An 868,785-nucleotide genomic window follows, 5' to 3' on the forward strand; every position below is an offset into this window, starting at 1 on the left:
AGAAATTATTGATGTGCTATTTTTCCTGTCTTGTGATGCAGGCTGCTTCGGGCCCTTGGGTCACTCTTCCAAGGCTGCTGTAGAGCACAGAGACGGGGCTGGCCAGTGTTGACTGACCTGAGGAGACCCCTTTGTTTGTTGCCTTCATAACTGTCACTAAACTGACCCCTCTGCCCTTTCAGTGGCAACTCTGGTCTAAGGGAACATTCAGCACTCTAGCGGCATCTGATTGGAAGTTCCCTCCCCCAAGTAATCTCAATTCCTTCCTCTCTCCATCCCTGAAAGAATCAGGATGGATTTTCCTCTCTTCTCCCCGCTACATTCACTACCAGATTTTTATGCTACAGTTTCATTCTTGATTGTGATTTCTCCATGGGATTTTTTTTTTTCTGGTGACATTTCTATCATGGAAATAGGAAGATTTCGGAGTGCTTTGTAAAGATTTCAATTCTCTGTCTCTTTCTCTCTTTGACTTGTATGAAGGAGATTGTACATTGCCTGATATCTCTTTGTAAATGAGAAATATTGCTAACATCCAAGCATTCTGAAGTCTTGCTTATCCTTCTGAGTTTAGTTCTCATTTTGTTTTACGTTTTGTTTGGGGACTTGGGGCAAGCTATTTATTAGAGTTTTGCAACAGAGTTCTTGTTTGAAGCCTCTAAAGACTACTTGTAAAATTCAAAGAATAAAATTCATTTTAAACGCTCTTTTAAAACACTTTGGTATTATTGCTTGAGGTTTGCTTATTTGAAAGACCACCCAATAACTCATTGACCCTCCTTGCATCCAAATTTTTTCATCAAGCTTTGTTAACACTAATGATGATTCTTGAAAATTTCTGTCCTTCTCAGAATGTTAATAAACTTTTTTACTCTGTCCACATGTCGATAGAGAATTACTATTTTGCCTTCTCTGCTTATGATTTAATATTTGCAGAGCACTTCCTAAGTAGCTTCCTCTTCATTATCCACGCATGGATTTTTCATAACATTGTTATTCTCTGAGACCAGCACATTTTTGGGCTGCATCTTCTAGCTCTTAATGTCAGATGTTGTGTGCCCAGGGAATACAAATGCCTGTTAATATTAGGCTGTGCAAAATATAATTAGAAAAGTTAATCTACTGAAAAAAAAATCAGTGCATTCCAAAGTCAAACCGAACCAATTTTTTTTAATCCACCACATCACTGTTCCTCTCCAGCGGCGCAGCTAATTGAGTGCTGACAGTAGAGTTTCTTACTTTTATTTGGTTCAACAGTTCTACAGATTCCAGAGTTCTTAGACTAGCATAAGAATGGATGCCACAAAATATTCCAATTAACAAGCTAAAAAGGTCTGTTTAGACCATGATTCCCACATGGTTCAGAGGGCTTATAAGTTATTTCTGTAGGGCTTGGCACATGGGTTGGGAGCCCCTGGGAGAAGGTGCTGTTGGGCCTGCATTGATGGAAGATCTTCATCCATGAGCTGACTGGGAAGGCCAGTTGCTTGCGCTCCAGATCTGGTGTCGGTGATAAGCTGGGTTGGATTACTAACTCCTTAGGTGGGGATAAGAACGATAGTCCAAGGGCAAAGAAAACAGGCCCAGCAAACTTACACTGTTTGCCTCTAGTTAAATGTAAAATGATGATCTGAACCCAGATTTCAGTCTCACAGTGCAATGTTTCAGTAACTATGAGGTGCTATTTTCCCACAATAAACAAAGTGGATATTAAAGTGCAAGATGGCACACATGGGTCAGAAACCCAGTGAAGACTGGCTGGGTGTGAGGGCTCACACCTGTAATCCTAACATTTTGAGAGGCCAAGTCAGGAGGATTACCTGAGCCCAAGAGTTCAAGACTAGCCTGGGCAACATAGTGAGACCTCATCTCTGCAAAAAATAAAATTAGCTGAGCATGGTGGCACATGCTTGTAGTCCCAGCTACCTGAGGTGGGAGGATAGATTGAGCCCAGGAGGTCAAGGCTGCGGCCAGCTGGGATTGCCCTACTGCACTCCAGCATAGGCGACAGGGACCCTGTCTCAAAAAAAAAAAAAAAAGACTTGGGTAGTGTTAAATATGACCTGTGTCCTGTGTGATTTTAAAAGAATAAAGATGCCACAGTAATGTCGGATACTTTTTCTATGTATGAATTTTGTCACTAATGACCCTTCCATAGGCATCATCTTTTGAGAAAAAGACATTTGACTTCAACTGGGGCTTAAATCCCATCCATTACTTACCATCTGCGTTCTTAGGAAAATTACCTAATCTCCGAGCATGGTTTCCTCATCTGGTAAAGTAGTTACAGCCTCATGTTTTAAGAATTAAACAGAACCAGACGTGTAAAGGCAATGACTGGCAACTTGTACACACTCAATAAACATCGAGTGGCTTCCTTTGTCCTACATCTCTGGTACGTTCATGCTTTCATGTTGTTTTTCCAGAACAGAGTCCTGAGCTATTAATAGCAGAAGTTTTCAAATCCTTAGCAGTGAGTCTAGACCCCTACTCCCCTACTCCCCAACAAGCACCAGGTCATGTCTTTCCTTAAGTAGAATTGCTTAAGGGACGGAAGAGTCAGAATGAGCTCGTCCACTTTGCTTAATATTGGTCTGTGCTTTTAACCCTTTGCTATAAACTTTAGAACAGCAACTCAAACTTGAGCTTGCATCTGAATCACCTGGAGAGTTTGTCAAAACACAGGTCACGTGGCTGCACCCTCAGGATCAGTGATTGTGCAGGTATTTAGAAAATATTTAAATTTTCTACAAGTTCCCAGGTTATGCTTTAGAAGAATAGGGTTAACAGGAGAATAGCCATAGGTGCCAGCATCAAAAGAAATAGAAACTAAGGTATGAGGTATACTGTGTCCAGACAACTGAGTATTATGTTGACAAGTTAACTGTCCACAGACTACCTTGCAGAGGGAAACAGGCTTAAATTGTAACTCGAAAATTCAGTTAGATAAAAGAACTTTATTTCCCTTTTTTACTAAAATGGTGATTCAGAGCCCCCTGTGCATGAAACTTGACTATTTTAAATTCATGTGTTACCTAGATGGAGCTAGAATTCCTTTACCACCATTAATTATATGAGACTAGGTACCAGGTTAGCAAGGGGGTGACCTTGGCGCTCTCAGAGTGGATGACAACTTGGGACGGCAGAGCTGCTGAGGAAAGCAGGGCCTGGGGTGGCAGGTGCAGAGCCCCAGAGCCAGGCCCGCAGTGTTGTAGCCACAGGGGATGTGGGGTGAGGTGGGGTTGGCGGGGGACAGAGATGGGGAGACTTGGTTCCAGGCTGAGAATGTTAAATTCAAGTCACTGACTTCCACAACCAGCCCAGCCTATTCACCCAGTCTCCAAGACTGCCCTCATCCCTGTCCCACATGGTTCAGAAATCTTTACTTCAGGGCCCATGCTGCACAATAGCCTGTTTTCTCTGCTGTTGTTCAAAGAAAAGACGGAAGGAGTTGCGGCTCCTCTGTATCCTTTACAAAAACTGTGGCTCAAACACTCCAAGACAACGGCTGTCTTTTCTGAGAAGATAATTATCACCTTGGGGTTTTCATTCCTAGTACCTGGCCCCCGCTATTGCTCCTCTCTGTGGATCCCCCTCCTCTCCTGGGCCTGCCAGCATTGTGCTCCCTTGCACCTTGTCAGATTATGCCCTTCCGGTCCTCCACCCTTTCAAATCAGACATCTCCTTCTGTCTTGCCTCTGTGTGTCTGAGTCATCACACCTGAGACCCAAGAGAGCATTCCACCTTCCCTTCTGTCATTACATCTCTCATTATACCCTTTCAGTTCCACTTGCCTTCAGTCCTGTGAACAGGCATCTCCCAAAGTTCCTTCCGTTACTTACTCTAAATTAGCGCATCTCATTATGCCTCTTAATCAGCTCCTCTGCCAGGCACAGCCCCACCTTTAAACACATGCAGCTCATTTTATCCTTCCATTTGTATCTCTCATGACCCATTTTCAACCTGAATGATCTCCTAGACAAAATACCCTAAGCTCTGGGTACCTTACTCCCTATCTTTATGTAAATGTATTCCTTCAAAGATCTCATCATATGTTCTGTTGATGCATCTATGATTCATTTTTCTTACCCAAAGTGCCAAGTCCTTTTAAGTGGCTCGAACTCCCTATACATTAGATCTTGGTAGTGCACCCCTGAATCTCTAATAAGCTCACCCAGTCGTATCTCCTGTGCAAGACTGTAATTCAGCATTTAAGAAAAGCATCACAAAATGGCCATCTGCCAATAAAATCCAACTCTTTTGCAAAAGTATAAACTGCTTGGGAGGAGATGGTTTCTCCAGTTTGCCACTGATGCTCCCACTCCATATTGCCTTAAGTGTTCCCAGCTCACTGCACACATCTAGGTAACTTGCCTGGTAAGAAGGCATTTGAGTTGGTGTCCTCTGAATCCCATCACCAAAACCAAGGAAGCCATTTCCTTCCCCAAACAACACCCCCATCATAGGCCCACCCACCCTCACCTACCCTGTGTTCCTGGGAGTGAAATACATTTAAGAAGGGAGTTTTATGCCAATTCAAAGAGCGAACAATAAATTACTAATAAAGTTGCAGGGAGGTGGTCCTTTAGTCACTTGTCTTAGTGAAAAGGTAGGATGGATTTGTAAGTGACCTAGTAATTTTTTTAACGAGCTTAAGGGTATTTGAAACAATTACTTCTCATAAGAAGCTTAAACATTGCTCTGTAATCTTAAGACAATAAATATGCTTAGCAAACTCTTCTTTTTTTTTTTTTTTTTTTTTGGTTAGTACAACGATAAACTCATCCCAATGTAGGTACATTTCAAATTAATGAGGCTGTGCCTATTAAAACATGTGCCATAAATGCTGCCTAGCTTAATATAAACAACGCTAGCTGGAGTGGGAGTGAGGACTTCATTGACAGGCACTGCCAACAAGCAATTCTACTTAAAAAAAGACAAGAACTGGTGCATGTTGGAGAGCAGGGGTGTGGACTCACTGCTCACTAAGGATTTGAAAAACTGGTGTGAAAGACAAACTGGCGGCCGGGCATGGTGGCTCACACCTGTAATTCCAGCACTTTTGGAAACTGAGGTGGGCAGATCACAAGGTCAGGAGTTCAAGACCAGCCTGGCCAAGATGGTGAAACCCCATCTCTACTAAAAAATACCAAAAAAATTAGCTGGGCATGGTGGTGGGCACCTGTAACCCGAGCTACTCAGGAGGGTAAGGCAGAGAATTGCTTGAACACGGGAGGCAGAGGTTGCAGTGAGCTGAGATGGTGCCGCTGCACTCCAGCCTAGGCGACAGAGTGAGACTTCATCTCAGAAAAAAAAAAAAAAAAAAGACAAACTGGCCTTGATCTTTGTGGCCCAAGAGGCAAAATAGGGACCAGTGAATGCAAGTTATAGGGAACAGATTTTGTCTCCAAGGTAGTTGATCAATGGTGATTGGGTGGTGTCCTGAGCTTGAAGTAAAAACCAGCTTTAAGAATCACTTCCCAAAGAACCTATCTCTTCACCTTTTTTTAGTGGACACTTGCTGTCTTTAAATAAACTTAGAATCACAAATCACAGAATCAAGATGGAAAGGATCTTTAAAGTTTATATATTCTATCTCCCAGCCCAGGTTCCAAGCTCCGCTTCACTGTCCCGCCACATGTTCAGCCACCGGTCTTTGGTTACGCCAGTGATGGGGAACTCTCTACTTCCTGAGGCTGCACACTTGATCTTTCAACTTCTCTTTTAAGTCCTTCCTTTTATTCAGGAGAAATCCATTTCCCTTTAGTGTTTGTATTTGAGACAGGATCTCTCTGTGGCCCAGGCTGGAGTACAATGGTTTGATCATGGTTCACTGTGACCTTGAACTCCTGGGCTCAAGCCATCCTCCTGCCCTGGCTTCCCAAAGTGCTGAGATTACAGGCGTAAGCCACCATGCCCGACCTCCCTTTAATTTTTACAACTACTTCCAGTCCTATCACTTCAAGCTATACAAACAAATATGTTTCTCTTCCCAGATTATAACCACTAATTTTTTAGAAAATGTCAGGTCTTCCCAATGTTATGTCTTCCCCAGGATAAAAATTCTCTATTTCCTCTACTTTTCCTCATTTATCATGGCTTCCAGCCCCTTTTACACCATAATATAATCATATCTAACATGTATTAAGGAGACAGTCACTTTGTGTGCATTATCCCTTTGAGTCCTCACAATAGCCCTGTGAGATGGGTGCTATTAATGTCCCCATTTTACAGAACAATCAACAGAGTCCTAGAGAGGTTAAATAATTTGTTTGCAGTAAAATAGCTGGTGAATGGCAGAGCTGGGATTCAAACACAGTCCTCTGATTCTAGAACCAATATTTAATCTGTATTTTCTCAGTCTTACTGGTCTCAACCTATGAGTCCCCTGCATGGCCTTGTTGCATGGAGTTTTGCCTAAGAGATCTAGATAGCAGCATCATTGGCACAGGGTTGTAAATGGGGTAGGGGTTAGGGAACAGGAAAGCCAACAAAAGTGTACCTTAAGGCCAGAGGACTCAGAGGAAACAACCTCTCCTGGGAGGCTCTTAGAGGAGAGGGGCCTTTAAAATGCTTCAACATTCTCTCTTGGCCAGGCATGGTGGCTCATGCCTGTAATCCCAGCACTTTGGGAGGCCAAGGCAGGCCGATCACTTGAGGTCAGGAGTTCGAGTCCAGCCTGGCCAACATGGTGAAACTCCATCTCTACTAAAAATATATAAATTAGCTGGGCTTGGTGGCGGACACCTGCAATCCCAGCTACTTGGGAAGCTGAAGCAGAAAACCTGGGAGCAGAGGTTGCGGTGCCAAGATAGTGCCACTGCACTCCAGCCTGGGTGACAGAGTGAGACTCCATCTCAAAAAAAAAAAAAAAAAGAGTGCTTCAACATTCTCTTTCATTTAATATAGAGGTTCCCTCTATGAATTTCAATTCAAGGAGATAGCTTCCTATTGAATTCCAGGCAAATCTGAAGGTAAAAGAGGCTTTGAGAAACTCAAACAGTGGTTCTCAGACTTAAGAATAAGTGTGAGTTATTGTTTTAAGCATCAGCATCACCTAGAGAAGTTGTTAAATTCCTATTTCTGGACTCCTGGCTCACAGATTCAGTATTAATAGATCCAAGCTGGAACCATACAGCCTTCATTTTAATAAGTGACCCTAGTGTGTATGACTTGTGTGGGCAGTGAACTACTCTTCAAGGAAACTCTGTCCTAAGCTTTCCAAAGCCCTTGGCCAGCTCTTCTGAGCCAGGGAGCAGCATGTTAAGTTATGGTAGGTGAGGGTGTTGTCGGGCTTCAGATTTGTGGATGCTTTGCCACTCCTCAATAGGTGAGGAATGTCTGGCCAGAATGGTGCTTTCATGAGAGAAGGACAGAGGGACCTTCGGAGCAGTCATTTACTCAGTGGCTGATAGTTCTTAGCCTCATCCCACACTACACCTGTGTTTGCCTTTTTTTAAACTAAGAAGCGTTTGCTTAGTGGAAGCCAATTAAAATCTTTGTTTCAAAACCAACTTCTAAATATTGTACATAACACTCTTCCCTCCTTAGGACAAACTGCAACAATGTTAATTTTACACTCAGGTCTAATCAGATCTCATTATTGATGTTGCTGTAATACCGTCTGCTCCTGGTTCTGTATCATTATCCTTGAGCAGGTAGGAGGCATGGATTTCAAAGTTGGTCCCTGTTTTCAGCAATTTAAAGACAAAGAGGAGATTTCCAGTTTACACCTTGAAGCCCATCTGTCAAAAAACTGTGCCCAAGGTCCTTGCAGTCCACTTGCTAAAGCAACAGATTAAGAGGAACAAAACAAGCCCAGATCCCAAGTGTAAACCCCAGCAAAAGCCCAAATGCCTTCTGACTGCCTGCCAAGGGTCCACAGAGAGGCACGTGGGAGTCAGTGCTCCTGGTCATGACCTCTTCCTTTAGCCAGTGTCCTGGTTATCTATAGCCACTTAAACTACTTCATAATTACTTGCTTAAAACAAGCATGTTCTTATCTACTGTTTCACAAGTTGGGAATTTGGGCAGGGCTCAGCTGGGTGATTCTTCTGCTCCATATGGCATTCACTGGGGTCACTCAGAGGTATTCAGCTGGCAGCTGAGGTGGCTGGGAGAGCCCAAGGTGGCTTCACTCACAATCTTGACACCTCAGTGGGGACAGTGGAAGAGAAGGCTGGGCTCAGCTTGGCCCCTTTCCCTCTCCATGTAGTCTCAAAGCCCGCATGTGCTCTCTCTGGCAGGGTTGTTGGACTTTCAACATGGTGCTCAGGGCTCCAAGAGCCCAAAGTAGAAGTTGCCAGTCTTGCAGTGGTGTGATCTCAGCTCACCACAACCTCCGCCTCCCAGGCTCAAGCAGTTCTCCTGCCTCAGTCTCCCGAGTAGCAGGGATTACAGGCACACGCCACTATCACCTGGCTAATTCTTGTATTTTTAGTAGAGATGGGGTTTCAATATGTTGGCCAGGCTGGTCTTGAACTCCTGACCTCAAATGATCCACCTACCTCGGCCTCCCAAAGTGCTGGGATTACAGACGTGAGCCACCATGCCCGGTCAGAAGTTGCCAGCCTTCTTAAAAGCTCAGTCCAGAAATGTCAGGGTGTTGCTTCCTCATACTTTGTCAAGGCCAGAGTCAAAGAAAGGGGAAATAGGCCCCTTCCCTCAGGAAGGGGCTTGTCAAAGAGTTCATACCACCTCTCATCTGCCACAGTCAGCCTCTCTCCTCTGTCTCTACTACAATCGACCCCATTCTCCTTTCAGACTCCTCACTCCTCTATCAGGATCAGAATACCAGAATTTCCATCTAGAGTTATAAAAAACCCAGTCGAGTACTAATCTCACCTGAGGGAAATTACCCCATTCCTCAGGTAATCTTGGGAACAGGGCAGGCCTTTGGAGCATCTGTGCTGGACAGTGAGGCCCTCCTGTTCCCCACTCCTCTCATTGTCCTGGTTTTCTCATTGGCTTTATCTAAGTACCATGGTTTGCCATCAGAAGAGACTGGCAGAGGAAGAGGACATCAACCTTCACCCCGGCCCCTCTTTCCACTGAGACCAAGAATCTCAGTCCAGAAACCCCATGGCAAAGGCTGACAATTGTCACAGGTTCCAAGAGGGTCTGATGCTGTGTGACCTCCAGGCTCACCTGGCTCAGTCAAGCTAAGGACCAAGAAAGAGCAGCTCTCTATGCCAGCACTTCATTCCTAAGAATGCATGGTTTGCTATATATTTGGGGCAGCCCTTACCACCTCCAGAAGACCATGTAAGGTCTAGCAGAAGGACAAGAGTACAAAAGGCAGTCAGGAGGCAGCTAGTGTGAGGCAGTACGAGGAAGCCCCAGCCAGCGCAGCGTGAGTCTGGGAGTCAGCTACATTGTCGAGCTTCCTCCTCTGTAGCACCAGTGACAGCCACTTTATTACTTCTGTTGCCAGGGAAGTGATGTGCCAGGATTCACGTTTGCAAGGCCATGGCACTCTCTGCCTGGTCACTTAAAGGTACTGGGAGGCAGACTGGCTGCCCTGCCTTCTGCACCTTGAGACTGGGTGTGAGCTCAGCCTTGGGAGACCTGTCAGCTTCAACCCCTCAACATCTCCCTCCTGTGCTCAGCTACATGCCCTGCCGGCTGAGCCCAAATCCTCAACTTGACAGAGAACTGGCCGTAGGGTGCAGCAGGAAGTGGAATCAAGAAAAGCCCTCAGCTGGAGGGAAAGACACAACCACAATCCATGAGCCGCAGTGAACGTCTCCCGCATCACTGTGACGCTCTAAGAAAGATGCTGTTCAGAGGGGGAAGTGACATCCCCCTCCCCTCATACTTGAATCTTCTCTACTTCCCAGCCCTGTCCAGCCAGTCTCTGCTTCCACAGCTTCTGTGCTGTCAGAAGGCTGAGCCTCTCTTAATGGGGGCGACATTAACCACTGCCCCAGGTTAGGGACAGCCTCCTTTGGTCCAGCTGTGGGCCTCCCACCCCTCCCCTCTGATTGGCTGTTCTGCAGTGCGGTGGTGGGAAGGGGTCCACGTGGGGTAATCAGATAGGGGCCAAGCATAGTCCTTTCCTCAAAGGCAGGGAGAGCATAATTGTCAAATCTCCTTTGAGGCAATAGGAAATACTTGCAATCATTCCAGGTAGGCAGCAAAGTACACAAAAGCATTGAGTTTTCAGTATTTTGACCACCTGAATATTCGTATCCTGCCCATATTGCATTCTGCAGTAAGGCAGCTCCAAGAGTTGCAAGGTTCTGTTACACTAAACCAAAATCTGCCTCCATCTAATTTCCACCAGATAGTAACAAAAGGTACACTTTCTGAAGCACTTCCCATGCTTCTGGCACTTTCCTGGGCACTTCGCGGCTGCCATCCCGTCCTTGAGTGGCTCTGGGAGCTCAATTGTCCCATCATCCCTTGGTTGAGGAAGCTGCGGCTCAGAAGGGCTAAGGAGATTGCTCACCCACTTGGCTGGATTTGAACACAGGTCTGTTGGATTCCAATGCCCTGGGCCAATGTGGCTCCCAGCCTACAGGGTCTGGTTCCCTTCCCCTTTCCTGAGGCTGTCCTTCCCTGTTTGGAGGTGGCTGACTTATCCTCTCCCTCTCCCAGCCTCTTCTCCTGGACCAAGCATCTTGGGCTTCCCACTGCTGCTCCCTGCCTTGGCCTCAGTCTCCCACCCTCCTGGGCTCCTTTCAAAGACAGGCAGAAATGAGCACGGCATTCCGGCACTGGTACTGGCCCTCCAACTCTGGATCCAATATCCTTAGGATGCATGCAGCCTATGATTACCCCATTTTTTTGGCGTCCTGTCTCACATGAGCTCAGAGGCGATCCCAACACCTAAGGTGTTTTCGCCTGTGGTGTTTTGGGGTTATTTCTTCTCCATTCAAAATGGAAAGGAAAGAAGACATGTATCTCAGTTAAATCTCATCTTACAGATTCGACCGATTGTTTTAGTCTGCTGAGTAGTTTGAACAATGCTGATGCTGTCATTTATCACAAAGTGTGCTGTTGGACCTAAATGTGAGTCATATGCCTCTGAGAGGACCCCGATAACAACACTGACTGGCTGAGGTCAGGCTCTGTGTCCACCACCATCCAGGATGCATCATTTTATTTATTTGTTTTGAGACAGGGTCTCACTCTCACCCAGGCTGGAGTGCAGTGGCGCCAATCTTGGCTCACTGCAGCCTTGACCTCCTGGGCTGAAGCGATCCTCCCACCTCAGCCTCCTGAGTAGCTGGGAGGTGCTAACCACCACAACCGGCTAATGTAGAGATGGGTTTTTGCCATGTTGCCCAGGTTGGTCTCGAACTCTTGAGCTCAAGCAATCCACCCACCTCGGCCTTCCAAAATGTTGGGATTATGGGCATGACCTGGCCTTGATGCATCATTTTAAACAAGCCTCCTTGGCCAGGTGTGGAAGTTCATGCCTGTAATCCCGACACTTCGGGAGGCTGAGGAGGGTGGATTGCTTGAAGCCAGGAGTTCAAGACCAGCCTGGACAACAAAGTTAGACCCCAGTCTCTATGGGATGGGGTGAGGTGGGGGGTTTGGGGGAAGAAACAACAACTAGCAAGGTGTAGTGGCTCACACTGATAGTCCCATAGTCCCAGCTACTTGGGAGGCTGAAGGGGGGAGGATCCCTTAAGCCCAGGAGGTCAAAGCTGCAGTGAGCTGGGATTGCAGCACTGTGCTAGCCTGGGCAACACAGAGACCCCATCTCTTGAAAACAAAACAAAACAGGCCTCCTTGAGAAGTGTCATTCCACCTGTTATGAATCCAGGCTTAATCCAAAGCCCCTACTCTCACTTCTCCTTCCAGGTTCCCTCCTGGCTCCGCTGCCCCTCCCTGATCCTTCAGCCCCAGACATCCTGTAGTATCTGAGTGAGATAGAGGCAGACTTTGGCTCCTCTGATAAACTTCAGCAGTGTGGATCTCTCTGCCCCACGTCATGAGTGATCAACGTTCTTCTGTGGAGACTCCTGGCGTCCAGTTGAAAGTTGTGCGGCTGAGACCTCCGCGGTGCCACAGAGAAGATAGGTGTGGGGGCTGCACGGGGCCTTGAAAACTAACCAGATACCCCAGTGGAGAACGCAGGAGGGAGACTGGGCGTTCCTCAAAGTCCCGAGTGGCACAGCTGTTAGTGTTCATCTCCAGAAACCCACAGCACCTGCCCCCACGAAATCTGTGGCGAACACGAGCAGGAGGTGCAAATAATTCTGACTCCTCCGCGGAAGAACAGGAATGAGAAAGCCTGGCCTGGCCGTGGGTTGCTGGGTGAAAAACAGCATTGCATCCGACGTGTTAGTTCATTGCAATAAATGGGTTCAGCTCCTCTCTGGAAATATTACTGTAGCACAAAGTACTTTATGAAAGCCTTTTTAAAAATCAGATATTATCAGATAGTTGGTTAAAGAGCTGATTAACTTATCAAAATGTCTGCCTATAGACGAGGCACTTGGGGCGCTCAGCACAGAGACCCCCATACCTTTTCCTGAGTGCCCACAGGGTAACCGTTCTGAGGGCCGAGGGGAAGAGGCGACATGCAAGTTCCCGCGGAGAGGAAGAATTGTTTATGGCAAAAGAATCCCAATGGAAGGTAAATTCCCTCTGATATTACACCGTGAGTCTCTGAGAAGCAACACCAGGCTTTAATAGACAAACGCGGTATTTCCTCCTGATTATTTAATTGGCACGGGAGAGCCACGCAGGTTATGAATTTGTAAGAAAACCCCAGCGGGCCCTGTTTCTGATCCCTTAGGAGGCATTCATTTAAGAAAACTTGTATTTTCTGTGTGCCCCAACTTGCACGGGGGGGCGCCAACAAGCTCTGGGAAGAGATGGGATTTCAGAAGCCGGGCCTCAGCGCCAACCGCGGGCTGCTGGCTCCCTCTGCTGTCCGAGTCCTCACTTGCGTTCAAGTGAAAGGGCGCGTTTCCCGGCTGATTCTGTGCCAGGAGAAATCGTGAAGGCAAGAAGACTGGGCTCAGAGCCAAGGGCCCTCCCTGGATTTGATAGCTCCTATTTCGATTCGAGCAGGACCTGCAGCCTTGTCAGTGTCTGAGCTCATGGGTAAGGTTGAGAGTAACCATTCACTGGCCAAGTGGTGCCCCCCACCCCTGGGGAGGAGGAGCACAATTTCTTTCAAGGACTTTTCTGGGTACCCGGGGTGGGGAGTAAAGAAGGAGTCTCTGGAAGCAAAAGGGATCTGAGAGGCCTGGGCAAATGACACTGGCTTTGCTTGAATCTGGAAGGCCAGGCGGAGGAAAAAGAACTTCTGTTGCTGGGCGCGGTGCCTCACGCCTGTAATCCCAGCACTTTGGAGGCCGAGGCGGGTGAATCACTTGAGGTCAGGAGTTCAAGACCAGCCTGGCCAACATGGCGAAACTACCTCTCTACTAAAATACAAAAATTACCCTGGCGTGGTGGTGGGCGGCTGTAATCCTAGCTACCCAGGAGGTTGAGGCAGGAGAATTGTTTGAACCCAGAAGGCGGAGGTTGCAGTGAGCCGAGATTGCGTCACTGCACTCTAGCCTGGACGACAAAAAAATCTGTTGATGGTTCGCATTGTTTTCTGCCCAGAATCCCCACTGTCCTCTCCTCAGGCTGATGGCAAAACTTCTCCCACCCAGATGACCTCCCTCCACCAACACCTGAGAGGCCCTCAGGCAATCTGATGCGAGGCCAGGCCGCTGGGTCCTCTGGCAGGGACAGTCTCCAGAAGCAGGAAGGCAGGTTGCGGAAGCGGCAGTGCTGTCCGGTAGGGAAGGCCCCGACGTCCGCCCTTCCCCAAACCGTGGGCTCCCCTCGCTTCCAGGGGTGGAGGAGAGAAGAGCTGGAGAAACGTGCCACGACTCAACCAGATTTATTTCCGTGGTGGATTCTGATTTTATTGAACAAAATGAGGTGAGAAATATCACATTTCTTTTCTTTCTTCCTGCTTCAAGTCAAATCTAATCTGGCGAGGCTGGAATACAATTCTTTTCATGACAGAGGCTCTCTCTTTCCCTCTCGGGGTCCTATCGGGGTCCTATCAAGGTCCCGGGGTGCAGGCAGGAGAGGCCTCTGATTTCTGGTTGCCATTGACTGGTTTACGGACCCCTCGTCCTCACCCCCGGTCCTCAATGCCCTCCTGTTGAGCCAGGTCGCGGAGGTCACTGCACAGGCTGGGGCCGCCTCCCCTGCTGAGTTCAAGCGGATATTCCCCTGAGGCCCTGCCACATCGCTGGGACTGCTCAGAACCTGGAGACACCGGTCCCCTTTCTGAGCGTGGGAAACTCTCACATTCCATTCTAGTCTTCCTGCCTCCTGAGCCCAGACCTAGGCAGACTCATCCCAGAGAAATGGGCCCTCACAGTGGCACCCTTAAACCTGGACAAGAGGGGCACCGTGTCCCTCTTATGAGGCCCCCATATCCCCGGGGTGCACAATGTGTGAAAGAATGCCTAGCGTTTCAGTCGCTCAGATGTGGCCCCTGGAGCTGGCACAGGGTCACCTGTAACCCTAAACAGATGCTTTCCTCAGGAACACGGTTCAGGCCTCAGAGAAATTGCCTTTTTTTTTTTTCTCGTTTTTTGAGAGAAAGGGTCTCACTCTGTTACCCAGGCTGGAGTGCAATGGCACAATCACGATTCACTGCAGCCTCGACTTCCTGGGCTCAATTGATCCTCCTGCCTCAGCCCCACAAGTAGCTGGAACTACGGGCGTGTGCTACCATACCTGGCTAATTTTTGTATTTTTAGTAGAAATGGGGTTGCATCATGTTGGCCAAGCTGGTCTTGAACTCCTGGTCTTAAGAGATCCGACTGCCTTGGCCTCCCAAAGTGCTGGGATTACAGGCATTGGCCACAAAGCCTGGCCTGAAATTGCCTTTCATATCTTTCACCCTGTGTCTTCCAAACAAAAGGTGGCTGTGACAGAGCGGCTTGAAAGTTTAGAGGCTCTTCTGCTCAGAAACGTGGAAAGGATTTAAGTATTAGAAGTGCCTAGGGCGGAGGGAAGACAGATTAATTCACTTGTCAAATACTTTCTTCCAGCATCAAAGCACAACAAAGTGTTGCTTCTCAATAGTGCTGAGTCCTTTCTCTTGCTTCTCTTTGTGTTCTAATTCCTGGTTTCAGTTCTTTGATATTCACAACAGGTACGTATGGTGGCTGAAGGGCGCTTTGTGATATTAAACAATACATATTCCTCTTAAATGTGTGTATGTAAAGGCTAGAGGTAACATGTTTGAAGCAAAATGTCGATTCTTTGTATTGTTAACTCTATAGAAAATGACCACTAGAATTTAAATAGTGCTATTTTTATAAAAATGTTTAAGATTTAATCTAAATTCAAAATATTAAATAAAAATTTCAGCTTTTAAAAAAGCTTGATTTACTTTATGTTATTTAAATTTTGTCTTTTATTTTCGTTAAAAAATCTTCTGAATATTTTTTATTTTAAATAATAGAAGCAGGGTCTCACCATGTTGTCTAGGCTGGTTTTGAACTCCCGAACTCAAGTGATCCTCCCACCTCGGCCTCCCAAAGTGCTGGGAGTACAGATGTGAGCCACCTTGCCAGGTCTGTCTTTTAATTGAAAATGTGTGACTGGGCACAGTGACTCACACCTATAATCCCAGCACTTTGGGAGGCCAAAGTGGGTGGATCATTTGAGATCAGGAGTTCGAGACCAGCCTGGCCAACATTGTGAAACCTCATCTCTACCAAAAATACAAAAATTAGCTGGGTATGGTGGCACATGCCTGTAATCTCAGCTCCTTTGAAGACTGAGTTGGGAGAATCGCTTTAACCCGGGAGGTGGAAGTTGCAGTGAGCCAAGATCACGCCACTGTACTCCAGCCTGGGTGAGAGAGCAAGACTCCATCTAAAAAAAAAATAAATAAAATAAAATGTGTGACTACTCGAGAGAAAAAAATTTTTTGAAAACATAATTTTAATATTTTAATTTTTACACTTATGGCAATTCATGTTTTTGATTAGTACATTTTAAAATTGTATGCATTCAGAATACAGTTGCATTGAATTTTTTTAGGTCCTGGATAATATGTGAATAAGTCAAAATAATAAAAATAGAAAATATGGCAGTGGAGCTCTGAAAAGAAAACAGATTGAAAAGAGAAAAGAAAGAAAATCTTCAGAGAAATGGACTGCATGCCTTTTTTTTTTTTTAGGCAAAGTCTCACTTTGTCACCCAGGCTGGAGTGCAGTGACGCGATCTCAGCTCACTGCAACCTCCACTTCCTGGGTTCAAGCAATTCTCCTGCCTTAGCCTCCTGAGTAGCTGGGATTACAGGTGCCTGCCACCACGCCCAGCTATCTTTTTTTTTTTTTGTATTTTTAGTAGAGACCAGGTTTCACCATGTTAGCCAGGATGATCTTGAACTCCTTACCTTGTGATCCGCATACCTTGGCCTCCCAAAGTGCTGGGATTACAGGCTTGAACCCCTGCGCCCGGCTAACTGCATACACTTTTAACAAGTGGAAACACTAACAAAAGTGAGCAGGCTTGCATATCAAAAAAGCACTCACGCCATTACTAAACTGACAAGGAAGACTTGATAAACAGCCAAGGTCAAAGGTTTCAACAAAGACAAGGAAATAGGTGTGAAGGCCTGAAATAATATTATGTGTTCAATGTTTAGCTAAGTAAGTGATGTTTTTGATGATGACCACAGATTATTTACAGAATATTTATAGAAAACAAGGAATAATCTTAAAACTTACTAGAAATAATTTTGAAATTTGATGCCAAAATGGCTGAAACAGGCTGAAAATTAAAGAAATAGTCCCTTTCCAGAATGGAGAATTCAGAACGAGAGTGTTAGTTATGAGTAATAAAGTGAGAAAAGAAATCATGCATATAATATATCCAAATCAACTAGATCATTCTAGAGACAAAAGACACATTGAATCACTAACATGTATTACATATACATCACTGAACTACCAGAAGAAAACAAGGGCATTGAAAATAGTGAAAGTATTTAATTGGTTTTACAAATATTGTAAAAAATATTTTTAAGTGAAGAACTAAAAAACATCTCAACTTTGGGTGTTGATTTAAAGCGGAGGTGTTTATATAGAGGGCTAAATAGTAAGCACTTTGGTCTTCACAAGCTGGACTGAGCCTTCAGGCATAAAGAAGAGGTCCCAGGATAATACCAGGGTCAGCCTATTCCAGACAGAAAACTTCAGGAAATGCTGAAAAGATCACAGGATCCTTAGCCCCGGATGCTGGCAGGGTTCCTGTTTACAACGGTGCCATGCTAAGGGACTTCTGTCCACTTAGAGACCGAATCTAAATTTCTCAACATCCTGTTTACTGCCTGCCACTAAAAGAACAAATTAGACATGCCTGTGGCACATGACATTTTATAATCTCTTATTGGTGTTGCATATTTTCTTTGTGAATATTTTAATGTTTTTATTATTTAATTGAATTTCCATATCTTTTAAAAGATCCAGGCTATCTGACCAAGTTGATGCTTTACATTGCAAATTTAGTATAGAATAATTTTTGGTTCTTTAATTTTTTTCTTAGGTTTCTTTCTGTGGTCCAACCTACCACCCTCATATTTCCAGAAGAAGGAACGTGAAATGAAAAAGGAAAAAAGCCCTTACAACATCATACGAGTTTCTCTACCAGCACATCATGCTGGTGTCCTAAAGAAGCCAGACAGCAGAGTTAACGGGTACAAGTTTCAAAGTTGTCATCATATTTTATTCTGTGTTCAAAACCACTTTTGTGATTTCCCTAATAACACATGCAAAGTCTCCTTTGAAGTTACGGAAGAGGGGGCGGTGTGTGTGTTCTCTATTTTTCTTTTTTCTAAATGTACCGATAGGCTGGCCTGGGCTGGGATTGGATAGAGAAGTTCAGAGAGAAAAGGCAGAAACCAGCCGTCTCTTGAAGTTTGCCTGCTGGTCTCCTAGCAACTGGTTTCTTGTTTGAGGCATATTTGAGCCACATAGGGAAGACTCAGAATGCTGTAAAGGGCTACAGAATTGCTCTCCCACTGGATAATGAAGTTGGTTTTAGTTACTATAATATAAACACTACATTTAAGCAGCAGTGAAGGAAAGCAGGAAGTTTGCAGAATGAGCTTTTCTGAGTTACTGTATCTGCTGTTGTGACAAGAGGAGCAGGCATGTGCCAGGGGCCACCATTGACTTCTGGCTTGCAGGAGGCTGAGTCGCTCATTCAGCTTTGTCCATGCCCACAGGGGCCAGGCAGGCTGCAGGCACAAGGGAGTTAAACAGGCGAGACACTGGAGAGCAGAGCTGGGCCTCGAGGGAGGCCGCTGTGTGAACTTGTAGGAGGCATTCGCTCCTGGAGGTGCAAAAGCCCACGATGTGCTTGCATGGCTCTGAGAGCAAGACCACAGGCATTTAGCACCTGGGTCCCTCACCTGCCTTGCCCCAGGCCCCTCTGGAGAGGGCATGTCCCACCTAGAGTGGCATCTGCAGCTGAATGCTGCCATGTGAAACAGAGCCCAGTTACTGGACCACTTGGTAAAGAAACAACAGAAATCTAGATTTTTTGAGGAGGGAGAGATGAACTGAAATCTCCCATTAAAAAAATATTTCAGGCCAGGGGCGGCAGCTCACACCTGTAATCCCAGCACTTCAAGAGGCCGAGGTGGGTGGATCGCCTGAGCTCTGGAGTTCGAGACCAGCCTGAGCAACGTGGTGAAACCTTGTCTCTACCAAAAACACAAAAAATTAGCCGGATGTGGTGGTGCACACCTGTCATCCCAGCTACTTGGGAGGCTGAGGTGGGACGACTGATTGAGCTTGGGAGGCAGAGGTTGCACTGAGCTGAGATCATGCTACTGCACTCCAGCCTTAGTGACAAAGTGAGACCCTATCACAAAAAAAAAAAAAAAAATATATATATATATATATTTCACTCAAACCTTCTCATTCATTTGAGACACAAGGGCCAAAATTTGAACCACGAGTCTTTGCTTAAATCTTTTTTGTTGTTTGTTTTTTTGAAACAGGGTCTCGCTCCGTCATCCAGGCTAGATAACAGTGGTGCAATCATGGCTTGCTTCAGCTTCAACCTCCCACCTCCCAGGCTCAAGCCTCCCTAGCTGCATAGGTATGCACCACCATGCCTGGCTAGCTAAAAAAAAATTTCTTTTTGTAGGGATATTGTCTCCTTATGTTGCCCAGGCTGGTCTCTAACTCCTGGGCTCAAGTGATCCTCTTGCTTTGGCCTCCCAAAGTGTTGAGATTGCAGCTGTGAGCCACCATGCCTGGCCAACTCTTTACTTAAATCTTTTCCTAAATGGTCTGGCTAAAAACAAAAAACTTTTCCTATTCCAGTTCTAAAGCCATGAACCCCACCCCTTTCAGGCAGGCAGGTACACTTGGCTTGTTCAGGGTGACAGAGGCTTTCCAGTTCTGCAGCGCAGGCAGTGAACCCTGTCCCACCAGACACAGGGGGATCCAGCTCTTGAATGTCTGTCTGCCACTGGAGCACAGATTCTTAGTAGAGAACTGGGTGAGGGGAGTGGCAAAAACTGGATGATCAGGGCATGCCATCAATATTTATATAAGCGAAGAATCCAGTGAGGGAAAATAATAGCAAAGTGAGGGAATAGAGAGTGTGTATACATTTTGAGGGTGGGCAGTGGTTTAGCCACGGGCATAGCCAAACCTGTGAATCCAGATGCTTTTGGATAGGTCATGGAAGGCCAACTCTTCCATTGAGAAAAAGTTTAAAAAGCGGATACGTTACAAAGGTCATATTTTTAATGGCACCAGAGAGTTACAGAAGCTATAATACAAGGATAAATGGACTAAATTTTCAGGAAGGGAAGAACTGTCCGGAGATGAGTAGACAATGCCTACCTGTTATTTCCCCCTAGGGCATTCTCTGATTCTGGGCTGGGCTAAGGATCAGAGCTTGACTCCAGCAAAGGCCACCTGCTTGGGTGGGTATGGGGTATACAGTAAAATCAGCAAAAGTCTGAGTGGTCCTGTTGGGTTGGGCTGCCCAAAGCAGGAATTTTCAGAGCCTCAAATACGTGGCTAGGTTCCCCCATGAAACACTTTCTGAATTCTGAGGCTATCTGGGGGATTAAAGAGTCAGGTAGTATGTTTTTTTTGTTGTTTTTTTTTGTTTTTAATTAAGTATTTATTGATCATTCTTGGGTGTTTCTGGGAGAGGGGGATATGGCAGGGTCATAGGATAATAGTGGAGAGAAGGTCAGGAGATAAACACATGAACAAAGGTCTCTGGTTTTCCTAGGCAGAGGACCCTGCGGCCTTCTGCAGTGTTTGTGCCCCTGGGTACTTGAGATTAGGGAGTGGTGATGACTCTTAAAGAGCATGCTGCCTTCAAGCATCTGTTTAACAAAGCCCATCTTGCACCGCCCTTAATCCATTTAACCCTGAGTTGACACAGCACATGTTTCAGAGAGCACGGGGCTGGGGGCAAGGCCATAGACCAACAGCATCCCAAGGCAGAAGAATTTCTCCCAGACAGGGCGGCCAGGCAGAGGCGCTCCTCACTTCCCAGACGGGACGGCCGGGCAGAGGTGCTCCTCACTTCCCAGAGGTTGGGTGGCTGGGCAGAGGTGCTCCTCACTTCCTCCCAGACGGGGTGGTGGCCGGGCAGAGACACTCCTCATCTCCCAGACAGGGCAGCCGGGCAGAGGCGCTCCTCACTTTCCAGACGGAGCGGCCAGGTAGAGGCGCTCCTCACTTCCCAGACGGGGCGGCCGGGCAGAGGTGCTCCTCACTTCCCAGACGGGGCGACCGGGCAGAAGCGCTCCTCACTTCCCAGACGGGGCGGCCGGGCAGAGGGGCTCCTCACATCCCAGGCGATGGGTGGCCAGGCAGAGACGCTCCTCACTTCCTAGACGGGGTGGCGGCGGGGCAGAGGCTGTAATCTTAGCACTTTAGGAGGCCAAGGCAGGCGGCTGGGAGGTGGAGATGGTAGCGAGCCAAGATCACGCCACTGCACTCCAGCCTGAGCAACATTGAGCATTGAGTGAGCGAGACTCCCTCTGCAATCCCAGCACCTCGGGAGGCCGAGGCGCGCAGATCACTGGAGGCCAGGAGCTGGAGACCAGCCCGGTCAACACGGCGAAACCCCGTCTGTTTTTTTTTTTTTTTTTTGAGACAATGTCTTGCTCTGTCTCCCAGGCTGGAGTGCAGTGGCGTGATCTCAGCTCACTGCAACCTCTGCCTCCTGGGCTCAAGTGATTCTCCTTCCTCAGCCTCCTGAATAGCTGGGATTACAGGCACATGCCACCATGCCGTCTAATTTTTGTATTTTCAGTAGAGATGGGGTTTCACCATGATGGCCAGGCTAGTCTCGAACTCTTGACCTCAGGTGATCCGCCCACCTCGACCTCCCAAAGGGCTGGGATTACAGGCATGAGCCATGGTGCCCAGCCATAAAGAGTCACATAGCAAGTTTTATTATTTTGTTTTATTTTATTTTGTTTTGTTTTGTTTTGTTTTTTTGAGACAGAGTCTTGCTCTGTTGCCCAGGCTAGAGTGCAGTGGCACAATCTCGGCTTATTGCAGCCTCCACCTCCCAGATTCAAGTGATTCTCTTGCCTTAGCCTCCCAAGTAGCTGGGATTACAGATGCCTGCCACCATGCCCAGCTAATTTTTTATATTTCTTAGTAGAGACGGAGTTTCACCATGTTGGCCAGGCTGGTCTTGAACTCCTGACCTCAAGTGACCCACCTGCCTCGGCCTCCCAAAGTCCTGGGATTACAGGTGTGAGCCACTGCGCCTGGCCTTGAGCCACCACACCCAGACTGCATGTTTTAAAATGTAGAGTGAAATATCTTATGATCTGGAGGTGTTTAAGAAATGAAAATGACCAGGTGGAGTTGAAATGAAAACAAAAAGGCAACAGATGAAAACTACAGGATGCTTGCTATGTTGACACAGATTCTACCAGCCCTTTTACCTAGGAGCTAATTCTGGGAGCTGCTACAGTGTAAGAATCCAGCCTTGCCCCTAAGCCAGCTGCTGGAAGACAGATTATAATATTTAGGAGAGACTAGGGTGATACCATTGAAGACTAGACAGGCCTCAAACAGATAGTCATGCTCCGTGTCAAGAAATGTGCCAAAATTTGCATCTGTGGGAGTCTAAAAACCTAAGCTTTAAAACCCCTGAGCTGGGTGCAGTGGCTCACGCCTGTAATCCCAGCACTTTGGGAGGCCGAGGGCAAGGCGGGCGGATCACCTGAGGTCGGGAGTACCAGCCTGACCAATATGGAGAAACCCCGTCTCTTCTAAAAATACAAAATTAGCTGGGTGTGGTGGCGCATGCCTGTATTCCCAGCTACTCAGGAGGCTGAGGCAGGGGAATCACTTGAACCCAGGAGGCAGAGGTTGTGGTGAGCCGAGATCGTGCCATTGCACTCCAGCCTGGGCAACAAGAGCAAAACTCTGTCTCTAAATAAATAAATAAATCATAAAATAAAACCCCTGAAAGGCAGAACAGAATCTTTTGTAGTCTTTTAGGGCTAAGGACACAAGCACTTGCCAGGTTCTCAATTCATAACCCAGGAAGATCACATCCTAGGAACAGGGGTAAATGAGGTAGGCTGAGTCTTACCAAAACTCTTACTAAATTGTATCAAGGCCCCAGTTCAGCTTTGCCTCTCATCAGATATGCCTAACAGAGGAAAGGAGGAAGGTAGCACCATCTGGAGCCTTTAGGTCTTTAAACAAAATGGCTGGCATAAAATAAGAAATTTCTAAACATGTAAAGAACCAGATCATGTCACAGATAACTAAGTTAAAAAAACCATACAATAGAAATAGACTCACAGATGGGAGAGATATTGCAGTTAACAGATAAGAGCTTCTAAATAACTGTGATTAATATATTCAAGAAAACAGAAAAAAGTTGCACAAAATAGATGACAGAATAGATAATTTCACCAGATATTTGGAATGAACTCCATAAAAATAAGAATCGAATGGATATTCTTTTTTTCCAATTCATTTTTTTTTCCTTGGGTAGTCTCTTGAGTCAGAGTAGGCTCAGAGACTCCCCAAATGGACCTTCTAAAAGTATATCTAAAAATAAGCATTCAGTAAATTTGTTTAATGACAGATTGTGCATGTAGTTTAAGGCAGGTTGTTAGAAAATATTCAAAACAAATGTAGAGAAAAAATGGAAAAGTAAACAATAACAGCATAACAGACGTGGGATAACTAGAGTCTCAGAGACAGCAGGAAGGGGGAATGGATAGAAGCAATATTTAAGGAGATTATAACTGAAAGACATTAACCCACAGATTCAAAAGGCTTACTGATCCCCAAATAAGAAAACTGCAAACTCATGGAGTAGAGCCGTCTATGCTGTTTTTAGATCTAGACTTGGAGGAATAGAAATACATTTATTTAGGGGTATCAACCATCTTTAGTTAGAAATCCTTGATAAATGTCAAGAGACTCTATTTTCACCTTTTTCCCAAGGCACTTTGTACAGTGAAACCTCCCTATTTTGCCTTGCCTTTCCCTTTATATGGAATGATTCCTTTAATCTACCTGTTGAATCTCTTTTCATCCTTCAAGACCTATTGGCATGGGATCCTTATTTCTGCTGCTTCTGTTTGGGTAGAGGGGAGGCCACTCCTACTATATTCACCAATTGGGAATAGTATTGCAGAAACACTTCTGATCTTTCTCTCTTTGTCTTGGCTTCATCCCCTTATGGAAAAAGGCATGATTTCTTTCACTGGAGAGCTGGAGAAGTCTGACACCCCCTCCCACATTCATGCATCTCTATCAGGTGGGGCCAACATGCTCACATGTCTCCCATACACGGTCTCCCTCTCTCTCCTGTTCTTGGGCTCTATCTGTGCGAGGCAGTCCACACTCCTGCCTGCCATTGGCTGGATAACAGTCTGCCCTGCACAGACGGTTTCCACATGGCCTTCATATGTGTGTAGTTCCTTAGGTCTAGATGATGACAGAAATGTGAGAAAGACTTCTTTTTTTTTTGCCCCTTGGCCCAAGCCTTATCTTTGAATCCAGATTCACATGCAGGCACTGTTTTAATCTTCATTGCATTTCTTTCTTGGTTTCTTCCAAGGCGATAAGAGTGAGGTTTATGATCACTCTTAAAACCGCCATAACTGAGATGGGCAGATCACTTGAGGTCAGGAGTTCAACATCAGCCTGGCCAACATGGTGAAACCCCATCTCTACTAAAAATACAAAAATTTGCCGGGTGTGGTGGCACACACCTGTAGTCCTAGCTACTTAGGAGGCTGAGGCAGGAGAATCACTTGAACCCGGGAAGAGAAGGTTGCAGTGAGCTGAGATCAAGCCACTGCACTCCAGCCTGGGAGACAGAGTGAGACTCCATCTCAAAACAAATAAACAAACAACAACAACAAAAAAACCCAATCAGACACATTTCAAAAGTTATGTCTTCTAAGGATAATGTGCTTCTCTCTTTGTGGAGCCCTTTATGATAGCACCATATTGTGGGGTAATTATTTCATAATCTAGACATCTCACCCACTAGGCTCAGGCTCCTTGAGAACAGGTAACATGTCTTATTTTTGTTTCCTCACATCACCTAACAGCACCCAGCACATCCTAGGTATTCAATATTTGTTTACGCAAGGAATTCTGGAATTGTACTGAATATCACTATGCAAGAATCACTAATGTTTGCAAATTATTCTGTGCTCGGTAACTGTTTTCAATATCAGGTTCACCTTTGTTAATTCAGAGTAACCAGGAGCGGGCTGTTTAAAAAGTTTAACTGTTACATAGCACAATCGTCGTCTCTAAATGCCAATATTTTAAAATATTTTTACCTTTTCGAATGTAAAATTTCAAACATATAAAAGTATATAATTTTATGATGTGTATATCTCTGCTCTTTGAAATAGAATATCTTGAGCATAATACAATTTTTCAAAGGACCATGACTCAGGACTGGAATTCGGTTTCTATAGAACAGAAAACCCCTGCATGGCTATTGAGGTATAAGTTGCTTTGCACCTGCCTTAAGTGATTGTTGTGATTTTCAAATTCAGGATTTTCTCTCTTCTCCCTTTCTGTTATCTGATACTCGTCACATCTGCCAGGGGCTTACCTCCAACAGCCAGTTAGCTACTTCTAGTTTTGCATTGGCTAGGCAATCAGGTAGCTAGGACTGGCATAACTATGTGTTAAAAAAGAGTAAAAAAGATTCCGAGTGAGAAACTCAGAATGGCTGAGCTTTGGAGTGTAGATCTCCCACAGCCACACTGATTGTCTACTCTGCTGGGTGAGATCCGTGTCTGTCACCCCCACACCGAGATCCCTCACAGGTGCTGGGGGCTGGGGGAGGTGCACGAGAGAAAGGGAAAATCCTGGCTCTGCAGGAGGTGCAATTTTGTAAAGAGGTAACAAGCATGGGGGAGGGGGAGGAGAGACGGTGAAAAGACAGCTGTTAAAAATACTTATGGGAGACAAATCTGATTTGTTGTGCCGTATTTATAGATGAGCTCACACTTTGAAGCAACTCTGAGTTAATTTACTTTAAACCTCTTAAATACAGTATGACAGTATAGTTTAGCACCCTGAACTGAGCAGTCAGCCTTCCTAGATTGACGCTTTCATGTGTAAGGCTGGCTTCAAAATGAAACTAGAGTCCTCTGGGGAATCTAACACAAAAGGAATTTGGTTTATTTTTCAAAGCAACACAATTTTTAATGGCGCTTACTGGGGAAATGAATTATTACCTTGGAAATCACTTAGGTTGTTGTGGCCAATATTACATATACACAGATGTTGACTCCACTCTCAAATGGGATCTTTATAGGCAGTTTCTGTCAACAGTGTTATACACAAAGCAGGAAAAGTAAGGGAATAATGTGAATCTTTATTTCTCTTTTGTATTTACATTGTAAAAGGTTTTGTTTTATATAAAATTGATGTAGTTTCCTTTAAACTTTTCTTTGTAATTTACACTTGGTAAGTGTAGCTAGGTGTGGTTTTACTGAATTGAGAGAAATTATTCTGTTTGTCCTATGAAGGGTCACTTGCAAGTCTCTCTTAGTAAATATAAAGAAAGTTGGCCTCATTGGTCTAGAATTGAGAATAACACGATTCTAGAGTGTTTTGGGGGGCCTAGAAAATGCTGCCTTTTCCCATGGTATGAAATGAATTGATGTACTAGTCTCTGTGATTTCCTCCCTCCCTCCTTCCCTCCTTCCCTCCCTCCCTCCCTCCTTCCCTCCCTCCCTCCTTCCTTCCCTCCCTCCCTTCTTTCCTTCCTTTTCTTCCTTTTATTGTGATATAATTCACACACTATACAATTCACCCATTTAAAAAGTATATGACTCAATGGATTGTACTATACTCACAGATATGTGCAGCCATCATCACCAAAGTAAGCTCTAAAATATTTTCATCACTTCAAAACAAACCAAGATCCCAAATCCTTTCCCTATTATCTCCTTATCCCCCTACCCCCAAGCAACCACTAATCTATTTCCTCTATAGATTTGCCTATTCTGATATTTCATGTGAATGGAATTTTATAATATGTAATCATGGGCAACTTGGATGGATGGTTCTGGTTGAGGGTCTCTCATAAAGTTGCAGTCAAGATGTTTTCTGGGGGGTACAGTTATCTGATGACTTACTTGGAGCTGGAGGGTTTACTTCCAAGATGGCTCACTCACATGACTTTTGGAAAAAGACCTCAGTTCCTCACCATGTGGACTGCTCTATAAGGCTACTTGAGTGTCCTCACAATATGGCAGGACATATTGTCCTGCCATAACTCTGCCCAAAGCAAGTGAATAAGAGGAAATGAATACATTTTATGACCTAGTTCAGAAGTCAGACATCATCACTTTCACCAGCATATTCTATTTCAAGTGAATAATAGGAAATGAATACATTTTATGACCTAGTTCAGAAGTCAGACATCATCACTTTCACCAGCATATTCTATTTCTTAGATGTAAGTCACTACACCCATACTCAAGGGGAGAGGAATAGCCTCTACTCCTTGGAGGGAGGAGGACCAAAGAATATGTGGACCTTTTTAAAAACCACTACAGCAAGCTTGCTGGACTAGAGATCAATTTTAAAGTGCCACTTCTTTATATCAGCAATGATTAACCAGAAAATAGAACAATAATAACACACTATTCACCATAGCATCAAAAAAAATGAATTTAAGAATTAACCAAGAATACCAAGTCCTCTATAAAAGATATAAAAAAGATCTGATCAATGGAGAGAGATTTCATGTTCTAGGATGGGACAACATCATATTATGAATGTGTCATTATCTCCTCATTCCAACTATCAAAACATTTAATGGTCTGACAATGAAGATCCAATTTGAACTTTTTGAGGATTTTGTATTAAGCTTTATGTTAAAATTTATATGAAAAAATTCATAGTCTAAAAATAGCTAAGAAAATTTTAATCGGTATAAAGAGGGGCGCTTGTCCTATCAAATATAAAGTACATCACAGAGCTATAATCAAAACAAAATGAAAAAGAGTGTGATAATGGTATGAGAACAGTCAAATGGGCTGATGGAACAGAAGAAAAAGTTCAGAAAGAAAGACCCAAATATATAATTGAGAAATTACTATAAGATAACTGGGATGCCACAAATTAAGGAGGACTCATTAGTTTGTCTGACAAATGGTGCTGGGAAAAATGACCCCTACATGGTGAAAAACACAATTAGTTGCTTACCTAACATGACATAAAAATATGGATTCAAAATGGATAAAAGAGCTAAATAGGCCGAGCGTTGTGGCTCATGCCTGTAATCCCAGCATTTTGGGAAAATGAAGGGGGCGGATCACCTGAGGTCAGGAGTTTGAGACCAGCCTGGCCAACATGGTGAAACCCTGTCTCTACAAAAATACAAAAATTAGCTGGGTGTGGTGGCGGGTGCCTGTAATCCCAGCTATTCGGGAGGCTGAGGCAGGAGAATCGCTTGAATCCAGGTGGCGGAGGTTGCAGTAACCTGAGATTGCGCCATTGCACTCCAGCATGGGCAACAAGAGCAAAACTCCATCTCAAAAAAAAAAAGCCCTAAATATAAAATATAAAGAACTAAATATTAAAAATAAACAAAAAGAACTAAATATTAAAAAGTTTAATATGAAAGAACTAAATATAAAAGGTTAAACCATGTAGGTAATAGGGAATATATAGATAATATTGTTTTGAACTAAGCATAAACCTTAAAACAAAAATTATATTTGTTTAAATCATAATTATTTCTTTTTAACAAAATAAAGCACGAGCACCTTTTGATAGAATGAAAGAAGGTGTTTGCAATGTTGAAAACTGAAGAGGAGATTGAAATCTAGAACAATGGTTTTCAAACTTCAATAGGCATTTGAGGATTTTGTTATCCTCCTGATCTGATTCAATGGGTCTGGAAGGGAGCCATGGATTCTACATTTCTAACAAGCTCCCAGCTGAGTAGCAAGAATTTAGAATATATAACAAACTTCCCAAATCATGAGGAAGTGACAGAAACTTCAATAGAAAAATGGACAAAGGTCATGAGCTCATGAGTTATAGACAGGAAAACTCAAAAGGCCACCAAACATATGAAAGGATGCTCAAGCTCATTGATTATCAGATACAGAAAAATTAAAACACAAGATATTATTTTACAGATATCAGAGTGTCAAAGATTAAAGAGCTTGATAATTACAATTATTGGCATAGATTTTGGGAATACAGAAAACATTCATGAACTGCTTGTGGGAGAGTGGACTAGAATAGCCATTTTGCAGAGCAGTCCAGGACTGTTTGGCAACAGTAAATATATTCATATCATATGTACAGTCATTCTAGACCTGGTTATATTTTCCAAAAAATTTCTCACCTGACTTCATAGGAGAAATAATTATTTATAAAGATGTTTACTAGAGTATAATTTATGGTGCAAGGATTTAGAGGCTCTCTGGAGGTCCAAAGCTGAGAAAAAATGGATAGATATCTGCTTTAGAATATGCCCCATGCTTTTGAATCAAAAGACCTAATGTTGTTAAGATAACAATACTCATCTAATTGACCTACAAATTCAACACAATCCCTATCAAAATCCCTTTTAATTACCTTCTCTGTAGAAATTGACAAGCTAATCCTAAAATTCATATGGTGATGCAAAGGGCCGAAAATAGCCAGTTGTGTTGGACATGGGACTTTTGGCATAGTGGAGTGAGGAGCTTGTAAATCTAACAGCTAATATCTTAATGATGAAACACTGAATGTTTTTTTCCTAAAATGAGGAAGAAAACAAGGATTTTTTCACTTCTGTTCAACATTGTCCTGAAGGTTGTATTCAGGGTAATTAGGCATGCAAAAGATGTAAATGGCATCCATACTGGAAATGAAGAAATAAACCATCTCTATTGGCAGATGACATGATCTTATATATAGAAAATCTTCAATAATCCACTTAAAAATTACTGTAACTAATAAACAAGTTCTGCAAGGTTTCAGGATATTAGGTCAACATAAAAATAAATTGTATTTTTATGCACTTGCATTTACCATTCCCCAAACAAAATTAAGAATACAATGCCATTTATCATAGCATCAAAAAAATGAAATACTTCATTCTTTTGTGAGGAATAAATTTCACAAAAGGAGTATAAAACTTATACTCTATAAACCACAAACCATTGTGGAAAGAAATTAAAAGACCCAAATAAATGGAAAGACATCCCATGTTCATGGATGAGCAGATTTAATATTATTAAAATGCCCATACTCTTTAAATTGATCTACAGATTCAATGCAACCCCTATTAAAATCCCAGTTAGTTATTTTGCAGAAATTGACAGATTCTAAGATTTGTATAAAAAATCAAGAGACCCAAAATACCCAATCTTGAAAAAGAAGAATGAAGTTGGAAAGTCCCTGATTTTAAAATTTACTACAAAGCTATAGTAATCAGGACAATGAATTACTGATTAAGATAGACATAGATGGCGAGAGAATATAATTGAGAGATAAACTGTCAAATTTATAGTCAATTGTTTTTTGACAAGAGTGCCAAGAAGTCAGCAGCCTTTTCAATAAAGATTAAACTGGATATTCACATGTCCAAGAAGTCAGTAGCCTTTTCAATAAAGACTAAACTAGATATTCACATGTAAAATAATAAATTAGGACCCATGCCTCATACCATATACAAAACTCCAAATGGAATAAAGACCTGAATGGAAGAGCTAAAACTGTAAAATTCATAGAAGAAAACATAGGCATAAATCCTTGTGTCCTTGGATTAGGCAATCATTTTTCAAATATGACACCCAAAACATAAGTAACAAAAGAAAAAACAAATATATTGAACCTCATCAAAATTCAACTTTTTTTTTTTTTTTTTTTTTTTGAGACAGTGTTTCACTCCCGCACCCAGGCTGAAATGCAGTGGTGTGATCTTGGCTCACTGCAACCTCTGCCTCCCAGGTTCAAGAGATTCTCCTGTCTCCGCCTCCTGAGTAGCTGGAATTACAGGTGTAGCTGGAATTACAGGTATAGCTGGAATTACAGGTGTGTGCCACCATGCCTGGCTAATTTTTGTATTTTTAGTTATCGAAATAACTATTTTATTTTTGTATTTTGTATTTTTAGTACAGATGGGGTTTCACCATGTTGGCCAGGTTGGTCTCAAATTCCTGACCTCAAATGATCGGCCCGCCTCAGCCTCCCAAAGTGCTGGGATTACAGGCATGAGCCACTGCACCTAGCCTTCCCTATTCTTATTAATAGGGAAGTCCTTTATTCTTCAATATGAAGATTCAACATTATTCTTGGGCAGGCCCCATGCAGTTTTATGTATACTGATAACTTCATAGAAGAGTCTGGCTTCTCATCTTAACTTCTTCCTCTGACTTTAGGAAGCTCAGCCAGCTACACTTCTCTCTTGCTGACCCCAGTCCTGGAAGAAAACAAGTTATTTTTAGCTTCCCTCCCTTTCTGAATGCAGTTTGGAAGTTTCCCCTTTTCTTAAACCTCCTCCCACCTGGAACTAGTTTCTCTCTCGGCTGCTTCTCACCAAGCCTAGACTCTCATAAGTTTTCTTTCCCTTAAGCGCTTTATCTGAGGCCAGATCTACCTTTGGATTAATTTCAAGTACCTTCTGCTTAATAATTAGCCCTTACCATCTCTGACAGACAAGGGGAAGAATCTCACATTGGTCCAACCCTGTCCCCAGATGTCTGGCTAGGGTCACATCTCCTGCCCCACCCCAAGAGGGCCACCTTGTGCTTTCCAACACTGTTTGTTGCCCACAAATACATTTCTTACCCATTAATAATTTGCAGACTCTCTCTCACCCCTCTTACTGTTTATATGGATTTGTTCTTACCTGCAACTAGACGTACATTTCTAACACCCCAGAACCAGAGAGTTACTCATTACAGAAGGCTGAAAACCCCAGATCTGTTCTTAGAGCCACCGCACCCGGCCTCTGACTTTGCTTTGACCTTTTGGGGATGATTTGCCTGGGTGTCAGGAGAGAGTAGGTTGATATCAATCATTTAGATGCAAAAAAACAAAAAAACCAACACAAAACCACTGCTAACCTGAGGCACTGGAGAACTCTAATGAAAATCTCTTTAAAGAGAATTATGAAAGGCAGTGATTATCTTGCTAAGTAAAATCCCTATTTACATTGTCTTCCACAGTAGAAAAAGTCTTCTCTGAATAGGCCAACATCCTTTACATTTCATTTGGATGAAAAAACATCAGAATATATAAGATAAATGAGTAAAAATGGTTCCTCCAATTCATTAATTTATTTGACACTGAGAATAATAGCTTCCAATACAAGTAATACTATGCGATGTCTTGAGCCTATGGAGTTAGACATTTGGTTATATGATTATCAATGTTTATTTGCATTCCCCTTTGTGTATTCAAATCTTAATTTTATAGATTATATTACATTTAGAGATTTATATCATATTATTTTTAATGCAAATGTAAAGAAGCACACTGTAATTAACCCACGAGGGATTCTTTATGGACCGACAACAATGGATCCTGTGCTCCAGGATCACAAAGTCCTAAAGACAAATGGTGGGGCTGAGCAAGCTAAGCCCTATTAAAGACATGAGCTCTCAGCAGGGGGGTGGTGGCTCACGCCTGTAATCCCAGCATTTTGGGAGGCTGAGGCAGGCAGATCACTTGAGGTCAGGAGTTCGAGACCAGCCTGGCCAACATGGTGAAACGCTGTCTCTACTAAAAATACAAAAAAATTAGCCGGGCGTGGTGGTGCATGCCTGTAATTCCAGCTACTCAGGAGGCTGAGGCAGGAGAATCGCTTGAACCCAGTGCTACTGGGGGGTCCTTGCTCCCAGAGCTCCCAAGATGGTGGCGGGCCACTTCCAAGATGGTGGCAAGCCTTGTGTTCTCTGACCTGGGGTTCTTGGCCTCACGGATTCCAAGGAATGGAATCTTGGGCCATGCGGTGAGTGTTATAGCTCTATTAGAAGCCGTGGGTCAGAGAAGAGAACCATGGAACCCGGTAACTAGTGTTCAGCTCAGTTAGGATGAACCTGGGCACTTAGCTGTGCAGGAACAATGGCAAGCCTTTAGCCCAATCAGGAGCAGCAATGGGTGCCTCGTTGGATCAGGAGCACAGTGGACACCCTGCCAGATCTGGAGGGATGGAAGTCAGAGGCAGGTCTGCGGGGTCGGCAAACAGCAGCGGTGGATGGCAAGCGAAAGCTCAGCTTGAGCCGTAACAAACATGGACCAGAAGAGAGTGCAGTTGCAAGATTTAATAGAGTGAAAACAGAGCTCCCATACAAAGGGAAGGGACCCGAAGAGGGTAGCCGTTGCTGGCTTGAATGCCTGGGTTTATATCCCAATCATTGTCCCTCCTGCTGTGCTCTCAGGCAATAGATGATTGGCTATTTCTTTACCTCCTGTTTTTGCCTAATTAGCTTTTTAGTGAGCTCTCTTTACTACCTGATTGGTAGGGTGTGAGCTAAGTTGCAAGCCCCGTGTTTAAAGGTGGATGCGGTCACCTTCCCAGCTAGGCTTAGGGATTCTTAGTCGGCCTAGAAAATCTAGCTAGTCCTGTCTCTCACTGGGAGGTGGAGGTTGCAGTGAGCCAAGATTGCGCCACTGCAGTCTAGCCTGGGTGACAGAGTAAGGCTCCATCTCAAAAAAAAAGGACAAGAGCTCTCTTTCTACCTAAGGAAAATTTGGGGGCCATATAGTAGCCTTGTAGTCAAATCAAACAACTTTGAATTTCTTCCTGTTCATTTCCTAAGCCTCCTAATTATTTCTCATCCCGGGAAGGAAAGGGAAATTAGATGTTCTTCTCAGGAGGAAGCTGGAGTGTGATCTTCAGCCCAAGTTAGCTGTGAGAGGGGATTCTGCGGTAATTAGAAGAAGACAAGGGAGGGCAAGGCAGCCAGGCCAACAGCCCACCCTCCGCCTGGAGGCCACCTCAGGCCTGTGGCTCAGGGAGCTGATGACCGAAGAGAGGAGGTGGAGCACTGGGCTCCTGCAAGATCTAGACGTGGCTTGGAAACAGCAGCATCTCCGGTGGAGGACAGAAAGACAGCACATGTGGGGCCAGCTTTGAACCCAGCAACCAGGACCCCAGAGAGCACAATAAAGATGAGCTTTACTGGGTGCCTCAGAGATGGATGCAGGAAGTGAGGAGGCAGAGCAGATGCGGCTCCCTGGAGGAGGGGCTGGAGATTTGCGAGCCTGCCGGCAGCAGGGAGAAACATCCTAGTCACAATAAAAAGCAGGTGGAGAGGCCCTTGACAAAAGGGCAGTGGAGCTGTATTTTTGGATTTCCAGAAGCTCCTTTGACATGCAAGGGCAGTGGGGTGTGATTTTGATGTTGACTCATATGTTCATTCCCAGGAACCCCTCTTTGTCCTGTCTTTTCTAAGAACATCGGCATCAGTCAGACATTTGTTCTCAGGGGAGAGATTTTGGAATACAGTACAAACGGCAAAATAAAAACCCCACCTGTTTCTTGGATTTTAAATTTCCAGACTTTTACATTTCCAACTGGGAGGAAAATTTGCTTCAATACCAAAGCCAAAGTCTGCACCATACACAGCAGGCCTGGAAGGAACCTGGTGCCGTAACTGCCATGACTCCGGCCCTAAGTTTGTTCAGGATTCTGCAGGCAGAGGAGAGCTGGGGGGAATGACAGCCCAGGTGCTGGAGTGTGGCCCTGTGTTCTCCCTCATACCCCACTTCTCTGGGGACTAAGTCTGGGGGACAGATCCTCTTTAAATTCAGGGATCCAGGGGGAGAAAAGACATGTACTTCTGGTCCATCTGGTACTCTGTGAGCCTCATAGATGTGATGAGAAGGCAGGAAAGGGTGAGAAGGTGGCAGGGTAGGGAGGGCTTAATGCTGGCCAGCCCTGAGTCCTTTTGGCCCACAGACGCCAGGGCAGGCAGCCAAACCTGCAGGATGTACTTGAGAAGGTACAGATGAGAAAGGAGAAAGGAAGAAACCAGACAGGCAGGCAGTTAGGGTGGGTCCTTGGCTGAGTTATTTCAAACAAAAGAGCAGCCTGCAGGCACAGATAAGGGAACTTGCACAGGGGGGCTTGTCTAAGACATGCTCATAGCCGCACAGATAAGAAAGGCTACACAGGTGACTTGCCTAGACATGCCCTCAGTGGAAAATTCCATCCCCTGAGACATGTGCAGTAAGGGGAACAAAGCAATATGGAGTAACTCAAGCTAAGGGTCTGCGTGAGCACTAGGAGGATGGGGTGGAGCTACCAGAAATGTGTGCCTTATGCAAATAAAATGCCCAGCCCTCATCAGTTTCTTATAAAGCCTTTGCATTCAACTGTAACAACAGTAACCCTCTTCCAGGTCTCTTCTTTGCAGCGGAGAAATTTCTTCTTTTGCTTTTTAAACTTTGCTCCAACCTCACCCTTGGTGTCCATGCTCCTTAACTTAGTCATGAGACAAAGAACTCTGGGTACTACCTCAGGCAATGAGAGACTGCTACATTGTGGTGCATTGGCGAGACTGTAACACAGACATGAGCCTTGGTGTGGGAGAGAAAGGTGGATTCACAGCTAGCAATAGAAATGGGAATGGTCAGACACCTGAAGTTGCTCTTCTGTGCAGGACTCTGAGTGTGGAGGACAAAAGATGAAAACCCTTTGGGATTGATGGTTTTCCACCTGCTTCTCCTGGAATCCGGAGTTCCAGATGTTTATTTGTTCACCTGTTTGTTAGTTGGCTTGGTTATTATTTCAATCATTCATTTCTATTGATTTCAGCACCTACTATATTTCTAGAGTTTAAATCTTCTATTTGCTACCAAGCTAGCTCTTTCTAGCATTAAGAGATGCTCCCTTGTCTCATCCTGGTGTGAAAGGAAAATAAATCTTGGGCCCCCCAAATCACTAAGATAAAGGGAAAATTCAAGCTGGGAACCTGCCTCCCATTCTATTCAAAGTCACCCCTCTGCTCACTGAGATAAATGCATATCTGGTTGCCTTCTTTGGAGAGGCTAATCAGAAACTCAGAAGAATGCAACTATTTGTCTCTCATCTACCTATGACCTGGAAGCCCCCTTCCTGCTTCGAGGTGTCCTGCCTTTCCAGACTGAACCAATGTTCATCTTTCATATCTTAATTGATGTTTCATGTCTCCCTAAAATGTATAAAACCAAACTGTGCTCTGACCACCTTGGGCACACATCGTCAGGACCTCCTGAGGCTGTGTCACAGGCGCGCATCCTCAACCTTGGCAAAATAAACTTTCTAAATTAACTGAGACGTGTCTCGGATATTTGGGGTTCACACTGGAAAGTGGGGATCAGGTCTGAGTGGTCCTACCCATATGCTTCCCTGTTTTTGGATAACCTGGTCATACTCACTTTCAAATGGAAAGGTGAAGATTTAAGAAATTTCAAACCATGGAAGAAGAACCTTTGTGTGGACATTTTGAAGAGAAGGGAAACATATGTTATCTCTCTTTAGAGGTTTCTACAGCCGTGAAGTTACTTATGAAAAGATGTGAAGGCGCATCTAATTTTCTGAAGTCAAAGACATTTAAATTCTTACCTTTCAGACAAATGGACATTTAACTCCTTTATGGATCTCAAGGTCACAAGGGCTCAGAGAAAAGTTCCAACTTCCTTTTAACTACGAGTTCCTTGACTTTTATTAAGCTTCTTGGTCCTGAGCCTTTTGAGCAAATAAGGCAATGGCTGTGTCCCAAGCATATCTAAGAAATAAAGACTTCACACGTGGGGACTCAGGAAGAGCCGTAGAAATGTAAGCAAAGTAGCAGTTCCCTGAGGCTGTTGAGAGCTGCTTTCTTCAAGCTCGTTTTATTCTTAGACTTCTCCAGGGGAAGGATGGGCAGTAAGCAGATTTATAGACCATACCTTAGGTGAATAATCAACCTGACATTGTCAGAAAAATCTATTAACATAGCAGTACACACTGCAGACATTTCTACCTCCCACTTGTAGAATACAATAAAAGGTGATTTTCTACACATTCCCAAAGAAGAGTATATCATTTTCAATATTTCTTTTCTTTTTTCTTTTTTTTTTTTGAGACAGAGTCTCACTGTGTTGCCCAGGTTGGAGTGCAGTGGCTCCATCTCAGCTCACTGCAAACTCCGCCTCCTGGGTTAAAGTGATTCTTCTGCATCAGTCTCCTGAGTAGCTGGGATTACTAGCGTAATCCCATGCCCAGCTAATATTTATATTTTTAGTAGAGACAGGGTTTCACCATGTTGGCCAGGCTGGTCTCGAACTCCTGACCTCAAATGATCCGCCCTCCTCTGCCTCCCAAAGTGCTGGGATTACAGGTGTGACCCACCGTGCCTGGCCTCATATTTATTTTCTTACTGTAAAGAAAAAGAGAAGTGACTGAGATATTTTGCCTGTGAAGGTGCATGGATGTCTGGGTTAGTCACTGTAGCGGTTGGAGCAACAGTAATGAAGCCAAGGGTTTAGTCTGTCCTTAAACCTGTTAGCTTCAGTGTCTGGCCACAAATAATCCTCCTAATGTGACTTGCAAATGCCAAGCATTGGTCCTGAGAACTGGTGGAGAAGTACAGATGGCTCAGTGTGTATCTGTCACCCCCAGTGGGGAAGTAATACTGAGCGCATGCTGATAGCTCATTCTCGGCATGGACAAATGGCTTCCTTTCTGGTTGTGTTGACAGTCGAAGGTTTTTCTTATTATAAAAAGATGCTCTTTAAATTAATGTTTGCTTTTGCTCTGATGTGAGAAGAGGAAAAAAAAGTGTGAATTGCAAAGACCCTTTCCAGCTGAGATGAAACAAGAAGGATAGGCGACAAGCTGAGAGGGCATCTGTGGTTTCTGCTTGGCCACAGATCCTGGGGTAGCAGAAAGACACCTTCATTCCATTACAGCAGTGATGGTGCAGATTCAGAAAGGAAATGCAGACCTCCAAGGTCATGGACGTTCTCTGAGAAGAAAAAAGAGCTAATGAAGGAAGCCACAAAGAGATGGCAAGGGAACCAAGGCAGGAATGAGTCTGTCGATAGCAATTTCCATTGGCCTTTGTTACACGCAAGACAAAGAGGCGACATCTAAGCCTGAGTCCTTCAAGGACAATCATAAACCAACAGAGCTTTCCCAGGCTTCTGCAGTAGGTTCACAGATTAACTGGGTCAGTGTCTCATTTGCAACTCAGCTGGTGAATGATTCTCCTGCCCTTCAGACATCGTTTGACAGTTTGTTCTCTGTGCTTTGAGGAATCCATGAAGACAATTGGTAAGTTGAAGAGTGCTAATCAGAGAATAGTTAGTGTCAGCTGAGAGCAGATCTCTTGAGAAGTCAGGCAGAGCCTGAGCCTCAGCCTGAGCAGGTCCATACATTTGATTTTGGTTTGTGTGTTCAGAGGTGAAGAGGCCCAAAGTACTGACTCACATTAGTCAAACTGACAAGACACAAATGCAAAAGCCTCAGTAACAATTCACTAATTTGGAGCAAGAAATATAACAGTCGACATACTGTATCAGCTAATTAGCACGTTGACTTTCTGGAGGGATAGAAAACTGAAAATGCCTACGAAGCAAGGTAGGTAAAGAAATGAATTGAGCAGGTGTGAGGTGAAAGGGAGTTGTTGGGAGTGGGCTGAACAGGGGATTCTATTCCCCTTCTAAAATATGCAGCCAATATAATCTCCACCTAATTCTTGCTACTCAGGGTTTGATGTGGCCAGACCTGATTTTTCAGAAGTTGGAGATTCAGATTTATAGGAGCCATTTCCTGATTTATAAATATTAGCAACCAATTTATAAAAGTTTTAAAAATCATTGTGTAAGACAAACCTGCCAGAACATTTCTCATTTGCAACCATGAATTACAAACAAAAGGCTGCTTTGGGAGCCAACTTCAGGACAAAGTGGGGTAGTTGGTTGACTTCAGTGGTTACTGTCATCAAACCGACAGCCTGATGCATCTGCTTCCAATACTGAAGACACGTCAGACAGGAAGGGCAGAAGCCACCTCTTCAGCAGTCGCATTTGTTTCCAACCTCCTAGCTTTCATTAAAACCACCAATCCCTCTGCTAGCACAGGTTCTTTGTTTACATTGTGGAGTTTGCTAACTAAGCCTCCACCTTTCTTTTTTTGTTTTTGAGAAAGAGTCTCGCTCTGTCACCCAGGCTGGAGTGCAGTGGCGCAATCTCGGCTCACTGCAAGCTCCGCCTCCCGGGTTCACGCCATTCTCCTACCTCAGCCTCCCAAGCAGCTGGGACTACAGGCGCCCGCCACCACGCCTGGCTAATTTTTTGTATTTTTAGTAGAGGCGGGGTTTCACTGTGTTAGCCAGGATGGTCTCCATCTCCTGACCTTATGATCCGCCCGCCTCTGCCTCCCAAAGTGTTGGGATTACAGGCGTGAGCCACCGCACCCGGCCAAGCCTCCACCTTTCTATACATGTTCTGGGACTGCATTCTCACTCCCGAATTAAGTTTTACAAATCCTTTGCTTTTTCCTAAGGATCCTCCTAAAAACCCTGCATTGTGTCCACACAGAAACACAATCTTCTCCATTAAGGACTGATTTTTCCTGTTTAATTTCCCAAACGTAACAATGACAATATTATAATATATTCAAGAAGCATTTATTGAGCAGCCACATGGAACTATTTCTAATGCTGGATGTGTTAGAAAACAAGCCAGAACTCAAGGAACTTCTTTTTTTTTTTTTTTTTTTTTTTTTTTTAGACAAGGTCTGGCTCTACCACCCAGTCTGGAGTGCAGTGGTGTGATCTTGGCTCACTGCAACCTCTGCCTCCTGGGCTCAAGTGATCCTCCCACCTCAGCCTCCTGAGTAGCTGGGACTACAGGCACACACCACCACACCCAGCTAATTTTTATGTTTTCTTTTGTATAGAAATGGGGTTTCACCATGTTGCCCAGGCTGGTCTCGAACTCGTGAGCTCAAGTGATCTGCCTGCCTCAGCCTCCCAAATTACTGGGATTACAGGCATGAGCCACTGTGCTCGGCTGGAGCTTACTTTGTAATCATTGCTAACATTTATCAAGCTCTTCCAGTGTGCCAGGGTCTGTGTGAAACATTTTATGTAATTATTTAATATTCAGTTCAACTCTACAAAGTCAATATTATAATGATCTTTGTTTTATGGTTAAGAAAACTGTGGTTATTCAAGATGAAATGACCCCACCTCTGCTCTCCCAAGAGGCACCATGCTTCCCTATCTGTCAACCTCAGTATCTAACTAGGTAGTGATGACACAGCTCCTTCCCACAGTGCTGCCATAGGAGCAGCCTTACTGGATGATAAGTGACTTTTTTCTGATGGAAATTCCACATATGTGTTGAAGATCTTTCAAATTTATGAGTTATTAATAATTATTGAGATACCATTTATTGAGTGCTTACTTTGTGCTGGCTTCCATGCTAAGTACTTTATATACTCTATCTAATGAGATCAAAGCTATCCTCAAAGCTATCATGTGAAAGAGATATTACTACCCCTTTTTAGAAGAAACTGGAGCTCAGAGAAGTCAAATTTGTCCAAGGTTACCCAAAGGGTCATTGCACATCCCTGGAGGGGAGTGACCTTTTGGTTGATGGAGTTAGGCAGTACATGGTCTATTCAGTTGGTCACACAGTTAAAACATGGTGGCTGTGAGAACTGCCCCAGGGCAAAATCAATGAGATTGGAATACAACTGAAGGGACTGATGGAGGGGAAGAAAACTGCCAAGGAAAGATTTCAGAGAAACCCCCTAAGAAGTGGGAGATGCCATCAGCATGTGGGAATAACCTCTCTGACATCATAATTTTGCCCATGGTCAATACTACCTGCCGGAAGGGCTGCCTCAGCTGATAACCAGCCACAAAGGCAAACAGCTGGTTGCTTCACCTGCAAGGTCATTAGAGTCTTCCTGAACTGTTTGAATTGTTCAACTTCTTTGATCTGACTGACTTGAGAATAGAATGGACTTTCCTGATTGGTATTTTGACATCGTGTGAACAAGGTGAAATAACTAATTGGTTTTCAGATTCAGAAAGTCTAGGTGAAGATAGGGCTCTTTTCTTGAACAAGATGGGGAAAGAAGAGTCAGAAAGTTATGCACATGAGGCTTTCCCTGTTTATGGTTTGTCCTATTGTCCTAGCTGGGTTTGGGGAAGGAAGCATTTTCTTAAGGCTTAAAAATAAACAAGTAAGTAGGATGTTATCAAAAGCCATAAACTAAAAGATTCCCTGGAGAACAGCCAAACAGGATTCTTATCAAGGTGGGGCAGCCTTCCTGAGCAACCTGTCAAATCAGCAGCATGTCAGAACGGATGGCAAATGGAACGGGCAGCCTGGGAATTCTGAAATGTTAGATCTGGAGGGTGCCTTAGGGACAAGCTAGGCCACTGCCTTTATTTTATAAATGAAGACAAAACTTACGGACCATAGCGATAGAGTGACTTAATCCCAGGTCACACAGCCCATGATAAAAATTAGGGTGATGGTTTCCGGAAGCTTCTGCTCTAAGCCAGAACAACATTTCTGCTGTCCTTCAGAGTTATTTGGTACTAATTGGGGTTTTAAAATAAATAGTTGATTTATTAATGTTATAAATTCAGAAGCTTAGTTTTTCTCTAAACTTTCATGTTCTATATATGTCTTATATTTTTATTTATCAAATAATCCTATTTAACCCAGTTAATACAATTCTTTTAAATCTTTTAAACATATTTATAAAGGTAATATATCTGTTTTTATTTTAAAAGCTTTTAAAATGTCTAAACAAAGTAGCAGTTTTCCTAAGTATTTAAACACTGCTAACAAATCTAATAAATCTAGCAGGATTATCAGTGACTATCAATCTCAAATGTTTCAGTAAAGTTGTAAAATTCTCTCTCTCTCTCTCTCTTTCTTTTTTCCCAAGACAGGGTCTCACTCTGTTACCCAGGCTGGAGTGCTGTGGCGTGATTACAACTCACTACAGCCTCTACCTTATTGCCTTATAAGCTTCTGAGGCAACACCCTGTTGTCCCCAGACAACTCATCCACAGGTCACATACAACCAAACATGATGTCATTGTTCTTCCATGGAAAATCTTTTTAAAACAATGAGATTTCTGATTTTTTTTGTTTTTTGTTTTTTGTTTTTCCTTTTTTGAGAAAGGGTCTTGCTCTGACACCCAGGCTGGAGTGCGGTGACATGATCATAGCTCACTACAGCCTCACACTCCTGGGCTCAAGAGATCTCCTCGCCTCAGCATCCCAAACAGCTAGAACTACAGGTGTGTGCTTCCGTGCCTGGCTAATTTTAAAATATTTTTGTAGCGACAGGGTCTCACTGTGTTTCCCAGGCTGATCTCAAACTTCTGGGCTGAAGTGATCCTCCTGCCTCTGCCTCGCTAAGCACTGGGGTTACAGATGTGAACCACGGTGCCCGGCCTGATATCTGATGTATCTTAACACTTCATATGAATATGAAGTTTGGAAGACATATTTGGATGGCCCAAAATAAAAGTTATGGCCGGGCGTGGTGGCTCATGCCTGTAACCCCAGCACTTTGAGAGGCTGGGGGCGGGGGCAGATCACCTGAGGTCAGGAGTTTGTGACCAGCCTGGCCAACATGGTGAAACTCTGTCTCCACTAAAAATACGAAAGTTAGCTAGGTGTGGTGGTGGGTGCCTGTAACCCCAGCTACTCAGGAGGCTGAGGCAGGAGAATCGCTTGAACCCGGGAGGTGGAGGTTGCAGTGAATGGAGATCACGCCATTGCACTCCAGCCTGCGCATCAGAGCGAGACTCTGTCTCAAAAAAAATCATAATAAAAATTAAAAAATAAAAAATAAAATAAAAGTTATGTGATATGCCTCCATTTGACTCTGGAGGGTCAATTTTACTTTTGAGGTCCTCAAAGAGCTTTGCAATCACCCTTCAGAGAAGCAGAAACTCAAATACAACAGGAAGCCCAAGTGGCTTCTGGCCAGGAGTAACCTACCATACATGTACTAGGAAGCTGTGAACAAAGAAAATAAGCAATGGAGGTGCGGTGGCTCATGCCTGTAATGCCAGCACTCTGGGAGGCCGAGGCGGGCAGATCACCTGAGGTTAGGAGTTCGAGACTAGCCTGGCCAACATGGTGAAACCCCCTCTCTACTAAAAATACAAAAATTGGCTAGGCATGGTGGCAGGCGCCTGTAGTCCCAGCAACTTGGGAGGCTGAGGTAGGAGAATTCCTTGAACCCGGGAGGCGGAGGTTGCAGTGAGCCGAGATAGCACCATTGGACCCACCCTGGGTGACAAGAGCGAAACTCTGTCTCAAAACAAAACAAAATACAAAACAAAAAACAAGAAAATAAACAATGGTTTCAAATATGAATCCCAAATCAAAACTCACTTTGAATTGCAAGTGTTGATTTGTAACTGAGCTGCTTCTCTCATGAGTGTACCTCTGGGTGTGAGGCAGCTGGGGCTGAATGATTGAACCAGGCTTACTGAGTCTCCTGTGCAATATGGGGTTAGCCTGAATTTATTATATATATATATATGATGTGTGTATATATGGTTATAACTTTCTAATTAAAAGAGAATTAAATGGAAGATACTTTAGGTACTTTATTCATGCAAATATTTAGCTGAACATGACAAAATTTGTGAGGGTGTATAGTAGATCTTACGAACTTTTACTACTCTGGTAAAATCCAACCTGTAGAACCTGTAGATAGGGTTATTTTAATCCATCAGTATGGGCCTGTAAAATGTTTTTTAAAAAAGAAGAACCAACATTTAGGAGTGGATGGAAGGCATAAATATACGGATTCTTGGTAATAGAAATACTTGACTACAGAAACCAATGTTCCCACATAGTAACAATGATATAGGAGCTAGAAAGAAATTATTTGGGCAGGTAGTGAGGGTAAAAGAGCCCTCAGTGGAATTTCCCTTTTTAACAAAAAAGAAGCCCCCACATAATTTCCTTTCTGATAAAGAACAGCCTGAAAGATGGAGCTGCAGACATAGATAAGCTGGAAGCTGGAGTGGGTGAATGTCAGCAGCTGTGCCAATAGAAAAGGGCCACCTGGGGGCGAGGTATGTTCAACATGGAAGCTCCATCTTCCCTTTTCTTTGTTACCATGTGTACAGTAAAGAAACAGGCAACATGGCATTGGCCAGGCAGACAGCCTATCTGCATAATGAAACATTAGGATGTGGGGTGGCCAGATTTTCACGTCCTATGCAAATGGCACACCTAGCCCTAACCAGTTTTTTGTGCCCTATGCAAATGGCACAGCTGGTCCAACCAATCTTTCATGCCCTATGTAAATCAGACACCACCTCCTCAAGCTCATCTATAAAACCCCTTGCATTCCACTGTGGAAGCAGCAACCCACTTCCCCAGGACCCCTTTCTGCTGCAGAGAGTTCTTCTTTTCTTTCACCTATTAAACCTCCGCTCTTAACCTCACTCCTTGTGTGTCCATGTCCTTGATTTCCTCAGCATGAGGCAGCAAACCTTGGGTATCACCCCAGACAAATGACATCACTTCAACAAGGCTGGTGCTGGGTGGCAGCTGCCCCACTGGATGCACTCTCCAGTCCTTCCTAGTCCTTATTATTCTCTATTTTCTACCTGACATTGTAAATTGCTGCTTATCATCACACTCACCTTGTTATTTTTCTTATAGAAGCATTAAGAGAAAGTAGCATAATCCTATCAAAAATGGAAAAAGACCAAAGGGGCTGTGTATTTCAAGAAGTAAGAGAGAGCATATTTCTATGTGAAAATAAAGGCCATTCCTATGTTTTTAACACGCAGAGCTTTCTTAAACCCAGCCAGCTTCGTGCACTGACTTGGCCTCTGGGGTTCCTGTTGGCATGTGAATATGCCATCCTTGGGTAAACTATGCTTGGGGTTAAAACCTTTCCATTGGCTTCCTGAAAATAATGATTGTCAGCATGCTATAGCCTATGGCAATACTCATGGCATAGAAGGTGAGTGAACTTTGCCAACTTCAGCAGCCACCCTTTTTAGTTTCTATTTCTTAAACTCCCTAAGGACTAGAGTCAGCCCTCCTTTGTCACGAAACTTTCAAGCCAGTTGCACTAACTCCACTTCACGCAAACATAATTGTCTTCTCTGCTAGCTTTTCCTTTTCCAATCTTCCTTGAAATAATTGGGTTATTGCACTAGAAGTGTTCCTGGTGAAGAGAGACTTAAAAGCTAATAGAGATATGTAATACAGAAGACTCAGCATTCCCCTAGGAAATTACTGTGGAATATACTTGAAAGGGAAGATATTAAAACTAAGATAATGTTGAATGAGATTGAAAAGGAAACACTGTAATTGGGGAAAGGGAAAAGAAAGTAACTGGAGGGATTTCTTGATTTTAAAATTCATTCTATTAGAGTGATATTGTCAGTTTAGAGAAGGCCCTATTCTTAGCTTTTGACTAAAAGATCAGAAGAAGAAATGAATAGCTCAAACTTCAGTATGTGCAGAAATAGCATTATGGATCACTCATTGTAAAGGGACAAGAAAATTAAATGTTTTATTGCAGTGATGGAAATAGCGTTGAAAAATAGCACATTTTTCAGACAATAAATCTGGTTTACCTAAATTCAGAGGTTTGAGAAGAATGAAAACATTACGTGCTAGAGAGTCACTGTGATATTCTTTGCTTTTACAGGACTGCTCTCTGGAGTGGGAACATTATATAACCAATGCAATGAATTAAAAAAAAATTGACTTCTCAGGTGTAGCCCAAAGCAATGTATTGGTGGCCCCAATCCCAGCTCCGGGCTCAAATCTGCTCTGGGGAGCTACTTTCCTGACTCTTGGATAAAATCTAGGGCAGGCCTCAAATTTTTTGGTTACTCTCAGATAAGAAAAAAATCTGGTGATATCAAGTCACAAAATCAGTTGCATCTTAGCAGTTAGGATTAAGTAGTCAAATCTCCAACTGTGTTTAGGTAAAGGTTCTCTTCTTCTTTAGCTCAGACCTGTTCCAAGAAAAATGGTCTGTGATAATTAATTTTATGTATCAACTTGACTGGGCTAAGGGATGCCCAGCTATCTGGTAAAACATTATTTCTCAGTGTACCTTTGAGGATGTTACTGGAAGAGATTAGCATTTGAATCAGTAGACTGAGTAAAGAATACTGCCTTCACCAAGGCCAGTAGGCATCATCCAATCTTTTGAGGGCCTACATAGAACAAACAAGTAAGGGAATTTTACTCTTTTTGGAGGAGGGAAGGGGAGGGGAGGGGAACTTTGCTCTTTCTTTTTGAGCTGGGACATCCATCATACCCTGCTCTTGGACATTGGTGTTCTTGGGACTTTGGACTGGGACCTATACCCTTGGCTTTGCTGGTTCTCAGGCCTTTGGGCTTTGAAACTACACTGCTGGCTTTCTTGGGCCTCCAGCTTGCAGCCTGCAGATTGTGGGACTTCTTGTCCCCCATAATCACATGAGCCAAACCCTTATAATCTATATCTATATCTAACATGTGTCTGTATATATTTATAGGACATATATATGTATACATAGGGTATATATGATATATATTAGAGACATAAAGATATACAAAATTATTATAAGGTATTGGCTCATGGGATTATAAAGGCTGAGAAGTTTCATTACATATATATATATATACACACATACAGTCATGTCTCACATTATAATATATTGGTCAGTGACAGTGTGTAGTACAATGGTGGGTCCAAAAGATTATAATATGGTATTTTTACTGTACCTTTTCTATGTATAGATATACAAATACTTGCCATTGTGTTCCAGTTGCCCGAAGTATTTAGTATAGTAACAAGCTGTACAGGTTTGTAGCCTAGGAGCAATAGGCTATACCATATAGCCTGGGTGTACAGTAGGCTATGCCATCTAGGTTTGTGTAAGTATAGTCTATGATGTTCGCACAATGATGAAATTGCCTAATGATGCATTTCTCAGAACCAACCTCATCATTAAGTGACACATGGCTGTGTGTGTGTATCTGTCTGTCTATCTGTCTATCTGTCTACCTACCTACCTACCTACCTGTCTACTACTGGTTCTCTTTCTCTGGAGAACTCTAACATAATACAGGAGCTAACTGAATTCTTCAAGATTCCTCAACTTAGCACTTACACTAACGCTCCCTATCCACCTTCCTCAGTGTGATAACCAAGTTTCTGACCATTTCAGGAAAAGCAGGGAAGAGAGGGGAGAGTGAAGATGTCAAGAGAGGTCTTACCTAACAAGTATGGACATGTGTAACATCAGAGCCAGGATTAGGAATAAAACTTAAGGGGCTCCCAAAACTGTAAACAAAATAAATAACATTTTAATGCAAAATTTTAAACAACTAAAATTAATGCAAAAATCCACGATGAGCAATATGTCAAAATTTTAAACAAAGAATAAGTTGAAATTAATTTAAAAATTATTTTGCATTATCACTTAGTCAAGGGAAATTGTCAAGCACAGCAATTCTCTCAATTAAAAACGAGGTAAGAGAAGAAGTTGATTTTGAAAATATTGATAAGCTTGTGTTCATTAAGGCCAGTAAATTAAAATGATAACTCTATTTGGGATATAAATAAAATATTTAAATTTAAAGTAATGTGGTTTCAATAACTTTGTAATTTTTTCATATTTTTCAACTGTTAATGTTGTGGAAAAAAACATTAAAAACATACATTAAACATATATACAAGCATACCTCATTTTATTGCCCTTTGCTTTATTGTGCTTTAAAGATACCGTATTTTTTTTTTTTCACAAATGGAAGGTTTGTGGCAACCCCGCATCAAGCAAGTCTGTTGGTGCCATTTTTCCAATAGCGTGTGGTCACTTCATGTCTTTGGGTCACATTTTTGGTAATTCTTGCAATATTTCAAACTTTCAGATGATTATTATATCTGTTATGATGATCTGTGATAAGTGATCCTTGATGTTACTGTTGTAATTGTTTTGGGGCTCCATGAACTGTACCCACAGAAGACCAGTGAACTTCATAAATGTGTGTGTTCCGATTGTCCCACTGACTGTTCCCTGAGACAACAACAATATTGAAATTAGGCCAGTTAATAACTCTACAGTGTCTTTTAAGAGCTCCAGAGAAAGGAAGAGTCACACATCTTTCACTCCAAATAATAAGCTAGAAGTTATTAAACTTAGTGAGAAAGGCAGGTTGAAAGCAGAGATAAGTGGAAAGCCAGGCCTCTTGCATCAGTTAGCCAAGTGGTAATCTATAGGAAAAGTTCTTGAAGGAAATTAAAAGTGCTACTCCAGTGAACACAATAAAACATCCTTACAGCTCATATGGAGGAAGTTTTAGTGGTCCAGATAGAAGATCAAATCAGCCACAACATTCCCTTAAGCCGAAGCCTCATCCAGAGTAAAGCTCTAACTCTCCTCAGTTCTATGAAACCTGAAAGAGGTGAGGAAGCTGCAGAAGAGAAGTTTGAAGCTAGCAGAAGTTGGCTATGAGATTTAAGGAAAGAAGCTATCTCTATAACGTAAAAGTGCAAGGTGAAGCTGCAAATGCTGATTTTGAAGCTGCAGTAAGTTATCCAGAAGATCTAGCTAAGATCATTGATGAAGATGGCCAAGCCTAAACAACAGATTTTCAGTGTAGATGAAACAGCCTTCTATTGGAAGAAGATGCCATCCAGGACTTTCATAGCTAGAGAGGGAAGTCAGTAGTGGCTTCAAATCTTCAAGGGACAGGCTGACCCTTGTTAGGGGCTAATGCAGCTGGTGACTTAAAGTTGAAGCCAATGCTCACTTACCATTCCAAAAATTCTAGGGCCCTTAAAAATTATACTAAATCTCCTCCGCCTGTGCTCTAAAAATGGAACAACAGAGCCTGGATCTGTTTACAGCAGGGCTTACTGAATATCTTAAGCCCACAATTGAAACATACTGCTCAGAAGAAAAGATTACTTTCAAAATATTACTGCTCATTGACAGCACACCTGGTCACCCAAGAGCTCTGATGAAGATGTACAAGAAGTACAAGGCATGTTGTTTTCATGCCTGCTAACACAATATCCATTCTACAGCCTATGAGTTAAAGAGTAATTTTGATTTCCAAGTCTTATTCAAGAAATATATTTTATAAGGTTAATAGCTGCTAGAGATAGTGATTCCTCTGATAGATCTGGACAAAATAAATAGAAACCCTGCTGGAAAGGATTCACCATTCTAGAAGCCATTAAGAACATTCATGATTCATAGGAGGAGGTCAAAATATCAACATTAGCAGGAGTTGGAAAGAAGTTGATTCCAACCCACATGGGTGACTTTGAGAGGCTGAAGACTTCAGTGGACGGAGTCACTGCAAGTGTGGTGAAAATAGTAAGTGAATTAGAATTTGAAGTTGGGTCTGATGATAGTGAATTGCTGCAATCCCTCTGTCAAACTTGAATGGGTAAGGAGTTGCTTCTCATGGATGAGCAAAGAAAGTGGTTTCTTAAGATGGAATCTACTCCTGGTGAAGATGCTGAGAACATTATTGAAATGACAACAAAAGATTTAGAATATTACATAAAATTAACTGATAAAGCAGCGGTAGGGTTTGAGAGAATTGACCTTAATTTTGAAAGAAGTTCTTCTGTGAGTAAAATTCTATGAAACCATATCATATGCTACAGGGAAATCTTTTGTGAAAGGAGAAGTCAATGAATGTGGCAAATTTCACTGTCTAATTTTAAGAAATTGCCATAGCCACCCCACCCTTTGGCAACCACTACACAAATCAGTCAGCAGCCATCGGTGTTGAGGCAAGACCCTCCAACAGCAAAAATATTATGACCCACTGAAGGTTCAGATGATTTATAACATTTTTTAGCATAAAGTATTTTTAAAATTAAAGTATATACATCGGTTTTTAGACATGAAGCTATTGCACACTTAGTAAACTAGTATAGTATACTAGTCTATTAAGAAACTAGTGTAGTATATACTGAGAATATCCTGAGGCTAGTATATTACATATATACCTGAATAGACTAGTATATTACAGCATACTAGTCTATTAAGTATAAACATAAACATAACTTTTACATGCACTGGGAAACCGAAAACTGTAGGTGACTTGCTTTATTGCAATGTTTGTTTTATTGATGTGGCTGGAACTGAACCTGCAGTTGTTTAGAGATGTGCCTGTGTATAGGACATACATTTTTTTCTTTTGCCTCAGGTTCCATTATGGATTGGTGCAGCACCATTATTGATCCTACCTTTATTTAACATTTTGATATTTTGTTCATCATGGATCTTTTTACCTTAATTTTTAAAATATTCTGTCAAAATATTATTTACCTTGATTATTGACTTTTTTCATATCCTCTTAAATTTTGTGCCCACCTGAACTGCTTCATCCCCTTGCTCTAATCCCAGCCATGGCTGGCACCGTGTTTGAAGGTGGACGAGGTAGATGTCTAAAGTTAGCTTTCACCTGGGTAGTTCCTTTCCTGAAGGTGTATATATCCTCTCTACGCACTCATGATTCCTCCCTCAGCCTTTGGATAGCACATAGAACAATTCTGTCCCTCCATGCAGTCCTCAGGCAAGATGTAAGCCATGCCTAAATGATTCTTATGCACTGACAACCTTCCCAGAAAGCAGGGGCCTTGGACCCATTGTTGGTAGAAGTGCACGTTCATCCCAGCCATAGCTCTCCCTTGCTGCCTCCAGCTTCCTGCTTGTTAGATTTTTCAGGTCTATGCCACTGTACACCCCAGGGGTTCATATCAAGCTTCTGGAGTGGTCTCTCACTGATCATGAAATGAAGGAAAGGTAGTCCCACCTTATACCCGTGGGGGAAATTCTCTCCTTTGATCTTTTATCTCTAACATCTGTCTTGGTTTCTCCAGATTCTTACAGACTGCAAGGTGGTTGGTCAGCTAAGACTTGCAAAACTTAAAAACAAGTTTTATTGCAATATAATTTGCATACATTACAACTCACCCTTTTAAAGTGTGCAATTCAGTGATTTTTAGGATATTCTTAGCATTGTACAACCATCACCAAATCAATTTTAGAAGATTTTTAGTCAGCGGAAAAAGAGATTCCATAGCTATTTGCAGAAACGCCTTATTCCCCTCACTAGCACGCCCAGCCCTAGACAAGCACTAGTCTACTTTCTGTCTATGGATTTGCCTATTCTGCATCTTCCATGTAAATGGAATCATACAATATGAAGACTTTTATGACTGGCTTCTTATACTTGACTTCTCAAGGTTCATTCATGTAGCACGAATCAGTACCTCACTTTTTTATTGCCAAATAATATTCCATTGTATGGAGAAATTTCTATTCATATTCTTTGCCCATATTTTATGAGGTTATGTCTCTACTTACAATTGTATTTTTTTTGAGGTTTTATTTATTATTATTATTTATTATTATTTTTTGAGACAGAGTTTCACTCTTGTTGCCCAGGCTGGAGTGCAATGGTGCGATCTCCATTCACTGCAACCTCTGCCTCCTGGGTTCAAGCGATTCTCCTGGCTCAGCCTCCCAAGTAGCTGGGATTACAGGCATGTGCCACCACCCCTGGCTAATTTTTTGTATTTTTAGTAGAGATGGGGTTTCTCCATGTTGGTCAGGCTGGTCTCGAACTTCCAACCTCAGGTGATCCGTCTTCCTCGGCCTCCCAAAGTGTTGGGATTACAGGCGTGAGCCACCACGCCTGGCCTATTACTATTTTTTTTATTTTAATAGGTTTTATTGGGGGAACAGGTGGTGTTTGATTACATGAATAAGTTCTTTAGGGGTGATTTCTGAGATTTTGGTGCACCCATCATGTGAGCAGTGTACACTGTACCCAATGTATAGTCTTTTATCCCTCACTCCCCTCCCACCCTTCCCCCTGAGTCCGTAAGTTCATTGTATCATTCTTACGTTTTTGCATCCTCATAGCTTAGCTCCCACTTATAAGCGAGAACATAAAATGTTTGGTTTTCCATTCCTGACTTACCTCACATAGAATAATGGTCTCCAACTCCAACCAGGTTGCTGCGAATGCCTTTGTTTCATTCTTTTTTATGGCTGAGTAGTAGTCCTATATATATATATACTATATATATATAAAATACACATATATTATATATAATATATATATTATATATAATATATATATTATATATAAAACATTTTCTTTATCCACTCATTGAGTGATGGGCATTTAGGCTGGTTCTATATTTTTGCAATTGTGAATTGTGCTGCTGTAAACATGTGTGTGCAAGTGTCTTTTTCATATAATGACTTCTTTTCCTCTGGTTAGATACCTAGTGGTGGGACTGCTGGATCAAATGGTAGATCTACCTTTAATTCTTTACAAAATTTCCATACTATTTTCCATAGTGGTTGAACTAGTTTGCATCCCAACCAACAGTGTAAAAGTGTTTCCTTTTCACTACTTCCATGCCAACATCTGTTAGTTTTTTATTTTAAAATTATGGCCATTCTTGCAGGAGTAGGGTGGTATCACGTTGTGGTTTTGATTTGCATTTCCCTGATCATTAGTGATGTTGAGCATTTTTTTTATAGGTTTGTTGGCCATTTGTATATCTTCTTTTCAGAACTGTCTATTCACATCCTTAGCCAACTTTTTGATGGGATTATTTGTTTTTTTCTTGCTGATTTGTTTGAGTACCTTGTAGATTCTGGATATTGGTCTTTTGTCACAGGCATAGTTTGCAAAGATTTTCTCCCCCTCTGTGGGTTGTCTGTTTACTGATTATTTCTTTTGTGGTGCAGAAGCTTTTTAGTTTAATTAAATCCCATCTATTTATCTTTGATTTTGTTGCATTTGCTTTTGGGTTCTTGGTCATGAATTCTTTGCCTAAGCCAAAGTCTAGAAAGGTTTTTCTGATGTTATCTTCTAGAATTTTTATTTTTTCAGGTCTTAGATTTAAGTCTTTGATCCACCTTGAGTTGATTTTTGCATGAGGTAAGAGATGATGATCCAGTATTATTATTCTACATGTGGCTTGGCAGTTATCCTAGCACCATTTGTTGAATAGGTGTCCTTTCCCCACTTTATGTTTTTGTTTGCCTTGTCAAAGATCAGTTGGCTGTAAGTATTTGGCTTCATTTCTGGGTTCTCTATTCTGTTCCATTGTCCTATGTGCCTATTTTTATACCAGTATCATGCTGTTTTGGTGACTATAGCCGTATAGTATAGTTTGAAGTTGGGTAATGTGATGCCTCTGGATTTGTTCTCTTTGCTTAGTCTTGCTTTGGCTATGTGGGCTCTTTTTTAGTCCATATGAATTTTAGGATTTTTTTTTCTAGTTCTGTGAAGAATGATGATGGTATTTTGATGGGAGTTGCCTTGAATTTGTAGATTGCATTTGGCAGTATGGTCATTTTCACAATATTGATTCTATCCACCCATGAGCATGGGATGTGTTTCCATTCGTTTGTATCATCTATGATTTCTTTCAGCAGTGGTTTACAGTTCTTCTTGTAGAGATCTTTCATCTACTTGGTTAGCCATATTCCTAGGTTTTGTTTGTTAGTTTTACAGCTGTTGTAAAAGAGGTTGTGTTCTTGGTTTGCTTCTCAGCTTGGTCACTGTTGGTGTATAGCAGTGCTACTGATTTGTGTACATTGATTTTGTATCCTGAAATTTTGTTCCATTTGGAGCTAATTTTTGTATACGGTATGAGGTAGGAGTCTTAATTCATTGTTTTGCATGTGGATATCCAGTTGTCCCAGTACCATTTATTGAAGACTATTCTTTACTCACTAAATTGTCTTGGTACTTTTGTTTAAAATTAATTGACAGTAAATGTAATGGCTCATTTCTCAATTCTATTCTGCATATATATATATATATGTCTATTTTATGTCAGTATCTCACTATCTTGATTACTGTAGTTTTATAGTGAGTTAAACAATAAGGAACTGTCCAATTTGGTTCTTCGTTTTCAAGATAGTTTGGCTGTGTTGGGTCCCTTGTATTTCTATACAAATTTTAGGATCTGCTTATCAATTTCTGTAAAGAAGCCAGCTGGGATTTTGATAGGAATTATCCATGAACATTGGATATCTTTCCATTTATTTAGATATTCTTTTAATTTCTTTTCATAATGTTTTGTAGTTTTTAGAATATAGGTTTTGTACTACTTCTGTAGAAGTTATTCCTAAGTATTCTTTTATGGTGCTATTATAAATAGAATTGTATTCTTAATTTATTTTTGAAATGTTCACTGAAAGTGTTTAGAAATATAATTGGTTTTTGTATATTGATCTTGTATTGCAATTTTACTGAATTCATTTATTCTAATATTTTTAGTGTATCTTTTAGGGTTTTTTTATATATAAGATCATGCTATCTGCAAATAGAGTTTTACCTCTTCCTTTCCAATCTGGATGCCTTTTATTTCTTTTTCTTGTTTAATTGTCATGGATAAGACCTCCAGTACAATGTTGAATATAAATATCAAGACAAGACATCAAGAGAATACAGTCTTTTACCCTTAAGTAAGATGTTAGCAGTTGGGTTTTCACAGATGCCATTTTTCAGGTTAAAGAAGTTTCTTTCTAATCCTAATTTGTTGAATGTGTTTATCATAAAAGGATTTGAATTTATTCAAATTTTAGTTCTGCCTTTATTGAGATCATCATGTGGATTTTATTCTTATTCTATTAATATGCTATATTAATTGATTTTTGGATATTAAACTAACCTTGCTTTCCTGGGATAAATATCACTTGGTTATGGTGTATAATTTCTTATATGTGTTGCTGGATTGGTTTGTTAGTATTTTATTGAGGATGTTTGTATCCATATTTACAAGTTATTGGTTTGCAGGGTTTTTTTTCCTTCTGATATGTTTGTCTCATTTTGATGTCTGGCTAGTACTGGCCTTATAGCATGAATTGGGAAGTAGTTTTCCCCCCTCTGTATTTTGGAAGAGTTTGGGAAATCTGGTATTACTTCTTTAAATGTTTAGTAAAAGTCAGCAGTAAAGACATCTGGGCCTCGGCTTTTCTTCACAGCTTTTTTTGTTATTATTCAGGCACAATGTCTTTACTCACTATATGTCTATTTAGATTTTCTACTTATTCTTGAGTCAGTTTTGGTAGTTTGTGTCTTTCTAAATATTTTTCCATTTTATCTATGGTATCTAATTTGTTGGCATATAGTTGTTCATAGTGTTCTCTTCTTTCTTTCTTTCTTTATTTAGAGACAGAGTTTTGCTCTTGTTGCCCAGGCTGGAGTGCAATGGCATAATCTTGGCTCACTGCAACCTCCACCTCCCAGATTCAAGCGATTCTCCTGCCTCAGCCTCCTGAGTAGCTGGGATTACAGGCATGCGCCACCATGCCCAGCTAATTTTTTGTATTTTTAGTAGAGACGGGGTTTCTCCATGTTGGTCAGGCTGGTCTCAAACTCCTGACCTCAGGTGATCTACCTGCCTCGGCCTCCCAAAGTGCTAGGATTACAGGTGTAAGCCACTATGCCCGGCCTCATAGTGTTCTTTAATAATTATTTTTATTTCTGTAGGATTGGTATTAAAGTTCTCTCTTCATTCCTAGTTTTAGTAATTTGAGTCTTCTCTCTCTTTTTCTCTGCCAGTCAAGTTGAAAGTTTGAAACTTTAAAATCTTTTCAGGTAACTGACTTTTGTGTTCATTGATTTTCTCTATTGTTTTTCTATTCTCTATTTCATTTATTTCTGCTCTAATCTTTATTATATCCTTCTATTTGTTTTGCATTTAAGTTGCTCTTCTTTTTCCATCATCTTAAGGTAGATTATTGATTTGCAATGAAATTTTTTTTCATTTTTAGAATGGTTTTACATTTTCATATGTTATCACATCATTTAAAAATCAATCGCCTTTATTTAATTTTTTAAAAATTTGTTATTGATGCATAATATTTATACATATTTATGGAGTACATGTGATATTTTATTACATGCATAGACTGTGTAATGATCAAGTCAGGGTATTTGGGGTGCTCAAAACCTTGCACTTATTTTTTTTTTTTGCAAAATACCTCTTAATCTCATATCGAAAATGCAGCTTGTATGTGGGTGCAGGATGGCTATAAGAAACGCATACCTATAGGCTGTAATATGAATTTTTAAAAAGTGAAGTCATTATATGACAACTTAAAGCAAAAGGAAGGTGAAAGATCTAATGCTGGGGAATTTAATGTCTACAAAAAAATGGTTTGACAACTTTAGAAAGAGGTATGGCTTTAAAACAGTGTCAGTATAACAGGAGAAGCAGCTTCCACTGACCAAGGTGCAGCAGATAAGTTACCAGATGCCATTAAGAAAATCATTGAAGAGAAAGTATATCTGCTTGAGCAGATTTTTAAATGTAGATGAAAGTGCCCTACTCTGGCTAAAAATGCTGTGAAGGACATTTATTAGTAAGGAAGATAAGTGAACACCAGGATTTAAGGCAGGAAGGAATAGGCTACTCAACTGTTTTGTGCAAATGCAGTTGAGTTTATGATCAGTATTGCCTTTATATATAAAGCTGCCAACCCCCAAGGCTTGAAGGGAAAAGATAAACACCAGTTGGCAGGCCTTTGGTTGTGCAAGAAGGACTGGGCAATTAGAACCCTTTTCCTTGATTAGCTCCATGGATTGTTTGTTACTGAAGTCAGAAGGCACCTTGACAGAAAGAGACTTCCTTTTTCCCAAACACAATATCTCTAATTCAGCCTCCAGATCAAGGGGTCATAAGGACCCTTAAGGCAGATTAAACATGGTACTCTATAGAAAAGATTGTCAATGCTATGAAATAAACCGCTATAGAGAGAACATCAGACATGTTTGGAAGGATTACACCCTTGAGGATGCCATTATTGTTGTAGAAAAAGCTGTGAAAGGCATCAAGCTCAAAACAATAAATGCCTGTGGAGAAAATTGTGTCCAGATGTTGTATATGACTTCACAGGATTTATGACAGAGTCAATCAAGGAAATCATGAACGAGATTGTGGATATGTCAAAAAAAAGGTGGGATGGGTGAAGGATTTCAAGAGATAGATCTTGGGGAAATTCAGGAGCTATTTGATATCACACCAGAGGAATTAACAGAAGATGACTTGACAGAGATGAGTGCTTCCAAACCAGTGCCAGATGAAGAGGAAGACACAGAAGAAGCAGTGCCAGAAAACAAGCTGGGCCGGGTGTGGTTGCTCACACCTGTAATCCCAGCACTTTAGGAGGCTAAGGTGGGCAAATCACCTGGGGTCAGGAGTTGAAGACCAGCCCGCCCAACATGGTGAAACCCCATCTTTACTAAAAATACAAAAAATTAGCTGGGTGTGGTGGTGGGTGCCTGTAGTCCCAGCTACTTGGGAGGCTGAGGCAGGAGAATTGCTTGAACCCGGGAGGCGGAGGTTGCACTAAGCCGAGATCACGCCATTGCACTCCAGCCTGGGCTACAGAGTGAGATGTCATCTCAAAAAAAAGAAAGAAGACAAAACAAGTTGATTTTACACAATCTGGTGGCAGGATTCTGATTATTCAGGACTGCTTTTGACTTCTTTTACAACATGGACTCTTCTATGAGATAGGCACCAAAACTAAAGCAAATGGTGGAAGAAAGACTGGTGTAGTATAGAAATGTTTTTAGAGAAATGAAAATGCAAAAAGACAGAGATTATGATGTATTTCCATAAAGTTACAGTGCGTGTGCCTGCTTCTCCTGCCTCCCCATCTACCTCCTCCATCTCTTCCACCTCTGCCACCCCTGAGATACCAAGACTAACCTCTCCTCTTCTTCCTCCTCCTCAGCCTACTCAACGTGAAGACGACGAGGATGAAGATCTTTAGGACACTCCATTTATACTTGATGAATAGTAAATACAGTTTCTCTTCCTTATGGTTTTCTTAATAATATTTTCTTTCCTCTAGCTTACTTTATTGTAAAAATACAGTGTATAACACATAGAACCTACAAAGTATGTGTTAATTGGCTGTTTATGTTATAGGTAAAGCTTCTGATCGACAGTAGGCTACTAGTAGTTAAGTTTTCGGGGAGTCAAGAGTTATAAGTGGAATTTTGACTGCACGGGAGGTGGCGGAAGGCAGAGCCCCCAACCCCTGTGTTGTTCAAGGGTCCACTGTATTTGCCGTGTCTCCTTAGACTCCTCTTGACTGTGACAGTTTCTCAGACTTTCCTTGTTTTTTTCTTTTTTTTTTTTTTGAGATGCCGTCTCACTCTGTCGCCCAGGCTGGAGTGCAGTGGTGTGATCTCAGCTCACTGCATGTTCCACCTCCCAGATTCACGCCATTCTCCTGCCTCAGCCTCCCGAGTAGCTGAGACTACAGGTGCCCGCCACCACACCCAGCTAATTTTTTGTATTTTTAGTAGAGACAGGGTTTCACCATGTTAGCCAGGATGGTCTCGATCTCCTGACCTCGTAGTCTACCCACCAGCCTTCCAAAGTGCTGGGATTACAGGCATAAGTCACCACGCCCGGCCGACTTTCCTTGTTTTTAATGACCTCAGCAGTTTTGAGGAATACTGATCAGGTATATTGTAAGACGTCCCTCTGTTGAAATTTGCCTGATGTTTTTCTCAGTATTACAATGGTGCTGTAGGTTTTTAGGAGAAAATTCACAGAGGTAAAGTGTCATTTTTATCATATCACATTACGGGTACACACTATCAACATGATTTATGACTATACATGTTGACCTTGATCATCTGGCTGAGGTAGTATTTGTCAGATTTCTCCACTGTAGAGTTACTCTTTTTTTTTCTTTAATCCTCTTTCCATACTGTATGTTTTGGGAGGAAATCATTGTGTGCAGTCCACACTTAAGTAGTATGGAGTGATGCTCCCTCCTTTAGGGTGGAGTATCTACATAATTTATTTGTAATTTTTATGGCAGGATATGTCATTTATTAATTTATTAAATACTTTATTTTTATCAGTAGGACTCATGTATATTTCCTTTATTCTTTCTTCCTTTTAAATGCATTTATAGCTATGAAATTCTCTTTAAGCACTGCTTAGCTGCATTCCATAAGTACAAAACTAGTTGTTTTTTTGTTTTGTTTTGTTTTGAGATGGAGTCTTGCTCTGTCACCCAGGCTGGAGTGCAGTGGCATGATCTCGGCTCACTGCAGCTTCTGCCTCCCGGATTCAAGCAATTCTTCTGCCTCAGCCTCCCGAGTAGCTGGGACTATAGGCACACGCCACCACACCTGGCTAATTTTTGTATTTTTAGTAGAGATGGGGTTTCACCATGTTGGTCAGGCTGGTCTCAAACTCCTGACCTCATGCCGCCTACCTCAGCCTCCCAAAGTGCTGGGATTACAGGCATGAGCCACCACACCCAGTGCAAAACTAGTTTTTAACCAACTCCTGAACAGGTCCTTTGAAGTGAGTACTTGCTTGTCATGTGCTGGAGCTGATCCACAACTTAGACTGAGTGACATTGTAACATCCTGGTACCTTTATAAGAAGATTCTTTGGCACTTTACCAATCCCACTTTAACGAGATCTGCAATAGATGTGCATTTATCTGACTTTTTTTTTTTGAGACCGAGTCTCGCTGAGTCAACCAGGCTGGAGTGCAGTGGCACGATCTTAGCTCAATGCAACCTCTGCCTTCTGGGCTCAAGTGATCCTTCCACCTCAGCCTCCTGAGTAGTTAGGACTACAGGAACACATCACTATGCCTGGCTAATTTTTGTACAGGCATGAGCCACCATGCTCCGTTTATTTGGCATTCCTATGATATTAAGCAAAGTCTCAGGGCAAGAAGTATCAAGTGGTTGTGACATAGCCAGAAGTTAGATTTCTGATGTTCATGATGGTTACTTTTAGTTTAATTTAGGCGTATCCTGTGCCACTTGTATAGCCGCAATGTAAGTTAAGCAGAGTAAACATGCATTCCTTCTAGATTATCTGGTTAACTTGGACAAGCATGTGTTACATGTGTGAGGAAGTGTGGAGAGAGGAGATGGGAAGCGGAGAGATGGAGATTGTAAATATTTGCAATAGCCGAGGCCTGGCTCATGGTCCAGAGAGGAGCCCAGGCAGCAGCCCAAGGGCAAAACTCTCAGGACGGCACATGACGTCAGGAGTGTGACAGCTTGAAAAGTCTTCTTGGTGCAAACCCCACAAAAGGAGGGGTTTGAAGTAGGATGTGTCCTGGCCTACTTCCTTGTTTCTTGGCTTTCAAGTAAACTAAAGTTGGGCTTTGGCTCTTGGAGGACTGACTGGCCAGCACTGACTCCTAGGGGAAGCTGGTATCCACTGTGCCTTGGTGTCTCCCCAGGGATGTGATACCAGCCATGGCTGCTCTGCCAACTTGCTGTGTGACCTTGGGCAAGCTCCTTGACCTATCTGAGCCTCAGCTTCCTTATCTGGAAAACGAGACTGGACGGGACTGAGTAAATGATCTCTAGAGTCTCTTCCAGCTCTAATCTCCTATGTCAGATTTCCTGGCTGGTTTGAGCCCATTTTCCATTATAAAATGACCCCAAGAGAAACCTAGAGTGCTGTTTCTGTATAGCTGCAGTATAAGCTAAGCAGAGTAAACAGATGCATTTACTGTTTTGGGTTTGGTATTTTTCTTCTTTCCTTTCCCTCTCTCCCTACCCTTGCCCATGCTATTCTTCCCTGTATTTTTTCAGAGACCAAAACCTCTCTTAATCTTTAAACTGGGATGACATTGAAAAAGACATGAGGCTTCCCATAAATACTTTAATGAAGTAAAATGACTGTTTTAGTTAGTGAAGGAAACCTCTGCAAACCAGCATGAGAAACAGTTCCTGAGGGCGTGCCTCAATTATGTTTTTATCCAGGGCATTTTCAGTGAACAAAACATAGTTCAATGAAAGAGAAGCAAAGAAAATTTATTTGTACCCATTTGCATTCTCTTCGTAGGGTGATGAATAATTCTGGGAACCATGGTAAAAATTACAACAAAGAATTCTGTTGTGACTCGGTTGGCAAACATCACACTTCAGTTCTTTTCCATATGCAAAAGATTAGGGAAGTGGCCAAATACTGTTAGATTGCAAGAGTTTTGTTTGCTAAAAGCTCACTGAATTTTTCATAGATGTTCTACCTGCCCCTCCTGAAAACCACTGCAATGTCTTTTCTGCTGCATATCAGAAAATGCATTAGGGGCGTTTTCTGAACATGGGGAGAGGAAAAAGGAGAAATAGTGTCAGAGATAGTAAATTGTGCAAAAGTAACCAACCTAATAGGTTTTGCAGAGGCCTAGTGTCTGCCATGTCTCAAGAATGGGAGTCTAGGCCAGGCACAGTGGCTCACGCCTGTCATCCCAGCACTTTGGGAGGCCAAGGTGGGCAGATCATTCAAGGTCGGGAGTTCAAGACCAGACTGACCAACATGGTGAAATCCCGTCTCTACTAAAAATACAAAAAAAATCAGCCAGGCATGGTGGCGCATGCCTGTAGTCCCAGCTACTTGGGAGGCTAAGGCAGGCGAATCACTTGAACTCCGGAGGCGGATGTTATAGTGAGCTGAGATCACGCCACAGCACTCCAGCCTAGACGACAAGAGTGAGACTCCATCTCAAAAAGGGTGGTCTAGAGTGATAAGAGTACTGGATTTGGAGCCAAAGGCCAGAGGTCTCAATCTGATCCCACCTCCAGAACCTTAGCCCTTCCAACTACAGATCTACCATAGAACAACAAATGAGACTTACTTTACATGATTGTTGTGAATGTCAAAAAAAGAATTGTAAACATGCTTTGAAAACAGTAACTCATTTTGTCCACTGTCATGAAGAGGTCATGCTTCTTGGAAACAGAAATGCATTTCCAACAAACAGGATTGTTGTGAGGGAGGCTGTATCTGGGGACGGTGAGGGCTTGCGTGATTTGTTCCCCATTCTTTCCATGGGTGTCTCTTCCTGCAGCAACATACTTGTAACCACTGAGGCAAGGCCCCAGGGGAATTCCTACAGGGGGACTTGCCTCAGGGGAATTGCCACAGATGTGGGAACCAGCCTTGGGGACCCAGAATGGGGAGTTATTTGAGGACCTCATGATGCACAAGGGAAGGGCTAACACACCACAGGGGCTCAGAATATGACCACAGCCTGCCTCCAAGGACCATGTCATCCCTCCTTCCTAGCCAGAACATGTGTTGGTCTTAGATGGATGGTTAAGCCCTTCCCTCTCTGAAGGTTCAAATAAACATCCTAAAGAACTACAGAGTCAGATTCGGAGGTCTAGGAGTCACTTTTTTTAGTTAACTTATTTCCTTCTACTGTTTGAGGGTGAACATGGTCTTGTTCTTTAGGCGTCCAGAGTTGTCACTCCTGCCAGCTTTACTCCCTTCCTTCGATTTTCCATCCCCCACCCCATCCCACAGCCTTCCCTCCCTGGGAGTCCTATGCCGCTCCTAGAGATCTTCATTCCTTCTTATGGAATAAAGAAATCCTAACCTCATGTTCCTGTTATGTTGCAAACTCTGGCTTCTTGGGTTTCCATACGATGGTAATGGAGGGTTTCCTTTGTTGACTCTAAGTGGTGTGTGGTGGGTGGGGGTAGCAGAGGGGTAAATTGGCTATGGAAGGAAAAGGAAATGTGGCATGTGAAGTGGTTTTCTGATTCAGTTCAGGTTAGGTGCTCTACCAGCCAAAATTGGGGTGAGTTTCCTCTTAAATTAACCTACAAGGAAACATACCTATGTGTCTCTGGGCAAAACAGATGCATGGAAAATACTGTGTGTGTATGCGGGGGGTGGGGTGCAGGTGGAGAGAGAGAGATAAAGAAGAGGAAGAGAAGAGGAGGAGGAGGAGTAAAAGGAAGGAGAAAGAGAACAGAAGGGAAGGGAATGGGGAAAGGGATCTTAATCCCATTCTATTTTTAAGTGGAATAATTTTAAATTGTAATTTAATGCCAGGTGCCATGGCTCACACCTGTAATCCCAGCACTTTGGGAGGCCGAGGCGGGTGGATCACAAGGTCAGGAGATCGAGACCATCCTGGCCAACATGGTGAAACCCTGTCTCTACTAAAATATAAAATGAAACCCTGTCTCTACTAAAATATAAAAAATTAGCCCAGTGTGGTTGGCACGTACCTGTAGTCCCAGCTACTCAGGAGGCTGAGGCAGGAGAATCACTTGAACGCAGGAGGTGGAGGTTGTGTTTGCAGTAAGCCGAGATTGTGCCACTGCACTCCAGCCTGGCAACAGAGCGAGACTCCATCTTAAAAAAAAAAAAAAAAAAAATCTAATTTAAAAAATTTCAACTGAGAGCATAGATAGATGGTTGAAAGCCATTTGAAGTGTAAACTATGATATCCATATGACAATGAGAGACATTCAGAACAAACTCAAGTACATAATAATTACAGCCGTCTGGGTATGGTCTTGAGGCTCCATAATGAATTTCCGTAATGAACAGCAAAGATAGCACTATCAAATCTATAACAAGTGGATCACATATCTGATTGAATGTTTCTTTAACTCGACCAAAAGGAGTTGGCAAATCAGCACATTTTCACCCACACAACATTTAAAAATAAAGCAAAAGAAGCACCATCAAATATCAGATTCATTCATGGCCTTTTAGTCCAATCAGGAGGTAAAGATGCAGTTGACTTTAGTCTCTCACTCAGAGTTAAGGCATGTCTTTTGAACTTGTAAAAATGCATCAGTCGAGCTTGGCTGTCTCTTCCTGAGTTTAAACACATTCAGTCAGATCCATAGCATAGGGATCAACTAAGTTTTCACCTATTAAGTCTTTCTTAAAGTCTGAAAGAAGCTTCAAGCAATTTTTATTTGCTTTCCATTGTATTATTTCTAGCCCAGACAGCTTTCTTGTTAGCCATAAGACTTTCTGAGACTCTTTCAAAATTTGTGTAATTGATTTTTAAATGTCACTGCAATAATGATTGTTCAATGATCAGTTTTATCATGCAAGAGACATAAATGTTTAGGCTCATTTGTGCTTCCATAACAGTAAAGCCCAGGTTTTAAATAAGCATCTAAGTACATCCTATACTTTTTAAATTGCTCATAGATTTTTACACTGATTCACCTATTATGGTTTTGAAGACTCATCTTATTTATTTATTTATTTATTTATTTATTTATTTTGAGACGGAGTCTCGCTTTGTTACCTAGGCTGGAGTGTAGTGGCGTGATCTCAGCTCACTGCAACCTCTGCCTCCTGGGTTCAAGTGATTCTCCTGCCTTAGCCTCCTGAGTAGCTGGGATTACAGGTGCATGCCACCATGCCTGGCTAATTTTTGTATTTTTAGTAGAGACAGGGTTTCACCATATTGGCCAGGCTGGTCTCGAACTACTGACCTTGTGATCCATCCGCCTTGGCCTCCCAAAGTGCTGGGATTATAGGCATGAGCCACTGTGCCCGGCCAACTCACCTTATTTTTATACGAAGTTACCTAAGAGGTAGTGAGCATGCATTCAGTTAGCATGAGCCGATGCTCATGTACACTTGCAGACAGAGCTCAGGAGAGGCAGCAGGCACCAAAGCCATGCCATGGCCATATAGCTTAGTCACACCCCAATTTATTTAGCTCATTTCACCTCAAAGCGTCTGAGTCTTGATTTTCTCAGTAAGCATCAGTATTCTCAGCTGGTCAGTGGTAAAAATAGCATCTAACCTGTGTAAAGAACTGTGGTTTGAATACCGGCCTTTTTAGAGAAAGTTGAAAGCTTGTGCTAGCCCATATCTGTATGTGATCTCAGCTAGGAGAAGGCGCTCATTAAAATTTTCAGGCAAAGAATCAAATGGTTGTTTGTTTATGTGGAGAAAACTTAAGACCTTGTGGCAAAAGTAAAGGCATAAATGGGTGAATGATTTCATTGTTGACCTTGATGATAAAAAGTGACTCACTAAGTTGCTTTTCACAACAACATTCTTTTCAAGACTGAATGCTCTCAACACAAAGGCAAAAATAAATATTTTGAAATTGCATTTGATTTGATCTCAAGTAAAAAGAAGTTTGAGAGTCAGATAAAGACAGTCAATTATGGAGACCATGAGTCACTTAAAACTTTTTATCTACATCCAAAATTACAACCTTGCTGGGAAAATAAGGAATAATGTTGCCAGTCATCTTTTATCATGGAAAAAGCCACTTTACCTATGTTCTCTGAGATGGTAAAAAAGCCCAAAGAGGCTCCTTCAAATCATCATGTGACATGAGCAACTTGACCTCTTTACAAAGACACATTTGTTGAGTTTGCATTGACTGAATTTCAGTAGCCTGAAAACATTGTGTTACATTACCTTTTACATATAATTCTGGCATCTCCCCGGGTAGTTACTGTGATATTTGTTAGATTGTTAAAACAAGAAGTTGTAGCCATTATGTTAGTATAATCTGTGTTTATAAGTATTATAACAGAAGAGAAATTGCTTCTATGGTGAATGTCTTCTAATACATCCTCTTCATGCCCCAGCTGGCTTCTGAACCCAGAATTCCCAGCTCTCTGTCCTGCTGAAGCAGCCCACACTTTTCACTGCTCCATTTTCTCTGTCACTTTTCCTGTGTTTTTCAGACTTGGATAAGCAGGTCACACAGTGATCACCTCCTCCTTGCAGTAGAGTGAAAAGAGCTCTTCTCGACCCAGGAGTTCTTTGCAAAGTGCTCTCTAAAGTCATTTTTGGCCCATTGGCCCTATTCCAAGTTATATGGTAGGTACATGATAAAAGTTCCTGTTGAGTGCTCTTCATTGCTATGTTTTATGGGCTTTTCCATTCTGGGTACTTGGGCTCTCAATCCAGTTTTTGAAAAGTCTTCTTTCACTGTGGCATTCTCTTTGCCTTTGCTGGTTTTGGGTGTCTGGTATTTTTGGTCTGTGACACTTTTTTTCCTGGGTTTTCAGTAGGTGGTCATTTAAATAATTTCTAGGCTTTCTGTGCTTTCCCCTCTCTTTTTCCCCTCTTTTTCTTTTTAAAAATATCTTATCTTGTAACTCTTCCTTTACATATTTTTTGAACTAGTATCAAATTTCCCTTTTCTAAAACTGAATACCTAGGCAATGGATATCCCTGTGGATAGTGGAGTCAGGGTAGGGATGGGGTTGAATTGTGGTGCGGTTTGTATGTTTGTCTCCTCCACAGCTCATGTTGAAACTTAATCCCCAATGTGGCAGTATTGAGAGGCAGGGCCTTTAAGGCAATTTAAATACTGAGAGCTGATTGGATCATGAGGGCTATGCCCTTATGAATGGAATGGATTAATGGGTTCATAGATTAATGGGTTATCATGGGAGTGGGACAGGTCGCTTTAAAAGAAGAGCGTTCAGAGCTAGCACACTCAGCCCCCTCACTGTGTGATCCCTGTGTTGCCTCAGGACTCTGCAGAGAGTCCCCACCAGCAAGAAGGCCCTCACCAGATGCAGCCCCTCAGTCTTGGGCTTCTCAGTCTTTTTTTTTATCTTTTTTTTTTTTATTATTATTTTTTTTTGAGACAGAGTCTTGCTCTGTCTCCCAGGCTGGAGTGCAGTGGCATGCTCTTGGCTCACTGCAACCTCTGCCTCCTAGGTTGGGTTCAAGCAATTCTCCTACCTCAGCCTCCCGAGTAGCTGGGATTACAGGCATGCACCACCACACCCAGCAAATTTTTGTATTTTTAATAGAGACGGGGTTTTGCCATGTTGGCTAGGCTGGTCTCAAACTCCTGACCTCAGGTGATCCACCTGCCTCGGCCTCCCAAAGTGCTGGGATTACAGGCATGAGCCACTGTGCCTAGCCAGAGTTTTCAGTCTTTTTTTCTTTGAAACAGAGTCTCACTCTTGTCACCCAGGCTGCAGTGCAGTGTAGTAGCGTGATCTCAGCTCACTGCAACCTCTGCCTCCTGGGTTCAAGCTATTCTCCTGCCTCAACCTCCCAAGTAGCTGGGATTACAGGCACCCGCCACCACACCTGGCTAATTCTCAGTCTTAATGATAGTAAGACATATATTCCTTTTCTTTATAAATTATCCAGTTTTAGGTATTCTGTTATAAGCAACAGAAAATGGATTAAGACAAATAGAACTAACATTTATTATATAGACAATATATACTTTATATATGATTTTATTTTCTCTCACAAATGCTTATGCCTGAGATTATAATAATAGCATTTATTAAGCATTTACCACCTAACTAACGATCAGGTTTTTTGCTAAGTGACTTGTATGCACTATCTCATTTGAGTCTTATGACAATTATAGCAGGTGGACTATATTATTTTCCCCCATTTAAAATGTAAGAAAGCTGAAGTTCAGACAGGCCAAGTGACTTGCCCAAAGTCACATAGCTAGTAAGCAGCTGAAGTGAACTTCACACCCAGTCCAAGGCTTTGGCAGCTATGCACGTGATCACACTGTTAAAGAGTGTCCATCAATGGATGAATGGATAAAGAAAAGCGGTAGATAGTATTTTATGGAATACTATTCAACCATAAAAAGAATGAAGTCTGTTATTTGCAGAAACATGATGAAACTGGGGATCATTATGTTGAGTGAAATAAGCCAGACACAGACAAATACTGCATGTTCTGACTTACATGTGGGAGCTTAAAAAGTTGATCTCATGGAGGTAGGGAGTAGAATGATGGTTACCAGAGGCAAGGGGTGTATGGATGAAAGAGGGGGATAAAGATAGGTTTGTTAATGGGTGCAAACATATAGTTAGATAGAAGGAATAAGTTCTAATATTTCATAGCAGAGTAGGGTGGTTATAGTTAACAACTAAGTATTGTGTATTTCATAATAGCTAGTAGAGAGATTTGAAATGCTTCCAACTCATAGAAATGATAAATGCTGCAGGTGATGGGTATCCTAAATACCATGACTTGATCATTACACATTATTGTTACATGTGTAACACATTATTACACATTAATGTTACATTCCTTACATTCCATGCATGTAACCAACTATCATCTGTACCCCATCAATATGTACAGATACTATGTACCAGCTGAAAAAAGAAGTAAATTCCTATCTGTCCAAGATGGCCAAATAGGAACAGCTCCGGTCTGCAGCTCCCAGCGTGATGGATGCAGAAGATGGGTGATTTCTGCATTTCCAACTGAGGTACCTGGTTCCTCTCACTGGGACTGGTTGGACAGTTGGTGCAGCCCATGGAGGGTTAGCCGAAGCAGGGCAGGGCATTGCCTCACCTGAGAAACACAAGGGGTCGGGGGATTTCCCTTTCCTAGCCAACAGAAGACATGACAAATGGGACCTTGAAAACTGGGACACTCCCACCCTAATACTGCACTTTTTCAACAGTCTTAGCAAACGGCACACCAGGAGATTATATCCTGCACCTGGCTCGGTGGGTCCCATACCCACGGAGCCTTGCTCACTGCTAGCACAGCAGTCCAAGATCGAACTGCAAGGTGGCAGCCTGGGCTGAGGGAGGGGCATCTGCCATTGCTGAAGCTTGAGTAGGTAAACAAAGTGGCTGGGAAGCTCAAACTGGGTGGAGCCCACTACAGCTCACGGAGGCCTGCCTGCCTCTGTAGACTCCACCTCTGGGGGCAGGGCATAGCTGAACAAAAGGCAGCAGAAACTTCTGCAGACTTAAATGTCCCTGACAGCTCTGAAGGGAGTGTGGTTCTCCCAGCACGGAGTTTGAGCTCTGAGAATGGACAGACTGACTCCTCAAGTGGGTTTCTGACTCCTGTGTAGCCTAACTGGGAGACACCTACCAGTAGGGGCTGACTGACACCTCATACAGCTGAGTGCCCCTCTGACATGAAGCTTCCAGAGGAAGGATCAGGCAGCCTCTGCTGGTGATACCCAGGCAAACAGGGTCTGGAGTGAACCCCCAGCAAACTCCAACAGACCTGCAGCTGAGGGTCCTGACTGTTAGAAGGAAAACTAACAAACAGAAAGGAATAGCATCAACATCAACAAAAAGGACATCAACACCAAAACCCCATCTGTAGGTCACCATCATCAAAGACCAAAGGTAGATAAAACCACAAAGATGGGGAGAAACCAGAGCAGAAAAGCTGAAAATTCTAAAAATCAGAGTGCCTCTTCTACTCCAAAGGATCGCAGCTCCTCGCCAGCAATGGAACAAAGCTGGACAGAGAATGACTTTGACGAGTTGACAGAAGTAGGCTTCAGAAGGTCGGTAATAACAAACTTCTCCAAGCTAAAGGAGGAGTTTGAACCCATCACAAGGAAGCTAAAAACCTTGAAAAAAGATTAGACGAATGGCTAACTAGAATAAACAGCATAAAGAAGACCTTAAACGACCTGATGGAGCTGAAAACCATGGCACGAGAACTGTAATCCATGCACAAGCTTCAGCTTCAGTAGCCGATTTGATCAAGTGGAAGAAAGGATATCAATGATTGAAGATCAAATGAATGAAATGAAGTGAGAAGAGAAGTTTAGAGAAAAAAGAGTAAAGAGAAACGAACAAAGCCTCCAAGAAATATGGGACTATGTGAAGAGACCAAATCTGTGTTTGATTGGTGTACCTGAAAGTGACCGGGAGAATGGAACCAAGTTGGAAAACACTTCAGGATATTATCCCGGAGAACTTCCCCAACCTAGCAAGGCAGGCCAACATTCAAATTCAGGAAATACAAAGAACGCCACAAAGATACTCCTCGAGAAGAGCAACTCCAAGACACATAACTGCCAGATTCACTAAAGTTGAAATGAAGGAAAAAATGTTAAGGGCAGCCAGACAGAAAGGTTGGGTTACCCACAAAGGGAAGCCCATCAGACTAACAGCAGACCTCTTGGCAGAAACTCTGCAAGCCAGGAGAGACTAGGGGCCTATATTTAACATTCTTAAAGAAAAGAATTTTAAACCCAGAATTTCATATCCAGCCAAACTAAGCTTCACAAGTGAAGGAGAAATGAAATCCTTTACAGACAAGCAAATGCTGAGAGATTTTGTCACCACCAGGCTTGCCTTACAAGAGCTCCCGAAGGGAGCACTAAACAGGGAAATGAACAACCAGTACCAGCCACTGCAAAAACATGCCAAATTGTAAAGACCATCGATGCTAGGAAGAAACTGCATCAACTAACGAGCAAAATAACCAGCTAACATCATAATGACAGGATCAAATTCACACATAACAATATTAACCTTAAATGTAAATGGGCTAAATGCTACAATTAAAAGACACAGACTGGCAAATTGGATAAAGAGTCAAGACCCATCAGTGTGTATATTCAGGAGACCCATCTCATGTGCAGAGACACACATAGGCTCAGAATAAAGGGATGGAGGAAGATCTACCAAGCAAATGGAAAGCAAAAAAAAAAAAGCAGGGGTTGCAATCCTAGTCTCTGATAAAACAGACTTTAAACCAACAAAGATCAAAAGAGACAAAAGAGACAAAGAAGGCCATTACATAATGATAAAGGGATCAATTCAACAAGAAGTGCTAACTATCCTAAATATGTATACACCCAATACAGGAGCACCCAGATTCATAAGGCAAGTCCTTAGAGACCTACAAAGAGACTTAGACTCCCACACAATAATAATGGGAGACTTTAACACCCTGCTGTCAGTATTAGACAGATCAACGAGACAGAAGGTTAACAAGGATATCCAGGACGTGAACTCAGCTCTGCACCAAGCAGACCTAACAGACATCTAGAGAACTCCACACCCCAAATCAACAGAATATACATTCTTCTCAGCACAACATCGCACTTATTCCAAAATTGACCACATAGTTGGAAGTAAAGCAATCCTCAGCAAATGTAAAAGAACATAAATCACAACAAACTGTCTCTCAGACCACAGTGCAATCAAATTAGAACTCAGGATTAAGAAACTCACTCAAAACCACACAACTACATGGAAACTGAACAACCTGCTCCTGAATGACTGCTGGGTAAATAACGAAATGAACGCAGAAATAAAGATGTTCTTTGAAACCAGTGAGAACAAAGACACAACATATCAGAATCTCTGGGACACATTTAAAGCAGTGTGTAGAGGGAAATTTATAGCACTAAATGCCCACAAGAGAAAGCAGGAAAGATCTAAAATTGACACCCTAACATCAAAATTAAAAGAACTAGAGAAGACCAAACACATTCAAAAGCTAGCAGAAGGCAAGAAATAACTAAGATCAGAGCAGAACAGAAGGAGATAGAGACACAAAAAACCCTTCAAAAAAATCAATGAATCCAGGAGCTGGTTTTTTGAAACAATCAAGAAAATTGATAGACCGCTAGCAAGACTAATAAAGAGGAAAAGAGAGAAGAATCAAATAGACACAATAAAAAATGATAAAGGGGATATTACCACTGATCCCACAGAAATACAAACTACCAGCAGAGAATACTATAAACACCTCTGTGCAATTAAACTAGAAAGTCTAGAAGAAATGGATAAATTCCTGGACACACACACCCTCCCAAGACTAAACCAGGAAGAAGTTGAATTCCTGAATAGACCAATAACAGGCTCTGAAATTGAGGCAGTAAATAATAGCCTACCAAACAAAAAAAGTCCGGGACTTCACAGCCAAATTCTACCAGAGGTACAAAGAGGAGCTGGTACCATTCCTTCTGAAACTATTCCAATCAATAGAAAAAGAGGGAATCCTCCCTAACTCATTTTATGAGGCCAGCATCATCCTGAAACCAAAGCCTGGCAGAGACACAACAACAAAAAAAGAGAATTTTAGACCAATATCCCTGAGGAACATCAATGCGAAAATCCTCAATAAAATACTGGCAAACCAAATCCAGCAGCACATCAAAAAGCTTATCCACCTCGATCAAGTGGGCTTCATCTCTGGGACGCAAGGCTAGTTCAACATACGCAAATCAGTAAATGTAATCCATCACAGAAATAAAACCAAAGACAAAAACCACATGATTATCTCAATAGATGCAGAAAAGGCCTTTGACAAAATTCTACAGCCCTTCATGCTAAAAACTCTCAATAAACTAGGTATTGATGGGACATATCTCAAAATAACAAGAGCTATTTATGACAAACCCACAGCCAATATTATACTGAATGGCCAAAAACTGGAAGCATTCCCTTTGAAAACTGGCACAAGACAGAGATGCCCTCTCTCACCACTCCTATTCAACATAGTGTTGGAAGTTCTGGCCAGGGCAATCATGCAGGAGAAATAAATATAGGGTATTCAACTAGGAAAAGAGGAAGTCAAATTGTCCCTGTTTGCAGATGACATGATTGTATATTTAGAAAACCCCATCATCTCAGCCCCAAATCTCCTTAAGCTGATAAGCAACTTCAGCAAAGTCTCAGGATACAAAATCAATGTGCAAAAATCACAAGCATTCCTATACACCAACAACAGACAAACAGAGAGCCAAATCATGAGTGAACTCCCATTCGCAATTGCTTCAAAGAGAATAAAATAACTAGGAATCCAACTTACAAGGAATGTGAAGGACCTCTTCAAGGAGAACTACAAACCACTGCTCAACGAAATAAAAGAGGACACAAACAAATGGAAGAATATTCCATGTTCATGGATAGGAAGAATCAGTATTGTGAAAATGGCCATGTTGCCCAAGGTAATTTATAGATTCAATGCCATCCCCATCAAGCTACCAATGACTTTCTTCACAGAATTGGAAAAAACTACTTTAAAGTTCATATGGAGCCAAAAAAGAGCCCACATTGCCAAGACAATCCTAAGCAAAAAGAACAAAGCTGGAGGCATCACGGTACCTGACTTCAAACTATACTACAAGGCTACAGTAACCGCAACAGCATGGTACTGGTACCAAAACAGATATATAGACCAATGGAACAGAACAGAGGCCTCAGAAGTAACACCATACATCTACAACCATCTGATCTTTGACAAACCTGACAAAAAACAAGAAATGGGGAAAGGATTCCCTATTTAATAAATGGTGCTGGGAAAACTGGCTAGCTATATGTAGAAAGCTGAAAATGCATCCCTTTCTTACACCTTATACAAAAATTAATTCAAGATGGATTAAAGACTTAAATGTTAAACTAAAACCATAAAAACCCTAGAAGAAAACCTAGGCAATACCATTCAGGCCATAGGCATGGGCAAGGACTTCATGACTAAAACACCAAAAGCAATGGCAACAAAAGCCAAAATAGACAAATGGGATCTAATTAAACTAAAGAGCTTCTGCACAGCAAAAGAAACTACCATCAGAGTGAACAGGCAACCTACACAATGGGAGAAAATTTTTGCAATCTACCCATCTGACAAAGGGTTAATATCCAGAATCTGCAAGGAACTTAAACAAGTTTACAAGAAAAAATCAAACAACCCCATCAACAAGTGGGCGAAGGATATGAACCGACACTTCTCAAAAGAAGACATTTATGCAGCCATCAGACACATGAAAAAATGCTCATCATCACTGGTCATCAGAGAAATGCAAATCAAAACCACAATGAGATACCATCTCACACCAGTTAGAATGGTGATCATTAAAAAGTCAGGAAACAACAGGTGCTGGAGAGGATGTGGAGAAATAGGAACGCTTTTACACTGTTGGTGGGAGTGTAAATGAGTTCAACCATTGTGGAAGACAGTGTGGCGATTCCTCAAGGATCTAGAACTAGAAATACCACTTGACCCAGCCATCCCATTACTGGGTATATACCCAAAGGATTATAAATCATGCTAGTATAAAGACACATGCACACGTATGTTTATTGTGGCACCATTCACAATAGCAAAGACTTGGAACTACCCCAAATGTCCATCAATGATAGACTAGATTAAGAAAATGTGGCACATGTACACCATGGAATACTATGCAGCCATAAAAAAGGATGAGTTCATATCCTTTGTAGGGATATGGATGAAGCTGGAAACCATAATTCTGAGCAAACTGTCACAAGGACAGAAAAACAAACACCGCATGTTCTCACTCATAGGTGGGAATTGAACAATGAGAACACTTGGACATACGGCGGGGAACATCACACACCTAGGCCTGTCATGGGGTGGGGGGATGGGGGAGGGATAGCATTAAGAGAAATACCTAATGTAAATGACGAGTTAATGGGTGCAGCACAGCAACATGGCACTTGTATACATATGTAACAAACCTGCATGTTGTGCACATGTACCCTAGAACTTAAAGTATTAAAAAAAAAAAAAAGAAGCAAATTAAAAAGAAAACTAAAAAAAAAAAAAAACCGTGTTGTAGCCAGGGTTCACAACCAGATTGGCCTGGCTGTGATGTCTGGGCTCCTTCCACTATAGCACCTCTGCCTCCCTCATTATCATATGCTATTACATTCAACCCTGGGGTGTGTAATTGAATAGTTTCGTGACTAGTGGCCCATGATGGAAAGGTAATATCCCTACATTCCCTCTAAAGATGTTTAAGCCATCATATGGCTGAACAACTGTAGTCAAAAATGGGTATTAAAAAAGTCAAATGATCTAATGTATTTTGAAGTTTGAATAATTTGCAACATGTTAAATGATATTGAGAGGTTATTTCCATACCCGATGCAAAAGAATCATCAGCCCTGTTTGAGCCTGTTGATGACATTCCCTGTGGGTCATATTGCCCACATTTTTGAAATAGACAAATGTGAACTTGTAAAGGTCTTAAATTCATTCATTTATTCCCTCATTCATTAATCCATTTGTTCAATCTATTTTATATTTATTAAGTTCCAACAATGTGCCAGCTACTATTGTAGGTAATGTGACTATAAAGACAGATGAAGCTGCTGTTTTCTCAGATTGTAGTCTGAGGTTTAAGCAGGGGCTCGTGAACTGGTCTCATGTATGTTTTTAAAAGATCACTCTGGCTGCTAGGAGGAGAATGGGGCAAGAGAGGAGGGAGGTGGACTAGTTGGGAGTATTTTATTGTATTCTAGGCAAGGAATGATGGTAGCTTGGATCATCAAGGGTGAGAGAGGTGAAAGGGATATGAGGAGGGTTCAGGATACATTTTGAAGGAAAAGCCATTTGGCTTTTGCCAATAGACCGGTGGTGGGCAGTGAGAGAGAGAGCTGGAGATGATTCCCAGTTTTTTGACCCAAGCAGCTGGATGAGTGCAAACACCATTGTCCGTGTAGTGGAGCTGTGTGGGAACAACAGGCTTGGGAAGGAGTGCAGATCAGTGTTCTGTTTTGGGGGCTTTATGTTTGAGATGTCCATCAGACATATTCCCGTGGCCTTTTCCAGGTGTGGAGGCTGGGTGGGTCTGGAGCTCAGAAAAGTTCAGGCACTATGTGCAGTTGACTACCCCACCCCAGCTCACTCACAGGTAGATCAACTGGGACCAGAGCTAAGGTTTCTGGCCTCTTTCAGCCAGCAGTGAGTTGACTGTACATCACATGGACCTGGAGGAGACACACATGGTTTCTCTAGTGTGTGCTCCAAAGAGGCACCCAATCCCCTAGTGTCCCTCCCACAGAGGAAACCCTCCAGGCAGAGGACATGGCTCCTAGGGCTCCAAAAGGCAGCCCCAGTGGCCAATTAGAAGAGGTTTTGATCTGCAGACAACCTATTAGGTTACTTAACTTCCCCACCCCCACTGCCTACGCCTGTGGTTGATAATAATAGTAAATACTTTACTTAGAACAGCCAGACACTGTTCTAAGCACTTTAATGTATTATCTTGTTAATCTTCAGTCCCTCCCACGTGGAATGCACTGTTACTATCCCCATTTGATACTGAGGCACAGAGTGGTATAGAACACGTGGCCGCAAGGCTGGCCTGGCCTCTGACCCGCTGGTGCTGATGGGCTTCCCTTCCTCATCCCTGCTCCTGCTGCTCCTCCGAAGCCCCTTTCCCTTCCTTGCTAAGCCTGGCACAGTGACGGGGTTTCTGCTTAGACCTCAGGACCTGCTTATTCTCCTCTGACACCTGTAGAGCTGAGGGAGCACCAGCCTCTCTCTCTGCTTTGGTGTCTTCAGTCAAGTGCTATTTAGAAAAGATGAGGCCCCCTTCTAGCTTGACCTCTGAAGCACCCTGGCAAGCCCCAGAGAATTTACTGAACAAAGCCTGACAAAGGAAGTTCCAAATCATGGGAAGAGAAAGCCTCATGGTTCTTAGTACTGGGTACGGCAAGTCCCCTGGATTAGGGCAAAAGCTGCCAAACAAATCTACTTGTTTTTGTTGTGTTTGATCAAATCTTCTTTTAGGGCATTTAGTGAGGTTTAAACATTTTCTCTATATCCTTGTACACTTCTTGTTAAGCTCATTGCTAGTATCTTTATCTTTTTTTATTTTTTATTTTTTTGAGATGGAGTCATACTCTGTCACCCAGGCTGGAGTGTAGTGGCATCATCTCAGCTCATTGCAACCGCCATCTCCCAGGTTCAAGTGATTCTCTTGCCTCAGCCTCCTGAGTAGCTGGGATTATAGGCACATGCCACCATGCCTGGCTAATTTTTGTATTTTTAGTAGAGACGGGGTTTTGCATGTTGGCCAGGCTGGTCTTGAACTCCTGACCTCAGGTGATCCACTCGCCTCAGCCTCCCAAAGTGCTGGGATTACAGGCATGAGCTACTGTGCCTAGCTAGTGTTTTATCTTTTATGTTGCCACTTAAATATAAAAAAATTCTACTGTACCTGCTAACTGGTGGTTGTTTATATATATGAAAACTATAGGTTTTGTATACTTACTTTGCATCCAACCAGGGTATTGAACTCTTTTATTGTAAACAGTGGATTTTCAGGGATGAAATAGATCTATCGTGTTGAGAAGTATTCATATACTCCTACTTTACTATGTGTTTTTATGAAGATTGGCTTATCAGTTTTGTCAAATGCTGTTTCAGCATCTACGAACATGATTATATGATTTTCTCTTTAGAGCTATTAAGATAAATTATGTTAATAGCTTTTCTAATATTGAATAGTCTGAGCATTCCAGGAATAAATTCCACTCTGTCATGATGTATTCATTTTATTTTTTATTTTTAAATTTTATTTATTTTTTGAGACAGAGTTTCGCTCTGTCACCCAGGCTGGAGTGCAGTGGCGTAACCTCGGCTCACTGCAACCTCTGCCTCCTGGGTTCAAGTGATTCTCCTGCCTCAGCTGCCCAAGTAGCTAGGACTTCAGGTGCGTGCCACAATGCCTGGCTAATTTTTGTATTTTTAGTATAGACGGGGTTTCACCATGTTGGCCAGGCTGGTCTCGAACTCCTCAAGTGACCTCAAGTGATCCACCCGCCTTGGCCTCCCAAAGTGCTGGGATTACAGGTGTGAGCCACTGTGCCCAGCCATGTCTTAGTTTTAAATGAGTTGTTGGGTTTAGAATTGATGCCCTTACATGAGACTGATTTATAGTTGGTTTGTTTTGTATACACTTAGCCAGATTTTTTTCATTATTATACTGGCTTTATAGAAAGAATTTGAAAAATTACCTCATTTTTTCATGCTCTGAAACAGTTTGCATTATTAGAATTCTGTTCTTTGAGAGTCTGATAGAATTCCTCTGCTTTTTGATGCTACTTTTAGGGGAGTCAATTCTCATAATTTTCTCTTTTTCCTATAGAATAGACCTGTCTTGATTTTTCTCTTTCTTCTGAGTTAGTTTTATTGTTATATTTTTCCTAGAAAATTGTTCATTTCATTCATATTAATAAGTGTAGTTCTCTTAATTGCCTCTGTATCCATGGCTACTATCCTGTAATTGGTTATTTGGTGTGTATGTACTTTTGTCCTTTCTTTCCTCACTGGCTAGTTAGTGGTTTGTTGCATGTTGCGTTCCCCAGGGGAGAGGACTCCAGGGGGGAGCTGAGTGTACAAATATTTATCAGGGAATGCCGCTGGAATAAACACCTGTGAAAGGGAGGGGAAGGAAGCAGGAGAGAACAGAAGGAGAAGTCTTGCTGTGATGCAGTTCCAGTAAACCTCTGGTGACATCCTGGGTAGCTCTGGAACTAGAATAGCCCATCACTGTTGTTTCCCATTAGGCTGGGATGCCCAGGCTTCTGTTCCTGCTTTGAACAGCTAGTGGAGACACACCACTCCAGAAAGAGGTGCAACTTTGAGTGAGGGGCTATCTGCAGCACAGTGTAGGGGAGCGAAAATCAGCTTCCCGCCACCCTTCTTGGTGCCTTGGCTGGCCTGTGAATTAAACGAACATAAAACAGATCAACAGGAGGAAATTGTATTTAATTATGTGCACATGCTGGGGAGTCCTATAAAATATGAGACTAGAAGAAGGGTCAAGTGATTGAAGCTTAGACAACATCTTGAGCTACAGGATGGAGGGGGAAGCTTATACAGCATGTTAGTCCATCTTGCACTGCTATAAAGAAATACCTGAGACTAGGTATTTATAGAGAAAAGAGGTTTGATTTTATTGCTTTTATTTGTATTTATTTCTTCTGTTTTCTTTTGAGTCAGATGCCTAATTCATATGTTCCTTTTTCTTTCATGTTTATTTTTATAAATATTTTTAAGGTTATTTATTTTCCTCTGAATATGACTTTAGCTATATTTCATAGGTTCTGACACATCTTGGTTATTTTTTTTCCTACAAAGTCTGCAGTTTTTGTTTGTATTTTTTTAGACCTTAAACCTCTTAAGTTGTTTAAGAGTTTTTAAAAATTTGCAGATGAAAGGAACTTTTTGTTTTCTGATTGTTACTAATTTCTAATTTTATTGCCTTTGACTAGAAAATGTTATATGTACTGTTTCTAGTGTAAACCAAAAATAAAATTCTAAGCCCCCTGATATGGTTTGGATCTGTGTCCCCACTCTGTAACAACCCAATCCAGGCAGGACCAGAAATGGCCCAGATCCTTCAGGAATTAAGGTTTGGGTCACCCTACTGCAGGTAGCAATTTTCTATATTAGACTGTTCTCGCATTGCTATACATACCTGAGACTGGGTAATTTATAAAGAAAAGAGTATTAATTGGCTCATGGTTCTGCAGGCTTTACAGGAAGTGTGGCACCAGCATCTGCTCAGCTTCTGAGGAGGCTTCAGGGAGCTTTTACTCATGGTGGGAACTGAAGCAGGAGCAGGCACTTCACATGGCAAAAGCAGGAGCAAGGGGTAGGGGAAGGTGCCACAGGCTTTTAAACAACCAGCTCTCATGAGAACTCCCTTGCTCATCACCAAGGGGATGGCTAAGCCTTTCATGAGGAATATGCTCCCATCATCCAAACACTTCCACCAGGAGGTGGGAATTACATCTCAACATGAGATTTGGTGGGAGCACAGATCCAAACACCCAACCAACTGAATGGACCCCACCCTCTTGGATAAGGGGATCCCAAAGAAACTTCACAAATTAGTTCAGACCATGATGGGAAAGAGGCTGGCTCTGCCTTGTTATACCCTCCTCCCTTCTGAAGTTTCGGCACAACTGACTAGCATTGACGTTAGAGATCATAAGACTGACAGAACAGACTCTTTGTAGCAATAAGATACCAAACTCCAACCTGACTCTGGTATAGCATCACATGACAGATAACAGGCCCTAAAGGAAATCAAAGTATTTTACTCCAAAATATATTTCTTTGACATATTTTGGAATGGCCCTAAAAAGCCATCTCTTGTGGGAGAAATTTGCATTCTGTAGAGTGTCTCTTTCCCTTACTAGATCTTTTCCAGAGAGTCTGACACTTTTTAAAATCTGAAAAGAGACATTTACCATCTATTCTCTCTGAAGCTTGCTATGTGGAGCCTTCGTTTACATAAAAAGAACCTTGGCTGCCACAACTCAAGCATTTCCTTCTGCTGACTTCAACTCTTTAGGCCTTTCAACTCTTAACTTTCTTAACTCTTTCAACCAACTGCCAATCAGAAAAATCTTTGACTCTACTTACTTATGACCTGTACATCCCTGTGCTTTGAGATATCCCACCTTTCCTGGCTGAATGAATGTACAACTTTACATATATTGATTTTATTGATTTATGTCGTTTCCTGTAACTTCGGTCTCCCTAAAATATATAAAACTAAGCAGTAACCTGACCACCTTGGGCACATGTTCTCAGAACCTCTTGAGGCTGTGTCCTGGGCCATGATCACTCATATTTGGTTCAGAATAAACCTCTTCAGGCCGGGCGAGGTGGCTCACACCTGTAATCCCAGCACTTTGGGAGGCAGAGGTGGGCGGATCCCTTGAGCTCAGGAGTTCAAGATCAGCCTGGCTAACATGGCGAAACCCCGTCTCTACAAAAAAATAAAGAAATTAGCTGGGCTTGGTGGCACGCTCCTGTAATCCCAGCTTCTCAGGAGATTGAGGTGGGAGGACCACTTGAGCCTGGGAGGTTGGGGCTGTAGTGAGCCATGATCATGCCACTGAACTTCAGCCTGGGTGACAGAGTGAGGCTCTATCTCAAAGAAAAAAAAAAGAATAAACCCTTCAAATATTTTATAGAATTTTTTCTTTTGGGTTAACACTAGTATTTGTAATTTTTGAGGTTTCCTTTGTGGACTTAATATATGATCAATTTTTGTGAAAGTACCATAGGTGCTTGGAGAGGCATATTTTTAATTTTTAGGATATACAGTTTGATGTATATTAATTCAAATGTACCTTATCAATTATTTAAGTATTCTATATCTTATTTATTCTTTGCTCCACTTAATGCTTTTTGGCTCTTATTCTAGCTTACTTTGTATTTAAGATGATGGCCTCTGCTTTTTTTGTTTGTTTGCATCTGCTTTGTGTATCTTAGCACAAACTTCCATTTCCAACCTTGCTACATATATTTTTTCAGTTGTGTATTCTGATTGTCGCAAAGAGGTAGATTTTGTTTAGTGATCCAATCTGAACTTCTTTTTATTTTAATAAGTAAATTAAGCCATTTATATTACTGATGTGACAGATATGTTGGGTTTAGTTCTGACATTCTAATTTATGTGATATTTTCTGTATTTAGAAAAGTCTTTTTGCTGTATGTTTTTTTCTTTGCGTTAGTTCTGTGTCTAGTACTTCTGACATTTAGAAAGGTGTCTATTTTTGTTTTGTTCATAAAAAATAATTCATAATTATAATTTTATTTAATGCCCTTAGTCCTTTATTTATTTTGAAAATACCTACTAATTCCTTAACATGAGAAGTGATAACATTAGCATGCTTCCTTTTACTTCCCCTCCCCTTCTTCTTCTTTTTTTTTTTTTGTTTGTTTTTTCTTTTTTTTTTTGGCTCTGTTGCCCAGGCTGGAGTATAGTGGCATGACCACGGCTCTCTGCAGCCTCTACCTCCCAGCTCAAGCGATCCTTCCACCTCAGCATCCCAAGTAGCAGTAACTAAAACCACAAGCATGCACCACCATGCCCAGTTAATTTTAAATTTTTTTTGTAGAGCTGGGGTCTTGCTATGTCACCCAAGCTTTGGCATCCCAAAGTGTTGGGATTACAGGCATGAGCCACCACTTCTTTATTCCTTGATTTTTGTCAAGGTTCTCTTTCTTAACATTCTTTTGAACTGTTACATATGCTTATATGTCTACTATTTGTTACATTTTAAATAATATCTTTGAGTCCCTTTTTTATAGATGAAGCCATCTGTGAACCTAATTTCCCCCTAACTGCTTTCCCTCTTTCTCATTCTTCATTGTATAATTTTTACATTGTCAGGAATAATTACATTTAATATTCCATCCAGTAGCATTTTCTCTGACATGAGGTGTGTCATTTCAATACACAAATTTAAGATTCAGAAGTGATCCTCTGAATTTTACCTTTAAATGTTCTTCCATTTCATTCTCTTGGCCTCTTCTCCTCTCCTCTCCTCGCTTTTTTTGACAGAGTATTTTTTTGCTCTTGTTGCCCAGATCGGAGTGCAATGGCGTGATCTTGGCTCACTGCAACCTCTGCCTCCTGGGTTCACGCGATTCTCCTGCCTCAGCCTCCTGAATAGCCGGAATTACAGGCATGCACCACCACGCCCAGCTAATTTTGTATTTTTAGTAGAGATGGGGTTCTTCATGTTGGTCAGGATGGTCTTGAACTCCTGACCTCCGGTGATCCGCCTGTCTCAGCCTCTGAACGTGCTGGGTTTACAGGCATGAGCGACCATGCCCACCCTCTTTCTTCTTTCTTAATTTTTTATTTTTATTTATCTCATCCTAACTCTCATTTCTTCTTTCAATTAAAAGTATTTTGAATTTCTTCCATATGTTCTCTATGTCTATCATTGTTTTCTCTAATCCTTTTTAGTTATGCCTTTGTTTCCATTTTATCTTATTCTCTTTTAATTTTTATCTTTAGTGTCCTTATTATGATTTTTTAAAACTTTTATTTAGGTTCAGGGGTCCATGTGCAGGTTTGTTATGTAGGTAAGCTCGTGTCACGGGGGTTTGTTGTACAGATTATTTCATCACGCAGGTACTAAGCCTAATACCCAAGAGATATTTTTTCTGATCCTCTCCCTCCTCTCACCCTCTACCCTTAAGTAGGCCCCAGTGTCTGTTGTTTCTCTTTCTGTGTCCATATGTTCTCATCATTTAGCTCCCACTTATAGATGAGAACATGTGGTATTTGGTTTTCTGCTCCTGCATTAGTTTACTAAGGATAATGTCCTCCAGCTCCATCCATGTTCCTGCAAAGGACATAAACTCATTCTTTTTTCATGGCTACATAGTATTCTATGGTGTATATGTACCACATTTTCTTTATCCAGTCTACCATTGATGGGCATTAAGGTTGATTCCATGTCTTTGCTATTCTGAATACTGCTGCAATGAACATTGCATGCATGTGTCTTTATGGTAGAATGATTTTATATTCCTTTGGGTATATATCCAGTAATAGGATTGCTGAGTCAAATGGTAGTTCTGTTTTTAACTCTTTGAGGAATCGCCACACTGCTTTCCACAATGGTTGAACTAATTTACACTCTCACCAGTAGTGCATAAGCATTCCCTTTTCTCCGCAGCTTCGCCAGCATCTGCTACATGTTGGCTTTTCACTAATAGCCATTCTGACTGGTTTAAGATGGTATCTCGTTGTGGTTTTGATTTACATTTCTCTAATGATCAGTAATGTTGAGCTTTTTTTTCATATGCTTGTTGGTTGTATGTATGTCTTCTTTTGAAAAGTGTCTCTTCAAGTTCTTTGCCTACATTTTAATTGGTTTTTTTTTTCTTGTAAATTTGTTTAAGTTTCTTTTAGATGCTGGATATTAGGCCTTTGTCAGATGCTTAGTTTGCAAATATTTTCTCCCATTCTCTAGGTTGTCTGTTTACTCTGTTGACAGTTTCTTTTGCAGTGCAGAAGCTCTTAAGATTAATTAGATGCCATTTGTCAAAGACACTTTTGGCATCTTCCTCATGAAATCTTTGCCCATATCTATATCCAGAATGGTATTGCCTAGATTTTCTTCTAGGGTTTTTATAGTTTGGGGCTTTACATTTAAGCCTTTAATCCATCTTGACTTGATTTTTGTATGGGGTATAAGGAAGGGGCCCAGTTTTAATCTTCTGCATATGGCTGGTCAGTTATCTCAGCACTATTTATTGAACAGGGAGTCCTTTCCCCTATGATGTTTTTCTAAAATGCCTGTGTTCCGTCTGCTCCTTTCAAATTTTGCTTTTTTCCCGCTGATATTTTCCCAGATTTCACTAGCTCAAATTTTATCTGCTCCTGAAGTCTCTTCATCTCTATTTCTTACATTTGTTCTTTTTCTTTTTTCTTTTCTTTTTTTTTTTTTTTGAGACAGGGTCTTACTCTGTCACCCAGGTTGGAGTGCAGTGGTGTGATCTTGGTTCACTGCAGCCTCACCAACCTGGACTCAAGCAATTCTCCCACCTCAGCCTCCCGAGTAGCTGGGATTACTGGTGTGTACCATCACTCCTGGCTAATTTTTCATTTTTCATTTTTCGTAGAGATGGGGTTTTGCTATTTTTCTGATGCTGGTACCGGACTTCTGGGCTCCAGTGATTCTCCTACCTCAGCCTTCTGTTCTTTTCCTTTGTAGAAGCAATTACTTCATTAGTTATTTTAATCCTTAACAAAATATTTTCTCATGATTTCCATCTATTTCATGGTAACATTTTCCAATAGTGATTTTATCTTTTGGCAAGTTTTACTGCTCTTTTTCATCTATTTTTTTTCTTATGGTATGTTTGTATCAGTATTCTGTTAGTTTCTTTCTTTCTTTTTATTTTATTTTGTTGTTTTTGAGACAGAGTCTGGCTGTGTAGCCCAAGCTGGAGTGCAATGGTGCAATCTCGGCTCACTGCAACCTCTGCCTCCCAGGTTCAAGTGATTCTCCTGCCTCAGCATCTCGAGTAGCTGGGACTACAGGTTCATGCCACCACGCTGGCTAATTTTTCATATTTTTTAGTAGAGACAGGGTTTCACCATTTGCTGGTCTCAAACTCCTGACTTCAGGTGATCTCCCCACCTCGGCCTCCCAAAGTGCTGGGATTACAGGCGTGAGCCACTGCACCTGGCTAGTTTCTTTGTTATTACTCACTTTGAATGATATGCATTTTTGTGGAAGCTGTTTGCAGGAGATTCCTCTGGGGCAGATGAGCAGGAACTTTTCAGGCTTTATAAACCAAAGGCTCTTTACTATCTGCAAATATGGCTCATCTGGGTGATTCTTTGTGTCATCCATTTCCACTGTTTCTCTGACCAAACCAGACCTGGGAGGTCATCACTAGCCTTGCTTATCCCAGTTTCTGTACAAAAATTAGCAGTTATTATTGTAAAATTACAATTATTATTGTAAATAAGAGATAGAGTTTTGCACTTTGGGTGAGCCCCTCCCTTGCAAGAAGAGTATTTTGTGGCACTTAGATCTGACACCATTGAACTCTCTTGCAAATCTCTATATTTCTTGTCTTTACTTTCTGCCTGTTGTTAACTGCTTTGTGGCACCTTTTAGGATATATACATACACTTTATTAGCTTTTTTTTTTTTGAGACGGAGTCTCACTCTGTTGCCCAGGTTGGAGTGCAGTGGTGTGATCTTGGCTCACTGCAACCTCTGCCTCCCAGGTTCAAGCAAGTCTCCTGCCTTAGCCTCCCAAGTAGCTGGGATTACAGGTGCTCGCCATCACACCCAGCTGATTTTTGTATTTTTAGTAGAGACAGGGTTTCACCATGTTGGCCAGGTTGGTCTCAAACTTCTGACCTCAGGTGATCCGCCCACCTTAGCCTCCCAAAATGCTGGGATTACAGGTGTGAGCCACCACACCTGCCCCTTTTAGCATATTTTGAAGTCTGTGAACTGTATTTATCTCCTAGTATAGCTGAAATTGAGTTTGTGGTTTTTTTTTTTTTATTCTTTTTATTGCTTCTGTATAATTTCCAGGAGAAGGAAAAACATGCTGATCTGCATAACTGTGTTTATGTCAGACATTCTGAAGAATGACTTTCTTAAAATAAAAACCAGATCATGTCATTCCCAGCTTAAAATCCTTTGGTGACTTCATACTTAATATAGAATAAAATCTAAATTTCTTCCCAGTACTAATAAGTCTCTTGTGATGGTCTATGTTTATTTCTGTTTATCTCTCCAACCTCACCTTACATCTGTCTCATGTACAACATGTTCCAGCCACACTGGCTTTCTTGGGGCCTTTAGAATATGCCTGGTTCCTGCCTACTTTAGGGTCTTTGTCCATTAAACCCTACTTTTGTCCTGCCTGCTCTGGTCCCAGAATTCTTTACATTATTAGATCCATCTCATTCTATAGGACCGATCTTAAATAACACATTTTCTGAGATGCCTTCCCTGCCTACTCTCTCCTGGCCCTTGCTTGCTTCTTTCACAGCGCTTAAAATTTATTTATCTTTCTCTTTCCCTTCTTCCCTCCTTCTCTCCCCCTTTCCTGTATTTCTTCTTTTCTGTCCTTATTAATCCCTCCTTTCCTCCCTCCCTCCCTCCTTCCCTTTCTTCCTTCCCTCCTTCCCTCCCTCCTTCCCTTCTTCCTTCCTTCCTCTCTCCTTCTTTCCTTTTCTTTCTTTTTGTGTTTTAGAAGTACAGTGCAGGAACAGTGATTATCTTGTTCTTCCTTTAACTTCAATACCTAACACAATGCCTGTTCATAACAGGTACTAAGAGATGTGTATTAAAGCAATGAGTACATTATTGAATGAATAAACGAAGACTGTTTTCACACATGGAAGTCATATTTTAACAGGGAACTTGATAGGGTCTGTTGTTTACAGTGGAGAACAAATATAGGTTGGAAAAGGATCTGGAGACCCTTTCTTGGAAGGGTTGGCTATAGGAACAAGAAATATTTTATTTTGGAAAAGGAAAAGTTTGGGGATGGATAGTAATAGCCTTCAAATACAGGAAGATTAATCTTGCAGAAAAGCATTTTCACCGCAAGAATCATCTAAGGAGCTTGTTAAAAATATGGAATCCAAGCTGGGCAACATGGCTCATGCCTGTAATCCCAGCACTTTAGGAGGCCAAGGTGAGTGGATCACCTGAGGTGGGGAGTTTGAGACCAGGTTGGCCAACATGGTGAAACCCTATCTCTACTAAAATACAAAAAAAATGAGGCATGGTGGTGGGCACCTGTAATCCCAGCTACTTGGCTACTTGAGAGGCTGAGGCAGGCGATTGCTTGAACCCTGGAGGCAGAGGTTGCAGTGAGCTGAGATTGCGCCACTGCACTCCAGCCTGGGTGACAGAGTGAGACTCCATCTCAAAAAAAAAAAGACGAAAAAGAAAAAGGAATCCCAGGGCTTTCCCTGTATTTGATTTGCTGGGTATGATGTAGGACTAGGGAATATTTTGTTTGTTCTGTTTTTTTAACAAGCACCCAGGTATTTTTTAAGAAAATGGTGGGAAATGCCATTTTATAAGAGGTATAGTTGTCACTGTGGGAAAAACTAGGACTCATGGGCTCAAATTATAGGGAGGCAGACTTGGACTCAACAGAAGGAGATTGTTTCAAACTAGAAGGGCCGCCAAGTGGATGAGGCTGTCTCCCTGCCTGGATTCCAGGAGAGCCCTTCAACCTTCCAGGGGCTAATCCTATAGTAAGTGAATGAGATTCATACGTAAATGGCTGAAATCTTGGGTTCAAGGAAGTGCAAAGTCTTTCAAATGCTTGGGGATAGCAGTTATTGTGAGAGTGGGAAAAGGTAGCAAACAATGAGTAAACAAAACACAAAAACCACACACATATAAAAATAAGGGAATGCTGGGGAAAAGGGAAACAAAATAGTGGATGTAATTAAACTCTCATGCTTTACTGTGAAGCATGTTTAAAAAAAATTAAACCCTCGATGGTCTTGAAGAGCAGAGGAAATCACATTTTTAATATGCTTAGAACCATGGGATAAACAACAAGATTGATGAAGTGAACTGCAGTCTCAGTTATTAACTCGATTAACTTAAAGTGCAAGGGCCTTAGCAATTAGCATGCAGAATCATCTTGCGTTTGCAAGTAAAAAATTATGAGGAAATGGACTGTGAAGTGGAGGTCTCAGGGCTGCAGGAGATGAACTGGCCAGAGCAGATTCATCTGTAGTCAGTAATGCCACCAGCAGTTTTGAAGGGGGAGGGAAGCTTGTGGCCACTTCTGACCTCCAGGTGGCAAGTCAGAAGCAAAAGGTCTGATTTGTTTCTGGATCTCATTGCAGGCTGCTATAGAATTGGAGGCTGATTCTAAAAACTCACTCTAGACAGGCCTAAGGGGGGCTCAGAAAGGTAGGAGTGATCATTATTATTGTTTCTGAATATTTATTAAGTCCCTTATATATTATTTAATTCTCATAAAAATCCTGAAAGAAGGATTTAATCATCCCCATTGTCTATTGAAGAAACTGAGGCTCTGAGAGATTGTATAACTTGCCACCCAAAACATAGTTATTCCCTTAATAAATGCTCATTGAGTATTTCCTAGGGGCTAACAAGTGAAAGATCTGAGATTTAAATCTTTACCTAACTCTAAAGTGCATACCCTTTCTTTTAAACAAAGGATTAACTTTGAAATTAACTAATATGCCATTACAAACCTGTAAGAAAAATTCCAATAATTCAAAAGAAATTGGCAAATGGCATGCATAGGCAGTTCACACAAAAAAATTAATATAATGAATGGGGTGTAAAATTGTAAAGACATCGCAGTAAAAGGAATGCAAGAAACAAGCGATGGCATATTTGTTGAGGGACATGTAAGCTAGTGTATCCTCTTTGAAGCTTAGCTTGGCAATATCTATGAGAATTTTAAATGCCCGTTCTATTTGGCCCAGAAATTCTACTCGCTTATGTATATATAAATAGATATAAGTATACATTTATATGTATACATAAATAGATATATGTATACATTTATATGTATACATAAATAGATATATGTATACATTTATATGTATACATAAATAGATATATGTATACATTTATATGTATACATATATAGATATATGTATACATATACAGATAGATATATGTATACATATATCTATATATGTATATATAAATATATATGTGTACATATGTCTATATATGTATACATAAATATATATGTGTACATATGTCTATATATGTATACATAAATATATATGTGTACATATGTCTATATATGTATACATAAATATATATGTGTACATATGTCTATATATGTATACATAAATATATATGTGTACATATGTCTATATATGTATACATAAATATATATGTGTACATATGTCTATATATGTATACATAAATATATATGTGTACATATGTCTATATATGTATACATAAATATATATGTGTACATATGTCTATATATGTATACATAAATATATATGTGTACATATGTCTATATATGTATACATAAATATATATGTGTACATATGTCTATATATGTATACATAAATATATATGTGTACATATGTCTATATATGTATACATAAATATATATGTGTACATATGTCGATATATGTATACATAAATATATGTGTACATATGTCGATATATGTATACATAAATATATGTGTACATATGTCGATATATGTATACATAAATATATATGTGTACATATGTCGATATATGTATACATAAATATATATGTGTACATATGTCGATATATGTATACATAAATATATATGTGTACATATGTCGATATATGTATACATAAATATATATGTGTACATATGTCGATATATGTATACATAAATATATATGTGTACATATGTCGATATATGTATACATAAATATATATGTGTACATATGTCGATATATGTATACATATATGTGTACATATGTCGATATATGTATACATAAATATATATGTGTACATATGTCTATATATGTACATAAATATATATGTGTACATATGTCTATATGTACATATAAATATATATGTACACATATATATGTGTACATATATCTATATATGTACACATATATGTGTACATATATCTATATATGTACATATATATGTGTACATATATCTATATATGTACATATATGTGTACACATATCTATATATGTACATATATAGATATGTGTACACATATCTATATATGTACATATAAAGATATGTGTACATATATCTATATATGTATATATAAAGATATGTGTACATATATCTATATATGTATATATAGATATAGAAATAAGGAAAGGTATATCTCTGAAGACACTCATTTTAGTGTTGTTTGTAAGAGCAAAGGGCTAGAAGCAACCCAAATGATCTTCAATTGGGGAATTATTTTAAATAAGTCATGGTAAAACATAAAATGAAAAAAAAAGTTACAAAGCCCACATTTAATTACTGGATGAGCCTACCTCTCAAAAATGATGGGGAGAGCCAGTGATAGTCATGGCACCTTATAGAGAGATGTAAAACTTTGTATTTCTTGATCATTTGCAAATATACTATTTATTTGGAGCCTTTCAGCAACTCTGAGAAGCAGACAGAGCAGGTATTATTCCATCCTATACATAGACAAAGAGTTGTCCACTACAATGGTGAGAAATGACAGAGGCCTAGAATGCAGCTTTGGGGACTCTGCCCAGTGCTCTTCACGACACCAATATTGGGAAAATAGGCATCTCTGGAGGGAGTGTCACCTTCCTCTAGAGAAGGGATAAGATCAAGGAATCATTGTTTAAGTTGATAGGGAGAGGGTCCATTGGGATAGAGTGGGATAGAGTGGCTTGCTCAGCTAGCAGAATAGTTTCTCTAGCTCCTGGTGAGCCTTCCCTTTCCTCCCACCTTGGGGAGAAGACAGCTCTGGGCAAAAGACACTGAACACTCTCACCACTGTTCCTGGATGACCAAAATATAGGTAATTCTTATAGCAGATACTTCCATTGTGGTACTTGTCCCTTTGGATACTCAAAGAGGCTCAAACCTGACTTTTCTATCTTAAGACCAAATAGAAAGAGAGCAGGGGAGTAATACTGAACCAACCTTGAAGTGAGGAAGTCATGGAGATCGTCCTGTGGTTTCAGGCCTCAAAGCGACAGAATCTCATCCTGTTTTCTTCTGTGGTAGGGTTTCAAGTCCTAGTGGCCCACTGGACTCATCTGGAAAAATTTTAGAGCTGGTTCATATTAGCTCATGAAAACCATTCTGAAATTTTCAGGAATTTTGTGAACCAATGGTTGAACCCACCATTATTAAAAAGTATATACACGTATAATTAAATTATTTTAAAAACAAGTAATAAATACTCAAAACTCATTACATCCTGATTATTTTATGCTTATCTATGCTCTTGAGATTATGTACTTATATCTACTGTATGTGTGTGGTGGAAACACTATCTAATGGTGTACAACTGCTCATCTCTTCCCAATTCCTGTGCTTAGTGATGTCACATCATTAACTTAAAATCGACCATGGTAGGAGTATTTACACCATGGAAATGGGTGAATACTACAACTAAGGCCTGATTTATCATCTTGTTGATTGGGCTGAAGAAAGTTATGCAAAAATATAAATAATGCAGATTAAACTAAAAGTATGCCTTGTCTGTAACCATTACCTTGTGAATAGCACAAAAAGTTGAGAAAATAGTCCTCTAGTATTCAAAATCATTATTTGCTTCAGCAAAGAGTTACTCTTGTTATTGACAAGTAAAAAATTCTGACATAGTTTTACATGTTCCACTTTCATTTTCCTCATTAACACAAATGAAAATATCAACCAACAGTTATGTCCAAACTACACTCACTTATCACTTGCAGACATACTTTATGGGTATAAGAGTTTAGTAAAAATCAGTGATGGCATTCTGTGAGAATCTTTTGGCTAAATGGCATCTATAATAAAGAGTATTATATATTTTACTTTTTTTTTTTGAGATGGAGTCTCGCTCTGTCGCACAGGCTGGGGTGCAGTGGCGCGATTTAGGCTCACTGCAAACTCCGCCTCCCAGGTTCAAGTGATTCTCCTGCCTCAGCCTCCCGAGTAGCTGGGACTACAGGTGTGTGCCATCATGCCTGGCTAATTTTTTTTTTTTTGTATTTTTAGTAGAGACGGGATTTCAGCATGTTGGCCAGGATGGTCTTGATCTCTTGACCTTGTGATATGCCCACCTTGGCCTCCCAAAGTGCTGGGATTACAGGTGTGAGCCACCGTGCCCGGCCTATTTTACTTTTATATGCAAATTGTGTGTAACATGTCTTTTATATCACTAAAATTCATAATAAACTTATATATGTATGAGCATACAGATTGTTTTTCTTTTGGAGAGCTAGCTATTAAACATTACCACCACACCACTACTACCTGGGAACTTTACAAATCATTCATATCTGGATCCAACCCCCAAAGTTCCTGATGTAAAAATTACATCAGCCTCAGTAATTTTAATGTGTAGCCAAGGCTGAGAACTAGTGCTCCAGGGATTTTTCAAAACTGAATTCTAGAAATTCTAGGTTAGATTATTGGACTAAGACTGGCTTCACAGGAGATACCGATCTCCTTCCTAGGCACAGGTGGCTATGGGGAAGCTTTATCCTCTGACAGGCAGCCAGGCCATTTTTGAATAGGGACGTGCATGCACCCTGCCTTCAAAAAGATTCCAGCTTTCTAAGGCAAGGAGAGAAGGTTGACATAAATGAAATGTGATGGATAACATAGAGCTTAACAAAACTCAGCTCCAGATTATGGGAAAAGGAGGAAAGTGTGAGGATAGGTTTGTTACAGGCACCAAGTTGGCAATAGTAGACCATCAAAGATCTCATTGAAGGAGGCCAGAACTAGACCAGTGCCAAACTTAACATGATTGCACTTCTAACAATTAATAAGACACGTTGCACTACCTACATACTGAGTCATTTTTTTATTTTCCTGAAAAAATTACACACACACACACACAACCCCATTCATGGATGCTAGAGGCAGAAATATCGATCTTTTAGAGAGAATCTCTGCCTAAGTAGGTAGTTTAATCTTTCTCATAAAGAGTCTCTTATTTTTTTCCCCGTGTTTTTCAATTATTCTTCTTGTACACTGTATTTCTTCCTATCAATTCCTTTCTCTGATCTTAATGGTCTCTTACTCATTGAAAAAAGAGTAACTGCTATTTCTTCTCAAGTCTCCTCAGAACCAGCTGAATGCCAAAAGTCTGGCCAATTATCCCAGATTGAGGGTCTCAGAAAGGTAGAAAACCAGAGAGAGAGGCTGCAAGGAGATATAAAGGAAAGAGAGTGGTCAAAGAGTCAATATATGCCATGCTCTTCTAATCAAACTTGGATGTAATTCAAAGAGATCTGCCGATAGATGAAAGCCTATGAGGGATAGTTGAGAGGATGGTAAAAATATTCCTATTCCCTCCTTCATAAATCTCATCTACCTTGAAGTCCATCACAGGATACTGCAGGGAGACCAGTGGAAAATGCAAAGCAGCCTGGATTGTTCTATAATCATTTTCTACCTTCTATAATATATTTAGGTTGATTTCAGTTCTAGACACACTTTGGGTATTTTAAGGGGTGAGGATTAGAGCAAGAAATTGGAAAGATCTAAAACCAGAAACCCTGTAATCCCAGCACTTTGTGAGGCTGAGGCAGGTGGATCACCTGAGGTCAGGAGTTCGAGACCAGCCTGGCCAACATGGTGAAATCCCATCTCTACTAAAAATACAAAAATTGCCAGGCATGGTGTCGTGCACCTGTAGTCCCAGCTACTCAGGAGGCTGAGGCAGGACAATCGCTTGAACCCGGGAGGCAGAGGTTGCAGTGAGCCAAGAACATACCACTGCACTCCAGCCTAGGCAACAGAATGAGACTCTGTCTCAAAAATAAATAAACAAAAAACCCCAGAAACCTGTGACAGAGGCTACTACTTATTCCCCTATTTATTAATTCTCTTCTTCCTTAATGCAGCCAACATTTCTTAACTGGGCAAATCATTAGCTGGAATAAAGCTTGCTCCACAGTTTGTTGAGACCTTTTGATGAAATTCTGACTGCTAAGAAATAAGTGGGAACATTCTATGAGATTTCTAGGAAGTCTTTTTAAATGGAAAGATGTCTTCTTTATCCCATCCTCCTCCTTGCTGGCTGAAATAAAGATATAACTAGAAAGTTAAAAATGATTTTGGACCACTGAGAATGGTGAAGAGCAAGTGGAAGGAGCCAGAGTTCCAGTTCTGGGTAAGATGGAGTAGACACACTGTACTTTGTCTCTCCTACTGAATGCTACTTTAAAACTTTCACATAATACTTGAAACTGGTATTTGAGGACTCTGAAAAGTGAATGATAGCAGGCAGGTTAGGGAAAATGAGAAGAAATTCAAAGTATCACATAATCAGTGATGACTTTACCTCCCTCTTTACCTCTCTCATCCCCCAGGCTAGACTACTCAAGGCAGCCCAAACCATAAGTGGGCAGCCAGACATGAAAACAAGCTTTAGGAGAAGCACTCTAGTATTGGCTTGAAGAGTGAGAATGGGGATTCCTAAAGTATTGAAACTCACCCCCCATTTCTCTTTGTTTTCTCTATTCTGTTGCATCCTGACCCCAGGACAATCCTGCAATGGTAATAGCAGTAATAGGGTAGCAGAGACATGCAAACACCTAAAACACTGAGGGAGGGGAACTTTCCTCTCAGATTGTGGGGGTGTGGTCCCAAAAGTGTAAGGTAAACCTCTGTTTTGCTGTTTCTCTCCATCTTTCCACAACTTGATCTTTGTCATAGGCTCAGTTGTGGGAAATATTCAGCAGAGTGGAATAAAAAGCCCCAGCTTTCTGGCCAGAAGACCATAAAGGGGAACCCCAGGGAAGCAGAAAGTATCAGAGATATCATGAGAGCTCCTGCTTGGGAAAGAAACCCCATAAAGCTCCTGGGTTAACCCTCAAGTTGTATGTATGTGGACCTGTCCGTAAACAGCATACCACAGACTTGAGAAGTGAACCAGTGGATAGGCCACCACCCAAGTCTCAGACTGGTCACTGGGTGGCACACATGTCAGACAGATATAAACAGTGCAGGAAAGGATTTGCAAATAGAACTGTCACTGGAATTACATCCCACAGAAAGATAGTCAGAACGTGAGGCTTAAAGCCAAAGAGGTCTATTGCCTGGCAAAACAAAAATATAAATTTTTTCCATGGGATTTAAACAAGACTTGGGGTCTGATAACATAATAAGCAAAATGTCCACAATGCAATAAAAAATTATATGGCATACCAACAATCAGGCAATACAAAAATTAGCTAGGCATGTTGGCTCATGCCTGTGGTCCCAGCTACTCGGGAGGCTGAGGTGGGAGGATCACTGGAGCCCAGGAGGTCGAAGCTGCAGTGAACTACGATCGCGCCACTTCACTCAGCCTGGGGGACAGAGCAAGAGCCTGTCTCAAAACAAACAAACAAACAAACAAACAAAACCAATCAGACGAATCTCAATTTCTATCACAAAAGACAATCAACAGACACTAATTCAAAAATGACACAGATGTTGAAATTATCTGTCAAGAACTTTAAAGTAGCTATTACTTCCTGGATCATATTATATGCTCCAAGAACTAAGGGAAAACATTCTTTTAACGAATGGAAAGATAGAATGTCTCAGCAAATAAATAAAAAAATTTTTTTTAAATCGACATTTTAGAACTAAAAAATATAATAACTGAAATAAAAAATTCACTGGGTGGATTTAACAGTAGACTCAAGATGACAAAGGTAAGAATCAATGAACTTGCAGATAGAGAAATAGAAGTTATTCAACATAAACTATAAAGAGAAAAAAATTAACAGAGCCTCACAGCCCTGTGGGACAACACCAAAAGGTCTAACATTTGTGGTGTCAGAGTTCTAGAATATAAGAATGCAGAAAAAAAATTTGAAAAAATAGTGTCAGAAAACTTCTTAAATTTGTCCATAGACATAAACTTCAGATTCAAAAAGCTCAGTTAACCTCAGACAAAATTAACCAAAGAAACCTATGTCCGAATACATCATAATCAAACTGCTGAGAACTGAAGACAAGGGAGAAAAATCTTAAAGGCATCAAGAAAAACAGCACATTACTTATAGTGGGAAATAACTCAAATGGCCATGAATTTTTCATTAGAGAGCATGGGCGCAAGGAAGAAGTGGAACAACATTGTTAAAGTGCTGAAAGAAAATAAGTGTCAACCCAAAATTGCATTTTTGGGATAAAATCAAACTTGTTTATGTGGTATCCTCATTTTTCAACTTTTCTGGATTTGATTTTTCTAATATTTTGTTTATGTTTTTTCAATCTTTGTTCATGAGACAGATTCCCTTATAATTTTATTTTCTTATATTTTCCCTGTCTGGTATTGATATTAAGATTATATTAGCCTTATATTACACATAGGGGAGTGTTCTCTTTTTTTCTATACTTGACTATAGCTTGCGTAAGATTGTTTTTCTTTTTTTTTTTTTTTTTTTTTTTTGCGATGGAGTCTTGCTCTCTCACCCAGGCTGGAATGCAGTGGCACGATCTCGGCTCACTGCAACCTCTGCTTCCTGGGTTCAAGCAATTCTCCTGCCTCAGCCTCCCTAGTAGCTGGGATTACAGGTGTGTACCACCATGCCTAACTAATTTTTGTATTTTTAGTAGAGATGGGGTTTCACCATGTTGGCCAGGCTGGTCTGGAACTCCTGACCTCAGATCATCTGCCTGCCTTGGCCTCCCAAATTGTTGGGATTACAGGTGTGAGCCAACATGCTTGGCCAGTTTTTCAATTTGTATTTAAATTTATTTGGTAGAATAAATAAATATTAAAAGCTAGGAAGCCATATGGAGCTCAAGTTTTCTTTGTGGGATTTAAAAGATGGATTAAATTTCCTTAATAGTTTTAGGACATTCATATTTTTTATTTCTTCCTGAGTCAGTTTTGGTGTTATATTTTTCTAAGTAGTTACTCATCTCATCTAAATTTTCAAATGTATTGGTACAAAATTGTTTATAATATTGTGTTTATCTTTTAAATGACCACATCATCTAGATTAATATTTCCCTTTTTATTCCTAATATTGTTTATTTTGCATTTTATTTCTTTTACTAGGAATCTTTTTAGAGATTTTTCAATTTTATGAGCCTTCAAGAAATCAGCTTCTGGTTTTAATTCTATACATAATTTCATCAATTTCTGGTTTATCTTCATTTTCTTTGTTCTATTACCTTTGAAATTATTTCAATAATGTGATTATTTGGGAATCTGGCTCTGTAAATAGTAGGTGACATGGAAACAGCTGAAAAATAACTCAGTTGTAGACATGCTATGTTTGAGATTCTTAAGAGCTACCTAAGTACAAATGGAGATACTTTTTGAGCCTTTTCTACATGACAAGGACAATTGCAAATACTTTACATGTACTAACAGACTTAATGCTTGTAACAGCCCTATGAGAAGGGCACCATCATTGCTGTCTTTTATAGATGAGAAACTGAGGCTCAGAGAGGTTCACTTACTTGCAGAGCTAATAGAGAAGAGAGGCAGAGTGTGAGCCTAGGTGATACAGCTCAGGAGCCCCACTCTGAAGCATCACAGCTAAATGATGACACAGTGGCTTCAAGTAAACTGCTGGATTCTGAATCTGAAATGCATATCTGATCACCATGCTTTATTACTCAAATCTTTGCAATCTTGTCATGGTTCCTAGGTTAAAAGCCAAAATTCTTTACCAGTTTTATAAAACACTGCAAAATTTAGCTCCTGCTCACCTCCTCAGCCTCATTTTGAATTAGCTTCTCTCTTGGTCTATCTCATTTGTACTGTTCATCTCTAAGATTTTCAAATATAATATGGGTTCTTCTTCTCCCTAAGCTTGAAACCCTCTTCTTTCTCTTTGCTTGGTCATCTTTTAAGTCTCAAATATTACCTCCTCCAGGAAGCCTTCTCTGATGCTCCCGCCTGGGTTAGGTGCCCCACCCCTACATGGTCATGACAATCTCTAACACTTACCACACTTGGGACTGCTGTTGTAGGTGCGTCTTCTCATCTATCTCTAAACTTACTAAGGCCAGGGAGGTTGACAGTCATTCACAACTGTGTTCCCATTGCCTAACAAAGGGCTTGGCACATAGCAGCCCTATGATAAATATATTTAAACTGTTTGTTGGCCAGGTGCCAAGGCTCATGTCTGTAATCCCAACACTTTGGAAGGTCAAGGCGAGAGGACAGCTTGAGCCTGGGAGTTTGAGACCAGCCTGGGCAACAGGGAGAGACCCCATCTCTAAAAAAACCCCAAAACTTAGCTGGGTTTGGTGGTGTATACCTGTAGTCCCAGCTACTCGGGAGGCTGAGGTGGGAGGGTTGCTTGAGCCTAAAAAGTCTGAGGCTGCAGTGAGCTATGATGGTGCTATTACACTGTAGCCTGGGCAACACAGCAAGGCCCTGTCTCTACAAAATAATAACAATAATAATAATAACAATAATTAGCCAGGCAGGGTGGCATACACCTGTGGTCCCAGCTACTCGGGAGGCTAAGATGGGAGGATCACTTGAGCCTGGGAGGCTGAGGCTGCAGTAAGCTGTGTTCATACCACTGCTTTCCAGTCTGGGCATCAGAGTGAGACCCTGCCCTCCCCCTCCCCCCAAAAAAAAAATTAAACTGGTTGCTTAAGTCCCAGAAGTAAAATTGGCATCTTTGAGCTATATCCCTCTCTCTGGGCCCATGGCCTCTGAGAATTTGGGGTGTCTTAGAAACACTTCAGATACTTTATAGAACTCATATCCAGGACTTAATTCACTGTCTGAAAATTAGGTTAGCATTCTCCTGGGACCAACCGGCAGGAGATGAGATTTCCAGAACTTTTTGCTTTATAAAAGCTAGAGAGGCATTTCTTCTGGTATTTTGACCTTGTAGATTCCAATCCCATCTGGAAACTAAAAATGCAAAGTCATGTATATTTATGAGGAAAAAAAAGTAGCCAAAGCTGTTAAATTATCCTTTTTTCAGATGCTAAATAAATTTGCTCTAACCAATGGGAAGAGGACACATGGACTATTATTTAAACAAAGATTGATTTAAAGTATGAAGTAGATGCCAGCAAATTCCCTACGCCCCAAAGTACTTCCTTGGTGCTGCCTAAAATTCCACCTATAACATTTATTTTGGATAAAAACAGTTGTGTCTTTCAAAATGCAAATCTCACCAGAATTGAAGGGGACAGTGCTAAAAGAGATAACATGATGAGCTGCTTTCAGTGGTCATTTGTGTGTGTGTGTGCGTGGTTTAAAATTTTCTGTGAATTCATAAATCATATCTTTCAAACTGACAGATCAGTTAAGAATGGGTTCCATGAAGAAGAAAAGAGAGAAAAAAGAGAAGAGAAGAAGTCACTGCCAGGATGATTCATGTTGGGAATAGGATGCCAAACCCCAGGTAAGCAGGAAACACCATGGAATGCCAGGGAGCAAGGAAGAGGGGTCTCCTGTAGGCAGGAAGGAAAGCTTAATAAAGGAATTGCATCCTGTTTACAATACTTCCAGGGACAGGTTTGTCTTTTCTTTCCATGTAGCTATGCTTGATGACCTGCACCTCTGTCCTACCTTAACCTATCCTATTAATTTGAAATAAGGGATTTTTTTTTTAAAAAAAAGACAGCTTTATTGAAATAGAATGTACATATAGCAAACTGCAGATATTTAAAGCATACAAGTAAATAAGTTAGATACCTGTGAGGTGATCACCACCATTAAGATAATGAACATATCTGTCACATGCAAAATTCCTTTGGCCTCTGTGTCAATCCTTTCTTCTGCCCCTTCCCATCCTCTCCCCCTCAGCAACTGCTAATTTGGTTTCTGTCACTATAGATTAATTTGCATTTTCTTAAATTTTATGTGAACAAAATCACACTATATATATATTTTTTCACTTGGCAATATTGTTTTGTATTATTATATTAACATGTATTTATAGTTCATTACTTTTTTATTGTTGAGTAGTATTCCATGGTATGAATATGGCATCATTTGTTTATTCATTCATCTGTTAATGGACATTTGGATTGTTTCCAGTTTTTGGCTATTACAAATAAAGCTGCTATGCACATTCATGTATAAATCTCTGTGTGGACATATGCTTTTAGTTCTCTTGGGTAAAAACCAACAACTAGAATGGTTGGGTCATATGGTAGGTGTATTTTAACTTTCTGAGAAATCATTTTTAGAAGTGATTGTACCATTTTACATTCCCAGGAGTGTATGAGAGTTCCAGTTTCTCTACATCTTTGCCAATGCTTGGTAAGGCCACGCTTTTAAACTTTAGCCATTCTAATAAGTGTATAGTGGTACCTCCTTGTTGTTTTAACTTGCATTTCCCTAATTACTGATGATGTTGAGCATTTTTTTCATGTGCTTCTTTGCCTTTGTATACCTTCTTTGGTAAAATGCCTGTTCAAATCCTTTGCCCATTTAAAAAAAATTGGATAATTGGATTGTTTTCTTATTTTTGAGTTGTGAGTGTTCTTAATTTTTTCTTGATATATCCTTTATCAAATATATGCTTTGCAAATATTTTTTCCTCAGTCTTTCAGTCATCTTTTTATTCTCTTAACAATGTCTTTCAAAGAGCAGAAGTTTTAAACTTTGAAGTACAATTTATCGATGTTTTCTTTTATTGACTATGATTTTAATATAATGGTTAAGAAATCTTTGTCTTACTCAAATTTTTGAAGATTTTCTGCTATGTTTACCTCTAAAAATTTCATAGTTTTAAGTTTTGTGTGCAGATTGTCTGGTCCATTTTGAGTTAATTTTTGCATATGGTGTGAGGATTGGATCTAAGTTTAATATTTTTGCTTATGGAGATCCAATTGTTCCAGCACCATTTTTTGAAAAGACTATGTTTTTTCCACTGAATTGTCTTTGCAACTATCCGAACATAGTTGTCCACATATGTGTTGGCCTATATCTGGACCCTCTATTTTGTGCCATTAGTCTATTTGTTTATCTTTATGCCAATACCATATTGTCTTGATTACTGTAGCTTTATAATAAGTCTTGGAATTAGATAGTGTAAGCCTTCCAACTGTGTCTTTTTCAAGTTGTTCTGGCTATTCTAGGTCCTTTGCATTTCCATATGAAGTTTAAAATCAGCTTGTGAATTTCTACAAGAAAAAAAAAAAACGCTGCTGGAATTTGGATAGGAATTGCATTGAATCTATAGAACAATTTGGTGAGACCTGACATCTTAAAAATTTTTAGTCTTTCAACTCATAAACAAGTTTTTCAGATTTATTCCTAGATATTCCATATGTTTGGCACTATTATAAATGATATTTTTTAAAAATGTAAAATTTTTGGTTTATTGTTAGTAAATAGAAATAATTTTATTTTTATTTTTCGAGACAGTCTCACTGGGTCGCCCAGGCTGGAGTGCAAAGGTGCAATCATGGCTGGAGTGTAGAGGCACTTCAGCGATCCTCTCACCTCAATCTCCCAAGTAGCTGGGACCACAGGCACCTGCCACCATGCCTGGCTAATTTTTATACTTTTGGCAGAGACAAGGTTTCACCATGTTGCCCAGGCTGGTCTTGAACTCCTGGGCTCCAGCAATCTGCCCACCTCAGTCTCCCAAAGTGCTGAGATTACAGGCTTGAGCCACTGCACTCGGCCTGATAATAATGTTTAAATATTGATCTTATAGACTGAAATCTTGCTAATTGTATTTACTAATATTAGTAGATTTTTAATAGATTCCAGCAGATTGCCTACATTGACAATCATACCAAGTGTTGTTTATAAATAAAGACAAGTTTATTTCTTTCCAATCTGGATGTCTTTTATTCCTTATTCTTCCCTTTTTGCACGACTAGACCTTCAAATACAAGATTAATAGAAGTGATGAAAGCAGACATCCTTGTCTTATTCCAGATCTTAGGGAAAAACATTCAGTCTTTCACCACTAAGTACGATGTAAGCTGTAGGTTTTTCTAGGTGACCTTTTTATCTAGTTGAGAAAGTTCCCTTCCTTTCCCAGTTTGTTGAGGATTTTCATTAGAAATGGATCTTGGATTTTGTCAGTGCATTTTCTGCATCTATTAAAATGATCACATGATTTTTACTTTTTAGCAAACTTTTAAAAATGTTTGTTAATAGGGTGAATTACATTAGTTGATTTTTCACTGTTTAATCAACCTTTCATTCCTAGGATAAATCCTATTTGGTCTTGATGTATTATACTTTTCATATATATTGTTGGATTCATTTTGTTAAAATTTTGTTCAGAATGTTTGCATATATGTTCATTAGGTAGATTGGTCTGAATTTTTCTTTCTTTATAATATGTCTGGTTTTAGTATCAGGGTAATGATGACCTCATATAATGAGTTGAAACGTATTTCTTCTTCACTTTTCTGAAAGACTGTGTAGAATGGGTATTATTTTTTCCTGAAATATTTAGAACCCATCAGTGTATCTATTTGGGGCTGAAGTTTCTTTGTGGGAAGGTTTTTAGCTACAAAATCAAGGTCTCTGATCTATTCAGTTAATCTACTTCTTCCTAAGTGAGGTTTGGTATTGGTCCATTTAATCTAAATTGTCACTTTTTTTTTATTATACTTTAAGTTTTAGGGTACATGTGCACAACGTGCGGGTTAGTTACATATGTATACATGTGCCATGTTGGTGTGCTGCACCCATTAACTTGTTATTTAACATTAGGTATATCTCCTAACGCTATCCCTCCCCCTCCCCCCACCCCACAACAGGCCCCGGTGTCTGATGTTCCCCTTCCTGTGTCCATGTGTTCTCATTGTTCGATTCCCACCTATGAGTGAGAACATGCGGTGTTTGGTTTTTTGTCCTTGTGATAGTTTGCTATCATAAAGTTGTTCATAATATTTCCTTATTATTTGTTTAACATCTGTAGATTGTATAAGGAACTAGCCACTTTCATTCTTATTGCTAATTAACATCCTTTTCTTTCAGACTGGAGAACTCCCTTTAGCATTTCTTATAAGACAGGTCTGGTGCTGATGAAATTGCTTAGTTTTTGTTTGTTTAGGAAAGTCTTTATTTCTCCTTTGTGTTTGAAGGGTGTTTTTGCTGGATATACTATTGTAGAATAACATTTTTTTTCCTCTTCAGATTTTTTTCCTTCAGTTGTTTCAGTCAGAAATGACTTTCTTAAAGTCATTTTATGACTTTAGATGTATCATGCCACTCTCTCCTGGCCTATAAGGTGTCCACTGAAAAGTCTGCTGCCAGATGTATTGCAGCTCCATTGTATATTACTTGTTTCTTTTCTCTTGCTACTTTTAGGATCCTTTCTTTATCCATAACCTTTGAGAGTTTGATTATTAAATGCCTTGAGGTAGTCTTCTTTGGGTTAAATCTACTTGGTGTTCTATAACCTTCCTGTACTCGGATATTGACATTTTTCTCTAGGTTTGGGAAGTTCTGTCATTATCCCTTTGGATAAACTTTCTACCCCTATCTCTTTCTCTACCTCTTCTTTAAGGCCAGTAACTCTTAGATTTGTCCTCTGCCTTTTTTAAAATTTTATTTACTTATTTATTTATTTTTTGAGACGGAGTCTCGCTCTTGTCGCCTAGGCTGGAGTGCAGTGGCGCAATCTCGGCTCACTGCAACCTCTGCCTCCTGGGTTCAGGTGATTCTCCTGCCTCAGCCTCCCAAGTAGCTGGAATTACAGGCATCTACCGCCACACCAGGCTAATTTTTGTATTTTTAGTAGAGATGGGGTTTCACCATGTTGGCCAGGTTGGTCTCAAACTCCTGACCTCAACTGATGCACCCACCTCAGACTCCCAAAGTGTTGGGATTATGGGCATGAGCCACTGTGCCCAGCCAGATTTGCCCTTTTGAGGCTATTTTCTAGATCCCGCTTTTTATTATTTTTTCTTTTGTCTCCTCTGACTAGTCTTTTCAAGTAGCCTGTCTTTAAGCTCACTAGTTCTTTCTTCTGCTTGATCAATTCTGCTATTAAAGGACTGTGATGCATTCTTCAGTATGTTGATTGCATATTTTTTAGCTCCAGAATTTCTGCTTACTTCTTTTGAATTATTTCAATATCTTTGTTAAGTTTGTCTGTTAGGATTTTGAATTCTTTCTCTGTATTACCTTGAATTTCATTGAGCTTCCTCAAAACAGTTATTTTAAATTCTCTGTGATAGGTCACATATTTCTGTCTCTCCAGGAGTTGGTCACTGGTACCTTATTTAGCTCATTTGGTGAAGTCATGTTTTACTGCCTGGTCTTGATGCTTGTGAATGTTTTTCAGTATCTGGGCACTGAAGAGTTAGATATTTATTGTAGTATTCCCAGTATGAGTTTATTTGTTCTTATCCTTGGGAAGGCTTTCCAGTATTCAAAGGGACTTGGGTATTGTGATTTAAGACTTTGGTCACTGCAGCCATATCTGCCTTAGGGGCCACTCCAAGCCCAGTAATGCTGTGGCTCTTGCAGACTTGTAGAAGTACTACCTTGATGGTCTTGGGTAAGACCTGGGAGAATTACCTGGATTACCAGGCAGAAACTCTTGTTCTCTTCCCTCACTTTCCCCCAAACAAAAAGAGCCTCTCTCTCTTTGTGCTGAGCTGCCTGGAGCTGGGGGACGAGGAACACAAGCACCCCTGTGGTCACCACTACTAGGACTGTGCTGGGTCAGACACAAGGCCAGCATAGCCCTGGGTTTCTCCCAAAGCCTGCAGTAACTATTGCCTGGCTGCCTCAAGGCCCAAGCGTTCTTTAGTCAGTTCGTGGTGAATGCTACCAGGCTTGAGTTTCTCCTCTCAGGGCAGTGGGCTCCCCTGTGGCCCAGGGTGGGTCTAGAAATACTATCCAGGAACCAAGGCCTGGGACTGGAGACTCTAGAAGTCTACCTGGTATTGTACCCCACTGTGGCCGAGCTGGTACCCAAGCTGTAGAACAAAGTCCCCTTTATTCTTCCCTCTCTTTCTCTCGAGCAGAAGGATGCAGCTAAGAATGTGCTGTGTCACACCTGAAGTCAGCATGGCTCTGAGTGTTACCCGTGACCTGTGGTGAGTACTGCCTGGCTACCACTGCTGGTTATTCAGGGTCCAAGGGCTCTTTAGTCAGCAGGTAATGAATCCTGCTAGGACTGGGCCCTTTCCTTCAAGGCAGTGGGTTCTCTTCTGGCCCAGGGTATGTCTAAAAATGTTGTCTGGGAGATGCCGTCTGAAATGCAGGCCCTACGACTCTTCTTGGTGCCCTATTCTACTGTGGCTGAGCTGTTATCCAAGTTACAAGACAAAGTCCTTTTTCTGTCCCCTTCTCCTCAAGCGTGAGGAAGGAGTTTCTCCCAGAGCTGTGAGCTGAGTTGCCTAGGGTTGGGGGAAGGAGTGGCACAAGCATGCCCTTGACTTCCCCAGCTGTTGTCTCACCAGCTGGAGTTGGGGGTTAGGTGAATCAAGACTGTCTTTCCTACCTACTTCAGTGCCTCTTTCTTTGATATACTAAAGCCAGGTACTGTGACTACTTATCTAATTTTATGAAGGTGTTTTTTGTGTGGATAGTAGTTCAATTTGGTGTTCCTATTTTGGGGATGATTGCTGGAGGCTTCTGTTCGGCCATCTTGCTCCACCTCCTCTTCTCATTCCTGATATTGTCAATTTTTACTTTTTTTTTTTTTTTTTTCCTGTTCAGTCTGGCTAGATGTCTATACATTTTATTGATCTTTGCATAAAACTAGCTTTTAGTTTTACTGATTTTCTCTATTGTTTTTCTATCTTTTCACTGATTTTTGCTTTGTTATTATTTCATTTCTTCTGTTTATTTTGGGTTAATTTCCTCCTCTTTTTCTAGCTTCTTAAGGCAAAAATTGAGGTAATTGGTATAATACTTTTTTCATTTTCAAATTTAAGCATTTAAAGCTGTAAATCTCCCCCTATGTAATGCTTTTGTAGCATCCTCCAAATTTTAATATATTGTCTTTTAATTTTTGTTCAGTTTAAAATACTCTCTAATTTTCCATTTGATTTCTTCTCTGACTCATGGATTATTTAGAAGTGTGTTACTTAATTTTCAGATAATGAGAAATTTTCCATAGATCTTGCTAATTGAATTCTACTGTCGTCAGAGATCATATATTTTACATGATTTGAATCCTTTTATTTTATGGCCTAGAATATGGTCTGTCATGGTAACTTTTTCTGTGCACTTGAAGAAAAAGGTAAATTCTGCTGTTGTTGGGTGGAGTATCAATTAGGTCAAGGTGGTTATTTGTGGTGTTCGAGTATTTTCTAATTTTACTGATTTTATCTCCATTTGTTCTATTAGTTACTGAGAGAGGCTATTAAAATCTCTGATTATAGTTATGGATTTGCCTATCCTTGCAGTTCTATCAGTTTTCTTTTATGTTTTTCTTTTCTTTTTCTTTTTCTTTTTTTTTTAGACAATGTCTCACTCTTTTGCTTAGGCTGGAGTGCAGTGACATGATCATAGCTCACTGCTGCCTTGATCTAGGTTCAAGTTATCCTCTCACCTCAGCCTCTCAAGTAGCTGGTGCTAAAGGCATGTGCCACCATACCAAAAGTATTTAAAAATAATTTCTTAAGATTTATTTTTTGTACAGACAGGGTCTTACTAGGTTGCCCACGCTGGCCTCAAACTCCTGGGCTCAAGCAATCCTCCTGCCTCAGCCTCCCAAAGTGTTGGGATTACAGATGTGAACCATTTGCCCAGCCTATCAGCTTTTATTACATGTATTTTAAAGCTCTGTTATTAAATGCATAAACCTTTATTATTGTTATGTCCTCTTGATGAATTGATCTCTTCATCGTTATGAAATGACCTCCTTTACCACTGGTAATATACTTTGCTGTGAATATTATTGATACTAATCTAGTCACTCCAGTTTCTTTCTCTTTTTTTTTGAAGATGGAGTTTCGCTCTTGTCGCCCAGTCTGGAGTGCAATGGCGTAATCTCAGCTCACTGCAACCTCCACCTCCCAGGCTCAAGTCATTCTCCTGCCTTAGCCTCTCTAGTAGCTGGGATTGCCTTAGCCTCTCTAGTAGCTGGGATTAGGGGCGTGCGCCACCACACCCAGCTAATTTTTGTATTATTAGTAGAGACAGGGTTTCACTGTGTTGGCCAGGCTGGTCTCAAACTCCTGACCTCAGGTGATCCACCTGCCTTGGCTTCCCAAAGTGCTGGGATTACAGGCGTGAGCCACTGAGCCTGGCCTCCAGCTTCGTTTGATGAGTATAGCATGATATATCTTTTCCCATTCTTTTAACCTGTTTGTGTCTTTAAAATGAATATGTGTTTCTTACAAGTAGCAAATAGCCGTATCTCACAAATTTTTCATTAATCTGACAATCTCTGCCTTTGACTTCAAATTACATGTTTATTAGGATACTTAAAGTTGTTTTACAGCTTATTTTAAAAATGTATTATTTTTTTCTGTTTCATTTGGTAGTTTCTATTATTATATCTTTAAAGTTCCCTAATCTTTTCTTCTGAAATATCTAATCTGCCATTAATTCCATCCAATTTTTATTCATGTCAGACACTGTAGTTTTTATGTATCTGAGTTTAACTTGGGTCATTCTTATTTCTTTCATCTGTCTACCTAAGCTTTTGAACATATGAAATACAGTTATAATGACTATTTTTAATGCCCTTGTTGGCTAATTATAATATGAATCTTTTCTTGGTTGGTTTTGATTGATTGATTATTCTTCTCATTATGGGTCATATTTTCCTACTTCTTTGGATGCCTGGTAATTTTTGAATGAATGCCAGACATTGTGAATTTTACATTGTTTATTAGGTATAGGACATTTGTGTCTTCCTAACAACATTATTGAGCTTAGTTTTGGGATACAACTAGGTGACTTGAAGCAGTTTGATCCATTCAAACTCTTTTGAGATTCTTTAGGTAGAACCTGCTCCCAAGACCCTTCTGAGTCATCTATCCAGTGCCCTGTCAATTCTGAGGTTTCCACTTTTCCAAGAATTCTTTCATTTGGTTCTTTCCCTGGCCTTGGGTAGTTTCCTTACATAAATGTGATGATCAGTACATTCCTGAATTCTCAAGGCAGACCCTCTGCTGACCTCCACATTCTCTCATGCAGCTTTTAACTTTCTGGTCCTATGTCCTAACAGTTCTAACTGCCTTGGTCTCCCTCAGACTCTCAGGTCAGTCTCTCTAAAGCAGGAGTCTGCTGAGTTCTGCTTAGGTCCCCGCTTCCTGCATCATGCCTTGGAAGCTCTTTCAGAACAATAAGCTGAGGGCAGCTGTGGGCTCACAGTCTCATTGGGATTACTGTGCTTCATTTTCTGATGTACAGTGCCTTGAATATGATTATTTCATATAATGTCTACTTTTTTGATTGATTTAGGCTGGAGAGTTAAGTCAGTCCCTGTTACTTTATCTTGTATGAAAGCAGAGTCTAAGGAATTCTTTTTTAAACTGTAAAGTTAGGTAATCATGCTTACATTCTCTCTGAATTCCTAGAGAACAGACTGGTTGCAGTTAAATTTTACCAAAGGAGCCTCCTCAAGACTTCAACTCCTTCATTATCAAACCCTGAATTTCTGAATGAGATGAACATTTAGAGCCACAAACAGAATTCTCCACAAGGGCAGGGAAATGGACTGTTCAAAGGGCATTTTTGAGACTAAATGTCAGTGTTATTCTCCAGATTAAGAAGAAGGCTGACTTTTTTCACCATGGAAATCCCTTCAGTGATAATAATCACTATGAGAGTTTTTGAAATGTATATCCCAGTTTCTTTTTTCCGTAAGATCCCAAAGCTCTTAACAAATATAGTAATCAATATGCAAACTAGGATCATAATCAAAGAGTCTTGTGTTCCAGACTAATTTCTTACCACCGCTTTTGGGCTTGCTCGGTTGCTCTGGCAGGCTAGTATCTGCCTTGTATGTGTTTTTCTCTTTTTCACCATTCCCTGTGTTTTTCTTTCTTTTTCATTATTTCTATCTCTCTTTGAACTTCTCTTTGTCACTGTATTGGAACATAAGACACATGAATTTCACTCCTAGAATTATTACTATTCCATGAAACACTGGCTGAGTCACTTTAGCCTTTGGCTTTTAATAAAATAATAATAAGGCTGGGCACAGCGGCTCATACCTATAATCCCAGCACTTCGGGGGACCGAGGCAGGAGGATTGCTTAAGCCCAGGAATTCAAGACCAGCCTGGGTAACATGGCTAAACCCCATCTCTATAAAAAATAAAAAAAAATTAGCTGGGTGTGGTGGTGCACACCTGTATTCCCAGCTACTTGGGAGCCTGATGCTAGAGGATTGATTGAGCCCAGGAGGTTGAGGCTGCTATGAGCTGAGATCACACCACTGCTCAACAGAATGAGATCTGTCTCAAAATAATAAATAATAATAATAAAGGGTTAAACTAGTTGCCACCCTTCTCCCTATCTTCTGGGAATTATGGTACTAGAAAATGAAGTAGCATGTACGAGAAGTTTTCTCAAGTTTAACAGATTTCACCTGCTTCGTTCTTCCATGTAGGCTGTCTCTTATCAAGTGCCTACAGTGGCTTAAGACTGAGCAAGGTGCTATACTGGGAGACAGTTTTTGGGGTATGCAGGGTGAAGAAAGAGCTTCCAAGGGAAAGAAGCCCCTAGGTAGTTTATAATCTTATAATTCTCTTAAGTACAGGTCACGCTTTGGACTCTTCAAAGAATGGCTGGGTCCACTGTAATTGGATAGTATTTACTACAAAGAAGGTGCTTTTATGTGTGTGTATGTTCAATTAATCTGGCGTCTTTTGATTTAAACTATAAGAATGTTTTAATGTTTTTTGCCCAGTCCTATTGGTAGTCATTTTCACAGAGACAGTGACTCAGTCTGCCTCAAATGGGTCCAGGATAAACACGTTTTGCTTACCTTTCCATGAGCAACTTTTCAATTGTTAAAGTGTGCTAGAGTCAGATTACATGGGCTTGTGAGTCCTTTCAACATGGGTAGGAAAGAAACCTCTAAGCCTCTGTTTCTTTACCTGAAACATGAGAATAGTCTTTCCCCTGCATAGAGTTAACATGGAATTAAATGAGATGCTGCATATAAAGCATTTAGTATAATTCCTGGCATGTAGTAAGCGCTCACTTATTGTCGGTTATTCTCATTATTCATCATTCAGTAACTTACTCAGTCCCTACTATGTGCAGGGTCCTTGACTTGGGTCTGAGATATTCTAATGAAAAAGCTCTCTCCTAGCCTGACACGATGGCTCACGCCTGTAATCCCAGCACTTTGGGAGGCCGAGGTGGGCAGATTACTGGAGGTCACGAGTTCGAGACCAGCCTGGCCAACATGGTGAAACCCCATCTCTACTAAAAACACAAAAATTAGCTGGGTGGGATGGCAGGTGCCTATAATCCCAGCTATTCAGGAGACTGAGGCAGGAGAATCGCTTGAGCCCAGGAGGCGGAGGTTGTAGTGAGCCAGGATTGCACCACTGCACTCCAGCCTCGGTGACAGAACAAGACTCTGTCTCAAAAAAAAAAAAAAAAAAAAAAAGAAAAAGAAAAAACTATCTCCCTGCACTACAGTCTAACTGCACTACAGTCTAAAGGAAGGGTTGGCAAACTTTTTCCATTAAGAACCAGATGGTAAATATTTCAGACTTTGTGGGCCATATGGTCTCTTTTGCAACTGCTCAACTCTGATGTTATAGCTCAAAAGCAGTCACATACAAGACATTAACAAATGGGTATGGCTTTGTTCCAATAGTTTACTAACCCCTGTTCTAGAGGGAAGACAGATATTCAAAGAAACCATTGCAATACAGTGTGGTAAGTGTTACGATAGAGGAAGTGGGGAATGATCTAGCCTGTCACCACTCATTGTGCAGTCTTTAGACAAGCTGCATTGGCATCACCAGGAAGCCTGTGAGGAATGCAGATCCTCACGCCTCATCCCAGAACTGTGGAATCAGAGTCTGCATTTAACAGACTGAATTTTTTGCCCAGTCCCATTGGTAGCCATTTTCCATATGATGCAAAAACTCTTGACAAATATAGTAATCAATATGCAAACTAGGATCACAATCAAAGGGCTTAACAAAAGAAGCTCTGACAGAGGGCTGTGTTATACAAGCAAGAATATCCCATTTGAAAGCTGAAGGACAAGCAGAAGATTCTGGGGCAATATATGGGCCAGGGGACATCTTTTAGGCAGAAAGTAGAGCAAGTACAGAGATGTGGAGGTGAGAAAGAACACAGTTGAAGAACTCAAGAAATTGGGGAACCTCGCTGGCAGTAAGATGGTAACACTACTCTAGGCTAGAAGAAATTTAAGCAACATAATAGTCAAATGCAGTGACCTGATTTTGTTTAGATCCTGTTTTGAAGAAACCAATTATAAAAAGACATTTTTGAAACAATTGAATTTTTTATTTTTTATTTTTATTTTTTTTTTTGAGACAGAGTCTTGCTCTGTCACCAGGCCGGAGTGCAATGGCATGATCTCGGCTAACTGCAACCTCTGGCTCCCAGGTTCAAGTGATCTTCCTGCCTCAGCCTCCCAAGTAGCTGGGATTACTAGCTTCCGCCACCATGCCTGGCTAATTTTTGTATTTTTAGTAGAGACGGGGTATCACCATGTTGGCCAGGCTGGTCTCGAACTCCTGACCTCAAGTGATCCACCTGCCTCGGCCTCCCAAAGTGCTGGAATTACAGGCATGAGCCACCATGCCCAGCCAAAAATTTGAATATAGAGTGAATGTTAATACCACTGATTGTGATAGAGGTTTTGTGTTTATACATAAAAAAGTCTATTAGAGCGATACATGGAAGGACTTTGGGGTGAAATGGCCTGATGACAGGGATTTTAAGAAATATTCACAAAAAAAGAAGGCTGACCAAAAGGAAGACATGAAGCAACTGGAGCAAAAAGTGAATAATTGTTGAATCCAAGGATGGGTGTATTGAGTGTTTTTTTATATTATTCTCTCTTCTTTTGTGTACTCTTGAAAACTTTCTTAATAAAAAAGTTAAGGAAGAATGTTGGACTGCATCAAGTCTCTTATCTCTGCTTTTATGTGAAATTCAGCTCATGATTAATCCATCCCAAGAGCTGTGTACAAAGCAATATTTTCCATCTTTGAAGACAATTTAGAAGTCCTTGACAGGAGGTCACTCTGAGCCCAGTGGATCTACGTGCATTTCCTTTTATTGGAAAGAACAGAAGAGCAATGACTTCAAGGAAGTTTTACTCCATTTCTTTTTTCTTTTTCGAGATCGAGTCTTGCTCTGTCGCCAGGCTGGAGTGCAGTGGCGCTATCTCGACTCACTGTAACCTCCGCCTCCTGAGTTCAATCAATTTTCCTGCCTCAGCCTCCCGAGTAGCTGGGACTACAGGCATGCGCCACCACGCCCAGCTAATTTATTTTGTATTTTTAGTAGAGACGGGGTATCACCATGTAGACCAGGATGGTCTCAATCTCTTGACCTCATGATCCACCAGCCTCGGCTTCCCAAAGTGCTGGGATTACAGGCCTGAGCCATTTCTTAAAGCAGATGTGTCTGAGCTGGGGGATGAGGGCCTCTCATCCCAGCCTAGACCCTCACCCAGGGCCCCCGCTTCCCCTGTGGTAAAGTCGCAGCTAGGTCTGCAGCTTGCTGAACAGTGTACTGCAATGGACACGAGAAGAATGCACACCTTTGTGCTCCTGGGTTGCAATCAAGTATATGCAGTAATAGCCTTTGATGGTGAGGATTACAGACTTTTTTCATGAGGAACACATATTATATCTCTGAAAGAATCAGTAATAAGGAAATTAGGACAATGAAGAGCAGATCATTTTGGACCCACTATTTACTAGCTCTGTAGCCTTGAGAAAGTTATGAGGTCTCTTGAGGTCTCATTTCATCATCTGTAAAATTATTTAACCTACTCGATTGGGTTGCTGTGACAATTTAATGAGATAACATGTATAGTCTTGATCTCATTGCAAGCTATAAGAAGTGATACATAAATGTCAGTTGCATTTTTCCTGAGCTGGACTTTCTAGTATTCGCTCCTATTTCATAGGTGGCTTGTTAAGCTTATCTTTCCTCTGAGCTTCACATTTGTTTGGTGCTGAATTAGAATTTCCATGTGGTGGTCCCTGAATTTTACTGCTCCCCCAGCACCCTGTCTTTGTCTCTCATGCTGAAAGTAGCCTTTTAACATTTGCCTTTTAACCTAGGTCTTCCTTCTTTTTGCCTGGAATGGTTGTTTTTTTGTTTTTGTTTGTTTGTTTGTTTGTTTATGAGATGGAGTCCCACTGCAACCTCTGCCTCTTGGGTTCAAGTGATTTTCCCTCCTCGACTCCCGAGTAGCTGGGATTACAGATGCCCACCACCAGGCCCTGCTAATTTTTGAATTTTTAGTAGAGATAGGATTTTACCAGTTGACCAGGCTGATCTTGAACTCCTGATCTCAAGTGATCTGCCCACCTTGGTCTCCCAAAGTGCTGAGATTACAGGTGTGAGCCACTACACCCAGCCTTCTGCCTGGGATGTGGATGTGATTCCCAGAAGTGCAGCTGCCATCTTGCCACCGTGAGGTAACCTAAGGGTGTCAGAGCAGAAGGATAAAAGGAGCCTACATCCTTGATGGCAGTGTGAGACTATACTAGAGCTTGACTACTCACCAAATCTCACCTTTAAAGAACACACACTTTAAAATTTAAAACTCCAATTGTCTCTAAAATAAGAAAGAAAGAAAATAGGTTCAGGTGAGGAAGTATGGCAGAATGTTGATAATGATGAATCTGGGGAATGGACATATTGGTTCACTATACTTTTCTCTTTAATTTTGTGTGTGTGTGTGTGTTTGAAATTTTTCATGACAAAAATTTAAAAGAAAATTGAACTTCACCAAATTTCTTATCTTGATTATTATGTGAAGCTCCAGGTTCTAATCAAGCTCTTCCAAGGGCAGAGGACAATGATTTCCTGTTGGCCAACTTTTCATTGGCTGCATCCCAATACCCCAGGCTTGCCTCAATATTCCTGCTGTGCTGCTGCCCCCTGCTGGCCTCTGCCATTTTGTGTGCCTGAGGATAAGCTTCCCCCCATGTCAGAGGGCTGTGAGCTCCCTCCACTGAAGAAGGTTTTTAAAGATTAGACTCTTGATTTTAGATGATGTTTAATAAATGAATATCCCTTCTATTCCCAAATTCTTAATGCCTGATTTTTAAAAAGCATGATGGGCATGTGGGGAGATACAAGAGACACAGAAGCCTCTGCCTTTGTGGTTCATTTTGTAGGAGTGAGGATTCATAAAATGTACCACCCCCCATTCTGTCTCAACTGATGCCCCATCCCTCCTTCCATTTTCATCCTTCTAATTTCTTCATTCTCTGTTTGATAGACATGTTATGGGAAATATGTTTCAGAAATACCATCTTTTTTGTTTTTATTTAATCTTAGATTTCCTGAGTGTGATGCTGGTGAAATATTTGTGAACAAAATAACTACTTCAGATGGACCAGAAGAGAGAAAGGATGGTACAGGTTGCTGAAGACAACCTTGACTGTGTTTTTAAGATGTGCCCACGTCTGCTAACCCCAGGGAACTATTGAACACAACATATTTGATGGGTTCGCTGATTTCCAGAACAGCCAATAGTAGTGTAACTGAGCAGAGAAACAATGCTGTTAGAAGGGGCACAGTGAGAGTGAGATCAGCCCTTCGGTTTGCGTGGGAGCTGGGTGAAGCCTGTGACTGCTGGCTTTCCCCTGCTTCCCTGACAACCTGCATGACTCAGCAGAGGCAGCCATAATCCTGCTAGGTACACAACTCTATTGACCTTGCAACGTCACCCCCATCCCCCACAGCAGCCACAGCAAGACCTGCCCAAGGAGAGTCTGAGCTCAGACATGCTTAGCCCTGCCCTGACCTGATGGGCCTTTCCTGTCCACCCTCGTAGATGAAGACAAAGGGCATATACTCTTGGGAGTTTTAAGGCCCTGCCTACTGCCATTTTCTGTCAATACTACCACAGCTGATGCTCTCTGGAAAGCACCACCTCCTGGCAGTAGGCCAACCAGCACAAAAATAGAACATTAAACCACCAAAGCTAACAACCCTCATAGAGTCCATTTCACCCCCTGCCACCTCCATGGGAACAGGTACTGGTATCCACACTGAGAGACCCATAGATGGTTCACATCACAGGACTATGTGCACACAATCCCCAGTACCAGCCCAGAGCCAGGTAGACTTGCTAGGTGGCTAGACCCAGAAGAGAGATAACAATCACTGCAGCTTGGCTCACAGGAAGCCACATCCATAGGAAAAGAGGAAGAGTACTACATCAAGGCAACACCCCATGGGACAAAAGAATCTGAACAACAGCCCTCAGCCCTAAACTTTCCCTCTGACAGAGACTACCCAAATGAGAAGGAACCAGAAAACCAACTCTGGTAATATGACAAAACAAGGCTCTTTAACACCCCCCAAAAATCACTCTTGCTCACCAGCAGTGGATCCAAACCAAGAAGAAATCCCTGATTTACCTGAAAAAGAATTCAGGAGGTTAGTTATCAAGCTAATAAGGGATGCACCAGAGAAAGGCAAAGCCCAGTGCAAGGAAATACAAAAAACGATGCAAGAAGTGAAGGAAGAAATATTCAAGGAAATAGCATAAAGAAAAACAAGCAAAACTTCAGGAAACATTGGACACACCTATAGAAATGCAAAATGCTCTGCAAAGTCTCAGCAATAGAATTGAATAAGTAGAAGAAGAAATTCAGAGCTTGAAGACAAGGTCTTCGAATTAACCCAATCCAACAAAGACAAAGAAAAACAATACGAAAATATGAACAAAGACTCCAAGAAGTCTGGGATTATGTTAAGGGAACAAACCTAAGAATAATCGGTGTTCCAGAGGAAGAAGAGAAATCTAAAAGTTTTGAAAACGTATTTGGGGGATTAATCGAGGAAAATTTCCCTGGCCTTGCTAGAGACCTAGACATGCAAATAAAACAAGCACAAAGAACACCTGGAAAATTTGTCACAAAAAGATCATCATCTAGGCATATTGTCATCAGGTTATCTAAAATTAAGACAAAGAAAATAATTTTAAGAGCTGTGAGACAAAAGCACTGAGCTAACCTATAAAGGAAACCTATCAGATTAACAGCAGATTTCTCAGCAGAAACCCTACAAAGCTAGAAGGGATTGGGTCCCTATCTTCAGCCTCCTCAAACAGAACAATTATCAGCCAAGAATTCTGTATCCAGCAAAACTAAGCATCATATATGAAGGAAAGGTACAGTCTTTTTCAGACAAACAAATGCTGAGAGAATTCACCACTACCAAGCCACCACTATAAGAACTGCTAAAAGGAGCTCTAAATCTTCAAACAAATCCTGGAAACACATACAAACAGAAACTCTTTAAAGCATAAATCACACAGAACCTATAAAACAAAAATGCAAGTTAAAAAGCAAAAACAAAAAAACAAAAAAAGCCAAGGTACACAAGCAACAAATAGCACAGTGAATGCAATGGTACCTCACATCTCGATACTAACATTGAATGTAAATGGCCTAAATGTTCCATTTAAAAGATACAGAACTGCAGAATGGATGAGAACTCACCAACTAACTCTCTGCTGCCTACTGGAGACTCACCTAACACATATGGACTCACATAAACTTAAAGTAAAGGGGTGGAAAAAGGTATTTCACGCAAATGGACACCAAAAGCGAGCAGGGATAGCCATTCTTGTATCAGACAAAACAAACTCTAAAGCAACAGCAGTTAAAAGAGGCAAAGAGGACATTATATAATGGTAAATGGCCTTGTCCATCCAGAAAATATCACAATCCTAAACAAATGTGCACTTAACACTGGAGCTCCCAAATTTAAACAACAATTACTAATAGACCTAAGAAATGAGATAGACAGCAACAGAATAATAGTGGGGGAATTCAATACTCCACTGACAGCACTAGACAGATTATTGAAACAGAAAGTCAACAAAGAAACAACGGTTTTAAACTATACCTTGGAACAAATAGACTTAACAGATATAAACAGAACATTTCATCCAACAACCACAGAATACACATTCTATTTAACAGTGCATGGAACTTTTTCCAAGATAGACCATGTGACAGGCCATAAAATGAGTCTCAATAGATTTAAGAAAATTGAAATTATATCAAGCACTCTCTCAGACAACAGTGGAATAAAACTGGAAACCAACTCCAAAAGGAACCTTCAAAGCCATGCAAATACATGGAAATTAACCTGTTCCTGAATGAGCATTACGTCAAAACCAAAATCCAGATGGAAATTAAAAAATTATTCAAACTGAATGACAATAATGATACAACCTATCAAAACTTCTGGGGTACAGCAAAGGTGGTGCTAAGAGGAAAAGTTCATAGCCCTAAATGCCTACATCAAAAAGATTGAAAGAGCAAAAACTGATATTCTAAGGTCACACCTCAAGGAACTAGAGAAACAAGAGCAAACCAAATCCAAACCAGCAGACGGAAGGCAATAACTAAGAGCAGAGCAGAACTAAATGAAATTGAAACAAAAAAATACAAAACATAAAACAAACATGAGGTTCTTGGAAAAGTTTAATAAAATTGATAGACCATTAGCAAGATTAACCAAGAAAAGAAGAGAGAAAATCCAAATAACTTCATTAAGAAACGAAACAGGAGATATTACAACTGACACCACTGAAATACAAAAGATAATTCAAGGTTACTGTGAACATCTTTATGCAGATAAACTAGAAAACCTTGAAGAGATAGATAAATTCCTGGAAAAATACAACCCTTCTAGCTTAAATCAGGAAGAATTAGATACCCTGAACAGACTGACAACAAGCAGCAAGATTGAAATGGTAATTAAAAAATTACCAGCAACAAAAAAAGTCCAGGACCAGATGGATTCAGAGCAGAATTCTACCAGACATTCAAAGAAGAATTGGTACCAATTCTTTAGACACTATTCCACAAGATCAAGAAAGAGGGAAACCTTTCTAATTCATTCTATGAAACCAGCATCACCCTAATACCAAAACCAGGAAAAGATATAACCAAAAAAGAAAACTATGGACCGATATCCTTGATGGACAGAGATGCTAAAATTTTTAACAAAATACTAGCTAACCAACAGCATGTCAAAAAGATAATCCACCATGATCAAGTGGGTTTAATACCAGGGATGCAGGGATGGTTTAACATACACAAGTCAATAAATGTGATAGACCACATAAACAGAATTAAAAACCAGAATCACATGATCATTTCAATAGATGCAAAAAAAGCATTTGACAAAATCCAGCATCCCTTTATGATTAAAACTTTTGCAAAATCAGCATACAAGGGACATACCTAAATGTAATAAAAGCCATCTATGACAAACCCACAGACAACATAATATTGAATGGGAAAAAGTTGAAAGCATTCCCTCTGAGAACAGGAACAAGACAAGGATACCCACTCTCACCACTCCTTTTCAACATAGTACTGGAAGTCCTAGCCAGAGCAATCAGGCAAGAGAAAGAAATAAAGGGCATCAAAATCAATAAAAAGGAAGTCAAACTGTGACTGTTTGCTGACGATATGATCCTTTACCTCGAAAATCCTAAAGACTCCTCCAGAAATCTCCTAGAACTGATAAAAGAATTCAGCAAAGTTTTGGGATCTTAAGATTAATGTACACAAATCAGTAGCTCTTCTATACACCAACAGCGACCAAGCAGTGAATCAAATCAAGAACTCAACCCCTTTTATAATAGCTGCAAAAAAAAAGAATAAATAAATAAAATACTTAAGAATATACCCAACAAAGGAGGCGAAAGACCTCTACAAGGAAAACTACAAAACACTGCTGAATGAAATCATAGATGACCCATTCCATGCTCATGGATGGGTAGAATCAATACTGTGAAAATGACTATATTGCCAAAAGCAATCTACATGTTCAATGAAATCCCCATGAAAATACCACCATCATTTGTCACAGTAGAAAAAACAATCCTAAATTTCATATGGAACTAAAAAAGAGCCCGCATAGCCAAAGCAAGACTAAGCAAAAGGAACAAATCTGGAGGCATCACACTAACTGATTTCAAACTACACTATAAGGTCATAGTCACCAAAACAGCATGGTACTGGTAGAAAAACAGGCACATAGACCAATGGAACAGAATAGGGAACCTAGAAATAAACCCAAATACTTACAGCCAACTGATCTTCAACAAAGCAAACAAAAACATAAAAGTGGGGAAAGGACACCCTTTTCAACAAATGGTGCTGGGATAATTGGCTAGCCACATGTAGGATAATGAAACTGGATCCTCATCTCTCACCTTATACAAAAATCAACTCAAGATGGACTAAGCACTTAAATATAAGACCTGAAGCTATAAAAATGCCAGAAGATAACATTGGAAAAACCCTTCTAGACATTGGCTTAGGCAAGGATTTTATGATCAATAACCCAAAAGCAAATGCTATAAAAACAAAGATAAATAGTTGGGACTTAATTAAACTAAAGAGCTTTTGCACAGCAAAAGGAACAGTTGTCAAACAGACAACCCACATAGTAGGAGAAAATCTTCACAATCTATACATCTGACAAATGACTAATATCCAGAATCTACAACAAACTCAAACAAATCAGTAAGAAAAAAGCAATCCCATCAAAAAGTGGGCTAAGGACATGACTAGACAATTCTCAAAAGAAGATATACAAATGACCAACAAACACGAAAAAATGCTCAACATCACTAATGATCAGGGAAATGCAAATCAAAACCACAGTGTGATACCACCTTACTTCTGCAAAATTGGCCATAATCAAAAAATAAAAAATAGTAGATGTTGGCATGGATGTGGTGATCAGGGAACACTTTTACACTGGTGGTGGGAATGTAAACTAGTACAGCCTATAGAAAACAGTGTGGAGATTCCTTAAAGAACTAAAAGTAGAACTACCATTTTATCCAGCAATCCCACTACTTGGTATCTACCCAGAGGAAAAGAAGTTATTATACGAAAAAGATACTTGCACACACATGTTTATAGCAACACGATTCACAATTGCAAAATCGTGGGACCAACCGAAATGCCCATCACTCAATGAGTGGATAAAGAAACTGTGGTATATATATATATACGATGGAATACTACTCAGCCATAAAAAGGAATGAATTAATGGCATTTGCAGTGACCTGGATGAGATTGGAGACTATTATTCTAAGTGAAGTAACTCAGGAATGGAAAACCAAACATCATATGTTCTCACTGATATGTGGGAGCTAAGCTATGAGGATGCAAAGGCATAAGAATGATATGATGGACTTTGGGGACTTGGGGGGAAGGGTGGAAGCAGGGGAAGGGATAAAAGACTACAAATCAGATATACTGCTTGGGTGATGGGTGCACCAAAATATCACAAATCACCACTAAAGAACTTACTCGTGTAACCAAATGCCATCTGTACCCCAATAACCTATGGAAAAATAAAAAACTTTAAAAAATTCCTTATCAGGAAGATTGTCAGTCTGACCAGAAGACCCTCTCCAACATGCCAAGATTCTAGAATAAAAAGTGTCTTCCGTGCTCAGAGAGATTTTTAGGGCACTGGAAATACTCTGTATGACTATAATGGTAGATACATCTCATACATTTGTCCAAACCCATAGAATGTATGACACCAAGGGTGAACCCTCATGTAAACACTATGGACTCTGGGTGATAATGATGTACCAGTGTAGGTTCATCAGTTGTAACAAATGTACCACCCTAGTGAAAAGTGTTGATAATGGGAGAGCCTATGCATGTGTAGGAGCGGGGATATATATGAAAAATCTCTGTACCTTCCTCTCAATCTTCCTATGAACCTAACTACTCTAAAAAAAAAAAAAACTGTCTTTTGTTTTCAAGTGTCTTCTCTTCCTGGAAGCTTTCAGGAAGAATTACAGGTCATAGCTCTGTGTTGACTAGGTCTTACCTGAGTTGAGGACAAATGTGGGAGCCTTCAGCCTAGCAGATGAGATAGGACTGTCCAATGGTTGGGGCTAAAGGCTGGGTTACTATGGGTTTGCAGACACCTGGAGTTAGTATAGGATTCCAACAGTCTTTTCCCTGACCCACTTCTGTGAGCCTGGAGCTCCTCTCACATTGCCTGTCCACTGCAGAGATGGGGCTGACCTTGGTCAGGTTGAGATCATACTTTCCAGGCTCAAGCCGTCCTCCCACCTCAGCCTCTCAAAGTGCTGGAATTAAAGGCACAAGCCACTGCGCCTGGCCAGGAATACTATCTTAAAGCTCTTATTCATCTGGGGTATCAGGGGACTACTAATATGCACTGTAGGGGTATTAGCTGTTATACTATTTTAAGTTGTTTTTATTTTTGGTCATATATCTTAAAATTTATACCCAGACTGGATTCATGGCAAAAGATGGGACACATGAAGATTCCCACGTTGAAATACAACAAGCTATGAAAAACATCAGAAAGAACATTCTCTAAATTCTCTTCAAGATGAGTTCATGAGATCTAAAAGTTGCAGTTACATAATAAAACTTCTTATATAGCACTTCAAAATATCTCTATGTCAACAACAACAAAAATATCTCTGATACTTCAAGAAGCTAGTGACTGTTATATGCAATCGCATCTCTAGTTTATTGGGTATAAAGACCATTAATATCTGTAATGTGTTCTTTGCTGGGAAGAACTGGGAGAGAGCAGCCTGAAACCCTTTTCTAATTTCATCATTTAGAAACAAACATGAACATTTCAAAAATAAACCACTCAGTTTTTTTTTTAATGGCAAAGGCAAGCATTCCAACATTAGGTCATGGAAGCAATTTTAATCTATTTTTGCTACTGTAAAATGCAGTCAAAATTATTCTTTATTAAGTGTGTCCAATCTCAAAATACACCCACAACACAAGATGTTAATGCTAAATGGATTGGTCAAGAAATCATGCCTTTCCTTACATAATTAAGTTAAATTAAGGAGCATGTGTTGCTTATTAAGTGGAACCAAAATATTTATATTTTAAAATAATTATTAAAGATGGCATTAAGTGAAATGCATTATAATCTGAAATAATACTAAAGATATTTTTAATGCAAAACTATTTCTTTATCATGTACCACATATAAATGACATTTGATTTTTTTACATCCCCAAAGAGTGTCACGAGCTTATGTATTCCCTCCCTGTAAAAGAAGTTCAAGAGTCGTATTTAGACCTTTCAGTATGACATACCAGCCTCTCTGAGACTTAGTGCAAATTCTTTCCATTCACCAATGCACACTACCATCTGGCTAGCCCAAACTGTTGGAAGTTCCTCTAAGCATGTCCTTCACAAGTCTGGGTTTTTGCATATGCTTCTTTATGCCTGGAATGTTCTTCCATCATCTTCACTATTTTTGAACTGAAGCGTTTCTTCTTTAACTCTTGACATCAACTTCTCTCTAAGGATCTCCCTTTCTGAAAGTCAGGGAGAGTTAGATGTTACTTTCTGTGTTCCCAAACCATTCTTTTCACAATTCATTTAATTATCAGAAAGTTTTGTAACTACTTGATTAGTTCTCTATCTCTCCTGCTAGACTACAAATTCTCTGTCATGGGGTCTTTGTCTTATTCATATCTGATTCCTTTAACATAGTCCCTGGAACAAAAATTGGCTCCCAAAAGATGTTTAAAATGATGTTCCATAAGGTGATCTCCATCAAGAAAAGGCTTAATTGCATTCAATATATTCCGTTGAAAAGCTAGGAAGTAGGAAATGGATTTTGAAAAGATTGCCATCTTAAATGACTAAAACAAAATAAAAATGTTGATGCTTAAAAGGTGCCTTCTCAGATCTCCACAGCTTTCCTGCAGAACCTAGTCCCTAAGGGAATCTGGATAAATAGGCTGGCTTGGCTTAGAACTGCCCACATGTTTCCCCTGAGCTCAGTTGCACCTACCTGCTGGATAACACTCAGGTTGGTCCTCTTATCCCCACAAAAAGTAGGATTCCCTCATTACCTTTGCCAAGGGCCCGGTTGCTGGAGTTAATGAGATAAAGGCAGAAAAAAACAAAAAAGCCAGGAAATTGCCATAAGACATTATTTCAGTGCCTCACAAGGAAAAGGACTCTTGGAGAAATGAATCCGCAGTCATGAGTACAGGAGGTGGCAATTTAGCTTCAGAGAAATCCTGAGAAAAGCCGAGGGAAAGGAGCAGTTCATTCTCTGTTTCTGGGATGGGTATCAAAAGGAGTGAAAGCCTCCTTGTTTCTAAGAACTCAAGGCTGGGTGGGTCTTCTGGGCATCCTCTGTTTATATCTGAGGTATGTCAGAAAATCTCTGATTGTGTATTCTGAAGAGGTGTTCCAAACTTTTTGGAATCCTATTTGAGCAAAACTTGAGGTCTGAGAAAGTAAAAAGATGGGTCTTCAGTGTGTACCTTCTCCTTTCTGATTGAAAGGGCAATAGCACATCCTACCAACTTTACCCTAACACTTCTCTAAAGAAAAAGATGCAGGTTCAAATTGGGTGCCCTAAATGCCTTCCAAGAGAGTTTGATCATTTAATTCAGCTCCAGATGATTGGACTGAAAGCAATTTGAGCAAAAGCAATTTGGTCAAACATAAGTTGGCCAGTGAGATAATTTTGGTCAAAAATGGATTTCAGTCATGGATTTTTCATTTGTTAAATCATTTTGGCTGATCACAAGGGAGGTTTTGCAATCATTAATGCATGTGTTTGGCACTTTTTGTCTCCCCTCTTTACCTTTTTCAATGCAGTAAGTATTTTCTCTTATTCTTTTGATGTTTTAAATCTGGAATTAAATTTCAAACAATTCCAGCTCTACACTGTGTATGGTAATGAAAAATTGGAAACACCCAAAATGTTTGGCAAAAGAGAAATAGCTGAAATAACCCCATGTCCAACACTTGGTGGATTGCTGAAATAAATTACAGTATATTTCAAAGAAAATCCTCAGATATCCCCTCAAATTAGCTATTTATCAAGACCTAGACCTAAGGGTTACAGACGTGTAATCTTTTTTTTTTTTTTTTTTTTGAAATGGAGTCTTGCTTTGTCGCCCAGGCTGGAGTGAGTGGTGTGATCTCGCCTCACTGCAACCTCTGCCTCCCGGGTTCAAGTGATCCTCCTGTCTCAGCCTCCTGAGTAGCTGGAACTACAGGTCGCCACCACCATGCCCGGCTAATTTTTGTACTTTTAGTGGAGATGGGGTTTCACTATGTTCGCCAGGCTGTTCTCGAACTCCTGATCTCAAGTGATCCACCCACATTAGCCTCCCAAAGTGCTGGGATTATAGGCATGAGCCACCGATACCCAGCCATTCTTATAGAAAAGACATATATGCACAGATAGAAAAATCTGGAAGATATATATCTTGATGATTGTTTCTGATGGGTAGGCCTATGCGGGTACTTTATATTAGGCTATGCAAAAGTAATTGTGATTTTGCCTTTAAAGTAATGGCAAAAACAGACCAAGCATGGTGGCTCACGCCTGTAATCCCAGCACTTTGGGAGGCCAAGGCTGCTGGATCACCTGAGGTCAGGAATTCGAGATCAGCCTGGCCAACATGGTGAAACCTCCTCTCTACTAAAAATACAAAAATTAGCCAGGCATGGTGGCATGTGCCTGTAGTCCCAGCTATTCGGGGGGCTGAGGCAGGAGAATCATTTGAACCTGAGAGGCAGAGGATGCAGTGAGCCAAGATGGTGCCACTGCACTCCAGCCTGGGCAACAGAGTGAGACTCCGTCTCCAAGTAAAAGAAAATAAAGTAATGGCAAAAACCACAATTACTTTTGCATGAACCTATAGTTACATTTGTTTATTTTTTTCCTTTTAACAAATATTGATTGCTTTTTTAATAGGAAAAATAATTTAGGAAACTTCTTTAATTAAACCACAAAAGAGAATGATCTGGGATTTTCGTGCTCTGTGGATGCGGTAGAGACTCCCAGTTGCCTACGTTACTATCTTGTTATTTGAGGCAGCAATGCGCTCAGCCAGAGGACTGCCTTTCCCAGCCTCCCCGGTAGCTGGATGGGCTTTGGGACTGGGTTCTGACCTTAGCAGAGGGGTTACGTGGTCCTTCCAGAACATCTCCTTAAAAGGGGTGGAGTGGGCTTTTCCCAGCTTCAAGTCCTGGTGCCTGGAACGTAGATATGATGATAGCAATTCCACAGAGTAGGTCAGGGATCATTGGCTGGAAATGAACTAAACAGTAAAGGAACAAGCAGCAAACCTTCCTCACGCAGACGTGAAAACATTAGAAAAAACAGACAAAAGTTCATAGAGGCTGCAAAATCACCCCAAAAAGCACCAGACTTAATAATACCTTTAAAAAGTTAGTGACCAGCTACAGTGGCTCACACCTGTAATCCTAGCACTTTAGGGGCCAGAGGTGGGAGGATCACTTGAGGCCAGAAGTTTGAGGTCTGCTTCGGCAACATAGCAAGACCATGTCTTATAAAAACATTTTAAAAGTTAGCTGGGTGTGGTGGTGTTCACATATAGTCCTTGCTACTCGGGAGGCTGAGGTGAGAGGATTGTTTGAGACCAGGACTTCGAGGCTGCGGTGAACTGTGGTCATGCCACTGCACTCCAGCCTGGGTGACAGAGCGAGACTCTGTCTCTTAAAAACATGTGGAGATATTTATGCAACAAGATGAAGATAGGTGTCAAGTAGGAGTTGTTTTCAACATTGGTTGGAACTGATAATTCACTTTACTGCTGAAAACAAAACCACTAGTTTCCCCACATCATAAATAAGGAGAATGGCCAGCTGTTGGCATAGCAACATTCCAAAATCACTTGCTGAGAGGCAACACTTTCAGCAGGTCCCACACTAGCACCAATACCAAATCCCAGTACCCCTTGCAGCCCCTCCTAGTCTCCCATCCCATCTCACATCCAATAGAGGACTGTGAGGGGGTGAAATCATTTTTTAAGTAGCAGAAGAGTATGAAAAGCAGCTGTGTCTCACCTTGCTCTCCTCATGGGGATGGAGAGCAACTCCAAGACAAGTGGAAGGAGCTGGGTCTGGGGAGAATCATCTGTACAACATGGGAATGTCTTCAAGACGGGTAGGCTGGCATTTCAACTGCTGGTTGGGGCTAGAGAAAGAACCCTTGGACAGATGACTAAGAGAGATGACCAGATAAGGAGGAGGCAAAAAACATCCCTTCACATATCTTATTCCTAGAGGTACAGAAAATAGATTTCATGTATGCTGGCAAATTCCAGGATTATGGGCCTTTTTGGGTTGATGAGGTAGGGGATGTGGGCTCACTGGGGACCATCACCAAGGAGCAAGGAGCCAAAGCTTACCAGGGAGGGCAGCTTAGACTACCCATAGTAGGGCCATCCTGAAGATGTGATTGCTTCTCTTAAGGGACTCCACATACCTCAGAACCAGTTTGAAAGTGAGTCTCACATCCATGAGGCCTGTTGAGACTGTCATCCATCCATATCCGGATGAGAGAAAACAGAAAAGTAGTTACAACCAACCAAGGAAAGGGTCAAATGTCCACCAGCTTGTATGAAGCCAGTGCTATCTTTCTGCTCTCTCCTCCAACCCCAACATCAGCAGGAATGCATAGCAAGTAAGGAAGGGTGTGTCAGGGAGAGTTGACTGTGTTCCGTAATGCTCCAGTCTAGTCTGGGCTTGGCAAGGGTCGGCAGGATGGGGAGCTGTGCCTTGAATTTGAAATTGAGAGGTGCCTATAAACAGGAACTGAACTTTATGGCCTAAAATGAGATGATTTTGATAACTGAAAGTGATTGAAGAGCTATGGGCTTAAACTGACATGTCTTTAAGGAATTTCACTCTTCCGGTGGGAAAAAGTATTAGACAGAGCCCAGCAGAAGGCAGGGACTGGAAAAGCAGAACCATATCATATTTACACTCCTATACGGGATTCCTCTTCATTAAACCAATTATATTTCTTTTAAAAAAATTGTCCAGTTGACCATACTGTTTTACATCAATGGTATGCTCTTTGTGAAGGCTTGATAGGACCTGTAATGAGGTGGTGACACAGTACAGATACGAAAGAAAGTTCTAGAAAGCCAGTTCGTGGTACATTTTTGTGTTAAATACCTTTAGTGAACCACTCAATCTCACCTGTCCTTGGTTTCTCTCAATCTCACCTGTCCTTGGGACCTACGACCACTTGGGCTGCTCCAGTGGACATTTTCTCAAGGACTCCAGTCAACTTTAGAAGAGCACAATTCCATAACCCCTTGGCCTCTCATCCTACTGCACTTCTTCCACCCCCTCCCCTGGGGCATTCCTAATGATGAGGAGCCACAACTCTACTGTGAGATATTCTAGGGTGCCCAGCACAGCCCCAAAGTCTGGAAGTTCATGCCCTGTGAGTGAATCTTTGACCAATAAGAGATGGTCAAAGATTCTTTCTTTGACCATCTTCCAGGGACAGACTGCCTTGGGATGCCATATACAGCACCCCTCTGAAGTTGAGCCTTTGAGATTAAGCAGTCAGCTGTGCTTGACACCAAGCATCCCTCCTTTTCTGCCTCACCCCTCTTTTTGCTCACTCTTACTTCCCTGGGATTGTACTCCTTAATAAGAAATAACACCTAAGTCTTTGCCTCGAGCTCTGCTTCTGAGGAAGTCATGCTGGGCTGGGACAGGTGTAAAAACCTGCCTTACATTTTCAAAGTATTGCATTTTAGGTTCTGTGCCAGATTTGCCTTTAAAATTGGCTTAACCTTGTGAATGTTAGCACTGAAGATGCTAGCAGCTAGAGATGAGCAAGTAAGTTTCTTATCTGCAGTATACCAACAAGTGATCACTTGTCTGCCAGAAGAAACTGAAATTAGAAAGTCTCTCAGCCCCCAGCTCCAACGTGACTACCATGACTGTGATTCCAGGGGACCTTTCCCAGGTGGAGGGAGACCATCCTTTGCCTTGCAAATGGAATTATGTTGAAATGACAGTAATTGGGGAAACAAAATTACTCTCTAGACACTGTTGCTATAGTCACTGCTGAGACTCAAACTGAACTTAACAAGCTTCCCCAACAAAGGAAAATGACTTATCCTTCAATGGGCTAAATTGAAAGTAAAATATCCATTTTGAAAGACAGAAAACCCATTATAGCTATAGAATTTCTGCCAACTAAATTAGGCAAACTTTTCTCCTGAACCCTAAAACTTGATGGCATATCAAAACTTGACACAATATAGTTGCCATGGTTTGAATATTTGTCACCTCAAAACTTGTGTTGAAATTGAATTGCCGTTGTGACATTATTGAGAAGTGTGACCTTCAAGATGCAATTAGGCCATGAGGATCCACCCTCATGAGTGGGACTGGTGTTGTTATAAAAGGGTGAGTCTGATCACCTTTTACTCTCTTGCCCTCTCTCTTTCTGCCTTGTGATGACATAGCAAGAAGTCACTTGCCGGATGCCAGCACCTTGATATTGGACTTCTCATCCTCTGGAACTGTGAGCCAATAAATTTCTATTCATTACAAATTACCCAGTCACAGGATTCTGTTATAGCAGCACAAAATGGACTAAGACAGTAGTTTGCCAAAGGACTAAACTGCCTAACTCCAGGCCAAGGTCTTTTGGGCATCACCCAATCAATTTCTTTTGTAATCACACAGTGGCCAATCCTGTATGACCAGAAATCAAAACCATCTCTACTGAGCTTTTTCTTTTTCTTCTTTCTTTTTTTTTTTCATTCAATGATTAGCTCCTTTGCAATTTGGCTAAAGAAAACTGAGAATAGCCAGAATAACAATTACATGAGTCTGGTTCACCTAGAAAGCAGAAGGAAAATAGAAAGGAAGAGTCTTCAGCCTTAGTTAGGCTAATTTACATTATTGCCTCCTTATGAGATACCCAGTGCTGTTGAGGGTGGGAAGGTGAAGAGGTGTGCGTGTTTTGGGGTATAGGGGGGTGTGATTTTGTATATGGCCCCTGGATACTATTTAAAGAGTTGTTGCTACAGAGGTCTGGGGAGTCTGAGAATTCATCCAGAGCTAAGAGGGTTTTAGTGGGCTTGTGCGTGCTCTGTAAGTGAGGAATGAGGCGTTTCCACAGTGATACTGGCTTGGTATCATGGGAAGCACACCAAGGCTGGGAAAAGTTCCTGGGGAAATGATTTTCCAAAGATCTGTGGTGCTCAACTACTGTCACTGATCCTGGTAGCCACCCTGGAGGCCCTGGCTCAGAACATCTGGAGGGAGGCCACTTGCAGCCAGGGATGACAACCAGGTGCATAGGGGCAGCTGCCAGGGTCTTTTCCCTTCCAGTGTGGGCCCAGGATTCCAGAACTGTCCACTGTGATCACCCAGCTGAGGACTCACTTGAAAAGTGAGCCTTATTAGGAGGCCTTGGGCCTCCCATCCCAGTCATTCCAAAAGGCATGCAGAGGCTTGGACCTTTCTGGGGCTGGCAGAGATTGTGTACAAGTTCTCCCGGGAGGAGGAAAAAATTACATTAGTGAGGTGGGAACACGGAAGAAATGAAATCCTCTGTTTGACAGTTCAGCCAAAGCTTTCCCCAGCCCAGGGGTTCCAGCTGACTTGTGGCCCACAATGGAACAGCACAGGTAGAGCTTCTGGCGCTGAGACCCTGTTCCCATAGACTGAGCTTGTTTGGGTCTGTTCTAGGCTCTACCTGCTATTTGGGGGGTGAGGACTATTTGGTGAGTTCAGGGTAGTTTGAATGGTTGAACAAAGCAATCAAAACAGTCAAAAAAATGACTAAGGAAAAGGAATAGAGGGGAAATCCCAAACCAGGGCATTTTCTCCAGAATCTCCCACTCACAAAAAATAGAGGCCAACAGAGACTATAGACATGCGCTTGATAGAAGCCAAACTGCCTCCCAAGGTTACACAAATCTCCTTATCGTTATTCCCAAAATGATTTCCATATTCTTTCCTCTCATCTCTGAGGACCCCTCTCTCCTCAGAACACACAGTGTGTATTCCCAAGGTTTGGTCTTTAGCTCTTTGATCTGATTTTTTTTTCCTCTTTTGAAAGCTAATTCCCAAAAAGCTCACTCCCTAAATATTACCTTGTGGATTCCCCTAAACCAGTCTCTACTCCTGCCTGTAGATTTTTTCCGTATGGATGCTTATGTTACCTAGGTGTCACCTGCAAGCCCAGTGCCTTGAGGTCCTCCCTGACCCCTGTGCCTCCACCCACCACATTGGCATGACCATCAAGTTCAGACCATTCCTCTTTCCTTTCCCTTTTTTTGCTGTTCCCATGTCTATTACCCTGACCAAGATCTTTGTCATCTCACACCTGAGTTATTGTGTCAAGGAATCTAGCCAACAGCATTCTTTTCCTCTCCAGCTCATTCTGTGCTCCCTACTGTCGAGTGAATTTTCCTTGAGCATCTGTACTGTGTCCTGTCACCCACTTGCATCTAAACCTCCAACATCGATTTCCTGGAGCACTGAATTTGAGCTCAACGTGTATGGGGGTGGAGGGGGTGGTGGAGATGAGAGGGAAGGTGAGAAAGGAGCCAGGTAGGCTCCCCTGCTCCTTGGCAACTTTGCAGGGAGCATGCTGTGGGCAGCCACTCAGCAGGACTCTGGCCCTGGGTTAGACAGAAGTTGATTCAATTCTAACTACAAGTGAACGCAATACCATCCCAACTCCTTAGCCACTAACTCATGTTTGTCTCACTAAGAGAAGCTGAAAAATGAGCAGTTTTCTACACTTCCATCCACAGGATCAGATAAAAGAATTGATTCGGTGACTCAGGGCTTCCTTCTGCTGCTGACACTGCTACCTTCTTGTCCATGGTACACAGTTTCCAGGACTAGGTTTGCCTGATCTGTGTGGCATGGCTGGACTCTGATCAGGCGGAGAGGGGAGTGATTCCTTTTCTTCTCAGCTTAATGCAATGCTGTCTTTTCTGTCCTTGGAACTTAACCCAGATTGAGAGGTGCTCACAAGCTGCTATGGATACTTGGGTCTCTTGTCATCCCTTTCATGTGGAAACTCCTTAAAGAAAGTGTTAAATCTAATACTCCAATTGCATAGAACTCTAAGAATGGAAGAGGGGGTATGTGTAAATAAAGACAGTCTATTCCAAAACCCAATATCAGTAAGTTTTTTGTGTGTGTGTGAATAATTATACTTCTTTTTATTATTATATTTTAAGTTCTAGGGTACATGTGCACAACATGCAGTTTTGTTACATATGTATACATGTGCCATGTTGGTGTGCTGCACCCATTAACTCATCATTTACATTGGGTATATCTCCTAATGCTATCCCTCTCCCATTCCCCACCCCACAACAGGCCCTGGTGTGTGATGTTCCCCATCCTGTGTCCAAGTGTTCTCATTGTTCAATTCCCACCTATGAGTGAGAACATGCAGTGTTTGGTTTTCTGTCCTTGCGATAGTTCTCAGAATGATGGTTTCCAGCTTCAACCATGACCCTGCAAAGGACATGAACTCAACCTTTTTTATGGCTGCATAGTATTCCATGGTGAATATGTGCCACATTTTCTTAATCCAGTCTATCATTGATGGACATTTGGGTTGGTTCCAAGTCTTTGCTATTGTGAATAGTGCCGCAATAAACATACGTGTGCATGTGTCTTTATACTAGCATGATTTATAATCCTTTGGGTATATATCCAGTAATGGGATGGCTGGGTCAAATGGTATTTCTAGTTCTGGATCCTTGAGGAATCACCACACTGTCTTCCACAATGGTTGAACTAGTTTACACTCCCACCAACAGTGTAAAAGTGTTCCTATTTCTCCACATCCTCTCCAGCACCTGTTGTTTCCTGACATTTTAATGATCACCATTCTAACTGGTGTGAGATGGTATCTCATTGTGGTTTTGATTTGCATTTCTCTGATGGCCAGTGATGATGAGCATCTTTTCATATGTCTGTTGGCTGCATAAATGTCTTCTTTTGAGGAGCATTTGTTCATATCCTTCACCCGCTTTTTGGTGGGGTTGTTTGATTTTTTCTTGTAAATTTGTTTAAGTTCTTTGTAGATTCTGGATATTAGCCCTTTGTCAGATGAGTAGATTGCAAAAATTTTCTCCCATTCTGTAGGTTGCCTGTTCACTCTGATGGTAGTTTCTTTTGCTGTGCAGAAGCTCGTTGGTTTAATTAGATCCCATTTCTCAATTTGGCTTTTGTTGCCATTGCTTTTGGTGTTTTAGACATGAAGTCCTTGCCCATGGCTATGTCCTGAATGGTATTGCCTAGGTTTTCTTCTAGGGTTTTTATGGTTTTAGTTTAACATTTAAGTCTTTAATCCATCTTGAATTAATTTTTGTATAAGGTGTAAGGAAGCGATCCAGTTTCAGCTTTCTCCATGTGGCTAGCCAGTTTTCCCAGCACCATTTATTAAATAGGGAATCCTTTCCCCATTTCTTGTTTTTGTCAGCTTTGCCAAAGATCAGATTGTTGTAGATGTGTGGTATTATTTCTGAGGGCCCTGTTCTGTTCCATTGGTCTATATCTCTGTTTTGGTACTAGTATCATGCTGTTTTGGTTACTGTAGCCTTGTAGTATAGTTTGAGTCAGGTAGGGTGATGCCTCCAGCTTTGTTCTTTTTGCTTAGGATTGTCTTGGCAATACGGGCTCTTTTTTGGTTCGATATGAACTTTAAAGTAGTGTTTTCCAGTTCTGTGAAGAAAGTCATTGGTAGCTTGATGGGGATGGCATTGAATCTATAAATTACCTTGGGCAGTGTGGCCATTTTCATGATGTTAATTCTTCCTATCCATGAGCATGGAATGTTCTTCCATTTGTTTGTGTCCTCTTTTATTTTGTTGAGCAGTGGTTTGTAGTTCTCCTTGAAGAGGTCCTTCCCATCCCTTGTAAGTTGGATTCCTAGGTATTTTATTCTCTTTGAAGCAATTGTGAATGGGAGTTCACTCATGATTTGGCTCTCTGTTTGTCTATTATTGGTGTATAGGAATGCTTGTGATTTTTGCACATTGATTTTGTATCCTGAGACTTTGCTGAAGTTGCTTATCAGCTTAAGGAGATTTGGGGCTGAGATGATGGGGTTTTCTAAATATACAATCATGTCATCTGCAAACAGGGACAATTAGACTTCCTCTTTTCCTAAATGAATACCCTTTATTTCTTTCTCCTGCATGATTGCCCTGGACAGAACTTCCAACACTATGTTGAATAGGAGTGGTGAGAGAGGGCATCTCTGTCTTGCGCCAGTTTTCAAAGGGAATGCTTCCAGTTTTTGGCCATTCAGTATGATATTGGCTGTGGGTTTGTCATAAACAGCTCTTATTATTTTGAGATACATCCCATCAATACCTAATTTATTGAAAGTTTTTAGCATGAAGCGTTGTTGAATTTTGTCAAAGGCCTTTTCTGCATCTATTGAGATAATCATGTGGTTTTTGTTTTTGGTTCTGTTTATCTGATGGATTACATTTACTGATTTGCATATGTTGAACCAGTCTTGCATCCCAGGGATGAAGCCCACTTGATCGTGGTGAATAAGCTTTTTGATGTGCTGCTGGATTCGGTTTGCCAGTATTTTATTGAGGATTTTTGTGTCGATGTTCATCAGGGATATTGGTCTAAAATTCTCTTTTTTTGTTGTGTCTCTACCAGGCTTTGGTATTAGGATGATGCTGGCCTCATAAAATGAGTTAGGGAGGATTCCCTCTTTTTCTATTGATTGGAATAGTTTCAGAAGGAGTGGTACCAGCTCCTCTTCGTACCTCTGGTAGAATTTGGCTGTGAATCCATCTGGTCCTGGACTTTTTTTGGTTGGTAAGCTATTAATTATTGCCTCAATTTCAGAGCCTGTTATTTGTCTCTTCAGGGATTCAACTTCTTCCTCGTTTAATCTCGGGAGGGTGTATACGTCCAGGAATTTATCCATTTCTTCTAGATTTTCTAGTTTATTTGCACAGAGGTGTTTATAGTATTCTCTGATGGTAGTTTGTATTTCTGTGGGATCGGAGACGATATCCCCTTTATCATTTTTTATCATGTCTATTTGATTCTTCTCTCTTTTCTTATTTATTAGTCTTGCTAGCAGTCTATCAATTTTGCTGATCTTTTCAAAAAACCAGCTCCTGGATTCATTGATTTTTTGAAGGGTTTTTTATGTCTCTATCTCCTTCAGTTCTGCTCTGATCTTAGTTATTTCTTACCTTCTGCTACCTTTTGAATGTGTTTGGTCTTGCTTCTCTAGTTCTTTGAATTGTGATGTTAGGGTGTCAATTTTAGATCTTTCCTGCTTTCTCTTGTGGGCATTTAGTGCTATAAATTTCCCTCTACACACTGCTTTAAATGTGTCCCAGAGATTCTGGTATGTTGTGTCTTTCTTCTCATTGGTTTCAAAGGACATCTTTATTTCTGCCTTCATTTCATTATTTACCCAGTAGTCATTCAGGAGCATGTTGTTCAGTTTCCATGTAGTTGAGTGGTTTTGAGTGAGTTTGTTAATCCTGAGTTCTAGTTTGATTGCACTGTGGTCTGAGAGACAGTTTGTTATAATTTCTGTTTTTTACATTTGCTGAGGAGTGCTTTACTTCCAACTATGTGGTCAATTTTGGAATAAGTGCGATGTGATGCTCAGAAGAATGTATATTCTGTTGATTTGGGGTGGAGAGTTCTGTAGATGTCTATTAGTTCCGCTTGGTGCAGAGCTGAGTTCAATTCCTGGATATCCTTGTTAACTTTCTGTCTCATTGATCTGTCTAATGTTTACAGTGGGGTGTTAAAGTCTCCCATTATTATTGTGTGGGAGTCTAAGTCTCTTTGTAGGTCTCTAAGGACTTGCTTTGTGAATCTGGGTGCTCCTGTATTGGGTGCGTATATATTTAGGATAGTTAGCGCTTCTTGTTGAATTGATCCCTTTACCATTATGTAATGGCCTTCTTTGTCTCTTTTGATCTTTGTTGGTTTAAAGTCTGTTTTATCAGAGACTAGGATTGCAACCCCTGCTTTTTTTTGTTTTCCATTTGCTTGGTAGATCTTCTTCCATCCCTTTATTTTGAGCCTATGTGTGTCTCTGCATGTACGATTGGTCTCCTGAATACAGCACACTGGTGGGTCTTGACTCTATCCAATTTGCCAGTCTGTGTCTTTTAATTGGAGCATTTAGCCCATTTACATTTAGGGTTAATATTATTTTGTGTGAATTTGATCCTGTTATTATGATGTTAGCTGGTTATTTTGCTCGTTAGTAGATGCCGTTTCTTCCTTGTGTCGATGGTCTTTACAATTTGGCATGTTTTTGCAGTGGCTGGTACTGGTTGTTCATTTCCCTGTTTAGTGCTTCCTTCAGGAGCTCTTGTAAGGCAGGCCTGGTGTGACAAAGTCTCTCAGCATTTGCTTGTCTATAAAGTATTTTATTTCTCCTTCATTTATGAAGCTTAGTTTGGCTGGATATGAAATTCTGGGTTGAAAATTCTTTTCTTTAAGAATGTTGAATATTGGCTCCCACTCTCTTCTGGCCTGTAGAGTTTCTGCCAAGAGGTCCACTGTTAGTCTGATGGGCTTCCCTTTGTGGGTAACCCGACCTTTCTCTCTGGCTGCCCTTAATATGTTTTCCTTCATTTCTACTTTGGTGAATCTGACAATTATGTGTCTTGGAGTTGCTCTTCTCGAGGATTATCTTTGTGGCATTCTCTGTATTTCCTGAATTTGAATGTTGGCCTGCCTTGCTAGGTTGGGGAAGTTCTCCTGGATAATATCCTGAAGGGTGTTTTCCAACTTGTTTCCATTCTCCCCGTCACTTTCAGGTACACCAATCAGACGTAGATTTGGTCTTTTCACATAGTCTCATATTTCTTGGAGGCTTTGTTCATTTCTTTTAACTCTTTTTTTCTCTAAACTTCTCTTCTCACTTCATTTCATTCATTTGCTCTTCAATCACTGATATCCTTTCTTCCAGTTGATTGAATCGACTACTGAAGCTTTTGCATGCCTCACGTAGTTCTCGTGCCATGGTTTTCAGCTCCATCAGGTCATTTAAGGTCTTCTCTACACTGTTTATTCTAGTTAGCCATTCGTCTAATCTTTTTTCAAGGTTTTTAGCTTCTTTGCGATGGGTTCGAACATCCTTCTTTAGCTCGGAGAAGTTTGTTATTACCGATTGTCTCAAGCCTTCTCTCAACTCGTCAAAGTCATTCTCCATCCAGTTTTGTCCCGTTGCTGGCAAGAAGCTGCATTCCTTTGGAGGAGAAGTGGCGCTCTGATTTTTAGAATTTTCAGCTTTTCTGCTCTGGTTTCTCCCCATCTTTGTGGTTTTATGTACCTTTGGTCTTTGATGATGGTAACATACAAATGGGGTTTTGGTGTGGATGTCCTTTCTGTTTGTTAGTTTTCCTTCTAACAGTCAGGACCCTCAGCTGCATGTCTGTTGGAGTTTGCTGGAGGTACACTCCAGACCCTGTTTGCCTGGGTATCACCAGCAGAGGCTGCAGAACCACAAATATTGCACAATGGCAAATGTTGCTGCCCGACAGTTCCTCTGGAATCTTCTCAGAGGGGCACCTGGCTGTATGAGGTGTCATTTGGCCCCTACTGGGAGGTGCCTCCCAGTTAGGCTACTTGGCAGTCAGGGACCCACTTGAGGAGGCAATCTGTCTGGTCTCAGATCTCAAACTCCGTGCTGGGAGAACCACTACTCTCTTCAAAGCTGTCAGACAGGGACGTTTAAGTCTGCAGAAGTTTCGGCTGCCTTTTGTTCAGCTATGCTCTGCCACCAGAGGTGGAGTTTACAGAGGCAGGGAGTCCTCCTTGAGCTGCAGTGGGCTCCACGCAGTTCGAGCTTCCCAGCCACTTTGTTTACCTACTCAAGCCTCAGCAATGGCAGGCGACGCTCCTCTAGCCTCTCTGCTGCCGCCTTGAGGTTCAATCTCAGACTGCTGTGCTAGCAGTGAGCAAGGCTCCATGGGCGTGGGACCCTCCAAGCCAGGCATGGGATATAATCTCCTGGTGTGCTGTTTGCTAAGACCATTGGAAAAGCACAGTATTAGGGTGGGAGTGACCTGATTTTCCAGGTGCCATCTGTCATGGCTTCCCTTGGCTAGGAAAGGGAATTCCCTGACCCCTTGCACTTCCCAGGTGAGGCGATGCCTTGCCCTGCTTTGGCTTGTGGTCCGTGGGCTGCACCCACTGTTCTGCATCCACTGTCCAACAAGCCCCAGTGAGATGAACCTGGTACCTCAGTTGGAAATGCAGAAATCACCCGTCTTCTGCATCACTCATGCTGGGAGCTGTAGACTGGAGCTGTTCCTCTTTGGCCATCTTGGAACCTCCACCAATATCAGTAAATTTTTAGAAAAATCCAGCAGTTTGTTTCATCCTTGCCATAGCTCCCTTTCTTTAGGGGTGCTGATGTAAAATTAGAGTCCCACCAAGCTTTTGCTTGTGTGTGTGGTTTTATGTCATTGAGTCAGATACATTGGGCAGATATGTTCATGTTTCTGGATATCTATATCGTTCACTTCATAGTGTATTTTTTTTCTTTCCCCCACAGCACCCTTATCTGGGTTCTCAGCCATGCAATATGCTGAGCCTGATGTTTACAAAAAGGGAGGAAAAACTCCAAGATTTGAAATTCTAAGCTGTAAGACCTCACCAGGAAAAAAACTCAATATGGATTTATAGAAAAAATTATTTTCATTTGCCCTCTTTGAAAGCACAAAATAAAAGTGCTTGAAGGTATAACAGTTAATTCTGAAATTTGCTGTATTTAGAAATGAAAGAAGATTTGGCTGGACATAATAGTAGCAATATAGGGGAATGGTTAACAGCATAGGCTTTAAAGACAACTGGCTGTACTGTGTGGCTTAAGAGAATTGACTTAACCTCTCTGAACAACTATAATATAAGCAAGATGACTCCTCATAGTGTTGTGGATATTAAATGACAGGTGCTGATATGGTTTGGCTGTGTCCCCACCCAAATCTCATCTTGAATTGTAGCTCCCATAATTCCCATGTGTTGTGGGAGAGACCTGGTGGGAGGTAATTGACTCGTGCGGGCAGGCCTTTCCAATGCTTTTCTCGTGGTAGTGAATAAGTCTCATAAGATCTGATGGTTTAATAAGGGGAAACCCATTTCACTTGGTTCTCATTCTCTCTTGTCTGCTGCCATGTAAAATGTGCCTTTCGCCTTCCACTATGATTGTGATGTCTCCCCAGCCATGTGGAACTGTGAGTATATTAAACTTTTTTTTCTTTATAAATTACCCAGTCTTGGCTATGTCTTTATCAGCAGTGTGAGAACCGACTAATACAGTCAATTGGTACTTGTAGAATGGGGTGCTGCTGTAAAGATACCCGAAAATGTGGAAGCAACTTTGGAACTGGGTGACAGGCAGAGGTAGGAACAGTTTGGAGGACTCAGAAGAAGACAGGAAAATGGGGGAAAGTTTGGAACTTCCTAGAGACTTGTTGAATGGCTTTGGCCAAAATACTGATAGTGATATGGACAATAAAGTCCAGGCTGAGTTGGACTCAGATGGAGATGAGGAACTTATTGGGAATTGGAGCAAAGGTGACTCTTGTTATGTTTTAGCAAAGAGACTGGTGGCATTTTGCCCCTCCCCTAGAGATTTGTGGAACTTTGAACTTGAGAGAGATGATTTAGGGTATCTGCCAGCAGAAATTTCTCAGCAGCACAGTAGTCAAGAGGTAACTTGGGTGCTGTTAAAGGCTTTCAGTTTTATAAAGAAAGCAGAGCATAAAAGTTTGGAAAATTTGCAGCCTGACAATGCTGTAGAAAAGAAAATCCCATTTCTGAGAGAAATTCAAGCCAGCTGCAGAAATTTGCATTAGTAATCAGAAGCTGAAGATTAATCCCCAAGATAATGGGGAAAATGTCTCCAGGGAATGTTGGAAGTCTTCACTGTAGCCCCTCCTATCACAGGCTCAGAGGGCTAGAAGGACAAAGTGGTTTCGCAGGCCAGGCCTAGGATCCCTCTGCTGTTGTGCAGTCTAGGAACTTGGTGCCCCTCGCCTCAGCCACTCCAACTGTGGCTAAAAGGGGCCAACATAGAGCTGAGGCTGTGGCTTCAGAGGTGTAAGCCCCAAGCCTTGGCTGCTTCCATGTGATGTTGAGGCTGTGAGTGCACAGAAGTCAAGAATTGAGGTTTGGGAACCTCTGCCTTGATTTCAGAGGATGTATGGAAATGCCTGGATGTCCAAGAACAAGTTTGCTGCAGGGGCGGGGCCCTCATGGAGAACCTCTGCTAGGGCTTTGTGGAAGGGAAATATGGGGTTGGAGCCCCTACACAGAGTCCGCACTGAGGTGTTGCCTAGTGGAGCTGTGAGAAAAGGTGCACTGTCCTCCAGACCCGAGAATGGTAGATCCACCAATAGCTTGCACCATGTGCCTGGAAAAGCCATAGACACTCAATGCCAGCCTGTGACAGCAGCCAGGAGGAAGGGTGTACCCTGCAAAACCACAGGGCTGGAGCAGCCCAAGACCATGGGAGCCCACCTCTTGCATCAGTGTGACCTGTATGTGAGACATGGAGTCAAAGGAGATCATTCTGGAGCTTTAAGATTTGACTGCCCTGCTGGATTTCAGACTTGCATGGGACCTTCAGCCCCTTCATTTTGGCCAATTTCTTCCATTTGGAATGGGTGTATTTACCCAATGCCTGCACCCCCATTGTATCTAGGAAGTAAGTAACTTGCATTTGATTTTACAGGCTTATAGGCAGAAGGGACTTGCCTTGCCTTAGATATGACTTTGGACTGTGGACTTTTGAGTTAATGCTGAAATGAATTAAGACTTTGGGGGACTGTTGGAAAGGCATGATTGGTTTTGAAATGTGAGAACATGAGATTTGGGAGGGGCTGGGGTGAAATGGTATGGTTTGGCTGTGTCCCCACCCAAATCTCATCTTGAATTGTAGCTCTTATAATTACCACATGTTGTGGGAGGGACCTGGTGGGAGATAATTGAATCATGGCAGCAGTTTCCCCCATACTGTTCTCATGGTAGTGAATAAGTCTCAAGAAGTCTGATGGTTTTATAAGGGGAAACCCCATTCCTTCGGTTCTCATTCTGTCTTGTCTGCCACCTTGTGAGATGTGCCTTTCACCTTCCACCATGATTGTGAGGCCTCCCTAGCCATGTGGAATTGTGAGTCCATTAAACCTCTTTTTCTTTATAAATTACCCAGTCTCAGGTATGTCTTTATCAGCAGCATGAGAATGGACTAATACAGCTGCTTAGCGTGGAGCCTGACACAAAGTAGCAGACAAAAATCATAAATTCCCCAAACTAAAGGTGTATCTGACAATTGGACAGTATGTCTTTCTTTCTCTCTGTCTGTTTGCCTTTCTTCTCTTCCTCCCTCCTCCCTTCCTTCCTTTATTTTTATTGGAAGCCTATGCTCTGAAAGTTTTCTGTTATATATATGTAAAATATGCATAACATAAAACTTACCATTTTTAACCAGTTAAGTGTGCAATTCAGTAGCATTAAGTACATTTACATTGTTCCACAACCATCTCTACCATATATCCCCAGAACTTTTACACCATCCCAGACTGAAATTCTGTACTCCTTAACTCTCCATTAATTTCTCCTCTCAGGTTCTGGTAACCACTCTTCTATTTTCTGTCTCTATGAATTCACCTATTCTATCTAACTCATATGTGTGGAATCATGTAATGTCTGTCCTTTTGTGTCTGGCTTATTTCACTTAGCACAATGTCCTAAAGTTTTATCTGTGCTGTAGTGTATGTCAGAATTTCATTTCTTTTTATGGCTGAATAATATTCCATTGTATGCATATATGTGTATATCACATTTGGTTCATCCATTCATGTGTTGATGTGGGCATTTAGATTGCTTCCACCTTTTGGCAATCATGAATAATGCTGCTATGAACATTGGTATACGCATATCTGTTTGAGCCCCTGCTTTCTGCAAAGCACTTTTAAAATATGTGGTTCTTTAAGAAAAATTATGCAGAACTTGGAACTAGGCAAAAGACATTACTGGATGACCTTACAATGAAGTGCTAGGTGCTGTTGAATGGAACAGGTCTATCCTAATGGGAATGATCTGATTTTCTAGGGATGCTTACCTTTGTCTGAGTTGCATTCATGACTGATAGCATTACAATGATTGTTGCCCAATAGCAATGCAAATGATTTCTGCCCAGGAGAAAAGAAAGCTCATCCAAGGTTATAATTAATTCCTTTCAGGATATTTAATAGGTTTAAAAGAGTGAAAGAAAGAGAAAATCTGTTTAATATTAATTAGGATTATTTTGCATCTTTGTTTATATCTTGCTCTGCTTTCCAAAAAACTATAGCATGTAGACGTGCTTATCCCTTCACCTACCAGATGTTTCCCCTAAATTGCCTTTTATGAGGCCAGAGCTGGTTCTGGGCCAAACAGCCAAGAAACCCTTGTTTGGGTGTTAATGACATATCCCAAAACTTCCTCCTGTGCCAGGCTTTTACCTGAGCCTTGACTTCCTATAGAGGCTGAGTTCGAGTCAGTGTTTCCTTTTTCAGGGGCATTTACATTTTAAGCCTCTTAACTGTGACCTAAGTAAGCTCTGATAAAGGAATTTAAGGTTTTTTAAATCAATGTGATAACTCAGAAAATATTTATTAAGCATCTGTAATGTAGTTTTTGGTTTTTCTAAATGCTGTCTTCATCTAGTTTGGGGGCCTGGCTAAAGGCCGACTAGTTCCCCTTTTTGAATTGCTGATTCAGTTCACACTGCCAGCATCTCTCAGACTCTGGACCTCTGTGCACCCACGGTAATTGCCCCAGAGCCAGGCATGGGACAGTTAGGGACAGCCCCTATGTCCTGGAGTCCACAAAATTATTCAAATTAGCCAAACCACAGAAAGTCCATGAAAGCTAGCTAACCTCACCCTGATTACTATATTAAGCTGCCTCTACAGCTCCAGCTCCAAATTACCTGTCCTTAGACAACCCTCAGTGTGGCCCTGCCTTTGTCAGAGGCGTCTGAACCAGAGCGACTCCATCTTGAGTAGGGGCTGTGTAGTATAAGGCTGAGACCTACTGGGCTGCATTCCCAGGAGGTTAGGCATTCTAAGTCACAGGATGAGAAAGGAGGTTGGCACAACATACAGGTCACAAAGACCTTGCTGATAAAACATGTTGCAGTAAAGAAGCTGGCCAAAACCCACTGAAACAAAGATGGCAACAAAAGTGACCTCTAGTCGTCCTCACTGCTCATCACATGGTAATTATAATGCATTAGCATGCTAAAAGATACTCCCACCAGTGCCATGACAGTTTACAGATACCTTGGCAGCGTCAGGAAGTTACCCTATATGGTCTAAAATGGGGAAGAATCCTAGGTTTTGGGAATTGCCCCCATCCTCCTTTCCTGGAAAACTCATGAATAATCCACCCCCTGTTTAGCATATCATCAAGAAATAACTATAAGTATCCTTAGTCCATCAGGCCAAGCTGCTGCTCTGCCTATGGAGTAGCCATTCTTTATTCCTTTTCTTTCTTAATAAACTTGCTTTCACTTTACTCTATGGATTTGCCTCAAATTCTTTCTTGTGTGAGATCCTAGAAACCTCTGTTAGCATCTGGATTGGAACCCACTTCCAGTAACAGCTTTCCTAGGAGTTCTGCCTTTCATCTCTACCAGTGTCGTTGTGTTGTTTCCCTATCCAAAGAGCTTTAGATCTTGTACAACAACACCTCCTGTGAACCAGGGACTCCGCTGTGTCATGATAGAATGTGGGCAAAGGAGAGATGGTCTCTGCCCTCGAGGAGCTGACAGTCCAGCCAGAGAAATACAAATCCTTACATGAAGAGGTAAAGAAGAAAGCACAAAGTGTCTTAAGCCTCGAGAGCTTGTCAGTGGAGTGCTGAGGAGGAAGTGAGGTTATTTGGAGTTGGGGGGTATAGAGGTTTTTCTAGCTCCCAACAAAGTTTTTGGTTAACAGCCTTGATTCCTTGATTGGAATCTTCATTTCTTATGAAGAATCTTTCTCTGTTTAAAAGTTCAGACCTATTTTCCCTACTTCAGTTCATTTTAGAACTTTGCATGTTTATTATTTTAATTTGGTGGTGGGTGTGGAAAAGGGAGAATAGCATGAGTAAGAGGAAGAAGAGTCAAGGGTGGATTTTTATAACTTGTACCTCTTTTTGCCTCAGGAAAGTGACCCTGTCTCTTCTAAGCCAAGACACACTTTGTTCTTAGCCAGGAAAATGAGGTCTATTCCTTTTTGGTGGTAAATCTGTCAACTCTTCACCAATCCTGTTTTCCACCTTTGCATGCCCATTTGTCATGACTAAGAGAATTGATGTCTGGATCCACAGACTTTCTTGAAATCCTAATAGAACTCATTTCCCTGGGGCCAGAACTAGGCACTAGGAAGCAGTAAGAGAGGGCCCTGGAACGTACAATTTAAGGAGGCCCTTTCGTTCCCTGTGGTATAAGGGCAGGCACCTGAGCACCTCCTTAAATTTTGTGCCTCCTGAAATTTTGTGCACTGAATGCCTCACTTGCCTCATGCTAGTCCTGACCTCCACCATCCCCATTTTGTGGAAACTGACAGCACTGCAAATGTTGCAGCTTTCTGTCCAATACTATCGCCCTCCCTTAGTATATCCCTCAGCTGGGCTCCGAAGGCCTTCACCCTCGCTTCCTTTACCCTCTTGAACCCTGTCCATTTTTCCAACCCACCTACAGTAAGAGACAAGGTATTTAAATTATAAACAAATTTTCATTTAATCAACACTAAAGAAAACAAAATCCAAACATTTCTACTCCATCGATACTAAAGAAAACAAACAACACTGAAGAAAACAAACAGAAACCAAACATTTCTACTCCATCGACATAGCCAATTTAAAAACATTTTTTCCTTCCTAAAGCTGCCAAGCTAACTCAGGGTATAAAGACATGTGACATTAATTTCTAGCATGCCTGAGCTGGGCAGTATTAAAGCCCTCTCTGGATTTGAAAAATTAAAAGGATTCTTCACTTCAACTCTTAGGAGAGCCAATTCTCAAAGGGCAGCTTGCTTTTTTTGTGGAGTTCAAGTGGTGGAGAGAGGTCAGAGCATGAAGGGAATGTCTCCGTGGTTCTCCTAGGATGTGATGAGGGCTCACTTGGGAGTTCAGGAATCACATCAAAGAGCCCCAAGAGGATCTGAGGAATAAAGATTGAGGCTGTTGGAGAGTCTAAAACACAAACAAGGGCTGCAAAATTAATAATACAGCGTTCAGCGCATTCTTTGGAACACAGGAAAGTTGGAAGGCTGTTCTTGTGGATATTAGCAATTCTTTCCAATGCTGTCTACTTTTAGAGAAGACCCTGTCCTTTGGCCTTCTCTTTCACCCGTATAGTGTCTCTCTCTGTTTAATACTAGTGGAAAGTTGTTTAATACTAGTGGGATAAAATTCTTTCTTTCCTTCCTTCCTTCTTTCCTTCTTTCTTCTTTCCCTCCCTCCCACTCTCCTTCTCTTTTTCCTCTCTTTTTCTCTCTCCCTTCCCTCTCCTTCCCTTCCCCTCCATTGCCTTCCCTTTCCTTCTCTCCCTTGCTTCCCTTCCTTTTATTTTATTCAGAAATGCATGTAATCCCAAATCTGAATAAGGGAAATTGATCATATCATCCCTTGCTTGTCATTAGAAAACAATTAGTTCTCAGAACTTAGCTTTTTGGACTGAAGTGATTAAGGTTGAGGCCATGTTGATATGATGACAGTGAATTAAGCCTAAATATTGCCTTTTTGGAACACTCCAGGTAAAGTAGCTTCATCCTTATCACATTTATCACTGTCTGAAACTCTTCCTGTTTAAAAGTTGATTGTCTGTCTCTCCCATTAAAAGGTAAGCTCATTGAGAGTAGCATCTTTGTTTTATTCCTGGCAGGATCTTCAATTAATGTCACTGTGCACATTGCACAGTAGACAATCAATGAATATTGACTGACTGACTGAATGAATGAATATATGAGTGAGTTGTGTTCTAATCATGAATAATCCAAGTAAGCAGTAATAGAGTGTTTGAGTTTTTTTGTTTAGTAGTCTTCTGTCTAAGGTGTATTTGGATACATACGCCAGGCAGAAGTTAAGCACTGAGGTTAAGGCAGTGGACAAGACCAACATAGCTCCCACCTTTGTAGCAGTTAGAGCCTAATAGAAAATGAAAGTAATCAGCATGTAATTTTGGTGAACTGCATGTTTGCAAGGTATATCTTTAATTTGGTTGGTTTGTTTTGGAGGAAAATAATTTAGGTATAACTTGAAGGCTGCTAGGTATATCTTGACAAAGTTTTGGAAGAAATCCTGGGCTTATGGAAGGGCATATCAGTTAGAGATTGCTCTTCCTGCATATATTAATACCACCTATTTGCCAGAACATAGTCCCGGGGACACCTCAATGCAAGAGATGCTGAGAACTGTTGGCCCACGCCTGTAATCCCAGCACTTTGGGAGGCCGAGGCGGGTGGATCACGAGGTCAGGAGTTCGAGACCAGCCTGGCCAACATGATGAAACCCCATCTCTACTAAAAATACAAAAATTAGTCAGGCATGGTGGTGGGCACCTGTAATCCTAGCTACTTGGGAGGCTGAGGTGTTGTGGGAAGTCAGGGACCCCAAACGGAGGGACCGGCTGGAGCTGCAGCAAAGGAACATAAATTGTGAAGATTTCATGGACGTTTATCAGTTCCCAAATAATACTTTTATAATTTCTTATGCCTGTCTTTACTTTAATATCTTAATCCTGTTATCTTCATAAGCTGAGGATGTACTTCACCTCAGGACCACTGTGATAACTGTGTTAACTGTACAGATTGATTGTAAAACATGTGTGTTTGAACAATATGAAATCAGTGCACCTTGAAAAAGAACAGAAAAACAGCGATTTTTAGGGAACAAGGGAAGACAACCATAAGGTCTGACTGCCTGCGGGGTCGGGCAAAAAGAGCTGTATTTTCCTTCTTGCAGAGAGCCTATAAGTGGATGTGCAAGTAGGAGAGATATCCCTAAATTCTTTTCCTAGCAAGGAATATTAATATTAATACCCTGGGAAAGGAATGCATTCCTGTGGGGAGGTCTATAAATGGCTGCTCTGGGAATGTCTATTTTATGCAGTTGAGGTTAGGACTGAGATACGCCCTGGTCTCCTGCAGTACTCTCAGGCTTACTAGGGTGGGGAAAAACTCCGCCCTGGTAAATTTGTGGTCAGACCAGTTCTCTGCTCTCGAACGCTGTTTTCTGTTGTTTAAGATGTTTGTCAAGAAAATATGTGCACTGCTGAACGTAGACCCTTATCAGTGGTTCTGTTTTTGCCGTTTGCCTTGTGATCTTTGTTGGACCCTTATCAGTAGTTCTGCTTTTGCCCTTTGTCCTGTTCCCTCAGAAGCATGTGATCTTTGTTAGACCCTTACTAGTAGCTCTGCTTTTTGCCCTTTGAAGCATGTGATCTTTGTTCCTACTCTCTGTTCTTACACCCCCTCCCCTTTTGAAACCCTTAATAAAAACTTGCTGGTCTGAGACTCAAGCGGGCATCACAGTCCTACTGACATGTGATGTCACCCCCAGCGGCCCAGCTGTAAAATTCCTCTCTTTATACTGTCTCTCTTTATTTCTCAGCCGGCCAACACTTATGGAAAATAGAAAGAACCTATGTGAAATATTGGGGGCGGGTTCCCCCAGTACTGAGGCAGGAGAATCACTTGAAACTGGAAGGTGAAGGTTGCAGTGAGCTGAGATCGTGCTACCGCACTGCAGCCTGGGCAAAAGAGTGAAACTCCATCTCAAAAATGAAACAAAACAAAACAAACAAACAAGATACAAAAATTAGCCAGGCGTGGTGGTGGGCACCTGTAATCCCAGCTACTCAGGAGGCCAAGGCAGGAGAATTGCTTGAACCCAGGAGGTGGAAGTTGCAGTGAGCCGAGATCACATCATTGCACGCCAGCCTGGGCAACACAGCAAAAACTCTGTCTCAAAAAAAAAAAAAAAAAGAAGAAGAAGAAGAAAAAGAGAAGGGGGACTTTATCTGCCTTGCTCCCTCCTGCCTCCTATTGATTGAGGCTCATCTCACAGGAAGCAAACCTCTTTCCCCTTTCAGGTTGTGTCAGCTGGCCTGCTTGGGTTGGTCACATCCCATGCTCTGAGACTGGGTGTTTTATCTAAGTCCATCAGTGGAAGGGTGGCTTGGCATAGGTAGGATCTCATTCAAGAGAAAAAAAAAATAAGTGGTCAAGGGAATTTGAGAAAGTACATAGCCTTCTGTCCTCATTACAGGCACATATAGACTATGATGGGAACAAGTAGGTTCAAGAGGACCTACATTGGTCTAAAGAGTCAGCTGAGCTGACTCAATATGTCTTCTCCATTTGGGTTGCTGAGGAACTAGAAAATATATCCTTAGTGTTATTCTTAAGCATTATCACATCGTTGAAAACTACAATAAAACACTGAAATGTGTTGGATCCCCAAAAAGAGCATGAAGTCAGGAGTTTTTGATGTAGGGTGTCTCTTGACTATAGCATTATTGTCATCTAACACAAGCTGAGGATTGGGCATGGTTCATTGGAGATACCAAAGATGAATGATATTGTCATGGCCCTCCATTGAGAAAGAAAAATCTAAACAAATGAATAACGACACAGTGTGAGTAAGGGCCAAATGATTGATGGAGAATTCAGAGGCGGGCAGGATCTCTGTGGTCCAGGGGAGAGGAGAACATGTCATGGAGGTAGGCAGATTTGATCTGGGCCTTGAAATAAAGGTGGACTTTGGTGTGTTTGAAGTAGGAGGAAGGGCATTCTGGGTTGGGGGCAAGGCACAGACAGAGATATGATTGCGGGGAAGTACATGGTGACCAACAGCAGCTGAGGAAGAAACAGTGAATATCTGCCTTTGTCTGGAGAAGAAAAGAGTGAGAAATGTAGCTATAAGGATCTTAAATTGTGAATATTCTTAAATACTAAGAAATGGAGTCTGGATTTTTTTCCCTAAAGGCAATGGAGAGTCAGTGAAGGGGGATTTTAGGACTCACAGAATGGGAAACTGGAGGGTGGAGAAGGGGAGTTGGAAAAAGTCCTGTTATGGAAACTCTCCCTTAATAAGAACACTTAACTGAGTGGGTCACACCAAATGCTTCATCAGAGAGGGGATAATTGAGTTGGGGGAGAGCTTGGGGCATGCACTTTGCAGGGCATTAGGTACAGAAAGGAAAAGCAAGAGGCTGGTGATAACTTTTCTATGTTGTTGTTTTGCCAAGTGATATGATTTGGATCTGTGTCCCCACAAAATCTTATGTTGTATTATAATCCTCAATGTTGGAGGTGGGGCCTGGTGGGAGGTGATTGGATCTTGGGGGCAGGCTTCTCACGAATGGTTTAGCACCATCCCCTTGGTGCTGTCCTCATGATGGTGAGTGAGTTCTCACAAGATCTAGTTGTTTAAAAGTATGTAGCACCTCCTCTCTCTCTTACTCACTCCTTCTCCCGCCATATATTAGTTGGATGCCATTAAAAGTAATGGCGAAAACTGTGATTACTTGTGCACTAACCTAAGATGGTCTGCTCCTACTTTGCCTTCTGCCATGATTGGAAGCTCTCTGAGGCCTCCCCAGCAGTGGATGCCACCATTCTTCCTGTATAGCCTGCAGAACCGTGAGTCAGTTAAAACTCTTTTCTTTACAAATTGCTCAGTCTCTGGCATTTCTTTACAGCGATGTGTGAACAGACTAACACACCAAGTTTCTGCCTTGAGCAGATCAAAGATTTGGTCAGCCTGACTCATTTTGTGTCATTTTAATACTACGTGGAAGGTAAAATCAGTGCAGGAGAGGTCCACCCTGAAGAATGACAGCCGGTAGGATTAGTCTGATTTTATGGCTCTCAGATAATTTGCTGTGTGTGTGCGTGCATGTGCATGAGACAGACAGAGAGAGACAAAGAGAGAGAGAGAGACAGAGACAGAGAGAGAGAAATCTTGTCTAGAGGCTGAGCTAGCATCTGCCTGTACTTCAGTTCTCCTAACCCCTCATTCGATGGCACCTGTCTTCCTGTTAGGCCAGTTGTCAGATGCTTTTGATGAGCATAGACCTTTGTTCCAACCCACTCTTCCAAAGGTTATTTTTCCAGTTTATTCCATCTCTAACCATCTACCTGCTGCTAATCCTCATCACAGTTAATTCTGGGGCTGCCTGCAGATTCTGCCACGGATGTTTTATAACTGTTACAATTTATTTTTCAAAATCATTTGGGATGTTTCCTCTGTAGTAACTTACCCTTCTTGAAAGTCTTTAGTTGCTACCCACACATCGCATGAGTCACAACAGAATTTGATTCAGAGCTACTGAAACCTTTAAGAATAAAACTATTATTAGTGAAAAAGATTTAGCTCAGGAGCAACTAAGAAGGACTCCATTCAGCTTAGGATTAAAAACAGCAAAATGCAGTACTTTTTAAATAAACATTTTCTTTTTACATCTCAAATGGACACTTTCTGAGAAAACATTTTAGTACTCAGTGGGACTTCTGGTAAAATGAAATGTGAGAAAACAGATTCCAGAGTTAAGGGGTAATTTAGTTCAGTTCTATGTGATGTCTGGGGGACAGGGGTATTTCTCTAGATCTGTAAAGAAAAGGCTCCATAGTTGTTAAGACTGTTTGCCAGAACCTGCCAACAGTTTCCCAGTCTTATTTTTTTAAAGCTTGCTTAATGCAGTTCATAGAATATTGTAGTTTGTAAAATTCTCACCCAGATCTCCTGTAGGTCAATGAATTAGTCCTTGTTCTGGTTAGCATTGATATAACACAATTACCCCAGGGCCAAGAATTTGGGAAGGGCTCGACTGGGTCATTCTCACTGGGTGCCTCTCCCTTAGTTGCCGTCAGATGTCTGCAGGAGCTACGGTCATCTGAAGGTCCCCCTGGACTGCAGAAACAAGGTGGCTCATCCCATGGCTGGCAGTTGATGCTGGCTGTTGGCGAGGAGCTCAGCTGGGACTATTGACAAGGACACCTACACTTGGCCTCTCCGGCAGGGTGGTCTTAGCCATGGTGGTCCAGCAGGTGGTATCCTGATTTCTTACATGGCAACTGGCTTCTCTGAGAACAAACATCCTAACAAAACTAAATGGAAGCTAAAAGCTTCAGAAGTCACATGGATGGTGTTGGTTGAAGCAATCACAGGCCCACCCACCCTCAAGGGGAGGAGGGAGAGACCCCACATTTGATGGGAGAAGCATCAGATGATTTGCAGCTATTAAAAAAAAAAACCCAAACCACTACAGTCCTATACAGTCAGCCTTAAGATCTCTCTGAGCACTCTCTAGGGCTTCTTACAAAGTGCATGTTTAACTCTGTTAGTATCTGGATATCCACTTAGCAGACTCTCTTCTCCAGCTTCTTCCCAGCACCTCCTTGTATTTTTCCCCCTTTTCTTTCTATCTGCTTGGACAAATCACCTTAGGTGTCTCTTCCCCATTTTTAAGCACTTCCTAGCAGATTTAGCTCTAATCAGTTAATAGATTCCTAATTTGCATGTAGAATGTCTGTCATGAAATGTTATTTTTATATTTCTTACAAAGTAGAGATTTTAATATAATAGCTCATTCTCTGAAATAGCTTTCACATGACTTCATTACACATGAATCTCATTATAATACATATCATTTCAGTGAAGAGTCTCTGTGTTTTTCACCTTAATGGCACCTAATTGCCCTTCTCTTTCAAACAATACAATGAAATTCCTTCACAACAAAACACTACAGGCAGTTTTTTGGAAGCAACTGTCATGGGTTGGGTCCACCTTAGAAGAGGAAATCTGCTGGGAGGTGGCTCACTGCCTGAGAAATTGTACTTTGTCTAACATTTTCAAGCAATTAGCCACCAGTAGGTAGGCCTCCTAAAAACAGATCCTTCCTTGTTTTAAAAATTGGATAACTGCCAATAATCTTCAGCAAGATGGATACAGCCTTCCTACAAACACCTTAGGTTTTCCTTTCCAGGCTTCGCAGGTCGGCCTCAACAGGATGCTCATATGAGCTGCTTAATAATGAATGAACTGAGACTGGCAGAACGGATGCCACCACCTCCTTGTACTTGAGTAAGGATGCAAGAGTTGTTTTGTCTCCTATGAGGCAGTTGTGCAGATCAAGAGCACAGGTCACGGTATAACTTTGGTGAGCATTTCCTGCCAAGCTCTTCCAAGGTTGTGGGCTTTGATTTGCAAACTACTTAAACTGTTATCCTGAGCAAAAGGAAATGGTAAATGTAGAAGGAATAGCATGCCACTGAGACTACAATGGGGTAACCCCATAATAAATGATGAATCATTTCTTAAATACAGTTTATATAGTATAATGGATTATTAGGTAATTACAAGTGTAATGTGGTTTCTCTAAAGTACAATGGCATTTTATGGCTTTTCATGGTGACTTTATATTAATGTTTTATATGTAGTTTTGCCTTACAGGAATAGTGTAACAAGATAATAATCATGTGCTCTATATGTAGATGAAGAGGTGACCCAAGCCAGCCTCATGGGACGGCAGTGATCTGCCTAAGGGCGTTTATCTGTTATAGTCTCTGTAATTTACTTTTAAAACATTCACACTTTACAATATAGACATCATAAAATCTTTATTAGTTGGTTTTTATCTGTACTTTAGAGGCAGTTAATTAATATTTATGTACTCTAATCAGGAATTATACACTAAAGGGATGGCTAGGTAGCATGTGAAAGTTCTAAACAAGGTCTGTACTCCAGAGGCAAGTACGACTAGAGGGACTTCAGGATTCCCCATCTCTGACTCGCATTAGAGGATTTGATCAAGAATTTTGTCACTGATGAAATGAGGGTCTTTAAATGTGTGGATTTGCTTAAAATATTGTTGAGTATTCTCACCTTTACATAAACGAGATATAAGGATTCTGCAGGGCCATTACCTTCTCTCTAGGATTTTGATCTCAAACTTACCCTGTGCTCAGATGGGGATTGGAGGATTTTTGTGAACTTGCTTTGGCTTGGTAGCTGAATCCTGACTCTAGAATATTACCACATTTGCTTTGTCATCAAAAGACCACCAGGCTAAATAGTAGAAAGGAGAGTTTTATTGGTGATATCAGTTTGCAAACTGGGAGGAGATATTATCTGGCATGGGCTGAAGGTACCCTCTTTTCAAGCAGGGAAGGGACAGGTTGGGTTTCATGCCTCACAGAGTTTGTATTACACAGTAGGATTTTGGGGAAAAGCTATACATATTTATAAGGGGAACCAAGTGCATCTGCATTGGATAAATACATATGTACCATACATCACACGTTCATTTTGGGATGGGGTTTTAGCATTAAAATGAGGGGGAATTTGGCCCTTTAAGTCAAAAAGTGAACTATAGGACACAAAGACAATTTGCGCACAGTTGGCTGAAATTGGCTTAAGGCACACAATTGTTCGTTAGAAAAGAAGGTTTGTAAGGCTGGTCCTCTGTGCAGTCAGAGTTGTGGTCTGAGTAGTAAATTGACTTAGGAGGGATCTGAAAGCTCCTTTTGCTAGGGAGTTTAATAAAAGTGTGTTTTTTCTTACTGCCATAGGAATTTAGAAATTTTTCATGCCAGCCAGGTCCTGGACCTTTGATCCATAGGTAATTTTGTTTATTTAATTTTAGGGTTCATCTTAGTTGATATAGAGGCATCTGTTTTGTCCCTCAGATTGTCAGAGGCAGAGCGACACCATTTTGAGTGAGGGTTAGGAAAATGAGGCTGAGACTTGCTGGGCTGCATTCTCAGAAAGGCAGGCATTCCTCGCCTGTTGATGTTTATGATTCAGGGAACAAATTAATAATGGTTACTAAACAGACCCAGACTTGGGAGCATCCAGATATCCCAATATCTGGAGAACAAAGACATTCCTAATTTTGCTTTAAAGATAATAATATCAATTCTTCGGAAGTATGGTAATTAAGAAAATTAATTCTTTATCACAAACCCTTGTAGCAGAGCACATCTCTCCATATATACAAGGATTGCGCCTAGGGTGGATGCGTGCCTCCTCTTACTTTCGGGAACATCCTACTCTGTCTATGGAGCAGCTGTCCTTTCACCACTTTACTTTCTTAATAAACTTGCCTTTGCTTTGCACTAAGGACTCGCCCTGAATTCTTTCTTGCGTGAGAGCCAAGAACTTTCTCTTGGGGTTTGCTTTGGGACCCCTTTGCTGTGACAAGATCACAGTTTTGAGCGAACTTTTCAGGAAAGATACTATCTCAGTACCTAAAAGGACAGAAAACTAGTACTTCATTGAGTTTACGGAATAGAATATATGACTCTTTTTGTGTCTGTATTGTTAAAGTAACTTCTCAGGCAGATTAATTGCAAGCATGTATCAAAGGTATTTTCCTTTTTTTATTTTTGTTTTGAGATGGAATTTCACTCTTGTTGCCCAGGCTGGAGTGCAATGGCGCGATCTCAGCTGGGATTACAGGCACGAGCCACCACGCCAGGCTAATTTTGTATTTTTAGTAGAGACAGGGTTTCTCTATGTTGGTCAGGCTGGTCTTGAACTCCCAACCTCAGGTGATCTGCCTGCCTAGGCCTCCCAAAGTGCTGGGATTACAGGCGTGAGTCACTGCACCTGGCCCAAAGGTATTTTTCAAATTTGCTGCTAGGGAGGAGGCTTATGGGCAAACTAACTTAGATATTTCTTACTTAATACAGATTTTTTAGGGGAAAAAAAGGTAGTTAGATAATCACTATTAGACTGTTTTCTGTTTGTTTGTTTTGAGATGGAGTCTCACTCTGTCACCCAAGCTGGAGTGCAGTGGTGTGATCTTGGTTTCACTACAACCTCTGATCCCTGGGTTCAAGCGATTCTCCTGCCTCAGCCTCCTGAGTAACTGGGATTACAGGTGCCCACCATCACACCCAGCTAATTTTTTTTATTTTTAGTAGAGACGGGGTTTCACCATGTTGGCCAGACTGGTCTCGAACTCCTGACCTCAAGTGATCTGCCCGCCTCAGCCTCCCAAAGTGCTGGATTACAGACATGAGCCACCACACCCAGCCTAGACTGTATATTTTTTAAAAGAATGTTTAGGTAAAGATCATTAGATATCCTGGGAGACTGGTCAAAGGTTGTTAAGCAACTCCCAGTGTTGATGATCAGCTGCTTGATGTGTTAATCAGGATCCTGGTAGGGAGCAGATGGCTCACTCTTAATGGGCAATGAGAAAACAGTTGGATAAAGGGACTGCTTGTTATGCTGTGTGCAGAGTATAGGGATACTAACCAGGGGTAGTGCAGTCCTTAGGGCTAGCAACAGTGGGAGCCATTAGTATTCCTTGGCCTGAAGGGCGAGAGAAGGGAGCTGGTGCTAGAACCCAAAGAACAGGGCTCCATGGCAGGTGCTCTCTGCCAGGATCTGAGTCTTACAGTAGAGGGCTCTCACCAACCCATGGCATTTCTGCTCAGAGAGAGACAGGAGATGCATACCCAACCTCACTCTCCTCCTACTCTTTGATTTCCAGTCTCCTGCTGGTGCTTCTCATCTGGCCAAACCCAACATAAGCTGGAAGGCCAGGGAGCCCATGGGTGCAGTCCATGCAGGTCAGCTTCCAGGTCCCGGTGGGGTGGAGAAGGGTGGGGAGTGGAGCTGGAGGGGCAAATAGAAGATCCAGCACTGTAAATTTTCTAGAAAGTGTTACAGGAAAGGGGTCCAGATCCAGACCCCAAGAGAGGGGGGGGTCTTGGATCTCAAGCAAGAAATAATTCAGGTCAACTCCACAGAGTAAAGTGAAAGCAAGTTTATCAGGAAAGTAAAGGAATAAAAGAATGGCTATTCCATAGACTGAGCAGCCCCGAGGGCTGCTGGTTGCCCATTTTTATGATTATTTCTTGATGATGTGCTAAATAAGGGGTGGATTATTCATGCCTCCCCCTTTTAAGACCATAAAGGGTAACTTCCTGATGTTGCCATGGCATTTGCAATCTGTCATGGTGGTGGTGGGAGTGTAGCAGTGAGGATGACCCGAGGTCACTCTCGTCACCATCTTGATTTTGGTGGGTTTTGGCCGGTTTCTTTACCACAGGCTGTTTTATCAGCAAGGTCTTTATGACTTGTATCTTGTGCCGACCTCCTGTCTCATCTGGTGACTTAGAATGCCTTAGCTGTCTGGGAATGCAGCCCAGTAGGTCTCAGCCTCGTTTTACCCAGCCCCTATTCAGGATGGAGTTGCTCTGACAAATGCCTCTGACAAAAGGACTCTTGAACTCATTGAAGTCTACCAGAAAGTAGCTTATGCAATTCATCAGGAATGGTAATACTGAGAGGTTACTCTCCAAAGGAGCAGCTAATCAAATCAGACCACAAAATTCCACTGATTAGGGATAACTTTCTTTCTCAGTATGTGTAGCAGAAATTGGTCTGACCTTGCTATTATTATGAGTTACCATTGGGTAGGAGGCTTATTGCTTCATCTACCTGTAAGCAGTGGCAGCTATCGGAAAGAGAGTATCTTCTTGATTCCTCATACCTGTGTAGGGTTAGATTGGCTTAGGTAAGCTTGCTACCATCTCTCTACACAGCACCTGTTCTTCTCCCTTGTTGCACTTACTGCCATTCATAATTACATATTTATTAGTTTGTAGGTTGGCTTATTGTCTCCCTGTCACTCTACCTAGTGGGTATAATCCACGAAGTCCAAGACATGTGTCTCTCTACACTGCCTAGCATAGTGCTAGGCACATAGTAGGTGGTGGATAATTATTTATTGAATCAATGGATAAATACTCTGGCTATCTGCCAGCAAGACAGCATTAGTGAAGTGGAGAGAGTATGGGTTCCAGAATAAGGAAAAATTAGATTTAAATCTTGGCTCTAGCAAAGACATGTGGCCTTAGCAAATTGCTTAATCTCTCAAAGCTTTGATTTCCTCCTCTGTAGTATGGGGATTATACTTAATTCTCTACTTATGAAAGTTTAAATCAGATATGCTGTCAAGTGCTGTGCAGGGCTAGGAACATGAAGACAATTGGGAGATAGAGTGACACCTGCTGCTGGTCTCATGGTCTCATTACCCATTGTTAGATTTATTTTTTATTTTATTTTATTTTATTTATTTATTTTGAGACGGAGTCTTGCTCTGTCACCCAGGCTGGAGTGCAGTGGCACGACCTCAGCTCACCACAGCCTCCACCTCCTGGGTTCAAGTTATTTTCCTGCCTTAGCCTCCTGAGTAGCTGAGATTACAGGCGCCCGCCACCACGCCCAGCTAATTTTCATATTCTTAGTAGAGATGGGGTTTCACCATCTTGGCCAAGATGGTCTCAATCTCTTGACCTCGTGATCCACCCGCCTTGGCCTCCCAAAGTGCTGGGATTACAGACGTGAGCCACCGCGCTCGGCCCCATAGATTTTGTAAAAGAATGTTTACAGCAAGGGAGGACTCCTTTAAAATGTTCAATGCTCACTTAAACATTTTTTTTTTCTTGAAGGAACACCCAGGGGCTTAGAGTACAATATAAAGGCTTTATCCTTTGAGGGTTTATTTTTTATTTTAATTTTCACTGGATAAGCCTGTTTTTCTTTTTTATTTCCTTTTTGTTTGTTTGTTTGTTTTTGGTACAAAGTGATTTTTGCTATATGTATACATTGTGAAAATGATTAAATCAAGCTAATTAACATATCAATCACCTCACATACTTTTATTGTGGTGAGAACATTTAAGATCTACTCTCAGCAGTTTTCAAGCATACAATATATTGTTATTAACTACAGTCACCATGCTGTACAGTAAATCTCCAGAACTTACTCATTCTGTCTAACTGAAATTTAATGCCCTTTGACTAACCTCTCCCTATCCCTGACTTCTCCTCCAACTCTCCCCCCACCCCAACCACCATCTTACTCTTTTTGAGGGTTTACTGAAATTACTCTTTTAATTGTTTGTTGGTCCTGGTGTTTAGTGAAATCTGGTAGAAATATATACAGCCTAGTTGAAGCCTTTACCATCTGTAGGACAGGAAGTCCAATGGAATTGTCATGTGGCTATGTACAATAGAGATGTTCTTAAAATATGTAGGTACACTTTTTTTTTTATTATTTTGCTTCAAGTTCTGGGATACATGTGCAGAACGTGCAGGTTACATAGGTATACATGCGCTATGGTGGTTTGCTGCACCCATCAACCCATCATCTAGGTTTTAGGCCCCGAATGCATTAGATATTTGGCCTAATGCTCTCCCTCCTTTTCCTCCCACCACCCCCCCAACAGGTCCCGGTGTGTAATGTTCCCCTCCCTGTGTCCATGGGTTCTCATTGTTCAACTCCCACTTAGTGAGAACATGCGGTGTTTGATTTTCTGTTCCTGTGTTAGTTTGCTGAGGATGATTGTTTCCAGCTTCATCCATGTCCCCGCAAGGGACATGAACTCGATTCTTTTTTATGGCTGCATAGTATCCCATGGTGTATATGTGCCACATTTTCTTTATTGTAGGTACACTTTTATAAGTTAGAATATATTTAAAATGCATTCAAAGCATTAGTCCTGTGATGAACTCTCTCCTAAAGCTAAGAATAACTCCAATATTGTTTTTTAAATCCAGTTTTCTAAGTGATGCTGGTGTGGGAAAAACCAATAGGCTGGTGATGTCCTATAGGCTGGCTTTCCAAATAGTAATCAATAAAGCGCATCTTCCCCTTCCCCTGATTTTTTTAAAGTGATCTTTAAAAATATTTAAAAACCACACAGGTTGACTATAGAAAAAATAAGAAATACAGCTAAGCAAAATCAACACCAAAATATAAAACCCACCCATAATTCCACTGTTCAAGAACTAGCTTGTATTTGCCACTTGCTGTGTAGCCTTTGCCACGAAAATTCTTCATTAGAGCTACTTTCTCTTCCCAATTTCAGCAAATATTTTTGTAAACTGAATCCCTTTTGCAAATTTCCCCCACTTTCCTACTTCAACAAAACATTGTTGAGGACATGTGGTTATCTCCCCAGTATTGACTTTACCTCTATCACAATGAGTAACAACTATGTTGTTTAGGTATGGTACGCTCAACCCCTCAGTTTTAGGGATAGGTCCTGTGTGGCATAAACAAATCCAGGTAATTTCATTTTGCCTTGCTGAAGTGATTGGTTCAAGTAACCCAGGCCTAAACCAATCAATATGAGCTATTCCTTTAGCCACAAGAATTGATTCACAGGTGATCTAATCAGCTGGTAACTTGAGACTTACTAAGAATTCTGGAATACAAGATTTTCTCTTCTGGATGTAGAATGTAGAATCTAGAACTTCTATAGTTATTTAGCTCCCCTATTACCAAACTCCAGTCTTTAACTCTCATTGGTCACCTTACAGTTTTGCCCATTCTGCTGATCAGCCTATCTAGTGAGACTTTAACAGTTGTATTTATGTCCAAAAATCTGTGACTGATTCTTTTCCTGTTCTTGTTTTACAACCATCTGTTCTTGTTTTAAGGATGCAGTCTCCTCTCTTATATCTCAGAGGACATTAACTCAACTTAAATTACTTTTCTGGTTGTCCTGTTAACTATTTCTTCAGGCATATGACTCCTCTGTAGCAGAGTTTATGACCTTTCTTTTGAGGACATCTTTATGGTTGATATTCCTTGCTAGATTGTTTGCTGCCTCTGCTTACACATTCCATTTGGGAAAAGGAGAGAAGCATCTTTGAAGTTTGTCCATATTCTGCTTTAAGAGAGAGTGAGATATGGGCAGAATGTACAGTTCAGTAGGGTACCTCACTGGCTTCTCTTCTAGGCTTCAGTGTTTCCTAGTTTTCTGGCTACCTCAGGCTCCTGGCTACCACTTCTGCTCGTGCTACCACTTCTGAATGTGGAGCACATTTTGTATCATTACTGCTTTTTTATCAGTTATATTTGGCCATGAGCTACTTGCACATGTCCTGAGATGCCACTTTCCTGTTCTATCTGACCTACTGGCTTTTGGTCTCTCAGATTCCTCACATTTTCAGGTCCGTGAAATCAATTCATCTTGTTTTTGTATGTGGCCATATATTCATTTAAAAATATTCTTCTGTAATTTTACTACTTCAGAGCAGGGAATGACTGTCATTCCCTGTGTACTTATTCTGTTATCTTGAAACTAAAACTATGACTACTCTTGGTGTATTTGTCTATGTTAGAAAACTGAAAGTTTAATGAGGGCAACGACTACATCTTACGAATCTTTGGTTCCTTCACTTCCTCCATAACATGGATAGCACACAGAACTGTGCCTTATTAGATGCTGTGTTAGGCTGTTTTTTTGTTGCTATAAAGGAATACCTGAGACTGGGTAATTTAAAAAGAAAAGAGGTTTAGTTTGTTCATGGTTCTACAGGCTATACAGGAAGTATGGTGCTGGCATCTGCTTCTGGTGAGGGCCTCAGGAAGCTTACAGTCATAGCAGAAGGCAAAGGGGGAGCAGACCTGTCATATGGTGTGAGCAGGAGCAAGCAAGAGAGGAAAGGAGAGATCCTAGACTCTTAACAACCAGGTCATGTGTGAACTAACTGAGCAAGAACTCAACTTATCACCAAGGGGATAGTGCTAAACCATTCATGAGGGATCCGCCCCCATGATCCAATCACCTTCCACCAGGCTCTATCTCCAACAATGGGAATCACATTTCAACATGAGACTTGGAGAGGATGAACATCCAAATCATATCAAATGCATAATATATCTTTCTCAAAGTGAGTAAAACTGAAGAAAGTTATTTGAGCTAGTTCTATGGTCCATAGGTTTCTAAACTCATGAGTTTCCCGAATAAATTCAGGGATTAACTATCTATATCAAGAATATGAACTTTAGAGTCAGACTTCCTTGAATTCAAGTCTTGGTTCCACCACAAACCAGTTGTATGAATATTGGCAATTACTTGGTTTCTCTTAGCTTCAGTTTTCATTCCTATAACATAAGCATTTTATACAATGCTGGTACATGGCAGGTATATAATAAATGTCTAACACAATTATTCATGTTGTTATTTTCCAATGTGTCTTATAATTAATTTGATCAATAAATCCTTGCCCACATGTCAATGGACATGGCTACCTATTGGTCTTTCTTCTTCCCAATTAATATATTGACTAACTAATTAACTAAGGTTTTTTAGAGACAATATACTCAGTTCAGATGCCAAACGAATGGCTCCCCATTGACATCCCAGGCCAGTCATAAGGTGAGAGTTATATGACTCCTTCAAAACTGTTTCCTTTGGTCAATCCCTGTTCCCACTCCCATCTCCCTGTTTTTGGGTTGGTCTTGGCCACAGAAACTGTTTATTTCTTATATGATAGCCATGTCTCCTTGCTAATAGAAATCTAATTTTGTACACTTGTTGGTCATTGGGTGCTTTAGAGGATTACATCTTGATTAATCCCAATTTCCATGCCAATGATTGGTTTAGAAACAGGTGTATGATACAATTCTGGCCAATAAAATGTGAAGAAAACCTTTTGCAAGACTTCTGAAAAATAAAACTTCTTTTATCAGGCAAATAAGGATGGAATATTCTGTCTTCTAGCCTTTGTAAAGATGTGATGCTTGAGGTTGCAGCCACCTTTCTACCATAATGTGTCAAGCCTGAGATTAAGAGTCAACATTCTGAGGAGAAAAAACCTGGAGAAAGAACCTGGTTTTTGATGACATTGTTGATCAACTGAAAACCAACCTGCTTCAGAACTCTTGCTCTGTGGTAGATTAAATCCCTTTATTGTTTAAGTCATTTACAGTTGAGTTTTCTGTTACTTGCATTTAAAAAAATATAAGCAATTCAGCTATGAGACATGATAATCTGGGAAAACATGAGTTGCCCCACTCATTTTGTACACAAAAAAATTTACAAAGATTATTTTGGTAACTCACTATTTCCATAGTCGCTTGAATGATGTCAACTATTATTAGGCTTAAAGAAAAAGCAAAACCTTTTTTGAGCCTCGGATACCATGGGTAGCAAGCCTTGCAAAGCCTTGGGTACCTCAAAGGGGCCTTTGAGTGTCTCTTGGGACATTTTATATTTCATCAGTACAGGTTTAAAAAGTCTGAATGCTCACATATAATAGTTTTCTTTTAAAGTCTGTTTCTCAGAGAGGTGTCTGTTTGGAAACATAAGATTCATAGAGAAAAAAATTTCTTTCTTAGAGACAGTCAAGAGGAAAACTCCGAGAACTACAACTTTTGGCAAAATGGATATAGTTAGAGAAATAGAAAGAAGAATAGCAGTTGCTTCTGGGCCATGTTATAACAAAATAAATAAAAACATAAACTTATTTGAAAGATTGTGTAGTATTTATTTAAAGGCATATCGATCCTTCACCCAGACTAAATAAGGAAGAGATGAATTGAAATCTTAATGAAACATAAAATTGGGCATTGGCAACATTGCCTGCAACCATTGTAGATGAACAAATAATGGAGCCAGTCTGTTTACACTGTTGGAATGAGCACGGGGCAGGTGATGCGTCCAATTTCTAAACCTGGAATCAAATCTTCACTCTTTAGTTTTTGTTCGATGGTTTCCTGACTCACTGGATAAACCAGGTACATATCCAACCCCCTTTGTTTCTATCTACAGAAGAAATAATGACATTGGCTTAGGTATGGCAGGGTTAAGCCCAACACTGTGTTGAAAAGAACTCCAGGAACCTGGGATTTAGGAAGAGTTGGTCCTGTCTGTGGGGAGTAACGGCAGTGCTCCCTTTAAAACTGCAGAGGAGAATGCCTTTTGAAGGAAGCATGTGTAATTCTTATCCTCCTTTCTATGTGGCAGCCATCTGTCTAGTTACATGACCTCTTTTCCTAACTGGTTGAGGTCCTTGAGAACAAGGCTCTTGCCTTATGAATCTCATCTCCCTCTTCCTGGCACAGTACTCTGCACATGGTAAGTGTTTGATAAATCCTGCTTGGCTAACTATTGAGGTCAGCCTGTTCTTCAATCCACATTTTGAAAGGTTGGGTTCCATATTAGTGAGGATAAGGAACTGGAGAAAGGTCATGGGAATTAACAAATTGTACTGCTAGTGTCTCATATCCAGTTTGCTGGGTTCAGAAAAAAGGTGGGTTTCCCACTTGAATGAGGGTGGTTCTTGAGAGAGAGGTCCTGGGGTTAGTCAGACAGTCATACCGTGAGGTAACGAGCCTGAATGGGACTGAGTGGGATGAAGAGACAGAGTAGAGGGTGGGAGGCCTGGAGCTGGAGGAACAAATTCGAGGAGGAATAGAGTTCACGTGCATGCTTCTCTTGGGAGCCTTATTGCCATTACCATGACGGTATGACTTCTAAATATAGTGAGACTGTCATTGCCAATACATATATCATACACTAAATCTTAAAATAAAGCTTTCATTTGTCCTTAGAAAAATTGGGTAAGAAAAGTAAATAGAAATTCTACTGTTGCCTCCAAGTACCTTCTTTTGGACATCCCACTTTGGAGACTACCTGTCTACACATGGATGAACAAGATAAACACAGTCTCTGCCCTCTTGGGGGTTATAATCCACTGGGGAATATGAACAACAAAACAGGACATTTCAATAATATCATATCTATATGTAAATATAGAACTCCCTGCTTATTAAAACAAGTGAATACTAACTGATAGAAACATTTTTGTATAATTAAATACACAAGAAGAATGATTGTCAGCCATCGTAGTGGACAATTGTGGCTTCTGCTATCCAGCATCTATTTCCTCTTTTTCTTGGAAGGGCATCCTGATTTTTTTCTCAGGATAACATCTCCCCTTCCCCATTGTGCTTTGAATAAATGGAGTTTGGTTTTCCCTTTGCCTCCTCCCTCCCCCAAAATCTAAGGGTGGCAAGAAGATACAGATCTCAGCAAAACTGTATTTTCACCCCTGGCACAGGGATTGATTTAGAAGTGGTCCTGAGACCCAAGTTACTCCAATTAGAGGTAGCCCTGGCTTTTTTCTTCCCCCTAGAATAATCAGGAAAGAGTAGTTCTCTTTTCTACAGACTTGGAATCAAATAGGAAAAAGTGGAACTTCAGAAAGATACCTTCCCCACAAGGGGAGTGCCTGCGAAAAAAGAACTAATACAGAGGAAATATAACACTTAAGAAGCAAAGACAGATTGAGTTTAAATGATGTTGTTTGGGCCTCTGAGTTCCATGGAGACCAGCTCTACTGCTACACTTTCCATTTCCATGGGCCAAAAGATTCTTGATAATTTTTGCATAAGTCAGAGTTGGGTTTTCTCTCACTTTGCAACCAAAATTTGGTGCCTCATTTACTACTTTGCAGTTATTTTTGATGACTGCTAAGCTTACCTTGGTCTTGTCTAATGTTTGCAGGGAACTCAACCTTCTAATAACCCGAATATTTCTTGAATTTATACTTTTCCTGATATTTGGCTTTTCCTGATGTTTGGCTTTTACCCCTGGGCTTTTAACAACGATAGTGCGTACTGGACTCCATTATCTTTTTTTTTTTCTACTGTGATTTAACTTTCCTAGCATAGTTTTTCCTCAGACAACTTTGAAATCACATGAAATGCTCATCGAAAGTGCCGATTCCTGGGCCACATACCACAAGGGTCTGACAGTCTGCATTTTAATAACACTCTTAGGTGGTTCTGTTATGCACCAAAATTTGAAAATCAGAGTCCTAGCACTAGACCCTCATCTGGGATTGCTTTCTGCTGTTCCTCAAGAGACCTGAAGTCACTCTCTGCCCTTGATCAGTTTCTTTTCCCATCCATGGATAGTAGATGAATGAGAAACAATAAATAGAGCTACATGGACTTCTCATTGGCCACATGACCCTAAACTTTCCCATTCATTCACTTAGCTGGAAAAAATTTCCCAGATGAACGACCTTAAACCTCAGCTCTTTGCCCTTTGAAAATCTGAACTTAAATTTTCCAAGTAAGTGCATTGCATGTAGTTTTCTGTATTTTTTTGCAGCTATAGTTTTTGAAAGGGACATAGAATTACTAAAAGCCCAAATCAGAAACTGAAAATGTATACCTAAACAGAACATTGCAAGATATTTAAACATTTTCCGTCTTCTCTCTGTTTCTTTTCTTTCTCTTTTTTTTTTTTTTGAGACAGAGTCTCACTCTGTCACTCAGGCTGGAGTGCAGTGGCGCAATCTGGGCTCACTGCGACCTCCACTTCCTGGGTTCAAGCAATTCTGTGTCTCAGCCTCCTGAGTAGCTGGGATTACAGGCACATGCCACGCTGACCAGATAATTTTTGTATTTTTAGTAGAGACAGGGTTTCACCATGTTGCCCAGGCTGGTCTCGAACTCCTGAGCTCAGGGAGTCTGGCTGCCTTGGCCTTCCAAAGTGCTAGGATACAGGCATGAGCTACTGCGCCCGGCCTCTGTTTCTATGAAAGGTAGGAGAGGCTTGAAGCTGCCTGCCCCTTTCTGTAAGGTGAGCCCATTTATCTTGTAGGCTTGTATGGCAGCACAACATCTGGGTCTTTAAACAAAGATCTCAAAGGATTTCCTCAAATTTGACAGGCTTGTTGATAATTGTGATACATGAGGCCGAACGAAAAGTTACGGGATAGGCACAGAAGCCAACTTTGAGCTATAAGACTTTCCCATGACCTGTGCCCCCAAAATAGTAGCTCCCTGCTGGCAGCCATCTGAAGTCTTGATCTCACCCTGCCCCAAAACATTTGGCATGTGGAAGCTGGCCCAGCTGTCACAGAGCAAGGAGATAAATACATTTCCCAGTTTTTATAGATCTCTGCGTATCCTCGCAGTAATTGCTGTTTTAAAACACCCGATAAAATTCAAGAATGTGCCAATAATAACTCTCTCAACACAGGCTGGGCTGGATTTCCAAAGCACCAGCTGCTGAATGCTGTCCCTCTAGAAAAGGTGGGCAGGGTGCTGTCTGCACAGTTGGGGACTCTGTTCACCTCCTGACTCCAGATCCACCTTACCCCAAACCAAAGGATGTTCCGACCTACTTTAGGTCAGGGGAATGGGGCAGACTGGGTGAGGAAGTGTCACAGCTCACCCTCTCTGTTAGCTTTCCTTAACCAACCTCCCTTTGCCTAGGAGGGCCCATTGCTGATCTCACTCTGCCCTTCCTCTTCCTCAGACAGATTCTTAAAGCTTCACATAAAAACCTTTGAGTCTCTTCCCTTGACACCATTCATTCTCCCCTTGCCCTTCCTTCCCTAAATCTCCTCCATGATACAAGAGAGTGCCCAAGACTCCATCTGGACTGAAATGTTAAAATCTATGTCATTTAACTTAATGAGGAAGGGTATATACAAGGTCTTCCATTTGGGTCAAGAAACTGAGAAGCAATATGGAGTTAATTTAGGCACTCGTGTCTCCAAAGATCAGGCAGAGGTCAGATCAGTTTATGCTAAAAAGCATAATACTAATGTATTCCCCATATTTCAGGGAGATTCAGGGAAAAACTCTCCCAATTTATTATATACAGGTATTTCCCACCAAAGTGACTAAAGCAAGAACAGTAAGGGATGAGAAACAAGGACATTCATGGGGCCTAGACTGAGGTAGAGAAAATGCTGTACTTAGATGTGGAATTATTTTCCTTTCTCTTGGGAAGGACCTCTGTAAGAAAAGGGAGGCTTGGGTTCACACTAAACCAGGAGATTAATTCTATTTTCTTCAACAAATATTGAACATCCCATATATGCCAGACATGGTATTGGATGTGGAGGATACAATGATGATGAAGCAGATGTGGTTCCTGCCCTCATGAGGCTACAGTCCAGAGGGGTAATTCCATTAATCAATTAATCATTAAATAAATCTGCAATTGCAGCAGAGATAAGTGCTGCCAAGGAGAGGCTTTTGGGCTATAAGAGCCAATATGCGAGAGAATTTGACTTTGTCTGCAGGGTCAGGATTGCTTTCCTGAAAAAGTGATTACTGGATTGAGATCTGAATGATGAGTAAGAATTAGGTAGATAAAAGAGGGGAAGAGAGAACATGAGCTGAGGCCCTGTGGGGCTGGGGCACAGAAGGAAGAAGGCACTGGTGTAAGGACCATGGGTTGGAGTAGGAAGAGCCAAGGGGAGAGGGGCAAGGCTGCAGAAAGGGGAGAGGCAGGGCCGGAGAGGGTCTAGGGCACAGGTCAGGGAGGTCCTTGCTTGTAGACCATATTAAGGATTTTAGTCTTTATCATAAAATAAATGGGGAGCCATTGATCAGTGGTGGTGGGGGGATATGTTCAGATTTATGTGGGGAGATTGTTCTTAGCCTACAGTATGAGGGCCGGGGTGGGAAAGGCAGATTCAAGGTGGGAAGAGCAGGCAGGAGGGTTTTGCAGTGGCCCATGCAAGAAATGATGGCAGCTTGGGACAAGTTGGTGGCAGTGATGGGAGGAGATTTAAGAGGTGAAATCAACAGGGATTGATGTTTGTGTTCGCCTTATCACCTGGAAGCTTCCTCTAGTGTAAATATGACAGGAGCCTAAAGGTAGCATGCCCATTGGTGCACAAGAGAGCAGATCAAAGCTAAATTACATTTATCTGAACAAATAGCACTGGTACTGGATCCCGAGGAACATTTTCCATCTCTTCTGAATCTTCAGAATGAGCAGGCACTGAAAATGAAGCACAAGGGAAGGAAGCAGGCACCCAGGTTATTTTTAGCAAACTATAGGAAATAGCCGACATTCTAATTTGAATCCTTCTCATTAAAACCCAGAGCCGATCCTCACACAGTTCTTGCTTCTAATGTCTGCAAACTTCTCTTTTTCCAGATAATTGACAATAGGCTCCCATGGAAGTCTTCTCTGCATTTCTGCAAAAATTTAGGAAACATTAGGTTTGACACCATCATCATGTTTGCCAAGGCAGCAAGAATCCCAGCCAGCAAAGCTTCAAGTGTGATGAAGCAGAACAGCAAGGACAGCACGGAATGACTGATCATTTCAGAATGCCGTCTAGCGAGAGTTTCCAATGTGGGAGTTTTCCATTGTTTTGAAGCAGGAGAAATAGGGACTGGGTGCTTTGGAAGAAACATGCTGTGGTGATGTAGGTAGGGTTTCCTCTTCTTTCTTTTCTACCTGTCCTTTCTGCTCTCAAGTGGTTCATTGAAGATAAAATTATTTTGTAATATTTTCATTTAATAGCAACAAAACTTTTTTATATTCAGTAAGTTGAAATTGTATAGAACAGTCAGGGTCTGATTTATTACTATTACTGATGTTCAGGGCACAATGTGGCCGCAGGAGGGGTAGTGTCAATTCTATTGGAGAATCAGGCAAAGCTTCCTAGGGGATGTACCCTTGGAGCTGAGTCTTATACGCAAGGATTAGTTGGGTAAATGGGCAGCATAGGAGGGAATGCCCTTCTAGGGAGAATAAACATGTTAGAGGAACCCCTGCCTACCAGGCCTCTGGCTTAATAAAACGTGACCTGAATGATTTCCTCTTGAAGTGAGTAGCGAGGCACTCACAAGGCACTTATCAGGTTAATACTTATGGTCTGAAAACAACCACACTCTAAGCTGACCATCAATTATAATTATAGAATATTTATGGCCATACAGAACATCTCCCACCAAGTCCGCAGAATGTCCAGATGTCCTAAGAATACAGCTCACTTTACTTAAGTGTTAATGAGGGTTAACGAGTTAATTACTGTTAATGAGTGGGCTTAGGTTGAAGGATTAATGGTCATCTATAACACCAATAGCCTCTACCTTTAAAGAGCACATCTGCAGGTTCCAAGTTTAAATCTAGCCCCTTACAGTTTCTAGTAAGTAGAGTCACTAAGAAAGGATGGCGTGTTCCTCCTCCGGTTTTCTGAGGACGCCCTACTCTGTAATAGAGTAGTTTCCAATAAACTCAATTCTTTTACTGTGCTCTGTGACTTGCCTTGAATTCTTTTCTGCGTGAGATCCAAGAACCTGCTCTTGGGGTCTCTATCGGGACCCTCTCTTCGGGCAACAGAGTTATGAAAGTATTTGCTGTGTTTAGAAAACTGGATGCAATTTAGTAGAGGTGTAATATACAGTTTGCTCTATGTGTGTATGTGTGAGAGACAGACAGAGACAGAAACACATACACCTGCACAGAGAGACAGAGAGAGAGGGAGAGAGAAAGAGAAATAAGGACAGAGGGTGTGGGGAGAGAAAAAGAGGGAGAGACAGAGAGGGACAGAGAGAGAGAAATAAGGACATAGAGAGAGAGGGAGAGAGAGGAGAGAAAGGAGAGAGAGAGGGGGAAGAGAGAGAGAGATTAAGATTGGACTCCAGTCTCTATTCAAGAAGGAGCTATTGAAGACTTTTAAGCAAAGGAGTGCTGTGTTCAGAACTGCACTCCGAAAGCTCACTCAGGCACTGCGGAGAGGATAATTGGGTTGGGAGGGGATCCCAAACTACAGGCAAGGAAACCGGTTAAAACACTTTTATAAGGGTGAAGAAAACCAGAATATGTCACCCCAAAATGTACCTCTTTGACATAAGAATTTTTGAGCTAAAGGCAATTAAAAAACAGCAAGCAGGCCAGGTGCGGTGGCTCATGCCTGTGATGCTACCACTTTGGGAGGCCGAGGTGGGCAGATTGCCTGAGCTCAGGAGTTTGAGACTAGCTGGGCAACATGATGAAACACTATCTCTACTAAAATACAAAAATAATTAGCCAGGCGTGGTGGCGTGCGCCTGGAATCCCAGCTACTTGGGAGGCTGAGGCAGGAGAATTGCTTGAACCCAGGAGGTGGAGTTTGCAGTGAGCCGAGATTGTACTGCTGCACTCCAGCCTAGGCAACAGAGCAAGACTGTCTCAAAAAAAACAAAAACAAAACAAAACAGCAAGCAGAGAAGAGCTCTCTCTGTGCTTCCCCTTTGCTGCCCAAAGACAGAATATAAATTCTCCTTTACTGGAGACAGCTCCAGGAAAGAAATCTGCAAATGAACCTTGCTCTGTTAGTTAATTTTCATGTTTACCTTCCCATAGTTTCCTACTTTTGAAAGCCTAAGACTGCTTCTCTTTGTCCTGTCATTTCTCTACAGATTTATTGTTTTTTGTTTAAGGTACTACATAAGCCAGTGTTCTAAGTCACTGCTTTGTGTCACCTTTCATTGAAGTTTCTCTGGCATGCTGTGCATTACACACATTAATAAACTTGCTTATTTTTTCCCTTGCTAATCTGTTTTTTGTTACAGGGGTCTGCCCCTACTACGAACTTACGAGGGTTGAGGGGAAATTATGTTTTTCCCCCAGCAAGTGTTCAAATGAGAAATGGTGAGGACAGCAGCATTGGGTAAAGAGAGAGGGGCAGATTTGAGAGGTATCAAGAAGGAGGTGACTTTGAGGGCAGTGAGGAATGAGAGAGTGTGGGATGTTTAGGAAGATGCCCAAATTTCCAGCTTGGGTGATGGGGTAATGGTGCTATTCCCAGAGTGGAACTCAAGAGGAAGGACGCAATTTTGGAAAACATGAGATCCTTTTGGAACTAAATTCCTTGAGGTCTGTGTGGACAGTGATAGGGTGTGGATCAATGACACTTGAGTTTTTTCCCAGCTCTGTTGGTATGACTTTATTTGACTTCCCTCTCTGAGTCTTGTCTTTTTTTCCATAAGGTATATTATTGCCTTTCTTGGCTTGATTTCTGATCTCATAGAGAAGAGATCTGTGAAAGTGCTTTGTAAATGTCCTCACAAATGTAAATATTTATGTTTTCAGGGAAGTGAAGGTGTAAAAAGCAGAGTCAACAGTACATTTAACTTATTAATAGGCAGAATATGTACCTTATTTGCATTGTGACAGAGCATCAGGTGCAGATCTCACTGCAAAATGGCCAATATCACTGCCTGTCTTCTGAACACGATGGCTGAATTCCTACAGGACTAAAGGGTAACAGTTTGCTACTCAACACCTCGATTCAAGAACCATCACACTTCTTTGTTTTTTCTAAACCTTATTAAATTACTTCTTCATTCCCATTTGCCAGGATGGGCAAGACATCCATTTTTAGTCGAAATTGGGATTCCCACTGGGTCACACAAGTATTCTGTTTTTCATAGGGAAAATGAGCGGGGTTTGAAATATGGAGAAATATGTTAGAAATATTACACAGGCAGCTCACCCTGGCATGAACAGGGTAGACTAATCATCCTACCCTAGGCTTAGGCAAATCCTAACACCAGTGAATTCAGATGCAGGTCTTTGAGATTAATTGCCCATAGAATTGAGGGAAAGGTGAGCCTGGGGTATTGATTAATCTGTGCTAGTGGTTAACATCCACTCAGCAGCATTACCATCCAGACCAAAGACTCTACTTGTCAACTGAAGAATCATGAAGTTCATAAATTTGGAGTGAAGAGCTTTATTTCTTATAAAGGATTGCAGCCTGCTGGCTGGCCATCCCACAGGCTGGGAAGCACGGCTTCTGGTGGAAACCGAAAGCAGGCACTTGAGGGAGAGAAGAGTGAGACAGGAATTAATGCTGAACAGGTTGGCTAGGCATATATATTTAACAGATTATAGGAGGAGCTATGAATATTCATGAAGGGGGCATGCATGTGTAGAAGGCAACCATGCATGTTGCTTACGTCCCATATTCACTTTGGGGTGGAAACTTAACATCTAAATGCGTTAAAATTAGGTTCTATCCATCAAAAGATGAAATGGAAGACACAAAGCATCCCGTAAGCAGCCTCTGTAAACCTGCCAGAACCAGTCCATGACCAGTGGTCTCTTATGTTAGTCTCTTATTAGAAAGAAATGCTGGTAGGTGTTACGTCAAAGTGGCAAAGAGAGAAGGAAGTCTGGCAAGACTTCCAAAGGGCTGGTTTTTGTTGGAATCTGAGGAAAGAGTCTAACTGTGATTAGCAAGGGTGAAGTACATAATGGGGCATATCCAATGTCGTGTCCTGTCCTGGCTGGGAACTCAATTTTTAGGGTTTTTCAGGGGTCCCCTTGGCCAAGAGGGGGCCTGTTCAGTTGGTTGGGCTTAGGATTTTATTTTCATTTCTCACACTAAAGGATCTGTTTTTGGTGGCCATCGTGTTCACAATTTGCTGTAGAATCTTATTACTTACAAATGAAGAGTGTTATAGTGTCACTAATGTGGGGAGAGTCAAGATGGAAGGAAAACCCCAAAACTAAAGAAGGAGGAAGGGAGCTGGGGAGGATGGCTGATGGCTGAGTATATATGATGGAGCTCAGGTCTACTGAAAAGTATTGCTGAAACAACTACAACCGGGAAATTTCCCAAATGACCCAGATAGACCACCTGGTACCAGTCGACCAACACTCTCACCTGTTTCTCAGCCTTGTGGTCCCACCACTCCAACTGGACAGAGGACCAGTCTTCTAAACATTCTTTCCTGATAAATAGCTGCAGATGCCAAGCCACTTTGGGTCAGCTTATAGAGACTGCACACAAACTGTCTTTGGTTCCACAGTTCACTTTTCTTTTTTTTTTTCAGACTGGAGTCTTGCTCTGTCACCCAGACTGGAGTGCAGAGGCATGATCTCAGCTCACTGCAAGCTCTGCCTCCTGGGTTCACGCCATTCTCCTGCCTCAGCCTCCTGAGTAGCTGGGACTACTCAGCCACCACAGCCGGCTAATTTTTTGTATGTTTTTTGGCAGAGATGGGGTTTCACTGTGTTAACCAGGATGGTCTCGATCTCCTGACCTCATGATCCACCCATCTCGGCCTCCCAAAGTGCTGGGATTACAGGCGTGAGCCACCACGCCTGGCCTACAGTTCACTTTTTTACATAAAGAGCCAGATTTCACTTCATTTTAATGCTAAAACCCCACCCTGAAGTGAACATTGAATGTATGTTACATATACATTTACCCACTACATATGCACCTGACTTCCCTCATGAACATCCATAGATATCCCCTAAACTTGCTCAATATGTGTAAGGCTGGCCCTGCAAGGCATATGTGCTAGCTTCTCCCTCCCTTCTGCAGAGTCTGTACTTTCCATCTTCCCTGGAAGCTGCACTCCCCAGTCCGCAGATTGTTTCTCCCTCTGAAAATAAAGTTTTCTCCTTTCCTTCTTCTTGGCTCTCACGGTCTTAGGTTAACAGAGGAAAGTGGGCTGGGGATTTGGCTAAGGGAACTGGCTCTCATGTCCAGTAGTCATTCGCCTCCCATATCCTCCTGCCTGGCAGAGCCAGCTCCATGAGAGAGGCTGGAAAGGCCATGTACTTGCTTGAAGACAGGATGGACATGCAACCCACTCTGTTCTGGCCAATGAGACTTACGAAGGAAGTGAGCTGAGGAGCTTGGAACAATTTTTTATTGCTGAAAAAAGGAGAGACATGCAAGAAGAAACTCCACACCTCTCTTCCTGCTCTTTGGTCATCTGAGGATCACAGATTTGGAGTCTAATTGGAAACAGAGCCTAGAAGTACTTTCCTCCCTGCTTCTTGTTAAGCAAGACAAATAAAGATCCTTATTGTTTAAAAGGCTTTTAGTCATGTATTCTGCAATTTGCAGCCAAAAGCTTCCTAATTGGTAATTAAAATGGATTATCTAATTTACCTGCTAGAACTTAACTGTTAGAACTCATGGTCATCAAAATCCAGTGTAACTGTTAGGAAGCTTTCTGCTGCAAGAAATTCAAGATCCTGACTCCAACTGGCCCAGTATAGGGAAGTTTATTACCTGATCACTGGAAGCACAGTGTTAGGGCAGGCTTTGGGCATTACATGTGCTGTGCGCCCTGGCTTTGCTTCTCTGAGACTCTCCTGGTCCTCTTTCCCTGAAAGTGGGTTTTGTCCTTGGGCCAGCTGACTGCTAAGTTCTAGGCATCACACCCTAACAAGACCATGTCCAGTGGAAGAAGAGGCATTTTCCATTCCTGTGTTTCTTTAGAGAAGTGAAGACAACTCTTTTTTTTGGCCATGGTTCATTTCTTGTTTGCTCCTGAAAAATTAATCTCTGGCGGTGGAAATGAGGTTGCGTTGGTTGTCCTGGGCTACATTTGGAGTAGAATAAATTTGGAGAACCTACACCAAAAAGAAAAGTTTCACTTTTCTTATCTTTCCTTTTCCTAGAGATTTTTCATGGACCCTGGTGAGCTTGTTTTCTACCCAGAATGTCTTTAAGAACAAATGGATCTTATTTTTTTCTCGTCTCCAGCTTGGCTTTAAGTCTTTTTTTTTTTTTTTTTTTTTTTTTTTTTTGAATACAAACCAGTGTATCTTTTATTTGTAGTTTTAAATTTTTATTATTTTTATTTTTCAATAATTTAATACAATCGATCAATAAAAGAGGGCCATGTATGGGCCACTGGTGACAGTGTGTTACTAAACACAGATATTGGATAGGCAATTAGCAGTGTCTGCTCCAACCATGGCATCAGTTTATTAATTTTCAATAATAAATTACTGTAAGAATTCTGGAGTCTTTATGATCAGTGCCAAGTGCCATGAAAAGTCCAGTCAAAATCAGAAACCATTTAATTTATTCCTTCAGAAGAAATTACTGCATAGGTCTATTTGACAAACACAGTCTTCCTTAAGAGATTAGCTTAACCATAATCAAGAGTAAGGTTGTCCTGAATGCAGAATATAAGCTAAGAAAGTTGACTGTTTAATGGCTTCAGGGTAAGAAAGTTTCTGGCCCACGGAACTGGAAATACTGGCCAGGTCACAGCCTCTCTAGGACAGTGCTAAGATGGAAATTACTAACATTTGCTTCAGTGACTTTTCCTGCTTTTTCTGTGCCCAAGTCACAAAAATCACTTTTTAATGTATGCATTATTTGCTTAGTCAAGTTAATATATCTACCTTGGTTATAGAAAACTTTTGCAAGCCCACAGGCCAGTTTTTCATCTCTAAAGAGTTTTTGTGTATCTCTGCTTTGATTTTGTAGCCTGTTGATTTCATTGTTTCTCCTTGTGCAAGCATCTCAAGTTCTTCTGACCACTTCACTGACACCCCTATATACAGAGAGCAACTATCCAATCTCCCTGCTTTTTGACACTCATCTTATCTTGTATATAATACATAGGTAATTCCATGAAGTTCCTCAGGATCCCTTCTTTTCAGTATATGGTTGACTGAAGTCTTTGGTCATCACCTAGGTCTCTGTTTGGCTTTAAGTCTTAACTCATTCCGTCCTTGCTGATGAGTATTTCATTTACTAGTAAATCATGATTTACCAGTCGGTTCCCTGTAAAAGAATCAGGCCCCTTTTATTTTGGGTACGGAGTTTCACTCTTGTTGCCCAGGCTGGAAATATTCCTCCCCCGGCCCCAATGTACAAGTAGTGTTTTTTAAAAAAACACTGTGGTACCAACTTCATGGGACAAAAATATAGACATGCACACTATTGTTTTTGTACCTAAAAATGCTTTACTTCTATTTGTTCTTCTGCTTGAGCTTATTTTTGTGCTCACAAAGAAAACAGGCACCACTCCCTTAAGAGTAGGTATCTGTAGATTTTTAAATTGATACAGAGTGACATAAGAAATGAATGCAATGAACGGATGTGACGTTCATCTGGAGAAGACTTCAAGATTCAGCTTGGGGTGGTGGCTCACACTTGTAATCCCAGCACTTTGGGAGGCCGAGGCAGACAGATCACTTGAGGTCAGGAGTTTGAGACAAGCCTGGCAAACATGGTGAAACACTGTGTCTAGTAAACATACAAAAAAAAAAAAAAATTAGCCAGGCGTGGTGGCATGTGCCTGTAGTCCCAGCTACTCAGGAGGCTGAGGCAGGAGAATCGCTTGAACCGGGAAGCAGAGGTTACAGTGAGGCGAGATCATGCCACTGCACTCCAACCTGGGCAACAGAGTGAGACTCCTTGTCAAAAAAAAAGAAAGAAAAAGATTCAACTTGGAAGAGAGTAAGTAGAGGACAGAAAGTTGTCTGTCACATAAACCTTTCCCCATTTGATGGGAGCTCCACCCTTTCCATTATCCCCCGCAGCTCCTTCACCTGTCTTCATGTGTAGCAGATGAATTTTGTGCCTTGTTTCTGCTGCTTGTAGTCAGAGAGACACCTGTGAGTTCCCTGGGTGGATTTCGAGGCTGCAATAATGATTCTGGCCATTGTTGTATGACTATCCAGCATCCCATTCCTCCCTCCCTCCATCCCAGCAGGATCCAGTAGGGCCCAGTGTCTACTCCACTTTGTACAGCCTATGTTAGTTATGGGAGACTCTCCTCCCACCCCTAGCTTCAGGGTGGGATTGTTTGTCAATCAGCATGTTCATTTGTGCTGAAGTGATTGGTTCAGTGTAGGTTTGTGTTATGGGCTGAATTTTGGGTCCCCCATGCTCCCTGCAAATTCATAAATTGAAGCCTCAACCCCTAGTACCTCAGAATGTGACTGTGTTTGGAGAGAGGGCCTTTAAAGAGGGAATTAAGTTAGAAAGACGTTGTTAGGATGGGCCTTAATCCACTTTGACTGGTGTCCTTATAAGCAGAAGAAATGTGGACACAGAGAAACACCAGGGATGCTCACACGCGGAGGACAGACCACGGGAGGGCACAGCAAGAAGGTGGCTATCTGCAAGCCAAGGAGAGAGGCCTCAGGAGAAACCAACCTGCCCTTGATCTTGGACCTCCACCCTCCAGAACTGTAAGAAATAAATGTTATTTAAGCCACACAGTCTGTTGTATTTTCTCATGGCAGCCCTAGCAGACTAGCCCAGCATGTGACCAAAATGGTCTAATCAGGATTCTTTTAGCTGCTGTAGCAGACATGTCCCCTCTGCTTTTGTGATTTGTAGATGTGGAGCTGGGTGCTGCTTATGCTTTGGAAGGCAAAATAGATTGAAAACAAAACAAAAAAGTAGATGGAAAGAGCTGAATCAAACTGGGCCTGGACCTGGCTGGACCTTCCAGCTACTCGGGCCATGAAATCTCTTTACTGTTGATTAAGTTTTCATTAGCAGCAATCTAAAGGCCCCCACTGATGGAATGGCTTATGCTTTGTGTTTACAGGCTGAGGAAGAAGATGCCCTCAAGAAATTTTAGTAAATAGGTCTCTGTGCTTTATAAATCCAGGTTCTTCAAGGGAAATACATTTTTTTGCCCAAGAAAGGGAGGGAAATAAATCCTCTGTGCTTTGAGGATTGAAAAGAAAATTAGCCTGATTTCAAGCATGAATTTGCAGTGTGGATCTGCAGGCCTGGGAGACTATAATGCTTTAGGAATTCTCCAGACGCCAAGCCCGACCCCATTCAGAGATGGCACCACTGAGGCATGAGGTCTCTGAGAGGATCGGGCAATTAGGGCAAGCACGCCCGGGGTAAACTTGGCAGAGTGGCCCATGAAGGTACCTGCTGGCTTAGTGAGGAGCTGGTCCGTGTCGGGGTCAGCATTGTAGGGCAAAGGGTAAAGGACCAGTGGGGTTTGTTAAAATGCAGATTCCCAGGACACATGCCAAAGTCAGTGCATCAGGATCCCTGGATGCACGGCCTGGGATATGCATTTCAAGAAGCTGCCCAGCTGATTTCTAGGTGAGGACCATATGACAACCTTAGACTGTACAGAGGGTTAAATTAAGGAAATAGAATTCCCTAGCCAGGCAAGAGAATGGCTGAAAATAGGTGGTAAGCAAGCCAGGGTCAGGGCTCCATCAGATTCAGAAACAGGATGCCACAGGTCATCACTTTGGGACTGCACTCATGGGCCAGGCTGCTTTAAGATCCTGGGTCATGGATCTTAAAATAGTCTAGAGTTAATTACCACATGCTTCTGGTATTAGGACCACCTTTAGTATTGGCAATGATCTTAGATACTTCTTTTAACTCACGGACTGTCCTGCCAGCTGTGATGGTATGGAGATGTGGGGTGATGGTATATGGGTCGCCATATCAGAGCTCCCCAGACCTATGTTGGGATCGCATGGTACACATGACAGACCTCATCACAGAGGCTGCCTGGTGGAGGTCACACACCCTTTTCTGCTGCTGCTGCTGTTAAAAGTATACATAAAGCAGTTGGGTAGGGAAAAGATTTTTACCACAACTATTTACAAATAAAGCCTAAGTAATCAGAGCACGAATTAATCAGACTTCTCTGATGTCAAGCAACAAGAGGTTTGGGGAGATGGGAAGCACCTGGTTTGTCTACCCGTGACCTTGGGAGCTCTCAGGGTTGGTAGAAGTCACAGCTTAGGCTGCAGCCCTGCGTGTGGCCCACCTGCTCCTTCTCCTGTCATCATGTCAGTCTTGACTACTTTTTAGCTGAAAAAAACAAATCAAACAATAGCAAAAACTTTGAAAAGTCTCATTAGGAAGAACGCAGGGCTGGAACTGGGAGATGTGAGTTCTGTTCCAGGGGTCATCTTTCGGTAGTGTGTCCCTGATCATTTAATGATTCTGCCTGGGCCTATTTTCTTATCTGTAAAATAAGTAGTGGAGACTAACTGCAAATGTTACCAGCTAGGACTTCTTAGCAGTGGGGTTTTCCTGTCAATTTAAGCTTCTCGGCCGGGCGCGGTGGCTCATGCCTGTTATCCCAGCACATTGGGAGTCCGAGACGGGCGGATCACGAGGTCAGGAGATCGAGACCATCCTGGCTAACACGATGAAACTCCGTCTCTACTGAAAATACAAAAAAAAAATTAGCCAGGCGTGGTGGTGGGCGCCTTTAGTCCCAGCTACTCGGGAGTCATGAGGCAGGAGAATGGTGTGAACCCAGGGGGCGGAGCTTGCAGTGAGCCGAGATCGTGCCACTGCACTCCAGCCTGGGTGACAGAGCGAGACTCCAGTCTAAAAAAAAAAAACAAAAACCTCAAGTATAAGGCCAATTTGGAGAAACTCTTGAACTGTATGTTTTTAAAATGGTGGTTCTTAGATTTTTCAGCTTGAGTTTATCTCATTTAAAAAACACTTCTCATAGTTAACCATCATAGTGAAATGAAAGGCTGCATTCACCATTTACAGGCTTAGTTTCACTTGCTACATTAAATCAGTTGCTAAAGCCTGATTCTGTGAAAAGATTATCCAATGGATTCCTTCTCCTAATTTTGTCTAGTTTTAGAGACCCCTCAAAGAGAATGAAAATGCATAGTTTATTGGGATTGGAATTTTACTGCTGAAATTGTTTACTTCATTAATTGAGAGGAAAGAGATGCAAACAGAGATGTAGTTTACAGCAAAATAACTTTGTGTTTCCTTTTGAGTTGATACAGTAGTTTAACAAAGCTCTCCTACTTTCTTAGCATAAATATTTATATGTGTATATTTTCTTAAATCTTGATCTTTTTCCATTACGTGAAATAGTCTTAATCCCTGGTATGCAAGTCTGTTAAACAATATATCATCCTGAAGTTTAACCCCCTAACAATTTCCTTTGGGATTAGTTTTCAATCTTCATTTTAGTCAATTGTTCTATTTTTTACGGATAATATTATTTTACTGCCTTCTAAGAGTTACATTAAAAAGAAAAGCAAATATATATGGTAAGCAGGGTGTTGAGTCACAATGATAAAGTTTTGTTTGAAACACACCTGATAGTACAAACTCTTCTTTACGGTTAGAGAAAATTTTTCCTTTTTTTTCCAAGAAAGTGATGCTCCCAACAAAACCATATATGATCTACCCCAGTGCTTGGGTAAACAGAAAAGAGACAAGAGCTTACTTCCTTTGTGCTCACGTGCCCACAGGGGCTCCAGAAACTCCAAATAAGGGGTCGATTTTGTCATCCACAGCTCCCAACTTCCCCACGGCTTCTGGTAAGGACTCAGCCTCAGAGGGGGAGAAGAGCAGAGGCTGGTTCTCCCTTTGGCTTGTGCATAGTTTTCCACAGTAAGTGCCCATGGGGGCGAGGGCAGGTCCCCCTACTCTTATTCTTTACAACAGCCTTCCTCTAACTCTAGGGTGTCTGAGGATGACCTTAGTTACCCATAAAGCTAGTTAGAGCACTGATATTTAGCTCCCAGTGACAGCATTTCTGATTTAGCAGATCTCTGGGGATGAGAAAGCTATATTTTAACCTGTATGTCAACAAGATATAGGGGGTGTGTGTGTGTGTGATGTGTATGTTAAGTCTAATGGACAGATAAATAGGAAGTTAATATTTGAAATTTCCTAGCCAGGAATGCCTATTCCAGGAGTAGTCTGAAAGTCCATAGACACTCCTCTCTAAAGCCTACACATGTGTGTGCTAGGGGTGGGAGAAGGTTAATATATGCAGCTTCAACTATATATCCAATCAACACCAGAGGATTTGTTAGTTAGCATAACGCACATTAGAAATAATTTTTTAAGCTGGGTGCGGTGGCTCACACCTGTAAGCCTGGCACTTTGGGAGGCTGAGGAGGGTGGATAACTTGAGGTCAGGAGTTTGAGACCAGCCTGGCCAACATGGTGAAACTCCATCTCTACTAAACATATTAAAATTAGCCAGGTATGGTCGCATGTGCCTGTAATCCCAGCTACTTGGGAGTCTGAGGTAGGAGAATCGTTTGAACCCAGGAGGTGGAGGTCACAGTGATCAGAGATCACACCACTTCCTTCCAGCCTGGGCAACAGAGCAAGGCTCTGTCTCAAAAAAAAAAAAAAAAAAGATAAAGAATTTTTTATTGTTGACATGAGTGGTGTTCAAGATATGTAGCTAGGTTAGAAATATTACACAGGCAGCTCACCCTTGCCTGAATAGGGTAAACTAATCATCCTACCCTAGGTTTAGGCAAATTCTAACACCTGTGAATTCAGACGCAGGTCTTTGAGATTAATTACCCATAGGACTGAGGAAAAGGTGAGCCTGGGGTACTGATTAATCTGCGCTAGTGGTTAGCACACCCAAGGCAGCTCAGCAGCTTTATCATCCAGACCAAAGAATCACTAAAGGCTCTACTTTTGGCCACCTTTGTCTTCACAATTTGCTATAGAATAATCATATCACATATAAAGGAGGAGAGATGTGTTGTCCCCATTGTGAGGACAGTCAAGATGGAAGGAAAACCCCACTGAACAAGTCAGCAAGGGAGCTGGTGAGGAGGGCTGATGGTTGAGTGTATATGAGGGAGTCGAGGTCTACTGAAGAGAAAGAGGTAGGAAATAAAGACTTTGTCTGAAAAAAGAGGTCAGGATACAGAGAAATAGAAATAAAAAAACATTTAGAGTTAATTGAAAAGAACTTAAAACCTTTCTGTGAATTCCTTCTTGCACGTGCACGCGCGTGCACACACACACACACACACACACACAAAGATCAACTTGGGGCAGTTACCCTAAGAATAATTAAGTATGTCTGGTTGGGGTATTTTAAATACTAACTGCCTGCTCATGTGTATATCAAATCTAATGGAAATACTTTCGTCTTACTAGAATGCAGGTTAAATACATCAGTTTCTGGGCAATGATTTTTTAGATATGACCCCAAAAGCACAGGCAACGGAAGCAAAAATAGACAAATGGGATTGCATCAAAGTAAAAAGCTTCTGCACAGCAAAGGAAACAATTAACAAAGTAAAGAGGCAACCTATGGAATGGGAGAAAATATTTACAATATTTTGCAAATTATCTGTTAAGGGGGTAATATCCACAATATATGTGAAACTCAATAGCAAGAAAATAACCTGATTTTAAAAAAGGGCAAAGGACCTGAGTAGACATTTCTCAAAAGAAGACATAAAAATAGCCAACTGGTATATGAAAAAATGCTCAACATCACTAATCATCAGAGAAATGCAAACCAAAACCACAATGAGATATCATCTCATGCCTATTAGAATGGCTATCATTGAAAAGACAAAAAATAAGTGTTAGCAAGGATGTGAAGAAAGGGAATTCTTGCACTCTGTTGGTAGTAATGTAAATTAGTAAAGCCATTATGAAAAAAGGGGGTTCCCCCAAAGATTAAAAAAAGGGTTCCCCCAAAGATTAAAAATAGAACTACCATATTACCCAGCATTCCCACTACTGGATATATAACCAAAGGAAATAGAATTTGTATTTTGAAGAGATAGCTATGCTCCCATGCTTATTGCAACATTATACACAATAGCCAAGATATGGAATCAACCTAAATGTCTACCGATGGATGAATAAAGAAATGTACAATGGAATATTATCCAGCCCTAGTAAAGGAGATCCTGTCATTTGTAACACAATGTGGACAATGCAGATGACCCTGGCAGACATTATATTAAATGAAATAAGGCAGACACAGAAAAATACCGCATGATCTCACTTATATGTGGGATCTGAAAAAGTCAAACTCAGAGAAGCAGAGAGAAGAATGGTGGTTGCCAGAGTGTGGGGAGGTGGGAGAAATGGGAAGACATTGGTTAAAGGATACAAAGTTTCAGTTACGCAGATATAACAGTTTTTTAAAGCATCACTTCCTGATGCCCCAGCTGAATGCCTCATAAGAGGGACTACAAAAGCAATTTTTGATAGGATGGAAGGGCCCATGGGCTTGTATCAGGATATCTGTGTCTGTGTCCATGTGTGTAGTTTAACACATAGTATATGGTTGGCAGATTCTCCCAAGCTTTTTCACCCTGTTTTGCTCTCTGTGGACACTGTCACTGCCGCAGGAATTTCTCTTAGTTCTGTGGCTTTAAATCCCACCTATTTTGTATTCCTAGTCCCCATCTCTCCCAAAGTGCTGAAATGAATATGCAACCTCCCAACAGATATGTCAGACCTAACAGGGTTCCAGACCAAGTGCTGTTCTCCAGTAAACCTGCTCCATCTCGTTGTTCTTGACATTGGTCAATGGCAGTATCATTTTCCCAAGTTTTTAAGGTTGGAATCATCTTTGACTCCTCTCTTCCTCTCACAATCCTCTTCTAATTCATCAACAAGTTTTATCAGCTAAATGTTATTCTGAACTCGACAGGTTCTCATTACTTTCTCCTCTATCAGTGTAACCCAAGACAAAACACCATCATCCCTTACCATACTGGATGGATTACCACAACAGCCACAATCCTTACTGTCTCTCTCCTATGGTATATTCTAAACACAGCAGCTAGAATGGGAATAGTGCATATGATTGTGTTAGTCTCTTGCTTAAAGACCCCTAACAGCTTTCCCTCACACCTAAAATAACACCCAAAGTCTTCATCATAGCCTATGTTAACATCTTACATAACCGTAGTACATTTGTCAAAAACTAAGACATTGATACAGGTACAATACAGTTAACTAAACTACAGATTTCATTGAGATATTACTAGTTTTTCTACTAATGCTATTTTTCTGTTCCAGATTCAATCCAGGATAGTACATTGCATTTAGTTATCATATCTCCTTAGTCTCCTTCAGTCTGTGTTAGTTTCTTAGTCTTTTAAAAAATTATTATGTTCTTGACAGTTTTGAGCAGTACTGGCCAGGTATTTTGTAGACTGTACCATGCTCTTTTTGTTTGTTTGCCACAGAAGTAAATGTGATGGGAAGACAAAAAACAAAAACAAAACAAAACAAAACAAAAAAAAAGGAAACTAGATGCTATAGTTCTCAAAATTCCATTTCAGAAAACCCATTGAAAATCTTGCTAGAGTTGAGCTTTTTGGGGTTCCTACGTGAATAAGTTCCTGATCCCAGAATCAGGAGATGACGGGACTAAGGAGAACAGGAGAACAAGGACTAAAAGCTCAGAAGCCTTTTTCCAAAAGCCCCCAGCATATTTTTCCATCATTTTTTATTGGTCATAATTTCATATCACGGCCACAGAAATGGAACAGCCATGATTAGCTTAGTCTAATGAAGATCCACTCTAGTGGAGGTGGGATTAGGTGTTCTCTGAGTCATGGCTTCTAGAAGGAGGGTAAACCAGCAAAGAAGGTGTGAGAAGAGAATTGTCCGGGATGGGGATGGGAAAGGGAATGGGTGTGGTAGACAACAAACAGTGGCTACTACAGAGTCTATATATTCTGTGCATAGGCAAAGTATGAATGGAGCATGGCCTTCTAGGGGTAGGGCATGTCAGAAGTATGATAGTTATCAAAAGAAGCCTGGCATGGATTAAAAAAATTGTGATAGAGCTGGCATGGTGGTGTACACCTGTAATCCCAGCTACTTGGGAGGCTGAGGTGAGAGGATTGATTGAGCCCAGGAGTTTGAGTCCAGCCTGGGAAACATAGCAAGACCTCCTATCTATTTTTTTTAAAGTTGTGATATATCTGTACAGGAAGCACTACTCAGCAATAAAAATGTATGAACTGCTGATACGTGCAACATCATGAGTGAATCTAAAAAGACATCATGTCAAGTAAAAGAAGCCTGACACAAAAGACTGCATACTGTAGGATTCAATTTCCATGACAGTCTAGAAAAAGCAAAACCATAGCGACAGAAAACAGATCAGTAGTCACCAGGGGCCAGGGAGGAGGTAGGTGATTGGATCCAAAGGGGAATGAGGGAACTTTTGTGGGGGGGGGGGGGCGGGGCATTAAAATGTTCTACAGATTAAAGAGAAAACTACTCCTGGGTCTCTTGGGAGATGGTGCAAGACGGGACAAAGGACATTGCAGGAAACCTTCGTGATCTATGCAGGGAATAGTTCTGTTGTCTTGAGATACAGGGTAATCTGCCAAGGCTTTTGTTTGGGGAAATGGCAGAAATTTCTTCCTATTATTTATTTATTATTCATTCATCCATTCATTTATGTTATGAGACAGTGCCTTGCTATGTTGCCCAGGCTGGAGTGCAGTGGTGCAATCATGGCTCCTGGGCTCAAGTGATTCTCCCACCTCAGCCTCCTCAGTAGCTGGGACTACAGTCTTGTGCCGCTACGCCCAGCTAATTTTTAAAATTTTTGTAGCAATGGGGTCTTGCTATGTTGCCCAGGCTGGCATTTTGGTAATTAAATTTTTTTTCTATGTTTAAGGTGTACAACATGATGTTGTAATACGCATACATAAAGTATCATTACTAAAGTCAAGCCAATTAACATTTCCATCACTTATCTAGTTACCTTTTTGGTGTGCTTGGTTAGAGCACCTAAAATCCACTCTCTTAGCAAATTTCCAGTGCACAAGACAATATTATTAGCTATAGCCCTCATGCTGTACATTAGATTCCTAGACATACTCATCCTACATAACTGCTATTTTGTCCCCTTTGACCCACATCTTCCCATTTCCATGCCTGCCACCTGCCCTTGGTAACCACTGTTATGCTCTCTGTTTCTATGTATATTTGACTTTTTAAAGATTCCACATATAAGTGAGATCATGCAATATTTTCCTTTCTATGTCTAGCTTATTTTCCTTAGAATAATGTCTTTCAGTTTCATTCATGTAGTAGCAAATGACAGAATCTCCTTTTTTAAGGCTGAATAATATTCCATGTATATGGAATGTATATGTCTGTATATCTAAATCTACATAATAACAGTTTCTTTATCCATTCATCTACTGATGGACTCTAAAGTTGTTTCCATAACCAGAATATTGTTAACAATGCTTCAATAAACATGGCACTGTAGATATCTCTTCAGCATCATGGATTTTATTTGTTTTCGGTAGATACCCAGTAGTGGGATTGCTGGGTCATATGGCAGTTCTATTTTTAATTTTTAAGGGAACCTTCACACGTTTTCCATAATGGCTCTACCAGTTTACATTCCTACCAACAGTGTACCCTTTTTTCCACATCCTTGCCAACACTTGATATGTTTTGTCTTTTTTTATGATAGCTATTCTAATAGGCAGGAGGTGATACTCATTGTAGTTTTGGTTTGCATTTCTCTGATGATTTAATGATGTTGAACATTCTTTTCATATACTGGTTGGCCATTTTTATGTCTTTTTAAAAAAATGTCTATTCATGTTCTTTGCTCATTTTCTAATCAGATTGTTTTCTTGCTATTGAATTGTTTGAGTTCCTAATGTATTTTGAATATTAACCCCTTATTAGACATAAGGTTTGCAGATACTTCCTTCCATTCCATAGGTTGCCTCTTCACCCTGCTGATTGTTTCCTTTGCTTTACAGAAGCCTTTTAGTTTGATGTAGTCCCACTTGTTTATTTTTGCCTTTGTTGCCTGAGCCTTTGGTATAATATCCAACAAACTTATTGCTTAGGCCAATGTCAAGGATCTTTCCCCCTATGTTTTCTTCTATGAGTTTTACAGTTTCTGGTCTATGTTTAGGTCTTTAATCTATTTTGAGTTGATTTTTGTCTATGGTGTAAGATAAGGGTCTAATTTTATTTTTTTCCATGTGGATATCCAGTTTTCCCAGTACCATTTATTTAAGAGACTCTCCTTTTCCCAATGCATTTTCTTGGTGCCTTTGTCAAAAATCAGATGACTTCACATTATGTTATATTATATTATATTATATTATATTATATTATAAGGTTTATTTCTGGGCTTCCTCTTGTGTTCCATTGGTCTTTGTGTCTGTTTTTCTGCCAGTACCATACTGTCTTGATTACTATAGCTTAGACAAAATCACATAAAAATCAATTGCATTTCATTATATCAATGATGATCTATCAAAAATAAATTAATAAAACAATCCCATTTATGATAGCATCAAAAAGAATAAAATGCTCACAAATAAATTTAACCAAGGAGGTAAAAGATCTGTACATAGAAAACTATAAAGCATTGATAAAAATAAATTGAAGAAGACACAAATAAATGGAACGATATCTCACGTTCATGAATTAGAAACATTAATACTGTCAAAATGTATATACTACCCAAAGTGATATACAGACTCAGCACAATCACTATCAAAATTCCAGTGGTATTTTTCACAGAAATAGAAAAACACAATTTAAAAACTCATATGGAAGCACAAAGATTCTAAATAGCCAAAGCAATCTTGAGGAAAAAAAGCAAAGTTAGAGGCATACTGATTTCAAATTATCTTACAAATTTCATTTCTATGTTCTTTAGAATATCAATGAAGAGGCTGGGCACAGTGGCCCATGCCTGTAATCATAGCACTTTGGGAAGCTGAGGTGGGCAGATCACCTGAGGTCAGGGGTTTGAGACCAGCCTGGCCAACATGGCAAAACCCTGTCTACTAAAAATACAAAAATTAGCCAGATGTGGTGGTGCATGCCTGTAATCCCAGCTACTTGGGAGGCTGAGGCAGGAGAAAAGCTTGAACCCAGGAGGCGGAGGTTGCAGTGAGCCAAGATAGCGCCATTACACTCCAGGCTGGGTGACAGAGTGAGACTCTGTCTCAAAAAAGAAAAAGAATTAAAAAAAGAATATCAATGAAGAGTTGAAAAATACAGGATTTGTAAGAGGGTTGGCAATACCATGTGAGTTGAACTCTGGTTCTTAAATAACAGCAAAAGGACTTAGATTAATTAGAATATAGTTCTCCTTAATAAAAAGGCTTTCTCTTGTTTTACAGGGTGTTATGCATTCAATTTTAGTGTCCTCAGCTTTTTGGGTTACCTGTGGTCATACATGACTAGGACTTTTGATAGGGTTTCAATGGACACATATTGACTCTATAAAGGATCCTTCTTATTGAAGTATATTCCCTGCCTATTTACCATGGTCATAACCAAACATGCCTGTCACTGATTTTAATCAACTGTGGAAATCCCAGCATCTAGCAGGAAGCGGACAGAGTGGGATATTTTTGGTCAAGGAGACCTGTCCTCTTTTCCAGTCATATTACATGTGTACCTGCCTATTCTGTGATAATTCTGACTACAAGCTTCGGGAAGGCAGTGCATGAGGGTGTCTAGGAGATGCCTAGGTAAAGAAGCTCGGTCCAAACAATTGGCATGAACGGCAGCCCATTGTTATTTTGGGCCTGGTGTAGGTTTTTAAAAACTTGTTATTGTTGATGTAGATTTTATCCCATTTGTATTGGCTGTACATATACACATCCCTGCATTCTGATTACTAAGCATGGGACTTTGTAAGTATGCATTGCACTCTGACATAACATTATTTCCAAGTCTGAAAACATAACTATTCCAGCACTGTGATATAAACACTTTCATTCTCAGACACACGGTTTTCAAAACTGTAGATCAAGTGCTAACACTGGAAACAGAAAAAATCCACTTCATATTGCAAAGAGAAAAAAAATCCACTTCACACTGTAATCAATTTGCTTGCCATACTCTCTTCTTGAGATGGGGATTATGCAATTAGTGGTAACAGAAATGTTGGGCATTCTATGAAGGAAGGGCCCCACAGGCTGTGATTCACAAAATTCTTGTTCAAAAGTAGATGCCCTGGTTCCATTATTAGAAATTGTGACTTATCAGGTCTGAGATGAAGTTCAAGAATCTTTTTTTTTTAAACCTCAGAAATGATTACCATCTATTTAAGAAACAGATCCAATTTTGTTTATTTTTAATTTTTTAGAGACAGGATCTCACTATGTTGCCCAGGCTGGATTCAAACTCCTGGACTCAAGCAATCCTCCCGCCTCAGCTTTCTGAGTTAGCTGGGATTGTAGGTATGTGCCACTGCATGTGGTTGTTCAAGACTCTTTATTGCTAAGGTTTAATAAGTACCCCAGGTGTTACTAATTCTGTGCCCTTTGAGCCATTCTCTGAAAGAACCAATTTCTAACATGTCTAATCAGGCATTTATTTTCTTTTAGGATTTAACATGAAGCAAAAGTGACCTGGAATCTTTTCTCTTTTTATTGCCAAAATGCAAAGAAAAGAGTCCTTAGCTCTCAGAAAAAGACTACACGTAAGAGTGAAAACAAGAAAATGTGGGAGTTTGAGGAAAATTATCATCAGCTGTCAAATGTCATGAATGCGCAGTCTTGGTCAATGGGCCACAAGACCCAAAACTCATTATCCTCCCCAAAGCCACCACTATCAATACATGCACCAAATGCATTGACACAATAGTTTTCTACCTTGGCCTGTCAATGAAGTTATTGAAACTAAATTGCCAACTCATTTCCATTCTTCTGTTCAATTTACCACCCGTTTTGAGAGCAACACCACAATCAATTCTATTACACACTTTCCTGCAACTCCTCACTTGATAATGAAGTAATCAAAAGAATCAGGGTTTTACCTATAAATATTATTTCACTTCATACTTTAGATGAATTTCAGGATCCTTGCATGCAGTGTGCCCTTAATAAGTAGTTGCTGAATGAATGAACAAAGTATTGGGCTGAATCACGTTATTGTATATATTCACAAAGTAATAGATCAAATCATATTTTTAGTACAGCCAGTCATGAATTGATTCTTAAAATAAACCCATGGTGATCATTTTATAAAAGGGAAGACAATTTTTTTAATTTGGTAAGAACACTTATACTTTAATGTATGTTTTTTAACCTTTCATTTTGAAATAATGTTATAATAAATTACAAAAGCTACAAAAATGATTCAAAGAGCTCCGTTACCATCTTCTGAGGGTAAGTTGCAGATGCAATGCCCCTTTACCACTTCATATTTCAGTTTGTCCTTCCTAAAAACAAGAACACTCTACTACATACCTTGAGTACAACATCAGGAAAATAACAATGATCCAATTTAATCCATTGAATCCACAGAATCCACTGATTGTGCCACAAAAGTCATTTATAGGTTTTGGATCCCATTCAAGATCACATGCTGCATTTAGTTGTCTCATCTCTTTAGCATCCTTCAATCTGAAACAATCTTTACTATCATAGTCTTGACATTTTTAAAGAATACAGGCCAGTTACTTGATTTTTCTTTCAATTTGCATTTGTCTGATGTTTTATCCTGACTTACATATTTATGCATAAGAAGTGACACTACATTCTCAGCATATCATATCAGGATGCAGCACAAGGCTGATTTGTCCCATCACTGGTTTTCATTTATGTAAAATTTTACCAGTTGATTAAGATGATATCTCCCAAGTATTACAGTTGCATGTTAATAAGTATGCTGTACTTATTAATAATTAATGATGTATTAATGAACATTTTGAGAGATATACTTTGAGACTATGTAAATATCCTGTTCCTCATCAAACTTTTACCCACCAATTTTAGCATTTATTGATGATTCTGGCCTGAATCAATTATTAAGATGGTGGTTGCCAAATGGTGGTTTTCTAATTCTATCTTTTCTTCTTCATTTATTAGTCGCATTCTACTATAGAGTTCCCTTCTCTGTTTCTATCAGCATGGACTCATGGACTCTTATTTTACTCAAAGGGTTAAATTTGTCATTAACTATTTTACTCCTTAAATTGTTCAAGATTTGGCCAACAGGAACCCCTTCAAGCTGACTTCTGTATTCTTTTGACATGTCTCCATAATTCTTTAAGTATTTTCTCATTTCCTTGCACAACAAATTATTCTAGTTTCATCCACTATACCAAGGAACCGTGGTTCCTTTCAGTGGAGGATGGTATTAAGAAACCAAGGTCTGAGTGTTAGGTGTGTTCATTGCTACTGGGGTGCCATTGCTTTTAGGCCTTCTCAGTCGACAAACCTAGGAAATATATCACCATATACACACACATATACACTTATATTTTTCTGTCTATCTATCTATAATCTCTTTGGATCCAAAATCATTTTACACCTTCATCTCCAACTTCAAGCCACATAACTAGAGCTCTTGCCTTTCTATATTGGTAATTCCCTTCTCCAGCAGTGAGATGACTGGCTCTAATTTTCTTAATGTATTTACTTCTTTGCTCAATTCCCTAGCACGTAAACCAATCTCTTGGCCATGTCAGCAAAAAATGTGTCCTGTCTCTATTACATACATATATATAAAATACCCCCACATATATACACATACATATGAAATCAGATATTTTATGTATAAGAAACCATACTACATAGATATACCAGGAATCCCATGTAATACACAAAATGTATCAATATGAAAATACATATCTAATTCCTATAAATATCTGATTTCACATATATGTTTTTTTAAAGAGAAGTACACAGTAAGGCTTTCTTCTGATGAGCCTGGAGCCTGCTGTTCATACTTCCACAGTGTTATTCCTTCATCCTCTACTTGGCCCTCAAGGAGCTGCTAGCCTCAGAAATGCAGAGCTCCCACTGGGTGTGGTGGCTCAAGTCTGTAATCCCAGCACTTTGGGTGGCCAAGGCGGGTGGATCACCTGAGGTCAGGAATTTGAGACCAGCTTGGCCAACATGGTGAAACCCCATCTCTACTGAAAACACACAAAAAATTAGCTGGCAGGCACCTGTAATCCCAGCTACTTGGGAGGCTGAGGCAGGAGATTCGCTTGAACCTGGGAGGCGGAGGTTGCAGTGAGCCAAGATTGCACCACCACACTCCAGCCTGGGCAACAAGAGCGAAACTACGTCTAAAAAAAAAAAAAAAAAAAAAAAGCAGAGCTCCTCAAAGTGGAACTTTCCCTAGTCACTACCTTTCGCTCTATGCACAGTCTATTCTTTAACTGTGACAAACGGCCACAGCCAGCTCCACAACCGGCTTGAGCCAAGTATTGAGCCTGAGGAAGGAAAGATTTTATATTTCAGCTTTAATAAACAACTGGGACATCTGTTACAATTCTATTTTCCTCACTAGGCTGGGTATGGCTTCTCTTGGTTGCAGGTTTCCCCCCACCCCCCGCCTTTCTATAGCTCCTCTTGTGTACTAAGCCTACCATAACACACATCTGCTTGTGTGTTATCCCATTCGACGCGAAGGCTTCAGGGCAGAGACTGCTTCCTTTATTATCCATTTCTAATGTTAGAAGAGGGTCTAACACAGAGCAGGTGCTATTTGTCTATTGAAGGAAAGAATGAATACATCCATTAATCAATGTAGAATGGCGGGAAAAGATAGAATTTGGGAAGGAGACTTCACTCTTTAACTTCTGGACCCATGTGAATGAGGAGTCCAGGTCATCCATCATTAAAGGCATTTAGGTATTTTATTTCAAGTATTTTTCCCCTTTTCTGGTGACATACTACAATTCAGGACTAAATCTCAAATTTATTCTTGATATTGATAGCATTGATATTGCACACAAATCCCATGGTTACCGTCCAGCACTAATGATCTTGTCCTATTTCCACCTGCAGCTTCCTGAATCTAAGTACACATCGCATTTCAAAACTCCCACATTAAAGAAAGGCATCAGTTCAAGTTACTTTCTCATTTTCTGTCTTCGACTTTTTTCTGCTTCCCCCAAGATTATCTGAGAGTTAATTTTCTCGAAAGTTCTTTTGTAGTGTTCCAGATAGGAATCATCCTGTAATACTCCAAATGCAGCGTGTGGTGTGCATGTTGAATACATAAAAATGACGAGGTTAGGAACAATATCGCTGACGATCGTGGTGTCCCGTTTTAACTTAGAGGGCGCCAGCAACACGTCAGTGAGGGAGACTCAGAAGCCGCCGGGCACCTCACCCCCGGCCGGGAATCCCTAAGAGAACCTTGACGCCGCTGAAGTTTCCGGACTGGGCCAGTTTGGAATTGACGAAAGCAGCCTCCGCCCGGTCGAGCCAGTCTCTCGGTTTTCTCGGCGGCTTCTTGAGGATGAGGAATTTCTAGGTTTTCTCCTCCTCGGGCAAATTACGGCCTGCGCCTTCCGCGGCTCTGGGAACAGGTGAGCCGTGCGGCGGCGCCCTCGGGACGCGCTCAGGTGCCGGTCCCCGCCCGCCCGCCCCTCCCTGCAGGACGCGGTCCGGGCCCAGGTGCCGGGGCCCAGGTGCCGGCGCCCAGGTGCACCGGGCACGGGGCTGCAGCTCCGCTCGGCATCCGACAGCGGGCGCCGCTGCAGCAGCTCGCGGGCCGCGGAGCTGAACGGCTTCGCGAGTTGGGGCAGCTCCTCGCGCTCGGCCCTGCTCGGCGGCGAGAGCTCCGCCTGGGCGCCGCGTTCCTACAGCCGCCGGAGCCGCCAGGCGCCGAGGGAACGGACAGACCTCCGCGCACCCTTGCCGACCCGGGCGGGCAGAGGCGGGCAAGCGGCGAACGCCTGGGAGCGCGGAGAGCCAGGCCAGCCCGGAGCGCGCCGGGGACACCCCGTGCGCCCCGCGTCCTGGCACCATGCGACCCGCCGCGCCTCCTCGCGGGCCCAGGGCTTCGCTCTCCGCTCGCTGAGCCCCTACGCTCGCCACCACGGAAACTCGGAAGAGGAGGCGAGGCTGTGGGGAGCGGCGCGGAGACGGCCGCTCTTCGCCCCCAAGAGGCTGCCGGTCCCCGGTTTCCTGGGCTTCTCCAGCTTTATCATGAACCTGGCGCAAGGTTGGCTTTAGGAGAAATTCCGGAGCCAGAGGGAGAGTCAAGGCAATTCTTTGGTTGCTAAGGTAATTGTAGTTGTGACAAAAAATGGGCAAGAAACAAATGGGGGAAAAACATGGTTTAAAACAGTATCCTCCCTTCCCACCCCATTAATATGTGTTGATTTCATCTCCTGGGTGTGGGTGCTTGTCCATTTCAGATGCGTGACAGGTGCCCGTGTGTGTGTGTCTGCAGTTTGGGACTGTGGAAGCACGAGCTTACATAAGTGGTTAGGCAAGCTGGCGTGTGGACTTGTGTGGGATGGGTGCAGGTCTGCATATAAATCATGTTCCTGGGTTTCTGGGTGTGAAGCGCACACCGACGGGGACGAGAGCGCAGAGGATGGCGCTTTTAGGTACTTCCAGTCTTCCGATGTTGTGATCGCAGGTAGGGCAGCTTTGCCTCTAATCAGGCGTTCATTAACTTTTTCTCTGAACAAGCTCGCCCATTTGTGGTTTCGAAGAAAAGAAAGCGAGTCTCCGCGGTGAGGTGTGGAGGGCAGGGGCGGGTGGGGAGGTTTGTTGTTTGGGAACTGCGCTAGCAAACGAAGCGGTGGCTATTCGCTTGGAGAGGATGACAAATGAACTGGTTGCGTGAGGAGTGAAGAGACCGTGTTTACAGTCACCAGCAGGCTGCGTAAAAAAGTGGCCCAGTGAGACAGGGAAAGTGACCCAGAAAATTTAATTTTGTTCAGAATGAAAGCTGCTGTATTTCATTTTTTTTTCTTAATTTGACGGAGTAGGAACGTTATTTTCCTTCTCTCTCGTTGAGACCAGTGGCATTTCTATGTTACAAACTGAAGATATTTGGGGTCTCGTCGGCTTGGAATTATCAATGCTTGGGAGGTGAGTTCTGATCAATACCTTTAGCAACCCCAAAGAAAAACGCAAAAATAATCAAGATTAGGTAAAACTTCCACTGGACTTTCTCTCCAGAGAGGGTGAGAGATGGAAGAACTGGGCTTGTAAGTATCAAAATGGAGTTAGAGAATGAGCTACAAGTTTGTGTGTGTATGGTCTGTCAAAAAGTGTAAGACTGAAAGGAAACTGTTAGGTTTAGTTAAATGTGTTGACAACACGACTCTTACATATCAATTTTCATAGGCAAATAGGTAATTACATAGAGTGGGAACTGGGACTATGGTGGGAAACTTTCTGTAAGATGCATATTCTTTATTCTTAATTTATTACTTTTTCAATGGGTGGGACTACTCTGTGAAGGAAAGTAGAGGGCTGAGGGACATTTGGTGAGACTCTTGGGAGAGAAACCTTTGCAAGCCAAATCTTGCATGCTATAGATGATAAGTTCTAAGTTCTTTGATACTGTACCACTGTTAAGCTAAATTGTCCTGTAAATATGATCTCATGCACCATAAACTATATATATGTAGAGAGAGTCTATTCCCAATAACTCATCCTTTCCTGAAAGAGTCTGCAAGTTCTATAAATGTCAGCTGTTGGGAGGTATTGTGATGAAGGAGAGAGGCCACCAGTGTTTCCTTTTATATATTTATTCTGGCAGATCTTAACTTTACTTCTGATTTTCTTTAAGGAATTTCAGTTAACATTCACTGAATTTATATTGCTGAGAGTTTCAGTAAAACAAGACTAGATTTTCTTTGAAGCAATGAATTCATCTTATCAAGTGAAACGTTATGATGATGCTTTTGTGGCAGAAATGTTTATTTAAATGAATCCATTTTAATTATTTATTTATTTTTGACTTGCAGAATAAGATCTGCAACATAGATGTTTTTGAAGTAACTAGACGTTTCTTGAGAAAGAAAAATAAATTTAGGGTTACTGTGGACAATTTGCCAGTAATTTTGGATGTCTCATTGTCTACAGGGACATAATTTTATGTGAAAGTAGAATCATTCCATTTCTTATGTCTCTCATCTTCTCCCATGCATTTTATCCCCTGAACTCCTAAGACTTTGCCAGGAATTGCTGAACATTCTGTTTTGTGCCAGGGGTTAAATATCAGGGGATGGAATAAGGAGTTGTGTGTCACATAAACATTTTTCAAAAGGATGCTCCCAGAGATCTCAATACTGGGATTAATTTTTCCTTTAGCTTCCAGTTAGCTTGTCTTAATTCATATTGCTCTGAACCTAGGAATGCATTTAACCTCTTCATTTTCAGTTTCCAGCTGGAAGGAATATATTTACCAAATTTCATCTTCTTTGTAACATATGGCATGATATAAATAATTACTATACACACACTACCCTGCTGTAAGGAAAGAAATAGAATTACAAAATAAACTTTCGTGTTGAGTGATATGGATATAATATTTCAAAAAACAATTTTAACCTTTCCCCTGATTCCAAAAGTAATATTTAGCTATTGAAACAGTTCAGGAAAATACAAAGAAAAAAATAAAGGTTATCCATAATCTGCTATGGAGAGGGAGCCACTATTAACATATCTTTAACTGTATATTCTTCCAAATATTATTCTAGTCAATTATTTCTACCCAGTCCCCCTCCCCCACAAATTTTTATAAATATAAAATATAGCTTGGAAATATAACTTGGAAATGTGTTAAAGGCTTGGGAAATTACTGCTTGTTTACAGAATGATTTTGATCAGATATTAGTTTTTACTGGTGGTCCTTATTTTCAAAGAGAGTAGGTTCTTTCTTTTTCTGCTCTTTGAAAACCAGTGTTTGCAATTTGGGCTGGTAATGCTTGGGGCTTCCTTTTGGATTTAGGGATTAAAGCATCAGAAAAGAAGTAGAAAGGTCATTGGCCATTGTGGGTGGGAGACCTGAGTTCTGGTTGCAGTTACTCCACCAACTTCTCCTGTGGCCTCTGGGCCTCTGTTTCCCTAAAGGGCAAAAGGTACTTTTAGATTTAACTAATTAAGCTAATGACGTATTTGTTGCTTTGACATGAGAATGATCTTTGAAGAGGGCTTATTCAAACACAGAAACACCTGGGGGTCATCCCCAGAGTCTGATTGATTCTGTCTGAGATGGGGCCCGAGAATGTACGTATCTAACAAGTCCCTGGATGATGCTGACTCTGCTGGTTTGGTGACAGTGAAAACTAGAGGGTAAGTGTACTAGGGTTCTCTTAGAGGGACAGAACTAATAGGATATATATATGTACATATATATCATATATACGTATATGCTATATATATGTACATATATAGCATATATACGTATATGCTATATATGTACATATATATCATATATATGTATATATCATATATACGTATATGCTATATATGTACATATATATCATATATACGTATATGCTATATATGTACATATATATCATATATACGTATATGCTATATATGTACATATATATCATATATACGTATATGCTATATATGTACATATATAGCATATACGTATATGCTATATATGTACATATATATCATATATACATCTATGTTATATGTATGCTATACATATATACATATATATGTATATATGTGTATATATATCATATATCTATAAAGGGGAGTTTATTAAGTATTAACTTACATGGTCCCAAGGTCCCACAATAGGCTGTCTGTAAGCTGAGGAGCAAGGAGAGCCAGTCTGAGTCTCAAAACTAAAGAAATTGGAGTCAGATGTTTGAGGGCAGGAAGCATCCAGTATGGGAGAAAGATGTAGGCTGGGTGGCTAGGCTCATCTCTCCTTTGCACGTTTTTCTGCCTCCTTTATATTCCCTGGAAGCTGATTAGGTTGTGCCCACCAGATTAAGGGTGGATCTGCCTTCCACAGCCCACTGACACAAATGTTTAATCTCTTTTGGGCAACACCCACACAGACACACCCAGGATCAATACTCTGTATCCCTCAATGTAATCAAGGTGACACTCAGTATTAACCATCAAAAGCCCACCCCTTGTCAACTTGAACCCATACACATCTCCTGAGATCATACATAATCTTCAAATACAGACAATGATGAGGTCAAAATTGTGCATAACATAATACAACTATCCTTCGTACAACCAGAAATGCACCAATCCCCAATGCAAATACTATTACATAAAGTTAACAATACTTACATGCTGATGTGAAGTCAGTAAATCTTATGTCACATGATAAAGGAAAAGGAAATGAAGATATTTTCTTGGTATGAGTGTATACATACACAAACGTGTTTTTAACAAAAGAAGGAGGAAATACTCTTGACAATTACAGTCTGTTTCTGCAGCTGGTCACATGGTCGTAGCTGGTATTGATGACTACCTTCTTCTACCCATTCAGTATTCCTTTTGCCTACAGCAAGCACCTCAGCAGGTCCTTTTCCCTGGTGGAGTGACCCAAACCTTATTCCTGAAAGGTCTGGACCATTTGTAGTCCCGCCTGGATTGGGCTGTTGTAGTTTCCTGTTGACCTTAATCACAGGGCATGGTAATACTGAGAGATGCCCTAATGGATTTCCTGTGTTCCATATGTAGTCTTCCTTACCTCTGCTGTGGAGTAGTAGACTGATCTCCTCTTGATAGTCCGGGTCAATCATGCCAGCCAACACAGTAATTTTCTTCTTAGCCTGTTGACTTAAAGGTAGGAGGATCCCAAACTGTCCAGGTGGCAATCTTAACTTCCAGTTTAATGGAATCGTTGTGTTTCCTGGTGGCAGTGTTCCTCCCTCTGGAACTAAGACCTCTAGGCCAGCAGAAGGTAATGTCATGGGAACAGGAAGCAAAAATTTTGCCAGTGGATCAGTAGGGGTGATGGTGAGTGGTGCCACTTCCACTTCTGCCCCTTGATTCCTGGACCTGTGAATCCTGGCTATAGGAGAAACAGTACCATATATTGGATGCTGATTCAGAGCATATACGGCCCTCTGGAGAACTCTGCCCCTGCCCTGCAAAGTATTGTCACCTAGTTGGCATTGTAATTGTGACTTCAAAAGGCCATTCCACCATTCTATCAATATAACTGCTTCAGGATGATGGGTAGCATGGTAAGACCAATGAATTCCATGAGCATGAGCCCACTGCCACACTTCTTTGGCCATAAAGTGAGTGCCTTGGTCAGAGACAATGCTGCATGGAATACCACGATGGTGGATAAGGCATTCCGTGAGTCCACAGATGGTAGTCTTGGCAGAAGCATTGTGTGCAGGATAGGCAAACACATATCCGGAGTAAATGTCTGTTCCAGTGAGGACAAACCTCTGCCCTTTCCATGATAGAAGAGGTCCAATATAATCAACCTGCCACCAGGTAGCTGGCTGATCACCCTGAGGGATGGTGCCATATCGAGGGGTCAGTGTTGGTCTCTGCTGCTGGCAATTTGGGCACACAGCAGTGATCATAGCCAGGTCAGCCTTGGTGAGTGGAAGTCCGTGTTGCTGAGCCCATGCATAACCTCCATCCCTGCCACCATGGCCACTTTGTTCATGGGCCCATTGGGTGGTGACAGGGTGGCTGGGGAAAGAGGCTGAGTGGTGTCCACAGAACAGGTCATCCTATTCACCTGATTATTAAACTCCTCCTCTGCTGAGGTCACCTGTTGGTGAGCACTTACATGGGATACAAATAGGTTCACAGTTTTTGACCACTCAGAAAGGTCCATCCACATACCTTTTCCCCAAATTTCTTTGTCACCAGTTTTCCAATCATGCTTCTTCCAAGTCCTTGACCATCCAGCCAAGCCATTGGCTACAGCCCATGAATTGGTGTATAATCGCGTATTGGGCCATTTCTCCTTCCATGCAAAATGCCCAACCAGGTGCACTGCTTGAAGTTCTGCCCACTGGGAAGATTTCCCTTCACCTCTGTCCTTCAGGGATGTCCTAGAAAGGGGCTGTAGTGCTGCAGCTGTCCGCTTTTGGGTGGTGCCTGCATATCTTGCAGAACCATCTGTGAACAGGCCCTAGTCTTCTGTTTCTCTGTCAACTGATCATAGGGAACTCCCCATTAGGCCATGGGTGCAGGCTGGGGGAAAGAAGGCAGGGTGGCAGCAGTGGAGACCATGGGCATTTGAGCCACTTCCTCATGTAACTTACTTGTGTCTTCAGGACTTGCCTGAGCCAGATCACGTATATACCACTTCCATTTGATGATGGGATGCTGCTGAGCACAACCCACTTTATGGCTAGATGGGTCAGAAAGCACCTAGTTCATGATAGAAAGTTCAGGTTGCGTGGTGACTTGATGACCCACAGTCAAACGTTCAGTTTCCATCAAAGCCCAGTAATAGGCCAAGAGCTGTCTCTCAAAAGGACAGTAGTTATCTGCAGAAGATGGCAGGGCCTTGCTGCAAAGTCCTAGAGGACTCCACTGTGATTCACCTATGGGGGCCTGCCAAAGGCTCCAGACAGCATCCCTATCTGCCACCGACAACTCAAGCACCATTGGATCTGCTGGATCGTATGTCCCAAGTGGCAGAGCAGCTTGCACAGCAGCCTGGACCTGTTGCAGAACCTTCTTCTGTTCTGGACCCTACTCAAAACTGGCAGCCTTTCAGGTCACTCAATAAATGGGCCGGAGTAACACACCCAAATGAGGAATGTGTTGCCTCCAAAATCCGAATAGGCCCATTAAGCGTTGTGCCTCTTTCTTGGTTGTAGGAGAGGCCAAATGCAGCAACTTATCCTTCACCTTAGAAGGAATATCTCAACAGGCCCACACCACTGGACCCCTAGAAATTTTACTGGGGTAGAAGGTCCCTGAATTTTAGTTGGATTTATTTCTTATCCTCTGGCTTGCAAATGTCTCACCAATAAGTCCAGTGTGTTTGCCACTTCTTCTTCTCTGGATCCAATCGCATAACGTCAATGTAATGGACCAGAGTGATATCTTGTGGAGGCAAAAAGCGATCAAGGTCTTTCTGAATGAGATTATGACACAAAGCCAGAGAGTTGATATGCCCCTGAGGTAGGACAGTAAAGGTATATTGCTGGCAATTTGCTTCTAGTGGGCAAATTGCTTCTAGTGGGCCTTATAGACAGGAATGGAGAAAAAGGCATTTGCCAAGTCAATGGCTGCATACCAAGTACCAGGAGATGTGTTAATTTGCTCAAGCAATGAAACCACATCTGGTACAGCAGCTGCAATTGGAGTCATCACTTGGTTAAGCTTATGATAATCCACTATGATTCTCCAAGATGCATCTGTCTTCTGCACAGGCCAAATGGGAGCGTTAAATGGGAATGTGGTGGGAATCACCACCCCTGCGTCTTTCAAGTCCCTGTTGGTGGCACTAATCTCCGCAGTCCCTCCAGGTACATGATACTGTTTTTGATTTACTATTTTTCTAGGTAGAGTCATCTCTAATGGCTTCCACTTGGGCTTTTCCCCCATAATAGCCGTCACCCTACTAGTCAGCCAATGTGGGGGTTCTGCCAGCTGCTAAGTATGTCTGTGCCAATTATGCATTCTGGCACTGGGGAAATGACCACAGGTTAAGTCCAGGGACCCACTGGACACATTGTAAGCTGGACCTGAGCTAAAACTCCATTAATTATTTGACTTCCATAAGCCCCTACTTAACTGGAGGACCACAATGATGTTTTGGGTTCCCTGGAATCAATATCAGCTCAGAGCCAGTGTCCATTAGTCCCTGAAATGTCTGATCATTTTCTTTTCCCCAATGCAGTTACCCTGGTAAAAGGCCAGAGGTCTCCTTGGGGAAGGATGAGAGAAAGATCTACTGCATAAATTTTCGGTCATGTAATGGGGTCCTTCCTTAAGGGGACCCAGCCTCCCCTTTGTCCAAAGGGTTCTGGGTCTGTAAACTGGCTCAAGTCTGGAAATTGATTGAGGAGCTGTGATTCTCTGTTTTTATAATTCGAATTAGTCTTTTGTCCATTCAACCTAGAAGTTTTCTGTTTCTGTAATTGAAGTAGGAATGCAGTAGGCTTCCTATCAATTTCACTTTTAGTAACACCATGATTAATTAGCCAATGCCAGAGCTCTACATGAGTCAGACTATTCTGATTGCCACTTTGCCTCCGCTGTCCATTATGGTAGCTATGCTCACCTTGCCTTTGACGGTTGAGTGCTGCCACTTGTCCCCTGCCACCTGGCCCCTGCCACCTCTGGATCCAATTATTCCCATTTTGTAGTTGAGTGACGGTGGTTCCCATCATTAGATCTGACATACAGAGAATGGCAATTACAGGGCTCTTCAAAGATGCAGGTGCTGCCCTCTCAAGTCTATTTTGCAAGGCATTGGTCAAGGGTATATCTTCTGGACCCTCCCAGCTGGGACGAGTAGGTCTAAAGGGACTAATCCACTCCACCACCCCAATCTCCCTAAGCCTTTGGATTCCTTCCTCTACATTAAGCCAAGGGAGATCAGGCATTTCCAGCTCACTCACAGTGGGCCGCCTTTAAGAGCTTGTGTCTATTTTTCCACAATTTCGGCTCTTTCTCTAGGTGATAAGACTCTCACTTAGTGTAATCTTAGCAGATTTGAGGCTCAGTATCTGCTTCTGAAGCTGGGAGACAGAATCCCTGAGTTCATCATTTTCTTTCATCACTTTGTCCATTGAACTTAGGAGCAGCCAACCAGCTTCACTGTGTTCCTTGGTTCTCCACATATGGTCAAATGTACTATGTACAGAGTTGCTAAACTCCTTGCCTCTCATGAGCGGTGAATCAGGAGTGTCAAAGGCATTTATTTTGCATAACTCTCTAAACAGTTTCTGCCAAGGACTATCAGTGTTTTCTATACTATCAGAAGTAGAGTCCTTAGCATTTTTGAGTCTAATCATCTTAAGCAGCCAACTCCAGAAACCCCAAAACCAACGAAAGAACTCCATTTTTAATATTCTATTCGTCTAGAGCCACTCCTGGTACCAAAATCTGTATTAGTCAGGGTTCTCTTAGAGGGATATAACTAATAAGATATATATGTCTTAGGGAGTTTATTAAGTATTAACTTACACAATCACAAGGTCCCACAATAGGCTATCTGTAAGCTGAGGAGCAAGGAGAGCCAGTCCAAGTCCCAAAACTGAAGAACTTGGGCTCAGATGTTTGAGGGCAGGAAGTATCTAGCATGGGAGAAAGATGTAGGCTGGGAGGCTAGGCTCGTCTCTCCTTTTCATGTTTTTCTGCCTGCTTTATATTCGCTGGAAGCTGATTAGATTGTGCCCACCAGATTAAGGGTGGATCTGCCTTCCCCAGCCCACTGACTCACATATTTAATCTCTTTTGGGCAACACCCACACAGACACACCCAGGATCAATACTCTGTATCCCTCAGTGCAATCAAGTTGACACTCAGTATTAACCATCACAGTAAGCTCCTTACAGGCCAAAATGCCTGTTTGACTTTTCACAGGCTTTCACAGTAAGCTCCTTACAGGCCAAAAAGCCTGTTTGACTTTTCTTTGCATCCATCCATCCAGTGCCCCAAAATATACCTGCCAATAGGTGTTCAGTAAGCATTGGTTGAATCAATGTTAGTTTTCTCTTATGGAGGAATATCTTTCTGGAGTAGTCAAGACAAAAGAATGATCATCCAGAATTTGGAAACATTAAGCCTGTAATAAGAGTTATAATCATTTATGGACCACACTACTTCAAACTGCAAAGAAAGCAAAAATCCTTATAAGTGGGCAATTAAATTGAACATTAAACCTAATGAATTACATTAAATAACAGCTAGGAATACCTGCTTGAGATGTTACAAACCACAAAGCCTACCAAATACTTCACCGTTATCTCTCTCAGGTCTGGAAGAGGCAATTTATTTTCTACCACATACACATATTTCAAAAAATGGAAGTTTCACTATTAATTACCCCAATTACCAAGGCAGCAGATAAAGCAAGCAATCTCCCTGCTCCCCTCTCCTCATCCTCCGCACCAAGAAAAAAGCTTATTAGAACTCTACCACCATTCTATAAGATAGGTCCCAATTTTATGAATGAAGAAATGTAAAACTTTAGAGAAAGAAATTAACCTGCATAAATCCGCAAAGTGAAGTAGCAGCATCAGAAGTAAGATCCAGGCCTCCTGATACCAAAGGGTGTTGTTCTTTACCACTTCCCTCTGGTGATATTGAATATGTATATTTGATAGCTAGGAGATTCTACCTGGCTGAAGTACCCCAGTTAGAACTTTTGATTATCCTTATGTGGCTACCTTTTATATAGAAAATATATCTTTTCCTTTTACATGGTGTTAGTAACATAGGGTGGTACCAAGAACCACCATTTTTATGTGTGGTAACTTCAAAAAAAGTGTAAATATTTGGATATGAACAAAATAGAACCTCATTCATTAATAGCTCAGGCTATGCAAATGAATTGTCTTAGAGGCTAACTGTCTTGGCATTTCACAGTAATTTGGTTAAACTATCAAAGAGAAAGCCACCTTTAAATCTGTCCATGGTAGAGTTCACTCATTCACTAGTATCTGCTTGACCCAAGAACCTATTTTCTTGCACACATGGAAGCATGCATTCTACAAAGCCAGCTGAGGTGAGGTCCCCTGCATGAATGAGAGCTGGTGGTGGCAGTCCCTTGGAAATACCCCAGGCACCTGTGTTGCTCTCATGAAGACCTGGCTAGTCTGGAGCTCAGACAGAGAACTGCTATTATTTGTTCTTAAAGGAGCACAACAGGCATTTTAAAATCCTGTTAATTGTGTTTCTGAACCTTAGTTTTCTCATCTGTGAAAGAATAATTTAAAAAATACTCTTTGAGTATGTGTGACCATGAGAATGCAGGACCCTGTATGAAGTATGGGGCATAGAAAGCACAGACACTTAAGAAGATGGGACTCTCACAGCACAGTTCCTGTTTTCTAATAATTTTTAGAGTGAGTCTGTTGAGAAATAAGTATTTCAGGATAATGGTTCCTCTTTATTTTCTGTTCCTGGGGCCTTGCTGTGTTAGTCAAGCATTTGAGGGGCTCCAAGTCTCTGAGAATCCTGCTCCATAGTTCTCACATTGGGATTTGAGGAGGCTTGTAGAAAGCAAGTGGCCCACACATCTAAGTGGGAGAAGGCAGCGTGGGCAAGATCTTTGTGGTAGCCAAAGATGCCTCTGTTTCCTGGAGGCGAAAGGCCATTAATCACCAGCAGGAAGAGAAGTGAAAAAGGAGACTGCTGCTGCATTGATAGGGCTTATGCCAGACACACAGAGCAAGCCCATGTTTTATTTTTTCTCCGCATCCTTGGGATTTCTTACAGTGCTTGGCACATAGTAGGAATTTGGTAAATGTTTGCTGAGTTATTGAGTTGCAGAGTGACAGCTGTGGGTGGAGGAGGAAGGATGGGCTAGTATTGGTAGGAATTCATGGACTAGTGTGGGTGCATGGATTGGTATGAGTGTGGATGCAAGGTGCACGTGGTTATAGCCCTCATTCTTATTGCTTGCTTGATTTTGCCTGGCAAGATCCACTTCATATCCATGATATAGTGAGACTGTCATCCTAGTTTCTAGTTTTACATTATTGTTTGTCTATTCCATTGGGCTTTGGTCTGTTTGGCTTTTTTGTTTTGTTTTATAATTTATGTTTGTGATTTTATCTCCACCTCTAGCACAAGACCAATACACATAGTAAATGCTTGATAAAAATTGGTTGCCTAAACAAAAACTTGCTCAGCCTACAAAACTATGGGTCCGTCATATGATTGTGGGCTGATCTTACAAAATAACAATCAGCATTTGTTAAGCTTTTTGCAAATCAAAGTCCTTTAAGAGATGTTAGGTGCTATTATGCCCATTTTATAGGTGAGGAAACTGAGTGGAAATGAGGTTCAGTCATTTGCCCTAAGTCAGATAGTCATTGAGGAACCAAGATTTAAACTCAGATCTTTTCTGACCCCAAAGTCCTTGTGCTGTTTTATATAGCACAAGGTGGGGAATAAACAGAGACCCTACCCTTGAGATCATTTCAGTTGTATTGGAGAGATGATAGGAGTAAATAGAAAATTAGCAATAAAAGATGTTAAATGATAGTTTAGGAAAAAATGCAGGGGATTTTGTAAGTCAGATTTGGTAGCAAATAGATGATGAAGACAGTAAATACATTATAGTTTAGTTCAGAGACAGAGCGTTTTATCATCAGATCTGGAAGAGACAGGCTTTGGGAAATAGGAATAAATTTTAAAGGTGCAAAAAGGGATAATGGCAAAGTTTTCAGATGAAAGATGTTAATAATACAGTCATGTGTCACTTAATGACCAGGATACATTTGGAGAAATGTGTCATTAGGTGATTTTGTTGTTGTGTGAACACCCTAGAGTGTACTTACACAACCTAGATGATATAGCCTACTGTACACCTAGGCCGTATGGTATAGTGCTCCTGGGCTACAAACTGTGCAGCATGTTACTGTACTGAATACTGTAGGCAATTGTAGCGCAGTGGTATTTTGTACTTAAATATATCTAAACATGGAAAAGATACAGTGACAATATGGTGTTATAATCTCATGGGACCCCCTTCATATATGTGGTCCATCACTGTAATTGGTTATTAAAACAATTGTTTGATTTCAGAGTAAGGGCTAATATAAACTCCTCATAGTTAAAGCCATCTCAGACCACTCTAGCTAAAATAATAACTCCTGCCCCTTCTCATTGTTCTTCATTGTCTTACTTGCCCTAATTTTGATCACAGCTTTATCACCATGACATTGCATTATATGTACTTATATATTGTCTGTCTCCCTCTGCTAGAATATACATTCCATAAAAGCAGGGACTCTTTTATTTCCTGTTGTAGATTCAGCATCTGTCACAGATTCTGATTCATACTAATTGTTTAAGAACTATTTGTGAAATGAAGGAAGGAAGAAAATGCATTTTAAAAATGAGTTGCAAACTCACTCAATAGACCAGTTAGGTAAAGGAAATGAGGGAAGCAAGTGAGGTTTCTTCCACAATAGTAACAAGTTGTAATTTTTACAAATCAAAAGCATATTTTGTTTGTACATTACACAGATAGAAAGTTTTTACTCCCAGAAATACATTTATATCTATTTTTCTTGAAATATGGGGTCATCTGACTCATTGTCAAGAGAGACCTGGATACCAAATAACATTTCCTTTTCTCTAAAAGCAAAACAGCCATCCATGTGTGATGACGAATGGCACCTGGCCTTGGACCTCAGGGTTGGGGCTGCATTAGGGACAGGTGGAGAATGTGTTTAAGCGAGAAGTATGTGCTGCTCAGAAAGCCCTGTTGTTGCCAAATTTTAATTCATTTAAAAATTATTAACCAATTTCAATTAGAAAAATATTATGTATATCTACACTGCCCAATCCAAGAGAAACACCTTTTGAGCTGGCTGTATTTTATGGTGTGACCTCTCTAGAAAAAAAAAGATTACTTTAAATAACATATCCAATATATTTTCTCCTTAAACTTCTATGGAAGTGCTACAGTGTTTAGATTCCAAACCAAGCAGGAAGATGCCATTATATTCTTTTGCTGACCATACATCCTAATACAAAGACTGATTCAGCAGCTGGTCAAAATAGAAAGGACGCATTCCCAAAGAATAAATGTATTGATTACATTTTAGACTCTTTTTTTTTTTTTTTTTTTCAATTTAGGGGAAGGCACTTTCATTTTTAGGATAGCGGGTAGTTTAGGACTTGGCTGTTGGTTTCTGCCAATAGCCAGGGGTATGTGACAGGAGACAAAGTAGCTGAACTCTCTTGATCTGCATTCTTCCCAGTTGCAGAATAGGGCTGAGAAATTGTGATTGCTTTGAGGTGGTTACTGAAAGAGTGTGTATACCTGGAAACAATCTCTGGTTTAGTCAACTATTAATGGGGTTGTGGGGGCAGGATGTTCCGTACCCCAGGTCACAGCTGGCCTGGGGTCTCTGCTGCTGCTCCCCATTCCTTGTCCTGCTGGTCCATGTCAGACAGTGCATCTATCTTCCTACCAAGGACCCATTTCCAGATAATGATTAATTGGATATGGCTCCTGTGTTCAAGAAACTTAAAATTCTGAAGAAGGAAAACAAATGGAGAGACGGAATGTGGTAAGCAAGGCCTATATATGGAAAGTTAGGGAGAGATGACTTCCTGCTGAGAGATTTCACTGAAGAGGCTAAGTAGATGAATTGGACCTTGGAGGACCTAGAGGTCTGGGGCCTGCAGAAATGGGGCCAGGGGACAGAGATGGCAAGAATGTACTTGGGGCATTTCAATGTAAACAAAAGTATACAGGTGATCAAATGCAAGGAATGTGCAAAGAATATTTAATACCCCCCATACAGAGAGTGAGGTCCTTAAAAACCTTTCTGGCAGGAGGAGTCCGTGTTGATGAACTTAAAACTTTAGTGAAAACAAGGATAGGGGAAATCTAAGTTTAAGCAAAACTGTTCAGTAAGTATTTGTCATATTTACTGAAATTAAAATGAGAAAACAAAAGTAGATTATGAGTGACATTTTACTCACCTTATGTTGGTAAGAGCAGTGTGCCACAGTGAATTTCCAGTTACTTCTTGCTGTTTTGCAGGCTGTCACCCGCCCTTATAGTGAAATGCTTACAGGTAGTTTTGCTTTATTATAGTTAGTGTACAGTTCTCATGCACAAGGGCACTCCTCCATGCCAGGCTCACTATACAAATGTTCAATGCCTTTCAGTCAGAGAGGCTGAATGCTGACTCCTGGGTCTCCCTGTGGCTAAAGGGTAAAGTGGATAGATACATCTTGAGATAAACTTTATTTAACTTAGTTGGCATGACTGATTAGGAAGTCCTCAGATACCTCACCCCCATGCATAGGGGATTTAGTGTAATGCCGAAGCATATGCTGCCAATTCCAGGTTTTCATTTTTTGGTTTCCTTTAGCTTTCAAAAGCTTCTTTGCAAAAACCACTTCCTCTGCCTGCCATCTGCCTTAAAACCCCCCTCCCCCACTTAAAAAAAAAATCTGTTTCTAATCCCAAGAGTCTTTTTTTTGTTGCTGTTTTCGGGACACGGTCTCACTCTGTTGCCCAGGCTGGATTGCAGTGGTGTGGTCTTGGCTCACTGCAGCCTTGACCTCCCAGACTCAAGTGATCCTCCCACCTCAGCCTCCCAAGTAGTTGGGACTACAGGCGTGTGCCACCACTCTGAGCTAATTTTGTATTTATTGTAGAGACAGGGTTTCATCACATTGCCTAGACTGGTGTGAGATTCTTATATTTTCTAATTATTCTTAAAATGACCAATTGACTATCAAAAATGTATTTGGAAATAGGTATAAGTTGAACTTTGCTTATTGGGAATTCTTGGTTGGGGGAGTTTTCTGTAGTTGAGATTACCATGTTGTTGGGTATATGAAGATGAACAGTGATGGATAAAACTACAAGTGCAAGTTGAGGCCAGTGTGTGGAGGAACTTGAATGCCATATAATAGTGATGGGGATTTAGTCTTCTCTCTGATGCAGACTAAACAAAAAAATACCAATACCCCAACTGAACTGAAGCAAAATCCAAGTATCTCAAGCAGAAATAAATTTATCTGACCACATAATCTGAGAATTCAGGCTTAGCTGGATCCAGGGACTTAAATGACATGTTCAGCACTCTTACTCGGCACCTTGTCTTCTTGACTTCCTCCTTCTATGGCATGAGAGGAAAAAGAAGATGGTCACTAATATTTCTACCCTCACATCTTTTCAACAGTCACCTCACGGGGGAGGAATCTTCTTTCTTCCAGAGTCCTTATCTCAGTCTCAGGGAAGGACTTTGGTCCTGATTAGTCACATGTCTACGATGGTAAGATCTGTGTGTCCAATAATGAGGCATACTCTGGCCAGGACAGTTCACAGTGGTAACAGACACAACCTCTGGCTCCTTCATCATCCATGCAATTATAACCCTGCCATGATGTCACTTTTTGCATCACTGTACGTGAGAGGGCTGCAATGCCACCTTGAGAACCCAATATGCTGCATCCTTCCTCCAGATCTGCATTTATTTGCACTATTCTTTTTCAAACATACAGTTCTACTGAAGTATAACATATTTACAGAAAAGTATTCAAATCATTGTTCAATAAATTTTCAAACAGTAAACACATCCATGTTATCTCTCTGAGATCAAGAAAGAGAATATTACCATTCTTCCAGAAACCACCTCATGGGCCCTCCCAGTAAGTACATATTTCTTTTTTTCCCATTGGTAACCACTAAGCTGATTTCCTTTCTCTCTCTCTCTCTCTTTTTTTTTTTTTTTTTTTTTAAAGAGGTGAGGTCTCACTATGTTGCCCAGGATGGCCAGGATCTCCTAGGCTCAAGCAGTCCTCCCACTTCAGCCTCTCAAGTAGCTACCACTAACCTGATTTCTAACACTGTAGCTTTCTCTTTTTTGAAACAAATGAAATAAATATGAAATCATACATATATGCCTGTACTCTTTCTTTCTAGATCCTTATGCACAACATTGTTTGTGAAATTCATCTATGTTGCAATGTGTAGCAGTAGACTATTTTTATTACTATATAGTATTCTACTTTGTTATATTCCACAAACTATTCATCTACTGTTGAGGGACATTTGGGATATTTCTAGGTTAGACATATTATGAATAGTGCTGCTATGAATATTTTTGTATGTGTTTTGTGACACACATATGAATGTGTTTCTGTTTGATATACACACCTAAGACTGGATTGCTGGGTCATGGGATGTGCATATGTTCAGCTTTATTCGATCCCTACAAAGAGTTTTCTTAAGTGGCTGTACCAATTTATATTCCTATCATCAGTTCATGAGTGTTTCAGTTTCTTTATATCATTGGCAAGACTTGAGATTGTTAAATGTTTGAATTTTAGCCATTCTGGTGGGTACGTAGTGGTGTCTTATTATGGCTTCAGTTTGCATTTTTCTGGTGACTGATGATGATGTGCCTTTTTAATTTTTTTTGCCACTTTTATTTGTCTTTTGCAGTGCCTATTCAAGCTTATTGCCTATTTTTAAATTAGATTTTTAATCTTTTTCTTGTTGAGTTGTAGAAGTCTTCTTTTAAAAACAAATTTTTTATACAAATACTTTTGCCTGTCATATGTATTTAAAATATCTTTTCCCAGCTCTAGTGGTTTGCCTTTTACTCTCTTTTGATGAATTGGGGATCTCACTTTGAATATAATCTAATTTATCAGTCTCTTTCTTTATGGTTATTGTTTCCTGTGCCTACTTAAGAAATTGTTGCCTACCCTAAGGTTATGAAGCTACTCTGTTTTAATTTATAGAAGCTCTGTTTTTGTGTTTTTTTTTTTTTGCCTTTTAGCCTTTTATCTTTAGGTCGTAAAAATCTACCTGTGGTTGATTGTTGTTTGTGGTGTGAGAAAGGCATCCATATTTATTTTGTTTTACTTATGGATATCCAATAAACCCAGCACCACTTATTGAAAAATCTCTCCATTTCTACTACTCTGAAATGTCACCTGTGTTATCAGTCACATTTGTGGTCTGTCTCTGTTTTCTAGTCCATTCCGTTTTTCTATTTCTCTAATATAATATTGATAACGCACTGTCTTAATTACGTGAGCTTTATAGGAGGTCTTGATATTCAGTAGTGTGCACCCTCTAGTTTGTTCTTATTTAAGAATAACTTCTAAAGAACAAAGCTGGAGGCATCACACTACCTGACTTCAAACTATACTACAAAGTGACAATCACCAAAACAGTATGGTATTGGTACAAAAAACAGACACATAGACCAATGGAACAGAATAGAGATCTCAGAAATAAGACTGCACATCTACAACCATCTCATTTTCCACAAACATAACAAAAACAAGCAATGGGGAAAGGATTCCAGATTTAATAAATGGTGCTGGGAGTCATGGCTAGCTATATGCAGCAAATTGAAACTGGACTTCTTCCTTACACCTTATCCAAAGATTAACTCAAGATGGATTAAAGATGTAAGGTAAAACCAAAAACTATAAAAACCCTAGAAGAAAATCTAGGCAATACCATTCAGGACATAGGCACAGGCAATGATTTCATGATGAAAACATCAAAAGCAATTGCAACAAAAGCAAAAATTGAGAAATGGGATATAATTAAACTAAAGAGCTTCTGCACAGCAAAAGAAACTATAATCAGAGCAAACAGGCAGCCTACAGAATGGGAGAGAAGTTTTGCAACCTATCCATCTGACAAAGGTCTAATATCCAGAGTCTACAAGGAACTTAAACAAATTTACGAGCAAAAACAACCCAATTAAAAAGTGGGCAAAGGACATAAACAGACACTTCTCAAAAGAAGACATTTATGTGGCCAACAAACATGAAAAAAAAAAAGATTAACATCACTGATCATTAGAGAAATGCAAATCGAAACCACAGTGAGATACCATCTCACACCAGTCAGAATGGTGATTATTAAAAATTCAAGAAACAACATGCTGGCGAGGCTGCGGAGAGATAAAAATGCTTTTACATTGTTGTTGGGAGTGTAAATTGGGTCAACCATTGTGGAAGACAGTGTGGTGATTCCTCAAAGACCTAGAGGCAGAAATACCATTTGACCCAGCAATCCCATTACAGGGTATCAACCTAAAGGAATATAAATCATTCTGTGATAAAGATACATGCATGTGTATGTTCATTGCAGCACTTTTCATGATAGCAAATATATGGAATCAAACCAAATACCCATCAATAATAGACTGGATAAAGAAAATTTGGTAATATACACCATAGACTACTATGCAGCCATAAAAAGGAACGAGATCATGTCCTTTGCAGGGTCGTGGATGGAGCTGAAATCCATTATCCCCAGCAAACTAACGCAGGAGCAGAAAACCAAACACTGCATGTTCTCACTCATAAGTGGGAACCAAACAATGAGAACCTGTAGACAGAGGGAGGGGAAAAACACCTGAGGCCTGTTGGGGATGGGGGGATGGGGAGAGGGAGAGCATCAGGAAAAATAGCTAATACATGCTGGGCTTAATACTTAGGCAATGGCTTGATAGGTGCAGCAAACCATCATGGCACATGTTTACCTATGTAACCTGCACATCCTGCACATGTACCCCAGAACTTAATATATAATTAAAAAGAATAGCTTCATTATTTCTAATCATTTGCACTACTGTATAAATTTTAAAATCATCTTCTGATGGGATTTTGATTGGGATTGCATTAAATCTCTAGCCTAAATTGGGAGTAAATTAATGTTTTTACAGTGTTGGCTATTTTAATCCATTAATATGGAATATCCCTTCCTTTATTTAGATCTGTCTCTTACTTCTGTCAGCATTTTTGTATCCCTTTATATTGTAAAATTATTGCACATCTTTTAAATATATATTCCTAGTATTTGAAATTATTTGATGCTATTATAAATGATACCTTTAAAAATATATCATTTTCTGATTGTTGCTGATATACAAAAAATACAATTGAGTTTTATATAATGACCTTGTATTCATTGACTTTGCTAAATTCACTGAACCCTAATAGTTCTGTGTATTAGGTTGGTGCAAAAGTAATTGCGTTCATAAATTATGAATTTCCACGTACACAGTTAAATTACTGGTGAAAGAGTTATTACTTTTTCCTTTCTAATTATCACGACTTGTATTTGTTTTTCTTGCCTGTTGTATAGGCTAAGACCTCAAATATAATGGTGAATAGAAGTGGTGATAGTGAGCATTCTTGTCTCATTTCCAATCTCAGTGGGAACGTTTTCCATGTTTTACTATTAAATATTATTAAATATTTCTGTAAGTGTTTTACAAATACCGTTTATCAGATCAAGCAAGCCCCCTTACATTTAAAATTGGCTAAGAGTATTTTCATGAAGAGGTGTTGAATGTGATTAAATGCCTTAAAGCCATAATTACACAGAATAGCGGGCTCACCTCTGTACTTCCTTTTTCTCTTGGATCATGATCCCATGTGTCCTCATTGCCTTGGGAGCTCTTCTTTTTATACGGTATCTACCTTTCTAGATTTTCTTGGGGGTTGGACTGTTACAAGTTAGATCATCATTGTAGGAATTGGTACTGTAAATTCAAATTGTACTATTTTTGTCTGCCATCTACATGGTATGAGTAAAACTGTAAAACCCCCGAGAACCTATTCAATTATTATTTCTTTGATCTATATTGCTTGTGGCTCGTAAACTTTATGAAAAGATTTTCTTTTGTTAAATTTTGCTATCTTAAGAGGAAAAGTCTACCATTGCTGCTACAAATCGAGGCATTATGGAGTCATTGAAAGGGTGCACCTTATATTACATTTAAATGCCTTGTTTTACATATAAACATACTGATTTTACCTGTTCTTTTTTAAAAAAGAAAGAAAACAATGAAATCCCAAGGAATAAAACTGACATTCTTTAAAAAAGAAAAAGCCAATAGGAGTGCTTTTCTTCTTAGGTCCCCTGGGAACATGTCATCCTCTTCATCTCTTAGTCATCCACTTCTTGTGTATAAAAATTGGCAACGCTTCTCTGTCACTCCCACTTCTTCTCTAGCAGTGATACAATCTTTCATGCGAAATAAGAGAATAATAAAATGTTATTTCTGCAGTCCCAATAGTCAGTAGTATTAGAAACTATAATCTTGGAACCCATACTTAACAAAATATAAGTCCTCTCATGTGAGAAGAGAGGGAAGACCCAAGCTCTAAATGCTGACTCATTGCTAACCAGCAGGGTGACATTAGAACGCAACTTGACCTTCCCAGGTCTTAGTGCCATCCTCTGAAAACCAAAGGCTTGGACTTGTTCAAGGGACAGAAAAAATTATAATGTAAAGGGCTAAGTAGTAAATATTTTGAGTTCTGTGGGCCATACAGTCCCTGTTACAACAACTCTGCTGTTGTGGCATAAAAGTGATCATAGACAATAAGTAAACAAATGGGCATTTATTTATAAAAGTGTATTTATGGACACAAACTCAAATTTCATACAGTTTTCATGTGTCATAAAATACTGTTCTTTCAACTTTTTTTCAAGCATCTAAAAATGTAAAAACAATTCTCAGCAAACAGATCATATAAAAACAGGCAACAGGCTTAGGTTTGTCCCATGGGCCCAAGTTTACCAATCTTTGAGTCAGTTAATTGTCAAGGGCTGTTCCAGAGCTCTGTGTTAGGCATTCATATGCTAGCCTTTTAAAAAATATTTTTTTTGTCCTATGAACATTATTCAAAAGGGTCTATTTTTTTCTTTTAGACCAATTATGAATAAGAAAAATACAATATGTTGTTTTTACCTTTATTCCTTCATCAGTGCTTGTTCTTTCTTTTTAGAGATCAAAGTTTCTGACCTGTATAATTTTCCTCTGCCTGAAGAACTTCTTTTTGCATTTCTTGCATAGCAGGTTTGCTGGTGATAAATTTCCTCAGTTTTTGCTTGTCTGTGAAAGTCTTTATTTTTTCTCCACTTTTGAAGGATAATTGCACTAGATGTAGAATTCTAAGTGGGCGTTTTTTTTTTTTTCCCCTTCAACATTTTAAGTATTTCACTCCACACTCTTGCTTGCATGGATTCTGTAATTCTTATCCTTGTTCTTCTATAGGTAAGGATCTGGCTTCTTTTAAGATTTCCTCTTTGTCTTTGGTTTTCTGCGGTTTGAATATGATATACCTAGGTGTAGTTTTTCTTTTTGGGGGTGTTTGTCCTGATTGGTGTTTTCTGACTTTTCTGGATCTGTGGTTTATTGTATGCCATTAATTTTGGAAAGTTCTCAGTCATTATTCCTTCCAATATTTCTTCTCCTTTCTTTCTTCTCTTCTTGGGATTCTGATTACATTTATGTTACAGCTTTTGATATTGTTCTAGAGTTCCTGAATATTCTGCTCTGGTTTTTTTTTCCTCCCTTATTTCTCTCTCTCTTTTTAGTTTGGAAATTCATGACTGACTTTCAAGTTCATGGAGTCTTTTAAAAAAAATTTAAAATTTTTAATTTTTGTAGATACATAGTAGGTGTGTATACTTATGGGGTACATGAGATGTTTTGATACAGGTATGCAATGCATAATAATCACATCATGGAAAATGGGGTCTCCATCCCCTCAAGCATTTCTCCTTTGTGTTACAATCCAATTACACTCTTTTAGTTGTTTTAAAATGTACAATTAAGTTGTTGTTATTGACATTAGTCACCCTCTTGTGCTATCAAATGGTAGGTCTCACTCTTCTTGGCCATCTGAGTCTGCTGATGAGCCCATGGAAAGCCTTCTTCATTTGCTACAGTGTTTCTGATTTTTAGCATTTCCTTTTCAAAGGAGTTTTTAAAAAGTGTTTCCGTCTTTCTGGTTTCATTACCATTTGCTTTCTCCATTAGAATCCTTAACATTTTTCATCATAGTTATTTTAAATTTCCTATCTGTTAATGACACAGATAATTCCAACATCCGTGACATATCTGAGTCTGATTCTGATGATTGCTTGTCTCTTCAGAATGTGTTTTTCTTGCCTTTCAGCATGCCTTGTAATTTTTTGTTGAAAGCCAGACATGATGTGTTGGGTCATAGAAACTGAGGTAGGTAGGCACTTAGTGTGAGGTTTTACTTAATCTGGCTAGGAGTTGGGTTGTGTTTAGTGTTTGCTGAGCTGTAGGTGCTAGAGGCTTCAAATCCCCCCCAAAGGGTCCTTGTTTTTATCTCCTCTCTTGACTTTAGGTTTCCCTAACTACTCTTCCTTAGGGACGCTGTGTCTTGGAAGTCTTTTATCTATAATCCACTGTTACACCTGAGCCCGGTTGGTGTGGTGGTAGGGTGTATGTGAGCAGTAATGTTCTATTAACCATCTAATTAAGAGCAAGGATGGAAGAACTTCCCTTTGGTAAATGGTAATGTTACAGGAAAGGGGTTCCAATCCAGACCCCAAGAGAGGGTTCTTGGATCTCACGCAAGAAATAATTTGGGGCAAGTCTATAGAGTAAACGGAAAGCAAGTTTATTAAGAAAGTAGAGGAATTAAAGAATGGCTACTCCATAGATAGAGCAGCCCTGAGGGCTTCTGGTTGCCCATTTTTATGGCTATTTCTTGATTATATGCTAAACAAGGGGTGGATTATTCTTGACTCCCCTTTTTAGACCATATAGGGTAACTTCCTGATGTTGCCATGGCATTTATAAGCTGTCATGACGCTGGTGGGAGTGTAGCAGTGAGGACAACCAGAGGTCACTCTCATCACCATCTTGGTTTTGGTGGGTTTCAGCTGGCTTCTTTACTACACCCTGTTTATCAGCAAGGTCTTTATGACCTGTATCTTGTGCCGACTTCCAGTCTTGTCCTGTGACTTAGAATGCTTAACTGTCTGGGAATGCAGCCCAGTAGGTCTTAGCCTCATTTTACCCAGCCCCTATTCAAGATGGAGTTGCTCTGGTTCGAATTCCTCTGACAGAAAAACTTTTCCCCATAAGAAAAAGGAAGATGGAGAACATGGTGGTTTCAAGGAGGGTGTCTGAAGATGAGGGACTTGCCTTCTGCTGGCTTCCATTTCTTCCATGAATTTTGAAGTGAGCTCATCAGCTAAGACTATGTGTTAAATATGAGCTGGGAAAAGATATGACATAGCCATCTCAGAAAAGGAGAAACAGCTTGGTAGGAAAACATTTTGGGTTTGGCAGGCAGTGTTGACTATTCGTTTAATGTTTGTGGCCATGAATTTAATGCAGCTAGTCAGCCTGGTTGTGTGACTTCCTCTCCACCCCAAAGTGTTCATCTGTTTGGATGGGAGCTTGGGGTTGGTGGATAGTTGGGTTCCATCAGTGTTGGAATTTTGTAAGGATAGTGTGACACAGAAAGGGGGTGTGTTAGGGTTCCCTAGAGGGACAGAACTAATAGTGTGTGTGTATATATATTTTTTCTATTTTTATATATACAATAGTATATATATATAATAGTGTGTGTGCATATATATATATAGGAGTTTATTAAGTATTAACTTACATGATCACAGGGTCCCACAAGAGGCTGTCTACAAGCTTGAGGAACATGGAGAGTCAGTCTGAGTCTCAAAACTGAAGAACTTGGAGTCCCGTGTTTGAGGACGGGAAGCATCCAGCAAGGGAGAAAGATGTAGGCTGGGAGGCTAGGCCAGTCTTGCCTTTTCATGTTTCTCTGACTGCTTTATATTTGCTGGCAGCTGATTAGGTTGTGCCCACCAGATTAAGGGTGGGTCTGCCTTCCCCAGCCCACTGACTTAAATGTTAATCTCCTTTGGCAACACCCTCACAGACACACCCAGGATCAATACTTTGCATCCTTCAATCTAATCAAGTTGACACTCAGTATTAACCATCACAAGGGGAGATGCAGGAGTAGAGGGTATGTGCAAGGGAGTGATTATGAGTGAGTATAATGATGGAGCCAGTGTGAATAGTGAAGGTGAAGTGAAGGGTAGGAATGGGTAGTAAAAGTGCTGTGTGTTCAATGGATTAAATGTCTAAATAAGTTTGAAGATGGTTTGCAGTGAATGCAGAGTAAGTAAGTGAGCTGAACAGAGGAAGGGTGGACAGAGTGGAGGATGCTTGTAGTGGGATTTGAGGTGATGACAAAGTTTAGGATGTGGCCATGTGAGATAGTGACTCAGAAGGAAAAAGTTTCAGGTGAGGAAATAAGGAACTGAGAAACTGGCTTTTCTGGTAGGTCTTTGACTCTGATGTTAAAGTCACTGGAAGTGGTGAAGATGTTAGGGAAGCAGAAGAAATCCTCTGAGAGGCGGAAGCTGGAGTCTTCAGGGAATGAGAAGGCATAAGCAGGAGGGAGGTGGAAAACAGCAGTGAGGATGAGCAGAAAGTGGCAGTGCCACAGAGCAGGGATTTGTGTTGGAGGGAGGGAGGGAAATCATTTGAAGCAGCAGTGGAGAGCCAGGAGGCTGCCTGCCCTACTCCCTGGTCTTCAGATGTATGGCATGAGGACAGAGGGCTGCAGGAGAGGAGAAGGCAAGTTTCCATTAAGGTCACAGAAGGTTAAAGTTCAGAGAGGAGATGGAAGGACATAGTGGGCATACTATTTACAGAAATGTTCAAAGGGTGGGATGAGTCTGTGGGGGGTCGGAGGGGTTGGGGTTTCCAGAGCAGTGTGGAGTTCAGAGCCCTGGTGAGAGAGGATGCCTGGGTAGACCTGGCTTTCCAACAGAGATTGCAGTAACAGGACTCCCAGGGCCAGCATGCCCTGTTATGTGGCGATCTTTCCACTTCTCCCTCCTAGCTTAATTTTTAGAAACTTTAACAGACGGAATGCAAAATTTTTATTTTTATTTTTACTTCAGAGATCAGTCCTCACCCTGTCGCCCTGGCTGGAGTGCAGTGGTGTGATCATAGCTCACTGTAGCCTCCAACTACTGGGCTCAAGTGATCCTCCCACATCAGCCTCCCAAGTAGCTGAGATTATAGGCAACGCACCACCATGCCTGGCTAATTTTTGTATTTTTTGTAGAGATTGGGTCTTGCTATGTTGCCCAGGCTGGTCTTGAACTCCCAGGTTTAAGCAATCCTCATGCATGCATATGTATATATATATATATATATATATATATGCAGCTCTGGTAATTTAATTAGTTTAGCCTGTCAGGCAGCTGTGATAGCTTAGAGAACATTATATTTATTTGTAAGTCTTAAGGTAGGATTGGAGTGGAGAAGTCAACTTCACTGAAAACTAGCAAGTAGAATGAAGGAAACACAGATTAGTTGAGGACCTACTATGTTCCAGGCTTTGTGCCAAACATCTACTTTATGTAGGTGATTTCACAAGATGGACATGTTGGAAAAACTGTGGGCATTGGAGTCAGTCCTGGGTTTGAATTTTAGTTGCTTGGCTGACAAACTGTTACTTTGGGCAAGTTACCTGTGCTCTTCAGTCTTACTTTTCTCATCCATAGAGTGGGAATAATAGCATGGCTGCTGTGATGAGCTGTGCAAGAAATTCTAATCAGCAGGCCAGGCTGAGAACCACTGCTGCAGAGTGATTAGCGTTTGTTCCATTTTATAGGTGAGGAAACTAAGGCCCAGGGGGGCTAAATATGTTGCTTATGGCCACACAGCACTTAAGTGACATAGCCAGGATTGAAAGCCAGTTTTTTTTGACCCCAGAACCTTGTTGTATCCATCTCATTGAGTTTTTGCCTTAATCCATGGGAAGCGAAAGGAACCCCCCATTAGCATGTCTGCCCAAACATCAGGCAGCATGGGATGGGAGGAAAAGATCAAGTGAAGGGAAGGCAGGCTCCATGGAATCTAGGTCAGTGGTTTCCAAACCTGGCTGTACTTACATATCATCTGGAAAATGGTTAATCTGTAAATCTCCAGGGACCACCCTAGGCCTACTGGATCAGAACTTCTGGAGCATGGGAACCAGGAGTATGTATATTTAGAATATCTCCCAGGTTATTCTGAGACTGCTAGCCTAGTTCCGGTCCTTGGGCAAGTTTTTGGGAACCGCTGAATTCTAATTGATGTCCTAAAATGATCAAGTGATTATATCCCAGTAAAATACTGGGTGCCTTCCAGTGCCACCAAAATTGGCCTTTAGGGGTTGAGTGCTATCACCGTACTTTAAGATCTTGGTGCATTACCTGAAACGGATACTCTGTCATTGAGCATTTGAACTTCGAATATATAGGAAATGTCAAGTTGGCATACTCTGCTATAACAGAAAGAGTGATTTGTTATTTAGAGCTGTTGTTCTTCCTTCTTTCCCCTTGGGATTCCTGCCCACTCAGTCAGATTAGAGCTATATAAACAAGCTCGTACTACTGAGCTAGCACACATCTTGTAAAATTTTTTCCTGAAGTGCTTAACATTGCTGATGTCAGAAAAAAAAAATCCATTGGGTTTTAATGGGCTGAGGCAAACAATGAGAATTTGATATAATATGGAGGAGAGGAAATAACATCAACAGAAATTCTTCTTTGGCAGCATAAATATTCAAACTATATTACAGTCAGGGTTTGATTGCTTCTCCTACATGACATTTCCCTGAATAGGGTTTTGAGGGCTGGGCACTAAGAGTGGTAGTCATGATGTTTAAAGCTTTTAGTTGCAAGCCATGGTAATTTTAGTGACATTGTAGGGTAATTGTAGTCGGTTCTACTCTTAGCTCTGTGTCAGGATCACCTGAGGAGGTCATTGGACCGCTGAAGGCTTCATCTCTGATGCATGAGTCAGAACATCTGAGGGTGGTGGGGGTTGGGGTGGGATTCTCCATTGAATCTGATGCCAGTGGCCTGGGAATTTCACTTGGCCAAATACTGGCTTAGAACAAGGTCACTGGTCAGTTTCGACATTCATTCTGTGCTGGGGCATTTCCATGACTTACTGTCTTCCCTCTTCAAAAGCAACCCTGTGTGATGGAGGGGTCTCATCTTCCAGGCAAGGAGCTGGAAATTTAGGGTGGGAGAGCCCATTGTCAAAGGCCACATAGTAGCCTTAGTGAGGCTAGAGCTGAGATGTGATTCCCAGTCTGACTTCAAAGCCCTTCCTTTTCCTATACCATCGAGGCCCTTCCTTCCTGCTCTGCTCAACATTGTTAGCTGCTGAACCCTAGGCTTTGCTTGTTCCAGAGGGGCTGGCATTAGAAAGTAAACAGCAGGCATTTATTATAACTGCAAGTTACAGATGCAGTGTAAGTTTGGAGTAGACTGCAGGCACAATCCTGACTTTCAAGGATTCACGAATCTGTTTGTGTCACAGGTGCTCAATTGTCCTATTATGCATAGAACATCCCCTTCACTATATTTTCTTCCCTCACCACATATTCCTTCTTACGTAAATTGCTTGTGAATCCCAGAAGTGGATTGCTGAGTCCAGGCTGGTTCATATCAATAAACCTTGGGGAAAATCTTTATGTGCGATGCTATACATGGGTCTTTGTTGATCAAGAGTCTTCTTTATTGGCCACTTTTAATGGCTTGTTATCCAGATGAATCTTCTGGAAGGAGGACACTGCATCCTGGTGGAATTTTATCAGTTCCATCATTCATTCAAACATAGTTAAGTACCTTCTATGTGCCAGGTTCTGCTCTAGGTGCCAGGGAGAGAGGGGTGAACCCCAACAATAAAGTCCCTGCCTATGAAGAACTGACTTTCTAGAGAGGAAGTCCCTGATAGACAAGTAAACAAAGTCCCGCAAATTCAGATAGTTGCGAATCCCTGTTATCTCACTCTCCACACTTGGCTGTCTCCCACTTAATCTTTCTGGGATCAGATTATCTTTGTGGCTTTTTTCTCTTGACTGTCTAGCACAGAGCTGAGCCGCTTCTGGGGCTTCAGATTTCTATGCCTGTGTGTGTGCATAGCCTTGGCTGGAATGGCAAACTTTGCCTCTCCAAGGCTTCTGCTCATCTGTCACCTCCTCCTACTCTGTGCCATCATAATTGAGCAACCACATATTACAGTGTCCTTTCTGTGAACACATCTGTTATTCCTACCGGTCTCTGAACATTTTAAGGAGAGGATCTGTGTCTGCCTTATCTGTATATCCCCAGGGCCTAGCATGGAACCTTACAAAAGTAGATGCTCAGTATATTTGCTCAAAGAATAAATGTTGAGTTCCAAAGAACCTGAGGGTGGGTGGTGTGGTATAGGAATTCCGTCATGGGGAGGGATGCTGAGTCAGATAGGGAATGCTCCACCGCAGTGGTTTTGTGATTTATTCTTTGAGACATTGAGTGCTGTCATGAATAGAGGAAATGGGCTGGGATATAGGCAGTATTGACAGAGACAGGTGGCATGGAACATTCTGGTGAGAGCCTTTGAAGGAAAGTTAGAAATGTGAGGTTCTGAGGGTCTAGCTCAGAGCTGGAAGGAACTCTAAGGATGCTGGATTTTATAGCCAATGCCCAACTGAGGTCCAGGGAAGCTGTGTGTCCTGGTTCTGATAGCTGGTTAGTTGCAAAGGACCGAGGGGTGGGGCAATACCAGGACTCCTAGTTCAGAGGGCTTTCCACTATGCTGGGGCTATGGTGTGTGACAGATAACAGATTAAAGGCAGAGAGAGGAGAAGGAACTTGCCACACAGCTAGGAAGTGGTGGAGCCTGGATTCGGACATGGATCTGTCTGATGAGAGGCATCTTGTAACCATCAAGCTGTATCGTCTCTTCTTGGAGACTGTGAAATGCAAGGTCCTAGCCCATTTTCAGTTTTCCTCTTGGGTTAGCTGTGAGTCCATATAGGAAAATAATATTAACATGCTTTCTTTCTTTTGGTATGCAGTTATATGTTTTCAGAAAAATGTTCACATTCTTCAAATGTTAATATAGAAGCCCCTGGGTTGTTTACTGTGTGTATATATATATGTATATATAAGTACAATGAAGAGCATTCTGTTTTTCTCTGCCACTAAATTTAAACCCATTTCTATAGTACTCCATTTAAAAGTATTTTATATCATACTATAATGAATGAAAACCTAGTCCTTTAATTTCACAAGCCCCAGCTTTAATAGTCAATGAATTTAATTAGAAAATCTTTACCTATGTAGGTTTCACATCCAGTTCTCTCTAACATCTGTTGACATATGGACTAGAAAGTATATTATTATTTTAGAAATGATTCTTTCTAGACACAGGAAAGCTAAATAGCTTGTCTGAGTTTCAAAACGAGTTAATAGAGGAACCAAAAATAGACGCATTTCTACTGAATACGAGGCTTACTAAAATTCTTCACACAGAGACTATCTGCATTCACTTAGTAGTTTCAAGTCTAGACTCTGGAACATCAGCCTGTTTTAACAAACACAAATGCTTCTGTTGGTGGGAGGGGGTGGCTGGGCAGAGGGAGGCCTGACACGTTTGTTTCTAGGTCATTTCTAACCTTGCTATTATAATACAGTTTTCTAGGTAGAAGAGAATGTGCTCATTAAAGTGAAAGTGTTCATTTTAAAATAAAGCGACAGAAACTTAAAACGTCTCTATTACATAGATACATGAGTATATATAAATGAACTCAATTTTTGTTTTCATGCTCTGTTGTATTCTGTATTAAGGCAAAGGAGTAGGCAACTAAGTAGTTGTTTAAAAATAAAACTGTGTTGTTCATTTAATTTTAAAAGCCATTGATTAGAATGATAATCAGTGTTTCCATGTAGTACTATATTCATAGAAATCCTGATATTACAGTGTATAGAGATAATATTATAGAATGATGCTCTTTACCTCTTCATGTAATCTAATTTTAAAAAACATTGTAATTTATAAATAGTGAAGAAAGCAGGTAGTGTTATTCGAATGGGATATTTTCGGCAATTAAATTCTTAGCATAAATTACAAATTCCTCTCTCTCCCATTTTCCACCCAAATTTGTTTTTATGGAATGACCTTTGGTAGCAACTTGTTTTATAATAAAATGTTTCCTGAATTTTTATTTTGAATTGAAATGGCCTTTTCTGTCATGTATGGTATTTATAAGAGTTTCTTTGATGAAAAGCCTCTGAATTTTGTGCAAATAACCCAGGCAGCCTCTTAGATTAGGGATAACATTTGTATAGGACTTTTATGGCTTTATACTCTGCTCTCATACTCAGCTTATTTGACCCTTACCTGCAGAGAACTTGGTGGAATTCACATTTTACTGCTGAGGACAATGTAGAGGAAGGTGCCTTGGCGTGACTCGGAGCATACAGCAGGTGTTCGATATGTTTGTTTTAAAGGGAAATTAACAAAAGAAACCCAACAGATTCTTGTACTTGCTCAAGGTCACACAATAAATATAGTGTCATACCAAGGACTGAACTTCCTTCTTCACTCAAAAATTCCATATACTTGTTCTTATCTCACTGTTATCTTTTCAGGCTTTTCAAAAAGGCCACATTAAATATATTTATTTTTCTTAATTGAGGTGAAATTCACATAACATAAAATTAGCCATCTTAAAGTGTATAATTCAGTGGCATTTCATGCTTTCACAGTGTTCTACAGCCATCACCTCTATCAAGGCCCCTGAAGGAGACCCTGTATCCATTAAGCAGTCTCCCATTCCATCCTCCCTGCAGCTACTGGCAGCTACCAATCTGTTTCTTGTCTCTACGGATTTACCTATTCTGGATATTTCGTAAAAATAGATTCCAGCAATATGTGACGTTTTGTGTCTGGCTTTTTACACTTAGCGTGTTTTCACTTAGCATGTTTTCAAGGTTCATCCACGTTGTAGCATGTGTCAGTACTTTATTTCTTTTTATTGCTCAATGATATCCCATTGTATAGATATACATGTTTTATTTATCCATTCATGCACTGATGGGCATTTAGGTTGTTTCCACCTTTTAACTATTGTGAATAGCGCTGCTACGAACATTTGTGTACAAGTATTTGATATTTGTTTTCAGTTATTTTGTGTATGTACTTAGAAGTGGAATTGCTAGATCATATGGTAATTCTATGTTCAACTTTTTTGAGGAAACACTAAGCTGTTTTCAACAGTGACTGTATCATTTTACATTCCTACCAGCAATGTTTGAGGATTTTGATTTCCCCATATCCTTGCGAAGACTTACTTGAGGTTTCTTTTTTAAAAATTATAATAATCTTAATGGGTATGAAGTGGTATCTCCTTGTGGTCTGGATTTTGATTTCCCTAATAAAATATTCATATTTTAATGCATAGAATTAATCAGAAAATGAGCTTTGGCAAGGTGAACTCAACAGCAAAATGATTGGCTTCAATTGTCTTCAGGAGATTATTTAAGACTGCCGTGGCTGGGTGTGGTAGCTCACGCCTGTAATCCCAGCAGTTTGGGAGGCCGAGGCTGGTGCATCACCTGAAGTCAGGAGTTTGTGACCAGCCTGACCAACATGGAGAAGCCCCATCTCTACTAAAAATACAAAAATAGCTGGGTGTGGTGGCACATGCCTGTAATCCCAGCTACTCGGGAGGCTGAGGCAGGAGAATCACTTGAACCCAGGAGGCGGAGGTTTCAGAGAGCTGAGATCGCGTCATTGCACTCTAGCCTGGGCAATAAGAGTGAAACTCTGTCTCAAAAAAAAAAAAAAGACTGCCATATATTCACTCCTGGGGTGTGCGATTCTGAGCTGAAAATCAATAACGTGTTGTTTGGGGATTAGAAGAATGTTTATGGATAGTAAGACTACAATCATCCCCTAACTTTAAAAAATATATCATGTAATATCATGTTTTGTGTTCATGGCATCTGCCAAAAGTTACTTAATTCTTTGCATTTCAAAGCCCTCTTTATATAATTCCTTCGTGACTTAATGGTTTATTCATTTATTTTTGCAGTGTGAGTGAAGACACTCAGGATGGCTCAAGGATCCGGGGATCAAAGAGCAGTGGGGGTTGCTGACCCAGAGGAGAGTTCTCCAAACATGATCGTCTACGGCAAAGTAAGGCGTCTGGTCAAGTGCCGTGCATGCTGTCCGTGTGGACTGTTGTGTTCTGTGTAGGGCTGATAAAAAGACAAATGTTTTCTGCCTAAACTGCCTTACTGATAAATGCATATTTTCTTCTCACATCCTCTGGTTCTCTAGTTCTAAAATTCAAGGAAGTTCATACTTGAGCACTTGGTATTTAACACTTGAAAAATATTATGCCATTTAGTTTTCTTTAAACCCAAAGGTTGCCTAAGCAATGCAGATGGGAAGACACATTCTCCTTCAGTGGAAAGGCCTTAGTGTAAGATGTATGAACTGAAAGTTCTTCAAACTCGTAGTACGTACAAAATCTGGGCTGAATGCTGTGGGAGATACAGAGGTATATTTGTATGAGATGCTTACAGTTGGTAGGAGACATAAGATGTACACAAATAACTGTTATAGAGTCTAAATGTTAATTTCCAGAATAGATGTGCAAGTAGAGTGTTACATAATTTCAGAGGAGGAGGCCAGTTCTCCCAGCCTCAGAGGTGAGAATGGGCTTGTGGAAGAGTGGTCTTTGAACTCAGTTTTAAAATATGTGCACGGTTGCTTTATGTGGAAAGCAGAGAGGAAGCAGAAAACATACCAGGTGATGAGATGTTTCAGCAAGGGCACAGAGCTAAGGAAAGTAGCAGCAACCAGAACTGGTTAGCTTGGGCATAGGATGCATTACAAGAAGTAAATGAAGATAGGATTTTGGGAAGAGAGGCTGGCTGGAGCCAGATGTTAGTGTTGAATTAGACAATTTAATCAAGAAAAACTTTTGTGCCAAGAGTTGCAAGATTGGGATCTCTTTGGGATTATGATTCTTGCCCCAGTGTGCTGAATGGATTGTTATCAAGATAGAGCAGAGGCTCTAGGAGAGAGATTTCTGTGTCTGTGTGAAAGGTAAGGAGGGAAAGGAGGGACACTAATCCAGCCTGTGAAATCACCTTCAGAGTTGAGAGAAACTGATAAGAGGAATTAAAGTCTGGATTAAAAATGACTTGGAAAGTGAAGGAATATAGGCAGCAAGTAGAGGGTCAAAGATGACTGGGTTTTTGACCTTGGGTGAATGAAAATCATTGGTGCTATTAATTTGAATTGGGATATTTGGAAAAAGAATACATTTTAAAGGAGGAAAGTGGCACATAAGTTTATTTTAGTACATGCTGAATTTGACGTAATTGCTTCTTATTGTACACCTTTTTAATGTTTGCATGTTGGTGAAAATTTAAACTACCTCTCTTGTATGTTAATAAGGAAATAAGTTAATGTTCATTTCACTAACTACTTGAGTTTCTACTCAGTTCTGTGCATTCTGAGAGGCTCTGTGTATTACTTATATGGGCAATGTGGAACTAGATATTCCTGGATGATCAATATGGTGAATTTTTCTCTTTTCCTTGTAAAAATAGAGTTCTCAAATTATTCTTGCTTTGAGTGTAAAATTCTGTAATTCTTTGCTTTGCAAGAGAATGTCTAGATAACCCATCTCTAAGAATGATGCTCATTAAATTGCGGTAAAGGAAAAAATAGATTAATGGGACTGAGCAATTAGTGAAACATATAGAATAATAGACATTGAGTCATTGTTACTTTCTTAACCCACCCCCAAACTGGGAGACCCCGTGCCAGGCTGCTAGGAACATGGGCTTTGGAGTGAGACTTAGGTTAAAATTCCAACTTTACCACTCTTTAGCAGTGTGACTCTAAGTTAGTTCTTTAACTTCCATGAGCCACAATTTTTTCATCTGTAAAAAGAAAAAAAAAATGTGGGAGGAGGGTAATTGTGAAGATCACTTTAGATAAATCGAATGAGGCATCTTATATCCTACTTAGACCACAATGTGGTCCGTAATGAATATCTCTTTTTCTTTTCATGTTTAGGTCTTCTAGAGTCAGTGACACTTGGAGAGAAAATAAATGATAAAATCTCTAAGTGTTGGTGCTGTTAATAAGTTATCTAGAGCAAATTTATACAGTGAGTTTTTTTTTAAGACACAGGAAAACAATAAAAATATTTTTATATTCTTCAGAGGATTGCAAATTCATGGATTATTAAAGAACAAGAAATGCAAAGGTCATGTAATCCAACCACCTTTCTACTAGAATGTTTGTATTATGTTTACAGGAAAAAAAACTTCCTGTGGGTTTATGAGAACTTGGTTTTTACTTTTTGGTGGTAGTAAGGGGCTCTTTTCTGGTTTAATTTAGTAACTAACATGTCAATTGCTGTAGTTCTTTAGAGAAATGACAACTAGTAATGAAACTATATCTTACTTTCGTGTGACAAACTTGTCTAGAGAGTGTGTATATATATATATATATATATGTTCATGTTTATTTGCTATATTAATTACCATAAAAAGGACATTAAATTGGTTCAGTCTATTAGAAAGAAGACACACTGATTGCACAGTGTGAGCTCAGGCCCTGTCACCATTTTAAACCTAGTTAACCTGACTGACTTAAACCATGGTTGTACTTGAACTATGGGATTTTCATATAGTTTTCTACTCCTGATGCTGTAGGCTGCCCTTTGGCTACAACCAAGAACTTACCTGCTGTAGGACGTTATCCTCAAGGTATCATCGGTAAGGGTTGGATTGTGAAGCCAATGACAATTCAAAGCATTTTCTTTGGAAGTCCTTTTGTGTAATCATTTATTCAAAGTCATAGCCATAAACCCAAACCTTTCCTTAGATACCCACGACTAAAATTTACATTTAAAAAATTGTGCTTTCGTTTTTGTTTTCTTTCTTTTGTTTTTTGTTGTTGTTTTTTTTCTCTTGTCAGACACTTTCAGTGCGAAATTTTTGCTTGGACTGCATTGTGTTGATTCAGATGCTGACATTTAAAAAGCCAAATCTAGAGAAATGAAGCTTTTGGGTAAACTTTCGAGTAATAAGTGGATGATTATGTCCATAATGTTGTGACTTTTAAATGACATTTAGGATGGTGACCTCCTGACATATGAGTAATGATGGGTGGGTTTTTAAAGCCCACACTTTTCAGAACACTCTTCATTTCCTTTTCATGTTTTCATGTCATTAACTGTGAGAAGTTGTACTTTCCCAAGGCATGACTTATTTATTGACTTGAACAGACTTTCTAATTTAGTTTTTCATCCTTCATATTCACAGTTTGGATTGGAGGTGTGTATGAAAAATGTATTGGTCACATTAAAGATCTATTTAAAAGAAAACCTTAATTATTCATGAAGACACCCAGACCTGTTGACCATTTTTATATTCCTGTATCCTTAGGATCCTGAGTTACTGAATTGCCCAGTGTAATGATGATATTTGAACCTAGCTATACATCACATCATTTGGGGTGCTTTATAAAAATGTTAATCCTCAAAGGACCCCCTCCACAAGGTATTTCTATTTAATAGGTCTGAGCTGGGTCCTAGGAATCTGAGTTTCAAGATGTTCTCAGGAAAATTTGATGCCCAACTAAGTTTGAAAAGCACTTTTTAGTCTTTTACGATATCCAGACATAGTATGTGTTGCAAAGTAATGAGAGAGTTGGTGTTTTGAATTAGATTTTTGATTTCATAATTATTTGTAGATCTCTCAAAACGTAGAAGAACCAAGCTCTTGTCATAGGGATTTTAGTAGCTTTTCCGTAGATATTTTCTGGTCTTATTTTATAGATGAAAGAACTAAAAGTATAGAGAAGGTGAGTAACTTGATTAAGGCTCCTCAGCACTTTCCCATGGAAGCCATAATGGTGTCCAGGGAGCCTGGCCACTCCAATCAGTTGCCTTTCTAGCACCCTGTGCGACTACCATGTTATCAACCACAGACTGCTGTTACCACATTGTTGGAGCTGAGTAGCCATGGGGCACATTAAAGTAATGAAAATAGTATGTGGCAGATCTTTGGCTTTCATGTTTATTCTGGGAGAGTTGACTTGGATTAATGTCTCACTTTTTTATTGATTTTTTAAAAATACTTTAAGTTCTAGGGTACATGTGCACAACGTGCAGGTTTGTTACATATGTATACATGTGCCATGTTGGTGTGCTGCACCCATTAACTCGTCATTTACATTAGGTATATCTCCTAATGCTTTCCCTCCCCACTCCCGCCACCTCATGACAGGCCCCAGTGTGTGATGTTCCCCTTCCTGTGTCCAAGTGTTCTCATTGTTCAATTCCCTATGAATTGTTCACTCACCTATGAGTGAGAACATGCAGTGTTTGGTTTTTTGTTCTTGCAATAGTTTGCTAAGAATAATGGTTTCCACCTTCATCCATGTCCCTACAAAGGACATGAACTCATCCTTTTTTATGGCTGCATAGTATTCCATGGTGTATATGTGCCACATTTTCTTAATCCAGTCTATCATTGATGGGATGTCTCACATTTTTAATGCTAAAGTTTCATTCTACTCATTGGTGCTTTTGCTTCTTGGGTAAAGATTTTCTAAAATGTTTACCCTCTTTTAGAGGTAAGATCGCTTTTGAGTAAGAGTAGGTGGCTTTCTGATTTTGTTTGGATCTTTGGTGTTAACAATGCCTCTTGACAAAGTTCTCCTAACTAGACTGGTAATTTGATTTGTTTGGGTCAGGAGGCATGGAAGACATCACACTCTGGATGTCTTCTACATCCAGAAGGATGGAGGCATGGCAGATGTCACACTCTGGATGTCTTCTACATCCAAAAGCTGGAGGCTCTGCCTGTCTGATCCCAGCTTTGTGTGGAGAACTTCATTTTCCTGATTGTACTTCTTGTTTTGTTTTCTACCTTCTTCATTCTTTTCCTCCTTCCTTTTCAATTATGAGATACTTCTAACACAAAAAGAATATATTCAGTGTCCATGTAAAGTAGAAAGAAGAATTAAAAAATGAATTATATGCACTCACCATTAGCTTAATAAATAAAATATAATACTTTGGCCTCATTTCCCCTTCTGTAAAGGGAGGAAATTGGTCTAAAAATGTGCAAATACCTTTCTGCAATGATTTCAAAGTTCCATTCTATAACTTTTTCTTCTTCCATAAATTAGTACACTTCACTGATATCAAAACAATGTTATGAGACTATATGCACATTTAAAGGTCTTTTGAGCTTTTGAAGAAATATTTTAGATAGTTCTAGATAATCTAAATTGGATTGAGATAAAGCCCAGTTAAGTCAGGCATTAGAAGAAAAAGCTTTAATTGTAATTATTTAATATTCAGCAGTGGAAGTTAGATGACATCTTGGTGGCAACCTGTTTCTTTGGCTTGCTAATAACATTTAAGACATTTATAAAATTATCATTTTGCAGTACTAATTATATGTTATATACATAACAGAAGTGGTGTTTAAGTAGCAACACTGTACATTGCCAGTAGTATATAGTGCCATAGATGAAATAGGAGTTTTAGAGGAAGACAAAAAAAGCCAATGTTCTTGTATATCAACAGGTTAGTTGCATAGCCTCATCATTGATGGCTTCCTTCACCTATTCGTTTCTAGTTATTGACTCCTTTTCTGCTGGAATTTGAGTCTAGCCTTTATGTTGCTCTGATACCCCAAGGTCACTCTCCCTAATGATTTAGGGCCCTTGAAGTCCTGGGCAGTAGTTGGTTTAGGCATACATCCAGAAAGTAAATGTCACACTATTTTAGTTACATTGGCTGTGGTATGCAACAAGAAGGGAAAGATCTAGCCTGGAAGAATCCGATGCTATGGAGGAAGCTAGGGATAGAGTGTGGTTTGGAATTCATAGAGGGCAGTGGTAGAAGCCAGCACAATTGAGAGTCTGGGGACCTGCAGGTCCTGGTGACTAAGGCATGATGAAGATTAGAAACTGTCGAATCAGGAAATACATATTGAGTGTCATTTGTGTGCCAGACACTATTAGATGCTAGGAATGCAAGATGAGAACTGAGCCCTGAATGAGCCCACAGGCCAGCTGGGGATAGATGGGGAACTAGACAATTACAGTGTTGGTAGAAGCAACTGAGGGGTATAGGAGGAGGTAGAGGGGTCATGTAGTCCATCCCAGGAGAGGGGATGATGATGTAGAAGACATCCAGAGGATTTGGCACCTGCTTCGATTCTTGAAAGATGACTAGGAATTAACCAGATGGAGAAGGAGAGAGAAGGTGTAGGAGGCAGGACTAGCACCTGTAAAAGAGCAGATTTGTGATGTCGTATACTGGGTTCAGGAGACTTTAAGTGGTTGATATGAAGCTAGGTTTCTGTGATGAAAGGTTGAGGAATAAAGCTAGGTAGATAGACTAGGGCCAGATCACAAAAAACCTTATGTATCATGCCAAGGAGTTTAGACATTGTGAAAGTATCTTCCCTTTGGGCCTCCACACCCGTGTTCAACTCCTTTGCATGCTGCTGTCTGCCCCAGAGGCTGAGCTGTGAGGACTACATTTACAGGGCTCCTGTGACCTCTGGGTTTCAGTTGGGTTTGGTTAGTAAAAGTCTGGAAAGAGATGGGAGGGAAGGAGAAGAGCAATGTCAGAGAATTTCTTCTCCTGGGTCTCACTCTGCAAAAACCTTGCAGTGGCCATATCCCTCTACTGAAGTTTGTTGATTCTCTCAAGGCAGACTACTTTCCTCTTCTGGGTCCAGACATCCTTTTTGTCTACTCATCCTTTTGGGCCTTTGCAGACTACTTTCCTCTTCTGGGTCCGGACATCCTTTTCATCTACTCATCCTTTTGGGCCTTGGGGTGGTTCCAGTTTGTATTTGTTATCTGTTGCTGTGTAATGAATTATCTTAAAACTCAATGGCTTAAAAACATTTATTATGTTACAATTTCTGTAGGTTAGTAATCCAAGTGCAGATTCCATGAGTTCTCCAGCACAGTGTCTTTAAAAAGGCTGTAATCAAGATGTTGACTGGGATTATGGTTTCGTCTGAAGTCTCAGCTGGGAAAAAGTCTACTCCCAAACTTACTTGTGTGACTGTTGGCTGGATTCAGTTCCTTAAGGGCTGTTGGAATGGTGGACTCGGTTCTTCGTTGGCTGTTTGCCAGAGGTCATTCTTAGTTATTTATGACACGTGTCTCTCCATAGTGCAGCTCATAACATGGTAGTTTTTTTTTTTTTTTTTTAAATCAGAGTGACAACAGGCAGAGAAGGAAGATGGAAGGTAGTAGTCTTAGTGTTTTATAACCTAATTTCGGACATTTTTTTCTTTTTTTTATTATACTTTAAGTTCTAGGGTACATGTGCACAACGTGCAGGTTTGTTACATAGGTATACATGTGCCATGTTGTTTTGCTGTACCCATCAACTTGTCATTTACAATAGGTATTTCTCCTAATGCTATCCCTCCCCCAGCCCAATTTTGGACATATTATCCCATCCCTTTTGATAGTAAGAAGTCACTAGGTCCACCCCTCACCCAAGGTGAGGGATTTACACAAGGATGTGAATACCAAGATCCAGAATTCAGAAAATCTTTGTGGGCCATTTTGGAATCCGTCTACCACACAGCTCTATTTCTACTAGCCAGGGGTTTCTGAGTGTTTTTTTTATAATTTCCCTGTACCCTGGAACTCCTTTAAACTTGGTCCTTTTGGAAATACACTTTCCTTAAATTGTCCTATGTATATCATCTGTTTACCGATAAGACCCTAACAAATGCAGGTATTATCCCACAAGCAAAGGGAAGTGATTGAGACTCTGCGTTTCTTGATAAGGGAATTCTTCATGAAAGAATTTGAAGCAGGGGAGTCATTTGTTCAAAGTGGAGGATGGGATCTGAAATGGGGAAGTCAATGTGGAGAAGATTCAGTGTGGAGGTCGATGGGTGATCGATGTGGAGGGGTTCGGTGTTGAGGGAGAGTGTTGGAGAAGTAGTAGGATTGGAGGTAGGAGGACAGTTTAGAGATTGTACAGGAATTCAGGTGAGGAAAAATGATGTCCAAATCAGTGGCAGTGGTAATACAGATGGGAGGATGTATTTGAGAGATGTTTAGGAGGTTCAAGCAACAGGATTTGGGGGCTGAGAAGACGTAGGGAGAATTTGAGAATAATGAGGAAGAATGAGGAGTCTTTTCCCTAGGCTATATCTGTGAGTTCTCAGAAAGTCTCCTGGGATAAACTTTTGAAGCAAATACCTGTAGAAGTGGATTGCCTGCCCCTCTCTTTCCCTGTATGTAGATAAACTGAGAGAGCCCAGGGAAGAGTCTGTAAATGGACCAAGATATCTGGGTATTTGTTCTGGCTGCTCACTAGTTCACGTATGGCCATGCATAAGCTGTTCCTACTTTTTGTTAAGTCTAGTTCTTTAATTTGTGAAGTAAGAGGTTAGCTATGCTGGGTGATCTCTAAAGCATTTTTTTAGATCTAACATTCTAGGTCTTTTGTAATCTAAAATAGAGAAACCCACATTTTATTATTTTATTACTTCATAGCCTCCTTTACTTTATTTTTAATTTTCTTTAAAAAGTGAACCGAGCCAAAACTTTAAAAACAGGTAAGTCAGAATGTTTAAAACAAATGCTTTTGGTCTTTAGCACTTAGGGTTTGTTTTTTTTCACTCTTTTTTTTTTTTTTTTTTAAACATTAAATAAAATTCCTGGCCAGATGCAGTGGCTCATGCCTGTAATCCCAGCACTTTGGAAGGCCAAGGCAGGCGGATCACCTGAGATCAGGAGTCTGAGATCAGCTTGGCCAACATGGCAAAATCCTGTCTCTACTAAAAATACAAAAATTGGCCAGGCATGGTGGCACACGCCTGTAATCTCAGCTACTTGGGAGGCTGAGGCAAGAGAATCACTTGAGCCTGGGAGGCAGAAGCTACAGTGAGCGGAGATGGTGCCACCACACTCCAGCCTGGGTGACAGAGTGAGACTCTGTCTCAAGGACTAACTTCAGAAAGTGTTCAGGGTAACTAATTTAATTGTTCAGTCTACATTTTAAGATTCCTTTCATTAAATTTTTTGAAGCTTTTTTTATTGCCTTAGGAAAAAACTGTTCTGTTTTCCTTTTCCCCCAGGATTAGACTTGCTGGAAGAAAAGCTCCCCCATCACATTATCTTGGTTGGCAGGAGACAGGCATGCAGGCAAGTCCCAGACCAGTGGTATCAGTGTCCACAGATGAAAGGGATGGTATTTTTAGTGTGGGGAATAGCTCAGTGTGGTTTAATATGATGCATTTTGATGAGTATAACTTTCTAATTTGAAAAGCCTTTGGTGTGTTTAAGTCTTCATTTCATCTTTCCAATTTTTCCCCCTCATTTCATTTCAAGGAGCCTAAGATTTTTCATTTTGGCAGGCAGTTGATCACTCTTGTTATTGACACTCCTTTGCAGTATTCTTACACTATGGAGAACCTGAATGGCTGTAAATTCCCTATTGGCAGGATTTTGAAGAAAAAATAAAAGCGAATAGATATCTGTGAAAGAAAAATAAATACATTTTAAAATTATTGGAGGATAGAAGGATTACTTTTAAAAGTTCTGTTAGTTTGCCAGTACAGATCAAAACAGAAAATGGACACATTTTTTTGATCAGCATTCTCTATTCTAAAAACTTATTTCAATAAGGGAAAGAATATGCAAAGACATATATATAGATATAGACATACACCCACTCCAAAAGAATGGTGATATCTTTCTGGTAAATAATATCCAAAGTTTGGAAAGAAATCAAATATCCATTGAAAGGAAACTAATTTTAGGGGGATAGGATTCACATTTGGAATGATCTCATAGTTAGTTTACTGGATTTCTGTTCTGGTCAACCTAATAATTGTCTTGAAAGGGAGATGGCTACTGACATTCTAGGATATGGTTAGGGAGAATATTCGTTATTTTTAAAACCCTACAAGATTTTTTCATTTTTTAAAATGTTTTGTCTTATTTGTTAAATATGATGGTTACATAGGTTTACTCAAAAGTGATTTTTTCCACTGCTCTTTATTATTTTCTGCATCTCTGTGCTTACATCTGAAATAATTTTTAGTATTTTCTTTAGTGTGGGTCTGCTGAAGATAAATTCTCTCAGTTCTTGTTTGTCTAAAATATCTTTGGGCCAGGCACGTTGGCTTACGCCTGTAATCCCTGCACTTGAGAGGCCGAGGCAGGAAGATCACTTGGCCCAAGAGTTTGAGGCCAGTCTAGGTAACATAGGGAGACAACATTTCTACAAAAAGAAAGAAATAAAATTAAAAAAAAAATTAGCTGTGCATGTTAGTGCATGCCTGTAGTCCCAGCTACTCAGGAGGTAGAGGTGGGGGAATCACTTGAGCCTGGGAGGTCAAGGCTGCAATGGGCCATGATTGTGCCACCACACTCTAGCCTGGGCAACAGAGTGAGGCATGGTTTCAAAGAAAAAAAGGAAGTCTTTGTTTCGTCTTCATTTTGTGAAGGGTGTTTTTCCTAGATTTAGAGTTCTAGATTGTCAGTTATTTTATTTATCATAACTGTCATTGTCTCTTGGCTTTCATTGTTTCTGTTGGGCAGTTAGCTGTAAGTTTTATTATTCCTCCTTCGAATGTAATCTGTTTTTTCCTTTGGCTGCTTTTAAGATTTATTTCACTTTGGTTTTAGCAGTTTTATTATGAGGTGTGATTTTCTTTTTAATTTATTCTCCTTAGAGCTTATAAGACTTCTTTTTATGTGATTGGTGCTTGGGGATTCTTTTTTTTTTTTTTTTTTCTGTTGGAGGCTTGCTCTGTCAACCAGGCTGGAGTGCAGTGGTACGATCTCGGCTCACTGCAACTGCCACCTCCTGGGATCAAGTGATTCTTCTGCCCCAATCTCCCGAGTAGCTGGGACTACAGGTGTGTGCCACCACACCCAGCTAATTTTTGTATTTTTAGTACAGTTGGGGTTTCACCATGTTGGCCAGGATGGTCTCCATCTCTTGACCTCGTGATTCTCCCACCTCAGCCTCCCAAAGTGCTGGGATTATAGGCATGAGCCACTATGCCCGGCTGTGCTTGGGAATTCTTAACCATTAACTTTTCAAATATTGTTTTTGCCTAGTTTTCTCTTCTCTCTTCTTGGGATTGTGTTCATATGTTAGGACCTTTTTCCTCTAGATTTCATGTGTTTCTTATGTTCTTTTCTGTATTTTTTATTCCTTTGTCATTTTGTGCTTCAACATGGATATTTTCTACTGACTTATCCTCCAGTTCACTAACTCTCTCTTCAATATATTAGATAATCTGTGGTTAAAGCCATCCCATTGAATTTGTAACCTTAGTTATTGATTTTTTAAGTTCTAAAATTTTCATTTAATTTTCTTTTTATAGTTTCTAGTTTTCTGCTAAACTTCTCTATTTTGTCATTTAATTCCTAAACATATTAATCATAATTGTTTCAAAGTCCATATCTGATACTTTAAAGTCTTTATCACTTGCTGGACTGTTTCTACTAACCTTTTCTTTCTTTTCTTTTCTTTTTTTTGTTCTTCTGTTTATTTTTTATTAAGTTCTGGGCATTATACAAATAATATAGAAGATGTCATTTACAGCTCTAGGACAATGTTATGTTACTTCTGAGAGAACTTAACTATTTTTTTCTTTTATGTCTGTCAAAATAGGAATGGATTACCTTAATCAAGTCAGACACAAAGATTACTTGTAGCTGGACTTCAGTTCTTCTTAGGGCTAGATATATTTCTAGATCTCCTTTACTCTTTGTAGGGAGCCCTTCTGGTTCCAACCAAAACCCTGGGTGCCCCTCCTCCTTGGAGGACTCTGACCTCTAATTTTTGTACCTTGAACTCTATGACACTGCCAAAAGCTCTGTTCAGCTTCTTGATCATGCCTTTTGTTTAAGAAATTGACAATGCCCTTGAGAAGAACAAGCAGCTCCAATTGCTGGGCTCATCTTCTTAGTTTTCTTCTTTCAGGTCGTGGCCTCACAAACTCTTACTGTCTTGGTTGCTTTCCAGTGCCTTCAAACATGTTTAACAAAATGTTTTTCAGCATTTCCAGTTGCTCTCAGCAGGAGGGTGTTTCTGAAACATCTAGTTAGCCATTGCCAGAAGTAGAACCCCAGAACACTGGCCTTGAGAGAAGGTGGATCCATCTTTTATAGCCTTGGTTTGCTCTTAAAATGTTTTAGAAAAGACATATCCTGAGTGTCTTAGTGGTCTAGCGTGATGGTGGTAGAGGTGAAGAAAAGTGAAACTTCCAGTGTATTTAAAAAGTAGAATTAACCTATGATTAGTTTTAGATGGAAATGAGAGAGGAGGATTCAGGGCTAATGGCCAGGATCTGGACTGGGCATCTGGATGTCCAGTCACTAGGATAAGTGGTTGGGGAGTGACACTGGAGCCTAAAGTCACCACAGTAACAAAATGACATTCACCACAACCTAGTTATGTAAAACTCTAGACAGAGGGGATAAATCAAGGCAAATACCTCTAAATGTGAAATGGACCTGAAAAGAAGCTTTACCCGGAGGAAACCTTACCTGACTCCAGAGACCTTTTTGGTTTAGAAAACAGGAAGTAGCTTGTATCTGTCAGTATGACACTTTTGAACATTGCTGTATTAGTTTGCTAAGGTGCTGTAACAAAGCCCCACAAACTGTATGGCTTAAGACAACAGGAATATATTCTGTCACAGTTCAGGAGGATAGAACTCTGAAATCAAGGCATGGGCAGGGCTATGCTCCATTTGAAGGCTTAGGGAAGCCCCCTTTCTTGCCTCTTTCTGGCTTTCTATGGCTGCTGGAGATCCTTGGTGTTCCTTGGCTTGCAGCAGCATCACCCTGGTCTTCGCCTTTGTCCTACCTCACCTTCCTCATGTGCCTACCTCTGTGTTTCACATGGCCTTATAAGGACGCTAGTTGTGGGATTTAGGCCTACATCCCCATACCCCCAAATGATTGTGACCTCATCTTAATGAATTACATCTCGAAGACCCTAATTTCCAAATGAACTTACATATGCAAGTCCCAGGGCTTAGGATTACAAAATATCTTTTTGACAGACACAACTCAATCCACAACAATTTCTAGTTTATCACCAGGTGAAGCTTAGTGCTCTTTGCAAAGATCAAATGAACAAGTAGTGTACTTATTGAGCTGTTGCTTCTGACAAAGCACTGTGTGGGGAATAAAAGGTAGCATAGCACACAGTCTCTGTCCTAGACAACTTTACCGTCTAACTGGGGAGACCAAGAGTGATGCAGAACTCAGGAGGAAAATAAGCTTTGGTTGGCCACCTACCATGTACCAGATAGTGCAGTGGGTGCTGTACATATATTGAGCCATTTAATCATCAGAATAGCTTGCTAGGTAAGTGGTGTTCGCCCTATATTACAGATAAGGGAACTGAGGGTCAGAAGGAGTAAATAACTAGTATTAAATGGTGCTATCAGGATTTGAATCTAGATTTGTTGTATTCTAAAGCCTGTGGTTTTGGGGAAGAAACTGAATTATGTTTAAAAAAAAAACCAAAAAAAACACTTAAAGCTGTTTGAAATTAACCATAAGAGAGTTAGTGTGAGAGCTGGGTGTGGTGGCATGCATCTGTAGTCCTAGCTACTGAGGAGGTAGAGATGGGAGGATCCCTTGAGCCCAGGAGTTCGAGACCAGCCCATGCAATATAGTGAGACCCTGTCTCAAAACAAAGAAACAAACAAAAAAAAGTTGGTGTGGACAAGGAAGGCTTATTGAGGAAGAAGAAATTTGAAGAGAAATCATCTGAACTGTATTTTTAAGAAAGGATAGGAGTTGGCCAGTGGAAAAGAGCCAAAAACTGATTCCAGGTGATGGGAGCTACGTGAACCAAGGCAAGGTGATAGAAAATATCAGATGTATTTAGGAGAAAATATATTTTATAATACTACATATAAGATACGTGCTTTATATAATTATAGCCTCATTCTTCATATGGAGACCTTGAAGCAAGATAGCAAACATTTTTAGCTCTGTGGCTCACATGGTAAGGTATTGGTAAAGCTGAGCCTTCTGCCAATGAATTTTTTTTCCATTCCTCTTCAGAAATAATTGCTTTCCATTTAAAAAGTAATAATTCAATTTAGAAAGAATCAAAACATAAAGTAGAGAAAAAATCTCACATATTCCTATCATGCAAATATGACTAAAGTTAACATTTTGGTCTGTTCCTCCCAGTCTTTGAATTTGTATCAGTAGTATACATAACACATTAACCTAGAGGGTAATCATAGTGTATGTGCTATTTTGTGGTTTTCTACCATAGCCTAAGCAGTAATCTGTGCCATAATATGTCATCATTATCATAGTTTTATTTATTTATTTTTATTATTTTTATTCTTGAGATGGAGTCTCGCTCTGTCACCAGGCTGGAGTGCAGTGGCGTGATCTCGGCTCACTGCAACCGCCGCCTCCTAGGTTCAAGTGATTCTCCTGCCTCAGCCTCCCGAGTAGCTGGGACTACAGGCATGCGCCACCATGCCCAGCTAATTTTTGTATTTTTAGTAGAGATGGGGTCTCACCATGGTGGCCAGAATGGTCTCGATCTCTTGACCTCGTGATCCACCCACCTTGGCCTCCCAAAGTGCGGGAATTACAGCTGTGAGCCCCTGCACCTGGCTATCATAGTTTTAAAGGTTGAATAATATTCTAAGTAGATAATGTACCATGATTTACTTATTTAGGGTTTGTTATTAATAGCAAATTTAAAAATTCCTAGGTCAAAATGCATGACCTGTGTTACAACTCCTATTATATATATGGTTTTCTGGAAGGTCAATATTGATTTCGGCATATATAGACTGGGCTTCTCTGGGTTGTTGTAAAAGTTCTATGTCATTGAACTACAGAAAGAGGGTGAGGGGATTTCTAACAATCAGGGCCAGTGTTTTCTTCACCTCTAAACCACATCCCCATCCTAGTGTCTGCTTGGCTTTGCAACACCACAGTTATCCTGAGAGCTTTGTTGATGCCTGGGGATATTCAGAAATTTTCAACTTGGAACCCTTCCAAGACATTTGCTATTTTATTCTCTATTTGTTTTTCTTAAGCAACTAACTAAATAAGAATAACATTTCAACCTCTTTCTACTCCCCACAGCATTTTTTCCTGCCTTCACCACCTCTGCCTACAGTTTAACCATGGGGTTGCTTCTTATATTTTAAAGCTAAATACAAAAGCACAGTTCTGAGAAGCAGCCAAGTTCTGCAGCCAAGTTTGAAGAATAAAACTTTAAAACAGCTCTTCTGTCACACACTTGAGAGGGGAGGCAGGCTTTGCTATAAATAAGTCACATTCCATTTCTATCTCATCCTTTGCAGTCCTCTTGGGTAATGCTTTTTGTATATGACTACAGTGTTCTCGAACTGCCCACTCACCCCTTTCAACCTTCCATTTTGTGCCTCACTTTATTTAAATGTTCAGTAGTTTTGGAGTTTAGGGACCCTGCATGAAAGGAGTAGACCTTTCCTTTCATTTTTCAGGCTTAGATGTAATGAGGTTCAGTGGCTAACTTATTAGAAACTATACTTTCTCTTTGTCTGTAACGTTTTCAGCAGCTGCCTAGATTGGTTTCCTATTGCTGCCATAACAAATTGCCACAAATGTAATGGCTTGAAACAAGGCCAGGCACAGTGGTGCATGCCTGTAATTCCAGCACTTTGGGAGGCTGAGATGGGCAGATTGCTTGAGCTCAGGAGTTCAAGACCAGCCCAGCCAACATGATGAGACCCCATCTCTATTAAAAAAAAAAAAATACAAAAATTTTCTGGGTGTGGTGGCGTGCACCTGTAATCTCAACTACTCAGGAGGCTGAAGTGGGAGGATCACCTGAGCCTGGGGGGGTCAAGGCTGCAGTGAGCCATGATCGTGCCACTGCATTCCAGCCTGGGTGACAGAGTGAGACCCTGTCTCAAAAAACAAAAAACCAAGAAACCCCACAAATGCATTTTCTTATAATTCTAGAAATCAGGAGTGAAAAATGATTTGGCAGAGCTGCATGCCCTCAGGGGGCTCTAGGAGAATTCATTTCCTCCCCTTTTCCAGCTTCTAGAGGCTGCCTACATTCCCTAAGTTATAGCCCCACATCAGTCCCACCTCCACTCTTGGCATCATATCTCCTTCTCCGACTCTGACCCTCCTTTCTCTCTCTTATAGGACCTCCGGTGATTACATGGAGCCCACACACATAATCCAGGGGTACCTCCCCGTCTCAGAGTCCTTAACTTAGTCCCACCTGCAGAGTCTCTTTTGCCAAGTCAGATAACATATTTATAGGTTTGGGGGATTAGGGTGTGGACATCTTTGGAGGGCCGTTATTCTACTTATCACACTGTCTTAGAAAAGGAAAGGAAAATAATTTTGGAATTTTTGTGTTTTTCATAGCTAGGGAGGGGGTATGCTGAAGTTTTGTTTTTCCTTCCTGTATTTGTGATGGTTGATATGTGGCAATCTAAACTAAGTCTGGGATGTCTGTTTGTATTGGCTGAAGTTCATTGGAGGGCAGAAAAGAGGAGAGTTTCAGAGACTGGCAGTGAGGATGGGAGGGTGGCTTAAAGACCTTCACACCTTGCTCACTGGGTGCTCCTGTTAGGCCCCACAAACAAGCCCATGCCATCAAGGAGAAGTGACCAAGCAGATACATTCAAAATGAATAAAAAGAAGACCTCATTTACTGTAGGCCCATCCAGTGTGGCTTCCTTATAGGACTATTTGTCTCTAATTATTTTATATATTTTTTATTTTTTCAGACAGAGTCTCACTCTGTTCCCCAGGCTGGAGTGTAATGGTGTGATCTCGGCTCACTCAGCCTTGACCTCTGGGGCTTGATCCTCCCATCTCAGCCTCCCCATATCTGGGACTACAGGCACTTACCACCACACCTGGCTAATTTTTAAACTTTTTTGTAGAGACAGGGTCTCACTGTGCTACCCAGGCTGGGCTTGAACTCCTGGGCTCAAGTATATCCTCCCTCCTCAGCCTCCCAACGTGCTGAGATTACAGGTGTGAGCCACCACGCTTGAACTATATTTTTAAAAATATTAATTATGATACTAAACAATACAGTGAATAAATAACCTTCTCATGGCTGTCCAGCTGGCACAGTAGAAGACTTTATGTGCTTTTTTCAAACAATGAGAGAAAGTGCTGGCATATCACACTTCCCTTAGCTTGAGAGACATGTGCCAATCTGCTTGTTGGCTCTGCCAAGGCCTCTCTTTCCGTCATTTTCCATGTTCTGGTCAGGAGTTGTGACATATAGTGGCTGACAAAAGGCACACAAGTGATAGTGTTTGTGGCCAGTCTGCCAGGGAAGAGTCTGACCCTGGGCGCTAACGTGACTCAAGGTAGATGAGCCCGTTCGAGGAGCTAGTCAAGGAAACAGATGATAAAGTCTAACTATCAGTGAGCGAGCAGGGAGTGAGCATTTTCTTTCTGAAGGGAGTTATTACTGTCATTAACTTCATTGCATTGCTGGGAAGGAGGGGTCAGTAGTTGAAACAAAAGTCTCCTGTGGCTGATGACATGTTACAACTTTAGGACAGTTGTCAGCAAACAACTTGCCATTGGGCCTAATCTGTCCCCATGCCTTTGATCCCTTAAGCCTCAGGATGGTTTCTACATTTTGCAATGGTTGAAAAACTTTAAAAGAGAAGCTATATTTTGTGACATGTGAACATTATGTGAAATTCAAATTTCAGTGTCTGTATATCAAGTTTTATTGAAACACAGCCACATAATTTGTTTATGAATTATCTATGGCTTTTTTTTTGAGCTACCACGGAGGAGTTGAGTGGTTGTGACAGAGACTGTCCGTATGACCGGTGAAGCCTAAAATATTTACTAACTGGCTTTTTACAGAGAAGTTTGCAGCTTCTGTTTTAGGAGATTTGAAAGAGACTGAAAAAGCATCGGCAAATGTCCTTGTTGGGACAATATTTCCATAGGAACCAAGACCCAGTGATTCCATGTGGTGCTGATTTATTTCCAGGAACCCATGGAGGGTCTAACTGGGGAGGGGGTATACAAGATAAATTAGAAACCAGTGCACATTCCTGTACTACAAAATATATACAAGACCTGCCATTCACCCCTCAAATAATGTTTCCTTTCCTGAGGGGTCACATAATTTATGCCAGTACATTATTGATGAGATTTTTGTTTGTTTTTTTTTAAATAAAAAAACAGGCATATTGAGCTGCTGGAAGTGTTGAGCTGGGTGTTCTGAAATATCCCACTAGGATATTCCACTTGCTGGCTGGCTACCTCCATCTCAGATGCAGTGTCCAAATGGCTGTCAATTTCTGCAGGACCCACTTTGTGCCAGGCATTGGGCCAGTGCTTTGGGCACGTGAATTGCTCACACTGAGAGCACTGCTGTAAAATCATTGTTATTCCCATGCTGCATGTGAAGAAAGGAGCTTAACACTGGGTAAACCCGTGCCTGGGCCTCCCCTGTAAGTGGGAATCCCGAGTTGCAGGTCAGGCTGTCTCTTCTTCACAGACCATGCTCTTTCACAAGACCTGGAAGGAACAAGACAACCACCTGGGGAGCTGCTTACTTCTGATCTTTTCTCTGGGATGCCAGGGCTATCACAAGCTCATAGGCAAGATACTCTAATCACTGAGTTATGGTGTTCAGTGATAATATCGACTTCCATTTTTATAATTTCTTCTAGCACTCTGCATCCTGCATGTTATATTTGTAAAAGGCCTGTGAAAAACATAAGGCAGACAGATCTATCTCTGCTTTGTAAATGAGGAAACTGAAGCTCAGGAGTAAAGAGGCCTTTCTAGGCTCAACCAGCTCTTAGTGGGAGAGCCAGACCTCCTGACCTGAGGTCTGGTGCCTGCACACTACTTCCCATGGGCCAGGCCTTCGGGAATAGAGCTGCATCACTCACACTTACCTTAGCAGAGGCTGTGATAGACTCTAAGCCGTATGGTTATTAAGTTTATCCTCAGTGAACCTCAGGTCATCAATTGACTTCTAGAGACCAATTTCACGTTGTAGATGGTTTTTTTTGTTGGCGTTACTTTACAACTATGACTCTGCTGAATGCATTGTACCTTTCTCTTCCCTATTACCACATCCATTGCTTGAGTTTCAGTCCTGTCTTAGTGCATTTTGTGTTGCTATAAAGGAGTACCAGACACTGGGTATAAAGAAAAGAGGATTATTTAGCTCACAGTTCTGCAGGTGTACAAGAAGCATGGCACCGGCATCAACATGTCAGAGAAGGTCAAAGGAGAAGTGAGTACGTGTGAAGAGACACCATACCCAAAGGGCATCCTGGCTTTACATAATAATAAACCAACCTAATCCCATCTCACCAGAGTGAGAACAGCAGCCCAGCACTAAGTCATTCATGAGGGATCTATGCCCATAACTCAGACACCTCCCACTAGGCCTCACCTTCTGACACCACCACAGTGGGGAGCAAATTTCAATATGAGATTTGATGGGGACAAAAAAATCCCATTATCCAAACCATAGCAAGCCCCAAACCAAACCAAAAGCAGATCCCCATTCATGGTTCCCCTTTCCACGTGGTTCCAAATGAGGAAGCGCAAAATTCATGTGTTCTGCTCAGAAAAAGGCTGAAAAGTTATTGGGAAACACATCTTCAAAGGGTTGTCTCCTTTGGGACATGGGAATATGTTATTAACTAGGACAGCTGCTCACAGCTGCACAGGGATGTATTGAAACAGCTCATTTTAAGCAAATTTTAAGTAGTGGAGAGGATCATTCCTGGGCACATTTCATAAGCATTGTGTCTTGGTTTTACCCCAATCTCTGCATATTCCTTCTTAGTCTTCATTCCTGGGGCAGCTTCTTCTGCCCACCCCATGAAACTCTGGCCCATTCTTTTCTGTATGCTGTCCAGGGGCCATCTCCTCCTCTCTGCATGCTGAGTTGAGGATCCCCAAATTGCTATCCTCTCTCCAAACTCCAAATGCCTATATCCAGCTACCAAAAAGGCATCTCTGTTTGAATCTTCCTCACTTACCACAAACATAACAGGTAGAACATAGCTTATTTCTTGCCCTGCCAAAACTGTGCTCCTTCTGAGTTTCAGTGCTTGGTGTAGCATCCTCCACACAGTTGGCATCTGAGGCAAAACCTGAACCTGATTCTCTTTGACAGGCATTATCACTCACCACTCTATGCAATATGAAAATGACATGCCATGTGAATCCAATGCCATGTAAAAAAAGATAACGTTTTCTGTTTGTCTCCCTAGGATATTGTAAATGCTTGGCACCAAGTAGGTGATAAATAAATGTGAAGGACAAACCTGTTGATTAAGCATTCCTGAGACATATCCTTTATCTTTCTCAGATGAGATTCTCTGCCACATAGCTTATCCCTATATTGGGTGGATTGTGTAACTCTGAGGTTCAAACATTGGTTATTGCCTCTAAACCTTGTACAGTTATTTATCTCAGAACTATTGAGTTTGGCAGCTGTCCACATCATGTAACAATTCTGCTATTATATTCCCTTCCTTGTTTTCTTCCTTCCCTCTCTCCTCATCTTCCACATTCCTATCTGTGAGAGACAATGAGAAAAAAACAGACAAGAAGACAAACCCATATTTCTCTCACCAATGAAAAATACCTTTCCTTTCTGTTTTTACCATTAAATGTGGTATTTGTCCTCTGTGTCTCAATTAAAACAGGTTATTTCCTTCTTAGTTTCTTCCTTTTATTTTTTTTTCTTGTTTCAGAAATGGTTCATGTTAACTGTAAAAGAAAAATTCAGAAATTATAGATAAGCCCAAAGAAATAAATAAAACATGTAACAACTCCCTGCTCAGAGAGTTGTGGTTAACTTTTGAAGTACCTACTTCCATACTTTTTTTCTATGTACATATTTTAACAGAAATAGAGACTTACTGTACTTGCTGTTGGGAAGCTTCTTTTCACATAATAGATTGAGAATATTTTCTTATGACAGTCAGCATTCCTCTAGACCAGCAATTGGATCACTTTATTTAAAGGGCCACATAGTAACTGTTTTCGGCTTTGTGGGACTTACTGTCTCTTTCAGCTAATCAACTCTGCTGTTATAAGTGCAGAAGCATTCACAGGAAGTGTGTAAATGAATGGACATGTCTGTGTTCTAATAAAACTTTATGAAAACAGGCAGTGAGCCAGATTTGGCCCACGGATGGGTCTGTAGTTTGCCTATGCTTGTCTAGAATATCCTTTTTTTTTTTTTTTTTTTTGAGACAGAGTCTCGCTCTGTCACCCAGGCTGGAGTGCAGTGGCGTGATCTAGGCTCACTGCAACCTCCACCTCCTGGGTTCAAGTGATTCTCCTGCCTTAGCCTCCTGAATAGCTGGGACTATCGGCCTGCACTGCCATGCTTGGCTAATTTTTTTGTAGTTTTGGTATAGACAGAGTTTCGCCATGTTGGCCAGGCTGGTCTTGTACCCCTGACCTCAAATGATCCTCCCACCTCGGCCTCCAAAGTGTTGGGATTATAGGCGTGAGCCACCACACTCCACTAGAATATCATTTTTAATGCCTAAATAGTGTTCTATCTTATTGTTATATCATTATTTACTTAACCAGTCAGAGTAATAGCTAACGTTGTTTGAGGCCTTACTCTGTGCTTGCAACATTGCTGCATTTGTTCTATTTGCATCCTGACTTATACCTGCCCACAGCCCTGTGTAGTGTAGGTGTTATTCTTTCTATTTAACAGATGAAGGAACTCGGATAAAGAACAGGTAGGCAATTTGCCTAAGGTTAGATGGTTAGTAAATAGAAAACTCAAAATTTAAATTTGTTTGATTTTTAGAAGCCGTGCTCTTAACTACTCATTATGTTTTTATGCAAATTAGTAATTATTTGCTTGGATAAATTCCTAGAATTAGAATAACACATGCATTTTAAGGTTTTGATATTTGTTGTCAGGTTGATATATTTGGCCAACTTATATTTCTCGAGTGGTATATAGCAGGGTTGTGTTTTTACACCCTTGTCTATAACAAGGACTCTTTTGACGCTTTGCTACTTTAATAGGTAAAACAAGCTTCATCTTTTTTTTAATCTTATGCATATTCTCCTCTATATTTCTTCTAAGGTGAGTGTCTGATGCATGTTCTTTCTCCGTTGCTCAATAAGAGCATTTGTCTTCTCTATTAATTTGTTGGAGCCTTTTACGTAAGGGACTTCTGTGGTTTTTAAGTTGATGCTACATGACGTGTTATGAACATGGCCTTTTACTTTAAGGAGATGTTGTCTTAACAATTGAAGATAATTAAACGGAAAAGTGTTTAGTTTTAATGCAGTATTAGTTAGACTCCTGGAATTGAAAAAATTCCCAGAAACTGTAAGGTAAGGGAGGACTTATTCCTGTTGGGGAACTTGTCCCTTTAGTTTCCATCTCTTAAGTACTAGAATTTGTGTTCTTTAATTGGAACTATTGCTTTGCTGTGGCCATGGCAACACATCTTAGCTGCCATGAACAGCACACACTTTGACAAAATATTTTTTTAGAGAGTGGCTTTTAGATGGAATTCATTATCCAATGTATTCATAGAGTCTAGATGAATTAATGGATGGTAGACCCATACTTTTATAATAATAACAGTAATAATAATGAAATGAATAGTTACTATCTATTGATCCCTTACTGTATTCTAGCCACAATGCTTTATTTTATATTATTTCATCTGATCTTCATGATAATCTTATGTCGTAGATATTGTTGTTATCCTTACTTTATACATAAAGAAATTAACACAGAAGAGTTAAGTGGCTTGCTCTGGCTTATACAGATGGTAAGTAGTGGAGTTTGACCTTGACCTTAACCTTGATTTTCTACTTCCTGAGTCTTACAGGTTTATTATAGCCTTTAGGGTATATACTGAATTCAACAGTGGTAGCATGGATGGCAAATCTTGATGTCATCTAGAGTCTAAGATGACACTAGCATCAATGGGCCACAGTGAGTTTGACCCAGACTTTCATAACTTGTATTATTATGAAGATCAGAGTTCTGAAGCTTACTGGATTGGAAGAGCACGAGGGAGTAGCTGCCCCAGTATATTCTAATCTCTCTTGAGGACCACCAAATTGTCAGAGTGTCTCTGATAGGGAAAAGGAAGAGTTGGAAGGCATCTCAGCCTCTAGGACAGAAGAACCATTTTTATTGGCCACCAAAGTTACCTCTAGTTGCCTACAAATTTATATCCAAACTCCTTATCCTGCCAATTCAGGGTTCTACAAACTGATGCCAAACTATAGTTTGGTCTTCTATCACATGACTGCATTATACATACCCAATTATCTGGGCAAACAGACCTGATCCAAACACAGTTTGTACTTTCCTTTCCTTTCCTTTGTTTAGCCTGTTCATCTACTTGGGGTGTCTGATTTCTCCAGCCCCTGTCTCCCGCTGTTAGAATTCTGGGCCTCCCTTAATACCAGGGTTAAGTAGTACCTAATGAAGAATTTTTTATTTTTACAGACAAAAGCAGTTTCTCTCCTCCTATTTGATTCTTATGGTTATTTATATTACTCTCAAGTCAATCATAACCTTCTTATTTGTAGGACAGTTTCTCCCTGTAGGACTTGCAGGATTCCTCGAATACTGTATTTTTCTAAAGGTAAATGACGACATACTTTAATCTTGTTGTTAGGGATTCTGACTCTGAGAGACATGAAACCACTGTTTAGAGTCTTGTTATGGATTGAATTGTGTCCCCCTCCACCCAGTCCATATGTTGACATCCTATCTGCCCGTGTCTCAGAATGTGACCTTACTTTGAAATATGATTGTTGCAGATGTAATTAGTAAAGATGAGGTCATGCAAAAGTAGGGTGGGCTCCTAATCCAGTTTGGCCGTCACACTGGAAATTTGGGCGTGCACACACGGAGAACATTGTGGAAAGATTGGAGTGATATTGTCAGAAGCCAAGGAACTACCAGAAGCTAGAAGAGAGGCCTGAACAGACACTTCCCCAGAGCCTTCAGAGGGAGCATGGCCCTGCCAACAACTAGGTCCCAGACTTCCAGCCTCCAGAACTGTGGGACAATACATTTCTTTTGTTTAAGCCACTCAGTTTGTGGTACTCTGTTGCTGTGGCCCCAGGGAAGTACCACAAGCCTGAGGTTTTCACCATCCTTACAACCAGCAAGACGGGATGTTTTAGATGACCCTGTCCTATGTGGAACTGGGGCTGAGGTGGGGTGGCCTGATAACAGAGTCACCTCTCTTATCTGTACTCCTGAGTTCTCATGGCCTTCTGGGCATCTTCAGCACCAGCAACTCAGCATGTCAAAACTGAACATCTTTCCTCTCCAAACCCCTTTTCCGTCATAAGCCCATCTAAATTATGGTTACCGTGTCCCTCTCAGTCCCTCTGGAATTCTTCCCTTTTCTCATCCCCAATTTAAAGAAAAATCTGAAATTCTGTGTTCTTCTGGAAAATAAGGAAGATCTGGCAACACCAGGCCTTTGTTACTGCATGGCCATAATTGGCCAGATGGATGGGCTGCCCCTGAACATAGAGAATGTGTCCTGGGTCCTGTTTGACATCACATGCCAGACCCTGTGGGCATTGGAGCCTGGCCCCTGGCAGGGTGGAAGTGATTGCCTCTGCCTCACAGGGACATAAGTGGAAAGCTTCAGATCATTCTCTGAGTCAAGCTGCCCGGTTTATGTCCTGCTGTGTCGCTTACTGGCTGGGGGCAGCCACGGGAAGTTTCCTTAATCTCCCTGTGCTTCCGTTTCCCAGTCAGTAAATGGTGATAATAATGGCGCTCGCCTCATAGGGGTATTGAGAGAATTAAATGATTTAATGCACATCAAGAGATTGGAACCTGACACATCGCAGGTGCACCTGAAATGTTCACTTGTATTCTTATGTAGTCAAGAAATCTTGTCACCCTTTATCTAAACTGCTTTATTATTTTTCATGAAGCACAGCCTATTTACTTCTTGGTTTTCCTTTGCTACTCTGCATCCCCCACCAGCTTCACACACATTAAGAAAATGTGGCCATAGTTTATACACATAGATTCAGGGCTGGCCTACCGGAGAGTTTGGACAAAGCTCCCGGGATCTCACTTGGTGGAGCTCCTGGGCCTCTCCTGGCTGCCGAGTCCCCTGTTCTTTCTGCCTTCTGTGTTGTTTCGGTTCCAGTGACCAAGGGCACAGCTTGGTGACTGGCCTCCCGAGGCCTTCCGAGTCACCAGGGGATCCCTCTAATTAGGTACACCATTGAGCGTGCAGGTATATATCCCACAGGCAAGAAGGGCTGCTAGAATAGTTGCTTAACATGAAATCCAGGCAGCAAGTCGGGTGTTCATTAGAAGTGTGGTTTTTTTTTTGTGATTTGGAATACTGACAAAGCCCAGACAAACCTCTCCATACCAATTGTTTCCCCCAGCTGTATTCCCCTTATTGGGCCACTCCTAAGCAGTGCTGTTGACTTATTTAGCTAATATTTGTTGACTGAATTTTTATTAATCAATAGAGATTTATTAAGTAAATGGAGCATTATTCAGACATATGGCATCAGATCCATTTCTTCCTGGGCATCAGATCCATTACTAAATGTAAGTGATAAATAAAGTGGTAGGTAAGACACAGTCCTGCCTCTAAGAGATGTGCAGTCTAGTCATTGAGAGAGACCTATGACCAACAGTGGGTGGAGCTAGGGGATTACCAGTGTTGTTTATGGGATCCCAGAGAGGAAGGATCCTGACTCAGCCTGAGGTTGGGACTGGGGGCAACTGGGGGATATCAGACTTGTCGTTATTGATCTAATGTCCCAGTAAAATTGGGCATTTTCAGGACAGGGACTGTGACTGTCTTTTTATTGCTCTGTGTCTTGTCCTAGCCCAGTGGTTGACATATAACAGACAGTCAATAAACATTTGATGAGTAAGGGAATTAAGTGACATCTAAGCTGAGAACTGAAGGATGAGGAGTCTGCCAGGAGGAAAGTGTGGGAGGTAGGGGAGGAAGGGGGTGGCAGGAGGAAGTAAAATGATGACGAAGGATGGTACAGGGAGGGAGGAGCATGTGCTCCTTGAGGGTGACAAGGACTGCAGTTCTGGGAACTGTTAGCTCATATGGTGGGTGGCATGGAGCCATTTCAAGGTGGGGGCCTGGGCAGAGCTGAATGGTGAGAATAACATAGAGTTCTTAGTTTTTACATGATGAGGTTTGATATGCATGGTCCAAGGTGCAGGAAATGGATTGGAGAGGACAGGGTAGAAGAGGAGAGGCCATTCGATGGCTACTGTAGCAATCTTGATGAGAGATGGTGGTGGCAGGACAAATTACTGACACCTGAGATGGAGAGGTGACTAGATTCAGAAGCAACTAGGGATGTAGAATTGTCAGAACCTGGCAATTAGGTGTCTGTGGGGAAGGAAGGAGAGATGTCTGAATGATGCTCAGGCCTCCGGGGGATGTGGGCACCACTTACTTGTGATAAATCAGATGAGAAGTGGAGCTGTGAGAAGGTTAAATTCACACTTGGACATGGTGAGTTTGAGATGCCTGTGGGAAGTCCAGAGCGCAGTTGTATACAGCAGGCTTCACCTCCGGAGAGTGATCAGGTTTGAGATATAGGTTTGAACACTCATTGGCATAGAGGGTCAGGGCTTCATAGCCTAGAACGACATAGATAAAATTAAGAAGGCTTATGAACTTCAGAAATTATATTAAAATCGTAATGCATGTGCATTGTTCTGAAGAGCTAGCTTTGTATCAACTTTTCAAAATGACTGTGTCCCCAAATAGGTTAACCCTTGGTGTGCATATGGTTAATGAAGCCAGAAGGAGAGATGAGATTTTTCAGGCAGCGAGAAGGGAAGAGAGCCAGGGTTTGTGCTGCAGAAAATATCAACAGTTCGGGGGTGGGAGGCACTTTGCTGAGTCAGAGGCCTGGGGGTCAGAGTTCCCGGAATAAGATAAAGACTTACAGATAGCAATAGTTTTACTGTTCAGAAAGCACTTTTACATACAATGCCATTTTATCTCTCAGGAACTCAAGTAGATCTTTATAATTTGGCTCTGTATCAGGGTTCAGTACAAGACATGAAAATTTGGCTATAAATTTTAAAGAAGGGATTTCCTAGAGGGAATTCGGTGCTTACTGTGGACCCAGAAAATCTGAGACAGGTCTCAGTTAATTTAGAAAGTCTATTTTGCCAAGGTTGAGGATATGCACCCATGACACAGCCTCAGGAGGGCCTGACGACGTGCTCAAGCTGGTTGGAATGCAGCTTGGTTTTATACAGTTTAGGGAGACATGAGACATCAATCAATATATGTAAGAAGTACTTTGGTTCGGTGTGCAAAGGTGGGATGACTGAAAGCAAAGGCAGGAAGACTCAAAGCGGGGAGCGGGCTTCCAGGTCATAGACAGGTGAGAGACAAACAATTGCATTATTTTGAGTTTCTGATTAGCCTTTCCAAAAGAGGCAATCAGATATGCATCTATCTCAGTGAGCGGAGGGAGGGATGACTTTGACTAGAATGGGAGGCAGGCTTGCCCTAAGCAGTTCCCAGCTTGCCTTTTCCCTTTCACTTAGTGACTTTGGGGGCCCAAGATATTTTCCTTTCACATTACAAAATCCATGGAAGGGCAGCCCCAGGGAAAGATTCCCAGAACAATATAGAACCAAGGTCAGAGTGCATCCCTGTAGCTGCCACCCTGGCATTGAAAAGCTGGGATTGGAAAGCCACCATGGCTGCAGCTGTTTCTCAGCCTTCATGGAGCGGAAGAAAGGATGCTGGACACTACTGTATTAAGAAATCTGTTTTCGTGACCTGCCTTGATAGCAGTGAACAGTCAAATAGAAGCCAAAGCATGGCCCTCATCTCACTTCCACCTTCTAGAACTCCTTGCTTGAGTACATTTAATTAGTGGAATCCAGTTCAGTCCTGAATCTCTAGATGCAGAGAAGTCTGGAAGATATCTTTATACCACCTGTCTTCCTAAAAGGAGCGTGAAATGGAGCTAGAGAAGGGGTCTTATTTTGTAAGGGTCAAGTTAAGAACTATTTCAGTCTTAGTGAGCCATGTGGTCTCTCTGCAGCTTTGCCATTGAAGTGTGGAAGCAGCCAGAGACCATATAGAAGTGAGTGAGCATATTGTGTTCCAATAAAACTTTATTTATAAAATCAGGCCTGGCACAGTGTTTCACGTCTGTAATCCCAGCACTTTGGGAGGCTGAGGCAGGAGTGAGCTTGATTGTGCCACAGTTCTCCAGCCTGAGCAACAGAGTGTGAGACCCTATCTCTAAAAAATAATAATGATAAAGTTAGTTAATTAAACTAAAATGAGTGATGGGGCCTAAAGGCCACAGTTTATTGACCTCTGAGGTAATCAAATCAATTCACAATAATTACCATAGGTTCTTTTTTACAGATGAGGGAATTAAAACCAGAGAGAGTCAGTCAAGGTGAAAACAAGTCCTGGTTATTTAGGTTTCAAAGTTCATGTTCTTCAGGAAACCATGATGCTCAGCCTCTCCTCTTACAAGGCTTGTGATCTAAAAGAGGAGATAAAATATGTGCTTTGTTGGTGCAGACCATGGTAAATGCTCCAAGAATGGCACAGAATGCTTTTGCATACAAGGCATTTTTGACAGAAATCAGAAGTATCATGGTGAAAGTAGTTTTAGCTAGATGTTGAAGAAAGGTATAACTCTAACAGGTGGAGATGGGGAGGGGAGGAGTCAAAAGAGCTGATAGGGTTTGGCTCTGTGTCCCTACTGAAATCTCATGTCAAATCATAACCCCAGTGTTGGAGGTGGGGCCTGGTGGGAGGTGGTTGGATCATGGGAGTGGATCCTTCATGAATGGTTTAGCACCATCCCCTTGGTGCCATCCCCGCGATAGAGTTCTCATGAGATCTGGTTGTTTAAAAGTGTGTAGCACCTCCCCTCTCTCTTTCTCGTGCTCTGGACATGTGAATTGCCTAGCTCCCCCTTAGCCTTCCACCATGATTGTAAGCTTCCTGAAGCCTCCCCAGAAGCTGAGCAGATGCTAGCATCATGCTTCCTATACAGCCTGCAGTACATGAGCCAATTAAACCTCTTTTTTTAATAAATTACCCAGTATCAGGTATTTCTTTATAGCAGTATGAGAACTAATAGAGAATTTTTGATGGAGTCAAAAACTGCAAGGGAAGTTTAGGAAAACAGCGAGAAATGGAAACTCATCTGAACATTGTGACCTTCTATGGTGTTAGTGGAGATAAGACTGGATCAGAGAGAATCTTAGATAGTAGGATTAGGAATCTGAACTCGAAAAAGGGGAAGCACTGATAGTCTTTGAGCAGGGTTGTGATACACACATTACTTCAGGAAGAATTATCTGGTTTTGTTCTGCAGAATTTTGTATAAGTCAGAAGATACAGCCAGCAAGAATTCGCTCAGGCGGTTATTGTAATATTTTTGCATGAGGATGCAAAGGAAGAAGTGGACATGAGTCTTGGGCCCATTACATGGGACAAGGCAACTTGTAAATGTAGGTGGAATAGAAGGATGGCTTTGATGGGAAGAGACGAAATGAATAACAATACTTGGGAAATGAGGAATGGGAGCTTGTTTTGTGGGTAAAGTAAAGGGGCCCATCTTGGGTATGAGGTGCTGAGGGGCAGAAACGGAAATATGGAGTAGACGATTGGAAATGTTGGCTTCATCTTCAAGATGGGGTTGGTTGGGAGTCATCCCATACAGGTGCGTAGAGAGCCATGTAAGAGCTCAGCTCTCTGAGGGAGTGTGTACAGTGGAGGATGCCGGAAGGAGAACCCAGGAGAAAAAGGTATTCCAGAACTGGGAGAGGGACAAGAGATAGGAAAATGTAGTAGGCAGGGTAGTGAGAGGGGCAGGATGGATGTTGTACCAGAGGAGTCAAGTTAGGGAGCTATTTCCAGAAAAAGAAACAGCCAGGAATGTTGCATGCCACAGAAAGGTCAAGAAATACTTGAAAAACCACTGGATTTGGTGACCACATCTCAAGGTCATGGGCGACCCTGAGAGAGCTGTTTAGTGTGTGTTCTTCTCTTGAGGAGTTTCATATTGAAAGAAAAGAGGAGAGAAAATGGGAGATTGAAATTTGTGCTTGTTTTAAAGTTGATTAATTCTTCAGTGCCAGAAGACCACAAAGAACTTGGTCTCACAATATATCCTGATTTCTCCCCAAGACTTTTCTTAAGAAAAAGCAAGTTGAAAGAGGAACACCCTTTATTTTCATCCTCTCTTGATTTCAGGATTCGGTTTTTGGTCAGTTGTTTGTGTCTGACTCCACTTTTGGCCCTCTCAGGGGGCCGCTCCTGGCAACCTGGGAGGTCACACACAAGTGTGTGCAGTTGTTAAGCAACTGCTTGCAGTCGCTGTGGCCCTGCTAAATTGGGAACATGTATTCGTCCCAGTCTGAGTCTTCATTCAGTGGGAAACAATGAGTCCCTGACTTTGAAATCTCAGGTTACGCATTTGTGGAATATGAAATCAGTGTGTTGATGATTTTTCCTACCTCATAGAATTCTTTAAAAATAACATTGGAGAATTGCTATGCAATTCTGTGAAAATTTAGTTCTCTCTAGGGCCTTTTCTAGAAAAAACGTTATGCCCAAATCCCAAAAGGAACTGAGTATTTTATATCAGTGCTTTCTAAGATAAATAAAAACAGAGCACGCGCGCACACACACACACACACACACACACACAACACAGCAACAACAGCAAAAGTCAACAAAACAACTCACCAAACTAACTCTAGAGTTTCAGATGGAAATGATTTTATCAGTCCAAATTAAAGACATGTTCTCTTATTTTCTTTTACACCTTGGTTTGTGGCTTCCATAACACAATCATCTGAGTCTCAAGTGGTTTGTGAAATGGATGCTAGAAGAGATAACTTGAATGAATACTTTTCCCCTGGTGGAATTCTCTTCCTTACCCATATTTAAACAGTTATTTTGCACCTAAAGGGCCCTAAGTTATGTTTCTCTGGAGATATTTAGAGATAAGAAGTGTTGTAAGTACTGTTTCGCACATTTGTACAGAAATTTAGTCTTTGAAGTGTTTAGACATCCATTAATCTTTTTTTTTTTTTTTTTTGAGACAGGGTCTCGCTCTGCTGCCCAGAATGGAATTCAGTAGTGCAATCTCAGCTCACTGCAACCTTTATCTCCTGGGCTCAAGTGATCCTCCCTCCTCAGCCTCCCAAGTAGCTGGCACTACAGGCCTGCACCACCACGCCTGGCTAATTTTTGTATTTTTTGTAGAGACAGGGTTTTGCCACATCACCCAGGCTGGTTTCAAACAATCTACCCACCCTTGCCTCCGAAAGTGCTGGGATTACAGACGTGAGCCACTGTGCCCAGCATCCTTAATCTCATTCTACCTCACTTTCTGCCTATCTGAGAGATAGGTACCCCAAGTATGAAGTCCAAATGCTGATAAAGAAATTGGGATTCAGAGTGACTTATTAACTAGCCCCAGATCACACAGCTTATTAGAGGCAGATTCAGGGCTAAAGGTCAGATTTTCCAGCTTCAGATTTATTCTGCTTTGAGTGGCATTTTAGACATTAGTGTTTTCTTTAATCCTTAAGCATTTCAGTGTCTAAGGTTTGTATAACATCAGGTTGGTTTCTGCTAAGTACGTTGATTGTGGAGAGGGCCCAGAAGCAGAAACCACAGTCTTTAAATGACAGTTACTCTTATCTGAGGTTTGGCCTTTATTGAATGGAAGTCTCTCGTTAAAGAAGGGTATGCATTCAGGCAACACACTTGCCAGCTTTTCAAAAAAATGGGAACCTCTGGGCTCCTTTGGGATGGCTAATGACAATGATTATGGAGTAGGTTGCAAATGTGAAGTACTTGATAAATCCTGGAGGTATGGCAGTAAACTGTGTGTTTCTGGGGAGACAGATTTTTGCATACATTATCCTCTGGACACTGCTGCCTTTGGTGCATGCTTGTTTTTATAAAAAAGCTTGTTTTGTTCCTCCTGTAGAAATGAGCCTGTCATCTAGAGTCATGGTGGTTTTCTGTATGTGTGAGCTTATGCTTCAGTTACACCGAACACTCGTACTACTGCAAAATCGAATTCAGTGACATTGCCAATATCTTCGCCCTCAGTAGTCTTTAAATATTCTTAGCCCTGGGAGCTGGCCCAAGAAACTGCTTATTCTTTTCCATGTATCACTCAGCATATAAATCCTGAATTACTGCTGACCGAAGATACATAAAGTACAAATCAATAAGCATTTTTTTTCTGTATTTTGGGGAATGAGACAGTGAGTGAAAGAGAACCCCTCAATGAGGGCTTTAAAATATTGTCATTGTTCTATGGATTAGTAGAGCTGCGGCCACTATTTTACTTACCCACTGGCCACCATGTACTCACACTGCAGTGAAAGGATTCCTAAAAACATCTTTATTAAGATATTCACATACTATACAATCCACCCATGCAAAATTTACCATTCAACGTTTTTGGTATATTATTACTTTGTAAAAATCATGGCCCTATGTACAACATACAACTTGCCGCTGTAATCATTCTTAATGTACAGTTCGGTGGTACTAATTATGCTCACAGTTTTGTGCAACTGTCACTGCTACCTATTTCCAAAACTTTTTCATCATCCCAAACAGAAACTCTGTACTTATTAATCAACACCTTCCTGTGAAAGAATTTTTAAACTTACCTTGATTATTAGCTTTGGATGTATGTAAAACCTTTGAGGAAGATTTTGTTTTAGTCTGTTATTTCCAGGGAAAGTTTATTTTTTAAGGGGCAGTTCCATGCAGTAGGTGACACAGGTTAGGTTCCTCCAGAAAGCAGCCTCTTAGAGTAGCATGTGGGACATTGCCAGAGTCTCTCGCAGGCGCAACACTTCTAGGGGATGGGGGAAGGGAAGGAGGCAGGACTGGGTAAAAGGAGAACGTGTACTGTGTTGTCATTGGAAGGCCTCACCCTACCCAGTGGAACTCTGGAACTGGCATTTCCAGAGTTGGGGCAACAGGGATGGATCTTTATACCGTATCTTCAGTCATAGGGTTCAGCCCCCCAGGAAGGTGCATGAGCTTGGACAAATTCTCTCCAACCAAGGGTCAGAGAAGGTTGACAGCTGAGAGCTAAGAGCCAGCAGCTGGGGGGTGAAATGCTCAGTCCATACTTCTCCAAACTTTGCTCTCCATTGGAATCACCTTTGCATCCTCAAAAATACTACGCCTGATTTAATTGGTATGGGGTAAGAGACAAGTGGAATGCTTCCACAGCTCCCCAGGAGGTTTGAATGGGCAACACAGACTGGGAATGGCTGCTTTCAGTCTTGAAGGGGAGTCAGCATAGTATACATCATCATGAGAAATGCCTGGACTTTGGATTGAAGAAAAGTTGAACTTGGCTCAACCATTTACTAACTTTGCAGTTCTTATTTATGTTCTGTTAAGATTTTGCTTTAAAAAATATGAATGGATGGTGCACCTGGGTGGCTGACAGAGCACTTACAAATTAAAACTAAAACAGTGAACACCTCCAGAATTTGATAGAACACAAGAATGCATAATTCACAAAGAAGAAATTCAAATGCTTTTTAACATTTGAAAATATAGTCATAATAGCAACTGAAAGAATGAAAGTTAAAACTATATTTTGCTTATTATATTCGCAAAGATGAAAAATAATTGCTATTGCTCAGTAATGGTGAAGGTAGTGGCAGAAGACATTCTCAAGCTGGGCACAGTGGTTCACACCTGTAATCCCAACATTTTGGGAGGCCAAGGTGGGTGGATTTCTTGAGCTCAGGAGTTCAAGACCAGCCTGGGCAACATGATAAAACCCTGTCTCTACAAAAATTAGCCAGGCGTGGTGGCATACACCTGTGGTCCCAGCTACTCAGGTGGCTGAGGTGAGAGAATCATTTGACCCCCAGGAGGTGGAGCTTGCAGTGAGCTGAGATCATGCCACTGCACTCCAGCCTGGGTGACAGAGCAAGACCCTGTCTCAAAATAAATAAATAAATAAAAAAAAACAGAAGGCATTCAGATCCTCTTGGTATGTCCATTGGTGTAACATGAATGGCAGACCATGTGGCCTCCATTCATGTGTCTACCAATGCAATGTAGATAAAAATTCATAAAAAGTGAATGCCTTTTGACATAACAAATCTAATTCTAGAAGTTTATACTGAGGAAATAACAGATGAGTATGTAAAAATTTGTGCATAAGTTGTAATTGCCTGGGTCTTGCTGGCAATTAGGAGAAGCACAAATGGTCATTAATAAAATATTGGTTAAATAAGTTCTGGTACATACCTATGTACTTCTAATGAGAGAAGCCATTAATAAAATAGCGTGAGCCTATTTTTGCATTAAAACATTTGCATTGAAAAATGACTTTGAGAAAAATATCAGATGTTAACGGTAAACAGTGTTTTTCCCCCTGAGTATAAGAATTATGGGTGAATTTTATTGTCTAACTCGTATCTCTTTATAATATTTATACTTAGAAAGTATTACATGTTATTTAATTATGTGTTAATTTTATATTCGTAAAGAGCATAGAGCTATTTCCAAAAATTACGTATTTCCAAAATTACACACCTGCATCTCTCTATCTATCTATCTATCTATGTCTATCTTATATCTCCCTCCCTATTCATTCAGCAACCTAAAATGGAACAGCCTATAATCCAATTAGTAGTTATCCCTGGAATTTGAGGTCACGGGTGATTTTTATTTTCCTTCTTGTGCTTATTTATACTTTACAGATTTTTATAATGAGATTGTATCACTCTTATAATGAGAAATGTTTTAAAAAAGCTTTTAATATCTCAGTGCACTTGCCTGACCTATTTTCTATCCATTCTTGCATCTATTTCATTTGAAGGGTCCTTTGGACAGCGTTTCTTTCTCCATGTCTTTCTTCCTGCTGTCCTATTTAAATAATCACAATTCTGTGTTGAAATTTTTGTATGCTTTACCTAATTAGGACAATTATTCTGACTCTTGCATTTGTTATCAAGATGTACATTTTTACTTTATTCATTATTGTTTTTTTTTTCTTAAGCAAAGTTTGACCTTTAGATGATGCATTTCCAAGCCTAGCATCCATCATCTACCATTATGCTTTTGACTCATCTATTAAATAGTAATGTGTCCTCCAAAAATATTGATGTTAAATTAAATCACTCTATGTTTGTCCTTGGAAAAAGCTTTGAGGCTATAAAATTTACCAAGCAGGTAGGACATGCAAAAAGAGAAATGCATGCAAATGCTTCCTATAGGCAGGAGCTCTTCAATCTGTCTGACAAATCTCATCTATCCTTTAGGTCCTAAATTAAACATCACTTCTCTGTGATGCCCACCTTGACTTTCCCAGGTTAAGCTGGTGCTGACTTCTCCTTATGTTTATTATGCCTCTTATTAAATCTTATTTTAAGTTGTTATTGATGTCTAGCAATGCATTAGACCACCAGATAGGAAATATGGTTGCCATCCACCAACACTCTTCCAACAGTCCCTACCTCCTCATATTCAAGCCCCTGACAAATAGATGATGACAGACGCGATCATATGTCACTTCCAAGATTAGGTTATGAAAGACTGAGGTGTCCGTGTTGGGCTGTTTCTCTTGGCCCACTGACCTATGGAAAGCTAGCTGTTGTGACGATAGGCAGTGTGTGCAGAGAGGCTCATGTGGCAAGAGCTAATAAAAAATGGAAGCTGGCCACACACATGTGAGTGAGCTTTGAAGATCCTCCCCCTTGTCAAGCCTTCAGGTGTTACAGGCCCTGCCATCAGCTTGATTGCAAACTCATAAGCAACTCTGAGTCAAAACCGTCTGTCTAAATGGCTCCCAATTCCTGACCTTCAGAAAATACGTGAAACAATAAATTCTTGTTGTTTTCAGTTTTGAGTTTTAGGATAGTTTATTATGCATCAGTAGATAACTAATCCATGTTGGTACTAGAGGTGCAGTGCTTATGTAACAAGAAACTAAAATGTGATAGGGCTTTGAACTAGGCAGTGGGCTGTGGAAAAGCTGTAAGGACTAGGCAGTGGGCTGTGGAAAAGCTGTAAGGATTAAGGACCATGTTAGTAAAAGTGTTAAGTGCCTTGAACACACTGTCCATAGAAGTTTGGACTTTGAGGAGGCTGCCAGTGAAGGCTTCAAGGAAAATGAGAGAAATCCTATTGGAAACTGGAAAACAGAGAATCTTTGTTATGTAGTGGCAAAAAAAGAAAAATTAACAACACTGTCACCTGCAGTAATATAGAAAGTAGAAAATGTACCTGATAAACTGGCGATATAGTTAAGGAGATTTCTAACCAGAGTGCTGAAAGTGCTCTCTGACTTTTTTTTTCCCCTGTTGCTTAGAGTAAAACTGCAAGAAGAGAAAAGGAGAAACTGAAGGCAAAACTATTAAATAAAAAAAGAGCCAGGACTTGTTGGTTTTAAAGATTCCCAGCCCCCCGACATTGTACATGATGCTAAAATTAAGAAATGGCATCTGAGCAAAGACCAAATTCAGGGCACTTTTAGGAAAACAAGGTCCGAACATTAAGCCAAGGATGTGACTATAAAATCTTTTCTTAACATCTCAGTAAACAAAGATGGTGTCTCAGAATACTGTTGAGTCAGACAAACCTAAAGATATTAAGACAAGCTTGTCCAACCCATGGCCCGCTGGCTGCATGCAACCCAGGATGGCTTTGAACGTGGCCCAACACAAATTTGTAAACCTTCTTAAAACATTATGCATGGACCTTTATTTTTATTTTTATTTTTTAGCTCATCAGCTATTGTTAGTGTATTTTATGTGCGGACCAAGACAATTCTTCTTCCTATGTGTCTCAGGGAAGCCAAAAGATTAGACACCCTTGGACGAAGGGCTTGCCTTACAGATCCTCTCTATCAACCAGTAGTGCTCCCTGGAAGCTCACAGACATTGTACCTCAGTCCAAGCTCAAGAAGGACCTGTTTCAAAGAGATTTGTGGGTGTGGCTTTTGTGTAGTGGAATTAAGCCTAAAGGGATTCCCAGAAGACCCATGGAGTTGAAAGGGAGTTATGCTTGAAGAAACACCGTCAGCTGGAAAGAAAAGAGACATAAAGGGTACAAAATGCAAAGAGGCCTTTGGACCACCAAGTATCAACAAATAAAAAGCAGACTGAGAAAACTAACTCCACAAGCACATGTTACCTTTCATGAAAATGAAAGGATGCCTGAGAGGGCAGACTCAAGATTTCGAAGGGTGAGACTAAAGCCATAGAGAACTATTTCTAGGCCTTAATTAGAGACCAAATCAAGGACCTTCCATCATTTGCTTGCCTGGATTTCAGAACTACTATCCTTGCATACTTCCCATTTTCCCTTTTGTGAGTTGGAGTGTCTATGGCAGTTATCCTCTCCTTATCCTGCCCTTGTATGTTGGGTGCATGGGGCCAGATAACTTGTTTCTTTATTTGCACATGCCTCTATATCAAGAACCACATTCAGGAGTTGTATGTCAGAGACTATACCCAAGAAGGCTGATTTAGATGATGAGGGTCTGGACTTGGAGCTGATGCTCTGTTGGGATGAGACTTTTGGGGATAGTAGGAGGGGTGGTATATATTGCATGTAGGAGAGATGGGAGTCCTTGGGAGCCAAAGGGTGTCCTGTGTTAGGCAGCCTCCAGGATGGCTCCCTTTGATCTCTGACTCCTGGACTCACAGAGTTGTTAATCCCCTCCCCATCCCACATTGTACTAGGGTTGACCTGTGTGACCAATTGCAAATGGCATAAGTGATGGTATGTCGCTCTCAATATTAGTTTATTGAAGACTGAAGCTTCCATTTTGGGCCTGCTCTAATCCCGTGCTCTCCTGGATCCCTCACGGTGGGGAAAGCCAGCTGCCATAAGTTGAGGACATTCAAGCAGTCTGGTGGAGGCCCACATGGTGAAGAAGTTCCAGCCAATAGCCATGTGAGTGAGCTTTCTTGTAAGTGGACCCTCTAGTTCCAGTCAAGGCTTCAGATGATGCAGACCAGATTGACAGTTTGACTGTAACCTCATGAGATACTATGTAGAAAAAAACTGCTGTAGGCCTTAGTACTTACAAAGGCTTCTTGCAAAATTGGCTTGGCTGGCATCTGGGAATTTGGATTTAGGGGAGGCCTGACACCATTTCCTAATGGATAAGAGTGGTTCACTGTGCCTAAACTGTAAACAATATTATTTATGCTGAGCACCTGCTTTCCATATAGGAGTCTTGGATTTTTATATGTGCTAGGCAGAGGGTGTATAATGAGCAACCCTCAGTAAAAACCTTGGGCCAGGAGTGCTGGCTTATGCCTGTAATCCCAGTGACTCAGGAGGCTGAGGCAGGAGGATAGCTTGAGGCCAGGAGTTCAAGACCAACCTGGGCAACAGAGCAAGATGCCATTTCTGAAAACAGAAAATTAGCCAGGCATGGTAGTATGCACCTGTAGTCCTAGATACTTGGGAAGCTGAAGTGGGAAGATTGAGCCCAGGAAGGCAAGGCTGCAGTGAACCATTAACTGTGCCAATGAACACCCGCCTGGGTGACAGAGTAAGACCCCCCCAACCCCGAACTTTAAAAAAAGCAGACAGACAAAAACATTGAGCACTAAGTCTGTGATAAGCTTCCCTGGTAGACAGCATTTTCCACTTGTCACAATATGATGCTGGAGGAATTAAGCCCATTCTGTGTGATTCCACAGCGAGAGAACTCTTGGAAACTTGCATTTGGTTCCTTGTCTGGCAAACGGAAAAGGTGCTGATTTTGCTTTATATTCTTTTGCTATAATAAATCCTAGCTATGAATAATATTATATGAGTCCTGTGAATCCTCTTAGCCATCACTGAACCTGGGGGTGGTCTTGAGGACCTCCAACCCAGAGCTTCTAAGCTAGGAGCACCTAGATCTTCCTAGACCCTCAGAAATCATAGGATAATAAATATTTGTTATTTTGAGGCACTGAGTTTTGGAGTAGTTTGCTTCACAGAAATAGGTAACTAATTCTGGAAGCCAGTCATTTCTCTCTTCCCAGCATTTAGTTTAGTGTCTTGGAACATAGGTGTTAAAGAAATATTTGTTGAGTGACTTGACACTATTTCTGCCTTTGAGAAATTTCATAGTCCATTTGGTTCCTTTGCTGGAGGAATCTAAATCCTGGCTTGGTATTATGAAGCAGGCTTACTCTCTTTTTTCTTTGGCGTAGAAGAATCAATCGCAGTGGCAGCAGCCTGCCTTAACGTTGTCAGGTTCTGCCATCTTCCCTGTTGAATGAGATCCACGGGTATAAGAATTAGCGTATGACCATGCCTCTTCTCTTTTACTGACTTCTTAGGTCCTTTGATTTTTATTTTCTCTCCCTTCTGTGTCATGGCAGTGGTAGCTATTCTTACCATTGAAATAAAAACTTCTTTCTGCTGAAAAATTAATTACCAAATGTTTCAGGGCCTTATAAGATATTAGTATTTCCATATCGAGTCTCGCCTCTTACTCTATCATATGATTGCCTTGAGGAAAGTTCAGACAAGTTAACTTTCCATTTTACATTGCACCCCACTTTCCCAGCTTCTGCAAACTGTCTTGAAATAGACTTATATAGAAAGATAGGAACCATTTCCACTAAAATGACTTTAATGTAGGGAAAAAACTCAAAGTATACACTGAAAGTAGACTACTTTGAGTCATTTACAGTTAAAAATTATTTTAATCCAAAGGTGTATTTGAGTGTGTGCACAGGTATACACATAGACCACCCCCCACCCCATACTCATTCCTGTGGCACACTTCTTGGTAGTTGTTGGCACTGTTAAATAAAAATTACAGGAGGCCATCATTTTGGACTAAGTTTCTGCACTTGGCCCCAACAAACCAGATTGAAAGTAAAAATGGAGTCACTCATGCTAAAGTTCCATGTCACCTTCCAATAAATCAGGGGAAGAAGATAACAATCTAATTTTCCAAACAGGGCAGTTTCAATCTTCAATCAGCCTGATGATGAAGTTCTCTCTGCTTTAATCCTTACAACAAAAAGTAACCTGAAGGAATGTGATGTTAACTAGATATTTTTTCTCTATTGTTCTGTTTCCATGTTCCTGGATTACAAAGAAAGTAACTATGCAGTGACCAATTGCTTTTGTTCTGTGTTTCTGCTTTCTCTAGCCCTTTTCTGCTTCAAAGCCAACCGTCTCTGCCCACTCATTGCAGCACTTATTAATGGCAAAACCGCAATACTTTTGCACCAAAATATTTAATGGAATGAAGTGTTGTTCTGTTCTAAAATTGCAAATAAAGCTACTTGAGCTCCTTAAAGTAAATTTGTTGTGATTTTGTCCTTTGACAGATCCTTTTCCTCCTCTTTGAGTCTCCTTCTGGTTCAGCAGATGACCTTGATTATGAGTTTCCTGAGAATCCCAGGGTGATCTAATAGAAGCTCTCTCATTTATCTTCTTTCCATCTAATCTTTTACAATTTTTATTGTTTTTTCTTGTGTCAGAGAATCATCTATCTTTGTTTCAAAGGGTTCTAGTCCTGCTTTCAATCCCATATACTTGGGCCTGATGGATCTTTCGAAAGTGAAATTCTGGCCCCATGATGGCATCATTTGAAAGCCTCCGATGACTGTTTCCTGAGGAGGGTGAACTTTCTCTCCTTACCTGCTCTTGCTTTCCTGCCTCCATTTTGCTCATGGCATTCCCTTGAATTAGGTTCTATGAGTGGAATACAGCTTTGAAGGCAATTCCAGAGATCCAACAAAAACCCAGGAGATTGGAAGGAATTCATATTTGTCAAAAAACATGTAGCTCGAAAACATAAAAAAAAAAAACCAATAATGCAAATAAAACCCAATACAGTATAACAACTATTTACATAGCATTTATATTGTATTAGGTATTATAACTGATCTACAGATGATTTAAAGTATAGAGGAGGGTGGCATAGGTTATATGAAAATACTATACTACTTTATATCAATATAAGAGACTTGAGCATCTGCAGATTTTGGTATCCTCTGGGGGGTCCTGGAGGCAATCTTCCTGGGATACCGAGGGATGACTGTAACTTATTTTCAGTACTTTGGAAATAGTGTATTTACGGTCTATTGTTTCTCAGGGTTTGTGGATGATAGTCCATTAGGATCTGAAAATAAGATATTAGAAGTTCTATTTACTTTTTTTTGTTTTTCTGAAATTTTAAGTGTATGTGAAGTTAGGGAATACATGTAATTTTGAAATAACTAAATATTCATGTTTGGAAATCTGTGTTCAAATTTTTGGAGTGGCAGGGAACACAACCAAAAATATATGAAAAACAATAACAATTATATATCAGGCATTTTATAAATAGTCTTTGATATTATTTTGGATATAAGTGATTTGATTGACACTTCTCCTTTAATTGCTTATTAGATGGGTTTCTGTTTTGTAGAGAACATTTAAAAAAAATTTAGACAAGCAAAAGTTAATAAAATCACCTGTGATATGACCACTCAGAGGTAAGTATAATGAACGTTTTATTGTATCTTCTTTGCAGCTAGTTTTCTATACACATAGACATGATTTTCTTTTAAAAAAGGAAAGATCATGATGTGTTTATAATTTGTAAAGCTTTTATACCTTACTCTTTGAACTTTAAAGAATGTCATGAACATTTCCTTAGATACTAAACTCTTTCTCCATATATTTTAATGGCCTTATTATATGAACATATAAAAATAATTTATTTCGATACCATAATTCATGTGCTGTTGGATTTTTAGGCTCTTGCAGCATTTTCCCCACTTCTCTTCTTGCTATTATAAACAGTTCTGAAAAACAGATGCTATTAGCCACGCCTTACATATCTGTGATGTTTCCTGACAAGACTCCTAAAAGTAGCACCTTCCTTTCATAGGTGAGGTTTTATCTCTACCTTTATTGTCTGTCTCTAAGGCAATTTTTGTGTAATGATCAAGAGCCCAGGGCAGAATTTGAATTGTGGCTCAACCGGTTACTACTGTATGACTCTGGGCTAGTTGTGAACCTCTCTATTCCTCATTTCCCCCCATCTGTAAACTGGGGGAAACACTAATACCAACATTGCTGGGTGGTTGTGAGCCAACAATAAACAAATAATAGATAGTGTAAGCAAGCAATAAATTTTAGCAATTGTTTATAAGGTATTTCTCTTGTCAAGTAAGCAAAGTTAATCATCTAATGGCTCCTATAAAATAAAGCATAGGGCCAGTTGCAGTGGCTCATGCTTGTAATCCCAACACTTTGGGAGGCTGACGTGGGCGGATCACCTGAGGTCAGGAGTTTGAGACCAGCCTGACCAACATGGTGAAACCCCATCTCTACTAAAAATACAAAAATTAGCCGGGTGTGGTGGTGCGTGCCTGTAATGCCAACTACTCGGGAGGTTGAGGCAGGAGAATCTCTTGAACCTGGGAGGTGGGGGTTGCAGTGAGCCAAGATCACACCGCTGCCCTCCAGCCTGGGTGATAGAACAAGACTCCATCTCAAAAAAAAAAACCCAAAAAACAAAAAACACAAAACAAAACCCATAAAATAAAAATAAGGCATAGTTACAGTATTCAGTAAGGTGAATGACACATTAATGACTCCATTTGATCAGTTCTTACATCCAGGAACCATGAACACAGCTATCTCAACATATGGTAGTTTATAGGGATAGTCTGTAATCTTGCAAATTTAAAGGTAAATAGGAGTCCTTTGGTAGGCAGATTCATATATTGACAAATGAAGGAAGAATTAGTCTTGTTAGAAGAAACTTGCCATTTCGTTTGTGAACAATGTAGTTAATTTATCACAAGCTCAGTGAGGGCAAGGTTGGAGCTATTTCACTTTACTATTTGTGTACAGATCCAGCTCTTGGGCCATGGTAGGCACTCAGTGAATGTTTGTGAAATACATAAATATTCATGAGCAAATATATCTGTGCTTTGTTGAATGTATTGCAATGTATGTTGTAAACATAATGAAGGCTTTGTGTGATGAACTGACAATTGACAATGAAATTATTGTCTGCAAAGTGGGCTGGGGCTTTTCAGGCTTTTCTCCTGATTATAGATTCAGAAATAATGCAAGATGCTGTTGCTCAAAGTGAATCTCTTACTCCGTGCTGGTCGTGTTCTTTAATTCGTGTGCTGTTCCCTTGTGTGTGCTCAGTCCTTATTGCAGCTGCTGGGTCTGAGCTCACTATGAAAATCGTGTTTCCTTTCTGCCGACCCATAGGGCTCAGTGTTTGATTAACAAGTTTCCCATTTTCTGAGAAAAATACCTAGGTAAATCCCCCTTGGACGACACAAGGATCTGCAGTAATTTACAACCACCGTGTGAGCCTTGTGTTGAATGACATGTTCTTTGTAAGGATATGGCGTAATTTATAATGCTGGCCCCAACGTCCACTCCTAGGGCGTTCTTAGTGCAGTGCCTTGACTCTGATATTGGATAACGTTGACAGTTAAGAGAGGAATGACTTTAGTTGCTGCTGCTGAATTAAAAAAATCTAACATACAGTGTAAATGGATTTTGCTGTCTTCAAAGTAGTGACCTTGGGATAGATAGAACTCTTTGATGCTTCCATTGATGTTGCTATTGCCCCAGACATTTCCGGAATCCTGTAAAAATTACCTTTAAAGCATGTGGCACATTCTTGTGGATATTTTTGAGTCTAACAAATACTCATTCTTTGTATGAGGCTTTGATTTTTGGAAAGAGTGAAGAGTCACTGGCATCAAGTGCAGCAACTGAGGTGGGTGATGAGGGCAGAGAGTGCTGGTTTTGTTTAGGGTAACATATGGTTTTAGAGGCCTTTTAATAATGTCATGAGACTTGTGCATTTGTTCCAAACATGATTTCCTTTTAAAATAATGTTTGAAATGATGAAATAGTCCAAGCCTACAGAACACAATATTACATGCCAGATAGGCACGTTCCCAGCATGGATGTTAAACAGATGTTAACGTGCTGTGTTTGTTTGTGTGTGTTCTTTCATCTTGCTCTCCTCTGTTTTTTCTTTGAAAGAAAATGTTTTAGATATTCCTAAACACCCCCCGCTTCCCTCCATACCCATCTCCCTTCTCCTCTTTTTCCATCAATATTCATACTTCTGCCAATGTCACCATGCTTCATTCCCAGGTGTGCTTGTGCCTTTTGAGGGAATGTTTAGAAATTTAAAGGAATTATCTTGTATGTGTCCTTCTGACATTGTCTTTGAGGTTTATCCATGTTGATTTGTTTTAACTGCTGTCTTAGTCCATTTGTGTTGTTATAAAGGAATACCCGAGACTGGGTAATTAATACAGAAAAGAAGTTTATTTCGTTTCTGGTTCTTCAGGCTGTACAGGAAGCATGGTGCCAGCATCTGATTCTGCTGAGGGCTCCCAGCTGCTTCCACTCATGGCGGAAGGTGAGGGGAAACCAGTGTGTGCAGTTCACATTTCAGGAGGGGAGGAGAGAAAGAGAGAGAAAGGGAGGTGCCAGGCTTTTCAACAACCAGCTCTTGAAGGAACTAGTGGAGTGAATTTACTCATTATTGCAAGGGCAACACCCAGCCATTCGTGAGGAATCCGCCATTATGGCCCAAACACCTCCCATCATTTCCAGCCTCCAACATTGGGGATCAAATTTCAACATGAGATTTGGAGAGGACAAGCAAACCAAACTGTCACAACTGCTCCATAGGATTCCAGCATCTACGAATAAATCAGAGTCTTCATCTGTTCACCTGAGAGAAAGTTCAGATGCTTTCACCTTTTTTGTTATTACAAATAGTGATACACTAGTAACTGTGTGCATATCTATTTAGAAATATGTACTAGAGGTTGTCTAGAGCCAGTACTCAGAGGAAAAATGGCTAGGTTCTAGAACATGCACATTTGTAACTTAGTGGACATTACCAAATTGCTCTCCAAAGCAGTTGTAATTATGCTTCCATTGGTGGTTTCCCCATATCCTCTTAGTTATCAGATTTTTAATTTTTGCTAATCTGATTGGCACAGAATTGTATCTCGTTGTTTTAAATTGCATTTCTCTGCGTTCTAGTGTGATTGAGTGTCTCTTCTGTACTCAGTGGCCGTCTGAGTTTCGTCTTTTGTGAATTGCCCATTTATATTCCTTGCTAGTCCTTCTATTGCCATTGGCCTTTTTGTTAATGATTTATAAGAATCATTTATAGTCTAGTATTCTTTGTCAGTTTAATGGGCCCCAAATATCTTTACTAGTCTGTGGCTTATGTTTTCACTTTTTATGATGTCTCTAATTAAACAACTGTGCTAAATTTTAATGTAGTCGTATTTATCCATTTCTCCTTTGTGGTTTGTATTTTTTTATGTGTTTTTTTTAAAGAAATACTGCTCTATCCCAATGTCATAAAAATAATTTCTTATACATTCTTTTAAAGTTTTCAAATGTAGTGTTTCGCAGACACTTAGAATTGATTTTTGTGTATATGTAACATTGGAATCCACTTTAATCTTTTTCCATATCGATGTCCAGTTGTCTCAGTTGCATGTATCGAATCTTTTCCCACTGTCATACACCACATTCCCAAACACGTGTGGCTGTGTGTGGCTTCTGTTCTTTATTTTTATTTTTATTTTTATTTTTTGAGACGGAGTCTCGCACTGTTCCCCAGGCTGGAGTGCAGTGGCTCGATCTCGGCTCACTGCAAGTGCCGCCTCCCGGGTTCACGCCATTCTCCTGCCTCAGCCTCCAGAGTAGCTGGGACTGCAGGCGCCTGCCACCACACCTGGCTAATTTTTTGTATTTTTAGTAGAGATGGGGTTTCACCGTGTTAGCCAGGATTGTCTCTATCTCCTGACCTCGTGATCCGCCCTCCTCGGCCTCCCAAAATGCTGGAATTACAGGCGTGAGTCACCACGCCTGGCTGTTCTTTGTTAATGGTGTGTTTGCTTATTCTGGCTCTACCCTATTTTAATTACCTTGGTCTTATAGGTTGGGGTAGTTTAAGTTTTACTTCAGTTTTCTTCTTTGGAATTGTTTTGGCTATTCTAAGCTCGTTATACTTTCAACTGTATTTTAGGAATGTGGAAGCCCTATTGGGCTTTTGTTGGAATTACTCAGATGATTTACAGATAAATTGTAAGAATTTGCTCTCTTATCCTGGGTCTTCTCATCTACAACTATGGTATAGCTGTGTTTATTTTGTTCTTTTTTTAGGTCTTTCAATAGAATTTTGTAATTTTTGCCATACTTTTCTTACATATCTGTCTTTGTAAGTATCTCATTTCTTTCTTTCATTTGTTCCTTTTTTTGAGATAAGATTTCCCAGGCTGGAGTGCAGTGGTGCAATCATAGCTAACTGCAGCCTCAACCCTCCTGGGCTCAAGTGACCCTCGTGCCACAGCTTCTCTCTGAGTGGCTATGATTACAGGTGCTCACCACCACATCCAGCTAATTAAAATTTTTTTTAATCCCACATTTTTCGTTGCTGCCAATGGCATCTTTTTATTATATCTTTTTCTATTGTTGCTGGTGTATAGGACTGTTATTTTTGTATAACTTGCTGAACTCATTAATTTTCATGGTTTAGATACTCATACATTATGCAGACAGATAAAATCTTTTAATAATAATGACAGGTCTTTTCTTTTTCATGTTATGTGACAGTCACTTATTTTTCTTGTCTTGATGTACTGACTAGGACTTTCATGATATCACCTGTTTTTGTTAATAAAGTTTTATTGAAACACAGCCACATCCATGTTGTCTGTGGTACCATTGTATTATAACATCAGAATTGAATAGTTGCCACAGAGACTACCTAGTTTGCAAAGCCTAAATACCTGCCTTCAGGCCCTTTACAGAAAGTTTGCCTATCTTCACAAAACAGGGTTGAACAGAGGCAGTAATAGTAACCTTTTTTGTCTCATCCCTGGCTTTAAAAGGAGAGCTTGTGCCACCAAGAATAATTTCTGCTTCTGGGTTGGTTGATGTGTGCCTTTTATTGGGTTAAGAAAATGTCTTTTTTTTTTTCTTCAACTTTTATTTTAAGTTCCAGGGTACATGTGCAGGACGTGCAGGTTTGTTATATAGGTAAACGTGTGCCATGGTGGTTTGCTGCACACATCATCCTATCACCTAGGTATTATACCCAGCATCCGTTAGCTATTCTTCCTGATGTTACCCTACACCTCACAGGCCCCAGTATGTGTTGCTTCCTCCCGTGTGTCCATGTGTTCTCATTGTTCAGCTCCCATTTATAAGTGAGAACATACGGTGTTTGGTTTTCTGTTCTTGTGTTAGTTTGCTGAGGATGATGGCTTCCAGCTCCATCCATGTCCCTGCAAAGGACATGATCTCATTCCTTTTAATGGCTGCACAGTATTCCATGGTGTACATGTACCACACAGCAAAATGTCTTTCTTAGATTTGTAAGAAGTCTTTTCTTGTTTGTTTTGTTTTGTTATTAAAAAAAAAATCATGGTTGAATGTTGAATTTTATCAAACGTAGTTTTGGCATCTGATTAGTTTTTAGCTCGTTTTAAACATACGCAATTATATTCTTTTGAATTTTTCTATTATTTCTAGTCCTTGGGGCTAGAATCCTTCCCTTTGATGTGCTTTTATAACTTGCGAGCTCAGTGGGTCTCATTTTTTTCTGTAGGAATTGTCTGCAGCATGGATTGTGGGAATTTTGCTCTAGCTTTTTCCCTGCCCATTCATTAGTCCAGGCCCAATTTTTATGTGAATTTCTCAGATTGGGCATTTCCGGACCATATAGGAAGCCTAAATTTGTACCGCCAAAATGTTCCAGAGGCGGTGGTCTGGAGTTTAAACTTTGCAAGAGAAGGCTTTTATTCTCCTACTTTGGAGACAGACAGAAACATACGAGTCTCTTTGTGGTTGCAGCTCTTTGAGGGGCCTCACTCAGGGCAGCAGCCTTCTACCTCGGGCAGAGCCCACAGACTTTGCCTGTTTCTCCTCTGTGCTAGTTGAAATCTAAATGCCTACTCCCCCTGGACCAATACTTGTTTCTCTCCTTCTCCCTCACTGTGATCCTGTCACTCTCTAAGGGGAATGAATTTATGCTTGCTTCTGGTTTTAGTTGTTGCTTTGTTTCTGGCACCTGGTAATTTCTTCCTTCTCATTGCAGGTTCAGCTATGAATTTAAAAATATATTATATATAATATATCCAGGTGCTTGTAGGAGGTGAGTGTGAATGTGTGTCTTCTCACCCTCTTGCTGAAATGAGAGGCTGCCCTCTAAATGAAATTTCAATATTGAAAAGATAAAACCCCAATAAAACAAAAAGCAACCCCCCAAATCAGCTCCCTAACCATGAGCCAGGCAGCACGTGAAGTCCTTTGATATTAGCTCATGCCATTCTTACAGAAACTCTGTAACTCTTTTTAAGGGGAGAAGTTAAGAAACTGGCCCAATCCCATGTCAGGGCAGAGCCAGGCCAAAAACCCCTCTGTTTTATTGGCTGTTACCTCATTTTACATGTCTGAACTGTAATAACAGTGGGTGCTAAGTGTACCCTTCCTAAAGGTAACTACTACAAAGATCAACACTATTTTCCATCTAACATTCCTAATATATTTTTACACATTATTCTCACCTGGTAATTCTAAGATAGAATAATGATCATGCTTGTCTGTGAGAATTAGCAATTTTTTTCATGGATTTAATTTCAAGAAAAATCAGAAAGCAGTTCAGGAGTTTTCAACATTTGTAAAAAGGCAGATGGGTGCACCATTAGCACTTCCTTCTAAGTGAGGTAGATCTCCAGGGAATTAATAGGAACCCATTGTTTTCCATGTTGGCAAGATATTAGAGAAATATGTCTTACTCTCAGGTTTTCTAAGACATGTTTTAAAGATATATTTTCATGCATGTGGCTTGTGGAAGGCTTTAGGGACGTGGATTTTTATATTCTCTCTAGACTTATTTGCCTGTACTCTGAAATCAAGGCAGACGGTAAAGGTGGAGTCAGTGGTCATTCTGTTTTTTTGATTAGGGGTTTATAGATGGCTGACATTTTAATCTCAATTAATAACTGAGGATGGACTCCAGAGTACTTTACCACAGCTCACCCTTGTTCGTGTTCTAATTTAGCAGCATCTTGATTTGAATTGAAAGACAGCCCTGGGAATGTTAGCGCGGCCCTTGTGAGAGCGTTCTGGAATGCTGCATGTTACCTGAAGCTACCTGAGATGTAGGTGGTTGGGCAGTCACAGCTTCTCTGAGCCCTGACCTGTCGGGGAGAGGTTGAGAAGTGGCAAAACTTTGATTCTATCAGCTGCAAAGACCGATGTCACTATGAAGTTATATTAATGACTTTGACAAGAATTTTCTCAGTGTACAGTAGGCATATTTGCTGAACGAGCTGATCTTGTAATCCTAGTATATCTGGAGTAGTCAATTATGAATTTTCTAATTAGCTTGATGTTTGGTCTCCCAGCTAAGTGAGCTCTTGTGAACTCTGCCAGAATCTGGCTTTCCAAATGATCTGACGGGAGGAAAGGAAAGGATTGGGCCAAAGTCGCCATTGCAAGTCAGTTTCTTATAAGTCAAAAATTTACTCAGACCAAGTGCCTTTCTTTTCTATTGTTAGAAAATACCCATTCTTTGTTTCTCAGAACTGTTAACCTGTCCTAGGATGAACTGGTTCTGCCTCCCTTTGCTGTTTTCTGCATTAGTACTTGGAAAAGCCTGTGGCTCCATGGTCTGAGGTGTGACTTTCACAGTGGGCACGCCTTTTCTCTCTTCTCTGCCCAAAAGGAGGCCACTGTTCTCTAATCTCTGTAACTGCTCTGTGTGTGAATTCTTCTTCTTCTTCCTGATGACTAAGTGTGATTATTCTCCAAGGTCTTTATCTTTTTGCAAGTTTTCTGAGGTATTCACCAATAAGCAGGAATACTTATTGAATATGTTTTGTGTGCCAGGCACTTTTTAAAGCACTTTAATAACAATAACTAATGTTTATTAAGCATCTACTGTGTGCCAGGCACTGCTTTTGGTATAAAAGATGTGAAATAAACCACACAAAGACCATCCCTCTTGGAACCTATGTTTTATTAGGATCCAGCCAGATGATAGAACACATCAGTAAACAAACATAGACTTCAGCGGGTGGTGACATGTGCTCCGAAGGAGAAATGGAGTCCGAGTAGAGAGTGACTGTGCATGATGAGCTGGTCAAGGAAAGTGTCTGATAAGGGGGTATTTGAGAAGAGCACTTCTCCAAGGAAGTGAAGGAGCAAGCCCAGTTTGCTTCCAATTTCCTCCTCCTTATGTCTTGCCGACTGGGACCAAGCATGCCTGGCGTGGAACAAACTCTTTCTGTTCTCTGCTGATGGAGCCACTTTCTCCCAGAGCCCAGGCTCTAGGTCTGAACCCTGATCTTTCTCTTCACTTTTCTTTTCTAATGGCCAGACGTCTTTGTCCTTCCTTTGAAGTAGAAGTGACAGCAAAATCTTCTTTCCCACAGCCATTGTGGATAGGAAGCCTCTGCCTGGCTGAGCACTTTGCCACTTTATTTCTGAATTCCTTTGCCAGCCTCCTCAATGATCTTAGCTGCTAGTCTTGCTCTTCTCACCCATCTGTGGCCACCAAAGCACTGGAACACGTAAGCCATCGTTTGAGTGCTTACTCCATACCACACACTGGATCCTCACAAGAACTTGATGATGCTATTACAATATTTTTTTTTCTTTTTTCCTTTTTCTAACTTTTTTTTTTTTTTTTTGAGATGGCATTTCGCTCTTGTCACCTGGGCTGGAGTGCAATGGCATGATCTCAGCTCACTGCAAGCTCTGCCTCTTAGGTTCAAGCAATTCTCCTGCCTCAGCCTCCCGAATAGCTGGAATTACAGGCGCCTGCCACCATACCTGGCTTATTTTTTTGTATTTTTATAGAGACGGGGTTTCACCATGTTGGCCAGGCTGGTCTCGAACTCCTGACCTCAGGTGAGCCACCCTCCTTGGCCTCCCATAGTGCTGGGATTACAGGTGTGGGCCACTGCGCCCGGCTCTTTTTTAAAGTTTTATTTAGGTTCAGGGGTACATGTGAAGGTTTGTTATGTAGGTAAGCTCATGTCATGGGGATTTGTTGTACAGATTATTTCATCAGCCAGGTATTAAGCCTAGTACCCAATAATTATTTTTTCTGCTCCTCTCCTTCTGCCACCCCCCACCCTCAAGTAGACCCCAGTTTCTGCTGTTTCTTTTTGTTCATAAGTTCTTATCATTTAGCTCCCACTTATAAGAGAGAACATACGGTATTTGGTTTTCTGTTCCTGTGTTAGTTTGCTAAGGAAAATAGCCTCCAGCTCCATACATGTTCCCACAAAAGACATGATCTTGTTATTTTTTATGGCTGCATAGTATTTCGTGATGTATACATACCACATTTTCTTTATCCAGTCTGTCATTAATGGGCATTTAGATTGACTCCATGTCTTTGCTGTTGTGAATAGTGCTGCAGTGAACATTCATGTGCATGTGTCTTTATGGTAGAATGATTTCTATTCCTCTGGGTATATACCCAGCAGTGGGATTGCTGGGTCGAATGATAGTTCTGCTTTTAGCTCTCTGAGGAATTGCCATACTGCTTTCCACAATGGTTGAACTAATTTGTTTTTCTTTTACAAAGTTTTTTTCAAGACTAGTCAAGTACACTAGTGAGAAGGGAGAAAAAAGTAGAACAAGGAGTTTGATCTGTAACTGACTGAACAATCAATGGAGATACCTCTTACCTTTGGACCAGTTGCTATTACAATTATTATTCCCATTTTGCAGAGAAGGAAACAGACTTTCCTATGGTCACTTGCTAATCCAGGAGGTGGCTAAGCCAGGATTTGAACTCAGGTCCAATGGAATCCACAGGCTCCTTCTAGCCACCAGCCCAAGCTTCATGTACCCTGCTGTGGAGCACCATGGAGACCCTACTTTGCTCTTTCACTCTTTGGCTCAGGATTCTTTCATGCTTCCTATTATCTGTGAAATAAAAGTCAAAATGTTCTGGAATAATATTTGAGGTCTTTCATGCCTGGACCATACTTCACCTGTCTTCTGGTTTTGTATCTGAGCTCCCTCCTGTAACAACCTTTGCTGAACACACTCAGATGTATCATGGAGGTAAACACAGTGATGCCTATGTTTATACAGTGAGCGCTTTTTCTTTCCCTTTACCTGAACTCACTCTTTCTTCATGCCCCGGCTCAGACTCCACCTCCTCTCTTACCTTCGTCTGTGTTCATCTTTCTTCCAGCCTCCCCTCTCAGTTAGAAGGCGTGTCCTGCCTGTTTCATGCCATTCCTAACATCAGAGGACATAGCTCCTATAGATCTTATTACCAACTTGCCATTCCCATGAATTTCCTTAGCCCTTGATCCTAAACTATTGAGAAAGCTTACATATCCAAAATGGGTCTAACTTTTCTAAGCAATGGTCTTGGGAGATGTATGTATTTCACTAGGGCTTCCTGGGGCTGGAAATATATTTGGTGGAGCTCCTTTTTCTAAATTGCCTTCCGGCTACCCAAGAAAGTCAATTTCCTTCTTTAATAGCTGTGACTCCTTTTTGGACTGATGATGGCACTATTCCAGTTCAGTCACCTATCTGAGTCATCAGTAGGGACTCCATTTAAAATTTGACTCTTTCCCTAAATTGAATCAATTCTCAAGGGATTAAAACTAGATGTTCACTAGAACATTCCACAGGAAAATTTAGAAATCAGAGTTCTGAAAATGTTTGCTCAAAATTTCAAGGGGTGAAACTGAGAGAAGGCAACTGGAACGTTTCTCTTAATCCACTGTCCCTCACTTACCTGCTTGGCAGAAAGAAGGGGAGGGAAGGAAAGCATTAGAATAAAAAGAGAAATGTTCAGAGGCAGTTTGAGTCATGAGGAAACAGATAAAACTTCCAAAACAGAAACTGAATGACATCCTCTTCCTAATTCAAGCCTTCCTCAGGGGAAAATTGAACAGAACATTTCACTTGAAAAATGGGATGAGACCTGGTCCTGGAGTATTTGGAAAGATGAATGACAGAGGCAGGAGGAATACAGTGGAAGGGAACGCCATTTATTTACAAATGCATCTCCTCAGGTAAGGGAGGGGATTTCACAGAGAGAGGGAGGTGGAACCGCAGAGGGCTTGGTCCAAGTTAGAACATGAACTTACTCCTTGCCCTCGTTTCTGGGGAGAAAGTCATGTATACCTCCAGCACTCAGAAGTGGTCTCGACAATGAGCTCATTGAGATTTGCTACTCAATTAGATTCTGCTTTGTACATGTAGCACTTAGCACTGTGTCTAGCCCATAACGAGGACTCAGTAAATATTTGTTGAATGAATGAAAAATAATTGCTGGCTGGGAGAAGTTGAGAGGCTTTGTAATTCTGCCCTGTCATTTCTGGTAGTGACCACCAGGTGGTGCCTTCTTAAGAACAGGAGGAAATGAAATCAGTCCAGTGAACACAGAAGGCTTGGGGTTGACTCAGAACCTTGCCCCTGTGCACACCGTCTAACAGTACATCACAATTTCTTGTTCCTAACGCTGAATGTGCACACAGGATTCAGATACGTGGCTGGCACTGACTTTCTTTACTTCAGTCAAGGTCAAGTAAGGTTTTCATTGCTGGCTGAACTCTGGGATTTAAAACCGGTTCTATCCCAGGCCAAGTGGGTTTCTGTTGTTCCTGCTTATCCCCTGTCCTCCAGGAGAACATATGCTGCCCTTGCTTCCATATTTTCTCAGAAATTCGTCCCCAGCATCACTAATGGATTCATACCCAGCTCTTGCACTCATGGGTTGAAGAACTTGGTACCCCTGTGTATTTTAAGCAGCTACTGGATGAGTACCTATGTTGAAATAGGTTTCTGTGGTCGAAATTCTCAGAAAAGTCCCACAAGATGGGCATAAATGAAGAAACCAGCTCAACAGGCTTAGGTGGCTTTCCCAAAGTAACACAGATAAGTGAGTTGGCAGAGAGGATTCCAGCCCAGGACCATGTGCCCTTAAGTTGTGCTGTGATCTCTATTCTTTTATGCAGGGTGAGTTTAGTGTATCTGCATTAACGAGATCCAGGGACAAAAATATAACAAAATTCAAGGAATGTGAAGCAGTGTCCTATAGAAGGAGGGCAGTTCACTATCAGTGTGAGCCAACACACTCAGCTCTTGGCAGTTTTCAGACAGTTGCAAAGAAATACTTAGCCTGAGGCTTCTTCGTGCCCACAAACCTAATTAAGGGTACTAGAGATTCTGATTGGCAAGAGCTAGGGACGGAGAGGCTGAGTGAGACTATACATGGCCTTATGTTTCTGTATATAAAGACAGAAAGAGGGAGTTTGAGAGAGCGAATGAGTTAAATCCTAAGTAGACCTGGAAAACTATCATTTTGCCAAGACTTGACTTAAGCAAAACAGCAGAGCAAAGTTCAGAGTTAAGCCAGAACTTTGCCTTGAACCTCAGGCCCATTGAGCCCTCTGCTCCAACAGGGCCAAATCAGCATCCAATACTCCCCTTCAAGTTGTATCTGTCCCGTGTCTTGGTGTTTCTGGTTTCTGTTATTTGGTAGGTCACAATTATACAGGGCTAACAAAAATAGATTAACATAATGTACTTGCCAAATAGTGTTTCTTTGGGAGAAAATGACTTAACTCACCTAAAATATCTCCAGGCATAAAAGATATTAATGTTGGGAATATCAGGAGTGATTAACCTCTGAGAGAGGTTGAAGGGAAGCAAAATTGGACAGGAAGGATAGGAGAAAAGGAGATAGGAGATTTTGGGTGGGGAGAGCCTCTTAGAGTCTTTTATTTCAGACCTTACTCTGTGCCTTTCCATAGGGCCAAGTCTGATCATCCTGTTTTTATGGTCTGAAATATCTTTGAGCCCTTCAGAAACTTTCAAATTAGTAATACACATGATTAATATTTTTGACACTTACATGTTAGGAACTAGATATTATTTCAGTCATCCTCAGAGGAGCCTTGAGTGGTAGATGCTATTATTCTTTCTTCCCCCTTTCTTTTAAATAATGAAATAGAGGTTTAGGAAGGCCCAAAGCTAGTTGATGGCAGACCCAAGATCCAAAGCCAATGTGTGGTTATAAAGCCATGCTCTTACCACTATATTATGCTATAAGAATAATATAGCAAACCTCAAAATAAAAGGGGCAAACCTCAAAATAAAAGCTCTCACTATCAGTAACACAGCAAAAAACAATTATTCATTCAATAATGAGTAGGATGAATAAAACAGACAAACCTCATCACATGAAGTTGAACTTCAGAGAATAGTTGAATAAAAAGTTCCCTCAAACGTAGGAAAAACCTGATTGTTTCATAGCCTTGGTAATAAGTAGCCATCAGGGGCTAGGCGTGGTGGCTCACACCTGTAATCCCAGCACTTTGGGAGGCCAAGGCAGGTGGATCACCTGAGGTCAGGAGTTTGAGTCCAGCCTGGCGAACATGGTGAAACCCTGTCTCTACTAAAAATACGAAAATTAGCCGGGTGTGGTGGCACATGTCTGTAATCCCAGCTGCTGAGGAGACTGAGGCAGAAGAATCACTTAAACCCAGGAGGCAGAGGTTGCAGTGAGCTGAGATCGTGCCACTGCACTCCAGCCTGGGCGACAGACAGAGACTCTGTCTCAAAAAGAAAAAAAAAAGTAGCCATCAGAACCCATTTAAAATCTGTTCATTTGGTCAACAACAACTTGTCTTAGTGAAAGTTGGTTTTAAAACTGGCAGAACTGACCAGTGTCAAATCCTTACTTCAGCCCATCAGGGATGGACAGTTTCCAGTAAACGTGTCTCTGAGTGCCAGCCAATCAACAAATCAATTGCAGCCTCAGCTGAGCACCCACGTGCTGTCAACCCATGTGTGCCTCTGAACATCTCACAACCACAGAGCTCCATGCTTTCAAAGCCCTCTAAGCCATCAGCCATCTGTCCTGCTCACAGACACTGTTTGGCCAGCATAGCTCTCTTCTCTGATGAGCAATGTATTCAGCCTTGGAGTTCTGTGTCAGATACTAAGTGGTGATCTCATTGTTATTTGAAAAAACAAGCACACATCAGTATGTAGTATATGGCTACAGAGACAATAGCACAGGTAAGAGGTTGGGTAGGGCAGGTGGTGAGGGGGCTACTTTGGATGGGTAGCTCAGGAGAGCCTCTCTGTGGGTGGAAGGTTTATGAAGAGACCTATATGATTTGAGAAGAGTCCAGAGATTCACAGATCTAGACCTGGGGCTTCCAAAAAGAAGGAAAGGTCTTAAGGTAGGAGAGGATGCCTGCATGTCTGGGGAAGGAGTAGAAGATGAGGCTGGAGAGGAAATGGGCGGAGGCTGATCCTTCAGGGCCCTGTGGGTCACGGCATGGTCAGGATTTGGGATTTTGCTTCAAGTCCAATGGGGAGGCAGGAAACCATGCAGGGAGGGACTATGTCCTCTGCTTTGAGAGAGAGAGAGAGAGAGAGTGTGTGTGTGTGTGTGTGTGTGTGTGTATAATATACACTCGCACATATGTGCATATTGAAAGAAAGGGGATGGGGGCTTAGGGTCAGGAGTGCCTCTTAGAGTCTCTTACTTTATACCTTACTGTATATCTATAAATGCACATACCTGCATATATACACACAAGTTTTGCAGTTAGGTTCAAAGATCCTGTAGATCTAGAAAAATGTCTATGACATTGAAAATGTGAGTCAGTATACCCTCCACTGTGTGCTACCAAATCTGCCCACCCTCTTCCACTGGGAGTCCCATAAATGAAGTGATTTTACTACCCCTGTTGTAGCCCAGTGACAGATGATCAGTGATGTCAAAAGCGTGATTCTGGAGAGGTTGATCACTTTGTTGCAAAGCTGCTGTATCATTTCAGGTACATAGTCTGGGAGGTACATAGTCTAGGATCAGAGTAGAGTCTCAAGCCATTGTGCATGCCTGCCCAAGACAGAGTGGAGTTGGTCTACTCCTAAATATATTAACCATTTTTTCCCTTAGTCATTACATGTAAAGCTTCATGTCTGCATTTGTCAGTTATGATTTATCCGGATCACCTTTCTTACAGAAAGGGGTAGATGCCAATCAGAAGACTGGAATAGGCTTCCTTTTATCTCTTTTGCACAGTTGTGTCTTTGGTGAGATGACTTGACTCTCTGATGTTGAGAGTGTTTTTGTTAATTTTTGAAGCATGATCTCAGTTGGTTTAGGATATGAATGCCATACATGCTCATTGTTTTCGTTTGGGGACTGCTGCTCTGCTGGGTGGCTGCATGTTTGTGCTGCTGGCCCTTGCTGACACTGATACTGGATTTACAAAGCCAACCTTGCAGTTTTATGTGGGCAAGTAGGCTACCTTTAATTTGTGGTTGCTTTGCCCTTCCGAAAACATGAACTTCTATCTGGTTGGAAGTCATTTTCTTTTTCATCAATCTCAACTGCTGAACCCATTTCTTCAGGCACACCTCCAGACTGCCTTGGATATTTCGAGGATATGTTTTGCGTGTTCACATTTGAACTGCAGCTTGGTTTGCAGACACCCTCTCCTTAGATTGGCAGCTGTTTGCAGAATTCCTGAGTACCAATTACATCCAGTAGCAGGAAATAAAAGACAAACAAGGAACTAGTAGAGCTCAAGGTATTCTTTCATCCTTCCTCCTTCTTGGCTAATACGTCTTACAGTTAGCTCTGAAAGGGGAATTTATTTAAACATACTAAACACTGTGCATAGTGACTCTTACATCTTTTGTGGTAATAGCATGCTAATGCTATACTTCAAAGTGCAGTGAATAAGCCCTGTAGAGAAATATCCTCATGATATGGTTTCAAATGACAGGCATCCTTCTGGAACATATTGTTATCTTTGGTTTTTGTTTTAAATGTCAGCACATGGAAACCTTATTTTAAGGCTGCGTCTGTGCTCCACTAGTGAGTATGGAAGGCTTAGGTGATTCATGGTGGGAAGTTGAAGTAACTAGAGAAGACTTGGTGCTGTTTGACTTTAGTGAAATTTTTAGAAGCTGTAGTTGAAAAATCAACACAGATTGGCCCTCTGTTTGTTGCTTTTGGTTGTCTAGGGACTGCAAAGTAAAAAACGACATTTTCTTGACGTCTTTTTGACAGTTTCTCATCTGTAGGTCAAGTCGTAATTGAAATATGACATAAATATTTGGAGTCATAAAAGCAGAATCTCCATAACACATTAGGTAGTTTCTAGAGTAATGCTCACTTTTATTGTTTGGGTTCCATTGATGAGTTAGGCAGGGTAATATTTTAAGAATTTTCTTACATCAGGAAGAATCAACAGAGGATGGATAACATATTTTGAACATGGACATTGCTTGTAAGTTGCAGGACACTTGTAAACACTATTGAGTGTCACCTGTAGCAGGAACCAGTTTTTCTTTATCCCTCTTTCTGTGACAGCTACCTGGGTTCTATGTTGGAGTCCCGTAGTATAGTTTCAAATGTAATAGCCACTGCATAATCCTTGTCACCCAAAGACTGCAGATCTTGACAGAACTTGTACAACAGTGGCCTTGCTGAGTAGTGATGTACATTTCTTTTGTCATTTGGCCACATGAGAAAACTGCAGCCATCACTGTATTTTGATGCATCAGACTCTGTGTCCTCTGAGTGTGATTCAGCTGTTGGATTTCTTGGTTATGAAAGTATCTAGAGTACCTCATGTTCAGTGACGTGAACTGCTATGAAAGTTCCCTCCATGTATTCTGCTGGATTTCTTAAGTTATATCTTCACAGAGAGGGCTTGCCTCTTACACAGTCTGCATCCAGCACCCATAAGTACTTTCCTTTGCTGCAGGGGCAGGAACTGAACCCGACTGTGGATGGGGTGGGAATGTGTGTTCCGATTCCTGCTAATTAGCGGTAGGATGTGATAAATACGTTCCAAAGCAATGCCTGGTAGAAGTGTTCCCCTACCTGCATGTGACAAGAAGCATTCTCCTCCCTTCATTTGGATAGAGGAAGGGCTTTGGATAAGGAAAAAAATAAAGAACATCTTGGACCTTAAGCTGGAGAGAGGAAGGTCAATTGCTTTATTTTTTCTGTGATGAGAACCAGCTCATTTGAGAACTGAAGGTGAATACTGACTGTCATATTTAATAAGTAGTGATGGAATTTGCATTTCTTCCTTGAGGTCAGTAGTCTGCTTTCATAGATAGAACAGGAGTTTAAATTCTGAGCAAAATGTGCAATCTTTTCTCTTTCTTTGATTCTTATCCTGTCAATTATCTCGTCATTCTACAGAGGACTAAAAGGTAAAGAGTTCTAAGATCTTCGCATTGTCTGGGAAGAAGTGGAAATGTTAATATTAGTCTTTAATAAGTTATTAATGACACATATTGTAATTGTCAGGATAACTCCTAAAAGGATAGTAAAGAGCATATAACTTCCATATTAATGGTTAAAGATGTGCCAAACAATAGCAACAAAGGAGGAGGAAAATTTGAACATTGGGACAAAAGCACTGCACACAGTGGTAGATGTAAACACAAATATTTCAGCAATTACATTACATATAAATGGACTAAATGATGCAATTAAAAGATAAAGACGGATGAAAAAACTTTTCAGGAGACATATTTAAAAGATAAGGAAATAAAAGTTTGAAAAAATAAAAGGATAGAAAAATATTATGCAAATACTAAAGCAAAGCAGCTGTAGGTTGGCTGGTATCAGTGTTGATCATATCATGGACATGGTTGATTATGGTATGAGTTTGTGGCTTATGTTGTAAGTATTCACAATCAGAGTTTCTTATAGTTAGAAAAAATTAGATGATCAAATTGTAAATTACTAGAAAGATTTCATAATTGTTACTGATTTCTTTTTCTGTTAGATAAAGCTGTAGCCTTTTTACTGCACCTGAAGAGGCCTTTCAGCCATGATGTGAATTATGTACCATTATGTAAGATAAGTGGAGTGTAAATACTTTGTTCAAACAATTATAATTTAATTGGAAACTTCTTGTGTTAACAATATCATTATCTTAAAGGTGAAAGGGGTAGAAAGAATGTGGTAGAAATCAAGTTCCCTGGGGAATAGGCTTTACAGTCAAAAGTAAAGTCATTTTTTCCTGACCATTGACTTAGCTTAAAACAGGTCAATGATATTCTTCAAATAAAGCAAAATTTAATTGGATTCATTTGCAGCTGATGTGGCTTCTGGGGCTTGATAGCACTTACATATTAAGCTGGAAATCTAGAAATAAGAACTTTAGCAACAATTTTTTTTTTTAGGATTTGAGATTAGTTATTAATAACACAGGATGCAAGACTCTTAGGTTGTAATTGTGGGTAAGCAGAAATATATACTGAATAGATTCAGACATTGGCCAAGTAGACTCAGTTTTTTTCAGGAGATCAAGTTCATGCAAAGGGATAATTTCTTCTTTCTGAAAAACTTCTATTTTGAAAATCTTAAATGACAGAATTCCCCCTGAAATTTTTTATTGTGCTGTTTAAGGAATGGTATTTTACCCATTAGGGATAATCCATGAATGCATGCTATGAATGGATACTTAGGAAACATTTCCTGCGTGTCCGTGGAAAGATAATTATTTTTAATATTTGTATGGACTGTTAGGCTTTTTTCTATGAATAAGGTGTTTATAATGTAGAGGTATACTTATAGAGTATACGATTTTTATTGTATTCTTTTAAATGGACTATTTAATATAATTGACATATTTCCCATGGAGTAAAAACACTATTTAGATGCTTGTGGTAACATAACTCCTCAAATCTTAGTGACTTAAGACAACAAAGGTTTATTACATGGATACTGTAGATCAACAGGAAACTGCTCATTGGAATTGAAGACTCCAGGCTAACACTGATGGGAGGCTCCATCCATGCACAGGCACTCACAGTCACCAAAGCAGCATAGGAAAATATGGTAATCCTTGCACTGGCTCTTAAAGCCTTTCTAGAAGAGAAATAAGACTTGCTTATATTTCATTGACCAAAGCAAGTCATGTGGCCATGCTAACTTCAAAGAAGGTGGGCAAGCGCAATCCTGTATGTCCAGGACTGGACTATTAGGGAACAGCCTAATTGACTACCCCAGATTGCTACTGACCACACTTTTTTTAAATGATTGGGATAATACTCCAATAAATGCCTATGCCATAGTTTACAGAGTTAGCCCATTTTAATGTTTGCAGTGCCAATACTTTATTAATAATGCTGAAATGGACATTTTGGTATAGTCACCATTCCTCCACACTGCTCCTTTTCTGGGGTACTTAAACTAATCCTAGATTAAGTCCCCTGCTGAATAGTTTAATGTACTGCTGTATGTCTACTTTGTAGCACTTATTTTCTGCCAACACCCTATAAATTTCATATAGAGACCACACCTTTTTTTCAGCTGTGTCTGCTAACTGTTACATAATAGATATTAAATAAACATTAATGAAGGAATGAATTAATTGGGGAAGTGGGAAGGGTAAATTGGTAAAACTATTATTCAGGCTTTTTCTATGTGTTTCCAAATTGCTTTCCAAAAGAATTATAGCAAATTCACATGTGAGTCAGCAGTGGTTTATCAGTTTACCACCCATTGCCACCACTGGTTATTTTCCTTTGCTAAATGGAAAGTCAAAATAAATAATATCTCGATATTTTTAGCATTGTAATTGGCATATCTTTGATTATCAGTAAGACTGGGTATTTTTCATACATTTGGTTTTTGTTATTGTGATAAAAATGTAACAAAAGTTACCATAGTAACCATTTTTTAAGTGTACAGTAAAATATAACTATGTGTACATTGTTGTGCCACAGATCTCTGGAAACTTCATTTTGCAAACCTGAAACTCTTTAACCATTGAACAGTAACTTGTCTTTACCCTCCTCCAACACTTGGCACCCACCATTCTACTTTTTATTTCTAAAATTTCGACTACTTAAGTATACCTCATATAACTAGAATTATGCAGTATTTGTCTTTTTGTGACTGGCTAATTTTACTTAGCATAATGTTCTCAAGGTTCATCTATATTGTAGCATATTGCCAGATTTCCTTCTTTTTAAGGCTGAATAATATTTTATTGTGTGTGTATATATATCTATCAAATTTTAAAATCTGTTAATCTGTTGACATTTAGGTTACTTCTACGACTTGGCTAATGTGAATAATGCTGAAATGTACATGGTGTGAACTTATCTCTTCATGATTCTATTTTTGATTCTTTTGAATATACAGATGCTTGACTTACAGTTACGTCCTGATAAACCCATCATCAGTTGAAACTATCATAAGGTGAAAATGCATTCAATACAATTAACCAATTAAACACAATAGCTTAGCCTAGCCTACCTTAAACATGCTAAGAACACTTACATTAGTCTATGGTTGGGCAAAATCTTCCAATACAAAGTCAATTTAATAGCAAAGTGTTAAAATTGTCATGTAATTTATTAAATACTGTACCAATAGTAAAAAACAAAATGGTTGCATTGGTGGGTTTTTGATGTTGTTGTTTATCATGACAAGGTCTCTCACTCTGCTACCCAGGCTGGAATGCAGTGGTGTGATCACAGCTTGCTGCAGCCTCAATCCCCTGGGCTCAGGTAATCCTCCTACCTCAACCTCCTGAATAGCAGGGATTACAGGCGTGAGCCACCACGTCTGGCTAATTTTTAAATTATTATTTGTAGAGATGGGGTCTCACTATGTTGCCCCAGCTGGTCTGGAACTCCTGGGCTCAAGTGGTCCTCTTGCCTTAGCCTCTCAAAGTGCTGGGATTACAGGCATGAGTCAGTGTGCCCGGCTGATGCTTTGGTTATTTACCCTCATGATCGTGTGGCTGACTAGGAATGGTGGCTCTCTGCCACTGCCCCGAATCATAAGCGAGTATGTTACTGTATATTCCTAGCCTGGGAAAAGATCAAAATTTAAAATATGGTTTCTGCTGAATACATATCACAGTCACACCATTGTAAAGTTGAAAATAGTAAGTCAAACTGTTGTAAGTTGAGGACTGTCTGTATATCCAAGGGCAGGATTGCTGGATAATATGGCAATTCTACTTTTACTTTTTTCAGAACTGCTGTACTGTTTTCCACAGCAGCTGCATGGTTTTATATTCTCACCAGCAGTGTACAAGGGTTGCACTTTCTTCACATCTTCACCAACACTTGGTATTTTCTGGGTTTTTTTTTGGTTTGTTTTTTGTTTTTATTTGTTTTTGATAGTGGCTATCCTAACAGGTGTGAAGTGATTATGGTTTTTGATTAGCATTTTCTTGATGGTTAGTCATGTTGAATATATTTTCATAATGCTCGTTAGCCATTTATAGTATATCTTCTTTACATAAATGTCTCTATTCTTCAAGTCCTTTGCCCAATTTTAAGATTGGTTTATTTGTTTTGTTGTGTGAAGAGAGAGAATTTTACTCCAATTTGGATGCCATTTATTTATTGCCTAATTGCTTGGGCTAGGACTTCTAGTACTATGTTGACAAGAAGTGGCAGGAGTGGGCCTCTTTGTCTTGTTCCTGAACTTAGAGGAAAACCTTTCAGTTTTTCACCACTAAGTTTGATGTTAGCTGTGGGATTTTCATATACGGTCTCTGTTATCTTGAGGTAATTTCTTTCTATTAATGACATTTTTGTGTGTTTTTGTCGTGAAAGGGCATTGAATTCTTTTCAATGCTTTTTTTTTTTTTGGCACCAATTCAATCATGTGGTTTTTAGCCCTTGTTAATGTGGCATATCACATTGATTGATTTTTGTATGTTGAGCCATCCTATCATTCCAGGAATATATCCCACTTGGTCATGATGTACAATTACTTTAATGTGCTATTGAATTTGGTTTACTAGTAATTTGTTAAGAATGTTTGCATCAGTATTTATCAGGGATCCTTGCGGTTTTCTTGTAGTATCTTTGTCTGCTTTTGGTATCAGAGTAATCCCGGCCTCAAAAAAATGAGTTTGAAAATTTTCCATCTTTTTCAATTTTTTTTGGAAGAGTTTGAGAAGAAGTGGTGCCAATTCTTCTTTAAATGTTTGATATAATTCTCCAGTGAAACCATCTGGTCCCGGGCTTTTCTATATTGGGAGGTTTTTGATTACTTACTTAGTTTCCTTACTAGTTACCATATTCCCCTATTATCTGAGAGTTCACTTTCTGCAGTTTCAGGTACTGGCAGTCAACTGCAATCTGAAAATATTAAATGGAAAATTCCAGAAATAATAAGCTTTAAATTGCATGTCATTCTGAGTAGCATGATAAAATCTCCCACTGTCCCATTTCATCCCACCTAGAACCTAAATCATCCCTTTGTCCAGCATATCTATGCTGTATACACTACTCCCTCATTACTGTATAGGAAAATACATGGTATATAGAGGGCTCAGTACTATTCAGGGTTTCAGGCATTCACTGGGGGCCTTGGAACGTATTCCCCATTTATAAGGGGGAACTACTATATTGCTATGTTCAGATTGTTTATTACTTTATGATTCAGTCTTGGTAGATGGTATGTTTGTAGGAGTTTATTCCTTTTAGATTATCCAATTTACTGGCATATGCTTATTCATAGCAATATATTATAATCCTTTTTATTTGGACATCAGGTATAATATCTCCTCCTTCATTTTGATTTTTGTTATTTGAGTCTTCTCTGTATTTAGTCTAAGGATTTATCAATTCTGTTGGTCTTTAAAAAAAACTTAATTTTTGTTGTTTTTTTCTATTATTTTTCTATTCTCTAATTTGTTTATTTTTACTCTAATCTTTATTATTTCCCTCTTTCTTGCAACTTTGGGTTTAGTTTGTTTTTCTAGTTCCTTGAGGTGCAAAGTTAGGTTGTTAATTTCTTTCTTCCTTGTTAACGTAGGTATTTACTGCTATAAAATTCTTTCCTAGTATTGCTTTTGCTGCATACTATATGTTTTGCAATGTGACAGGAATCTCAAATAATAGAGGTTTATTTAGCCAAAGTTTGAGGACATGCCCAAGAAAAACATGGGTCACAGTAGCATTTGTGCCCTGTGCTTTTCCAAAGGGCGTTTTGGGAACTTCAGTATTTAAAGGGGAAATAGCAAAAATGAGGCTCTGATTAGTGCTCAGCACATCTACATTTTATTTATTTGTTTTAACTTCTTAAAATTTTACTTTTTAAATAAAATGGTAAAATTGACGTCGTATGTGAGTACAGTTCTATGAATTTTGACACATGTATACATTATGTAACCACTGCCATAATGAGAATACAAAACAGTTCCGTCACCCCAGGGAACTCCCTCATGTCATCCTTTTGTAGTCGATATCCCCAGTCCCACCCATAACACTAACCTTTAGCAAGCACTACCCTGTTACCCATCACCAAAGTTTTGTCTTTTCCACAAGGTTACATAGGTCACATAAATGAAATCATACCGTATATAATCTTTTGAGACTGGCATCTTTCACTCCACATAATGCCTTGAAGACTCATCCAAGTTGTTGCATGTAAACATAGTCATTATTATTATTATTATTATTATTATGGCTGAGCAGAATTCCACTGTGTGAACATAACCCGTTTTGTTTTGTTTTGTTTTTCACCCATTGTAGAGCATTTGGCTGTTTCCAGTTTTTGATAATTAAGAATTAAGCTTCTATAATCATTCTTATACAGGTTTTGGGGAACAGATAAGTTTTCATATTGTAATGCTTAGGTAATTCCTAGAAGTGAGTTTGCTGAGTCAGCCGGTAGATGTGCCTGTAACTTAATGAGTAACTGCCACACTGTTTGCCAGAGTATTTTCAAATTTCAGCCATTCTAATATGTGTATAGGGTATTTCATCATGATTTTAATCTACATTTTTCAAATGGCCAATGATGCTGAACATCTTTTCATGTGCTTATTTGCCGACCCTACGTCCCTTTTGGTGAAGTGTCTGTTCAGGTCTTTTGCACATTTTAAAAATTGGACTGCTTGTTCTCTCAATATTGAGTTTTGAGAGTCCTTAATATATTCTGAGTACAAGTATTTTGCTGGATATGTGATCTGTAAATATTTTCTCCCAGTCTGTAGTTTGCCTTTTTATTCTTTTAACAGTGTCTTTCTAAAAACAAGTTTTTAATTATGATGGTATGATTTATTTTTTCTGTTATAGATCATGATTTTCCCCTTTAGTTATAAAAATTTTATAATTTTATATTTTACATTTAAATGTATAACTTAGTTTGAGTTAATTTTGGTATAAGGTATTGAGAGGTGTAGCCAGCTGGGCGTCTGGGTCAGGTGGGGACTTGGAGAACCTTCCTGTGTCTAGCTGGATTGTAAATACACCAATCAGCACTCTGTAAAAACACACCAATCATCACTCTGTAAAAACACACCAATCAGCACTCTGTGTCTAGCTAAAAGATTGTAAATGCACCAATCAGCACTCTGTAAAAACATACCAATCAGTGCTCTGTGTCTAGCTAAAGGATTGTAAATGCACCAATCAGCACTCTGTAAAATGGACCAGTCAGCACTCTGTAAAATGGACCAATCAGCAGGACATGGATGGGGCCAAATAAGGGAATAAAAGCTGGCCACCCAAGCCAGCAGCAGCAACCTGCTCGGGTCCTTTCCATCCACGCTGTGGAAGCTTTGTTCTTTCACTCTTCACAGTAAATCTTAATGCTGCTCACTCTTTGGGTCCGCACGGCCTTTAAGAGCTGTAACACTCACTGCGAAGGTCTGCGAGACTGTGAACCCACCAGAAGGAAGAAACTCTGCACACATCTGAAGGAACAAACTCCGGACACACCATCTTTAAGAGATGTAACACTCACCTCGAAGGTCCAATTCTTGAAGTCAGTGAGACCAAGAACCCACCAGAAGGAACCAACTCCAGACACAGTATGAGATTTAGGTCAAGGTTCATTTTGTTGCATTTAGATGTTTGAATGCTTCAAACACCATTTACTCAGAAGACTGTCCTTTCTCTGATGAATTGCCTCTGCACATTTATCAAAAACTCAATTGGTAAAACTGTAGTTGCCCATGGGTAAACGCAACAGAGCAGAACTTTCTGAAGTAATGGAAATGGGAATACACATTACAGGGTGTGTTACGTGGGCATATGCATTTGTCAAAACATCAATTTACACACTTTAAGTCAGTGAAATTTACTGTATGTGAGTTATACTTCAATTAAAATATCAGTTGGCCATATTTTTGTAGGTTTATTTCTGGAAATCTGTTCTGTGCTGTTGATCTACATGTTTATCTTTTTGCCAATACCATGCTATCTTTATTTTTTATTATTTTATTTTATTTTTGAGATTGAGTCTCGCTGTGTTGCCCAGGCTGGAGTGCAATGGTGCAATCTCACTCACTACAACCTCTGCCTCCCAGGTTCAAGCTATTCTCTTGCTTCAGCCTCCCAAGTAGCTGGGACTCCAGGCACGTGCCACCATGCCTGGCTAATTTTTGTATTTTTAATAGAGTCGAGGTTTCACCATGTTGGCCAGTCTTGTCTTCAACTCCTGGCCTCAAGCGATCCGCCTGCCTCAGCCTCCCAAAGTGCTGGGATTACAGGTGTGAGCCACTCCTGGCCAACCATGCTATTTTGATCTCAGTTACTATAGCTTTATAGAAACCTTGATGGAGTGGAAAAGTGTGATTCCTCCAACTTTATTCTTTTTCAAAATTGTTTTGGCTATTCTTGTTTCTTTGCCTTTCCATATACCTTTAGAATCACCTTAGTTCTACCTACAAAAATCTTGTTGGGATTTTGATTAGGTTTGTGCTAAATCTATAGATTAGTTAGGGGAAGATTCACATCTTCACAATATTATCTTCCAATTTTGAACACAGTATGTTTTTTTCATTTATTTAGGTCCTCTTTATTTCATTAGCATTTTATAGTTTTCAGCATACTCTCTAATTGTTTACATAAATATTAGATTTATATGTAAGTATTTCAATTTTTTGGAAATGTTTTAAATATCATTTTTGGAGTTATTTTAAACAGCATTTAAAAAATATTTGGTTTGCAGCTCCTTATTGCTAACATATAAAAATATGATCCATTTTTTTACATGTACTCTGCAACTTTGCTAAATTCATTCATTAGTTGTAGGAGGTGTGTGTGTATGTGTATTTCTTGGGATTTTTCATGTAAACAATAATTTCATTTGAGAACACAGGGACAGTTTTATTTCTTCTTTTCCAATCAAGATATCTTTATTTCTTTTCCTTGCCTGATTGCTCTGGCTTGGAATTCCAGTATGGTATGAAATAGGAATGGAGAAAGAAGTTTGCCTTGTTTTCATTCACAGGAGGAAAGCATTCAGTCTTCATCATTATATGTGATCCTTGTTGATTTTCCAATGATATGTCCTTTATTAGGTTGACAAAAGTCTCTTTTTGTAGCAAATCTACATTTTACATGTGAAAAGAGGGAGTAGATGAAAAAAGTAAATTATGTGTTCATCTCATACTCAGTGAATCTACATTTTACTAAATAAGTTGAAGTAAACATAAATAGAGGAAGTGGAGGAAAAGTCAATTATGCATTAGTCTCAGTGTAGGTGAAGAGATAATTTCTGGTCTTGTCCTTGTCCTGTACCCGCAAAGATGAGCTTGTAGTTGACATTGTGAGGGTGAGAGTCAAAGAACTCAGTTTTAGGGCTAGTTTATAGGAGGGATATATATCCTGAAAGATTTAGGGCCTCACGTTTATACTTATTGTATCTTCCCTATGAATTGGCCCTTTTATTATTGTATAATGTCCTTTTTTGTTTCTTCTGACAGTTTTGACTTAAAATCTATTTTGTCTAATATTGGTATGGCTACCTCTGTTCTCTTTTGGTTACTATGTGCATGGAATATCTTTTTCCATTCTTTCATTTCAGATTATGTGTGCCATTATATCTAAAGGGAATCTCTTGTATACACCAGATAGTGAGGTCTTGTTTTTTAATTCCTTCAGCCATTCTGTCTTTTTATTGAGGCATTTAATCCATTTACATCGAGCAATTACTGATTGGGAGAGACTTACTGTTGTCATTTTGTTAACTGTATTCTGTATATGTTGTACCTATCCCTCTTTTCCTTTTTATTTGCTGCCTTCTTTTGTGTTTCATTGTGGTTTTTTTTTTTTTTTTTTTTGATGATATGCTTTAATTCCTTTCTCATTTTCTTTTGTATGTCTCCTATAGGTATTTTCTTTGTGGTTGCTAAGGAGATTACAAAAAACATCTTATAGTTACAACAGTCTATTTTAAACTGTTAACTACCTAACTTTGATCACATAAAATTCCTTTACATCCCCCCTCCTACTTTGTTATCAATTTTTCAAACTATATCTTTTTATACTGCATATCCAATCAATCTTTCAAACTATATCTTTTTATATTGCACATCCATTTATAGAGTTTTATAATTGTAGTTATTTTTTAAGCTTTCATCTTTTAAATTCTATACCAGAATTTAAAATGACATACAACCTACCAGTACAGTATTATAGAATTCTGTATTTGTCTATATATTTACCTTTACCAGGGAGTTTACATTTTCATATGCTTTCATATTGATATCTAGGATCTTTTCATTTGAAGGACTTCCATTAGCATTTTCTGTAAGGCAGGTCTAGGCAGGGATGAACTCTCCCAGCCTTTGTTTATTTCTCCTTCATTTTTGAGTGACAGCTTTTTTGGCTGTAGTATTTTGTGTTGGCTTTTTTTTTTCTTTTAGCATGTTAATTATATTATCTCACTTCCTTCTGGCCTATAAAATTTCTGCTGAGAAATCTGCTAATAATCCTATGAAAGATTTCATGTACATGATGAATCACTTTTCTCTTGCTGTTTTCAAGACTCTCTTTGTTTTTGATTTTGACAGTTTGATTATAATGTGCCTCAGTTTAGGCTCTGTAGGTTCATCCTAGTTGGAGTTTATTGACTTTCTTGAATTTAGATGTTCTTTTTCCCCCTAGATTTGGGAAGTTTTCAGTCATTATTTTCTCCTTTCTCTCACTGTTCTCTTTCAGGGACTCTCATAATGTGTATATTGATCTGCTCAATGGCGTTTCTTTCTTTGTTTCTTTTTTGGCTTTGACTAGAAAATTTCAAATGACCTATCTTCAAATTCATTGATTCTTTTTTGCTCTTGATCAAGTGTGCTGTTAAACTCCTCTGGTAAATCTTCCAATTCAGTTGTGGTATTCTTCAGCTCAATAATTTCTGTTAGGTTCTTTTTAAAAATAGTTTCTATTTATATTCTAATTTTATTCATTCTTCATTTTTTGGATGGTTTATTTTTGATTGTTGGTTGTCTGTACAGCCAGTTAGCTCTTTAAACTTCTTTGAGATGGTTATTTTGAATCCTTTGTCAGGTAATTTATAGATATCTGTTTTTCTGGTCTGCTTTTGGAGATTTATTTTATTCCTTTGATTGGGCCATGTTCCCCTGATTCTTCATATGCATTGATTTTTGCTAGGATTTGGGCATTTGAAAAACAACGACAACAACAACCAGCTCTTCCAATCTTAATGGACTGGCTTTGTGTAGGGGAAGACCTTTACCAGTCAGCCTGGCTAGAGATTCTGAGGGTCTCTGCAACCTTCTCTGGAGATGTGTCTTGTCTGGGCTTGCATATAATTTCCCAATTAGAGAAGTTTGCTAATTTCTTTTTCAAGAGTCTGTGATCTCTTGCTCTCTCTGCAACACTCTACAGTACTATAGGTTCTCCAGTACAGCAAGAAAACATCAAGTTCTTTTGTTCTCTGTAGCCCTAGATGTCCAAAGTATAGCAGTTTCTCATTAGAGCCTGTGTTAAGCAAAACAGAAACCAGTCTCTCAGGCAGCCCCCTGAAAAACTGGAACACTGGATATGCATTCACTTTTCTCTTTTCCTCCCAAGGGAGAAGCTCTGAGTAGGTTGTTTTCTTCTAATTCATTGAGCTGTGCCAGCCTGGGGAAAGGCTAAGAATAGCAAAATAAAATGACTTTTCTTACCTGTTTTAATTCTGCTGTTCTTCACTTTGCATTTGCCTAGGGGTACTGTGGTTTCATAAATGGTTTCTGGAGGTCTTATAAAGGCATTTTGTACCATATATTGTTGGTACGTCTGTGGGGGGTGGGCAGGGAATGAGATCTGGGGCGTCCTATTTTGTAATCTTACTTATATCATCTCCCAGGAAGATCAAATTTTATACTTATCAGTGTGTGAGAGTAGAAATGTCATTGTATTGGGGGGTCAGTAGATAAGATTCCATATCTGTTTCTATCACTAATGATAGAACTAATGCTAAATTATAAAAATGTAAAATGGTGCTAGAATAGAGATTGTAGTAGCATATTTTTGAATCTGTAAAATCTGAAGGAATTTATTGCTTAACTTCTGCCTACTTTCAGGATGTTAATTCTAGAGAAATTTCCTCTAATACTTTCCTTTTTCTTTTTCTTTTTTTTGAGATGGAGTCTTATTCTGTTGCCCAGGATAGAGGGCAGTGGTGCAGTCTCAGCTTACCACAACCTCTGCCTCCCAGGTTCAAGCAATTCTCCTGCCTCAGCCTCCCAAGTAGTTGGGATTACAGGTGCATGCCACCATGCCTGGTTAATTTTTTGTATTTTTAGTAGAGATGGGGTTTCACCATGTTGGCCAGGCTGGTCTCAAACTCCTGATCTCAGATGATCCTCCTGCTTCGGCCTCCCAAAGTGCTGGGATTACGGGCATGAGCCACTGTACCCAGCCTCTAATACTTTTCTAATTATGAACCTGATGAATGCTTAGTAGGATATATATGTAAATTATCTGTAATTCATTCAACATGAGTACTTACTGTTAACATTTTATAGTATTTTCTTTACATTTTGTATGTATCTGTATAATGTATTCAAAATTACGTATATTTAAGTGTTCTCTATACACAGATCTGTTTGCTCTCTGATCACCAGGCTTTATATAATAAACTTTTTTTCATGTTAAACATTCACTGGTTTTTCAGTATCTACATATTTTCCTAATATATTGCTGTAATATACCTCATTTGACCATGTAACCATATCTCATATTTCTATTTTGGGAGGTTATTATAAATATGGGGCCATGAAAATGTAGAAATATTCTATATGCTTTAAAAATATCCTGTTTTCTTCAAGTAGATTGCTGGAGATGGAATTTCTAGGTCAAAGAAGAGTGTGGACATAAATGATTTTAGAACTTTTTCTGCCTTTGCCAGTTACCTTTGAAAAAGTGTGAGAGTGTTACATTGCTTTTGTTTCTCATGAATACTATCTTTTAAAAATTTTAGCTAACTTGATAGGTAATTTTATTTATATTTCTTTGAACATTAATTCTGCTTCTGTGGCTTGTTTATTCTTATCCCCTTTGCCCTTTTCTTTATTGTGATATTGGAAACATCCCTTTCAATTAGTTTTTAGTCTTTATTTATTAAGGGCGTTAATACTTTTTCAGATTTGTGGTAAATATTTTCCCCTGATTCGCAGTCTGCATAGCTTTTAATTCTCTTATATTATTGTGGGTTGAAACTTTTATTTAGTCAAATTTGTACAACTTTCTTCAGTAACTTTTTTCCTTTCCTGTTGTGCCTGCGGTCACACACCATCCAGGTATTAGATAAATCACTTAGATTTTAATTTTCCATATATATACAAGTTTCTGACTATACTATATTCCTTCTCCATGAATAACCTCTTTTAACATTTTTTTGAAGGGCAAATTTGCTGGCAATTAATTCCCTCAGTTTTTGTTTGTATGAAAAAGTCTTTATTTTTTCTCCACATTTGAAGGATAACTTTGCTGAATATAGAAATCTAAGTTGGTGGGCTCCCCCCATTTAACACATTAAATATTTTTCTCCATTCTCTTCTTGTATGGTTTCTAACAAAATGTCTGCTGCAACTTTCATCCTTTGTAGGTAAGACGTTTCCCTCCTTTTGGCTTCTTTCAAAATTTCTTATTTGACTTTGGCTTTCAGCAGTATAAATATGATAGCCTAGGTGTAGGTATTTTTGACATTTATTCTGCTTAGTGGTGGTCTCTAAGCTTCCTAGATTGGTATTTTGGTGTCTGTCATTTATTTTGGAAAATTCTTGGTCATTATTCCTTCAACATTTCTTGTGCTTCATTCTTTCTTCCCCTTCTGATATTCAGTTACACACATGTTGTACCTTTGCAATTATTCCACAGTTCTTGGAAGGTCGCTGCTGCTGTCACTGCTGCTGCTCCTTCCTACTCCTCCTCTTCCTTGTTCCCCTTCTCCTCCTCCTCCTCTCTTTTTCTTCTCCTCATCCTTCTTCTCTGCCAACCTCCCCTTCTGCTTTCTTCTCTCTCTTTGCATTTTTATTTGGGAAGTGTCTACTGAGCTATCTTCAAGTTCTCTGATTCTTTATTCAGCCATGACTAGTCTCCTCATGAGCCCATCAAAAACATTCTTCATTTCCATTTGTCTGTTTGATTTCTAGCAATTTCTTTAGATTCTCTCTTACAGTTTCCATTTCCCTGTTGACATTACCTATCTGTTCTTGCATATTGTCTACTTTTCCCATCAGTGTTCTTAACATATTGTGATGGTTAATTTTAGGTGTCAACTTGACTGGAGAAAGAATACCCAGATAGTGAGAAAAGCATTATTTTTGGGTATGTCTATGAGGGTGCTCCTGGAAGAGATTGGCATTTGAATCAGTAGACTGAGTAAGAAAGATCTGCCCTGCCCCAATATTGACAGACAACATTCAATCAGCTGAGGTCCCAGATACAACAAAAAGGGAGAGGAAAGACGAATTCATATTCTCTCTCTTTCTCTCCCCTTCTCTCTCTTCCTCCCTCTCCCTCTCCTTTTCCCTCTCTCCCTCTCTTCTAGAGCTGAGACATTCATCTGCTTCTGATCTTGAATGTCAGAACTCCAGGTTCTTGGCTGGGTGCGATGGCTCATGCCTGTAATCCCAGCACTTTGGGAAGCCGAGACAGGCGGATCTCTTGAGGTCAGGAGTTTGAAACCAGCCTGGCCAACATGGTGAAACTCCGTCTCTACTAAAAATACAAAAAAATAAGCCGGGTGTGGTGGTGGGTGCCTGTAATCCCAGCTACTTGGGAGGCTGAGGCAGGAGAATCGCTTGAACCCAGGGGGCGGAGGTTGCAGTGAGCCAAGATCACGCCACTGCACTCCAGCCTGGGCAACACAGTAAGACTCCATCTCAGAAAAAACAAAAACAAAAACAAAAAAACTCCAGGTTCTCCATCCCAAGGGTTCTGGGTCTTGTACCCGCAGCACCCCAGTTTCTTAGGCCTTTGGCCTTGGACTGAGAGTTACATTGTTGGCTCTTCTGCTTCTCAGGCTTTTGAACTTGGACTGAGCCATGCTACCAGCTTCCCTGGTTCTCCAGCTTGCAGATGGCGTACTATGGGACTTCCCAGCCTCCATAATCAGATTTAATTCCCCTGATGAATCTCCTCTTGTCCATCTATTTATCCTATTGGTTCTGTTTCTCAGGAGAACCCTAATATACATATTAATCATAGTTATTTTAAATTTCCTATCTGATAAGTCCAATATTTATCTGGTTCTGATTATTACTTTGCCTCTTCAAACTGTTTTTTCTTGCCTTTTAGCATGCCTTGTAATTTTCATTGAAAGCTGAAAATAATGGATTGGGTAATAGACCTTTAGTATAAGGTTTTATGTTAATCTAGACTAGATTAATCACAGACTACAGTTGGACTGTGTTTAGTATTTGCTGTGGTTGTAGGTGCCAGAGGCTTCAAATTCCTCTGGCGTCATTGTTTTTAGTCTCCCCCGTTGTCTTTGGGATTCCCTAAGAACTCCTCAGATAGAGTTTGCATCTTGCAGCTCTTTTAGATGTAATCTAATGTAATCTGTGATTTTACTGGTGAGGTATGGTGCTAAGGTACAGGGAAGGGGAAGCATTCTGTAATCTTAGGACTAAATACCAGTTTCTTAGTGGGCTTGCATTCATGGCCTATGACCTTCACAAGTGTTTCTTAGCTTTTATTTTCTTAAAGAAAAGAAAAAGCTCCCATAAATGAGATAGGAAGGCTAGAGGGGGCCAGAGTAGGAGAAATGTCCTTCCCTTAGGTGGATAAGGCTCTGGTAAAGTCTTTTTGGATTCCACTCTGAAGAGTAGGCCTTTATTTTGAAACTCCTCTGGGCATATTTCACAATAGTTACCCTTAGGGATGGAATATTTGTGTCCCCTCCCTGCCCCCGCACCCCGCCAAATTTATATGTAGAAGCCCTGACACCCAACATGAGTGTGTGTGGTAGGATGTGTGTGGAGCTATTGGGAAATTCAGGTTCCCAAAAGTTTGGTTGTAGTGAAGTCCTCAGAGGTCTTCTTGAGTCTTTCCTTTTCTTCACCAAAGGCTCACTGATGTCATCCATCCTCCTGTTGGAGGTCAAGGCATTAAAGTCGTTTTTCTCCCTAGGAGCGTCTCCCCCATTGCCAAATTGCCAGGCTAGTATTAGGGAGAAATGTCCTCCCTGAATTTCATTGTCGTGGTTTTTTTTTTTTTTTTTTTTTTTTAAACCTTATTATGGCTTTAATGTTGAAATTTCTGTTTTGGACTTTTTAGCATGACACATACACACACCTCTCATTTTATTTTCATTGCTTTTTAAACTCCCATGTCCAATGTCTATTTTAATCTTATGTTTGGCAGCCTGAAACATTTTATTTCTAAAATTAATTCTCTAATTATACAACATCTACATGGCTTGTAATGACATCAGTAGAACAGAATCTAGAATCCAACTCAAGGTTTTCGTTTTGTTTTTTAAGAGTAAGTAACTTATTTTGATCAATGTAGTAAGAGGCGATTGAAAGGTACCAGTGTGTGTGAAAGTGAATAGTTGCTTCTCCTCCCCATCTCCTCTTCTTCCTCCCTTGCTCCTCTCCTCTTCCTCTCCTCTTCTTCCTCCCTCTCCTTTCCTCTTCCTCCCTCTCCTTTCCTCTTCCTCCTCTCCCCAACCCTTCTTCCTTCTACTCTTCCTCCTCCTCTGCTTATTCCTTCATCTTATCTCATCCTTCACTGAAAAGAGTTCTACTAGCATTAGAAGTATTCCTTAATGGCTATACTTTTCAGATATTATAACTTCAGAATTTTCTAGCTGATAACAGGATTCTAGGGCAAATGTCATATAGGATATGGCTCTTCGAGTACCAACATGGCAAGAAATTTATTTCCTCTATTGAAGACAGATTGATTTCCAGCTGTACTGAAAAACTCACGGCCTTCCAGTATCAACAAATAGTAAAAATTGACTTCACATAATAACACCTTTATTTACCTACCCTTGTGACCCTCTGATTTTATTAGATGATCCTATGGCTAAAGAATGCACCAGGACCAGTGCTTGGACAAATAGTAAGTCTCCATATTCTTTATAGTAGATGCTTCTACATAAAATTCTGGTTTGGGCAGTAACTTGAGTAGGCAGCTGTTCTTGTGACACAACATAATGCGCACTGAGCACGGTGACAGCTCCAGACAATAGTCTACTCTGGAGTTTCCAACTGGACCGATAATCTACTGGATACTCTCATCTGGAATTGTCTCCTAGTTGAGTGGTTAAGCTATAGAAGCCCATGATTAAACAATGTTGTTTCTGGAAAGAATAATAGAAATGGTTATTATTAGTGAGTACTTACTGTCTGCCAGGCCCGCACTAAGGGCTTTTTATGTGTTAGTTTTGTTTAATCCCTGGTATTATCCCCCTTTTTCCGTGAGGACACTGAAGGTCCAACAGCTAATAAGTGAAGCTGGTGATATGTCCTGTTTTAGCTACTAACATCTATCAGCTCCATCATACAGACACACTTTATCAGATTGATTAGCCAGGCAAGTGACCACTGAGAGAATGGTGCACAGAAGAAGTAAGTAGCGACTGAGAACACAGGCTGGACAAAGATCACTTTCTTATATGAGTCTGCAGTTCTTGAAATAATACCTATCAGATATGGCATTAACAGTGATTGGTAGCCTTATCCAAATGTGATATTTGACTTTTGCCTTCATATCATGGTTTGAATTTACAAACTTCATTTCTTTTTCTTTTTTTTTTTTTTGAGATGGAGTCTCGCTCTTGTCACCCAGGCTGGACTGCAGTGGTGCGATCTCAGTTCACTGCAACCTCTGCCTCCCGAGTTCAAGTGGTTCTCATGCCTCAGCCTCCAGAGTAGCTGGGATTACAGGCACGTGCCACCATGCTCGGCTAATTTTTGTATTTTTTTTTTTTTTTTTTAGTAGAGACAGAGTTTCACCATGTTGGCCAGGCTGGTCTTGAACTCCTGACAAACTTCAGATGGGGGCATTGCCTTAAGTGTATGATGCCCACCATTGAGGTAAACTACCACATGGTACCTGGATGAGCGTCTTATGTTTCACCAAACCAGAAATTTCCCAAAGTGAATGGAACAAGAGAGACTGGTGGATTCAGACGTTTCCTATGCAGTCATACTTCTGAATGGGTAGTCACAGTGTGTTCACGGGTAAATGATAGCTAAATTTTCACCCATCTTTAAATGTTTTCACTTTAACAGGGTTACCAAATCAGGCTTTAAACTTGAATTTCTATCAAGCTTCAGAACCACAAATGTTTTCTTAGAATTTTTCCAAGATTATCTGAATCAGGGAGTCCTTTAACTCACTTCTCCAGGTATCAAAAGTCTTTTAAGTCTTTTTTCTGCCAAAAGGTGAATCTATGCTAACGCCTTGTAGTACCGATTCTCCTTTCCATTTTCCTATGCACCCTATTGCTTTCTGTCTCCCTTTGCAATTCAACAGAAAGAGAAATCATGAGGCAGTATGAAATGAAGGACTTTTCTGGGCTGATTTTCCTTTTGAATCAGAATGGAAATTTATGGTCATAGTGCTCTTCATGAGGTATTTAGAAGTTTCCAGTTAATCATTGCTCTTATCAGGGGTTCTTAAAGGCTTTGGGAGATACTAGGTTAGCTTTCTTACAATATAGACTGCCCTTTGTTACAGGGACACTTTCTTTTTGCAGATTTTATTTTCTTAAACAGAAAAAATGGAGATATGAAATTATTTCCTTAATCTCTATGATAATAAACCAAATCATAATTATTTCTATTCTATTTTTTAAACTTTTAAATTTCACTAACAATACATAGCCATTGCAGTATTTTTTAAAAAAATAGAGAGGAGCTTAAAAATAACAAAAACCTCTATAATCCCATCACCCAGAGATGAGTTTTGGCCCCATTCATCTCACAAGTTCTGTGCAACTATTGCATTTCATGTTGCCTATTCATATTAAGAGAATAGCATTACTTTTATTATGATGATGATTTGTAAACAATTTCCCAGAGTTAATTCCCAGACATTTATTAAAAATTTTGGCCATAATTGAAAGTCAGGATTTTATCTTCTCAGTTGGAAAGTAGAGAGAAGAGAAAGGTATAACAGTGAAAAAAATTTTTCTTAGGTGTGCATTTGTGTTGGATTGTTCTAATTTCAAAACACAAGGTTTTGAACTCCTGCTTTCATGGTTCATTCTTAGAAATAAATAGAATTGAAAGAATATGAATTCGTCTTTCCTCTCCCTTTTTGTTGTATCTGGGACCTCAGCTGATTGAATGTTGTCTGTCAATATTGGGGCAGGGCAGATCTTGGAAAACTTTCTAGTAATAGCAGGAGGAATATGGGAGTAGGAAATGGCAAGTTGAAGGATTTTAATTTGGAAACTGCAACCTTTTGGAACACAGAAGAGCTGGTTATGGGATTGGCCCGTGGCTTTACTTGTCCTTAACAGGGGCATTGATAAGGGGAAAACAAAGCGAGGGCTTCGAGCCACAAGTCAAGGTCTTGGGAAAGCTTAGCAAAGTGGTGCAAGTCTCTCATGATATCTACCTTTATGCTTACTGCTTTCTATTGGCAAAAGTCTCTCATCTTTTGCAGATGCACTGAGATCCCATCAGTAGACAGAGAAAGAATGGGTGAGTCAGAAGCAATCAGCCAGAAGCACACAAATGGGTGTGGAAATGTCACTGCCAACAACCCACACAGAGTGGCTGGCTACTGCATTCACCCTTAGGATCTCCTAATGAGCGCAGTTAACAGTAGTTGGAGCTTTGTCTCTGACATCCTCTTGCAGTCATCTGCCTTATTTGCCGATTGATTTCTGTTCTTGAAACTCTGAACAGGAAGCCTTCTGTTGACTCATCCCTGCTTTTCAGACTGGAAAGCACTTGTAATTTTATCTGCCATGTATAGTCTCTAAAAATTTATTTTGAAGATATACTGTATCAAAAGCAATTTAAGAAAGTAGGAAAGTAGGAAATATAACAACCAAAACCAAACAAAACAGTGACACTAAATATATACATATATAGCTGTACACTAGACTTATCCTAAACTGACCAGCTAGATGATTTTGATGCAGTAAAGACAAGTTAAGAAAACTTGTCTTTACTGTCAACAAGACAGTAAACTTGTCTTTATGTCAACAAGAAAAAAGGCAATTAGAAATTCTTGGAAAAACAGAAATTTGCAAATGAAGTCCCAATTTAATATGAGGTAAGCTGAAATGTGACAGGATTCTGCGTAATTGATGGTATATAAGAAAAAAGAAGAAAGAATACATTGAAACTTGATGCTTACAGCTAGTATGGTGATAATGGACTATATCTCCTTTAACTGATTTAGTTTCACCATCTGGAACTGCACTGAATAAAAATATTTACCTAATTGTAATACCGAATATATTTTATTAGTTTTCATTTTTCATAATTAACCTGTATGCAAAGCATGGAAGATAAATTATATTTACTGAACAAAATGGAAATATTCTAAAACTTGATGTTGTAAATTAATGCTTATTATAGGTGATAAAATGTAAGGGGGGGATTGAGGTGGAATGGAGTACAAGAGCATATGTTTTCTTCTGTTTCATAGTGGATGGTTGAAATGGTACTCTTTAGTCTTGATACATAGAGCAGTAGAGATTTAGGAATATGATTACATGATTAAGGTAACAAATGAAAGATGATGTATCTGAAGAGGACAGAGGGGAAAGGAGATGCTGTGTCTCAAAATTGTTTTCTCCTCTAGCAGGGAATCAATATACGGTTGACCCTTGAACAACACGGGTTTGAATTCAGGAGTCCTCTTACATCCCAGTCTTTTTTAAACCAAACATGAATTGAAAATACAGTATTCCCAGGATGCAAAGCCTGTGTATAGGGAGGACTGACTTTGCACATAAGCAGATTCTGCAGGTGGACTGCGGGACTTGAGTATGCCTGGATTTTGGTATATGCAACAGGTCCTGGAACCAATCCCCCAAGTGAGTATACTGAGGGGCGACTGTGGATTGTTTCACATTTGTAGAGGCATATGGGAGTTAGGCAGGCTTGTGCTTTTCATACTATGTTCTTGTTTAATTTCTGGGTTTTTTTGTTTGTATTTTTGTTATCCATGTACATCTTTTGAAACTGAAAAAATGGTGATCAGATGATTTACAAGAAACTTTGATTAACAATTATACTAGCACAACTTTGTTAAATTTCCCTAGGAGAATACACAGCCTCAAATGCAGTGGAAAAAAAAAAGCAAAATCTGCCTGCTTCCACATTGTTTTCAAGGAGAGCACTTGAACAAAATGGTACCATTTGGACAATAAATAGATGGGTACTGATTCTAGACAAGCACAAGCAAAAAGAATACAGGGCTGGCAGCATTCACATGGGGGCAATTTCAAGACAAAAAGCATTAAGTGGACAAAAGGTGATATTTTGTAATGGTAAGGGTTAGAATCCACCAAGAATTTATACAGCCATGGTTCTTTACATATGGAAAATTAGCGCCAAAATTGGTAAAGCAAAAACTGTTAGGAGATAAAAGTATTAAAGAATAAGGCAAAAAATATTAGTACTTAGAAAATTATAATAGCCAATGGTATAATTTAAGGTATAAAAATAAAACATACTTAAAAGTCTGCACCTGCAAAGGAAACTTGAGAGGCAGGGCTGTTGGGGATGGGGTGTGTGTGGCGGTGAAAGGGGTACAAATAGTTCATCCTGATCGTAGGTTTTAATCACTTTCTTGTAGAACGAAGGAAAAGTTTTATTTCTGTGACACCATCTCATTGTAAAATCCTGTAAAATTGAAAACTTTGAGATAAAAGTATTATCAGGATTTACTGCCATAACTTTTAGTATGTGAGCTGTAAATTCTGTTCTTATCACTAAGTTACTGAGAACTAAGGCTGCTGATTTTCCCAACTTAGTAAAACAGAGCAACCTGACCAAAAAATGAAAAACATTTTTATGGACTTTCATTCTCCTTCCTGCAACCTTAATGTCCTTCCTGCCTCTATAGATTCTAGTCTATCTAAGAAATTCTAGGCGGATGATTTGCTTTCTCTGAGGGAAGCTGAGATTGAGGCCAAAAGGAGATCTGCTAGGTACCTGTGCAAACGTCAGGTGGGACAGTGAATAGAAAGGAGGCATGCAGGGGACCGAGAAAGATAGGCTCTGGGCATCACAAACAGCTTTTCCAGCTCTAGAGACTTGAAAAATGTCTTTGGAGTTACATCTAAGTCAGAAGAGTACATTTTGTTTATCCCCCCAAAAAAACTCCTGGTATATACCTTTTAGTCAAATAGCATTGTGATCTTGTCACAATATATGGACAACAGGTATTTTCAGTTCATATGATACTTAACATAGAACATACTAATGTGCCATTTTATCAAAAACCTGTAAAGGAGTTTAATAATGGATAACTAGAATGAACGTAGGTGGTAGCAGGTCCTTACTCTCATCCGCCCTCCCACTTTTCATAATGTACTGATTTGAAATGTTCGTGAAATCAATACAGACAAATTAACTCAGTGAGCAGCTTCTCCCCAATCTCTTGCTGCAGTGATGAGAAGCCTCGTTCTGGATCTACTTGTTCCCAGATGGTAGACAAGGCTCATTCTAACACATGGACTGAAAACAGGGCAGACCAGCAGTCGGAATCTTCCCTGCTTAGTGTCTTAATCTATAGTAAGACCTCAAAGAATTAGATTCCCTAGCATGAGGAATTTTTCTTACTGGATTTTTTAATGCCGCTATATGGCAGTGATTAAATAGCAAGTTCAAGTGATTAAATCTGGTCCATCACTATACTTTTCCTTTACAATTGCTATCAGGTTTTGTAAGTAAGGAAGTGGAGGCATTTTTGTAAGTGTGTTAACTCTCAAAGCCCACAAAAGTATGTTTTTAAACTTAGGGATCATGTTGTGTGGATCTGATTTCAGACCCCCAGAGGTTCTTCCAATGTGTCTAATGTCCAGGACAGTGCACATGTTCAGTGTTTCACTGTATTTTTCTCTTTCTTTCTTTCTTTCTTTCCTTCCTTTCTCTCTCTCTCTCTCCACCCCCCCCTTCTTTCTTTCTTTCTTTTCCCCTCCCTTCCTTCCTTCCTTTCTTTCTTTTTTAGATGGAGTCTTGCTCTGTCACCAGGCTGGAGTGCAGTGGCATGATCTTGGCTCACTGCAACCTCCGCCTCCCGGGTTCGAACGATTCTCCTGCCTCAGCCTCCCCAGTAGCTGGGGCTACAGGTGCCTACCACCACGCCTGGCTAATTTTTGTATTTTTAGTAGAGACAGAGTTTCACCATGTTGGCCAGGCTGGTCTCGATCTCTTGACCTTGTGATCTGCCCGCCTCTGCCTCCTGAAGTGCTGGGATTACAGGCGTGAGCCACCGCACCCAGCCAGCAGCATGTTTTCTTTGAAGTGTTGTTCAGGGGTCTCTTGCATCAGAATGTCCTGAACTGTTTGTTGGGAATGCAGTATCCTGATCCTACCCTCCAGATTCTGATTCAGTAAGTCTGGACTGAGCCTTGGAAATCTGCATTTTATTTAGCATAATGTCCTGGGGGCTTGAGGGCTCCCCAAAGTTTGAAAACCACCGCTAAGGGCTATTATGTTTCTGCAGGCAAACCTATTTTTCTGTTTTCATTTTATGTCATACAAAGTAGGAGTTTAAGAATTTATTTTTGGTGAAACTAGAACACTGTCTTCAAATTAATAAGAGCCTTGTTGTGTAGGAGAAATATTCTCTTCAAAATCCCTCCACGAAATTGATCTCAAAAAGACTGGCTGAGTCAAATGCTAAACAGATCTGTCCTGTATCTGGCTGCCACCTGTCAAAATTGCTGACCTTACACTTATGTATTCAAATGCTTCCTGGAAGTCAAAACATATTTTCAAAAGTTTCTAGTGGAAAAGAACTAAGCCTGTCGCTTGGTTTTAAAAGGTGGAAACTGAGATAAGACAGAATGGTTGAGATTAATTTCACATCACAAGAATAGGGGTGAGAAGAGAATAGCAATTTCCATAACTTCTATCATTTATCTTTTAGGTTGAGGATATTGTGAAATAATCCTTCCCTTCCCAACCAACATGAAGATGACTGATATACCCATCATACTGAAGGATTCCTACTGTATCAGAGATTACATTATATTAATTCCTTATAGAAATATAAAGAGTATAACCTTCAAAAAACTGGGAATTGTTAAATTATACATTGGATTTTGGGGGCTATTGTTTGGGAGGTTTTGTTTTGTTTTTCCTTCTTTCATCACAGTTCACTCAATTAGCTATACCAGAGGCATCTTTGGCTGCAAAGGTGGAGGAATCACTGTGCTTAAAGATGACAGTTCTACACCTTGGCCTGACAATTTTGAGATTCTTGCTTCTAAAATAAGATGGAACCTGAAAGATGGGATGATTCTAGCATACTAAGTATTTGACTTTAATTGGAATCATTGAACGTCTCTTGAATTTTTTTTCTCATTGGTATTGGATTCTGTTGTCTTTACTGATGGAAATTTCTTTTCCTTCCATTCTTGGTTCATGACAAACCACCAACTGTCCACGCATGATCTTCTTTCATTTTACTTGTATTTGAAATGAAAACCTGTGAGCGCAATGCCTAATCTAAGAATCAGAACATTATTCTCTTATACCTCTATCTCTGTAATTCTCCTTTATCTTACTCCGTCACCTGCCCATCCCTCTGCCACCAGAGGTCACCACCATTCTGAACATTGTCTATCATTCTCTTGCTTCACCCCTACATATCTACATGTATGCTTAAGCAATACATTGTTTAATTTTGCCTGGCTTTGAACTTTATGAAGAGGTATCATCCCTGGCTTATATGGTCTCTTGAGACTTGCTTTTTCACTCAGCCTTATATTCCTAAGATTCATCCATGCTGTCATTGCTATGTAGTATTTTTATTTGTGCTTATGCTGCAGTTTTTCTATAAATGTTAGTATAGGTTATACTATGATTTATCAGTACTCGTGTTATTGGGCATTCAGGGTGTTTCCTGTTTTTGTATCTATGAGCAGAGCTGTTTGTAAGCATTTGCGTCTCCTGGCGTGCATGTGCCGAGGTTTCCCTTGTGTATATGCTTAGAGGAAGAACAGCAACCACTGCTGTATTGTGGTGTATGAAATCATTCAACTTTACAAAAGAATGGGAAAGGGCTTCCAGGGTCGCTATATCCATTTACACTTCCACCAGAGGTGCAGAAAAGATCCTATCAGTTCACCTCTTCACCAACTCTTTGTATTTTCAGACATCAATTTTTTTTTTTTTTTGCCAATTTTGTGTTTATAAATGTACTGATACACTTCTTGAGTATTTTATCTATCACTTAGGAAAAAAGGTAGGAAATAGGATGTGGTTGCCTTCACATAGAGAAGCTAGAAAACAAAGTATCATGCCTGCTTAGTTTGATGGCACCCAAATTTTTCTCCCAGTTATCTCACTGCATAGTAGTTGACATTCTTTTCTCACCCTCGCTAGAAATATGAAAACCTTGCCTCTGCACAGTGGAATCCCTTGGAACATTTAAAAAATGCTAATGTCTGGACCCCACCTCCAGAGACTCTGATTTCTTTGTCTGGAGCCCAGCATTGAACATAGGGATTTTTTTTTTGTTTTAAATAAAAGCTTCCCAGGTGATTCTAGTGTGCAGTCGAGGTTGAGAATCACTGCTTTAAAATACAGAAATCTTGATAAGCAATCATAAGCTCAGGGTAGCCTGATATTGTTAATTGTTCTTTTTCTCATTTCTAAAGTACAAAGTTTGCATAATTTTGGAGAATCCTCTTGCCTCCAATTTCTAGCTCAGCAGCCTTTGAAAGTTTTTTGGTTTTTGTTTTGGTGTTTGTTGTTGGTAGAAGTAAATAGTAGAAATTCAATAAAAGTTAGTATGGGCTAGAAATTGTGCTTGACATTTATTTTTTCCTTATAACTGTGGATCTCAAACTTTAGTGTGCATAAAAAACACCTGGGAAGCATTTTGTTTTGTTTTACAATGTGGACTGATTCAGTAAGTCTCGGCGTGAGCCCCTGGGAATCTGTGTTCTAACAAAGTGATTGTGATGTAGGTGGTTCTAGAATCACCTTTGGATAAAAACTGCCTCATAATAATCCTACAGTATAAGCAGTATTCTCATTTACAGATGGGGGGATGTGAAGCCCAGAGAAGTTAAGAAGCCTGCACCGTGTCACAGAGTTCCCTAGGGGACTAGCCTTTGCTCTGTAAGCTCTCAGCCCTGCTCATAGTATGCCTCCAACAAGGCTCCCAGAATTTAGGAAAGTCTGCTTTGGAACATGTGCTATCTTCTCTATACTCACATTCTTTCTTAATCTGCCATGACTTTGTCTCCTCATCAAAAAACAGCCTTTAATCTCCTACCCAAATCTACCTCATTCCTGTGAGTCTTCAGGTGCGTTACACTCTGAACATGGTCCCGTGAGAGAATTTCTTATTAAAAATTGAGCTTGCAAAAAATCAGATGTGTTATATTTTTGTTCTTATTTCACCCTAAAACAATGACTTTAGTTGACAATCACTTGTATGCAACCTTAATAATTATTTCTAAACTCATGTACAAGTGGATGGAAGTATTTCTGTGCACTTTTAGAAAACTTATATTCATTGCATGTTTCCCTCCCCCGCCACCCCACTGAGTGAGGACTTTACTATGAAATCTGGGCCTTTGGCCTATGTATTTTTAGTCATGTTCATATTGTACTGTATCTGCAACCATCTGTAATACAGCTGTATATGTTTACATGAAACACAATATACTTTTAAGTTTAATTCCATTTGTGAGCAGATGGTAGCTTGTCAAGGAAACATTTGATCATGTTTATGTCTGTATTTGGCCACAAAAACCTCATACTTACTCTCATTCATTACATATCCTTTTCATGTTACCTGTAATAAATGCTAAGGTATCATATGTGTTGGCCTTGTGAGATATATTTTTGTATGTAAAGACAGTCCTCTTAAGAATGTTTGCGGCCTGGAGCAGTGGCTCACACTTGTAATCCCAGCACTTTGGGAGGCCGAGGCAGGCAGATCATTTGAGGTCAGGAGTTCAAGACCAGCCTAGGCAACATGGTGAAACCCCATCTCTACTAAAAATATAAAAATTAGCTGGGCCTGATGGCAGATGCCTGTAATCCCAGCTTCTTGGGAGGCTGAGGGAGGTGAACTGCTTGAACCCAGGAGGCGGAGGTTGCAGTGAGCTAAGATTGCACCATTGCACTATAGCCTGAGTGACAGAGCGACACTCTATCTTAAAAAAAAAAAAAAAAAAAAAGAATGTTTGCTTCTGTAGGCACATTTATGTCTACCTATTATGATGTCAAGGGCGTATTCCAGTTTGTATCTGTAGCTGCTACAAGAAGGGTGTCATGGGATCTGTGGTTACACTCTTACTCTTCCCATCTGGGTATTTCTGAGTGTATTTGCTCCAGGAGAGCCACTGGTTCTGCTGGCTACATGCAAAGTGTATCTATCTGTCTGTTAATGCGTTTCCCATGATGATACTCGCTGCTGGGATACTTTCTAGGAAGTTTTGCTTTCCTATCACCTCCTTTAAGTGCCTTCCTTTAAGTGTTCTCATTTTAACTCATTATTAGACTAGCAGACTTGATTGCAGTGAATTTTTCTTAAATAACTTAATTGCAGGGCCTTTCACAGGTCATTTTGTGCTCCTACTTACTGCTCAGAGGTGGTACAAAGTCAGCAGCTCAAGAGACAGACCTGCCACCCATGATCTGTCCTCCAAGTTCTCAGGATATTCAGAAAGTTAAAATTTCACTCTGTCGAGTTTCCATCTGGCTTGGCAATCAATGCCGGATTAGCTCCAAATACTCTTTCCAAGTCTCTTGAAGGATGTGCTAGTCTCTGTTTTGAATTCTACTTCAGGATCACACCATCTCTGCATGCAAGAATGACATATCTGAGTGACTGCCACTAAACCCACGTGGTGGAAGTGTTTGCTTATCCTGCTATGTGATGCTGGCTATTATATTGTCAGTTTATGAGGGTTTTTTTTGCTTGTCTTCTTCCATGTAAGTATTTCCAGAGCAGAGGCATTGGCTTGCAGAAGGTGTGCCTGCAATCAGTCCAGCTTCCCCAGATGTGCTGAGGCTTCAACAAGGTTTTTAAAACTTGTGCTAGAATACTCATCTTCCAAAAAATCTTTAAGTTGATGCAATATAATAGCTGCCAATTGAGCATACATTTTGAGGTAGTTTTCTTTAATGGGAGTATATGCTCATCCATACTCTCTTTCCAGTGTTAAATATTTTAAGACAGCTGGTTAGAGTTGAGGGTGCCTTTTTTGGTCATAAAATGATGAGAGAACTCTAAAATCACATGGTTATTTATCAGCATTAAAAACATTCTTTTATATCTATTAATTAATTTATTCTTTATAACAGCTTCTGTGGAATAGGTATATAAAGGGTTTTTTTTTTTTTTTTTGTCTACTGTTATTTAAGAGTATCATAAAACCTGAGAAAGAAAAACATAATTAGTGGTCATCTAGTCTAATTCTCTCATTTTGCAGATAAAGAAATTGAAGTTCAGAGAGATTAAGTCACTCACTTATGGACCTATAGCTAGTGAATGGCCCTGAAATTGTTTCCCAGTCATGGCTGGAGGCACAACTTTGTCTGAGACCTGACTGACATTTTTGACTATGTGATGTTGTGTCAATTATCTGACACTTCTGGACCTCAGTTTCTTTACCCGTATTATGAATTATTGTGAATTTTATATTAGACTACATCCAAGAATGCTATTAACCCAGTGCCTACCATCAAATAAGTAGTTAATTTATGTTAGCCACTTCACAGCTGCACTTATTTTTATTTTTATTTTTTTGAGAAAGAGTCTCGCTCTGTTGCCCATGATGGAGTACAGTGGTGTGATCTTGGCTCACTGCAACCTCTACCTCCTGGGCTTAACCGATTCTTGTGCCTCAGCCTCCCAAGTAGCCGGGACTACAGGTGCCACCATGCCTGGCTAATTTTTGTATTTTTAATAGAGACAGGGTTTTGCCATGTTGGCCAGGCTGGTCCTGAACTCCTGATCTCAAGTGATCCACCTGCCTCAGCCTCCCACAGTGCTGGGATTACAGGCGTGAGCCACCGCGCCCTCCTGCTGCACTTATTTTCAATACTTTTTTCTCAGGTATCTTGGTAACCAGAGCAGAATGGCAGTTTTTCAGCTTTTACAATGCCTTTGTTTAGAAGTCTTGTATGTGTATATCTGCTCCATCATTTAAAAGTTCTCCTAATGCAATTTGGAAGGGTTTAATATGGAAGAAGAGCAGGGACTTTGGGAGGGAGTCTAATGATAACTTGTCACATGTTTGTTCTTTTAGAAGCTGAATTAGGTAGTTTTTGCCTTCCTGGTGCGCTCTCATTTAACTGTGAGGTATCCTGGCAATTCAAACAGGTACCATATGGTACCTGTTTTGTGTTTTAAGCCTGGTACTGTTTAGAACACATGCTTCAGAGAGTGGTCTGTGTTTCGCTGCCACCCAGTTAAGGCATGTGTTACCTCTTGTTGTGGGTGGAATGCCTGTGAGCCCTAGGTTCCTGTGTTGAAGCCCTAACCCCCAGCGTGATGGTATTTGGAGATGAAGCGTTTGGGAGGTGGGTAAGGTTAGATTAGATCATGATGGTGGGACCCTATTGATGAGATTCATGGCCTTATAATAAGAGGCCATGTGAACACAGAGAAAAGGCCATGTAAGGACTCGGCAGAAAAGTGGCCATCTGCAAGCCAGGAAGGGAGGCCTCCCTAGAAGCCAGACACTGCCTGATCTTGATCTTGGACTTTCCAGGCTTGAGAACTGTGTTCTGTTGTTTAAGCCCCTCAGTCTGTGATATTTTGTTATGGTAGCTGGGCTGGAACAGACTGAGAGACCTCTGCTGGAGTGTGTGTTGTTCAATGATTTATTTCCTTGTTTGCCTACATTATACACTTTCACTATGTCTCCACGATGGAAGAGGCATGACTGTTCAGATGCATCGAGGTTCGTCTCTACCTACCAAGGTCCTGTGCCATGCGGGGATGTCGGGGCCAGGGACTCAAACAGGAGCAGTCATGCAACCCTTTTCTATTAGGTCTTTGGTGATTTAAAATCTCATATGAATCAAGAGCTGGTAGAGTGCTAATGTTCACAGGTTTTTGTAGAACATAAAAGCTCTGTAATACAGTTATTTTGTATGTTATATAAATAATTTCCCTGCAAGTATTTATTCATTTACTCTTCATTTACATAATTGCTTATAATCTTTTTTTAATATATTCCTGTCCCCTGCGCCACCCTTCCCACCTTTTTTTTTTTTTTTTTTTTTTTGCCGTGGTTCATATGCTTTATGTAACCTGAGCTATAAAAGACTAGAATACTGCAGATATTCTATCTGCCATATCTGTCATTTTCTTATGATGGGTGCTTAGTCTTTCATATACAAATTTCTGTATAGTTACCAACGTCTTTTTAGCTATTTATTAATCTTATCTTGTTTCTTTGGCTTCTGAATCACTTTGCTGAAGTTGAAATCATCTGAGGTCAGAGCCAGTTTTTATTTAAATAGATTGAATGCAGCTAAACCTGGATTATAGCCAAGAAAGATCTTACACCAAGTGCCTACAAAATTAGAAGCATTGCCAAGGACGCATCAGCGGAGTGTTTTGCTTACTGAAGTCTTATTCTGAAATAAATTTTAGGCCCTGGCAATGGGAGCTTTTGGTTGTTATTGGTAGAACTCCTAAAAAATGTAATGTAGTTTAATTTTACTTTTAATTTTTTTAGCATGAACTTCCTCCTTCATTTCTTCTTTCCAGAGATTTTTGGGTCTATCCATTGGTTGCCATCTATGCGTTCAAACATGTGACTAGGTAGAAGAGAGGTAAACAGGAGTATATTCACCTGTTAACATGGGAAAGTTATTATTCAAGACCTGTAAGGGGAATGCAGCAGTCCTAAAGGCTGCAAATATTCTGGCAGCATTGTAGGACTGCACTTTCCCTCCTCCTCTGAAGGTAGATGGGAGCCATGTGTCTTGCTGTGGCTAATGAAATGTCAGCAAAGTGTTGGAAGCTCTAAGAGCCAGTGCATGATTCATCATGTTCCCATGCCATTGCCACAGTGATTGTGAAAGCGAGTGTTGAGATGGACCCTTTGTTTTCTGAGTTCTTAATTGACTGTGATAAGATAAATTATTGCCAACCCGTACTAGACATATATCTTCAGCAGTATCATTTAGTTGGGATTTTGTTGGGATAAGGGCCTGTGATTTGGCGTACTCAGTGTAACCTAACCTATTCTGATTGTTATAGGGAATCAGAGAAGTGTCCTTACACTCAGGGAGCTTGTGATTTAATACAGTTGAGAAGATGTGTTTGCATAATGAAGAAGGAACCAGCTGCTTAACTGTACTCTTTATTTAGCCACATTACTGAACAAGAGACAAGCTGATTATAGCATAATATTGAGATTTTGAGTATATTCCCGAGACCCTGGTTTCAACTGGGAAAAGTAACTTTTTTTTTCCTTGAGACTTTCAGATCACAATTGATCAAAACACCTGTGCAAGGAATTAAACTTGCTACAAATTAGCCACTAGATGCATGATACCTTTAAAAAAGACCAATTATGAGTTATCTCTTTTTGTATTAAAAATCTGCATAGGAAATGGAATGAGAATATTTATAACAGTACAGATTTGCTTTGATGGTGTCTATTAATCAAAATTGTTCTTTATTTTTTAGTATGTGGGGACGACACATACTCGTGGCTAATATTGGTGAAATTGCTAATTCATTCATTCCTTATTTGGTGATTCATTCCACAAACATTTATTGGACATTTGGTATAAACCAGGCATAGCTCTCAATGCTGCTGGTACAGCAAGAAACAAGACAGAGTCTCGGACTTTGTGTCTTACGTTTTAGTGAGAGAATTGGGTAATAAGCAAACAAAGAAAGGTACAGTGTGGTATCAGTGATGAGAGTTATAAAGACAAAGCAGAGAAATGAGACAGACAGTGCAAGGTGTGTGATCTTACATAGAGTGGTCAGGAAAGGCTGCTTTCAGAAGGTGACATTTGAACAAGAAATTGAAGAAAGCAGGGAGAAAAGCCATGTGACTGCCCTGAGGAAGAATCCTTCAAGTGGCATAAATAGCCATTTCAAAGACCCTGAGGCAGGGATGTAGTAGGATGTTTGAAGAACAGCAAAGAGACCAGTGTGGCTGGAAGAAGGGTGAGCAAGTGAGGAGAGATAGGTAGGAGATGAAGCCAGAGATGTGGCCAAGAGCCACAGAACCAGGGCCTGCCCTGCATCTGATGAGAAGCCATTGGGATTTTGAATGTGAGAGAACCATGACCTGCTTTATGTTGGAAACTGATGTAGTCTGTGGAGGGCAAGAGAACAGATAGACCAACAAGGAGACTTTTGCATGAGTCCAAATGGGAGATGATGGGGTTTGGACACAGTTGGCAAGTGTGGTGGTTGTGAGATGTGTTGGGTTCAGGATATCTTTTGAAAATATTGCTGTTAGGACTTTGTGATTTGTTGTGGACTTTGGGCTGAGCATCTGATTGACTGATGATGCTATTTTCTCAGATGAGGAGAATGTTCAAGATGTTACCTATTCAAGAGAAGGTGGCCATTGCATATTGCATATATGAGCCTGGACTTCAGGGGAAAGGTTAGGACTGGAGATATGAAGTTGGTCATTCAATGGATAGGTGGATTTGAATCCATGAGATTGGATGAGATTCTCTGTCATCCAGGCTAGAGTACAGTAGCATGATCTCAACTCACTGCAACCTCTGCCACCCAGGTTCAAGCAATTCTCGTGCCTCAGCCTCCGAGTAGCTGGGATTTACAGATGTGCACCACCACACCCAGCTAATTTCTGTATTTTTGACAGAGACAGGGTTTTGGCATGTTGGCCAGGCTGGTCCTGAACTTCTGGCCTCAAGTGATCTGCCCGCCTTGGCCTCCAAAGTGCTGAGATAACAAGCATGCGCCACCACGCCTGGCCTGGATGAAATTCTTAAGGAAAGGAGTGTACCGAGAGGAGAAAAGATGTTGAAGAACTGAATCTGGGGTGCTCCCAACAGTTAGAGGTTGAAGAGCTGAAGAGGAACCAGTGAAGGGGACCAAAAAGGAGCAGCCATTGAGGAGAGAGGACAGCCAGACAAGTGAAGTGATCCACAGCTACATGAAGAGAGTGCCAAGGAGGAGGGAGAAATGAGAACCGTGAAAATACTACTGAGAGGTTGAGGACCTGGGCTGAGACTGGAACACAGGATATAGCAGCTTGGAGATCATGGTGACATTGACAATATCATATCATTGATTGGGTGGGGGCACAAGCTTGATTGAAGCTGGTTCAAGTGAGAATAAGAGATGAGGAAATAAAGATAGAATATACGTTTCTTGAGAGATTTTTGCTATAGAGTGAGAGGTAAGGGAGGATAGCTCTTCAGGATGTGAAGTCAGAAAAATTTAATTTTTTAAAGATGGGAGTTATATTACACTTGAAAGCTGATCATTATTTAGTAGAGATAAAGAAATTGACAGAAGGATCTCCTTAAGTAGGCAAGAGGGGATGGGACCTAGTGTAAGTGGTTGCTTACACTAAGGTTGTAACCTTAGTGTTGCTTACACTAAGGTTGGCTGCTGCATTAGCTGGAATTAAGGCATTGCATGTTCTAGATTTGTATGGACACATATAGGTGAATGCACACACTTATGGGAAGATGCTGTGATTATCTTCTGCTTGCCTTTGTTTTCTAAGAAAAATAAGAATCAAGATCATCAGATGGGTGTGAGGAAGGGGTCATTTCTAGGAGTAGGAGTATAAGTTAGCCAAGAAAGTGTAATAAGATTGCTGAGCAGAACTGAAAGTACATTGAGATTACTATCATATCTTTAAAGCAAAATCAGCCAGTGTAGTTCTTTATTTTTCTCTAGATTGTGTCATTTGCTGTGGTGTAGGGAGAGAGTCTAAGGATTCTTTTGTAGGTAATCATGGTCATAGTTTTGCCATCTGAATAATGTGGAAGTGGAGATGGGCAGGCGTGGACTGGGGCACATGCAAGGGAGCAATTTTTGGAGGTGCCAAAGGCCGGGCTGGAAGAGGTGAAGGAGGAGGGAGTGATTTTTGGGTGGTGCCCTAAACCAGGTTGAAGGAGGTGAAGGAGAAGGGTGAAGACATAAAGTGGGGAACGGACCATGGAGAGGTGGTCAAGTCGATGGATCCAGAGGGCACTGATGCCAAATTGTTGAGAGGCATGAGAGGGTATGAGCTGGAAATTCCTTTGAAATAAAAAGTTGGCAGCTTTCCTCAAGCTTAATCTCAAAAGAGACATTTAAAAATTACTTACTTTTGCTGCATGGTTGGGGAAAAATGTATTTTTCAAGCATGACTTCAACTCATTTTGTACCAGGGTATTCACACTGATATTCTTGGGTAAGTCATTAAAATTAGTCAACTATTTCTGTGTCTTCACCCATAAAAGGAGACATGTGAGAAAGCAGAACTGAATACTTAGTGATTGTTAGATTCCACTGAATTTCACTGCTTTGTTGCAGTTTAATGAGCAGGCTAGGATTGCAGCGCTGTCATTTTAGTTGGGCCACCAAGCCTTGAATGAGGAGATAAAACTGGAAGATAAAGTCTTAGTAGGTACAACAAAAGAAGCTTTTGAGAGATCATTGGATAGATGTCATCTATTTGGTTGCTAAATAATAATACACAAAGAAATCTCTCTACTGTTTATCATGTGTACTTATCTTGAGAAGCATGAGTGATTAAAAAAAACAACTTTGAAAACATAAAAATGGTGAAGTGTGGCAATGGTATCATGTGGCAACGGTAAAATGTGTTTACCCATGTAAATATAATGTCACAAATGAATCTTGTCATTATATTTTGTAGTATCTTGGAGGTTACTGGCCAGAACTATTATAATAGTCAGGTTCATTTCATAGTTATTTAAAATCCATGGTGTTTTCACATACATTGTGTTTTTAGGGGAAATTTTACCAATGATTAACATATATTGTCTAGAAGCAGAGCCATCTGAATTGAAACTCAAATATAATTGCCACTTTTATTAAATATACAACTGGCAGACTTTGAAAATGTTATCTCAGCATCTAGCATTGGCTTCATTTTGGTTTCTCATTTTCCTATTTTATTTTGTTCAATTTAGCAGGGGACAGTGGGGAACAGGGTTACAAATTGCATTTTTTCCTGCATTATTCATTTTTGTCAAGTAGTTTACAGGTCAAAGTTTGTGGATCTGCCAGAGGCTTTATCCCAAAACTATAGGCAACAGCTATTTCTTGAAATAATTTTAGATAGATTTCTACATTAATTTATGTTTTGGGATGTATGATGCACAATCCCTTAAGTCTTAATATGACTATTGGTTTAATATGGCAGAATTAGGATCAGGTTCACTCATTGTTTATTATAATTTACCCATGCTTGACTACCCAATAAAATGTCTTCCCTTTACAATGATCTTTTTCTATTGCCATATTCTTCTTGTCCTTGAAACAACAATAACAGATCCTCAAAAGTCATTGGGGTTAATAAAAGATGTTTCTTTATTTTCAAATCTTTAACAAAGCTTCTCCTTAACCCAGAGGGTTTTCAGAGGAGTAAGGAGTGGAAGTCATTTGTACATGAATTGGCTTTTAAAAGTGGCCCTCATTATTAAGCCATGTCTCTGCCTGTTGATTGATGTTAACTATCTGCTTATGGTCTGAGATCAGTGTCAACTGCAAATGTTTGGGAAGATATCTTCTTTCTGTGGAGGTGAAACTTAAGTATCTTCTATAAAATATGCCTCGATTTCAGAAGTACCAATTGCAGCAATGCCTGATGTGACCACTTTATTACTGCCTTAGAAGTACTTTTGTGGTTTGACTGTGGGGAGGGAACGGGTCACTGGAGATTTTGCTATCTCTCCAGGTTTTATGCTTTGGGAATCAAAGATAGGTAACAGTTTGGAAAAACTCTGTAGGGGCTAAAGCTTTTTCTAAAGGTTTTTACGTCTATATATAGCTCTGTATGTTACTGCTTCAAGCCCAGCAACTAGCAATTTCAGTTTCACTGAAATTGTGTTTTCTTTAAATACACAAGATAATAGAATTGTAACTGGAATTTACATGTCACATATAGATATATTTTATTTAATCTTGTCAGAAGGGTTTTTTTTTGTTTGTTTGTTTGTTTTAGTGCTCTTAAGCTAATGTGGCATCTTTCTCTTTTCAAAGAGTGGCATCTCCAAGGAGTAGCTCTGCCTGGAAGGTGTTTGTGGCTGTCCACTTAAAAGCTGAAATTAGGTCAGTGTTATTTTGTCTTGAGATAACAAAAATAAGACCCCAAGGGAGTAATGACTTGAGATTTCATTTAAGTACTTAATTTACAGGAAAAAAAAAACAGTTTCCGATACTGAATAATTATTACACTACCGAATAATTACATATTTTTTCTCCTCCCAGTGTTCTTATACTTTAGAGGCAATTTTTTTTTTTTGTAAAGATCACAAAAGGTCTGATTAGTCAAAGAATGAAAGAAATGCACTGTGGCTCCAAAGTCCCTTATCCAAAACCTCTGGGACAGATGTATTTTGGAATTTAAGATTTTTTTTGCTGAGAATGATGGTTTCCAGCTTCATCCATGTCCCTGCAAAGGACGTGAACTCATTGTTTTTTATGGCTGCATAGTTTTCCATGGTGTATATGTGGCACATTTTCTTTATCCAGTCTATCATTCATGGGCATTTGGGTTGGTTCCAAGTCTTTGCTATTGTAAATAGTGCTGCAATAAACATACTTGTGCATGTGTCTTTATAGCAGCATGATTTATAATCCTTTGGGTACATAGCCAGTAATGCATCATTCCCAGCAAACTAACACAGGAACAGAAAACCAAACACTGCATGTTCTCACTCATAAGTGGGAGTTGAACAATGAGAACACATGGATGCAGGGAGGGGAACATCACACACCAAGGCCTGTCGGGGAGGTGGAGGGCAAGGGGAGGGAGAGCATTAGGAAAAATACTTAATGCATGCGGGGCTTAAAACCTAGATAATGGGTTGATAGGTGCAGCAAAACGCCCTGGCACATGTATACCTATGTAACAAACCTGCACGTTCTGCACATGTATCCCAGAACTTAAAGTAAAATTTAAAAAAAGATTTTTTGGAGTTTAGAAAAATAATACATTTGGATTTAGCAGGGTTTAGTGCAGCACTTTTTAATCACACACACGAATATTTCTGTAGTGAAACTGAATATTCACACTGAGATAAAGACTATGAATAACTTCACATCAGTTCAGGTAAGGTTTTGCCTCCTATTAAGTCTTGATAACAAACTTTAAAAACGTAAAAAAACAAAATTCAAAAAAGTTTATTTTCAAAACTTTTGAAGTTTGCACTTACAGCTAGATTGTAGGTCTGACCTTGCTTTTCTTTAGATTATATTTCCCTTATTAGTCTTTTAAACACATTAAATCTATGTTTACCAACGCTGTAATATTTTGCCACTGTGAGGATGGTCTAGAGGCCAGAACCATCAGCATCCCTAGGGAGCTGGCTAGAAATGCAGAATCACAGGTGCTACCACAGAGCTGCTGAATCACAATCTGCATTTTGATAGAATCCCCAGGTGATTCATGCGTGCATTAAAGATCAAGAAGCATTGCTGTAGTATTATATTGACTTTAATTTAGATTCCAAGTCTTAAAGGGAAATGCTGATGGGGGGGATACTTTAGTTGTTTAAATCCTGGGAAAGTGAGCCCAGATTACACTAATGTCATTTATTTAATTATGTATGTATTTATTTTATTTTTTTGAGACAAGGTCTGACTGTATCACCCAGGCTGGAGTGCAGTGGTACAATCTTGGCTCACTGCAACCTCTGCCTTGTGGGCTCAAGCCATCCTCTCACCTCAGCCTCCAGAGTAGCTGGGACTACAGGCATGCACCACCACACCTAGCTAATTTTTGTATTTTTTCCAGAGATGGGGTTTCACCATGTTGGCCAGGCTGGTCTTGAACTCGTGAGCTCAAGCCATCCGTCCGCCTCAGCCTCCCAAAGTGCTGAGATTACAGACGTGAGCCACTGCATCTGGCCGAATATCAGTTCTTTTTAATTTTTTTATTCAATATTTCCTCCGTCTCTCCTTCCCACTCTTCCTTTTTTTTTGAGACAGAGTCTCACTTTGTCGCCCAGGCTGGAGTGCAGTGGCGCAATCTTGGCTCGCTGCAACCCCTGCCTCCCAGGTTCAAGCAATTCTCTGCCTCAGCCTCCTGAGTAGCTGGGATTACAGGCACCCGCCACCACACCTGGCTAATTTTTGTATTTTTACTAGAGATGGGATTTCACCATCTTGGCTAGGCTGGTCTTGAACTCCCCACCTGTTGATATACCTGCCTTGGCCTCCCAAAATGCTGGGATTACAGGTGTGAGCCGCTGCGCCCGGCCCACTCTTCCTTTCTCTCCTCCTTCCTTTTCTTTTTCTTTCTTTTTAAAAATAAGTCTCATAATATTTGACTTTAAATGGATCATTTAGTCTGTTTATTTACATTCATTATATTCTTGATATATTTGGATTTCTTCTCTTTTATACTTTCTGTTTATTCTACTTTTATTTCTTTCTCTTTTATTTAATTTATTTTTTTGAGATGGAGTCTTGGTCTGTCACTCGGGCTGGAGTGCAGTGGCACAATCTTGGCTCACTGCAACCTCTGGCCTCCTGGCTTCAAGTGATTCTCCCACCTAAGCCTCCGAGTAGCTGGGATTACAGGTGCATGCCACCACGCCTGGCTAATATTTTGTATTTTTAGTAGAGATGGGGTTTCACCATGTTGGCCAGGCTGGTCTTGAACTCCTAATGTCAAATGATCCACCTGCCTCAGCCTCCCAAAGTGCTAGGATTACAGGCGTGAGCCACTGCGCCTGGCTCTTTTTCTTTTAGGTTGATATTTTTTTTCTCATCCTATTCCTTCCTCTGCTAGTTTGTTATATACCCTATTTCTCTCTTTTAGCAGTAATCCTAGAAATTTTAGCATGCATACTTTATTTATAAAAGTCTCAATTTAGTCAATATCTTTTCTTCCTCCTAAACAATTCCTCAGAATGTTTTAACTCCCGTTTTCCTCTCTTGTGCTGTATACTATTCTTGTTTTATGTTTATTCTATTTTTAAAAATTATTAATCATAGATGATTTTTTAAAACTTATTTTTTTCAAGACAGGGTCACATTCTATAAGCCAGGCTGGAGTGCAGTGGTGCAGTCACAATGATTGCAGCCTCGACCTCTCTGGGCTCAGATGATCCTCCTACCTCAGCCTCCAGAGTAACTGGGACTACAGGCACACACCACCATGCCCAGCTAATTTTTGTATTTTTAGTAGAGATGGGGTTTCACCATGTTGGCCAGGCTGGTCTTGAACTCCTGGGCTCCAGCAATCTGCCCATCTTGGCCTCCCAAAGTGCTGGGATTACAGGCGTGAGCCACTGCACCCAGCCTATCACATATGATTTTGTTGTTTAATAGTGGATGTTTATCTACATTTATTCACACATTTGCCACATTCGTTGCTTACTACCCATTTTTGCATTTTAGACCTTCTACTTGGAATCACCTTCTTCAACTTGGATTCTTTAGACCTTCCTTCACTGAGAGTCTCTTCATGGCACTGTCTTGGATTTTGTCTAAAAATGTCTTTATTTTGCCCTTATTCTAAACTGTTACTAAACTATACATTTTGTTTTTTGTTAGTGTGTCTGATTTGCTGGCTGTCATTCATTTTGCTTTATTTCTCTCTCACTCTCTCTCTCTCTCTGTGTGTGTGTGTAAGGGAGAGAATTTGCTAATTAGTTGATTAATTTTCCACTGTGAGCTGCTCATTTTTCTTATAGCTTTGTTATGAGGATTCTTCAAGGTCTGAGTTATAGAAGGATTCTCCTAGAAAGTATCTAAGGTTGCTTCTGCTATGTACCTGGGTTATTACCAACTATGACTCGTCACATTAAATTTTTGGCTTCAGGGTTTTGGGACTCTAAGAGTTGTATGAACTTGCACTGCAAACTAATATGAGTTTTTACTTATTATAGTAAATTCTCAGGTTTGATTTTTTTCTTCTTTTTCCATCCATGGCCAAGATTTGAGACAGGCAAGTTTCCTTACACTCCAGGAATGTAGCTTGACTTACTGTTCCTGGTGTTGGTGGTGCTGATGCTGGAGAGGAGATCCTCTTAGCCATCCTATCTTTGGCAGGCCCTGGGCTTTGTTTCACCCTGAACCCTGAACCCTGAATCCTGTGGGCAGGGCTTCTGCTAGCCCATGTGGCTCCACTCTCAATTGATGCAGGCACTCAGCTTGTTAAAGGGAGCACTGGCTGGATTTCAGCAAGCTTCCTGTTTGTTATGGTTCTGTCTGGTAGGCCTTAAACCTAGGCTCAAGTACTCTGGAGTTCAACAAGTGGCCCAAGGCAAAAGCCAGCTTCAGTGCTTAACTTACTTTGCAGGGATTGTATGTATGTATGCATGTGTATGAATATATGTTATGTGTCCGTATGTATGTTTTGTGTGTGTGTATTTCACCGTTGAGTGTTAATTACTCCCTTGTTACAACTCATTGATGCATTTAAATAAAACATTTAAAATATTTTATTGCCTCCTCTCATGGTTTTCAGCAAAAATGTAGGTAAGGGTAAATTACCAGATATACTGGACCTGCTGGATGTGGTCTCCTTTGATTTTTTTTTTAGTTTTACTACCTATGTATGTATCAATAAACAATGTATTATTTGGTGCTTCCTTATTTTTAAACATTACGTGAATTGAATAACTTTATGTAATCTTTTGCAATTTGGTTTTCCTCAACATTTCTATATGGAGTATGGTTCATTCATATTTACTTTATACCAATATATGAATTTCTTTAGCTATTCAACACAATTTGTTTAACTATTCAGATTCCACTGTTGATGGACTTTTGGATTATTTCTAATGTTTGCTATTGGAGTTTTCCAGTTTTGCTGCTAAGAACCCTCTCGTACATGTCTTCTGGTGCATTGTCCAGGATTCTCTCTAGAATATATTCCTGGGGGTAGAATTGATGATTCATTGGGTAAGCATGTGTTCTATCTTACTAGGTAATTACAAATGGCTTTCCAAAGTAGTTGTAACAAATTATGCTTCCTTTAGCGGTACACAAGAGTTTCTGTGGCTCCATGTCCTTACCAATTCTTAGTATTGTCAGGTTTCTTAATTCTTGCCTATTAGGTGGGTGGACTTAATACTTCTTAGTTTAGTTGTTACAACTTGTTTCTTAAAATTAACATATCTATGTACATATTCGTAGTCATACATGTTTGTCTTGTCATTTAGGTACTTATGCAGTACTTTAGTAGACTCAATAGAAATTAGCCATGGCAACATATATATTACAGTCTTCATATTGCTACATTTGAAAATAATCATAATTATTTGCATAAATATGAACAGAATATATAGAATTAAATGTTTTCATGATGTCTTGTATTATCCTTCATGTTTCATAGAAATCTCTGTGTTATAGGCCACACGACTGCTTTTGCATTGTTCTGACTTACAGGAATTGCAGATTTATTGTTCTCAGTGCCATATTTAAGTTCCTTCTCTGTAACAATCAGGTGTAATACTTGTTGTAAATTTTTTTTAACCTTAGTACAAATTTAAAAAGCAGAAATTTCTTTTGCAGCTTCCTGTGTTTCAGGCCTAGTGCTAAGCACATGGCAAGCACTGTCTCATTTAATTCTCTCCACCACCCTTGGGGCAGGTGCTGTTGTTAAGCCCCTTTCATGGAGGAGTGAACTAAAGCATGGAGAGGTTAAGGGTCTTGATCAAGGTCCCACAATCTTATTCTCAATGGACCTCCTTCTCTAATCTAAAACCCCCATTTTATTTTGAGAAGTGGATGTAGGTCTGGGAAGCTTGTTTGTGTGCGTGTGGTTTTTTGTTTGTTTGTTTGTTTGTTTTGAGATGGAGTCTCGCTCTGTTGCCAGGCTGGAGTGCAGTGGTGCGATCTTGGCTCACTGCAACCTCTGCCTCTTGGGTTCAAGCATTTCTCCCGTCTCAGCCTTCTGAGTAGCTGGGACTACAGGTGCGTGCCACCACACCCGACTAATTTTTTGTATTTTTAGTAGAGACGGGGTATCAGCGTGTTAGCCAGGATGGTGTCGATCTCCTGACCTCAGGTGATCCACCTGCCTCGGCCTCCCAAAGTGCTGGAATTACAGGTGTGAGCCACTGTGCTTGGCCGTTTGTGTTTTATATTAGGAGGCAGAGAGCACTTAGGGGAAGCAGAAGCTCTGGTCTGAGGAGGCAGTGGTTTAGTTATTAGTTCACAGGCCTTTTAGGTGATCACTGGTCCTCCACTTAATTAGCAACTTCATATATGTCTTACAGATTAAGTTAATTTTAAATCAATGCTAATTTTTATGTCAAAATATATTAAGCAGCATCACATTAAAGTCAAAGGTAGTCTTGTAATTATTAGAGCAATGTGGTATGCTGTCGTTCTCCAATTTGGCTGCACATTGGACAACCTAAGGAGCTTTAAAAAATACTGCTGCCTGGGGATCACTCCCATAAGCTCTGATTTATCTGGTCTGGGGCACCAGGAGTTTAAAAATCTCTCCAGATGATCTAATGTGTAGCCAAGCTTGAAGATTACTCGGTAATCATTAATTATGTGGGTGCCACATTCAGACTGGTGGGGTTCGAATCCTCCTTCTGCCACTCACTAGATGTGTGGCCTTAGGCAAGTTTTGCTAACGTTTCTTTATGTCTTCATCTGTAAAATGGGGATGAATGATAAAAATAGTGTCTGCATCTCAGAGCATTGTTATGAGGATTAAAGGGGTACAGTAAGTCCTTATTTAACATTGTCTATAGGTTATTGGAAACTGCAACTTTAAGTGAAACAATGTATAACAAAACCAGTATTACCATAGGTTAATTGATATAAATGAGAGTTAAGTTCCTACAGCATATTTTTGGTCCTAAAAGTATCATCAAACTTCTACATAAAGACCAAAACATTTCTAATATTAAACATTGAGAAAAATGTAGGTTATACATACATTTAAGAAAGATTAATTCGATCGTTTACCCAATTATTCAACTCCAGAATAGTGGGTGGTCAGAGCCTGTCCTGGCAGCTCAGGGTGCAAGGTGGGACCAGCCAAGGACAGGACACCATCCCATCACCGGGCACACTCACGCTCATCCATACTCACACTGGGACCACTTAGACATGCCAGTTCACCTAATGAGCACAGCTTTGGGAAGTGGAGGATGTGAAGAAAATCCATGCAGATGTAGTGAGAACATGCAACCTCCACACAGACAATGGCCTTGGCTGGAATAAATTTTTTTTTTCTCACCAATTTTATAATGAAGCAATGTTACTGTAGGACCTGCTGTATAATAGGTAGATATTAATAAAATGCTTGGAATAGTGACTGGTACAAAATAATCCTTTACTGTGAGCTATTTTAAATATACTAAGAAAAAATTATTACTACTATTGGATATTCTCTCAAAAGTATCTTGGGGGCTAAGATTTTAAATTAAATCAAATTTTGCATAGTACTAAGCCCACTTTGGTGTTTTCTTGGCTTTGTTTAATTTTTTTCTCCATGGTTTTATTTAAAAGTTATTTCTAATCACCCTGTCAACTTAGCAGGTATCTGTTGGAATCATTTAAGGTGTTTGTTTCCAAAAGACTGCAGAAATTAAATCAAGATATTTGCAGAGGGATGACTGACAGCTTGCAGGTAGACTGGAGAAAGTGCTTCCTACCATAACGGACAGAAAAAATGGTAGTACAAAAGTCAGCATTTCTTATTTATTTTTTTTATGAGGCGGAGTCTCACTCTGCCGCTCAGACTGGAATGCAGTGGTGTGATCATAGCGCACTGTAGCCTCAAACTTCTAGACTCAAGGGATCTCCTGCCTCAGCTTCCTGAGTAGCTGGGACTATAGGTGCTTGCCACCATACCTAGCTGATTTTTTGTGGGGGTGGGTAGAGACAGGGTCTTGCTCTGTTGCTCAGGCTGGTTTTGAACTCCTGGCCTCAAGCAGTTCTCTTGCCTTAACCTCCCAAAATTTTGGGATTACAGGCATGAGCCACCATGCCTGGCCAATTGAGCATTTCTTTAAACTGGAAATTAGCACCTTTATAATAATTTCACACGTACCATTATTGTTGAAAATAGTCAGATTTTCAGAGGAAATCTCTATTAACCTAAGTTGTATAACCTTTTGAGGTTGTACCAGTGTAGAGCCTGTTTTTCCCAGCATGTACATGCTCAATGCTATTTTTTCAGTTTTCCAGCATCCCCCCACTTGTTTCTATCCTATCTCATATGCAAGAGGGTGTAAATGTTTTTGTGCCTTGCTTTTACATTTTTACTTATCTCTCAAGTGGGCAAGTAAGACAGTCATCAACAGAGGTTGCATTTGGAGATCATATTCTGTTTTTTCTTTAAACTATATGATCATTTCAGAGAAACTTTATTCTCAGCTCTGATTTGTCTTCAGCTGTCAATATCCCTGACTCCAGGCCCTTTATTTAGCTTCCATTCTTACTGATGTGGAAACATACTTTTAAATGAACTGCCTTTTAAAAGAAATATTTTAGTAAAGTGAAGGATCTTTTTGTAATGCAAATAATGTTTTGTTCAGGATTTTCTTGAGAAATCTGCCATGTTCTCTAAGCCTTTGCCTCCATACTGGAAGTGGCTTTGCCTTTTTTGTTGTGTTGAAAGGCATGCACAGATATAGTTTCTGATTATTTTTCTCAGTCTGATTTCTCCAATTAGGCATATTATCATTAGAAAACTCGCCCCTTTTCCCATGGTGTTTAAAAGTAAACCAGGACTTGCGACACCATGCTACTCGGCATTTGTGAAATACAATTTAATTACTTTGTTTCCATTGTAAAGACTCAGTTTCCTTATTTCCTATATTCATTTATTTATTCATTATTGGTATACCCAACAAGATAAGTAAATATGATACAGCCTTGCATTTGACGATTTTATGGCGTGTATGTATTTATCATGCCTGAACTAAGACTAGACTTAAGATGAAGATGGTACCTAAATCAAGCTCTTTTACATTTTGTCTTTCCCATAATCTAGTCTGTCTTTTCTTTCCCACAAAATAGAATGGAATACTTTTTATTATAAATATGTGACATGTTCACTGTAAAAGAGAGGCAGTAAAGGACCAGAGAAAATGACCTGTGATGCCACCACCTAGAAGTAATCACTCTTGTTAACATCTTGTTATTTACTTGTACAGTTTTTTTCTGTGTTCATAGGCTGACATTTTTCCTTGCAGATGTTCCCTGTCTGTATTCATACAAAGCTGCAGTTGTTCAAGTCCTACCCCAGCCTCTGGAGGTCCAGGATGAATGCCTCCCTCTTTCTGTCCTGGTACCTTAGGTGACCTCCAGACGGCGGTGTCAGTGTTGGAAATGGCAGGCTGCTGCGAATATGCTAAAACCTGATCAGTTGTCTCTATTCGTCTGACCAAAGTCTGTGGGAAGAGCAAGATGCTGGTGATATCCCGGAGCTCTTCTGACACAAGGCTGTGGCTAGCCTTGATACATTCCTCAAATTCTTCCTTCCAATTCTGAAACCTTTTGTTTTCCAGACAATGAAACCCTCCCAAACTCCTACCTAGACCTTCTCTCTAAGCAGTCCTGGGAGACCACATGTGACTTGACTTTTAACTATCTTTACAGCGTTTACATTTTGCTCCTTCTTTTTGTCATGCCATTACTAGAGGGAGGATGGGCCATCCAGAGCAGTGTGCGCCCTCCACAGGCACCTTAGCCTGTTCTTCACTCCACCATGATTGAAAGAGGAGAAAATATTCTGTAGCTGTTCCTTTTCTGTTCTTGGCTTTTTCACTCTTACTGACCTTACAAGTTTTATTTTTCCATTTCTGAATCTTAATTATTTTCATTTCTCCTATTCAGTATAGTTTTTAATAGATAACATTGCATTACATGGATGTCTCTTATTTAATCAACTGTTTGGTATTTATTTTCTGTTTTTCAAAATCTAATGAACACTCTAGTGAATATCCTTTTGTTTGGGATTTATTTCTAGAAGGAAGATTACTGGCTAAAAGTATATGTACATTTAACATTCATATACATATCTATACACACTTTTTTTTGAGACAAGATTTCACTCTGTCACCTAGACTGAAATGCAGTGGCATGATCATTGTTCACTGCAGCCTCTACCTCCTGGGCTCAAGCAATCCTCCCACCTAAACTTCCTGAGTAGCTGGGACTATAGACACGTGCCATCATGCCAGCTGAGTTTAAAATCTCATTTTGTAGGGACATGGTCTTACTATGTTGCCCAGTCTGGTTTCAGACTCCTTGGGCTCAATTAATCCTCCCACCTCAGCCTCCCAAAGTATTGGGATTATATGTGTGAACCACTGGGCCTGGCCTATGTACACATAATTTGGCTATACCGTCTATAAAATTTGGCTATCTATAGTCAAATTATTTTATATGCATATATCCAAATATACCTATAAATAGCCAAATTATACATATACAGCCAAATTCTATATATATATAAATGTGATATATATATAGCCAAATTATATAAAGCTGTATATATAGTCACATTATCCTACAGGAAATAATGTAAATGTACCAATTTACATTCTTGTAACGGGGCATTAGAATTCCCTTTTCCCAGAGCCTTGCCAACACTGGTTATTTATAACCCTTTGAAACTTTATATGAAAGTTGTATGTATTTTAAGATAAATGAAAACTTATATTGATTTGTAATTATTTGTTGGTATAATTGAACACCTTTCCATATCTTTATTGTACTAATGTGTATGAATTCCATCTTAATAGTTTTGCTAACTTTTCCATTGAGGGGTTTCCTACTGATTTGTAATGGCTCTCTATATAGAAAGGATGTTAATTTTTGTCTATTTTACAGTAATAGTACAAATATTCTCTCATGTTTTCTGTTAGTGTTTTAACCTTTGTTTAGTTTTTTTTCCTTCCTTCATAAATGCTAAATTTTATGTCATCATATCTTTCAGTCCTTTTCTATATTATTTCTGGCTTTGATGGCATTCATTGAAAGCCCTTTTCCACCCCAGAGTTATCAACTCATTGGAAAATGATGTTGAAGTGTCACCTTTAATATTTACTAAACACTCTTGCATAATTTGTTCTATTTTGAAGCCCTTTAATTCTGTTCCTTTAATCTGCCTGTCTTTTTTTGTGCCTGTTTCTTACTGTCTTGACTACTGCAGGCGACATACTTACATCTAAAGAACAAGCACACCTATTCTGCCCTATTGCTAAACAAATTTTCAGCCTCTTTTTCAATGATTATTTTTTCAAATCAATGTTAAACATCATGTAAAGTTTCAAGAAAACCCCTAGGGGTATTAGTATTTAGAGTACATTAAATTTTTAGCTAATTCATGGGAGAATTTGAGGTATTATATCTTCTAATTTAAGTTAGAGTACAGGAATTGTCTATCTTTATCCCTCTGAGTACATTCAAATTCTCAAGAATAGTACCAAAACTCTCAGATCCCCCCTCTACCAGTATTTTTCTCCCACTGTTGGCTCTTCAACCCTAAAATGTCTTAGTGGTATGGTTTGGATCTCTGTCCCCACCAAATCTCATGTCCGATTGTGGTCCCCACTGTTGGCAGCAGGGCCTGGTGGGGGGTGATTAGATCATGGGGCGGTTTCTTATGAATTGCTTAGCACCCTCCGCTTTGTGCTGTTCTCATGAGAGTGAGTTCTCATGGGATCTGGTTGTTAAAAAGTGTGTGGCACCTCCCCAAACCCCTTGGTCTTGCACTGGCCATGTAAGGTGAGGATGCTTCCCCTTTGTCTTTTGCCATAATTCTAAGTTTCCTGAGGCCTCTCCAGAAGCAGAAGTCACCATCCTTCCTGTACAGCCTGCAGAACCATGAGTCAATTAAATCTTTCTTTATAAATTACCCAGCCTCAGGTATTTCTTTTCTTTTTTTCTTTTCTTTCTTTCTTTTTTTTAAGAGACGGAGTCTTGCTCTGTCGTCCAGGCTAGAGTGCAGTGGCGCGATCTCAGCTCACTGCAACCTCCGCCTCCCAGGTTCAAGTGATTCTCCTGCCTCAGCTTCCCAAGTAGCTGGGATTACAGGCGCCCGTCACCACGCCTAGCTAATTTTTGTAACTTTTTTAGTAGACACGGGGTTTCACTATATGTTAGCCAGGCTGGTCTCGAATTCCTGACCTCAGGTGATCCACCTGCCTTGGCCTCACAAAGTGCTGGGATTACAGGCATGAACCACTGCACCCAGCCAGGTATTTCTTTATAGCAGTGTGAGAATAGCCTAATACACCTAGCCTGATGTTATGCTTAGGGTCCTCTTCATTATTCTTCTGAATCCAAGTCTCCAACTTTATCTACCCATCACAGTTTTAGCTTATATTTTGATTTCATTTCTTCCGTCTTCCCTTATATTTATTATTTTAATATTTTGTTTCTCTTTTCTCCTTCTATACTTGTACTAGATTTATCAGAATCTGTAAATCTCCTTTAAAGTTATTAATTTGTTAATTCAATTAAATATATCTATTTTGCCAATGCTCATCTTCCTATTTTTAACAGTCATATATCAAACTGTATTTCTCAACTGATGTATCAAAATTAAAGGACACCTAGATGCCCTCCCTCAGCTAAAGTGTTTACTACTGCATCCAAACCCATGAATTCTCCCTAATTGAGAGAGGATATTTAGAAGGCGTTTGTGCCTTTTTTCCCCCCCTATTTCTTCCTTGAAAATTCTGGAGCTTTTTGAAATAATTTAGAATTTTACTTTTAAGATATTATTAAATTTTTTTCTACAGCATGCCTCTGTTTAAAGAATCAAAGCTTTTTAAACATATCACTAGTCACATATATATTATCTATGTAGACTTAGCTATATTATCATATATTTATTTTTATAAAAATATTGCTCAGCACTATTCTTTTACAGTTTTATCTTAACTGACAAGTAAACATTGTATATATTTATGTATGCAACATGATGCTTTGATATATGTAGTCATTGTGCAATGGCTAAGTCAAGCTAATTAACACATGTGACACCTCACAGGCTTATCATTTTTTTGTGAGAACACCTAAAATTCACCCACCCAGCAACTTTCAAGTACGTTGTGATTAACTGTAGTCACCATGGTGTATAACAGATCTTTTAACTCATTCCTCCTACCTCACTGAAATTTTTTGTCCTTTGCCCAACGTCTCCTCAGTCCCCTTACCTCCTCTAGACTCTGGTAACCACTGTTTGAACTCTCTGTTCCTATGAGTTCAACTTTTTTTATTCTACATGAGTAAGATCATGTGATATTTATCTTTCTATGCCTGGTTCGTTTTTCACTTAACATTAATGTCCTCCAGGTTGACCATGTTGTCATAAATGACAGATATCCTTCTTTTTTAAGGCTGAGTAGTATTCTGTTGTATACACATAACACATTTCCTTTACCCATTTGTTTGTTTTTGAACACTTAGGTAGATTCCATACTTTGATTATTGTGACTAATGCTACAATGAACACGGGAGTGCAGGTAACTCTTCAGCACACTGATTTCAATTCCTTTAGGTATATACTCAGGGATTGGATTGCTGGATCATATGGTGGTTCTGTTTCTCATTTTTGGAAGGACCTTCAGACCATTTCCATAATAGCTGTACTAATGTGCATTTACACCAGCAGTGTACAAAGATTCCCTTTTCTCTATATCCTAGCCACACATTATCTTTCGTCTTTTTGGTAACAGCCATTCGAACAGGTGTGAAGTGATATCTCATTGTGGTCTTAATTTGCATTTTCCTGATTAGTGTTGTTGTTTTTTTTTTCATATACCTGTTGGCCATTCATATGTCTTCTTTTGAGAAATGTCTATTGAGGTCCTTTGCCCATTTTAAAAATTGTTATTTACTTTCTTGCTATTAAGTTGTTTGCATTCCTTATATATTTTGGGTATTAATCCCTATCAGATTATGATTTGCAAATATATTCTCCCATTCTGTAGATTGTCTACTTTGTTGTTTCCTTTGCTGTGCAGAAGCTTTTTAGTTTGATGTAATCCCACTTATCTATTTTTTGCTTTTGTTGCCTGTGCTTTTAGAACCTGATCAAAAAATTATTGCCCAGACCAGTGTCTTGGAGCTTTTCCCCTGTGTTTTCTTCTAGTAATTTTACAGTTTAGAATCTTAGGTTTAAGTCTTTAATCCACTTTGAGTTAGTTCTTGTATATGGTATGAGATGAGGGTCCAATTCATTTTTCTGTATGTGGATATCCAGTTTTCCCAACACCATTTATTTAAGGGACAGTCTTTTCCCCATGTGTGTTCTTGGCACCTTTGTAAAAAAATCTATTGACCATAGACCATGTGGATTTATTTCTGGGCTTTCTACTTTGTTCCATTGGCCTATGTGTCTGTTTTTATGGCAGTACCATGCATTTTGGTTACTGTAGCTTTGTAGTAGTTTTTGAAATCAGGTAGTGTGATGCCTCCACCTTTGTTCTTTTTGCTCAAGATTGCTTGGCTCTTTGGGGTCTTTTGTGATTCCATATGAATTTTAGGATTGCTTTTTCTATTTCTGTGAAAATATCATTGGAATTTTGATACAGACTTTGAATCTGTAGATTGCTTTAGGTAGTATGGACATTTTACCAACGTTAATTATTCCAATCCATGAGTACAGGATATCTTTCCATACATGTGTGTCTTCAAGTTCATTCATCAATGTAATATAGTTTTCAGTGTACAGATTTTTCAACTCCTGGTTAAATTTACCCCTAAGTACTTTATTTATTTATTTTTTTGCTCTTGTGAATGGGATTGTTTTATTAATTTCTTTTTCAGATAGTTTGTTGTATATGGAAATGTTGCATCAGCACTAATTCTTATATCTTTTATCTTCCCCTTGAGATCTTTTCTGTTTAATTTTTATTTATTTGATTGAGATGCTTTCTTAGATACCAGTATTGGTATACTTTCTTGAGTTTGTTTCTAAATTATCTTTTCCTCCTCAAATATGTACTTCTGCTGTGTGGTCTTGGATTGCAGTTCTCTTTATTCAGATGGTGTAAACACTGTTCTATTGTTATCTGTGGTCAAGCATTGCAGACGAGAAGTCTGATGGTAGACTAATTATTTTTCGTTTTTGACTTACTTCTCTCATCTGAATGGAAGGCTGTAGAATTTTTCTCTTTGTCTTTGGAGAAATTTCTCTAGAATATGTCCAGATGTCTTTTTTATTTAGCCTGACTAGAATGTCTGAGCCTTTTTATGCTAAAAATGCAAGTCTGTCTTCAAGTCAGCAAAAACTTCAAACTGAAAACTGAAGTTTTAAAACCAGTGAGGCTTTCTTCCACTTTTAAATATTATTACCACACCTACTTCTTCTTCTCGTAATTTTTTTACTTTTTTCCCTAAAAAATGTAGAAAGTACAGGAAATCATGCGGAAAGTTCTCATTTAGACCAAGCAGAGAGTTAAAAAGATAATCTTTTGTCATGTTTGTTTTAGATCTTTTTTAACAGTATGGTTGTATTTTAAAATGTCTAGAAGACTGGAGTTAAAGTCATTCAGTTATTTCTTAATAGTACTTAGAGAGTTGTTCGTGAATTGGAGGATAATGAAATAATGAGACATGCCAGAGCAGCAGAAGGAAATTCTAGGGGCTATTTGGGGTCTTTTGTGGTTCCATATGAATTTTAGGATTTTTAAAAAAATTTCTGTGAAGCATGTCATTGGTATTGTGATAAAGATTAATTGAATCTTTAGATCACTTTGGGTAGTATGGACATTTTGACAACATTCTTCTAATTTGTGAATATGGGGTATCTTTTCATTTCTTTTATCTTCAATTTATTTTGTCCATGTTTTATAGTTTTCATTGTAGAGTTCTTTCACCTCTTTGGTTAAATTCATTCTTAGGTATTTTTTATTGGTAGCTATTGAAAAAAGATTGCTTTCTTGATTTCTTTTTCAGGTAATTCACTACTGGTATATAGAAACACCTCTGAGTTTTGTATGTTGATTTTGTATCCTGCGACTTTACTGAATTTATTTATTAAACTATTAGATGATAGTTTAATGATAAATGTTTAAGGTGGCGGATATACTAATTACCCTAATTTGATAATTACACAATTTATATAAGTATTGAATCATCATGTTGTACCCCATACATATATATAGTTATTATGTGTCAATTATAAATAAAAAATTATATACTACATTGGTTTTCAAAATTAAAGTAATAATTAAAATTCACAAATGATGGAAAAAAAACAGAAGTTCTTGGGGGAAATAAGCATATTTCACAGTGTCATGGAAATTGAATCCTGAATGTCAATATTGTTTCATAAATACTTGCAACATACAATGCAATAGGGATACTACATCAGGATGCTTTTGGCTCCAAGTTACAAAAAACCCCAACTCAGATTGGCTTAAAGAGTGAAGGCATTTGCTCATCTCACACAAAAAGCTACTCAGCTTTGCCTCACTCCAAGCCATCATCACCCACAATCACATGGTGGGTACAGAAATTCGAGGTGTACTTACACCTGTGTACGTACCTCTAGATGTACCAGTGTCCTCAAGAATGAGAAATGCCATTTGCCTTTTGTGTTTCTTATTTAGAAGTGAGAAAATCTTTTCCAGAGTCTCCCTAGAAAACTTGCCTATAAGGTCTCAGTAGCCACAATTCACTCATATGCTCATTCTTGTACCAACTGGTGGAAAGAAAGAATAGAATTCATGGGAATTCTATTGAATCTGACATAGATTGATCTGACATAGATCAACGGTTCCCAATCAGGTGGAGTTTTACCCCCAGAAGACATTTAGCCAAGTCTGGAAACATCTTTGATTGTGCTCACTGGGGACCCCTACTACTGGTATCTAGTGGGTAGAGGCCACAGACACTGCTAAGCCTTCTACAGTGCATGGGATGCTCCCCACAATAAAGAATGATCCGATTCAAATGTTAATAGCGTCAAGGTTGAGAAGCTTAACGTAGACCAGTTAGGATCTCACCCTTCAGGGCCAAGGAAAGGGCTGTTTTTCACTGAAGCACAGGGCTAAGGAGGGGCTATGTGGATGCCATGTAGCCCACTGGGAGTGCCCACTGCCATGACGTCCCTAGGATAGAGCTGGTCTTCTGAGCTGCTCAGAAAGGGAAGCTCGAATTTGTGGGTTTTAGGCTACTAAAAATTAACCAACCACATTGAATTTCATGTTTTTCTAATTCATTCCTAGTCTTCTTGCTTGTTAAACTTTCTGCTAAAGATAATTCTAATGAATTTGAGAAGGTATTTATAAAAGAATATCTGTGAGGCTGTGTGTTGCTTGACTGGCAGCCAAAAGAAATGTTGCATGGGGAAAATGGCACGAATTAAACATGATTGCCCATCAGTCTTGTACTTGGGGTCTGGGGTAGTCTGGAATACAGGTAGGGAGATCATTCAAGCTTCACAGAGAGGTTCAGTAGCACTTATAACTCCAAGCATTGGGAGTTGAGAATTGCCAGAAATAGTCATGTAATGATATTCCATGTTGTATAGGTGTTTGCATTTCTTCCCTCCTAAAAACACAGTGGTTTTGGAATTAATAATATCCTAGAACAGTGGTCCTCAGCTTTTTTTGGCACTAAGGACAAGTTTTGTGGAAGACAATTTTTCCATGGATCTTGAGGGGAGGGGAGGATGGTTTCAGGAGGAAACTTTTCCCCTCAGATCATCAGGCATTAGATTCTCATAAGGAGTGGGCAACCTAGATCCCTTGCATGTGCCGTTCACAATACGGTTTGCATTTCTGTGAGAATCCAATGCCCCCACTGACCTGACAGGAGGTGAGGCTCAGGTGGTAACGTTCACTCACCCACCACCCACCTCCTGCTATGCAGCCCAGTCCCTAACAGGCCACAGACTGGTAGCAGTACATGACCTGGAAGTTCGGGACACCTGTCCTAGAACATCCTGGATTAAGCAGTTAAGGATCTCTGCAAATCCTAGCTCAATTGCTCAACTTTGAAAAGTTGTTGGACTGTTTTCAGCTTTGGGTACCTCATTTGTAAAATAAAGAAATTGAATTACAGGCACTTACAGGTCCTGCAGTTCCCCTTACCTCAGATAAAAAATAGATCCCTTTCTCCCTTCAGGAGAACTCATGATTTTGGTAGCAGCTAGAGTTAGCATTTGCTCATGCTTTTATTGTTTTTAGCAATCAATGGGAAGTGCATCAGGTGAAATCTCTCAGGCCTGCATATATCTGGTCAAAGCTCATTCATTGATTTTTTTTTTCCTGCTGAAACTTGCACATATATAAAAAATGAAGAAACCAAATTTAATTTTCACTAGCTCAGTGTATAGTATTGTGGCTGCTCATGTTCCTGAAGGCTGAGTTGTTCTCAAATAATAAACTAAGCTGTATAATCTTTAAAATATTTGACCAGGTGGGAAGCCTTTCTGGGAGGACAATGTGTTTGTGCGTTTGGTGCTTAAGCTTCAATCCCCTGGCCACACCTTGGATTTATTTGCAGGGGAAATCTGCTACGTAAGAAGCCAACCACTTTGGGCAACATTATCTTCAACATCAGCATGCACATGTGGTAATGACCTGTTATGAGCCTGACTTGGAGTAACTTTCTTCCTCACAGAATGGTGGGTACTCCATATGTGTAGAATTACTGAGAGTAATTATCTTTGCAACAGTAAGGCATGAGGGTAAGAAATCAATAAAGCAGAAGGGAAAGATATTAACATTTATCGACCACTTTCTGCATGACAGCAGAAGGCAGTCAATAAATGACATATTTTATTTTAATCATATTAGGTGATTATTGCAGTATTATCTTAATTTATGTGTGAGGAAATTGTGGTCCAGTGAGGTTAAGTCACTTGGTCAGTGTCCCTCAGTATTAAGTGATAAAGCAGAGGTATCAACCTAGGACACTCTACGAGGTTTGGCTTCCGTCTGGAAGCACCGAGTACCTGGGCCCAGATATGAGACAGGGTCCCAGCCCAGAGGCTTGTTGGTCTATCATTCCTTCAGCAAACACAGCTTACTTCCAAGAGTGTAGAAATTGGGGCTGTGCTTAATAGCAAGATAATAAGCATCAGAAGGGCTGGGTGTGGTGGCTCATGCCTGTAATCCCAGCACTTTGGGAGGCCAAGGTGGTCGGATCACTTGAAGTCAGGAGTTCAAGACCAGCCTGGCCAACATGGCGAAACCTCGTCTCTACTAAAAATACAAAAATTAGCTGGGTGTGGTGGTGCACACTTGTAATCCCAGCTACTTGGGAGGCTGAGGCAGGAGAATCGCTTGAACCCAGGAGGCAGAGGCTGCAGTGAGCCCAGATTGCCCCACTGTACTCCAGCCAGGGAGACAGAGTGAGACTCCATCTCTCAAAAGAAAAAAAAAAAAAAAAAAAGGGCATCAGAGGAGCTACAGTGATGCTGGTGAGGGAGACATTTTCTGACTCATAGCAGGTTACCTTTGTTTCCTCATTATAATAAATGAGAAAAAGTTGCCTTTCCTGGACTTCCTCCTATTCATCTTTTTTTTCCTCTCCTCTTCTTGCTTAGGATGCCAAGGCTGTGGTATTTATTCTGCTCTCTTCCCTTTGAGATATGCTAAAGTCATTTAAAAAAATGTCAGGAATAAAATGCACTAAATGATGACTGTCTTAGAAAAGACTCCAGTTAAGTTGTGTACATCCAGAAATGCAACTGCACTGACCAGTTTCTGCCTCCCTTGCCCTACTGAAAACGTGATGGGAGATGAAGTCATTTTTCAAAAGTGTTCTGGGTCCAGAGACATTTGCTCGACACCTGTGCTCTCCGTTGGTCTAAAGGCATTAGAGTTTTTCTCCCACAATATTTGTCTTTGTTATTTTGAATTTATGACACCCTGGTTGTTGGTGTTTTTTTTTGCATTCATACCTGACTCTTGACCTCCAAAAGAACCAGTACATACATTTTACTTTAAGCTGGGCATTTTTGTAATACTACGCAACCTTGATAATAATCGCAGTGATATTTTGCTTTTTTATAAGGCCTTCTATCCTTCTTTGCTCTTGCACTATAGCAGAACATATTTCATTCTTCCCTGAGCCCTCTGCAGAGCAATTTTGTAACTGATTTGAGCCATGTTTTTGATGGAGTATCTGCTCTCTGGACCTTTCCATCTCCTGGTTGCAACTGTGAACCACCCTGCCTCCAATAATCTACATCCAAAATGCTGAGCAGGAGATTTATGGAATTTGTTTGAAGATATTCCCTGAACTATCTGAAGCTAACTAGTTCCTTTGCAAGTAAGTGGCTGGAAACCTAAAGATCTTGTGGACTGAGTTCTAGAAGCATGGGATAACAAATGTAAGATTTCAGACTGGAAGTTAAAAGCAAGTTTTCCTCTTGATTCAGTTGCTAACCAGTCAGCTAAATGGTCTCTGAATAGTTGTAGCTAATGAGCAACATCCCCCAAACAGTTAATTGTCTTGACTATTAAATACTTAAATCCATGTATTTTCGCGGAAGTGTTTATTACTAAGTGTTCTTAGGACCATAATTATAAAATGTTAGGAAGACACAGAATATTTTTCTCTGAGTATTTTTGCCTCTTTCATCAGATAAGATGAAATTCATTTTTATTTTATTTTACATTATTATGATTATTATTTTGAGATGGAGTCTCACTCTGTTGCCTAGGCTGGAGTGCAGTGCCACGATCTTAGCTCACTGCAACCTCCACCTCCTGGGTTCAAGTGATTCTCTTGCCTCAGCCTCCCAAGTAGCTAGGACTACAGGTGCACACTACTATGCCCGGCTAATTTTTGTATTTTTAGTAGAGACAGGGTTTTGCCATATTGGCCAGGCTGGTTTCGAACTCCTTACCTCAAGTGATCTGCTCACCTCGGCCTCCCAAAGTGCTGGAATTACAGGTATGAGCCACCGCACCTGGCCGAAATGCATATATATATATATTTTTAATGGAATGCAATGGAATATTGTGAAGTAGTAAAACATGAATAAACTATAGATACATACAACATGGGTGAATCTTACTAATGACTGTGAGTGAAAAAGGAAGCTCCAGAGAAATATGTGTATTATAGCTTGGTTATAAAATTTGGAAACATACAAACTTCAACAATATACTTTTTTTTTTTAAGGAAGAAAACAGACAAAATTCAGAATAGTGGTTATAGTTTGGGGTGAGGTGAACACATGAGTAAATACCGGTAATGTTGTAATTTTTGGACTAAGTCATGGGTTCACAATTCTTCATTATATTATTAAAACTAAGTTTTAAAAGACCCACAAATGAGCCAGTGATGATAGTTTCTCCAGAACTGATAGCCATCAATTCTGATCATCCAGGATCCTTGGAAATAAATTGCATGGATGAGCTCATTCATTCCATATCTGGGGTCTTTAAAGTTTCTGGTGTTCCCAGTTCTTTGGATTCATAGCTATGATCCTTAGAAGGCAACAGGTCTCTACCTCCTCATGGCAGAAATAAAGGTCAGATGAGAACAGGAGAAGAGCCATCAGATAGAGACCAACGTGGAGGAGTTTGCGCTTTGGGCTGAGCAAAGAGAAGACCAGAATCTTTTGGTACCATCTCCTGCATTTGAAATGAAACTTAGTCTTTTAAAATACATGCAGCCCCAGTCCTCTGTGTTGCCAGTCACCTGAGCTACCTTTGGGGGTAGGGTTTTGATTAAATGGCACACTTTGCTCATGAGTAACCTTCGGGGCACATTTTGTTCGTAAGAAATAAATGTATCACTCATTTGAATCAGAGCTGCAAGTGCCATCCGTGATGCACTCCTCCTTCCCATTATCACACAAATGTGTTTCTGTGTGACTGGTTCCTGGATTTTGCAGGCTCTCTTGCCTTGCGCCGATTGCTAGCTGAGAAGTCTCAGCTCAGCATTCACCACGTATCACTATATTTCTATTAAGACTTCTGCTCTTCTTGGCAAAACAGAAGTGGGGCTTCATTTGAAATGATGGGCTGGGGAGAGGGGAAGGGAACCATCTCACTCATAGTTATTGACATCAAGTTACCATCATCTCTTGTTCAGATAACTATGAGATTTTTCTGCTCCCTTTATGCCCCCGCCGCACCCCTTCCCAGCCCCTTTCTGTCCTCTGCCAGAGTGATCCTGTGAAGGCTTAAATCAGACCAGATCATTCTCCTGCTTAAAAATCCCCCAGTCATTTCCCATTGCTCTTAGAACAACATCCACACTTTTTATCCTGCAGCAGGGGGCTCTCCGTGCTCTAGCCCCTGCCGGTATTCCCCTCCTCATCTTGCCCTTCTGCCCTTTGTTCACTATATTCTAGTCACCCTGGCCTTCTCTCTGCTCCTCAGTCACTCCAAGCTCATTCCCTCTGCAAGACCTTGGCATATGCCATTTCTCCTGTCAAGAATGTTCCTGCTCTAGGTCTTTGCAAAGCTTACATGTTCCCATTGTTCACTGAACAGTCTTCCCTGGCCACCCAATCTAAAGTAGTCCAGCCCCACCTCGAAGGACACTGTCTCATTGCACCTTTTATTATCTTCACTGCATTTACCATTCTCTGAAATTATTCTATTCATTTGTGTGTTTATGGCTGTCCTGATTAGAATTAATTTTCATAAAGAGAACAAGAATCTTGACTCGTTCACCCTTCAATTCCTTGTGCCCACAACAGTGACTGGCACATGGAAAGCATTCAGGAAATAAAAGCACAATGGAAAATTAAAACATACTCACTGCATACCTGCCACATATAGAACCAAATTAAATCACTGCCAATACGCATGGGGAAAACCTTCCCATTTTTCTGGAATAATATTACAAAGGATGGAAAATAAGTGCACATCACCTGGATGGCATTTAATAAACGCTGTGACCCAGTAGTGTACATTCAGTGAATATTGCCAAAGGAAGTAGGCCAACATCAGGTAATCTGAGTTAACTTTCCTGTACATTGTGTATTCGTTTCCTGATGATCAAAACTGGATTAATTAGTCTACAATGTATCTTTCCTGTTAGATACGAAGATCATCTGCTCTATCCAATTTGTGTTTTCTTAGCTGAGAAATCACTGTTGAATTTTAAAAGGGGCTTGCCCAGTCCTCATTTCCTGGTCTTTTGATGGAAATGGTTTATGGAAAAAAAATATTTACTAGAGTCAGATAATTAGAACATTTTATGTATTTTGCATATGCTAATGCGTTTGAGTTCCTTTGAGGGAGAGCCGCATGGCATAAAGCAGAATGAAAAGGATGATTCAAATTTCTTCACCCAGCCTCCTCCCCTGGCCAGATTTAGCACTTCCTATATACCACCACCTCACAGCTTAGCTTGGCTGGGAGCTCCTCAGGTTTCCAAAGGACAGTCATTCCTTCTCCCTCCCCCAATTGCCATCCCTACACCAGGGTGCCAACTCCTAAGTGGGCTGACAGGAAGGGAGATTGGAAACAGCTTTATAGTAGATTTGATGCTGTTATAAGACACGTTGTAAGCCATCAGGTAAATATAGCACATCAGATTTTATTAATCATAAAAATTCTTTAAAAGCCTTCGACAGAGCCGAGATCGTGCCACTGCTCTCCAGCCTGGGTGACAGAGCAAGACTCCATCTCAAAAAAAAAAAAAAAAAAAAAAAGCCTTTAACAGTGGCTAAACACAAAACCAGAATCCCTTTAGATTTCTTAAAATGCCTTTGTAGTTCTTTTGTAATATGGGTCCTTGTTGGACAAAGTTAATAATTTGTTTTTTATATCCTTTACATTAGGGGCTCCTAACCCCCAGGCCATGGACCAGTACTGGTCCCTGGCCTGTTAGGAGCCGAGTGGCACAGCAGGAGGTGAGCAGCAGTTGAGCGAGCATTACTGTCTGAGCTCCGTCCAACTCCTGTCAGATCAGCAGCAGCATTGGATTCTCACAGGAGCACGAACCCTATTGTGAACTGCACATGCGAGAGATCTAGGTTACCTGCTCCTTATGAGAATCTAACGCCTGATGGTCTGTCCCTGTCTCCCATCACCCCCAGATGGGACTGTCTAGTTTCAGGAAAACAAGCTCAGGGCTTCCACTGATTCTACATTATGTTGAATTGTAGAATTATTTAATTATATATTACAATGTAATAATCATAGAAATAAAGTTTCTATGATTACAATAAATGTAATACACTTAAATTATTCATCCCAAAATGGTCTCCCCCGACTCTTCACTGTCCATGGACAAATCCTATTCCATAAAACCAGTCCCTGGTGCCAAAAAGGTTGGGAACTGCTTCTTTTAATGATCATGTTCACATATGGACAGTGAAAAGGTGGGTCTTCTTAGAGGTTAAAGGGAAAGTAGGACAGTTGCCACAAAGCTCCCTTTTTGGAGAGTGCCCAGCCAGGGAGTGTTGCTAGGGCCCACCTTGGCCTTGCTGATGTCTTCAGTGGTGTCCTTGAAGTCAACATGGGATTGGCGTAGGCTCCTGTTGCAGCACTCAGTAAAGGTCCTCCCTCCTCCCCAGTAGCTCTCATTTCCAGGGCCCTTATTTTCTCTTGGCCATCTGGGCACTGAAGTCCTGCTCCTGGTGGGCTATCTCTGTTGCCCTTTCACCTTCAGTGATTTCCACTAAATAAACCCCTCTTTTAAGCATTTAGGGGAAGAGGGAGTAGCATGAATGTTTATCGTGCAGAGGGGTGAGAAAGTCAGTACCAGTTTCAGCATGCCCTCCAGCTGCCTTCCTCCAGGGAGGGGACTTCACACTGGCTGTCTCTCCACAGATCTGCAGCGCCCTTGCCATAGCTCCAGCTTCTGGCCTTCTGCCCCTCCCCACTGCCTGCTGGCACGTAGAGCCCTTGGGCCATTGTCTGTGTGGTATTGGTCCCTGCATTTGCTTGTGCTCTCTGCTGTAAGCAGCTAGGCTTAGACTTCCCTAAGAGGAGTCCCGGACACCACTGAGGATGCATTTTCACTTCCTCACGTGAGGAGAGCATTAGGTGCCCTTAGCTTTGGAGGGAGTGGAGATTTGGAGCCTAGAGACAGGGGACCCAGACCAGATTACCCAACCTCCCTAGATTCTGCTGAACTCATCTTTCAGTAAAGAGGCCAGATGAGCTGAGCTCCACTTCTCTCTGGCTCCATGTTCCTGTGACTTTTGACTCATCTGAGGTTGACTTTGAGAAGGCAATCCCTTTTAAATATGTTGGAATCCATGTAGTATGACCCTATCCACTGTGGAATCTTACTCCATTTTACTTTAAAGAGAATGTAAATGATTTGGCTGCCTATCACTATTAAAATGGCCTAAGTAAGCAGGACGGAGAAGCTGTCAGGAGAGCAGAGGTGGAGAGTGGAAGGGGCCAAGCCGGTTCCAAGTCATTTGCTGCAGGCTCCTGTCCTCACTTCATGGGAACCAAATCACATTTGACTGCTCTCCATCTCTTAAAACAGGATAACTTGAGCCATCTGATATTTGAGAAGAATACAGCAACCCAGATGTATTAATACTCTATTCTCTAATTTTCTAGAATAAGTCAGATCATTGACAAATGACATACTTGGACTGTATTAGCTTCCTGCGGAAAGACTTTCACTAGGTTTAGTAATTAGCTATAGCTTCAGCCTTTTCTTTTCTTTTCTTTTCTTTTTTCAGACAGAGTCTCTCTCTGTTGCCCAGGCTGGAGTGCAAAGGTGCAATCTCGGTTCACTGTAACCTCCGCCTCCTGAGTTCAATCAATTCTCCTGCTTCAGCCTCCCAAGTAGCTGGGATTACAGGTGCATGCCACCACACCCAGCTAATTTTTGTATTTTTAGTAGAAACAGGGTTTCACCACGTTGGCCAGGCTGGTCTCAAACTCCCGACCTCAAGTGATCCACCCACTTTAGCCTCCCAAAGTGATCTTATGTCTTTTTGAAGGATGGCTATGGGAAAGGTCCACTTGAAGGATGGTTTTGTGTCATTTATTTACTTATTGATTAATTAAGATGGGGAGGTCTTACCATGTTGCCCAGGCTGGTCTCTTTCTCTGTTGCCCAGGCTGGAGTGCAATGGTGCAATCTCAGCTCACTGCATCCTCTGCCTCCCGGGTTCAAGCGATTCTCATGCCTCAGCCTCCCAAGTAGCTGGAATTACAGGCACCTGCCACCATGTCCAGCTAATCTTTGTATTTTTAGCAGAAATGGGGTTTCACCAGGTTGGCCAGGCTGGTCTCAAACTCCTGACCTCAGGTGATCCACCTGCCTCAGCCTTTCAAAGTGCTGGGATTACAGGCATGAGCCACTGCACCCAGCCTCAGCTCCCTTTACTTTTTAAAGATAGACTTCCTATCTTATAACAGTTTTAGATTTACAGAGCAGTTGCAAAGACAGTTCAAGGAGTTCCCATATTCTCTGCATCCAGTTTCCCCTATTATTAGCACCTTAGAATAGTACGTTGGTTACAATGAACAAACTGATGTTGATACAAGTATATCAACTAAAGTCCATATGTTTTTCATTTTTCCTTAGTTTTTACCTAGTTTCCTTTTTCTATTGGGTCTCTGGATCCTCCACAGCAATGTCTTAGACTTCCCTTGTTTCCATTATGAAACAAGGGAAGTTTCATACCAAAAGTGTGTGTGTGTGTGTGTGTGTATGTGTATAAAGAATACCAATATAACCAGCATTCAGCCCTGGAAGCAGAACATGACCAACATGATTGAAGCCTCATGTATATCCCTCTTGATCTCTTTCTCCTTCCCTCTTCAAGGACAACCAATATCTTAAATTTGGTGCTTTTGTCCCAGGCGTGTTTTGAAACGACTTCATGTAGTGTTGCTTTGCATATTTTATTTTATCGAGACAGGATCTCACTCTGTCACCCAGGCTGGAATGCAGTGGTGTGATCGTGGCTCACTGTAGCCTCTACCTCCCCAGGCTCAGGTGATCCTCCTACCTCAGCCTCTTGAATAGCTTGGACTAAAGGTGCAAGCCACCACGCCCACCTAATTTTGAAAAACATTTTCTAGATAGGGGGTTTCCCATGTCGACCAGGGTGGTCTTGAACTCCTGGGTTCAAGTGATCTTCCCTCTGTGGCCTCCTAAAGTGCTGGCACTACAGCAGTGAGCCACTGCCCCCAGCCTGCTTTGCACATTTTAAAACAATATGAGTATTATAAGCGTTGCTCTACAGTTTGCTATTTTTCCACATAACATGTTTTAATCTGCATTGCTCTAATGTATCTAGTTTTTAAGTCAGACTCTATTGTATGAATCCCCTCTCTTGTTGATGGATATCTAGGTGTTTTCCTTTCTGTTACTGTCATGGTCATTGCAAACAGTGCTGAACAGACACCCTTTACAAGTCACCTTATGCACGTGAGCAAGCATTCTGCTTGGGGAGAGGAATTTTGGGGTTTCAAATTTTATCCTTAACAAAGCAGTTTATTCATTCATTCAATAAATATTGATTGACTATGTAAAAACTGAGCCAGGTTCTAGAGGTAAACAGAACAGAAATAATCCTTCACTTATCATGAGTTTACAATCTAATTGGGAAAATGAACATTAAAGAAGTAATTAAAGATATGTATGTACTATACAGCTGTATCATAAAAATAAAGAACAATGTATTGTGTGCCATGAAAAAAATATAAGGCTTATTAAGGGATGTTTCTTGTATCATAAATTACCTAAAGAATTTCCGGACAGGAAAATGCTACTCTCCTACTGAATTTATGTGCTTCCTTTATCTAACAATGGAAGCAATGTAAAGCAAAGTGTTTCTTTTTTGCCTTAGCTACTGGGAGTAGCTCTCATGTAGATGCTGTGCCCAGCTGCAGTGCCTGGAACATCCCAGCTACATTTAGTATGTTTATCTTTTGGCTCTTTAAATAAATGGTTTTCATATTGTTCTATGTCTTGTTTTGCATGATGAATCATTTTGAATGTAATGAGGTATAGATCTTGGAGAGAGGACAAGATATCATTGGTAAGTGGTTTGTGACCCCCACTTTTCTTTTCAGAGGCAAATGACCTTGCTTTTACTTGGTCTTGATGTGTTTATGTAGGGATCTTACCGTATTTGCATGCTTGCTTAATTTCAGTATAAATTTATGAAATTTATTATCCATCAAGAGTCAATTTGTCCTCTAAATATTTCACTTAGATGGTGATTTTTTTTAATCACCACCAACACATACACAAACAGAACTCCTTAGCAGTTCCATTTGGCTGTACTGCTATCTTTAGGAACATTTATCTTGCTTTAACTCCTCTCTTTTTTACAGACATTTAGTTTTCTGTGACATTGTTTATTTTCATTATACCTTAATTATGGGATTCTGATAACCATGCAGGAGTAGGAGAGACAATAAATGGGATTTTGTGGGTGATTAAATGCTAAAGCAAAGCTGAGATCTTTGATAAGCACAACAGTTGTTTCTGCCAGTATATTCCAAAGGCAAGAATATTCTTGCAATTACACAACAAGCAAGGGGGGGAGAAACACCTCCCACAAATCACTCTGATATTTTTCTTAACCACTGTGCTTTTGAAAGCCTAATGCTCTTTCTTCTGATGTTTTTTTGACTGTCAGCCTGAGTAGTTGGCTCTTCCTTGGTACAAGGCTATTTAAATGACAGGTCCTTTCTCAGTGTGAATGTGTCAGCTATCTAAATGAGTGGTTGAAAATGTACCTCCGCATCAGCCATGTGGACCACGGTATGGTCTGAAGAAAATTATGTTTGAGCAGCTATGATTGAGCTCAATTTTGCAAAAGCTTACTGAGTTTTAACAAATAATTTAGCCCTATCAAGCAGAAGTGCATTTGGCTACAGGTAATAGAAAACTGAATCTTTGGTGGTTTTAACAAGTGGGTTTTCTTTTTCTCACGTGACACAGATTGGCAATACTGTCAGAGACCCAGTTTCTTTTGTGCTTTGCGCTCTATTTTTTGTAGTCTGTCAGCCTTTATCCTTGGGCTTATTGTCTCAGGGTTGCAAAATGACTGGTCTGACTGCAGGTTTTCTAGGAGTGAAGCGCAAAGTGGTGGTGCTGGCCGCAGCTTTCCTTCTTTGTCAGGACAGCAAAAGTTTCATCAGAACTCCCCAGTAGACTTGCTCTTTTAATTCAAAATGGCTGTAACAGTGTCACATTGGCTGCACCTGTTTCAAAGAAAGTTCAGAAAGTTGGGTATTTCACAGACACATTAAGATTTCAAACCAAGATGAGCGCATTCACAAGGAACAGAGAGGGAACGTATGTGGATGGGGCAAGTAACTGCCAGTCATCAGCCTGTTATGTACTGTACACATACATAGAGTTTTGCTGTGCAGCAGCAAATATAACAATGAATGTCATCACCGTGAAAGTGGAAAACCGTATTTCAATGTCATGCAAACGCCATAATTGAAGTGAAAAGATAGGAAATGCTGGTGCATTGTCTACATCAATGTATTTGGTTCTTGACTTTATTGCATAAAAAATATCAGTGGGGACAAGATAGTTTTGCTTTGTTTCAGGAGATTTTGCTTTTGTTTTTCCTAGCTAAAAAGGGAACCTTAAAAATAATGAGGAGGGCCGGGCACAGTGGCTCATGCCTGTAATCCCAGCACTTTGGGAGGCCGAGGCAGGTGGATCACTTGAGATTAGGAGTTCAAGACCAGCCTGGCGAACATGGTGAAACCCCATCTCTACTAAAAAATACAAAAAAAAATTAGCCAGTGCAGTGGCACGCACCTGTAGTCCTAGCTACTGGGGAGGCTGAGGGAGGGAGAATTGCTTGAACCTGGGAGGTGGAGGTTGCAGTGAGCTGAGATTGCACCACTGCACTCCGCACTCCAGCCTGGGTTACAGAGCGAGACTCTGTCTTAAAAAAAAAAAAAAAAAAGAAAAACACACAGATATATGAAATAGGGCTTATTAATTCTATATATATTCACAGAAAATGCATACTTTTATGCCTTGATTATCTTTAGGTGATCATGAGGAACAGGCGCCCAAAGATAATTAACAACTGTGCTAAAAAAACAAAACCTCAATTGGGCTACAAATTTCAATATCATGTACACAGGTGGAAAAGACTCTTCTTTGATTCCAGGTTTTCCTTTCATTTCCTTGGCATTGCTGTTCTGGTTATGTCTTGCTGTGTACTCAAGACATAGGTTTTGTGGGTTGACTGAGCTCAGCCGGCTGGTTCTCGCTGGGGTCTCTTATGCCCTGGCTCTCAAATGGCAGCTGGGGCTCCTACACATGGCATCTCCATATGGCTTAGGCTTGTCACAGTCTGGTGGCTGGGTTCTGAGGCTGAAGTTTCCAAGAGACCAACTGGGATGCTGCAAAGCTTTTAACCTGAGCTTGCAAGTCATGAAGCATCCACTTTCCGTTGGTTGTGCTGGACAGCCCAGATGAAGGGGCAAGTTCCCAAGGGCATGGATACCTAGAGGCATGGTTCATTAGGGACCATCTTTGGAGACAAACAACCACAGTCTCCTTCCTTCTCTTCCCTTGGGGATTGAAAGTGTTATCAAAAGCTGGCCAGAAAGAGAAACAAAGGGTGAGGATACTGTTGCTGCAGCACGTATGTAGTAGGGAATGAACCCAGAATGTGAAGAGTTGCCATCCTAGTACCCTCGAGTGTCCTTTTCATGCCATTGGAAACTTGACAGTAGTAATCGGGAGTGAGTTGAAATCTTCAGCTTTCTATCTTTTTATTGTCCTTTCAGAGCAAAAAGAAGTAAACATTAACTTAAAAAATGCTTTTGATATTAATAGTTACAAACAAAAAACAAAACATGCAACAATTCCAAGCTCAAATCAGAACCAACACTGAGCTTTGAGGTGCAATTTCTATTCTATGTGTGTGGTCATCTCCTGTTGTGTTAGTGGCTGAGCAGAGACTCCTCCATTCCAAAATAAATGGAATCAGAATTAATTTTATTAACAACATTTTTCTTTGTGCCAAGAACACAGGGATACAGTAAGCACATCTGAATGTACCATCCGTAGGTTAAATCATTCTCTTTACTTTGGTCTTTGGTGGGTTTTTATGTTTGTTGCTTTTCATCTGAATGAATGGCAATAGAGTAAGTTTTAAAAATCTTTAGGGATCTCGAGAGATTCCTGTCTTGCTAAGAAACAGGAAGGCTGCAATTAGCAGAGACCAAGAATGAAGAGGTGGAGAAGAGGGCGGGTGTCTTTGTTGCTGTAAACTACTAGTTTTCACCGTTCTGCGTTCTGCGCCTTGGTCTGTGTTGCTGCTGCTACCTGGAACACCCTTCCTCCCCCTCCTCTGCCTGGAAGACTCCCACTTAGCCCACATGCAGCCCAGCTGCTGGCTTCTGCATGCAGCCCACCCCTTCTTGCTGGACAGGGTGGCTTCTTGTCCCCCACACCCACAATTCCTGTGCCTATCACTTTGTCTCTGTATTCCTTCCTCAGATTGTAGCTCCTTAGAGGCAGGGACCAGCTCTTAGCCTGATATCACCAGCCAAGCAACGTGCAGGATGCAGAGGTTTGGCAAAACTTTGAAAGCAGGAATGTGTAGTCAACTACGTTGATGTCTGGGTCATTTTTCCAATGTCTGGTAGCAATCGTGTTAGGTGGCTTATATCTCTCCTGGACCCACACGAAGCAAATTCTAAAAATAACAAACTGGACCTTATAAGCTTTTCCAGAAGCCCGGGGTGGGGGAGATGTTATAATATCCTGACATAGCTGTGCGGTTGTTCATTTCACCTCTGTCACCTAGAGCAATCCCCTCCATGTTTTCCAAAACCGCCCCCATCCTCGGGGTCTGGTTTGGGACCCCTATCCTCCTGGAGGTCCTCTTTGAACCCTCTGGACCCTTCTCCCAGAAGCCTCTGGTACCTCAATGTCACAGCATTTCCTGTCATTTCATTTGCCTGGCCTCTTGGCTAAGATAATAAGCTCCTGTCCTTGCTTTTTCTCTGTCCTCTGAAAGGGGTGAAGTCGTGTGGACATGTGGCAGGTGCCACTATTGTTTGTCTGCTGAACACTAGCACTCCCCGTGCCTTCATGCCCTCAGGCAGGGGGCATTTGTTCTTTTGACGGTGTGGACGAGCAGAGTTTAGTGGCATTGTTCTTCTTTAGCTTAATGAGCACGAACTGTCAGAGCCTGGACCAAATTTTTCTTGCAGATATATTTTGATTGACAGGCACAGGATTTTTGGAGATAATTGAAAGAGTTGCCAACATTTATCAGGAGACTGTACATAAAAATACAGAGTTCCAGTTTCTCTCAAAAATTTGGAAGTTTTGGCAAAATTGGGCCCCAACTACCAAAAATTGCTTCTAACCAAGCAGTAACTATTCCCTTCACACAGAATGAGCCTCCCTTCCCTCATTACTTGTAAAATGGTACTGCATGTTCTCCTCTTTCGTTTGTGTCACCTGCCTCATTGGTGGATAAGTTGTTCTAGAAAATGTCTATCATATGTGCTGCTGTACTGCTAAGTGCGTAGAGCCCTAGTACCCACAGGGCACACAGAAACAAACCTGGCATACAAAGAACTTCTGTGCGGATTTCTTTCTTATTGTGCACATTTTAAGAGGCATCAGTCTCAGTCCATGCATCCTTAGAATTGTATGGCTTTTTCATGATTTGATTTATTCAACAAGGATCAAATAGTCTGTTTGTATTGAATATTTACTATATATTACTATTCTAAGTATAAACTCATTCATCTCACAACTCTGAGATGGGTGCTTTTACTATCTCCATTTTACAGATGAGCAGCAGCTTTTTTGTTTGAGACGGAGTCTCGCTCTGTCGCCCAGGCTGGAGTGCAGTGGTGCGATCTCGGCTCCCTGCAAGCTCTGCCTCCTGGGTTCACGCCATTCTCCTGCCTCAGCCTCCCGAGTAGCTGGGACTACAGGCACCCGCCACCAGGCCCAGCTAATTTTTTGTATTTTTAGTAGAGACGGGGTTTCACCGTGTTAGCCAGGATGGTCTCGATCTCCTGACCTGGTGATCTGTCTGCCCTGGCCTCCCAAAGTGCTGAGATTACAGGCGTGAGCCACCACACCCGGCCTAGAAGCAGCTTTAATACCAGGTCACACAGCCAGGAAGTAGACTAGCTAATGTTTCAACTCAGGCACAGGTGGAGGGAGTCACACATCTCTAAGATTTATTCCCAGGACAATATCATTTTCTTTAAATGTCTGTTTTGGGGGCACTTCAGTGAGCTCTCAGATAGAAACACGCATTTCCAGGGAGCATTCTTGCCCTAGAAAAGCTTGGGGCAGTTGTATTCAGACAGCTCTGCCATTGACCATGTAAGGAACTCTCCGCCACTCTTCCTCATAGCTTTGGCAGGGATTATTTGTCTTTAGACTTGTTCTTTTTTGTGAAAGTGACAGTAGTGATAGTCATTAGTAGTTAGTAGTCATGGTTACTTTTGTTGAGCACTTACAGTGCCAATTGTAGTAAGCACTTTCAAACTGTATTACTCTCCCCATTTCTACTTGGGAAACTGAGTATTACCGTGTGAGTGATGGGGGCTTCTTGAAAGATCCTAAACATGGGAATGTCGTAATTAGGTTGGTGTTTCATGGATTTGGTTCCGAAAGCCAAGCAGAGACTGGGTAACCAGCACAGTAGTAAGAGTCAGGAAAATTGGTTGAGACTGTTGTGTACAGGGGAGAGTTGCTTGGGGCTTGAACTAAAGGGGTGGTGAAGAGACGGGTAGGTTTGAGAGAGACTTAGAAGATAGTAATGGCAAGGCCTGGTAAAAGGTGGGAATGATTTCCAGTTTCACAGTCTAGACAGCAGCATGGAGAAGAAAGAATATAAGGGGCTGGGTGCGGTGGCTCAGGCCTGTAATCCCAGCACATTGGGAGGCTTAGGTGGCCAGATCACTTGAGGTTAGGAGTTCAAGACCAGCCTGGGCAACATGGCAAAACCTCGTCTCTCCTAAATTAGCCGGGCATGGTGGTGCACACCTGTAGTCCCAGCTACTCGGGAGGCTGAGGCAGGAGAATTGCTTGAACCTGGGAGGCAGAGGTTACAGTGAGCCAAGATTGCACGACTGCACTCCAGCCTGGGCAATAGAGCAAGACTCTCAAAAACAAAACCAAAAAAAGTAGAAAGAAAGACTGTAAGAAGGCTAAGAAGGCATCGTGGGGACAGGGGAGTGAAGCGTCACAAATTGTCAGTTTGATGTACTCTGTGACTTTCAGTTGAAGATGTCACAAGATTACTACAAGGAGCTCCCAGTGTCTTCATGTAGTTTTCCCAGCTTACTCAGTAAATATTTGTTCCCTAAATGAATTCATGATTTCCATAGTTACTCAGTAAATATTTGTTTTCTAAATGAATCTATCTGTAAGCAACTCAAGTAATATCCCCTCCTACCATTTATCTTAATGTTTGAATTTCATCTCCAACCACTTAAATCAAAGTCTCTGGGAGATGGGAGCTAGGCATTGACATTTAAAAATGTATGTTCGGCCAGGCACAGTGACTCATGCCTGTAATCCCAATACTTTGGGATGCCAAGGCAGGTGGATTGTTTGAGTTCAAGAGTTCAAGACCAGCCTGGGCAACATGAAAAACCCTGTCTCTACCAAAAATACAAACATTAGCTGGGCTTAGTGGCGTGCATCTGTAATCCCAGCTACTTGGGAGGCTGAGGTGGGAGGATCACCTGAGCCCGGGAGGATCATCTGAGCCCAGGAGGTTGAGGTTGCAGTGAGCCATGATTGCACTACTGCACTCTAACTTGGGCAATAGAGTGAGACCCTGTCTCAAAAACAAACAAACAAAAACCTTTGTGTCCACAGATATTCTAATTTGTGGCCAGGTCTGACAGCCACTGCTTCAGTTTTAATGAAACAACAGATGAAACAGGTCTACTGAGATGTTCTTTTACTCATCCATCAATTTAATTTTTGAGTGTCTACCACTGTTTTGAGCTCCATGAAACTTAAAAGTAAGCATTGATGTGTTCACCTCTGTGTTCCTAGTACCAGAACAGTGCCTGGCACAGAATAGGTGCTCAATAGAAAGTTGTAGAATAAATGAATGTTTTATGATTCTGAGCACTTAGAGAATACTGTGCTCCAGTAACATACAACCATCAGTGTCTGTAGCTGTGGCAGGAGGCTCTCTGCTTCTGAGGACTCTCTGTCTGGACTGTTGTGCTATCATCCTCTCATGTTTTTTCAAGGCAGAGGGGTTGCTGCCTGAGAAAGGTGTACACTTTGGAGCGTGAAGTAGACTTTGCTAAGTGAACACTTGGATACGTGTTGTGCATCTCTGTTCCCAAGTACATTCTCTGCTGTGGACTGAATTGTGTATCTCCAAAACTTGCATGTTGAATCTCTACCCCCAGTGTGATGCTATTTGGAAATGGGGCCTTTGGAAGATAATCAGGCTTAGATAGGGCCACAAGGGTAAGGCCCTCATAGGGGAATTACTGCTTTTAAAAGACTAGGACATTCTCTGATCCTTTGGAAGTATATTTCCTTTCCATCCTCTTCTCTATTACCTGCCTTCCACCTGCATCATTGGAGTTGGCTTCTTGGTGTTGACAAACCTTACAATACTCAGGTTGAAGACAAGAGCAGCCAAGAAGGAGCTTTTGTAAGGAGTGGTTGTCAGTGTCTGGTGCTTTAATATTTCCTTCCATTGGGGTTTGGAAAAGGCAGTCCCACATAGAAAATGGTTCCAGCCAAGGAACAGCAAGTCTGTCTGTCTGTTAATCTCTGGGTATATTCAAGACATCTCTCTGAGTGTATTCCAAATGTACTCATCAGTGACGTACTGCTTCTCCAGAAGGTCCCCTTAGGAAGTTGAAAAAGATTCTAATTCCTAACACAGTAGCTCTTGCTATTTTCCTATGTATGTTTTTTTCTCTCTTTTATCTCCTGCTTTACCAAAATACATTTACATAAACAGTATGTATACAGAAAATATGAATAAAGAAATAAATATTAAAAGCCTTAGAAGAAATGAAAATAAAAACTTAAGAATTGGAAAAGAATTCCAAAATCTCAAGCTTGACCAAGCTGGAGGGTTTTTTTGTGCATATTTATTGTAGTTCTACCATGTGCCAGGTTTTGGATACTTTCTTTTAATCACGGAACTTTACAAGATACGTATTATCTCCATTTTATGTATTAGAACATTTAGGCTCTGAAACTCAAGGGCATGTAGCTGCTACATGTAGAGTCAAGATTTTAATTTAGCGTGCCTGACTGTAAAGCACCTTTCCTTGGTCTAAAGGCCAGTGACAGTTCCTAATGAAAGTTTTCACATGTACACAATGAAACAAGAAAATGAAGACAGTGTAGAAGATTTTTGATAAAGCAAAATACAATTAACTTTAAGAAACCTGTTCATTATTTTAAAATACCGATATTGGCTAAAGTTTGGGAATCTAACGTCAGACCCCTAATCATTGTATTTTTTTTTCTTAAAAGTCTACTCGTTCGTGAAATCACAAGTTCACACTCAGGGTCTGTGATTTAACAGTGGAACAGAACAGAATATTTAAAGTTGGGAATGTTCCAGAAAAGCTAGATTTACAAGATTGTCTTAAGGCCCCGAAGAAGAAACAAAGATTTGGCTTGCTGCTCAGAGTTAAACACTGTGTACAAAATACCTTAGGAGGAATTTGAGAGCTCCATTATTTCAGACTTAGGAAATAGCCCTTTCTTATCTCTCATATAATAGTACCTGTCTCTCAGGAAGCTAGGCCTCCCTTGCAGGGGTAATAGCTGGCCTGTGGAGCCCCTTCACATTGCATTACAGCAATTCCAGTGCCTCCCCCGTTAGGAATCTAAGCTTGTACTACCTTTTAAAATGTCTTCAAGAGTCAATATATGGATATCTGAGTGTCAAATCTGGCATGCACTGTCTTTAAGTATCACTTAGGAAGAAAAGCAAAACCCTCAGCCCCTTGAAATGATTTTTAAATTAACGTTTTGGTGGAAAAGTCCCATTTTATCTGTGCAACTTAATACCCTTTGTGCAATTTTAGCCAACTTCTTGAAAACACAGGAGGAAAACAACAACTTTCATTATCTCTTTTGCTCTGAATAGCAGCAATCATCAAACCAACATCTACCACCTTCTTGTTCTCCTGAACTTACGTATTTTTGTATATGCAACAACTTAGGGAAAAACATAATGGCAGAAGAAAAACCTTTTCCCCTAAGAAAAATTACAGAAAATCATTAGTGTGCTAATTAAGGAACGAAAAGCAAATTGTGAAAGGTTTCTTACCCAGATTGAAATGAGTAGGCCTGGGCTTGTTCCCACGGTAGAGACAGGGCTCCCGGAAGTATGCTAGAAGCATGCAAGGCCACTTGCCGCCTAGACTCAGAAATGACACATCATCATTTCTACCATGTTCCATTGATCAAAGAAAGCCATTCAGGCCAGCCCAGATTCAAAGGGTGGAGGAAACAGAGGTTGCCTATGAGAGAAGGCAACCAAAGCAGTGACTTGGTCGAGGATATTAATTTGAAGGAGTTAATGTAGGTGAAGCTCTTAGAATGCCTAGTGCATGACAATTGTTGTTTTGCTATTTATTATTATTATTGTATTCTCTCTAGGCGTTTCCCCCAGGAGCTTATTGAATGTCCTTTAATCTTTTGTTTTGTTTTTAAAAATGATGTGGGAGGAACAACGGTGACTTTTCAGGCCCTGGAAATTCTACATATGGGATGTATCTTAGAGGTGTTTCTTTGGCTTCCATGGGCACTCCCGGTTTTGCTCTCTCCCCCTCTAGGTGGCGCTGTCGGGGATCCCCAGCTTTCCCATGTTGTCTTGCTTTTCCTTTCCTCTCTGTCAAAACGAATTCTCATTGTTGATTCTTACCACTGCAGTGTTTACCAACTTTGAGTGATATATTTCCCTTTTAAAGAAAAGCAGTCTTGTGAATTTAGTTGTTGATTTATATTTTTATTATGTTACTTAAATATGTACAAACATAAAGCTATGTATAAACTAATTATGCTTGCTCATAACTTATGCATTTATAAAATAAAGGAAATGAAACTTGAACAGAACAGATTTAAAAATTAAAACTTCAGAATTTCAAAATAGCAGCATTAACCTAACATGACAGATGATATTATTTTTACTAAAACTACATCCAGACACAAAGCCACCGTGGCCTTTGATGCCTCAGTTCCCCCACACCTTCTCTGTTGGGACTCCTGCAAGCTCTTCAAATACAGTGTGCTGTGAAATTATTATCAAGTTGATTATAAACACAAATATGAGAACTGAAGTTACCTGACAGTGCTTGGTTATAAGATGGCTGTTTAACTTAGTGCTCTCAAATTTTAATGTGCAGGTAACTCACCAGAGATCTTGTTAAATTGCTCACTTTGGTACAGAGGGGCAGGGGTAGGGTACAGAATTCTGTGTTTTAAATAAGCTCTCAGGTTATGCCTGTTGGTTAATCTGGGAATGACACTTTGAGTACAAGGCTCTGACTATGGTTCCATCATTTGTTTAGATTATTAAACACACAAATATTTAAGAATCAGTCGAAAACATGTTTCTGGATAGGTCCTTGGTCTCTAGTCACTGCACTGAAACATACAAGCAGTTAGGTTGTTAGAGCATTATAGCAGCCCTATGGGAATCAGATCCAGACACCAAGCATGAAGTTGCATGTATTGAGTATCAGGCATCAGCCAGTAATATAGAGAGGGAATGATGATTGTACGAAGACCTCCCTGGACATTCCAGATGCAACTCACAGATGATGACTCCTCGACCAGTGGGACAGGCCTGATGTGGTTTTGCCTCTAATAAATCAAATCTCTCCATTTTTACCCAAGTAAAATTTTATTTGTACTTTCCTTGTTATCACCACTGACATTTTGCCTGGTCTTACAGTTTAAAATGTGGTACAGCTTTCTTTTTCGATGTTAACATTCTGAGGGCAAGGATCATGTTCTATTCATTTTTGTACTTTTCATACAGCTGGCATACAGACATTTGTGGAATTGAATGTGTTAGCTAGATAAATCTTCAGAGTGCCCTCTGCTATTTGCATAACCAAGTTTTTTTCTGAAAATTCCAGGAATTTTGCTCTTTCTGTTATATTTCAGACTCATTATTTTATTTACTACTGCTGCTTTTTTTTCTTTCTAGGAAAGATTCCTAAGATTTAAATGACTAAAGCTTAGTCTCTGATATTTGAACATAAACCACATTTTTATTGCTCTTGGCTCTCAGGTGTGCTTTACTTTTAATTTTTATCTGAGAATAAATGTTGAGAAGATTAGAAACACTTATTTAGTTGATAATCTGTGTAACCAGAATTTATCTTTTCTAAATAATTCCATAGCAATCTTCTGGAGAGGAGTTCTGGTAGAAGAGGAAGTAGAGTGAGTTGTTCTTTAAAAAGGAAATGCAAGTTTAGAGAGAGATACCCAGGTGTGGGCTTTATGCATAAAATATTTTTCCTGTGAGAAAAAGGAAAACAGCACCTGACCTTATCAATAAACCATTGTAAGATGTCTTCAGTGTAGGTCCCGAGGACATTCCAACTCTTCTTTTGGACTGAGAAACTCTCAGGTAGTGGTTGGGAGAAAAAGATCCAGAGGTTGCAGTGGGATATTTAACAAACATGAATCAGCTGTATAGCACATCAGAGAACAGAGAGACCAGACAAATACATAGTAAGGCAATATTCTCATGATATTGATAAGAACTTTTTTCTAAGTTCTATTGATCTGTCTTTCTACCCATTCAATCATTCATTTAACATTTTATTGAAAAATTAAACACAGACTCAAACTACACAAAGTGAGTATAGTTTAATGCAAAGATTCCCAAAATATGGTCTCCAGATCAGCATTGCCTTAGAAGTTGTGAAAGAAGCAAATGTTTGCACTCCAGTGGAGATTTACTAAATCAGAAACTATGGAGATGGGGCGTCTATTTTAACAGGCCCTTCTGAAGCTTCCCATGCTTGCTTGAGTTTGAGAACCAGTGGCTTAGCATGAACTAGTATGAGGTGGACACTTTGAAACCACCACCTAGCTAAAGAAATAGATCTGCCAGTCACTTCAGAAGTCCCTCCATGTGTCCCTTCCCAGCCATAATTCCTTTCTCCTTCCGAATTACCCACTCTCTTGAGTTTTCCAGTAATTATTCCCTTGCCTTTTTATAGTTCTGTCACTGAATTGCATATCCCTAGTCGCAATCATTTAGTCTTTTCCATGGATATTAACTTATCTTTCAGTCTATCCATTCCCCCATTGTCCTCTCCTTTTCCATAAAATGTGTCTGATGAAGAACTTGGACTGTTAGACCTGTTGGAGGTTCCCAGAGTGGATTTTGCTGGTTGTGTACTCATGGTGCAGTGTAACATGTTCCTCTGAACTTCCTGAATATCAGCAGCTAGATATAAGGGTTTCATCAAATCTTAGTCCTATCCTTTTGCTAAGACTATAGGTGGGACTGCTTTTTTTTTTTTTTTTTTCCATTGGGAGGCACAGGATGTCTAGTTCTCACTGTATTTTTGATGTTAACAGCCATAGATACTCAATACTTAGATCGATTGAGAGAAGCATAATGGTGACAGTCTGTCATTTCATTTTCATTTATTAACTGGAAAGTCTTAGATGGAATAAATTTAGATCACTATATGGCTACCTTGTGGTAGATTTCACACATGAAAAGCCGGTTGAATGCTCAGTTTTCCTTTTATTTACCTAATTTTCAAGATACTGAATTGCTTCCCTGTCACGTTCAAAAGGTGACTAATTAAAGAAAAAAAAAAAAAGCATGAACTACTAAGTTTAAACGTAGTGGAAGAGTAATCAAACCGTAGCAAATCTTATCCCTATTGAAGCTCAAATTGTCCCATTTTTGGCCAGTGGGAGCCTCTTCAACTTGGCTCTTGATTCCTTTTGATATAGCTCTATCACTATTTGATTCCTTCCTTTTTTATTACAGGCTCATCTTGTATATTTCCTGCCCCAGACCAAGAGTCAGCCGTTTATCTGAGAATGCACCCTGCTCCCCCAGTTCTTTTTGATAGGAAAAAAATGTCAAAACCACAAACCAGATACTCACAACTACTGACTTGATTCTTTTTTACTGAGTCTTTTCAATGGGCAAAGCTGGGAAATATCCACATCTATATCTATATAGGTTTTTCTATACCTATACTTAGATGTTATATGTATTTAAATATATTTAAAGTTAAAATACCTCATGAGTTTATACTGATATTTCCAATTCAGGACTACAGGGTTTTAACTTCTTCTGTATGGCATCTATATCTTCTTTTTCCTGCCCAAACAATCTTGGTTCTCAAGGACATAGAGTATGCTAGATTAGAATATCTCATAATCACTCATTTGCATGCTTCCACATTACACACACAATATTAATACTACCACCACCAATTATGATTACTAAAAAGAATTAAAACATTTTTGTGCATATCCTATTCTCATTTTCCTCTATTATTTTATAGTTATACCTAATCTATTTTTATCAGATAATAGTTATTAATGCTATACTCTCTTCCATTTAACCCCCATTTAATGTTCTTAGTTTCGTATATTTGATGGTCATCATCATTTTCATGTCAATGACATGACACTTGGTTGTCCAAAGCTCATTCTGTAGTAGTCGCCTTAGGAAGAAGTTATGAGAACAGAATACCTTGTGTTCTTACATGTTGAAAAGAATGTTTTCTCTACTTAATGTTCATTTTTGCTTGGATATAAAATCCTTGGCTTATATTTTCTTTCATTGAGTACCCTAGATACATTAGATATATCCTTCTGGCATAAAACCCTGTCAAATTCTAGTGATAATCCAGTTTTTATTTTTTCTTACAAGTCACATTCTCTTTTTGCAAGAAGCCCATAGAGATTTTTTTTTCTTTAAAGTCTTATCATTTTACTAGCATATGTCTTGATGCTGATAGTTATGGGTTGTTATTCTCACATAAGTAGTTTCTTTTTTTGTATCTTAGGGAAGTTTTTCTTGATTTATAGTTTTTAAAATTTGTTATGTTTTCTTGTTTTACTGTTTCTGCCTTCTTTAGAGACTCCTGTTGTCCTTATGTTGCATCTTACTTGTCTGTCTTCAAAATTTATCACATTCTTGAAGGCTTCTTATCTTTCTTCAGTTCTTTTGATTTTTAAAAAAAATTTAATTTCCCCCTTCTACTTCTGAAGTTATTTGGTTTTATTATTCACTCTTAAGTTTCTTCTAGTTAAGCCTGTTTAAGAACATTTCTAATTCTTTTCTAAGCTCTGTCACCTTATTTCTGAACTTTTTCTAGTTCCAATTTATATTGTTCCTTCATGTCTAGCGTGTTTTCTTAGTGTCTTTTGGCAAATTTGGAAATTGTATGTTAGAATTGTGATCTGATTTTGGAGCCAGTTTTCTTGGTGTGCTTTCATTATCTGTGGAGATGTTGTTTTATTCGTTTTCCTCTTTTATCCTTAAGCAATAATGTGTGGAATTTTCTCTCCATGCTTTTCTGTTGCTCATTTTCCTCACGTTTTAGAAAAAGACTTTGTTCAGATGGATTTTTCTAACTTCATAGAGCTCCGTCTTCTATTGTTTTTATGTAGTGTTTTAAAAAAAACTTGCTTTGTAAATTTTTTTGTTGTTTTTTCCTTTTCCAGTGTTACCTGAATCTTCTCTTTTTTTTGCTTTCTGTTTTGCTCAATTTTATTTTTTTCCCAGCAGTTTCTCTCCAGTGTGGTACCTTGTTTTGAGAGCAGGTGCTGGCTAATTGTGTAGCTATTTGTGATTTATCCTTACCTATTTGTATCTTGATGTTTGTGAGGATACCTTGTCTCCTAGTTTTGTTGTAAATGTCCATTAATTTTTGAACATTTTGTTTGATTTCATTGCTCTGTCTCTCGACATGTAGGGATTCTAGGAGTTCCAAAAACTATGTCACTGCTACCACTGCCATCTCCTCAGGAATTCCTCAGTTTTTCAAATGATGATTTTTGAAATTTTAGACTCTATAACTTGAGAGATATAGCATTTTTGGAGCTGGGACAAAAAAGTTTTTAACTCAATTATGGGAAGCAATGAAAAGAATTGGCTTCTAAAATGCAATGCAGAGATGCATAAATGTATTCTCTTTGTCTTGCCCAATTCCAGAGCAAAATAGATGACAATACAGAAATAAACGTGGTCTGGAGTAGAAGTAGGTTAATCCGCATGCCTTAGACTTATTTACAGTATATACACTTTATTTCTTCATTCAGTGAATAAATTTATATAGTGCCTTACAATGGACAGATACTGTATTAGGTGCTTAAAAAATATGTTGACCCTTGCCTGTCTGGCCTACCTTGCAATGCTGTGTATAACAAAATTATACACAGAAGACCTCAGATGTGGCAAAGTGAAGTGAGAGGGAAGTGACTTTCCCAATACCACACAGTACTTTGAGAATTAGACCACAGGCCTGAATATTTGTAACTCCCAATCCAAGATTTCTTCCACCCCAATATTCAATCTCATTACTAAGTGTCAAGAAAGTAGATTTGTTACCACCAAAAAAAGAAAACTTTCTGACATTGAGCGTGTGCTATTTTTTGAAGAATGTTGTGAATTCTCTGTTCTTAAAAAGTCAGTAGTGCAGCTTTCACTGTAGAGTTCTTTTGTTCAGGCTTACACAACTATCACCATTCACCAGATGACTTGCTGTATTCCAGACATCATTGGCTGCTTTGTATACATATTCTTATTTAACCCTCACCACCTGGCAAAGCATTGTCCTCATCTGTGGTTTACACATGAAGAGACTTATTTTAACTCAGAGTATGTTGTCCAAAATTACCCTGCTAATAGACTGGTGGTTCTATGGAAACAGACACTTTCTTCTTTTATATGTAAAGTGTTCTGGGCAGCAAATAATAGACTCTCTTCTCATCACTGTGGGCACCATGGTCTGGGTGCCTCACTGGCCTCTCTAGCCCCTCCCAACACATATGCACAAGAGAGGAGAGGAGAGAAGCATCCTAAATGCTTGACTCTCTCGGCAGAAAGTCTACTGTGTCTAATGGTCTTGTAAGAGGGAGGCAGCGACATTTCTCTCCCTGCCTTCTTCCTTTCCATTCCCCTCTCTACTAAATTAGCTCCCTGAGCATCAGAGTGTAAATCCAGTTTCTCTTTCTCACTTGTGCCGACATGGACATTCTTATGCTACTTTGTGTGTAAAATTTTTACATGAAGTCTATAACCTGTTGCTTTGGTATGTAAGGCTGTAGAATGAGCAATAACGAAAACCAGAAATGTTTGGGGGAAAGAAGTTTTTTGTCTGATCTTTTGTATTCATTGACCCAGACAAGTGTTACAAGGACCACGTGAGACTGGGGAGCCTGGGACATTGCCCACGCTCTCTGCTGATGAAGAAACTGAACCAGACCTACATCTTCGTCTAGTCACACCTAGCAGCCTCTGACCTTGCTCCTTGCCTCACTCTGATCCCTTTAGAATCCATTGCACAAACCAACCAACTCAGGCCCTAAAACTCTTCTTTTGTGAGGTTACTTTCCAGTCTTAAACCTATTGGCTTTTTCTCATTGTTCCCCAAATCAAATCTGAACTCCTCTGTCTGCAAGACTCTCCCGTTCTTTTCCTGACCACCTTGGCTGACAGCTCTTGGAGAAGAGGGCTTAGATTGATAATAATCTGTGATCCTTTCCTTCCACCTTGCCTAGCTCTGCCAGTTCATGGAGTTACATTTTCTTTTCCACAGTTACTGTAAAAAGAAATCGATTCTTTTTAGCTAAAGTAAATGACATCCAACTCTCCTTACATGGAAAAAAGGCACTAAAGTGCTGACAGATACCATCTCAGGAATGGATGGATATTCTTGCTGTTTCCAGGACAATCAGAAACAAATTTAACTGGTGAATGGTCATTCCATGTGGAAAGGAAGTGGTAACCTAGTGCACTAGATTAACCTAGTGCACTTCTCAGTAGGATTCATGGTATTTCTATATAATTTCCACTTACAAATTACACATCTAATAGAATCTTAAATGGGAAGACAAGGATGAGTCATATGCCTAATCCACATTTATGTCTTCAAAATACGCTTTGAACAACAAAGCCACATATAACATGTTAAAAGGCCTAGTAAACTTCTAGAACACTAGAAAATCCTGATTGCCAGGATCTGTTAGTTACTCCACTCCAAACAGGGTTTTGACAAAATGCCTTTTCCCAGCAGAGGTTGTCGTCTCCACAAGAACACATTTGTATATATGTGGCCAGCAGCATTCACCAGGGTACGTACCTCAAGGAAGCTTCAAATGGCCATTCAGTGCACACTCAAAAGGGATCCTCAGAGGAGCATTCAGACCATTTGCTTAAATCATTGTGTGCTCATTAAGATGGGCAGATCTGCAACCTCAACTAGAGATCTGGTAGTTAATCTGGGTTCAGGATGTTTCTTAACTAAACATGTTAAAGGAGCCAGATAGGTTGCTCTCTACTGCCAATTTATCAGTTTTACTTTTCTCCTTGGCTACAGGGCTTTTTGGCTCTTTGGTTTAATCCCCTTGAGAAGCCAGAATCCATTGGCATGCAAAGCTCTGGGTCTTAGAGCAATATGGCTCTAAAATGTACGAGGTTTATTCTGATGGTCCCTGTCACATTAGCAGATGGTGGCATTTACCATGTTGATGGGAGAGGAGTCCTTGTGCTCTCAGCCGCAGATGGCCCGGGAGGCTGTCCCAGTAGCAGCACCTCACCCTCTCCAACACACGCCATGTAGTTAGTTGTTCCCTCTCTTTGTTCCTATACCACTTACGTTTGCATTTCTTTCATGCAGTTCATTGGTGGTGGTTATAGTCATCTGTTTTGATGCGTGCTCCCCATACTAGGCTGCCAAGGTTTTAGGGGCAGGTACCTGGCTTCTCCTCCAGGGATTAAGAGATGCAACACTATGCTCAAGGTCACAAAGGTGCTGAGTGGCAGCAGGGTAGGATTCTAAGCCTCATTCATCAGTCTCCAAAGTTCAGGCTCTTAATTAGAAGGCCTGTCGTATCATAGAAATCACAATGGTCCTCTTAGGGCAAAATAATGGGTGTGAAATCGTCAGTTGTCCAATGATAATTACATAAGAATCGTTTATTTGTTTCTTAGAAACTGAACTAATCATTTTACAGGCATCATTTCAGTTAGTCCTTCTAATAGTCCTATGCATGAGGAATGTCATCACCATTTTCAGATGAGAAAATTGAGTGTCATAGAGGCTAAATGACTTGCCAGCCAGGTCACACAGCTAGTAAGTAGCTCCAAGTCTAATCCAGATTGATGTGATTCCAAAACCCTTGTCTTGGGCATCTGACTGAGACCCCCCAGTGTATGGGTGCCTTGCTTTATCTAGGCTCAGATCCTGGAGGTCATTTGTTGTTACCTTGAACATAAGAAACACACAGGGGGACAAGCAGACTCTGAAAATATAAAGTTCATTCCCCTGAATCAAATGCAGAAAACAATTCTCTTAGGGTTGTCCCACTTTTCATTTGAACTTAGTGGGGACCACAGGAGGGGCTGTTGAAAATGACCAGCTCTTTCCTCTGCCAGGCTTCCTACACTTACACACACACACACATGCATGCATGCACACACACACACACACACACCCCACTTCATGCTTAGACAGTGATAAAGCGAGTAGCTGAGGCAAGCCCCCCGACATGTGGATGACTATGGTGGTGGTGATGGTAGGAATGGTGCCTTGTATTAGTGTACCTTGTATGTTTACACATATTTATTTGATCTACCTCAAGGTACAGGTGACCAAGTATTATCAGTCCCTTTTTCCTCATGTAGGAAGAAACTGAGTGTTAGAGTAATTGAGATGGAGCAGATTCAGACTCAGAACTTCTGTTTCCTGAGGGAGTGCACTTTCTGCTAAAGTAATAGCTTTCAAACTGTGGTGGGTTGAGGAGCCCCAGAAGCCATCATAATGAGTGAGGGCCAGGGGACTCAAAGACCTACATGCTGTTTCAACTGGAGCAGCTCTGCTTTTATCTGACTGGTATAGAGGGTTCTGCATGTGGTTTTATTTTATAGAAGGGTCTGATGTTCTAACAGTTTGCTATTGCTATGTAACAAACCACTACCAAAAGTTACTTATTATTGCCCATGCCTGTGTGGCTTGGCAGGGCTCTGCCAGACTACTCTGCTGCAGGTGGTGGCTGTGGGGCAGCTGTGATGGCTCTGTTCCTCAGGCCTGTCACTCTCCTTGGACGGGGGATAGATGGTGCATGTTCTGCACATCTTTCAGGCTTAGACTTGGAACTGGTGTACTGTCACTTCCAAAGCAAGTCGTATGGCTGTGCCCAAAGTCAAGGGGTAGGGAAGAACATTGCTCATAATGAGGCTATGGCAAGGGAATGGACGCAGAGAGAGGTGAAGAATTGGGGACAATAATGCAATCTACAAGTCCATGAAAAAATTGCATTATCACTGCTCTGTTTAAATTAGGCTATTAAAGTCCTTCAAGCCTTATTTATCCATAAAATCAAGAGGAAGTGGCAGTTGTATTGTAAAAGACAGAGGACTTCTACCCAGAGATAATCAGGTCTGAGGACTGTTGCTTCTTAATGGCTGCCAGTTTGGATTGTGGTCAGTGTTCTCATCTTTTCACAGCTTTACTCAGGTAGGGTGGATGTATAAATGTGTGTGTCAGACACAGAGAGAGGTGCAAAATAGAAGCACGCCTCTGTCTATCAGCCTTGTCAGCTTCGATTCTTGTTTAGTCTGTGCTTTATCTTCTCCCTTCTGTCAATGCTGTCCCCCAGCATTTACTGCAGGCTGGTCTATAGATCCAGTCTCTCCCCTGCGGCTCTCTCTTTGTTTGTTGCCCTGGTGTCACTGCACCTCTGAGCTCTAAGTCTTTACCTTCTGAAAGCCATTCCTAGGACAATAATTAAAATCTATGGTAGTTTATAATTTCTGACCCTAGGCTGGCTAATTTGCCTTCATAAACTGTCAGATTCTGCTAAGGTCATTGAATGCTGTCATCTTCGTAATGTGGTTCAAGCAAAATGGATAAGAGACCAAACAAGGAGAAATCTCCCTAGAACATAGTATGCCAGCATTGCTCTATCTCAACAATTAAAAAATGGTGCGGGAGTTACCCAGTAGAATATTTAGTGAGGTGTACTCTATGTGGAGTTCATAAATACAAATGAAAAATGTTTAATGCACAGAATCAGAGTTGCAAAATAAGATTTAATTCTAGAGGATTAGGGAGACAGAACTGACTTAAGGCTGTTTTTCCCTGTAAGCTTAATTACTTGGATGGCAATCATTAAACATTGCAAGTCACGTATCCCAAGTGATCGAAGGGCTTTTCACCAAATGCCTGAGTGAGAAAGTGATTATCTTATAGAACAAACAAGTATGATAAAGGGAAACAATCAAACAAGTAATTATGATAAAGAAAAACAAGAAAAACGGCACATCCAGCCTGTTTTGTGGGAAGAATCACAGAGGCACTATGTAAGTACGACTACTTTATCTAACAGATCATTTACTAACTATCTGGAGTGAAAGTCAAGTTTATCTACATGCTGAAATCTATTTCCTTCTAATAAGATTTCATCCACTTGGATCTCAGTTATGTGGCAATCTTGACATGGAACATTTCTCAGAATATGGAAGGGCATGAGAAGGCACCAAATCTTCAACCCTAGTGCTCACTCAGGGTTTGATTAGAGAAGCAGAATCACAGGATTATTTTACAGGATTTCTTCTCTGGATTTGACTTACGCAGTTGTGGGCTCTAATTAAGCAGACAGTGGAAAGTTGCTGTGTCTCTTTCTGATGCTGGGACCTGAAGCCAGCAGGGTAGGCAGTTGGGAAGAGAAAATGGGCATGAAGCTGGGGAAGCAAAGACAAATTAGAACCCGTGGGAATAAGCTGGAATCCATCAAGATGGACTGAAACCCACATTGGTCTCTTACTGCCTTTCAAGGAACTTCCATGATGGAGGCGACTTCCAGGAGAAGCAGACTGCCCTTCACTGTGGAACTCAGCCTGCGTCTGCCCAGGAGTCAGAGGAGGTGAGGGAGGAGATCTGGGAAGGGCTGGACAGGCCCATCTGCTTCCTGCCCCCTCAACCTGCTGGTGAGCCAGCAGATAACCCACAAAAGCCTCAGCAGCCCCTGGCTCCCCATCAACTTTCAAAGGCACCAATGCAAAAGACTACAGCTACTGCTTCAGTTCCTTCTTCCAAATGTCATATGAAATGCCTCTTAGGGGTCTATACTAACTCAGAACTGTGCAGGAGAGAGAAATCTGGGAAACACAGTTCCAACTTAGCTAGGTTGACTTGCTATAAATCAACCACACCTAGTCTCATCTCACTAAGCCCATTTGTCATGTGTGGCCTACTCAGACTGGAATAATCTTTGTTGGTTCACTGTTTTATAAGGGCCAACCTTTACCAGTTTGTCCACCTAGGGCACTAAATTCTTAGATGCAGACATCAGTTCTGTATTCCCTATTAAGGATCTGCTTCCTTAATAGGAATCTTTAAACTCCTGAATTTGTAATGACACATTCAAAAGCATTATTTGAGACTAAGCAGTAATAGTGTGTGGCAAGCTGGACTTACAGTCCTGTGTGATGTAGAGATACCTAAACATAAATGGACGTGGATATTGTACACGCACGTGATGCAAATAATATACAAATATTGGCATAGGATGATCTATTGTTGATACCAGACAGTCCTCATCAGTGCATTGATGAAACCCTAGAAGAAAAGAAGCTTAGCCAGCAAGTTAACACATGCTGATGAGCATCTACTATGTGGCAGGTAGCTTCTAGAGGTACAGGGGATACAACAGTTAATGGTACAGTGTCAGCCCTGAGAGTCTTACATTGTTTTCCAGGTTTTCTCAACCATGACATCATTGTCATTTTCCACTGGGTAATTCTCTGTTGTATGCATCTGTCCTGGGCATTTTAGGATGTTTAACAGTGTTCCTGGCCTTTGCCTGCTAGATGCTGGTATGCCTCCCTCTCTTCATCCCCATCCCCGCTGCAGTTGAAATAATAAAAAATGTCATTGATCATTGCCAAGTGTCACATGGGGGCAAAAACATCCTCAGTTGAGAACTCGTGTTTCAGAAGAGACAGATAAATACCACTGAGATACTTTCAGGTGCTAATAGGTGCTCTTAAGAATATAAAGTAGGCCGGGTGCAGTGGCTCATACCTGTAATCCTAGCACTTTGGGAGGCCGAGGCAGGCAGATCACTTGAGGTCAGGAGTTCGAAACCAGCCTGGCCATCATGGTGAAACCCTGTCTCTACTAAAAATACAAAAATTAGCCGGGCTTCATGGTGGGCACCTGTTATCCCAGTTACTCGGGAGGCTGAGGCAGGAGAATCACTTGAACCTGGGAGGCGGAGGTTGCAGTGAGCTGAGATCATGCCACTACACTCCAGCCTGGGTGATAAAGCGAGACTCCATCTCAAAAAAAAGAGAGTGTAAAGTAGGATGATATGGTTAGATGACCACCAAGGTGGTTGAGGAAGCCCTTGCCAAGGAAGGGCCTTTGATTTGACATGCAGGCAGCCCTTCAGAGATCTGGGGACAAAATGCATCAAGCAAAATGAAGAGCCAGTGCCCAGGCTCTGGAGGGGAACAAACGTGGCATGTTGAAATAGCAAAAAGGCTGGGAGACTTGCAGCATGGGTCATATGGTTTGGGTATTTGTCCCCTCCAAATCTCATATTGAAATGTGATTCCCAACATTGGAGGTGCGGGCTGGTGGGAGGTGTTTGGATCACGAGAGGAGATCCCTCGTGAATGTCTTGGTGTCCTCCCTGAGGTCATGAGTTCACATGGTATCTGGTTGTTTAAAAGACCTGGGATCTCCCGTTCTCTCTCTTGCTCCAGCTCTCCCCATGTGATGCATTGCCCCCACCGCCCCCCGCCTTCGCCTTTCACCATGATTGTAGCTTCCTGAGGCCTCAACAGAAGCAGATATTGGCACTGTGCTTTGTGTACAGCCTGCAGAACTGTGAGCCAATTAAACCTCTTTTCTTTATAAATGACCCAGTCTCAGGAATTCCTTTATAGCAATGCAAAAGGACTAACACAGCAGGTGAGGAAGGGAAGAGAGGACGTCATGGGGTAGGGAAGGACAGCCACAACATGGGGGACCTTGTGCACGGGTCATGGTGCACGATCTACATTTAACTCTGGTTACTCAGGGCAGTCATGGGAGAGATGTGATCAGGGAGTGATGCAATCTGATTTATGCCTTAAAAGGACCATGCTGGCTACTGTGTGGTGGGTGCACAAACAGCTCTTCCCCTTCTGCCTCCTTTGCCTTGTGACCCACAGGGACCCATGATATCCACCTGCAGCTGGGTGTTTCCATCTATTCGGAGTTGTCAACTAATAAGAGACATCTCCTCTGCCCTGTGACCCACAGGGACCCATGATACTCACCTGCAGCTAGCTCTTTCCATCTATCCAAAGTTATCAACTAATAGTAGTCTCTGTGCCTACAAATGATTAAAATTGGGCTTGAAAGTATGGCACCATTATCATCAGCATTTCTTGAGCGCTGGCCACTTGTTTCTGGTCCTCGTGTGTGTACATGAACATCTTGCTGTGAGTGCTGGGCCCCACTCTCACTGCCATTTAAAAAAAAAAAAAAACAGGTGTCTACAGCCTCTGGTGAACATCAACTTTTCCGTCAGGCTCTAATGGGAGACACCTTCATAGATTTTGAGTTTGGCTAAAATACCCTCCTGTCCCGTTACTACCTATAATACTCTTTTCCCTTGGATCAGAAAGCCTTTTCTCTGTGGATTATTTCCCTCCATTTATAACCCACACTACTACCCCATGCCTTTGTAAGGTTTTACTCTTTACTGGCGTTGTGTCCATTTATATTTGAATTACACAAGCATGACCATTCATGCTCTTTACTCATAGAAGGGCACCCTGCCCTTCCTGGAAAAATGATTTACTTTCATATTGGATACCATTTGAATATACCCGGCTGTCTGCGTAGAAACAGAGAAGTAAGATGGAAAGAAGACTCCTGCTACAGCCTAGGAGCAGAACAATAAACCCAGGATTCCAAAATATCTTTCTGAGGTCATTACAGGGTCATAGCCCTGGACAGCACTATCCCTAAGTCATTCTGAGGCATTCTTTGTGTGATAGGCCCCATGGCATGGCAGTGGATTTCATAATGAAAACAATGAAACATTGAGATAAAAAGTTAATTTCTTCCTAGAAGAGTCTATTTAATAATGCAGGAAAATGTTACACTTTTTAGTTATACTTAATTATAAAATGCTAGAAAAATAGGAGTGGTTTTGGTGTTGAAAGAGTTATTTATCTGAGAGAACTATGAATTATCCAGAATGCTTCTCTAAAGTTTCCTTTTTCCCAGAATTTTATTATTTGGCATAATTTCAGTGGAATCTTCCAAAAGACATTAGTCCATTCTTTTGCTTCAGTGCATGTTTTTTTGGGTAGATATTATCTATTTTTGTGTAATGTTGTAAGGTTTCCAGGATACGTAAAAGTTGGAGGATATATGGTTGGTGCAAAATAATTCTGTAGAGTAATGAGATTGATTTGGGGGAGGTGGTTTAAGGAATACAAATTCAGTTTACCTAAATAGATGTAAAAAGTAAGGGAAGAAATAACATCTGAAGCTAAGGAAGGAAATTTTTGAGCTGGAGCATGACTAGATAGGAGTCAGGTAGAGCTTTTTAGCACAGTTGAAGATAGCTGTGGACATAGATCATAGGCAAAACTGGTAATGTGAGGATTTAGGAAGCAAGTTTTTAAGCTACTGTTGGGTTTCATAGGAAACCATACCCCACTGGTCATAAGAGATATTCACCAATAGTTTTCCATGGGCCTTTTGTGCTAGTGGTAGTTTTGTTGGGGGCAGGATTTACAAAAATGACCATGCATTTGAAAGGTCAGTGATGAAGGTAAGTTTGAGAATGAATTTTCCATGAATGTCCCGCAAGTTTTATTCTTTCTGTGAACAGCTTGAATTTTCATTTGGTTTGAAGATTAGGAAAATAACAGTCATATATACTCACAGATCAAATTCAAGTACTGATTTTAGCCATCTATGAGCAAAGGCTATTCTTGGTGTTAGACATGAAACAAACGAGAGAGAAAGAAGGAAAGAGAGAGAGAAAGATGTGATGGACTGCCTTGGTTCTTATAATTTAGAAGTGAGACTATAGGTATATGCACAAGGAGCTCTGATGTGAAACATGGATATCATATATGTCCTAATGGAAATGCACAAAGATCCTAATGGGCTTAGGAAGGTTTCTAGAAGGATAGGGATTCCAATCAGGTTTAAAAGAAAAGCCTGAAACCTTGGCAGATGAAGTCAGCAAGGATATTCTGGTAGCAGAATGAGCCTGGGCAAAGGTGAGGAGTGGGGTGTTGCCTATTTTGTTTTGTGAGGACAATAGATTCCTGTAACTGGAGCTGCGGAGGAAGTAGATGTATTGGAGATTGTCCTTGAAAGTATTCAGCCTGACTCAGAGAGCAATTGTGAAGGTCTTGCTGATAGATTTGTACCGTATTTTCCATGCAATGCAAGATCCATCAGAGGGATTTGAGTAGGAGATTGTCATGGAATATTTAGAGGATATAATTCAGATTTAAACCATGGAATATTTTCCTTGATACTATTAAGGAATGATAGATTCTTTGAGCTAAAAGGAGCACTAGAGATTATCTATTGAGGTAGTTTCCAAATATTGTTTTAACACAGTGGAAATCTTCTTTCAAATGACATCTTACACAAATGCCTCAGCTATAAAACAGATAGAAGAGCAGTTCTTGTGGAAGCATGATGGGAAGAGTCTTGCATTTGCTGCTTTCTGTTTCTTCATTCCTGTAGCAATCCCTGAGGTACCTCTGTAGAAAGCACAAAATCATGGAACAACCTGCCATTTTAAAGATGAGTAACTCAAAAGAAATGAAAACATATGATTATGAAACCACACATACCATAACATCACCAGCAGCCTTATTCATAATAACTGAAAAGCAGGATACCACCCAAATGTTTAACAGGAGAACAGATAAACTGTGTTGTGTTCATACAATGGAATAGTTCTCAGATGTGCAAAGAACAACTTACTGATTCATGCAACAGCATACGTGAATCTCAGAAATATTAAGTAAAAGAAGCATGACCCTTGGATTTCGTTTATGTGATACACAAGAACATGTAAAACGAATCTGGGGGAAAGAAATTAGGAAGTGATGGCCTGGGTGGCAGGGAGGAGAATTGATTCAAAAGGAGCACAAGAGAGCTTTCTGGGATGTTGGAAATCTTCTCTATCTTATTTTGCGGGATGGTTACATTTGTGTATTCCGTTGTCAAAACTCATCACGTGGAACACCTAAGGTGTGTATTTTATTGTATGTTAATTGTATCTTAATTAATAAAAGTTGAGTTTGAAGATTCTTAGAGGGAGATTTGCTCAGTTCTCATAGCCAGGCATGAGAAAGACTAGCAGCTAGAACTTAGGTTTACAGGATTCCTAGTCAAGCTCTTTTTACCACATCTCTCTCCCTCAGAGTCATCCTCCTCTTCACCAGCACCACATCAAGGCTGGCTCCTCCCTCCCTGGACATCCCCTTCCCTGCTCAAACCCCACTGTGGCTGTGAAGTATTAACTTGACGGCACTGGGCTCTTTCTGACTCAGCTTTTAAACTTTCCTCCAGTGAAACCAGAACTGGCAAACACAGCTACACTTTTCTTGTACCATGCTTTACCTGCATTGCCAACCTGCTGATAAATGGCTCTATTCCATAGCCTTGAGGGTCGTGAATAGCTTAACCATTTTATAGCTCCATGGGAATGAGACAGGGGAGAAGACACCAGTGGTTTCCATTGTAGGCCTGTCTACACTGAAGGAATGCCAACTGCCCACACACACTTGTTGTTAGATGGCCTGGTGGCTCACCTGTGTAGATACGCAGTTTGACTCCATTAGGGATCACAGAGTACCACACACTGTGCTGTGCTCTTTGGTATATATATTAAAAGCATCACTCTAAGAGAATGGGAGAGGTGGTGAGAGTTTATTGCTGCCTTCTTTCTCATGGGAGCATTGGACAGCAGGGCAGCCCTAGTGAATTGCTGACTGCTCCATAAGAATATCTTGCTCATTTAACCTCTTTTGTACTAGGTCTCCTGCCTGGAGAGTCCTGGGCTACACTGCCCATCCCCAGTATCCCATGTATTCATGTCAGATTCTTGCAGTCTCCTGAGGAAGTTTCAAGGACTGGAACTGCATCTTCACCATCTTTGTGTTCCCAGTGTCTGCAGTGGTGCCTTATTCTAGAAAAGAACATCTTAACTGGGAGCTATTTTGCCAGGACCATCATCAAAAATGTCTGGAGATGTTTTTGGTTGTCAAAACTGGGGACAGGGTGCTACTGGCATCTGGTGGATAGGGGCCAGGGATATTGCTTATCTTCCTACAGTGTACAAGACAGTTCCCTATAACAAAAAATTACCCCACCCAAAATGTCAGTAGTGCCAAGACCGAGAAGCCCTTCTCTAGATTATACTTTATTGTATAGAAGATAATAGATCAACCACATCCTCAAGGCTGGGACCAATGCTTTGCATTATGATGGGTGCCTTGGTTTCTTTTATTTCCACTCTTGATTCTCTAAGCATCATATTCAAACTCTGAGATGAGGTGTATCTGACTGAGTCAGGTAGCCACTGAGCAAACTGGAATAAGCCTTTCTGCAGAGTTTGAACCCAAGCCAATGTTGCCTCGACTCAAGCTCAGATACCTCATCTGATCATCAGTAGCCATAGTAATAGTAGCCCTTAGCACAGACCACTGATGTCTACTGCTTAGAAGGGGTTTGTGGGGGTAGAAAATGAGGTTATATTAAGTTTATTTGCCCAAAGTCACACAGCCAGTATGTTTTGGAGCCAGATTCAAACCCAGGTTGTCTGAAGGCTCCAAAAGTCATCATTTATCACTGTATATTTTCTTCTTAGCTTTCTTGCATTTCCTTTAATGTTCCCATCTCTCCCTAGTGAAACTGATTTCCCTCATCAGGAGGTTCTCTAGGAATTTTGGTCCAGGGCTTAGATTCTTAAATAAGAGCAGGGACATCACCATGTTTGTTATACGCTGTCATTTCACCTCCTCTGTTCTGAATCAGAATGAGGCCAGCATTCTGGGTTCTAATTTATCTTTTTTTTTTTTTCACTCTATGTACTCCCTAAGAATCTTTTTTATGCTTAAGGTACAAGTTTAAATGTGGAAAAAAAAAACTAGATTGAAATGAAAAGCCAGACATTTCCTAGTTATATCACTAGTTAACTGTTACTAGTGATAAGCTGCTTATAAATCTCTCATCATTAAGATAAGATTACCTTCTAGATCTTAACATTTATGATCATAGGGATTTTTTTGTTTTGTTTTGTTTGAGACAGAGTCTCACTCTGCCACCCAGGCTGGAGTTCAGTGTCACAATCTCAGCTTACTTCAACCTTTGCCTCCCGAGTTTGAGCGATTCTCATGCCTCAGCCTCCCAGGTAGCTAGGATTGTAGGTATGCGCCACCACACCTGGCTAATTTTTTAGTATAGATGGGGTTTTGCCATGTTGGCCAGGCTGGTCTCAAATTCCTCCTGCATCACCTCCCAAAGTGCTGGGATTACAGGTGTGAGTCACAGTGTCCAGCCAGGATAGTTCGTTTTTATTGTAGCATATCCATTTTTTCTTCATTTATACCTCCAGTATCCAACAACTTAGGATGCAGGAATTAAGAAAGAATCATCCTAAAGCAGGAAAGGCAAGGTTTGATGAAGTTGGTAGAAATCAAGAAGCACGGTTTTGTAAGCTTTGCTTAGGTGTAGATTGGGAAGTTATTTCTTATTTCTCCAAGAGTGTTTAGCTTCTCAGACAATTTCTGCCTCAGTTTCCACATATTTTAATGGGGGGACCAAATATTTAGCATGGTCATGCATGACATGCGACCGTAATGAAAGTGCGACTAGCACATTGGAAACCTGGTGTGGCAGAAATCACACTTAGAATCAGGTCAATTAGGAGTCACCTTAGTTTTCTTATTGAAAATTATGTGTAATGCTGAAAAATTAATAAGAGAGTTCTTTAAAATAACAGACTGAATTTTGAAGTTTAGGTGATAATTATTTTCCAAAGTCTGACCTGCCCAAAACCTTATATAAGCACATTATGGAAAGCAAGAGTGGTATATCTTTACTAATAAATATTTCTCCAAACTTTGGAAAACATTCTGAAGCTTCAGATTAAAAATATGTAAATGGAAATGCCCTCCACTTGACTCTACCACAGCTGTTCCCTGTCCCTCGTTTGCTGAAGGACTGAGTACACCCCAAACTGGTCAGAGCATGATGACTTTCAGTAATGGCCTAAATGACCTTAAAATATCAGAAAGTGACAGAGTATTCAAAGTCACAGTCTATAATATTCACTTAGAATTTCCCCTTAAGCTGCTGGCTGAAGCACTAATTAAGATCTGAAATGGAAGGTAGGTGACAGATGCTTTGTGTCCTGCAGCAGAGGCACAGAATGCAGTTCTTTCACTTACTGTTTAATAATAATAATAACAGCCGTTTAATCTGTTTGCTGATACAGTCTCCTTTGCTTTTATTATGTTGTTTATTTTGTGTGAGCTTTCGATATTAGTTATAAGAATGTCACTCTGTCTGCAGCTGCATTTTTCATTTTAGAAACTCCCAGAGATCTCATCAATTTAACCTGCCTTGTACAGTTCGCAGGAAACCACTATAGGCAAAGATAGGCTTAATCAAGGTTTTTTCTTAATAATGAACACAATACACAGCAAAGCATGGCAATGAATGAGCCTTTGATTCTAGGTAAAGACTTATTATATGAAAATCTATCTTTAAATTAGGGGCTTTTTGCTAGGATTCTTAACTGCACAAGACAAATCACTGTAGGATGTCTTTAAACAGCAAGTGTGTCTTAAGCATTTGAAATATAATTTAATCTATTAACAGTTTACCCTAGGTTTTAAGCCATTCATTGCTGGCAAACAAAATCTAGATTCTTTAAAATAAAAATAGAAAAGCATTTGCAGTAACTGGCCATTATTATAGCTATAGAAATCAAAAGTATTTTTTGTTTTTTTTTTGTTTTTTTTTTTTTTTTGAGACGGAGTCTTATTCTGTCACCCCGGCTGGAGTGCAGTGGCCTGATCTCGGCTCACTGCAAGCTCCGCCTCCCAGGTTCACGCCATTCTCCTGCCTCAGCCTCCGGAGTAGCTGGGACTACAGGCGCCTGTCACCAAGCCTGGCTAATTTTTTCGTATTTTTAGTAGAGACGGGGGTTTCACCATGTTAGCCAGGATGGTCTCGATCTCCTGACCTTGTGATCCACCCGCCTCGGCCTCCCAAAGTACTGGGATTACAGGCGTGAGCCACCCCACCCGGCCCAAAAGTATTTTTTGTATAAATTTTGAATTATATATTGTTTATCTCTCCTTAATAACTTTCACTATAGAAAGAGCTCTCTTTCTTGCTCAATTTACCTAAAAGTATCTGGAACCGTTCAGTGACAACAGTGTTGGAAATTAAGGACTGACTTGAGACTGAAGCTCCCTCCGTAACTCCCATGCCCTTCTCCAATACTAAGCAGTATAAAGGCCAAAAGTCAGATAAACAACATAAGAGAAGGCGGCAGCACTAGAGTTGAGGATGAGGCTGTTTCATATAATGGAAGGACACCAGTTGACATTTTTCAAAGATTTTCAATTATAATCTTTTGCAAAGGTTCTCTTTTACTAGTTAACAAATATAAAAGATGCCAACTCCCACTAGACTCCAGATGCTTGTAATAGAATTAGAAGGCCCTCCAACCTTTCCTTCCAGGTGTGCTGAGGGGGAAGTCTTTGTTGGCACCCCAAGCCTGAGTCACTCCTAGCACCTCAGGAAAGCGTGTGTTGTGTGGCTTCAAGGATAGGCATCCTAGGAGACTTTACCACCTGTCCAGGTGCCTTGGCTGGGTGAAAACTGTGCACCTTATGCTTCCTCGGTAATGCTGTGAGAATGCTCCACTGCCAGTTTGAGGTATCAGGTTTGGGTTTTCAGGATTGCAAGACTGCTGTGCTGTGCGCGTACTGGTGGGTTGGCTCCCTGCCTTTCCCAGCACCCCCATGCCTCCTTCTTCACATCCCCTTTCAAGTAGAATAGGGAACTGATAACCCAACCAGGCCCCTTATGCCCATCCCATAGCATGCTAATCACTGAGACAACAAGCTTTGCAGTAGAGAAAAGATTTTATTCACCAGGCAGCCAAGCAAGGAGACAGGAGAATAGATCTCAAATCTGCCTCCTCAAAGATGAGGTTTAGGAATATTTATGGAATAAAGAAGCAACGTGGTCTGTTGTGGGGGGAAAGGTGATTCGAGGTAGGGGAAAGGTGATTGGAGGTAAGGAAAAGGGAGGTAATTGGTGATCTGCACAGACACAGTCAAAATTCATGGCTCTTCATAGGATGTATGTTCATGAAATGGCATTGTTAGCATGATCGGAGGGTGGAGTTTTTGGTCCTCTGATGTCAAAAGTCACCCATCAGACATTCATACAGGCCTAGTTGATGGGTTGGTGGTCTCAGCCAGTTTGAACTGGATAAGAACTGACCTCCAGTTCCTATAAAACAATGTAAGCAACTGTTACCATGATGACCTATGCATTAGAGATGTTACCTATGAGGAAGCTAGTGAGAGTTTAGATACTTTTAGGTATATAGGTTTTAAGATCAACTAGAAGTAAGCAACTAAAAGCAAGCTAGGCAGGTTAAGTTTGGCAGGCCTAATCAGGTTAGCCCTCGCTTTCAGAGCCATCTGCCCAAGTACAGTAAACAGATCCAGCTACTACTTAGATACTTTGAGAAGTTTGGGGTTGGGCTCTTTCCTCTTAACTTTCCCCTTCATAGAGGAAAGTCCTCATTTACTTCACATGCTAACTTGTTTGCTGTTAGAAGAAATCTGTGGAAAGTTTGCCAGAGAAGGGTAGCCTTTGGGGACTGGCCAACCAGCTAGCAGGGACCTCCACTGTGAGTGGCCCATGCTGTCTGGGCAGCTCTGTTAGGTGAAGGAGAAAGCCATGTGGCTTGTGTAGACTGCAGCTTTGCAGGAACCTCTCCCCACCATCTCTAGCCACCACCTCCAGAGTACAGTAAATTGTAGACTTAGATTTGCTGTTTCCAGCATAGATGTCTTACACTTTCTAGAGGGTTCCCTCTGCTCATATGGAGCCATTGGTTAAGTGTTGGGGCTCATTTTCCATGCCCTGCTGGCTAGTCCTTGGACGTTGTAAGCATTTTTGTCTCCAATGCCATTGAATTCCTTAAGGCCTTCTGGGTGGGTGCTAAATATTTGGGCAATTCTTACTAAGAAAATAGAAAACACTTGAGTTCTCTGTTTTGCATGTGGCTATCTTTACATCGGGGCCTTGGAAGTGGCCAACTGTATGTAGCCAATTTTATGAGGCTGTTTTAACCGGGAGGACATTGTCACCTGGCTGGGCTTATACAGCTGAGTCAATAAGGAAAACACAGCTTTTGTTGGCTTGCTTACCATTTAAATTGGTAAGTAATGCACAAAATGCATCCCTCACCACCACTACTTCCTTTAAACCTCATCCCCGACTCCACATCCCATCATCTCTCATCTCATCTCTTAGCTTTAGCTGATCCCATGGTGGGGAAGTGGGGAGGCATGAGGTTAGGGGTATATGTGTGTATCATATATTACTTGGGAGAAAAAAAATTGTTTTAGGTTTTATTACAAAGTGTCCAAGTTGAAAGAGCAGTGTTAAAATTGTCTTATCAAAATGTCCCGTACCATTGCATTTTCCTGTTTAAAGAGACTGCTGTAAACTCTAGGGGCTACCCAAGTGAGGAGACGAGATTATGATTAACAATCAAAGTGATGGGGAAAGTTATAAAAATAGGAAAAAAATATTTAGATATAAAGTCACTGACCTATGAAACCACCTTGCAAATGGTAGGCAAAAGAAGTAGTATTACTGAAAAAGTATGAATTGTTACCTTTACTCTGAAATTAGTATGTAAAGGAGCACTTTGTTTACTGCACTAAATCTTTGTCTCCAATTTTTAAATTATGAGATTTATATTGCCTAAGTATAGCCTGAATACATTTTAATATTTAATTGTTTTTTTCTCAAACTATGGTTTGAAAACAAGATAATTCTTAAGCTGGGTTTCATTACTTTGAAAACAGTGTTTTCTAAGAGAACACATTACTGATTTAAAAATGTAGAGTAATAAAAATAGTATTCACATAAAGTTTCAGCAGAGTTTTAGCACAGAACACAATTAACCAGGGCTTAAAAAAACCATTTAATTTTGAGGCAATTGTAGATTAACATACAGTTGCAAGAAATAACACAGAGTTCTAGTGTTACCATTTACCCTGTTCCCTCAATGGTACTATCTTGTAAAGCTATAGTACGATATCCCAACCAGAATATTGACATTTTATAGTCAAGATACAGGACAGTTCCATTAACACAAAGATCCTCTGTTACCCCTTTATAACTACAACCCCTCATTCCCATCCCTGACCTCTGGCAACTACTAATTTGTTCTCTGTTTCCATAACTTATCACTTAAAGAATGCCACATAAATGGGATCATATAGTATGTAACCTTTGAGATTTTTTTTCCCTCAGCATAGTTGCCCAAGATTCATCCAAGTTGTTGCATGTATCAAGAGCTTGTTCCTTTTTATTACTGAGTAACATTCTGTGGTATGGATGGACAACAGTTTAAACATTTGAATGACATCGGTGCTGTTTCCAAATTTTTGCTTATTATAAAAAAGCAAGCAGGACTTTTAAAAAACACACTTATAGAAATGTTTATGGCTGTGTCTTATTACAGAATATTTATAAGGAGAATAAGATTAAAGACTTAGAGTCACTTAGGATTAAAACAAATGTTATAAACTATGGGAGTCTAGCTCAAAGTAGCTTGATTTCATAAATATATTCTCTTTATGGTATTTCATAAATGTCATAAATCAAAGTAGCTTGATTTCATAAATATATTCTCTTTTGATTAAATAATCAAACTTAAGTAAATTATTGGCCAATGTCCACAATAGAATTTGTAGTTACATTGTGTTCATGTTTGCATTTCTGTTCTCAACCTGAATGACTGCTCAATATAGTACACTATATTCACTTCTATTAAGCACTATTCTCACATCTCATTGTGTTTGTTGAACCTGGAAATGTGATAGCATTTGATTGTGTTGATTTTTTTTTAGCTGCCAAGACCAATTGTTAGATGTTTTTAAAACATTATATACCCTTATGCCCTTGGTGTCTCTGATGAAGCAGATTCATTAAATAAACACTCGCTTATGAATAGCAGAGCCAGCACAGGCTTAGTGGATGAAGTTTATAGGTTATTGATGGATGGTAGGAAAGCAGTTGAAAGATGCCCAGAAACATGTGGTTATGTTGGTAGGAAGTAGAAAACGCCTGTCTGGAGTCCTTCAGATCCCACAACGTATGTGTGTGCATCTTCTCAGGCTCCATATTAGCCCTGGTACACACAGAGGCACACAACGACCAGCCTGTTAGTTGCCTGGCAGATGCTGTCAGTACTGGTCATTTTGTGAATGCTTTTAATATGATTCACAGAATATCTGTAGTCAGTCACGTTTTAGAACTGATAGTAAAATGTCACCTCTTCAGTTTTTTTTAAAAAAGGTGTAAAGCCTCTTAAAAATTTCTGCTTTAACCTCCTATCGATCGTTTAGAAATCTTATTAGCTTGCTTTGGGCTTTCTTTTAGAATTGGAGAAATTGAAATTTAGAGAGCAGGTTGGGCTGAGAAAACTGCGTGGAGAAGGGGAACTTGAGTTGAATCTTACTTACCCCAGACAGTAGGGACACTAAAGAAGGAAATACTGCTGGAAGATGAAAGTTGACAGCTTTATGAAAGAAGGAAACAAGTGAATGAGATAATTCGGCTGGGAGCTCCTGGAAAGCAAGAATTCTTTTTCATCTGTGCCCTCAGTCCCTAGCTGGAGTACAGCCCAAAGTAAGGTTCAATAAATATTTGTTTAATGAATAAACAAATGGATGAACAAACTGAAATGAGTGTTGATATTTGTTATGAAATATGCCTTTCTCAGACTGTTCCACACACCTCACCCTGGCTGTGCCAAGTTTCTATGGCTGCACAACAAACTACTCCAACACTTAGTGGCTTATAACAGCAGATGGAGGTTCACTGGCTTCCACTGGACAGTTCTCCTGGTTCTTCTTGACATCTGTTCTGCAGTCAGAAGGCTGCTGGGACTGAGGTTTCTGGTGGCTCCGCTTGACTACAGGGATGTTGGGCTGTCTGCTTCTCAGGGCCTCTGCTCTTTGTGTGGCTTTTCCAGCAGAGCCGCTGAACTTCTAACATAGTGTGGCTCAGGGCTTCCAAAAAGCACAAAGGGAGAAGCTTCCAGGCCTCCCAAAGGCTGAGGCCTGGAACCGTCACTGTGTTGCTCCCTCTTTTAGTTAAGCAGACATGGGGGCCAGACCAGATTCAAAGGGAGGGAAAAGAAACCCCACCTCATGATGAGGCATCACTGTTTTCCCAGCGATAACTGGTATCAACCCAGCATCCTACAGCTCAATTCAGTTCTGACACTCACTATCCAGAGTTAGTACAGACCCTACAGGTTAAGGGTTCAGTCCCCTTAGACTGCCCCTACTTCAGATGCCAGCTGAAAGTGGAATATGCCCAAGTTACCCACACTTCTTCCTGGCTGACTACAAATTTGGGTGTTGGGAGAACCCCCAGGTTTGGCAATTCACTAGAATGACTCACAGAACTAAGGAAAGTGCTATACTTACAATTACAGTTTATTATAAATGATACAAATGAACAACCAGCTGAGAATTTATGTAGGGTGAGGGCCAGAAGGGTCTTCAGTGCAGGAACTTCTGTCCCCATGAATGGGACATATCACTGTCATGGTGCATCATATTTTCACCAACCAGAAAGTTCCTGAACCCCATTGTTCACGAGTGAACAATGCAGGCTTCATTGCATAGGCATGATTGAGGAAATCATTGGCCATTGGTGGTTAACTCAATCTCCAGTCCCTGTCATTTCCCCAGAGGTCAGGGACAAGGTTGAAAGTTCCTCTAATTATGTATCCATGTGGCTGGCACCTTCCTGGAAACTATCTAAGGGCACATCTTGAGTCACCTTGATAGCATAAAGATATAGCTCAAAGGGGTTCATTATGAACAACAAAAGATGTTCCTGTCGCTCAGGAATTTCCAATGGTTTTTGAAGCTCTGTGCCTGGGGAACTAGGGACAAAGACAAAATAGATTTTGCTATTCTATCACAGGGTTGATGACAAAGAATTTGTGGCCATCTTTAATCTATGACACTGGTCCTCTGCAGACTCAAGCAAAATAGATGAAATTTTACAAAGGACTGTTTTCCTATCATTTGCTTAGAAAATGACCCTACATGTTTTTCCCTTTCCCCTAGAGCAGGTTTCTGGAAAGCTAATGCTATGTCTTACGTATACATAAATGGATGAATAAGAAAAAGTTTGTTGCATTGGTATGTGTGTTGGAGGGACAGGAGAGTGATGGGAGAGCCTCCTGGAATAGCCTTAGAGTTGGACGCTGTTTCCCATTGTGACTCCTTTTGCAGCTACTGCCTTGATCCCCTCTTGTGCCTGCTAGGCTCTGCCTTGAGGAGAGCTCAACTCTTCTGTTTTCCTACACTTGACCGACTGTCTCCATCACTGCCTTGCCCATCTTGTGCTCTGTCCACCCAAACCTGACTCAGATCTGCTAGTTTTCATCTTTTGTTCACGGACTATTCCCTTGAGCCAGATTCCTAGTCCCCTAACTCAATCATCTTATTCTGGCTTCTCCAATGTTCTTTCAGCCCAGTCTTGCTAAAAAGCTGTTTTAATGCCCGACTGTGGATTTTTGGCATCGTTATCTCAGCAGGCCTAGCTTGGAGGTTCCTCTGGGATTTCCTGCTGGAGTCTTTTTAGGATTTTCCGGTCTACATCGGAAACATAAGGAAAATTACCACCTTGTCTTAGGAAAAATCTTATTATCTCAAATCAAATATTTAAAATTGCAATGCTCCCTTATCTGGAATTTTATTTTGTAAGGGACATTTTCTGATAAGCTGCCAATGACAACCTATGATATGAAATTCTGTATGTCCCTTTGGGTTCAACAGTAACCTTTATGGGATAGTTTCATCTCCCTGTCTCATCTAAGGTTACCATGTAACTGAAATTCTCAAGTGCAAACAAACTTTTGTATCCTTCCTACATCCAGAGCTAGCTTGGAGTTTGGCCTTAGGCAACAACCAACTAACAGTGCCTTGAAGATAACTCTCTGGGGAGTTAATTAGGATAGACTGAATAATTCAAGGGGCAGTTTTGGTGAATTAAATTGGGAAGAGATTTTCAAGTGTTAAAGGTTGAAGCATTCCCTCCCTATTATTTCAGCTCTTACCTCTACTTTCTCAATATACGTTAAAGAAAAGCAAATCTGTTCGATAGATTTGAGATCATCTATTAATTTAGAGTGCTTACTAGAAGCCCACCATGGAGCTAGGCTCCATGAAGTTTGAATTGGACTGTCGGTTGTTTTTTAAAAATGTACAGCAAAATCCTAGGCAATCTTCATGAACTACTCCAGAGGCCACCATCCTAGAAATCTAAACTCAGCTGTCCTTTAAGATTAGTCATTTTCTTATCCAAACACCACAGAGCTTTTTACATAGCTGTATTACAATGCTTCAGATATTGTCTTGTAATTATTTGTTTCTTAACCTGTCTTACTTATTGGACCTGATCAGTTTAGAGGTGGAAGGCTGTTGGCTTCATTTCCTTATCCAATCATTTAAATTAAGCATCTGACAGGTACCAGGCACTATATTTGGTTCTAGTGTTCCAAAGGAAGTAGATAATCCTCATTTTGTATGTATTCTTTTTTTTTTTTTTTAGATGGAGTCTCACTCTGTTGCCCAGGCTGGATGGAGTACAGTGACATGATCTCAGCTCACTGCAACCTCCACCTCCTGGGTTCAAGCGATTCTCCTTGAACTCAGCCTCCCATGTAGCTGGGACTACAGGCATGCGCCACCATGCCCGGCTAGCTTTTGTATTTTTAGTAGAGACAGGGTTTCGCCATGTTGGCCAGGCTGGTTTCAAACTCCTGACCTCAAGTGATCCACCCACCTTGGCCTCCCAAAGTGCTGGGATTTCAGATGTTAGCCGCTGCACCTGGCCCCATTTTGTATACATTCAGTATGTTTGTTGCATGTGTCAATCATTTTGAAGTTGCATTTCCACTTCACACTCTCTTTTTTTTTAAACAGATAATTAGGAAATTCAGCCATTTTGAAGTTACTTGACTCTGGTTATGGTTAAGTGTTCTCTAAGCTCTGTTAACACACCTGGTCAAAAGTTTGGAAGCCAGACATGTTTTGTTTGTTGGTTTTTTTTTTTCTCTGTCAGACATGGCCTGTACCATAAGCTTCTGAAAAACTCTTTGAGGCCGGAGACTCGGCTTCATTGATCTTAGTATCTTTGGCAATGTTTTGTTCATAGGGAAGATTCAGTAAAAGGACATTTGGCATCAGACTAAAGGAAATGTGCTCCATGTGGCGTTTAAATTGCGGTGGTTTATTTTCAAAGCCATAGTTTTGTAGTGTTTCTTTACAACGTGATTGAATTTAAATGCACTGGGATGACTTCCTCTAAGAAAAAGGAACCTGGGGGGCCGAGAAGATGTGGCAAAAGAAGAAACATGTCCATCTCTTATTGGGTAGGGACATCATTCATTTATTTGTTCCTGTATCATTTTGCAGATTCCTTTTCAACCCGTACACTGGCTGTCTTTCTCTCATTCCCAAGTTTCAAGATCTCTGGTGGTATTTCTTTTCCATATCCTTTACCTACCTTGCCTTGCTCCTCCACATTCCCAATTCCTTCAATTTTTTTGTCCTCTCTAATCTGCTGTTTTATGGATGTCAAGATATACTCTAGTTACTCAGCTCTTACCTTAGAATTGAGACTTCAGAGTTTCCCACCAAGTTCCCTTTGCTATACACAGGAAAGGGAACATTAAGAGGAGCACACTGAGACTTCAAGCAGGAAAATCAGTAAATGCTGACCATGCTGAACAATTAAGTCTACTATTACTTACTGGTTTTCTCCTTCAGAGCAGAAACTGGGCTTCCCTTTCCCCAGACTTGGCCACTGTCCCCTGGCTTGCAATAACCCCTGGCTGCTCAAAACTCTATGCCTTATACATATGCCTTTTCCAAGTACTCTTGCCATTTGGAGGATGGGAAGATACTATGTCAGAGAATCCCAGGATCTGATTGGATGGATATAATTGTGACTGCCTCTTCCTCCGCTGTCAGGTAAGTCTCTGACTGTGCCTGGCTGCTCTGCTTTCTCTGAGTGCCTTCTGCCATGAGCCAAGCTTCTCTGTCACCATAAACAATCCACTCATCTCTTCAAGCAGGGACACGCATCTATGTGATTGGTGGCCAAATCAAATTTCTACCTTCTAGAAGGCATCTTTCATATCCAATCTTTCACCCTTATCAGTAATGTTTTGGTCTAGACCTCATTGACATGGTTCCTCCATGGAAGATCATAATACTGTTTCCCAACCCAGACATAGCATCTTTCTCAACACAGAACTCTAGGCAACTGCTTTCATTGATTGGAGTTGTCATTAAAATTCAAAATGAAGCCTACTTGGCATCCCTAGCAGCTAGTCTTCTCTTGCCTAGATCATTCCTCTTCATTTATTTCTAACCACTTGCATCAACCCCCTCGAGTTTAACCATTGTCAGTTTTGATTGGAAAACCTATTTATTGAACATCTCTGGTGATTTTTCTCCTGCACCCAGTTACCTCTGAATGTGTTGCCCATCTCTGGAAGAAGAGGTATTCCTATATACACACCCCACATTCACTGAGGGCTTCTCTGTGGTTAGTCCGTAACTCTTTCATATGTGGTAGCCAGTGCTCCATTCATTAGAAATGATGTTGACCTTTCTTCTAAAGTCTGCACATAGTCGTTCTGGAGTTGTCTGTCATGATAGTGTCACACTTCAACAATGTTGAGGCTCCTGGTAAATTCTACAGAAAGATTTCCATTTTCCTTTGTTTTATGTGCAGAAATATAGTTATTAGGTCCTTGGGCACAAAAATGGAGGCAGGCATGTGCCATTTAACATGTGTGTTAGGGTTCTCCAGAGAAATAGAGCTAATAGGAGAGAGAAAGCGAGACAGACAGGTAAGAGGTGACTTATTATGGGAATTGGCTCATGTGATGATGAAGGCTAAGAAACTCTATAATCTGCAGTCTGCAAGCTGGAGAACCAGAAGAGCTGGTGGTTTAACTCAGGTCTGAAGGCCTGAGAACCAGGGGAGTTGATGGTGTAACTAACTCCCAAGAACCAGGAGCTCTGATATCCCAGGGGAAGAGGAGGTGGATGTCCTTGCTCAAGAAGAGAGAGAGTGAATTCCCCCTTTCCCCATCTTTTTGTCATATTCACCTTTTCATTGTATTCAGGCAGGCCCTAAACAGATTGGGTGGCACCCACCCACATTGGTGAGGGCAGATGTACTTGACTGAGTCTACCAATTCAAATGCCAGTCTCTTCTGAATACACCCTGAAAGACTCATCCAGAAATAAAGTTTTAATAGATATTTGGGTATCCCTTAACCCAGTTCAACTGACACATAAAATTAACCATCACAATATGTTTCACATATGTTTTTAAAATAGCTTAATTTTTTGTCTGTAATTCTTGTACATGGGTAGTGGTTGAGTTAGTATCTTATCCCTTGAGTTTGTCAACCCCTTGGATAGGGTCAGTGTCTTGGGTTCTCTGAATGGCATTTAACACATGGTCACAAAACCTTGGTCTGAAGAACTTTATAATGATAAAGTTCAAGGTACTTTGGTGTCTTGAAGAACTCCCTGGACTGTGAGGCAGAGACTCGCTTGGCTCTAGTCCTGGTGCTGGATCTAACTGGCTTCCATTGTGGGGCTCCCCTGAAGACAAAGGAACTCAGTTTCCTCATCTGTGAAATGTGAGGATGGAATTCATCACCATGTCCCCTCCCAGCTCTAAACTTCTCTGAGTCTTGTTTTTCCCTGCTCTGTATCCTCCACTTTCTGGCATGTTTTTTATATTTACTATTATGAATGTGTCCCTATTTTATAAGTTGTTATAGCATGAGAGAGAGGTAAGGAATAGTTAACAAAATTGTATTCTGAGTAGCCTAATATTCTTTTTTTTTCCTGCTAAACTTCTTTTTCCTCACCTTCTCCTAACATTTTTGTGGGGGTGGGTGGACTGGTGGGTGACTGTAGTGATATTGATATTCAGAGAGGAGTGAAAAATGCAAAATTGCAAGGTTAACAACAGATGGTTATATGGTGCCATTTTAGGAGTGTTATTAAAAGAACAAATCTATTTTCCTGAATAGTAGGATGTCTTAAGTGTTTAGGCTTAAATCTACTGTTGAAATAGAAAAAGAGGAGGAAGAGGAGGAGGAGAGGAGGAGGGGAAGGAGGAGGAGGGGGAGGAAAATTCAAGGAAACACTTAGAACATTTTTGCATGATCTCAATTTTCTCCTTGTTCCAAGGTTTTTAATTTGGACAGTGGTATATACTTCAGATTGAATGCAAGGAAATTTGTTGCACCATTTGCCTGACAGTTATCATTTTCCTTGACGAAAAGTTTTTCTGAATCTTGCTGTGCTGGAGCTACCTCTTCCCTTGCCTGAATAACCTCACTTGCTTAAGTCATCGATGCAGTGGACTGACACCACCTTTCTCTTAAGGAATTACACTGTTCCTCTGGGTAGGTCTAATTTACACTCCCACTATCACCCAAAGAAGAGGCGCTCTCTGTATTGATAACTAGAAAGAAGGAACTGAGACTGTGGTCCAAGGACATCTTATCTTCGGCATAGAGCGAATATGTGGTTTATGGTAGGTATTCAACAAACTTAAAAAAAAAATCTTGTATTAGTCTGCTCTCATGCTGCTGAATAAAGACATATCAAAGACTGGGTAATTTATAAAGGAAAGAGGTTTAATGGATTCACAGTTCCACATGGCTGGGGAGGCCTCACAGTCATGGTGGAAGGCAAAAGTCACGTCTTATATATGGCAGCAGGCAAGAGAGAATGAGAGCCAAGTAAAAGGAGAAACCCCTTATAAGACCGTAAGATTTCATGAGACTTATTCATTTCCATGAGAACAGTATTGGGGAAATAACTCCCCATGACTCAGTTACCTCCCACCAGGTCTCTCCCACAAGACATGGGAATTATGAGAGCTACAATTCAAGATGAGATTTGGGTAGGGACACAGCCAAACCATATCAAAACTTAATCAAAAATAATTGAAATATCAGGAAATAGAGAAACTTATTGAGCTTTTTTAGGCAAGTAATCTTTGAACCTGTTTTGCTCTGCCCACTGGAGTATGCTGTCCATCAAATTGTTAGTTCAATGAATTATGGTACAAACACAGTTACATTAATATGACTATTTTCTTGTATGCTAATTTGAGAACCTACTCCCTGGAGATATATTATCCCATGTAATTTCCAAGTGAAATGGAGAGAGAGGATGCCTTAGACTGTTACTTCTCATGTTTTTCATTCCAATCTTCTTCAGTGCCCCTCTCTATAATCCCAATCCTATACATTTTTAAACAAAGGAAAGCCACTCAGATCACAGTAGCTCATGGACATTGGTGAGAAACATGAGGAAATGTAGAGGATCCCCAAATTCTCACACATAAACTGAGGTGCAGCCACTGGGTGTCAAGCAAGGTTTCCTCACTGGTTTAATGACTCCAGTTTTCCACACTGACATTTGTGCTGGGAGCCTTACATATATGATTTTGTAAAACCCTTTCTGCAGCCCTTCATGGTAGGTAGCAGAATATTTAACCCTGTTGTAAGAGACAGGAGAAACCAAACTGCTTTTTCTATTCTCACCCGCCATTATACACAATTCTCCAGCGGAATCCCACTGGATGTCCTATAGTTCGGTCTGGTTCTAACACTGTCTACCTGGAGATAGCCTCAGATCTCACAGGTAAAGGGCTCAGCCCCACAAGACTGCCCTTCACTTAAAATGTGAATTGCAAGTCCCAGATTGTGGTCTGTACTTCTGAGCAACTGGCCATAAATTGGGGGTTCCCACAGGCCCTTTGTCATGTTTGATTAATTTGCTAGAGTGGCTCACAGAACTCAGGGAAATGCTTTACTTGCTACTGCCCATTTATCACAAAGGATTTTTTAAAGATACAAGTGAACAGCCAGATGAAGAGATAGATGCATAGAACATGGTTTGGAAGCATCCTGAGTGCAGGAGCTTCTGTCCCCATGGAATTGGGGAACACTACCCTCTGGGCACATGGATGACATGCATGTCTTTGTTCACAAACTGAGAAGCTCTCTGAACCCAGTCCTTTTGGGTTTTTATGGAGGCTTCATCACGTAGGCACAATTGTTTAAATCATTTACATAAATACGATTGATCAACTCTCCCCTCTCAGATGTTGAAGGTAGGACTGAAAGTCCTGGCCCTCTAATCATATCATTGGTTCCCCTGGCAACCAGCCCCCATCCTGAGGCTATCCAGGAGCCCCCAGCCACAAGTCACTCTAATACTATACAAAGGGACACTTATTTTGGAGACTCCAAGGGTTTTAGGAGTTGTGTGCCAGGGATGAAGACCAAATATATCTTATTATAAATCACAATATCACACCTATTATAAAGCACTACATATAAAGTTTACACTCCAAAAATAAAAGATACAAATATGAAATCTTCAAATGCCAAGGGCCTGCTGGATACTGTGAATGCCAATATAAGCTACATCACCTATTATTGAAAACCAGAATGCAAGTGTAAACTTGACCAGGGAACCTGCGGAGATGGAGAAGTTGACACCTCTCCAGCAGCATCATAAAAATGAACATCATGCGCATTGAGGGAAAGGGTTAATGTCTTCATCACTCTTCCTCTGGTAGAATTATATTTGCATCCTTCCTGGTGGAAACTTGATACTTCACTGTAGTGCACATTTACCTGGTCTTTTTTTTTTTTTTTTTGACTTTCTTGGAGGGAGAGTTCTTCTATCTCAGAAGATAGAAGAAATAGCTGGAAACTCTCTATTCCTGTGCCCTAGCACAGGAGACCAGGGGTCTCCAACTGGTCTGTGGCCTTTTAGGAACTGGATCACACAGCAGGAGTTGAGCAGTGGGCAAGTAAGCAAAGCTTCATCTGTATTTACAGTGACTCCCCATCACTCATATTTCCACCTGAGTTCTGCCTCCTATCAGATCAGCAGCAGCATTAGATTCTCATTGGAGCACAAGTGCTATTGTGAACTGCATATGTGAGGAATCTAGGTTGTGTGCTCCTTATGAGAATCTAATGCCTGATGATCTGTCACTGTCTCCCATCATCCCCAGATGGGACTGTCTACAGATGGGACTGTCTAGTTGCAGAAAAACAAGCTCAGGGCTACCACTGATTTGATACTATGGTGAGTATGTAATAATAATAAAGCGTACAATTAATGTATTTGAATCAGCCCAAAGTCACCCCCACCAACCCACCCAGTCCATGGAAAAATTGTCTTCCATGAAACCAGTCCCTGGTGCCAAAAAAGTTGGGGACTGGTGCCCTAGCAGGTAGAGCAAGGGTACTTCACTTAGGCTTGACCAATCGAATGCTTTCATTCTGGATTTTGGATCTGGGAGAAGTCTTGCAGAGACCAAGCAACATTTGAGAAGGGTTTTAAGGCTAGTTTGAGTTTAGTGTGCTGGTGCTGGCTGCCATGTGTTGAGCAGATAGTTCCTGTGGTAAGACCTGCTGCTCAAGCCACCCTTGGTTTCTGCCTAGTTTTCTAACACTTCTGTCAATTCTCCATTCTTGAATAGTCTTCTAATATAGGTCTTTTCTGCTTTAGGTAGCCAGACAGAACTGTTCCTTGCAACCAGTGACTGTCTAATTCAGTCACTTAAATGTTTTGTAGCTTTGTTCAGTTACCAGGCACAACTCACTTTCTGCTCAGGCGGCTTGGAGACAGCCATGGGCCATATGAATCGCTATTATTTTAACTTTCATAGTAAAAACTTGCTCCATGTGGGAAAGCATAATTATTTTGGTTTCTGAGTTTAATAAGCAGAAAGCAAAGAAGAAAAAAAATACTGTTTGCACTGAGCATTAAAATATAAGGAAGTAAAGTTGTTTATAGATAGAATTTCAGCTAAGCACCAAAGGTTTATTTATATTTTTTGCCATTTATATTTTCTGCCTAGTTCTGCCTAGGAACCAGGGAAATCCATGGCAAGGAGAAAATAAAGCATCAAAGAGGATGAAAATGTTGAATAAAGTATTGGAACCCAGAACACTTAAATCTTTAACATCCGTAGTAAGAGTCCTTCACATTACTCAGGCAGACTTTTTTTTTTTTTTTTTCCACCTCTTGGTATTCAGTGCCTACACTTGCATGTTTAAATAACGATTTAAAAATCACATGAGAAATGATCAGGCTTTCTTTTTCCCACTTGACTCTCAGTTATTTCAATTCTTTGAGACTTGTTAAAGAAACCGTTTAGTGTTGTAAATGCCACCAAGTCATTCCCTACCTAGTAGAGATTAGAAATTCTCTCACCAATTCCAAGTTAAAAAGGTCCTGGCATGTTTTGATGGAATTGGCCCATGTTCTCATTTACCAATGACCAGCTCATCTCCATGCTATGATGCTCCCCAGGAAATGTGCATGGTTTTTGTAGAAGGTGGCGAGAAGCTTCATGGGCACCAGCATCCACAACCCGCTTCTTGAAAAACAAAATCAGATTTATATTTAGCTGACCACCTGGCAAGATCTCCTGTAGGAAGAGAAGGAACTATACCCTTATTACTATTTCAGCTTTTATTCACAAAGTCTTTATATTTGAAAAATGGTTTATAATCATTTTAATTAGTGGTTTCTCACCAAAGCCCTGGACGTGGTATTATTGGCACCATTTTCTGAGAAAACCGTGTGCCCTTGAGATGGAATTGACAGAAGATGTTAATTGGTTAGAAGCTGGTACTAGAATCAGAATGATAGGCCATAGGCCTCAGTGAGCCGTGCTATTTACTGTCATCTTAGAGGGCTAGGTAGGGTGGAGGGAAGTTGATGACTGATTGTTATAAGTAAAAAAGGCAGCAGTGACCCAAAACACCATTGCAAATGTTAACAGAGCCCTGTTACAGAGTTAAAGCTGGGTTTTCCAAAACAACACATCTGAGTAAAAGCACCCTCGGTACATTAGCCAGTATGGAGCCAGCACCTGAGATCACACTGGGTTTGCCCCTTTCTGCAATGGCTGTTGGTGCTGGTTTCTTGTCTTGGCCTAAGAGTTTTCAGCTGGGCTTTTGAGCAAGATGCATCTTGAATCTGAGGATGCGGGCAAGCCAGGCACAGAACTGTGAGGGTCCTTGCAGTGGGCTGCTGGTGTTCCTGTCATTCATAAGCGGGGACTTGGTCCCCACTGTGTTGGATTTAGGAGAGGTTCTTAGGGAGAGGTTCTTTGACCATACGACTCTTTCCATGTAAATGTGCTACAATCCTTGTCAAGACATAGCAAACTATATTTGAACATGGTTTTACAATTTACCGTTGTGTGCATGTGGGCCATATTTTCCTAGTCAGATGGTGAGTTCTGTGAGGGCAAAGGCTGAGTCATTCTCTATTTACATTTTAAGTAGGCATCCAGAGACTTGGTTATATTCTGAGTCTGTATTATTGATCAAAGCCCTCACCTGGAGTTTCTGGGGCCATTCGCTGACCCAGAAGCTGGTGACATTGACACAGGGAGGGAATGACATCCAGCTACAGAGGGTTAACACAGGTCTTTGGTGCCCCAATCCCCATTTTGCTGACGCATCTATGCCTCAAGAACTCCAATCTTCATGCAGATTCTGTTACCCTTGAGTACTCAGTTCTGTCTCTTCTGCATACCTCCCTGGAGCCTTAGATCTGTCAGACTCTTCCTGTTGCTGAAGTTCTCAGTCCTCTCTCTCTCCGAGTGTAATAGTGCCCCAGTGGGCACTGTAGGGACAGAACTGAATTTCTACTTTTCTTTTAGGAGTTGATTCTCTCTGGGCAATATCTGGAGCTCTCTAAAGTTTCGGAGAGAAATACATTCCTTATAAACCTTTTGGTTGTCATGCTGGTGACTCCTCGAGCCTGTCCTCTGCTGGACAGTGAGGAAGGGCACAAGGCCATCCAGACTCCTGGACTCACAGTGATTTCTTGTCCTCCCCAAAGATGCCTTTCCTTGGTGCACTCTTTAATAGCCCATCACTTCTTGCTGGCTGTGTCCCCAGCTGAGTTCCTCCAGGATATGGCATCAACTCTGAACACATCTCTGTATATTCCCTCTTAGGACCATAAGATTCGTGTTAAACCTAGTGCCAGAAATAACCTTGGGTAGCCATGTTCCTTATGGTTCCTTAGATTACATTCCTAGATTACACATTTTACATTAAAAAACAAAACAAAACCCAAAGCACTTAGAACCATGCTGGATTCTTGATAAATGCTTGTTAAATACATATTGAAGTAACTTCTACTCCAGTGACCCCTCTCTTGATACTTACTGTTTACCTCCTTACTTTGGGGAGCTACCCAGCCAGGACCTTCTGAGAGAGAAAAGTGGTATATTTAGTAGTCACCAGATAGTTACTGTTAACGGTGCTGAGTTTTAAAAAAACCTGTTAATTGTACTAGCTTAAGACTAAAGTATATGTTCCTGTCCTCATAGAGTGATGGTGATGGTTTTATAAATACTGGTTGGACAGCACTGTAATTAATAGGCACACCAGCTTCTATTTTGGTAACAATTTATTCTTATACCACATTTAAGAGGTTTCTCTTTCCTGTGGTCATAAAGTGATTAAAAAAAAAAAGAGAGAGAGGAGAGAGATGACATCCTTTTTAATAAGGCATCCCAAGCAGTCTAAGTACCTATGAATTATAAATGAAAACTTTTCAGTGATTAAAATAAATATACCAATGCAGTCCCCTTCTCTGCGTCATTGCTTCGCCAGGCCTGCATGAAAATCACTCAGAGGAAGTCCCAAGGGGCCCTGAGATCATTTGCATCTGTTCCATGTGTTTCTCTGATGTAAATCAGAGTGCATCAAGGGCAGTGGCCTTCCAGCTGGCTTGGGAAGGGGGATTCTTTTTTATCCGGAGGAGCCATCAGCTGATGGTCAGTTAGGGCCCTGGAGTGCAGCTCCATGTAAACAACTAGCCTTTGTAGTAACGGCCTTATAATATAACCTAGTCCATGTTTTGTTCCCTCAAGAACCAATTTACAACATTTAATGTTCAAGGATGGTTCCTTTCCTTTCTTTGTTTACACAGGTGAGGCTTTATTTAGTAGTGGCAAGTGAAGGGCAGATGGTTTAAGGGATTCTTTATGCTGCAGGAGAGGCCCATATACTGAAGAATCCAAGAAAATCCATTCTAAATAAGAGGCAAAGACAGTCTCAGATGGATATAAATTAGTATTATTCTTAGGAATCCTTCCTTCCCATTTCTCAGACTTATAGCAAAGCTCTTACTGATATCAGTGGCCATTGTGCCAGAAGTGGGTAGCAGGGAAATCATTCTCAATGACCAAATGAAAGCACATGAGGAAAAAGATGGAGAATCCTGGATAAAGAAGGCAACTGGCTGGGCTCCGTGGCTCACATCTATAATCCCAGCACTTTGGGAGGCTGAGGTGGGTGGATCACTTGATGTCAGGTGTTTGAGACCAGCCTGACCAACATGGCAAAACCCCATCTCTACTAAAAATAAAATACGTAAGTTAGTCAGGCGTGGTGGTGGGCGACTGTAATCCCAGCTACTCGGGAGGCTGATGCAGGAGAGTCACTTGAACCCAGGAGGCAGAGGTTGCAGTGAGCCAAGATCGTGCCACTGCACTCTAGCCTGGGTAACAAGAGTGAGACTCCATCTCAAAAAAAAAAAAACAAAAAAAAAAACAGCTGTCTTTTTCTAGCCCTATTTCTTTCACCCTACCCTCCATTTACCTTTTATTTGTTGTTGATTAACATTAATTTTTGTTGTAGGATTATACATAAGAGACTACTGGCCTTTTGCTGTTTGAGCTGCAAATTAAAAGTTGTAGGGATTGTGGGCCATTGTTCTAAAACTGCTTATTTTGCCAAACATGATTAATGGCTTTTGTGGAGCAGTTTTATGTGAAGGCAAAATTAGTGGACACTTCAGCAAACTGGAATGTGGTTCTGAGCTAAGGGGATATTCACTTAGCCATTCCTAGACCTTTCTTCTATCAGAACATGTCTTTAAGGTTCAATATCTAATATTTTCCAACATTTTAGTCTAAATTTCTACCTTTAGGGTATTATTGATGGTCTGATTATATAATGAAATAAATTTTCTCTCAGCAATGTCTATATTGCTGAGAGAAACATAATGCAGGAAAGATAGCATTTAATAAAATATTTGTTTAATGTTAATAATATTTATTACCATCAGATTAGATTTAAATTAACATCAAATTAGTAAGAGATATCTCAGTCACAGGACTTTTAGGGATGTGAGAAAAAGACCACCAGAGAAATTGAAGAAACAACAGGAATCATCTTTGAAGAATTGCAAACTCATCATTGAGACATTGGCAAGACTGGGAAAATTATTTCTGAATCTTGAAAGAATGATGCCCCAAGACCAGAACATTTGACCATTATGTGTCTGGAGAGCCATCATGCTTCCTGGTATATTTACTCTGGAAAACCCTGACTCTCAAAAATTAAAAGACAATTACAACTGTAATAAATTGGCCTGAATTGCATGGATTCATAAGACCACTCTCTTTCCATTTCTTCCTACTTAATGTTGTTTTCACAAAGTGATCACTTAACAAAGTTTGGGAATCATAACTGGCAAAAAAGCTAAAATTCTTAGTCCCTAAAGGAAAAGTTTGCAAACTTATTATTTAATGTTTTAAAACCCCTTTCCCCCAATGAACGTTACCATGTCCCTAAGAGAACCTTCTCTTTCATGAGCTCATAGATCAATGGTGGAAAGATGATTGTATTTTTGAGCCTTGAGGTTTAACTTTTTCTGTTCTAAGTCTTTTATTCTGCAACAGCCCTTTTGAATGATTTAAAATGGCATTCTCCATTTATTTGTGTGTATTGAAAATCTATTTGGAGCAAGGTATTACGTTTAAATACAGAGAAGAAATGGTTCATCCACTCAGCTAATATTTATTGTGCATACACTATGTAGCTACAAGCTGGGAACAGAGTGGAGAGCAAAAGAAGACACCATTCCTGCCCTTCTACAGTTGAGTCTGGTAGAAGAGACATTCATGATTCATTTCTTTTTTTTTTTGAAGCGGTGTAACCGCCCAGTGGGTTCACATTGCCCGCTGCCTTCACAGAGCCAATTTATCGAGACAGGGGAATTGCAATGAAGAAAGAGTAATTCACACAGAGCCAGCTGTGCAGGAGATGAGAGTTTTTTTTTTTTTTTTTTTTTTTTTTTTTTTTTTTTTTTTTTAAAGGCATAAATATTTCCTTTTTATTTTTTATTTTTATTTTTATTTTTTTTGAATCTTTTTAATAATATCACTGATTTATTTTATACAAAGATAGTTTTATATATGCAAACTAGCCATTTGTTGAGGTTATTTAATAATTTTTTTTTTCTTTTTTTTTTTTTTTTTAATTTTTTTCTTTTATTATTATTATTATTATTATACTTTAGGTTTTATGGTACATGTGCCCAATGTGCAGGTAAGTTACATATGTATACATGTGCCGTGCTGGTGCACTGCACCCACCAACTCGTCATCTAGCATTAGGTATATCTCCCAATGCTATCCCTCCCCCCTCCCCCCAACCCACAACAGTCCCCGAAGTGTGATGTTCCCCTTCCTGTGTCCATGTGTTCTCATTGTTCAATTCCCGGGCGGTTCGGGCCGCGGCGGAGTGGAACCTGGGCGCCCAGGCGGCGCCCATCCCAGCGGAGCCTGCGTCCTGGCGCCTTCCGTCTAAATAGAGGCCTCAGATCGGGACGCTGGGACCCCACACACTGGCAGCCAGGAGATGAGAGTTTTATTATTACTGAAATCAGTCCCCCCAAGCATTCGGGGGTCAGAGTTTTTAAAGATAATTTGGCAGGTAGGGGCTCAGGAAGCGAGGAATGATGATTGGCCAGGTTAGAGATGGAATCATAGGGGGTTTGAAGTGAGGTTTTCTTGCTGTCTATGTTCCTGGGTGGGATGGCAGAACTGGTTGAGCCAGATTACTGGTCTGGGTGGTGTCAGCTGATCCATGGAGTGCAGAGTCTGCAAAGTATCTCAAAAACTGATGTTAAGTTTTACAATAGTGATGTTATCCCCAGGAGCAATTTGGGGAGGTTCAGACTCTTGGAGCCAGAGGCTGCATGACCCCTAAACTGTAATTTCTAATCTTGTAGCTAATTTGTTAGTCCTGCAAAGGCAGACTGGTCCCCAGGCAAGAAGGGGGTCTACTCGGGAAAGGGCTGTTACCAATTTTGCTTCAGAGTCAAACCATGAACAGAATTCCTTCCCAGAGTTAGTTCAGCCTACGCCCAGGAATGAACAAGGACAGCTTAAAGGACAGAAACAAGATGGAGTGGGTTAGGTCTGATTTCTTTCACCATCATAATTTCCTCAGTTAAAATTTTGTAAAGGTGGTTTCAATGGAGCCTCACTCTGTTGCCCAGGTTGGAGCATAGTGGTTCCATCTCAGCTTACTGCAACCTCTACCTCCTGGGTTCAAGTGATTCTTGTGTCTCAGTCTCCCAAGTAGGTAGGATTACAGGCATCCGCCACCACACTGGGCTAATTTTTTTGTGGATTTTTAGTAGAGATGGGGTTTCACCATTTTGGCCAGGCTGATCTCAAACTTCTGACCTCAAGTGATCCACCTGCCTTGGCCTCCCAAAATGCTGGGATTACAGGTGTGAGTCACCACACCCAGCCATGAATCTTTTGATTACTCAAGTAAATGTAAAATTATAAGTGTAGTGAATGACAGGAGATGTATAGTAGAGGAATCTCATCTGTCTAGGGATAAAGGACTCCCCTGTAGAAGTGATATTTAAGGGAAGAATAAAGGATTAAGAGCAATTAATTTGGGAAGGGATGGTGTCTTAGTCTGTTCTCTGTTACCTGAGACTGGGTAATTTATTTTAAAAACTCAGAAATTTATTTTTTACAGTTCCAGAGGCTAGGAAGTCCAAAGTTAATGGGCTGTCATTTGGCAAGAACCTTCTTGCTCTATCATCTCATGGTGGAAGGCAGGAAAGCAAGAGAGCACATGTGCCACAGAGAGTGAGCAACAAAGGGCCAAACTCACTTTTATAACAAGCCCAGTCTTGTGATACAAACCTACTCTCACAATAATGACATCAATCTATTCATGAGGGCTCTGCCCTCATGGCCTAACCACCTCTAAGTTCTACCTCTCAACACTCTTGCATTGGGGGTTAAGTTTCCAACTCATGAACTTCAGAGGACACATTCAAATCATAGAATTCTGCATCTGGTATTCAAAATTCACATTCTTCTCACGTGTAAAATATATTTATTTCATACCAATTGCTCTAAAAATCTTAACTCATTCCAACATCAGCTTAAAAGTCCAAAGTCCATAGTCTCATCTAAATCAGATATGTGTGAGACTCAAGGCATGATTCACCCTGAGGCAAATTCCCCTCCAGCTGTGAGCCCGTGAAATTAAACTATCTATTTTTGATACAATGGTGAGACAGGCATAGGATGGCCATTCTTATTCCAAAATGGAGAAATAGGCAAGAAAAAAAGAGTAACTAGTCCCAAGTAAGTTCAAAACCCAACAGGAAAAACAACATAAAGTCATAAATCTGGAGAATAATCTCCACACCCTTAATATTGTCTCCCAAATATGCTTTTATCATTCTTTACATGGCCAGGCTGAAAATTTTCAAAACTTTTACTTTATTCTTCCCTTTCAGTTACAAATTTGTCTTTAAATCATTTCCTTCTTCTCTTATTTTACTGTAAGTGGCTAAAAAGAAGCCATGCAGCACCTTCAACTTTGCTACTTAGGCATTTGCTACTTAGCCTAGTTCATCATTCTTAAGTTCTGTCTTCCATAAAGTCCTAGGACATACACACAATTCCACCAAGTTTGTAACTGTATCACAAGGATGGCCTTTACTCCAGTTTCCAATAGATTGTTCCTCAGATCCATCTGAGACTTCATCAGGACGGCCATTACTGTCCATGTTTCTACCAACATACTGATCATGATGTCTTAAGTAACCTCTAGGAAATCCCAGTTTCTCTGCAGTTCTTTTCTTCCTCTGAGTTCTCACCAGAATCCCCCTTAATGCCCCATTCATGACAATCTATGCTTCTTAAAATCCTGCTCCTCCAAATTCTTCCAGCCTCTACCTATTACTAAATTCCAAAGCTTCTTCCATGTTTTTAGGTATTTGTTATTGTAATAAACCCTCTTCTCGATACCAATTTTTCGTCTTAGTTTATTTTGTGCTGTTTATAACAGAATATCAGAGACTGGGTAATTTATAAAGAAAAGAAATATATTTCTTACAGTTCTGGAGACTGTAAAGTCCAAGATCTAGGAGCCAGCATCTGGCAGGAACCTTCTTGCTGCATGATCCTGTGGCAGAAGGCAGAAGGGCAAGAGAACACGTGCACAAGAGAGAACAAAAGAGGGCTGAACTCACTTTTATAACAAACCACTCTTGCAATAACGACATTAATCTAGTCATGAGCCCTCATGACCTAATTACCTGTTAAAGATCCCACTTCCCAACATTGTTGCATGGGGATTAGGTTTCCAGCACATGAACTTTGGAGAACACATTCAAATCATAGCACATGGGGTACAGAATTATATTGCAGATAGAGACAGCAGCTCATGCCAATGCTGTGTGGTAAGAGAGAACACAGGGCTATTGAAAGAATGAACAAGGGTAAGGGCACTGGCACCCAGATAGCAAGGAAGAGCACAGGTGGGATGAATCCAGAGTGGGAGGTGGAGACCACCACCAGGCTATGCAGGACCTTATAAGCACTTTAAAAATTTGAGAAGTCTGGGTGTGGTGGCTCATGCCTGTAATCCCAGCACTTTGGGAGGCCAAGGCGGGCAGATCACGAAGTCAGGAGATTGAGACCATCCTGGCTAACATGGTGAAACCCCATCTCTGCTAAAAATATAAAAAATTAGCCAGGCATGGTGGCAGGCGTCTGTAGTCCCAGCTATTCAGGAGACTAAGGCAGGAGAATGGCATGAACCTGAGAGGCAGAGCTTGCAGTGAGCCAAGATTGCACCACTGCACTCCAGCCTGGGTGACAGAGCAAGACTCTGTCTTAAAAAAAAAAAAAAAAATGAGAGATGGGACGGTCACTTGAGGCCAGGAGTTCAAGACCAGCCTGGGCAACATAGCAAGAACCCATCTCTACAAAAAAAAAAAATAGAAAAAAATTATTTGGGTATGGTGATGCACACCTGTAGTCTCAGCTACTCAGGAGGCTGAGAGTGGGAAGATCACTTGTGTCCATGAGTTCGAGGCTGCAGTAAGCTGGTATTGTGCCACTGCACTCCAGCCTGGGCAACAGAGTGAGACTCTGTCTTTTAAAAAATGAGGGTTTTATTCAAAGAACAGTGGAAAATCATTGATGGGTTTTAGGCAGTAAACATGAAGGGAACACATTTGTGGTTTGCAAAGATTGCCCTAGTGCCATTGGAGAGGAGTGGTACTAAGATCATCCAGGGTGCTATTGCTCCCAGGTGAAAGATGCAATAATTCAGGTGGACCTCATGAAGGAAGAGATATGGATGAGTTCTAGAGATGTGGAAGAGGCAGAATCAATAGAACTTCGTATTGATTGAATATGGTGTGGGGACAGGGTTATTAGCATGGCCCCTAGATTTCTAGCTTGCTGAGTAGGATGAATGGTCACGCCATTCACTGAGATAGAAAGCTGAGATAAGACAAGATTTAGGAGGAAAGTTGACTTTTACTTTGGACAGGTTGAATTCAAAGTGTAGTATGGTGTCATAAAGTAAGCTGTTGTTACATAGCCTAAAAATGAGTGGATTTTTAAAAGGTCAAGATGGGCAGAAGTAGAGCATTCCAGTTATCTAACACTGCATAATAAACTCCCAACAGTTACGGCTTAAAACAACATTTACTGTGCTCATTAATCTGAATTTTGGCAAGGCTTGGTGGATAGCTTATCTCTGCACCACTCGGTGTCAGCTGGGGGAGCCCGAGGCTGGGGTTGGAATCGTAAGACAGCTTGCTCACTCAAATGTGTGGCAGTTGATGCTGGCTGTTGGCCGAACTTGAGCAGGGGTTGTGGCTGGAGCACCTACTCGTGTCCTTTACATATGGCTGCTTAGCTTCTTCAGAGCTTGGTCTGCTGGGTTTTGAGGTGAGTTTCACAAGAATAAAGTGAGAGCCAGACAGAGACTATCACCTTTCATGACCTAGCCTCAGAAGTCATCCAGCATCACTTCCATGGCATTCTGTTCATTAGACATGGCCCAGCCATATTCAGGGTAAGAGGAATTAGAGTTCACTCTTCAATGGGAGGAGTGTTGAAGAATTTGAGAACATGTTTTAAAACCAGCACATGGTGGGGGAGAGAAGAAATCAATTATCATTCCAGCTGGAAGGAACAGGTTGAAACAGGAAGGTAGAAATTATATTCAATAGAAGTGGAGTGGTTGCTGTTGGCTGGCCTGGAGCATGTATGAAGGGTTATGAACAGTGCAAAATATAGGTTAAAGGAACGTTTGGGACTAAATTATGGCAGAGCCCAAATTTCCTGAAATCCATTATTTTGAATCTGGAAACAAATTGTCAGAAAGGAATATAAATCAGATTTATTAAATAAAGATAAAAAGTAGAAGCAAACAGTGACTGGCATGAAATAGGAATAATTCTACTTGCTGATAAAATAATTCATGCCAATTTTGGGGTGTCTAGTCTACAGATTTGGGGTCATATATCTCCAAATTTAAATTGTAGACATATTCAAATGTCTTTAGTTGGGCTTTGTACCTTATGCCAGTCAAAAACATGAGTCAAAAAAATCATGCCTGGATGGTTCCCTTCGGAGGTATCTCTCCTTTATCCTTTAGTAGATTAAGATAAGAATCTTGGTCTTTTTGATCCTGGCTGTGGCTTCAAATTTTTCCCATCTTACTATTGGGCTACCCCAAAAGGACTGCGTCAGACAAGAGTGGTGAGTTGAATAGTGTTCCTCCCAAATTCACATCTACCTGGAACCTCAGAATGTTACTTTCTATGGAAATAGGAACTTTATAGATGTAATTAGTTAAGGTTCTTGAGATGAAATCATCCTGGATTTAGGGTGGGCCCTGAATCCAATTATTGTTGTCATTAAGAAAATGAGAAGGCACAGAGACAAAGCAAAGAAGCCCATGGGGAGATGCAGAAGCTGACCTTGGAGTTATGCATCTAAAACCAAGGAATGCCAGGAGCCACCAGAAGCTGGAAGAGGCAAGAAGGGATTCTTCCCTAGAGACTTCAGAGGGAGCGTGACCCTGTCAACACCTTGATTCCAGACTTCTGGCCTCTAAAACTCTCAGAGAATAAATTTCTGTTTTAAGCCACGTAGTTTGTGGCAACTTCTTATGGCAGTCCTAGGAAATTATACACGAAGTTAGAGCCAGGCATGATGTATTAGTCCATTCACACACTGCTATAAAAAATTACCTGAGACTGGGTAATTTGTAAAGAAAAGAGGTTCCCCAGGCTCTGTGGAAAGCATGCCTGGGGAGACTTCAGGAAACTTACAATCATGGCAGAAAGTGAAGGGGAAGCAGGCACGTCTTACATGGCCCAAGCAGAAGGAAGATAAAGAGCTGCGAGGTGCTACACACTTTTAAACAACCAGATCTTGTGAGAACTCACTATCATGAGAACAGCAAGGGGGAAATCCATCCCTACCACCCAGTCACCTTCCACCAGGCCCTCCTCCACATTGATCCAATTACCTCCTACCAGGCCCCTTTCAACCTCGGAGATTACAATTTGACATGAGATTTGGGTAGGGACACAAATCCAATCCATATCATGTGGAAAATATGGGTGTTGGTTTGCCAGATGCCAAACAGAAACAACGTTTGATCTGTTGATAATTGTGTATCATCTTTATCAGGTCTACCTTAAGGAAATCAGAGAGTAGAGCATATTTTCTCCATGGAATGGTGAGACACATATTAGCCTGAGACAGGAGCTAAGGAGAGTGAGTGGTGGGCTCCACCAAAGTGCCTTCATATAACTACACTGCTAAAGGTGATCAGAACAAAGGGACACATAGAACGAAGACCCACATGTGTAACCCAAATGCCTAACAAAGTCCATTCAATGTATGAGGTGTTGCTGCTGTGTGCTAAAGGAGGAAACCTGGGTCTTAGTCTCTGTTAATGGTAAATAGAGAAGAAATCAAGCCTTCCTACGACAATAGAGGATTTTTAATGAAGTAAAGGAGGCAAAAGAAATGTCTCAAAGGAGAATGAAGTATGTCAAAAACAGATTGCGCATGTAATTACTTTCTCAGGCCTTCCTGACATTATCAGCAGGACTTGTGTTTTGATGAAAAAAATTAATTAAAACTTAATTTTTTTAAGTGGAAAATATTCAGCATGGTTACAGGAAGATTGAAATCAGGGCACTGTGTAATTTTAATTGCCTTCGAGAGATGCGCTTCACGTGAAGACTAGCATGGGGGAAAAAAGCTAGAGGCACAAAGTCTGAGGGGAGTGGCCACACTGAATCTCTAGCCGTGTGCTTGGGTGCCATTTTCCCTACTCTTAAAGTTGACGGGATGGCATCTCAGGTTTCACGTGTAGGGGAGGAGAGTGGGTCTGTTCTGGAGTGTGCCGGTCAGGCCATACTTGGCATACACATTGTAGGAAGTGTCTTGATTTTTATTCTCCTAAAAAGGGAAAAAAGAGATTGAGGAGATTACATATCCCACGAGGCAGCAGTTTTTAAATGCCAATCTCTGGATCAGTTCTATCAGAATCATCTGGTTCTGATTCATTTAATCTGTTTTAGGACCTGCGCACAGTGTTTCTATTTTAAAAATAAACCTGTGCTACTCATTCTGGGAGTCAGGTGTGAGAACTACAGGTTTTTAATGGAAGAAACATGAACTTGAAAATGAGTAAATATGGGCTACGTTCTTTACTTCCCAAGGAGATTTGGGTTGACTGCTTAGTTTCCTCCATCAAATGGGGATAATATGGTTATTTGATGGGGTTTTGTGAAAATAAAAGATAACACAGGTAAAGTGACTGACACACACAGTTAAGTGGTCTAAAAATGATAAAACTGTAGAAGAAGAGTTGGATCAGGCTGCTTGCTAAATTGGGGAGGGATAAGGTAGTGTTCTTCAGATATTTCAAGGGCAGCTGCATGGGACAGAGAGAGAAAGAGAGAGAGAGAGTGTGTGTGTGTGTGTGTGTGTGTGTGTGTGTGCGTGCAGCCTTTAGAGGTCAGACTCAAGTCCAGCAGGTAGAAGTTATAGGGAGATAAATTTCAATGCAACAGAAAGTGGAACTGTCTAGTGAATGGTCCAGGGATGTCATCAGTTTGCTCCAGAGGGTAGTACGTTCCAAATCACTGGAGCAATTAAAGCAGCTGCCATATTTTGAAGATGTACAGGGCTCTGGGGCAGCAACTGAATGAGACCACTTGGTTCAGCTCTGTAATAGGGTTTCTGGCTTCCTGTGGGGCTGTGGCTGACATACAGTTGTTTTGTAAACTGACAACACTTGAAGAAGGTTTTAGCAGAAAACATTTACCAGTAAGATATGTCAGGTCAAGTACACTGTTTTAGGTATTCTTTACTGGGGACATTATTGTGACCTTCATCCCAGGCCTTTCAGAAAAGGGATGGGGTGTATTTAGAAGTTAATAATGGCTGAGAAGCTCCTCTGGCACTTCAGGGGAGGGGACTAAAGCTATAAAATGTCCTGTGATTGTTCTAGGACTTTCTCCTTAGTTTAGCTAACATCTGGGTCCTTGTCACATGGCCATGAAATATTAGGCTCACAGACACTTTGAAGGGTGAGAAAAATGGAATTTATTGGGTAAAAAGGAAAAAAAGGGAAACAGGGATGCTCTGCAAAGCCAGATTCCTGCTAGTGTGCTTCCTGCCTCACAGACTGAATCCCAGGTACCACCCAGGAAGAGGAGGGGTCAGGCTCCTCCCCACTGCAAATGGCATGAACTTCCCAAGACCCCTCCCCAAGTGTGCAGGCCACTTGGAGGTTCTCTGGTGACCCCCTTATATTTGGCTGTCTCATTATGAATGGGACAGGAGTGGGAAATTATCCCACTTCAAATGTCAGTTGCCCTCTGTTGGGAAACCCTGTACCTCACTGAAGCCCAGATGATCTCCCTGAACCAGCCTTTGAGGGTTCTTTTTGGAGCCCTTTGGAAACCTGGTATTGGATGGGTTGGGTTACAGGGCTGCTCAGCCTGACAGTCTCGCATTATCTGGTGACCACAGAGTTTAAAGCAGAACATTGGGAAGAAGGTAGACTGGACCAGTTGCACAAAGCAGAGTGTGAAGCGTGATGGGAGATGAAGGCTGTTTGCCTGCTTTTCACTGGGTACCAGATTTGGATGGATGCTGGTCCAATGTGAGTGACACAGTTAACTTATCAGTGAGATCCCTCATTCTTCTTATCAATGAGATAGCTGGGTATTGGGGGAACCTGCCCCCAATATTTCAATGTAGGTTCTTTCTATTTTCCATAAGTATCAGCTGGCTGAGAAATAAAGAGAAAGAGTACAAAGAGAGGAATTTTGCAGCTGGGCCACCAGGGGTGACATCACATATTGGTAGGACCGTGATGCCTGCCCAAGCCTTGAAACCAGCAAGCTTTTATTAAGGATTTCAAAAGGGGAGGGGGTGTACGAACAGGGAGTAGGTACAAAGATCACATGCTTTAGAGGGCAAAAGGTAGAACAAGGATCACATGCTTCTGAGGAAACAGAATAAAGGGCAAAAGGCAGAATTCCTGATAAGGGTCTATGTTCAGTGGTGCACATATTATCTTGACAAACATCTTAAACAACAGAAAACAGAGTTCAAGAGCAGAGAACTGGTCTGACCAAAAATTTACCAGGGTGGAGTTTCCCAATCCTAGTAAGCCTGAAGTTACTGCAAGAGACCAGGGCATATCTCAGTCCTTACCTCAACCACATAGGACAGACATTCCCAGAGGGCCCGTTTATAGACCTCGCCCCAGGAATGCATTCGTTTCCCAGAGTATTAATATTAGTATTCCTTGCTAGGAAAATAATTTAGTGATATCTCTCCTACTTGCACATCTATTTATAGGCTCTCTGCAAGAAGAAAAATATGTCTCTTTTTGCCTGACCCCACAGGCAGTCAGACCTTATGGTTGTCTTCCCTTATTCCCTACAAGTCGCTGTTATTCTGTTCTTTTTCAAGGTACACTGATTTCATATTGTTCAAACACACATGTTTTACAATCAATTTGTAAAGTTAACACAATTATCACAATGGTCCTGAGATGATGTACCTCCTCAGCTTATGAATATAACGGGATTAAGAGATTAAAGACAGGCATAAATTATATAAGTATTAATTTGGGAACTGATACATGTCCATATTAAAATGAAATCTTTACAATTTATGTTCCTCTGCTGCGGCTCCAGCTGGTCCCTCTGTTTGGGGTCCCTTACTTCCTGCAACAGATGGGGACCACTTAATCAGGGTAAGGGCAGTAGTTTGTGTTCACAGTTTGATCTCCCTGCGTGGTGCTAACCAGGCTGCATGGGGATCTGATGTCTGACTTTGGCCACACCATCAGGCTCCAGCCAACTGATGTGAAAGCAAGCTTCCAAATCATCTCTTTCTAAATAGTTAATTGATACTCAGTGTTCCTTTAGCCTGCCTTATTTTTTGCAAATGCCTGTCCCCAATGGTTCTGTTGTTTGCTCTGATTGCCGTTTTCCCCGGTAAGTGGGAAAACCCCACATCTTTTCCCCATCAGTATTCCCTAATGAGGCTGGTTCCCTCAAGGGGCCCTTGATGAGTTACAACAGCAGACCATGTTCCCAAGCAGCATGCTAAGAAAAACAATCCCCAGTGGTGCCCTGCAGGCACCATTTAGGAGTGGGTGGTAATGAATCCCTGAGAGAATGAATCCACCTGAGAGAAGGTGATCCAGAGTGAAGTAAACAATTTCACCGTTAGGTGGTTCACCCTGCAGGCCTCATTGCTGGCTTTCTGGAAAGCCAGTAAATAAGGCAGAAAAAATGTATCATTCCCTCCAGAGTGCAGGGGCCCCTGTCACCCACACAGGACTCCTGCCTGTCACTTTGAGTCACAGCTGGGCTTTCTGGAACCAGGATTCTTGTCTCTGGTTAGCTCAGGTCTCGCAGCCATGCCAAATCCAAACTGTGACATTGTCTGAACAGTAGGGCATCCTGTTCCCTGGTTTGGCTGAGCTCTGCGGAGCAGAACAGTGGCCAAGGTTAACATCAGATAATTTCCTTCACCATTCTTGAGTACCCTGAGGGCTTGTTACCTGGAATCAAAGGCTTGTCAGAACTCAAGATGACCTTAAAGGCCAGCTTATTCAACCTCCCACCCAGGATATGACTTCCAGAACTAACCACCCACATTGCAGATTAGTAATATCATACATGGTTACTCAATGCAATTGTGTCATTTCAGGAGAAATGACCTGTTCCCAAAGTGTCATGAAACCCACATTAATGAGCTGGGCTGTAGTGGAGGTTTACTTTGATTTCTGACCTTAATTATTAGTGGTTTGGATTCCTTACATTTATGATGGATTTTCTGATTACCAATTATGATTCACTGTAAGCCATTTTTTAAAATATAACATGAAGCTCTGACCCACTTTTAACAACACAGTGGCAAATGCCCAACAATTGGCAATTTCCCCTTCTAATATCAGCTGTTTGAATCATCACATCTACTGTGGTGGCTGGGAACCACTTTATCTTCATTTTCTGGCTTCAGTATTCTTTTCTGGTATTGTCATTACTGACCTAGGTGCATACCTGTACTAGGCTGGGACCTCGGCTCTATGCCAGTGAGAAAATGAGGTTCAACTGGGAAAAGGGCCTGGAGCAGTTGTTCTCAGGCTTGTCTGCATATTAGAATCACCTGCAGACTTTTAAAAACTACACTTGGGTTCCACTCTGGGCATCTGGAATTTTACAGTCTCCCTGAGTAATTCCAGTGAGCAGGTGGGTGGCCTTGCAAACCGGAGTCTGAAGGGGCTGGTCAGCAAGGAGGATGGGCAAAATAGTGGTGGCTGGCTGGGCGCAGTGGCTCACGCCTGTGATCCCAGCACTTTGGGAGGCTGAGGTGGGAGGATCATGAGGTCAAGAGTTCAAGAACAGTCTGGCCAACATGGTGAAACCTTGTCTCTACTAAAGATACAAAAAATTAGCCGGGCGTGGTGGCACGTGCCTGTAATCCCAGCTACTTGGGAGGCTGAGGCAGGAGAATCGCTTGAACCCAGGAGGCAGAGTTTGCAGTGAGCCAAGATGCCACTGCACTCCAGCCTGGGTGACAGGGTGAGACTCCATCTAAAAAAAAAAAAAAAGATGGTGGCCAAGGGGTGTTTATAAAACAGAGTTGTGATACATGTTCATGTGTTCACCTTTGAGGTCTAATTTGGTGGTAGCAGGAGTTTCGGGGGAAATGTTTACTGATCAGGTTGATGGGTGTCCAGGGACAAGATGTAGCTGCTAAGAGTTAGATTGATGGCAAAGATTGGGCAGATTGATAGTTCTCTAGCAAATAAGATGAGATCTGCTATTTCAGCAGGAAACAAAAAGCTAGTGGTATGGGCCACATCCACAAGCTGTGGTTAAAGGCAAAGACTGCAGCCTGATTGGCATGCCCACACTGGGCTGGCCACTGTCAGGGACAGCCAGGCTGACTCCAGAGCCTGCCTTCTGGTTTGGTTCTCCTGGCTTAAGTCTGGCCCTGCAGGAAAACCCACTGGAGTTTTCATGCCGACCAAGACTGAGGCAATCAGAGACTGGCAGGTTTGGAACCAGGAGGTCTGGATGGGGAGGCTGGCTCTGAATCTGTTGTCGTTATCAAGTGAGTCATTAGGACCACCTGGAAAGGTGAAGCTGTTCTTCACCTTCTCTTCTTTTAAAAGTGATTCAATCTCCCAAACCCAGGTTGACCTTTAGGTCTAATATAGGAAGTGTTGAATTAGGTAATGTCTCTAAAGGAACTCTCTGGGTTCCTTAGAGAAAAATATCATTTGAACATTGTGCCTCAGCAGGAAAGAAGATGCAATTTAAGTCCTGCACCAAGGCATTCAGGGCTTACCTCAAAGTGGACTCCTAGGAACAAGAAGCAAATGATTCCTTGGAGAGCGTTAGATGTCTGGCCAATGGAAACGGGGATGTAGTTCAGATTTTCTAGCCCCAGAAGTTCAGAACCTTTGGGTTCCTCGGTGGACATGTCTGTTACTCACTTGAAACTAGGGAAAGTCTCTTGTGTAGAAAACTTGCCGCATGTCCCTTGACTACCAGTAGCAGCAGAGGTGCTATGTGTCGCTGAAGAATTTTCCTCCTTGTTCTGAGAGATGATTTCCCAGGTTTCCTTCTCCACAATTCTGTGGGTGTGTACTGCCGTGATAAGATGTTTGTTCTCTGGCTTATAAATTACAAGATATTTTCAGGACCACTTGGGAGAAATTGGAACATTTTCCTGGAGGCAGTGGGGGAGCTGCTGGAGGTTTTCGGACAGGCGGACCACATGCTGAAAGAGATATTTTGGGAAAATGCACTTGGCAGTCGTGTGTGGGTGAGGATAATAATATTGGTACTTAACCACTGGCTTGTTGGGAAGAGTAAGGGGAACGATGTAAGTGAGTGTAAAGATGCGGGACCACCATTCCTTTGTTCATTATTTATTTTTTTCTTTTTTTATACTTTACTTTCTGGGATACATGTGCAGAACGTGCAGGTTTGTTACATAGGTATACATGTGCCATGGTGGTTTGCTGCACCCATCAACCTGCCATCTACATTAGGTATTTCTCCTAATGCTATCCCTCCCTTAGCCCCGCACTTTGTCCATTCTTTTAGTCTCTCTGAGAGCTGTTGCCCCAAGGATACCATCTTCTCCTGTTCCAGGCCTTCCTCCTTGGCTTGTAGATGGTCACCCTCTTCCCTGTCTCTTCATGTCATCTCTGTGTCCAAATTTCTTCTTCTCATGAGGACACCAGTCATATTGGATTAGAGCCCACCCTAGACACTGCATTTTAAAAAATTACCTCTGAAAAGATCCTGTCTCCAAAGATGGTCATATATAAGATACTGGGGTTAGGACTTCCACATATAATTTTTTGAGGGGATACAATTCAGTCCATAACAGCCAGTCTTTTTGAAGACTTTCTCTTTTGGGGGCTTTACACTTAGGTAATTACAAGATATTTTAAGGGGTATTTCAAGACCCAGCAACCCCCTCCTCCACCCACCATCTGCCCCAAATTATGTTCGTTACCTCCTGGTACCTGTTATATCATCACGAGAATTGCTTGGTTGAATCAAGTAATGTTTCAAGATAATTTCCATAAACATGTACTCTTTTTATGTAAGAGGGGTAATAACACAGCCAGTGAACTACTGGATAAATTCATTTACCAAACTACATAAAAGTACTGATATATGACAACTACTTAGGGAACCTAAGATTTGGGACATAGAGCAGCCTATTTAGAATATCCGGTATAACATAGCAGGGAATAGCAAGGGCTCTAGAGCTTTCGGCTTGGGTTCAAATCTCAGCTCCACCCCTTTCTTTCTGTGTGGCATTCGGCACGTTACTTAACCAACCTGTGATTCTTCCTTCATCTGAACAAGCAGCATAACAATAGCATTTACCTCACGATTCTTTAGAAGATGAATGAGCTAATACCTAATATAGTGCTTAGAATAGTGTCTTGTCTGTGGTTGGCTTCCAATAAATGTTAGCTGCTATTGTTGTTGTTAAACTATTTAACAAACTACAAGCACATTCCTATCTGCTTTCTTCTTTGCCCTTGTAACAGCCCTGTGGAGTAGAAGGAGTTAGTTACATTTTACAGGTGAAGAGACTGAGGCTTTAAGACATTATGCGAACCATCTCAGGGCATATGGCAGTGTTATTCAGAACATCTATCGGTAAAGAACAAGAATTCCAAAAATATAGGATTTTCCCCAGGAAGGAGGGCCAGAGTGTGGGCTACTGTGGGATGGCCTCCAGGCAGAGCGAGGGTAGGCACTCCAAAGAGTAAGGCATCTGGAGAAGAGAAACAATGAAAGAGGCAAACGCTGGATGAGAAGGACCTCAAAGCAGAACTTTGCCTCTCGGCCTCTCAGTCAGTGCATCCAGGTTGTGATCTTGTTCAGGTGGCTGAACTTTGAACCCTTCTTGGCTATTTGATGCTAAAGGCAATCTTTGAATGTGATGGTTTCCTAGATCGTATTGGTGGAATTTAGTTGCCTCAGATTTCCCAGTCATGTGCCAGCACTGCCAAGTGATCTCCATGTGTGGGTTTTGTGATGTGTTTCCAGTGCTCCACATTCGGCCTGTGATTTTTTTTTCCTAGGGCTCCTAATGAAATACTCAGAACACTGCACTGAATAGAAGTTTCTCCCTATTCTCCAGAATGGGGATCCTTATTTCATCCTCAAGCATGGACACCAAAAATAAATGGGGAGAAATCTCTATTCTCTTAGTGATGAGGCACTCTTGGAGGAAGATATTATTAACATGACTACGTCTTGCCAATTTGAAACTGCAAATTTCTGTAAGGTTGACCAGTCTTGATAATTTCAAGATTTTAAGTTCAACTTAAGATACTTCACAAAATTATTTTTATCATATTGAATTACAGTTCTTTACACGTGTCTTTTACTGATTAGATGGTGAGCACCAGTATCTACTTAACTTTGTACTAAACGGCTCAATATTGCCTGGAAAATAGTAGGTGCCCAATAAATAGTAAATGTTTTTCAATCAAATCATAAATGTAGATATAATCTAAACCTCATCCCTTGGCAACTGGAAATGCCCATGTTATGTCTTAAAACGCATTGAATTCAGGTGGGAGAATAAAAATGATTTTAACAAATCCAGTGTGCTTTTTGAAGGCAGAACTATAATTACTTCTTTTTCCCCTCATAATCAAATCAACCTGTGAAATTGGAAGCCAATAAATATATAACAAAGTCATTGAATGTCATAGGAGAGGACTACTATTTGATTCACACATGATCCTTGTCGTTTAATTGCATGTGGCAAGAATGAGTGGAAGTGGTATTAAGTGGAGAAAAACTCAGTCCCATTGGTGAGTTATTTACCTTGACCACTGTGATGGGCTGAATTGTGTTCCCCTAAAATTCCCATGTTGAAGTCCTAACCCCCAGTATCTCAGAATGTGAGTGTATTTGGAGATACAGTCTTTCAAAAGGTGATTAAGTTAAAGTGAAAATGAGGCCTTTGGGATGGGTCCTAATCCAATATGGGTTGTTGTCTTTAGAAGAAGAAAATGTTTGGCCACACGGAGAGACACAAGGGATGCACATGCATGGAGGAAAGAACATGTGAGGACATTTACAAGCCTTAAAAAGAGCCCTTTCAGAGACCAACCGTGCTGACACCTTGACTTTGAACTTCCAGCCCTCCAGGACTGTGAGAAAATAAATTTCTGTTGCTTAAGTCACGCAGTCTGTGGTATTTTATTATGATAGCCCTACCAAACTAATACAACCACCTACTTTTTAGAATTTGTAGAATCCAAGCACTTAAGATTATAAAAATGCATGTTTATTGTGGCACAATTCACAATAGCAAAGACTTGGAAACAACCCAAATGCCCATCAATGATAGACTGGATAAAGAAAATGTGGCACATATACACCATGGAATGCTATGCAGCCATGAAAGAGGATGAGTTCGTGTCCTTTGCAGGGACTTGGATGAAGCTGGAAACCATCATTCTCAGCAAACTAACACAAGAAGAGAAAACCAAACACTGCATGTTCTCACTCATAAGTTGAACAATGAGAACACATGGACACAAGGAGAGGAACATCACACACCAGGGCCTATTGGAGGCTGGGGGGCTACGGGAGGGATAGCATTAGAAGAAATACCTAATGTAGATGACGGGTTGATGGGTGCACCAAACCGCCATGGCACGTGTATACCTATGTAAAAACCTGCATGTTCTGCACGTGTATCCCAGAACTTTAAAGTATAATAATAAAAAAAGTAATAAAGGGATGGTGATGGTAATAGGTATAGACTTTTGCTTGCATTGAGGAAATATTCTAAGTTTCACAATGGGGTATGGAAGAATCTGCGAATCTCTTTCTGACCTCTCGTGGTACCAGTTCCTCATTACTCAGTGATGACCCCAGAGCCAGCCTTGGATGAGGCGGGGTGGAATTTTCCACACAGGTGCCATTAGCTAGGGGGCTCAAAATAGACACTGTGGTGAGGTTATTATTGAAATATTCTGTTTCTGTGAAGTTTCTGAATGTAATTCTGGGCCCTCTTTCTACAACCTTAGCAAGTTGCTGAACTACAGGAGTGCTGAGTAACAATGCCTTTCATGTCAATTCTGTTTACTGCCAGTCTTGCTTGCATTAAACTGAACACATCCATCAACTAAAGTGCTGGATAACAGATGAGAAAAAGCTAAGTTTGAGTTGTTTTTTGTATTGTAGAATGGTGCTTCTATTTTCTTTGTTTTCTTCTTGTTCTTAAGTTCTGTGGGAAACCCACGGGAAGAGGGAGTCTATCCAGGGTATTTGACTTCAAATCATTTCATCTCTTCTGTTCTTCCTCTCATCTAGTCCTCTGTGTTTTTGTAATATACACAAGGGCAAGATTAATAGCAGAACAGAATTCTGCTACGAAATTTAAGTGATGTGAATTCTTTCCCAAAATTCCAAGAATGAAGACTTTGACTATGACATAGCCAATAATTTGCACTTGTATGCATTTGACATTGTTCATTTACATTAACTAGTGTAAAATACCTAATTAGTACAGCAGAAAAAAAAAAAACTACATGAGGAAAAAAGGAAATGATTGCTCTTTTACTCACTGGAGGGAAAGGTTGGATTTATTTCAACTCTGTGTTTAGAAAAAGACCTTTGCTGGGCTTCTTGGAGTGTAAAAAGAGTGGACCCTGACCCATCTCTATTCCCTGCTGGGCCATCTGGAAGGATTTGCACAGCAGAGATAAGGCTAAACCTCTCTGCAAAATGAAACCAGAGGAATTTCATGAGTTCTGGGGAGTAGAAAGAAGTAGGGTGAGCTCTGACAAGGATGATGGGGTTGGGCATGTGATGTCTGGAGTTGGGGCTAAGGAGGCCAGCCCAGGAGATGGTCCCTGAGGTAGGACGGGAGTGAGGCCAGGCAACTATAAGACAGTGATGTCTCGTGTTATTGAGCGTTGCTATTTTTTAACCTCTGTCTGCCACACTTTCTAAAACCTTTGCATAACTACTGGGTATCTACCAAGAGGAAAAGAAGTCATTATACGAAAAAGATACTTGCATATGCATATTTATGGCAGCGCAATTCACAATTGCAAAAATATGGAACCAGTCCAAATGCCCATCAATCAATGAGTGGATAAAGACACTGTGAGATACATATATACATATATATGTATATATATGTATATATGTATATATGTACATACACATTCATATACACACATACACATATACACACATATATATACATATATACATATACATAAGTGTGTGTATATATATATATATATGATGGAACACTACACAGCCATAAAAAGGAATGAATAATGGCATTTGCAGCAACCTGGATGGAACTGGAGACCATTATTCTAAGTGAAGTAACTCAGGAATGGAAACCCAAACATCACATGTTCTCACTTATAAGTGGGAGCTAATCTATGAGGATGCAAAGGCGTAAGAATAATACAATCGACTTCAGGGATTTGGGAGAAAGAATGGTAGGTGGGTGAGGAATAAAAGACTACAAATAGGGTACACTGTATACTGCTCGGGTGATGGGTGCACCACAATCTCACAAATCACCACTAAAATACTTACCCATGTAACCAAATACCACCTGTTTCCCAAAAACCTATGGAAATAAAAAATTAAAGAATAATAAAAATAAAATCTTTGTAAGACTATTGCACCTATTAGAGCCTTCTTTCTGGGAAATTAAAACTCTAATTGTTTCCACATTAGCTTATGAGATGGTTAGTAAAAGAGAATTACTACAGGAGATGAAATGCCAGTGAGGTTGATAATTCAGTGGGACCAACAAGTCACGGTCAACCAGTGATGGAGAATGTAAACCTATTAGGAATCCACAGAAATTTTGAGGCACGTACTGGACTCTCAAGAATGTGTGAGACTGGTGAGGCTTTGGCTTGAGCCATTGAAAATAAATGCATAAATAGCAACACTTAGCAGACCGGAAAACATGGGGGAAAACCCAGACAGAGACATTTGGGATTTGTCAGTAAAAAATGCAGTTGTGAGGCCGGGTGCAGTGGCTCACGCCTGTAATCCCAGCACTTTGGGAGGCCGAGGTGGGTGGATCACGAGGTCAGGTGTTCAAGACCAGCCTGGCCAACATGGTGAAACCCCATCTCTACTAAAAATACAAAAATTAGCCAGGTGTGGTGGCACTCACCGGTAAACCCAGCTACTCAGGAGGCTGAGGTAGGAGAATCACTTGAATCTGGGAGGCAGTGGTTGCAGTAAGCCAAGATTGCACCACTGCACTCCAGCCTAGGCAACAGAGCGAGACTCCATCTCAAAAAAAAAAAAATGCAGTTGTGGAAGCTTTGAAATCCCTGCTGTGAGGTTATGGAAGGAGAATGTTTCTGTTCAAGTATGAATCTTTGTTGGGAGGGGTGGCAAGAGGAAGGCATGCAAAGGCAATGGTGAATAAAATGAAAAGGTTCAACTTTTTGGTGGTTGTCACCTAAGAAGGTTTTGTGGGGGAATTGACTTGTTTTAGCCAGCAAGGGGATTGTTTAACCTGCCCTCTACCAGTCTGCCATGCCTCACGCCCTTGTCTACAGCTGTCCTGTTAGTTGTAGCATTTTGTTTTCTTTTATGCAAAGAGATTTTCTTATGAGAGTCAAGGAGAACCCAGGAGAGGGAAGGCATCTCTGCCTTCCAGGCACAAAGTTTCAGAACTGTACTGCTCTACAGTGGTAAAAAGACAACAAAGTCTTTGATTTGCAGGTTGTTTGTTTCACTCGCCCTATCAAGTGGAGCTCAGATGGAATATTTCATCCGGTCACTCTTTAGATGTTCACGGCAGCCCTCCCTGACCAGCCGTGAGGTCGGGCAGAGAAAGGAAGCAAGGACGAGTGAGGAGGGAGAGAAAGGGACCTGGAGTTTGTTGTTGGAGATCTTCTCTGTGTCAGACATCTTAAAGGAATCACCTCATGGAATCTTTGGCACAACCCATTGATACGGGGATTATTTTCCATTTTACAATGAGGAAATGAAACCTTAGAATAACAGCAAGAAGCTCAGTTAGACAACTATAAAGTGGCAGCGTGCAGTTATGTGACTCAAAACCAGTGTTATTTTCAGAAGTGGGAAATGTCATGACTTTGCCCTTCTCTCCCCTTCTCTCCCCTTCTCTCTCTTCCTTTTTGTTGGCTATCTTGAGCTGAATGGTGATAATGCTTAAATAGTGGAGGCACATTTTGAATAAACAGTGACTGACTTAAATTTATAATCATAATTTTATTCTAGAGTTTTAACAAATGGTAAAACATTTAGAGTTATTTTTCAGCAGACTTGACAAAGGTGATGCCTGACTGTGCCTGCCGTCATTTTTTTCTATTTACAAAATCAGGGTAAATTTGCAAACTTCTAAAGCAGACATGGCTTCAGCAACCAGTCAGGGTGGAGGTGAGACCAGGAAGGTTGGAGCTCATGAAAGGTCCTCCTCTTCTGTCTAAGGGGCACTTACTTCAGTGGTAGCTCAGCTGATACTTTGAGAATTCCAAGAAGGAGCCAGGAACCCTGCTAGGAATAGAGACGCAACGAATCCAGGGCTCTCACTTTGAATTGCTCAGCACGCCTGGAACATGAGTCAGGCACAGACACAGAAAAGTCAGCATAATGTGTATGTGCAGTGATTATGAGATGCCCATGCAGCATCTTTATACCAGCCAGGGATGCAAGGAAGACTCTCCGGAGAACATCTACCCAACAGGTGGATTTGCTTGTGAGGAACAGAGTCTGTAAAGGAGAAACAAAGCAGTGCAGTAGTTGCATCATCATGAGGAAGGATGATGTGCAGAGTTAGTTTCCTAAGTGGCATCACCTATAATGAGCAGCGTGTTCTCCTACCACCTTAGCTGCAAGTAGTTATGCTGTACAGCCAACATGTTTCTCCTAGCTCACAATTCAAAAGCGCATTGCTGGGATTCCTTGGGGGCTTTGCGTTTATTTGTTGTGGTCTAGTGGTTTATTCTGGCAAAATACACTGCATGGATTTTTACAGTTTGCTTTGTGCTTGGACATCTTTCCACCCAAGCAAAATGTTTACAAATGCCAGCTCGTCGTTTTCTGAAAATATTGCTGAAAAGAACAAATGTGTTGTGATGTGCCATGTGTTTGAAGAGACCAGGCAACCAAACACTAAGACTGCCTCTTCCTGTCAATGTTTTTGCTCAGAATCATTCTTTATTGTGCCTATTTCTCCAGAACTCTATAATCCAAAATGGTCCTGTTCTCTGTGGACATGTGTTTATTCTGCAAGTTAAAACCCTTTCAAGCAATTCCTGCTATGTTGAATGTAATAATGCACTGATAAAATTCTGTCATACATTCTAGAAAATGCCTTTTTATAAAGTACTCATATTACTGAATTTACCAAAACAGCATAGGTAACAGATTCTAAGATATCTTAGAGTTAATTGATAATATCTATCTGAATGTTCTAAAATTTATCTTTCATATGCAAATCCCTTCAAACCATCCCTTCTAGTCCCATTTTTGAGACACACACATACACACACACAGACTGACTTTGTTATTTCTTACTGGTTTTTACTGTTGGTCATAGAAGCCTTTCTTCTCTGCTACTTCCATTATCTTCCTGCCTTCAAAACTCCACTGTAGTTGCAGTTTAGTTTTACTATATTTCTTATTTTTAAAAATATATAGGTAAATAGAAATTGAAATATTTCTATTGAAATTGAAAAGCTCCCTTTTTTTGTTAGATTTGTGAATTCCTTTATGTAATTATTTTTCCAAAATTAATCCTGAATACAGACTAGTAAATTTAAATGACAAAGAAAGTTTCTATGACAAAGCAAAATTAATGCTGAATACAGACTAGAACATTTATATGACAAAGAAAATAGGGAACTATGTTGTTTCACATACACAGGAGCTTCCGAATTCAGGAATTTTCTAGATGGAGAAGATCTCATTATGTGGTGACACCAGCTAGCCAAGTGTAGTACTGAGGTCTGTCTGTGTTAGACTTTAGAAATAGACCAAGGATGGAGGGAGGTTTGAGAAATCTAAGTAAGGAAGCATAGGAGACCTTCTTGTTTGAGGTCAAAGAATAATTGGAAGGAGTGGTTCCATCTCACAATTTGAAAATGCTCTAAGGAACAAAACATACTTTTTTATAGACCTATTGATCTCAGAAGATATAACGCAGCTGGTGGAGGCTAATGATCAATCTCCAGGCTACCACCATTCTATTTTCTTCTTTGTCAAATGTACTCACTATATTGTGAGTGTTTTCACTACCTAATTTTTCATGGCAATTTTTGAGGACTGGTAGCTGGACTGATTTAATTCTCATTCTCTCACTTGTTCACAGAATCATTTCATGTGTGTTTTTGCCAGGTACTGTTTTAAATATTGGGCACTGTTTTCAGTTCAGTAATTCAACCTATTTTAATCCCTTACTAGCCCAGTTGTAAATTTCAAATAAGTCATTTTTTTAATACAGGGTATTTTTTCTTCAAGGGAGAATGCTTATTTAGTTATTAGGTCTAGTGGTCTAAAGGAAAAGATAGTAATGGCCCTGACTGCCCCTCTCCCTGAGTTCCCAGTCCTGGCACTCTGCTTTGAGCTAGTGGGGCAGGTGACACACCCTGAGTTGGTGTCCCTTCATGGTCTAAGACTTGGCTCTGTAGATACTTTGTTTCTGCTGCCTATCCTTACATGGGAATTCAGGGGTCAAATGGGGATTAAAAGCATCATCTAAAAATACAAAATACAATACCATAGCACCTCCTCTCTTACTCAGTTTGGGTCCTTAAATAAGGTATACCCCTACCCATGTTCACCTGAGATCCCACCTATGAAATCAGCAAGGCTAGCCTCTTGAGGGTCTCTTCCTTGCAAAACTAGTGCATCAGAACTAGCGGGTTTGTATTGTGTTGGCTTAACAATCCTATCCTAGTTAGAAAGACAAGATTGCAGTTCTAAAGATTGAAATATTTTCCTGGACAGATTATGTTATTTGGAACAAAAGCATCTCAAATCTATTGTATATTTAAGCTAGATTTTTAAAATTTTATTAAAAATAAAACCTGGACTACAAAACTAAAATAGTACAAAAGGATATACAAGAAAAGTAAATTTCTTCTCTCCCTCTGAATGTGATTCTTTTTTTTGCAAGAGTTAAGAAAGTTAACCTGTTAAACTTTTCTTATTAGTCTAGACATTTTCTACACATACACAAATTTATGTGTGTATATAACTGTACACTTATCTATACATACTCATATATTTTAAATGAAAACATGTTCTGTGTTAGCTATTACTATATAGCAAATTACCCCATATGCTCATTATTCTATCACCCCTAGCTATTTAATATTAGCTATTAAGTTTTATATATTCTAACTCACTTCTCCTGGTGATCATGTTTTTATCTTATACTTAAAACAACACACCTTTGTTATCTCACAGTGTCTGTGGTCAGAGGTCTGGGCATGGCTTGAGTTCCCTGCTTTCAAGTCTCTGATGAGGCTACACTTATGTATTACCCAGGATTAGGTCCTATCTGAAAGCTCAACTGGGGAAGGATCCACATTTGAGCTTGTTTATGCAGTTGTTGGTAGGATTCAGTTCCCTTAGGACTGTTGGACTGGGGGGCCTCAGCTCCTAGCTGGCTGTGGGCCAGAGACCACCCTTGGTTCCTTGACAGATGGGCCTGCCCATTAGGACAAATTGCAGCATCTAAGTCAGTAAGGGAGAGATTCTACTGGCAAGACAGAAGTCACAATTATATATAATGCAGTCACTGAAGTGACATCTCATTATCTTTGTCATATTCCATTGGTTAGAAGCAAGTTATAGCACCCACCCACATACATTCAGGAGGGTGTGTATTACACAGGCACATAAACACCAAGAGATGGGATCTTTGCAGACCATCATGGACTCTGTCCTCCATTCCATCTGAACATTTAATATTAACATAGTCTGTATTTCTACATAACAGTTCTCTGAAAGGAAACTTCGCTGTGTGCCAGATAATACTTTTTGATCTTCTTATTTTACCTTTCCTTACCCCACCCATGATTATTACTATCAAAGCTTTAGTGCATAACACAGCGCTAAAATAGAACACTTACTCCAAAAATTTAATTAACAAGCAACATGAAATAAAAGGTCATTTGCATATTGTAGGCAAATAAAAACATTATCATCAGGAGAAGTGAGTCAGAATGTATCAAATATAATAGCTAATATTAAATAGCTGGGGGTGAGAGTTGGAATAATGAGCAGCCTCTGTACAGAGGGGATGTCAATCAATTACTCTGGCCCTATTGGAGCACCTGCCTAGAAGTGCTTTCTGTGCCTGGTTAACCCATCAGTTGCTGAATAGTGGGGAGGTCTCTGGTGGGGATTCTGGGAAGAGGGGCTGAGCAGTAATTGCGGAGAACCCTAGGGGATCTCAGCAGTCACTATTTACTAAGACATTTTTATTACCTAATCATCAGTATCAGTATTGCAGTACAAACTACCTAAATATGAATTATTAGGAATAATAATAATAACTAACCCTTATTGTGCTATTCTGAATATGTAATATTTGCAGTATGCAGAAAGGGAATGCAGACGGTATTCCCTATGCCCGTATCTGAGCTTTATTAGAGGGCCTGGTAGTCCCTGGGATTTATAGCTTTTTATATAAAGTGCCAAAAGTATTTAGGACAATTTATGCAAAAATACTTATAGAATAGCTACTATCTGCTAGGTCCTGTTCTAGTTGCTAGGAATACAGGCATGAATGAAACACAGAAACAATGCATAACTTGAACTGCAATGCTTAATTTCTACAGTATATAAACATATCCAGCAATATCTTTAACCCAAAGCTTTTGAGGACATTGACTCACCTGAAACCTCATAACATCTACCTTTTGGGACCTATAGAAAACAATCAAGTGCAAAGGCACAGTTCTGACCATGGGAAATACAAGAGCAGGTCATTAGGAAGTTGTCCATCATCATACGGAGGTCTCCCTGGGGTTGTACAAATTGTCTCATATTATCCGCTCACTTGTTTTGGAATTAAAGAGTGGGATTCTCTCCTCTCCTCTAATGACTGCAGATTTTGTTACTAGTTGCTGTTATTGTTTTTATCAGATTTTTAAAGCAGCTCTCCTGCCTTAATACTTACGGGGCTGGGTCAAGATATAAACAGAAGACCAAATACTCTATGGCTAAATAGTTAAAAGAATTAAAAATTCTCGAATGCCTTCAAGGTTGGAGCCAGTTCATGGGGTCAGGAGAGCTGTCTCCAGGCCTGCATTCCACTCCTCTTCTTTTTCCATCCCTGCCCCATCCCTTTCATGCAGCACCTGGTGCACACTCAGGTGACCCAGCCTACATGTCGGGGATCCATGTAAACACCCCTCAAACAGATGGTCCCCTGCGGGCGTTGGAATGTGGCAAGGTCTACCATTAGGAATGCAGGCTCAGGAAAGGCTCCTTCAGGCCCTGAGAGTGGACGTGGAATCCTGATGGCGGGGAATCCCAGGGTCCTGTGACCCACAGCATGGTCTAGAACTGTGCTGGGCAGACAGCAGCCACACATTGGCTCCAGAGCACTGGTCAAGATGTTCCGTAAATGTAAAGTACACAACCAATTTTGAAGACAATACAAAAAATAAAGGACGTAAGATATCTCATCAATAATTTTTATGTTGATTATGTGCTGACATGATATACTACTGGATATACTATTGGGTTAAATAAAATATATTATTAAATTAGTTTTAACTGTTTGTTTCTCATATAGCAACTAACAACTTTAATGTTCTATGTGTAGCTTGCATTTGTGGCTCCCATAACATTTCTGTGGGACAGCGCTGCTCTAGAAGGGGGAAGTATGGCTCTGCTAGGACACATCTCCTGCTACCTTGGACCCCTTGCCCTGTGAGGAGGAGGAGCTAGAGCAGAGTCCTCTAAAGCGTGGAGTCCCAGGCAGGAGCCTTTCTTGCCCTAGGGTGGTTTTGCTTGAAGGTGATATTTATAATCTATTTGGTCTCACTCTTTCATGGCTAAATGACTCCAAATCTCTCTCCTTTGCCTATTTGTGGGTTTTGCCCAAGGCAAGAAGATAGCCTTTCTCACCTTCCACCTGCCCACTCCCACTGCCACCACCACCACCACCACCACCACCACCACCACTTTTGAATCAATATAACCAGGCACAGAAAGTAAAATTGTTCTGTATTGACATGTATCTTTCGAGAAGCTGTTATTCTTTGTGTGAGACAGAATCTAATCACTAAGCAATTTGTCTACAGGGAGAGGGAGACTTTTCACTCCCCTTCCCCTTGGTTTGTAGAGTACACTCATCTTTCGTAATTGATTCTTCGGGTGGAGTAATGATGTAGGGTCAGGAATACATTTTTTGATTCAAAGGGTATAAAATGTGCTATATGTGTTAGGGGTTAATGTAAGCTCTGTGGAATTACAATACAGATGTCTTCTAAGATAAAATTCACTAATCTAATCTCTAGAGAAGGAAACTTTTAGAGAGTCCCTTATGACTCGCTTAAGAAATTCTTGTGGATAGTATGTTGCTGTATGACGGCTTTAAGAATTTATGGTGAATGCTTCAGACCATGGTTTTAGTGTTTCAACAGAAACAGTGGCTTACTTAGGGTGGTGTTGCCTCTTGCTCTTGAATAAATCTGATCTGAGTTTACAAGTAGGAAGGAGTAATGATTTAGATGTCTGAAATCTCTTTAGTTTATTGTTTCTTTTCTTATTGTAGCAGAGAGTGACTGTTAAAACTTTTTCCTCCTGGGCACGTAGCTGGCGTACATTTCCCAGCATCCCTTACAGATGGTTGTGGCCGTGTGACTGAGACTGGCCAATGGGATGCTAGTGGAAGTGATATATTCTTGTCCAATCATCTACTCTTTCTCCTTTTCTTCTGCCTTATGAGATGCAGAGTATAGGGGCACATGGGCACCACCTGAGAACTCTTTAGAAATGCAGAATCTTTAACCTTCTTCTAGGTGTAGGGAATCAGAATCTGCATTTTACCAAGATCCCCAGGTGATACCTATGCTCATTAACATTTGAGAAACATTGCCCTTTGAGATGACAGAGCCACTAGATGGAAAGATCTTGGGTCCCTGCCTTGTGGCTTAGAGGAGAGCCACCCAGGAGTGTGGCCTCTTGAAGCAGCCTGTTTAGATTGGTACATAAACAGGAAGTCAAATTTTATCATGATGAAGTCACTGAGATTTTGGAGTTGTTTGTTATAGCAGTTAGTCTTCCCTGGATAATATACTCACAGAGTATTTAAAGAATGCCATGTACCTATAATGTATCCCCTTCTTACCAATAAATTCTGCCAACCAAAATGATCATATTGTACCTACAATGTCCACAATGTTCAATACAGACTGAGGTAGACCTTATAAATGGTATTAGTGAAGCCTAGTGGACAATTTTAAGAAATCACCAACATTACAAAACGTTGACTGGCAAACTTGCATTCACCCTATATATGCTCTGTAAGTGTTCCTAGCTCCCTCACTTTTTTGACTTTTTCTTCTTCAGTGGCCTCCTTCACTTTTCAGTAGCAGCAAGATTAAGAGGTGAAAACTGCCATTGCTCCAATGAATGGGTGAGGTCACTGATTTGCACAATCCCTATGAGAGCCCAATTAAAAGAAGATACAGAGATAAGCATGTATGTTTTCATCTCTCTTAACTCTATTATCTTATTGTCATTTGGCTATGATTTATTTAGGTCAACATTGATTTCTATAGCTTATTTAGATAGCTAGAATGATAAAAATATCTTTTTGTTATCACAAGGAGTACAATTATTTACGTATTTACCTATTCATCCATTCATTCTTAGTATACAGAACAGTCCAATCAGGAGCAATCTGTAGTACCTATGATAGGTACAGAAAAGCCCTTAAAGATTAGCCTCTAAGGTGTTAACAGGAGAGATTTACTGATTTATATTTTTCCCTATGGATCTGGAGATACAGGGTATTAACAAGATGGATGAGTTATTGGGGGTGCATTTGTATGTCTCAGGGTGCATGCTGTCTCCGATAATTGCTGTCTGTGTTGGATTGGGCAGAGCCAGTATCTTAAAACCTTCACCAGAATTTCCTATATTGAGACATTTAAAATTAAGAAATCTAGGTAATTTTTGCTTATCGGTTTAAATTGTGCATAGAACTAAATTATTAAATAACCAGCATGTCTAAGCCTTACCCTTTTCTTTAATTACACACATATCCATGCATGCACACATATACATGCACACGTGCTGAGGAGGAAAAAAAAGCTGAAGGGATTTTGTGTGTGCATGCATGCGTACATATGCACAGACACACACAGGATGCACTTGTACACATGTATGGACCTGTGCATGAACACACAAATCCCATCAACTTCTTTTTTTCAGCCAGTCATTATAGAGAGGAATGACAGCTTTTATTTGCTGCAAAAATTCAAGTGGAAGAACGTCATATACAAGAACTACCAGCCTAGTGGTAGAGAAAAGAGGATTCTTTGAAGCTCTTTTTAGTCAGTCTGTACTAGCAATAGTCCAGTGTTTCCCAACTTGAGGGTGCCCTTAAGGCGTTGTAAACATTAGGTACCACTGTGATATAGGTTTTACCAAATTTTAACTTTCCTTCACTTCTCACCTAAAATATCTTGAGGGTGATCTGTGCTCAGATTTGTTTTAAGGGTGGGGGGAATATTCACCTTCTGAAGTAAAAGAAGGAACAATTTTTCCTCTCTCTGGCTTCTATCATGAAACTTCATAACCCGTGAGCACATCTTGACTTCAGCTTTGTTATCTTTAGTGGTAGAGGAGAGGAAACAGTAATCTGCAAAGTGTGAGTTCAATTACCCTGACCTTTCATATTGAAATCTGAATTCTTAATAAGTGTTTTAGGTGCATTTTATCATTTAACCCTTACAACAACCCTATGAGATAGGTAGTGTTATTATACCACTTTGCTGAGGAGGTAACTGAGACACAGAAATTAAGTAACTTGCCCAGCATTTCTTGGGATTCTAACCTAGGCCATCTGGCTCCAGAAGCTGAACTCTTAACCACACTGCTCTACTGCAGGGTCGATGAGCTTGCCATGCCTCCTGGTCATTCCCTAAGGTTTGGCATTTTGTGATTCGGGATCTGGCTAACTCATTTAAATATGGAAGTTTTACAAAGATACAGGCTGCTCAGGGATACAAAATGGCTCATTGGCAGGGTGGGGCTTCCGAGGAAATCGATTTCATTCCTTTCCTAATGGGCTGCGCTAGTTTGCAAAAATCAAGAACTGTGATGATTTAAGATGCATCTGAACTCTTTTAGATTTTCATAGAACCTCACTCAGCAGTCCTTTTGAAATGATGTCATAGTTCTTTTGTGTAATCTAGTAATGCCTTTTAGAGGAGGAAGCCGGTGTATTTTACAAATGTTATCGTATCCTTACAACACCTTCGAAGCTTAGTAAGTGATATTAGTTACTGTTTGGGGGATTACAAAAATTAGGTTGTGGTTTTTAATGTCTATTTTTATAGCAATGAGAAGTGGTACACACACACCCATACTTATATGCATATTTGTAAACATGTGTTATGTATATTATTATATACACGCACACATCCTCCCCCCAGCATTGATGGGTATAATTCAGGTGGTATTTGGTTGACTCCCTCCTAATATTTTGCAACTGCCACTAATTGTGATGGTTATTGCACTTTAAAATGTTAAACTTTTAGAATATGTGAGAAGTGCGCAATTTGGCATTGGATCTAGCACTGTGTCCTCAAGTCCCTTTCATGTGCTCAGTGGATTTTTATTGAGTGCCAATTGTGTGCCAGGCACTGGCATTACAACAGCGACCAAAACAAAGTCACTCCACTTGAGGACCCGAATGTCTAGTCAAGCAGTAGAGAGAAAACAAATATATCCTCTGTCAGGTGGGGGTAAGCGCTTCTGATGACAAATAATGTCGGCTGAGCTATGGTGACATTTCAGCAGAGGACTGCACGAGCTCTCCCAGGCTTTTCTTGCTCTAAAGCCGTAGTTCTGAACCAGGGGTGAGTCTGCAGTAACTGGAGATATTTTTCTGCCCTACCTGGGGCAGGGCTGCTGCCAGGATTTCCCATTCAGAGTGATTTGAGAGGATCTCAGTCCACCTGTAAAGAGGAAAATACCCTCTTAGGTTTGTAGGGCCACAGCCTCATGCTGTGCGTGGAACACACGGGTAGACCCCTTTCCTGCTCTGAGTATGCGGTAAGGGGGCAAGAAGCAGCATGGTGGCTTCTCCGTGGAGACGCAGCGTCAGCCGCTTGTGGTGCTCCTGCACTCCTGTGCTTTAAGGGTGAGAACACATTGGATTTTTTTTTTTTTTTTTTTTTTGAGATGGGGTTTCGCTCTTGTTGCCCAGGCTCAAGTGCAAGGCGCAATCTCAGCTCACTGCAACCTCTGCCTCCCAGGTTCAAGCAGTTCTCCTGCCTCAGCCTCCTGAGTAGCTGGGATTACAGGCATACGCCACCATGCCCAGCTAATTTTGTATTTTTAGTAGAGACAGGGTTTCTCCATGTTGGTCAGGAGGCTGGTCTCGAACTCCTGACCTCAGGTGATCTGCCCGCCTCGGCCACCCAAAGTGCTGGGATTACAGTTATGAGCCACTGTGTCCGGTGACCACATGGGATTTTAAGACATCTGATGCTGAACCAAATGCAGCTCTTGGGAGGTGGCTCTGAGCCTCCCAGCCACAAGGTAGGGGAGCTCAAGGATGTTTTAGGAGTAAGCTTGACAAGAGGGTATCAGAAAAAATTGTTTTTCTTTGAATCTCCCCAGAATATATCATGTAATTCACCTCTTGAGTGGTCCTAGAAAGACCACTTGCCATCCCAATATCTAGCCAGTCCTGAAGTGGACCCAGTCACAGTGCATGAACTGTGATACAAGGCTTATGTCTTGGTTTTTTTCACCTCCTGCAAGCCAGAAGCCTCCCAACTACCCACAGATTGGAAGGGACTTGGTGCAGGGATATGGCTTCAGGTGACCCACCCACCTATCAGCACTATTCAACCATTGAACAGCATGGCTGTCAGTCTGAGGTTGCAGTGATGTCAGCAGGTGGCAGTTTTGGCAGCTGACAGCCCTCACAAGATGCCCTTGTGCAGAATGAACCTATCAAGCATTTTCCCTACTGGCTATGAAATGGAAAGGGAGGCAAGACATTCAATTGCTGCACAGGAAGGAAAGCAGTCAGGGTGGTTGCCTGAGCCTCCAGGTCCCAGACAGGTCTGTTCTCCATGGAATACAGTAAGGGATTGATTTACCTGTCTTGGAGCTGCTTCACATTGCAGTAGAGGGACTGTGCCGAGTGTCATGCAATGGCCAGTCATCTTGCAGAACTTCTTTGTTTCTGCAATTATTAAAAGTTTTCCTTTCAGTTTTTTTGTTTTGACTGAGAGTCTTTCCTCCAAAAATCATTCTCTCCATCCTCTCAGAACCCTGGATAATTCTCTCCTGTTTGTCATTTGCATACCATGTACCTGGAACTCTTATGTTCTGGTTAAGTATTCTAGCGTAAGGAAGAGGAAGCAAAATAAGTCAACAGAGGATACGCCTCAGCACACTGTGACTTTTAGAATTTTCAGTTAGTGATACTAACGTTTCATAGCCTGTGCCAATAATCAACTTTTCTTTCCCCTGAAGACAAAGTAGCATGGTTGTGACCTATCTATACTGACTTGTTTTCTTCATGCATGCATTCAACAAACCTTAATTGAGTGCATGTTATGTTCTAGGCATGGGGCTGGGCTGACCCTCTGGGAAATGCCAAGATGAAATGAGACACATTCCTCCTTTCAAGAAAGTCTGTGTGGAATGGAGAAGATCATTCACTGGTTTAGGAGATTGTAAACTATCCTGGAACACAGTGGTTTAGGATGAAACAAAGCAGTGCACAAATGAACGCTCTAGTCATTGAGGCTCCATTAGAGGTTCCTCAAAGGTGGGGACTGTGTTGAGTGTCACGAGACTCCTAGGGTCAGCCCAGTGCCCAGCGGCTGGTATGTGCTTTCTAAGTATCAGCTGAAATGCTAGAGCAGCACAGCCTAGTGGGGAGGGAGAGAGAAAGAGAGGAAGAGAGAGGAAGGGATTGAGGAAACTGACCTAGATTATGGGCAGTGCTGGTCCCCCACTCTAAGCCCATGTGGCTTGGAAGAATGAGCCTGTCTCTTGATGCTGTGAACTATCACCAAGAGATCCCCTACATTGCTCCCCAAGTTCACCACCAGGCTCCTCTCCATCTCAGAGCTTATTGGAAGGACACGGAATCCTCTGGAGGGAGTTCTCCACTGAAAACAAAGACAATAAATTCCAAATGGCAAATCTCATAGGTGGCCCTGAGTCCCTGTGGAGATTTTTCCAGTCCACCCCTTAGTTGAAGTAAGGCAAAATTTGTTTTGGGGTTTCATAACAGTGAGATAAGTGCATTGCTTTGAAGCAGTTTTTGAGGGAGAGGGGAAAAGCGTGAGTTTTGGAGAACTACGTTTGTGGAACCCAAGAAATTGTCCCTCCTCCCACCCCTCATTGAGGGAGATGACATGGGGCATACTTCCCTATGTGCTTTAGGGGGTCTCTACAGGAAGGGGAAAATGGGATTTTGCTCCTTGAGTTTGCTGAGGGTAGGACCTGCAGACTTCTTGTGGTGCCTTTAGAGCAAGAGGGAAAGAACACAGAAATAGATACCAGCAAAAGGGATGAGGATTTCAGATGGCACACAGAGCCTGCTGAGGGCATGGCCATGCCCCGCTGTGCTGTGCCTTTTCCTCTGACATCCCTTTGCCCACATATAGGAGACAATCCCCTTACAAAGAGCCAAGAGCAAGCCTGAAGCCTTCTGGGAGTCCAGTAGGCTTGGAAGTGAGGGAGGAAGCTGGGAAAGAGTGAGCTTAGGTCCGTGAACAGTGATGAGTTCATGAAAATATTTGAATCTACCTGAATAGAAAGATTATTTTAAACTAGGAAAGATTTATTTTAAACTGGAAGAGGCTGAAAATATAAAGTCCACTAATCTTATCTGTCTCCATGAACTTTTACACATACGCACATGTGCACACACACGCTCGCCCATGTAATGTTCACTTAGGTCAAGATACAGACCAACCCACCACCCCAGAAGGAGCTCTTGTGCCCCTTTCCAATTTCTCCCCAAGATAACCATTATTCTGACTTCCATCAATTAATCAATTTTTGCCTATTCTTTAACTTAACATAAATGAAATGATATATGTACTTTTTTGTGTCTGACTTTCTTCTCTTCAATGTAACATTTATGAAATTTATCCAGGATTTTGCATGTATCATTTTTTAATGCTGTATATAATTCCACAGCATGAATAAACCACAATTTGTTTATCCATTCACCTGTTGATGGAAATTTGAGTTATTTCTAATTTTTGTTTTCTTCAAATGAAACTGCTGTGAACATCTTGTGTATGTCTTTTGGTGGACATAGGCACCCATGTCTCTCAGATGGATAAGATTCGAATTATAGGTTCCGTAGGCCACATATAGGTAGGCCTATTTGTATCTTTATATTTGATTTGTTCTATTCTTCTGCCCATGACAAAGGTAGTAAACAGGATGTCTGAGAGCAGGGAGGCTGAAAATGCTCTCTTGTGAGCAGGGTAAGTAGATGGCTTGTGCTGGTGCAGAAAGGCAGGATGCTGGAGAAATCCCAGGGGAAGCATGGCACCAATCCAACCAGAGACTAGGGAAGACTCATTAAGAATAACTTTTTACTACATGTATGTCCAGGGAAAGCAGACATGGGAATAATGATTAAAAGGACTCAAGTAAAGGGGCATAGAGGTAGATTTAAGTAATGGAAAGATTTTTGGTCTGCTTTCTAGTTTTGTCCTCTAGCACAATACAAAATAATTGGCTGTGGGTATATTACAGGATCCCTTAGATCTTATTGTCTCATTTATAAAATATAAAGGCTGTACAGGGTAATTCCTAAATGGCCTTTGAGCTTTCATCATCTCATAATTGCATCAATAATGGCTTAGTTGTGAATGACCAATTCTAGTAATAGGAGAAAATCGCATGGAAATTACTTGGAAAAGCCCAGTTTACTTCATGCTGTTATCTTAACATCCACAACTACATGTCGAGAGAATATGAAAATGTGTTCTTAGGCTTTTCCTTATTCGACCAGTCTAGCCATGTGCCATTGGTCCTTCAAGGGCAGTGGCTGAGCCTCTTTTCTTCCTCTCCCACTCACTTTTTGCTCCCTACCAGACAACCTTCTCCCATAGGTGCTAGTCTGTTTCCTCCCTGACTCGCACTCCTGCAGCCAATGCACCTGCTGGTCTGCTGGCTGTTCTTTCTCACTCACTGAAAACCAGATCTCAGGATGGACATAGGTTGGTGGACCGTTTTCATTCATTCATTCATTCATTCATTCACTTACAGATTAACTCCAGTTACAGTCACTGTAGCTAGCATCACATACACTAAGCTATCTCTGATACTCTTCCTAACGTTTCCTAAGGCTGTGGCCACCCAGCCCCTGCCCTACTGGGTGGAGCCCACACTTGTGATATCTCAGAGTGCTTCCTCCAACCGAAGAACCCAGCCTTCTGCAGGAGGGACACCCCTTTCCCCCTCAGAGAGTCCTGGTTCTGGCATATTACCAGAGGCCAGTCTTTCCTGACCTGCTCCTATCCTGAGACGTTCTAGGCCTCCTTGAGTTCCAGTTAGCTCTTTCAAGAGCTGCATCAAAACATCTTTACAACTTGTGTTTATTATTTGCTGAAGTTTAGCTATTTTAATAAAGAATTATACTTGTGATGAAGTCAGGGCCAGGTCAGTTTGTCTTTCTATTCTTGGTTCTTAGCTTGTTATCCGGTATATACAAAATGTTTCATGAAAATTCTTCATATTGAAGAAAGAGAAGGGTTTTGCCAAAAGCCCTACTCAAGGCTGGGAGGTGCTGACGCATTACTGCCACCTAGGGATAGGCTACCTAAATTGCAGGGTCATGGACTATGACAAAACAGAGTGTTAGTAGTGAACATCTCAGGTAATACCACATAACTTTTTAAAGGGGAAAGGTCTTCCTAATTTCTATAAATAGTTCAAACTTTCAGACTTAGAATAGTCCTGCACTTGTGTCAATGCCCTCATAGATACAGAAAGAACTGATGTTATCTGATCTTGGGGAAAGTCCCTGCCTTGGATTTGTAAATATCCGTACTGACGGTTTCTAGACATTTATGCGCCACGTTTTGTCATGTGCGATCCAGCACATATTTCTGACCTGGCGAAAACTAAGAATATCTCAATCATAAAAATAACCAGAAAATCATAAAACAGAAATCTGGCCCAAGATTTTCTCTGGAAAAGAAAGGAGCTGCTTTGAAAGGTGAAAATAGACCAATGAGCCCCAGCATTGGAACAGATTATTCCAAAAATTGTGAGCAAAGGTCTTTTTCTGTATTGTGCAAGTTAATCTCCTTTGCCCCTTTTTGTGGCTGAAATGCATGCCTAATCTGCATATGAGTGCCAGCCCCAGGTGGGATGGGGCATGCTGGGATTCCTAAAATTCAGCTGGCTTGCTTGAAGAGGGCTATCAGGCTAGATTTCATGTCTCAACAATTTCTAGCCAGTCTCCCTGAGCTGGCAAGCACGCTCAGTTTATAATAGTGCCTGGCACATGGTAGGTCCAGTGTTTATTAAACTAACAGATATTCCCAACAGGTGTGGGCAGCAGTGCTGCTAATTAGCAGTAACATAGCCGCATGGCAGGGACAGGAAAGGGGAGCCTTCTGTGTGTCCCTACTATATGCAATGTATGACTCCAATCTCAAAAGAAGCAGAGAATACTCAGCCAAATATTTTTACTGATTCCTGCCAACACCATTTTTTTGTGACTTGTATGTTCCCTTCCCCACCCCCCACCCTCTGTACTGTTAACTTCATATTTGAAGGGGGTTATACTTTTAGGTTATTTGTGAATTGAGTCAGCTCATGTAACAGTGATTCTCAAAGTGTGGTCCCCAAACCAGTGGGATGGGCATCACCTGGGAACTTGTTAGAAAAGCAGATTATTGGGTCCCACCCCAGACCTACTGAATCAAAAATCCTGGAGGTGGGTCCAGCAATCAGTGTTATAAGGAGCCTACCAGATGATTCTAATGCACATTGAAGTTTGAAAACCACCATTGTTTAAGGATCACAACAAACCCAACAGCACTGTCAGAAGAACAACTCCTTATTCTGATGGGTCAGGTGCTTTCTGTGTTGGCTGTCCTGCAGAGCATCTCTAGTGATAGTTGTATTTTCAGGATTAGAGGTGCAAAACTAATGGGAGTTTAAGAAGGAAGTTTGAGCCTTTACTGCTGGGAGAATCACAAGCCAAGTTTATTTCTCTTCCATTATTTGTATGGTGGCTAAAACTGCCAAGGACTACTGTGATCCGTTGAAACATCAGCGTATCACATCTCTTCTTACGTCTGAGCTGGCATTTTGGGTGTAGTGCTTCAGTAACCGATGTATCCCCAAGCAAATGAAATCTTAGCCACCAGAAATCTTGAGTTGGACTAGACAAAGGCACCTCTCCAGATAGCAGCTGTTGTTGGAATTGAATATAAGAGATGCTTAATCAATGTTTGTGTAATTGAATAGAATGGGAAATGAATGGCTCACTCCCAACTTTATACAAGACAGATGAAGGCAACTTCGATCTTAACCTTTGTGATACATAGCTTTTTGTACTTCCCTTGAGAAAATCTCAGTCTCGGGTTATCATAGACTCAATTGGCTATCATGGGAAATTCTCTCTCAGTGATGCTCCACATCTATTTAATTGAGGTTTATTATCAAATTCAAAAATGGAAAATTCACTTCACATATTTTAAACAGCCAAGATAGCCAGAGTGTATGTTGTGGTTTCACTGTGTCCCCAAGAGTTCTTGTGTTAGGATCTTGGTTGCCATTGCAGTAGTGTTGAGAGGTGGGGCCCTTGGGAGGTGATTGAATTGATGCTGTTATCATGGGAATGATTTTGCTATCTTGGGAGTGGGGTCCTGATATAAAGGATACATTTGGCTGCCATTTTCTCTTGTTTCGTGTGCTTGCTTCCACCTTTCCCCTTCCACCATGGGACAATCCTCTCCAGATGCCTGTGCCATGCTCTTGGACTTCCCAGCCTCCAGAACTGTGAGAAATAAATATCTTTTCTTTATAAATTACTGAGCATTCTATTATAGCAGCACAGGCTAAGACAGTGTAAGAAAGCTCCTATATTATAACTCTCTCCTATTTGTATTCAGGTTTTCTCTTAATTTGGGAAAGTTTGGGCAGCAGCTGGGAATGGGAATTTATTATAAGACATCCCTTCAGTGTCTCTACAGAATTGCTTTAATTAAAGTACTTTGCTTTATTTGTCCCCATTTAATTATAATTCACATCAGAGAAAGCTATTGTTAAAATTTTTTGGTTAGTTTAGTGTGGGGAAAGGGATTTTCCATCCCTTGACCTTCATGACTCAGTAAGGAGCAGATAAAATAATTTTCTTTGCTGGGTGATTATTATGCCTCAGGGACAAGTCATATTGAAGACCTGATAGTTTGATTCAAGCTCTCATAATTGCTGTGCAGACAGTGTTCAAAGCCAAAGTCTTCCTGACCATAAGGTGCTGAGAGGACATTCATTTTTTGCCATCATTCAGAGCTCTGCAAGAGAGCAAATTGCTTGTTACTTAAATGTGTTACCTTTGAAGAATAAAAATCTGAATTGACACTGCTGGTATTTGAGCCTTCAGGTGTAGGGACTTGGAGCACCTGTGTATACCATGGAATGTGGCTTAACAGGACTAAACTGATTCCTTCTGCATAATGTCCTGTATACTGATTTGCACTGTATGGAGTAAAACCTCTTCAACCATATTTGAAAGATTGATATTTACTCTAAAAAGCCTATACCTTGATGATATGGTAAAATAATCAGGTGCTCTATAATCTTGAATACTAGTAAGCTGTTTCTTTGCCTTCCTAATAACATGAAGGTTTTTTGTTTTTGTTTTTAACCGGCATTTGAGTACCTACTGTGTGCCTAATAGAGTCAGAGTGACTCACATTAAAATTAACTAGAGTTACCAAAAATTTGTCCTTCTTGTACAAATATGCAATGACAACAGAATGATTGTCAGTAATAAATGTATGTGCACTTGCAGATTACTGACTGATTTACCACAAAAAAGGAAAGGAACGTTACTTAGATTTGTTGCTGTCCACTCCTTGTTTTGCATAATGGTTCAGTTTGGATTTTCACCACAATTCAGTCATGAAAACTATTCTTTCCATAATGAAATCAGGTGTGAGGTTTTTTTTCTCATTCTTTTCTTTAGAAAATCTATAGCTTAGGCCAGGCGCAGTGGCTCACGCCTGTAATCCCAGCACTTTGGGAGGCCGAGGTGGGTGGATCACGAGGTCAAGAGATCGAGACTATCCTGGCTAACACGGTGAAACCCCATCTCTACTAAAAATACAAACACATTAGCCAGGCCTGGTGGCACACGCCTGTAGTCCCAGCTACTCAGTGGTACATGCCTGTAGTCCCAGCTACTCGGGAGGCTGAGGCAGGAGAATCGCTTGAACCCGGGAGGCGGAGGTTGCTGTGAGTCGAGATCATGCCAAGCGAGACTCCATCTCAAAAAAAAAAGCAAGCAAGCAAGAAGGTAAGAAAGTATAGCTTATATTTTCTATTAACTCCAACCAAACAAAATTTAAAATGCTAGGTTGCACTCCTTACACTCCGTAGTGCAACCCAATAGCACCGTGGCTTTTTAATTACCTGAGAGAGAGATGGTGGACAGGGTGTTCTGGGAAACTGCTGACAGTAACATCTGTCCATACCGAAAGTCAAGTGAAAACTTGGTTCACATGAGAGCAAATGAAAATATGATGTTTTTAAAGAAGCTGGGAAAAAGTCAGAGAAGTGCTCACACTATTTTAGATGAGCTCAGCAGCAAGTTTCTAGTATGTAAGAGGGAAAATCCATTGTGGGGAAGTGTGCCAATGACTGTTTTTGGTTAAAGGTTTGAATGGGCACGATTTAGCAGAACTTTACAAACTGTGTCTTGAAGCGCTTTGGAAAAACATTTAGTGTTGTTGTCGTTGATGATTTTTTTTTCATGCTCTCTGTTGTTCAGGTTGTATGTGACTGAAAGAAAGAACGATGTAGTTTCAGTTACTTCCCTGACCCAGCCCGGGCTAGCACCTCCTTCAGCCACATGGTAAGGTCCCAGAAACATTTGATAGAGACCATATGAAAGTAGATGCTTATGCAGATGTGACTTTTGAAATACATTCTTCCTGGCTTTCAGATGTGCTATTAATTGCAGGTTTAAAAGCCCCTTTTTGTTTGATCTGATAAGGTAGGCTTACTTTATGTCACCTTAAAATGAGGTTAAGCCAAGAACTGCAAGATATAAAGTATTCAATGGCTACTCTCCATTTCTGCTGGGAAAAAGACCATCTGGCTTAGGTAATTGCATTGTAATACTCAAACCTGGCTGAATTGCTTCTGTCCCTGCAAATGTCTCTTCTGTCTTTTACATTCTCAGTCATATATCTCTCCTGCATGTAGATCCAAGACCCAGTGTAGCCTCTTGTATAATTTGTAGGATTAATAGACTCTAGGTCTGGCCTAGTACTTATATTGTAGGTCTATAAATTATCATAATAACATAGGTATAATTGCAGGTAGAGTTTTATATCTGTCTGGTTCTGCAGTGGTTTGATCATTCACTCACTGAGAACAATCATTAATCTTCAACTCCAAGGCAGGACACACAGTTCCAATTGGTACATAAATAGTACATACATTTACAATACAGCAGAGGGACATTGTCGTTGAAAGAACATGAATAATACGTTAAACCTGGAAACTGGGAGGGGGACATACAGTAAGTGGGAAAAGAGATATTGCAGAAAGTTTAAAAACAGAAGAAGAAAATAAAATAAATACCAAAGCAAGCATGCTGATATCTTAAATTAGGTGCAAGGAATTCTTTTTCCTTCTGTGCCTCAGAGCTGCCTCTATGTGGCCATATGTGCCTTGACGGGGAAGGAGTATAGTAAGCTTTGGGAATGATGATTCTTCATCTTGCAGGATGTAGTTGCTTGTGTTGGCTCAACTCAGGGTAAATATTCTAGATGATTGATGTATGAAATCCTAATAGTATGCCATTTAGGAGATTGTTTACCAGCAGTCTCCACATTCAGAGTTTTTCTTGTGGGTTTGAATGTTCTGTAGTTTCTGTAATATTGAATTCAAAGGCTGTGAGGCTTTTTCCCAGATGTTATTTCTCCTTCATGAAGCTTCTTACAGGCAGAAACTGGACCTCATTCATCTTTTTATCTTTTACAGTGCTCTCGCAAATATTTATTGAATAAATAAATGACATAATTTATACAGTCTGTGAGGCTTACAAATACCTTCTTTAAGCTATTAGTAAAACAATAAAAGTACTGGCACAAAGTGATTTCTTATTCATATAACAGAAGTATTTTACTTTCAAACACACACACACACACACACACACACACACACACACAGAAAGAGGGAGAGAAAGAGAAGCCCAACCCAACAAACCACTTAAGGGAAACCATGAAAATGGTATCTTTGTTGAGAGTTAATGAGTTTATAGTTAATTTATGCTTTCCCTGGAATACATATTATACTCATTATGTACAAGTAAACTGTGACTGTTTTTACACCTATCACAGATATTCCAGATCTTAAAATGCTCTGTTTGAAACAAAAGGCAGAAGGGGGGACTTGGGCATATTCCCGTATAGTTATTCTTGTGTCTCTTATGGAATAGATGCAAAAAAGTTTAATTTTGCCTTTCTGTCACTTGGCAAAGTTTATTATTTGCTTAAGCACAAGAAGATAAATGTTTTATCCTACTGGCAAAAAGTATTGTTTGCACAAATGTAAAATTCTGTTAAATGTATTTATATGTATTGTCTTAGGGTTCTCTAGAGGGACAGGACTAATAGGATAGAAGTACATATGAAAGGAAGTTTATTAAGGAGAATTGACTCACATGATCACAAAGTGAAGTCCCACAATAGGCCTTCTGCAAGCTGAGGAGCAAGGAAGCCAGTCCGAGTCCCAAAACCTCAAAAGTAGGGAAGCCAACAGTGTGGCCAAAGGCCCGAGAGCCCCTGGCAAACCACTGGTGTAAATCCAAGAGTCCAAAAGCCGAAGAACTTGGAGTCTGATGTTCAAGGGCAGGAAGCATCCAGCATGGGAGAAAAATAAAGACCAGAAGACTCCACAAGTCTAGTCCTTCCATGTTCTTCTGCTTGCTTTATTCTGGCTGTGCTGGCAGCTGATTAGATGGTGCCCATCCAGATTGAGGGTGGGTCTGCCTCTCCCAGTCCACTGACTCAAATGTTGATCTCCTTTGGCAACAACCTCACAGACACCCCCAGTAACAATACTTTGCATTCTTCAATCTAATCAAGGTGACACTCAGTATTAACTATCACATGTATATTTCTATTTGAGTGTTTCTGTAAATTACATGCTTTAGTTTTTGACAAGTCAAATCCTACCAAAATGCCCTCATAGAAAACTCTTGATGAGAGTAATGATTATGTCCAAGTCCTATCAATAACAAATATATTTCAATCAATATTTAATATCACAAAATAACAGTATGACAAATGAAGGATGGAATGTGGTTAACTAGTGTAGAGTGCGAATTATTTGGACTGGATTGTGAAGTAGATGTAATTGATACCCATGGATGAACTTGCAGTAATTATAGATAACAAAAAATTACCAGCCAAGTGCTGTGGCTCATGCCTGTAATCCCACCACTTTGGGAGGCTGAGGTGAGCGGATTACTGAGCCCAGGAGTTCCAAACCAGCCTGGGCAACATGGGGAGACCCCATCTCTACAAAAAATGTAAAAAGCCAGGTGTGGTGGCGTGCACTTATATGTAGTCCCAGCTACTCAGGAGGCTGAAGTTGGAGGATTGCTTGAGCTTGAGTCAAGGCTGCAATGAGCTCAGGCCACTGTACTTCAGCCTGGGTGATAAAGACCCTGTCTCAAAAAAAATTATAATTCGTACATAATTTTTTCACACATCAACCACTTTCCTAACAAGTCATTGATCCTCAGAATAATCCTGTGAGTATTATTCTCTTCTATGTAAATGGAGGAACTGAGTATCTAATAGGTGATTGTTGTTCCCACATCTAGGCAGCTGGCATGGAGGGTGTTGAAGATTTGAGTCCAGTGCCTTTGACCCCAAAGCCTACAGCTGGAGATGCCTGCCAAGGCAAAACTGCCCTTACCAAAGCACATTTTATCAGCTGATCCCATTTCTCTCTCACTAAACTGAGTCCATGAATCCTTCTCAATGTAGACAAAATCTATCTGCTATCCTGACCTATGTTATTTCTAAGTGTATTTTTCTGGGCATTAATGCAGATGGAATACAGTCAAGTTTGCATAATTTCTGTATATAGTACATCACCAAGCACCTTAACACGAGCCTGCAAATTGCCCTTGAAGGAGGTAACTTTTAGCATCTGAGGCTTTGATGTGTTTGTCTTCTCCAGGAATTTTGTTTTGCCTGCTTTGGGAGGGGAGAGGTCTTCTGCTAAGCATCTACTTCCTTTATTTCTTACTGCACAAGAACTTCAGTCTAATTGGCCAACTTTGAGTGTGCTGAGGTGACCTATTTCTGTCTGGGATAATAAAAACATTCCAGATGACTGACGCCTTTTACTGGGGACAATTTGACCTGATTCTAACCCTCCTGCTCTGCCTGCCAAGGAAGATGATTACTACAGGCCTTAGTACCGACCTCTATTTACTTCATCTACATTGTTTTTTCATTTTCTTGCAAAAATAGCAGGCTTGTCCAAGTGCCTAGCTACTATGGCAATAAGTGCTATTTAAATAGATGCCGATGCCGAATACATGTGTCCCAGCTTAAATGAGTCAGTGGGAGCAGTTGTGGGATCTGATTGCATAAATGCATGGGAATAATGTCTGTCTCTGGGGCAACAGAACTTCTTTTTTTTTTTGAAAGTTAAAATGCCTCATTTTATTTTTATTTTTATTTTTTTCTTTTATTATTATTATTATTATTATTATTATTATTATTATTATACTTTAGGTTTTATGGTACATGTGCGCAATGTGCAGGTAAGTTACATATGTATACATGTGCCATGCTGGTGCGCTGCACCCATCAGCTCGTCATCTAGCATTAGGTATATCTCCCAATGCTATCCCTCCCCCCTCCCCCCACCCCACAACAGTCCCCAGAGTGTGATGTTCCCCTTCCTGTGTCCATGTGTTCTCATTGTTCAATTCCCACCTATGAGTGAGAATATGCGATGTTTGGTTTTTTGTTCTTGCGATAGTTTACTGAGAATGATGATTTCCAATTTCATCCATGTCCCTACAAAGGACGTGAACTCATCATTTTTTATGGCTGCATAGTATTCCATGGTGTATATGTGCCACATTTTCTTAATCCAGTCTATCATTGTTGGACATTTGGGTTGGTTCCAAGTCTTTGCTATTGTGAATAATGCCGCAATAAACATACGTGTGCATGTGTCTTTATAGCAGCATGATTTATAGTCCTTTGGGTATATACCCAGTAATGGGATGGCTGGGTCGAATGGAATTTCTAGTTCTAGATCCCTGAGGAATCGCCACACTGACTTCCGCAATGGTTGAACTAGTTTACAGTCCCACCAACAGTGTAAAAGTCAGAACTTCTTTTGAGCCCTTGAGAGGACCATGTTCAGTTGCAGAAAGGCTGATGTAATGATCACACACCTTCAAGTGAAAGGGTCAGTTTCTCCCTGAATGGAAAGTGTCAAAAAATGGCCATTTAGACTTTCTGCTTTGTAACTAGAGCAAATGCCTCAAGAATGAGAGAATGAACAGGAAAGCCCTCGAAAGCTTTAAAGGGCTTAGAAAATGTAAAGCTGTTATTGTTGGTTATTCAAATATCTCTCTGATTCAAATAGATGCATTGATTTTTTTTAAAAAATCTACAGTTGACATCAAGAAACTTGAGCCTCAGTAAATGAGCACTGCCTTATAGAAAGTTGAGAAAGCACTCGGCTGTGTATAACCACTCATGTAAAATGCTGTTGGCACAAAGATGACATTTTTTTCAAAGATGTCTCTATCATGTGGCTACAAGTAGATTGTGCTGATTCTATTCCCCTACAAAGCTCAGGGGTCACAGGTGGTCTATTAGTAGTAGTTGGTTGTTAGCTCTGCCATAAGAAGATGGCATGGTTCCTTAGGTTAGATGCCTTCAGAGTTGGTGGTGGACTTGAGTGTCTACATATGCACAGAGATTTTCAGTCTTTTATTTCCATTTTGACAGTAGGCAGAGAATCAGGGGAGAGGCTTGAAATTTCAGTCAAATATCAATCCAGCATGAAGGAGGACACCCTGATTTTAAACACCCACTAATATTTCCTTGGAAAAAAAAAAGAGCCTAACACATCTCTGGCTCCAGCTCTTCTCTCCTCTCCTCCCCTCCCTTCCCTCAGCCCCCAATTCTCTTTTCTTTTCCTGTCTTCAGAATATGTGAAATGGGAGAAATAATAAACAGTCAATCTTCATTATTCACAGTTTCCATATTTGTGAATTCACTGCTTGCTAAAATGTCTTCGTAACGGCAAAATCAATGCTCACTGTGCTTTTGTGGTTATTTGCAGACATGTGTGGAACAGTGAAAAATTCGAGTTGTTCCCCATGCATGTTTCTAGTTAAAGTTAAACCAGGTGACAGCCCTTTTTGTTTCAGCTCTCATACTGTAAACAACTGTCCTTTTTGTGGTCAGCTTAGTGCCACATTTTAAAACATTTTTCTGCTTTTTTTTTTTTTTGGTGATTTTACTATTTGAAATGGCCCAAGGATAGTGCCAGCCTACTGTCCAGTGTTCCTAAGTGCAAGAAGGCTGTTATGTGCCTTGGGAAGAAATATGAGTGTTAGATAAGCTTCATCCAGGCCTGAGTTGTAGTGCTTTTGCTGTGAGTCCAATGCTAGTGAATCAGCAATATATACTAAATAAACAGTCTTTAAGTAGAAACACATGTTAAACAAAGTTATGTATTTATCAGTTGATGAAAATGTGACCAGAGGCTCGCAGACACCTAGCCCTGTATCTCTCCCCAGAGCAATGCTTCAGTATTTGCTCAGAACCAGCACAAGTAATGAGAACAGGCTATATCTACCCCTTGGAGTAGACATGAGGATCTCATGAGCTAATGCCCCTAAAATGCATGGTGTCTTACAGTGTGCCCCATAGGTGCTAACTATAGCAGTTGTCATCATCATCATCATCATCATCAATTAAAATATGGGAGAAGAAAAAATTACCAATAATCCCAGTATTGTACCTCAACAACTCTCTTCATTTTGGGTATTCCCTTCAGTCATTGTTTCATTGCATTCACGTTTTTATATAACTGCATTAAAATGCATACAATTTTGAATATTTCTTTGCTACCATTCTGTCATGTGCATCATCCTGTGTTGCGACACAGCCTCCATTTCTGTGGTCTTCTTGATGGAAAGTGGTAAAAACTTTCTTCCTGGACTCATGTAAGAGCAGCTGTCTTCAAGCATAAGGATGACTTCATTGCTCACGACACCAATATGCCTTAAAATTCTGTGATTAATTGTAAAAAAGAACTCTCTCTGAACAATAGAGAGAAAACTCTCACAGAGCAGAGAAATTTATTATGTGATCTTCTTCTCTCCAGAGGAAAACGGTGTGTTTTAAGTCAGAAGGTTTGGGTCATTATGCAATAGAACAAGGTGCTCGAGGGATTACAAAAGAAGAGTAACTCTAATCTTTGTGAGAGTGATGGCCTAATACAGGTGTTAGCAAACATTTTCTGTACAGGCTCAGATAGTAAATGTGTTAGACCTTGTGGGCCATATGATCTCCGTTGCAGCCACTCAACTCTGCCATTTTAGCCAAAACTATGGATAATATCAATGGATAATATTAAACAATTGAGTGTGGCTGTGTTCCTATAAAACCTTATTTACAAATAAGGCACAATTCCAAACAAAATAGATCTGAACACCAAAGTGGGCGGTTCGTTTATTACTTTATTCTTCCACAAAACTTCTAGTATGTTAGGCCTTGTCCTGGTTGGCAGTAACATCAGCAAGAGTAGCAAAACATTTTTCTATGCCTCATGAAGTTTATAGTCAGAAGGGGGAGAGAGGAATCTTAATAAAATGATTGTGTAAATGAATATATAATTGCATGTGTTGATAAATACTGCAAAGGAAGGAAACAGTGGGAAATAGGACTGTGTCAGAGATTCAGGCACGAAGTTTAGGGAAGGGGCTGCACTTTGAGGTGGCTGCCAGACACTCATTGAAATAAGAGGGCCTTGATCATTGTGCAGTAAGTGATTTTTATTAACAAGAACTTAGTCATTACATACCTAGCTGTAAGTAGATGCTAGCTCTGAAGAACAGATTTTTGGTGATCAGTTTGGCATTCAACCAGGACCAAAAGAGAATCCTCTAATTTGCTGACTTGGGGCTGGATTTATGAGTGTCGTCACTCCCTTTGTATTTTCTTTTTTGTCTTATTGGTCTTTCTAGGGAGAAATGAATACCACATGGTTGAGACATGCATAAGATTCAGGTCCATCAGGTCTTGAGCATCTTTCTGGTAACTTAAACATAAGCCAGGATCCACATATCTAACGGCTACATGGGATATAGGGTCTCATTCATAAAAATGCATACCCATACTTCTTAACATGCCCTTGCCTTTTCCTCTTTAGTTCTCTCACCCCCTGCAAATATTCTTCCTTTTTAAACCCTCAGTTTCTTCACCAAACTTTCCCAGACAACTATCCCCAAGGACTTTCTTTATCCCTCTTTCCCAGCCAACCTGTATACCCCTTTTCTTCTGGAGGTGCACTGAAGACTTTTCCCTCCTACCTGATCATCTGGGCCTCTCTGGGCTACCCGGGCCTTGCAGCTTCATGGTTCCTTCCTGAGCCTCTCTCCCTAGGGAGGGAAGCCCAAGGAACTCACTGGAGTGGGCAGTTCTGTTCACACCCTGGTAAATAAAATGCTCCGCCTCATTACACTCTGCAGACAATTTCAGCATCCAGTCATGCTTATTTCTTGAAGGAAAAGGACTGTTTTTCCATCATTTGGGTCTATGACTCCACTGGGGATTAAGGAAAGAGACAGCATTGTGGAATGTGTGTGTGTGTGTGTGTGTGTTGTTGGAGACAGCTTTTGCTTGGGCTGGTATCATGTCTACTCCAGGATTTTCTGAAGTGACTGGGGGCAGGAAGAGAGAGGCCCATTGGTGGCTACTTAGCAACACCAAGCCCTTCACGGGCAGTGGAAAGTCACTGGGGTAATGCCCCAGACCCTCACCCTCAACAGGCTACACCTGGACAGAGACAGGGCACCCTTATGGGGCTTTCAGGGATGAGATGTGTTCATGTACAAATAAGGGAGAAGCACAGAGACTTCTACAAGTACGTAGAGGAGAATCTAGGAGATGCAATGCAAGGGCTGAGAATTTGGGATATACACTTGTTACTGTTGGTGTGGTCCTAGCCTTACAACAGGTTGTGCAGCCAACCAAATCATGGATTACAGTGTTAACATGCAGAAATTCCTGATTGTACCTCTTTTCCAGCTGCTCAATCCTACATGAGTCCTTTCAAAACCCCTGTAAATTCTTGTGATTAGAGATGTAGGCTGTCCCATCTAGTAAATTTGTCAAACCACTACTGGGTATCAGGTAGAAATAGATTTCCCTGTCATCACCAGCAATATGTTTCTTTTCTCAATGGTTTGCTGTCCTTTGCTCATTTTCCATGGAAGGTCTTCGTCACTCCTGTATTTTAAAACCTATCTTGTCAATATTATTCCAAGTGAATTTCTCAGTATATTTTAAAAGGGAAAACTAATAATGTGATCCTCTTGCTTAAAACCCTTTACAGCTTCCCAAGAGTGTTAGAATTAATGGGGCTGGCACTAGCATGCAAAATTTAAGGGAGTGTCAAAAAGTCAGTAGTCAAGATAAATAATATTTAATGCACTATTTTAAAAATGTTCTTGGCAAACTGTGGCCCACATCTGTGTTTGTAAATGAGGTTTCAACTCATACCGTGCATGTGACTGAGAAGCCACTGCAGCACGGCCAGGCCTCAGAGCGCTCTCTGGCCTCAACGTAACTCCCTTGAACTTCCATGTTGTGTTAGTCCTTTCTCGTGCTGCTAATAAAGACATACCCCAGACTGGGTAATTTATAAAGGAAAAAGGTTTAATGGACTCACAGTTCCACATGGCTGGGGAGGCCTCACAATCATGGCAGAAGATGAAGGAAGAACAAAGGGACATCTTACATGGCAGCAGGCATGTGCAGGGGAACTGCTTTTTATAAAACCATCAGATCTCATGATCTGTGACTTAGTCACTATCACGAGAACAGCATGGCAAGACCCGCCTCCATGATTAAATTACTTCCCACTGGTTGCCTCCCACAGCACATGGGAATTATGGGAACTACAATTCAAAATGAGATTTGGGTGGGGACACAAGCCACACTGTATCATGTAACCAAATATGTTAAGCTCCATCCATGCTGACTTCGGTGGTCATGTCCATCCCGGGCCTTTATATGGGTTGTTCCCTTTCTTCACATCTCTGCTGAGCTGGCCCTGCTCATCCTTCAGAACTCGATCAAGTGCTCCTTCCCTCTTGTTGGCCACCCTGAGCCCCAAGGTGGGATCAGGCTCCTCTGCTAGGTGTCCTCGGGGTGGCAGATGGGGGTGGTTAGTGTTTGTCCTTAGAATACCTGACAAGCAGACATGTACGTGGGTCATTTTGTTTATTAACACCAAACTCCTCCAGTTGATTATAGGCTCTATGAGGGCAGGACTGAATTTGTCATTCTTATGGCACAGTGGCTTACATGTCAGTCATCACTGAATAGTTAATGGTCATTTGATCTGATATGCTTCTGGTATAATTTCATGATATCAGATCTGGAGACATGAAGTCATTGTTTTCCTGGTGGGGAGTGTGACACCACCATCTTGTTCACCATTTGCAGAGTTCTTTCCTGTCTTCTGGCAAGTAGATTAGGTTGTATCATTATCTCTGTTTATAGCTGTCTCAAATAAATCCTTTAGAAGAGGGAGGAAGATGGTACAAAGAAAAATGAAGCCAAGGAGGAAAGTGACTCTCAGAGAAGCTAATGACTTTCCCAGGAAGGCTGTCACACAGCAAGAACTCAGACATGGGTTTTACAACTCAGAAATTCATCCTGTCCTAGGCCCCAACCTCACTCTCTCAGGAGGAGGTCCTGGAGGAGATTATCCTCTCACTTTCCAGAAAAAGGACAAAGGGAATTAGGAATCTTTTCTTAACATTAACGCCTTGCCAATTTCTAGACCTCCTCTCCTGCTCCTCCCTTAAGACATCCCATTTGCATGTCTCTGCTCTTAGAGGCTATTGGGTTTAAGCACCACAATAAATAAAAGGCAATAAAATAAATAAAGGCAATAAAAGATATCTCCTGGTAGGATATAATTTTCTTTCTTTCGTTCAGTGTCTCAGAGTTATTTTATCCTTTTCACCACGAGGGACTCAATTGGAACTGGGTCTCTTATTAGCCTTCAGGTTCAACTGGCTTCCATGGAGGCATTGTTTCCTCATAGACCTGTTCACTTGACAGACCTTCAAAGAAGTTTCATCAGTATAAGGACCCAAAACACCATCTCAATGGCTTCATCTGGCCATGGCAGATGCCCTTAGCTGCTGGGTTGGGTTTTTTTTGTTTGTTTGTTTTTGAGATGGAGTCTCACTCTGTCACCCAGGCTGGAGTGCAGTGGCATGATCTCAGCTCACTGCAACCTCTGCCTCCTGAGTTCAAGTGATTCTCCTGCCTCAGCCTCCCAAGTAGCTGGGACTACAGACGTGCGCCACCACACCTGGCTAATTTTTGTGTTTTTAGTAGAGACGGGGTTTCGCCATGTTGGCCAGGCTGGTCTCGAACTCCTGACCTCAGGTGATCCATCTGCCTTGGCCTCCTAAAGTTCTGAGATTTCAGGCATGAGCCACCCTGCCTGGCCCTGCTGTTTTTAGTTCTGCCTGAAATGCACTGGGGTAAAAGGACGGGCCTTGGAAATGTTGCATTAGTAGCAACTGCTCCCTCTAATGGGAGGACACATCCCTTCCCCATAGTCAGTGCGGACGTCACAGAAGCTTGAGCACTACCTCAGGAATGGGCTTCCATTCATTCATTCAACCCATATTTACTCAGCCCCAGTATGTGCCAGGTACTTCTGGACCCTTGGGATATGAAGTGAACAGCTCGCAGATCCCTGCCTTCCTGGAGTTTACATTCTTATGAGAGAAACGGTCAATGAATGAGTAGTCAAATAAGTTTTACTTCCAGTAATATGTGGTATGGAGAAAAAGAAATGAAGGAGAACCGAGATAATGTTTGGTGATGGTGGAAGGTGGCAGACAGGGTAGCCAAGGAAAGCCTTGCAAACGAGGTGACATTTGAGCAGAGACATGACATGAAGTTCTGGGAGAAAAGTTTATCAGGCAAGGTATATGGCTGGTAGAAAGCTCTGAGTCTAAGGCAAAAGTAACTATCCACAATCAGCCAGAAGCCACCATGGCTGGGAAGCATGGCAGGAAGTGAGACCAGAGATGCACACAAGGGCTGAAACAGGAGGGAGTTCATGCTGCTCATATCTGTTCTGGAAAGACACTGGAGAAATGTATGTGAAAAGGAACATGAACGGACTTATGCTTTAAAGGACCATTCTGACCGTCATGTGCGATGAATGGAGTTGAGTGGGGCTAGTCAGGAGTAGGGCAGAGAGATCACGTGAGAGGCTCCTAGAATAATCCAAGTAAAAGATGGGGTGTTGGCAGTGGAGGTGGTGAGGAGCAGTCAGATCCTCATGTATTTTGAAGGCGGAGCTCGTTCACCATTGTTGCTGTACCAGTTGTGGGCTAGGAAAGACAGCAGTGTGGGTCAAGCATCACTCATTCATTCATTGACAAATACTTGTTGAATACCTATTATGAACCTGCCCTTGTTCTGGGTAATGGCTATACCGGTAAACAGAATAGTCAAAATTTCCTGCCCTTGTGGAACTTACACTTTATTTTATTATTTTATTTTTATTTATTTTGTTGAAACCAGGCCTTGCTCTGTTGCCCAGGCTGGAGTGCAGTAATGCAATCATAGCTCACTGCAGTCTCAAGCTCCTGGGCTCAAGTGATCCTCTGGCCCTAGCCTCCCACGTAGCTGGAACTACAGGTGACACCACCACACCTGGCTAGTTTTTTTAGAGACAGGGTCTCACTATGTTGCCCAGGCTGATCTTGAACTCCTGGCCTCAAGTGATCCTCCCACCTTGGCCTTCCAAAGTGCTGGGATTACAGGTGTGAGCTACTGTGCCCGGCCTAGTTTACATTTTAGAAAAAGAAACAGAAAATAAAGGTAAAAAAAATAAGTGAATTATAATACATGTTCAGAAGATGATATTTGTTATGGTAAAAAGAAAAAATAGAGCAGAAGAGGGACCCTGGGGCAGGGGAGCAGCTTAAATTTTAACTAGGGCAACCAAGGTGGGTCTCCTTAAAAGGTCGCCAGGTTTTGCACCCTAAGTAGTTAGATGGATGCTAATACTACTATTTAATGAGAGGTCTATAAAGAATACATAAATAGGCTGGGTGCAGTGGTTCACACCTGTAAATCCCAGCACTTTGGGAGGCCGAGGCGGGCGGATCGCTTGAGGTCAGGAGTTTAAGACCAGTCTGGCCAACATAGCGAAACCCCATCTCTGCTAAAAATACAAAAATTAGCTAGGTGTTGTGGCACACACCTGTAATCACAGTTACTCAGGAGGCTGAGGCAGGAGAATCGCTTGAGCCCAGAAGGCAGGGGTTGCAGTGAGCTGAGATCGTACCACTGCACTCCAGCCTGGGCGACAGAGTGAAACTCCATCTCAAAAAAAAAGAATAAATAAATAAAAGTGGGAAGAGGAGCAGATTGGAGGTTAGGGTGGGGTAAACAAGCTGTTGTCATACTTGAGTCCTTGAGTATTGAGTTTGAGCTGTCTCTTAGTGGCATACCAAGTAGATAGTTGGATATTCAAATCTGGGGCTTAGGCAGAGGCCAGGGCTATGTATATACATTTCAAAGTATCAGAGTCTAGAAGGTCTTTAAAGCCATAAGACCAGATGAGGTCTGCAAGGATGAGAGTGGAGAGAGAAAACAGAGGGCCCAGGGCCAAGGGCTGCTGGGTCCTCAGAGTGGAGAGAAGAAAAGAGGAATTAGCAAAGGAGATGCAGAAGGAATAGCCAGGAAAGCGGGAGAAAAATGAGGCGCTTGAACGAAGAGTTGAAGAGGTAGAAAGCAAGTCACAGTGCTCAAAGCAGCAGGTGAGATGGTGAGTGGTTTGGGGAAGTGAGTAGGAGAACTTTTTTTTTTTTTAATCTTTTTATTATTATTATTATTATTATTATTATACTTTAGGTTTTATGGTACATGTGCGCAATGTGCAGGTAAGTTACATATGTATACATGTGCCATGCTAGTGCGCTGCACCCACCAACTCGTCATCTAGCATTAGGTATATCTCTCAATGCTATCCCTCCCCCCTCCCCCCACCCCACAACAGTCCCCAGAGTGTGATGTTCCCCTTCCTGTGTCCATGTGTTCTCATTGTTCAATTCCCACCTATGAGTGAGAATATGCGGTGTTTGGTTTTTTGTTCTTGCGATAGTTTACTGAGAATGATGATTTCCAATTTCATCCATGTCCCTACAAAGGACATGAACTCATCATTTTTTATGGCTGCATAGTATTCCATGGTGTATATGTGCCACATTTTCTTAATCCAGTCTATCATTGTTGGACATTTGGGTTGGTTCCAAGTCTTTGCTATTGTGAATAATGCGGCAATAAACATACGTGTGCATGTGTCTTTATAGCAGCATGATTTATAGTCCTTTGGGTATATACCCAGTAATGGGATGGCTGGGTCGAATGGAATTTCTAGTTCTAGATCCCTGAGGAATCGCCACATTGACTTCCACAAGGGTTGAACTAGTTTACAATCCCACCAACAGTGTAAAAGCGTTCCTATTTCTCCACATCCTCTCCAGCACCTGTTGTTTCCTGACTTTTTAATGATTGCCATTCTAACTGGTGTGAGATGGTATCTCATTGTGGTTTTGATTTGCATTTCTCTGATGGCCAGTGATGGTGAGCATTTTTTCATGTGTTTTTTGGCTGAAAATTTTCGCAACCTACTCATCTGACAAAGGGCTAATATCCAGAATCTACAATGAACTCAAACAAATTTACAAGAAAAAAACAAACAACCCATCAAAAAGTGGGCGAAGGACATGAACAGACACTTCTCAATAGGAGAACTTTTTATAAGCAACTTCCTGAGCAGCGAGCAATCAAGTTACCCTGTTGTTAGCTATTTGACGGTGGTGTGTAGAGTCACAGAAAGGTGGCCTCTCCCTGTGTGCCCAAGGAAACACCAGGGCTGAGCCCTTTGTGTTTGCCAGTGTTCATGTGTTCACTTAAGAATTAATATTATTCTCCAAGGCAGGGCAGTAGATACAGATCGCTGAAGAGTCAATACCACCCACAAGATTTTGAACTTAAATATATAGGCAATGGGAATTTAGGTAAAGTTTTTCAGTAGGAGAGTGACATATGTAACCTGTTCCATGTAAATAGTTTGGGGAGCAGAAGGGAGGATGAGTTGGAGGAAGGAGAGGTGATAGGCATGAAATGGGGGAGGAGGGGAACTAAACCAAAGGAGAAGCAGCGAGAATTCGAAAGGAGAGATTCGAGAGACACAGAGAAGGTGGACAGACAGCCTCTGGTACGTGATCGTGGGAGGGTACGATGAGAGGAAGATTGAAGACCACTCTTGGGGTTCTATCTTGTGTGACTGGGGGATACAGCCCACTGTGGGTTTTTACTGGGAGATGGAGAGGAGAGGCTGTCAGATTAACCAGTTTATGGATTAATTATTAAGAAACAGCAGGGACCTGGGAGCACCCCTTCTCACTGATTAGTTAGCTGGTAATTAGGCAGTGGCTGAGAATGCTACTGCCTGTCCCCCATCGGGTGGGAGGAGCAGAGCTGAGCCTCCCCACAGTTGCTGTGGTGCATGGAGTGGGGACCTAGAATCACTGCCATCATGTGACATGCCACCTGTTCCTCCTGGGAACCCAACTCTGAAGGGTTCTTCTTGACATCCGATTTTCTCCTTCCAGAGCTCTTCTGAAGTTCTTGCCTAATGAAGAAAAAGCAGAGAAAAGGGAAAATATGTGCACCACAGAATTTTCCTTCTCTCTAGTGGTGTTTTGCAAAAATGCCATGGCAACTTTCCTCTTCAGATACTTGGGATTTGTTTCTCTTGCATCTGTCAAGTGTACATCAAAGTTGAATTTTCCACTTTGGAATTACGATTTGTATTCTGCTTCTCCCATCTGGGCTTCTGTTCTCCTGAAAACTGCCTATTCTACTATGAAATGAGCATTCCCCAAGGCTGATGTAGCCGCTTCATGCTAAGTGTTGATGGGAAACCTGAAGCTGAGTTGGGCAAATGTTTTTGAGATCTGTAAATTCCCCAGAGACTTAAGTTGCTTGAATTATTGAGGGACATTCTGACCTCTTGTTGGACCAATGAGAATGAAAGAAAAGATTGGTTAAGTAGAAGAAATGTTCAGAATCCCCCTCAGCCCTCCAAATTCCAAATATTTTCTTTTTTCTTTCTTTTTCTTTCTTTTGAGACGGAGTCTTGCTCTGTTGCCCAGGCTGGAGTGCAGTTGCGTAATCTTGGCTCACTTCTACAACTCTGTCTCCTGGGTTCAAGCCATTCTCCTGCCTCAGTCTCCTGAGTAGCTGGGATTACAGGTGCACGCCACCATGCCTGGCTGATTTTTGTATTTTTAGTAGAGACGGGGTTTTACTATGTTAGCCAGGCTGGTCTCAAACTCCTGACATAAAGTGATCTGCCTGCCTTGGCCTCCCAAAGTGCTGGGATTACAGGCATGAGCCACCGCACCCGGCCAAATGTTTTCTAGTTAAGTTCAAATACCCATGCCAGATTGCCTAGCTCACACTTCATTATAAATGTCTGCCTCAAACAGAAGTCCTGGGTCCATGTTTCCACTGTCCTGCGAGGGATACACAAGAACACTTGGCAAACGAAGAAGGGAAGGCCTGGGGCTACAGTGGGTAGGGAGTACCAGAGACCCAGGGACAATATATGGGTTAAATGAGGACTTTATTTAATAGTATTTTTAAAAATTAAAATTGTGACAAAATTTAGGAATCAGTAATTATTTAAAAATCCAAATATTCTGCTTCTCTTGAAAAATCAGAAGACATGGCATCTCGGGGCCCAAATTTCTATTTGGCAATTTTCAGCTGGAGGTCAGCTGGTGTCCCCCTAAACTCAAGACATGTGGTCCGCAGTGGGTCACACCCACCCGAATCCTCTGCTGTCTTGATAGCTCTGAGGTCCTTCAGGGATCACTGGGGAATGATGTTCTCCTAGAAGACTTGCTTGATCCTCCAGGTCCAGGTTAGATGCTAACCAATGCTCTTAAAGTAGCTATAGCAACTTTTATGAATATATATAATGTTTTATATTTTTCATATTATATAATTTTTGTTTTGTTTTAATCGCTTCCTGACTTATCTCAGTCCTCTTCAGTGTAATTCAGTCTCCATAAGAATAAGTACTTGTTGTGTTTGTTATTAATCTCCAACATCTTGGCTGGGCGCAGCGGCTCACACCTGTAATCCCAGCATTTTGAGAGGCTGAGGTGGGTGGATCCCTTGAGCTCAGGAATTTGAGACCAGCCTGGGCAACATGGCGAAACCCCATCTGTACAAAAAATAAGCTGGATGCGATGCTGTGCACGTGTAGTCCCAGCTACTCAGGAGGCTGAATTGGGAGGCTCACTTGAGCCTCAGAAGTTGAAGCTGCAGTGAGCCAAAATTATGCCACTGCACTCCAGCCTGGGTAACAGAGCAAAACCTTGTCTAAAAATAAAAAATTAACAAATCTGCAACATCTTGCATAAGGCCCAGGCCATAAGCAGACGTTCAAATAAATTAATTTACTAAATAAGGACAATAGACTAAATAATCCCTGGGGTCCATTTTAGTTGTACTATTCTGTTGCTCTGATGTTTCTGTTTAAAGAAACAGATTCATGGGGTTTCTATTAGAGTAAGACACTGTATTTGTCTCTATACATACCTGAGTAAGAATGCTCCCTCTTTTTTGGTTCATAGAACTAGAGAAGAGAACAGATGGAAAGGACCTTGAAGTTCAGCTTCCTAATTTGCAGGTGGAGAAACAGGCTCAGAGAAGATAAGTGGACTTCCTTTGAGTCATATAGTTGTAACCCAGGTTAGAACATGTGCCTCCAGGGCAGAGTCCACCTGGCTTGGTCTCTAGTCTGAAGGAACAAATGACCAGTGTGGTAGAGAACAAAGTATATTCAAAGCCTATAAAAGAAAAGAGACAGAGAGAGGAAAGTGGTACTAGCTGACAAATGTCACCTTAGTGGCAAAAACAGTAAATACTGTAGAGGTCTATAGGACAGAAATTACTTTGGAAACATAACAAGGTTTAAGCAATCCAGTGTTTATTAGCAATGGTTCTCTTACTTGGGTGCCCAAATGCATTCTCAGGGGACTTTGAGTTCCCTTTGAAAATAGCGAATGTACAATTTCAGGGTTTGTCATCATTTCTGTGAGTGCGTATGACACTTTCCTGGCCATTGAAGAGGAGAAGGGAATTGATTTGTAAATGATGTGTATACATGAAGTGAAGGCCCAGTGATGGAATGGTGATAGTTTGCAGTAGTTTGGGGCTGTGGCAATTAGTGACATTTTGTTTTTACATTATAAACAATGATGTAATTGGAGTGAAATGCCATTATCCACTGCATCATTTTAATGCAGTCAGTTGTTACTGGCTTCGTATTTAGTTTTTACACTTATGTCGGTGTCAGAATTATAGAAGAGTTGTAAGCAAAAGCACTTTGCATCTAGTTGTGTTAGTTTTGTGTGCATTGAAGCAACATTGCAATGAAAGTAATCTAAAACAATGCCAACAGTCCAGGAGATTTTATCTTTCTTTTAGAAAGAGTCTATGCATTATTCAAGCTTGTTGTGAACGCTGACTTCCTATAGCACTTGCATTTAAGTTATGAGAAGTTATTGGCATGAGAGATAATTTAAGTGGCATGAGCTCATCTGCTGTCACTGCATGATTTACTTGGGAGGAACTTGGTGTGGGAGATGTGATATGCTCTCCCCTCAGTGGGTGGCTGTTCCCACAGGCAATTCTAGATTCTAAGATAATTCTGACTATTGTTTTATTGACTTTAGAACCAGATCCTTTGTAAGATGTTATGATGTACAGGGTCTAAGTGGTGGAAGGATGTGTCTTTCCTTTAATGTGATATAAGCCAGAGCTCAGCAAATTATGGCCCATGGACAAAACACAGCCCACAGTCTGTTTTTGTTAATAAAATTGTATTGGAATTTAGGCACAGATGGTCTATGGCTACTTTCACACTATAATGCCTTAGTCCAATCGTTTCGATAGAGATCCTATGGCTTGCAGAGTCCAAAGTCTTTATTATCTGACAGTGCCCTAGGACCCAGGGTCTAAATATAACCATTTCTGTGCTGTGCTTTCAGCTTCTGTATATTTTATTTGTTTCTCTAAAGTGACCTAATTAATCTGTCCTATTGGGATAATTAGGGAATTCTAGATGGTTGTTGCTTTGTGGAAGATTCCGTGATTTCTCTAATAAGGGAATCTAGTCTATTCTCAACATAGATTCCTACTTTCTTAAAACAGGATGCTAGAGGCTAGCAAGATGCTGTTTGATTCAGGAGCCCCACCTGCCAGAGCTGGCCTCAGGCTGCACTGTGAATGAGCCACTTGTGTTTCCACCCATCCGCCCTGCTTTTCGGAACCCCTTCCTTCATTATGTCTTTGTGTCACTGCCTTTTCACTCCATCCTGCCTCTCAGTAACATCAGTGAAGGCTCTGATATCTCACTTTTACCTCCATTTAAATTCACTTCATTTGTCCACTTCTTGCTTCTTCCAAGGGTGTTTGCACTTGAAGCTTTTTGTCCCCACTGTGTATAGGAAGCTTTGCCTTCCCTGAAAGGTTTGACCAACTCAGAGGAGTGGAGGGAGAAGGGATGAGGGGGCAGCACAGGACGGGGGGTGGTAGGGACAGGGCTGTCCATGGAAACACACAGTCCTCCTCAGTGACTGCACGGCTCATTGCACCTCATTCCTGGGTTGCTGTACAGATCAGAGTCTCCTCACCTCAAAGGCCCCACAATATTTGTTAAATGTCTGGGGGATTCCAGATACTTAACAAATAATCTTTCAATGTGGTCGACTTATTTAGGGAATAAACACTAAAAGACTAACACAAAAAGCATAGGAGTCAAATGCTCTTTGGGACATTTGACCGGAGAGGGCTTTCTACTTACACGTGCCTAGGGAAATCGTCAAAGGGTGAGGGGGGTTGGTATGATTTAGGGACAGTTCCTTGAAGGAGGTACTTACTCCTGAATGTGCTCTACTTAAAAAAAAAAGAAGAAGAAGAAGAAGAAAAGAAAAGAAATTGTGTTGGGAGTAACCACAATACTGAGCCTTCTTAGCCAGCCTGAGTTGGCATTGCTCACCCTCTGAGGATTAGGTCAGCCACAGTGAGCTTTCTCAAGGAAGTGGTGCCTTGGGGAGCCCGCATTGGAAAGCAATAGCAAATGGCTGCCATGGGACTTTTATGGTCCTGCTTTTTTAATATGTGGAGAAAAGAGTCCTGCACTCTCTTTATGTTCATATATATCAGAATCATTATATGTTAATTGCTTATTATGGCAACTAATGATTTGCCTCCTGTTTCTTATGTGTTCTGTCAGCTAACATTTATTGGGGACCTACTGTATGTCAATAGAATATGCACAGTGGCAGGTAAAGTTTTCCCTGTCTTTAAAGAGCTCAAGTCTGATAAGAATGACAACTCATGAATAATTGCAATCTAGGCTGGAGAAACTGGGGAATTCTCCCTTAGAATTGTATCCCCCTCATTCACTTCACACTACATTTGACTTTTTAAATTCAACAGTGATTATCTAAAGCCTGAGCTGTTCAGATTGTTAAACAACAGTACTCTAAGTTAATCTACAAGAATCTTAATTAAAGAAGTGAATTTGGGTATGTTCAAATTATAACTCAGCTGAAAAACAGTTTCTCTGCTATGCATCTCCCTCACCAATCCCACTTCCCAAATAAACTGACTGAGGTGGGATAAAAGGGTCCAGACTAGAGGATGGCAAACTCCAGCCCCAAGGTCAAATTACACCTGCCACCTGTTTCTATAAATTTCTGTGTTCTCCTGGAACACAGAAATGCCCACTCATTTACGTAATGTCTATTGTCTGTGGCTGCTTTCAAGCTACAAGGCAGAGGTGAGCAGCTGGGACAGAGGTTGTGTGTGGCCAGCAAAGCCTAAAATATTTACTTTTGGTATTACAGGAAAAAAAAATTGCCAACCCTTGCTCTAGAGTAAATTGAACACCCATAAAAAGTAAAAACAACATTATTCACCACCTCTGACTGGCAAAATGACTTAAGAACCAGTACACTGGTACATTTTAATAGCAGTTAAAAATCTAGACACATTTGGATTTAAATTGAAATCCAATATCCTCCTCTTCATGTTGAAGTATTAACATGGTTAGCTAGCTAAGAAATATTTGACCCTCACATACTTAAAATATCTCTTGTTTTGGTGTTTGTCTGTGTACACAAATTAGGGAATAGAAATTATGTTCATGAAGTAAGTCATCTTCACCAACGGAGAGAAATATTCCCCAATCCCTGAGACCATGCATCAACCCCACTGCACAGTTAGAAGAAGGGCCACATTAATTACCCGAGGATTAAAAATCTGTTAGGAAGAGGGGTGGCCACAGAGAGCAAGAGCATATATAGTGCATTTCAGAGAAGTTTCTCCTGCCCTCCAGATTCCCCTGTGGACCTACTCTGAGTCCATTCCACAAGGGGGTATTTCTGCATTTGAGCAGCTCCCATTCTTACCCATTACACATCCCTGTGTATAGGGGGCTTCAGGAAGAACTTACACAACCAATCGATGCCCTCAGTTTAATAGCACATTTAAAAATATCTGGCTTTCCTGATTCTGTAGCCAAACTCAGAATCATCAAGGCCACTTCCTCTCCCAGGAGAGTAAGCAAACTTACTGCCCAGATGTCCTGCAAAGTGTCTTTGCCTTCAACTTTGCTGCAGGCTGGAAAGGCTGTTTCTCTACAAGGACTGGAGATGCAAACCCTTGGAGGGGAGGGGCCTGGGGAGTGCAGGCACGTGTTAAAAAGGGCAGTAGATGAAAGCAAATATGGCTGCAATTGTCCACTTCTGCTTGAACAGCAAGTCTGTCCCATGCTATAACAGGGATTCTGTAGGATGGATCCTGTTTTTTTGTTTGTTTGTTTTGAGGCGGAGTCTCGCTCTGTTGCCCAGGCTGGAGTGCAGTGGCGCGAACTCGCCTCACTGCAAGCTCCGCAGGAGAATGGTTCACGCCATTCTCCTGCCTCAGCCTCCCAAGTAGCTGGGACTACAGGCGCCCGCCACCATGCCCGGCTAATTTTTTGTATTTTTTAGTAGAGACGGGCTTTCACCATGTTAGCCAGGATGGTCTCGATCTCCTGACCTCGTGATCTGCCCGCCTCGGTCTCCCAAAGTGCTGGGATTATAAGTGTGAGCCGCCGCACCCGGCCCCAATCCTGTTTTTTAGAGAAAGTAGATTGTTAATCCGTCACTTTATGTACTGTCTCTAAGACAGTATCTATCATGCATATAGGCACAAATGCATACTGGAGTGAATTCATAAATTAATAGATGAATTAAGACCTCAGACTCTGGAGACAAGCAAAATTGAGTTTAAATCCCATCTTTGCCAGTTAATAGCTGTTAGTTATGTATCGCTGTATAACAAATTGTCCCAAATTTAGTGGCTTAAGTTATTATCTCACAGCACTGTGGGTAAAGGATCTGGGTTTGGCTTTGCTGGGTACCAAGGCTGCAGTCATCTCAAAGCTTGGCCAGGTGGAGAAGGACCTGCTTTCAAGCTCACACATGTGGCTGTTTGGCCTCAAATCCGTCATGGCTGTTGGCCAGAGACATCAGTTCCTTGCCACCTGGGCCTCTCCAAAGGGCTGCTCACAACATGGCGGCTGGCTTCCCCCAGAGAGGGAATCTGAGAGAAAGATCCAAGATGGAAGCTACAGTGTTTTTGTTTTCGCTGGGAATGTGGGGGAGGCATTGAAAAAGATTTTCGTGTGAGTGATAAAATATATACAACATTATTTGCTGTTGTAACCTTTCTTTTTTTTTTTTTTTTTTTTTGAGACAGAGTCTTGCTCTGTCACCCAGGCTGGAGTGTAGTGGTACGATCTTGGCTCACTGCAACCTCCACCTCTCGAGTTCAAGAGATTTCTCCTGCCTCAGCCTCCCAAGTAGCTGGGACTATAAGTGTGCACTACCACGCCTGGCTAATTTTTTGTATTTTTAGTAGATGGGGTTTTGCCATGTTGGCCAGGCTGGTCTCAAACTCCTGACCTCCAGTGATCTGCCCACCTCGGCCTCCCAAAGTGCTGGGGTTACAGGCGTGAGTCACCACACCTGGCCTATTGTAACCATTTCTAGTTGTGCAATTCAGTGGCATTAAGTATATTCACTATGTTTTACAACCATTACCACTATTTATTTCTAAAACTTTTAACAGAAACTTGAAGCTACAGTGTTTTTGTAACCTAATCTCAGAAGCAGCATACCACCATTCTGTTATATTCTGTTTCTTGGAAGCGAGTTCCCAAGCATAGCCCACAATTCCAGGGGGAGGGGATCTTAAAGGGCAAGAAGACCAGGAGGAAGACATCCTAGAAGGCAGTCCAGAAGCTGCCTACCATACAGGCTATGTGACCTTAGGCAGGTCGTAACCTGCCTCAGTTTCAGCCTTTGTAAAACAAGGATGATATCTTAGTCTGTTCAGGCTGCTATAACAAAATACCATAAACTGGGTGGCTTGTAGACAACAGGATTTTATTTCTCACAGTTCTAGAGGCTGAAAAGTCCAAAGGCAAGGCAGAGTCTGTCTGGTGAGGGCCTGCGTCCTCACAGGTGGCACCTTCTTGCTGTGTCTTCACATGATGAAAGGGGAAAGGCATCTCTCTCAGGCTTCTTTTTAAGGGCACTTATTTCATTCATGAGGGCTCTGTTCCCATGATCTAATCACCTCCCAAAAGCCCTACCTCCTAATACCATCACCTTGGGGTTAGGATTTCAACATATGAATTTTGGAGGGACACAAACATTCAGACCTAGCAGATGGTTTTGCCTGCCTCATAGTGCTGTACTTATATCCAGGGGGAGCACCCCCAAGTTTCTGCTCTTCGATATAAGATTAAATGGATGGCCCCAAGCCATGATGTTTGGCCACCTTGGACTCCAGGCAGGGTTTTCCTGCACGGCTTCTCAGATCTCCATGGTTCTTCAGCAGAGATCACATCTTTAGATCTCTGACAGAATGAGCAGATAGAGGGCAGAGCAGAGGCAGAACTGTGGCAATACAGAATATGATTCCTACATCTTCTTCCCAGTACAATCTTTATGGGGAGCAGAGCTTCCTGTAAGGAAGGAGAAGCCCGCCCTGGACAGTGTTGAGCCCCCATGTCCTCATCATACCTCCTCTGGGAATGGATCCACCCCTCCCTCAGTTGCTCACATTCACCACCAAGATATCCTTGTACCCATCATGGTTTATTCTCTTTCTTCCATGCACTTTCCCAGTATCACTTTAATGTGTCCGCCCTCTTTCCTGGTGAGCTGTCCTGTGCAGTGAATAAGAAACAGTTACTTCCTCTGGAGGGCTTGCATATGATTATGCAATGTGCAAGCAGGCTGCTTTTAAAACTATTATTTAAATTTTTTCAAAATGGTAGTATCTCTTTCCATCCTTGTCCCCTCTCACAGGTCAACCCTAAACAAGTCAGGGTCTCATTCCAAACACCAGCCCATGGATGTGTTCTGAGCCATCATATATTCCAGCCATATCTTTATACTTCTGTGGTCCTGTGGAACAGTACCAATCCAGATCCTTAATTAGTTGAAAATTAATTCAAACGATTGCATATGTAAGCCAAAGAAATAAGTTAATATTATGTGCAAAGGTTTCTGGTGATGAGTATTTTGGAAAGACTATTAAAAACATTTGAAATAAAAATAGTTTACTGGCTAATAATGCTCAGAAAAAAACAAAAATAATTACTAATCAGTGTTTTCTAAAGTGTGTTCTGCAGACGGAAATGCTGTTTGCCCACTGACCAAAATTATATTGATAATCTGTACTAATCTCATCAGGGTTGATGAGAATATGGTAAAACAGTCATAGACTGTTTTCTGCTGGGAGTATGAATTGGACATGCCTCTAGGCAAGCAATTTTGTGCTATTTATCAGAATTTAAAATGTATATGCCATTTGGCCCAGCAACTCTACTTCTAGAAGTTAATTATATATATATACAAGGGGCTTTATTGCAGTACCGTTTATAGTAAGAAAATGTTGGAGACAACTTAAATGTATGTCTGTAATAGACCAGGTAAATCAATTATAATGTGCCTCTACTGTTGAATATTGTACAACAGTTAAAATAATGAGCAGGCTTGGTACAGTGACTTATGCCTGTAATCCCAGAACTTTGGGAGGCCAAGATGGGAGGATCTTTTGAGGCCAGGAGTTCAAGACCAGCCTGGTCAACATAGTGAGACCCCACCATCTCTAAAAAAAAATAAACAGCCGACCTGTATGTACTCACATGGAAAGATGGACACAGCATTTTGTTACCTGGAAGAAGCAAGTCCTAGAGCAATATTTTAATATAATTACTTCTGTAGGAAAACATATATACATATGGTATTATATATATAATTTCTATGTATATGCACAATATTGTGTGTGTGTGTGTCATACACACACACACACAGCGTGTTTTCATGCTGCTGATAAAGACATACCTGAGACTGGGCAATTTACAAAAGAAAGAGGTTTAATTGAACTTACAGTTCCACATCGCTGGGGAGGCCTCACAATTATGGCGGGAGGAAAGGAGGAGCAAGTCACTTCTTACATGGATGGCAGCAGGCAAAAAAAGAGAGTTTGTCCAGGGAAACACCCATTTTTAAAACCATCAGATCTCATGAGACTCATTCACTATCATGAGAACAATGCAGGAAAGACCCATCCCATAATTCAATCACCTCCCATCAGGTTCCTCCCATGACATATGGGAACTGTAGGAGTTACAATTCAAGGTGAGATTTGAATGGGGACACAGCCAAACCACATCATATATGTATATATATAATACATGTACAAACACATAGATTTGTTTGGAAGGATACCCACCAAACTGTTAATAGTGGTTATTCTTCCTCTTGAGAAAGAAATAGAATTTGCTAGAGGGTAGGAGGGTTGCGTCCTGCTTTACTGTGTATACTTGCATATTGTTTGAATTTTTTATAATTAGTAGACATTGCTTCTGTAATTTGTGAAACAATTTAAACATTATCTCTTAAACTTATAGAAATAACATATTTATTTTTAAGCAAATTAAGAAAACCCTATAATCTCTCTGCCCAAATATAATTACTATTAATCTTCCATACCTTTTTCTATAGATGTATTGTTTGTTTTTAAAAATGTAATTATTCCATTTAGACCATTTTGTAAGCTGCTTCTTTTATTTCACAATATGGGATAAATGTGATTATTCCCTGCATATGTATGTGCCAGTAGATATTCAATTATATTTCTAATGACTTCAGTGTTCTGGTTTTTAGGTACGTGAGATTAGTGGAAACTAGGCATTTGAAATGGGCGAGGTAAATTCCTAGTGCAATATCCTGTTACCTGGTTTCTTGCTTTCATCTCGTTCATCCATACATCTAGATTGTCCACCCTTTATGTCTAATCTCTGTCAGTGTCTTGAATAAAATTTTCCATGGCTTCCCATTGCCCTCAAGATAAATTTCTAGTTTCCTTAGATAGATTGCAAGGCCCCTCACTTTCCAGTTCACGTTTCCTCTGGCACATCTTTGGCCAACACCTTTATCTTCAACTCCCATCAACGGTTCACCTCACCCAGGCTTATTCTCACTCTGCCTTCCAGTTTCAGCTTCAATGACTCCATTTCTGATTCAGTTACTTCTCTGTTTCTCAGAGCATCTTCCCCTTCATCCGTCTCTTGTTTTTGCCACCCAATAGGCATTCTCCCTTTTCCTGACAAAACAGTTCATTGTGTGTGAGAGACTTCGGGCAAGGTTATTAAGCTCTCCATGCTTCAGGCTTAATAGGACAATAATAGTACCGACCTCCTGAGATTGTTAGTTGGAGGAAGTTAATGTATATCTCTCAGTGGATTAGAAGTGCCTGGGGCATGATAAGGGCTCTTTGTGTTTGAGGCTGCAGTTGCTGTAATTGGAATCATCTCTCTTTTACTCAGTCCACCTAGTTTGGTTGAAATTGGTTCTACCCTCTGCTCTAGGGGTTGCTAAGGTAATCAGTAAATCTCATCCTTCTAGATCCTGTGATGGGTTCAGAAGAGAACACAAAACCCGATTTGAGCCAATGAGAGTCACTATGAAGACTTTACTTTCTGAGGGAGAGAAACTCTTCAGGCATGTGCATAATGCATGCTAGGCTTACTGCTATTGCAGCTGAGACATTGCAGATGGAAGCCCATCAGAGCACAGAACCAACACAGAGGGAAACACAGCTGAGCAAAGAGAGAGAAGTCCTGTCCTGGTGATACTGGGTGGAGCCTTTCATGAAGCGATGCCTGACCAGCTCTTCCTCCAATTCCTCAGTCGTTTGAGCCAAAATACTTTCTTGTTGCTTAAGCCACTAAGAGTTAGGTTTTCTGTCACTTACAACCCAGCGTTTCAAGAGATATATACCATGTCTTACCAACATCATACCTTAGTATAATGGTCTTTCTATTGATCTCTCCGCTGCATGAGACCTTAAGGTCTGTGAGGACAGGCCTGGGTCCTATTTCCCTTTGTATCTCCAGCTTCCAACATAGTGCTTGACTATATTAGATGCAAGTATTTGCTGAATGAAAAAATGTCTCAGAGGCTACCTTGACTATTTCAGCATAACTTGTTCAATGCTACTGGTTTATCCAGGCCTAAAATTCTGCTAATCCTATCAGCAAGGCGTAATAGGATGGGAAAAGAATTAATATTATTAAATGCCTGTCAGTAACTAGGTAATGTATATGATACTTTACATCATGTCATTTGGTCAGAAAGCATAATTGCTTTCTCCCTTCCTGCTATCCCATGGTAGGTCTATTACTATACTTCCAAGTAAGTAAAATAAGAACAATGAAATAAGAATATCAATGAAATAAGAACAAAAGTCAGACGTGGTGGCGCACACCTGTAATCCCAGAACTTTGGGAGGCTAAGGCAGGTGGATTGCTTGAGCTCAGGAGTTCAAGATCAGCCTGGACAAAGGTGAAACCCCATTTCTACAAAAATTAGCTGATATGGTGGCACACGACTGTGGTCCCAGATACTTGGGAGGTTGAGGTGGGAGGATTGCTTGAGCCTAGAAGGTCAAGGCTGCAGTGAGCTATGATTGTGCCACTGCACTTCAGCCTGGGTGACAGAGTGAGACCGTATCTCAAAATATATATGTGTACGTTTAGTATCTAACAAGAAAAATGAAAGGCAGATAAAAAGTATACATATTCTGTTCTTTAAAAGGCAATAATCATTTGAATCTTTTGAGTTCAAAATGCTGTGTTTTATAAATTTATAAATGTGTCTATAAATTTTTCTTTCTATTCTATTTCTTCTTAGCATTGAAGTGAGCAATTTTATTAAAATATGCCATTTTGGTAGTAAAACATTTAATTTCAAAGTCACCTTAAGTGAGTGATATGCTTGTACCCAGCCACTTAATTATCTGGGGGAAGTGACACAGTTGTCTACATGCAGGACAATTTCAAGGTCACTGGAAACCCTCTCACCTCCCCATGCTGCCAGCTTATTGTCCCATACATGATAACATTCAGATTTGGGACTAGATGGCCAGGAGAAAAGCATTGAGCAGCCTTCACTCCAGAAGGACTTTTTGTGCTTTGCTCCCTGACTTCTCCTTTTGTTCGGGGAGCATGCAGTAGTGAGAACACCTAAATTGTGATCCTTGTCCTCCATCTATAAACAATTCATATTGTTTTAGGTTCGTTTCTCAGAGCGTAAGAATGAAGACTGTGGTATGGCCCGGCTCCTTCTTATGAAAACGCTCTTGATAAAACAATCTACATAAGTAGACTGACCAGTTAAATATGGTTATTAATCATTCAGTTTTATCTGCATAATGGTCATATCAAAACTAATTATTGCTATATTAGGTAAATATTTAGAGAGCACCCTTTTATGAACCACACTCTTTGCAGAATACAGATACCCAGGAAGTGGATCTCTTGTCTTGAAGGAGCTGAAATTGAGTTGAGTTATCCCGGAATCACTTTTTTCCTTTAGAGTTGGAATTTTGACAGATGGAGAAAATTATCTAATAAAGTGTTCAAAAACTTGTTTGGCCCATGTGGGTTGAGGATTAATCCGTTAGAGCCACAGGCAGATTGAGCACACTATTATTAGCTCAGAAGAAGCAAGTTGTTCAGAGAAGGATGAGAGATGGCAGATTCCCTCTAGTTCCTCTTTGCTGCTAGAGAGGTGAGCTTCCAGGGGCTCCTAGTTCAGGTTGCTTATATTTTTTTCACCTGTATTTGGTTTCCACAAGCCTTCCTTTCATCGTCAGATTTGTCCAAAATTTAACACCTGTGTGTCCAATCAAGGAAGGACATGATATCACATTATGAGTTTATTTAGGTAGGAAGTCTTTGAGGAAAATAATTTTTGTCATTTGAAAGAAAGAAGAGTGTTTTATTTTTGAGTCACTTCAGGTCTTTGTCCTGAAGAACAGATTCACTCTTGTTTAAACTCTGTCTCAGTGAGAATGTCTGCGGGGATGGGAGGCAGCATTTCCCATTGCATCTAATTATCTAGAAAACGAGAGACGACACCTTAACAGTGCAAATCCTTTTAGAATTGATCTACCTGGTCTTCTGCTTTTTCCTTTCTCCACTCTGCTTTGTCTTGAATTCCCAGAAATGCCATCTTAAAACTCTTCCAAAACTGCTGGCTGTTCTTTCCCTTGTTTTTTTCTACCAGTTTTTTTTTTTTTTAACCATCATGTAAAGAGACAGCTTCCAAACGGTGCTCTATAATTGAGCAATAAACAACAAACTTTTGTCTGTACGTATCCATACTACCAATCAAAATACTTAATAACAAAATAGCAATAAAAAATGGCCGATGTCACATTTTTCATCTTCTGTCAAAATCAGAACCCTTTGTTTTACCATTTGCTTTTACATCTGGGGGGTACATAAATTCCTGAGAAAATGCTAAGCATATACATCAAAGAAATTCAGACAAATATATGTGAACAGAACAGGTCACTGACACTAATCTTGGCCAAAACCTAGAGTTATTCGGAAAAGATGTCCAGAGGCAGATCTTGGAGTTTTTGAAGAATCAGAAAGATAAGAGGAAAACCTGGATACAGAGGTGTCACAGAAGCCAAGGAAAGTGTTCTAAAAAGGAAGACGAGGTCAACAGTGTCAGGTGCAGCTAAAATATTAAGTATAAAGAGGACTGAAAAATATATCTTGAATTTAGAGACTTGAAGGTTATTAGGGACCTTAACAAGCATTGTTTTTGGGGAGTTATGCAGCTAGAAGTCAAACTGGTAGGTTGAGGAAGGAGTGGAAGCTAAGGCAGTAGAGCTGTGGGTATGGACACTTCCTTCAGATTAGCTGTAAAGAGAGTAATAGAACAGTGGCGTAGGAGGATAGGGGATTGAGGACTAGGAAATAATTTATTTTAGATGGGAGATATTTGAATAGGTTCAAAGCTTATTGGAATGATTCAGCTGAAGGCAGAAGTCCAGTAACAAGAGAGAAAATAGAATAGATAATGTTAAGTTCCCAAGATCCACAATGACCCCCAAACGCAAGAATCATCTTAGAATAGACTTGGTATACGAAGTTCAACTGCAAAAGACCCTATTTTTAGACAGCCTCTGAATTTAGGAAACAATGTCCAGCCCGGAGGAAAAAAGAAGAGGGCAGAGTTACTATTTTCTCCATGTTTGATTCTAAGGAATGTAGCGTTATTTGGATATTACATCAAACCTTGGAAAATAAGGGAAGGGGCAGGCCGTGAAGATATGTGCAATTAAAATTAGAAACTAGACGTGGCCGGTAAATTGATTACAAGTTAATCTACCTTTGCCATAACCTGAGAGAGGTGATGTAGTCAGGAAGTTAGGTTTTATCTCAAGTCGGCTTTCTAAATATTGAAAGCTGTCACCAAAGAAACTAACATGGAACCAGTACATTACCTGGGGGAGAGCACCTACAGCCACAGATGTTGGTGTGCCTGAGAAAGTCCAGAATTTTAAAAATAAAATTAGAATAGCTGTGGCCAGCAGTACCCTCCAGACTCCTCAATTGCACACAGCTCCCTTTGTGTCCATTTTGAGGACTCAGCACCAAGACTTCTAAGACATGAAGCACTGGGCAATGCTTTGGAGACATGACAATGCTAATTATGCTAAATACTCATGATATGTTGTCTAATATTGATATTGATAACCTAATCAAAGACTCACTTTAGCTAAGCTGACCTTGCTGAATTGCCTGTGTTAGCTGCCAACAATGTCAACAGAGAGGAGAGTAATGGTCAAACTGGAGGCAGATAGTGTTATGATTTATGAGGGGCCATGAAGGCAGTGTTTTTGTCCATGGGAGCTGTGATTAGATGCTATGGGTAGCTGAATACGGTTGAGATTTTTCAAAAATTGGCAGGCATGCTACTTTGGAAGTTCTCCAGTGACACATCAGAGATTTAATAAATTATTACAGTTTTGTATTCTTGCTTTCTGTGACATCTCTCCCCTTTGTGCTTAATCAATGTTTGTTTCCCAGTATGTGTTTGTCACTATTATTAATTTTGGAAGATACAAGGAAATCCCCAAATCAGTAAATGCCATCTAGGAGTGATTCTCTAGTCTTGTAGTTGGACACAAACCCACAACATAACCCCCTCTGTAGGCTCATGCAAGAGGAAAGGAATTCAGCTTAGTGATGGAGTAGGCCCAGTTCCAAGGATGCCACTGGGTATCCTGTACATCCAGAGAGGAACAGGGCAACTTCCTGACTCTTTTACATCACTTTCTGAAAGGAAAGGGAATGTTTCAAAGTAGGACCATGCACAGATACCTGACCACCTATCCCTTTTTAAAGTCCCACCTGTCACGTCTCTACACCAGTTGTATTGCATTACCTGGGTAAAGGAGTCAAGTGGGAAGGGGTGGAGGGTAGTCCCAAGCTAATGAGACCAGCATTCCCCTGGGTTATTTTATAGTTTATCTTATTAATCCTAGAAGCTTGACTATGAGGCCTGTGTTAAGGAGATTTCTCCTTGGGGAAAGATAATCTTACCAACACCTTTGGGCTGTTTTCCTAATTCTTAACACTACTCCTGTATATTCCTCACTGGGAGCTATGAAATAGACAGGTTTGCCTCTCGAGACTTTCTATGAAAGCTTTTTTGATGTTACTCCTGGGAGCTTCTCCATGGGCCAGGAAAGAGGCCCCAAAGCCACACTGTATACTAGGCTAAGTCACACACCCTTTTCTTTCCCTTGTCAAATGGCAGTCCACCCAATGCCATCCACTCAAGCAGAAGGTCCTATGAAGCACCCAGCTAGCAGCACTATTTGATGGGGAAAGACGCCCCACTTCCCAAAGACATTTGCCTCATCATCACATTCTCATGAACAACGTCTTGAGAGACAATGTGTGAGGGGCAGACGTTTAGATTATCATCAAGGCCATGACAGATTGGCAGCTACAGTTGCCTAAAGTTAGATAGCAAAGCATTCCAGGTAGATGCAGGTTTATTCCTAAAGATCAGCAGTTTTTGGTTTTGGTGGAAATTTTTCTTAACTACAGACAGTGTTGAACTTCAGCTGAGTTCTGTGCTCCGGAAAACAGCAACAATTAAGAAATCCTTCCATGCTTTTGTGTTCTGGGAAACAGCTCACTGCAAAGAATCACCATCCCCACGTGACGTATGTAAGATTCACAGAGGATCCTCTTGTTTACCTAGAGGCCAGACACAGGCCCTCCAAACTCCCTTTCTCTGTCTCATAAATGATTAGCTGAACGTTTGCCCCCTGTGATCAATCTGGACAAAATACCTACTAATTTGATTTGACAGCTGTAGTGAAGCTTGTCTCCTCCCCCACAGCCTGTAAACTTTGACTCATTCCTGAGGCTAAGCAAGTGTTGGAACTGGGAACAACCCCTCCTTAATGGCCCTTCCTGAGACTCTCCATTGGCTGCAGACAAATCTTTCTTGTTCAGCTGTCACATCATCCCATGTGTGCATCCCGCATTCCTAGCTCCTTCTAGCCTTGTTTATTGCTCTTCATTAAAAAAGAAGCCCTTTTAGCCTGACCATCTGGATGTTTATAGATCTTATGGTCAGAGTCTTTTCCCTATTGCAAAAATCATCCTCTCCATTTGGCATATTCTTTAAAAGTAAAGTCTCTCCTTACCTAAGTCTAGGTTTGTTTTTATTTGACACTACTGTCTATATTTTGGTATTTAATACTGTGTACGTTGAACACGATCTTTTCTTGATGATCTAGCTTCATCTTTAAGACTATTATCACATTGTGCTGAAGAGGTAGTTGTCAGTGAGGCCAATTCTGGGTGGGATATTGGCTGACCTGGCACTAATGCTGGAGCCAACTTATTTCTGGGATAGAGCAGCTACTTTTGTTTTATGCATTTTTGAGTTACATTAAACTCATTTGGATAGAGTATAATAGTGATCTTTCACTTGGCCAGAAGAAAAAAAACTACACCGTTTATTTTCTTATTTTTTGATTTTTTTTCATTGAGATGGGGTCTCACTCTGTCACCCAGGCTGGAGTGCAGTGGGTGCAATCTCGACTCACTGCAGCCTCTGCTTCCTGGGCTCAAGCGATCCTCCTACCTCAGCCTCTTGAGTAGCTGGGACCACAGGCACGTGCCACCATGCCCAGCTGATTTTTTGTATTTTTGATGGAGATACCATACTGACACTGTTTTAAAAATAATCCTAGAATTCATAACTTTCTAGCGTGTGTATGTATAAATTATAATCTGTTATGTTTAGAAATTAACAGGAATCAAATAATGAAGCTAATTTTCCAAAAAGTGATTGAGCTACAATGCAGACATCTGACCATCTTGTTTTTAGCCCCCAAGGCATGCAAATGTTAGAAGAAAAAGAACCTTTAAAATTGCAATTGATAGTAAAATTGCTTAATTATATGTATAATATGTGGAAGAATATGTATATACAGCCATTTATCAAAAAAGAGGTCAGGCAAGTTGGGTGCAGTGTCACACCTGTGGTCTCAGCTACTTGGGAGGCTGAGGTGGGAGAGTTGCTTGAGCCCAGGAGTTTGAGTCCAGCCTGAGCAACACAGTGAGACACTGTCTCTTAAAAAAACATGGGGAGTAGGGTAAGGAAAGAACCAGGTAAAGACAGAAGAAAACCATCCAGCCATGAGGCCTTACAGAGCAATATGATATAGAAATTATTCTCATTTATTAATACAAATAAGAAAAATGAGATTTGAAGATTTGTGATTTGCATAAATTTACCTTACTTGTAAGTGCCAGAACCAGAGTTAGAACTCCGTTATTCTAATTTCTGGTCTATGACTGTCATCAGGACACTGTGAAGCCTTTCCTTTAGTGAGTTCCAGGTAACACAGACCAGAAAACCTTCCTAATTGTATTCCTTGTTGTTCGTGTCACTGTCAGACTCTACAACTTGTTGCTTCCATTACTGATTTCAACACCAGGGGCTGCTATCCGCTCTTCTCTTCCTCCTTTTCTAGGAAGCCTTACTGTTCAAATGTGTAAAAACTCATTCTTGACTTCCAACCAATCAGCCAGAGACATGACCTTCATGCAGACCATCATCTCTTTGAGGCTGTGTCTATTTCTGACTACTTGGGGGCTGCTGGTTTGCTGACAGGGGTAGAGATAGAAAGAAAGGAACTGTTTCTCTGTTTCACCCTGTTAGAAATGCTTGTTTCCCAGTGCCATAAAGAAATAGCACTTGAACATAAATTTAATTTCCTCAGCAAGGCCATTTTTTTACTTTCTGCAGAAAGGGTACCCTAACCAGCAATTTTACCATGAGGGTACACAGAACAAAGGAGACAGGGTCGTTTATAACCTGATGTGACCACCCTGCTGCTGTGTCCGGTTTCCATTGGCTGGAATGGGACCTCACATTCTGTATTTGTCCTGATTGGCTAGCAACTTAGAACTTTTTAAAAGAGGCAAAGGCAGAGGAGAACAAAGGAAGGAGGAAGTAACTTGTGGAATGCTGAAAAAGGTAAAAACGCCTTCAAATAAGGAAGAGGAACAGGCTGAGACCTAATGCTTGCTTGGACCAGTGTAAGCATGCCAGGGCAAATATTTAGGCTAAATTGTGGGAGCTAAGAACATAAAGTACATTGATTTCTTTATTCTGGCTAGCAGATATTTAAGAATGTTAGCACAGGTCTTTGAATAATTTTTGCTTCTAAGAGAAGTTACTATTTATTCCTAATTAGACAGGGAGGAAAGTCTTTGAAGAGGAACCTCTACTTTATTTTCTACACTCCCTCACCTTCCTAGGTCGTCTGAAGGTTTCCTGAGGTTCTGGAAAACAGAAAGTATCCTAAATACTTAAATAGTATTATATGCTACCAATTAATTGTCCACTCTATCATCTAAAGATCTCACGACAAACAGTATATGGAAGTATATGTTTCACCTTATTCTGTAGGTCCAAATTCTCTGTTGAGAATTATGTGGACTTCAGAGCTAGTTTGTTTCATGGAGGTAGCTAGTTTGTTTCACTGACATGCTGCATGCCTCACTTGGTAAGCCTCAGGCCTTGTCCAGAGCAGGGTATAGCCTTTGGTCTAGCCAACCTTGCTGGATGTTGTAAAGTATTTTAGCTATTGGATTATGCTTTCTATAAATGTAAAGATGTCATGGGACCTCAGGTGTATTCATGCAGGCTTTGCCATTTATCCTAGCTCCAGTTAGTTACCGCAGGGATAGCAAAATAAATGTAAGGCATCACACCAACACAAGGAATGATCAATCTTGTTACTAAGAGGACAGAGGAATCCCTACCATGTAGGGTAAATTTCTTTCTAGGCCCTTTAAATGTGAAATGTAATAAGGCAATTTAAAGATCATTTCACTAACATGTAAAGGAAAATACAAACATGTGCACATCAAATTGCAGGTCTTACAGTTTTGGTTCTAAGGAAACAATAATTAACATAAGCTCAAAATGACACTTGCTGTCTGGGAACAGTTCTGGTGAAATAATGAACCTGTAGAAATAAAATTGAAGAGCTAATCAGCCTTGAACGGCGCTGAGGTGCGTGTTTCTCTCTCTCTGGTTGCTGTTCATCTCTTGCTTGTCTCTCTGCTTTCCTCTATGCCTTTGATGAGACACATAATTTTTATGTTGGGCGACAAGGTCACAGTTCTCTCTGATAATTACATAGATGAGAATATATTTGGTCTTGGAGGAAAAAAACTTTGCTTTACAAATGTACATATAGAAATAACTTTGACCTTTTGGTAAAGATAACCAGGTTCTTCCTCAGCAACAGAAAAACAGGCACATTCCGAGGTGTGAGTTTCATTTTATAGTGATAGCTCCTCCTAATAAAAACCTTTGTAAGGAAAAGGACAAAGTTGTTGGTTCAGGGGGCTAGCGGTAGACCCCTTCTCCTACAGCTCAAAGATAAGGTAAATCAAAGTGCCCCCCAAGAGTTAAATGAGAGAAAACCCACATGCAGTGGATAGCATTAGCCATCTGTGGTAGGAAAGGAACAGATTGTCAGTCAATGCATGGTTAAAGAGTTTGAGAACACCCAAAACCTTAATCAAGGTGATATGGGAGCAATCTCATGAAGGTAGAATGGGAGGTTGGTTGCATTTAGCTGTTAAAACCTCATCAGTTGCATTCCCACAGGAAGACTGCCTGGATATTAAGATGATGTCGTCACAGAGCTGGGATTCTCACAGTGTGGTAAGAAGACCTCTAGCATAAGAATCTCCTGTAAAAATGCACATCTTAGGGCTTTACTTCATAGACACCAAAAATATTTGGAGTGGGCTCAAAGAATCTGCATTTTGTTTATCTATATGCAACTGAATTTTCTTTTTTATAGTTTTTTTCTAATTTAAAAAAAGTAGCACAATATGGGCTCATTGCAACCAGGAATGCAAATATAAGGAAAGGAAAAGTAAATCTTAGTTGATCCTTCTTTTTCTCTTACCCTGAGGTAGCAATACTAGTAGCAATTGTTACTAGCAACAGTACTGGTGAGCATGAGCATCCTTCCGTCCCATTTTTCACACTTACAAACATATATACATTTTTAAGAGGTTTTATTTTTTGCTTCTCTTGTTTGTTTTTATAAACTAGGTCATATTATAAAATTTGGAGATTTACTTTTCTCAAATCATAATGCCAAACACTCCAGGTATTTTAAAAATGTGTGTACATCTATATATGTATTCACACACATTTACACATATGCATACAAACACCCACATACATATGTGTGTCAGGTTGCTTGAAAATGCAGCTTAAAACCCGTTTAGGGCTAAATACTGGCACAGTAGTCCAGTATCATAAGGAAAAGTTAAAAAAAACTTTGAAGAATGGCATTCTTTTAAATTCTATAGTTTTCTATGGAATGGATTATTAAGATATTCAAGCATGTCCCGTAGATGAACATTCAGGTTGTTTTCTATTGTTGCTGCATATGTTTTATTTCATTGCCATTACAAATGCCTTTATTTTTGGGATGATAGATGAGCAGAAATGGGATTTCTGAGTCAAATGCTATGTTCATTTTAAATTATATTAGTATTATAATATGACTTTCCTAAAAGCTTGAGGTAAATTACAGTCGATTATCATGATTCCACTTAGTTATGTCCTATAAAATCACCTTGAGCACTGAAGTAGCAGACACTGACTCACTGTATTAATGTATTAATATGTTGTATCGATATATTAATATTGAATTAATATGTTGTATCAGTATATTAATATTAATTAACTCTGGAGGAAATACAGGGTTAGGCTTCTACAAGCTCCTGGTCACACTTTTTTCAACCCATCAATACATAACCTTCTTTTACATGTGTTTCTGTTTAAATACATCTTATTTATTTATTTATTTATTTATTTGAGATAGAGTCTCTCTCTGTCACCAGGCTGTAATGCAGTGGCATGATCTCAGCTCACTGCAACCTCCATCTCCTGGATTAAAGTGATTCTCCTGTCTCAGCCTCCCAAGCAGCTGGGACTACAGGTGCACACCACCATGCCCAGCAAATTTTAGTATTTTTAGTAGAGATGGGGTTTCACCATGTTGTCCAGGATGATCTTGATCTCTTGACCTTATGATCCACCCGCCTTGGCCTTCCAAAGTGCTGGGATTACAAGCGTGAGCCACTATACCTGATCAGCTTATTTATTATATATTATTGATAACCTAGCATTGAACTCATGGCCAGCAATATGTCCCATGCCTGAACAATGCTTATCTAACACATGGACTTTCTCTGTAAGGCACTTTATAGACTAAAGTGCCTTTACTAAAGTTTGTAAAGTGCATTATGGAGAAAGTTCATGTGTTAGATAAGGATTCAGCCCTGTGCAGAAAATGTGGCATTAAATTGACCACCAAAAGGATACTAGTTTACATTATGAGGGTGAAACAAGAAAGGAGAATGTCATCTTGTTCTACCTGGACTGGGAACATGCATTCTGGGTGACCACACTGCATGTGACCATGAATGACCACAAATGATCTCCAAAGTGCCACAAGTATTGGCTTTGGGGTTACAAATACATTTGAGAGTGTAGGCAAATTTGTGAATACAGAATCCACAAATAATAAGGATTGGCTGTATATTCCCACCAGCAAAGTGTCATGTTGATTATTCTTCATCGTCAGTGTTTCATTTTTTTTAATATTTGTGAAATTTTAGGGGAAAACTATTTCCTTGTTGCCAACTAACTAGTGAAGTTAAGCCTATTTTCTTAATTTATTACACATTTAAATGCAGTCTTTGATAACTTACCTGTTCTTATACTTTGCCCTTTTTCCAACCAAGTGACTTAATTTTTTTCTCATCAATTCTTAGAAACTGTATATTAGGGATATCAACCCTTTGTTACATGTTATGTAAATACTTTTTTATTCTACTGCTTGTCTTATTTTTGTTTTGGGTATCTTTGCTATATGTTTTAATACTCAAATATATCGACCTTCTTTTTGTGATTTAAGGTCTCCTGTCTTATTGCATCTCCAAGACTACATAGAATTTCACATTTTTATTCCAATATTTTTATTGTTACATATTTTACATTAAAATCTTGACTCTATCCAGAATGTTTTTGTTTCTGGTGTTAGGCAGGGGTCTATGTTCGTTTTTTTCTTCCAGACGAACATTCCTCAGTTGTTCCAAATAGGAAGAGAGGAAATCAAACTCTCCCTGTTTGCAGATAGTATGATTCTCTGCCTAGAAAACCCCATTGTCTCTGCACAAAAGCTCCCTGATCTGATACACAACTTCAGCAAAGTTTCAGGACACAAAATCAGTGAACAAAAATCAGTGGCATTCCTATATAACAACATTCAAGCTAAGAGCAAAATCAAGAATACAATCCCATTCATAATCGCTACAAAAAGAATAAAATATCTAGGAATACAGCTAACCAAGGAGGTGAAAGACCTTTACAATGAGAATTACAAAACACTGCTAAAAGAAATCAGAGATGACAAAAACAAATTGAAAAACATTTCACATGAATTTTTTTTTTCCCATCTGAATAGTTCCTGGATCTACATTATCCATGCCTGGTTTCCAGGCCCTCTCAGAGATTCTGTGAACTACTTATATCCTTTATTGATCCTTTTCTGCTTAGCCCGGATAAAGTAGATTATGATTTTGCAACTAAGAGTAGTAATTGGTGCTGGAAATATTTGTACCTAATGGACTGTCAAGTAAATGGGAACCCGGGGTTAGCTATTTAACATAGTCGAGTTTGAAGGCATGTGGAGCAAAACATTTCCTTAAATATTGGCTATGGTTAATTGGAGTGAAGTGCCTACTGAAGGCAGCATTTTGGGAAACTCAAGTGGCTGCTTCCATATCATATTTTAAGAAATGTGGCTGTACTGGCTACATGGAATTGTGCTAAAAATCTTAAAGAAAAATAAAACAGGCTCAAGGTTTTAAATTATTGCCTCAGTGTAGTCTCAGAAAACAAGAGAATTTCTGACTGGCCTAAAAGAATATCGTCTTTTATAGCAACAAGGTTGATGAAGTTGAACATCAAACATATGCTCTGATTCTGTGACTTATTGAATTACAGGCTACATTGAAAGATTGGCTGTGTTTCTTAAGTGAAATTTAGGACATTGGGAAGAAAAGAATGGGACCCTGAGAATTAAAGGCATTTGGGAGGATTCAGATGACTCACACTCCCAACCTCCCTAAATCCTCCTTTATCAGCAGCAGCAGCTCTTATCCTCTGAAGGACACAAACCTGTCTGAAGACCTTAGAAAGACCTTGCCTAGCTTCTAAGAGGATGCCAGTTCCTCATCACTCACTCCTATCTTATTACCTCTACTTATGTATTTGAAGTCAGATCCCAGCGTGTCCCAGAGATTTAATCATAAAGTCATACCTTGGGAGAAATATATTTCTTCTACTACTGCCACTGTTATTGCAATTTTTTACATACAAAAAATTGCAAGATTTTGCAATTTATGTCTACAAAATTTGCATAAAGTTATCCATTACTCATCCTAATTTTCTTCCTAACTAAAAGGGACATCTGTTTTTGCAATGACTCTACTAGAATACTACATTTCCCAAGCTTCCTAATATCTAGGGGTGGCCATGGGACCTAGTCAATGAGACGTAAGTTTAATTGTACTGATTATTCCTAAAAAAAGTTTTGGTATTCTAAGAACTGCTCTTCCTTCTTCTGCATTCCTCCTTACTGCATGGGCTTGGTCATAATTTCTGGAACTATAGAGGTCATCTTGCACTCATGAGGGAAAGGCCAGAAGAATTGCTAGGACTTCCAATCTGACATTTTTAAGCCCCTGAACAAGTGACAACAATCACTTTTACTCTTTTTTTTTTTGTAATTAATGGAAGGGAAACAAACCTAATTGATACATTCAGCCAAACACGATCATCAGCAGTGATGATGCAAAAATGTAGCAAAGACATAGAACACCTATTTTCCCCTTGAAAAAGTGAAAATTCTTGAGTTTCACTGATTTTGCTAATTTAGATCCCATACCAACACTTTATTCAATTAGTTTGGCCAGAGAGTCGCTGTGTGCTAGTTGGCTTAGGCCAGTAGGGCCCTCCCTGGGAGCTGGGGTCAATCCCATTAACCCCACTTGTTTGCAGCTCCATGGGAAGAAGTGCTAAGAAGAAAAAAGGAGATGTTTGGATGTGAAATAGGTGAGTAACATGTCCACTTCATCCCTATTGTGAATATGTCGTTAAAATTTACTACTCTTATTCCACTTTCATGGTCACTGAACAATCTGCTGGTTGGATTTGACTTCTCATGTAATTTATAAGAGGGATATGAACTAATCAACTAATACGAGCATTGTGATCTGATTGCCGGTTTAGTTAATACATTTACGTAGAAGATTTTATGAATCAGCGTCTCTGTCTGAGCTTAGTTAATGTAAGTACTCCACCCCCACCTCCAAGAGATCTGCTCTGCCTGTGATGACAAGCCAGGTCTTGAGTCTGTAAGGATATTCAGGGCCAGATCCCAGAACAGGGAATTCTCCAGGTAAATGGCATCCTGCCCACTCACCGCCTGGGGAACTGCCTTTGCTGTACTTTTTAGCTTCTCCTTGAACTCTTGAAACTGTTGTAGATGTCATGGGTGTTCTTTTTCTTCATGTAAGATTTCAGCAGAAACATGTGCCCTGTCTCCAGGAGTACCAAAGATACCATGCAGGGTGGGACAGAGCCAGTTCCCATCTTCCTGGAGTCAACATGATTCTAGAACCTTCACCACTATAGATTGTCATCACTTCGATTCCATTTAAGGGTGCTGTGACAGATGTAACTAGAATGATACCAATTGCAGAAATGTAGGGTGAGCTTGCAAAACAAAAAGTCATTGATTCTGTAACCCATAGGCTACCAAGTGTCATGCAAAACATCTGGGGTATAGTTAACTTGCCAATATTTATTGAGTACAATGATATACATCTGACTAATAGAGATGTTATCAGTAATACTCAATAGGATAAAGAGAATTCTGGATGGGAAGATAGAAGCTACACTGCTAAGTGGTAATTTTCTTTACTATGGATGCATCCATGAGCAAATCACTTCAATTGAACGGCCTTCAAGTTTTTCACCTCCAAACAAATTTTGTGTTTGTGGAATCCAAATTAATGAGATTTAACTGCATGCTAATTAAAACTCCTTAGAATTCTGCAAAGACTTTCCCTTCAAGGGTTCAAATTTGTTGATGAAATTTTCTCATTAGACTTCACAATGAGTGTGCAAAACAAATGATCAGTCTATCAGCCCTAAAAAAAGAAAAACTCTAAGATATTCTTCCCAGGTTTTAATAATAAAACCTGGCAGCAATGGAACAGCCTCCCAAACCTGGCCTTAAGGTTATCTTGCAGGTTAACTCACTTTCTTAAAGAGATTCTTGTAATGATTTAAAACCAAATGGCGATGTAGCATTGAGGTTCAATTAGTGGATTCCTTAATTGGGTCTTGATCACATCTCTGATTGTCACCTCTGATAGGGCATATGAAAATTTCCATTCATTATAGTCATTAGTCCCTGCCAGTGATAAGGTTGTGAACAAATCTGTTGGTGTTCAACTTCTAATTTGTGTGATAATTTGTGTTTATGCTTAGAACACTTATTGGTTGTGGATGGAGGGGGTGTGACCCATTTAGAAACTATTCATGTAGATAAATCTGGAAAGTTTGCCTGGAATGGCTAAGGCATGGTGATGCCACCTAGTCTAGTAATAGACAAGGGCCACTTAGAAGGTCAGATGAATCTTATTCCAGAGTCAGGAAGAGAAATGGTTTACCCAGAGATGCAATGGGGTTGCTTCAAATGATCCAGAAGGGGGTTTTTGCATGGAAAGAAAGGTTCCATTAGGTCAGTGTTACTCTACAAATGGGGAGAAAAGTACCTGCATCAGAATCATCTGAGAAGCTTATTAAAAAGGTAAGCTCTTGGGCTACACTCCAGACCTCTGGGGCTAGGGCCCAGGAATCTGTGTGGTTAGTAAGCACCCCAGATTACGCCTAGGCATGCTGAAATTGAGAACCACTGCAGGAGACACCTGAGAGCAGAGACACAGAAACAAATTAGGTATAGCAAAGACATCAAAACATTTTGTAGTAAAGTATTGAGAAACTATTCAACTTGCATTTATCATTGGGATTTTGCCCTCAACAGCTGAAATACAATATTTAAGAGGAAGAAAGTTTCAAATTTGCAACAAGCAATAAGAAATGGGGCTTGACAAAGTGTCTTACTCCTGTAATCCCAACACGTTGGGAGGCCAAGGTGGGCAGATTGCTTGAGCTCAGGAGTTCAAAACCAGCCTGGGCAACATGGTGAAACCCCATCTCTACAAAAAAGTGCAAAAATTAGCCAGGTGTGGTGGTGTGCACCCAGTCTCAGCTACTCAAGAGATTGAGATGGGAGGATGGCTTGAGCCCTGGAGGGAGAGGTTCTCATGAGCAAGATTGTGCTGCTGCACTCCAGCCTGGGTGACACAGCCAGACCCTATCTCAAAAAGAAGAAGAAGAAGAAAAAGAAATGATTTGGGTGTGGGGTTTTTTTTTTTGTACTTTAGAGGCTTTCAGATTTTTTCTTGCTTTGTGTGGTCTTATTTAGTTATTTGTATTTGAGTTTGGTACATAAAATAATTTTAGTACTTATTATATATACAGGAATCATGGATATGCTCAACTTTATGTCTCCTATGCCTGAAAAGTTGTGCACCAATAACTCATAAGTTTTTTTAGGACACTGTACACTTTGTGAATCTGATGAAAGGCATGGAACTTGATTCCCACAAATGCATGTGCATCAGTATATAAAGCATTACATTTAATCTCTGGGGACTTAGAGATCTGTGCTCTCTCTGGACTCTACATCAAGAGCCTCTGACCTGAGCCTAAACCACCCAGTCGGCTGCTTCACAAAGTCAAGTAGCTCCACCTATGACTCAGCCATAGCAAGAAGGGAAAGGCCATGGTTTGTGTGGGAAAAATTGATGAAAGCAAAACTGAGGAATTCAACAGTCCTTGAGGCCTCAACTCACACCTTTAAATCTGTTGGAATTGCCACAAAAATATTTGTTTTCCTAGAAGAATATTAGAGATTTACCCATCTTGAGTGGCAAGTCTAGATGCCCCATTCACTCATCAAGGCCTGGTGCCATATTTAGCAAAAGAGCCATAACTGAAGGTGCGTTTGATGAATTTAATAGGATTATGTCTTACTAAATGACATTAGGCTCCTGTGTTGGGCTTAGCCTTTATATTTATGTTTTATCACTGCAAATGAAGATGATATTCTCTGGCATATGGGTTTTGCAACCTCAGGGTTAGTCTTCTGATATGTGAAGTGGCCCTTGGCTTGTTTTGGGCCCGTTATAAATTAGATTTTTTAAAAAAATTCACTGTGTTTATATTTTATTTTATTTTATTTCATTTTCTTTTCTTCTCTTTTCTTTTCTATTTTATTTTATTTTTGAGACAGGACTTCATGCTGTCACCCAGGCAAGAGTGCAGTGATGCAATCACAGCTCTCTGCAGACTCAACTTCCCTGGGCTCAGGTGGTCCTCCCACCTCAGCCTCCTGGGTAACTGGGGCTACAGGCATGCATCACCATGCCTGGCTAATTTTTTTGGTATTACTTTTGTAGAAATGGGTTTTCATCATGTTGCCCAGGCTGGTCTTGAACTCCTGGGCTTAAGTGATCTGCCTGCCTCAGACTCCTAAAGTGTTAGGATTATAGGCATGAGCCCCCATGCCCCGCCAAAAACCATTCACTTTAGGAAAAAGAAAAATCAAACTTCCTATAATACCACCACCAAAGACACCTAATGTTAATAATATAGCATGTATTCCTCTAGCAAAAATTCTATGCTTTTTGCAAAAATAGGATCATACTATACTTAGTGTAATCAAATCTGACTCCTTCACTTATATCTTAAATATCTATTTCAATAAGTTCCAGCTATCATGTTCACTGGCTGCTAATATTCTCCAATATTTATGTATACTTTAAGTGTCAAATAGATGCTTAGGCTCATTCCATAAATGAGATATTTCTAACATCTTTCTATGCGTATAGCCATTAACATTTGGGATTTTTGCTGCTGTTATGATTAATTTTGGAGTCTCTGAAGAAACAGGTGCTTTGTAGCATCCAGTTTTCTTGCTTAAAAGGAAATTCCTCAGAGTTTAAGGGTGTTTAGATGTAATTTTCACTTTTCACTTTGTTCTGGAAAACTAAGAATAAATAAAAATCCAAATCTATAGCCCATGTCCACCCCCTCCTTTGAAAGTAATCAACCTCAGTCTCTGAAATTTCAAAGGAAAAAACTGAAAATACCACTGAAATCATTTTTAATTAGACATTTAGCAGTTCCTAAAGCAAGTTATAATTTGGCCTTCAAAAGCAGTATTTTTAAAGAAGGGAGCATTTTAATTGGTATGTTCTGGCTTAGCATATTTTCTCAGACATTAAAATTTTAAAATCTAGATGTCATATCAAAGTATAAGAGATGAAAAATATGATTTCTTCTGTCTAACTAGCTAAACTGTGGCACCTAACTGGACGTGTCTATATGGATGGATCTCTGGGAGAAAAAAACTTTTCTATTAGCTATGGCTTGATATATCTGGGGGGCCCAGAGCTGCCAACTTTATATCATGCGTATGCTGTGTAGCATCTACTACTCAAAGTGTGGTCCATGGACCAGTGGCATCAATATCAACTGAGAACTTGTCAGATAAATAGAACTATGAATCCCAGCCCACATATCCTGAATCGGAATCTTCATTTTAACAAGATATCCGGGTGATTCTTATACACTTTATTGATCGATTGCTTGATTGATTGAGACAGAGTCATGCTGTGTACCCAGGCTGGAGCACAGTGGCGCAATCTTGGCTCACTGCAACCTCCACTTCCTGGGTTCAAGCGATTCTCCTGCCTCAGCCTCCAGGTGCATTCCACCATGCCTGGCTAATTTTTTGTATTTTTAGTAGAGAAGGCTTTTTGCCGTGTTATCCAGGCTGGTCTTGAACTCCTGGCCTCAAGTAATCCGCCCACCTTGACCTCCCAAAGTGGAGGGATTACAGGCGTGAGCCACTGCGCCCATGCATGCTGTTGAGGACATCAAACAAATCAAACCAACCAGATATATACACAGCATTCATCTACTTCTCTCCACTAGATATACAACATTTCTTTCAAAGAACTTGATTCTTGCAGGTGTTTGTAAAGTGATTTAAAATATGAAGATGTTGTATGTGCCTTAATATAGGAATGCGTGTGTTCAATCAAATTGACATTAAGAGTTACATATAGTGAAACTTCTCACTTTATTTTGATAATAGGGGATTTGGTGAGCACCTTCATTCCTTCTTTTCATTTTAATATTGCATACTGCGCGGTTTTTTAAAATTGGTTTTAGACACAAGATCTCACCATGTTGCCCAGGCTGGACTTGAACTACTGGACTCCAGCAATCCTCTCCCCTCAACCTCCTGAGTAGCTGGGATGCCAGGCAAGCACCACTGCACTGGGCTTGGAAAATTTTCTTAATCTGGAGACATCTAAATTAAGACTACAATATTAAAATGATGAAAAAATTGAATAAAGGTGTTCACCAAAACCCCTAGTGTTTTGGGCAATAATGATTTTAAGGCTTTGAGGCCCCTTCCCAATGCCAGTCATTCTACAAATTGTTCATAAGCACAAGCAAAATTGTAAGTTGTAATTTGGACTTCAAATACAGTATTTTTAAAGAAGGGAGGATTTTAATTGGTATGTTCTTGTTTAGCATATTTTATTAGATGTTAAAGTTTTAGAATCTAGATGTCATATTAAAGTATGTGAGATAAAGAATATGATTTCTTCTGTTTAACTAGCTAAACTGTGGCATATAACTGGATGTGTCTGTATAGAGGGACCTCTGGGAGAAAAGCAAAACTTCTATTAGCTGTGGCTTGGTATGTTTGGGGGTCCCAGAGCAAGCCAGGTACTTGACGGGGGAGGGGGGAAGAGCAATTTATGTGCCAGTAATTACAATTATAAACACATGAATGTCCTGGGATTGGAGAACCTGTTCTGTATGAGGGTACCAGGAGATCTTAACCGTGGAAGAACATTTAAACTGAATCGTGATGAATAAGTAGGATTCCCCAAGGGGAACCAGGAGGAACCAGCACCTCAGGTAACTAGAAGAATGAATATGAAAATACAAAAGTAGGCCAGGCACGGTGGCTCACACCTGTAATCCCAGCACTTTGGGAGGCCGAGGTGGGTAGATAACTTGAGGCCAGGAGTTCGAGATCAGCCTAGTCAACATGGTGAAACCCTGTATCCACTAAAAATACAAAAAAATTAGCCATGCATTGTGGCGGGCACCTGCAGTCCCAACTACTTGGGAGGCTGAGGCAAGAGAATTCCTTGAACCCAGGAGGTGGAGGTTGCAGTGAGCCGAGATTGCACCACTGCACTCCAGCCTGAGCAACAGAGCGAGACTGTCTCAAAAAAAATAAAAATAAAATAAAAATAAAAATACAGAAGTAGGTTACCATGTTAACAAATACGTTCATCATCTTGTTAGTAGGGACCCATTGGAGGGTTTTAATCAAGGAATGCCATTAGATTTGTATTTGAGAAAGATAATTCTGGTGGTTCAGTAGAAATAGAGCAAGGTCAGGTCAGAGGTAGGGAAATCAACTAGGAAGCCACTGCAACCATCTGAGTGATAGAAGATGAACTTGAATCGAACGTTGAATGTAGCAATAGTAGTGTGAGACTAAGTTCAGATACATGCTGGAAGTAGAGCAGGCAGGTTAGGGACTGAGCAAAGAGGTAGCATGCGGACAGTAGAAAGACAAGAAACACTTCGAAGATTCTAGTTAGGGGCTGGGCACGGTGGCTCACGCCTGTAATCCCAGCACTTTGGGAGGCCAAGGCGGGCAGATCACCTGAGGTCAGGAGTTCGAGACCAGCCTGGCCAGCTGGCCAAGATGGTAAAACTCTATCTCTACTAAAAATATAAAAAATTAGCTGGGCGAGGCAGCGGGCACCTGTAATCCTAGCTACTCGGGAGGCTGAGGCAGGAGAATCGCTTGAACCTGGGAAGCAGAGGTTGCAGTGAGCTGAGATTGTGCCACTGCACTCTAGCCTGGGCAACAAGAGTGAAACTCCTTGTTTCTGTCTTCCCTTCCTTGTGAAATCACTGTAGATACATTTGGGAAAATAACACAAAGAGATTCCACTGTCCCCCAATAGTAACGTCTTGCAAATCTATAGTAAAATAAACCCTTCTAAAAATTGTATGATTTATGAGCAATTTTAAGTTAAAATATCAGTATACTTTCATGCTGATTTCTAACTAGTCATTTCTCTGACCTCCCACCCCTCCCCTCACCCCTTGGCCCCTACCACCCTCCCACACACACACCTAATGGCTCTCCAGACCAGGCCCTGTCCCCATACTCCCCTGATCGAGCGGATCTTGAACCTTGTGGGGAAAATCACGTTTCCGGTGGTCACTGGATGCCTGGTGTCCATCCTGACCCTCTAAAGCTAGGGCTTCCCATTGTGGGCTGGTACCCCCTACATGTACCCTCCATGTCTACTTGTAGGGACCCCAGCTTCAGCAGTGCTCTTTACCATATTGTTAAATATATGGCAGGTTGGGGTTTGATTCTGGCCACAGCTCTCCCCAGATAACTGACAGAGTCATTTAGGGCCTTTGTCCCACATTTCTGGGAAATTTGTTTCTATAATAGTTAGGACTTTGGTATGCTAGTGACAGATGCACAGATCAAATTAACTTAAGAAACATAAATGTACTGGCTTACTGAGCTGGGAAGTCCGGGGATAAATCTCCCTTCCGATATTCTGGGACTCAAACAATATTATCAAGATTCTCTCTCCCTTGCACTTTTGATTTGTCGACCTCACGCTCTTCATGGTGTGGTTTATATGGCCATTGGCATATCTGGAGATACATCCTTATATCTCAGAGTGACACATGAGGAATAAGACTCACTTCTCCACCATCAGTGCAAAACCCTACTGGAGAAGGGCTCTGTTTGGCCTCATTTACATCCTGTGCCAATCCCGTGGGCCAATCACTTGTGCAGGGGGATGTAGTGTATTTTGGATGAATCAACCAATGACTCAGCCTGAGCTCCTTATCGTCTGATAGACTTGGAATTGGGGTATCAAATTGTCTGGCTTAGTAGAACCACATGGAAAGGGAAGAAAGAGTTTTTCAAAGAAAAAGATATTGACGGGATGGGCTGGGCAGAACAACTAATATCCATTTTAGTTATTCTTGGATCTGGCATCTTCTGTGGTGAGAGAGGAATGTCACATGGCAGCTATGGTTGTCCCTTGGGAGTTATGGTCAGTGTTGACAGAAGAAGGCAAGGATGGCTGTAAGCACCAAGATGTTTATATGTGTGAGGTTGGAATTTAAAGGTTTTCAGAACTAATAGCCTTAATTGTCTTTGTGAAATTGAAAACAAAGGCACTTGTGAAAAGACAGGAGGGCAGGGTGGGGAAGCTTAAAGAGCTAGTTAAGGGTTTGAAGGATGAGAGAGAGATTACAAGGACAATGTAGAGGACTGCTAAGAGATATTGAGGATCCAACTAAGATTGGAAACTGTAGCACTCAGGATTCTCCAGAGACCCAGTAGGATGGATATATATGTGTATGTACACACACACAGAAATTTATTTCAAGGAATTGGCTTATGCAACTGTGGGGGTTGCACATCTGAAATCTCTAGGACAGGACTGCAGGCTGGAAACTCTTAGGCAGGAGCTGATGCTGCCGTCTCGAGGCAGGATTTCTTCTTCCTCAGGGAAACCTCAATTTTGCTTTTAAGGCCTTGCAGGTGAAGAGACGAGGCTCACCTGCATGATTAAGGGTTATCTCCTTTACTGACAGTTAGCTGATTGTAGCTACTAACCACATCAATCAAATACTTCCACAGCAACACCTAAATTAGTGTTTGGTGGGATAACTGGGTACCGTAGCCTTGCCAAGTTAACACATACAACGGAGTGTCACAGAGGCCTAAACTCTATGAGCCAGTCTGCATGACATTAGATGATCTACTTTTCCTCTTCAGTTCCACAGAGATAAATACCTAGCAAATAAAAGCCAAGAGAGTGAATTGTTAAACTGATTGATGATTGGAGGAATCTTCAGGATGGGGTCACTGGAGTCTCAAGGGGAGATCTTGACGTTGCTGTTGAGAGAATGGTGGACAAAGTCCCTCAGGGTTGTGGCTGGACTGAGAAGTTAGTTCCCCAAGTGTAAAGTGGCAAGAGTATCAACCCCACCAGTTAAAATGAATAATGCATGAATAATACTTATGTTGGGCACTGAACTAAGTATTGCATTAATTTTAAATTATTATCATTGTTATGATTTCATTTAACTGTCAAGGAACTGACACTTCACGTAAAGTCAAAGAGTGGATTTAGTGGGAGTAAGAGGATGAGCTAAGTGCAGTATATTGGATTTTATTTATTTACTCAACCACCAGTTATTTAATAAGCATTGATTATGAGCCAGGAACTGTTTTAGGTGCTAGAGATACAGTGGTAAACAGAACAGACAAAATCTCTGCCTTCATGGGGCTTAATCCTCTTGGTGGGAGGAGGTATCTGCTAATAAGCAGACAACTTCAGAAGGCAAAACTAGCTCCAGGTCCAGTGGTAAGCGTGTTATGAAGAATAGTAAAGCCAAGTTAGGCAATAGAGAGTGATGGGGCCAGACAGGGCTGGGGTAGGATGCTAGACTTATAAGAGAAGCCCTTTCTGATAAAGTGACATTTAAACAGGACCGTGAAGGCGTGAAGGGAGAGCGTGGGCTATGAATATATAGGGAAGAGCGAGTTCGAGGGAAAGAACATGGTGTGTGCAAAGGTGCTAAGAGGGTGGAGGCTGCTTCTCCCTGTAAGTGAGGAGGAGAGGGATGGGGGATGAACTGGGATAGGTTGCAACAAGGGGCCATGTTGGGTGTGGTGGGTCATTATAAGTTCTCTGGAGTTCATGCTGCGTGAGGTGGCAAGACAATGGAGAGTTTTGAACACAGAAGTGACAAGATTCTTCTCTAAGGGTCATTTTGGAGGCTGTATGAGGAAGGGATACTGGGAGGACAAGGGTAGAAGAAGGAGACCAGTGGGAAACTGTTACAGTAATCCAAGCAAAAGGAATGTGTGGTCTGAAAGCCATGCTAGGTATTAGCATGACCAGGGCATGGCCACGGGTATGCATTGCTGAAGCAGCCAGCCAGTGAAGACCAAGATGGCCCAGGACCCTAGAGTGGCATGTCTGGAGGGGTCTGCTGTGTTGTCATGGAACTTCTTCAAGATGGAGACAGGATGCGTTGGCATGAGTAGAAGAACTCTGACCCAGATTCTGAAGTCCTCCAGGAGAGGGAAGATGGAGGAAAGCAGCAAAGGGGTAGAAAGAGGAGCATTAGCTGCATGCAGGCAGGCGCTTGAGGCTCCTGCCTCAGGGTCTTTACACGCACTGTTTTCTTTTCTGGAACATTCTCTTCCTAATATCCACGTGACTCAGTCTCTTCCTTCCCACCTCATTCTTTATTTAAATAGATTGGAAGACTGCTGTCAGGAAATAGTTTATGTAAGAATGAAGAGAATACTCTCTTGCCTCCATCGTTGTGTCACCTGGCATGGGGTGGCATGAGCAGCCACTGCCTGGAAGGTCTACGTGGAAGTGGTGTCCTCAAGGGAGAGGCGGGTCTGGCTTGAGGCTGGGAGGTGAGGGGACTCTCCTGTGAAAGGGGTAAGAATGCTGGGGACCTTACTGACCATGGGCTAGGGGTTTCAGCAGGCACTCTGGGGGGTGTCTGAAGGGAAGTCAGGAAAGGAGGGTACAATCAATGGGGATGAAGTAATGAGAGGACCAGAGGGAACAGGTGCTGGGATGGGAGCTGAGGATGCCAGAACGTGGGATCGACTGCCCTGGGAGAGCCTGGCAAGCCTGATGCTGGCGTGCGTGCAGCCTGTACACTTCCTGGGGCACCAAGCAGAGCATGGGTGGCCACAGGAGACGTAAGGGAGCGTTGTCTGAGGGGATGTGAGGAATGACCAGGTGCTACCCACCTACAGAGCTCTCAGGATGCTTAACTCCTGAATAAGCTGTAGCCTGGAATGGCTTGTAGACCTGAATGCAAACCAGGTGTAACTGGCAGAGAGGGAGCAGGCCCCAAAAGGTCTTTGTTCGTCCTAGTCAGGTCCTTCATCCTGTCCCACTTCAGGGCCCGAAGTGCTCTGATTCCAATGCCAGTCTCTTTGGCCTTGTATTTGTAGAGAAGCGAGTTCCCTATCATTGGAGGTGTCTAAGCAATGAAGTGGACAGCCACTTAGAAGGAGTGTGCAGGATGGAGGCTTGTGTATTTCTCGGGGGCTGGACTCGATGACCTTTATTTTCCACTTGGCCTGGAGCATCTGTGAGGCCTTGTCAAATACTGCCTGGTACTTACCTCCATCGGGACACGGTACAGGCATGGCTCAAGTGGGTAAATTGTTTATGGAATGCGAACCTTGTGGGACTTATAAATGGCTTATCAATGTGGAAACTGTATTAAAAATAAGTTGAGATCAGCACCTTCCACAGCCTCTGCATATGAAATGTCACTCACATTTAAACCCACATCAAAGGTTCTGGGTTGATTCTTTGTGTACTTGCTAGTAGTCCAGTGCTTAGGACACCATTTTCAGGTAGCTGTTTTTTAGTGTGTGTTTGGCAGGGCTGGTTCTATACAAACATTCACAGTGAGCAGAAGGACAGCATGATGTCTCCTGCCATGGTTTCGCAATTAGCTGGAAGAGAGAGGGTTGCAGGCTCACTGGGCCGGACCAGACGCTAGAGGCTGTATTCAGTAGGTGGGGCAGTGGCATGGACCTCTCTGCCCATGATGTGGACATCCTGGCAGATGGGCTCTTTCAAGAGCAAGCCATGGCTTCAAGACCCTGGCTGTTCGTGGTGAAGGACCGAATAGTTAGAGTTCTTTCTGAGTGTCTGTGGTGCAGGGAGATTCTAATCACATCATTTGGGGGTGGCAGCTGTGCTTAGGGCTGGTTAAGGGAACGAACAGGCATAGTTGTGCTATGCTTGTGAGTATGCTCACTTCCTGGAGATGGGGAGAGTCAAATTCTTACAGAGTTGTGTGGCTTATATATTTTATTAAGCACCTGTGTTCTATGTCCAATAAGCACTTTGCATACACTGCCTTTAATTTTCTGAATCATTCTGTTTGGCTCGTTGAGGAAGGCAAGCAGTTAAGACAGGCTCATCTCTTGACATGACCTCAGAGGGGTAACCATTTTCTGAGAGCTGGATCCCAACTGTGTTAGGGTCAAAATTCTGATTTGCATAACCAGAGGTGAATGAAGACCTATGAAACTGACACATACTATCTTGACTCATAAGAGACTGACGTATAAAAACAGAAATGATGCCAGCTGCTTATTTTGTGAGAAGAAAAAAAAAAAACAATCCTGTGAACCAGATACATATGTTCTCTCATCAGTGCATTAAATATGAAGGCAAATTTATATGAGAACATAAATTAAGATCAGAAGGTTGCTTATCAGCATGAAACAGTGTAGGCTGAGTGAGGATAGGACATCTTACTGACAGGGTTACAGAGCTGTGATCATCTTGGCTCCAGTGCCGCCCTGCCTGCTGTAGGGCTGGATGGTAAGGTTGCCTCACAGTAACAGGGACACCACCACCAGTCCCAGCCGCTCTCAGTCTCTGCTTGCAGTGCCTCTAAGACTGATCATCATCAGCCCAATGGGCTGATTCATCCTTTCTTTAGACATTTTCCTATTGGACCCTCAGTAAGGTGTCATCTTCCTTTGAGAGCAAGTTTTCTCTTTGTGGTATCTTTGCATCTCACCACTTTATTTCGTTATTTTTGTTTTGTGGCTATAAGCTCTACAGAGAAGTTGTATTGTTCCATTTCCAAATTTGTGGGAAAGGGGAAGAAAAGAGGAGAGGCACCATATTGTCAGCCTGATTTCCCACCTCAGAGAAGATATTCTTGTCCTCGTTTTACAGTTGAGTCGACTAGATGGCATGGCTTTTTTTCCTAGCTCCCATTGCCATCTGACGCGGTATTTATTTAGTTGTTTGTTTATTGTCTATTTCTCCTGTTAGAATGTAAACTTGGGGACAGCAGGTCTTTGCCGTATTCCCAGCCCCTGGAACGGTAAGTGGCCTGTGGTAGGTGTGGGCAGGTAGGAGTATGCGTGGATGGAAGAAGGATGAGGCAGGCCCTCAATCCCAGTCTTCCCACACCCCACCTTCAGTTTGGTAAGGTGATGGAAGGGAGGAAAATATGAGAAGATCTGAGCCAAAATGAAAATCAGACAAAAACTCAGGGCATGTTCTGAGGGTCCTTGTGTCCCTACGTCGTCTTAAATAACCAGCCTGGGACAGTGGGGACTGGAGCTGGTGACACACAGCGACCCAAGAATATGGAAGGCCTTTCTCTGGCATAATTGAAATAAACTTTAATGAACAATTTGTCCTGTTTTATATATCTTTATAGATAATATCTGGAGCTGGACAAATCATGTATGATCTACTTCCTTTATCATTTTTATTTCAATTATATCCATCTACAGTGTCTCAGCCAAAGGGAACACCATTTACCTGGTAGCAGCCACCTGAATTTTAGGCATTGATATCTAAGAGAAAATAAGTGGCTCAATGGTTGCTTTTTTTGTAACGCCAAACCTAGGACTTGACTATATGGTTCTGATACAGTCCACCAATGTGCTAGTTGATAACAGCTTGTAGATGGACATACATGTATTCTGCATATTTTGTTTGGTGAATAACCTACAACATTCTAACTCAAGTGTCCAGTACTGCTTATCAAATAAAGCTTTAACATAGAAATACATAAATTCTAGAAATTGTCTTGCATTTGTTGTATTAGAAAGTGAAATTGCTTTCTTTAAATCTTTTTAAGGGCCATTAACATAATATGTTGTTCCAAATCAAATGGAGCTGCTTACTACTAAAGACCTGTGTACCTTCTTCAATAATTAAAGCAAGCAAGATTTGTAGACAATGCAATTTTCATGATGCATTGAAAAATGTACTCTTACAGCAGCTGTGTTTATCACACTTTCATTTTCTTAAAATTGCTTGGCAAAATGAAAGGGAAAGAGGGTGGTCAGGGATGTTTCCAACATTCTATTAGTATCATTTTCACACAAACAGAAAATCTGAAGTAATTGTTCAGTGGGTCCCCTGCACCCGTCACGTACATTTTACAATTAATGTTTTCCTCTGTTTGCTTCATCACTGGCTGTCCATGTATTCATCCCTCTCTTCATCTTATTTTTGGTGTATTTTAAATTAAATTGCAGAAATCAGTACACTTCACCACTAAACAGTTCAGCATGCATATTATTAACTCGAGTTCAACATTTAATATATATTTCAGGTAAAATGTACACACAGCAACATAAGCACATTTTAAGCTTTTCATTCAATGAGTTTTGACAAATGCGTACACCTGTGTAATGCCAATCCCAAGCCAAGGTACAGACATTCTTTTCTCCAATTTAAAACTTTTAATTAAAAAGTAAACTTTAATGTCGAAAATGCAAACTTGGGGAAGGCAGAAAGATCACACACAAGGCTGTCACTTCACACTTGGAAGATTGCACAGCCGCCGGGCAGAGGTGCTCCTCACATCCCAGATGTTGGGGGTGCCGAGCAGAGGTGCTCCAAACTTCCCAGACGCATCGGCAGCTGCGCAGAGGCACTCCTCACATCCCAGATGGGCGGCGGCTGGGCAGAGGTGCTCCTGCTTCCCAGACGGGGCAGCGGCATTCTTACCTCCCAGAATGGTGATGCTAGTGCCTCTTTCCAGTTGATTTCCACCCTACCTGCACGCAGAGGGAACCCATGTTCTGATTTTTTTTCTTAGCATGGATTACTTTAGTCTTTCCTAGAACTGCATACAGTTCTAGAATCATATAGTATGTACTATTTGGGATAAGTACATGCAATACATACTACTTTGCATGAACCTTCTTTCACGCAGCACAATTTTGAAATTCATCTATTTTTGTTTGCATATGTCAGTAGTCTGTACCCATTTTAGTGCTGAATCATATTCCATTGTGTGAATATACCACAATTTTTTAATCTATTTATTTATCGATGGTCACCTGGGCTGTTTCCAGTTTGCAGCTATTATGAAGAAAATTGCTGCGCACATTCTTATGCAAGTCTTTTTGTAGGCATAAGCTTTCTGCTTACCTTTGAAACTCCTGGAATATGTAGTCTTAGCATAAAGTCTACACACAGTAGGTACTCAATGAATATAAATATTGCCCTGGCACAAAACCCACATGACATACTGGGTTTTACAGTACACCAGCCGTTTTCTTCTTCATCTGTTCTCAGATGAGCTTCGTAACTACCTGCTGAAGAGGCAGAGGCAATCCACACAATGGAAGCTGAGACATTACATAATTGCTAACTGTTGGAGCTAAGCTAGAACCCTGGTTTCCTAACTCCTAGTCCTGTGCTCTCTGACTGCTTGCTATTGAGACAGGAGAGTTCCCTTGATCCCTTTGCAGGACTTGCAAAAGGGGTGTGGCTCACTTATTTGACTGTCACCATGCTCAAACCCCCTGCCTGAGGGGGAGCCTGCTGGTGAGCAGGTATAGGAGCTGGGGGAGTGTGGCAGGAATGAACCCCCATACTGGTCAATCCAGAGTTGTCTGTGACCTCTGGAGCCCTCGAGGGCATGTGTTACAACACTCTTAGCAGTTACTGTCTGCAGATAGCTAAGTGTTAACCAGCTCAGTGGAGAGTCAGGGTGACAGGCCTTTACACCCTGCCCTCTGGGTACCTGGGTTCCTGTCTGGTGTCCAGGAAGAATCAAGTCACATAGGCTTGAAGGATGGTGAATATGGAGATTTTATTAAGCAGTGGGAGTGGCTGTCAGTGGAAAGGGAGCTGGAAAGGGAATGGTGCGGGAAGAAGGTGCTCTATCTCTGAAGCTTGGCCGTCTCTGAGGAGGCTCTTCTCCAAAGTTGTTTTGTTTGAAGTTAAGCTGCATCTGTTTGTAGTTTCGGACACTCAGTTGCTGCTTCTCCTTTTGTTGTTCAGCGTCTTGTCTCTCTGCCAGCTAAGGTCTAAGGTTTATGTGGGCACAGGAGAGGGGGAGCTGGGTGGGCCAAAAGAGTAACATTTGAGTGGGAAAACAGGGATAACTCTTCTCATTTAGGGCTATGGTTTCCAGGCTTGAGGGTGGGGCCTTTGCCAGGAAACTGCCCTTTTCTACCCAGTATTTCCCTGTCTCCTGTCTGTATCACTATCTCAGGGCCAAACTGAAGGTATGTGTACTTTACATCCTCCCTTCCCCCCAAGCATTGCTCTGTGCCACAGTTATGGTCTTTGAGAGTTTTGGGTTTGTACTTTGGCTCTATTTAAGCTCCTGGTCATCAGAACTTATGTATATTTTCCCCTTTTATATCATCTTGTTTTCTCAGTGTGTATATATTGGGGTGAGGGGAGGGGCAGCAGGGAGGGCCTGTAGAGGGAGTTATTGAAAAGTGACCTAAGCTAATCTGGTACTTTTGATTGGTGGCTCTCAGTTACTTCCAATCCGAGAAGTCAGCCATGAGGTTCCTGAGTCTCTCTCTACTGTCACTCCCAGCTGCTCTGGGATCATGAAAACCAGCCTCCAACCTGATTCTGCAACACACAGAAACTTTTATTAACAAGGAGACTCATACACCATGCCTAAAACACTCATACAACCTGTTCTGTAAACTCAAGTTGTCCCCCATCCGTGGTTTAGGCAGCCCAGTTGTTACCAGTGGAAGGTGTCCAAGTTACTGACAGCAAATCCATATGGATCTGCAGCAACTTCAATTCTTGCCTCCTCAGAAGAAAGAATTGAATGGAGGGGCATAAAGGAGAAAAAGAGACTGAAGTAAGTTTCAGAGCAGGAGTGGAAGTTTATTTAAGGCTTTAGAACAGTAAAGAAAGGAAAATTCACTTGGAAGAGACCCAAGTGAGCACCTGAAGGTCAAGAGCCCCGTTTAACAGTGATGCTAGGACTTTCTAGGATTCCCCTGATTCCTCCCTTAGGGTGAGCTGCCTGCATGCGCAGTGCCCTCCTTACCTTTGGGAATTGTGCACACACAGTGTGTTTAGGAACTTGTATGCATGCCCATTCCCATCTGTGGCTTTCTTCCCTTTTCTGGTGGTGTGCCCCTGGAAGTCATACTTTGCCATTTTGTCTCTTAAGGCACCTGCCCAGGAAGTTGCTTCTCCCTGGCGCCTGCATTCAATTAACACTTTAATGTTAACAGATGTACATCATCAGGAGATTGTCTCTGCCTGGTGCCCTTGCACTGGCTGCTGAATTATCATTTTTAGAGAGTCAGTGTGATAATTGTCAGACCATCACCTGACATTCCTAGTGGGTGGGGGAGAAGAGCTCTCTCCTGCCCCGCTCATGCCTGTCTAACTACCTGTAACACAGTGAGCACCTCTCTTGACACAGTGATCTGATAGCAGGATCAGGAAGCTGCTTCTTGGGGACAGAGTCTTTCCGGAAGCAGTGGGACAATGGTGTGAATGAAGTTCTGGGCCTCAGCCCTCCTCTGAAAGTGTTTGTTAGGCTGGCTAAGCCCAGCACCCTTTTCATGGAAATTTTGAGGTTTCTAGCCAACCCACACATCTCTCATAGCCTTCATTTGACCATTGAAAATAATTTCTAATATCCCTTTACGCTAATTAATGAACTATCTGTTGCAGATTCAGATGGGAGAGTTAGAAGCTTTTATGAGGCCACCTCTGGGAATATAAACACCGTTTGGGATCTTTCAAATGCTCACTAACACCACTGTCTTGGTACTTCCTGCTTAGGGTGCTTCATATATTAACTAGTAACTGTTGAGGGTGTCCTAACATGGATCTGCACACATACACACACTTAAAGCTCACTGTGAATGGTGGAGTGTTTCAACATAAAACCAAGATCACATTGGGGAGGTACTAGAGTCCATGTGTCCTTCCCCTAACCCCCACCCTCTAACGATGGCATTTCCACCAGACTCTTGAGTTTTCAGTTTGAGGGAATCCTTTGAATAAATATGATTTTCTGCCTCCACACTTAATGTGGTTAGAGATCCAGCCTTGATCCTAATCTCCCTGATCTCTCATCCTCATTGATAGTAAACCAGTGAGTAGGCAAGTCAACTGTGAGTTAATCGGGGTGGGGGGGATTTTTAAATGCAAGTCTGATGTTTAAATGTAGCTGATTATGTCTTTTGGCTATCAGAAGTGAGTTTCATTTGGATGGAGAGCCATTTTACTGAGGGCACACAGCACAGAAGCTTAGCCGCAGTGTAAAGCTTTCAAGTGACTCTTGGAGCTATTAAAGTGCCACTCATTTGGTAATTGTTGCTGTTAATTAAGTTTATAGCCCCATTATTAATTCTTGGCTCTACTATTATTAATTATGCTTCTATAAATTTATAGTAGGCAGTACCTCAGGGAATTTTTCTAGTTGTATATTAAAATTAGAGATAAATAAACACTTAAGCTTCCTTCTCAATATAAGAAGAGTTTGGGGTTTTTATTTCCAGTACTAGGTACATTTGAAAGGTATGTAATGGTCATTTTCTCTCCTTACTGAAACATTTTCTACGTGGTTTGCAGCAGAAATTTCTATAACATATTTAACAATGTGGTTTAGTATTTAAATATTTAACCCGTTCACTGATCACTTGTAGCTAATTCCTATAATTAAACTTATGCCTTTGGCCAGGCGCGGTGGCCCACCCCTGCAATCCCAGCACTTTGGGAGGCCAAGGCAGGTGGATCATGAGGTTAGGAGATTGAGACCATCTTGGCCAACATGGTGAAACCATGTCTCTACTAAAGACACAAAAATTAGCTGGGTGTGGTGGCATGCACCTGTAATCCCAGATACTCGGGAGACTGAGGCAGGAGAATTGCTTGAACCAGGGAGTCGGAGGCTGCAATGAGCTGAGATCATGCCACTGCATTCCAGCCTGGTGACAGAGTGAGACTCTGTCTCAAAACAAACAAACAAACAAACAAACAAAAACTTATGCCTTTTATGAGAGCAAGCAGACAGAGAAGGAAAAAAAAAAGCCTGGCATTTTGTGTATAAAAAATCAGAACTCAAATAATGTTGGTCAAATATAGATGTAAACAAGTCCATGTGCATATTAACAACCCCTTCCACCATGTGCTTTATTTCTGAAAATACTTTAAATCCTTTTCTGTCTTCTGATCCAACTCTCCAGACAATAGTTACTAAATGAGTTCATAGGTAATTATGGTGCATTTTGGTTCTTTTACCTACAGCTTGGTCTTTCTTTCTCACTCTTTTTTTAATTCCTTTTTTTTTCTCTCTCTTATTCTAAGAAAGAGCAAAAATTGCCCATAATTCTTCAGGTTATAGAAAACATCTATTGGCATTTTGATGTAGTTCCTTTCAGATGCCTTCCCAAGCATATATCAAACAATTTAGATCACACAGTTTTATGGTTTGATTTTACCCCTTAACATTTTATGTAGCGATTCTTTATTATTGGACATTTAAGTTGTTTATAATTTTTGTCCTTGCAAATAATAGATATATGGTATGTTGGATAGCTCTTTAAATAAATATTTGAGCGTACCTCTAATTATCTATTTTAATGCCTAGAAATATAAATTTTTTGCCTAAAGGCGTGAACATTGTTCAAGTTCTTGATACATACTGAAAAATTGCTTTCCAGGAAATGACGCCAATTTCCAGTCCACTAGAAACATTCCACAGTGTCTGTCTTACTGCGGCCATGCCATTTAATGTATCTAATACAATTATAATAATATTAACTTGCTAACTTTATAATTTTTGAATTCGGAAACTTGAATGAGATATGTTGGAACATCAAATAGTGACCTATTTTATCTCAACGCTTCATTTTGCTTTTTGGAGCCAAAAGAGTTCTTTCTCTCTCAACTTGGATTCAGTAGTTGAGGGGCTACACGTTAACTGACAGTAGCCATATTAACAAGAGAAAAGACAACATTTATTTACACATGCATGGGAGAGCTGCTCAGTAATGAGTAACCCACCGACTAGCCAGAGATAAGGGTTTATATACCAATTTAACAAAGGTGAAGGGGGCAATTAGGGATTCAGGGGGAAGGCATGAAGGTGGTCTTGGGCTTTTCAGTGATAATGGGATAGGAAATATGTCTTCATGGCAACTGAATTAGGAGGAACTGCCTTTGAGGGCAGTTAATGGCAGCTGTATTTTTGGGAGGCTCTGCTATAGTCAGATAAGGGAAGTTCAGATAAGATTTCTTTCTGCATCTCCTGCAGCTCACATGTTTTCACCTTAAAATAACCTTTATAAAGACTCTGAGGGTCCAAGTGCGTCCCCATACTTTCTATTTATTTTAACATCACAAATAAATGTGCTCAATAATAGATAAATTTTTCATCATGAAATGTATTGAATATTAGTAATAACAGTGTTTTCTGCCATTTTTGACAGGTAAATTACCAGTAAGGGATGATACAGGAGGAGAAAAGGAGAACATAAAGAACTGTCACAAGGATAATTTTTATTACAGTTATGAATATATTTGTTTGGAACTGACAAATATTTTTTATAAGACAAATTAGGCAGAAGTGGTCACTACTGTATGGACGAGGGTGAATAGTAGTTGTGGTTTTCAAAAACTTTTTAAACATATCTCTTGATACAGTATTTTTCCAACTTCCTTTCTTTTTTGTTTTTTTTTTTTGTTTGTTTTTCGAGACGGAGTCTCACTCTGTCGTCCAGGCTGGAGTGCAGTGGCGCAATCTTGGCTCACTGTAACCTCTGCCTCCCGGGTTCAAGCAATTCTCCTGCCTCAGCCTCCTGAGTAGCTGGAATTACAGGCACACGCCACCACGCCTGGCTATTTTTTTGTGTGTTTTTAATAGAGACAGGGTTTCACCATGTGGGTCAGGCTGATCTCGAACTTCTGACCTGACGATCCACCTGCCTCGACCTCCCAAAGTGCTGGGATTATAGGCGTGAGCCACCACAACCAGCCTTCCAACTTCATTTCTTTCAAATCACAGTCATGGAACATGTTTAAAACTTCTGAGTTACACTATTTGGGATAAATAGTCATAAATATCAGAAATGGAAAATTAGATTAATTCCTCCTTATTTTGATATTCACCTAGGAAATAGTTTTTCTACAGATATTATTCTGGCAAATCTCAGTTTCTTGAATCTCAGTTCCTTGAATCTTGACTTTTGTCACCACCCTTGATTTGAACATCCTTTGGCAGCTTTGTGGATAATACAGTGTGAGAGACATAATTGAAAAGCATGACAAGTGAGAAAATGGGTTACATACCTCAAAACAAAGGCTCATTATACATGACAATACAATTCATTTGGGTCTCTCCATTGCATATTTGCTACAGATATTTATTGCCTTCCAACTCTTCCCACAGCCTTTTGCTAGTCTTAAAGGCATAAATCACTTGGTGAAAGGATATTTCTATTTCAACCAGATAAACTCTTTCCTTTTTATTTAGATTTAATATGAAGGCAAAATGCACTGCTCTCAGTGAACAGCCTTGTTTCCTTTCGTTTAATGGGGAAGGGAGCACTGAAACATTTCCTGCATTCTCTAGGAAAAGCACCCTTTTTTTTTTTCTTGTCTTCATAACCCTGTATCTGTTGTCACTGATTCAGCTATTCAGTCTGGGACAAAGCGACTTTTAAGTTCTAGAGCTATGAGGAAGCTATAAAGGGAATACAGTTCACTCTGTTAGAGAAATAACAGCCTGGGAGATCATGGACCAGGAATGTTACTCTCCAAAGGTTTGCTAGAGCTTTACTTTGAATTTTATTCATCAATATTTTTGTTGGCCTCGATCAGTGACTCTAATTGTGTATAGAAGATAGAAACAGCAGTTATATTTAGCAAGCTGGAAAAGTCCCTGCAGTCTACCCTCAGAACAGCTAAACATACGGAGTCAACCTGAGATCCTGAATGCTCTGTTTACTCCCTGAGAGATAATGATGACTGAAGAGTGATAGCGCAGGGAACAGAGTAAAGCTAGAATGGGAGGCAAGGAAAGTTATCAGTCAGACCTCTGGGAGAAGTTCCAGCCCCTGCCCCATCCTTTTGTTTTTTATTTGTCTAACTTTTTTTTTTTCTTTTTTGGAGATTTTCCATTTCAGGCTTTTGTTGCTTTTCTCAAATGTCAACCCTACCTACCTCTCTCTGAACAAACAGCCCACACTTTCTACTTCACCAAGAAAATTGCTACCATGGGGATGATATCATAGCCCATTACTGTATGATGCTATCTATACCTTAGCCTGGGCTTCCAACATTTCTTTGTCTCCAAAGGAGAAGGGACATGGCTGCACTGGATCTTAGTGTCATCTTTCTGCCTCCCAGTGGAGACTGTGAAGTTATTCCAAGGACTGTTGTTCCCCCTACCATAGCTGCTAGCTCCTTCCCTCATGCCAGGAGCCACTTAGTCACAGGGTAACCGAAGAGAAAAAAGAAAGAGACCTATTGCTGAGCCTAGAGCAAGCTCCCCTATACCTGCACCCCACATGTATACCAAAAGCTTGCTTTCTCTCCCATTCCCAGGTCTTTGGTGGGGACCAAGCTAAGACCATGTATGCCATTGGCCCCAGGCAATAAGAGGTGAATTGTCTGCAAAAGTCTTAAAACAATATTAAAATCAACTGAAAATTGGTCTTTTTTTTTGATACAGAGTCTCACTCTATTGCCTAGGCTGGAGTGCAATGTCACGATCTCAGCTCACAGTAGCCTGTGCCTCCTGGGTTCGAGTGATTCTCCTGCCTCAGCCTTCTGAGTAGCTGGGATTACAGGCACCCACCACCATGCCCCACTAATTTTTGTATTTTTAGTAGAGATGGGGTATCACCATGCTGGCCAGGCTAGTCTTGTTTTTATTATCACCATGTTCCAGCAATTCTAAACGATGTCAGCACTGGGGAGGAAAAACATCTCTTCTTTCTACCCATCTTAAGTTCATTGGCTGGGGCCCCTATAACAAAAGACAGAGTAACAAGAAAAAAGCACACACGTTTGTTGAATGCCAGTTTTATGTGGCATGGGAATCTTCACAGGGAAATGACTTTGCCGAGACCAGCTCGGTTGGGGAGACCCTAACCCAGCGGCGCTAGAGGAATTAAAGATACACACACAGAAATATAGAGGTGTGAAGTGGGAAATCAGGGGTCTCACAGCCTTCAGAGCTGAGAGCCCCAAACAGAGATTTACCCACGTATTTATTAACAGCAATCCAGTCATTAGCATTATTTCTATAGATGTTAAATTAACTAAGAGTATCCCTTAAGGGAAACGAAGGGATGGGCCAAATTAATTGCAGCAGGATCACGCCCTTAAGACACAGATTGCTCATGCTTTTGTTTGTGGCTTAAGAATGCCTTTAAGCAGTTTTCCGCCCTGGGCAGGCCAGGTGTTCCTTGCCCTCATTCTCGTAAACCCACAACCTTCCAGCTTGGGCGTTAGGGCCATTATGGACATGTTACATTGCTGCAGAGATTTTATTTATGGCCAGTTTTGGGGCCAGTTTATGGCCAGATTTTGGGGGGCTTGCTCCCAACAGACTTGAAGAAGCAGTTAAACTGGGAGTTTTTATGCTAGCTTGAGTGAAGAGTGGAGAGTCATGGAGAAATGTGTTAGGACAGAAAAAGTGTGATCCAAGGATAGTCAACTGGGAGAAACAACAAGGTCTGTATGTTCACATTCCTCTTGACATCCCTGTGTCTTTGGAGAGAAAGATGTTGTTTTCCTCCAGGCATAGGGAGGGCACCTTTCACATGATCTGCTTCAGGGAAAGATCAGACAATCTTTGCTATACATGCTGTTTTCCAAATTCCTTCAACTTAAAATATTCAGTATTCCAAGTCACCATATTTTGGGGTAGTATGTCTTGAACCTTATCATCAGTGATATAATATTCCTCCCCAGAAAATCCTTTTGTTGGTAAGCTATAAACAATTGCTATAATGATTGTTGACCCACTGGCTTCCTACAGGCAACCCAGCTATACTCAGCTGAGTGTCAGTTCATAAGGGTTGGAATCATTTGAGTTTGCTGCCTGCACAGTCTGTGTCTCTAAGCCCTGTGATACTACCTAGTCCTACGTTTAAAGAGTAGGTTCAAAATAAACAATGGTAATACAACAATTCTGAGGATAAAGTGACAGAGCTTGCCTTATTGCACTTTTGTATGCAGATTCTTTCTCTAGCCCCTCAACCTTGGACTTCCCAGCCTCCAGAACTATGAGAAATAAATCTCTGTTCTTAATTATCCTGTCTGTGGTATTCTGTTATAGCAACACAAAACAGACTAAGACAGTGACTCTACAACCCTAAAGAGGTACTCACTGAAGAGCTATTAAGCATTCTCTCAGTTGTGTCAGTGAAAGCCATCTCTATTTGTGTTCCCTATCTTAAGCCAACAGTTCTCAAAATATGATCCAGGGGCTCCCAGGAGTCCTAGAGACCTTTCCAGGGGTTCTGTAAGGTCAAATTATTTTTATAACATGACCCAGACATTATTTGCCTTTTTCTCTCTCCTAAGTGTATCAAGGCATTTTCCAGATACTATATGACATGTAATATCATTATAGATTGAGCGTGGAAGCAGATATGAGAAGCCAGCTGTGGTCCATTAAGCCAGAGGGTAAAGAGATTTGCAAAGAATGTAAAAAGAATGTCTTCTCACGGAGGTTTTGTTTGGGAAAATAGAGTAATAATTCATCAAAATGTCCTATTTATGTTAACATATGAGTTTATTGCTAATTTTAAATCAATTCATAAACACATATTTTTTAATTTTTCAGTTCTAATTTTGTATACAGCAAATAACACTGTATGTAACCCACATAAACAAAAGGTCCTTGAGGCCCTCAATAAGACTGTAAAGACCAAAAAGTTTGAGAACTTCTATCTTAGGCCAAAGCAGAGATTTTTAGAAACATATTCTTTTAATTCTTTCTTTGGTTACTTACCTCCAAATCAAATCAGTGTGCTGCAACTGAATCCAGTGGAAAAATTAATTAGCTCTGTGTTAATTCTTTGGCTTTGCTATGAAAAGCCTGATCTTTGGGCCACTGACATCTGTTAGAAATTTAAACTCTTGAGCCCTGAGCCAGACCTACTGAATCAGATTCTGCATTTTAGTAAGATCACTAGGTAATTTTAACCTACAGGTTGAGAGTTATGAGCACTGCTCAACTTTGCCTTTCTGAATCTGGCTGGGATCTTTTTCCAACTTTATTGACCATGTTAATTAACTCGCTCTTCCTTTGATTCTCTCCTAATAAGGCTTGCAGCTATAACTGCAGTTTATCCTGATAAAACTTATTTCTGTAGGGGGAAAAATAATTTTCTCCTTCACTCTTCAAGAATTTTTAGCTGGGACTCCCTGTAACAAAAGATAGATTAACAAGAGAAAGCAAACAAAAGCTTAATAACATGTATACTTCCTGTACACATGGGAGATAATGCAGAAAAGTGAGTAAACCTCTAGAGTAGATCTAAAAAAGTTGTCTCAGTCTTCAGGCTTAAATACCATCCTTTGCTGAGACAAAAGAAAGTTATAAGGAAAGGCCTGGTTAAGAAGAGGTGGCCAGGAAAAGCATCATAAACAAAACCAAGGTTTGTTATGCAGATTTAAGTAATGCCTTCTGCATTGATAAGAGTCTCTAGTGATTTAGACATTTTCCTCTTCCTGGTGCAGAGAGAGAGACATTCCTACCAATAGGGATGTCCTGTATAGATGTAAATTTATGTTACAAAAGGGTAACTTTTCAGTGCTTCTTCTGTATGTGCAGTTTCTCAAAATAACCAGTTCAAAATAATCCCATGCCAAAGAGGCCTATTTGGATGGGCATATTCTGGTTTCCCACAATCGTATGTTGAGATGACATGTCCTGAATTCCATCACTTCCTAATGAAATCTGATAAAGGACTGACTTGTCTGACATTTATTTTCATCCTACAATGTGAATGCAATGAAGGATCAATTTGCAGTTGTATTTTTTATGGCCTTTTGGATTTGTGCAGTAGAGAGGTGCTAAAGCTGATGCGTTGATTCAAGTGAGGAGTAAGAGGGGTGAGAAACTGTGAAAAAAAAGTACCTGTGTTTTCTACTGTTTAATGATTCTTGCACTCTCCTACAAATTCTCTTTACGGAAATTTTCCTAGAAGCCTTCTTCCTTGAATTTGTAAGAAAGTGGCTTTTCAGTGGGTTGACCTCTTGGCTTTTACATGTAAATACACCGAAAAAAAATCCCAAGGGATGTAAAAACATTGAGAAGTTTCTCAAAAAAAGAAAAAAAAAGAAGTCCATTTAGTCTGGTATAACTATGAAGTAAAAGGAATCATAGGATCTGAGAAAGAAGGGGAAAATATTCAGTTGTCAAAATTAACCTGTCTCATTTATTTGGCCTTGGAGAATAATAGTCATTGATATAGACCAGTGGGTTTCAATCTTGAATAAACAGAAGATCACCTATAAACTCAAGAAAAAGCCCATGTCTGAGAGATTGAATCGGAATTTGAGAGGTACTTACCTTTAAAATTTTGACAAGGTGATTATGAAACACAATGAGAATTAAGAATGTATGGCATAGTCAAATACATGAGCAGATGGGACACCAAGACCATAGTCTTTAAGTGAGTGGATTCAATCATTTATTCATTTTTCTTTATCCAGTGTTAGATCCTGTAAGGGCAAAGATAATTTTCCCCTCCCCCTCTGAAGGTTCAAGTCTGCTGAAATGATCTGTTGAGAGAGATTAACAGGGCAAAGGCATACAAATTTATTAATGTGCATAAGCATGGAAGCCATACAAAAAATGAGGCTCACAGAAAGGCCAGATAGCTGAAGCTTAAAAAGCACTGTCTTTGTGGAGGAGCCAGAGACAGTGGATGCATGAAATTGAGGGTTAGTAAATGCTTTTTAAGAGAGCTTAATGGACCCAAAGAGGAAACAATAGTTTATAAATGATTCTCTTTGGAAGTTGAATTTATGGGAGGGTAAGGGGCAGAACTGCAAAGCAAACGAACGTTGTCTTTTTATACAGATGAAGTTTCTTAGGTAATTTCCTGAAGCAGTCCTCAGAAGGGTAGATGAAAAGTTTGTCTGGGTATGGTCAGAATTTTACTTTCTTCTCTTCTCCAGTGGTTAATCTTTCTTCTTAATTTAATGAAATTCCCAGGGAGGGGGTTTAAGACTATTGCATTTCTTTTAGAAAAAGTTTTCTTAATCAGATAGGGAAATTCCAGAGAGAGGTCCTCCCTGCACTTAGAAGCAAGGAAAACAGAAAGTTAGCAAGTCCTTGGTTCTGAGGCACTTCTAAGGTATTCCAATTTATTTTAATTCAAAAGTGGTCAGCATGCCAAAGGACTATACTTTGGAGTATCATTTTTCTGAGCCACAACAGGCCTGTCCAGAGATTTGAATTAAGCAAATTAACACAGGAACAGAACAACAAATGCCATATCTTCTTATGAGTGAGAGTTAAATGTTGAAAATATGTGGACATAAAGATGGGAACAATCAACACCAGGGACTCCTAGAGGGGAGGATGGAAAAGGGAGCAAGGGTTGAAAAACTACCTATTGGGTACTATGCTCATTACCTGGTCAATGGGATTATTCAGTCCCCCAAACCTTAGCATCACACAATATACCCATGTAACAAATCTGCACATGAACCCCTTGAACCTAAAATAAAAGTTGAAAAGAAAAGAAAAATGAATAAATCCTGTTTAACACAAGAATTTTATTGCCTTATACATTTTCTGATGACTATTAGCCAAGTGGGAAACTTGTTGAAGGTGTAGAGAACTAAGTTCAATTCTTCATTTATTCCCTAGATGAGCTATGCCATTAGAGTGAAGACTCTGAATTGAATTAAAAAGAATGTGTTAGACTAGTTTTTGTACCACAGATAAGATGAATGCACTTGTGCTTTTCAGGTACAGGAATTCAGACCTATGGAAGATCCCTGGAGGGTTAAGGAATACAAATCTGCATTATCTGTAAGCCAAACATGTAATATGCATGCATATGCCTGCCATTCTTTGTCAAATGTATGTGTGGGCTTGATTGGCAGAAAAGATTTCAAAAAATCATTTAGAAGCACCACTGAACAATGATTCCTTTTATCAGTTAGTTTAGAAATTATTAATGACCATCAACTATGTATCAATTACATGTACCCTGGGATACAGTAGTGAATCTGACAGCCCTAAATCAGGGAGACATACAGATTAACAGATGATTACCATCTAGTGAATTTAGTACCAATCCCATTATATCTATCTGCAGTATAAATTTAGGTGTCTGTAATTCTAGAAATACTGCTTTAAAGCCAGCATGTCTGCTCCCATCTCCCTGTTAGCCTGTACAAATCTGCTCAAGTGTTAATTAGTAATCCCAGGAGAGAAGTGCTGTCATTCACAATTTTCTCAAAATTACCTCTAGAAATTGTAAACAGTGGCTCGAAACTGATGAATATGATGGTTTTAGCTAAAACATATTCCCACTCTATGTCTACTCAAAGTAGGGCAATAGTCATGATGTGGGGAGGGGTGATAGTAAAAATGCATTAACATGAAAATGTTGAAAACAATGATGCAGTCCAATTATCTCTTTATAGAGGAGGACTCTATAAAATCTTAAGAGAGATACAATGACATGTTCTAGATTCATGGTCTATTAACTCTTGATCCTAGGTTTCTCAAAGGGCCGAACTGACTCAAATATACTGGGGACTCCCTCTGCTCCTCACACCTGCCCAGGAGGGTTACTTCTCAAGATCTTGTGCCAGCCATTAGTGTTGTCCACCCAAACTGCTCAGGAAGTGTGATAAGCATGGTCAGTTGTGTCAGCATTTGCACAAAGTCAGTGACTTACGGTGCTTCCTTGTGGAGGAGTTCTCTTCTCTAGCCAATGGTGCCAGTCTTGGCCATGTGACTTTCTTTGGTCAATAAAATGTGAGCAGATGTGATATGACTATCTACATCCATGCTTAGGCTGTAAGAGCCATCACGTGACTCAGCCATGCTCTTCTCTCTGCCATGAGAACGGCATATTACCATAGGAAATAGTCCTTCAGCCTGTGGAGATAAAGCAAAGCAGAGCCACGGCCCACCTGCCACTGGCATGTAATGTGAATAGGAAATAAAGCTTTCTTTGTAGTGTACACCCCTGTGATTGGAAGGTTATTTGTTACTGCTGCGTAACTTAGTGAAAGACAACTTATACAGTAGGCCAGAGACCTGCCAACTTTTTCTTAAAGACCAGATAGTAAATATTTTAGGCTTGTAGGCCATATACAGTCTGTGTCATAGCTACTCAATTCTATGGCAAAAGCAGCTATTGATAATATATAAACAAATAGGTATGGCTATGTGCCAATAAAACTTTATTTACAAACACAGGTCTTTGGCTTGTGGGCTGTAGTTTGCCCACCCCTGCCATAGGATTTTGCTTCCTCACCTTCTTGAAGTTGGATGTGGCCAGTGAAGTTGGGTGTGGCACTTGCTTTGCCTAGTGGAATGCAAGCCATTTAAAGAAGTGGTGTAAGTGGTGGCTACTCTGTCAGTCTGAGTCTTAAGAGATACCATTAGAGAGCTGAGCATTGGCCAACCTATGCTGGACATGCAGCATAACTAAGAAATAAACCTTATTGTTTAAAACCACTAAGATGTATGGGGTGTTTGTTACCACAGCATATATAACTGCGCCTATCTCTACTGATAAGGTCTATCTGGCATTATGTTTCAGGGCACCACCTCTGCTCATTGCCATCCCAGGGCACCTCACATGGCAGTCTATGTTATTGACTTCTTTATAATGTTTGTGTTGTAGAACACGATGACAGAATTTACTTAAAGATGATGTTTTGATTATCATATAAGTGTGGGGGAGGATTGTTCTAGTGAAACAGCATGACTGCAAATATTTTACCAATAGATCAATGAACTTCATGAGCTCTTGAATATTTTCAAAGGTATGAAATCACCTGAAATAATTTTTTAGTTCATTTTTTTTAGTGGCTAAAATCTGTTAATAGTTTGATTCACAAGCCTGGCCTTTGAAAAAGTAAAAATTGGATAATGCTGCATGAGCCATGTTCTCCCTGGCGTGTAAGGATTAATTATTGGACTCTTGGTTGATGATGACAGTGCAGGTTCATTGAAGTCATCACTTTATATCACCAGCCTGTCTGCAGCACGGCTGGGGCCACACCTCTTGTGCGATGGTTGGCTCAGACCTGCAGCTTTCTTTGCCTTATCCTCTTTCACGTTGAAGCCTCATCTGCTGCTTGACAGTGCATGCCTGAGAGTTGCCTTTCCACAGTCCCTGTTCTCCTAGGTCTGGTTAATTGCTTCTCTGTTGAACAGAGAACATGTTGAACAGCAGCCTTAAATTATTGTCCAATTTTAGCCTACTGGGAACCCCTCTGCAGCTACTCTGATCACCAGATATTTCTAGAAAGTTCCTATTCACAGGGGACTCTTTTCTCCCTTCTTTATGCTCAAGGGGGAATAAATAACAGAAGCAGCAATCCCTCCATGTGTCAAACTATCAATCCTACATGGAGCTACAAAACAAAAGGCAGTATCCCTTTGTTGCCAGAGAACATCCAGTCCCTGTACAAGTCTGTGCCTCAGGGGCCCAGGCTCATTAGCACCATAGCAGTGGCTCATGCTTTCCATACATTTTTCTCTACCAGCACCTACAGTTAGTCTCAGAGTTTTTCTTTATCATGATAGGTTACAGAGCAGTGTTTTAATCATATTACCTTGACTGAGGTATGGTGAGGTCAGATGTGGATCGAGAGACAGAAACAAGGATGGATTTTATGGTTTTGAGGCTCACAGTTCCCTGGGGAGACACAGCAGGCTGTGCTGGGTCACTCAGCGGAAGCACAGAGTGAGGCATGAGGCAGAGGGAGATGGCGGATGGTAGGGAAGCAGCTTTATTGTCGTTTCCAGGGAAAGGAAAGGGAAAGGCAGGGTATGCAGGTTTAGTATTGGCTAATTTGAAAATCTTCTTGGGGCTCTGGGGCATAGAGGCTCTCCCCAGTTGTCTCATACCTGGCCCCAGGGCGATGAGGTAGGTCCACGGTGGCCTAGGGTGCAAGAGCCACTTAAGGGACGTGGTGGGAGTTTAAACTTGGTTGACTACTCAAGAAGGGGGACTGACTGGCCTCTAGCTAGGGCCTCAAAACAGGGTGAAGACAGCATAGAATAAAAAATATATTACAACTAGGACAGATACCAACATACTGGGGGTTTGTACCTACCACAGTTATTCCTTACATTTATATTTCATTTTGTCTAGTAATAGTGAAATGAATGGAGTTCTAGACTGAAGTCTCTGTTTAGGCAGACTCTGAATTTGTTTTCTCATTGGTTCCCAGAGATGGACTGAGATACCTCAGTCCTGTGGATACCTCAGGCAGGCTTAAAATGTGGCACAAATTCTCCTTAACTATTCAGTTGATACTTTTTCGTGTGGGCTTCAAAGAGGCTGATTTTCTATTGCTAAAAATTGCATACCTCTCTGTGTTCAAAGAAAATACCATTTACTTTATATATGAAAGAGCATTTGCTTATTTGGAAAATTTTTTTTGCATTTCACATGTTTTATCACTTCTTACTAAATAGAAGTTTCTCACATTCTCTAGGGATTGAACTAAGTGATAACTTACAAAGAAAGTATTGTTCAAATACCCATTTTTTGGCTTTTATGTTAGTAAAATGTTTCCCCTTTTCTAGCTTTTCTTGGTGATTTCAGAAACGTGCAACTTCTTTGAACGCATATTAAATGTTTTTAAATTTAAATAATGAAATGAACCACTTGCTTTTGTTACAGCCCAATGGTTCTTGCCTGCCGCACAGACAAAGCCAATGCATTGAGACAGTAGTGTTGCAGTGAGAAAGATTTAATTATTGCTAGGCAGTCAAGTGACAGAATGAGAGACATTTCTCAAATCCACTGCCCCAAGAGCTCAGAGGCTACGGTTTTTAAGGATAATATGGCATGCAGGGGGCTAGGGAATAGGTGCTGCTGATTGGTTAAAGATGAAATCATTGAGGTCTTCATGGATTGAGTCAGTTTCTGGGTAGGGGTCACAGGACCAGTTGAGTCAGTTCCCTGGTATGAGTCATGGGTCCAGGTAGAGTCAGTCAGTAGCCAGAATGCAAAAGTCTGAAAAATATCTCAAAGACCAATCTTAGGTTTTAGAATAGTGATGTTATCTATAGGAGCAATTTGGGGGCATTAACGATAATGTGACCTCTGGCTACATGACTCCTGAGCAGTAAGAAATTATAGAAAAGCAAGCTAGGGGACAATGGCTAGTTATCATTTAGTTACTCCTACATTTTAGCAGAATTCAGGCCCCTCCCATAATTCTAACCTTGTAGCTTTTCATTAGTTTTACAAGGGTGGTTTTCAGTCCCTAAACAAGGAGGGGGGTTAGTTTTGGGAAAGGGCTATTATCATCCTTACTTTAAAATAAACTGTAAACTAAATTCCTCCCATAGTTAGGTTGGCCTATATCCAGAAAAGTTAGCTTGGGAGGTTAGAAGCAGAATGGAGTGAGCTATTTTGCTGACTAGCTTTCTCTCATTGTCATAATTTTTGGAAAGGTGGTCTCACTCTTAGTAAAGAGTAGTATGCTATGCTTTACTCAGTTGTATAATTTCATTTGAATTTAACAAATAACTACAGACAGCTGTCAACTTAGTGATGTTGAGATTGGGGCTAGGTCTGCAATAATCCTCTGAAATATATATGTGCACTCCACAAACATGTCATTGAGATGGGTAGACACCTGCAAGAGGAGTGCTTTTAAAACATTTTTACATGAAGATGCTTTCTACTTCAGTGAGACTTTTGCCAATGATGTTAGAAGTTGCTTTGAAAACCAAGATAAGGGGCCACTGTGTTTTTGATTTGTTCTAGGGATTTAATATCCCTCATAGTTAATCACTCAGGCAATTACTGGGTTAACAATATGTCCTGAAGAAGAGTAGTTTTTGAGCCGTGTTCTTTGAATCACTAAGATTCTTGAAAACTGCTTTAGAGGTTCCCATGAACATTTGGATCACATTAAAGCAGGCTCATTATTTCCATCTTCATGTCCGTGTAAATTAGGTTGAGTTCTTCACTTGGTTCTCAGCTTTAGTGTTGTTAGTATATAGAAATGCACCTGATTTTTTATGTTAATTTTGTATCCTGAAGCTTCACTGAAGTCATTTATCAGGTCTAGGAGTCTTTTGCAGGAATCTTTTGGGTTTTCTAAGTATAAGAGCATGTCACTGGGGACCCCAAAAGTGAGGAAGGTGGGAGAGAAGTGAGGGTTAAAAAATTCTCTATTGGGTAAAATGTTCACTATTTATGTAATGTGTTCACTAGAAGCCCAAACCTTACCATTATGCAATATACCCATGTAACAAACCTGTACACATACTTTCTAAATCTAATATAAAATAACAAAAGAAAAAAATAACAAAAAGTAGGCTCATTAGTAAGACAATAGCTGAGGAGCCCTGAGGATTGGTCACCTTCTAGGAGAGAGAGGAGGGGCCATGCTGATTTACAACAATCCTGATCAAAGAAGGGTGACCTGTCCAGGGCAAGTCCACAAGCCTCCCTCTCTGTGTCACTAGGCCACAGAGCACTGGAGTTCCATGAAGTCAATGGAAAAGAAGAGTTCTACTGCTTAAGCAAGTTTAAAAACCACTGCTCTAGCATTGTTTATAAGAAAAGAAACTAAGAATAAAAACAATATTGAATTCAAACAGCTAATTCCTTAAGACCTGGGAACATTCTGTGTTCTTATGCAGTTATAATTTAATCCAAATACATTGGAACCACACCGTAATTCAATTCTAGGTCAAGAGCAGAGTTTTGTATATAGCAGATTCATTTTGGAGCACTCTCTGGGGATTTGGTTACAGAAAAATCCAGAGGATTTATCTGGGCTGTCTTACCCATAAAACTGCACAATGGCCTAGATTTTAGAGATGACATTACAGTGAGGTCTCCTCCAGGACATGCTATGGTATACACCACTCACTATACACCACTTAATCTTTAGAGGGCTCATTTGAATCCCATTCTTTATGTAGTGTGTCCACATGTTAGATTTGGCCAGATTCTATAGCCTGATACTCAAACTGGGGTGTCAGTTCCACATCATCTAGCCCATTAATTTGTTGCCATTGTGAAGACAGTAGACTTTAATGCCTTCAGAAGGAGCATGCTGTACTGCACAAGTGCGAGGGGCCTCATTCCTAATGTGATCACACTGTGTTTTAGGGAATTGTGCCCCTTTACAATGCTGTGACTTTGGGTGACACACTCTAGCTTCTATAGTACCCAAGTCTGGGTTGCATCTGAATTTGAAATCTCTACTATGAGACTGTATTGTTTGTTTTTAAAGTCAATGGAGCACTTGACTTGGAGCCAGAAGAGAAAGCTTGGGTCTTTGCACTTCTTGATTAATTATCAAGCCAGTTAATTTTCTAGAGCCTCTGTTTATTCATTTGTCAAATGAGACAAATAATGTCTGTTTCACAGGGCTTGTTGTGAAGATTATTTATACTCTGCTTTGTTATAGAGGTTTAAAGTGGACCTGTGGGTTTGTATGAAATACAGCAAGGTAACATAAATTAAAAGTAGATGAGGGATAAAAGGGGGGAAAGGGTCTAAAATGGGGTTAACAAGTTGTACCTTTTGTGCAGATCTATATGCTTGCTAGGAATGAGCCACAAATTTGCTTCTGTGCCTTCTAGCAGCCAAGGAGAAAATGGAAACCTTATTTTCTTTAATCATGTCTATGAGATTGGGAACACAGTAGGGAGTCAGGAAAAATATTCCTTTTTCTAGTGAATTAACACAGAGAGACTGCCCTCAGGAGTCTGCAAAAGAGGACATTGCATGGTACAGCCTATAGTGTCTGCTGCACAGAGAGGTTGCAAACTGGCAGTCCACCAGTGTCACCATTTGTTGGGATTTTTGTTTTGTTTTGTTTAGGCTCGATGTCTAAAAAGTTTGATCCAACATTTAAAAGAATCAGATTTTGCAAAAATAACATTTTTAAGTTTTCTTTTAAAATCAGATGATCAGTTAATATTGTAACTATATATCAAAATTAATTGGCACTGTGTAGCAGCTTTTTTTTTTAATGTAGCGATGATTTCAGGTTTGCCACAGTCTCCACCATTCCCTACTGCCTTACTTACTACATTTTATTTCCTACTTGGCATTTAGGCATCTGATTTAGTGACTCCTGTTCTACAACATCCTTGTAGTAGGCTCAGCAGTACATTTCATAAGGCTGAGAATCCTTGAGAGGATTGATTGATATGGGAAAATGCTGGTACTCTGTACAATATTGTTCTACAATTAAAGTGTAGAATTAGAATATTGAAGTTACTGTTAGAACTTTGAAATCATGACTGAGGGTTAAAAAATGCTTAATGAGGGCCGGGTGCGGTGGCTCACGCCTGTAATCCCAGCACTTTGGGAGGCCAAGGTGGGTGGATCATGAGGTCAGGAGATCGACACCATCCTGGCTAACATGGTGAAATCTAGTCTCTACTAAAAATACAAAAAAAAATTGGCTGGGCGCGGTGGCAGGTGCATGTAGTCCCAGCTACTCGCGAGGCTGAGGCAGGAGAATGGCGTGAACCCGGGAGGCGGAGCTTCCAGTGAGCCGAGATCGCACCACTGCTCTCCAGCCTGGGTGACAGAGCGAGACTCCGTCTCAAAAAAAAAAAAAAAAAAAAAAAACCTTAATGAACGAGAGTCTCAAATAGCTAATTAAAACAACCTCAACTTCCCAACTAATCTCCTAGCAAGTAGTTTACCCAGAGTATCCATTCCAATTGCTCTTTAATCAAATAAAAATTTCAGAATATTTTATTTAAATATTTACATAGCTATATATTTTCATCAGAAAAGAGTATCACAGGAAAGACATGTTTTAAGTATGCTTTTAAATGTATAAAGTTTGATTGTTAGGCTCTATGATTTGGTGACAATAGTCATTAATGTTAGAGGTGAATCCTTGTAAAGTTGTTATTTTTGTCAAGGTCCACTTTGGCTTCTAGACTTGTTGAGTTTGGTAAGATGTTTTGAGCACTGAGTTGCTAATTTTCCACAAATGTAATTTGCAATGAAGATGTTGGATGGGGCTTTCCCAATTATCAGAAGGAATTCTCCAAAGTTGAAAATGGGTGATAATTATCTAATATTCTAAAACATGCTGCTAGACACAAATATAGAGTGTTTAATAAAAGGTGTCAAAGTTGTCTTGTGGTCACCAGCCCCCATCACAGCTCTGGCCAACATTAGAGATGACTGGTGATCTAGGAGGAGATTGTGGAGGGTTATCTCAGTGAAGAGCCTCATGAAGAGTATTGGGGCATTTTCCCTCCCATTGCCATGGGGAGAAGAGAAGAGTGCTCTTACCCTTACCCCAAGCCAAGAGAGAAGAGCTCTGATCTAGAGATTGGGGTTATGGCAACCATGGGAGATTGGCATCTCACTTCCCAGTTGGATGCCTGCAGAGCTCCCTCCAGGCCCATCAGAATGGAGCAGAGATGATTTTAGGGATCTGTGAGCATATATACAGATGCTTCCAATATACAGTATTTGGTAGATGCAAAGTTGCTAAAGCAGCCTGTGAAAGTGAGGCAAAGAAAAAGATGTGCAGTGGTTGGCAAGCTCAACTTCCACCATTTGGCAAAGAAAGATATGTACATTTTTGTGGGGCCAAGCAACATCAGGAAAGGTAGACAGTTTGAGCAATTGTTGCTGGTTCCTTGTCCAGAGGTGGCCTTTTGGGTTGAGGCAGCCCAGACTGTGAGAACCCTGACATGTATGTTGAGGTAGAAGATGTGTGTTTTGGGGGAGGGGCTCACAAAAGGCTGGTCAAATGGTTCTTCAACCATGCTGGGGAACTTGGAATAGAGGGTCCATGTGGGCCTCTGAAGAACCTCCAAATGCACCGTGAAGGTCCCAGGATGTGACTGCCTGCCTTGCACAGATGACTTTGGTAGCCAAGAGAATTGAAAACAGCACGACCTGATGTAAGAAGATGTTCAGCTTCCTCAGCACTGATGTCACTTCCCTGTGTTGACCCAAGAAGAGCTACAGCAGCAGAGTGATGGAGAAGAGAATGAAAGAGGAGGAGGAGGGTAAAAGGAAAGGCTACAGTCCCCTCCCCACTACAGGTCATACAAAAGGAGGAGGGAAAAGCTTTGAATTGGATATGAGATTGAAGTTTTGATATGAAATCACTAGACTTTTAGTAAGTGAGTGAGTCTTAGTTTCCATAAATAAGGCTATTATAAGTGAAAGTGATGGAAAAATGATGGGGGTCTTCCTGAGCTGTCCAGCTGCAGGGAATGGAGATCCACTGGAACATGTCAAAGATAACAATGAGAAAAAAAGATTCTTAAATTCCCACCATTCAATGAACCAGTTACCAAACCCACACAATACAGAGACATTGAGATTCTAATATGAATCTCTCCATAGAAGGAGGCACCTTCTCTTGCCATCTTCTGTGTATTATAACCATTTTTTGGAGGGTTTGGTGCTTCTTGTTCAAAGTCGAAGTCTTGTAGCCAAAATTCAAAATCATATTCTTCTAAAATTCACTTGAAAAATATTTCCTTTTACAGTTGAATTAAAGCAAATTACTTGGTTAATTAATGTCAAAGGTGACTCTGTTCTAGAGATAATTTGAGTCATGATACCTAATACTTAAAAATTATATTTTGATTTTTATCTTTAGTCATGGTGATTTCAAATGAGGTTATTAAATCACTGTAACTCATGATTTATATAAAATATGAAGACATTAACCTACAACATCTTGGATTGCTTTTTTTTTAATTGTATTAGTCACTAGTACCTTCTAGCAGTTCCAGTTTTTGGAAGGCAGCCTCTAGTTTCCTATTCAGCCTCATCATAGCTGTTCCTTTTGGAGAGCGGTGGAGAATACAGGATTGAAGGTGACCCTCACGGCATGACAAATTGTCAAGCTGGCTCCCTCAGAAACCTTATAGGGAGTGTATTAGTCAGCTTCTGCTGTCGTAACCAAATACCGCAGACTGAGTGGCTTAAACAGCAGAAGTTTATTTTCTCACAGTTCTGGAGGCTGCAAAGTCCAAGATCAAGGTGGAGGCCTCTCTTCCTGGCTTGTAGAATCCCACCTTCTCACTGTGCCTCACTTGGCCTCTTTTCTGTGCACTTAAGGGAGGGAGAGAGACAGCTGTCTGGCATCTCTTCCTCTTCTCCTAAAGACACCAATACTACCTATTAGGGCCCATCTCTCATGACCATATTTAACCTCCCTAAAGGGCCTATCTCTACATATAGTCACATTGGGGATTAAGGTTTCAACATATAAATTTGGGGGCCTGGGGAGAACACAGTACAGTCCATAACAGAGAGGAAGAAAGAGATTCTTTAAAAATGTTCTCTTCTGCAAGTTGACATTTCTGAAAAATGTTTATTCTCCAAATTTGAGACTTTTAGAACCAATTGCCTGTGAAATTTTCTTTTCCAAATGACCAAAACTCAACTCAAACTAGCTGAAGCAAAAGTGGATATTTTTTGGCTCACATAGCAGATGGCCAAGGGTCAGATACGTCAGCCACAGCTGGATCCAGGGTCCATGTCATCAGGTCTTTGTCCTCCCCTTGAGCTCTGTGTCCCCCCATGTTGGCCCCTCCTCAGGAGGATCGTTTTCCTGTGGTGGCATTGATGACCTGGGGCAGCTCCAGGCTGACCTGGCCCTTAGAGTTTGCAGCTTTAAATGGAGAGAAACTGTCTCCCAAGAGTCAACTCTGACTGCCTCCGCCTGGGTTAGGGATACGTATTAGCAGCCTGGACCCGGAGCCTACCTGGGTGGTTATGGGCTGGCATTCCCAACAGCTGGGAGAGGACAAAACGAAAGATTCCAGGCAGATCAAACTGTAAGGTATGTCCACAGTCTTCCCCTTCTAGGTTTCTGAGCTAAAATGACTTATTTGTACTTTGTGACTTGTATAATTGTATAATTGATAGTCCAGAGAAGGTCCAAATTAGTTCATCTTTATATGTGTAAGAGATTCTATCTAAAAGTCATTAGAACCTTTTTGAAAGTCAGCTGATGTCATGTTGGCCTTTGCAGGTGTTTCTCTGCAGACACCAGACGACCCAGCCTTGTCACCACCTGGAGATTTGGCTCCAGCCTGGCTAACCACAGGCTGTTGACATGATGGCTGTGGTCTCTGCACTCCTCCTCCAACCTCCGCCTTCTCTATCCTCTTATGCGTACCTATTGTTGTGCTCTAAATGTACGTGTCCCCCCAAATTCATATGTTGAAGTCCTAACCCCCAAGGTGATAGTATTAGAAAGTGGGTCTTTTGGGAGCTGATTAGGTCATGGAGGCAGAGCCCTCATGATTGGGATTTTAGTGCCCTTATCAAAGAGGTTTGAGAGAGGTCTCTCACCCCTTTCACCATGTTGAGGACACAGAAGACACCATCCATCTGTGAACCAAGAAGTGAGCCCTCACCAGACACCGAATCTACCAGCATCTTGATCTTGGACTTCCCAGTCTCCAGAACTGTGAGAAACGAATGTCTGTTGTTTATCAGCCACCCAGTTGGTGGTATTTTGTTATAGCAGCCCAAATGGACAAATACACCTAATGTCATCCATCTCATGTGAATGTAGGTGCTCATCTCTTGCCTGAAATTTTTGCAGTCCAGTGTGTTCTGGAACTCAGTTTCTCATTTCAGAAAGGCCATATTGTATACACACTGTTTACTGACACCCTTAGCAGAGTCTGGGACAGCACCCATAAATCCATCTCATTAACATTTCTGCAGAGAAACACGTGAGCATTCATACTACATAGGATAAAGAAAATCAATAGTAGCCTTGTATCAGTTCAGGTCAGGTTTTGTCACCAAACACATTAGGAGAAAGATTTGTTCTCAGGGCTTTTCGTAATTTCAGAATTGTAAACAAGGGATACTGAATTTATATTTTCTTGTATGTATTAAGTGCTACCTTTGATGGACTCTCAGCAGCTAGGACTGGTCTCCATAAAATTTAAAACTTAAGAAACATTTTAACTTAAAGCACTTTAAGCAGCACTTTCCAATGTTTAAAGTATGTAAGTAAATCTATGTGAGTAGATAACTATAAAGAACAAACTTTCAGTCAATATCTTCACTTTGAGTGGTTACTGGGGGGCAAAGAATTAGAAAGCCACTGTATATAAAATTAAACATTTTTATTTGTTCATTTCTTTAAAGTACAACTTACTGTCCAGGAGAGGAAAGTACTCTCACCAAAGAAGATTTTTACAGAGAGAAATCAGGTCAACTTGAAACTTGTTTGCAACTCTCTATTTGTAACAACCTTTGTGGGGTTTTCATAAAAGGATTTTCCAAGTCTTTTGTCTTCAAGAACATAAATTAGAGGACACTCTTACCAGTAGTACATACAGTTCAAGTACCCCAAAATAAGTTCGTTTACCACTTAGAATCATGGAGTTCAAGAGAATTTTCAAGTTTGCAATCCTGGGTCTCTCCCAGGGAGATTGAGAGGGCAAAATCGATTCTAGTTTTGCTAATGTGCCTGCCAACTGGCGTCACCATTTACCATCACGATATCTCAGTTATCCCATCTGTCAGCTCTAAGAATCTTTGATGTATTTCAACATACCATGCTTTCAGGAACCTCTCAGTACCACGTTCTGGTGCTTGGCAACTGTTGAGGATGAATTTGATGTACCTCTCCCTGACGCCTGCCAGGAGGGAGTTGGAGGAGGGGCTTAAAGGATTTTCTGGTAAATCCAAATGATCACATATAAGCTGCTCTCTGTGGGAGAATGGAATTAGGGGATAGTCTTCTCATTAGAATTGTGAAAATTCAGGATGGTGGAAATACTCAGTATGAAGATTTTCAGGTTGGCTAAGTGTATGTGAAATGTCCTAATTTGAAAAACACTTTGGATTTGATTGAATTAGTGGTGTTCAATTAGTGGGGTGTGGTGGGCATGGTGACACGGTACTGGGCATCCTTGCATACATGAGGGATCAGAAAACCAGCAATCCAGGCAACTCTGTGGCCAGTGCAGCATTTTGGGTCCAAGCCCCTTGACCCTGTGTCTCTCTCCTTGCTTCATGGGAAATCTTGCCACATGGCTCAGACACCGGCCTGGGGGTTAAATGGAGCATGTGTGCTGCCAGGTACTGGTCAGTGCCCTCAAGGGTGGAGAAGACCTCTTGGGAACCACAGACAGGCTGTAAGGTTGTCATGTTTGTCTGTTTTTAAGTGACAGGCTGCTTGATCTCATCCTATTAGTAGTGATGTTGCTAGAGGTAGAGCTTGCAACCACCCGCTTCCCATTAACTCTACCATCACTACCTGCCACTAACTACTGATGGCTACCGAGTGGCCACAAGGCACATGATATTCACCGAGAGCCAAAGTGGCTTGCCTGTGTCATTACAGTAGCTCTCCTTGTTAAGAGTCTCTTAACCATTTCCCTCCTTCCCACACCCCACTCTTCACACATACATGTACATCTCTACCTGAGCTAGAGCCCTGCTCCCATCCACTTTCCTGGCCTTCTCCAAGCTGCCTGTGCAAAGCCTCCCTTTTCTGCTCCCTCAGCCTCCAGTTTCTTCCTTTTTCTATACCTTTCCCCAACAACTTCGGTCTTTATTAACCTTTTCCTTCTCTAAATATCAGTCCTATCACTTTTTTTGGGGGGGTGGTGGGGGAGGCAGGTGGGAGGTGTACAGCTCCTCATACTTGCTGTTCTGTTTATGTATGCTCTATAGCAAACTATCCCCAAATCTAATGGCTTAACTCAGTAAACTGTTTCCCTATCATCACTCATGCTTTTGTGGATCGGGAATTCCAGCCGGACTCAGCTGGGAAATTCTTTTGCTCCTCGCTGTATTGAAGGGAGTCGCTGGATACTTTCACTGGGCAGATGGGTGAACTAAAGGTGATTAAGATGGCTTCATGTGCCTGGTGCCTTGGTGGGATGGCTGGAAGGCACGTTCAGCTGGGTGTGTCCACTGGGGCTCCCACACATGGTGGCCTCAAAGTAGTCAGACCTCTTTCAGGTAGCTGGCTTCCACAAGAGTGAGCATTTCACGAGAAAGGAAGTGTAAGTGGCCAAGCCTCCTAAGCCTGGGCCCAGGGTCCTCTCTGCTGTATTCGGTGGTTGCATAGTTATGCCGTCCTCCCAGTTTTCACCTAGCCCCCACCTCTTTCTGCGTGTTAAACAAAGTCTGCCGCCAGTATTAATCTTCCACACGTGCCTCCTCTCTTCTCGAATGTTCTTGAAGATTGTATTGCTTTCTCCAAACCTAAACTGTCTCATAAGTTTTTGGCGCTTAAGACAAGTTTCAAGAAATATGAATTGAAATGAAAAGTGTTGGAGGAAAGAAAGTTTCCATCTCTAACCACTTTCTCAGAAGGGTATCAGGATTTTTGCAGCAATGTGGGGATACCTCTTCTGATCTCATAGCTTAGGGCTCTGAACTAAACTGATGGCCTTTTCTAGATTTCTTCCTAGGGGTGTCAGGTTGGAAGTACTGAGGGACTGCTCTTTTCTCCCCAGGGCTCAGCTGTGTCAAGGCTAAGCCCAGGAGTGGTTCCCACAGCCAGGCTGGGTGAGGGCAAGTTTATCCTGCGGTGCAGCACCTCAGACCAGGGTCTAGCCAATGGCGGCCTGCAGGCTGACCCCAGTCCACCACCTGTGAGCAGCCACCACCACCTGTGTTTATACCACCCATGAGCTAAGCACGATTGTTATATTTTTTGTTTGTTTGTTTGTGAGGCAGAGTCTCGCTCTGTTGCCCAGGCTGGAACGCAGTGGCGCAATCTCAGCTCACTGCAACCTCTGCCTCACTAGTTCAAATGATTTCTGGCTAATTTTTGTATTTTTAGTAGAGATGGGGTTTCACCATATTGGCCAGGCTGGTCTCAAACTCCTGACCTCAAGTGATCCGCCTGCCTCGGTCTCCCAAAGTGCTAGGATTATAGGCATGAGCCACCACACCCAGCCGATTTTTATATGTTTAGATGATTGGGAAATAGATTTTAAAAAGAATAATATTTCATGATACATAAAAATTATAATGACATGCAAATTTCAGGGTCCATAAATAAAGTTTCTTTGGAACACAGTCATGCTCATTCATGTACATGGTAGCTGTGGCTGCTTTCACACTGTGAGAGCTGGGTTGAGTAGTTGAGACAGCGATTATTAGACGACCTGCAAAACCAAAAATACTTGTTATCTTGCTCTTTACAGACAAGTAACTTTTTTGCTGTTCTTGCCAAAGACCAAATGCATTTTTCAAAGCTGGATTCCAGGCTCAGAGTTACAGCAAAGAGAACAGAAAGTGTAGCTCATGATTGGGTGCTGACGGGACAAGGGGAAGAGATGAAAACCATTAGGAGCATTAGCAACAAATATATTTTTTGCCATTCCAACTCCATGGAGCAAATGGCTTCCTAAAAGCCGGCAGAGAAACTAATTACCTGAACTGAGAGAAGAATGAAAGACTCATTGTTAGAATATTCCTCACAGCTGAATCCCTTCTTTCAGCCTACTGTATTTTAGTGATTCCTAATAGAAGAAAAAAAGTATTTTTGTCCTCACAGCCAATTAATTTCTGCCCCAAAGCATTGAATATGATTATTTCTGTCATTATTTTAGTTTCCACAGTCATTGATGATACAGGGAATGACACATACCTATTAACACACTTGCACACTCACACTCTCGTGTGGGTACATGCAGTTCCCTAGAAGATGTACTGGAAGGATCTGACTTTACTTTCAGGTGCCTTCATGTCCTCCCAATTATTCTACAAATGGTTTTTAAGATATTTCTATTGTATTGGTTGAAATTTTCCTGACATTTTGACTTGTCTGGACGATTATTCTTGCATCCAGCACATTGTAGGAAGCACTCAGTTGAAATACCCCACTGTGCTTCTGGGGGAGCTCATCTTTCTGGAGCATGGCGGGTCCCTCATGAGGCCCTCTTTCGTTAACCGAAGAACAAGCTGCAGTCTGAATGTGAGTTGTTAAAGGTATGGTATTGGGAGTTTTCTGTTCTCCTGTTTTCCTGTTCAGTACTGTTTTCTTTCTTTCCTTCATTTCATTTCACTTCATAGCAACTTTTGAATGAAAACCTCCCCACAGGGTTTGACAGGCAATGAAACTTCCTCCCTTGGGAGGTGTCTCAGCCTGAGGGAAATGGAACAGCACCCCACAGAGGATCTTCCTCACTTCCTCCCTCTCTCCTTTACAAATCAATGTTAAAGAGCCTGCATGGATGTGGTTAGCACCATCTCTGCAGCATGTGAGTTTTCAGTCATTTTCACCCGAAGTAGGATTTCATTCACCAGTTACTGTAAGCTACTCGTGCCTTCTAACGGACTTTGCAGCAGTGATTCATCTACCCTGTGCTGGGAGAGAGAAAGAGACTTTAGGTGAGAAAGAATGGTTGGGAGAGGGGAGACAGGTAGGCAGAACAGCTGTGGTACTATCCTGCCCCATAAGACAATAATAATATTCAGTATTAGGCACTTTATGCCAAGAAATATTCCACCTTACACATTATCCTGGTTGAATCTTACGACAAATCTGTAAATAGACATTACCAAATACAGAGGGGGAGTTTTATGTTCAGAGAGGTTAAGTGACTTGCCCAGTAACACACTGCTGGCAGTTCGACCTGGTCTCCCTCCTTCTTCCACCTTTTCCATCTCAGTCAGTGGCAGTGCCATCTTTCCACCTGCTCGTGTCAAATGTGTTGATGTGATTTGATTTATTTTCTGTTTCTCTTGTGTCCTACTTGTAATCCAGCAATAAATCCCTGCTGGCTTTACTTACAAGATATAGCCAGAATCTGTTACCTCCACGACCCCCACCTTGCTCCAAGCCTCCATCATCTCTCTCCTGGAGCACTGTGATACCCCTCTTTTTGGTCATCTTACCCCTGCCCTGACTTCCCTAAAGTTGATGCCCAACACACAGGCAGATAAACCGGATCAGACTTGTGACTGTTTTCCCATTCTTTGGGCAATCCCATTGCATTCCAAATAAAAGCGGAAGTCCTTACAGTACTGCAGTTTGCCTCCTAGCCCATGTTATCTCTGGCCTTCCTTTCTCACTTTCTCCCTCCATTCCAGCCACATTGGTCTCTTGAATAGTCAGGGCCTTTGCCTGTGCTGCTCCCTCTGCTTGAAGCACTCTTATCCCAGGAGACTGCATGATCTGCATGATTGACACCCTTAGCTCCTTCATGTCTTTACTGAAATGTTTTTGCAGTGAAACTTACCTTACCTTTTTTTTGAGACAGAGAGACAGAGTCTGTCTATGGAGTCCAGTGGCACAATCTCGGCTCACTGCAACCACTGCCTCCCGGGCTCATGGGATTCTGCTGCCTCAGCCTCCCAAATATCTGAGACTACAGGCACCCACCACCATGCTTGGCTAATTTTTGTATTTTTAGTAGAGTTGGGGTTTCATCATGCTGGCCAGGCTGGTCTTGAACTCCTGACCTCCAGTGATCTGCCCACCTTGGCCTTCCCAAAGTGCTGGGATTACAGGTGTGAGCCAATGCACTCAGCCTTTGTATAGCTTTAATGCATCAAATATGGGCTTAGTTCCTCATGTAAACTATTCTTCCAGGAAATTAGAGGATAAAAAGATAAAATAGCATATATGTCCCACCCTCAGGAAGTTTACGTTTTGAAGGGGGGATACAACAAAAAGCTAGAATTTGTAGCAGCATACGACACATGCCAATAAAACTTGCAACTCAAGCCCTGTGTACAGAGAACCATTTGGCAGAAATTCTGGAAAGGCTTCCTGGAGGAGGTGCTAGTAGAGGAGACCTTGACAAATGGGGACAGCTCTAGATGAAATTCCCCTATGCCACGTGCTCCTCTTTGCATTCAAAATGCTCTTGTTTGCAAGATTTCAGCCATGTACAACTCTTCTGGCACAGCCATGGACTAAAACAAGGTTCATGCCCACAATATTGGTCTGCAGAGAAGCATGAGACTGGATGACAGTCAGAACAAATGGAATCCTCTAGGGTAGGGAGAAGAGAAAGAAAGAGGAAATGAAACGGCATAATCCCAGGAACTGCCAGTAGGAAAGGATGGGAGAAAGGACAACTGGCAAAGACTCTGATGTGGTGTCCAGCCTTTCAGATGTCACCTGAGGACATTGCTACAGTTAACATGCAGCCAGACACACACAGTGACTACATATTTTGGCTTGGTTGGCGGCATTAGTTGAGTCTTAAACAAAAGCAGTTTCAGTTGCAAATCTTGTGCCAGGCTTTCAGAGAAAGAGAATAAATTATGCTGCTGTGACAAGCTGTTCCACTGTGGCAACAATAGTTTGGACTTCCAATGCTGCCTGTCAACCAGGACTGAAAATACATCTTCATTTGTTGTTGGGCAGCTGGGAAGATGAGTCATTAAAGAATTTTATAATACATCAAAGGCCATGATTTTCTACCTTTCATGCAGTTACACCTTTTCCCAAGTCCTCATTCTGCCACAAAAAAACTTTTGAATGCACCAAAAGTTAAGTAGAATTCCTTTTAAAATTTTCTGTTCTGTACACATTTCTCTAGGGGAAGTGCAGAAGACACAGGGCATTCCCTTTTGTCATGCATTTCAGCTCCATAAAGATTTATTGACCACCTACTGTATGCCAAGCATTATGTTAGTCAATGGGGTTAAAAAGATGTGCAAATTGTGGTCTTGAAACCCATGCCTTTTGTTCAGATTATTACAGTGCAAGAGAAGCAGCATCAGCCATGTGTCTGGGAGGCCAGAGGAAGGAGAGAGTGAGGAAATATTGTACCTTGTTAATATTGTTCCTCTCATTTCACCACTGTATTAATCTGTTCTCATGCTGCTAATAAAGACTGGGTACTTTATACAGGAAAGAGGTTTAATGGACTTTCAGTTCCACGTGGCTGGGGAGGCCTCACAATCATGGCAGAAGTTGAGAGAAAAGCAAAGAGACGTCTTACATGGTGGCAGGCAATAGAGCTTGTGCAGGGGAGCTCCCATTTATAAAACCATCAGATCTCATGAGACTTACTACCATGACAGCAGTATGGGGAAAACCACCCCCATGATTAACTTACCTCCCACTGAGTCCCTCCACGATGCATGGGAATTATGGGAGCTACAATTCAAGATGAGATTTGGGTGGGCACACAGCCAAGCCATATCAACCACTGTAGACATGACCGAGTTCAGACTTGGTCAGTAGTCAAATGAGCCTGTGAGAGAATGGTGCCACATCTTCCCTGTAAGAGCACAGCATTTTAACCTGTGATGGATTTGTGAGCAGTCATTCCAACTCTGTATTAGTTTTCTACAGTTGCTGTAACAAATTACCACAAGCTTAATGGCTTTAAACCTTGTAAATATATTATCCCACAGCTCTGAAGTCAGAAATCTGAAATAGATAGGCTAAAAGCAAGGGATGACAGGCTGCATTCCCTTCCGGAGGCTCTAGGGGAGAATCTGTTTCCTTGCCTTTTCCAGCTTCTAGAGGCTGCTGGCATTCCTTGGCTCTTTGTCCCTTCCCCTCTTCAAAGCCAGCAGCAGTAGTTGAGTCCTCCTTACACAGCATCACTTTTTTTTTTTTTTTTTTTTTGCCTTCTTCTTCCGCTTTTAAGGACTCTGTGATGGCATTGGGGCCACCGGGATAATCGAGGATAATCTTCCTATTTTAAGAACAGCCGATTGACAACCTTAATTCTAAGCAATCTTAATTCCCTTTTGCCATGTAGCTGAACATATCCAGGTTCTGGGGATTAGGATGTGGATGTATTGGGGTGGGGAAATTATTCTTCCTACCACCAACTCTCATCCATCTCCAAAGCCACTGATTTTTTGATAAATCACATAAGTACTGGGGATATGTACTCTGGGCTCAGGAGTGAAGAAGGTTAGCTGGCCTTTGCCAACAGTGACTTCATATCAGCATACTCAATGCAATTGAGGTGACTCAGTCAAGGGGGAAAGATGGACAGCATGTTATATGGAAATAGCACTTTCCTGGTAATCAGGAGACTTGGATTTTAGCTTCTCTCCTTCAAACAGACTACTGAGTGTCAGTAGGCAAGTTGTTGAACTGCTCTGGGCCTCTGTAAAAAATCAAGGTTGTGGTTAGATCTTCTCAAATCTTCTTTCAGCCTCTAGCCTTCCATGGCTCTCAATTTCTACAGGGAATGTACTGGAAATGGAGAGAGGCTGGCCTGTGGAAAATGCAGTGCCATTATTTAAGCATCAAAATCCTGAAATAATGTACAGAATGTTGTGTAATATACAACTTAGTGTCTGTGCCCTTTTATTTCTCTCTTGGGCCCAGCCCCATCATCCTGTCCTTGATCATTGTAATGCAGTGTTCACTACCAGTCTTTTCTCCCCCTACATTGGAAATTATGCCAGAAGAGTAATACATGAATTAGGTAAATGAATTAGGTGAATTAGAGATAAAATTATGGCTCTACAGTTGAAATATCAGCTTTAAGAGAATCAACTTGGAGACCGGGTGCAATGGCTCACGCCTGTAATCCCAACACTTAGGGAAGCTGAGGCGGGTGGGTCACCTGAGGTCAGGAATTTGAGACCAGCCTGGCCAACATGGCAAAACCCCAGCTCTACTAAAAATACAAAAAATTAGCAGGGCGTGGTGGCGGGTGCCTGTAATCCCAGCTACTTGGGAGGCTGAGGCAGGAGAATCTCTTGAACCTGGGGAGCGAAGGTTGCAGTGAGCCGAGGCCACGCCATTGCACTCCAGCCTTGGCAAAAAGGGCAAAACTCCATCTCAAAAAAAAAAAAAAAAAAAAGAAAGAAAGAAAATCGACTTGGAGATGTACGGGGTCACATATAATTGAAAGTGAGCATTCCACAGTGACTTGAGAAAGCTGATTCCGGCTTTCAAAGCTTGCATTATGGGTAAGAAACTTGAGCCTAAAAAGAACTCATATGTATGTGGGTCATTAGACAGTCTCCTCCCTCACCACCTTTTTTTTTCTTTAATCAAAGAATTATACATATGCAAGTAACTGAATCACCTCTTCTTTCATTTTTTTCCCTCTTTAATCACAGCTGTGTGGAAAGTTTCCAGCTAGGCATTAAATTGGGTCAACAGCTAACAGCATAAGTGTGGACAGCAGGGGCAATCGGTGGTATATACACAGGAAATAAACGACACTGTGCTGCTGGCATTGATAAGCTGTTGAATAGTGCAAGGGCCCTATTAAGATTTAAAGTAATAAAAGATGGGAGGAAATATGGTTACCAGCAGCTGATAAACATTCTTGCCTTGTGAAGGCATTAGATTCACTTGCTGGCTTCTAGTGCCTGGAGTATAAGCTCTTGTGGTAACTTTTCTCCCCCAGAGCAGACCGAAAGAATACCTAGGAATTGTCATCTTTGTAGTTGCTCAAAAAAGATCTTTGGGTGGCTGTGAGCAGATCTGAAAATAGTAGGTATGGCAGGTACATGGAGCTGCATCCATTTGCAAAAGCTATCAATAAAGAAAGGTATAGAAAGGCTGCCCTTGACCCTGGTATGCGCAGATAGAAGTGGAATTTCCTCCGGAATGTGCATGCGAATGTGCCTAGCTGCAAAAGAAGAGGCATTCCCTGCTCAGATGTGTAGAGTGATTTAGAACCATTTGTTTCTACTCAATGGTTCTCAAATGAGCAGTATTTCCTCACCAGGAAACAGTGCTAATTCCAGGCTAGGACGGTCCACAGAGATGGTGGCTGTGCCCAGATCATTCCTGGAAATCTGAGGAAGGGAATCATTTCTTCCCATGCCACACCCAGTAAGGGGTACACTAGACAGTCATTTCCTCCAGGCAAATCTACAGTGACCAGGACCACGTACTAGGATAGGAGAGGTTCTAGCACTATTCATCATTGGCTCCAGAAATAGCTTTCCCCTCTGAGCTCAAAGGTAGGCTCATCCTCTGCTAGAGTCTATTAGGTCTGGTGGGATTGGAACTCAGGTGCATACCCCTGGGCTCTCCAACCACTAGTGCTGCATCCAGGGCTTGGAGTTCTGCTTTGTGCCATCAGGTCATCAGTGACATGACTAGGGCAGCTCAACCCGCACCTCTGGCATCACTCTCTTCCTCCCATGGCCCCCTAGCATGAACCCAAAGACCACAGGGCCGGTTCCCTCCTTCAGGCCCAAGACTGGGCCTCCAAATAATGGCCTCCCAAAGATGCCCACGTTCACATGCCCAGAACCTGTGCATATGTTACCTTATGTGGCAAAAGAGACTTTGAAAATGTGAGTGAATTACAATATGGAGATTGGCATGGGTTATCTGGGTGGACTCAATGTAATCAATAAGAGGGTGACAGGGGGGTCAGAGTCAGAGAAGAAGTTGTAATGATAGAGGCAGGGAGCCATGAACCAAACAGTGTAGACAGCCTCTAGAGACTAGACCAAGCAAGGAAGGGGATTCTCTCCCAGAGACTTCAGAAGGACCTCACCCCTGCCAACTCATCTGAGGACTTCTGACCTCCAAAAGTATAAAATAATACATTTGTGCTGCTTTAAGTCACTGAGTTTGTGATAATTTGTTATAACAGCAGACAGAAACTAATACAGTTTATTTTATTCCTTTACTCATGATTAACTACTTTGGGGTTAACGAACAACAGTATATCTACTTCCTTCAGTAAAACACTTACCTCCACCCACCAGAGTGAAAGTTTGTCACCCTGGTTCCAACAAATGCCACAAACCACTGTATGATCATCTTTGGGTAGGTCAGCTTGTCTGCTATGGTATTTTTCTTTTATATTGCAGTTTATGAAGTGCTCATTTGTCTTGTATGATAGTTATATATGGAAGGTAGCATTACTATTTCACTTTTCTGATTTTCTAAAAAATATCTTTAATGAACACATATTAATTTTGTGATTAAATGACACAATAATTAGAAATGTTAAAAGGAGATGGCAGTTTTAGTCACTTAATAACCATAATACAAACAAATTCAGGCCACGTGCTATCTCAGTGAATAGTCCCCAGAACCAAGTTAGGCTAGTTCATGAGGCATTTTAGATAGCTGAAGGGACTAAGTATACACTGGAAGATTGGGTACGAAGATCAAAAGACAACTCTACAGCAAAGCTTCATGGGCCATTGGTTTCACAGTAGGGAGAACTGAAATCTAGGCTACAGATTCAAAAGTTTACAACCTGGCGATTTATGTAGCATAGGGAATCAATGTCTATAGTCTCAGTTACGTAGAGGCTAAAGCCTCAATTATTCTATTTCTGTAGGCAGGATTCCTACATAATCTATAGCATCTATTGGTGTAAAACATTCTTAGTGGCCATTCTGGGTACAAGCATCCCATTTCTCTTTCTGTTCTTCCACACACTACCAGTGTCTCTCGCTTATTTCCTCCCAACTCTAATGTTCATATGTGGGTTATTTGAGCTTCTAAGTTAATTCCTTGCCTATATGTAAGGAACATATTGGAAAATTATAACCAAAGTGTAGTATATGTTGCAGAGTCTCTACTTCCCATGAGCAGCTTTGGAGGGCACCTCACAGGAGAGGGTTAGTTGGCATCTTTCCATTAGGAAGCCAGCATCAGCACAAGGGGAAACCCTCTCTCCAAGGTCTAGACCTCTGTATCCCATGAGACTTTGGGGACTGGGACTGGGTAGCAGGGCAGAATTGGGGGAAGGAGGCACTTAAGAGCTTTGGGCAGCTGCTATCTAATACATAGATTTTAATTTCAATATTCTAACCATTAGTGAGGGTGTGCTGCTGGGTACATGTCTGCCCATAAATAAACATGGACTGTTAGTTGAAACTTGCATTTTTATGTAGAAAAGCTCATGCTACCTTATCACTTTTTGCACAAAAGTTGACACATTATGAATGCTTTTAAAAAAAATTATACCTTACTCCCAAACACTGAACATATCTTTCCTCATCTGAAACTATCCAAGCAGCCACCTTTTTAAAATTAATGGAAGGAGAGGGTCTTTAGCATGTATTCTCAATGGGGGCAATGTAGCCCCCCAAGGGAGCCAAAATTGGTTCTGGGTTGGGAGTGGTGAAAAAAGTCTTTAAAAAATTAAATTGCAGAATATACGTGCAGCGCATAGATTGATATATATCTGTGATATTAAAATTTCATATGGAGGTAGTTGGGAAAAAATGTCTAAAAAACCTCCTTAGGGTGATATTTGATATGGTTTTGCTGTGTCCCCACCCAAATCTCATCTTGAATTATAGCTCCCATAATTCCCATGTGTGGTGGGAAGGACCTGGTAGGAGATAATTGAATCATGGAGGTGGTTTCCCCCATACTGTTCTCGTGGTAGTGAATAAGTCTCATGAGATCTGATGGTTTTATAAGGGATTTCTGCTTTCACTTCTCATTTTCCTTCTTGCCTATTGCCATGTAAGATATTCCTTGCTCTTCCACCATGATTGTGAGGCCTCCCCAGCCAAGCAGAACTGAGTCAATTAAAACTCTTTTTTCTTTAATAAATTACCCAGTCTCAGGTATGTCTTTATTAGCAACATGAGAAGAGACTAATACAATATTGAAAAAAAAAAAGTTGAGAAACACTGATCTGTAGTAAAATTTAAATATCCAACTTCTACTATTTTTTTGGCTGTCCATTCCCAGTAGAATACAAGTTCCATGAAGGCAGAGATATTTGTCTTTTTTGTTCACTGATTTCTCCTAAGTACCTAGAATGGTGCCTGGGATGTAGGAGGTATTCAATCCATACATATTGAATGGAATGCATGAATGAACAACTTCCCTCAGTGTCCCAGAGTCCACTTTCTCTCAACATTGCAGGTGGTGGCAAGCTGGAAGGTTTGTGAGCAGTGCTGGAGCTGGGCTCTTCCAGGTGCATTCACAGTAGTTTAAAATAGCAAATGCATCATAGGATGCCTCTTTGTTCCTGGTACTATGCTCTTTGATGTTTACTATGAGCCCCTTGCAGACTCAAGCATCCATTGTTTTCCTTTTAAATATCTCTACTGGCCGGGTGTGGTGGCTCACGCCTGTAATCCCAGCACTTTGGGAGGCCGAAGTGGGCGGATCATGAGGTCAGGAGATCAAGACCATCCTGGCAAACATGGTGAAACTCTGTCTCTACTGAAAATACAAAAAATGAGCTGGGAGTGGTGGCACGTGCCTGTAATCCCAGCTCCTCAGGAGGCTGAGGCAGGAGAATTGCTTGAACCAGGGCGTCAGAAGTTGCAGTGAGCCGAGATAGCGCCATTGCATTCCAGCCTGGTGACAGAGAGAGACTCCATCTAAAAAATAAAAAAAAAAAATTTCAAATTTAAAAATCTCTACTCTCCAGGCCAGGTGCAGTGAGTGGCTCCTGCCTATAATCCTAGCACTTTGGAGGCCGAGGCAGGCAGATTGCTTGAGTTCAGGTGTTTGAGACCAGCCTGGTTGACATGGTGAAACCCCGTCTCTACCAAAAATACAAAAATTAGCTGGACTTGGTGGTATGCGCCTGTAGTCCTAGCTATTTGGGAGGCTGAGGCAGGAGAATCTCGAACCCAGAAAGTGGAAGTTGCAGTGAGCCAAGATCGTGCCACTACACTCCAGCCTGGACGACAACGAGACTATGTCTCAAAATAATAAAATAAAATAAAAATCCTCTACTGTCTACTTCCCCCACCCCTAATATCTTAGCTATGTGGCCCAAGTACTTATTTAGCCCAGTCCATGAAAGTAAAGGACAGTGGACAGTGTCCTTTGATAGGGTGGGGCAGAATGGGAAAAGCAAATGGTAGTGTCTGGAGGTACAAGTGGGGGCCCGAGGGAGGGGCTTTACAGATTATTTGGGTGTTTGAAAGTCAGTTGGTGTTACCTTTAACATACAAACATGTATTATGAATCTCTGAGCATCCTTCAGTGATTCGTGAACTTTCAAAACAGTTGTGTCCAAATGACACACCTTGTCCAGAAACAATTTGGTTTTGATAGAAAAAGAGGCAAAATAAAAATGTTGATTTACAGGCTCGTGGTGAGGAGTTTGGGGAGGCAGATGAGAAGAGAACCTAGAAAGGATGTCAAGAGCAGACTTAGCTGACCTCACTTTGCCTTGGGCTTGCTTTCCTACAGACATTGACAGAGAGAGTTGTTTTTGCTCACCACACGGGGAATATGCATTGCTTAGGAGACACATGGCAGTTAAGGCACACAGCACATGCCAACAATATATTGCATGATTTGATGCCTGTTTTCAAGGAACTTCACTGGCAAGTGTGTGTGTGGGTTTATATAGCCACATACATACACATACATTTATATATGTTTTATATACTTAGAAATAAATACAGAATTTGTTATAGGAACGTGGCCTTACACAGTCATGGGAGCTGGTCTGCCATCTTCGTTAAGCCATTGTCTGGGACAGATGCTTGCTGGAGTTTGAAGTCTGTAGGATAGGAAATTAGATGTTGTCTCAGTTGGCACCTGCTGCATAACATGGTACCATAGACTGGGTGGCTTAAACAACACACATTTATTCTCTCACACTTCTAGAGGCTGGAAGTCCAAAATCAGTGTCTTGCAGGGTTCGGTTTCTGGTGATTCCCCACTTCCTGGCTGTGGGCAGTGCCCTCTTGTTGTGTGCTCACGTGACCTCTTCTTTGTGCACATGTGGAGAGAACAGGCTCTCCAGTGTCTTCACTTATAAGGACACTCTTCCTATCTGATTGAGACCCTACCTTATCATTGCTTAACCTTAATTACTTCTGTAAAGGGCGCTATCTCCAAGGACAGTTATATTGGGATTACGGCTTTAACATATGAATTTTGCAGGGACATGAATTGCAGTCCATGACAGATGTAAACTTTGAGAAACAGGAAAAAGCTGGAACCTACAAGCAGAAGTGGGAACCTGTGAGATTGGACTGAAACTCAGATCAGTTCTTGCTGACTCTGACCTTGATATATGTGTCCTGGAGGAGATGCTGGCATCTCTCATCATGGAGCTAATTGTAGGACAGGCCCAGAAATGGAAGAAGCTGGAAGAGAGTCTAGTGGAAGGTGGGGCAGTGTGGGCCCAGCTGCTGTTGCCCGCCAAAGAGGTGAGCAGCAGATAAGCGATGAGGTATGTGAGCTCACACACCCAGTCCACTGTGGCACTTCTGCCTTCCAGATCCTCCATAAGAAGGTCTCTTTGGCCTACTCTGCTCAGAAACATACAAGGCAGGAGATTCTGAGAAATCTAGTTGAGTCCAGCCACATTGACATGCTACAAAGCCACCACAGACTCTAAGGAGAAATTACGTCCAGGGTTGGGAGAAGAGAGCCATTAGCTGTACTTGGATGAACAGTTAGTGGCCCAGAAACTGATCTAGAAAGGGATCTCTGTTGATGAAAAAGGACAGTGGTGTAAATAAAGCAAGAGTGATTTGGTGATGGAGTGTTGGTTTGATGAGAATGACAAAGAAAGGGCGAGGGTGGCAATTGAGTTAGATGCCTTTATTAAGTATACGGTATAGAAGTGTAGAATAGAGAAGGCAAAGAAAAGCAAAATAACTGAATAGCTAGATGTATTAATGCAGGGTATCAGGCCGGTGGAGCCAGCTAAAAAGTGAGAGATCAAACAAGATTCTTAGAGCAAGAGAACATCAGTAGGAGCCAGCCACATTTATTTCATGGACTCAATGATACTGAGTTTCTACTACTAGAGGGTACTGTGTTTGATGCCCATAAAAATTATTAACATGTATTCCTGCTTATCATTATTGGAGGCAGGGGTTGTGAAGTCAGTGTGGTCCCCGCTGCCACGCCCCCACCCCAGGCCAAACTCTAAAGGTATTTACCTGGGTTTTCTTTCGAAAAATTAACAGGTCTAATTTTTTTTTATGGGAGCTGAGGGCAGTGGATAAATTTGGAACCAGACAGTTGAAGTATTACCATAAGCATCAGAAAAAGTGAATAGGTTTTTAAAATAATAGGGAATAGAGATAGAAAGCAATCAACAAGGCTTGTTTTAGAATTAAAACTCTGCAAAGTAAAAGATGTAGCCTGAATGACCCTTGAAATCACATGTATAATTTATAGCACCTGATTCCCTCCAGATCATGGTACAGAAAATGTATGTCTCAGCTGTGCCATACTGGCCAATCTGGTCTAGCCTCAGGCTTGTCACATATGAAGTGGGGATGACATATTTATATCACAGAACAATTGTGAAAAACAACGGCGAATGTAGTTACTCAACAAATGTAGTGTGCACTAACCTTATGCCAGGCACTATTCCCAGCACTAGGGACACAGAAATGAAGAGAGAAACAATGTCCTCATTCTCATGGAACTTGCAATATAGTCAGAAGAGACATATTTTATTATTTAATCTCTCACTGTGTAATATCATAGAAATCATACATTCACATTCATCCAGAGAGGTAGTTATTATTACCTTTTTCCAATGCTGAAACAGAGGTTACTTGTCTGAGACCTCTTGCTACCAAGTGTCAGAGGTGAGACTGAGTCCAGGTCTTCTGACTCCATATGCCCAGCACTCTTCAAACAGCCAAATGCCTCATCCCACAGAAAATAGAAGCCCACAGTCCTCATATACTATAAAACTTAAATAGAATACATTATCTCATGTGGACAGATGGTTATGACTTTATAAACTAGGAAATCCTATGTAGGCAGATGTTTAGTTGATGAAAAGAAGTGTAAACATGACCCTAATGAATGCATGTTCTGCAAGTTATTGGTTGCTATTAATACAGAGATAGTTATGCTGTATTAACGGACAAATAAGGCATATGTAGCAAGCTAAAAAGTGAGAAGGGAAACAAGATTCTTTTTTTTTTTTTTTGAGACATAGTCTCGCTCTGTCACCCAGGCTGGAGTGCAATGGTGCGATCTCAGCTCACTGTAGCCTCCGCCTCCCAGGTTCCAGTGATTCTCCTGCCTCAGCCTCCTGAGTAGCTGGGCTTACAGGTACCTGCCACCATGCCCAGCTAATTTTTGTATTTTTAGTAGAGCTGGGGTTTCTCCATGTTGGCCAGGCTGGTCTTGAACTCCTGACCTCAGGTGATCTGCCTACCTCGGCCTCCCAAAGTGCTGGGATTACAGGCGTGAGCCACCACGCCTGGCCTGAAACAATTTTCTTAAGGCAAGAGAAACCACTGGGAACTAGCCACATGTATTTCATGACTTCAAATGATACTGAATTTCTACTACTAGAGGGATACATGCAATAGAGGAAATAAAAGGGGGTGATGGGATCGAGTGATGGAGGAGGGGATCTCTTTAGACTGGTTGGTGAGGGAAGGCCTCTGTGAGGAGACTGTTGAGATACATCTAAGGAATGGGAAGGAGGCAGATCTCTGAAAATCTGGAAGAAGCCCTTTCTAGGAGAAAGAACCCACATGCAAAGGCCCTAAGGTGAGAATGAGCTTGGTGTCCTTGGGGAACAAAATGAAGACCAGAGTGGCTGGAGGTTGCTGAGCAAATGGGACATGGTTAATTCATGCATCTGGAAAGGTAGAAAGGAGCCAGATCCTGCAAGCCGTTGTAGGCCACAGTAAGGAATTTGAATTTGTTAATATATAAGACACAAGGTATTGGAAGACACAAAGTCATTGGAAGATTTTAAGCAAGAGTGACAGGCCATTGATATTTTTAAAAAAATCACTGTGGCTGCTATAAAACTATTACTTACGGAACAACTGTAGGCTTTTGCTCTTTTTAAAGATTATTGTGCTTTGGATCATTCATGGATGCCAGACTTGAAATGAACAAGATGGGGAATAATGGGGAACTTCTGGAATATCAGTAAAAAGAAAGAAGCTGCTAGGATCCTGGCTACAGCGTGAACCCTTGAGTTGTGGCAGCCATGAGAGATGGATGTGATGTCTGTGTGGTCCTGTGAGTCACTTCTCTCTATCGAATATACTTGACCTTCATTTGACCCTTTCCATCTCTTTGTGACCAAGTACCAAGTGATAAGCATTAATTAATTTTGGGTCACTGTGACAGATCATCAGTGTGCTACACTTTTCAGGTAACAGGTTTCCTTGAACCATTTGAAATGCCCAAATTAGAAGAAATCCCTGAATATCTCACTCTAACAGAGTTGCAGTTTCCAAGTCTATAGCATCCCACTAACAGAGGGGTTGGAAGACAAGATGCAGAGGAAGCAGTGGCAACCCGTCCACCCCTGCCTATGCTGCTCCTGGTTTAAGACATGAGCCCAATTTCTCTTTAGCTGGTAGGATAACAGAAAAAGTTTTAACAGCTTTTTGAGGCATAATTGATATAAAAAAGGACACATATTTCATGTGTACATTTTGATGAGTTTGGACATAGGCAATCACCTGTGAAACTATCATCACAATCCAGGGAATAAACATGCCTGTCACCTCCAAAAGTTTCCTTGTGCTCCCTTGTTACTTTTGTTTGTTTGTTTTTGTGGTAGAACACTTAACATGATATCAGCCTTCTTAACAAATTTTTTAAGGGCACAATATAGTATTGTTAATTATAGGGACTGTGTTGTACAACAGATCTGTAGAACTCATTCACCTTTCATAACGGAAACTTTCTACTTGTTCGGTAATAACTCCCTGTCTCTCCCTACCCCTAGCCCCTGGCAACCACGATTTTACTCTCTGCTTCTATGGTTTTGACTATTTTAGAATCCTCATATAAGTGTGACCATGTAGTATTTGGCCTTATGTGACTGGTTTATTTCACTTAGCATAGTGTCCTCCAGGCTTATCTATATTGTCACATATTTCAGAATTTCCTTTTTTTAAAAATGAATAATATTCCACTGTATGTATAGACTATATTTTCTTGATTCTTTCACCCATCAATGGACACTTAGGTTGTTTCTATATCTTGACTATTGTGAAGAATGCTGCAAAGAACTTGGGATTGCAAATATCTCTTCAAGATCCTGATTTCAGTTATTTTGGCTACATACCCAGAAGTGGGATCACTGGATCACATGATAGTGCTATTTTTAAGGTTTTTAGGAATCTCTGATATGGTTTGGCTGTGTCCCCACCCAAACCTCATCTTGAATTGTCGCTCACCTAATTCCCACAAGTAGTGGGAGAGACCCAGTGGGAGATCATTGATTCATGGGGATGGTGTCCCCATACTGTTCTCATGGTAGTGAATAAATTTCATGAGATCTGATGGTTTTATAAGAGGTTTTCCCTGTCCCTTGGCTCTCACTCTCTCTTGTCTGCCACCATGTAAGACATGCCTTTTGCCTTCCACCATGATTGTGAGGCACCCCACCCCCAGCCATGTGGAACTGTGTGTCCATTAAACCTCTTTTTCTTTATAAATTACCCAGTCTCGTGTGTGTCTTTATCAGCAGCATGAGAATGGACTAATACAGGAAATTGGCACTGTGAGGGTAGGGAGCTATTGTAAAGATACCTGAAAATGTAAAAGCAACTTTGGAACCGAGTAACAGGGAGAGGCTGGAAGAGTTTGGAGGGCTCAGAAGAAGACAGGAAAATGTGGGAGAGTTTGGAACTTCCTAGAGACTTGTTGAATGGCTTTGACCAAAATGCTGATAATGATATGAAAAATGAAGTCCAGATTGAGGAGTTCTCAGATGGAGATGAGGAACTTGTTAGGAACTGGAGTAAAGGTGACTCTTGCTATGTTTTAGCAAAGAGACTGGTGGCATTTTGTCCCTGCCCTAGAGATTTGTGGAACTTTGAACTTGAGGGAGATGATTTAGGGTATCTGGCAAAAGAAATTGCTAAGCAGCAAACCATTCAAGATATGAGTTTGGTGCTGTTAAAAGCATTCAGTTTTGAAAGGGAAACAGAGCATAGAAGTTCGGAAAATTTGCAGCCTGATGACGCAGTAGAAAAACCCATTTTCTGAGGAGTTCAAGCCAGCTGCAGAGATTTGCAAAAGTAACAAGGAACCAAATGTTAATCACCAAGGCAATGGGGAAAATGTCTCCAGGGCATGTCAGATAACTTTGCTGCAGCCCCTCCCATTACAGGCCCAGAGGCCTAGGAGGAAAAAATGTCCCCCCCCCACCTGCTATGTGCCACTTAGGGACTTGGTGCCCGGCATCCTAGCCGTTTTAGCCATGGCTAAAAGGGGCCAAGGTATAGCTGGGGCCATGGCTTCAGAAGGTGCAAGCCCCAAGACTTGGCAGCTTCCACGTGGGCACACAGAAGTTGAGAACTGAGTTTTGGGAACCTCTGCCTAGATTTCAGAGGATATATGGAAACTCCTGGATGTCCAGGCAGAAGCTTTCTGTAGGGGTGGAACCCTCATGGAGAACCCTCTGCTAGGGCAGTGCAGAAGGAAAATGTGGGATTGAAGCCCCCACACAGAGTCCCCACGGGGGCACTGCCTAGGGAAGTTGTCAGAAGAGGGCCACCATCTTCCAGACCCCAGAATGGTAGATCCACTAACAGCTTGTATCGTGTGCCTGGAAAAGCCACAAACACTCAAAGCCAGCCCTGAAAGGAGCTGGGAGGGAGGCTGTACCCTGCAAAGCCACAAGGGTGGGGCTGCCCATCAGAACCCACCTCTTGCATCAGCATGACCTGAATGTGAGACACAGAGTCAAAGGAGATCATTTTCAAGCTTTAAGATTTCACTGCCCTGCTGGATTTTGGACTTGCATGGGGCCTTTAGCTCCCTCATTTTGGCCAATTTCTCCCATTTGGGATGGATATATTTATCCAATGCCTGTACCCCCACTGTATCTAGGAAGTAACTAACTTGCTTTTGATTTTACAGGCTCATAGGCAGAAGGGACTTACCTTGTCTCAGATGAGACTTTGGACTGTGGACTTTTGAGTTAATCCTGAAATGAGTTAAGACTTTGGGGGACTATTGTGAAGGCATGATTGGCTTTGAAATGTAAGGATATGAGATTTGGGAGGGGCCGGGGCAGAATGATATGGTTTGGCTGTGTCCCCACCCAAATCTCATCTTGAATTGTAGCTCCCATAGTTCCCACATGTTGTGGGAAGGACCTGGTGGGAGATAATTGAATCATGGGGGCAGTTCCTCCATACTGTCCTCATGGTAGTGAATAAGCCTCATGGGATCTAATGGTTTTATATGGGTTTTCTCTTTCACTTGGCTCTTATTCTCTCATCTGCCGCCATGTAAGATGTGCTTTTCGCTTTCCACCATGATCACGTGGAACTGGGAGTCCATTAAACCTCTTTTTCCTCATAAATTACCCAGTCTTGGGTATGTCTTTATCAGCACCATGAAAATGGACTACTCCAATCTCCATACTGCTTTCCATAGCAGCTACAACATTTTACATTTTACATTTCCACTAACAGTGTACAAGGGTTCCAGTTTCTTTACATCCTTGCCAGCACTTGTCTTTTTGATAATAGCCATCCTAACAGGTGTGAGGTGATATCTCATTGTGTTTTTGATGTGCATTTCTCTCATGATTGGCAATGTTGACCAACTTTTCATATACCTGTTGGCCATTTTTATGTCATTTTTTGAGAAATGCCTGTTCAAGTCATTTGCCCATTTTTAAATTTGTTTATTTTCTTGCCATTGAGTTTTAGGAGTTCCTTATATCTCTTAGATATTAAACCCTCATCAGATATGTGGTTTGTGAATATTTTATCCCATTTCATAGGCTGCCTTTTCACTCTGTTAATTGTTTCCTTTGCTGCACAGAGCTTTTTAATTTGATGTAGTCCCTCTTGCCTATTTTTGCTTTTGTTGCCTATGTTTTTGGTGTCACATCCAAGAAATCATTGCAGAGACCAGTATTATAAAGCTTTGCCCCATGTTTTATTCTAGGAATTTTATAGTTTCAGGTCTTACATTTAAGTCTTTAACTTACTTTGAGTTGATTTTTGTATGGTATAAAGTAAGCATTCAATTTCATTCTTTTGCATATAAGTATTCATTTTTCGCAGCATAATTTATCAAGAGACTAACCTTTCTCCATTGTATATTCTTGGCATCCTTGTTGAAGATCAATTGACTGTATATGCATGAATTTAGTGCTCCACTGTCTCTTCTGTTCCACTGATCTATATGTCTGTCTTTATGCCAGTAACATACTATTTTGATTACTCTAGGTTCATTATATATTTTGAAATCAGGAAGTGTGATGCATCTACTTTTGTTCTTCTTTCTCAAGATTGCTTTGGCTTTTTGCGGTCTTTTGTGGTTCCATGTGAATTTTAAGATTTTTTTTTTTTCTATTTCTATAAAAAATGCCCTTGGGATTTTGATGGGGAATGCATTGAGCCTGTAGATCACTTTTGGTAGTATAGCTATTTTAGCAATATTGTCTTCTAGTCCACAAACACAGGATATCTTTCCATTTTTTATGTTTTCTTTAATTTATTTCATTGATGTTTCCTCAGTTTCAGTGAATAATCTTAAACCTTCTTGGTTAAGTTTATCCTAGGTATTTTATTCTTTTTGCTGCTATTGGAAATAGGACCCCTCCCCTTCCCTCTCTTCTTTCACTCTGTTGCCCAGGGTGGAGTGCAGTGGCACAGTCTCAGCTCAATGCAATCTCCACCTCTCAGGTTCAAGCAATTCTCCTGCCTCAACCTCCCAAGTAGCTGGGATTATAGGCATGCGCCACCACACTCACCTAATTTTTGTGTTTTTAGTAGAGATGGGATTTCACCATGTTGGCCAGGCTGGTCTCAAACTCCTGACCTCAGGTTATCCACCCACCTTGGCCTCCCAAAGTGCTGGCCTCCCAGGTGCGAACCACCACACCTGGCCAGGATTGTTTTCTTAATTTCCTTTTCAGATAGTTCATTCTTAGTACAGGGAAATGCAACTAATTTTGTATGTTGATTTGGTTTCCTGATATTTCACTGACTTTATTTATTAGTTCTAACAGTTTTTGTGTTGAGTCTTTAGGGTTTACTGCATATAATATCATGTCATCTGCAAACAGAGATATTTTTACTTCTTTCTTTCCTGTTTGGATTTCTTTTTCTTGCCTAATTGCTCTGATTAGGACTTTCAGTAGTATGTTGAAAGTAAGTGGTGACAGTGGGCATCATTATCTTATTCTTGATCTTAGAAGAAAAGCTTCTATTTTTCATTAGTATGATGTTAACTGCGGGATTGTCATATGTGACCTTTTTTATTTTTATTTATTTTTTTGAGACAGAGTCTCACTCTGTCACCCAGGCTGGAGTGCAGTGGCGTGATCTAGACTTACTGCAGCCTCCACCTCCCCAGTTCAAGTGATTCTCCTGCCTCAGCCTCCCGAGTAGCTGGGACTACAGTCATGTGCCACCATGCCTGGCTAATTTTTTGTATTTTTAGTAGAGATGGAGTTTCACCATGTTGGCCAGGCTGGTCTCAAACTCCCGACCTCAGGTGATCTGCCTGCCTTGGCCTCCCAAAGTGTTGGGGTTACAGGCATGAGCCACCACACCCAGCCAACTTTTTTATATTGAGGTAAATTCCTTCTATACCTAGTTTGTTGAGAGTTTTATCGTGGAAGGTCAGATGCTTTCTCTGCATCGATTGAGATGATTGTGTGATTTTTGTCCTTCATTCTGTTAATGTGTATTACATCAATTGATTTGCATATGTCAAACTACCATCAGATCCCAAAAATAAATCCCATTTGGTCATGGTGTATGGTACTTTTAATGTGCTGTGGAATTCTGTTTTCTAGATAGCTGAGACTTTTTACATCTATGTTCATCAGGGATATTGGCCTATAGTTTTCTTTTCTTGTAGTGTCTTTGTTTGACTTTGGTGTCAAGGTAATACTGGCCTCATAAAATGAGTTTGGAAGTGCTTTCTCTCCTTCAGTTATTTTTTTTAAGACTTTGGGAAGGATTGGTGTTTTAAAAAAATATTTGGTAGAATTTGCCAGTGAATCCATAATGGAAATACTATATATAAGTAATTTAGTAAGTCAAGAATTATCCCTCAAAAGGTACTAGAAAACTCAGTTCTTACTTTTAAGACTCTTCTAATTATCCTGGTGGAATGGCTTCTGGAATATCACCATAATACTGAAATTTACTCCATAATACTACTGAATGGAAGGGATCCAGTGCTGGAAACTTTACATTTGACCAGGTGCAGCGCTCAATACTAGGACAGTTTGGCTAGGGGGCTACCCCCACAGGTAGCAGGGAAGAAGGCTGTATTGGTTTGACTGGGACGGAAGAAGAATAAGCTAAGTAATCTGTCAGAGTTTGCCAGGTTAAAGAGGAAAGATGACAGCACAGGCTGGAGGGAGGTCAGTCACATTCTGGGGAAACTAGATGTATGTTGACCAGTAGGGGCAAGCCTAGTATGGAATGGTGGGTGACAGTGAACATTGCAGGCCAATGAGATTTAGAGAATGAATTGAGGAGTGAGGCTTAGGGGAAAGAAGGCCAGGCACATTAGAAGGCTCAGAGGTCTAAGAAGCATGAGGAAGATTGTCCCCCAGAGGGCTGTCCCCTTGAAAGGGGTGCATCGGCATGATCTTGTCATGAATTTCTCACCCTGTCAGAAACATCTTATGTAGATTTTTTAAAGGGCAACAGTTTTCCTGCTCACTCTGAGTACCTGAACCTTGATTCTAAGACTTAGGTAAGGTTCACTTGGCCTGGATGTTTATAAATGCCAGTACCAAGGGGAGTCCTTGAAATGGCATAGAAGATGGCAAAGGGCTCTGCAGAGCCACGAAACCCAAATTTAGAAATGAGAATTACAAACAATGCATATACAACATGTCTATAATAAACTAGAAAGGATGATATAGTTTCTGATAACAGTCTTTAAACTTTCCCTACCTACGAATTGGTATTAACCCTTAATCAGTAGCTCAGGAAATAGTCCAGGGTAGATCCTCATCTTTGTATTTCGTTTACTGTCTGGTTACTTTCTGAAAAGTGGTAGCTGAGGCCATATCTCTTAACCTGCATGCTCTCCCTCTCTATTTTCTTTGTCTCCCATGTTCTCCCTACAGTTAGCATGCATTCATTCATTCTTATTTTCTCTCTCTCTCGCTCTCTCTCTCTCCCTCTCCCTCTCTCTCCCCCTCTCTCTCCCCCTCCCCGTTTTCCTGTGGTATTGAAAGCTTATTGTTAGGATGAGACCTTTATTGCTTGGAACCCAATCTGTGTCAATGAATTGCCCATTTCACAGAATCATGAAAGCCAAGCTGCTTCCTGAGCAACACAGCTAAGTGGCATTCCCCACCCCTACTCTTAGCAAAAGTTCCTCAGGACATTATTGTTGAATTACTCAATGCCTATTATCATAGAACCTCATGTTCACGCTGGGAGGTAGTTATTACTACCTTTTTCAAATGCTGAAACACAGGTTATCTGCCCAATACCTCTCTGCTATGAAATGTCAAAGGTGAAATTCAGCCCAGGTCTTCTGATTCTACATCCAGCATTCTTTATAGAGCTAAATCTCTCTTCCCACAGAAGATAGAAGCCCACAGTTCTCACATACTTACAAAACTTTAAAATAGAGTACATTATCTCATGTGGACAGGTGGTTATGACTTTATAAACTAAGAAAACCTATTTAGGCAGATGTTTAGTCAACGACAAGAAGTGTAAACATGACCCTAATTAATGGATTTGCTGAAAGTTATTGGTCCTCCTTGTCAGAACTGTTGTTTTCCCTGTCACTTCTCAGATTGGATTAGAAAAAATTAAGCATGAAGAAAATTGGCATTTAAAATGTGTTTATTCTTCACTATCAAGACAGATAGAACTTTCCATTCAAAAGAGAATGAAAAGTTCATTTTGGCATGGTGAATCATAAATAAGAAAAGCAGAATAGAGAAATCCTAGGATGATCAATCTCTCATAAAATAACGAAATCGAGATTTTTATTGCAAAGAATTCTGTAGCACATAAAGGCCCTTAGGACTGGGCTGATCTCTGAGTTCAAGCGTTACACCCAGTATGTTGCATAAACCCAGTTCAGTGTTTGGGCTCGTTCTCAAGAGGTTGACGTCCTTCCCATTTTCATATCACCTCCCTGGTCCACCTTTTGCTAGGTCACAAGCTTTTCAGGCACTTCGCATTCTGCCCTCCCTACTCTCAAAAGACTTCCCAACATGCTTTCGATAGCTTCACACCTAGCAGGTGGCAGTTTTTCTTCTGACCTTCTGCCAGCCCTCTTCCTTCCTCAGCTTCCTTCCTCTCCACAGCTTCCATTTAAGGTATTTTGGAAGTCCCTCGAAATGGGTCCTTGGTGAGTAAATCCCTTTATTGAGTCTCGGACTTTAAGAAGTTCTTGGCTTCATGGGGCCCCCTTCTGCTAGTTAACACCTTTAGGGATGGATTTCAAGAATCAACTGTTGCTGATAAGTCAGTGTGGCTTCTGTTGCTGCAGAAGCAAGGAAGAAACTGGGCATATAGTGGAAGAAAATGCGCTTAATTAGAAACTGGTCCTCATTAGGGATTCTTAAAGGAAGTGCTCAATTTGCACCTATGTTAGCAGAGCCTCACACGGATTCATTAAAAGCTGCTACTCTCACCAGCGACACCTCTCATGGCTGGGTTGAATTGTTTGTATCTGTCAACTATGTGCCAAGGGGAACAAGGTTTGAATCTGAGTTCTTTGAAATGCATAAAGGTTCTTTCACTCACTATGCAGAATCTAGGGAGCCAGACTCTCAAGAGGCAAAGCTCTGGAAGAGCAGGTGGAGTGAGTATCCCTCTGGCTTCTGCTCCCACCAGATGATCACCATGCCTCTCAACTCTACACTCTTTTCCCTGCCTGTGCTCCAGCTCACACTCTCCACATCCCTGGGGCCAGGCTATACCTGGATCTTTCTGCTTGACCTCTCAGGCTCCAATTTTTCAACTCATCATTCCCTAGGCTATTAACTTTGAGCCCTTAGATGGCATTCAAGCTCCTTCGTGACCTCTCTGTGTCCATCTCCATCCCCATCTGCTTCCGTGAGCTTCACAGGCAAGCCACTCTCCATAGTTATTTGTCCCTCAAATACCCTGCATCCTCATGCCATCATTTCAACCAAACTGCCCTTTTTCTCTTCCCACCTAAGGAAATTCTATTAGTTCTTCATGGCTGGGTTCAAATCCACCTCCTTCACTCTCCGGGAAGACTACATTATTCTTTTCCTAACACTCCTGAAGTGCTTGTCCTCTACAGCATTGCTGCACATATTTTGTTCTGTTCTTTATTACAGTAGTCCATATGGCTTTACTCCCTGCTGAATTTAAACTCTTCAAGGGCTTGATCTCTGTCTTATTCATCTCTGTAACCTCACAGTACCTAATCAAGTTCTTTGTACAAAGCCAGTGTTGAAAAATGTTTGTTGAATTGAGAACAGCAAGCCAGCCTTTCTGATGGGCTAGAAAGATATACCTAGAAAGATAGAGCAGAGTAGCATTTCTAAAGATGGAAAGGACAAGCCTGGCTGAAATCATGCTCAAAGAAAGGTTTTCTTTTAGGGTCCTCATCACATCACAATAGCCAATTTTTTAAAAAAGAAAGGGCTGAGCACATCAGTATAGTTACCGAGCATACTTGTGTACTGGGCAAAGTACTGAGCACAATAGAAAGTTACTAAAAGAAAGAACAGATGCTTTTTCTTCTTTAGAGCTGATCCCTTTTCACAAGTAAGGCCTCAAAGTGCATCCCATTATTAACCCTGAAATAGTGGGACACAAACGTCCAGATAGATATGTTCACGCCAATACGTGTTTAAAAATCTGGCATCACATAGCACACTCCAGAGGAAGCCAAGCCTAAGAGACATGAACACAGTAACTCACCGGTAGGGAGCCGTGTGATCCAGACTGTCCTAAGCAGAAGAGGCCCCGGGTGGAGAATTCTCACACTGACAGCCGCAGAGCCTGCCTTCCCCAGTGTACTGGTTTTCCCAGGGCATCAAACATTTTATTTAATAAGCTACGTGTTTGAGTCACAAGCATAGACTTGACACCCCTGCATGGTCAACTCCAGCTGTCGTTTGTTCTCCTCCCCTCTCTTCCGGCACAGTGGCTGGAACCTGTATCTGGTGTATCACAACACTCCATTTCCCTGATCACACACAGCCAGAAGTGACAGTCGCTTCTCTCACTGCCAAGGACAGAGGAGACTGGCTGGACAGGAGAAATTCAGGTTGAGCCATGGCAAGTGAACGATGGAATTAAAAACGGCTGAGAAATCCCACAGACTTAGAATTACTCATATCTGCAGACTAGAGGGAAATGAGTTGGTCCTGATGACAAAACAACCCTTTCTTTTCTCTTGTCTGTTAACTTCTATTTTCCCGTCACACTGTTTTAACAGTGCCCTCTACTGGGTATTTTCAAAACTGCAGGGTTCTGCAGGCCTGACCTGCTCTTGTTCTCCTTGAGTAATTCTTTCTGCAAGATGAAGTGAACTCAAAGTTTTCTTCACATAAGCAAGATGTTACTGCTGTATAGTTTCTTAAGAGCATAAAAAGTGGACCAGCGCATCCACTGGAAGGAGGGCCTCTTGCCCTCTTGAGAGATTTCTTTGTAAAGGTATATGAGGAATTGAAATCTCACTGCCTCCTGAACTGGCCCAGAGCTGTCCTGGTGTGGATGACACAGGGACCTTGACATGGGCTGATGGATTAAGAACAATGTTACATTTTCTGAACGCATCACTTTTCCAACAGCTCTTGGTCTCACATGTGAGGCTCTTTCTCATCCCTGAAGGCTACTGACTTTTCCCTGGATATATTTGTATTGTGATTATTCTGCGTATCTAAGAATTTCATCCCTTTCTAACCACTCCTCTGCCAAAACAGAAACCAAAAAAAGCCAAAACATCACTCTGTGCTAGTTAGTTTCTTTGACCCCTCTTAAAGAAACTCTAAACAAAAGATCTGCATCCAGTTATATCCAAGGGGGTGTTCTTACTGGGTATTCCCATCAGAACCTCCCATCTATCTATTTTGGTTCATTCTTTGCCATTATCATGTAACAAGTTCAAGATAATTGTGTTTCATCTCCAATTATTATTCATAGTCCCTCTGCATGGTGAAGATTGCTGAGACAGCACAGAAAAATAGTAAAGCAACAGATGAGGTCTGTTTGCAAAAAATGTAGAACAATTTGAGGTGCACGATGTTCTTCAAATTGTGATTGGGGTGAGGTTTTGAAAAGTTCTTTGGATGGGCTAGTGTTTGTTTTCTCTCTCCCTCTCCCTCTCTTCCCCCCCTCCCCTTCCCCCTTTCCCACTTCCTCTCTCCTCCTTCCTTCCTCCCCATCCATTTCTCTTAAATAGAAACAAAATTCCATAGTCTTAGAATCCATAGGATCCATATATTCTTAGAATCCATAGGATCCAGCATTGCATTTTATTTCAAAGCAAATGCCGACCAAGTAGTCAGTAGCACCCTTTCAGCTCCAATAGTTGGTGGTATATTCTGTACTCAGCAGTAGACTCATTTCATTATTTTGGAGTATGGACCTGAAGAAAATGAATATCAGACATGGGCTAACCCAAGGCCAGTTAATAAATATTTTAGGCTTTGCAAACCGTATAGTCTCTGTAGCAACTATTCAACTCTGCTCTTATAGCACCAAAGTAGCTACAAATAATAGTAAACAAATGGGCATAGCTCTGTTCTAGTAAACTTATTTGTGGAAACGGGACAGGCTGGATTTGGCCCACAGACCCTCATTTGCCAATCCCTGGGCTAAGCTATTGCAGGGGTACTGCTGATGGATATTCAGGCTGTGTCCTGTGTGACAGTGCCTAGCCAAGGGGGCAAGTGGGACCTGAAATACAACCCATGCTCTGCTTCTCCACGCCTTCCACCACAAGAGGTCCTTTTTGTAATTCAGGCAGAGGTACCATTTGTTCACAGCCTGTCTCCAACCAGAAAAAGCACCTTTCCTAATGGATTAGGGTACTTAACATGGTCTGTATAAGTGGGAGGAAGAGGGATCCGATTTTCCTGTATTAGGATAAGGGTTACCTTTGATCCCAATGGCTGTTACTGAAATGAGTAGAGCCACATGGTTCAAACATGGCTGCCTTAGCCCACATCTACAGACTGGGAGTGGGTGGCGGGAGCAATTCCAACAGAGATGTAGACTGGGAAAGTGCCCCAGGTAAGAGGAACCCCAAAGAAGATGAGTTTATTGATTAGGGGGCTTGTTGGGTATTATTACCAAAGCCATAGTCCCTTTACGAAGTTTGTTCTGTCCAAAAATGTGATTTAGGCCACTGTATGAGTTCATTCTCACATTGCTGTAAAGAAATACCTAATGCTGGGTAATTTATAAAGAAACAAGGTTTAATTGGGCTCATGTTGCTGGAGCCTGTGCAGGAAGCATGGTGGCATCTGCTTGGCTTCTGGGGAGGCCTCGGGAAAACTTAGAATTGTGGCCGAAGGTGAAAGGAGGAGCAGCACTTCACATGGCCAGGGCAGGAGGGAGAGAGAGAGGGGAGATATCACACACTGTTAAAGAACCAGATCTCGTGAGAACTCTATCATGAGAACATCACCAAAGGGGTGGTGCTAAACCATTCACGAAGGATCCACCCCTACGATCCAATCACCTCTCACCAGGCCCTATCTCCAACATGGGGGATTACAACTAAACATGAGATTTGGGTGGGGACACAGATCCAAACCGTAGCAGCCACCAATCTCCATCTTAGAATGGTAGAATAATAAAATTAGGAGGAAACTTGGTATGCTTTTTCATGCATTTTAACATCAGAACCCTTTGTTCAAATAAAATCTTATCTAGAACTCCAGTATACACAACTGTGAAAAAGGGAGAGTGCTCTGGTGCAGCTGGAGAGGAAAGACAAGGAGTGCCCTCAGTAACCCCCTCCCCAGATCCGTCTGGCCCATTGAGAGCTGCTGAGACTCCCCCAGGACCCAGTTTGGAGCCACTGATCTCATCACTGCACAGGAGGGAGAGAGAGAGGGGAGATAGGAAACAACGGAGGCATAAAGAAATAAAATAATCTTAAGTGACAACATTTTTTACCAGGTTTTTTTGGTATAAAACACCCTTTCCTTTTCAGTTCCCCTGCTTTAAAGTCTTTGGTTGCTTATATATATTTAGGATGTTTTTATATAGGGTAATATAGAATTGTAAGCCTTAATATAATATTAATATTTGACATTCTATTGGATTTAAGCAGCCAGTGGGGAGAGAGCAAATAAAAATAGCAAATAAAAATAACAAAGGAAACTGCTATTAGCGTTTGTTACCATGTGAATGAAATAGCACATCCGCTGTGCGTTTAAAGATCTGGATAGAAGTTTGTTTCAGTTATTTGTTTGTATTGAGGTACATTTACATACAGTGAAATACATAGCTTTTAAGTACACAGTTTGATCTGTGTTGACTATACTTATGTAACCCACAGGTCTACCAAAATCTACAACATTTCCATCATGCCGGAAAGTTCTCTTATTCCCCTTCCCAATAAATCTTTCCCACCCAGAAGCAATCACAGATGTGACGTCTATCACCACACTTGGATCTATTCTAGGACTTTGTATAAATGGAATCATACCATATGTACTCTTTTGTGTCTACTTTGTTTCACTTAGCATAATATTTTTGAGATTTATCCATTTTGCAGCATATGGCCATACCTTGTTCCTTTTTATGCCTGAGTAGTGTTCCATTGTGTGAATGAATATGCCAGTTTATCCATTCTTCTGTTGATGGACACTTGGAATGTCTAAAAGCTGCCATGAAAAGCCTTGTTCAAGGCTTTTTGTGGACATATATTTTCATTTCTCTAGGATAAATGCCTAGGAGTAGAATTGCTGAGTGATAAGAGTGATGTATATCTTTTAAGAAAAAAACTATCAGAGTTTTCACAATTACCCATTTTACACATCCATGCAATATGTGAGCATTCTGGTTGTTCCACATCCTTGCCAACACTTAATATTATCAGCCTTTAAAATTTTAGCTATTCTATTTGGTGGGTTTCTCATGTGGTTTTAATTAACATTTCTCTGTAATAATGTTGATTGCCTTTTCTAAGTACTTATTGGCTGTTCACCTATCTTTTGTCAAATGTCTATTCAGATGTTTACCCTTTAAAAAATTGTGTGTCTTTTTATTGTTAAATTGTAGGAGTTCTTTGTAAGATACAGGTCTGGGAAATATTTTCTCCCAATCTGTAGTTTGCTTATTTTATTGAGATTGTCTTTTGATAATCAGTTTTAAATTTTGAAGTTAAATTTATGGATATTTTTCTCATGGTTATTGCATTCTGTGTTTGAAGAAATCTTGCCTTCCTCAAAGTCACAAAGATTTATCTTATATTTTCTTCTAGAATATTTATACTTTTAAGTTATACATTTATGTCTATGATTCATCTTGAGTTAATTTTTATATACAATATGAGATAAGATTCAAAGTTCTTTTCTTTTTCCACATGGCTATCTAGTCATTCCAGCTCAATTTCTTGAAAAGATGTTTCTTTTTCAATTGAATTGCTTTGGTATCTTTGTTGAAATGGATTTGACCATATATATGTGGGGCTACTTTTGGGCTTTCAGTTTTATTTCATTGTTCTGTTTCTATTTTATTTCACTAAAATCACACTCTTGATTTGTATGTTTATAGGTAATCATGAAATTAGATAGAGTAAGTCCTTCAACTTTGTTCTTCTATTTCAAGAATGTTTGGGCTATTCTAGGTCCTTTGCATTTCTGTATAAATTTTAGAGTCAGCTTATCGATTTCTACAAAATGTCTTCAGAAATTTTAATTGAGATCTATTAAGTCATTAGATAAATTTGAAAAGAACCAACATCTTAAGAATATTGAGTTTTCAAATTTACAAGAAAAAAACAAACAACCCCATCAAAAAGTGGGCAAAGGGCATGAACAGACACTTCTCAAAAGAAGACATTTTTGCAGCCAAAAAACACATGAAAAAATGCTCACCATCACTGGCCATCAGAGAAATGCAAATCAAAACCACAATGAGATACCATCTCACACTAGTTAGAATGGCAATCATTAAAAAGTCAGGAAACAACAGGTGCTGGAGAGGATGTGGAGAAATAGGAACACTTTTACACTGTTGGTGGGACTGTAAACTAGTTCAACCCTTGTGGAAGTCAGTGTGGCGATTCCTCAGGGATCTAGAACTAGAAATACCATTTGACCCAGCCATCCCATTACTGGGTATATACCCAAAGGACTATAAATGATGCTGCTATAAAGACACATGCACACGTATGTTTATTGCGGCACTTTTCACAATAGCAAAGACTTGGAACCAACCCAAATGTCCAACAATGATAGACTGGATTAAGAAAATGTGGCACATATACACCAGGGAATACTATGCAGCCATAAAAAAGGATGAGTTCATGTCCTTTGTAGGGACATGAATGAGATTGGAAATCATCATTCTCAGTAAACTATCACAAGAACAAAAAACCAAACACCACATATTCTCATTCATAGGTGGGAACTGAACAATGAGAACACATGGACACAGGAAGGGGAACATCACACTCTGGGGACTGTTGTGGGGTGGGGGGAGGGAGGAGGGATAGCATTGGGAGATATACCTAATGCTAGATGACGAGTTAGTGGGTGCAGCGCACCAGCATGGCACATGTATACATATGTAACTAACCTGCACATTGCGCACATGTACCCTAAAACCTAAAGTATAATAATAATAAATAAATAAATAAAAGAATATTGAGTTTTCTAATCCTTAAACATGGTATATATTATTTATTTAGATCTTCTTTAACTTATCTCAACAGTATTTTGAGGTTTTCAGTATATGTCTCACATACCTTTCATTAAAATTATTCCTAAGTACTTTCTGTTTTGGGAAGCTATTTTAAATAGTATTTTAACATGTTACATTGATGAATTATTTATGTAGAAGGTTTTTTTTTTTGAAGATTATAGAATTTTATTTATCTACCAGATTTGCTAATTTGTTTTGGTTTGTTTATATCTTTGATTAATTATAGCCTTGTAAAATATTACTTAATTACATACTGGTCATTTTGTGTTCTGTCTTGCAGATGATTTTATAGCTGACATCAGTCAAGAACTACATTATGGTGGGATAAAATTTTAATTTACTAGAGTATTATAGTGAGAGAAGTTTTTTCTTTCTTATAGAGAGTTTTTATTATGAATGCTTTTTAAAATGCTTTTTTCTGCATCTATTTAGATGGCCATTTGGTTTTTCTCCTTTTAATCTATTAATATGTTGAATTATATTGACTAATTTTAGGATGTTAAACAGCCTTTCATTCCAGGGTTAAACTTCACTTGGCTGTGGTATATTATTATTGTTATTATTTATGTATGGATACATTTGAGTTTTTAATGTTTTGCTAATGATTTTTGTGTTTGTGTTTATGAGAGATATTGTCATTAATGTTTTTTGTTTTTGTTTTTGTTTTTGTTTTTGTTTTTGTTTTTTCCGAGATGGAGTCTTGCTCTGTCACCCAGGCTGGAGTGCAATGATGCCATCTCAGCTCACTGCAAGCTCCGCCTCCCGGGTTCATGCCATTCTCCTGCCTCAGCCTCCCGAGTAGCTGGGACTACAGGCACCCACCACGACGTCCGGCTAATTTTTTGTATTTTTAGTAGAGACGGGGTTTCACCATGTTAGCCAGGATGGTCTCAATCTCCAGACCTCGTGATCCACCCACCTCGGCCTCCCAAAGTGCTGGGATTACAGGCGTGAGCCACCGTGCCCGGCCCTAATGTTTTCATAACTTGCTTGTTTCGGTGTCTGGGCAACACTGGCCTTTTAAATAATTGGAAATGTTCTCTTCTCTGTTTCTCAGAGAATATGTGGAGGATTTTACTGTTTTCTTCCTCAAACATTTAGTAGAATTTACCAGGGAACCTATCCAGGTTGGGAGAGTTCTTTGTGGGAAGTTTGTATTTATGAGTGAAATTTCTTTAATTGACACAGGGCTATTCAATTTTTCTATTTCTTCTTGGGTAATTTTGTTCTTTTCAGTCTTTGAAGGAATTTGTTCATTTCCTGTAAGTTGTTAAATTTATTGGCATAAATTTGTTCATACAATTTCCGTATTACCTTTTATTGTGTTTTTGTAGGTTTTTGTGGTAGCATTTTATAGAGGTATAACTCACATATAACACAGTTTACCATTTGATGTATACAGTTCAATGTTTTTAAAGAGATTTAGCTATACAGCTAATTTTAGAACATTTTTATCACCCTAACAAGAAACCGTGGTGCCATACCAGTCCTTCCCACCCTATTTACCCAGCCTTAGGCTACCACTGCTCTCTTTTCAGTCTTTGTAGATTTGCCTATTCCAGACTTTTTATATAAATGAGATAATATAATATGTGGTCTTTTGAGACTGGCTTCTTTCACTTAGAATAATGTTTTTAAGGTTTACTGTGCTGCTATTAACATTCATGTACAAATGTTTGTGTGAACATACATTTTTATTTCTCTTGGGAATACACCTAGGGGAAGAATTTCTGGATCATAACGTAACTCTATATTTAAGCTTCTGAGGAACTGATGGACTGTTTTCCAAAATAACCACCATTTTAGACTTTGACCAGCAGTGCAGGAGGATTTCAATTTTTCTGCATCCTTGCTAACACTTGGTATCATCTATCTTTTTTATTACAGCCATCCTAGTGGGTGTGAAGTAGAAACTCATTTTGCTTTGGATTTGCATTTCCCTGATGGCTAATGATGTTGAGCATCTTCCCATGTGCTTGATGGCCATGTGTATGTATCTTTCTTCGGGAAATATCCGTTCAGCCTTGTTATCCTTTAATGACTGTAGAATCTATAGCGATATCCCTTCTCACTTTCCTGATATCAGTACTCTTCATTTCTCTCATTTTTTTTTCTTAATGAGTCTAAATAGGAGTTTATAAATTTTATTGGCTCTTTAAAGTGCCAACTTTAGGTTTTAGTCATTTTTCTCTTTTGTTTGTTAATTTTATATTTCATTTCTCCTCTTTACTACTTCATTCTTTTACTTAACCTGAGTTTAATTTGCTCCTCAGATTATTTAGATCAAGGATCTAAATTTCTACCTTAAGAAACTAGCTTTTTCTAGCATATGATCTATCCTAGTCAACATACCATGTGAACTTGAAAAGATCAATGTATTGATAGTAGCTCTTACTTTTTCTCTATCTTTATTTTTTTTTCTGATACTATTGATTGCTTAGAAGAACTGCTTTAACATAGATTTCCAAACTCTATACCCATAAAACTGGAATAGGTTATACTATAACCAATTTATAGATAAAAAATTGAAACTTGGGGCTCAGAAAGGTGAAATAGATTGCTGGTCTGAAACTTACCTAGAAATGAAAGTTAGGTAGACTCCACTGCTTAGGTTGGAAGAATATGCAGACAGGAAACCAGTGGGAAGGGGACAGTACAATGTACCTGCAGACCTGATTATTCCAGTATAGCAAAAGCATTCTGTCTCAGCCTGTCACACTTTGATAAGATATATTTGGGGGGATATCATGAGTTTTTGGCTTATTTGTTAAACACCTGGATTTTTATGGTCTAACTTTAGTTGTCGACTAAGCAAAGTATTTGTTGACTAATGTGACTGAGTTGTGAAACGTCTCGAAATGGCATTTCAATTGCCAGTGAAGGGGGTGGCATAGACAGATGATTCCCTCATATCCACTCAACTGAGTCTGGCGTCTCCTTGAACACAGGCATGCGGAATGTCCATGTGCCTGGCATCTTGGTGGTGGTCAGTAAATATTTGTCAAATGGAGCTGAAGTGTATACCATTTCTTTGACTTTTTCTGTGAGTCAAGCACCAGGTTCATCTGAGTGAAAAAATGCAATGTGGATGAGACTGTGATGTGTCCTGTACACTGAAAGAGATCTTGATCGTTACTAAATGGGTATTAAATGAGGCAGTGTGGCCATGACAGAAATATGCAAGAATAAAAGAAGTGTTATAGTTCACAGAACTTTAGAGGGGGAAAATATGATTTATTTATTACTTGTGGAATCTCCTGATTTGATATACTGGTGGAACACAGTATTATAGTCAAAGCAGCAGTGATAGCTTGGCTTGTGTCAAAAGAAGGTAGGGTTTGTAATACCATCTGATATTCTCTGAGTTTCAGATTCAGAAAGAACAGTACCAACAGGTACCGAGCAGGGGAAACAATATACGAAAGGTATAAAAGAAATAAAAGATGCAATCCTTGACCAATGTAAATAAATGGGAACTTTTGATTTATTTGTCATGTACTCAGATTGATGGGTTTCACAGTGAAGTAAATGTGTGTGCATCCCTGGTTCAGGAGAGAGTGTTTTGTGTATCATTCTAGACTACTACAGACTGACATTTCAAATCAACATATCATCAGTGAAGTATGCATTTATCGTTAGCTCTTGAAGGATTTTTTTTTTTTTTTTTTAGTTGAGAGAGTCATGTCTTAGTTTCTCAGTGTGGAGAAGCTAAAACTGTGATCCTGTTTCTCATTTTCTCTCTTACCACACAGGAAACTATCCTGGTCAGAAGCTACCCCTTGGTTGTATCAGTTTGCTAGGGCTGTCACAACGAAGTACCACAAACTGAGTCACTTAAACAGAAATTTGCAGTCTCAGTTCTGGAGGCCAAAAGTCCAAGAGGCTGGGGTATTGGCAGTCTTGGCTTCTACCGAGAGCTGCCAAGAAGAATCTGTGCCACACCTCTTCCTTAGCATATGTTGTTGGCTGACAAGCTTTGGCATTCCTTGGCTTGTAGAAGCATCTCTCCCACCTCTGCCCTCATCTTCACATGGTGTTCTCCCTGTTGTATGTCTCCAGGTCCACTCACACTGGATTAGGGACCCACCCTACTCCAGGACAACCTTAATTAATTACATTTGCAGAAGCCCTACTTCAAATAAGGTCACATTTTGAAGCACTGGGGGTGGGGACTTCAGTATATGAATTTTGGGGGACATGATAACACGCTGCTTATAGGTGGAAAATAAATTCTACATATTTATTAATAAGGAACCTCTAAGATGAACAGATTTGGAAATCTTGTTTATCTTCAGTTTGTTCTAAGCATCTGTGTGACCTGGAATAAATTACTTCATTATCCCAACCTCAGCTTCTTCATCTGCAAAGTGGAAGAGGTGATACTTGCTCTCCTATGTTATAGAGTTGTAGGCAATTATAAGAATAGCTGCTGCCATTTATTGAGTGGTAATAATAGCAGGCACCATCACAAGAATGGATACCTTTTACAGGCTAGGAAACAGTGGCACAGAGAAGTAAAGTAATTTGCCCATAGCCAATAAAGTGGCAGAGCCAAGATTTGAACCCAAGAAGAATGGCTACAGTGCCAACTCTTTCAACCAGGGAACCAGGAGAGCATCACTATATAAATTCTGTGTAAAGTGCAAGACACAATGCAAAATTTGTTCGTTGTCACTAAAAGGAGAACTCAGGGCAAAGTTTTGTCCTTCTCACTTCTAATTCTTTTTTTTCTACCCCAATGTTTATCAAACTTTTCCCCCTTTTAGAATACTTATTGGAAACCCATACAAAACTCATATCTCCTCTAATGTTTTTGAAATTTCAGAACCTGCATCATTACTGAAGTAAATCCAAGCAATCATAATTTTAAAATCTAGCTTTCCAAACGGCCTCAGAGGCCCCCAACACACACGTACACATACACACACACACACACACCCGCACACATAACACACAGTGTGTTAACTCAGTCCTTCCTGCCTTCAGTTTCTGTGGTACAGCCATGATATGGCTTGGCTGTCCCCACCCAGATCTCATCTTGAATTGTAGCTCCCATAATTCCCACATGTGGTGGGAGGAACCCATTGGGAGGTAATTGAATCATGGGGGCGGATTTTTCCCATGCTGTTCTCGTGATAGTGAATAAGTCTCATGAGATCTGATGGTTTTATAAAGGGCTGTTCCCCTGTACATGCTCTCTTCCCTGCCGCCATGTAAGACATGCCCTTGCTTCTCCTTTGCCTTCTGCCATGATTGTGAGGCCTCCCCAGCTACGTGGAACAGTGAGTCCATTAAACCTCTTTTTATGTCTTTATTAGCAGCATGAGAACAGACTAATACAAGCCATAAAAGGCCAAGATCATCTTTCCTTTACCTACATTCTTTTTTTGTTATTTGCCATTGCTTTTCATCATGCACCACATCATTTATGTAAGTAAAAATACCAACTTCCAGGCCAGGTGTGGTGGCTCATGCCTGTAATCTCAGCACTTTGGGAGGTGGACGCAGGTGGATCACCTGAGGTCAGGAGTTCAAGACCAGCCTGGCCAACATGGTGAAACCCCATCTCTACTAAAAATACAGAAATTAGCCAGGCGTGATGGCATGTGCCTATAATCCCAGCTACTCAGGAGGCTGAGGCAGGAGAATTGCTTGAACCCAGGAGGTGAAGGTTGCAGTGAGCCTAGATTGTGCCATTGCGCTCCAGCCTGGGCAACAGAGTGAGACTCTGTCTCAAAGCAAAACAAAAACAAACAAATGAAAAACCAGCTTCCCTTATATTCCCCCATGAGTTTCTGACTCCACTAGCTAATTCAATAAAGGCATTTTTAAGAAATATAAATCATATTTATTAATGGTTATATGCACATGATACAAAACATTTCACAGCAAAAATGGACTCCTTTTTACCCCATCCTCAGTCAACTAATTTCCTTCCCTATAAAAATCTATTATTTGTTTTGTGTTGTGTGTTTCAGCCAGAGATACTCTATGCATGATGCAAACATATTAACATCCATATGCTACTTTCATCTAAAAAGTAGCATACTCTCCATAGTATTCTAAACCTCTTCTTTCACCTATTAAGATATCATTTCTGTATTGTAAGACTTAAAATTTAATGTGCTGCCTTTGAGCCCAAAAGTCTTGAGTTTCCCTACTTCTACCAGATATTCCCCGCAACCTTACCAAAGAGAAAGGCTCCCTACCTTCACTGTTCCTGTGTCATCTGGGCCTGCTGGGCCCTACCCATTCCTCAACCTGACAGGTTTCACCTCCCGGCCAGCCCATGACATTTGTCACATCCTCCTATAGGAACCTGAGGACACCTCTCCCCCTTGTTACTACATAGCCGGCCTCCCACAGCCTTTGTGGTTTGCTCTGCTCTGGACTGTAGCCCCTGTGTGGCCCTGCATGGTGAACAGTGTCCTCCTCCCCCAGGCTGCAAGTGTATGTGACTGGTAAACCACCGTCTGTCTCTTTTGTGTGGTGTGGGGTGTTGTATGTCTGACCTCATATTATTTAGGGCAGAGGATCCACCTTTACCATTGGGTGAATAGGAGGTGATTAGAACCAGTCCACATTACCCCACAGAGCAATCCTTTGCTCTTCCTAATAACTGCAGAGAACTCTATAGTATGAATAGGAACCAATTTACTTATCTTGTTCCCTGTTGGTAGACACTGGGTTTTCACTCCTTGGTTCCACAGCAATGCTCTAGTGAATTTTCTATTCCACATTTTGCATCTGAAGTCATCTTGCATCTGAAGGAGTAAATTATTACAAGTAAAGTATGGGTCAAATGCTATGCACATTAAATTTTAATAAACATTGGCTAGGCGCAGTGGCTCATACCTGTAATTCCAGCACTTTGGGAGGCCGAGGCAGGAGTGGATCACCTGAGGTCAGGAGTTCGAGACCAGCCTGACCAATATGGTAAAACCCCATCTCTATTAAAAATACAAAAATTAGCTGGGCGTGGTGGCATGTGTCTGTGGTCCCAGCTACTTGGGGGGTTGAGACAGGAGAACTGCTTGAACCCAGGAGGTAGGGGTTGCTATGAGCTGAGATCGTGAAACTGCACTCCAGGCTAGGCACAGAGTGAGACTCTGTCTCAAAAAAAAAAAAAAAAAATTAATGAACATTGCCAATTGCTGTTCATAGAATGTGTACCAATTTAGACCCCCACAGGCAAGCTGGACAGTCTATTTCCCCACATCCTCATCAACCCAGGAAATTACCAAACTTTCTGATCTTGGCCAAGAGGAGAGGTGAAAAATGTCAAGTCCTTGTGGTTTTAGTTTACAGTTTTACAAGAAGTGAGGGCAAGGGTCTTTTCATGCTTACAAGTCATTTGTATTTCTGGCCTTTTTTCTTTTTTTTTTTTTTTAAAGGGTTCAATTCTGCAAGAAGATCTTTTTTTTTGTACTCTAAGTTTTAGGGTACATGTGCACAATGTGCAGGTTAGTTACATATGCATACATGTGCCATGCTGGTGCACTGCACCCACTAACTCGTCATCTAGCATTAGGTATATCTCCCAATGCTATCCCTCCTCCCTCCCCCCACCCCACAACAGTCCCCAGAGTGTGATGTTCCCCTTCCTGTGTCCATGTGTTCTCATTGTTCAATTCCCACCTATGAGTGAGAATATGTGGTGTTTGGTTTTTTGTTCTTGTGATAGTTTACTGAGAATGATGATTTCCAATTTCATCCATGTCCCTACAAAGGACATGAACTCATCCTTTTTTATGGCTGCATAGTATTCCGTGGTGTATATGTGCCACATTTTCTTAATCCAGTCTATCATTGTTGGACATTTGGGTTGGTTCCAAGTCTTTGCTATTGTGAAAAGTGCCGCAATAAACATACGTGTGCATGTGTCTTTATAGCAGCATCATTTATAGTCCTTTGGGTATATACCCAGTAATAGGATGGCTGGGTCAAATGGTATTTCTAGTTCTAGATCCCTGAGGAATCGCCACACTGACTTCCACAAGGGTTGAACTAGTTTACAGTCCCACCAACAGTGTAAAAGTGTTCCTATTTCTCCACATCCTCTCCAGCACCTGTGGTTTCCTGACTTTTTAATGATTGCCATTCTAACTAGTGTGAGATGGTATCTCATTGTGGTTTTGATTTGCATTTCTCTGATGGCCAGTGATGGTGAGCATTTTTTCATGTGTTTTTTGGCTGCATAAATGTCTTCTTTTGAGAAGTGTCTGTTCATGTCCTTTGCCCACTTTTTGATGGGGTTGTTTGTTTTTTTCTTGTAAATTTGATTGAGTTCATTGTAGATTCTGGATATTAGCCCTTTGTCAGATGAGTAGGTTGCGAAAATTTTCTCCCATTCTGAAGGTTTCCTGTTACTCTGATGGTAGTTTCTTTTGCTGTGCAGAAGCTCTTTAGTTTAATTAGATCCCATTTGTCAATTTTGGCTTTTGTTGCCATTGCTTTTGGTGTTTTAGACATGAAGTCCTTGCCCATGCCTATGTCCTGAATGGTAATGCCTAGGTTTTCTTCTAGAGTTTTTATGGTTTTAGGTCTAACGTTTAAGTCTTTAATCCATCTTGAATTAATTTTTGTATAAGGTGTAAGGGAGGGATCCAGTTTCAGCTTTCTCCATATGGCTAGCCAGTTTTCCCAGCACCATTTATGAAATAGGGAATCCTTTCCCCATTGCTTGTTTTTCTCAGGTTTGTCAAAGATCAGATAGTTGTAGATATGCGGCATTATTTCTGAGGGCTCTGTTCTGTTCCATTGATCTATATCTCTGTTTTGGTACCAGTACCATGCTGTTTTGCTTACTGTAGCCTTGTAGGATAGTTTGAAGTCAGGTAGCGTGATGCCTCCAGCTTTGTTCTTTTGGCTTAGGATTGACTTGGCGATGCGGGCTCTTTTTTGGTTCCATATGAACTTTAAAGTAGTTTTTTCCAATTCTATGAAGAAAGTCATTGGTAGCTTGATGGGGATGGCATTGAATCTATAAATTACCTTGGGCAGTATGGCCATTTTCACGATATTGATTCTTCCTACCCATGAGCGTGGAATGTTCTTCCATTTGTTTGTGTCCTCTTTTATTTCATTGAGCATTGGTTTGCAGTTCTCCTTGAAGAGGTGCTTCACGTCCCTTGTAAGTTGGATTTCTAGGTATTTTATTCTCTTTGAAGCAATTGTGAATGGGAGTTCACTCATGATTTGGCTCTCTGTTTGTCTGTTATTGGTGTATAAGAATGCTTGTGATTTTTGTACATTGATTTTGTATCCTGAGACTTTGCTGAAGTTGCTTATCAGCTTAAGGAGATTTTGGGCTGAGACTATGGGGTTTTCTAGATATACAACCATGTCATCTGCAAACAGGGACAATTTGACTTCCTCTTTTCCTAATCAAATACTCTTTATTTCCTTCTCCTGCCTGATGGCCCTGGCCAGAACTTCCACCACTATGTTGAATAGGAGTGGTGAGAGAGGGCATCCCTGTCTTGTGCCAGTTTTCAAAGGGAATGCTTCCAGTTTTTGCCCATTCAGTATGATATTGACTGTGGGTTTGTCATAGATAGCTTTTATTATTTTGACATACATCCCATCAATACCTAATTTATTGAGAGTTTTTAGCAGGAAGGGTTGTTGAATTTTGTCAAAGGCCTTTTCTGCATCTATTGAGATAATCATGTGGTTTTTGTCTTTGGTTCTGTTTATATCCTGGATTACATTTATTGATTTGCGTATATTGAACCAGCCTTGCATCCCAGAGATGAAGTCCACTTGATCATGGTGGATAAGCTTTTTGATGTGCTGCTGGATTCAGTTTGCCAGTATTTTATTGAGGATTTTTGCATCAATGTTCATCAAGGATATTGGTCTAAAATTCGCTTTTATTGTTGTGTCTCTGCCAGGCTTTGGTATCAGGATGATGCTGGCCTCATAAAATGAGTTAGGGAGGATTCCCTCTTTTTCTATTGATTGGAATAGTTTCAGAAGGAATGGTACCAGCTCCTCCTTGTACCTCTGGTAGACAGCTGTGAATTCATCTGGTCCTGGACTCTTTTTGGTTGGTAAGCTATTGATTATTGCCACAATTACAGAGCCTGTTATTGGTCTATTCAGAGATTCAATTTCTTCCTGGTTTAGTCTTGGGAGGGTGTATGTGTCGAGGAATTTATCCATTTCTTCTGGATTTTCTAGTTTATTTGCACAGAGGTGTTTGTAGTATTCTCTTATGGTAGTTTGTATTTCTGTGGGATCAGTGGTGATATCCCCTTTGTCATTTTTTATTGCATCTATTTGATTCTTCTCTCTTTTCTTCTTTATTAGTCTTGCTAGCAGTCTATCAATTTTGTTGATCCTTTCAAAACGCCAGCTCCTGGATTCATTAATTTTTTGAAGGGTTTTTTGTGTCTCTATTTCCTTCAGTTCTGCTCTTATGTTAGTTATTTCTTGCCTTCTGCTAGCTTTTGAATGTGTTTGCTCTTGCTTTTCTAGTTCTTTTAATTGTGATGTTAGGGTGTCAATTTTGGATCTTTCCTGCTTTCTCTTGTGGGCATTTAGTGCTATAAATTTCCCTCTGCACACTGCTTTGAATGTGTCCCAGAGATTCTGGTATGTTGTGTCTTTGTTCTCATTGGTCTCAAAGAACATCTTTATTTCTGCCTTCATTTCGTTATGTATCCAGTAGTCATTCAGGAGCAGGTTGTTCAGTTTCCATGTAGCTGAGCGGTTTTGAGTGAGTTTCTTAATCCTGAGTTCTAGTTTGATTGCACTGTGGTCTGAGAGACAGTTTGTTATAATTTCTGTTCTTTTACATTTGCTGAGGAGAGCTTTACTTCCAACTATGTGGTCAATTTTGGAATAGGTGTGGTGTGGTGCTGAAAAAAATGTATATTCTGTTGATTTGGGGTGGAGAGTTCTGTAGATGTCTATTAGGTCTGCTTGGTGCAGAGCTGAGTTCAATTCCTGGATATCCTTGTTAACTTTCTGTCTCGTTAATCTGTCTAATGTTGATAGTGGGGTGTTAAAGTCTCCCATAATTATTGTGTGGGAGTCTAAGTCTCTTTGTAGGTCACTCAGGACTTGCTTTATGAATCTGGGTGCTCCTGTATTGGGTGCATATATATTTAGGATAGTTAGTTCTTCTCGTTGAATTGATCCCTTTACCATTATGTAATGGCCTTCTTTGTCTCTTTTGATCTTTGTTGGTTTAAAGTCTGTTTTATCAGAGACTAGGATTGCAACCCCTGCCTTTTTTTGTTTTCCATTTGCTTGGTAGATCTTCCTCCATCCTTTTATTTTGAGCCTATGTGTGTCTCTGCACATGAGATGGGTTTCCTGAATACAGCACACTGATGGGTCTTGACTCTTTATCCAATTTGCCAGTCTGTGTCTTTTAATTGGAGCATTTAGTCCATTTACATTTAAAGTTAATATTGTTATGTGTGAATTTGATCCTGTCATTATGATGTTAGCTGGTTATTTTGCTCGTTAGTTGATGCCGTTTCTTCCTAGCCTCAATGGTCTTTACAATTTGGCATGATTTTGCAGTGGCTGGTACTGGTTTTTCCTTTCCATGTTTAGTGCTTCCTTCAGGAGCTCTTTTAGGGCAGGCCTGGTGGTGACAAAATCTCTCAGCATTTGCTTGTCTGTAAAGTATTTTATTTCTCCTTCACTTATGAAGCTTAGTTTGGCTGGATATGAAATTCTGGGTTGAAAATTCTTTTCTTTAAGAATGTTGAATATTGGCCCCCACTCTCTTCTGGCTTGTAGAGTTTCTGCCGAGAGAGCAGCTGTTAGTCTGATGGGCTTCCCTTTGTGGGTAACCCGACCTTTCTCTCTGGCTGCCCTTAACATTTTTTCCTTCATTTCAACTTTGGTGAATCTGACAATTATGTGTCTTGGAGTTGCTCTTCTCGAGGAGTATCTGTGTGGCATTCTCTGTGTTTCCTGAATCTGAATGTTGGCCTGCCTTGCTAGATTGGGGAAGTTCTCCTGGATAATATCCTGCAGAGTGTTTTCCAACTGGTTCCATTCTCCCCATCACTTTCAGGTACACCAATCAGACATAGATTTGGTCTTTTCACATAGTCCCATATTTCTTGGAGGCTTTGTTCGTTTCTTTTTATTCTTTTTTCTCTAAACTTCCCTTCTCTCTTCATTTCATTCATTTCATCTTCCATCACTGATACCCTTTCTTCCAGTTGATTGCATTGGCTCCTGAGGCTTCTGCATTCTTCACATAGTTCTCGAGCCTTGGCTTTCAGCTCCATCAGCTCCTTTAAGTACTTCTCTGTATTGGTTATTCTAGTTATACATTCATCTAAATTTTTTTCAAAGTTTTTAACTTCTTTGTTTTTGGTTTGAATTTCCTCCTGTAGCTCGGAGTAGTTTGATCATCTGAAGCCTTCTTCTCTAAACTCGTCAAAGTCATTCTCCATCCAGCTTTGTTCCGTTGCTGGTGAGGAATTGCGTTCCTTTGGAGGAGGAGAGGCGCTCTGCTTTTTAGAGTTTCCGGTTTTTCTGCTCTGTTTTTTCCCCATCTTTATGGTTTTATGTACTTTTGGTCTTTGATGATGGTGATGTACAGATGGGATTTTGGTGTGGATGTCCTTTCTGTTTGTTAGTTTTCCTTCTAACAGACAGGACCCTCAGCTGCAGGTCTGTTGGAGTTTGCTAGAGGTCCACTCCAGACCCTGTTTGCCTGGGTATCAGCAGCGGTGGCTGCAGAACAGCGGATTTTCATGAGCCACGAATGCTGCTGTCTGATCATTCCTCTGGAAGTTTTGTCTCAGGGGAGTACCCGGCCATGTGAGGTGTCAGTCTGCCCCTACTGGGGGGTGCCTCCCAGTTAGGCTGCTCGAGGTCAGGGGTCAGGGACCCATTTGAGGAGGCAGTCTGCCCATTCTGAGATCTCTAGCTGTATGCTGGGAGAACCACTGCTCTCTTCAAAGCTGTCAGACAGGGACATTTAAGTCTGCAGAGGTTACTGCTGTCTTTTTGTTTTTCTGTGCCGTGCCCCCAGAGATGGAGCCTATAGAGGCAGGCAGGCCTCCTTGAGGTGTGGTGGGCTCCACCCAGCTCGAGCTTCCCAGCTGCTTTGTTTACCTAAGCAAGCCTGGGTAATGGTGGGTGCCCCTCCCCCAGCCTCGCTGCCGCCTTGCAGTTTGATCTCAGACTGCTATGCTTGCAATCAGTGAGACTCTGTGGGCGTAGGACCCTCCGAGCCAGGTGCGGGATATAATCTCCTGGTGCGCTGTTTTTTTAAGCCCATCGGAAAAGCACAGTATTAGGGTGGGAGTGACCCGATTTTCCAGGTGCCGTCTGTCACCCCTTTCTTTGACTAGGAAAGGGAACTCCCTGACCCCTTGTGCTTCCCGAGTGAGGCAATGCCTCGCCGTGCTTCGGCTCGTGCGTGGTGTGCTGCACCCACTGTCCTGCGTCCACTGTCTGGCACTCCCTAGTGAGATGAACCCGTTACCTCAGATGGAAATGCAGAAATCACCTGTCTTCTACGTCGCTCATGCTGGGAGCTGTAGACTGGAGCTGTTCCTATTCGGCCATCTTGGCTGCCAGCCTCCTGGCCTTTTTTCTTATTGACTTGAGGAAGTTTTCCTTTATTGAATAAATTACCACTTTTTCTATGATATGAAGTTGATCATTTGTCCTTGTTTATAGTAGGTTTTGCTGCCTAGATTTGTATTTTATGTTATCAAATTTACCTTCTTTTGTGGATTCTGGTGTTGGGGTTACATATAGATGCATCTTCTCCACTCTGTGTAGGAGAACCTCATTTTATTGTGCATTGATTTGTTGTGATTCACAGATATTACATTTTTTACAAATTGAAGGTTTATGGCAACTCTCCATTGAGCAAGTCTATCGATGCCATTTTCCCAAAAGCATGTGTTTACTCCCTGTTTCTGTGTCATATTTTGGTAATTCTCAAAATATTTCAAGCTTTTTCATTATCATTTTTTCTTTTACGGTGATCTGTGATCAGTGTTGTTTATGTTGCTATTATAATTGCTTTGGGGCACCACGAATCACCTGTATAAGATGGAGAATTTAATAAATGTTGTATGTGTACTGACTGCTCCACCAACTGGCCATTGCACATCTCTCTCCCTCTCTTCAGGCTTCTTTATTCCCTGAGACACAGCAATATTGAAATTAGACCAATTCATAACCCTACAATGGCTTCTAAGTGTTCAAGTGAAAGGAAGAGTCGTACATCTCTCACTTTAAATTAAAAGCTAGAAATGACTAAGCTTGGTGAGGAAAGCGTGTCAAAAGCCGAGACAGGCCAAAAGCTAGACCTCTTGGGCAAAATAATTAGCTAAGTTGTGAATGCCAAGGAAAAGTTATTGAAGAAAATTAAAAGTGCTACTCCAGTGAAAACAGGAATGATAAGAAAGCAAAACAGCCTTATTGCTGATATGGAGAAAATTTTAAAAAGTCAATGCCTGGCTTTGAAAGACAGGCTGACTCTCTTGCTAGGGGATAGTGCAGCTGGTGAAGCCAATGCTCATTTACCATTCCAAAAATCATACAGCCTCGAAGAATGACTCTAATTCTACTCGGCCTGTGCCCTGAAAATGGAACAACGAAGCCCAGATCTGTTTACGGAAGGATTTATTGACTATTTTAAGACCACTGTTGAGACCTACTTCTCAAAAACAAAGATTCCTCTCAAAATATTGATGCTCACTGACAATGCACCTCATCACACAACAGCCTTATGAAGATGTACAAGAATGTGTAATACAAGGCATGTTGTTTTCATGCCTGCTAACACAACATCCATTCTATAGCCCTGGAGCAAAGAGTAATTTTGATTTCCAAGTCTTATTATTTAAAAAATATACTTTGTGGGGCTATAGCTCCCATAGATAGGGATTCCTCTTGGATCTGAGCAAAGTAAATTGAAACACTCCTGGAAAGGATTCACAATTCTAGATACCATTAAGAACAGTTTTGATTCCTGGGAGGAGGCCAAAATTTCAACATTAACTGTAGTTTAGAAGCAATTGATTCCAACCTTCATGGATGACTTTGAGGGGCTCAAGACTTCAGTGGAGGAAGTCACTGCAAATGTGGTGGAAATAGCAAAAGAACTAGAATTAGAAGCAGAGCCTGAAGATGTGACTGAACTGCTGTGATCTCATGATAAAATTTAAACAAATGAAAAGTTGTTTCTTATGGAGGAGTAAAGAAAGTGGTGTCTTGAGATGGAATCTGCTCCTGGTGAAAATGCTATGAACATTGTTGAAATGCCAACAAAGTATTTAGAATATTACATAAAGTTAGTTGATAAGGTAGCAGCAGGGTTTGAGAGATTGATTCCAATTTTGAAAGAATTTTTGTGTGCATGTGGGGGTAAAATGCTATCAAACAGCACTGCATGCTACAGAGACTTATTTCGTGAAAGGAAGAATCAATTGATGTAGCAAACATCATTGTGGTCTTATTTTAAGAAATTGTCACAGCCAACCCAACCTTCAGCAACCATCATCCTCATCAGTCAGCAGCCATCAACATCAAGGCAAAACCTCCCAACCAGCAAAAAGATTACAACTTACTGAAGGCTCAGATGATCCTTAGCATTTTTAGCCATAAAGTATTTTAAAATTAAGGATATATACATTGTTTTTTAGACATAATTCTATTGCACACTCAATCGACTACAGTATAAACATAACTTTTATATGCACTAGGAAACCAAAAGATTCGTGTGACTTGCTTTATTTTGATATTTGCTGTATTGTGGTGGTCTGAAACTGAATGTGCAGTATTTCTGAGGTATGCCTATAGTTGCATTAAAAAAAATTCTCTTGATGTTATTGTCAAGATTTTAATGGCTTCACTTTTACATTTAAATATTTGATTCATCTAGAATCTATGCTGATATAAGGTATGAGATAAAGATCTATAATTTGTTTTTATAGTTGATTATTCGACAATAATTCTTTTTTCCATTAACATACAATGTCATATTTATCAAATACTGAGGGACTGTTTCTGATCTGTGTTCTGTTCCATGGATCTGTCTGTTCATGCACAAAAATGAGAATGTTTTAATTATTATATATTTAACATATTTTAATATTCATTATTATGTATATTTGTCTTTTCCTTATTCTTGTTTATTTTGTTTTCCAAATGAACTTTAAAATCATCTTGCCTATGAGTCCATGAAAAAATTATATTGCTGTTTTTGGATTATTGAAAATTCATATACTAAAGTAAGAAGAATTGAATCTTTAAAATGCCAGATTTTCCAGTCAAAGACTGTGGTGTGCGTGTTATTTCTTTAAAGGTCTTCATGCCCTGGTAGTGTTTTAGAGTTTAGTTTATGTAGCTGTTCCACATGTCTCATTACATTTATTCCTAGGTATTTAAATAGTAGTCTTTTCTTCCTTTGAGACTTTCTAACTAGTGGTAATTTCCAAATATTAAGGCTGTTGACTTCTAGATATGAACTTCCCCCAGACATCTAATTAAATGTTTTATTATTTATACTAGTTTTCCAGGTGTACAGTGATATCATCTTTAAATATGATGATTTTACTTCCCTTGCTTCAATTTTTGTAGTCCTTACGTCTTTCCCTTGTTTGTTTTGGGTTGGCCTTCAGAACAATGCTGAGCAAAGGATAAAGGATGTCTTTATCTTTTTCTTGATTTTAACAAAAATGCTTCTGTAGTTTCCCTACAGCAAATATTGAGTATCCATGAAGTTCCAGGCACCAGGATTTAGCAAATCCAACTGTCCTTCAGGACTCAACTCAAATCCACCTTCTTCCAAAGCCCCCTGTGATCATCTCAAACAGAAATTGTCTTTGCCTCCTCCAAACTTCATATTTTCCTTCCCTTTACTGTCCTACTTTTTACCTTGCTTTAGAATTATCTGTATGTTTGTCTTAAATAGTCCACTAAAAATTGGTATGCTCAGAGAAGGCAGGATCTTTGACAAATCATCTAGTCATCCTCAGAAATCTGCCTTGCCCACAGCAAATGCTCAACACAGTCCTGCTTAATTAATTATAAATTAGTTAGTATGAAAATTTGTTCAAATATATTTAAGCAAATACTAAGTAAGCATCTGCTCAGATAAAAATGCAGGATTCTCATACAGAGCACTTGGCCATGAGTAATAAATGTAAGTCCGGCTCTCAAAATATACATGTATTCCTATTTGGCACTAGCCAAAAGGGGGTGCAATATTTACCTTTAAATTGTTATAGAGAGAATGAGATAGAAAGGAAAAAGCCAGTTGGAGCCAGAAAGCTTGGAGTCTTTGAACCTCCCTCAGTTCTCTAAATCTGGATGAAATGATATGAATCATCAAGTCATTTCATGCCTTTTACACTTCACTTTAGGATCTTTTTCTCTAAAAAGCCTCTCTCAACAGGGATAATAGGGTGAGTGGCCTTAGTATCAGTGTTTGGTTTCTTTGCGATGTGTAATTGGTTTTAGCTAGTGTGGAATGTCCTCTTGATTTTAAATTCCTATTTTTAGCTCCTCTGTATATTGTGTTACGTGTTCACTGTTGCTCCCCACACCCCCTCCTTGCAAGTCTCTACAGAAGCATTTCATGTGGAACTGGAGCTGTTCTATGGAAGCCTGTCATCAAGGCTGCCCTTTGCTCTGCACCTCCCCAGCATCCTCAGAGGTCAGAGCGAGGCTGGTGTACAGGGCAGTGGATGTGAGAGCTTGAATTTCTTGCCACCTTGTTACAAGCCAAAGTAGGAAGAAAGTGTATCCAGACCAGGAAACATGATTTGTAATCATGGTTGCAAATCTAGCACCCTAAACCTAGCACACCATTTGGCACATACTTGGCTCTTAAATGTCCATTTAATGCATGAATGACTAAGCGGATAAGTGAGTGAGTGGATACACATGTGTCTTATGGGGAGACGGCTCATGAACTGACATTCACTATGGGCTTTTCTAAGTTTTTCAGTGAGATCAATGTTGGTAGTTTGTATATTTGCACTTGGTTTGGAAAACTTTCCTTAACCTAATCCTCAGGCGATACTGTGAACTTTGGGTTGCTTACTTGATAAATATAGTTTTATTATTAATTCATGCATTTGAAATAACACATGCATTGAAAGCAGCAGCAAATCCTTTTAAGCTATGTGCTCTTTTAAATAGGTTCTTTCTCTCATGCTCAGGAAAAAAATCAGTGGAGACGATGGCAACAGACTGGTCCCTCAAATCTCTGGCCATAGCCCAAGGAGGAGAGAACCCACAATTGCAGGCCATATGTATTGCCCTGTATGATCAGTATTAAACTCAAAGAATATCTTTGTAACTAGAGACATATTCTGGGTAGTGTGGCTGTTAGTTTGTCCCAATCTTTATTTTAAGGCACTATCCACATCTCTTTCTCTTTTCCTTTGCCCCAACATTGATATCAGCTGAGTTTTCAGGGTACCAGCTGCCCATGTCAGCTCTTTGAGAGAGCAGCCTCTCTCCTCCTTCTGCCTCCCAATCCTTTCCTCTCCGCCAGCTCTTCTCGGCATGTTGGTCATTCATTATTGATGACGCTCCAGCACCTTCTCCACCCCGGTGTTCCCATAGCCCTGTGCACCGCTGAGCAGAGCCAGGTGCAGGATCTAGTCGGGGTCCAGGACTGCTGCTCCAAGGCCGCCAAGACTCTTTCCCTTCCTGGCTGTCAGAGAGGATGCCTGGCACTAGAGATACAGCAGCAGCGGCATGAGCCGCTGGTGTTGAGGAGGGTTTGTTTCTCTCCTCTGTCTTCTAGGAAGCAAAAGGTTAAACTGTTCATTTTAAGAGCCTCCCTGGGCATAAAATACTGAGCTTTGTCTTTCTGGAGTGAGCCGATTCCTAGGCCCCTTGACCTTTACTCCAACACATCCGCTGCCCATCCCTTAGAGTGGTTTTCTTTGCTTTCTATTTAGTCAGAAGGAATGAGGCTAGTGTGTGCCATTAGCTTAATTACTGGGGAAAAGCACTGGAAGAAAAGGAACTGATTCTCTCCATTTTTCTAATTGTTACTTAACCAAGTCTTGACAAGATACAATTTGGCGGCTAATTTGCATGGAGTGCCCTTTCTGAAGGCAGAGGCTCTGCTTGTAGATTCTGCAGTGAAGGCTGGAGTCACACCTTGGAAATGACTGTCCACCTTCACATTTGCATACATCACTTACACACATGGAGCTCCTTCCACCGCCAGCCTCCTCTGAGCCTTCATAAGACACAGGCTGCTGCTTTAAGGAACATTAACAATCCAAACCCTTCCAGGGACCCATGTGACTCCAGCTTCTCCCACAATAGTCAGAAATCATAATTGAGAGTTCAGAATTCATAGGAACCAGGATAATATTGGAGAAAGTTAATCAGGCACCTACTTCCCAGTTCCCTGAAATTAAAACAGGTATTCATCTTGTCAGAATAAGAAAACACGGTCCTGCTGTGTTCTAGCCACCTGGCAACCTTGTTCTTAGAATACAGAAAGGGAGGGAAGCAATGTGTGCGATCACTCTAGCTGAAGAATGTAGAGAGAAGCGAAGACCATTTTTTTAGTCCTAATTTCCTACAAGGGACAATGCACCTAAAGTTTTTCAAGCCTTGCTCAGAATCATCTCACAAAAGGAAAGGCCCTTTGCTTCACAAAATATTTTAATGAAAGTAAAACAGTGACTAAGAGCCTCATGTACTGCTGGTTCTGCCTGTTTCAAATCTTGAAAGGCCTTTAATAACCTCCATTATGTGACTATGTGACTTTTATCACACAATCTCAGATTCTTACATTTTTTAAATAATTCACCAGCAAGAACCAATGTCAGAACTAAATGCTAATAAGATTTGGCCTGGGAGAGTAACATAGTAAGATTGTTAATGTTTAATGCACTCTCATCAAAGTGAGATAATCCTATGGCTGAAGGTCAAGTGAGCCTTTTGTAAAAAAAAAAAAAAAAAAAGGGAGGAAAACATTATCGTAGCTTTTCCATTTTACTCAGTCAGATGAATTCAGCATAAACTTGTTATAGCCAAGCCCAGGCTAGACATTTCCTGGCGATCTGGTAATTTCCCTTGTATTGTTCATGTGGTTTGTCTCTTTCCTCTTCCTCTTTGTTTCTAATGATGATGATGAACAGCATCTCTGCAATAGGCCACATTCTCAAAGTGCTCCATTCATTGTCACTAGAAAGGACCACTGTTGGGTTTTATTACCATCATTGATATACAAGGATAATTTACATACAAAATTGTGGTTTGGTTTTAGAGCCATGGCAACCAGAGTATCACTTCTGATGGGAAGAGGAAGAATGGCCTTCAGTGATGGAGTAGGCAATTGCAAAGAGTTCTGCTCCCAGTTCTCTTGCTAAATCAAAAGATTGCAAGGGTCAAGATCGATTTCTTCATTTTCTTTAGGCAGCAATCTGAAGAGGCCCCAGCAGAAAACTCCAGCCTTAGGATTTCTGGTAATCGAAAAAAGAAGCAACTGTTCTTGGGTAACATGCGGTGCCCATAAAAGGGCATCAGCTCTCGGGGGCAGCCTGAGGTTACCAGGTTCACCTTTGCTCATTCTGCGCAAGGATTGTTCCCCTCAGAGTTTCTGCAGGGGAATGTGTACTCTGGTGTTCAGTATTAAAGCTTCTACATGAATTTATAGAGTTGCTTACATTGGCTGAGAAATTGTTTTTTTGTTTTGGTACTCAGCCCTAATTTTCCCTGGCAAATATTGTTCTGTGACTTTGAGATGAATGTACCCATCAAAAACTCCAGAATAAATTCTCATGCAGTTCTATTATTGCTCATCATTTTTCCAAGGAACGTTAGTAAAGAGAGTTATGAAGTGGCTAAATAAGTTGTGTTTTTTGTTTGTGTGTTTGTTTTTCCTTTTCATCATTTTATGTCTTAGTAGGAGAAGAATCCAAGATGAAAAGGCCAGGCTCTGGTTTTAGCTGTGCCACTAATTTCGTGTGTTTCTTTATGCAAGTGTCCAGATCTTCTTGGGAATTAATTTCTTTATTTGTCAAAGGGAGCTAATAATACCTGGCCTGGCCAACCTGTAACATAGTTATGCATAAGAGTAAAATCACAGATGTGAAAGTTTGCAGAATTCTAAGATCCTTAGGTAGCTCATGTGTTGACAGGAGTAATGAATTATACACCTACCGCAAAAGGTGATTGTGAGGATCCATTGTCAAAGGGCTTAGAAGAGAGTGTGACACATAAGTAGCATTCGGGGATGGTAGCTGGAAGACCAAGCAGCAAGGGTGTTACCACCAAATCCCTTCCATAACCCCTCTCCCATATAAAGCAAAGGGGTCTAAATAGCCCCAATGCTCACTTCAATGCTACTCAAATTCTTTGGCTTTGGAGACTTTGCTTTTTTGGAGCCCCTCATTCCTACTTTCTAGACATTTGCAGAATTCAGCTGTGCTTTCTAAGGGATTCTCTGGCATTAACACAGAATGCCCTTGCAGTGGGAATGACCTTGGAGCTGTAACGACTTGAGTTTAAATTCTAGCTCTGCCCCTTACTAGCTGGGTGTGATTGATTCCAGGTAACTGTCAGTACCTTGTGTCTCAACATTTTCAGTTGGGGAGAGCGTCCTACCATCTCCTTCACAGAGGAGTTAATGAGTTGAAATGACACAGATGCTACAGTCAGGAGATGCTATCTAATTTTCTGGGCCCAGTGCAAAATGAAAATTCCGGGCCCCTTGTTCAAGCATATTAAGCACTTCAAGATGGCAACAGCAGAGTGTGAAACCAAGGTCTAGGCCTTCTGAGCTCAAGGTCTTGGGCAACTGCGTAGGTCACATGCCCTTGGGGCCCACCCTGGCCACTGGTCCCATAGTGGCAGCTTGCCACCTAGTGGGCACTCAGTAAAGACCGCTTGCTTTTCTTTCTTCGTCTTTCTCTCTTCTTCCCTTGATAGCCTTAAATCCCTGGGGGGGGCTTGCATTTACTCTTACACTTCCTGCCACAGTTTCTCCCTTATGATCATTCCTTCTGCTGGTTAAATTGCCGCTTCTCTTTTGCCCCTGAAATCAGGGAGCCAAGCGATTAAGAGGAGATAGCTTATCTACACAAGCCTCCCATCTCTATGTCTGTATTTGCCAAGTTCTTTCAAAGATAACCCAATAAAATAAAGAACTAACAGCATCATGACACATACAACGGGGCTATGGTGTATGTGTGACAGGCTGGGGAGTAAGGATGGAGAAGGTATTTTGAGGCAAAGAAGAAAGAACAAAGGAAAACGAAGGTATTAGAAGATAAAAGCTTGCACTTCACAGAGGATATTATTTTGCTGCCACGTAACTAAGCACAATTGAGGCAGATTAGTTGTAAAATCACCTCATGTACTTTTCCCAGCTTTTTTCAGCCACTTTCACTAAATAAACCAACCAAACCTTTTTTGTGCCCTTATGTCCCTTGTCTCTGAACTTCATCAACAAATTATTTGTTATGCATTATTTCATTCAGCATTCACAGTATCTGTGGGTTTGGGTATGCTACTTCTTTCTTCGTTTTATAGAGAAGGAGATGATAGAGTAACCATCCATAGTTACTGTGTTCATTGGAAATGTTTTGTCTCCAAGTAGCAGAAAGCCCAACTCACAGTGTCTGTGTTGGGGGTTGGAAGTTGGGGAGAGGTTCCTCCTAATGAGATGCTTGGAGGCAGACCACCGCCTCAGGGGTTAGACAGCTCACTGGCATCATGGCTCCTATCTGCTGCTCTCTTGGCTTTTCCCTCATAATCACAAGATGGCTGCTGTGGGTCCAGGCATCACAATATGGTCAAGAGAAGAAGAAATGAGGGAAGAAACAGTATCCAGCATATTGTTTTCTTTTCTTGGGAAAGTTACACTTTCTCAGGCATCCACTGGCTTACAGACTTCTACTTATGTCTCATTGGCCAGAACTGTGGGAGTTTCTAGCTATAGAAGTGGCTGAGAAGGTGAGTGTTTAGCTTTTCCCGCCTTTTTACTGGTTGGGGGAGGCAGGTCTAGAGAGAAGCACACAACAGTATATATACTTTATAGTGACAGAGATAGCAAGGGGCAAAGACTGAACCTGAACCCAGGTCCTCTAATCTTGAGTTTAGAGATTTTGCCCTTCTGCCATATTGCTCTTCTTTTAAAAATACATTCAGCAGCATCCAGCTTGTCCCCTTCCTGCTGAGACAAGCCAACAGGTATCACTCCAAGTTATGGAAATTTAAAACAGGAAATATATTTATACTATGCCTTCCCTTAAGGTTCCTGAGAGAGAACTTTCTACAAGTTATGTAAAACAGAGATAAGGTGGCTTATAGAAAATTTATTCCTCACATGATAAATTACGTGCATGTGAAGTTTCGTAGAACTCATTGTAGTGCATTTAGAAACACACGACCAGAAACTGTGTGGAACATTGCTTTGGGATGGATGGTGCCCGTCTGACCTTAAGCTATCCTTCCCCCACTCTGCTGCTCTTCGAACCACAGCCAGTTTATTTTTTGGTAGAAACTATTTACATATGAAGATCATATTTGGATGTCTTTAGTAATTTATTAAACTCACTTTCCTAAAGCAAGACCAGAGTTTAAAACATATGTAAATATCAGCCTGAGAGATTAGAAACAAAACCCAAGAAGGAATTTCTCCACTGCAATTATCACATGCAGTTACCACGGCAGGGAAGCTGTGCTGGATAATTCAGTCCAAGGTAGAGAAATAACAGAGTCTGGAAATGTAAATATGTTTCTGTTAGAGATACTTGAAATAACGTTTATACTGGCTTCTTCCTTTTTAGCTATGGGATATTGTGTAAGACTTTTTTGTTGTGTTTTCTTTAAATGCTCCAGGCAGTAAATTGGAAGTATATAGCACCTGCTAAATGTTTAGTCAGTAGTCGAAACATTGAATAAATCATGAAATCTGTAGGTGAACTGAATAATAGCTGCCCTAGAGAGAATTGTAATTCAGTGTTGACAGAATAAATCCCCCTGCATTTTTCTGGGGAATCTTTTATTTTTAGCAAGACTGTTTGATACTCCTAAGTTAATTAATAGTTTTAACAGAGTGGAATGTTATTGAACCTACCAGTGTTGTTTAAGAGCTAATGTTTATGTGCCAGGCGCCAGGTTAGGTAATTGTATAAGTATAGATCATTACGTTCTCGCCCAGCCCTGTGGGGTTCCTAGCTCTGCTTTTCCAGATGAATAGCCAAGACCCTTAGAGGCTGTAACTAGTCCAGAGCCACATGGGCTAGGAAGAAAGGAAGACCTTCCACCACTTATTCACACAAGTAAGTTCTTCCCGGGCAGTGTGGCAGACTCAACAGATTGGCCCACTTAACCCTTGTTCCACCCCCTCTCTATCTTGTCTACTTCTACCACAGAGGCCAGAAACCACAAATCCCCAGCCTCCTGTGGCTTGGCTTGGGGTAGCCCAAAGACACAGTTCTGCCCAACCATGCATAGGCAGAATTCCCTGGGGCACATTTCTCTCTCCCCAAATAGGTAAAGCTTCTTTGCCATTTACCCTTTGTTGTTCCTCTTCTTCCTTCGTGAAAAGAAGATTCACTTTCGAGACATGCAGCAGCCACCTTCTAACAATCAGAAGGAAATACATGGTTAAGGTTGTTGAAACAAGAAGTAAAAGAAGTGAAGTTGCTTGACGATATTCTCTTTTGTCTTTTTATTTTTTTATTTTTTAAATTATACTTTAAGTTCTAGGGTACATGTGCACAATGTGCAGGTTTGTTACTTATGTATACATGTGCCATGTTGGTTTGCTGCACCCATTAATTCATCATTTACATTAGGCATTTCTCCTAATGCTATCCTTCCCCCATTCCCCCACCCCACAACAGGCCCCAGTGTGTGATGTTCCCCACTCTGTGTCCAAGTGTTCTCATTGTTCAATTCCCACCTATGAGTGAGAACATGTGGTGTTTGGTTTTCTGTCCTTGCGATAGTTTGCTCAGAATGATGGTTTCCAGCTTCATCTATGTCCCTACAAAGGGCATGAACTCATCTTTTTTATGGCTGCATAGTATTCCATGGTGTATATGTGCCACATTTTCTTAATCCAGTCTATCATTGGTGGACATTTGGGTTGGTTCCATGAGCGTGATGATATTCTCAAATAGATGCCCTAGCCCTAGGCTGCCTGCCATTACATTCCTTATTACACAAGAATAATCATCTCTTACTGTATTCCAATCATTGATTGGCATTATTTTTTTTTCTGCATAGCAAAATACATGGCCAAATCCGTAAACCTGAGCTTCTCAAAGTGGCCATCTGGTAGTTACTAGCTTATAAACTGTTCCCTAGGTATACAGAATTGAAAGCAGGTGAAGTGTGTGTGTGTGCGTGTGTGTGTGCGTGTGTGTGTGTATTTCACGTATCACTCAGGTCAGTGTTCCTTTGAAAGTGGAGAATGCAGCTCTATTAAAATAATAGTGTAAATTTGGAAACTGATCACTTACAGCAATTAGAACAAAAGATGCAAAAGTCAGGCAGAAGTGGGTTCTAATGCCGGCTGTAGCACTGGTCGGTTATGTGACCTTGAGCTCATTAGTTAGCCTTGCATATATTTCCTCATGTATGATTGAGGATAAGCGTAGTTGTATCTCATAGAGATTTGAGGGGCATTTGGCACAGGATCAGGCACAAAGTAAGTACTCGGTGGTATTGTTGCCAATAATAATAATAATAGAATTATTTAAGACTTACAGATTGAGGGAATTTGATGAAATATATAACAACTGAGGTTAAAGTGTTCTGATTTTCTCTGTCTAGATTCATCTTTTATGGTCCCTTTTTAATCTCACACCAGTGTCCTTCCAGAATTAAAAGGTCAATGATTTTACTTCCTAGAGAAGCTTCCTTAGGGGCTTGTGAATGGTGAAAATGTGCATGTTTGCCTCGACTCTCTATTTCCATTGTCAAAGGCCTTTGCAAATTTACCTAATGATTCTAGCCAACTGCTTCCTGACATTCTTAGGGGCTTGAAGTTCAATACTTGATTTGGAGTTTTTGTTGTTGTTTTTTTTCCCTCCAGCCTCCTGTGTTGTGTTGATTTGTAAAATGGCCATTGTAAATGTTAAAATGGAAAGAAAACTGAGTCTGTTATAAGCTTTGATGTAGTAAAAACAGCATGGAGCATTTTAAATTTTAAGATGTCATCAGAAAAGAAGCTCTTCCCTGTTTCCTCTTGAAAATCATTGTATTAGTTAGGGTTCTCTAGAGGGACAGAACTAATAGGACAAATATATATAGAAAGGGGAGGTTATTAAGTAGTATTAACTTACACAATTACAAGGTCCCACAATAGGCTGTCTGTAAGCTAAGGGGCAAGGAAGCCAGTCCAAGTCCCAAACGATTTTATTTGACAAAAGCCAAAAACAAAAGTTATTTACAATAGTTTTCGCTCAAATAATTCAGTGGGACAACTGTGCCTCTCCTCCAGGTTTATCTTACGACCAAACCCAAGCAGAGGCTGCCCCACCCCAACACCCCATTTTACACAGCGGGGAATGCCAACCAGAATTCAGCAGCATGGCTCCCTCACCCCTCACCACCCTCTGTTGCTCAATGTACTGTGGAGAAGGAAAGATCCCACCTCAGCCCAATAACTTGGAGCTGAAGAACTTGGAGTCCGATGTTCAAGGGCAGGAAGCATCCAGCACAGTAGAAAGTTGTAGGGTGGGAGGCTCAGCCAGTCTAGCCTTTTCACATTTTTCTCCCTGGTTTACATGCTGGCCATGCTGGCAGCTGATTTCATGGTGCCCACCCAGATTAAGGATGGGTCTGCCTTTCCTAGCTCACTGACTCAAACGTTAATCTCCTTTGGCAACACCCTCACAGACAAACCCAGGATCAATAATTTGCATCCTCCAATCTAATCAAGTTGACACTCAGTATTAGCCATCACAATCATAAAACAGAAAAATGAGTGAAAAGCATAAATTTTACTTTCAAAAAGCTGGGAGATTCTGTATCCATGAACCACAATATATGACGTAAGGCTGGCCAAATGCAGTGGAACAAGAGTTCAGGAAGGGCTAATTTGACAAAGCAAGCAAAAAGCACATCTCCAAAACTGGTACTTCAGAGCAGGCATACCCTAAAGGATGACGCCAACAATCCTTTGTTTGGAAAATGGCAAGAGTGTTGCAAGACTGGAAGTAGAAGCCTCCCTGGACCCTACCTGGTACCATGTAGTAGCAAATGAAACTGAAAGGGAAATGCACAGTCATCCTGTGTGTATAGGAAGCAGTCCATTGTTATGGCACTACGGCAGCCTGTTGGCTGAGAAGAAACAGTGGCTAAAATAACTCATAAGCACACAACCCTTTGTAATAAGACTTAACAGTAAATCAGGTAAATTTTTACCAACTCACAACATCCTGACTCCTATCCCACAAAAATGTCCTCTAAATATCTGAATCAAGAAGTTTCCACATTCAGAGGAAAGTAACAATAAAAAGGAACCAGCACAGGATATTGTAATATGCCATACATGACACTACAAAGGTATTATAATATAAAAGGAGAAAAACCTGGAAAATAGATGGTAAATGCAGAACACTCACTATAGGTGATTCCAACAGACAAATCAAAAAATAACATTACCATGATCTTGACGACTTAAAGAAACCACCAAAGAGCTCAAAACAGAAATAAAGAGGTCGGGGGTAATATGGTGATGTGAGAAGAGAAGAAACATACACTGATGTAGCTCTCCAGAGAACTGAAGGGGGAAAATCTTTTTTTTTTTTTTTTTTTTTTTTGAGACGGAGTCTCGCTCTGGTGCCCAGGCTGGAGTGCAGTGACACGATCTCAGCTCACTGCAACCTCCGCCTCCCGGGTTCACACCATTCTCCTACCTCAGCCTCCCAAGTAGCTGGGACTACAGGGGCACCTGCCACTGTGCCCGGCTAATTTTTTTGTATTTTTTAGTAGAGACGAGGTTTTACCGTGGTCTCAGTCTCCTGACCTCGTGATCCGCCTGCCTCAGCCTCCCAAACTTCTGGGATTACAGGCGTGAGCCACTGTACCTGGCCTGAAGGGGGAAAATCATCACAGATATGAAGATGATTTTGAAGCAGCCAAAGTAAAATAGACACCAGACACTGCCGAACATAGAATAGAGGATATGAAGGGCAGGATTATCAAAGCAAACAAAATGGAAACAACAGCTTAAAAGTATTAGAAAGAAAATAGTATATTTGGGTGATGAGGAAGATCCCACAGATACATCAGAAAATATCCCTGAAGAAGAGAATTAAACAAATGAAACATAAACAAAGATATAATTCTACGTAACTTTCAATAAATAAAAGATTTGAATTTATAGATTGAAGGAGTCTACTATGTTACAGAAAATTTGCTAAAGAACAATCAATACTACTCTGTATTATAGATGTATTGATAGACCTTGGAGATAAGAATGATTTGGTCACACCAGCAGGAATATCAAGTAACCTGTACAAGACCAAAGTTTAAAAAAAACCTCAGGCTAACCTTAGCCTTCCTTACAGCAACATTCCAAGACTGCAGAGAGTAATGCCCATGAAGCCCTCAGTGAAAGACAAAGTGTGTGGCCTAAGAGTTTTATGAACAGCCAAACTGTCATTCAAATGTAAAAACAATAGATAAAACGTGTCCAACATTTAAGAACCCAGAGAAGATGATTCCCGTGAGTTATTCTTTAAAAAACTATTGGCTGGGCGTGGTGGCTAACGCCTGTAATCCCAACAATTTGGGAGACCGAGGCAGGCAGATCACGAGGTCAGGAGATCAAGACCATCCTGGCTAATACGGTGAAACCCCATCTCTACTAAAAAGATACAAAAAAAATTAGCTGGGCGTGGTGGCGGGCACCTGTAGTCCCAGCTACTTGGGAGGCTGAGGCAGGAGAATGGCGTGAACCCGAGAGGCAGAGCTTGCGGTGAGCAGAGATCACACCACTACACTCCAGCCTGGGCAATAGAGCAAGATTCTGTTTCAAAAAAATAAATAAAAAATAAAAAACTATTAAAGACTTTATCTAAGAGATGAATGAAGAAACCATGGCAAAAGGATTTTCAGTGAACACTGAGTCTGTTTTGCTTTTAGACTGGGTCTAAATAAGTGCAGAAATTTTTGTTATAGAAAAAAAACTATAAGCTCTGAATGTTCATAACTATTTTAACTAATATAAGGATAAAGAAGGTGGAAGGTGGTATGTAGATTCATTCCTCATCTCATTTAAACATGATAAATCAAGTATATTTAAATATACTTAGCATACTTACTAAAGTATATTAGTAAATTAATATTATATTTACTAAAGTATATTAGTAAATTAATATTATATTTACTAAAGTATATTAGTAAATTAATATTATATTTACTAAAGTATATTAGTAAATTAATATATTTACTAAAGTATATTAGTAAATTAATATATTTACTAAAGTATATTAGTAAATTAATATATTTACTAAAGTATATTAGTAAATTAATATATTTACTAAATATACTAAGTATATTTATACAAAAATAAGTGTAGGAATGAACATATATGTTAGTTTGAAATATATATGTAATATATAAGGTACATGTTTAATATGTAAATGTATAATATATATTAAACCAATGTTTAGTGCCTATTAACCAAATTCAAGTGATAGAAGGAAGAGAAAATAAAGAACAATTTGTATTGCTTTTAGTGGAAAGTAAAATGTCAGTGTTTCAAGAAACAGAGAAGTTAAATAGCTAAATAAGGGTTAGTTACAAAGGTGATCACTGGAAAAATTAACCGTAATACAAACTTGCCCAAATAGCACAAGGAATACTGACAAAAAGAAAATATAGACCAAAGAGTAGAAGATTTTTTTAAAAAAGCAATAGAAACAGAAATCAAAATACTATAAAGTAAGACCAAAGCTGTTTCTCATATCAACAAATAAAAGTGGGCTAAACTCACATATTAAAAGAAAAAGATTCTGAAATCGAGTAATAAAGTAAAACTTAACCATATGCTATACTCCATATATACCTAAAGCAAAGTGTCTCACAAACTTGAAAATAGAAGGATGAGCAAAGGAATATTATCAAATGCCAACAAAAAGGAATGTAGAGGCCAATAATCTTAGAATAAAACAAGGTTGAATTTAGAACAAAAAGCGTTAAACAAGAAAAATAAAGACAATTGTGTGATAAGATGTATCATTCACAAGGAAGATCTAACAGTCATAAGTGTTTCTGTATCAATGTAGCCTGAAAAGTTAAGCAAAAACTGCCAAAAAGATAAGGAAAAATAGAAAGACTTTAATTATAGGAGGCTTAACAGATAAAATAGAACCAAAAGATGACATAGATGGCTTAAATAATATAAGTAAGTAGTAAAGTTACATATATCAATCTATCCCTGAAAACTAAAAATATGTCATCCTTTTAGATGTCCATAAAACATTTCCCAGAACTGACTATACTTTAGACCACAGAGAAAACCTAAATAAACTCCCCAAATCAGAAATCACACTGATATTGTCCTCTAATCACTCTGAGTCAAAAAGGAATCAATGTGAATGTATAGAATATTTAAAATTAATAATAATGATTATAACCACATTACATATCCTATGGGCTCAACTAAAGCATTTGCTCAAAAGAAATTTGTATACCTAAGTACTTAAATTAATGAACAAAAAAATAAAGGAAATCATTGCATATGTCTTCTACTCATGAAATTAAATATAAGAAAAATAAAGTTAACCTCAGGAAAATGTAAGATAATAAAAGCAGAAAATAGGAAAGAAGAATAAATAAATCTTTAAGTTAGCTCTTTATGAAAAATCAATAAATCATTAGTAAACAAACCAAAATGGTTGCTAACAAATTATTTTCTAGGAAAATATAAAATTACCGGGCATGACCCCAGATGGAGAGAAAACAACAATCTAAGGAAATGAATTAGTATAGAAGAAATACAGAATGTGGAGAAAAAGCAAACCTCTTGAAAGAGAACACCAGTCCCAGAATGTTTCACAGATTACTTCTAGCAAGGCTATAAGGAAAAAATAGGTCCAATATTATTTAAACCAAGTGAAAGCTTCCAGGTTATTTTTGTGAAGCTAGCATGCATCATGCATATTCTGATAAATAGAGCACACAAAAAAGCAAACTAAGGACCAGTATTGCTTATGAATATCAGTGTAAAAAATCCTAATTAAAATATTAGAAAACAAATCTAAGAGCTCACAAAGACAAGAATTTACTATGATCAAATGGGATTTAGTCTTAAAAAAGTGAGACTATTTCAAAATTCACAACTATATTAGTTCGTAAAATATTGTCAAAATTAAGAATCACTTTATCATCTCCATAAATACTTGAACAGGCATTTGATAAAATTCTCTAATCTTGATGAAAAACTCATAAGAAAATATTATTTTATTATACAGACAGAGACATACACACACACACATACCAATACATACTTAGTAACATGGTCCCAAAGCTACTGATACAACTGCTGAAGAAAGTGTCATTAATGTCTGCTGTAAGAAAAGATACCTTAATTAATAGCATTAATATTATTGCTCCAGAGAGCCTAGCTAGCCTAAGTAAACAAAAGAAAAAAAAAAGCAAAGTAATTTTAACCAGGAATTAAACTTATCATATATGCAGATGATATGATTATATACTGTAAAACACAAAGAATCACATGGAAAAAATAGTATAAACAATAAGGAAATACACTTAGATGATTGAGTACAAAAATACTACTCCTGTTAACCTTTCCACAAACAGAAACTGGTTAGAAAATGTAACTGAAGAGATCCCATTTACAATAAGAATAAATTTAACAAGAAATGTGCCCAAATTACACAAATAAAATTTTTAAATGCTACTGAGAAACATGAAAAATGTCTTAAACAAATGGAAAGGCATACTCTGTTTAACATAAAGATGTCTTATCTAAATTAAGTTATACATGTAATGCAATGCAATAAAAAAAAAAACAATAGAATCTACAGGGGTAGATTCTAAAATTAAAGAACAAATAAGGAAGCCCAACCCAAAAGTTTCTGACAAAGAAAATTAAGAAAGGGGGATTAGCCCTATCAAATATTAAAATGTACTGTAGTCCGGGTACCTGAGGTCAGGAGTTTGAGACCTGCCTGGCCAATATGGTGAAATCCTGTCTCTACTAAATATACAAATATTAGCTGGGTGTGGTAGTGGGCACCTGTAATTCCAGCTTACTTGGGAGGCTGAGGCAGGAGAATTGCTTGAACCTGGGAGGCGGAGGTTGCAGTGAGCCCAGTTGGCGCCGCTGCGCTCCAGCCTGGGCGACAGAGTGAGACTCCATCTCAAAAAAAAAAAAAAAAAAAAACACAACTATTGTAAAACTACACAAGTTAAAATATATATGTCTCCATATCTTTTTTTATTTTTAATTTTTATGGCCACATAGTAGGTGTATATATTTATGGGGTACTTGAGATATTTTGATACAGACATACAATATGTAATCATCACGTTAGGGTAAATAGAGTATCCATCACTTCAAGCACTCATTACCTCTTTGTGTTACAAACATTCCAACTGTACTCTCGTTATTCTAAAATGTATTACAAATTGTCACTGACTGTAGTCACCCTGTTGTGCTATCAAATACTAGATCTTATTCATTTATATCTCTATATCCTAACAACCAGGAAGCTCCATGTAAGTGTCTAGAAATAGACCAAACTACATATGACAAATTTTTTATTTACATATCAATGAAAAAAATCAGTCTATTCAAAAATGTTATTGAAACAACTGAATACCTCTTTAGAAAAAAATTAACTAGCACAAACACCATAAACAAAATCAGAAAATGATATACTGAGAAAAATCATTTACAAAGGACTATTCTTTTTTTTTTTAATTTAAGTTCTAGGGTACATGTGCACAACGTGCAGGTTTGTTACATATGTATACATGTGCCATGTTGGTGTGCTGCACCCATTAACTAGTCATTTACATTAGGTATATCTCCTAATGCTATCCCTCCCCCCTCCTCCTACCCCACAACAGGCCCAGTGTGTGATGTTCCCCACCCTGTGTCCAAGTGTTCTCATTGTTCAATTTCTACCTATGAGTGAGAACATGCAGTGTTTGGTTTTCTGTCCTTGCGATAGTTTGCTCAGAATGATGGTTTCTAGCTTCATCCATGTCCCTACGAAGGACATGAACTCATGCTTTTTTATGGCTGCATAGTATTCCATGGTGTATATGTGCCACATTTTCTTAATCCAGTCTATCATTGATGGACATTTGGGTTGGTTCCAAGTCTTTGCTATTGTAAATAGTGCCACAATAAACATACATGTGCATGTGTCTTTATAGCAGCATGATTTATAATCCTTTGGGTATATACCCAGTAATGGGATGGCTGGGTCAAATGGTATTTCTAGTTCTAGATCCTTGAGGAATCACCACGCTGTCTTCCACAATGGTTGAACTAGTTTACAGCCCCACCAACAGTGTAAAAGTGTTCCTATTTCTCCACATCCTCTCCAGCACCTGTTGTTTCCTGACTTTTTAATGATCACCATTTTAGCTGGTGTGAGATGGTATCTCGTTGTGGTTTTGATTTGCATTTCTCTGATGACCAGTGATGATGAGCATTTTTTCATGTGTCTGTTGGCTGCATAAATGTCTTCTTTTGAGAAGTGTCTGTTCATATCCTTCGCCCACTTTTTGATGGGTTGTTTGATTTTTTCTTGTACATTTGTTTAAGTTCTTTGTAGATTCTGGATATTAGCCCTTTGTCAGATGGGTAGATTGCAAAAATTTTCTCCCATTCTGTAGGTTGCCTGTTCACTCTGATGGTAGTTTCTTTTGCTGTGCAGAAGCTCTTTAGTTTAATTAGATCCCATTTGTCAATTTTGGCTTTTGTTGCCATTGCTTTTGGTGTTTTAGACATGAACTCCTTGCACATGATTATGTCCTGAATGGCATTACCTAGGTTTTCTTCTAGGGTTTTTATGGTTTTGGGTCTGACATTTAAGTCTTTAACCCATCTTGAATTAATTTTTGTTTAAGGTGTAAAAAAGGGATCCAGTTTCAGCTTTCTACATATGGCTAGCCAGTTTTCCCAGCACCATCTATTAAATAGAGAATCCTTTCCCCATTTCTTGTTTTTGTCAGTTTTGAAAAAGGACTATTCTTCTTAACATGTTAAAAATCTCTTGAATAAAATTAAAAAAACAACCCAGTGGAAATAGAAAGGGCAAATAATATAAATAGGTACTTCCCAGAAAGAAATAAACATGATGCAAACCATTGAAAAAATGCCCGGTCTCACTCACAATAAATGTATATTAAGACTACTGAGAGATGCTGATTTAAAAAAAAAAAGCCTGCCAGATTTCACATTGACAAGGATCAAAAAGTTTAATCACACATTGTTGGCAACACTGTAGGGAAATAAGGTACCCTTATACATCTTTAGTGGAACCATGAATTGGTACAATGTTGATTAGGAACAAGTTGCCAGTATTTATCATGCAACTTGCATGTATCTCCTGATTCAGAAATTTCACTTCTAGGAATTCCTCCTACATTACACTTGTGCAATTGTGTGTACTTGCACTTGTGTGAATGATGTATGTACATGAATATGCTTTGTCATATTGTTTGTGAGAACCAAAGATTACAAACCGCCAAATGCTGGCCAATATACATTCATTACCACAAAGGTCTGGTCAATTTAGAGAAAGAAATCCTTTGTCCATGAAGGATATAATCTCTAAGAAAACAAAGTGCTGACAGCATCATAGAGTATGTTACCATTATTATAAAATGGCAATAATAATAATTATTATATAAATGTATGCTTGTGTATGAATAAAATGCCCTGAAAGTATACTGATAGAGTTTGGATATTTGTCCCTGCCCAAATCACATGTTGAAATGTAATTCCCAGTGTTGGAGGTGTTTGGGTCATGGGGGCAGACCCCTTATGTCTTGCTGCTGTCCTTGCAATGGTAAGTGAGTGCTCACAAGATCTGGTTGTTTAAGTGTGTGGTACCACACACCCCTCCTTGCTTCTGCTGCTACCACATGAAATGCCTGCTAGCCCTTTGCCTTCTGCCGTGACTGTAAGCTTCCTGAGGCCTCCGCAGAAGCAGATGCCAGCACTATGCTTCCTGTACAGCCAGAAGAACCATGAACCAGTTAAACCTCTTTTCTTATAAATTACCCAGTCTCAGGTATTTCTTTCTTTTTTTTGTTTTTTGTTTTTTGACGCTCTGTCCCCCAGACTAGAGTGCAGTGACGTGATCTTGGCTCGGCTCACTGCAAGCTCCGCCTCCCGGGCTCATGCCATTGTCCTGCCTCAGCCTCCCGAGTCGCTGGGACTACAGGCACCCGCCACCACGCCTGGCTAATTTTTTGTATTTTTAGTAGAGATGGGGTTTCACTGTGTTAGCCAGGATAGTCTCAATCTCCTAACCTCGTGATCTGCCTGCCTCGGCCTCCCAAAGTGCTGGGATTACAGGCATGAGCCGTCGCGCCCGGCCAGGTATTTTTTATAGCAATGAAAGAGTGGCCCAACACGTATACGTTAGAAACTGATTACAGTAGATGCCTCTTGGGAGGGGACTTAAGTGGCCAGGGTTGGTGATAAAAAGTATTTTTTAATGTATCCCCTTTTTTATCTGTTAACTTTTTTATGTGTATATGTATTACCTATTCAAAAAGTTAATCAATTTTAAATTAACTTAGATCCCAATTCAAACTCCACATCTGCTACCTCCAGATTTGTGACCTAGAGCAAACTGCAGGCCAGCTGCCTTCTCTGTGGAGCAGGGACTGTCAGAACTCCCCCATCCCAGGGTGTCATCAGAGCTACATGAGATAATCATGGAAAAGTACCTGGCAATTACATGTAATTGCTTAGTAAATGCCCTCCGCTTCTTTCCTCCCAGAATTAAAGTAAGCTGCATCTAACTATTACAACTTAATAAGGTGCATAATTGTGCTTTGCTGTGTTTTTAATTTTCTTGTCATACCTGAATGGTTTAAACATCTGGCTTCCGTAGGCATAATTAAGTAAAAGAGAGAGCAGCGTACATCACCAGTCAGGTATACTTCTTTCCCTGTTGTAAAAGTGATGCTTTTTATTCAGAACCAAGTCTAGATATTCACCAGTCCTTGGCACGACTAGAAAAAGATTTAAAGGACTAAAGCTGCTAGAGCATAATGATGTATTGGCTGTGGACTTGAGATGCCTGGGTTCTGTCCCTCCTGACTGTGACTTAGCAGCCGTTTGTCACTGGAGATGTTTTATGACTTCTGCAGACTTCCACAGTATCACTTGTGAAATGGGAATAACTATTTAATACCTCACAGAGGTGCTGTATTAGGTTCTCCAGAGAAACAGAATAGGATTTACGTTATATATAACAATAGGATATAGCCTAGGTATATAGATATATATATATATAAGGATTTATTGTGGGAATTTGTTCATGTGATTGTAGAGGCTAAGAAGTGCCATATATGCTGTCTCCAAGCTAGAGAAGCAGGAAAGCCAGTGGTAAAATTCAGTATGAGTCCACAGGCCCAAGAACCAGCAGCTCTGATGTCCCAGGGCAGGAGAAGCTGGATGTCCCAGGTTAAGGGAAGAAGGGAATTTACCCCTCCTTCATCTTTTTGTTCTATCTGAACCCTCAATGGATTGGATGATGCTTGCCCACACCAGCGATGGTAATCTTTACTCAGTCTACTGATTCAAATGCTATTCTCTTTCAGAAACACACTCACAGTCATACCGAGAAATAATATTTTACCAGCTATCTGGGCACCCCATAACCCAGTCAAATTGACACATAAAATTAACCATCACAGATGCTGTCTAGAATGCATAAAGTCTGTCTAGAAAAGCACCCAGTATGTAGTAAGCACTCAACAAATATTTTTGGAAAAGTATCAGACACTCTGTGCAAGGAACAAGAAATGGTTCCTACCTTCATGGTCTACACAGATTAATGGGGAGATGAAACAATGACCCAAATCACTAGAGCACCAAACCGTTTAGGGGTAGAAACTGAAGTGAAGCGGGTAGGCATGACTCATAAAGAGTAATTTCCTTTCCCTCTGTAAGGCCCCACCAGTGAACTGGTGGCCACGTTGACTAACTGGAGACAAGATACCAAGGAGGAGAACAAACATCGTTGTGAGGGCCCATTCTACATACCCCAAACCAACAGAGTCCTCAGGAAGGCCTGAGAGCTGTCAGGAACAAGATGAAATGGGTGTGAGATTCAAGAAGTCACAAAATGCAGACATTTTAAGCTATTCTCCCAAAATACATTAAAAATCTTACTGAGGAAAATGTGAAATATATGCAATACTCACATTCATATACTGTTTCTTATTTTATTTTATTTATTTATTTTTTTTTTGAGGCAGAGTTTCACTGTTGTTGCCCAGGCTAGAGTGCAATGGCACGATCTCGGCTCACTGCAACCTCTGCCACCCTAGTTCAAGCAGTTCTCCTGCTTCAGCCTCCCAAGTTGCTGGGATTACAGGTGCCCATCACCACACCTGGCTAATTTTTTATATTTTTTAGTAGAGATGGGGTTTCACCATGTTGGTCAGGCTGGTCTCAAACTCTTGACCTCAGGTGATCCACCCACCTCAGCCTCCCAAAGTGCTGGGATTACGTGCGTGAGCCACTGTGCCCGACCAACACTATTTGTTATTTTAGATGTTGGGAAGTATTCATGAAAATTCTCTTGTCCACTCTCATTTACATGCACACACATACATATGCATATGCATGAACACATGCTTCACGGCACTTCTTATTAGTCCTTATTGGGTAAAATCTTATTGAGGAACAATAAACCAGATAAAATCTCCAACCACTCCCTGGCTCCAAGTCTCTTGAGCCCCTCACACTCCAGGTGGGCAAGGCATCATGCCAGTGGACACAGCGTCACCTGCTCAGAGGGAGTGGTTGTGGAAAACACGGAGGCAGGCAGCCTGGTGGCCAAGGTCCACACCACATCCTCCCAGGTGGGCACTGTCCTGAGTAGGCTTAAACTGGCATTGTTTGTCCAGTAAGTCCTTTTCTAAGGAAGGCAGGTATCAACTAATTGGCAACATGCAAGTGTTTTCATTTTAGGAAAAGAGAAGAACCCTGGAATTATGGGGCCTGGTAAAGGTTCATTTAAGTGTCAAGATCAAGTTGGGTAAACCCATAGTGTGGAAGCACTCTTTGCATAGGGTGGGCTGGGTGGAGCAGTTGTGTGACAGATCTTGGAGGCAGTCTAAGGGCAATGAGCACCTGGAGAACAAAGAGGGAGGGGCTGCCCACCTGAGGAGGAAGGGGCATGTAGAACTGTCTCCTAGATTCGGCCCTGAGAACTGCCGGGAGACATCACAGGGCAGCCCCTCTCCCCACCTCTGGCTACACAATCTACTGCCCTTCTCTACACAGTGAATTCTGAGGTCAGAGGCCACTGTGCCAAACTTTCAAGTGGAGTGAAGCCTCCTCCGTGGTGAACTGTACACTTGGATGGCATCATGTCTATTTTTGTGTTCTTCACGGCACCAGACAGCAGGTTCACAGTCAACATTAGTGAGGGACTGAGATTGTAGATGCAAATATTTTTCCAGCATCGGGGGCCTTGCCTTACTAGGATCTACCATTGGGATCCCAACCTAGGATGATGGTTTGAACCCTTCCAGTCCAGTTCTCCCCCATTTGTCAGTCTTTGTCCTTGACAATTAATGCTGTAAATGCGTGTACTAAATGCCCACTGAGTGTGTGTAATACACAAGCCGGTGATGTCAGAGTGGCATCAGACAGGGAGCAACACTTCTGCAAAGGAGCAGGTATTCCAAGCCCTTCTCATCTTTCCTGAGCATCTGTCATTTGGGTGGACCTCACTGCACCCTTCAGCTGTTAGCAGTGACTGTAAATGGAGAGGAAGTTCTCGAGAACCAGCAGCACCCTGAACACTCATTAACTGGGAAAAATTGGGGACCCAAGGAGGCCCAGTACCCTCTTACCGGATACCCACCTTCCTTGTGCCAGGGAGGTCATAGGGAGGTTGAAAAATCAAGGGTTTTGCCATGTGTCTGAGTTCGATTCCTCCAAAAGGGCATTAACTTTTCATATTACCTTTGCAGAATGGGATTTAAAGTCTGTGTTAGTGACAGGGTATTTCATTTCAGATCCACAGGGCCCACATTTAAAATTAATATTGCATGCTTGTCAGAATGAATTCCATACCCTCTCACAGCAGGCCCCTTGTGGGACCTAGAGACTCCTGGCCAGAGGGTGGTGATGAGGGTTCTGTCCCAGCTTTCGACTGACACCTGCAGAGATTTTTTTTTCTGAGATGACATTTTAAGTTTTTGGTGTGCCCCATCTTCCCAGACAAGCTGCAAGTTTCTGTCACTCTGTGCTGCTTCCAAAGCCCAGTGGTCTGCAGGGTACCTTTGAGGGGCCTCCTCTGATCCAGTTAATCAGTTCCTCATTGACGACATAGACAGGGCATCTGGCCCAGGCCAGAGAGGGAGGGTCAGTCTGTAGAGGGATGTGACTAAGGCAGCAGATTCCCCCAGAATTCTGTTAGACACAGAGGACACAAGGTCACCTGGCCAAAAGTGGAGGTCGGGAAGACTCAAGATCTGGGTCCACCTGTTTCATTTTCCCATAGCACCTGCCCTGGCCTCCTGTCGTAAATCATCATCACCAAGCTCAAAACCACCCTGTCGTTCAAAAAAAAAAAAAAAAAAAATGAGCTACTTGGTGTTTGAACACTTTCCTTACAGCACATAGCAGTTTGTTAGAGAGGTGGGTGGGCATTAGGATTTTGTTTATAATCTTGGAATAAACATAAGCCAACAGACTGTATTCTTGCAGGGTTAGTGTCCCCTGCTTTACAGTATGGGAATACCCGACGAAGTTTTTATTATAGCGGGTTGAATATGGTGCAGTATTCAGTGGAGACAGTTGCCCCGGGAGTGCAGCGCAGAAAGCCACAGCTGCATCTCCACTTGGTGTCGGCCAGGAGCTGCCTCACCTGGGGCTCCAGGGTCCCTTTGAGACTGCAGTTCCACAGCCCGTGGGTACTGTCCTTGTGTCGTCATCATTCTCTCTCTCTCTCTCTCTCCATTCCATTCATTCACTCTCTCCCCCTCTTTTTCTCTGACTGCCTCCAGGCACTTTCTTCAGCACAGAGCTCCGGTGGTGCCTCCCACTGGCCTTGGGCACCCTTCTTCAAGGCCACTCACCCTGCATGGAGGAGAGGAAGGGAAGGAGTTGGCCAATTCATTATCGTAACAAACACCTGATTTTGTTTTTCTCCGTGGACTATCCAGATGCATGCTTCTTTTACAGTTCATGTTTGCGATACTTTGTCCCTTAGAGAAAAAAGCTGTTTACAAATGTGAAATTATTCCAATTATCTAATCTCTGTTGCATTCCTCAGCCCTGCAAAGAGTTAAATGATGTGTAAAATCACCTGTCAGCTCGCATTAGACAGGGCTGTATTTACACACCCAGAGGTGGCCTGTGAATTATTTAACTGAAGGGACTCTTGGCTCGGCGTCTGGCTAGACACCATTGAGCCCGAGTTCCTTTGGAGGTGCAGCCTGTGGCCCCAGAGCTTCCTCTTGGCTGGGGAAACCGTCTGACAGACACAGTGGGCTGCTGCCAGAACCAGGTCTCCTTGAGAACAACTTGAACTAAGCTCCTCCCGGCTCCAGATGGCTCACAAACTAGAGAGGAGTTTTGCAGAGTCCTGAACGCTTTGCCAAAAAAGAGCGTTGGCAATCTTCCAGGCCAGGCGGTAGGTTTGCCTGCATGCTATGAATGCCAGGATTATTGTTGGGGTTTTAGAGAGTCCATTTAATAACACCCCCAGTTCCTATCTGAATTTGGAACCAATGAGAGAAAAAGGGAAAGCAGTGAGATGGATGGAGATCAAAACATCACTTTTGTTACCAACTGACCTCTCAGAGAACAGGGGGACAGTGACGCTGGATGTCCCACCTAGGAACCCCAGAGTAGAGACACACTTCCATGCCCAGTGCTGGAAACCCATCTGCCTCACCCCAGGAGGCAGGATCTTGGGTCCCTGTACCCTGGGGCAGGGAACAGAAAGGAGCCATACCTTCTGCAAGCACCCAGCTCCTCACAGGAAGAAGCCAGGGCCAATTCTTCCACCTCTCCTTGTCTCATCTCACTTTTCAGGTGAGCTTTCTTTTCTCACCTACCAAGGAGAGGGTGGGGGCTGTGGCGAGAGATGGAGGCATCTGGGGAAAAGCCTTCCTCGGGGAAAACAGCATTCCATATATCTCCCAGGGAGATGGGACCTGCATATATTTGGAGGAAGAAGTCATAGAGATTGTAAGAGCTGGAGAGGATTTTAGAAGCCACTGGAATCCTCTCATTTTACTGAAGGTAACAGAGGCACACGGGTGCAGGGACACCCTCATGGTTATATAGCTAGTCAGGGGCAGGGCTGAATTTGTGTGGCACTTTGCAGTTTAAAGCCCGTCCCTCATGGTATGAAGAACACAGCAGTGGGCATTTCACACGCATAATCTCACCACAGGGGGCCAGGCTGCCTCTTGGTCTATGGGGCTCCACCCCACTGTGGGTTTCAGGGCAGGTTCCCACTCCTACCTCATCTATCTCTTCTTGGGAATGTGAGATGCTTAGAGGATGCACAGTAATTGAACTGCTATTCATGGCAAATGATCATTTCTGGGGGAAAATGTAAATATCATGAAATCAAGTGAAATAAAGCTGTTTTATTGAGGCTTTGTCCTTGAGCTTTTTAGACTCTGAACAGGCAGTTGGGAAGGCAGTCAGCTCCTGCCTGAGTCATTGGGCAGGACACCCAGCCCAGGGAAAGATGAGGGAAGTGGGGGACCTGCGTTGGTATGTCACTGGGAGGAAGCTGTGGCCTCCCCATTCGATGGAGATCCTTGTCAGGCCTGCTTTTGCAAATGCTCAGAACTCCAGGCAGCTCTCTGGCCCTCTTCTTTCTGTCCTCTCCATGCAGCTCCCACTGCTGTATTTACTCGGCTGGCATTTTCCACTGTCGGAATCACATTTCTCCCAGCCACTCACTGTGTCGCAGAATCTGTGTATTGTCTTTTCTTCAGCTGGTGTTTGGGGCTCAAGCCCTGAAATGCTTTGTTCTGGGCCCCACTACAGCACCCACACTGTGTGCTAGAGAAAGCAAGAAAGGGCCCTCACCATCACACCCATGACCTTGGGGAGGCCAGCACCTTTGTTGTCATACTTCCTAAAACCCTCCATCCCCTCCCTGCCAGAGGAGCTAGCACCATCTAGATGCCCACCGGCTGAGGTTTATTTCCAGCACTGCAAGGTAACAGGTACACACATACACACACCAGATTTCCATTCCCATTAAATCTCTGTATCCCCAAATGACCTACCTGTTGGCAAAGGCTTTTTATCTGTCAGAAGTTATCAAGTGGAAGTTGTCTCTCTCTCTTTGCTGCACGTGTGTTACCACAAATGCGGATTGTGCTGGCCTTTCTCCATCTCATCCACAACCTCCCCTTAAACCTCCATCTCCAATACCCCCAGGTCTTCAATGCCTCAGGAGAATGTCTGAAGCCAGCATGTAATTGCTGTCCAGAAAGAGGCCCCGTGGGGACGGAAAGGATTTTGTGTGTGCTCACCCCTACATTCAATGGGGCCATCCTTCCCCACAAGGCTCAGTGCTGCAAAGCCAGGACCCCACCCCCAAGGTTCATGCCAAACCCCAATTATCTGGAGGGCAACTGGCCCTGGGAGCTGGGCCAAGCACAGCCCCTCCTAGCTCCTGAAAGAGCCTTCCTATATGTCTCGTTTGACACCTGCAAAAAGCTGGGGAAGCTGGCAGGGCATGGGGTGGGGAGGTTAAGCCCATAGGGTGGACAAGCCACAGGGCTCTGCTCCCTCCCTTCCCCCTCACTTCTTCACCCCTCCCCCATGAAACCATCAATCACCTTGATGGCAGGAGGGAGGGGTGCTTGGCTGAATTGACTTGAAAACACTCAGAAACCCAAATTGCACCCACAGAGGCACTCAGAATTCAGGGAGATGAGGGATGTCCGCCTGAAACACTTTTTTGCAGTAATATGTTCCGTGATGGAAGTCATCTAATTCATTCATGAGGGGACTGAGACCTCAGAAGAAAGTGATGTCCCTGAAACTAGCAAGGGTCAGAACTACTTGCAGAGAAGCCACTAGGAAGGCTTTCCAGATAAGACTTTCCCCCTACTCCCACTAACACTGGAGGGACTCCCCTCCGTCCAGCATCTCCCCACAGGGTCTGGCTGCCTCAGGCTTCTCTTGGTTCTAAGAGATGCCCTTCCACCCAACTGCTACCCACATGCTTCTACCTGCTGCACACACCCTTTCTACCTGAAGCCTCTGATATGGTTTGGCTGTGTCCACACCCAAATCTCATCTTGAATTGTACCTCCTATAATTCCCTTGTGTCATGAAAGGGACCCAGTGGGAGGTAATTGAATCGTGGGGGGGCAGGTCCTTCCTGTAGTGTTCTCATGATAGTGAATAAATCTTAGGAGGTCTGATGGTTTTATAAAGGGGAGTTCTGCGTAAGCTCTCTCTTGCCTGCCGCCATGTGACTTTGCTCCTCATTCGCCTTCCGCCACGATTGTGAGGCCTCCCCAGCCTTATGGACCTGTGAGTCAATTAAACCTCTTTCTTTTGTAAATTATCCAGTCTCAGGTATGTCTTTCTTAGCAGCGTGAGAACAGACTAATGCAGCCCCTCCCCTAGGCTTTCCCTCCTGAGAGTTCATGTTGCAGACCACCCTTCCTTCCTCCACCGCTACTGACTGCCCCCATCCCTGTTTGTCCAGGGTTCTCCTGTTTTCTGGGTTCCCTGATGAGAGTTAGCTCCTCTTAGGGACTAATTCATCCTAGAGAGGACTAGATTAATAGATTACCAAGTCCCCTTTCCAAACTGACTGGCATTTTAAGATGGAAAAGTGACTCCCAGGGACAGGGCATTGGCTCAACAGGTGCTTCTACAGCTTGGCTATGACAGAGCCTGTCTCTACATGGAAAGGGCCAAGGGCTGCAGTCTTTGCTTGGAGCTGCATTTGTAGAACAAGCACACTGTTTTTAACATGGTTTATTGTTTTGTTTAAATCAGGAGTGTCGAATCTTTTGTATTCCCTGGGCCACACTGGAAGAAGAAGAATTGTCTTGGACCACACATAAAATATACTAACACTAACAACAGCTGATGAGCTTAATGTTTTAAGAAGGTTTACAAACTTGTATTGGGCCACATGTGGCCTGTGGGCCACTGGCTGGACAAGCTCAGTTTAAATTGATAAGATATTCAGGAAGAAGATCTAATCACTGTCCTGCCAACCTCTACCCTGCTGCTAAAATGCTTTCACAGGATCTGGGTCACTGGCTTTGATAACCACCACAGCTTGTGGATGTCCTCCTAAGTCTAGTGCCAGAAGGGAACTCGGTATTCCTCAGTGTGAACTGGAAGCAGATGAAGGAACTCCACCTCTCACTCAGGTCACTATGTTTCTGTTAATGCATCCTGAGATCAAATTCACCTTTTTCTTTTGCTGCCATATTATATTATAATTTTTCAGTTGACTCAATTGCAAAGTATCTTCTATTTGGGCTACTGAATCACTTATCTCTCAAATTGTGTGTTGTTCTAACTATATATCTATGCCATAAGTATAAGGGTTTACATTTATTCCTTCCTTTATGTTATCTTAAAACAAATGAAAGACCACTCTAATCATGACACTTCTCACTCCTGATTCTAGAAAACGTGTCTTTCTTGACCCTCCTAGTTTTAAATCTGGACTATGAATTTGGCATTCATTCTTATCCCCTAACATTAGACAGAGTATTGGCTTTCAGAAAGCCGAGCTTTGAAGTACTATATGCTGCGTGGCTTACTGGGGATCAGGCAATATGCAAGAAGTCAAATTAGTCAGTTTGGCTCACGGAAAGCTGTCTAATTTGGAAATAATTATGTGTTATCTCGAGAGAGAGAGTGAGTGAGTGTAGGGAGAGGCAGTGGGGAAGGGGAAGAGAGAGAAGACAGAAAGGGAAGATGAGAGGAAATAGTTTTCGTTACATGTTAGGCAGAAAGAGTTGGAAAAAAATAATTTCTATGATCTGCAAAGTCATTTCAGGAGTACATTAGCTTGCTAGGGCTGCCATAACTAAGTATCACAAAGTGGGTGGGCTAAATAACAGACACTTATTAACTACAGTTCTGGAGACCAGAAGTCTAAGATCAAGACAGGGTTGGTTCCTTCCCGGGGCTGCAAGGAAAGGATCTGCTCCTGGTCTGTCTCCCTGGCCTGTAGATGACTTTGCCCCCTGTGTTTCTTCACAGTATCTTCCCTCTGTGTGTGTCTGTCTGTGTCTAAATTTCCCCTTTTTATAAGGACATCAGTCATTTTAGATTAAGCTCCACACTAACAACCTCATTTTAACTCGATTACCTCTGTAAAGGCCCTATTTCCAAATGAGATCACATTCTGAGGTACTGAAAGTTAGAACTTCAATGTCTCGATTTGGAGTGGGGCACAATTCAGTCCATAACAAGGGGATTCCCAAAGAGTTGTCATAGGAATATCGCCCATCAGGTAAAGCTCCTGGAAGCAGGTGGAGCCACCATTAGGAAAGTTGCCCATGAGACGGTGGTGCTTCTGATGTGGCTCAGCTCTGGAACTGACTCCCACCCCCATCACCCATTTCAACCTCTAACCCCCATCACCCATTTCAACCTCTAACCCCCACCACCTAACCAACACCTCCTCCCCTGTAAAAGCCTTTCTTCTTAAGTCAGGGGTAAACTTTCCACATTATTATGGTCTGTGTTTCCAATACAGTGGTTTCTCAGATCTGCATCGTGCCTCTCTACCTCCTGGTTTCCTGCAACTCCTTAACCCACAAGTAGAGGAAGGAGAAGAGAAGGACGCTATTGTTTACAGCAGAGGTGCTGGGTGCTCCCTCTACTTATGAGGTGCTCCCGCTCTCATTTCTTCTGATGACCGGGTAGGGTAGACAGCAACATCCCCATCCAAACATGAGCAGTGAGGTGACCTGGCCAGTTCGATGAGTGGTAGGCAGCACAGCCCCAGGCCATTTCCCTCCTAAATGGGGCTGGGCCCAGGGGTTTTCCTAGGCCCTGCCTATGCTGCAGGCTCCACCTCACACTTGCTCACCCTCCTGTTGCAGAAGAGCTATAGGGAGACAAGCTACAAAAACCTTTTAATCTGTATGATTAACAGAAGTAATTGGCAAATGACCCTGCTGCTCTCCCAAGGGGAATGAGGGGTTTATTTTCAGATGCTGGTATTTATCCCATTGAATTTCATTGTGCAGCCTACAGTCCATCAAATGCTTCCCAGAGTCACCCGGGTTTCCTTCTTAGATTAAAATCAGAATTAAATCAGATAGATACATGCTTTATCAAATATCATTTTCTTGGGGATGAAAAATAAGTTTCTCTTTCAGTCTGTGATTTCAGGAACAAGAAGCAAAGAATTTGGAAGTTTAAAAACACCTTTGCCTGAGCCTGCATAGCTTATTTTTTCTCCAGGCAGATGTGGGCCTCCCCTTGACAAGGTGCTACCTGTAGGCAGGAAAGTCCTGCTGCTTGTCCTGCCATGTAATGGAACTTGGGACATAAGGTGGATAAAGATAAGGCTGCCCTGAGAAGTTGTATTAGTTTTCACAATGCTGATAAAGACATACCCAAGACTGGGTAATTTATAAAGAAAAAGAGGTTTAATGGACTCACAGTTCCACGTTGTTGGGGAGGCCTCACAATCATGGCAGAAGGCGAAAGGCACATCTTACATGGTGGCAGGCAAGAGACAATGAGAGCCAAGAAAGTGAGAGCCAAGCAAAAGGGGAAACCCCTTTAAAATAATGAGATCTCATGAGACTTATTCACTACCACGAGAACAGTATGGGGGAATCCACCCCCATGATTCAATTATCTCTCCACTAGGTCCTCCCATAACACGTGGGAATTAAGGGAGATACAATTCAAGATAAGATTTGGGTGGGGACACAGCCAAACCATATCAGAAGCACAGAATTAGTGTAGAGTTGGTTAATGAAATAATCATTTTCTACATAGTTGGAAACCTATACAAACTGGGGCTTGTCGTGTGAGAATTGACGTTGGTGATACCTGCTTGGAAAGCATGGGTCTCCAATCCCAGCTGCTGTCCTCTGGGCCTTTGTCGGGGAGCTGCACAAAAGAAGGTCCAATCACATGCTTCTGAAGGGAGCTGTAGAAGCTTCTGTGGTTATTCATTTGCTACAGATAGAAGAAGAAATTAAAATCAATTGTGAAGGAAAGGGAAATGAACATTATTGGGGAGTGAGTAACTGTGTGGCAGGCACTGCCCTGAGAGATTTTGCCTGCATGCTCACTTAAATTTTAGAAATAGGACTAGCTTTAAAAAAATAAAAAATAAATTTGAGAAATAAACTATTATCCTTTAGAATTGATAAAAAGTAGTTCATGGATATTAGAGATATTTTGGTAAATATCACTATAAAGCATAAAGAAAAGAATAAAAAGTACCCATTTGCTATGATCAGAATGTTGTGTCCCACCAAAATTCATATGTTGAAACCCAGCCCCCAAGGTGATAATGTTAAGGGGTGGGGCCCTTGGAGGTAATTAGGTCATTAGTGTTCTGCCTCCATGAATGAGATTAGGTTTGAGGAAGCCTGTTTGGCTCTGCTGGCTTATCAGGACACATGGAAAGTGCCATTTATGAAAGTAGAACAAGCCCTCACCAGACACCAAATCTGTCAGTGACTTGATCTTGGACTTTACAGCCTCCCAAACTGTGAGTAATAAATTTCTATTGTTTATAAGTTACCCAGGCAAAGATATTTTGCTATAGTAGTCCAAAAGAACTAAAGAACTAAAATGCCATTGTACCTTAGCCCATTCCATTGAATCCTTTGGTGGCTGGATTGAAGAGCTGGGCAGTGGAGAGACCAGCCAATTTAGAAAGACCAGGGGGTACCTGGTCATGCTTCCTTCTATGTAAAGAGTGGGAAGTGGGGCAATGCAGAGGACATTTTTTGGTGCAGGAACACCATGAGGGGAAGGACTCCAAGTCTTCAGATGAGATGATGGTCTCTGGGCAGTCAGTTACAGAGCAGGAACAGCACTCTGGTGTCGCTTGGAAAGGCACTCCTGAAAGCAGCAGAGCCTGAGCTGGTATGTTCGGAGGCAGCATTAAAAATCAGCAGGAAAGGCATGAGAAATGAAACTAAAAAAGGGATCTTTGCTGCTGGGTCTCAGGCAACACAAGGAAGGGGGTTGTCCTGGGACCCCCTGTGAGGTTCTAGGACCTCAGGTGCTGTTGGGATCAGGCAGGAATTTCCTGAAGTCAGCCTTGTGGTTGCACCTCCTTCTATGCGGCCCTCCTGGGGACTGTTCTTCTTTTTCAGACTCATTTAAAATCCTGAAGGGGCCCCTGTGCTATAAGAAAGCACCAAGGGAAGGGCCCTGCCTTTCCAGTTTCCCAGCACCTAGCAGGCAGTGCATGCTCAAATATAATTTATATTTGGAATGAGTGATGATTCTCCTCTGCTTCCCCTTTGGGACTGACCTTGATGCTCATTTCTACCTGATTTTGCTTATAAATTGTGAGGAGAGTTCTCTACACTACAATTTATCTCAGTATCCCTCCCAAACTGGTGGCTCTCATGTGCTCACTGGAGCAGTTTGGGACATCAAACATGAAGGATGACATAGTGAAAGAAGAAAACACCTGGGGAAGAGAATGGCACTATCTGGAGCAGGGAGCCTGCCATCTAAGGAAATGGTAAAAAGAAGGAGGCTCCTTAGGGCAGGTTTCAAGGGGCCAGAGGAAGCCCCAAATGCATAGAATCACAGCCAGGTGCTCAGGAGGGGCAGCAGAAGCAGCTCTCAGGAGGAAGGGTAGTGGTCATCGTGCAAGGCAGACAAGGGCCCTAGGGTGCAGGCAGGCTGGGAAGATCTCCAGAGAATGAGGTGGGCCATGTGGGGGCACCACTTTGACCTGTAGACAAAGTGAAGGGAGAGGGGAGGGTCTGGTGATGACAGCCTCAGATGCACACTCTTTAAGACTTCTCAAGGCTTTCCAGTTTTTGCAGCTGCTGAGGAAACTTCATTCTCACCCTTCTTGTTCCATCTGAAAATGCACTTCTCTCCAGAGCTCTGGGAGACTGTGAAAGGCTCTCTCATTGCCCTGAAATATTTTTTTAAGGAATGAGTATGATGTTTTCTATTCTCTACTTCTGTCCCATGCAGACCAGATGTAGAGGACCAGGGGTGCTTCAGAGATGAGAACTGTCTCTTCCCTCCAGAAAGTTATGTTCCAGAGGGAAAGAAGCAGAACTTCAGTAACAGAGAAAATGAAATTGGTCCTAAGTAGGGGTATGTGGCTCTTGTGATTGGAGCAGAGGGAGAAAGACTTGATTCAGGTTCTTGCCTCACAGCCTTGGAATAGGAAAAGGGAATAAAAAATATAGAACATGGGTATTAGTTCATTCTCGCACTACTATAAAGACATACCTGAGAATGTAATTTATAAAGAAAAGAGGTTTAATTGACTCGCAGTTCCACAGGCTGTACAGGAAGCATGGCTGAGGAGGCCTCAGGAAACTTACAGTCATAGCGGAAGGCAAAGAGGACGAAGTCATGTCTTACATGTCTGCAGAAGGAGGAAAAGAGCACAAAGATGGAAGTGCTACACACTTTTAAACAACCAGATTTCATGAAAACTCACTCACTTTCATGAGAACAGCAAAGGGGAGGTCTGCCTTCATGATTCACTCACCTCCCACCAGGCCCCTCCTCCAACACTGGGGATTACAATTCAGCATGAGATTTGGGTGGGGACACAGGGCCAAACCATAATAACATGCGTAATACGTATGGATGCAGGTACTGGAATATCAAGTTTCCTGGAGGAAGTAGCTTTTGAGCAGGGCCTAGAAGCATGCCAAGGATTTGGATGTGTTTGTTGTGGGTGGATGAAGTCTATGACCAGCAAGCAGACTCAGGAGAGTTTTGCAGATAAGTGTGTCCAGAAGCAAAACGGGCTGGGAGGAGTGGTGGTGCTGGAAAGGTGGTGGATGCTGAATGATGGAGGACCTTGAATTCCATAGTAGGGAACTTGGCATTTATTTCATAGCTGTAGGAAGTCATAGCAGTTTTTTCACCAAAGAGATAATTTACATCAATTATTCCAAGCCCTCAGATTCACTCCAGTTGCTAGTTCAGTTGTTTGGTTCAAGGAAAGGTCAGAAAGGAAATGAACCAGAAAGGATGAGTGATCTTAGAGTCCAGGGTGTCCTTGGGGTCAGAGGGAGGACAAGGCCTTATGTTCCCTGCTCTTTTCCAGGAGGAAGAAATTGTAGTAATATTCCAGGACACTGGATGGACCTGTTTTTCTTTGGAAACAAGGTTATTGACCTCTCTGCAGCAGTAAGAGAAAAATGATATATATGTTAGAACTTGAATATTTTTGTAGAAAACGTTAAAGGCCTTATGTTCAAATGTGCAGCATTTCACAGTGCTGGTTGAATTATTTGGGCTAGGTTGCCACATGATATTCCATGTGCAATTCTCCTTGGTAGGCTGGGTTAAAAAATGTGGCTAGGTAAAATGTGAGATGAGAAATAAAAAAGGATCTTTGTTTTTTCATGCTTGTGATACTTAAATAGGCTACTGTGACCCAATTAAGAAGCTCCCAGAGGCCAGGTGTGGTGGCTTATGCCTGTAACCCCAGCACTTTGGGAGGCTGAGGCAGGCAGATCACTTTAGGTCAGGAGTTTGAGACCAGCCTGACCAACATGGCGAAACTCCATATCTCCCAAAAATACAAAATTTAGTCGGGCATGGTGGCACACACCTGTAATCCCAGCTACTTGGAAAGCTATGGCAGGAGAATCGCTTGAACCCAGGAGGTTGCAGTGAGCCAAGATCAGGCCACTGCACTTCAGCTTGGGTGACACAGTGAGACTGAGACTCTGTCTTAAAAAAAAAATTATCCAGGCGTAGTGGTGGGTGCCTGTAATCCCAGCTACTTGGGATGCTGAGGTGGGAGAATTGCTTGTACTTGGGAGGTGAAAGTTGCAGTGAGCTGAGGTCAGGCCACTGCACTCCAGCCTGGGCAACAGAGGCTTTGTCTCAAAAAAAAAAAAAAAGTTCCCAGAAATAACCTCTAAGCCACCCATCTAATTGGTCCCAGAGAGATCCAAAAAATGCAGCATTGGAAATGGCATGGAGGCAATGACTTAGGGTTTATAGACAGGCATCTTCCCTGTCGTCATCCCTGACATCTTCCCCAAGTGGGCTGCCACAGGTCCTAGGTGATGATTGGTTTGGCCATGAAGCTGTTCAGAGGGACAGAGAGCTGCAGAGTTTGGGGAAATCCATCCCCTGCTTGCCCAGAAGGAGAAGATGCGTACTAATCTGTTTTGGAAACAATGTGGAATACTGATTAGCCAAATATTAGCTAGTGGGTGGGGATCACTGTGTGTATTCGTTTTCTACTGCTGCTATAAAAAATTACCATACACTTAATGGTTTAGAACAACATAAGTCCATTATGTTACAGTTCTGAAGGTCAGGAATCTGAAAAGATCTCACTGGGCTAAAATCAAGGTGCTAGCAGCACTGTGTTTCTTTCTGGAGGCTCTAAGGGATAATCTGTTTTCTTGCCTTTTCCAGCTTCCAGGAGCTGCCTGCATTCCTTGGCTTGTGGCCCCTTCCTCTATCTTCAAAATCAGTAAAGTCCCATCTATCTGACCCCTTTTCCATCATCACATCTGTCTCTAACCAACTATAGCTGGGAAAGGTCTTCTGCTTTCAAGGACTTATGTGATTCACTGAGCATACCTGGATAACCAAGGTCATCTCCCATCTTAAGATCCTTAGCCTTAATCACATCTACAAAGTCCCTTTTGCCATATGAAGTCACATATTCACAGATTCCAGGGATTAGGACATGGATCTCTTTTGGGGGAACATTTTTCTGCCTTCTATAGTGTGTATTAAACTTTGATGCTTATGGCATGGCCCTGTTTTCTGTATCTTCTTCCACTCAGCTAAAGCCTTAGGTGAGCCGGGGCCTCCCTGGCAGCTGCCCTGGCCAGCTGATGTGGTGATCCATGGAGCCAGCTCTGGTTCATGCCAATAATCTCATTTATCCAACAGTCTCACTTGGCCTTGAACAATTTACCCTTCCCAAATATCAGCATGTTTTTCTGTAAAGGAGGGATGGTTCCCAACAAGAAGAGGTTGACACGCTCAAATTCAGGTAATTTGAGGAGATTAGAATAAAAGGATTTTAGGTCTTCTGCAGTTGCTAGAATATTTCATTGGCCAGTATCTATTGTCCTCATCTGCACTGTTGCTGGCCATCTGCAGTCAGAGATTCCTCAGTCCAGGGCCTGACCAAAAGGACTTGCTCCACTTACATTGCAAAGCAAACAACAGATTCTTAAACAAGAAAGATGATGCCTTCTAAGGCTTGACTATTCCAGCCAAGCTCAGGGGAAAGACATTTTCCCTAAAGTATCAACAAGCCATTTGATTTCAGACTTAGAAGGTCATTCTCCCATTAAATGAAAGAAAATGAAATGTTTTCCATAAAAGTAATTTATGAAGCACTCCATATGGCAATATTAAAACTGTAAAAGTAAGCCTCCAGGGGACAAAACAAATAATGCTGTGTCATCCATCTGCCCTGGTACTGTCCCTGGGTAATGTCAGCCACAGTACATTGGGGAACTGGCTCCCCACTCAACTGGTACTTGGATGCCTTTGGAGCTTTTCCTTGAACATTGTTGCTAAGGTTCATGAAATCTTCAGATTTTTGTTATGGAACCCATTTCCAAAGCAAAATGATCTTAAGTGTAAATACTAAATTTACTGTAAATTGCAGACATCACTACCTCCAAGACCCTTTTAATATATTGAGTCCCACTGAATGCTGGAATCCAAGATAAAGTTCTTTAAGAATATAGCACTCATGTGATTCATTTATTCATTCATTCATTGATATAGTCATTCAAGAAATATTTACTGAGTACCTATTAGGATTCAGTGGTGAGCAAACCACTCTAACGGGTGATACAAATGCAAATTAGAGCGATCGTTGATATGGAGAAAAGATAGAGGGTTTAATAAGAGCTTATAACAGGATAAGCACTGGGACACCATGGACAGATTTTAGGTAGGGGAGTTAAATGATCATATTTTCCCTTTTAAGAGTATCATATAGGCTGCAGTGTGGAAAACAGATCAGAGAGGCTTCAGGGCCTGCCCAACCATCCTTTATGAGTGTTCTTTAACGCAAGGTCTTGTGGCAGACAGTGTTAAATGGTTAACCCCATTTCCATTCTCCTTTTGCCCTGCTTCCATGTGGTATAGAGGCTGGAAAAGTTAAATACCTTCTTCCCACCTCCTGTGCAGCTCAATGTAGTTGTGTGACCCTGCTCTGGCCTGAGACTTGAGCAGCGATCTGTTGAGGTCTTCTGGGAAGGAATATGCTTTTCCTGATAAAAGGAATGAGTGCAGCTGTTCCCCCTCCCCCTCCTTCCCACCTTTCACAGAGAAGGGATGACTAGAGCTGGGCAGCCTTTAGGCAACCACAAGGGAAAGACCAAGATGTTGGTGTTCGTAGCATAGAGCCTCTGCAGCAATGTCAGCACCACCCACATACGGACTGCTTGTTATGTGGAAAATATCAGCCCCCATCTTTGGAGGTTGGATTTTTTGTTGTGGTTACTTTCCATGAAAAGCATTCTAAACAGATACAATGATTCAAACATAGGCTTAGCTGAAAACAAATTAATAGGCATTTTGATCATTGTCATAGTTAGCAGGTGGAATCCTCAAATTCCCCTTGTGCCATTGAAATTGCAGCCTTTGAATGGGATGATAAAAGAGGGAAGGAAAGAAGAAGGGAGCCGTGATGGTTTTCTTCCATGGGCCTATGGTGGCATTCCTCAGTGTTTCACTTCCAACCTCCTTGGAACCCATGCTTAGCTCTTCAGCCTCCAACACAGCCTTAACTGTAAGCCTAGATCCCTGAGTCACTCTGAAATGTATTAGTCCATGAGGAAGGAGAACAGGTTCTGTCTTCTACCTGTTTTCATAACAGTAGAAGTGAACACAGTGCATGGCACTTGGTAGGTGCTCAGTGAATGTCCACTAAGCCAGTATGTACACACAAATACATGCAAAAGTTGAAAATAGCAATGCATTGTGTCTTTAAAAATAAAAAAGAGAAATAGCCTGATCTTTTGGAACACATATGGGGCAGAGCCTGCTCAATGAAGCATGCACATTTTGGATTAAGAAATATGATTATCATTTGTCAGCTCTGATTTCTGCCTCTGGGCTGATAAGATGGTGTCTGAGGAGTCCTTTTCACTCCTTCACAGTCACCAAAACAGAGGGGGTCTTTGCTGAAAGGTAGACTCCGACGTGACACTCATTAGTAGCTAGAAACAGGCAACTGATTGCAAAGTCAAGATGAAGCACTTCAGTAAAAAGAACCTTCATGCTTGAGGCATACTCTTTGCTTCTTTGTCGAAGTTGTGGTAGATTTTTTTTTAAAAAATCACAAGATAGTTTGTTATACTTTCAGTTTTTAACATCTCCACTGGGGAAAAATTGAAGGAGCTAAGTAAATTAGCTCATTGGATCATGAATTTATAGAAAAAAAACTAATATTGCCTTTTGTCGTTTCTGTTAGGAGTGTCACGGGTCAAAGCAGAGACAAGAGGCATGGGCTGATGGAGAAGGAGCAGTGTGAGGGCCTCTCCGGGTCATTTCTCTGTCTGGCTTCTGGTGCTATCTGCCCAACACAGTTTCTGAAAACATTAGAAACTCCCCAGTTTTGCCCAACATGCTTCCCCTACCTTGCACCTGTTAGTGCAGAGACATGTTCTGTGAGGATCCACCTGGTAAGACAGACAACATGGAGAGGAAGAGCTCAGAGACCTGGCTTCATGTCCTGCCCTTTCCTTGCAGACAGAGTTTTACTTTGTGAAGTCTCCAGTTTCAGAATGAGAAACCTCAGTTTAGCAACCAGGCCTATCACTGTAGGGATGAGTAAAGTGAAGTCCAGATAGGTGAAGCAACTTGTCCCAGGTCAACACAGCACATCAGAGAAGCTGAGGCCAGCCAGTCTCCTGGGTTCTCTCCCGTGTTCTTACTACTGCCCCTCTGCCGCTTCCGTTTGTAAAGAGAGGATTGCTTCTCCTCACTCCTCTCGCACACTCTTGGGGCTATTTCAGTGAATTGTGTCTACCTTTTTATATTTCTCATTTAAAAGAAAACCCACTTTATGGCATAATGGTTCCACTTCCAACAGTGTCCTGCTGTTTGGAAGAATGTTTTACCTGCCTGTCAGTGCTGAGCTTTGAGCTCCTTGAAGAAGGATATTCCTGTGGCTGTGGCCCATCCAGGCGGAACCAGCCTAGCTGGCCAAGTGGTTTCTCTGCATTGTTTGGCTGTCAGATAAGGGCCACCTGCTTATTGATTGGCACAGTGATGCTTAAGTCCAAACATCCTCCCTAATGACACAGAACTTCATATTAAAGGATGTCAGGGAATTGATTTTGCTCTTCTTTAGGAACAAAAGGTGTCAGAAGTTAGAAGGAACTGAACAGTCAGGAAAACGTAAGTCTCTATACCTTCCCATCTCCCCATCCCTGACCGAGAAGCCATGATCGGCCAGTGGAAGATAAATCTAACCAATCCCGTGGGACAAAGGGAGAGAGCCCTGCACAGCAAGACAGCAGCAGTCACTGGGCAGAAATAAATCATGAGATGGTTGAGAATCTGATTATCTGGATCAATTTCTCTGCATCCTCCTCTGCCCTTTTAGGTCTGCACTAAACTTTCCCTTCGATGCAAATGGTATTAAGTGCCTTGTGTCTGAAAATGTTGTTGGCAGGCTTTGGTTGAGAACACAAAGATGAATCTTCGTTCCCTTGTCTATGAAATGGGGATATAATAATCTGCCTCCTGTGAGAATTCAATAATTTTATAAGATAAAGCTCTTAGAGCAGTGCCTGGCCCAGAGTGGATACTCAACTAATGTTAACTAAGAAAATGAAAATGAAAACCCAGGAATAGTCTCTGCCTGCAAAAAGTTTTGAATCTAAGGAGGGAGATGAGACGCTGTGTATATATGCCTCTGTTCTGTATTTTTAATCAACTACTAAGGCCATAGAGAACAAAGAGTTACCCTTTTTGTAAGGTAAAATAAATTATACTCATTGTCCAGCAAGGAAGAAATGAATTGAAAATACTAGAGGCAGAAAAGTTCGGAGTTTGGAGACTACCAGGTGGCACTGAGACTAAAAGCTTTATTTGCCATGTTCAGCTCAAGATTTAATGTGTTGTATAGTGTAAGGGGCCAACTCCAGGCTCCGCTAGAACTCACTCTGGGATCCACAGCAAACAAAGCACTAACCTTGGCATATGGCGCTGCGAGAAGTAAGTTTCCTAGGATCAGCCAGGCTCTGGGCCACTCACTAGGTTCATGCCTCTGAACATTACCTCCCAGGAACTGCCCCCATTGCTGAACCTAATATGCTACTCAGAGAAGGGTTGTAACCAAGGTTTTCTAAAAGTCTGAGAAATAGAAGATGAACTTTAGATTTGATAAACAGGGCTGTACATTGGAGTCAGGTAGAGGTGAGTAGGAATCCTGGACTTGCCACTTACTAGCTATTTGACCTTGGATAAATTGCTTAACCTTTCTGAGCCTCAATTTCAATATCTTTATTAAATTACTTTTATGACCTGGAAATCAACTAAATAATTTATTTAAAATACTTAGGACAGTATTGATCATGAAATAGATGTTCTGAAAATACTTGTAATGATTTTGATCAGTTCCTGAGAGCCCATTTGTAATTTTCATTGGGTCTGTACTCTTGGGACTTCTCCAGAAACCATGACAAGGAATTTCAGAGAGTATTACCCGATATTGTAGTGGACTGTGCTCAAGAATCAAATACAACAATGTCAAAAATTTGTCTGACACAACAAAGGAATGGACTACCTGAAATAGTATATATAGTCCCTAAGAGTTTTAAAATAGGTGGTGGATGGTAATAAATTGAATGTCTGCATTCTTAGAAAGGGTGATTCAGAGATACCCCAATTCCAAGATTCACTGACTCTGAATGTCAAGTATTTTTTGTGGCTTCAGAAATTTCTGATAAATGCATTTTTTCAGAGCCTTGTTGTATCATAACTTTGCTGTAGAGCAAACCACTTCAAACTTAGTGATCTATAAAAATAAACATTTATGGCTGGGCGCAGTGGCTCACGTCTGTAATCCCAGCACTTTGGGAGGCCGAGGCGGGCGGATCACAAGGTCAGGAGATCGAGACCATCCTGGCTAACACGGTGAAACCCCATCTCTACTAAAAATACAAAAAATTAGCCAGGCATGGTGGCAGGCACCTGTAGTCCCGGCTACTCGGGTAGCTGAGGCAGGAGAATGGCATGAACCTGGGAGGTGGAGCTTGCAGTGAGCCGAGATTGCGCCACTGCACTCCAGCCTGGGCGAAGAGTGAGACTCGGTCTCAAAAAATATATATAAATAAAAAATAAATAAACATTTATTTCTTGCTCATGAGTCTATAGGCCAGCTGAGGTTTGGCTGATCTAGCAATGGGTTCAGTACCATTTGTTCCAGATGTCTCTCATCTTCCTTGAAGTAACAACTATCTGAGGCGTGTTCTTCTCATGGTAAGAGGGCAAGAGAAGAGAGTAACTGCAGCCATGCAGGTACATAGCAAGTCCCGGTTCATATCACATTCAATAACACCCCAGTAGCCAGGCAAATCATATGGCCAAACCCGAAAGGGAAAAGGTAGACACTGCTCACTATGAGGCCAAGGCAAGGATTCAGGTGTATATTAATACCATGGGGGAGTCAGGAATTGGGGAGCAATAATTCCTTCTTCCACACCTGTGATGTTGCAGACTATTGCTGGAGTGTAGTCTTCTTTCTGTTAGTTGAGGGGATTGTTCTTTTGATCTAGCTGTAACCCCTGATGAGTGATGTACCTCTTAGTACATTGTGGGCCAACATAAGGAGATAGGACCTCTTTAGTAAATGAGCCTTCTAAGATTCAGTCATGTGGTGAAATAACTAAACTGAGTAGAGGAAAAAGAAGTCACAGAACCAATCCTTCAAATCCAGCCCACAGCAGCAGAGGTGTAAATCATTACTGTCTAATGTCTACTCAGGGGTCTACCTGAATTGCATTGTTGGTTTCCTTCCAATTCTCAATGATTTTCTGGCCATTTTCATAGAAACCATCAATGTAACTGATACTTCTGGTTTCAAATAATATGCTAGATCAAAAACATAAATTACCTTGAAAATGACCATTTTTCTAGCTCTCCTTGGCTATCAATAAATAATACTCAAATTGCTCTAAATTGTTGGATTGAGTTTAGGAGACAAAGGCCAGCAGTAACTGAGATTATTAACATGAATTGGGATAAAACTTCCTCTTCAGTTTTCATCTAACAGAATGCAGGTCTTCAGAGAACGACTCTCTTTTCTAGCATAACACTCATCTACCTCCTGAAGTGCTGGGAGCTTAGAATTCTTTCTCACTCTCAGTCCTTCTTAGAGAAACCCAGAAGAGTCAGTGAGAATGGTTTCCCTGTTTGGCTGATTTTCTGGGAGGCAGAATGGCTCAGGGGTTAGATGCCATTCTGGGATCTATGGCTGGATTCAAACTTGGCTGCACACCTGGGTAGCTGTGTGACCCTGTGAAGGTTGCAAAGGTTGCTTAACCTCTGCAGTTGTCACTGATGTTGATCACAGATCTTCAGTTCCCCTTTCCTCCTGGCACCCATAGGATTGAGTCCCTGACTCCTTTGTGGTTGGGTGGTGCTATGTGACCAGTTCTGGCCAAGGATTGTGAGCAAACATGTTCTATGTAACTTCTGGATTACACTATTTAATACCCAGTGAGAGACTCTCCAGAATTCTCTCTTGTGCCCCTGGCACATTGACCAGCAACATGCAAGGTGATGTAACTCCAGTGAGTAGAGTTTCCTTGTTGACCTGCACTAGACATGTAGCATGACAGAGAAATAACCTTTGTGCTAAGCCACTGACATTTGGGGGGTTATTTGCTGCCATAACTTAAGCCACCCTACCCTGATTGATGCACCTCACTAAATCTTTGTTTATTTATATGAAAAAATGTAGATAATAGTAGAATCTATTTCATCAAGTAATTATGAGGACTAAACAGGATAATGTGTGTATAATACTTAGAGTAGTACCTAGCACATAAATTTTTAATATATTTTGGCTATTTATGATGATGATGATGTTATGCCATGCCCTAACTTTGCCTCTAACAAGTTATCTATTTCTATCAAACAAGTTATTAGTCATGTGTCTTCGAGAAAATCACTTATCATCAAGTTGCAATAGTAGTATGTTACAATAAATGAGCTGTAAGACTAATTTCTAGTCTTATGATATGAGCCTCTATTAAGAACTCACTCAGAGACTCCATCCTGGTGTTTCAAAGATATCTCTATTTGTTAGGAAAATAAAACGTGATAATACTAAACATTATTTTCTCCCCTTCAGTTGCTCTCCCTTCCCCAAACAAATGTATCCTTATTACAGATGTATCCTTATTACAGAATTCTTTCTGTATCCTATACTGAAGATTTCTGCTCAGGAAATTACTCTGGCTCGTAAATTATTAGCTACAAATTGGTTTTCCGGTTTAGGCACCTACACCCTCATCAGTCCATCCTCATTCTCTGTTCTGTTTTCACCAGTAGGATGTCATAGTCCACTATGATCTTTTCTCCTGATAGCATGGCTTATAGAAAGGAGAAGTTCCTGTCCTTGACCACCTTAGTCCAGGCTAAAATAGCTATCCACATACCACCACTCATGACCACTGAGACCTGTTTTCCAACTTCTTCAGATCAGAGCTTTCCATGTCTTGTTTTTCTCTCATGTGACTCTAGATGTATCCTTCTCTAGTCCCAAAGGTAGCCCTGTCTGCAATTCCCAATAGCAGCATATTAATCTGTGTTAACATATTATATTGAACCATAAGAAATTGCCTTTGTGGAAGGGGTGGGGGTTGAATATAGAAATTTCATATGGTTCAACCTATATGTAAACCCAATTTGGAAAAGAAGGAGACTGTGATCACATATCTATCAAATTACATGTTGGATCCCATCAAGAATCCTAATGTATTTCTTCCTCCAAACCTTGTTGAACTGGGATCTTGTTCCAGGACATGACTTATGCTCTATATATAACCTTCAGACCTCCCTATACCCAGCACTTGGTAGATAGCAGATACTGATGCTGTATTTATTGACCAACTAGATGGGAGCTTTTTGTGATATCTATTGTTGACATCCATGTTTACACATTTGGGCTGTTTAAAAAGGTACCATTTATAATTACATTATGGGAGAAAATAACACTTCTTTTCTTTAACCTCTTTCAGATTGAAGACATCATTACAAAGATGCAAGATGACAAGACAGGGGGTGTGCCCATCAGAACAGTCAAGAGCTTTCTCTCCAAAATCCCCAGTGTCGTCACAGGTAACACCCTCCTTGCAAGGTGTTGGTAACAATCAGAACTACCAAAGAGTTATAAGTCTAGATTGCGGCCTGAGGGGTGTCTGAAGATCTGTGAATAGTAAAAATGAAACATTCAGTGTGTTTCTTGACTCCGGTCCCATCCTAGTCTCAGTTTCTAGGAAGAAGCTACTTGTTGCCCATCATTAAGAATGACCCTACCATGACCAGCCCTTCAACTGCATGTTGATTGAGGCCTCTGGGAATAAATAAACCCATTAATAAAGTGGCCCATCAGCAACTTTGCCTGTGGGATATACACAAGCACAGAAATATTAAAGAAATTAAGTTTAAACAGGTTTTTAAGAAAGTGTTATATTCAAATTCTACGAAATGCTTTTATTTTCAGTTTTTTAACTCACTGTACTTGAACTCCTGAAAGAGAGGTTTTAAAATATTTTTCTTCATTCCTTATATTGTGTTTTGTGTGCTCATCTTTCTTTTAAAATTTTTTATTGTGAAATATATTAAAACACATAGGTAGTTCAAAAATAATAAAACACATTACATGTACCTACCATCCTGCCTTATAAAGAATGTTATTATTAATACCTTAGAGCCCCCTTGGGTACCTACTGTATTGCATCCACTTCCCTAAACCCTATCTGCTTGTATACTAATCAATTCATTGTTTTTCTTCATAGTTTTACTACCTAGGTATGTATCTTTTGCTATCCAAACAAGTAAGCAAATAAGATAACATTTTAGATGATTCTCTTAATCTGCCTATATGCTTTTCAAAATTTAGGAACCAAAGGACTTAGTTTTCACTATATACCTTTTAGAATGGCTAAAAATAAAAATATTGACAGTACCAAGTGGTGGTGAGGATGTGAAGCAACTGGAACTCTCACATATTGGTGATAGGAATGGAAAATTGTGCAGCTACTTTGGGAACTGGTTTGGCAGTTTCTTACACAGTTAAACAATGCTTACCATATGAACCAGCAATCCCACTCCTGGGTATTCACCCAAGAGCAATGAAAACTTGTGTTTATACAAAAACTTGTATGTAAGGGTTTATAGCAACTTTTTTTGAAGTATACTGAAGAATATAGCAACTTTATTCATCATCTCCAAAGACTGGAAACAACCCAAATGTCCTTCAGTGAACGGGTAAATGGATAAACAAACTGTAGCCTCCCCATAATCAGCAACAAAAACCAGGGAACTATTGATACTGGCAGCAACTTGGATTAATCTCTAGGTCATTTTTCTGAGTGAAAGAAGCAGTCTCAAAGGTTACATGCTATGTGGTTTCATGTATACAACATTCTATACATCATAAAACCGTAATGATAAAGATTAGATCAGTGGTTTCCAGCAACTGGCAGTTGCAGGGCGAGTGTGACTGCAAAGGACAGCAGGAGGGAGTTTTATGAGATGATGATGATGAACAGATGAACAGTTCTGTATACTGATTGTGATGATGGTAACATGACTCTATATATAGGCCAAAATTCATGGAACAGGCCGGGTATGATGGCTCATGCCTGTAATCCCAGCACTTTAGGAGGCTGAGGTAGGGGGATCACCTGAGGTCAGGGGATTGAGACCACCTTGGCCAACATGGCAAAACCCCATCTTTACTAAAAAATACAAAAATTAGCTGGGTGTAGTGGTGTGTGCCTGTAGTCCCAGCTACTTGGGAGGCTGAGGCAGGAGAATCACTTGAACCTGGGAGGTAGAGGTTGCAGTGAGCTGAGATCCCGCCACTGCACTCCAGCCTGGGTAACAGAGCGAGACTCTGTCTCAACAACAACAACAAAATTCATGGAACAGCACACACACACACACACACACACAGACACACACGCACAGAGTCAATATTACTGTATATTAACTTAAAAAATAAATAGACCCAGTGGAAGTAAGTATCCCAGCTCATTATCGAGACTGTCACTGTTTGAACTCAGGTACTGTCTTACTCAGCTCAGGCTGCTAGAACAAAGCACCCTACACTGGGTGGCTTATAAAGAACAGAAATTTATGTCTCACAGTTCTGGAGGCTGGAAGTCTGAGATCAGGTACCATCATAGGTTCTGGTAAGAGCCCATTCCAGGTTGTAGACTGCTGACTTCTTGTTGTATCCTTGTTTGGTGGAAAGAAAGCTAGATAGGGGGCCGGGCGCTGTGACTCACGCCTATAATCCCAGCACTTTGGGAGGCTGAGGTGGGTGGATCACCTGAGGTCAGGAGTTTGAGAGCAGCCTGGCCAACATGGCAAAACCCTGTCTCTACTAAAAATACAAAAAAAAAAAAAAAAAATAGCTGGGTGTGGTGGCACATGCCTGTAGTCCCAGCTACTTGGGAGGCTGAGGCAGGAAAATCACTTGAACTGTGGAGGTTGCAGTGAGCAGGGGTCAAGCCACTGCACTCCAGCATGGGCGACAGTGAGACTCCATCTCAAAAAAAAAAAACTAAGTTAAATAGCTCTCTGGCCTCTCTGTAAAGGGTAATAATTACATTTGTGAGGGGCACTCCTTCATAAATTCCCCCAAAGGCCTCCTAATGCCATCATGTTGGGGATTAGAGTTCAACATATGAATTTGGAGGAGACACATTCAGTCCAAAATAGAGCCCAGATAGATTTGGGTAATGAAGGATACTTGTATTGTTAGTGTTCTCTAATTTTAAAATTTATGTAAATGAAATTTTACTATATATATTATTCATGTATAATATATAGTATAATATAGACTATGTATGTAATTTTACTATATTATTTTTCACATTCCTGGATTTTGTTCAATAACGTTTAAGATTTTTGTATCTATTTCACAGGCCACATTGATCTGTTGTTTTTCTTACCATTGTTGCTGGTTTGGGTATCAAATTTATGCTAGCGTCATAAATGAGCCACGAAGTATCTCTCTTTTGTCGATGTCCTGCTTTTCTTTGAAAAATAATGTCCCTTTAGTCCAGACTTTAAGTATGTAATTTCAATTATTTTTTATTTCTAAAATTTCCTCTGGTTCTTTTGTTTTTTTAGATGGAGTCTCGCTCTTGTCACCCAGGCTGGAGTGCAGTGGCATGATCTCAGCTCACTGAAATCTCCACCTCCTGGTTTCAAGCGATTCTCCTGTCTCAGCCTCCTGAGTAGCTGAGATTACAGGTATCCGCCACCACACCTGGCTAATTTTTTGTATTTTTAGTAGAGACGGGGTTTCACCGTGTTGCCCAGGCTGGTCTCGAACTCCTGACCTTAGGTGATACGCCTGCCTTGGCCTCCCAAAGTGCTCCGGTTCTTTTTACGATATACTTGGTCATTCATTTTTTTTAATTTATTCATTTAGATATTTATTGAGTGTTCACTATTTTCTAAGCATTGTTAAGGACTTGAGATTCAGAAGTAAATGAAACAGATAAAAAGTTCTACCCTCATGGAATTTGTATTCTAGTAGAGGAGGAAATAAGTAAGGAAAACTTGCAGAATTTTAGGTAGTGATAAAGGCCAAGGAGAAAAATAAAATACACAAAAGGATGGGAAGTGTTGGGGTGTTGCAATTTTGGAATAGGTGCTAAAGAAAGAGCTCCTTGAGAAGATGACATTTGAGTAAAGACAGAAGGGAGATGAGGGATTGAATCATATGGATATTGAGGGAAAGAGCATTCCAGACAGCCAGAGCTCAGTGCCCAAGGCAGGAGAGTTCCTGGAACATTGAGGATCTGTGAGGAGGAGCCAGGGCAGCTATAGTAGAGTCAAGAAAATAAGGAGAGTGGGGATGAAGCCATATGAGAATGGTGAGCTTGATCACTTAGCCTCTTTTCACTGCAGGATTTTGCACATGGCCTGACATGCTCTGACTTACCTTTCAATGAGATCACTCTATTATATTCAGAATTCCCTGGGGGATTGAGGGTTTAGGTGCCAGATAGGAGGCTATTATTAAAATGGTGCCTCAGACTAGGTGATATGGTTCCACTCTGTGTCCCTACCCAAATCGCATCTCAAATTATAATCCCCACATGGCAAGGGAGGGACCTGGTGATAGGTGATTAGATCATGAGGGAGGTTCTCCCGTGCTGTTCTCATAATAGTGAGTGAGTTCTCACAAGATCTGGTGGTTTAAAAGTGTGGCACTTCCCCTTGCTCTCTCTCTCTCCTGCCGCCATGTAAGACATGCCTTGTTTCCTCTTTACCTTCTGCCGGGATTGTAAGTTTCCTGAGGCCTCCCCAGCCATGTAATTGAATGTGAGTCAATTAAGCTTCTTTCTTTTATAAATTATCCAGTCTCAGATCGTTCTTTATAACAGTGTGAAAATGGACTAATACACTAAGCTATCAGCACTGGAGATGTGTGAAGTAGTCAGATTCGGATTCAAGTCTGAAGGTAGATGATATGGTTTGGCTGAGTCCGCACCCAAATCTCATCTTGAATTGTATAATGGTTCCCATAATTCCCACATATCATGGAAGAGACCCTGTGGGAGGTAACTGAATCATGGGGGCAGTTACCTCTATGCTGTTCTCATGATAGTGAGTGAGTTCTAATGAGATCTGATGATTTCATAAGGGGCTTTCCCCTGTCTTCACTCTGCACTTCTCCTTGCTACTTCCATGTGAAGACGATGTATTTGCTTCACTTTCTGCCATGATTGTAAGTTTCCTCAGCCATGCTGAACTGTGAGTCAATTGAACATCTGTCCTTTATAAATTACCCAATCTTGGGTATGTCTTTATTAGCAGCATGAGAATGGACTAATACAGTAAATTGTTATTAGATAGTGGGGCACTGCTGTAAAGATACTTGAAAATGTGGAAGCAGCCAGGCATGGTGGGTCATGCCTGTAATCCCAGCACTTTGGGAGGCCATGGCAGGTGGATCATTTGAGGTCAAGAGTTCAAGACCAGCCTGGCCAACATGGTGAAACCCCATCTCTACTAAAAGTACAAAAATTAGCTCGGTGGTAGTGGCACGCACCTGTAATTCCAGCTACTTGGGAGGCTGAGGCAGGAGAATCGCTTGAGCTCAGGCAGCAGAGGTTGTGGTGAGCTGAGATCACACCACTGCATTCCAGTCTGTGAGACCCTGCCTCAGAAAAAAAAAAAATGTGGAAGTGACTTTGGAACATGGGTTACAGGCAGAGGTAGGAACAGTTTGAAGGGCTCAGAAGAAGACAAGAATATATGGGAAAGTTTGGAACTTCTAGAGACTTGGAGGGCTTAGAAGACAGGAAGATGTGGGAAAGTTTAGAACTTTCTAGAGACTTGTTGAATGACTTTGACCAAAATACTGATAGTGATATGGACAATAAAGTCCAGGCTGAGGTAGTCTCAGATGGAGATGAGAAACTTGTTAGGAACTGGAGCAAAGATAACCCTCATTATGCTATAGCAAAGTCTGGTGGCATTTTGGCCCTGTCTTAGAGATTTGTGAAACTTTGAACTTGAGAGAGATGATTTAGGATATCTGGCAGAAAAACATTTCTTTTTTTTTTTTTTAATTATACTTTAAGTTTTAGGGTACATGTGCACAATGTGCAGGTTAGTTACATATGTATACATGTGCCATGCTGGTGTGCTGCACCCATTAACTCATCATTTAGCATTAGGTATATCTCCTAATGCTATCCCTCCCCCCTCCCCCTACCCCACAACAGGCCCCAGAGTGTGATGTTCCCTTTCCTGTGTCCATGTGTTCTCATTGTTCAATTCTCATCTATGAGTGAGAACATGCGGTGTTTGGTTTTTTGTCCTTGTGATAGTTTACTGAGAATGATGATTTCCAATTTCATTCATGTCCCTACAAAGGACATGAACTCATCCTTTTTTATGGCTGCATAGTATTCCATGGTGTATATGTGCCACATTTTCTTAATCCAGTCTATCATTGTTGGACATTTGGGTTGGTTCCAAGTCTTTGCTATTGTGAAAAGTGCCGCAATAAACATACGTGTGCATGTGTCTTTATAGCAGCATGATTTATAGTCCTTTGGGTATATACCCAGTAATGGGATGGCTGGGTCAAATGGTATTTCTAGTTCTAGATCCCTGAGGAATCGCCACACTGACTTCCACAAGGGTTGAACTAGTTTACAGTCCCACCAACAGTGTAAAAGCGTTCCTATTTCTCCACATCCTCTCCAGCACCTGTTGTTTCCTGACTTTTTAATGATCACCATTTTAGCTGGTGTGAGATGGTATCTCATTGTGGTTTTGATTTGCATTTCTCTGATGGCCAGTAATGGTGAGCATTTTTTCATGTGTCTGTTGGCTGCATAAATGTCTTCTTTTGAGAAGTGTCTGTTCATATCTTTCGCCCACTTTTTGATGGGTTGTTTGATTTTTTCTTGTACATTTGTTTAAGTTCTTTGTAGATTCTGGATATTAGCCCTTTGTCAGATGGGTAGATTGCAAAAATTTTCTCCCATTCTGTAGGTTGCCTGTTCACTCTGATGGTAGTTTCTTTTGCTGTGCAGAAGCTCTTTAGTTTAATTAGATCCCATTTGTCTGGCAGAAAAACATTTCTAAGTGCAAAGTGTTCAAGAGGTGACATTTGACATCTCTGGACACAAGAGAGCATAAAAGTTTGGAAAATTTGCAGCCTGACGAACCAGTAGAAAAGAAAAACCCATTTTCTGGGGAGAAATTCAAGCTGGCTGCAGAAATTTGCATAAGGAGGAACCAAATGTTAATTGCCAAGACAGTGGAGAAAATGTCTCCAGGGCATGTCACAGACCTTCAAGGCAGCCCCTCCCACCACAGGCCCAGAGGCCTAAGAGGAAAAAATGTTTATTTTTCCTCTTGGGTCCAGGGCCCCACTGCTGTGTGCAGCCTAGGGACTTAGTGCCCTTAGTGCCCCAGCTGCTCCAGCTATAGTTAAAAGGGGCCAAGGTACAGCTCGGGCCATGGCTTCAGAGGGTACAAGCCTCCAGCCTTGGCAGCTTCCACATGCTGTTTGTCTTGTGGGTGTGCAGAAGACAAGAATTGATGTTGGGAACCTCCACCTTGATTTCAGAGGATGTATAGAAACACTTGAATGTCCAGGCAGAGGTGTGCTGCAGGGGCAGAGCCATCATGGAGAGCCTCTGCTAGGGCAGTGCAGAAGGGAAATGTGGGGTTGGAGCCCCCACACAGAGTCCCCACTGGGGCACTGTCTAGAGGAGCTGTAAGAAGAGGGCCACTGTCCTCCAGACCCCAGAATGGTAGGTCCACCCACAGCTTGCACTGTGCAACTGGAAAGGCTGCAGACACTCAACACCAGCTGTGAAAGCAGCCAGGAGGGAGGCTGTACCCTGTAAAGCTACAGGGTCAGAGCTGCCCAAGATAGTGGGAGCACACGTCTTGCATCAGCATAGCATGGATGTGAGATATGAAGTAAAAGGAGATTATTTCATAACTTTAAGATTTAATTAGTGACCTGTTGGATTTCAGACTGGCATGGGGCCTGTAACCCCTTTGTTTTGGCAAATTTCTTCCATTTAGAACAGGTATATTTACCCAATGCCTTTACCCACATTGCATTTAGGAAGTAACTAGCTTGCTTTTGATTTTACAGGCTCATAGCAGAAGGGACTTGCTTTGTCTCAGATGAGATTTTGGACTTGGACTTTTGGGTTAATGCTGGAATGAGTTAAGATTTTGGGGGACTATTGGGAAGGCATGATTGTGTTTTGAAATGTGAGGACATGAGATTTGGGAGGGACTGGGGTAGAATGATATGGTTTGAACATGTCCCCACCCAAATCTCATCTTGAATTTTAATTCCCATAGTCCCCATGTGTCTTGAGAGGGATGCAGTGGGAGGTAGTTGAATCATGGGTTGGTTACCTCCATGCTTTCCTCATGATAGTGAGTGAGTTCTCATGAGATCTGATAGTTTTATAAGGGGCTTTTCCCCTACCTCACTCTTCACATCTCCTTGCTGCTGCCATGTGAAGAAGGATGTGTTTGCTTTCCTTTCTGCCTGATTGTAAGTTTCCTGAGGCCTTTCCAGCTATGCTGTACTGTCTGTCAATTAAACCTCTTTATTTCCCACTTTCATGTATGTCTTTATTAGCAGCATGAGAACAGAATAATAGAGTAGAACAGACATTATTAGGGGATAGATCAGATATGGAATGTGAGCAAAAAAAAAGGAATTAGCCATGATCCACACTTTTTGGCTTCAGCAACTGGAAAAATGGGGTTGCTATTAATTTCAATGGGGAATACTATGATGGGGCACCAGGGGTTGGGGTGGGGGGCAGTTGTTAGCTGAAGAGTAAGAAATCAAAAGACAAATTTTAGACAGGTCAAGTTTTAGTGACCTATTAGACATTAAATTGGAGATGACAAGTAGGTATTTCAGTATGTGGATTTGGATTTTAAGGGAGTGTCTGAGCTGGCTTCATAAGCCATCAGCCATGGGAATAATGAGGTCACCAAGGGAGTGAGTGTAGATAGAACACACAGTCCAATTCCTAAAACACAGGGTGCTCCAATCTATAGATGTGAGGGAGAGAAGAAGAAAACAGCAAAAGAAATTGAGAACAAGTAGCTGGAGACAAGGAGGAAAAATGAAGAGGATATAATTTCTTGGACGCCAATTTTTCTAGAAAGTGTTTTAAGGAAGAGTGGAGTGACCTACTATAGCTATGCTGAGAAGCTAAGGGCTGAGAATTGATCATTGCATTTAGCAATGCTGAATTCATTGCTGACCTTGGTAAGCGCACATTCTGTGAAACACTGGGAGCAAAAATCCTTATTGGGTGTGTTCCAACCTGAGATGAGGAGAGCGATTCGAGGTGCTAAGACAGTTAATCTTGGAAGGAGTTTCCCTTGTAAAATGAAGAAATGCAGTCATATCTAAAGGGGTACATTAGGTCAGAACAGGTAGATTTTTAATTTAATAAAAAGATAATATGTTTGTATTACAGAAATGACTCAGTCGAGGGGGGGAGATGATGCAGGAGAATGGGAAAACTTCAAGGAGTGATATTAATGAATAGATAAGGGAGGATTTAATTTAACATGCATATTGGTGAGTAGTTTCAGCTAGAAACACATGCAGTTTATTCATAGAAAGAAGAAAGGAGGCGGCCAGGCACAGTGGCTCACACCTGTAATCCCAGCACTTTGGGAGGCTGAGGTGGGCGGATCATGAGGTCAGGAGATCAAGACCATCCTGGCTAACACGGTGAAACCCCATCTCTACTAAAAATACAAAAAAATTAGCTGGGCATGGTGGCGGGCATCTGTAATCCCAGCTACTTGGGAGGCTGAGGCAGGAGAATGGCATGAACCCAAGAGGTGGAGCTTGCAGTGAGCCAAGATCGCGCCACTGCACTCCAGCTTGGGCGACAGAGTGAGACTCTGTCTCAAAAAAACAAACAAAACAAAACAAAACAAAACAAAAGAAGAAGAAAGGAGGCATAATAGATTCAGAGATGTACAAATAAGTGGGCAGATGTGATGGGAGGTGGTGGAAGCTTATAGAACTTCTCATTGTCTCTATGTTCCTAGTAATCTGGAAAGCAAAAGTGGTAGAGATTTTGCAAGTTTGAGGAGAGATCATAAGTTATAAATTAGTCAACTAGGAGAGTAGAGATTGACTGGACTAGGGAAATAGAACTTTGATTGTGACTGATATGGTTTGGCTCTGTGTCCCCACTCTGATTTCATCTCAAATTGTAATCCCCATGATCTGCACATGTCGAGGGAGACACCTGGTAAGAGGTGACTGGATCATGGGGGTGGTTTCCTCCATGCTATTCTCACGATAGTGAGCAAGCTCTCATGAGATCTGATGGTTTTTATAAGTGTTTGACAGTTTCTTCTTCACAGACTCTCTTGCCTTCTGTCATGTAAGACATGCCTGCTTCCCTTTTCACCACGATTGTAAGTTTCCTGAGGTCTCCCTAGCCATGTGGAACTGTGATTCAATCAAACCTCTTTTTCTTTTCATAAATTACCCAGTCTTGGGCAGATCTTTATAGCAGTGTGAGAATGTACTAATACAGCGACCTTCTTAGGATGATTAATATTTTTGAATTTAAAGACAGATAATTTTTTCCCCATCCACATTTAGCTCTGTGGATTTGGGCATGCCTCAGGTAGAAAGTGGACTTAATTGATGTTATAGCAAGTTTGAGGGTATAATAGATCAAGATAGAGGCAGAGTAACTAAAATGATTGGCCATTACATTTATTTGAGTAAGGATGAAAACAAGAACATGAGATGGATGAGGAACCATGAAGAGTAGTAATTACAACAAATTGTAAGTCAAGTGGCAAAGGAATTTTGGAGTTTTCAGAGGCAAGAGTAAGAGAGCTGATGGTGATTAGATGGTGGCACGTTTGAAATTGAGATTCTGGAAAGATTGTTATTATTGGCAGGGACAATAATATAAGCTATAACCATAGGAACAAGGGATTGAAATGGGATAGAGGGTAAGATTTTTGGAGGAGAGGAGGTTAAGGAACTGAGAGGCCATGATACTGGAAGACTGAGCTGTGTGAATATTGAAATCACTACTGGGGGAGTGTTAGAGAAGGTGGTTGTGAGTTAAAATCTTTATGGAATGAGAAGCAGAGGACCGGGGATCAGCAGATGACTTTCACGATAAGAGGTACAGGTGATTTAATCAGATGATATGGGAGTCAAAGCTGAGTGTGTTTTAGAGAAGAGGTAGGGGATGAAGGTAGTCTGAAAGTAGCCATTAGAAGCACAACAGTCACTTATCTACCTGTAAACCCCATGGTATATAAAGTGTGGGAGGGAAAATAGCCACCACCTAAGAGGGCTGCAGGGAAGCAGGGCCATTGGGGAAGAACGAGAAGATGAAAGGAATGTTAACTAATTTTACTTCTGATTCATCATGAGTCCAAGAGGGCAAGTGAAAGGGTTTCAGGAGGAGATGGTGAGTTTATGACTTGAGTAATAAATGCCTGCTGTTGCTATGTGCCGGGCTCTAGAGTAGTCACAGACTATATAAAGATGAACAAAGACTTGACCCCTGCTCTTCAAAAGCTATTAATCTAGTGAGAGAAACAGACAGAGGTAGATCAATGATTATATGAGCTATGTGCCATAATAGAAGAATGGACAAAATGCCATTTGAGTCCAGGAGAGAGAATCATGAATTTTTATTGGGTATATCTAGAATATTTCTCTGAGAAGGTATATCAGTTATCTATTGCTGCATAACAAACCACCACAAACTATAATGGCTTGCAACTACAGTGATTTATTGTTTCTTATGATTATGATTCCATGAACTGGCAATCTGGGCAGTTCTGCTGGTCTCAGCCATGAGGCCATAGTCATCTGATGGCTCAATTGAGGCTGGAGGGTCTACAGTGGCCTCACTCATTTGTTTGGCCTTGGTGCTGACTCTTAACTGGGGTCTCAGTTCCTCTCCATGTCACCTTGTATCCGCCAATAGGTTAGATTGGGCTTCTTCACAGCCTCTTGGTCTTAGGGTTCCAAGCAGGAGAGGACAAAAACTGCAAGAGAGGATAAAAACTGCAAGACCTCTTAGGGCCCAGGCTCCAGAACTCATACAATGTCAAGTCCGCCATGTCTTGTTCTTCAAGGCAAATCACAAGGCAAAGTCTGGATTGAAGAGGATGGAGAAACCAACTCCACCTCCTGGTGTAAGAGTGGCAACATCATGTTGACACTGGGAGACATGATTCATTGGAGGGCATTACCATAACAATCTACCACAGACAGTAATTTAGAACCAGGCCTTAAACATAAGTAGAAACCCAGGAAAAGTCATTCCATGTAGAGAAAATAGAATTTTCATAGGCCCAAATATATGAGAAACATGCCAGGTTTCAGTAAGGATAAACTTGTTTGTGTGGTTGGAGTTTAAAACACATTTATGTGTGTATGCGTTTGAGAAGAGGAGCATGTTGGCAGAACAGCCACAGGAATGAAAAGGATACAAGAATTACACCTAATAAAAGATTATAAAGGAATGCAGACTTGTAGACTTTGTCTCAAAGGTGGGGCTACTTTTATCTCAAAGGTAACCCATCTACCCTGTTCAGATGGACTGCCATCAGAGGTTTTAAATAAGAGGGAAATCACATCCATGAAGTGGATGGAAGTTTAAGCAGGAAGAAATGAGGAGTGTGGAGACTAGTTATGGAGTCTGGATGAGGGAACGTGTGTGAGAAATAAGGCCATATTAACAACAACCACAGCATCAACTGAAACCATGGCTGTACAGCCACGCATCATTAAATCCTTATAAAAACCCCGTGAGACAGAAACTGTTATTATCTCTACCAAGTAATGGAGGAAACTGCTAATTCAAGAGTAACTTTTCCAAGGTCACACAGCTAGTAAATAGCAAGATCTGTTCCTCTGGGCCACCAGTGTAAGGACGGTAGCAGTAGGGTTCAAGAGATCAGAGGAAAAAGTAGAAGGTATGATTGATACAACCTGCTAACTTGAGATAGAGCAGAGGGTAACTCATCCAAAATGGATACACCTTAATATCATGGATTGAATACATTCACTTAACTTTTTCTCTTCTGAAACCCCACAAAAATTATATTAAAAGATTTTTATTTTAAAAGCATGATCTGAAAGTTGGAGGCCTCTATTACAGTGATCTATCATGGGAAATAAACATCCTTAAAAATCTTGAAAAGATAGTCCAGTACAAAGGGCAGTCAGTGCCTCGCTCTCAAGATGTACAGATGTGTGAAAAACTCATGGAGAATAGTCTCCCAATACAGGAGACGATAGCAACAAAACTCAAGAATCTGAAAAACAAATGGATGAGTGGTAACTGACAATAGCCCTGAAACAATCTAACCATCACTTGTCAGTGGACAAAGCTAAAAAACAAAACAAACAAACAAAAAAACTCTATTTATATGGTGGAGTTCTTAATGGGCTCAGAAACTGGTAGCATCAGCAGACTTTTCTATCTAGTTAGAATGCATTTTGCCAACACTCTCACCTACTTAACTACTGCACAGACTAATCACTAGCTGGTGTCTATTGTTTAGCAGTATCAGGTCCTGCACTTGGCCAGCACAGCTCAGGCTGGTGTTGAGGTGGTTCCTAAGACCAGTCAAGCCCCAGGACAGAAGACAAATCTCATGCTTATCTCTAGTTGCTGGCACTAGAGTAGAGAACTACATAGAGAAAAAATCCAGGTCACTGAGACCCATGGGTACCAAACCTAAAGTGGAAATGCATTAATACATGGCCACCCTGTTACTGTGGCAAGAGAGGCTGTATCTACATGGGACAGTAATCAGCCCACACTTCAGCCTTTCCACCAGCTCAGCAGCCTCCATCAGACTTTCTAGCCATTTGAGAAATAGCCAGTTTCCCATCACAAACCAGCAGATACCAGCAGATACTCCAACATTGGAGCTTCCATTTCAACAGCAACAGCTGGGGGAATAACTTTTTCTTTTCTGTATTGGGACCCCAGTTCTTTAATAAAAATTGAAAGTAAAGATGAAAGAATAATGGACATTATAAGGCTGGTTAATCAGCAGTGTCTTTATTTCTTGCACTGCTACATAACATACTGTCCATACCTACATGTGACTTTGCTAAATAAACAGCAAGTGATTTCAATGGAGGAAGGCAAGAAGATGGAGACCAATGGCACGATGATGACAGTCTGCTGGTGAAAGCTTCTTTCCAAAGATGATATTGATGAGGAACGCATGAGCATGTCCCAGTGCATCCAAGACTCTGTCACTCTCAGAAGCTCTGGGAAGCTGCTTGTCACCACTTTCTCAGCAACACGGTGAAAGTCGGAGAATAATGTTGATAAAAAGTAGCATCTTGCTGCAAGGCCCGTCTGTATGCTGTCAAGTTACTACATTGAGTTGAAAATTTTGCCAACGTATCCAGATCATCCCAAAGGCAAAAAGAGAAGCAACTCTTAATGACCTACAGCAAATAAATCAACAAACATATAGCAATATGCAGATGTGTACCTTTATAGTGGATCAAATGAGCCTGGACAAGAAACTCTAAATGGAAAGTTTTAGAGCATAAAGAGAACATTCTAGAAAAAGAATGTACTTGCCAAAAAAGTCAAAACTGAAATAAAGGAAAAATTGTAGACCTGGGGAATATGAATTTGGAAAAAGAATTTATGGGTAATGAGGATAGAGATAACAGGGGAGGTATAGTTATAAGCAGAGCAGAAAATTGATATACAGTTTTCCAGAATTCACAGGTGACATGGAAGGGAACCATTGTACCAAGTGATACAAAAAGATCAGAGTTGAAGGGATGTGATTTCGTCCACATGAGTCCCTTTAAAGCAGGCTTTGTGGTATGTTTGTTTACAACCTTCCTAAGGTGTCGATGTCTACCAGTTGGAACAGTGACACAAGAGGTGGTAGGCATTTCTTGACCTTCCATCTTACAAATTAAATTTGTCTGATGAATTCCTGAAGAAACCATACAGAGCCTGGACTGAAAGCACCTGTTTGGATCTTATGTGCTGAAAGCAAAACCTTTTCTCATCAAATGTTTCTCTTCTTCATCTTTCTGGCTTTCATATGTCTGATCTAACTTCATTGGCTACATCTTTATTAATAATAAATATCTAATAAAATGTTAATAAATTTAAATGAGTACATTGAATAAAAATAACCTATATTGATCTAACCTGTTTTGGGTAAAGGAGGTTCCTATACCTCCTTTATATAAGGACTTGAGGAAGTTATGGGTTTGGGCGAGAAGACACAAGATCAGTCTTGATTATGCTAAGCTTGAGGTTTTGAACGGATATTCGGGTAGCACTGTTTAGGAGAAGCTTGGAAGTGAGGAGCCAAAGTCCTGGAGAACATTTTATGTAAGAGATATGTATGGATTTGAGAGTCATCAGAGTCTGAGTGACCCAGGACTCCAGGGTCATGACTGGGAACTACAATTTTCACATCTTCTATAAGCCATGTTAATACAGTCTATCTGCTACCCAGCCTTGAGATAACATGCTCACCCACCCCACATCTTCTACGATTTTGAGTTTGAAATTTTCCCACCAATATGTACGGGAAATTATCTTCCCTGCTCAGATCAGAACAAACTCATAGGTGAATTCACAGGTATTGCTGGGATGAAGAGGGAGAAGGAATGCCTGTTGGTTCACCTGTGGGTTTGAAATGTTGGGATTGAGAAGGCTGGCCCAGGGAGTAAATGCACTGAGTTAGGGGATAGATATGTTTGGGAGAAGGCCAAACACAAGAGACAGCCATTAGAATACAATCCCTCTCTTAGAAAGTGAAAAATTAAGAGCTATAAGGGGTGAGGTTTAGCAAATAAATATTTCTGAGCAAAAACAGAGAATTGGAGAGAGAAGGAAATATGGAAGAAAGAAGAACCCAACATTAGATCAAAGTCCAAGGCTCATTGGCTTTTGCAGGGGAAGTCATGTACAAACCATCTCATCTTCCAGAAGCTTAAGATTTCTGAGCAAGGTGCCCACAGAAAGGGTACTTCAGAGCCACCCTACCAATCCCTTTTCAGGACCACAGACGAACCTCCTCAGACCCTCTTTGAATAGTAAGTAGGTAACAAAGATGATCACTGGAGCCAAGATGGTGAGTCTTCGGAGTTTCCAACCTCAGCGTGCCAGCTCTATGCGTGCCCCACCTGCCCTGCAGGTGATAGACGTATCCTGGGCAGAATGCCTGCCAGCCCCAGGAAAGCAGCCAGATTGTGCAGCTTTGCCCAGCTGTCATAGACAGTCGTTCCAGGATAATTCTCCATCACCTGAATGTCATGAAGAATTTTCCAGGGACTTTGGAGATTGATTTCTTCCACACCACCCTCAGAAACACAAATTCCTAGCATGTAAGAGCCATAAGATACATCTAGTCTCACTTATTTTTGCAGTCAGGAAGATTGAGTCCCAGAGACTTGATGTAATGTCCTCAAAAATCACAGTTAAGGACAGAACCAAGACTGGAATCTGGGTTCCTCACTACCATTGCAAACTGTTTGCAATGATCTCATGCACAAAATTTTAGACTTTTGGTTTGCAACAGTTTCTTAAAGGTGTTTGATGCGTTCTCCCTGAACATGAGAATCACTTGCGTAACTTGTTAAAAATAGATTCCCAGGACATCCCTGTGGGTCTGGACTCAGGATCCTCTATTTTCAGCAGCTTCTCATATTTATTTCCTACAGCCTGTATGAATTTTGGAATGTGTAAGACCCCTACAGAGTGCTCTCTAGCCTCTGTTTTAACAATCTGCAATGATGGATGTCATCTCTCATTCCATCTTTGGACAACTTTGACCTTGAGAAACTTTTTTTTTTTAATAATAAACCTACCAGCCCCCTCTTGCTTCACTGCATTAGTCCCAATTCTACCTCTTTCTCACAAAGAATAGAGGAATGGATTTGACTCAGCCATTCCATTACTGGGTATATACCCAAAGGACTATAAATCATGCTGCTATAAAGACACAAGCACACGTATGTTTATTGCGGCACTATTCACAATAGCAAGGACTTGGAACCAACCCAAATGTCCAACAATGATAGACTGGATTAAGAAAATGTGGCACATATACACCGTGGAATACTACGCAGCCATAAAAAATGATGAGTTCATGTGCTTCGTAGGGACATGGATGAAATTGGAAATCATCATTCTCAGTAAACTATCGCAAGAACAAAAAACCAAACACCGCATATTCTCACTCATAGGTGGGAATTGAACAATGAGAACACATGGACACAGGAAGGGGAACATCACACTCTGGGGACTGTTGTGGGGGGAGGGGGGAGGGATAGCTTTAGGAGATATACCTAATGCTAAATGACGAGTTAATGGGTGCAGCACACCAGCATGGCACAAGTATACATATGTAACTAACCTGCACATTGTGCACATGTACCCTAAAACTTAAAGTGTAATAATAATAAAAAATAAAATAAAATTATGCCCACCTAGCTCTTCCTTATGAAATTTTCTTGCACAAATAGTTTTCAGAAAATATCCAAGGTATATACATGCATTTTTATGTTACTTAACACATTTTTTCATGAATACATTTCTGTCTTTTCATTATCCACAAATTTATTTTTAATAGCTTTATGTTTACCTAAACATTTAAAAGTATTTTTCTTACAGTTTCTTGGCAATACAGTTTGGAGTCTAGGCTCCAAACAGCCTATGTGACCTGAGTTGGCCACTGTGTGACCTTGAGCTAGTCACCAACCTCTTTGGGCCTCAGTTTTCTCATCTGTTAATTGATAGGTTTGGATTAAATGATATTTGTAGTCCATTCTGACTCTGATCTTCTGTAATTCTTCACAGGATATGTGTAAAGGCCTGTCTGAAGTTAATGCTTTTCACTTTTTCTCAGAATGTTCTAACTGAATCTACCTCTGAGTTAATCTAGGCCACCGGTTTTGTCTTAAGATGTGTGTCTCAGTCTGTTTTCTGCTGTTGTAACAGAATGCCACAGACTGGGCAAAGAATAGAGAAATGTATTTCTCACAGTTCTAGGGTCTGGGAAGTCCAAGAGCATGGTGCCAGCATCTAATGAGGGATATCCCATGGCAGAAGGCAGAAAGTGGAAGGTGGAAGCATGTGTGTGAACTGGGGATGGGGGACACGAGGTCAGCCTTTTTATCAGGAACCCACTCCTTGGATAGCTAACCCACTCCTAGGATAACTGCATTAATTCATTCTGAAGTTAATGCTTTTCACTTTTTCTCAAGATGTTCTAACTGAATCTACCTCATGGAACCCTCATGATCTAGTCATTCATTAATGATCCCATCTCTTAATATTGTTACTGTGGTAATTAAATTTCAAGATGAGTTTTGGAGGGGACATCCAAACCATTGCACTGTGGTACTTCCAGATTAGAAAACCAAAGAACAAGAAACAGCCTCTGTTTTAATAACTTGCAATGATGGATGGCATCATCACTCATTCCATCCTTGGACAACTTTGACCTTTAGAAACTTTTTTTATAATGAACTTCCCTGCCTCCCTCTTGCTTCAATTCATTCATCCCAATTCTATCTCTTTCTCACAAATAGAGAAATAGATTACCCAAATTAGTAATTCCCTGAGAATTGCCCAAAGTTAATCAGTATTCTTAGTCTTTGTTACTCTTCTTCTGCTTCTGTATTATTGGAAGAAAGAACTTTAAAAATGCCTCAAAATAGAGATAATTTGTTGGATGCACATAGAGGGCTGAATAATGGTCCCCCAAAATATCAGCTTCTAGTTCTTTACGTCTGTAAACATTTGTTGATAAAGGGTCTTTGCAGGTATGGTTACATTAAGTATATTGATATGGGTAGGTTATTCTAGATTGGGGTGTCTAATCTTTTGACTTCCCTGGGTCACACTGGAAGAAGAATTCTCTTGGGCCACACATAAAATGCACTAACACTAATGATAGCTGATGAGCTAGAAAAAAAATCACATACACACACAAAAATCTCATAATGTTTTAAGAAAATTGACTAATTTGTGTTAGGCTACATTCAAAGCCATCCTGAGCCACATGTGGCCCATGGGCCATGGGTTGGGCAAGCTTGTCCTAGATTATCTGGGTGTGCCCTAAATGCAATGACATGTATCCTTACAAATGAGAGTCTGAGGAAAATTTAGTATAGAAAGAAGAGGAGAAGGCCATATGGCCTCAGAGGCAGAGATTAGAGTGATGTGGCCAGAAGCCAAGGATGCCAGCAGCCACCAGAAGATTCCTTAGCACGTCCAGAGGAAGTATGGCCCTGCCAACACCTTGACTGTGGCCTGGTGAAACCAATTGTGGACTTCTGGCCTCCAGAACTGTGAGATAATAAATTTCTCTTGTTTTAAGCCACAAAGTTTGTGGTGATTTGTTGCAGCAGCCGTAGAAAACTAATACAGTGCCAAAATTACACTAAACACATTATAGTTTAAAGTAAATGACACAATGATTTTTTTTAGAAAAATTGAGATTCATTAACTGAAAAAAGAAACAAGCAAAAGTTTACAGTTTTCTTCCAAAGTTTTATTGTAAAAAATATAAATTATAATATTAATTTTGAAAGCAAATTATACTAACATGAACTTATACAGTAGAATTATTTAATAAGCATTCAGCTTAAATTGCTTAATAAAGTTATAAATTGTATTTGTGCAGGTCTAATGTAGTTTAAAATATCTTTTGGATATCATAACTAATCATATTATTTCCACATTTGTGATGGAATTAAATCAATTAGTTATAAAATTTATTCTTAATTAGTATGCCAGAATTTATACATACATAAAATAATCTCTTCAAATATTCACTTTGAAAAGTGGTATATTTATTTCAATAATGCTTCCATTGCTTTGATTTTTTCAGATTTTTTTCTCCAGTAAGAGCTTTTAGAACTTGTTTAAATATCCTCAACAGAAGCAAAGGCATGAATTCATAACCATATATACATTTATATAATCAAAATTGATTTGGAGGTTCTGCTTTGGAGAGTGGTAGACTAGCCTACTCAGACCAACTGTCTGAATGAGAACAATTACAAAATCTGGTAAAAAAAAAAAAAATTCACTTGATGTCACTGGAGAGTTAACAAGAGAATAAAGAGTTACTGGGCCAAGATTCATGCTAACATAAACATCCATAGATATGATGGTGGCCTTGGGTGCTGTTTTTGCCCTGGGGACATTTGGTAATCCAAGAGAGCACCTGTCAGATGATGCCTTTATTAAGGCCCATGGACGTTATCCGCTATGCCATAGGGGTTGTGGATTTGCTAGTTTAAAGAAAACACACGCAAAGATGAGAGCTTATTTACCTGACTCTGGTATTGACTATTAGGTTTTCCCATGGTCAGCAGCTGTGGGCTGTTGTGTCGGGTTTGGGTCAGGGAGATGAGGAACAAGGAGGCTACATCTCAACCGCACAGGGAAGGGACGTTTTAACCAGGCCAAAGGTGAGTAGGTACATCAGGGTTAACATGTGTTAGGCCTAAAAATGGATGCCAAGGAAGCAACTATATTAAACAAATTTATGATGGGCAGTGATTACTGTTTACCTCTAAGGGGCAGGGAGTATATTGTAATTGGGACAGTACCTGCAAGAGACTACCAGAGTGTTGAAAAAAAATTTTTTTAACATCAATCATGGTAACATGATTAAAAAAAAATGTAAACTGTTCCCACAGTATTTCTTCTTAGCACTTTTCTGTTTGTATAATATTTCACAATAAAAATAGCTTTCCTTTTCCATTTTCCTTTTGTTTTACAAAAAGTAATTTGAAGTCAGTTTGGTGAATAAAGTCTGTAATTAAACAGGGAAATGCCAGTTGTGGTTTAAATAAGGTGTGACTCTGGGTAAATGAAGTCAGTTTTCTTGTTCTTAAAAGCTGTTTCATAAGTTTATTTCCAAAGAGGATTTCCAAAAACATTTGTAGCACAGCCAATACTGATGGAAAGAAGGGTGTGGCTTTTTTAGGGCCAACTCTGAAAATGACAATGCTTAATTAAATATTTATTATGCTGTGGTTGCCTTAACAAATATAACTTCACTGTAACATGTTTTATTTAAATGTATGAATTTTTCTCCTTATGAGATTCACTTTAGTAACAACCTCTTGAAATCCTGTCAACTTATAACTGTGAAAGCAAAGGCATATCTCTGATGTTCCTGGCCTTTGTGTCATTAAAATCTTACTCTAAATGTCACATTAATTCATCTTTTCAACATTTTTCTTTGTTTGATTTTTTTCTCCTGGAAGAAAAAATGCTAAGTGGAATGAAGGAAGGAAAAGACAGGCAGTTTATTAAAAGTCAAAATACACCATACAAACCCCTAATTGTACTCTAAAATTTCTTTTTAAACGTTTCTATTAAAAATTTCTGGGCCGGGCATGGTGGCTCATGCCTGTAATCCCAGCACATTTGGAGGCCAAGGCGGGTGGATCACCTGAGGTTGGGAGTTCGGGACCAGCCTGACTAACATGGAGAAACCCCATCTCTACTAAAGATACAAAATTAGCCAGGCGTGGTGGCGCATGCCTGTAATCCTAGCTACTCAGGAGGCTGAAGCAGGAGAATCGCTCGAACCTGGGAGGCTGAAGCAGGAGAACTGCTTGAACCTGGGAGGCAGAGGTTGCAGTGAGGGGAGATCGCACCATTGCACTCCAGCCTGGGCAACAAGAGTGAAACTGCATCTCAAAAGAAATTAATTAAATAAAACATTCTGTTTCCAGTAAGATAAAATTTGAGAAGAGAATGAAATTCAGATTCAGTGTAGCTGACCCGGGATCACTGACTCTTTTTTAGAGAAGGAATTGGGAAACTGCAGTGGACATCATGCTGTGGAGCAACAATGACCGTGGATTTCACTGCATCATTGGTTGCAGCACCGAATTCTATATACTAAAATAGCTTGATGAGATGCTGGTGGGAAGACCCTAACAAAATCATGTTTCTGACAGAAAATCTATACACATTGTGAGCAAGGAGAACATTAGTTTTCAGCTTAGCTCCTTGTGCAGTTGAATTTGTTACTCTCTTCTGCTGAAGACAGTGGTGCCAGATAAAAGCTTTAAACACAAAACATTGTTGTTACTGACATGTTAAAATAATTATGCCACGTATTATATATACAAAAATTTAAAAGCCAGATTTAGAAGTTATGGTTGTGTCATTTATATAGGCTTTGTTCTCCTTAAACACATTGACTTTAATAAGGCATGTTTTGTACAAATAAAGTCTAATTCTACCATCAGTTGCAGCCACAGGAAATTTGAAGTCATTTTTATATAAAATTTGAATTCCAACACTTAATTCAAGTTCTACAACACCATTTTCTAGATCCAAGAAGGAAATCATTGGCTCAGGATTTCCTACAGCGATCTATCCTGTATGTTCCTCAGATAATATGCCCCTAGAATATTATTTTTTATGAGAATTAATGACAGAAACATTTGTTGAGCCTATCATTGATGACATTTGTTGACTATCAAAATTGTCTAAAACCTCCCACATTTATCCAGGTATAAAATTAAACTTCTAGGTTGGGTGTAGGGTAGGTTGGGAGTCAAAAGAGGACACTCTATAGAGTCACAGCTCATAGGTTTTCCTAAAGAACACTTTCTACATCTAAATTTTTCCTCCCACTAAGCTAAATGAGGAGGGCTCCAGGGAAATCACTGGTGATGATTAGGGGGTCCTACAAGAAGCAGGGTGTTAACCTTCCCACTGATTGGCTTCTTGCTGAGCTGTTGAACCCATAGCTCATCCTTGCTTCTGCTGCGAGAGAGGAAAATACGGAAAAGTTCATGGGCCATTTACCAGGTCCCTCTTAGAGTTTGTGGATGTATATGAACTGAGACTGGCGCCTGCTTCTTGAGGCTAAGAGGCTGCATGGGGCAGCCCACACCAAAAGGTAAATAGGGCTCATATTGTAGTGTGATGCTTAAGGAGAAATATATGGAGCACTGGCCTCCCCACCCCCAGGATCCCTGTGACTCTTAGAGGGTCAAGGGAGCATCATCATGGAGACAGAAGAAGAAGACAGAGGAAGAGAGGAAAAGAGGGAGCCGAGCCCACCCTGTTCCTGTCTAGGTCCTCTAGACAGAGCTGTGAAGGGAAAAAAAATAGAAGATAAAATGGGATTTAAATTTTAAACTGGACTAAATTGCAAGTGACCAGAAAGCTAAAGGGTCTGCACAAGATGTCATAAGGGAAAAGTAAAATTATTTCCCATTGGTACCTCATTGAGTTCATATTGTTCAAGAAACTGGATATAATACCTAGTGACAAAGAGACTAGGACTTTTGTTCTTGTCATACAGCCAAATATTGTTCTGGTCACGCAGCCAGAACAATACCCAATGGGACAGAACACTGAACTGGTAAGAAAGTAAGGGAAATTTTTAGAGGCCTTAAAATAGAAAGTGAGAATTCAGGAAAGTGGACTCGTTTTAGATTAGTCTTTTCTCAGAGGACATCTGTCCATCCTGGGTAGTCTAGGGCATGAATTTTAAAAGCCTATGTATACGAGTATCCAGTGAAAAATTGAGTAGGGTGGCAGTCAGTTCAGAGACTCCTGAAGAGCAATACGATTATTAGATGAGTAGGGGGAAAAGGCTTTAGAGAAGGAGATGATGGAAATCATCGTTTTGTCTTTGGCTATTAAGAAAGTGAAAGAAAGGACAAAAAGTCTCCCTAGAAAATTCCTAGTTCCAAATTCTAAGTCTATTCTTGTTGTTGTATCTCACTAAACCCCATGTGGCCCAAAAATCCAAGCAAAAATTTAAACTTTCTTTTTTTCCCCCCCTACTCAGTAAAGATTTAATGATGAAAAAAATTCAAGTTTTATACTACAAATATATAAAATTATGAAAACAATTTTTATAACAATCATTTGATAGTCTTTAAAAGGCTACACAAAGTTTAAAATATAATTTTGTAATTATAGATACACTTATAAACAACGAAGTTTTATAAAATTAATCATTTGATATTTTTAAAAAGGCTATCCAAAGGAATTTAAAATCAGAGAATGTTGTTGAAACTGAACACCGACTGTATCTACATTTATTTCTTTTTTTTTAATACTTAAAGTTCTAGGGTACATGTGCACAACATGCAGGTTTGTTACATATGTATACATGTGCCATGTTGGTGTGCTGCACCCATTAACTCGTCATTTACATTAGGTATTTCTCCTAATGCTATCCCTCCCCCTACCCCATGACAGGCCCTGGTGTGGGATGTTCCCCTTCCTGTGTCCAAGTGTTCTCATTGTTCAATTCGCACCTATGAGTGAGAACATGTGGTGTTTGGTTTTTTGTCCCTGCGATAGTTTGCTGAGAATGATGATTTCCAGCTTCATCCATGTCACTACAAAGGACGGCACTATTCACAATACCAAAGACTTGGAACCAACCCAAATGTCCATCAATGATAGAGTGGATTAAGAAAATGTGGCACATATACACCATGGAATACTATGCAGCCATAAAAAATTTAAACTTTCTCTATTTCAGTACTGCCCCCAGCTACCAGGAAGAAGCAAACTCATCTCCTCTCTGGAGAAGCACACATTAAATACAGACCAAAAAAATTTCCAGATAAAAACAAAAGTCACTGGAAACATAAGAAAACCAAACAACATAAGGATAAGTCAACAAAGAGCACAAATGGCAGAATCCAACACATAAAGATTGGAGACATTGTAATTATATTCAGATTATAGAATAATTATTAGATGATATGAAATTGCCATTTTTATAGGTCAAAGCTGGTAACTATCTGCAGTTCCATATGCTTAATGTAATGTTTTTAAAGAAATAAGAGAGTACTGGAAGTATGTTGAAGAAAAGAGGATGAAGGATTCTCAAAAAGGACTAGAAGCTTTGATAAGTAGCCAAATGGAATCTCTGCAATGAAAAATATAATTGAAATTAGAGACTTCATAGAAACATTAAATAGCAGATTTGACACAGCTAAACAAAGAGTTGATAAACTAGAAGATAAAGCAGATAAAAGTACTCAGAATGTATCACGGAAAGGCAGAAACATAAATAATATGAAAGAGAGGTTAAAAGACTTGAAGAAGAGAGTGATAAATTCTAACATCTAATCAAATTTTGAGAAGTAAATAACAGAGAATATGGGAAGAGCAATTCTTCCCCATTGTCTTTATTATTTCCTTCCAAATTTAAAGATCTAATAGTTGACAGTTTTTCAGAGTGGATTAAAAGCATCGGTTTCCAAAAGCCAAAAAAATTCCAAGCAGGATAAAATGAAAACGAATCTATATCTAACTACATTGATGTCAAATTTCAGAACACTAAACACAAAAAGAATCTTCAAAATGACTAGAGAGGGCCAGCCGAGCAGACTTCTGCCTGTGTTCCAAGCCTGAGAAACAGCACCATGGGCCACCCCTGGCAGACATGTCCCTAGGCTGGCTGAGCAGCTGTGCACCCATGTCCTGGGCCTAAGAAAGAGCCCCACAGACTGCTCCTGGCAGGCATGCCCCCAGGCCGGCTGAGAAACCGTGTGCCCCTAGACAGAGTAACAGCCCTGTGGTCCCAATCCCAGTGAGCCAGACCCCAAGTAAGCTGACCCACTGTGTGCAGACATATGCCTCCAATCTGAGGAACAGCTCAGCAAGCCCACTTCTGGAAAAGTTGCACCGCTACCACCACAAACTGTCTAAGCCTAGGCCACTGAGACATTCATAAATGTCGCTAGTATGGATTACAGCTTAAGAAACTACTGGAGACTATACTACTGTGTCTACCCAGAACCAAAGCCAATGCACTGCATTGAACCCACACCCCCAAACCCGCATAAATGAATAAGTCTTTTCCTATTAAACCGACTCCATAAAATTGGAAGAGGTGGCTGTTTCATCAGATGTGTAGAAATCAATGTAGGGACACAATAAACATGAAAAAGCAAGGAAACAGACCTCCAGAGGAACACAATAATTCTCTAGTAATAAACCCCAATCATAAGGAAATAAATGAAATGACAGAAAAAGAATTCAAAATAATAAACCTAAAGAAATTCAGTGAAATATAAGAAAATATATTCAATGAGATCATGAAAACAATAATTCATTATTTTAATGAGAAATTCAACAAAGATAGATATCATTTAAAATGAACTAAATTCTACAGCTGAAGAACTCAATGAGTGAAATAAAAAATACAATTGAGAATTTCAACACCAGACTAGACCAAGCAGAAGAAAGAATTTGTTCTTACTTGAAGACAGGTATTTTGAAATAATACAGGCAAACAAATAGATGAAATTAAATAAATAATAAAAAGGAATTAAGTCAAAGGATTTATGGGATATCATTAAGTGAACAAATATTTGCATTGTGGACATTCTGGAAGAAGAGAAGGGAAAAGGTGCAGAAAACATATTTAATGAAATAATAGGTGAAAACTTTCCAAGTCTTGGGAGAAAGATCCAGGAAGCCCAAAGAACCCCAAATAGATGTAACCCCCACAGGTCCTCTCTGAGGCACATTTTAGTCAAATTGTCAAAAGTCAAAGACAAACAGCAAAAGAAAAGCTTCAAGTCACATATAAGGTAATCTCCATCAGATTAATAGCAGATTTCTCATCAGAAACCACGTAGGCCAGGAAAGAATAGAATGATAAAGTCAAAGTAGTGAAAGAAAAAAATAAAACTTGCCATTCAATATTATGCCCAGCAAAGACATTCTTTAGAAATGAAGGAGAAATAAAATTTTTCACAGACAAGCAAAAATTAAGAAAATTCATCACCACTAGACCAACCTTACAAGAAACGCTCAAGAGAGTCTTACATCTAGAAGCAAAAAGACAATAACCACTGTCATGAAAGCATGCAGAACTATAAAACTTATTGGTGGAGCCAATACACAAAGGAGAAAGAAAAAGGAATCAGACCATATCACTACAGAAAAACACCCAACTGCAAAAATAAGAGAGGAAGTAAGGAACAAAGGATCTACAAAACAAGTAAAAAAAAAAAATCAATAGGATGATAAAAGTCCTCACCTATCAATAATAACCTTGAATGTAAATAGATTAAAATCTCCATTTAGATATAGACAGACTGAACGGATTAAAAATACAAGATACAATATACAGCCCACAAGAAACTCATCTCACCTATAAAGACACAAATAGACTGAAAGTGAAGTGATGGAAAAAGATACTCCATGCAAACAGAAACCAAAAGCAAGCAGAGTAGCTGTACTTATATCAGACAAAACACACTTCAAGATAAAGGCTACAAAAAGAGACAAGGGCATTATATGATGACGAAGAGATTAATTCAGAAAGAGAATATAACAATTATAAACATAGGCACTTAACACTAGGGCACCTAGATATATAAAGCAAATATTATTAGATCTAAAGGGTGAGATAGACTACAATACAATAATAGTTGGGGACTTTAACACCCCGCTCTCAGCCTTCGACAGATCATCTACACAGAAAATCAACAAAGAAACATCAGATTTAAACTGCACTATAGACCAAATTAAATGAACCTAACGACATTTACAGAATATTTCACCCAATAGCTGCAGAATATGCATTTTTTTTCATCGGCACGTGGAGCATTCTCCAGGCTTGACCATATGTTAGGACACAAAACAAATCTCAAAAAGCTTTTCAAAATCAAAATTATGGCCAGGCATGGTGTAATCCCAGCACTATAATCCCAGCACTTTGGGAGGACAATGCAGGAGGATTGTTTGAGCCCAAGAGTTTGAGACCAGCCTGGACAACATAGTGAGGCTTTGTCTCTGCAAAAGATTAAAAAATTAACCGCCTGTGGTGCTGCACACCTGTGGTCCCAGCTACTCAGGAGGCTGAGGTGGGAGGATCTCTTGAGCCCAAGAGGGTTGCAGTAAGGATGCAGTGAGCCATGATCATGCCTCTGCACTCCAACCTGGGCAATAGAGTGAGACTCTATCTCCAAAAAAAGTATTGAAATTTTATCAAGTATTTAATCTGACCACAATGGAATAAAACTGGATATCAATAACAAGAGGAACATTTGAAACTATACAAATACACAAAAATTAACCTGCTCCTGAGTGACCAATGAGTGAAGGAAAAAATTTAAAGTGAAATTTAAAAATTCCTTGAAACAAATGTAAATAGAAACACAACATACCAAAACGTACGGGACACAGCGAAAGCTATATTACAGGCAAGTTTATAGCAATAAATTCCTAGGTTGAAAAACTAGAAAGATTTCAAATCATCAACTTGAGATGCATCTCCAGAAACTAGAGAAGTGAGAACAAACCAATCCAAAGTTAGTAGGAAAGAAATGATAAAGATCAGAGCAGAAATGAACAATATTGAAACTGAAGAAAAAAATACAAAAGATCAATGAAATAAAAAGTTGGTTTTTGAAAAGATAAACAAAATTTTAAAAACCTTTAGCTACACAATGAAAAAAAGAGAAGACCCAAATAAATCAGAAATGAAAAAGGAAACATCACAACGAATACCACAGAAATACAAAGGATCAATAGAGACTATAATGAACAACTCTATGCCAGTAAATTTAAAAACCTAGAGGAAATAAATTCCTGAACACATACAACCTATCAAGATTGAACCAAGAAGAAATAGAAAACCTGAATAGGTCAATAACAAGTAATAAGATTAGATCAGTAATAAAAAGTTTCCCAAAAAAGAAAAGCCCAGAATTGGATGGCTTCACTGCTGAAATCTACCAAACCCTTGAAGAAAAGTAATGCTAATTTTTCTTAAACTATTCCAAAAATTTGAAGTAGAGGAAATTTTTCCTAACTCATTCTGTGAGGCCAGTGTAACTAACTAGATAAGGACACAACCAAAAAATGAAAAAGGCTATACAGGTTAATATCCTTAATGAACATAGACACAAAAATCCTCAACAAAATACTAACCAAATCCAACAACACATCGAAAAGATAATACACCATGATCAAGTAGGATTTATCTCATGAATGCCAGGATGATTCAACATATGCAAATCAATAAATATAATACATCACATCAATAGAAACACAAAAGTTGTATGATTGTCTCCAAAGATGCAGAAAAAGCATTTAATACAATTCAACATCCCAGCATGATAAAAACTCTCAATTAAGATGGTATAGAAGGAAAGTACCTCAACATAATAAAGGCCACATATGATAAACCCACAGCTAACGTCATAATGGGGAGATCTTAAAAGCTTTTTCACTAAGAACTGGAAAAAGACAAGGATGCCCACTCTTACCATTCTTATTCAACATAGTAACGGAAGCCCTAGCCAGAGCAATTGGCAAAAAAATAAATAAAAGGCATCCAAATTGGAAAGGAGGAAATCAAATTGTCTCTGTTTGCAGACACATGAACTTATATATAGAAAAACCTAAAGGCTATATCAAAAAACTCTTAGAACTGATAAGTGAATTCAGTAAAGTTGCAGGTTACAAAATCAACATACAAAGATCAGTAGTGTTTCTGTACTTGAACAATTAACTAATGAAAAAGAAATCAAAAAGGCAGTCCTACTTACAATAGCTACATTTAAAAAAAACCTGGGAATAAACTTAACCACAGAGATGAAAGACCTTTGTAAGGAAAACTACAAAACACTGATGAAAGAAGTTGAAGAGGATACAAATGGAAAGACATCTCGTGCTCATGGATAAGAAGAATTAACATTGTTAAAATGACCATACTACCCAAAGCAAACTATGGATTCAATGCAATCTCTACCAAAATAATAATGATATTCTTCGCAGAAATAGAATCATAAAAATGTACATGGAACCACAAAAGACCATGGATAGCCAAGGCAATCCTCAGCGAAAAGAACATAGTTAGAGGTATCACACTGCCAGACTTCAAAATATACTACAAAGCTGTAGTAACCAAAACAGCATGGTACTGTTATAAGAATAGACACAGAGACCAATAGAGCAGAAGAGAACCCAGAAATTAATCCACGTATCTATAGCCAACTGATTTTTGACAAAGATGTGAAGAACACTCACTGGGGCAAAGCAAAACAAAACAGTATCCTAAATAAATGGTCCTGAAAAAATCGGATATCCATATACAGAAGAATGAAACTAGACGCTCATCTCTCATTCTATACAAAAGCCAACTCAAAATGGATCAAAGACCTAAACGTAAAATCTGAAAATATAAAACTAGTACAAGAAAACATAGAAATGCTTCAGGACATTGGCCTGGGAAAAGATTTTATGAATAAGACCCCACTGGCACAGACTACAAAAGCAAAAATAAACAAATGGTATTATATCAAACTAAAAAGCTTCAGTACAGTAAAGGAAACAAGAGTGAGAAGACAACTTACAGAATGAGAGAAAATATATTCAAACTTTTCATCTGACAGGAGATTAATATCCAGAATATGCAAGGAACTCAAATATCTCAACAGCAAAAAAAACCAAACAATCCAATTTTAAAATGAACAAATAATCTAAACAGGCATTTCTCAAAAGAAGACATGCAAGTGACCAAAAAATACATGAAACAAGTGTTCAACATCATGAATCATCAGAGAAATGCCAATCAAAACCACAATGAGGTATCATTTTACCCCAGTCAGGATGGCTATTATCATAAAGACAAAAATAACAAATGCTGGCAAGAATGCAGAGAAAAGGGAACTTAAAAGGGAACTTATGCACTGTTGATGGGGATGTAAACTAGTAGAGCCGCTATGGAGAACAGTATGGAGGTTCCTCAAAAAACTAAAAATAGAACTACTATAGCATCCAGCAATCCCACTACTGGGCATTTATGCAAAGGGAAGGAAATCAGTATATCAAAGAGACGTCTATACCCCCATGCTTATTGCAGCACTATTATATAGCCAAGATATGGAATCAACCTAGGGTGTCCAACTATAGATGGATGAACAAAGAAAATGTGGTATTAATATATAGATATATGTGATGGAATACTATTAGGTTAAGGAAAAGAATAAAATCCTGTCATTTGTGGCAACATGGATGGAACTGGAGGGTATTATACTAAGTGAAATAAGGCAGATACCACATGTTGTCACTCACATGTGGAAGCTAAAAAATATTGATCTCATAGAAGTAGAAAGTAGACTAGAGGATACTAGAGGTTGAGAAGGGTAGAGAGAGCGAGAGAGTTGTTAAAGGATACAAAATTACAGATAGGAGTAAGTTCTAGTGTTCTATAGCACTGTAGAATAACTCTAATTAACAAGAATATATAGTTTCAAATAGCTAGATGGAGAATATTGAATGTTTTCAATGCAAAAAAAGATAAATCTTGGAGATGATAGACTATGCTAATTACTCTGATTACTATACATTATATGTATCAAAACATCACTATGTACCCCATAAATATGTACAATTTTTACATCAATTTTTTAAATAAAATAAAACAACTAGAAATAAAAGACAGATTTCCTATCAAAAATGACTGACAGATAACTTCTACGTAAAAATGGAAGCTACAAGGCAGTAGAAGACCATCTTTCATGTGCTCTGATAAAATAACAATTAGAATTCTACATGTAATGAAACTATCTTTCAACAAGAGCAAAATTATCATGCAAAAGAATTGAAAGGAATGTATCACTACCCTATCTTTACTAAAGAAATGTCTACAAAATATATTTTAGGAAGAAGAAAAATTGTCTCAGGATGAAAGTTTGAGATATCAAAAGGAATGATAAATACTGTGGTAAGTGTGGTTTAATCTAAACAGTCATGGACTGTATAAAGAAAAAGCAATAATGTCCACTATGAGGAGTTAATAAAAACCCAAATGACTTCTAACTACTGAAAAATAAAAGCATGCAAATTGGGAAAGGATATAAAAGGTCCTCTATTGTTTGGAAAAATGGTAAAGCTACTTAGTAGTTTTAGACTGGTAAGAACACTCATTGGGGCAAAAAAACAGTGTCTTAAAATAAATGGTGCTGGGAAAACTGGATATCCAGATGCAGAAGAATGGCTTCTTAAAAAGCCATTAAGAAACCATTCTTCTGCACAGCTTTTTAAGTTGAAATTAATTAAAGTCATGTAGAATATTAAAATTTAGTCACCTGCATTAATAAAATTTAAAACTTATGCTCCTCAAAAGATCTATTAAAGTAAAAACAAGCCACCAATTGGAAGAAGATATTTGCAGCACACACTGACAAAGCATTAGAATCATGAATATATAAAAGACTTCTAAAAATTGAGAAAACAACAAACATTGCCATAGAAAAATGAGCAAAACCATGAACAAACATTTCATAGAAGAGAAAATATACGTGACCAATAAGCATATAACAGTTGCTCAATGTCATTAATAATCATGAAAGTGCAAATTAATTAAAACTACAGTGAGACATCATTTTAATTCACCAAACTGGAAAAAATCAAAGACTCTGACCATGCCAGGTATGCACAAGTGTGTGGAACAAAGGGAATGCTAATCTAATCCTGGTGGAAGTGTGCATTTGCAAACCACGTTGGAAAACGTTGTGGTGATGCCTATTGAAGTTGAACTCTTACACATTTATGACTTGGCATCTCCACTCCAAGGAATATATTATAGACTAGAGAAGCAATTGTGCAAGTGATTGAAGACACTCATCTTAGCAGCATTGTTCATATTAGCAAAATTCTGGAATAATCCAGGCGTGGCATTTGGCTCTAGAATGGAAAGAGAAAGCACGTTATAGTCATATGGTAGAATTATACAAATGAATCAGCTATAGGCTTTAACGAGGATACAATTCAAAAACAATATTCATGAAAATAAGCACAGGATATCTCATGATCCCAATTATATAAAGTTTAAAATCAGGCAAAAGTAAGCATTGTATTATTTAGTGATTCATGCATATTTGGTTAAATGGTAAAAATACAAACTTGAAAAGAAGGACTAACTTTTGTGGGGAAAGTAGAGAACAAGAAATGTTTAGGCGTGGAGGTACTCGGTATCAATCTCAAAGTATACTCATAATGTTTTCTTCTTTTTCTGGGTGGTGGGTACCTTTATTATTTTAGAATACATCTTTATACTTTTACATATATGCTTATGATGCATTTTGCAATGAAAATTTTTTCAAGAGTTTACAGTTGTATAAATATATATACTATATTTACAGCCATGAAAAAATTGTACATATATATATATATACACACTAGTATGTGTGTGGATGGGAGAGGGAGAAAGAAAGATTGATTTTAAAGGAATATAAAATAAAGGTGTATCATGAGGTGGGACTAAATGAACACATTTACTTGTAGAAGATGAATTTGACTTTACTGTGCTGTTTTGGATTGTGCCGACTCATAAATCTGATTGTGCCGACTCATAAATCTAACTGGGCTTTTAGTAGACAGGAGACAGGAAATACATATTCCATCTTATGTATTTTCAAACAGACTGTATTATTTTGGGTGTTGTGTGTCTCACCACACTGTCAAGATTCTGTAAACCTGCAACGTGATCCATTCAGCTGCGCTCTAGTTATTATCCAATTATCATCCATTCTGCTTATTAGCAGGCATAAACAGACAGTATTTCTGCATGGAGCTGATACCCTCCCTTATGGGTCACTGGTCCAGTTCTTAAGTAGGATTGTGAAGGAAAAAAGCAGAGAACTTCATCTTCAGTACTAATTTCTCTCACTTAATTCCTTCTGTTTTACTATTTCTCAAGAATGGGCATTTATCCTCTACTGGTGAAGAAAGGGCAGAGTTGTAGGAGCCATCTACGGCAAATGCAGGTTTTCAAAGGGTGGGGGGAGGATGGTAGAGAATTTAAATGTAATAATAAAACTGAACAAAATTTGATCTGCTATATGTTATCACTATGCAATTCTAAACAATGTTAGCATGAAAATATTCCTCCCCTAGAAATTATTTTGTTGATCTAAGAGTACTGAATTGCTACGGTTACATTTGCATTATAATAATATATATGTAAGCTTCAAGTTAGCATATTATATTCTACATGGACGTTAACTCAGAGAACCAAGAGTTGCACAGGGACTGCCAGCACACTCAGTGACACACACACGTTTTGATCATATAATAAGTGCCTAACAGGGTGGAACTGGGCACAGGACATGTCTCAGACCTGTATGGTACTTTTTAAAAAATAAGTTAAAATAAACACTAGGGCATGGTGATGGAAAAGATGAAAAAACAGAAAGTAAGTTATTTCAGTGTTGTCATTCTGTGTGGCCACTTGGAGTTTATATTTGCATCTTACTATTGCATTTGAAAATTGTTAAAGTGAAAGTGACAAGTGCAAGACACACTCTTTTTGTTTGGTAAATATACATTTCAGTCCACACATGAGAATAGTTATTGAATGTTAGAAGTATCTTTTAAAATGAAATGTATGTTCTTTCCTATCTTTTGGTTTTGAAAGTGAAAGAAAAAGGAATTTTAGAAAATGAAACCTTATGTTACTTACTGGTATAATTTAGTGGTTGCCTAAATTGTACTGTTTGCAGACATTTCAGTTTTATTAAAGATCACTTATTGGCTGTTTTCAGAAAAGAGAGGATGTTAAAAATGATGTGTTCTGAGTGTCAAATCCATAGGTGTACTCTGTGATCCTCTTTTCCGATCAGCTCCCCGGGTGTCAGTAGGAAATCTAAACAGCTAAGGACCAAGCATGGGAGGAGATATAACCAATGGACTTTTAAGTGAGGGGACATGGTTTGCATATTTTTTTATTTTTTATTTTTGAGACAGAGTCTCACTCTGTCACCCAGGCTGGAGTGCAATGGTGCAATCTCGGCTCACTGCACCCTCCACCTCCTGGGTTCAAGTAATTCTCCTGCCTCAGCCTCCTGAGTAGCTGGGATTACAGGCCCCCACCACCGTGCCCAGCTAATTTTTGTATTTTTTTGGTAGAGACAGGGTTTCGCCATCTTGGCCAGGCTGGTCTCAAACTCCTGACCTCCTGATCCACCTGTCTCAGCCTCCCAAAGTGCTGGGATTACAGGCGTGAGCCACTGTGCCTGGCCGGTTTGCATATTTGTAACAGTGTCTTTAGCATCTGCACATCATCTTTCCTAAACTTGGTCTGCTTGAGAACACACCTTGCTTGCCATATAGTTTATAGGATAATTTTCCATGAATGGAATTATTTGAATCTCAAAGATTTTCTCAAAAAATATATTCAAAGCTTGGGTGTAATAGACATTACACCTGAAATTACATCCTTTGCGGTTATCTCAATGTACTTTAAAATGTTTAGACGTTATGCTAAAAATATGTTAAGAGGGGGCGTCATTTTTTCAATTTCTCTTAGGGATCTCACAAGGAAGAAAAGTTTTTCAAGGCTGCTGCTGTAAAATAGTGTTATCAGACAGTGTGCACATTTGGAGGGATTGTTGGCAGCCAAGTCTCCTTGGTGTTTCTTGTGAAAGAATTCTTGAGAAAGAAATATCAGGCAATTGGGGTATATTCCTTAAACACATAGTAGGGAATGGGGCTGGTGAATCAGTTCTGAATGCCTGTTTTCTTCTTTAAAACTCCAGACAATGATATGAAGCCCAGGTATGTGGGGGCCTTTTGATGACAGTGAGGGTGAGACTAAGGAAGCTGACCTGCCCTGCCCAGGGACACAAGGCTGGCTAGCAACAGAGCCAGGACATTAATCAGTGTGTCTGGCTCTGAAGCCCCCATGGGGGACACTGTCTCCCATCTCCTTTCTCCTGTGTTTAGCCCTGGCTTTCACCTTCAATGTCATGCCAGACAAAGAGTTGTTATGGGGCAAATGGGAAAGGCAAAACTTTTTCTGAACTGCTCTTTAATTTGTAAATATAGCCCAAATCTAGTTTCAATCTAGTACACTTTTAGTCATGAACGAGAGTGGAAGAAAGCTCATGTCACATGTTGACCTTTCATTTTGCCACCAAGAAGCTCTCCTTGAATGTTCTGAAGGAGAACACGTTCTTGCTGGGGGCTGGATAAACCTTAAAAGTTTCATGCTCCTGAATGAGCATTTCCCCTCATCACAGACTTGTCCCTGGGGCTTTCTTAGGCATGGGCAGGATGTGGATTGAAGGAAGAAACCCAGTGTCGTGGGCAGCAAGGGTTGCATGTCTTCTGTGTCTAGTCCTAACACTGACTTGGAGCCCATTCTTCATCGTTTTATCTTACTTTCTCCTGTCTGAAAATATTTACAAAATCATGTTTGATGTCAAAATAGTAAATACTATTTGGGGGGCCGGGCATGGTGGCTCACATCTGTAATCCTAGCAATTTGGGAGGCTGAGGTGGGCAGACTGCCAGAGCTCATGAGTTCGAGACCAGCCTGGACAACACGGTGAAACCCCCTCTCTACTAAAATACAAAAAATTAGCCAGGCATGGTTTTGCACACTTGTAGTCCCAGTTACTCAGGAGGCTGAGGCAGGAGAATCACTTGAACCCTGAAGGCAGCTGTTGCAGTGAGCCGAGATTGTGCCACTGCACTCCAGCCTGAGCGACAGAGCGAGACTCCATCTCAAAATAATAATAATAATATTTGGGGGATTTTCCCAGAGCATTTGGGAAGAATTTGTACACAAATGAGTCTGAGCAAAGGGCCAAGGCAAGGGGCAGGAGCTCAGATGCAGGCTGTGTTGATGGGGCTCAAATCCAGAGCCCCATGATCCCTATCCCATGCTCCACTGCACCATCCAGTTATCCTATTTTGCATTTTATTTTTACATTCCTGTAAATAAAAAGTACAATCGAATAACTTGAAGTGTGGTATTGCTTTTGTGCTTAAAAACAATCTCAGAAATACAGCAAACATTCCATTCACTTGAAATTCTAAAAAAGGTCAAAACTATGTTGACGGAAAACAGATCAATGGTTTCCTGGGGTGCTGGGGGTAGCAGTGGGTAGGAAGAGAATTAGCTGTGAAAGGGTACTTGGAAACTTGTTCAGGTGAGAGAACTGCTGTATCCTGATGGTGAGGGTGGTTACACAGCTGTGTATGGTTACCAACACTCATCAAACTGTGTGCTTAAAACACTGACTATGCAATACCTTTATGCATATATCTTTTTATAATTTAAATAGGGAGAAAAAATATGTATTTTGTAATATACATATTAATATACATTATAAGATATATATATAATACGAATAAATAATACCTCATTTGGAAATAGGGTTTTTGCAGATGTATATAATTAGGCCCACCCTAAATCCAATGGCTGGTTTCCTTATAAAAAAGGGAGAAGGGGCTGGGCACGGTGGCTCACGCACGTAATCCCAGCACTTTGGGAGGCCAAGGTGGGCGGATCACCAGGTCAAGAGATGGAGACCATCCTGGCTAACACAGCAAAATCTCGTCTGTACTAAAAATACAAAAAATTAGCCGGGCATGGTGGCAGGCACCTGTAGTCCCAGCTACTCAGGAGGCTGAGGCAGGAGAATGGCGTGAACCCAGGAGGCAGAGCTTGCAGTGAGCCAAGATCACGCCACTGGACTCCAGCCTGGGTGACAGAGCAAGACTCTGCCTCAAAAAAAAAAAAAAAAGGAGAGGGGTATTTGAGATACACAGACACAGAGGTATATATTGTACATTTTACAAAGAAAAAAATGTACATATATATATATACCTATATATGTATGACATCCATTTCTATTCTGTCTTCCACAAATGTGAGTATGAGGAAAGTCTGCACAATGGGAAGTAGGAATGATCAGAGACGGAGTATTAGTTTGCCAGCACTGCCGTAACAAGGTCCCACAGACCGGATGGTTTAAACAACAGGAATTTATTATCTCAGTTCTGGAGACTCAGAATCCAAGATCATGGTGGAGGCAGGGTTGGTTTCTTCAGAGACTTCTCTCCTTGGCTTGTAGATGGCCGCCTTCTCACTGAGTCTCCACATCCTCTTCCTTCTGTGTGTGTCTGCATCCAAATTTTCTCTTCTTGTGGGGACACCAGTCATACTGGATTCAGGCATACCCTGATGACCTCATTTTAACTTATTTTCTTCTTTGAGGACCCTATCTCTAAATCCAGTCACATTCTGAGGTACATGGGATTAGGACTCCACATATGAATTTTTGAGGGGACACAATTCCACCCATAACAGATGGAGAATAGCGCTTGAGGTGTTTACTAATTTATTCACCTTGGCTCTATTTGAGGTTTTGTACCAGGAGCAGGTATTTTATAATTTAAAGAATACATATGGGAAAACACACACACATACACACATATATATATACACATATATGTGCACATATGTGTGTGCGTATTTCAAACAAGGCAGAGATCATCTGTGACCCAAATATGTCCTGATGAAATCAATGGACTGTGCTACTTATTGGTCCCATAACGTATCACTTGTAACCTGTGTCTATGACTTTCTGCGTCAGTGCAATAACTAATACAGTCATCATACACAGCTGTGCAAGAGTTATCATTTTTATTCTTCTGTGACTGAACTTCTGTTTCGAGTCCCCCTTTTCTCAGAGTCGCATCTCAGTTGGTGAGGCTGGGGGTGTCTGTGGTCTCAGCCAGGGAAGGCAGGCAGCTCTTCTGGACCTGGCCAGAGTACCTGGTCATTTCTCCAGGATGGTCTCCCTTAGACAGCCTCATTCCCTACCTGGCCACTCACATGTGTTATTGCTGCACCCTCTGTCCTGACCCTCAGACCTCTTAAGTTTGACTCTGAAGCTGCACTCTCTGGGTTTGAATCCCAGCTCTACTCATTATGGGCTCTGTACCTTGGCCACTTCACTTCACTTCTTTGTGCTTTGATTACCTCATCTATAAATTAGAGTTATTCATAATAGTATCTACTTCATGTGGCTGTTGGGAGGATTAAATGAGTTAGTATGTAAAAACATTTAAAAGCGTGTCTGCCCCGTAGTAACAGCTGTATACTGTAAGTGATTCCCATTATTATTAGTAATAGTAGTATTGTTACTGTGATGTCACATGCCTCGTTGGTGTTTTATTTTGCGGAGCACATAAAGTACTCCATTTGCCTCTGTTAGCTGCGAGAGAGAAATTCTCCTGGGTTGTCTCGGGCCCATGTGCTGGACCTATATTTCTGCTCCTGCATCATGCTGGGAATACAGATTGTGGGGCTGGGGTGCAGGGAGGTGTATGACTTCGCCAGCTTCCTGTATTTCCCTTGAGAAGTGGAGCAGTGCTAATTATCTCTGTCCCGAATGTTCTGTCAACTGTGTGGTCCCATACCAACCCCTCAGGGGTGTCTGCCCAACCCCCACCCCAGCTTTCTTTCCTTCTTTACTTAGCATCTACTCCTCAGGAGACTGCTTTGCCCAGGATGCCCTAAGATAATAAATGACCTTCTGAGAGTCAAATGCCAGGACTCATTCTTGGTCTGTTGGTCCTCACCCGGCTGCTCCCTTGGGGGAAGGCCAGGACACACACTGGGTGAAAAGCGTGGTGGAGGAAAATTATCTGAGTTAATTTATCAAAATACATTATTCCCCAGTGACACTAGGGAAGCCTTACAAAGGCCCCACCACCATCAAAGAGCAAGGTTCTGTTTCCCATGTTCCGTTACCCGATCCCCAGGGCCTGAAACACAGTCCAGGGAATATTTGGAAACTAATCGTCATGAGTGGTAGCATCCTAAGCAGTACCATTGTTTACCTTCTAAGATCCCCCAATAATTGTGGTTGGCTATTTGTTTTCTAGTCATTTAGACACACAAAAAAAAACTGTTTTTCAAATGAGAAGGGGAATCCACACTAAAAAACTGTGGCTAGCTTATTTTCGAGTTTGAATGCTTTGTGTAAATTAATAAAGTTGAAGTCTATCCCATGTGTATAAAAATCTTGGAGTTATGTTCATTAATGAGTCTATTGAATTCGTTTTCATAAATTCTTCTGATTCAATTGCATAGTCTTTAATTAACAACAAAAGTCCAACTTGTATCATTAAAGACTCAAAACAGATGGTGGGAACAGTAAAGTGTAGGAAAGTGGGAAAAATCCTTAAAAAATAAATGGGTCTTTAAAATAAGTGAATACCAAATAAAACAGAAAAGTATAAAGAGCCATAGTTCTTTTTTTTTTTTTTTTTTTTAACTGAGACAGAGTCTCCCTCTGTCACCCAGGATGGAGTGCAGTGGTGCGATCTCAGCTCACTGCAACCTCCGCTTCCCGGGTTCAAGCAATTCTCCTGTCTCAGCCTCCTGAGTAGCTGGGATTACAGGTGCATGCCACCACGCCCAGTTAATTTTTGTATTTTTAGTAGAGACGGGGTTTTGCCATGTTGGCCAGGCTGGTCTTGAACTCCTGACCTCAGGTGATCCGCCCACCTCGGCCTCCCAAAGTGCTGGGATTACAGGCATGAGCCACTGCACCCGGCCGGGAGCCATAGTTCTTGGTGGAAAGCAAAGCTTTTCACATCAGCTAGTGTAGTGTCTGAAAAAGTCCTCATTATAGATGGGACAAAAAGATTTAGTGGGGGGAAGAAGAAAGAGAACATTGAGACAGTTATGAAAAGTTTTAATTGTAAATTTTAATTCTCATGTGAAATGAAAATTTTAGAATACTTTCACACACACACACACACACACACACACACACACACAAATGTTATCCTCAGATTAAAATATTTATGTGGGAAATGTTCAGAGGTAAAATGTTTAGAGGGGAAAAAACCACTTACCATGATTGCTGCCAGAAAGGGTAAACCTTAGAATCATAATATTGCAGAGTTTAATGATCCTTTGTGAGCTTCTGGTTCAACATTCGTTTTACAAGCAAAGAAATGGAGGCTCAGAGAGATTGGTTAGGTGAGCCCTGCAAGGACTCATGGCTAAATAGTGGTGAAATCAGACGCTAAAGCCAGGTTTTCTGGCTTTTATTCCAGGACTGAGATGTAGTGACCTGACTCTCGTAAGTTTCTGGCTTCTTCCTTTTGGAGCCACAGATAAGCACCAGTCTAGAACCTTCCACTCAGACTTCATGCTCCAGGGTTGTGTCCAGAGCTTACGAGGGTGTTGTCCTGGGCTGGAAGCAGAGACTGTGAAACTCAAATATACTTAGGCAAATGCAAACGTATGAATAAATCAACCAAAATCAGGACAAACAGCTTTTCTTAGATAAATTGCCCTTGGAAAGAAAGGTGAAAACTAAGCCATAATGCATGAATGTGTTAATTGTTTTTCTCTTCTACAGACACTCACTAATTTATTCTGAAGGGAATGCTTCATTTCCAAATTCGACTTCTACTTTAAAGAAATTCAAACTTCAAGAAAAAAAATTCAACACCATATTGTGATTGCTTCAATAGTTAAGAATTTCGGCTGTCACGACTGAAAAAAATCATAGCAAAAACTGGCCATGGAAAAGGGAAGTCTGTCTAGTTTATGACAAGCATCCATCATTGTATACGAGTTAGTAATTTCTCACCTCTCATTTGAGAAAGGCAACGTACCTGTGTGCCATTGGGGTGGGCTTTCCCCACAGTGGCGGATCCAGATGGATCACCAGCCTGGCTGAGCTCCAAGCCTTAAATTCCTTTATTTCTCACCCCTGGGCCATTTCCACCACTCTTCCTCCATCTCCTTTATCCATTTAACATCTGTTATATATATATATATACACACACACACACTTTAAGTTCTAGGGTACACATGCACAACGTGCAGGTTTGTTACATAGGTTTACATGTGCCATGTTGGTTTGTTGCACCCATCAACTCGTCATTTACATTAGTTATTTGTCTTAATGCTATCTCTCCCCTAGGCCTCCACCCCCTGACAGGTGCTGGTGTGTGATGTTCCCCTCCCTGTGTCCATGTGTTCTCATTGTTCAACTCCCACTTTTGAGTGAGAACATATGGTGTTTGGTTTTCTGTCCTTGTGATAGTTTGCTGAGAATGATAGTTTCCAGCTTCATCCATGTCCCTGCAAAGGACATGAACTCATCCTTTTTTTAATGGCTGCATAGTATTCCATGGTGTATATGTGCCACATTTTCTTTATCCAGTCTATTATTGACATTTAACACCTTTTATTTATTTTTATCTTTTACTTTGTGAGACAGGGTCTCTGTCACCCAGACCGGAGTACAGTGGTGCAATCTCGGTTCGCTGTAGCCTCTGTCTCCAAGGTTCAAGTGATTCTTGTGCCTCAGCCTCTCCAGAGGAGACTTTGACAAATATACATATATACACATATATACACAAATATATATATATTTGTCACAAGGATTTGACCTTATGCAATTATGTTTGCTGATTAAGCAGCCTCTGTAAGGCTGTTGTCTTTACATCTGACCATGAGATGTTGGAGCTTGAAGTCCAAGAGGCAGGTAGTCAGCAGAGGAAGATGGATATGAAGTTGGGAGAGCAGGGATGGGCTGGGACCCACAGCCACACAGAACCCATGAAGACCCACCGGAACTCAGGTCAGTTATTGCTGCCTCCCTGGGTGCTGTAGTTGTCCTACAGGATATGCCGGCTCCCATCATCACAGATATACACACGCGCCTGGCCCAAGAGTCACAGAAGCTGAAGGAAAATTCAGGGAAGGTAGAGCAGTTGTGACTTGGCTACTGCCCCACCCAGCAACATGAGCCACAGATAAGACAGGTGTGAGCTACAGAATGACTGCCACTTCCCTGACTCCTCTGAATCTCACATGTAAGCATCTCTTGTGGCCCACTCTAACGAGAAACATTCAGGAAAGGAGATCTGGGGGAGGGGGAGCCTCTCCAAGCTGACACTTTGCAAGCCACCCAGGCTACAATGTGGAGAATGGTTGCAAAGCCTTCCACACTCCTTCCTGCCAATCCCCACCCTGGTTTTCAGGGTCAAGTGTGCACTTTCTGGGGATGCAGCCTCTCCACCCCACACACAAGTTGTACCGGGAAAAACTGGAATTTCCAGCAGGCAGAGATTGAGAAGCAGCAGCTAATAACATTACAAGGCCATTTGGCAGCAGTGCAAACCTTCACCATTACAATTAGAGCAAGTGGAGGTAAAAGAGACTCTCTTAATGGCCAAATCAAATAAAAAGTGACAGGCTTCTGAAGATTATGTTGAACCCTATATGGCGTATTAATGAAACAAAGGGTCTGATATCATTTCATCTGTGGCTTATCTGCTTAGATAGAAGGGATGTTTTTCTGCCTAGTCCTACCTGAGGATTTCCAAGCCACCCCTACACATGAAGATCTGACATATTTTTGTCCGCACTTTTCTCAGAGTGTTGAGGAACCAGGACTGAGCCAGAAGCAAAATATTCTGTGATGTAAGGTAGAATTTAGAATAAAGGTATTTTGGTGGTCAAGAAGCTCAATGGTCCTTAACCTTGACTGTAACATTGGAATCACATGCAAAGCTTTACGGCCTTTCTGATGTCCAAGCTTCCCAGAGATTTTTAGGGTGCACCCAAGGCATCACCAGTTAGTAATGCATCCCAGGTGATTCCAAGGTACAACCAGAGTCTAGAACCAGGGATCTAGTCTAATCCTTTTTTCAGATAATGAAGCTAAGTCATAGAGAAGTTAGGTGTGTTGGCCAGTAGTAAATACAAACAGTAGAACCCAAGTCTCCCAACTCTTAAACTTATCACCTTCCACTATATGCCCTGCCATATCTGCAGTTGAGAAGAGTAAGAAACACACATTAAAACTGCATACTCTACTGTGTTCCAAGAATGGGATGCCTTTGAAATGCATGCTATTTGTAGAATATAGGTAGTGAGACTGATGCCTGGTCATTGACCTACAGCCTTAACACCTCCTGGAAGTCTGATTCTTTCAGTTTACCTTGCCCGTAGTGTGAGACAGAGAAGGAAAGTAGACGAGTCTTGGAATGCATTGTTCAGTGGAATGCATTTTGGAATGATTCTACAAATTACAGGAAAGCTTTAATTGCCAATAATTAGGTGTCTTAAAAATGGAGTTGTCTTCTAGCATATGCTGACATTATCAGTCCAAGATAGACTTGAGCCAGGAGCCTCTGTGACAGTATGCTTTAGAAAGAGTGAGAGAGGGAGCATGTGTGAGCTAAGAAAACCTTTGTAAATAAGCAAAGTCTTATTCAACCTACAGTCTGTCCTCAGAGCTATCATTTATCGGGGGAACCCACCCCCGATAATTCAACGTGAGTCCTTTTCTATTTTCCATAAGTATCGGCCGGTCTGAGAAATAAAGGGAAAGAGTACAAAGAGAAAAATTTTTAAAGCTGGGTATCCGGGGGAGACATCACATGTCGACAGGTTCTGTGATGCCCCCCAAGCTGCAAAACCAGCAAGTTTTTATTAGTGATTTTCAAAAGGGGAGGGGTGTATGAATAGGGTGTGGGTCACAGAGATCACGTGCTTCACAGGGTAATAAGATATCACAAGGCAAATGGAGGCAGGGCGAGATCACAGGACCGGGGCGAAATTAAAATCGCTTATGAAGTTTCAGGCACGCATTGTCATTCATAACATCTTATCAACCGTAAAAGACAGACATTCCTAGAGCGGCCATTTTAGAGACCTCCCCCTAAGAGTGCATTCTCTTTCTCAGGGATGTTCCTTGCTGAGAAAAAGAATTCAGCAATATTTCTCCTATTTGCTTTTGAAAGAAGAGAAAGATGGCTCTGTTCCACCTGGCTCTCAGGCTGCCAGACCTAATGGTTATCTCCCTTGTTCCCTGAACGTTGCTGTTATCCTGTTCTTTTTTCAAGGTGCCCAGATTTCATATTGTTTAAACAATTTGTGCAGTTAACGCAATCATTACAGGGTCCTGAGGCGACATACATTCTCAGCTTACGAAGATGACAGGATTAAGAGATTAAAGTAAAGACAGGCATAAGAAATCACAAGAATATTGTTGGGAGAAGTGACAAGTGTCCATGAAATCTTCACAGTTTATGTTCAGAGATTACAGTAAAGACAGGCGTAAGAAATTATAAAGTATTAATTTGGGGGAACTAATTAGTGTCCATGAAATCTTCACGAATTTATGTTCTTCTGCCATGGCTTCAACCGGTCCCTCCGTTTGTGGTCCCTGACTTCCTGCAACAATAATTATTTATTTTTAAAGAAACAAAATCAAATTATTAGACATTTCAATCTGTGGTAGTAACATGATATTCCAGCATCTACTTTCATTATCACCTTTATTAAAATAAATTTAAAGAAAAATGGCAGTATGTTTCTGTGAAGACCACAAGTGCTCATTTTAAAGAACTCAAGAGTTGCAGAAAAGTAAAAACAGTAAAATCATTTTCTAAATCTCACCTTCCAGAAATAACAATGTTGAGCATTAAGTGGACATCATTTCATACTCTTTCAAAGATTATGTAGGCATATATATGTGTGTGTATATACATATATATGGATACATCCTTATAGGAGAGAAGTTGGCTGGCTAGATAGACACACTATAAAAATGAAATCATACTCTAATGACATTTTTAATTGAAAAAATACATATTCAGATCCGCTGTACTCATATACAGAAATAAATGAAACTAAAGTAACACGAGAGGAATTCTGACCCTCATATAATTTTTTTTTACTATCCAACATGTTGATTTTTTTTTATTATACTTTAAGTTTTAGGGTACATGTGCACAACATGCAGGTTTGTTACATATGTATACATGTGCCATGTTGGTGTGCTGCACCCATTAACTCATCATTTAGCATTAGGTATATCTCCTAATTCTATCCCTCCCCTCTCCCCCCACCCCACAACAGTCCTCGGTGTGTGATGTTCCCCTTCCTGTGTCCGTGTGTTCTCATTGTTCAATTCCCACCTATGAATGAGAACATGTGGTGTTCGGTTTTTTTCCTTGCGATAGTTTGCTGAGAATCATGGTTTCCAGCTTCATCCATGTCCCTACAAAGGACATGAACTCATCATTTTTTATGGCTGCATAGTATTCCATGGTGTATATGTGCCACATTTTCTTAATCCAGTCTATCACTGTTGGACATTTGGGTTGGTTCCAAGTCTTTGCTATTGTGAATAGTGCTGCAATAAACATACGTGCGCATGTGTCTTTATAGCAGCATGATTTATAATCCTTTGGGTATATACCCAGTAATGAGATGGCTGGGTCAAATGGTATTTCCAGTTCTAGATCCCTGAGGAATCGCCACATCGACTTCCACAATGGTTGAACTAGTTTACAGTCCCACCAACAGTGTAAAAGCGTTCCTATTTCTCCACATCCTCTCCAGCACCTGTTGTTTCCTGACTTTTTAATGATCGCCATTCTAACTGGTGTGAGATGGTATCTCATTGTGGTTTTGATTTGCATTTCTCTGATGGCCGGTGATGATGAGCATTTTTTCATGTGTTTTTTGGCTGCATAAATGTCTTCTTTTGAGAAGTGTCTGTTCATATCCTTCACCCACTTGTTGATGGGGTTTTTTGTTTTTTTCTTGTAAATTTGTTTGAGTTCATTGATATTAGCCCTTTGTCAGATGAGTAGGTTGCAAAAATTTTCTCCCATTCTGTAGGTTGCCTGTTCACTCTGATGGTGGTTTCTTTTGCTGTGCAGAAGCTCTTTAGTTTAATTAGATCCCATTTGTCAATTTTGGCTTTTGTTGCCATTGCTTTTGGTGTTTTAGACGTGAAGTTCTTGCCCATGCCTATGTCCTGAATGGTAATGCCTAGGTTTTCTTCTAGGGTTTTTATAGTTTTAGGTCTAACATTTAAGTCTTTAATCCATCTTGAATTAATTTTTGTATAAGGTGTAAGGGAGGGATCCAGTTTCAGCTTTCTCCATATGGCTAGCCAGTTTTCCCAGCACCATTTATTAAATAGGGAATCCTTTCCCCATTTCTTCTTTTTGTCAGGTTTGTCAAAGATCAGACAGTTGTAGATATGCGGCATTATTTCTGAGGGCTCTGTTCTGTTCCATTGGTCTCTATCTCTGTTTTGGTACCAGTACCATGCTGTTTTGGCTACTGTAGCCTTGTAGTATAGTTTGAAGTCAGGTAGCATGATGCCTCCAGCTTTGTTCTTTTGGCTTAGGATTGACTTGGCAACGCGGGCTCTTTTTTGGTTCCATATGAACTTTAAAGTAGTTTTTTCCAATTCTGTGAAGAAAGTCATTGGTAGCTTGATGGAGATGGCATTGAATCTATAAATTACCTTGGGCAGTATGGCCATTTTCACGATATCGATTCTTCCAACCCATGAGCATGGAATGTTCTTCCATTTGTGTCCTCTTTTATTTCACTGAGCAGTGGTTTGTAGCTCTCCTTGAAGAGGTCCTTCACATCCCTTGTAAGTTGGATTCCTAAGTATTTTATTCTCTTTGAAGCAATTGTGAATGGGAGTTCACTCATGATTTGGCTCTCTGTTTGTCTGTTATTGGTGTACAAGAATGCTTGTGATTGTTGCACATTGATTTTGTATCCTGAGACTTTGCTGAAGTTGCTTATCAGCTTAAGGAGATTTTGGGCTGAGACTATGGGGTTTTCTAGATATACAATCATGTCATCTGCAAACAGGGACAGTTTGACTTCCTCTTTTCCTAATTGAATGCCCTTTATTCCCTTCTCCTGCCTGATTGCCCTGGCCAGAACTTCCAAGACTATGTTGAATAGGAGTGGTGAGAGAGGGCATCCCTGTCTTGTGCCAGTTTTCAAAGGGAATGCTTCCAGTTTTTGTCCATTTGGTATGATATTGGCTGTGGGTTTGTCATAGATAGCTCTTATTATTTTGAGATACATCTCATCAATACCTAATTTATTGAGAGTTTTTAGCATGAAGCGTTGCTGAATTTTGTCAAAGGCCTTTTCTGCATCTATTGAGATAATCATGTGGTTTTTGTCTTTGGTTCTGTTTATATGATGGATTACCTTTATTGATTTTCATATGTTGAACCAGCCTTGCATCCCAGGGATGAAGCCTACTTGATCATGGTGGATAAGCTTTTTGATGTGCTGCTGGATTCGGTTTGCCAGTATTTTATTGAGGATTTTTGCATCAATGTTCATCAAGGATATTGGTCTAAAATTCTCTTTTTTTGTTGTGTCTCTGCCAGGCTTTGGTATCAGGATGATGCTGGCCTCATAAAATGAGTTAGGGAGGATTCCCTCTTTTTCTATTGATTGGAATAGTTTCAGAAGGAATGGTACCAGCTCCTCCTTGTACCTCTGGTAGAATTCGGCTGTGAATCCATCTGGTCCTGGACTTTTTTTGGTTGGTAAACTATTAATTATTGCCTCAATTTCAGAGCCTGTTATTGGTCTATTCAGAGATTCAGCTTCTTCCTGGTTTAGTGTTGGGAGGGAGTATGTGTTGAGGAATTTATCCATTTCTTCTAGATTTTCTAGTTTATTTGCATAGAGGTGTTTATAGTATTCTCTGATGGTAGTTTGTATTTCTTTGGGATCGGTGGTGATATCCCCTTTATCATTTTTTATTGCATCTATTTGATTATTCTCTCTTTTCTTCTTTATTAGTCTTGCTAGCGGTCTATCAATTTTCTTGATCTTTTCAAAAAACCAGCTCCTGGATTCATTGATTTTTTTGAAGGGTTTTTTGTGTTTCTATTTCCTTCAGTTCTGCTCCGATCTTAGTTATTTCTTGCCTTCTGCTAGCTTTTGAATGTGTTTGCTCTTGCTTCTCTAGTTCTTTTAGTTGTGATGTTAGGGTTTCAATTTTAGATCTTTTCTGCTTTCTCTTGTGGGCATTTAGTGCTATCAATTTCCCTCTACACACTGCTTTGAGTGTGTCCCAAAGATTCTGGTATATTGTGTCTTTGTTCTCGTTGGTTTCAAAAAATATCTTTATTTCTGCCTTCATTTCATTATGTACCCAGTAGTCATTCAGGAGCAGGTTGTTCAGTTTCCATGTAGTTGAGCGGTTTTGAGTGAGTTTGTTAATCCTGAGTTCTAGTTTGATTGCACTGTGGTCTGAGAGACAGTTTGTTATAATTTCTCTTCTTTTACATTTGTTGAGGAGTGCTTTACTTCCAACTATGTGGTCAATTTTGGAATAGGTGTGGTGTGGTGCTGAAAAGAATGTATATTCTGTGGATTTGGGGTGGAGAGTTCTGTAGATGTCTATTTTGGTGCAGAGCTGAGTTCAATTCCTGGATATCCTTGTTAACTTTCTGTCTCGTTAATCTGTCTAATGTTGACAGTGGGGTGTTAAAGTCTCCCATTATTATTGTGTGGGAGTCTAAGTCTCTTTGTAGGTCACTAAGGACTTGCTTTATGAATCTGGGTGCTCCTGTATTGGGTGCATATATATTTAGGATAGTTCTTCTTGTTGAATTGATCCCTTTACCATTATGTAATGGCCTTCTTTGTCTCTTTTGATCTTTGTTGATTTAAAGTCTGTTTTATCTGAGACTAGGATTGCAACCCCTGCCTTTTTTTGTTTTCCATTTGCTTGGTAGATCTTCCTACATCCCTTTATTTTGAGCCTATGTGTGTCTCTGCACATGAGATGGGTTTCCTGAATACAGCACACTGATGGGTCTTGACTCTATTCAATTTGCCAGTCTGTGTCTTTTAATTGGAGCGTTTAGCCCATTTGCATTTAAGGTTAGTATTGTTACGTGTGAATTTGATCCTGTCATTATGATGTTAGCTGGTTATTTTGCTCGTTAGTTGATGCAGTTTCTTCCTAGCATCAATGGTCTTTACAATTTGGCATATTTTTGCAGTGGCTGGTACTGGTTATTCCTTTCCATGTTTAGTGCTTCCTTCAGGAGCTCTTTTAGGGCAGGCCTGGTGGTGACAAAATCTCTCAGCATTTGCTTGTCTGTAAAGTATTTTATTTCTCCTTCACTTATGAAGTGTAGTTTGAAATGAATGAAATGAAGCATGAAGAGAAGTTTAGAGAAAAAGAATAAAAAGAAATAAACAAAGCCTCCAAGAAATATGAGACTATGTGAAAAGACCAAATCTACATCTAGTTGGTGTAAGTGATGGGGAGAATGGAACCAAGTTGGAAAACACTCTGCAGGATATTATCCAGGAGAACTTCCCCAATCTAGCAAGGCAGGCCAACATTCAAATTCAGGAAATACAGAGAACTCCACAAAGATACTCCTCGAGAAGAGCAACTCCAAGACACATAGTTGTCAGATTCACCAAAGTTGAAATGAAGGAAAAAATGTTAAGGGCAGCCAGAGAGAAAGGTCGGGTTACCCACAAAGGGAAACCCATCAGACTAACAGCTGATCTCTCTGCAGAAACTCTATAAGCCAGAAGAGAGTGGTGGCCAATATTCAACATTCTTAAAGAAAATAATTTCCAACATATTGATTTTTTACAGATGCCTTATCAAAAGAGATTATAAAAGCTATTGGAGTTGTAATACTTTTATTAATTAATGGTTCACTTTTATATAGTATCAGACAACTTCCAGCAATGAAAGATGATTTTAATGCTTCCTTCATTTCTCTATCACCCACCTCCCAATTTTTATAGTTCATTCTCATTCATTCATTCAACCAGTGTTTATTTAGAGAATACTTTGTGTAAGGCACCTTCAAGGTGCTGGGCCTAGAGCTATATGCTATCGATGGAACAGACAAGATTCTCACACATAATGGGACTTGCATTTTAATAGAAAGAAAAAATAAATCACTATTTTGACATTGTGCTGATTCTGTTCACTAACCATAAGCCTCATAATTGTTCAGTATTGTTTCTATATTTGAATTCTTTCTATGCATATACATAAGTAGAAGGCTGGCAGACTAGAGAGATAGCCAGACTCACTTTTATAAAAATGGGATGATACTATAAATTCACTTCCATCACTGACAGCCCATCCTCCACCTACCTTCTTATCTCTGATCCTCCCTAGCAGCCCTCTCCAGGTTTCCCTCGTTAGAAGGAGAAGCTCGGTCTTTTCCAGATTCACAGGGAAAGGTTCCCAAGCATGAGGAGTGAGGAGGAGCCAGGTGGCAGGGCCAGGCCAAGCCAAGCCTTTTTCCACTGCTTCTTTGCAGAATTTCCTTGGCTCCCAGTTTTGGAAGTGTGTGACATTAGGTTATGTCCGTTTCCTTGGTTGGTGGCTGCTGATAAAAATTTTGACTGGTTTCACTATTTTGATGCTATAATTCTTCGTTTTTTTAAGGCATTGCTAAGTTAGATAAATCTTATGTTCAGTCTTTTCTATCTTATCTTTACCCCAAGTCTACCTCCTTAAAATACTTTTATAAGCACAAATCCCTGGTGTAAAATCAAGCCATAATGTGTTTCCTGGAGTAGGGGCGGACAAATATGTTAACTAAATTCTTCTTTGCGTGCTTCATGTTGGATCAATTCTTAAGGAATAATTTTGACTGAGCCTCTTTTAAGCTTTTCCAGGCCTGGCTTGTTTTCCTGAAAAGCTTCAAAGCAGAGAGGAGAATCTTTGTCAATTAGCTGGGTGAGTGGTTCACAAGCCTCACTGTTGTGACACACTCCGTCATTTGTGAGGGCATCACAGCCACTTTGTTACTAGAAATACAGAGCCAAAAGTCAAACATGATTTTATATGTGTGAGGTGTTGCCCGAGGGAAAGGGCAAAGAATGAGAAGAGCTGGACTGGGCAACTCTCATGTGACCCCAGGTCCCTTTCAAACTTGAGTTTCTCTAGCAAGTTTGGGATTTCCAAATGTTTCTACTGAGAAAAAAAAAAAGGAAACGTGCAATTAAATTAGAAAACTACATAGCTCTTACTGAAGAGCTGAAATTTTAAAAAGATGCTTAAAATAAAGCAAGGAAGATAAGGAGAAAGAAACGTAAAGCATCCAAACCTGAAAGAATAACATTCAGATAGGCTAACACTCAGAAAAGATTGGAGTCTTGCCAAACATCCTGAGGTCAGCCGCCACCACAGCAAAAAGACCGTTTGATTTGGAGTGACAAGAAAGATGATGTGATCTCAGAGGAAACAGATGGCTCACTAAAGATATTTGAGGATATTTTAATAAAAAGAAGATTTTAAAAGGTGTGAGTAGGATACAGGGAAAGTGACAAAAGATGGAGCAAGTTGGAACCTGATGGGAGTAATCTGGGGGGAAGGAACCCATAGCAGAAGTGGTGGTTCTCAATGGTGGAGCCCAGCCAACCCGTGGGATCGGCCAGGAAGGGAGCTGACCCACTGTCTGCTCCACCACCTCCTGGTGCTGCCTCCCCTTGGCTGAACCCAGCCACAGGGCAAAGAGAGACCCATTGGTCCATTCCGTCCAAGATCCCTCTCAGGGCTCAGAGCAGCGTACAGAAAGGTAGTGTTTCTGGAGGAACAAATAGAAGATATCCAGCAGTAAGGGCAAGGAGGCACAGAAGTACTTCCTGCTTCAAGGGGTTGAGTGGCTATGGTAGTTGATGTTGAGAAGGCAGATGAAGTAAAAGCAACTTCACATTTATCTTTCCTATCAAAGACAGTGGTCTAACTGGAAAGAAAACAATAAACAGAGTTGTGACTAAAAACTGGGCAAATGATCTAAATAGACATTTCTCAAAAGAAAACATACAAATGGCCAACAGGTATATAAAAAAATGTTCAACATCACCATCATCAGGGAAATGCAAATAAAAACCACAGTGAGATATCTCACCCCAGTTAGAACGGCTATGATCAAAAAGACAAAAAATAACAAATGCTGACAAGGATGCAAAAAAAACCCCACTTATACCGTGTTGGTAGGAACATAAGTTAGTACAGCCACTGTGGAGAATAGTATGGTGGTTCCTCCAAAAAAGTAAAATGGAACTACCGTACAACCCAGCAATCCTACTACTAGGTTTCTGTTTTGTTTTGTTTTATGTTTTTTTGTTTTTTGGGTTTGTTTTTGTTTTTTTTTTTTTGAGAAGGAGTCTTGCTCTGTTTCCTAGCCTAGAGTGCAATGGCATGATCTTGGCTCACTGCAACCTCCACCTCCTGGGTTCAAGTGATTCTCCTGCCTCAGCCTCCCCAGTCGCTGGGATTACAGGTGTGTGCCACCACGCCCAGCTAATCTTTGTATTTTTAGTTGAGATGGGGTTTCGCCATGTTAGCCAGGCTGGTCTTGAACCCCTGATCTCAAGTCATCTGCACACCTTGGCCTCCCAAAGTGCTAGAATTACAGACAAGAGCTACCATGCCTAGCCCCCATTACTAGGCATTTATCCAAAGGAAAGGAAACCAGCATATCAGAGGAACACCTGCACCCCATGTTTATCGCAGCGCTATTCACAATCGCTAAGATATGGAATCAACCTAAGTGTCCATCAACAGATGAATGGATAAAGAAAGTGTGGTATATTTATACAATGGAATACTATTCAGCCATTTGAAAATAAAACTCTGTCATTCATGGCAACATGGATGAGCCTGGAGGACATTACGTTAAGTGAAGTAACCCAGGCACAGAAAAATACCATATGATCTCATTCACATACAGAATCTGAAAAACAGTTGATCTCATAGAAGTAGAGAGTACAATTGTAGTTATTAGAAACTGAGAAGGGTAGGAGGGGAGGAGATGGAGAGGTTGGTTCAAGGATACAAAATTATAGCCAGATCAGAGGAATATGTTCCAGTGTTCTATAGCACTGTTGGGTGACTACAGTTAAAAATTTTTGTATATTTTCAAATAGCTAGAATAGAAGATTTTGAATGTTCCCAACATAGAGAAATGAAAACTCTATGAGGTGGTGGATATGTTAATTACCGTGATTTAACATTACACATTGTATCTATCAAAATACAGCTCTGTACCCTATAAAGATGTACAATTATTATGTTCAATTAAAAATAACATAAGGAATAAACAGTATTGAAAGCAAAAGAAAAAATCCCAAAGTCGTCAAAACAATAAGCCAATACTTAACTCCTTTAAGCCCATCTGCAGGCCTAAATGAATCTTACCTGAGAGTGCTGAAAGAAAATTATGTTTAATTTCCAGAAAGGGTCAAAATAGTACATTATCGAACCTGTAATAAAGTTATGGAAATTAAAAGGAATGTTAAAGATCTCAGGTTTCTTGATTTCAGGAAGCTATTTGATGGAGCCTGTCAAAGTTTGGTTGGTAATGAATATGCTGGAGAAACTCTGGCCGTACAAGAAGGTTGCCCTGACCTGGGATGGAACGTCATGCACAGTGTTTATTAGTGATGCTCGCATGGCATGAGGAGGAAAGGGCACAGGACCCTTCTTTTTGACGCACTCCTATTCAAGTTTCTCTGAAGGTCTTGAATGAAGATAGGAGGTGTAGGTCAAAGTCGTGGTTATGACTGATTCAAAGTTAGAAAGGAAAATCAGTTCTGTGGATCTTAGAAGCTCCTTTAAGATGCCTCAGGCTATGAAGCTGTGGGAGAGCTGGAAATTCTGGATGGATGGGATAATATTTCCTGAAGCTTGATGGAAGGTGTTTGCTGAAGTTTGTCGGATGTGCTCTGTATGAAGCCAGAACCCAATGTCCCATCTGCTTTGTTCCAGCAGTGCCTCGGATTCCAGATCCTGAGAACCACCCTTTCCCCCAGGGAAACCCCTGATGCCAGCTTCTCTGCTGCCAACCATGATGTGTTGTGAGCTGTCCCCAGGATGCAAGTCCCTGCCAGCAGTGCTGCATGCTTCAAGACTCTCTGTGTGGCCCCATAGGGCAAGCACAACAAAGAGGTCAAATGACAGAATTTCAAAAGATTTCAACTGATGAACCAAATTAAAGGACATGTTAGGTATTGGAATTTTCCAGTTTACAGAGCTAGTTTGTCCTAGCATTGGTCAGAATGAAGGCTGAAAGAGTGACAGGGCTGCCACCATGGTTACTGCCGCAGGTGGAATTCGAGTGCCTGAATTGAGGGAAGTGGGGGTCTTCCTGCATCCCAACATAGCGAGAGCACCTCAGAAGTGCTGGCTTACATGGAGGCACCCACTGTAAGAGAACGATGACAAATCTCAGTTTCTCCCTGGGAGAGTGCCCAGCGGGGTGATGAGCCCGGAAGATCTGTCAGGATGAAGAGTAGTGAGAGGAAGGGGGAACCCTGGAGAAGAGAATAACTTAAAGGGATTCACAAGAAGTTGAGGAGGGCAGAGCTGAATGAGACAAGACTGCAGGGAAACAGACTTTTTAAGATCAGTGTAAGGGAAAAAAAATCCGTGACAATCAGAATTGTTTCAAAACAGAGTCAGCAGCTTCTTGAGACTGGGTCACTGTACTAAGAATGTAAAGGGGGAGCTGGGTGTCACCAGCAAAGTGGCATGAATGTGTCCCTGCAGGGTCTTCACTGCCTCCAAATCCCCTCTTTTGTGATCCTGTAATTTGTGAGGGAGCCTGGAGGGTAGCATGGAAAAGAGAGAGGAGAGGACCTCACAGCAGTATTTCCATCTTGTCCCCTAACAATTGCCTAGGCAGTCTACTCTCAGCAGGGAAGCAAACTGGTCACCAAATAATAATAATTATCCCCTACATTTCCTTAATTATTTAAACTTCTGAAAGGACATCAAACACAGCAAAGCAAAGAGTAAATGACTTGCTTTCAGAAGTGGTTCAGACCGTAGCTCCACCAATAACAGTGTCACCTTGAGCAGTCACATATGCCTTAACATCCTTCTTTCTAAAGCAATTCCATCTACCCAGGTTGATTGTTGAGTGTTTAGACATGATGACATATATAATCTTTATATATGTATATATACAAGTATATGTTTATGGATAAATTTTGACTGCCTCTAACCCATGTGGCCTTGTGTTATCACACATAAGTTCTTTGAAGCTCCCAAAAACCAGACTTTTGGGGAAGTACAAACCTCCACATTAGCACTAGGTCTCCTTGCCTGCCCCTCTGCTGGAAGAATCCCTGGCAGGGGCCTTCTTTGGTGATGGGATTGAATTTTCTAGTTCCTGAAATGTAATCAGCTTTCAGTTTCAATGGTGGTCACCCCCTCGTACCTTCTTTTAAAGATTGAAATGCTATATTGGTTCCTCAGGGCTGCTGTGGTCTTCATAGAAGATGACCCACATATTTCCAAGGTTTCCTCCAGGACTGCTGGGGCTGTCTGCGTCCAGATGTTAATGTTACTGTAGACAATAAATGGGAGAGGGTGGAGGAAGGAGGATGTTTAGAGAAAATTATCCAGTCACCTGGAAGAAAGGCTCTTAGCTGCAAAAGAGGAAATAAGGGCCAGGCACAGTGGCTCATGCCTGTAATCCCAGCACTTTGGGAGGCTGAGGCAGGCAGATCATGAGGTCAGGAGATCGAGACCATCCTGGCCAACATGCTGAAACCCATCTCTACTAAAAATACAACAATCAGCCAGGCGCAGTGGCACACGCCTGTAGTCCCAGCTACTTGGGAGGCCGAGACAGGAGAATCGCTTGAACCCGGGAGGTGGAGGTTACAGTGAGACAAGATTGTGCCACTACACTCCAGCCTGGGTGACAGAGTGAGACTCCATCTTAAAAAATAAAAGTAAAAAATAAAAAAATAAGAAACTGCTGTTTAGCAAAACATGAAATAAGCAGTTTGTTCCTTATGTCTGAGCACTTCTGTGAAAACTGAGGCAAAGGCAGTCATATGTAGGTTCTGGTGACGAGGACCTGGAGCTGCACAGAGGTGTAGGGGCTCCCAAAGCTTGTTGATTGTTTATGAAGGGAGTAGAGGCTGGAGGTCAGGGGGTGGGTGTTAATTTCTGCCACTAGCTACCAGATTTCTCCTAAAGATGGGAAAGCTCCCTTTATAGAGCCGGAGTGCAATTTTGTGTTTTCTTTGTGTTTGGCAATGTCTGTTATTGCCTTGCAATAGATATGCAACAGTATAGGTATGTTCATCTGAGTATTTTGGGGACAAAACCCCCAAACCAGACACCACACAGAGGTGGTTCCAGGTACCAGTAGGCACCTTTGGACTCAGAGGGAAGCCAGCCTCCTCAAAGCCATATTTGGTAAGGAGAATGAAGGGTAGGCATGGCTGCAGCTTGGGTTGTGCCCACTATGTGGATATCCAGCCATGATCTCAATAGTCAGGTTGGTCCACATTGTCCAGATATCTCCATGTAACATTAACTCAGACTTTATGAAAATAACCAGTGAGAATGACCAAAGCTACATTGGGTAATGAAAACTGTATGTACAATTTTCTTTAGTTACATTGATGTTGTTACATACTGTTCATAATTAATTACATTGGTTTGTAATGTATCATGTCCTATCGTATTATAGGTTCTAATACCAAGACCCTAGGTGTTCCTCTCTTAAAAGCTGGTGACCACCTTTAACTCATGTGGTAAAACAATGATAATTCTGGGAGGATCTGCGTTCTCTCTGTGTGTCCATGCAGCATTGCCCCGCACTGCCTATGCTGAGCTGCCCACTTTATTTTGCTGCATGACCCTCATAGCTACGTCTTAGTCTTTGCTTGTAGGCTTATCGTTTGGAGAACCGTCTTGGAGTCTTTATTGGTTGATGTCAATGGAAAGCTCTGCTTCCCTCTGGATGTCCTGTGGTATTGCTGTTCCTAATGTCTTTCTAATGAGTGCTGCATGTCTATATGTGTGTATAAAGAGATTTATGTAAAGAACTGGCTCATGTGATTATGGAGGCTGAGAAACCCCAAGATCTGCATTTGCTACTAAGTACTCAGATATTTGGTCAAACATGATTGTGAGCGCTGTTGAGTGCTGTATTTTTTAACTGCCATGTAATCCCCTCAAGGTCTGTTATTCTAGACAGTAAACCAGAAGAGGCTTCTAAAGCCCCCTTTGTCAGGAAATGTTACTTTAGAATCTGACCTTGTGTGAAACACAGATGACAGGACCTTTCTAGTGCAGTGACATTAAAATCCTCCCCCAGAAGTTGAAGTGCAAGGGAAATAGCTCATTGCTATTATGGCTGGATCATCTCATGGCCTCTCAACAGATCAAGAGCACTGTTACTACTGTTGCTTTCTTGACTTCTGTTTTACTTTTATTGTAACATTTGTTGCAGTCTGTGTTAAATAGGGAGGTAGACCCAACTATGAGAAGGAGCCCTGTATTGGTAACTGTATAGCCAACCGTGAAACCTCCAGGCTTACTTTGCTTTCTCATTACAGGCAGCCTTCCCCTCTGCTCCACTGGAGAGAGCCAGAGTAATTGGCTCTTGCTTTATATGAAGGATATGCTCCCAAAAAAGTTGTATTTAAATCAAGTTTTAACAAACCGACTCATGCTTGTTTATCCACTTATAACACTTACTATTTAAAGGAAATGATAAAGAGTCCTTTTCTGTTGTTACAGCGTAGTTGGCAAAGCCATATCTTCTGAAGACTGACTTGCACTCAGCAGTTTTAGATCAACTCGAGTCTGTTTATACTAAGATCCACAGACCCCTGGTGGTTCTCAGATGACTTGCAAATTCTACTAGTTTTTCAAATTGTGTGTTTTTTGATAAAAATTTTTTTATGATAATCTTTTCAATGTTTAGTATAATAATGTGTAGACAAACCCTAGATGATCACCTTATAACTAAGTGCTGTCATGAGATTTCAGTGCCTTTGTTCTCAGTCCTGTAGGTAACCAAGACATCATCTAGAATCACATCACTTGACTTTAAATGTTTGCAAGGCATATCTGGCTGTCATTGGGTTGATAAAATCTGTCTTGGCCTCATTTTGTGCTGTGTGGGACTCTATCATCAGGTACAAAAGCAAAACTCCTTTGCCATGAGCGTTCACAGTTGAATGACTTTTTTATAGACCAAGAGTTTAGTTTCTTAGAGTAGATATTGAATCAATTTGGCATCATGGAAATGGCCTAGTACATTACAGGCACATACTATGTTAAGTGTCACAATCTAATGATAAAGAACAGAAAAGGGCATATTAGATAATTGGTGCATTTCTGTTAAAGTCATGGCAAGCTTATTGAACTAGTTTTACAGCAATTTGGCAGGATAAAAATGATGGGAGGATGGAGTCATCATGGGTCACCTGCCCTGTAGCATGGACACCTGGGACACCTTGTTGGACGATGTCTTCTTTGGGTTCCATCTTAGTACGTGACAACTGGGAATAATTCTGTAGCAGAAAGTAGAGTGTAAAATACAAAATGACTCTTATTCTGATGAATCAAAGCTTTTAAGCCATATATGTTGGAGTACACTTGGACTACTTCTGTAAAAACTAGCACATTTTTAAAAAATCATAATAAAAACAGAGACTCCAGTGAGGGGTCCCTCTTGTTCAGAGTCAAAAGATTCAAGCCAACAAAAATGGAACCTGTAAGTTAGGCTTTTTGCCACTGTTAAAAGAAAAACATTGGACACGATACTTTTAACAGAGTTTATGTGAGCATTAAAGGATTCATGAGTCAGGCAGCACCCAGAACCAGAAGAGGTTCAGAGAGCTCTACCCAGCAGCATGGGTAGTGAGCTTTAATAGGCGGAATGTGGAAGTAAGACAAAGAAAACATATTTGATTTGTTAGAGTAGAAAGTCCCTAGTTAGAGGTTAGTTGGAGGTTTCTGATGGTAACTTCTCCAGTTTCATTTTACTGTTCACATTGGACTTTGGTTTGCTTACCTAGGAACTTAAAGTGCTAGGATTGCTTTGGCTTAATGACCTCCCAATTAAAATTTTTTTAACATCACTTTTATTTATGATCTACAAAGTGGCAACTGCCTATTTTTTTTTAATTTTATTATTATTATACTTTAAGTTTTAGGGTACATGTGCACAACGTGCAGGTTTATTACATATGTATACATGTGCCATGTTGGTGTGCTGCCCCCATTAACTCGTCATTTAGCATTAGGTATATCTCCTAATGCTATCCCTCCCCCCTCCCCCCACCCCACAACAGTCCTCGGTGTGTGATGTTCCCCTTCCTGTGTCCATGTGTTCTCATTGTTCAATTCCCACCTATGAGTGAGAACATGTGGTGTTTGGTTTTTTGTCCTTGTGATAGTTTGCTGAGAATGATGGTTTCCAGCTTCATCCATGTCCCTACAAAGGACATGAACTCATCATTTTTTATGGCTGCATAGTATTCCATGGTGTATATGTGCCACATTTTCTTAATCCAGTCTATCACTGTTGGACATTTGGGTTCCAAGTCTTTGCTATTGTGAATAGTGCCGCAATAAACATACATGTGCATGTGTCTTTACAACAGCATGATTTATAATCCTTTGGGTTTATACCCAGTAATGGGATGGCTGGGTCAAATGGTATTTGCAGTTCTAGATCCCTGAGGAATCGCCACACCGACTTCCACAATGGTTGAACTAGTTTACAGTCCCACTAACAGTGTAAAAGCGTTCCTATTTCTCCACATCCTCTCCAGCACCTGTTGTTTCCTGACTTTTTAATGATCGCCATTCTAACTGGTATGAGATGATATCTCATTGTGGTTTTGATTTGCATTTCTCTGATGTCCAGTGATGATGAGCATTTCTTCATGTGTTTTTTGGCTGCATAAATGTCTTCTTTTGAGAAGTGTCTGTTCATATCCTTCGCCCACTTGTTGATGGGGTTGTTTGTTTTTTTCTTGTAAATTTGTTTGACTTCATTGTAGATTCTGGATATTAGCCCTTTGTCAGATGAGTAGGTTGCAAAAATTTTCTCCCATTCTGTAGGTTGCCTGTTCACTCTGATGGTAGTTTCTTTTGCTGTGCAGAAGCTCTTTAGTTTAATTAGATCCCATTTGTCAATTTTGGCTTTTGTTGCCATTGCTTTTGGTGTTTTAGACATGAAGTCCTTGCCCATGCCTATGTCCTGAATGGTATTGCGTAGGTTTTCTTCTAGGGTTTTTATGGTTTTAGGTCTAACATGTAAGTCTTTAATCCATCTTGAATTAATTTTTGTATAAGGTGTAAGGGAGGGATCCAGATTCAGCTTTCTCCATATGGCTAGCCAGTTCTCCCAGCACCATTTATGAAATAGGGAATCCTTTCCCCATTGCTTGTTTTTCTCAGGTTTGTCAAAGATCAGATAGTTGTAGATGTGCGGCATTATTTCTGAGGGCTCTGTTCTGTTCCATTGGTCTCTATCTCTGTTTTGGTACCAGTACCATGCTGTTTTGGCTACTGTAGCCTTGTAGTGTAGTTTGAAGTCAGGTAGCATGATGCCTCCAGCTTTGTTCTTTTGGCTTAGGATTGACTTGGCAACGCGGGCTCTTTTTTGGTTCCATATGAACTTTAAAGTAATTTTTTCCAATTCTGTGAAGAAAGTTATTGGTAGCTTGATGGAGATGGCATTGAATCTATAAATTACCTTGGGCAGTATGGCCATTTTCACGATATTGATTCTTCCTACCCATGAGCATGGAATGTTCTTCCATTTGTTTGTGTCCTCTTTTATTTCATTGAGCAGTGGTTTGTAGTTCTCCTTGAAGAGGTCCTTCACATCCCTTGTAAGTTGGATTCCTAAGTATTTTATTCTCTTTGAAACAATTGTGAATGGGAGTTCACTCATGATTTGGCTCTCTGTTTGTCTGTTATTGGTGTATAAGAATGCTTGTGATTGTTGCACATTGATTTTGTATCCTGAGACTTTGCTGAAGATGCTTATCTGCTTAAGGAGATTTTGGGCTGAGACTATGGGGTTTTCTAGATATACAATCATGTCATCTGCAAACAGGGACAATTTGACTTCCTCTTTTCCTAATTGAATGCCCTTTATTCCCTTCTCCTGCCTGATTGCCCTGGCCAGAACTTCCACCACTATGTTGAATAGGAGTAGTGAGAGAGGGCATCCCTGTCTTGTGCCAGTTTTCAAAGGGAATGCTTCCAGTTTTTGTCCATTTGGTATGATATTGGCTGTGGGTTTGTCATAGATAGCTCTTATTATTTTGAGATACATCTCATCAATACCTAATTTATTGAGAGTTTTTAGCATGAAGCATTGTTGAATTTTGTCAAAGGCCTTTTCTGCATCTATTGAGATAATCATGTGGTTTTTGTCTTTGGTTCTGTTTATATGATGGATTACCTTTATTGATTTTCATATGTTGAACCAGCCTTGCATCCCAGGGATGAAGCCTACTTGATCATGGTGGATAAGCTTTTTGATGTGCTGCTGGATTTGGTTTGCCAGTATTTTATTGAGGATTTTTGCATCAATGTTCATCAAGGATATTGGTCTAAAATTCTCCTTTTTTGTTGTGTCTCTGCCAGGCTTTGGTATCAGGATGATGCTGGCCTCATAAAATGAGTTAGGGAGGATTCCCTCTTTTTCTATTGATTGGAATAGTTTCAGAAGGAATGGTACCAGCTCGTCCTTGTACCTCTGGTAGAATTCGGCTGTGAATCCATCTGGTCCTGGACTTTTTTTGGTTGGTAAACTATTAATTATTGCCTCAATTTCAGAGCCTGTTATTGGTCTATTCAGAGATTCAACTTCTTCCTGGTTTAGTCTTGGGAGGGTGTATGTGTCGAGGAATTTATCCATTTCTTCTAGATTTTGTAGTTTATTTGCGTAGAGGTGTTTATAGTATTCTCTGATGGCAGTTTGTATTTCTGTGGGATCGGTGGTGATATCCCCTTTGTCATTTTTTATTGCATCTATTTGATTCTTCTCTCTTTTCTTCTTTATTAGTCTTGCTAGTGATCTATCAATTTTGTTGATCTTTTCAAAAAACCAGCTCCTGGATTCATTGATTTTTTGAAGGGTTTTTTGTGTCTCTGTTTCCTTCAGTTCTGCTCTGATCTTAGTTATTTCTTGCCTTCTGCTAGCTTTTGAATGTGTTTGCTCTTGCTTCTCTAGTTCTTTTAATTGTGATGTTAGGGTTTCAATTTTAAATCTTTCCTGCTTTCTCTTGTGGGCATTTAGTGCTATAAATTTCCCTCTACACACTGCTTTGAATGTGTCCCAGGGATTCTGGTATGTTGTGTCTTTGTTCTCGTTGGTTTCAAAGAACATCTTTATTTCTGCCTTCATTTCGTTATGTACCCAGTAGTCATTCAGGAGCATGTTGTTCAGTTTCCATGTATTTGAGCGGTTTTGAGTGAGTTTGTTAATCCTGAGTTCTAGTTTGATTGCACTGTGGTCTGAGAGACAGTTTGTTATAATTTCTGTTCTTTTACATTTGCTGAGGAGTGCTTTACTTCCAACTATGTGGTCAATTTTGGAATAGGTGTGGTGTGGTGCTGAAAAGAATGTATATTCTGTTGATTTGGGGTGGAGAGTTCTGTAATGTCTATTAGGTCTGCTTGGTGCAGAGCTGAGTTCAATTCCTGGATATCCTTGTTAACTTTCTGTCTCGTTGATCTGTCTAATGTTGACAGTGGGGTGTTAAAGTCTTCCATTATTATTGTGTGGGAGTCTAAGTCTCTTTGTAGGTCACTCAGGACTTGCTTTATGAATCTGGGTGCTCCTGTATTGGGTGCATATATATTTAGGATAGTTAGTTCTTCTTGTTGAATTGATCCCTTTACCATCATGTAATGGCCTTCTTTGTCTCTTTTGATCTGTTGGCTTAAAGTCTGTTTTATCAGAGACTAGGATTGCAACCCCTGCCTTTTTTTGTTTTCCATTTGCTTGGTAGATCTTCCTCCATCCCTTTATTTTGAGCTTATGTGTGTCTCTGCACATGAGATGGGTTTCCTGAATACAGCACACTGATGGGTCTTGACTCTATCCAATTTGCCAGTCTGTGTCTTTTAATTGGAGCATTTAGCCCATTTACATTTAATGTTAGTATTGTTATGTGTGAATTTGATCCTGTCATTGTGATGTTAGCTGGTTGTTTTGCTTGTTAGTTGATGCAGTTTCTTCCAGCCTCGATGGTCTTTACAATTTGGCATATTTTTGCAGTGGCTGGTACTTGTTGTTCCTTTCCATGTTTAGTGCTTCCTTCAGGAGCTCTTTTAGGGCAGGCCTGGTGGTGACAAAATCTCTCAGCATTTGCTTGTCTGTAAAGTATTTCATTTCTCCTTCACTTATGAAGCTTAGTTTGGCTGGATATGAAATTCTGGGTTGAAAATTCTTTTCTTTAAGAATGTTGAAAGATGGCCGAATAGGAACAGCTCCGGTCTACAGCTCCCAGCGCGAGCGACGCAGAAGACGGGTGATTTCTGCATTTCCATCTGAGGTACCGTGTTCATCTCACTAGGGAGTGCCAGACAGTGGGCGCAGGTCAGTGGATGAGCGCACCGTGCGCCAGCCGAAGCAGGGGCGAGGCATTGCCTCACTCGGGAAGCACAAGGGGTCAGGGAGTTCCCCTTCCAGGGGTGACAGACGGCACCTGGAAAATCGGGCCACTCCCACCCGAATACTGTGCTTTTCCGACGGGCTTAGGAAACGGTGCCCCAGGAGAGTATAGCCCGCACCTGGCTCAGAGGGTCCTACGCCCACGGAGTCTCGCTGATTGCTAGCACAGCAGTCTGAGATCAAACAGCTAGTCAGCAGCGAGGCTGGGGGAGGGGCGCCCGCCATTGCCCAGGCTCGCTTAGGTAAACAAAGCAGCCTGGAAGCTTGAACTGGGTGGAGCCCACCACAGCTCAAGGAGGCCTGCCTGCCTCTGTAGGCTCCACCTCTGGGGGCAGGACACAGACAAACAAAAAGACAGCAGTAACCTCTGCAGACTTAAATGTCCCTGTCTGACAGCTGTGAGGAGAGCAGTGGTTCTCCCAGCACGCAGCTGGAGATCTGAGAACGGGCTGACTGCCTCCTCAAGTGGGTCCCTGACCCCTGACCCCCGAGCAGCCTAACTGGGAGGCACCCCCCAGCAGGGGCAGACTGACACCTCACACGGCCGGCCAGGTACTCCAACAGACCTGCAGCTGAGGGTTCTGTCTGTTAGAAGGAAAACTAACAGAAAGGACATCCACACCAAAAACCCATCTGTACATCACCATCATCAAAGACCAAAAGTAGATAAAACCACAAAGATGGGGAAAAAACAGAGCAGAAAAACTGGAAACTCTAAAAACCAGAGTACCTCTCCTCCTCCAAAGGAACGCAGTTCCTCACCAGCAACGGAACAAAGCTGGACGGAGAATGACTTTGACGAGCTGAGAGAAGAAGGCTTCAGACGATCAAATTACTCCGAGCTACGGGAGGATATTCAAACCAAAGGCAAAGAAGTTGAAAACTTTGAAAAAAATTTAGAAGAATGTATAACTAGAATAACCAATACAGAGAAGTGCTTAAAGGAGCTGATGGAGCTGAAAACCAAGGCTCGAGAACTACGTGAAGAATGCAGAAGCCTCAGGAGCCGATGTGATCAAATGGAAGAAAGGGTATCAGCCCTGGAAGATGAAATGAATGAAATGAAGCGAGAAGGGAAGTTTAGAGAAAAAAGAATAAAAAGAAACGAGCAAAGCCTCCAAGAAATGTGGGACTATGTGAAAAGACCAAATCTACGTCTGATTGGTGTACCTGAAAGTGACGGGGAGAATGGAAACAAGTTGGAAAACACTCTGCAGGATATTATCCAGGAGAACTTCCCCAATCTAGCAAGGCAGGCCAACATTCAGATTCAGGAAATACAGAGAATGCCACAAAGATACTCCTCGAGAAGAGCAACTCCAAGACACATAATTGTCAGATTCACCAAAGTTGAAATGAAGGAAAAAATGTTAAGGGCAGCCAGAGAGAAAGGTCGGGTTACCATCAAAGGGAAGCCCATCAGACTCACAGCGGATCTCTCGGCAGAAACCCTACAAGCCAGAAGAGAGTGGGGGCCAATATTCAACATTCTTAAAGAAAAGAATTTTCAACCCAGAATTTCATATCCTGCCAAACTAAGCTTCATAAGTGAAGGAGAAATAAAATACTTTACAGACAAGCAAATGCTGAGAGATTTTGTCACCACCAGGCCTGCCCTAAAAGAGCTCCTGAAGGAAGCGCTAAACATGGAAAGGCACAACCGGTACCAGCCACTGCAAAATCATACCGAAATGTAAAGAACATCGAGACTAGGAAGAGACTGCATCAACTAATGAGCAAAATATCCAGCTAACATCATAATGACAGGATCAAATTCACACATAACAATATTAACTTTAAATGTAAATGGACTAAATGCTCCAATTAAAAGACACAGACTGGCAAACTGGATTAAGACTCAAGACCCATCAGTGTGCTGTATTCAGGAAACCCATCTCACATGCAGAGACACACATAGGCTCAAAATAAAAGGATGGAGGAAGATCTACCAAGCAAATGGAAAACAAAAAAAGGCAGGGGTTGCAATCCTAGTCTCTGATAAAACAGACTTTAAACCAACAAAGATCAAAAGAGACAAAGAAGGCCATTACATAATGGTAAAGGGATTAATTCAACAAGAAGAGCTAACTATCCTAAATATATATGCACCCAATACAGGAGCACCCAGATTCATAAAGCAAGTCCTGAGTGACCTACAAAGAGACTTAGACTCCCACACATTAATAATGGGAGACTTTAACACCCCACTATCAACATTAGACAGATCAACGAGACAGAAAGTCAACAAGGATATCCAGGAATTGAACTTAGCTCTGCACCAAGCGGACCTAGTAGACATCTACAGAACTCTCCACCCCAAATCAACAGAATATACATTTTTTTCAGCACCACACCACACCTATTCCAAAATTGACCATATCCTTGGAAGTAAAGCTCTCCTCAATAAATGTAAAAGAACAGAAATTGTAACAAACTGTCTCTCAGATCACAGTGCAATCAAGCTAGAACTCAGGATTAAGAATCTCACTCAAAACCGCTCAACTACGTGGAAACTGAACAACCTGCTCCTGAACGACTACTGGGTACATAACGAAATGAAGGCAGAAATAAAGATGTTCTTTGAAACCAACGAGAACCAAGACACAACATACCAGAATCTCTGGGATGCATTCAAAGCAGTGTGTAGAGGGAAATTTATAGCACTAAATGCCCACAAGAGAAAGCAGGAAAGATCCAAAGTTGACACCCTAACATCACAATTAAAAGAACTAGAAAAGCAAGAGCAAACACATTCAAAAGCTAGCAGAAGGCAAGAAATAACTAAAATCAGAGCAGAACTGAAGGAAATAGAGACACAAAAAACCCTTCAAAAAATAAATGAATCCAGGAGCTGGTTTTTTGAAAGGATCAACAAAATTGATAGACCGCTAGCAAGATTAATAAAGAAAAAAAGAGAGAAGAATCAAATAGATGCAATAAAAAATGATAAAGGGGATATCACCACCGATCCCACAGAAATACAAACTACCATCAGAGAATATTACAATCACCTCTATGCAAATAAACTAGAAAATCTAGAAGAAATGGATAAATTCCTCAACACATACACCCTCCCAAGACTAAACCAGGAAGAAGTTGAATCTCTGAATAGACCAATAACAGGAGCTGAAATTGTGGCAATAATCAATAGCTTACCAACCAAAAAAAGTCCAGGTCCAGATGGATTCACAGCCGAATTCTACCAGAGGTACAAGGAGGAGCTGGTACCATTCCTTCTGAAACTATTCCAATCAATAGAAAAAGAGGGAATCCTCCCTAACTCATTTTATGAGGCCAGCATCATCCTGATACCAAAGCCTGGCAGAGACACAACAAAAAAAGAGAATTTTAGACCAATATCCTTGATGAACATTGATGCAAAAATCCTCAATAAAATACTGGCAAACAGAATCCAGCAACACATCAAAAAGCTTATCCACCATGATCAAGTGGGCTTCATCCCTGGGATGCAAGGCTGGTTCAATATACGCAAATCAATAAATGTAATCCAGCATATAAACAGAACGAAAGACAAAAACCACATGATTATCTCAATAGATGCAGAAAAGGCCTTTGACAAAATTCAACAACCCTTCATGCTAAAAACTCTCAATAAATTAGGAATTGATGGGACGTATCTCAAAATAATAAGAGCTATTTATGACAAACCCACAGCCAATATCATACTGAATGGGCAAAAACTGGAAGCATTCCCTTTGAAAACTGGCACAAGACAGGGATGCCCTCTCTCACCACTTCTATTCAACATAGTGTTGGAAGTTCTGGCCAGGGCAATTAGGCAGGAGAAGGAAATCAAGGGTATTCAATTAGGAAAAGAGGAAGTCAAATTGTCCCTGTTTGCAGATGACATGATAGTATATCTAGAAAACCCCATTGTCTCAGCCCAAAATCTCCTTAAGCTGATAAGCAACTTCAGCAAAGTCTCAGGATACAAAATCAATGTGCAAAAATCACAAGCATTCTTATACATCAATAACAGACAAACAGAGAGCCAAATCATGAGTGAACTCCCATTCACAATTGCTTCAAAGAGAATAAAATACCTAGGAATCCAACTTACAAGGGATGTGAAAGACCTCTTCAAGGAGAACTACAAACCACTGCTCAAGGAAATAAAAGAGGATACAAACAAATGGAAGAACATTCCATGCTCATGGGTAGGAAGAATCAATATCGTGAAAATGGCCATCCTTCCCAAGGTAATTTACAGATTCAATGCCATCCCCATCAAGCTACCAATGACTTTCTTCACAGAATTGGAAAAAACTACTTTAAAGTTCATATGGAACCAAAAAAAAGCCCGCATCGCCAAGTCAATCCTAAGCCAAAAGAACAAAGCTGGAGGCATCACACTACCTGACTTCAAACCATACTACAAGGCTACAGTAACCAAAACAGCATGGTACTGGTACCAAAACAGAGATATAGATCAATGGAACAGAACAGAGCCGTCAGAAATAATGCCACATATCTACAAGTATCTGATCTTTGACAAACCTGACAAAAACAAGAAATGGGGAAAGGATTCCCTATTTAATAAATGGTGCTGGGAAAACTGGCTAGCCATATGTAGAAAGCTGAAACTGGATCCCTTCCTTACACCTTATACAAAAATCAATTCAAGATGGATTAAAGACTTAAATGTTAGACCTAAAACCATAAAAACCCTAGAAGAAAACCTAGGCATTACCATTCAGGACATAGGCATGGGCAAGGACTTCATGTCTAAAACACCAAAAGCAATGGCAACAAAAGCCAAAATTGACAAATGGGATCTAATTAAACTCAAGAGCTTCTGCACAGCAAAAGAAACTACCATCAGAGTGAACAGGCAACCTACAAAATGGGAGAAAATTTTCGCAACCTACTCATCTGACAAAGGGCTAATATCCAGAATCTACAATGAACTCCAACAAATTTACAAGAAAAAAACAAACAACCCCATCAAAAAGTGGGCGAAGGACATGAACAGACACTTCTCAAAAGAAGACATTTATGCAGCCAAAAAACACATGAAAAAATGCTCACCATCACTGGCCATCAGAGAAATGCAAATCAAAACCACAATGAGATACCATCTCACACCAGTTAGAATGGCAATCATTAAAAAGTCAGGAAACAACAGGTGCTGGAGAGGATGTGGAGAAACAGGAACACTTTTACACTGTTGGTGGGACTGTAAACTAGTTCAGCCCTTGTGGAAGTCAGTGTGGCGATTCCTCAGGGATCTAGAACTAGAAATTCCATTCGACCCAGCCATCCCATTACTGGGTATATACCCAAAGGACTATAAATCATGCTGCTATAAAGACACATGCACACGTATGTTTATTGCGGCATTATTCACAATAGCAAAGACTTGGAACCAACCCAAATGTCCAACAATGATACACTGGATTAAGAAAATGTGGCACATATACACCATGGAATACTATGCAGCCATAAAAAATGATGAGTTCACGTCCTTTGTAGGGACATGGATGAAATTGGAAATCATCATTCTCAGTAAACTATCGCAAGAACAAAAAACCAAACACCGCATATTCTCACTCATAGGTGGGAATTGAACAGTGAGAACACATGGACACAGGAAGGGGAACATCACACTCTGGGGACTGTTGTGGGGTGGGGGGAGGGGGGAGGGATAGCATTGGAAGATATACCTAATGCTAGATGACGAGTTGGTGGGTGCAGCGCACCAGCATGGCACATGTATACATATGTAACTTACCTGCACATTGCGCACATGTACCATAAAACCTAAAGTATAATAATAATAATAATAATAATAAAAAAAAGAATGTTGAATATTGGCCCCCACTCTCTTCTGGCTTGTAGAGTTTCTGCCGAGAGATCAGCTGTTAGTCTGATGGGTTTCCCTTTGTGGGCAACCCGACCTTTCTCTCTGGCTGCCTTTAACATTTTTTCCTTCATTTCAACTTTGGTGAATCTGACAATTATGTGTCTTGGAGTTGCTCTTCTCGAGGAGTATCTTTGTGGAGTTCTCTGTATTTCCTGAATTTGAATGTTGGCCTGCCTTGCTAGACTGGGGAAGCTCTCCTGGATAATATCCTGCAGAGTGTTTTCCAACTTGGTTCCATTCTCCCTGTCACTTTCAGGTACACCAATCAGACATAGATTTGGTCTTTTCACATAGTCTCATATTTCTTGGAGGCTTTGTTCATTTCTTTTTATTATTTTTTCTCTAAACTTCTCACTTCATTTCCTTCATTTCATCTTCCAACACTGATACCCTTTCTTCCAGTTGATCGCATCGGCTACTGAGGCTTGTGCATTCGTCACATAGTTCTCGTGCTGTGGTTTTCAGCTCCATCAAGTCCTTTAAGGACTTCTCTGCATTGGTTATTCTAGTTAGCCATTCGTGTAATTTTTTTTCAAGGTTTTTAACTCCTTTGCCATTGGTTCGAACTTCCTCCTTTAGCTCGGAGTAGTTTGATCTTCTGAAGCCTTCTTCTCTCAACTCATCAAAGTCATTCTCCATCCAGCTTTGTTCCATTACTGGTGAGGAGTGCATTCCTTTGGAGGAGGAGAGGTGCTCTGATTTTTGAGTTTCCGGTTTTTCTGCTCTGTTTTTTCCCCATCTTTGTGGTTTTATCTACCTTTGGTCTTTGATGATGGTGACGTACAGATGGGTTTTTGGTGTGGATGTCCTTTCTGTTTGTTAGTTTTTCTTCTAACAGTCAGGACCCTCAGCTGCAGGTCTGTTGGAGTTTGCTGGAGGTCCACTCCAAACCCCATTTGCCTGGGTATCAGCAGCGGAGGCTGCAGAGCAGCAGATATTGGTGAACCGCAAATGCTGCTGCCTGATCGTTCCTCTAGAAGTTTTGTCTCAGAGGAGTACCTGGCCGTGTGAGGTGTCAGTCCGCCCCTACTGGGGGGTGCCTGCCAGTTAGGCTACTCGGGGGTCAGGGACCCACTTGAGGAGGCAGACTGCCCGTTCTCAGATCTCCAGCTGCATGCTGGGAGAACCACTATTCTCTTCAAAGCTGTCAGACAGGGACATTTAAGTCTGCAGAGGTTACTGCTGCCTTTTGTTTGTCTGTGCCCTGCCCCTAGAGGTGGAGCCTAAAGAGGCAGGCAGGCCACCTTGAGCTGTGGTGGGCTCCACCCAGTTCGAGCTTTCTGGCCGCTTTGTTTACCTACTCAAGCCTGGGCAATGGCGGGCGCCCCTCCCCAAGCCTTGCTGCCACCTTGCAGTTTGATTTCAGACTGCTGTGCTAGCAATGAGCGAAGCTCCATGGGCATAGGACCCTCCGAGCCCGGTGCAGGATATAATCTCCTGGTGTGCCATTTGTTAAGCCCGTTGGAAAAGGGCAGTATTAGGGTGGGAGTGACATGATTTTCCAGGTGCCGTCTGTCACCCCTTTCTTTGACTAGGAAAGGGAATTTTGTGACCCCTTGCGCTTCCCAGGTGAGGCGATGCCTCACCCTGCTTTGGCTCACACACGGTGCACTGCACCCGCTGTCCTGCACCCACTGTCTGGCACTCCCCAGTGAGATGAACGCAGTTCCTCAGTTGGAAATGCAGAAATCACCCGTCTTCTGCGTCAGTCACACTGGGAGCTATAGACCGGAGCTGTTCCTATTCGGCCATCTTGGCTCCACACCCCCGGCAACTGCCTATTGTTTTACCTGACATGCACAACATTGGCCATTAGTGTTACCAAAGCAACATCCATCACAAGAATTAATGCTTCTTGGTTTGAATTTTACTCCTCTCTGTCTCTGTGTTTATGTGCGTTCATTTGGTTGTACACTTGTATAAGAACTAAAAGCATAAAAAGTTTATTCCTACATCTGGCACAGTGGCTCACATCTGTAATCCCAGCATTTTGGGAGGACAAGGCAGGCGGATCATGAGGTCAGGAGTTCAAGACCAGCCTGACCAACATGGTGAAACCCCAATTCTACTAAAAATACAAAAATTAGCCGGGTGTGGTGGTACGTGCCTATAATACCAGCTTCTCAGGAGGCTGAGGCAGGAGAATCGCTTGAACCCAGGAGGCGGAGGTTGCAGTGAGCTGAGATCGCACCACTGCACCCCAGCCTGGGTGACAGAATGAGACTCCGTCTCAAAAAAAAAAAGGTTATTCCTAGTTTTACATTTGTAGCATTGAAAATAAAAGAATCTAAATAAATACCAGAGCACTGTGAGAGTTTGTTATTTAAAAGAACTCTGTATGCATTACACAGTTTCGAGGAACATTGATCTGAATGTTCCTATCCCTCATGGACCCTGAGCCCTGGCAAAAGATAATAAACGTGGGTCTCCTTTTCTCCTTGTCTCCTGTTCTCAGCTCTGAATGAGAAAAGTTTTGCAAATATGCCAGTACTTTATATTAAGCCTAAAACTTATAAAGTATCAGATTTGTAAGTTGACTGTCTTAACTTTAATTCCTCAAAGTGTTCTCAGTTAATTAGGTTAACCTAAAACTAAAACTATAAAGTGATTCCTCCCCCACCAAGAAAAAAATAATTAAGCTGAAGTCCTCTGTTTAGAGTTTCAGGCCTTTGGGCTGGACTCCACAACCCTTTTCAGGAAGTGGCAGTAGACACCTGACCTTAGGCTGTAGTGCTAATATAACATGTGTCAGTAGCTGCCCATTGCAAACAAGGAAATGATCCCCTGAAGTCAAACTCAGGAAGGAACAAGAACCTCTCTCTTTGAGCTCTCTGAAGAGTGTGGTTAAGAGTATGAGCGTTGACAACAGACCGCCTGGGTTCAGATACCACCTCTGATGCCAGTTATGTGATTTTGGGCCAGTTTCTTAATCTCTCAATGTCTCAACATGAGTCTAATGATAGTGTATATACCCCTATAACCATGGCATGAGGATTAGACAGGTTGATTGGTGCATATAAAACATGTGGAACAGGGCCTGGCACAGGGTATGCCTTAGTAGATGTTAGCACTGCGTCACGACTGCTGCTATGATTACCTTCCCTGCCACTGTTGCTGCTGCCGCCACAGACAGGGCAGTGGAATTTCACCCTTCAGGGATTTATCAGCATCACTCCCTGAGCATGCCGCCTGCATGAAGGGCAGACATGAAATTGTGCCGCCAGCATTCTGGTTTCTGCAACGCTCCCTGCCAGCTGAGCTGTGTGAAAAGCACTCAGCTATGAAAGAATGAGAAAGATTGATTGAAATGTTAGTGAGGTCATTGTCAAATATTCTCTGTCTACTGAATGACTGCAAATAGGGAGATGACCTCCCCCCCCCGCCAAGTCAGCCTAGGAGGGTTCAGTCCTTCATTTATTCATTCACACATCACTCCTTCACTGTGCCAGCCAGCCATGAGAATTAAGTGCATTTGGGAGAAGGTAGCAGCTGAGCTGGAAAGGGGGTTTGGCATTATGCTGGGAAGGTGTAAAAAGCCAGGCTGAAGATTTGGGCCTTCTTATTTTTCCTCCAGATAATGGGGAGCTGGATTTGGAGACAAGAAACCTTCGTAGACCCTCTGGCACTCTCTATTGACAGATCACTGCTAGGAAGCAGCGTGACTCAGAGAACTACATGGGCTCCGCCACCAGCTCCGGGTTTGACTCCCAGTTCCGCACTCATTAGCCGGATGACCTTGGGCTCATTGCTTAGCAAGCCTGCACTTCTGTTTCCTCACCTACAAAATATGCATAAAATAGCAGTACATACCTCACAGAGTTGTTCTGGGGTTCATCTGTGCAAACATTTAGACAAAGTGCTTGACATAATCAGAGCTATGTAGGTGCTGTTCTTCTTTGCCCCACTGGTCCCCAGGTTCCATATCTGTAACAAGAAGCAACTGGACCACATAATTTCACATCCTTTTATACCCAAGTTTTTGATCAAGAGAGCTCAGGCTGTACTTTAAGCTTAATGTGGCAGTGAATTATAGCATAGCTTGGGGGCAATCTGAACACTTGGGGGCAGAAAAACAAGTTAGGCTTTCCCTGTTTCCATCATTCTCCCACCTTTCCTCCATCTGCCTTTCCCCACCTGGACATACATGCCAAAAGCCATGCCCATTTTACTAGATCTAGGTAGTATGGGAAAAGACCATGAAGCGGATATATCATCTGTACTGCCAGTGTCTCACTTCAAAATAAACTTTTTTTTTTTTTTTTTTTGAGACTGAATCTCACTCTGTTGCCCAGGCTGGAGTACAATGGCACGATCTCAGCTCACTGCAACCTCCACCTCCCGGGTTCAAGCAATTCTCCTGCCTCAGCTTCCCAAGTAGCTGGGATAACAGGCACCTGCCACTGCAGCTGGCTAATTTTTGTATTTTTAGTAGAGATGGGGTTTCACCATGCTAGCCAGGCTGGTCTCGAACTCCCGATCTCAGGCAATCCACTCACCTTGGCTTCCCAAAGTGCTGGGATTACAGGCATGAGCCACCGCACCCGGTCCACTTCAAAGTAAACTTCTTTACCAGGAAATAGGATTGAGAGGCGGTAGAAGGAAATTAGAGTAGGATCAGATAGAAAAAGGAGTTTTCTCTGAAATAATACGACAGCCAGATACAGGCTGAGCAGGCCCAATGATGGATAGAGAGGCACATCTGCTGCTGAGCTCCAACCTGGAGAGAGAATGTCTGAAACTCCTTGCGTGGAAGGTGCCTGGAAATGTATTTATTCTCCTGTTGTTTATTCTCACCTCTCTTCATTCCTTTTTCTTTCTTCTGTCCTTGAATCGCAGCAGATAGAAGGACAAATCTGCTGAGAGGATACGTGTCACAAGTGGTCAGACGAATTACAGCCACAGCACCATATAGATAAGAGGCAAGGCTGGCGCCTGCGCAGGTCTGAGAGGGGCCAGGAGGACACACACCATATCAAATTGTGCAATTTAGCAAATGGCTGGTGGCAGGCTGAAATGATAGTGAGTTAATCTGCTTTCCATGCACTAAAGGCTTTTGCCAAACTAAGATTTGCTGTGAAGACCCAAAGCTGGAGCCCACCCAGGGGGCGGGCTGCCTTGGATGCGTTTCCCAGCCTTCTACAGTGGATGCCAGTAAAACTAACTAGAGACGTGAATGGGTACCGGGATACACACAAGGGGATATTTTGTTCTTACCATTAGAGAAAGATACTGCTAACTGGCAAGAAGTCCCAAGGTTGTTATCGTTAGTAGTAGTAAAAATACTATTTAAAGCTAGTAGCATTTATTGAGAGCTTTACACTGGGTACTTTTTCAAGCATATTACAAGTGTTCGCTCATTTTACCTGCACGGCAGCTGTATAAAGAGAATACTGTCATTATCTTCACTGCATAGGTGAGCGATGGAGGCACAGAGAAGTTCAGCAACTTGTCCAAGCTCTCATAGCTGGGAAGTGACAGAGCCAGGCTTTGAACTCAGGCAGTCTGACTCAGAGTCCAAAAGCGCTGGCCTGAATTGTAGGAGAGAGACAGTGCGGGTATACCAGGAACCAAATCCTGTCGGCTGAACATCAGTGTTTAAGTGCAGCCCAGACGCTCTGCACAAAATACAATGTGTCCGTGCACATGTGACTGTTGATCAGCCATTTCCTTGGTTCCTGCTTTGTGATGGCCACTGAGCTTGACCCTGTGGGATGGATAAATCAATGTCAGTCATGCCCCTGGAGACGTGGCTGTTGCAAAAAGGCTCCTGAAATCATCATAACCGAAAAGAGAAAAGGGCAGGTGCTGAAGAGAAGTATAGGTAAATAGCAGCAGAATCATAAAGGAGGGGAGACTCTTTGCCTCTGTAGTATCAGGGAATGCTTCTCAGAGCAGGTGGCTTTTGCCCTGAGACTTGAAGTAGGAATTTAAAAACACAGAAATGCAGTGGAATGGGAAGAAGGACATTCTAGGTGGAGAGAAGTAGAGCAAAATGGTCCAATCTGCCCCCCTAAGGGTGTGAGACAGAGAAATGGACCGGAAGGCCAGGAAGGCTGTCCGCCATGTGGGCTGAACACGGGGAGGGAGGTGTTTGTCGGAATCAGAATGGACTCAGAGGGAAGCTTAGCTAAAAGTTTCAATTTACAGATGAAAGAAGAAAGAATTTGGATATGTGACTCACTCAGTGTACCAAGTTCGTGGCAGAATTAAGTCTCAAACCCCAGGCTTGCCTCCAATTTTCTTTGCGCTGCTCTCCTGGCACAAACATGTGGCTAACAAGGGTCTCACAATGCCAGGAGGGTGTTATGTTTTTATAACCTGTTGTATTTGAGGGTCTCCAAAATTACATATTTGAAGTTAATATTAGCCAAATGCCAACTGTCTGCAGGAAAGAATAAGCACCCACTTCACACTGGGAGAAGCTAGAGATTTGGGAATCAGGATTTGCTGCAGATACTTTGAGGAATCTAGGCTTCTAATCCACAGTCTCCTAAATTCTGAAACTTCTGGCACTTCTGGCTTAATTACACTTTTTAATAACCAGTCATCGTTGCTGCATAATTTGTGAGGCCTGGTATAGTATGATTCCTGTTCCCTTCAGCTAACCCTGCCCCCAACCCCATCCTTTAATAAACCTAAAACTTTTCTTTCCTGTGTCATTTTTTTCCCTTTTATCTTTTGGACCTCTGCAATTAACATATTAATTATTTAATTCATATTACCTAAAGGTCCAAGAACACTTTTAAACTCATGAAAAACCTTCACTAGAAGGTTAGCTGCGACCAAGGTATCCCTGAGGCCTCATTATTTGCCTCTGGAAAATGCCATAAACGACAACTAACAGGCTTCAGCTCTGTACCTCTACAAATAAGAAATTAAGCAGTGTTCAGAACGCCAATGATTATTAAATTAAAAGAAATAAAAAATCAATATCGCACTCCTGTAACCTGGCAGTTTTTCTAAACTGAAGGCAGTTGCCTGCAGAAGCTGTGTGGCTTTCCAGAGCAACAGCGCCCCTTCGTGGTGATAATGTAAACTGCACCCCAGGCGTGATGGAAGGTGAGGCAGAAAGGAATGCTGGCCTCAAGCAAGGACACCTGTTCATGCCCGGATCACTTCTGCTTTCAGCCAACAGTCTGTTTCTGCCAAAAGATGGACGCAGTTAGATTTTTTTTTTGTACCGATAATCTGTCTTAAAACTTGGAGAGGATCTCTTTTCCCCTGTGAAGTCAGGAAAATGACAGCGAGCAGCATGGATTGGTTTGAATAATTTTCACCAGAAATGTGGGGTGAAGGGAAGGGATGGGACTGGAGCCAGAGCAGTGATCTGGCGGGATGGGGTGATGAGCTGTACGGAGATGAGGTGCGGCGCCACGGGGTGGGAGGCAGGGAGTATAGAGTGAGGTTGGGGTAGGATTTTCCTGGTCATCAAAACTATGAGAAATGTAATTATTTACATTTTAAACTAAACCAGAGGCTGTGTTGAAATGTCTTACACCAAGAACAGAGAAGTAGTATCACCAAAGTTCAGAATTCCCAGCTCTAACATGATGCCTTTGGGGACTGCCTCCCCACCCCAGGCTGACCTAACACACCCCTTTGAGAAAAGAGGATTTAGTTTCTCCTGACTGTGAATTGAATATGTGGGATGTGCCCCTCCAGGAGCTTCTAAAATCACCTCTGCTTTGACCTTGAGGGGCCATGGTAGAGGGCAGACAGCACCGGCTTAGAAACCCCACGGCTGGGCTCTAGGCCCAGCACCAGTGGAGCACCAAGGGGAGAAAGTATTCATCACTGATGTATTTATGATATGTATATTGTTCCTGGGCAGTTGCACCCCTTATCGCCTGCACCCTGTGTACAGCTCCCCATGCCTCCTCCTTTGGAGGCCACTGTGCTATGTAACTTGCTGTGGGCTGCAAGAAAGACTGGGCTCCCATTTCCTCTTCTGAAAGGCAGGAATCATGCTCCCTGCTGACCTCACAGAATCATTCCACAGATTAAATGGCGATATGGCTTGTCTGTATTCACACTCAAATCCACATGTTGTGGGAGGAACCTGGTGGGTGGTAATTGAATCATGGGGGCAGGTCTTTCCCATGCTGTTCTTCTGATACAGAACAAGCCTCATGAGATCTGATGGTATCATAAAGGGGGGAGGTTCCCCTGCACAAGCTCTCCCTTTGCCTGCTGCTATCTATGTAAGACATGACTTGCACCTCCTTGCCTTCTGCCGTGATTGTGAGGCCTCCCCAGCCATGTGGAACTGTAAGTCCATTAAACCTCTTTCTTTTGTAAATTGCCCAGTCTTAGGTATGTCTTTATCAGCAGGATGAAAACGGATTAATACAAATGGGATGTAAAAATAAAATTCTTATATCCTTAGAACTGCAATATGAGCTTTACATGTGAGTTATGCTATAATATCAATCAACATATATATTATAAAGTATCTAGTATATTTATTATAAGTTATAATAACAGAGTGAGATAGGTTAGTAATTTCTTGTTAGTATCTACAATCTTGGGGAAAACAAATCTAGAGAAATAAGTCTAAACTGGAGCTGCAGAGTCAAGTGGGTGAGAGAAAGAAGTCTCGCTTTTTTGTTTTCCAGGAAAGCTCAGGTCCAGTTCAGCAGGTCAGCCCAAGAGACTAGGAGAGCCCTGTGTACTCAGGAGAGCAGCCTCACCCCTCATCCTTGTCCGAGATTGGGGAGTGGGTGCCCACAGCTTGTGTGTGTCCCCATGAGAGTGGGTGGTGTCATTATGAGGAGCATCAAAGGGCCAAGCATACTGGTGACAGTTGTGGGGGGATTTGCCATTCTGAGGGCAGAGGAGGTCAAACACAAGTGGACTCGCTTATTAAGCCCAGGAAGAGGACTGGGAAAGGAAGGCCAAGTGAGGATGGAGGCAGAGATCCGGGTCCCATCTGCAAGTCAAGGAGCACCGAGGATGCTCAGCAACAGAGCAAGGAGAGGGCATGGAGCGGACTCGCCCGCAGACCCTTTAGAAAGAACCAACTCTGCCGACACTTTGACTTTGAACTTCTGGCCTTCAGAACAGGGAGAGAATAAATTTCCATTGTTTTAACCCACAAAGCAAGAAAAAGACTGAAGAGTAGAAGCGCCTGACAAGTGGCCACATGGCAGGCGAGTCACAGAGTTGAGTCACGTGGGAGGTAGTTTAGAAGAGGATTTGTGAAGAGGGCCATCCCCTAGCAGTGTGTTGAATATAGTGAGGAATATGAGATGGAAAAGAATCTTTTTAGAGAACATGGGTGCCAGACATAGCCACAGACAAAGTCGTGAAATAGAAATTTGTCCCATTTATGGAGACTGTGGTTTTCCACCCATATGTCCCCCCACCCCATGTCATGTTTATCTAGCCCTCAGGCTCACGCTGATGGCCCTGGGCTGCTTTTTTGCTCTCAAAAGCTGATGTCTGGTCTCTAATTATAAGATACAAGATGAGATGGAAATAATTGTTAACAATGTATTCATTCAACAATGGATTGGGTAAAAAAAAAATGTGGTACACATACACCATGGAATACTACACAGCCATGAAAAGGATAAAATCACATTCTTTGCAGCAACATGAATGGAGCTGAAGGCCATTATCCTAAGCAAATTAAAGCAGAGGCAGAAAACTCAATACCATGTGTTCTCACTTACAAGTGGGAGCTAAACATTGGGTCCTCATGGACACAAAGATGATAGTAACTGATGCTGAAGACTACTAGAGCGGGTAGAGTGGGAGGGGGACGAGGGGTGAAAAACTACCTAGCAGGTCCTTTGCTCAGTACTTGAGTGACGGGATCGTTTGTCTATCAAACCTCAGTGACATGCAATTTACACATATAACAAACCTGCACATGTACCCCCTGAGCCTAAAATAAAAGTCGAAAAAAATATATTCATTCCAAAATCATTTGCTACATACAAATCGTTAAGTCAGGATCCCTGCTCTGACCCTAGGGATTATAGAAGTGTTGAAAGCTTCATTCTCATCCAGTCATTCATTCAGTGCCTGGCTAGGGTTGTGATAAGCAAAAGCAAACCCATCCCTCTCCGCATGTAGCTTCCAGTCTCGTGGTGGCATTTCCTCAGAGGATGAAGCCATCCATGTAGCATAGCAGGCATGAGGTGGTTCCAGTAAATGGAGGTGGGACAGTCTCCTTGGGCTGCCACCCTGCTTGGGGCTATTCCTGGTAGGGCCTGGAGCTCTGCCTAGAGAAGCCCACATCCCCTCTCCTGGAGTCACAAGGGCAGGCCAAGTATTCTGTCCTATTCCAGTCTTTGCTAGAATGTGTCAAGTGCTGTGGGCTTGAGTCCTTGGCAATTTTTGCATGGCACTTAGTTTGGGGGTAAGTTTTCTGGAAACTTGAAATGTTTCACTTAAAAAGAAAAATGCAAGATTCAAAGAAGTAAAGTGTAACAAATAAATAGAGGCTTGTTCAGTTCAGAGGTCAGCAAACTGAGGGCATTGCAGCTCTTCTGGAATTAATGCATGTCCTGGCAAGGGTCAGTAATTCTGAGATGCCGTTCTCTTGCTTTCAGGCCTTTTTTGGTGAAAACTCTTAAAGGAGGTGTAATTCTTCCCTTGCTGGGAGTCTTTGCTTCAGAGGGATTGTAAAAAAGATTCCCAGAGGATGAATCTTATCTGTATTAACTTCCTAATGAAATGAAAAATTATATCATTGCTGATTATTCCTCCTTGGCTGATATGGGAAAAAAATACTATTAATACTTTTTAGTGTGATTTTAATCCTTTGCATTCACAGATATTTGCATTAGTATTTTCTGGACATCATCTTGTTTATATGGATTTTATTCATTGTAAAATGCCATCAGATCCAGGAATCTGAGTTCTGGGGGGGCAATGCTATAATCCCTGCCCAGAACCAAAACTTTCCCTGTGCAGATGGTCTTTCAACAGAGTGGAATGTGTTTGGGGTTTCTGCGTATTTCAGTTTACAAACCCTTCAGTGATGGTTGTTTTCATCCTGAGTTTGGCTCCATGCTTCAGAAGATGCAACAGTGCTGAGAACGGTGCTTCACATGCAGGAAACATTCAGTAAGCGTTTGCTGAATGAATGAATAAATTAATTCAACAACAGCTAATGAAAGCACATCCCTTAAAAAGTCTCGGCAATATTGCAAGCACAATACCAAAGGCAGAAACCATAAAAGAAAGAATTGACGGATTGGAAGGGGAAAATCTTTTTTTTGAGACAGAGTCTCACTGTGTCAACCCAGGCTAGAGTGTAGTGGTGCAATCTTGACTCACTGCAACCTCCAACTCCTGAGTTCAGGCAATTCTTATGCCTCAGCCTCCCAAGTAGCTGGGACTACAGATACACATTGCCACACCCAGCTAATTTTTGTAATTTTAGTAGAGGCGGGGTTTCACCGTGTTGCCCAGGCTGGTCTCAAACTCCTGACCTCAAGTGATCCGCCCGCCTCGGCCCCGCAAAGTGCTGGGATTATAGGCATGAGCCACCACACCCAGCCAGAAGGAGAAAATCTTATAACGTGAATTTCAGATAAACTGTTATATCCTTAATACTTAATGAATTCCTGTTAATCAGTATACAAATATGAGTACCCAAATAGAAGAAATACAAATGGCCAATAAATGTATTAGAAACATTTGAATCTCACTTATAAAAACATAGTTATTTTCCTAAATGGGGTATCATTTTTTCCCAATCAGATTGGCAAAAACAAGAATACAAATCCAGCCTAGCACATATATTTACTTTCAAAGAGAGGATAATTTGGTTCAACATGTTTTCAAAGCTGGTTGTATGGTATGTTTCGAAACCTTGAAAATGACCCAGAAATTTCCCTTCTAGGGATTTATCTTAAGGAAATCACAGGAGGCATAAAAAGTTGCACCTGCTTATTGCTTTGTGGCTTATCATTGCAAAAAGAAAATGGAAAACTGCTTCTTCAGCTAAAGGAAGTGATACGCTATAGTACGAGAATATTAAAAATAAAGAAGGTAGGGAAAAGAGAAAGAGAATCTAAGGAGGAAAATTGTTTGACCTTTATTTTCTTCTTTTTGCTTAGCTATATTTTCTAAAGTTTTTGTTAAAATAAACTCTTTTAACAAAAAAATTCTAAAAAGTCATAGCTGTTTAGATGATAATATAATTATAATATTTGTTAATTTTTGTTGCAAACATATGTTTATGTTGAACTTATCAAGTGATCTAACCTATATTACTAAGTTCTTTTCATAAGCCTGTGAGTTAACACATATTAAGTCCTTACCATAATTCTCAAGAGTTAAGCAGAGCAGGTGGCGTTGTTCTTCCATGATCACACTGAGACTCAGAAAAGTTAAATGACTTATTCAATATCACATAGTTAATAAACAGTAATACTGGCCATAAAGTCCAGGATGACACACGCATAGCTGAGTGCTTCTTCCTCTATCATAGAAACAACAATCTGAATGACTGTTAGACCGTTGTTGGCCTGCAAAGGTATAGAGCAAACTATTGTATTGAGAGTACTTATCTTGGCATTACTCCATCTGATTGTTTGTGTCAAGTAGGAAAGATACATTTATTATTCCCATTTTATAGATGGAGAAGCTGAAGCTCAGAGAGGTTAAGTGACATTCCCAAGATTGTACACAGTAAGTGGTAAAGTTAAGATGTAAACACTTTTAGTCCAAATCCCTTGCTCTGTCTACTTCAGTTTGGCATAATAAATTCTTAACTTCATTAACAGTTTGTCCCATTATATTCCTAAAGGTTTATGGTTTGGTGAAGTCTCTCTTAAGCTCCTTTTCCACATGGGTGGCATGGGTTAACAAGACTTTGAGGGCTGATATTGTGTGACAGATTGTATTTCCAAAGATGTCTGGAATAATATCTTGTGTCCCACATACTGTTGTGGAACTATCACCTCTCCATCCCAAAAGGTGGAACAGAAGCAACACTATGAAACTGCCAAGGCTAAATCATAAACATTCCACACACTTCTGCCTTGCTCTCTTGGGATGTTTGTGCTTAGAATCCAGCTGCCATGCTGTGAGGAAGCCCAAGCAACTCTGTGGAAAGGACCACATGGAAAGGAACAGAAGCGCCCAGCTCACATCCCTGGCTGAGCTCCTGGTCATCAGCCTAATTTACAGGCCATGTGAGTCATCTTGAAAGTACTGTAGGTTCAAGGTTTACTTTCTGAGGTTTTAGTTATCCATGGTCAACTGTGGCCCAAAAATAGGCGAATATAGCACAATAAGATATTTTGAGAGAGAGACTACATTTACATAACTTTTATTACATTATATTGCTATGATTGTTCTCTTATTAGTTGTTGTTAATCTCTTATGACTAAGTTATAAATAAAACTTTATCATAGGTATGGATGTATAGAAAAAACATAGTGTATGTATAGAAAAAACATAGCCTATGTAGGATTCAGTACTATTCGCTGTTGTAGGCATCCACTGGGAGTCTTGGAACATATCCCTTGTGGATAAACGGAGACTACTGTAGATCCTCCTGCTCCTAATTAGCGTACCCTAACTGATGTTGCATTGAGCAAAGTGAGGTGAGCCCACCAACCTCTGCCCAAATTGCAGATTTCTGTGTAAGATAAGTGATTATTCTGTTGGGGGTAGTTTGTCATACTCATTTTCCTTCCTAGCCCCAAATTAGGTGGCAGGGATGGGGGAGTCTTGCCTGTCATTTCTCTATTTTTGTTAACTCCTCCTCGTTCAGGGTAGACTTTGGCACCTGGATCACAACCTTATTCTCCACCCCAAACCTGCCATTATCCTTGGTGACACCATTATCCATGAAGGGGACCCGTTTGATATGTTAGCTTCTCAGTTCTCTGTCCTCTACCCCAATGTCCTTCAAATTCAAACTATCTTACTCTTTTTGTTTGAAAATTGCTTGGAGTAGTAGAGAGGAACCTAGTGGAACATACAAGCCAAAATAATCAGGAATTTTTACATGAGAGAAAGGAGAAATGTCGTGAAGGGCATCAAAAAGCAAGAAAGATGCTCATTTTCCCTTCCAACCCCAATTTAGGTGGCAGAGGTGGGAGAAGGTGAAAAGAACAAAGGGCGTTGGAAAAGACCACCTGGAAGTCAGTGAAGAGCAAGCGGTAAAGGGATCCTTAGCTTAGGCAAAGGCTAGATGGGGACTTATCTCACCAATGGAGCCAGAGAACAGATGTTCCAGGTGTGTGTGTGGAAGTGGGAAGAGGACTGATTAAGAAAAGAGGAAGCTCAAAGCAGTATAGAGATGAGACAGAGAAATAACAGGATTCCAGAGGCACTTGGATTTTACTCACCAAGGATGAGGGGGAATTAGTTGGTCTCAACATTTCTAACGGCAAAGTTACAGGTAACCTAATACATATTTATGTGTTAATTGGATCAGAGGATGGATGGATGGATGAGTGGGTGGGTGGATGGTAGATGACAGTGGATGAACAGATGAATGAATGAATGGCCAGATGTGAGGATTTCTCTGTGGGAGATTCAGTTCACCCAGGAGTGATGGTTTTTCTGAGAGAGCCCCAGCAGCATTTGTTGTCTCCTGGGCTCTCTCTGAATGTTCGAAGCAGTGAGTGGCAAAGAGGAGGCTCAGCCCTCTCTGGATTGGTCTGTTACTGGGGTGTACAGGCATTCAGTGCAGAGTTCTCTTCATCAATGGTCAAATAACTTCTGTTACCCACTTGTGATGGCTCCTGTAGCCTCTGGTTTGACTCCATGTAACAACTGAAGAGCAGCCTTGCTGCAACAGATAGGAAGCAGGTCTTATCTCTGATTTGAGAATAGAAGGCCCAGGGGCCACAACCTGTAGCACTTTCAGTCCTGTAGAAATATAGACAGTGATGCTGTTGGTAAAAAAGGAATCCACCCTTTCCAAACTTTTTCCTAAGTCAGTGGTTGTCAACTGGATGAGGTCTTGTTCAAGCACAAGTGTCTGGACCCCTCCTCTAGAAGGAGTGATTCTGCAGGGCTGAGCAAGCCTGAGAATGTGCATTTCTCACCTGTAATCCTAGCACTTTGGGAGGCCAAGGCAGGTGGATTGTCTGAGCTCAGGAGTTCAAGACCAGCCTAGGCAACACGGTGAAACCCTGTTTCTACTAAAATACAAAAAATTATCCAGGTGTAGTGGCACACACTTATAGTCCCAGCTACTCAGGAGGCTGAGGCACAAGAATTGCTTGAACCCAGGAGGCAGAGGTTGTAGTGAGCCAAGATCATGCCACTGCACTCCAGCCTGGGTGGCAGAGCAAGACTCTGTCTCAAAAAAAAAAAAAAAAAAAAGGAATGTGAATTTCTAATAAATTCCCAGGTGATACTGATACTTCTCTAGGACCAGACTTTGGGAATCACTTCCATCCTGCATGGCTAGGTTTAAATTAGGCGTTCTTAACTTCATATGTGGCAGGGTGAATGGATGTTGAGGGCCCCAGATATATTCTTGAAAAACAAAAAGAAGTCAGTGATCAGTTAATTCATTCTAGTCTCCTGCTGAGACTGTTGTCTGGGTTATGAAGGCCAGGATTTTTGCCACCTGAGGCATTTGGAGAAGTCTATGAAGGAGAGTACAGGAGAGGTTGGGGACAACAGAATGAAGCCAGCCAGAAAAGAGAGTGGGCATAGGGGGAATGGGAATTTGAGGAGAAACATCTTATATCATTCATCAGAACTTAAATCTGCATTTTTAGGGAAGATATTGTAATGTGCTTACGTGGCCTCCAGATGTGCACAGGTGCCATAGGATAGAAGTGGCCCAGGAAAGCCTTGTCATAGATGGGCTACATAAATAGGAAGGCTTGCAGCAGTGTTGAAAGACAACTGATATGGTTAGGTTTGTGTCCCCACCCAAATCTAATCTTGGTTTATAATCCCCGTTATCCCGTTGTGACAAGGGAGAGACCAAGAGGTAACTGAATCGTGGGAGCGGTTTCCTCCATGCTGTTCTCATGATAGTGAGTTCTCATGAGATCTGATGGTTTTACAAAGGGCTCTTCCCCACTTTGCTCAGCACTTCTCCTTCCTGCCACCTTGTGAAGAAGGTACCTTGCTTCTCTTTCACCTTCTGCCATGATTGTAAGTTTCCTGAGGCCTCCGCAGCCATGCTGAACTGTGAGTCAATTAAACCTTTTTCCTTTATAAATTACCCAGTCTCTGGCAGTTCTTTACAGCAGTATGAAAATGGACTAATACAACGCCCTCCATGCAACCTGGAGAAAATGCAAAGTACATATAGCTCTCAAACTTCAGGAAGGGGATCCATATATGCAGACAGCCATTCTTTAAAATAACCTTTCCATTCTCCCATCCACTTCACTCATACGTGATAGTCTGTATTATCTCTTCTCTAACATCTCCACCCAAAACTAAACAAAACATTAAAACCCTCCAGTCATTATTTAAACTTGCCTCTTTCTTCACCTCGCTTCCAGTTTCTCCCCGATTCACATTCACAAAAGCCCAAGAATGTTATGGCTGATCAAGGACTCTCCTTTGAGGGTGGGAAGAAACTGCAGGGGTCAGGCCAGAATTCTCTTCTGCAGACAGAGGAGGGGGAAAGACAGGAAGTAAGCATGCACAACATTCACCTTTGTTGGCTGCACAACAGCTTGGGATGTGCACCCAGCCCTAGGTCTCCGGCTGAGATGTCCTCAGTTGTACTCAGCAAAATTGCCACCTTTTCTGAGTTATGAAACCCTTCTCTCCTAGAGCCCCAGTATGTTCCTGGCACCTGCAGGCTTTTGGGTTTTGGTTTTGGGGTTTTTTTCTGTGTGTTGTTGTTGTTGTTGTGTTTCTTCACCAGGGCGTGAGTAGACAGATCCTATGCAGGCACTTTCTTTGTGATCTTCAGGATCATTTGTTTTATCTTGCCTCCCAAATGCTGAACACCCATGGGCATGCTTCTTGAGGGTTGCAACCATGGCTTTAAAACCCACAACAGCTGGTGTCTGTGGTCTGCAGGGCCCAGAAAATATTATTTAACCCAGAAAACGTTCCTTTGTTCTGCTCTGCTTCATTCAGACCTCTCCTGGGTCTTTTCCTTCCCCTGCTGGCTATCAATTTCCATCCACCTGAAGGGGTGAAGTTCAGAAGCCCAGGAGACAGCCTGAATAATGGGTATGCAAGTGTTGGATCATGCGTGCAGCAAACATTTATTAAGCACGTATACTATACAGGGTTACAAAAGTCCGTATGTACTAGGATCTTACAGTCCAGTTGGAAACAACAAGGAATCTGGGTATGAGGATTCTTTAGGTGGATCAGATGCCTGCTCTGTGTAGCAGTAGAGCTCTTCAATATGGACTGTAGACCACTTGCTCCAAAATCACCCTGGGGAATTGTGAAAAAAAATGCAGACCTCAAGGCTCATCCTACACTTGATGAGATAGGGCCCTGAAATCTGCTATCTTAACAAGCACCCAGTTGGTTTGGCTCTTCTTTTTTCTTTTTGAGACAGAGTCTCATTCCGTTGTCCAGGCTGGAACGCAGTGGTGCAATCTTGGCTCACTGCAACCTCTGCCTCCTATATTCAAGTGATTCTCATGCCTCAGCCTCCCAAGTAGCTGGGATTACATGCGTGCGCCACCACACTTTATTTTGTTTTATTTATTTTATTTTATTTTATTTTATTTTATTTTATTTTAGTAGACATGGGATTTCACCATGTTTCTTAGGCTGGTCTCATCTCTTGGCCTCAAGTGCCCGCCTCAGGGACATATATTGTATGGTACTGTAGAGTGCTTTATACTTATCTTTCTCCTAACCAGATGTTAGCTCTTAGAATCTCATCCTCCTGCTTTCCAAGGTCCCTGCACCCATCACCAGGCCCCCAAGGGATATGTACAGGGAGAGCCCTCTGGCCAAATTCTTGCTGGATCTCCCAGTGGCCTTTCAGCTCGGACCGCCTTTTCTCCTCTTATTCCAGTGATAGTCCAGGATATCTTTTTGCCTTTTTTCCCTGAAGACTTCCCTGGTCTTGGTATTTGGGATTTTCTCATTTTGAATCTGGGGGTGAAGAGGGGGAATTTAGGGGATATTGGTCACTTGTCTTCTGTGTCCAAATGTGAGTGTCTTGCTTTGGATTAGGAAACCCCTAACTAATGAATGTTGTTAGGGGCAAAGACCACTCCGACAGTAGAAGCTAGAAATATTAGATACTACCTTGCCCATCTCTGGGTGCAGCCAGGACATTGAATATGATTCAGGCTCTGCTGATTAGATGTGTCCCTGTAAGACATTGACATAGACCCCAGGAGCCGGGGAGATAAGGGGCAGGAGTCCTTTGTCCTCTGGCAAGGGTAATTTCCTCCTCAAAACCAGTCCTGGGCCATGTTGATGGGCGTGGCCCAGTTGCCTTGTACCAAGTCAGTTTTCTAGTCCTGACTAGAAATTGTTAGTTCTGGCAGCTAACAATTCTACATGATCCAAAAACGTGAGGGATATCGTTTAAGGAGGGAGGGAGACAGCCTCTGCCTTGGTGTCTTACCTTCCAGCACTAAAGACATGTCCCAAGTAATGGGTAGCTCCATGCACAAGAGAAGAGACAGTGGAGAAGATAAGACATGCAAGAGGAAGGATCATGGAAGAGAGACCCAGAACATTTGCTTAACCAGATCTATTTATAAGTTTTAGTCCTTAATCAGAAAGCAGTGTATCTTTCTTAGTACAGTAACCTCATAATGCATTCCTGAGGAACCCAGTTAGTCCTTGCCCCTGTCCATCCCACCTCCTTCAGGCAGTAGAACAGAAGAAGGGTCTTCATCTCATCCCAGCTAAAGCATCTCTGCTTCCAGAAAGTGGGGATGAGTGGGAGCCATAAACCTGGGAAATAAGCCACATGCTACCCTTTTGGTTGTTGTTTATTTTAACAAAATTCTATGACCCCAGGACCATGTTTCTAAGAGTAGCCACTTGAAGCAGAAGGAAATATTTAGTCAAATTCTACAATCACAACCAAATACAGTCTAATGGCAGCCAGAAGACACTGTGGAAAGGGAGTGTCACACGCCATTCTAATGCGGGTCGTAGGGATGATGAAGAATCAGTCATAGGTCCCTGCTGTAGCTCTATCTGGGGAGTGGAACTCATAGGGTATAAGTGATTATTTCTTATTCATTTCCTTAGCTCTGAACCATCCAAATGACCACACACAACTTGACTGGCAAGAGGTGTTTAGAATGTTGAGACATGGTCAGAAATGATTGATGGTTTCATGTGATGCAAAGAATTTCCCATACTCCGCCTAACTGTTTTCTGGATCACCTGTCCCCAGAAATTGCCTGAAAACAAATCACAGGTTGAAACTAGAAATAACTAAATCATGCTGCTATAAAGACACATGCACACGTATGTTTATTGCGGCACTATTCACAATAGCAAAGACTTGGAACCAACCCAAATGTCCAACAATGATAGACTGGATTAAGAAAATGTGGCACATATACACCATGGAATACTATGCAGCCATAAAAAATGATGAGTTCATGTCCTTTGCAGGGACATGGATGAAATTGGAAACCATCATTCTCAGTAAACTATCGCAAGGACAAAAAACCAAACACCGCATGTTCTCACTCATAGATGGGAATTGAACAATGAGAACACATGGACACAGGAAGGGGAACATCACACTCTAGGGACTGTTGTGGGGTGGGGGGAGCGGGGAGGGATAGCATTAGGAGATATATCTAATGCTAAATGACGAGTTAATGGGTGCAGCACACCAGCATGGCACATGTATACGTATGTAACTAACTTGCACATTGTGCACATGTACCCTAAAACTTAAAGTATAATTAAAAAAAAAAAAAAAAAAAAGAAATAACTTCCCTCACCTAGGCAGCTTGGAAACTGGCCATCCTGTTTCTTGGTTTGGTCCAGACACAAGGAGGGGAGCAACACACACTGGGGCCTGTCGGGGGGTGGGGTATGGGGAAGGAAAGCATTAGGAAAAATAGCTAATGCATGCTGGGCTTAATACCTAGGTGATGGGTTGATAGGTGCAGCAAACCACTATGGCACACATTTACCTAAGTAACAAACCTGCACATCCTGCACATGTTACCCCAAGAACTTAAAATGAAAACAAAAATTAAAAAAAAAAAGAATAGTCCAGAAAGTCAAGAAAAGCCTAACTAAAAAAGTCTTTTTAGGCAAGAGAGCATCGTAAGTAGGATGTAGAGGAAGCTCCCCTGCTTAAAACCTGTCAATGGTCTTCCGTAGCTTTCAAGTTCTAGCTTCTCTTGCCTTCACGACTCTACACCCCAACTCTCCTTCTGAGTGTACAAGATGACTCACCCTGAGTACTGAGTCCAGAGCCAAACTCTGGGTTTGCATCCCAGCTCTTTGCCACTTACTACAGACCATGTGACCTTGAGCAAGTCACCTAACCTCTCTCTGCCTCACTTTCTTAATCTGAAAACGGGGGGGATGATGACCTCCCGTTTCATCAGGTTGCCGTGCATACAAATGGGTGAATATGTGTAAACTGCTGAGAACAGTGCCTAGCAAATAGTAAGCCCTACGTAAATGTTTGCTGATGTTGTGTTCCGTGATTCTGTGGCTTTGAAGATGGCTGCTCTCTCATCCTGCAATGCCACCTTACCTTACCTAGCAAATTCCAACGTGTCCGTTAACATTCAGCTCAAGGCTGGGCACAGTGACTGACATCTGTCATCCCCAAACTTTGGGAAACTGAGGCAGGAGGATCTCTTGAGCCCAGGAGTTTGAGATCAGCCTGGGCAAGATAGTAAGCTGTCATCTCCATAAAAAAATTAAAAAATTATCCAGAGGTGGTGGCATGCACCTATGCACCTATAGTCTCAGCTACTCCAAACACTGAGGCAGGAGGATTGCTTGACACCAGGAATTTGAGGCTACGGTGAGCTCTGCTCTCACCTCTGCACTACAGCCTGGTTGACCGAGCGAGACCCTGTCTCTAAAAAGTTTTAATTTTTAATTTTTAAAAAAATGTTTTTAATGTATCTCAAGCCCTGCCTCCTGCAGCAAAGTGTTCTGGGCACCCAGGTCCTATGTAGGGTCTTGTCCACGCTTCCTGAAAATACATCTTCTGTAGCATTCAATGCACTGGAATGCCTATGTTAGCTGAAAGTTACTGATCACAACTGCGGTGGCCTGGAGGACTGGTGAGCCCAGCTGTGAAGTTTAGAGGCTTGCTATCTTGCCCAGGCTGATCTCAACAAGTAAACATTGGTCTATTCGTCTGTCTTCTCCCTGGTTTCAAGCCCCTGGAGTGTAGGGACCACATCTTACTTGGCGTTGTATCCAGCAGTCAACATAGTCCTAGAATATAGAAGGCCCTCATGTTGAATGAATAGTAAAACCCTCCTGAAATCCATTAAATTCATATGTTTATTTACTCACTCATTCTCTTCCTTTGTTCAAAAAACATCTATTGAGCCTCTGTGATGTAAACCAAGTGCTTTTTTACCAGCAGCTTCTCTCTGACGATCTATCTGTAATCTCTGTGTCAGTCCTCACATTTAACTAGGACAAAAAGAGAACATAGATTCTTGGTAGCTTTGCTCATGACCTGACTTTAACGAGAAAAATTTTAGAGACCAAAAGTCTGACTGATAGCTGAGTGAGTTTTTTCTTTCAAACTCAAAGCCCTGTTTGAGCCTCTAAACTTCACAGCTGGGCTTGCAAATCCTCCAGGCCACCGCGTTTGTGATCAGTAACTTTTAGCTAACGTAGGCATTCCAGAAAATGTTCTGCCCTAAACGTAATTGGAATCCTTTTTGAATCAGTTGCCACAGTACTTGTGAAGTTTTTTATGCTAACTTCTTAGGTATATTTCCTCAAGATGGATTCAAGATGTGGCCAGTTCTCTTGTGAGAAGAATACATTTCTTTTGTCCTAAGTGTAGAGACCCTCTAGTTCATGTAATAGCCCTGCAAAGCAATCTGCTATTACCAGCCCCAGCATCCATTTCTCCTTCCTTCTTTAGTAATAAAACCCCGCTTTGGCTAAGCACCTTGTTGCCCAGAATTAAACACTGTTTTACCAGCTTCCCTGATGGGTGTGGTCAGGTTACTAAGATCTGGCCAAAGATGTGTGTATGAGTTTTTTCTATGCTGCTGCAAATTACTACAAACTTAGTGGTTTAAAACAACACACATTTATCTTATAGTTCTGGAGGCCAGAAATCTGAAATGGATCTTAGAGACTAAAATCCAGGTATTGGCAACAGAGCTGTATTCCTCCTGGAAGTTATTGCTTTTTCTAGCTTCTCGAGGTCACCTGCATTTCTTGTCTCGTGGCCCTTTCCTCTGTCTTCAGAGCCAGCAGCTCTCTGGCATGTTTGTGCTTCTCATTCTCATTCTCTCTCTCTCTCCCCCCTCCTCTGCTGTGTTATCACTGTTATCACATCTCCTCTCTCTGATCCTTCTACCTCTCTTTCATAAGAATGCTTTTGATTAGATAGAACCCACATGGATAATCTCTCTATCTTGAGGTCCTTAATCACATCTGTAAAGTCCCTTTTGCCATGTAAGGTATCATATTCACAGTTCTGGGGATCAGGACATGGTCATCTGGGGGGACATTATTCTATCGTCATGTATAAGTAGAGTAAGTAAGTAGAGTATGGGATTTTCAGAAATGTGCTCAAAGGGAGGTGTCTCAACTGGGAAGGACCCTCTTTGACCCTTCTGCCTTTCCTTTCTAAAGCTGAGATATGATGGCTGATGCTTTAGCAGCCATTGTGAACCAGGAGGTGGCCTTGGGGATGGAAGTCAAGCACTAGGATGGTGGAAGAGAAACATTAAGACATAAATTCCTGATGACGCCATGGAGCCACCTTTTACCAAATACACTTCTATCTTGTTTAAGCTACTGCTATCTTATTTGTTTTTTGTTTTTCTGGAACATACAGCTGGACCTAATCTCAATCCCTTAAAACTATACATGACTCTCTTCTTAATAAACTGCAAGGCTGGTTCTCTCAGCCTGCTACCCTGCCTAAGGAACAGACAGGTAGTAAGCATGGATATGACCATTGCTCAGAAAATGTGTTCCAAAAACAGACAGTGTGTTTATCATTTATTGATCAGTTCAGCCTCTAGCTCTGCCTATACACTGAGCCATACAACCTCAATATTCATCTGAGCTGTTAATATTCTTCCAGAGCTTTGATCATGGTCTACATCATACTCCCCGGAGAATCAGCTGGGCAGAAATGGGCTACTGACCTATCAATTTCTAGTCCTGATTAGCTCAAAATGTGGTCATTTCCTCTTAACATAAATGTATTTAACAACCTGAAATAGCAAATAGCAAGGTAACTTTCCACTGACCTGTCTTACTATTAATATCAGAAGTCAGAGGTGGACCTAAAAAGTAACCAAACAATCAAAACCAATGTCTGTAAGGAAAACCAGCGTCGTTATTAGTGACACCAAGATTCAAGTCATTGATTTAGCAACACTCCTTAGTGTATTCATCAGATGTTTATTGGAAATCTATGGTGTGGCCTCTGCAGTGAGTCAGAATGCAGAGTTGAAGAGATGAGGGTCCCTCTCCTTAAGAACCCTCATTGCATTAATGGAGAGACAGACCAAGAAATGCCTTTGTGGTTTCAAGAAGTGCCTTTGTTTTGTTTCATTTTTTTATTGTCAAGAGTCATGGCCAGGCATGGTGGTTCATGCCTGTAATCCCAGCACTTTGGGAGGCCAAGGTGGGGGGATCACCTGAGGTCAGGAGTTCCAGACCAGCTTGGCAATCATGGTGAAACCCCGTCTTTACTAAAAATACACACACACACAAAAAATTAGCCAGGCATGGTGGCGGGTGCCTGTAATCCCAGCTAATCGGGAGGCTGAGACAGAAGAATCGCTTGAACCCGGGAGGCGGGGATTGCAGTGAGCCGAGATCGTGCCACTGCACTCCAGCCTGGACTACAGAGTGAGACTCCATCTCAAAAAAAAAAAAAAAAAAAGGAAAAAAAGAATCACAGCCTAGATTCTATAAGCACTTACAGCAGCTGTCCTTTGTTGGGGTTTCCTCATTCAGCTCTCTCCTCATTTATTATCTGGGTCCTATTGTATTCCCTTTATTAGTTTTTAGCAATGTTTAAAATTATTTGCTGCTTCAAATCTAATCAATTTTGCGAGTAACCAGCACCTGGGGGCAGGGGTGGTGATGAGAAAACAGGGCTAAAAGGAATAAATTCACGATGAGTTTTATATTTACGCCATCCTTTTCCCATTTACAGGGTTTTCCCATTTGGGAACATTCTTAGCACGTTCTCTGAACAGAAGACCGTTTCTCTTGGTCTGGAGTTGATCAATGTGAGAGGAAGATGGCACATTAGAAAGATGCCTGGCTCTGATGACATTCCACCCCGCAGCCTTCCAGCACACTGGAATCTGGGGCTTGAAGTCACTTGTCTGGCTGTGTGACTGTATCCACTTGGAAGCAGCGTCCCCTGCTCCTACGTTGCACAAGATACTTCAGGGAGCCTGCTGTGATTTAGTGATAGACAAGTCAGAAAACAAGTTTAAACTTGTTATTAATCAGAAGAGAACACAGACATTTTTAGCTGTCTATCTGACTTGGTCATAGGGCAGAGCCATCAGATGCCATCAGTGGTGGTCGGTGTAGATTTTTTTTGTGAATCAAGACAGGAGCAGGAAAAGGGGGTGGAAATAACAGACAGGTTCCAGGAGGGCCTGGTGGAGGGTTCAGCTGTTGGAGCTCATTTTTCTTGCTTTTTCCCGAGAGATGGGAATGGACTGCCATTGTCACAGGTTAAGTCACAGAAGAGTGAAGCTCAGGTGACAGGAGACATTCCAAATTGAGAACAGGCAGGCCAGGGGTCCCTGTTGCCATCTGCTCACAAGCCAAGGCCTTGGTTCTGAGCCCCTCTTCTCTCTCTGCATTTTCTCCTTGGGTGACCTCATCCAGCCTCGCTGCCTGAAGTGCATTCCTACACACCAGTGACTCTCAAATACTATCTCCAGCCAGCCCTCTCCCCACAAATCCAGATTCAACGGCCTCTCAACGTCCCTACTCAGATGGCTCCTACAGACCTCAGGCGAAACATGGCTAGCATGCAAGCCCAGGTGTCCTCCCACCCTATTTTCTCATCTCAGTTGATGTAAGCTCCGCCGTGCACCCAACTAGTTAAGCTGGAAACCTGGAGTCACTCGGGACTCCGCTTTTTCTCGTGGGCAAGCCCCATCCATCAGAGAGGACCTGGAGCCTTGCCTCCAAACCCATTTGCTTCTCTTGATTTCACCATATCACCTGTGCCCAACCAGACTTCCATTTCTCTAACCCAGTGGACACAGTTCCAAACTGGTCTCCTTGGTTCTACTCCTGTCCCTTTACAATCCATTCTGCACTCAGCAGCCAACATCTTTTAAAAACATAAACTGGACCTCTTCCCACTTGAAGCCTTCCAGGACTTTCTATTTCTTTTAAAACCTGACACGGCCCCTGCCTTCCTGGTCTCCTCTCCACTGTGTTCTGTGTGGCCAACCTCCAGGCATAAGAGCCTGCCTCTTGCCCTCTGGATGGATCGAAGCTCGCTTCCTGCCTTGGAGATTTGGCCTTGGCTGTTCCTCTGATGGGGAGGCTCTTCCTCCAAAGAGTCACACGACCATCTCCTTCTTGTCCCTGAGTTCTTTATTCTCAATGAATGAAGTTTATTGCACTCCCCTCCCCAGTCTCAGCAGTCCCCAGTGATCCTCTCTCCCAACTCCCATTCTAGCTTCATTCTTGTGCTGTTTTTCCTTGGTTTCATGCAGTTTCCTTGTTCATTGACTCCTCCATTACAGAGTAAGCTTAGAGAGGGCAGGGACCACATCTGTTTCTGTCTCATTCCCCACTTCAGCACAGAGAACAATATGGGGCATAGTAGGAGCTCGATAAATGCTTTAGTGAACACATAAACAAAGTAAGAAACCATGAGGTGACCCAAACCTCGGTTTCTTCAGCTGTAAAATGGGCACATGGGTACAAAGGCTCAGGTGTATTGTAAGGGTGAAACGAGAGGTGATGCATGTGAGGACTTTGTGAGCTCTGGATCTCCTTATAGATGCAAAGTATCAGTGTAGATTGCAGTAACCAGGACATCAGAGCAAAACCCTGCTCTGCGGAAGCAAAGTGTGCCAAATAACAAAGCTTACCTCTACAACGCTATCACTAAGCCTGTACAATAAATACTTTCTCTCCTCCATATCTGAGCTGGACATTCTCCACTTGTCCCTCCAGAGCCACTCTCCACCCTTCTTACCTGCCTCTGTGCCTCACGGGCTGTCACTACAGCTGCCTCAGTAAGCTCCCTTGCCCTCTGGGTACAATGGCTTCAACTGATGGGTGACACCAACAGGAGATCAGAGGGCAGGAGAGGGAAACCACGTGACTTATTCCCTGGCAGACCTTCATCAGAGAGTAGCTGTGTTCTGCTGAAGGCTGTGGCTCCTGTCTGTCCGCCTTCTCCTAGAAAGACCACATCCTGTGGGTTCCTGTAACTGTTCCTTCTTGCTACTCCGTTCAACCTAAGGTTGAAAACTTCCTCTAGTTTTTGCTCTAGCCACAGGCTGCTCCACAATCCCTAACCCACCCAAACCTTTGTCTAAAGCACCTTCCTTACACCCTCCCCAGCTGTGGCATTTCGGGGCCCTGCTAGCATCCACATGATGCTGCTTTCTGCAAGTGTGTATCTGTGGTGACAGCACTTGTGCTTTGCTTTCTTCCCTTTCTTATCCTACCTGATATCCCAGCCTTCTGCCCCTCAGCTACAAGACCACTCTGTAACCACGGAGGACCAAAGTCACCTAGGAGCTTGACAGAGAAAATGTATTTGACATCTTGAAAATAATGCAGTTTGCTCAGGGGATTTATTTCTCCCTCCCCTGGGCTCTGCACTCAGATCTTCTTTGCTTCTCTCCAACTACTGCAAGCAGGCAGTTAAGATTATTTCTAGCAAATGGACTCAGAGCAGCTGAGCATATGAGTGATGTTGAAATTTGACCTACACTTCTTTTTTTTTTTTTGAGATGGAGTCTTGCTCTATTGCCCAGGTTGGAGTGCAGTGGCATGATCTTGGCTTACTGCAACCTCTACCTCCCAGGTTCAAGCGATTCTCCTGCCTCAGCCTCCCGTGTAGCTGGGATTACAGGTTCATGCCACCATGCCCAGCTAATTTTTGTATTTTTAGTATAGACGGGCTTTTACCATGTTGGCTGGGCTGGTCTCGAACTCCTGACCTCAGGTGATCTGCCTACCTCGGCCTCCCAAAGTGCTGGGATTATAAGCGTGAACCACCACACCTGGCGAGGTATGCTTATTACTTAGATTTCTAGCAGATAACATATAGTTATTTCCTAAAACTTTGTTCTTAACCTGAGCTGTTTTTGTCATTTTTCAGGGTTTTAGGGGGTGGGAACATATTACAGAAGCTATTAGGTGTGTGAGTGTGAGTTGCGGGCATATGTGAGGGTTGTGTGTCTTGCGTCTATGCATGTGCGCAGGTGTGTATAAGTGGGTGTGAATGTGTGTCAGCGTTGCATGCATGTATGAGTTGTATGTGTGTTGCATCTGTGCATGTGTGCAGGTGGATATGAGTTAGTGTGAGCATTGCATGCATGCATGAGTTGTATGTGTGTTGCATCTGTGCATGAGTGCAGGTGGATATGAGTTAGTGTGAGCGTTGCATGCATGCATGAGTTGTATGTGTGTTGCATCTGTGCATGTGTGCAGGTGGATATGAGTTAGTGTGAGCGTTGCATGCATGCATGAGTTGTATGTGCGTTGCATCTGTGCAGGTGGATATGAGTTAGTGTGAGTGTTGCCTGCATGTGAGTTGAGCGTCTGTTGCATGTGTGCAGGTATGTATGACTGTGTGAGTGTGCGCAGGTACAGCATCTGTATTAAGAGACAGGCAATCACTGTGCACTGATATTGAGGGGTAGGGATTAGAGGGCACCTTGTCTATTTAGGAGGTAAAGGAGGGCTGGAATGAGAGGCTGAAGGAGTACAGAAGAGGAAGGCAGACCCCTGCAGGCCTCAGGGACCTAGCCTCCCTCCCCTCGGTGTCCCTTTCTCTCCCTGCAGGAACCAGAAAAAGTGTGGAGGTCTGAATTGCAGTCTCTAAAATCTCCCCTCAGTCTCACATGACTGGCTTCAGTTTTCTCACCATTCCTCCAAAGCCAGGCCTTAACCCCTTATCAAAATGTCCAAAGAAAAAAATGGAATTAGGGATCTTAGAAGGAAAGAGTGGGGCAGGAAATGCACATCAGGGCAGTGCAGCTTGCCCACTGCATGGGCAGAGGGCTAGCCTCTTGCAGCTGACCAAGCACTGAGCGCCATCCCAGGGCCCTCACCAGCCCTCAGCAGGGCCAGGACACACAAGCCTTTGACTTCCTCCTGTCACTGCTGCTGCCATTCCTGTTTTGTGGTCATCACTCCTTCCCTGTCCTCAGACTGCCCAGCACTCAAGGATGTCCTGTGGTGGCATCAGAGCAGAGGGCCCTGAAGAGGAGTGAGTTGGGTGTCTTTTGCCGTGCCCAAAGCAGCTGGCTGTCCCCTGAAAGATGGCAAGTGGGGAATGATGATGGTGCACCATCGTTCTGCACACCTAGCCCTTCTGGATAGGAGGCCCCCAGCAGGGGAGGGATGGGGGCTGCCAACTGGCATTACCCAGAGGCCCAGCTCCTGGTCACATAGACTGACCTAACAGTGCACCAGCTACCCGAGGCAGCCTGCAGGAAAGGTTCACTCATAGCAATGCTGGAATGCCGTGAGGCCCAGCCGTGAGGTTGAGAACTGGAATGGAGGGAAATGTTTGCATCCTGATGCTGGGAAACAGGAGATCAGTCCTCACCAACGCTGAGATGATTTCCCTCTAGTTCTTAAGCTTGGTTCTCTTTCTGCTTGACACTTGAATCTCTGGTGTCTGGCAGAGAGTCTGGTGTCTGGCATAGTGCTTTGCATATAGGTCATGCCAGAGCATGCTGGTGACTTTTCCTTCCTAGGACTCTTTTCCATTTCATAGGGACTTGCTGTGAAACCCCGTTTGACCTGGATATAAATGTTAGATGTCACAGATTCCTGTTAGCATGGTAAGCTGCAGGCTGTTCTGCATGAGTCCTCCTTGAGTTTGCATCCAATACCCACTGCTCAATCAATCTCTTTTCACTGTTTCCTGTTGATCCCGAATGTGTCCTCCGTGAGCCTTTTCTTGACACTGGGTCACCCAGAATTACTCACCTGTCTGTGTCCCCATAGCACCCCACATGTAGTTCAGTCATAGCCCTTGTAACATTCTCGTGCACCAGTTTAAGGACGGAGCCGTCTTATTCATCATTGCAGGTGAATGAATAAAAATGTTCAACTCGTAATAGTGGCAATGACAACAATGATAAACTCACCACTTAATGACCATTGGCTATGTGCCACAGGACATAGGACTGAACATCTTGCAGGTGTTATCCTCATGTCCACTCTCTCAGACTGCACGTCTATCGTATTCTACAGAAACTGAAGGATGGAAGGTCACAGAGCTGGTGGGAGGGGAGCCTGGATTCATACCCAAGCCATGTGCCTCCTGGCCACTCCTACGGGAGAAGGAAAGCAAAGGGCTTAGCTGTAGCTGGGATGGAGAAAGAGGAATCTCAGGCTTCTCGTGATATTTTGCCTTAAGAACTGGAAATTGATCTGGGAGTAGATCCCACGCTGAGGGAGAAGCCCCCAGACCAAGAAAGGGTGGGCTCATCTATTTGAATGAAACAGAGAAGCTTGAAAGAGCCAAGGTAGGGCAATTCCTGAACCATCTAGGACTAGAAAACCTGCAGCGAAGGCCTGGGGAGATGGGGCAGAAAGGCTAGATTATGACTTAGGAATCTCCATCAGGAGATCAGCTCCAAGACAGCTTCCAGTTTCGGCAGATGGAAGGGATACTTGATGGAAAAGGAGGGAGGGTAAGTGCCAGAGACTATGCTAAATGTCTTTACCTACATTTCCTCATGTCAAATCCTCATATAACAGAGTCTGAGGTAGATTCTAGGGCTGGCCCCATTTTGCAGATGGGTAAACTGAGGTTCAGAGCACTATACCTGTAAGATCTTTGCTCAAGAACTTGTGTGTCCCAGACCACGCTTGAAACCCGGTTTACTCACACACCCTGCTGTGCAGACCTCCTCTGTTCCAAGGTGATGGCAGACTTCAGTGTGCTTTGCAGACTTTCAGTCTCAGCACATGCTGTGGAAGTGCTAGCAGTGTTACTGTGCTAACCCTGTGGTTAGGCTGATCACATTCCTGGTGAGTAACTACGGCCTGCAGCCCTGGCATCTGAAAGATGACCCCTTGCCTCTCCTGCTGTCCTCAAGAAAGCCTTAGCCCGCTAGATTATTTTCAATATAAAATGTTCATAAACTACTTTTCAGACTCAAATTTGCACAAATGAAGTGACTGTTAGACACCACTGGTAGGTAATAAAACCCCCAAGCCTGCCAGCCATCAGGACCCTCCCAGTCGTCCCAGGAATATGCTCAGCTGCCCTCAAAACATCTGTCATGCTCTCTGGTGGGTGCTACTGGGCACCTGACATTAGATCACTTCTCTCCCAAAGCTGCAGCTCTGCTTCTTCGATTCTCATTTCTGCCTTTGGATTGAGTGGAAGGCAGTCATCAGTGACAGCCACCCTTGGGGAACAGAAACAACGTCCACAGTGGCAACGATCCTCCGTCTTCCTGCACTGAGGCCTAATCAACGTAGCCCATACCCAGCCTCCAGTTAATAAGCTGATTGTTGAGCTAAATCCCACACACTCTCCCCTTGCCCTGGACGCTTTTGATTGACAAAACTAATCTCTCCTCCACCCCCACGTCTGCTGCTGCCCGCATCCTCTTGCAAATCATGTACTCGGCTGCTGACAATTAGATATAAGACTTGGGATTCGGACGCGGGAGGGTTATGAGGTTATGAATCAATTGTGGGGGCTCAGGTGAGATAACAAACCAGGGGAACCCATCTCAGACACCTCGCCATAGCCCTCAGAGCCTCCTGGTTGATTTATGAGTTGGTAATAACCTCGCTGGGCCTCCTGGCCCCTATTATTTTTCATAATGCACAGGGAAGCTTTAAATATCAGAGAATGGGGAAGTGTACAGTTTGAGTGGGAGGGAGGTGAGGGGGGAGGGGGCTTGGGGGAGAACAGTGGCCAAGGGCTTCCCCACAGCCAATTGTCTCTCCTGCCGCATCTCCCCAGGCCTTCGCTGCAGGTTTTCTAGTCTTGGACGGTTCAGGAATTGCTTTACCTTGGCTTTTTCAAGCTTCTCTGTTTCATTCAAATAGATGAGCCCATCCTTTCTCGGTCTGGGGGCTTCTCCCTCAGCATGGGATCTACTCCCAGATCAATTTGCAGTTCTTGAGGCAAAATATCACGAGAAGCCTGAGATTCCTCCTTCCCCATCCCAGCTACAGCTAAATCCTTCGCTTTCCTTCTGTGGGTCACCACGGGGTGCCGTTGTCATATACCCATGGAGGCCAGCAAGCCGATTTGGCCAACCTGGGAGAAGACCCCAGGGAGGTGGCCCTGGTGACCCCTGGTTTAGGACTGCATATGGCAGGATGCTTGAGGGATCACTGGGCCCAAAATCGTATTTGCTGTGTCTGGATGTAATGCCTCCCACCTGTTCAAGACCACGTCAGAATGACTCAGAGTCCTGCCTGTTAAGAAGGGAAAATCACCCGCTGAACAAAAGCCAGTCAAAAAGCGGGCTTACCCTGCAGTCTGGAAGCCAGTTGAGCAGGGAGGACAGGCCAAAGAGGTGGGAGGGGGCCGGTGAGTGTCTCTCAGCCTGGAGGTAAAGAGCTGAAGACTTTACCTTTCCTTCTGCCTGCTGTCCTCTTCCCAGTGACAGCCAGTTTTTAATAAGGAAAAGGAGGAGACTTTGAATTGCTACCTAATATTTGTTTAAGTAGTAATTTATTGAGATTTGTCTTTTTTTTTTTTTTTGAGATGGAGTCTCACTCTATCACCCAGGCTGGAGTGTAGTGGTGTAATCAGCTTACTACAACCTCTGCCTCCCAGGTTCAAGCACTTCTCCTGCCTTAGTCATCCAAGTAGCTGGGACTACAGGCACCCACCACCATGCCCAGCTAATTTTTGTATTTTTAGTAGGGACGGGGTTTCACCATGTTGGCCAGGCTGGTCTCGAACTCCTGACCTCAGGCAATCCACCCGCCTTGGCCTCCCAAAGTGCTGGGATTACAGGCAAAAAGATGTGATTTCTTTTTTTTAAACAGTATCAATGGATGAAAGGCCCTGAACCTTTCCTCTAAAGCAGTGTTTGTAAACTGCCTATGTGATGTCTGGTACTAGATTGTGATGATGTTTTCAAGGGCCACAAAACAATTGAGGAAAAATTTAAAACATATTGAATATACATGTGTGGGTGTTTATGTATTATGATGTGTATTTGAATACAACTATCAACGAATAAGCATTCATTAGACCCCAACTCTGTACCAGATGTTTACTCCACGCCAGGGATAGAACTAACAGGGTCCCTGCTCCCTTGGAGCTACAGTTTAGTGGGCATTATGGGTTGAATTATGTCCTCTCAAAAATTCATATATTGAAGTTCTAAACACTAGAATTCCAAAATGTGACCTTATTTGGAAATAAAGTCATTGCAGATGTAATTAGTTAAGGCGAGATAATTAGGGTGGGCCCTAAACTGGTATGACTGGTAGTCTTATTAAAAGGGGAAATTTGGGCCAGTCATTGTGGTTCATGCCTGTAATCCCAACACTTTGGGAGGCCAAGGCAGGAGGATCACTTCAGCCCAGAAGTTAGACACCGGCCTGAGTAACATAAGGAGACCCTGTCTCTACACAAAATTAAAAAATTAGCCAGCATGGTGGTACATGCCTGTGGTCCCAGCCACTTGGGAGGATCGGGAGAGGCCTGGGACAGATTCTCCCTCACAGCCCTCAGGAAGAACCAACCCGTTCGACACTTGGATCTTAGCTGTCTGGCCTCCACAACCATAGACAATAAATTGCTGTTGTCTAAGCCACCCAGTTTATGATACCTTGTCATGGAAGTCATAGCAAACTAATATAGAAGAGGAAACAGCTATTGATCAAATAATTACATTGTGGCTAATTCCAAACTGAGATAAATGCTCCAAAGAGAAAGAACCTTGTTCTCTTGAGGTTGAAAGCCAAAGGACCTTGAGCCAGTCTGGAGGACAATGAAGGCCTTTCCGAGGGAGTTAGGGCTGAAGGATGTGTCAGAGTCAGCTAGAGCTGTGTTCCCCAGCCTTTTTGGCACCAGGGACCGGTTTTATGGAAGACAATTTTTCCACGGACCAGGGTTGGGGGTGATGGTTTCAGGATGATTCAAGTGCATTACATTTATTGTGCACTTTATTTCTATTATTATTACATTATAACATATAAGGAAATAATTATACAACTCACCACAATGTAGAATTAGTGGGAGCCCTGAGCTTGTTTTCCTGTAACTAGACAGTTGCACCGGGGGGTGATGGGAGACAGGAACAGATCGTCAGGCATTAGATTCTCATAATGAGCGTGCAACCTACCTCGCATACACAGTTCACAATAGGGTTCACGCTCCTATGAGAATCTAATGCCACTGCTGATCTGACGGGAGGCAGAGCTCAGGCAGTAATGTGAGTGATGGGGAGGGGCTGTAAATACAGATGAAGCTTCACTTGCTCACCTGCCATTCACCTCCTGCTGCGAAGCCTGGTTCCTGACAGGCCAGGGACCATTACCTGTTGGGAGGCTGGGGACCCCTGAGCTAGAGGAAGAGGTGGGAGGAAAAAGGGAAGGCATAACAGGCCCAGGGAGTAGCAGATGCAAAGGCCCTGTGGTTCAATGGAGACTGTTGCATTCTGGGAAGGGAAAGGTGGTCCCAAGGCAGGAGAGGTGGGGGAAGAAGAAGAGGGTGTTGGGATGGATGTGATCAGAGCACCCCAAACCAGAAAGATGTTAACTCTGTTACCTCCAACTGAATTACACTGGGGTGAGGGCACCTGTTTTGCTTTCTGCCCTCACTTCTGGAAAATGCGCATCCCAGATCAGGGTCAGAAAAGCTTCCAGGCAGGGATCCCAGTCTCTCAGCGAGGTCTCACCAGGCTAGTAGAGTTGTCCAGCCACAACACCCTCCTCATTTCCCCTTCTGTCCAACAAGCTGTCGGTCGGAAGATCCCAGCCTAAAAGCACCAGAAGACATTTTGAGATTCTCTAAAGCCTAAAATTTAAAAGCTGGCAAGTAACACAAGGATTCCAAGTTACTGCTGTCTCTCCCAGCCACACAGATAACTGGGTTAGACACTTGGCCAGTATGAGGTCCCTGAAACATGGACTCTATGAGTAGCCAATGTGTATTAATATTAATGCTTATGCTATGCCAGGCACACTGCACGGGTTCATTACCCCTCACAGTCAAGGTGATGGGTCCCATTATTACTGTCCTCTTTTCTTTATTTTTGAGATGGAGTTTCGCTCTTGTTTCCCAGGCTGGAGTGCAGTGGCGCGATCTCGGCTCACTGCAACCTCCACCTCCCAGATTGAAGCAATTCTCCCTGCCTCAGCCTCCTAAATAGCTGGGATTACAAGCGCCCACCACCACACCAAACTAATTTTTTATTTTTAGTAGAGTCAGGGTTTTACCATGTTGGGCAGGCTGGTCCCAAAATCATGACCTCAGGTGATCCACCCGCCTCGGCCTCCCAAAGTGTACTGTCCTCTTTTCATATGAGGGAATAAATGCACAGGGCCAGCAGATGACTTGCTAACAACCAGGTCATTTCAGCAAAACCATGAACCAGGCATTGTGAACAGAGTTTTGTATACCTGGTCTTATTCTTAACTAGACAGCACTTCCCCCTAGTTGACATATGAAGAAATGGAGATCAGGGCAGGTGGTGGGTAAGGGACCTGCCCAGGTTCCCACAGTTTGTAAGTGATGTACCAAGAGTTGCTCTCAAGTGTGTCTGACTTTATAAATGCTGCACGTTATCGTTTCCTATGCTTGCAAGTGAGTGTGAAATTTGCCATGATTTTCCTTGGAAAAACTCAAGCCCATAGACCAAACAATACTACTTGAAAATGACACTGAACTTTTCATCACTCTGTTTCTCCCAGCTGTGTTCCCTTCTGTCTTACTGCCAGCTACTCATTGTGCTCACCCTCCAAAGCCCAGTTTAACATTTCCTCTTAGTTAAGCTTTCTCTGCTGATTGTTGCATTTTTTTCAACTAAGGCATAAAAGAAAAAAAGAAGACTGTAAAGATTGTCCTACTTAGAATATCCTTCCATTCATTTGCAAAATGGAGATAACAATATGCTATTTACAACATAGGACTAGTATAGTAGGATTATTCCAAAGCCTGGAATATAGAAAGTGCTCAATAAATTATTAGTTCAACAGCTAATAATAGTACCAATTATTATTATCACTAAATTAATGCCTCTGTTTCAGGAAAAAAACTGGATACATACAGAATATCAGTTTTCTAATTGTTTTTTATTTATACTACTTGGAAAGTTATACAGAGTTAAGAGACACAGAATAGTATAGTGGAAATAATATTTGGCATGAAATTGCCTGGATTCCAACCTTGGTTCTACATCAGTAGTAGCCTGTGGTCTTGAGCCTCTCTGGGCCTAATCTTTAAAATGGATATAATAATTATCGTATTGGACACAATTATTGTCAAGATGACATGCGATAACAGGGTCAAGTGCCCAGCTCTGGCCTGGTACACCATGGGCACTCAGGAAATGTCACTCCCCCTTCATAAGCATTGGCCTCTGCATGACATCTATGTGATAAGGTGGCCTGAAGCTGCCCTCCCCACCCAGAGGCACAGCAGAGGCCTGGCAGGAATGTGAAAATCCAATGGATCGAGTCAAAACCTTGACTGAAGAGTACGGTGAGTTCACTCTTGGCAGGAACCATCTGATCATTCATACGGCTCCAGAAACATTTTACTCAAAAGAAAGTGTCTTTCCCCAACAGTCAAGATTGATAATTAGTTTACGAATTGCTTCATTTATCAGTACTTTGATGTACTGTATAATCCACCAGGTTTCAAGTTACTGGAAATTTGCAGGTGATGGGAACTAGTCTTTTTATCAACTTTGCATAGTCTGATCTGGGCTTGGATTGATAGAATGCTTTGGGAAGAATCAGGGGAGTGTTTCATACTAGGATCTCCTGCGGTTCTAACACATTAATGGGAGGAAGGTTTCCCTGTCAAATGCTACAATTTTGGAGGAGCTTAAAACACCTGAAGACAAAGCCCTGAATTTTATGAGTATCTGGCTGAAACCAGAAACAGAAACCCCTTACCAGCTTACTCAATAGAGTTAATTCAGCATGGAAAGGCACCAGGAAAAGATCACTGCGTCTTACTCCCACCAAGTAAATAAGCTAACACACACAGAGGAGAGGTGCAGGTTGTCACCCTTAGGCCAGGACTCTGGGTGGACAGCCCTGTCAGAGTCTATAAAGGGTTGCTCTGAGGCTCCAGAAGTGGCAGATGGCCAGAGAGTGGCCAATTGGAGGCACACTATTGAGCCTCAGGATTGAGCCTCCCACTGTTTACCCCTCAGGAAAAAGAGGGCTTTGAGTCTCCTGGCCCTTTCCCCAGACAGCAGGAAATGGCCAGGGCTCAAGGATAGCCAGAGGCCGTCCAAAGTTACCCATACCATCTCTACTTTGGCCCCAGGGGCCAACTCTTTCTTCTCTCTGTGCTTTTTAAAATAAAAAATTATTTTTCTAGTGTAAAAGTATTATATGAATGTTCTATGAACTTCAAATAATACAGAAAAGTAAAGAATAGAAATTTCCCATTATTTGATGCCTCCCCCTCCCCAAAATAACCTAAAGTTAACAATTTAAATATATATCCAGAATTTTTCCTCTCCATATTTATATATATCTATACATATATAATTAATAGAACATAAATATTTTACAGTAACCCTGTTCTCAAGATGCTTTTCCACTGTAGATGTTTGATAAATATTTATTGCATGAATGAGCCATAATTATTCAATCCTCTATTAGAGGCCTTTTGTTTTGTTCCCAGTCGTCTAATAAACATGATTTTAGATATAAAAGACATAATTGAAATACGTATAACACATATAGAAACATAACCCATAACCGCATATCATAAATATATCCTTAAATATACTAATAAAACACGCATGCAATGGAGAAGTGTTTTGGGTGCCCTCTGGTGTATTTCATGGATATCCCTGGAATATATATTGATAAATCAGCCTCAAAAAGAAAGCTTTCAGACAGTGTTTTAGGATCTGTGGGAATAAAGGGTGGCCATCCTGCATTTGTTAGGTTGTTTCAACATAGCGTTTGTTATGTTGTGTTATTGACTTTAAGTCCTTGGCCAAGCAGCTTGACTAAGATAAGATCCAGAAACCAGTCGTGGTAACAAGGCAACAATTAATTTTAGATAGAACAGAAAAGGAATCCACTTCAAATTCTCTTTAGAACAGGAAGGAAAGGGTGATCGTGGGTTAGCGGGAAGGAAGGAAAGAGGCAAGAAAGAAAGTGAAAAAAGAATGGAAATGCTTTCTCCTGCTGGTGATTTGGATGTTTGGACTACTCTTGTCAGATGCTACAGTGTAATCACTGTAAATGTTTTAAAGGACGCAATATTATGACAGATTTCCCTTTCAGACTTGTTCCTGGGGCTGCACACACAATGATTTACTCCCTGCCACGGGCTGGAGGCTTGGCCACTCCTGGGTTGGTCCAAGGAAGCCTGGAATACCCAATGCCCGTGAGAGTGAGCACATCCCCCTGTCTCTAGGTGTTGTCACTTGTGTTGAAATGGAGTCTACCAAGCATTGCCATGGCATGGAAAGAATAGTGGTGGAGTGGATGCCACTGCAGATCGAGTGCAGTGTCCCAGGCAGCCAGGGGCAGCCGCTCAGCCCTTGCCTGGGCCTGAGGACTGTTGCCTCAGCCCCCAGATAAGATAGCAGCTGTCATGGTGGCTGAACCAGGGAAAAGAAACCCCACTCTGTGGTCTCCATGGGGCTAGGGAAAAAAGGAAATGGGTTTTTGTGATTTTCCCTTCTTTAGAAACAAAAGTGCTTAAATGTGATCCTTTAGCTCTGTAAATGCAAACCACGGCCTGGTGTACCGGGGAGAACAATTAGGCCAAAGGCTGAGCACAGGAAGCCAAAAGCGGGTGGAAACCCAGACAATGGTGCTGAGCCGGGGGTTGGGGTGGTGGGGGGAGCGGATATGATAGCAAGGAAGGAGTTTCAGTGTGAATGAATACTAATTAGTGACATGGATATTAATGATGACAGTAATTAACAGGGGAAAGGAAGGGCTGTCATTGTCCCAGGGTGAGTAATCAATCTTGGCAGGTGATAAATAATGGTTCGGCAAGCTCAGCAGAAAGATAATCCGCAGGCCTGGGGGAGAGCTCGGCTAATGCAGGAAACCTCACAGTTTCTAGGCAACCCACAAAAAAGAACTTTTTTTTTTTTTCTTTTTTGAGACAGTGTCTCACTCTGTGGCCAGGCTGGAGTGCAGTGGCGCAATCTCGGCTCACTGCAACCTCCACCTCCCGTGTTCAAGCAATTCCCCTGCCTGAGCCTCCCAAGTAGCTGGGACTCAGGCACGTGGCACCATGCCCGGCTAATGTTTTGTATTTTAGTAGAGATGGGGTTTCACCATGTTGGCCAGGATGGTCTCAAACTCCTGACCTCGTGATCCGCCCTCCTCGGTCTCCCAGAGTGCTGGGATTATAGGCATGAGCCACTGCGCCTGGCCAGAACTATTTTTCTTTTGAGGAAAAAACAGGTTAGAGTATCTCTCCCACCCCCAGCTTGGGACTACAGTTCTTATTTGATTTCTGCTTTGTTCTTCATTTCCTGGGACAAATGTTGAACTTGTATAATTTGGAGGAAAGGGACACACAGGCACATGTCACACACACACATATTCATTCTCTCACTCTCTCTCTTCTGTCTCTCCAAGAATACGAATGAATAGGAGTGTTTTTGATCTAAAGTTTGACTCACAGATGCCGTCCAGGAGCAGCAAGAGTGAGGAGAAGCCTAGAAGTGCTGCCTTTGAGGTTGGCGCAGGGAAACTGCAAAATTGCAAGGCTGTGTCGGCAGAACTGGGGCACACAGAAGGATGAGGATGGCCCTGGGGGTCCCACTGTGCAGGGTTACTTCACCTGCCATGGACCCAGAGAGAAACAAAATGTCTAGGCTTTCTGTCCTGTACCAGTCCCACTTCTGGCCACCAGTCACATATCTAAGAAAACTGATTTCTGGGAAGAGGGCAATCCTCATGAAGCCCCTGTGCTGGATCCCCAGGCCTTCAGCCAGGAATCCAGCCCAGGAGAGTTCTTGGCACATCCTCTCCCTCGCACCAAAGCCTCGGACCCACGAGACTCTGATATCTAAAATGTCTCCCCTTGCAGGCTGTGTTCCATCAAACAATTCAGAGGTGACAAAGCCACATCTTCAATGGTCTGCACTGGTTTAAAGTGAGATCTTTGGGTGGCAAAGGTAGATTGACCAGAAATTCAGAACCTTCCAGAAAACTGAACTCCTCTACTGCCATGTACACAGTGCTGCTCTCAGAACATTGTTTGCGGGTCACATTTTCAAAGAGAGACAGACAGAAGGGAACATATTCAGAGAATTGGGAACATATGGTGAGGAACTCCAGGCCACACCCTGCAAGGAAGCAGCGGAGGGACCCAGGCCTGTTGCACTTGGAGGGAGGACGTCGCTGGTATGCCGCAAGACTGTCTGAATAGCTGGAGGGCTGAAGGGCTGTCACACAGAGTGATTAGGTTGGGGTTTGTTTTTCTATCATCAAAGGGCAAAACTGAGGCCAAAGGGAGGAAGTCAGAGAGAAGCAAGTTTCTGTTCAGATAAATCAAGGCTGATTTAACTGGGTCAGGCTGGGTAGGGGGCAGTTTGTGAGTTTCCAGGTACTAGGGATTCTAAACACAGGTTACAGCACATCTTGTCCAGGGTGTTGTGAATGGGACTCATGTATTGGCTAGGGTTGGAGTAGACAAGCTTTAAAAGTTCCTTCAGATTCTTAAGATTTATATTCGTTAAGGTAATACTAGATACCAAAACAGCTAAGTCCCAAATTTCAGGGGCTTAACACAACAAAGTTTATTCCTCAATCAAGTCAGAGCCCCACATGGGCGTAATGTCCATGGTTGGAACCATGGCTCCCTCCCTATTGTGGCTCTGCATTCCCCCAGGTCTTTGGAGTCCCCCACATCCAGCCAGTGGATAGATTGAAAGGGGTGGAGCTATGGAGAGCCATGTAGGAGTTTTTATGGTCCAGGTCTGGAAGTGGCATATGCCATTTCTACCCACATTCTACGGTATGAACTCAGTCCATATCTAAGTGCAGGGGAGTCTGGAAATGTAATCTAGCTATGGCACAGTGAGGAGAGGAAAGAGGTCTTGGTGAATACATAGACGTTTCTGCCACAAATGCAGGGACACATTCATTCAGGATAGGCCTGTGCCAGAAGAGATGAGAGTTTTGCAAGAACCTATGAGGTCACCTGTGTTGGTCAGCCCTTGTAATTGACGGTAGGGAGCTGATGAGGCCTCCTTCTTCAAGAAATGGTCTGGGGGCCAGGCATGATAAAGATTCATCTAGCATGTCTTGGGGAAGTCCTCTATAGACACTTCCTAGAAATGTGAATATAAGCTCATCCTGCATCATCAGAAGTGAGTGTTTTTTGGACGAGAATGGAATTGTAATTATGGAAGTGTACTGAAGAATGGAAAGGGTTGGTTAGGACAAAAAAAAGTGCCCATATTGTCCTGCTCTACAGTGTGGACTGATTGGAATTAGGATTCTCTTAGGTAAACATGTTTCTTCTGCCACAGTGTTAAACACCCAGGAGGTCTTCAGCTGAAATTGCTTTATCGTTGCAGGTACTGACATTGTGCAGTGGCTTATGAAGAACCTTTCCATTGAGGACCCAGGTACTTGACCTTTGACCCTGCCCTTATCTCCCCTGGTATCAGTAAACATCCCATAACCAAGTTCCAAACTAGATTCTCCTACCCTCCTGAGAACTGGTCTTGTAAATGTGAATTCCAGGATATGGAATCACTCTATTTACAAATAAAATTAATTTATTTTCTCCACTGAATATTTGTCTTTAAATTTAAATCATGCTTTGAGGAAATGAGCAACTATTTAGAATGCCAAAACGCCCAATACAATAATGTGTGAAATGAGTTGAATTCTCATTAGCTGCAGCAATTAAAGATAAGTTGTAGCGCTGTCACTGAACAGCCTTCTAGAGCCAGCTCTTAAAATTAGATTGCCTGTTCCACAATTAAGATGTTTAATTATTTGCTAAGATTCCCTCTGTTTTCTGCTTCTGCAAGAAGTGAAGGAATTATTTTTTTTCAACTTTAATTGCGCATTTCAATTAGGAAGACCTTACCAGGAAAACAACAACAAAACCCTGGCCAATAAAACAATTTCCCAGTCTGTCCTCCCACCAGAAAATAGGCAGTAAAATTTGTTTTCACAGCGTAGTTAGGAAATGGGGGGTGTTCCAGAAAAATAAAAATTCAAGATAAGTAAAGCTTATTCCCATGTGCTGTTAGTTAATACTTTTCTGAATTTATTACATACTCCTTTGCCTTGATTAACTGAGTATTCTTGATGCCTGAAGGTCACATTTATAAAGATCCACTAATACACTCTGATGTTCTTAATGGGCATTGGCGTGATTAGACTTATCTGCCCCAAATTAAATGGCCCTGAACCACAAGGCTTTTTGAAGATTTTTTTCAAGTGCCCATTCTGGATCCTTGACCTTCAGCTGTGATTCCCTGCTGGAATTGGTGTGTCAGCTTGGCACTCCTGTATGTTAACCCAACATTTCTAATCTACTATTGACTGCAAAACAATACAGTTTCTATGCAGTTTAATTATATACAGTTGTTAGAACTCTGAGTGCCAGAAAAGCAGATCATTCATAGAAGTGGCCTCAGTCTTTTCACCCCCTTGATTAGTGGCTACTCTCACAACTAGTGAAAATTCTTAATTCTAGTCAAGTTCTTGATTCACAGGGAAAACACTATAAATGCTAACCCTTTGTAAAGGATAGAACCCAAAGCAACTCCCTATGTGTTGTCCCTGATGCGGCCTGTACTTCTGAGTGTCCACTTGGAAAGCCTGGACTGGATCAGCATCTACATGTTTAGTTACATTTATTTAAAGTCAGTATTTCCTGTGATTATAATGCTAAAACTAAGGAACATGTTTCCTCATGGCCGCCTTTTCTCTTCCGAGAGCACTGGTTTCTTTGCCTCCTAAAATAATTGTTGTATTTCTGACATATATTTTATTATTACTATTATGAGAACCCTAAATTGGCTAGCAGTATGTGAGAATGAGCTTCAGGAATCCTCCAGCCCTGGCGTGAGAAGCTTCTGTGAAGGGTCCTGACTGATGAGAGTTATTTCTATGAAAATCTTTTATATTCTGATGCCCTTGGGAAGACATCATGGTATAGGGGCCTGTTTGGGCTTCTGAGAAGTGGCTGAGGAGAAGCTAAGAACAATTTGTCAGCTGAGAATAGTCTAAGGGGGTAGATGAGGCAAACCAAGGCCTTGGGAAACAGTCAGATCCAGCATCTGCCCCTCTCTCCTTTCTTTTTCCCATCGGCCAATTTCTTGTGTTTATTTTTTGGTTTTTGAGGCAAGGTCTCACTCTGTCACCCAGGCTAGAGTGCAGTGGCACGAGCATAGCTCACTGCAGCCTTGACCTCCCTGGCCCAAGCTATCTTCCACCTCAGTCTCCCGAGTAGCTGGGACTACAGGCTCTTACCACCACATCCAGCTAATTTTTTGTTTTATTTTTTGTAGAGATGGGGATCTCACTATGTTATCCAGGCTGGTCTTGAACTCCTGACCTCAAACAATTCTTCTGCTTTGGCCTCCCACAGTGCTTGGATTACAGGTGTGAGACACTGCACCTGGCACCATTGGCCAATGTCTAAGCAGAAACATTTTTGCTCAGAGAATGAAGTTAGAGTCTTAGCCCCAAGACTGGTGGCATGAAAGTCACCTTCCTACAGGATTTTGTTCTTTCTTCTCTGGGGAAGGAGCAACTGCTGATGATGAAACTTCTGTTCTAGCTGGACTCATGATTCTTGAAGCATATAGACTTTAAAAAGCAAACTGGCCAGACATGGTAGCTCATGCCTGTAATCCCAGCTCTTTGGGAGGCTCAGCTGGGAGGACTGCTTGAGCCCAGGAGTTCAAGACCAGCCTGAGCAAGATGGCAAGACCCTGCCTCTACCAAAAAAATTAAAAAAAATTAGACAAGTGGTGGCATGTGCCTGTGGTTCCAGCTACTTGGGAGGCTGGGGCAGAAGTATCACTTGAGCCCAGGAGTTCAAGGCTGTGATCACACCACTGCACTCCAGCCTGGGTGACAGAGTGAGACCTGTCTCTAAAAAAAAAAAAAAAAAAAAAAATAGCAAATTGGTCATCACTAGGCAAGTAAAATAAAACTCCATTCATTCCAATTCCACCAGTTACATGTATGTTTCTTTCAAAGGAGAATAGGTGGTTCTTAATACGCAAAACATTGCGTTGTATTCAACTTCTTGAAAAGTTTGCAAGTAAAGCCAAAACAAACTACTTGAAAAAGAAGTCAGAGCTCGTGAAATTAATAATTGCTAGAGGCTCCCTAAGCACATTAACAATTTCCACGTCCAAAAATTAGTTTTAACCTGTAACAGTACTTTTGGATTTGTGAAAGATTGTGTGTGGTAGAAGCATTGAGGTTTGTTATTTTTTCTTAACTCTGCTCAGGATAAATCTAAATTCTTAACTTTTTTTTTGTTTGTTTTAATTGAGACACGGTCTCGCTGTGTTGCTCAGGCTGGTCTCAAACTCCTGAGCTCAAGCGATCCACCTGCTTCTGGATTACAGACGTGAGCCACCATGCCCAACCTATATTCTCAACTTTCTACATGCATCTATTTATGGCTGGTGCTAAAGGAACAAAGGAACAGATTGATTGTGGCAAAAATATAAGTATTTCTATCAGGTTAGCCTCTCTCTGTCACTGCCCACTTCAGTGTCCTTCCTCTAATTTTCAAAGGAAGTGAGGTTTTCCTCTCTGTCCATAAGAGAAGGGTGACACCCTTCTCATTCCTGATGGGACTGTCATACTGGGGAATGCAGTGGGAGTCCTACGTCTCTGTGGGCAGCGAGGCTGCATTCTTACTGCTGGGGATGATGAAACTGATATGAATCAGAGCTGCCAGCACTTATGGAGTATTTGACCTGTACCAGACAATCACTTCATGTGAAATATCTCACTTAGTTAAATACAGGTTCTTCTATGCCAGAACTTATGCCCTTGACCCTGAAGCCAGACTTTCTTCTGAAGGTCAGGGTGAGGAGGGGTTAAGCCATGTCAGACTCTCAGAGGTGGGATTCAGACAAGTCGCAGACACATAGTTGCCCTTTCCAGCCATTGGCATCTCCCCTCCTCACCCCTACACTGAGCAAGGGCAATTGTATCATCCACACAGTCATCTGGGGGTGATGACAGTTGACTACTGGTTTCCTGGCTTAATTTTCAGCCAAATAACCTGCTTTCTAATTCCTTTTCTTTCTATGCACTGTTCTTACAGTTGAAGCAATACACTTGGGAAGCCTTATCGCTGCCCAGGGCTACATCTTTCCGATCTCGGACCATGTTCTCACCATGAAGGATGATGGCACCTTTTATCGTTTCCAGGTAAGCCTGCTGGCTCCTCCTCCTGAAGAACCTTTTCTTTACAACATCATCTGATCTCAAGTTAGAACTACAAAGAAAACCTAGGGATATTTGAGGGAGTAGCCCTCACTCCCCATCAGCACTGGGAAAGCCAAGAGAACTTTTGTCTGGGCCATTGGGTGACCCACTTAGAGAATAGTAAAAGGCTGTCATTGAGAGCCTACCATGCCCTGGGCACTGCTTGAGTCCCTTTGGGCTGCTACAACAAAATACCTAAACTGGGTATCTGATAAACAACAACAAAAAAAATTTACTTCTCATGGTTCTGGAGCCTGGCAAGTCCAAGACCAAGGTGCCAGCAGATTCGGTGTCTGGTGAGGGCCTGCTCTCTGGCTCATAGATGGCACCTTCTAGCTGTATCCCCACATGGCAGACAGGACCTGAGGCTTATATCAGACCTCTTTTATAAGGGCACTAATCTCATCTGTGAGGGCTTCAAAGGCCCCACCACCCAATACCATCACCTTGGGGATTAGGATTTCAACATGTGAATTTGAAGAGGATGCAGACATTCAGACCATGGTAGACACTTTGTACAGATTTCCTCATTTATTCTGAAGAGCACACTTTAGGGGGTAAATATCACCCACTTTACAAAGGAGAAAACTGAAGTGCTCAAAGAATTAAAGTATCATTTAGTAAATCCAGGAGTAGCCTTCATTTGAACCTAAGTGAGCCTGATAGCACAGACCTTGATCTTTCTACTGTCTCATGGTGCCTTCTCTGAGTGAAGTTTCTATTTGCTACCTAATCACCCTCCCCACCGATTTTACACTCCTTCTCCCAGATCCTTGCACAGAGGGAATGAGGGCAGAGGATATAGGCTTGAATCAAGGTCTAACCAAAGGGTTTGGGAGAAGAGTTCTTCAGACCAGGTTAAACGGAGAAAAGGAACATGGGCTTAGGTGCCCAGTAAGTTATGCCAGCCTGACTTTTGTACTTAGACTTCTGTTGTCTCAGGATAAGAATATATTGCCCTGTGAACAAAACTTATCATTTTTGCATTTGTTTTGCTTACTTACATTTTGCTTCTCAATGCCTAGATTAAAATGTTGACTCGCCTTAGCTGAATTAGAGAAGAAGAGAGAATTGTGGGGTAGCATCAGCAAGAAGGAGATGGGGGAGAGCCTGCCATCAGGGAGGCTCCTCCCTGAGTGTGGGAGGCAAGTGCAGGCATGGCGTGCCTCTGAGCCCTGACACCCATGCTCCTTTGCAGGCTCCGTACTTCTGGCCTTCGAACTGCTGGGAACCTGAAAACACTGACTATGGTGAGAACTGAAGCCACTGGGAACTCTCAACTTCAACACTGTGTGTCACTTCTGGGGGTGCAGAAGACAAATGCTTGGTGTGGGCAACGGTGGTACACGGGGAGGAGGGTCCTTTCTGCTTAGTTCTTTCTCATATTGTTTCTATATAACAAATTTCCTGTTCCACATAGCAGAGGAAGGCCCAGCTCACTGAAAGATGTAGTCCTTGGAGGGGAAGCAGGAGAGGGAAGAAAAATCTTACGAAGGGTGGTCAGTATGTTCATCTTGGGGCCATGGAGAACCAGGATCCCACAGCAACACTATGGGATGGTGACTTTTAATTGTTCTTTCCAGGGATAGGGCTTCAGGGAGGGCTGGATCAAGGGTCTACCTCCTCCTGGCCCTTTCTGTTCTCATAGACTTGCCAAAACTTACTAAGAACCTTTCGGTGTTCTTGAAAGTTGCAATTTAGAAAAGGGAGAGAGACCAGGGAGGAGGATACAGAAGTCACTCTGGACTAGGAAAATAAAGAGTGGGTGAAGTTGAGAGTTCTCTCTCTCTAGACAGGGACCTACAAGACTTCTGCCACATATTCTCAGTGGGGATTATTTAATATTCCTATATGCCAATTCTCTGCAGAAGTTATATTATCACTATGCTTAAAAGAAAGAACCTGAGGCCCAGAGAGGCCACATCCTCACACTATCACATTGTCTGAATGCTCCCTTGATTATAAGCCTCATGAGGGCAGAGGCTGGTCCAGCTTATGCATTCTCATATCTCCAGTGCATAGCCCATGTCTGAGGCAGAATTAGTGCTCAGTAAATATCCACTGACAGTTCTGGTTCTTTATTGAAGGTGATCAACAGACACTCACTAGAGGGAGCAGAACTTGAACTCAGATCTGAGCAGCTCCAAAACCCATACTTCTTTCACGGTCCCGTGCGTGACATGCCTGAAGGTTGTAGCTGCAGCACTGCCTCTTTGCATGCATCCTTGCTGCTGACTCAGCTGCTGTGGCAGTCTGATCTGTGGCTCTCCTTGGGACTGGGACACTCAATGAAACCTGCAGCTTCTTTGCAGAATTGTTTAAGACAAGAAGGCAGATGCAGCTGTGGTGAGTGGGAGGGAGATGTGCAGCTGGGTAGTGATCAGGGGAGCCTGTCTGGGAGACCCCTGGGATAAGACACAACCTTGGAGTCACACGTTTGAGCAAGAGGAAACCAACAACAGGGAGCCAAGCCGAGGATAGAATACAAGCGAGTTGTTACCTACTAAGGCTGGAGTTGTTCCATGGTCAAGTGTGGAGGACGTCAGTCATGCAGAAGGGCAGGCTCTGGGGCTGTCTGCTTGGCTATCCACAGGCACCACTGTGGGCCATCTGACACTGTGCTGCACCCTAACCAATGTGATAAGTGGATCCAGAAAGGCTTCCGGCTGCAAGCGAGAGCTGCATTTGACTGCTCATAAAACTAGTGCTTCTGGGGCTGAAAAGACTGCTCATGAAAACCCAACTCGGAATTTGAATAATTATAGCTCAGTTCCATGCAGCAACGTGTGCTCTTGTGAATGTGAAAACCAATATTTTTGCAGGCAGTGGAGAGGGTGGGAGGATGGTAAGATCTGATACCTGGGCCCAAGTAAGATTAAAATATTTACTTCCATAAAGCTTAGGGCATCTTATGCTGAGTACTAAAGGGCATCATCTCCCTGTTCTACAGGTGTTCTTCATTTTATAATTTTAATTGTGCATCATGAACAGGGAGAGAAATAAGTTTGTTTCAGGCTCTCATTAAAGAAAAATTATTTTAAATTCCTGTGCCTCAATTTATGGCAAATCAGAGGGAGAAATCAAGGTTCAGGATGCACAAGTATTCACCAGGGGCCAGGCATGGTGGTGCATACCTGTAATCCCAGTGACTCGGGAGGCTGAGATGGGAGGATCACTTGAGCCCAGGAGTTCAAGGCTGCAGTGAGCTATGATTGTGCCACTGCCCTCCAGCCTGGGTGACAGAGGAAGACCCTGTCTCTAAAACAAAGAAAAACCAGTACTCCCCAGGGTTTCCAAAGCAGTTTAGTTAGAAAATCAGGATGTATTTACAAAGAGAGAATCCAGCACAGTGAGCCCCCAGGATCAACCAGTTCCACTAGCTGGGTGATCTTGGCAAATTACTTAACCTCTCTGTGCCTCAGAGACCTCATATTAAAATTAGAGTAGTAACGGCACTTGTCTCCTAGCGTTGTTTTGTTAGGATTAAATGAAATGCATGTAATGTTCTCTGAGTTAATACGGGGTGGTGGTTGGTATCACTACTGGGGTGGAGTTGGTATTGTTGCCACTGGGATGTTGATCGATATTATTATGACTGAGGTGACCGTCTCACCAGGAAGCATGTGAAACTGAAGCTAAGAATTCAATATAGTATTATTTGGACTGATGAAGTACCAGACACTTTCATTCAATCAACAAACATTTACTGGTCCCTACTCTGTCAGATTCTATGTCGGAGATTTGAATAAGTCACAGGATTTCCCCCCAAGCATTCCAGGCTGGGAGAGGCAGCATGATGCAGGGAAGAAAGGCATGGTGAGGATCTGGCTTGAGTATTCAAAGGTTTTATGTGATGAATGACTGAGAAGGCTGAATAGCTTGGGAGGGGCAGGTTTATAAAAAGGCCTTGGCAGTCAAGTAGAGACGTTTAGAATGGATTCAGCAGTTTGGGGAAGCTATTGTGGATCCCCAACAATGAACACACTTTCCCAAGTTTTTTCCCAACTTGGGAAAAAATTGGTTCATCTATAAGATGGGAGTAATAACAGAACCCACCTAGTAGGGTTATTATGCGGATTAAGTAAGTGGACTGTGGAAGATTAAGTAAGGGCTGTGACTTAGTCAAATAGTCCCTGATAGTGGGCTCAATGGAAGCAGTAGCTGCTACGATGGTGATTTTTCCAGCACCTAAAACAGTACTTGGCCCATAGGAAACACTCAGTACATTTTTGAATGAGTGATTGAATGAGTAAATGGATCGGTGAATGTCATAGAGGAAACTCTGCACTGGTCCTCGATTCTAATTCCATCTCCATCACTAACTACCCCTCAGGTCCATCACTTCATTTCTCTGGGCCTTTAGTTTCCCCATCTGTAAATGAGGGGCCTGTACTTGATGGTTGCCAAGGTTACCTCCAGTCTAAAATTCTTTGGTTCTAAAAAGTCATCAGAGAGTATGAGGAAAATAGAGAAATAAGTGAGTTATAGGTTCCCTAGTTTAGGAGACTGAGGTACATAATGATGTTGCTAGTAAAGGCAGAAAGTATAGAAAGGGGTCAGTTTCTTCAGTACATTGAAATTCGATAAGTTCAATATTTTTTAAGAAATTTAATTGCACATACATGAATGTGTTCCCTTTATACAATTTTTAAATATGTCCCAGTTTTGTGTGGTGACACATGGTTAACTTGAGATGGCAGTGGATTTATCTAAGTGAGATGTAAGATATAGGTAAGGGTGCAATGCCAGATGTAAGGGCAAGGAAATACAAATTTTTCAGTAAGAAATTAAATATCCAAGAGAAACCAATATCTGAGCTTAAGACAGTTCCTCCAGATGCCCTCTTGTAGGGCTGGCTGTTGTCACCAGTAGTCACTAGAGTCGGTTGGAAGTTAGAGCAAGCCATGGTGAGGGCACTCTGGGATGCAGACAAGCCCCAGGGAGTTCTGTGCCAAGAACAGCCACGTCCCACCTTCCTCATTGTGGTGAAAAGATTCCTTGTGTGACTTTAGGCACAGGGACATTAGCTAGTAGCGTGTGACCCTGTGACTCATGGCCATCAGGAGTGGCCCCAGCTCTGCATTCCATGCATGATACCTCACTTCACAACCCTGCTGTCCCATTTTGACCCCACTGTCCCATTTGGACATTTCTTGGGATGGCTCTGTCTGCATAAAACCCATAGTCAAATCCAGGTTAGCCTTTTCTGAGTTTTACATTTGGCTAATGCAAAATCCTGTCCAGGGCAGCATTGTCAAAGCAGCTGCCACCTCCACTGACCTACACTGCTCAAAGGTAATCATGACCTGGCCCAGTCAGGCTGGTGACATGTCAAGCTCCCTGCCTGAGGTTGTCCCTAATTCTGCCAGGGGTCCAAGAGACTGAAGGAGGTACTTTGTGATAGATCAGACACCCCTTTATCAGACGCAGTGAAGCACTATAGCTGCTTGGTTCATTGGAAAGGTTGGTAAGTAGAAAATTATTTTTAAAACGACATATACACACCTTAAGCACCTCATGTAAAGGTAAGATATACAAAGGAACACTCATTTGACAGCCTTGTTAGGTTGGACCAAAATGTTCTCTTTGATTATGAGCTGAATAATTTTAGTTGCTTAAATCAACCACACTCAAAATAAACTACCCTGTTTTGGTATCTTTAAAGTGCATCAAGAATGTAAAGACATTTTTGTAGTCTTTTATATATTGGCCCCGCCTAGATTTTTATTATTTTTCTTACTTTTTCCAGTTATCTCACCTGTATCAAATTCACCAGCAATTGTCTTAGCTGATTCTCCTTCATTAAATTGTTCCAAACCATTCAACTGAGTTTTCATAGAAGCAACACTCTTTCTCTTTTCATATTAATTTCATTGACATGTGTAATATTTAGTGAACTTGTGTGATTAAAATAACAGATGTGCCTTACATAAGCAGATTTGGGAACAACCACAACTGACTCTTATGAGCACACAATTTGCTGGGTGGAAGCAGAAGTGTGGGCATGCCAGAGGGTAGGCTGCTAGCTTCCAGTCTCTAAAATGTCATAGGTATCAGTAAATTTTTCAGAACAAATGAAGGAAGTTGGTTGATCCAGCAAAGAGTTGACTAGAGATCTCTTGGTAAAGAGGTCTTGTTGTCCAACAACAAAATGATCACAGGTTCTCTCTGGCCCTCCCTCTTGATCATTCTGTTGTTCATTTATTTATGCCATTCATCTACTGTTTTCCCTGGATTGTTCCACTTGGCTCTGGAGAAGGAGGAAGACATTGAAGAAGGAAAGGTAGGGAGAAGAAGTGATGATGAAGGCCATGTTTGAGGAAGAAACAGGGAAACCAGGGGCCAAGAACCTTTCCTTAGCCTGGGTTGAGAGACCTAAATTGTCTTCCCTTTCCATAGCCTTTTTACTGCACCTGGCAAGACAGGGTATGGTGCTAGCGACAGGGATGAAAGCTGAGCAGGACATAGCCTCTGCCCTTAAAGAGACTTCAGCCTAGAGCAGGGGACAGTCTAGTAAACAGGATTTCAGTGCAATGGAATTTAGTTCCATGGTCAAGGACATGTAGATGCTATCTGAAACACCAACTTGGGTCTTCAAAGATTAGTAGGAGGTTGCCAGATAGACAGAGGGAAGGAGAGAAAAGAGAAAGACCTTCCACAAAAAGGACACATGTGCAAAAGAATGAAGCTGAAAAGAGTTTGGTGGCCTCACAGTGCCTGCATGAGGGAGAAGAAGTTGATGAGATAAGCAGTGAGCAGATCATAAAGAACCATATTTGCCACCCTAACAAGCCCAACCTTACTTCTGAGGCCATTGAGGACTCAAGGCAGAGCTTTTAGGCACTGGAGTAATGTGGTCATGTTTGTGAAATATCACTCTGAGTATACGATGTTCAGGGTGAAGCAGAGTGAGGAGGAAAAAGGGGAGTTGTCAGGATTGGAATATGGAGGAGTCCTCATCTGATCATGACTACGAAAGGATTTATAGAGGTCAGGGGTCATGAGGTCCACTTAGAAAACATATTTTTCCCAGGACAGTGCTGGGCACATAGCAAGGGTGGGTGGGCGGGCTGTCTGGATGGGTGGATGGATAGATGGATGGATGGATGGATGGATGGATGGATGAATAGGTGAATGGATGGACAGATGGATGGATGGGCTTATAATTCCATTGTGCTGCTGGTTTTGTACATGTTGTCATTTCCTTTCTTCCCTCAGCCATCTATCTCTGTAAGAGGACAATGCAAAATAAAGCAAGGCTGGAACTGGCAGATTATGAAGCAGTAAGTATGATTATTTTCCAGGATAGATATGAGAAGAGAGTAAAATCATATCTGCAGCTTCGTCTAAGTTTTTTTTTTTTCTTTTGTCCCTCTTTCATCCCTTTCAGACAGTGGAAGGGAAGTATCTTCTATTTCTCCTCCTTTGTTCTCAGCTCCTCTGACCATCATAATAAGATGGTATTTTTATATAAACAACTCTTAAAACTCAACAATAAAAAAATAAGCAACTCAACTTAAAAATAGGCAAATGACTTAACAGATATTTTACCAAAGAGGACACAAGGATGATAAACCCATGGAAAGATGTCCAATATTATTAACCATTTAGGAAATGCACATTAAATCCGTGGTGAGGTACCATTACGTACCTATTAGAATGGCCAAAATAAAAAATACTGATGATACCAAGTGATGGTGAGGATGTAGAACAACTGGAACTCTCTGCTTTGCTAGTGGTAGTGCAAAATGGTACAGCCACTCTAGAAAACAGCTTGGCAGTTTTCTTATAAAGTTAAACATACACTTACCATATAACCAAGCAATCCCACTTGTATATACATACCCTAGAGAAATCAGAACTCATGTTCACACAAACACCTATAAACTAATATTCATACAAGCTTAATCTGTGATAACCAGAAGCTGAAAACAACCCAAACTGCCCGCACTTTAACAGTTGAATGGTTAAACTAACTGTGGTACATCCATACAATAGAATACTACTCTGCAGTAAAAAGGAATGAACTGTTGATACACACAACCACTTGAATGAGTACCAAGGACATTATGTTGGGTGAAAGAAACCAATCTCAAGCCAGTCATTCCATTTATAGGACATTCTTGAAAAGACAAAACTATCATGATGAAAAGCAGATCAATGATTGCTAGGGGTTATGGATAGGGTAGGGAATTTTTGGAAGGTGATGGAACTGTTCTGTATCCTGATTGTGGTGGTGGTTGTATGAATCTATACATGTGTTAAAATTTACAGAATTGTACAAAAGGAAAAAAGTCAAATTTACTACATAATAACATTTTAAATTAAAATTTTAAATTGCACCTTTATACCCACTCTCCTGTGCTTGGTAACAGAGGCAGAATCTAAGGGTAAAATTCAATTCAGAAAATAAGACAAGATGTATGTCACATGAGGTATCTACTTCCAAGCTTTCTTACCTTCCTCCTCTATCTTTCTTCATAAGATGAGACTTCTTGCAAAAATTAGAGGGCCCACCACCAAACTTGGGTCCATTCCCATTTGACAGAGCCCAGAAACCAAAGCACTTGAAAACTCATAGATCATTTAATTTTTTTTTTTTAACTTTTGGTTGCAAAATTTTTCCCCCAAACTGAACTGTACATGGGTCACAGAGAATGGGAGAAACTGGCTAAACTTTCTTATACCTTCCACTTCCTTCTCCCTATATGTCTTCCAAAGGATGTGCTGCTGAGCCATGAATGACTGAAGGGCCAGCAGCTATGGAAGGAGGGGCAACATTAAGGGCAGCAGAGAATCCTTCCCTGGATAGTCCAGCATTAACAGCATCTTCAGACCCACCCACCTCCAAAGCCCCTCCTGCTTTTACTGCCTCAGTCTTTCAAAACAAGTGTGAGGCTCCACTCTGCCAGGCCTTACCTCTCCTAGGTTCATGTTCCCAAGCCTACCAAGCCAGCTGGGCCATCGCTCCCCTCTCTACAGCCCAAGTGTGAATGTGCATACCACTGGGAAGCAGGACATGTGCATGGTCCTTCACCTCTTTGATCCCACTGGCATCGTGGACCTGTGAGTGGGGTGCAGGGGGGCAGAAGAGGAAGAAGCAGTGCAGCAGTTTGTCCGGAGCCTCGGGACGTGGCTAGAGTTTGCATTATCAGATGATCATATGTTGGAACATTATGATCTCCCCAGATAAACCTTGGCCTGGTTGTTCTGTGGCTCTGGACATCCTGGGAGCCCAGTCGTGCCCGTCTGCCCCAATGCCCAGCAGTCACATCACCCCTCCTTCAAAAGACTGCTGTTGTACTCTTTGTGCACCCAGTGCAAGTAGCTTTGACATGATGACGTTACTTCCTTAACACAACCTTGAGGAAAGGCCCAGACAGTAGAAGCCTGGGGCCCCTCCCTCCTGTGTGTCTCTTCCCCATATTTTCAATGTTTTAGAAAAAGGTCCCATACAGAAATCAGACAGCATCAACTCCTGCTGTATTTGATTCAATTTCTCTTCTCTTGTCCCTTAATGTTCTGCTCTGGTATTTGTAAAGAATATGGCATTGAGGCCAGGTGTGGTGGCTCATGCCTGTAATCCCCAAGGCGGGCAGATCACGAGGTCAGGAGATCGAGACCATCCTGGCTAACACGCTGAAACCCGTCTCTACTAAAAATACAAAAAACTAGCCAGGCCTGGTGGCACATGCCTGTAGATCCAGCTACTCAGGAGGCTGAGGCAGGAGAATCCCTTGAACCCGGGAGGCAGAGATTGTGAGCCAAGATCGTGCCACTGCACTCCAGCCTGGGCAACAGAGCGAGACTCCATCTCAAAAAAAAAAAAGAATATGGCATTGAGATGCGCTCTCAGGTTGAAGTTCTGCACAAAAATGATTCAAAACCAAAAAAGCATTTTGCTTCCAAAATGCAATAATTTTTTATAAATTTTCTGATTATATATTCTTTTTACAAAAACAAACATTCAAACAGCAAAGAAAGGAGAGAATATAAGCTGTGACTCCCCCCACCTAAGTTTTTTCTATGCATACATTTTTTTCTTTATAAAACTATATTAGAATCATAACATAAACATTCTTGTGGCAGCTGCTTCTCTTTCCACAGTCATTATACTGTAGGTATCTCGGGGTCCCTGCCATGTCAGTAACTATAATCTACGTTATTGTGTTTAATGGCTGCCTAGAATTCTGTACTATGACTGTGTCACAGTTGATTGACATTTAGGCATTACCAGTTTTGTTTCCTATGAGCAGTGAAAGAGTCAAAAAGACAGTTTTTAGAAGTACTTGCACACCAAGCCTGGGTGATAATTGTGAGCTCATGTGTGGTACTCTCCAACTGAAGCTCCTTTTATATTAATAATCCATTAGTGAGGGTAATCAATTAGTGTTGGCATGAGCTCTATGAAAATACATAGTATAATGTGGGCTCCAGCCTTGCATTCATCAGAATTAGGAGGATCATTAGGGCGCCTGTCAAACTCCCCTCCTCGCCGCCCGTCCTCATGTTCCATTAGGTAACTCTACAGACTTAGAGAAAATACTTTTCTTTTTCTCTAATGGCAACCCTCAGTGACTTTTCTTTCTGTTTTTGGCTTTTTCTTTCATGAACATCACAAACGTAGACACTCCGTTTGGGGCACTTTTTTTTTTTTCTTTGAAAAAGAGTTTCACTCTTGTTGCCCAGGCTGCAGTGCAGTGGCAGGATTTCGGCTCACTGCAACCTCCCCACCTCCCAGGTTCAAGGACTATCCTCCTTCAGTCTCCCAAATAGTTGGGATTACAGGCACCTGCCACCATGCCCAGCTAATTTCTGTAATTTTAGTAGAGACGGGGTTTCACCCTGTTGACTAGTCTGGTCTCGAACTCCTGACCTCAGGTGATCCACCTGCCTCGGCCTTCCAAAGTGCTGGGATTACAGGTGTGAGCCACCGCACCCAGCCTCGGCCACTTTGAATCCTGACATTAGAAAAAGCATGAAAGCCAGGTCCCTTTGGTTCTCCTTTCCTGTGTCCTTCCCAGCTCCCCACTGGAAGACGAGTCCTGAGAAATCCAGCCTTGGTTTTGCTCCTGGAGATACCAACAGGTGGCAAAGACTCGTTAATTCCCCAATAGCCACAGACAATTTTCCCTATTTTCAGCAACCTTTGCAACAAGTGCTGTGTGAGTTGCATTCTTGTAAAACACATATGAAGAGAGGAATCAGGTGAATCATAGAGACCTCAGACTTAATGGGTGTGTAAATGAATATTAATAGTTCAGCTCTGTACAGCAGGGTCTGGTGCAAAGTCAAATTGGATATATGTCCAGGGGATTTAAAGCAGGTCTTGCTATTTTGTTGGAAGTAACCAAAATTGATGGATGCCTTATAATAAGCATAGGTGTCAATGTGCTAATTTACGATGATTAATGCCTTCTTGTTGATTTTCATTTCTCATTAGGAAAACTTAGCAAGACTCCAGAGGGCCTTTGCAAGGAAGTGGGAATTCATCTTTATGCAAGCAGAAGCACAAGTAAAGTAGGTGAACTTGATAGAGACCTTTTCAGAGAGGAAAAGACTCTGGAATTTGGAAATGGTGTGAAGGTGGGATTGTCAAAGTGAAGTTTCCAGATGGCGTTAGTATTTCTAATAGGGCCTGAGAGCAACTGAGTGGAAATTAAGGTCAGGATGGATAAGTTTCATCTTCATAACCAATGTTACTCTAAAACAATTTCAGAAATATGTGTTTCAGCAGACAAGGGAGATCCTCCCAAAGGTAGAACTCTGGTTATGAGAAGGTGTACCTATTTCCCCAAGAGATTTCCAGTTATTTTCTGTGTTCAAAGGCTGAAATCCCATTTTACCCATTGGACTGTAGATTTTGTCTTCATAGGAAAGCAGGTTGGAGTTTTAGGAAGAACAACAAGTAGCCCCCGTCTTCTTCTCCCTGACAGGGGAGGAGTTCAGAACCAATAGAAAAATAAGGCACAGAAGTCAGACAGTTGGAGTCCAAAATACCAGATTATTATATTAATTAAAAGCAAGAGTAAGGCCAGGCATGGTGGCTCATGCCTGTAATCCCAGCACTTTGTGAGGCCGAGCGGGGGCGGATCAGCTGAGGTCAGGAGTTCGAGACCAACCTGACCAACATGGTGAAACCCTGTCTCTACTAAAAATACAAAATTAGCCGGGCATGGTGGTACATGCCCGTAATCCTAGCTACTCAGGAAGCTGAGGCAGGAGAATTGCTTAAACCCAGGAAGTGGAGGTTGCAGTGAGCTGAGATCGTGCCATTGCACTCCAACCTGGGCAACAAGAGTGAAACTCCATCTCAAAAAAAAAAACAAAAAAAAAAAAATCAAGATTATAGGGCATGACATTGGATATGTGGCCCCAGGTGCAAATTAAACCTGCTCTTCCTGGACAGAGGTGTGTATCTATAGGCCTCCTCTCCCCAGCATCTCCACCCCACCCCACCAGGGCAGAGGCGACCCCTGTAAGTTTTCTGCATGCAGAGAGCTGCTATCCTGAGCACAGGCTGACCCAGATGGGGGCCCAGAGAGGGAGAGTCTGAACTTTCTCAGTTTCTTCTTTCAAGTCTACCAATTAGTTAAGTCATTTTTCCTCCACAAAGGACAAGCGATGAAAGGAAGAAAAAAGTTGGAAGGGTTTTTCCCAGATTTTTTGCTCCTGGATACATAGTGGACATTTCTTCCTCTCTAAGGAAACATGAGGAATGGGTACTCTGTGTTCCCCACCCCACAAACATGGTTGTCAACCAGATCCATTTAATTCTGGGAAACATAATGATTGGATCTGGATCTCCCCTGTCCTTCCCAGGGATGATGTCTAGGTTAGCCAGGATGGTTAGTTAACAGGAGAAGTGGGACAGGAGCAGGAAAGGGATGCTAAGCTGGGAGAATGGGACTGTGTTTCCTCTGGGTACCACCTGCATGTGAGCAGCCGCTGAGTCTTCAGAGCAACATTCCTGGGCGGCGTTGCAGCCCATGGCCTGGAGCTGGGTCTCAGGCTGTGTGGGTGTAGACTCATCACAGCTATGGTCACAGTTGGAAGTGACCTGAGGCCATCTGGTCCAGTGGCCTGTACACTGCCATTGCTGTGACCCTCTCCCCGCAGTCTCTGCCTTTCTCCTGTCCATGATGCCAGCCACCTCCTGACCACCCAGCAGCCCCCGGGATAGGCAGGCACCAGGCACTGGGTGCCCCCGAAGAGGTGAAGGTGGGAGAGTAGGTGGGATGGAAGCTGAGATTCAACTGGACTAAGGCAGAATTGTGCCTATGTACTCAGAAGCCACTGGAAAGCAAAGAGGAACGCTAATTTGTTCTTCCAGAATCAAACAGCATCACAAGTTATAAACAGAGGGGAAATTGTTACTTCATAAATATATGGTATTTCTCGATTAACTTTTTTGATTAACTCTGTGATTACATTATAATCGTGGGCCACCTAAGTACACAGTAATTATCACAAAAATCACAGGGTGATTATGGGTTATTTCAGTCCAATAAAGTGTTCCCAAGAGAGCCGAGACCCAGGAGTTACACAGCAATTAATCTGAGTTGCTTTTTACTTGAAGAAATAAAATGAAGTAATACATGCTTTTTTTAAAAAAAAAAAAAAAAGAAAAGAAAGAAAAAGAAAAAACCTCTTATCTATGCTGCAGATCAGAACAATAAGAATCTGTCTTTGTCACCTGCAATTTCCCTCTTGCAATTTGTGTCTCCCCCAGCTGAGGCCAGTGATATTTGCCTCCTGGATCTTGTCTCATGCTAAGGCCATTATTCTGCCGTTAGAAAGCCAGATGGTGTAAGTGACTTATAAAACACATAATTGCAGCATTTTAAAGACACTTCTTTCTACTGATTCTAAATCTAAAGGAAACTTTCAAATTTGAACATGGAACACTGGCAAGATTGTGGTTATATTCTATCTTATAATTTGTATATGCAGTATCCTTTTTGATGAGGGGGCATATCAATGGATAATTCAGTTTTTAATAATCCAAATCTTAATACTTCAGATGAACAGCTGCATTCTTATTCTTCCCTTAGGCTACCATGTTCATTACACATATATGGCAATCTGTAATCTAGCCTAAAACAAGTTCTCTTACCATGTGTGGAATTCCTGAGGTTTTCGGAGGGGAATTATACACCCCTATTTCACAGCTCTGCAGAGAGCAGGCACCATGCATGTACCAATGGCCTTGTGTTCACTTAGCCCCTAGAAACAGGAGCAAACGCTGGAGTAAGTGTCAGAAGGGAAAACAGAATACAGAGCCTCTTATTTCCTTCCCCTCTTTACTCTTTCAGGATTGACCGGAAAAAAGACAAGACAGAAAGGAAAATTTTGGATAGTCAAGAACGAGCCTTTTGGGATGTCCACAGGCCTGTGGTGAGAAAACACTACTCAATTCTCTAGATTTTTTTTTTCTTAATTTTTCATTTTTATCTCTATAAAGAAAAGACCGTCTTTAGCCACCAGATGTCTCATTCTTAAGAAAATCGCTGAGCTTTGTGGAACTGGTTTTGCCATTCGTTTATATAATCTCAGTAAATTTTCTGGAATATATGTAAGTTCCACCTTTTAAAAATTATTCATTCGGCCGGGCGCGGCAGCTCACGCCTGTAATCCCAGAACTTTGGGAGGCCGAGGCGGGTGGATCACGAGATCAGTCGATCAAGACCATCCTGGCTAACATGGTGAAATCCCGTCTCTACTAAAAATACAAAAAAATTAGCCAGGTGTGGTGGTGGGCGCCTGTAGTCCCAGCGACTGGGGAGGCTGAGGCAGGAGAATGGTGTGAACCTGGGAGGCGGAGCTTGCAGTGAGCCGAGATCGCACCACTGCACTCCAGTCTGGGCAACAGAGCGAGACTCTGCCTCTGGGGAAAAAAAAAATTATTCGTTCATGAAAATATGGAATTGCAAATGGAGAAGCTATGGGAATTCCACCAAAAGACCTTTGGGTCCCAAAGGTTTACATTCCCCAAATTAACAATTTCCATTTCCACTGCTATTCAGCTCTGAATCTTAAACTATTCTCTGTCGAATACAGTTAATTCTTTTTATCCATGGCAGCTATGTTCTATAAAGTCTTTGCAAACACTGAATTAGCGCACATTGAAGCATCACTCCTGTGGGAACTACCAAGCTAGATCCCTGTGAGCCTGTGGCCACAACATTTTTATCAGCTGACCGATACATAACCTTTTCAATGTGTTTCTGTGTAAAGACACCTTATGTAATATATATCATTGATTCATTAACATTAAACTCATGGCCAACGCACTATTGCTCATGCCTGCACGTTTATTTCCTTCTAAGGCACATCAGAGCCTTCTTGCTTGGGAACGGTAGACAGCACTTCAGCACTGTCCTTGGGGCCATTTTAAACAGCAAAGTCACCAACAAAAAGTACAAAAATGCAGAAAAGTTGGCACTAAATTAGCCCTAAATAGACGGGTCTGAAACAAAAAGGCAGGACGTCACCTTGTTCAATTTCAGTGGGAAACATGCATATCAGGCTACTCAAGGTAGAACTACTGAGTAAGGAGTTATAAACGAAATTTAGCAAGCAGGCAAATTCACAAATGCAAAATTTGTAAATAATGAGGTTTCACGGTATTTCTGATTTCACGTTATTAAAACAAATCTTGCATTTTCCTCATGAAATGGAACTAAAAAATTATTGGTCTTCTTAAAATTTGATTAAAAGCAAAAAATAAATAGCTACTCATCCTGATATTGTGGAGTCTTTTTCAAATGGTTAAGTATGTAAAAAAATTTATAAGGGCTGTGCCTGATGCTGTCTTGCCACTTGAATAGCTAATTTGCTCTTAGAAACTGTGCACTATACCCTCTGTATATCATCCTTAGATTATGAGGTAAGCTTTTCTAGATTGTATGAGAACTCCACAGAGGAAAACATATCACGGCAAAATGGAAAAAAAAATCATGCATTGTCTGTAATGGAAAAAGATAAAGATGGGTCCTGATGGTGTGACTTGGGCTAAATTGGAAGTGTAATTTTCACGTAGTAATTTATATGATGTGTTTTTTTTTTCTCAGCCAGGCTGTGTGAACACAACAGAAATGGATATCCGAAAATGTCGACGTTTGAAGAATCCACAAAAGGTTAAAAAGGTTCGCTAGTTTAGCTGAGTTAAAAATTCCTGATGTGAATAGCCCTTCCAGTTCTAGTACTATTCAAATAGTAATTTGCTACGTGTAATTCTACCACCTTTTGTCATTTGAAACCATAACCGTTTCACAAATATTGATTGAGCAGCTGATGCATGCTTGGCGCTGTGCTCGTGCTAGGATACAGTGGCAGGTCCTCATGGAGCCCACAGCCTGGCAGGGAGTAAAACAAGCCAACAGGCAACAGGGCCATGAGTGCTGTGTTAGGAGAGGTACAGGACAGTTGAGGAGCCCAGGAAGGGCAGCTAAGCCAGAACTGGAGTGGGTGGGGGGTGGGGGGCTTCCCAAGGGCTTCCTGAAAGAGGGTCAGGTGTTCTGAAGGGTGAGTTGCAGTTGTCTCTGGGGAGGTGGCAGGGAGGGGAGGAAACAAAAGGAGCAAGAAGTGGCAAAGCACACAGGTGAAAGCAAGCTTTATACTTAGAAGCAAATGAAAGTCTTTTTTATGTTTTTTTTTGTTTTTTTTTTGGATAGAGCTGGATCACCCAAACTCAAACCACCATCTTGCCCAACTGTGAATGACCCAGTGGTCACTTGTGTTTCACTTTACTCAAAGGAGTAGTGGTCACAGCATACCCGAGGGTGCCGTGCTCAGACTCCCCAGTGATTCGTACATCCCACCCTCTCCACAGCACCAGGGACAATATTGCAGGACAGCATGACCAGACTCTGTAATATTAATTTCCAAAGAGTGGGCCAGGTACGGTGGCTCACACTTGTAATCCCAACACTTGGGAGGCCGAGGCGGGTGGATCACCTGAGGTCGGGAGTTCAAGACCAGCTTGACCAACATGGAGAAACCCCGTCTCTACTAAAAATACAAAATTAGCTGGGCACGGTGGTGCATACCTGTAATCCCAGCTTCTTGGGAGGCTGAGGCAGGAGAATCGCTTGAACCCAGGAGGCAGAGGTTGCAGTGAGCGGAGATCGCGCCATTGTACTCCAGCCTGGGCAACAAGAGCGAGATTCCATCTCAAAAAAAATTCCAAAGAGTGGAGATGTGTCCCCAAACATTCCTATTTCTTGTGATGACCAATTAGCTCTCTCTCATGTATGCATTTAAAAAAAACATACACACACACACACACACACACACACACACACTAGACATGGCGTATGTATATAAACTTCTTTAATCTACTTACATATTTTGTTCTTCACTGACTTAACAATATCCACTGTATTATATTTTAAAATGTTCGTCCTAAAATGTCCTCATTTCATCTTCAAGAGCCCCATAATTCTAACATTACAGAATTTCATGGAGTCACATCCACCTTATCTGAGCCCTTCTGCATTTTGATGATTTTGACTACACATTGAATGCCCTTCAGTGTTTCATTTCTTTCCCATTGCAAAGATTGTGTTTAGTCTTTCCGTAATACCAGGAACAGCTTTAAATGTAGCTATAGCTACGGGCATGTGGAAAGACTTAGGCCAGAAAACTGTTTAACTTGAAAGGGAAACCCTGAAATGCTGCCATTCCAGTTTTGTACCAGATGGGCATCTGCTGACCAACGGAAATGTAGAGGGGATCATACTCTTCGGCAGTGGCTCTTGAACTTTGTTTATTCAGAATCATTTGGGGCATTTGATAAAAAGTGCAGATTTCCAAACCCACCCACAAAGATTCTGATGCAGTAAGTCCAGGGGGCTAGGGGATACTCAGCAACGTGTCTTTTCCAAGTACACCCAGGTGATTCTTTGCAGGTGGTCTATGGACCATATTTGGAGAAACACTGAGATACAAGGAGGCTATTTTCAGCCCAGTAAAAGATAGGATTTGGGTTATAGTGGTACCCCAAAGATGAGATGACATGCCTTAAGAGGCAGCATTCTCATCATTGAAGAAATAAAAGCAGAGACCAATCTCTTATGAGGGGATTCACGAAATTGGATGAGTCATTGGACTAGCTGACCCCTAAGCCACCCTCCAACTCTGTGGGTGGATGATCCTCTGTGCTTGCTTCTTCTCCTAGTCCGTGTATGGCGTGACTGAAGAGTCCCAGGCACAGAGCCCGGTGCATGTACTCAGCCAACCAATCAGGAAAACAACAAAAGAGGACATCCGGAAACAGGTGAATGAATTGACAGCTTGCACTCCCAGGAGGAGATGTGGCCAGTGTAAAAACCCTTTCAAATGTTCAACTCTGAAGATTGAGCAAGCTTTGAGTTCCTGGAAACCACAGTGGAACCCAGCTGTGGGTGATTGAACCTTTAAGTGCTATGTGTGAACAAGCCACGGAAGCTTGAGAGAAAGAATTCTCTACCCAGTTCCTCCACCAGTTATTAGAAAACGGCATAAATGAGTCATCCTGTGCCTTGGGGTAACTGCTGTAGTGGGGTATCCCACAGTCCGCTGTGGGAGCTGGAGGAAGGAGGGGGCTCATGTCACACAGTCCTTATAATTGGAATGCACCAGCTCAGGATGGTCTACTTTATTGCTGTGATTTGAAAGGAAAGTTTAAGAATAAACAAAGCTCTACTCCCAATGCCATTTCAGCATTACTTGGTTGAATGTTATTTTCTTTCATGATAAGGAGCCCAGGTCAACAGACAATGGCTAATTACATTACTTACTTCTGATATTTACTGGTAACAAAACAACCTACTGTTTATATTATGCCTTGCTGGTTCCTAGAGGGCAAAACCCAAAGGAGTAAACTTTTAGGTGCTTGCCCTTAACAAGTTTATTATCTGATGGGTAAGAGGTAATGGATGTATGAAAAAAAAAAAAAAGCTATTTGGCGGGGCTCGGTGGCCCACACCTGTAATCCCAGCACTTTGTGAGGCCGAGGCAGGTGGATCATCTGAGGTAAGGAGTTTGAGACCACGCTGACCAATATGATGAAACCCCATCTCTACTAAAAATAGAAAAAAGTTAGCTGGGCTTGGTGGCGTGTGACTATAATCCCAGCTACTCGGGAGGCAGAGACAGGAGAATCACTTGAACCTGAGAGGTGGAGGTTGCAGTGAGCTGAGATCATGCCGCTGCACTCCAGCCTAGGCAACAGAATGAGACTCTGTCTCAAAAAAAAAAAAGAAAAAAAGAAAAAAAAACACACAGAAAAAAAGCTATTTGATGATTCCAGTCAAGCATGCCAAGGACATGGGCGTGACGTGCGTGTGAAAGGTGAGCAGAGGAGGGGTCGCTGGGGATTATTCAAAACAGGTATTTATGGTGCACATTTCACCTGTCCATGCTGTTGCTAAGCTATGTAGAAAATATATTGCCTTTAAATTTTGGAAAGCAAGACTTAAATCACACCACAGTATAGGAGGAGATGAGACAAAGGCTAAATTGTAGAATATGAATCTTGTATGATAGGGATGTCCAGAGGCACAAGTAAGTTGCTGGAGGGCAGAGCTGAGGGAGTCAGAGATGTCTGGCCAGAGGAGGTATTTGGATCTTGGTGGAAATGCAGGATTTGGGTTTGTGGAGCGAGGGGAAAAAAATAATTTTAGTTTGGTCTTAACATCCGTGTTCTCTATTTTCCCAGATAACATTTTTGAACGCACAGATTGACAGACATTGTTTGAAAATGTCCAAAGTGGCTGAAAGGTATGTTTTCCTTCAATAATATTACTACTTTCTTCTAATTTAACAGAGAAGAAATGTTACAGGGTTATGGTTAACAAATGTGTTCAACGCCAATAGTGAGACTGTAGTTAATTCCTTAGACTGGGGTGCAGAAAACCCCATAGGCTCCATGTGAGTATAACTAAGATAACAGACCCCCCTTGAGTGATGTCAAGAAATGTTCCGTTGCTAAGGCTTTACAGGGGGTGGCCACGGGACCTTGTCAATCAAGGAAGAATGTCCTTTAAAGCTACATAATGCACCTTTGCCATCAGCCTCTTGATTAATTCAAATAGAAATTGCTCCCTTTTCAGCTATAAAATGCCCAGATTCACTTTATAGGGGAAAAGAAATTATGTGTGTCCTTTGAGGTGCTGGCTGCATAGACAGGAGGGGACTGGATCATTGGGAAGAGTTCCGCCTCCACACGCCATCAACCACTGAACTGCATCGAATCAACTGTAAAGAAAATATTCAGCCCCTCCAGCCTGGCTTCCACAGCGGTGTGTGTGCTTCAGTCTGCACCAGTAGCTGGTTCCACTCCGTTAACTCGTGGGAGACTCAATTTTATCAACTAAATGGTCGGTTTTTTTAACTCTTCCGTGAAGATGGGAGACCACATGGGGAATCTATATGGAATAAATCTAACCAGGCAGCTCAGTAGTGAACATTTATTCATCCATATGCTACCGTTAAAGCAGTGACCAATTGCTGAAGGAATCAGGAGCTTAAGTTGGGTCTTGGTATTTATTGGATGTCAGATAAACCGAGTCTTTTAAGCCCAGCTCCTAAAGGGGGCTGGCTGTGAGAGCCCCCTATAAGCCTGTAAGCCTTTCTCTGCTGGCCCCTGGGTTGATTCACATCTTTTGTCTAGATAAATTACAACAAATGGAAGGTATAAAAACTCCGACCCCAAACAAAGAGTCTGATTGAATACCCTACCTTCAGGGGCTAAGGACATCCCTGGACTTGGGCTCACGTCTTTATTCCAGGGTTTCTCGATTGTGGCACTAGTGACATTCTGAGCCAGATAATTCCTTGTTGTGTTCTTAATGTCCTATGAATTATAGGATAGTTAGCAGCATTCCTGACCTCCCCCCATTAGAGGCCAGTAGTCCCCCCACCACCACAGTTGTGAGAACCAAAAATGTCTCCAGACATTGCCAAATGTCCCCTGGGTGGGGTGAAAGTCACTCCCATTGAGAATCACTGACACTTCTGCTTTTTCTATGCAAATGTTCTGGAAAGTTGCCATGGCTGGAACTCAGCTTACACTGAGGTACCGATCACTCTGGAGTCGCCGTTTCAGCTAGCTGTGTAGGCTGCAGAATCACCTCATACCTCCTCTCTCATCATGTGTGGCTTCTGGCCAGAGTACCAGGCTCTGAAAATGCTTTTTAGGTCTCACTGTGGTTCCTTTGCCCCAGAAAGGTGGCTGTGAGTGAAACAGCAGCATGGCCTCAACTCTCTTGGTGTCATCCATGGCCTGTGAGGAACCACGAGCTTCTTTCTCTGTGAACTAGGGACAGAAATGGCTGTCCTAGTATACTTTGAGGGTCGGTGTGCTAGCAATGCTCATGTCTGGCCTTGGAAGGTGGAAAGGCTCTTTAGGGTTTGCGATTTATAAGAGCATATATATGGGAGCATCTTTCTTTGGATCTATTTGCTCAGGTCTGGTGGTTCTAAGTACTGTAATCCAGGTGAGGGAGGGGTTTAAAAAATGGAAATTCCCAAGCTTCAGCCCTAGGGATTCAGATTCAGTGGTTCCAGGGTTAAGCCAAGAAATCCACATTTTGGATAATCTTCAAGTGGACTAATCTGGTCTTTCAGGATCCGGTGAAGCCATTGCCTGCTACTCAGGCTGACCGGAGAGCTCACATCCAATTTGTTGTATCTTTGGGATGCAGAGAAAGAGCCTGAACCTGTCAGCATGAGGTAGGCAGACTCCAGGGCAGGTGTGCAGAGAGGCCAAGAAATGGAGGAAACCAAGGTGGAGGCGGGGAGCCTGGCCCATCCTATTGTTTGTTTGTTTCCTTGCTGTCAGGGAGGGGCCCCACCTGGTACCATCTAATTATGCTTGAGAGGCTGCTCATATTGAAGGATTATTCCAACTGGCTACTCCTCGGTGCCCAGCTAGAAGCTTTCATGAGTCTCTGCCTGGTAGAGGCTAGATTTTATTCCCAGCAGCAATAACTGGCAACTTTTCAATGTGACATGAGGGTTTTTCATTAGAGCCACAAGGAAACCCCCAGATAAGGAGGAGGAGGGAAAGAAGATGCCTGTTAGCTGGAGATAAAGCAGCTGGGAGCCGGGCCTGTCAGTGGCTCTGTGAGGATGGGGCCAGGGAGGAGGTGCTGGAAGCTGGTGAGAAGCTGCCAGAGATGCAGGCTGAGCTCTCTCAGGTGGGCACACACATCCACATCCCCATCTCGATCTGGCTTCCCTGGGCCTGCTCCAGGTGATAAGTGGCAATTCCGTATCCCCCAGGAAACTGCATCCCCCAGGAAAGGTCTTCATCATTTTTCACCCAGTTCTCTGAGAACTAATAGTGGGGGGAGAGGCAGGAGGGCTGGGGACAGCGAGGCTGGGCTCTGGGATGTCTACAGTCAGGGTTGGACTAAAGGGTGCATCCAGACCAGCAGGGAGGGGAAAAGGGAACTTTTCAAACTAAAGGGGCAGAACAGACAGTTTAGGGGATGGGTCTGAAACCAACCATCAAGGTTTGAAACCTGCCCCTGCCATTTCCTGTTTTCTAACTGATGAAGCCAGTGGCTTCTTCTCTCGGTGCCTGTTTTCACCTCTTTAGAGGGGAGGTAGTAGTTGTATTTAAATTATAGGATTAATGACTTCATGCATGACAAAAGCATGGTCCAGTCCTTGGGACTCAGTCTGCACACTAGGAATGTGAATAATAATGATTTTCCAGCATGACACTTACTTGTGCTTCGGAAGAGAGCAGAATTCAAGTGCATGAGACAGAATGAACTTGATATATGGTGCTTAAAGGAGCAAACAAAGGGCAGGCCAAGGAGGGAGGCTGCTAATGCAATTGTTTCCTGCACCCTCTGTCTCCCCTCAGTCTCCCACACAAGAGATCTCTGCAGGCTGCCTAAGGCTGACCTTGCACTGCATGTCTCCTTCCACTGCCTCACATGCCATCACTAATCTGGGGCTTTGGGGGAGAAAAGACTTGCTCTTTTGCACAGAATTTCTCAGATCATCCCAGTTCCAAATATTCTGTCCATTGTCTTCCTGAGTGCTTAAGTGTCCCCAAAATGCCAGCATCATGGCAACCAAACTGCATTTCCTAGGCTGCCTTTTGCACCTGGAAGCAACACAAAAGGCTTTCTGAGCTGTTACCCAATTTTTGTTGCAGAATGTATTGTCTCTGCACACACACATGAGTGTCTCAGATAAATGACACTTAACACCCTAAGCTTTTTATTTTAACTATTTTTTTTTTTTTTTTGGAGACGAAGTCTTGCTCTGTTGCCCAGACTGGAGTGCAGTGGTGCAATCTCAGCTCACTGCAAGCTCCGCCTCCCGGGTTCACGCCATTCTCCTGCCTCAGCTTCCTCAGTAGCTGGGATTACAGGCACCTGCCACCAAGCCCGGATAATTTTTTTGGATTTTTTAGTAGAGACAGGGTTTCACCATGTTAGCCAGGATGGTCTCGATCTCCTGACGTCGTGATCCGCCCACCTCAGGCTCACGTGATCCCCAAAGTGCTGGGATTAGAGGCGTGAGCCACCGCACCGGCCTATTTTAACTGTTTTTTAATGGCAGTCTTTCTTAAATATGGTTCATCCACTTTACTTCCTAACAAAAGGACACTACATTTCAGTTAATTTTTCTAGATGACTCAGAGTCAGTAGTCTTCTGTTACACTTTAAAACTGTCAGTGGTCAGGATCTTATAAGGTACCCTGCTTCCCTTTCCCTAAATGGCCCCAGATGATAATATTCTTTGAATTCCTGTTTCTGCCTTTTAGTTGTCTGTTTGTCTGCTTGTCTCTACTAACCCTTCCCCCTCTCTACCCAACCCCCGCTTTCCAATCTGTAGCAGACCAGGTGTATCAGTTAGCTGTTGCTGAGTAACAAAACACCCCAAAACTCAGTAGCTTAAAAAATAGGCTTTTACTATTGCTCACATGTCTATGTGCCACCTGGCTCCACTGGTCTCAGCCATGTTTCTCTATGTGGCTATGGGTTGGCTAGGCAGCTCTGCTGATCTTGGCTGGGCTCTCTCACATGTTTGGCTTCTGCTGGTTTAGGATGGCCTCAGCTGGGACAGTTGAGTGCTCCTTAACATGATCTCTCACCCTCCAGCAGACTAGTTTGACCTTTTCCACATGGGGATAGTGGGATTCCAAGAGAGAGAACAGAAGCATGCAAAAGTCTTGCAGATTACAACTGGCATTCTCTCACTTCTGTTGCCTTTTATTGGCTAAAGCAAGTCACTAAGCTGGACTAGATTCAAGGGCAGAAGAAACAGACTCCTTTTTTGAAACTGAACTACCACACCAGGAAATCAGATAACCAAATTGATTAGCTTTGATCCTAAAGCAAGTGTGAAAAGTCTTTTTTGTGAGGTGTGTTGTTCCCAATAACATGAACCTTGAGGCATGGTGTTTATTTCATCTGTAGACTACGCAGAGGCTCTTATGCTCACTTATCTCATTTGTTTTCTCTGGATACTTGAAGTTGCCAGATAAACGAGGTCTTACTCTTCTTTGCAAGCGTCCCCAAGGGAGTCCCTTTTTTATTCACCTAAGCCTTATAGCACTTGACAAACCAACTTTGAGAAGCAACACTCCATGCATTTTAGTCCCAAACTGTCTAGAGTCTCCATGTTTGGCTGCGATTCCCCAGAGACTTCCCTCCACCCATAGCAAGCTTACACCACAATCAGTGCAGCTATCCCAGTGCACTGCTGCACACAGAGGGATCAAAATGTTTCATTCCGTACCTGCATCTGTACTTGGCTCATCCTCACCCTATTACTGGGAGCCATTCGTGTGTCACAGCTGACTGCTGAATTGATTTTTTTTAGCATCATCTTGCTTGCCTGTATCTGAGATTGCCGCTGCTCCCTGAAATTGGATGCTGGTTCTTCTTCCACCTCCTGACCCTCAGTGATCATGAAATGTAATTAATGAAATGGGATAAGACAGCAAGGGACTGGATACCCTAATAGAGGTTTGTGAACTTAATGTCTAATGATAGTTTCAGGGGAGGAAAAAAGAGGGTCACAGAAGTCATTACAACTTTGCTTTTATGGGATTCCAGAAACCATGGGGTCTTTGCTCCTCCTTTCTCCTAGCCTGTTCTAGGTGACAGGAAAAAAAAGACCAGAGGTATCATTACAGCCAGGGTGACCATATCTAGACCAAGATCTGGAATCTGTAGCATGTAGGAAAGAAGGGGCCTCCATACCTGGCCTGGTGTAAGCTCTACTTCCTGCAGGGCTAAATTCACCTTCATGCTCCTTCACTCATCCCAAGTTTCTCTATTGAATGTGTTTTCTCTGGGTGACTTGCAATTAAGGATTTCTCTTTTTATATTTTCTCTACTTCCCACCTTCTCCAAGTGAAAAAAAAAAAAAGCTAGATTAATTAATTAATTGCTAGGAATCAAACTTCCTTCTTTCCTCTCCACAGTGCTGCTCTGCTTCTCATTTTCCTTTCTAATCAGATCCTTCCTGTCCTGGTTCCCTGTTGTGCATCACAGTTCAGAAACTGCATGTAGCAAAGCGAGGCGTGCCAGCATGCTCTCCTCTTCACCCCCTTTCACATTCCATTTCCAGGTCTTCTCATGTAGAGGCTCTGATTTCATAATGAATGCTTTAGTGCATTTGTACTGTATTTCTAAAGTAGGACTAATGGTCATATCCCATAATCCCATAATGCTTTAGATTCGAGGCCTCGTTTTTGTTGGTTTTTTGTTTGTTTGTTTGTTTTCCTGGATAATAGTTTCCCATAGCTGCAGGCCATACTTCACTGTCCCTTTTTCCCAGAGCCTAGCCATGTCAATATCTCTTCATCATCTCCCCACCTGCTCTATATATGTGTCCTTAGCTCTAGGGATTCCTCCTAGGCATTGCTTAACTCAGGATGGACAGCATTTCTTCTTCCTCCAACTCGTCATGGTTTTGTGTTTTTTGTTTTTGGTTTTTTTTTTTTTTGGTCACATCTATACAATTTGTAGCAAAATTACAAGTCTTTTTTTGTTAAGAGAGAAAGGATAAAATCTAAAACTTTTATTTTTGTCATATTTTCTCAAGTGGTTGGACTGTATGTTCACTAAATTCTCTTTCATTATTTCCTTCCCCTCCAAGTTTATCAAAGGTAGACCCTAATTAGCAATCTAAATTGGGAAGGTTTTGCATTAATAACTGTCCTCCTACCAGGATTGGTTACTATTATTAGAAGCTGTGACTTTGCTGTTAGCTCAGCTCTAACAACTCTCTGAGATCCAGAGAGCTGTTTGCTGTTTAATGGCATAGTAGGCACTGAATAATGGCTACTAAATGACTGACCAAAGAGTGTACCCCTGGTAGCCATCTGGTAGATTTTTTTTTTTTTTTTTTTTTTTTTTTTTTTTGCCACTTACTAAAGGGTCATGGGGCAGGAGTATGTGAACAAATCAGCCAGTTCCACATTTCCACTCAAGACCCAGTTCAAAGTCCACAACAATGGTGGGTAGCACATTTGCTAAAGGTTCACAGATCAGCATCTTCTAGTGATGTGAGAATTTGTCATTTGAAAGTAACAAAAGCATATACCAATCAGGAGTCAGGGATAAAGGGACAAGAATGCTAAAATTGCTCAATGAGAAATATTGTTCCTAATGGACTTCTGAATTTCCTATATTTATTTTCTTTCTTCCATCTCATCCCAATTCTGCTTTTCTGCCACTCACACCCAGCAGTTGGAGGACCATTGCTGCTGTGTACTGTTATATGCTGGACATCCTACAAAGCTCTTTACATACCTCTATTTTCTTCTCCCTTTTTGCTTTTCCTGTCCTACCTCTAGTCTTTCTGTGGTCATTGGTATTGACTTTGGACTGAAATGGTACTGTGCATTGGCCATTGCTGCCTCCTTAATTGCCTGCCTGGCCTTCTCATTGTCTTGTGTGTCCCAAGCAGACTCTGTTCATCTTGTAATCTGTACACTACCAGGAGGCACATGTTCTGAAAGAGACAACCTCTCTGGCTAGTTCTACAAAGGGCTGCCTTGATGAACTTGCCTTCACACTCTCATCACCTTCATTCCCTTTTCAACTGTGTTGATTTGATTCCAAGCAATAAAACCCCAGCTTGAACCTGATTCTGCAAAATAGGAGCATACATTGGCTCCCAGAATACAAGAAGGGGCTGTGGAATTGAACCGTGGGAAAGGCAGCAATGCTACTGAGCTCAGGGAAAGCTGGGGCCAGGGCCTTGAGTGCCTCCAAGACCCATTTTTCCTCTCTGGTCCTGCCCACTTTCCACCTTGGCCTTATTCTCTTTCATGACAGACATGTGTTAGGAAACATGACACCACCAGCTCTTGAACGTCCCCACCCAAATCTCATCTTGAATTGTAGTTCCATAATCCCCACATGTGATGGGAGGGACCCAGTGGGAGGTAATTGAATCATGGGGGTGTTTTCCCCATGCTATGCTCATGATAGTAAGTTCTCATGAGACCTGATGGTTTTATAAAGGGCTTCCCCCTTCATTCAGTTCTCATTCTCCTTCCTGTCACCATGTGAAGAAGGACATGTTTGCTTCCCCTTCCCCCATGATTGTAAGTTTCCTAGGCCTCCCCAGCCATGCTGAACCGTGAGTCAATTAAACCTCTTTCCTTTATAAATTACCCAGTCTTGGGTATTTCTTCATAGCAGCGGGAGAATGGACTAATACAAGCTTCTACTGCTGAAGCTGGGGAAAGAAGATATGAACCCCACTTGCGTCAGGTATCTGTTCCTGGACAAATCAACCATGGCCAGGAGCAGGGCTTATAAATAAATACATGGCAGCTCCTGAAGTAGCCTTGTGTACATATCAGAGTACAATTCTCAAGAGACAAGCAGAAGTGAGCAGAAACCCAGAGAGGCCCTTTATGCCTGCTCACCCATTTTGGAGTACTCACCATCCAGAATCCCTATCTGCTTCACTCAGATTCCCAAGAGACCCAGCATAAGGGTCAACACAACCAAGTACATTCACTGTATTCCTAGGCAGCACTTCTGTCTCCATTTGGATCTCCTTTCATGCCAAGAAATGGTGCTGGACAGCCTAGGCACAAACCCAAAAGCCTTTTAATCTCTCTGCATTAAGCTTAGATCTTATCCTATGTGGCCAACCTTCATTTCTTTCCTGTGTCCCACCTTGGAAGCTCTAGCTACCAGGCATAAGGCACCTCCAGCCCAGATTAAAGAGACAGGAGAGCAAGGAAAAGGCAAGGTGTCCTTGCTTTCATTTCTTGTCTGTTTTTGCACAGTCTGAAGATGTTGAGAAGCATAAGGAGACCACCTTCCCTCTCTGCCCAGCGTGGGGGTGCTCTTTCACCTCCTCTCAGTCTTTGGCTACCCCAGCTGTGAAGTTAACCCTCTCTGCTACTCTCTCTGGGAAGGATCACCCTCCCCTCCCCCCAATAAGCTGGGAGAGCAGTTGAGGTAGCAGACTGCTAAATGCCCAAGTCACCCATGGGAACCTCCAAGATGCACTTTGCTGTCTCCTGTCTTTTCCATGCAATGATGATGGCAAATAGGACAAATGAGGGTGCATAGATTCATGAACACTGGGTTTATTTGCGTGAGTTGTAATAGTGGCAGCAAAATAAAACATGGTGGTGCCATTATGCACCTTTTATCTACTGCCACACTCTCCTCCAAGTGACTTTATTTTCTACATAAATAAATGTAGTAAGAAATAAATAATAATACATTTATTTTTTTTCACATAAATTGCTCTCAAACTACACCTGTGGTAGGCAGAATAATGATCTCTCAAAGATGTCCATTTTAAATCCCCAGAACCTGTGAATAGGTTATGTTACATGGCAAGGAGAATTCAGGTTGCAGATGGACTTAAGGTTGCTCATCAGTTGACCTTAAAATAGAGAGATTATCCTGGATTGCCCAGATAGGCCCAGCATAATCACAGGTGCCCTGAAATGTAGAAGAGACAGGCAGAAGATTCGGTGTCAGAGTGATGCAGCATAAGAAAACCATAGCTGGCTTTGCAGATGGAAGGGGGCCACAAGCCAAGAAATGCAGGGAGCCTCTAGAAGCTGGAAAAAGGCAAGCAAATGAATTCTTCCCTGGAGCCTCCAGAAGGAGCATCGCCCTGCTGACACCTTGATTTTAGCTCAGTGAGACCCATTTCAGACTTCTGACTCTTAGAATTATAAGATGTTTTCAGCTGCTAAATATGAGATAATCTGTTCCAGCAGCCCTTAGAAACAAATATAAAACCCCAATCTCTCCCCTTCTCTTAGAATCTGAAGACCAAATTGTTCATCCTCCTTGTCTTTAATATACCAGCATCTCCAAGCACCCTGCTGAATAGGAGTGCCTCTTATAGCCCCAATACGTGTATGTCTAATTCTGATGATTCAATACTCCCTTTTTCTATCAATAAAATACAACATTCAAAATACATATGCCCCTGTAATTTTACTGTTTCCTTTACAAAGCCTCTGACTTTATTTATGTAACTTAACAAAACAGATTTCCCTCTTCTAATACAATAAATTTCCCTTCCGACCAGTACCACTTATCACTGACACTGGCCAGCAGATGAGTTGCTCATAATGACTTTGGCTTTGTTGCCTGGTTCAGATTGTCAGGACTTCCTGTGTTCCTTCTCCATGTGTTCCTCTATAGCATGTCTTGATGCTGCTTGCCTAGACCCTTTTTTGGAGAAGGCGTGACATGGCACGAGCTCACAGCAACAATTTCATTCATGCTTAATGCCTGTTACAAAGTCATATTTTGTGCTCTTATGTTGGATGGTCACAAAAATCTCACCTTGGGCTCTCAACCACATTCTCCTAAACCAACATCACCATTAGCTCTCACCACCTCTCTTCCACCCACATCTCTAATGATATTTCAGGATTTTTCTTAAAGAGATCTGGCTATGAGCCTATATTTCATTACAGCTTAAATAATCATATTATTTCCCATTTCCTTAGTTGCTCTCTGGACTTTTAAGATTCTACTGCCTTAGGCTGGTCAGCGGACAGCTGCCTTCATTGCCATGCATATAGTAATAGGCAGCTGGAGCCTGCAGGCTCCTCTTGGGACCAGGTGCTGGCTGAATTCTCACCGCAGCCTCTCCTGAGCCTTTCCTGTTGTCCCCTCACCCCAGCATTCACTCAGGGCTCCATATGGGGACTTGTCCACAGGGCCTGACCTGACTGCTTGGACCCCTCCTTCCCAGGTTGGAGATGTGACCACATTGAGGATCTGCTAGAACACATCTGGGGAGGGGTCTGATAAAAACCCCAGCCTGTCTCATTGAAATCTAAGGAAGCGAGAGGGAGGAGGGGAGGAAATTTCATTTTTCAATCCGTATGTTCTACTTCAGGGAAATCTATTTCTGGTCTTAAAAAAAAATTCCACAATAACATAATTAACTAATTAAAAGATGCCCCACCTTTTGCCTTGGGCTGCCAAGTGGATATCTTTTATTTGAGATTCAAAGCTAACTAAGGCTGAGATGTTTGGAATGGCCAGGGCAGATGTCCTGGGAGGACAAATGGGGTCCCCCGGGCTGTTTGTTCATCTCAGATTTTGAGAATGCCATGGATGCTCAAATGCCTCATAATCGGGAGAACCCCCCAATATGTCATTGTGACTCAGATCCTCTGGGGCACCTCGGTACAACTCGTCACCCCCTGAACAGGATTTTGGTTTTCTGCTGCTGGCTTGTCTTTGTGCTGATCTGAGCAAAGGAGACAGGTGGCCCAGTGTTCTCTCTGTATCCCCACATCCAGCTTGCTCTCTCACATTCTCTGTAGTGGGTTGAATAGTGGAGCCCCAAAAGATAGGTCCTAGGCCTTACCTGTGAAACCTGTGAATGTGACCTCCTTTGGGAAGAGTCTTTGCAGATGTAATTCAGTTAAGGATATCTAGATAAATCATCATGGATTATCCAGAAAGACTCCAAATCCAAAGACAAGTATCCTTATAAGACAAAAAAGAGAGCAGATGACACAGGCACAGAATAAAGACATGTGAAGACAAAGACAGAGATGAAAGTGATGCAGCCACAATCCAAGGTGTGCCTGGAGCCACCAGAAACTGGAAGGAAAAGAAAGGAAAGGAGAGGCGAGGCGAGATGAGGCGAGGTGAGATGAGGCGAGGCGAGGCAAAATTCTCCCCTAGAGCCTTCGGAGGGAGCGTGGCCCTGCCAACACCTTGATATCAGACTTCTAGCCTCCAAAACAGTATAAACTTCTGTTGTTTTAACCATTTGTGGTCATTTGTTATTGCAGCCCTAGAAAACTAACATATTCCTCAACATGCAATGCCATTTCTTTTATAAAGAATTCAATCAGCCCAAGTAGCTAAGAAGTGGCTCCCAAGTGCAGCACCAACTTGTAGCCTGATCCTTCCTGTCACAGTGCTTTCTTAGAGCTCCCTTGCCCACGTTCATTCTGCCTGAGATGTCGTAAAGCTCTTGATATGGTTTACCTGTGTCCCCACCAAGATCTCATCTTGAATTCCCACATGTTGTGAGAGGGACCCAGTGAGAGGTAATTGAATCATGGGGGCAGGTATTTCCTGTGCTGTTCCCATGATAGTGAGTAAGTCTCACGAGATCTGACGGCTTTAAAAATGGGAGTTTCCCTGCACAAGCTCTCTCTCTTTGCCTGCTGCGATCCATGTAACACATGACTTGCTCCTCCTTGCCTCCCACCATGATTGTGAGGCCTCCCTAGCTACGTGGAACTGTAAGTTCATTAAACCTCTTTCTCTTGTAAATTGCCCAGTCTCAGGTATGTCTTTATCAGGAGCATGAAAACAAACTAATACAGCTCTTATTGGTGAAGCCTGGCCCCAGGGAAGATGCATACCTTGCAGGAGATTTATAGGACAGAGGATGTGCCTCTAGTGTGCCCATGGTTTCGCTTGTCTGTTTTATATTTGTAGAGGATTGTCAAGATTCTTTGGAGATGCTTTCCCATTTTCTATCACAATGGTCCTGAGTGCTCAACAAGGCTCTTATATAACATGATGAACTTGACAAAGATCAGTTAAATGACTCAACCAAGAACTCAAACCAAGGCTTTTCAACTGGGACCACTGCTTCTTCTACCCCACGGGTCATGGTAAACACCTGGGACAGCGAGGAGGCTCTGAGGTGTCCGAAAATTTACATCCATCTTCAAAACCAAAATTTCCAGGGGCTCCTTCATTTTGATTTGATGAATAAAACATCTTGTGTCCTGAATGTTTCAGAAAATTGAGGAATGAGATGTGGTTCTTCTCAAACTTGAATGTGCATATGAATCACCTGGGGGCATCCTATTAAAATGCAGATTCTGACTCAGGAGGCCTGGGCTGGGACCTGAGATCCTGCATTGCTAACGTGCTCCCAGGTGATGCCAGTGCAGTTGGTTCATGGATCACACTTCCAGTAGCATGAGATGGAGCCTCTGACTAATTTCTCTGCGTGTTCAGCATTAAGCTAATTGGCCATTATTGCCCTTTGCAATTCAGTAGTAGGAACTGTGGCTCTGACTTTGCTGTTGTGGGAGAAGTTGCTGACACACAAGCTGGCAATGCTTAAGGAAAAATTTTACTGTGGATCGATAACCAAAAATATTCATATCTTTTGGTCAAATAATTCTGCTTATGGATATGAATTCTAAATAAATAACGCAGAAGATGAAAAAAAAAATCTGTGTGAACAATGGTGTTCCACAGCACTGTGTATATTAAAAAGGAAAAAATCTGTGTCTAATATAAAGGAAACGATTAAGTAAATTGTGATAAAGTCACTCAATGCAACCAAGACAATATTGTAGACATATGTTCATCTTCTCCCTTTCCTCAAGTGCAACATGTCACTAAAGGAACAAAAATGGCATGAACTCACAAGGTTAACAAACTATTTATTAATAATTTCAACACATTTGTCCAAGATACAAAGTCTATGTAATTGGAGAACATAACCACAGGCCCCCATGTCTCTATTTGTAATGTTTTATTTTTTTAATTGGTCAGCGAGTACAAGGTGTCAAAGTAAAATCTTATAATTTTTATACCTTTCTTTATGCCTGAAATATTTCAAAATTTAATAAAAAAGAAAGTGCATAGGGACAGAGTGAAGAACATTCTAACCTACATGTTGGGGGCAGAAGTAATGTGACAAAGTGAGCGAGTTTTCGCAACAAAGCCTGGCCTTGGCTCTTGAAGGCACTAGGGACCATGGAAGGCAGGAATGAGGCATGGGGCTAACAGCAGAGGAATGGTCAAGTCTGTCCCAGGAGACTTTGCACCCCTAGATCTCCTGCCCCACTAGGAAACAATCCTTCCCACCTACCACCACTGCAGGAGATGGGCAGTTTTTTCTTGAGAGAAATTGAGCCACACACGCTCAGAACTCAGACACATCAGATCTCATAAGAGGCCAGCTGAAAACAAGAGAATTAATGGAAGCTATACACACTGAACTGTGGGGCCTGTAGGGATGCAAAGTGTGATACCTTTCCTCATCTACCATAAGGATTAGGGCCAACACTGCTACAACAAAAGAGGTTAACAAGAGAAAAGCATAAATGCATTTATTTCATCAGTTTCACACGACACAGAAGCCTTCAGAAATGAAGACTCAAAGACCCAGGGAAAACTGTCTGTATTTGTGCTTAGGTTCCATGAAGAATGGGAAGCCTTGTAGAAATGCGATTGGACAAAAGGGTGTGATCTACTAGTAACAGACTGAGGGGAGGAAACCCAGCAAGGCCTGTCTGTTCAGATTCTTCTTAGTCTCTCTGAGTAGCATTCCTACCTCCCAGGTAGGACCTCTCTGGAATGAGGGTTTTCAAGGGAGAAGGGAGAGAGGGACCTTTCTAGGTTTTGTGGCTTGCTTTGCGGGAGAGGCATTCTAGTTTCTATGACCCACTTTGGGGAAAAAGAATTCTTGTTTCTATGACTTACGTCAGGGGAGAAAAAGGGATGGGAGACAGAGGCAGGAGAGAAGGTGAAAGCCTTGGCTTCTGAGGCCCTTCCATTCTCCTTTAGTTCAAAGTACTCAGCATGCCAACGTACTATACTTTAGAGTATCATGTTCTGAGCCCCAACAGACCCTCAGCCCCTCCCCGACCCTGCTGTCAGGCCTCCAGGAGCCAGACATATATACCCACAGGCAAGAGACTGTCAAAGTACAACCTGTGGGCCAAACCATACTCCATTCTGTTTTTGCAAATAAAGTTTTATTAGAACACAGTCACACGCATTCATTTGCAAGTTGTCTATGGCTGCTTTTATGCCACAGCAGTAGAGCTGAGTAGTGGCAACAGACACCATCTGGCCCACAAAGCCTGAATATTTACTATCTAGGCCCTGCAGAAAAAGCTTGCCAGTGCCTACTCTAGAGAAAAATAGACGCCCCAGAGGAAAGACTCCAGATCCCTCATTTGGAGCTCCCATTAAAATACTGGTAAACTTCCCTATGGCAATGAAGCCCATCAGTGACAAGCCCCATCCACATGCCCACTGAGCCACGAAGCAGGTTTCAGTACCTCAGTCTTAAGCACAAATGGATGTCCAAAGATTTTCCAGACACTCAAACCTCAGCATGAAAGAGTATAATCAAAATAAACTGACAGAAAAAAGGAACTTGGAAGAACCAAAATAATTCAACAAGTAGAAGAAACTTATAATAAAAGTATAGAATTCATATTATCTGAGAAATGAGAAGATATTTCATCCATAAAACAAGAACTAGACACTATGATAACCAAAAGTGAACTCTGAAACTTAGAAAGTAATGGTTCAAAATTTAAAAATAAATAGAAAGTTGAGTTTAACAAAAAGACAAGGAGACAAAAAATGGGAGGGAAAATAGATTAACAATTCAGGATGTCCAATGTTGAACTGGAAAAAAAAATATAGGACAAGCAAACAAAGGAAACAAAGGGTATAAAATTAGTGATGAATACTATAAAATTCCTGATACATATTTGCTTATCTATTGCTCACTGTGCCCAGCACAGTAAATAACAACAACCAGCAAGGGCCATCATGAAATTTCAGAACACTCTAGCAATAAAGAGACGATTCTAAGTTGACAGAGAGAAAAGAAACTGAACCAAAGAACGAGAATCAAAAGGGATCCAGGCTTCTCAATAGTAACACTGCATGCCAGAAAAAAAAAACATGGAGTGGTGCCTTCAAAATTCTAAAGGAAAGAGATTTTTCACCTACTCTTCTACGTCTAGCACTATCAGTCAAGTATGGAGATAAAAGCATTTTCGGATTTGCAAGGATTCTCATGCATCCTTTATTAGGAAACTGCTAAAGGATGTGCTTCAACACAATCAGGGAGTAAAAGCAAGAGATAGACATGGAATCCAGGAAACATGGGCTTTTCAACACAGAAGCGAAGGAAGTCCCAAAATGATCATTTTCCATCAAGTCTATAGAGCAAATGATCCAGTTTCGAGCAAGAAGACTAAAGACTTCAGGAAAGAGGATCTCTGGGCAACAAGAGGACAGAACTGCTCAATTATTTGATGTGTTTAAGATGTAAAAAAATGATTGCTAGATGTTTTACAGGTTTGTTAAAACACTTGCTTGGAAAAAGTAGTATGATATTTAGCTCGACAGCAAACAATTTTTATCTAGTTTAATAATGTTACACTGACCATTAACAAAAATTGTTACACAAATCTATTTGGAGGATCATGTAAGAAAAGGTGGGAGTTGAGGACTGGTGAATAGAAAGATAAATTCTTGTCTAAAATAAAATCAGGAATAGATATAAAAGCATATAATTTAGAAATATATAGGTAACTTTTAGAAAAAACATAAGGTGGAAAGTAGATGCCTTTCTGAGAAGGGATGGGAGGAAAAAATAATTGCTTTTGCATTTTTAGTATATATAATCTTTGGTACTATTTTATTATTCTAACTATTCACATACATTTTGATAAAAATAAAAATTAGTCTAAAATAAATTATGTCAGTCTATAAGATCAACATATCTATTAGATCATAATTATAACTAGAAAAATTAAGTTGCTTTTTTTGGAAAAAATGCTTATGTCTACTCCTTGTGGTCTGCTGGTATTTAAAAGTCTTTATCATAAGAAAGTCCTTCCGCTGGGAATGCTGAGCTGGCAGTCCGGTGGAGCTGTAGTGTCTTTTGTGTGTTCCAGATGCCTTGAGAATCAGTCTTTGTGGGAGGGTGGAACACAAACAGGTTTGACCAGTGTATTAGTATCAGTAAGGCTAGCATAACCAGGGAGAGATGCACCAAGGTTCAGGTAAAGAGTCAAGTGGGGAAAATGCATGTATATATGATGGCTGCAGCAATGCAAAAATGGCATGTTCATAATGAGAAGGAAATAAGGACAAATGAAAACAGTTTGATGTGTCAGAAGTGGGAGCGGAAATAAATTTTTTCCTTTAATTTAGAATTATGTGAAGACTGCTATAATGTTTGTGTAAAACAGAATAAAGGGGTTTTCTAAGGAAATCAGTGGCATTCTTTGCTCTGCCTCCCTCCTGCAGTTTAATTGCCTACACGGAACAGTATATGGAATATGACCCTTTGATAACACCAGCTGAGCCATCCAACCCTTGGATCAGCGACGACGTTGCTTTGTGGGACATAGAGATGAGGTAAAAAATGTTTTAAGGTTTGGGAATGGGATGAATGTAGACAAAAATCCATGAGATCATGAGATTACCTTATATTCTATCTTAATTTGACATTTTTTATGGCTAGAACAGAAACCCCTCAAGTAGCGTCCCGGCTGAGTTCTACTTACAGTTTCTACCTCCTTATGGCTTTGATTTGTGCATGGATCCTTTGTGGCTTCCCTCTGACCCTTTGGATATCATGATAACTGGGACAGTCCCTCACCATTCCCTAGTTCTGATTGCTGGAAGAAAAGAATCTGTTGTTCCAATTTTTTTTCCTGTTAGCAACAATAATGATAATAGCTGGCAGGTATTCTGCATTGGCTACATCCTGCAGTAAGTGTCTCTCACTGAATCCCCTCGACAGGTAAACATTACTATTCTCAGCACTCAGCAGGTATGGAAACTGAGGCACAGAGGAATTAACGAACTTGCCCAAGGTCATACTGCTAGTACGGCAGTTAGGACTAGAACTCAGGCAGAGGGCTCCAGAACCATGATTTCATTACTCTGTTCTTCTGGAGTAACTGCCAGCAGCGATTCCAGCCAGTTTCTCCTTCCCTGTGAGGGAAGCCAGTGTGTTTACTTAAGAGGGGAGGAACCAAATCCCAGAGGGACTTGGACCACTTTCAGAATTACAGAAGGAAACACACAGACAAAGCTAGTGTGGCGTGCCTTCGCACACCCTGCACCTTGGCTGGATGAATTTTTATTTCCGTTTTCATGTCTCTATCACTCTCACATTGTCTTTCACTTTTGCTCCTTTTCTGGCTGCTTTTCCTGAAATGGAAAAAATATTATAAAAATAATAAAAGTTGCAGATGCTCATTCTAAAAAGTTCAAATTATCCAGATGTGCATAAAGAAGAAAATGCTCTCTTCCTCCGACCTGATTTCACCTTCCAAAAAGAACTTTTGTTTATAGTCTAATGTTGTGGTTCCAGAGTGGACCAGAGCACCCTGGGCACTGCGGGGAACTCACAGAGTTACCACAGGATAGTCCAAATTTTTTAGGGAAACACAGTGATGGTTGACACATGCCAGATACTGCATAAACTACTAGCTTAAGATGGTTCAGTTTCAACATTAGAGCACATTACATCCCTTATGATGATACACGTCTTTACAAATCTGGCTTTTCGGAGAAGTCACTGTGATAAAAAGCAAGAACTGCACAAAAATTAACATGGAATAAGAAATAGGGATGGTAAGTTCTAATCTAGTTCCAAAATTTAAGAAAATGTGTAGTGCCCAATAGGTGCATATTGTAGTTATTTAAGAATGAAAAAAAAAGTTTTCAATTTATGTGTCTTTCAAACAGCTACTAAGTTGTTAGAATACAAATACATATTAAGTTGATTGGTCCTAGCCATAATAAATGACACTGTTAAGTATTTCTTTTGGCCCAGGGGCACTGTGAAAAACTTACTGAGACACTAAGGGTACCATGAGCTCAGCAAATTTGGGAACATCTGATTTAGTGTCTATTACTTTGGATTTTTATGCATATATAACATTCTATCCTTTTGTATAATTGGGTTCAATATATACCCAAATATATACATATATATATATATAGTCCAGTAATTTTTAAATTAACAATAGGTCATGGCAGTCTTTCCATGTAAACACATATAGATCCACCTTACTCTTTTTAATAGCTACATAGTATCCCCTGGCACTGGTGAAGTAAAATTTATTTTACCAATCCCTGGATCATAAATATTTAGTTTATGTCCTCATTTTTTGCCACCATAAACAATGATTCCAGGAACATCTTTCTACACAAGTTCAATTATTTCCTCAGTATAAATTTTCCAGGAGTAGAATTCCTAGAAATGGTATGCATATTTTAATTTTAGTTCATAGGTCCAGATTCCTCTTGAGCAAAACTGTAACACATCTTTTTCATTCCCTTAGCTTAAAAGTGCCCATTTCCCCACATTCTTAGCATCCCAAGCATCATAAATCATTTTGTCTTTGCAAATCCAAAAGGTTAAAATAATTCTCATTTTACTCTTTTGTTTCCTTGTTAATATACTTGAGAATCTTTTCACATGATTATTAGACAGATTCTAGCAATATGTTTTGCTTTGGATATTTGGATATAAAACAGTCACATTTACTTTAATCATATATTTTGTCTTTTTCCTGATATATTTCTGAATCTCATTCTTTGTTCCTGTTTCTTTTTCTCTTCCCTGACTTTTACTTTATTAATGTTATATTAGCTTTGTAAAAACCCTAGTTTCTATTCTAGCTGTATTAACTTTTAAATGTTTTAATTAAAAACATCATCGATTTAAACAAACAAGAGTGAAGTATATAAAATAGTGAAGTTACCTTTGCCTCCCTTAAATCTCATTCTTCCCAGAGGTATGTTAACTTGATATATTTTAAACCAACATTTTTGAACTTGTATTTCTATGAACATTTAAAAAATAATTAGTATATAGTATGTATCTTCTTTCTAATATTTCTGATGAGCCTTAGGTAGTTCCTTCTAAGTCAAGAACTTAACTCTTTCTTTAACTCAGGATTTTTTTTCTCTTTTTTAAAAATTATTGCTGCTTTTTTTTTCCATTCTATCCTCACTTTTCAGGAAATCCTTTTTTAAGAAGTCTGGGCCTCTGGGATGCCGTTGCTACATCTCTTATATTTTCTCTATTATAATTTCCATCTTTTAGTCTTTTTATTCTATATTCAAAGGATACAATTTCCTGAATTGCTCTTCAGAATCAGTGCTGTGATTTTCAGTGGTGTCCATTCTGTGATTTTATATTTTAGAGAGTTTTTCTTTTCCCACTGAGTGTTGGGAGGGTGGTTGATAATCACGCTTTTCATTTCCAAGACTTCTTAATACTTCTTGGACTGTTCTTTTCTTAGTAGCCTGCTCTGTTCTGTTGGTGTTTATCATCTTAATCCCCCTTGAGATGTGATATAGATTTTCTTCATAGTTTATATTTTTTCCATATTTTCATATCTCCTCTCTATTTCTGCCACTTAGTTTTATTTGGGGTTATTCATTAGAGAATCATCATTTCTGGTCATTGTTTCATTCCTCTGGTCACTGCTCAGAGCAGTTCATTCTTTTTGTATGCCCAGCTATTTGGAAGACTGCTCATTTTTATAAATGAAGGTCTTAGCTTTCAATCCTGCCATACATTAGAACCACCTGGAAGTTTCTAAAAAACTACTAATGCTTGGTCCTCACACACAGCCAATTAATTCAGAATTTCTCACAATTGAACATTTTTTTTAATCTCCCCACACTCCGGGAGATTTAGAAAGTCTAATGTGCAGCCATGACCTAGGACTCTATCAGTAGCTGGTGAGGGTGCTCTCAGTGATGGTATGGGCCAATGGTTCTAAGCCATGCTGTGCATCAGAATCACCTGGGCTCCTCTTTAAAAATACACGCGTACTGGGGTGGCTCTGGGCGTCTGCATCTTGAGCAAGCACCCCAGGCATTCTGAGGCACACCACAATTTAAGAAGTCCTGGTTTGGTTCACGGAGTTCCCCAGCAGGCTTTCCCCTGAGCAGTTCACACAAGAGCAGGGCTGCACCTGAATGTATGAATGGATGGGCATAGGTCAATTGCCAAGGTTCCCCTCTGGGTCCTGGGTATGTGGTCCAAGAACAGATTAAAAGATTGGGCCCTCTCGTACAGTGAGACAGGTGGCGATGGGAGTCTTGGGGAGGTAGACCCCCACCCTCCCTAGTGTGACATCCCTGCAGCCAAGTGTTCTACTCTGTGGGTCAAGCCCTGATGGAGTTTCTGATGTCTTTCTATTTCCTTGCCACAGTACTCCCCAACAAGTCTACTCTTCTCCCTCCACTAATGGGTCTTAGGGGAACCCACTTGGATCTGCAAAAGCCAATGAGAGGTGGGGAGAAAGCTAGTGTGTCTTTAAAGTCTCCCTGGTTCCCAAGATGTTTTTTCTCTGTGTGTGTGCTGTGCTGGCAGGAGCACAATCCTCTGGCCTTACTGTCCATATGAGAAGCTGGCCAGGAAACATCCCCCTTAACTTAGCAAACCCTTTGGCCATGTGGAGCCTGTTCCATGTTCCTGAGTTGCTTCCATATGCCCTTTGTCTGATGCCCACCCACTGCCTCCACTTCCAATCCCGCTGCTCAGAGCTTGGGGTTTTCCAAGGCTTCTGTTGGGGACACTCAGCTATTTTCTTCTCTGATGCCTCCACTGGAATCGTAGGCTGCTGTCAATCAGATATGTCACAAGTTCAGTCTATCTGCTTCGTGCCTTTCTGAAATTTCTCAAAGCTCTCATCTGCTGATAGGAATTTTTTTTGCCTCTACATACTATGTTTAGTTTTTTTGCTTTGGGTTTTTTTTTTTTTTTTTACTTAACTGAGCTCCGGGCTCTTGCCTGTTGCCTCCTCCTTGGCCACTTGTGCCCCAGATCCTCACATGGCTGGCTTCACTTCTCATTTAAGTCTCACTCAGCATTGGTGTCCCTTCCTCAGAAGGGCTTTCTGTGACCACCAATCTAGAGTGGCCACCTCATCCCTCTAGCTGTTCTATATCACATCCTTGTCCTGGTTCCCCTTCTAAATAGAATGATTTCAGCGCCTAGGCCTATCTGGTGCACAGTGGGCACCGTGTGGGCTGGAGGGAGGATGGATGAATAAGTCATTCTTTATTTGATCATTTCATTGGTATTTGGGAAAGGAGGAGAGGCAAATGTGTGAACCTAATTCACAATGATAAAATGAACTTCCTCTTTTGTTCTTGAAAGTCAGCAAAGAAGTATGTAATCATTTAGGAAAATGGGGTCTCATGGCCTATTGATTTATTCCAACCTATTCAGCACTTTTTCCCCAAGGAGGTGCTACCTGCCCCCTACTACTCATGCCCTGGTTCTACTCCTGTTGTTCTAGCTTTGACTCTGAACTTCATGTCTAACCTAGGACAGCTACAGTGTTCTGTCCACTTACAGGCAGAATCAAGTGTTCAGATACAAGTGAAAACGAAGCCCTGTTTCTTCTCCCAACAGACTACTCCTACCCACTTAGTTGCTGGCAGTGATGTTAGGAAAAAACAGAGTCTGGAATCAGTGCCAACATCACACTTCAGCCAAGGGATGGTTTCTGTCTGCAAAACAAAGGCTGAAGATGACCAATAAAATAATTGAGTCACTTTCTCTCAGTTTCAGTTTAATTCAATACATATGTATAGTAGTCGACTATGTGCTGTGTTCTGAACAAGAAGGGCTCTCAAGATACCACATGTAGCAAGGTAAATAAACCATGCTATCTTACCATCTGGCGCCAGAACTCCTCCTGGCTTGGCAAAGGACATTAAGCCACTTGGGGCAGAAAGTAAGGCCCAAAGGGCAGAGGGGTTGGCAGAGACTCAAACAACAAAGGGAGAGGGTTGTGCTATCCTGCTGAGAAAATGAGACAAATGTATTCTCTGTTCCTGAGAGGGGAGAACTAAGGGCAGGGGAAAGCAGGGGAGGGAGAGAAGCCAGAGGCCAAAAAAACTAGGTCTCTGCGCAAGGCCAGGGAAATGCCTAGCATTGAGGTGACCAGGGACTTTTCAAAAGCAGGAATGTCTAATATGTGGTTTTTTAAATAGTAGGCTGCCAGGAGGTGCAATATGTACCCACTTTTCAAGACCCTCAAATTCCTGTAAGGCCCCCACCCTCCCAAACGCTTCATGAGAGGAGGGGTCTGGTGGGTGTGGGTGAAGGTTTGTGGGAAACGAGAGACAGTGAGAATGAAGGACTCCCTTAGGAATTCATGCCAATCTCAGGTGGGCTTTGGACTTCACTGGGCTGGGTGAAGGGGTCCAGGCAGGCTCGTTATGATTTCCAGGGCCCAGGATGTCACCGACAATGTCTAAATTCTGCAAGGTGGAGAATATACTGTGTCTGCCGTGGGGAGGTTACAGACAGCCAAATGGAGGATGGCCATAGCAGCTGAATAGAATCATGGACAAGATGACATAGGATATACAATAAATAGCAGAAAATTGTGCTTTAATTCTTTCTCCTTCTCAGACAAGCTATTCGATCTGGAAGTCCAAGGATAAGAAAGTTATATTCAGAGGGGAAAAAAAGGCAGCTGTTTTAAAGGATGGGCAAACTACACCTCAAGTTTATGCAACATAGTGAGCTGTGATTGCACCACTCCACTCCAGCCTGGGTAACAGAACAAGACCCCTTAAGAAAAAGAGCAAAATCTGAGAAGTAAAGTTTAATTAAAGAAAATAGTGATCGCCAGGGCTTCTCATTGAGGAGAAGTCAGCCAAAAGTTGCCAGATGACATAATTCTTTATGTCATCTGAAAACCACCAGGAGAGTGTCCCAGGGATGCGTATCTAAAGTATTTCTGGTGGTGCCACTAACTAGATGCTGGAGTCTAGTGAAACCTGGTGTTGTCAGCAGAATGTGGTTTGTGATTTGCTCTCTCCACATGACTTCAGTTTAGCTCTCCCTTTCTGCTGGATATCAGGCACATGAGCAAAGAGCTACAAGGAATCTGGCTTGTCCAGCTTGGCCGTAGGCATTCACTCCCAGCCAACCTGACCTGCTGAGAGGCAGAGATCATGCCTGAGCTGCCCATGCACAGTGAGTTTGACAGAACTATTAATCCAGGATATTAGTCAAGCTCCTTTCTTATGGTGGTGGATCTCCAAATATGGCCCCATTGGTGCCTTCCCTCTTTACATCAAGTAGGACACCAAGACCAAACCAGATGAAAAGAGAGGGAGCACCTTTTTCCCTCTCTCAAACTATTTGAGAACCAGTAATCCAGAACCCCTGTGGTGGCTTCCACCTTGGTCATTTGAAATATTTGCTCTTGAGACATTCCTTCTTGGAATCCATCTGCCATGCTTGGAGAAGCCCAAGCCATTGGAGAGGCCATGTGCAGACAGTCTGGTCAACAGCCTCAGCTGAGCTCCTGGTCAGCAACTAGCACCAGCTGTTAGGTGATGAGCCCTCCTGGATGCACAGCTCAGTCAAATCTCCAAATAACCCCACCTCCAGCTGCCATCCAACTACAACCATGGAGCCCCAAGTGAGAACCACCCAGTGGAGCCTAGTCAACCCATAGGAGAGTGAAAGAGACTAATAAATTGCTTTTTTAAGCCCCTGGATTTCAGGATGGTTTGTTACACAGCGTAAATAACTGGGCCAGGCATGGTGGTTTATGACTGTAATCCCAGCATTTTGGGAGGCCAAGGCAAGTGGATCACGAGGTCAGGAGTTTGAGACCAGCCTGGCCAACATGGTGAAACCCCGTCTCTACTGAAAATACAAAAATTAGCTGGGCATGGTGGCAGGCAGCTGTAATCCCAGCTACTTGGGAAGGCTGAGGCAGGAGAATAGTTTGAACCTGGGAGGCGGAGGTTGCAGTGAGCTGAGATCATGCCATTGCACTCCAGCCTGGGTGACAGGGTGAGACTCCATCTCAAGAAAAGAAAAGAAAAAGAAGTAACTGAACCACTCTTCATTGGAGTATTCAGGACCCTCAGGTTGTTCTTGAGGTATTAAATACAATTATGATTGTTCTTTAGTAGCCTTGGCTCTAAGATGGGGACATTGGATTATTTTCTTTTTAAGGAACTGCCTTATTTCATAATTTTTCTAATAACTTGTCTTAGTCTGTTCAGGCTGCTAAAGCAAAAATGCCATATACTACATGGCTTGAAAACAATAGAAATTTTTTTTTCACAGTTCTGGAGGCTGGGAAGTTCAAGATTGAGATGCCACAGATTGGGTGTCTGCTGAGGGCCTCCTTCCTGGTTCATAAATGGCTGGATCCTCACATGGCGGAAAGGCAAGAGAGCTCTGGGGTGTCCTTTTATAAGGACACTAATCCCACTCCACATGACCTAATTACCTCCCAAAGGCTTCACCTCCCAAAACCATCACAATGGGGGTCAGGATTTCAACATGTAAATTTGAAGGGGAACACAGACATTCAGTCCACAACATTCTACCTCAAGATCCCCAGAATTTATGTCCTCTTGCATGAAAAATACATTCATTCCATCTCAGTATTCCCCAGAGTCTTAACTTGTTCTGGCATCAATTCTAAAGTCCAAAGTCTCATCTAAATATCGTCTAAATCAGATATGAATGAGATTAAAGATACCATTCATCCTGAGGCAAATTCTTTTCCAGCTGTGAACCTGTGAAACCAAACAAGTTATGTGCTTCCAAACTACAATGGTGGGAGAGGTTTAGAGTAGACATTTTCATTCAAAAAGAGAGAGAGAGAGAGAGAAAAAATAGGAAAGAAGAAAGGGGTAATGGGTTCCAAGTAAGTCCAAAATGTAACAGTGCAAAAAATATTAAACCTTAAGGCTCTAGGAATAATTCTCTTTGGCTCAATGCTCTGTCTTTTAGACCCACTGGGGCAGCAGCCCCACCTCCATAGCTCTCCTGGGCTGGAGTCATACACCCATGGCTGTGCTGGGCTGATGCTGTGTCTTCCAGGCCCATTTGGGTGGCAGCATCATCCCCACAGCTTGGTGGGATGGCCCTACAGCAGCTTTCTCCTGGGGTCTCTATGGCTTTCCCAGGCTGGGGTTCCTCGCCTGCAGCTCTTCTGGGCAGCCCAGTCCACCATGGCTCTGCTGGGTGCAGCCCATATTGCAGCTTTCTGTGGGGACCCCATCCCAAGTCACTGGGCAGGAGCATCCTGATCTACCTAAATTGAAGAGATGAGTTGATCTTTTAAAACTGTTCTGCTCTCCCACCACATGTCCATTGGACTCTGGGCCTATGGTGCGAGTGGCAGCCCTGATGAACTCTGAATTGCTTTTGAGTAATTCTTCCACTGTCTTGAAGAATATTTCCTGGATTCTGTTGAGATGACTCATCCATACTAATATACTTATCAAACAGTCACTTGGCCACACTATTAGTGGTCTCATTTTTTGCAATATGAATAGACAAAGAATTTATCAGATCTTCAGGTTCTGGTTTCTTTTTGTGCTTAACAATTCTGTCTTTAAGTCACGTTTTACTATAAGTAGTCAGGAAGAGCCAACCTGCACCTTCAACTCATTGCTCAGAAATTTCCTCAGCTAAATATTTAATTTCATTGCTTGCAAGTTTTACCTTTCACAAAATACTAGAACCAAATAAAATTCAGCCAAATTCTTTGCCACTTTATAACAAGGATCAACTTTTCTCCAGCTTCTGGTGATATATGTCTCATTTATGTCTACAACTCATCAGAATGGCCTTTACCATCTATATTTCTACCAATATTCTGTTCAGGATTATTTAGGTATTATCTAGGAAGATTGAGGCTTTCTTTATAGCTCTCCTCTTTTCTTTCTGAGCCCTCACCAGAATATCCTTTAAAGGCCTGGTTACAGCAGTTTAGGTTCCCCTCCCTTCCCCTCCCCTCCCCTTTCCTTTCCTTTCCTTTCCTTCCTTTCCTTTCAAGATGGAATCTCACTATGTCACCCAGACTGGAGTGCAGTGGCGGGATCTTGGCTCACTGCAACCTCCACCTCCCGGGTTCAAGCAATTCTCCTACCTCAGCCTCCTGAGTAGCTGGAATTACAGGTGCCCACCACCACACCCAGCTAATTTTTTTTTGTTTTTTTTTTTTTTTTGTATTTTTAGTAGAGACGGAATTTTGCCATGTTGGTCTCAAACTCCTGACCTTGTGATCTGCCTTCATTGGCCTCACAAAGTGCTGGGATTACAGGCGTGAGCCACTGCACCCAGCCAATTTAGGCTTTTGCTAACATATATCTCAAGACCCTTCCAGCTTCTATTCATTACACTGTAAGCCACGTTCACATTTTTAGTTGTTCATTACAGCAGCATCCCACTCACAGTACGAACTTCTGTCTTAGTCTGTTAGGACTGCTATTACAAAAATACAGACAAAAATACAAAAAGACTGTGTGGCTTATAAACAATAGAAATTTATTTCTCACAGTTCTGGAGCTAGGAAGTCCAAGATCAGCGTGCTGGCAAATTCAATATCTGGTAAGGATCTGCTTTCTAGTTCATAGATGGCTGTCTTCCTGCTGTGTCTTCACATGACAGAAGGGAAAGGGAGCTCTCTCTGGTCTCTTATAAAGTACTAATCCCACTCATGACCTAATCACCTCCCAAATATCCTGCCTCCTAATACAATCACGTTGTGGATCAAGATTTCAATGTATTAATTTGAAGAGGGACACAAACATTTAGTCCTTAACATAATTCTTAAGTGTTTTGAAGAGGGCTCATATCTTCCCCAAGTCTTAGTTTAGATATTGAATGAGGCAAATGTAGTACAAGGCAAGGTAACAGAGTGGAAAAAAAGAATAGGCTTTGGAGACAGGCAGTCCTGGGATCCAGGTCCAGGCTACCACCTACCAGCTGTGTGGCCTTGGACAATCTGACCTCTTTTGAACTCTGGATGTTTAAATACAATGTCAGCCTCCCTGGCTTATATTAAGATTTAAATAGGGCACTGTAAGGAAAGCTCCTTACACCATGCCTAGCACTATGAAGCTCCTGCAGAAATGAGCATTGATATAGACAATTGCTTCCTTTGAATCTGGCTTTCTTGTCCTCAATTTGATAGCTTTCCTCCATCTCAATCTGATCCCTGATTCCTGGGATTAGCAGGAATGAAAGACAGATACCCTTGGAGAGCTTTGCTGTGTGTTGGTTTGGGCTGTCCAGTGGGACGCAGGAACTTGGTAAGAATGATGAGGCACGGAGGACAAATAAGAGTTAGAAAAAGGCATTCAGCTAGCGATTAGAAAACACTGTCAGGATAAGGACACTTCACCCACATCACTATACACATTTCTAAATTGATTTCATTTTAGTGCTGAACACTTGCCATGTGAAAAGTCCTATGCTCAATACAAAGACACATGAGATGTGGTCCCTGACCTGAAAGAGCTAAAAAAAAAATAGCTGGAAAGACAATGACATAAACTCTTGAAAACCCAAATGCTGACATAAAACTCTACTAGAGAATATGTCTCAAGGAAATATCGCTACACAATGGATGTAAAGAGGCTGTGCTTCTGTGGATTGTTTGCTTGAATTTGGCTGAGGGACAGTTATTGTACCACTCACCTGGAGATGGATGTTGAAAGATATTTTAATTTGCAGAATTATTTTGTAACCACAAGAGACCATTCAGTGGCAGCAACATGTTCAAGTCTTTTCTTAAACCTTAAAGTGGATGATATTGGGAATACTCAAGTGATACAGAAGAGATATGTATCGGGAAGTTGTATCTAGGAAGCTTTTAATAGAACAGACTCCCAATGGTGAAATCGCACTAGGAAAACAAGGAAAAAATGTGGATCATCCAGTTGTAGAAATACAATTGTGAATAATGGATAGTTGAGGGAAGCCAAGTATACATGGTTACATTGTATCATCTAAAACTTCATGTCTTTCCCAGAACCTCAGAATCTGACTTATTTGGAAATAGAGTTGTTGCAGATGCAGTTAGTTAAGATGAGGTCATACTTGAATAGGGTGGGCCCCTAATCCAATATGACTGATGACTTTATAGGAAGAGAAAGCAGGCTGGGCGCAGTGGCTCACGCTTGTAATCCCAGCACTTTGGGAGGCCGAGGCGGGTGGATCACAAGGTCAGGAGATCGAGACCATCCTGGCTAACACGGTGAAACCGTCTCTACTAAAAAAAAAAAAAAAAATTAGCTGGGTGTGGTGGCGGGTGCCTGTAGTCCCAGCTACTCGGGAGGCTGAGGCAGGAGAATGGCGTGAACCCAGGAGGCGGAGCCTGCAGTGAGCCGAGATTGCCCCACTGCACTCCTGCCTGGGCAACAGAGTGAAACTCCATGTCAAACAAAAAGAGAAGAGAAAGCAGAGACACAGACACATACAGAGCAAGCACCACGTGGAGACACAGAAACACAGGAAGAGAGTGCAGTGATGCATCTGCAAGCTGAAGAATGCCAATATCAGAAGTTAAGGAAAAGTCATGGAACCAGTTCTCCCCTAAAGCCGTCCAATAGAGCATGGCCCCATCAACACCTTGATTTTGGACTTCTAGGCTCCAGAACTGTAAGAGAATAAATTTCTGCTGTTTTAAGGCACCCAGTTTGTTAGTCCTTTGTTATGGCAATCCTAAGAAACTAATACACCAGGGTGTCCTGTCTCTCTAGATCCACTTATTTCTGCTGAACTGTAACCTTGCAATTTTCCAGATACCCCAACTTCTGTCCTAAGCGTCCCTCTGATTCTACATCTACAGCGACACCCCAAGATTTCTGGCCCACTCCAAAAATTGCCCTTCTCCCACTCTTGCCACCACCAAGGAATCTGGTGGAATGAATGTGGACTCACCACTTGGGTACCAGAAAAGTGGGACTCACCACTTGGGTACTCACCACTTGGGTACCACCACCACTTGGGTGACACTGGTGGTGGGTGTGCATCCATGAGGCAGTCACTACAAAGTCTGAGTGAATTTCTACAGCTGCTACTATGGGCACAGCCCTCAGTCGAGGTACAGCTGCCACTAGTACTACCATCCCTGGAGAACCCTGAATCCTCCTCTGGTAAAGAGTAAATGGTTGGGTCCATCCTTGGTCATAGCATGACCTTGGCAGAAAGAGACAACGTCCTGCAGTCTCTGGGGCTTAAATTTAATGCCAGCCTCAACCGCAGGGGAATTCTTCCACAAACAGTATTTTTGGTTCCCTTGAAAGTTATTGAGTTTGATTAGGTCTGTGGCTTGCGTTTGAGAGAATCCAGGATTTGTCTTCATGTCTTATTGTGAAAGGCCTAGCCTGGTGCTTTGGAAGAGATGTTTCATGGAATCTCCCATTGTTTGACCTGATGGGGTTAGTCTACCACAATGACCCTATTGGACTATGCCTGGAAATGCAGAGTTGCAAGCCAGAGGCTCCCTGACCCCCAAGCTCATGATCTATTGGTCATCATCATTGTAATTAGAAGATACTGCTGTTGCTGATTATGTGTGTTGCTGCAGAAGTAGCTGGGTTTGGATGGGGTATGTCTAGAGCTGCATACCAATATAGTAGCCACTAGCCACATGTAGCTGTTTAAAGTTAAATTTGAATTATTTAAAATTAAATGAAATTTAAAATTCAGTTCGTCAGTCACACTAGCCAGTTTTCAACTGCCCAGTAGTCACATGGGGCTAGTGGCTGCCCTATTGGAGAGCACGGTTATGGAATATTTTCATCATCGCAGGAAATTATACTGGACAGTGCCAGTCTACAGTTATTTGCTTTCCCAAGCTTTCCCCACACACAAGCTCTCTCTTTTTTTTTTTTTTTTTTTTTTTTTACTAAGTGTAATTTTCCAAGTATTGAGAATATGTCAGCTCCATAATAAGAGGAAACATGATTTAATCTCTTACTGTCTGTTGGAAATAAGAAAATATATGCATCTATTTTTTAAAAGAGGAAAAATGAGTATTGCTAGACCAATGTTTCCCAATTTGTAATGTGGACATTAATCACCTAGGGTTCTTGTTGAACTGTAGGTTCTGACTTAGCAGGTGCAGGTGGGGCCTATGGTTCTTCTGGTTCATAGACCACACCTTGAATAGGGAAGAGTTGTAGCATGTGACTTGTGAGTTAGGACCTTATCGCTGTTTAAAGGGCCAAGGAAATAAATACAGCAAGTGAACTTTAAATGGAAAGACAGAAGCTGAAGGAAATACTCTTATCGCCCAACACCAGAAGAATTAGACCAATGCCCATTCTTTAGTCTGAATGTGAGACAGCATAGCAAAGATGAGCTATGCAGCATGGCAGAATTAAGAACTGGGGACGGGTGCAGTGGCTCACACCTGTAATCCTAGCACTTTGGGAGGCTGAGGCGGGTGGATCACAAGGTCAGGAGATTGAGACCATCCTGGCTAACATGGTGAAACCCTGTCTCTACTAAAAATACAAAAAAATTAGCCAGGCGTGGTGGTACGCACCTGTAGTCCCCGCTACTCGGGAGGCTGAGGCAGGAGAATTGCTTGAACCCGGGGGGCAGAGGTTGCAGTGAGCCATAATCACGCCACTGCACTCCAGCCTGGGCAACAGTGTAAGACTCCATTTCAAGAAAAAGAAAAAAAAAGAACTGGATGCCCTCTGGAGCCTTGCTGTCTAGATTTAATTCTTGACTTCATTACTTCCTAGCTGTGTATTCTTAGGCAAACTACCATGAGACCTCACTTTCCCTATCTGGAAAATGGGAATCATACTAGTACATTTTTCACAGAGTAGTTGTGAGGACTCAGTGAGTTAACCGATGTAAAATGCTTGAGAAAGTGTCCAGCACACGGTAAGCACTGTACATGGTTGTTAAATCAATAAATGCATGTAACATTCTGCTGCTAACAAGACCATATGCTTTACTCTGGATGTGTCAATACATTTCTGACCAGTTGTACATCACTTAGCTTGAAACAGGACCCTAATTTCTCCCCTGAGGATTGAGGAAGGGGTGGGAGGTGGAGGATAATGTGTTTTGATGAAAGATTGGGTCCATGAAGCATCCTGGGTTATAGTACTAGTGAAAAAATTAGAGTCAAAAGTTGAGTCCATAATTGATAGGAATGGTCCGGGGAGCTTAATCAATGGCATGGTAGACAGCAGCCATTTGAAGGCCATGCCAGCGACCATCACTTAACATGCCTCCTTAAAGAAACTGTTCGTCATTGGTTACTGTTGGTGTACCAAAATCTGCATTTGGAATTTGTGCAGCTTTTGTAGAATCTGCCCCTTAAATATGAGATGTTTCCCTTTGGTGAGTGACTGCAAAACAGATTTGAGTCACTGAAGAGAATATGACACAAGCTTTTCTCTGGTATTGATCTTCTTTAAACCTTCTTCCTTCACCCCAAAGCAAAGAGCCCAGCCAACAGCGAGTAAAAAGATGGGGCTTCTCTTTCGATGAGATATTGAAGGACCAGGTGGGGCGGGACCAGTTTCTACGATTCCTGGAGTCCGAATTCAGTTCAGAAAACCTCAGGTAAATCTCTCAAAGTTTGAGCTGTGTGCAGAATGTGTGTGAAGAAATTTGCATAATCGGTCTCTCCATCTCTCTTTCTCAATGAAACATTATCAGGGTTCAAATTCAAATGCCAGCTAATCTGGCTGAGGTTGAAATGGAGAAGAACAAATTAAAATATGCAACTCTATCACCACCATCATAGCACCTACTAACATCAGCATGTTTCAGTTCAAGTCTATATGACCTTTGTGCAACTAATTGGAAATAAGTCTTCAATAATAATTAGTCAAACGGATTTGACAACATCATTCATTAAGTACAGCCATAGAACCAGGGAGCTTCAGAGTGGAGAGGCATCTCAGAGGCTCTCTCTTCAAAACTTCCCAGTCTGGGGTCCTGAATATCTGAGAAGCTAAACGGAAGAGGGAGGAGTCAGTGGGCTCATTTCAGACTTTCAAAGGGCAAAGTAAATATCACTCAGTAACTGGTGATGTAACTGTAGCAGCTACGTAACAGTAGCAGCTAATAAAAACATGCTTTTTTCTTTTAGAACGACTTCTGTCACCTCCAAATAGTGGTTACTCTGATCATCTGATGCCAGTGAGAACACCTGATTGTTCCTATTGGTCTATAACTAATACTTGATGAGGGAAATGTATTAATAATTACTGTTTAATAGGAGAAAAAAATAAGATATTCAAAACCTCGGGTCCAATATGAGAGGAAGAAAAGGGGGTGAATTGAAAGGAAAAGTCTCCTTGGTTATGAAAAATTTGGGAACTTATTTATTTAGACTTTTATGATATTAGATGAAGAATCAGAAATCTGCAGAAAATGTGACTAATCTGAGACTTATCTAGTGATCTTAGCAAACTGGTGACTTTTTAATGGGTAAGATGGAATCGCTCCCTTTCTTTTTTCTTTGTACCAGGTTCTGGTTTATATAGTAGAGTAACACACATCTTCCAGTGCTGTTTTCTTTAAAGATGTCTTAATAATGTTTAAATATTATATTACTTTAAAAACTCAGAGCATGTATTGCGGGCAAAGGACTGCCCCTCCAAAGTTAATGTGCAACATCCATGCACTTATTTGAAGTTGAGACCATCAGTCCCATATGTCAATCAAGTGATATTTATGCTATACCTGTGCTGTATCAAGCCCTGTGAGAGTCTGCTGAGAGACGCAAGTCAAGATGTGTGATCTTTGCCTGTAACAACCTTGTAGGTCCTTGAGGAAAAAAACACAAGAAGTGATTAAATCACTGAATGTCTATAAATGAGTGTAAACTCTAAGAACCATTTTGAAAGCATTTAAAGGAGAAGAATCAAAGCTGAAGTAGTTAATTCATAAGCTGGACTTTGAAGAATACACAGGATAATAGTAGACAAAGAAGAAGGAGAGAGAATATTCCAAGCTGGAGGACCAAATGAGGAAAGGGGTGGCTGTGGTACTCTCCCACTCCATAAGGTCCTGGGAGGACACATACGTGCCAACTGGCTGTATGGAGCATGCTGTTCTAGGCATCCACGTGTCTGTTATAAACCAGACAAGGTTGAGTATCTTAGTTTGGGTTATTATACAAGAGGCTTTCCTTGTGCTGAAGCATGATTCCAAACACATCTCAGAGCTTCACTTCAATGCCTAATGAAGTATTTGTAAGAGAAGGCTTGACTTCTAATACTCTTCACTAGGGTGGTGCTCAGACTAGCCTCACAGTGTAGGAAGGAAGGCTCTCTGTGGCCAGCTTGATGGACCCAGGTGGCCTCTCTGTGTAGCCAGCTCAGTCCCAGTTTCCACCCCCTCCATGGTCCCTATGAGCCACCCCTGGGAGTCCTTCTCATCTTCCCTTCTTACCTGTTCCCCTTGGGTCTCCAAGATGGAGTGGTATAGAGGCCCCCTTTACCTAACTACCTCTAAGCCCATAAGTAGCCTCAGGACCCTCTGCTGCCTGCACTCTTGCAGAGAGCTTGAAGAATGACCCAGAGTTTGGTCATTGTGAGGGCCCCAGGAGCATCCACTGGCTCAACTGCCACCTTGCCTGGTCAGAGCATTCATTCTAGAAAGTCCTGAGTGTAGCCAGAACCACATATCAGTTCAGACTAGTTTCACAAATTATGCATCACACTTAAAGCCCAGAGTGCACCAAGGAGTGTGTCCCTGGCAGGTGTTCAGTACATCTTCCTGCCATCACCTCCTGCGCCTCTGCCAGCTCCTTTCCCCATGCCAGGAGGGCTACATTTAATCTTGGGTGAAAGCATGCGTGTGAGCATGTGTTCATGTGCCAGAGCCTAAGCCACACCCCCAGCATGCAGAAATCCAGACTTCAGAGGGTCACCCCTGCTCCATGACAGGAAAGGGAGTAAGGAAAATAGGATAGCAGGGAGGAAAAAGATAGCCAAGAGCCTCTAAAATCCTCTCTGGATGCCCAAATTCCATTTTTATGATATTCAGCATAACTGGATACATGGTAGGTGAGAGAGAAGCTCAGTTGTAAATCACATAACTGTAGGTCTCTTCAATCACCCATCACAGGGCAGCTTTCTCCCCACTCCATTGTGTTCATTCCTTCAGCTGCAGATATCAGCTTAGCACCAACCGTGGCACAGGGCTGGCGGATTCAGAGCTGACTGAGTAAATATCAGGGTGGCCAGGCATGGCTGTACAGATGCACCTCCACTGTGGCTCATGCCATGGAGGCCCCTGGGAGTTGTGCAATATGGCACAATTTGAGGATCCTGCCAACCTGTCATGTTGGCCATGCTGGAGTCGTCCCTTTTCCACAGGATTGGTGAGGGGCCCAGGCCACTGGCATTGGAGCATGGCAGGAAAAAGCCTGACCAGAACTCACCTGGGTAAATTACAAAGTGCTTCTCCACTTCCTCTGTCCTCCTGTGCTCCCTCTCATCTCTCCAGGGAAAGGGATGCTTGGATCATAACATTCTTGCACAACCCACGGGGTGCCAGTTAAGTAGCCAAGCGACTGAATTTGTATCAGAGCTTCAGAATGCGGAATGAAGAAGCCCCATAGTGTCACCCTGGATCCTTTAAGGAGCGATTTCTATGATGATGTAATAGAAGTTGACATCCCCTTTGATCAGTGTCTTCTGGGTGGGTCTGTGAGATGAGGGTGGGGGCATCATCTCTGTGGACTGGGTGGGGTATGACCAGCAGCACATTTTGCTGAAGCTGTGAGCTCTCTGTGGCAGGGTCTACCTCTTTTTCTCCTTTTCTGACCCACCTGAACTGGGTGCAGGCTCCCTTTGCACTGAGTGGACCCACAGATAGCTGTTTGTTGAGTGCCTTGGGAATGCACATGGCTTCTGTCCACAAGGCAGGGGCCTCACAGCTCTGATGCAGGGAGCTCTGCTCAGTTTCTTGGCCTCATCCTTCTTCCTGCTTTGTGCATTTTCCCAGAATAATGACAGTCACTCCTTCCCATCTTTGCTCCCTCTCCCACAGCTCTCCTACACAAATCTTTGTCCTCCCTGGCTTGACACCCTCTGCTGCACAGCTGAGAATGAGTTAAAAATCAAAACCCACAACAAAGAGTGTCCCCCGTACATTTTTTATGAGCTGTAACATCTCCTGAGAGAAGGTAGTTGTTCTTCTAACCTGCAGATTGATGATCCAAGTTCCACACAGTGTCGGCTGAAGGAAGAAGCAATTAAAAGAGAACACAGTGGGGTGCCAGGTCCTTCTCGAGAGCTCTTGTCTCTGGCAGTTGCCCTGAGTCCTAGGAAGACCTCAGAAGGTTCACTAGGCCCAGCGGGATCCACCGCTTACCAAACCCATGATTAATAGGAATAGAGGTGACTCCCACGACACCACAACCATCTGCAGTGTTTCAGTCACTGCCCAGTGAACAGAACTCAGCTTCAGTGGTGCTGGGGATGGTTACTAACGTAGGCACCCCGGAATTTCAGCCCCACTGGGAACTAAACCAAGTTTAAGCCCTGCTTCGTACGTCTCCAGTTGACCAGCAGAGGGCATAAAAACACTTTCTTCTCTCCTGGAGTTTGCTTTTTCTCTGGGAACGAACCAAACGCTGTATTTTCTAACCCATGAAAATTCTAGTTTATGAAAAGATATGTAAACTGGTGACTGAGGGGCTGCCCAGGCCTCCTGGTAGGATGGAGAATGATCAAGGCCCAAATGGTTTGTCTTACCCAGCCAGCCTTGAGAAAATCCTCTTCCTTGAAAGCCTCTAGGGAGAAAGGAGGCTCCCGCTGGGGCAGCCCCTGGATGGTCCTCCAGCCCTGTTCTCCACTGCTTCACCCTAGTGGTATCTGAGCCCAGACTGCCTCGCTCCAAAAGCTAGTTTCCGCGCCAGCATTTCTAAGTCACGAACATAGATCAAATGCCCGCACAGGGGCTGCCTCCCCACTGCAGCTATGACAATTGGCAGAGACCAGGGGCGGGGCAGGACAGGTGGTCTCCCAGATATTAGTCCTTGTGGCCTGCCAGTCACAACGGCCCTTCTGCTGCAAGCCATGGAGGCTTAGTGCAGGATGGATGGATTTGATGCCGCTGCTGGCATTTCACTCCCTGCCGCTGCCCTCGCGGAGGAGCGGTACCTGCAGGTTTTTTTTTTATAAGAGCAGAAGCTTCCAAAGCCTCAGTGGGCTTCCCATGGGCAGCAGATGTGCAGAGAGGAGCTGCTGTGGCTCTCTGCAGCGGAGAGTGTGGCCTGGGCAGCCTGGGCTCTGAGTTCCCAGCTCAGGCCTGTGGGGCTCGAAGATGGCCAACACTAACCAAAGCCTTTTTTGAATTTCAAATTGACACAAAGCTTCCTCAAAACCAGTGATGGTAAACACATACGGGATGTCAGGATGCTGTTGTGACAGCAGTTTTACTGTTGCCTGAGAGAGACAAGGCAGGTCAATTCCAAGGCAGACAGAAGGCCAGGGAGAGTCCCCAGTGTGTGCAGGGAGAGAAAACTGCTGTCTAGGGAATGTTACCCCATACCGTCCCCGTCTCCCTTCTTGCCCTTTCCCCCTCCTTCCCTCCCTTTCTTCCCCCTCCCCTTCCTCTTCTTCCAGCATGCTTGTTGTTTTCACTTGTACTTAAAAAAATTCTTGGTTTTATGTGACAAAGAAAACCTTTTCATTTTTACATAAAAGTTTATTAAATTTGGTTCTGCGGCCTGGTGCAATGGCTCACCCTGTCATCCCAGCACTTTGGGAGGCCAAGGCAGACAGATCACTTGAGGCCAGGAGTTTAAGACCAGCCTGGCCAACATGGTGAAACCCCATCTCTGCTAAAAATGCAAAAATTAGCTGAGCATGGTGACATGCCCCTGTAATTCCAGCTACTCAGGAGGCTGAGGCAGGAGAATAGCTTGAACCTGAGAGGCAGAGGTTGCAGTGAGCCAAGATGGGGCCACTGCACTCCAGTTTGGGTGACAGATCATGACCCTGTCTCAAAAAAAAAAAAATGATTATGAAATTTGTATTTGTGTTTCCATCAGCTCCGGGTCATCTCTGTATCCAGCTGAGTGATGTACATTTTCACGTGGCCCCCAAATCATCCTGCAAAGAGGACCCTGAGCCCTCAGGAACCGCAGGGAGGCTGCAGAGCTCCCAGGGTCCTCAGGGCCTTCCCAGAGGGGCTCAGCAGCTCCTCCTCAGTGCTGACAGAGGTGACAGAAGGTGCCCTCCCATGTGGCATTGATTGGGGGGCAGGAAATCACCCAGGTGTCATCCATTTGTGTGAGAAGTTGCAGGGGCCCAGGGGGCATGGGAAGACGCTGACCCAGAAGGTTGCTTCCAGCCAGAGATTCAGCCCAGGCGGCCTCCCTGTGTGAACCTGGTTCTCCTGTCTGCCCAGCATGGGGCTGAGGAAGCCTCACTGACTTCGTCTCTGGACACTTGACCCCTTCTGGTCCTTGGAAAAACCAACACTGGCTTCTTCCTTTAGAGCCAGGTTCCCCGCATCTTTCACCTACTGGTCAGACGTTGCCTTCCAGGCAGAGAAAGCCTTGTAGGTACTCTCGCCAGCAGATGGCCATTTTTGCTTGCAAGGCTCCTGGCCACTTCCTTCTTTTCACAGCAGACCTGAGAGAGTGGACAGAGAGTCCTACGGAACCTAGGGCAGGCCTGGGAGATGGAGGAGACCCGTGCCCCAGCTCAAGAGTCAAGGGCCCACCTGAACAATGAGGCAGGGGAACAGCTCCTTTCAAGCCCTTCCTTCCCCACCCTCTCTGGACTCTGGATAAAGGAACATGACTGCTTTCCTCTCACCCAGAAGCCAGGAGGACCTGAGCACCCAGGACTTGTGGCTGTCAGAGAGCTGCGGAAGGGCAGGGGACGCCAGATAGCAGCAGCAAGAGCTGGGTGGCAGCATCTGCCCAGGCCACCTGCGGAGAGAGGGCTGGAATCCGAGGGATCACACTGGGCCAGCATTGAGCCTGTGGCCACCACACTGACCCCTCCTCAGTTCCCCCTCACAGGACCTGAAAGCATTTCTCAGTTAAGTCTGGATAGGAAGTTTTCCAGAGCCATGCCACATATCCCTCCATCCACTTGATGCCCATTTTACAGATGAAGAGAGAGGCACCCAGAAATGTACACCAAGGCAAGATATGGTATAGACAGGATGAGAGCAGAGCTAGCTTCCTGATCTGATGGAAGTCATGAAGCCTTCCCTGCCTTATGCTTGGCTCTGCAGGGTCACTGAGGGGTCCCTTTAAGGAGATCATCAGAATCCTAAATGGCAAAAAATGGCAAATCAGGGGAAGAGTTGGAGCCCGGCATTTGGGGACGGACGGACGGACACACGCACACACACACACACACACACACACACACACACACACACGCGCGCGACACACACACACCCGCCTTGCGTTGCATTACTCCAGTCTGCCACTGAGTGGCACCTTTGGGCCATGCACTTGGCTCCAAAGACATTTCTCTGAACAGCAACAGAAAAACATGTTTAACCCTAAAAAAAAAAAAAAAAAAAAAACCAAGTACATCTTACTTTGGATGAAATTTGATGACAGATTGAATGCACTGTCTGCACTTTCCACCATGTCATGGTTCAGCCTCGCTTGTCCCTCCCTTTCTGTTGACTAGACTACCTGTGATTCCCGCTCCTATGGGAACCAGCACAGGACCTACACTTTTATTCACTGATGGGTGAGCTGGCCTGTCCATTCATAGGGCAAAGGATATGACACCCAGACCTGGATCCTGCTGCAAGGCTGCCTTGGGAACCATCCTTAAGACCCGGTAGCTGTTGTCCAAGCTTTGGCTCTGGCTGCTGCTGCTCTCAGCAGAAAAGAGCTCACTGCTCCCATGTGGATGCTGAGGGATTAAACAGAGGCAAATACGGAAGTGAGCAGATTTTTCTCTCTTGCTCTCTGCAGAAGGAGAACCATTCTGCAGAGAAGTTTTCAATGTATGCCTCTTCAGCATTGTTCCAGATGCGCCCATCTTCACTCTGAAACCCATGTATTGAGCACCTACTATTTGCCAAGCACCATGCTGAGCACTGATGTGAATTGGCTCAGTTTCTCCATCTATAATAGGAATGGCTGGTTCATTCTTACACAGATAGTCTTTATGATTCCAGGACCCTGCTTGTTTCTGGGATCTTTCTCCATTTTGATGCCATCAATTGATCCCAACTAGATTTGACAAAGGGATTCACACTGTCTGCATGGTAGCATGTATGTAGCACTGGGATTCTCAACCAGGAATGAGTTCATCTCCCAGGGGACATTGGGCAATGTTTGGAAACATTTTTAGTTGTCATAACTTGGGAAGGGGGGTTGCTATTGGCATCTAGTGGGTAGAGGCCAAGGTTGCTGCTAAACATCCTACATTTCACAGAATAGCCTCAACAATAAAGAATTATCCAGCCTGAAATGGCAATGGTGCGAGGTTGAGAAACCTTCATGTAGAAGGAGAGAAATCTCGTTTTGATAACGAGAAGCACATTGATCTCTTAATATGCAATTCTTTTCTGTTCTGCACAATAGGAACACCTTTGATGTTTTCACAATCTCCATTGTCTTTGCAGCCCATGTAGTGGCATCAGAGCAGGCTGAGAGATGCAGCAGAATGGGTTTCATGGGACATCAGCTCTGGGGCCATCTCCGGCAACATCCTGATGCTGAGCCCCCTGGAAATGACTGTGTTTCTGCTCCCACTTCAGGTTCTGGCTGGCTGTCCAAGATCTTAAGAAACAACCCCTACAGGATGTTGCCAAGAGGGTAGAAGAAATCTGGCAAGAGTTTCTGGCTCCAGGGGCTCCAAGTGCAATCAACCTGGATTCTCACAGCTATGAGATAACCAGTCAAAATGTCAAAGATGGAGGGAGATATACATTTGAAGATGCCCAGGTTTGCTTATCTACTCAAGTGGTTGTCATAAGGTGTTCATTTGTCCCCTTCCTTGCCTGACCTATTAACACAAGTTCAAGGCATTGTGGGTAGTTAAAATTTCAGATTTGGTTATTTTTAAGTTCATCAGTGGAAACCATTTCAGATAGGTGCACAGCAAAATCCCAGGATTGTTTTCCTAGATGAGTTATGTATTACATAGAAACCAAAATGTGCAGTTATATGCTTTATTTGTTCCAGGAAAGCCTCAAAGTGTTTTACAAAATCTGAAGCCTTGCAATAAGTCAGTGATAGAATCTGGAAACCAGAACACAGCGTGGGGAAGTGGGTGTAGTGAGTTAGCAGGGCCATGAGTCAAACCCACATCTGTCTACCTCTGAAGCCCACACTGATAACCACCTCTCTACACTGCTTCCACAGTGATCTCCAGCTCTGCAGTGAATATTTTTTAAGCACATCTATATTCCAGGCTCTGCGCTATGTGATAAGATACCACAAAGAACAGGCAAAACCCCTGTTCTCACCGAGGTTAAATGGGAGACAGACAAGTAAATGGGCAACTTCAACAGTGTGAAAAGTGCCCCAAATGGGTGAACCCTAGGTTAAAGCAAGCCTGCAGGAGGGACTCCCAACCCTGTAGGACACAATTAAGATGCTCACAGATGCTAGTGATGCTGGCTAAAGAAACAGGAACCACCCTAACCAGCAGACTAAATTTTGATGGCTGGGAGGTGCCATTTCTAAAAATAAGCGTTGGGTTGGTTTCTTACTTCCTGGCCCTTAATTTCTATTTCCTGTCACCATCCCACACCCAGTGACAGGGCTTAAGATTTTGCTTATCTCCTTGACCCCCCTTACTTCTCTCACCTCTGGGGCCCCCGGTAGAGAATTTGGGTAGTTTGCCCTCTTGCAGACATTATTATCTGATTTAGGAAACTCAGTGTAGCTGCACCAATGCAAATAATGGCATGAGAACACAGTGTCCCATATCATTCGGAATTGCCTTGTCATTTGCTCAGAACTTCAAGATGGAAACACCTACCAACCTCAACACCATAACTATCTTCTTCTCTCCCCCTGGTCACGAGCTCCATCGAATGCCTGTGCCAATCACGAAATCATGACTCCTTCATATACCCCTTGCAGCTTCAAAGCAGAATGTTTGAGTCATGAGAGCTCTTTGCTGAGATATTTTTGCTTATGTGTATGTACGTATGCTTTCAAGCACCATATTGACATGGCCAGAGAGGAGAGTGACAGGGAAGTTCCGTGGGGGTTCCCTGCATGAATGAGCTGAAGCTCAAACTCCAATATTTATGAAACACAAGAAAAGGGATACTGGTCAGAACCTTGATGCATCTAGCACAGTATTAACACTCCAAGCATGACATCAGGAGGGATTTATTTTAATTTTTTATTATGAAAACTTTTAAACACTTGGAAAAGTGGAAACAGCAAAACAGCAAACCTTTATAGGCCCTCATCCAGCCTCAAAAATCATCAGTACACATCTGATCTTGCTTTATCTCTAGCCCCACCTACTTTTTCACCTGCCACCAGGTTACTCTAAAACAAATCCAAGATGTTGCATCATTTCATCCGTAAACTTAGATATGTATCTCTAAAAAAAAAGATCCTTTTAACATTGCCACAATATCCTTTATCTCCCTCCCCTCCTCACATCCCCTTGCAATTTATTTGATAAAGGATTTAGATCCTTTGTTCTGTAAAGAGTTCCAAGCTCTGGATTTTTCTGATTGCAGCCCTGTGGTGCTATTTAGCATGTTCTTCTATCATCTCTCTTTCCTATAAATTAGTTTTTTAAGATATTTAATCAGATTTAGGTTTGATTTTTATGGACAAAACTACTTCATGGATTGTGTGGTGCTCTCCTATCAGAAGACACATGTCTAGCCACCTCTCTTTTTGCCCTTTTTGCAGATATTGATGTCTATCGCTTATATCTATTAGTTAATTAGAGGTTACAAAACAACGATGTACTAATTTTATTCTTTCTTCACTTATTAGCTGGAGTACTTTCATAAAGAGAAACTTCCCTCCACCACTATGGTATTAACTAGCAGTACAATTCACGTAAGAAAAGCAGGATAAATGTTTGATTCTCTCCCTTCATTTGCCAGTTTTCAAAATGAGTGGTTTACTGTTATCTTCCTATGGTAAACATTAGGGTCTATTGTTTTGATTTTACTATCTTTGTAAACTCATGAATTTAAACATATATGCTATGTTTTAATCCATTTTGCTGATTATTTTTACTGATGCTTGGATTGGGCCGTCTCTGGCCAGTTGGCTCTTTCTGACACAGCCCTAGTGATCTTTGGTGTCATCCAAATAGCAAGGAAGCTAAGATATTCCAGTCTTTGCCCTTACCCAGAATAAGCCATTTCTCCAAGGATCCCTGATTCCTCTTAGTGGGAAATGGTATTTAGAGACTAAAATCTAGGCACTTAAGACTGTTTCATTGTTCCTGGATTGTTTATCGTTTCTAGCCCTTTTCAGTCGACAGAAAAGGGCTATGCTGAGAATCCTGACTTTTCTCTATGCTGAGAATCCTGACTTTCAAGGGCACTGGATGATAGCATAATTACTCATTTGCTTTATACTACACAGAGCAGCCTCTAAACCACAACGCTAAAAATACAGCAACAGTGTGATTATCGCCTGGTTCTTTAATTGTTGCATAGTATTCCATTGTGTGGAGGCACCATGGTTGAGTCAACCAGTCCTCTCTTCTTGGACATTTATGTTGTTTCTACTTCAAGAAAGGTTTGATGGAAGAAGTGGGGAAGTCAGCCTAACGAAGGTTACATATTGACAAGTATCTCAATATCCAACCTCCATTAGTACAGTGCTCTACCATTTTCCAGGTACTTCTAAATACATTCTATCTCATTTCCACAGCAATCTAGACTAGACATGAGGATGTCTTAAGCATCCCCATCGTCTTCATTATCTGCTAGGATTAGTCTCCCATGAATTCAAATAAAACACTCTTCCTAAGCCAATCCCTATTTTCAGCCCAATTTCCTATTGCTTCTGAAGTGTATTCCACCATAAATACACAAAGTGTTCTTTTCTAGCAGAGTGACCTTGGACAAGTTGCTTACATTCCCTGAGTCTTCCTTTCCTCATCTGTAGAACAGGGATACAATGGAGCCTACGCCTAGGGGTGAAATGGGGACCAGGTGAAAGGAAGCATGTCAACCACTAATGGTGTCTGGCCCGCAGTAAGACAGAGTAAATACTACCATCTTGTTTTTCTAATGTCACTAATATTCTCTTTGTAAGCTGTTATGTTTAATGTATTTGGTGAAAATTTTTAAATAATTTCATGTAACCTTAGCACCCAGAGATAACCCCTATTTTGGTGTATTTTCTTCCTTGATTTATGTGCGTAGCTACGTGTAAGGTCTGCTCAGGCTGCTACCACAATATAGCACACACTGGGTGGCTTAAACTACAGAAATTTATTTATCACAGTTCTCGAGACTGAGTAATCCAAAATTAAGGTGTCAGCAGATTTGGGTGCTGGTGAGGGCTCTCTTCCTGGCTTGCAGGTGGCCACCTTCTTGCTGTGTCCTTATAACTCTGGTCTCTCTTCCTCTTCTTATAAGAACACTAATCCCAACATAAGGGCCTCTCTCATACCTCATTTGAACCTTATTACCTCTCAAAAGACCCACCTCCAAGTACTACCACACTGAGGATCCGGGCTTCAACAATATGAAATTTAGGGAGACACAACATTCATTCCACAACAGGGCAATTTTGCAAATAGCATGATCCTGTAACCTGCCTTTTACCTAAAACAGGGGTCAGTTAAAAAACTAAACTTTTCCTAAAAAGAGCCAGATAGCAGACATTGCAGGCTTTGTGATCATGTGGTCTGTGTCACAACTATTCGAATCTACATACAAAAGCAGCTACAGTGCAACAACATGGCAATGTAAATGACGTAAATGAGGACCTATGGCTGTGTTTATTTATGAACAGTGAAATCCAATTTCATATAATTTTTCACAAAATACAATTCTTTTAGTTTTTTTCAGCCACTTAAAAACATAAAAACTGTTCTTCGCTCATGGGATGTAAAGATCTAGATCACAGGTCTGTATCTGTAGATTTGAATCACAGGCTGTAGTTTGTGACCCTGTTTGTGCTAAATAAAATTTAGCACATGTCATGAAAATTATTGAAATGCTTCAAGAAATCCAGAAAGCTACAGGATAGAGGATTGGGCATAAAGGATCTTCAGTTTTTGGGGGGAGAGTAAGTTAGAGGAGACTTTGTTTTGGTGCAGCCATGGCAACACAGAAATCTGAATTGTGAATGTTTCTATATGAGGATTGAGTGTTGCGGAGCAGAGGTCAGCAGGTGCCAAGAGACTCACACTGCCTTACCTTCCTGGACAGCACTGGCTGCCTGCCCCAGCAAAGTAGGTGCAGTTCAGAAGTTCCCAGGTATAAAAAGGAGGTTAAAATCCTTAGCAGCCCATGACCAGCCAGGACTTGCACTCGGATGTCCTCGCTTGCTGGCCAAGATTCTGCTCAGACCACACTGTCCCTGGATTGTTAGTGCTGAGGGCTTGGTGGTCGCACTGAGACCTGGAGAAGTTCTAGTCCCTAGAGAAAGGCCAAGAGTTTAGGAGTTCCTTCTAGAATTTTACATTTAAGTTCTTTAAACTTTCCCTTCTCAGTTTACCTCTCTGTTAAATGGGGATGTTAACACCTCAGCCCATGGGGCTCAGGGGCTCTGGGCGGCTTCCTCGGCTGGTCATGATGGTTCTCATAAACCCCCTGCGGTGGTCATATGCTTTAACATTAGTGCTCAGTAGCCTGAGTGAAAGTACAGCCAGATATATGGATTCACTGGAAGCAGGGACTGGGGGTGGGGTGCAGCCTCTCTCCAGTGAGTTTTGTTTCTTATTTGACCACATGCATTGTTAGAGCCAAGTTAATTGCCTGTATTTGCTTCCTGTGGAAATATTTCACAAGACACCCTGTCATCGTGGGCCCAGCATTTGTACTTGTGTTTTGCTGATCCATTTAGCTTTTTTGAAAATTTGGGCCAAGACCAAATCTTCCATAAAGGTCTGTGGGCTGTGACCATAGCCTTCAGCTGTTTGCTGTGTTCCAATTTCATAGACTTAGCCTTGTGAGGGGAGAAAAAAATATGGGCCATGATTATTTTTTTTTAAGGACTCAGTTCTTTATGCTATGGATTGAATTCTCTGTTCCCAACCACGGGGCCTCAAAGGACCTGCATTGTCACCTACTTGCTATGTGGTCTGAGGCAAGGGCCTTGACCTTTTGTGCCTTAGTTTCCTCATCTGGGTGATGGGGGTGATGTCTTCTCTACAGCCCGCTAGGGATTTTAGAGAAATCAGATGAGCTAATAGCCCTGAAAAATCTTTGAAAAAGTTAAAAGTGCTATATATTTGTAAGTGTGAACTCACAAAAATTAATGACTTTAGTACTCTCTGGGGTCTCGTAATTTCAAGCTGGATCCAAAAGAAATTCTCTCAAAATATCTGCCCTTAGATGGGAAAAAATGCCAGAAAAGGATATAAGAACCAAATTTTCAGGTCCTGGAGTGCATCCTACGGAATTTGAGTTTCTCATCCTGAAGACAGTAGCAAAGCATTGCAGGCGCTTACCTGGAAGACGGTGAGTCCCATGGTGATGGGCATAGTAGGCTGGAGCCAAGAGAGAGTTCTGAATCCTGGGGCATGTCATATAAAGCTCTGCTGGCAGTTGTTGGTGGAGAGAATTAAACCACAGGAAGTATTAAGAACCTTCAGCTTCCTTGTAGGGCATTTGCCTCTTTCCAAAGCCTTCACAGGCTCTAGAAGAGATAGAAATCAGCTGCCAGCACAGTGGCTGCTTAGCTTCCATTTTAAAAGTCTCAGAGTACCAAGGATGTTCCAAGGACTATCTCCCTGGATCCATTCAATCATTTGTCCATCTGCCCATCCACCCATGTCATGAACATCCATTCTCCCATTCAAGTTGGGAGACCTTGACCTGTGCGACATAATATTCTGTGCAGAGGGAAATAACATGGGAAATAGGAGGCCCAGATGGCTTTTTGCCATCAGGCAGAGCTGATCTAAAAGCACATCATTCTTTACAAACAAAACAAACCAGACCTAAGAAAGCACTTCATTAGATAGGATTGGATTGGAAATCTGTCCTTTAAGTGGACTGATAGTGGAATAGGACAAGCCAGCCCAGCCCCATTGGCTTTGATCCTTGCAGTTCCCCACCTCACCTTCCTACTTGTCCCAGCCCTACTGCTTTCCTGACCTGTGGTACCTGCTAAGATGCCCCACCCTGCCCTGTACCTGGAGTGTCTGGGCCTTCCAGACCTCTGGATTTGAAAGTTCTTTCATGGGAGCAGAAATTTGGTCTTCTTTACCTTTTATAAGTTCCTGCATCACAAAGGTAATGCTGAATGCTGAATGTCAGCTAAATGCTGACAATTCATTCCAGAATTATAACATTTTCAGCTGTGCCTATCAAAGAAGCGGGGGACAATTTGTCCCTTAGCTTTCAACTTTGGAGAGACAACCTTGGGGAGTACACCTAGTAGGTAGTCAAGAAAGGCAGGTGAAATTAAATTCCTACAATGTGTCAATTCAGCAAAACTTGGAATACCCACTAAGTGTCAGATGTTCTAGGCGCTGTGAATATACAAATGCGTAGGGGGGTTCCCTTCCTTAAGCGGCCCTGGGTCTGACTTACCACAGCTCTGCGTGGCCTTGATGAAATCACAAAAGGATCAAAGAGCATGCTCAAGGCCAGAATGAGGTCTGCGTGATAAAAGAGCTGAGAAAGATACCGTCAAGTCCACACCCGCCATGAGCAGACAAGAAGCCTCTAGCAAAACGTTTATATTATTACTAAGTGTAGATGTTTAAATGCAACTTGATTAAGGAATGCAGTTTCTACCATTTGCTTTGTTTAAAAGCCAAAGCCCAGTAGAGTGTGATTTTAGGTTTGCCCAGATTATTCAGAAGTAGAAGTCTTCCCAGCTGTTCATCTTCGCTCCAGTGGTGGAGGTGGCGGCATTGTGTGCCAGTATCACAAGACCACACCAAGTTTCCTGGTATTAATCCTCTATTGGAAGGCATTTCCTGGTAGACTCTCATGCCAGACATATTTTAATAAGGAATTCTGTGACACTGCTTGCTCTGGGGGTTGCTCATTTTGTCCTGTGGGTGGTTTTATTTTTGGGAGATGAACAGCAGAGGGAGGGATGCATTTTGCAGAGATAAATCAGTCATTTGTGATCCAGTTCTGTTTATTACCGCACAGACTAGTAGTTCCTGACAGCTACTGAGAGAAGACGTCAAAGAGTTCAATTCCAAAATTTCTTGGTTGCTACTTCTAAGCATAGATTCCTTACACCAAAACCCCATGCCCTCCTTGAGAAGGAAAAGGAAAACACTTTTCTTTTTTTCTTTTTTTGGAGAAGGAATGTTGCTCTGTCGCCCAGGCTGGTGTGTGGTGGCACAGTCTCGGCTCACTGCAAGCTCCGCCTCCTGGGTTCGCACCATTCTCTTGCCTCAGCCTCCTGAGTAGCTGGGACTACAGGCGCCCGCCACCACGCCCAGCTAATTTTTTGTATTTTTTAGTAGAGACGGGGTTTCACCATATTAGCCAGGATGGTCTCGATCTCCTGACCTCATGATCCGCCCGCCTTGGCCTCCCAGAGTGCTGGGATTACAGGCATGAGCTACTGCGCTCGGCCAGGAAAACACTTTTCTAAGTTAATATCCCTGGTATTTGGGTAGGTGAAAGACAGTATGCAAAGCTGTCTTTGAAGCTACCCTTATCTAAGAATAGGGATTGAACAGCATGAAAATACTGTGCCCTTTGGCCGGTTAAATTAAATCTGTTTTTATAGATGCTTTGCAGAGTAAAGGCAAAGGATCATTTACTCTCACATCCTCTTATGACCTGGAATGATGCCGTATGTGGAAACACGGGGCTCCCATGTCCTACTTAGGAGGCTAAGGAAATCCAAAGGGGGCACTTCCCATTTTAGATCCACATGATCCCAGGTTGTTCATCCAAAGGTACATCCAGAAAGAGCAACAGCTTCCTATCTTTCACTATGTGGATGTCCGTATTGTTGCGGTATCTTTTCTGTTGCCTCTTCTATGTTTGTTAAGCAGATACTGATTTGTGAACCACTTCAAGTCCTCACCACTGTGCTGTCCTGCAAGAACAGTGCTGAAGAAAAGCTCATTTTCCCTAGACTTCAGCTAACCATGCCTAAGGTCTGAGGACCTTTGGTCAAACGTATTCAAGTCTCTTGAAAGGTGAGACTGGAGGATACAGACTTATGACTTCCTAAGGGCCCATCAGCCCTCAACGCTTTACCAGGCTGGGACCTTGTTTCCAAAGATGTTCATAGCTCCCTTCAAGTATAGATGGCAAGTTGTGCATGGACTGCCTGTTAAGTGAGAAACCAGAGCTTGGGCCATCCCTGGTGTCTTGGCCATTACCATTGCTAACAGCAGTGATAGTGAATGGTACCCAAAAGGGAATTGTAAGCAGTGGCCACACCTTCTACTAGGATGACTCAGATTTAGGACTCAAGAGGAGGCTCCTAACTTTCCTGCAACCACACATGGAGGGATTTTGTCTCAGCCAACCAGTACTGACTCCCCTTGGGACCCAAGTGAAGGACAATGAAAAGCAGCACATCAATGTGAGAAGAGCATGAGCTTTGGGGTCACACAGCTCTGGGTTCAAATCCTGGCTCCATACTTATCTTGGGTAAGCCACTTGACCTGTTAGAGTTTCAGTATCCTCATTTTTAAAATGGGGGTGTTTAAACCTAAGCACTACTTCAGAGCAAACATCACCAACAACTAAAATAGTACAGCTAGACTCTGCTCCCAAATCCTCTTTGCTTCTTTCTCCAGAATCTCTCTCATCCCATAAATCATCCCTTGCAAGGACAGTCACAGCATGAAATTATTATTGCCACTTGACATGTATAATCATTTTTGTAGTGCTTCCACTTCTACTTCCACATTTAATTGTGTGATTGACAGGACTAGAAAGGACTAGAAAGGTGAGCTTTTGGCTCCCAGTCCAGTTCCTTCTCCATCCCCCCACACAGCAACACCACATCCTGTCCACACAGCCTCATTTTCCTTCAAGAGACTACATGGGACCCAAAAGCTCCCAAAGTCTGGATGTGATTCTAGGCAGCTTAGGTATGGAGGACAGAGATGAGGCACACACACCTGCAAAAAGAAAAATAGGATACTTGAAAATCACAAGAAGAGCTCTTGGCCGCTGTGCAATGCTCCAGCCGAGTGGTTCTCCACTCCAGGAGGACGTTCTGAAGCTGGGAAATGAGATCTGTGCTGTCTTAGGAGCCCACAGCACAGGGGAGGACATAAGGGTCTTCTTGAGGAGTTTAGCTGCATGCTTGTGGCCCAGGGCCCCAGTCATTTGTCTGATTACCTTCCCCACCTCTTGAGAGAGTCACTGTGTTTTGTCTAAAAAGAAAGGAGATTTCCAAATGAGGACTCTCTCAGCAAAATATTGATTTTCAGCAGGTGTGGTTTTGAGACAGTTTGTACTGCATGCTCTCTCCAGCTCTCACTGTGCCTCAGACTCTATTGATTCTACTTGGTTTTGATCCTGCCTTAGCATTCCAGGCAAGCAGAGCTCTCCTAGCCCAAGAAGAGAAAACGAAGGTGGAGTGGCTCATCGGGGTAACATCCCTGCACTACAGCCATCAACCACTCCAGGGATATGATGCCTCCCACTGCTGAGGACTCTGGCTAAGACACTGGTGTGATTTAGAGCCCTAGAGCATTGGTTTATCATCATATAGAGAACCACCCTCATCTTCTTTGGAGGAGGTGCCTCTCCACTGCATCCCAAGGTGGGAGTGACCTCTGGTAGTTCTGCTTGTTCATAGTCAACTCAGTCATCTCTGTTGTAGAAAGAGAAAGAGAGAGAGGGCAAGAAAGAGAGGGAGGGAGAGAGGAAGGAAGTGGGAAAGGAGGGAAGAAGATAAGGCAAGACAAAATAAGACAGATAAAGCAAGAAAGAGAGAGAGCACGCGGGCGAGGAAGCCAGCACACTTTTTCTCCATCCCCTTAGGAATTTACTCTCAGCAGGCGCTTGGCTTGGCTGGTTTTGCCAGTGACTCCCTTGCACTTTGCAGATTCTGAATATACATTTCCCTTAAGACTGGTTGTCTGCAGAATAGGGGAAACAAACCAGCACCCCCATAAATCAGCAGAGGTCACTGCCAAGAGCTTTGTACACTTGCTGTCCCTGGCAGTGATAAACTCATTGCATTTGGGAAATGGCCAAAGACCCTGAGTCCAATCTTAATTCTCATTCCCAGAAAAATCTCAGTTTTCTGTTCACCCACCCCCGTTTTACTGTCTTTGTGTTTCCTAGACAAAGCTGGCAAGGAAGAAAGAACACAGTTCCATAACTGGATCATCAAAGGCTGCATTTCGTTGCTTGGGGGAGGAGTTGCAGGGTAGGAAAGAGTCACAGATTCCTAGGCTGTGGAAAAGAGAGGCCCAGGCCAGAGGGAGGCTAAAGCCATGGGGTCTGCATGGGGTGTGAGAGATCCGCAGAGGTTCTCAGATTCTGTTTTTCTCAGACCCGTGCCTTGGATCTGCTATTATTGCTGTGGTCGGTTGTTCCCTTGAAGGGTGGTTCAGGCTGTTATAATGGTGGTCAAGGGCTAGCAATGGGATTGGTGTGGTGAGACCACCTCACGGGACTCATGCTCCAGTAGGTTGTGTTCTTATCCTCTTATCTTTCTCCCCATACCATCCTCACCTTGGTATCTGGCTTTGGAGTTGGCCATATGACATGGAGAAGATGAGAATGGTGTCCAAACTGCTCCTCTGACCCACATGGGCCTCCTGAGAATGGACCACCTCTCGCTGCTGCCCTTTCCTCCTTGCCCCTTGATTGTCTTTCTCCTCTGATTGATCAGACTGTGAAGCTGCAAGACCAGACCCTCCCTCCCTGCAATCCCACAGAATTAGGAGACATATTTCTGTCTCTCTACACAGATCTTTCCACTTTGATGAGAACCTTTCTGGTTGAGAGACCACCATTCCCCACTTGTAGCAGGATAGGTCATCCCCAGGTACACACATTGATACTCTGTGCCTGTACTTCATCTCTGCAGCCCTTAGCTGAATTAGCTAAATGCATCTCTGTGCAAAGTCTATCTTGCCTAGTTGGAGCTAAGCTTTATGACATTAGAGACCTATTTGTCTTATTCAGGCTGTTATCTCAGTGTCTGACACAGTGCCCTGGCACCTAGTAAATGCTCAATAACTATTTGCTGAATATTATTTTGATTCAGTGTTTAGACATCTGCTTTATCCTGCTCTATTTTGATTGACAAGTTCTTTCTCTTCATGAACCAGGCTTTTCCTTCCTAAAATGAGTCTATAAGAATTAGCTGGATCAGAGGGGAATTTGGTGCTGAGCCAGAAGAGCTGGCTAGGGGAGATTTCCTCACTTCTCATGGGGCAGCAGAGGGGTATTGTGAGATATTGAGAAGTCAGAACAAGAAGCAGGGAACTGTTGCTTTGGAGAAGGGTCTGGAGAGGGTCCAGGCACTATGATAGGCTTTTCCAGATGACTCAGGAGCCACCTGGCTCTGTCAGCCAGAAAGAAGTGGTGCCTGACACAAGGAGACAGTGTGTCATTTTTACTCTGGACTAACATTTGTACCTAAGCTTTAAATGTTAAAATAATTTGGCCGGGTGTGGTGGCTCATGGCTGTAATCCCGGCACTTTGGGAGGCCTAGGCGGGTGAATCACTTGAGGCCAGGGGTTTCAGACCAGCCTGGCCAACATGGTGAAACACCGTCTCTGCTAAAAAATATATAAAAATTAGCCAGGCATGGTGGTGCGTGCTTGTAATCCCAGCTACTTGGGAGGCTGAGGCAGGAGGATTGCTTGAACCCATGAGGTGGAGGTTGCAGTGAGCCAAGATCACACCACTGCACTCCAGCCTGGGCAACAGAGCAAAGACTCCATCTCAAAAAGAAAATGTTAGAACAATTTAAAGAGACAACAAATGAAAGCAAAGACCAATGATATCCCTCAGCCTGGGCTCTAAGACCATTAGGGATGGCTGAGCCAAGATATTCATGCTCCTCTGAGCTGAGTGTAATCATTCGCCTTCTGTGCAGAGAGCAAGAATTTGATGCAGTCATAAACCCAAACAAGTATGGAGCCAGTAAACTTGCTGAACATTAAATTCCAACTGGCATTTCAGTGAACATGTATATTCGACTAACATCTGACCCTGTGCTAGACACTATGCATCTGTAAAAGATAAACACATACTGTTCCTCAAGGCACTTAAACAAGAGTGAGCTGGATTTTTGTCTGAAATTTTCAGAAAAACACTTAGTGAAGTACGTTCACACTAAGTTTGTTAAATCAGAATATGTCTGGACTATCCAAGTAGTCTCAGAACCAGGCCACTATTTGAGGCTGGGCGCGGTGGCTCACGCCTATAATCTCAGCACTTTGGGAGGCTGAAACAGGTGGATCACTTGAGGCCAGGAGTTCGAGACCAGCCTGGCCAACATGGGGAAACCCCGTATCCACTAAAAATACAAAAATCAGCTGGGTGTGGTGGTGCATGCCTGTAGTCCCAGCTACTCATGAGGCTGAGGCACAAGAATCACTTGAACCCGGGAGGCAGAAGTTGCAGTGAACTGAGGTCACACCACTGCACTGCAGCCTGAGTGACAGAGCGAGACTTTATCTCAAAAAAAAAAAAAAAAAAAAAAAAAAACCAAGTCAGTATTTAATTTCATTTGAGTCCAATGAGTTTATTCCCATTAGTGGGGTAACTCCCCTGCTTTTGTAAATATGAGGGTATCTCAGGAAGAATAAGTCCCAAAAACAAGATTCTTTGGGTTCCAACCAAAGATGAAATCAAGAGGGCCTCACATGTGACCAAGACATTTTCTGCTTTCTGCTTTCTCTTTCTTTTTGTTTATTTTTTAAATTGAGATGTAAAAGTTGTATGTATTTATGGTATACAGCATGCAATTTTGATATATGTATACATTGTGGAATGGATAAATCAAGCCACTTAACATATGCATGGCCTCACACACTTATTGTTTATAGTGAGAACACTTAAAGTCTACTCTCAGCAATTTTCAGGTATATAATATATTGTTTTTAACTGCAGTCTGTAGTCACCGTGATGTTCAAGAGACCTCTTGAACATATTCTTCCTCTCTAATTATGTGTATCCTTTGACCAATGTCTTCCCAGTCCTTCCCACTCCCCACAGCCCCTGGTAGAACAGCCATTCTGCTCTCTGCTTCTGTGAGTGTGATTGTCTTAGATTCCACATACAGGCACATCTCGTTTTATTGCACTTCCCTTTATTATGCCTTATAGATTCTGTGTTTTTTACAAATTGAAGGTTTGTGGCAACCCCACATCAAGCAAGTCTATCAGCACCATTTTTCCAATAGCATGTGCTCACTTTGTGTCTGTGTCACAGTTTGGTAATTCTTACAACATTAAGCTTTTTTATTATGATTATATTTTTATGGTGATCTGTGATTGGTGATCTTTGATGTTACTATTGTAATTGCTCTGCGGGTGCCCAACTGCACCCGAATAAGACAATGAACTTAATACATGTTGTATGTATTTGTTTTCTGACTCCTCTACCAAATCAGCCATTTCCCCATCTCTTTCCCTCTCCTTGGGCCTCTCTACTCCCTGAAATGACAACTATATTGAAATTGGTCCAATTAATAACTCTGCAGTGGTCTCTAAGTGTTCAGGCAAAAGGAACAGTCGCACGTCTCTAAATCAAAAACTAGAAATGATTAAGCTTAGTGAGGAAGGCACGTTGAAAGCCAAGATAGGCTGAAAGATAGGCCTCTTATGCCAAACAGCCAAGGTGTGAATACAAAGAAAAGTTTATTGAAGATTAAACATGCTACTCCAGTGAACACACAAAAGATAAGAAAGCAAAACAACCTTATTGCTGATATGGAGACAGTTTTAGTGGTCTGAATAGAAGATCAAATCAGACACAACATTCCCTTAAGCCAAAGCCTAATCCAGAGCAAGGACTTACCTTGCTTCAGTTCTATGAAGGCTGAAAGAGGTGAGGAAGCTGCAGAAGAAAAGTTTGAAGCTAACAGAGGTTGGTTCATGTGGTTTACAAAAAGAAACCAAGTCCATAACATAAAAGTGCAAAGTGAAACAGCAAGTGCTGATATAGAAGCTGCAGCAAGTTATCCAGAAAATCTAGCTAAGATCATTGATGAAGGTGGCTACAGTAAACAACAGATTTGCAGTGTAGATTAAACAGCCTTATATTGGAAGAAGATAAATCTAGGGTTTTCATAGCTAGAGAAGACAAGTCCATTCCTGGCTTCAAAGCTTGAAAGGACAGGCTGACTCTCTTGCTAGGGCTAATGCAGCTGGTGACTATAAGTTGATACCAATGCTCATTTACTATTCTGAAAATCCTAGGGCCTTTAAGAATGATGCTAAATATATTCTGCCTGTGTTCTATAAATGGACCAACAAAGTCTGGATGGCAGCACATCTGTTTGCAGCATGGTTTACTGAACACTTTAAGGCCACTGTTGAGACCTACTGTTGAGGAAAAAAATATTTCTTTCCAAATATTGCTGTTCATTGACAATGCACCAAGCCATCCAAGAGCTCTGATGGAGATGTACAAGGAGATTAATGTTGTTTTCATGACTGCTAACACAACATCCATTCTGTAGCCTATGGATCAAGAGGTAATTTCAACTTTTCAAGTCTTATTATTTAAGAAATACATTTCATAAAGCTATAGCTGCCACAGAGAGTGATTCCTCTGATGGATTTGGGCAAAGTAAATCAAAACCCTTCTAGAAAGGAGTCACCCTTCTGGATGCCATTAAGAACATTTGTGTTTCGTGGAAAGAAGTAAAAATATCAACATTAATGGGAATTTGGAAGAAGTTGATTCCAGCCCTCATGGATGACTTTGAGAAGTTCAAGATCCCAGTGAAGAAAGTAACTGCAGATGTGGTGGAAATAGCAAGACAACTAGAATTAGAAATAGAGCTTGAAGATGTGACTGAATTGCTACAACTTCATAATAAAACTTTAATGAACGAGGAGTTGCTTCCTATGGAAGAGTAAAGAAAGTGGTTTCTTGAGGTGGAATCTACTCCTAATGAAAATGTTGCAAACATTGTTGAGATGACAACAAAGAATTTAGAATATTACATCAACTTAGTTGATAAAGCAGCAGCAGGATTTGACAGGATTGACTGCAATTTTGAAAGAAGTTCTACATAGGTAAAATGCTATCAAACAGCATCACATGCTACAGAGAAATCTTGCTAAAGGAAGAGTCAATTGATGTAACAAACTTCATTGTCTTATTTTAAGAAATTGCCACAGTCACCTCAGCCTTCAGCAGTCACCACCCTAATCAGTCAGAATCCAACAATATCAAGACAAGACCCTCCCCCAGCAAAAGGATTATGACTCGCCAAAGACTCAGATGATCCTTAGCATTTTAATAAAGTATTTTTTAATTAAGGTATGTACCTTGTTTTTTCAGACATGTTATTGCACACATCATTGACTGAATATAGTGTAAACATAACTTTTATGTGTACTGAGAAACTAAATATTTCTTATGACTTGCTTTATTGTGGTGGCCTGGAACCAAACCCACAATACCTCCAAGGTCTCCCTACGTAAGTGAAGACAAGTGGTATTTTGTCTTTCTGTACCTGACTTATTTCACTTAACCTAATGTTCTCCAGGTTTGTTCATGTTGTCACAAATGACAGGATTTCCTTCTTTGCTAAGGCCAAATAGTATTCCATTATGCCCATATACTGCATTTCCTTTACCCATTTATCTATTCATTGATGGACTCATAGGTTGACTCCATATCTTGGCTACTATGCTCTCCCTTTCTTTTGTGCTGGGTAAGGAGTGAGTCTTGGTGAATCCTTGTCATTGCTCTGTCTTTTTCTGGCCAGGCATCTCTAAAATGTGTCCCCCAGCTGATGGGAGGTCTCTGCCTCCTCCTTCCATCCCTTCCCTGGAAAGAGCACCAAGGAAGAGGTCCTTAATGACCAGTTCCTGCCTCTCAGCTGAGCACTCTCCTCCTCCCTGACCAGCTCTCCATCCCCCTCACCACTAGGGCCTTTGTCTGGCTTCTTGAGAAGAACAATGAGCATACATGGGCGAAGATGCTTCCTCCACCAGGACAGCCATTAACTAACAAGCCCACCCTCCCCAGTGAAGGCCAACCTCCCTCCTAACACATTCTCTCTTGGAACAGCTAAGCTTTCCTGTGCAGCTGAGCTGAATTCCACTTCAATGGATAAATAATCTTGTCCACTGACAAGTCCTCTTTTCTAATGGACCAGGATTTTCCTACCCTTGATGAGGACAGATCTGTTTGGAAGGGACCACAAGATTCTAGGAATTAGCTGGAAATCAGGGGTGAAATTATTTGCCAAGGCCAGAATGTATAACAAATGCCCCTGGGAGCCGAAGAAAAGAGGTGGCACCTTGCTGCAGTACCTGCCCCTCCTGGGTGTTAGTTACATGTCCTGTGATGTGGTTGCCAAGAACTCCTTCCAGGATGAGGTGGCGGCCCTGAAATGCACAAACTGACCCAATTACATTATTGCCTGTTTTTTTTAAATTAAACTTTTTATTTTGAGATACGTATTGATTCTGATGCAGTTATAAGAAATACTGTGCTGTTTACCCAGTTTGCCCCAGTGGCAACATCTTGCAAAACTATAGTACAATGTCACAGCCATGATATTGACATGGCTACAATCCCCTGATTTTATTCATATTTCCCAATTTTACTTGTGCCCCATGTATGTATGTGTGCATTTAGTTCTGTACAACTTTATCACGTGTTAAGATGTGTCAAAATACAGAACCATTCTGTCACCACAAAGATCCTTCCTGTTGCCTTTTATAACCACACCTCCCTTGCTCCCTCTACTTCCTTATCTCTAACCCCAGCAACCACTAATCTGTTCTTTGTCTCTATAATTTGTCATTTCAAGAATGTTATATAAATGAAATAATATAGTTTATAATCTGGAGCTTGGCTTTTTTACTCATCCTAATTCTCTTGAGATTCATCCAAGTTGTTGTTGGGTGTAAGAACAGTTTGTTCCTCCTCATTGCTGTGTCTGGTTTTAATCATTAAGCACCCCAACATGGCACCCAAGCCCAATTACAAATCCTTTGGGACATGATCCTCAGGGAACTTTTATTCTAAGAGAGCCCATATGTTTTGTTTGGTGCTTCTGAGTTTGGGGGTGTGGGGATGGAACATGTTGCAAGTTTTTCTAGGTACATGCAAACATACCTAGGTTCCTTCATCTCCTTCCCCAAAACAGTGATCAATTGGATTGTAATATTCTTTAGCACTGGTTGACAGCCCTTCCTTGTGTCTCCCTGTCACCTTCCTCCCCAGGAGCACATCTACAAGCTGATGAAGAGTGACAGCTATGCCCGCTTCCTCCGGTCAAATGCTTACCAGGATTTGCTGCTGGCCAAGAAGAAGGTATCTTTGGGAAGGGCAGACTTGCTCTTCTTAGCACTGTTGACTATTGCCTGCTGCTTGCTGCTGGTTTGAAATGAGAATATCATCTCTTGGGTTTTATTTATTTCCTACTTTCTTCTTTCCCTTCTCTATCTGCTCCCATTCTAATGGAGAACATTTAGGATTGTCACCACCCCAGCCCCACTGCAAGGTCCAGGATGGGGCATCCTACCTCCACATCCCTATTTCCTCTCTCTGCATGTTCTGCCCATGATGGGGGTGGGTACGTAGGGTGACAAAAGACTAAGGCCACAGTGGCTCAGCATAGGAGTGCAGGGCGGGCAGTAACACCAGCAAAACCCTTAGGACACTGGAGAGAGCCCCTCACTGCAAAGTCCAGCCCCTTCACCTCAGACCTCTCTCCCTGACCAGCCCAGAGAGGAGTATGAGGCCAGGGTTGGGGCAGCTCTCTCACTGGTCAGAAACTTGTCAGTTTCAAGAGCACAATCAGGTACCTGAAGTCATCCTGGGGTTTCTCCCTCCTTGACACCCCCTTCCTCTCCCGCACCTGCCCCACGGTGTTGCCTTTCTCTCTTAACCAAGAAGTAACTGCACCCAGCTCCTTCCTCCTCCTCCTTAGAACTCAGCCATGGTTCCTTGCAGCCCATGGAGTCATGAATTTGAGGTGCAGGGGGCCCTCAGCATGCAGGTAAGGGGTGACAGAAGCAGGAATGAACTCAGCTAGATTCCTGGGAAGAGAGGAGGAAGAGTAGGCAGGAGAATAGGGTCCAGGAAGGGAGTGGAAGGCGAGAGAGAGGGCTCCTGGTTTCAGTACACCTGCCCACCCTCTGTGCTTTTCAGCTCTGATCTGAGGCCCATGTGTGGTTAAGTGTGGCTCAACTTGCACCAAACCCTATGACTTCTGTGCCATGGCACTTAGGAAGCACATGCATCCCTTTCTCCTCCCTCCTGGCCTCCCAGCCCCAGGCCCTAAGCACATGGTTGCCCATCACATGCTCTCCGTTGGGCTGCCTCTCAGCCATGCAAGCCTTCTCTCTGTGTGCTGTCACTCTCATGTGCTAGGATCCTGTCTGCGTATCTGGTTGGGACCACACAACTCCAGAGTCCCAGAGAGCATTTATACCCTGCTCTCCTGCCCTTGTGTAGCCCTGGAAAGAGGCCATAGAGTCTGAGAAAGGAAAGAGGACTTCTGGGGTATCCCAATTGTCAGCAGCTCTCTGGGTTTCCTGCATCCCTCCCCACAGGTGTGGCTACTGTGATGGGCAGTGTGGAGCCTGGCCTCCTGTCGATTCCCCTGCTGGAGGATGCCAATGGAGGGGCTCCTTTGGAGGAGGCCGACACCCTCATGCATGGCTCTAATGCCCATTTTTTCTAAGAACTAGAGGAAAGAAAAATTATAGGAACTTTTGATAACTCCAGCCCAGATCTCATGGATGAAGGTCAAAGTAAGTTCTTCTTATTTTCTGTGGCTCAAGACCCCTGACTTGATCACAATTTGGTGACTTTCTAAGGCTCTGGTAGTTTCACCAATCTGGGCCTGTCTACACACCTAGAAGAAGAGAAGCTAGAGGCCATTCATTCTCCTTGTGGGTTTGAACACAAAGGAAAAATGCACCCCAAACCAGGCTGAGACCCCTGTGGCTGCAGATCCTCCCTTCCAAGGAGAAAACCTCTCAGAGGAGGTCATTTGAGTAAGGAAGGAACTGGCAACCTGCCTGGGAAAAGTTCCTTAGAATTATCCTCCCAGCTCCCGAAGTAAGGGATGTTCTTGAGACAGAAAGCCCTTGCAGATACCAACAACATCTCAATGCCAAGGAGTTGTTTCCCAAAACAGTGACAAAACCTGCTTTCTCCTTCTATTTCTTCCTGAGAGTCTCCAGGTATGGATCTGATTTGTAACTCAGCACTTTCAGGTAGGCCTAGAGTATTCTTCTGATTTCAGGGACGGGTTCACCGTATCCAGGTCATAAAAGGTATGTGAGATTCACAACCTCCAGCGGAGAGAGGGAATATGAATCAGCTTCACTTTTCTGCTGAGAACTGACCTGGATGGAGTCTTGAGGCACAGGCTTCTGATCCTTCATCCCTAATTCAGCCTCTTTTCTAATATTTTCCAAATAAATGATAGTCGCACTGAAGAACCAGGTTTTCAGGGGGTAGGTGAGCTGAGTCCTGAGGGCTACTCTAGGAAACTTCAGTACCAGTGATGATGGTTTTCCAGGGAAGCTCAATGGCCAGTGCAAGGCAGAGGAGCCAAGTGAGCCAGACCAGTGGCCACCCTCTGTGAGCCAGAGGATAAGAATAACAGGCCGACAATGCCAGCTGCAGGGCCCAGGACTGGCCTGACTTGAGCCAAATGTATGCCACCCAGGCTGGCCACAGGGTTCAAGCTGAGTCCTGCCATCCGCAGAATAGAGACTTGGTATGGTACCCGGGGCCAAGCATGAGTCCTTCACTTCCTAGTACAAGAAGAAAGGCCAGCCCAACTCTGTGGTGTTATGTCGTTTGTGTTGTATTTTCCTTCTGCAACCTCATATCTGTTTTCTGGCAGCCAGCTGAGCTGACAAGTGTCCTGGCTGCCAAGGAAGACCCCCAACTTCATCCACACAGGCAGCTGCCTTTGGCCTGTCCCTTCTGCTTTCAGCACAGTCCGCAGACCCATAGACACCAGGCTGCCTCTTTAGCTCCCTCATTTCAGTTACTTTCTGGGTGTGTGTTTGTGTCTATGTGAGTGTGTGCACTCTCTGAACTTCTCGGCCTCGGGCTCAGGACCCTGGAACGGGATCCAGGATACACTAGCAGGTATTTGAGCAGTCATTCTACTCTCCCGGAACCCCTGCAGGTAGGAAATATGGGGTGAAAGGAAAGTCAGGAGCACCCCACACCTCTCTTCCTCCTGTAGTAGAGGGAGGCTAGGCCTGGAAGGACATTCAAGGACTTTGCCTCTCCTCGCTCCTGTTCTGGTAACCCCAGCTAAGAGTTCCCCACAATGGTTTCTGAGCTTCCTCTAGCCTGTCGTACGTACATCTTGGCAGGTGTTATGTCACCTTTTGGATACTGAGAAAACACACAATCCCCGTGTTATTGTCTTCTGAGACCCAAGACCCTTTGTCCATGGCAAAGTCTATGAGTAGACCCTCCTTGCTCTAAGGACACAGAACGAGGGTCACTAGGAAGTCACTGAAGTTAGCAAACTTTCTGGCTGCCTCTGGGCAGGGGAATCTCGAGAGAGAAAACAGTCCAAAGGCAGACTCACGGATGAGTAGATAACTTCACTTTCCCGGCAGCCACTTCCTGACATCCCTCCCACACCCCGCTGGCTCTCAGAGCCAGTCTGTTCTGTGTCAGGACTTGGGGGCCCCAGGGCTACAACCACCAGGACTCTTGCCTGTGGGCACGGCAGGTTGAAAGCAGCAAGCAAGCTGCTCAAACCCACCGACTGTGGTCCTGTGCAAAGTCGTGATGGTTCTGATCCAAGCCCCGCAAGCACAGTTCATAGCCCCTGGAGAAGCAAAGCCCCCTCTCTGCTCCCTGCTCCAAGGAGGCAGCACCATTTCTCGTGGGCTTATGTCTTCTGTCTTCTGTCTCTCCCATTGACTCTTCCAACAGCTCTGGCTACTTCTCTTTTCCTATTTTCGCCCCATTTTGCTTTGGTTTTTGTTATTCTTTAGCTGCAGCTGCTGCTGTTTGGGAACCATGTATAAGCTGAAGATTTTTTTTTTCTGTATTTTTCTCCCTACCCTTTTTTTTTTTTTTTTCCTAAAGCCAGAAAGTGAGCAAGGTCGTAGAACTTCCCTAGAAAAGTTCACTCGCAGTGTGGTAAGTTCAGTCGGTTTTCTTCCCTCAGCTTTTCTTTTGGTTTTGGTTTTTTCTTCTTTTTTTTCCCCCCCTTTCGTTGTTGTTTCCTTTGGGGTGGGAGGGAGTCCAGTGCTTTCTCCCTCGACTCAGCCCTTTTCTTTTGCGAGTGTCTGCAGCTTCTCTTCTAAGGATGAAAATGCAAAAAGAGCAAGCGGCTCCCTCTGCAGAAGGTGCACCCTTGATCGCCCAGCCTCAGGCCTGGGCATTTGATCGTCTATTCAGGGCTTTGAGGAGGAGGGACCCTGCTGCCCTCAGGGCTGTGCGGTTTGTGCATCTTCTGCAGCAGCCCAGGGAGAAGCCATCGAACTATACCGTGAAATAAATTGGCTCAGAATCATAGCTCATCGGAAAAAAAAAAAAAAAAAAGCCAAAATTTCCCTCTGTGAACCCTGGCAGTCACGCCGGTGTGGGTCGCGAGCTAATGTTGCTGTGTAGGCGGCTTTTGCTGTGTGCAGAAAGCGGCCGTACTGCATGGGTCCTGGCGATGTGGCCTAGCTGGTGTGTGTGTTAGTTGCCTCTGCATGAGTCCCTTCCAGCCCCCATCAGCCTCATGTGCACAGTGTGATAGGGAGAGGAGGGAAGTAGCTGAATCCCTGCGGTGTCTTGGGTACTCCCCGGGGGCAAGGTCCCACCGGCCTCCTCAGGCCTTGATTCTAACAGGCTGGGTAAAGATAGGCTTCAGATTCCTACAGGTTCATGGTACGCCCCGGCTAGAGAGTGGTAGAGCTCTCCACAGTGGCACATAAAGTCAGCCGTGGCAACAGGTGGGAGTGGGGAGTCCGTGGCTCTTCCCTGGGGTGCATGGCTGAGACTCTCTACCATGGTTTGTAGAACAACACAGGCCAATCTCCTCTTTCCATGCTGGTCACCCCAAGATTTGAACATTGAGCTCAGTGCACAAGAAATACTCAATCCCGCTCAATCATGGGCCCCATCCTGTACCATGAACATCAAACCAGAGGGAACCAGGGAGCGGGGGTCCCATGCAGGGAACTGGCCACATTCCCTTCCCGAAGGGTGGCAGCCCATTGATACTGACTTGCCTTTGTTCCACCTCTGTTGAAGAGGAAAATCCTTGTAAAACCTGACTACTGTGTGACTGGTATATGTATTTCATCCTTTTAAGAAAAAGTCTAAGGATCCTGGGTTGAAAGCAGCCTAGTCATTTACCTGTCATAGCTAGATGCATTTTAAGTGCATTTAAACGTTATCTTGAATTTGCTACATGTAAACCTCAAATAACTCTAGTAGGTGGCAATTAATTAAACATCGGTATCCATCCCTTCCCTTCCTCCGTCTTCCCTCTCTGTGGCCTTTCCTCATGAGAAATCAGAATGTGCAGAACACAAGGCCTGCGGGCGCCTCGTCTATCTTCATGGCTGGCTTGCCATGGCCATGGGGCTCCGCACACCAAGAAGCTGCCACAGGCTGTCAGAGTCAAGGCTTCTGGGACTTCCTTCGCTCCATGATGGCCTGAGAGAAGGTAGTGGGATCCCATCTCTCTCTGTCTCTTTTGAGGCGTGGCTACTGTGCGGGTAGAGGATGGCTAGGGATTTTGCTGACAAGCCAAGGGTGCCTGTGACTCTCCGGTGCAAACTGTAAGCAGAGCCTTGACAGACCCCGGAAGCTCTTCAGGGGTGACTGTGCAAGCCGCGGGTGCAAGAGAGGAAGCCTGGTAGTTGGACAAAACGTCCAGACATCTTCAGGCTGTTTTTCAAGAGAAGTGAGTGAGTATCAAGGCAGGCAAGAGTGGTCTCACCGAAGCTCTGTGAGGAGCGTTTATTGATTTCCCTTCATCCCAGAAGTGGTGTTGGCTTGGTGTTGGCTTGGGGATTCTCCAAGGTCTGTTAGCAAAGTATTTGGAACAAGAAAGCACCAAGACACCCCTAAGTGTCTGAAGTGCACACATGGGAGAGCTTCCAGAGAGAGTTTCAGAGCGAGCTGAAGGAGAAAAGTATCCTAAGCTCCTGAGGGTATGGATAAAAGGCCCAAACTTAAATTCCCTGCTGTTCTTTTCTTTTATGAACAAGAAACTCTAATAGGTGATGCATTCAGAATTTGGGGTTCCAGTGGTGGAGATGGATTGCCATCTATCCATGCTCCTCCTGCTCTTGGGGTGGCACCATACCCCCTAAGTTTGGGGATATGACCCATATGTTGGCTCTCAGATTACTTAAGGTTGGAACCCAGGAATCTGGTCTCAACAGCCCAGTGGTCTCATCAAACAGAACTAACTGACCAACCAATATGCCTTGCAATTTGATAGCCATTCTCTGACTATCATATGCCTAAAGTATTTGATTTCTCTAAGAGAAGATCTACGTGAATGTTTTATCTGCTATATACTGCAAGCTATAAAACTAAATGAAGGGCCAGCTCAGTAGCATTCCCGTGTTGCTGGGAAAGATGTGTAAGAACATGACCCATGTCATGGGGCTAATAATGGAAATAGGGGAGTGAAGCTGGGCAGCTCACGGACCAAAGACGTGAGGCCAATTACCATTTAGAATTAATTGATGGCAAAAAAAAATGAAGTTGATCCAGGTGATTGGATGACTCATTCAGCTGGAGGCTTGTCAAGACTGAATCTGAATTCAGAATTTCTCCCCAGAACATGCCAATGTCCTTTCTTTTCTTGGTAGAAGAGAAACACTTGGAAAAAACAAATTGTTCTTTCCAAGTCTTATGTCGTACCACGACATAGAGGGATTATCTGTTAAGATCACATATGCCCCCTTTTCCATGAGATCCTAAGGAGACATTTAATATGGTTCATGGAAGCTTTTAGGGCCATGTTAGTTTGGGTGTCGAAGGAGCCTGGCACTCCCCAGTCAATAGAGGAAGTGCTGTATGAGCTTCTCTTTCCAATCCAAGCTTCATTCCAGGTCACTCAGGACTTGGATACACAAAGCAAATGTCCGGGGACGCTGTGCCAAGCATCCTGTCATTTTGCAGACTGAAATCACAAACCCTGCTTGTTTGATAAGGCCCAGGTTCTGAACTAAACATGACTGAAGTCCACGACAGGGTGCAACTAGCCTACAATGCACGTTCATCCAAAATGGAAAACAAGACTCCCTCTGGTGGGCCCAGCCTCACAGATGCCCAGCTGGCCAGGCAAAACACAGGCTGGGTTTCAGCCCCTGTTGATCCTCAGCTGCCTTTGTGCAGTGAATAACCCACACCACTGTACATGACCGCCCTTGTCCGAGGAGCCTGTTTGTTTCAGAAAGAGCTGTAACACATAGCAGCTTCTCCAGGGCCCCCAATACATGGCCTCAGGTCATGTGATTTGGAGCCTGTCTCTGCCTAATCCTGCTCATGGGGAAGCTTCCTTTCACAGTGGCTGTAACATATGAAAACCACAGTAGGAGAAATCTGGCTAGTCACTGTGGGTTGCCTTTGCTTCACCTTCCAGCTGTTCTTCAGATTCTTTGGTGGGAAGTCTCAGGCGTTACTGACCAGGGAGAGGAGGTGCCTTCTCTCACTGAAGACTCTTTCCTGTTGCTTGGTGATGACCAGCCTGCCACTCTCTGCTGTCTTCCTGATTTTGCAGTTGACAGAGGACAATAGGAGCATGAAGGTGGCCAGAGCTGAAACGCTAACCCTCCCACTGCTTCTTGAGACAGAGTCTCACTCTCCCAGGCTGGAGTGCAGTGGCGCAATCTTGGCTCACTGCAACCTCTGCCTCCTAGGTTCAAGCGATTCTCCTGCCTCAGCCTCCCGAGTAGCTGGGATTACAGGCACGCACCACCACACCTGGCTAATTTTTGTACTTTTAGGAGAGACGGGGTTTCACCATATTGGCCAGGCTGGTCTCAAACTCCCGACCCCAAGTGATCCACCTGCCTCTGCCTCGGCCTCCCAAAGTGCTGGGATTACAGGCGTGAGCCACCACACCCGGCCCCCTGCTCTCTCTTAAGTGTGCTTGTTGCTTCAGCTTCCACAGAGTCTATCACAGTGGGGTGGGGCCCTCACCACAGAGGGCCTGGCTCTGACATAGAGGACCAGGAACATGCATGGGAGGGAGAGGGGGCAAGAGGAAACGGGGCCAAGCCACAGCAGCAGCTCCTTTGTTGAGATACTGGCTGAAGCCATCTGGTGAGAGCTCCAACCTAGGGAGGAGAAGCTGGAGAAAGTCCTTTGCTCCTCTGTTCAGTTCTACAGAAAAAGCCACAGAGGGTGATAGCACTGAAGTTAGGAGAAAATGGCAGCCCCGAGTGAGGCTGATGTCAGCCTCCCTGGGTACCTTCGGACACTCAGTTGAAACCTTACCTGCCCTCTTGAGAGCTTCATCAGCTCCAGCCTTGGGCTCCAAAGATAGATAGAAAACGGGGTTGCTGGTGCCAGAGCAAGCACTGGAGGCCACAGAGGAGAAGGGAGAGGAGGACCAGGCGTTCATCCACCTCCTAAGAGAGCATCGAAGTTTAGCTTTGCCAAGGTGCTCCTTGGAATTGCGGCAGGAAGGGCCGGAAGCTGCAGAAGGCTTGGCATGTGATGGGTGGCATCTCTGCGACAGGCTTTCCTGGCCTGCCTGCCAAGGAATGCAGCAGGCAAGTCAGATGGGGAGCGGGAAGCTCTGGGAGCCAGCTGCCACTCAGCCTCCCTCACCCCCTGCTTCCCTCCCCCTGTTCCTTCCCCTGCCAAAAGCCAAGGAAGAGCTAATGAGAGCCAAGAAGTCAACAGCTCACTCACCCCTCTCCAGGCAGCTCTGCAGAGAGAAACTCCCAGCTCCAGGCCCAGGTGCTGACCGGAAGTGGAGGGCTGAGGCTCTCCACAGGGGAGGGAGCAGGCAGACAACCAGGGCAGTCAGCCAACCGGCAGGAGCAGCTCCTGCCCCCAGGAAGGCGGTATTGTTTTCCCCTCCTCCTCAAGGTTTCATGGGGAACAGTCTTTGCACCCTAGTGGAATGAGTTCCCAAATACCTAGACTCAGCAGAGTCCCCAGAGGGCTTTGACCTCAGTTGAAATGATCTTTTCGTGCCTCTGGCAAGGGCCAATTGGCTAAAAATCTTTCCAAAGGGTTAGTTTTTATTGCAAACGGTCCTTGGACTCCTTTGGGACCACTGGGTCACAAACATTAGTGCCAGCCTCTCCCATCTCAGCGCGCTGAGAACAGCTGCAGTGAAACCCTGGCCCTGGCTGGAGCTGGAGGGAGACCTCCATCAAAGTGTTTGGGAAGGAAAGCACGGAAACCTGCCTCTCTGGAGTAGCAAGTGCATGTCCTGGGACTCTGAGACACCTCAGCAGCCCTCCTCCAGACTGGCTCCTGCTTCCAGCCTCAGCTTGCTACCTATGTGACCTCAAGCAAATCACTAGCCCTCTCTGAGCCCTGGTTTTCTCCTCTGAAATGACTTGGACTAGGTCGTCTCAATGGTCCCTTCCAGCTAGGGGTGTTATGCAGGTCTGTGTTTCCCTCTGTCCCGAGATTTCTGAGTTATATGACTCATTCGTTAGAATGGGAGAGGAGCTGTCTTCTTGCCCAGTTAGTTACCTGATTCAGAAGTGCCTGCCAGCCTGTGAGGCTGGGAAATAAACCGTGGATAGACTTGAGTTGGGTGTATTTACAAAGCCTGGACATGCACTGGCAGGAGAACTGAGTGCCCCGGGCTCCCCACACCTACACCACAGGCCCTGCTCAGCTGGTCAGGGTTCACCGGCGACGGTGAGGCGCCGGAGGGTCAGGGAGGACTCACAGAGAACAGGGTGAGTTCCCTACACCCTTCAGCTTGCCAGTTCTGCAGTCTCCACCCTTCCGGTCTGGATGCCCAGCTGTGTGTGTGTCAGGTGGGGTCAGCTGGGCAGAAAGGTAGACACCAGGGTCGGTGTTGCCGCATCACTGCATGCACTGTGGGGTCCCAGGGGCCCTATGGGTATATGAAGGAATGAAATGTGAGCACTTGGGAATCTCAGCACACCCTGCTGCTCACCTGCTACCAGGCTTTCTGGTTCCCTAGGGAACCCTGGGCCAGCTTGTCACTGTCCTCTTTTAGCGATGGGAAATAAGAGTATGAGAGACAGTGTTATCCTGTTTACAATCAGTGGTGAAGTCCGTGGTTAAGACCAGGTTACAACTCCTCTGTGCTTCGCTTTTTATCTTGGCTCTGTGTGAAATTAGGAAAAGCATATTTACTGTTATAGTTTTGTAGCTGGAAAATGAAAATATAAAAGTCTATTTTTTATAAACTACAAAATGTAAAACAATAGACTCAGTATGGCTGGTGGGTGCAGAGAAGACAGTGACAAAGTGGCTCCTCACGGGGTTGACAGGAGTCTCGAGACTTTTATCAAAAAAGGCCAGAAGTTGGTTGTCATTTTTGAGACACTGGGCCCTAGACCCTGACGTTTCCCTTGGAAGGAGGAACCCCCAGCTGTTCCCGCTGATGGTTCAACCTGTCCACCAAAAGCAGCCAAAATGCCCTCCCCACGGTGTGCCCACTCGGAGAAAAACCCCACTGGTGACTCACCTTCTGGACACGTGGGGCAATCAGGGCCCGGTGGGGGCAGCTGCTCCTGGCTTTCCCTGGCCCGCCCTCCCTCGACCCCCGCCCAGGCCCTCTCCTGCCTTCCCCAGACCCCAATGTGCCAAGCAGTCAGTGAAAATCAAATCCTCTGAGGCAGAAAGACACAGCTGTGTGTTTACAGCCACTGATTCAGATCCAAATCGCGTACCCTGCCAGTCTCTAGCAAGGCAGGCTGGGGGCAAAGTGTGTGTATGCCAAGCAGGGATCTATTTCGGGAGGTGACCTGCAGGCCTTCGCCATGATGGTGCCTTCCTCCCACCCACTCTCAGGAAAGGTGCTCTCACTTTACAAGCGGCTGATGGGGTTGTGGGGTCTCAGCATGCTTGTCACTCGTGCAGTCAGACCCCAGTGCCATCCTCGTGCAGCCACATGGGAACAGTGTGGGCTCCCACCTGCCTGGTAAGAAGGCAGAGAGTGAAGGGGAGTGCAGGGCCCCCCCACAGGATAAACAGCGGGAAGGCCGACCACTCAGAAGACAGGATGCCCGCCTCTGCCTAGGACAGAGCCTGCCTCAGTCCTGTCTGGGGAGCAGCAGCACTGCAGCAGAAGGGGCCAGAGAAAGAGTATCCAATGGCAGGAGTCTGGCAAGGCGACAGCACTGCCAATGGCAAGGTCAAGGAGAGGAGACCCAACTCTGCCTGTGGTCTAGACTGGAAAGTTCAAAGAGAAATCAGAGAGCTTCAAGTCTGAGGACCTCAAAGGCTAAGAAGTAAGACCTCCCCCCCACCCATGGAAGTCCCCCAAAAATGAGCTCCTGGTGGAAACAACAGGGGATGATTCCCCTTTTTAAAATAGCAAATGAGTGTCCCTGGTTTGAGTTGAGTTAGGAAAGCATGACATTTTGGAAGGAGGCCAGGATACCTGTCCATAGGTAGGAATAGCCTGTAAGATGTTGCCCTCCTGCAGTGTGGCTAAATGGGACACTGCTGGGGGCAGGGAGGGGTGCTTAGAAGGACTCAGAGCACTGGGATTTTTAGTTTTGTCATGTTTGCCCAAAGATGGATGAGAGAAAGACCCTTGAGTGTTTGCTTAGTGGCTTCCCAATGGGTGGGAAGGTGAGACGGAGTTGGAAGCATGGAGCCACCCCAGCAGTGGCAGGGCCCACAGGGCAGCGGTTCTTCCATGCCCCCTAATCATGGCCACATCCTATCAGCCTGAGCAACAGCACCATGGCCACAAATGGGAATGGGCCTCTTTGGTGTAATATTTGGCAGATTCTCTCCACACCCCCTATGGCGGTGTGGCTGTTTGTTAGAAGGGTAACCTTAAAAAATACATTTCCCACTCCAGAAAATACTCATATGTGGCCTGTTAGCAGCACAATAAGGGTGAAAGCAATGTCCATTCCTGCCTCCCTCCCCCTGCTCACCTCCACTTCCCTGTTTGCCCCTATGTAGGTGAAGTGAGTATATTCAGCATCTTCATGGCAGGTGAGAGGGTGTATTAATCCGTCTATGTCCGCTGGAAAGGCAGTCTCTGAGTGGGCCACAAGGGTTCAGCCATGGCCCATCCAATATCCTTTTTGATGACTTGGATGAAGAGACAAACATTCCAACCACATTCAAAGATCCAGACCTCCAAAGTGTGGCTCATTTGGTAGATAATGGAATTATATTTATTTGGAAAGCATTTCCTGCAGCTGGGATGATGGGTCAAAAACAGACAGATAGCATTTTACCAGATCATATTTGTGTGTGTGTTTTTAATTCGGTTTCCCAACTACAGGATGGCATTTGTAGCCTTTCCTAAAAATCAAGTTTAAAAAAAAAAAAAAAAGTTCTTGGGTTGTAATTGACGATAAGCTTAGTGTAAGCAAATGCAGAATGCAGCTGCTTTCCAAAGGGCAACTTTAGGCTATATAACAAAAGTGGGAAAGGAAAAGTATTCCATTGCTTTTTGTTGCTCTAAGCAATATTAAGTCTTGGTTCTAAGCCCCCACGCTATCAGGAACTTTAACATCTAGAGACAATTCAGAGAGAAGAGCTAGAGAGAGAAAGTGACCCTGGAAGCCACGTCGGAAGAGGCTGGAGTAAAAATGTCTAGCCCCCCAGCAGACTTGACGGCCACCGTGAGCTCTTTGCATTTGTTTTCAAGAGTGGACACTTCCAGGTTGCTCCAGAGAGCAAGGCTAGAACAAATGGCTAGAAGATAGATAGAAGATACTAAAAATATTCTAACAATAACAAAATATTCCAACAATGGACTATGTCCCCTCAAAGGGCAACGAGCTCCGTGTCTAGCCGTTTAGAAGCTGAACGGCCAAGGATAGTGCAGAATAGGTTTCTACACCGGATCCCATGATATTTTGCATCTGGAATTCTATGCTGCCCCAAATGCTTGTTAAATGGATCTGACTGCATTTCATTCTGTGGTTTATAAATAAGTCCTGGAAAAGGAGAATGAATTCTAAGGAGGGAGTTTGCTGAGATTGGAGGAGAGGGATCCGAAAGACTCAAGACTAGACTCTGCCTTGAGGGAGAAAAAGCCACAAGATGACACACTCAAAGCAAGGGAAACCGTCAGGAAGTGGAATTACTGCCCTTCACATGTCATCCTTGCCTTTTTTTCTGTTTCTTTTTTTTTTTTTTTTTGGTCATTTGCTGCCACAGCAGCTGAGCTCTGGGCAACAGGGCTCTCTCCCCCGAATGTCTGAAAGGAGGTCAGCGAGTGGAGGACACAGGTGCCCACTGGCACAGGGCATTGGCAACCATCGTGCAGTGAGTCCCAGCACAGCCAGGGTGGCCATGTGTGTGGGGCGTCCTGGCCCGAGGTTGAAGAAAGCTCATCCTGTCATAGTTCCCATCCGGAAAGGGTGTTTTGTTGAAAGCAAAAAGGATCATAAAGTCACTTGCCTTTTACCCAATGCCAGTTCCAGATTCCAGGTAAATGAGCTAATATCAAAAACACCTCAGCCGGCTGGGCATGGTGGCTCACATCTGTAATCCCAGCACTTTGGGAGGCCGAGACAGGCAGATCACCTGAGGTCAGGCGTTCGAGACCAGCCTGGCCAACGTGGTGAAACCCTATCTCTATTAAAAATACAAAAATGAGCCGGGTGTGGTGGCACATGCCTATAATCCTAGCTACTCAGGAGGCTGAGGCAGGAGAATCACTAGAACAAGGGAGGCAGAGGTTGCAGTGAGCCAAGCTTGTACCACCTCACTCCAGCCTGGGCGACAGAGCAAAACTCCATCCCCACCCCACAAAAAACCCCACCTCAGCCTGGCCAGGAGCAGGGCACACCCCCAGAGGCCTCGGACTGAGGAGAAACTGTGCCCCCACCCTGGCTTCCCTCCTCTAGGGCCCTACCAGGGGAACTTGTCCTCAGCCCAGCTCAGGGAAAGGGAAGGGTTCCCATGTCACATTCTTTCCAGCTGTCCTAAGAACCACCCCGATTGCCGATGACACTCCCTCCTCTCTTGGGCTTCACCAGGGCTGCTTTCAACTCATCGTGGGATTGTGTAATTATGGTGATTACAGCTTGTGACTTTTTTCCTCTCTTCATCTTTTGCTTTCAAATTCTTTGAGGCCTCTCATTAAACATGGCGATCCCGGTAAAGTCAGCAAAGTTTTAATAAGACACTTTTTACAGCTAAAGAAAGCCCAGTCAGGGTTGATTGCTACTATGTTCTCTCAGACATTGCATTAAAACTCTATCAGGTGCAGTTGGTGCCTAGGTATAAGAGGTGGGGGGGAGGGAGGGCAGGGAGGCAGAGGGCACCTGTACTTAGTGACAGGGCTGGAGAACCATTCCACACCATGCCCCTGGCCTTTTTTGTTTTCACCAAGTACATCTGAGCCCCCGTGCCTAATAGGAAAAGACAGACTGTCAAGCAAGGACCGAAAGCCTGGCCTTGACATCATAGCACATTACACTGGGAAATGGAGATGGAGCATCCAAGACAACACTCAACCCAACCTTGTAATCTGCAGCAAAAGTGGTGGGGGAATTCTGATACGTGCTCTGTCCTGGTTAATACTAGAAGGTTCTGAGGCATCCATAATTCTAAATAATTAAAGGAGTCAATCACTAGCCTTTGTGAGTCATCACGATCCGGTGGCTTTACACCTGATGGAGGTTTCCTTGGTAATCATTCAGCTTCACATCTCATTCTTGGCTAGTCTTTAATCATAGCTTGCTTGCTTTCTTCTTCTTCTTCTTGTTTTGGTTTGGTTTTTGGTGGGGTGTTTTTTGTTTTGTTTTGTTTTGAGACAGAACCTCGCTCTGTTGCCTAGGCTGGAGTGCAGTGGCACAATCTCAGCTCACTGCAACCTCCACCTCCCAGGTTTAAGCGATTCTCCTGCCTCAGCCTCCTGAGTAGTTGGGATTACAGGCCTGCACCACCACACTCAGCTAATTTTTGTACTCTTAGTAGAGACGGAGTTTCACCATGTCAGCCAGGCTGGTCTTGAACTCCTGGCCTCAAGTGATCTGCACACCTCGGCCTCCCAAAGTGCTGGAGTTACAGGTGTGAGCCACCGTGCCCGACTCATAGCTTTCTTGAATAGTTATCATGAGAAGGACCATCAAGGAGTGTGGGTTGTGTGTGTGAGCCCCGTGACCCACCCTTCAGCAGGTTCATCCAGGTTCCCCTCATTTCTGTATTCCCTGGGGACTACACAGATGCCCGCATAGTGAAGTACATCTTGCTCCAGCAGGACTGTGTTTCTGAGAGGTCCCTGATTGGCTGCTCGTGGCTGACAGTCCCGTACCAACCAGACTGCCTTTTACCCTGCAGGTAGCCAGTTACCTCACTACCTGTGTCTCAAAAGAGCAAGGAGCTGGACTGTGACTGGGCAGCACCAACCACCTGGAGTTAAATGTCAAAAACGTGGCAGGGACATTTCCCCCAACTGCATTCCCATCCACTACTGAAGGTGACCTGCTTGTGTGACCCCTTGAGAACAACGTCCCTTTAGTACCCACCAAAATGCAGAGAAGTAAGCTAAGTTCAAGACAGGCAACCCCAGCTGAATCCCTTTTTCTCCACCTGATATTGTATGACCCTGGGCAAGTCACTTGCATGTCCGATGGGTACAACAAAGCCCACTGCACAGGGTAGATGTTGGCATTAAATGAGGATGTGATCACAAGAGCTGCCATTTATTGGGAGCTCATACTCACAGTGTTGTACTGTGTCATGCTGGCTTTGCCTGGGATGGACTTTGGTTCTACTTCAGCTCCATCACTTAGTTGTTTGAATTGCACAGCTTCTCTAAGCCTCAGTTTCCCCATCCATAAAAGGGAGATAAGAGTAAATAATTAAGTAGGAATAAAATGCATAATGTCCTTAAGCACACGCACTGCACACAGTGTGCTAACAGGTGTAGCTTTTAGAATTAGTTTCATCATTATGATATTATTTGCAGCTCATACTTAGCTCTGCGCTTATTACCTTATTTAATTTCCAGCAATATTCTGCAAGATAGGCATCATTATATATATTTTGTGGTTGAGGGTGGGTACGTGGCTATCTCCTATATGACAGTCTGCGCAAAGTGCATGTATTACAGAGATCAGCTCACGATAACTACTCAATAAATGGCAGCTATTATTGTTGGCTTGTTTTTAAAGTCAACTCAGAGAGTTAGTTTTTCTGCATTTCCTGGAAATGAAGGGACTGTGATGCCCAGCAGGCCAGCTTCTGTTCTACCGTCGATTTCCTGGGGCCCCTAAGCACTTCCCGGGAAGCTGTGGGAACTGGGGGGCTTGTCAGCCTGTAAGGTGCTGGGAGGTGGGGAGGGCCACCAGGCAAATGGTGCACGTGTTGTGGGGATCTGGCATTTGGCCCCCTACTGAGGTGAAGGACCCGAAGGTGCCTCCTGCTACCAGACACAGATAAGGAATGGGTCTACCCAAGATAAGAAGATTAAATCCACTCCTCCAAATGTAGCCGCTCCACATGACAGAAATACTCACTCACCTCTCAGCTGTCTGCTTGCCTGGAGCCACCCTGAGCAATGCAACCTCAACAAGTCCAGTTGCTCCATCAGTCCGATAAACAGAGGTTTCTCTTTTTTAACCACTTATTCCAAAGCGAGGTAGTGGAGGAGTCAGAAGCACGTGGCAGGCGATGCTTTGAAATTCCTTGATAAACCGGACCCCTGGGGTGGGCACTCACTCCTACTGCCTGTAGTACCGACAGAAACAGAAGTGGAGAAGTTATTTCCAATGAGGTCAATAAATGACTTTTTCATGGGGGAGAATTCCATTTTTATATATGTATTTTAAGGTGAATGCTTTAAGTTTGCAGTATTTGTCAGAGTGGCATCTTAGGAGCTGATATAAAATTCTACAGCCAAACAAGCGATTGCCTATGCACTTTGCATGAGATGCTTCTGTAAGTGCCTGTGGTCTAAACATGCACGTGAACGCATGCACAGGTGTGTGCACATGTGCACAGGTGTATACACAGGTGCATGTGCCGCCTGCCTGATGTTCGCCTCTGTGTTCAGTGTATGGTGTGCATATAACCATAAGCTGCAAACCTGCAAGTATCTCTGTTGCATGGATTGCATGCCCTCTGCAGCTGTGTGTGTGTCTGGGCAGGGGCTCCTCTAAAGCCACAGGTCTTCACAGTTTCAGCTGGATAAGTTATTCTTCACTTCCCTTCCTAAAAACACAATTGCCTAGTGCTGCTGGCGCAGAGTCAGAATGGCCGCTGCATTTCACCCCCGAGGTGGCTTCCTTCCAGCAGTGGGTGAGTGATCCCGGCGTTCGCACGCTCTCTAATCTGTGGGATCCTTCTGCACAGAAGGTGTTCCAAAATCCAAAAGAGATGATCTGTTTGTCCATGGCATCGTCTCTGCCCACTATTCCCGTTCTCATGCCCTGGTTCCAGGGACAGTCAGCAGCACCCATTTCTTGGTGTCTCTGTTTTTTCTGCCCATTTTTTGTACCGGTAGTTTTTCTCTCCTAAGAAACAAGGAGCTGAGGGGTCCAGAAATGATGCTGAGATGAGTCCCTTGTCCCAGAGGCAGTGTGCAGATAACATCCTTAGGTATTGACCCAGTAACTCTCTTCTCCTAGTTCCCATTCCCTAGCAGAACAGGGAACACCCACTACCTTTGAAGATGCTTCTAAATCCAATAGCAGCATCCTTAGGCTTCATTTCCTGGTGAAAACTTCTATAACTCTTCCTCTGTGGGCCCTGGGCCAAATCCTGCAGGAAACATAGCAATCTCACATTTCTATACACTACACCATCAGGGGAGAAGAAAGCTGGGAAACCACCCATCCCCTGTCCCGTGGGGACCAAAAGCATCTCAGCAGCACGTGAAGAGCCTGTAGGGAAATAAGGTTCTCTGTAGCTAAGAATTCCAGTGACCTAAGTTTCTGTCCAGGTATCTCCTGAAAACGCTGCTTAGTCTGTTCCCTGCCGTACTTCTTCAGGTTAGGAATGCATGTCTGATAAGTGCCTGCTAAATTGCATTCCTGATAGTGGGGAAGAAAGAAATGAGCCGGCCCTCTTTGCATATGCATCCAAATGGACGTGGACATTCACTGAATTGTTATGCTTTTGTGGGAGGACCAGAGGTCAGCAATTCTAGGCTCCGCCTTTTCAGCTGGCTAAACCAAGGACCTTAAGAAATGTACGTGTTTTGGGTGAACACATTTGCAAGAGATAAGTGTCCTTAGGAGGATGGAGTCAGAGTCCTCATAGGTCCTCAGGAGAATCACATACTGCCAACCAAATAACCTTCTCTTGCCGCTTTGTCCACAATATCAAGTAGCTAAATTCCAGCTTCACTGTCTCCCGTAGTCATAGTCAAGAGTTACTTGAATTTCCTAGTGGGAAAAAAGTAGCATCAACTTGTTGCCAATAGCAACACAGCCATGTCCCTGCTTCCTAGAGCCTTTTGGTCTTTGCCTAATTTGGAGTGAACCAGAGCTTAGATGCCAGAGTCCATCTGGGAAGGAGGAGGAGAGGAGGAACAGGCGGGCATTAAGTGGGTCAGAGGAAGGCATGCCACCGAGAGGCCTTACAGGCAGAATGCCGCCCTCATTCCACTCCTGAAGCCACCAAGAATTTCCTGCAAGCTGAGAGGAGAGAGAGCAACAGGGTTGTTCCGTCAGATGAGAGGAGGGAGAAAAGAGAGAGCTGGTGTGAAAAGGGGGCATTTCCACCACACAGGGAGGCAGAGTAGCAGGGAAAATGGAGATGCACAACTTGGACGCGAGACCGGGGAGTCTGGGCCTGGCATTCTGCCACTCATATAGGGCTCAGCTGCTGAGTCCTTGTCTCTCCCACCATCCCTGCCCAGCTCCAGATTTGTCCCTGCACAGCTGGGGGGCCGTGGAGAAAGGTCCCCCATCACTCAGCAAAACTGACAGGCAGAAGTAAGTGATGAGCATGGTGACGCCAGGGTCAGAGGTGCCAGGAACACCAGCAGGGAGGGCTTCCCCCACCTGGCTGGGCACCCCGAATTAGGCACTTGGCCTAGAATGATTTAAAGTGGGGTTGATTTTTATTAGAGTAAGGCCACCCTGCCTGCCCCACCTTAGAAAGGGAAACATCACACCTGCTTCTGTCCTCCCTGGGGCATTTGCCATGTGTGTTCCTAGAGGCATCAGCATCAGTAACACAGGGCCACAAACAGAATGGTGGCTTCACCCAGCCTGTCCAGCAGCTACCACCTGAAATCTACATGCACGAAGCCATGGTGACCTGCACCCCAGCTCAGTACAGTAACCAAAAGCCCCTTTTGCCAGGCTTGTCAGCCAGCAGATGGCACCTCCTTTCTCTCAGGATTTCCAAATGGGATGAGGGGAAGCCCCTTCGCAGCGTAGCACCTGCCTGAGATAAGTTCAAGCGTGCTCAAGAACTTAAAGTTCTTTTCTCAGGGAAGTTGAGAAACATTGCCCAGAGAGGTTGCCCAGTACGGGTGGGCACAGGGGACTCCTTCATCCCTGAGTGTTTCCATCTGCCTCCTTCCTTGAGAGTGACAGCCACGTGCAAAGTAAGAGGGGCATGGGTCGTGAAGGCTGACCAACTCAGCTTTGCCACTGACTAGCCATGCACTCCCAGGCAAGTTACTCAAACTCTGAGTCTGTTTCCTTGTTTGTTTAGTGGAGTTTATAGAAATGCCTACTGGCAAGCATGTTGTGAACATAAGTGCAGGTGCTTGTAAAATGCCTCGCATGCTTGACACACAGTAGTTGCTCAATGGTCCATCAGCAGGTGGCTGTTAGTAACTGTCCTCACAGCTACCTGTGTTCCTAGTGGGGGACCATTCCCACCATGCCACTGTCAAGGCCTGGGTGATTTGAAGAGCAAGGCACTTGAGGAGAGAGGGTCCATGAGCTACCCATGCCATTCTATCAAATAGGCCCATGGGAGATCAGGGGATAGGTGGGTCCTTTTACATTTAATCCAGATAGGAGAACTGGCAACTCTTCTTTTGTAAATTCAAAAACTTTAAAATATTTTAAAGCACTGGTAGTTGCCAATTATATTAGTCCATTTTCACATTGCTATAAAGAAATACCGGAGACTGGGTAATTTCTAATGAAAAGAGGTTTAATCGACTCACAGTTCCACATGGCTGGGGAAGCCTCAGGAAACTTACAATCATGGTGGAAAGGGAAGCAGTCTTACTTGGCAGCAGGCAAGAGAGAGCGAGTGTGTATTAACACTTACAAAACCATCGGATCTCATGAGAACTCACTCCCTATCACGAGAACAGCATGGGGGAAACCACCCCCATGATCCAATCACCTCCCACTAGTTCCCGCTCTCAACACATGGGGATTATAGGGATTACAATTCAAGGTGAGATTTGGGTTTGGACCCAGAGCCAAACCCTATCACCAATACAGGATACAGTAAGGTGTCTGAGCCTACTAGTGGTCCCAGTGACATTCTGTGGAAATTGATTTCAGAAGACGTGACTGCTGGGTACCTCCTCCATCCCCACTGTTTACCAGGCAGAGCCTGAGTGTTTATACCACTGTACATGAGAAGGTGGGGGTGGGGGGGTGCTGTTGCAAGAAAAAAAATCCATTATGTTTATTTTGATTAAATTTCTTATTTTTTAAACAGGTTCAGTTTTAAGTATTCATGAATACCATTTATTAATTCTTTAATCAGTGAACATCTCTTTTTTGATTAATTCACTTTTCATCTATCCCTTGACCTTTTTAAAAAAAATTGGGGTATTGTTTTATGTTTGTGATATAGCTTCCTATTTAAAAAGGGTCAAATAAAAAAATATTTTAAAACCATATAAATGCCCTTAAGCCCCTGAGAGAGATGAGGAAGCTTGCCAAGGCCCTACAAGTAACACGGACCCCAGGAATGGGTCAGCCACAGGCTCCTGCCCCTCCTCACTGCAGAAGGGTGAGAAAGACAGGAATGGCCTCTCTTCCTTCCCATGCTGCTCTGACCTACCTCTGTTGTGGAGGAACCATAACAGGTTCCATAGCCCAGTTTTTCCATTTCATATGCCCCACCTTGTTTCACAGAGTTGAATAGAGGATGATAAGAAATAGAGAATTTAAAAAGTGTTTTGAAATTATTCTAGGTTAAGTGTGGGTTTTCCCACCATCCCCTGCCAGCATTTCTCAGACATCTCAGACAGCACTCTCCCCAGTTTTAGACATCATTGAGGAAGAAGATGCCACGGAATTCTTTGCATTCCCTTTTAAAATCATTTCTTTTGCTTTGCTCAGTGAAGAAGGAGCACCAGGGGCAACAACCTTCCAGGAGTCACCCGATGAAGTGAGGCAGGCCTTTGGCTTCTCCCATCCTGCTGAACCCAAGCCAGGATCCCCTACCTTTCCACCTGTCTCTTGGGCTCCTGACCCTTATCCTCAGCAAGTCTCCCCCAACCCCACCCCAGGCCTCTAATTCCACACATATACATCCTTTATGAACTTGAGCACCATCTTTTCAAAGGAGACCTTCAGGCTCCTTGAGAGCATGACTCACCTCTGGGGCCTCCACTTCTTGCCTGCTAAGGTTGCTTGGTGAGCTGTATTCAACAAAACACCATTTTTCATGAGCAGGGATGAAAAATGCCTGTGTGTCACACCAAAGGGATCCATTTGCATCAATGGAGGCTAGAAATAGTGTTCCACATTAGTTCTATTGCAAGTTCGAATTCCCCAACAGAGGAATCCAGGTTCCTCCTGTACTGGAGGGGGAAGCATTGAATTTCTCCAAACCCAGGGATGTGCCCAGCAACTGAAGAAGGGTAAGGAGTGGGAAATTCCAAGGCATAGATGTAATAGCTGGGACTTTTTTTTTCCTAATTTTTTTTCTTTTGAGATATAATTATGCACGGTAAAATGAACAGACCTGAAGTACATGGCTCAATGAATTTGACAAGTGTATGCACCCGTGTAACATATACCCCATCACCCTAGAAGGCTCCTTCATGTCCCTTTCCAATCAGTTTCATCCTTCTCCCCCAGGGGCAACTGTGGTTGATTTCTTTCTCCCATAATAGCCTGGATTTTGATTTGGCAGACTTAAGATCTGTAACTTTGGTCTTAGTTCATCTGAGCAGATCAGCAAAAGAAGCTCAGATGTCTTTACTCTCTTAGCACTGAAAAAGATCCTCCCTGAGCCGCTAGTACTTGGCTCTGCTGTCCCCCAGTATGCCCCAATCTGACCCCCAGGGCTACTCTCTGAGCCACAGCCCTCCTCTCAGCTGATGAAAGAGTTTAGCATCAGTCTCCCAGGTAAGTAAGTGGCAAAAGCTCTTGGTAACCCAGATAGTGCATGCTTTGTTGATTAATATGTGGAAGTGCAATGCACAGAGCCACAGCATGTCAAGCAGCATGTTGATTTTTCTCACTGCACAAAAGGGGGCCATTCCTTTTGTGTGTTTCCTTTCAGAAACAAAGGATTCCATGACCACCTTCTTCCAGGCTCCTAGCCATCAAGATGGCCACAGAGCCGAAATGATTAATCAGAGTGGAGGGTGGGAATTGAATGTGTGGGTGTTAGTGAACCCAGCACTGAGCCCATGGTCCATGAAATTGAAGGATCCCAAATTCTATTGGATTACACTTTGCCAAATGTCTCAAAGGTGAAAAGCACTTTGTTGGTATGCAAAGCTTTGGTGTCTCTGGAATGTACCTTCTGCAGCTCAGTTCTTAATCACTGTATATTTTTTCACTTGGACAAAGGCTGCCTGCTAATAGCATTTTCAACCATCCTCAGCTGCTTCGCTCAGCTACGCCAAGGCCTCGGGCTGAGCTGGCTGTGGTTTCCTGGCACCATGATCCATTCCCAACTGACCAGCACTGAGGAACATTACACATTCACACCCTGAAAAAAAACTGCTTCCTCTGTAACTATGCAAATGCCAGACACAGGCAGGCAGAATTACCATTCCCCTTTCAAAGTGGTTCCTTCAGGATCATCCAAACTGGAGACAGGGATGAGAGTAAAGAGACGGGGTAGTGCCCTGGAGGGTACAGGCAGGAGCTCCCCTCTCTCTGGGCAGAGTGGATTCCTCGGGAGCTTCCTGCAAGCCTATAGGGGCATGCACTTTGGGGCAGCTCATCTCTGAACACAGGTAGCCTCTACCATCAGATTTCACTTTGATCACTGAAAACTACAGGAGCCTCAGCTCTTCAGAAGGGAAGCAGCTGCTGAGCAAGTGTGATTGCAGTATTTCTTCCCCAAAGCCCTGGGCCAGGCATCTAGCCATGCCTGCATCCTGCATGATTAACCGCCTTCCAGCCTGAGCCTGCCCTCACTCACCCGGGAGGTCACTGGGTAGCGGGTAGATTGCAGCTGGGCTGAGCTGCTTCTCAAGCCGACCTGAACCCTCATGACCTCCATCTTTAGCAGCAGAAGTGGCATTTGGTAAATGTGCGAAAGCAGGAGTGGGGAGAGGGAGACAAAAATGCCAAGCAGCACTGCCTGGGTTGCTGAGAGGTTGGGAACAATCCCAAGGGTGGCCACTAAGCTGGTCAGCTGTACCATCCTACCCTGAAATCCTGGGAAATAAAAGCAGTCAGGGGAAGCGAGGAACGGGCAGTGACAGGCTGGCCACAGGTCCTTGGAGTCAGAGCTGTGAGGCTGAGCTCCAGGATTTAGTCAGGAAGAGATTAATTAGCGCCTTCAAGCCCAGCCCAGCCCATTCTGTAGAACGAGGAAGGATTGAGGGTAGGGAAGCCTCAGGGCCAAATTCACCTAAAACAAATAGGCACATAATCCTCCAGAAATAGAATCTCCAACCTCCCTCAACCCACAGTCCCCTCTCCAGCCAAAATAACCTTGCTAATAGGAATGAGGCTGCAGTGAAGGTTTGGGCAACTGGTAAATCTCACCTCCTTTGTCTCTGGGCTTTGAATGTACACATTGGCAACAGACTCTTATTCAGAAGCTTGAGTGATTTTTTTTTCCCGTCCACCAGCTAAATGAGAACCCCAAACGCTGTGGATAGCAAACTCAGAACATGTATATTTGGGTATACAATGTGTGATTTGTGGCCCTGGTGGAGGAGGGATGGGAGGGGGAGGAGGAGGAGGAGCTGATACTGGTGTGTGGTGGTTATCACAGCAATAAGTGGCACCTAAGAGGAAAGCAAACTTCCTTTGTGCCTTTCTTAGGGCAGGGATGGACATGGGTAACGGGGTAGGGGAGGTTTGTAAGAGCTCTCACACAAGGAGGCCCCTAGACTCAGCAGTCCCGTGTTTCCCCAGCAAGGATGCCCCACCCCCCCATGCTTCCTGCCTTCAGGCCTGCCCTAGGAAGGCACATTCCCGAGTGACAAATGCCTCACACTCTATGTAAGAAAGGGCACTCAAGGAGAGTCACCGCTGGGTGTGTGCCACAGAACCCGGGGCTGGGGGGAGCCCTTGAAGGTCAGCCTCTGCCTTCTAAGAGCTATTGTTGTACCTAACCTGGTCTAGACAAAGGAGTAGTCATTCTGTCTTAGTGATTTTCAAAGACTGACACCATAACCCTCTTGGATTTTTTTAAAATCTGATTAAAAACTCCTTAGCCAAGTATAAATGTATCCTGCTGCAGGTTAAGTTTAGTGCATTTGAAGATTCAGATAAGGTTGCTGATGGGGAGATTTTGTGGACACGTGTGTGTGTGTGTGTGTTTTTAAGATGGGGAGAAAAAAATGAAAAGTTTTGTCTCACTAGTGAAAATGGGGAGTGAAAGCAATGGGGAGAAAAAAGGTCAAGGAGAGGTAGGGAAAGGCAGACTTTCTGACAGCTCCTGAGGGCAATTTCATTTCTGGACAAACTCCCATCTATAGCAGCAGAATTCTCAAAGTCAGCCTGGCCATGCCTCTCCATGGAGATCTAAGCCAGATGCCACATTGTCCTGTATCCAGCAAATCCACAGCCCGTGTTGTTTATTAGATAAACCCGTTATCCATCAATTCATCAATCAGCAGGTTTATTGAGGACCCTACCAGGCTTCACAAACCTGATCAATTTTTTTAATTACATCTAGCTTACACGCAGCCAAGCTCAGTAAACAAGACGAGCCCTCACACCCCACTTGGAAATGAACATGAGGAATCGCTGGCCCTTGCAATCTCACTGCCAAACACTGCAGCCCATGCTGACGAGCTATCACGTGCTGCCCTTCACAGATGGCGGTGGTGTCGCTGACCCAATGTCAATAATATGGGTTTGGAGTGCTTTCCCAGACACAGTGATCAATCTGCCTGGGTCTAGCCATACTGTCCTCTAAAGCCCTGTGCAATGATGTGGATTTCTAAAGAGGGTGAGCTGGACAATGGGCACACATTATGTAAGGGCAATAAGCAAAGCAACGGAGCCTAACTCGTGCCCCTCACCCTCCTCCTGGTGCCCAGTCGCAACTCCCTTCCTAGATCAGGGGCTTCTCCGCCATCTCTCCAAGGCACGTGCACAACAGGACTCTCCTGGCACCTCTATGGCTGATGCAACAAGCCTCATGATCCAGTTCACTGTTTTAGTTTTTGAGAAGAACTGCCACATGGGTTATAGCCGAAGGGCTTGTAGGCTTTCCCGGTATGGGGTCATCAAACTCTGCCTCTAGGTGCCACAGATGGGAAGCCAAGAACATAGGAGACAGCAGGAGGACACTGCCCTGGGGCCTACAGTGGCTCTGAGCCCCAGCAAATGCCCCCCACTTTCATGATCCCAGAACTGGTCATCAAGAGGACTCAAGGTCTTTGTGTCTACCCTGCATTCCAAACAGGACTCTGCCTTCTTAAGACTAGTTCGTTCATTAGCTTCTAATCAGCCAGATCCTTAGCCACCCTCTATTTGAGTCAAGCCCCCGTCCCTGACCTCAGTACACCCCAAGTCCACATTTTCCTCCCCCACATGAACAAAATCAATTTCAGGGCAGCCCACCGGCATTAAAAATTGCTCTACCTAAAGGTTTAAATACCGGGTTTTTGGTAAGTAAAATTCCCATACCCCAAAAAGAGTACCAACAACACACCCTCATAAGGGGACCCTCCAGGACTCCCTGAACCTTTCCTGGAGCCCTGGTTTCTCCAGCTGTCCGAAGTTAAGGCTCCCATATACCTAGAGATCAAATATCAAGATGGTCAGTTGGGTTGGTTGGTCGTTTGGCCTACATGGCTCATGCAACAATTAATTCACCTGTCTGGCTCTCTGTCTCTGTCCCTCTGTGTGTGCACCTGTGCGTGCCTCTCTGTCGCTGTCTCTCTGCAGGGAAAGTCGCTGGCGGGCAAGCGCCTCACGGGCCTGATGCAGTCCTCCTGACCGTTCCCACCGCAGGTCCAGGGCCCGGGCCCGCGGACCCCACAGGCAGGCGGCGGCGCTCCACATCTGCGGACAGAGTTTCCTTACGGGGAGACTTGGTCACTGTGAAGGAGAAAGAGTGAGGGCAATGAAGGGCGAGTGGGGAGATTCGGTGGGTGAATGGGGAGACCAGAAAGAAAGAGTCCACAGAGCCTGGGCTGGGCCCGGCGGAGGCTCCTGTTTACAGCCCTCTCTTCTTTGTACAGTTGTATTCCAACACTCCACTCGCTAAGAGGCCCTGATCCCAGCTCATTCAGGGGAGAACACGTCGTGGGGTTCCTGTCACGACTATCACTTGAGATTATATTATTATCCTCACTCCCTCGCTGTCTGGAGAGGGTCACACCTTCTGGCAAATTCAAGAGGGATGAGTGGACCAAGAGCACATCCAGTATTTGCATCACCTCCCTGGCACCTCCCATAGTTACAGCCACTATATCCCCACCGCTGCCTGTCATCCTTCACATCTCTGTGGCCACCCGGGTGTCACCGCCAGCACTAGGCACTGCTTTCACGTAAAATGTCCAAATCACATCTTCAGCAAGAAAGCAACCTCACGGATTGCCCCGCCTCAAGTTCTTTCCACCCTCTTTGAGATCAACGTTCGGAGAGGTCCCCGCCAGCCCAGTGGCTGCCCTCAGGTCCCGTCACATGTCTCAAGGGTCCAGCGTTTGAGGAAGCACTGTTGTAGATGACAGAGCTTGTTGTTTCACAGCTGCAGGGATTCTGCTGACCATCTTTTAGAAAATTATTTCATAATTTATTCTGGTTTTGCCCCCTTGCTCCTTGGTTTATTCCCTCATGTTTTACTCAAAATAAACATGGCCATGAACTCAGGGGCCATTGGGATTCTCCCCTCTGGCAGCCCCAGGTGGGAGCTGGGAGGGTCCCCAGCCCAGGAGGTGGCTGGATTGCAGGGCTGGCAGCCCCACGTGGTGGCATCCTGACAGGCATGGTGAGACCCTTGCTGGGTCAGGTCTCCTTTGTGTGTGAAGCGGGGCAGAGTATGCTACGAAGGGACCAGGCCAGGCCACAGGGTTCTCCTCCCCGTCTTTATCTGAAGGCCCAGCCAAAGCACCCCTCTAAACCGGTCGCCTAGGGGAAATGCAAAAACCTGCAAAAGATCCACCTGTATTCCCTCTGTGTGTGCATCAAAATGACCATTTGCCAACTTGGCTGTGAGGTAATGTATGTAAAGCACCGACTCAGGTGCCTGACACGTAGTAGGTGCTTAGCAAACGGTAGCTAATACTATCATCATTGTCATTGTTATTGTGACACCCATGAGCCCACAGACAGAGCTGTATTAAGTAACCTGTTTTTGAATCCAGACATTCACTCCCCCACTTGCTATGACTATCCTCCTTTGATCTATTTTTGGTCATAGGTAAAAAAAAATCTCTCTTGGGAGCATATAAACAAAAAACATAGAAGCAATAAAGCGATCGCTGGTATTTCTTTTCTCATGTAGCCAAATTCACCAGCTGGTGACCGAAGGCTCAGATGCTTGCTTATTTGCAGACCCTGCCTCCTGGGTGCTCCCCAATGACCCATCTTTCCACCCCACCACTTCCAAGTCCTGTCTATGTCTGCTTCCACACAGCCCTGTCCCCAGGGCACTAGCCTTCTGTCCCTCACAGCAGTGCCATGACGGGCATTGGGAGTCTTCGTTATGTTGTATCCTTGTGAGTTCTTGACTACCATGCCCAAGTTTCCCCCACTGGCAATAGTTCCTCTCTCGGAGGTACAGTGGAAACTGGAGAGATGACAGATGTTGAGTCCTCAGTGTCTCCAGGGGCAGCAATTCTTGCTGGACACCTGCACATGCTCAGAACAGAGGCTGGTACTTTGGAGGCACTAACCACTTGATGAGTAAATGAATGGCATAAAGCCCCATTCCAAGTTATGGGGTCTTTTGACAGGCCCCTTTCATCCTCTTTCTCTTTGTATAAACCTCATGTTTCAGAACAAAATTGCAGTCTAAGTTCATTTTGCCCCCAGCCTTGCCCAAGGATCCCCAGGCTGTGCTGACCCCTAGGCATAGGGGCAAAGGGTATTCCCAAGAAGCAGGCACCTCAGTGCCCTCAGTTATCCAGGGCAAGGGGCCTGGCTGCCCCCTGCTCCTCCCCATGGTGCAGGGGCATTCTAAGCCAGGCTGCAGACAGGGCAGGGTTGGCTTCTTGGCCATTCCTTCTGTGCCCCCTTCTCCTTCTGACTGGTCTCACCCTGGAGATCCCCAGAGGATCTGACCAGAGCCAGGTGGACCATGGCCCTGAGATGGAGCTGGCTGCAGGCTTACAAGCACCTCTGGGGACATCCAGAGGGGAGGGTCAGTAAGCACAACGGAGCTAGGGAGACTTCAGATGGACTCAAACCCAGAGCAATAACACTCTCACACCACCCCGCAGCTAAGGCATGCACGTTCCCCAGTAGACCAAGCCAGAAGCTTTGCAAGAAGGGAGTGGAACAAGGCTGCCTATTCAAGGTCCATCTACCACGCAGAACTTGGTCATGCAAGTACATTTGGAAAATCTGGTCTTGGCCCGTCCCCCATTGGCCTGGTCTACACAGCCAAAAATTCAGACTAGATTAGATGTTTGCAGGCAATTCTGTAGCAAAGCAAATTCCCCTACCCCATCCTGCCCCCTAGAAACTGCCTTAGCCTCCCTGACGGGGTGTGGTCTCTGGGCCTAGGACTCCTCCCTATGAGGAAAAGTGCTCTCCAGCCACATCTTGGCAGCCCCACAGCCACAGCATCAGGGCAGCTGCAGCAAGTGACCACCCACCCATCGGGTTAGATACACAAGGCACCAGGCACTGGCATCTGACTAAAATAACCTTTCCCTACATGGGAAGAGGAAAGCTTGTAGGTTGGCACATATAAATGTCCAGCCGCAGCCAGTTGGCCTGACCTAAGCAGCAGGAACTCTCTGGGCTGGGGAGGAGCCTCCTGCCCTTCTAGTAAGTGATGCGTCAGCTTTGTTCTCCTGGGAAGGTGTTGCTATACCCCAGGAACAAAGCAGGGCCCAACTGCCAGTGCAGGCAGCCGGGCCTGCGCTCCAGGCTCACCGCCACTAAGTGGTCAGGTACCAGGCCAGCACCCTGGGTGGGACCTCTTGCGGCTCTGAGTTGCAGCTTGGACTAGCTGAACACATGGGGACATGCTCCAGGGGCTTCTTCCCTGGCAGGATTCCTGGGATGTTCAAACTACCTCACCAACAGGACACTGAACCAGGAGCCTGCCACCCAACTGGCCCCCTTGGTGACTGTGGAAGGTGATGTTTTTCCTAAAATATATGCCTCCTGTTCTGCTCCAAATACATGAGCTTCAAAAACCACCACCAGGAAAGCCTTCCCAGAAGAGGGAAAGGATTGAGGGCTCTCTTCCTTTGGGCTCTGCAGAATGTATTGGAGGGAGGTGTTGCTGCAAGGTCCAGGAGCTGGGAAGCTCTGGGCTCGGGGGCAGATAATGCACCACCAGCCTCGAAAAGGAGCTGCCCAAGTTGAATATGTAGCAAAGACCATGGGATAAGTTGAATAGTGGCCAAATGAATCACTAATAACTCACCATGGGACCCTCTGAAGAGAGGCCTGTGCTCATGTAACCATAGCAACAGCAGATGCCAGCAACCTACTTATTAGTACCACCCAGTGATAAGGCATCCCCTGGGCTAGACCCAGGGGCCATAAAGTAGCAAAGTAGCAAATGTAGCAATAAGGGGCCCGGGTCTATACGGGGACAGGGTCCAAATGACCAGGACTTGGCCCTCTCCCCAGCCCCCATGAGGGCTCAGAGCCAGCTGCTGTCAGCTGTCCGGGGAGGGAAGGCCCTGCTCCATACTAGGGGCCCCTGTTCTATACGCTAAGCCCACTCACCGCATGATCACGGACTCATCAGAATGGCCTCCTCTTAGTGCATGTGGTTCTCATTAGTTTATTTTTCTGGAATTTGGGGATTGGACCCCAGAACCAAACATGCTGGTACAGTCTAAAAATAAATGACTTGAACCCACTTCAATCCAGCTAACTCTGTGTGGCTCCTTGGTTTGGGGGTTTGTTGGGCAGGATGTACCTCTAGAAAAATCGACCACCCCTCCCCACACCCCACCCTTCCCCATTATCTCACACACACACACACACCCCTACCTGTTTCCTTCTCACTCCCAACCAGGCTGCCAGGCAGCACAGAAAAGCCAGATCTCTGGGGCATTGGACTCATCCTGATAGGTAGAGACAGTGGTGTCACCATAAGGCTGAAGTCCCTGACTCTGCCAGGGTCTCCTTGGCTAGGGGGTTCTCCAGGCCCCATTGTCTGTACTCAGATGCAAAACCCTGTGGCTGCTCTGACACCCTCTTGAATAAGATCCCAGGGTCGAAGTCTGCTGCATACAGATGGTGCTTCTTACACGGAGTCTCAGTTTCCTGAGCGACAGACAGTTGCATTTCCCACTAACACCAAAGCAGCTGGACTCTGAGAGCCTGAGCGTCAGGCTGACAAGAGGAGGACGAGCACAAGGTAAAAAGGCAGTGCTATTGTACTCCAATCCCTCTATTAATGACAAAGCCAACACCTAGCTGCATACTTCAGTGGCAGAAATTTTGCTCCCAAAGGTAGCAATGATTTCAGAGGCATGAAAATGGGACTCCAGTCACAGCTAGAAGGGAACAAACTCATCTCTCAATCCCTGGGCCACCCCCTTGTGCAGGATTTTCTGCCCCACAGAGTTAAGATCAAGGTCACATCTGCCTCAGGTCCATAGCATGTCCCACCTCACGTCCTGGTCCATCCCCAAAAGAGCCTGTCCTCTTTGACCATGGCTACCACCCTCCAGGGAACCCAGAGCTGCACCTGCCTCCTCAGCTGGACCAGCTGGCTTAGTTCCAGAATCTTTGCTTATCGGGCTGTTGTTGTGCATGCACACTACCCTGCTGACCGCCACGAGCAGGCCTCTGCTTTCAGGTCCAGAATCAAGGTGGAGATTTGAGGTATAACTATGTTATACCAGTTATAACACAAAAAGCTGTGCCGGTCCAAGAATGAGAGCTGTCCTGACAGCTGCCTCTCTCCCTACACCCTTCTGGGGACCTATGGCATAACAGGCATGAAGCTGTCCTCTCCTTTGCTGCCAGCCTCCATTGTTCATTGATCCCAGCCTCTGAGGAACCACCAGGGCCTCTGATGAGTGTCTCTGATCCTAGAACTTTTCCTGGGATGTGGCAGCCTCCAAACCCAAGTAGTTCTCTGAGAGGCGTATCCCCTCCTGGGCCCACAGAGCTCTGCCCAGCAGGCTCTCCCTCCACCACCCTTCCTTCGCAGAAACACCCATATGAACCGCTGGACCCCGTCGTGGGACTTCCGACACCTGCAGCTGGGCCCATTCCCCGTACCCAGCCCTTCAGCGCCCACAATGGGGATTACTGGATCTGCCCCAGACCCCATACAAAGAAGGGCAGGGCCCCCTGGCCAAAAAGGCTGTGGAATCTGGCTTATTTTAAAGGGGCCTGTGGTGTCGGGTGTAGCCACATGAGCTCCATCTGTCACAGAGCTCTCTGGTACGCTTTTCCTCGCTTAAAGTGTGGGCTCGGTTCTCCTCCTCTGAGCCCCGAGGTGTCCTGGCTAGGTCTGGCTTATTTCAGCAGACAAAACGAAGGAACAGCCCCTGAGTGCAGAGCCCCAGAGCCACCCTCATTCTGAGCCTTAGTGTCCTCATTTGTGAAACAAGAATGAGAATTTCAAAATCTTCGGGTGGCTGTGAATTAATCTAGAGGGTTTAGCCTGGGCCTGACACATGGTAAATGTTCACAAAATGGGTGCTGGTGTTAGCTGGAGCCATGTCTGAGATAGGCATTGAAAGGCGGTGAAGGGAGGGTATGTTTGCAAATCTCTGCCAGACGGACAACTTCCCTGGCAGCCTGGCCCCTGAGAGCCGCCCTTCCCGCCAGCCTCGAGGCTGTAGGCTTTGTTTGCCTGTGTGGGCAGCGGCCTCTCTCTGCTTCTGACAAGCCCCTGGCTCCCTTCTTCTCAGCGAGGACCTGGTTCCCTGTGTGTCACTTGGGTGGCCTCCATCAGTAACCCTGCATTAGGCCTGAGAAACAGCAGAGTGGCGGGCTGGAGGCGTCCTCCCCAGACCCCGCATGGAAAATGGAAACAGTGCAGATTCCCGCTGCCCATCTAGATTCCCATTTGTCCGATGGACCTCATGGCTACTTCCATGAGATTTGGACTCTGAGCTCTTGTTCCAAAATACTCAATTTCAGGCCAGTGACTCTGCCCTCTGACCTAGGACAAGGACCTGCCTTCGTCCTCTGAGAATGCCTGGCGTCCAAGGGAACACATGGACCTCCACGGGGGGGGGCAGCCTCATTCCTACAATTTCCAACCAAGAAAATAAAGCCTGGTTCTTCTCTTTCTCCCATTACATCACAGGATGGCTCTGGGTTGGGAAGGGGTAGGAGGGATCAGGGAGCGGACGTTTAAAAAATGAGACAAGTCCCTGGATATCTCTTCCTGTGGCCCTTGCCTGTGATCGCACCCTCAGTAGAGAACAGTGAATATTAACACAGGGAGGAACCTGTGAGATTCTCTGGGGGGGGGGTGTGTGTGTGTGTGTGTGTGTGTGTGTGTGTGTGTGTGTGTGTGTGTGACTTTTAGTTTATTAAGCTATGATTTACCTACATTAAAATTCACCGTTTTATATTACAACACTGTTATCAGTTTTGACAAACATATACAATGATATAACCACCACTGAAAATCAAAATAGGGAATAATTTCATACCCCAAAATGTTCCTGTGCCCCTTTATAAGTTAATTCCTTCCCCCTACCCCTCTGTTCCTGGAAGCTGCTGGTTTGTTTTCTGACCCCGTAGTTTTGCCTTTTTTAGAAAGCCACATACAAGCCAGGCACAGTGGCTCACACCTGTATTCCCCGCACTTTGAGAGGCCAAGATGGGTGGGTCACCTGAGGTCAGGAGTTTGAGGCCAGCCTGGCCAACATGGTGAAACCCCATCTCTACTAAAAATACAAAAATTAGCTGGGCGTGGTGGCAGGCACCTGTAATCCCAGCTACCCAGGAGGCTGAGGCACAAGAATCACTTGAACCCAGGAGGTGGAGGTTACAGTGAGCTGAGATCACACAATTGCTGGCTGGGCGACAGAGTGAGACTTGTCAAGGAAGGAAGAAAGGAAGGAAGGCAGGGAGGGAGGGAACGAACGAACAAGGAGTTATACACTATGTGACCTTAGCCTGTCTTCCCTTGCTTAGCTCAGTGCACACTGTTGCATGTCTAGGTAGCACATTCCTCAGACTTTTGTTCTATCCATAAAGAAACTGAGGCCCTATAGTGGGAAGAGCAGAGAGAGTTGGAGGAGCAGGGCTTAGCGTCTAGGTCATGACTACCACTCAGCCCCTCAGGCTGGTGGGACATACTTCTTCACTAAAAAGTCACCTTTTTAACCCCTCAAAATCTGTGAGCCCCTGTTTGAGAAAGCATATCATCACAGAACCCGCACATTGAAGAGAATGCATGCTTTCTTCATCTAACAGAAGCTACTTAGAGTCATCCCTCTGTATCCACAGTTTCCATGGATTCAACAACCATGGATGAAAAATATTTTTAAAAATTAAAAAATAACAACAGTAAAAAAAAAAAATTAAAAAACAATATAGCATTAAAATGATTGACACAGCATTTACATTGTATTAAGTATTATAAGCAATCTAGAGATAATGTAAAGTATATAGGAGAATGTGCTTTGGTTACAGACAAATACTACACCATTTTATATAAGGGACTTGAGCCTCCTCAGATTTTGGTATCCATGGGAAAAGGGGACAGTCCTGGAACCAACCCCCTAATGAATATTGAGGGACAACTGTACTAGGAAACAAAGGGAAGTAATGGTACATATCAGAGTGGGAAATGGAACTATAAAGGGGCACAAAGGGGTAATGGAATTATTCTCTGTCTTGATTTTTGGTAGTGGTTACATGATAGTAAAAGCAATAGTGAATATCAGAGTGAGGCATTATCTATTCAGTTAGTAGGCAGTGCTTGGTCCAACTCCAGGTTGACTGGCTCCTACCAATAACTCTGGAGTTCTCCCATGCCGTCTCCAAATAGATTAACACAGATTTAGAAAAGTGATAAAAGCTAACTGTAAACACAGTGCTGGAACAGACCCCAGGGACATGGGATCCAGGGTAGAGTGAGATAGCCATGAAAACCAGGTCAACTGGAGGAGATGACCCAGGGTCCCCTCAGCAAGAGATCTAAAAATTCACAAGTTCCAAATAATTGGAGTTTTGCTAAGCAGCATTATGAACTCATGAATTTAAATATATTAAATATATTTTGATCCATTGTGTTAATTGTCCTTATTGACATCCAAAGTGTCCCATCTTTGGCCAGTGAGAACCTGAGTCTTTAGACATGACCTTGATAATCTTTGGGAATTTCATTGCTATCTGGTATGACAGCATAATCCAGACATGTCTTGTACATTTCCTCTCTCATACCTAAGTTTCAAGTAAGTGCAAGTCTATGAATGCTTAGCTATAAAATTAGAGGGTCCTGTGATGGACTTTTCCCATGTAAACTGAATCCCCCATGCCTCCAGATTATTAGAATTGAAAATTCCTTTAACAATCAACCAACCCAGAGCCTTCATTCTACAGAACAGGAAACAGAGGCCCAGAAACATCAAGTGACTTACATAAGGTTATACAGGCTTATGGCAGGGAAAGGATTAAAGACTAGGGTCCCTGACTCCTGGTCTTATACTTACCATGGCCTTTCCTCTCCTTGTATGTCCTTAGCCCATCTAGTCAGATACTTCCACTGAAGCCATGCCCAGCCTTGCTGTGTGTGCTGAAAGGTGGGCATAAAAAGTAGAAATATCCTGATTTCAAAACTCATGACAAGGCTACAGTAATCAAGACAGGACAGTACTGGTAAAAGGAGAGACATATAGATAGATGGAAGAGAACTGAGAGTCTAGAAATAAACCCATGCATTTATAGCCAACTGATTTTTCACTAGAGTGTCAAAACAATTCAATAGGGGAAAGAATCATCTTTTCAACAAATGGTGCTGGAATAACTAAATGAAACAGAAGTAGAAAAATGAAATTTGATTCCCTACCTCACACCTTATACAAAAGTTAACTGAAAATGGATAGAAGAGCTAATACTATCACACTGTTAGAAGAAAACATAGAAGTAAATCTTCATGATCTTGGATTGGGCAATGGTTTCTTAGGTAAAACACTAAAAATTAAAACAACAAAAGAAAAAAATAGATAAATTGAACTTTAACAAAATTTTAAAACTGTTGTGGCTCAAAGAACACCATCAATAAAGTGAAAAGATATCCCAGATTGGGAGAAAATATCTGGCTATCAAGGTATTTATATTTAGAATATATATAGAACTTGTAAAATTCAGTAATAAGACAAATAAATAATGCAATTAAATGATGGGTGAAGGATCTGTACAGATTATTTCTCTAAGGAAGGTACACAAATAGCCAAAAAACACAGGAAAGGATGCTGAACATCATTAGCCACTAGAGAAATGCAAATAAATTCCATGATGAGATACCACTTCACAACCGCTGGGATGGCTGTAATAAAAAAGGCAGATTTTAACAAGTGTCAGTGAGAATGTAAAGAGTTCTGGAATATAAAATGGTGGTAATGTAAAATGCTGCAGCCGCTTTGGAAAACAGTCTGAAATTTCCTCAAAAGCTTAAAAATAGTTACTCTATGACCCAGCAATTCCATTCATAGGTATATACCCAGGGGAAATAAAAACATACAGCCATACAAAAATTTGAACACAAGTGTTCATAGCAGCATTATTCTTAATAACCAAAAAATTGAAACAATTCAAATGTCTGTCAACTGCTAAATGGGTTAAACAAAATGTGACATATTCATACCATGGAATATTATTTGGCAATAAAAAGGAATGAAGTATGGATACACATCACAACACGGATGAAACCTGAAAACATTATGCTAAGTGAAAGAAGCCAGTCACAAAAGACTATACATTGTATGATTCCATTTACAAAGAATGTCCAGAATAGGCAAATTGATAGAGACAGAAAGTAGACTAGTTGTTGCCTAGAGACAACAACTCTCTAGGATATTGGCGGGGTGCAAATGAAAAATCACTGCTGATGGGTATGGAGTTTCTTTGAGGAGTGATGAAAATGTTCTAAAATTTATTGTAGTGATGTGCAGATTGTGCAAAACTCTGTGGATATACTTAAAATCATCGACATATACTTTAAGCAAATAAATTGTATGGTATGTGAATTATATTTCAGTAAAGCTGCTAAAAACAAAAACAAAAAAAAAGAAAGAGAAGGTAAGAGGGAAGGAGGGAGGGAGGGAAACAGGAAAGGAGAGAGGGAGGAGAGAAAGAAAAAGAGAGGGAGGGAAGGAGAGAGAAAAAAAGAGCTAGCTATAGATCAGGAAGAATCCAAGCCTGTTTTTCAAAGTCGCCAAGAGAACAGGGCTGGTCCCTAGAGAAAATGAGTGAAGGCAGCCACAAAGGACTTTGAATCCTGCCTAGTGCTAAACACAGGATCAGGAGATGCCAGGTCATCCCAGAGCGAGTGGTCCATTTCAGCTGTCTCTGCCCACTGTGGAGATTAAAGCCCTTGAGCCCTACCTTACAGGAAAAAAAGAATTTAATCAGGTAGATTATTGGTCAGCAGCATAAGAGAGCTATTCACATACCCACTTTGTGTCCGATAGAAGCCTTGTTTCCTAAAGCTTTAAGCCCCAGGGACACTTGAGCTCTAAGAAGAAACACCCTGGATGGAGAGTGGGAAGACTTGGGTTCACCACTAGCAGTGTGGCCTCAGGCAGCTGGTAACCCAGCTTATCTGGGGCAAATGTCTTAACAGAAAGAGTCCCAGGCCCCACATCTAGAGATTGCAAATCAGGAAGTTTGAGAAAGACCCCAGGAATCTACATTTTTAACAAGTAATTCTAGGTGATTCTGACCCACAGGCAGATGGGAACCACTGAACCAGATGCCCCTGTGTTTCCTTTGAGCTTGAGAACACTAGGATTCCGGGAAGGGGGTCAAATTGAAGTCCAGAATAGATAAATATCTCCTATTCACTTCTTCTCCAACCAAAGATGCCCACTTCTATCTACCCCAGTCTGTGAGCTGTGGCCTGGCTGTGGCCAGAATTTCTCTAAGCCAGCTCCAACCCTTTCTGCTGGCTTTCTGCTTGCCACCCTCACAAAGCTGTTCTGCAGCAACCAATCCTGGGTTCCCTTCCTGGGAGGGAGGCCCTCACTTAGGGGTTAAGAAAGCTGTATATACACACACATGCACGCGCACGTGCACACACACGCACGACTGTGAGCTGATCTATTGAGTTAAATGCTCCTATTCATGCAAGACTTTGCCAAGGTGAACTCACTGAGCCCTCAGATAAATGCATCAAGCCAGAAACAAAGGGAAAACACTGGGAGCAAACCAAAAGATAAATTACAAATTGGATTAGTGGATCTTCCTCTCGCTGTACTGCGGAAGCATGCTATTAGCTATCCAGACATGCCCAGTGGTTTGCAATACCCACACACACATACAACATCCACAATGCCCCTCCCTGGTCAGGCACAAAGCAGAGGTGACCTTGACACTTCTCACTCCTAAGCCTTTAGCACTCAGACTCATAGCTGCTCTCAGGATTCTGAGCTTTGGGCAGGAAAAAACGAACTTTCTCTTTGGCTCTCTCCCAGGGTGCCAGCTGGTGAGCCCACAGAACTTCTGCCAGTTCACTCACACAGTGTTCTGTGACTTTCCCCAGTCCCTGCTGCCTCCTCCCGCCCCCTCCACGGCCCAGCCTCATGTTAAGGCAGAATAGGAGTGACCACCCCAGCAATTGGCATTGCAAAGAGGAAGGCAGGAGTGTGTCTCCTCCCAGAAAAAAAGATAGTTAGGAGTGAGGCCGGGCTGCCCTGGTAATGACCCAGGGGGAAAAGCTGATGGAAGGTATATCTGAGGACATTTAAGTCTATGAGTGCTTATTGAGATTGGCCACGTGGCAGGTGTTATGCCACCTACTAAGCTCAGAGAGTTGAGTGAAAGTGGTTCTTGTCCTCAAAGACCACACCTTCTAGTAGAAGATACAGATATGTAACCAACCTACAGTGATGTGAGTAAGAGGGACATAGGAACAAATAGAATGCACATGGCAAGGGGCAACTCATTTGCCCTAGGAGGAAGTGGGGAAGGAGGTAGCGTGAAAAGCCCCCACCTGCTGAGGGTGCAGTGGGTGGACTCCATGAGCAGAGTGTGCAGTGTGGGGGACTGGAGTGGGCACAGAGACTGAGAAAGGTCAGACCTAGCTACCAATGACAGGTCATGATGGCTCAAACCAGGTTAGGGCCTAGCAGTGGGGGTGCAGAGAGGGAAAGATCCATGAGATGCTGCAGTAGGATGGAAAGCCCCTGGAGACTCAATGAATATGGGGGTTGGAAAGGGAGAGGTGGGTGTTGAGGATTTCAAAGGATTCAAATCAGGGTGGAGAAACTGTGTGGAGCCAGTAGATACAAGAGCTGCTTCCAAAGGGGGTGAGGATAGAGCTGGTAGCTTAGGACTGAGTTATCTGGAAATATAGGCTGTAAGGTAGGTAAATGGTAGGAGGCAGCATTCAGAGTTTATTGTTTCAGAGGTAGAGCAATTGTGAAGTATCTGAGGTGTACCACAGTGTAGCTGGACTGGAGAGGCATACAAGGGTCATGACGGAGAAGGTGAGGGCCCTGGAAACCAGGGATTGTGTAGGTCATCAGGGAACATTGAGGTTACTCAGAATGATAGCAGGAGGTGGAATGGAGGAAGAGCCTGGAAGCTGGGGACTGGTGCCCTTGTCCTGCGGGAATATGGAAATGTGACCTGGAGGTCCATAGGTGAGGGCATTGAGGGTGAGGAGAGGATAGAACAACCAATGTTCCTCCAGAAGGAGATGGGCTCTTGGACAGAGTTCATAGGTTGGTAGCCTGAAGGCAGCAAGGACAGGAAAGGGATGGGCATGCTTCCAGCTCCGTCCAGATTGCCTGCAGAAGGACATCTGGAACAAACCTTTCTCCACCACCTCCATCAGTTCTGCAAATAACGTATTATATATTTCAAAATAGCTAAAAGAGAAGGTTTCGAATACTCCTACCACAAAGAAATGATACATGTTTGAGGTGATGAGTTTGCAGATTACTCTGATTTGATCATTACACATGTATACAGGTGTCAAAACATCCGTAATGTGCACCATAAATACGTGCAATTATTATGTGTCAATTTAAAAGAAAATAAATATATTTTAAAAGCAGTTCCATTTTCAAGCCAGCCTATCTGAGCCCCAGATCAACTTGCTTTCGGCTGCCTGCCCTCGTTCTGGCCTGGCTTCCCACCCGTCCTTCCTGAACTGCTCCGAGAATGTCTTCTCAGACGGCCACAGCCAGAGGCTCCCGTTCCTGTCTTCAGGGGCCATCTTGTAGAACTGCCTCACAAGCAAGACAATCTGAGGCCACAGCCCTTTGGGTTTTCAGTCATTAGACCCTTCCATAGATTCTAGGTGAACTGCCTCACACCAAATTCGAGTCTCCTTGAATACAATTGAGGAAAGCTCTCTTGTCACATTTTACTTTCCTTTCCTTGAAAGTACAAATTTTATTCTCCCAGTTTTTCTATATAGGATATTTCCTCCAGGTCCTATAAAACCAGTTTAGACATGTCTCTGTTAGGCCATGTAATGGGGGGATATATTATACCCACATATGGGGTTCCCAACAATAAAACAAGATTGTACTTTTCTCCTCCCAAAAAGTACATAGTCTTCATTGAATAACATTATCCTATCTGTAGTAGAAATAAAATAAATGATGATAATATGTAGCAAAGGGATCCAGGTTTCCAACACAATGATGTCATTCCTTTCATATACTATTGGCAGCAGACAGATTGCAACACATCTGTAATCTCATAGAATGCTTTCAACACCTTGAAATGTAAACCGTTTTTTCTGTTCATTTTAGCTATTTGGAACAGAATTATTTGCAAAAACATCATCAAAATGATTATCTGTTATGATATTGTTTTGTGATAACAGACATGTGATACTTGTTCTTTGAGCCATGCTGTGGTCCCATGATGCAGACAGATTTGGGGAGCTAAAATCTGGCTCTCTTCTTCCTCACTGTCAATCAAGTCTTCTCAGCATGATGGATCCAACTGCCCCTTTCCAGTCCCTCAGTGCTTCTAACCTGCTGCCCACTATATCTTTGCAAGAATTGATGATTTTCAGAGAAGATCCAAAATATTAGTAATATTAATTGACACCAAATTCTGCATCTGGGCTCCGGTTTGAGAGTCTACCGCTCTGAGATGCCTTGTGCCTTTCAAGTGAAGTAAACACGTGGGCTTTGTGGAAGCATTTGCCTCTGCTCAGAGAACTCCTTCCTTTTATTTCTGGAACATCAGTGCAATCTGTACAGTGAGGCTGCAGGAAGAGGGCCCCAGGCACCTGAGGCTGCACCCCATTTTAGCTACTAAAGTCATCTTCATGCATATCTGCACTGAAGTTCCCAACAGGGGGCTGTAACAGGCAGGTATACTATTTGCCAATAACAATGGAGCCTGAATTGCCTTCATTATAATCAGTAACTCCTGAGTGATACAATGTTACCAATCATTTTTCTTGCCCAGAATTCTCTATTCATAGCCATATGTAATTCATATCTATATGAAGATTTTCTGAGAAAATAAGTTGAAAGTTTGAAATGTGATCTGCTAAGGGTGGTCCATATGGCTGAATTCCAGACATCAGAGCAAAGAAGAAACAGAGCATTCTCTCATTTAAACATAGCCAGGGTTCCACATTCCTGCAGCATTCACCAGCTTAGTGCTGACCATTTACTCTTTTTCTCCCACCTTTTCTACCACTATATTGGGTCGTTTTTACCCCACCTCTGAAAAACACCCATCTTAAGTCCAGTTCCAGTTCTTACCATCCTGCCCAGGGAATAGCTGAAATGTCACCAGGGAAACATCAAGACACATCTAATTTAAAGGAAGCTGGATTAAGTTTTGTCCATGTACATAATGAAAATGCCCCTAGTGCTCCAGGTCCACATGCTGCTGGAAGCTCTGCCTACCTATCAGGCAACTCAAGACTGCATGGTGACTTCCGTGTCCTATGTCCTTGGAAGGAGTCCAGCACAGCCCTCACAGGAGAAAGCCACTTCTTCATGCCATTGAGCTGCTATCTCCACATCTAAGGGACACAGGAGGAGCAAGTTGAGTGGTGCTCTAACCTGAGCCATCGGCCCCAGTAGCAGACGGGCGTGTTGCTTTCAAAACCCAGAATACATGTCGCTTTGAACAGAAAAGGAAGTCAGAGGTAAGACTCCTAGCATGAGCTACCTTGAGGCAGAGTGCAGAGGCTGCATGAGTGTCTGGGGAATTGGTACAGGATAAAAAGCCTTTCCTCTCCCTCCTTGACCTCTGAATGCTCCAGCCCTTAGAGTAAGTGGCTGAAATGAACTGACCTTCCCTGATGCCTGGATTCTCTCTCTTTAACCAAGAATGCAAACAGCCCGATCTACCTCCTCTGACCATTAGAACTTAGATTTCCTCATTTGAAAGATGCTTCTTTTACTAATTTGGGGAAAGGGATGCTCTTAGACTTTTTCTTTGGCTTTGAAGAACCTTCATTATTTTCTGGGACATGTTCACATGCTCCTCCTTCCATAGGACATGCCTCCCTTAATGGCACCCCCTGGGTCCCACCTCCTCACGTAAGAGCCTAGGAGGCAACCTCTAACCCTCCTTCTCTTTTAGCCTCTCTGCCCCACCTGCCGTCAAGTCCTGTGAAATCTGTGTTCACTCTATCCCTTCCTACTTCCTCTTAGCTGAGGTCCAGAACTTGACCTTCACTATTTGCAATAACATCCCTGTCCCCAGTCAAAAGCTTCCAGCACTAGAAAAATATATCTGTTTCTTGCTTTAAAACATCTCAGTGGCTCCCTATTCCCATCAAAATTCACTTAGTGCAATTTCACAAACACGAATTGAGCACCGATGATGTGTCAGGCACTGGGGTAGTGTTGGCATGCAAAAGGTGAATGAGGCATAGTCTGAGCCCTTCAAGAGTTCACAGTGAGACAGGCACACAGGGGGGTATGGCTTCCTAGGAAAAGTGCCAAAGTAAAAGGAACTATAAAAACATTTTGGAATTCAGGGGGCCAAGAATACTACAGAATACTGGTGATATTTGAGCTAAGGCTTAATGGGTGAGTAGGCATTTGTGAAATGGACACTGATGAAAGGGATGCTGAGGGGTCTTTCAGGGAAAGGAAATGGCTTGGGCGAAGCTGTAACATTATGATCATTTATGGCATTTGGGGAATAAGCAAGTGGGGTGGTATGAAAGACTGGAGAATGGGACCCAAGATGAGATCAAGTCTGCAATCCTTAGGAAAAAGTATCAACCTGTGTATCAACCACCTGCATCAGCCTATGCTCCTGTCTCACCTCTAGCTACTCCTTCCACTCTACCCTAGTCCCAAAGTCAGTCAGTCAGTCAGTCTGTCTCTGTCTGTCTGTCTGTCTCTCTCTCTTTTCCCTATGCCTCAGATCTAACTGACTGGGTACTTGATCAATGGCCTATCCTAAGGAGAAGGGATGACTTCAGTGTGACCACCACAAGAAATCAGAGGAGAACAAGGCCAGGTCTTCCATGACCACCACCTGGAAGCCCCTGAATGGTTCAGGGCCTCTAAATGGGTAATCATTGTCCCTGGCCATCACTGTCATGTGCCACATGTACCATCTTTAGTAAAAGACCATCTAAATCAGGCCAGAGCACAGCACACTGTCTTGGCTGCTGCACCAGACAAAAAGCCAGTCAGCCAAATAATAAAGCTTATCAGAATGCATCCCTCTTCCACGGCTCTATCAAGGGGCCATGGAAGAACAGGAAGGGGAGGAAATGTCCAGTCCTGTTGTCCTGAGACACTAAAGGGAAGCCTGTGGACATGTCATCGGGGCATCTCTCTTGGAGTGAGGCATTCCACAGCCCAGGGATAATGACATCTAGTGACAATGCCCAGCCCCTCTGAGCATCCTGGGGACTCATCCCTTAGAATTTTGGCTGCTCAACACTCACCAATTTGACATAGGAAACTAGGAGTGGACAGCAAAGGGTGTCAGCCCTGATCACAAGGTAATTCATAATCTCACCAGTTAACAGTAGATGAGGCCCAGGAATAGCAACAAGTAAACACGGCAGCATATAATAAGGTGCCCACCTGGAGGCCACTGAAGTAACTAAGATCTTCAGACAGTAAATGTCATGTTAGTGTGGACTGGGGCCATCAGGGAAGGGTTCAAAGAATAGATGGATGGGGCACGAATTGAATCATAGAGATTGGGTGAGATGTGGACAATAGGAAAGAGGGACAACATGCAACCCAGGGGGAATAATATCAGCTAAGGCACAAATGAGGACACCTAGCCTCTTAAATTGGAAGACACCTTGATGTTCATCCATCCGAATTCTTAGCTACTGCAACAATCCTTTCAGCACCTTGACCATCCAGCCTCTTAATTCAGTGCTGTAAGAGTAAGAGGCACTAATTAATGGAGGGACTGTATGACAGACACATATTCCTCTCTGTGCTGCCTCTCCTGGTAGTGACACCTTTCTCCAAGTGGCCAGCATCCTAAATCTTAAAATGTCCTGCCTTGTGACTCGGAGGACACCACTTCCCTAGACCCTGTATCTCAGCAAAAATGTCCTCCCCACCCAGGGCGACAGCTTTGCCCTGCAGGAGAGAAGCAATCAGCTCCCATCCTTGGCATCCATATTCATGGAGAATTGTTCTTGCTCTGACCTGTAGCCCTGAGTGGGAACTGAGGCAGATGGTCCCCAGAAGTGCACTTTAGAAATTAGCCCACAGCCATCTGCCTTTCCTCCAAGTAACTCAGGCCCTGGGAGGAATGCACAGCTGTTTTCATTGCAGTCACAGAGAAGCATGAGATAGGGCAAGGAGAAAGGAAGGCGACACCTTTCAGAGCCAAGGCTGCTCCCAAGAATGTTTGAAGGTTATTAGTATGGTTGTAATCAGGCTATTAGCCAAATGCAGGTGGAGAATGAAGTGGCTTTGAAATTGCTTTTCAGAGAAAGCAGAGCCTGTGTTGGTGTACTATGCATATGATCTCTTTCAAGCAGCTCTTCAGCTTCCTACATGGCCAAGATAGGACTCAGGTCTCCAGCTAACCACAGTCAGAACTATTCACTTACCTGGGCCTCAGGAGTGAGCAGGGTCTGCCAGGAAAAGCCCTGCCTTCAACCTGCTCTGCCTGCCTTATGGGAGCAAGAGCAAGCCATGAGCCACCTTCTCATATTGAGTCAGGGTCCAGAGTCCCTGCAAAGGTGGTTGGCTCAGGAACACTTCTCTTTAGTTCACAGGCAAGTAGCCTCATTCTGCACCCCAGGGTTGGCAGTGTCCAATGCCCAATGCCACGTGTGACCATCCCATCCCTTTCAGGCTGTCCAAGGGGAATCAATAGCAGTCTCATGTCTAGGGGCAGCCTCTTGAGGAGAGAGGGATCCTCAGAGTTCCCAGCAGATGAAGCCCCCTGCCCAGCTCCTTCTGAGCCACTTAGTGGATCCAGGCCTTCTTCTTTAGAGGCTATAGGAAAAGGAAAGTATGTTTCTACGTGCTGCTGCTTGGGGTTCCTTGTCTTAGTTCATGGCACCCCATCTATCCACACCTCCAGGGCTCATTTTTTCCCTCATCTGCCTCCATATCCAATCAGTTGCAAATTCTATTTTTATATCTTTCAGGCCAACTGCATTCCTCCTTCCCCAGTGCCACTCAAGTTGATTCCAGCTCCCACCACGACAGCTCAGCAGGGCCTTCTGCACGCAATCCAGCCCTCTTCAATCTATTTTCCACACTGCAGCCAGAATCATCAGAAATTTCAGGTCTGATCCTGCAATGCCTCTGATCAATCCTTCAGTAGCTCTTGTTGCCCTTAGGATGTGTGTCCAAATGCCTCTCTGATCCCTTGCACATGCGTGAACCTAGCTGCTGCCATACTGAAACTACCCCTGGTGTCCCAGTGATTCTTCTGCTCTCACTAGCAGCCTATGCACATGCTGCCACCTTTACCTGGAACACACCAGCCTTCTCCACCTACAAGACCAAATCCTATTCTTCCTCCAGAACTTGACCCCAAGAGCCTTCTCTCTCTAGAAACCTTCTCTGATTCCTCTTTCCTCCAAACTTGGGATAAGGGTCTGTCTTAGTCTGTTTTGTGTTGCTATAACAGAATACATGGGGCTGCATAATTAACCAACAAAAGAGTTTTATTTAGCTCATGGTTCTGCAGGCTGGGAAATTCAAGGGCATAGCCCTGGCTTCTGGTGAGAGTTTTCCTGCTGATCACAACATGGCAGATCAAAGGAGAAATGGACACGTGCAAAGACACAAAACCCAGAGGTATCCTGGCTTTATATCGACCTACTTTCATGGGAACTAATTTGTTTCCCAGGGAAAACAATCCAGTCTTGCCAGAGGGAGAACCCACTACCAGGAGAAAGCACCAAGCCATTCATGAAGGATCTGCCCCTAAGACCTAAACACCTACCACAGGTCCTACCTCCCAATGCCACCATATTGGGGATCAAATTTCAACATGAGCTTCAGTGGAAACAGACCATATGCAAAGCACAGCAGGGTCCCCTTCATGAGCTATTACAGTGTATTAATCTGTAATACCTATCTCCCCCGCCTGCCTGTGGGCTCCTACAGGGCAAGGATGCTGTTGTAGTCAACTTTATATCCCCTGTATCTATTCTAACATGAAACAATAACCATTTCAAAAGTATTAAATGATTAAATTCATGGAAAAAAATGGAAAAGGCTGTAAATTACCCAATGGGGCAATAGCTTGAGGTTAGCATAACTGAGGATTAGGATGGCAGAATCACACATACAAAATAGATGGCAAAATCACATATGAAAACCAAACATGCAAAACTGAGACATGTTTTCAAATGGAGTACCTGTAGCTCAGGGTTTGCCTTACAGTTTTGGCTGGTGTGTTCCACCCAGACCCATACAATCAAATGTGTTGAATTTTGGTTCTGTGAGTCTTACCACCAACCCAAAGAACAACATCTGTTCATTAGCATGTAGTGTAGCATGACTAGGTATTAGATGAATGACATGGCTATGATGCAATGACTAGGGGAATAATCACACCCTCCACCCTGTCTGGTTCATCATGGTGTGATGATTGATTTTAGGTGTCAACTTGACTGGATTAAAGGAAACCCAGAAAGCTGGTAAAGCATTATTTCTGGGTATGTCTGTGGGGGTGGTTCCTAAAGAGATTGGCATTTGCAACCGTGGACTGAGTAAAAAAAAAAAAAATCGCCCTTACTTTTTGTGGGGAGATACTGTCTAATCAGCTGAAGGCCCAGGTACAAAAAAAAAGGGCGGAGGAAGGGCAAATTCATTCTCTTCTGGAACTGGGACACTCTTCTCCTCCTTTGGACATCAGAACTCCAGGATCTCCGGCATTCAGACTCTGAGACTTGCACCAGCAGTCCCCCGGGTCTCAGGCCTTCAGCCTCAAACCGAGAGTACCACCACCAGCTCTCCTGCTTCTCAGGCCTTTGGACTTAAATACAGCCATGCTACTAGGTTCCCTGGTTCTCCAGCTGTCAGAAAACCTGTCATGGGACTCCTTGGCCTCCATAATGGTATGAGCCAGTTCCCCTAATAAATCCTCTCTCATATATCTAGATCTAGATCTAGATCAATGATAACTGGCTAGATAGCTAGCTAGATAGTTGATAGACGGATGACAGATCCTATTGCTTCTGTTTCTCTGGAGAATCTTGACTAGCACACATAGGAACATTGCAGTGTCAAGATGTGCTTTGGGCTGGAGCAAAATAATCTTTGACATATTTGTCCACTCTCCCAGAGTGTTGATCTCAGAGTGGATCAATGGGAGTGATGCAAGAACACAGTCTTCTGAGCTGGTGTTTGCTGGTTCCATGAAGAAGAGAAGGGAGACTGATTAAATCACAACCAAGTCACAAAGTGGAAATTGCTTTCCTCTGGCTCAGCCTTCTTCTTGGGCCAGCTTTTCTGCCAATTCTTCTTGATGCCCCAGGCCTCACCGGGTCTCTCTTATAAGCTGGCAGATGTGTTCAATGCAATGCTGGCAAAATGTCATACAGGTGGCCACCCATATGGTGCCAGTTTGGATCTGACTCCTGGAAAAAATTCTGGAAGCCCACTCAGCCATGGAGGACACCCGCTGGCTTCCTGCACTGGGTCCAGAGCTGTCTGCTCATGGGGACACAGGTGGGAAGCAGGTGTTTCACATAAATGGACCACCCTCTGCTAATCACCACCAATCAAGCCAGTGGTGCAGGAGAAAATAAAATGAGAAAGAATCATCATCCAAGAGGTGAAATGAACTGGTGGCCAAGGAAGCAGAGGGTGCATCTGGATTTCCATAACATAAATGGTCATATTTCAGGAAGGCTCTTCTTTAGAGCAAGCCAGAAACTCAGAGACAGGAAATGTGGGCTTCAGATTTCATTCCAGTGGGTACACTGTCTGGGGTGTTCAATTTAGTAAATTCAATCTAATAAAGACCCACAATAGCCAAATAACAGATTCACTTAGCCAGTCATTCAATGTATATTGAACACCCATGTGCCAGGCATCACTCTGGGAGCTGGGGACAGACAGAATGGTGAACAATTTTCACAATACCTCCCTTTTTACAGATTTATATTTCAGTAAGGGGAAGACAGAGAGATAAACACGTAGGAAAATGTCAGGTAGTAATAAGTGCTATGCAGAAAAGTAAAAATGGGTGATGTGATAGGGACTGGATGGCTACTTTAGATTGGGTGGTCAAGGAAGTCCTCTCTGAAAAGCTGACATTTGAAGCTGAATGACAATCTGAATGACAAGGCTGAATGACAAGGGGGGACCAGCTAACCATGCAGGGGTTGGGAGAAGAGCCAGTGAAAAGGCCCAAGGTGAGACAAGTTGATGCTCAAAGGCAGTTAGGGATAACAGCATCCTGACAGAGGGTGATCCTACAGAGGGTAAAGTGCCAGCCTCCGCCATGGGATGAAGGCATCACCACCTGCAGCTGAGAGAGACTAGGGAAGGCAGGGATTGACAGTGACTAGCTCAACAATATTTACCATTAGGATGCTTAGAATTATCAGAAGGATTCACACCAGGACTATGCTTAATATTAGATCATGGAGTCAGGTAGGAAAGCCAGGTTTTTGGAAGTTGGGGGGTTGAGTCAAGGCTAAAAATGAAGCAGGCAAGTATAAGAGAGGCTGGAGCTGAGCTATGTCTGGAGGATTGCATTGAACCAAACCCAGGGTGAGCAGGGCTAGAGGCCATAATAACCCAATGGACCAGAAACCCAAGATGCAGTCAGGAGCTAGATGCAAAGACAAAGACCAAGAGACCCAAGCATTATGTCTTCTTCATTTCCAAAAAAAATGATATATGCTTCTGATTGGAATAAGGGCCAATTTAAGACAACCAACCTGAGAACACTAATGGACTCCCAAATCTATACTTTCAGTCTACACATTTCTCTTGAACTTTAGTCTCAACTCTGAAAGTCTCAGGAAGTTCAAACTCAACTTTTCTAAAGTTGAACTCACAATCTTCCTCCCATTCACTCCAAATTACCTCCTCTTTCTCTATTCCACAAATCAGTGAATGACAACACCATCTACACACTTCTCAAGCCAGGAGGAGAGACATTGCAGGTATGAGTTTCCTGAGGAGCAGACTCTGAGATGGATATTAACATAATGAGGTGTATTAGAAAGAGCTCTTCAGATCCCACCTGTGGAAGGGAAGGGAAAAAAGCAGGTTGGAAAGAAGAGGAAGTTGAGCTGCAACAAAGTCTCAACCAAGGCCTCATCCAACCCCTCTGGGAGCTTCGAAGAAGGGATGGCCCTTCAAAGTTGTCTTGAGTTGGGTTGAGGAGTCTGGAAAATAGCTTTTACACCCAAGTGTTGACCAGTCATTGGACGTGGGCTGTCCAGGAAGGCAGTGTGATCTTGGACAAGATGGCTGTCTTCAGCTGAGGGCAATTCTCCCAGGAGCTAGAGGAATAAGTCCTTTGGTCTTGAGTTCTGGGTAGCACATCAAAGCCTCCACAATCATCCTTAACTTCTTTTCCCTTTGTTTCATCCTCATTATCCCATGAGGGATGAGTCCTGAGGGGCTACCTTCTATATACACTTCTCCTATCCATCCTGTTCTCTCCTTCCAATATTGCCACTGGTTCAGGTCTCAAAACTTCTCACCTGGACAGAGTCTTCAATCTGCTCTCTCTGGTCCTCTCCAGTCTATACTCCATATGACTGTCAGAATTATCTTTCTAAGACACAATCTGAACACAGTACTCTACTGTTTAAAACTCTTCCTTGGCTGTCTTCAGAATAAAATCTGAATTCTCCTCTAGATAAAATCTGAATTTCAGATCACAGAATTACAGATCCTTCATGGCCTGGCTCCCACTGACTCCTCTGTCCTGATCTATCCCCACTCCTATCTCTGGACTCAGCCTTTTTGCAGAGCTTAGTGTTCCCTGATTGCTATGGCTTGGATATGGTCTGTTTGGCCTCACCAAGTCTCATGTTGAAATTTGATCCCCAGTGTTGGTGGAGGTGCGGCATGGTGGCAGGTGTTTGGGTTGTAGGAGTGAAGCCCTTATCAATGGCTTGTTACCATTCCCACAGATTTGAGTGAGCTCTCACTCTTAGTTCCTGAGAAAACTGGTTGCTGAAAAATGCTTGGTGCCTCCTCCTCTCTCTCTTGCTTCCTCTCCTTCCCCCTTCCACCATGGGTGGAAGCAGCCTCAAGTTCTTGCCAGAAGCAGATGCTGGTGTCATGCTTCTTGTACAGCCCACAGAACCACGGGCCAAATAAACCTCTTTTCTTTATAAATTATCCAGCTTCAGGGATTTCTTTATAGCAACACGAATGGACTAAAATACTGATCCTTTCAACACAGGGCACTTTGGTCAGAAAGGCCTCTTTAATCTCCACCCTCTCTGACATTTCGTGCAGAGCGTACTCTCTCCTGAAACAATATACCCAACACAACCCATCCGTGCTTCATCCCGAACATCTTGGTCTCCAGCATCTCAAATGGCCTGATGCCTTGTCTAACTTACCCATGAGACAGCAAGATTCTTGAGAACAGAGACAGTATCTTATTCTTTTTAATATTCCTAAATACTACTTTGCAGGGCCTGGTGCATAATAGTTGCTCAGTAAATACTTGATGAATCAATCAGTCAACCAATGAGAATAAGAGGCATTAGTAATATTATCTGAATATTTAATACTAAAACAAGATACTCTCATGAACTCATCTACTGAATAGGAATATAATCCCCACAAAGAATGGACAGATTGAATCAACACACCAGGGCAACAGCCCCCAGAGTGTGTTAGGACTGTGTCCAGCCATAACAGCCTTTTGTCTCCAAGCATGGTTTTCACCTATGCTGAGGGTCAGCCATGTCTGTATGTTTCTGGTAGCTGATGGGACATGTCCACAAATGCCCACGATGGCTCGTCTAATTCATGCCAAGCCCCTCTAGCATGTCTTCCTGGACTTAAAGACTGAGAACTGAAAACCACATCCATTTCCAGCCCCTACATGACTGACTCTCCACCAAGCAGACACATCCATGAGAGAACTGGAAAATGGGACTGAGTAGTGTGAGGTGACAGCCATATATGGGGAGATCAGAACTGGTAACTGAGGTGTTTAGTTGCTGGGGGAAGCTGTGACGGTTCTATCACCTCACTCCTTGTTTCAGAGACAATGAGGTGGGTCCAGGGGATCGCAGCGGTGGGTTTCTGCTCCAATAGTTATTGGGCATTTCTCCTGGCCCATTTCCTGATGCAGGTAAAATCCACCCCATAACTTATAATAAATTCCTTTATCCTTAAACTGCCAAATAATTAATATACCCACTTACAAGGAGGCCTGAAGAATCTCCTTGGAAAGGGTCCAACCTCAGGGGTAGTAGGGGTCAGACGTGATGAACTTAAGCCAGCAGCAAAGCCGCCATGATCAGCAGGAAAATTCTGCCCCTCAGATCCATTCCCTGGCTCAGCCCACGTGAGTCCCATCCAAATCTCATTCAGAACAGAAGAACTGTCAGTAAAGTACAAAGAGCTGTTTACTACCACTATGTAAAACCTTGGGGCACAATCAGCCCTGCTTGGCCACAGAGAAAGATGGATTCTACTCCACTTTGCTTCACAAATCCTGCAGCTTTGACATCCCAAAAGCTTCCAACAACAGGGAGACATCATCAGCCAGTAAGAGATGGTAGTGCTTGACCAGATGTCTGGGGGAGGCTCCAGAACCTGGGAGCCTCTAGCTAGAGCAGTGGCTGCACAAGAAAGAGGCGGCCCTTTTAGGGAACTCGGGTACAACTCTCCCTGGGGATTCCCAGGAATATCTGGGCATGGAAACATGTTAGGGTATAGATAAATGACACTACCTAGGGACCCCCGTAATATTGGGACGAGCTCTCATCTGGAAGCCTTTGTGAGATAGCCCCCGGGGGTTCCCAGAAATACTTGGGAAGACTTGTTTGTGAGCTCACCTGTGGGAGTCCTTGGGGACTATCATAAATATTGTAAAAGGGTCTTTCATTTGTGAGCATATCTGAGACATGCCCTAGAGATTCCCAGAAAGACCTGGGAGGGACTGTCACTCCTGAGCTCGTGAGACACGCCTCTGAGGACTCCCACCTCCACATGCAGGGACTCGTTGTGAGAGTATGAGCTTAAAATATTGGGGGGCCCTTTGCAGGAATTAGATGTTCTGCATCATCAATTTGAGGCAAATTCTAGTGAAAGTTGAGTATTATAATTCTTGTGACCTTCTTTTGCCCATGGGCCTGGGGCATTTATACACTTGTATTAATGACTGAGAGCCTCAACCCCTTCCCCCTTCTGAGTAATGAGCATTATTTAGGTCTGGCAATTCTTTTGTTGAGGTTGCTATCAAAACTTGCTGGCCTGGAGCCATTTTGACCCTGTCTGGTGACCTCACATGTCACTGTTACGCTCCATTAGGTAACAAAGTTACAGTTGAACTCTCAGAAGGCAAGTTTCTGTTCTTTCTTTTGGGGCACCCCCTCTTTGTTGCCCCCTTGTTATTTACAGAAAGAAATGGGAACTTCCACAAACTGTTTGGCCTGGGTGAAGAAAGGAGTGTGCAGGGGAGATGGATGGTCATGTGCAGGGCCCCTGGGTGTCCCAGGTGCCCCGTCAAGCCAGCACCCCCTCTCTCTGATCAGCTGCCAGCACCCCCCCCCCACCTCTGTTCCAACACCAAACACTTCTACCTGCTGCAGCTCCTTCGAAGAGTTGGGAACTGTGCCTCAGAAATCCATTTGAGAACAAAAGACATGAATAAACCATTCATAGAAGAGGGAAAATAAATGACTGCTGAACACTTGGAAGGATGTCCAACTACACTAATAATTTAAGAAATACAGTTTAAAACCAACTGCCATTTCCACCCATTAAGTCAGTATTTAAAAAAAATAAAATAAATATATCCAGAGCTAGCAGTTGGAGTGGAAAGTGAGGTTCTCACCTGCTGCTGGGGGCACTTAAAATTGCTGCAAACTTCCACTGTGCACCATGGCTCATGCCTGTAATCCCAACACTTTGGGAGGCCAAGGCAGGTATATCACTTGAGCCCAGGAGTTCAAGACCAGCCTGGGCAACATGGTGAAACCCCATCCCTACTAAAAATACAAATATTAGCTGAGCATGGTGGCGCACACCTGTAATCCCAGCTACTCAGGAGGCTGAGGCAGGAGAATCACTTGAACCCAGGAGGCAGAGGTTGCAGGGAGCTGAGATAGCGCCACTGCACTCCAACCTGGATGACAGAATAGACACTGTCTCAAAAGAAAACAAAAATTGATGTAAACTTCTTGGGAAGCAATATGTCACTATACATATGTCAAAAGCCTTTAAAATGTTCTGCCCTTTGGCCTTGTTACTCTGTTTCTGGGAATCTATCCTAAGGAACAAACCAGATTTCTGTAGAAGATATGCATTATTAGAACAATCACAAAAATGGAAACATTAATGTCCAAAAAAGATAAAACTATTAAAATAAATAATGATACATCTGTATGCTATAATGTTAACAAACTCTAAATATCATGTTTCCAAACAAAGTCACTACACAAAGAATTGCTTCCCATGCAGTGTTAGGTTGGGGGAAACACAGGGTTCAAAGACACACAAAGGGACTATCCAACTAAAGACTGAACTCCAAAATATAAAACAATCTTACAACTAAATAAGAGGATAACCTAATTAAAAAGTGGCAAAAGATTTGAACAGGCGCTTCTAAAAAGAAGATATGCAAATGGCCAGTAAGCACATGAAAAGATGCTCAACATTAGTAGTCATCAGAGAAATGTAAATTAAATCAATGAGATCCCACTACACATCCACTAGAATGTCTAAAATTAAAAAGGCCAACAATACCAAGCATTGCAAAGATGTGGAGCAACTAGAACTCTCATTAATTGCTGGTGGGAGTTTAAAGTAGTCCAATGACTTTGGAGAAGAGTTTGGTAAGTTCTCATAACATGAAACATCCTCTTACCACATAACCCAGAATCCCATCCTAGGCATTTAACCAAGAAATAAAAATATATGTTCACAAAAAATGCTTGAATATGAATAGGCATCACAGCTTTATTCATAATAGCCTCAAACTTGCAACAACCCAAATGTTCACCAACAGGTGAATGAATAAACAAATTGTGGCTCGTTCATATAATGGAATGTTACTCAGCAATAACAGGAACAATACAACAACCTAGAAGAATCACAATTACACTGAGGAAAAAAAAGCCAGACATAAAGACGTACCCATCATAAGTTCCCTTTATATGAAATTCTGGAACAGACAAAAATAGTAGTCACCTGGGGCTAGGTGAAGAAGGGGTTGCAAGGGTCAAAATAACTGTAGAGTTGATAGAACAAGATTAAAAAGGTAAACGCTTGTTGCTTGCAGCAAAAAGTAACCAATAAAGGAATTATAACCATTTGTGAGGCGGGGATAGAGGAGCCTATAATGAGAGCAGGAAGTCTAGCGGATAAGGTCCAACACTGATAAGCAGGAAATGGTGGTAAACCCATGTCAGGTGGAAAATACAGAAAGACATAACCACCAGAAGAAAAGACCAGAAGGGCTAGAAGCAGCTGTCTCTGAGGATCAGGACTGGGGAAGGGAGAGAGGAGGCAACAGAATTGCTTTTCATCCTAACCCCTCTGTTATTTTTATTAACTATACCATTTTTATTTACTATGTGCACATATTATTTTACCAAACATTAAAAAATACATTTAAAACAACTGTGCATGGTGTATGGGTACCAATATTGTAAAACATATACAAATAAATTCATACAAAAAAAAGACTTGAAGGAAATACAGTCATTGTCTGGGTGAAAGTTTTATGATGCTATTTTGCCCCTTCTTTATACTCATCCTTTTTTCCAAATTTCCTGCAATGGGCATGCATTATTTTTATAAACAGGAAAACCTGTTATATAAAGAAGCAAAATTATGTTAAGAAATACATTTTAAATGATATCTGAAATGAATTGAAGGAAACAAAATTGAATATAAAAGTAAATTCAATTATGTGAAACAACATACATGAAACTAGAGACATTTAAGAAAATATTAACAATAATTATCCTGGAGGTGGAATTATGGCTGATTTTTTTTCATCTTATCTTTCCTTTTTTCAATTTTTTTTTCCATAATAACTATTATTAAACCAGGTTTGGCTGGAGAACTAAATTTGATCTACTGGCTTCAGACCAAAATAATAATGTAATGTCTCCGTGTGGTACCAGGCACCTAGAAAGCCCTCCACGAACACTTGTGGCATTAAGGGAACTGAATGTAAATGAGGTTTACTGGTGACTGCTTCTAATTGAGCCCATTCAGCTTCAGTCACTCAATCACAGCATTTACTTGGTGCCTACTGTGTCCAGTGACCTGCACAAGAGACTGTGTGGGTGTTGGAAGCAGAGGATGCAGGTACTCTGATCTTGTTGTGTGGCAGACCAGTTCGCAGAAGAGAATAAACACCCACACATAAAAACAGATGGAAAACATGCCCAGAGACAACAAATGGATACATCTAGCCTGAAGGGTTGGGTATCCTGTCCTGGCCAGCCTCACCCTGGACATCCTTGGTGGAATCAAGATGGCAGCCTCTTCTCTCTACTTCCTCTTCTCCCATCTCCTCAATAGCCGCTACCCCTTCTGGCATGCTAAAACCAACAGAGGCCCTGGAAAGTCAGTTCAGTTCCTCTCTAGTCCCAGGAGGGGAGAGTCCACCAAAATGTCCAAGACAAAGATGAATAGCAACAAACACCTGGGATTTTTTACCATTTGACCACACTCAACTCCAGGAGGGCTGGGCTTCATCAGTCATTCCATGGGAACAAAGAAGACAATAAGGAGGAGAAAGGGAAAGAGCACCCTGAGATCCTCTGAAAATGCTAAGGGAAGTCTGAGAAATCACCAATGTGTTCTCCGGCCACAAGGGTCCATCCCTCCACCATTGGACAACAGGCAGAGGAAGAAGTTGCAAAATTTTCTGATGGTCCAGCCAAATTCACTGGTTCCCAAGAAACTCTCAACAAGAAATACATGGCATGCACATGGGTGGATAGTATGGTCTGTATTTCAGGCATTAGAACATTCCACGGCTGTTCCTATCTCCACCTGCAATTCCATTAAGACCAAAGGAAGTGTAACAAGGTGTTAAGCTGAAGGTTTGCCTGAGAAACCATGATACAATAGACATGACATTCCAATGTGCCAGATGATGCGTATTTTCAAGGAAAGAGCTAAAAACTTATTACAGAACTCAAGCTTCTCACCCACACCTACATTGAGGGTATAAAATGGTCTGGCTCTTCAAGATTAAGGGAGAAGATTTGTGAAGAAAATTTATTTGGAAAAAAATTATTGATGTGCTGTAGGCCTCACCCTTTCCAAGAGGGAGAGTGAGAGGTACCTGTCCCTTATCTCAAATCTTGTGAAAGGGGCTTCAAGGACACCACTCAGAAAGCTTGATACATGTCTGCTGTGATGGATGGACACAGTGGACTAGCAGGGAGAGATAAGTTGCCTGGCTGCTCCCACTGTGGAAGAAAGATGTTTCTGCAGCCTTAGGACTGACCTACAAACTCTCAGAATGTGGCTGGGCAGGGATGCCTGAGAGTGTCCCTTGGACCAGTTATAAGCCAATGGTACAAGGGAGGGCAGATGTGGTCACAGTGGGCCCTGTCCAAGAGGGGCCACTTCGAGGGGTGAGCAATCCTCAGCAAAGAAAAGCTGAGATTATTTCCAATTCCTATGAGTTGCGGGCATGCTGGAGGGGTGGCCATCCTTGACAAGCAAGCTGCAGGAGAGGGCAGAAGGAAGGACTCCTAAGGACCCACAATCATGCCCAAGAAAGAACATCAGTTGCCCAGAGGCCATCTTTCCATGCTGCCACTCAAGTAAGGCTTCAGATCTGTGCATCTTAGCTGAACATCCGCTCTGAGCAGAACTATTCATGACTTTGACTCTAAGATTATTTAGACTGATGTTTGCCAAACAAACCTGATCATATGATTGCAAGAAATGCAGCTTTGTATGCCTCATTGCCAAAGATCCTGGTAGTCTATTTTTTTGTTTTGTTTTGTTTTGAGATGGAGTCTTGCTCTGTTGCCCAGGCTGGCGTACAGCAGTGCGATCTTGGCTCTCTGCAACCTCTTCCTCCAGGTTCAAGCAATTCTCCTGCCTCAGCCTCCTGAGTAGCTGAGGTTACAGGCACATGCCATGATGCCCAGCTAATTTTTCTGTATTTTTAGTAGAGATGGGGTTTCACCATATTGGCCAGGCTGGTCTTGAACTCCTGACCTCAAGTGATCTGTCTGCCTCAGCCTCCCAAAGCACGGGGATTATAGGCGTGAGCCACCGTGCCCAACAGAAGTCTGTTTTTATATCCACTGTATAACTCTTATGATCTGGAATCCAATCTAGTGTTTCCCAAACATCTCCAGTGATTTCTTTAAAAAAACAAAAAATTCTTGGGCCACCCCACCTCTTCTTAGAATGTCCAGAAGCTGACATGCTCAGGAAACTGAACTGCCCAGGTGATACTTTTCAACAGCAAAGTGTAGTTCATTTGGTGCACCCCCTCATCCTGTGAGGGGAAACTGAGGGTCACCAGAGGGGTGGGGGGGTGGGGGCAATTTTCCTAAAGCCTCACAATGGGTTCGTGGTGGCAGCAGGACCAGAACCAAGATCTCTTAACTCCCAGGACAGTCATTTCTATCTCCCCGCAAGCCCCAAAAGATAGTGTGGGCTTATGAAACGTCTTTTAATCTTCATAATAGGCGAGTCTTTTGTGAGGTAAGTATTTTGACCCTTACTTTACAGAGGAGCCTAGAGCAGGTAAAGGGCTTCTCCAGGGTCCAACAACTCAAACACAGTGGAGCAAAGATTCAAAGCAGAGCCCTCCTGCCCCACGCTCGCCTTCCACTGCCTCCTCCACCGCAGGACCTCTCCCAGTTCCCAGAAGGCGGCCTCATAGAACTCGAACTCACCTGTGGGGAAGCTCGTCCATTTTCCTTTAGTCATAGACTACAAAGGACATAAAAAGCCTAGGTTAAAGTGTTCCCTGGGGCAAACTCCTGCACAAATCTTTAGCTAGCTGATTGCTTCCCCCAGCCTTCTAGAAAGATCTTAAGTTCTATTTATAGTTGACCTAGAGAGCACCAATTCTCTCCTTCTTTGGGCTCCTGCACCCCTATCATTAGGCTATCACCACTCATACTCTGACTGTGGGCAGAGTAGGAATTGAAAAACTTTTTGCTGGTTACCCGAAAGCCTTGATAACATCGCACCATCTTTCATTGGCTGTGCGAAGAGAAAACCACTTCCTCGCTCTCCTCAACTGCTTGCATATTTAAAAGTTAATTGCCAAACCTCAGTTGTGTTGAATTAATTGCCTCTTCAGCTGACCTCTCTTCCTCTTATTCATGGCGGGAACAAGCAAATGTAACCAGAGTCATCCCGTGCAGAAAAAGTTGCCTTCTCGGGTGAGGGACGCCTCGCAGTATGGACACCACCACAGGGTGACTTCTGAAGGCCACTCCCTTGGACTCAGTCTCTGCCCACACATTTTCCTTTTCATCCTGAAGGCCTAAATTCTTCTAATGTGTCCAGGCCCAGTCCTGTAGCTAGTGGTCATGCTTGAAAGTCATCCAGAAATAGTGCCTGAGTTGCCCTTAACAGCCATATTTTCATAGTCTTTGCTAAGCATGGTGTCTCCCATAAATGATTCATGGGGGACTCTAAGTACATTTTATTTTCTAATAACCATCTCTCTCTGCCAGTTCATTATAGATGAACTAAGATATGGAAGAGTGGTAAACCCTTATGAAAGATTACCCGCTTTGTGCCCAAAATGACCACCCTGACCTTAGCAATATTAATCCCTGGCCCGATTCTGCTGAATGTGTCATATGCATCCTCAGGTCACTGAAACTAAATACACTGGTTCAGTGTATTTTTCTATCTATATTAAGCAACCTGTATGTGTGGTTTAATCATGAACGTGAACCTTTGTATCCTGGAACTCAAAGGTAAGATGAACTGTCCAAAGATCATCTAATCCACACCCTGCCTCTCCAAAGGCACTGACTAAATCATTCCCAGCAAATTCCTGCAACCTCTTAAACAAACAAAAAAAATAAGCTTAGCCCCAGGAATACAATGCCAAACCTTTTTCTGTAATCTATGTTGGTGCTTAGCAAGTTTTATGAAGGTCCTCACTGTGTTGTGATGGATTTCCTCCTTTTTCTTTAGGGTGAACAGAGAACAGCCCACCAAGTGAATAAGGCTGATTTACCATCAGTAAATCATCAGATGGTGCCTGTGTTTACGCTTCTACTCTCCACCAAGGATCTGTTTATTTAATTGATGGCCTCTGCCTTCTTTAAAGGTTACTCTGGCATTTAGCATGGTGTTGAGAGAGCCTGAGAAGTGATAAATTATACTTACATTTACCCTTTTCCACACCACCATCATACGGTTGCAAACCCCTACGGTCTGGACTCCGCCCATTCGCGCTGCTTAAATCACTTACCTCCACGGAAAACCACAGGTGCCCTCACTCACTGCCAAACTCTTGATTCTGATAGGGCTTGAGCTCTTTAAAACATTCATATGAGGAGCACTTGAAGGAACCAGGGTTGTACAGCCTAAGAAGACACACAGGGGAACAGAATACCAGTGTTCTGATTTGCTTAGAATGACCCTGTAGTCATTTTTCTATTGCTGCTGTAACAAATGTAGTGGCTTAAAACACAAATTTATTATCTTTCAGTTCTGAGGTTCTGAAGCCCCTAAAGTCAAGGTGTCGGGAGGGCTGCATTCCTTTCGGGCTCTAGGGAAAATCCGCTTTCTTGCCTTTTCCATTTTCTAGAAGCTGCCCACATTTCTTGGCCTGTCACTCCTATCTCCAAAGTCAGGTCTTTCTCACATCCCATTACCCTGATATTGACTCTTCTGCCTCCTTCTTCCATCATTTAGGAGCCCTTGTGATTATGTTGGACCCACCTGTATAATCCAGGTTAATCTTCCTATCGTAAGGTCAGCTGATTTAGCAACCTTAGTTCCACCTGCAACCTTAATTTCCCCTCATCATGAAACATTACACGTTCTGAGGATTAGGACATGAACATTTTTGAGGGGCCATGACTACAGCCCCTAATTGGTAGAGTTAGGGCCAGCAGACAGGAGTTACTGAAAGCCCAATTTCAGTCCAGCAAAAAAAGTTCAGGAAATGAAGAACTTGTTAATAGAGCTGCCCAGAGGAAGAATTGACTGCCTTTGAAGATACTTAATCCCTAATTCTTAGAGGGTTTCAGGCACAGGTCAAAGAGCCACTTGATCATAACTAAGTGGTTACTACATGCCAAACACTCTGATAAGCACTCATCATATCTTACATCTTCAGCTTCATGAGAGTCCTGTTAAACAGAAGTTATTATTTTAGAGAGGATAAACAGGATGCTCACAGAGGCTCAGGTGAGATTCCCAGCTCTGCCTGGTATTAGCTGTATGAACTTAGACAAGTTACTTAACCTCACCAGTCCTCAGTTTCCTTATCTGTAAAATGGGTAGAATAATGAAACCCATCTCAAGAGATAGAGGCCGGGCGCAGTGGCTCACACCTGTAATCCCAACACTTTGGGATGCCAAAGTAGGTAGATCACTGGAGGTCAGGAGTTCGAGACCAGCCTGGCCAACATGGTGAAACCCCACCTCTACCAAAAATACAAAAATTAGCTGGATGTGGTGGCATGCACCTGTAATCCCAGGTACTCAGGAGGCTGAGGCAGGAGAATCACTTGAACCCAGGAGGTGGAGGTTGCAGTGAGCCAAGATCATGCCACTGCACTCCAGCCTGAGTGACAAACTGAGACTCCATCTCAAAAAAAAAAAAAAAAAGAGAGATAGTTGTGAGGATTAAATTCGATAATAATAGCATCAAATGCATTTGTTTATTGAATATTATATGAAATATGTTTAGCATGGCATCTGGCTCATTGTAAAGGCTCAGTAGCTCTCACTGTAATTCAGCCTAGTAGGGTGTAGTGGACTCCTTGGGCATTTGCCCAGCACCTGGAAACCCCCAGGAGCCAGGGCTGTGGGCCTCAGGCAGCCACGTTTCTCCTACGTGTCCCTGACCTCTCAGCCATGACTGGTTGGACCAGAAGTGAATCTTTTCATTCAAGCTGAATTAATAGATGTTTTGTCCATGCAATTTGGAATCAGGCTCCTGACAGACGTTTTCAAATTGACACATAATAATTGTCCATATTTATGAGGTATATAGTGAAGCTTTGATACCTACGATGTACAGTGATTAGATCAGGGTAATCCATCATCTCAAACATTTATCATTTCTTTGTGCTGGGCCCTGACGAACACTGGACTCAGTCTTTGTGTGTTATTTTTCCTGGACTTGGGTGCCGTGGGACATTCATTTTTCACTATGTGCACCGAGGAGCAGAGAAAAATCAGCCCCGAGAGAGAGAAGATGGAGGCGGTTGCCCAGAAAAGAGCTGAGAAGAGAGATGGAGGGAGCTGGCAGCTCTCCACACCCTCCTTTCCTCCCCTCCTGAACCCACCCCATTCCCACTCAAGGGTGTTGAGACACCCTGTGCCCTCCTAAAATGGCCCACTTTCAATTTCGTGGCCTTGAGTGGGTGTCTGTTATTTACAACAAAAGAGCCCCAGTGCACAGGTGTTCACAAACATTTGCAGACCAACGGAGCTGGAAGGGACCGGCAACCCCTCTCTTCTTTTGCCCCTCAGGGGCATTGTGGGGAGAAGTTAGGGGGCTCTTCCAGATAACACTGAACCATGACAGGCCAGGGCCAGCACCTAGAACCCCCTGGCTGCTGGAGTTGAGCTCTGCCCTCCACCCCTGGCTGTCTCTAAATCTGATTCTTCAGCTCTATTTCCAAGAGTTTGAGGTTGACAGGACTGAAAGGGGGAGTGGAATTGGGGACTAGGAAGGGTCCCAGGGTCTTGGAAAGATTTCAAAGGAATTTTCTCATTGAGAGACCAAAAAGCCCATTCAAGAGGCTAATTTTGATGCAAGATCTGGAGCTCTTCCAGCAGCACCTGGATCTGCCTGAATGATGCAGGGAGAGAGAAGCCAAGCATCCATTTGCATATATGCAAACAAGGCCTTCCACAGCTGTCCAGAAGCCACCTCTGCTCAAAGCGCCCCACTCGGCGGCTGGGGACTGCTTTCATCTGTCTGCTCAGCCTCAAAAAACAGAGAGACAGGCTTGCCATAGCTTCCCACCAAGCTGACAAGGGCACAGGAGTCATCCCAACACCCAAGGGCTGGAGGAGCAAAGAGCTTACACCTCCCCAAACCCCTGGCAGGAGCAGGCAGCCAGACCTGTAGTCCAGGGTTCTCTTTGGGAGGTCTTCTCTGTGCTATGCCAGCAGGAGAGCCACCACCCTTCTAGGGGGCTTTCTATGTCTCCCTATTCCTGGCCCATTCCTTCTCCCATGGTAGGACTTCGGTCTCCTCTTCCCTCAGACTGAGCCCATTCTGGGGAGAAGGAAGAGACCAGGCAATTGGTCTGGGCATTGGGAGACCCGGCACAGCCACGGGATTCTCTATTACCCTAAACAGGCTTGGTCTGGGCACTGGGAGACCCGGCGCAGCCACGGGATTCTCTATTACCCTAAACAGGCTTGGTCTGGGCACTGGGAGACCCGGCGCAGCCACGGGATTCTCTATTACCCTAAACAGGCTTGGTCTGGGCACTGGGAGACCCGGCGCAGCCACGGGATTCTCTATTACCCTAAGCAAGCCTCCACCTCAGTTCTCCTCTCCCATAAAATTCAGGGGAGGGGGCAGGAGGGCTAGAATTCATACTTTTAGCCAAGAAACTCTTTCCCCAACAAAATTTTAGATGGAACACTACTCAGTAAAAGTGGTGCTGCTCTGGTGGGAACAGCACTGGGTGGGTGTCATCAGCCCCTTGCCCCATCCCGTTCATCCCTTGGTGTCCCTGAGGCTCATCACAGCACATTTTGAAAACCACTGAGCTTATTGACTCCTAGGGTTCCTTCCTGCTGCCAGAGTCTGCAATTTCTTTTTTTTTTTTTTTTTTTTTGAGACAGAGTCTTGCTTTGTCGCCCAGGCTGGAGTGCAGTGGGGCAATCTTGGCTCACTGCAAGCTCCGCCTCCCGGGTTCACACCATTCTCCTGCCTCAACCTCCCGAGTAGCTGAGACTACAGGCGCCCGCCATCACGCCCGGCTAATTTTTTTTTTTTGTATTTTTAGTAGAGATGGGGTTTTACCATGTTAGCCAGAATGGTCTCAATCTCCTGACCTCATGATCCACCCATCTCAGCCTCCCAAAGTGCTGGGATTACAAGCATGAGCCACTGCGCCCAGCCAGGGTCTGCAATTTCAAAACCAGTCACAGCCCCTGATGAGAGCAGGGAGCGGGGAGACAGTGGGGCTGAGGAGGAACTGATAAGATTTTAGTGGCAAGCCCTGAGACCAGCCTCCGAGTCCTGTGGGCTAACACAGCTCTCAGGAAAATTCTGGCAGAAGCCTCAGCTTCCATCCACACCTGTCCTGGCCCCAAGGCCTCAGGAGGACTTCCAGAGCCAAGAGAGCTCCCCTCTGAGGGCAGGGAGGGAGGGTCTGCCCTTCCAGTCGGCCCTGGGCCTCCCTCTCTGCCTGTCATTGGCATTGTGTCATTGTGTGCTTCTCCTTCCCTGTCCTTCCCCCCTCCCTCCTCCTCCTTTCTCTCCCCTGCCACACATACACACACACACACACAAAGAGTCAACTTGTTACTGCCTTCACTCTCTCCCCCTCTGCCCAGCCCAGCCCCGTGGACCCTGGGAAAGTACACGAACAATACCTGGGGAAGGGGATCAGGTATCCTGGCCGGGCACTGGCCTCTACAAAACACACAGATGGCTGCTCCCCAGGCGATTCTGGGCTTTCCTTTCTTGCCCTCCTCCCTCCCTCCCTCCTCTCTGTCCCCAGCCCTAGGCCAGCTCCCAGCACCCCTACTTCCCTGACGAATATCCTTCCCCTTCCATTTGCCCAGGATGGCAGTGAACTAGCCTGGGACACAGGAAGTCACGCCCCCTCTCTACGCCTCAGTTTCCTCTTCTGGAAAATGAAGGGTTGCACTGACAAGAGGTGTTTAAGCTTTGGGGGTGTCATAGATCCCTTTGAGAATCTGATGGAAGCCAGGCAGACACACACAAACACACAGTTTTACAGACAAATTCAAGGAGCCCTGAAGCCCAGCCATGGACTAGAGAAAGGCTACCCAGGGATCTTGTCCATGTTCATGTTCTGAGTCTGGCCCCCTGCCGGGCTCCTCCACACCATACCAGCTGCACTTCCTCATTCCCTGGGCCGGAGACACCAAAGGAGTCACAGGAGGGCCAGCCAGGCCAAGCGGCCACCAGCACTGGCCATCCCAGCTTCCCAGCCTCTCCCCTGCCGCCTCCCCACCACCAGCAGAGGGTCCCTACTCCCTGCACATCTCCCTGCACCTCCCACTTGACTGTAGCCCTCCCCTGGCTGCTGCAGCTGCGGGAAAGAGGCAAAGATGAAGTGAGGGAAGGAAAGGAGGAGGAGGGTGGAGAGGAGGAGGAGAAGGGGAAGGAGGAGGAAGAGGAGGAGGAGGGGGAAGAGGAGAAGGAGGAGGAGGAAGAAGGGGAGGAAAGGGAATAGGTCCCTTAGTAGACGAGGTACAGACCAAAGGAGCTGCAGCCTCTAGCCCTTCATCCTAACCCGAAAGGGGGCTCAGCCTGTCCCAGGAGGTGTGGTCTACAGAGCACTCACTCACACACCCTTAGCATCAACCTTGGCCCAGCCTGGCCAGCCTCCCACCATCATAGCCAGCAGCAGGATCTAAGCGACAGAGCCTGCTCTGAGAGCCAGGGACCTCCTTCACCACCCCCACCCCCGAATCTAACCCACTCAGCACAGCTCCCAACCCTCCCCTGCTCAGGACCCTTCATGGCGCTCCTGTCACTTCCAGCAGAAACTGCTGCCTCTCCCACTCAATGTGCTCCAGGTCAGACCTCAGCCCCAGGCACTTCTGCCTCATCTTCTAAAACTTTCCTGAGGAAATAAGTTCTGCTGTTCTATTGCACAGAAGGGTGACTACAGTTAACAATAATGTATTGTGTATTTCAAAAGAGCTAGAGGAGAAGATTTTGAATGTTCTTAGCACAAAGAAATGATAAATATTTGAGGTGATGCATTTGCTAATTATCCATGTCAGTCATTACACAACACATACAGGTATCAAAACATCACACTGTATCCCGTAAATATGTACAATT

General features: G+C 41.8%; 1 protein-coding gene across 6 annotated transcripts; it reads left to right on the forward strand.

The window, feature by feature from the left end:
* Positions 1-189,846: 189,846 nt before the first annotated feature.
* RGS6 (regulator of G protein signaling 6) lies at positions 189,847-831,135 on the forward strand. 6 transcript variants are annotated; one of them, XM_054529659.2, is made up of 20 exons: positions 190,271-190,776; positions 222,845-222,948; positions 611,550-611,649; positions 722,070-722,120; positions 725,807-725,913; positions 727,169-727,220; positions 733,189-733,253; positions 737,414-737,490; positions 740,286-740,367; positions 742,044-742,118; positions 744,152-744,250; positions 745,673-745,734; positions 762,489-762,599; positions 777,466-777,591; positions 785,737-785,923; positions 803,474-803,563; positions 807,329-807,382; positions 820,579-820,645; positions 829,594-829,762; positions 829,890-831,135. In XM_054529659.2, exons 2-20 carry the CDS (start codon positions 222,865-222,867, stop codon positions 830,200-830,202), a joined length of 1,971 nt encoding a protein of 656 aa, XP_054385634.2. In that variant the 5' UTR covers positions 190,271-190,776; positions 222,845-222,864; the 3' UTR covers positions 830,203-831,135.
* Positions 831,136-868,785: the final 37,650 nt, after the last annotated feature.

The sequence above is a fragment of the Pongo abelii genome, chromosome 15 (assembly GCF_028885655.2).
Source record: "Pongo abelii isolate AG06213 chromosome 15, NHGRI_mPonAbe1-v2.0_pri, whole genome shotgun sequence".
Lineage (NCBI taxonomy): Eukaryota > Metazoa > Chordata > Mammalia > Primates > Hominidae > Pongo > Pongo abelii.

Excerpts from the sequence above, each read along its gene's own strand:
- RGS6 (XM_054529659.2), top strand. The coding sequence starts at position 222,865 with ATGGCTCAAGGATCCGGGGATCAAAGAGCAGTGGGGGTTGCTGACCCA. Across the intron at positions 777,592-785,736 it reads TTCAGTTCAGAAAACCTCAG|GTTCTGGCTGGCTGTCCAAG; the intron begins GTAAATCTCTCA and ends CTCCCACTTCAG. Across the intron at positions 829,763-829,889 it reads GTCACTGTGAAGGAGAAAGA|TTGTATTCCAACACTCCACT; the intron begins GTGAGGGCAATG and ends TTCTTTGTACAG.